This window comes from Mastigoproctus giganteus, chromosome 11, assembly GCF_048544385.1.
Source record: "Mastigoproctus giganteus isolate SK-2022 chromosome 11, ASM4854438v1, whole genome shotgun sequence".
Lineage (NCBI taxonomy): Eukaryota > Metazoa > Arthropoda > Arachnida > Uropygi > Thelyphonidae > Mastigoproctus > Mastigoproctus giganteus.
Genome location: NC_143585.1, coordinates 71934140 through 72902279, shown reverse-complemented (window position 1 = coordinate 72902279; position 968140 = coordinate 71934140). Strand labels below are relative to the sequence as shown.

The 968140-nt window shown below is 37.1% G+C and overlaps 4 protein-coding genes and 1 pseudogene across 9 annotated transcripts in view; 3 read left to right on the top strand and 2 right to left on the bottom strand.

Moving 5' to 3' along the window:
- Positions 1-78383, bottom strand: part of Nprl2 (Nitrogen permease regulator-like 2) — a 129381-nt gene extending 50998 nt beyond the window's left edge. Inside the window, exons 1-6 of one of the 2 annotated variants that reach the window (XM_090385048.1) lie at positions 78095-78383; positions 76150-76241; positions 67668-67836; positions 47229-47337; positions 29847-29983; positions 11414-11434 (exon numbers count right to left, since the gene is read on the bottom strand). In XM_090385048.1, coding sequence (XP_090241174.1) covers positions 11414-11434; positions 29847-29983; positions 47229-47337; positions 67668-67836; positions 76150-76241; positions 78095-78187 — 621 coding nt within the window. In that variant the 5' untranslated portion in view covers positions 78188-78383. The remainder of the gene's footprint in view (positions 1-11413; positions 11435-29846; positions 29984-47228; positions 47338-67667; positions 67837-76149; positions 76242-78094) is intronic. The other variant, XM_090385049.1, reaches the window with a different exon arrangement.
- Positions 78384-127281: 48898 nt separating this feature from the next.
- Positions 127282-716448, bottom strand: Kdm5 (Lysine demethylase 5). Of its 5 annotated transcripts, none has more exons than XM_090384917.1 (36): positions 716036-716448; positions 701328-701405; positions 668529-668588; positions 668374-668400; positions 668219-668281; positions 646097-646273; positions 613571-613717; positions 574686-574773; positions 563811-563887; positions 542787-542945; positions 526130-526249; positions 514796-514951; positions 510267-510359; positions 503289-503377; positions 481745-481907; positions 465355-465474; positions 457810-458004; positions 446038-446152; positions 419958-420024; positions 411377-411501; positions 390442-390592; positions 385513-385630; positions 353557-353703; positions 334147-334355; positions 322754-322886; positions 321322-321501; positions 308843-308980; positions 283120-283291; positions 255679-255920; positions 241099-241327; positions 233735-233844; positions 199700-199859; positions 183158-183387; positions 179493-179582; positions 165686-166157; positions 127282-127794 (listed from the first exon to the last, which is right to left on the bottom strand). In XM_090384917.1, exons 1-36 carry the CDS (start codon positions 716183-716185, stop codon positions 127295-127297), a joined length of 5550 nt encoding a protein of 1849 aa, XP_090241043.1. In that variant the 5' UTR covers positions 716186-716448; the 3' UTR covers positions 127282-127294. The 5 variants fall into 5 exon arrangements, with proteins under 5 accessions (XP_090241043.1, XP_090241044.1, XP_090241046.1 ...); XM_090384918.1 differs by having other exon boundaries at positions 233735-233841; XM_090384920.1 differs by lacking the exon at positions 179493-179582.
- Positions 218119-218265, top strand: LOC150078118 (5.8S ribosomal RNA; annotated as a pseudogene).
- A 29997-nt stretch (positions 716449-746445) lies between the features above and the next one.
- Positions 746446-801477, top strand: LOC150078116 (coiled-coil domain-containing protein 77-like). Its single transcript, XM_090384468.1, has 6 exons — positions 746446-746481; positions 758999-759251; positions 773388-773525; positions 800137-800307; positions 801172-801246; positions 801397-801477. Exons 1-6 carry the CDS (start codon positions 746453-746455, stop codon positions 801475-801477), a joined length of 747 nt encoding a protein of 248 aa, XP_090240594.1. The 5' UTR covers positions 746446-746452.
- Positions 801478-827196: 25719 nt separating this feature from the next.
- Positions 827197-885136, top strand: LOC150078115 (coiled-coil domain-containing protein 77-like). Its single transcript, XM_090384467.1, has 8 exons — positions 827197-827396; positions 827502-827611; positions 829131-829216; positions 835349-835497; positions 845609-845930; positions 848678-848803; positions 865070-865222; positions 884987-885136. The coding sequence occupies exons 1-8, from the start codon at positions 827197-827199 to the stop codon at positions 885134-885136; spliced, it is 1296 nt and encodes a 431-aa protein (XP_090240593.1).
- Positions 885137-968140: the final 83004 nt, after the last annotated feature.

Below are 968140 nucleotides of genomic sequence, written 5' to 3'. Positions count from 1 at the left end.
CTGTTGTTTGCAATGTAAGTGAATGAATAATGTAGGCATATGTGAGCAGAAGATCTTCAAATTCAGCTGAACTGCATTATCCAAAATTCCTAATTTCTCACAGGAAATATGAATTAACTTCAAAATCACAACTCTTTTCCTAGGCCATCTTTTTTGAAAAAGATGGCCTAGGAAAAAGATGGCCTGGGGGGGGGGGCATTGTCGAGGCCAAATTATGTCAAGGATCTGGGTATATTCTTACCATGTGTATGCCATATCCAAAAATTTCATTGCTTCATACAGCATGTCCCCCCCACCTTTTCTCACACTTGAATACACCATGAATTGTCAAACTAATAGAGTAAGCTTATCTTCTAAAAGATCTAAACCTCCCAAACACTTCCTAGTTCATTTCACAAATATATGTGGTCTCAATTCTAATCTCAATGATGTCTATTTCCACTTGCAGTCTGCCAAACCCCATATACTTTTTCTGACAGAATCTCAGTTATCAGTTGATTCAACTACTACTCATCTCAGTTACCCAAACTGTTCACTGTATGATTCCTTTCACCTCAAAGGTGGTACTTGTGCATATGTCCATTCTGATATTCCCTGTCAGAGACTTGGTAATTTAGAAGTGCCTCTTTTCGATCTTCTCAGGCTTAAAATCTCTCTACCTCATTTTGTCAAATTCATCTGCTGTCTCTACCATTCTTCCAACTCCACTAATCATTTGGAGCTCTCTGACTTCCTCTCTTTGCAAGTTGACTTTCTCCAGTCCAACTTTCCTAACAGGGAGGTAATTTTCCTTGGTGATTTTAATGTTCACAACTCCAGCTGGTTCCGTTTTCTACTCACGCCAACCCAGCTGATCGAGATGCTGAGGCTTTTGCAATTACTAATGCAAAATTCACACACAGATTGTTCATTTACCTACAAGAATACCGGACAATCCTAACCATGCAGCCAACATGCTTGATCTTTTTCTCACAAACAACCCTTCTAAGTACACATTCAAAGTGAGTGGTCCATTAGGCACCTCAGAACACAACTTGGTGATTGTCTCTTCTCCAATGGAGCCTTTATCTCATGGCTATTCCAACCTCGTGTTGTTTGGCATTACAAGAATGCAAAATGGGATGACCTGCGAGATTTCTTTTCTTCTTTGCCTTTGTCAAATTACTGTTTCAAAACTTCTGATGTCAACGTTTGCTCAGATCATATCAGTGAAATTATTCTTGTAGGAATGGAATCCTTTATTCCACACTCCACTTTAAAATCTCGTCCTTTATCTAAACCTTGGTTTTCCAATAAATGTGCTAAGGCTGTTCAAGAGAATAACGTTGCATATCGTAATTGGCTTGTTTCCAATTCTTCAGTTTCATTTTCTGCCTAAATCAACGCTCGCAACAATTGTAAAGAAGTTATTAATCAGTCCTAAGTAGATTTTGAACAGGCTAAGAGAAGAAAACTTGCTTCTTGCCCTAATGGTAGCCGAGCATTCTGGTCTCTTGCCAAAGCTATTTGCCACAACTTTTGCCCATCTCTGCTCCCACCCCTGTGAAAACCAGATGGTTATGTTGTCACTTCAGCCAAGGATAAAGCTGACCTGCTAGCATCCCATTTTTCTTCCAACTCATGTATTAATGATCTTGGTAAAACACCTCCCACCATTCCCAACATGCTCCATTCAATGCCTCCTGTGGTCTTCCGTCAAAAGGATGTCAGAAGGATTTTGACGAATCTTGATGATAAGAAAGCTCCAGGTCCTGATGGTATTTCTCATTTTTTCTCAAAACCTGTGCTCCTGTTCTTTGCCGCCTTTTTTCACTTTCTTATTCTAAAAGTGTTTTTTCTTCTGCTTGGAAATTGCTCATATCCAGCGAGTTCATAAAAAGGGTGACAAATCCCTCCTATCCAATTATCATCCCATTGCAATTACTTCTACTCTATCTAAAGTAATGGAGAAATCAATTAACCGCCAACTTTTAAACTACCTAGAAACTTTTTTGTCTGATCAACGATCGCCATTATGGGTTCCGTCAGTGTCGATACACTGGTGATATTCTGGCTTATATTACCCATTTATGGACAAATTCAATGGAAAAGTTCGGTGAAACACAACAGTTGCTCCTGACATCTCAAAGGCTTTGGATCGTGTTTGGCATAAAGGTCTTCTAAACAAGCTTCCATCTTATGTTTTGCCAACTGTTTTTTGTAATTGGTTATCCAGTTTTCTCTCTGATCGCTCACTGAGGTTGATGGTAAATAGCTCTCTGTCTTCTAACTTTTCCAGTAATGCTGGTGTCCCCCAAGGTTCAGTTCTTTCACCCACTCTTTTCCTCTTGTATATAATGACCTACTTCCATTGACTGGAAATCCTATCCATAGTTTTGCCGATGACAGCACATTGCATTCCACTTTCCATTTTGAGAAACCTTACCCGACTCAATCAGCTTCAACTTCTCGAATATCCACTACCAATTCCTTAAATGCCGATCTCCAGGTAATTCTCCAGCGGGGCAAAGGCAACTCAGTTAATTTTAATCCTCCTAAAACTCAGTCTTTTCTTATATCTCGCAAAAAGGATTCTTCTGCTCCTATGCTTAACTTTGGTGACACTCCGATTTCCAGGCAAAATGATATATCTCTTTTGGGATTAACCTGACTTCTAATCTCTCTTGGCACAAGCACATTACAAATATTGCTTCCTCTGCATCTAAAAAAACTTGGTTTTCTCTTTTACTCTCCTTAGTGTTACTTTTCTTCAAAACAGCTGTTCACTCTGTACAAATTGCAAATCTGCCCTACCATGGAATATTGTTCCCACATCTGGGGTGGTGCCCACAAAACTTCTCTCAGGCTTCTAGATTCTATTCAAAAGAGGGTAGTTAGGTTAATTAATGACCATCTCTAACAGAGTCTCTCCACTCTCAGTCTCATAGACGTACTGTTTCTGCTGCATGCCTTTTCTACAGAAACTTCCATGGGCACAGTTCTTCTGAATTGGCTTCTATAATTCCCGCTCTCTCTTTCAAAACAGTCCGAACATGTGCTGCCACCAGCCAACATCCATTTACTGTGCAACTTCAAACTCATCAACTTTTCATTTTCCTCATTTATTCAACTGTTGTTTTCTGGAACAATCTCCCTTCATACATATTTCCCGAAAATTAGTCTACAGAAGTTCAAGTCTAATTTCAACAAATATCTTCTTTTGTCTTCTCAGCCTCCAACCCAAGCATGGTACTAAGTACTATAGGTTCTAATACCTCTCTTGTTTGGGGTTTTCATTAAAAAAAAAAAAAAAAAAAACAATTACAATGATTTGTAAACTCTTCTGGCTTTGGCCATCTAGAGAATAAATGAAATTTATAAAATATCATGTCATTTATTTATATCATTCATAATTGGAATCAAGAGGCTCTTGTACCAATGAACTCCTAATACCTTGGGAATCATCAATAACCCCTACCGAATACTGGAGAAATTGAAGATTGGGACCATCTTCTTTATAACTGCCCAATTTACAACGATCTTCGAGGAACACTATACACCGAACTCCAACACATACCTTAAGGACAGGAGCACCTGTTCATTTCTGATGAACAATACTACAAATTAATAATGGAGTATGCACAGAACCTCTTTGCTAGGTGCAGGACTCTATAACTGCCTCAAGCTAGGGATACAAACCCATGAGGGACTTGCTCAAATCGGAAAGAAAAAATTTCTACTTGACCATTTTACTAACATCGACTTGCTAATCCTGGAATATCCAGGGTAGGATTACCTGCTAACTCACCCACATGGTTGGGTGAGTTAGCAGGTCTTGACCACTCCACTGCCAAATATATATAGGTCACACTCAGAACTCTCACTGTGTGGCTTTTCTACCCTTCTGGGGTTATCCCCTCTCCCTTTTTGCCTGGTGGGGCATATGATCCACTGTCAACTTAGGGGATGCCTTCACTTACATCCCTTACTATTATTTTAACCCCCCCATCTTCTTCCGTACACCATGTACTGCCACACACTACCTTATTTTTTATTTATTTATTTTATTTTATTTTTTAAATTTGTCTCCATTCAGGAGGCTCAGGCAACCCTGCCGGAGACCTGCCAGAGAATAATGGGTATTATAGAGAATATTGGTGTGTGGGGGGGGGGACATAGGGTCCCATCAGGGGCCCTGCAGCCAAATGCCAGGACACACACAAAACCCAACATAATACTACGCATTCAACACAACACTTTTCTGGAATTTACAGTGTTCTGTATTTCTTCAGTGTACATATGGCGATGTGAAAAACCTCAGGTGGTGCCCGACCATAACACTATGAACTCCTAATACAATAACAAATGGTTGCAATCTATGATGGGCACCTCCGTAGCCAGGTGGGAAGGAGCAGCAGTGCGTAGCACACGCTTCTTGATTAGGCCGGAGTTAGAGTCCGTGACCACCAAATACGGAGGATGCGGAAAGGTCAGGGAATGACCACTGCATATCCCTGGAGCAATATGGCCTTAGCTGCTAATGCTCCTAAAAACCAAATAACAAACAATCTATGATATATGTATGGGTCAATGAATAACCCATCATCATTGTCAACATTTATTGTTTAGCTTTAGAAGCCAGTGAGCTTTAAGACAATCTTGGTGTTGTCTCAGGTTTTTAAATGCAAAGTGGATTTACCTGTTTAGGTGATGTTGCACAATTAAAAAGGATATTAACAACTTGGGCGGAACTATAATAACAGTACAGTCAGTCCTCGTATAACACGTGTTTACACTACACGAATTCGATCATACACGATTTATAAATAGGGGAACGATATCGTATATAACACGAACCGAATTCGCTTATGCACGATTCGCCTTTGTGTTGTCAAGAATGGCAGTTGAACGCGGAATTACCCCAACTGAACGCAACACAATAGGAATGAAGAGAAGAGTCTGAAAATATACTTATGTTTTTTATATCAGTGAAGGGGAAACACATTTCACCATAATAATGTAAAAACCCACACAATTCCAGCTATCAATAATATCACAAATGCCATTAGATCGAGTTTACTACCAGTTTATAACCGATTCCACCAGCAGAAATGCAACTGGAAATTGTTTTTATTGTTTTATGGTAGTAACCCCCAGAAATGTGCTTTAGTAAAATGTGAGATGTTAATAGTGTATCTCTGCCTTTACGGTGTTGTTTATTCAGTTGTTACACGCATGCAGCTTTGTTTATGTGTATCAAGCGTGCCTCCTCATTTTGTAATTATGCTTTATTCCCTAAAAATGAGTGAAATACTTAAAAGGTGTGAAAAGGAAGCATCCTGGTGAAGACACTACAGATTCAGAGAGAAAAAGAAAAGCAATATCGATAAACAGAGGTGGACTGGGTCAAAAATTCTTACCCGGGAAAATTTGTAGTGGCCTCATACTATGGTTTATGGTCAAAATCGCACCGGCCTCTGGCCCACCGGGGTTTCCCAGGCAAGGCTTATGACCAGTCCGCCACTGTCGATAGAGAAAAAATATGAAATTGTGAAACGCTTTAAGTGAAATGAAAGACCATGTGATATTGCACGTGCTACAGGCCTAAATGAGGCAATGCCGAGAATTAGAAAGAATGCAGAGAAAATAAAAACTTTCATAGCAGTAACAACTCAAAGTGTAATTCAAATCCATTAGATCAAGACACAGACTTGGAAGGGATGGAACGGCTGTCATGTTTGGATAGAAAATCAAACAAAAAACAAGTTTGCTTACGATAGAAGCAAAAGCATTAGCAATATTTTATTACGTAATAGTCATAATAAAATACGTAACTCTTTTATTACGATTATTTATTGTGTTTGGTGATTTGTTTTAGTTACAAATGTGTGTTCAATCTTGGGTGGTCGGCACATAACCCTACTTTTCCCATAGGGCCTGTTGTTTATATTGCACAAGGGTTTCTAGGAACACAACCATCGTGCTATACGAGGACTGACTGTATTTGTCTTTAAGATGAATATAAGATCAAGCTTAGCTTTAGCACTAAGCTCTAGGTGTCGATCTTTTAAGGGAGTAGAAAAGTTCCCCGTGATTACCTAATACAATAATGTGCCTTAAATTTCTTAAATACTAATACAGTTTTTACTCTGTCAGATTAATATGACTTGCTTTGTGAAAAAAGCTACAGACTGCATTTTTTTGTTAGCTGCATTTAGACTGATATATCATATATTCCTTGAAAAAGATAGAGAGAATACATCACTAATCCCTAAAATTATATAAGTTATTTATTGTGCAGCTGCAGTGATGCCCATACATTCAACTTTGACCAATAGACTGCAAAGTTTGCACAACTCTATTTTAGACAGTCGTGTTGAATGTATGCCAGGCCTTTAAGTGAGAAGGAAAAAAAACCCAATAACTTATTACATCCCTGAAGCAGTTTTTATAAGCAAAGGAGTGCTAGTGTATAAACTTAGAAATAATTAAGTTAAGAGGAAAAATAAAATATGCTGACTAAAAAGAAATAAAGTCAGTAATCGAAATAATACATAAAAGATGGAAACAATATTAAAAGGAATATATAAAATATACAAATGTTGAATATAAGTAAATAAACAGCACACATTGTAAATATGCATTGCTATGATTTAATAAGGGAATGGTTAGGGCAGTGGTTCCCAACCGATGTGCCTTGGCACATTGGTGGGCAGCGACCCTTTTCATGTGTGCCGCGAGATTAGGAAAAATTCCATTGAATTCAATGGCAATCACTATTTCGGTGTTCCATTAATATTTGCCTTTTAACTTAAAGTGTGACTTAAGTGACAAAAGATTGGGAACCACTGGGTTAAGGGATGGGAGAGGATATCTGGTAAGGGTGAGAACTTGGCTTTAATATTTTCAAATCTGAAGGTCACTAGTTGTTGATTTGAGGGTAAGTAGGAATGATAGGTTATTAAACTGAAAAAGCTACAAATGCTTACTAACCCAATAGAAGTGTTTTGTTTTATAACACGAGTGACCAGGTGGGGTAAATTTTTAATAAATTTAATCATAACATTAAATAAATTTCTTATATATAGGCTGTCTGAAAAGTAAGGTAACAGATGTTTCTTTGAAAAGAAATCCAACAAGAGAACAATGGAATTGCATGTAAATGAAGTCACATCAGTGCATTACTTTTTGATACGGTCACTCATTACATTCAGACATTTCTTTTGTGATGTCACAAGTGCAGCCATATCTTTATCATAAAATTCAGGTATGCTCTCATATAACCAGGTTTCAACACATCTTTTAACTTCATCATTATCACCTGGATTAGTTCCCTGCTAAATATTTTTAAAAGGCCTAAACAAAAGTCAGAAGGAGCAACATGAGGACTGAAGTGGATGGGAAACCACCTACCATCCATAATGCTCTAACCATTGCCATGTGCAGTTTGCATGTTGTTATTTGAACTGACTGAACAAAAAACAAGCTTGTTTCTTGGATGTAACTGTTGGACAATGCACATCTCACAGAAATGTAGATTAAGCTGAGTGAATTGTGGGCTTGGTCCATTCAGCATGTAGTGTTCACTTCTTCATTTGTCTACATATCAGTTATGGCAGCCATTTTGTTGAACAATAATTTATTCTTTAAGCAGCTATTTAATTTAGTTGCCATATGTCAACATAGATGTACAGCATACTAAAAGAAAAAGAAATGTTATCTATGTACCTTTATTCTTGTGCCAATTCATTATTGAGGAATGCACAGTTTTTTCCCCTAAAATATTTTACCTTACTTTTTAAACAGTCCTCATAGCATGGCATTTATGAATATTTCATATTAAAATATCACAATTACTCAAGACAAACTATCATATACATAATGTTGGTATATATTTTTAAAACAACACTTTCACATCCTACGTGTTCTCAGACCACAACTTTTAGAAGCTCAATGTTAGATGATGACTAGAGCATTATCTAATGATAATAAAAAAAGTTGGTCAACAATAATATTAAATGCTTGCAAAAAAAAAAAAAAAATGAGAAGGAAACATCATATTCATGGCTTCATTATAAATATACCATTCAACATAAGTAGCTATAATTCTTAATCTTGAACTTCAGAAGCTTAAAAATGCAGCCATGTGTCATTACACTGATATAAATGATTTTTGCTGACTGAAAACTATGTGCACAGTTCTATGCCCTACCTGATGGATTACCAAAAACAAGTCATATTTAGGTGCATTTGCATATATACTCAAATGCCTACTTAACTCCAAACAGACAGGTTTTCTGAAATTTTATATTTGGATCTTTTAGAAAGATCTGCCAAGCATCCCATTCATTAAAATCAAACAAACAGAAATCTGGCAATTATTATTTATTTTTTTCATACATATCTCATAGACATCCATATACTGCATATTATAGCTGAAGTACCAAACAGATTTTCATGAAATTTATGTTAATCTCTTTTAGAAAGAGTTGTTGTGCCATTCCAAATTTCATTAAAATCGGAAAAATAGAAATCTAGCAATTACTTTATCATTATTATTTTTTTAATATATATCACACTGGCTATCAATATACTGCAGCTGATTCACTGGGTATCATGTTTGTTATTGGGTGCTGATTTTTTTTATTTATTTCGAATGCATTTCTAGTCAGGATTCTTGGATTTGACTTGCTAATAGCATCCAGCCTTGAGACTGAGTAACTCAAGATACTGAGGAGGAAATCCACGACTAACCGACAGCTGGTCTCGAACCCTGCGCAGCCTTGCGCTCTTGCTAACATAGCTAACGAGGCCCTGTGTACTGATTAAAGGAGCAAATGGGCAATATGGCTGGTGGGCAGAAACAAAGAAACAAAAAGGTTTTTGGTTCATGTATAAAAGTCACAGTATTTGACAAAGTTGTTTTCGTTACCAGTTTACTGAATACATAAATCATAAATTATTACTATTTGCTTATTATATTAGTCAGATATGAAGTTTTATGAGCAGCACAGAGAGGCTGCAAGAGGTCATGGGGTCTTGTCAATGATATATACGACTTTGCTAGCAGGGATAAGGAGGTGATTATCCCCTTGTATAAGCAATGGTCAGGCCACACCTTCAGTAGTGCATACAAGTCTGGAGGCCTTATTTTAGGTAAGATGTAGAGCTGCTGGAATGAGTACAGAGAAGGGCAATAAGATTATTGAGTGGAACAAAGGGTTGCTGTTAGCAGGAAAGGCAAACTGCAGCATCTGGAGACTAGGAACCTGCGAGGTGATCTGATGGAGGTGTATAAGGCCTTGGAATGGTTTTGAGCAAGCTCAGCTGACGGGATTCTTCCTCTTGCTCAGATTCTGCACCTGAGGGGGGCATAAATTCACACCGAGGAAAGACAGTTGCAGAATAGATGTGTGGAAATTGGCTTTAGCTAGTGGGTGGTTGATTGCTAGAACGAACTTCCATGTGTCGTTGTGGAAGTTGACAGCTTAAATAAATTCAAGGCTGAATGAGACAAACTTTTGGAGTTGTTGTTATTTGGTTTTTAGGAGCATTAGCAACTAAGGCCATATTGCTCCGAGAATATGCGGTGGTCATTCCCTGACCTTTCCGCATCCTCCGTATTTGGTGGTGACGGGCTCGAACCCCGGCCTAATCAAGAAGCGTGTGCTACGCACTGCTGTTCCTTCCCACCTGGCTACGGAGGCGCCCAGCTTTTGGAATGAATGGATGGGTGAAAGGGAAGGTTTTTTTTTTTTTTTTTGGCTGATGCTATATAAGCTTGCTTTCTTGCATCATATGCCTCTACTAATGCTAATGCTACTCATAGCAGACACATTAAATATTTGTCATATTTCCATTGTTACAAAAATTCAGGAAGAAATATGTAAATTGCATTATGTAAACATTGACAATATACTATGGTTATTTAACTTATTAAATCACAGAGCCTGAAATACACATTGCATTTCACATGCTTTTGATTATAAAGTATTACAAAATGTAGAGTGAATATTATGTCGGGAGGTACGTGCAGTGAAGTGAAAACAATTACTTTTATATATTATTAGTTAATCATTTAGTAATTAATTGGTGACAAGATAATTAGTTATTTACTTTTAATTTTTTTTAATCACAGAAAAAGAAAAATATTCAATTAACCTGATTCAAATTTCATAAAAATTTATTGTAACCAAATGTAATGCATTATTTACATTAACTAACTTGTTTTATTGCATATTATTTTTCAAAAAATGGCATTACAATATTTGTTGTGGCGAACCAAACTGACATATTGACTATCACAAAATTGTATTTTATAGTAATGAAAGAAGTGTTGGTATTTTAGTTGTTTATATATTATTATAACTTATTATCTTTCATCAATCCCTCACAATCAATAATATACAGGAACTTTGCCAGCAGGGACAAAGAGGCAATGCATAAGCCATATCTTGAGTAATGTATATAGGACTGAAAGCCTCATTTTAAGAAAAATGTGGATCTCTCAGAATGAGTGCTAAGAAGTGCAACCAGATTGGTCAAGAACAGAAAGGAGTACTCTTACCACTAAAGACATCAGCTTTGCAAATTGCAGTGCTTGGAAAGTACCATAAGGAGACCTGACTGAAGTGTTTAAGGCTTTAAATGGATTGAGTAAATCTGATGATGATATTCTAACTCTTTCACAGACAATGCACTTAAGGCAACATAAATTGAAAAAGGATGGTTGAAGGATAGATGTGTGAAAATTTGCTTTCCCTCAGATAGTAATTGATTGGAACAAACTACTATCTGGTGTTGTGGAAGTAGGTAGTTTGAATAAATTTAAGGAAAAATTGATATATTACTAGAGAGGATAGGCAGATGAGACAGATAATTTTTATTGTTGTTTTTTTTTTTTTGGCCGATGCTGTATAAGCTTGCTTCTTAGCACATTTGCCAGTACTACTACTACTACTACTACTAATAATAATAATATTTCCATTATTCACTTCACTAACAGTGGATTATATATATATAAAAGAAATTTCACAATGCATATTCTAAAGTAAAAAATTATATATCAGCAGCTTACATATTTAAAAATATCCATTAGTTCAGAAAGTTAATATTGTTTATTACATATTTATTTTTGTTTATTAATAAAAAAATAGGGAGAAATATTCATAAATGGCCACACTATGAGTGCTTAAATTTGGGGTAGGATCTACCACTTCCCCCCTAATGCTTACATAGGATATGCTTGCTGAGAAGTTAAAGTGATGCATACATGTAGTTTTCTCACTCAAAGGTTGTGATGTAAGGAATACTATTACTACTACATTGGTGCTACTGTTTTTCTGGTATGGCGAGTAAGGACACTGTTAAACATTAAGGAAAGAGAAGTTAATAGTCTCCACATCATATATATACACTAACAACATTTACTTACCTGCATCATAGTAAGGTCCCACTATGAAAGGCAGTATAAAGAAATTAAAAAGGAATTAGAATGTTTCAGGCAGAACAATATTTAGTTTTCAAAGATTAAAATGTTAATAAAAGGTCAATCTCTAAATTAATCCTCCATGCAAAACATATTTAAGAAATTTCAAGTAAATATTTTTATTGTATTATGTTTCATACTGCTATAAATGTATATTTTCACATATTTATAGAATCATTAGCTGAAGTTATGAGATTCCAGCTCAAGAAGGAGCATTCTTTTTAACATCCAAAATCTTCAAAAAAAAAAATGGTGTCCAATCAAAATTTCTGCAGACAGAATATAGAATATATATTTAGATTATCCTGAAGACAGAACATCTGAATATTCTGTTTTCAACCAGTTCTCTTTTCTGATTACATAGCAGCAACAATGGGTGGCTGTAACTTTGTAAAACAACATCCCTGAGATGGTCAGAAATGGCTTGCACTGATCATTAACTATGCTACTGATCTTGACATCTGCAATTTTGATATAACAATCTCTGTCCCTTCGTCAATGTCATTCAAGAAAATCAAAAACAACAGTGGTCCATAGCTGCCAACTAACTTTCAATAAACTGAACATCAAGCATTTATAAGCAGGAGAAAAACAGGTGAAAAACAACAGGTTTTTTTTTTTTTTTGAAAAAAGCGGGAGTGCTTCCCAAAAAGAAAAGAAAAGAAAATTTTTTAAAGTCCATACTGCACTACAAATTAAATTTCAAGGGCAAAATATGCTTTCATATTAAAATACAGCCATAGGACTGTTTACCAGTACAGTATACTTTTAAACAGTAGCCCAAAAATTTTTTTTTCTGTAGCTTTCTATTTGGATATTCTATTAGTTTAGAGAATATTCAGCCAGATTAGCATTAGTAGTGGTATATGATGCAAGAAAACAAACTTATACCACATCAGCAAAAAAAACAAAAAAAAAAAAACAGACTTCCCATTTCACCCATCCATTCGCTACAAAAGTTTGTCCAGTTCTTCTTTGAATTTATTTAACCTATAAACTCCAGTTCCAATAATCAACCACTCGCTGGCTAAAGGCAAATTTCCGTACATTTATTCTGCAACTGGGTTTCTTATTTTGAATTTATGTGCCCCTCGGGAACGTAATCTGAGCAAGAGGAAGAATCCCATCAGCATTGATGCTTGCTCAAACCATTCAAGCCCTTACACACATTATTCAGATCACCTTGCAGGTGCCAAGCCACCAGATGCTGCAATTTGCAGAACTGAAGCCTTTCTTGGTAAGAGCAACCCTTTGTTCCTGCTCACCAATCTCGTTGACCATCTCTGTACTCTGTCTTCCAGTAGCTCTACATCCTTTCTAAAATGCGACCTGCAGATCTGTATGCAGTATGCAAGGTGTGGCCTGATCACTGCCTTATACAAAGGGATAATCACTTCCTTATCCCTGCTAGCAAAGTTCCTATATATCATTGACAAGACCCCATGACCTGCTCTCGCAGCCAGTTTGCACTGCTCTGAAAACTTCATATCTGACTACACAATTACCCCCAGTTCTTTTTCATTCTCCACTACCCTGAGTGTAGTACCACACAATTGGTACGTTACTTTGGGGTTACCACTATCCATATGCAGTACTTTACATTTTTCATTGTTAAACTTCAGTTGCCACCTCTCAGCCCATCTGCTCAACTTTTCTAGATCCTGTTGCAGTAGTGTACTGACATTAATAACCCTGCCAACCTTTGTATCATCTGCAAACTTGGACATTAAGCCTGATATATCTTCATCAATAGCATTGATAAATATAAAAAACAACAATGGGTCCAACAGCAAACCCTGTTGTGACTCTACTAATAACATTATTCCATTGATTAGCACTCTCTGTGTTCTCCCACTCAAACATCTCTTTATCAATAGAAGCAGCTTGCCCTTAATGACAACACTGCTCCAATTTGTACAGCAGTCTTTTATATGCAATAGTATCAAAAGCTTTCCTGAAATCCAAGTATATGATGTCAAAATTATTTTTTGCATCCAGTTCCTTTGTGATCACATCATAGTATCCAATCAAACTGGTTAGACAAGATAACCCCCCTTAACAAACCCATGCTGTATTTGAACTACAACTGTAATCGTGTCTAGATGATCTGGCATTGTTAACCAGTGACATCATTATTTTCCCTGGAATAGAAGCTAAACTAACAGGTCTGTAATTACTTGTGTCACCCTGTGTGAATTGGGGGATACATTTGCATCTCCAGTCCGTGGGGACCTTCCCTGAATTCAAGGATGCTCTCATTAGCATTAGCATTAGTAGAGGCATTTGATGCAAGAAAGCAAGCTTATGCAGCATCAGCCAAAAAAAAAAAAAAAAAAAACCCACTTCCACTTCACCCCTCTGTTCGTTCAAAATACCTGTCCAGCTGAGCCTTAAACTTATTTAGGCTGTCAACCTCCACCACAAGGGATGGAAGTCTGTTCCACCAACCAACCACCAGCTGGCTAAAGGCAAATTTCCGCACGTCTATCCTACATCTGTCTTTCCTCAATTTGAATTTATGCCCTCTCAGGTGATTTTTCTGAGCTAGAGGAAGAATCCCATCAGCATTGAGCATACTTAAACCATTCAAGGCTTTATACACCTCTATCAGATCACCTCGCTGGTGCCTAGTCTCCAGACACTGTAATTTGCAAAACTTAAGCCTTTCTTCGTAAGAGCACCCCTTTGTTCCAATCACTAATCTTGTTGCCCTTCTCTGTACTCGTTCCAGCAGCTCTACATCCTTCTTGAAATGAGGCCTCCAGACCTGTATACAGTACTCTAGGTGTGGCCTGACCATCGCCTTATACAATGGAATAATCACCTCCTTATCCCTGCTGGAAAAATTCCTGTATATCATTGACAATACTCCATGAGCTACTCTTGCAGCCCGTCTGCACTGCTCAGAGAACTTCATATCTGCCTGCACAACCACCCCCAGTCCCTTTCATTCTCTACCACTGTCAGTGTAGTACCACAGAGTTGATACGTTGCTCTGGGGTTGCTGTTTCCCATGTGTAGTACTTTACATTTGTCAATGTTAAACTTCATTTCCCACCTCTCAGCCCATCTGCTCAACCTTTCCAGATCCTGTTGCAGCAGCATAGTGTCAGTAGTGTCCTTGACAACCCTGCCAACCTTTGTATCGTCTGCAAACTTGGACATTAAGCCCGATATACCATCATCAATATCATTTATAAATACAGAAAACAATAATGGACCCAACACTGAGCCCTGAGGGACTCCACTAATAACATCAGTCCACGATGAGCAGTGTCCATTGATTACCACTCTCTGTCTTCTCCCCCTCAACCACCCCTTTATCCATAGCAGCAATTTGCCTCCAATGTCACACTGCTCCAATTTGTGTAGCAGTCTTCCATGTGCAACAGTATCAAAAGCCTTTCTAAGATCCAAGTATATAATATCAAAGTTATTCCCTGCATCCAGTTCTTTTGTGACTGCATCATAGTATCCAATCAAGTTGGTCAGGCAAGACTTCCTCTTAACAAAACCATGCTGTGTCTTAGCTATAACTGAAGTCTTGTCTAAATGATCCTGCAGTGCTTCTTTAACCAGTGCCTCCATTAATTTTCCTGGAACAGAAGTTAAGCTCACAGGTCTATAATTACTTGTGTCAGCCTTTGATCCTCCTTTGTGAATTGGGGTCACATTTGCACATTTCCAGTCTATGGGTACCTCCCCCTGAGACCAAGGAAGCTCTCATAATTATGGCTAAGGGTTTGCTTACTTCCTTTGCTGCTTCCTTTAATATAACTGGATAGATCCCATCCACCCCGGGTGCCTTTCTTGTGTTTATCTTCAACAGTTTCTCCTCCACTTTACTCCCAGTTATTTCAAGATTCTGTAGCTTACTGCTAGAGTTGAATACACCTCTGGCATTCCCCTCGCTGAATAACTCCTCATGTGTGAATGTCGATGCAAAATATTCATTTAGTTTGTTAGCTACCTGAGCAGGATCATCAACACTTGACCCATCAATATCAAGTGGACCAATCTGATTCATCCCCTTCCTTCTAGAGTTTACATAAGTAAAGAACTCTTTGCTGTTTTTCTTTGCATCCCTTGCCAAGGATTTCTCGTAATCTGCCTTCGCCTGCCTAACCTCCTTTGTAACTTGGTTGCATATCAACTTGTATCTATCATAGGCTTCTGTGTCATGTGTTAATTTGTATGTATCCCATGCATTTTTCTTCTCTGCCATATGCCTCATTAGTTCATCTGACATCCATTTTGGCCTAAACCTTGAACGATATTTCTTAGTTGGTATGTAAAGCCTAGTAGCTTCCAAGATAAGTTCTTTGAATGCTTCCCATTTTGAATTTGCTGTTGGTAACATCATCAGTTGGTCCCACTGCATAGAATTTAAATACTGTCTCAGTCCATCGTAGTCGCCTTTACGGAAGCAATAACCCTTCCCTTTACCCCTAATGGTAGTTACCTCTTTGAGTAAATCCCACTTCAGCACACTGTGATCACTGCCACCTAGCGGTTCATTTATCTGCAGATTCTTAATGCATGAAGAATCACTGCTGATAATCAAATCAAGAGTATTACTCCCTCTAGTTGCCTCCCGAACATGCTGATGTAGAAAGCAATCATCCAATAAATCCACAAAAGCCCTGCTAGTATGTGAGTAACCAGCCCCCAAATTCCAGTCAATATCTGGGAAATTAAAATCTCCCATTATAAGACACTCTGATTTACTGGCCCACTCTATTTCCCTGTACAGTTCCTTATTATACTCATCAGAGTCATTAGGCCTATAGCACACTCCTACTCTCAATTTTGATCTCCCAATGTTTATGTCACACCAAACTGACTCCACACTGCACTGTCCAGCGATGTCGACTGGCTTCACTTCCTTGGTTTTTATGTGTTTCTTAACTAATAGCATAACCCCTCCTCCTTCCTATCCTGTCTATCCTTTCTGTAGACGTTGTACTCCCCAAATTGCAGTTCTGCATCCCTTATATCTGTGTGACACCACGTCTCTGATATCCCAAGAATATCTGCCTTCGATGTTTTGAGCAATACCTCATATTCATCAAATTTATTTACTAAACTCCTAGCATTGGTGTACACGCAAGTATACCTGCACCTGTTTCTATTCTTAGCTACCCTAACACAACCCATGTGTTTACTTGTACCGCAATGGCTCCCAGCAGTCTCTGAAATACCATGCATCTTGTTTTTCAGGCTTCTGCTCATTCTAATAGAAGCAGTGCAAGAATCTCTTTCACCTCTGCCAGTGGCTACTGTCAATCTATTGGTCTTTGTCTCCCCCCAAGCTTGCAGTTTTCCGACCCACCTAACACTGCCTCGATAGCATCAGCAAATATTCTTGCACCCTTTCTATTTAAGTGTATCCCATCCCTATAGAAGCAATCTCTCCTGTTAACAAGTACAGTCCAGGCTGAAAAAAATTCTACCTCTTGAGCCTTGCACAATCTTTCCAGGGCCGAATTGATCGACAAGGCTCTCATCATATACTCCCTCCTATCGTGTCTGGGCAGAATTGCAGACACTTTCAAATTCAACCCTAATTCTCGGCTTTTGTTCAACAGTGACCTGTACTTGTTAAGTAATTCTGCCGGTCTCCTACTCTTAATATTATTAGTGCCAACGTGTACAACTATATCACCTCTTGTGCCCTTAAAAGATGATATTCGCTCTACAAAGTTATCAACCTTTGCCCCTGGCAGACATACCCTGGTCCTGTTCCACCTATCTTTTTTACAAAGCATGTTCCCCGTTTCCCTGACAATAGAGTCACCAACAACTACTAGTTCCTTCGGGACCAGCGCATTCTGCTTTAGGGGTTGTCTCTGTGTCACGCGATGCCCAAGTGCAAGCTCTGGCGTTGATGTGGGCAGCTGAGAGCTTGATGGGCCCCTCAATTTAGTTTCTTCGAGAGCATCCACCCTGTCCTTCAAGCTCTCATATAGGCCCACAAGAACGCCGAGTTGTTGCCTGATATCGATACACTCCTTGCATCGCGCACACACAAAGACATCCCCCTTGGCAGTATCATGTCCCGTACCCGATTGCTCTGCAAACATCAAGCATTAAGCAAAGTATATATCATATATTTGGATCTTAGAAATGCTTTTGATACTGTTGCACACGGAAGACTGCTGAACAAATTGGAGCAGTGTGGCATTGGAGGCAAATTGCTGTTATGGATAAAAGGATGGTTGAGTGGGAGAAGATAGAGAATGGTAATCAATGGACACTGCTCACCGTGGACTAATGTTATTAGTGGAGTCCCTCAGGGTTCAGAGTTGGGTCCATTATTGTTTTCTGTATTTATAAATGAATTACAGAGTATGAATCAGAGCTGTAATACTCAATACGTTCTATGTTGATATTAATATTTGTAAAATAATAAGAGGAGTTTACCTCAATATAGTACGTAGAACACTTCCGTATGATACTCTTAAAACAAAAAAAATTTTAAAACTTACATTAGAGTAAAAAATAAATAATTAAAAACCAATTGAACACAATTAAAAATCAATTCAACGCAATTAAAAAGAATCTAATGTAAATTTTCAAAACGATTTTCTTTCCTGAAGCTGACAACGCTCTTCGACCATATGTCGTGATCACAGGAATGAAAATTACTGAATAGGGTTGAACCTGAAACTTAAATAGTGATTATTTGTCTTTGTGCATGCGCCTAAAGGTCCATGCATCGGAGATCAAATATGGCCGCCGAACATTAATAGAATTCTCGTGTAATTTAATTTCTACGGTTTCTGCAATTATCAGTCGTGTATAATTATGTTGAATTGGCCTCGTTAAATAAAAAAGTATGTTTTTCGTTAATGGCATGAAAGGCTAACTCTGATGCTGCTGAACGAGAAGCACAAACTGAGGCTTCATGTTGATTTACATGAATATTCAGAGAAAATCGTGTCGAACCTTGGTAAGATGAGTCACAATCACCGCAAGAAATGTTGTATACCAGATCATTAATTTGTATTACGAAAGCAGAAAGAACCAAGCGATTGTTCAGTGTAGTGTGTAATATCCGTATTGGCCTGGCCACAATTTTAAATTCGGTATCTTTAAAGAATCTATTAAGCTGTTTGTGCCACTGTTCGACATATGGGACAGAAATAAAGTATTTTTTGATATTACTATTGTTGGTTGGTGTAGTATTTTGTATCCTATCCTTAGCCTGTACGCTAATTCGGTTTATTGTGGCAAGGGGATAACCCCTGTTTAAGAACCTGCTAGTTAATATTTGTATTTCTGAGCCCAAAGCAGATTCCGTTGTTGAATATTTATAGGCATTTAGAAATTGATTAAAGATAATCCATCTTTTGCAGGTGAATGGGTGATAGCTATTATAATGTAGAAGCATACCGGTGTTTGTAGGTTTTCGATAGATGTTAAATTGTATTTTATTCGAGTCCCGAGTAAGCGTGAAATTTAGAAAGTTTAATGACTTTGTATCCATATCCTCCCTTTCCAATGTAAATTTGAGTCTAGAATGAATGTGTTGCGAACGCGGAAAGAACCGAGCGATTGTTCAGTATAGTGTGTAATTTCTGTATTGGCCTGGCCACAATTTTAAATTCGGTATCTTTAAAGAATCTATTAAGCTGTTTGTGCCACTGTTCAACATATGGGACAGAAATAAAGTATTTTTTGATATTTTTTGACACAAGACTGGATTTCCTATTAAACCTATTGTTTCCTACAGATACTCGGCATTTTCATCCTTAGCCAAACATGCATATGTTTGGCTAAGGATGAAAATAGCATATAGCATTATAAAACCCTTTAGACAGGTAATACAATTTGGGATTAAGAACTATGATACATTATTTAATAATCTTAAAGACTGTAGACTTGGCGACAATGACAATTTATTCTCACTAGATGTTACCTCATTATATACGAATGTAAACGTTGAATACACATTCGATATTATTTTGGATATGTTAAATAAAAACTCGATACCGATTAATTATACGAAGCTACCTATTAAGGAAATTTTTTCCTTTTTTATTTTGGTAGCTGTTGGCGCATCGGCTTCTATGGCCATAATGCACCTCCCAAAAGCTTTTGCATTTACTCTGATCCAAGCCCGAGGCGGGATTCGAACCCGCGACCTTTGAGTTACCAGGCAGGAATTTTTTACTCAATTAAACTGTTAGTTGAGGCAAACTATATCACCTTTCGAGACAAGGTGTACAAACAAATTTTTTGATTGCCAATGGGTTTGAGCCTGAGCGGCTTAATGTCAGAGATCTATCTCTCAATGATTGAGCATATGCATTTGACACCTTTTCGACCCCGTATCACATACTATGGGAGGTATTTAGACGATGTACTAGTTATTACTGATAGTAGTACTATCCAAGACATGTTACATTCGTTTAATAATATTCATTCTAGACTCAAATTTACATTGGAAAGGAAGGATACGGATGCAAAGTCATTAAACTTTCTAAATTTCACGCTTACACGGGACTCGAACAAAATCCAATTTAACATCTATCGAAAACCTACAAACACCGGTATGCTTCTACATTATAATAGCTATCACCCATTCACCTGCAAAAGATCGATTATCTTTAATCAATTTCTAAATGCCTATAAATATTCAATGACGGAATCTGCTTTGGGCTCAGAAATACAAATATTAACTAGCAGGTTCTTAAACAGGGGTTATCCCCTTGTCACAATAAACCGAATTAGGGTACAGGCTAAGGATAGGATACAAAATACTACACCAACCAACAATAGTAATATCAAAAAATACTTTATTTCTGTCCCATATGTCGAACAGTGGCACAAACAGCTTAATAGATTCTTTAAAGATACCGAATTTAAAATTGTGGCCAGGCCAATACGGAAATTACACACTACACTGAACAATCGCTTGGTTCTTTCTGCTTTCGCAACACAAATTAATGATCTGGTATACAACATTTCTTGCGGTGATTGCGACTCGTCTTACCAAGGTTTGATGCGATTTTCTCTGAATATTCGTGTAAATCAACATGAAGCCGCAGTTTGTGCTTCTGGTTCAGCAACGTCAGAGTTAGCCTTTCGTTCGTTCGTTCGTTCGTTATTTGGTTTTTAGGAGCATTAGCAACTAAGGCCATATTGCTCCGGATATGCGGTGGTCATTCCTTGACCTTTCCGCATACTCCGTATTTGGTGGTGACGGGCTCGAACCCCGGTCTAATCAAGAAGCATGTGCTACGCACTGCTGCTCCTTCCCACCTGGCTACGGAGGCGCCCAGAGTTAGCCTTTCATGCTATTAATGAAAAACATACTTTTTTATTAACGAGGCCAAAATACTTAATGTTCAACGTAATTATATGCGACGATTAATTGCAGAAACTGTAGAAATTAAATTACACGAGAATTCTGTTAATGTTCGGCGGCCATATTTGATCTCCGATGCATGGACCTTTACGTGCATGCGCGAATACAAATAATCACTATTTAAGTTTCAGGTTCAACCCTATTCAGTAATTTTCATTCCTGTGATCACAACATACGGTCGAAGAGCATTGTCAGCTTCAGGAAGGAAAATAGTTTTGAATATTTACGTTAAATTCTTTTTAATTGCGTTAAATTGATTTTTAATTATTTATTTTTTACTCTAATGTAAGTTTTTGATTTTTTCGTTTTAATTTCTGGAGAGTATCATACGGAAGTGTTCTACGTACTATATTGAGGTAAACTCCTCTTATTATTTTAAAAGTATTTATAAATGATACTGATGATGGTATATCAAGCTTGACAATGGTGAAATTATAGTAACCTTATAATATTGTGATTAATCTGACTAAAAAATGAATAGCAAATGCTTAGAAAACGGTACTCACCTTGTATAAATCTGCAATAAAATTTTTTTTGGTAGATGGTGGTTAAATTTGGGTTGGAAGAATTGGTTAAATTTGGGGGGGGGGGGGGGGGGGGGGTGAAAATATTTTAAACAGATTTTAAAATGAGCGCAAGGAAGTAGAAATGCAGATTTCCAATCCTTGGCTGTCATAAAGAGGTTAAAAAACATAAATGAAAAAAAGAGAGAAGACCGGTGGTGCCAATAGTCGCTACGAGGGACTTTCGTGAGTAAACCGTCATCCGTTGGCAAATGGAAGAGAAGTGAGCGCGTGTTGTATTTAAAGTTTATCTAAACTCCCATGATGCTCTTTTTGACACGTGGGAACTTTAGCTGCGAGAGGTTCCAAGCCGGTGAAAGGTTGAAGGGAAGTTTAGCGTTAATAATGTTGAGATCAGAATGGTGTCGGTACCATTCGATGGTGAGGGCTTCATATTGAAGAATTCTGTAGCTTGATCTACAGAATTCTTCAATTATTAAACTTAGATCGAGCTACAGAATTCTTCAATATGAAGCCCTCACCATCGAATGGTACCGACACCATTCTGATCTCAACATTATTAACGCTAAACTTCCCTTCAACCTTTCACCGGCTTGGAACCTCTTGCAGCTAAAGTTCCCACGTGTCAAAAAGAGCATCATGGGAGTTTAGATAAACTTTAAATACAACACGCACTCACTTCTCTTCCATTTGCCAACTGATGACAGTTTACTCACAAAAGTCCCTCGTAACGACTATTGGCACCACTGGTCTTCTCTCTTTTTTTCATTTACGTTTTTTAACCTCTTTATGACAACCAAGGATTGGAGATCTGCATTTCTACTTCCTTGCGCTCATTTTAAAATCTGTTTAAAATAAAATATTTTCACCCCATTCCCCCACCTTAGTTCTTTTTAATGCTTCTTCCAACCCAAATTTAACCACCATCTACCAAAAAAAATTTTATTGCAGATTTATACAAGGTGAGTACCGTTTTCTAAGCATTTGCTATTCATTTTTTTTTTTTTGGTATATCAAGCTTAATGTCCAAGTTTGCAGACGATACGAAGGTTGGCAGGGTTGTTAAGAACACTAATGACAGTACGCTGCTGCAACAGGATCTAGAAATGTTGAGCAGATGGGCTGAGAGGTAGAAAATGAAGTTTAACATTGACAAATGTAAAGTACTACATATGGGAAGCAGTAATCCCAGAGTGACATATGAACTCTGTGGTACTATACTGACAGTGGTAGAGAACGAAAAGGACCTGGGGGTAATTGTGCAGGCAGATATGAAGTCTTCTGAGCAGTGCAGACGGTCTGCAAGAGTAGCTCATAGTGTCTTGTCAATGATACACAGGAATTTTTCTAGCAGGGATAAGGAGGTGATTATTCCCTTGTATAAGGCAATGGTCAGGCCACACCTTGAGTACTGTATACAGGTCTGGAGGCCTCATTTTAAGAAGGATGTAGAACTGTTGGAACGAGTACAGAGAAGGGCAACAAGATTAGTGAATGGAACAAAGGGTTGCTCTTAGGAAGAAAGGCTTAAATTTTGCAAATTACAGTGTCTGGAGACTAGGCACCTGTGAGGTGATCTGACTGAGGTATATAAAGCCTTGAATGGTTTGAGCATGCTCAATGGTGATGGGATTCTTCCTCTTGCTCAGAGTTATCACCTTAAAGGGCATAAATTCACATTGAGGAAAGACAGATGTAGGATAGATGTGCGGAAGTTTGCCTTTAGCCAGCGGGTAGTTGGTTGGTTGGTCAAACAGACTTCCATTTTTTGTTGTGGAAGTTGATAGCCTAAATAAATTTAAGGCTGAGCTGGACAGGTATTTGTAATGAATGGAGGAGTGAAATGGGAGTGGTTTTTTTTTTTTTTTTGGCTGATGCTGCATAAGCTTGCTTTCTTGCATCATGTGCCTCTACTAATGCTAATCTCATCTCTAATATCGGATAGCCATTTGTTTTGTTTGTTGTTGGATTTATTGGTGCAAGGGCTACTAAGGCCATAATGCACCTATTACAATCTTATTTGGTACACGACGGATAGCCGTTAACATTCTCTTCTGTTGTATCTATGAACTCTTTCGGAAATCCCTTACTGCATACACCTTTCATGCACGGAGATTGTGCATTGAGTGCGCCACAGGGACCATGTAGTATGCACTCTGTAACGATTTCAAACAACCTTGGATTTGTTTTTAATCATGGTAGCTCTGCACTTAAGACTCTGTCAATGTCATCCTTTGTGCACATGTGGTAGTCCACGTTTCTGGAACTCTATCACATAGATGAAGGCTATCACAGTACCAGAGATTCCGCTTGAGAATGTCATCAAGCAGTTCTGCAAGTTTTATTTTGAACACTTACACAGTTATGTCTGGTCTGTGTTCGGGTCATTGCTTCCCTTCCATTGCATTCACAATCTCAGGCCAGGCAGAATTGCAAGTAAATGTAACAAATAGTTCAGGTCCCAAACTTTCGTACAACTGCCATTACCTCTTGATAGTTTTGTTGCATGTACCTTGGGCTGCCTTGGAATGTTGAAGGCAGAATTATCGTCTTCCCTGCTCTCAAGTTTTGGTTCTGAGCTCTTGCTTCTACTGCATCTAATAGTCCACGGTACATTTCCACTCATAGATCTTTCTGATTATGGTGTAAATAGTTTAATCTAGATCCTTCAGTCTTCACATAGGCGTCTAAAATGTATTGCTGAAATAATTTTCCACTGCTATGAATTAGGCTAAAACCAGTTCTCAACAGAAGTCTATAAGCAAAGAACTGTAACTGTGTTACTCTAATACGTTTTGCGGTTCTTCTCTATTCCGCGTGTTGTAGTTCCTTGCGCCAACGATCCTCTCCACATGGGAATAGCAATGGATATACCATAGATTCTCCATTCTTGTTTAGTGGTGATATAATTCTACAGTAGTCACCTGTGGGATATATGCATATATCGTCTTTTATCTAAGTCTGGGTTATTTAATGCATTTCTTTATATGACTCAACAAATGGATTAACTTGTTGCAACATCTAATCCGATTGTTGCATTACTTCGGCGATACATCCTTGGTGGTTTGATTGTTTTTTAAGCCGTTTTGTTGTTGTTTCAGCAGAAGTTGTCCATATCCTGGCTTATTCGGCTCGTTTGGATATAGCGATGAGACCAAATGGTAAATCTGGCCATGTATTCTAAAACAGTAAGGACCATTTCCAGATGGCGATTTAATATCTGTGCCCATTGATGCGAATGTCAATGCTGAGCTGTACTTGCATATACATACGTTCTCTGTAGTTATTTGTTTCACGTGTATTCGGTGGGTTGAGTGAAACTTTTCCATCATGACAGCATTTAGTGTATTTATTTGATGTGTTCAACTAGTGTCCCCAATATCTTGCATTGCAATACTCACAGTTGTAACACATATTTCTTATGTCGTGCTCTTCCATATTAATTACAACTTGTTGATTATCCGCATCCGGTACTTCTATTTGATTAGTCCTATGGCGTTTCACCTGTCTTCTCATCTCCAATCTTGCTTCTCTTTCTTCAATGTTTTCTGTCCGTCTTCGTAGTTGTAGTGTTTCGTTTCGGCCTCTTAGTCCATTAGATCTCTCCTCTAAAATTTCATTAGCATTTATTCTATGGTTTCTCAAAGTTCTTACACACTGTTCACAAATAAGTTCAGCTTTTTTTCTGAGTAAAGACAGATAAAATAAACAGACAAAATAGCAGTTACCTTTCAGGCATAGCTTGCCTTTCTTCAGTCGAAAAACGTTAGTACAAAAATAAAGAATTCCCAGTATGGTGGTCATGTAAGGTGAACGAGTTTTGGCAACAATTAGCAATTGTTGCCAGCTGCTAATTGTTGGGCGGCATAACTAAGCGTTTTTATATATATAGATTGTGAATAATAATTCCTCGATAAAAATGTAAAATAAGAGGTCAAAAATGTTTTGTTTTTTGGCTTGAAAAATAAAGCAACAATAAAAAGGTATAAGAATAACACTTAACAAGTTATGTTTAAGTATTCTTTTATATTAGACGTTTTCTTGGTTTATTATTATTATTATTATTATTAGAAATTTTTATCACTACTTTAGAAAATATTTACACTGAAAATGAGACCCCTCTTCAGGTGAGGCACCCGGCCATGGCTGGTTTGGCCATAGCATTAACCTGGCCCTGCTTCTAGCCATTTCCCCGATGTAGTAACCACTGCAGTCATAGCAGGCAATGCGATATACCAAGTCGCTGTGTAAGAAAGAGGGGATGGGTGTTTTTACCCTCAAGAGAAGAGATTGCAGTTTTTACTATCATCATATTCAAGCCATACCATCAGCTGTTATGGCTCGAATCACTCCATATATCCGGATGTCATAGTACTTTTAACCGCAACAGAGGCATGCGCATACATCCAATCATGGAGGTGGTTATTCTGCATTGTGATAAATGTTGGCACATGCCACAAGTGCACACCCTTCATTCACAGCCATAAGCATCTGGTTTTAACCATTGATTGTCCCTACTGTTGGGTACACTCGTGTCATGCTTTGTTTGCCTTACATGACCATGCCTGGGCATTCTTTGTTTCATATTAATGTTTATGTTCCAGCTGATGAAGAGTTCCTCAGACTCAAAAGCTACTTTTTGTTTTATTTTTAATTTATTACATTCATTTGTTTACCTTGCTTGTACCTGCAATTTTCATTATTATTTCCATTCCTCCAGTGTTCATACTTCCTATCTATGGATCCTGGAGCATGAGGCCTATTTAGTTTTATTCATTATAATGGCATGAAAGTGTAAAAATCACCCTAAAATCCTGCAATGTGTGTGCAGCTCTTTCCAAACTAAATTTCAATAGCATACGAATATTCATAAAATTTACCTGTTATACCTTGGCTATCCTCTACTTGACCAGAATGAGGCAAGGACACCACATGTTATTTGTACTGCTGTACAAATGATTTATATGACTGGTTGAACAAATAGAAAAAGCTGATGCCATTTGGCATGCCCATGATATGAAAGGAGCCAAAAGACTGCGATAGAAATTGTTATTTTTCTATTGTAGCCATAATTGGATTCTCAGTGAAGAACAAGAACAAGGTTGTTTAATCAAACCTGAATTCAGTGATGAGACTTATCCCTGCAATGACAATATGCCAATTCCAGTACCTCCACAGCATAGACTAGATTCTTTAGATGAAAATGGAATGTGGTGACGGTGCCACTGGCCTGAGAACTTCAGCTGATCATAAGTACACACTTGACAAACAGAGCTGGAGCAGTTTACTCAAGATGAGTTGAATGACTTCATTAGAGATAAAGACTGAATTCCTTACCTCAAGACTAAAGCAGAAACACTTGGTTAAGAAGAACATCAAAGTGTCTGACTATCAAAAAAAAAAAAAAAAAAAATACCAAGTTTTGGTGACATTCTTTACAGTAAACAGGTCTGTTCAGCTACTTCCACGATACCAACAGTTGTCACAAGTACACAACATTTGAATAGTGCCGCTTATTTGACTCCTTTTGGTAAAGTCTGGAAAACGTTCATCCTCACTGCCCACTCTGTATATCTAAAGAAGACATTATAATATGAAGACACTGCTCAGTGCAATTCAATACAGCACTCATCAATGGAGTATATGAGGCAACTTCAGAGTCATTGGTATGTTAATAGGCATGCAAGGAGGATTCATAAAATGTTGCTTTCTATGTCTGTGGGACAACGATTCTGCTACAGACCATTTTACATCAAATGTGACTGGCTTCAAAAAAGCACATATAAGCCAGGAACAAGCAGTGTACAGAAATCATGATACCTACCTAGTAATGAGTAGGCCCACCTTTCGCTTGGATAAGGGAAGTCACACGGCAAGGTACTGAGTCCATTAGTTCACAAGAGTGTTCCACAGATATTTCCATCCATGCTTGCTGCACTGCTGTCCATAATTCCGTTGCATTCCTGGGTGGATGATCCAAAGCTTGAACGGACCTTTCCACAGCATCCAAAAGATGCTTCACAGGGTTCATGTCTGGTGAATGGGGAGGCCATTACATGGTGGTAAAATCTGGGGAATGCTCTTTGAACCATGTTCTAGTCACTCTGTGGGGAGGCGCATTGTCCTGCTGGAAGAGTCCATTGCCCTGTGGGTGCACAATGACCATGAAGGGATGCAGATGGTCTGCAAGGATGGACAAGTAACTCAAAACATTCAGAGATGCGTCTAGACATACCAGAGGTCCCAACGTGTGCCAGTTGAACATGCCCCAGCCCATTACCGACTGCCCACCTGCCTGAACAGTTCCTTGTTGACATGACGGGTGCATAGCTTCATGTGGTTTCCGCCAGATGCACACCCTCCTGTCCACTCGAAATAACTGGAAACTGGACTCATCGGCCCAGGGGACCCATCTCCAATCATCTAAGGTCCAGTGTTGATGTTCTTTCAACCAGTTGAGGCATAGAGTTTCGTGTCGTGCCATTAGCAACGGGACTCTGGTGGGTCGGTGGCTCCCATAATGTCCTATTGCAGCTAATGATTGCCTGATGGTCTTGGTGGAGATGTTTCTAGCATCTCCTTTGTTGATTTATGCCACTGTCACTCTCTGGTTGGCCGAAACAATGCAACAGATGTCAATGTGGCCATTGACAGATGTCAACGGCCACATTCATCCACCACCTTTCTCTGCCCACAGAGCTGTCCACAATGAGATGTTATTCCAGAAATGGTGTATTCCTGATACTCTCTTGATACTATCGAACAGGGATAGTGCAATTTCTGTACCACCTCTGAGATAGTGACCCATGCGTTGGGTACCCACTATTATCCTTCTTTAAAAGTATGTTAACTCACGATGTTTATTCATACTGACATCAAATTATCATCTATGTGAATGCAGTGAACCTATATACCTGCCAAGCAGTGGGTTCATCCATTAGCAAGAGGGGTGATAGCGTCGCATTGCCCAGGAACCAGGTATCCAATGAATTCTGTCCTTTCAGTGTATGTTCCATTAGTGGATCCAGTGAAGATTTTCCTTCCTTCTTTCCATATTGTATTTGGCCCCATGAAGAGATTTGTGAAAACAATGGGTGAGGATTTCATTACTCAAAGTGAGAAATTTTGAAAGATCAGTGCTGCAAAAGTGAAAGAGGAAATCTTTGTGGAGCCTCAAATCAGAGAGCTTCTGCAGGATGAAAGCTTTGAAAAATGTCTCGATGTACAAAAAATCGAAGCATGACATTTTCAAATGGCTCTGTGGAAAATCTGGGTAATTCCAGGTCTCCCACATACAAAAACAGAATTCAGAAATTGCTGAATGCATATAAAAAAATATGGATGTCATATGTTTGCTGAAACTTTATTTCTTGCACTCACATTTAAACTTCTTTTCCAAAAAACCTGGGAAAGAAGGGGGAACGATTCTATCAAGACATTAAATCAATGGAAAGTTTCTGGAACAACATATATTTGTGTATGTCTTCCAATGTACACAAATGTATGTTGGCAGACTACCGATAGGTACTGTGCCATGACATTCTGGACAAAGTATACCAAAGGAAATCATCCGCACAACATTTTTAAAATATACACATCTTTATATTACAATAGTGTACTGTATTATTTTAATTATACACAAAGTGTATTGGGTTTAAAAGTGATAAAAATGTAACTGTAACCAGTATTGTGTTTTTTAATGAAATTGTCCTAATTAACTTATACTGATATTATCAGTAATCACATTACAAAAACTACACATGCTAGAAATAATTAAAACATATTTGAAACGTGTATACAAAACTAGTTTACACTTTTGATGGGTAAAAAAAAGTTTCAGCTGACAAGTGTTATTTTTTTTAATCGGAAAAGTATAATCATAAAAAAATTCATTATGGCTTCATGTGGGTATAAAAAGTGTCATATGTATATTCCACAGAGGTTTGGTTTCTCTTCAGTTTGACTGCCTTGTATGCCTTGAGATTGGTCAGCAATTTTTTTTTTTTTTTTTGATAACAGGCCTGATGCTGGTTACTAAAGACATTTTTGTTCTTATTTTTGATAGAGTGTTAAAATAAACAATAAAATTTTGAAGTACACTATTTTAAATTATTTCTTCCTTTCTTCTAAAGAGAGTGATGTGACCAGTACTACACCATGCTTGCAAATCTTATCTGTCCTGTTAGATGGTTAAAGAAAATACATTTTCTTTTTTTGTTTAATTTTGATTAAATTTATAAATACAGAAGTTTCAGATGTGTTGCTAATCAGGAGGTGTGTTTGTATGTAATGGTCAATACATAAAAACACAGTATATTTCTTCCAGTCAGTAATATCGTGTGTGTGTGTGTGTGTGTGTGTCATGAATAGTTACCAACCATAACTAAAAGTTTTCAATATATGTAAGCATTAGTACAACACAAATTGTGCCTTAAAGAGTTGGCCAAAAGAGTTTATATATTTAGCACATATAAAAGTTCACCTGTTGAGTGGTGAGATCCCACTGGGATGGTAATATCGATGACCAGCTCTGGTTAAAAATAGGAACATGATGATCTAGGACCTGAGGAGGATCCTTGTGAACTCTTACTATCTTCAAGTGAATGGTGGTAGACTCACCTAACAATATCACAAAAGATAGCATTTATAATATATGGAGAAATCTACAAGTTTTTGTTATTGCATATGATACATAAGATAGAATATTCTATGAAAAAGAGAACTGTAGATTAAAACTTGTTTAAAAATAACTAAATGCAACAAGGCATAATATCTATATAATATTGGTGTAGATACACCATAGATAACTCTTAAGAAACTACGATGGTAGTGTGGGAAGCATCATTTGCTCTGTATCTCATATTGTGCTCTTCCTTCACGAGTTGCCATGGTATTGCACTACCTCGAATAAGTAACACTTCACTAATAGAGAAGACTATTGTTACTTATTCTCAGTGAGTACTGCCACCCAGACGTAACCGTTTCAAAGCTATTGGCCTATCATTGGTGGGTGGGTATCACCAATATTATATAGATATTAAAATTTGTGTGCAAGAAAAATAAGTGACATTAAGTACTGAAAATGTTTGCTACTAATGTCCACACAGATATTCACTTTGTGACATAATGTTAAAAACACAATGGAAAATCTTACAAGGAATGTTCTCCATAAGTTAAAGAGAACATTCCCTGTAAGGATAATGGGGATTTAACCTCCAGTCTTCCAATTAAATGTAATTGTTTTTAAAAGAGCATTGTCCTTGATATAACCCTACAGGAAATAATAATGGCCAGGGCAATCTTAGCCACTGCAACATGGGAAGCGGGGCCTGTTAACCATCTTGTTGAACTTCCTGACTACACGGATTAAAAAAAAGCATGAAAACTACGTGGCTTTGAAAATATGTATTTTGCTTTTGCAAAAAAAAACAATACAAGTAATGAATTATTGAAAAGTGATGTTTAACAATAAAATAATGCCGCTGAAATAGTATTAATATTAGCATTGGCCACATAGTGCAAGGAAGACTAAGGCTTATGATGCCATAGCCAAAAAATAAATAAATAAATAAAATAAAAAGACGAAAATTTTATTATTATTTATTTATTTATTTATTTTTTTTTTTTGGAGCATTAGCAACTAAGGCCATATTGCTCCGGGATATGTGGTGGTCATTCCCTGACCTTTTCGCATCCTCCGTATTTGGTGGTGACGGGCTCGAACCCCGGTCTAATCAAGAAGCATGTGCTACGCTCTGCTGCTCCTTCCCACCTGGCTACGGAGGAGCCTTGAAAATTTTATAAAAATAAATAATTAATAAGAGAAAAGGAAATAGACAACCTGTGTTTACCCTCCTCCCATAGGTAATTATCCAGCTGACCTTTGAATTTCCTCAAACTGACAGCTTCTACCACTGATGTAGGTAACTTATAACTCACTGGCTAAAATAACACTTCCTGCAATCCAGTCTAAACATTTCACTCTTGTAACCAGAAATTATGGCCCCTAGTTCTAGAATCATTTAGCATTATCATTAGTAGAGGCATATGATGCAAGAAAGCAAGCTTATGCAGCATCAGCCAAAAAAAAAAAAAAAAAAAAAAAAAAAACCCTTTCACTTCACCCCTCCGTTCGTTCGAAATACCTGTCCAGCTGAGCCTTAAATTTATTTAGGCTATCAACTTCCACAACAAGGGATGGAAGTCTGTTCCACCAACCAACTACCCACTGGCTAAAGGAAATTTCCGCACATCTATCCTACATCCGTCTTTCCTCAATTTGAATTTATGCCCTCTCAGGTGATTATTCTGAGCAAGAGGCAGTATCCCATCAGCACTGAGCATGCTCAAACCATTCAAGGCTTTGTACACCTCTATCAGATCACCTCGCTGGTGCCTAGTCTCCAGACACTAATTTGCAAAACTTAAGCCTTTCTTTGTAACAGCAACCCTTCGTTCCGTTCACTAACCTTGTTGCCCTTCTCTGTACTCTAGAAATTTCTAGAAATTTATTCTAGAAATTTTTGCATCAATAGCAAAAATTTCTTTAACATACATGAAGTCTTTCTTCATATGGACGCCCTTTTGCCACTTTCACCAGTTGAGTTACCCATCTTTTGACCCTTTCAAGAAGCACAATGTCTTTCTTCAGGTGTGGTCTCCACACTTAAACACAGTATTCCAAGCGTGGTCTAACAATAGCCTTACATAATGGGATTATGACGTCCTTATCTCTACTTACAATTGTTCGATAAATCATCGATAGGACACCATGGGCCTTCACAACCTGTCTACAATGCTCAGAGAATTTCTTGTCTGACCGTATCATAACACCCAAGTCCCTTTCTTCCACTACTGGCTTTAGTTCAACTCCACCTTCAATTCCACGAGTCTTTCACCTCTTTCATCAATTCCAAAATAGCTCCCTTTTCTGCGCTGTTTTGTCTTTTTCCAACCTTATCATTGAAGTCCCCCATAGTAGTCTTGACACCCTTGGAGATGTACTTTTGAATTGCAAAATGTTATTTTTTTCATCTTTATGGACCAGAAAGCCAACTCCACCTTTGCTCCTTTCACTGTTTCCATTGGTGTACAGCAGATTTCACTTCATAAACTTATAAATGATTCATTTCTTCTTCTTATTTCAGCCAAACCAATGATATTCCAATTCACATTTTCTAATTCCTTTTCAGGCTCTAATATCCTGTCTTCACCGATGAGCAATCTTAAGTTGTAACAGGCCAAGTTCAGTTTCCGTGCATGGCAGTCTTGTCATACCCAGAGATTCTTAGCACCCTTACTTCCACTCTGATCCTCTCGCTGCTGTTAGAGGGGGGAGTGAGAGCCGCTGGGCCATTTGTTTCATCATGCTGTCATGTGCTGGAGGGTTCAGTCTTTTCCTCTTCACGCTGACCAGGCGTCTTGAAGAGAACCACTCTACACATTCGTTGCCACCTAAGTGACATAACAGGGATTACCATCGAGAAGGTGTGCATGAGTGGATTTTAGGGAGGCAGGCCAACTGGACTTCTAAATCTTCTGAAATAGAAAGATATTGGATCCATCAGTGTTTTAGACTGTCTGATAATGCAAAATGCCTGTTCCCCTTAAGCCTCTGCTGATATGCACTTTTAATTATTGGTTCCAAGATTTTTCTTACCACTGAAGTCAGGCTAACTGGTTCTCTGTAGTTACTGACTTATGTATTAGCGATATGTTGCCACTTCTCCAAATAAAAGGAATCTCTTCAGAGTCCAATTATGTCTTCATAATTAACTTCAATGGTTTTATACTTGCCTCCCTCAAAATTACTGAGTATATGCCATTAGGCTCAAAAGTTTTTCCAATAAAAGGTCATCTGCAATTTCAAAATCAGTCCATTTTGTCATTAAAAATCAATGCAAAGTATCTATTCAATTCATCAATGACATCTGCTGGGTTATCTAAGACTTTCCAACACCCAGTATACAGGGTCTGATCTGATTAATTTTCTTTTTCTTTATATTCACATACATGAAAAACTCCTTATCTCCAATGCGCTCTCTCTCGCTCGCTCTCTCTCTGTCTCTGTGGCGCCTCCGTAGTGGGAAGGAGCAGCAGTGCGTAACACATGTTTCTTGATTAGACCGGGGTTCGAGCCCGTCACCACCAAATACGGAGGATGCGGAAAGGTCAGGAAATGACCACCGCATATCCCGGAGCAATATGGCCTTAGTTGCTAATGCTCCTAAAAACCAAATAATAACAAATAACAACTCTCTCTCTGTGTGCTTTCGCATACTCAGCCCAGGCTACCTAACCTGACAGACTCCACTAAGGTTATTAGCAAAGAACCTGGACCCGTTGTTGTTTTGCTATATTCATTAATGATATTTATGAAGGTATATGAGACTTAATGTCTAAGGTTGCAGATAATGTAAATGCTGGCAGGGTGGTTAATGACTATAATTAGGGTAAGTTACTGCAACAAGATCTAGAAAAATTAGGCAGATGGGTTGAGAAATTACAGCTGAAATTCAACATTAACAAATGCAAGGAAATGCATATGGGTAACAGTAAACACAGATTAATATACTGTGTGATACCACACTCAGGGTAGTGGAAAATAAAAGAGATGTGGTAACTGTGCAGTCAGACATGAAGTTCTCTGAGCAGTGCAGACAAACTGCCAGGACAGTTATTTATAGGAACTTTGCTAGCAGGGATAAGGAGGTGATTATCCCACTCTACAAGGTAATGGTTAGGATGGATCTTGAGCACTGCACACACTTTAGAGGCCTCATTTTAGGAAGGATATAGATCTGCTGGAATTGGTGTAGAGAAGCGCAATGAGATTAGTGAAGGTAACAAAAGGTAGTAGCAGTAGTAGTGGCATGTGATGCAAGAAAGCAAGTGTATGATCTTATGCAGCATCAGCCAAAAAAAAAAAAAAAAAAATCATACCATTCCCCCCAAATGCCTGCCCAGTTCCTCCTTAAATTTATTCAACCACCTTCCACAACGACAGATGGAAGTTCGTTCCAGCAATTAACCACCCACTGGCTAAAGGCAAATTTCCGCACATCTATTCCACATCTGTCCTTTCTTAATTTGAATTTATGCCCCCTTAGGTTCGTAATCTGAACAAGTGGAGGAATTCCATCAGAATTCAGCATGCTCAACCATTCAAGGCCTTATACACCTCAATCAGATCACCGCGCAGGTGCCTAGTCTCCAGCCACTGCAAATTGCAGAACTTAAGCCTCTCTTGGTAAGAGGATCCCTTCATTCCCTTCACCAATCTTGTTGCCCTTCTCTGTACACGCTCAAGTGAATCTACATCCTTCCTAAAATAAGGCCTCCAGACCTGTACACAGTACTCAAGGCGTGGCCTGACCATTGCCTTATACAGAGGGACAATCACCTCCTTTTCCCTGCCAGCAAAATTCCTATATATCATTGACAAAACCCCATGACCTGCCCTGGCAGCCTGTCTGCATTGTTCAGAAAACTTAATATCTGACTGCACAATTACTCCCAGGTCTTTTTCATTTTCTACCACCTTAAGTGCAGTGCCACACAGTTAGTACATTTCTCGGGGGTTACTTCTACCCATATGCAGTGCTTTGCATTTGTCAAGGTTAAACTTCAGTTGCCCACTTCTTAGCCCATCTGCCCAAATTATCTAGATCCTGTTGCAGTAGCACACTGCCATTACTGTCATTAACAACCCTGCCAGCCTTTGTATCATCTGCAAACTTCGACATTAAGCCTGATATACCTTCATCAATATCTTTGATAAATATACAAAACAACAGTGGACCCAACACCGAACCCTGTGGGACTCCACTAATAACATTAGTCCACGAAGAGCAGCACCCATTGATTACCACCCTCTGTCTTCTCCCACTTAACCATCTTTTTATCCATTGTAGCAACTTACCCTTAATACCATTCTGCTCCAATTTGTACAATAGTCTTCCATGCACAACAGTGTCAAAAGCTTTCCTGAAATCCAAATACAGTGAAACTTCCCTTTAACGGACAGCCATGGGGAACGAAAATCTGTCCGTTAGAGAGAAGTGTCCGCTAACAAGAAGTCTGAGGGAGAAAAAAAAAATAAAGAAAGAAAAATCGTTAAACGTTTAATGTAAAATTAAATTAAATTATATACAGATTTTGCACAATATTTTTGTAAATAATATACATACAATTGTGCTATGCATATTATGACTTTATCTTAAGAAAAATACATACAGTAATCACTTATTTTCTTCTGCACCTTCTTCCGGCTGATAATTTTGTTTTCAACATTTGTTTGGAGTGAAGAAACCATCGAAAGTCCTTCAGTATCTTCTTCAGCGGCGAAAAACATTTTTAAATGATTGATTTGTATGAGCACTTCTATTTTCATCGGTGGTTCGTCGTTAATATGTTCTTCGACAGAATGACCTCCTTCCATTTCTTCATCCTCATGAGGAACTTCTTGAAAAATATTGATGATAATGTCGTTGATATCTAGAGCACCGTCTTCTGTAGTGAGGTTCGAGTCTATCTCTTCGTAGCCAGGGTCACTTGTAGCTGAAGTATCGTATATTATCAATAGAAGTTGAAGTTCTTGTTCTTCTTGGTGCTCCACACTGCTGTTCACAACTTCAATTTTTGCGTTTGAGAAGCCAGACTTTACAAAACAGTTCACGACAGTTTGTTTTCTAATTGCGTTTACTGAAGAAGAAATCCATTGAATCGCATCTAGGATGCTGATTTTCTTTGCAAGATCACTCGCACATGTTACATTGTTCATGTTTGCAATGAGATGTCTTAAAACACGTTTTCTGTAGCGAAGTTTAAAATTTTTTATTATCCCTTGATCCAAGGTCTGACACTCTGCAGATGTGTTTGGTGGCAGAAAAACGATTTGAATGTTGGGCAATTCAATGTGCGGGTGAGATGCAGCATTATCCATGAAAAGAATAATTTTTCTGTTTTGACGAATCATGTTTTGGTTCAAGTGACTTATCCATTCGCTCGTGATATCTCGTGTCATCCATGCTTTTTTATTAGATTTCCAGTCAACATTCAAAAGATTCAACTTTATGCCCTTGAAACAACGAGGATTTTGTGGTTTTCCTATAACAAGAGGTTATTCAAATTCTCCCAGCATATTTGTACACAATAGTACAGTCAAGCGTTCCTTAGAAATTTTTCTGCCCTGGCACTTTTCGTTTTTTAGACTCATTGTTTTTTCAGGAAGAGCTTTAAAAAACAACCCTGTTTCGTCACAGTTGTAAATATCCTTATCTTCAAAATCACAACATAAACCTTCCAATTTAACAGTCCACTCTGTTACAACGCCAGTATCAACAGATCCACCTTCACCATTTACGGTTTTCCAAGAAATTTTATGCCGAGTTTTGAACAAGTCTAGCCATCCCACAGAAGCTTTGAACTCATTTACTCCCATAGATTTCGCAACCTCCAAAGCCTTTTCCCTAATAATAGGCCCATTAATGGGAATTTTTTTAGCACGTGCGCCGACAAAACCACTCATACGTAACATTGTTAATTTTAAGTCCAACAGTCTTCGGGAATGATTTTTGAACCTGATCATTTCCGTGTTGCCAAAATTGTTTGAGCAGTTCATTTTTTTTCTTTAGGATGTCGCTTACCTGCGTCTTCTCGATTTTGAATTTTGCAGCGAGATTGCGAATATTATTTTTTTGCTGATCATACACATTAATGAGCTCGACTTTATCTTTTAAAGTTAAATGTTTACGAGAAGACATTGTGCACTTCACACAACACTGAACAAAACTGAAAACTGAAACTGAAAAGATGAATGGCCGACCAAATCCCCCCCCCCCCACACCGAATTCATCAGAAGTTTTACACGTGCCTTAAAATTCTTGAAAAAGGGTTTAGAACTGCGACGTAAACCTTGATAAAATTCAGAGAATTGGAAATAGAAAATAAACACACGATTGAGGCAATACGTGGAAGAAAAGTTCCTAGAAAAAGGGCCGTGAGCTCTCCCGCAGTCCGTTATGGGGAGATCAAATTAAGTGCTAATCTAAACGAAACAGTGCAGATTGCCTGTCTGCGTCCGTTACAGAGAATGTCTGCTAGACAGAAGCTACAAACACGTTAAAACCAATAGAGGTGAGTTGGGGAATTTGAAAATGTCCGTTAGGAGAAGTTTCACTGTATATGAGATCAAAATTATTTTTTGCATCCAGTTCCTTTCTAAACACATCATAATATACTATCAAATTTGTCAGACAAGACTTTCCCTTAACAAACCCATGCTGTGTCTGAATTATTGCTGCAGTCTTGTCTAGATGATCCTGCCATGCATCTTTAACCAGTGACTCCATTATTTTACCCGGAACAGAAGTTAAACTAACTGGTCTGTAATTACTCGTGTCACCCTTCGATCTCCCTTTGTGAATTGGGGATACATTTGCACATCTCCAGTCCGTGGAAACCTCCCCTGAGTCCAAGGATGCTCCCATAATTATGGCTAAGGGTTTGTTTAGTTACTTTGTTGCCTCCTTTAATATAACTGGATAGATCCCATCCACCCCAGGTGCTTTTCTTATGTTTGGAATGGAATCCTACGTCGAACACTTTTTAGAGGACACACAATGTAGGTTTAGAAAGAACTTATCTACAAAAGAAGTAATAGAATTTAAGATTCTTAGGTGAAAGAATGATAAACAATGGCAGGAATCTGTATGTGTACTTTATTGACTATGCAAAAACATTTGACATGGTAATTTGGAATGAGCTTTTCCCTCTACTAGAAAACATGGGATGTCCACAAAGATTAATTAGGCTAATATTTGACTTGTATGAAAATCAAAAGGCCATCAGGTTAAATGGGAGACAAACGTTGCTACACGTCCGTAGGAATAACCTTAAATTGCCCTACACATGTCTCCCGGGTGGTGCTAAGTGAGCAACTGCGTTGGCTGCTGGACCTCGAGCTCTGCTTTTGGATATCCCAGCAATTAGAGGATACATTATATTAATACTTAGAACATGGAACATTATCCTAATCTAAATGGCTCCTTTCAGAACCAAACAACAACAAAGAACATAGGACACCCTCTGAATATTCTTCAACTTAATATTGAGGGTATAAGCCGATCAAAAAGTGACTACCTTTTAAAAGTGCTTAACGACTACCATGTAGATGTTGTGCTGCTACAAGAAACACATTGTGAAGATCAAAACCAACTTTACTCTAGATGTAAATTACCAGGATACAGCCTTGTCGCGGCTACTTTCCATAAAAGCTATGGTACCACTACGCATATCCGAAATAAAATTGACCAAATAGAAATCTTAGACATAAGCACTAATGACATTTTCACTACCAGGGTTGGGGTGATGGGCCTGGAAATAATAAATATCTATAAACCACCATCTCGACCTTGGTGTAAAGAAGCTATCCAGAATGTGCATCATCCATCAATTATTATGGGAGATTTCAACAGTAGGAGTACTCTTTGGGGCTATGCTGACACTAATGCAGATGGCCTTGGTGTGATGGCCTGGTCTGAAGTCGAGGATGTTTTCTTAATGTACGATGCAAAAGAGAAAGGTTCCTTTCACTCAGGCAGATGGAACAAAGATACCAACCCAGACCTCTGTTTTGTCTCAAGAGATGAGTGCGGAAGACCTTTGCAGTGTAGCAGGAAAGTTTTGAATAATTTTCCTCGTAGTCAGCATAGACCAATTCTTGTAAAAATTTGCATCGAAGTTCCAATAGTAAGATCAAAGCCTGTACCTCGCTGGAACTTTGGAAAAGCTCACTGGGAAGCCTTCACTAATGAAGTGGATCACAATATTCAATGGATCCCATCAAAAACCGACAATTATAAGCGATTTGTTGGTTTAATATGCTCCATAGCAAAGAAACATATTCCCAGAGGATACAGGAAAGAATACATTCCTGGCTGGAACAGAAGATGTGATGAGCTATATGAAGAATACCAACTTAGCAATAGAACAGAAATTGCTGATGAACTATTGCAATGCTTAGACTCTGCTAGGAAAGAAAAATAGAACATAATGACAGCAGGTATGAATTTCCAACACTCAAGCAGAAAAGCATGGACACTTCTGAGGAAACTCGGAAGTAGTACTCCCAAATATATTAATAAGAGCTCAGAAGTATCCCCAGGAAAAGTAGCCAAGAGAATTGTCAACATTTCCAAGAGACCAACCGATACTAACAAAGTTGAAGTCAAAAAACTTAAGAAGGAATTAAGAACTAGACTATCCTTGGCTGAACCAACCTCCCAATTCTCAAGAGAATTCACAATTGCAGAGATTTCAACAGCTCTGAAGGAAATAAAACCAGGCAAAGCAGCCGGAGTGGATGGAATATATCCAGAGTTCCTGAAACATTGTGGTCCAAGAGCTCTGAATTGGCTAGTTAAATTTTTTAATGACATCTTGCAGAATGGTAGGTTCCCGTCTTTGTTTAAGAGAACTAAAATAGTTGCCATCCTAAAGCCTGGGAAAAGTGGATCTTGCCCTGAAGATTATCGCCCAATTGCACTTTTAAATATATGTTATAAATTAATTGAAAGAATGGTTTACAATAGAATTTCATCCACAACCTTCCAACACATACCAATTGAACAAGCTGGATTCCAACCAGGCCGAAGCTGCTGCGATCAGGTACTGGCACTTACCAGCCATATCGAGAACGGATTCCAAGATAAGAAGACCATTGCAGTCTTTGTGGACTTGACATCAGCTTATGACACAGTATGGCGACAAGGAATGATTCTGAAATTTTTGAAGATTATTCCTTGTAAGCCCCTCGCGATCCTACTTAACAATATGTTATGCAACAGAGTGTTTGAAGTACACTTAAACAGCAGAGTGAGCAAGCCCTATATATTAAATGATGGTTTACCACAAGGATCAGTTCTAGCCCCATTATTATTTAATATCTATACTGCAGATCTTCCAACAACTGCTTCTAGGAAATTCATGTACGCAGATGACATAGCCCCGACTGCCCAGTCTGCTGACTTCAATGCAGCCGAAATTGTACTTCATAACCTGAATAAATATTTTCACACATGGCGACTTAAACCTAATTTAAATAAAACCGAAGTTGGCTGTTTTCATCTGGATAATCATAGGGCTAACTATATGCCACAAGTGGAATATAAAGGTCAACGACTGAAACACAACCCTTTCCCAAAATATCTGGGAATTATAATGGACCGAACACTGACGTATAAACAACACCTTTGTAATATTGCAGCAAAGATAAAAACTAGGAATAACATCTTGCATAAACTCAGTGGAACAGGCTGGGGAGCAAACGCAACGGTGCTACGAACATCAGCCCTTGCCCTAGTCTACTCAGTTGCAGAATATTGTTGCCCCGTATGGCTTAATAGTGCACACTCTGTAAAAGTTGATATCCAACTGAATGACACAATGAGGACAATATCAGGCACCATTAAATCGACACCTTTAAAATGGCTACCAGTGTTATCTAACATCTATCCCCCTCATATAAGAAGAGAAATAGCTTTGCTGAAAGAATGGCAGAAATGTCAAAGAAATCCTCACTTGCCCATACATCAGGATTGCAACCCCCAGAAGCCGGAGAGATTGAAGTCTAGGAACCCCTCATGGAAGCTAGGTGAGAAACTTATCAAGTCACATTTTAATGCTGACCAGACCTGGCGCGAAGACTGGACTACTTCAAATCCCGACCACCTGGGCTTAGTCAGTGATCCATGCAGAGCTGTTCCAGGTTTCAACTTACCAAGAAAGGAATGGACATCCCTGAACAGAATCCGAACAAATCACGGAAGATGCAAGTTTTGGCTGCATAAGTGGGGAAAAACTGAAAACCCATTCTGCGACTGTGACAACGTGCCCCAGACCATCCAGCATGTCATCTCGGAGTGCCCAAAGAGGAGATTTGAAGGCTCCATCCAAGATCTACATAGTGCTACTGATGATGCTATTAAGTGGCTGAATAAACTGGACATTACATTTTAATTCATCAAATGTTACTTATAATTTTTTTTCTGTAAATATTGTTTTTAGGCTTATTGTAATTTATTTATTTTTTTTTTGACATTGTTACAAATGTATCCTCATTTTTTGCCATACGAAATAATAATAATAATAATCAGGTTAAATGGAGAATTGACAGAAACGGCAAAAACAGGGAGCGGAGTGAGGCAAGGATGCCTGCTTTCCCCAGATTTATATAATATATTTGCAGAATTAATAATGAAAGAAGCATTTGATGGTAAAAAGTTAGATATAAAGATAGGCAGAAGAACACTTAGCACAATCAAGTTTGCAGATGATCAGGTAATCTTTGCAGGTAGTCCAAGAATGTTATCCAATATGCTAAAATAGTTAACTGAGAAAGTGAAGAAATATGGAATGAAGATTAATACTAATAAAACAAAGATTATGATAAGTAAAAAGCCAAAACAATTTCACTTTGAAACTGATGGAGAAAAAATAGAACAGGTAACAAAATTCAAATATCTAGGATAGATTATAACACAAGATTCATTGAAATCGTTGAATGAATTCATTGAATTCATCCACAGTGAAATCGGTTCAAAAATTGCGATGGCAAAACAAGCATTTAGAGGTAAAATCTCTTCACTAAGCCAAAGAAATGTGTCACTAGACCTAAGAAAAAGAATTATGAAAATGTATATTTGGTCAATTGCTTTGTATTCAGCAGTGACATGGACATTAAACAAAACCAAATTGAAAAAACTAGAGGCTTTTGAGATGTAGTGCTGGCGGAGAATGGAAAAGATTAGCTGGACAGAAAAAATGAGTAATAACATGGTTTTACGTGTAGGAGAAGATAGAGAATTGCTAAGAAGAATCAGAAGACAGCAGCTACAGTGGATCGGACACACTATGAGGCATAGAGGGACGTTACTAGATGTGCTGGAAGGCAAAATACCGGGAAAAAGAAAGAGGAACACCAATAAACACCATCATAAATACAATTCTGAAGGAAACTGGGCTTTGAAGCTATGCAGAAGTGAAACACTAGCACAAGACTGGGAGAAATGGAGACAGCTCATCAAAGGGGCAAGCCAGTTGATAGACTGATACACTGAAGAAGAAGTAGCTTTATAGTTCTAGTCGAGCTCTGTAGTTTATTCTGAATTTTGACAGTGGTTTTGAAAGTTAATATTTATAGTGTCCGTAGATTTTAATGTAGATTTTATACAATATGGAATAGTGCAATGTAAATCCCGAACTTCATAGCGTAAGGTTTAACGTAAAACTAAATAGCGAAATATGTAGAACTGTATTAGAAATCTGTTAGATTAGTATAGTATCATCAATTAATCAGTAAAATTTATTAATCTTATTAAATTACATTGTTAATTAAATTATACTTAAACGGAATCATGACCCAGAATAGAGCAGCAAAGTAACAGGCACGAAGTAACAGGAGTGCTGTGGCTCGGGGGAGAACCAAAGGGGGGGGGCGATTCTCTAACGCATCACAATCTAAAATAATGTGTGAAATCTGAAATATTTACAGACCTGTCTAGAACAGGACATGATCGCCAAGGAGGGTGTCTTTGTGTGTTAGGTGCAGAAACTGTGAAGAAATTAGGTGCCAACTCAACGTTCTGATGGGCGCCTATGACAGTTTGAGCTGCATGGTAGATGCCCTCTAAGAAATTAATATGAGGGGCCCATCAAGCTCTCAGCTGCCTAACTCAATGCCAGAGCTTACTACTGTGCATCAGGCAACACAGCGGCAATCTCCAAGGAAGAATGCACTGGTCCCATAGGAAATAGTTATTGTTGGTGACTCTATTGTCAGGGAGATGGGGAATATATTATGCAAAAAGGATAGGTGGAACAGGATCAGTGTATGTCTGCCAGGGGTGAAAGGTGATGACGCTGTAGGGCAGATATCACCTTTTAAGGGCACAAAAGGTGATACTGTTGTACACGTTGGCACTAATGACCGTAAGAGTAAGAGATCTGCAGATTTCCTAACAAGTACAGGTCAATGCTGAAAAAAAGTTGCGAGTTAGGGTCAAATTTCAAAGTGTCTGCAATCCTGCCCAGACACGATAGTAGGGAGCTCACATGGTAGAATTTTTTTCAGCGTGGTCTGCGCTTGCTAATAGGAGAGACTGCTTCTACAGGGATGGGATACACTTAAATAGAATGGGTGCAAGAATATTTGCTGATGCTATTGAGGCAGTGTTAGGTGGGTCGGAAAACTGCTAGCTTGGGGGGGGGATTCACAGAATAAAAGATTAACAGTAGCCGCAGGCAGTGGCAAAAGTGATTCTTGCACTGCTTCTATTGTAATGAGCAGCAGCCTAGAGAGCAAGTTACTGGGATTTCAAGAGCTGCTGGGAGTCATCAGGGAACGAGAAAATACATTGGCTGTGTTAGAATAACTAAGAGTAAGAACAGGTGCATGTACACCAATGCTAGAAGTACAATAAATAAATTTGATGAATTTGAAGTGCTGATCAAGACATCAAAGGCAGATATTGTTGGGATATCAGAGACATGGTGTCACACAGATATAAGCAGTGTAGAATTGGAATTTGGGGAGTACGATGTGTACAGGAAGGATAGACAGGATAGGAAGGGAGGAGGGGCTATGCTGTTAGTTAAGAAACATAAAATCTAGGGAAGTGCAACCAGTTGACATGAGTGGACAGTACAATATTGAGTCTGTTGTGATATAAGCACTGGGAAAGGGAAAATTAGAATAGGAGTGTGTTATAGGCCTAATGACTCTGATGAGTACAACGAACAGTTGTGCAGAAAGAAATAAAATCAGAATGCGTTATAATGAGGGTGTTAACTTTCCAGATATTGACTGGAGCTTGTGGGTTGGTCACTTTTTGGTTTTTGGTTTTTTTTTTAGGAGCATTAGCAACTAAGGCCATATTGCTCCGGGATATGCGGTGGTCATTCCCTGAATGACCTTTCCGCATCCTCCGTATTTGGTGGTGACGGGCTCGAACCCCGGTCTAATCAAGGGGTTGGTCACTCGCACACTAGCAAGACTTTTATGGATTTATTGGATTACTGTTTTCTACAGCAACATATTCAAGAGGGAACGGAAGGGAGCAATACTCTTGATCTGATTATGAGAAGTGATTCTTCATGGGTTAATAATCTGCAGATAAAGGAACCACTAGATAGTAGTGATCACCGTGTACTGATGTGGGATTTACTTAAAGATGTAACTACCATCAGGGGTAAGGGGAAGAGTTTTTGTTTTCGTAAAGGTGACTACAGTGGTCTCAGCCAGTTTTTAAATTCTATACAGTGGGATCAACTGATGATGATGATACCAACGGTGAATTTAAATGGGAAGCCTTCAGGGACTTAATCTTGGAAGCTATTTGGCTTTTCATACCAACTAAGAAATACTGTTCAATGTTCAGGCCTAAATGGACGTCAGATGAATTAATGAGGCTCGTAGCAGAGAAGAAAAATGCATATAAATTATCAGGCGACACAAAGCCTATGGCAGATATAAGCTAGTCTGTAATCAAGTCACAAAGGAGGTTAGGCAAGCAAAGGCAGATTACGAGAAATCTTTGGCAGAGGATGCAAAGAGCTCTTTACTTATATAAACTCTAAAAGGAAGGGGGATGAATCAGATTGGTCTACTTGATATCAATGGTTCGATTATTGATGATCCTGCTCAGATAGCAAACAAACAATGAGTATTTTGCATCTACATTCACACATGAGGAGTTATTAAGGAAGGAAAATGCCAGAAGTTTATCAAACTGTAGCCAGCAGGTGGTTAATTGCTGGAACAAACTTCTGTCTATTGTTGTGGAAGTTGATAGCTTAAATAAATTCAAGGAGGAACTGGACAAACTTTTAGAGGGAATGGTTGTGTGAATTTTTTATTTTTATTTTTTGGCTGATGCTACATAAGCTCATATGCTTGCTTTCTTGCACCACATGCCTCTATTACTATTACTATTATTACATACTATTTCTGACAGAATCCCAATTATCAGTTAATTCAACAACTACTCATCTCAGTTGTCCTAATTATTCGCTGTACAATTCCATTCGCTTCAAAGGTGGTTCTTGTGCATATGTCTACTCTGATATTCCCTGTCAAATATATTTATTTATATAAACTCTAAAAGGAAGGGGATGAATCAGATTGGTCCACTTAACATAGATGGTTCGACTATTGATGATCCTGCTCAAGTAGGTGATAAACTGAATGAGTATTTTGTATCTACATTCACATATGAGGAGTTATTCAAGGAGGGGAATCCCAGAAGTTTATCAAACTCTAACAGGGAGCTAAGTGATTTTGTAATAACTGAGAGTAAAGTGGAAGAGAAATTGTTGAAGTTAAACATAAAAAAGACACCTGGGGCAGACAGAAACTACTTTCAGATTCATTTTATATAGAGAATTTGAAAAGTGTTCATAGCCTAAGTACGAAAGAGTAGTGGTAATTGTTAGAAATTTCTGTACGTAATGTATAATTCTTTAAATAGTAACCCACCAAGTTTCATGCAGTTTCAATAATGTCTTTTTTTTTAAATTACAGGTCTTGAAGTCAACAAATTTGCATGAATGAGGAAATATGGGCATAATCAGTCACTGTGCAGTCATGCAATAATACCAAAGACAATTCACAAGGATAAGATTAGAATATTGGGGGAGGATGCCCCTTCCTATTCGGTGGTTTACAAGTTGGCAGAAGAACTGAAACATCCATCACTCCAGAAATTGTTGACAGTGCACATGATCTGGTCATGGGTAAAAGTTCAGTACATTGCCAGCTTCTTGGGTATCTCATCTGAATGTGTGTACCACATAATAACAGAGGTTCTCGGTATGAAAAAGGTGTGACTATCCTAAAGTTGTTGACAGCAGATCAAAATTGCACAAGCTGTCAAGTCAAGCAAGCATTTTTATCATTTTCAAGTAGATCCAGCAAATTTTCTTGTAAAGTTTGTGACCAATGGGTGAGACATGGGTATATCACTTTCAGCCAGAGTTAAAGGCCAGTCAACTATGGAAACACAGCTCTTCACCCCTCCAAAAAAAGTCAAGTCGATTCCATCTGTTGGCAAAGTGATGACATCAGTTTTTGGAATGCTGATGGAATATTGCTAGTGGATTACCTTCAGGGAGGACAGACAGTTACAAGAGCATATTATGCAGATCTTGTGAAGCATTTGTTTGTGTGAAAATATCAAAGGCAAACACCAAGGAAAACTCAGAAAAGGAGTCTTGTTCTACCAGAACAATGGTCCTTCTCATACTGCCATGATTCCACAGCATGAGTGTGGCTTTGAAATTTTGAAACCATCCTCCAAATTCATCAGATCTAGCACCAGACTTTCACCTCTTTCCTAATTTGAAAAATTCCTGCTAGCATCATTTCTCGGGAATGACATCAATACTGCAGTGGATGCATTTCTGAAGGTCCAAGAGAAAACTTTCTTTGCAGCTGGAGTCAATGCATTGTGCCATCATCAGTGATAAAAGTATTGACTGCATATGGGAATATGTTGAAAAGTAACATGCTACCAAATCCTTCAAATAAACCCTTCATACTCAGGCCACAAACTTTTCAAATGCTCCTCTTAACTACCAAAAGATATATTTAAGAAGAAAATGTTAACTTTTGAATGCAGAAAAAATTCTGCTCTGAAAATTACTAAGATCTTCATAAACCAGGGAAATCTACAACAACAACATTATGTAGTAATGTCAGGGCATTGGCACTACTGCATAATGTAGTAGCACCAGTGCCCAATATAAGAAAATATTGTTTATTTGTTTCATATAAATTATAAATTCATAGATAAAATATACAACTTACTGATGGGTATGGAGCAGTGCTCTTTAGTATTGAGTTCATCTCGGATCTGTTCTAAAACAAAAGGAAGTTTCTCTTTTGTTTCATCATGTGATAGGAAGCCAGATTCCAACTGAAATGTAATGAAGGCATCATATAATAATAATAATATAAGAAATGCATTTATTTCAACTTACAATTATAAAAACACATTCATTCTTCAGCTGGAGAATACAGAATTGTCACATTTATTGCACCATGAGATCTGAAAATCTCAAACTTTGCATGCATACTAAGAAAATCCTAAGGGGCGTTATATTTGATTTCAACATTAATTTTTTTATGAGTTATTAAAATTTCTGACTATTAGTTACTTCCATAAGAGGATATCAATACAGACATCATGCAATAATGCTTCTCTCAACAAACAAATCATTATATCTTGTAATTATCACATTAAATATTCAGAAAACTTTAAATCAATTTTCGTGAAAAATCTGGAACATTAATTAATGATGATGTCATTAATTAATGTTCATTAAAAATGAACATTAATTAATGTTAATTGAAAATGCATTTTCAATGAAATTCAATGAAAGAGCATTTTCAATGAAATGAAATTATCAAATGACAAATGCAATGCATCAAAAAGTACACAAAAATAAAAGAAAGCTTTTAATCAAAGCTTTTTTTTTTCGTGTTGGTTCATTGCCAGATAACTTTAATGAGAGGTTATTTTTTCCTTTTTAGACTATTTCTGCTAATTCATTAAAAATCAATACTGAAAAAGCAACCTGAAAAGCAGAAAAAGCAATATGAAGGAAACAACCATGAGTTAACTACTGAGAATAAGTAATACAGTATATGCAAAGTAAGTAAGTGTATTTTAAAAGGTGTGCCAAAGTATTAAAAAAGCATTTTTGGCTATAGTTTTTTATACAGTATATCTAAATTTTTTGTACAATTTTGTGTTAAAATTGTTATGAAAATACTAAAATTCATATTTATGCAAAAACCTAATACTAAAGGCATTTAGTATTATTTCATATCATGATTTTTTAAAATATCACTTTCTGAAGAGACCTCTTCTATAAAATTTTGCAAATTAAAGAATTCAGTCTTACAGGCTATAGAAATATTGTTGAAGCATATACAAAAAAAGATTTATCAAAAAAGTAATCTAAATGGTACAAGTTAAAGATGAGAGACCTTGCACTTTAACAAATGATGAACTTGTCTTATGTCAGATTCTCCCAAGCATTATTCTGGCTAATCATTAAATAAGAATTTAAGACATAACTCTCAAGATTGAATAGTAGTAGCTAACAATCGTTATAAATCAAAATACTGTTATGTAGAAATCATTGTCCATTTGAGAGACACCTTCAGAAGGAAGATACCTGATCTGTAGGAAAGAAAAAAAAAAAAAAAAAGAAAAAAAAAAAGGAAGGAAATGTGGAAAATTCAAAATTACTCCATGTCAATGTTCCTACTTATTGCATGATAATGCCTAAATAAATTTTCAAACATTTTGTAATTTTATTACAAAATCCTGTTTTTTTATCTGCCCTTGCACCATATGATTTTTATTTCTTTTCCAAACTAAAGAGCCCATTAGAGGAAAAACAATTTTCCAATAAAGAAAAGTTACAGTAGATGTGAACTTGTCTTGGAACTTATCATATCATTGGACTGCACTATCTGAAAATAAAATAAACATTGTAATATTTATATGCAAGTTTTTAGAGAAACAGTTAAATTTTTTTTTTCAAGTTAAGAAAAAAAAAAAAAAAAAAAAAAAATACAACCAGTAAAACCAATGAGTTCACAAAGGAGAGAGCTATACACTAAAGAAATATCTTTTTTGATAAGGACAGTATGGGAAGCAAATATGATGTTCCAGAGTGGCATTATGAAAAAATTTTAAAGGGCCCCTTTTGCTATTAAGATAATGGTATCAGTATTTTCAGAACAAGAAGGGGTGATATTTATTGATTTCCTTTAAAAGGTTAAATCACTTCCATTATGGGTGAATATTATTCTTCCTTTTCACTGAAATTTCATAAGTAATTAAAGGCCAAACATTATGGAACTCCACAGAGGGGTCTTTTCCTGCACAGCAATACTCAGTCATAAAGCCATGGAGACAATGATTTTGGTTATGAATTTTCATACCTACCCTAATCTCTATATATACAGTCCTTTCAGATTATATATCTCCCATCCTAATCTCTATTCACAATCCTTTCATATTACTTGTCTCCTGTACTAGGGAAAAAAAAAAAAAAAAGTGACATTTTGGAACATTATCTGTGGAGTGGTTAGCAGATAATGGTTCTACTTATGTTGCATCAAGGGTGGATCACTTAGAGGTGACCTAGGTGAATAGAATAAAAATCTATTCATTTCCAGACTGCTTCATTCTTCCTGACAGATCAGAAAATTTTCAAATACCTCTGTATTTACTGAAATTTATGACATATTAGAGTTGTGCAAAAAAAAAAGTAAAAAGACAAGTGTATGTATAGCAATGTGAAATACCTAATTGTTCAGATCAGCTCATTCCTATTCAAAGTAGCTATTTTGGGGTGCAGTGCACTTATTCCACCTTGATCCTATGGTTGGAAAATGTCATCCAAAAAATTCTTTGCCAATATCTTTAGTTTAGTTTCACCTCCACAGTCTTTCTGCATGTCTCAGCTGATGGAAGTTACCTACCTATGATATCTTTCTGGAAAAATGTCAAAAGTTGCAGAGTGACAAATCTAAGCTGTAGGAAGGGTATCATGTGATGATTTTCATTATTTTTTCCCAGTATAAAATTGAAAACAGTACAGCACATGCAGAATGTTCACTGGCTGTTCCTTCTGGTCATTTTTAGTCTGAAATGGTGCAGCTTTGTGCAAAATATCATCATAAATGATATCCATTAACAATGAAATATTGTAGCATAGCATAATGGCGTAGAATGCTTAAGTAGTCAAAACAATTATCATTATCTTCCTACACTTTTGTTTTATTTTCAGACAAGAAAATTGGGAGCTTTCCATGATTCATTGACAGTAATGTTTCTGTGAAGAAATGCATTTAAGAGTTATTCAAAATTGATTGAAAGTTCTTGACACACAATGATTTAGCACTCCTTTTGATAAGGCACTGACAACCTGGAAATCCAGTGCCAGTCCTACTGAAACTGCAGCTCATCAGCAAGTTTGTGAAGAATCATGTTAAATTTTTGTGAATAATGCCTTTAGAAAATGCTTTAATATGTCAATGATAAACTCTCACATTAGGCTTTTCCTAAACACAGGCTCCTTGAAGCATATGAAATATTTATTTAGCAGTCTTCCCTCAAGAAAAAATAAAACCTGATCATACTGCTTGTTCCATAGTGATTTCATTTGAACTTATGAGAGCACAATTCGCTGCACAGATGTTTACTCACAATTGACAATACCACAACAGGTGAAACTCTATTACGAAGTAGCCCAATGCTATCAAGTACATGTTCTATGTTATTTTTCCATTTCTTTCCTTTAAAATAACTAGTTCCATTCACAGGCATATTACTTTTTTAACCACTCTCATACATTAGGAACTCTGGAGTCTTGGGTGAATAGAAGTCTTGAAAGAGTAGAAAGCATTTTCAATACGTGTACTATTGGTATCCAAAACATTTCATAGTCACCTTTGGAAATATTCCATTACTCCAGACAGAGATTCTTCACTGATTCTGTTTGGGATTGTACATAGATTATCCAGTAGGCTGACAGGTTACAAGTAACAACTAGTTTCATTACTAGCATTAATGTTCTATGTCATGATTTTGCAATGAAGAAATGAACAAATTTTGCTTTAAACTGGGAAAATCTGCAAGAGAAACATATGAAATGTGAAAAACTGTTTATGATTATGAAACTTTAAGTTGTACCAGTGTAAGTATGGTATTGTATAACCATGAATGGTATAAGTAGTTCAAAGATGGATGTGAGGACGTTTGCAAAGACCCAAGGAGTGAGCTTCTGCCAGCCTCTTGAAATGAAGAGAGAGTTGAAAAGGTTCAGGAAATTGTGACAAGATATTATTGACCCTCAGAACGATGGCTGATGAGTTGGATATGAATAAGGGGCTGCATCATCAAATTCTGCATTGAGATTTAGGGAAAAGGAAGGTCTGTACAAAATTTATACTGTACAGCTTCACAGAAGCAAGAAATGTGTCATCATGTGAAGACTTCATTCAGACTTGTCAAGCCAATCCTAATTTTGTCAAGTGTATTGTTGGGGCTATAGTGCGCCTATTCATAGGAAAATGATAAAAGGCAAATTTCAGATATAATCGCTACATTTTTTATTAGAGAGATCTTTTAGAATTTATGATAGATTCCAATTTTTTTCAAAAAAGAGAAAAATTCATTGATGTTTGCATTGTCACTAATAATATGTTTTAATGTCTTTGGTTCTTGAAGATTTGTTAGAGAAAGAGGATGGATGTTCTGTCCTGATGGTAGTGAGGGCAGTTAATGAGAATGTGTTTGACTGTTAAATGTGAGGAACAGTGTGGACATTGAGGAGGATTCTCTCTGTAAGTAAATGAAGGTAAGTCAGGTATGTATGTCCTATCTGTGCTTGTGCAAGCACTACTTCTTCTCTTCGTACTGTTTTGGTGCTAGAGCACCAAAACAGTACGAAGAGAAGTACGAAAAGAGCTATGGGTGTGCCATAGCTCTTTCCACTGTGCAAGACATATTGTTTGTATGATATGATTATAATCAGAGATTGGAATAGGAGCGAAGGTTATTATTGTTATTATTATTATCATTATTACTAGCCATATGGTGCAAGGAAGCCTGAGGCTTATGCTACACCAGCCAAAAAAAAAAAAAAAAAATTCTGAATTACCCTGAGAGAGAGAGAGAGAGAGAGAGAGAGAGAGAGAGAGAGAGAGAGAGAGAGAGAGAGAGAGAGAGAGAGAGAGAGAGAGAGAGAGAGAGAGAGAGAGAGAGAACAAGAGTCAGAAGTAGAAAGGAATCACCAAGAAAGAGAAGAATGATGACATCCAACTCAGGACCCTGGGTGTGCCAAGTCCATACTCACCAGATGTGAGCCCCCAGGGTTATAAGTTGACAGATTTTTGGCAGTTTTGTTAGCAAGTTCATTCCCCTTCATTCCCGAATGCGCTGGAATCCAGCAAAAGGCCACTGATTGATGACCCTCAATTTTTAATAAGAGGCTTCTGATTTGGTTTAACGTAGGATGAACCTTGTAAGAAAAGTTTTGTATTGCTGTAATTGAGCTCAGAGAGTCAGTGTATACTATGTATTTTAAAGATGATTCAGGTTTTCTAAAGCTAATTTTATTGCACGAAGTTCTGCAGAGAAGCTGCCATACTCAGGTGGAAGGGCAGCAGAAATGATTGTGGGAAATACAGCTGCTGCTCCAATGGCTGAATGTGATTTGGAGCCATCAGTATATATTGGCAATAAATTAGCATATTTATCAATATGGCTTGCATGGAGTTGTTTCACGTTGAGTGACAGTAGGCAATTCTTTCCCCACTTGTGAAGATAAGTATTGCAAGTTAATTGAGAAGGAGATGTCCAAGGTGGATGAGAGCATTTCATTACTTGTAGCCTGTTGACAGGAACATTCCAACTCTGTGTTAATTTAATTAGGCGAAAGCCTGCCGGTCTTATTTTACTGGGTTTATTTCTATAGAGGTTTTGCAGTGGTGGATTAAAGAGGTATGGCTCAATGGGATGCTGACAGCAACTTTGTATTCGGGCTGCATACTTAAGAAGTAGTGTTTTCCTGCAGAGGCAAAGAGGGGGCTCATGAGCTTCAATATATAAACTATGGGTAGGAGATGTCCTGAAAGCATCAAGGGCAATCCGCAATGCACTATGCTGTATAGGATCCGGCCAGAGCAGTGTACTCTTTCGGGCAGAATCATATATTGGAGCACCATAATCCAAACGGGATCTGATCAATGCTCTATATAAGAGCAGCAAAGATGTACGGTCTGCTCCCCAAGACAGGGCAGATAAAGCTCTGAATATGTTCAGTTTTTTGTGGCAGGAAGTACGCACAGATTTAATGTGCTCAAAGAAATTTAGTTTTCTATCAAGGATTAATCCCAAGAATCTGATATTGTTAGTCATTGGAATGGTAAAGTTTGACATCTGAAGTTCAGGATCTGTATGCATTTTTCATTGATTACAAAAGTGGATTGTAACAATTTTCTGCTGAGATAGACGATAGCCACTGAGTCCTGCCCACTTTTGGACTTTATTCAAGGATATCTACAATTGCCGTTCAATGGATCTCATATTCTGTGAGTGGCTAGAAATGGAGAGATCATCTGCATAAAGATAGGTCTCAACTGTATTTGGAAGTTCTTTTTTGATGGAATCAATTTTAAGGGTAAAAGAGGGTTGCACTCAGTACAGACCCTTGTGGCACTCCTTCCTGTAAAAATGTCACAGAAAGTGAGTTGTGGTATCGAACTTGGAACGAACGATTCAAGAGAAAGTTCCCGATGAATATAGGAAGGTTGCCTCGTAGACCAAGAGCACGGAGGTCACTGAGAATGCCATGGCGCCGGGTAGTGTCAAATGCCTTCTCTATGTCTATGGAAACCATCACAAAATGTTCATTTTTACGAAGGCATTGCGAATTGCAGACTCGGCCTAGATCATAAGATCTAAGGAGGACCAGTTCTTACGAAAGCCATGCTGATTATTACTCATTAGGTGTTGTGTTTCAATGATCCAAACAAGTCGATTATGGATAATTTTTTTCAAGTAATTTACCAAGGCAACTGGAGAGGGAAATTGGTCGGTAATTGTACAGACTGGTAGGGTCTTTTCCAGGTTTCAAAAAGGCAAGAACTGTAGCATGATGCCAAGAGCTGGGATAAATGTTTTCCATAAATATTCGGTTATAGTAGACCAGCAGTATTTGTAAATTTTTGTAATCAAGGTTTTGTAACATGATATAAGATATTCCATCTGGCCCAGCAGCACTATTGCGTGTTGTTTTAATGGCAATGTTCATGATATTGAAGAGGCTGGTTATACGGAGGGAAAACTGAGGTTCGAAAGTTGATGGCTTGCCGCTGAAATTTTGGCAAAGGTTTTGCCCAAGGCATTTGCTATGTTCTCAGGAGCAGAGAGTTCCTGCCCATTCCATGAAAGAATTAGCTGTGGTTGGGGATCTACGAAATAAATTTCATGCTTTATTTTTTAACTTCTTTGCTTTTGTGCAGTTTTCATTCCACCAATAGTTAAGTGCCATCGGGACTGGGGATTCAACAATGGAATTGAAATTTAGCTGCAGATAGTAGGTATGAAGTGATATAATCTGTGGCTTCATCTATCGACTCTGTTCGTATATATTGCTCACCCAGGGTGACAACTGATTGAAATTTGACCCAGCTGACTTGAGAACTTCCATCTCCTGCAGGGTTTGGCTAATGGTTGTTGTCAGCAGATCACAAATAATGGGAAAATGGTCACTGCCCATGGGATTGTCCATGACAGACCATTCTATGATTGGAAACAGAATCGGGGAGCATATTGATGGATAGATTGCAGAAGTTTGTCCAATTGGTAATTGTATGTGAGTGGCTGCACCAGTATTAAGAACAGTAAGGTTTTGCTTATCCAGAAAGGCTTCAATTAGGCAGCCATGTGTATCTATTTTTTTCGATCCCCATAAGGGGTGGTGGGTATTGAAATCACCCAAGAGACAGACAGGGGAAGGTAATTGCATTAGCAGGTTTTCAAGATCTTGGTAAGAGAAGGTATGACTTGGTGGGAGATAGACTGATACTAATGTTAACGCAATCTGGGTTATTAAATGTACGGCAACAACTTCAATTTCAGTTTGCAAAACAATTTGCTTGGTCGGAATCTTTGAGCTGACCAAGATGGCCATGCCCCCCATGAGCAGCATTTGAAGTACTATGATCCTGTCAATAGATAGTGGAAATTTGAAGAGTTAGATAGGTTTCCTGTAGAGAAACCAACTGGAGAGTAGCGGTTAATTAAGACTTGAATATCATTAAGGTTGCTACGAAATCCTCTACAATTCCATTGTAGAATATAAGGCATTACTGGTGTTTAGTAGAAGAAGCTGTATCTGACTGTTTTTTTTAATGTGACTGGCTTGTGACATTCAGGCTTTGGTTTGTCTTTTTTTTGAGAAGAATGGCCGACCAGTGTCCATATCTTCTTCCACATATAATTTTAGGATCGGTTCTTCCTGTCTGGATGAGTCAATTGTATCCATAGACCGAAGGAGAAGGAGATGTAGCTGGTACTGTAAGTGCAGTATTACTTGCCTGGTTCAACTGCTTAGGGATATTGGACAGTTGCTGAGAGGAACAGCCCGAGCCCATTCAGAGATTGAAGTGTTTGAAGGGACTGTAACATCAGTTTGGATGGCCACTGATTTATGTTTTTGCGCAATACTGGCATATGTACGTTTAGTCATACTGGAATCAATTACTTTCGTTGCTTCTTGAAAACTTACTTTATTTTCTATCTTATATTTCACAATTTTTTTTTCAGTTTTTCCATTTGTTGCTGTTATTTGGTTTTTAGGAACATTAGCAACTAAGGCCATATTGCTCCAGGGATATGCAGTGGTCATTCTCTGACCTTTCTGCATCCTCCGTATTTGGTGGTCATGGGCTTGAGCCCCGGTCTAATCAAGAAGCATATGCTACGCACTGCTGCTACTGCCCACCTGGCTACGGAGATGCTTCCATTTGTCACATGTCCTTGAATAAGCAGGATGGTTGTCTTTACAGTTGGGGCAGGCCATTTCTTTTGCAGAGCAATCACTTTGAGTGTGATCAGAGGACCTACAATTAGAATTAGGGCAAACTTGGTTTCCTCTGCATGTCGTTTGAGAGTGGCCATACTTTTGACAATTAAAACATCTCAATAGATTAGGAATGTGGGACCTAACGCGGCAGAGCAGACAGCCTGCTTTTATTGATGATGGTAGATTTAGAGTATTGAAAGTGAAAATAATATTTCTTGTAGGTGCGAGTGTATTGTCTTTTTCAGTCATAATCCTTTTCACTGCAATGACATTTTGATTCTGAAGCTCTTGCGTTATCTCCTCCTCAGTGACATTCAATAGATCCCGGCTGGATATAACACCTTTGGATGTATTTAAGGTTGCATGTGGAGAAACCTTTACTGGAATTCCAGCAAAGTTTGTAAGTTTTAGTAGTTTCTTCGAATGTCTGCAGTTTATTGTCTCCACTAGTAGGTCCCCTGATTGCAGTCTCTTGACTGTCTTCGGAGATCCTGCCAGACTTTCCACGTGTTTCTGGATAAGGAACAGAGAGAGATTACTGAGGGGCTGATCTGCAAGGGAGTGCATTATAAGAAATGCAGGAAAACCTGTCACCGAGGAAGTGGTTTTCAACCTCTTGGGTTGTGACGTGTCATGTTCAATATCTAACTCTGGCCGAGAGCTTGTCAGCTCTAGAGGCGGAAACACATTTTGATCCATGTTTGCTCCTTTTGGTACTTGGAAGATTAGCTTTTCTGCCAACGAGGAGGCAGGAGCAGTGCCTGGTGTGACCAAGCGTAAAGTAGTAAGTGTTAATAATAGGAGTAAGAAAAATAAAAAAAGATGGTTTCTCTTTCTTGCTCTGTACAAGTACAGGCAGGCCTCGCATAATGCGAGTTCGATTAACGCAATTTTCAGTTAACGCTATTTGAAAAATTATACCATTTTTCACTTTACACAATGCAAATTTCCAGTTAACACGATTTTTTTTTTTTTTTATGCGATAGTTGAAAAAGATTTGAATCGCGCGTTAAGCTTACCACGAGTCGTACGGTCAATACACAAACGTTTGCCTGCTGCCCGCCTCGGTGTGTTCCATTAACCATTGGAAGAAGACGTGTTACTTGTTCGTCTCCTGCTAATAAAGTCAATGCACACTAAAAATTTGAATTTAAAAATTTAAAAATTTGAATTTTTATGTAAAACCCAAACACGAGATGTATTAGAACCTATAGTACGAAGATGAAAGAAGATATTTGTTGACATTGGACTTGAACTTCTGTAGACTGTAATTTTCAGGAAATACGTATGAAGGAAGGTTGTTGCAGAAAACGGCAGTTGAATGAATAAACGAGGAAGATCAAAAGTTGGTTCTGTGAGTTTGAAGCTGGACAGTAAATGGATGTTGGCTGGTGGTGGTGGCGGCACATGTTTGGACTGTTTGAAAGAGGGAGCGGGAATTATAGAAGCCAATTCAGAAGAACAGTGCCCATGGAAGTATCTGTAGAAGAGGCATGCAGCAGAAACAGTACGTCTATGAGACAGCGCGTGGAGAGACTCTGTTAGAGATGAATCATTAATTAACCTAACTGCCCTCTTCTGAATGGAATCAAGAAGCCTGAGAGAGGTTTTGGGGGGCACTATCCCAGATGTGGAAACAATATTCCATGGCAGGGCGGATTTGCGATTTATACAGAGTGAACAGCTGTTTGGAAGAATAGTAATGCCGAGAGTGAAAGAGAAAACCAAGTTTTTAGATGCAGAGGAAGCAATATTTGTGATGTGCTTGTGCCAAGAGAGAGTAGAAGTCAGGGCAATCCCCAAAAGAGATATATCATTTTGCCTAGAAATCCGAGTGTCACTAAAGAAAAGCATAGGGGCAAAAGAATCCTTTTTGAGAGATATAAGACAAGACTGAGTTTTAGAAGAGTTGAAATCAACTCAGTTGTCTTTGCCCCATTGGAGAATTACCTGAAGATTGGCATTTAAGGAATTGGTAGCAGATTTTCGAGAAGTTGAAGATGATTGAGCAGGGCAAGGTTTCTCAAAATGGAAAGTGGAATGCAATGTGCTATCACGGCAAAACTATGGATAGGATTTCCAGTCAATGGAAGAAGGTAATTAATATACAAGAGGAAAAGAGTGGGGGAAAGAACTGAACCTTGGGGGACAACGGCATTAATGGAGAAGTTAGAAGACAGAGAGCCATCTGCCATCACCCTCAGTGAGCAATCAGAGAGAAAACTGGATAACCAATTACTAAAAACAGTTGGCAACCCATAAGATGGAAGCTTGTTTACAAGACTTTTATGCCAAACATGATCGAAAGCCTTTGAGATGTCAAGAGCAACTACTTGTGTTTCACCAAACCTTTCCATTGAATTAGTCCATAAATGGGTAACATAAGCCAGAATATCACCAGTGGATCGACACTGATGGAAACCATACTGGCGATTGTTGATCAAACGAAAGGTTTATAGGTAGTTTAAGAGTTGGTGGTTAATTGGTTTCTCCATTACTTTAGAAAGAGTAGAAGTAATTGCAATGGGATGATAATAGAATGGGAGGGATTTGTCACCCTTTTTAGGAAGAATATGAGCAAATTTCCAAGCAGAAGGAAAAACACCTTTGGAATAAGAAAGTAAAAAAAAGGCGGCAAAGAATAGGAGTAAGTTCAGGAGCGCAGGTTTTGAGAACAAGTGGAGAAATACCATCAGGACCTGGAGCTTTCTTACCATCAAGATTCGTCAAATTCCTTCTGACATCCTTTTGAAGGAAGACCACAGGAGACATTGAATGGAACGTGTTAGGAATGGTGGGGTGTTTTACCAAGATCATTAATACATGAGTTGGAAGAAAAATAGGATGCTAGCAAGTCAGCTTTATCCTTGGCTGAAGTGACAAAAGAACCATCTGGTTTGGACAGAGGTGGGAGCAGAGATAGGCAAAAGTTGCGGCCAATAGCTTTGGCAAGAGACCAGAATGCTTGGCTACCATTAGGGCAAGAGCAAGTTTTCTACTCTTAGCCTGTTCAAACTCTAGTTTGGACTGATTAATAACTGCTTTACAATTGTTGCGAGCTTTGGTGTAGGCAGAAAATGAAACTGCAGAATTAGAAACAAGCCAATTACGATATGCAACATTCTTCTCTTGAACAGCCATAGCACATTTCTTGGAAAACAAAGGTTTCGATAAAGGACGAGATTTTAAAGTGGATTGTGGGATAAAGGATTCCGTTCCTGCAAGAATAATTTCACTGACACGATCTGAGCAAACGTTGACATCAGAAGTTTTGAAACAGTAATCCGACCAAGGAAAAGAAGAAAAGAAATCTCGCAGGTCATCCCATTTTGCATTCTTGTAATGCCAAACAACGTAAGGTTGGGAACTGCCATGAAATAAAGGCTCCATTGGAGAAGAGACAATCACCAAGTTGTGATCTGAAGTGCCTAAAGGACCTCTCACTTCGACCGTGTACTTAGAAGGGTTGTTTGTGAGAAAAAGATCAAGCATGTTGCCTGTATGATTAGGATTGTCCGGTATTCTTGTAGGTAAATGAACAATCTGTGTGTGAATTTTGCATTAGTAATTGCAAAAGCCTCAGCATCTCGACAGGTGGGTCGGTTTGACTAGAAAACAGAAGCCAGCTGGAGTTGTGAACATTAAAATTACCAAGGAACATTACCTCACTCTTAGGAAAGTTGGACTGGAGAAAATCAAGTTGCAAAGAGAGGAAGTCAAAGAGCTCCAGGTGATTAGTAGTTGGGAGAACAGTAGAAACAACAGATGAATTTGATACAATGAGGTAGAGAGATTTTAAGCCAGAGAAGATCAAAGAGAGGAGATTCCAAATTGCCAAGTCTCTGACAGGAAATATCAGAACAGACATATGCACAAGTACCAACTTTGAGGTGAAAGGAATCATACAGCGAAAAATTTGGGCATCTGAGATGAGCAGTCATTAAATCAACCGATGGGTAGTTGGTTGGTGGAACCGACTTCCATCACTTGTTGTTGAAGTTGATAGCCTAAACAAATTTAAAGCTCAACTGGACAGGTATTTCGAACGAACGGAGGGGTGAAATGGGAGTGGTGTGTGTGTTTTTTTTTTTTTTTTGTTTTTTTTTTGGCTGATGCTGAATAAGCTTGCTTTCTTGCATCATATGCCTCTACTAATGCTAATGCTAACTGAAATTCTGTCAGAAAAAGTATATGGGGTTTGGCAGACTGCAAGTGGAAATGGTCATCGCTGATATCAGAATTGAGACCACGTATATTTGTGAAATGAATTAGGAAGTGCTTGGGAAGTTGAGATCTTTTCGCAGATAAGCTTGCTCTATTAGATTAACAATTCTTGGTGTATATATTTTAGCATTAGCATTAGTAGAGGCATATGAGCAAGAAAGCAAGCTTATGCAGCATCAGCCAAAAAAAAAAAAAAAAAAAAAAAACCCTTTCACTTCACCCCTCCGTTCGTTCGAAATACCTGTCCAGCTGAGCCTTAAATTTATTTAGGCTATCAACTTCCACAACAAGGAATGGAAGTCTGTTCCACCAACCAACTATCCGCTGGCTAAAGGCAAATTTTCGCACATCAATCCTACATCTGTCTTTCCTCAATTTGAATTTATGACCTCTCAGGTGATTATTATGAGCAAGAGGAAGTATCCCATCAGCACTGAGCATGCTCAAACCATTCAAGGCTTTGTACACATCTATCAGATCACCTCGCCGGTGCCTAGTCTCAAGACACTATAATTTGCAAAACTTCAGCCTTTCTTCGTAAGAGCAACCCTTCGTTCCGTTCACTAACCTTGTTGCCCTTCTCTGTACTCGTTCCAGCAGCTCTACATCCTTCTTGAAATGAGGCCGCCAGACCTGTATACAGTACTCAAGGTGTGGCCTGACCATTGCCTTATACAAGGGAATAATCACCTCCCTATCCCTGCTAGAAAAATTCCTGTATATCATTGATAAGACACCATGAGCTACTCTTGCAGCCCATCTGCACTGCTCAGAGAACTTCATATCTGCCTGCACAATTACCTCCAGGTCCTTTTCATTCTCTACCACTGTCAGTGTAGTACCACAGAGTTGGTACGTTGCTTTGGGGTTGCTGTTTCCCATATGTAGTACTTTACATTTGTCAATGTTAAACTTCATTTGCCACCTCTCAGTCCATCTGCTCAACCTTTCCACATCTTGTTGCAGCAGCATATCTTCAGTAGCGTCCTTAACAACCCTGCCAACCTTTGTATCGTCTGCAAACTTGGACATTAAGCTTGATATAAGATCATCAATATTATTTATAAATACAGAAAACAACATTGGACCCAACACTGAACCCTCAGGGACTCCACTAATAACATTAGTCCATGATGAGCAGTGTCCATTAATTACCACTCTCTGTCTTCTGCCACTCAACCATCCCTTTATCCATAGCAACAATTTGCCACCAATGCCACCCTGCTCCAATCTGTGCAGCAGTCTTCCATGTGCAACAGTATCAAAAGCCTTTCTAAGATCCAAATATATAATATCAAAGTTATTCCCTGCATCCAATTCTTTTGTGACTAATAGTATCCAATCAAATTGGTCAGGCAAGACCTTCCCTTAACAAAACCATGCTGTGTCTGAGCTATAAGTGAATTCTTGTCAAGATGATCCTGCAGTGCTTTTTTAACCAGTGCATCCATTAATTTTCCTGGAACAAAAGTTAAACTCACAGGTCTATAATTACTTGTGTCAGCCTTTGATCCTCCTTTGTGAATTGGGGTTACATTTGCACATCTCCAGTCTGTGGATACTTCCCCTGAGTCCAAGGAAGCTCTCATAATTATGGCTAATGGACTGCTTACTTCCTTTGCTGCCTCCTTTAATATAACTGGATAGATCCCATCCACCCCAGGTGCCTTTCTTGTATTTATCTTCAACAATTTCTCCTCCACTTTACTCTCAATTATTACAAGATCATCTAGCTCACTACCAGTGTTTACTTCATCTATGGCATTCCCCTTCCTGAATAACTCCTCATGTGTGAATGTAGATGCAAAATATTGATTTAGTTTAGCTACCTGAGCAGGATCATCAACAGTTGAACCATCGATATCAAGTGGACCAATCTGATTCATCCCCTTCCTTCTAGAGTTTACATAGGTAAAGAACTCTGTTGTTTTTCTTTGCATCCCTTGCCAAAGATTTCTCGTAATCTGCCTTCGCCTGCCTAACCTCCTTTGTAACTTGGTTACAGATCAACTTATATCTATCATAGGCTTCTGTGTCACATGTTAATTTATATGTATCCCATGCATTTTTCTTCTCTGCCATATGTCTCATTAGTTCATCTGACATCCATTTAGGCCTGAACCTTGAACAATATTTCTTGGTTGGTATGTAAAGCCTAGTAGCTTCCAAAATAAGTTCTTTGAATGCTTTCCATTTTGAGTTTGCTGTTGGTAACATCATCAGTTGGTCCCACTGTATAGAATTTAAATACTGTCTCAGACCATCGTAGTCGCCTTTACGAAAGCAATAACCCTTCCCTTTACCTCCTTGAGTAAATCCCACTTCAGCACACTGTGATCACTGCCACCTAGTTGTTCTGTATCTGCAGATTCTTAATGCATGAAGAATCACTACTGATAATCAAATCAAGAATATTGCTCCCTCTAGCTGCCTCCTGAACATGCTGATTTAGAAAACAATCATCCAATAAATCCACAAAAGCCTTGCTAGTGTATGTGTGAGTGACCAACCCACAAATTCCAGTCAATATCTGGAAAATTAAAATTCTCCATTATAAGACTCTCTGATGTACTGGCCCACTCTATTTCCCTGTACAGTTTCTTATTATGCTCAGAGTCATTAGGCCTATAGCACACTCCTACTCTCAATTTTGATCTTCCAATGCTTATGGCACACCAAATTGACTGCACTGTCCAGCGATGTCGACTGGCTTCACTTCCTTGGATTTTATGTGTTTCTTAACTAATAGCATAACCCCTCCTCCCTTCCTATCCTGTCTATCCTTTCTGTAGACGTTGTACTCCCAAAATTCCAGTTCTGCATTACTTATATCTGTGTGACACCACATCTCTGATATCCCAACAATATCCGCCTTTGATGCTTTGGTAAATAAATTTGATGAATTTGAGGTATTGCTCAAACTCCTAGCATTGGTTTACATGCAAGTATACATGCACCTGTTCTTTTTCTTAACTACCTTAACACAACCCATGTGTTTACTTGTACCCCAATGATTCCCAGCAGTCTCTGAAATATCCTGCATTTTATTTTCCAAGCTGCTGCTCATTCCAATAGAAACAGTGCAAGAATCACTTTCACCTCTGCCAGTGGCTACTGTTAATCTATTAGTCCTTGTATCCCCCCAATATAGCAGTTTTCCGCCCCACCTAACACTGCCTCGATAACATCTGCAAACATTCTTGCACCCTTTCTATTTAAGTGTATCCCATCCCTGTAGAAGCAGTCTCTCCTGTTAACAAGTACAGACCAGGCTGAAAAAAATTCTACCCCTTGAGCCTTGCACAATCTTTGCAGGGCCGAATTGATGGACAGGGCTCTCATCATATACTCCCTTCTATCGTGTCTGGGTAGAATTGCAGACACTTTCAAATTCACGGCTTTTTTTCAACAGTGACCTGTACTTGTTAAGTAATTCCGCTGGTCTCCTACTCTTGATATCATTAGTGCCAACGTGTACAACTATATCACCTTTTGTGCCCTTAAAAGATGATATCCGCTCTACAACATCATCAACCTTTGCCCCCCTGGCAGACATACCCTGGTCCTGTCTGTTCCACCTATCCTTTTTACAAAACATGTTTTCCGTTTCCCTGACAATAGAGTCACCAACAACTACTAGTTCCTTTGGGACCAGCGCATTCTGCCTTGGGGGTTGCTGCTGTGTTGTGTGATGCCCAAGTGGAAGCTCTGGCGTTGGTGTGGGCAGCTGAGAGCTTGATGGTCCCCTCACTTTTAATCCTTCGAGGGCATCCACCCTGTCCTTCAAGCTCTCATATAGGCCCATAAAAACGCTGAGTTGTCGCCTGATTTCCTTACACTCCTTGCATCGCGCACATACAAAGACATCCCCCATGGAAATGTATTCAATAGTAAGAAAAATTGGGTGGGACATGCTGTATGAAGTAATGAAATTTTTGGATATGGCGTACACATGGTAAGAATATACTCAGATCCTTGACATAACGTGGCCTCAACAATGCTCCTTGTATACACACTACTTGGACTCCCTCCAGTCACTATCTGGCAGAGTAGAGATAGTAAGATTATATACTAGCTGATCTGGAAGCCTCCTACAGAGTTACCAATAGTTTTGGTCCGGCGTACTAACTAGTGGCCGGCATGTGAACACAGTTTTACTGTACCCTCAAAATGTATGGAATATTGGATCTTGCCACAATGTTCATCATAACATTGTGGTGATAATCAATAGACACTGCTCATCGTGGGCTAATGTTATTAGTGGAGTCCCTCAGGGTTCAATGTTGGGTCCATTAGTGTTTTCTGTATTTATAAATGATATTGATGATGGTATATCAAGCTTAATGTCCAAGTACTGACTGGTAACATAATAAAGTACTGCCTGATAACATAGAGGGGTGGCGTTCCTCCATGTGGTGTGGGCACCACTCCTCGACCCCTTCTTACGTTGGTTCACACTTGGGTGGTCACCCACCATTGTGAAGGTGCAAGCAGAGGATTTGGCTGTCACAGACCGTCCGGACTTCACCGAAATTGGGTCCACTTGACTTGAGTGTCACCCGAATATCAGTTCCATCAGCGTTTTAGACTCCCAGATAACAAGTACAGCTTGTCTGGCATATCTGAGAGAAGGTCTGTGACAACCTCAAGGACCATATAACAGTACATTCTCCTGAGTCTGCTGATTTCAAAGACACGAGACATATTGATATAAGATATATATTTTGGTAAATACATGCAATTAGTTTGAAGTGTTTCAAGACATCAAAGGTGGATAATGTTGGGATATCAGAGACATGGTGTCACACTGATATAAAGAATCCAGAATTGGAATTTGGGGAGTAGAATGTGAACATAAAGGATAGACAGGAGGAGTTATGCTGTGCTAAGAAACATAAAATCTAAGACAGTGCATCCAGTTGGCATTGGTGGACAGTGCAATGTTGAGTCAGTTTAGTGTGACATGAGCACTGGGAAACTGAAAATAAGGGTAGGAGTGTGTTATAGGCCTAATGACTATGTTGAGTACAATGAACAACTATACAGACAAATAGAGTGGGCCAGTAAATCAGAATGCTTTATAATGGAGGATTTCAACTTTCCAGATATTGACTGGCTCTTGTGAGTTGGTCACTTGCACACTAGCAAGTCTTTTGTGTTTATTGGATGATTATTTTCTACAGCAGCATGTTCAAGAGACAACCAGAGGGAGTAATACTCCTGATCTGATTATCATCAGTGATTGTTCGTCATAAAGAATTTGCAGATAAAGGAACCACCAGGTGGTAGTGATCACAGTGTACTGATGTAGAATTTACTCAAAGATGTAACTACCATCAGCGGTAAAGAAAATGGTTTTTGCTTTTGTAAAGGCGGCACAGTGGTCTCAGAGATTTTTTAAATTCTATGCAGTGAGACCAACTCACATGCTACCAACCGTAAATTCTAAATGGGAAGCATTCAAGGAATTAATCTTGGAAGCTACTAGGCTTTACATATCAACTAAGAAATACTGTTCAAGGTTTAGGCCTAAATGGATGTCAACTGAAATAATGAGACTCATGGCAGAGAAGAAAAATGCATGGGATACATATAAATTATCAGGATACACAGAAGCCTATGGCAGATATAAGCTGGTCAGCAAGTCACAAAGGAGGTTAGGCAAGCGAAGGCAGATTGTGAGAAATCTTTGGCAAAGAATGAAAAGAAAAACAGCAAAGACTTCTTTACTTATGTAAACTCTAAGAGGAAGGGATAAATCAGATTGGTCCACTTGACAGTTCAGCCGTTGATGATCCTGCTCACATAGCTGACAAATAATGAGTATTCTGCATTGACATTCAGAGCAGTTATTTAAGGAGGAGAATGCCAGAAGTTTATCAAACACTAACAGGGAGCTAAAGGATTTTGTAATAACTGAGAGCAAAGTGAAGGAGAAATTGTTGAAGTTAAACATAAGAAAGACACCTGAAGTGGATAGGATCTATCCAGTTATATTAAAGGAGACAGCAAAGGAAGTAAGAAACCCATAACTAGGAAACCAACCAAAATCATAAGCATAACATAAGTTCATTATTTAAAAAAACCACTTTATGTCTTATAGCGTTTGTATATTATAATTACATACTCATAACATATGCATTAGAATATTATTTAAAAAATAAAAATTTTAAAGTACATATATATACAACTTATTTCTGGTGTGTAAGTGGGGGGGGACAGGTATATATGACACTAATATTAGTTGGAGGAGGAGAATAAGGTTAAAGATAGAGCTATTGCGTCATCAGTATCAGACTCGTCTTCTAGCTCTAAAATAGCTAAAGTGGAAGGCCTATAGAAGTATGGTGCTGAAGATGGAGGTGGTGCAGGTGGTACCGAAGGTGGAGTCAGAAAATTTGCAAATTGAGGAGGTAGTTCAATTTTTTTCAAGAATTTATCTATGGAGGTTTGAATGAATGCCTTCTTTTTCTCACAGAAAACTTTAAAGGCTAAGAGCTTTTTGCATATTGTTTTATTCATTCTTTATCTTTTACTATTGTATTCACAGTGGATGTTGCTAGCCTAAAATTGAATTCGTTGTTATTGTTTCCTCACCTTCGTACATTTTCACAAAAAAACCCATACACAGTTATCTGCAAGGCAGAGCAGTAGTATAGGTAATGGAGAGTAAAAATGAGAAGAAAGTTTAACGAGAAGGTCCCTTTTTAGCTATCTACAAGTCGTTGCAATGTTATTGTCTTGCATTCTTGGAGAGTTCCCACTGGAGACTGAGCTCTAGGTATCTTTGAACTCACCAATTACAATTGATTGCTGCATGGGACATTTTTTATTTTATTTATTTTTTACGTAAGTTGGATTTCCATAAATTGAGTTATCTGTAAGTCGGGGAGCACCTATATCTATATGCTTAGTTAGTCAGATGTTTAATATCAGGAGCTAGGAATTTAGGAATGGATGCATTCTAACACTTAAGTGTAGTTAATGTTAGGTAAATAAAATTTGAAATGCTGCATCCATTAGTAATCATTTGGATGAACTATTCTATTAAGCTACATAAGTAAGCAAGATAGAAATTCTTTGCTTTCCATATCTACAACTGAAAAGTTTCAGCTCGAAGATTGAAAGGCAAATATTCTCTGGTATATGCAAATGTCTAGGAGATTTGAAAACTGTTAAAATAAAGCAAGGGAAACTTATTAGTCCATGAATGGTTTTAGAAAAATACCAGCTCACAGACATAAAATTTCCACATATTCCCAAATTTGGAATTTTGAGAAGTTTAATTGCTGTTTATGGGAGAAATTGTAGCTAGACAGATGGATAAGAGAAGTATTCCAAAGATTATTTATTAACAATTCTAAACACCATTAATAAGTTAATATATTAATAAATATAAATATCCTACCTCTAAATTAACTAGATAATTTGCCAACTTTCTGACAATAGGTTCATACTGAAAAGTTCTCATCCAGGCATCACAGACAAAACAGAGATTGAAAATAAGTCTGTTTCTAACATACTTAGCATTGTCAATTCCAACAGGATAACCAATGATTTTATAATTAAAGGCATTTCTAGAAGAGAAATAAACCTTAATGTACTGACAATAAAATTATATTAAATATAACAAAATGGACAGTAGAAGAAAAATAAATTATAGAGGATTATCCATAGAAAACATCTTAGATTTGGGTGAAACATATAAGCTGGACAATCAACAAAAGAATATTTACATCAGCTGGTAGACCACTCAATCTACAAAATTAGTAGATGCCTTCCTGCTGCAAAACAATGATTACTTTTTAGTTAATATGTTAACTAAAAAGTTAAACTTTTTACTAGAAATAAATTTTTGTAATAAAATATAGGCTGCACCAGGAATTAAGTAAGTTCCTATTTTTGTAGGTATGTCAAAATCTTATCATACAGTGTGTATTTCTATAATACACATCTGTATGCTACCAGCATAGCTTATGTCATTTAATGATTGAGTTCCCATTCATTTCTTTTTGTTCAACTTTTTAAGCAGAATTCGCTTGATAAAGATTTCAAAAACGAGAGGTTGGTCATCAGGACTGGTTCAGCACATTAAATATCCTATCATTGTGTCTCTTGAAAATAAATGAATGTTATAATACAATAATATTTCACTTAGAGCTTATAAACGAATGCCAAGAAATGCTGGTTATTTTGTTATATATATTGCTACATACTACTTAATGGATCAATAAAAGGGACTTAAAGCTAAGTAATATTCATTCAAACGAAGTGAATGTATGCCATAATTAGCATTAGCATTAGTAGAGGCATTTGATGCAAGAAAGCAAGCTTATGCAGCATCAGCCAAAAAAAACCCGCTCCCATTTCACTCCTCCATTCGTTCCAAATACCTGTCCAGCTCAGCCTTAAATTTATTTAGGCTATCAACTTCCGCAACAAGGAATGGAAGTCTGTTCCACCAACCAACTACCCGCTGGCAAAAGACAAACTTCCACGTATCTTTCCTACATCTGTCTTTTCTCAATTTGAATTTATGCCCCTCAGATGATAATTCTGAGCAAGAGGAAGAATTACATTAGCATTGAGCATGCTCAATGCTGATGGGATTCTTCCATCATTCAAATCTGACTGAGGTGTATAAAACCATTCAAGGCTTTATGCACCTCAGTCAGATCACCTCGCAGGTGCCTAGTCTCCAGACACTGTAATTTGCAAAATTTAAGCCTTTCTTCGTAAGAGCAGCCTTTTGTTCCATTCACTAATATTGTTGCGGTTCTCTGTACTCGTTCCAACAGCTCTATATCCTTCTTAAAATGAGGTCTCCAGACCTGTATACAGTACTCAAGGTGTGGCCTGACCATTGCCTTATACAAGGGGATAATCACTTCCTTAATCTTGCTAGAAAAATTCCTGTGTATCATTGACAAGATACTATGAGCTACTCTTGCAGACCATCTGAACTACTCAGAAAACTTCATATCTGCCTGCACAATTACCCCCAGGTCCTTTTCGTTCTCTACCACTGTCAGTGTAGTACCACAAAGTTGATACGGGTTACTCTGGGATTACTGCTTCCCATATGTAGTACTTTACATTTGTCAATGTTAAACTTCATTTGGCACCTCTCAGCCATCTGCTTAACTTTTCTAGATCCTGTTGCAGCAGCGTATTGTCATTAGTGTCCTTAACAACCCTGCCAACCGTCATATTGTCTGCAAACTTGGACATTAAGCTTGATATCATCAATATCATTTATATATTATAAATGATATTGATGGTATATATTATACTTCCAATGCCACACTGCTCCAATTTGTTCAGCAGTCTTTCATGTGCAACAGTATCAAAAGCCTTTCTAAGATCCAAATATATGATATCAAAGTTATTCCCTGCATCCAGTTCCTTTGTGACCACATCACAGTATTCAATCAAATTGGTCAGGCAAGACTTTCCCTTAACAAAACCATGCTGTGTTCGAGCTATAACTGAAGTCTTGTCTAGATGATCCTGCAGTGCTTCTTTAACCAGTGCCTCCATTAATTTTCCTGGAACAGAAGTTAAACTAACAGGTCTATAATTACTTGTGTCGTCCTTTGATCCTCCTTTGTGAATTGGGGTCAGATTTGCACATCTCCTGTCCATGGGTACCTCCCCTGAGTCCAAAGAAGGCTCTCATAATTATGGCTAAGGTTTTGCTAACTTCCTTTACTGCCTCCTTCAATATAACTGGATAGAACCCATCCACCCCAGGTGCCTTTTTTATGTTTATTTTCAACAATTTCTCTTCCACTTTCCTCTCAGTTATTACAAAATCATATAGCTCACTGCCAGAGTTTAACTCACCTCTGGCATTCCCCTCCCTGAATAACTCCTCATGGGTGAATGTAAATGCGAAATACTTATTTAGTTTGTCAGATTCGTCCAATCTGATTCATCCCTTTCCTTCTAGAGTTTACATAGGTAAAGAACTCTGTTGTTTTTCTTTGCATCCTTTGCCAAGGATTTCTCATAATCTGCCTTTGCCTGCCTAATCTCCTTTGTGACTTGGTTACAGACCAGCTTATATCTATCATAAGCGTCCATGTCACTCATTAATTTATATGTATCCCATGCATTTTTCTTCTCTGCCATATGTCTCATTAGTTCATCTGACATCCATTTAGGCCTAAACCTTGAACAATATTTCTTAGTTGGTATGTAAAGCCTAGTAGCTTCCAAGATTAATTCTTTGAATGCTTCCCATTTTGAATTTGCTGTTGGTAACGTCATCAGTTGGTCCCACCATATAGAATTTAAATACTGTCTCAGACCACTACAGTCACCTTTACGAAAGCAAAAACCCTTCCCTTTACCCCTGATGGTAGTTACCTCTTTGAGGGGCTCACATCTAGTGAGTATGGGCTTGGCACACCCAGGGTCCTGAGCTGGATATCATCATTCTTCTTTTTCTTGGTGATTCCTCTCTCTCTCTCTCTCTCTCTCTCTCTCTCTCTCTCTCTCTCTCTCTCTCTCTCTCTCTCTCTCTCTCTCTCGGGGTAATTCAAAATTTTTTTTTTTTTTTTTTTTTTTGGCTGGTGCAGCATAAGCCTCAGGCTTCCTTGCACTCTATGGCTAATAATAATAATAATAATAATAATAATAAATCCCACTTCAGCACACTGTGATCACTGCCACCTAGTGGTTCCTTTATCTGCAGATTCTTAACGCATGAAGAATCATTACTGATAATCAGATCAAGAGTATTACTTCCTCTAGTTGCCTCCCGAACATGCTGATGTAGATGATTTACTGGCCCACTCCATTTCCCTGTACAGTTTCTTATTATACTAATCACAGTCATTAGGCCTACAACACACTCCTACTCTCAATTTTGATCTCCCAATGCTTATGTCACACCAAACTGACTCGACACTGCACTGTCCAGCGACGTTGACTGGCTTCACTTCCTTGGATTTTATGTGTTTCTTAACTAATAGCATAACCCCTCCTCCCTTCCTATCCTGTCTATCCTTTCTGTACACATTGTACTCCCCAAATTCCAGTTCTGCATTCCTTATATCTGTGTGACACCACGTCTCTGATATCCCAACAATATCTGCCTTTGATGTTTTGAGCAATACCTCAAATTCATCAAATTTATTTACCAAACTCCTAGCATTGGGGTACATGCAAATATACATGCACCTGTTCCTATTCTTAGCTACCCTGACACAACCCATGTGTTTACTTGTAATTGTTACCATTATATCAGAATACTGCTGATCTCTTATAAGAAGTGTTTAATTTCAGTCTCAATCTGCACTTCTGATTATATTTTAACTGAAAGGTGCATTGGCTAAAAAAAAATCCATTTTGGTGTACAAAGTGCAGCACGTGCATAAAATACCAGTGTTGAAGACTAAATGCACAAGGCATAATATGTTGTGGGTTGAAATTAACTATATAATATCAGTGTAAATACACCATAGTTTCCCCATAAGTTTAATTACATAGGTAGTGTATCGACATCATTTGATTTTATCTCATATTGTGGCTACATTCACAACGAGATACCAGATATTGCACTACTTCGAATAAATAATGCTTCTCTAGTAGAGGAGACTACTGTTATTTTTTCTCAGTGGTGGTACCACTGGTATCTCATTGTGAAGGTAGCCACAATATGAGATAAAATCAAACAATGTTGTTACACTACTTATGTAGTTAAACTTATGGGTAAACTATGGTGTATTTACACCGATATTATATAATAAAATACCAGTGCGCAAATTTGATTTGTTTTCTTTAATTTTGCTTGCTCTGTGATGCTGTGCTTTCAAGGTGAGGAATTTTTGAGGAATATTTGAAAAAAATTTTTTTCTAGATAATGAGACTACTGTTTCTAAATGTTTTTGTTCTTGTTATTAGGGTCAGAAAAAATAATATAATTCCTAAACACATCATTAAAACTACTTCCTGCCTTTTTTCCCAAAAATACTGAGCCATGCACTTGTGACTTTTTTTGCTATACCCTCTGCACAGCTAAATTGATGTTATTTGGTTTTTAGGAGCATTAGCAACTAAGGCCATATTGCTCCAGAGATATGCAGTGGTCATTCCCTGACCTTTCCGCATCCTCCGTATTTGGTGGTCACGGGCTCGAACCCCGGTCTAATCAAGAAGCGCACAGCACAGCTAAATTGAATTGCTAATCAACTGCCTAGTTCAGAAAGACATAATATGACATATAAGGTTATTAAAATATATCATGTTTTTATATATATACAGCAGGCCCTCGTTATAATGCGGTTCACTTTATGCTGATTCGCTATAACGCTGTTCTTATAATATAACCCGTATTTGACTATAATGCTGTCGCATATCACTATAACGCTCTTTTACAGATTGCATTTTTGGAATATTTAAAGAAATCGTTTCATTTGATGGAGTCAATAGCTTGAAAATGAATATCAAAACAGCATTAAAATGTTTCCCACGCAGACTGGAGAAATTTTTCCACACTCAGTGAAATTTTCTCGCACGCTAATTTAATTGCAGTAAAGTGACTTGTTATGTAGTTCCCATATCAACAATTTAAGAAATGATCAAGTATATTGCTTGTAATATTTGCGTTATATGCGTTTATCCTAAGTCTAGTCATCACTCATTACAGTATTAGACATCGTGCGTAACAGACAGTTTACTCGAACATTATATCATAATTAATGCAACCAACACAGTTACATTTTCGAAGAGTTAATAATGGCGGATAAGAATGAAAAAGCAACATCTGGACGCAATGCAAAGACTATAAATGTAAGAAAAAGACTGAATTTGAAAATTAAATTATACATGTTTTGAAGCGAATCAATTGCAGTCAACGACAAGCAGATGTGTGCCATATTTTAGGACTGGCAAGTTTAACTGTAAGAACAATTATAAAAAATAAAGAATTAATTTTAGCAGCAGGAAAGACACCTGTTCCACTGCAAGCAACCAGGGCTAGGCCGGCTATTAGGATTGAAATGGAGAGACTAATTTTATTGAAGATAATATCCAACGCAGAATTCAGTTAAGTTAAATATTATATAAAAAAAAGAGAGAGAGAGAGAGAGAGATTAGTTAATGTAGATGATCTGAAGAAAACTAACCTAAAAAAAAAAAAAAAAAAAATATGAAACCATTTAAAACTAGTAAGGGTTGGCTGAATAGATTTAACATCCAGGGAGAAGCCACAAGTGCAGATCAAGGAGCTGAAACTTTCAAAAAAGAACTTGTTAAAATTATTGAAGAGGGGTATTATGTGTTATACTTTTCAACAAGTTTTTAACATAGATGAAGCAGGACTTTTTTGGAAACGAATGCCTAAAAGAAGTTTCATATTGAAAGAAGAAAAAAAAAACATGCCAGGTTTCAAAGCAGCGAAGGATCGGTTGACTTTATTGTTGGGTGGTAACGCTGCGGGGGATTTAGAATTAAAACCCCTTTTAGTTTACCAGGAAGAGCGGCCAAAGTACAACCCAAAATCGACACATTTTTCATGATTAAATTCATCAATTCAACATTTAAATCAATTAAAATCATGATTTTAATTGGAATTTTAAGTTTAATTTTGATACATAAGTAGTTACCACATAATTATATACGTATGTAATGCAGAATATTTTATATGTACAAATATTTGATTATTAAATATTTTGACCAGCATTTGTGCATGTTTTCACTGCTGTTTATTATTTATTAGGAAATATCCTATGGCACCGACCGCAACTCACAAATACATATGTTACCTTATGGGAATGCGGCGCTCGCTTAGCACGGATTCACTTAGTGCTCTGTTTTTCCAGAACGAATTATCAGCGTTAAGCGGGGGTCACCTGTAATATATTATCTATATATTTAATATGGAAGCCGTTTTCTTTCAACAGTCAATGTGAATGATACACTTAACTGATCGGGCTGGAAGTGGTCTCAAATTGAAGATATTTCTTCCTAGGTGTGCAGAAAGTTGTTAAAAATTTAAAAATTCTGAATAGTTTTATTTTACGGAACAGGCCAGTTTTGTAGTACAAACAAGAATAGTTCAACATTCACGTCGTAGATGGAGCCACAGGAAGATGTTAACTGTTAAAAAAACAGTTAACATCTGTTGTATAAGTTGATAGCTTAAATAGATTCAAGGCAGAACTAGACAAACATTTGGAGCAAGTGGATGGGTGAAATGAGAAGGGTTTTTTTTTTTTTTGCACCATGTGCCTTTACTAATGCTAATGCGGATAAAACAGGTTTATATTGGAAAAAATGCCTGATCACACATATTTCCAATGCTGAAAGACTGTGCCTGGCTTTAAGGCAGCGAAAGATTGGCTAACACTTCTGTTTGGTGTTAATATGGAGGGTCATAAACTGAAACCTGTGTGTATTTACCACTATTAAAACCCTCATGCCCTTAAAAGTTATAACAGATCATACATGCCTAGATGCAAGAGTTACTCTCATAGGCCTATTATCGCATTTTCAGTGATTATTTACATTACGTGGGAATTCAAACTGCGCCAGAATTAAGAAGTCACTGTATTAGGGGTTAACTGTACACATAATAAAAGCTGTGTTTAATTGAAGTTTTTCTTCCATACACTTATTGGTTTTGATACATTATTCTTAGATTGGCACATTCTGCTAACAAAGGCTACCCATCGTCTGATAGAGTAAATCTTGAAACAGTTCTCGTGGAAGAGCTCTTAGTTGTAGATAAATGGCACATTTACCTTTTGGTCATGTCATCTGAAATGCAAACATAAGCCCAAACCTTTGATTGGCTTGGGTTTATGTTTGCATTTCTGCACTATCACTAAGGGTACAAAAGTGTCCCAAAAAACAGAAATAGCATCTAGGAGGTGCATACAATTTTTGAAATCTTATTCTTATTTTTTTATAAATACATCTTGTAATCTTGGAATATATTTATTTACTAAAAGAAAATACACAAAGTTCAAAATTAAAGCATATGTGAAAAAAATAAGTACATTCTTTGAGAAAGTAAGGTTAGTTCCTCAAGGAAAAACGACTCATCCCACCATACAGTCTACTTTTGATATTGTAATGTATCCTCACACCTGTAAGATATATGCTCAATGCACAATCACACATATGAATAGCATTAATGACAAAACTGATGACTAAATGCACAGCACAGCTAAGCAAATACGAATGTGCAGCCTGTGGACATGTTTGCATGACAAGAGAACCTAACAGTTAACATTTACATATATAGAATTTAAATTTAATTAGACTAGGCATCTGCCACGTGATCAGATTGAGAGGTATAAGGCCTTGAATGGTTTGAGCAAGCTCAATGCTGATGGAATTCTTCCTCTTGCTCATATTCTGCACCTGAGTGGGCATAAATTCAAATTGAGGGAAGACAGTTGTAGAATAGATGTACAGAAATTTGCCTTTAGCCAATGGATGGTTAATTGCTGGAACAAACTTCCATCTGTCGTGGAAGTTGACAGCTTAAATAAACGAAGGCTGAACTAGACAAACTTTTGGAGTAAATGGATGGGTGAAACGGGGAAGGATTTTTTCTTTGACTGATGCTTGCTTTCTTGCATCATATGCCTCTTCTAATGCTTATGTAAATTTGGAGATTTATGGTACCTAAAGGAAATTAAGACTAATATTATTCACACAGATTTATGTGAGAGTAAGAGAGAGCGAGAGAGAGAGAGAGAGAGAGAGAGAGAGAGAGATGTATACAATGTTACAAAATTATCGGAAAGTTAACAGTAAGGAATTTATCTTCTGTACTGTCAGTTTAGGTACTGTATTAGCAGTAATAATGTATTTTTGGCAAATACAGGTTTTATGCTACACACCAACAAGAAACTTATTATCACAATACTTACACTGTTATTAGCTTCCCTTGTAATTCTGGTTTTGGTATAATATAAACACTAAGATTATCAAAGACTTCTTTAGAAAGAGAATCTTTTGGGACCTGTGATAAAGAACAAAAAAAAGGACACAGTTCAACAAATTTCTTCGTTAATAACATAAAGTATTGAATATAAAACAGTAAAATAAATACATGGTGTGTCTGTTTTAATATTAGTTAGTTGTCTTCTGTCCTATATATTTTACAGAACAGAAAATAGCTAACTAATGTCTATAAAAGAAAAATGTCATTTCACACAGCACTGATTTCTCATGTTGCAATCATGAGTTGCCTTGTGTTAAACTACATATAAAACTGGAACCATATCTATGAGATGTATAAAGCTTTTCATATATGCAAGGACTAAAGGACTTAATTATATGCAGAAATGATAAATTGGATATACATTTTCATATAGAATGCTTTAATTTACTGAACTATTTTACACACTAAGTTTCCCAACTTGCTTATTGGCATTAATTTGCCAATACCAGTATAAACTCTTGGGCTCTCTTGTCAGTGGCTCATAATTCCAGAAATGATATCTATATAATAGTTATTAACACAGTGCCATAAAGTATGGAAAGAAAGTGGAGGAATGAAAAAGGGAATAAGCACCTATAGTCCTATTAACAAAGAGGCAATATAATGGAGATACAGATTGGATGGAGTGGGCTACTTTTGGGAACATACTGGCTAAAAACCATAGTTTTTCTCTTGGTTACTAGTCTCATTGAGCACTCAAAAGGAATATATATATACATTTTTCTGAGGTAGGGGTGTGTGTGTGTCTGTTGGGAGGACATTTCCATGGAAGTGAGCCAATGTTATCTCTGACACTGAACTGATACAGGATTAAGAAGATTGTGGCCTGGGTGGAAGACAGTTGGGAAGTAGACCATTATGTTTCTGAATTCAGGGTTCTGTTTCTGTGAAGCCTCTAGGAAGGAGATTACGGTGCTGATGTCAGGACTACATGGATGAATACAACACAAGTTCATGACTTCCTTGCTTACTCTCAAACAAAAATCATAGATAATCATTACAGATGATTTCAACCTGCCAGATCAAAAATATTAAGCAGTGAGGGTGAACCTTTTCTGGCACGCATACCAAAAAAAAAAAAAAGTAATTACATGGGAACATAATGTTCCCATGTAATTACTTTTTTTTTCCTGTTAAATATCAAGTATTTAATAGAAAAACAGTTTGCACTAAAGTTGTCTTAGTTTTCACTGACTCTTCCTTTATCTATGCCAATGGTCATTACTTAGCATGTTAGTATCAAGCACACACTATACCTCATCATCACCCATGATTCTGATAGAGTGAAGAACTGTCAGTTCTTCACTCTATAGTATAGTATAGGTACCATTAACTGGGAGTGAGAGTGGAGTGTTTGGATGGATGATTAAAAGTGAGATCTCAGTCGTTAAAGGTGAGTGTGGGGGGTTTTAATTTCAGAAAAGGAGACTATGATTCGAATATGCTATTTGACCTCCGTCAACTAGTTACTAGGAGAACAGCATGAGTAGAGATTAATTTACCCCAGGGGCTCACATCTGGTGAGTATGGGCTTGGCACACCCAGGGTATTGAGCTGGATATCATCATTCTTCTTTTTCTTGGTGATTGCCTTATACTTCTGACTCTTGTTATTTCTTTATTTCTCCCTCTCTCTCAGAAAAATTTTTTTGGCTGATGCAGCAAAAGCCTCAGGCTTCCTTGCACCATATAGCTAATAATAATACAGGAAAATTATGAATTACTTAATTACTGAAATAAAACAGTGACAGTCAAATTCCAGGTAAGCACGATGGCCGTTCAAGATACTGAAGGTTTTTTTTTACTGGTTATGCTTTGCTAAATATAGATCTTAATTCTATTATGAAACATTACAAAGTTCAAAGAGACTACCTGATAAGTGATTTTCGGCCCAGCTGTAGGGTGAAACTCACTATAGAATATGCATTGTATTTTACTCTCGGTCGTTTGATATCCACGCATCATTATTCCTAATTAGGAACACTTGAAATAACATGTAAACTACAGAATTTAAGTTCATCCAAATTTTAAAAAATGACGTTATTTTCCCGAGACAAGATCTTACTACCCTGTGCCCAAACCAACACAAAACCCCGCGTCTCCACTCATTTTGTTAAAAATCTACAACAGCTCCCCTTTCTGACAGGTAATTTTTCGTAAAATTGCGTACAAATTACTCAACCATCAAAACCACTTTGAGTTGAACTTTTGAAAGTCATTACAAGCAGGTGAAAACGATATTATACGGGAAAGCACTAACTATACATTAAAAATAATTACAATGAAAGTAAATAAAAGTTTAGGGCAGAAAGCCTCAAACTATCACATTATTTAGTACAATTGCATCATTACTACGCAATTGAGTGACTAACATATAGGTCAGTGCAAAAGCATCATTTTAACGTAGCCATCTACCAAAGTAGTTAAATTAATTAATTAAATTGGCATCGTTTTGGTTAGATCTCATATTGTGAATGCCTTCACAACAAGTTGCCATAGTATTGTACTAACTCGAATAAGTAACACTTCATCAGTGGAGAAGCCTACTGTTACTTATCCTTAGCGGATACCACCACTCAGACGGCACTGTTTCAAAGCTTGTTGGCTTCTCCTCGGTGGATGGGTAGGTGCCCTGGTGTTGCAATAGTGAAAACCCAGTTTTGAAGAATAACTTCACAATACGAAAGTTTCCTGATGGTGTGCAGTGATATAGACTATAAAATATTTAAGGGCAAAGGCCTCATGCTACGTTAAAATGATGCTTTTGCACTGACCTATATGTTAGTCATTCTACCTCATAGCACCGGGCCAGGAGTAGATAACAACGTCTGATGAGACTGGCAACGGGCAGAGCAGGGGGAAGCCCGAAATGAAGAGTAAAATGTTGACAATGAAAGAAGGGGATTCAAAGGTGAAGGTAAAAGGGGAATACCAAGAAATATGTCCCCGAGGCAAGGAGGAGCTAGGAAAACCTGAAGTAGGTGAGATGATCTCAACAAGGATGGGGAGGGATAAGAGTAAAAGTGCCTAAGCTTTAATAAATAGACTTTTAAGGAGCATTTCTGAGGTAGCAGAATGTGGAGGTCATTAGTTATGTCACTGACAGGTGGTTTCCTCGGATAAAAGAACAAGGTCGATGATTTTAATGCAGGATAGGGTTTAAGAATCTATCTCTCAGACCGCGACATGCAGATATAGAGAAAGTTTCCCTGTGATTACTTGCAGAGCATGTGTTGATATGATGCAGCATGCTCTAGACATGCAGAGAAGGAAGAGGCGTTGGATCTGTCCACCTGTTGTTGATGGTATTTTTGGCATAACGAAACCAGATTTGGCCTCCATAAGTTATGATGGATATGAAGAAAGCGCTGTACAGGTGGTGCAGAGTTCTCCCTTTTTTCGCCAGTCAGTTCTAGTTACACGGGTTAACGTGGCTGTGTAGTGCTTAGTTTTCCCTATGAGGGAGTCGAGATGTGGCTAGAAAATCCACTTACTGTCCACTTAGGCTCAAGAACTTGACTGACTTTTCGTATTGGAGAGGATGACCATGCAGTCTAATCACAGGATGTCTTCGCACATGAAGTGTCCTTTTTCAAGAGTGTTTTGCTTTTAGTTGTGCTGATTATCAACTTATTATCGGTTAAAGCCCAAGTGACAACGGCTTCAATGACATGATTTGCTCGGTTCGCAATCGAGGAACGAATGGTTTCATCTACCAGGATAACGAGGTCATCAACATAGAACATGGAGGTGTGCTCGAAGGTGTAACTTAGCAACTCATCCAACCCATGTTCCATGTAGCTGGCCGAAAATAGAGCCTCAAGGACAGTGACTTGTGGTTTTCCTTGTAATCCAATGGAACGGAGTCTTGATTGTGATTTTCCTATTTGTGAAAAGCTCTTGTTGAAGCATTTACAGAGCTCAGGAGAATATTTGGTGGCTATAACCTGTCTCATGATACTAGGCCGCTATACAGAGTCAAAGGCCACTTTGAAATCTATAAAGATAACCGTCATGTACACTGGTGTGAAAAACTTAAGGACCATCACTATTTCTAAAGGTTACAACCACAAAATCTTTACTTGAGGAACTCTTTACTGATGAGATTAGATTCAGTCTCAACAGCGATTCTGGACGTCAGCTAATCTGGCGAGAGGTTGGCACACAGTATCACCCAGCAAATATCACTGAAAGGGATCGATATGGCGGTCGAGGTGTTCTCGTCTGGGAAGGCGTTATCTTGGATGGATGTACACAACTCCAGATACTGGAAGGCGGTACTGTCACCGGTGCACGCTACTGTATTGAGGTAATCCTTACTCATGTGCGTCTGTTCCGAGATGCCATTGGTCCCGAGTTCGTGTTTATGGATGATAACGCCACACCCCGTCGCACTGCAGCTGTTGATATGCTTTTGGAAAGTGAGGACATTGTTTGTATGGATTAACCTGCCCGTTTCCATCGAACACACGTGGGACGCTCTGGGGAGACACCTAGCGCAAATCCACACCCACCAGAAAATGTTCATTTTCTGGTGGGTGTGGATTTGCTGAATATGGCTCTGACAGAGGAATGGATGATGTTACCACAAGAACTTATCAACAACATTTGTCTAAGTATGGACAGGTGGTGCAAAGCTTGCATCGAGATTAGGAGTGGCAGAACCTCCTACTGAGGACCACCTGTTCCCGTTCTTCCATCTTTGGCAGTGATGCATCTGTATCATGGAGCCAGTGCTATGTTGCCATTTTTGAATAAAGTCCCTCGGTACCATTTTGTTTCCGTTGTTGTCTCCTTCATCATTTCTGTACCTCACGAGGTTCCTTTGGTATGCTTTTCCCATATCCAGGCACTCCTATGAGAAGCTAGAGGTGAAAACTTGTCTGGTCCTTAAATTTTGCACACCAGTGTATGCTGGTGTGCAAAATATGCTGATAGAGTCCGATCAGTCTTTTGCATTGCCAATGCTTTGAATTGTGCCAATAGTGGAGCATCTTGGTTTAAACCCATATTGGTAGAGAGGGAACTGAATCCCTTGTTTTCATAGATAGGTAGGGGGAACTGAATCGCTTGTTTTCATAAATAGTCTGACTAGCAGCAAGCGCTTAAGGACCTTGCCCAGAATGGTATGAGGGCAATCAGTCAGAAAGAATTCAAGGCTCCGGGGGGGGGGAGAAGAGAATTATTTTGGTATTAAGCGAACGTTTGCGTGCTTCCAGCAGGCAGGTAAGGTACCTTTGCGAAGGCAGGTATTAAACAGATCATGAAGTAAGTTAGGAGCAAGCGACCAAAGCCGTTGAATTGTTTTATCTTCGATCCGGTCAAGCCTTTCCACACCTGGTCTTTTGGATTGTATCGGAACCGTCCTGTTAGGAAAAATCTTCCTCACCAGCGTTGTGAAAAACCCATATAAAAAATTCTGTGTCATTGATGGGATTCAAACTCATGTCTTCCACCCGCTGTGAGGAGGATGGCGATTATATTAACTGTGCTACCATCCATTAAAGTTGCTATACTTTCCTGAGACCGACAAACTCAAACATACATTGAAAAAAAAAAAAAAAAAACATGAAAGTTCCTCGCGTCATTAGCAAGAATCAAACCCAAACTTTTACCATCTGGTGTAGGAAGTCGGATGATTATGATCACTGTGCTGAACACGAAAGCTCTCCTAGCCGGCATGTATATACGAATTACTCATCGATACCACGGGAAGGTGGATCATTTCCAGTAGCAGAGACTTTCACATACAATCTCGCAAAGCGAGATATCCTGACCAGTGGTGTAACCAGAGTAGGGTTGGGTCAGCAGGCAGTGGCGGACTGGTCAGGGTGTCAACTTGCCCGATGGCAAGTGGGTCCCCTTACAATAACATTAGACAATATGTTAAAAATGTTAATGACCTTTTAGTAGCTTGAAAATATAATAGAAGTTCCAATATTATTACTGTATGCAACTAAAATTTACGTTGTATTATTATTTTAATAAAAAATTTAATGAAACCATTTTTATTAAAGTGTGAGCCCCCCTTTTACACAAAGGGTGGGCCCCCTTTGTCTCCTGGCAATCAATATTTTTAGACCCAGTCCGCACTGTCAGCAGGTACAGGTACATTGTACCCCATGACGGTGAAATCTGGTATTGTGCGCTTTTTTTTATAAAAGTAATACCGTGATATACATTGTACAACTTAAGTATTTATTCAATGTTTTTAAAAATATTAACTTTAATATCTACAACTCATCATCCTTTACAATTAATTTACATGCATCATAGGATCATTAACATGCTTGCTTGCTTGTGCACTACTTTGTAATGGTGACGCCAACAGCAACTAGCCTGTAGCAACAGACACTATTCGTCCCCAATTATTTTGTTCTTTAATGTCTTGTATAGTGTCACAATATTAAAAAGGAGATGCTACCAAGGTACGTATATAATTTCATAATTACTTTAAGTAGTAGACTCAGAACCGGATTAAGGTTTTTGAACCAGGTCTTCTCAATATTATTTGCGACTTCGGGCCAAAATTTTTTGACACAAAAAAAAAAAAAAAAAAATCATAACGAAAAATCAATTAGAAAAATATTTGAAACTTTTTTTGTGTCTATGTTCTTTTAATTAGGACAAATTCATTTATTTTGAAAACAATAACAAAAAATACATACAATGCAAATACTTTTCTTTTTTGTCGTTTAGGTAACAGTATAGTGAAAATGAATTCGGTTAAAAAGAAGAAACTGTCGGGAAATGAGAGAAAAAAAGCTCTTGGTCCAGCTAGTCACAGATCTCATGATATGAAGGACATGTTCAATTTACCTACATCAAAATCTTATATCATAAATGAGTAACAATTCAAACAACTCCCAGGTGCTAACATCTGGTGAATATGGGCTTGGCACACGCAGGGTCCTGAGCTGGATATCATCATTCTTCTCTTCCTTGATGATTCCCTTCTACTCTCTCTCTCTCTCTCTCTCTCTCTCTCTCTCTGTCTCTCTCTTAGGGTAACTTATTATTATTTTTTTTTTCTGGCTGGTGCAGCAAAAGCTTCAGACTTCCTTGCATCATATGGCTAATGATAATAAAAAAATAATAATAATAAAAACTCGAAGAACATCAAGATAACGCCAGAGCCTCATATCTCGTGAGTATGGGCTTGGCAAACCCAGGGTCCTGAGCTGGATATCATCATTCTTCTCTTTCTTGGTGATTCCTTTCAATTTCTGACTCTTGCTCGCTTTCTCTCTCAGGTTAAAGGCGCCTCCGTAGTCAGGTGGGAAGGAGCAGCAGTGCATAGCACACGCTTCTTGATTAGACCGGGGTTCGAGCCCGTCACCACCAAATACGGAGGATGTGGAAAGGTCAGAGAATGACCACCGCATATCCCGGAGCAATATGGCCTTAGTTGCTAATGCTCCTAAAAACCAAATAACTAACTAACTCTCAGGTTAACTCGGGGATTTTTTTTTTTTTTTGGATGGTGCAGCAAAAGCCTCAGGCTTCTTTGCTCCACATGGCTAATAATAATCGTGTCAACCACCGTTATGGTGTCAACGTCCCAACATAGCAGCCCAGGAGCATCCCAGCGAACACATACAAGGAACTCAAGAAAGTCGCAATCCTGAAAACCTGTGGGAAAGTCAGAGAGTTAGCATTACCATTGGTAGAGGTATACAAGGCAAGCTTATGCATCAGCCAAAAAAAAAAAAAAAAAACCCTCCGATTTCACCTCTCCGTAAGTTCCAAATACTTGTCAAGCTCAGCCTTCAATTTATTTAGGCTATCAACTTCCACAACAAAACATGGAGGTCTGTTCCACCAACCAACTACCCGCTGGCTAAAGGCAAACTTCCGCACATTTTTCCTACAACTGTCTTTCCTCAGTTTGAATTTATGCCCTCTCAGATGTTTATTCTGAGCAAGAGAAAGAATCCCATCAGCATTGAGCATGCTCAAACCATTCAAGGCTTTATACACTTCAATCAGACTAACTCGCAGATGCCTAGTCTCCAAACACTGTAATCTGCGAAACTTAAGCCTTTCTTCGTAAGAGCAACCCTTTGTTCCATTCACTAATCTTGTTGCCCTTCTCTGTACTTGTTCCAACAGCTCTACATCCTTCTTAAAATGAGGCCTCTAGACTTGTATAGAGTACTCAAAGTGTGGTCTGACCATTGCCTTATATAATCGGATAATCAACTCCTTATCCCTGCTAGAAAAATTCCTGTATATTATTGACAAGACACCATGAGCTACTCTTGCAGACCGTCTGCACTGCTCGAAAACTTCATATCTGCCTGCACAATTACGCTCAGGTCCATTTCATTCTCTACCACTATCAGTGTAGTATCACAGAGTTGATACGTTACTCTGGAGTTACTGCTTCCCATATGTAATAATTTACATTTGTCAATGTTAAACTTCAGTTGCCACTTCTCAGCCCATCTGCTCAACTTTTTTTGATCCTGCTCCATTAACAACCATGCAAACCTTCGTATCGTCTCTAAACTCGGAAATGAAGCCTGATATAACATCATCAATATCATTTATAAATACAGAAAGCAACACTGAACCCTCCACTAATAACATTAGTCCACGAAGAGCAGTGTCCATTGATTACCACTCTCTGTCTTCTCCCACTAAACCATCTCTTTATCCATAGCAGTAATTTGCCTCCAATGCCTCACTGCTCCAATTTGTGCAGCAGTCTTCCATGCGCAATAGTATCAAAAGCATTTCTAAAATCAAAATATGATATAAAAGTTATTCCCTGCATCCAGTTGTTTTGTGACCACGTCATAGTAACCAATCAAATTGGTCACACAAAACTTCCCCATAACAAACCCATGCTGTGTCCGAGCTATAACTGAAGTCTTGTCTAGATGATTCTGCAGTGCTTCTTTAACCAGTGCCTCTATTAATTTTTCTGGAACAGAAGGTAAACCAACTGGTCTATAATTACTTGTGTCGTCCTTTGATCCTCCTTTGTGAATTGGTCACATTTGTACATCTCCAGTCCATGGGTACCTCTACTGAGTCCAAGGAAGCTCTCATGATTATGGCTAAGGAAATCTGTGTACCACATCTCTGATATCCCAACAATATCTGCTTTTGATATTTTGACTAGCACTTCAAACTCATCAAATTTATTAACTATACTCCTAGGATTGTTGTACATGCAAATAGACATGCACCTATTCCTACTCTTAGTTACCCTAACACAGACCATGTATTTATTTGTTCCACTATGACTTCCAGCAGTCCTGGAAATCTCCATTACCTTGCTTTCCAGGCTGCTGCTCAATCTAACAGAAGCAGTGCAAGAATCACTTTTGCCGCCGCTTGCGGCCACTGTTAACCTTTTAGTCTGTGTATCCCTCCAAGCTAGCAGCAATATCTGTAATCATATGGCTAATTATAATAATAATAATAATTATAATAATTACAAAAATAAACGTGTGAAAAAAAAATTAACTTCAAAAATGATACATAAGTAAAATATTACAAGAAAAAAAAACTGTGATATAGAAAAGGCAGAAAATTAAAAAATATATATATTTAAAAAATTTTACATGGTTTTTTCATACTTCAGAACTTTTCCGTAATATAACGCCAATGATAAATCACGCTCAATACTTGAACTGAGAACGATAACCTCTCTTCTAATTGTGCTTCGAAGATAATTTTTAATCAGCTGAAATTTCTTTCAGCAGAAGCACTCGTAACAGAGATTGTTAGAAAAAATATATATATTAATAAATTATACACTACTTCCAAATTATTTGCCAACATAAATGCAAGTCCTGAGCTGGATATCATCATCCTTCTCTTTCTTGGTGATTCCTCTCTCTCTCTTTCTCTCTCTCTCAGGGTAACTCGGGAAATTTTTTTGGATGGTGCAGCATAAGCCTCAGGCGTCCTTGCATAATATGACTAATAATAATAATAATAATTATATCTTCTAATTTATTTCTTCCATTATGGAATATTCTAAAATAAATTACTTAAAAGATTTATATTCGGGGAGAACATCGCCGGCATGCATTATGTAATTTCTTTATAAATCAGTAAGCACTGATAGACAATTTGTTTCATTATCCGAAACATTTCTTTCAGCAGTAAAATTTTTGTGATTTAAAATCTCAAAAAACTTGCTTGTCGACCACCTGAAGTCTTGAAATGTATCGGTAAAATTTTGTATTACTGTGTCCAGAATGGCGAGTCATATTGCATAAAGCTGCAAGTTGTTTTTATTCCTCCAAATTATTTGTGAATTTTTCATCCGATATAATGTCGCGCATTGATTTTCAGCAGGAAGATATGACAGCGTCACATATATTAGATTTATTGACGGATTCTGTAAAAATTTTGATAAAGCCTTGGTTGTGTTTAAAACTGATATTCACACTGATAATAATACATAAAATTCGATACATAAAGTGTATTGATGTGTGATAGTACACCGCGCCCCAACGCCATTGCTTTTACAGGTAATCTAATTTCTCCAGGGTAACCCCAGTAGCTCACATCTGGTGAGTAGGGGCTTGGCACACCCAGGGTTCTGAGCTGGATATCATCATTCTTCTCTTTCTTGGTGATTCCTTTCTACTTCTGATTCTCTTTCTGTCTCTCAGGGTAACTCGAGAATTTTATTTTTGGCTGGTGCTGAATAAGCCTCAGGCTTCCTTGCACCATATGACTAATAATAATAATAATAATAAGTATGTTGAAAATTACCTCTAAGTTTTCTTTACTGCCAACAAGCTAGACATCCTGTTGGACCATCGCGTTTCTGAGTCTTTTCAGCATTGAATAGCGAGACATGCTATTGCAAAACTCTTGTTCCACCTTCAATATTTTCAAACGAGGAAAACTGATGTTTATAAAATTAGAAATGGCCTCGACTGTGCAAAAAAAAAAAAAAAAATTTTACCTCGAAGCAACTTTGCGCGGATTCAGTAACAACTAAATTACAATTATGTGCACAACAGTGAATATACACAGCCGTCGACTCTGTTTTTTTACGCTTTTTTGAAGCCGATTCCGTTGCCTGACATTACTTTTGGTCCATCATATCCTTGGCTTCTACAGTCTTTTAAATCTAAGCCAAAATCATTTAATGATTTTGGTACAAAACTGTAAAAATTCTCAGCACTTGAACTGGGAAGAACGTCAAATTTTATAAATCGCTCCATACCACCGAAACTGTAGGACCATTCGTTGATCGATAAAATAATGGAGAAAATTTGGGCAGATGGGCTGAAAAGTGGCAACTGAAGTTTAACCTAGACAAATGCAAAGTACTGCATATGGGTAGAAGTAACCCCAGAGAAACGTACCAACTGTGTGGTACTACACTTAAGGTGGTAGAAAATGAAAAAGACCTGGGAGTAATTGTGCAGTCAGATATGAAGTTTTCTGAGCATTGAAGACAGGCTGCCAGGGCAGGTCATGCAGGTTTGTCAATGATATATAGGAATTTTGCTAGCAGGGAAAAGGAGGTGATTGTCCCTCTGTATATGGCAATGGTCAGGCCACGCCTTGTGTACTGCGTACAAGTCTGGAGACCTCATTTTAGGAAGGATGTAAATTTGCTTGACCGTGTACAGAGAAGGGTAACACGATTGGTGATGGGAATGAAGGGATCCTCTTACCAAGAGAGGCTTAAGTTCTGCAAATTACAGTGGCTGGAGACTAGGCACCTGTGCGGTGATCTGATTGAGGTGTATAAGGCCCTGAATGGGTTGAGCTCGCTGAATTCTGATGGGATCCTTCCACTTGTTCAGATTACGAACCTAAGGGGGCATAAATTCAAACTAAGAAAAGACAGGTGCAGAATAGATGTGCGGAAATTTGCCTTTAGCAGCAGCTGGTTAATTGCTGGAACAAACTTCCATCTGTCGTTGTGGAAGTTGATAGGTTAAATAAATTTAAGGGGGAACTGGACAAATATTTAGAGGGAATGGTTGTATGAAATTTTTTTTTGGCTGATGCTGCATAAGCTCATACACTTGCTTTCTTGCATCACATGCCACTACTACTACTAACAATACAAAGAGAAAATTACTCCAATCTAGATATATTTACCTTGGAGTCCACAATTAAACTGTAATATTTTGCGTTTTTTCTTCAGCGATAATCGATGTTAGTTTCTTGTACTAACGAGTAAATGAAATCATTTTGGATTTAGGGGCTTACATATGTTTCATTGCATTTACACTGTTGCAAATGATTTGTGAGATCCTCATCGTCAATAGCGAGCAAGAAATTTTACTAGTTCTAAGATATATCCATCATTTTCCCCACCAGTAGATTTTCCTTCAGGTTCATAATGCCCCTTAAAGGAAAATCTTGACGTATCAAAAAAAAGCACACAATTTAAAAGAAAGCCTACTATATGTCTATTAGTTGAAATTTGATTTATTTTTTTCCCGTTGTAATAAATTTACTACAGTACTTTTGTTTTTCAGCCTTAATTTGACGAAACAATTTTTTTTAAACGCTTCTTTGTGAATCTCTGATTTCTCATGTTGTTTTAGTTCATCTGTCATTTATCTAAAATTTATAAATCCATTGTCATTTAGGTCTGACCACGTTTTATTGTAGTGTTTATTATATTTTATCGGCATATAATCAGCAACAAAAGCAATAACATCTTTTTTGCTCTTGGCGAATAGTAATAGAGGCATGTGATGCACGAAAGCAAGCGTATGAGCTTATGTAATATCAGCCAAAAAAATAAAATAAAATAAAAAAATTCACAAAACCATTCCCTCTAAAAGTTTATCCAGTTCCACCTTGAATATCAACTTCCACAATCGCAGATGGAAGTTTGTTCCAGCAATTAACCACCCGCTGGCTAAAGGCAAATTTCCATGCATCTATTCTCCAAGTGTCTTTCCTGAATTTGAAATTATGCCCCCTTAGGTTCGTAAACCGAGCAAGTGGAAAAATCCCATCAGAATTCAGCGTGCTCAACCCATTCAAGGCCTTATACACCTCAATCAGATCACCTCACAGGTGCCTATTCTCCAGCCACTGCAATTTGCAGAATTTAAGCCTCTCTTGGTAAGAGGGTCCCTTCGTTCCCCTCACCAATCTTGTTGGCCTTCTGTGTACACGCTCAAGCAAATCTATATCCTTCCTAAAATGAGGCCTCCAGATCTGTACGCAATGCTCAAGGCGTGGCTTGCACATTGCCTTATACATAGGCAGGGCGAATCGTCCATAGGCATCCCCGGCTAGTTTAATCTAGATATATAGTGAACGGAGTTATATGATATTTTGTGAAGAACAATGCAACGCAATGAATATGTTTATTGACAGGACCTGTATATAGTATGCGCATCCTCTATTTCCAGTAATCATTTCAATAATAAACGAATAAAACCACAAAATCGTTTCCAACTCTGAAGTTTAATTAACCGTAGGCCCCACAGTGTGGCAGGCAGTGACACATTTTGCATTCCAGTGAATATCTGATAGTTGGTTGCCATTGGCAATTTGCCAATATACATTTTTTATGGGTAAAACGAAACAAAGTCACTGTAAAGCTTGCAGTGCAGATTTCATTGTTGACCATGATGGGTGTGTAACCACAATGTCGATGTCTTTTTGTTAATCGCCGGAATTCCCATTAAGTAACTAAATAATGTCAGTGTTAAGTCAATACTCAACATTCAACAGTAATTATAGCTTAATTGCGAGTTCAGCTTGAACTTGGTAAAGTTATATTATGAGGTGATGTGCAAGTAAAACATTATTTCTATGACACACGATTTTGTGAAATTTCATTCGATCATGGCCTTCATGCTTCGCCATGAAGTAAATCGCGTGACAGTGAATAAACTTCAGCAACTTAGTTTTGTACAATTATCTCTCCAATTAAAAAAAAATATATTTAAAAAAGAAATCCGCCTCACACCAAATATTCAAATTTCTCAGCGGGAATAAGTAATAATAAGAAATATATTTGCAGTTTTAAAAGTGAATGGTACCAAAGGAAAAGTTGGCTTTGTGGTTGTGAAGTTAAAAATGCATTATTTTGTTTTCCATTTTTACTGTTCGGAGGTGACAAAAAATGGCTTTACAAACATAAACAGGATGAAAGAAAAAAACTCTAAAACATGAGAGTTCGAAGAAACATATTGATAATGTGATTTCACTATCGCTCTTAAGAAGCGTAAATATTAAAGAACAGCTTGATGAGGCCTACAGACTTTCCATCTGCAAACATAACAGAAAAGTTACCAAGAATCGTAAAGTATTATCTAAAATAATAGACTGCGTTAAATTTTGTGGCAGTTTGAATTTCCTTTACGCAGTGGTGAGCTGTGAATATTATAAGTGGGTTCGCACTTTTGCCGACATTTTAGGGATACCTACCAGTTCAATGTGATCGGTCACGGAAGTGATGTCATCCGAGGCGTCTGCCAGAGGTGCTTCCCACGCTCACACCACTAGTCGTGAGAAGCACTCACCAGTAGTATGATTAGAGCACGTGACGCATTTTTCGTGACAAATACGATATCGGAGTTCTTTTTAGAATTTTTGAATAGTATGACGTCACAATTATACTTCCTGCAGTAAGTGTGATTGCAAGTATTTGTCATATGACTGCAATAATACAAAGATTTGTCAACAAATTTCCCTCTCGTACTTCGCATACGCAGCTGTTCGTGGCGCGTAACATTCCGTTATTAGGTTCCCTGAACAGCTGCGTATGTCGTTTCAACTAAGATCGGGTACCTCAATTGACGCTGTTTTCAGAGACATTTAGATACGTTGCAGTAGCAAGTATACGTCTCTGACTTTAGCTATCATAAATCCCTTGTATATTGTCTACCAGAAATTATGGAAATTTGTGAATGATCAATAAAATATTTACAATACAGAAGCTCTTTTATTTCGTAATCAATATATACAATTCAAAATATCTAAAAGAAACGCGAAGGATGTTTCACATAAACCATCTACTGCGCGTGCTCGGCAGACGCGCAACTTTTTTTTACAACTAGGGAAATATAATGGATAGATTTTTTTAATGATAAAATTTTAATATTGCGAATAAAAAATAACACGAAATATTTCCCATATCACAAATAAAAACTATCACAAAACATTCCACAATATAAAAAATATTACATAAAAAAACAAACTATTCTAGAAAAGGTACACAAAAATCACAGATTACATGAAAAAAAATTATTACACAAATGAAGAAAAATTTATTCTAAAAATTGCCATATACAATTTACTTCTTGTTGTCGCGCTTAGCGATTATTACAGAGGGAACATTTGACATAACGATCCGGATCAAATTGAAGCAATGGTTTTCCATTTAGATGTATGGTCATCAAAATTAACAACGTGTTTAATCGTTAACATTATTCATTCATTCACTCAATATTATTCATTGCGCTGAAAGCTCGCTCAGCTTCAGCACTGCTAATCGCATGGTTTCAAAGATATTTCTAGCGTTCTTAATTTCACTCAATTTTAAAGATAAACTGTCTTCGACAAAATCATTAATTTTTATTTCATATTTTATCAGAAAACAAATTTCTTATTCGGATTTCACCGTCTTGCCACCGAGGCGAAAGTTCTTTCATATTCCACGTTTCCCGTAGCATATGTTTAAAATTTCTTTCAATGGTATGATTATTTTCTTCATTTGATTTAAAATCACTCTGTTGCATTAATAACTTTTCCTTTAAGGATAAAAAATGCATTTAATAACATGTCACAAGGTAATTTTTTCAATGTGTTCTTACTTTCAAATTCTTTCCATTTCAACATGCTCTCAATTTTAGCTTCATAATCTCCTTCAGAATTTTTCAAATTAGCAAGAGCATTGATAGTTCGAATAATTAATTTATCTGCTTTTACCATAGTGAATCTGTAAAGCTTCTGAAAGGTAAGGAGCTCCTGCAGGATGTCGATCATTAGTGCTAAATGGTTAAGAAATTCTAGATTTAAAAGTCGATTTAATAATTCCGAATATTTTACTTCTGATTCAAAATGTTTGCACAATGCAGGATAATTTCCTTAACCCGCAATTGCCATCTGCAAGGTACAAGCTGTTCATTGTAGCCCGAACACACGACCGATCTTTATAGTTTCCACATCAAGTTCTTTAGCAATCATCCTTAATTTGCGCTGGTTTTTTGGAGATTGGTGATATAATGCATAGTTTGTTTTTTTATTAATGCCTGCCTGACATATATTTTAAAACATTTTCTACACAGTGGAAGCCTCGACGAAATTTCAAAATCTGCCAACATTTCATCTTCGTAAAGTTTATATAATATCTTAGTTGCCTCAATCCCCCACCATTCCCCTCTACGTTGCTACTGTCATTAGTTCTTTGACTATTGTGCAAAATGTTGGAATCACACGAATATTCAGCTACTGTGACCATGTAAACATAAACAGGAGAAATTTACTGGAAGGCATGGATCACTCACTTCTCCGAAAAATATACGCCCGTTTGTCCGAGTAAAGGGGAACCACAACAGGGGGTTGACCAGGGGCTATTATCCCTGTCTGGAATCTTCTTAATTCTCTGACTGGCTATGGAAAGCAGACTGACGAGCGCGACTTCTCGGAATGTGGCTGCATAAGTTTTATGAACACCACTAACGTTGTGGAACGGTAATCCTTTCACCCTTAATTCGCGCTTTCTAATTACCTAAAGGCCAGAGGTGAGAACGATGCATACAAAGTTCTCTCTCCTAATCTGTTCGTTACATGGAAATTATTTTCGTTCTACGGAAACTACTGTATTTTAAATGTAATTACCAAGGGGAATTTAAAAAAAAATTAGGTATAAAGAAGTTGGTTAAACAGAGATCCGACTGTAATTAAAAATGAAAAATGAAGCAATTTTAAAATACATAACCGATCGATTGCGCCATTTTAAAATGCTGGGAATGAGCCCCGCTCGTCCCACGGTAGTATCAACTCTGGATACTCAATAATTGCATCCAGGATTTCATTTGTAAAATAAATGATCGTCTCGACAATGGGCTCGCAAATTAAAAAAAAATAATAATAAAAATAACAATAAGCTCTCGCGAGCCCAATATAGCTCACCACTAAGTAAACGGGAAGCACAACACAGGTTGACCAGAGGCTATTATCCGTATAGGGAATCTTCTTAATGCTCTGATATACTGACTAGTGCGACTCGGTATGAGACTGCATACGTTTTAAGGACACCACTAACATAATGAAATGGTAATCCCTTCCACCTAATTGCCTAAAGACCAGAAGTGGGAACAATGCTTACAAAGTTCTCTCTCATAATCCGTCGTTATATGGAAATTTTCTTCGTCCAACGGAAACTATTTTGAATGTAATTACCAGGAGGAATTTAAAAAAAAATCGCTATAAAGAAGTTGGTTAAACAGAGGTCCGACTGTAATTAAATCAAAAATGAAGAAATTTTAAAATACATAACTGATCGATTGTGGTTAAAATGCTGAGGATGGGGACCCGTTCATCCCACCGTAGTTTCGGCTCTGGATATTCAATAATTGCATTCAGGATTTCATTTGTAAAATAAATGATCGTCTCAACAATTTTCAAATAAAATAATAATAATAATAACAATGGGCTCTCGTGAGCCCACAATAGCTTACCACTGCCTTTGTGTGGACATGACGAAAACATTTTTTCAGTGATAGTCAAGACATCAAAGGCAGATATTGTTGAGATATCTTTATAGATTTTACTGGAGCTTTTGACATGGTGTGGCATGAGAGTATTCTGTCTGCATTAAGGGGTATGCAATGTCCAGACTTATTGTATAGGACGATACAGAGTTATTTGTATTGTAGGAAAATTATACTGAAAGCTAAGCATCTACAGTTTAATAGGAATCTTTCTAGAGGGTGTCCTCAGGGGGGTCTGTATTGGGCCCACATTTTTGGAACTTAGTACTTAATTTATGGCTAGAACAATCAATTGAAAATCTGCATAAGATTGCTTATGCAGATGATTTGGTTTTATGTGTTACTGGTAAATCCAGGGCTGTGCTTGAAATAAGAGTCACCCAGGTATTAGAAAGTCTAGTGTCATGGGCTGATCTGCATAAACTATTGATATCTACAACTAAAACTGTTATGATGCTTCTTAAGGGGAAACTAAATTATGCACGACTGCCAAAAGCTTTAATTAAGGGGAGGCAGATTTCCCTAGTATCTGAGGTGAAATATCTAGGTATAAGAATTGATGATAGATTATCGTTTTTCCCACATTTAAATTACTTACACGAAAAAATTAAAAAATTTAGTGCAGCAATAATTCGATTAACTAGGTCAGATTGGGGGTTGAAAAGGAAAGTTTTAAATTTATACTACAAGGCAGTCTTCTTACCTATAGTTGCGTATGGAGCATCAGCATGGTACTTCAGAGTTACTAACGTTAAATTTAAACAGAAATTGTTATCGACTCAGCACTCAATGCTTTATGTTATTTCTAATTTGTGCAGAACAGTCTCAATGAATGCTATGCAGGTTTTGGCCGGGCATTTGCCTCTAGACTTGTACATTGTGTATCGGGCCTTTTGTTATTACTTAAAAAAAAGCATAGTGGTTTCTTTCATGAATATTACATCTGATGTCACTATAGAGATAGCTAAAGCTAAGAAAAATGTTCTAACACAGTTGATTGGTATGTGGCAACAGAAATGGGATCTTAGTGTAACTGGGGAGGTGACTAGATTGTTTATTCAAACAGTTAAATTTACTTATGATAGTAACAACAAATGGTTTTTTCCTTCTATGGTAACATCGTTTATTTTAACTGGCCATGGCTCATTAAATTTTAAACTGCATTACTTTGGTCTAGTTAGCTCTCCTTTATGCACTTGCGGTCAACCTGAGACTTGGAGTCATTTATTATATGATTGTAGTTTGTATGTTCAACTTAGAGAAAGGCTAAAAGTGAAGATTGGTAATTTAGTTATAGGCTGTGAAAGTTAATCAGGATAAATTTCAAGCACTGCAGGAGTTCTGTGTAACTGTTTTTCAACAGAGAAGACATTGGAATAATCTAATGATTACTAATTAAGATTTAGTTATATACATTTTGATTATTTGTGTTTTTTTTTTTTTTTAGTTTGTTTATATTATGTGTGTATATATGTATTTTATTTTATTTATTTATTTATTTATTTTATTTTATTTTTTTGCTGGCTCTCAGGTGTGAGCAGCCTGGGAGCGGGATTGCTGGCACCCACCGGTATAGCACTACTTCCGTGGGTGAGGGATTTCTCTGCATGAGGCACTTAAAATAGAAGACCAGGCCCAGCACCAAGTGAATATGGGCAGCCATTAGGGTCTACTCGCCAATGGGGAGCGGCTGTGCAGGTGACAGCTTCTCCCTGATGGCGAAGAGACCTTCCACACAGGTCTATTTTGCAGAGTTTCTGCACAAAGTCAACTTTATCAGGTGGAGATAGACGGAAGTCTAGGTGCCACCTTAGACATAATAATAATGTTCAGATATCAGAGAGTGGTGTCACACAGACATAAGCAGTACAGAATTGGAATTTGGGCAGTACAATGTGTACAGGAAGGGAGGAGGGGATATGCTGTTAGTTAAGAAATACATAAAAAATCTAAGGAAGTGCATCCAGTTGATGTTGGTGTACAATGGAGTCGGTTTGTTGTGACATAAGCACTGGGAAAGTAAAAACAAAAGTAGGTGTGTGTTAGAGGCCTAATGAATCTGATAAATATAATAAAAAAACTGTACAGGGAAATAGAGTGGGCCAGTAAATCAGAGAGTCTTATAATGGGGGATTTTAATTTCCCAGATATTGTCTGGAATTTGTGGGTTGGTCACTCACACACTAGCAAGGCTTTTGTGAAGTTATTGGATGATTGTTTTCTTCATCAGCATGTTCAGGAGGCAACTAGAGAGAGTAATACTCTTGATCTGATTATCAGTAGTGATTCTTCATGCATTAAGAATCTGCAGATAAAGGAACCACTAGGTGGCAGTGATCATAGTGTGCTGAAGTGGAATTTACTCAAAGAGGTACATACCATACCAAGAGGGAAGAGTTTTTGCTTTTGTAAAGGTGACTACGGTGGTCTGAGACAACTGATGACGTTACCAACAGCAAATTCAAAATGGGAAGCATTCAAAGAATTAATCTTGGAAGCTACTAGGCTTTACATACCAACTAAGAAATGTTGTTCAAGGTTTAGGCCTAATGGATGTCAGATGAATTAGTAAGGCTCGTGGCAGAGAAGAAAAATGTATGGGATGCATATAATGTATAAGGTGACACAGAAGCTTATGGCAGATATAAACTAATTTGTAATCAAGTCACAAAGCAGGTTAGGCAGGCGAACGCAGATTATGAGAAATCTTTGGCAAAGGATGCAAAGAAAAACAGTAAAGAGTTTTTTACTTATGTAGTGCCGACCGGGCTAGCCGGGTGGGTAAAGTGCCTGCCTGGCAACCCAAAGTTCGCGGGTTCGATTCCTGCCTCGGGCTTGGATCAAAGTACTGCAAAAACCTTGGGAGGTGCATTATGGCCACAGAAGCCTATGCACCAACAACTACCAAAAAAAAAAAAAAAAAAAAACAAACCCTCCTATGTAGACTCTAGAAGGAAAGGGATGAATCAGATTGGACCACTTAACATAGATGGGTTGATTATTGATGATCATGCTCAGGTAGCTGATAAACTGAATAAGTATTTTGCATCTACACTCACACAAGGAGTTATTCAATGAGGAAAGTGCCAGACGTTTATCAAACTCTAACAGGGAGTTAAGTGATTTTGTAATAAGTGAGAACAAAGTGGAGGAGAAATTGTCGAAAATAAACATAAAAAAGGCAGCTGGGGTGGACAGGATCTATCCAGTTATATTAAAGGAGGCACAAAGGAGGTAAGCGAACACAGCCATAATTATGAGAGCTTCCTTGGAATCAGGGGAGGTTTCCATGGACTGGAGGTGTGCAAATGTATCACCAATTCACAAAGGGGTTTCAAAAGGTGACACAAGTAACTATAGACCTGGATGAAATTGATGCACTGGTTTTCCACTTAGATTTATGGTCATCATATCTGCAATGTATTTAATTGTCAAAGGTGTTCTTTTTATTGTTACAATTATATTCATTATGCTGAAAGCTCACTCAGCTCACTGCTAATTGCAATGGTTTCAAAGATATTTCTGACTTTTTTTTAACCGAAAAGTTGGGTTTTTTAGGAGCATTGGTGACTGAGGCTACATTGCTCCGTGTACACTGAGTGGACAGAAATCATGGGATACCTACCTAGTAACAGGTAGGCCCACCTTTCTTCCGGATAAGGGCAATCACACGGTGAGGCATCGAGTCCACTAGTTGTTCACGAAAGTGTTCCATAGGTATTTCCATCCATGCTTGCAGCATTGCTGTCCAAAATTCCATCGCATTCCTGGGTGGAGGATCCAAAGCCTGAACGGACAATTCCACAGGGTTTATGTCTGTGGAACAGTGAGGCCATTGAGAACAGTGAGGTAAAATCTGTGGAATGCTCTTCGAACAATGTTCTAGTCATCACGGCTCTGTAGTAGAGGTGCATTGTCCTGCTGGAAGAGTCCATTGCCCTGTGGGTGCATGATGACCATGAAGGGATGCAGATAGTCTGCAAGGATGGACATGTAATCTGGGCTGTTCAGAGATGCGTCTAGACGTACCATAGGTCCCATTTGTGCTAGTTGAACATGCCCCAGTTCATTACTGACTGTCCACCTGCCCAAACAGTTCCTTGTTAACATAACAGATGCATAACTTCTTGCGGTTTCCACCAGATACACACTCTCCTGTCTGCTTGAAATTACTGGAAACAGGACTCATTAGACTGGGAGACCCATCTTCAATCATTTGAGGTCCAGAGCCAATGTTCTTTCACTCAGTTGAGGCATAGAGTCCTGTGTAGGTGTGTTAGCAATGGGATGGTGGTGGTTCTGCGGCTCCCATAACCTATTCCGGCTAATGATCACCTGATGGTCTTGGTGTAGACGCTTCTGGCACTTCCATCATTGGAGAGATTCAAACTCAGATCTTTTCCACCCGGTGTTGGGAGGACGGCGATCATACCAACTGTGCTACCCATGAGGGCTTAATCAAAAAATGTAATTTCTCTCTATTTTAAAGATAAATTTTAAAATAATAAAGATAAATTCTCTATTTTAAAAAATCCCTAAAATCATTAACTTTTATTTTATATTTTTTTAGAAAACTTAAATTTCGTATTTATTTCACTGTCTTGCCATGGAGATGAAAGTTCTTCTATATTCCAAGTTTCCAGGTAGCATGTTAAAATTTTTTTTCAATTCCTCATCATCAATGATATCATTATTTTCTTTATGTAATTTAAAATTACTATGTTGCATTAATAACTGATCCTTTAAGGATCAGTTATTTTTAGGTAATTTTTAAAATGTATTCTTACTTTCGATTCTTACATTAAAATTCTTTCGACTTCAACACTTAGTTTTAGCTTCATAATTTCCTTCAGAATTTTTAAAATTAGGAATAGTATTGATAGTTCGAATAATTAATTTATGTTTTTACTATAGTGATTTTGCTACTTTGTAAAGCTTCTGAAAGGTAAGAGAGCTACTGCAGAATGTTGATTTCGAATGCTAAATCATTAAGAAATTCCAGATTTAAAAGTTGGTGTAAAATCCTGAATATATTTAACTTCTGAGTCAAAATAACCTACGCAATTGCTGTCTGCAAGCTATATAGTATCTTTATAGTTTCCACATGAAATTCTTTAGCAATCATCCTTAACTCACTCTGGTTTTTTGCAGATTGGTGATATAATGCATACAGTTTAATTATTGCCTTTATATTTTGGAACATTTTCTTCACAGTGAATGCAGTTTCAAAATCTTCCAACATTTCATCTTTGGAAACTTTAATATCTTATTTGCCCAAATTTCCCTCCACCCTGACTTTGCTACTGTCACTAGTCCTTTGAATACTGTCGGAATCACTCGGATATTCAGCTACTGTGACCATGTAAACATAGACAGGAGAAATTTACTGGAAGGCATGGATCACTCACTTCTCCGAAAACAGATGACTGCTTGCGGGAGTGAAAAACCACAACACAGGTTGATCAGAGGCTATTATCTGTGTCGGAAATATGCCTTAATCTTCTGACTGGCTATGTAAAGCATAGAATATTGACTAGTGTGACTTCTCATTATGTGAGATAGGTGGCTGCATAGGTTTTACAGACACCACTAACATTGCAAATGGTAATCCCATTAACTGCTAATTTATGCTTTCTAATTGCCTCCATGCAATTAGAAAGTGATGGAAACAATGCGTACAAAGTTAAGTCTCTTGTAATCTGTTCATTATATGCAAATTTCCTTCATTCTACGGAAACTATTTTAATTACTAAGAGGAATTCAAAATAATTTGCTATAAAGAAGTTTGTTAAACCTCTGTTTAACAAACTTCTGTTAACAAACTGTAATTAAATCAAAAATGAAGCAATTTTAAAATACATAACTGGTCGAATGCACCCTTAGAATGCTCCAAGGCCCCACCGTACTTCCGGCTCTTGATTCTCAATCATTCAGTCAATTCAGAATTTAATTTGTAAAATAAAGGATCTTTTCAACAATGGTCTCTCAGTGGTGAGCCAACTAAAGCTCACCACCAGACCTGTATGCAATACTCAGGGTGTGGCCTGATCATTGACTTATACAAAGAGATAATCATCTCCTTATCCTGGCTAGCAAACTTCCTGTATATTAAGGCATCCCCATGGGATGCCTTGGCCGCCTGTTTGCATTGCTCAGAGAACTTCATATCTGACTGCACAATTACCCCCCAGGTATTTTTCATATTCCACTACCCTGAGTGTAGTACCACACAGTTGGTACTTTTCTCTGGGGTTACTGCTGCCCATATACTTCGCATTTGTCAATGTTTCAGACCATCTGCCCAACTTTTCTAGATCCTGTTGCAGTAGCATACTGTCATTACTGTTATTAACAACCCTTCCAACCTTTGTATCATCTGCAAACTTTTACATTAAGTTTGATATACCTTCATCAATATCATTGATAAATAAACAAAACAAAACAACAATGGGCCCAACACCAAACTTTGGGGGACTCCACTGATAACATTAATCCACGAAGAGCAGTGTCCATTGATTACCACTCTGTCTTCTCCCACTCAATCATTCTTTTATTCATTGTAGCAACTTGCGCTTAAGGCATACAGTAGTCTTTCATGTGCAACAGTATTAAAAGCTTTCCTGAAATCGAAATATATATCAAAATTATTTTTTGCAAGTTCCTTTGTGGCCACATCTTGGTATCCAATCAAATTGGTCAGACAGACTTCTCCTTAACAAACCCATCCTGTATCTGAATTATTACTACAGTGACAGTGTAAAGTGTTTATTGTCAAGTGGCATCGGGGGTCTCCCCTAAAACTGCATAGTATTCTCTATGTTGCAGTACAAACTTTGTAAATGCCAGAGGTAATGTAAGTTTTGGTGTTGGTCAGTTGTTCCTCCAGTGCATAGCCACAGGCCCCTAGTTGGATACCATGTGTCTGTTCTTTGGCAGCTGGGTATAGGAGATAGATAAAGTCTATAGCAGGAGCAAACCCTAGTCTGCACCTTAGCTTGCTAGCGGGGTTCCCCAGGAAAAAAAAAGGGGGACCTCTGGAAGGTGAAAAGAGTTGGGTTGTTGGGAAGAGAGATAGAGAGAGAAGATAGGAGGGAACAGATAAGGAAGGTGGATGTTAGGAAGACTGTCCACCTCGAAATAAGAAATTAAGAGGGACAGAAAGGCACTCCGGTGGTAGGAGTCCATCCTCCACATAGCGGGGGGGGGGATTGTCAATAACAGTAGAAGTTTCACAGTGGTAGTCAACTAGGTGAAACATTTGGGTGGGGAGGTGGGGAAGGGATGTGAAAATGGTTGGAGGAAAAATCTTAGGGCTAGGGTGCCTCATGGGGGTGATAGCACTGTGGGTGCGCAGCAGCTCTTTGTATAAGATCCCACACCAGCTACAGCTAGTGTCAGCAGTTAACATGCCCAAGGGAAGAGGCATGACATCAGCATGGCAGAGCTCCTAACAGGTTGCCCCCACTGCAGTCTAATTTGGGGGCCTGTCAGCACATTCATATTTGGCCCATCTATACACCTGTAACATATACATATATACAAGTACACTTTTTTTTTTTTAAACTTATTTAGGGGCAGACTGAATAGTAGGCCATAGGACAACTTTCTCACACGTGCCATCTTGCATTCATCATTATTCAGCCAGACAGGATGCAGGTGCCACCTAAACAGCAGGCGCCTCCATAGCCAGGTGGGCAGGAGCGGCAGTGCCTAGTACACACTTCTTGATTAGACAGGGGTTCAAGCCCGTGAGCACCAAATACGGAGGATGTGGAAAGGTCAGGGAATGACCACTGCATATCCCCGAAGCAATATGGTCTTAGTCGCTAATGCTCCTAAAAACCAAACATTTGTCAGACAATCACATTTATTTTTTGTACTATTCACAAACATTCACTCACATATAGAACTTCATTTATTTTATCATTTATTATTATTTACATATTCAGCATACAACAGTCTACATATATAGGACATTCACATTCAGCCATCCTTTTCACTCACTTATTCCACTATGAAAACCATTATAGCAGTGGGTTTTCAATTTTTTTTTAATAATGGCACACCTACTCAATTTTCTGCCTGTTAGATCTGATTCTCTGTACACACACACACACACACACACACACACACACACACACACACACACACACACACACACACACACACACACACACACACACACAGAGAGAGAGAGAGAGAGAGAGAGAGAGAGAGAGATCTCGCCATTCCAGATGTATTAAAATAATATAACTATAAACAAAATTACAATTCATAATACAAATTATATATATATATATAATAATTTTATTCTTTATATAGAGGTACTAAATAAACATGCATTATATATCACCACAAAATTAAAAAGATACCATACACATTTTTATAATGAAATAATATATAAATTAAAAAAAATAAATTTAAGTAACTTAAATCCAAATTATGTGGCACCCCTGGAATGTTGTTGCGGCACCCCGGTTGAAAACCACAGCACTATAGTAACTTAAATAGGACTACTTTTATTTTTATTTATTTATTTTTTTTGCAGGTTGAGCAGACACATTTTTCGCCCAGTGCTTTAATAGAGATATGCGAGATAATAATACATTTATAATTACTTAGTGACTTACACAGATTTGCACAATCACAAGCAAAACATTCAGTCTCCCATACCTATACTTTCTCACACACGTATAATTATAAATATAGACAGTCAATCACCCATGCATACTTTAGGCTATCACAGATATTACTTTGTTAACATGATTAATTTTTACATTTGATTTGCAATATTTACTTTTAATTAAAACATACATTTGTCTCTGCGCATCACGGAGAAGGGAATATATTTTGCCAAATCCTCATCGATCAAGTGCAACAATGCAGACGCAATTGAGAGCTGCCAGCAAGCACACACTGCCATACATCTTTTCCACTCGCTGCTCACTGGCGCCTCTGTAGCCAGGAGCAGCAGTGCGTAGCACACGCTTCTTGATTAGACCGGGGTTCGAACCCGTGACCACCAAATACGGAGGATGCGGAAAGGTCAGGGAATGACCACCACGTATCTCCAGAGCAATATGGTCTTAGTTGCTAATGCTCCTAAAAACTAAATAACAACAAATAACTCACTACTCATACGTCTTCCTTTTGCTCAGAGTACACAGAAGGACGGTTGAAAAAACTTCTGAGCAGAAAGACTTGCTCAGAAGGATGGTTGCAGAATAGATGTGTGGAAGTTTGCCTTTAGCCAAACTGTGATTGCTGGAACAAACTTCCACCTGTTGTTTTGGAAGTTGATAGCTTAAATAAATTTAAGAGAGACCTAGACAAACTATTGGAGGGAATGTATATATAAAATGGGCAGCACTGTTAATTTTTTTTTTTTGGCTGACCCTGTATAAGCTTGCTTTCTTGCTTCATTTGCCACTATCAATGCTAATACTATTAAATGATTCAAGCTTGGCAATGTTCCACGTTAACCACAGTTATCCTGAGAATGTCTTCTAGTAATAAAAGTTCTTGGCTTTCATAAAGATCGTAGATTGTACGAATTTCCTATAACTATGTAATAAAACAACTATTGTAACTGCAAAATTCAAAACCAATACTTCAAAAGAAGTAGAAATATATGTTTCTACAGGAATTACATTAGTAGGCAAATCTGAAGGCATCTGGACTAAGGGACAGAAGATTAGTTGATCGTTAAATGCAATCTTGATGTTATATAATCTGATAGTCACAGGTTTAATGAAATGCCAGGAAAGGATAGAATTGAGATAATCACTCTATGTGGCACTGATGAGCCAAAACATTATGACCAGCGAGTCGTTATACAAATCGAAGCAACTGCAGGTGAACTACGGCGCGAGTCAGGACACGGTATAAAAAACACCTGATACTGAGATCCGTTAATCAGTGTTACTCTTGTTCCTCAGATGGGAAAGGCAGCAGACTTAAGTGCTGACAAAGGCCAAATTGAAATGGCCAGACGACTGGGTCAGAACATATCCGAAATGGCATGGTTGGTGGGGTGCTCACCGTCAGCTGTGGTTAGTACCTACCGAAAGTGGTCTGAGGAGGGAAAACCCACGAACCGCTGGCGAGGGTTGGACGACCGTAACTCATTGATGATTGAAGTGAGCAAAGGCTCTGCTGGATGGTACATGGCAACAGAAGGGCGACTGTGGCGCAACTTGACGGTAATTAGAATGCTGGTGAGAGGAATAATGTGTCACAACACACAGTACATCGAACCCTGCTGAAAATGGGGCTGCGTAGCTGTAGGCCGCTCCGAGTGCCCATGCTAATCACGGTTCACCAGCGACAGCACCTATAATGGGCGTGTGAGCATCGAACCTGGACCTTGAGTGATTGGAAGGAGGTCGTCTGATCTGATGAATCATGTTTCCTGTTGCACCATTTGGACACCAGTTACGTGTGTGTCGTTTACTTGGGGAAGTGATGGTGCCTGGATGCACCGTGGGACGAAAACAAGCCAGTGGCGGTGGTGTCATGCTTTGGGCGATGTTCTGCTGAGATACGCTGGATCTAGTCATCCACGTGTCAGGCACTCTGACGTTTGCCACCTACCTAAAACATCTTTGGACTGAGCAACACTACCCTGTCATTGTGGCTTAGTAGAAACATGGGAGCATTTAATGTACAACTGCAAGCTTTATGAAGACCTCCGATGCCAACTAATTACAGAATTACATTATGTACCAGAGAATCAAGAGGAACGCTTACTGGAGGAGGAGCACAGCTACAAAGCACTGGCAAACTTTGCACAAGATCTTTTTGACAGAAGGCATACTCTTCCACCCCCACAGCCACAAAGCGATTCTCAGGCCCACAATATATGACTTTGCAAACAACCATATAAGGTGCACGGACAGTCACCATCAAGACAATCCACAAAGGGACTGCATCCCAGGAAGAAACAGCATAAACTGAAGTAATCACATACTGGACCAAACACCCGCAACCACAAACCTGACTAATGGATCTGTCCTGGTGCTAAGTGACAACTACGGACAGGACCCTACACCCGGATTCGACAAACTCGGATCCAACAACTATTGACCATTACTCCAGACAGAGACATAAGTAACCACAGACTGGACTAAATACCCACAACTACAGACCTGACTAAGGCACTTGTCCTGCTGCCATGTGACAACCACAGACAGATTGGACACCCGGATTGGACAACTTGGATCCAACCAAGGACCTGACTCAAGAAGACATGCAGCTGCCAGGCCATACGGCGACCTGTGCTGGCTCCCTTGCCGGGCACACTTTCCTCCCTCCCCTGGCAGAGGGGAGGCGACAGCCTTCTTGTTGCCTCGCCCCCTGACATCCCACATCTTTCTCTCTGGTGGGGCATGGGCATGCCCCACTGGCACATGCTGGGGTTGTCTACTCTATTGACCCGTCTTTCCTAGCTGTTCCCCCCCCAGCCTTCAGTCTCCTCCCGCTCTCTATCTGTATGCCAGTGCAAGACCACACCAAAATTCTAGCTTCTTAAAATTATTTCACCCTCTCCTCGACCATTAAATTCTCAAACAGGGAAACATGTATGTGATCAACATACAACGTGCAAAAATTATTTTATTTTATTATTATTTTTTTTCCTATTTATTTATTTTATTTTATTATTATTTTTTTTCCTATTTATTTATTTTATATTATTATAACTTTTTTTCTTTTTTATTTTTAATTTTTTTTCTTTTTAGGTTCTCGCCACTGAAATCTCAGGAAAATAGGTGGCAGGACCTGCCAGAGCGAATGCAAATTACTAGGTACCTGGTCTGCCTCCACGGGACGAAAGTGGGGCAACGTCGGGGCTCAGCAGGGGCCTGGCGGCTAAATGGCCAGAAGAACAACGGTACGTGAGACCACACATTTCAAGATCCATACACTTTTAAATCTCTGGCCTTTACAGTGAACTGTATCACCACACAAAGTTGTGCCTCTGTAGCCAGGTGGGCAGGAGCAGCAGTGCGTAGCACACGCTTCTTGATTAGACCGGGGTTCGAACCCGTGACCACCAAATACGGAGGATGTGGAAAGGTCAGGGAATGACCACAGCATACCCCCGGAGCAATATGGCCTTAGTTGCTAATGCTCCTAAAAAACCAAAAGAACAACAAAAACCACACAAAGTAAACTACGCAGAGATGGGGGAAACCCTTGGTGCCGTTTGACCCTAGATACACTTTACCTAAAACATTGGAGGGGGCGCTGACAGTCGTGCTTGGCCAGACATGCAATTCCTGTGCTCCTTAGAATATTGTGTCAAATAGTGTGTTCCAATGTATTTGAATTGGTTTTATTCTGTGTTTTGAGTGTTCTACTCGTCGAGATCTATCTGCAGATATCTATATCATCAAGATCGGCAAAGGAAACCAAAAGATATGACTATTTCAAAATTTTGATTTTGCTGTATAGTAGGCAATATGGCAACACTTTATACGTTGTTCACTGGTTAACATTGCAGAATTTAAAATGCTTTTGGCTATGTTCCTTTAATATAATTAATTTTCATTTAGTTCAGATATCAAGACAAACTTCCGATTTCTGAAATTATGATTTTTATAAAGATTGATACTATATCATATATGTGTGAAATGATTATGTAACTTGGGAAGATTATCGTCTTCCTCCAGTGCTAAGAACAAAGGGCCTTCACTGCTGTTGTTTTCTGACTCTTGATGTCTTGGTAATCTGAAACTGACCACCTCATTGGCTGAGATCTATCACCAACTACAACTACAGTGAAAATTAGCTAACTTTGATATTCAGCGTAATATGCAAATGAGTACAGAATATTTAAGATAAATGGTTGTGCCTCTGGGACACATAGTAATAATATAATAGCAATATAATAGTATATACAATATATAGATAATTTTGCAGCTGTAAATAATAATCACTGGTCTAACTTAATACCATTAAAATGACCATATGGATGTCATCCCAGGGCAAATAGCATGACATATTGCAAATCCCATTGGTGGTAGCTGTTCTTGTGTAGCACTTCATAAGTTTATTCAACTACTAACTTGCAGTGGGTGTCATCTACCCTCATTTTCTGATCTTGAGACTGTCTCTCCACTCGCTCATTCGCAGTGAACTCGCCAATCCGTATCTGCTCAAAATGGAGGGTAAATCGAGGAAATCGGCTGCAAACACAACCCTGCCAGTGACTGACAAACCTGAAATGGCAAAGCAACATGAAGAACATGAGGGATCTCAAACTGAATCCTCCATTAAGAGGAACAAAAAACCAATCGGTACCAAATTTGATTGGGAAACCAGATCAAAATCTCAAAACAGAGGGACGATGGAACCCCCCCTCCCAAACCGAGTACACAGACAAGAGAACCTGACCTCCCCCTGGACTCCAACATGCCTGAGGGGACAGTTATCCAATAATCGCTACAACTCAAAGTAGCACTGGAGAACTTGCTCAAAGAGCCAACTAACAGAGTTACAACTCTTCTTAGGGCAGAGATCGTCATCCTATGGAATAAGCGCTGGAATCGCTGCTTATCCAGACTCACCTGGAAAGCGAAAAGGCAATCGCAAAATTGGAAGCGTACACTGATTGTGGAGTAAAACAAATGTGACAGCGCGACTCCACATATGCCCAAGCGCCGAGGAACCTGCCATCGGACTTTATTCCTGGATCTCAGGAGCTGGGCTACCAGACAAACAACCCAGGTGCTAACCTACGGACTACACTGAAGAAAACACTATCACCCAGACCTAATCTAGTAGTACTTAAACCCCTCGCCAATGAAGGTCGTATGTCCAGTGAGGAGGTCAAGAAGACCGTCATGGACTCCTTGACAGATGACTTAATACTAAAATCAAGTCAATTTGTAAAATGCGAAATACAGGAGTAATTATAGACAGCCACAAAAGAGGATGCTGAATTGATTAAGAAACCTAAAATACCATCTCTAGGACTCCCGACCGAACCCTCTCCCCCCCCCCCCCCCAGAAAAAAAAGGGCCTTTGTATGCTGGTACTAGACATGGACAAGGATCTCCCTCCGGAGGACCTGCAAAATGAAATTTTGCACAGAAACTTAAAACAGGAACTTCTGGATGAAGGAGTTGCTGTGGAATTATTCTCACATAATCCCTAAATTCCAAACGAAAACCAGAGCTGGACATGCCACTAAATGGGTCCTTGAGCTATCACCCAAGGCCTGGAAGATCCTTTCCCAGAAAACAAGTATTTACATCAACTGGGGCAGCCATCGCTTTAGGGAGCATGTGGCTGTCGACAAATGTTTCAGGTGCTGCTGTTTCGGCCACACCACGCACACGTGCAGGCAAAATCAGTCCACTTGTGGTCACTGTGCCAAAATGGGGCATGCGTATGCTACATGCCCAAAAAAGCCTCAACCTCCCACATATTCCAATTGCAAGGCTCTAAAAGCCAGCCAACCATTCACTCCGTAACAGCAGTTGCCCAGTTTATCTCAAAGCCAGAAGCACTCAACAATCAAGAATAGAATATGGGGAGTAACAGACCAAACCTAAATATCCACACCATGAAAATAGCACAACATAATGCTCAGAGGTCCAAGGCTGTTGCTGCACAACTGGTCAAAAAAAAGGCAGATGAAGAGAACCTAGATCTGCTGCTCCCTCTGGAGCCATACACTCATAACAAGGAGGTAAAAGGCTACCCCTTGAAGATTTAAAGTGGTCCAGGTTGATGGTGACACACCCTGGGCTGCGATCGGCGCTCGCAATCCCGAACTGACTGTCACTAAAATCACTGATCTGTGTACTAGCTGGGCTGTGTATGCCCATGTAATCTCACCACTGGGGCAATTCTACGTAGCTTCGATATACTGTCGACCGGAAGATATCTACAGACCATCCAGCTACAAATGCCAAATGAAAAACTCATTGTAGGGGCTGATGTTAACTGCAGGCCCCCAGCCTGGCACAACCAAACTCAAGGTACAGAGAAAATATAAATGGCCGTCTTGAGGACTGTCTGTCTAACAGCAACCTGGTCATTCTAAACAAACCTAACTGCCTGCCAACTTTCTCCAGTACCCTGTGGGAAGCCACCATAGATGTGACCTTAGCCTCAAGATCCATTGCCCAGTACCTTTCTGCCTGGACAGTCTGCGAGGACTGGACCACCTCTGACCACAGGGTACTAACCTTTCAACTACACCGCTAGTCACCCAACCAACCAACCAAACTCAACAAAGAAGATATGCCCTGAATAATGCTGACTAGAATCTTTTTAAGGAGGAATTGATCAGCGTAGCCAGCCGCTTTGATCCTAGCGGCCTCAGCCCAGACCAGTATCAATGCACAAGTACACAGCTCATCATTAATGCTGCAAACAAGGCTATCAAAAAGAAGACATTCACACCTGGTTCTGTCCCCTGGTGGGCTCCAGAACTCCAGGCTCTTAGACGCGAAGTCATTTACTGATAAAAATGCTATCAAAGTGCAACAACATGGCCTCCAGAAGAAACAGAGGCTTTACTGCAGCAATATCGTGTGACCAGGAACCAGTACACCACTACAATAAAACAGTGCAAAAGGCGCTCATGGGAAGCCCTGGTAAGCACTGAAGGGAACGCTGACCCTTGGGGGATTGTGTACAAAGTGACCACTAACAAGCTCCCCAGAGGCAAGGTCGTATCAACCACAAAATTACCGAATGGACTTTACACGAGATCGTGGCAAGACACTGTCAATAATATTCTAGACGATACATTCCAGCAGCCTGTTGACCCACACACAACGGAACAGCTACAGCTCTGCACGGAGAATGAAACATATCGCACAACTGCAATTGAAGAACCCTTCGCCCCAACCAAGCTCAACTTAGCTGCATCTAGAATCAGAAACAAGAAGGCTCCGGGCAGAGACATGTTCGACCCACCACATGATCTCCCAATCTTACCAGCCCATTGCACTGCTGCCAGTTTTCAGCAAACTTCTTGAATGGATGATCTCCCATAGAATAGAAGCCCACTACAATGACACTGGTCTCTCCTCGCCTAACCAGTACGGTTTCCGGAAAGGACGCTCCACGGTAGATGCACTGGAAACAATCATTGAAGCTGCTACCAAATGCAACTCCAAATACTTTCTACTAATCTCCTTCGACTTTGCTGGTGCCTTTGATTCCCTCTGGTGGCCCAGCGTCCTGGGCAGGCTCTAGAGGGTGCAGGTACCAGAAAACTTATATAGAAGCATCAAGACCTATCTCCAGGACCGGCAAGTTGTCGTGTCCGCTCCCCACTGCGGTGTCTCCAGACCAGTCTTCAGGGGATGCCCTCGGGGGTCTGTCCTGGGCCTCTCCTCTGGAATCTAGTGCTGGATGATTTCTTGAACACCAAACTCAACAATGTACAGACCCAGGCCTATGCAGATGACTTGGACATGCTCTTTTCTGCCAATAACAGAGCCTAACTGGAAATGACTGCCAACCAGGCCATCTCTACCCTTGAAGTTTGGGCAGATCATAACAACCTAAAGATCTACCCGGAGAAAACCAACTCACCAAATGGAGTCCCTTGATCTGAGAAGACCACCCCAAATCAAGGTCAATGGTATTAGTCAAACTAAAAACAGAGCTTAAATATCTAGGTTTGATCTTAGACAGAAACCTTTCCTTCACTCCTCATCTAGACCAACTCAGTATTAAGATCAGGAAGTATGCTACCCAAGTCTCAAGAGTTGCCAGGAAGGACTGGGGCTTGAAGAAGAGAATGCTCTCCTTCTTCTATAAGGCAGTTTTCATCGTGGTTATCGTTTATGCCTCTGGAGTCTGGTACAAGAAGGCCAATACAGTTGTAAACAGATCGCACCTAGGAACTATCCAGCAGTCTCTTCTCCTCCTATCCAGCAGTCTCTTCTCCTCTCCCCACCAGACGTGACGCATCTCATCAAGAAGAGACCTAACATCGGTCCCCAGACTTGACCATCCTATCTTGGACTCCCGGTTTTGACCTCCCCACTATTCGCTATCATGGAATACTGGACCAGCCTTCAGTCTTGATGCGACACAGATTCACCAAACGGAGTCCTAATGATGGCACCTAGACTAGACCTTCCCAAACACGATCCATCCCCCATAGTAGCACTCATGCTGCTGGATTTCCAAGTTGTTGGCTCCTACTGACTGGCCGTGCTAGCCGTACCTACCCTGCACTTGTGGGGTCTCTCTCTTTTTTTTAGTGGTTTTCACCCCCCCCTCGCCAACCCACTCTTCCCTCTGGTGAGGCATTGGGCATGCCAGTCAGCAGGACTGATCTTCCTTATCGGCCTCTTTCTCTTGTTTCCTACCATCCGGCCTTTTACCCCCCTTTATTTTTCTCTTACACAATCCTTTTTTTTTCATGTGGGGGAGTGGTTTTTCATCCACCCGTCACTCCACTCTTCTCTCTGGTGAGGCACTGGGCATGCCACACTGTCGGCAGCGACCATCTTCCCTGTCGGCCCCTTCCTTCTGTTTCCTACCTTCCAGTCTTCTGCCTTCCTCCTTTACTTTTCTCTTACACAACGGAATTTCTTTTTTTTCCTTTTGTGTGTATGTATGTATACATATATATATTACTTTTCTCACAGTGGGTTTTTTTTACACAGTATATATGTATACATGCCCCACAGGTGTAAACCTAAATACATCAAAATTATTGCCCGACCTATTTGTCCCTAGAACAAGTTATCAGTGAACAACCCTATGCTCTGTTAAAATTACTACCATTGCTCAAGAAACAGCGACCATCTCATTCCCAAATCTGGTCCTAGCCACTGAAATCCCAGGAAAGTAGGTGGCAGGACCTGCCAGAGTACTGTAGCATCAGTGGTACACCTGGTTAGTCTCCCTGTGGCATGGTGTGGTAACGTCGGGTCCCACTACAGGCTTTGCAGCTAATAGACCGGAGGAACAAATGGCACAACACAATATACAGCACGACCCGCACACACACCTTCAAATCTCTGGCCCGATACAATGTACACCTGCGGAGATGGGAGAAATCCCAGGAGCCATCAGACACTAACATACCTTACACCTAAAACATCATTGTTGACCAGGTACACCTTTTCGTGGTAATGATCTTCCCCTCTGGTGGTGCCATCTTCAGCAGGATAATGCGGCATGCCACACCGTGCAGATTGTTCGAGACTGGTTCACAGAACATGACGAAACTTCCAGGTATTGCCCTGGCCTTCAAATTCCCCGGACACCAATCCCTGGCACTACGATAAAATTGCAAGCCCAAATGAAATTCCTTGGAGTAGTCATTGACAAAAATCTATTTTTCCTACCGCATCTTGTCAACCTACGTAGGATCACAAACTACACTGCCCTAGTGGCCAGGGTAACTCGGCAGTAGCTGGGGCCTCAAAAAGTGTACCCTGGAGCTCTTCTATAAGGCAGTTTTCATCCCTGCCATCACTTACGCCTCCGGGGTGTGGTTCGCAAAGACCCAGACCATTGTCAATTGCCAAAAGCTAGAAACCATCCAGCGCTCTATCCTCCTAACAATAACACGGGCTTCTCGCACCGTCTCAACCCATGCCCTGCAAGTCCTAGCAGGTGTACTACCTTTAGAACGAGAAATTGTCCGCACAGGTCTACTCTATCAACTCTCAAAAGGAAAATCAGACACAATATTAGACTTCACCTCTGATCCACTCAACAACAGGACTGCAGAAGAAAAGAGACTTATCACCCATTTAACGCAGGTCTGGCAGACTAGGTAGACGGAGTCTACAAACGGTGCCATAACCTGAAAATTTCTTCCAGAAGTCCAAACAGTTTATCCCAAATGCCCAACATGGTTCTCCCCAGGCCTCCAAACCACCTTCCTTCTCACAGGGCCCGGTTCCATTCGTGCAAAACTGACTTATTTCCATATAACGGACAACCCTCTGTGCAACTGTGGATCCCAGGAAACCTGGGACTACCTTATGTACCACTGCCAGCTTTATGAAGACCTTCGACACATTCTCAATACCTTCTGCAGGATCAAGAAAATCATCTTCTGGAACACGAGCAACACTACCGTGCCTTTTCCAAGTTTGCCCAAGACCTTTTTGCCAGGTAACGAACTTTACCTCAACCGTAAATCTCTGCAGGAACGGTGCCATACAACTCCTTCCTTGATTCATTCCAGGAGTGACAACCACCAGCACAGCTCAGATGCTGCCATCAGGCCTTCCTAGCCATATTCCCAGGGGCTCACATCTGGTGAGTATGGGCTTGGCACACCCAGGGTCCTCAGCTGGATATCATCATTCTTCTCTTTCTTGGTGATTCCCTTCTACTTTTCTCTCTCTCTCTGAGGATGACTCAGAAATTTTTTTTTTGGCTGGTGTAGCGTAAGTCTTGGGCTTCCTTGCACCATATGACTCATAATAATAATGCTCCCTTGCGTGGTCCTTTGCCTCCACTCCCTGGGCGTGTGGGGGGAGCAAAGGACCACCCTGTTGGGGCATGGGCCTGCTCCACTGATTTGGGGGTCATCTCTATGGACCCCCTTATCTCTGTCTTTCCCTCTCAGCCTTCAGTCTCCACACTCCTCTCTCTAACTTACAACTACTAATCTCCGAATCATCTCTAAATTGCTTGAGCCCTACACCCAAAAACTTAATAACATCAATTCGTATAAATAGTACTCCTTTTGGCTGACCCCTGTTTAGAACTTTTTCCTCCCTTCATTTTATTCTATTTATTATTTTTATTTATTTTATTATTTATTTACTTTTTTTTTTTTAGGTCCTAGCCACTGAAATGTCAGGAAATTAGGTGGCAGGACCTGCCAGAGTAAATAACTATAATAGTGGTGTACCTGGTCTGCCTCCACGAGGCGGAGTGTCGACAATGTTGAGTTCCATTAGGGGCCCAGCGGCTAAATGACCAGAGGAACAACGGTACACGACACTACACATGTACAAAATCCATACACTTTTAAACTTCTGGCATTGACAATGTTCTGTTTCACACCCACAATGTATAGTACGCGGAGATGGGGGAAACCCGTGGTGCCACTTGACACTAAACACACTCTACATCAATCCCATTGAGCATCTGTGGTTTGTGTTGGAACAGCAACTCTGATCTGTGGCATCTCAACCATGGACCTTACAGGAGTTAAAGGATCTGCTGGTTACATGTTGGTACCAGATACCACAAGACACATTTATAAATCTTGTAGCATCCATGCCTCACTGGGTACTAGCTGTTTTGGCTGCATGTGGAGGACCAACATCATATTAGGTAGGTGGTCATAATGTTTTGGCTCACTGGTATATAAGTTGTTACCAAATCCTTACAATAAGGTCTTGATAATACAAAATATAAATGTAAGCTAGTTTTCAGATATAATCAAAATTTTGTAATTGTGTGACAATAAATAAAATCTAAGTTACCAGGAATCTATTAAAGTTTTAAAATATAGTTAATAACTTATTACTTAGTTTAAATATTCTCATAAGTTTCTTCATAACCAAGAATTCTGGACAGAGCAGTAATAACATAGTTTTCCTGGCTGATGAATAAAGGTGCATAAGTGTTGACAGTTGGAAAACTAACATGAAGACAAAATTTGACCCATTAACTAATTAAATAATCCACAGATACCCAACCATTGTTCTACAGTAAATACCTCAAATGTGGTAAATTTGTTCCTCTGTCTGGTAAACCTCCAGAAGCGCCAGTATCTGTTTATAAGTAAGATGGTAGAAAATTCAACCTTTATAACTTTTCCTTAAAAGTCAATAATCTAGGAACATCTGAGCATATTCATCAAATAGCAATACTAGAAAAAATTATTAAAGTACTGTAGTTTTAAAATGAATGGGACAAGAGGTGCCGTCATTAGGTATACTCAGATTGCTGCTGCCAGTTAAGTTTGTTAACACAATAACACTGGGAGTATCAACAATAATATTTGATGCCTCATGATTCAATGTTAAATCTTCATAAGCAAACAGTGCGAATTCTTGAAAAGTGATCAATTTTTCATTTTTTTTAATTATCAGGATTTCTTGGCAAAAAGATAAGTGATTTACAGAATTAGTCAACATTTTGCATTAGTCAATATTTTGCAACCACTATACAAAGAACATTCGTATAAAATATGGTTCTAATTTTCTTTCAATTGATCAGTAAGGGATCCTTCCCTTACTGATCAATTTGATGTACAGGTAACCCTCGTATAACACGGTTGTTTGGTTCCTACAAAATCTCGTCTAATGCAAAACCGTGTTATACAGGACTAAGAACCAGTACAAAAAGGGGGGAGGTTATGTTCCAAAAGCTAACAAAAATACACAATTTTTTTTTTATAATTTTCTGAAACTTAATTTTTTTAGTACTAATAACTTAATATTTTAACTTTATTTTTATAATTACTATTGATAATTTACTACTGCAAGAGTAGCTCATGGTGTCTTGTCAATGATATACAGGAATTTTTCTAGCAGGGATAAGGCAATGGTCAGACAACACCTTGAGTACTGTATACAGGTCTGGAGGTCTCATTTTAAGAAGGATGTAGAGCTGTTGGAATGCGTACAGAGAAGCGCAACAAGATTAGTGAATGGAACAAAGGATTGCTCTTATGAAGAAAGGCCTAAGTTTTGCAAAAGCCTTGAATGGTTTGAGCATGCTCAGTGCTGATGGGATTCTTCCTCTTACTCAGAATAATTGCCTGAGAGGGTATAAATTCAAATTGAGGAAAGACAGTTGTAGGATAGATGTGTGGAAGTTTGCTTTTAGCCAGTAGGTGGTTGATTGCTGGAACAAACTTCCATCTGTTGTTGAAGTTGATAGCTTAAATAGATTCAAGGCAGAACTAGACAAACATTTGGAACGAGTGGATGGGTGAAATGAGAAGGGTGTGTGTTTTTTTGGTTGTGCTATATAGGCTTGCTTTCTTGCATCATGTGCCTTTGCTAATGCTAATAATGGTAGTAACTTAAATAATAATAACTGAACAAACATCTTACCTTACAAACTGTGATACTTATATGTCAGATAATGTACGTTCATTTAATTTTATTCCTCTTCATCACTGCTAAGCACAATCTCTTCTGCAGCAACTAGATTTCGTGTATCTTCTTGCTCTCTTTAAAATTCACAAACTGCATGCTTTGAAATTACAATTTTTTGTGGTCTCAAACAAGCACAGAATCTAACCAGGGATCTCCCAACAAAATACAGTGGACCCCTGCTTTAAAGATATAAAGCACAAATTTAACTTTATTACCTTACCAATTAACAAAGTTAAATGATAGGTGAAAATCAGAAGACTATTTTCCAGTTAGTAAAATAAATTTACACTTATGTACATAGCTTAATTAATATGTACTGTTATATGTTCATACTAATTAATTGATATTTCTGTTCACTGACTTTTTTTGGTTGCAAAATTTAAAACAGTAAAAAAGATAAGCAATTAATAACAAAGAAAACTGTACACACAAGTTGCAACAAACATGATACGGACAAGTGAGATGTGGAGTAATGAGTTTCATTACTCCGATAAGCAATTAATAACAAAGAATACGGTACGCACATGTTGCAACAAAGACGATACGCACAAGTGGGATGCGGAGTAATAAGTTTCTAAAAATTTATTTATATGATTGAATATTTCATGGAAGGGGAAACATTTCACCATAATAACGTTGTTGTTGTTGTTTTGGTTTTTAGGAGCATTAGCAGCCAAGGCCATATTGCTCAGGGGATATGCAGTGGTGATTCCCTGACCTTTCCACATCCTCCACATTTGGTGGTTGCGGGCTCGAACCCCGGTCTAATCAAGAAGCATGTGCTACGCACTGCTGCTCCTGCCCACCTGGCTACGGAGGCACCCATAATAACGTGAAAACCAACAGAATTCCAGCTATCAGTACAATAGCAAATGCAAGAAGATCGAGTTTGCTACCCACTTATAATTGATTACACTAACAGAAAAGACCAATAAACCGGAAACTGCAAATTGTTTTATGGTAGTGACCTCCAGAAATGTGCTTAGAAAAATATCACAAAAGCAATAACGACTGGCGAGTCAACAGCAGGGATTCACAAAAATGAATGAAAATTATATTTAACATAATATCAGGGTTTTTCCAGCACAAAAGTTAAAAAATACCGTGTTATGCGAGATTTCCTGCAATTCTCAAACCATGTTACAGCGAAACTGTGTTATATAAGTACCATGTTGTGTGAGGATTGCCGAAATTTATCAATTGTGTTAGAGCAAAACTGTGTTGTAGAAGTACCGTGTATATGGGGGTTGCCTGTAATTTGTCATTAAGGATTGGTGACCTGTAAGAATAAATGCTCATTGAAAACCATTTCTGATTTTGTTTATCAATTTGAGAAGATATGAAACTTCAGGAATAAACACCTAGTAACCGTACCAGTGGAAGAGGTATCCCATCGAGATTGCCAAATTTTAATCAACTCATTCAAATTCCTTTTTTACCTTTTAACTTCAAAGTGGGTGTTAATGATTAATCAAAGGATTTCTCTCCTAATCCTAAAATTAAGCCATCTACATGTAACATACAAGTCCAGTGACGAAGTCACAACTAGCATCTGTAGTGCTACACTAGATACAGTTCTACAAGTTTTAACCATTACTAATAGCATTGTTCTTTGTATTATACTTAATTTGGATTGAAACCTCACAATGCCCACCCTATGGAACTATGCCCCTGCAGCATAGCTATACAGCAATACCCCAAATAGCACTGATAATTGGTACCGAAACTGTTCTGTGTTATATGAAACCGTGCTGATTGAGGTAGAATTATAATGGGTTTTAATTGAACTGTACCAGAGAAACAGTTTATAAACTAATTATAATAAATATATAATATTTGTAAAATAATAAGAGGAAATTTAAAGGAAGGAAAATCGTTTTGAATATTTTCGTTAGATTCTTTTTAATATTTTTAATTGTGTTAAATTGGTTTTTAATTATTTTTTACTCTAATGTAAGTTTTTCGTTTTAATTTCTAGAGAGTATCATACGGAAGTGTTCTATGTACTATATTGAGGTAAACTCCTCTTATTATTTTATAAATATTAATATCAACATAGAATGTATTGAGCATTACAGCTCTGATTCACACTATCTAAATAAATATATAAACAATTTGCACTTGATAGCTAATTAAAAGGATTTGAAATTTAAAAAATTGCAAAAATTTTATTAATGAAATGGTAAAATCATGAGAGATGAGAAAAAGAGCTTTATTGTTTATTTAGGTATTCCAATAATAAAGTCTGGTGAAGTGGTCTCTTTTTTTTTCAGCATACAAGTCTTTGTAGCATTGAATCCCATCTTGTAAAATTTTCCGTATCTTTATGCTATGTTCAGCATTTGTATCACCATTCACAATCACCTCACAACCCACGTAAAACCCCCGATAAACTTCTCCAGTTCTTCTGTTGAAAATTCTTTTGGTGCCACTTCAGAATTATTTTCCTCTTGTTCATATGTAGTTTGCTCATCAGTTTCAAGGAGTTGCATCATCTAAGTCATTTGCATGTGAGTCACTGCAGTCACGTACATTGGCAGTGTCCAAAGTTTCGAATCCCAAATCTTTTCTGATCTTCATAATGTCTTCGGTAATTGTCTGAACTTGCGATTCAAAACCAGTGAAATCATTTGCCAAATGGGGCGAAACAGAACGCATGTTGTTGGCAGTGATTTCTAGCCAAGTGCATATATGTTTTCGATTGTATTTAAAGGGGTAAAAAATAAATTTTGGAATCAAATGTTTGAAAAGCTATCACGTCAGAATGGAATTAAGAATACTGAACACTGTTGCATGTTGCCGCTGACTGCCTGAGGGGAGCTATTGGCACATGTGCAACAATAGAGTTCGCACCACAGGATATATGTAGAGTACATGTTTAGGCTGTTGAATGAGTTTTAATATATACAGTAAATTTTCGACTTAAACTTAATTCAAAACCATGTTATAGTGAAACCCGTGCTAAGCAAGGTATTGCGGTACATAGGGAGGAACACTGCATCGTAGTAAAGCTTTATTGTTCTGCATGTCAAACCATACACTGTTCTCGATATTCTAATAATAGCTTCTGTAAACTTTTTGATCTTAATATAGATATATGATTTAGGTGGGAAGTAAAACTGAGCTTAATGTCTATCATAAGACCCAAATATTCCTTGTCACTAAAGGAAGTCGATTATTTTTATTTGCAGAGGTCAATATCTAGTTTTTAACCATATATCATCATTCTTGTCTTTGTAGGACTGTTTAATTTATTGTGACCATTGAACAAGGTCAGCCAGAACCACATCAGCTGAGTTTTGAAGAGCATTTCCTTTAATCAAAATTGTTAGATCTGCATAAGATATTCAAACCTGGACGTTTACCATCCAGTGTAGGGAGCCTGATGATTACAACCATTGTGCTATCTGCAAAGGCACACCTGGCTGGCTGGTAAATAATAAATGTCACAATAGCGTCACCCAGAAAATTTAACTACCCAAGTGTACTATGTTTGTGAAAACAATAGTAATTGTGTTCTCTGGCCAAAAAACCAGAGTTCGTTGTGGGTGGGGGGAGGTGGTTGGAACCTTGCTATCTACACCTGAGGGCCTTTTGGCTGGTAGACTTGTGAAGTATGTACAATGCACATTCTTAGTGAGATACAAGGACAAAATCCTTGAATTCCTTGTCAGCCTTTTTAGAGTTCACCAGAAAAATCCTTCAATGTGAATTTCTGGTATATATATGTCCCCTGTATATTTTCCAAACTGGGTGGTTTTACAACCTCTTGACTGATATAAAGTTAAAGCGTTGCAAGGTACTTCTTAATTATCTGTTATGCAAGGATCGCCACTCCCCTGGTTTTCAGTGTTTTAGTGTTTTCAATAAGGAACAGGGCAAGAAAGAGCAATGTAGCTACATCCCGTAATGCATCCATTATCTGTTTTCTTTATAGCAGTTGCCTTGGTGATTTTTTTTGGATTATTAATACTGAAAGCATGAAGGTAGCTTGAAAACACTATATGCCAAAGCTTCAAAGAACTTTTTGTTGATACAAGATTTAATAGTATCAATCAAGCTTTAAAGCCAATTACACATTATATTGGCATCTGCATACCATTGACCAATTTTTGATAATAGTAAGGTAGTATTTTTGTTCATTCTTTCCTCAATATAGTGGACAATTCAGTTACTGATGACGGATGTATGGGCTTAGCCCCAAAGCTAATGTTCCAATTCATCTTAAATACGAGGGCTGTTGAATAAAGAATGATCATAATTTTTTTTGACCAACCATACTGCTTGCTATTCTGCATCACATAGCAACTGCACAGTTGACGTGTGATGATCATGTGACCTTGGTGGTTGCTCAATTTGATGTCTCGTCAGTTCAGTTGTCTACATAATAATGGATGTAACACATGAGGAATAGTATGGTGCTCTCAAATTTCATTTCTGTCTCAAGAAAACATCAGCATATGAAATGTTAAAAGAGGCTTATGGTGAATTCACGCATCCATATAGCACAGTTTGCAGGTAGTTTACAATGTTTAAAGACAGATGTGATTCAGTCACAAAAATCAGTGGTCCTAGAACTTCAACCACTGCTTTCATCACAGAAACCATAAACTTAAACTTCTGTAATCGTGGGAGAATCAGTAGGAAGCATGCATGGTATTCTCTGTGACAATTTGCACATAATGTGTTTGTGCATGCTGGATTTCAAGACTACTCACTCCTGAGGAACAGCCAGTTTGCAGAGGGAGGAGCTGCAACGGATGATTACTGAAGATGGCAAGATTCTGCACAAGGTGATAATAGCAAATGAGATGTGGTTTCATCATTTAAACCCAGAGGATAAGCAACAAAAAAACTCCGTTTGGAAGTCTACAACATTGGCAACACTGAAAAAAACCAAAACTTGTGGCAGAAGCCAGGAAGGGTTATGGTCATCTTCACCTTTTTTTAAAACATTCAAGGAATGATTTACCAGTGTGCTGTGCCATCATATGACTGTTATGGGACCTTACTATGGGACTGTACTGAACACTTTGCAGGATCGCAATTGTCACAAATGCCAACTGCACACAGGTGAGTGGATGCTGCATCATGACAATGCAAGACCTCACATTGCTTATACTTTGAATACTTAGCATTGTCAAATCTGTTCCTCATCCACCCTACAGCCCTGACCTTATACTGTGCAATTTTTTTCATTATTTCCAAAGTTAAAGGAGCTGTGAGGGAATTTTTTCCAATTGTCAGAAGAAATTGTAAAGATGTCAGAGGCGATTCTCAAATGCATGTCAAAAAAATGGTTTCTACCATGTTTTTGAAGAATGGCAGAAACATTGGAGTAAGTGCATTTCATCAAATTCAGCTACTTTGAAAAGGACCATCAAAATATGGATGATTAATAAATGTATGTATGTTGCAAAAAAAAAAAAAAACCCTTTATGATCATTCTTTATCGAATCCCTTGTAGATAGTTGGTGTCTCCACGCAGAGCTCATTTGCCTTGCAATGAAACAGGTTTTCATAAACTTGTTTTTTGCAGTTTGCCAGGAAAAATAGACAAAAGAATCGAACAACAAAATTAACCAGAAATTTTTAACAAAACTAAAGAAAACACCAACTGAAAGTTATGAGTTGTTGCATCAAGGTTATGGGGAAGATACTATGCCTAGAGCTTGCATGTTTGAACGACATAAAAGATTTTTAGAATGGAAAGAGAGAATGTGGAAGACTATGAACAATCAAGCTGTCTGCCATCCACGAAAACTGATGAAAATGCAGACTGGTTACAAACATTGATTATAAGTTATTGTCTAATCGCTTCAGCATTAGAATAGTTGGTTCAGAACTCAATATGGACAAAGAAACAGAAATTTTAACTGAAAATTTAGGAATGAAAGGTTTGTGCCAAGATGGTGCCATTTTTTGAACGAAGATCAAAGAATGAGAAAAGTCTACGTTTGTGAAGATGTTTTGAAAAAATTCAAGATCCAGACTTTGAGTACTGCAATTACTTGTGATGAAAATTGGCTGTTCAGTATGACCCAGAAACTAAAAGTCAATGCAATGGAAGACAAAACTACCCCCCACCCCCCCTAGCCAAAGTAATCACTGGAACTTATGAAGCATCTATTATCCTTAGCGAAATCAACTTCATTGTGCCTTATAGACAAGTCAGGAACGTTAAACTGTTTTGCCTTGACTCTGCAACCACTGACTTTATGAAGTTCAGTCCACTGAACAGAATCAGCAAATGATTCTCTCTGACTTTTTTGAAAACTCCCACTCACTGATGAACTCCATCCACAACTTTGCCTCTTCTCTTTAACTGCAAAGTGACTAGCTCTAATCTAATTATTGTAGTTTATTATTATTATTATTTGTTTTACCGGTAACTTAATGCATACCTCTTTTGTACACATGATTTTAATGTTCGAATCTATATCAATGTTTATCTTCCTGTTGGATCTCTTATTATTGTTATCAACTCCGTTCATTGTCCTGCACTCAGATACACTGTTAATAGTACGTGTATCTTATTATTAATACCCCCCCCCCCCAAGAATGTCAAAATCAAAAACCATGCTTCTTGTTTTCTTCGATATTAAAGGAATTATTGTTGAATACATCAAACCAAATCACACTGTCAATCAAACACACTACACTGAAGTTCTGACAAGGCTGCATGAAAAATCTGAAGAGATCTGGATTGTGAAAGGATGGTTGGATGATCCATCAATACAATGCTTCCACACACAATGCACTCTCTTCGCCAGTCTCTGGCCAAAAAGCAAATCCTTGTGTGTGAACATGCACCCTACTTGCCAGATCTACCCTTTGACTTTTTTCTCTTACCTAAACTGAAAAGTGTATTTAAGGGATTGAAGATATTCAGAAAAAAAATGACTGAAGTGTTAAATTACAAAAGAAATGCTTCTGTGCTTGGAAGTAATGTATGGAACAGAGTGTGGAAGCCTAAGGCAATTATTTTGAAGGGGATAACTTGTCAGGTATGAAATATTTAATTATATTTATCTCATTGCAGCAGTCTTGCTATTTAACAGCCACACCTTGAAAGCACTGGGAAAACAAAAATGAGAGCAGGAGTATGTTACAAGCCAAATATCTGATGAGTAGAACAAAACTATATAGGTAAATAGAGTGGACTGGAAAATCAGAATACCATATAACAGAGAATTTTAGTTTTCCTGATATTGATAGGAACTTGACTGTAGTTGGTCACTTGCATAGTAACAGAACTTTTCTGGATTTATTGGATAACTTCTTTCTGCACTAACACATTAGAGAAGAAACAAGCAAAAGCAATACCCTTGATCTGATCATCAGCAGTGATCACAGTGTAAGTAAATTCTACACCACAGTACTGATGTGGAATGTACTTAACGATAACTACAGTGGTCTTCGAGTTTTTAAATTCTTTTCAGTAGAACCAACCAATGATGTTATCAAATGCAAATTTTAAATGGGAAGCATTCAGAGAAGCAATTATAGAAGGTACTAAGCTTTTCATACCAACTAAGAAATAGTGTTCAAGGTTTAGACCTAAATGGGTGTCAGATGAACTGATGAGACTAGTGAAAGAAGAAAAATGTATGGGATGATTACAATTTATCAGGATCACAGAAACCTGCAGTCTACAATCATGTCACTAAGGGGGTAGGTTAGACAAGCTAAGATACATTATGAGGAGTACTTGGTTAAGGATGCAAAGAAAAGTAACAAATAACTCTTTCCTTATGTTAACACTAAATGGAAAGGGAAGCATGAACCACATTGCCCACTAAATAAGAATGGCACAACTACTCATGATCCTGTTCAGATTTCTGAACTAAAATTAATAATTGCTTTGCATCTATATTCACGCATGAAGTTTTTAAGAATAGGAATACCACAACTATAAGTTATAACTGGGAGCTATATGATTGTGTGATAACTGAGAGGAAAGTGGAAGAGAAATTGTTGAAGCTAAAAGTAAATAAAGTACTTGGGTCTTATGGAATCTATCCAATTATATTAAAAGAAGTGGGATTCAGAGTAGGTCCCTATAGACTGGAGATATGCAGTGTCTTCCTATTCACAAAGGACCAAGTGAGTAATTACAGACCTGTAAGCTTGACTTCTGTTCCTTGGAAAATAATGGAGTCAGTGATCAAAGCAGTAATGCAGGATCATCTTGACAGGGATAAGGTTATACTGAAATCACAGCATGGTTTGCTAAGGGGGATCTTTCCTAACCAGTCTGATTAGGTACTATTAGGTAAGTTTGCAACAAGACCTATAAACAGTCCAGCATAAGTTTTCTGAGAAGCACAGACACTGCTAGGACAGACCACGGGGTCTTGTCAATGATGTGCAAGAATTTTGCCAGCAGCGAGAAGATGATTATTCTTGTTATAAAAGGTAACGGTAGGCCACATCTCAAGTACTGCATACATATCTGGAAGCATCGTTTTAAAAAAAGGATGTGAATTTCTTGGAATGGATGTAGAGAAGAGCAAAAGGATACTGCTACCATAAAAGACTTCAGTTCTTCAAATTGCAGCACTTGGAAACTAGACACCTGCAAGGAGAACTGATTGATGTGCTTAAAGCTTTAAATGAACTGGGTAAACTAAATGCTGACAACATCCTTATTCTTTCCTAGATAATACAAATAAGGGGATGTAAATTTAAATTGAAAAAGAATGGTTGTAGGACAGAAGTGTGAAAATTTACTTTAAGCCTAGAGTAACTGATTGGTAGATTAAATATCGACTAGTGAATACATAAATTTTGTGAATAAATAAATAAATTTAAGTAAGAATTAGACAATTTATTAGAGGGGATGGAAAGATGAGGTAGGGGTAGGTTTTTTTTTTTTACTTATGCTGTCTTAGCTTGCTTCCTTGAATCCTGTTTATAATGCATGTCTGAAACTCTCTTACCACATGCTTTTTATATGACTCTTGTAGTTTACAGGATAAGTTAAGATTTTAATTGAAAAATGAAACTGAAAACATGTTAGCATGTTCATGTCTATTACAATATGGATATACAAAGGGTACTAGGAAAGTTTTACAATATGACGCAAGAATGAATCACAGGAAGCTGCTTGTTGCTGCATGTTGAGACATGTTCATACGTGCATAGTAGCCGCCGCACCAAGTCAATGGGCTCAGTTATTCATTAGTAGTGAGAGTGTAAAGTGCTTGCGATGGCATCGTGGTCACGAAATGAGATAAGGACAGTTTTGCGGTATAATTTCGTGCGTGGTTTAACCATAGACCAGTGCTTAGAAGAAATGACTCTTGCACTAGATGATGATTGTCCACATCGTACAACGATATTCAGGTGGTATAGAGAATTCCAAAGGGGAAATTTCACTCTGGAGGATTCTGAGAGGCCGGGAAGGCCACGAACGTCAGTTACGGAGGAAAACGTTACTGCTGTGAGGAAAATGCTTGACGAAAACAGGCGAGTGACCTACCAACAGATAGAGGATACTTTGGGCCTAAATGCACCAGCAATTCGTTCGATTCTGCAAGATCATTTGCACGTGAAGAAACTTTGTTCTCTCTGGGTGCCGCATCAACTGACTGAAGAGCAGATGACACGATGTGTGACTTGGTGCCGGGAGATGTTAAAAAAGTTTGATAAGGGACAATCTCGGTATGTGAACAACATCGTGACAGGTGACGAGACTTGGCTGTACTATTACGATCTGCCGACCAAGGCTCAAAACAAAGTTTGGGTCTTTGATGATGACGACACACCCGTAATTGTCAGAAAATCCCGATCTGTAAAGAAGAAAATGATAGCTGTATTTTTCAAATCGAGTGGAATTGTGGAACGTGTCGTTTTGGACACGCAGAAGACAGTCACAGCTAAGTGGTATACTGAACAATGCCTGCCTAAAGTCATTGGATCTATGAAGAACCTGCGGCCAAAGTCAAGAATGGACACCTGGTACCTCCATCACGATTATGCTCCAGCTCACCGCGCCAAAGCCTGCACCAAATATTTGTCCACGACAGGACTGAAACTTCTCAAGCACCCTCCCTACAATCCAGACCTTGCTCCCTGCGACTTCGCACTGTTTCCGCATGTGAAAATGAAGCTAAAAGGGAGGCGGTTTTCCAGTGATGAGGACCTTCTACGGGCTTGAGACAACGAGTGTACTTTACTCCCTAGTGAAACCTGGCAGAACTGGTTTAAAGATTGGTTTCAGAGGATGGAGAGGTGTATTGAATGTAGAGGAAATTACTTTGAAAAAATTAAATAAACAAAGCTGTATTGTAAAACTTTCCTAGTACCCTTTGTAGTTATATGTGTTAAGCAAAATTAATTATGGTAGATATAACCAATAAAGATACATTATCAGAAATAAAACATGAGTCATTGTCTGGGCTGAAGAATTTTAATGAATCCCTAAAAGTTTCCAGAAATGCGATGACCTCATACCCTCACAAATTAACATAACTTAAAATACTTACAACTAGAAACACTGGTTACACAACTCTGAGCAAATGCTCTCTACATAATGTGCGATGTAAATGGATGCAATTTTTTACAGAGGGGGGGATATAAAATGAACATGACATGAATTATTACACAGTTTATAGTTTTTTTTTTTTCCCGTGTTGTGACTTTTTTCCGGTTTTTGAATTAGCAAACAACAAAAAAGATGACGTGTTCTGAAATATATTAACAAAAAAAAAAAAAAAAAAAAAACTTTTCAATTTATTACAATGCAGAGTTTCTTAAATATATATATACATATATATATATATATATATACATATATATATAAATATATATATATATATATACATATATATATATGTGAAAAATGAATATTGTTCACTCGACAACTTAAATCAACAACTGGTGAGTGTAGCAATACAAAGCTTTCACTACTCACAACATAATTTCCATAACACAATAAATGACAGTGCATGGAAGATCAGCAAAGCAGTTGGTCAGTTCTGCAGCGGTGTACACGTGTCCATATGTGAGTGAATAATGAATGCTGTTTTTCCCCCCGAAAACAAAGTATAGGAAAATGAGATACACTACACATAAGCACACTTTCTTCGGTAAGTTCGTACATAACTGCTAAGTGCGCATGTGAAGGGAGCACAGTTCCAATGGCATATTCAAGAAACAAAGATGATCCATTCATACCATGTGGGATTTTTAAAAGCTGAGACATTGTTTCTTCAGAGGAATGTGACGCAGCTCTTGCAGAGAACTTTCACCCCAACAGCATTTCTCAGCTTAAATTAAAAGAAAGGAAAAAAAAAAAAAAAAAAAAAGACTGTAATGATAATGATCTACTACACACTTGCAATTGCAGGTAGGGATTCCATCTTAATTTCGGCAGCGGCAGAAGAAATGGAGGGTATAAAGTCTGTGTCCATGTCACATGTATTATATGGAACAGAAACGGATAATGTGTCTAGTTTTGTATGTTGCACTACATCCACCACATGAGGTTGCATTTCTTCAAGATCTTCATTTTCTGCATTAATTATGCCATTGCTCAGAATTCCCACTTTACAAGATACTGCTGCACAACTGGAAGTATTATTTTCCTGAATGTAATCATTATCTACCATAGTGTCAGAGGATATTTTTTCAGGAGAGCAAGATTCTTCATAATCATCTTCCAACTTTATTTCTATACAGTCTGATGTCGAGTCACCTCTCCTTTTTGTACAGTGAGGACAGATGTAATCCTCAGTTTCACTGACATCTGTTTCAGAAAGACCAACACAAAGCAAGTGAAACCACTCTTCACAACCTCCATCACATTGCACCCAGCTGACAGATTCACCTAAAGAGAGAATTTTTTTTTTATAAAATCAGATATACAATCATATATTCTATTTTCATTTTATTTTCATAAATGTAATTAGTGTAAAAAATGTGTTATGGGCAACCGATATGCACAGGTTGTTAAAGACAAAAGAAATACTGTCTCATATTATATATGGGATTATTCTTACCAGGAGGAAGCAACTCATTTTTGTAGTCCTTTAACCATTTCATCATTTTCCTTAGAATACTGATAACTCTTAAAACTATAAATTAGGTTAAGTTGACAAAAGCCTCAGTTGGGCACTTAGCAAAGCCAAGCTGTTTGCTAACAAATTCAATCTAACATTATGAAGCAAGTCCTGAAGAGTTACCTTGATTCCTGCATTTGAACTTCAAATAAAAAATATAGCTCTCTAATAAAGTATGCTACTATTAGATTGAGACAGCTGCCATTATTGGAATAGAAGTAGGCAGCCAAGCACAGTCATGAAAGTTCAGACACCCACGAAATATTTTCATAACATGGAGATGATGCTAAAGGCTGTCGTTAGTTTAAAACTCAAGAAATAAATTTTGAGAAAAGGCCCTAGGTATATGAGTTGAGCATGCAAGAAAATGCCCAACTGAGAGGCTTCTTTAATTTCATGTGGTAGTAATATTTTCTAGCTTTTGCACACCTGAGGCCTTTGATCTAAATTTCCTTGAGTTTTAAACATCATTCATCATCTCCCATATTGTGAAAATTTTTCATTAATAGGCTATCAAGTTTTTCAGTGATTCTGCCTGGTTACCCAATGATGAAACAGTTGTCTGGGTAATGGGATGTAATTCAAGTAAATATCAGCATACTTTTCCTTGGGCAGCAACACAGATGCAGGAGAAACAAAACTTGTAGTAACTTGCTTTGCAGTATGAGATTGATGTTTTTTGTAACAAACATAGTTTTGATCTTTACTACACACACACAATTGAGGGTTTTTCCAACTGATGTGCATCAACATTTTATAATATTCACATGCCTGAGGCTTTTGATCTAATGTCAAAAAACACAAGACAGCCTTTGAAAATTTCCAAGTCTCCATGATTGTCGTGCAAGCTCCAACAGACGTAAAAGAGATAAGTAAAGTGTAAAGTGTATTTAGTGTCCAACGGCACCAGGGATTTCCCCCATCTCCACATTGCTTTAATTGTAGGCATACCAGTTCATTGGGAAGGCCAGAGATTTAAAAATGTATGGGTATTGTATGAGTGTAGTATTGTGTATCGTTGTTCCTCTGGCTATTTAGTAGCTAGACCCCTGCTGGAGCCCAATGTTGCCTACACTTGTCCCCGTGGAGGCAGACCAGGTACACCAGTATTGAGAAATTATTTACTCTGGCAAGCCCTACCACCTAGTTTCCTGAGATTTCAGTGGCTAGGGCCTATGAAAAAAAAAAAAAAAAACGGGGGGGGGGAGAGGGAGGGGAGGTGATGGACCCTAGAATCTAGTTAAGCCAAAAGGGGTTCACGTATGTGGTGAGAATTTGGACACTTAAAAATTTTTCATTGTGGGGGGCATTTGCTGGCGATATAGGCAGAGTAGGGAGGAAGACTGAAGACTGGGGGGAAAGACAGAAGTATAGGGACGATAGAGATGGCAACCTCAAGGCAGAACAGTAGGGCATGCCCATGCCCCACCAGGAGAAGAAATAGGGGGTGGAGAGGAGGGGACAGGAGCACTGTCGCCTACCCCCACCAGGGAAGGGAATGAAAGTGCGTTGGTCTAAAGCCCAGCACAGGTCACCAATAGGGCAAGTGGCAGCAATTGCTGCTGTTCAGTTCGGTTGTGATGTTTGGATTTCCAGTCCACTTGGTTGGCTTATGTTTCGTTTTCTCAAGTGTTATTTCAGTCAGTTTCAGGATCAAGTCTGGTTATCTCAGTTTTAGAGCCTGAGTCAAACCCTGTGTCCCAGTGTGCAATCGGAGGGTTGAAGTTTGCACTCTGTCCAACATCATTTGGGGATATCCTCCGTGCACTCTTGTCCTAGTGGGTTTTCATTCTTGCTCGTTCTTGGTCCATTTAAGTGGGTATGTTTTCCTCCTCAATTTTGGTTTTCTCCTGTTCCTTTCAGTTTTGGTCAGGTAAAGTCAATGTCCTGGTTTGTTGGTCGTTGTGGAAGGCAAGTTCAATTCTTCTTCAGCTGTAGGCATTTCGAGATGTGGGATGTAAGAAGTCATTGTTACCAAATATAGAGAAAAAATGTCTAACTTAAGGACATGCTAATTGGATAAATGAGCAGTGCAAATCTTTTGTGATGAGTCCAAATCTTTTGTGATGAGTCCAAATTTAACCTACATAGATCATATACAAACCACCACTATGTTCAAAGTAGACAGACTGAAGCTTATAATTTTCACTGCATTGAATCAAAAGTGAAGTTTTCGTGAGCCAGATGGTGTGGAGGGGCAGATCATAGAAAAGGCAAATGAGTAGACAGAATAAACTTTAAAAATGGTACTGCTAATGGTGATTTCTACAAAAATTTTAAGGACATTAGTTTGCCTTTTATCAGAAACCACTTTCCAGAAAGGAAAAACTATTTTTCAGGATGATTCTGCCCCTTGCCACATCACAGGCAAAGTAAATATAATGCAAAAACTCAAACATGTCATGCAGCTTCCAGTGTACGTTAATGATTAGTTTATACAAAATAAAGTACTGTTTTATCATCTGACAGAGAATTTTATGAGACCCCTATATCCAATGCTTATTTGTGGCCAGGTTCAGATTTAAAAATTCCAAAGAAAACTGCTAACACATTAGGGAACTGAAAATTGCTGAAAAGAAGCAATTTTATGTCCCTTGTTTATGTATCAAGATATTGGACCAACAATTATTAATCTTATATAAAAGACCCATTGGCTTATGTTACAACCTTATGTTTAATGGTTCTTTTTTTTTTTTTTTTAAATTATTTTTGTTAAATGTTAACTTGGAACATTGGTCAGGATGGAAAGGTGTTCATGTTGCCAATGGTGTATTTCTGTGATTTTTCTGAAGAAACATGCCTAAATAGATGTTCCCCATGCCCACAAATCCAGTTTTGTTAGTTTGAATTGCAAGCAGTCAATGAAATGTGTAGTAGATTTCATCAGCATCAGCCAAAAAAAAAAAAAAAAAAACCCTTCCCATTTCACCTAACCATTCAAGTCCTACAGTTTGTCTAGTTCTGCTTTGAATTTGTCAGTTTCCATGAGAGATGGAAGCTTGTTTCAGCAATCAACCACCCGCTGGCTAAGGGCAAATTTCTGCACATTTATTCTTCAAGACTTTATACAACTCAATCAGATCACATCGCAGGTGCCTAGTCTCCAGACACTGCAATTTGCAAAACTTAAGCCATTCCTGGTAACAGCAACCCATTGTTCCACTAACTAATCTCATTGCCTTTCTCTGTACTAATTTCAGCAGCACTCAAGGGGAGGCCTGACCATTGCCTTATACAAAGGGATAACCACCACCTTTTCCATGCTAGCAAAGTCGTATATATTACTGACAAGACCCCATGAGCTACTCTTGCAGCCTGTCTGCACTGTAGGAAAACTTCATATCTCACTGCACAATTACCCCAGGTTATATCTACCATAGGCTTTTGTGTCATCTGATAATTTATATGCATCCTATGCATTTCTCATCTCTGCCACGAGTCTCATTACTTCATCTGACATCCATTTAGGCCTAAACTATGAACAGTATTTCTTAGTTGGTATGAAAAGCCTACTGGCTTCCAAGATTAATTCCTTGAATGCTTCCCATTTAGAATTTGCTGTTTGTAACATCATCAGTTGGTCCTACTGTAGTCACCTTTAAGCAAAAACCCTTCCCCCTACCCCTGATGGTAGTTACATCTTTGAGTAAATCCCACATCAGTACACTGTGATGACTGCCCTCCAGTGGTTCCTTTATCCGCAGATTCTTAACGCATGAATAATCACCACTGATAATCAGATCAAGAGTATAATTCTCTCTGGTTGTCTTTTGATGTTGTTATTTGGTTTTTAGGAGCATTAGCAACTAAGGCCATATTGCTCCGAGGATATGTGGTGGTCAATCGCTGACCTCCCCACATCCTCCGTATTTGGTGGTGACAGGCTCAAACCCCGGTCTAATCAAGAAGCGTGTGCTACGCTCTTTTGCTCCTTCCCACCTGGCTACGGAGGTGCCTGTTGTCTTTTGAACATGCTGCTGTAGAAAACAATCCAATAAATCCACAAAAATCTTGCTAGTATGTGGGTTGGTCACAACCCACAAGTTTGAATCAACGTCTGGGAAGTTAAAATCCCCAATTATAAGACAATTTGATTTACTGGCCCACTCTATTTCTCTGTACAGTTGTTCATTGTACTTATCACAGTCATAAGCCTATAACACAGTCCTACCCTCATTTTCATTTTCCCAGTGCTTATGTCACACCAAACTGACTGAACATTGCACTGTCCACCCATGTCAACTGGATGCACTTGCTTAGATTTTGTGTGTTTCTTAACTAACAGCATAACCTCCTCCTCCCTTTCTATCCTGTTAACCCATTCTGTACACACTGTACTCCCTAACTTCTAATTCTGCATTCCTTATATCTGTGTGACACCACATCTCTGGTATCCCAACAATAACCGCTTTTGATGTCTTGACCAGTACTTCAAATTTATTTACCATACTCCTAGCATTGGCATACATGCAAGTAGATATTTGTTGAGGAGCAAGGACTGCACTGAGAGAGCCTATGAAAATGAAAAAAGTAATAAGTGGGACCAGATTACATTCAGAGCCATTTGGATTTCCTTTAATTCAGCCGTATAGATGCTGCACATAGATGGTAGCTATTCAGTGAGGGTAACAAAAGGAAAAAAAACAATGACAATACCAATTCTGTGATCTTTTAAGGAGCCAACAGTGTAGATTAGGATGTACCACAATGTAGATTAGGATGTACTATTCATACTGGCTGGCTACAGTTCACATACAAAGGCCCATATTCTTTTGTTGAGGTAGAGTAATATTTCTCCCTGTTTTTGAGGATTAAATAATAAACAGAACAGAAACATATCAGGGGTTGGGGTTGAAATAGCTGGAGGTTATACCACCAAAAGATTCCATTCAGGTATCAAGGTTTATAAACACATTCCAGAAGGTAGATTTACAGATGAATAAACAGTATACAAGTTACACCAGTTTGGAGAAGGGGGGGATCTGCTGTGTGGGAAGTCGGCCAGCTAATTTTATCTGTACAGAAGAGAAGCAGTTCTTTTCAGTGAAGATCAAGTGGCAATTCACTAGCTTCTGTGTATAGGCAAAGTTCTATATGCATCTAAGGCAATATATAAGGCACTGTGATCTGCTTCACAGCAGCTGGTTTTGATGAGTTGCATACTGCTGAACTGTCTTATAATCATGACATAAAGGTATGCTATAAATGGAAAAGAGCATGCCAATGACGTTGCTGATGGGGCCCTTACAATGTTAAATTTTTTAAGGCAGGTGATGTAAGAAATTAATTTTCTTTTCAAGAGTCAGATGGAGGAAATATATAATAGGAACCATGGGGATGGTTTGATCACTTAGGTGTAATTCAGAATGAGGATGGAGATTTTGTTTCTCTTTTTTTTTTTGTGGAGAAAGGCAATTTGAAAAAAATTTTTCTAATTTTTTTTTTTTTTTTTTAGTACTAGTGAAATGAGAAAAGAGAATTCCTTCCATCACAGCTTGTGCCAATAACAGTTCCTTCAAATTCCACCTTCTGCAATGCTGCTTTTTTTTCTTTTTTTTTTTTTTAACATATTATTAGCCTCATCCCAAGATTTATTTCTTACTCTTTCAGTTCAATTTCAAGAACTAGAATTTTTTCCTGACAGTCTCTTTCAATTTTACATTCACTTCTTTTAATTCAATTGTTTTTCTCACTCCTACTTTCTTAGCTTCCTTTCCTTTTCAAGCTAGTTCTTATATCCATTATATGTGGAATGCAGAAACTTGGCAATTTGCTAGTGATAGAGACATGTTCTGGCTTACTATATTACTAAGAGTATCACTAACTACTAGTCTTTCAGTTAAATTTCTAATCTTCAGTGCAGTTTTATTATGTCATAACTCTGCAAGATTAGAAGAAAGGGGATGAATTGCATTTGTCCACTAGATTTGAATTGTTTAACTGTTGATGATCCCGCTCAGGTTGTTGACAACTTGAATAGGTATTTTGCATCTAAATTCACAGAGGAGGCATTCTTTAGTAATGGGGATGCCAGAAGTTTATAATTTTTTAATAGGGGCTGAATGATTTTGTGATAACTGAGAGGAAAGTGGAAGAAAAATTGTTGAAGTCTTGACCAATTATTGAGGAAGATAGCAAAGGAGATAAATAAACAGTCAGGTATAACTATGAAAGCATTCTTGTATTCAAAAGAGGTCCCTATGTACTGGAGATGTGAAAATGGAATCCACAATTCACAAAGAGGATTCAAAGGGTGACACGAGTAATTACAGATTTCCTGGAACAGAAGTTAAACTAACTTCTGTTCCAGGAAAACTAATGGAGTCACTGGTTAAAGAAGTAATGTAGGAGCAGATAGACAAGAATGAAGTTATACTGCAGCTCACAGCATGAATTTATTAAAGGGCAATCTCGTCTGACCAATCTGACTGGATATGATGCAGTAACAAAGGAACTGGAAGGAAAAAATAATTCTGTGTATATTTCCATTTTAGAGAAGCTTATTATGCTGCTACCATAAAAGACAGTACAAACTAAGCAGTGCAGCATTAAGGACAAGTTACTGATACAGATAAAGAGATGGCTGAGCCATTATTGTTTTCTGTGTTTACTAATATTGATGAAGATATATCAGGTTTGATATCTAAGTGTGCAGATGATACAAAGGTTGGTAAGGTGGTTCATGACAATAATCAGGGTGTGTTTCTACAAAAAAAAAAAAATATATAAGAATTAGGAAGATGGGCTGAGAAGTGGAAATTTTGGTAGTTGTTGGTGCATCCAGCACCTCCAGCTTAATGGAAGAAGTATAGGAGAGTCCCTGTGTGTGAGAGTTGTCCAATCTCCAGGAATAGTTTATAACCACAGGGTGTTGAAAAGCTTGCCAGCCAAAGCTTTAGGCAACCAGCTTGATTATGTAGAGTTGGATAGATATGCAAGAACTGTGATCATGTGAGAATTTCCTTTTTCAGAAACAGTGGACAGTCCTCAAAGAGCTGAATTACCAAACAAATGATACAGTTAGAGACAATCTGGTTTGGTATGTATATGGAGCAATCATGCTGTCATCTTAGAATGCTCAGGTTTTGGGCTGGAAATGACCCTGATGCATCTCATTGCCGCAAAGCCAGGTATTACGATACAAACGTCAGTTTAAAGGACTTATTTAGAAGTCAAACATGCCTTCTTCCAGTTGTTTCATCTATTAATTTCTTATAGGGGAATATGGAATCCTGCCACAACCTCCTTTGTACAGATGTTAGGGCTAGCAACATTTGATTTGAAGACTATCTCTGTCTGTGAGCTGCAAGGAACCTACACGTGTTGGAGGGTATATCAGACCATGAACTCTGTACAATGATTGATGTCCCTAATATGTTGATTCACTTGACCACATTTGTAAGACTACCATAGCCAGAATATGGAAACCTTGGAAAAATAAAAAAATACAAATGAAACATTGACAAATGCAAAGTACTGCATATGGGTGGCAGTAATCTCAGATTAACTAGCAAATTGTGTGGTTTCACATTCAGGATAGTGGAGGATGAAATAGAACTGGGGTAATTGTGCAGTCAGTTCTCTGAGCAGTGCAGACAAGCTGCTAGGACAGCTCATGGGGTTTTGTTGATGGAACACATGAAGTTTTCCATCAGGGATAAGGTGGTGATTATCCTGTTGTATAAGGCAATGGTTAGGCCATATCTTAAGTACTTACAGGAGCCTCATTTTAGGAAAGATGTGGATTTATTGGAACAGGTGCAGAGAAGAGCAAAGCAACAAAGTTAGTGGGGGGAACTATAGGGGGGGGATTCTTACAAGGAAAGCTTTCAGTTTTGCAAACTGCAGTAACTGAGACTAGGTGCCTGTGAGGAGATCTGATTAAGGCATTTAAGGCTTTACATGGATTTAATAAGATCAATACTGATGTAATCTTTCCTCTTGTTCAGACTACACATGGTGGAGCACAAATTCAAACTGAGGAATCAGTTTCGTTGTGCAGAAGCTTGCCTTCATCCATGGGATAATTTGAATATATTCAAGGAAGAACGTGACAGACTTTCAGAGGGATGGACAGGTGATATGAAGGTGTTGGTTTTTTTGACTGATGCTGTATAAGCTTGCAACGTTGCCACTACTAATACAACAAGAAAAATTGCATGAAATGTTTATGCTTTACTGCATTTTATTTCAATCATGATCTTTCTGCTCCCACTGAAGGCTGAAGCTGAGTACTCAGCATCTGAGGCCGGGGCTTATTTTAAATTAAACAGCATCATGTGAAAAGGAGAATCATATATTTAAAAATACGAGACACCACCAGAACAGCTGTTTTGTAGGTTGTGTGTGGGTAGTCTCTACTAGCAAATGTATACAGTCAGTCCTCGTATAGCATGATAGTTGTGTTCCTAGAAACCCTTGTGCAATATAAACAACAGGCCTTATGGGAAAAGTAGGGTTAGGTGCCGACCACCCAAGATCGGACACACATTTGTAACTAAAACATTACCAGACACAATAAATAATTGTAATAAAATACATAAGTATTTTATTATGTAATAAAATATTGCTAATGCTTCTGCTTCCATCATAAGCAAACTTGTTTTTTGTTTGATTTTCTATCCAAACAGATGAGAGCCGTTCCATCCCTTCCAACTCTTTGTCTTGATCTAATGGATTTTAATTACACTTTGAGTTGTTCCTGCTATGAAAGTTTTATATTTTCTCTGCATTCTTTCTAATTCTCGGCGTTGCCTCATTTAGGCCTGTAGCACGTGCAATATCACATGGTCTTTCATTTTGCTCAGAGTGTTTCACAGTTTCATATTTTTTCGCTATCGACAGTGGTGGACTGGCCATAAGCCTCATCGGGGAAACCCCGGTGGGCCGGAGGCTGGTGTGATTTTGGCCATAAACCATAGTATGAGGCCATTACAAATTTTCCCGGGTAAGAATTTGACTCAGTCCGCCTCCGTTTATCTATATTGCTTTTCTTTTTTCTCTCTGAATCTGTAGTGTCTTCACTAGGACGCTTCCTTTTCACACCTTTTAAGTATTTCACTCAAATTTAGGGAATAAAGCACAATTACAAAATGAGGAGGCACGCTTGATACACATAAAAAAAGCTGTGCGTGTGTAGCAACTGAATAAACAACACCGTAAAGGCAGAGATACACTATTAACACTTCACATTTCTGGGGGTTACTACCATAAAACAATTTCCAGTTGCGTTTCTGCTAGAGGAGTCTGTTATAAACTGGTAGTAAACTCGATCTAATGGCATTTGCGATAATACCGATAGCTGGAATTGTATGGGTTTTTACTTTATTATGGTGAAATGTGTTTCCCCTTCACTGATATAAAAAACATAAGTATATTTTCAGACTCTTCTCTTCATTCCTATTGTGTTGCGTTAAGTTGGGGTGATTCCGCGTTCGACTGCCATTTCTTGACAACACAAAGGTGAATCGTGCATAAGCGAATACGGTTTGTGTTATACACAATATCGTTCCCCTATTTATAAATCGTGTATGATTGAATTCGTGTATGTAAACACATGTTATACGAGGACTGACTGTAGTGAACTATGTTTTGATATCAGTTGTGCAGAGTTATACTTGTATGTATTTTGTTCGAGCAAACAGCCAAGTGGTATATGGAAGCAAAGCTTACCCTAACCTGGTGATGGTGGCAGGTCAGCTGACAGGTGACTTTCAAAAATAGCAATTCTGCATCTATTAGTGATTAAAAATCTGAAATATTTTATACCTTCCTAAATATAGACAAACTTTGCAGTAATCTTGAAATGATTTAGATTTTTGCAGAGTAACTGAGAGTGAGAACTTATCGGGTAGTCATAAAGCTTTGAGTAACATGTTTATAATTTCAGATCGCCTTGTTCACTCTCCCACTAGTTGTTTTAGAAACATTTTTGTTTTCACATTGTAAAAAAGAACTTGAAACCTGATATTCTCTCAAGATGGATGTAACTTTGCAATTTAAAATTCCATGCACTGTAAAGCATTCCAGATTCAAAATAAAATTCGAAAATATTTCAAAATAGAAGTGTATAATAGTATCTAATACATATAGATTTAAATTTTTGAATGTATTTGTACATGCAATAATGCACATTTAAAATGGAGAGCTTAATGGTCTTTTAAACTGGAAAGTAAATAGAAAAGTCTGTGTTTTTGTTTTCTTTTTCATCAGAATTTTTTTTTGAAAATAAAAGGTGTAAAAATACAATGAAATTTTTAAATAATTAATTTATATTTTAATAAAAAGTTACATCAAATAGGTATTTCAATCTATTAAGAAAAGATGAAACATTACAACTGCTAGAAATCTGCATTTGTCCTATGCAGTATAGGATTGTAAGGGGATATTTCAATACAGTACACTAATTCCCCATTTTGTGTTCCATGAATGTTGTTTGTTAAGTGAAAATTCATTAAGCAAAAACAAATTTCACATTAATTTAAATAATTAAATAATAAACGTAGAAATTATGGATATGGTAATCTGAAAGAGTGCATGCATACATAATACACATGTATGTATGTATTTATTTATTTATTATAATGAACAGTGACAAATTAAAATATAGTGTAAAAGAAATAAGAAACAAAATAACAATTTTTTGAAGTTGATGGCTAAAGTTTAGAGGCCAAAATGAGAGGCCACTGGATCCTTCAATTTGAAAAACATATCAAGTAAAATCTGCTTAGCTATTATTGCTTCCTTTTATAGAGTTCTCTATAGCAATGAAGGAAATCTTCAACTTTCTGCTCAGGCCATGAGCAGAAAGTTGAAGGTAGGTTGTGTAAGGGAAAGTGGGCACTTGAAACAAACTCTCTCTCTTGTCAATATAAAAGCATTCTTATACTGACAAGGCTTCAAGTCATAGTTCTGCTCAGGCCATGAGTAGAAAGTTGAAGGTAGGTTGTGTAAGGGAAAGTGGGCACTTGAAACAAACTCTCTCTCTTGTCAATATAAAAGCATTCTTATACTGACAAGGCTTCAAGTCATAGTTCTGCTCAGGCCATGAGTAGAAAGTTGAAGGTAGGTTGTGTAAGGGAAAGTGGGCACTTGAAACAAACTCTCTCTCTTGTCAATATAAAAGCATTCTTATACTGACAAGACTTCAAGTCATAGTTCAGTTCTAGGTTTTAAAGGTCATAATAATGGCTGTATTTCAATGGAAGCTTCATTTTCATACACCATTTGGCTGTTTCCTTAGACAAAATGCATTATTTTTGGAACATGTTCAGTAACAAAGACCACCTGATGAGAAGCCAGTAACATTTGAAATAGTTATCCCAGTGATGATATACAATTTAAAGGGATTTTAGCAACTTATGCAGGACTACGGACAACAGTATTTGTCTTTAAGTTGAACACAAGTTCAAGCCTTAATACTGGAACCAACCTTGGTCTTTAGTGGAACTAAAAAGATGTTCACAATTGAAACTGAATGCAGTAAAACACACAAATTTTATCTGATTTCAAATTGTGAGTTGAAGTATCACCCCCCCAAACTTCAATTCTGTAATAGATAGAGCAAACACAACCAATTTTCTGAGGTTAAAAGGTACACATAATGATTGTTATGTTCCATTTTAATGGAAGTTTAGTTCCATACACTACTTGGCTGTTCATATAGACAAAACATGCTAGTCAAAACAATTAGTGAATCACATTATGTGCAAATGATATTGTGTAAATATAACACATATATACCTTATGGTGTAGTTGAAGTTAAGTTCTGATCAGCGTAAGTTGAAAGTGTTTAAAGCAACTTCAGAGTGAATAGTAATTGTGATTTTAGTGGAATATAACATGTCAGAAGTAAAGTGCTGGAAGCTTGTAGGAACAGTTTTTTCCACCATTGTGGATAGCATGTACATGGAAAATGAATTCAGTATGGTCCCCCAGCAACTGCTAGACATGTTTTGAACCTGCAATGCATCAATGGGTTGTTGTGGAATAAGTTGTCACTTCTTAAGTGCTGTTTCCAGCTGATTAAGCATCACTGGACAGATTGGATGAGCGATAATACATCTTCCCAGGCATGCTCAGTGGGATTCAGGTCAGGAGTGGAGAGAGAGAGAGAGAGAGAGAGAGAGAGAGAGAGAGAGAGAGAGAGAGAGAGAGAGAGAGAGAGAGAGAGAGGGAGAGATCAATCCACATCTTATTGTTCAACATACTGTTGACCAGTTGTGACTAGTGGCTCAGTGTTGCTGGCCATCAGAATGAACTGTTCACCTACAATACTAACACAGAGAAGAACCATGGTTGCAAGATCTGATCTTTATACCTGTGTGCAGTCAGGGGATTCCATTTCTGATGATGTAGATGTCTGTACAGCACAGACTTAATGCCACCCCATATCAGCAATTCACCTCCACCACTTTGATTTTCTTTCAGTACATACATGCGTCTATTTTACATTCCTTATTCATGCCACGCTAGGACTCAGAAAAAATCTCCCTGCAGGCTTTGCCTGGATGTATCTGTGAAGATGCTCATGGTGCCATTCTTCCTCTGTCCAGTTATGATGTTCAACTGCTCATATTATTTTAGGCCTATGATGTGGGACATGCAATGGAACACACACACACACACACACACACACACACACACACACACACACACACACACACACACACACACACACACACACACACAGGTCTTCTCACAAAAAGTTCATATCTATCTGTACATATAATTTCAGATGGTTTGGGCCGAAACTTGTGTCCCTGTTGCTACTGCAAAGCATCCAAGTAGGTAGAGATGGAGGAGGGAAATCTCATCATCAATAGTCTTTTAAAAACTTGACTTATAGGTTGATAAATGGTCTGCATTTCTTGGAACCTGTTGATGAAACTTTGTGGTACACCAAGCATTGCAACCTGGCACTGTGTTTGTCCCACCTCTAGTCTCCCAATGACTCACCAAGCAGCAGACTGGAGAAAATCCACTGAGATAACATTTCAGATGCTTCACTATAATAACTGATAGGTGAGCTACCTTATGCAGCTGAAGTTTGTGAATGATATGCATCTGCAACATGGGTGGGTATTTAACAAAATGGTCACATGCTTGAATTTGCAAGTTCTTGGCCTATATTTGTTGGAGAACTTAATAACTTAATAATTTATACTTGCATATCAGTCTGTGAATGTATGCTGTAACTGCAGTGATTCCTAATTGTTTTGACCAATGTACATTATTTACACACACACACACACACACACACACACACACACACACACACACACACACACACACACACACACACACACACACACACAGCAATGAGCAGCCAGTAGGGTTCAAAACAGCTGTCTTTTAAACGTATAGGGGATTTGCCTTTTCAGGTGATGTTATTCAATTTAAAATTATATTAGCAACCTAAGCAAGACAACAGATAACAATATTTGTCTCTGAGTTGAATATAAGTTCCATCCTTAGTTCCAAGTACTTGACTTTAGTCTTCAGTAAGAATAAAAAGAATCCCACGATCAAAAGGTTTCGAGGTTTCTGAAGGTGAAGATCAGCTGGAGCAAGCAGACAAGTTTCAATGGACATATGGTTTTCTTTAAACACTGTAAATCGCTGAAAAGTCTTCAAATGATGAACTGCATGTTCTCTGAAAGCTGATTTTAACATTTCATGGAATATTAGATGTCATTTTCTGCTGCACTTTTTCCTAATTTGTAATAAAATTTCATGCAAATTCACTGCTCAGTAATCACTCATTTTAAAATGCAACGAAACACCTGAAATATCATCTATACAATGTGTACTAATTCAAAATGACTGTGGATAAAGGGGTGATTTGTACTATGTGTAGATGTTACCCAAAATGTTGTGACAAGCTGCAACTCACTATGACACCGCAATTTCAAGGTACAGTAAAACCTGGTTAATTCAAAGTTCGAGGTACAAATAAATATGTCTGGTTTGATTTAAATAGGTTTGAAGTATATAAACAAGTTCAGAGCATGATAGTATTAATTAATAAAGAGAAATTTTTAGTCATATACTTGCATTAACACTGTGCAGAATTTTTGTAATTCTCATCTAAAATATAAACCCAAGCATGGGTGCGGTTCTTGGCTTTCTATGATTAAGTTGCACTTGATCATAGAAAGGCAATAACCTCTCATTAAAGTTCTATTTTTAAAATTGACGAAAAAAATCCAAAGCAGTTTCATTTTTGATGTCACCTTGCATTTTCAATCTATTATGAACAACCCATTTTAATTAAAAAAAAACAAAACAAAAAAAACACGAAACATTTTTTGATGGGAAACCATCTTTAGTGGCACCTACTAAATTTTTCAGACTGAAGTAAAACCGATTGGTAACGAAAATGCGAGGCAGAAATGATGCAAATGATGTCGCTTCCTAGATCATGCTACTGAAAATAACTCGGTCACCAATGCTGATTCAGTATGGTAAGTAGCAGGCGTGAGCATAAAACATTACACTGTTCATATTAAATATTTCGGACTGAAGTAAAACCGATTGCTAATGAAAATGCGAGACGCAAATGACATCACTTCCTAAATGATGCTAGCTCAGTCACTAACATTGATACAGTAGAGTAAGTAGTGGGCTTGGGCATAAAATGTTACATCCTTCACAATTTCGGTTCTAGCTGTTCAAGTTAAAAAATTTAAATGGATTTGATTTTCTTTCATCGTTTACTATTGAACTCTGAAAAGTGTTGAAAATACAATCTCAAGTGGTGGCGGATTCAGGGTAGGGGCAAGTGGCCCCCTGTTGTTTTTTGGAGAATATTCACCAATCGTTTAAATTCCCTTTAGCCATAAAAAAAATTTTTTTTTCATTGCTAACATAGGATTTTATCTATTTTTGCATTGTGGCTCAGCTATTTTCAACTGACTACAGTTGGCAATACTGATGCTGATGTGATTGCCATTCTAATCTGAGGCGTCTTGGTCATGCATAATGTTTACTTCAAAGTAATTCAGACTTCAGCTGTGTGCCTGTGTCTGCCAGTCACATTATGTTTGAGTGTCATATTTGTTTTGTTCTTTGCATTATTTTGTGCCTTGTTTGTGCACAAACAAGGCACAAAATAATGCCATTTTTTTTGGATCCGCCACTGATCTCAAGTGTGTTTCCTAAGATGTGTTCACATAAAATAAAACATCTTTTGTGCATACAGGGTACACATACTTTTTTATTTATTTATTTTTTTTTATTGAAATTATCCACCAGTACACCTTATGGAAGCTGGGCTCACTCACTGAATAAGAGAGAGACACACACACATGTGGGCAAGGAATGCAATTTGTGCTCCCTCTCAGTATTATTATTATTAGCTATATGGTGCAAGGAAGCCTGAGGCTTATGCTGCACCAATTAAAAAAAAAAAAAAAAAAAAAATCCCAATTACCCTGAGAGAGAGAGAGAGAGAGAGAGAGAGAGAGAGAGAGAGAGAGAGAGAGAGAGAGAGAGAGAGAGAGAGGAATCACCAAGAGAAGAATGATCATATCCAGCTCAGGACCCTGGGTGTGCCGAGCCCATACTCACCAGATGTGAGCCCCTGGGGTTAAATTTGTTGGCATCATGTCAAAAATGATTGCAGTAAACACAATATTGTTAAAACTCATTAAAAGGTATCATGCTTGCTGTAGGATACAAGAATTAAACAGGTGCAGTGTATGCAAAGTGAGCCACATGCAGACTATGACTGCCATTTTTTTATGACAATATTTCTGAATTTCTAACATAATAATGCATATTGAAAATAAAGACTGATTGAGGAATAGTAAAACTGACATTTGTGCCACTTTGGTAGATAATTTTTTATTTACGCATAATGAATAAATAGCTTTTAGTTTCATTATGGTAGATATTTGTGAGTGGATTGTCAACATGCTAATTTAGTCAATATGATAAAGATAAAAATTTTGCTGTGGAGAAATTTAGTTAATTTCTCACTAGACTGCAGAGTATCATTTTCACCACCATTACTAGTCATTCAGTGAAACCTCCCTGGATTGGACACTTCCAAGGATTCTTGCCATGCTTGTTTTTTGTAGGTCACTGGGATTTTCAATGATAATGAAGTGAAGGTCAAGGTAACACTCAGACTTGCAATAACCACAGATTACCCATGGAGCAGATGGCACAATGTCAGTAACATGTTCACCTCCACTGATAAGGAATGTTTACTAACTTATTCATATTTGGATTATCCATGCAGTTTCACTGGTGTGCATCACTTAGCATGGAAATAAAATTTTCAAATTGAGAGATGTTGTTGCCAGAATTAATAATATGATAATAAAAACAATACTGTAGCAAGTCTGTATACAGGATTCAGTTTGTGGTACTGTATACAAGAAAGTGTGGGAATACAGATGTAACACATTTCTTAAAAAAAAAAAATAATAAAAACCCTCTACCAATGGACTGCATGAAGTAATTCTGAGCAGTAGCCTACAGGAATTTTCTGCATCTACAAACATACAATATTTGAACAAAAATGCTATGTAATGTTTGACATTACTTTCATAACTGCATCAGCAACAGTAGTAGCCAGCTTTTTGAATGAGGGAAGATGACAATTTTCCTATGCATTGCAGTGATTGTGTGAATTTTTTTATGAAACAAAATTTATTGCTGTTTATGGCAAGACCATATATAGAAATTTAAAAGGGAGGGATGGAGGTGTATCTTATTATATTAAAAGAATTCTATGTGAAACAAAAACATGAATATAGACAAACTAGTAAGTGATCTAACTATCCATAATGAAAATAAAATGCTCTAAACAAAGCAATGTATTTTTTTTTTACTAAATGTTAATTAAATTATTCGTAAATATATAAATAATATATCAATAAAATAATAATTTTATTGATTATTATTTATAATCAATAAATTAGATACAGCGAATTTCATTTTCCTAAATTATTGAAACTGGCTATACTGACCAATCAGGGAGGTTTTGCTGTACGTTAAAATAAATATATATTTTTTTATTATTTATTAGGGAGAGAGACTTTTTTTGCTTGTAATCCATGCAAAAAAAAAAATAAAAATAATAAAATAAATAATAAATAAATAAAAAAAACATTTCTTTTTTGTTATCGTTTTCTGTAAACTTCATAACAAAGTGTGAATTGCTCTTGCAAATTACACCAGGTCAATATCTGACACCTTGACATCATAATAGCTGACAAAGTATGTTTGATTACAGTTGGTAAAAATTTATTTTGTCTGTGGAATTAAATCTTTCTTTTTTTTTTTTTTTTTGTGCACAAATAAGTCACTACTGATGATAAAGATTAATCACTTTAATGAAAGGAAAATATTACAATTTGAACATAGAGGTATGTGATAAAATTTTTGTAATTTACACATTTATCAAATATATGTGTAAATTACAAATAATTTACACATATATTTGCAAATAATTTACACATATATTTTTTTTTTAAGTTAAAAAAAAAAAAAAAAAAATGCAAAACATTTCTTTCACCGAATTAGCAGACCAGCCTATAAATTTATGCAAAAAAAAAAAAAAAAAAAAAGATTGTTAGTCAACTATGATCTGATGCACAGATAGGCATAGCAATGCTAGCAACTTTCTCCAATGAACACATAACAAGAAACTAAGTTGCTATTTTGTTCACAACGACTGCACAATCCTACACACAACTGTTATAAACTCATTCACAGATTTTGGAACTGCAAGTGGTTCAAGAGTTGCATTAACATAGGCACGTGATGCAAGAAAGCAAGCTTATATAACATCAGCCAAAAAAAAAAAAAAAAAAAAACACACCACTTATTTCACCCATCCAACCGCTCCAAATGTTTGTCAAGTTCTGCCTTGAATCTATTTAAGCTATCAACTTCTAAAACAACAGATGGAAGTTTGTTCCAGCAATCACCCACCCACTGGCTAAAAGCAAACTTCCGCACATCTATCCTACAACCGTCTTTCCTCAATTTGAATTTATGCCCTGTCAGGTGATTATTCTGAGCAAGAGGAAGAATCTCATCAGCACTGAACGTGCTCAAACCATTCAAGGCTTTATACACCTCAATCAGATCACCTTGCAAGGTGCCTAGTCTCCAGATACTGTAATTTGCAAAACTTAAGCCTTTCTTCGTAAGAGCAATCCTTTGTTCCATTCACTAATCTTGTTGCCCTTCACTGTACTTGTTCCAACAGCTCTACATCCTTCTTAAAATGAGGCCGCCAGATCTGTATACAGTACTCAAGGTGTGGTCTGACCATTGCCTTATACAAGAGGATAATCACCTCCTTATCCCTGCTAGAAAAATTCCTGTATATCATTGACAAGACACCATGAGCTACTCTTGCAGACCGTCTGCACTGCTCAGAAAACTTCATATCTGCCTGCACAATTATCCCCACGTCCTTTTCATTCTCTACCACTGTCAGTGTGGTACCACAGAGTTGATACGTTACTCTGGGTTTACTGCTTCCATATGTACTACTTTACATTTGTCAATGTTAAACTTTATTAGCCACCTCTCAGCTCATCTGCTCAACTCTTCTAGATCCTGTTGCAGCAGTGTACTATCATTAGTACACTGCCAATCTTCGTATCGTCTGCAAACTTGGACATTAAGCCTGATTACCACCATCAATATCATTTATAAATACAGAAAACAACAATGGTTGTGAATTTGTTCCTCTGAGAGTAACACTATTAATAGAGACAGGGAAGTCTGCATTCATCCCCTCTTCAAAGCTATGGTTTTTGGATGGGATGAACGGTTCTGCCTGGCATGGCCCCAAGCCACATTTCTGGTTCCAGTGAGTATATGGAGAATGTTGCCCATGCTCCTGTAGAAACAAGTGTCAACTGTGAGCTTGCTGATTTTTAAGGATGTACTCTATGTTAAGCTTCACTGTTGAAAAAGGAGGCAGATGCCTCTGAAAGATTTGGTGTTTTATCACTTTTATTGACATTGTTTTATTTTATTTTTATTGTACAGACAGGTATCTTATTTTATCAGTTTTATCCGGTGTAATTGTACAATTCATTTTACTTATTTTATTTCATTTTATTATTATTACCTTAACAACTCTAATTTATTTTATTTTATTTAATAAAAGTTTATAACGGTTGGCGTAAAGGATCGTGCAGTCATTGTGAACATGAACATTCCCAACACCAGAGGCCTATTTGAAGAAACTAAGTTGTTGCTGTGTCTTTCATCTTTTAACTTGGTGGCATGGCAAAGTAATATTGAAAATGAGAGAGAAAAACTCTTGAAGCACTTTCATAGTTAATCTCTACCTTAAACAGTGACTTAATTTGCATATACAAAAATTATATTTAATTCCACACAAGGTAAAATTTCACAACTATAATCAAATATATATACATTTTTATACACTGAGCATTCTCTCGCCTGCTGTAATGTAATGTCAAACTAGTCACCGGTTCATGCAACTGTTCTATGAATAGCATATGTAGCTGTAATTATTAATAGTTGAGCAAAGTTGTTAAATGTAATGGGGAAGTATGCAGAAAGATTTTGCATTTGAAATTACTAGATCTATAATCAAAATAGTGCTAAGTTATGAAGTTTACTAAATGAGAAGCAGTGATAGTAGAGAGAAATTTACACAAAATGCAAACAAAAGATAAAATTTCTCAACTGTAATTGAACATTTTTACAGCTGTACTCACATGGGATCCCCTCACCTGCTCTAGATTAATGTCAAATTGGTCACTGCAAGTGCTCTAAGACTAGCTTATGTAGCTGTAATAGCAAGAGTAATTAGTGCTATGTTATGAAGTTTATAGAATGAGAAACAGTGCTAGAAGAGAGAAACATCACTCTGGATTACAAGTATTAAACAGCAAATAATATCCAAAAATATGGATACTCCCTCTTTAGAAGGCATGAACAATTATATATAAATAAACAGTGTAGTACTCGTTTTATAATATACAGCTCATATACATCAAGCTGCATGACTAAAATGGCAGAAAATGCAAAACTCAGTGATTTTAGTTATGTGAGGGAAATTGAAAAAAAGATTTCCCATTGCTTACTGAGAATTCCTTAAGAAGAATAGTTAATTTTTTTAAATCCTCTAATGCAAAAGTATTTTTGGCGAAGGTAAAGAAAGCCAACACGAGAACGACGAGAAACGTCGGACAACTTACGCTGAAAATTAGTTTCTTATACGGCACTCAAGCGCTGCTCACTCGGTAAACAGACAGTAGGTGTTATCGGTCTGGAGCAAAGTCGAGAACGATATATTGATTGACAGGTAGACATGGCAAACGATGTGCTGATTGGTGTGCAAACACAACACACAATAAAATCGGGTTAGTATCATTTTAGTAGCACTCAGAAGCACTAATGTTAACTTGCCCTAATGAACGCTTTCCATAATGTTGAAAAAAGGTCAGGTTACCTCCACTTGAATCCCATGGGAGCTTGAACCCCTCCCGAAATGGAGGGGGTAACTAACCTTTTTTCTTTTGAATCATGTGGACTAGCGCATAAATTGTTTATTAACAAAATATAATTTTTTTATTACTGTACTTTTATTTTTAAAGACACTCGTATGGACACACACGTATTATAACATCAATCAAAACCTGAACAGCTATTCACTATATATATATAATCTTTCTTTCTTTTCTAATATTATTTCCTAACCTAATGTTTAAGGTTAGGTCACTAAATATAAAGAAACCATTTCTATTATTTCTTAACCTACCATTTAAAGTCAGGTTACGAAATATAACGAAAAATAAAGAAACCTTTTCCTTTTTTTTCGTAACAAACCTAAATCAACAGTATAGTAAAAACACTCATGAACTCCAAAAATCTGCTTTTAATAATGAGAAAAAAACATAATGAAGAACATAAAAATGAACAGAACGAAACTTTTATTAATTTAATTTTCATCAAAAAATCAACCAACGTTTTATTTTCCTTACAAATTTCTTCCATCTTTAAAAGATTCATCGCTATTACCTGTTTACTGTTCATTACAAAACTATTATGCACCGTTCTTTACTCATAAACACACATTATAATGCCAACCAATGACTACACAGTAGTTTGTCCTCTGTTGTGCCCACCACCAATCATTTCATCTTTTGCCATGCCTACCTGTCAATCAATACATCCTTCTCGATTTCGGCTCCAGACCGATAACACCTACCGTCTGTTTACCGAGCGAGCAGCGCTAGAGTCTGGTGTTGGGAAACTAATTTTTTGCGTAAGTTATCCGACGTTTCTCGTCATTCTCGTGTTGGCTTTCTTTACCTTAGCCGTATTTTTTTCTCTGAGCCCATTTATTACCATTCTCTCTCTCTCTCTCTCTCTCAAACCAAGCATGTACATGCATGTAACTATTTTTCTTAATGAATTCTCAATGAGGAATGCGAAATCTTTTTTCAATTTCTCACACATAACTAAGATCAGTGAGTTTAGTTTTAGTCATAGTTGTACATTAAAACAAGTATTATGTTGTTTATTATGTATGTGATCAAAATAGCCCATAAAAAAAGTTCATACCTTCTAGACAAAGAATATTGATATTTTGGGTACCTTTAGATGCACAACATCTACTTGGGGAAATCATGCATTTAGTGTCATTAGTGTTCAATGTATTCCCACCCCCCCACCCTCCACACGGTTAAACTAAAATGGATTGCATGTGCACCCATAATGTGAATTACAGTTATGCAAATTCTTCATGATTCTGCATATAATTCTTGGGAAAGAAAAGAAATGTAAAATTTAAAGGTGCCACATGCTGTATTATGTTAGTACATGCATTAAACTAGCAAATATTATTACAACTCTTCAATTTCATTATAAAAATATTTGCTAGTAACTGGTTTTGGCAGTTTTCAAATTAGATAAGCTATTCAGTCATGGGAACCAATTCAGACTTCAAATTTCGTTGTAGATGGATTTCAAATAATCCAACAAATATGCAATTTCATATCAGTCAGGGAACAGTATCAATTTTGAAATACATCACACTTCAAACAATCCTATATTTTGAATTAATGAGGATATACTATACAAAGTCAGTCCCTTAATAGTTTGATTACACTTCTACTTGCTGTAACACACTCCAGAGTCAATCTCAAAACAGTTTAATCACACTTGTACTTGGTGCAACATTATACTCGTGGGAACAACATATAATTTGGTTGAAGTGTAAATTAGAAACTTAACGACAGATTTCCATTGTGCAGGAAAGTAAAATTTAGATTGCACATTCTTCACAGTCAAAGCATGGTTTGATTTAAGTGGATATGTCAACAGTGAAAATGCAAGCATTTAGGAAACAGAAAATCCACAAGCATGAGGTGCCACTGCATTAGTCCTATTTTCTTTACAGAAACAATCACTATCTAGCAATAACTGGACATGCCTGAGAGGTTTATAGACCGAATGGATGATGCAAATGCACATACATATCTGTGTTGACACTACAGACAGTGAAATCTCTAAGTACTCCAGCGGCCAAGATAACCAGACCTTCTTCTAGATAAATAGACCACACCTTCTGACCTTTTTTTGTGAAGATATACCACAGATTGGAGAACCAACATACCATCACTAAGTTAATTGCTGCCATTTCTCAAGACGTGCATCCTTGCATAGTTGAAAACAAATGCCGCCAGGTTCAAGTGTTTTAGAAGAGAATGGCAGGCACTTTCAACATCATCTATTATAATGCAGTGTGACCTTATACAAGATGCCTGCCAACTAAAGTGTTATTCTGACAAGTATAACCAGAGATATATGCAGTTGTATGGGGTCAGCAACTTTAAAAACACCCCATATTTTTCTTTTCAGGTAGTATTAGTAGTAGTGGTGGTATGTGATGCAAGAAAGCAAGTGTATGAGCTTATGCAGCATCAGCCAAAAAAAAAAAAAAAAAAAAAATCACACCATTGCTTCCAAATGCCTGTCCAGTTCCTCTTTAAATTTATTTAACCTATCAACTTCCACGACAGATGGAAGTTTGTTCCAGTAATTAACCACCCGCTGGCTAAAGGCAAATCTCCACAAATCTATTCTACATCTGTCTTTCTTAATTTGAATTTATGCCCCCTTAGGTTTGTAATCTGAACAAGTGGAAGGATCCCATCAGAATTCAGCGTGCTCAACCCATTCAAGGCCTTATACACCTCAATCAGATCACCGCACAGGTGCCTAGACTCCAGCCACTGCAATTTGCAGAACTTAAGCCTCTCTTGGTAAGAGGATCCCTTCATTCCCCTCACCAATTTTGTTACCCTTCTCTGTACACACTCAAGCAAATCTACATCCATCCTAAAATGAGGACTCCAGACTCGTACGGAGTACTCAAGGCGTGGCCTGACCATTGCCGTATACAGAGGGACAATCACCTCCTTTACTGTCATTAACAACCCACACTGCATGGGTTGTTAATGAGAGTAATGGCAGTATGCTACTGCAACAAGATCTAGAAAATTTGGGCAGATTAGCATTTAGCATTAGCATTAGTAGAGGCATATGATGCAAAGAAAGCAAGCTTATTCAGCATCAGCCAAAAAAAAAAAAAAAAAAAACCCTCTCCCATTTCACCCCTCCATTCGGTCGAAATACCTGTCCAGTTGAGCTTTAAATTTGTTTAAGCTATCAACTTCAACAACAAGTGATGGAAGTCGGTTCCACCAACCAACCACCCGCTGGCCAAAGGCAAATTTCCGCACATCTATCCGACATCCGTCCTTCCTCAATTTGAATTTATGCCCTCTGAGGTGATTATTCTGAGAAAGATGAAGAATCCCATTGGCATTGAGCATGCTCAAACCATTCAAAGCCTTATACACCTCTATCAGATCACCTCGCCAGTGCCTAGTCTCCAGACTCTGTAATTTGCAAAACTTAAGCCTTTCTTCGTAAGAGCAACCCTTTGTTCCATTTACTAATCTTGTTGCCCTTCTCTGTACCCGTTCCAGCAGCTCTACATCCTTCTTGAAATGAGGCCTCCAGACCTGTATACAGTACTCAAGATGTGGCCTAACCATTGCCTTATACAAGGGAATAATCACCTCCTTATCCCTGCTAGAAAAATTCCTGTATATCATTGACAAGACACCATGAGCTACTCTTGCAGCTCGTCTGCACTGCTCAGAGAACTTCATATCTGCCTGCACAATTACCCCCAGGTCCTTTTCATTCTCCACCACTGTCAGTGTAGTACCGCAGAGTTGATACATTGCTCTGGGGTTACTGTTACCCATATGTAGTACTTTACATTTGTCAATGTTAAACTTCATTTGCCACCTCTCAGCCCATCTGTTCAACCTTTCCAGATCCTGTTGCAGCAGCATAGCGTCAGTAGTGTCCTTAACGACCCTGCCAACCTTTGTATCATCTGCAAACTTAGACATTAAACTTGATATCCCATCATCAATATCATTCATAAACACCGAAAACAACAATGGACCCAACACTGAACCTTGAGGAACTCCACTAATAACATTAGTCCACGTTGAGCAGTGTCCATTGATTACCACTCTATGTCTTCTGCCACTCAACCATCCCCTTATCCATAGCAGCAATTTGCCTCCAATGCCACACTGCTCCAATTTGTGCAGCAGTCTTCCATGTGCAACAGTATCAAAAGCCTTTCTGAGATCCAAATATATAATATCAAAGTTATTCCCTGCATCCAGTTCTTTTGTGACTACATCATAGTATCCAATCAAATTGGTCAGGCAAGACCTGCCCTTAACAAAACCATGCTGCGTCTGAGCTATAACTGAATTCTTGTCTAGATGATCCTGCAGTGCTTCTTTAACCAGTGCCTCCATTAATTTACCTGGAACAGAAGTTAAACTAACAGGTCTATAATTACTTGTGTCAGCCTTTGATCCTCCTTTGTGAATTGGGGTTACATTTGCACATCTCCAGTCTATGGGTACCTCCCCTGAGTCCAAAGAAGTTCTCATAATTATGGCTAGGGGTTTGCATACTTCCTTTGCTGCCTCCTTTAATATAACTGGATAGATCCCATCCACCCCAGGTGCCTTTTTTATGTTTATCCTCAACAATCTCTCCTCCACTTTCCTCTCGGTTATTACAAAATCATCCAGCTCACTGCCAATGTTTACTTTACCTACATCATTCTCCTTCCTGAATAACTCCTCATGCGTGAATGTAGATGCAAAATACTCGTTTAGATTGTTAGCCACCTGAGCAGGATCCTCAACTGTTGAACCATCAATATCCAGTGGACCAATCTGATTCATCCCTTTCCTTCTCGAGTTCAAGTATGTAAAGAACTCCTTTCTGTTTTTCTTTGCATCCTTTGCCAAGGATTTTTCGTAGCCTGCCTTTGCCTGCCTAATCTCCTTTGTGACTTGGTTACAGACCAACTTATATCTATCATAGGCTTCCATGTCACCCATTAATTTGTATGTATCCCATGCATTTTTCTTCTCTGCCACATGTCTCATTAGTCCATCTGACAACCATTTAGGCCTAAACCTTGGACAATATTTCTTAGTTGGTATGTAAAGCCTGGTAGCCACCAAGATTAGTTCCTTGAATGCTTCCCATTTTGAGTTTGCTGTTGGTAACATCATCAGTTGGTCCCACTGTATAGAATTTAAATACTGTCTCAGACCATCATAGTCGCCTTTACGAAAACAAAAGCCCTTCCCTTTACCTCTGATGGTAGTTACCTCCTTGAGTAAATCCCACTTCAACACACTGTGATCACTGCCACCTAGTGGTTCATTTATCTGCAGGTTCTTAATGCATGAAGAATCACTACTGATAATCAGATCAAGAGTATTGCTCCCTCTTGTTGCCTCACGAACATGCTGATGTAGAAAACAATCATCCAATAAATCCACAAAAGCCTTGCTAGTGTGCGAGTGACCAACCCACAAATTCCAGTCAATATCTGGGAAATTAAAATCCCCCATTATAAGACTCTCTGATTTACTGGCCCACTCTATTTCCCTGTACAATATATTATTATACTCATCAGAGTCATTAGGCCTATAGCACACTCCTACTCTCAATTTTGATTTCCCTATGCTTATGTCACACCAAACTGACTCGACACTGCCCTGTCCATCGATGTCAACTGGCTTCACTTCCTTTGACTTTATGTGTTTCTTAATTAATATCATAACCCCTCCTCCCCTCCTGTCCTGTCTATCCTTTCTATATACATTGTATTCCCCAAATTCCAGTTCCGCATTACTTATATCTGTGTGACACCACGTCTCTGATATCCCAACAATATCTGCCTTTGATGTTTTGAGCAATACCTCAAATTCATCAAATTTATTTACCAAACTCCTAGCATTGGTGTACACGCAGGTATACATGCACCTGTTTCTATTCTTAGCTACCCTAACACAACCCATGTGTTTACTTGTACCGCAATGACTTCCAGCAGTCTCTGAAATATCCTGCATCTTGTTTTTCAGGCTTCTGCTCATTCCAGTAGAAGCAGTGCAAGAATCTCTTTCACCTCTGCCCGTGGCTACTGTTAATCCATTAGTCTTTGTCTCCCCCCAAGCTAGCAGTTTTCCGACCCACCTAACACTGCCTCGATAGCATCAGCAAATATTCTTGCACCCTTTCTATTTAAGTGTATCCCATCCCTGTAGAAGCAATCTCTCCTGTTAACAAGTACAGTCCAGGCTGAAAAAAATTCTACCCCTTCAGCCTTGCACAATCTTTCCAGGGCCGAATTGATCGACAAGGCTCTCATCATATACTCCCTCCTATCGTGTCTGGGCAGAATTGCAGACACATTCAAGTTCAACCCTAATTCACGGCTTTTTTTCAACAGTGACCTGTACTTGCTAAGTAATTCCGCCGGTCTCCTACTCTTAATATCATTAGTGCCAACGTGTACAACTATATCACCCTTTGTGCCCTTAAACGATGATATCCGCTCTACAACGTCATCAACCTTTGCCCCTGGCAGACATACCCTGGTCCTATTCCACCTATCCTTTTTACAAAGTATGTTCCCCGTTTCCCTGACAATAGAGTCACCAATAACTACTAGTTCCTGTGGGACCAGCGCATTCTGCCTAGGGGGCTGCCCCTGTGTTGCCTGATGACCAAGTGCAAGCTCTGGCGTTGATGTGGGCAGCTGAGAGCTTGATGGGCCCCTCAATTTATTTCCTTCGAGGGCATCCACCCTGTCCTTCAAGGTCTCATAAAGGCCCATAACAACGCTGAGTTGTCGCCTGATTTCCTTGCACTCCTTACATCGTGCACACACAAAGACATCCCCCTTGGCAGTATCATGTCCCGTACCCGACTGCTCCGCAAACATCAAGCAAACAGTGCATTTTAATAGACTGTGATTCAGAGGGCAACTGCCCCCCTCAGTTCTCCCCTGAACCACAGCACTCCCATTAGCTTGAGCCTTTTGCTTTGCTGCTCTGGTCAGAGTCATGATTCCAATTTAATTCAATAAAATTTAAAACAAAAATTAAATCCTTAAGTTATATCCCAAAACGGTTATGTTATATATATATATATATATATATATATATATTTTTTTTTTTTTTTTTTCGGTATCTAGTGTTCCCTTTATACAACTTCCGTATCACGTGTACCACTATAGTTATGTATTAATTATTTGTTACGATTAAGTCGTTATATATATTTATAGAGTTAAAAATACAATTTAATTGACAATAAAGTTTATCAAGATTAATAGATTTACTGATTAATTGACAATATTATATTATGCAGTATACTACACTAAGCTTATGCTATCGTGTAAAAATGGCGGGAATTCACGAACGGTATTTCTACGGACTCGTAAGTATTGATTAGCTTCGAAATCTCGCTATCTCAATTTAGACTAAACTAAGGATCCTGCCTAGGTCTATAATCTACTTATAGAAGATAATTTGATATAACAATTGGTTAATAAATCGACTAAATTTGGTTAAAAGACCTCTAGTTCAATTTGTGACACGTGGATTTGATACCGTTACCGATACTAAGTAATATCTACGAAATCTCTGTCTAAGTTAAACTTTAAACTAAGTATCGTAACTAGGAATATAAAGCTACTCTAGAAAATAAGTTAATATGACAATTTAAACTAATAAAGCAGAAAATAAATCAGGAAAAACTTCTCTGTTTGAAGAGCTTTAAGGAGCAATGTCTGCTCCTTAAAGATGGGTAGAAGTAACCCCAGAGAAACGTACCAACTGTGTGGTACTACACTTAAGGTGGTAGAAAATGAAAAAGACCTGGGAGTAATTGTGCCATCAGATAAGAAGTTTTCTGAGCAATTCCCTGCTAGCAAAATTCCTATATATCACTGACAAAACTGCATGACCTGCCCTGGCAGCCTGTCTGCATTGCTCAGAAAACTTCGTATCTGACTGCACAATTACTCCCAGGTCTTTTTCATTTTCTACCACCTTAAGTGTAGTACCACACAGTTGGTACGTTTCTCTGGGGTTACTTCTACCCATATGCAGTACTTTGCATTTGTCAAAGTTAAACTTCAGTTGCCACTTCTTAGCCCATCTGCCCAAATTTTCTAGATCTTGTTGCAGTAGCACACTGCCATTACAGTCATTAACAACCCTGCCTGATATACCTTCATCAATATCATTGATAAACATACAAAACAACAGTGGACCAACATCAAACCCTGTGGGACTCCACTAATAACATTAGTCCACGAAGAGCAGCACCCATTGATTACCACCTTCTGTCTTCTCCCACTCAACCATCTTTTTAGTTAATTAGGGTAATTAAATTTTAACTTGTATTTCACTATTAATATTAAGTTATTTCACAGAAAGCAAGTTTCTTATTTCAGAAGGATCAATATTTAAATTTCTGGAGTCCTTGAATTGCTCAGCATTGAAAATTCCACTTGTCATGGTTAAAATAAACTGCTGTACTTTATTGTGTAAAATGCTAAAGATGCTACGTGGCCTCTATTTATTGGGTAGATATCCCATAGAGAGCGAATACAAATGAATTATGGTATACCTTTAAAACATTAATCACAGAAGCCTTGAATGCATATATACCATTAAAAAATACTTCACAAGGAGGATTCCAAGTTGGATGAATAATGAAGCTGCCAGATTACTTGAGCAGAAAAAGACAGCATGGAAGAGTAACGGAGCAATAAAAAGTAGTGAAGCCTATAACAGTTACAAATTGATCTGTAATAGTGCTACAGAAACGGTTAGGCTGGCAGAGGCAAATTATGAGAAATCGCTGGCAAAGAAGGGGGATAAGGAATTCTTCACATATAAATGAGAAGAAGAAAAACCAGATCGGACTCTTATGTAATGGACGCACCCCAGCTGAAGGTGCGGATAAAATCAACAGTTACTTTACACTGATATTTATAGAAGAAAAACCCTTTCCGTCAATAAGAATTATGAGAGTGAAGCTGAAAAAAATGTAATTAATGATGTTGAAATTTCACATGTTTATTTAATGAAAAAACTTTTGAGCCTACAGGCCAGTAATGCTCCTGGGGCTGATGGTATATACCCTATAATCTTAAGGGAGGCGGCAAGTGAGGGCATTGAACCACTGAGACTAATTACAAGAGCATCAATGGACTCAGGAGTGATTCCGTTGGATTGCAAAAGTGCCAATGTATCTCCAATTCATAAGGGCGGTTCTAAGGAGTGAAGTGGGAAATTACCAGCCAGTTGGTCTAACTTCAGTAGTAGGGAAAATCATGGACACTATGATCAAGGGTGGAATTCAGGATCACTTAGAAATGGAATTCTAAGGGATACCAGCATGGTTTCGTAAAGAGAAAATCATGTTTAACTAATCTGGTTAAGCTATTTTGACAGGGTCACTCAAGAGCTGGATTTAGGGAATAATTTTGACATTGTTTATTTGGATTTCAGCAAAGCATTTGACTCAGTGCCGCACGAGCGGTTACTTTATGAACTGGAACAAGTTGGAATCACAGGGAAAATTCTTAGATGGAAAGCTGGATGGCTTCAGGGCAGGAGGCAAAGGGTTGTGATAAATGGTTATTCCTCAGATTGGGTTGATCTAAGAAGTGGGGTTCCCCAAAGATCAGTACGTATTAGGACCACTGTTTTTGATTTTCATAAATGATACTGATGAAGGATAGAGGGCATGATGTCTAAATTTGCAGATGATGTAAAGATTGGTAGAGTAGATAATGATCACTGCCAAGCAGAGCTTCTTCAGAGTGACCTAGATAGACTTCAGGGATAGTCAGAAAAATTGCAGCTATGCTTTAATCGAGCAAAGTGTAAGGTATTACACCTGGAGAACAGTAACCCCAAAATAACTTATACACTTGGTGGAGTTGTAAATTCAGTAGTGGAGGAAAGGGACTTGGGTGTTATGATATGGTCAGAAAAGAAGTTCCCTGAGCATTGTAGACAGGTTGTGAAAGTCCATGGTATCCTATTGATGATTTATCAAACAATTGCTAGTAGAGATAAGGACGTCATTATATAAGGCTAATTTAGAACACACTTGGACTACTGTGTTCAAGTATGGAGACCGCACCTAAAGAAAGATATTGTGCTTCTTGAAAGGGTCCCAAGATGGGTAACTCGACTGGTGAGATCGGCAAAAGGGCATCCATATGAGGAAAGACTTCGAATATCTGAGTTGCAGAAATGGAAACTAGAGGAGACTTGATTGAGGTGTTTAAGGCTCTGAGAGGCATAAGCAAAATGAACAAGGGCAAAATTTTCACAGTTATAAATGATTCTAGAATAACAGGCCATAATTTCAAGTTACGGGGGTAGATGTTTAGACTGGATTGCAGGAGGTTTTATTTTGGCCAGCAAATTATAAATTACTGGATTAAGTTACCTACATTAGTGGTAAAGACTGACAGTTTTGGGAAATTCAAAGATCAGCTGGATAATTACCTAAGGGAGAAGGGGAAATGCATAGGTTGTCCATTTCCTTTTCTATTATTAATTATTATTTTGTTTTATTTTATTATATTATTATTTATTTTTTTGGCTGGTGCAGCATAAGCCACAGGCTTCCTTGCACCATGTGGCCATTGCTAATACTAATGTCATCTAGTATGAAATGGAAGTAGTGGAATACCAGGAAAATCAGAGTTTAAAAGTGATACATAAGAAACAATCTAAAACTGATTTTGTGGAGCTAGTGCTACAAATTAAACACACTTAACAAAAATATGACAAATTTTACCAGTGTCAAATAAATTTAAATGACTACAATAATTCTTCTGCCATGGCCTTATTTCACTCAGAATTGTGGAGTTACATATAAGATTAGCATACAAGTTATTTTTATTTTCAGCATGACATACTGCTTTTCTATGTGCTCAGTGATGAAATTCATCACTCTCAGTACGCTACCTTGATGACACATTCCAATTTCAAGCTTACAATCAGGATGGAAACTCCATACAGTCCCTACTTCAGTAATCATCAATTACATACATAAGAACTGTATATCGGCTGAAATTTTATAAAAAAAAAGTGCTTTGAAAATAGTAATAGTAGTATCAAAAATATCGCAATTCTGAAAATTTTTGTAGGAGGCTAATAAGTTCAATAAATTTTGACTTCTATACTAAGTCACCATAGGCCAATTATCTCAATAAATCTCAAGCACCAAGTCGCCTAAAGATTTCACCATTGCATCTAGTTTTTAAAGCAATATTTTATCAACATTTCATTTTTAAATATATGTTTAAAAACATAAAGGGGGGGTGAAGAGCCTTCCAATGCATAAACATTACAGTTATATCATAGTAAACTTCGATGTTCAATTCTGTAAATATTTTACACAGAAGTCATTCTTTATCATTACCACCATATCTGCTAAAATAATAATGGCATTACTACTACTTTTACTTAATATGAGCTTTCCCTCCACCAACTGGTCCCATGAAGAATATATCGAACTTCAGGAGTTGATTTCTTGAGCGAGTTTAATATAGGTTCAATACTAGGCTAGTTGCATAGTCTAGTTCTCAGAGGCATTTTTGGAGCCTGTAAACAGTATGTGTTATTGGGGTCAATGTGTTTAACTGGTGACCTTTACTGAAAAGATGTCTGCTAAATTTTCAAATGAGGAATACACTGACATCAATTTCATTTATGGTTTTTGTAATGTTAACACAACATATGCTGTTAAGGAATATCAATGGTGATTTCCTGACCATATAATCCTTAATTGATGAGTTTTAATCATCAATATACACTAATGTCTGTGGAAAAGTGGATCATTTAGTGTTGCATCTAATGTAATGTTGATCATGAAGTTAAAATAATATGGTTTGAGCAGTATAACACATTCATGGAACAAGTACTCGCTGAATATCTGTACACTGGAGTTCTTGAAATGAGTGTTTGGAGGGTGCTAAGCAAAGACTGTTTACATCTACCATTTGCAACAAGTACAGCACCTTGAACAGGCATATTATGAGCTGCAAGTGAACTTTTTTCATTGGGTACACTATTTACCAATGACTCAGTGCTTATTCGAGATCGACTGACTAATACTCATAATGAGCACACGTGGGTTGGTGGAAATTCTCAGGAAACACTCAGAACCAATTTCCAATACGGGTTTTTGGATGTTTGGATGTATGGTGCAGGGTTGTGGGGAACCAATTAATTGGAGCAATTAAATATGTTCGGTGATTGTCACAGTGAGGAAACACCTAATATTTTATGTATTATGTATTTCCATCACGATGGAGTTCCAAAAGTTTTTCTGACAGGTTTCTGATTAGCTGAAATGACACTATCCCTGACTGTTGGATTGGTTCAGGAAGTCTTTATCCTTGGCATACCTTAACCCTTTAGATTATGCGTTTGTGGTCACAAGAAAGCATCATTATATTTTTTTTTTTTTTTTTTTTTTGATTTGGTAGTTGTTGGCGCATCGGCTTCTGTGGCCATATTGCACCTCCCAAGGTTTTTGCAGTACTTTGATCCAAGCCCGAGGCGGGAATCGAACCCGCGACCTTTGGGTTGCCGGGCAGGTACATTTACCCACTCGGCTAGCCCGGTCGGCCGCATCATTATATACGAGCAAAAGGTCAATGATAAGGATGCACTGCACCGGAGAATTCTGGAACTTGCAGACTATACAAAATGATCAACAGACAACAGAGAAAACAACAAAACATTATTATGTGCATCCAAATAGAAGGCAGATATTTTATGCAACTATTATACTAATGTTTATTCTTAAAACAATTGATTTTTTTTTTCAATATTAGAGTTCATTTTTAAGATGACTATACTTGAATTATACTTATTCTAGCATTAGAAGCTCCAAAATATTTTGGCGCTTCTATTTCTAAAATAAGTAAAATTCAATATGTCATTCCAGTTTTTTCCTTACAATTGCCATATCTTCACACAGATTTGAAATTCAACCCATGTTGACAGCAACTTTATTTTTACACACACAATGCCCCTTTATTAGGTACACCCCTGATGTGCACACAAATGGTTCGTCCCACAACGTTGCAAGTCACATGACCACAGTTGTGGATATAAATGCAGCAGAACAACCTTTCTAGTATCATTTAAGCATACAAACCATAGCAAGAATGGGGAAAAGGAGTGATCTAAGGACTTCGAATGTGGCATGGTAGTAGGTGCAAGATGTGCTGGATAAAAATCTTTGAAACGGCAGTTCTCCTGAACTTTTCATGCACCACAGTTTCAAGTGGGTATCGAGAATGGTGCAACGAACAGAAAACATCCTCTCAATGGCGCTCCTGTGGAAGAAAATCGCTTGTTGATGAGAGAAGTCAGAGGAGGATGGCTAGAATTGTGCAAGCAAACAGACGAGTCACAATGTCGCACATCACGTCAAAATACAACCTTGGTGCGCAGAACAAAATATCGCAACGGACCACTAGTCGCACTTTGTTGCAAATGGGCTACAACAGCCGATGGCCACAGTGTACCTTTGTTATCAATGAAGAACAAGACAGCACATCTGTGGGCACAGCAACACCAACACTGGACTATCGAGGATTGGAAAACAGTTGCTTGGTCTGACGAGTCGAAGTTCCTGGTGCATCATGTTGATGGAAGGCTCAGAATTTGGCAAAAACAACGTGAATCCATGGACCCGTCAAGTCTGATGACTCCTGTGCAAGGTGGTGGGAGGCAGTGTTATGATGTGGGGAATATTTTCTTGGCACACGTTGGGTCCATTGATACCCATAGATTCAAGTCTGAATGCCACATCATACCTAAACATTGTTGCTGACCAAGTGCATCCATTCATGTTGACAGTTTATCCTCGGTCAAATGGTTACTTCCAGCAGGATAATGTGTGGGTGCACAAAGCCCGAATCACTATGGAATGGTTCCAGGAACATGACAATGACTTTTCTTTGCTGTAGTGGCCTGCTCAGTCCGCAGATCTCAATCCTATTGAACATATTTGGGATGAGCTGGAAAGGGCTGTTCGCTGCAGGCCTACACCTCCGTTGAATCTCAAGTAACTGTGTGACACACTCATGTCTGCATGGTACTCCATTCCTGCACGTTTTCAGCATCTTGTGCAATCCATGCCTAGATCAATTCAGGCTGTTTTGAAGGCTAAAGGAGGCTCAACAAGCTACTAGGTAGGTTTACCTAATAAAGTGGTAGCACAGTGTATATATAAAGTGAAAAAAAAAAAAAAAAAGTGAGGGAGCTGGGAGAGGGATAGAAGGTAACAAAAAAAAAAGTATAATAAGAGATAAATAATTACAAAATTGACAAAATAAGAATGTTACCACACAACTTACAAAACCATCCTTTCAACAAGTGTCAACAGCTAGGATTGCTAGCAAAATAGCAACATGTGTCTTCATTGCTGATGTAAACCACAAATCAAAGGGTGAAAAGCATAAAAATGAGAATAAAAATTTATTGTTACCGAAATAAATGAAAATGAAAATAAAGTTTTTATGAGCAAAAATGGCTTGTGAACGTTACAGTTGACACAAGTGTTAACTGTCAAGTTCACAAGCCATTTTCAAAATACAGGTCGACCATCACTAATCTGGCCACCTATAATCCGGTTCCACCGCTAATTCACACATAATTTCAAACTTCCCCGGTTGGCACACCGGGGAAATCTGCTCAAATTTAGCCCCAGCCATGGTTCCAATGCATAAAGGAAGTGCCTCTCGTTGTGTAAAGCGCAAACACTGTACATTGCATAACAAATAAAGTTGAACTTCTGAAAAAACTCGAAAGCAGTGTGTATGTGAGAAGTTTAACTCCGCTTAGTTGTAAATTCCAGCATTTTCTCTCAGTTCCTCTTATTTTAGTAATTTTCTTTTAGCCATTCCTTTTTAGTTATCCGGCACCCCACAGGTGCTGGATTAGTGATGGTCAACCTGTACCTCTTTTCAATCCTTGTAAAAAAAAAAAAAAAGAAAAAAAAATTCGTTTATTTATGGCAACAATAAAATTTTATTCTCAATTTTATTTATGTTTATGCCTTTTACCCTTTGGCTTGTGGTTTATATCAGAAATGAAGACACATGTTGCTATTTTTCTTGCAATCCTGGCTGATGAGAGGATGGTTTTGTAAGTTGTGTGGCAACATTCTTATTTTGTAAATTTTGTAATTATTTTATCATTTTTGTAATTATTTTTCTCTTATTATATACAGGGTGTTTCAGTTAAACGTTTCAGAACTTCTAAGAGAGGTAGGGTACATCCTGACAACTCGAAATCATATAGCAATGTGGGATCGGAAATGCTTTCCTGAAGCGGTGTTGTACACAGAAGCACCATAAAGAAAAGAGACCGTAAGTGAGAAATTGTTTTAATACATGAAAAGAAGCAAAAGGTACATGGATTAAAGTAAGTGTTCGAAGTCTCTTCCATGGGCTACAATGCACGCCTCACATCTCCGACGCATGGACATCCGAACATTCTGGAATACTCCAGGCGAATTTCGAATTTCTTCGGCAGCTACTGCGATTCTTGCAACCAGCTCCTCAGCATTGTCAACAGGGGTGTCATAAACTAGCGATTTCATATGACCCCAGAAATAAAAATCAAGACATGATAGGTCGGGTGACCGAGCAGGCCAACGCACGGGACCACCACGTCCGATCCACTGTTGACCAAATGTGACATCCAGGTAGTTACGAACATCTCCGCTATAATGGGCAGGGGCTCCATCATGTTGGAACCACATTGTCTGTTGCGTCGATGCAGAAATCTGTTCATCTCTCAAAAGTTGTGGCAATACTTGCTGCAGAAAGATCAAGTAGATAGGTCCGGTAAGACGACACGGTAACAGGTAAGGTCCGATGAGGTGATCTCCCATAATACCGGCCCATACATTGACCGAAAATTGAATCTGTGCTGCACGACGTCGCACGACGACTTCTGTGTACAATACCGCTTCAGGAAAGCATTTCCGACCCCACATTGCTATATGATTTCGAGTTGTCAGGATGTACCCTACCCCTCTTAGAAGTTCTGAAACGTTTAACTGAAACACCCTGTGTATATATATATATATATATATATTTTTTTTTTTTTTTTTGTTACCTTCTATCACTCTCTAGCTCCTTTTTTCCCCACTTTATTGTCCATGTTCTGCATAGGTTTAGCATCTGCTGACTTTGACTGCACTAGACTACTTCCTCTTTTTTCTGCCTTCTTGTTATTCTATTCAATATATATATATATGTGAAAAATTGTACAAGGAATCAACTGCTGATATTTGACAGCGTTTGATTCCTTGATGTTTGTCAGATATACATGACATCTCTCTTGGGATGCCATGTATATGTGAACTAATCAGGGTGACTCTTATGAACACAGAAATTAAATTAGTACTTCACACAGTAAATGCTATTTTTTTAAACTTTTAAACAAAAGTAAATACAATTCAATTTCTAGTTTTTCATTCACCTTCCTCAAAATAGAAATAATCCTAACTCCAGATGTAGAACAACCAGTGAACAATAAATAATCAGTTTTAGAAGTTTCTACTTTACAATAATGACATAATCACTAACATAATTTCACATGCTTTTTGTTTAAGAAAAATATATTTTTCTTAAACAAAGTAAATACAATTTACTTTTAAATAAAAACTTTTAAACAAAGTAAATACAATTCAATTTCTAGTTTCTCATTCACCTTCCTCAAAATAGAAATAATCCTAACTCCAGATGTAAAACAACCAGTGAACAATAAATAATCAGTTTTAGAAGTTTCTACTTTACAATAATGACATAACCACTAACATAATTTCACATGCTTTTTGTTTAAGAAAAATATATTTCATTACAATGTTTAAATTATGAACCTGGCTACAAAGGTTCTCAAATACTGTGCCCTCCCCAACCTAGTGGAGCCTCTATGTAACCAGGTCTGTAACATGATTTGCTATACTGCACCAATAAAAAAATTCCAGAATAACTTTAACATGGAATAACTTTAAATGGCAAATAAACAAATGAAAGTTTTCACTCTGGGCATGCCTAATTATGAATCAAACACAAACTGAACACTGAATATTATGAACAAGATTTCATAAGATAAAAATTCACATGTACAAAAATAGCAGTATAATTATCATGCAAGAGTTAAAATTTAATTAAAAACTTACCTGTCGGACGAAGGCATTTACTAGCAGAACAGACATCGTCACTTTCTGAATCAGACTGTAAATCTGATTTCATATCCTTCTTATCTTTTCTTTCCAGTCTAGTACCAACAGTCAAATTTTTAGTACTTGTTTTTTTCAGTCTCTTTTGTTGTTGCTTATTCAGAATTTTTTGTTTTAGTTTATTTGGTTTACATATCTCTTTTTGCTCTTTTTTTATAGGACTTTCCCGTTTCAGTTCTTTACCTTCAATTTTATTCTTTAATGGCTTCTTAATTAGTGGTTTTGAGCTATCCAAGTCCACACTACTAGTGCTAGCAGTACTGCTACTGCTTGAACTAATACTACTATTGCTACTTCCACAAGTTCCAAGTTTATTGTCACAATCTCTGCTATTCACTTTTAACTTTTTCTTTTTTGCCTTTTCACCATCTTTAGCACAGCCATTTAATTTCAATTTTGCTTTGTTCTTTATCTGGGGAGAAAAAAAATGTAATCAGACATTTTACAATACTAATTTTAAAGGAAGTTTAATAATAAATACATTCAATTTCTAACACAATAATAAATTTGATTATGAATTGAGATCATCCAAAAACACAAATCTACAGCTAACATGGTGGGTCATGTGCAAATCCCTCCTAAGTTGAGGGTGGAAGAGTTTGTGATGAGTTCTGAGAAAGATGGCTGAAGGCAGCCCAAGTTTGCCATAATCTGTTTAATCAAATATAGCATCTGAGACCATGCAGAAAGATCTGGGTAGTTTCCACTGAGATAACGGATATTATTTTATGTAAAGATGCTTCACCAGGTGCTTAGATAAACACTTGAATTTTCAAGTGTTTATCTAAGTAGACTGACAATGATCTCATATTCTAATATCAGGTGCTGGGTTGGATTGTTTGAGTCCTGAGGAATTATTACCCTGAGGCACCAGCATATTTTCTTGTTGTTTTTTGTATTCATGCAAAGATGACACACAAACATGACAAGAGTGTAATAGTTTGCAAGGTAAATAAATTGTGTTCTATGGGTTATAAATGTGTATTCTACAGAAACAATATAGTCTATGTATGTTAAAAGTTCATGGCAAGAACCGAGAGTTTAGGTTATGCTTCCAGTGGTGAAATCACTGTGTACAAAAGCAAATGATCCATTTTAACTGAATCTTTGAGCTATATTTTGTATAATTTGTTTTATTTTTTACTTTCCAATATTATGGTGTATAACTGCAATTGGAAAAGGATGACTGCAGAATGGATGTCAGGAAATCTGCTTTCAGTCAGAGTAAATCACTGTTGCAATAAGCATCCATCTGGTGTGGATGTGGATAGTTGAAATAAATTTAAAGGTTTGGATAAATTATTAGGAAAGCATTGAAATGTAGATGACAAAATATTCTAGTTCTTTTCTGCTATTCTTTGAGTACTTCTTTTCTTGTTTATTTTTATGAGGCATGGTCTAAAAACACCAAATATGGCATGCAACACAAGGGTTAACAATGTGAAGCAACTGTAGCCATTTTTAGTTAAGTAAACAGATGAAACATAAAATAACAGAGTTATAATAATATGAAGGTGAGGTCTACGGGTTACAACCAGACTGGTGAAAACCTAGTGGAGTATAAAAGTACAAGTACTTGTTTCACTTGAGCATCAGCTCCAGTATGAAGCATCTTGTTGAGCATAGGTGGTGTGGAGATATTTTGATCACTGATAAGGCTACATTGGTCTTAAGTTGTGGGTCCCACCATTGGCATAAATCAAAGAACAGAAGGTATTGATCCATTCAGCAAACAATTTAATAGTAGTTGCCAAGCGAATATGATCAATTCTTATATGCAGCAGGACAAGTATGAGAGAGAGAGAGAGAGAGAGAGAGAGAGAGAGAGAGAGAGAGAGAGAGAGAGAGACCTAGATTGAATCAAATAAGCAATACTATTTTTTCTGTACCACTAAGGACTGTAGACCAAATTAGAGAACACAAGAAAGTAATTGAAAGTAATAATCTTTTGTCTTGAAGCTTTGCTTAACCCTTTAACCATATGCAGAGAGTTCAGCCACTGCAAGCAGGAGATTCACTGAGTTCACCACAGGATATTGAAAAGAAAGTCAACTCGCTCTGGCTTTCTTTTTAATATCCTGTGGACCGACGAGGCAACTTTTACATGAGATGGGATATTCAACATACACAGCTTCCATACATGGTCAGTGGAAAATTCTCACACCACTTGGAAATCCCATTTTTGCTTCCTGCTTTCAAGTGAGATTTAGCTTCAAATATGGGGCTGGCATTGTAGGAGATAACTTTATTCATCATGAGTTCTGTGTCCGCATAAACACTGATCATTATTCAGTTTTTGTAGTGGACATTGCCAATACTTCTGGAAGATGTTCCTTTAAGTGTATATGCCAATATGTGGTTTCGGCATGAAGGAGCACATCCACATTCTGGGCAGCAAGTAAGAATATTCTTAAATGATCATCACCACTGGATTGGTCGTGGAGGTCCTATTTCTTGACCATCATGCTTTCTTGGCCATCATGCTCTCTTGACCTTAACCCATTGGATTTTTATGTGAGAGGTCGCATGAAACAAACTGTTTACATCACAGGTTAACAACTGAGATGACTTGTTGAATTGCACCCACAAAGCTGCCACTGCTATTAAAAACAAGTGTTACTCATTTGTGTACAGGATCTCTTCTCACACTGTGTTGAAGCCTGTTTCCTGTCACACAGCACTCATTTCGAACATCTTTTCATGTTTCAGCTTGATTGCAGTACTACTAAAATTCATTTACTCCTGCTGTACAGTGTTACTGAGTACTCTTCAATTCGTAGCTAAATTTTAATCAACATACATTTATTGTTCTGGATTGATTGATAACTATACAGTACAAGAAACATTATTTAGATACGTGTAGACTTTTCTTTTTGTGTTTTAATGAACCATTCTCTTTAATATCGACATCAATTTCAATGATACCCTGTAGGAATGCAAGGGAAAGATTGGAAAGAAAATTCACTGATCCTAAATTGTCAGCAGTTGAAGTATATAATACAGAGAGCAGATTGTGTACACTAGAAGGTTGATTGCGATGGTAGGAATGAATTCAGAGCAAATATTGTGACTTGATCTAGCCACTTTGGTGTGTGTGTGTGTGCACGTGCAGGGAGGGAGGTGGATTTCATACCTCTATGGAGGGTGAACTGAAGGTAATTTTTAATTGAATTACACTGGATCTACTGAATTGGCCTCTGATTGTGAGATGAAAAAATGATCTTGGAGCATATCAGTTTTGTGCAGTAAAAGTTTATTTTGAAATGTCTGAGCCAACCAGGGTTTAGAATAATGGGATAGAGTTATAGTGCCAGCAATCTTAGCAAGGGAGTTAAGGGCATTTTGTGAATAGAAGTATAACAAGTTCTGAATCACAGTTAGGAAATGAATCCTATCAAAAAACTGAGGCTTGGAAGATAAGCTTCGATTGATTGAGGAAGGAGAGCAAATGGTCTTCTTGAGAGATATAGCTCTCAAGGTTATTAGCAGTTTGTGAATGTGGCTTAAGGTAATGGCACCAGGTTTGGGAACCTTGTGTGATTGGCTATTGCACAGTGAGGCCAGGGAGCCAAAAGTTATTCAAGAGATAAGAATCTTCCTGAAAGATAGAAGTGCAGTGCATGCTTACAGCTGTAGGATGGAAGACATTAATAATCCAGTTGTAACTACCACTGACAGTCTCTGGGAAGGGATGGAGAAATTTATATGCCAGCAAAATCAACCTGATCATTATGTTTTGAGAATGCAACACCAACAGCATATTATTTCTAAAATTAGAATTCAGCTGAGTTGAGTTGGTTATAACAAAATAAACATGAAAGCAAGACCAGAATATAATCATTAACTGCATGTAGCACTCATTAAGCTTGAACCACAGTCAACTGAAATGCATGAATGAATCAGATTGGTCCACTTGATATCGATGGTTTAACTGTTGATGATCCTGCTCGGGTAGCTAGCAAACTGGATGAGTATTTTGCATCTACATTTACATATGAGGAGTTATTCAAGGAGGGGTGTGTTAAACTCTGGCAGTGAATTAAATAATTTTGTAATAACTAAGAGCAAAGTGGAGCAGAAACTGTTGAAGATAAACATAAGAAAGGCACCTGGGGTGGATGGGATCTATTCAGTTATATTAAAGGAGACAGTAAAGGAAGTTTGCTTACTTCCTTTGCTGTCTCCATAATTATGAGAGCTTCCTTGGACTCAGGTGAGGTACCCATGGACTGGAGATGTGCAAATGTGACCCCAATTCACAAAGGAGGATCAAAGGGTGACATTAGTAATAACAGACCTGTTAGTTTAACTTCTGTTCCAGGGAAATTAATGGAGACACTGGTCAAAGAAGCACTACAGGATCATGTAGACAAGACTGCAGTTATATTTCAGACACAGCATGAGTTTGTTAAAAGGAAGTCTTGTCTAATCAATTTGATTGGTTACTATATGGTCACAAAGAAACTGGATGCAAAGAATAATTTTGATATATATTTGGATTTCAGTAAAGTTTTTAATACTGTTGCACATGAAAGATTACTGTATAAACTGGAGCAGTATGGCAAGTTGCAAGTTGCTACAATGAATAAAAGAATGATTAAGTGGGAGAAGACAGAGTGGTAATCAATGGACACTGCTCTTCATGGACTAATGTTATTAGTGGAGTCCCCCAAAGTTTGGTATTGGGCCCAATGTTGTTTTCTGTATTTATTAATGATATTCATGAAGGTATACAGGAATTTTTCTAGAAGGGAAAAGGAGGTGATTATCCTCTTGTATAAGGCAATTGTCAGACCACACCTTGAGTACTGTATACAGTACTAAGATTATTATACATAAGATGATTATAACATTCCCCCACCTCCTCATTTTAGGAAGGATGTAGAGCTGCTGGAATGAATACAGAGAAGGGCAACAAGGTTAGTGAATGGAACAAAGGATTGCTCTTAGGAAGTAAAGCTTAAGTTATGTAAATTACAGCGTCTGGAGGCTTTATACACTACTATCAGATCACCTCACAGGTGCCTAGGCTCCAGTGCCTGGAGACTAGACACCTGCGAGGTGATCTGATCTGATAGTGGTGTATAAAGCCTTGAATGGTTTGAGCAAGCTCAATGCTGATGGGATTCTTCCTCTAGCCCAGATTAATCACCTGAGGGGACATAAACAGTTTAAATAAACTCAAGGTAGAACTAGACAAACATTTGGAGGGAATGGATAGGTGAAATGGGAAGGTTTTTTTTTTTTTGGCTGATGCTGTATAATACTACTGCACTCACACACTGACCACTTGGCTGTATTAGCCCTAAAAAACATAAGGGAAGCTTGAGGAAAGATGATTATAACAGTCCCCCACCTCCACATTATCCATCCTGGAAGGTAAGGAGCCATTATAGCTTGCTACAGTGATAAATTAAATGTAGTCTTCAAGTAGGGACAAGGTAAGCTTCTGATGGAGAAATAACATTATACACAGAAGAGTCCAGAATATTTTATATCATTTGGATAATTTCCTAAAAACTCAGGATACTTCGATGGGAAAGATTAAGAAAACAGCTGTTAATTGGAATTCTATAAAGTTGGGAAGGGTGGGAATCCTGACTGAGGAGGAAGTGATCTTCATAAAATAATTAATGGAAGGCAGTGGTTCATCATTTGGCCAAATGTGTGAACTGCTATGCCCACTTGCGAGAAGTTGGTAGCTTGATATAGTTTATTCTTCAATTGATACAAGCGATATTTATGGATTCTATGTTGTGGGTAAAGCATATTGTTTCTAAAAATTAGAATCCATCCGAGAAAGCTGTAGATCTTAAAAAGGGATAAGATTAGTACTGACGTTAAGTGACACTTTACAATAGCTCTCAGAGAATGAGAGTGTTCAAGAATCCCAGTGGTATTGAAGTGCACTCTATCAGCAAGGCCTTAATAACTGAGTAAAGTTCATGAAGGTGAAAGATGACTCAAAATCGATTTCCTTAAGAGTATCCCATAATGTTCAATTATGTCATAATGTCATTCAGGTTTGGAGATCCATGTGACAACTATAAAAGGAGAGAATTATCTTCAATTAGAAAAACTAGGGGTCTAAAGAATTGCAAAACAGTCTGACATATGGTTCAATGATTTGAACTATATGCCAGACTGTCTTGTTATCCCTCCCTCTCTAGATGCATCCTCATCTAGAGAGGGGGGTAGCAAAGCAGTTATATCATTATGGAGATAAGATAAACATGCTTTGCCATTAAGAAATGGCTGATGCATCATTTGACAAAGCTCAGAGAGGGAGAGAGATTCTAAATTGAATAGCATGGTGTTGGAACAGAGAAAACTGAACACAAGGTCATGGCATGAGTTTCTTGATAGTCTAAAAAATCTCAGCATGACCTAGTCATCAGAATGGCTATAGCATTCTGAAGATGGGCATTTTTAACCATGCAAATGGTATTACACTAAATTAATTTTTGAATAACATGATGTTCAGTTGTCCTTTACTTAGTTAATCAGCTATTAGTGGACATGAATGTCCTTAAGAATAATGTATCAGATGTACATATGGATCTAACATTGCTCGTCCCATGAGAGACTAAGTCATTGAGACTACGAGAATTCATATCAATTCCTGATTGAAAATGATATTAATTAATTTTTGTACAATGTAGTGTCAAATATCCTTAAGAATTTATATTATGTTTAACCATGGAGTTTATGAAAACTATTGATATGTATAAAACCTATCAATCCTATAATATAGTATGAAGTGGAAGAGCATTTCTAGTGACAGTTTTGAATTGGAAGTATGTGGAGTACTATACTTAGATTACTAATGTACATTAATTAGCTGTAAAACAGTCAGTTTCCCATATAATAACACACTTTCTATATAGCACTATGTGACTGAATTAATTTTAATTATGAACAATAATTAAAACATGAGTTGTTAACAAGTGAATTTTTTGTGTTTAACAATAAGTTATCAATGTTAATGCATATAACAGCATTTTGGCACATTTTTTTATATATTTTACTGCATATTTGCCTGCACATTGGTGTCTGTTTTTAAGTGCATTATTCAATGGCCATTTAATTAGCATTAATTACCTTATATTAATCTATTATTATCCACAACTTCTGAACTCAGGATGCATCTAATCATATTTTATTATAACAAATATTACATTAAAACTATTAGGAATACACACCATTAACTGCAACTGTCAAGTTATTATCTAGATAATGCAAACTGTTTTTAAAGAACCAGAAGCAATATCTAAGAAAATGAAAAAAAAAAAAAAAAAGGGAGATTAAAATATCATCTGCTATTATGACACAAACTTCACACATTAAAATGTGTTACAACCAACACACAAAATAAAAACTTTTCTTTTCAAGGGAAGAAACATGAAAAATGATCGAATGGTTATTTCTCATTAAGGTATAAAAGAGATGTGAGAGGTTTGTTGAAACCAACAAAACTGTGTGCATCAGAAATAATAAATGGTTGTTAGATGTTAATAACTTTCAATAATTGAGTTGAAAGTCTAAAATTGCAAATCTGATGGAACAAAAAAATGGCTAGAGGCTACTCAGTTGTTGGAGAGCTCAGAAGTGCCTGTGCATTTACTAAAATTTTATGGCATCTTCTTCTTTCAAATAGCATGCAATGGATTGAAATAATTTATGCAAGGAATCAACCCGCACTGGGGTTTCTTGTATTCCAGTGTGGGCTTTCCTAGACAATATACTACTACTGTCTACTGACACTGAGCTCCAACTGACTGGTGTGGGATCCTGCTGATACTGTGGCATCTGGTGCAGGATTCATTGACTATCCATCTATCCTCCCTTGGAACTCAGGGTTGCTCATGCCTGGTACTATTCATTGTTATGTATTTAGAAGAGGGCCAAACCATTGTTCTCTTCACCTAGTGTCTCCCATTCTCTCCTCCCGAAACACAGAACAATCTGTTTATTCTGTATTTTCACTATTCACTCCCCACCACCCACAGGCTTCTCTCTCTGTGTGGAGAGATATCATATTCTGTTTTGAGGGTGCTGACACACACTTTTAATAAATTCTAATTTTTTGCATGTTCATAGATCTTTATTACTATACATTAGATTACCTGAAGCTTAAAAAACCAAAACAAAGTTTATTTCTACAAAACACATGTAATTAATAACAAAGATTCTATAATTATTTCTTTGTATAATTTGGTTACATATGAAAAGAAAATCTAGAAGCTTAAATACCACATAACTGTGTTTGACCACTCATCCGATATCTTTTAATTTGTTTTTATATTTGCAGTTTAATAGCAAAGTATTACAGTAGTTACAATTTTACACGATATTGTTCTACAAAATTCAAATATGCATGTTTCACAGCTGACTTCAGGATAGAATCTTAAATTACGCATTAGTTACAGTTTTAACTATTATTGTTATTGGTAAAATAAATGTCTTAATAAGAAAGGAACTATGGCCACCAGCTAAATCTCGTGGCCATTTTTGCAGCCACCAGAAAAAACCCTTGGGAACCACTGGTCTAGACAGATACACAATATCCATGCATTTCCAAATTGCACGTCAGGGTTCTATTTAATTACTGCATTATGTGCATGCAACTCCCTGGGAAGAAGTGCTGCAACTGAATATTAATGTAAAAACACCTATTCTTTATTTTTGTGAAGTGGTCTTTTCATTTAACATGCAAAATGTTTGGACTGCAAGGTAGTGTTATATAGGTGAGTTAGGCAGGAGATCAGAAGATTGTACTGAAGAGAATTTTTGGTACAAGTGGCATGATCCCCTTAATCATATCAATGCTACCAACTATCAATGATTTTTGCTAGCTTTGGCTTGAAGTTCTCTATATTTCTGTCTAGCCAAAGTACTAATCAAAATAAAGGGCCTTGCATGTATTACATTATGGCATTACCAAGCTTGCAATATGATGAGCACTGGTGTGCTTTTAGTTAATATGCATTGTCTTCTATCACCAAACTTTGACTGACTCTCCTCCTTTTGTTACTCCCTCTCTTTTCTGTTTTCCTCCTTTCCCCTCTACTATTCTTCCTTTTCTGGTGCCCTTTTCTTGAAAATGAATACATCTTAGTGCATCATCATGTGATTGTTTATGCTATTATATGTCATAAGTTGATTTGTACTATCTGAACTGGACTGATGTTACACATTTTAAAATTGATAAAACAGGTACCCTGACTTGAAAGCTTTTCCATTTAGGGAATTTTTTTTTTCCCCGCTTTTATCTGCTTATTTTATTGTTTAATAAACAACACTTGTTTTATTTATTTTCTATATTTTTCACTCTTGATTTGTATATGTTACTTTATTCAAGTTTTATTTCAATATCGTACTTGGTAACAGTAGGTTTTTAGTAGTAAAATTTGAATAGCTAGTAGGATTACATAAGTATGGAGTTTTTTCTTCAGTACAGTATTCATTTTCAATCTGCATCATTAGTTACTGTTTAATCAGAAAACTGCAAAAAAAAAAAAAAAAAACGTATGGTACAGTGTTTTTGTGTATAAAGTGCACAAATGTTTCAATTTCTTCAGGGCTTTAGATTTTCTTTGGAAAGCAAGGCTGTTTTTACTAAAGATATTGCTTGTTCTTATTATTCAATACATCAGAATAAAGTTATAACATATACCATTTTAAATTAATTCTTGGCTTTTATCTCAAAAAAGCTAAATAGTGTATAAAGTAAACCACAGGCATGCTCTGGATTCCTTCTCTCCATACTTGCCAGATGGTTAATGTTTGAAAAAGGATTTTCTCAGCTTTACCTTAAGAAACTAGAGTGCTATACTTAAAAATAATTTAGTAATTTTTATTGTAAGCTTATTCTGTATACCTATAGATGCTTTTGGGGAAACTATTATCACACTAGGGTATTTATAAAACAAGAAGCCATTTCTCACATAATTGTAGCCACCCTTAACATAAACATATGAGAGAAGTAAAAGTTCTTAATATTGGGATGGGGAGTTATACCAGGACATATAATCAAAAATGAACATTTGAAAGTCTTCTTTTGTGATCACTGTGATCTCCTCAAACCAAACATGGATGTATTTACTCATCATTATTCCATCTTCCTCAATACTTCTTTACGTCGCTTGAATATCCTGATGGAAACATCCCCATGCTGATCAGCCACATTAACCAAATCTGATTTGAAAAAGTGCAAGAGCAAATAGAGTAATTTTAGATAAATGTCATTCTGTAGCCTCAATGTCCTGTACACTATTCAATTAAATTTCAACTAGTTGCTACAGTTTATACTGTTCAATGCTCCTAGAAATCCATGCATAATAAGTTCAAACACCTACCCAGAATTATTTTCAACAGTACAAATTTTGTTTTCCAAGTCTTCAGATGACTTAACTTGTAGTCCAACAAATATGCCACCTTTCACTTTTGCTTCAAATGACTTTAGGGATATAAGCAAATATAAGAGGCAGAATATTCATTAACCTGCATGTCTAGAGGCACCACTAAGTATCTGGAGCTTTGACAAATTGCTTCAGCTTGCTTAATACGAAGTGATGGCAGAAAGACATTTGAACCAGAGTATTGTTATCTTTATTGTGTTTAACAAGTATAATCCCTACCTGACAGAGTATTGGACTGTTCTAGAGACAGGGAAAGCAAGGATATTCAGCATAACCACCTTTCAGCCCAAGAAGGAATTTTAGAATTTATAAGTAATCACAAGCTACCAACTAGTTGATTCCATAAACGATCTTCTCCAACAAATGTCTCAACACTGGTTTCTTTCATACAAAAGGACCATGTGGCTAGTGCAGTAGTTATAATTTTTGTCCTCCTAGTAGTTATAATTTTTGTACAGAAAATACCTGGATTTTAATCTTGGCTGATTGGAACTTTTATACAACCCCTCACTGCAAACACCCAGATGAGTTAACAGTGAGTATTACAGTTTTTAAATCTGGAAAATGACCGGGGTTGTTATATATACACTTATACAGGGTCAGTTAAACGTTTCAGAACTTCTAAGAGGGGTAGGGTACATCCTGACAACTCGAAATCATATAGCAATGTGGGGTCGGAAATGCTTTCGTGAAGCGGTGTTGTACACAAAAGCACCATAAAGAAAAGAGACCGTAAGTGAGAAATCGTTTTAATAATACATGAAAAGAAGCAAAAGGTACATGGATTAAAGTAAGTGTTCGAAGTTTCTTCCACGGGCTACAATGCACGCCTCACATCTCCGACGCATGGACATCCGAACATTCTAGAATACTCCAGGCGAATTTCGAATTTCTTCGGCAGCTACTGCGATTCTTGCAACCAGCTCCTCAGCATTGTCAACAGGGGTGTCATAAACTAGCGATTTCATATGACCCCAGAAATAAAAATCAAGACATGATAGGTCGGGTGACCGAGCAGGCCAACGCACGGGACCACCACATCCGATCCACTGTTGACCAAATGTGACATCCAGGTAGTTACGAACATCTCCGCTATAATGGGCAGGGGCTCCATCGTGTTGGAACCACATTGTCTGTTGCATCGATGCAGAAATCTCTCAAAAGTTGTGGCAATACTTGCTGCAGAAAGATCAAGTAGATAGGTCCGGTTAGACGACACGGTAACAGGTAAGGTACGATGAGGTGATCTCCCATAATACCGGCCCATACATTGACCGAAAATCGAATCTGTGCTGCACGACGTCGTATTGCATGCGGGTTCTCGACCGCCCAGATATGGTCGTTATGCGTGTTGAAAATTCCTTCCCTTGTGAAGGATGCCTCATCGGAAAACAACACTTCAGCAGGAAAAAGGGGATTTGTAGCACATTTTCCAAGGTACCACTGTGCGAAAGCAATACAAGGTGCATAATCCTCTGGTTGCTGTGTCTGGACACGCTGCACGTGAAACGGATGCATGTCTTGTTCTCGGAGACTCCTCCAGACGCTGCAATGGGAAACCCCGACTGCGTTTGCTAGACTTCGTGTACTCGTTCTTGGATTCCCCTGTACATGCTGCAGCACATTCTGTTCGACGGCTGGAGTCCGTGCTGTTCTTACCCTGTCCCTGTCAGCTTTTTCAAATGAACCTCTCTCAGCTAACCTCTGGTGCAGTCTTGCAAAGAAATTATGACTTGGAATACGCCTCATCGGATATCGTTCCGCGTACAAACGCTGTGCGGCTGGCCCACTACAATTTGCAGCCCCGTACGCCAAATGCATATCGGCTAACTCTGCGTTCGTGTAATCATCCATCCTACTAACTTGGCGTTCTTGTTCAAGAAATTCGAAATTCGCCTGGAGTATTCCAGAATGTTCGGATGTCCATGCGTCGGAGATGTGAGGCGTGCATTGTAGCCCGTGGAAGAAACTTCGAACACTTACTTTAATCCATGTACCTTTTGCTTCTTTTCATGTATTATTAAAACGATTTCTCACTTACGGTCTCTTTTCTTTATGGTGCTTCTGTGTACAACACCGCTTCAGGAAAGCATTTCCGACCCCACATTGCTATATGATTTCGAGTTGTCAGGATGTACCCTACCCCTCTTAGAAGTTCTGAAACGTTTAACTGAAACACCCTGTATGTATATTTCACCTGATACTCTGTTTAGTGCAAGTATTTCTATAAATGATTTTATTATGCATAAATAAATGCTATAAATATTCATGGATATATAATTCAAATATTGGATAGCTCATTAACTATTCTACAAAATTTATGCTAGCTTAACAAGCCTCAAATTTTCTAACTTTGTGACAGTTTTCAAAACTGACCAAAAATCCAATTTGCAGTTTTGAAAATGCCCTCCACAATCTGATTTTGAAGATAGAAGAGGGGGAAAAATTTAAATATCCACCAGCAGTTGGTAGATATTTAGATTATTCCCACTCCCACAGGAGAATGAGAGTGGGGATAATTTGGTTAATTTCAATCCCTTTAAATCCTGACCCTATCTTATCTCAGCATAAAAAGGATCTGCTTTGCATTTTTTTTCTTTCTTTCTTTCTTTTATATAGAGCTGTGAGGCTAACCAGTATATTCCATCCCTGCACTTTCCATCTTTCTTGTTAACTTCCTACTACATAAATGTTTCTGGGACGTGCCTTTTATATAGATATTCTCATTCCATATCTTCAATGCCCATGACATTACAGCACTTACAGGTTAACTGTATTTTGCATTTAGGATTAAAAAAAATAATAATAAAAAATAACAATAAAAAAAAAAAAAAAAAATGTAATCTCAATGCTAACCATATAAACAATATATTCACTGTGAAACTGTTATCTGATTTTCTTAAAGTACTTAATTGTTCCTTAATAAATTTCTGATATATTCTAACCAGTGGGATAAGAATTAGTTATCACAAAAAAAAAAAAAAAAAAAAACCTTTATTAAAAAGTCAACATAATTTCAACTTGTCCACTTGAATGTATATTATTAAAAAAAAAAAAAAAATAAGTTCTATTCTGAAACTAAAAGATACAGTTCACATATTTATACAAGAATAAAAGATTGAATAAAATCATAAACAAAATAGATTTTATAAGCAGTAGGTAAGTAGCATATCTTCTTCTTAGATGACCACAATCAAAAGAACTGGTTTAACAAACCATTTGTGAATGGGAGTATAGTATGCTTTCCATGTTGTACTCCCAATTTAGTTGTCTTAAAGCTGTGACAATCAGCCCTCTACACTTATGTAATATGTATAATAACGTACCTTAACTTTATCTGAAACTTTTAGGTCTTCAAGTTTACGTTTCTTTAATTTTTTTCTTTCTAATTTTGTTTTCCCATTTGTTTCACATTCCTAAAAGAGCAAAAATTGTACATTAATCTTCATTTTATAACTTAATCAATATCTAAGGAGGAATAAGATATTTACAGCATAAATAAAATGAAGGATTAAAATTAAGGAATGATATTAGAAAATGATGCAAGAAAACAAGTTAAGCCTCTCGCATGTAGTCTGAGCAAGAGGCAGGATATCATCTCCATTTAGCTTACTCAACCCATTTAAAGCCTTAAACATCTTAATAAACTCTACTAGCAGGGGCCTAAGTCTTCAGATGCTGCAATTTACAGAAGCAAAGCTTTTCTTGGTAAGAGTATTCCTTTGTTCCCCTCACCAAAAAAAATCTCGTTGCCCTTCTCTATATCTGTTCCAGCAGTTCTACATCCTTCATAAAATGAGGCCTCCAGACCTCTATGCAGTATTCAAGGTATGGCCTGACCATTGCCTTATACAATGGAACAATCATATCCATATCCCTGCAGGTAAAATTCCTATATATCATTGACCTGGTAGCCTGTCTGCACTGCTTAGAGAACTTCAGATCTGGCTGTTGACTGCAGTATAAATGCATTCCTGTCTAGATTACTGAATTACTTCCTTAACCAGTGACATCTTCATTTTCCATGGAACAGGAGGCAAGCTAGCAAGTGTGAAATTACTCATGTCGCCTAATTTGATTGAGTGTAATCACTCAAATTACTTTGATTCCCCCTGCCCAAACTCTTTGTGAATTGGGTATACATTTGCACATCTTTAGTCCATAGGGACTTTCAGTGAATCCAAAGATGCTCTCATAATTATGGCTAAAGGTTTGCATACCTCTTTTGCTGCCTATCTTAATACAATGGGTGAGATCCCATCCACTTGATGGTGTAGTTGCAAAATTCCTTTCAGTTTGTTAGAAACCTGAATAGGATCATCAACAGTTAAACCATTCATATCTAGTAGACCAATGTGATTTCTTCAATCATCACATTCTTTCCAGTTTACATATTAAGGAAGTCTTTGCATTCCTTGCCAGAATGCTTCCCAAGTAAAATTTGAGGTGGTAACATCATTAATTGGTCCTACTGAATGGAATTTAAATCTACAAAATTTCAATTTGAGTCATGTTATTAACGAATCACATTCTAGATGTGTGTGTGTGTGTGTGTGTGTGTGTGTGTGTGTGTGTGTGTGTGTGTGTGTGTGTGTGTGTGTGTGTGTGTGGTATGGGTGCTTAATAGCACACAAACTGCTGTGATTATAGTGTGCCTAATAGTAGATGCATTTTAATAGTTGGCAGCACAAAAACAGTTTCAAAAATCAGAGGACACTGCACCTGACAGGCGCTATTGTCAAATTTGTCGTACAATAAGCCAAAATTAAGAAATTCTCTAGAATTCAAATCCAGAAGTTTATGTAATGATAGGGTTATAAGCAATAAAATAGTAATGATAAGGTTATTTTTTTTAACTATATTTTTATTTATTTTTATTGTTTTCTTAAATTTTGGTTTGGGTTTGACAATAATTTTATTCTAATAGTTGGAAATCAAGTCAAAATAAGAAGAAATCAATATGTAAAACTATTGATGTACATGGTTTTTGTTTTACAAAACTTCATTCATGAAGAAACTCACTACACAGAGTCTGCCCCTAAACTGACTACATATGGAAAGATATGTTTAAATCATAATATAAATTAATAAGATATTTAATAATATAAATGCTTACATAAATGATGTAAACATTACCTGTAAAGATGCTAACTGTACGAGAGTGGTTTCAATTTGTAGCTCAGTGGTTCCCCTTTAGTTGGCTACAGACCTCCAAGCATACTGATATGGTTTAGCACTTAAATTGTGAAGATTATTACTATAATTAATACCACTCATATACCACATGAATTTAAAAATATGGTTTATTAAGCTAATTGCCTAAATCACTATACAATTTAAGGTGACATGTCGGGCATTTTACCGATACCCATCACGAGACTATGCTGCTATCAGACCTGACAGCAGCATGGTCTGATGATGAGTATCGGCAAGATGTTCATTTGTTTTTGCACTTATAAGAGATTTTATCAAATTCAACTGACAAATGCATTGCAGCTTTCTCTGTATGAGAAAGCTGCAATGCATTTCTCTGTACTGCAGCTTTCTCTCTAAATGAATTACACGATAAAGACAACATATAACAATGAGCCCTTTTTGATTTTCTTTTAATACTGCTGCAATGCCATTCTTCTGCCTAACTATAACAGCAAAATTCTCCACACAGAATACTAGTGTTCAATCAGTATCTTATTTCAATTCTGAAAGTACCAACTCACTTGTATTCTAATAACAGATCACCTTCAACGGCAGGTATGAAAAGCAGAATACTCAATTCTTTGCATTTTATCAGGACAATGTTGTAACAATGGCATAAATCTTGCATCTACATCTTAATGCCATCAGATGAAATAGAAAACAGTCAATTTTGAAAACAATGCACAACTCCAGCAGTTACATCAGACTATTTCCTTCAAAATAGCCTTTCCCACTGGAAACACTATTTCTTTTTATGATTTTAGGAGGCATTTTTTTGAAGAGACCAGCTTGATCTGTTGCAGTCATAAGAAGGTTGTGTTCTATCACAAATGAAGTAAAAAGATATCCCATTTTATAATTATATTTTTACTCAAACAAAAAGTATATTTTTGGATTCTTCTACTTGACACCATGTTTTGTTCACTTAAAGTCAGTAATTGACTTTTCTGCCATATTAATGTCAGACTGGCACAAATTATAAAATGGCAAGTACTTTTTTTTTTTTTTTTAATGAATTTGAAATACAGAGGAATATATTGGGATGGATGTCCCTAAACCACCAGAAATATTTTTCTTTTATGACCTGACATTGTTTACACATTAAGCAATGCACCTCTTCAAAGCAAAAAAAAAAAAAAAAAAAAACAAGCAATTCTTGAAAATTATGATTTAATGCACAGTTTTGAAGGAATTAAGTGGCAAAAATATTTTGATGGGAAAATAAAAAAAAAAACACTTTTGCCACTTTAAAATCCCCCTCACAGTAGTGCCCCAACACCTGCTACAATGGACAAACATTTTCAAAAATAATTAATCAGAATTAACCATGTAAATTCTTATGTTTATTCTTTATCTATATATATCTATCCTGTATAGTACAGTAAATTTGCTTAGAGAATTAACAGCTATTTGGCATTTTTAATTTTAAATTCTAATTCTTTTAACATTCAGTCAAAACAATCTAATTTAGCTATAAAATTGAGTCCATATAATATAGTATCAATCTCTGTTTACTTATTCTTGTACACAATTTTATAGAACCCATAATCCAGGTCTGAAGATGACTTTCTACACAGAAGTTTGAAATGGCCAATTTATTTAGTAACTGGAACTGTCTGGGTCAAATCGTGTCAACTTGACCATATCATGATATTAACTAATTAAATATTTCATGTGGTAATGTGTCTTTTATTAAACATTCACACTCAGTAGTACTCCATGCAATGTCCTTGAATTTAATTAAGAAACATTCCTGTTTCTTATTTTATAAAATAACATTAATCGTAATTGTTACCTCTAACTCAGATAACGTTCCAACTGATGTAAATGGATCTCTTCCCACTCTTGTGGCTTGCAGTATTCGCCAGATATGTTGTGTCTCATCCAATGATACTTCCAATAGGTCTCCCTCCATCATTAATTCTTCCAGTTGAGCTTTAGATACATCTGTGAGGTGAAGTACAGGTGTTTCTAACTGTCGAGGAATTAAAGGGGACTTACGTGTATGTTTTCGTGGAGTTGTACCTGTTATTGTAAATAAAAATTTTAGTTACTGTTAATTTTAATTAATTAATTTTTAAGTAAAATGAAATCATCTTTATTTTTAGCAAATTTTATAGATAAGGTCTCTGTGTTATTCATACATTTGGTGTCAGAGACTACCATGTTAGTGCAGCAAAGATAAGAGTGATGCACACATACACAGGAACTCCCTGACTAACGTAAGGGTTGCGTTCCACGGAACGCTACATAAGTCGGGGAATTTTCCCATGCTTGTGCAACACTCGCTGAGTTGATTGAATCAAAAAAGAAATGTTCAACGAACATGTAAATAGAATTATTTATTGTATTTATTCAATTTTTTATCGCATGCTCAGGAAAAATTACAAAAGCGTGCAATTTGAAAAAATTTCAAAATTATAAAATTACACAAGGAATTATAATGTCAGTAAGTTTTACTTCTGGAGCATTGTTGACAGAATCAACGTCTTCAGCTGATAAGTATGCCGCTGCGGAGGTTGACAGCTGTGGTGATTTAGAAGCCGCTCAATGTTATGAAAGAACATATTAATGGATGACTGGATGGTGGCTTTTTTCTTTTCATCGAAGATTTCTTTGTAGCAAGCAAGCATATCATTTGCCCCTCTAACTTTTAAGAATCGTTTGTCAGGATCCATCTTCTCAAACCTCGCCATTGACATCTCTCTGGTGATGAAGCGTTTCGGCTCCTCATTTGGTTCATCTTCAGCTTTGTCGGCATTTTCTTCTTTCACTATCACTGACTGTAAGTCAATAAGTTCTTTGTTAGATAATTCCTTCTCTTCTTCATCTATTAATTTCTCCACGTCTCTGGCATTAACCTCCAACTGAAGTAGCTCTGCAACCTTTACAATCTTATCTGTAACCGCTTTATATGATTCATCTTTTTAAAATCCTTCGAAGCCTTTTACGTGCCGTGGGCACATTTTCTCCCAAGCACCATTAAAACAACTTTTAGTAATTTCTGCCCAGGCCTTATTAATATTTAAGATGGCATGGTAAATATTGTAAGATTTCCAAAAGTCTCTTAACGTAAAATTTTTCTCACCATCTACTGCAGACAATGCCTGAGCAAATCTGTGTAAATAGTATGCTTTAAAATTGGAAATAACACCCTGATCCATACATTGGATGAGTGAAGTTGTGTTTGGTTGTAGAAATGACTCTCATGTTCGAATTGAAATCATATAGATGCGTAGGATATCCAGGAGCATTATCTAATAGTAGCAAAATCTTGAAAAGAACGTCGCTGTCTTTACAATATTTTTCAACCTCAGGAATGAAGCAGCATTTAAACCAATCTTCACTCAAATAGATATTGTTATCCATGCTCTTTGGTTCGATCAGAAATGCATGAGAATTTCCAGAATGGTACACAAGTTAGTTAGTTATTTGGTTTTTAGGAGCAATGGCAACTAAGGCCATATTGCTCCGGGATATGTGGTGGTCATTCCCTGACCTTTCCGCATCCTCTGTATTTGGTGATGACGGGCTCAAACCCTGGTCTAATCAAGAAGCGTGTGCTACACACTGCTGCTCCTTCCCACCTGGCTACGGAGGCGCCTGGTACACAACTAGTGGTTTTAATCTGTAATCTTCTGCTGCATTAGCTCCAAGCAAGAGCGTGGCCCTATATTTTGACGCCTTGAAACCTGGCATTGTATTTTTCTCTTTGGCAATGTATGTTCACTCTGGCATTTTTTTTCCAATACAGCAGTCTCATCAACGTTAAAAATCTGCTGCATTGAATAGCTGCCTTGATCAATAATTTTTTCCAGTGCATCACAAAATTTCTGCAGCAGCTGGCGATTTCACCGCATACTTTAACGCTGTGGAAACCAGCGCAATGCTTGAACCTATTAAACTACCCGTTGCTTGCCATGAACTTGGGTTGGGGTTCGCCGTACTTATCCTTATAAATACTTGTTGCTTTTGCTTGAATGTTCATTAGACTCAGGGGCACTCGCTTCTGAATCTGATTTTCCATCCATATTATTAACAGCTGTTCCATCTTCGATATAGCACCCGAACGCTGTTTTGTGGTCACTGTTGATCTTAAGTGCGTTAATCCTTTGACATGTTCTTTTATATGCGCACTGTCCTTTAAAATAGTATTCTCTGTTGAAGCAGCGAGACCTAATTCCCATGCAGTAGATGAAAAACTTTGTCCTGCTTCTTAATCATTTTCATCTTCATTTCCTAGCACTGCCAGCACTTGCACTTTCCGTTGGTCGCTTTCCCTTCACCAGTGTAATATGTAAATAGGAATGAAGAGAAGTTTCTGAAAATTTGTATTTTATATGATTGAAGATTTCAGTGAATGGGGAACATATTTCACCATAATAGCTTAAAGACCCACAGAATTGCAGTTATCGGTATAATCGCAAATGCAATCAGATCGAGTTTACTACCTGTTTATAATTAGATGCACGAACAGAAAAGTCCAATAAACCGGAAAGTGCAAATGGTTTTTGTTTTATGGTCGTGACCTCCAGAAACGTGCTTTAGAAAATTATCACAAAGGCGTTCAAAATTGATTCTTATAACGAGAACATATGATAACAACGAAAGGGTAGCGCAATTTCCATTATAAATATGACCTTTTAGAGAGATAACGAGCTTAGTAATATTGAGAAATTTTCAACTTCCAAGAACTTGGAACGAATTACAAGAGGAAAAAAAAAAAAAAAAAAACTGTGTTATTGGGTTCACATTATGATATTTTCACGATACCTTCATTTATTCCTACAGGATGCACAATATATTTCCACGAATTTTTTAAGTTTACACCGGCCGCCAAAAACTTACATAAAGTCGAGTATTACATAAGTCGGGGAATTCCTGTAATCATATTCAAATTATTTATTTAACCACATACCACAATGTTTCTTATCAACACAACTATAATTTACAGAATTGTCACTAGTATGGACAGGAAGTTATACTCCTGGAAAACTCAAGTAAAAGCTGTATATTCTTCATTCATATACTTTTATAAATAAATGTCTGGCAATTTTTCTGAATGAAGGTGAAATTAGGTAAGCATATTAGGACAGACTGTAATAATATACAGGAACTCCCCAACTTACGTAATACTCGACTAATGGAAATTCTACTTTATGTAAGCTTTTTCCGGCCGGTGCAAACTTAAAAAAAATCGTGGAAACATATTTTGCATCCCGTAGGAATAAATGGAGGTATTGTGAAAATATCAAAATATGAATCCAATTACACTTATTTATTTTTTTAATTCATTCCATGTCCTTGGAAGTTGAAAATTTCACAATATTACTAAGCTATTTATCTCTCTAAAAGGTCATATTTATAATGGAAATTGCACTACCCTTTCATCGTTATCATATGTTCCCGTTATAAGAATCAATTTTGAATGACTTTGTGATATTTTTCTAAAGGACGTTTCTGGAAGTCATGACCAAAAAAACAATATGCACTTTCTGGTTTATTGGGCTTTTCTGTTAGTGCATCTAATTATAAACAGTAGTAAACTCGATCTTATTGCATTTGCAATAATACCAATAACTGCAATTGTGTGGATTTTTATGATATTATGGTGAAGTGTGTTCCCCTTCATTGAAATTTTCAATCATATAAAAAACAAATTTTCAGAAACTTCTCTTCATTCCTATTTACGTATTACAATGATGAAGGGAAAGCGACCAACGGAAAGTGCAAGTGGTGGTAGTGCCAGGAAACGAAACAAAATTTATTTAGAAATGAAGATGAAAATGATTAAGAAGTATGAAGCAGGACAAAGTTTGTCATCTATTGCAAGGGAATTTAGGTCTCGTTGCTTCAACAGTGAATACTATTTTAAAAGACAGTGCACGTATAAAAGAACATGTCAAAGGATCAACGCACTTAAGATCAACAGTGATCACTCACAAAACAGCGTTCAGGTGCTATATCAAAGATAGAACAGCTGTTAATAACGTGGATGGAAAATCAGATTCAGAAGCAAGTCTAATAAACATTCAAGCAAAAGCAACAAGTATTTATAAAGACATGAAGGATAAGTACGGCAAACTGCAACCCAAGTTTGTGGCAAGCAACAGGCGGTTAAATAGGTTCAAGTATCGCGCTGGTTTCCACAATGTTAAAGTGTGCAGTGAAGTCGCCGCTGCCGATTCTGCAGCTGCAAAGAAATTTTGTAATGTGTTTGAAAAAATTATTCATGAAGGCGGCTATCCAACGCAGCAAATTTTTAACGTTGATGAGACTGCTCTGTATTGGAAAAAAAAAAAAAAAAAAAAAAATCAAGGCGTCAAAAGATAGGGTCGCGTTCTTGCTTGAGCTAATGGAGTGGGAGATTACAGATTAAAACTACTGCTTGTGTATCATTCTGGAAATCCTCGTGCATTTAAGGGCATGAATAAAGCCACCCTACCCGTGCATTTCCGATCGAACCAAATAGCATGGATAACAATGTCTCTCTGAGGACTGGTTTAAATAATGCTTCATTCCCAAGGTTGAAAAATATTACAAAGACAACAATGTTCCTTTCAAGGTTTTGCTTCTATTAGATAATGTTCCTGGACATCCTATGCATCTAGATGATTTCAATTCGAACGTGAGAGTCATATTTCTACTGCCAAATATGACTTCACTCATCCAACCTATGGATCAGGGTGTTATTTAGAATTTAAAAGCATACTATTCACACACAACATTGTATCAGGCATTGCCTGCAGTAGATGATGAGAAAAATTTGAAGTTAAAAGACTTTTGGGAATCTTACAATATTTACCATGCCATCTTAAACATTAATAAGGCCTGGGCAGAAATTACTAAAAGTTGTTTAAATGGTGCGTGGAAGAAAATATGCCCATGGCATGTAAAAAGCTTAGTAGAGGAATTAGTATCAGGAGATGAATCATATGAAGAGGTTACAGATAAGATTGTAAAGGTTGCAGAGCTACTTCAGTTGGAGATTGATGCTGAAGACGTGGAGGAGTTAATATAGGAAGAAAAGAAGGAATTATCCAGTGAAGAACTTATTGACTTGCAGGCAGCAACAGTGAAAAAAGAAAATGCTGAAGAAGTTCAAGATGAACCAAATGAGGAGCCGAGACGCTGCATCACCAGAGAGAGATGGAATGGTATTTCGTGAAATTGCATCAGCAATGGCAAAGTTTCAGAAAATGGATCCTGACAGCAAACGATTCTTAAAAGTTAAGAGGGGTGAATGATATACTTGCTTGCTACAAAGAAATCTACAATGAAAAGAAAAAAGCCACCATCCAGTCATCCATTAATATTTTCTTTTGTAAGGTTGAGCGGCCGACCCCTTCTAAATCTCCACAGCCCTCAACCTCTGCGGCGGCGGCGTACTTATCAGCTAAAGACGTCAATTTTAGCAATGATGCTCGAGAGGTAAAACTTACTGACGTTATGCCTGTCTCCTCTCTTTTTTTTTGTAATTTTATAATTTTGAAATTTTTTTTAAATTGCATGCTTTTGTAATTTTTCCTGCACATGAGATAAAAAATTGAATAAATACAATCAATAATTCTATTTATATGTTCGTCAAACATTTCTTTTTTGATTCAATCAATTCAGCGAGCACAGTTGCAAGTGCTGCACAAGCATGGGGGAAATTCTGACTTACGTAGTGTTCCGTGGAATGCAACCCTTACATAAGTCGGGGAGTTCTTGTGTGTGTATATATATATATATCAAATTCTTTTATTGCCCAAGGTAATAATAATAGTTATGGAAATGTCCAAAGACAGGCTAACCAGAGGGGGGGTCAAAAGAATTAAAATGGAATAAAATATATAAAGCTAGACATCAATTATGTAACCAAGATAAAATGGTATCAACTATTTAATGATTGCATTATTTTTACTGGTTAAACTGCAAAACCAAAAGCCAGAGTTTTTATGCCGCTGAGCCATATCTACTTTAATCCAAAGAAAGAGCCCATCTACTTTAATCTGGTAAGATCATATTAGAGTAGGTGCAATGTTATGTATTTGGAAGGAATAGAATTTTGCAACTGAGTATATCAAGATAAAGGAAATCATCTCCTGCTGCAAGAAAGTTTCAGCAAAATACTGTTGGATTTCCATAAAGTTCTATTCAAGGCTCTGTTATAACCTCTCTAATGACTAAAAAGTTTACCTTGAATTTTACTGATGATAGTACACTACATTCCACTTTCCAGTTCAACAAACCCTATTCTGCTCAAACAATTACAACTTCTAGAATATCCACCAAGAGTTCCTTATGTGCTCATCTGGTAATTCTCCAGTGCTAGAAGAAAAATCTCATTAACTCCAAGCCAAGGCTTGTCTTATTTCTTTCAAACAAGATTCTGCTGCTTCCATGCTCATCATCAAGATCAGTCAGATTTCTAGTGATCAGATATCTTTTTGGGAATAATGCTGGCTTCTAACCATATCTCCGTGTAATTTTTATCCTCAGTGCATGGAATGAGTACCACTTTGCATGCTTACAACATTATTTTTTGTTGTGCAGCTGGGCACCATACAAAAATAATTAAAAGCAGTTGTTTCCTTTGGGGATTTCCATACTTTGAAAAAGAGAAATTCTGCACTTTGACTTTACAACTTAATTGCTAGGTAATTGTGACACCTAACCTATGTAAAGAGAGCAAACTGGACATGGAACTGGAATAAAATGCAACCACATTTTGTTCCAGTTCTATGTCTTTATCTTTTTCCTTTCCAACCTTCAACATGACATGCAGTATTAAAATACTATAGGGTTCAATGCCTTTGTATTTAGGGTTATAAAAAAAGTGATGTTTGCCAGTTTGTATATTCAGTGGGATAAAAAACTGGAGGAGAATTACACTGAGAGATGTGGGTGAATTTTTATGGGATTCTTTAGTACAACAACTAATTTAGTCAGAGTGCACAAGTACATACAGTACTAGATCTGATCTTTATTATATATTAGGGTAGAAATTTTTTAAGAAATTTTAAATTTTTTTTGAAAAATTCTTAGAAATTTTTTTTTTTTAAATTCTAGTGTGTACTGGTTGATCCTAGGGAATGATAACAAAATATCCGTTAAATAAAAAATAATAAAATAAAATAAATAAACTTAAAATATCTATTACAATTATGCAAGTGTAAATTCTAGTATTCCTCTAGTATGATCTTCAGTTTTTATCTGCATCATTGATTATTTTGAAGAAGTAAAGCCATAAAAAAAAATCTCTGTGTTGGTGTATAAAACACAATGTATGCTTTGCTCATGTATTGATTCTCACAGTTTTCCTTTCAAGTTGAATGGAAATTCACCACCAAACTGCCTGTGTTTGCAGCCATTTAACTGGATTTTTTTATTGATTTAATTTAGCAGTTTGGGGGTGGGGGATGTGATCAAAGGAAAGAATGCAAAAAACTATACTGTAGCATAAATCCCAATTAGCATTAGTAGAGGCACATGATGCAAGAAAGCAAGCTTATACAGCATCAGCCAAAAAAAAAAAAAAAAAAACGCCTTCCCATTTCACTAATCCATTCATTCCACATATTTGAATAGTTCTGCCTTGAATTTAGTTAAGCTGTCAACTTCCACAACAACAGATGGAATTTTGTTCCAGCAATCAACTACCTGCTGGCTAAAGGCAAACTTCTACACATCTATTCTACAACTGTCTTTCCTCAGTTTGAATCTATGCCGCCCTCAGGTTTGTAATCTGAGCAAGAGGAAGAATCCCATCAGCATTGAGCCTGCTCAATCCATTCAAGGCCTTATACAAGTCAGTCAGATCGCCTCACAGGCACCTAGTTTCCAGAAGCTGCAATTTGCAAAACTTAAGCCTTTCTTCAATTCATTGTTGCCCTTCTCTGTATTCGTTCTAGCAACTCTACATTCTTCTTAAAATGAGGCTTCCAGACCTGTACACAGTACTCAAGGCGTGGCATGACCATTGCTTATACAAGGGGATAATCACCTCCTTATCTCTGCTCACAAAATTCCTGTATATCATTGACAAGACTCCATGACCTACTCTGGCAGCCTGTCTCACTCCCCAGAAAACTTCATATCTGACTGCACAATTACCCCCAGGTCTCTTTAATTCTCCATTACTCTGAGTGTAATACTGCATAGTTGATACATTTCTCTGGGATTATTGCTACCCATATGCTGTACTTTGCATTTGGCACTTTTCAGAAGTGGCAACGTTTCAGTTGCCACTTCTCAGTCCATCTACCCAACTTTTCCAGATCTTGTTGCAGCAGTATACTGTTATTAACAAACCTGCCAACCTTTGTATCATCTGCAAATTTTGATGTTAAGCTCGATATACCTTCATCAATATCATTTACAAATATACAAAACAATAATGGGCCCAACATCTTAACCTGGAGGACTCAACTAATAACATTAACATCTGAAGAGTAGTGTCTATTGATTACCACTCTCTCTCTCTCTCTTCTCTCACTCAACCATCAGTTTATCCACAGCAGCAACATTGCTCTTAATGCCACACTGCTCCAATCTGTACAGCAGCCTTGTATGTGCAACTGTATTAAAAGCTTTCCTGAACTCCAAGTATATGATATCAAAATTATTTTTTGCCTCCAGTTCCTTTGTGACCACATCATAGTATCCAATCAAACTGGTCAGACAAGACTTCCCCTTGACAAACCCATACTGTTTCTGAATTATTACTGCTGTCTTGTCTAAATGATCCTGCAATGCTTCTTTAACCAGTGACTCCATTATTTACCCTGGAACAGAAATCAAACTAACAGGTCTGTAATTACTCATGTCACTCTTTGATCCCCCTTTGTGAATTGGAGATATATTTGCACTTCTCCAGTCCATGAGGACTTCCCTCGGGTCCAAGGATGCTCTCATAATTATGGCTAAGGATTTGCTTACTTTCCTTGCTGCCTCCTTTAATATAACTGGATAGATCCCATCCACCCCAGGTGCCTTTCTTATGTTTAAATTCAACAATTTCTCCTCCACTTTGCTCTCAGTTATTACAAAATCATTTAGCTCCCTGTTAGAGTTCGATAAATATTTGGCCCTCTCTTTCTTGAATAACTCCTCATGTGTGAATGCAGATGCAAAATACTCATTTAGTTCAACAGCTGTCTGAGAATGATCATCTACAGTCAAATCATCGATATCAAGTGGATCAATCTGATGCATCCCCTTCCTTTTAGAGTTTATATAAATAAAGAAGCCTTTGCTGTTTTTCTTTGCATCCTTTGTCTGTCAAAAAATGCGATCAGCATTGTCTTGATCCTAGACTTCTGTAAATGAAACTTTCTGGGCTTTTATGATTTTTTAAGTGTGCTGTATGCTCTGAATCATACTGAAAACACCCAACACTTATCTTCAATGACAATACAGTGGAAGGAATTAGGATTGGCTTGACACATCTGGATGAAATCTTTGCATGATGGCACTTTTGCTCTGAATCATACTGAAAACACCCAACACTTATCTTCAATGACAATACAGTGGAAGGAATTAGGATTGGCTTGACACATCTGGATGAAATCTTTGCATGATGGCACTTTTTGTTACTTCTGCTCATCTGTGAGGCTGTATGGCACAAATTTTGTACAGAACTTTCTTCCCACTAAATCTTCATGGAGAATGTGAAAAATTGTCTCCTTCATCATCATCATCATCATCATCAGCCATTTTCAATCCACTGCAGGATGAAGGCCTCTCCAGCAACTTTCCAGTTCCTTCTGTTTTGAGCACTGGACATCCATTTACTACCCACAAAGTCATGAATTTCATCTATCCATCTCCGCCTTTGTCTTCCAGGATTTCTTCTAGCTCCTCTTGGATACCATTCTGTTATTTTCTTAGTCCATCTGTCATCATGTCTTCGAGCTATGTGTCCTGCCCAAGACCATTTTAGTTCTTTAGTTTTGATAAGAATGTCCTTTACTTGAGTTTGTTGCCTAATCCATGTGTTTCTCTTCTTATCTAACAGTCTTATTCCCAATATGATTCGTTCCATTCTTCGCTGTGTAGTTCTCAGCTTCTCTTCCATTCTTTTGGTGAGTGCCCAAGTTTCACTTCCATAAGTCATGATGGGGAGTATACATTGGTCCATTATTTTACATTTCAGACAAACTGGGATATTGCTCTTCAGTATGTGACTATATTTCCTGAATGCTATCCATCCAAAATTTATTCTTCTCTTGACTTCCAGCCATTTATCATTATTACAGCTAATAACTTGTCCCAGATAAGTATATGACTCCACCTTTTCAATTACTGCTCCTTCAATCATTATTTCCCTTTCTGTGGCATACTTGTTCATCATTACTTTTGTTTTAGCCATATTCATCTTTAGTCCAAAATCCTTACTAGCTGTGCATAACTGATTAAGATTTTCCTCTAATTCTTTGGGATCATGGCTTATGACCACAATGTCATCTGCAAATCGTAAATGGTTTAGGTACTCTCCATTCACATTGACTCCTTTCTGCGACCAGTCTAATCTTCTGAAAGCTTCCTCAAGGGCAGCAGTAAACAGCTTCGGAGATATTGTGTCTCCTTGTCGAACTCCTTTCTCAATTTTAAATTTCCTACTGTCTTTGTCTAGTCTAATAAAGGAGGTAGCACTCTCGTATATTTTCTTCAAAATCATAATATATGGGGTATCAATGCCTTGTCTTTCCAGTGCCCGAAACATTGCCTTATGCTGTATGGAGTCAAATGCCTTTTCATAATCCACAAATGCCAGGCATAATGGTATTTTATATTCATTTGCTTTCTCCATTAGCTGTGATATTACATGAAGGTGATCCATAGTTGAGAATCCTGTCCTAAAGCCAGCTTGCTCTTTCGGTTGATTCTCATCCAGTATTCTTTCTAATCTGTTAGTAATGACCCTTGTGAACAACTTGTAGATGTGGGATAGCAAGCTAATTGGTCTATAATTTCCAATTTCTGATTTATCTCCTTTCTTATGCAGCAAAACTATGATTGCATTATTCCACTGCTTAGGCGTCACACCTTTTCTAATGCACTTTGTGAAGAGCCTTGCCAGTTTTTGTGTTATGTCTCTTCCTCCCAATTTTAACAACTCTACAGTAACTTCATCTTCCCCCGGGGCTTTCTGATTCTTCATTTTCTTCAATGCATGCTCTACCTCATCAGGAAGAATATTGGGTATGTCGTACGTGTTGCTACTTTGCAATCCATCTTCCCCACTGCTGGCATCATTCCCCTGCTCCTTGTATAATTCTCTATAGTAGTCTTCTGCTATTTGAATTATGCCTTCTCTGCTGTTTATAAGTACACCATCGCTATTCTTCAGTTTCAGTATCATTTGTCTTTCTGTATTACTGCTCATGGCTGCTGATTTAAATCCTTTGTTTTCCCTTAATGCTTGTTCTACTTTTCTTGTGTTAAATCTTCTTATGTCCTCTCTGAGTCTCTTTCTAATGGCTTTGCATAACTCAGTATACTCGATTTTCTCCCTGTCAGTGTTTTTCTTGCTTTTCATTTGTCGTCTTCGGTTCATCATGACAAGTGTTTCTTGACTAATTTTTTCTTCTTTGGATTTCTTTTTCCCTATAGGTTTCTTGGGCTTTATCACTTTCAAAAAGTTGTAATATTCCTCGTCGATATCTTGGTCCTCAGCAGTCTGCAGAAGCTCAAACTTGTTCTTAAGTTCCAGTACATACTGCTTTTTCTCCTCCTCTGTTATTTCAAAGACCTTTGTATTATTTACTCGAGTCAGTTTTTTCCTTTCCTTTCCTACATCTATATCAAGTGTACATCTTACCATTCTGTGATCACTTCCAACATTTACCTTATTCAGGACGGTAACATCATTCACAATATATCTTCTGTTAGTGAGGATGAAGTCGATTTCATTAGTAGTTAATCCATTTGGACTCTTCCATGTCCACTTTCTGTTCACCCGTTTCTTGAAAAAAGTGTTCATTACTGACAGTCCTTGAGATTCTGCAAATTCCACAAGTCTTTCACCTCTTTCATTTCTTTCACCAATTCCAAAATTTCCTATAGTTCCCCTTTCTGTGCTGTTTTGTCTTTTTCCAACCTTAGCATTGAAGTCTCCCATAATAATAGTGTAGTGGGTTTTCTGCTCATCTAGAAGAGTCTCAATTTCAGTGTACATTTCTTCAACCTCTTCATCATCATGGCTCGATGTTGGTGCATAAATCATTATAATCTTTAGCTTGTATCTCTTAGAAATCTTGAGTATTAGTTTTGACACTCTTGGTGATGTACTTTTGAATTCCAAAATGTTGTTTTTAAAATCTTTATGGACCAGAAACCCAATTCCACCTTCACTCCTTTCACTGTTTCCATTGGTGTACAGCAGATTTCCACTTGATAAACTTATAAGTGATTCATTTCTTCTTCTTGTTTCAGCCAAACCGATGATATTCCAATTCACATTTTCTAATTCCTTTTCCAGCTCTAATATCCTGTCTTCACCGATGAGTGTTCTTACGTTATAACAGGCCAAGTTCAATTTCCGTGCATGGCAGCCTGGTCGTACCCAGAGATTCTTAGCACCCTCTGCTTCCACTCTGATCCTCTCGCTGCCGTAAGAGGGAGAGTGAAAGCTGCTGGGGACTGAGGGCCATTTGTATTGTTGTGCTCTCATTGCTGGAGGGTTTGGTCTTTTCCTCTTCACGCTGACCAGGCGTCTTGTCTCCTTATTCATATCCAATTCATCAGCCATTATTATGACAGTCAAATGATGATTTTCTGCAACAATTTCCTGAACTTTTGCAACTCTCTTCATTTTGAGAGGTTGATAGATGCCAACTTCTTGGGCCACTGCAAACAAACATCCTCATGTCTGTCTTTGATCCACATATCATTTTAACACACTAGTATCACAGCATTTCATCAACATAAACAGTTTTTAACATTTCATATGTTTATTTTGCAGATTATCCCAAATAAAGTTTAAAGCAAAATTTGATATCTGTTCATTGTTCTACTGCAAAATTGTGACACAACATTAAAGTTACTAATGAAACTGGTTGTCATACTTGCAGCCTGTCAGCCTACTGGACAATCTCTATACCACAATCTATTGGAGGAAGTTTGAACTACAACATACTACCTCCATTTCTTTTCAAACTGATTGAATATTATGGCAACAGAACCAGTCTGGGAACTTCATAGTGTGTGTGTGTGTAGCACTGTGCTATTATTCACTATTACATAATTTGTAAACTCTCAGGAGTGGCAGCCTTTGTCTTTTTTTTTTTTGGTAGTTGTTGGCGCATGGGCTTCTGTGGCCATAATGCACCTCCCAATGTTTTTGCAGTACTTTGATCCAAGCCCGAGGCGGGAATCGAACCCGCGACCTTTGGGTTACCAGGCAGGCACTTTACACACCCGGGCAGCCTTTGTCTAATAAATACAACATAAGCCCTATGGGCCATTGAATTAATTAATGAAAATAAATTCAGCACCACGCTTATCAAACTCTATATTTAAATTGAACATAAGAAAGGCACCTGGGGTGGATGGGATCTATCCAGTTATATTAAAGGAGGCAGCAAAGGAAGTAAGCAAACCCTTAGCCATAATTATGAAAGCTTCCATGGACTCCATGGTCAGCATGGAATGGAGATGTGCAAATGTGTCCTCATTCAGAAAGGGGGATCAAAGAGTGACACAAGTAATTACAGACCAGTTAGTTTAACTCCTGTTCCAGGAGAAAATAATGGAGTCGCTGGTTAAAGAAGCAATGCAGGATCATCTAGACAAGACTGCAGTTATAGTTCAGACACAGGCATTCCCCGACTTTTCCCCCGAAGTTTTTGCCGGCCAGTGCAAATATATCACAAATATATTTGCACTGGCTGGTTCGATATATTTACAATATATCAAAAATATCACAAAGGCGTTCAATTTTGAACGCCTTTGTGATATATTTCTAAACCACATTTCTGAAGGTCATGACCATAAAACAATAAAAACAATTTGCACTTTCCGGTTTATTGGGCTTTTCTGTTAGTGAAATCTAAACTCAATCTTACTGCATTTACAATAATACCGATAACTGGAATTGTATGGATTTTTATGATATTATTGTGAAATGCGTTTCCCCTTCAATGAAATCTTCAATCATATAAAAAAAACAAATAAATTTTCAGAATCTTCTTCACATTCCTATTTACTTATTACAATGATGAAGGGAAAGCGACCAACGGAAAGTGCAAGTGGTGGCAGTGCTAGGAAAGGAAACAAAATTGATTTAGAAATGAAGATGAAAATGATTAAGAAGTAAAAGCAGGACAAAGTGTGTCATCTATTGCACAGCAATTAGGTCTAGCTGCTTCAACAGTGAATACTATTTTAAAGGACAGTGCATGTATAAAAGAACATGTAAAAGCTATTAGTAATTGGGACAAATCAGATTCATAAACAAGTGCCCTGAGTCTAATGGCCATTCAAGCAAAAGCAAGAAGTATTTATGAGGATATTAAAGATAAGTATGGCAAACCCCAAGCCAAGTTCATGTCAAGTAAAGGCTAGTTTAATAGGTTGAAGTGCCGGTTTCCACAACATTAAAGTAAAATTTTTGTAATTGCTCACTTTGTACACTTTTGCAATTTTTTCTGCACGAGATAAAAAAAATTTAATAAATAATTCTATTTACATGTTTGTTGAACATTTATTTTTTGCTTTAATCAAATTCAACATGCATAGTTGCGAGTGCTGCATAAGCCTTCAAGGAAATTCCGACTTATGTAAATTTTCGACACAGAGTTCTGCTCGGAACGCAATCCTTACTAAAATAGGTGAGTGGCTGTACTTGGATTTTAGGAAAGCTTTTGATACTTTGCACATGGAAGGCTACTGTACAAATTGGAGCAGTATGGCATAAATGGCAAGTTGTTACAATGGATAAAAGGATGGTTGAGTGAGAGAAGATAGAGAATGGTAATCAACAGTCACTGCTCTTCATGGATTAATATTTTTAATGGAGACCCCCCCAGGGTTCGGTGTTGGGCCCCTTGTTGTTTTCTGTATTTATCAATGATATTGATGAAGGTATATCGGGGTTGTTAATGACAGTAATGATAGTACACTACTGGGACAGGATCTAGAAAAGTTGAACAGATGGGCTGAGAGGTGGCAACCGAAGTTTAACATTGACAACTTTAAATACTGCATATGGGTAGCAGTAACCCTAGAGTAACATACCAACTGGGTGGTACTACACTCAGGGTAGTGGAGAATGAAAAGGACCTGGGAGTAATTGTGGAGTCAGATATGAAGTTTTCTGAGCAGTGCAGACAGTCTTCAAAAATAGCTCATAGCATCTTGTCAATGATATACAGGAACTTTGCTAGCAGGGATAGTTTGAAGCTGATTGTTCCCTTGTATAAGGCAATGGTCAGGCTACACCTTGAGTACTGCATACAGTACTCAAGGTGTAGCCTGAGTACTGCATACAGGTCTGAAGGCCTCATTTTAGGAAGGATGTAGTACTGCTGGAATGAGTACAGAGAAGGGTAACAAGATTGGTGAGTGGAACAAAAGGTTGGTGTTACCAAGAAAGGCTAAGTTCTACAAATTGCAGCGTATGGAGACTAGGCATCTGCAAGGTGATCTAATTGAGGTGTATAAGGCCTTGAATGGTTTGAGCAAGCTCAATGCTGATGGGATTCTTCCTCCTGCTCAGATTACTCACCTGAGGGGACATAAATTCAAATTAAGGAAAGACAATTGTAGAATAGATGTGCAGAAATTTGCCTTTAGCCAGTGGATGGTTGATAGTTGGAACAAACTTCGATCTGTTGTAGTGGAGGTAAACAGCTTAAATAAGTTCAAGGCAGAACTAGACATACTTTTGGAGTGAATGGATGGGTGATGCTCTGCTAATGCTAATAAGCATGTGTATATGCAAATGTTGTCATTTCTTTTGGAACAAGCTTCGTATATATATCATCAAGAAATTACAATTTTTATATATTAATGTTAATAACCATCTTTTTTAATTTCTAAATTCAGATATAGTTATAAGAGCACCAGAGGAGTATCAACCTTCTGTGTTTGGAACTATAAAAAATGATGAAATGAGAAAGTATTTTTACTTAATTTTTAAGCAATACATTTTAACTTCTAAAATTAAAAATTATGAATTCCTTGTTATATTAAATTGACAGTAAGTACATCATGCTTCATAAGAGGTAGTCAGCAGGAATGAAGATGATCCCGAAATTTAACTGCTTATATTATGTTAAGTGCTTAAAATCAGCAGCTTGTAATTTTTTTAAATTAACCCCTCAATTTAAATGTAAATATTATAATTTACCTGATGTAGATTTTGAAGCTGAAGAGTATGCATGTTCCAAGTTATAGTTAACAGGAACTTCTTGGTTGTCGTTTTGTTTTTCTTCTTGATTAGAGGAAATACCAGTTTCACCATCTATATCAACTGTGGTTTCCACATCCATTACTACTGTAGTTTCACTCTAAAACAGGAAAAAAATGAGCACTTCTTTAGAAATTGTAGGGTTTTAATCACATAGGTTGGTGTTTATTTTTTTGTTTTGGCTAAGAAATTTTATTTCTAGTAAAGCTGTAACTAATTTAAAACTCTATGAACATAATGGTATAGCTTAATACATATAACACAAACTTGATAGTGAAATATGTGTTACTGCATTTAGATATCTATAATTTTAGTGTAGTATTCTCAAGTTAACTGAATTTAAACAGAAATCATACCTCAAGACTAGAGCAGCAAAGCAGTGGGAGTGCTGTGGCTCAGAGAAGAACTAAAGGGGATGGTTCCCCCTACAAATCATGGCCTTAAGAAATGTGCTACTTGTGAGAAGTTTGCAGACCTATCTGGAATGGGACATGGTACAGCCAAGGGGGATGTCTTTGTGTGTGTTCAGCGCTGAGGAAGTCATGCATGAACTCAGCATTGTGATGGGTGTTTATGAGAGCCTGAGAAACAGATTGGCTGTTCCTGAAGGAATTAAAATGGGGGGCCAATCAAGCATTCAGCTGCCCAACTCAATGGCAGAGCCCTCACTTGTGCATCAGGCAACACAGTGGCAATCCCAAAGCCAGAAAGTGCTGGGTCCCATAGGAGATAGTTACTGTTGGCGACTCTATTGTCAGGAAATTGGGAAATATATAGTGCAAAATTGATAGGCAGAATAGAACCAAGGTGTCTGTCAGTGGCAAAAGTAGATAACACTGTAGAGCATATTTCATCGATTAAGGGCACAAATGGCAATACTGTTGTACACCTTAGTGATATTAAGAATAGGAAATCTGAGGAATAACTTAACAAGTAGAGGGCAATGCTAGGAAATAGTCTGAGTTAGGTTTAAATTTGAAAATGTCTGCAATCCTGCTCAGACATGATAGGATGGAGAACATGTCATATGTCATTCGATGTTATTTTATTTAATTATTTAATGTCCTATATCACTTAATGTCAATTTATTTATGTCTGTAATGTATCTGGTTGTTATCATCTCTGTAGGTGTCAACCCCTGGCTTTTTTGGCCACAAAAGGGACATTGCAACACTATCCAATTTTGTAATTGTTACAATTGAAGGTGGTGCAATAAAAGATTCTTTCTCTACATGTTGAGAGCTTTGACAATCAGTTTGGCCCAGGAGAGACTGTGCAAGGATCACAGGGTAGAATTTTTATCAGCGTGGCCAGTGTTTAGTAACAAGGCAGAGAGTTTTCACAGGCATGGAATACACTTAAATATAATGAGTGTGAGAATACTCACAATGCTATGGAGGCAGTGATAGATGGATCACAAAACTGCTATTTTGACAGGGAAATATAGACTAATAATATAGAATAATACATAGACTAATAGATTAACTAGAGCCACAGTCGAGGTGAAAGTAATTCTTGCACTGCTTCTAATGAAATATGCTGCAGCCTGGAAAGCAAGATGTCAGGGATTTCAGGCCCTGGTGTGGGTTATTATGTAATAAAATACCTGGGCTGTGTTAGGATCAGGGCCGCCGCAAGTGGGTAGGCAAGGCAAGCGTCGTTTACAGGTGACAGTTCAGGAGGGTGCCAAAAAACTTTTTGACATACAAGTCGAACTTGTGTTTAACAAACTTCTTTATAGCAAACTTTTCTATTTAGCAATATTTTTTTGAATTCCCCCTTGGTAATTACATTTAAAATAATTTCCGTAGATCGAAGAAAATTTCCATATAAAGAATGGATTACAAAAGACAACTGGGAAAGCATTGTTCACACCTCTGGTTTTCATGCAATTGAGGCAATTAGTGCTGCAAGCACAAATTAAGAGTCAAAGGGTTTACCATCATGTAACTCGTGGTACTCATAAAATCTATCCAACCGCTTGCCCCACACACCCAGGAATCGCACTGGTCATCTGAATAGTTAACGTTTACCAGTATTCAACATGGCAATCAAATAATTCATTTGAAATAAATAGAGTACACGAAATTGAAGACTTACGTTAATTTGCTTATTATCTAGATAGATCTGTTTCATATTTATATTTTGCAGGGTTATACTCCAGAACATGTGTACAACCCCCCACTCACTGCTTTATCCCCTCTCTGCATGTTACTGGGGAATGTCACGTGACATCACAATATGTTGCAGCTAAAATAAAGAAAAAACAGCAAAACGGCAATTTTTTTTTTTTTTTTTTTTAAATAGCTAACAAAAATTAACACCACATACAGTCACTGATTCTTCTAGGCGATTTCACATGCATTAACGATGAGAATTGCTCATCACCTCAACAGAAACGCTTCTTTTTTTGTTCTCGGGGCTGTTGTCCCTACACCCCTGCTAATATAAAGAGAACCTGATACTAACAACTCATACAATTAAAGCGAAAAACATCAAATTGTCAAGAAACTTGAAAAAAAAAAAAAAAAAAAAAAAAACACCTCATCAGTCCTCACATGCCACCTGGTACACTTCATCAAACATTCGCCACTGAAAACACTTGTATTCTGGAGCTAATCAACTTCACACTCATACATCATTCAATTGCAGTCTTACATTAATTCATCCTTTTGCAAACGAAATAACAATAACCGAGGGCAGCAGAGCGGCACGATGACAATTAAACAACAGCACGATAATTTCACATTACCCACTAAAATCAGAAGCGAATTTGCATTTAATCAAGCAATCAGAAACGCAAAATGAGGTAAATTATGCATTCCCAATAATTAGCCAATCACAGAACTTGACACGCTCGCAATGGAGATATCCATATCCTGGAGTTCAGCCACAATAATATACAGTATGTGATACTATTTTTAGCAAGGCAATGTATGTATAGTGTTCAGGTGATCTTCAAAAGATTTATATGAAAATAGTAACTTTTTAAAACTTACTGAAACAATTGCTAAATTTGATCCAGCAATGGCAAAACATATTTGCCATATTCAGAAATCTGAATCGAAAAATATTGTGCACTATTTGGGTGATCAAATACAAAATGAAATTATTTCGATAATTTCACAAAATATTACAGATAAAATTCTAGAAATGACTAGAGAAGCTAAATATTTTGCTATAATCACTGAAGACAAAAATAAAATTAATCCAGTAAGGTACTAGTAAAGTGCTAAATAAAAAAAATAAAATAAAAAAAAGGATTCTGGTATATATGAAGCTCTTGAATGTCTATAATCAAGAGGGAATATCATGGAATATTTTAAGAGGCAGTCCAAAAATTTCTCAATTCCACTAATAATATGGCTGCTATCATTGGCATTGAAGAAGATTCGTTGCCAGAAGTAAGTGCTGTAAGGAAAAAGATTGCAAAAATGTAATTTCAATTGTTAAAGTAGAGATGAAGCATTTGCATTAGTAGGGGCATATGATGCAAGAAAGCAAGCTTATACAGCATCAACCAAAAAAAAAAAAAAATTCCCATTTCACACAACCTAAAATGTTTGTCCAGTTCTTCCTTGAATTTATTTAAGATATCAACTTCCAGTGAAAAATTTATAGTAAACCTTAAAGTACCATATTAATTACTGAAATCATTAATATAGCAATGGCTTAATTTATCAGTACTCCCCTCACGAGATGAGGTGAGTAATGATAATTAAGGCATTGTTATATTATTGATTTCAGCCATCAACTTCCACAACGACAGATGGAAGTTTGTTTCAACAATGCTACCCGCTGGCTAAAAGCAAATTTCCGAGCATCCATTCTACAACTGTCCTTTCTCAATATGAATTTATGCCCCCTCAGGTTTGTAATCGGGGCAAGAGGAAGAATCCCATCAGAATTGAGCCTGGCCAACCCATTCAAGGCCTCATAAACCTCAATCAGACACTTCGCAGAATTTAAGCCTTTCTTAGTAAGAGCACCCCTTTGTTCTCTCACCAACTTTGTTGTCCTTCCCTGTACTCTTTCTCCAGACCTGCACGCAGTACTCAAGGCATGGCCTGACCACTGCCTTATACAAAAAAGTAATAATGAGCTCCTTCTCCCTACTAGCAAAATTCCTGTATATCATTGACAAAACCCCCATGAGCTGCTCTGGCACCCTGTCTGCATTGCTCAGAAAACTTCATGTCTGACTGCACAATTAACCCCAGATGTTTTTCATTCTCTACCATCCTCAGTGGCAGAATACCGTACCACGCAGTTGGTACGTTTCTCTGGGGTTACTTCTACCCATATGCAGTATTCTGCATTTGTCAATGTTAAACTTCAGTTGCCACTTCTCAGCTCATCTGCCCAACTTTTCTAGATCTTGTTGCAGTAGCATACTGTCATTGCTATCATTAACAACCCTGCCAACCTTGGTGTCACCTGCAAACTTTGACATTCAGGATCCGCAACAAAATTTCAAAATGATTTTTTTCTTTCAAATTATGGACACAACAATTTTCTCGTTAACTGAAAAGTTTACAAATATGAAAGAACATGTACAAATATTTAAAATGTTATATAATATTTCTGAATTAAAAAAAAAAAAAAAAAAAATGGTCAGATGGTGATATATTAAATCATTTACATATTAAGTTAAGTGACATTTGATTGTAATGAGTTGGATATTGATGGTTTAGCATTATCTGAAGAATTTAAAGAGTACATCAAAATATACAGTAGACTCTTAATTTTCCAGGATAAATGGTAAAAAACAAATCCCGGATAATCCAAAAATACAAAAGTCCCCGACATACGTAAGGATATGTTCCAGGACTTATTAACTCATCAAGTTTTACATAACTCGGGAATGACTAATAACATATTGCTACTATGTTATTATTGACAAATCTGAATTCCGCACGATACTTGTTAATATGTTTGGCCATTCTGATACATCCTTATTATAATGATTCCTTAGAGATTTAACAGATGCACCGTTTTCAGATTTTTGAATAATTTCAAGTTTTGTTTAACAGAAAACTCTTTTGCGTTTACCCATCATTTTCGTGATTTCTAAACAAAAAAAAAAAAAAAAAAAAAAATTACTATAAAAGAAATTCCAACATCCCTGACATAACTAACGGAACATAACAATCGATGTGATGCACTAAAACAAAGTAAACAATTGGTCTCTCTTTTTGAGTGGTGGGTGTGAAGACAGCGGGGATTGCAAGATAATAGGTTAAATTACGCTAATCTCCCAATGACGACTTATAATGCCACTTGTTGATTATTTACAACTTGCAAAATATCTGTTTATACCTATTCTACTTATTACTTGAATTTTTTTGATTTCTGTTTGATTTTTTTTTTTCTTTTTCAATTTGGAGTCTTGAAGTGTCCCGGTTAATCCGATCCCAGTTAACCGAGAATCTGCTGTAGTAAAAACAATATTATTCCATTTCAATTTTTACAATTTTTTTTTAAAAATCGATTTTACAGATACTTTTCCAAATGTAGCAGTTGTATTAAGAATTTTTCTAACTTTAATAGTTTCCTTGCCTCAGGTGAGCAGTTCAAAAATTATTTACAAGCGACAATGTCACGACTCTATAATTTGGCAATAATTTCAACAGAAAATGATCTTTTGGAAAAAATAAACATAAATGAAATAATTAATAAATTCGTACATTTTAAAGCAAAGAAACAAATTTGCATAGTTTTTTAACACTCTCATTTTCCTTTTATTTTATTTTTGTAGGTATGATTACTGTGATTTAGAATTTAAAGTTTGTTTCCACAATTTCAGAATGATTTTGTTATTTTTGTTTGTTGTTTCATTATATTATATGTGAGTTATGTTGTAATTCTTTTCTTTTTTAATAAATTAATAATAATTATTTACACCTCATTTTATTTTTTTAATCCAAATATTTTGAGGTGGCAAATTTGATTTTGCTTACTGGCGGAACATAGGGTCGTGCGGTCCTGGTTAGGATAACTAAGAGTCAGAACATGTATACTTGCATGTACACTAATGCATTGTAAATAAATTTGATGAACTTGAAGTACTGATTAAGTCATTAAATGCAGACATTGTAGGAATAGTGGAGACATGGTGCCACTCAGACATAAGCGATGCTGAATTTCAATATGGGGAGTACAATACATGCAGGAAGGAAAACAAAGTAGGGTTATGTTCTTAGTTAAGAAGCATATTAAATCTCAGGCAGTGCAGCATCCAGCCAACATGGGGGGTCAGTGCAATGTCGAGTTAGTTTGGTGTGACATAAGCACTGGAAACCAAAAATGAGAGTAGGCATGTGCTATAGGCCTAATGACTGTGATGGGTATAACAAAACTATACAAAAGAAATAGAGTGGAGCTGTAAATCAGAATGTCTTATAATGAGGGATTTTAAGTTTCCAAATATTGATTGGAACTTGTGGTTGGTCACACACAAGCAGGAAATCCACTAGCAAGACTTTTGTGGATCCCTTGGATGACTGTTTTCCCCATTAGCATGTTAGAGAGGCAAGAGGGAGCAATACTCGTGATCTGGTTATCAGCAGTGATTCTTCATGCATTAAGAATCTGCAAGTAAACGAACCTCTGGGTGGCAGCAACCACAGTGTGCTGATGTGGAATAAGTACTGCCAATGCTTTTGCAAAAGTGACTACAGTGGTCTCAGTTTTGATAAATTCTATACAGTGGGACCATCTGATAATGTTACCAACAGCAAATATTAAATGGGAAGCATTCAGGGAATTAATTGTAGAAGTTACTAGGCTTTATATACCAACTAAGAAATACCATTAGAGGCTTAGATCTAAATGACTGTCAGATGAACTGATGAGACTTATGGTAGAGAAGAAAAATGCATGGTATACATATAAAAATTTATGCATATACAGTGATATAAAAGCATGGAAGATATAAACTAGTCTGTAATCAAGTCACAAAGGAGGTTATGCAAGCTAAGACAGATTATGAGAAGTCTGGCAAAGAATGCTAAGAAAAACAGCAAACACTACTTATATTAACAGTAGAAGGAAGGATCTGAATCACATTTGTCCACTTGATGTCGAAAATTTATCTGCTGACGATAAAATGAATAGGTATTTTTCTTCCACATTCACATGAGTTCTTTAGGGAGGAGTATGCCACAAGTTCATCAAAATTGTGGAATCTAAATATAAAAAAAGGGCCTGAGGTGGATGGGATCTATCCAATTATATTAAGGGAAGCAACAAAGCATTACGAGAAGGAAAGCAACAAAGCATTACGAGAAGGAAAGCAACAAAGCATTATGAGAGCATCTTTAGATGCAGGGGAGGTCCCTATGAACTGTAGAATGTGTTCCCAATTCGCAAAGTGTGAAATGAATAATTAGGGATCTGTTAATTTAACTTCTGTTCCAGGGAAAATAATGGGGAGTCTTTGGTTAAAGAAGTAATTCATGACCATCTAGACAGGAATGCAATTATACTGCAGTCACAGCATGAATTTTTTAAAGGGAGTTCTGGTGTGACCAATCTGATTGGATATTATGATGCAATAAAAAAAGGATCTGGATACAAAGAATAATTCTGATATCATATATTTGGATTTCAGGAAAGCTGTTGATACTTGCATATAAAAGACTGCTGTACAAACTGAATCAGTGTGGCATTAAGGACAAGTTACTGCTATGCATAAAAGGATAGTTGAGTGGGAAAAAAACGGAGTGGTTACTAATGGACATTACTTTTTGTGGACTAATGTTATTAGTGGAGTTCCCAGTCCGTGCCAACAAAACATTCCTCATACCAGATGCCACCTCCAGATGCTTGTGATGTTTTAACAAGGAAACCAGGGTCCATCATTCTGTGAGGTTGTCGCCACACCCTCTGCCTACCATCAGTGCAAAACAAAGCGTATTGCAATTCGTCTGACCATGTGACTTTCTTCCTTTGTTCCACTGTCCAATCATGATGTTGTCGGCACCACTGCAAACAGATTTTTCTGTTTTTCTCAGAAACAAGTGATTTCCGAATAGGCAGGAGACTTCGGTCTTGAAATATTGTTTTTCTGCCACGTTTATGCATTTGAGATGTGAAAGAACCACTTGCCTTCCAGTCATTAAAAGCCTTCTAGATGGATGCTTTTGAGAAGCCAGTTATGTCTTTATTTTGAGAAACCATTTATGTCTTTCATTTGCACAGACTGTTCGATTACAGATTACTGAAGTTGAACAGTCTGTGCAGTCTTTATACTCAAAGAGTCAACATGTCACTGTTCCACGTCACAGTTTTCTTTAAACCTATTTTCATTTCTTCTCTCTGTGACTGTCTTAATACAAAGGTTCGTATTTTTTGACAATTGTGTGTGTGTATGGATATCTCTTCATCCATAAAAAACTTCAAGGTGGACTTGATTAAACTTTACAATTAGTCTTTCTCAGCTGTGCTAAGGATTCCAGCACCTTTCTTGGGACATTCCTCAAGATTCCACTTCCTTGTTCATTTCACAAATATACGTGGTATCAATTCTAATCTCAACGATGTCCATTTCCACTTGCAATCTGCCAAACCCCACGTACTTTTTCTGACAGAATCTCAGTTATCAGTTGATTCAATGACTGCTCACATCTCGGATGCCCAAATTATTCACTGTATGATTCCTTTCACCTCAAAGGTGGTACTTGTGCATATGTCCGTTCTGATATTTCCTCTCAGAGACTTGGCAATTTGGAATCTCCTCTCTTTGATCTTCTCTGGTTTAAAATCTCTCTACCTCATTGTGTCAAATTCATCTATTGTTTCTACTGTTCTCCCAACTCCACTAATCACTTGGAGCTCTTTGACTTCTCTTTGCAACTTAACTTTCTCCAGTCCAACTTTCCTAACAGTGAGGTAATTTTCCTTGGTGATTTTAATGTTCACAACTCCAGCTGGCTTCCGTTTTCTAGTCACACCGACCCAGCTGGTCGAGATGCTGAGGCTTTTGCAATTACTAACGACCTTGAACAGATTGTTCATTTACCTACAAGAATACTGGACAATCCTAATCATACAGCCAATAAATACGCTTGACCTTTTTCTCACAAACAACCCTTCTAAGTACACTGTTGAAGTGAGAGGTCCTTTAGACACTTCAGATCACAACTTGGTGATTGTCTCTTCTCCAATGGAGCCTTTATCTCAAGGCTATTCCCAACTTCGTGTTGTTTGGCATTACAAGAATGCAAAATGGGATGACCTGCAAGATTTCGTTTCTTCTTTTCCTTGGTCAGATTACTGTTTAAAAACTTCTGATGTCAACGTTTGCTCATATCGTGTCAGTGAACTTATTCTTGCAGGAATGGAATCCTTTTATCCCACACTCTACTTTAAAATCTCGTCCCTTATCTAAACCTTGGTTTTCCAATAAATGTGCTAAGGCTGTTCAAGAGAAGAATGTTGTATATCGTAATTGGCTTGTTTCTAATTATTCAGTTTCATTTTCTGCCTACACCAAAGCTTGCAACAACTGTAAAGCAGTTATTAACCAGTCCAAACTAGAGTTTGAACAGGCTAGGAGTAGAAAACTTGCTTCTTGCCCTAATGGTAGCCGAGCATTCTGGTCTCTTGCCAAAAGTTGCAGGTATTGGCTGCAACTTTTGCCCATCTCTGCTCCCACCTCTGTCCAAACCAGATGGTTCTGTTGTCACATCAGCCAAGGATAAAGATAACCTGCTAACATCCCATTTTCCTTCCAACTCATGTATTAACGATTTTGGTAAAGCACCTCCCACCATTCCCATCACGCTCCATTCAATGCCTCCTGTGGTCTTCCGTCAAAAGGATTTTGACGGATCTTGATGCTAAGTGAGCTCCAGGTCCCGATGGTATTTCACCACTTATTCTCAAAACCTGTGCTCCTGAACTTACTCCCATTCTTTGCCGCCTTTTTTCACTTTCTTATTCCAAAGGTGTTTTTCCTTCTGCTTGGAAATTTGCTCATATCCAGCCAGTTCCTAAAAAGGGTGACAAATCCCTCAAATCCAATTATCGTCCCATTGCAATTACTTCTCAAAAAGCTTCCATCTTATGGTTTGCCAACTGTTTTTAGTAATTGGTTATCCAGTTTTCTCTCTGATCACTCACTGAGGGTGATGGTAGAATGCTCTCTGTATTCTAACCTCTCCACTAATGTCAGTGTCCCCCAAGGTTCAGTTCTTTCCCCCACTCTTTTCCTCTTGTATATTAATGACCTTCTTCCATTGACTGGAAATTCTATCCATAGTTTTTCCGTGATAGCACATTGCATTCCACTTTCCATTTTGAGAAACCTTGCCCTGCTCAATCAGCTTCAACTTCTCGAAAATCTGCTACAATTATTTAAATGCCGATCTTCAGGTAATTCTCCAGTGGGGCAAAGACAGTTTAGTTGATTTCAACCCTTCTAAAACTCAGTCTTGTCTTATATCTCGCAAAAAGGATTCTTCTGCTCCTATGCTTATCTTTAGTGACACTCTGATTTCTAGGCAAAATGATATATCTCTTTTGGGGATTATCCTGATAATCTCTCTTGGCACAAGCACATTACAAATATATCTAGGAAATAAACTCATACACCGACCATTGAACAAAATTTACTGTAATTAAAATTTTTACAAATAGTATAAAAATATAATATAAAACAAATTATTTACAATAAACTAATGACTGTATATTACGGAATACTAAAAACTGTAATAAAAGATCGTTTACAATAAAATAAGGTCCAATAATAAACTCTGCTGTGAATCCACACCATACTGTAATGTACTGACTTTGTAGTGGTCTTTAATGCAGAGCAGATGGATGAGAAGTTCCCCATATTCGGTAGTTTTGTGCATTTACAGCCTCATGAATAGTGAAATGTGCCTCAACAGCCACAAGATCATTCGAGCCCATGTATTGCCAAGTTCCATAAGAGCCAGAAATCGTAGAGCAAAGTCTATTTGTTGTTGCTGATCACAAGACTTTAGTTCTTGCACTACATGAATCTTGTACAGGAACCAGCATAAAATTATTTGAAGCACTTTACGTACAGTAGGCCAAGGAAGGTTCAAGTCTCTTGACACACCTCTGGCACTACTGACTGGTAGTGTTTTGCATTCTGACCTGGAGGCCATTGCAACCACCACTTCATCCACTACCTCCGTTCCGATAAGCGGTCGCCCCCCTGCCTCGTATTACATCCAGTGGTGAGCTATAGTGGGCTCGCGAGAGCACATTATTTTTTTGAAAATTTGTGAGCCCATTGTTGAGATGATTATTTATTTTACAAATGAAATCTTGAGTGCAATTATCGAGTATCCAGAGCCGAAACAACGGAGGGGTGAGCAGGGGCCCACCCCCAGCATTTTAATGGTGCAATCAATCGGTTATGTATTTTAAAATTGCTTCATTTGTAATTTAATTACAGTTGGTCCCCTGTTTAACGAACTTCTCTATATCGAATTTTTTTGAATTTCCCCCCTGGTAATTACATTTAAAATAGTTTCCAATGAACGAAGAAAATTTCCACATAACGGACGGACTGCGAGAGACAACTCTGTATGCATCGTTCTCACCTCTGGTCTTTAGGCAATTTATGTAATTAAAAACGCGAATTAAGGGTGAAAGGGATTGCCGTTTCACAATGTTAGAGGTGTCCGTAAAACCTAAGCAGTCACATACCGAGAAGTCGCGCTAGTCATGCTTTCCGTATCCAGACAGAGGATTAAGAAGATTCCCAACACAGATAATAGCCTCTGGTCAACCTGTGTTGTGGTTCCCATTTACTCCGACAAACAGGCATATGTTTTTCAGAGAAGTGAGTGATTCACGCCTTCCAGTAAATTTCTCCTGTGTAGTCACAGTAGCTGAATATTTGTGTGATTCTGACATTTTGCACGGTATTCAAAGAACTAGCGAGAGTAGCAACATGGGGGGGGGGGGAACTAAGATATTATATAAACTTTACGAAGATGAAATGCTGGCAGATTTTGACAAACTGCATATGTTTTTTGGAGAAGTGAGTGATTCACGCCTTCCAGTAAATTTCTCCGTCTATGTTTACATGGTCACAGTAGCTGCATATCTGTGATTCCGACTTTATGCACCGTATTCAAAGAACTAGTGACAGTAGCAATGTGGGGGGGGGGAGAATTGAGGCAACTAAGATATTACATAAACTTTACGAAGATGAAATGTTGGCAGATTTGGAAACTTTGTCGAGGCATTCACTGTGCAGAAACTGTTCTAAAATATAATAGCATACAGGCAATAATAACAATAATAAAAAAAACTGTATGCATTATATCACCAATCTCTAAAAAACCAGTATTAATTAAGGTGATTGCTAAAGAACTTGATGTGGAAACTATAAAGATCGGTTGTGTGTTTGGGACACGATGTAGCTTGCAAACATTTTGAATCAGAAGTTAAATATTTGGGATTATTAAACCGACTTTTAAAACCTAAAAGTCGGTTTAATAATCCCAATAATCGTTAAGAAATTTCAATTTCTTAACGATTTAGCACTAATCATCGATATCTTGTAGGAGCTCGCTTACCTTTTAGAAGCTTTACAGAATTACACTATGGTAAAAGCAGATAAATTATTATTCAAACTATCAATGCTATTGCTAAGTTAAAAAATTCTGAAGGAAATTATGAAGCTAAAATAGAGAGAATGTTGAAGTGGAAAGAATTTGAAGGAGTCAAAATCGAAAGTAAGAACACATTTAAAAAATTACCTCGTGACAAGTTATTAAATGCATTGTTTCATCCATAAAGTAATTAATGCAACAAAGAGTGGTTTTAAGTTATATAAAGAAAATAATGATACCATTGAAAGAAATTTTAAATATATGCTACCGGAAACTGTGAAATATGAAAGAATTTTCATCTTGGTGGCAAGGCTGTCAAAACTGAATAAGAAATTTCAGTTTTCTGATAAAATATGAAATACAAATTAATGATTTTAGAGACTTTGTCAAAGACAATCTATTAGCATTACAATTAGTAGAGGTACATGATGCAAGAAAGCAAGCTCATGCAGCATTAACAAAAAAAGTCCAATTTCACCTCTCTGTTCATTCCAGCTCAGCCTTATATTTATTTAGGCTATCAACATCCACAACAAAAGATGGAAGTCTGTTCCACCAATCAACTGGCAAAACTGCCAGTTGATTGCCAAAACTGCCTGGTAACCTGCTGGCAAAAGGGTCTGTGCATCTATCCTACAACTGTCTTTCCTCTATTTGAATTTATGCCCTCTCAGGTGATTATTCTGAGCAAGAGGAAGAATCCCATCAGCACTGAGGGTGCTCAAACCATTCAAGGCTTTATACACCTCTATCAGATCACCTCGCAGGTGCCTAGTCTCCAAACATTGTAATCTGCAAAACTTAAGCTTTCTTTGTAAGAGCAACCCTTTGTTAAATTCACTAATCTTGTTGCCCTTCTCTGTACTCGTTCCAACAGCTCTACATCCTTCTTAAAATGAGGTCTCCAGACCTGTGTACAGTACTCAAGGCGTGACCTAACAATTGCCTTATACTAGGGGATAATCACCTTATCCCTGCTAGAAGAATTCCTGTATATCATTGACAAGACATCATGAGCTATTCTTGAATACCGTCTGCACTGCTCAGAAAACTTCATATCTGCCTGCACAATTACCCCCTGGACCTTTTCATTCTCAACCACTGTCAGTGTAGTACCACAGAGTTGGTACGTTACTCTGGAGTTACTGCTTCCCATATGTAGTACAGCGCTTTACATTTGTCAACGTTAAATTTCATTTGCCACCTCTCAACCCATCTGCTCAACTTTTTATATCCTGTTCCACCAGTGTACTGTCATTAGTGTCCTTAACAACCCTGCGACCTTCGTATCGTCTGTAAACTTGGACATTAAGCCTGATATACCATCATCAATATCATTTATGCCGACCGGGCTAGTCAGATGGGTAAAGTGCCTGCTTGGCAAGCCAAAGGTCACGGGTTCGAATCCCGCCTCGGGCTTGGATCAAAGTACTGCAAAAACCTTGGGAGGTGCATTATGGCCACAGAAGCTGATGCGCCAACAACTACCAAAAAAAAAAAAAAAAAAAAAAAATCATTTATAAATACAGAAAACAACAATGGACCCAACACTGAACCTGAACCCTGACGGACTCCATTAATAACAGTAGTCTGCGAAGAGCAGTGTCCATTGATTGCCACTCTCTGTCTTCTCCCACTCAACCATCCCTTAATTCATAGCACCAATTTGTCTCCAATGCCACACTGCTCCAATTTTTTCAGCAGTCATCCATGTGCAACAGTATCAAAAGCCTTCCTAAGATCCAAATATATAATATCAAAGTTAATTCACTGCATCCAGTTCCTTTGTGACCACATCATAGTATCCAATCAAATTGGTCAGACAAGACTTCCCCTTAACAAAACCATGCTGTATCCAAGCTATAACTGAAGTCTTGTCTAGATGATCCTGCAGTGCTTCTTTAACCAGTGCCTCCATTAATTTCCCTGGAACAGAAGTTAAACTAACAGGTCTATAATTACTTGTGTCGCCCTTTGATTTTCCTTTGTGAATTGGGGTCACATTTGCACATCTCCAGTCCATGGGTACCTCCACTGAGTCCAAGGAAGCTCTCATGATTATGGCTGAGAGTTTGCTTACTTCCTTTGCTGCCTCCTTTAATATAACTGGTAGATCCCATCCAACCTAGGTGCCTTTTTTATGTTTATCTTCAATAATTTCTCCTCCACTTTTCTCTCAGTTATTACAAAATCATATCCTGAAAAAGGCCTCTGAGGTTGGGAAAATTCATATTTTAGCATTAAATGTGATCTAATTTAATGCTAAAATTACAAAATCATCTAGCTCACTGCCAGAGTTTAGTTCACCTCTGGCATTATCCTCCCAGAATAACTCCTCATGTGTGAATGTAGATGCAAAATACTCATTTAGTTTGTTAGCCACCTGAGGAGGATCATCAACAGTTGAACCATCGATATCTAGTGGACCAATCTGATTCATACCCTTCTTTCTAGAGTTTACATAGGTACAGAACTCTTTGCTGTTTTTCTTTGCATCCTTTGCCAAAGATTTCTCATAATCTGCTTTTGCCTGCCTAACCAACTTTGTGACTCGGTTACAGACCACCTTATATCTATCATAGGTTTCCATGATTAGTTCATCTGACATCCATTTAGGCCTAAACCTTGAACAATATTTCTTAGTTGGCATGTAAAGCCTAGTAGCTTTCAAGATTAATTATTTGAATGCTTCCCATTTTGAATTTGCTGTTGGTCCCACTGTATAGAATTTAAATACTATCTCAGACCACCGTAGTCACCTTTATGAAAGCAAAAACCCTAACCTTTACCCTTGATGGTAGGTACCTCTTTGAGTAAATCCCACTTCAGCACACTATGATCACTGCCACATTGTGGTTCCTTTATCTGCAGATTCTTAATGCATCTGCAGATAAAGGATAAATCACTACTGATAATCAGATCAAGAGTACTGATCCTCCCTCTAGTTGCCTCCCAAACATGCTGATGTCGAAAAAAATCATCCAATAAATCCACAAAAGCCTTGCTAGTGTGCGAGTGACTAATTCACAAATTCCAGTCAATATCTGGGAAATTAAAATCCTCCATTATAAGACTCTCTCTCGTTTACTGGCTCACTATTTCCCTGTACAGTTTTTTATTATACTCATCAGAGTCATTAGGCCTATAACACACTCCTACTCTCAATTTTGATTTCCAAGTGCTAATGTCACACCCAACTAACTCGACACTGCACTGTCCGGCGATGTCAACTGGCTGCACTTCCTTGGATTTTATGTGTTTCTTAACTAACAGCATAACCCCTCCTCCCTTCCTATCCTGTCTATCCTTCCTGTACACATTTTACACCTCAAATTCCCAGTTCTGCATTCCTTATATCTATGTGACACCACGTCTCTGATATTCCAACAATATCTGCCTTTGATGTTTTTGACCAAACACCTCAAATTCATCAAATTTATTTACCAAACTCCTAGCATTGGTGTACATGCACCTGTTCCTATTCTTAGCTACCCTAAGACAACCCATGTGTTTCCTTATACCGCAGTGACTCCCAGCAGTCTATGAAACCCCCTGCATCTTATTTTCCAGGCTGCTGCTCATTCCAATAGAAGCAGGGCAAGAGTCACTTTCATCTCTGTCGGACTAATAGATTAACAAGCTACTGTTAATCTATTAGTCCGTGTATCCCACCAAGCTAGCAGTTTTCCAACTCACCTAACACTGCCTTGATAGCATCAGCAAATATTCTGTCGCGCCTTCTATTTAAGTGTATCCCATCCCTGTAGAAGCAGTGTCTCCTGTTAACAAGCACAGACCAGGCTGAGAAAAATTCTACTCCTTGAGCCTTGCACAATCTCTCCATGGCCAAATTGATCGATAAAGCTCTCATCATATACTCCCTCCTATCGCATCTGGGCAGAATTGCAGACACTTTCAAATTCAACCCTAATTCACAGTTTTTTTTCAACGGTGACCTGTACTTGTTTAGTAATTCTGCCAGTCTCCTACTCTTAATACCATTAGTACCAACGTGTGCAATATCACGTTTTGTGCCTTTAAAAGAGGATATCTGCTCTACAATGTCATCAACCTTTGCCTCTGGCAGGTCCTGTTCCACCTATCCCTTTTACACAATATGTTCCTCGTTTCCCTGACAATAGAGTCACCGACAACTACTAGTTCCTGTGGGACCAGCACATTCTGCCTTTGGGGTTGCCGCTTGTGTTGCATGATGTCAAAGTGCAAGCTCTGGTATTGATGTGGGCAGCTGAGAACTTGATGGGCCCCCTCAATTTAGATCCTTCGACGGCATCCACCTTGTCCTTCAAGCTCTCATATAAGCCCATAACGATGCTGAGCTGTCGCCTGATCTCCTCACACCCCTTATATCGCGCACACACAAAGGCATCCCCCTTGGCAATATCATGCTCCGTACCTGATTGCTCCACAAACTTCAAGCAAGCAGTGCATTTTAAAAGGCTGTGATTCAGAGAGCAAATGTCCCCCTCAGTTCTCCCCTGACCCACAGCACTCCCATTAGCTTGAGCTTTTTGCTTTGCTGCTCTGGTGTGAGTCATGATTTCGATTCAATTTCAATAAAATTAAATTTCGGTACAAAATTAGAACCCTATACATTTAGCGGTGGATCACCCGGCTCACGGGTCGATGAAGAATGCAGTTATAACACTATATATATATATATTTTTTTCAGTATTGAGTATTATCTCTGAGTTTCGCTATATAACTTCCGTATCATAAGTTATACATAAGTTGTACATAATTAATACATAAGTTGATAACTTATGTATTAATTAATGTTACGTTTGTAAAATCTAAGTCGTTATATGTGTTTAGTTAAAAAAAGTACTATTTAACTGATAATGAAGTTTAACAAGATTAATAAATTTTACACACTGCCCATCGCTACTACCGATTGAATGATTTAGTGAAGTCTTCGGACTGGTGCTTGGAGCGGCCAACATGTTGCGCCGCCGGCGTGCTGGAGAGATAACTAAACTTAATCATTTAGAGCATGTAAAAGGATCATTAATGAAGTTGGTGCGAAGCGGTGGCATCGCCGACAGACTGACTCAATGTCTTCCCAGCTGCGGGGGCTGTCATAAGCAGAGACCCATAGACCTGAAAAAAAAAACCCAGGCCGGAAAGCAGTGCTAGAACGCCATCTTTAATGCTTGTAGATGGGAGTTCACTTTACTCCTGCGATCGGAGTGGCCCTCGAGGATGTCGTGAGAGGGCACCATGGTATTGAACTGCTGCACTCCTTTCTAGTGGGAGATGGAGGGAGGGATTGACGACATGAAAGAAGGACGGTCTTTGGCCGAAGGTCCCTCTCCTACCGGCTGAGTGGCCTCGTTGCGGACTGGTGGCGGCGGCTCCTGACTGCAGATGGGTGGCAAGTGTTTGACACTCGCTAGAATGCAAAGTATGGATGTTCGGAGTACTTGCATAACCAAGTGACATGGGCACCAAGGGAATTTTGTGCCCGCTGATGGCAAGACCGCGTTCGGAAGTTTGTCCTCAGGGGGTGGCAATGGACGATCAGTGCTACTAGGTTCAAAGAGACGCCGATTGGCGCTGCACCTCATTCACCACCAACACTGCCCTGTGCTATTCAGATTTGGGAACCCAAAGGTTTGCACGTATGGTGCAACTGGGCAAGGGGTGGAGACGCGATCACGATCCCAAAATGGCGTTGCCAAGAGGTGCACATCCATGTCCACCTGAAATATTTTAATAAAAAAAATAAAAAACCCTTGAACAGCTGAGTGGTGGATCACCTGGCTCACGGGTCGATGAAGAATGCAGCCAGCTGCGAGACTTCATGTGAATTGCAGGAAACATTGAGCACTGACTTTTTGAACGCACATTGTGGCCTCAGGTACCTCACCTTATCTTTAAGATCCAGTGAAATTCAATTTTCAATTAAGAAAGCCAGAAATATCTTTGAAACCACTGCAATTAGTATGCTGAAGCTGAAGTGAGCTTTCAGCATAATGAATAATATTGAGTGAATGAATGAATAATGTTGACAATTAAACACATTGCAAATTATGATGACCATATATCTAAATGGAAAACCATTGCTTCAATTTGAGCTGGATCATTATGTGAAATCATTCCTCTGTAAATCATTGCTCAGCTATTGAGAAAAGTAGAAGATTGACAAGAAATATTAATAAAGAAGTAAATTGCATATGGCAAATTTTAGAATAAATTTTTGTTGAATATTTGTGTAATAATTTTTTTCATGTAATCTGTGAACCTTTTCTAGATTAGTTTGTTTTTTGTGTAATATTTTTTATATTGTGGAATGTTTTGTGATATGGGAAATATTTTATGTTATTTTTTTACTCACAATATTAAAATTTTATCATGAAAAAAATGTATCCATTATATTTCCCTTGTAAAAAAAGAATAAAAAAATCACTTGTCTGCCGAGCACGCACAGTAGATGGTTTTATGTGAAACATCCTTTGCGTTTCTTTTAGATATTTTGATTTGTATTTATTAATTACGAAATAAAGGAGCTTTTGTATTGTAAATATTTTATTGATCATTCAGAAATTTCCATAATTTCAATTGGGGTACCCGATCTTTTAGCTGAAATGACATACACAGCTGTTATGTGAACAGCTGCATATGCGAAAATGTGAGACGACAAAATAAATTGTTGACAAATATGTATTGTTGCAGTCATATGACAAATACTTGCAATCATACTTACTGCAGTAGTAACTGCAGGAAGTACGATTGTCATACTATTGAAAAATTCTAAAAAGTTAGAACTCGAGATACCGTACTGGTCGCGAAAAATGTGTCACGTGCTCTAATCATACTACTAGTGAGTGCTCTGCACAGACTAGTGGTGTGAGCATGGGAAGTACCCCTGGCAGACACCACGGTGACATCACTTCCACGAATGATCAGATTTACTCAGTAGGTATCCCCCCCCCCAAAGGATGTTTCACATCAAAAAGTCGGCAAAAGTGCAAGCCCATTGTTAAAATATTCACAGCTTACCACCGATTACACCTAACTCCCTGGTTGCTTCAAATGTCTTTATTAGTTTTCTAAGCTCCACTAACGTCAAAGGTCCTTTATGCAAACTTTAAGTTTCCGATATTCACATAGTGCTGCATTAGTGTTACTATTATTCTGGCAGAACAGTTTTACTAAAAGAGCACATTCCTTTTTTGTGCGCATTGACATCATAATAACCATTATGAGGCCAATGGTTATTGACGGTGGTGATGGCCTTTCTGCTTTTATCTTGCTTGTGGCCAGCCCTGAACTTTGAAGGGGACAATGCCCACATATAACTAATATAAGTCTAAATAAATTTTATCATCTCAGTCCAAAAACCTTTGGCTTGCACCTTCTTGTATAACTGTATGTAATTAAATCAGAACAAACTGATGTTCTAGATTTCTATAATGATCACTCTTATACCACGCGAATATTAAGATAATTTATTTAGCTATTAACTAAATCGCTATACCTTAAGGTAACGTTTCAGGGGCCTTGCCGGAGCCCGTCTGTGGACCGTGCATGGGCTGTTTTATAAGGGACAGAAAGAAAAGGGAACGGACCAAATTGCTCTTATGTTGGAGTTGGTATTGCATATGCAGGACATCTGGTGGATGGTTGCCGTATACAATTTGTGCATAGTACGTTGTAAGTTATTTATTATATTATATATTATTGGTTTTTGCCTGTTCTATTCAAGTTGAGTAGTGTGATTGCCAGGATAAATAAAATAAATTCAAAATGTAGGTGGTATGTGACTTTCATCAACCGGTGAAATACCACCACTTTGCTTATTGGAGGCGTGAAGTGGTGAAACCCATGTTTAGTCTCTAGAGCAAAGTTTCCGACATCCCCCTCCCCCATACTTCTCCTTCAACCCATGCACGGTACTAAGTACTATAGGTTTTGATACCTTTCGTGTTTGGGGTTTTCATAAAAAAAAAAAAAAAAAATCTAACAGGATGTCATTTGAATAAGCGTGTCTTGAAGTTAAATGACAACTTTTACATGAGTAGTGCTGTTTTTCTCCCTGGTGATGGAAATTTGAAAAAAAATTTTTTTCTTCTACAAACCACTTCCTCATACCCTAAATGACATATCCCCCAATTTTCACAGCGCTAATTCTAACCGTTTTGACGCTAGGGTCTCCTGAATAGGGAAACTTATTTTATAACCACCCGGTATATTAACTGAGGTGACTCAGGCTTGTAGAACCATCTCTAATGATGCCTTAGAGGTAACTTCTGGCAGGTGTCTAATTAATTTAGTAATCTTATAAGGAGTTTTAGAATATGCCATTAAGATAAATAATTCATTTGAAATAATGGGAGTGAAGGCTAATCCTAGAATGGACTTACAAAATGGAAGGGAAAATGTAACAGAAGAGATTAGGAAAGAAAGTGTGAGGTGCATTTAGTTATACAGTTGATATCTCATAAAATACAGAAATGAAAGAAACAAGTCATTTTGCAACATAAACACCTCGAAGCAACAACAAACATTTTCATAACTTTCTTTGCAATCTGTAAAGGCTGCTGCAAAGGTTTTGAGATTTTAGCCTGCTGGTGAATGGTTGAAGCAACTGCTTGGTGGCTAGAAAAATGGAGGGGACAGAGGAATAGTTATTTCTATGTGTTATTTTATGATTAAAGACAGAAATTGCAAAGGTAGATTGGGGATATAAATGGCTAAAGATTTTATAGCCAATGTTGAAATTTTATGACATTTATTACATTTTCATTAAAGAGATTGCTTTTAATGAGCAACAGAAAGTAAATATGTATAGAGTGTGTACTTGACCCACCCACCCACACAATTTTAATTGTGATAATTATGAGTTAATTTTATTTTTATATATATTTTTTATCATTTACATAATGTTTTAAGAGATACAACTGTTTTATGAAAGAAGATAGTGTCTTGTCTCCCTGTGACTGGGATGGGAACTCAGACACAGTCTAATTTATTATATGGATACCTAGGGCTAAGAGGTCTTCATAGCTTTTTTTTTTTTTTTTTTTTTTTTTTTTTGGCTCTAAAAATGTAATAAATGTGGATGAGCTTAAGATTGGGTGATGCTTTTACAAGAGGTATTGCAAAAATGAAATGAATGAAAGCAGATCATTAATCTGGCATAATTTATTTGTAGCTCATCCATGGCGAGAATTTTGCCTTACAGAATTTTGTATTGCTTGCCAGTAGTATTTATAAGGGATTAGCAGGCAAAGATTATTCAGAGTCATTGCTGATTTCACTGTGATGTCCACCAAATCATTTGCAATGTGGCTAGAGATCTAAGCAGAAGGGAATATAAAATTCAGATTCATAAAACTAATGTAGCATATGCTGTACATGGAACAGAACCGGTTAAAGATTATTCTTCATTGTTGATAAAAGCTACAATGAACTTAATGAATTGGTACACATAATACACAATCTGTAGTGGTAGAGCTGACCTTAAATGATGGTTGGCAGTCTTACAAGTGTTCCTAGGAGGATTTTGAGAGAAAGTCAGCTGTGAATGTTATTCGACATTTGTTGTAAACACTGGTCCTTTTACTGGGATATGTCTTATTGTTAGGTCTACTACATCTGTGGAACTGTGGGGATCCATTTGCTCCGAACAGGTAAGAGTGGGTGATGTATGGGCATCCTATTCAGAACATGCTAACAAAACTTCTTCCCATCCATAATTGTATGCTAGAGGACCATAGTTGTAATTACCGTTTGGTCTTGAAGAATTTGTTGTTGTCTTTCATATCTCAGGATCTGTTGCCAAGATTTTTTACAGCTATTTCAGATTACTTTCCTGTAGTCTTTGCACGGTAGCCGAGAATTATCAATTTTACAGGATATGACTGCATGATCTACAAATTGTATGGAAGTTTGCCTTTAGCTAGGGGGTGGTTGATTGCTGGAACAAACTCCCACCTGTTGCTGGGGAAGTTGATAGCTTAAATAAATTCAAGGGAGTACTAAAATTATTGGAGGGAATGAATAGGTGAATTAGGAAGTGTCTTTTTTTTCTTTCTTTTTTTGGCTGATCCTGTAATAAGCTTGCTTTCTTGCATCATTTGCAACTACTAATGCTAATTCACTGCTGGCAGTCCCAATGTGTTCAGAAATACAACAATCGAATATCTTTCCTTTGCTTAACAAGTGCAATGAAAATGTGTTAACAATTGAAACTGCATGGGAAGAGTGTAAACGATTTTGTAAAGCCTATATAGTGTGTTTAACACAGTTATATAAATCAAACTATTGCTGATATCTGGATTTAATCGAAGTACAGGGACTGAACTAATATTTGGATGAATCTTCTTTGCCATAGTCTCCTCGATGCCGATTCCAATGTTTCTGCAACTTCTGGAAGCACTCTGGTTAGGGATGTGTCCAGAAGTTCTGAAAGCTGGCTTCATCTGGAATTGCTAATAGTTCTTTTGTCACATACTGAATAATTTCCTTAGCCACTGCAAATATTTGACCTTCCAAGGGGCTTTAAATCTAGTAAGTGGGACAGAGAACAAACCACATTGAAGTGCTTTGCAAGAAATTCTTGAAATTCAAGAAATTCAAGTTAAGTACTAATTCTCTGAAGCCCACTGTTTTCGCCTTTTCTTTGAACAGTATCACACAATCAGCATGGAAGTGTTTTGCAGTATTCCTGGTAACTGTTTTACCATGCTGGAAAAATTCATAATCTGCTTTGCTTTTTTTGCATTTTGGAGAAAGCAGAGTCTTTCACTGAGTGGCCTAGGCCTTTGTTTCTGGGTGCATAGCTATATACCAACAATTCATCATCACTAATGATGGAAGAAATGAATTCAGCAAACAAAATGCTTGTGAAAATCTTGACGTGAGAACTTGCTACTCTCTATGATCACCACCAAGGGTGCAAGGCATAAATCTAGTTGGAATGCTCCATATTTTCGAACAAATACAGGAACTCCCCAACTTTCGTAATACTTGACTTACGGAAATTTGACTTTATGTAAGATTTTGCTGGCCAGTGCAAACTTAAACATTGTAGAAACGTATTTTGCATCCCGTAGGAATAAATAGAGGTATCGTGAAAATAATGTGAACCCAATCATACATTGTCTTTTTTTTTTTTTTTTTTTTTTTTTTTTGTAATTCATTCTAAGTCCTTGGAAGTTGAAAATTTCGCTATACAGTAATACCCCGACTTATGCGAACTCGGAGTTACGCGGTTCTTGATTTTTTCGTTTGGTGTATATCTAAAATTAGCTTACCAGTGATTTGGAAGTCAAATCATAAAGCTTAGGTAACAGCTTCCATTTTTGAGGACTGGTTTGGTCACCACTTCATACACAGTCGAACGTTATTGCAAGTCTAAACCGATTCCAATTAAAGTGATGCTTCTTATTGACAATGCAACCGGTCACCCTCCTGCCACCCTAATTAATTTCGACCCACGTGTGAAAGTTGTGTTTTTGCCTCCAAACACAGCCAGCTTGCTTCAACCGATGGACCAGGAAGTCATCAAAACATTCAAGGCTTACTACACGAGGTGTTCGTTTGCACGTCTGAATGAAGCTATGAGACAAAATAGTGAGATATCTGTTAAAGACTTTTGGAAACAATTCAATGTTTTAGATGCCGTAAGAATCATTGAAGAATCTTGGGATGAAATTCACAAAAACACATCGAATGATGTCTGGAAGTAACTTTGTCCATTTTTTTTCAAAACCGAGACGAAAACAACGCCAGAAACTGATCATGTCGCTCATGTGATAGAAGAAGTTGTTAATCTTGTCAGACAATTAGATTTGGAAGTCAATGGTGATGATGTCAACGAGCTGTTGGATTCACATAGTCAGAAGCTCACAATGAATGATCTCATAGAGATGCGTTAGCAAAACGTAATTGAACTAGCCGACACTTCAGACCCAGTTCCACCAGAAAAACACATGACAACTGCAAGCTTGACAGAAGGTCTCAGCTCAATTGAAAAGGGCTTAAAAAATTTAGAACACATAAGACTCCAACGAAGAACGCGTTATAGCTACAAAGCAAGGAATAAAAAAATTATTAGCTTGCTACAAAGAAATTCTGCGTGAAAAAAAGAAGGCGCTGTATCGTCAGACCAATTTGTTAGATTTTATGAAGTCATCGACATCGAAATAACTTTTTTTACGTAACCCATTTATTTTTTAATACATAGTTTGTATTAATATGTATAAAGAACTGCAATTTTATTAAATATTTTTCTTCTAAACTAGTGTTTTTGTTAGTCCTTGGTCCCAATTAAACAAAATTTATATGTATTTATATGCAAAGTTGTACCCAGACTTACGCGAATTCGACTTAAGTGATTTTTGTCGGACCCACCTATTGCGTAACTTTGGGGTATTACTGTATTACTAAGCTATTTTTCTCTCCAAAAGGTCATGTTTATAATGGAAATTGCACCACCCTTCATCATTATCATATGTTCCCGTTATAAGAATAAATTTTGAACGCTTTTGTGATATTTTTCTAAAGCACGTTTCTGGAGGTCACAACAATAAAACAATAAAAACAATTTGCATTTTCCGGTTTATTGGGCTTTTCTGTTAGTGCATTTAATTATAAATGGATAGTAAACTCAATCTTATTGCATTTGCAATAATACCGATAACTGCAATTGTGTGGGTTTTTATGGTATTATGGTGAAATGTGTTCCCCTTCACTGAAATTTTCAATCACATAAAAAAACAAATTTTCAGAAACTTCTAGTCATTCCTATTTATGTATTACAATGAAGGGAAAGTGACCATCGAAAAGTGCAAGTGATGGTAGTGCCAGGAAATGAAACAAAATTGATTTAGAAATGAAGATGGAAATGATTAAGAAGTATGAAGCAGGACAAACTTTGTCATCTATTGCAAGGGAATTAGGTCTCGTTGCTTCAACAGTGAATACTATTTTAAAGGACAGTGCGCATATAAATGAGCATGTCAAAGGATCAAGGCACTTAAGATCAACAGTGTTCAGGTGCTATATCGAAGATGGAACAGCTATTAATGACACGGATGGAAAATCAGATTCAGAAGCGACTGCCCCCAAGTCTAATGACCATTCAAGCAAAAGCAACAAGTATTTATAAAGATATTAAGGATAAGTATGGTGAATCCCCAACCCAAGTTTGTGGCAAGCAACAGGTGATTTAATAGGTTCAAGCATTGCGCAAACATGCGGTGAAGTCGCCAGTGTCGATTCTGCAGCTGCAGAGAAATTTTGTGATGCGCTGGAAAAAATTATTGGTGAAGGTGGCTATTCAACATAGCAAATTTTCAACGTTGACGAGACTGCTCTGTACTGGAAAAAAATGCCAGATCGAACATACATTGCTAAAGAGGAAAATACAATGGCAGGTTTCAAGGCATCAAAAGATAAGGCCATGCTCTTGCTTGGGGATAATGCTGCGGAAGATTACAGATTAAAACCACTGCTTGTGTACCATTCTGGAAATCCTCATGCATTTAAGGGCATCAATAAAGCCACCTTACTCGTTCATTTCCACGAATCAGAAAGCATGGATAACAATACCTCTCTTTGAGGATTGGTTTAAATGCTGCTTCATTCCTGAGGTTAATAAATATTATAAAGACAACGATGTTCCATTCAAAATTTTGCTTCTATTAGAAATGCTCCTGGACATCCTATGCATCTAGATTTTTTTTTTAATGAAAACCACAAACACAACAGGTATTAGAGAACTTATAGTACTTATTACTGTGCTTGGTTTGAAGGTTGAGAAGATGAAAGAAGATATTTGTTGACATGAGACTTGAATTTCTGTAATTTTCAGGAAATTCACATGAAGGAAGGTTGTTCCAGAAAAACGGCACTTGAATGAATAAACGAGGAAGATGAAAAGTAGGTTCTGTGGGTTTGAAGTTGGACAGTAAATGGATGTTGGTTGGTGGTGTTCAAACTGTTTTGAAAGAGTGAGTGGGGATTATAGAAGCCAATTCAGAAGAACAGTTCCCATGGAAGTATCTGTAGAAAAGGCATGCAGCAGAAATATTACATCTATGAGACAGCAAGTGGAGAGACTCTGTTAGAGAGGAGTCATTAATTAACCTAACTGCCTTCTGAATAACCTAACCTAACTCTTCTGAATGGAATCTAGAAGCCTGAGAGAGGTTTTGGGGGCACCACCACAAATGTGGGAACAATATTCCATAGTAGGGCAGATTTGCGATTTATACAGAGTGAACAGCTGTTTGGAAGACAAGTAAAAGAGAAAACCACGTTTTTTAGATGCAGAGGAAGCAATAATTGTAATGTGCTTGTGCCAAGAGAGAGATTAAAAGTCAGAGTAATCCCCAAAAGAGATATATTGTATCATCTTGCCTAGAAATTGGAGTGTCACAAAGATAAGCATAGGAGCCGAAGAATATTTTTTTGCGAGATACAGGTGACCCCCTGCTTAATGCTGATAATTCGTTCTGGAAAAACAGAGTGCTAAGTGAATCCACGCTAAGCGAGTGTCACATTCTCATAAGGTAACATATGTATTTGTGAGTTGTGGTCGGTGCCATAGGATATTTCATAATCAATAATAAACGGTAGTGAAAACATGCACAAATGTTGGTCAAAATATTTAATATTCAAATATTTGTACATATAAAATATTCTGCATTACATACGTATATAATTATGTGGTAACTACTTATGTATCAAAATTAAACTTAAAATTCCAATTAAAATCATGAATTTAATTGATCTAAATTAATTTTAATTAATTTAATTTAATTGATGAATTTAATCATAAAAAAAAAAAAAGTGTCGATTTTGGGTTGCATTTTAGTCCTCTTCCTGGAAAACTAAAAGGGGTTTTAATTTTAAATCCCCCGCAGCGTTACCACCCAACAATAAAGTCAACCAATTTTGAGCCGCTTTGAAACCTGGCATGTTTTTTACTTCTTTCAATATGAAACTACTTTTAGGCATTCGTTTCCAAAAAAGTCCATCTACGTTAAAAGCTTATTTTTTGAAAGTTTTGCTCCTTGATCTGCACTTGTGGCCTCTCCCTGGATTTTAAATCTATTCAACCAGCCCTTACTAGTTTTAAATTGTTCCACATTTTTTTTTTTTTTTAGGTGAGTTTTCTTCAGATCATCATATAGGCTCTCTCGCTTTTTTTATTATTTTTTATATTTTTTATAATATTTAACTAAATTCTGCTTTGGATATTAAAAGTCTTTCCATTTCAATCCTAATAGCCGGCCTAGCCCTAGTTGCCTGCAGTGGAACAGCTGTCTTTCCCCGCTGCTAAAATTAATTCTTTATTTTTTATAATTGTTCTTACAGTTAAACTTGCCAGTCCTAAATTATGACAAACATCCACTTGTCGTTTACCAGAATCGATTTGCTTCCAAACATCTAATTTAATTTTCAAATTCAGTCTTTTTCTTACATTTATAGTCTTTGTACTGCGTCCAGACGTTGTTGCTTTTCATTCTTATCCGCCATTATTAACTCTTCAAAAATCTAATTGCATTGGTTGCATTAATTACGATACAATGTTCGAGTAAACTGTCCTTTACACACTATGTCTAATACTGTACTGAGTGATGACTAGACTTTGAATAAATGCATATAATACAAATATTACAAGCAATATACTTGATCATTTTTTAAAATGTTGATCTCAGAACCACGTAACAAGTCACTGTACTGCAATTAATTTAGCGTGCAAGAAAATTTCACTGAGCGTGGGAAAATTTCTCAAGTTGGCATGGGAAATGTTTTAATGCTGCTTTGTTATTCATTTTCAAGCTATCGACATCAAATGAAACGATTTTGTTAAATATGATAAAAATTCAATCTGTAAAAGAGTGTTATAGTCAGATACAGGTTATAATACAAGAACATCATTGTAGCGAATCAGCATAAAGCGAACCCCGTTATAACGATGGCCTGCTGTATAAGATAGGACTGAGTTTTAGAAGGATTGAAATTAACTAAGTTGTCTTTGCCCCACTGAAGAATTACCTGCAGATCTGCATTTAAGGAATTGGTAGTGGATATACTAGAAGTTGAAGCTGATTCAGCAGGGCAAAGTTTCTCAAACTGGAAAGTAGAATGCAATATGTTATCGCCGGTAAAACTATGGATAGAATTTCCAGTCAATGGAAGAAGGTCATTAATATATAAGAGGAAAAGAGTGGTGAAAAGAACTGAACCTTGGGGGACACCAGCTTTAGTGAATAAGTTAGAAGGCAAAGAGCCATCTACTATTACCCTCTGTGAGCAGTGAGAGAGAAAATTGGATAAACAATTACAAAAAACAGTTGGCAAACCATAAGATGAAAGCTTGTTTAGAAGACCTTTAAGAGAAACATGATCGAAAGCCTTTGAGATGTCAAGGGCTACTGCTTGTGATTTCAGATGATTTCAATTTGAACGTGAGAGTCATATTTCTACTGCCAAGGATGACTTCACTCACCCAACCTATGGATCATGGTGTTATTTTGAATTTAAAAAGCACACTATTTATGCACAATATTTGCTCAGGCCATTGTCTGCAGTAGACAAGAAAAATTTTACGTTAAAAGACTTGGAAATCTTACAATATTTACCATGCCATCTTAAGCATTAATAAGGCCTGGGCGGAAATTACTAAAAGTTGTTTAAATGGCAGATGAAAGAAAATATGCCCCTGGCACGTAAAAGGCTTCGAAGGATTTGAAAAAGACAAATCAGATGAAGAGCTAACAGATAATATTGTAAAGGTTGCAGAGCTACTTCAGTATGCCAAAGACGTGGAGTTGATTGAGGAAGAAGAGAAGGAATTATCTAATGACGAACTTATTGACTTGCAGGCAGCGAAAGAAGAAAATGCTGAAGAAGTTCGAGATGAACCAAATGAGGAACCGAGACATTGCATCACCAGAGAGATGGAATGGCATTTCGTGAAATTGCATCAGCAATGGCGAAGTTTCAGAAAATGGATCCTGACAGTGAACGATTCTTAAAAGTTAACAGAGGGGTGAATGATATACTTGCTTGCTACAAATAAATCTACGATGAAAAGAAAAAAGACGACACCGTCCAGTCATCGATTAATATGTTCTTTCGTGAATGGCCAACCCCGAATAAATCTCCACAGCCCTCAACCTCCGTAGCAGCATACTTATAAGCTGAAGAAGACGATACTTGAGAGGTAAAACGTACCGACATTATGCGTGTCTCCTCTTTTTTTTTTGTAATTTTGAATTTTTTTTAAATTGTAAGAGTTAAAAAATTGAATAAACACAATAAACAATTCTATGTATATGTTCATCAAACATTTCTTTTTTGATTCAATCAATTCAGCGAGCACAGTTGAGAATGCTGCGCAAGCATGGGGAAATTCTGACTTATGTAAAATCCGACTTGCGTAGAGTTCTGTCTAACGCAACCTTTACATAAGTCGGGGAGTTTCTGTACATCATCACAAATATCAAGAGAATAAATCACTGCATTTTAAAACTGAAGGACAGCCAGAGAGAAAGAGAGAATCATCTTTGACAGACAAGGGGCCATTTTTAAATTTTGTGAACCACAGAAAAATCTTTAATTGATGCAGACCATCTCTCTGAAAGCTGTTTTTAACGTTTAAGGATAACTGCAACAGAAAGAAAACCCACTAATTTTAAAATGCAACAAAACACACACACAAAAAAAAAAACTATTTAAAGTGCACTAATTCAGACTGACAGAATTACTGGGTGATTCACGGGTCAATATATACAGGTGAGTTACCAAACATATTTCAATACATCATAACTCATTATGATGCTGCAATTTCAAGATACAAAGTCAGTCTCTTGACTTTATCACACCTCATATACTGCATTCATTTGAAAAGTGGTAGCACTTACCGCCTTACTTTCAGTTTATGAGCCATATGTATTCTGCAGGATGACCTGTGTATTGGGCACCAGTAGCAGAATGCAGCTGTTAAGAGGATTTTCCTGAGCAGGAATGCATTGTTCCACAACTGAAAATTGAACTCAGAGTTAGGTGGAGCAGCATTCCACTGAAAACAGCCTAGACACCTTTCTATGTCTAAGGTTTGGAGATGCGTTCCTTAATATATGCTCAAGGTTTACTAATAGTGGTTTTGGTTTTTTTAGGAGCATTAGCAACTAAGGCGATATTTCTCCGGGATATGCGGTGGTCATTCCCTGACCTTACTGCATCCTCTGTATTTGGTGGTGACGGGCTCGAACCCCGGTCTAATCAAGAAGCGTGTGCTACGCACTGCTGCTCCTTCCCACCTGGCTATGGAGGCGTCATTTACTAATAGTGGGATGAGCCTGTTATGTGTTTTCTCATTGTGGTGTGAACAATACTGACTATTCTGGATGTTATGGCAAAGATCATACTTTGCAGGGCTTGCTGAATATGAGGCAGTTTTGTTGGAAAGAACTAGAATCCCTAGTGCATAAGGACCAACATTCCACTAACGATATCTACTGTCAACTCTTAGGAGACCATGTGCAACCACTGTCATGTTACATTTTTTTCCCAGACAGAAATTGGGTCTTCCAAGGCAATAATGCTCCATGTCATCAGGTTGCACTGTGCACCAGTGGTTCGAGCAACACAGTAAAGATATCACCCAGCCTGATTGAGCTCCACAGCCACCTGATCACAATCCAACTGAACACCTGTGGGATGTTTTGGAATGGGAAGCAAGGCATGGACATGCAGCTGTCATCAATTCTGACACTATGGAAAGCCTTGCGGGCAGCATGGCTGCAGATCCTTATGTCTTCAGAGCTGTGATGGAGTTAATGCCTAGGCAAATAGTGGCTGTTATCCATGCAATGATGGCCAAACAGTATTAGGTAGGTGGCCATAATTCAGTGATCACTCAGTGTATATTACAGTCATATATATTTCACTTTACCAGTATGCTGGAAAATGGGCATAATTATGGGCTCTCAACAGTGAGTGATTTCCACAAAGTTTAATTTCAAAATCTGGTTCTTTCCCTTCAGACGTGTATTCAACTTCTTCAGATACACAGCTACGGCAACTGAAGTTTATTACAGAGAATGGATTCACACATCCATTCTCTATAATAAACAAAATACACAAATTATAATATGAGTAAATGCACAGCATGCTGAACATGTATCTTTATCTAAATACTTGAAATAAAAGCACTTCACCTGTGTCACATTTAAGAATATATTTATTACTAATACTATCTAAAAATAAGTTCCATGAATGATTTTCTCCTCTGCTTTATCAGTGACTATAATCCTGCTGTCACTGACACACCATCACAAAAAAAAAAAAAAAAAAACCCACCACACACCAAACGCTTGGTGTTTGTCAAATTTTCTGTGATGATGTAACAGAGGGATTACAATCATTGAAGAAGTGGAGGAGAAAACATCCAAGAACTGTATGATTTTGAGACTTAGAACCATAAATTCTGTGTCTATGGCATTCAGCATTCCCTGAAACTGTGATGGAGGCTTTATATAAATTGCATGAAACTGGCTACTGTGATTGATCACAATACAATATACATGACACTTTTAATGTCGGTGTCATGACACATGACACCGACTTAACATAAACTGCCCACCAGGAAAACCTTAAAGGCTTTCCTGGTGGGCAATGCAGTGATATCCCATTAGTGAGTTATTTCAATTCATATCACATCATCTTTGATTAACTTTGCTGAACCTTGCCATGTTCCTTTCATAACAAGAGTTCTCAGTAACACACACCTGATATATTACCAAGGTACAAACCAAATGAGTTAAGGTAGTCTTCACACCTTTATGGAAATCATTGGATTTGGTTATGTCTTTCATTTGGACTAAGGTAGCCATTTCCTCTGTTGTGCTTAAATCTATATTGATGTATATATAAAACAAGCTGATTGAACTGCATCAGAGACTTTCAAATTTAGGGTGTGCTCAACATTCTAAAAGTACTGATCAGTTAGCAACCAGCTAGTTACCTGGTTGCTAACTGATCTAGCTAGCCAAAATTCAGAATTTTTTCAGCAAAAGCTAGCCAGTTTTTGCTGAGAAAAAATTGTTTTTGAAAATACTTTTCTGGCACAATTTCAGCATTATAATCAAAATCTTTGATAAATTTGCCATTAGAAAATTGTTTCAATTTTAGCAAGTGCATAGATGGCTGTGACAACAGATTCTCAGTGAGAGGTCAGAGTTTTGAATAATGGCTGGTAACCTAAAAACTTATTTTCAATGTAGTCAAGTTTACCTTTGCAAAATGTAGTGGATGTTGACTAGGAGAACACTGGCATGTGATGTGAGGGGCATCTACTGTATTATAAAAAAATATTATTTTTTATAATACAGTAGAACCTCACATAAATTTGGCATCCTTGGTGACATAGCATATTCTGGATTTTTGGAGATTTTGCATACAGCCCAAATGTTCAGGGGTTTGTTGTTATTCTTATTAGATAATACTGTAACTCTGATCCCTACAATCTTCACAGAATGAGGGTAGCCAGAAGTAGGCCAAAATTTTAACCCTAGTACTCCTGAACTAGTCCAGTGGGTAAACTTACTTTATTAAAAAAAGGTCAGGGGGTTTGAATGCTGCATTTATTATGAGTGTTGTGATTATCCAATTTTTTTTTTTAATTGGAGGTATATATAGTGCAATATGATTTCTGTAAACAAATTACCTTAAAAACTAAATACATACTATTGTACTATTAAATACTATATTGAACTAGTATCAAATGTCTCAGAAAATGAATGATCTTATACATTGCAAACACACAGTAATGTCATAGTCTAGAAAATATGTAGAATATAAAGAAATTGGTGTTTGGAAAGTATTGATGGAACACCATGCATAAATTTAGCACCTTTCAGTCCAGCCAGCCTATTTTCTCTGTCTTGTACTATCAACTACCCTTGGAGAAATATTCAGCATGTTCCAGAATTTAAGTTCTACTGTATAAACTATTTACATAAATAAACACAGTAACACACTCAGTAATTCACTAATAAATATACATGTGTGTTCTTAGATATATATGTATGTAAGATGAAAATGATACAAATATGACTCACACATTCAATGAAATTGGCTAATGAAAATGCCCCACTTCAAAATCTTGCTTACTGAGAAAGATTAACACAGTGTGCTCTGCAAGATCATACATGCCCAAGTTTTAAACACAACCTCCTGTGTTTATTACCAGAAAATGACAATAGTCTGTGAAATCCATGTCATGAAACACAATAAAGTATGTCAAATTTTATAAAAACCAAAGGAGATTAATTTTTTTGTTTAATACAGAATGGTCTCTAAAATAAGTAATTTTAAATTTTCTCTCTACCAGTGGAACTTCTTGAACAGCAGCTACTGCAGGCACAATATCATCAGGAGCTACATCAACAGGGGGAAGATTTGAGATAGGACTGCATGTATCTTGACTATCTCGTCCTGCTGAATAAAATACATTTATTTTTAGTCAAACTTATGTTGGTGTATAAATCTGCCAACTTAGAATTAACTGAATTCTTCTTACAATTACTTTTGGGTGTAATATATATCTAATTTTCAAAAGAAAATGAGCTAATGTAATCTTTTCAGGAGTATGTCCTTAGACCTATATTTTGAAGATCACTTGAAACTGTTCATTAATGTACAAATTGTCTTAAAATTTTTGTGGTGCACGTTGACATCTCTTATCTGAGAATAATTTTACTCGTGTTGATCAATAAAGTAAAAATACTTCACAGAGACCACTGGTATCATATCCACCAGGACCTGCTCACATATAACAAACTCACTCATGAAATGGCTAAGGACCCAGAACAATTTTACATAAAATTTACACTTTCTTACGATAAATATTATATGTTAGAGAAACTATAACTATTCATTTTCACCAATTAAAGATGCAAATATAAATAAAACATTTTTCCTACATATTTTTATATAAGATGTCATTAAAAGACAATAAACTTGCACGTTAAATAAAGGGAAACTCAAATTATTAAACCATATTTCATATTTTTTAGGCAAAAAAAAATTAATTTTAATTGGAAATTCAGTTAATTCCTTAAAATGTATAATAAATATTGCATTAAAGGAGGTATCATAAAATATCTGTTTTGATTGTTTTAAATATTGCTCAATACACAACACAAGAGTGTTGTGTATTGAGCAATATTTAAAATTTGTGTTGCAATATTTGTGTTGTGTATTGCTCAATACACAACACAAGTGTGCATGACTGTTGCTTCTAGGAGATTGTAAATGATACAACTACAGTGGTTCCACACTATCTGTCATCTTCTCCATCTGTTTTTTTTTCTCATATCATCCACAACTTAACACCTTTATTCTGTTATTTGTCATCACTTAATAATGCCTTGATCTAATGGCTGAATTAAAGAAGTTGTATGAGGTGGTAGGAACGTTACTTTAACACTTTGGATGACTTAAATCTTTTGGATGGCTTGGTGCATTATCCAATAGCAATAAAACTTTGAAATATAGATTTTTTCCACAGCTGGCACAAAACAATTTAGAAACCATTCTTTAAATAATTTATTCGTTAAATAAATTACCCAAATTATGCCTAAGTTCCTTAGGCATAATTTTAAGGCTGGAATTTAATTCACAACAAAAGAAATATATCAATACAGTTAAGAACAAAGTTTAGTAATACATAAAGAACTTAAGAACAAAGTTTAGTAATACATTCCCAGAGAAAATTTATAAACGATCAAATAAAAACCAAAATAACCTTTTCTCTAACCATGTTATATACGCACCATGTTGTGCAAGGATTGCCACAATTTATCAACCATATTAGAGTGAAACTGTGTTGTAGCAGTACCGTGTTATATGGGGGTTGCCTGTATATCATATAAATCTGTATATAATATATATATATGTATATAGCAGAGTTGCCAGTTTCTGGCTAAGGGCCACTTACTAATAAAAAAAAAAAAAGAAGAAAGTGGCCTGGAATTCAAAATCAAAAGCTTGGGCCTAGCAGGACGTTGTTCCAAGAGCGATTCTGCCATCAATGCTGTCCTATAGCAAAGATTCGCCTCATCAAGAATTACTTCACTGAGAAGGCAATGTGAATCACTGACAATGCTCAGGGTCATCTGGACAACCATGATGGGATGAATTAGTGAGAGGATGGCGGAAATGGAATAATGAAATCCATCTTCTTTCCTGCAATATGAAATTGATCATATATCCCATGGACCAGAATATGATTACTGATATCAAGCAATACCACCATATGATCACATCATATTCACCAAATGCTTGAAGGTCATGGGTGGAGGAAAGAGCCCACTTTGACAGAATTTTGGAAATGCTTTAATGTCAAGAAAGCAAAAGACCACAGTGGAATTGTCTCTGATGAAGCTAGTTTCTATTGTATGAATGCTACATGGAGGAAGTTATGGTGTGTACGTGTTGCCAATGTCCATGAATTTCAAGGGAAACAAAAAAAAAAAAAAAAAATGCAGGAAAGGATTGTTGAGTTGAGTAATCATTCAGAAGTTTAGAATTAGAGTCTTGCAATGTTGAAGAAACGGTGGCACAGGCTGAAAAGCTGAGTACTCAAGATCTGGTTCAATTGAGAGAACTTAAAGCCTCAGAGGAGCTACCTGGTGAAAAGATGAAGAGGAGAAGAAACTAAGAACTTTCAAACTGATGGATTTCTTCACGCACTGAAAGTTTTTAGACGATTAACTGAATACATGGAGAGAGAGAGAGAGAGAGAGAGAGAGATATCTTCCCTGTAACAAAGGTTGCTTTCTATTGATTTTTTTTTCTATGAGGAATTGGGAATGAAGGAAGAAGGCTAGGATAAAATCAGCTTTAGATTCCTTTCACAAGGATGGATGATTATATCTCCATGAATCCACAGTCTCAACTTTTAGATTTTATGTTCATGATGTAGATCAATGGCAATTCACTCTTCAAGGAGTGAATTGCCATTGATCTAAACATTAAACATGTAAGCACATTACATGTTTAAATCAATATAATTATCATTAAATTAGATTTTACTGGTGTTTATCAGAAAAATTAGGCCTAGTAACTCCAGTTTATAACTTCGCTGGAACTAATTATCATTATAACATGCAAGTCTATTGCTCTGTATTTGCCATTTCCTTATCTGTTGCACTTTTAAGAACCAATTAACAACAGATAATCAAGGATCTACTGTAAAGGTTTAGATCCTATCTAAAGGATAAAGAATTATATCCTTAGCTTCTGGATTTGTACATAGATAAAAGGTGATCTGCCCTCAAGGAATAAACTGATATGTACATTGCACACTTAAATCAAAGTATCATGTCAATAACAAAGAAATTAATTATAATAAAATAAACACCAGTCACAATTGGTTTTTGCTGATGATCAAACATGTAAACATGGTAACATGCAAATCTATTGCTCTGTTTCCATATCAGTTGCACTTTTAAGAACCAAATAACATATATCGAGGGTTCACAGTGTAAGATAATCCTATATAAATGGCTCCGCAAGTAGCAACTCAAATCATTTTAACAGCCTGTACACAGTTTTACATTTCTTTATACTGCTTCAACTGGAGAGGGAGGCATCTGTTGAAATCCATTCTGTTCAAGTATACGCCAAAGGGACAAAGAACAATTCAATATTTAAATGTAGAGGATTGTGGCATTATTCTGTGGCTTGAGAGTCAGTTCCCACCTACAGACTCATTAGCAAGGTAATCCTAGTGGTAATTAGTTTTAAATCCTTTGACTAGAGATAAATTATTAAAAATAATATTCTGTTAAAAATTTTGTAAACACATGGATTGTGTTAGGGTAACTAGGAATAGGAACAGGTGCATGTATACTTGCGTATACACCAATGCTAGGAGTTTGGTAAATAAATTTGATGAATTTGAGGTGTTTGGTCAAAAACATCAAAGGCAGATATTGTTGGGATATCAGAGACGTGGTGCCACATAGATATAAGGGATGCAGAACTGGAATTTGGGGAGTACAATGTGCAGGAAGGATAGACAGGATAGGAAGGGAGGAGGGGTTATGCTATTAGTTAAGAAACACAAAATCCAAGGAAGTGCAGCCAGTCAACATTGCTGGACAGTGCAGTGTCGAGTCAGTTTGGTGTACCATAAGCATTGGGAGATCAAAATTTAGAGTGGGAGTGTGTTATAGGCCTAATGACTCTGATGAGTATAATAAGAAACTGTACTGGGAAATAGAGTGGGGCAGTAAATCAGAGAGTCTTATAATGAGGGATTTTAATTTCCCGGATATTGACTGGAATTTGTGGATTAGTCACTCGCACACTAGCAAGGCTTTTGTGGATTTATTGGATGATTGTTTTCTACATCAGCATGTTCGGGAGGCAACTAGAGGGAGTAATACTCTTGATCTGATTATCAGTAGTGATTTATCCTTATCTGCAGATGCATCAAGAATTTGCAGATAAAGGAACCACAATGTGGCAGTGATCACAGTGTGCTGAAGTGGGATTTACTCAAAGAGGTAACTACCATCAGGGGTAAAGGGAAGGGTTTTTGCTTTCCTAAAGGCGACTACAGTGGTCTCAGACAGTATTTAAATTCTATATGGTGGGACCAACTGATGATGTTACCAACAGAAAATTCAAAATGGGAAGTGTTCAAAGAATTAATCTTGGAAGCTACATACCGACAACATAGGAAGCTACAAAGGCTTTACATACCAACAAAGAAATATTGTTCAAGGCTTAGGCCTAAATGGATGTCAGATGAACTAATGAGACGTGGCAGAGAAGAAAAATGCATGGGATACATATAAGCTGGTCTGTAACCAAGTCACAAGGGAGATTAGGAAGGCAAAGGCAGATTATGAGAAATCTTTGGCAAAGGATGCAAAGAAAAACAGCAAAGAGTTCTTTACCTATGTAAACTCTAGAAGGAAAGGGATGAATCAGATTGGTCTACTGGATATTGATGGTTCAACTGTTGATGATCCTGCTCAGGTGGCTAACAAATTAAATGAGTATTTTGCATCTACATTCACACACGAGGAGTTATTGAGGGAGGGGAATGCCAGTAAGTCCAGCTTCCTTGGACTCGGGATGTACCCATGGACTGGAGATGTGCAAAAAGTGACTCACAAAGGAGGATCAAAGGGCGACACAAGTAATTATAGACCTGTTAGTTTAACTTCTGTTCCAGGGAAATTAATGGAGGCACTGGTTAAAGAAGCACTGCAGGATCATCTAGACAAGACTTCAGTTATAGCTTGGATACAGCATGGTTTTGTTAAGGGGAAGTCTTGTCTGACCAATTTGATTGGATACTATGACGTGGTCACAAAGGAACTGGATGCAGTGAATTAACTTTGATAGCATATATTTAGATCTTAGGAAGGCTTTTGATACTGTTGCACATGGAAGACTGCTGCAAAAATTGGAGCAGTGTGGCATTGGAGACAAATTGGTGCTATGAATTAAGGGATGGTTGAGTGGGAGAAGACAGAGAGTGGCAATCAATGGACACTGCTCTTCGCAGACTACTGTTATTAATGGAGTCCGTCAGGGTTCAGGTTCAGTGTTGGGTCCATTGTTGTTTTCTGTATTTATAAATGATTTTTTTTTTTTTTTTTTTTGGTAGTTGTTGGCGCATCAGCTTCTGTGGCCATAATGCACCTCCCAAGGTTTTTGCAGTACTTTGATCCAAGCCCGAGGCGGGATTCGAACCCGTGACCTTTGGCTTGCCAAGCAGGCACTTTACCCATCTGACTAGCCCGGTCGGCATAAATGATATTGATGATGGTATATCAGGCTTAATGTCCAAGTTTACAGACGATACGAAGGTTGCAGGGTTGTTAAGGACACTAATGACAGTACACTGGTGGAACAGGATATAGAAAAGTTGAGCAGATGGGTTGAGAGGTGGCAAATGAAATTTAACGTTGACAAATGTAAAGCGCTGTACTACATATGGGAAGCAGTAACTCCAGAGTAACGTATCAACTCTGTGGTACTACACTGACAGTGGTTGAGAATGAAAAGATCCTGGGAGTAATTGTGCAGGCAGATATGAAGTTTTCTCAGCAGTGCAGATGGTCTGCAAGAGTAGCTCATGGTGTCTTGTCAATGATATACAGGAATTTTTCTAGCAGGGATAAGGAGGTGATTATCCCCTTGTATAAGGCAATGGTCAGGCCACATCTTGAGCACTGTATACAGGTCTGGAGGCCTCATTTTAAGAAGGATGTAGAGCTGTTGGAATGAGTACAAAGAAGGGCAACAAGATTAGTTTGTTATGGGGTTTGATGACACATAAGCTACTGTGACTATAATGCACCTATTCATTTATAATATAAGGATATTAAAGATAATATCCCACAAGATTAGTAAATGGAACGAAGGGTTGCACTTACGAAGAAAGGCTTAAGTTTTGTAGATTACAGTGTCTGGAGACTAGGCACCTGCGAGGTGATCTGACTGATATGTATAAAGCCTTGAATGGTTTGAGCATGCTCAATGCTGATGGGATTATTCCTCTTGCTCAGAATAATCACCTGAGAGGGCATAAATTCAAACCGAGGAAAGGCAGTTATAGGATAGATGCGCGGAAGTTTGCCTTTAACCAGTGGGTAGTTGATTGGTGGAACAGACTTCCATCTTTTGTTGTAGAAGTTGATAGCCTAAATAAATTTAAGGCTGAGTTGGACAGGTATTTGGAACGAATGGGAGCGTTTTTTTTTTTGGCTGATGCTGCAAACTTGCTTTCTTGCATCATATACCTCTACTAATGCTAATGGTAATGCTAATATTAACTCAAAATCAAAATTCATCAGTTCACTTGATATACTTCACTGAACACTACCCATTTGGCATCTGAAATTGTTAACATCAGGTGGTTTCACCGAAAAAAATCTTTTCAGAAGAAAAATCACTGGTAGTTGGTCTTTTGTCTATATGTAGTTTTCAGTCTAAGAAAGCATGCCAAAAATTTTAATTTGAGATCTTTACTTCCAAATGTGGTAATATGCAAGAACTGATATTCTGATACTCTATTAAAAGAACATGACTGCCATGAATTTGATTCCAGCTGTGCCTTAATTGTTTGGCAGTCTGCATTTACAATCAATGAATCCTTTTTAATCACCCACCCACCACTAAGTTTCAAACTCTGATTTTTGTCATTATCAAGTGTCTTTAGGACAACACAAAGTTTTTTCACCCTACCCACATTCAATAGAGAACATTTGATTTTGACCTTTACCCCTATGACTTGAATTGGAAGGTTTCTCTGGAGTTGACCAGTATGTTTTCGAATGGGAGCTTTTCTGCAATGCAGATAGCTACTATCCTGACGTAACTACTGGGAGTTTAAGTACAAATGAATATTGCACTTGGCTAATAACTGAGATTTAAAATTTCAGTTATTAAAATAAAATTGCAATAATTGAAATAAATTTCAACTGGAATTTAAAGATGACGTTAATTTTAACTGCAAAATTAAGTTAATTCATTTCAGCAATTGTTATATTTCAGTGTAAAATAGCCAATGCCAACTAGTTGGCATTCATAAAAAATGTATGTGCTCATAAAGCTATTTTATGGAAAAATTTTGCATTTATAAATTTATTAATAATATTCAGAATGTAAAAATTAGTGTAAACTCAATAAAGACAATGAACAGAATAAACAAAATGAAAGCATTACCTAATTCTGCAGAAATTTTATTTGTGTGCAAACCACTAAAGGCACTCTGTGCAACACTCTGTAAGTGAGGCTGCAATTCTGGGTTGCTGGCAGCTTTCATGAGTTCTGTACTAATGATTTTCTCCGTTTTTTCCCTAGCAGCTTGTTCAACCATCCGTTGGGATATAACAGACAATTTTGCCAATGCTGCAGCCAATTCATCTGTAGCTAATGCTTGCCTGGCACGATCCTAATTTGTGTGAGACATTTAATTAATACTTTTATAAGAAAATTAAAGAGCTATTACAGATTAAGCAATAAACTATTCCAACACCTTATGCACAAAGGTAAATATTTATCGTGGAGTATAAAGTGTTGGAAGGTTTTGATGGATATCATTCACAAAGAAAATGTCTCATTTAAAGACACAATTAAAACTATTTTTGAATTTAAAATTATCTATATCAGATAAAAATAAATTTTATCAATTCCTGAAAATAATAATTTTGCCTTCAAAATAGACAGAATGAACAAAATTAACCTTAAAATTTCACCGTTAATTAAAATAAAATAAAGTAAATAGAGAAAAATGTTTCCTTTCATTACTAAGAGAAACTTTAAAGCTTTATTTGTATAATAAATAAAGTCAAAGGTGGCAAAGCACCCTTTGAGACATAACAATGGTTAGTAAAAATGGTGTTACTATGAGAAGTGCAATAAAACGAGTGCACAAGAAAGATGATGGTGGACCACCAACAACAGGAAGCACACTGAGCAAGCATGAGATTTGTCTGTGCTTAATAATTATGGCTTTAGTGTAGCATACAGATGGTTAACAAAATGATAGGTTTAATGATACATGTAGCCAGTGCTGTACCCAGGTTTTCCCTTGAGTGGGAGCAAAGGTGACAAAATCAGTGCCATACAAAGAGGTCAAGGAATTATTTCAGAGCCTTTCACATCAACAGTGCTTTTTTAAGACCTCATGTGTTTTCAAGAGCACATCTATTTAAGTTGTAATATACACTGAGTGAACAGTGAATTATGACCACCCCTATGAAAACTGAATGGAATCCAGTGACCACATGAGATATGAGAGCACAGAGTTAGTCGCCCTACATAGCATAGCATAGATAAGGTGTCAGTGGTTCAGTAGGTAGTAAACTTCTGAGTGTAATGGGTAAAAGGAAGGATTTATCGGACTTTTGATAAAGGACAGATTGTGGGTGCTCAACGAGCTGGTGCCTCAATTTCCCAAATGGCTGAACTAGTGGGGTGTTCGAGAGCTGCCGTAGTTAAAGTCTACCAGGACTGGCATCAAAATGGTCAAACAACGACCCGACAGCAAAACTGCAAAGGTCAGTGAAAGGTTGATGTTAGAGGTGAGTGCCGGGTCCGACGACTTGTACAGGCACAACACTGTCGAAGAGCTGACTACCCAATACAACATGGGCCAACCCAGAACAATATCTGGCATGACCATGCATCGCACACTAGCACGTATGGGCTATACCAGCAGACGACCCCTATGGCATCCTCTCCTAACTGAGGTTCATCGGCGTAAAAGACTCGCCTGGTGCAAAGAGCATAAAAGCTGGACGTTAGAAGACTAGAAGAAGGTGTGCTGGTCGGATCAGATGTTATTTACCCCACACTGTGGATGGTCGTGTACAGATTTGGCGTCAACAACATGAGGCGCTTCATCCATCATACATGGTATCAAAAGTGCAGGTCGGTGGAGGCAGTTGTATGGTGTGGGGCATGTTTCACTGGCAGGAACTTGGGCCCCTGGTGCATGTAGAACAACGTATCAGTGGTCTCCGCTATCGTCAACTGCTTGCTGACTGTGTACACCCCGCTATGTTATGCTTTTTCACGAATGACGATGGTGTCTTTCGTGATGACAATGCACCGAGCCATCGGGCACTTGTACAGGAATGGTTTGAGGAACACAGTTCTGACTTCCAGCATATCGATTGGCCTCTGAACTACCCCGATATCAATTCTATAGAGCACTTGTGGGACACCATGGAAAGGCATATCAGGTGCCTGGATACACCAATCACCTCCATACCTGCATTTCTGACTGCATTACACACAGCTTGGTTGGCCATACCTCCTGAACGCTTCCGACACCAATGCCAAGCTGTTGTACTGAGGGCAAAAGAAAGAACTACGAAGTATTAGATAGGTGGTCATAATTCAGTGATCACTCAGTGTATATATAATGATGCTTTATTCAACACAAAAAATATGATTTAGTTAAGGCCAACAAAACACATACATATACAGTGGACCTCCTCTATTACGAACTTCTATTTAACGAATTTCTCTATATTATGAACTTTTTCCCAAAATATTGCACCTTGAAACGAAATTACATGTAAAATTAATCCCATGTAGCGATGTGTTAGTCACTCTATAATGAATTTTTAAAATAAATTAGTAAAAGCATTTTTGAAGATTTTCAAGCATTTACTGCTAAACAGCTGCTCAAATATACGGCCTCCTTCCCTCCGAAATTACGCATTAGCATCTGGAATTAATTATCCTTTTAGTGAATACTTGTGGCCACTGACACCTGTAGGAGGGTCTTTGTTCCATTTTTGTTACAGTTATCAAATGGGTTTTCTTAAAAGTGGTCATAAACTTTAAAATAAATAGGATAAGTTTGTAAATTGATGTTGGCTCAGGGGAAAACGAAATTCACTGCGGTAAGCCTTTAGCGTGCTGCGGCGGCAATACATAGAATTGCTACCAATAATTGGTTTTTAGTAACGCCTACTGAGTGACATTCGCTTCTCATCTCAACCGTACCATGTGACCTTCCTGTCAATCATTATATGATATGTCCGTTCTCATCTAACTGGACTCCCAGTAGATGGTTTTCATGAATTTTTTTTTTTTAATTTCGTTCTTTTAGAACAATTTGTCATCAATCAGATAGGCTATATGCTCTTGTATTTATTTATTTTTCTGAAAATTAACATACATCAACCGTGAATTTTCTATCATGTATATATGAATGAAAGTCGTATATTTCTTCAAAGTGATTGATAGGAAAAGTCACGTGATACTGTTGAACTGGCAAGCGAACGTCATTGAGTAGGCGGTACTAACAGTGAAAAGAATATTATTATTATTATTATTATTATTAATATCCATATGATGCAAGGAAGCTTAAGGCTTATGCTGCACCAGGAAAAAAAAAAAAAAAGTTCCCGAGTAACCCAGAGAGAGAGAGAGAGAGAGAGAGAGAGAGAAGATTGATGATATCCAGCTCAGGACCCTGGGTGTGCCAAGCCCATACTCACCAGATGTGAGTCCCCGGGGGTGAAATATATAAATTTTATTTTTGCTTTACCTAGGCTCGAACCCATGTCGTTGCTACTGGTGGTCTGGTGCTTATCCCCACGGCTACCTTTTCAGTATTCACTATATGGCCAGCGCAGCAAAGTTTGTGGTGTATGTATCAGCAAGAGCTGCAGTCCAGTAATTTTTTACATTTTTATGGAAACAATGTCGAAGAGAAAGTGTCTAAGTATTAATGATAAAGTAAAGATTCTTCATGATACTGACCAGGGTTTTAAGAAAAAAGATATTGCGGAGAAATATGCCATACCTGCAAGGAGCTTATCTACAATTTTAAAAAATCGAGAATCAATTTTAAATGCAATTGAAGGAGGAGCAGACAAGAAGCAAATTAAGTTGTGTATATACGAAGATGTTGATAAAGCTGTTTTAAAATGAGTGCAAATGATATGTGAAAAGAATATACCAGTATCAGGTCCAATTATTAAGCAACAAGCTCTGAAATTTGCACAGTCCCTGGGAAATTAGTTTAATGCTGTCGTGGAATGCTTGTGATGGTATAGAACTTTGTAAACAGCCAAAGAGATTAATAGAACAGGATATTACCTAGAAGATTCTGTATTATGTGTTTCTGCATATTTCTTTCTACAACAAGTGACAACACATTGTACATGCCATCACTACATAAAAAAAATTGGATTTTGATCTAATTTTGTTGAGAAGTATGCCCATTAAAAATATCAGATCTAGATATTATGCAATCCAGTATGCCTATGTGCCGCTGGTTAACGTAACAGATTTTAAATATTTGTTGAGAATGCCACAAATTTGTAATAAAAATGAATATTATGGGTCAGATATTCATTTTTATTACAAATCAGATTACAATTAACCTCGTCTAGAGGATATAGATGTTCATCTATATCCTCTAGACAAAGTGCTAGACATTTACATCTAGAGGGAAGTAAATGTCATTATTTCAGTTTGAAGTGTGGTAAGTAAGCTGGATTATAATTTTCTGGTGGGTATGCTTGTATGCAACGTAGCAGGCCTGCAAGCATTACTTGTTGCAGTTTGAAGCAATTCTTGTATGAGGTAAAATAGTAAAATAATTTTGTAGATCATTATAATTAGTTTAAAGGTTACAGCAAGGAAAAGAAATACCGTATTTCCCCATGTATAAGACGCACCTTTTTTTTGAAAAATTTGGGGTCTAAAAACTGGGTGCGTCTTTGCTGTCTTTGCGCTCATTGTTTTGCACTTGTTACTGGCATATTAGGTTACGTTTTGCCCAGAAATGGCCCAAAAAAGATTTTCTTACAGTGCTGAATTCAAGTTAAAAGTGATCCGGTTTGCAAAAGTGAATGGAAATCATGCTGCTGAACGTAAATTTGGTCCTCCTCCAACTGAGAAAACAATCCGAGACTGGCTACGGGAAGAAGAAACCCTACTGAAAATACCACGGCAGAAGAAGGCCATGACAGGCAAGTCAGCAAAATGGCCTGATTTAGAGAGGGAATTGAAGATATGAATTGAAGAGCAAAGGGCAATTGGAATTCCTGTGTCCACAAAGATGGTTCAGCATGAGGCAAGAAGAATTGCTGATGAAAAAGAAGTTACTGATTTCAAAGGAGGACACAATTGTGCTTCAGGTTCATGAAACGGAATGGATTAAGCATGCATACATGCACCAGACTTTCCCAAAAGATGCCTGAAAGCTATGAGGACGAAGTCCCCCTTCAATTTGATGTCACAAGTAACAGAACTGTTGATAAGAAGGGGGCTGAAAACTGTAACTGTGAAGACAAGTGGACATGAAAAGAGCCATCATACAGTTGTTCTAGCTTGTTGTGCCGAAGGAACCAAGCTGCCTCCTATGCTGATTTTCAAACGCAAAACAATGCCAAAAGAAGACATTCCTCGAGGAGTGATTGTCCATGTTCATGACAAGGGTTGGATGGATCAGGATGGGATGAAGATCTGGTTTGAGAAAGTTTGGAGCAGGAGACCAATTTTCAGGTGGGCTCTTACACAAACCTGCCCTATTGGTGCTTGATCAGTTCACGGCACACAACAAAAAACGCAAACAAGATTGCTGCAGAGCAAAAAACAAAACTTGCCGTCATAGCTGGAGGCTTGACATCCCGGCTCCAACCACTTGATGTCAGCATTAACAAACCCTTCAAAGCTGCCATGAGAGACGAATGGAACCAATGGATGAAGTCTTCTGGGGACAATTTGACACCAGCAGGAAGAGTGAAGAAACCAACTATAGGAGACGTTTGTACCTGGGTGAAAAGATCCTGGGATAATATCAAGCTTGAGATCATTGTCAAGTAATTTAAGAAGTTTGGCATTTCAAATGCCATAGATGGAACTGAGGACGAGGCAATATATGATTTGGTTTGGGTTTGGGTTTTATTGGCGCATTAGCGACTAAGGCTATAATGCGCCAAGACCAGGTCATTTATAAAAAAATTTTTTTTTTTTTAAATTTTCAGTGACCTAATTAGTTAGGTCACTATGTCAAAAAGGTATAACAAATATATAAAAGCACAAAGTAAAAATTTTATATAAGAGTAAAAATATTTATTGTTTTTAAAAAGCAAAAAACAGCAGACACATTGTCATTGTCAGATAAAATCTGACTGAGTGTATACGGCTCAGTCAGATGAATAAAAGCGGTAAAACGGATATTGCTAAAATCTGGACATTCAACTAAAATGTGTCTAATTGTTAAAATTGTGCCACAGGACTCACACATAGGAGGGTCATCAGCCCTCAGCAAAAATGAATGAGTCAAATGACTATGTCCTATGCGGGTCCGGGCAAGAACAACTTCCTCCTTACGATTGCTGCGCAGACTAGACTGCCACGGTTCAATTACAGGCTTTATGTGATGTAATTTATTCGCAGTCTGTCTATTCCATGAATCCTGCCATTGGGAATGTAACTTTTGATGTACTATTTGCCTGTAGTCTGTATAGGGGACTAACAGGCAGCGGTTATTATTGGGAATTGCTGATTTGGCTGCGGCGTCAGCCAAATCATTTCCCCTAATCCCAATGTGGCTCAGAATCCAGCAGAAGCGGATGTCATATTCGCATTCGTGGAGGACGTGAATCTTCTGCTGAATGCTAGACAGAACTGGATGAGGATTATATCTCAAGGATATTAAAGCCTGTAACACGCTGAGAGAGGCAATATATGAAGACAGTGATTCGTCATCAGACACAGATGGGGACAAGCTAATGGATGAGAGTTTTGATAGTGATGAGGAGTTATATGAATTTTATGATGAATAAAACTTGAGTTCAATAACTTTATGTAATACTTATTTTTTTCAAATTTCGGGCCACAAAATTAAGGTGCGTCTTATACATGGGGAAATACAGTAAGTCAACATTTACATATAACACTTCAGATTCTCTCTGGGCTCTGTTTTCAAGACATATGACTAGAGAGAAAGATGAAATTTGATTGAAATTCTAGTATTAAGAATTATAGGTTAACACAAGGAAAAACAAACACTGGTTGAAAAGGATTATAAAGAAAAACCACTGGCACAAAAATCATGAACTATGTACAAAATTGGAACTTACCAAACACACAGTCTGGGCAAATAAAGTTGTAACTAAGATGCCTGATTCTAAGCAAGTGAAGGAGACACAGAAGGAACAAGAAAAAGAGAGGAATGGGACAAGAAAATAAGATACTAGTTAATAAACAAAAGAGTAGTCTGGCAACAAGGATATGGAATTAGGATCAATGAATTCCAGAAACATAAGAACCAATTAAATTTTTTATAAAAACTGTGTTTTGGCAAGTACTTTTAGTACCCCTTAAATTCCATCCTTCTTTCATGTTCTTTCCCCACTTTTTTCTTCTGCCACCCCCTATATATATTTCATTTTTCATATTTTCAGAATATTCTATCATCTGATCAATGTTGACTGGTTCTGTTTCTGGAGTTATCTGATTCCAAATCTATACTATTCTGTTATTTTATTGCAGGGGTGGCCAACAAGTCGATCGTGGCTTTAATTTCGGTCGATCACAATGGATTTTAAATATATATAAAAAATAGATTAGTCAAAATCTAAAGGTTATTATTATTATTATGCACCCCACTGTATATGCTTATTAAAATCCATTGAACCACATGACTACTCTTGTCACTGTGCAGCTGCAAGGCCTGTCTAGTGAAAATTCACACAGGAGAGCATGTGTATGTGTCGAATTCTTATTTAGCTTACTTAATAGTAATAACTGGACAGTACTTACACATTAATTTAAAACGAATACTATGAAAAAGAGCAAAACGAATCATTTTCATCAAGAATGGGAACTAGAATACTTTTTTTGTAAATGATAAAAGAAAAATATTGTTTGCTTTACAATGCTTCCGTGGCTATACCCAAAAAAGGGAATTTAGAAAGGCACTTCAACACTCCATGGTAAATACCAATCGGATTTTCTGCATAACAGCGACCTTAGAAAAAATAAATTAAAAGAACTTAAATCCAGATTATTTGCACAACAAATTTCTTCGTGACACCTAATTTGCAATCTAAAGCAGTAACTGTAGCATAATTTAAAGTGAGTCATTTTCTTGCAAAAAAATGCAAACCCATTTTCTGATGGTCAATTCATCAAAGATGCATTTTTAGAAATAAGAGATTCACTTTTTGAAAATTTTAAGAACAAAAGTGAAATTAAAAGTGATCATCAAGATCTGCAGTTATCTTGAAATATTGTGATGCAATGCATCGAAAAAATGAGTAAAAATGTGAGCGAAAAATTGCGTGCTCATATTGCTAATCATGTATCTTTTCTGTACAACTACAGACGTCAGTGGTACTGTTCAATTGCTCGTATTTGTTCTTATAGTTTTTGATGATTCTGCCACTAGAGAAGAACTGCTCGGTATGGTTTTGTTAAAAGAAAGAACTAGAGGCCTTGATATATTTAACGCATTCAAAAATTTTATTGAAAAAATTAAATTACCACTATTTAAGCTCGTATCAGTAACAACAGATGGAGTTAAAGCAATGATGGGGCATCTTAACAGATTCATCACATTGTGCCAAAAGGATGATGAATTCCAAGATTTTTTGTTTCCACTGTATCATCCACCAACAAGTGTTAGTCAGCAAAAGATGAAATACTAAAAGTGTTATGGACACAGCTCTCAAAATTGTGAATTCCAACCAGAAGATAATCTCTTCAAAGGAGACTTTTCAAAATGCAACTCGATGAAAATGAACCAGATCTGATATTACGCACAGATGTGAGGTGGCTGAGTCGGAGTAAGTTTCTACAGAGATTTTGAAATTTGCTGAATGAAATTGAAAAATCTGTTGATCAAAAGAGAGACGATTATCAGCAGCTACAAGGTATGGAGTGGTTGTGTGATCTGGCTTTTTTGGCAGATTTTACCAGTAAATTAGGTGATCTGAATTTAGAATTAAAAAAGGGAAAAGATAAAAATGTGGGTGACGTGATTAGAAGCATTTCATACATATAAATATCAATTTCTGGCAATGGCTAAGGATCTAAAAGAAAAAAAATTCAATCATTTTGCAAATATGCAAGATCATTTGCAAAAATATCCTGTTTTTGAATTTAATAGTGAGAAATATGTTTCTGAAATTGAGAAAGTTTTGGATGATTTTGAAACCAGATTCAGTGATTTTAAAACAATTTAAGACATTGTTCAATATATTTCTTATTCATTTAATGTTGACTTAGATTGAAACAAATTGCAGAAAAAAAAAAAAAAAAAAATCGCTGAGATTTTTCATATGGAAAAAATATTACTTGAAAATGAAATTATTACATTGCGAAATGATATCTTTCTAAAGATCATCAGAAAAAGAATTGGGTTTCACATATGTGAATCAGCCTTTTCATATTTGAAACAAACAAAGAATCGCTCCACTCTTATGACTTGCATACAGAAGATTCTTTACAGTTGGCCTTATCACAGTATATTCCAGATTTTGAAAGCTTGGCAGATGATGTTTGTTTGTTATTTGGTTTTTAGGAGCATTAGCAACTAAGGCCATATTGCTCCAGGTTATGCGGTGGTCGTTCCCTGACCTTTCCGCATCGTCCGTATTTGAAGGTGACGGGCTGGAACCCCGGTCTAATCAAGAAGCGTGTGCTACGCACTGCTGCTCCTTCCCACCTGGCTACAGAGGCGCGCTTGGCAGATGACATGAAGACACAAACTTCACATAAATTAAAAATTTAAATATGTATGAATTTAAAATAAGAATTCTGAATTGTATTTAATTTTAAAATTTATAAACAACATTTTTCAATTATATGTTGATTAACTTTATTAACCACTTGCAATCAAATTCTTGAGATGATAGATCGTGGCACATTTTGGAGAAAAAAAGTAGATTGCATCACAAATTAAGTTGACCACCCTTGTTTTATTGCTTAACCCTTTTGTGAGTATATAAATTTTTCAAATTCTGATTTTATTTTTGACAATAACTTTAATTTTGGAAAATAAGTCAAAATAAGAACAAATTAATATTTAAAAAGTTATGTACAAAGTGTTATTTTTAACAATACATCAAAATTCCAATAACAATTTAACAATACATCACAAGTATACTCACTGTATAGAGCACAATGATATTGAAACTCACTACAAAAACCTACCACACATCCAGGAACTCACTCATGAAAAGGTTAACAAATATCATCCTACTTTTGATCCATCCATCCATTCAGTGTGGGAGGATGGTGATTATAACCAATGTGCTACCTGAGAAGACAGAAGATATTTGCTGATATCACAGTTGAATTTCTGTTGCTTAAAATTTTTGGGAAATGCATGTGAAAGACAGTTGTTCCAAAGGGAAAAATAAGGGGAAAATAATGAAGAGGAAAAGTTAGTTCTGTGAGTTTGGAGATGCAGAGTTAATAGACAGCTGTTGACTGAGTGAGATGTGTTCAGACTGTTTTGGAAGAGAGTGGTGGAATTATAGACGTCATTTCAGAAGAGCAGTGCGTACAGAAATATCTACAGAAAAGGCATGCAGAAAAAAATAAAATAAAATAAAAATAAAAAATAAACTGCAAGTCTATATCAGAGAGTGCAGGGAGAGTTTAAGAAACAGATCATTAATTAACTTGACAGTGATCTTTTGGATAGTCTGGGAGAGGTTTTGGGAGGAAAAACTCAGATCAGGAAGGGCAGATTTGTAGAGTATCAGTAGCTGTGTAGTGGGGGGGGAGGGGGTTAGGAGCATTATCAACTAAGGCCATATTGCTCCGGGAATATGCGGTGGTCATTCCCTGACCTTTCCGCATTCTCCGTATTTGGTAGCGGGCTCGAAGGGAGGGGGGAAGTAATATGAGAACAAAAAGGAAACCCAGTACCCAGTTTTTTTTTTGTTTTTTTTTAAGCACGGGAAACAATATCTGTGATATGATCTTGCCAAGAGAGATTAGAAGACAGCATGATTCCCAATAGAGATATGTGATCTTGGAAATGTGTGTATCATTGAAGATAAGCATGGGAGCAGTAGACCAGCCCTAGAAACAAGACAGGACTGAGTTTTAAAAGGATTCAAGTTAAGTTCTTCTCCCCATTGAAAATTACCTGAAGATCAGCATTTAAGGAATTGGTGGTGGATATTTGAGAAGTTGAAGCTATTTGTGCAGGGAAGGTTTCTCGGAAGGTGGAATATAGCATACTATCACTGTCAAACTATGAATAGGATTTCATAGTGGAAGAAGGTCATTAGTACACAATGAGTAAAAGAGTGCAAAAAAGAACTGAACTGTGGGGGAATGCCAATATTGGTTGATTAGTTAGAAGACAGACAACCATATTTCATTACCTGAAGTTAACAGTCAGGAAAAAAAAAACTGGCAAACTTGTTGCATTAAGCAGAAGGCAAACCATAAGATTCTTGTTTATAATAGCTTTATACCAAGTATAATCAAAAGCCTTTGAAATGCCAAGAGAACTGCTTGAGTTTCACTAAAAAAGATGAAAGTAGGATGCCAATAAGTCAGCTTTATCAAGAAAGAGGAAGGAGGGAAAAAAAAGCAAAAGAATCAATCAAGTTGTAGTAGGTGGAAGCATGGATGGACAAAAGCTGCAGCTTTCATCGGGACAAAGAAGAAAGCTTCCTATGCTTAGTCTAATCAAAATCAAGCTTGGATTGATTAACAGCTTTTTAAAAGCTGTTACAGCCTTTAGTGCAAGTAGAAAATTAAGCTGGAAATTTGGATTCAATCCAATTGTGATATGCTGTTCTGAACTTGAAGAGCCTTAGTACATTTATTGGAAAATTGTTTAAAGGACAATACTTTAGTGTAGAATGAGGAATTCCACTGGACCCCCAAATAAACAATTAGGAAGAGATTTAAAAGAGAAATCAAGCCAAGGAAAAGATTAATGGCCATTCTACTTTACACAGTTATAATGACATACTATACAAGTATGAGAGAGAGAGAGAGAGAGAGAGAGAGAGAGAGAGAGAGAGAGAGAGAGAGAGAGAGAGAGAGAGAGAGAGAGACTGCAGAAGAAATCAAGCTTTGTGATTTAAGTTACCTAGAGGACCACTGACATTAACTGTCTACTTTTAATTGTTGTTGCTGAAGAAATGGTTATCTGTGTTAGGTGAGTGGTTAGGATTAGCTAGTATTCTAGTAGGTGAATGAACAAGTTGGTGTAATGTTATTAATAAGCAAAAGCCTCAGCATCTCTACCAGAGATGCTAAAGTCAGTGAGGATCCATGCGACTATATACTGAAGCCAGCCAGATTCATGAACACTAAAATCAACTGTGGAAATTGACTTCACTATTAGGAAAGTCAGAAGGAAGTTGAAGACAGGCGAGTTTCAAAAAAAGGAAGTCAAAAAGTTCTAAGTGATTTGTAGAGGTGCGAGAACAATAAAAGTAACAAATGAATTTGACAAATGGACTCAGGAGAATTTAAGCCAGAGGAGATGAAAAAGGAAGAATTTAATATTAAGAAGTCTATGACAAGGAATATCAGAGAAGACATACGCAAAACCATTAACCCTAAAATGAAAGGAACCATAGAGCAAATAATTATGACAAATGAGATGAGTGGTGGTTGAGGCAACCAACAAACAAAAGGTTCCAACATGAAAATAAATAGGACTTTGCAGAACATAGATGGAAATGGACATCACTGAGATTATAAATGTACTTGTGAAACAGATTAGAAAGTTTTTGCACATAAATTATTCCATTAGTTTTGACATGATGCATTGATGTGGATGACATAAATGTTGGGGGATGGGGTGCTACAGGCTGTATTAATTGATGAAATTTTAGGTATGATGTACAGAAATGGAAAATACATCCAAATCCATAACATGTCATCAACAGCACCCAACCCTTTCCTCTGCATATACGCTACTCTGTTTCCCTTCATACACAGCTGGCAGAGTAGAGGCAGCAAGATTATACACTAGCTACCTCTAGAGCAATGCCAATAGGTTTGGTCCAGTAGGTCTAACTATGATGCCTGTTCAGAACCTCGAAAGACATGGGCCATACTGTATGATGGAAAAGATGCTAGATTCTAAACTTGGTTTTTGCCACATCAAGCATCCAATAAGTGAAGTGGTGGTATTGCACTGGGTGATGAGAATCATCTACCACTAGTATTGCCTGGTGATGGGGTGTTGGCCATTCCTCTGTCAAGGTGTGCATGTCATAACTTGACAGAGCAATGTTGGTTTATAACTGAATACATACCTCCAACTGACCTTGTATATGGAGCTTTACCCAGAGTTACTAATAGTCCTGCCATTACGAGGATGTAGATGTCACAAAATGACTAGACTTTAAGAAATTTTGGTCCATTTGATTCACAAGAGGGACTGGAATATCAGCTCCTTCCGCATTTTAGACACCAAAGTAATATCATCCACTGTTATAGCTGAAACAATGTCCGCAACGAACCTCAAGGCTGTTAAAAACACAAAAATGCCAGGTACAAATTATGCAGGTATGGTGCATGGAGCATTCTAGCATCTATCATGATCCACACAGTTACTGGATAATGAATCCTGTTAAAGATCTGTGAGATCAGAGGTCATCTGGATCATGCATCAGAGGTAGACCTTAGCAACCAATGATTCTAATGGATTAAGAGGTCATCCTTGAACAAAACTTAACATCACCAAGGATAATGTGCAGACTTCAGCAAATCCATACCATGCAGGATTGCTACTATCATTACTGCTAAATGTGCATCTACATAATATTAGGTATGTATTATTTTGGTACGGCACACACTGTATGTGTGTGTGTATGCACTCACACGTTACAAGCATTGAAAAGCACGAAAAAGCCAACAGAGGATTATTTACTAATATAATGCTTGAATGCCATATTGCACAGATTAATGTTGCCATTGAATTTGATCAAAAAAGCTGAAATTTTGATTTACGGAATGATATGAAAGCACCTTTACAGGCGAAGTGCTTTCATTTTAAATGAGAGAATTATTTAGCTACAATACATGAGCCAAGAAACTGATTTACTATACTGAACAAAATATAGTGTGCATAAATGGCTGAACATTAACTATTTTTCCATATAATAATTCATTTAGGCAAATGTCAAAACACAACCAAATTTTCTATATCATAAAGGTAAAAAGTTGTTTGCTACTGCCTAATCTTTTTCACAGCCTGTTTTTTTCAGTGCTCATTGGAATGAAACCACTGACCTTGATGATGTTTAACCTTCAGGTTCATGAAGGTACAAGGAGATACTGGGTCTGGTGTACCATATGGAGCTGTGCACTGTGACAGAGGAGTATGATACCAAATGAAAGCAGATTTAGTTGCTTGTGACAAATTTCTGCCTTCAACTTCAAAGTCAGAGATTTAAATCCATTGAAGGTTTTCAAGAGGTAGTCAAAAGATCTTAGTCAGCAGGATGCAACTGCATATATTTAACACCATAGTAATATAGAAAATCTGATTTTACATTATGACAAAAGCTAAAATAAATTTGGAGGCTAAGTGTAAAAGCTGAATTATATATCTAGCCATGCAGAGTTTTTTTCTCAAACATACAATAGGTTGAAGGTTGCTTTAGAAAAGTCCAGCTAACATCAAAAGATATATATTAAGAGCACTGATCTTTTTTGATTCATTTCTGATAGTTAAGGTCTGCTCTACAAGATGAGCAAACTTTAGCTTCTGATATCACTGCTTTTATCATATGATCTGTTGATTTAGATGAAGTTGATCAATGAATATTTACTTACTTGCCAAGACATTGCTCTTTCCGTTAGACACTGGAGAGCCTCACCATCACGAAGCCTAACTGGAAGCTTCTGCAAAGAAACTAAAAGAGAGAGTATTGTTTCTACACGAGGACGACGAGATCGTAAACACACTGGGCATAAAAATTTCAATTCTTTAGCTAGGTGAGCAACTTGTGATGGTGACATACCAGCTTGCTGCTGCTTTTTTAAATTAGCTGCTTTAGGAAGAGGAATGCAATTCACTGGAAAAAATATATATATATGTATTAATAAAATTCGGACACAGTAAAATGAACAATAGCATATTTATGGAAAGATAAGTTCAAGCCTGCAAATTTATTATGAGAAACTTGGCGAATTCAATATTTCAATAAATAATCTCAACTGTGTAAACAGAATACAAAAGATTAAGATGGCATTGTTATATTATTAAAATAATATAATTATAAGGCAAACTTCCTCACATAGTGGGCTAGTAAATCAGAATGTCTTATAATGGAGGATTTTAACTTCCTAGATATTGACTGGAACTTGTGGGTTGGTCACTCACAACACTAGTCAGACTTTTGTGGATTTACTGGATGATTGTTTTCTGCAGCAGTATGTTCAAGAGGCAACCAGAGAGAGTAATACTCTTGATCTGGTTATCAGCAGTGATCGTTCATGTATTAGGAATTTGCAGATAAAGGAACCACTAGGTTTTTTTTTTTTTTTTTTTTGATTTGGTAGTTGTTGGCGCATCGGCTTCTGTGGCCATATTGCACCTCCCAAGGTTTTTGCAGTACTTTGATCCAAGCCCGAGGCGGGAATCGAACCCGTGACCTTTTGGGTTGCCGGGAACCACTAGGTGGCAGTGATCACAGTGTACTGATGTGGGATTTACTTAAAGATTTAATTACCATCAGGGGTAAAGGAAAGGATTTTTGCTTCTGTAAAGGTGAGTACAGTGGTCTAAGAAAGTTTTTAAATTCTGTACAGTGGGATCAACTGACGATGTTACCAACAGTAAATTCTAAGTGGGAAGCATTCAAGGAATTAATCGTGGATGCTACTAAAAGTTTCATACCTGTTAAGAAATATTGTTCAAGGTTTAGGCCTAAATGGTTATCTAATGAACTAATGAGACTCGTAACAGAGAAGAAAAATGCATGGGATGCATATAAATTATCAAGCGACTCAGAACATCCTTAGACTCAGGGGAGGTTCCCACAGACTGGAGATGTGCAAATGTATCCCCAATTCACAAAGGGAGATCGAAGGGTGACACGAGTAATTACAGACCAGTTAATTTAACTTCTGTTCCGGGTAAAATAATGGAGTCACTGGGGATGAAGGGATCCTCTTATCAAGAGAGGCTTAAGATCTGATTGAGGTGTATAAGGCCTTGAATGGGTTGAGCACGCTGAATTCTAATGGGATCCTTCCACTTGTTCAGATTGCGAACCTAAGGAGGCATAAATTCAAATTAAGGAAGGACAGGTGTAGAATAGATGTGCGGAAATTTGCCTTTCGCCAGCGGGTGGTTAATTGCTGGAACAAACTTCCATCTGTCGTGGAAGTTGATAGGTTGAATAAATTTAAGGAGGAACTGGACAGGCATTTGGAAGGAATGGTGCGATTTTTTTTTTTTAGCTGATGCTGCATAAGCTCATACACTTGCTTTCTTGCATCACATGCCACTACTACTACTACTATATTTATTCTGCAATCATCCTTCCTTAATTTATGTATGTAGTCTGAATAAGAGAAAGAATCCCATCAGCACGGAGCTTGTTCATCAATTAAATCCTTACACACATCAGTCAGATCGCCTTGCAGGAGCCTCTGGATGGTGCAATTTGCAGAACTGAAGCCTTTCATGGTAAGAGGACATTACCATAAAAGAGCAGTGTACATTGATAACCACTCTCTTCTTCCACACAACCACCCCTTTATCCATAGCAGCAACTTGCCCTTAATGCCACACTGCTGTAATCTGTACAGCAATTTTTTTATGTGCAATAGTATTGAAAGATTTCCCAAAATCCAACTATATGATGTCAAAATTACATTTTGCATCCAGTTCCTTCGTAACTGCATCATGGCATCCAATCAAGTTGTCACACAAGATTTCCCCTTAACAAACCCATGCTGAGACTGAAGTACAATTGCACTCTTGTATAGATAGTGCTGCATTACTCCTTTGACCAGTGAGTCCATTACTTTGCCTGGAACAGAAGTTAAGCTAACACTATGCAATTATTCATTTCATCCTGTGATCCCCTTTATGCAAATTGGGGATACATTTTCACATTTCCAGCCCATGGGGACTTCTCCTAAATCCAAGGACGTTCTCGTAATTAAGGCTAAGGGTTTGCTTACCACCTTTACTGCCTCCCTTAATATAAATGAATAGATCCTATTTACTCCTGGTACCTTTCTTTAGTTTTAACTTCAACAATTTCTCTCAGTTAATACTAAATCATTTAGCTCCGTCAGAGTTTGATAAACTTCTGACATCCCCCATTTCTGAAGAATTCCTCATGTGTGAATGTAAATGCAAAATACTTTGTCAGTTTATCAACAATCTGAGCAGGTTTATCAACAGGTGAACCACTGATATCAAGTGGGCCAATGTGATTCATCCCCTTCCAGTGTTTACATAAATAAAGAAGTCTTTGCTGACCTTCTTTGCATCCTTTGCCAAAGAACTTAAGTACAGGTCAGTACTGGAAAAAAAAAAAAAAAAAAAAAAGTTAGGGTTCAATTTGAAATTGTCTGCAATTCTGCCCAGATACGATAGGAGGGAGTATATGATGAGAGCCTTGTCAATCAATTCGGCGATGGAGAGAGTATCTCCTGTTAACAGGAGAGACTTTTTACAGGGATGGGATACACTTAAATAGAAAGGGTGCAAGAATATTTGGCAGTTAGGTGGGTCAGAAAACTGCTAGCCTGGCAGTGGATTCACAGACTAATAAATTAACAGTAGCTGCAGGCAGATTGATTGATTTATGAGTTCTTGGTGCAAGAGCTACTGTGGCTAAAATGCACCTTGAAAGTTTTATATGGCAGTTCAGTTCTCTTCATGCTTGTGTTTTGCTGGAAATACTTTAAAAGGATCAAGAAGTGTGCATAGCTTAATACAGGGATGACATTTGATTTCATATTCAGTTATAGAAGTTTATTTCCTTGAGGAACTGAAAAACATCTGTTATATTTTTCCTGTCTTCCAATATAGTTTTCAGAGTGAGGGAGTGATGCTTGGTTATTAGATCTTTAAAGTAATTTCGGCACTCTTCTACAAATACTGAACAAGTAATTAGTACATGTTCCACTGTTTGTTGTGTATGGCAGGCAGGACACAGAGGAGGGGGGGGGATCCTCTCCTTGCAACAGAACAGTGGCTGAAATGAGTGTGTCCTATTTTTAACCTTGCAAGTATCACTTTGTCATGTCTGTTTTGTTGTATGCTGGATTTCCATGGTTGGAGAAGATTTTTAATTTGATGCAGTTTGTTATTGGTTAAGACTTGCCATTGCTGTTGCCAGTGGTGTATCCCAATGTGATGAATAACTTGTTTGTAGTTGGAGAAAGGGATATATTCTGATAGAGAAATGATGCTGTTGGCTTCTTTAGCAGCTCTGTCCGCTTGTTTGTTACCATATATTCCGACATGACTTGCAAAATCTAATATTATGACCTTATTCTAGGAGTTTAGATATTGAATCTTGGTATTGAATCTGTTGTTGTAATGGATGATTTTTTGGAATTGATATTTTGTATTGCCATCATGGAACTAAGGGAATCAGTGAAAATAATGCTATTTCTGGAACTTGTATGTTCGATTTGGTTTAGCGCTAACATAATGGCTTGCAGTTCTGCAGTATAAATGCTGCAGTCTTTTGGGAGTTTTTGGGCTGATGTAGTGTCTGAAAAGTAGACTGCTGCTCCCACGAGATTCAGTTTTTGAGCCATCTGTATATAAAAAGCAATGATCTGAAAATTGTGACGTGTAAGCAGCATGCAGCTGTTGATAGTTTATATGAGGAAGTGTTTGCTTGCTCTAAAAGTGAAGCGAAAAGTCGCATGTAGGCGGTTTGATTATCCATGGTGGTGGTTGTGCAGACTGCTTCTTCTGCGGAGTGATATTATCCAGGTTAAGATCTCTGCTGGGGAGAAGGATTTTTAATCTCATGTTCGTAGGTTTGATTCTTTGTTGTTGTTCATACTGTTGTTCCCATTCTGATGAAAAATTAATTTTTTGTTGGGGGGGGGGGGGTGTCCTGGTAGGGATTTTATTTTAGCTGCATAAAAACGTAATTGATTATGTATTTTGATTTGTAAAGGAGGTTCTTGGGCCTCAGCATAGAGGCTCTGCACAGGTGAAGTTCGGAAAGCCCCAAGGACTATCCGGAGTGCACAGTGATGTATTGGATCGAGCCATTTCAGGGCGCTAGGTCTTGCTGTCAGAATGGGGCACCATAGTCTAACTTAGACCGGATGAGTAATCGATATATAATATCGATATAATAGTAGAACTGTTCTATTTGCTCCCCATGATATAGCGGATAGCACTTTTAAGATGTTCATTTTCTTCAGACATTGAAATCTTATACAGCAGGCCCCCCGTTATAACGCGGTTCAATTTACGCTGATTCGCTATAACGCTGTTCTCATATTATAACCCGTATCTGACTATAATGCTGTCACAGATCACTATAACGCTCTTTTACAGATTGAATTTTTGGCATATTTAACGAAATCGTTTCATTTGATGGAGTCAATAGCTTGAAAATGAATAGCAAAACAGCATTAAAAAGTTTCCCACGGCGACTTGAGAAATTTTCCCACGTTCAGTGAAATTTTCTCGCACGCTAATTTAATTGCAGTACAGTCACTTGTTACGTAGTTCCCAGATCAACATTTTTAAAAAAATGATCAAGTATATTGCTTGAAATATTTGCGTTATATGCATTTATCCGAAGTCTAGCCATCACTCAGTATAGTATTAGACATCGTGCATAACGGACAGTTTACTTGAACATTGTATCATAATCAATGCAACCAACGCAATTACATTTTTGAAGAGTTAATAATGGCCAATAAGAATGAAAAAGCAACAACGTCTGAGCCCAGTATGAAGACTATAAATGTAAGAAAAATACTACTGAATTTGAAAATTAAATTAGACGTTTTGAAGCGAATCAATTCCGGTCAAAGACAAGCGGATGTGTGCCATAATTTAGGACTTGCAACTTTAACTGTAAGAACAATTATAAAAAAAATGAAGAATTAATTTTAGCAGCGGGAAAGATAGCTGTTCCACCACAAGCAACTAGGGCTAGGTCGGCTATTAGCATTGAAATGGAAAGACTAACTAATTTTTATTGAAGATAATATCCAATGCAGAATTCAGTTGAGTTAAATATTATAAAAAAAAAAAAAGAGAGAGAGAGAGAAAGAGATTAGCCAATATCTGAAGAAAAGATATTTTCTTCAGATATCTGAAGATTATCTGAAGAAAACTCACCTAAAAAAAAAAAAAAAAAAAAAAAAATGGGGAACCATTTAAAACTGGTAAGGGGTAGTTGAACAGATTTAAAATCCAGGGAGAAACCGCAAGTACAGATCAAGGAGCAGAAACTTTCAAAAAAGAACTTGTTAAAATTATTAAAGAGGGGTATTATGTGTTATACTACTCAACAAGTTTTTAACATAGATGAAGTAGGACTTTTGTGGAAATGAATGCATAAAGAAGTTTCATATTGAAAGAAGCAAAAAACATGCCAGGTTTCAAAGCGCCGAAGGATCGGTTGACTTTATTGTTGGGTGGTAACGCTGCAGAGGATTTAAAATTAATACCCCTTTTAGTTTATTTGGAAGAGGGCCAAAGTTCAACACAAAATCGACCCATTTTTCATGATTAAATTCATCAATTAAATTAAATCAATTTAGATCAATTAAATTCATGATTTTAATTGGAATTTTAAGTTTAATTTTGATACGTGAGTAGTTACCACATAATTATATACGTATGTAATGCAGAATATTTTATATGTACAAATATTTGAATATTAAATATTTTTACCGACATTTGTGCATCTTTTCACTACCGTTTATTATTGATTAGGAAATATCCTATATTACCTTATGGGAATGCGGTGCTCGCTTAGTGCGGATTCACTTAGTGCTCTGTTTTTCCGGAACAAATTATCAGCATTAAGCGGGGGTCACCGGTACATTTAATATGCTTCAAAAATGTTAATTTCTTGTCAAAGACAAGTCCCAAGAAATGGACACTATTTTTGACTGGAATGATCTGTCCTTTCAGCCTGAGTTCTGGATCAGGATGGATATTCCTTTTCCTGCAAAACTGAATACATAGTGTTTTGCACAGAAATTCTGTATGCATTTGTTTCTGACCATTTTATAACTTTGTTTATTACTGCAATTACTATTTGTAATTGCCGTTCTATTGTCCTCATATGTTGTGCTTGATAAGAAATGCTGAAATCATCAGCATAAACAGTTGTGAAGATGTTTGGTATTTGTTCTATTATTGTGCTGAAGTGGACTGAAAAAAAAGTGTGGCACTTAGTACAGATCCCTGAGGAACTCCTTCCTGGACAAATGTTTTGCAAAGGGTATTGTTAATTCACACTTGGAAAGTGTGAATTAACAATATTCTTAAGAAAATTGCATATGTATAGGGGTAGGTGCCCTCTAAGCCCAAGTTAATGTAACCCCTCTAAGAATACCATAGCGCCATGTGGTGTCGTATGCTTTCTCACTATCAAAATTAACCATGACTTGATGTTGTTATCTGAGAAAAGCATTTCTTACTTGATTTTCCAATTGTACAAGTACATTTAATGTAGAGTAATTTTTCCGAAAACCATATTGTGCTGGATTGAGAAGATTATTATTGTCTAGGTACCAAGTTAGTTTATTATTGACTGTTTTCTCAAGGACCTTGCCTAAGCAGCTCATCAAAGCCATAGAGTGATAATTCTGTGGATCTGATATATCTTTTCCCTGTTTCGGGAAAGTTAGTATTATTGCATGATGCTATTTGTCTGGAAAAGTATTTTCAAGATATATTTTGCTGAAAAAAATCTTGTTCATTTGTTTTGAGATTGATCATCTAATTGTTGTATCATTGCATAATGTATTTCATTGGGGCCAACTGCACTGTGTTTCGTCTGTAGCAGTTTGTTTTAGTTCTGCTACTGTGAGCGGCAAGTTGTATTGTTCACTATTTTTGGTGGAAAAGTTTAGATTTGTTTTTTTTGGCCTCATTCTTGTGAGTTTTGAAAGTAGTCAGGTATTTAAAATTAGCAGATGTATTGGCAAAATTTTCACCAAGCACATTGACACTGCAGGCAGAGGCAAAAGTGATTCTTACACTGCTTCTATAGGAATGAGCAGCAGCCTGAAAAGCAAGTTGCTGGAGATTTCAACAACTGCTGGGATTCATCACGGAACAAGTAAATACATGGGTGGTATTAGGGTAACTATAACTAAGAACAGGTGTATGCATACTTGCATCAATGCTAGGAGTATAGTAAATAAATTTGATGAATTTGAAGTGCTGGTGAAGACATCAAAGGCAGATATTGTTGGGATATCAAAGATGTAGTGTCACACAGATATAAGGAATTTGGGGAGTAAGATGTGCATAGAAAGATAGAAAGGGAGGAGGACTTAGGCTGTTAGTTCAGAAACACAAAATCTAAGGCAATTCATTCAGTTAAATGGGTGGAAAGTGCAATGATGAGTCACTTTTGTGACACATAAGTACTGGGAAAGAAAAAATGAGAATAGGAGTGTAATAGGCCTAATGACTCTGATGAGTACAATAAACAACTGTACAGAGAAATAGAGTGGGCCAGTAAATCATATTGTCTTATAATGGGGGATTCTAACATTCCAGATATAGACTGGAACTTTTGGATTGGTCACTTGCACACTAGCAAGACTTGTGTGGATTTATTGGATGATTGTTTTCTACAGCAGCATGTCTGAAAGGCAACCAGAGGGAGTAATACTCTTGATCTGATTATTAGCTGCAATTATTCACATTAAGAATTTGCAGAAAAAGGAACCAATAGGTAGCAGTGATCACAGTGTACCGATGTGGGATTTACTTAAAGATGTAACTATCATCAGCGGTAAAGGGCAGGGTTTTTGCTTTCGTAAAGGTGACAAGAGTGGCCTCAGACAGTTTTTAAATTCTATATAGTGGGATCAACTGATTATGTTACCAACAGCAAATTCTAAATGGAAAACGTTCAAGGAATTAACCTCGGTAGCTACTAGACTTTCCATACCAACTAAGAAATACTGTTCAAGCTTTAGTCCTAAATGATTGTCAGATGAACTATTGAGACTCGTGGCAGAGAAGAAAATGCATGGGATGCATATAAATTATCAGGAGACACAGAAGTCTATGGTATATATAAGCTTGTCTGTAATCAAATCACAAAGGAGATTAGGAAAGCTAAGGCAGAGCATGAGAAATCTTTGGCAAAGGATGTAAAGAAAAACAGTAAAGACTTCTATACTTATGTGAACTCTAGAAGGAAGGGATGAATCAGATTGGTCCACTTGATATTGATGGTTCAACTGCTGATGATCCTGCTCAGGTAGCTGACAAACTAAATGAGTGGTATTTGCATTTACATTCACACACATGAGGAATTATGAAAGCAAGTGGAGGCCAGAAGCTTATCAAATTCTAACAGGAAGCTAAATGATTTTGTAATAACTGAGAAAAGTTGTTGTTTGTTTGTTATTTGGTTTTTAGGAGCATTAGCAACTAAGGCCATATTGCTCCGGGGATATGTGGTGGTTATTCCCTGACCTTTCCGCATTCTCCGCATTTGGTAGTCACGGGCTTGAACCGCGGTCTAATCAACAAACGTGTGCTATGCACTGCTGCTCCTGCCCACCTGGCTACAGAGGCACCCCAAAGGGAAGTCATCTGACAAATCTGATTGGATACTATGATGAGGTCACAAAGGAACTGGATGCAAAAAATAATTTTGATATCATATACTTGGATTTCAGGAAAGCTTTTGATACTGTTGCACATGAAAGACTACTATACAAATTGGAGCAGTATGGCATTATAGGCAATGCTGCTGTAATGAATAAAGGGATGGTTGAGAAGGCGACGACAGAGTAATAATCAATGGACACTGCTCTTTGAGGACCAATGTAATTAGCGGAGTCCTCCAAAACTCTGTGTTGGGCCCATTGTTCTTTTTTATATTTATCAGTGATATAGAAGAAGGTAGATCAGGCTTAATATCAAAGTTTTCACACAATACGAAGGTTGTCAAGGTTGTTAATAACAGTAATGGCAGTATGCTACTGCAACAGAATCAAGAAAAGTTGGGTAGATGGGCTCATGGGTGCCAACTGAAGTTTAACATTGACAAATGCAAAGTACTGCACATGAATAGCAGTAATCCCAGAGTGACGTACCAACTGTGCAGTACAACACTCAGGGTAGTGGAGAACGAAAAAGACCTGGGGGTAATTGAGCAGTCAGGTATAAAGTTTTCTGAGCAGTACATACAGGCTGCCCAGGGTGGCTGACCATCCTGATATGGCCGGGATTGTCCCAATTTAGAACTTGAAGTTCAACTTCCCAATAATACCATCATTTGTCCCAATAAGAGATGAAAAAACTGTTAATTTATTGATTTTACATATTGTTAATTAATTCTTATTGAAATCTACAGGATGTGTTAAAAATTAATAACAAGAAAAAAAATGAGAAAGTCTACAGGCATTTTTTTCGTCACTGAGTAAGGAAGAAAAGAAAATGCGTGTCGATAAAAAATGCGTGCAATTTTTTTCAAAATTTCCAGAGGAAAATAATTTGTCTCAATTGTAAGCTCCACGTTAAGCATTCCACATTCGAATGCATCATCAGAAAGAATTTTCATCTTAATGAAAACTGCTTGGTGGGAAGAGATAGTGTCTTTTATTAGAATATTAGAAACCGATCTTATGGTGAAAGAAAACTATAATATGCCTTGTTCTGAATTTAAAAACGTTTTAAAATCTTCAGAAGGAGAAGAAATTTTAAAACTAGCGAAATCTAAAGAAAAAAAGTAAAAGTAGTCTTTCTCACTATTTTAAAATACTGAATTTCCCCATTTATAAGACGCACCTTAATTTTGGGGACCGAAATTTGAAAAAAAAAAATGTATTACATAAAGTTATTGAACTCAAGTTTTATTCATCATAAAATTCATACAACTCATTGTTAAAACTCATCTGTGTCTGATGACAAATCATATATTGCCTCGTCCTCAGTTCCATCTATGGCATTTGAAATGCCACACTTCTTAAATGACTTGACAAAGATCCCAATCTTGATATTATTCCAGGACCTTTTCACCCAGGTACAAACTTCTCCTATAGTTGATTTCTTCACTCTTCCTGCTGGTGTCAAATTGTCCCCAGAAGACTTCATCCATTGGTTCCATTTGTCTCTCATGGCAGCTTTAAAGGGTTTGTTAATACTGACATCAAGTGGTTGGAGCTGGGATGTCAAGCCTCCAGGTATGATGGCAAGTTTTGTTTTTTGCTCTGCAGCAATCTTCTTTGTATTTTTTGTTATGTGTGCCCTGAACTGATCAAGCACCAATAGGGCAGGTTTGTGTAAGAGCCCACCTGGTCTCCTGCTCCAAACTTTCTCAAACCAGATCTTCATCCCATCCTGATCCATCCAACCCTTGTCATGAACGTGGACAATCACTCCTCGAGGAATGTCTTCTTTTGGCATTGTTTTGCGTTTGAAAATCAGCATAGGAGGCAGCTTGGTTCCTTCGGCACAACAAGCTAGAACAACTGTATAATGGCTCTTTTCATGTCCACTTGTCTTCACAGTTACAATTTTCACCCCCTTCTTATCAACAGTTCTGTTACTTGTGACATCAAATTGAAGGGGGACTTTGTCTGTATTTGCAATCTGTCCCAAATCAAACTGATGTGTCTTCCGACACTGAATGACAAAACGATGAAATTCAAGACATTCTGCTCATAGCTTTAAGGCATCTTTTGGGCAAGTCTGGTGTGTGTACGCATGCTTAGTCCATTCTGTTTCATGAACCTGAAGCACCAATTGTGCCCTCCTTTGAAATCAGTAACTTCTTTTTCATCAGCAATTCTTCTTGCCTCATGCTGAACCATCTTTGTGGACACAGGAATTCCAACTGCCCTTTGCTCCTCAATCCATATCTTCAATTCCCTCTCTAAATCAGGCCATTTTGCTGACTTGCCTCTAATGGCCTTCTTCTGTCGTGGCGTTTCCAGTAGGGTTTTTTTCTTCGTGTAGCCCGCCTCGGATTGTTTTCTCAGTTGGAGGAGGACCAAACTTACATTCAGCAGCATGATTTCCATTCACTTTTGCAAACTGGATCACTTTTAACTTGAATTCAGCACTGTACGAAAATCTTTTCTGAGCCGTTTCTAGGCAGAACGTGGCAAAGAGTAACCTAATATGGCGGTAACAAGTGCGAAACAATGAGCGCAAAGACAACAAGCGCGAAATGCAAGTAAAAAAAAATCTACAGCCACTGTATAAGACGCACCGAGTTTTAGACCCCAAATTTTTCGAAAAAGGGTGCATCTTATACATGGGGAAATACGGTAATTGTTACAAATAATATTACAGTTTGTATAGGACAAATACATATTAACAACAATCATATAACAAATAAATACTATGACTGATTGATTGATAAAAAAATTTATTCTAATTGTAATTTTATATTTTTCTTTTACTTTTTTAAGGAAAATATGCTATACTACATGTTTCGTTTTAAGTTGTGCAGCTTACCAATTTTCAAAATATGGCCACCCTGAGAGGCTCATATGGGATAAAAAAAAAAAAAAAAAAAAAAGGTAAAGTGCAGCCATTACCAACCCACTGCAGGATGGAAGCCTCCTCAACAATTCATGCTGAGGAAAATGGACCATAATCTGCCACGCTGGTCCAGTGTGGGTTGGCAGATCGACCATATTCAGCAGTCAGGGGCTTGAACCCTGGTCTACTCAAAGAGCGTGTGCTACTGCACTCCCGCTCCTAACCACTCGGCTACAGGGTCAATCATATACAGGAATTTTGATAGCAGGTATAAGGAGATGATCATTCCTTTGTATAAAGCAATTGTTAGGTCAACCCTTGAGTACTGCGGACAGGTCTGGAGGCCTCATTTTAGGAAGGATGTAGAGCTGCTGGAATGAGTACAGAGAAGGTCAATGAGATTTGTGAGGGGAAGAAATTGTTGCTCTTACCAAGAAAGGCTTAAATTCTGAAAATTGCAGCATCTGGAGACTAGGCACCTCCAAAGTGTTTGAGCAAGCTCAATGCTGAAAGAATTCTTTCTCTTGTTCAGATTACGCACCAGATGGGGCATATTTTCAAATTGAGGAAAGACAGTCGTAGAACAGATTTGCAGAAATTTGCCTTTAGCCAGCGGGTGGTTGACTGCTGGAATAAACTTCCATCCTCTGTCATTGTGGGAGTTGATAGCTTATATAAATGTAAGGAAGAACTGGACTTCTTGCATCATGGTTTCTACTAATCATTTCTCATAATCTGCCTTAGGTTACCTTTGTGAATTGATTACAGACTAGTTTATATCTATCATAGACTCCTGTATCACCTGATAATTTATATGCAACTCATGCATTTTTCTTCTCTGCCAAGAGTCTCATTAGTTCATCTGACATTCATTTAGGTCTAAACCTTGGACAGTATTTCTTATTTGGTATGAAAAGTCTTAATTGCTTCTACGATTAATTCCTTTAATGCTTCCCATTTAGAATTTGCTGATGGTAACACCATCAGTTGGTCCCACTGTTTAGAATTTAAAACCTGCCTGAGACAACTGTAGTCACCTTTACAAAAGCAAAACTTTCCTGCTAGTAGTCTCAAGAATGCTCCAGCATTCCTCCCACTGTCAAAGCTCTTTATAGCAATTTCCCAACCCTGGTGGGAAATTGCCATAAAGAATGAGACAATAAGTTATATTGAAAGTGCATAAAATTAGCAATGTATGGGGATCCTGAAGTGGATCCCCATCCAAAAGATAACATTACCTCTGCTGTATTCAGGACAGCACTGGATGAGGATTATATCTCACTGTTGATGTCTGCAAAGAGCTTAGAAAATCAATACCTATAATACATTTTTGGTAGTGGTGGATTATAATGTGATATCTGTCTAGCTCTGCAGTGTGCAGATCAACAGTATATGCTGCTTTCATGGTTAATCTCTATGAATATTGTAATGTCTTTGAAAAATATTGGAAAAATCTTACAGACAGTTCCGACTTCAAGCCATCTGTATAGACAGGCAAAAAGTCAGAATGTGCAGTTCAGTGAGATGAACAGAGTTTTAGGTAGAGAGATGGACTAACAGACTTTCCTAGTTCTTAACACATTGACTGTTACATCAGCCGTATATGTCCGACCCCGTTAGGCTGTTAGGCACCACGTCAGACACATGGTGTTATGAGAAAAAATAACAAGTAACTGCTGATCATTTAAAAATTCTTTATTATACGAATTTTACAATTACAAAGTGAACGAGGTGTAACAACAATTCAAATCTGTTGAGACATTTTTGTTACTATGTTACTTTTATAGATAGATTTGGTTGACCAGTAAGATGAAATACTGTATAATCTTACTAGTTTCACACCCTCTGTTTCAGTCAGAGCTGTATAGTGCTGACAACTGATGGTGATTTACATTATTTTTGAAAAGTGTGGCCTCTGGTGATAAATCTGATGAAATTTGCATGGTGCTATGAGAAAAAATAAGCAAGTAACTGCTCATCATTAAAAAATTCTTTATTATATGAATTTTACAATTACAAAATTATGTAGATTTGTGGCATTGACCAAAACACTTCAAACATGTGAAAGGCTAATGATTATGGTCTGGGTTATAAGATGACAACTCTGCCAAAAACCTTGGGTACTTTGAATTTTCTGTTTGGCATATTTGTTTGTTTCTGTTACAATAATATTTACGACTTCTTCGTCAAAAAATAACGCCTCAAAATGAGTAATATTTACTCATTTTGCCTGTAAAATCAAAATCTTTTTTTTGGCATCCTTCATATTCAGTCCATTAAATAACTTCATTTGTTTCAGTCACTTCAATCTCAGGTTTTTCAGTCTTTTCAATTTTGCTCATCACTGTTTTCTTCTGCCACCAGTCTTGAAGCACTTCAATATTTTGTGGTATTTCAGTGTCTCCTCCTCCTTTGTTTGATGAAATATCAAAGTCGGGATTTTTTACCGAATCATCTGAGTCAAAAATCTTGTTTTTCAGAAGTGTTAAGATTTTCAGCAATTTCTCTCAGTCCCCCTTCTTTTAGTAATTTTCTTTTAGCCATTGCTTTTTAGAGTTTTTTTTAAAACACACTTGTACAAACTTGTGAAGAAACACACAACCCAATATAATGGATAATACAGTGCACTACTGCCTCCCCTTTTTTTTTTAACAAACTTGTTTTGACAAAAGCTTTAACAATACTGACAAATTTGTTACAAGTTTCTGAAAAGTTTATTGCACAGCACATGTGTAATAAACTAATCACAAACGACCTTCATATGTGTGACCTAATATGGTCACATGTTTGTGGCTGACATGGCTTCTAAAGAAATAAAGTAACTTACTGAGTCACGTCAGCCACATATATAAATGTTCTTTTGCAGTGAGAACCTGAATGGGATAGAAAGTTTTTAATAAAAAAAGATGACCTCTTAGACCAAACCTATCAAGGTCTTATAAAATCAAACCTCCAAGTTGTGTCACAAACTTATTCCACATTAAAGCAGACAGACACTAGGTGCTCTCATTTTAGAAAATGCATCTTTGACAGACGTTTCTAGCCTAATTTAATGGTCCAAAGAGGACCTGTACCTTTGGAAACTACAATGTATCCTGGAAAGGATGTCGCTTGCTTCTAAAAATATTGTTGTACATGTTGGCACTAATAATATTAAGAGTAGGAGACAGCGGAATTACATAACAGCTCACCGGGCTAGCCGGGTGGGTAAAGTGCCTGCCTGGCAACCCAAAGGTCGCGGGTTCGAATCCCGCCTCGGGCTTGGATCAAAGTACTGCAAAAACCTTGGGAGGTGCATTATGGCCACAGAAGCCGATGCGCCAACAACTACAAAAAAAAAAAAAAAAAAAAATTACTTAACAAGTACAGGTCAATGTTGAGAAAAAAAAAAAAAAAAAAAAGCCGTGAATTAGGGTTGAATTTGAAAGTGTCTGCAATTCTGCCCAGACATGATAGGAGGAAGTATATGATGACGATCAATTCGGCACTGGAGAGATTGTGCAAGGCTCAAGGGGTAGAATTTTTCTCACTCTGGTCCTTGCTTGTTAACAGGAGAGACTGCTTCTACAGGGATGGGATACACTTAAATAGAAAGAGTGAAAGAATATTTGCTGATGCTACTGAGGCAGAGTTAGGTGGGTCAGAAAACTGCTAACTTGGAGGGGGGAATACACGGACTAATATATTAACAATAGCTGCTGGCAGAAATGAAAGTGATTCTTGCACTGCTTCTATTGAAATGCAATTGAGCAGAAGGATGGAAAGGAAGGCAATGGGGATTTCCAGGACAGCTGGGAGTCATAGCGGAACAAGTAAATTCATGGGCTGTGTTAGGGTAACTAAGAGTAGAAACAGGTGCATGTACACCAATGCTAGGAGTATAGTAAATAAATTTGATGAACTTGAAGTGCTAGTCAAGACAAAGGCAGATATTGTTGGGATGTCAGAGACGGCGTATCACAGAGACATAAGCAGTGCAGAATTGGAATTTGGGGAGTATAATGTGTACACGAATGATAGACATGACAGGAAGGGAGGAGGGGTCATGCTGTTAGTTAAAAAACAAAATCTAAGGAAATGCATCCAATTGATGTTGGTGGACAATGCAATGTTGAGTCTGTTTGGTGTGACATAAGCACTGGGAAAAGAAAAATGAAAGTAGGTGTGTGTTATAGGCCTAATGAATCTGATGAGTATAATGGGCAATTGGGCAGAGAAATAGAGTGGGCCGGTAAATTAGACTGTCTTATAATGGGGGGATTTTAATTTCTCAGATATTCACTGGAATTTGTGGGTTGGTCACACACATACTAGCAAGGCTTTTGTGCATTTATTGGATGATTGTTTTCTACAGCAGCATGTGTGGGAGGCAAACAGAGAGAGTAATACTCTTGATCTGATTATCAGTAGTGATTCTTCATGCATTAAGAATCTGCAGATAAAGGAACCACTAGGTGGCGTGATCAAGTGTGCTGAATTGGGATTTACTCAGAGGTAACTACCATCAGGGGTAGTAGTAGTGGCATGTGATGCAAGAAAGAGCAAGTGTATGAGCTCATGTAGTATCAGCCAAAAAAAAAGGTAAAAGGAAGGGTTTTTGCTTTTATAAAGGTGACTAATGATTACAAACAGCAAATTCAAAATGAGACGCATTCAAAAAATTAATCTTGATGGCTACTACGCTTTTCATACCAACTAAGAAATATTGTTCAAGGTTTAGGTCTAAATGGATGTCAGATGAACTAATTAGACATGAGCCAGAGAAAAAAATGCACGGGATACATATAAATTAACAGGTGACACAGAAGCCTAAGATAGATATAAACTGGTCTATAACCAAGTCAGAAAGGAGGTTAGAGAGGCAAAGGCAGATTACGAGAAATCTTTGGCAAAGGATGCAAAGAAAAACAGCAAAGATTTCTTTACCTATATAAACTCTAGAAGGAAAGAAATGAATCAGATTGGTCCACTAGATATCGATGGTTCAACTGTTGATGATCCTGCTCAGGTAACTAACAAACTGAATGAATATTTTGCATCTACATTCACACATGAGGAGTTATTCAGGGAGGGGAATGCCAGAGATGCATTAAACTCTAACAGTAAGCTAGATAATCTTGTAATAACTGAGAGTAAAGTGGTGGAAAAATTGTTGAAGATAAACATAAGAAAGGCACCTGGGGTGGATGGAATCTATCCAGTTATATTAAAGGAGACAGCAAAGGAAGTAAGCAAACCCTTAGCCATAATTATGAGAGCTTCCTTGGACTCAGGGGAGGTACCCATGGACTGGAGATGAGCAAATGTGACCCCAATCCACAAAGGCTGATAGAGGGGAGACACATGTAATTACAGACCTATTTAGATTCACTTCTGTTCCAGGGAAATTAATAGAGGCACTGGTTAAAGAAGCATTGCAGGATCATCTAGACAACACTTCGGATACAGCATGGGTCTGTTAAGGGGAAGTCTTGTCTGACAAATTTGATTGGATACTATGATGTGGTCACAAAGGAACTGGATGCAAAGAATAATTTTGATATCATATATTTGGATCTTAGAAAGGCTTTTGATACTGTTGCACATTAAAGACTGCTGTACAAATTGGAGCAGTGTGGCAATGGAGGCAAATTGCTGCTATGGATTAAGGGATGACTGAGTGGGAGAAGACAGAGAGTGGTAATCAATGGACACTGCTCTTCATGGACTAATATTATTAGTCAAGCCCCCCAAGGGTTCAGTGTTGAGGGGTACATTGTTGTTTTCTGTATTCATCAATGATACTGATGATGGTATATCAGGCTTAATGTCCAAGTTTGCAGACGATACAAAATTCGGCAGGGATGTTAATGACACTAAGCTGCTGCAACAGGATTTAGAAAAGTTGAGCAGATGGGCTGAGAGGTGGCAACTGAAGTTTAATATTGACAAATGTAAAGTACTGCATATGGGAAGTAGTAACCCCAGAATAACGTATCAACTGTGTGGTTCTACACTGACAGTGGTAGAGTGAAAAGGACCTGGTGGTAATTGTGCAGGAAGATATGAAGTTTTCTGAACAGTGCAGACAGTCTGCAAGAGTAGTTCACGGTGTCTTGTCAATGATATACATGAAGTTTTCTAGTAGGAGGTGATTATCCCCCAGTATAAGGCAATGGTCAGGCCACACCTTGAGTACTGTATACAGGTCTGGAGGCCTCATTTTAAGAAGGATGTAAAGCTGTTGGAACGAGTACAGAGAAGGGCAACAAGATTAGTGAATGGAATAAAGGGTTGCTCTTACGAAGAAAGACTTAAGTTTTGCAAATTACAGTGTCTGGAGACTAGGCACCTGTGAGGTGATCTGATTGAGGTGTATAAAGCTTTGAATGGTTTGAGTAAACTCAATGCTGATAGGATTCTTCATCTTGCTCAGAATTATCATCTGAGAGGGCATAAATTTAAATTGAGGAAAGACAGTTGTAGGATAGATGTGCGGGTGGTTGATTGCTGGAACAATCTTCCATCTGTCAATGTAGAAGTTAATGGATTAAATAGGTTCAAGGCAGAACTAGACAAACATTTGGAGTGAGTGGATGGGTGAAATGAGAAGGGTCTGTGTTTTTTTTGGCTGATGCTATATAAGCTTTCTTTCTTGCATCATGTGCCCTGCTAATGCTAAATACCATTTAAGATAGGCATTAACCGTTCATTCCAGGACAATATATGGAACTCTGGGATCCATTTCTGGATTAATAAAGGCAAGGACAACTGTCTTACACCAGGAGTTCAGAAACATTTTGTCAAGAAACATTCTGTTATACAGAAACATGAAATGATACACAGATCTTGGTGAAAGGTGCATAACGAATATGTTGAATATGTTCTTGTTTATACTCCGACACAACCACCAAGTCAGCGGAGTTTACAATAATCAATCAATACAAATTTTAATTGTATTTAGTAGTCATGGGCTTAAATCCCAGTCCACTCAGAGCATGTGCTACTGCACTTGCACCCCTGACCACTCGGCTATGTCAGCCCTAATCATTTCATAATGAATGCCATTTGGTCCAACTGACTTTAGATCACACAACAGCATGACAGGTATGATATATGAAAACATATGAAGAGTACATGTACGACCAAAGTGTCACCTTAGCAAGAGTTAAACTGTTAAACAATGATGGTTTATTTAGAAGGGCAAAAATCATTTGACTTGAAGTACCTGCTTTTCATTTTATTGTTTATATGGGGATAAGATGACGTTGCAGCGATGATAGAAAAATTTTTCTCGAGAGGAATTCATCTGTTATGTAACAGGATTGACGAAGACTGCAATGTGTATTTTAACTTCATTTTCCAGACTTATTTTGTTCTAAATCATTTTAGGTTTGGTTGACTGGATAACAAAGGATGCAAAACCGATTTACAATCCCTTTTGGTGCTGATGTTAAACATAACATGCTTTGCACATGAACATAGAAGATGGTGATATTTCACCCAAGAAAGACTGTGGTAAAATATCATCTGAATAACACCGCACCCCCTCCAACATTTTTTTTTGGCTATTGTGCAGTAATAATGTATGTTACTGCATTTTTGGTAGGTTCTTGATAGACTGTAGCAATATCAAACATTGCCAGATGTTGCAAGGCATTCCATTCAGCCTGATCAGTCTTCCACCTAAATATAAATATGATAACCTAAATGGCAGTTTTCCACTAAATTGAATACTTATCACATAGATGTGGAAAAGGTATTAGCTCCCATATTTAGAAGGGAAAAGTTGAGCCATTCACTATGATACAAACCTTCCCTGTGCATGTAGTATTGATTAAGTCATCAAATGTACATTTCAGGATATAGGAGACCTGTCACTCAGACATAAGAGATGCAGAGTTTTAACATAGGGAGTACAATGTGTACAGAGAAGACAGGAATGTGGGAGGGTTATGCTCTTATTTAAGAAGCATATTAAATCTAAGGCAGTGCATCCAGGTGACATGGGTAGCCAGTGCAATGTTGAGTCAGTTTGGTGTGACATAAGAAGCAGAGAGAAAATGAGAGTAGGGGTGTGTTATAGGCCTAATGGCTCTGATGAGTACAACAAACAACTGTACAGAATAGTGGGCCAGTAAATTAAAATCTCTTATAATGAGAGATTTTAACTTTCCAGATATCAACTGGAACTTGTGGATCAGTCACTTGCACATTAGCAAGACTTTCGTGGATTTACTGGATGACTGTTTTATATAGCCATGTCAAATCATATATATACTTGAATTTCATATCATATGTTCATCCAGGTTGTCAAAATAACATTAGCATTAGCATTAGTAGAGGCATATGATGCAAGAAAGCAAGCTTATTCAGCATCAGCCACTAAAAAAAAAAAAAAAAAAAAAACACACACCACTCCCATTTCACCCCTCCGTTCGTTCGAAATACCTGTCCAGTTGATATTTAAATTTGTTTAGGCTATCAACTTCAACAACAAGTGATGGAAGTCGGTTCCACCAACCAACCACCCGCTGGCCAAAGGCAAATTTCCGCACATCTATCCGACATCCGTCCTTCCTCAATTTGAATTTATGCCCTCTGAGCTGATTATTCTGAGCAAGATGAAGAATCCCATTGGCATTGAGCATGCTCAAACCATTTAAAGCCTTATACACCTCTATCAGATCACCTCGCCGGTGCCTAGTCTCCAGACTCTGTAATTTGCAAAACTTAAGCCTTTCTTCGTAAGAGCAACCCTTTGTTCCATTCACTAATCTTGTTACCCTTCTCTGTACCCGTTCCAGCAGCTCTACATCCTTCTTGAAATGAGGCCTCCAGACCTGTATACAGTACTCAAGATGTGGCCTAACCATTGCCTTATACAAGGGAATAATCACCTCCTTATCCCTGCTAGAAAAATTCCTGTATATCATTGACAAGACACCATGAGCTACTCTTGCAGCTCGTCTGCACTGCTCAGAGAACTTCATATCTACCTGCACAATTACCCCCAGGTCCTTTTCATTCTCCACCACTGTCAGTGTAGTACCGCAGAGTTGATACGTTGCTCTGGGGTTACTGTTTCCCATATGTAGTACTTTACATTTGTCAATGTTAAACTTCATTTGCCACCTCTCAGCCCATCTGTTCAACCTTTCCAGATCCTGTTGCAACAGCATAGCGTCAGTAGTGTCCTTAACAACCCTGCCAACCTTTGTATCATCTGCAAACTTGGACATTAAACATGATATCCCATCATCAATATCATTCATAAACACCGAAAACAACAACGGACCCAACACTGAACCCTGAGGAACTCCACTAATAACATTAGTCCACGTTGAGCAGTGTCCATCGATTACCACTCTCTGTCTTCTGCCACTCAACCATCCCCTTATCCATAGCAGCAATTTGCCTCCAATGCCACACTGCTCCAATTTGTGCAGCAGTCTTCCATGTGCAACAGTATCAAAAGCCTTTCTAAGATCCAAATATATAATATCAAAGTTATTCCCTGCATCCAGATCTTTTGTGACTACATCATAGTATCCAATCAAATTGGTCAGGCAAGACCTGCCCTTAACAAAACCATGCTGCGTCTGACCTATAACTGAATTCTTGTCTAGATGATCCTGCAGTACTTCTTTAACCAGTGCCTCCATTAATTTACCTGGAACAGAAGTTAAACTAACAGGTCTATAATTACTTGTGTCAGCCTTTGATACTCCTTTGTGAATTGGGGTTACATCTCCAGTCTATGGGTACCTCCCCTGAGTCCAAAGAAGCTCTCATAATTATGGCTAGGGGTTTGCTTACTTCCTTTGCTGCCTCCTTTAATATAACTGGATAGATCCCATCCACCCCAGGTGCCTTTTTTATGTTTATCCTCAACAATCTCTCCTCCACTTCCCTCTCAGTTATTACAAAATCATCCAGCTCACTGCCAATGTTTACTTTACCTACATCATTCTCCTTCCTGAATAACTCCTCATGCGTGAATGTAGATGCAAAATACTCGTTTAGATTGTTAGCCACCTGAGCAGGATCCTCAACTGTTGAACCATCAATATCCAGTGGACCAATCTGATTCATCCCTTTCCTTCTTGAGTTTAAATATGTAAAGAACTCTTTTCTGTTTTTCTTTGCATCCTTTGCCAAGGATTTTTCGTAGTCTGCCTTTGCCTGCCTAATCTCCTTTGTGACTTGGTTACAGACCAACTTATATCTATCATAGGCTTCCATGTCACCCATTAATTTGTATGTATCCCATGCATTTTTCTTCTCTGCCACATGTCTCATTAGTTCATCTGACAACCATTTAGGCCTAAACCTTGAACAATATTTCTTAGTTGGTATGTAAAGCCTGGTAGCCTCCAAGATTAGTTCCTTGAATGCTTCCCATTTTGAATTTGCTGTTGGTAACATCATCAGTTGGTCCCACTGTATAGAATTTAAATACTGTCTCAGACTATCATAGTCGCCTTTACGAAAACAAAAACCCTTCCCTTTACCTCTGATGGTAGTTACCTCCTTGAGTAAATCCCACTTCAACACACTGTGATCACTGCCACCTAGTGATTCATTTATCTGCAGATTCTTAATGCATGAAGAATCACTACTGATAATCAGATCAAGAGTATTGCTCCCTCTTGTTGCCTCACGAACATGCTGATGTAGGAAACAATCATCCAATAAATCCACAAAAGCCTTGCTAGTGTGCGAGTGACCAACCCACAAATTCCAGTCAATATCTGGGAAATTAAAATCCCCCATTAGAAGACTCTCTGATTTACTGGCCCACTCTATTTCCCTGTACAATATCTTATTATACTCATCAGAGTCATTAGGCCTATAGCACACTCCTACTCTCAATTTTGATTTCCCTATGCTTATGTCACACCAAACTGACTCGACACTGCCCTGTCCATCGATGCTGACTGGCTTCACTTCCTTTGACTTTATGTGTTTCTTAATTAATAGCATAACCCCTCCTCCCCTCCTGTCCTGTCTATCCTTTCTATACACATTGTATTCCCCAAATTCCAGTTCCACATTACTTATATCTGTGTGACACCACGTCTCTGATATCCCAACAATATCTGCCTTTGATGTTTTGAGCAATACCTCAAATTCATCAAATTTATTTACCAAACTCCTAGCATTGGTGTACACGCAGGTATACATGCACCTGTTTCTATTCTTAGCTACCCTAACACAACCCATGTGTGTACTTGTACTGCAATGACTCCCAGCAGTCTCTGAAATATCCTGCATCTTGTTTTTCAGGCTTCTGCTCATTTCAATAGAAGCAGTGCAAGAATCACTTTCACCTCTGCCAGTGGCTACTGTTAATTTATTAGTCCTTGTATCCCCCCCAACTAGCAGTTTTCCGACCCACCTAACACTGCCTCGACAGCATTAGCAAAAATTCTTGCATCCTTTCTATTTAAGTGTATCCCATCCCTGTAGAAGCAATCTCTCCTGTTAACAAGTACAGTCCAGGCTGAAAAAAATTCTACCCCTTGAGCCTTGCACAATCCCTCCAGGGCCGAATTGATCGACAAGGCCCTCATCATATACTCCCTCCTATCATGTCTGGGCAGAATTGCAGACACTTTCAAATTCAACCCGAATTCAAATTCAAATTCAAATTCACGGCTTTTTTTCAACAGTGACCTGTACTTGCTAAGTAATTCCGCCGGTCTCCTACTCTTAATATCATTAGTGCCAACGTGTACAACTATATCACCTTTTGTGCCCTTAAAAGATGATATCCGCTCTACGTCATCAACCTTTGCCCCTGGCAGACATACCCTGGTCCTATTCCACCTATCCTTTTTACAAAGCATGTTCCCCGTGTCCCTGACAATAGAGTCACCAACAACTACTAGTTCCTGTGGGACCAGCGCATAACAAGTGAAATAACAACTGTACTGGTGTACAGTTATCATTAAAGAATCGTGCCCAGCTGTAGTATTAAAATGGTATAATGACACCAAGAAAAACTTATTCTGCATCTCCCCAAAAATACCCTTAAGTTATTGTTATTCTCATAATCAAAAATGTCGTTATCCAATACATCCTTGAATTTTTTCAAACTCTCTACCTCAGCTACCCTTACAGGTAACTTATTCCAACATTCCACAAAATGCCATCTGAAGGTAAACTTCACGAGACCAAGTCTAAATCTAGCTGCACTTCTTTGCAACTCCACCAGAAGATCTATTATCTCTTTCTTTAGATGAAGCTCCCAGACCTAGATACAATATTCTAAGTGTGGCCCCCTACGATCATCACTGCCTCTTTGTGTGTCCTTCTACCACATGCCAAGACTGAATGTTGAAGTTTATGTCCTTCTGTATCATAATCTTCAAGCCTTTCCCAATGTGAACATCCTTTAATTCCTCCCTACCTAATATATAAACTACTCCAGCCAGAAATTTATTTTAGTTATAAGGCAACATTTTCTTTCTTCATGAGATTCAGCATAAAACCACACTGAATCCTATTTAGGATACCATTCTTGTTGAGGTGGTCCTGTAAATTCATGTCAAGAAATTGCTTCACTATCTCAACTATTCTGGATTAATTGTTGCATATTTGAATATACTGCTCCAATAATTTTAAGTGCCAATTGTAAATTTCTGTATAAGCCCACTAACCGTGTGCATCATATTTCTTGTAGATGCCCAGGTAGACCATGGCCATCTAAGGATGTCACAACATGTCACTTCAAGATTTTGATAATAATAACAGTAACAATAATCACATTGCATTTTTAAACCACAAATTAACCAATATTTCAACATTAACCAAAAATAAAACCATACTGCACATTTAACCATAATCTTATATCAACCATACAAGTCAAACTCACTGGTCTATAACTGCCCATGACTTCTTTAGCTCATCCTCCTCCTGCATTTTGGATTGGAGAGTCCAACTATATGCTACAGGGCAGGGGTGGAAAAAATTTTTAAGGGTGCCTGGCAAAATTGGCTAGATCTTTAAAAAAAAAAAACTACCATCACATGTGCAGCTTGGAATTTTGCAAAGTATATAAGAACATCGATTATCTGAACCACCATCATCCCCCCCCCCAAAATTACAGTATCTATGCACAACCAGTGCACTAAAAGCAAATTACTGCTTTTAGTGCACTGGTTGTTAGACTGAAATATTACTCCTCCACTTAATGCATTTGAAGGCCCACTTACGTGAAGGCCTTCACTGTGCTAGAAACTGCAATGGCATGGTGTAACAGTCTGAATGCAGTTCTACAGAGATACTGCTATTAAAGAGGATGAGAGATTTCGCTGCAAAAAATGACAATCTCACATGGTTCAAAGAAAAATTCAAAATTACATATTTTAAAAAATAAACCTTCCCAAGATTCAATTATATTCTTATTTGTGTTTGTTTATTTCTGTTTATGTAAAAAAAGTGTGGTTTATAGTTGAAACCATGTAAAACAATTAAATAAGTTCAAAATAAATATAATATACATTGTTTCTTCAAAAAGTTTTGATTATTTACAAACCATTTCCTAAATCTATTTTTTATAATAGTTCATATTTCAAAACACCTTGCATACATTTTAATTGTGGGTCTAATTACACTCTGTATAAACTGAGTATCTCATGTATGTTTGATTATCTGAACTATTTAATTAACTGAACCAACTGTGGTTCCAATTAGTTCGGATCATTGACGTTCTACTGTATTATTGTTTTTCTCATATACATTTTTATTGACAAAAGTGTAACAAAAAAAAAAAAAAAAAAAAGAATGAAATAAAAGACATTATTTCAAAGATGCTTTAATAAAGGTATTAAAAAAAATCATAACAAAAATGTAACTTTTAGCTTACAGAACAAATTTAATATAAAATGATAAACCTCTCTTATATTATAAATATAAAACATCAATAAGACTTTTGTTGCTACACAATTTACGACAGATACTTTACATCAGGCTTATACTTTGTAACTTTTAGAACTGTGCACGTAGCACTAGTTTCATCTGTAAGACTACTACTCCTTAACAAAGTTCATCACTGAGAACAACGACTCACAAGAATATGTTGATGAGAAAATTGTTAGTAATGCTCTTGCCAGGTTTTTTAAACAGACAAAAGTTTCAGGAATGGAATTCAAAAACTTTTAATACCTCATTTTCTGCAGTTTTCTTTGCTAATCCTATTACTAATCGTTTCCTTTCAATATTTTCTAAATCAGCTCTGAGGTCGATAAATTTTTGCCTCCAAATTGAGCTGATCTGAAAATCAATCAATTGCAACTCAAAATCATCCAGGTCAATTCACTGAAAAATATTCAGGTTCAGTTCAGCTAGTTTTACACTGTCTGCAAACTTAACAAATTTTGCAGTTACTTCCAATTCTCTGAACTTGACAAATCTTGAAGAAAACTGTTCAATAGTTGAATTCCATGTGCCATAGGTTCTCCACCCCTACTATAGGGAATGCTAAATGTTTGTGTAAATTTGAGGCTTGTTTTTTGTTTGTTAGGAATTTGAAGGAGCTTAAATTTTCTGTGCATATAATGTTATTGAAGAGTTTAGTTGCTAGTAGTCTTGTTGCTTTTGACTTTCTGGAAGTTTCTGATTTTTGTAATAAATTAAATGTTTGTGTGATTGATTGCCTATGTATTTGTGATTTGCATTACATTCAATACACACAGCTTTAAGATCCTTCTTAGGATATGATACTGCTTACTTCCTTTCTTAAGACATTGTACTGCTTATTACTGTAATGGTATGAAATTGAAATGTATAAATTCTCTTATGGGTTTTTCCAAGTAGTGCAGATGCACAATTTCAATTAATTAAATCAATTAGTTGAATGTGTGAAAATTAACTGGTATTGCTCATGTTTATGCATGATGTTTGTACCCACAAGGAAAAAGCGTGATAGCTTGCTACTGCAATAACCAAGCAACTTTATGATTTGTTTGATGATTCTTTAAAATAGAAAAAAATTGCATATTGAACCACTTCTGAAATGAACGTCCCACCCTTTGTCCTTATTAAGTGCAACATCATCAATTTTTCTGCTGTCAGACAATAGATTTGTTAATTGATCATGATGCAAACCAATCTAAAATTTTAGTCACAAGGCAATTTTGTTTTTCTGGACAGGCTAAGAGACAATACTAAAATATGGGATGGTGAAACTCTATATACCTACACTTCTATACTGTTAGGGATGATAAAGTGTATGGGCCATTTCTCTTTTTTCAATTGGGCATTTATTAATACCAGTTATCTTGTGGTTGATTTCCCAATGTCAGTGGCTGTACCAAGCATTTCATTTCATCAATATGATGCACCACATTTTCACAAAAATTACAATATTCTTGAATGAACAACTACGATTGCTGAATTAGGCACGGAGGGCTTATTCCTTAGTCCACTTGTGAAAAAAATAATCAAAATAAATAAATAAAAAAAATATCCCCCCACCCCTCCATTATGTTTAACTGAAACACAGAAATGGAATAGATGTTAGGGTAATCTAGTATAAAAAAAAAAAATCAATTTCTTGCAATCAATACTGATATGGCTAAATAACTTACCGTGAAACCAATCTTTGCACAACTCACATTGAAGCATGTTATTAGTCAGACTTTTGCGGCATACACAGTAACGGGCATCTCCAGTATCCTCAGCTCGTTTTCGAAGGTTTCTAATGCGTAACTGATGCATTGATTCTATTTCTTGCTGTTCTGCTTGTTTAAATGCAGCCACCTAAAGTGATAAATAAGCCAGCGTAGTATTAGTACTTGAAAAATTATTTCATAACGGTAATCCTGAGATACCAAAAAAATGGAATGCAATTTAGATCCATTTCTTTTTATCTAATTTGCATTACTTAATACAGATGAAAGTAATTTGTCAAAAAATACTAATTAAACCAAATAGAGTTCACTCTATACCAATAATTTTGTTGAAACAGTGATTATAATTTAATGAAATAGTGAAATAATCTAATTATTGAACCCTGATTGATCAAAGCTCAATAATTAGAACTAACTGAAATCAGGATCAATTATGGATTCCTTTCCTACTAATTTCATATGACATATTTCTATATTTAAATACTTTAAATTACTGAACATATAACAAATTTCTGATGTTTGTGAAGTTATTGTTTCCTGCATTAAGTACTGTTGGTAACTAATGAGAACTTTGGAAAATTTTACAATATTTTTTTAGTTCAATTAAATTTATACTATTCTGCAGGTGACCTTCTATCCAAATTTGTCTACAGCTGTTTATATTATTAAATTATTAAATTAATCAAATCACCACATCATCATCACTTGTGAATTCAACTCCTTGGTCTTCCAATTCTACCAACATAATAATAAGAAGAAAAACTTATTATTAAATAAACTACCACAAAAGAGTAAGTGATGTGTGTGCATTTCTTACATTTCAGGTGCACTGATTTTTTCCATTTTCTGTGATTAATAAAAATGAAATTCATATAACTAATTGACTAATATATAAGGTAATCCTATTCACTTCACTGCACATATCTCACAAAGTAATATTCACTCAACTTTTTTTGTGATGCACTTATTTCTTCATGGATTTAAATTCACCTACAGCATACAAATAATCAATCTGATTATGTAAAAAATAAAAATAAATAATAATAATTGTCACATTAAAAGAGTTCCAAAAATTCTGTAAAAACCTTTCCACTTGGAGTTGAGTTGTTTCATGGGGACAGACAGTGAGGCCAATAGGTGCATTATGTATTTGCATGTGTCTAAAAAAAACAGTACTAGAAAATGTATTCTAATTCACATTTTATGACATTTGTTATTCACAATAAATCCCAATAAACAGCATTAACACCGCTATAGTACTGCAGGAGTATTTCAATGCAGTAGCTGAAATAAAATCAAAATTCATACGTGTTCCTGTTACATTTCGATTATAGAAAGATCTTTTTGCTCTCAGTGAAGACCCAGCACCGAGTACTTGGTGTTAAGGCTTTGGCTTATGTTCAACTTGCAGACAAACATCCTCAGCCATGGTTCTGCCTATGTTGCCAATTTCTTTTTAAAATTGTACAGCTTCTCTGAATAGGTGAATCCAATATACATTTAAAAATCTCAGACACCAACAGAACAACTGTTATGAAGATTACTTGCTTGTCATCAGCTGGTAGGTAGTGGAGAATGTATGCCAAGCTGCAAATAATGTATTTTGTTTTAAGTGAACAGCTAAGCCGTTTATGTAAGAACAATTTCATTTAAAAAACATAATGACTATTATGTTTGTCTTTAAATCTAGAATTGGGCAATGTTTGCCTTACGAAATGCAAAAGTTGAATAAAAATCAAAATAATTGCCTGTTACTTGCATATGATTTTGATCATGGAGAGACTTGCTCTCACTGAAGACCAAGTGCAGAGTACTCTGCATTAAAGCTTAGGCTTATGCTCAATCTTATAGACAAATGCCAATATCCTCAGCTCTATCACCTAAATATGTGAATCTGCTATCACATGTAAAAATTTGAGATACTGCTGGGACAGCTGTTTCAAAGTTTATTGCCTTCTCACTATTTGGCAGGTGGTCTCTAGCACCACCACCACCACCTTAAAAACAAAGACAATTTACTACGTTATAGGTGGGCTAATCCATTCTGCAAAGTGGGTGGAGGGATAAAGGTCAAGAACTAATTCCAGTAGAGCTGAAGCATTTATTCATTAGTAGTGTTTTTGCTGGCATTATTAGTGCTGTTGTATTTGTATGTATATTTGTCTTGTGATATTTCAGCTCATAAAAGTGCTTTGAAATTTTTAATAATGCCTGAAAAATGCTGTGTTCTTGGATGCCATGGAAATTATAAAAGTGGTCCAAAAGTATGTCTTTGGCTTTCCATTGAAGGATACCGTTTTAACTAACAAATGGCCAAAAGCTATACCAAAGAAAAACTTTGTGCCATCTGAACATTCAAAAGTAAGTTTGCTAAAATAAGTTTGTGGCACATTAATAATAGTTATCTTAAATAGTGGTATTTTAACAGTAATGAAACATATATTCTTTATAACATATATATTCTTTAAAACATATATTCTTCAGAATACAGAAGTAAATTTTGTCAGAATTTCAGCTTTTGTGGTTTCATTTATATATAAAATATTAATTTCATGTATTGGATACACTGAAGAAAAGTGCATGCTTGTTTAAGAAATCAAAAACTCTCGATATTTGTACAATACATAATGTTAATTTTATTTATTTAAACTTTTAGTGTAGATAAATACACAAAGTGTAATATGCAACCCTTTATAAATTATAGGCCTATGTACGCGGACTAAGGTATCCTTAGTTGCAAAAGATATTAACAATCATCTATAACTAGGGTGTTAAACTGGTGGCCCGCGACAAAATTTTTGTGGCCCACGATGCCCAAAAATAAAATGTTAAAGTAAACAATTAAAAAGGACCTATTTATAATTCTAGACTATAAGGATTAAAAAACCTCTGTAATAAATATAAAACTAATCATTTTAATTGATAATAATTAAAAAAAAGACTGGATCCATGGAGCCTTGATTAGAAAGAACTAAAAATATAAATAGTAATTTCAAATGAATAAAAATTGAAATTATTATCTTTAAATAACATTGTAACTTTTTAGTTTATTTCTTTAAAAATAAAATATTTATTTTTTTAAATATTTTTTAAATGGAGAAATCTTAATCTAAATTTCTTTTACATTTAAACTAATATTAGAATATTGCAAATGCAGCGTTTTTTTATAATTTTATCGAAAAGATACTTCATTCATACTAGTTTCTTTGTTGGGATCTGTTGTGTTGTGTGCTATCTATAATTTAACTAATACCTAAGTAATCGTTTTTTAAATTTTATAATTTTAATTTCAACTATAGAATTTATATAGAAAATGTCGCTTTCAACACCAGCCAAGAAAAGAAAAATTGATAACTGAAAAACTGAGTGGGAGCTGAACTATTTTTGTATGGAAGTGAACAGTAAAATTACATGCTTAATTTGTAAGGAAAATATTAGTGTTGCTAAAGAATACAACATTAAGCGGCATTATAACTCTAATCATAAGGAACAATATTCGGGCTTCGAAGGAAAAACAAGAGAAGAAAAATTAAAAACAATTAAGAAAACAATTCATAGTCAATGACAAGTATTTACAAAATTCATGAAAACTAATGAATCAGTAGCAAAAGCAAGTTACGAAATAAGCTATTTGTTAGCAAAACGTTCAAAATAGTTCATGGATGGTTCGTTAATTAAAGAATGTATGATAAAAGCAGCTGAAATTGTCTGTCCTGCAATCGTTTCGCGATATTTCATTATCAAGAAATACAGTGGTAGAGAGAATTAGCGAAATGGTAGCTAACATCAGTTCACAACTACAGGATATATCTACAGAAGTCGTGTTCTTTTCAATTGTGATTGATGAAAGTACAGATATACGAGATGTTGCTCAAGTTGCTGTATTTTTTCGTGGTTGCGATAATAACATGAGGATCACCAAAGAATTGTTGGAAGTTATCCCTCTTCTTGGAACTACGACTGGCGAAGATATTTTTTCTGCTGTGTGGAGCAATTTTAGAAAAGTGTAAGCTTCCATCTGACAGACTTGTGTCTGTAACAACTGACGGTGCTAAATCAATGACAAGGGACAAGGTATTCTTGTATTGATTGCGGCCTCCAGGGTTACCCCTATATACCGCTGTAGCATCTGTAGGTTATTTATAGCCGGCAAGTGTGTGTAAGTGTGTGTGTGTGTAAGTATATATGTGTGTTGTGATGGTTGTTGTTTGCCGGCCCTGGAGTCTTAGCAGCCGGGAGGCAGGGAGCAAGCTACCTGCGTCCCGACTCCCGTCCCTAGCCACGTGGAGGCGCTCCAGGAACTATCTAAATTACACTTAGTGGGATTCCAACAAGTGGAATCCCGGTTATAGTAAATAATGAATAGGGAGGATAAAGTAGGAGAAAAGAAAGTAGAAGAAGAAATGGGAGCAAAACACTCTCTCAGGAAAAAGAAGAAACAGGAAAGAGGAAAACACTAGTTGGAAAATCTAACAAGCGAGAGAGCTTGAAGAGGTAAAATTTTGAAGCCTGAAGGCTTGTACATTTGAAAGAAAGATTCCCCTAGCCGGGAAGGAAGCCCAACTTGCACCGACAAGGGGAAAAAGAAAAGTCTCAAGGAAAGAACATAGGTAATGTACAAGTGGCTATTAGATAGCCACTTAAAAGAATAAATTAAGATAAAAAATAAATACTTATGTCACCGATATGAAACATAGCAGTAAACATATTAACAAATTACACTGCATAAGCAGAGAGTAAAATATACAATATTTACAAAATAAGTAATTAAAATCTTGGCTGAAAAATTAGTCAACCAAGAAATTAACAGAAATAGTCAACCAGAAGAAATGCAGAAACTTATATACAAAACACAAAGAGACAAACAGAACTCACCCAAGGCAAAGATATGCCAAAGGCAAAACCAATAAATACTGTACAAATAAATTAGTTAACCGAATCAAAGCAATTCTAAATTTAAATCTAAGTATAACAGATCAAAATAATAAGTTAAGTATTAAACAATAATTAATTAATATGCAGAGAAAATGTCTCTGCACAAGTAATCTAATCTATAAACATATGTACATAACCAGCAAGTGCAAAGCTGCTACCACAAGCTGCGAAAAACAAAACTTGTTTCAAATAACAAGACACGTACAATTAACAATAATGCATAGGTAAGCATTAAACAAAAAAAAAAAAAAAAAAAAAAATGGATGGCAATTGCCAACAAAGCAATTGGATCTGAGAGGGCGGGGAGAGGTCCATCCCACCCCTCAGAACCAAAACCCATTTACAACTAAAAAAAAAAAAAAAAAAAAAAATGCTAGACTAAGAACTATATGGTACTAGCAAAAACCCAACTGATTGCAGCTGCAATCAGGCAGGAAAGAAAAATACAACAAATAATCAGCCCCGCAGGAAAACAAAATTAAATCAAAACACAAGCAGCAAGAGAAGCAGCCAGCAGTAAGACAGGCTAGAGAGGAAAATCATCTCACTCAACCAGAATAGCCAACTGAAGGTTGGATCTGAGGGAGCAGGGAGAGGTCCATCCCACTCCTCAGAGCCAAACAGACAACGCAAGAAGAGAAAACTGTCTCTTCAACATAATAATGAGCTAACTACACAAGTAATGTACAATAAAAACATTTAAGATTAACTGCTGATTTAAAACACAATAAAATCAGTTACTCTCAATTCTGAGAGCAAACAACAAATCAAACAAAAGCAGCATGATATTAACAAGATAATTACAGTATTTACAAAATACATACAATTTAACACAGAAAATCATTTCAGGCAACCCAGACAGAGTTCGAAGTGGGAGAGGGGAGGTCCATCTCTCCCACTCGGCCAGGCAAAAACCTGAAACAAGTCTCCAGAAAAAGACGCAAAAACTCTGCGTCCAAAACACAAGACAATTTAGGCAAGGAAGAAACTCCTCTCAAAAAAAAAAAAAAAAAAATCAGTACAGTAATATATATAAATATTAAGAACAAATAACGAAATCAAGGGTTATTCCTTGATAAAGCCGCTCTTCTCCGGAAGACACTATTAGCAAAAGAAGAGAAGGCAGAAAGAGAGTCCGCCGACCCAACCAGGCGCCAAAAATCATCTAAATTATATACATTTGTACAGATAGACAATTGTTGTCTTAAATCCACATATAAATTACAATGTAGGACAATATGTTCAACCGTCTCCTCAGAGCCACAAGAGCAGAGAGGAGAGGGGACGAGTCCAAATCTATACAAACGAGAATTAATTCCATGTCCCGTGATTAAGAAAGTGGGAAATAACCCAAGTTGAAGCCAGTTAAAATTTTTATCTTTAATAAAAACACGAGGAAAGAAAGCGTATGTGATTCTGCCGAGAGAGGAATCATCCCAAGAGTGTTGCCACTCTTCCAAAGCAAGATTGGAAAGTCTGGCCAGATCAACATTTGTAGAGTTCTCATAATTATTAGCAAAATCTCCCACAGAGGCAGGAGAGAGAGATTTCCTATGGTAAGACAAGAAATGCAATATAATTTCCAGGTAGATAGGGAGACGACCATTCGTCTCCCTATAAATGCTCCCGCTAAATCAATGACAGGTGAAAATCGAGGATTTGTGTCGAAATTGATTAGAAAATTACAAGTTGAGTACCCAGATAAACCGAAAATCATGGCTGTCCACTGCCTTATTCATCAACAAGTTCTGTATTTAAAAATATTAAAAATGGACGATGTATTGAAAACAGTAACAAAAACAATCAACTTTATTCAAGCGAGAGCACTCGACCATCGGCAATTTACTTCTCTTCTTAAAGATTTAGAATCTGAGTTCGACGATCTTCCTTATTATACAGAAGTTCGATGGTTATCATGCCACAAAGTTTTAAAGAGATTTTATATGCTTTTGGAGGAAATAACAGTTTTTCTTGAAATGAAAATGTATCAGTTATAAAAAATCCTTTGTGGATTAAGGATTTGGCATTTTTAATTGATATTACAAGCCACCTCAATAATCTTAACATTTCATTGCAAGGTAAAAATAAGTTAATAACGAACATGTACGACGCAATAGCAAATTTTGTACAAAAACTGACGTTGATTAAAAATCATTTAAAAAAAGACGTTTTGACCCATTTTCCTACTTGTGAGCAGTTAAAAACACAAATCAAAATTGCTCTTTCTCACAATATTGTGACAAAATTGAGGAAATCAAAAACGAATTCGACAAGCGTTTTAATGATTTTAAAGAGTTAGAAGATATGTTTTATTTTTGTTGGACCTTTTTCATTTGAAATCGAAAAAGCTCCCACTTTGATTCAACTGGAATTAATTGATTTCCAAAATGATTCATTTTTGAAAGACAAATGTCGAGAAGAAGGAATTCCAAAAATATATTTTTACTTAGGTGAAAAATACCTGGAAATTAAAAAGTTCGCTGCGCAAATTATGTGGTACTTTGGGAGTACATACTTATACGAGCAATTATTTTCATGTATGAAATTAAATAAAACGGCGTATAGATCAAGACTGACAGATAAACATCTTTCCGACATACTGAAAATTGTATGTTCCCAGTCTTTGACTCCTGATGTTGAAAAACTAGTAAGGGGTAAACGCTGGCAGATTTCTGGGAAAACAAGTTAATTATTTTCATAAATATATTGAATATTTAATTTTTAAATAAAAATAATAATATAACAATTATATATACTAAAACCAAAGGAATGCAAGGCAGCCAAAGTAACACACCTCTATTAGTTACAATTTATTAGGAAACGTTTCGGAAATTGTTATTGTTACACAATCCATCTTCAGTCTTTGTAGCAATTTCCGAAATGTTTCCTAATAAATTGTAACTAATAGAGGTGTGTTACTTTGGCTGCCTTGCGCCCCTTTGGTTACCAGTTCATCAACAGCCACTTTACTCCCATTTCTTCACTATACATACTAAATTCTAAATTACTTGTATTCTGTAGATCTCTGAATAAAAATTGAAATGTTAATTACATATGAGTTTTAATTATCCTGATTATGCTACTGAATCCTGAATCAATATATAATATTTAAGAAATTTTATGCAGCCCGCGAAAATCATACCATCACACAAAATGGCCCGCGACAGAAATGAGTTTGACACACTTGATCTATAAGATGTAAAATAAGTAAAGTGAAATATGGAAGAGGGCATAATATTTTATTTATATATTTCATATTGTTAAAGGCATGCGAGTTTCATTTCGAGCCATCCCAGATAGTTAGATGGATACATCTAAATTTTATGGGAAAAACACTATAGACTTAAAGCATCCAAAAACCGAACTGTCCAAGCTATTTGTCATCACAGGCATTTACAAGAGACAGTCCAGAAAAGAAGGGAAAAAACTTTGAGTAGGCCCTGGAAAATAGCCTTCTTCTTTATCTTCGCCTTCTTCCCAAGTTTATATGGGGGTTGGCATTTCCATCCTTAATTCTTTTCCTTCATTCATCCCTATCCTGGGCTTCCTCTCTCCTCCATCCTCTCTCTTAAATCCTCTGCCACTTTGTCCTTCCATCTCAGCTTAGGTCTCCCCCGCTTCCTGTTCCCTATCACCTCAAACTTTTCACACTTCTCCCCACATACTCCTCACTTCTTCGTTCCACATGTCCAAGCCACCTCAACCTAGATTCCTCAATTTTTTTACTCAGAGGCCCCACCATAACCGTACCTCTGATGTAGTTATTTCTTATCCTGTGTGGTGTGATGAGGAAGGACAGGATAAGAAATGACTACCTCTGATGTAGTCATTTCTTATCCTGTCCTTCCTCATCACACCACACATCCATCTTAGCATCCTCATCTCCACCACTTCCATCTTCTTCTCCTGGGCCCTTCAAATCGCCCATGTCTCAGCACCGTACATCAATGTGGGTCTAACCACAGTTTTATACACTCTTCCCTTAATTCTACAATTTACTTTCTTATCACACAGCACCCCACTCATCTTTCTCCAGTTCAACCATCCACATTGCACTCTATGCTGTATTTCTGCACTCAATCCTCCAATCCCTCTCAACGTTCGATCCCAGATACTTAAATTTCAAAACTGATGGTAGCTTTTCCTCTTGCAGTTTTATAGAACTCTCATCTTCTCCATTCAATACCACATATTCTGTCTTTGTTCTACTTATCCTCATGCCTCTTTCTTCCAATGCTTTCCTCCATTCCTCCAATTTCTTCTCTACCTTTCCTTGGGATGGTTCGCACAGTACAATATCATCTGTGAACAGCATACTTCATGGTGCTCTACTCTTCACGTCTCTCACCAACACATCCATCACCAGATCAAACAGATATGGGCTGAGAGCTGATCCCTGGCACAGTCCAACTTCTACATAGACCCCCTCAGTCATACCTACACTACTCTTAATCTGAGTCACCGCTCCCTCGTACATTTCCTTCACAAGCCTTATGTACTTTTCTGATGCACCCTTCTCCCTCATGCATCTCCATACCTCTTGTCTGGGCACTCTATCATATGCTTTTTCCAGGTCTAGGAACACCATGTGCAACTCTACTTGCTGCTGTTGTTTGGTTTTTAGGAGCATTAGCAACTAAGGCCATATTGCTCCAGGGATATGCGGTGGTCATTCCCTGACCTTTTCCGCATCCTCCGTATTTGGTGGCTCACGGGCTTGAACCCCAGTCTAATCAAGAAGCATGTGCTACGCACTGCTGCTCCTGCCCACCTCGCTACGGAGGCGCCAACTCTACTTGCATCTCCCTGTATCTTTCCATCACCTGCCTTAAAGCAAAGACTGCATCTGTTGTTCCTCTTCCCGGCATGAAACCAAACTGTTCCTCTCCTATTTCCGTCTCCTGCCTTATCCTTCCTTCCACAATTCTTTCCCAGATCTTCATCGAATGAGACATTAACTTTATTCCCCTGTAGTTCCCACATTCCTGCACATCACCCTTTCCTTTACAGATTGGCACAAGTATACTTTCCCTCCACTCATCAGGTATCCTCTCCTGCTGCCACAGTTTTTCCATAAAATCCCATAGGATATCGATCCCTCCTTTGCCCAGACTTCTCCATACCTCTACTGGTATCTGATCAATCCCTACTGCTTTCCCCCTCTTAATTTTTCTGAGTGCGCTTTCCACTTCTTTCCTGTTTATGCCTTCCACTACTCTTTCATTCGTCTCTCCATCCTCGCATAATGCTCTTGGGTTTTCCTCATTTAATAACTTTTTAAAATAGTCTTTCCACCTTTCCTTAACCTTCTCCTGGATAACCACTCCTTTCTCATCTTTTATCTGTTTTATTGATGAGAAGTCCTTTGATGCCTTGTCTCTCGCTTTGGCTATTCTCATCAATTGCCTATCTCCATCTTTCCTTTCCAGTTCCCCATAGGCCTCGTCTACTGCCCTCACCTTTGCTATTGCCACAGCCCCTTTTGCCTCCTTATTTGCTTCTTTAACTTCCTGGCTACCTGTTAAATTCCATCTTTTCTTCATCTCCTTTTGTTTTATCACCGATTGCACTTCCTCATTCAACCACCAAGCCTCCTTTCCCTCCGGCACCCCCTTTCCTGATGTTTCCCGAACAGCTCTTCTCCAACTTTCCTTATGATACAACTATTTAACTTCCACCACTCTTGCAAGTCTTCCGGTAACTTTATTCCTTTTAGCACCTTTTCCCTAAACTCCTTCCTCAAACCCTCCTCTTTCAATCTTCACCATTTTATCCTTTTCTTCCTTTGTCTTGAATATTTCCTACTTTTGTCCGCTGCAGCCACCCAATCGACCACAAGCAATCTATGTTGTGCAGACACACTTTCTCTGTTTATCACCTTGCTGTTCTTCATTTCCTTTAGATGCCTCCTTTGGCATGATATAGTCAATCTAGCTTGTCCTTTCCCCACTCTTGTATGTTATCAGATAGCTTTCTTTCTTTTTGAAGTAAGTGTTAACTATTGCCAGGTCGAATGCCACTGCATGTTCTACTATCCTTCCCCAATACTCCATCTTCCATACACTCTTCTTTCTTCCTAAATGTCCATTTAAATTTCCCCCAACAATCAACCTCTCTTTCTCAGGTATTGCCATGACCACTTGATTCCTTTCCATCCAAAAACTGTCCTTTTCTTCTTCCCTGCATCCTACTTGCCGGACATATGCACATACTATTATGGTCAAGTGTCCACCCACTTCCAGTTTAATGCTCATAATCCTATCACTCCTTCTGTTAACCTCCCACACTCCATCTTTTAACTCCTTATCAACTACAATAACTACTCCATTTCTTCCTCTCTCATGCACTCCCCTAAAGAACAACTTGTACCCTTCACTGAGCTCTTTTGCTTTATTTTCTTTCCACCTTGTCTTTTGTAGGAATAGAATCTTCACTCTTCTTTGCATCAAATCCACTATCTCTCTACTCTTTCCATTCATCATCCCAATGTTCAAATGTTCCTATTCTAACACTTTTCATCCTGGAAAATAGTATTAAAAGTAAATATGATTATAAGAAAGCTCGAGAATTTCTTATGTTTGCACAACTAGCAGAGTGCCTGAATAGATATACAGTACCTGAATGCTGGCAAGTTATTTAAAAAACATAACTGATATTTTCATATTTAATATTTCAGCTAGCACCTTCCATTTCTTTAGAATGCAAAATTAGTTTAATTATTGATTCATCTGAAACCTAATTATACTGATTGCAAAGGTGGAAGCGTACTGGGAAATTCTTTTGATAGTAGAATACTGACGCAGCTACAATTGCCTATGATTCATGATTCAAAGCTTATTGTTAAATTATAAAGACGTCATTTATATTTTATCCATGAAAAAAAATTACCGTGGGTTTGGAGAAATAATTTTAAATTTGCTAATTAATACCATTATCAATATTTTTCTCAACAATTATTGTAAAAAGAAAAAAGATGTAATGATTTTAATGTATTAAAAGCAACACATAAACGTAAACTCCAAACATTGAAAAAAAGGCTAAATTTAAAGTAAAATAATTTCTGTTCAACTATAGTAATCAAATTATTAGATTTAATGAATAAATGTACACATTAGTTGAATTACAAATTACATGTAAAACATTCAAAATGGAATAAAATAATTAACTATAAAATGTGGTGTCTTAATTTTTTCAGAATTTTATGGTTAAAAAAAAAAAATTATTACAATTGTTTTGTAATAACTACCGCAATTCTATGGATTACCAAAGATCCACAAACTGGGTATTCCCCTCAGACCAATAGTGTCGTGCTGCAGTGCCCCAACGTACGAACTGTCAAAGCATATCGCGCGCCTCCTCTCACCTCTTGTAGGAAATACTTCACCGTTAAAAATAGCAGTGAATTCATCCACCTCATTAAGGACCTGTCAATCCCTGACAACACTGTCATGGCATCATTTGATGTGATTTTTTTATTCACTTCAATTCCCGTCCAACAGGCTGTGCACTGCCTCAATATATGCTTATCAAGCAGCATCTTCACTTTTGAGGATTCAGTCTATCAGCAGGTACATGGCACTGCTATGGGTGCCCTGTTAGTTCCATAGCAGCCAACATCGCCATGGAAGATCTGAAGGAGTGGATACACTGGAACCCACCTACACCTATTACAACATGGTGTAGATACGTTGATGATATTTTTACCGTAATACCACGTGGCTCTGAAATGGCACTACTGGAATACCTCAACTCAACTCCTTATCTAATTTCATCAAGTTCACCACAGAGTTAGAGGTCAACGATGCGCTCCCGTTCCTGGATGTCCTAGTGCATCACGTAGGCCCACATCTAGAGACTTCAGTATACCGCAAACCTATGTGGTGCGGTCAATTCATTAACTACAGATCCAGCCATGCACCCTATTCTCCAGGGCTTGGAGCCATTCCAGGACTGATACAATTAGGCGTAACGAGATCTCCCATGTGAAGGCAGACCTAACCAAATGTGGTTACCCATCCCATGTGCTAGGCAGATGCCTATTACAGGCACAAGAACTCGCATCCCACCCAAGACCACCGAACCAAGACGGTATATCGTCTGCCTACATTCCCTATTATCCAGGTGTGTCAGGGTGGATCTCGAAGGTCCTTAGAAATTACAACATCAAATGCGTGCAGTTACCCTGCAGGAACCTACGTTCACTTTTCACCAGTGTGAAGATCCCTGTCACACCTGTCTTGCGCAGCAATGTAGTATATCGCATCACCTGTAGAGACTGTGACAGTTGCTACATAGGAGAAACATCAAGGCGTCTCCAAGATCGCTTTACGGAACATGACAGAGAGCAATCTGGCTTGCCGAAACTGACCAGTCCGCAGTCGCGGAACATTTTTGGGCCACCAACCACGATCTTGATCCCAAACGTGACTTTGAAGTAGTAGACCACTCACGACACTTTCGCCACCGCCTATGGCTAGAGTCACTTAACATATTAAACAATCCAAAGGCAATAAACCGCCACAGAGGCATACGTCTACAACCCATCCTAGAGACAACTGTTTTAATGCTAGATGATCAGTGGAGTAAAAGCAGGGCACATCCATGCAACAACAATGGCACATGATTAACGTGCCTCACCCAGCTCATTGCACTTATCCGTTGTATATTGTAATTGAATTTCAGTTGATGAAGAGACACGCCAGTCTCGAAAACTACTGCCTGTTAGTATATATTTGTATTTTTACATTAAACTGGATTTATAACTTATACGTGTGTGTTATTTCAAAATTATTACACTTAAATATCAAATCCGTAATTTTTTTTTATTTATTATTATTTTTTTTGTATTGTCTCTTGCAACATAAATTTGTTTGCCATTATGCACAGAAAACAGAGGAGATTTACATTCAACTCTTACTTTCACTTCTCTCAATTCTATGCAGCAATGTAGCTTTATGTACTTCTTATGGCCCCATTTATGATGACGTCGACACACAGTGATTAGGCTTTGTTTTTAAGGTGGTGGAGTATCTAGTGGCAGATGCTTGCTCAACTTAACTGTGAAGGATGTATTTTGTCTAAGTGAATGGTTAGGCTGTGTATGGAAGTAAAACTTCCATTTTAAAAAGATGTTACTCTTAACCCCATAGAACTGGATAATCATCAGAATCCAGTAAGCTTTGAAACAGCTGCCCTGGCAGTTGTTAGCACGAACACAAAATTACTATTCTCAAAACACTAAGCTCTAGCTTCCTCAGCTTGAAACTAACCTACTTATCCTGCTAACAGCCATCCACCACTCTAAATTTTTAATCTACACATTGCATTTTGACAGGTATACAAAACTAATCAGCCATGTTCTGCACACTTCTTTAGAGCCTTTCTGATTCTGTATTCTGACATTATATAGTATAGCTCATTATTGTGATACTGGTTTATTTAAAATGTGATTTATTTAGAAGCTGCTATCATTCCAATTAATGATGTAAGGCTTTATGTGCCTTTTAGTATGTTTTTTTACTTTATTGATAATATGAATGGTTCCAGCATTCATATTATCAGACATTTCTAGTGTCCCTCAAGCAGAGATTGCAAACATGTTACATTTTGCTTAATTCAAAACATGTTTTCAATATGGTCCTACACTTTTCAACCAAGTCTCAATTCATTTGCATTTAATATCATTAGCACCCATATCTGTAACCAAAACTTGCATGACTTTAGGAGCTGACAACTGTACAACAGGTTATTGTTATCCTCAACTATTTCACCAATCAAACATTCTAGCTTCATATCAGATATCTTAATTACAAAATGTTTCTATGAAGGTTATCCCAAAAGTAATGAACATACCCATGTGTTCTTCACTCCATACACCTGTGTGTCAAATGCATATCAGGATAATAATTTGACGTTTAACCTCAATATTAGTGTCCTGAAAACAGCATTCCTGTGTTGAATGTTTGTGTAAAGGCTTTTAAAAATGGATGATGTTGCTTCTTCGGGTCATATCACAATTTGACCAATGGTCTTTTATCATAATTGAAGTTTTACATGGTTGAACACTGATGCATATACAGTCAGTCCTCGTATAACACGTGTTTACATTACACGAATTCGATCATACACGATTTATAAATAGGGGAATGATATCTTATATAACACAAATCGAATTCACTTATGCACGATTCGCTTTGTGTTTACAAGAAATGGCAGTCGAACGCGGAATCACCCCAACTGAACGGAACACGATAGGAATGGTGACAAGATTTTGAAAATGTATTTGTTTTTTTATATCAGTGAAGGGGAAACACATTTCACCATAACAACGTAAAAACTAACACAATTCCAGCTATCGGTATAAACGCAAATGCAATTAGATCGAGTTTACTACCAGTTTATAACAGATTCCACTAGCAGAAACACAACTGGAAATTGTTTTTATTGTTTTATGGTAGTAACCCCTAGAAATGTGCTTTAGTAAACTGTGAGGTGTTAACAGTGTATCTCTGCCTTTACGGTGTTGTTTATTCAGTTGCTACACACGGGCAGCTTTGTTTATGTGAATCAAGCGTGCCTCCTCATTTTGTAATTGTGCTTTATTCCCTAAAAAAGAGTAAAATACTTAAAAGGTGTGAAAAGAAAGCGTCCTAGTGACGACACTGCAGATTCAGAGAGAAAAAGAAAAGCAATATCAATAAACAGAGGCGGACTGGATCAAAAATTCTTACCCGGGAAAATTTATAGTGGCCTCGTACTATGGTTTATGGCCAAAATCACACCAGCCTTCGGCCCACCGGGGTTTTCCCGGTAAGGTAGTAATGGGAAAACCCCGGTGCCGACCACCCAAGTGTTCATTCTTGGGTGGTCGGCACCTAACCCTATTTTTCCCACAGGGCCTGTTGTTTATATTGCACAATTTTGCATTGCACGAGGGTTTCTAGGAACACAACTATTGTGCTATACGAGGACTGACTGTATATGAATTGTTGTGAGAAGTGTGCGATGAGCCAACAGTAGATTGTAGCTTGATTTCCTGTTGGGTCTCGAAGGTTTCCCCAAGGTCAGACCAGTGTTGAAAGCAAGCATTAATGCCTCAATTTTTGCAACACTCTCTTCTGTTACAACGGTTAGCATTAGTAGTGGAAAATGATGCAAGAAAGCAGCATCAGCAGGAAAAAAACTCCCATTTCACCATTTTCTAAACTGTTGTAGAAAATGAACATTTTCTACAACAGTTTGTCTAGTTCTCCCTTGAATTATTTAAACTATCACCTTCCACAACAACAGATGAAAGTTTGTTACAGCAATCATCCACTAAAGGCAAATTTCCACACATGTATTCTGCAACCATCTTTCACCGGTTTGAATTTATGTGCCCTCAAGTGTGTAATCTGAGCAAGAGGAAGAATCCCATCAGCACTTAGCTTGCTCAAACCATTCAAAGCCTTAAACACCTCAATCATATTGCCTTGCAGATGCTAGGCATCTGCAAGGCAATCTGATTTAGGCGTTTAATTGAGATGCCAAGTTCTTTGATTAGATTGATTGAGGTGTCTGGTTGAGATGCCAAGCCACCGCAATTTGTTGTTGTTGTTTGGTTTTTAGGAGCATTAGCAACTAAGGCCATATTGCTCTGAGGATATGCGGTGGTCAATCCCTGACCTTCCCACATCCTCCGTATTTAGTGGTGACGGGCTCGAACCCTGGTCTAATCAAGAAGCGTGTGCTATGCACTTTTGCTCCTTCCCACCTGGCTACGGAGACACCTCACCGCAAATTGCAGAACTGAAGCCTTTCTTGGTAAGATCATCCTTTTTTCCCCTCACCCATTGCCCTTCTCTGTACTTGTTCCAGCAGCTCCAGATGCTTCCTAAAATGAGGCCCCCAGAACTGTATGCAGTACTTGAAGATGTGGCCTGACCATTGCCTTATACAATGGGATAATCATTTCTTTATCCCTGCTACCAAAATTCCTATATATCATTGACAAAACCCCATGAGCTGTCCTGGCAGCCTGTGTTCATTGCTCACAGAACTACTTATCTGACTGCACAATTAACCCCAAGTCTTTTTCATTTTCCACTACCCTGAGTATTGTACCATACAGTTGGTACAATATTTAATTGATGCACATGGGTAGTTACTGCTACCCATATGCAGTACTTTTCATTTATCAAAGTTAAACTTCAATTGCCATTTCTCAGCCCATTTACCTAACTTTTCTAGATCCTGTTGCAGTAGCATACTGTCATTAACCACCTTGCACCTTTGTATCACCTGCAAAGTTGGACCTTAAGCCTGATATGCCTTCATTAATATCATTGATAAATATAGAAAACAACAATGGGCCCAACACTGAACCCTGAGGCACTCCACTAATAACAATACAGTAATGTACTATACAGTAGAACCGTGCATTGAAGACCCTAGCTTCAAAGAAATTTTAAGGCCTTAAAGAACTTTAAAGCACCAGGAGCTGACAGAATAACTGCAAAATTGCGAAGAATGGTGGAGTTGCACTATGGAGAAGAATACTATTAATATGCTCTGAGGGAAAAATCACGGATGAGTGGATGCTCTGAATCATACAGCCGATTCACAAGAAGGATAAAACTGCTTTTAAAACTTATAAACTGCTTTGTTCTAACTGTAAATGTATTACATTACTGAGTATTTCTTACATGGTTTTGTTGGAGTTATAAAAGATTGGCAACATATTCAGAGTCAGTCACTGGAAAATATCAGTGTCATTTCAGACCCAATCACTCAACAGCTGACCAGAATTTCATTTTGAGGCAGATACAGGAAAAAGCATTTGAGTACAATATACTCTTATTTAACCTATATGTAGGTTTCAAGCAAGCTTTTGATTGCCTCAACAGAGAGGAAATGATAAGTGATCTCTTCTCTTGGGCATACCTGCAAAGGTTATTAGGCTCATAAGGGCAATGTTGGCTGGCCCTAAAGCAGTGGTGGGAATTGACAATGAGCTTTTTTTTTTTTTTTTTTTGATTTGGTAGTTGTTGGCGCATCGGCTTCTGTGGCCATATTGCACCTCCCAAGGTTTTTGCAGTACTTTGATCCAAGCCTGAGGCGGGAATCGAACCCGCGACCTTTGGGTTGCCGGGCAGGTACTTTACCCACTCGGCTAGCCCGGTCGGCTGACAATGAGCTGACCACTCCCTTTAACATTAATGCTGGTATTAGACAAGGCAATGCACTCTCTACTGTGTTCTTTAACTTGGTTTTGGAGACAACTGCCAGAAAATTAGAAGTAATCAGACACATAGGTACAAAGACAATGCAGGTCTGTGCATATGCTGATGATATCGTTATTATCAGCAGACTAAAGGAGCACTGGAGGAACAGTGGCCAGGCTGGATAGTGAAGTACAAAGAAGAGGACTTAGGATAAATGAAATGAAGGCAAAATATATGAAAGTCTGGAGAACAACAGATAACCTTGAAAATTTAAGAACCAGTAGCTTCTCGTTTGAGCATGTTCAGAATTTTACTTACCTATGTTTGCAGTCCAACTCTGTTACTTATGAATTACTAATAAATATTACTAAGTCCTGCTTTGCTGCCCTTATGCCATAAAGCCTACAAACAACAACTAAGTTCCTGTATCCTGAGTGGAAACAGATGTTTCTATGCACATGAGAAACTATTAAAATCCAGATTATTCAGCAGACATTTAAAATTAAGAATATACAAAAGCCTCATTAGACCAGTTGTGACATATGGTTGTGAAGCTTGGACATTAATGAGTAAAGATGAGCAGTTGTTGGGCATGTTCGAGTGTAGAATGTTGCAAAAGGTTTTTGGACATCATACAAGATGTTGATGGATCCAGGAGGAACAGAATGAATCAGGAACTTAACAATCTTATTCAGAGTGCAGATATCATCAGATTTGTGAAGAGCCAGAGACTTGCCTGGTTGGGACATGTTATGAGAATGGATAGAAGCAGAACTATGAATGTAATGAAATGGAAAACTAGAGAGACCACAGAAAAGATGGATGGATGACGTAGAAGAGAACTTAAAGACCACAAGAAAAAGTTTGACTTCTGGGGAAGGCTTATTGGTGGAAAATCGTCAAGAACATTAAGACCCACCCTGGCTTATAACACTAGAAGAAGAATCACATTGTTTGTAAAGGTGCTACAGATCTTTAAAAAAAGCTGACTGAACAATAGCTCATGGTGTGAGTTTAGATATATGAATTTCCCATGATTCCCTGTATGAATTTCTCGAGTAAATGGATAAAAATGTAAAATTTAAAGGTAGTACAAACTGTATAATGATACAGTTTCTGCTACTTTAACACTTATAGTTTAATAACATTATACAATAACAAATTTTCATTTGGATAGTTTCATCTTAAATGGTTTCAGCAGTCTTTTCAAAGTAAACAAGCTGTTCACAAGTCGTCAGGCTCTTTTCAGACTAAATGTCCTAAATGTCCAGTCACTCAACACAAAAAATGTAATACAACGTTACACTGTGGTACGTAGACACTTCACCAAGTGTTGTGACTTTGTCTTGTGTGTTTTCTACATGTTACACTGTAGGTTTGCCCTTCAGGGCTGCTAGCAGCCCAGGCACTGAGTTTTAGAAGGGTTGAAATCAACTAAGTTGTCTTTGCCCCACTGGAGAATTACCTGAAGATCGGCATTTAAGGAACTGGTAGCAGATTTTCAAAAAGTTGAAGTTGATTGAGCAGGACAAGGTTTCTCAAGATGGAAAGTGGAATGCAATGTGCTATCATTGGCAAAACTATAGATAGGATTTCCAGTCAATGGAAGAAGGTCATTATTAATATACAAGAGGAAAAGAGTGGGGGAAAGGACTGAACCTTGGGGGACACCGCATTAGTGGAGAAGTTAGAAGACAGAGAGCCATCTGCCATCACCCTCAGTGAGCGATCAGAGAGAAAACTGGATAACCAATTACTAAAAACAGTTGGCAAACCATAAGATGGAAGCTGGTTTAGAAGACCTTTATGCCAAACACGATCAAAAGCCTTTGAGATGTCAAGAGAACTACTTGTGTTTCACTGAACCTTTCCATTGAATTAGTCCATAAATGGGTAACATAAGCAGAATATCACCAGTGGATCGACACTGATGGAATCCATACTGGCGATCGTTGATCAGACGGAAGGTTTCTAGGTAGTTTAGGAGTTGGCAGTTAATCGATTTCTCCATTACGTTAGAAAGAGTAGAAGTAATTGCAATGGGACGATAATTGTATGGGAGGGATTTGTCACCCTTTTTAGGAACTGGCTGGATATGAGCAAATTTCCAAGCAGAAGGAAAAACACCTTTGGAATAAGAAAGGGAAAAAAGGCGACAAAGAATAGCAGTAAGTTCAGGAGCACAGGTTTTGAGAACAAGTGGAGAAATACCATCAGGACCTGGAGCTTTCTTAGCATCAAGATTCGTCAAAATCCTTCTGACATCCTTTTGACGGAAGACCACAGGAGGCATTGAATGGAGCATGTTAGGAATGGTGGGAAGTGTTTTACCAAGATAATTAATACATGAGCTGGAAGAAAAATGGGATGCTAGCAGGTCAGCTTTATCCTTGGCTGAAGTGACAACAGAACCATCTGGTTTGGACAGAGGGGGGGAGCAGAGATGGGCAAAAGTTGCAGCCAATAGCTTTGGCAAGAGACCAGAATTCTCGGCTACCATTAGGGCAAGAAGCAAGTTTTCTACTCTTAGCCTGTTCAAACTCTAGTTTGGACTGATTAATAACTGCTTTACAATTGTTGCAAGCTTTGGTGTAGGCAGAAAATGAAACTGAAGAATTAGAAACAAGCCAATTACGATATGCAACATTCTTCTCTTGAAGAGCCTTAGCACATTTATTGGAAAACCAAGGTTTAGATAAAGGACAAGATTTTAAAGTGGAATGTGGGATAAAGGATTCCATTCCTGCAAGAATAATTTCACTGACACGATCTGAGCAAACGTTGACATCAGAAGTTTTGAAACAGTAATCCGACCAAGGAAAAGAAGAAACGAAATCTTGCAGGTCATCCCATTTTGCATTCTTGTAATGCCAAACAACACGAGGTTGGGAATAGCCACGAGATAAAGGTTCCATTGGAGAAGAGACAATCACCAAGTTGTGATCTGAAGTTCCTAAAGGACCTCTCACTTCGACCGTGTACTTAGAAGGGTTGTTTGTGAGAAAAAGATCAAGCGTATTGGCTGTATGATTAGGATTGTCCGGTATTCTTATAGGTAAATGAACAATCTGTGCTAGGTCATTAGTAATTGCAAAAGCCTCAGCATCTCGACCTGCTGGGTCGGTGTGACTAGAAAACGGAAGCCAGCTGGAGTTGTGAACATTAAAATTACCTCACTGTTAGGAGAGTTGGACTGGAGAAAGTCAAGTTGCAAAGAGAGGAAGAAAAAGAGCCCCAAGTGATTAGTGGAGCTGGGAGAACGGTAGAGACAACAGATGAATTTGACACAATGAGGTAGAAAGATTTTAAGCCAGAGAAGATCAAAGAGAGGAGATTCTAAATTGCCAGGTCTCTGACAGGGAATATCAGAACGGACATATGCACAAGTACCACCTTTGAGGCAAAAGGAATCACACAGCAAATAATTTGGGCATCTGAGATGAGCAGTAGTTGAGTCAACCGATAACTGAGATTCTGTCAGAAAAAGTACATGGGTTTGGCAGACTGCAAGTGGAAATGGACATCGTTGAGATTAGAATTGAGACCATGTATATTTGTGAAATGAATTAGGAAGTGCTTTGGAGGTTTAGATCTTTTCGCAGATAAGCTTGCTCTATTAGTTTGACAATTCATCGTGTATTCAATAGTAAGAAAAAGTGGGTTGTACATGCTGTATGAAGTAATGAAATTTTTGGATATGGCGTACACGTGGTAAGAATATACCCAGATCCTTGACATAATGTGGCCTTGACAATGCTCCCCGCATACACACTACTCGGACTCCCTCCAGTCACTATCTGGCAGAGTAGAGGTAGCAAGATTATACACTAGCTGATCCAGAAGCCTCGTAGAGAGTTATCAATAGGTTCGGCCCGGTGTACTAACTAGCGGACGGCCTGCAAACACCGTTTTAGAGCTGTACCCTCGAAACGTAAGGAATATTGGATCTCGCCACGACGTTCATCATAACGTCAAAGTCATCAATCATACTGCATGATGGAAGAGATAGGGAAGGGTTGACTGGAACTTAGATCTAGAGACTAAACATGGGTTCCACCACTTCAAGCCTCCAATAAGCAAAGTGGTGGTATTTCACCACTTTGCTTATTGGAGGCTTTGCTTAGTAACATAGAGGGGCGGTGTTCCTCCATGTGGTGCGAGCACCACACCTCGACCCCTACTTACGTTGGTTCACACCTGGGTGGTCACCCACCATGTACTTGTGCATGGAGGTTATACCCAGGATTACTAACAGTCCCACCATCGTGAAGGTGCAAGCAAAGGATCTGGCTGACACAGACCGTCCGGACTTCACCGAAATTGGGTCCACTTGACTTGAATGTCACCCGAATATCAGTTCCATCAGTGTTTTAGACTCCCAGGTTGCAAGTACAGCTTGTCTGGTATATCTGAGAGAATGTCTGTGACAACCTCAAGGACCTCTGGCCCACTCAGGTGGGCCAGAGGACGGAGGCAGGTGTGATTTTTAATATTACACTCTGAGCTTTGATACATTCATTTGTTTTCCCCGGTAAGAATTTTTAACCCAGCCTGTCTCTGACCACTACATTACTATTGAAAAAACTCTTATGGTGTTATGTAAAGATTAGTGTTGGTTTAGCACATACTATTGTTAGTAAGGAGTGGAACTTTTGAAAAGTGAGTGCTCAATGTATTTTTCTCAGGGTTTAACACCAGAACTGAAGGAACAGTGACTTATTGTGTGTGCTCTGCACTTTTTGAATGGTATAGCAAAAAACTTCTTAGAACAAACAGTGATGAATCCTGGGTTCGGCATTACACAGCAGAAAAGGATCATACAAGTTCAGAGTGGTGTTATACAGGCTCATCTTGACTGAAGAAAGTGTTACTTTGGAATCATCAAGGAGTGATTCTGAAATACAGCAATACCTTGCTTAGCACGGGTTTCACTATAACATGGTTTTCGATTAAGTTTAAGTTGAAAATTTACTGTACATATTAAAACTCATACAATAGCCTAGACACGTATGCTACATATATGCTGCAGTGCCAACTCTCTTGTTCTCACACGCACATGTGACAAAAGCACCCCTCAGGCAGTCAGCTGCAATGTGCAACAGTGTTCAGTATTCTTAATTCCATCTTGACGAGAAGACGTGACAGCTTTTCAAACTTTTCATTGTACAATTTATTTTTTACCTCTTTAAATATGATCAATTTATCTGCATCTTGACTAGAAATCACTGCCAGCAACATGGATTCTGTTTGGCAACATGTATTGCCCCATTTAGTAATGATTTCACAAGTTTTGAATCGCAAGTTCAGACAACTGCTGAAGACATTGTGAAGATCGGAAAAGACTTGGGATTCAAAAATTTGGACACTGCCAACGTACGTGACTGCACTGTCTCACATGCAAATGACTTGATGATGCAACTCTCCTTGAAATTGATGAGCAAACTGCATATGAAGAAGAGGAAAACAATTCTGAAGTGGCACCAAAACAATTTTCAACAGAAGAATTGGAGAAAGCTTTTGGGGGGGGGGGGGTTACATGGCCTGTGAGGCGATCATGAATAGAGATCTGAATGTTGAACATGGCATCAATATACGGCAAATTTTACAAGATGGGATTCGCTGCTACAAAGACTTGTATGCCGAGAAAAAGAAGAGATGACTTCACCAGACTTCATTATTGAAATACCTAAATAAACAACCGCCTTTTTTAAAGCTTTTTTTCTCATCTCTCATGATGTTACTTTTTCATTAATATAATTTTTGCATATTTTTTTATTTCAAATTCTTTTAATTGGCTATCAAGTGCAAATTTTTTATAGGTTTATTATAATTTGTTTATAGACTTTCGCTGGTACGCATTCAATTAAAACCATTATAATTATACCTCAATCAGCACGGTTTCACATAACATGAAATAGTTTCGGTACCAATTATCAGTGTAATGCGGGGTATTTCTGTAATATCGAGAGGGGGGAAACGGTGGCAAATACTGTGATGTTCTGAATAATTAAAAGCCAGGATTTTGAAAAAAAAAAAAAAAAAAAAAAAACCATGGTTTATTGTCCTAGTGTGTGCCTGGAGTATAATGGTTATCTCCAACTGCTGTTTTACAGATGCAGGGGATGAAGTTTGAGTACTACCCCATCCTCCATATTCATGAGACAGCTTCATGCAATTATTACCAATTTTGTTCGCTAAAAGATTCACTAAAAGTACATTGCCTCTCTTCAGATGAAAGGTCAAAATGGCAGTTGTTGTTTTTGTTGTTTGGTTTTTAGAAGCATTAGCAACTAAGGCCATATTGCTCCGGGAATATGGGGTGGTCATTCCCTTGACCTTTCCACATCCTCCGTATTTGGTGGTGACGGGCTCGAACCCCTGTCTAATCAAGAAGCGTGTGCTACGCACTGCTGCTCCTTCCCACCTGGCTACGGAGGCGCCTCAAAATGGCAGTGCATGAAGAGCTTTAATACTAAACATAAGACTTCTGAGGAATCGAGGCATTAGTGCAGCATTGGAGGAAGGGTGCTGAACATAATGGTAACTAAACTGAAGACTGACAAGCATAGTTTCCTTTTTTTGTTTGTGATGTACAACTATTATTTAATTTACCTTTTGCAGTTTTCATACAAATGAACTCTGTACAAGAGTTAACTGAGAATTGGTGTCATCTTATATAGAAGATTGAATTTCAATTTGGACATTTCAGTGTATATAGGAAGAACAAGGAAGAATGGAGGAAGAATGAAGCTGCCCAAATGCAGTAAGATGATATCCTGATTCAGAACAATTTTAGGAAGGTGCAAGAGAGTGGTAGAGGAAAATTGAGAGTGGGGTGTTGATTTACCAAAAGACAGTAATGAATATGATGTCACTATATGAACTTGACTGACAATTAAGTCAGAGGGAGAAAAATTTTTTGAGTCAATGTGATGACTGCTATCTGTATCAACATGTCACACAATACAAACTGGTAGAAATATTCTTGATCTGGTCACCACTAGTGACCCAAATAAGATTGTGAATATGATGTTGCAGGAAAACATGCAAGAAACTGTTAGCAGTGAATGACCACAGCATCCTAAAAGATATCACAAATGAGATTTCATTAGTCAGGAATGGGTGAGAGCAAGTTTCTTCTAATTCTGTGTTCTATGCTGAATTACCAAGGTTGGTTCTGATGGAGAGTCTAACATCTGGCTAGCTTCTAACCGATCCTAAATGTTATTTAATACATATCTTCACAATTCATATTAAACTGAATATAATATATAAGTAAAATAAATGCTAAAATATTAATTTTGCATAGATGTATATAAATAGCATTATTTCATCATCTTGATCATATATTCAAATATTTCTGTTAAGTTCTAACATTTAGCAATTCTGTCCAGTTTGAAGTTCCACACTCTTAATGAATATGGTAGAAAACTGCATGCTGTATATCATTATTTTAAATTAATTTAATTGAACTTGAGTGATCCCAATGCAGAACAATTTGGTTGATCTGGTTGTCAAATTCCATTTATCAAAATAAAGCTTACAATGGATGCTGGATCTTTAGCTTCTTCTAACATTTCAAAGGTCTGTGACTCGTCAATTTCTTTTTCTTCATCTTTCCCCTTCTTTTTCTTAGTTTTCAATGCTGGATGTATTCCAATATCTTTTCTAGGAGAAAGTACCTTGAAAGAAAGTACCATTTTCAGAATACTTTAAATTAAAATAAATATTTTCTATAGGAGTAATCATTAAATTTTTTCTGTAATGTATTAAGAATTGCAAACACAAAATTATAACATGTAAATTAGGTCAAGGGTTGCACTGTTTTATACTTAGTAATGACACCATTTAGGATAGTTAATAATTCTTATAATAACAAGTTATCATTTTTCAATTTTTTTTAATTAAAGGGAAAAATTTTTTTTTTTTTTTTTCGGTCAAGAAAATTAAAGCCTCAATTTTCTATTATTTAATAATACCATCTCTAAACTGTTGACAAAAAAAAAAAGAAAAAAAAGTGCAGATGGGAGACTCACCTTTCCCCTGAAGAAAGGAAGGGAGAGAATATGATGCTTTCAGTTTTTATTCGGGATGTGGATCTGATATACAATAAAATAAAAGTAGCATATAACTGACTTTAAATCCATAACATATCCAAAGTGTAGTGTAGTGTAGTGCTAGTTTACTGTGTTAAAGGTCTCAATATGGGGAAACTTACTCCAAAGATTATAAGCTTACAGCGACTGCATTTATTAAAAAAATAAAATAAACAGTCAATCAAATGATGAATTACAGAATTAAAAGATTACCATCTTTTAAGATGGTAATCTTTTAATTCTGTAATTAAAACAGCTACATACAAGGATAAAAAACCAAATTTCTTTTTATTTAGTATTCATTAGGCATTTTGAAATTGGTTCCTTATCCTTGAATGCAGGTACGCAGTTAGCATCTCTACAACATTATTTGTTGCAGTTTTCAGAAATTCTCATATGCAGTAAAATAGTGTTTAATTCTGTAAATCATTATTTTGAGGACTTTACATTTTTCCATAACTTCATCTTCTCATATTATGAGTTTTCAAAAACAAAAAAAAAAAAAAAAACAACACACTCACAATGTAGCTATTAATGGCTATTTCTCCTTGACCCACTTATCTTGGTCAAATATAAATGTCAAACATGGACTGATTTTAGGTACAGCAAGTAACAGCCAGGAAAGCAGCAGCATGGTTGGAGAGCAGAAAAGCTGTCACTGAGGATCTCTCAGGTTCCCTATCCATGGATTAAGTAGCCTAACCATAGCTGGATAATCAATGTAAATTACATAATTATGCACAATGCATATCTGAATCCAGGCTATGCTACAAAATTCAAGTCTGGCTTGTAAAGTCCTCTGGCGTTATGTAACTATCCTTAACTTATAAACAGAAATGGTGGAAAGATTCCATAATGATTTTGTAAAATATTCCATAATTCAATAAATATGTTATAAGAATATGCATGTTTAATTTTAGCAATAAAATAATGAAAGATGAGAAACAACAATGAACACTTCTGAAGACTATAAGTAAATTGCCCTGTTGGAACATAAAAACAAAGCAAGAACATTTAGTATTGGTTGCATGTTTGCTAACTCTTTGCTTATAATTTATTGATTATGCCAAATTTAATTTATTTTTTTAAATGAAAACCCCAAACACGAATAGTATAAGAACCTATAGTACTTAGTATTCTGCACAGGTTGAAAGGTGCAAAGACAGAAGATACTTGTTGATTTTAGACTTGAATTTCTGCAGATTACGATTTTCAGGAAAATTTAGGAAGGTTGTTCCAGAAAGGTGAAGTTGAAGGGATAAATGAACCAGAAGAAAAGTTGGTTAATGAATTTGAAATTGCACAGTAATGGATATCTGACTGGTTGTGACACGTGTTTTGACTCATTTGGAAGAGAGAGAGAGGGGGGGGGGGGGAATTCCAGAAGGCCAATTCAGAAGAACAGTATCCATGGAAGAATCTACAGAAAAGGCATGCAGCAGAAACAGAACATCTTTGAGACAGAGGGTCGAGGAACTAAGTAAGAGGTGGGTCATTAAGTAATCTGACTGCCCTCTTTTTAATGGAGTCTAGAAGCCTGAGAGAGAGGTTTTGGGGCACCACCTCAAATGTGGAAATAATATTCCACAATAGGGCAGATTTCAGATTTGTTGGGAGGGAGAAGTTGTTCAGAAGAAAAGTAACACAGAGTGCAAGAGAAAAACCAGTTTTTAGATGCGGAGGAAGCAATATTTGTGATGTGCTTATGCACAAGATAGATTAGAAGTCAGGGTAATTTATAACATAGATATGTGATCTTGTTTAGAAATCTGAGTGTCATCAAAAATAAGCACAGGAGCTGTAGACTCCTTTTTTGCAAGATATAAGCCAGGATTGAGTTTTAGAAGAATTGACATTAACTAGTTATCTTTGCCCCATGGAGAATTACCTGGAGATCAGAACTTAAAATATCCACCACCAGTTGGTGGTGGGTATTTGAGAAGCTGAAGCAGTTTATGTATGGAAAAGTTTCTGAAACCACTGGCGGAATGCAATGTGTTATCATAAGTCACAATCAGTAAAAGATGGGCACTTGTTAGATAAAAGTCTTAAAGATACTGATAGCAACAGATTGAATTTCAAACCTTTTCAATGAATTCACCCAGAGACAGGTAACATAAGTCAGTATATCATCAGTGGATTGACAGTGATGGAATCCATAATGGTGATCATTGATCTGATGGAAGATTTCAAGATAGTTTATGAGTTGGCAGTTAATGGATTTCTCCATTAATTTGAGATGAATAGAGGTAAAGGGAATAGGGCAAAAAAAGGGGGAAAAAAGGGAAAAGGAAATAGAGAAAAAAAGAGGAAATAACTCGATGGAAGTGATTTGTCATTCTTTTAGGAATTGGATGGATATGAACAAATTTCCAAACAGAAAGAAAAACACCAGCGGAACAAAAAAAGTGTGAAAAGGCGGTAGAGAACAGGAGCACAATTTTGAGATTGATTGATTTTTTGATTTGGTAGTTGTTGGCGCATCGGCTTCTGTGGCCATATTGCACCTCCCAAGGTTTTTGCAGTACTTTGATCCAAGCCCGAGGCGGGAATCGAACCCGCGACCTTTGGGTTGCCGGGCAGGTATTTTACCCATTCGGCTAGCCCGGTCGGCCCACAATTTTGAGAATTAGTGGAAAAATACCATTGGGACCTGGGGCTTTCTTAACATTAAGATTGTTCAAACTCTTCTGACATCCTTTTGATTGAAGACCATATTATCGCAGCATAGAGTGGAGTGTCCTGAGAATGGTAGGAGGTGGTTTACCAAGGTCATCAATACAAAGGTTAAAAGAAATGTAGGATGATAGTAAGTTCACTTTATTTTAAGCTGCTGCAGCAGCAATTGAGCCATCAGGTTTTAAGAGATGGTGGGAGTATAGATGGGCAAAAGTTGCAGCCAATAATTTTGATGAGAGACTAAAATTCTCAATTACTGTTTGGCCTAATTAATAACTGCTTTATAATTGTTGTCAGCTTTAGTGTAAGCAAAAAATGAACCTGGAGATTTGGATGTGAGCCAGATGCAATATGCAACATTCTTATCTTGAGCAGCTTTAGTACGATTTGAAAAACCAATATTTAGAGAAAGGACAAGATTTTAAGTTGGAGTGTGCAATAAAGTCTTTCATCCAAACAAGAGAAAATAATTTCACTGACATAAAGCAAACATTGACATCAAAAGATTTAACATAGCAATCCAACCAAGGGAAAGAATAGAAATAGTGACAAATGGGCCTGGAGTACTGGGGTCCATAGTTTAACAGATATTTATTTAAAGTATACCCAGTAAAATAAAATAAAATAAAATATTTCCAGAAGCTTTCGGAACTCGTGTCCCTTTCTCAACTGACAGAATTTTTAAATACATTACAAGCAAACTGTGGCACGTTACTCATTCGTCATTGTTGTAGCACGGACGTGTGCTGCCTTGCGCCAGTGATCATCCATCAATAAAACGGTTGTCTCCAGGATTGGATGTATACGCATGCCTTTCTGGCGATTTAATGCCTTAGGGTTGTTCATTATGTTTAGTGACTCTAGCCATAGGCGGTGGCGAAAGTGTCGCGCGTGGTCCACTATCTCAAAGTCGCGCTTGGGGTCAAGATCGTGGTTGGTAGCCCAAAAATGTTCTGCAAGCGCGGACTGGTCAGTTTCGGCAAGCCGGATTGCTCTGTCGTGTTCCGTGAGGCGATCCTGGAGACGTCTCGATGTCTCACCTACGTAGCAACTGTTACAGGCCCTACAGGTGATACGGTACACTACATTGCTGCGTAAGACAGGTGTGACAGGGGTCTTCACACTGGAGACAAGTGAACGTAGGTTCCTACCTGGTAATTGTACACATTTTATGTTGTAACTTCTCAGGATCTTCGAGATACGTCCTGACACTCCTGGATAATACGGAATGTAGGCGGATGATATGCCGACTTGCTTCGGAGGTCTTGGGTTGGAAGTAAGTTCTTGTGCCTGTAACAAGCATCTGTTTAGTACATGGGATGGATAACCGCATCTGGTTAAGTCCGCCTTCACACGGGAGATCTCGTTACGTCTAATTGTGTCGGTGCTGGAATGGCTCCAGGCCCTGGAGAACAGGGTGCGGGCAGTGCTACTGAGATGGCTTGGAGCGTGGCCGGACCCGTAGTTGGTGAATTGACCGCACCACATGGGTTTGCGGTATACTGAGGTCTCTAGATGTGGGCCTACGCGATGCACTAGCACGTCCAGAAACGGGAGCGAACCGTAGAATCAGAGGTGGACGGTTCGCTCCCGTTTCTGGACGTGCTAGTGCATCGCGTAGGCCCACATCTAGAGACCTCAGTATACCGCAAACCCATGTGGTGCGGTCAATTCACCAACTACGGGTCCGGCCACGCTCCAAGCCATCTCAGTAGCACTGCCCGCACCCTGTTCTCCAGGGCCTGGAGCCATTCCAGCACCGACACAATTAGACGTAACGAGATCTCCCGTGTGAAGGCGGACTTAACCAGATGCGGTTATCCATCCCATGTACTAAACAGATGCTTGTTACAGGCACAAGAACTTACTTCCAACCCAAGACCTCCGAAGCAAGTCGGCATATCATCCGCCTACATTCCGTATTATCCAGGAGTGTCAGGACGTATCTCGAAGATCCTGAGAAGTTACAACATAAAATGTGTACAATTACCAGGTAGGAACCTACGTTCACTTGTCTCCAGTGTGAAGACCCCTGTCACACCTGTCTTACGCAGCAATGTAGTGTACCGTATCACCTGTAGGGCCTGTAACAGTTGCTACGTAGGTGAGACATCGAGACGTCTCCAGGATCGCCTCACGGAACACGACAGAGCAATCCGGCTTGCCGAAACTGACCAGTCCGCGCTTGCAGAACATTTTTGGGCTACCAACCACGATCTTGACCCCAAGCGCGACTTTGAGATAGTGGACCACGCGCGACACTTTCGCCACCGCCTATGGCTAGAGTCACTAAACATAATGAACAACCCTAAGGCATTAAATCGCCAGAAAGGCATGCGTATACATCCAATCCTGGAGACAACCGTTTTATTGATGGATGATCACTGGCGCAAGGCAGCACACGTCCGTGCTACAACAATGACGAATGAGTAACGTGCCACAGTTTGCTTGTAATGTATTTAAAAATTCTGTCAGTTGAGAAAGGGACACGAGTTCCGAAAGCTTCTGGAAATATTTTATTTTATTTTATTTTACTGGGTATACTTTAAATAAATATCTGAAAGAATAGAAATCTCACATATTATCCTGTTTCACGTTCTTGGGAAGCCAAACACCACGAGGCTGAGAACGGCCATGAGAGAGATAGAGGGGCTCCATGGGAGAAGAGACCATGAACCTTTACCATGTGCTTTGAAGGTTTGTTTGCAAGAAAAAAAAATCAATAGTTTGGGTGTGTATGTGTGTTTAGGATTGTCTGGTATTCTGGTGGAAAAATGAAGAACCTGTGTGAGTTCATTAGTGATTGCAAAAGGTTCAGCATCTTGATTAGCTGAGTCCACGTGACTAGAAAATGGAAGCTGCCAGCTGGAGTTGTGAACATTAAAATCCCCTAGGAAAATTATTCACTATTATGAAAATTGGACTTGAGAAAGTTGAGTTTCAAAAAAAGGAAGACAGAGTTTCAAGTGATTAGTGGAGTTGGGAGAACGATAGGGGCAGCAGATGAATTTGACAAAATGGGATATAGAGATTTTAAGCCAGAGAAGATCAAAAGAAGAGATTTCAAATTACTAAAATCTTTGACAGGAAATATCAGAGGTAAAATATGCACAAGTACCACCTTTGAAGAGAAAAGAAATGTCCAGCAAATAATTAGGATAACTGATATCAGCAGTTGTCCTAATTAAAGTAAAAACTAAATATGCAAAGAGATTTCATTAAAAAAAAGGTAAAGAAGCTATGTATATAAACTAGCAGAGAAAGAAAATTTAAAGATAAGACAATAAATAGAAGTATGGGGAGAAATATAAATGCTCTCTTTGGCAATAGAATATAAATTAATTTAAAAAAAAAAATTATTTACTTATTTTTTTACTCGAGGGTTTAAAATCAATATATAATTACAAGAAAGCTGATCTTTAGGTATCAGCAGGATAGGTTACTGAGTTTCTCTGATTGACCAATGGAGGTGGGGCTCAGTCAACTGCTCTCTTATAACATCATCCTGTGCACTGAGAAGAGTTGTTTGTGATCAAGGAACCACATAGGTTTCAGAACCAGATGCACTTTATAAAGGTAACCATCATGGAGCAACAGTGGTGTGAACTGTAGTTATTTCTTAAGAGTCTGGTAGGTTCTCACATTGAAATCAACAGAACTAATATAGCAAAAACATCAATTGCTTTAAAAAACCTTTCTTTAACTCCACTGATACTGAGAAATACTGGAAACTTGTCCACAAAAAATTTGAGAACAAGTTTCCAGTGAACAAGATAGGAATATGAACAGACTGTCTGCACAAGCTGCAGAAACATGCCGATTAAAAATCCAATTTTAGTGTTATCAGCTTGCTTCAGCAATTCTTTTTGATTTGCAGTTTTTCTTGGGGAGGCATTACTTTGAAAGCAGTATTAATTTGTCTCTTTTAAAACTGTTTTGTAGATCATAAACTGGATTTGGACATGTATCAGTGCTACTCTGTAATGACTGTTTATTACACTTTCCAAATTTGGAAATCCAGAAAGTGCTCATATGGTTTTCTTGCCATGTCCTAATCTTTTATTTAAATAGACTCATCAGAGGTTGTTGCTGTTCTACCAGTAGAGTTACACATTTACTCAAAGACAGTGACATGCAGCAATTGAAAGTATTCTATTTTTCCTTTAGTACTTCTTATTAGGCGGTGGTAGTAAACTTCACCAAATAATTCACCCACTTTCACAGGAAGGTATGCAGCCTCACCACCTTCAGCACTTAACAGGGACATTATCAACTTTAAGTGCCAAACAGATTTTTCAAGGAATCATATAGGCTCTTAGGTTGGTCAGAAGATGCCCAAAATTGTACCCTTTTAACATTGACATCGAGAGCAAGCTGCTTCTGATTTCATGATTTTTTAAAATTTTATTACGAAAAACAGAAGCTGCAGTGGGATATGCTTAGAATCATTTTGATTACTACCATCTGTAGAAATCAAAAATGGAAAATTTGAGGCTGTCACTACCTCTTCCTCTGAGTTGTGCTAATTGTGCAGGCGCATTGTTCAGAAATGTGTTTCCATTAGTGAAATGCCATAAAAAATGTGATTGTGGAAGAACAAAAACAGCAGGCATTATTAGGGAAATCCCCTCTCTGTGCATTTTCACTAACAATGCCTGCTTTTTTTTGTTCTTCCACAATCACATTTTTTATGGCATTTCACTAATGGAAACTAGCTGGATATTGGCATCTTACTGAAAGACATTGTTAATTAACTTCACACCACACAAGTATGATGAAAAAGTTGCAATTTTGTAATGTAGAATATCAAATGTGACAATTAATTCGTTAATGAAAATAACAGGAATCTGAGAATTTTTTTTTTTTTTAAAACTCCGATTTTAATGTAGTTTAATTATTGTGTAAACCCAGTGTAAACCCAGAGCTGGCAGTTTAAAAGCTCTGGCCATATCAGAATATTTAAAGACATTACAAAGGGTACTAGGAACGTTTTGCAATACAGCTTTGTTTATTTAATTTTTTCAAAGTAATTTCCTCTACATTCAATACACCTCTCCATCCTCCGAAACCAATCTTTAAACCAGTTCTGCCAAGTTTCATTAGGGAGTAAAGCACACTCGTTGTCCCAAGCCAGTAGAAGGTCCTCATCACTGGAAAACCGCCTCCCTTTTAGCTTCATTTTCACATGCGGGAACAGTGCAAAGTCGCAGGGAGCAAGGTCTGGACTGTAGGGAGGGTGCTCGAGAAGTTTCAGTCCTGTCGTGGTCAAATATTTGGTGCAGGCTTTGGCGTGGTGAGCTGGAGCATTATCGTGATGGAGGTACCAGGTGTCCATTCTTGACTTTGGCCGCAGGTTCTTCATAGATCCAATGACTTTAGGCAGGCATTGTTCAGTATACCACTTAGCTGTGACTGTCTTCTGCGTGTCCAAAACGACACGTTCCACAATTCCACTCGATTTGAAAAATACAGCTATCATTTTCTTCTTTACAGATCGGGATTTTCTGACAATTACGGGTGTGTCGTCATCATCAAAGACCCAAACTTTGTTTTGAGCCTTGGTCGGCAGATCGTAATAGTACAGCCAAGTCTCGTCACCTGTCACGATGTTGTTCACATACCGAGATTGTCCCTTATCAAACTTTTTTAACATCTCCCGGCACCAAGTCACACGTCGTGTCATCTGCTCTTCAGTCAGTTGATGCGGCACCCAGAGAGAACAAAGTTTCTTCACGTGCAAATGATCTTGCAGAATCTGGTGCATTTAGGCCCAAAGTATCCTCTATCTGTTGGTAGGTCACTCACCTGTTTTCGTCAAGCATTTTCCTCACAGCAGTAACGTTTTCCTCCATAACTGACGTTCGTGGCCTTCCCGGCGTCTCAGAATCCTCCAGAGTGAAATTTCCCCTTTGGAATTCTCTATACCACCTGAATATCGTTGTACGATGTGGACAATCATCATCTAGTGCAAGAGTCATTTCTTCTAAGCACTGGTCTATGGTTAAACCACGCACGAAATTATACCGCAAAACTGTCCTTATCTCATTTCGTGACCACGATGCCATCGCAAGCACTTTACACTCTCACTACTAATGAATAACTGAGCCCATCGACTTGGAGCGGCGGCTACTATGCACGTATGAACATGTCTCAACATGCAGCAACAAGCAGCTTCCTGTGATTCATTGTTGCGTCATATTGCAAAACTTTCCTAGTACCCTTTATACAAATAAATAGCAATATACTTTTAATGAGCAGTGTTATTTGTAGTGTACTATCTGATAAAATTTGTGGTGATTGATGCATTTACACTATAAATACATTAGATAAAGTCTTGACTATTTTTCGAAGATTTAAATTAATTTCGCTAGATTAATTATTATTATTTATTTTGTATTGACTGTATTGAACAGTGTTAGCAACTCTCTGCTCCTATTTTGTGTGTGAGGCAAAATACATCCAAAGGTATCTGCAAAGAAGTGGGGGCAGGCAGCCCATTTTTTATTTTATTTTTTGTGAAAATAATTTTTAAAATATTTGAAGCTGACTGGTTTGGGTTTCATATGATTCCTTAGGTATTTTCAAGACTCATAATTTTGGCAATTTATGACAGGAAACCCCTGCTTTGTTCATATAACTGTTCCATAAAATATGCTAATGATACCCCATCAGAACCAGCTCAAAGGGTTGTGGTGCCTTGAGCCAACTTTAGTTTTGCATCCATGCCCACATCAATCTTCATAATATGTGAAACGTTTTCAGTTCAAATATAAATTTTTTGATAATTTTACTGTTCATTTTATTAAAATCTTAAAATAAAAATTAATTTATTAATTTAAATTTAATAAACAAATAGCATTAATTATTATATATTCATTAAATTTTCTACTTCACGGATTAACTTTTCTGGTCTTAATGGTTGTAAATCTTTGGATCATTTCATCTGAGTCTAAATTGTTGGCGACAGCATGTTTAATTGATAAGGTGACAAACCTATCCAATTCAATGCTAAAAGAATTCTCTGCACCACAAAAAAATTTGCTAATGTTTCCATCAAATTGTTTTAGCATACAAATTTTAAGATTTTCAGTAAGAAAACTGCCTTAAAATCAATGGTGGAAATGTCTTTCTGATCACCAGCTATGTGAAAAATTTCAAAATCCATATTGGAGATGGTCGTTATGCTTTACGTTCAACTCAACTTGTCTTTCAGTGATTGGATTGCACTGTTTAAAACGTTGGAAAGTGTATCCTAAAATTTTTCTTCTCTATTTTACTAAACTACTTGATTTTATCTTCTAGATCTGAATTACAGAGAAATTCTTTAATTTCAGCTTAAGCACAACCTGAACAACTGAGGTCAACAGGTGCAATTACCTCCTTCTCTTCTGATTTTTAAAACACTGTTTGCATGCTTCCATCATTATTAACTGCCTACAACTTGAAAACAAAGGTGAGAGATGGTAGCATGTACCAGAAAAACTTCATGGCAATTTGAACATTAATGGGCACTGTTCAAAGTGAAGATATCTTGGCTTGGGTTACTCATCTCAGGGCAAATTCGGTGGAAAATTTTAGATACACAAATTATTGCTCTTGACATTTCTAAGGCTTTGTGGACTGGAAATTCTATTCACAGTTTTGGGCAATGAAAGCACATTAAATTCCATCTCCAGTTGAGAAACCCTGATCTGCACAAACAGCCAAAAGTTCTCAAATATCCACAATCCACACAGTTTACCTAGAATTAGTTCTGGGTAACTTTCTGGTAGGACAAAGAAAACTTAGTTAATTCTGATCCTTTTAAAACTCAGTCCTGTCTTTTTTTTTCTCACAAAAAATATATGGCTGCTCCAATGCACATCCTTGATAACACAATGAGTTCTATTACTGGGGTAACCCTGACTTCTAATCTTCCATGGCATAAGTACATCACAAATAATGAAAAGTACTGTTGTGATTTGATCACAATGGTACTTTTCTTCTAAACAGCTACTCATTCTGCACAAATCTCAAATCCGCTCTATTGTGGAATACTGTTCCAACAAATGGGGCAGTACACACACATATCCCCTCTTAAACTCCTAGGATCTATCCAAAAGAAAAGACAGTCATGTTAATTAACAGCCAAGTCTCTTACAAAATTTTTTCATTCTCTATTTCATATGCTCATTATATTTCTGATATGGTGCCTATAGAAATATCCACTATGGAGATTATTATAGGCACTACAGTCTTCCAAACTGCCATCTGTAATTCCACCTCTCTTCCAGAGAGGTGGAATTACAGATGTGTACCTGAACTAGTCATAATTAAACTCTAAAGCTTAATGAACTACCTTGTTTTCATTTATCTCTTTTATGTCCATTCTTTGGAATAACCTTCTTTTGTGTGTATTTTCTGAAAATTACAACCTACACAAATGCATGTTCTTAATCAATGTCACCTGTCTTCTTAATCTTCAACTCATACATACTATTAAAGTACTATAAGTTCTCATACCTTTTTTTCACCATATATATATATATATATATATATATATATATATATATATATATATGTGTGGTGAAAAAAAACAATAAAAAACAATAAATAAATAAAATTTCAATTAGTGCTTTGTCCTCATGTCATATGTGATGTTCAAGACTAGTAGATATGAAGTTGTATGTAGTTATATAAATAAATTGATATTTTAAGTCTGACATAACCAAATGATCAATGTGGGAGTGCAGTAGTACGGAGTTGTTGATGCTAAATGTGATAATGATATCATTCTTGATCAACTGACTCTTCTGACCTATGTTCATACCAGAGTAAATGCGTTTATATAGAACTTTTTTTTTAATTAAAAAATAATTTGAATTTATAATTTATTATAAAGTGTGAATATTTATAAAATTTATAAAATGATACTAGTTACTTTAAATTAGGGAAACTCTTCTCTGGATTCTTTCTCAGAAGCAAAAAATTAATAAAATTAGGTGGGAAATACAGATTTATACACTATTGCTTACTAAACCTAGTTAAAAAAAACACAACCACAGCCTGCTATATTACCATCTGATGGTGAAAGAATCTTTATGCTTTCAGATGAACTATAAATTACAGTTCTATATTGATAAGTCATGAATAAGATAATGACATATGAATAGCTTTAGAAAAATCAATTTGAAATCATTATAATAAGTTTTCATAAATTAATTCAATATAACTTGTGGTAATAAAATAAGTTCAGCATGTCATCTTACTTCAACTAATGAATAAGATGAATTCTTCTTAAGGAAAGTGCGTGCAGTTCTTTCTCTCCACCCTTTAGCAGCCTCTACTTGTGATTCTAATTGTGGTAACTGTTCCAAACGAACAGGAAGAGGTCGACCCAAAACAACTAAGTGCTCAAAGACTTCAAGGTAAGGATAATGTTCTCGACTCTAAGGAAAATGATAAGTACGTATTTAGATTATTTGTTGGGAGTATGGAATTCTTCAACTAAAAATTATTAAAAGTAATGAAATATAAGTAGAGTTACTCCAATATACAGAACTGATAAAATAAAATCAGAATATATTTAAGTTTCATAAAGTTTAATAAATGTTTGAGCTCTAGTGTTCTGTATAAAAGCGTGCAGTGTATTGAAACAAAACTTTGACCATATTTATAATATCATTACATAAAAACTAGGAAACACAGTCATGTTTAAAGCAAGCCACATAGTTAAATTTCTTAATGTAAAAGGCTTTTTTTTATTTCTCTCTTTTCAAAGTCTCTTCCCTGCCATTATTGCAAAGGCTTTGAAAAAAGAAAAATTCTAACCCTCAACAGTTATAGACAGCATATTTGAATAACTTTGAAAGGGTCAAGAAATTTAGAGAGGTGGCTTTAAACATAAACTAGGGAAGAAATATAGGAGAACTGTGGAATGGGCTTTTCAACAATGGAAATTAAGTAGGGACTAATGGAACATGGCAGAGGGTGCTGGGAAATGAGAGGCCATGAGAACACTATACATTGGATGGGAGATGCCCCATACAGTATGATGTCAGCAGTTAGAGAAAGGCCACTTTGTAATCCTTGCTCTGACATTTATGCTATGAACTATGAACAAGAGCAAATGATTTGAAATGTAATGCATGTTAATTAAAATTATTTATTGCAGTGTACAAAGTGTACAGGTATTATCCATCTAGAAATAGTTTATTTCTAGATGGATAATACCTGCAAAGAAAATGTCTCATTTTAAAGACATGATTAATGAGATCAATTAATAAAAAATTGAGGAATTTTTTTTTTTTTTTTCCCCCAAAGTTATTAAAAACTATTTGTAAAAATCATTTGTAACAACTTAGTTGGTGAACTAAGGTTTCTTACTTGGCAAGAAAGTGTTTTTTTACTTATCACAAATTTAAAAGAGCATAAATCAAAACTCCTAAGGTTTACACTATTACATACTGCTGAAGTTGAAAAAAATGTAGCCAGCATTTCAGTTATTCACTTCACTACTTCCACTACTTGTGAAGAACATATTACAAGAAAAAGGGGTGCTCTACATTTGAATAATTTTCAAACTGATTTTCTGTTTTCTATTTTATAACTCCCACTCATGTGCTCAGTCAACATTTAACTGTTCGGTTTTATGTAAATCTTTGTATTATGCTTCATACCAAATTAGATGATAAAACTTACCTGAAGCATTTCCACTTTAGACGACCATTCTTTGGCCTTGTGTACAGCATCTTTCAACTGCAATACATTAGGAAGAAACACAGGTATGCTACCAGCTTCAACCACTATATTTTCCACAGTAGGTAAGGGATGTCTAATAAAGTTAAAGGAGCAACATATGTTAAATATTCAATAGCTGCAGTAAAACAATGTAAAAAAAAACTTATTTGCAATGCAGAATGTTCTCTAAATAAAATCATCTGAAAAATTAGGGAAGGGGGAGATAGGAATAATTTCTTATCTTAAACCTGTGATTGTTCTATTATTCTTTTCCCTTCCTTTACCTAAATAATGAGTGTATGTACTTTGATTGTCTATGTTGTTTTTGAATTTCAATGGAGAAGCTTATTAGGCATCAGTGTATTGTGTTCACATATTACAAATGGCACTAAAAATTTTGTAGCCTTATATAGAAAATGAGGGCAGAGTTATAGAGATAAGGTTTGATTATTTAGTCTTTCTTATAAACAAAGGCAAAAACATGTTCATAGCTTTAGTATGTTTTGCTTTCTTGGTCATCTTCAGCTTCCTCCATTCAAATAGAGAAAGCTGAAGATGAACTTCACAGCAAGAAACCAAGAATGGCTAATTTCTAAGGAAACACTGATGTAAACACGATACCACGGTTACAGATCAGCAATTATCAATCTAAAAAATAGTGTAGGCTATAGGTGAGGTGAGGTGATTTTAGTTTTTAGGAGCATTAGCAACTAAGGCCATATTGCTCCGAATGTACGGTGGTCATTCCCTGACCTTTCCGCATCCTCCGTATTTGGAGGTGACGGGCTCGAACCCCGGTCTAATCAAGAAGCGTGTGCTACGCACTGCTGCTCCTTCCCACCTGGCTACGGAGGCGCCTAGGCTATAGGTATCTTTGCATTAATGAGTGTAAAACATTCTAACAAAGGAATTGGTTTATCAAAGATTTCTGAAAAATGGGTCCCACTTTTTTTGAAATCCAATCAAAAACATGGTTGGTGCAAGACTTCCTCAGAATTGTTGGTGCATTATGAAGCAGATCTGAGAAAAATAAAATTGATTTTAACTACTGTGCTAGCCACATCAGCCCTTGATTGTTAACAAAATTTTTATGCATTAACCATACAACAGGTGGATTATTCTTTGTAACAAGGCAGATTACTGCTCTGATTACCTTTTTCTTTATAAACCTGATGATAGTACCCCTGAGACTGTTCACACTTTGATATTTTGGAGCCACATAACTTATCTAGATAATCATATCAGAGTTCTTGTGGGTAGCACAGATAATTACCATTCTCTCCATACTGGGTGGAAAAGACCTGAGTTTGACTCTCATGGATGAAGCAAGGAATTTTTATGGGCCTTTTTCACAATGTGGCTGAGTTGTTTAGTCTCAGATGGCACGGTTTTTATACCAGAAACTATAATAATACAATAAATTTAAGTAACAGTGACCCTTATGAAGTGGGAGTATTCACAAAGCAAAGTTAAATAAGAACATAAAAGTAAGAAATAAACGAGGATATAGATGGTGGCATTAGTAATGTGGTTCCATCTCATCTCACTACTACCATATACATGGAAATATAAAGTGGGATATAAAATATTATAATGAAAAGAATAAAGGAAGAAAGTATTTAATACTTCAAGACAAGCAATCATTGGTGGCTACAATGCATTATCAACTGTATGTTGTGAGAATATAACAAAATAATTAAAAGTGCATATTAAGAAAGCATGGACAAAATGGCCAAGTGAAGTAAGAAGTGCATAAAGAAAACCAATACTACTTTACTACAGCAATGGGGGGGGGGGGCATGTTTTGGCATAAATGCACCAGCAAATGTTGGGCCAAATTGTGCAAAACACAAGATTTTTGCAAAGAGTAGAAAAGTAGGAGGTTTCTTTTAAGTCCTCACTGCCCTAGAAATTTAATTTCACTGAAAACATGCATTTTGTGAAAAATACAGAAATCAAGGATTGATTATCCAGTACAATATGTTTTCAAACATTAGATTAACTAGGATTTCTGTTTGGATTTAACTGTTAAACATCAACTGATCATAACTTCAAGAAATATTCTGTTGCAGACTTTCACCTCTTCAGAAATTTTGGTTCAAAGTTCTGTTTATAACAATGTCTTTGCTCTCTAGATTTGGCTGTTAAGAGCATTTTCAAAGCTTCAACAGAAAGAGTATGTTTGAACTAAATTCGTTTTTCTTAGGCTGAATATTCTCTCACACTCAACGCTACAAGAGGGAATAATTTGTTATATTTCAAGCTTCCTTGGGCACTAGTCAGTACCCCAACCAAGAACCACCATACATTAATTCTTTCATAATAGTGTCTGATAGGTTTGCACAATGAAACTGACAAACTGATGCTGATATCTACTGCTTCATCTACAGGGGATCCCGGTATCCAAGTCCCCACAGTTACAAGGATTTGAAAATTAAAGAATTAAAGCTTTTTCCCTTGAGAAAATTGACCAAGCACTTGAATATTTTTTGTGAGAATGATCTTCTTCATGATTGTGAAACAAATGTTAAGTGTGAAGTTAAAGACATAACTAAATGCTAAGAGACAATTTTATCTGAAAAAATACGACAAAAAAAAAAAAAACATAAATAAAATAAAAAACCATGAATAAACAACTCTGGATTCATTCTTTATTCGTACAACTGAAAAATAGTGTAACTTCAATAAACTTTATTTAACCTTACATTGTGTAACCTATTATAATAAAACAATGTCTAATAAAATAATTCTCATTTTTCAGTTCCTTCATCCATTTTTTACTATGTACAAGTACATAATAAACATTACTATATACAGTCAGGTATGCTACAGCAAACGTGCTACAATGAACAAATGTTACAACAAACAGTTTTTATCAATAAAACTGTCCAAACTTATAAAAGATTATCACTTGGGTATTGCCACTGTAGAAATGGGCCTTAACCATTTTAATGACACCTTGATGGCCCACTTTTGGAGGGTCCAAAAATACAGGATAAAGCAGTCAACCCTGGATTCATTCTTCAAAAAGGCGGACAAATTCCCTCCAACTGATGAACCTCCCACAAGACAGTCACCCAAGATAAGTAGGAACGATGACTCCTCTCCTTCCACCTCTATGTGATTTTTTATGATTTTTATTAGGGAAATTTGTTTATATTTTCACTGGGAGAATATTGTTTAGGCTTTTATTATGGAAAGTTCAATTATAGTTTTCACTAGGGAAAGTTTGTTCATAATTTTCACTAAAGAAACATTATTTATGGTTTTCAAATTTTATGTACGGTGTATAAAAGTTGAATAAATTAATTTTATATTATTTTTACACTTATATTTTTCATTTTGTATAATACAAAGGGTACTAGGAAAGTTTTGCAATACAGCTTTGTTTATTTAATTTTTTCAAAGTAATTTCCTCTACATTCAATACACCTCTCCATCCTCCGAAACCAATCTTTAAACCAGTTCTGCCAAATTTCACTAGGGAGTAAAGCACACTCGTTGTCCCAAGCCCGTAGAAGGTCCTCATCACTGGAAAACCACCTTCCTTTTAGCTTCATTTTCACATGCGGGAACAGTGCAAAGTCGCAGGGAGCAAGGTCTGGACTGTAGGGAGGGTGCTCGAGAAGTTTCAGTCCTGTCGTGATCAAATATTCGGTGCAGGCTTTGGCGCGGTGAGCTGGAGCATTATCGTGATGGAGGTACCAGGTGTCCATTCTTGACTTTGGCCGCAGGTTCTTCATAGATCCAATGAATTTAGGCAGGCATTGTTCAGTATACCACTTAGCTGTGACTGTCTTCTGCATGTCCAAAACGACACGTTCCACAATTCCACTCGAATTGAAAAATACAGCTATCATTTTCTTCTTTACAGATCGGGATTTTCTGACAATTACGGGTGTGTCGTCATCATCAAAGACCCAAACTTTGTTTTGAGCCTTGGTCGGCAGATCGTAATAGTACAGCCAAGTCTCGTCACCTGTCACGATGTTGTTCACATACCGAGATTGTCCCTTATCAAACTTTTTTAACATCTCCCGGCACCAAGTCACACGTCGTGTCATCTGCTCTTCAGTCAGTTGATGCGGCACCCAGAGAGAACAAAGTTTCTTCACGTGCAAATGATCTTGCAGAATCGAACGAATTGCTGGTGCATTTAGGCCCAAAGTATCCTCTATCTGTTGGTAGGTCACTCGCCTGTTTTCGTCAAGCATTTTCCTCACAGCAATAACGTTTTCCTCCGTAACTGACGTTCGTGGCCTTCCCGGCCTCTCAGAATCCTCCAGAGTGAAATTTCCCCTTTGGAATTCTCTATACCACCTGAATATCGTTGTACGATGTGGACAATCCTCATCTAGTGCAAGAGTCATTTCTTCTAAGCACTGGTCTATGATTAAACCACTCACGAAATTATACCGCAAAACTGTCCTTATCTCATTTCGTGACCACGATGCCATCGCAAGCACTTTACACTCTCACTACTAATGAATAACTGAGCCCATCGACTTGGCGCGGCGGCTACTATGCACGTATGAACATGTCTCAACATGCAGCAACAAGCAGCTTCCTGTGATTCATTGTTGCGTCATATTGCAAAACTTTCCTAGTACCCTTTGTATTTATCCTGTTTAAATCATTGTATTGGATGGTAACTTTGACTGTGAATGGATTACTCCTAAATACATATATTTCAATGTATGCTAGAACAAATGGATGCTTTAACGAACGAGGTTCTAGAACCAGTTACATTTGTTCTAGCATACCCCACTGTATATGGTGTAGATACACCATATCTACTCATCCTTCACAATGAGTTGCACTACCTCATTGTATTGCCCTACCTCGAATAAGTAATGCTTCACTTGCAATACCAGGGTACCTGCCCACCCTCTGATGAAAAGCCAACTAGCTTTGAAACAGTGGCATCTGGGTGGCGGCTCCCACAGAGAATAAGTAACAATAGTCTTCTCTATTAGTGAAGCATTACTTATTTCAGGTAGTACAATACATGGACAACTCGTGAAAGATGAGCACAATATGAGATACAGATGAAATGGTGCTTTTCACACTGCTATCATAGTTTTTCTTTATGAGTTGTCTATGGTGCATCTACACCGATATTATATAGAATCTTAAACTCTTAAGATATTGTGCCTAATTGCATTTAGTTTTATTTAAAATAAACATTATGAAAATTGTTCCTCGTTTTAAGCGAAATTTTCTGGAACCAATTATCCTCGGATAACGAGGATACCCCGTATATCTTTATCTTCAGATATGCCAAGAAGTACTAGGATCTTGTGTGCAAAAAAATTCAAATTTGAAACTGATGAAATCTGTGCTACCCTGGTATTTATAAGAACATTATTTTTGAAGGGAAACTTGTGTACCAAGTAGTCACATACAGCAATGAAGTACTTCTTAACTGAACAGAAGAACAGGATCTCTTATTCTTCTGTTTTAGACTCTCCATAACCTTGACAGAAGAAATGCCTATGACAGAATCATCCTTCTTATTTAGTCTGCTCTGGTAATAAACTTCCAAAATGGAAATGGAAGATTTAAAAACTGGTAGTAAAATAAAGTAGCATCTAACATTCTTTGACATATCTGCAAGTAATGACCCAAGTACACAGATGTGAGGTGAGTTGGATTAAAGAGCTGTGTTCGGATTTTCGAATGCTGGCACTTTTAAAAGAAACAAACAAATTACTTTATTCAGGCCAGAAGAGAGGAAGATGAAACCTTCATGCACGAGAATAACAAAATCATCAAATCAAATTAATTTTGATTTGATGACTCCCCCCACCCCCAAGCTTGCTTGTTTGGCCTGCTTGGGATTGTTTTCAGTAGGTGTGCAATACAGAAGTTTCTTTTCCTCAAATTTATCAATTTGTACTCTTTCAAAACTTTTGGATCATGACCTGGAACTAAACAGGAGTCAGTGCCACTCAGTACTGATCATTTGTACTTTTCAATTTGGTACCTCTAAAAAGTGTCAAAGGTTTTGTATTTGTCTTTTTACAATTGTCTTTCAATAAATGTTTAATAGACTGTTATACCAGTCTATTAAACATTTATTGAAAGACAACCAATGTACACCTTTTTTTTTTTTTTTTTTTTGGTAGTTATTGGCGCATCGGCTTCTGTGGCCATAATGCACCTCCCAAGGTTTTTGCAGTACTTTGATCCAAGCCCGAGGCGGGATTCGAACCCGCGACCTTTGGGTTGCCACTTTACCCACCCGGCTAGCCCGGTCGGCCACCAATGTATACACACAAGCTTTAACCCCCCCCCCCCCTTTAAACTTCAGTGGCATGCAGTAACAGAAAACGTTTCTATCTTTCCCTTTAGCACTACTTTTTAGAAAGTAGTAAATATCCACCAAGTATTCACCCACTTTCACAGGAAAATATGCAGTCTCCTTTTCAGCACACAAATTAATGGACAGCCCACTACCACCAAGTGCTCAATCTCCACTTTCAATTCTCTCACTGTTACAGCTTTTAGGCCAACCATAACAGATTCATTAACAACATTAAGTGCCAGACAGTTTTTTAAACAAATCAGATGAAGATTCTGATTCACTTAAAGAAAACTGCTTTCGATTTTTTTTTTTTTTTTTTAAATTACTAAAGGTCACAATAGGATATGGCTTGGAACAACTTTGATTACTGCCATCTGTAGCAATTGAAAAATGGCCTGTCAGCCATCATTAACCCTAGTTTTAATCTTTTATATTCTTACTTATTTAGCTTAATTATTATGCAAAAAATTGGTATTTAAACATTAAATACTAATTTTTTACTAATGCAAAAAATTAGCATTACACACCACTACATCCCCCTGGTGTGTGAGAAAAAATATTAATGAGTGGGAAAAAAAAAATATATATATATATATATATACATACATATATATATACAGTCGATTCCGGTTATTTGGGACACATCGGGACTAGTGCATTTTGGCCCAATTAAGCGGCTGCCCCAATTATCCGAAGTTTCACGTAAGTAGTTAAAAATACAATTTACCCCTCCCCTACAATTAGTTTACTGTACAATCAAATCACGTTACGACGAACTCAAAATACTAAAGTACCGTTCACTATATGATGTACAGTAAGCGCCGATCATTATGTTCACATTTGTGAATTGAATTTTAATTCTATTAAACAGCGATTCTAATTAGCGAAAATAGGAGGAATATTATCCACAGGCTATAAAAGTAAAGATATATTAAGCACAAATTTACCCTTTATTACCTTACCAATTAAAAAATTAAATGATACGTGAAAATCGGAAGAAATACGTGATGATCGGAATAATTAATACGTACTGTAATATGTACATACTAACTAAACTAGTTGACATTTCTGTTCACTGACATTTGTTGGTGGGGCTAAATTTAAAACAGTAAAAAGATAAGCAATCAATAACAAAGAACAGGGCACACACAAATTGCAAGTAACACAACACGCGCAAGTGAGAACAGAGTAACAAATTAGGAAGTTTTAAAAATAGGAATGAAGAGAAGATTCTGAAAATTATTTTTTTTATATGATTGAAGATTCCATGGAAGCGTAAACGCATTTTACCATAACAACCCACAGAATTCCAGCTGTCGGTATTACCGCAAATTCAATAAGATCGAGTTTACTGTCCGTTTATGATAGATTTCATTAACAGAAAAGCCCAATAAACAGGTGACTGCTAATTGTTTTTATTGTTTTATGGTTGTGACCTCCAGAAATCCGACCGAAATACGTGGTACGGTCGGAGACAATCGTAGGGTAATCTCCAGTGCTGAGGTCTCCTGCCCCGATTAAACGGCATTTTGTCCCAATTAAGCGAAGTCCTGGCTATTTTCTCGATTGGTTTTTGTTTTTTAAGATTTGCCCCAAATAAACGGCTGCCCCGATTAACCGGTGGCCCAAATAACCGGAATCCACTGTATATATATATATATATATATATATATATATATATACAGTCGGTCCTCGCATAGCACGATAAATAGCCATAATAAAATACATAAGTATTTTATTACGACTATTACATAATAAAATATTGCTATGCTTTTGCTTCTATCTTAAGCAAACTTGTTTTTTGTTTGATTTTCTATCCAAACAGATGACAGCCGTTCCATCTCTTCCAATTCATTGTCTTAATCTAATGGATTTTAATTACACTTTGAGTTGTTCCTGCTAATGAAAGTTGTTTTTATTTTCTCCGCATTCTTTGTAATTCTCGGCGTTGCCTCATTTAGGCCTGTGGGACGTGCAATATTACATGGTCTTTCATTTCGCTCAAAGTGTTTCATAATTTCATATTTTTTCTCTATCGACAGAGGCGGACTGGCCATAAGCCTTACCAGGAAAACCCCAGTGGGCCGGATGCTGGTGTGATTTTGGCCATAAACGCTAGCATGAGGCCGCTACAAATTTTCGACCCAGTCCGCCGCCTCTTCATCGATATTGCTTTTCTTTTTCTCTCTGAATCTGTAGTGTCTTCACCAGGACGCTTCCTTTTCACACCTTTTAAGTATTTTACTGATTTTTAGGGAATAAAGCACAATTACGAAATGAGGAGGCACGCTTGATACACATAAACAAAGCTACGTGCGTGTAGCAACTGAATAAACAACACCGTAAAGGCAGAGACACATGAACACCTCACTAGCTCACATTTTACTAAAGCACATTTCTGGGGGTTACTACCATAAAACAATAAAAACAATTTCCAGTTCTGCTAGTGGAATCTGTAGTAAACGCGATCTAATTGCACTTGCGATAATACCTATAGCTGGAATTGTATGGGTTTTTATGTTATTATGGTGAAATGTGTTTCCCCTTCACCTTATTCACGAATCGTGCATAAGTGAATTCAGTTCTTGTTATATACGATATCATTCCCCTATTTATAAATTGTGTATGATTGAATTTGTGTAGTGTAAACACGTGTTATACGAGGACTAACTGTATAACCTAACAAAAAATAAATTATAAAATATAAGAGAAAAAGTATAAAAATAGAATGCAAGTAGAGTGAGAATGTAGATTACGAAAGAAGTAAATGTGTGTCTCTTCCACCCTCACCAAAGGAGGGGAGAGATTAATACCCCTTTTGCCTGGTGGGTTCCCCACTGTCAGCTAACATATGCCACCCCTAGAACAGGATGGGCAGTTTGATCTTCCGACTGGATTTGACACTTACATGGACCTGACAACCATCACCGGCGGAGACATACCGCAGCTCCACTGCTGACACACCATTTGGTGATCTGAACTGGGTACTCAAACCCGGTTCCCTTTAAAACCCCATCCCCAGGCAGGGGGGAAGAAGATTGGTTTGCCTCCCCCATACTTTGCCTGGTTTCTACTGACCTCTTTGGAGATGCCTACTCTATCATCCCCATCCTTCTACTTGTTTCCACTCTAACTAAACCGACCGAGTATGCCCCTAACAATGCTGCCAAATTCTAATCAACGTGTAGCCACTTTCTCGTAAACCTCTTTTAGCCTTTCCAAATTCTAGTGTTCACCCCGCTATCCCATTTATATATATATAATTTGCCTTGCCACTGAAATCCCCAGAAATTAGACAGCAGGGCCTGCCAGAGTACTTAAATAATCTATTGGGGCCTGACCTGCCTCCTCATGGCAAAGTGTAGGCAATGGTGGGTCCCAATAGGGATCCAAAGGCTAAATAATTAGAGAAGCAACAGAACATAACACTACACAACACGAAACCACTCGCCAGACAATTTTTAAACCTCTGGCCTCCACAGAGTATATGGCACAGAGTTCTGTGCCATATAAACAGTACACAATACAGAAATGGGTGAAACCCTTGGTGCAGTCAGAAAAGTAACACACTTTACCTCTTCTTTCCCCATCTGTCCATTTTCACTAACAATGCCTGTTGTTTTTTGTTCTTCCACAATCAGAGTTTTTTTGCTATATTCCGAACAACATACCCCCACGATCAGCACTACTCACAGGAGGATTAATGTTCTATGGCAAAAGATGCAAATAAATATTTGGTATGTATGAACACTGTCACTATGAAATGTTACATTTATTTTTGCATTTCTTTCAATGTACTGCATGCTGTCCTTATGCTTATTTGTTTCCAAAGGTCTGATTAGACTGCATTTCTTTCCACTTAAAAATGAAAAAATTACACCTATATACAGGTAAATATTACAATCTTACATGTATGTCTTCTGTAATTTTATGTCACATATCTATGACAACATCTTATTGAAAAATGTTTAATAAGCTTTGCACCACAAAAGTACAATGAAATGATTGCACCTTATAGAGAATAAGGCAATTACCTTGCATTTATTTTCCAATATATAGACTAGCACACCCGACGGGCAATAGTCAATGAAAATAAGAAGGAAATCACAGAACTTTTAAACTGCAATTTTAAAATAGTTTTACTATATTTTTATGAAAATAAAAAAAATTTAAAAAAAATGGAGAAAAATTATTTTTGTAAAAAAAAAAAAAAAAAAGGAAACTCTTTGTATACAACTACATTACAACAGTGAGACAGAGAAGAGGTCCAATTGAGTAAAATGACTAGTTCTCCACTGTAAATCTGGAGAACTGGCACAATTGATTATCTGGACCTGGTCCCCAATTGCTACAGGGCCCCTGCAGCAACTGTGCCATCATGCCCCAGTAAATTTGGCCTTGCCAGGATTCAACAACTGTGCTATGTCATCAGTAACATTTCTCCCATTAACATTACTTAATATTTGTATCATTTTCTTGTAATATACAAGGAAAGACTTGAATTATGTGGGCTACAGAGCATGGCAACCAGGCACTTTAGAGGGGACTTGATTGAGGTCTATAAGTCTCTGAGAAGGAACAGTAAAACGAATGAAAGCAAAATCTTCACTGTTATAAAGGATTTCAGAAGTAGCAACCATAAATTTAAATAGTAGGGGAAGAATCATAGACTGGTTTGTAGGAAGTTTTCTTTTTAGCTTGTGCAATGCATTTGTTGATGTTGAATCTAAAACCACCTTCGCACACTGGAAGTTCATATGTTTAGAGCCACGACCGACACTAGCTTCTAATATATTACAGCTTCGCTTCACTTCACAGGCAGACCCAAGAAGTCCACATTGGTATGGATGAGCCATGTGCATGTGTGGAAAACTTCTGGTACTGTAGGCAATATTCATGGGGGGGAGATGTTGGAATATTTTTAGTTGTATAGTGTATAAGCAAAGATGAGTATAAAAGCTTGAATCTAGCAACATATCAAATACTAATAATGCAAAAATTAAAAACATGATAGAATTTTTTTTTTAATAGAAAGCAATCAGTTTACCTTCCCTGTAGGCAGAGCTTTGCTTTTTCTTCCCACTTTTCTCCAACAGTAAGTAATTCTTGTAATTCAGCCATTGTTTTCTCAACAGTTGGATGAGGAGGAAGGTTAACTCCTTTATCCAAAAGCTTTCTAAGAACATCTAAAGTTACTTGCTGTGGATCTACAAGAGTAGTCTGTACCTCCTCTAGCCATCGAGTTTGCTGCAATTTCTAGAAAAAATAAATAAAAATCTGCTTTATACATATTATTAAAGTAGTTATAAATATAACTTTAATAAAACCACAACTATATATCATAAATAAGTGCATTTCACAAGAACCCATTCAACTTCCTGCTGTTTGTTCCTAATTCTTTTTTAATGGGATAAGTTTTGTACAGACCTTGACAATACTCAGGGCTAACTTTCCTGAGTGGCTGACATAAGAAAGATTATAGATCATTAAATAAATTCTACCATCTTATGTTTTTTAGTACTATTCCAGCTCACTTCAGTAGTGTTAACTCTGTGTTTAGTCCATGTTACGAAGTGATCTGCTGGCTGTTGGTGTTGTTCAAGAGCATGAACTCTTATCTTGTGGAACAAATCAAAATCACAAGAACATGTCCAGATAACAGGATGGGAGGGGCAAGAATTTCTCATTACCAGTGCAGTAGTATCAACAACATGACACCTTGTATTATTGTAGAATTACAAATTCTGTTTACAGGAAGCAGTGGTTGTGGCATTTAAAGTGGCTTATGGAACAGGATTTTCCCGTTCTAGTTAGTATGCAACAATGGAGGTGTTCTGTGACTGGTGCTGTAAAGACATTACTGCAGCAGTGGCAATGGATATTCCACCCCCAAAGTTTTTTGAACAAGTCCGTGACACTGATTTGTTTCAAAAAATGAAGGAGCCACTCAGAGGCCAATGCTTTGATATACTGCAGGCAGATTTGACACATCTGACAACTGAAAACCAAAACCTTTCCCAAAATATAAGATACAGACAGGTATTAACGATTAACTTTTTCTTTTATTTATTTGTAATTGTTCTTCTGCTAAAGTGGCTGTCGCATTAATGGCTGACACATTCTATAATGTGATATTTTAGTGTATTTTTGCTGCCTCAGACTTCTGTATTATGAGGGGGGGGGTGTCAAAATGTTTATACCCTTACCTAGAAATAATAGCCCTAGAAATGTGAAACTTCACAGGAACTTTAATCCTTTTCTATGTACTCTCCATGTATAGTAACACATATCTCCCATCTATGGATCAGTTGTTCAATGCCTTGATCATATAAGTCCACATTTTTTACCCGAAACCACGATTCCACTTCAATGATGACTTCCTGAGATGAATCAAAGTAGAATCCACACAATGATTTCTTCATTGGACACCCAGCATTTGTCACCAACCGACCAAAAAAGTTCTCAACATCTGCATTACACGAATCCAACAGTTGGCGAGAACACTGTATTCGATATTGCTTCTGCAAAGGCGTCAGCAATCTTGGAACCCATCATGCAGAGACCTTAGACATGTGCAGATGGTCATGTTAAATGCTGTGGGCAGACCCATAACTAATTCCCACTGCATTTGCAATGAAATGAATTGTCACACATCTGTCACTCAGCACCAATTGCTCAACCTTTGCAACCATCTCACTGTCTGGATGTTGATGGCCTTCCTCCTTTTGGCTTGTCAAAGACACTTGTACGACCGCACTGGAACTCCCATTTCCACTTTTTTACAGTGTCACAGGATGGATAATTCTGCCCATACACAGCTTTCATTTCTTTGTCAATTTCATGAGCTTTCTTGCCCTGACCTTGATCACTGCTCGATACTCCACTTTGTCAACCATTGCATCCTTTTTCAGATTCCAGGCACCACTTCCGGTGTATGATCACCTACGAGAATGAAATTTCACATGTTAGTTATTGAATATGTAGACAACTTATATTAAAAATGGCATCTTCCTACTGATGTTTTATCTAGATCAGGGTAAGAATTTTTTGATACCCCCTCGTATATACTTTATGGTGTTATAGTGTTTAACTAATTATAAATTAGCTTTTTACATGAAGTAATTAGCTTTGTGACCAGAGCCAGTGCTAGACCAGCTTCATCATTCAAACCAAAATGTTGAAGATTTGAACAATTTCTAAAACCCAGTAGAATAATCAGCTCTCAGTTTATTTTAAAAAGAAACAATCTGCGAGAAACATAACTTCAGTGAAGAAACATTAACTTCAGCAAGTTTACTAACAAAAAGGAAACTCCTTCAGCAGATCAAGCAGAATGTACTTTGTTTCAATATAGAAAAGAACACTAAGCAAGAAAAAAAGAATCTTTTAAATTCCACCTAACACCAAATGAGACTCCCAAACATATCACAACTAATGGAATAGAAATGGAATGGAAATTCAATGGGTGGATATTCTCATTCCACAAAACAGTGACTGATACGTCTTGGGACAATGACTGAATTATACCTAGCTGTTTCATTATCAGTACCTCCAAGGTAGAATCAATCAAAATAAATCAGTTACCTGTTCCTCAGGGAAAACTGAATTTCAAGATATGTCCAAAACTTTCCTAGTTACAATCACACTGATGTCCGTGTAGCTCTGATCAACAGACTGTTTCAGAAGTTTGTGTTCCTCCTCCTTGCCAAAGTGTCAAGCCATCTCATTATCCCAAATCTCTAGTGAAAGTACAACCCATACCCATTATGGAATGAGAAAAAACAGGCTAACATAAAGTGCTGAAATAGTTAATATTTAACATTATTAACTGGATCAAGAGATAGATAAACCTTCATGTGTTCAACCTAGTTTCCATTAATATCATTTTCTACACCAATTCTTTCTGATAAAAATTCTGTTAAGCTTAATTCATCAAGCGATATTTCATTTCAAATTTTAGGGTCAATCATTAGCTAGAAATTCAAGACAGAGATTCCCTAAGGCTCCTTATTAGTCCTGCTCATTGCTGCTATTTTTATACTTTTTGCCCCCCCCCTTTTTTTTGCAACTCTCTTCTCTTGGCCTATTACCACAAACTGGAAATCTGTTAATATTAGCCATTAAAAGTTATTTATTATACATTAAAGGTTTTTTTCTGCCATTTCAAACTTTAACAATTATTTCTAACAATTACCTTCTTTAAAAATAACTTCCTTTAACATGAAACTGAATTTGACTAAGACCTGTTGTCGTTATTTGGTTTTAGGAGCATTAGTAACTAAGGCCATATTGCTCCGGGGATATGCGGTGGTCATTCCCCTACCTTTCCGCATCCTCCGTATTTGGTGGTCAATGGCTCGAACCCCGGTCTAATCAAGAAGTGTGTGCTACGCACTGCTGCTCCTGCCCACCTGGCTATGGAGACCCCATTGACTAAGACTTGATACATCAATTTCACACTGGTGATGAAATTGATGTACCTTTCCCTCTGCAAGTTCTTGTCCAGGGTAAAACTTGCAATTGCAATTCTGGTTCAGTTCCTGAGAATCATTGACTAAAACTCATCTCAAAACCAACACAGCGAGTATTAATAAAAGATTATTTAAGAGCTACTGGAATTTGAAGCTAGATCTTAATTAAGAATGTGAACAACTAATAAATTTATGGTGAAACAATTAATGGAAGAATTAAACCCTATTAACATATGGTAATTCTTTATTGACAGAGTTCCAGCAGCCCACCTCTGGAATTCACCTCAGTTAAATTCAAGCATTAATAAACTGCTGAAGGTTTATTATTACTCGCAAGCAACGGAATATAGCTAATCAATAACTTTGGTAATGATATAGCTCAATGATCATACAACCAAAAATGCAGATTTCTTTAAAAAAAATGTGTTCATGTAAACCTCAGTTGTATCTTCTATACTCTGTTATTAATCATATGTGAGATTAACAAAGACACTGCTGATCTCTGTTCTGATATCTCCCAGATGATCTAATGTATTCAACTTGGGATTATTAATGATTGTGGTATAACAACCAAAATTTGGCTGTCCAAAAACTGGATTTGCCAAACCAGACTTTTATATTTTATTGTTGCAAAAATTGATTTGTTTCAGTTTGGTCAAAAAAAAAAAAAAAAAAAAAAAAAACAACACCACATCCCTGAAGAATGAAGAGTTTTCTTTCAAAAGTTTTTTTTTTTTTTTTTTTTTAATGGCCCGAATAATTACAGCTGCATTTGTTACTTTTTCCTTTTTATGTATATATATATATAGTTGTTTAATCCCTTCCTGGAACATTTGTTTCCTGAAAATGTGCCATAACGGATCGACTTTTTTTTTTTATTTTACAGATTAAAAGTATGCATCATGCGAATACTCGCTGTATAGTTTTTTATAAATTTTTTAGTAGAAAATACATGGGAGAAATTAACCTATTTGAGCTACCCCGAGTTATTGCGTGTATGCCAAAAAGTGTGTAAATTATACAGATTTTTAATAAATTAGTACTTGAGGTAAAAGAAAGGAACAGAAAAACACAAAAAAAAAAAAAAAAAAAAATGCAAACTTACTTTATTTCATGAAAGACAACTAGCATTCCATAAAAAAAAAAAAAAAAAAATGCAAACTTACTTTATTTCATGAAAGACAACTAGCATTCCATAAAAAAAAACAAAAAAAAACCGGAATTTCATGAAAAACAAACAGCAATTTTACTTGATGTGGTAAGTCTTGAAGCAAGGAGTGATGCAAAGGCCAATTTCAATTTCACATGTTTCACACATGTAGAGTATCTCCTTTCGAATTTTCTTGCCATCTCTGTTGCGCTTTTTGGAGCATACCTGACAAGTTCTAGTTGGTGGAATATCAATGGGGAAATGGCCTGGTGAATAGCAAGTTGGGTGGGATGCTGAGGATGATCTTCCCTTTCTAACTGGTGGAATTTGCATGTGACATTTCTTGATAATTTCATTAATCAGGTCCAATCTGAAATTCAAGGGTGAAAGAGCTTTTTAGTCATCTGAAATCGTGGCTTTATACAGTAGAGATGAATTCCACACAGCTAGATCCATTAGGTGAAAGAAAACCTGTAGCATTTTTTAATCTGTTTCCTGGGCAGGGGATAGTTTGCCAAATGCTGGTCAATTTTATCTAAACCTCCCATGGAAAAATCATAGTCACAAACTACTTTGGGTCTCCACTACTCCTGTTCAAGTTACTATTTCTTCCTGAGAAGGATTATGGACCGAAGATAACAACACTACATCTTTTTTTTTTATCTTTCCAACACAAGGCCATGAGTTTCCCTCTCTGAAAAGTGGCAACCTCTTGCCTTTTCAGCCTTTCCTTCTTCAGCATTTTGGGCATTTCCTTTCTGTTTAGTCTCACTGTACCATAAACATCAGTTTTCTTTGTGATGAGAATATCAGCTAATTGGGGACTGGTATAATAATTGTCAACTGTGAGGCAACATTCTTTTCCAAACAGAGGCTTTATGAGAGTCAAAACAACTTGCATAGATATTGGAAGACCAAAAAAGTCTGGATCCATTTCTGTGCCTTTTCCTACTTATATTATGAAAGTCCAAACACAGCATATAATACTTTATGCCAAACCTTGAGTGCTTTAATGGCATGTATTGCACCCAATCTTCCTTTGTACAGCATCAAGCTTTCACCTATTGTTATGTCTCTTTTAGGAACATAGACTTCTAAATTTATTTTCTAAGAAGCAACAGACATCATAAATCTTGTTTAGTTTTGGATTTGGGTGCATATTTGCATATGACTCATTATCTGGGAAATTAAGGTATTGTTTTTTCTTTTTATAATGCCTAAGAGCCATCATAGTTCCAAACACTGGTGTCTCAAATAATGGCCTTTTTGACCAGTACATATATTCTTCGGGCTTTTTCACAATCACTTCAGTATTTTCAGAGAGCAAAAAAATACTCTCAATTCAGCATGCATCACTGGAGTCCAACTAAAATCATGAGCGGCACTTTTTTCTGCAAATTTATTAGTCTCAGAGCACACTAGATTGATTAGTTCTTCATTAAAAAATAAAGCAAAAAAGGCCAAGGGAGTCATTTCATCTGTATTTCATTCAATGCACAAACCTGGCTGTGCAGCAAATGGAAATCTTGGAGGTGGCAGGGGAAGGGGGAGGGGAGGTCTTTAGTGCAGTCAATTTTACACCACTTCTAGCATCTAAAACACTGACATCACCATCTTCTTCATCTGAATCAAAACCTGAAACAGATTCATCAGAATCAGATTCACCAGAGGTTTCCAATTCACTATATGAATTGTCACTAATCTCTTCTTCACTACTCATTATAAAAATAAATTGAAAAAAATCAAGTGGAATGCATAAGTAACCTTCCGCCACAAGCAATAATTGTGAACTAACTAAATTTTGACACACGGTCATCGCAAGTGGATAGGTGAGGTAAGCATTGCTTATGGGCGACAGTTCAAGAGGGTGCCGAAATATTTTTCGATATTGTTTTGCTTACTGGAGGCACATAGGGATGCGCACTATTGTTCTGACATTGCTGTATAATATAAGTAAAATGAAAGCCAGTCATGTGCTGCCAGGTGTAAGAAAATCCCAAGAAATCTTGGGATTTATCTGGCTAATGAAAAATTAGCCAGATAAATGCTTGAGAAAATACATTCAGTCCTAAATTTGAAGGTAGTTTTGTTTGCTTTTATCCCGAGATATTTTGTGTAGTTCAAAATAACTCTTAAAACTAAAAACAAGATATCTTGGGATAATCCATGAAGGGGTTAATGTTTTGACAAGTCAAGCTGGCAACTATAGTGTACTAAATGTATCCAAGCCACGGAGAACTTAATTTCTGATTGCTGCTTTCCAACGTTTAAGAGTACAATTCACCAATGGTACGTAGTGTCTGTATGTACTATTCATAAAACTGGAAATCTGGCTTACAGTACATCACCAAACTTTCTAGATAATTGTTTGATACCTAATAACACCAAGAGATTATGGCCCAGATTCTTCATTCTCAGTAAAATGTACTGAAATGTGTTTCTTCTTTGGAGTAATTGCTTTCTTGCTTTGGTTCTAGAGCAATTGTAATATGTTCTGAGATAGTTGGAGCAACTTTTGTGAGGCTGTCAAAGTGATGGAAAAGGGCTCTGTATTTTTATTTCTAAATACCATGGTGTTCTTTTTGGCTGTTGGAAAGTATCCCATATAGTATTTCATTTGTTTATTTTTTCCTACTCATTATTAGATTTATTTTCTTAAATGGAACATTACTGAAGCAATTTTGTAGGAAATTGATTTGCTAACTTGATCATGCCCAAGTGCCTGGTTTCCAAATACTGACAGATGACGCAAAAAATAAAATATGAGACCTGTTCTTCTTCTTATTTTCTAATCTAATGCTCAGCAAAGTGAGTTAGAGGAGTTGCAATCCAATACATTTATTTTCTTTGAAAATAAATGTGGATTCCAGTTATTTGGACCACCGGTTAATGGTGGCAGCCGTTCATTTGGGACAAATCTTAAAGAACAGAAACTAATTGAGAAAAATAACAGGGGTTTTCTTCGCTTAATTGAGACAACATGCTGTTTTAATCAAGGCAGGAGAATGCAGCACTTGACATTAACCCCCAATCGTCTGGGACCGACCACGTGATCTGGTTGGAAACAATCGTAAGCCCGTTGCAAAGTGAAATAAGTAGGTGCCAGTTAATATGATCATTGGTTAGTACAATTAGCCATTTTATAGAATAAAATTTCGAAAAATCAATTCAAATCACTAAAATGCATTACACTTTCATTGTTATCATAAGCTCAGTGATAAGAATCAATTTTGAACGCCTTTATATTTTTCTGAAGCACATTTCTGGAGGTCACTACCACCATAAAACAATAAAAACATTTTGAGCACAGCTGGAGTGTACTGGGAATAGTAGGAGGAGTTCACCAAGATCATTAAAAACAATAAAAGACAGATAGTTAATCTAACTGCCTTCTTTTGAATGGAATCTAAAAAAAATCAAGAGAGGTTTTGAGGGCACAACCCCAGATGTGGGAACAATATTCCATGGTAGGGCGGTTTTGCAATTTGTATCGAGCGCATAGCTGTTTGGAAGAAAAGTAATTCTGAGAGCTAAAAAGAAAGCCCAGTTTTTGAATGTAGAGGAAGCTTGTTTTTGGACTGGTCTGGAAGACAGCAGGAACTATAGAAGCCAATTCAAAAGAACACTGCCGATGAAAGTATCTATAGAAAAGGCATGCAGCAGAAATGATGTGTCTATGAGACAGAGAATGGAGAGACTTTGACAGAGATGAGTCATTAATTATCCTAATTGTCCTGTTTTAAATGGAATCTAGAAGCCTGAGAAAGGTTTTGGGGGCAAAATCCCAGATGTGGGAACAATATTCCATGGTACGGCAGTTTTGCGATTTGTATAGGGTGAATAGCTGTTTGGAAGAAAAGTAACGCTGAGAGCAAAAGAGAAAGCCCAGTTTTTTTGAATGCAGAGGAAGCAATATTTTTAATGTGCTTATGCCAAGAGAGATTAGAAGTCCAGGTAATCCCCAACAGAAATATATGATCTTGCCTTGAAATCAGTGTCATTGAAGATAAGCACAGGAGCAGAAGAATCCTTTATTTGAGATATAAGAAAGGACTGAGTTTTAGAAGGATTGAAATCAACTAAGTTATCTTTACCCCACAGGAGAATTACCTGGAGATCAGTATTTCAGGAATTGGTGGTGGATATTTGAGAAGATGAAACTGTTTATGCAGAACAAGTTTTCTCAAACTAGAAGACGTAATGCAATATGCTACCATCAGCAAGACTATGGATAGAATTTTTGATCAATGGAAGGTCATTAAGTGGGAAAAAAAGAGTGGGAGAAAACAACTGAACTTTGGGGAATACCAGCATTAGTGGAGAACTTAGAAGACAGAGACCCATCTACCATCATCCGCAGTGAGTGATCACAGAGAAAACTGGATACCCAATTACAAAAAACAGTTGGCAAACCATCTTAAGGTTTGCCAACTGTTATCTTATTTAGAAGACCTTTATGCCAAACATGATCAAAAGCCTTTGAAATCTAAGAGCTACTGCTTCAGTTTCACCAAACTTTTCCACTTAATTTGTCCACAGATGGGTAACATAGGCCACATTATCACCAGTAGATCGACACTAACAGAATCCATACTGGCGATCGATGATCAGATGGAAGGTTTCTAGATAGTTTAAGAGTTGGTGGTTAATTGATTTCTCCATTACTTTGGAGAGAGTAGAAGTAAGTGCAATGGGACTATAATTTGATGGGAAGGATTTGTCACACTTTTTAGAAACTGGATGGATATGAACAAATTTCCAAGCAGAAGGGAAAACACCTTTGGAATAAGAAAGTGAAAAAAGGCAACATAGAACAGCAGTAAGTTCAGGAGCACAGTTGGAGTGTACTGGGAATAGTAGGAGGTGATTCACCAAGATCATTAATATACGAGTTAGGAGAAAAGTAGGATGCTAGCAGGTCAATCTTTAGCTGAAGTGACAATGGAACAATCTGGTTTTGACAGGGGTGAATATAGATGAGTAAAAGTTGCAGACAATAGACAATAGCTTTGGCAAGAGATTGGAGTGAACTGGATTTGGATTTTACTGGCACAAAAGCGACTAAGGCTATATGGTGTGCTCTGACCACACCATAAAATACAAATGAATAAAAGATATCCAAAAAAGGTAAATACATAAAATGCAGTGAAACACTATATATATTGGTAAACATTAATAGTTTGTAAAAACATCTGACAAGTGGCCACTGTCTGATAAAATCTGACTAGGTGTATAAGGCTCAGTCAAGATGGGTAAAAGCAGTAAAATATGTATCTTTCCTGGATAAATTTAGTATAGTCAAAACATGTTTTGTACTTAACAGTATCACAAGACTCACACATATGAGGGTCATCTGCCCTCAGCAGGAAGGAATCTGTAAGATGACTGTGTCCTATACAGAGCTTAACAAGAAAGACTAGCACCCAACGATTCTTGCACAGACTACACTGCCATGGTTCGATTACAGGCTTATCTCATGTAATTTATTTGAAGTCTGTCTATTCTATGAATCCTGCCATTTGGAATGTATCTTTTGGTTTATTATTTGCCTGTAGTTTGTACAGGGTGACTGACAGGCAACAATTATTGGTGGGAATTATTGATTTGGCTGCAGTGCCAGCCAAATTATTTCCCTTAATTCCAATGGCTGGGAATTCTGCAGAAGCGAATTTTGTATTCACATTCATGGAGAGAGTGGATCTTCTTTTTTTATTTGCAACAGTTTATTATTGATTTGAGATTGCCAGAGGTGAGACCATTGTTTCCAACATGTTTTTTTAATAATGGATTTGTAGTCAGTGTAGGGAACTTTCAGTTGACTGTAAGGTCCAGAGTCGGGATATTTAGCAGCCTCATCCGCACGATCATTACCTTGGATGCCGACATGACCAGGAATCCAGCAGAAGGTAACCTTGTGTTTGGCTGTTTGATGGTAAAATAATTTAGACTAGAACTCTTTAAGAATGGGATAAGAGGGAGAAAAGGTATATTGAAAGGCAGTGGTTGCACTTAAAGAGTCTGTATATATCAGAGATTGTTTGATATGATATTTGTTTATGTTACCTAGAGCCAGATTTATTGCAAATAATTCTGCAATATAGCTACTGAATTCAGTGGGAAAAGTGGCAGCTGTTAAGAACATGGTGGAAACTGCTGCTGCACCAACAGCTGTATCTGTTTTGGAGCCGTCGGTGTAGATACGAACTTTCTCCGAGTTTTCCAAAGAATGTAATTTATGTAGCTGTTGAAAGTTGGTATTTGACAGGGAGGATTTTCCCCATCTTGAAAAGAAATTGTCACAGAGAGGTATGAATTCAGTCTAGGGAGGTTCAGGAGCAGCAAGGTCTTGGAATATATTCTTAAAGTTAATTTTCCAACTGATCATGAGTTCTTGCAGTTGAATCCCTGTGGGGCAGTTTTCATTAGGTTTATTGTGATATAGCAGAGCGTGTTGAGGATCAAACAGATATTGCCAACTGGGGTGGGCTGGAGTACTTTCAATCTTTGCTGCATAATTAAACAATAAAATTTTTCTCCTGAGATGCAGAGGGGGTTCATTTGCCTTGATATACAGGCTGTGACCCGGAGATGTTCTGAAGGCTCCAACAGCTATCCTAAGGGCACATGCTGGATGGTGTTCAAACGTAATAGACAACTTTTCCTGGTGGAGTCAAAAACAGGTGCTCCATAATCCAAGCGTGACCTTATTACAGAGATGTAGGAGAGAGCTTCTGTCAGCACCCCAGGACATAGCACAGACAGCTCTTAGGATATTCAGTTTTTTAAGACAAGTATTCTGGAAGTTTGCTATATGGGAAGAAAAATTAAGTTTATTATCTAAATGTAACCCCAAACAAACGAAAATTGTTAGTGACAGGAATCAGGCTGTTTTTTAAAAATATTTCTGGATCCGGATGTAGTTTCCATTTTTTACAAAAATGAATAAAAGAAGTAGACTTCGTTTCTGCTAGGGAATAACCATTCCGCGATACCCATGATTCTATTTTAGCTATTTGAAGTTGCCTTTCGATGGTGTTCATAATTTGAGATTGAGTAGAGATAGTGAAGTCATCGGCAAAAATGTATGATTATACTGTATTTCGTACATCTCTTGTCATGTTTGTGATTCTTATTGCAAATAATGTTGGATTGAGAATGGAACCCTGTGGTACACCTTCCTCTTGTTCAAATGTTTTGGATAAATTATTTAAGTATCTGACCTGAAATGTTCTGTGGTGTAGGAAGTTTTGTATAAATTGCGGTAGATAACCTCTCAAGCCAAAAGAATGAAGATTTTGAAGAACACCATATCGCCAGGTGGTATTGAAGACTTTCTCAAAATCGAGATTAATCATGACCAGATGCTGTCCCCTTATGAAGGCATTACGTATATTTGCCTCTGCTTTTTTCATTACATCTAACGTGGAACGGTTTTTTCGAAACCAGTACTGATTACTATTTAGCAAGTTGTTAATTTTGGAACCACATTAATTGCCTGTGAGCCATTTTTTCCAGGACTTTGCTAAACAACTAGTCAGTGAAATTGGCCTATAGTTATGTGGAAAGGTACAATCCTTTCCGGGCTTTGGGAAGGCTAGAACTATTGAGTGACACCAGGAGATTGGGTAAGAATTTTCTAAGAATATTCGGTTGTAATAGTTGAACAATGATCTTATTGCTCTGTTATTCAGTTGTTTTGACATTATATAGTAGATCCCATCTGGACCAGCAGCGCTATTTAATGTTTTATTGAGCACTCCAAAAATTTCTGTTAATGTGAATGGCTGTGAAACTATTGTGGAAAAATCAATCTTATGCTGCTCTGCAGTTTCTTTAATTCGCCGAAAGGTTGATTTGTAGGTGGCTATTGCTGATATACTGGCAAATGATTCTGCTAAGGCATTTGCTATTTCTCCCAGTGATGACAACTCTTTCCCTTCCCAGTTTAGTATTGTAGCTGGGGACTGAACATATTTGTCATTAAGCATTTGTATTTTCCTCCAGATAATTCTGCTGTCCGTATCTTTGTTTGTACTTGAGGACAAGCTAATCCAGGCATCTTTCTTTGCTTTTTGTCTTATTTGGCAGAACTTGGCTTTCAGTCTTTTGAAGTTAATTAGGTTGCTAGGTGTGGGAAATTTACGAAATAAATTCCAAGCTCTATTTTTGTACTGTTTGGCATGTGTGCAATCTTGATTCCACCAGTAATTACTATGTTTCTGTTTCCTCGGTAAAGATTTTGTATTGCAGAAGTTGCAGCTTATAATATTTGATTAGTTACATGTTCTGTGACATTGTCTATTGGTTGGAATTGGATTATTTTATTGTCTAACTGGACATGAGATGCATATTCATCCCAGTGTGCCCTACAAAATTTCCAAGTGGAGCGACGTTGTAAAGGCGAGTTTGCCTGTGTTTGCAGCTTGCAGAGAATTGGAAGGTTATCACTGTTTAGTGGATTTTCAAGAACACACCACTCCATAATACTATATATGGAGGGAGAACAGATTGACAGGTCTATTGCACTCATGGAGCCTGTCGAAAAATGAATATAGGTAGGTTTTACCAGTGTTCAAAATGGTAAGTTGATAAGAATCAAGAAGGGATTCTATTATCTTGCCTCTCTTGTTAATTGTTGGAGATCCCACATCAGATGATGAGCATTAAAGTCTCCAAGTAAGCAGAAAGGAGATGGTAGCTATTCTATTAGATTTTCTAGGTCATCTGAAGAAAATGAGAAATTAGGAGGAATATATATAGATACTATTGTAAGAGTGTTGCCAATTTCAATGTGCACTGCCACTACTTCAATAGGAATCAAGAGCAATATGTTTGGATGGTAAGTTATTTCTTATAAGAACTGCCACTCCTCCACAGGCTGGCGAGTGAATATTTCTATCTCTTCTAAAGACAGTGTAATTTTTTATAGTAGGACACACTTGTGAATTTAAATAAGTTTCCTGTAGGAATATGCCTGCTGGATCATAACGGTAGATGAGATCATGTAAATCATCTTTTATACTGTGAAACCCTCTACAATTCCATTGAAGGAGTCTTTCCATTAAGTGGTTTTGTTGGTTGTTTTTGTTTCTGACATGCAGTCGCATGAAGTTTTAATATGGCATCTTCTGAGTCATTGTGCTAGTTAATATCGATTCTGGTTGAATTTGGTGGTTTCAGTACCATGGTTTCTGTCACTTTTAGTTTTGCTGTTGGGGATACATTGGCTGGAATGGTAATTGGAGTATTACAGACTTGTTCAGTTTTTTGTTGCAAAGGACACTGTTTGGGGGGGCAGAGAGTATGGAGCATGCCCAATTAGTGATAGACATGTTTGGGGGAATGGCAACATCTGTTTGTATACCTATTGACTGAAATTGTTTAGCAGCCGTTGCATATGTACGTTTTGGATCTGTTTTTAGTATTTGCCTTCTCGCCTCTGAATATGTCACTTTATTCTCAACTTTATATTTCTGGATTTTTTTTCCTTGCTTCCATAGTTCGCAAATTTTGGAAAAAGCTGGGTGACTACCCTTACAGTTTGGGCAAAGAGAAGTGGCAGCAGTGCATTCAGTTTGATTGTGCACCTTCGATCCACAATTTGGACATATTGCCTCACCTCAACATGCAGTTTGGGAGTGTCCATATTTTTGGCACTTGTAGCACCTGATTGGGTTCGGGATGTAAGGACATACATGGCAATGAGGATAGCCTGCTTTAACAGATGATGGTAGGATGGGAGAGCTGAAAGTGAGAATTATGCTCCTAGTGGGAACAAGAACACCATCTTTCCGAGTCATAATTCTCCTTGCTTGTATGACTTTTTGTTCACGTAGCTCTTGAATTATCTCCTCCTCCTCCTCCTCTGATACAATTAACAAGTTCCATTCTTCGATTACCCCCTTCGAGGGGTTTAGGGTGGCATGGAGAGTAACTTTTATCGGTTGTCTGCCAAAAGTTGTCATGTTTAATAACTTTTCAGAATGCTAGGATTTCACAGTCTCAACCAGAAGATCTCCAGACTGGAGTCGCTTTACTGTGTTTGGTGAACCTGCAGCAGACTTGTTGCATTTTTGGACAAGGACAAAGTTTACTCAGAGGCATGAGGAATGTTGGTATTTTCTCTTGAGGGGTTATTTTCAACCCAAGGGGTTGAAAATAGTAATTTTCGGTGTCATTTTCTATCTTGAGCTCGATGGCTCTAAAGGTGGAAATGAACTGTTTTCCATCTTTGCTCCTTTCAGCCTTGGGAGAGTGGATTTCTTCTCCCAGGTTACCGGCCCCACCACGGGGAGGTAGGAGCAGTGCCGCTAGAGAGACCAAACGGTGTAAAAATTGGTAAATTAGTTTAATGGAAAAAAAGATAGGTGGTTTTCTTTTCTGTAACTTAGTTACAATTCGTAATACTAAGTTAACAATTCATTAATGGGAACGCAAGAAAACTTTTACAAATGAAGATAACTGTAGCTTTGATAAGAACGCTACAGAAACCACTCAGCGAATCGCTTGATCACTATAACGCTTGGCACCCGGGGCCTGCAGGTACAGACAGATGGTGGAGTATCAGACTTTACCCAGTTATTAAGGGAAAAGTTTGCATGATAGAATATAGGCATAGCAGGGTGGAAGGATTTCCTTTGGTTTTTGGAGAACCTTGTCTGCCCTGATATTTAACTCTCTGAGTAGCTCTTGAACCTGAATACTAAACGGATGATTGGCAGTCTGATGAGCACTATACAAATTATCCCAACATGGCCCAAAAACGGATGTCAATGTAGGATGGTCTGGCAGGAATTTCAGTTTTAAAGTGTACTTTTTTTTGGAGACTGTTTACGACGAAGCAATAGTGGTTATTCATTTGCTTCCATGTATAGGCTCTGTACAAGTGATGTTCAAAATGCTCCAGCGATATGGATAGCTTGATGATGGGCAGGATTCAGCCATCGAAGTAAACTGTTTCTAGCTGAAGCATATACCTTGGACCCATAATTTAGTTTTGATCATATAAGTGCATGGTAGATGCGAAGTAAGGAATACTGATCTGCACCCCAACACGCAGATGAGAAAGAACGAAGAATATTTAGTCCTCTCGGGCACTTTGTATGGAGTTGATGGATATGTTCCAGAAAGGTCAACTTTTTATCAAATACGATTCACAAGAACTTTATGTTTACGCTTATGACAAAAGTGCGTGCAAATGGTCTTCTGCGGTGAGAACCTGAATCTATTAGCAAGTGCCCAGGAATCAAGGCGATCAATGGCTTGTTGCAATTGTCTTTCAATAACCCTCATTAGCATTAGCATCATTAGAGGCATACGATGCAAGAAAGCAAGCTTATGCAGCATCAGCCAAGAGAAAAAAAAAAAAAAAAAAAACCCTCTCCCATTTCACCCCTCCATTCATTCCAAATGCCTGTTCAGCTCAGCCTTAAATTTATTTAGGCTATCAACTTCCACGTTGCACGACTATTTACGCTATCAACTCATGTTGCACGATTATTTAGGCTATCAACTCATGTTGCATGACTGAGAAAATCATCAACATAGAGGGCACAGTTTACAGTTGGAGGAAGTTGTTCTGTGATGGAACTTACTTTGATGGTGAAAAGCATGACACCCAACAGTGATCCTTTCAGTACTGCCTCCTCTTGGCAAAAGGGACAAGAGCGTGAGGATCCTACATGACCGATCGACCGACATGAACAAGGATCCTACATGACCGACATGAACATGGAAAGACAAATTGGTTAAAAAATGTTTTAATAAAAACAGGAGATGCCCTCTAAGACCAAGGCTATGCAAATCTTTTAAGATACTATATCTCCAAGTTGTGGTATACATTTTCTCCAGATCAAAGAATACAGACACAGATGTTCACGTTTTAGGAAAGCATTCCAGATGGATGTTTCCAGTATAATAAGATGGTCCAGAAGAAAAGTACCATGGAGAGCGAAAGAGAAAACCAAGTTTTTTAGATGCAGAGGAAGCAATATTTGTAATGTGCTTGTGCCAAGAGATTAAGGGTAATCCTCAAAACAGACATATCATCTTGCCTAGAAATCGGAGTGTCACCAAAGATAAGCATAAGAATCTTTTTTGCAAGATATAAGACAGGACTGAGTGCTAGAAGGATTGAAATCAACTAAGTTGTCTTTGCCCCACTGGAGAATTATCTGGAGATCGGCATTTAAGGAATTAGTAGTGGATATTCGAGAAGTTGAAGCTGATTTCTCAAAGGCAAGGTTTCTCAAACTGGAAAGTGGAATGCAATGTGCTCTCATCAGCAAAACTATGGATAGGATTTCTGGTCAATTGTTGTTGTTATTGTTATTTGGTTTTTAGGAGCATTAGCAACTAAGGCCATATTAGTTGCTAATGCTCCTAAAAACCAAATAACAATAACAACAACAATTGACCAGAAATCCTATCCATAGTTTTGCTGATGATTCTGGTCAATGGAAGAAGTTCATTAATATACAAGAGGAAAAGAGTGGGAGGAAAGAACGGAACCATGAGGGACACCAGCATTAGTGAAGAAATTAGAAGACAGAGAGCCATCTACCACAATCCTTGGTGAGCAATCAGAGAGAAAACTGGATAACCAATTACAAAAAACAGTTGGCAAACCATAAGATGGCAGCTTGTTTAACAGACCTTTATGCCAAACAGATCTAAAGCCTTTGGGATGTCAAGAGTAACTGTTTGTGTTTACAGAACTTTTCCATTGAATTTGTCCATAGATGGGTAACATAAGCCAGAATATCACCAGTGGATCAACACTAACGGAATCCCTACTGGCAATCTTTGGTCAGACGGAAGGTTTCTAGATAGTTTAAGAGTTGGGGGTTAATTGATTTCTCCATTATTTTAGAAAGAGTAGAAGTATTGCAATGGGACGATAATTGGGTAGAAGGGATTTGTCACCCTTTTTAGGAATGAGCAAATTTCCAAGCAGAAGGAAAAACACCTTTGGAATAAGAAAGTGAAAAAAGGCGGCAAAGAACAGGAGTAAGTTCAGGAGCACAGGTTTTGAGAACAAGTGGAGAAATACTATCAGAACATGGAACTTTCTTAGCATCATGATTTGTAAAAATTCTTCTGACATCCTTTTCATGGAAGACTACAGGAGGCATTGAATGGAGCGTGTTGGGAATGATGGGAGGTGTTTTACCGAGATCATTAATACACAAGTTGAAAGAAAAATGGGCTGCTAGCAGGTCAGCTTTATCCTTGGCCAAAGTGACAACATAACCATCTGGTTTTGACATCGGTGGGAGCAGAGATTGGCAAAAGTTGCGGCCAATAGCTTTGGCAAGAGACCAGAAAGCTCGGCTACCATTAGAGCAAGTTTTCTACTCTTAGCCTGTTCGAAATCTAGTTTGGACCGATTAATAACTGCTTTACAATTGTTGCGAGCTTTGGTGTAGGCAGAAAATGAAACAAGCCAATTACAATATGCAACGTTCTTCTCCAGAATGGCCTGAGCACATTTATTGGAAAGCCAAGGTTTAGATAAAGGACGAGATTTTAAAGTGGAGGGTGGAATAAAGGATTCCATTCCTACAAGAATAATTTTACTGACACAATCTGAGCAAACGCTGACATCAGAAGTTTTGAAACAGTAATCCGACAAAGGAAAAGAAATCTCCCAGGTCATCTCATTTTGCATTCTTGTAGTGTCATACAACACGAGGTTGGGAATAGCCATGAGATAAAGGCTCCATTGGAGAAGAAACAATCATCAAGTTGTGATCTGAGGTGCCTAAAGGACCACTCACTTCAACCGTGCACTTAGAAGGGTTGTTTGTGAGAAAAAGTTCAAGCATGTTGGCTGTATGGTTAGGATTGTCCGGTATTTTGGTAGGTAAATGAACAATCTGTGTGAGGTCATTAGTAATTGCAAAAGCCTCAGCATCTGAACCAGCTGGGTCTGTGTGACTAGAAAATGGAAACCAGCTGGTGTTTTGAACATTACAATCATCAAGGAAAATTACCTCACTGTTAGGAATGTTGGACTGGAGAAAGTCAAGTTGCAAGGAGAGGAAGTCACAGTTCCAAGTGATTAGTGGAATTGGGAGAATGGTAGAAATAACAGATGAACTTGACAGAATGAGGTAGAGAGATTTTAAGCCAGAGAAAATCAAAAAGAGGAGATTATAAATTACCAGGTCTCTGACAGGGAACACCAAAATGGATATATGCACAAGTACCACCTTTGAGGCAAAAGGAATCATACAGCAAATAATTTGGACAACTGAGATGAGCAATGGTTGAATCCACCGATAACTGAGATTCTGTCAGAAAAAGTACACGGGTTTGGCAGACTGTAAGTGGAAATGGACACTACTGAGATTAGAACTGAGACCACATATATTTTTGAAATGAATTAGCAAGTGTTTGAGAGGTTTAGATCTTTTCGCAGATAAGTTTGCTCTATTAGTTTGACGATATATATATATATATATTCCTATATTTTTTCTTAATTTATCTCAATCATAAACCCCTGGCACCACCATGCCGTGACGGGACTAATTGTATGTCTATCATTGCTGCAATTAAAGATTCTATCATTTCCTAACCACATCAAAAACAGGAAGAGTAACTGAATTTTAGAAAATAAATTACCTTTTTAATTGAGTTATTTCTGGATTATATAAGCAACTATTTTTGTTTTTTGATCCATAAATAATAAAGAGTGTCTTAATATATATATGTGTGTGTGTGTGTGTGTATTTTTTTCTTATGTATTTTACCTTAATGGATATGAACCATGTGTTGTCATTTCTTAACCATATCAACAATAGGTAGAGTAACGAAAGTTCTGAATATAAATTACCTGTTTTAACTGAGGTATTTCTGGAAGATCAACATCTAATCCAAGACTAACATCCAATAGTTTTTCTAATTTTTTTGACTCAACAACATCTTCACTGAGTATTGCTTGTGCATCACTTTGAAATTCTAAAACTCTGTCCAGAAGATCCTTAAATGTGGGGGGAAAAAGTTAATTTTTAAAATACAATATTTTGAAAAACATATTTCTATTTGAATTAGAGAACATTAAGTGGATATGCTACTAAATTTACCATATGAATACTGTTTTAATTTATTGAAAAAAAAAAAAAAAAAGGATAAAATTATTACAATTTTACTCTAATGAGTACCAATACCTAAATTAAAAAATGGAATTCATAAATGTTTACATTGATAAATGATATACCAAATGATTTGAGTTGTTTTATTTTAGCTTTCCTGATGTTAGGAAAATTTTTCATTATAATTTTATTGTAAGTGAGCAATACAAAGTATGTATTGCTCACTTACTTTGCCTGAAACATGCACTATTTATTTAAGAAAAAACAATGCAGGTTCTACACTTCTAATAACACCTCACAAAGAGCTACAAACAAGTTTAAATGACTTTAATTATTCGATTCATAGCGGCAGCTAAAAGATAGGTGAGTGGGACTTGCAATATCTTTGGAGCATTGTGCACACTGAGTTTTAACTCATTATTATATGACAGTCTAGAGGAAAGTTGCTTTAGGTGAACGCTTGTTTTTCTCATTTGTTGCATTTTCTGAAAATGAAGAAAATTGTGCAGATATAACACTTTACAATAAAATTCTAAGTTCTATCCTTGAAAGGTCAGATGCAATTTGCCATGTTAATGTCACTGCCATCCATCAATTTCTGACCAATTATAAACATTCCCAGCACCACATCTACCTTATTCACCAGATATAGTACCATGTGACTTTTTGCTATTCCTCAAATTAAAACTGGATATGAAAGGAAAAGGATTTCAGATTTAAGAAATCCCAATTAATGATGTTTTGCAACAATCATTTGGCTAGTTAAGAGCATTTCTACAGCTTCACCAGAAAAAAAATCTGAGGAGTGTGTGTGTGTTTTATAATTCTTGGCTGAATATTGTCTCATACTCTGCATTGTTATGAAGAATTATTACAATGCCAAGAATGACTTGGGATATCTCTGTGTGAAGTTGCCAGTTCCCAAAGCAAGGAACAATGTATGGAAATTTACAGAAATGAAATAGCAAAATATCTATTACTTCATCTATTTCTTTATCTTCAATGACATTGAGATGTACCAGAAACTGTCCACAAAAAAATTTCATTTTTGAAAATGCACTGCTAATTGATGAAGTTCTTGCTACTTCAGCATTTATAAGAATGTCATTTTTTAACAGGAACCTGTGCGCCATGTGAACACATGCACCAATAAAGTACTTCCTCAATGAACAACAGAACAGAATCATTTCTTGTTTTTGATTTCCCAGAACCATGGCAGTAGAAATGCCTAGACTGTCAGAGCCATCCTACTGATTCTGCCTAGTTTGGTAATCAATTTCCAAAATGCAAGTGAAAGATATAAAAACTGTTGGCACAACAAATTTACATATTACATTCTTCATCATATCTAGGAGTTATGGTCTCAGTAAATGGAAGTAAGGTATGTTGGATTGAAGAAATTTGTTCAATTTTCAGATGTTGCAGTAACATTTAAAAGAAACAAGCATATTACTTTATTCAAGCCAGAGGAGAGTTAATACGAACCAACTTTCAACACATGAATGCCCACCAAATATTCATACAACTTTCACAGGAAAGAACCAACTCTCTTTTAAGTTTGATTTGGTTTTGGGTTTATTGGCGCAAAAACAACTAAGGTTATACTGCGCCAAGAAACGATTAAAATAACAAGATTAAAATAACAATAAAGATAAATTCTGGTAACCTTTAAAAAGGTTACCCCGTCAAATTGTTATTTATATATGTGGGTATATATTAATAGCTTTTAAAAATTTAAAAACTGCCGACACGTGGTCGTTGTCTGATAAAATCCGACTGAGTGTATAAGGCTCAGTCCGATGAGTAAAAGCAGTAAAATGTATATTGCGGACAGGGATAAAATGAACGCAATCTATTAAAATATGCTTTAGAGTTAAAACGGTGTCGCAAGACTCGCACATAGGAGGTCATCCGCCCTCAGCAGAAAAGAATGTGTCAGATGACTGTGACCTATGCGGAGTCGAGCAAGAACAACTTCCTCGCTCCGATTCCTGCGCAGATTAGACTGCCAAGTTTGTATTACAGGCTTTATTTGATATAATTTATTTGTTCTCTGTCTGTGCCATAGTTCTTGCCATTGGGAATATATCTTTTTGCGTATTATTTGCCTGTAGTCTGTATAGGGGACTGACAGGCAGCGATTATGAGTGGGTGTTGCTGATTTGGCTGCAGCGTCAGCCAAATCATTTCCCTTTATCCCAATGTGGCTAGGAATCCAGCAGAAGCGGATATCAAACTTGCATTCATGAAGAGAATGTCTCTTCTGCTGAACCCGACAAAGAACTGGATGAGAATTATGTCTCGTAGATAATAAAGCCTGTAATACACTCAAAGAATCGGAATATATTATTGACCTTTGGAATTGACAAGTTCGAATGTGATCCAAGGCTAGCTCTATAAGCATACAGCTCTGCAGTGTATATGCTGGATTCGGGAGGAATCTGCTGAGATATTATAGTGTCCGGAAAGACAGCAGCAGATCCTACGCATGATTCAGACTTCGAGCCGTCTGTGTAAACGGGCAGGAAGTCTGAGTACTCAGCTTGGTGTGCAGAGTAGAGCTGCTGGTAGACAGATGATGAGGTCTCAGACTTTACCCATTTCTTAAGGGAAAAGTCGTACGGTGGGGGATGAGCATGCCAGGGTGGAGGAGTTTCTTTTGGTGTTTGTGCCACATTGTCTACCATGATGTTAAACTCTCTGATTAGCTCTTGGACACGAATGCCAAAAGGTCGGTTGGCAGTCTGACGGGTATTGTACAAGTTTTCCCAACGTGGCTCAAAAACAGATGCCCACGTAGGATGGTCTGGCAGGGATTTCAACTTTAAAGCATAGTTTAAAGACAACTGCTTACGTCGAAGGGATAACGATGGTTCATTTGCTTCGACGTATAAGCTCTGGACAAGAGATGTTCGAAAAGCTCCAGTAGCGATACGGATAGCCTGATGGTGGACAGGGTCCAGCCATCGGAGGACACTATCTCTAGCTGAAGAGTATACCTGGGACCCGTAGTCTAATTTGGGTCGTACAAGTGCACGGTAGGGTGCATCGATCTGCTCCCCAACGCGTTGAGGAGAGAGAGCGGAGGATATTGAGTCCCCTTGTGCATTTTGTACGAAGTTGACGAATATGTTCGAGAAAGGTCAACTTTTTATCAAACACAAGTCCCAAGAATTTTGTATCTGACACTACTGGAATAACATTTTGTCCGAGTCTTAATTCAGGTTCAGGATGAAGATTACGCTTGCGACAAAAGTGTATGCAAACGGTCTTCTCCGGCGAGAACCTGAAGCCATTAGCAAGTGCCCAGGAATTAAGGCGATCAATGGCTTTCTGCAGTTGTCTTTCAATAACCTTCATGTTGCACGACTGACAAGATATGCTAAAGTCATCAACATAGAGGGCACAGTTTACAGTTGGAGGAAGTTGTTCTGTGATGCAATTGACTTTGATGGCAAAAAGCGTGACACTTAATACTGATCCTTGTGGTACTCCCTCCTCTTGGCTGAAGGGACGAGAGAGTGAGGATCCCACACGAACTTGGAAAGATCGATTGGCTAAAAAGTTTTTAATAAAAATGGGGAGTTGCCCCCTAAGGCCAAGGCTATGCAGATCTTTTAAGATGCCAAATCTCCAAGTTGTGTCATACGCTTTCTCCATGTCAAAGAACACCGACATCAAGTGTTCGCATTTTAGGAAAGCATCCCGGATGGATGCTTCCAATCTAATAAGATGGTCCAAAGTGGACCGGTTCCTTCGGAAGCCGCACTGGATGTTGGAGAGAAGGTCATTTGATTCTAGATACCATATTAAACGAGAATTAACCATTCTCTCCAGGATTTTGCACAGACAGCTAGTCAGAGCAATAGGACGATAGTTGGTGGTGACTTTTGGATCCTTTCCTGGCTTAGGGAAGGCAAGAACGATTGCCTTTCGCCAGGAGTCCGGAAACTGGCCTTCAGTAAAGATTCTGTTATACAAAAGGAGCAGACAATCCATAGATTTTGGTGAAAGATTTTTAATCATTTCATAATGGATGCCATCTGGTCCAACGGCACTTGCTTTGGAAAGAGCGAGGGCTCTTTCCAGTTCTTGAATAGTGAAATCCCCGTTGTAGGGATAAATACTCTTAGATTTGAAGTTAAGTGCCTGTTTTTCGATTTTATATTTCAGGACCAGGAACTCTGGGGAGTACGAGGATGTTGCGGAGATGTTAGAGAACTCTTTTAAGTATATAAATAATTGAGATGACAAGGAGTTTATTACCATCACATGCTCCATCCTCCCTCTTTTAATAGTCTTGCTACTCCAATTTTTAGGCCTACCATAATAGGTACATTATCAATGTGAAGTGTCAGGCAGTTTTAAGGGAACTCCCATGCTTTCAAGTTGTTCAGAAGATGTTGTGCTTTGCAGTCACCTTCCAATGCTGGCTCTGAGAGTAAGCTGCTTTTGATATGATTATTTCTTTTTATTAGGAAAGTTTGCCATAATGGGATATAGCTTGGAATCACTTGATAGTGCCACCTTAATAGTGACAGTTGGAAATGTACATTATTCAGTCATCACTACCCATTCTTTCCTTATCCGTGCAATTTCACTAACACTTTGACAATTTCTTTTTTTTTTTTGCTACAAGTGTACTTTTTTTTTTTTGGTATTTAACTACTGGGAAGCATAAAGCTGAACAACACATTTATCAGCATGTATGATATCACTGTCACTATGAAATGTTATTGTCTATTTTTGCATTTCTTCCTATATATAGTGCACATTGTCCTTATGCTTATTTGTTTGCAAATATCTAATTACATTACATTCCTCTCTATTTGAAATTGAAAAATCACATCTGCATACAGTATGCAAAGCAAATGTGTTTATTTTTCCAGATTTTACAATCTATGGAAACTTCTGCTTATCTCTTCTGAATTTTCATATTGCATTTCTTTTTTGACATTCCACTGAAGGCATCTCACTTGTTAATTACCTTCATGATCACACATATACAATACAAAACAAAACAAAGAGAAAAGTGTGAAAAAATGCTGTGGTTACATGACAGAGAACAATATGAAGTGTTTCTCACATTCCAACTGCCTCATACTCATGGAACATAGAAAAACTCACTTGATAGCATATTCGTTAAGAAAAATAAGCAGAAATTCTCAGAATTTTTAAAAATCCAGGTGTCAATGGAGAAGCCATAATCTAACTCTTCTTTTTGTGAAAACAGAAAAACTATGTTACAAAAGTGAAATGGAGAAGGAGCAAAAAATGGGGGTCCTCATCTTAAATCTGGAAAACTGCAGTTATGTTTCAGTGAAACACAGCACAAGTCATTAAAAAGTTACTGATGTGTATATGGAAGACAGGTCTTTCTTATTGCATATAGTTTCACAAGGTCAATAGATTCATATACTGTATCATACATGGCACAAGGAAAGATCAAATATTATTGGCACCATGAATAAGAAGTAGACATCTTCCAGTCATCACATCAATGGCTGGCATCAATCAGAAGAGGGAGAAAGTTGGAACTGGAAGCACTTGGGGATGAAGTCTGGAGTCTGATAATGATTTGACTGTGGAAAGCAATCCTTGAAGATCTCAAACTCATGAAAAGAATGAGCATGCCATCTGCCTGCTGTAATATATATCATAAACAATGTGATTAATTTTACTTCATATAATTAGTGGTAGAGAAAATAATGGAAGTCATGATCACAAGAATGCAATACATGAGCATACAGACAGAAATAGCATTCTGAAGGAAATGCAGCACAGTTGCATAAAGGGAAAATCACGTTTAACTAATCAAGTTACCTATTTTGACAAAGATGGTCATAAGCTGGACATAAGAATAATTTTGATGTTTATTAGGATTTCAGTAAAGAAAACTGATCAGTCCTACACAAGAAGCTACTATGTGAACTGAAACATTTGGGGCCACAAGAAGCTAAACAGATGAACTGCAGTGGCTTCAGGACAGGAGGGCAGAGAGCTGTGATTCAGATTGGGTTAAAAGTTAGAAGTGGGTCAAGTAAGGATAAGCATTGAGACCACTGCTGTTTAAGATTTTCTTGAATGACATCAATGAAGGGACATAGGGTGTTATATAAAAATTTGCAGATTGTGTGATTAAGGAGAGTGCCTAACCTTTTCACAAGTACATACACAGATCTAAGTTTTTCAAGTGCATTTCTAATAATGTGTTCCTCATTTATGAATTGTCACAAAATATGTGCTGCTATCTTTTATCTGTTTCCAACTAGGAGCAGACACAGTTTTAAGAAGTGGTAGTGTGAAAACAGCTTTGGAAATCAGAAGATGTCATTACACCTGTTGGCCACTGTTATTCAATTCTGGCCTTAAAAAAAAAGCTGAAACTGAAAAAATTCTTAGCAATTCAGCTCCATCAGTTGATGAAATCAAATTATGTATCACCTAATATGATGTAAATGATATTATATAAATATTATCTACATAAACAGATGTAGATGACATTATTACTTAAAAAAAAGTAAGGAGGTTATTTTTTTAACTATTTCTGTTACAATTTTGTTTTAACTTCGGGTTTGATTTTTTTGCCAATAATTTTATTCCATAAGGCAAGGCAAGGCAATGCAGTCAAACTAAGAAAAAAGTAATATTCAAAAACATTTTTGTTACAAAGCTATATTTTTATAAAACTTCAAAATTTCACAGAAAACCATTCCACAAAAGCTGCTCCTATCAAAAACTGATTATATGGAGCCCACACATTCATAAAACTCATTTGTGAAGGGTTTATGATCAGCAGTAAACATCACTGCTTCAAGATGGCTTCATGGATAGTTAGAAAAGTGGCTGCTATATTTTAATGGAGCAAAATGCAAAGTCCTATTTGGGAAACAACAATCCACCAAATAATTTATACTTGATCGGATTGAATAAAAAAAATAAAAAAAAAAGGAAGAATGGGATTTGGAAATTGTGGGCTAGACACACGGGCATGCACAGTACTAAGTACTATAGGTTTTGATACCTTTCGTGTTTGGGGTTTTCATACAAAAAAAAAAAAAAAAGGGTAGATATTCGGCACTATCTGGCAAGATTCATGGTATTCTATTGATGATTTATTCAACATCTATAGCATACTGGGGTCATAATAACACTGTATAAGGCAAGTGTAAAGAAAGACTTATGGCATAAAGACTACATTGCAAAAATAAAAATGGCCTTCTTGAAAGAATACAAAGACAGCCACATTATGCCTGGTGAGATTGGCAAAAAGGCAACCATTAAAAGAAAGACACTGAATATGTGGATTACAGAGCATAATACTATAGAGGAGATCAAGGATAGGGTCTATAAGGCTCTGAGAGGGGTTAAGTGAGATGAAGGTGAAATTTTCAGTTATTAATGAATGATACTATAACTAGTATCATTCATTGATACTATAACTATGATTAATGATACTATAACTATAATTAATGAATGAATGATACTATAATACTTTTTTTTTTACTATAACTAGGGGGCATAAATTCTAATTATAAAAAGAGGTACAGAATGGACTTTAGAAAGGTTCTCACTTAGCTGATGAGTTGTTAACACAACAAGGAACTTATTTCAGTAATTAATGTAACAAGTTACCAGTGGGGTAGGTGAAGCTCACAGCATGGAGAAATTCACAGATCAGCTGGATTGGCATTTTTTATTTTATTTATTTAATTTTTCCTGGTGTAGCAAGTCTTGGACTTGCTTGCACCTTGTAGTTAAGGCTAATGTGTCTCTCCTGATCTTCACTCTTTGTCTGTATTGCTTGAGACCAATGGCTTATTGTGAATTATGCATGTGACGTGTGTTATTTTAGTTGAAGTAACCATTTTTAGACAATTTACAACCCTATTATTAGTGATGAGGCATGAAATGGAGTAGGCAAAAATATCAGTATTCAATTTTATTCCCATAAATTTTCTCCTGCTGGAGAAAATTTATGAAATGCCTTTTTTTTATGAAAATTTATGAAATATAGGAAATGCCTCCACAGTTGGAGGCATTTCCTATTACTTATACTTTTCTTCTGTGCTTCATGGCAGCTTAGTCAGAATGATACATTCACCCAGTAATTCAAAGACTGGAGGAATTTCTGAAGTCCTATTTAGCTGATGCTGTGAGGTGCTGGGGGTTTTTCCACGAGTTATTCCAGGATTTTCAGCTTGCACAACATGCAAATCACCCTACAAACATGTGCTTCTACAAGTATAACACAGAGAATTATGAGTTTAAGCTTGGGGGCCATCAATACCAATATTTATTATTTTATTTATATACTTGTCATCCAGTGTGTAATGGATTCATGGTCCTTAAAGTTGATGTCACTGTATGAACCAGCACTGGGTTAAATTTCCTTTTCCTATCATATTGAGGGAAATGGACCATAATCTGCCACACTGGTCCAGTGCGCATTGGCAGATCAATCGTATTTAGCAGTCAGGGGCTTGAACCCCGGTCTACTCAAGGAGCGTGTGCTACTGCACTCCTGCCCCTGACCACTCGGTTACGGAGGCCTCTCAGATCACAATACACTGGAATAAACACTGATAAACTGCAATCACTCTCTTTTTCTGTTAACAACCAAGAAGGACAAAACTTAAGCCGGGAGGGTGCGAGGGATCTTTGGCAGTCTTCGCTAAGTCCCTTCAGCTCCTCTGGCAAAGTGCAAATTTACAGATCACTCATGCCTGTTGAGGTAATTTATTTGACGAGTGACTAATAACAACTGTATTTATTTAATCATAAATTGTATTTCAGCTAATTTAGGGTTAATCTAAATTAGCAATAAATTAGTTAGATGCTAAACCAGTCAATGTTTTATACAATTTAATAAAACACAGGAAATATAACAACTGCCACATAAGACACATTAAAAAATTCTAAAATCAATTGTGTGCATGGGGGGAGGTTAATTGACCCAATATATATTGGGTGGTTACAAAATAAGTTTCCCTATTAAGGAGACCCTAGTGCCAAAACGGTTAGAGTTAGCACTGTTAAAATCGGTGGGTATGTCATTTAGGGTATGGGGAAGTGATTTGTAGAAGAAAAAAAATTTGTTCAAATTTCCACTACCATGGGAAAAACGGCCTGCACATATGTAAAAGTTGTCATTTACTCAAGACACAATGACATTCTGTTAGATAAAAGCAGAAAGGCCAATGCCACCGTCAATAACCATTATGGCTCTTACAAAAAAGGAATGTGCTCTTTTAGTAAAACTGTACTACCAAAATAATAGTAATGCTAATGCAGCACTACAGGAATTTTGGATAATTAAAGGTTTGCGTAAAGGACATTTGACGTCAGTGGGACTAGGTGTTATTCCAGGGAGGGGACGACCATGTATTGGAATGGAGGTAGTGGCGGTTGCAATGGTCAGAATTCAAAACACTACCAGTCAGTAGTGACAGAGGTGTGTCAAGAGACTTGAACCTTCTTTGGTCTACTGTGTGTAAAGTGCTTTGAATAATTTTACACTGGTTCCCATACAAGATTCACATAGTGCAAGAACTAACGACTTGTGATCAGCAAAAACGAATAGACTTTGCTCTACGATTTCTGGCTCGTATGGAACTTGACGATACATGGGCTAGAATGATCTTGTGGGCTAGCTATTTGATGATACATGGGCTAGAATGATCTGATGAGGCATACATCACTCTTCATGGGGCTGTAAATGCACAAAAGTGCTGAATATGGGGAACTTCTCGTCCATCTGCTGTGCATGAAAGGCACACTACGAAGTCCATACGTTACAGCAGCGTTTCCAATACGAATTGTTGAGGAGCCTTCCATCCTGCAGTGGGTTGATAATGGCTGCAGTTTACCTTTCTTTTCCAATACTTTTTTAGTCACAGAACACTTTCCATCTCACAATATATTTATGGAACACTTATGAAACACAAGTTTAGCTGGAATCAAAGAAGTGTTTGCTAATATTTTATTACATACGATGCACTGTGCATCAGGAGAATCTTTATTTCCAACACATGTAAAGCCAAAATTCAAATAACCATCATCATACTTTCGTTTTGGTTTTTTATTAGTTCGTTCCTGTTTTTTCACTTCGGATTTTTGGGGAACAAGAGGCTACGATTGTTCATCCTTATTTTGAAGTGTGACAATATTATGTTCGTTTTCATCAACCAAAGTTGCAATACTAGAAGTACTTGCTTCTCCTTTTAAAGTTCCTTTTTTTTCAACCACAAATCCATGGTCATTTATTTTAATAATATTTCACAATACTAATAATTATCAAAAAAAAAATTTTTTTTTTTTTTCGGTTATTAATATACAAAAAAATCCATGTGGTTGAAAAATTTTTTTTCAACCACAAATCCATGGTCATTCAATTTAATAATAATATTTCAAAATATTAATATAATTATCAAAAAAAAAATTTTTTTTTTTCGGTTATTAATATACTGGCATAGACCACATAAGTATATCAAATAGACTGCTGAACACTTTATTTTGGCGGGATTTTGCATAAAGAAGTATGCGTAGAGGGGGAAGCAAACCATTTAGTTATGATATCAGTTTGCTTCCCCCTCTATGCATACTTCTTTATGCAAAAGCCCGCCAAAATAAAGTGTTCGGCGGTCTATTTGATTATTAGTATATTAGTATACTATGCCAGTATATTAATAACCCAAAAAAAAAAAAAGATAAATAATGTTAAAAATTATAATGATGCAAAAGTGATGTACACTACAAATATGCAAAATTTATTTATTTTATTTTATTTCTTTAATTATTAATTATGATTTTTCACAGAACACAGTTTGGGAAACGTTGCATTACAGTATGGTGTGGATTCACAGCCGAGTTTATAATCGGACCATTTTTCTTTGAAGAGTCCACACATCATGGCCCTGTAAGAGGTACAGTAACTCGTGCACAGTACTGTGCTCTTCTAAGAGATCACATTATTCTCACTCTGCAAGAAATGCAATGCTTGGAGACTGTAGTGTTCAAGCAAGATGGTGCCCCTCCCCACGTTGGTTGACAAGTGAAGGAACTGCTCCGTTCAACATTCGGAAATCATTTCTAGAGATTTTCTGCAGTTCTGACCAGCCCAATCAGCAGATCTGAATCCTTGTAATTTCTAGCTATGGGGATACCTGAAAGACAGAGTTTGAAGTGGCAGCATACAGACATTTGTCGATTTGAAAGCAAGCATTAAGCAACATGTAGCCAACATCCCCATTGAGATGCTACGCGAAACTGTCTCATGCAGTCCTCCGTTTTCTGAATGTCACTTCAAATGAAGGAAAGCATATAGAACGTTGTCTGTATATTTCTATGCTCTGATATTAAAATCTAATCCTAAGTTTTATTCCATCTCATTTTTACAGTGTCAATTCCTCCTCTATGGGTGGAAATTTGAACTAATTTTTCTTCTACAAATCGCTTCCCCATACCCTAAATGACATACCCACCGATTTTCACAGTGCTATTTTGTAACCACCCAATATATATATATATATATATATATATATATTCAGTAATAAGATGACAATCAATGCAAACAATGGAAATAATTTTTTTGACTTATGTCATACTGAAAATGTAGTGTCATTTTTTCTGGAGTACAGAGATGGCCTTTCACTGCGGCATCTTGTTTTGATAGATTCCAATGCAGAGAAGCTGCTCTCAGCAATACATAGATCCAAAATGCAGATGGTGGTGAACTGTTATATAAACTCATTTCTGGATATATATTCATTATATCATTCCAGAACTATAATTTTTTTTCCCTGAAGACAATGGATCTGTGTACTGCATTAGAAGCTTTTTGTTGGACAAGTGTACATTTCTGCCCTCTCCATGCATTTTTTTGTGGTTATTGACTTGGTCATACTCACTTATAAAAAAAACATGGCTAAACACAGTAACTGTTTAGGGAACAAGCAGGATCAATTCAGGAGTAGCTTTATAATTTTTTTAATTTAAGTTTTTTAAAAAAAATAAAATTCGGAATGATGTGGGAAGGCAGCCCATTTCCATACGTTATGTCTAAATTACTCTACATATGGAATATTACTGGTCAACTGAATGCTGTTCTTGTAAATAGGGGTGAGGGTGAAGGGAGAGACAGAGAGCTGAGGAAGTTAAATAAGTGTTTTGTTGTACAAGGTGCATTCAATGAGAATATACTTTACTATAACAGAGTGAAGCAATATGAACAGTGGGAAGATCACCTACTGAAAGCATAAAAAAAGTGAGAAAACCAATGTCTAATTCTGCTTGGGCCAGATAACTGCTTTCTGCCTGTTCGTATAAAAGTTGCAGCACCATAATTGCATTCAGGTTTTAAATGCACATTTTATTTTGAGAATGTGTTTACCATTGGCTATTTTGAGAATCTGTTTACCATATAAATATCTATTGACTGTTATATATTCTTACACATTTCTCTCTCTCTCTCTCTCTGCACTAACCCCCCAATCATTAGCTAGCAAGTAGAGTCAGCGATATTAAACACTACTTCATCTAGATGCCCCCTAGAGAGTTACCAAAAGGTTTGACCTGGCAGACTATTTAGTGGCTGGCCTGCAAAAGCTGTTTTTGATAGGATTATATCCTTGAAATGCAAGGAATATTAAATCTCACTGTGATGTTCATTAACTGCAAAGAGAAGTCACAAAATAGATTAGGCTAGCGAAGAAAGATTCAAAGAAATCTTTGGTCAAGGATGCTAAGAAAAACAGCAAGGACTTCTTTAGGACCCTTGTTCTAAAGATCGGAACAAAGACCTTCACGCGCCACATAACTGACGGTGTACCTCAAGGGGGGGGGGGGTCCTGTCTGGCATTCTCTTCTCAGCAATCATGGTGCCATTTGTGACCAATAAGTGCAATTGGATCACATATGCTGACGATGTCAAGCTCCTTACTAAAATATCGCCATCCAACTCGGCAGCCGAAATCACTCAGCAAATCACTAGCAAACTGCAGGACATGGCTGACTACCTCAATACCTTCAACTTCCAAATCAACCCCCTAAAATCAGCACAAATAACTTACTCTCTAAAGGGCAGCCCAACAACGTTGGAGCCTGTGCTTAACGGCTCCTCAGTTCCAAGTGTTCAAACACACAAAGATCTGGGGGTCGTCTTCGACTCCAAACTATCTTTCAACGATCACATAAACCTCATACAGTCGAGGCTGAACTCACTACGCTGGGTCGCCAAACAACAGCTGCTCCACACAACCGACCCACAACTGGTAAAAAGATACATCGTATCAATCCTTTACCCGACAATACTGTATGCTTCAGAGATATGGGCCTCGGCCGCCGAATCCAACATCAAAAGAACATTCTCTGCCGAATTCTGGCTTCTAAAATGGGCCAACAGCAAACTCCACCTTCCCCCAGCTCTCAGATCAACGCAGTTAGCAGAAGCTCTTCAACTACGCAGGCTCCGGTCCTACATCGCAGAAAGAAGGCTGCTGTTCACCATCAAGATGGCCACCGGTAAAATTACAGAGCCGAACTTCTGGGATCACTGCTCTTGGCGCATTCCTCCCCCTTATCTCCAGTCTTCAGCACAGCTGCTAGCAAACCGTAACCGGCTAGTACTAACCGACAGATTCCTGCCAAAGCAAATGCTGCCCTCACTGCAAGCCATCGACGGGGACCTCCAAGAAGTGGTCAATAATAAAAAATACAGGAAGGGTATCCTCGTCGAACTGAAAATGTAAAACTGTGCTTTGTTAATAGTCTGATGTAACTTATGTTTTTCTCATGTGTATCTCTTTTGTAAATATGTTTTGTTAACCCCTGGCACCACCATGCCGTGACGGGACTAATTGTATGTCTATCATTGCTGCAATTGAAATTGATTACTTATATAAACTCTAAAAGGAAGGGGATGAATCAGATTGGCCCACTTGATATTGATAGTTTGACTGCTGATGATCCTGCTCAGATAGCAAACAAACTGAATAAGCATTATGCTTCCTCATTCACACATGAGCATTTATTATGGGAGGAAAATGCCAGAAGTTTATCAAATTGTAATAGGGTGCTTAATGATTTTGTAATAACTGAGAGCAAAGTGGAAGAGAAATTGTTGAAGTTAAACATAAGAAAGGCACCTGGGCTTGATGGGATCTATCCAGGTGGCAAAGGAACTAACCAAACCCTTAGCCATAAGAGCATCCTTGGAATCAGGGGAAGTCCCCACAGACTGGAGATGTGCAAATGTATCTCCAATTCACAAAGGGGGGATCTAAGGACGACACAAGTAATTACAGACCAGTTAGTTTAACTTCTGTTCCATGTAAAATAATGGAGTCACTGGTTAAAGATGCACTGCAGGATCATCTAGACAAGACTGCAGCAATAATTCAGACATATCATGGGTTTGTTATGGGAAAGTCTTGTCTGACAAATTTTATTGGATACCATGATGTGGTTAAAGAACTGGATGCAAAAAAATAATTTTGATATCATATACTTGGATTTCAAGAAAGCTTTTGACACTGTTGACATGGAAGGCTACTGTAAAATAGGAGCAGAATGGTATTAAGGGTAAGTTGCTTCAATGGATAAAAGGTTGGTTGAGTGGGAGAAGACAGAGAGATAATCAATGGATGCTGTTCTTTGTGGCCTAATGTTATTAGTGGAGTCCCACAGGGTTCGGTGTTGGGCCCACTGTTGTTTTCTATATTTATCAATGATATTGATGAAGGTATATCAGGCTTAGCGTTGAAGTTTGCAGATGATACAAATGTTGACAGGGTTGTTAATGACAGTAATGGCAGTGTGCTACTGCAACAGGACCTAGAAAATTTGGGTAGATGGACTAAGAAGTGGCAACTGAAGTTTTAACACTGACAAATGCAAAGTACTGCATATGGGTAGAAGTAACCCCAGAGGAACGTACCAACTGTGTGGTACTACACTTTGGGTTGCAAAAAAATGAAAAAGACCTGGGAGTGATTGTGCACCCAGATATGAAGTTTTCTGATCAATGCAGACAGGCTGCCAGAGCAGGTCATGGGGTATTGTCAATGACACAGCAATTTTGCTAGTAGGGAAAAGGAGGCGATTATCCCTTTTTATAAGGCAATGGTCAGGCCCCACCTTGAGTACTGCATACAGGTCTGGAGGCCTCATTTCAGGAAGGATGTAGAGTTGCTTGAGCATATGCAGAGAAGGGCAACAAGATTGATGAGGCGAACGAAGGGGTCCTCTTACCAAGGAAGGCTTAAATTCTGCAAATTACAGCAGCTGGAGACTAAGTACCTGCGAGGTGATCTGACTGAGGAGTATAAGGCCTTGAATGGGTTGAGCATGGCGAATTCTGATGGGATTCTTCCGCTTGCACAGATTACGAACCTAAGGAGGCATAAATTCAAATTGAAAAAAGAGATTTATAGAATAGATGTGTGGAAAATTTCTTTTAGCCAGCGGGTGGTTAATTGTCGGAACAAACTTCCATCTTTCGTTGTGACAGCTTAAATCAATTCAAGGAGGAACCGTACAAATTTTTAGAGGGAATGGTTGTGTGAAATTTTTTTTTTTGTTTTTTTACTTTTTTTTTTTTTTTTACTTATGCTATATAAGTTCATAATACTTGCTTTTTTGCATCACATGCTTCTATTAGTACTACTACTACTACTACATTGCTTATACTGCATGAGGGAAGTTATAAAGGTTGCTTTAATACATGATTAGGTGAGATGGTGTTTTTTTTTTTTTTTTTTTTAAGATAGCAGAGCACTATGAGTTGGTATGTTATACTTTTTTGAACTGACAGATAGAAAATATTTTTTGAGAGCAAGCTTAATATCATTATTTGGCTACACAACTGTTGGTTATTCGGAATAATTTGAAAGGCTGAACTTTCTTCTTCTTTTTTTTTTTTTTTTTTTTTAATTAATGGTAGTCCACAGTAAGCTCCAAAAATAGTGATCACGTTTGCAAATTGAATTTTGATTATAAGTGAAAGATTGAGTTTACTACCTGTTTATAACAGATTGTACAAACAAAAAACGCAATAAACCGAAAACTGCAAATGGTTTTATGGTTGTGATCTCTAGAATTCTATGTGACACTCAGAAATGTGCTTTAGAAAAATATCACAGAGACCACTGGGTTTTCCCGGAAACCATGAGTGAATTTCAGATTAGTTTAGCTCCAGGTTTGGTAAAAATAATACTTGGCTCAAAACTGCGATTTATTGTTTTTCTGTTTTTTTATGCTAAAATGTGAATGAAAAGAAAATGTGTAGTTTTAACATTGCAACAAAAATATGGAAATGATTAATAGAATTAGAAAAGTTGAAAATTTGGGAAATCTCTCCAAAGAGTTTAATGTGCGGATTTTAACAATTTATGACATCAAGAAAAATTCCAATGCTATAACAGAATATATGTCGATTATGGATAGTGAAGGAAGATCTAGCAGGAAAAAGATGATGTCGAAACCTGAAAATGCCACTTTAGAGAGTGCACTCTATTTTTTTTTTGTTTTCTTCAGAGCAAAGTTTAGGTGAACCAGTGTCCGGCCCAATGTCGTGTGAAAAAGCATTGGATTTTAATCGAACATTAATTGGTAATGAAAATTTTAAGGGAATCAGAGGTTGGCTGAAAAACTATAAACTGCAACACGGTATATGGGAACAAGATATTCAAGGCGAGAAACTTTCTACAGACGAATTGGCAGCAGTGTCCTTTAAAAGGAAGTTTGCTTTAGTTATAGTAAGTTATGAGAAAGAAAATGTTTATAATGTTAATGAGATGGGCTTATTATGGAAAGCTTTACTGAGAAAAATCCTAGTGACTAAAAGAGAAATGTCTACACCAAGTTTTAAGATGAGAAAAGAGTGAGTTACAATTGCTATGTGTATAAATGCCACTGGAATACATAGGTTGTCTGTGCTCAATATCGGTAAGTCAAAAAAAACAGAGCATTTAAAAAGGCTTTCTAATTTTCCTGTTTGGTATAAAAATCATAAAAATGCCTGGATGAATGTTTCTGTTTTCCAAGATTGGTTTATAATTTTTTTTTAATTTAATTAATCTAAGATTAAATTTATTTCATCTTTAGGAAAAATTATCCAGAAAATTTGGTTATCTGAAAGAGGTCTGATATCAATTATTCCGGAAAACTGTTGCTCTACTGTAGTAATATTTATACTTATGGTTCTAGTCTTTAAACTATCAGTATAAATTTTAGCAAATAATTTTGAGCAGTATGTAGTTGCTCAATATTGACGTTTTGTAGAGAATGCTTGCTCCATTTTTTGGGAGTAATTTTCACACAATATGCAAACAGTCTGTGGGGGCAGGGGATCTGTATTTACTCAATCTCTTAGAAAACTTTATCAAGATGAATATTCCATCATTCTGCTAATTGCCAGTAGACTGATAAGTGTAAACTGATTTGCTTTAGGTTTACTCCTATTGGGTTTTTCCAATGTATATCATGTTGTATTGACCAAATGGGATAAGTGGACAGATTTTGAATTTTATCTGTGCAGTTGATTTTTATCCTGGATTGGGCAAAGGTTCATGGGTTTCACCACAGAAACTTTAAAACTGTATACTGCAAAATACAAAGTTTGTATGGTACAATCACTCTGTAAACACCTATAACAATCCTAAGGGGAGAATGTTGGATAAAGAGTGCCAATACACTTTCCCTAGCAGACTTGCTGTAGTTTACAGAGATCTGATTTATGATTGATAGAAGTGGAACAAGATATACTGATAGGTACCCACCTGGTAGCAGAAATAAATTCACTTTCTTTAGGCAAGTAGTCTGTAGATGTTTAGCATGCTTTAACTTATACAGAAGTGAGACCTAGGAGACAAATACTGCCCATGACTGAAAGAGGATGTTTAGCTAAGTGCAGCTCAGGTTCAGGATGTACCTAGCACTTGCTACAGAAGAGTATGACTTTAGCTTACCGCTGGATAACCTATATCAATTTTATATCATACATAAGGCAAGGGATAATATTACTGGCATCAAGGAGTAAATAAAGAGAGATGGGAAAAATTTGATCACATGATTTAATCCTACTGCAATTAAGTGGCATTGAGAAAAGGTGCCTTGAGGGATTCCTCGTATTTAGGTATGAGAGAGAGAGCCAGCCAATAATGAACTTGGAAGGATCTTTTGTAAGATGCAAATATGTCACATAGTGTTGAAAGCATTCTTTACATCAAGGCAAACAAAAAAATGATGATAATTTTTGACAAAGCACTTGTGATACTGCATTCAGCTTTAATCACGAATATCAAGAGACAAAGGTGTATCATTTTTACTCAAGCAATTGGTAAGAGAAATCAGCCAACTTCAAGGAACAAATGATCTTTTCCTGGTTTTGGAATTGCCAGCACATAAGATACCAGAATAAGAAATGTATGTTTTGTGAAAGTCTGATCAAAAAGTGATTATTGAAGATAATGATTTCTGGTTTAAATATTGCAATGTAGTAGTAGTAGTGGATTGTGATGCAAGAAAGCAAGTGTATGAGCTTATGCAACATCAGCCAAAAAAAAAAAAAAAAAAATTTCACACAATCGTTCCCTCTAAATGTTTTGTCCGGGTCTTCCTTCAATTTATTTACCCTATCAACTTCCACAACGACAGATGGAAGTTTGTCCCAGCAATTAACCACCCGCTAGCTAAAGGAAAATTTCCACACATCTATTCTACATCTGTTTTTCTTTAATTTGAATTTATGGCCCCTTAGGTTCGTAATCTGAACAAGTGGAAGAATCCCATCAGAATTCAGCGTGCTCAACCCATTCAAGGCCTTATACACCTCAATCAAGATCACAGTGCAGGTGCCTAGTCTCCAGCCATTGCAATTTGCAGAACTTAAGCCTCTCTTGGTAAGAGAAGCCCTTCATTCCCCTCACCAATCTTGTTGCCCTTCTCTGTACATGCTCAAGCAAATCTACATCCTTCCTAAAATGAGGCCTCCAGACCTGTACGCAGTACACAAGGCGTGGCCTGACCATTGCCTTATACAGAGGGACAATCACCTCCTTTTCTCCTTTTCCCTGCTAGGAAAATTCCTATATATCATTGACAAAACCCCATGACCTGCCCTGGCAACCTGTCTGCATTGCTCAGAAAACGTCATATCTGACTGCACAATTACTCCCAGTTCTTTTTCATTTTCTACCACCTTAAGTGTAGTACCACAGAGTTGGTACAATTCTCTGGGGTTACTTCTACCCATATGCAGTACTTTGCATTTGTCAAGGTTAAACTTCAGTTGCCACTTCTCAGCCCATCTACACATATTTTCTAGGTCCTGTTGTAGTAGCACACTGTCATTACTGTCATTAACAACCCTGCCAACCTTTGTATCATCAGCAAACTTCGACATTAAGCCTGATATACCTTCATCAATATCATTGATAAATATACAAAACAACAGTGGACCCAATACCGAACCCTGTGAGACTCCACTAATAACATTAGTCCATTAAGAGCAGCACCCACTGATTACCACCATCTGTCTTCTCCCATTCAACCATCCTTTTATCCATTGTAGCAATTTACCCTTAATACCATTCTGCTCCAATTTGAACAGTCTTCCAAGCGCAACAGTGTCATTCCTGAAATCCAAGTATATGATATCAAAATTATTTTTTGCATCCAGTTCCTTTGTAACCACATCATAATAACTATTCAAATTTGTCAGACAAGACTTCCCTTAACAAACCCATGCTATGTCTGAATTATTGTTGTAGAATTATCAGGCAAGAATTATTCTTGCCTAAATGATCCTGCAATGCATCTTTAACCAGTGACTCCATTATTTTACGTGGAATAGAAGTTAAACTAACTGGTCTGTAATTACTCGTGTCACCCTTCCATCCCCCCTTTGTGAATTGGGGATATATTTGCACATCTCCAGTCCGTGGGGACCTCCCCCAAGTCCAAGGATGCTCTCATAATTATGGCTAAGGGTTTGCTTATTTCCTTTGCCGCCTCCTTTAATATAAGTGGATAGATCCCATCAACCCCAGGTGCCTTTCTTATGTTTAACTTCAACAATTTCTCTTCCACTTTGCTCTCAGTTATTACAAAATCATTAAGCATCCTGCTACGATTTTATAACCTTCTGGCATTTTCAAACCTTACTAACTCCTCATGTGTGAACGTAGATGCAAAATACTCATTCAGTTTGTTTGCTATCTGAGCAGGATCATCAACAGTCGAACCATCGATATCAAGTGGACCAATCAGATTCATCCCCTTCCTTTTAGAGTTTATATAAGTAAAGAAATCCTTGCTGAATGAATGAGTGGTCAAAGTTTTTCCAATTTTCACATTATAAGTGGTTGAGAGTAAGGTAAGGATAGATAGCCAAGAAGCTCAGTTTTGAATATTGATTGCGGTAGACAGCTGACAGTCTACCTCACAGTTTGCAAAGGAAATTTGCAATTTCTGCAAGGATAGAGGGTTCTTGCCAATTTCAGTTGAGAACCAGAGAGGATAATAAAACAAAATAAATTTACGATTTAGTTACTCTAGTTTTTCCCCAGAATAATCTGACAGCAGCAGTTTTATTATTTGAGGAAGCAACTCTAATCCAGGAGTCTCATTAGTTTTTTAATTGGTGTGGCATGCTTTTCCCTAATTTTCTTGTAAGTAGATTGACAGTAATAGTAGGCTGTTTCCAGAATAAGTTCCATGTTCTGTTTCACTCTATTTATGGAGCATTGCAATCTTCATTCCAGTAATGATTTGTACACGATTACCTATGATTTTTCGGCAGTTATTAGAATTTAATTTCTAACAGATTCAGTTATAATGGCGATAGCATAGTACTAAATACCATAATCATCAAAAGGAATTGGTGCAGGTATTTTGCTTAATCTATTTTGGAATTTCATTTTAATCATGTTTCAGGTGCTACGGAAAAGAATGTCTGAATTCTATACATTACTGGGTACTTTATATGTTATGTATGTAATATATTTGTTGTTATGTTGTTATTTGGAGCATTAGCAACTAATGCAACATTGCTCCAGGGATATACAGTGGTCATTCCCTGACCTTTCTGCATCCTCCTTATTTGGTGGTGACGGACTCAAACCCCAGTCTAATCAAGAAGCACATGCTACGCACTGCTGCTCCTTCCCACCTGGCTACGGAGGCGCCTACATTACTGGGTAGAGTGGTTGTAACTGAGCTGACTGTCAAGTGCTATCAACCCTATACTGGGTTGAAGATGTAAGAGCAAAAAGAGAAGTTATTGGAGAGAATGATGCTGCAGGGAGATACATATAAACTGATGATCACATATTCAATAACATTGGATTGTCTATCAATCAGCTGTTCTCATTCTTTCTGCAATGGTAGAAACCCCACAATGGATGGTGTCTAAACAAAGTGGCTCAATAAACAAAAAGGAGATGCCAGTTGCAGATCTGAGAGTTCTAGATGGTAACAGAAGTGATCAGGGAGAAAACAGATCAACACTAGTGTTAAAGCAAAGTCAATCACTAAGCATGCAGCAATGGCTTCCATAGCTTTGAGTAGAATAAGTCTGGACAGAATGCTCGAGTCTACTAGGATAATCACACTTCTATAGTGGAGAAAAGTGAATTTCTGTCTTTCCATTACAGGATGTAATTTTTGATCTTGGCAATGGCCTGAGGAATTAAGTTAGTTGGCTGCAAGCAAAAGGTTAGCAGATGCCATAGTAAGAGGTCAAAATCATAGAGATCATTCAACTTTCTTTTGGTGTGTGTGTGTGCCAAGTTTTGCTTCTCTAAGTCATGGTGGTGGTATAGCAGACAAACTGGGATATTGCTCCTCAGTATGTGACTATATTTCCCGAATGCTATCCATCCAAATTTATTCTTCTCTTGATTTCCAGTCATTCATCATTTTTACAGAGAATGACTTGCTCAAGATAAATATATGAATCCACATTTTCAATTTCTACCCCTTTAATGATTATATCAGTTATAGCTCGGACACAGCATGGTTTTGTTAAGGGGAAGTCTTGCCTGACCAACTTGATTGGATACTATGATGCAGTCACAAAAGAACTGGATGCAGGGAATAACTTTGATATTATATATTTGGATCTTAGAAAGGCTTTTGATACTGTTGCACATGGAAGACTGCTGCACAAATTGGAGCAGTGTGGCATTGGAGGCAAATTGCTGCTATGGATAAAGAGATGGTTGAGTGGGAGAAGACAGAGAGTGGTAATCAATGGACACTGTTCATCATGGACTAATGTTATTAGTGGAGTCCCTCAGGGTTCAGTGTTGGGTCCATTATTGTTTTCTGTATTTATAAATGATATTGATGATGGTATATCAAGCTTAATGTCCAAGTTTGCAGACGACAAAGGTTGGCAGGGTTGTTAAGGACACTACTGACGCTATGCTGCTGCAACAGGATCTGGAAAGGTTGAACAGATGGGCTGAGAGGTGGCAAATGAAGTTTAACATTGATAAATATAAAGTACTACATATGGGAAACAACAACCCCAGAGCAATATCAACTCGGTGGTACTAAACTGACAGTGGTAGAGAATGAAAAGGACCTGGGGGTTATTGTGCAGGCAGATATGAAGTTCTCTGAGCAGTGCAGATGGGCTGCAAGAGCAGCTCATGGTGTTGTCAATGATATACAGGAATTTTTCTAGCAGGAATAAGGAGGTGATTATTCCCTTGTACAAGGCAATGGTCAGGCCACACCTTGAGTACTGTATACAGGTCTAATTTCAAGAAGGATGTAGTGCTGCTGGAACGAGTACAGAGCAGGGCAACAAGATTGGTGAATGGAACAAAGGGTTGCTCTTATGAAGAAAGGCTTAAGTTTTGCAAATTACAGTGTCTGGAGACTAGGCACCGGCAAGGTGATCTGATAGAGGTGTATAAAGCATTGAATGGTTTGAGCATGCTCAATGCCGATGGGATTCTTCCTCTTGCTCAGAATAATCACCTGAGAGGGCACAAATTCAGATTGAGGAAAGACAGATGTGCGGAAATTTGCCTTTAGCCAGCGGGTAGTTGGTTGGTGGAACAGACTTCCATCACTTGTTGTGGAAGTTGATAGCCTAAATAAATTTAAGGCTCAGCTAGACAGGTATTTCAAACAAACGGAGGGGTAAAATGGAAGTGTTTTTTTTTTTTTTTTTTTGGCTGATGCTGCATAAGCTTGCTTTCTTGCATCATATGCCTCTACTAATGCTAATATCCCTTCCTGTGGCACACTTCTTCATCATTACTTTTATTTTAACCATATTCATCTTTAGTTTGAAATCCTTACTAATTCTGCATAATTGATTAAGATTTCCCTCAAATTCTTTAGGATCATGGATTATGATCATAATTTCATCTGCAAATTGTAAAATGTTTAGGTACTCTCCATTAACATTGACTCCTTTCTGCGACCAGTCCAATCTCCTGAAAGCTTCTTCAAGGACAGCAGTAAACAGTTTTGGAGACACTGTGTCTTCTTCTCAAACTGCTTTCTCAATTTTAAATTGGCTACTGTCTTTGTCTAGTCTAATAAAGGAGGTAGCATTCTCATATATTTTCTTCAAAATCATAATGCAAGGGGTGTCTAGGCCTTATCTTTCCAGTGCTTGACACATTGCCTTATGCTGTATAGAGTCAAATGCTTTTTTCATATTCCCCAAATGTCAGGCATAATGACATTTTATATTCATTTGCTTTCTCTGTTGGTTGTGATATTATGTGAAAGTAATCCATAGTTGAGAATTCTTTCCTAAAGCCAGCTTGCTCTTTCGGTTAATTCTCATCAAGTATTTTTCTAGTTAGTTAGTAATGTCCCTTGTGAATAATTTGTAGATGGGGGGGACAACAAGATAATTTTGTCTATAATTTCATTTCTGATTTATCTCCTTTTTTATGCAGCAAAATTATGAGTTCATTATTCCACTCCTCGGGCATCACCCCTTTCCTAATGTATTGTGTGAAGAGTCTTGCCAGTTTCTGTGTCATGTCTCTTCCTCCTAATTTTAATAACTCCATCTTCACCTGCAGCTTTTTGATTCTTCATTTTCTTCAATGCATGTTCTACCCCATCAAGAAAGATATAGGGTATGTTGTATGTGCTGCTAATTTGTGATCCATTTTCCCCACTGCTGGCATCATTCCGTTGCTCCTTATATAATACTTTATAGTAGTCTTCTGCTATTTGAATTACGCCTTCTCTGCTATTTATAAGTACACCGTTACTATTCATCAGATTCAGTGTAATTTTTCTTTTTATGTTATTGCTTATGACTGCTGTTTTAAATCCTTTGTTGTTATGTTGTCTGTTATTTTGGTTTTTAGGAGCATTAGCAACTAGGGCCATACTGCTCGGGGAACATGCAGTGGTCATTCCCTGACTTTTCCGCATCCTCCGTATTTGGTGGTGAAGTCCTTTGTTTTCCCTCAATGCTTGTTCCACTTTTCTTGTGTCAAATCGTCTTATGTCCTCTCTGAGTCTCTTTCTAATGGCTTTGAATAACTCAGTATACTCAATTTTGTTCTTGTCCGTGTTTATCTTGCTCTTCATTTGTCATCTTCGGTACATTATGACCAGTGTTTCTTAACTTCATCAATCTTCATCAGCAGTATTTGTCAGTGTCCACAGAATGTGAATGTCACCTTACTTCAACAGCACATGGCCTCTGTGCAGTTCCTCTCTTCAAGGGCATGTAAGGGTAGTATGTTAGGAGCAGTGTCAATAAAATGGCTGAATCTGAATTACTGGTGAGTACAAACTAATGCTGACATAATAAGGCTAACAGAAACATGATTTCAGAGAAACTAGAGATGATGATTCCACTATGGTATATATATATATACTCGTTTAATTGTAGATTGCCATCGATTAATGGCACTTCACATATAAGTATCATTATTCATACAACCCTGCAATCAAGCCAGCCTAGACCAGGCTATCTTCATTTCAGGTGGCCTATACATTTTAAGGCCCGTTATGCATGTACTGTGATACCTAGATGTATGATTTTTTTATGATGGTTTATTTCGTTTTTTATTATCAATATCCTAATATATCGGTTTTAATATATTTATTTAATTTCTTTCTAACTTTTCTGTTGTCCCAGTAGCCATTTTAGCAATGCATGGGTACAAACAGAGTAAATATTATGTGGTTATTATGTTTGGATTTATGTATTCTATAAGATTTGCGTGTTCTTCTGTGCAGCATTAATGCCATTGTTATTTTGCCTTTAGGCCAATTGTACATTATACGCGCCAGTATATATATTCGTTTAATTGTAGATTGCCATCGATTAATGGCACTTCACATATAAGTATCATTGTTCATACAACCATTGTTCATATATATATATATATATATATATATATTTAGGGTGGGTGGGGGGTCAGCTTCTTATCAAAAGCAGCCTGAATGTAAAAAGAGCTTTTAATGAGTCTGAAGTTACGTCTGCCAGCACGGAATCTATGCGATATGATTTAGTTGGAAGCAAAGGTATAATGAGAGTGGAAATAATCTACAGACCAGAAAATTGTGAAAAATATGTCTCAATGAAAATGGAATATAAGTAAGCACAAATGTCTTATGGGTGACTTCAATCTGCCCCAGATTTAATGGAATAAGTGGGGGTGGGAAGTCATCTTTGGAAAAAAATTTTTCTAAAAATTTTTTTCCAAAGATTATTAATTGTACTAACAAGTCAGAGATAATACTAGGGGCGAGAATATTCTTCACTTTATCATTACTAATGAATCAGATGACATGACAGGGCTTAAAGTACAGGAACTACTGTCAAGAAGCGATCATGCAATCATCAGTTGGAAGATGAAGAAAGATGCTGCAGTAGTTAGAGGTAAAGGCACAGGTTTTAATTTCAAAAGAGAAGCCTTTGACAGTTTAAGGGTGCTATATGGCATCTGTGAATTGGGCAGATTGCCAATAGATGGTGAATACATTTGAATTATGGAATACTATTAAAGCAAAAATCACAGAAATCATGATTACATACATACCTTTAAGAAAATAATGCAGGAGGAGGTGGACATCAAAATGGATGACTGCAAAGCTGACTGGTCAAGTAGAGCAGAAAAAGACAGCATGGCAATTACAGAGTGATGAAAAGACAGCATGGCAATTACAGAGCGATGAAAGCCTACAACAGCCACAAGTTGATTTGTAATAGTATCACAGATAAGGTTGGAGAGACGAAAGTTGCATATGAGAAAGCACTGGCTAAGAGAGTAAAGAATGAGGACAAGGAATTTTTCACAAATGTGAATACAAGTAAGAAAAAAGCAAATCAGATCGGACCCTTGTGTACTGAGTGTGGGAAAGTTTTAGACAACCAGCTGATGTGGATGAATTGAACAGCTACTTTGCATTTGTCTTTTCTGAAGAAAGACCCTTCATGCTGAGAAGAGGCTGCACAAGTGAGGCTGAGTTATATGAAATTAGTGATTTCAAAATTACAGATGACTGTTTATTAGAAAAACTTTTGAAAATAAAGGCAAGTAAGGCATATAACCAATGATTTTGGGGGAGGCTGCCAGGGAATGTATTGAACCATTAAAGTTAATTATGAGGGCATCTTTTGACGTGGGGAAGATTCTTTTGGACTGGAGAAGTGCTAATATATCGTTGACACATAAAGGCAGCTCTAAGAGTCAAGTTGGTAACTACAGACCGGTTAATCTGACTTCAGTAGTAGGGAAAATCTTAGTCAATGATACAGAGACATTTAAATAGATATGACATTCTGAAAGACACAATGCAAGGTCTTACACCTGGACTTAGGAGTGATGATATGGTCAGACATGAAGTTCTCCGAGCATTGTAGACAGGTTGCAAGGAAGGCCCGTGGTGTCCTATCGATGATTTATAGAACATTTGCTAGTAGAGATAAGGATGTCATAATCCAACTATATAAGGCTATTGTTACACCACAGTTGGAGTACTGTGTTCAAAGTGTGGAGACTGCACCTGAAAAAAGACATCGAGCTTCTTGAACAGGTCCAAAGATGGTTAACTTGCCTGGTGAGATTGGCAAAAGGGTGTCCATACGAAGAAAGACTTCGGATATGTGGGAGACTTAGAGCAGACTTGATTGAGGTGCTTAAGACTCCGAGAGGCAAAAGTAAAATGAATGAGGACAAAATTTTCACGGTTATAAATGATTCTAGTTCATAAATTCACGTTATGGTCGCTAGTCTGTGACATTATGGTCTCTAGTCACGTTCCGGTCCCTGATTAAGATATTCCTCACATTGGTGTAAAGTCCCATAAAGATTGGTTCTTGGGACCACTCTTGTTTCGAATTTTCATAAATGACATCAAACAACAGGATATAAGTCTTGATGTCAAAATTTGCAGATGACATAGAGATTGGTAGTGTGTTTAGAAATCAGTACCAAAAAGTGCTCCTTTGGGATGACCTGAACAGGTTGAAAAGTGGCAGCTATGTTTTAATACAGCAAAAGGCAAGGTCTTATACTCGGGGAATAGAAACTCCAAAATAAATTACACAATTTGTGGTTGAATTAAAAACAGTAGAGGAAGAAAGGTATCTGGGAGTTATAATATGGGCAGATATGAAGTTTTCCAAGCAGCGCAAACAGCCAGCCAGAAACGTCATGTGATGTCCTTTCATAAATGATTGATTGAACATTATAGTCATAGTCCCACTGAATAAGGCAATTGTAAGACCATATTTCAAGTTCAGTGTTCAAGTATGAGACCTCATCTGAAAAAAGACAATGAGCTTCTTGAAAAGGTCCAAAGATAAGCAACTCACACGGTGAGATTAGCAAAAGGGTGACCATATGAAGAAAGATCCAAATATGCGGGATACAGAGATTGGCAAACAGACACTGAGGTGACCTGATTGAGGTTTATAAGGCTCTGAGAGAGGTTAGCAAAATGAATGAAAGTGGAATTTTCACTGTTAAAGAGAATTCCAGAACTCAGTGGCATAAATTCAAATTATAGAGAAAGAGGTTTATGCTAGATTGTAGAAAGTTTTCTTTTAGCCAGCAAGTCACTGATTTCTGAAACAGGTTGCCTTCACAGGTAGTTGAGGCTGAGAGTTTAAATAAATTCAAAGGTCAACTGATAGTTACCTATGTCAGGAGGGAAGAAAATTATTTGTTTCCCTCCTCACATATATATGGCTATTATATTACTCTTACTTGATGACCTGGAATAATGTTGTGTGAATTTGTGATTGGACTGTCTACTAAATGTGGTTTAGATAGGTGCTTATTCAAAGCTATCAATGTAACTGGGAAAAACTTATTGTAGGACAGTGGAAGCACATGCATTTTGTTTTTTTTTTGGTTGGCGGATCGGCTTCTGTGGCCATAATGCACCTCCCAAGGTTTTTGCAGTACTTTGATCCAAGCCCAAGGCGGGATTCGAACCCGCGACCTTTGGGTTGCCAGGTAGGCACTTTACTCACCTGGCTAGTCCGGTCGGCGCATTTTGGTTGATTCATCAGATTGGATTAATCCAATCTGATTCATCCTCTTCCTTATAGAGTTTATATAAGTAAAGAACTCTTTGCTGTTTTTCTTTGTATCCTTTGCCAAAGATTTCTCACAATCTACCTTCGCCTGCCTAACCTCCTTTGTGAATTGATTACAGACCAGCTTATATCTACCATAGGCTTCTGTGTCACCAAGACCTTAACAAGACAATTTTAAAAGTTTTCTTAAATAAATTTTTAGGTTTTTTTGTAAACAGTCATGATCAGTTTCATGACACTCAGTATTATATTGAGAGCTGTATGATGTATATGTATTTATATCAATGTTTGCTCCTTTTACTCCTGAGAAGGCTGGCTTTCCTACCCCGGTTTCCTTCCAATTCTCTCACAGGGAAGCATGAGCAGTGCTGCTAAAGGTAGTGGCGCCTCCGTAGCCAGGAGCAGCAGTGTGTATCACACGCTTCTTGATTAGACCGGGGTTCGAGCCCATGACCATCAAATACGGAGGATGCAGAAAGGTCAGGAAATGACCACTGCATATCCCTGGAGCAATATGGCCTTAGTCACTAATGCTCCTAAAAACCAAACAACAACAGCTAAAGGTAGTTTTAATAACAGGAGAAAAAAATAAAAGGCAGTTTACTTTTCTAGAGGTTGCTTACAGTTTGTAAGACAAAATCTACTTTTTAGAGAAAACAGGAGAAAAAAAACTGCTTTTCCAATCACAGAGTTGTTTGGCACCCAGAGCCTTTTTTGTTTTACGGACCACTGAAAATCCCAGCACAGACCACACTTTGGAAATCATTGTTGGAATGCATTTTTATTACAACTGTATTAAAAATTCTGAATATAACATGAGTGAAAATATCTTTTAATTAATAAATTTCTTTCAAATAACTGAGGCACTATAATTTAAAACAACAATTAGGAGAAAAGGAGTTCACAAATATGAAGAAGGCTAACATTCTCTATCAAAACAAACATGAAGACATACAGGATGTCTCAAAAATACTGGTACAAACGTTTAGGGGAGGTAGATAGCATCTAAAGGAATGTGAATCGCATAGGAAGCCATAACTGGAAACGTCACCGTACGTCGGTAGACTGCGCTGTTCATCAGTCCACGAGAGGTAAAATTTCTGGTTTACTCATTTAAGCAGTAGTCGCCACACAAAGAGCATGCATCGTTATACGAACCGTGAGCTGGCTGACATGCACCTAGTGTATGGATTAGCAGAGGACAATGGACGAGAACCTCAACAAATTTATGGAGAATGCTTCCCAGACAGACGTGTACTGGACCACCGTTTGTTTGCGTGTGTGCATCAAAATTTGTGCGATTATGGGTCATTTAGAGGTAGCAGGAGTAGTGCGGGCAGACCACATTCGACACGAACTCCTGCCATGGAAGAAAGTCTGTTGAATGCCGTCCAGAATAATCCCTACTACCAGCACACGTGCCATTGCCTCTGCCTTAGGAATGTCTCGTTGCAGTGTACAGCGCGCCTGGCACCACGATTCCTTACACCCCTTTCATCTCCAAAGGGTTCAGTTACTGCTTCCCCAAAATCATCCTGCACATGTGGCTTTTGCACAATGGTTTCTCCAAAAAAGTGTTCAAGACTTGAATTTTCCACCTTATGTTTTGTTCACGAATGAGGCTTATTTCACTTGGGAAGGCTTATTCAATCAGCACAATACTCATGTTTGGGCTCATGACAACCCACACGGTGTGCGCCCCCATGCGACAACATCGCTTCGCAATAAATGTGTGGGCAGGTATGGTCGGTGACTGCTTAGTCAGTCCATACCTGTTACCATCCCGTATGAACTCCGCTAAATATTGGATCTTTCTTGAACAAGTTCTACCAGGGTTACTCGACGATGTTCCAGAAAATGTGACGCAACATTTGGTTTCAACATGACGGGCCGCCTGCCCATTATGGAAGGTGTGTTCGTGACCATTTGAACAGGCGTTTTGGGCGTCGATGGATTGGCTGTGGTGGACCCGTTGCCTGGCCCCACGCTCACCTGATTTATCAAGCCTTGATTTCTTTCTGTGGGGGGGGGGGGGGGCTCAAATCTATCATGTATGAATCGCCTGTGGAGATGGAAATGGATCTCGTGGCGAGACTCGTCTGCACTGCTGCTACTGTCAAAGAAACTCCAGGTGTGTTCGGCCGCGTCTGCCAATCCATGCTGCGTTGGTGTCACGCATGCATCGCGTCTCGTGGTGGAACCTTTGAGCATCTGTTGTAACATCATGAAATGCATCCATCTCATACTCCATTGTTAATATTATGTCAAATAAATGTTTGTCACTAATTACTGTCTTGTGTCATTTCTGCTTCTTGTGCCTCTGCTACTACTTTCCCGTGATGTTTCTGGTTATGGGTTCCTATGCAATTCATATTCCTTTAGATGTTACCTACCTCCCTTAAACGTTTGTACCAATATTTTTGAGACACCCTGTATAATGGATGATCAACATCTGACATGTTGAGTGACATGAGTGACATTATATCAATTTAACTCTGTTTAAAACTTTAATCTCTGCTAAATCCTCTGGCATGCAAGCAAAAACAACAACAGGGAAATAAGTTGGGAGCTCAGAATGTCTTTACTTCACTAATCAAGTTTTTTTTAGGGGGGGGGGGGGGCAGTAAGAAGCTTAAAATGGGAAATTTTAAAATTTTATTCTTAATTCTGACAGCATATTGTATACTAAAATCAAAGAACATTAGAAACATTGTTATAAAAAAACTAGCTCCACAAACACTACAAAATGCTATTGCACCAGTGTGTTTTGTGATGCACATGATGCCATAAAGATATTTTTTAAGGCTCAATTTTTCTAACTAAAAAACAAATAATGGAGACTGAGACTGAAAGTGAATTTCATTTTTCTATCTGGGAATTATTAAAATTCACACTTTTGTGATTCTAATACATATTTAAATTCATAAAATGATACTGTTTTTGGTGTATCAAGTACACCAATGTGTTAGCGAGACAGTTAAAAATTACCAAAGCCACACCTGAGACAGCATTAAGACATTAAGAGACAGCATTGAAAGCAATATGAAGTGAGAGAGAAAATGAAGATTGGTAATTTGTGAAACACTAACATTTATCAATACAACAATAATAAAATATATATATATATATATATATATATATATATACATGCCTTTACAAGAACAGCTTCCTTAATTTCACAAGCAAGGCTGGCCAGTTGTTGATAAAACAATTGCAGATCCTCAAGTGCAAGACGAGCAACATGTTTACCATCACTTGATTGACGATTTCTGAAAGAAGACAGCAATACACCAAACATTATAGCTCAAAAAATCAGAATGTAACTAACGATTAAAATTTATAAATAAGGTTCACAAAGAAAAAAGATATATATTTATTTTTTGAATGAGAAAGGATAAACCATGGGGAAACTTTGGGCTAGTTTGTGATGTAAGGAGTTGGGAATGCATCACAAACTAGCTGCCACAATCTCACAATGCATTGGGACACTTACATGCTAACAGTAGAGTTCTTTAAATGACCACTTTATACAGTAATCTCGTAATTTACAAACAAGATGTCTGAGAAGCAGTTTACAAATTGAATGTTTATAAATCAGAGACAAGTTGCCCATATATGTAATTATATAATGGGAAGATTGCAAAAATTTTTTTTCTGCAACCATTCAAATGGAAATGTTTCCTCACTGAAGGAGCGCGCGCGCTCTCTCTCTCTCTCTCTCTCTCTCTCTCTCTCTCTCTCTCTCTCTCTCTCTCTCTCTCTCTCTCTCTCTCTCTCTCTCTCTCTCTCTCTGTGTGTGTGTGTGTGTACTTCAAAATATAAAAGGAAACCCAACTCCTGTAGTTGTGTCTATGAGTTGAAAGTTCAGAAGACAAAATATACTTATTGCATGTATCTATATATTACAAAAACATTACAGAGAATGAATAGTCAAAATTAATTAAAATTAGATACTTAACTATGTATATTTATGTCATGATTTTAAATGGTTTATTAAAACCCAAAAGAAATTCTTAAATGGGTTATGAATAAAATAACAGTCACTTTCAATACACTAATATATTGCATTAATATTGATGTTTCAGAACCAACATAATGATAACACCAAGAAAAAGAAAAGAAAAGAAAGAAAAATATATATACAGTTTAAATTGGTTATAATTGTAGTGGTAGATGACTTTCATCAACCGGTGAAATACCACCACTTTGCTTATTGGAGGCTTGAAGTGGTGAAACCCATGTTTAGTCTCTAGAGCAAAGTTTCCGGCATCCCCCTCCCCCCCTTACTTCTCCTTCAACCCATGCACGGTACTAAGTACTATAGGTTTTGATACCTTTCGTGTTTGGGGTTTTCATTAAAAAAAAAAATTAAAAAAAGTAAGCATCAAGGGACTGATAAAATTTCCTTGTTATAACCATTACTCACTATATCAGTGATGAGTTAAGTCTATCTCCTATTTTTATTTAATTCTCAATAACTTGATAAAAAGATGGATTCAAAAAACAAAAGATATATTAGAGAGAAAAAAATAATATTAGTATATACCTACATATATTAACCCCGAGGGCTCAACATCTGGTGAGTATGGGCTTGGTACACCTAGGGTCCCGAGCTGGATATCATCATTCTTCTTTTTCTTGGTGATTCCCTTCTACTTTTGACACTCACTCACTCACTCTCTCTCTCTCTCTCTCTCTCTCTCTCTCTCTCTCTCTCTCTCTCTCTCTCTCTCTCAGGGTAACTCGGGAACTTTTTTTTTTTCTGGTGCAGCATAAGCCTCAGGCTTCCTTGCACCATATGGCTATTAATAATAATAATAATATTATTTGTACTAATATGCGTGCATTCGGTTTTTAAATTGATTCAGCCAACCATTTAGCAAATTTTTTTGCTTGAGTCTTCAAGATCAGGCTGTCTATTGAAAATCCAGCATTTATTTGTGTAGTGAACCATTGAAGCAATGCTTCATTGAAGTTTGAAACCTTGCACTTTCTAAAAATTTTTTTTTTCAGTTATGTTATGTTCTTTTCCAGTGCCAATATGTAAACATGTTTATTCTTCCACAATGTCGATACTGTTGAAGAGGACAAAGAAACGTTTTTACATACTTCAACATTTTTTGTACCACGGTCTAACTCACAAATAATTTTGACTTTATCGTGAATCAAGAGACACTTTCTTTTGTTAATAGACATGTTTCCAAAGGAAGGGTTCGTTTATAACTAATTTTATTTTAAAATTACAGCAAATTGATCTATATACCAAAGTTCTTAGAAGTCCTGAAATTAATTTATGGTTCAGTTTTTTTTTTTTTTTTTTTTTTTTTTTGGTAGTTGTTGGCGCATAGGCTTCTGTGGCCATAATGCACCTCCCAAGGTTTTTCCAGTACATTGATCCAAGCCAGAGGCGGGAATCGAACCCACGACCTTTGGGTTGCCAGGTTATAGTTCAGTGAATACAAGGCAATCTGTAAAGAGTGTAATGCAACAAGCAGAACACCAATGCACTATTGTATAGTCCCTGTCCCCGAAAGGACAAGGTAATAAACTGGACGCTAATCCAATGCGGGTGGTCATAAAAGCTAAGTTGCCCTTTTCATTTTTGTCTATTCCAAGAATTGGGTTTTTTAGACTACCCGAGCAATTAAGAATGTTTGCTTGGTTAACAAAATTTGTACGGTATATCCATGTAGTATGCTCATTATAACAGTGAGCAATTGTATGAGAATACACGTAAATTAAAATCATTGTGGCTTTTTTGCTCATTACAGCCATGATCTCGTTATTTCCGTGCTTGTTATAGCCAAATTAAACTGTATAAATAATACATGAATAAAGGATGATGCAGATGTTGTTGCTTTTATAAAAACTACATAATTAATTAATGCTAAAAGCAAACTTAATGTATAAATTTTAGCAATGCTGTAAGAAGATGCCTGGCTTTTAACTTTTGTTCCTCTAGGTGGACAAGAGTCTAGGAGATTATCTTTATACAAAAAATAACATTTTTTTTTTAAAAATTTTGTAAAATGTTTCACAAAAAATATCTATCTTTGTACAAAGATAATCCCTTAAACTCTTGTCAAGCTACCACCTAGTATCTAGATTAAGTAAACCGCAGTGTATATATATGTTTTACCCATAAACAAATCAACAAGTGTTATTGAAGTAATCTTTTGTGTTATTGCAAAGACAGCTGGTAAATGTTTACGTATTATTGTTATTATTACACAAAATTACCCTTAAAGTAAATTCTTCAATTAGATCAAAGATTGATTTACTAAAACTTTTAAGAATTCTATAATAATAACCCTCAGTTACTGTCTTTGCAGTCAAATTAAGAAGTGGTAAGAAAATACCATGAAACATTTGTTTCCATTGTGTATATATTTCCAATTTGGAAACAAAAAATCATACCAATGAGCGTTTTGAGTACAAAACAAAAATTATTATTTTAACATATTAATGTTAAAATAAGTGCTATATTGTATATTAACATTTTAATGTATTAAAATGTAAATACATTAAATGTATTAAATGCATTTCCAATTACAATGTACAGCTTCGATACATCAGACTGTATGACTAGTAATGGCAGCAAAAATAAAACTTAGCAATCTTGTTATTATTCTAATACTGATTAAAGTAGCTCATAAGTGTCTACTCATAAATATCTACCCCAATGAAATTAAGATTAATATTTGAAATGAAAATTTTGCATAGTGTTAATAAGAGTGTTTGACTAAAAAAAAAAAAAAAAAAAAAATTTTTTTTTTTTTTTTTTTTTTAATTAATGATGAAATGTACTTAATTTGTACATATTCTTCAATCAAACCTATTTAAATCAAAATAAATGTATTCTGGTTCTTCAAACTTCGAATCAAACAGGTTTTGCCGTATAAGCCTGATGATACAAAATGGGAGTTTTGTGTGCCTACAAAAATTCTTCATGTTGTACTATCATGTTAGAAGACATTAATTATATGAACAGTTCTCCCAAAATGTTTTTGGCAACTCTGTTTCATCCTGGCACATCGTACCTAAAATTTGGACAATAAATAGAAAACAAAATATCTGGTTACTAAATATACACGAGGAGTGGCTATTAAATAACGAGACTGCATGCTCAACCACTAAACATCACCTGTGAAACAAAGTCTTGTTCCAACATACTCATTTGCTTTGCAGTGAGGTTGGTTTTCACTACCTTGTGTTTTTGCAGCGTGAGGGGAAAAATGACCAACAAAAGAATCGAACAATGAATTACCCTCAAATTTTTAACAAAACTAAAGAAAACACCAACTGAAAGTTATGAGTAATTACATCCAGTTTATGAGGAAGATACTATGTCAAGTGCTTGCATGTTTGAATGACATAAAAGATTTTTAGAAGGAAGAGAGAATGTGGACTGGGTAAGGACACCAATTAGAAGTGATTTGTCATATAAGCATGAGAATGGTTGCATCAGAACTCAAATATGGACAAAGAAACAGTTGGACAAATTTTAACTGAAAATTAAGGCATGATAAAAGAGTGTACCAAGTTGGTGCCAAAAAGTTTGAATGAAGATCAAAGAATAAGCAGACTCCAAGTGTGTGAATATTTTTTGAAAAAAACTGAAGAGGATCCAGACTCAGTATGATCCAGAAACCAAAAGACAGTCAATGCAATGGATGACAAAACAATCCCCCGTACAAAAAAAAAAAAAAAAAAAGAATATCAAAATGCTCCGTTCACCAATTTCTGGCCAAAAAAAAAAAAAAAAAAAAAACCCACAAATCCCTGTGTGAGAACAGGAACCCTACTCTCCAGACTTCATGACTTTTTTCTCTTCCTCAAACTGAAAAGTGTACATAAGACATTCAGAAAAAAAAATTACCAAAGTGTTAAAAGTGTTAAAGATGACCTTCAAGAAAAGTTTGTGCTTGGAAGAAACATATGGAACAGTGTGTGTAAGCCCAAGGCAATTATTTTGAAGGGGATAACTTGTAAGGTATGAAATATTTAATTATATTTATTTTATTGTAACATTTTCGTTATTTATTAACCACACCTTGTATATGCAGATGCACAGTCTTACCTAGTTCTAACTTTTCTACTAAGCAACTGCTGGGCTAAGGAAGCACATTTTTCTGCTTCTTCTACAGAAGTAATTACAGCTTGAAGTAGCTCACTTTTTGGAAACTTTTTTTCCTCTGCCTCCTGGATTAGTTCTTTCAATTCCAACAGTTCTGCAGGGATAAAAATACTTAAATGCAGTAATTCAAGAATCAATGTGAATTACTGCATTCATAAGATTTTTTAATACAATAAAATGAAATCCACAATAAAATTAGTATCCAGTATGAATTTCAACCTTGTAAATCTGGTAACCTTGAGACTTACCAGATTTCTGAAATTTAACATTATAGAGAGCTGCTAGTAATAAGCTTCTAAAAGATTAGATAGTTTTGTAATGGGGAAAGAAAGCTAAGTTGCCACTATGACAATTATGGCAATATTGCTCACCTCAGTAAAGTTTCTTGATCAGATGAATAAAAATACTAAATATATATTAAGAGAGCCAATTCAATTTCACAATAATGGTTTACGATCCTAGATCCTTATGGCTACATATGGACTGTCCTGTTAGTAGCCATAACAGTCTAGGACAGTAGGATTTTGTCAAATCTGTTGCAGCATTAACTGTAAATTATATTTAAGAAAACAGGCCTTATGTTGCAGATTTATAATACAGTGTGTTTTCAAATATCAATAAACAGTTCTTGGATAAACAAATACTGTGATGTCTGTTACCAGTTGTTTCTAAGCATATTTAGCAGACACTGTTGTTTTAAAATGTGACAAAGATGACATGTTCAAGTTTTTAAATTTTATTTAATTTTTTTGGTTTATGAGCAACTATGGCTATGATGTACCAAATTAAATAGTTATATAAAAAACAGCAATAAGCTACATATAGGTTACTAATGTCAAAATGTACAAAAAATTAAAATCGAGGTAAAAATATGTAAAAAAAAACAGAAGTATATATGATGACTATTAAAAAGCATTTATATACACTGGTGTTGAAAGAAAGTGCATCACCTAGGAATTTCACCTTTCTAACCCTTTTTCGCGATGGTATGTTACATTAGTGACTAGCATCACAAATAGAAATATAAACAAAAGATATTTATTAATAGTTAGGTCAAAACTAAGTAATATTTGACAGGTGCTCTCAAAATATTCCAAAATGAGCATTTGCAACCTTTATACAACAGTTTTGGTAAACACAACAATGGCTGAAATGCTTACAGAAGCCCTCAATTTTCTTCAGTTAATCATTTTAAATGGAAAACAAAATGAAAAGTTCACCAGGCACAAACTAATATTTAGTTGAACTGCCTATGGCCCTGATAACAGCAGCACACTGTTGAGGCATTGACAAGATCAATTTCTGAAGCATAAACAAATTTGGAACTACGAACTATCAACTGATAGTTCGTAGTTCAAAACACGAATTATAGCTTCCTCAAGTTCACGCAGGGTCTTTGGTTTCTTTCTGGCAACTGCAGATTCCAAATGATGCCAACAGTTCTCTATAGGATTCAGGTCCAGGCTGTTTCCTGGCCAGTTAACAGTTGTAATGGACCCTTCTTCCAACCATTTTTTCACCTGTAACAAATGTAAATACATTACTGGCAAACCTCTAATGCAGAAATGAAGCTAAAGTAACTACAGAAGTGCCTATTTACATTTTTTTGCCTGAACACAAGGAGCAGAGTCATCCTAAAAGATAGTTACTTGGCAGGTTGAAATGGTCTCTCATGGTTGGCATCAATTTGCCTTCCAATATAGCCAGGTAGCCACTGGCATTTACGGAATCTTTTATAAACTGCAGGTGACCTATTCCGCGATACGAGATGCACCCCCATATCATTTGGCTGGTAGGGAATTTTAATATAGACACCATACAGCCTGGATGGTATTCTTCACCACGTCTATGGCGAATCATTTATCTCAAATCAGAGGCATGCAGGTTGAATTTATTCTCATCTGAGAATACACCTGACTTCCACTGCTCATTTGACATGCTCACTGCACCAAATTAGTCGGGCCTTTTTCATTTTTTTTTTGTGTGAGGAGGAGTCTTCTGATTGTTACTGCACTTGCTACCACTCCTATATGTTTTTCCCATTCTCTTTTCAGCTCAGATGAAGAGGCTTTACAGTTTTTAAAACATAAGCGCTTCAAAATGCGGTCCTTTTGGTGTAGACTCGTTTGCATCCGTTAATTTTTTCCTATCATCAGAACCAGTATTCTTGAGTTTGGAAAGAAATCTACTCACTGTCGACTGATTAAAGACACTCTATAAGCAATATGACGGGAAGAACATCCTTCCTCACGTAAAGCTGTTGTTGTTATTTGGTTTTTAGGAGCATTAGCAACTAAGGCCATATTGCTCCTGGAATATGCGATGGTCATTCCCTGACCTTTCCGCATCCTCCGTATTTGGTGGTGACGGGCTTGAACTCCGGTCTAATCAAGAAGCGTGTTCTATGCACTGCTGCTCCTTCCCACCTGGCTACGGAGGCGCCCTCTTCTCACGTAAAGCAACAATAGCACTCTTTCTTTGTGGTGTCAACTGCTCGTAACTTGCCATCCTGACGCAAGCAAGGAATGACTGCAACTCTTGTAGAGCACTTATATAGCTGAAAGTAACAGCTAATGCAATATTATGTCATTACCTACGGATGGCAATCTTATCTGATGCAATTTTTAAGAAATATTGCCATATACTTACGTTATTCGGATGACAATTACAATTTTAAGGGGGTGATGCACTTTCTTTGAACACCAGTGTATGTCTGCATACATATTTACTTTGGACATATCTTTGTCAGATAAAATTTCATTGCCGTATAGGGTTCAGTCAGATGGTTTAAAGCATTAACTCATAAAAGGTTGAATTTCAAAAATCCAGACATTCGATAATATGTATGACAGTTAAAATTGTGTCAAAGTGCTCATACCCGAGGGGCTCACATCTGGTGAGTATGGGCTTGGCACACCCAGGGTTCTGAGCTGGATATCATCATTCTTCTCTTCCTTTGTGATTCCCTTCTACTTCTGAGTCTCTCTCTCTCTCTCTCTCATGGTAACACAGAAATTTTTTTTGGCTGGTGCAGCATAAGCCTCAGGCTTCCTTACACCATATGGCTAATAATAATACGCAGGAGGATTATTGGCCCTCAGCAGAAAAGAATGTGTCAGATGACTGTGCCGTGTGCAGAGTCAAGCAAGGACGACTTCCTCTTTATGGTTCCTGTGCTGACTAAACTATCAATGTTCGATTGTAGGCTTAATTTTGTATAACTTGTTTGTAACAGGCCCATGCCATGAGCGTTTCCACTGGGAAACTAGTTTCCTTTGTATTAATTGTCTGTAGTCTGTATAGGGACTAACAGGTAAGAATTACAAAGGCTCACTGATGATTTGGCTGTGGTGTCTGCTAAATTATTTCCCAAGATCCCAAAGTGGCAGGAGATCCAGCAGAAAGTGTAGCCTCTGCTGTACCCATGACAGGATTGGATGAAGATTAAACCTCATCGATGACAAGGCCTGCAGTGAATTGAGAGAATCAGTATACATAATACATTTTTGATGGTGGTGGTGGTGGGTTTGTATGTGATCCAAGGCCAGCTAAATTGCATCCAGCTCTGCAGCGAATACGCTGCATTCGGCGGGGGGGATCTGCTTGGATATCATAGTATCCAGGAAGACAGCTATAGATCCCTAGACACTCCTGATTTCGAACGATCTGTGTAGACTGCCAAGAAGTCAGAATGTTCAGGTCAGTGTACTGAATAGAGTTTCAGGCAGGAACACAAGCAGGCCAGGGAGGAAGGGGTCACCTTGGTGATGGAGCAACATTGTCTATCATGATGTCCAAATCTCTGAGTAGCTGTTGGATATGAATACCAACTGGATGATTGGCAATCTGGCAAGTGTTGTACAGATTTTTTTTAGTGTGGCTAAACACGGGTGTCCACATAGGGTGGTCCGGCAGGTATTCAGTTTGAAAGCATACTGTAGAGACAAATGTTTCTAACAAAACGATAACGATGGTTATTTTGCTTCAATGTAGAGGCTCTGGACAGGGGATGTTCAAAATGCTACAGGCAATGTGAATCAGACTGTGGACAGGATCCAGCCATCAGAGCACATTGAGTCTAGCAGATGCATATACCTGGAACCCAAGAATTACACGAGATTGCATGTAGGATATTTAAGCCTCTTATGCACTTTACATGTAGTTGATGGAAACATTCTAGAAAGGTCAACTTTTTTTCAAATACAAGCCCCAAAAATCTAGTCTCAGGTACTACTGAAATAGCAGTTTGTCCAAGCCTCGGTTCAGATTCAGGGTTTAGATTATGATTGTGCAAAAATATATGCAAACATTCTTTTGCAGTGAGAATCTGAAGCCATTGTTTGTTGCCAATGAGTTCAGCTGATCAATGGCATGTTACAGTGTCTCTCAATTATCATAATGTTGCATGATTGAGAAAATATGCTGAAATAGTCAACACAGAAGACACAGTTTACAGTTTGAGTAAGTTCTTTTGTGATGAAATTCACTTTGATAGCAAAAAACGTAACAAACACTGATCCTTGGAGTACTCCCTCCATTTTGCAGGAGGGCTGAGAGAGAGAGAGAGAGAGAGAGAGAGAGAGAGAGAGAGAGAGAGAGAGAGAGAGAGAGAGAGAGAGAGAGAGAGAGAGAGAGAAAAAGAAATTAGATACTACACGAACTTGGAAGGAACGATAGGATAAAAAGTTTTAAATAAAAAACAAGACACACTTTAAGGATGATGCTATAAAGATCTTAAAATTTCAGATTTCCAAGTTGTGTCATATGTTTTTCCATATTAAAGAACATAGACACCATTTTTCTTGTTTTAACAAAGCAACTCTGATGGCTGTTTCTAAACTAATTAAATGGTCCAAAGTGGATTTATTTCTTTGGAGCTGCACTGCACTCTGGAAAAGAGGCCATTTACTTTCAAATACCACATAATGCAGATGTTGACCATTCTCTTCAGAATTTTGCACAGATATGTAGTTATAACGATAGGATGGGAATTAATTTGGACTTTGGGTTTGATTTGATTTGATTTTGATTTTATTGGCACAAAAACTGGACTTTGGGATCTTTTCCTGGCTTAGCAAAGGTAAACACAATTTCTTTATGCCAGGAATCAGAAAGTTCTCCTGCAGAAAGATTCTATTATATAGAAAGAGTAGATGGTCCACAGATTTTGCTAACAGATATTTAAGCATTTCATAATGGATGAGATCTGGTACAACAGGTGTTTTAAACTCTTCTATGGTAAAAGGTCTTTTTACACTTTCCTATTTCACACATCCAATTATCATCCCATTCAACTTACTTCTGCTAGATCTAAAATAATGAAGAAATCCATTAAACTACCAACTCAAACTATCTAGAAACCTACCATCTATCAATGATCATGAATATGGATTCCATCAGTGTCATAGTGATATATTGGCTTATGAAACACATCAATGGACAAATTCAATTGAAAAGTTTGGTGAAACTCAAGCAGTTGCTCTTAGATTTCAAAGCCTTTTTGTTTGTGTTTAACTTAAAGGTCTTCTGAATAAACTTCCATCTTATGGTTTGCCAACTGTCTTTAGTAACTGGATACTCAGTTTTCTCTTTGACTAATCACTGTAGTTGATGGTAGATGGCTCTCTATCTTATAACTTCTCCACTATTGCAAGTGTTCTCCAAGGTTCAGTTCTTTCTCCCACTCTTTTTCCCTTGTATATAAATGATCATTTTCTATTGACTATAAATCCTATCCATAGTTTTGCTGATGATAGCAAATTGCATTCCACCTTCCTTTTTGAGAAACCTTGCCCTGCAAGGTTTGTGCCCTGCATAAACAACTTTAACTTCTTGAATATTCACTTACCAATTTCTTAAATGCTGACCTCCAGATAATTCTTCAGTGGGGCAAAGATAACTTAGTTAATTTTAATCTTTCTAAAACTCAGTCCTATCTTATAATCTTGCAAAAATGGTTCTTCCGCTCATCTTCAACGACATTCAGCTTTCTAGACAAGATCACATATCTCTAATGGGGATTACCCTGACTTCTAAATCTCTCTTGGGAAAGCACATCAGAAATATTGCTTCCTCTGCATCTAAAAAACTGGGTTCTCTTTTTCACTCTTGGCGATACTTGTCTTCTACACAGCTACTCATTATGTACAAATCTCAAATCTGCCATATCATGGAATATTGGTTCCCATATCTGGGACAGTGTACCATAACCTCTCTTTGGCTTCTAGACTCCATTCAGAGGGCAGTTAGGTTAATTAATGACTCATCTCTTACAAAGCCTTTCCACTCTCTGTTTCTGCAGATACTTCCATGGGAACTGTTCTTCTGAATTAGATTCTATAATTTCCCATCTCTCTCTCTCCCATCCTTTCAGTGTCCAACTTCAAACTCAAAGAACCAACTTTTTTCTTCCTCATATATTCCTTCAACTTCCATTTGTTGAAACAACCTCCCTTCACACATTTCCTGAAAATTACAATCTACAGAAGTTCAAGTGTAATGTCAACAAATATCTTCTTTCATCTTTTCAATCCATGTATAGAACTAAGTGCTATAGGTTCAAATACTGGTCATGTTTTGGGTTTGCATTACAAAAAAAAAAAAGGCCAAGGATCCTTAGATTTTAAATTAATTGGCTGCTTTTCATCAGGACTGAGAACTCCAGGGAGTAATAAGATACTGATGACATAATAGAAAGTCTTCTTACTCCCTGGAGTATTGGCTATCGTACTTGGGTCTGCAATAATGCATCCATTGTTTCAGGACTGGTGAAGGGTGTGATGTGTTTTCTCTTCATTTCCAGATTTTGCCCCAGACAACATTAGTGCTGGTTAATTGTGGATATAAATTGAATCCATGAGACCATTTTGTTCTGACGGCAAATATAGTCTGCTTTGGCATATTCGTGTTTAAAGGGTAAGAGATTAAACGTAGTAAACTCTCCCACTGACCACTCCCTCTCCAATGACCTCTCATTTAGAAGGGAGAGGTCATTTCAGTGAGCATGTGGTCTATAATGCATCCTCTTCCATTAATTTTGGCACTATCTCACAGGGCGTTATGTCCATTGAAATCACCAAGGAGTAAGACAGGAGTGGGTAGCTGCACAATGAGATCATCAAGGTCTGCCTTGGAGATATCAGCCCCAGTTGGCAAATAAACTGAACAGGCTGTTAATAAAATCCCACTGTAATGCAAATTGCTACAACTTCCATGTTGATGGAAAGTGGTAGAGGTTTAAATGGAGTCTGGTTACCCATAAGGATGACAACTCCTCCATGCGCAAGCCCACATCCAGTTCTATCTCTATGTATGACAGTAGTATTATGAAAGCGAGAGTTTTCATTTGCCTTCAAATATGTCCCCTGCAAGAACCTGCTAAACTGTCTTGTGCTTTTGCAAGAAGGACTGGGGGTCACCAGTATTTTGCTAGAATCTATGACAATTCCATTGCTGTAGGAATTTAGCTGTCATTGGGCTAGGTGGATCTGTCGGTCAGCTTCTGAAGTTTTTTTTTGGTAGTTGTTGGCGCATCGGCTTCTGTGGCCATAATGCACCTCCCAAGGTTTTTGCAGTACTTTGATCCAAGCCCGAGGCGGGATTCGAACCCGCGTCCTTTGGGTTGCCAGGCAGGCACTTTACCCACCCGGCTAGCCCGGTCGGCAGCTTCTGAAGTGTTAGGGCAGGGTTTCCCTAACTTTTTTATAGTCAAGGCACCCTTAAGCAACTTTTCAGATTTCGGTGGAACTCCCCCTTCTCTTCCCCAAACAGCAATAATCGTGGCTTTTCATTATCACATGAAGTGAGAAATCAAGATATTATTCATTCTACTAGTTCAGTGGTTTTCAACCTTTTTTTTAATGGAACCCTTAAGTAATTTATTTTATTTTCTGCCGTTAGATCCGATTTTCTCTCTCTCTCTCTCTCTCTCTCTCTCTCTCTCTCTCTTTCTCTCTCTGTATATATATATAATATTAAAAAAATATGTTAGATGATACCATCAGGCTTATTTCGATACATAATTCCTCAGGCATATGTTTGTGCTATGTTAAATCCCCCTCAACAAGGGAGCATAAAAGATTAAACTTAACATAATATTGTATGTAATGAAACTATTACCTTTAATAATGTGATGTTTTTGTAATTTTTTTATTTTATTTTGGAATTATAAATAGAATGATCAGTTGACATATGCAAATACTGTCATTGTGGTTTATGGAACACAATAATAAGGATGTCCCTTTTTATAACGAAATAAATATACAAATTTTTAAAAAAAATAAGTTAAACCCAAATTCTCTATAACAGTTTCTTTTGTTACTGGTGTTTTTTTTTTTTTTTTTCTTTTTTTTTATGAAAACACCAAACAAGAGGTATTAGAACCTGCAGTACTTAGTAATGTGCTTGGGTTAGAGGTTGAGAAGATGAGAGAAGATTTTTGTTGACATTAGAACTTCTGTAGACTGTAATTTTCAGGAAAGACATATGAAGGAAGTTTGTTCTAAAAAATGGCAGCTGAATGAATAAACGATGAAGGTGAAAAGTTGGTTCTGTGAGTCTGAAGTTGGACAGTAAATGAATGTTCACTGGTGGCAGCACGTGTTCGGACTGTTTTGAAAGGGCGAGTGGGAATTATAGAAGCCAATTCAGAAGAATTGGCTTATATGGAAGCCAATGGAAGTCTGAGAGAAGTTTTGAGGGCACTGCCCCCGATGTGAGAACACTATTCCTTGGTAGGGCAGATTTACGATTTGTACAGAGTGGACAGCTGTTTGGAAGAAAAGTAACGTCAAGAGTGAAAGAGAAAACCAAGTTTTTTAGATGCAGAGGAAGCAATATTTCTAATTGCTGGTGCCAAGAGAGATTAGAAGTCAGGGTAATCCTCACAAGAGATATATCAACTTGCCAAGAAATTGGAGTGTCACCAAAGATAAGCATTGGAGTAGAAGAATACTTTTTGCAAGACGTAAGACAGGACTGAGTTTTAGAAGGATTGAAATCAACTAAGTTGTCTTTGCCCCACTGGAGAATTACTTGGAGATTAGCATTTAAGGAACTGGTAGCGGATATTCAAGAAGTTGAAGCTGATTGAGCAGGGTCAGGATTCTCAAAATGGAAAGTGGAATGCAATGTGCTATCATTGGCAAAACTATGGATGGGATTTCCAGTCAATGGAAGAAGGTCATTAATATACAACAGGAAACGAATGGAGGAAATAACTGAACCTTGGGGGGGTACACCAGCATTAGTGGAGAAGTTAGAGAACAGAGAACCATCTACCATCACCCTGTGAGAAAACTGGATAACCAATTACAAAAACAGTTGGCAAACCATAAGATGGAAGCTAGTTTAGAAGACCTTTATGCCAAACATGATCGAAAGCCTTTGAGATGGAAAGAGATTTCTATTTATGAGCAAATGCTTGTGTTCCATGGAACTTTCCAATGAATTTGTCCATAAATGGGTAACAAAAGCCAGAATATCACCAGTGGTTCGACACTGATGGAATCAAAATTGGCAATCGTTGATCAAACGGAAGGTTTCTAGGTAATTTAAGAGATGGCGGTTAATTGATTTCTCCATTGCTTTAGAAAGAGTAGAAGTAATTGCAAGGAGACGATAATTGGACGGCAGTGATTTGTCTCTCTTTTTAGGAACTGGCTGGATATGAGCAAATTTCTAAGCAGAAGTAAAAACACCTTTGAAATAAGAAAGTGAAAAAAGGGGCAAAGAACAGGAGTTAGTTCGGGAGCGCAGGTTTTGAGAAGAAGTGGAGAAATACCATCAGGACCTGAAGCTTCATGAGCATCAAGATTCATTAAAAATCATTCTGATATCCTTTTTATGGAAGAACGCAGAAGGCATTGAATGGAGTGTGTTGGAAATGATGGGAGGTGTTTTACCAAGATCATTAATACACGAGTTGGAAGAAAAATGGGACTCTAAGCAGGTCAGCTGAAGTGACAACAGAACCATCTGGTTTTGACAGAGGTGGGAGCAGAGATGGGCAAAAGGCGCGGCCAATAGCTTTGGCAAGAGACTAGAATGCTCGGCTAACATTGGGGCAAGAAGCAAGTTTTCTACTCTTAGCCTGTTCAAAATCTAGTTTGGACTGATTAATAACTCCTTTACAATTGTTGCAAGCTTTGGTGTAGACAGAAAATGAAACTGAAGAATTGGAAACAAGCCAATTACGATATGCAACGTTCTTCTCTTGAACAGCCTTAGCACATTTATTGGAAAACTAAGGTTTAGATGAAGGACAAGATTTTAAAGTGGAGTGTGGAATAAAGGATTCCATTCCTACAAGAATAATTTCACTGACACGATCTGAGCAAATGTTGACATCAGAAGTTTTGAAACAGTAATTAGACCATGGAAAAAAAAAAAAATCTTGCAGGTCATCCCATTTTGCATTCTTGTAATGCCAAACAACACAATGTTGGAAACAGACCTGAGATAAAGGCTCCATTGGAGAAGAGACAATCACCAAGTTGTGATCTGAGGTGCCTAAAGGACCACTCATTTCAACCGTGTACTTAAGATGGTTGTTTGTGAGAAAAAGATCGTGTTTGCTGTATGGTTAGGATTGTCTGGTATACTTGTAGGTAAATGAACAATCTGTGCAAGATCATTAGTAATTGCAAAAGCCTCAGCATCTCGACCAGCTGGCCGGTGGGACTAGAAAACTTGGTGATTTTAGTGTTCACAACTCCAGCCAGCTGGAGTTGTGAACACTAAAATCACCAAGGAAATTTACCTCACTGTTAGGAAACTTCGACTTGAGAAAGTCAAGTTGCAAAGACAGGAAGTCAAAGTGCTCCAATTGATTAGTGGAGTTGGGAGAACAGTAGAGACAACAGATGGATTTGACACAATGAGGCAGAGAGATTTTAAGCCAGAGAAGATCGAAAACAGGAGATTCCAAATTACCAAGTCTCTGACAGGGAATATAGGTATGGACATATGCAAAAGTACCACATTTGAGGCGAAAGAATCATACAGTGAATAATTTGGGATGATCAGTAGTTGAATCAATCGATAACTGAGATTCTGTCAGAAAGAATAAATGGGTTGGGCAGACTGGAAGTAGAAATGGACATCATTGAGATTAGAACCACATATATTTGCGAAATGAACTAGGAAGTGTTTACTCTTCCTAGTGATAAGTTTACTCTATTCATGGTGTATTCAACAGTAGGAAAGAGTGGAGGGGGACATGCTGTATGAAGTAGCGAAATTTTGGATATGGCGTACACAGTGCTTTTTTTGGGACGGTATGCAATGGTACGGAGTACCGGCACCTTTATTAACAGTGACTTGTGACATTTGGATACAGTGCACTTCGAAATTTGTAATATTCTGTAATTTTTTTCACATGTTTACCTACTATTCAAATAAGCTTAAAATCATTTAACTAAATTTGCATTTTTTACTGTCTATTTTTAAGATATTTTCTATATAAAACTGTATAACCATTTTTATAATTCTAAATTACTCATTCATTAATCCTTCTCTGTTTAACAGAAGTCCTTTTATATCGAAGTAGTCTGAATTCCCCTTGGAAGTTACATTTAAAATAGTTTCCGTTGAGCGAAGAAAATTTTCATATAGTGAATGGATTAAGAGAGAATTAACTCGGTATGCACTGTTCGCATTTCTGGCCTTCAGGCAATTAGTGCAGCTGCACGAATTAAGAGAGCTAACGCATTCTACAACTTAGTGGTACCTGGTACCACTAAGTTGTAGAATGCGACCACCTGTCCCACATAGGGAGGAGTCGTGTATATCGTGTATTTCCAATGGGCTCTGGCCCACCTTCTACTGCAGAGGTGTCCAACCTTTTCCTGTAAGGGAGCCATATTCAAAAAAATTCAGTTAGATTTCTTGAGTGTGTTATATTTTCCATATCTTGTTGCATGTAAAAGTAAAATTGAAATATCAGAAAATTTTATTAAGTACAATACACAATTGCATTTACTGAAGAAAACATTTAATTATAAAAATTTTTTTGATAATTAACAAAATTTAAAATGTTGTTTTAGTTCACCGTCCTCGCGAGCCGTAGGTTGAACAACTTTGTGAATAAAATGTAAGCGGCCCGTTCGAAAATTACAAAAGTGATTTTCTTTTACCCCGAAAAATAACCATTTGTTGTTTCGCAGAAGTGCGTTATCCACATTTTTCCGTAAAATTTCCTTATCTCTTTTTTTAGGTCACAGTACCTGAATATCCGAATGACCCTGACATTTTGGACAGTTTCAAAAAAAATAAAAGAAAAAAAATTCAAATTTAAGAACTAGCGACAATACCGATGACGAGAGAAGGAAAACGAGGACAATGAAGGTATTAATCCTTCTAAACATGAATTGTTGGCATTTGGTGAAAGTGATGTTAGAAAATTGTCAATTAGGTTACAGTTAAATGAAAGAGATGCAATTCGTGGATACCTATTGATAACATTTCAGGAGAAGCGTTCATCAAATGCTTGATGAACGCTCCGAGTACGATACCAATTTCATCGAGTGAATGTGAACGAGGATTTTCACAAATGATTCTGATTGCCAGCCCAACCAGTGCTTCGTTGAGGACAAAAGCAGTTTCTTAAAATTGTAGGCCCACTGCTGACCCGCTTTGGAAACATCATTCAGCAACCGACATACAAAGAGGAAGAAAAAAAGTCGGAATAGGACAGGGGTCGGCAAGCTGCATGCAGCTCTTTTAACATATAACTCCTGCTCTTTAACTTTACAGCTCACAATCTGAAATGGACTTAAAAATCAAGGACACGAGGAGTGTAAGACTAAAATGCCTTAAAACTGAAATTGAGGATTTGGAGAGGCAAAAGGCTGCCTTGCAATTCTACACAAACGGATGGAGATAGATGAGTTTAAAATGCAAACCAAATTTTGTCCCCCTTTTTTTTTTTATGAAAACTCCAAACACGAGAGGTATTAGAACCTATAGTACTTAGTACAGTGCTTGGGTTGGAGGTTGAGAAGAAGAAAGAAGATATTTGTTGACATTAGACTTGAATTTCTGTAGACTGTAATTTTCAGGAAATACGTATGAAGGAAGGTTGTTCCAGAAAATGGCAGTTGAATGAAAAAACGAGGAAGATAAAAAGTTGGTTCTGTGAGTTTGAAGTTGGACAGTAAATGAATGTTGGCTGGTGGCGGCATGTGTTCAGTACGTTTTGAAAGAGAGAGCGGGAATTATAGAAGCCAATTCAGAAGAACAGTACCCATAGAAGTATCTGTAGAAAACGCATGCTGCAGAAACAGTACGTCTATGAGACAGCGAGTGGAGAGACTCTGTTAGAGATGAAACATTAATTAACTAACTGCCCTCTTCTGAATGGAATCAAGAAGCATGAGAGAGGTTTTGGGGGCACCACCCCAGATGTGGGAACAATATTCCATTGCAGGGCAGATTTGTGATTTATACAGAGTGAGCAGCTGTTTGGAAGAAAAGTAACGCCGAGAATGAAAGAGAAAACCAAGTTTTTTTCAGATGCAGAGGAAGCAATATTTGTAAACTTCCCCGAACACTATTATAGCATATGGGCCAAAAAACGGTACATTCACAGCATATTGTCGAAACATGGGAGCCCAAAAGAATGTTATCTAGGAATATATCTAAATTTGCAGAAATTAAAGTACAATGAAGGAACGCTACAAGCTAGGCTCTCTTTGCCAACCACGATACCCACCCAAAAGTTTTTACAACTGGGGTAGCAACGGAAATCGTGGGAGGACGACTAGAAGGGAAGCCCGTGTGAGAAAATGAGTAGGCAGGCACTTTATTAATATATCTGACACCATGTCGCCAAGTAAAACACCCGGAGACGAGGGGACCTATGTGGGGGCACTAGTCATCCCTGGACCATCCTGGTCAGGAAACCCGTGACCTCCAGTGGCCAATGAGAGAGTTTTGCTCTTGAAGACAAAGGAGAGCCCAAAGAATAAAAGGGCCAAAAATGAGACCAAAGGGGGTGAAGTGGTTGAGATCTCGAGTGTGGTTCCTGTTGATCGCCACCCCACCATCTTCTGATCCGAGCTCCCTGAGTAACTGCCTGCATCACCCTTCTAGCAGCACAGTCAGAACTGCGAGGACCAGAGAAGACCTTAGAGAAGCAAGCCTTGCAGCTAGCCTAGGGACAAGTCCACCTAAATTGGTAAGCGAAAAACATTCCTATGTATAAATGAACTTGTGTAAAACAGCCAAAATTTTTCCTAAATTCAATGCTTCCTTTCTGAGTTTCTTTTATATATGTGGAAAGTAGAATTAAGTTAATAACATGTATAATTGTTCATGCCCTTGTATTACTTAAAAAAGGTTTAATAGGAAGGAACCGGATTTGTCTAGAAAGATAAAATATACAAACCTATGAAATCGCGAGACCATTAATTCTTATTTTTTTCTGTTTTAAAATGATTGCTCATAGATTGATGCATAGTTTATTCATTATATGTTTATGGTGTGAAAGTAGATTGTGTACATGATCTTTTTGTCTATAATAAATTGTTAAGTGTTATTTGAATCGTTGTAATCTCTCTGTCAACGCTTTCAAACCACGCCAGAGTAAAGAAACATAGAAAATGGATTTCACATAAATTTCACTGACACCATCTGAGCAAACTTTGACATCAGAAGTTTTGAAACAGTAATCCCAACAAGGAAAATAAATCTCACATGTCATCCCATTTTGCATTCTTGTAATGACAAACAATACGAGGATGGGAATAGCCATGAGATAAAGGTTCCATTGGAGAAGAGACAATCACCAAGTTGACTGAGGTGCCTAAAGGACCACTCTCTTCGACTGTGTACTTAGAAGTGTTGTTTATGAGAAAAAGATCAAGCGTGTTGGCTGTATGGCTAGGATTGTCCTGCATTCTTGTAGGTAAATGAACAATCTGTGCAAGGTCATTAGTAATTGCAAAAGCCTCAGCATCTCGACCACTATCTGGCAGAGTAGAGGTAGCAAGATTATACATTAGCTGATCCGGAAGCCTCCTAAAGAGTTACCAACAGATTCGGTCCAGTGCACTAACTAGCGGGGCAGCCTGCGAACACCGTTCTAGAGCTGTACCCTCAAAATGTAAGGAAGATTGGATCTCGCCACGATATCCATCATAACCTTAAAAGTTATCAGTCATACTGCATGATGGAAGAGATGGGGAAGGGTTGACAGGAACTTAGCTCTAGAGACTAAACATGGGTTCCACTACTTCAAGCCTCCAATAAGCACAATGGTGGCATTGCACCATTTGATAAGAGTCATCTACTACCTAGTATTGCTTGGTAATACAGAGGGACGGCATTCCTCCATGTGGTGTGGACACCACACCTCGACCCCTGCTTACGTTGGTTCACACCTGGGTGGTCACACACAGCGTGTTTGTGCATGGGGGTTATACCCAGGATTACTAACAGTCCCACCACAGTGAAGGTGCAAGCAGAGGATCTGGCTGTCACCGACTGTTCAGACTTCACTGAAATTGGGTCCACTAGACTTGGGTGTCACCTGAATGTCAGTTCCATCAGCATTTTATACTCCCAGGTAGCAAGTACAGCTTGTTTGGCATATCTGAGAGAATGTCTGTGACAACCTCAAGGTGCATCAGAAAATACATATATGGGAGTGTCAGCTGATTGATCCTTCTGTGAAGGTCTTTGCAAACTTAACAGATGGCAATGGGAGTGAATGACTCCTTAGGTGAGACAGTCATTTCTGTTTGAGTTCCGATGGAACATCTGCTACCTTCTGAGTGTAAGTTTTTGTTTGTATTTAAAGGTTTCACTGCTTTTTTGCCTCCTGATATGATATATACATCTCTGCATTAAGTCTCGTATTTCATTTTTTTCTGTTCACCCCTGGGCATGCTTGTGAACTTGCAAGGGTGTTCTCCTTGGGAGTTAATGCAGGTGAGTTTCGTAGCTGGACACGATGTAATTTTGTGGTCCTTTGCACTACTTAAGCACATATCAGGGCACCATGACAGGCTGTTTATGAGTATTCATATTTCTGGTGCTTAAAGCACCTTAAGGGATTTGGTACATATGGGTGAACTGTGCATGTTTAGATAGCCAGCTTTGATTGAATTAGGAGACGGTGATTTAAAAAGGATTAGGTTTGTAGTGGGCACAAGATTCCCATCACTGTACAAATATTCATAATGCAGGCAACTGTCACTTTTTGATTTTTTAGTGCTGAACAAATTTCCTCCTCAGACACTTCAAGTAGATCCAATTCTGGGATTATGCTCCTGAATGAGCTCTGTCTTGTGGGGTGTTACTACAATTGGTATTCCCCCAATGGATGTTGCTCAGAGGAGCTGTTCTGAGTGCCATTACTTTTAATCTCAACCAGTGTCAAATTAAGCCATTTTACTGTTTTATTTATTTTTTGGGGGGGGGGGGGACTGCTAGCCCTTCCAATTGGGGGAGCATACAATCAAGTATTGAGGCGTTGGACCTGATGTCTCCTCAGTTTTGATTCTTTTCACTGAGATAACGTTTTCTGTGCCAGTTTTATTATTTTCTGGTCGAGATCTTGTTGAGGCCCTAAAAGAAGAGTTTAAAGTAGGATTCATGGGGTTTTTTTTGGCTCAGTGCCCAGGCTCCACACTTGCCTTGGAATCCAAATGAACACCCACTACTAGCAAGCAATGAATGTGCTCAGAAGCATGACCAGCCTGAATTCTGTCGCTCAGACCATGAGAGAAGGGCCATGGCATTGATTCTGTTGACCATTCCTATGAGTTCCTATGAGTCGTAGCACACAGAAACACGCAGGATTCCTATGATGTTAGAATGGAACCTAGGCTGTGGGTACTGGATCTTAGTGATGCTAATCTGGACGACCAGCAGCATCACTGGGAGATTCACTCACCACGTACAGGTGCCCCACACCAAGAGAGGCTTTAGCAGGAGTAAGAATTTCCAAAGGTGAGCAATATGATATAAACACAAAGCTGGCAATGACAAAATATATATAATAAAGGTGAGAAAATTTCTGGCATTCGCTTTTACAAGGGGGCTTGAGTAACACAATGTGCAGCAAAAGCCTGTGGCTTCCTTGCACTATATAGCGAACACTATTACAAAGAAACATTATACTTAAGAAAGATATAATCAACTTCCTGTGGGTATATATCTTACAACAGCGAATGTAACAACACACTGGCTGTTGCAAAACTTGCACCATCTCAAACAAGGCATATTTTTAATTTAATATACAAAAAAAATTTCAAAACGTCATCTTTCTAAGGCTCATGTATATATACACTATAGTAATAATAACAGTAACAATATTAATAATTGCAGAACTACAGGTTCAAATAATACCAACTAAATGAAGTTTAACATTGACAAATGTAAAGTACTACATATGGGAAACAGCAACCCCAGTGCAACATATCAACTCTGTGGTACTACACTGACAGTGGTAGTAAAGAGAATGAAAAGGACCTGGGGGTAATTGTGCAGGCAGGATATGAAGTTCTCTGAGCAGTGCAGACGGGCTGCAAGAGTAGCTCATGGTGTATTGTCAATGATATATAGGAATTTTTCTAGCAGGGATAAGGAGGTGATTATTCCCTTGTATAGGGCAATGGTCAGGCCACACCTAGAGTACTGTATACAGGTCTGGAGGTATCATTTCAAGAAGGATGTAGTGCTGCTGGAACGAGTACAGAGAAGGGCAACAAGATTGGTGAACGGAACAAAGGGTTGTTCTTATGAAGAAAGGCTTAAGTTTTGCAAATTACAGTGTCTGGAGACTAGACACCGGCGAGGTGATCTGATAGAGGTGTATAAAGCCTTGAATAGTTTGAGCATGCTCAACTGATGGGATTCTTCCTCTTGCTCAGAATAATTACCTGAGAGGGCATAAATTCAAATTGAGGAAAGACAGATGTAGGATAGATGTGCGGAAATTTGCCTTTAGCCAGCGGGTAGAGTGGGCCAGTAAATCAGAATTTCTTATAATAGGGGATTTTAACTTTCCATATATTGATTGGAACTTGTGGATTGGTCACTCACACTAGCAAGACTGTTTTGTGGATTTCTTGGATGACTGGTTTCTACAGCAGCATGTTAGAGAAGAAACAAGACGAAGCAATACTCTTGATCTAATTATCAGCCGTGACTCTTTGCGCTTTAAGAATCTTCACGCAAAAGATCCACTGGGTGACAGCAATCAGTGTATTGATGTGGGATTTACTTAATGATGTAACTATCATCAAAAGTAAAGGGTTTTTTCTTTCCTAAAGGAGACTACTGTGATCTCAGACAGTTTTTAAATTCTGTATAGTGGAACCAACTAATGATGTTAACAACAAATTCTAAATGAGAAGCATCCAAGGAAATAATCGTAGAAGGTACTAGGCCTTTCATACCAACTAAGAAATTCTGTTCAAGGCTTAGACCTAAATGGATATCAGATGAACTACTGAGACATATGGTAGAGAAGAAAGATGCATGCAAATTATCACGTGATACAGAAGCCTAAGGTAGATATAAACTAGTCTGAAATAAAGTCTCAAAGGTGGGGGGGGGGAACAGATTATGAGATGCTTCTAGCAAAGAATGGCAAGAAATGCGGAAAAGACTTCTGTACTTATATTAACAGTAAAAGGAAGAGGTTGAATCACATTGGTCCACTTGATGTTGATAGTTTAGCTGTTGATGATCCTGCTCAGGCTTTGCTGACAAACTGAATAGATATTCTGCATCTACATTCACATATCAGGAATTCTTAAGGGAGGGGTATGGCAGTAATTCTTATGGGAGGGATATGGCAACTAAAGAATAGCGATGGTGTACTTATAAACAGCAGAGAAGGCATAATTCAAATAGCAGAAGACTACTATAGAGAATTATACAAGGAGCGAGGGAATGATACCAGCAGTGGGGAAGATGGATTGCAAAGTAGCAACACATATGACATACCCAATATTCTTCCTAATGAGGTAGAACATGCATTGAAGAAAATGAAGAATCGGAAAGCCCCGGGGGAAGATGAAGTTACTGTAGAATTGTTATAATATGGAGGAAGAGACATAACACAAAAACTGGCAAGGCTCTTCACAAAATGCATTAGAAAAGGTGTGACGCCTAAGCAGTGGAATAATGCAATCATAGTTTTGCTGCATAAGAAAGGAGATAAATCAGAAATTGGAAATTATAGACCAATTAGCTTGTTATCATACATCTACAAGTTGTTCACAAGGGTCATTACTAACAGATTAGAAAGAATACTTGATGGGAATCAACAAAAAGAGCAAGCTGGCTTTAGGACAGGATTCTCAACTATGGATCACCTTCACGTAATATCACAGCTAATGGAGAAAGCAAATGAATATAAAACACCATTATGCTGACATTTGTGGATTATGAAAAGGCATTTGACTCCATACAGCATAAGGCAATGTTTCGGGCACTGGAAAGACAAGGCATACATACCCCATATATTATGATTTTGAAGAAAATATATGAGAGTGCTACCTCCTTTATTAGACTAGACAAAGACAGTAGCACATTTAAAATCAAGAAAGGAGTTCGACAAGGAGACACAATATCTCCGAAGCTGTTTACTGCTGCCCTTGAGGAAGCTTTCAGAAGATTAGACTGGTCGCAGAAAGGAGTCAATGTGAACCGAGAGTACCTAAACCATTTACAATTTGCAGAGGACATTGTGGTTATAAGCCACGATCCCAAAGAATTAGAGGAAAATCTTAATCAGTTATGCACAGTTAGTAAAGATTTTGGACTAAAGATGAATATGGCTAAAACAAAAGTAATGATGAACAAGTATGCCACGGAAAGGGAAATAATGATTGAAGGAGCAGTAATTGAAAAGGTGGAGTCATATACTTATCTGGGTCAAGTCATTAGCTGTAATAATGATAAATGGCTAGAAGTCAAGAGAAGAATAAATTTTGGATGGATAGCATTCAGGAAATCTAGTCACATACTGAAGAGTAATATCCCAGTTTGTCTGAAACGTAAAATAATGAACCAATGTATACTCCCCACCATGACTTATGGAAGTGAAACTTGGGCACTCACCAAAAGAATGGAAGAGAAGCTGAGAACTACACAGCGAAGAATGGAACGAATTATATTGGGAATCAGACTGTTAGATAAGAAAAGAAACACATGGATTAGGCAGCAAACTCAAGTAAAGGACATTCTTATCAAAACTAAAGAACTAAAATGGTCTTGGGCAGGACACATAGCTCGAAGACATGATGACAGATGGACTAAGAAAATACAGAATGATACCCAAGAGGAGCTAGAAGAAAACCTGGAAGACAAAGGCGGAGATGGATTGATGAAATTCATGAGTTTTTGGGTAGTAAATGGATGGCCAGTGCTCAAAACAGAAGGAACTGGAAAGTTGCTGGAGAGGCCTTCATCCTGCAGTGGATTGAAAATGGCTGATGATGATGATGATGATGGCAGTAGTTTATCAAACTCTAATAAAGAGCTGAATAATTTTATGATAACTGAGAGGAAAGTGAAAGAGAAATTGTTAAAGTTGGAAAAGCAATTTTAAATTTAGCACACTGGTATGAAGTGTGCTAAATATAAAATTAAATGTGAACTGTAGATATCTCTGCTAACCTATACTTGTAATCAATTAAAATAATCAAATGATGTCAATTGAATATGCCCATCACTATTAGAACCACAACTTCACAAGTTCTTACTAAACAAAATAGTGTAAAATTAAGCTTTTACTCATTGTATAATGACAATAACACATCTACTGTGAAGCAAAATGTAAAGTTATCATAAAATTATATTATCATCAAAAATTAAATTACATTAAAAATTATTAAATTAAATATATCAAATCTTTTTATACCTAATCGATTCCTATCAGTAGCTTCTAAAGCATTCTTCACCTTTACTGCCCAATTATCAAATGATTCTGCCCTTACTTTTAGACGATGCAACATTACTGGAAGTTCATCCAAGGTATACCGATATCTATTAAGTCAAATAAAAACATATAACGAGACAAGGTTAAGGTTAACATTCTTATTGGTGCATTGGCAACAAAAACTATTAGGCACCGAGACAAACTTATAAAATGTAAAAAAAAAAAAAAAATTATTTCTGTAAGGTAGTAATAAAGATTAAAGATAAATGCAGTATTTTGTATATAAATTAATAAGTTGCAAGAATTTAAAAACAACTGACATGCCATTGTCAAATAAAATCCAACTGAGTGCATAACTCCTATAGTGTGCAGTCCTGCATTCACAGAGAATCCGCTTGGATAAAATTCAGTTTCTCCCCGACATACAGATATCATCCTTTAAGGGCACAAAAGGTGATATTTTTGTATACGTTGGCACTAATGATATTAAGAGTAAGAGACTGGCAGAATTACTTAACAAGTACAAGACAATGCTGAAAAAAAGCCATGAGTTAGGGTTGAATTTGAAAGTGTCTGCAGTTCTGCCCTGACACGATAGGAGGGAGTATATGATGAGAGCCTTGTCAATCAATTCAGCCCTGGAGAGATTGTGCAAGGCTCAAGGGGTAGAATTTTTCTCAGCCTAGTCTGTGCTTGTTAACAGGAGAGATTGCTTCTACAGGGATGGAACACACTTAAATAGAAATGGTGCAAGAATATTTGCTGATGCTATCGAGGCAGAGTTAGGTGGGTCGGAAAACTGCTAGCTTGGGGGGGGGATACACGGACTAATAGATTAACAGTAGCCGCTGGCAGAGGTAAAAGTGATTCTTGCACTACTTCTATTGAAATGCAATTGAGCAGTAGCCTGGAAAGCAAGGTAATGGGAATTTCCAGGCCTGCTGGGAGTCATAATGGAACAAGTAAATACATGGATGCGTTACGGTTACTAAGAGTAGAAACAGGTGCAGGTATACTTGCATGTACACCAATGCAAGGAGTTAGTTAATAATTTCGATGAGCTTGAAGTGCTAGTCAAGACATCAAAGGCAGATATTGTTGGGATATCAGAGACATGGTCTCACACAGACATAAGCAGTGCAGAACTGGAATTTGTACAATTTGTCTATCCTTTCTGTACAATGTGACAGAAAGGATGGATTTTCTGAACTGGATACAAAAAATAACTTTGATATCACATATTTGGATCTTAAGCACTGGGAAAGGAAAAATGAGAGTAGGTGTGTGTGTTATAGGCCTAATGAATCTGATGAGTATAATGAGCAATTGTGCAGAGAAATAGAGTGGGGCAGTAAATTAGACTGTCTTATAATGGGGGGGGGGGATTTTAATTTCCCGGATATTGACTGGAATTTGTGGGTTGGTCACACACACACACTAGCAGGGTTTTTGCGGATTTATTCGATGATTGTTTTCTACAGCAGGATGTTCAGGAGGCAACTAGAGGGAGTAATACTTTTGATCTGATTATCAGTAGTGATTCTTCATGCAACAAGACTCAGCAGATAAAGGAACCACTAGGTGGCAGTAATCACAGTGAGCTGAAGTGGGATTTACTCAAAGAGGTAACTACCATAAAGGGTAAAGGGAAGTGTTTTTGCTTTTGTAAAAGTGACTACGGTGGTCTGAGACAGTATTTAAATTCTATACAGTGGAACGAACTGATGATGTTACCAACAGCAAATTCAAAATGGGAAGCATGAAAAGAATTAATAAAATAAATAAATTTTCTGTTTATACTCCGGAACAACCAAACGGTCAGAGGAGTTCACAAGATAGGCAGAATACAAGAAACAGCAACGTATTCAAACAGTCAAGGGCTTGAACCCCGGTCATTCAAGGCACGTGTACTTATGCACCCGCACGCCTGACCACTAGGCTACCTTGGAAGCAACAAGGCTTTTCATACCAACAAATAAATATTGTTCAAGATTTAGGCCTACATGGATGTAGGCCAGATGAACTAATTAGACATGAGATAGAGAAGAAAAATGCATGGGATACATATAAATTAACATGTGACACAAAAGCCTATGATAGATATGTTTGTTTGTTTGTTATTTGGTTTTTAGGAGCATTAGCAACTAAGGCCCGGGATATGCGGTGGTGATGGGCTCGAACCCCGGTCTAATCAAGAAGCACGTTCTATGCACTGCTGCTCCTGCCCACTTGGCTATGGAGGCACCCTTATGATAGATATAAGCTGGTCTGTAACCAAGTTACAAAGGAAGTTAGGCAGGCGAAGGCAGATTACGAGAAATCTTTGGCAAAGGATGCAAAGAAAAACAGCAAAGAGTTCTTTACTTATGTAAGTTCTAGAAGGAGGGGGATGAATCAGATTGGTCCACTTGATATCGATGGGTCAACTGTTGATGACCCTGCTCAGGTAGCTAACAAACTAAATGAATATTTTGCATCGACATTCACACATGAGGAGTTATTCAGCGAGGGGAATGCCAGAGGTGTATTCAACTCTAGCAGTAAGCTAGAGAATCTTGTAATAACTGAGAGTAAAGTGGAGGAGAAATTGTTGAAGATAAACACAAGAAAGGCACCCAGGGTGGATGGAATCTATCCAGTTATATTAAAGTAGGTGGCAAAGGAAGTAAGCAAACCCTTAGCCATAATTATGAGAGCTTCCCTGGACTCAGGGGAGGTACCCATGGACTGGAGATGTGCAAATGTGATCCCAATCGACAAAGGAGGATCAGAGGGGGAGATAGGTAATTACACACCTGTTAGTTTAACTTCTGTTCCAGGGAAATTAATGGAGGCACTGGTTAAAGAAGCATTGCAGGATCATCTAGACAAAATTTCAGTTATAGCTGAAACAGCATGGGTTTGTTAAGGGGAAGTCTTATCTGACTAATTTGATTGGATACTATGATGTAGTCACAAAGGAACTGGATAAAAAGAATAACTTTGATATCATATATTTGGATCTTAAGAAAGCCTTTGATACTGTTGTACATGGTAGACGGCTGCACAAATTGGAGCAGTGTGGCACTGGAGGCAAATTGCTGCTATGGATAAAGGGATGGTTGAGTGGTAGAAGACAGAGTGGTAATCAATGGACACCGCTCTTTGTGGACTAATGTTATTAGTGGAGTCCCTCAGGGTTCAGTGTTGGGTCCATTGTTGTTTTCTGTATTTATAAATGATATTGATGATGGTATATCAGGCTTAATGTCCAAGTTCGCAGGGTTGTTAATGACAGTACACTGCTGCAACAGGATCTAGAAAAGTTGAGCAGTTGGGCTGAGAGGTGGCAAATGAAGTTTAACACTAACAAATGTAAAGTACTGCATATGGGAAGCAGTAATCCCAGAGTAATGTATCAACTACCACACTGACAATGGTAGAGAATGAAAAGGACCTGGGGGTAATTGTGCAGGCAGATATGAAGTTTTCTGAGCAGTGCAGACGGTCTGCAAGAGTAGCTCATTGTGTCTTGTCAACGATATACAGGAATTTTTCTAGCTGGGATAAGTAGGTGATTATCCCCTTGTATAAGGCAATGGTCAGGCCACACCTTGAGTACTGTATACAGTTCTGGATGCCTCATTTGAAGACGGATGTAGAGCTGTTGGAACGAGTACAGAGATGGGCAACAAGATTAGTGAATGGAACAAAGGGTTGCTCTTACGAAGGAAGTCTTAAGTTTTGCAAATTACAATGTCTAGAGACTAGGCACCTGCGAGGTGATCTGATTGAGGTGTATAAAGCCTTGAATAGCTTGCGCATGCTCAATGCGGATGAGATCTCTTGCTCAGAATAATCGCCTGAGAGGGCATAGATTCAAATTGAGGAAAGACAGTTGTAGGATAGATGTGTGGAAGTTTGCTTTTAGCCAGCGGGTGGTTGATTGCTGGAATAAACTTCTATCTGTCGTTGTAGAAGTTGACAGCTTAAATAGATTCAAGGCAGAACTTGAGAAACATTTGGAGCGAATGGATGGGTGAAATAAGGGTTTTTTTTTTTTTTTTTTTTTTTGGCTGTTGCTATATAAGCTTGCTTTCTTGCAACATGTGCCTTTGCTAATGCTAATACGTAAGAGATACATTCCAGGACTTCTTACATAATTTGATTTTTATGTAACTCAGGAATGACTAATAAAATATTTACTAATAAAATGATTAATAAAAGATAGTCAGAAGTGGTAAAACATGTATCATTAAAATCTCTACAGTTAACTAAAACATGTCACACAGATGAAACGGTGTCACAGGAGGGTCATTGGCCCTAAGTAGAAAGAAAGGAATGTGTCAACTGACTGTGTTCTATGCAGAGCTGAGCAAGAACTTCCTCTTTATGATTCCTGTGCAGACTAGATTGCAATGGTTTCATTAGAGGCTTTATCTGATGTAATTTATTTGTTGTCTATTTTGTGAATTCTGTTATTGGAAAAGTATCAGAGTATTATTGCCTATAGTCTGTACAGAGGACTGACAGGGCATGATTATTAGTAGGAATTGTTGATTTGGCTGCTTTCCCCTAATCCCAATGTGGCTAGGAATTCCATTAGAAGTGAATATCAAATTTATGTTCACAAAGAGAATGTATTTTCTGATGAATCCGACATAGGACTGAATGAGAATTGTTTCTCAAAGATAAAGCCAGTAATATGCTCAAAGAATCAGAAATATAATAAACCACTGGTATTGGAAAGTTCTGAAGTGATCCAGTGCTAACTCCTATAGTGTGAAGTTCTGCAGTACAGATGCAGAATTCACAGAGAATCCGCTTGGATACAATTCAGTTTGTCCCCGACATACGTAAGAGATACATTCCAGAACTTCTTACATAATTTGATTTTTACGTAACTCAGGAATGACTAATAAAATATTGCTACTATATCTCTGATATGCCAAAATTACAAAAACCACATAATATCCTCAGAAGAATGAAGAAAGACAGTTATACACCATAACAAAAATAAAAACTTATACTTATTATTCCTTCATTTGACTTCACTCTTAAAATTATACAGAATGTATCTTTACGATTTTACCTAACAAATTTATGCAAGTCTGAAGTTACATAACTCGGGGACTAACTCTAGTATCTGAGAGACAGCAGCAGGTCCTACATGTGATTCTGACTTAAAGCCATTTGAATAAACTGGTGAGAAGTCAGAATGTTCAGCTTGATGAACTGAATACAGCAGAAGCTGTATTCAGTTCACAAAAAACTGTGTTGTAGCACAATCAAGAGAATGAAAAATATCTGGGGAGTAATTGTGCAGTCAGATGTTCTCTAAGGAAGCAATTATCACGTTGTAATTGCTTCCTTAGGTAACGGTTAGGCCACATCTTAAGTATGGGATACAGGTCAGCATACATGTGGAAGGGTGAGGGATCTGTTGGAACAGGTGCAGAGAAGAGCAAACGATATTACTGAGGGAAACAAAAGGGTGCCTTTACTAGGAAAGAGCTTCAGTTCTGCACATTGCTGTCTGGAGACTAGGCATCTGCAAAGAGATCTGAATGGATTAACTAAGCTCACTACTGTGGCACCCTTCCACTTGCTCAAACTATATACATGAGGGGATAAATTAAAATTGAGGATGGTTAATTAATGATAGATATGAGGAAATTTTCTTTCAGCCAGCAGATGGTTGATTGTTGGAACAAACTTCCATCAGTTGTAGAAGTGGGTGGTTTGAATAAATTCAAGGAAGAACTAGACAAACTACAGAAGGATGGACAGATAACAAGGGAAGTGTTTCCCCCCCCCTTCTTTTTTGGCTGATGCTGTACAGGCCTCCTATTTTTGCTACTACTAAGGTAAGCTTACAACATTAAATTTCCTGACTAAGCATTTGTGCCATTAATTAGATTATACTTTAAGGTGAGAAATATGTAAGCAATTGTCTTAGCTAACAGTAAGGCCAACAGGTTATAGTCATAAAATGACCTTAAAATCAATAAAAATTAGCTTCAAATATAGTTTGGAATTTTTTTTCTGAAATTCCATGCATGGATATGTCATATACGTCCTACAAGTTAATAAATGCATCCTTGACAACAAAAGGTTGATTTCTAGTTAATGAAAATTTTTTACTAGTTTGTTCATATCTGTGTTAAAGAAGGGGGGAAGAAGCACTAAGATGTGTCAATGGTTATACAAACATGCTCCAAAGAAAGCTAAGTGTGGGGACTATATCTGCTAGTTCTTGGTAAAGAAATCAACAGCTAGGAAAAAGAAGTTATAGTTTTCAAATGAAAAAAGAGCACTTATTATTTCTGGTTAATAAATTTCATTTAAAAATATTTTCTTTATTTTAAATGATTGTATAAGGCATATTTAAAAAAATATAATAAATAAATAATAAACGTTAAAAGGATTCATTTTGTGGAAACACTGTTCATAAAACAGTCAAAGCTAAGAAAGTTGTAATATGTTAGAAAATGACTTGGAAATACTTCAAATAAAATCTATCTGTGGTGGAGAGAAGAAAAGAGAGGGGAAAAAAAAAAAAAAAAACAGGGCACCACTGGTATATTATATGCAAATCATCTCAGCAATCCTCTGGTCACAGATAGATTTAGGTGTAAAAGGAGATTATATGATCAGACCTTCGTGCCTTCAAACAAGGTCTAACAATTTTAGCTTGGTTTTCAGTCACACGAAACTCACCTGTGTCACATGAGTAATAGATTTTCGGGTAAATGTCAACATGAAAGCCAAGAAAACATCATCACAGAAATGTAAAACTGATCAATGCACAGTCAGCAAGACGTATATCCCATGTAAAGTGCAATGGACGAGTAATTGTGAAGTTGCTCTTTCGTTCTGGTGAGTCTGCATCTAGCAGTCAAAGGGTTTTATATATGTGGGGCATATGCACCTGGCCTGGCCCCTTCCACATCTTAATAGGATAAGCTATGTGTACGTGACTATTTCAATCAATCCCAATTTTATTATCCACACTCCATGGTACAATCTTTCTGTTCATCCAATATGAATTTCTTCCAGGATGCCAATATGCATCTGACAAAGTCCATATTAATCAAACATTGGTTAAAAAATTATGACAACAAAGTTACCTATGCCATAGCCTCCAAATATCAGGTACCTTGAATGGGTGGAGCACGCTGAATTCTGATGGGATCCTTCCACTTGTTCAGATTACAAACCTGGGGGGGGGGGGGGCATAAATTCAAATTAAGAAAAGACAGATGTAGAATGTATGTGCGGAAATTTGCCTTTAGCTAGCGGGTGGTTAATTGCTGGAACAGACTTCCATCTGTCGTTGTGGAAGTGGATAGGTTAAATAAATTTAAGGAGGAACTGGACAGGCATTTGGAGGGAATGGTGTGATTTTTTTTTTTTTTTTGGCTAATGCTGCATAAGCTCATACATTTGCTTTCTTGCATCACATGCCACTACTACTACTAACTACAACCACGGTTTTTACCCTTGTTTTAGGGTAGTAGTAGTCCAACCTGCATGATTTGGTAGTTTTCATTTCAGAACATATGGTGCTAGATTCTTTTAGGACAGTTCCAAAGTCTTGTGGATTCTATGCCATTTCATGACAATGCTGTTTTGACCACACAACCACACACAGGCTTAACACCATACCGACAAACTTTTAGAAAGAAATGCCATTATTCTGTACACTTGCTGCAGGTTAGATAGCTACCTAATTATATAAGGTATGTATTCCATCAGGAGTTATTTGCAACATGATATAAGTACCAGCACATCTGTCAAAATCCATTTTGGATGTTCAGCATTTCCAATTTCAACACACTAAGTGATTAATCAAATGACACCTTGAATCATAACAATGCTTAAATTTTTTTTTTATTTTAAGACAAAGCATTACACCTTGATGTGAACCAAACACAGCTTTTCTACTCGTTTGTGATTAAAGTCGTCCTACGAGTGTTATCTGAAAGCTGTTTTTATGTTCAAATTTAGAATGTTTTTTAAACTTAACAGGGATATCCTTAATCAATGTAGACTATTTTTTTAATTTTTTATTTTTATTATTATTTTTTAAATATCCACTATGTTATGGCAAGGCCGTTTAAATGTCCTCACATGTTCCATTAATAGTTTTTATTTATTTCCCAAAAGAGTTCTGTTTCCTAAGGACAGAAGGGATGGGTGAGGGAAGTGATGGCTACCCAAATTTTATATTTTGTGCAAGAACTGAAGGTTGAATCATAATATCCAATAGAAAGGGAAGGCCTTATAAGCTGACAAACTATTCAGTGAACAGTATAGAGTCCATGAGTCATCAGTTAGACAACCAGCTTAAACAGAAGATAAACTTCAAAATTTTTTTAAATATATTTTATTAGCTTTTTTTTTTTTGAAAGACAATTTTTTTTATCACTGCATAAATTGTTTTCCATTAATATATACTGAAAAGAAACAAACTTGGAATTTAAAAAATGGACATGCTTAAAGGAAAATTTTTATGGTTTTTTGATTGATATGAGCAAATAGTTAAAGTAAAAATATATTTAAATAAACAAAAATGTTTTACCTGAGGCAGTGTTTATCAGGCAAGCAGAAACACAGTTTGTCTTTATGATTAATGCATACTAATTTACCTAAAGAAAAGATAAATCTCATATAGTTTTAGAAAAATTGAAAGGGGGGGGGAGATGAAAATGATTTAACTAAAGCAACACATTCTAAGCATAAAAGGCCTCAAAGGTAATATGCATATATTATATCACTGGATGGTTTAGAGAAATCAGTATTCAGTTTTTCATGCAGCAAAACTCTAATAAAAACAATTATAAACTGTCACGAACCACAACCGAAATTTAACAATCGTCAATTGCTTTATGATTACAAATACAGTAAGACCCCCGTATCCACAGGGGGGGAGGGACGTTCCAAGACCTACTGTGTATGGCTGAAACCGCAGATATAAGCAAACACCTGCTGACCCCCTATATATAATGCAATTTTCTTGTACATATGTATAACAAAATTTAATTGATAAATGAAACACACAATAAGACATTACCAATATTAAATATGGTAATAATAAAGTACAGCAGACTCTAACCAGGACACAAATTCCAAATTAAAAAAAAAAAAAAAAAAAAAAAAAAATCAACCAGAAATCATAAAATTTAAGTACTAACTAGAATAGGTATAAACAGATATTTTGCAAGTTGTAAATAAGTAACGAGAACCGGCATTATAAGTCGTCATTAGGAGGTTATCGTACCCAGAGGTGAGCTGTGAATATTTTAACAATGGGCTCGCAGTTTTTCCGACTTTTTACTCAGTAAATTTGATCAGTCACAGAAGTGACGTCATCCACGGCTTCCACCAAAGTGGTTCCCACGCTCGCACTACTAGTAGTGTGATTAGAGTACATGACGCATTTTTCGAGTCAGGGGTGGACAGATGCGGCTTATTACCCCCTTAACCATGCGTATATGTGAATGGGTAAAACGTTCCTAGGTCTATCTAAAAAAAAAAAAAAAAAAAAAAAACCTGGTCGTCATGCCTCGCCTTACGATGATAACTGGATATGACAGTGTCTAGAGTTCTAAATTTTTAGAGAATTTTTGAATAGTATTACATCACAATCATGCTTCCTGAAGTTACTACTGCAGTAAGTATGATTGCAACAATAAAATATTTGTCAACTATTTCTTTTTTCGTCTGGCATTTTCATTACATTCCATTGTTAGGTGCCTCTAACAGCTGTGTATGTCACTTTAACTACAAGATCGGTACATCAATCAGTGCTATTTTACAGAGATAGTTAGATACGTTACCTCACAAGTATACGTCTCTTACTTTAGTTATCATAAATCCATTGTATCTTGTCTTCTAGAAATTATGAAAATCTGTGAATGATTAATAAAATATTTACAATAAACAAGCTCTTTTATTTTGTAATCAATATATACAAATCAAAATACCTAAAAGAAACGCAAAGGATGTTTTGCATAAACCATCTACTGCACGTGCTGAGCACACGTGCAACTTTTTTATTTGTCTTTTTTTAACTAGGATATAACGGATAAATTTTTTTCATGATAAAATTTTAATATTGGGAATAAAAAATAACATGAAATATTTCCCATATTACAAATAACATAAAAACTATCACAAAACATTCCACAATATAAAAACAAATATTACATAAAAAACAAACTTTCTAGAAAAAGTACACAAAAAAATCACAGATCCCAGAAAAAAAATTATTTCGCAAATATTCAAGAAAAATTTATTCTAAAAATTGCCAATTTACTTCTTTATTAATATTTGTTGTCGAGCTTCTGCTTTGCTCAATAGCTGAGCGATGATTAGAGAGGAATGATTTGATGTAGCGATCCGGATCAAATTCAAGAAATGGTTTTCCATTTAGATGTATGGTCAACATAATATGCAATGTGTTTAATTGTCACAATATTATTCATTATGCTGAAAGCTCACTCAGCTTCACCACAGCTAATCACAATGGTTTCAAAGATATTTCTGGCTTTCTTATAATTGAAAAGGAAATTTCACTCGATTTTCAAGATAAACTGTCTTTGACAAAATCTCTAATATCATTAATTTTTATTCCATATTTTATCAGAAAACTTAAATTTCTTATTCGGTTTTCACCATCTTGCAACCGAGAAGAAAGTTCTTTCACATTCCACGATTTCGGGTAGCATACGCTCAAAATTTCTTTCAATGGCATCATTTTCTTTATTTAATATAAAACCACTCTGTTGCATTAATGTTTGTTTGTTTGTTTGTTTGTTATTTGGTTTTTAGGAGCATTAGCAACTAAGGCCATATTGCTCCGGGAATATGCGGTGGTCATTCCCTGACCTTTCTGCATCCTCCGTATTTGGTGGTGACGGGCTCGAACCCCGGTCTAATCAAGAAGCATGTGCTACGCACTGCTGCTCCTTCCCACCTGGCTACGGAGGCGCCTGTTGCATTAATGACTTATCCTTTAAGTATAAAACAATGCATTTAATAACTTGTCACGAGGTAATTTTTTTACTTTCGATTTTGATTCCTTCAAATTATTTCCACTTCAACGTGCTCTCAATTTTAGTTTCATAATTTCTTTCAGAATTTTTCAAATTAGAAATAGCACTGATAGTTCGAATTATTAATTTATATGCTTTTACCATTGTGATTCTGTAAAGCTTCTGAAAGGTAAGAGAGCAGGATGTCGATCATTAGTGCTAAATTTTTAAGAAATTCCAAATTTAAATGTCGATTTAATAATCCTGAATATTTAACTTCTGATACAAAATGTTTCAACAAAGCAGGATAATTCCTCCAATTCACAACTGCTGTTCGCAAGCTAAAGCTGCCCATCATGGCCCGAAACACAACCGATCTTGATAGTTTCCACATCAAGTTCTTTAGCAATCATCCTTAATTCGCACTAGTTTTTTGGAGATTGGTAATAGAGTTTTTTTTTTTTTTTTTTAATTATTGCCTGTATGCCATTCTATTTTAGAACATTTTCTACACAGTGAAAGGCTTGACAAAGTTTCAAAATCTGCCAGCATTTCATCTTCGTAAAGTTTATATCTTAGTTTCCCCAAACCCCCCCCCCCACGCTGCTACTCTCACTAGTTCTTTGAATACCGTACAAAATGTCGGAATCACACAAATATTCAGCTACTGTGACTAGACAGGAGAAATTTACTGGAAGGTGTAGATCACTCATTTCTCAGAAAAACATATGCCTGTTTGTTGGAGTAAAGGGGAATCACAATACATGTTGACCAAAGGCTATCATCCGTGTTGGGAATCTTCTTAATCATCTGACTGGCTATGGAAAGCAATATGACTAGAACGACTTGTCGGTATGTGACTGCATAAGTTTTATAGACACCACTAACATTGTGAAACGGTAATCCCCTTCAGCCTTAATTTGCGCTTTCTAATTAACTAAATTGCCTAAAGGCCAGAGGTAAGAACAATGCATACAAAGTTGTCTCTCCTAACCCATTCGTTACATGGAAATGTTCTTCGTTCAACAGAAACTATTTTAAATTATAAATCAACAGGGTTTACCTTTATTTTAGATATAGGAAGCTTCTTTTCCAACTCTCCTAGTCCAACTCACTAATAATTCTTGAGGATGGCGATATCTATTTTGTAAACCAGGTGGGATATCTTCCCCCCCCTGTCAGAACCGTAGTGTTCAGACTGTTCAGACCTATGGTTCTGACAGGGGGGGAAGATATCCCACCTGGTTTACAATATAGATATCGCCATCCTCAAGAATTATTAGCGAGTTGGACTAGGAGAGTTGGAAAAGAAGCTTCCTATATCTAAAATAAAGGTAATCCCTGTTGATTTATAATTTAATAGAATATAAGAATTATCGAGCATAATTCCTCTCAATTATCAAAACTATTTTAAATGTAATTACCAAGAGGAATCAAAACAATTCGTTATGAAGAAGTTCGTTAAACAGAGGTCCAACTGTAATTAAATCAAAAATAAGGCAATTTTAAAATACATAATCAATCGATTGCGCCATTAAAATGCCGGGGATGGGGCCCGCTTGCCTCACCGTTAGTTTTGGCTCTGGATACTCAATAATTGAGTTGAGGATTTCATTTGTAAAATAAATGATCGTCTCAACAATGGGCTCGCAAATTTTCAAAAAAAAAAAAAACAATGGGCTCTCACGAGCCGACTATAGCTCACCACTGAGCATACCTATTATCATGCCAACCCCCACTGTCTTCGCACCTAATGCTCAAGCAAAAAAAAAAAAAAAAGAAGAAGAAGAGACCAAATGTTTAGTTTGTTTTAGTGTGTCGCGTCAATTGTTGTGTTCCGTTGCACTGCAAGAGGGCATTTTTTTCGTCAGTTATGCCAGGGATGTTGTAACTTTTTTTTTATACTAACTTTTTTTTTTTTTTTAAGAAATCCCAAAAATGATGAGACCTGTGCTTTCAAATAAGAAACAAGAGCTGTGCTTTCAAATAAAAAAAAAACTTGAAATTATTCAAAAGTTTGAAAACAGTGCATCCATTAAATCTCTAAAGAACCATTATAATGTTGGTGACCAAACCATACATGACATTGGAAAAAATAAAACAATTTAAAATCAACATAAAAAAAAAATAAAGGGAAGCATCATATTAGACATGCGAGTAGTACGTGTTAAGTTTTTTTTTTTTCAGTGGTTAACTGCGGGTAACTGAATCAGTGGATACGGGAGCATAACTGTATATTTAAAACAGAATGCCTAATAAAAATCAAAGCAAAAACAAATACATACAAAACAATAATAATGATAATAATCACTTATCCACAAAAGTAAATATTAAATAAAATATTAAAATAAGCCTGTTTCAAACAGGGTGATTCTATTAAGGACGATGATGATACAGCAATGCTAACAGAGGAGTTGCTGAACACCAAGCAAAATAAAGTTTTTGTTAATAGAGATGGAAGTGAAGATAACACAAACTGTGCAAATGAAAGAGAATTCTTTCTTTAAGTTAATTTAAAGAGCAAATTAGTTTTCATGTATCCTTTCATATTAATACTGTGATTCTGTTTTTATTACCGATAAAAGCAGAAGCCTTTATTGGTAATACCAATTATTACCTGTTAAGTTTCTGCTTTTATTGGTAATACAAATTATGTATTACCAATTATACATTTTAATTTTAATTATATCATTTCTTATCTCATGGCGTTGCGCCTCCGTAGCCAGGTGGGCAGGAGCAGCAGTGCATAGCACACGCTTCTTGATTAGACCGAGGTTCGAGCCCATGACCACCAAATATGGAGGATGCGGATAGGTCAGGGAATGACCACCGCATATCCCCTAAGTAATATGGTCCTAGTTGCTAATGCTCCTAAAAACCAAATAATAACATCTCATGGCTTCACTTATAAATAAAGGAAAATCAACACAAAATATTATTCTTATTATTGTTAGCCAAAGTTTAAGTTAATTATTGTTAGCCAAAGTTTAAGTTAACTAACAAACATGTACTAGGGAAAATGGTCAGCTTTTTATTTTTGGCAGACCTCATTATTACAAAAAATGAGGCAGACCTCATTTTTTGTAGTTTTCTGAAGGATAGTACATATGGGAATAATTCAGAATCAGGAATGGGTATCACATTGAATATGTCTTTGCTTTAATAATAAACTCCCAGTACACATTTAATTGCACTCAACCTGCCAATGCCAACATAATACACCAAAAATACAGATATTCATGATTGTTTTATCTTTTCTTGATGACTCTGTACACATCAGGGCTTGCATAAAACAGAGAAATTTCAAAACTGAGTTTAACCGAAGTTTACTCTTAAAACCAGTTTTAAAACCGATTTTCTCAGACTTAGGGAAAATAATTAAAAGCTTATAACACAGGTATTTATTTTATTTTGGGTAGATTGTACAAATCATAATCAAATCTTTTAAACAAAATCTATCACCTCTTATAGTAAAAAAAATTAAAAAAATTAAAATGCTCCAAAAAAGTAACCAGCTTGAGATTATACAAAATTACAAATTGTATTCAAATCCTTTGAATAAAAACTATCTTCTCGTATAGTAAACAAAAAAATCATAAGCCCTATAATAATAATAATAAATAAATAAAAATAATGTGAAAAAAAAACAGCTTGGGGAAATTACTTTACTATTTATTGCTCAGATTTTTTCTGAAAACGATCCTTTAAAAAACACAGTATATTAAGCATTTTTCCTGATAGACTTGACCTTATTTTTGTGTTAAAGAGACCAGTGATCGAAAACACTCTCTCAGATTGGACAATTGTTGGTTTAATGGTCGGCAATGCTCTATAAACTTTCTCCAGGTTTTCACTTCTACTGCTTAGTTGCCTCCAAAATTTTAAATTCTTTGCTGATTTCCAATTCACTCGGATATTTTGAAGGCTCTTCAGTTAACCTCTTTATTACACTATCATACACTCGTGTGAGAGTATCTCCAACATCAGAACTAGATGAGTCTTTGTTTTCTTCTAAAAGAACAGGTCGTTTATTTTCAGTTTCTTCATTCAATGCTAAGACTCCTTCAGAATGTTTTGCAAATAATCACTGATAAATCTCTTCAGCATGCTTTTTCAAAACTTGCTTACTTGGAAAATCAAAACGTTCTTGAACCTGAATCTTCTTTCCTAAACTTTTTGGGGTTGTGTAGATAGCTCAGCAAAGCCACAGTTTGGCAATTTCGTCTTGCATTGTAACGCTGCAAAAGGCTTTGGTGAAACTTTAGCAAATGGGTTTTCTGCTGAATCAAGCTTAGCAAGCAGAAATTCTATTGAAGACTCTGCTTTAAGTAAGTCTGTATCTTCTGAGGGTATAGCCTTCAGAATCATTTCAGCTGGTCGCAAAGTTTCACATAGCAATTCAAGTGTTTTCCAGTCATCGTCAGACACAGCTTCAGTTGACAGTACTGCACATAGAGCATTTGGAATGCAATTTTTCAATTTCAAAAATCTCTCAATCATATAGAATGTGCTATCCCATCTAGTCTTGCAATCTAATATAAGTTTACATTCTTTCTCATTAAATTTTGTTTTAACAAAATTTTGTAATATGTCATTTTTGGTAGGCGATTTTCGAAAAAGCTTGCAAATTTTTCTGACTTTGTTAATAGTTTGTGCAATATTGGCCATTGGATTGAAGAAATAAATGAGCTCATCGGTAAAGTCAGTTTGATGAAACATGCCTTGCTGTCTTTGGGAGACTCAGAGACTGTGGCACCATAATTGATTGTTTTTCATAAAGTACATCTATAACTGACAGATGTATACAATGGGCTATACATTGTTGATGATTAGGTGTAATTTGCTTAACAAACTTAATCATCATTGATGCTCCATCGGTGGTGCAGGCAACAATATCCTCATCCAAGTTCAAACCAAATTCCTTCAAGTGTCCATTCACAATTTGCTCAGTTCTTCTGCTATCAAGTGAACCGTTAATCTCAATAAGACCTAACGACCAATGATTGTCTTTTGAATGCACATTTATATTCATATAAATGTGCTTTTATTTTGTATAGACGTATATTCGTCTAGAGTCAATGAATACCGTGCACCCAAAACTAATGAATTTTTGAAATGCCGAATGAGTTCTTCTTTTCGCAGATAAGCTTGCTCTATTATTTTGACAATTCATGTTGTATTCAATATTAATAAAAAATGTGGTTGGGACATGCTGTATGAAGTAATGAAATTTTTGGAAATGGCATACACATGGTAAGAATATACCCAGATCCTTGACATAACGTGGCCTCGACAATGCTCCCTGCATACACACTACTCGGACTCCCTCCAGTCACCTCTGGCAGAGTAGAGGTAGCAAGATTATACAATAGCTGATCTGGAAGCCTCCTAGAGAGTTACAGATATGTTCGGTCCAGTGTACTAACTAGCGGCCTGCCTACAAACACCGTTTTAGAGCTGTACCCTCAAAATGTAAGGAATAATGGATCTCGCCACGTTGTTCTTCATAACCTCAAAAGTCATCAATCATACTGCATGATGGAAGAGATGGGGAAGGGTTGACCGAACTTAGCTCTAGAGACTAAACATGGGTTCCACCACTTCAAGCCTCCAATAAGCAAAGTGGTGGTATTGCACCGGTTGATGAGAGTCATCTACTACCTAGTACTGCCTGGTAACATAGAGGGCCGGCATTCCTCCATGTGGTGTGGGCACCACACCTCGACCCCTGCTTATGTTGGTTCACACCTGGGTGGTCACCCACCATGTACTTGTGCATGGAGGTTATACCCAGGAATACTAACAGTCCCACCATTGTGAAGGTGCAAGCAGAGGATTTGGCTGTCACAGACCGTCCAAACTTCACCGAAATTGGGTCCACTTGACTTGAGTGTCACCCGAATCAGTTCCATCAGCGTTTTAGACTCCCAGGTAGCAAGAATAGCTTGTCTGGCATATCTGAGAGAATGTCTGTGACAAACTCAAGGACCGAAGGTGTTTTGGGTGGCTGAAATTTGCAGGAGCACCATTGTGCATGAAGTGTGCTTGTTGACAAATGATCAGCGGCGAGTCGTCCAAGAAATTAGGCATGTTGTTTTCGAGCACGTTTTTGTATGCCTGCCCTGTGAGTTTGTTTGGAAGTACACGGGACCCAAATAAATTATCACCAAAAACACCCACCCAGATGTTGAGGCTGAACTGCTGTTGGTGGGTGATGTGAACAAAAAATTGCATGTGGGTTTTCTTCAGCCCATACATGCTGATTGTGAAAGTTTTGGATTCCGTCTCGTGTGAACTGTGTATATCACAGTTCGCACGAGTTCATCTGTGTATATCACTAAGGTGGGAAAGTGAGGAGTTGTACCACACTGCTGCAAGAACCACTGGCAGAACATTACTCACACAGGGTAATCTGTTGGTTACATGCCTGTACCCGTTGCAGATGGTAAGGATACAGTTGGTGTTCTCGCAATGCTCCAAATAGTCAAACGTTGAACAGCCAATTGCATTGCTATTTTGCGTGTGCTGATTCCAGGAGTGGCATGCACAACATCCAAAATCTCCTCTTCTACTTGAGGAATCATAGATCTTGGTTGTCCTCTGTCGGCAGCACGAGGTGTAAACGTTCCATGTTCAGAAAGGTGGTGATGGATACCTTCAAATGTTTTCCTGTCTGAACATCTTCATTCTGGGAACCTATCGTGGTACAAATGACAAGGCGCCAGAGCATTGCTGTCCCCCAAACCGTACATAAAGTGCATATCGCTTGCTCCGATTTGAGTACATGTTTGGAATGGAAAACTACCAGATTCTGTCAGTACTTTGTGATGAAGGAAATCACCTGTGGGACATAAGACATTCCAGTTAATAACTCAGGAACCAAGCATTTCCGGAACTATGTTGATATAAAATATTTTTATTGTCTACATATGAGGAACTCATTCCTGAAGTTATGCCATGTATTTTTGAGACACCCTGCATATTGAGACAAATTAAAAATATAAAATATTATTTTTATTTAGCTACTGATGATTATTCCTTTATAAAATTAATCCCATCTTGTTAAAACACACTTGTCCCACCTCATTACTCATTTCCAAATACTTCAGAGATGGTTGTTGATTGAGTGACTATTTAAGATATGAGAGACATTTATTAGCTCAATAAATGTCTCTCATAGTTCACCTTAGACTCAGGAAAGAGAAAATTGAGGAAGGTCAAGATCTGAACTATAGGGAGAGTGAAGGAGTTGTTTTGATGATTAGCGCTTGAAGTGTTTCCTCAATAATTGAGGATGTGTGCACTTGCAGTATCATGATTCCATCCAAATGTTTTCAATTTGAATTGGAACAGAGAAGTTTTTTCTGATTTATTTTCTGCTTTATTAGTTTAAATTGACATATTAACTTATTTTCTAGAGTAGCTTTATATTCCTATTTACGGTACTTAAGTTTAAAGTAACTTAGATAGAGATTTTGAAGGTATTACTTAGTATCGGAAAAGGTATCAAATCCACGTGTTTACCATTCGTAAATAGGCCGCCATTGTTACGGGAAAATTAATCAGTAAAATCTATTAATCTTGTCGAACTTCATTGGCAATTAAATTGTACTTTTAACTATACATATAACCACTTAGGTTACGTAACATAAATAATTAGTAAAAATAAATAATTAATACATAACTTGATACAGAAGTTATATAAAGGGATTTCGTAGATAACACTCGTTACTGAAACATAAATATTTCGTAGATAACACTCGATATTGAAACAAATATTTCGTAGATAACACTCGATACTGAAACAAATATTTCGTAGATAACACTCGTTACTGAAACATAAATATAGCGTTATAACAGTGTTGGGATACAAGTTTAGGATTTAATTTTGTACTGAAATTAAAATTTTATTGAAAGTAAATCGAAATCATGACTCAAACCAGAGCAGCAAAGCAAAAGGCTCAAGCTAATGGGAATGCTGTGGCTCAGGGGAGAACTGAGGGGGGCAGTTGCCCTCTGAATCATAGCCTTTTAAGATGCACTATTTGCTTGATGTCTGCGGAGCAGTCAGGTATGGGACATGATACTGCCATGGGGGATGTCTTTGTATGTGCGCGATGCAAGGAGTGTAAGGAAATCAGGCGACAACTCAGCGTTGTTATGGGCCTATATAAGAGCTTGAAGGATACGGTGGATGCTCTTGAAGGATTACAAGTGAAGGGCCCATCAAGCTCTCAGCTGCCCACACCAATGCCAGAGCTTACACTTGGTCATCGCGCAACACAGCGGCAACCCCCAAGGCAGAATGTGCTGGTCCCAAAGGAACTAGTAGTTGTTGGTGACTCTATTGTCAGGGAAACGGGAAATATGCTTTGTAAAAAGGATAGGTGGAACAGAACCAGGGTATATCTGCCAGGGGCAAAGGTTGATGACGTTGTAGAGCGGATATCATCTTTTAAGGGCACAAAAGGTGATATAGTTGTACACATTGGCACTAATGATATTAAGAGTAGGAGACCGGCGGAATTACTTAACAAGTACAGGTCACTGATGAAAAAAAGCCGTGAATTTGGGTTGAATTTGAAAGTGTCTGCAATTCTGGCCAGACACAATAGGAGGGAGTATATGATGAGAGCCCTGTCGATCAATTCGGCCCTGGATAGATTGTGCAGGGCTCAAGGGGTAGAATTTTTTTCAGCCTGGTCTGTACTTGTTAACAGGAGAGACTGCTTCTACAGGGATGGGATACACTTAAATAGAAAGGGTGCAAGAATGTTTGCTGATGCTATCGAGGCAGTGTTAGGTGGGTCGGAAAACTGCTAGATTGGGGGGATACAAGGACTAATAGATTAACAGTAGCCACTGGCAGAGGTGAAAGTGATTCTTGCACTGCTTCTATTGGAATGAGCAGAAGCCTGGAAAATAAGATGCAGAATATTTCAGAGACTGCTGAGAATCATGGGGGTACAAGTGAACACATGGGTTGTGTTAGGGTGGCTAAGAGAAAGAGCAGGTGCATGTATACTTGCGTGTACACCAATGCTAGGAGTTTAGTAAATATATTTGATGAATTTGAGGTATTGCTCAAAACATCAAAGGCAGATATTGTTGGGATTTCAGAGACGTGGTGTCACACAGATATAAGGAATGCAGAACTGGAATTTAGGAAGTACAATGTCTACAGAAAGGATAGACAGGATAGGAAGGGAGGAGGGGTTATGCTATTAGTTAAGAAACACATAAAATCCAAGGAAGTGAAGCCAGTCGACATCGCCGGACAGTGCAGTGTCGAGTCAGTTTGGTGTGACATAAGCATTGGGAGATCAAAATTGAGAGTAGGAGTGTGCTATAGGCCTAATGACTCTGATGAGTATAATAAGAAACTGTACAGAGAAATAGAGTGGGCCAGTAAATCAGAGAGTCTTATAATGGGGGATTTTAATTTCCCAGATATTGACTGGAATTTGTGGGTTGGTCACTCACACACTAGCAAGGCTTTTGTGGATTTATTGGATGATTGTTTTCTACATCAGCATGTTCGGGAGGCAACTAGAGGGAGTAATACTCTTGATTTGATTATCAGTAGTGATTCTTCATGCATTAAGAATCTGCAGATAAATGAACCACTAGGTGGCAGTGATCACAGTGTTCTGAAGTGGGAGTTACTCAAAGAGGTAACTACCATTAGGGGTAAAGGGAAGGGGTACTGCTTTCGTAATGGCGACTACGATGGACTGAGACAGTATGTAAATTCTATACAGTGGGATCAACTGATGATGTTACCAACAGCAAATTCAAAATGGGAAGCATTCAAAGAACTTATCTTGGAAGCTACTAGGCTTTACATACCAACTAAGAAATATTGTTCAAGGTTTAGGCCTAAATGGATGTCAGATGAACTAATGAGGCATATGGCAGAGAAGAAAAATGCATGGGATACATACAAATTATCACGTGACACAGAAGCCTATGATAGATACAAGTTGATCTGTAACCAAGTTACAAAGGAGGTTAGGCAGGCGAAGGCAGATTACGAGAGATCCTTGGCAAGGGATGCGAAAAAAAAACAGCAAAGAGATGTAAACTCTAGAAGGAAGGGGATGAATCAGATTGGTCCACTTGATATCGATGGGTCAACTGTTGATGACCCTGCTCAGGTAGCTAACAAACTAAATGAATATTTTGCATCGACATTCACACATGAGGAGTTATTCAGCGAGGGGAATGCCAGAGGTGTATTCAACTCTAGCAGTAAGCTAGAGAATCTTGTAATAATTGAGAGTAAAGTGGAGGAGAAATTGTTGAAGATAAACACAAGAAAGGCACCTGGGGTGGATGGGATCTATCCAGTTAAATTAAAGGAGGCAGCAAAGGAAGTAAGCAAACCCTCAGCCCTAATTATGAGAGCTTCCTTGGAATCAGGGGAGGTATCCATGGACTGGAGATGTGCAAATGTGACCCCAATTCACAAGGGAGGATCAAAGGCTGACACAAGTAATTATAGATCTGTGAGTTTAACTTCTGTTCCCGGAAAATTAATGGAGGCACTGGTTCAAGAAGCACTGCAGGATCATCTAGACAAGACTTCAGTTATAGCTAGGACACAGCATGGTTTTGTTAAGGGGAAGTCTTGCCTGACCAATTTGATTGGATACTATGATGCAGTCACAAAAGAACTGGATGCAGGGAATAACTTTGATATTATATACTTGGATCTTAGAAAGGCTTTTGATACTGTTGCACATGGAAGACTGCTGCACAAATTGGAGCAGTGTGGCATTGGAGACAAATTGTTGCTATGGATTAAGGGGTGGTTGAGGGGGAGAAGACAGAGAGTGGTAATCAATGGACACTGCTCATCGTGGACTAGTGTTATTAGTGAAGTCCCTCAGGGTTCAGTATTGGGTCCTTTATTGTTTTCTGTATTTATAAATGATATTGATGATGGTATATCAAGCTTAATGTCCAAGTTTGCAGACGATACAGGGTTGTCAAGAACACTACTGGCACCAACAGGATGCTGCTGCAACAGGATCTGGAAAGGTTGAGCAGATGGGCTGAGAGGTTGCAAATGAAGTTTAACATTGACAAATGTAAAGTACTACATATGGGAAACAGCAACCCCAGAGCAACGTGTCAAATCTGTGGTACTACACTGACAGTGGTAGAGAATGAAAGGGACCTGGGGGTGGTTGTGCAGGCAGATATGAAGTTCTCTTAGCAGTGCAGACGGGCTGCAAGAATAGTTCATGGTGTATTGTCAATGATATATAGGAATTTTTCTAGCAGGGATAAGGAGGTGATTATTCCCTTGTATAAAGCAATTGTCAGGCCACACCTAGAGTACTGTATGCAGGCCTGGAGGCCTCATTTCAAGAAGAATGTAGAGCTGCTGGAACGAGTACAGAGAAGGGTAACAAGATTAGTGAATGGAACAAAGGGGTGCTCTTACGAAGAAAGGCTTAAGCTTTGCGAATTACAGTGTCTGGAGACTAGGCACCAGCGAGGTGATCTGATAGAGGTGTACAAAGCCTTGAATGGTTTGAGCATACTCAATGGTGATGGGATTCTTCCTCTTGCTCGGAATAATCACCTGAGAGGGCATAAATTCAAATTGAGGAAAGACAGATGTAGGATAGATGTGCGGAAATTTGTTTTAGCCAGCGGGTGGTTGGTAGGTGGAACAGACTTCCATCCCTTGCCGTGGAAGTTGATAGCCTAAATAAGTTTAAGGCTCAGCTGGACAGGTATTTCGAACGAACAGAGGGGTGAAGTGGAAGTGGTTATTTTTTATTTATTTATTTTACTTTATTTTTTATTTTCTATTTTTTTTTTTTTTTTTGGCTGATGCTGCATAAGCTTGCTTTCTTGCATCAAATGACTCTACTAATGCTAATGCTAAATTACCTTTTTTCTGGCTGTGCACTTTGATTAAATTTCTTTAGAGTTTCACTGTAATATATTTTAGACACAGTACAAAGGGTACTAGGAAAGTTTTGCAATACAGCTTTGTTTATTTAATTTTTTCAAAGGAATTTCATCTACATTCAATACACCTCTCCATCCTCCGAAACCAATCTTTAAACCAGTTCTGCCAAGTTTCACTAGGGAGTAAAGCACACTCGTTGTCCCAAGCCCGTAGAAGGTCCTCATCACTGGAAAACCGCCTCCCTTTTAGCTTCATGTTTACATGCGGGAACAGTGCAAAGTCGCAGGGAGCAAGGTCTGGACGGTAGGGAGGGTGCTCGAGAAGTTTCAGTCCTGTCGTGGTCAAATATTCGGTGCAGGCTTTGGCGCGGTGAGCTGGAGCATTTTCGTGATGGAGGTACCAGGTGTCCATTCTTGACTTTGGCCGCAGGTTCTTCATAGATCCAATGACTTTAGGCAGGCATTGTTCAGTATACCACTTAGCTGTGACTGTCTTCTGCGTGTCCAAAACGACATGTTCCACAATTCCACTCGATTTGAAAAATACAGCTATCATTTTCTTCTTTACAGATCGGGATTTTCTGACAATTACGGGTGTGTCGTCATCATCAAAGACCCAAACTTTGTTTTGAGCCTTGGTCGGCAGATCGTAATAGTACAGCCAAGTCTCGTCACCTGTCACGATGTTGTTCACATACCGAGATTGTCCCTTATCAAACTTTTTTAACATCTCCCGGCACCAAGTCACACGTTGTGTCATCTGCTCTTCAGTCAGTTGATGCGGCACCCAGAGAGAGAACAAAGTTTCTTCACGTGCAAATGATCTTGCAGAATCGAACGAATTGCTGGTGCATTTAGGCCCAAAGTATCCTCTATCTGTTGGTGGGTCACTCGCCTGTTTTCGTCAAGCATTTTCCTCACAGCAGTAACGTTTTCCTCCGTAACTGACGTTCGTGGCCTTCCCGGCCTCTCAGAATCCTCCAGAGTGAAATTTCTCCTTTGGAATTCTCTATACCACCTGAATATCGTTGTACGATGTGGACAATCATCATCTAGTGCAAGAGTCATTTCTTCTAAGCACTGGTCTATGGTTAAACCACGCACGAAATTATACCGCAAAACTGTCCTTATCTCATTTCGTGACCACGATGCCATCGCAAGCACTTTACACTCTCACTACTAATGAATAACTGAGCCCATCGACTTCGCGCGGCGGCTACTATGCACGTATGAACATGTCTCAACATGCAGCAACAAGCGGCTTCCTGTGATTCATTGTTGCATCATATTGCAAAACTTTCCTAGTACCCTTTGTACAATGTTTATCCATAGTAAGAGTGTAAATAACAGATTTCATATTAAAAAAGGTGTGTGTGTGTGATTTGGTTTTTAGGAGCATTAGCAACTAAGGTCATATTGCTCTGGGAAATGCGGTGGTCATTCCCTGACCTTTCCGCATCCTCTGTATTTGGTGGTGACGGGCTCAAACCCCGGTCCAACCAAGAAGCGTGTGTTACGCACTGCTGCTCCTTCCCACCTGGCTGCGGAGGCGCTCAAAAAAGATGATGATTATACACTTTTCAGCACACTTCAAATACCATGCATTCTCGGGAGCTTGAGATATCACACACTTCCAATGTGAACTTTGTTGTTACCATTCAGGACCATAGTGGGGAATTCACGGCTCAACTCAAGAAATTATTCCACTAAAAATAAATCATGGTGGTAGGTACTTGTGAGGTAAACACAGATGTCAGACCTGCCTTTGCTTAGGATTAACGAGTTCGACCCAAATTGGAAAAATATAATTGCCATTCTTTAATGTTCTTTCAAAATGCTTTGTATACTCCCATAACTAATATCTGAGGCCTCTTAAGTTTTCTGACTGTAATTGCTCTGTCTTGAGGGATGATAACAGATGCTGTACCATTAGTCACATCAGTTACTCGAGTTGATGAAATTCCTGGGATAGGGTTACATTTTCTATTCCTGACTAGCAGATTCCCCGTAAGCTGCTTGGAAAAAAGTCTAACGTTTTTGTTGATATTTTGTTTAGCAGGACACAGAATTTCATCAAAGTATATTTCTTCAAAGTGATTGATACGAAAGGTCACGTGATACTGTTGAATTGGCAAGCGAAAGTCATTGAGTAGGCGGTACTAACAATTCACTATATGGCCAGCACAGCAAAGTTTGCGGTGTATGTATCAGCAAGAGCTGCAGTCGAGTAATTTTTACAATTGCGGAAACAATGCTGAAGCGAAAGTGTTTAAAGTATTAATGATAAAGCCAAGATTGTTATGATATTGACGAGGGTTTTAAGAAAAAAGATGTTGCGGAGAAATATGGCATACCTGCAAGCAGTTTATCTACGATTTTAAAAAAAATCGAGAATCAATTTTAAATGCAATTGAAGGAGGACAGACAAGAAGCGAATTAAGTTCTGTATATATGAGAATGTTGATAAAGCTGTTCTAAAATGGGTGCAAATGATAAGTGAAAAGAATATAGTTAATAATTGCTAATAATTAAGCAACAAGCTCTGAAATTTGCACAGTCCCTTGGACATACAGAATTTAATGCGAGCACTGGGTGGCTAGATAAATATAAGAAGTGTCACAGAATTGTGGAAAAGGTTATTTGTGGAGAAAATGTTAATGTAAGTGAAGAAGATTGCAACAGTTGGAGGAACAATACCTTAAAGAAGATTTTGGAAGAATATAAGCGTAAGGATGTTTTTAATGCTGACGAAATGGGTTTATTCTTTAAATGTTTACCAAATAGAACACTTGCTTTTAAGGATAAATGTTTTGGCGGAAAAAAAACACAGAAAGAATCACTGTGCTAGTTGGAGGAAATATGACAGGAAGTGAAAAAATTAAGACTTTTAGTCATCGGAATATCAAAAAACCCAAGGTGTTTTAGAGGCACAAAATCTTTAGAAGTTGACTACACCTTTAATAAAAAAGCATGGATGGCAAGTGATATTTTTTGAAGAATGGATATTAAAACTAGACAAGCGTATAACAAAAGAAAAAAAAATCGTGTTGGTAACTGGCAACTGTCCAGCACATCCTGCCAGTATTTCTGCCAAACTTAAATTGTCAATAGAAACTTGGAGGTTACAATTAACCTTAGAGATTGCATCTCTGACTGGCACAAGTTTGGACAAATGATGTCACCAAATACACTATTCAAAATTGTTTTTCGAAAGCGGGATTTGCATTGAATACAGAAGTTGAACAACAACTGGACGGAACAAGATGAACTGCCCCTTTCACAACTGAAAAACATTTGGACATTATTAGAATCGTCCGGAAACATTGAAAATGAAATAACACTGGATAGTTATGTTTATGTAAATCAAGATTTACATAAACAAACTACAGCAGAACATCCAAATGAAAATGAAATACTGCTGAACAGTGTTAGACATGACCATGATCACGAAGAAATTAACGATGATGCTGAAGATGCATAAGAACAACCCGTAGAAAAGCCAATTCGCGAAAAAATGATTAACGCTTTTAAAATGGTCCGTATGGATCTACAGTTTTGTGAAAATGTTCCTGATAATGTTTTTAATGCTCTGAAGAAATGTGGAGTTTTCTTTGAGAATCAGACATTTTTTAATTGTACTGTGCAAACGAAAATTACAGATTTTTTTTTAAATTTGTGATACTTACCAGCGAAAATTGTGTAAATGTAATTTAAATAAGTGTTTTTGAAATAAAATACTCTGAAAATAAATTAGATTCGTTTTCATTTTCTAATTAGATAACAATTTCTAATAAAAAAGATATTCTATGTATAATGAAATTTCTCTATAATGAATTTTTTCACTGGATTTATCGAATTCGTTATTGGGAAGTTCGACTGTATATATATATATTAATTAAAAAAAATAAATGCAAGCAAACAGTGCAAAAGCTTTGGGCAAATAAGAGTCATGAAATATCATTACACTGGGGTGGGCAAAAATCTTAGTTTGAACTTAGAAAGAGAAAAATAAGTTTGCTGCAAAATACATCGAGCTATGATTGCGAAGAGATGTCAGCACTAGTTACTTTAGTACTGGTAGTGACTTGCCTTCGAAATATGAAATCAATGAATTTTCTAGCAAACTTGGTTTCCTCTTTGCTATGCATATGCTGAGGATTTTACCAACCCTTCATACAGTAAGGCTTTTATAACACATGTACACTTGAATTTTTTTTTTATTTTACTTGATTATTTGACACCTGAACTTCTGGCACCATTGGGGATCATTCATATTGTGAAAATATTTCATCACTAGGTTGTCAAGTTTTCAATGACTGTGCCTACTTACCCAGTGATGAGTCATAAACAGGAAGTGAAGTGGTTGTATTAGCCATATCATGCAAGGAAGTGTGTGTGTTTTGCTGTGCCAACAATTTTCCCCTAAACTGTTAGCCTCAACTACCCCCATAGGCAATTTATTCCAATGATTAAGAACTAGATAGTTAAAAAATTCTTACAATATAGTCCACACTCTTAATATGAATTGAAGTTTTACATGCTAATTCAAAGATCATTCTAGTAAAATGTTAAAAACCAGCATGCATAAATCCAGACGATACAAAAATACCATGAAATTTTTACCTTGGTTCGTTTTATTAGCTTCCCTCCCCTCAAAGACTCATAAACCCCAATCAGATTCCCTCTAGAGGGCCAACTCCTAAATCTCTCATCTTTTTAAGGAGCTTTATCTTTTCTTTAAATGTGGTGTCCACACTTGGACAGTGTATTCCAAGAGCAGTCTCACAATTGTCTTTATAGTGATTTATAATTTCCTATCCCTATGAGGAATTATTTAATAACTCACGTTGTTTCTCTGCACTGTATACACAATTTCAGTATTGCATTAATTGTAACCTCCAAATCCCTTTCTTCTTCTATTGCTTTAAATTCAACCCCACTTAAAAGTATTTCCCAGCCCTACATTTTACAGCATTGAAACATTAACTACTGCTTATCACATCATCCTCCAATGTCAATCGAAGTAATCTGAAGGAACACTCACATAAACCACTCTAATGATCAGGACATATTTTGCAATTTTTGGTTGGGTTCAAATCAGTATTGGCAACCTGATGCAAGGAAGCCATGTTTATACAGCACTAGCAAAAAAAAAAAAAAAAAAAAACAACACACTTCATTTGCCCACTTCTATCAATTTCTCCAAACCTTTAAATGTATTAAAACTAATAATTACAATTTGGTTGAATGCAAATTTACATACAACTATTCTGCAACCATCATTAAAAAATATATCTCCCCGTGCTTCTCAAATAATCTTGTTGCTCTTCTCTGCATCCTTTCCAACAGATCTGTACCATTCTAAAAGGCAGTTCCCAAACCTGTATTCATTATTCAGATATGACCTAACCACTGCCTTATACGATGGGATAATGATCTTTTTATTGTGGCTTGCAAAGCTCTAATATATCATTGACAGAACCCAATGGGCTGTACTAGCAAGCTTGTTTGCAATTTTCAGAGAATTTCATGTCAGACTGTACAATTCCTCTGTAGATCTTTTTTCATACTCCATTAACTTGAATTTGATACCACCCAGATGGTGTGTTATCGTGGGATTACTGCTATCTAAATGTGGTACACTGCATTTATCAATGTTAAACCTTAACTGCCACTTTTCAAGCAACTCAACTCAGTTTATCTAGATCTTCATGAAAGAGCATACCAGATTACTCTCATTAATCATTGTGCCCACCTTTGCATCATCAGTAATCTTAGATATCAAACTTGAAATACCTACATCAATGTTATTAATAAATATTCAGAACAGTAAGAGGCTCCAACACTGATCCCTATAGCACCCCACTCATTAATCCATAAAGAGCAGTGGCCATTTCTAACAACTCTGGTTATAATCTACCACTTAGCATCCCTTTATCCATAGTAGTAACTTGCACCCAATGCTACATTGCTCCACATTACATAACAATTGCACATATAGTATAGTATCAAAGGCTTTACTGAAAGTAGTACATTTTTACTGATATATTTTTTATTTTATTTTATTTTATTTTATTAATATTGACATTTATTAATATTTAAGTAGAAGTAAATAACAATTGTTCATATAGTATGGTATTAAAGGCTTTACAAAAATTTAAGTAGTGATGTAAAAATTATTCTTTGTATCTAGTTATTGTAAGTCATCACAGCAACTAATCAGGCTGGTCAGGCCTAATCTCTTTTTAATAAATCCATACTGTGACTGCATCATGGCTTCACCCCCCTTAATCTTGCATTACTTCTTTAGACTATTTATTATTTTCACTAGCACAGAGCTCAAATTGACGAGTCTGTAGTTATCCACTTTGTCATTTGAACAACTATTGTAAATAGGAGATACATTTGCACAACTAGCTGCAGGAAAATCCCCCAAATCTAAGGATTCTCTCAGTATTTTGGCTAAAGGTTTAACTATCTCTTTTTTGTCCCCAAAAATGTCCACACATGAAGTTTTTGGAGACAATATATTTATTTTTTCAACTTCATCAATTTCTGTATATGATCAACAATGCATAAGCCATTCATATTCAATGAATGTATGGAAGATGTCTCCCTTTCTTTCTAGTGTTAGAATACTGAAAGAATTCTTTGCTAATTTTCTGTGAATTCTTACTTGTCATTCTGTCTTATAAGCCTAACCTCTCAACCTCAAGTAAACTGATTACTGACCAGATTATACTCACTATAGGAATCTGTATACCCTGGCAATATATAATCATTCTTGCATTTTTCTTCTTTCCCACTAAACTCATCAGTTCACCTGACAATCACTATGGTCTGAACCTTGAACAATATCTCTTAGTTGGTATACTTCCTGCAATGTTTCTTTAACCAGTGACTCCATTATTTTCCATGAAACAGAAGTTAAACCAACAAGGTCTGTAATTATTTGTGTCACCCTTTGTGATAAAGGGTGATATGAGTCACCTTTTGTGACTCATGTCACCCTTCAAATGTATGTACTGGAGATGTGCAAATGTATTGCCAATTCACAAATGGGACTGCCCCTATGTGAATTGGGGATGCATTTGCAAATCTCCGTCGGGACCTCCCCTGAATACAAAGATGCTCTCATAATTATAGCTAAGGGTTGGCTTAAATCCTTTGCCACCTCCCTTAATATAACTGGATAGATCCCGTGCACTCCAGGTGACTTCCTTACGTTTAACTTCAGCAATTCTCCTCCACTTTGCTCTTAGTGATTACAAAATCATTTAGTTCCCTATTAGAGCTTGATAAACTTCTGGTCTCCACTTCCCTACAGACTTCCTCATGTGAATGTAGATGCAAAATACTCATTCAGTTTGTCAGCTACTTGAGCACGATCATCAACAGTTGAACCATTGATATCAAGTGGACCAATCTGATTCATCCCTTTCTTTCTAGAGTTTACATAAGTAAAGAAGTCTGCTGTTTTTCTTTGTATCCTTTGCCAAACATTTCTTGCAATCTGCCTTCGCTTGCCTGACCTCCTTTGTGACTTGATTACTGACCAGCTTATATCTACCAGTCTCCTGTGTGTCCTGATAATTTATATGTATCCCATGTATTTTTCTTCTATGCCACGAGTCCCATTAGTTCATATGACATCTATTTTGGCCTAAACCCTGAACAATATTTCTTAGTTGGTATGAAAAGCCTAGTAGCTTCCAAAATTAATTCCTTGAATGCTTCCCATTTAGAATTCACTATTGGTAACGTCATCAATTGGTACCACTGTATACAATTTAAAAACTGTCTGGGACCACCATAATCATCTTTACGAAAGCAAAAACCCTTACCTTTACCGGTGATGGTAGTTACATTTTTAAGTAAACCCCACATCGGTACACTGTGATAACTGCCACCTAGTGCTTCTTTTATTTGCAGAGCTTAATGCATGAATAATCACCGCTAATAATCAGATCGAGGGTATTGCTCCCTCTGGTTGCCTCTCGAACATGCTGCTGCAGAAAACAATCATCCAATATATCCACAGAGGTCTTGCTAGTGTGCAAGTGACTAACCCAAAAGTTCCAGTCAATATCTAGAAAGTTAAAATCCCCCCATTATAATTTACTGGTTCACTCTATTTCTTTGTACAGTTGTTTGTTGTACTCATCAGAGTCATTAGGCCTATAACACACTATTACTCCTACTTTTACTACTGAGTGAGTATCAAGCCATGATTTTTAACTGATATCTGGAAAATTAAAATTCCCAGCGACAAGATATTGATTTATTGGCATACTCTGTCTATATGGTTGTTCATGGTGTGCTTCACAGTCATTCGGCCTATCAGACAGTTTCCTATCTCATCTTTGTTTTTACATTGTTTACATCACCAGACCGACAACATTATAATGGCCCGTGTCTACAGGATATACTGTTTTCGAATCTATGCACTTCTTAAGTAGAATAATAACTCCCTCTCTATGATGTGTACAGAAAAGACAGACATGACAATCACCATATTTAATCTGTGTATACCCAACAGAGGGACAATAATTCGTATACATTAGCATCAGTAGACTGATGCTAATGTATACGATGCAAGAAAGCAAGCTTATGCAGCATCAGCCAAAAAAAAAGAAAAACCCGCTTCGATTTCACCCTCTGTACATTCCAAATACCTGTCCAGCTCAGCCTTAAATTTATTTAGGCTATCAACTTCCACAACAAAAGATGGAAGTCTGTTCCACCAATCAACTACCCGCTGGCTAAAGGCAAACTTCCGCACATCTATCCTACAACTGCCTTTTCTCAGTTTGAATTTATGCCCTCTCAGCTGATTACTCTGAGCAAGAGGAAGAATCCCATCAGCATTGAGCATGCTCAAACCATTCAAGGCTTTATACACTTCAATCAGATCACTTTGCAGGTGCCTAATCTCCAAACACTGTAATTTGCAAAATTTAAGCCTTTCTTCGTAAGGGCAAGCCTTTGTTACATTCACTAATCTTGTTGCCCTTCTCTGTACTCATCCCAAAAGCTCTACATCCTTCTTAAAATAACGCATTCTCTACCACTGTCAGTGTAGTACAACAGAGTTGATATGTTACTCTGGGGTTACTGCTTCCCATATATAGTACTTTATATTTGTCAATGTTAAACTTCATTTGCCACCTCTCAGCCCATCTGCTCAACTTTTCTAGATCCTGTTACAGCAGCGTACTGCCATTAGTGTCATTAACAACCTTACCAACCTTCGTATCGTCTGAAAACTTGAACATTAAGCCTGATATACCAGCATCAATATCATTTATAAATACAGAAAACAACAATGGATCCAACACTGAACCCTGAGGGACTCCACTAATAACATTAGTCCACGAAGAGCAGTGTCTATTGATTACCACTCTGTCTTCTCCCACTCAACCATCCCTTTATTCATAGCAGCAATCTGCCTCCAATGCTGCACTGCTCCAATTTGTGCAGCAGTCTTCCATTTGCAGCAGTATCAAAAGCCTTTCTAAGATCCAAATATATGATATCAAAGTTAATCCCTACATGCAGTTCCTTTGTGATCACATCATAGTATCCAATTAAATTGGTCAGACAAGACTTCCCCTTAACAAATCCATGCTGTGTCCGAGCTATAACTGAAGTATTGTCTAGATGATTCTGCAGTGTTCCTTTAACCAGTGCCTCCATTAATTTCCCTGGAGCAGAAGTTAAACTAACAGGTCTATAATTATTTGCGTTGCCCTCTGATCCTCCTTTGTGAATTGGGGTCACATTTGCACATCTCCAGTCCATGGGTACCTCTCCCCCGAGTCCAAGGAAGCTCTCATGATTATGGCTAAGGGTTTGCTTACTTCCTTTGCTGCCTCCTTTAATATAATTGGATAGATCCCATCCACCCCAGGTGCCTTGCCTTTCTTATGTTTATTTTCAACAATTTCTCCTCCACTTTCCTCTCAGTTATTACAAAATCACCTAGCTCATTGCCAGAGCTTAGTTCACCTCTAGCATTTTCCTCCCTGAATAACTCCTCATGTGTGAATGTATATGCAAAATACTCGTTTAGTTTGTTAGCCACCTGAGCAGGATCATCAACAGTTGAATCATTGATATCCAATTATTATACCGAATATTTCAAACTCAAATTTATTTACTATGCTCCTAACATCAGTGTATAAGAAAGAAAATAATCTTACGGAGCCCATATAATTGTTAGTCCCATGCGAACACTAAGCAGGACTATTAATCCTCCACACCTTGCTTTCCAGGCTGTTGCATATTCCACACACAGCAAGAATCATATTCAACTCTGCTGGCAGCTAAGATTATACTATTATCTTCGTTCCAACTTTCCTAATAGTGTCTAGATAGCACCAACAAATATTCTTGAACACCTTCTATTAACAAGAACAGACCATTTTGAGAGAAATTCTATCCCATGAGCCTTGCAGAATCTCTTTCTCTCTCTCAGGCAAAATTCCTGACACTTTCAAATTTTATCTAACTTATGGCTTTTTCTAAAAATTGCCCTATACCTGTTAAGTAAATCCTTCGACTGCCTATTCTTAATATCATTAGTAACAGCATATAGAACAATATCACATTTTGTCCCCTGGTAGACTTAGCTTAATCCTATTCCACCTATCTTTATTGGATAAAAAATTCTATTTTCCCCGACAATAGCACTACCTCTTGTGCAACCACCAAGTAGCTGGGTATTTCAGTGTAGGTGATAATGTTAAAGTAGATGACTATTTGCCAAGTCTCCTGATTTAATTTTTAAAAGCAATAACTCTTTTCTTCAAGCACTGAAATTTGTCCATTAATATAATTGAATAGATCCCATCCACCCCAGGTGCCTTTCTTATGTTTATTTTCAACAATTTCTCCTCCACTTTCCTCTCAGTTATTACAAAATCACCTAGCTCACTGCCAGAGTTTAGTTCACCTCTGGCATTCCCCTCCCTGAATAGCTCATGTATGAATGAATATGCAAAATACTCATTTAGTTTGTTAGCCACCTGAGCCCATTAAACACTAATTTCATTTTAGCATACTATACTGCTATTGCAGTAACATGATGTGATATGCTAATAATACTACACTATTCCAGCTAGTTTGTCTCTGTCTCTCTCTCTCTCTCTCTCTCTCTCTCTATATATATATATATATACACACACACACACACACACACACACACACACACACACACACACACACACACACACAAATTACGTTATATAAATACAAATTGCGTTATATATATATATATATATATAGTAGTTTTATAAACGCAAAGTTTATAAAACTACTACATTATTAATTATATATGTTCACAGAATCACGCAACAGGAAATAATCAAGAATTATACTCATCCCATTTCTGCTACTTTCTAAATACCTTGTGTTAATGCAACATTAGCAGTGGCAATGGATGATTTTATATTAATGTACCATTTTATAAATATTTAGATAATTACAAAAATAAATGTGTGTAAATAAGATGCTCAAATATACCCTATACTACAGATTACAATGTTTGTTAAGCAAAATAATTAAAATAAATAAAATAAAATAAATAAAAAACTCCAAATTATCAAAAAAAAAATGTCTGGAATATACACCCTAATATCTGCTTACTTATTTTTATGCACTTATTCATTATACACACCTTATTTTTTATACACTTACTATTATTGCACATGCAAGTTACAGCACTAAGGAAGCAAGTTGTTTTGCAAAAATCACATTGCCGTTCATCATCAGGGAGCAATTCAAATGCTTCTCTTTCTGCTTCTGTAACTCCCTAAAAAAGAATACCAATAATTTAATACTGACGGAGTGATGGTTATCTTAAAGTTACCAGTCATGAAATGTAACATGCAAAATAGCTGAAACAAAGAAAGAGTGGAGTGATGCTTACAAGAGGATCACATGAATCACATTTTCTGCAATTACAATAGGTATTGGGGCAGTGGGGAGGGGTTGGGTTTGAAAACATTAGGCTCAGATAAAAATTCATTTGCATTTAAAGTTTGTATGCATGTATGTAACTAGGAATGTTGGTTGGTTCCCATCAAGCAGCCAATGGTTCTGTGGTTAAGGGAGCACTACTATGCCGAGGTAAGATTCAATCCCACTCACCAGAAATTTCTTTAACTTTTTTTTTTTTTTTTTTAGAGTATACAGGTTGTATATATATTAAGTGCAATAGCATCATTATACACAGCCATTTCTGAATAAAAAGAATATTTATAAGGCGGCATCGTTTTAAGTTATATCTTATATCATGAATACCTTCACGAGTTACCATGATATTGCACTACTTCGAATAAGTTTGTTTGTTTGTTATTTGGTTTTTAGGAGCATTATCAACTAAGGCCGTATTGCTCCGGGATATGCGGTGGTCATTCCCTGACCTTTCCGCATCCTCTGTATTTGGTGGTGACGGGCTCGAATCCCGGTCTAATCAAGAAGCGTGTGCTATGCACTGCTGCTCCTTCCCACCTGGCTACGGAGGCGCCTACTTCGAATAAGTAACACTTCACCTGAAGAGAAGACTAATGTTACTTATTCTCAGATAGGTACCACCACCACCCAGACTGCACCGTATTAGGGCTATTTGGCCCTTCTTCAGTGGGTGGGTAGGTACTCAAGTGATGCAATGATGGCAAAACAGTTATGAAGTATAACTCCACTGATGCCTGATGGTGTATGATGTATTCAGACCTAAGATGCATTTAGGGCTAAAGCCTCAAGCTGTGAGCAAATTTAGACTATGTATATATTAAGTGCAATAGCATCATTAATACACAGCCATTTCTGAATAAACAGAATATTTATAAGGCAGCACCGTTTTAAGTTATATCTCATATTGTGAATACCTTCAAAACTTATTCGAAGTAGTGCAATATCATGGCAACTCGTTGTGAAGGTATTCACAATATGAGATATAAATTAAAACGATGCCGCCTTATAAATATTCTGTTTATTCAGAAATGGCTGTGTATTAATGATGCTATTGCACTTAATACAGTAAACCCCCGCTATTCGCAGTATCTGTATTTGTGGTGTCGCGTATTCGCGGTCGCTGATTTAATATAAAATGAAACCTAAAAAAATTTTAAAGCGCCATGAACATTTTCATCATAAAAAACCATGGGCGTGGCTAAAATTATCTTTCCCGGTCAAAACAGCACTCAGTTGAGAGGGGTGACAAAATCGCGAGCGTGGATGTTTCTCGCTAATTCTTGTTCAGTATGTGTTATGCGCTTGTCATGGAAGGTTTCGTCGTTTGCTTTTAATTTATATGCTTATAAATTTATCAATTTATAAATTGATATGCTTACAAAAGTGATAAATCTACCGTTTTGCAGTGTAAAATAGACTTTTTCGAGTGTGTTAACGGAAGAAAGTGACTTTATTTGGACAAGTTCTTTCTAACCCATAAAAAATATGGCTACGAATAACAAGGGAAATGTGAAAAGATCAAAGAAGGTGATGATATTAGCGAATAAAATTGAGCTATTAGACAAAATTTCTAATGGTGAAAGTGTCTCCTCAGTGGCAAAACATTATAAAATCAATGAGTCAACGGTACGATCAATCAAAAAATGGGAAGAAAAATCCGCCGTAGTGTCCGTGAAAACGCGCTAATTGTTTCAAAAATTTGCTCTGTAACTCGTGATGTTAAATTAGAAAAAATGGAAAAGGCTTTAAATCTGTGGATAGAACTCAAAATAAAATTCCATTATGTTCACTCATCATTCGTGAAAATGCAAAACTCCTTTATCAACACTTTAGAGAAACTGGTGATAGCACTGGCGGGATAAGTTTTTTAGCTAGCAAAGACACTGGTTTGAAAGATTTATTTGAAATTTCTAATAAATATTACATTTAACATTAAATTGTTTTTTATTTTCATTTCGATGCCATATGCTTGCATTTCACTATGTACTACTGTCTATGTACATAGTCATATTATGAAGGTACATATAATACATACATAGACAATTTTAGACTAGTTTTTCTTACATACTGTATATCATACTTTCGAACGGAACCCCTTTATTACTATGGGAGCCATAACTCAGTATTTGCGACATTTCTCAGGAACGTAAGCCCCGCGAATAGCGGGAGTTTACTGTATATACATAGTCTAAATTTGCTCGCAGCTTGAGGCTTTAGCCCTAAATGAATCTCAGTATACCGGTTGTTATACATATTATACAAAAATGTGATGTTTGTTTATGTTATTTTTAAATAAATTTATATAATGTGGAACATTTATTTCTTTTATTCCTCTTTATCTATACTTTCTTATTAGTAATATGTTAAGAAAAAAAAAATAGTTCCCATCATTATATTTTGAATCATTTGTGTTATGTGATAAATAACAATGTGATACTCTATTGTCTTCGCAAATTTGAAGAGAAGTAGCACACAGGCAATAAATTATTGCACAACTACATTGAAAACACTTTTCAAAAAAAAAATACTGGAGAATTTTGAGAAATGCCTGATGGTCTCAAAATCAATGAAGGGAAAATCCCTACCTGCACCTCAAAGTGTGAGGAAGCATTCTCTGGTGAAGAGTGGGCAATGTCTGTCAATGGATAATGCAGGAGGGGACCGAGGGAGGGAAGGAATAAGCTTTCAATTCTATCCTTGCGACAGAACAGGGCACTCTTTTGTCCTCGGAGTGAGAACTGCCCCCAAAGGTGGATGAACCAGAGGTAAATGGTCAACAGAACAGAATCTGGAAGAGATTGGAACCTCACCACATTACATTTCCCATAGTAAACCATGAGTCAACATGAAAAAATGATACCTGGATCTGAAATTGGAACCCCTGCAATATTGAGGTCCAATCAAAGTTACAGGGAAGAATGTGTGAAAACGGACTTAAGTAAGATGGGGGTTGATAGTACAACATATGAAGAGTCATTCTTAAACCCTTGTGGGAGAAATTGTCCTTGATACTACCTATCTGAAAAGTAGTAATAGACACAAATTGCAACACGGAATGTCAGAAGCCTCAATCAGGGTGGGGAACTAGATAATGTACTCCAAGAAATGGATTGCCGAAAAGTTGACATAATGGGCCTTAGTGAAGTAAGGTGGCCAAATGTGGGAAAAATAAATAAGAAAAAAAAAAAAAAAAAACACTTGATAATATACTCAGGAGGAGCCACTCATAAATAGCACTGCAATCATTCTGAAGAAAGAAACTGCAAAATCACTAATGGAATATTGGACAATTAATGATAGAATCCTTATGATTAAACTAGCAGCAAAACCTTTTAATATTGTAATAATACAGGTATATAAATAGCACTGCAATCATTTCGAAGAAAGAAATTGCAAATTCACTAATGGAATATTGGACAATTAATGAGAGAATCCTTATGATTTAACTAGCAGCAAAACCCTTTAATATTGTAATAATACAGGTATATGCCCCATTAGGGAGGCCAGGGCCGAGTATGAGAAATCCCTAGCTAAGAGAGCAAAGAATGGAGAAAAGGAGTTTTTCATGTATCAGCAGGCTATAAGACAGGACCTTGCTTAGAACACCTTTAGGCCAAACACAATCAAAAAAGCCTTACAAATGTCAAGAGCAACTGCTTGAGTTTCACCAAACTCAAGCAGTTGCTCTTGAATATATATCACGAATTGATAAGACACTGATGCAATTCATATTATCAATCATTAATCAGATAAAAAGTTTTGGGATAGTGTAAGAGTTGGCAGATGATAGACTTTTCCATTACTTTGGAAAGAATAGATGTAAGTGTAATAAGGCGATAAACTGGACAGGAAAGATTTGTCACCCATTTTGGGGACTGGATGTATGTGAGAATTTCGAAGCAGAAGGAAAAACACCAGTGGAATAACAGGAACAGAGGTTTTGAAGAGTAGAGAAATTCTTTTAGGACCTGGAACTTTTTTGACATCAAGACTGTTCAGAATTTTTCTAACATGATTCTTTTAGAAGACCACAGGAGAAATTGAGTGGAATGTACTGGGCATGGTAGGAGGAGGTTTGCCAAACTTGTCAATGCAAAAGTTAGATGAAAAGTAGGATGCTAGTAATTTGGCTTGGTGAGACATGGGATGCATCCAGTTGGCATATGTCTTTAATGATTTGTGCAAAAATGCTAACTCTCTAGTGTGTGTACATGTGCAACAATCTTGTGTTATGAAGATTGCTACATACATGCATCTATCTCCGATTAAAGTAAAGTTTTTGTTCCCTAATAAAATTCGAAGTTTAGTATTTGTATGTGGTCACCATATTGGTCAGTGCTATTAAGTTCAAGCAGAGTAAAATGAACATTAATACATAAAATTGTGCATTCTTGTTATGTTTACTCAAGATTATTAAAATATTACCAGATGTATGAGGCACAGAGTAATCTGCCGTGGGCTGTTTAGCATATTGCTAAAGTTACCTGAATTTTGTTGCCTTTTTTTTTTTTTTTTTTTTAAATATATTGTGTTAAGGATTATTTTAAGAGTTAACATTTTGGTATCGAGTTCAGTACTTATATCCGTATTTCAAATTTTGTATTAAGTGACTACAGTTTGAACTTACCAATGAACATGCAGTTACCATCTCTGGCACATGTAGCCCAATGCAATTATATATTTTGCTTTGTGTTATCTGAATTTATATTTGGTGATACTCTATGTGAATGTTGTCTAACCTATTGGGAAATTAAATTTTAGGAAACTCCACCTATTACTGGATATTTGGCAATGAAATCAGTTACACTGCCACTGAATGTATCCCATACCTTACCAGATTCTGTGCATAACTCTCAGGTCCAAGAATCGATCCTTTGAGGGACCCCACTTCTGATGATACATCAACCTGAAGAATATCCATTGATCACAATCTTTCACCTTCAGTCCTGCAGACATCATGCAAACCATTTCGGAATCTATCCAGTAACCCCAACATCTTCCGGCATATACAATATGCGAGAAGATGTTGGGGTTACTGAATAGATTACTGGATTGAGTGGAATGTACTGGGCATGGTAGGAGGAGGTTTGCCAAACTTGTCAATGCAAAAGTTAGATGAAAAGTAACTTTTGATGAGAGACTGAGTCAAATGCTTGTCCAAATAAACTAAGTTGAAAATGTTCATTACATCCGACTCATGAGTAACTGCGTCAAAAGAGCCCACAGTAATTTACTTTTAAGAAAACCATGTTATGTCCTTCAGAATGCCACTTCTATCTAAATATCCCTGGATTGCACTAACCGGTCTGTAATTACTGACTTCACTTTTAGAAAAACCTTTACATATTAGCAATACATAGGCACTTCTTTAATCCAAAGGAATCTCTCCCAAGTCCAACGATGCCTGCATAATTAACCTCAATGGTTCAATACACTCTCTCTTATTTTATTATTATTTATTTTTTATTTTTGCACAATTGGGTATCCAGTTTCTCCCATAATTGTCACTATGAGCGATGGTAGATGGCTTTCTGTTTTTTAACTTCTCTGCTAATGCTGGTGTTCCTCATGTTCAGTTCTTTCTTAAACTGTTTTCCTGTTGTATATTAATGACTTTCTACTGATTGGAAATCCTATCCATAGGTTTGCTGATGACACACACACACACACACACACACTACAGTCATCATTGCAATTTGAGAAATACTGTCCCGAGCTAACAGCTTCAACTTCTTGAATATTCTTCACCAAGTCCTTAAGTGCCAATTCTTAGGTGGGGCACAAAAAAGTTGGTTAACTTTAATCCCACTGAAACTCAGTCCTGTCATATTTCTGATATGAAAAGAGTCTACTGCTTCTTTGCTCACCTTTGATGATACTGAAATTTCTAGGCAGAATCACATATCTCCACTAGGAATTATCCTAACTTCTCCACTCTATGATCTAAACTCTCTTGCACAAGCAGATCATACTTATCTACTCTTCTAATCTCTCTCTCTGAATAAAAAAAATGAGTCTTTTTTTTTTTTTTTTTTTTTCCCCCTTGGCATTACTTTTCTTCTAAACAACTACTCGCTCTGTACAAATCTCCCCTACCCTGGACCACTTTTCCCACATCTTGGGTGCCACCCCGGAAACTACTCTTAAGCTTCTAATCTCCATTAAAAGGGGGGGGGGGGCAGTCAGGTTAATCAATGACATGTCTCTTACTAAGTCTCTCCACTCTCGGTCTAATAAATATTCAATTTCTACTGTATGCCTTTTTGATAGATGCTCCCATGGGCACTGTTCTTCTGAATTGGCATCTATAATTCTCCTCTCTTCTACCTGACTGGTTACAGCACATGTTCAGTCTGAACATGTGCTGTAACCAGTCAGCATCCATTCACTGTCTAGCTCCAAACTCACAGATCCAACTTGTCCTCTTCCTCATTTATCCTATTTTCTGGAATGATCTCCCTTCTGGAATGATCTCCCTTCAGATGTATTTCCTGAAAGCTAATGTTAACAAATCTGTATTCTGAACATACAACTCATGCATAGCACTAAGTACTATAGTTCTAATAACCTTTTTCATTTGGGGTTTCAGTTAAAAAAAAAAAAAAGCAGCGCATGTACCCTGTATGCATGAAAGATGTTTTATTTTATATGAAAACATTATGGCGGCACTAGAGTAAACCATTTAATTTTTTAAAAAGCTTTGAGTGAAACTTATTTACTTATGCTATTTACAAGGTTGATGTTGATGAAAATCTTGAGAAGCAGATTTTATTGGTCTGCATTTTATTCTTGCATAATATTGCTACCTGCTGCTTATTCTACTGAATCAATGTTAATGACTGAAGTAACTGACAGAGAAATCATAGCATCTTCGATGTTGTTGCTCTGTTTACCTCCATTCCCGTTCAACATGCCATTGCCTGTACCAGGCAACTTCTAGACAGTGATCCCAGCCTATCAAATAGAACATCGCTAACTACAGAAGATATCTGTACTGCCCTCAACCTATGCTTGTCAGGTAGTGTTATTGCTTTTGGCAATTCTCTGTACAAGCAGATACACAGTACAGCTATGGGCATCTTTGTCAGCCTCTGTTGTTGCTAACATCGCAATGGAGGGATTAGAGGAACAGATATTCTTAAACCCACCTATTACCAATTACAGATATGCTGATGATATCTTCACCATCATCCCATGTAGTTCAGAGGCAACACTTAGAGTACCTCAACTCCTTATCTCCGTTCATCCAGTTCACCTCAGAGTTAGAAGTGAACAAGTCCCTTCCTTTCCTGAATGTTCTAGTGAAGTAAGTGGGCCCACCGAAACCAGGTGTAGTTTGTAGTTATCGAGTGGGCCCACCGAAACACAGAGTGAACTACACCGAGACCAGGTGTAGTTCACTCTGTGTACCACACCTCGGTTTCCTGGCGTGGTACACTCTGTGCACCACACTGGTACACCGAGACCAGGTGTGGTTCACTCTGTATACCACACCTCGGTTTCCTGGCGTGGTACACCAGGTGTGATTGAAACTCAGGTGTGGTACACTCGGTGTACCACACCTCAGTTTCCACACCTGGAAACCTCGGTGTACCACAAGCCAATGTGGTATGTTCGTGTCAGATGGCACCTGGGATTTCACCCATCTCCGCGAATGTGGTGCGGGCAATTTACTAACTTCAGATCAGCCCATGATCTGTAGTCATGTAAACAGCACTGCACACACTCTATTCTCTAGAGCTTGGTGCCATCCCAGCTCAGAGGAAGCCAGGCCCACTGAGATTTCCAGAGTAAAAGCTGACCTAGTCAACTGTGGGTACCCAAACCATGTATTAGACAGGTGCTTGCTACAAGCACAAGAACTTGTGACTCTCCGAGGCTGTCACCCCCCCCCCTCCAGTGACAGTGTATCCACTGCCTATATTCCTTACTATCCGGCACGTCAGACCGGATTTCTAAGATCCTACATAAGTACCGCATGAAATGCATACAACTCCCTGGTAGGATCTTACGTTCTCTGGTCTCGAATGTGAAAACTCCCATCGCCCCTCTCTTACGTAGTGGAATAGTATACCACGTAACATGCCACAATTGCGGCATGTTGCTATTTAGGGAAGAGCTCAAGATGCCTCCAGGATTGCCTCGCAGAACATGGTAGATTGATTCACCTAGGTGACACTGAACACTCCGCAATTGCAGAACATTTCTGGTCAACTCATCATGACCTTAACCCCAGACACAACTGTGAGGTGATTGACTAATTTCGACACTACTGTCACCACCTTTGGTTAGAATCGTTAAATATATCAAGCTGTCCAAAAGTCTTATTAAATTGCTGCAAGGATACAAGGGTACACCCTATCTTAGAATCAACAGTTTTGAAACTCAACAAATGCTGGCAGCAATTCCATACATGGGTGTGCACCAACAACGAGTTCCAATCTAGTGAATGAATGTTTGCACAATCTCGCAGTCATGTGCGCACTCTCAAAGTCATCTGAGCACACACAGCTCATTTATTTTATTCTATCTCTATCATCTATATTTTGTTAGTATTCTGTATTTCACTTTCTGAAGAAGGAGTTTGCTACCCTGTAAGCTACTTGTATTAACCTTAACTTAACTTACTTATTAAAATCTAGTTACTGTTTCCACTGGATGTGTGGTATTACTCTCTTAAATCATGGAATCCAGTACCACAGGCCCATTCTCCTTTATTTGTTAGTGACTGAGTTGGGATTGTTTCCTTATCTTAGTATGAACTGATTCTACTGAACCGACTACTTACTCTACGGAATCAACGTTAGTGACTGAGTTAGCACTGTTAGCGCCAATTAGGAAGTGACGTCATTTGCATCATTTAAAATCTAACCGGCATCATCTAATAGGAAGTCAATTGCATCATTTCTGTAAAAAAATTTTGTTACCAATCGATTTTACTCTAGTGCCGCCATAGTTGTTTTCACATCAAAAACATCATTAATTCTAGCTATAATATCCATGTCTTTTATTCACCCATGTGTGGACATGTATATATATATGTGTGTTTCCACACACACACACACACACACACACACACACACACACACACACACACACACACACACACACACACACACAGAGAGAGAGAGAGAGAGAGAGAGAGAGAGAGAGAGAGAGAGAGAGAGAGAGATCACTGAATTATGGTCACCTACCTAATACCACATTGGGCAACCATCTGCACGGATAACAGCCACTATTCACAGGCATTAGCTCCACACAGCCATGTGGCCTGCCAGGCTTTCCACAGTGTTGGAACAGATGATGGCTGTGGGGTTCACATGCCTAACCTCCTATTCCAAAACATCCCCAGGTGTTCAATTGGATTGAAGTTGGGCGAATTTGGAGGACAGTCAAGATCGGCAATATCTTTACTACATTCCTCAAACCACTCGTGCACAGTGTGGGCCCAATGACACAGTGTGTTGTAAATGCACTCATTTTTAAATTCAGTCTGGGAAAAAAATGCAACATGGTGGGGTGTATGTGGTTCCCTAGGAGCTGCTGGTAGGCCTCACCAGTGAAACACTGGTCCATATGCACAAGGAGTTCCAGTTCTTGCCACAAAAACATGCCCCATATTAAGCAACCACCACAACCACCTACCAGGATAGTTGGCATCATACATGGTAAGTCCATGGGCTTGCGTTGCTTCCATCAGAGCGTTGCTTCAGGTGTTTAGACTCATCTGACCAGCACACTCGATTCGAGTCCTCCAGTGTCTAACCTGCATGTTGTTGATGATGCTTGTTAGTGAAGAGAGAGTATATCCAGGGTTATCTGCTGTAGAACACTACACAAGTGTGCAGTGCATCATCATTTGGGATATTGTTATTGCAGTTTCCATACTGTATTGCAATGCAGTGATCTGCCACTGAGCCTGAAACAATGTGTTCCATCTTCGCTTACCACAAACATCCGCCTTGCATAATCCTTTACAGTTTTGTCAGCAAGAGGCAGTTTGATCCATTTGGCACCATTCTCATACACCCTAACCACAGTGAGCCATGAGCAACCAACACGATATGCCATTTTCAATATGGAATCACCTGATGCACAAGCTTCCACAATCATGCCCTTTTGAAACTTCGCAATATCTTTACCACGTCACGTAACTGCCACTTTATCACTTTAATTTGCACGACCAGATGCAAACTGTCACTGCTCCAGCATAGGAATCTGTTTGGATTTTTATATTGTGAGTTATTTGGCATAGTCCACTATGGATGGGGTGGTTGTAATTCAGTGATCAATTAATGTGTGTGTGTGTGTGTGTGTGTGTGTAGAAAATATCTATCATTCAAATGCTTCAGTTCAGAGAGTTCTTGTCAACCACATGAAAACAGTGCAAATGTTGCTAAAAGGAGGATATAACTGAATTGTTTACAATGACTTAATTTGTAATATGAATAACACTAATAAAACATTATCACCAGGGTATTACTTTGCAATACTTTACATTTAATTACATTGTAATACTTTACAATGATTTACAAAATTTATGGATTTTGTAAATCATTGTAATTTACAAAGATTTACAGTATCTGTTTCAAAATCACTTTTTGTATCATTAGCTGTTCATGGCATTTTTAAATGCACTCATTATGAGATTTAGAGCTAAGTAAATTCCTCATAATTATGTCTCTATACAGCATGCAATTCTTTGGAAAAGGGATAAAAATGTAAAGTTTTAAACTTAGAAACATGATATTCCAAACTTCGATGCTTATTCCTCTAGAACCTATCAAGGATAAGGAAAAGAAAAGAGTGGGCTATTTCTTACAACCAATGCATACCATGTGGCTCTACACTATGTGGTATTAAATAAACAATCAGCCTGCTCCCTACAACCTTTCTTCACCAGGACCATTTCATTCTTCAGTCTCATCACGGCGAGTCTGATCGAACTGCAGTTCTCATATCCAATGAGAAGCTGCAAATGTGAACTCCAAGGACTCTTATATCCATAAGAGTTTTCTGTAAAACAAGTCAAAATATCTGGGCCTTTGTTTATAAATTTTTTTTCTAAATTTATCTGAACTTTTAATTTATTGCTGCACTAAAATTCCAAAGTTATCCAAATATAACTGGGGCAAACTTATCTAAGCAGATATTCTTGTTATTTCATTAAATATTCTTTCATATGTTGTCACCCATCCAGTGAAGTATATCAGTGATTTATACGTATGGTACCATGCCCCTCAGTTCACATTTCAGAGTGTTAATATTGCTTTATAAGTTTCTTCTAATGACACAAAATCTAATCTCTGATCAGAATTAATACCTTTATTATTTATAATTTTCACAACACATTATATTTACTGATAAATTACCATATACACTTTATACAATTATATACCTGTAATACAAAATACTTTATGCAAATACATTATAAATGTAGATTATGATAAAATAAAGATATCTGCTTATGGTAAAATATATAATTCTGCTCACCCACTCCAACAATGACTTTCGAAGCTCTTTTTCAGTCTCTACCATTTTTAACATATCTTGATAAGTTGAAGCAGCAAGACTGATGTCAAGTCTGTCTGGATCTGCAGCCATTTTGCACACTAATTCGTCATGAGAAAACACACAAAACCGATGTAACATACTGTAGTGTGATATACAAACTCGTCCAATGGGCAGCTGAACAATAAAAAAAATAAAGATTTGGATGAAATGAGTTTGAAAATTTCTAAATACTCTGGTTCTATAAAGCAAAGACAGTAATAAACATTATAATACACCAAAATGATTTAGTGATGTGTGTGAGATCTAAGACATCTGGTCCTGTGAGGAATGTCTTTGAAAGATCTGGACTTCAGAGCATGGAAATTAGACACCTCTTGGATGACATGATAAAGGCTTTAAGGACAGATCATTGACTAATCTAATTAGCTACTATGAGGTTGCAGAACCTGGGATAGAAGGAATAATGTGCAGCATTTGCTTATATTTCTGTACAGCTTTAATTTGGTACCACACAAATTACTGTTGGAGCAATGCGACATTACGGGAGAATCACTAATATGGATAAAGGGATGGTTAAGAGATAGGAGACAGACAGACAGACAGACAGTAAATATATATAGCCACTGCTCTTCATGGACCTTTACTGGTTCCAAAAATTATTAATAATACTGATGTAGGTATTTCAATTTAACCTCCAAGTTTGCTACGGATAAAAAGCTGTGCAAGGTAGTTAGTAACAGTAATCAGAGTATGCCACTTCAATAAGACACAAAAACCCATTTTAAACCTCAGCTGAGAAATGACAATTGAGGTTTAATACTGGAAAATGGGTAGTACAGTAATTCTGGAGTAGTGTACCATTTAGGTACCAACAAACCCAAAACTCGAGAATGCAGACAATAAAACGAACTTCAATATAACTATACAATCTAATTGCGGAGTTTTCTCAATAGTGTAGGCAGGCTACAGCTACTAGGACTGCTCACGGTGTTTTGTCAATAATATATAGGAGCCTTGCTAGAAGAAATAAAGAGGTAATCAATCCACTATATAAAGCAACGTACAGGCTTGGAGACCCTATTTTAGGAAAGATGTGTAACTGTTGAAAAGGGTACAGAGAAGAGCAATGAGATTGGTTAAGGACACAATGGGGTATTCTTATCAAGGTGCTTAAGTTAAGGCCTTGAAAGGTTTAAGTAAATTAAATGCCAAGAGAATATATACATTTAGTCACAAGACATAACACAATGGGGCATAAATTTAAATTGAGAGGGAATAATTGTGAACTAAATGTCTAAACTTGTTGGAATAAATTCTCACCTACTCTTGTGAAGGTTGTAAGCTTATCTAAATTTAAGGAATAATTGGATAAATACTTGAAAGAAACAGACAATGAAGTGAGGGAAGTTGACATTGGTTGCTTTATTTTATACTATTTTTAAATCTGAATTATTTATTTACTATATTTTCCAGACAATGAGATGCACTGGACCATAAGATGTACCCAGATTTTAGAAAGAGAATTTCGGAAAAAATATTTCATTGCATATATCTGAAATACAAAATTCTCAAGTAAGAGTAAAATTTCTGGGTTGCAGGATGGAAATAACTGACCTGTTTACATGCTCTTTGGCATAATTATCACCTTCAAACAGTGTAACAAAAACCTCTTCTATTTTTTGTATCTATTTCATTAGGACAACAAATTTATAAAAAAGTAAAACTACCATACTACAAGCAACACAGAAATGCATCCAATAAAGAGATGTTTCTTCTCTCTTTCCACTAGTGACTCGATAATTTTAAATAAGGTATTAATGATTCCCAAAAGTCGTGGATAAGTTCAATCAAATGATCACTAATATTGGTAATATGGACTGATTACACTACATATGTTGGATGTAGACTTCAGTAAGAAGAGGTGTTAGTGTCTCGTATATTAAGGGTAAAGCAGATCTAATGGTAATTACAAGTAATCCTTTCTAGACCAAAGGAGTTCGAATCCCCCCCACCATGGAAATAAAGGATGAGCTCCGGTAACACGTAAAACTTCGGTTGGATATTCTAGGCAATAACTGGAGGGGGGGGGGGAAGAGATCTTTTCCCAAGAATCGCTACTCTGTCCCAGTACTGATCACTCCACCAAATGTTTTTGCTAATTATGCAAAGGAATTACTATATATGGTAAGTGCTGTAACAATAATAACAAAAATACAATTTTATGTATATAAAATTGTATTGTAATTTATTTTAAATTAAATTGGATTGTTCTTACAGAACTGATGTCATGAGGGGCTCACTGACATCTTACGTGTGAAAAATTAATGCTAAAAAAAGCAGTAAATATGAACCACGAGTTCCCGTCATGCCGTACTCCATATTATAATTTTTGGCAATAAAAATAAAATTTAAACTAAATATTAATTTTCTGATTTGTGTTTTTTCTTTTATTTTCTTATTAATGTTTTTTCACACTGGTAGATATGCTACTGATAATAGAAGTGTGTGGGAGGGGTACTGCAGGACTAACAAATAAGAACAATAAGATGCTTTGGAATTTTAGACAAAGAAAAAAGTGCATCTTATGGTCCAGGCAAATATGATATATTTTATTTTTTTTATTTGGCTGGTGGTACATAAGATTGCTTCCTTGCACCAATTTGCAAAGAAACAATCTTATGTACCACTAGCCAAAAAGTAAAATAATAATAAAGCTGGATTACACCTGTAAATCTCTGTAAATCCAATGACACTGGTTCTTGCTTTGTATTTATACAATTTAATGGATGGATTCAGTACGTCACATTTTTTCTTCACATATTTTCTATTCCAGCGGGCACTGTAATCATCGTGTTGATAACGTGTTAAGGCAACTGAGACTCAGATCCCCTAGTAATGATGGCAATCTAATTTGCATCAATTCAACTACTTATAGAATCATGTTCCAAGGGCTGCAAGTTCAGCTGAACTGCTGATGAAGTCACTGTCATAATTATTATTTATTAACTTGGTGAAAACTTGTCATCCTGGCAAGATGAGTTTTCCATCACAGAGTCAATCATCCCTGGTTCTAGAGAATAGTGAAATGCTAAGTCCTTTGGGGTTTTTTTTTTTTTTTCTTTCACCAAGGCACAGGAATTTCTAAGGAAATGATGCTCCAATGGGTAAATTCTTTATAGTGTATTACTATATTTTATATTGTGATTTTCTGGCATTATATCGTTCAGATTTTTGTATACTATTAGAAAGCACTAGCTGCAAAGGCAAAAAGAATGTTTCAATAAACTTTAATTGAAATTAACCTGGTCTAAGTCCGCCCTGTTTTTGTCTAATTTTTAACCCTAACTCGAAAGTTGCTCCTCCCGAAGAAAACTAATAATTTTCATAATTTCTACTCAATTTTCCAAATTGAAACTCTCAATATACATAAACAGAAGTATATTCTTTGATTTCCTACCTTTAGCGCTCAGCAAAAAAACTATTAATTCACTCTAAAACAGCAAAAATGTACGATCACATTTCAATTTATTAAATTTTGATGTCGGCAAAACAAGATCCAAGCTTTGAAAATAAAACGCGTTACAGCATTAGTTCAAAAATTCGCGCGTCAGCTTGGCGCCTCTGGCTAAAACGAATCAATGCACGCAGAGAGATAATTGACTGGTCAAGCTTACATCATTAACGTTACCAAGGTGATCCAAGGAGAAAATGAAACTGTAAACAACTTTTGTGGAAAACAAACAGTTGAGCATCATTACTTGCGAACACTAATTTGCATGGCTCACTCACAACAGTAGCTTTATTGCTTTTCGTAATTGTTGTACAAAAGAATTGCAACAAATTGGTTTTGAAAAACTAAAATATTGCATTTCCTTTCTTCAATATGTATTATCTACTAAAAAAAAAATCAAGGAAATTCATCTACTGGAAGCTATACTGGAAACGGAAAGAAAAAAACTGTCGTAAAACTGATCACTACAATGCGCATTTCATAAAAAAAGTTTGTTTTATTGTAATTGTTTCTGAGGACTAAATCGGAACAGCAGTTTCATGGATGTATATTTGATCTTCTTACGAAATTTCAAGAAAATATTTCTATTCATAGCTGCGTTATAAACTTCGAAAACTGATATCGAAGGAACTTCACATGCATCTCACCTGGTGTACAAACGAAAAAAAAAAAAAAAAAAAAAAATGCGCAGCTAGTAACAGATTGTGAGAACAATCCATTACTCGTAGTGAGGAATTGGGAAATTGTAAGTAATTGTTATTGAATACTTCAATATTTCCTTGATATGAATTTGATATCATCAAAAAATTTCCAGAGAAAAACTGAATTTTCATTATCACACAACGCCCGAAAAATTCACCATAAAATGTCATGTGTTTCAATGTTTGAATTCCATTCTGAGCTGCAAATGTAATTTCACTTCTCATGCGCTGACAGAGTAACCGTTCACCGAATGAAGAAAAACAGGGTTCATTTTCATGAAATTTCCAATTCCCTTCTTTCACTTGAGGGGGAAAACTCCTTAGGGGAGGGAGTCCACCCTTTCTAGTCCAACCCTGGAGGGGGGGGAGAGGGAGAGAGAGAGAGAGAGAGAAATAAAAAATACCCTTTTGGTGGGGAGAAGGCCAAGAGATTGTCAAAGGTCCAGAGCGCTAACTTTATTTTATTTATTATTATTTATTTATTTTATTTTATTATATTATTATTTTTTTCTGTGGTGTTCTAGCAATCCATCCTGGATTGGGGCTTCCCTGGGCCGGGATAGTGCTTCTCCTCTTTTCTCCTTCCCTCTCTTCATCTTATACAAGTTTTTCTTTCCTCCCTGGGAAACGTTTTTTTTTTGGCTGATGCTGCATAAGCTCATACACTTGCTTTCTTGCATCACATGCCACTACTACTACTACTAGTAGTAATAGTTCCCCAGGGAGGGCGTGCAGTTAGTAGGGGAGATCTTGCCCTCCTGCTAGGGATGAGTACCTGGAGGCAGTCGTCCAGGTGATTGCTGCTTCCAGGTAGCCAGAATGCCCAAATACAACATCACAATACAGAACACACACATAAGCTCACAAACAGTTTTTCTTTCCTGTCACTTTCTCCCGTGCGGAATGAATAAATTCTCTCTCTCTCTCTCTCTCTCTCTCTCTCTCTCTCTCTCTCTCTCTCTCTCTCTCTCTCTCTCTCTCTCTTGCCTTCCTTTTCATCTGTCTTCATCCAACATGGGATATTCCTAAGCGGGTTGATTTTTTTTTTTTTTTTCCATGACACACACTGGCCTTACCCTGACAATGCGTAAAAACTGAACAGAGCAACGAGGCCGAGATGAACTTTTGTTCTAGGAGCCGCCCATACAAAAACAAAAAATAAATAGAGAAAATAAATAGTAATAATTAAAAAAAAAAAAAAAACACAGCATTGCAGCTCTAAGTCAGCTTCATCCTAGGATGCCGAAACTGCAATTGTTTTAGAGAACAATATTTTGCATTTTTACTTTCTAACATTATTTTGCATTTTTACTTTCTAACATTATTTTGCATTATAGCTCTGTTACAATATTTTGCTTCGTTTCTTTACATTATTGCTGTAGCAAACGATATCGGTGTGCATGACGTTTCATCACAGATGCTGGAGTTCTAATTAGTCAGTTCATCCTAGGATGCGGAAGTACTAATTAGTCCGATTTTGGTCTGGTGCTCATTTGATAAAAAATCCAGAATGATTCCTCTGGAAATATTAGCTAGTGAACTGCATTATAAATTTCAACCATCGTTGTATTGCTTATCCTTTGAGTGACCACATGTTTTCGCCTTGTACAATTGTTTTATTGTGGACACTTTCTTCCAGCCAGTAAAATCATTATTATACCTATAAAGTAATTCATTATGTTGGGGGAAACCGTTTTTGCTCCTAATTGATGTAGCACTTTTGAATTTCGCAAAGCGGATTATTTGAACACAACATACATTAGAAGGTCGGTAAAAGAGTTGATAATTGATGGGCAGCATTCCGACAAACAAATTTTCTGTTTATATTACATGATGACCACACTCAGAGATCCCGAAACAGAGAGAGAGAGAGAGAGAGAATACAAGAAACCGCACTGCATTTAGCAGTCACCGACTCATCTGCCAAAAACCACAGTAAAACAATAAAAGTGATGGGGAGTAAGTCTATTTGTCAGCGGAGTTTATCTGTTTATTGCAGTTCAGAACAGCATTATGACCGTGGATAGTGAATTTATTCGGCTTCTGAGCTAAAACAGAATTTCTCCCTTTGCGATGACATCAAAGCGTAACAAGCAAATATCTTCTAACGATACTTTTTGAGCAGCTGTTAGTTGTAATCTGTTAGCTTTGTATTGTTACAAATATTGCAGTTATGTGAACAATACACATTTCAAGAAAGAAAGAAATTCATAGCGGATGATTTTTTTTTCTATCTTTTGATGCACCAGTTTCGAAGTTTATAACGCAGCTATAAATAGAAATCTTTTCTCGAAATTTGGTTAGAAGATCAAACCCAGGAAACTGCTGTTCTGATATTGTTTACTAAAAACAATTACAATAAAGCAAAATTTTTTTTTTTTTTTTTTTTTTATCAAATGCGCATTGCAGTGTTATCAGTTTTACACCAGTTTTTCCCGTTTCCAACAGATGAATTTCCTTGATCTTCTGTTCGTAGGAGCAATACACTGTTGAAGATAGGATATATGATCTGTTCACCTTCCATAAACTGTTATTGGTACTGTATGGCTTTATTGCTTCTTATGTCAAAAACAGTAGCTCCTGTTCGTCTTTTGTTTATTTACACTTCTCCCTTACCGTCTCGATGTAGCCATTTATATACTTCCCACGCTTTGCTCGTATTCGGGTGGAGTTGTTTATCAGAACTGCTCCTCTCCGTAAAAAGAAATTCGCGCACTTTACACCAAGAAATGAATCGAATCAAGTGTCGGGTTTCATAACCTCTAGGCTGGTTAGGGCGGGGGTAAAAAAATTAATTGAAAAGGCCTAAAAAATTGCATACTTGATGTCACATTTTTGTCATTTGCGTGAAATTCAATAGAAGGTTTTGAAAATTTAAGTGGAAAAATTCAAGAAAACAGTTCTGGCTCCAACTATAGCGAGTTTCAGCTCTGTAATTAGAGTAAAAATTATAGAATTAACCTGCTGAACCCAGTTGGGGCTGGTACGTACCCCAGCAGACGGGGATACGGTTAAAGGGGTAATTTTGTAAGTGCCTTCCAAATATTCTTTGGGAAGTAATGTAGTTTAAAACCTGCATACATATTTTATAGGTAATTTAAGTTTGAAAGTATAATTTTTAAAGTATGCTTTTAACCACTGAAAAAGTGATGAAGCAAACCCCAGAACATCTTGTTTGTGCAATAATTCTTTTATAAATTTACATCAATTTTTAATGGATAAGAATGCATCATAGCTACCACATCACATATGAATCACTGTTATGTTCAAAAATATATTGCATGTGATAAAAAAAATATATATCGCACTTACCCAGTCTGCAGGAGCAAAATTAACAGCTTCAGCAAAATTATATCCCTGATTAAAGCCGGCATGGTAAGATCTAGGAAATGTAATGACAAATTCTCCAGCATGTTGATTTGTTCTGTAAATCTAAATAAAGACAGGAATATTTCATTCTCTTGTATTAAGATTTGATCATTGAAAATGATGTGAAACACTTTTATTTCTAATATTTATACTGAATTAGTACAAAAATCTTAAACAGAATTTACAATGAACGTTATAAAATTATGTATCAGATTTATTATACTTGAATACTCAAATTTCCATGATACAGTGCAACATCTATATACTGTGTCTTGTTCTATTAATTAAAAAAAAAAAAAAAAAAAAAAAAAATGCAAAAACACTAAGTTCACAATAGAAAGTGGCGAAAGCAAGCATCTATACCACTCTGAGGGGAACCAGCTACTGCAGTGGTTTTCGAAATGCAACATATACCACTGGTGGGGAAAGGTTGCAAACAAACATTTCTGCTAATAAATTCAATCAATTTTTTTTTTTTTTTAATATGAGTATTTTTTTTTAAACTACCATGGTTACCATTTAATGATAAATTAAAATTATAATTAAATCAAAAGTATATTTGCAATTTAAATTTTAACACCCAAGTATTAATTTTAAAAAAAAAAAAAATTTAAATGAAATATGCTCATAAAAAATTGCTTGCTTAATACGGCAGTTAATTTATTCATAAAAATTCTCTTTAATTTCTGCATCCAGCTTTATTTCTCTTTTTACTGGCACAATACCCTGCTCCAATCTTTTTAAAAATGATATCTGGATAATGTGATGAAACTGTGACACTACTTTCTATCCAGCTTTCATATTTCAGGTCCAATTTAATTCTGGATGTGAGGCTATCTAGCTTATCTGGCTATCAGAGCACTCAAGACTAGCTTAATAGCTAGTCTTGTGAGGGGTCAGTTTTTTTGATAATTGAGATTTTTTTTTTTTTTTTTTTTTTTGTCTCATACTTAATTAACACAATTGTTTTTCAGTAGACTTGATTATCTGGGGTCATAACATAAGTTTAGCTTGAGATGCATATGACATACAATAGCTTTGAACATCAGAGGCATCTCTTGATTACAATCAACCCTTTCCCAAGTGAGTTACTATTTTAAAAAATTTGAGATATTCTATCCAACAGCAGCTTAACCATTAAGCTATTTGGTGAGCAATTATATTCAACAGCACCAACTGAACATTAACTGGAAAAAATAAAAAATCATTTTCTTCTGTTCATGTTAACGCAGCAATATAAAGAGTGTGAGTGTGTGTGTGTGTGTGTGTGTGTGTGTGTGTGTGTGTGTGTGTGTGTGTGTGTGTGTGTGTGTGTGTGTGTGTGTGTAATTCTACTTTGACAAAATATAAGTAGTATTTCTTTCTAGTGTAGAGCAGCCACAAGTTATTACCATGATTTCATTAACATGAATTAAATCTATAACTCATAAAATTTTGATCAAAGAACTCTGTGGGATATCAGAGGTATCCTATGAAGGTTGGATGACAAGAATGAATAAGCAGAATTGTTATGGGTCTTGTCTGTTTACATTTGTAATGTTCTTGATTTGTGCCTACACAATTCCAAATTGGAGTTTTATTTTTATTTTTAAAAATAATAAAATCAAAAGGAAAAAAAAGTGAAAATGAATTCTTATTTTTAATTTCTAAAAAATAAAATTGTACCTCAAGTTTCATGCCCTATACAAGTTTTCTTCAGATTAACCATATGACCAAATTATATGCATTATGTGAATGTAATCTTTCCTTTTAATAAAAAAAATGACCAGCACTTTAAAGGAATAAAGCTAAATAAACACGAATAAATATAATATACAACCTATAGATTCAACGTATTTAAATAATGCACTTAACTTATAATTAATTCTACATCGCATTTTAATTTTTTTCATAATAGAGATTAGAACTGCCACTTAAACAAGAAACAAATACGGAGCTCAGTTTTACAAACAATAATTAATGATTCTCAGTAAAAGTTCTGTTTTCCATGAATTGGCTAAAGTTAAAAAAAATCACAGGTGTAGATAAACGTTTCCTGTACATCTTGCTTCAAATTAAATTAAAGATGGTTATTTTATATCACCTTAAGTTCAGATTTGGTTGGAAATTCCAATGATGTTACAGAAAGTGTTTCTTCTCAGAAAAAAAGCATATTTCTTTTAAATTTTATTCAATGTTATTAAGACATACTTTCAGTACTAAAGCAATTAAATCTTTTGCTGACCTATCTGCTTTGCGATTCAAAATTCTGATCTCTCTCTCTCTTCATTTCTACTTTCTCACTGTCAGTTGTTTTTAAGTAGAATATCTAGTATTTTAGTTTCTTTTAAAATTATTAACCACTAGCACACTGTTTCTGTTTGATATATGAGCTGATTACAAACTATCTGTAGTCAGCCATGGCACACTGAATTATTCTACAATGTGCATAGTATTATTTAACAAAATTATATACAAAAGCTTCTATAAGCTTTTGTATATAATTTACTAGATTTGATAATTGAGAGCTATTAAGTGCTCGATAATTCCTATATTCTATTATATTATAAATCAACAGAGATTACCTTTATTTTAGATATAGGAAGCTTCTTTTCCAACTCTCCTAATCCAACTCGCTAATAATTCTTGAGGATGGAGATATCTATTTTGTAAAGCAGGTGGGACATCTTCCCCACTGTCAGAACCGTGGTGTTCAGACTGTGCAGTCTCAACAATGAGTGCCCGTGACTGCTGTCTACAAACACCATACTTCTGGCAGCATGGAAAGCATTACTTGGATTGGCATAAAATTAGATTTTTGAGGTCTAAACTGTTTAATAAATATGGACCGATTATTTCTTTCGGTCCTACAGCTGGACTTTAGAGTTAAATTTAGGGGTCTAATAAAATTGGATATGGGGGGGGGGGATTATTCTCTACATTCCTTAAGTCAGACTAGAATCAGTCCATATTTATTAAACAGATTAGACCTCAAAAATCTAATTTTATGCCAATCCAAGTAATGCTTTCCATGCTGCCAGAAGTATGGTGTTTGTAGACAGCAGTCATGAGCGCTCATTGTTGAGACCACACGGTCTGAACACTATGGTTCTGACAGTGGGAAAGATGTCCTACCTGCTTTACAAAATAGATATCGCCATCCTCAAGAATTATTAGCGAGTTGGACTAGGAGAGTTGGAAAAGAAGCTTCCTATATCTAAAATAAAGGTAATCCCTGTTGATTTATAATATAATAGAATATAGAAATTATCGAGCACTTAATAGCTCTCAATTATCAAATCTATTAAATACCACAGATTGTCAACTTTACACTTCGCTTCTCCCTCTCCGCTCAAAATTCAAAATTTGATTGCTCCATTTAGAACTATACTTCACGCATATGTGTATACTGACTTAATTGATCACTCAAGTTATACATTAATATACAACACTATGGCTGAATGGTTAAACAAGACTATACTAGAATTACATTGAAATATGCGGCCCAAAAATATCATATCCAGTTTTTAAAACAATGTCTTTCTGAAAATTTAATACCGAAATTTGCTAAATTTCGGCTAGGTTTGAAAATCCAAGGAATACAAATATTAGTTCTTACCACGTCAAGTAACATAGTAAAACTAGCTTTAAAATCTCAATTTAATCTAAAAAAGATATATTTTAAACAGATTCAACTATATCGCAATATTTTTAGAAAACACCTAAACAGTATTGATTGGAATAAAGCAAGCCATTCAATTAAAAATCGACGCCCAATCCTCCACATTAGAGAATAGACATAACCTAAAATTACAAGCCCTTAGGGGTTTTCCGCACAACAGAAATCATCATTCGTCTCACAATCGTTTTGAAAATCAGAGTGCATACCGAAACACCAAAAATGCAGATAAAAATTCCCACACCTTTCTCAACAGAAATCTACCACATATTAATGACTTCCGGGTCAATTTAAACACTGATTCACAAAACGAACCCAATCCATCAGATAATGTAAAGAACTTATCATCTGTTACGCTAACTTCTCAGCAAACAGCCCTATTAAATAATGGTTTAAATTATAATTTACCACCGAGATTCCCCCCCCCCAAGAAACAAATTATTATTGATCTTGAGTTTGCTCTTAGAGATTTACCTCAAAAAAAAAAAAAAAAAAAAACGTATTAATCCAACAGACTAATCGAATTATAACCCAAACTATCCCCTCAATATCAAAACGACATAGAGAAGAAGCAAAAGCTTTACACACACTTAGACAAAACCGAGATATCATTATTCAAAAGGCCGACAAAGGCGATACAGTAGTTATTCTCAATAAAGGAGACTATATAAATAAATTATACACCATCATTTCAGACACAACGACATAAGAAGAGGTTGCACCATCAGAGTTCAACAGCTTAGTTAACAAATATAACAAAATGCTCACCACCTATAGGAAAGATGACCACATCACTATGGCCCAACTTAAACAAATTAAAGCCCGCACATACAATATCCCAACCTTATTTGGCCAAGTAAAATTACACAAAACAGGATACCCAATTCGTCCAATCGTGTCATATAAGAATTCAGCTTTTGCTTCCTTAGCCATGTTCATCTACCCAATTCTAAAACCACTCCGAGAACTCCTAACATATAACATAAAAAACTACAATGCTTTATTCATGAACCTCAAAGATCTCCATATCAAGGAGGATATGAAGTTATGTTCACTGGATGTGACTTCACTATACATTAATGTAAATGTACCCTACGCCTTAGACATAGTCTGGGCCTACTTAAACGATGATAACATAAAAATTAATAACACCAGACTCCCCAAAGACAGAATATTCGAACTAACAAAACTATTAGTAAATGCAAATTACATTCTCTTTCAAGAAAAAAATATACAGACAGATTTTCGGCCTCCCAATGGGCCTAAACATCAGAGGACTCATTGCCGAACTATACTTAGACAAATTAGAAAAGATCCATCTTGATCCATTTATGCCCCAGATCACATATTACGGAAGATATCTGGATGACATCCTAATTATCACAGATCATTTGACCATAAACAATATTCTTCAGGCCTTTAATAACATCCATCAGAGATTAAAATTTGAATTAGAAATTGAAGCAGAAACCCACTCCATAAACCTCCTTAATTTTACCATATACAGATTAGGACAAAAACTAAATTTCAGCATATATAGAAAACCCACTAATAAGGGGATGCTTTTGCATTTCCACAGTTATCATTCCCAACCATACAAAAAATCGGTCATGCTGAACCAATTTCTTAACGCCTTAAAATATTCTTCCACCCAAATTTCTCTAACCATTGAAATAAATGAATTAACTACAAGATTCTTAAATAGGGGTTACCCGCTAACATATATAAACAAAGTCAAAACAATAGCCCGTGATAAAATAAATAACAACAACCTTGCAACAAACATTGCATAAAAATCTAACAAGACCAAAATACATTTCATCACCATTCCATACGTCGAGTACTGGTACAATGAACTTAATCAAATATGCAAGGGAACCGACATGAAAATCATAACAAAACCCATGAACAAATTATACACATTCTTCAGAAATCGACCTTCAAACACCACATTCCAATCACAGCATGACCTCGTATACGACATCCCATGCAAAAATTGCGATGCTGTTTATGTAGGATCTACCATGGCAGTGGCACAGCTTCGAGCAAAACAACACGAAGCTTCTGTGCGGGCGGGTTGTTCAAATGCATCGGAACTTTTGTTCCACACAATAAATGAACGACATTCATTCAGCTTTAATGAAACAAAAATTACAAATATTCAACACAACTATCACAAACTACTTATTGTAGAAACCTTAGAGATGAAACTACATGAAACTTCAATCAATATACATAGGCCGTTCCTATTGTCCAACGATTGGTCACTTATACACATGCGTGAAGAACAAACACTACATCATAAGACAAAAGTTTCGGATTAATTGTGAGTTGCTCCGTTCCTGTGAACATGACGCCCAAAAAGTTCTAGTCCGACTTAAGGAATGTACAGAATAATCCCCCCCCACCATATCCAATTTTATTAGACCCCTAAATTTAACTCTAAAGTCCAGCTGTAGGACCGAAAAAAATAATCGGTCCATATTTATTAAACAGTTCAGACCTCAAAAATCTAAGTAATGGTTTCCATGCAGCCAGAAGTATGGTGTTTGTAGACAGCAGTCATGAGCACTCATTGTTGAGACCGCATGGTCTGAACACTATGGTTCTGACAGTGGGGAAGATGTCCCACCTGCTTTACAAAATAGATATCGCCATCCTCAAGAATTATTAGTGAGTTGGAAAAGAAGCTTCCTATATCTAAAATAAAGGTAATCCCTGTTGATTAATAGTATATAATTTACATATAGGGAAGAAGTAATTGCCAGTGGGCATAACTTTAGTAGACATCCCCCTTTCATTAATGTACGCACTACACCACAGGGTGGTGTTATGTCCATTGAAATCACTGAGTTGTACAGAGGGAATGGTAATTGAATAATGAGATCATCAAGGTCTGTCTGGGAGATGTCAGTCTCAGATGGCAAGTCGAAAGAGCAGACTGTTAATAAAAACCTTACTGTAAAGTGAACCTGTATCACTTACCACCATGTTGGTGGTAAGTGGTACAGGTTGAAATTGGGTCTGGTTGCCCAGAAGGATAGTAATTCCTCCTTGGGCAGGTCCATCTCCACTTCTATCCTTGCAGATCGTGATGTTTTGCAAGATAATGTCTTTGTATCCTTTAAATATGTTGCCTACAATTAAAGCATTTATCCTCTATACTGATTTATACTTTTCGAGGAACACCTTGAGGTAGACTATATTTTGCAGGAATCAACAACCATTCAATTAGCATTAGTTGAGGCATATGAAGCAAGAAAGCAAGCATATTCAGAATCAGCCAAAAAAAACCCTTCCCATTTCACACATCCAGTCACCCCAAATGTTTGTCTAGTTCAGTCTTAAATTTATTTAAGCTATCAACTTCCACAACAACAGAAAGAAGTTTGTTCCAGCAATCAACTACCTGATGGCTAAAGGCAAATTTCCACACATCTATTCTACAATTGTCTTTCTTCAATTTGAATCTATGCCCCCTTAGGTTCTTAAACTGAGCAAGAAGTACCCCATCAGCATTGAGCCTGCTCAAACCATTCAAGGCCTTACACACACCTTAGTCAAATCACCTTGCAAGTGGCTACTCTCCAGGTGCTGCAATTTGCAGAACTTAAGCCTCTCTTGGTTAGAGGATCCCTTCATTCCCCCTCACCAATCTTGTTGCCCTTCTCTGCACACGCTCAAGCAAATCCACATCCTTCCTAAAATGAGACCTGTATGCAGTACTCAAGGCGTGCCGGACCATTGCCTTATACAAAGGAATAATCACCTCCTTGTCTCTGCTAGTGAAATTCCTATACAGCATTAACAAAACTACATGACCTGCTCTGGCAGCCCATCTTCAATGAAAAGAGAATTTCATATTGACTGCACAATTACCCCTAGGTCTTTTTTTTTCTCCACTTCCCTGAGTGTACCACACAGTTCGTACGTTTCTCTTGGGTTACTGCTACACATATACAGTACTTTGCATCTGTTAATGTTAAACTTCAGTTGCCACTTCTCAGCCGACCTGCCAAACTTTTCTAGATCCTGTTGCAGTAGCATACTGTCTTTACTGTCATTAACAACCCTGCCAACCTTTGTATCATCTGCAAACTTGGACATTAAGCCAGATATACCTTCATCGACATCACTGATAAATACACAAAACAACAATGGACCCAGCACCGAACCCTGTCGGACTCAACTAATAATATTAGTCCATCTAGAACAGTGTCATTTTATTATCATTCACTGTCATCTCCCACTCAACCACCCTTTTATTCAATGTAGCAAATTACTCTTAATACCATACTGCTCCAATTTGAACAATAATCTTCCATGTGCAACAGTGCCAAAAACTTTCCTGAAATCCAAGAATATGATATCAAAATCTGCAAAGTTAAAATCCCCGATTACAAGATATTCTGATTTACTGGCTCACTCTATTTTTCTGCATAACTGTTCACTGTACTCAGAGTCATTAGGCCTATAACACACTCCTACTCTCATTTTCTCTTTCCCAGTGTTTATGTCAACACCAAATAGACTCAACATTGCACTGTCCACTCATGTCAACTGGATGCACTTTCTTAGATTTTGTCTTTCTTAACCAACAGCATAACCACTCCTCCCTTCCTAACCTTTCTATACAATTGTACTTCCCAAATTCCAATTCTGCACTGCTCATATCTGTGTGACACCATGTCTCTGATATCCTAACAATATCTGCCTTTGATGTCTTGATCAGCACTTCAAATTCATCAAAGTTATTTACTATACTTCTAGCAACTTTGTGTACTTGCAAGTATATATATTCTTACTCTTAATTACAGGCCATGTATTTAATTGTTTCATGATGACTCCCAGCAGCTATTGAAATCCCCAGCAACTTGCTCTCTAGGCTTCTGCTCATTACAATAGAAGCAGTGCAAGAATCACTTTCGCCTCTGCCTGCAGCTGCTGTTTTAGTCTGTGACTCTCCCAATTGGTTGGATTCCAAAGTGCCAAAGGCTTTGGAAGTCAAGGTGCATCCAGCAAGTCCAAATAATGGCTTTTCCGTGTTGATTTCTTACACTGCACGGAGTTCCAAAGCTGAGTTGTCTGGTATCTCCTTCACCTTAATATCCACTTTCTGTTACATTTCATGGTGCTTTTCAGTTTTTCTGCGATTTACCTTTCACCCCAGGTTTTGGCAGATGATGGGTCTTTCTGGGTGGATGTTTGCAGGCTTAAAAAAAATCTATGCAATGGAAGTAAATGAATCTTTGGGTGGTATATGGGCTTGGTTTGTGTTCCAATGGAATACCCCAGGGGTTCACATCTGGTGAATATGGGCTTGGCAAACCAAGCCCATATTAACCAGTAATTTTTGATTCCCTTCTACTTCTCTCTCTCTCTCTCTCTCAGGGCAATGCGGAAATTTTTTTTTTTTTTTTGGCTGGTGCAGCAGCCAGAGGCTTCCTTGCACCACACGGCTAATAATAATAATAATAATAACATCTCTCTGAAACCTTCTGGGTGTATGAGCATTTATCGCTATTTACAGCTTTCATCACTGTTCTTGTCTACTGGTACTACATGTTTAGCTCTGCCTTTAATCTGTCTCTTTTTTCTTCTTTCCATAATTGGCATGCTTCTGAGCAAGCAGGGTGCTCTCCTTGGCAATTATTACATGTTGACTTCAGAGCTGAACATACAGTAATTTCAACATCCTTTTCTCCACAAAAGGTCCTTGGGTTCTCACAGACATTCACTCAGATATGCCAGACAAGCTGTACTTGCTACCTAGGAACCTAAAACGCTGATGGAACTGATATTCGGGTGACACTCAAGTCAAGTGGACCCAATTTCGGCGAAGTCAAGACAATCTCTGACAGACAAATCCTCTGCTTCCACCTTCACAATGCTGGGACTATTAGTAATCCTGGGTATAACCCCATGCACAAGCACACTGTGGGTGACCACCTAGGTGTGAACCAGCATAACCAGGGGTCGAAGTGTGGCACCCACACCACGCAGAGGAATGCTGTCCCTCTGTGTTACCAAGCAATATTAGATGGTAGATATCTATCGGTGCAATACCACCACTTTATGGTGGTACTGAAGTGGTAGAACCAATTTTTAGTCTCCAGAGTTAAGTTCCGGTCAACTCTTCCCACTTTTCATTCATGCAGAATGACTGAAGTTATGATGGACATCATGGCGAGATCCAGTCTTCATTACATTTCGAGGGTACAGCTCTAAAACAGTGTTTGCAGGGCGGTCGCTAGTTAGTACACTGGTCCGAAACTATTGGTAACACGTTAGGAGGCTTCCGGATCAGCTGGTGTATAATCTTGCTACCTCTATTCTGCCAGTCAGTGAATGGAGGGAGTCCGAGTAGTGTGTATGCGGCGGGCATTGTCGAAGATACATCATGTCAAGGATCTGAGTATATTCTTATTATGTGAATGCCACATCCAAAAATTTCATTACTTCATACAGCAAGTACATCCCCCCCCCCATTTTTTCTTACTACTGAATACACCATGAATTGTCAAACTAATAGAGTAAGCTTATCTGCAAAAAGACTGAAACCTCCCAAACACTTCCTAGTTCATTTCACAAATATATGTGGCTTCAATTCTAATCTCAATGATGTCCATTTCCAATTGAAGTCTGCCAAACCCCATGTACTTTTCCTGACAGAATCTCAGTTATCGGTTGATTCAACTACTGCTCATCTCAGCTGCCCAAATTATTTGGTGTGTGATTCCTTTCACCTCAAAGTGGTACTTGTGCGTATGTCCGTTCCAATATTCCCTGTCAGAGACTTCACAATTTGGAATCTCCTCTTTTCGATCTTCTCTGGCTTAAAATCTCTCTACTTCATTTTGTAAAATTCATATGTTTCCTCTACCGTTCTCCCAACTCCACTAATCACTTGAAGCTCTTCGACTTCCTCTCTTTGCAACTTGACTTTCTTCAGTCCAACTTTCCTAACAGTGAGGTAATTTTCCTTGGTGATTTTAATGTTCACTGGCTTCTGTTTTCTAGACCCACCGAACCAGCTGGTCGAGATGCTGAGGCTTTTGCAATTACTAATGACCTTGCACAGATTGTTCATTTACCTACAAGTACACCAGACAATCCTAACCATACAGCCAACACTCTGTTATCTTTTTATCCCAAACAAGCATCTTAAGTACATGGTCGAAGTGAGTGGTCCTTTAGGCACCTCAGATCACAACTTGGTGATTGTCTCTTCTCCGATTATCTTGGCTATTCCCAACCTCGTGTTTGGCATTACAAGAATGCAAAATGGGATGACCCTTGAGATTTATTTTCTTCTTTTCCATGGTGCTTTCTAGGCAGGACTACTGTTTCAAAACTTCTGATCTCTATGTTTGCTCAGATCTTGTCAGTGAAATTATTCTTGTAGGAATGGAATCCTTTATCCCACACTGCACTTTAAAATCTCATCTTTTATTCAAACTTTGGTTTTCAGATAAATGTGCTAAGGCTGTTCAAGAGAAGAATGTTGCATATCGTAATTGGCTTGTTTCCAATTCTTCAGTTTTATTTTCTGAATACACCAAAGCTTGCAACAATCGTGAAGCAGTTATTAATCAGTCCAAACTAGATTTTGAACAGGCTAAGAGTAGAAAACTTGCTCCTTGCCCTAATGGTAGCCAAGCATTCTGGTCTCTTTCCAAAGCTATTGGCCACAACTTTTACTCATCTCTGTCAAAACCAGATAGTTCTGTTGTCACTTCGCCCAAGGATAAAGCTGACCTGATAGGATCCCATTTTTCTTCCAACTCATGTATTAATGATCTTGGTAAAACACCTCCCACCATTCCCAACATGGTGCATTCAATGCCTCCTGTGGTCTTCCGCCTAAAGGATGTCCTGAAAGCTTCAGGTCCTGATGGTATTTCTCCATTTGTTCTCAAAACCTGTGCTACTGAACTTACTCCTGTTCTTTGCTGCCTTTTTCCACTTTCTTATTCCGCAGGTATTTTTCCTTCTGCTTGGAAATCTGCTCATATCCTGCCAATTCCTAAAAAGGGTAACAAACCCCTTCTATCCAATTATCGTTCCATTGCAATTACTTCTACTATTTCTAAAGTAATAGAGAAATCAATTAACGGCCAACTCTCAAACTACCTAGAAACCATCCATCTAATCAATGATCGCCAGTATGGAGTCCATCAGTGTCGATCCACTGGTGATATTCTGGCTTATGTTACCCATTTATGGACAAATTCAATGAAAAGGTTTAGTGAAACACAAGCAGACATCTCTAAGACGTTTGATTGTGTTTGGCTTAAAGGTCTTCTAAACAAGCTACCATCTTATAGTTTGCCAACTGTTTTTTGTAATTAGTTATTCAGTTTTCTCTCTGATCGCTTACTGAGGGTGATGGTGGATGGCTCTGTCTTCTAACTTCTCCACTAATGCTGGTGCCCCCCAAGGTTCAGTTCTTTCCCCGACTCTTTTCCTCTTGTATATTAATGACCTGTTTGTTGTTTGTTTTTTATTTGGATTTTTAGGAGCATTAGCAACTAAGGCCATATTGCTCCGGGATATGCGGTGGTCATTCCCTGACCTGCCCGCATCCTCCGTATTTGGTGGTGACGGGCTCGAACCCCGGTCTAATCAAGAAGCGTGTGCTACACACTGCTGCTCCTTCCCACCTGGCTACGGAGGCGCCTATTAATGACCTTTTTCCATTGACTGGCAAACCTATCCATAGTTTTGCCTATGATAGCACATTGCATTCCACTTTCCATTTTGAGAAATCTTGCCCTGCTCAATCAGCTTCAACTTTTCGAATATCTGCTACTAATTCCTTAAATGCCGACCTCCAGGTAATTTTCCAATGGGGCAAAGACAACTTACTTGATTTCAAGCATTCTAAAACTCAGTCTTGTCTTATATCTAGCAAAAAGTATTCTTTTGCTCCTATGCTTATCTTTGGTGACAATCCGATTTCTAGGCATGTTAATATTTCTCCATTGGGGATTACCCTGACTTCTAATCTCTGTGGCACATTACAAATATTGCTTTCTTTGCATCTAAAGACTTGGTTTTCTCTTTCGCTCTCGGAATTACTTTTCTTCCAAACAGCTGTTCACTCTGTACAAATCGCAAATCAGCCCTACCATGGAATATTGTTCCTACATCTGAGGCGGTGCCCCCAAAACCTCACTCAGGCTTCTAGATTCCATTCAGAAGAGGACAGTTAGGTTAATTAATGACTCCTCTCTAACAGAGTCTCTCCACTCGCTGTCTCATAGGCGTACTGTTTCTGCTGCATGCCTTTTAAATGGATACTTCCGTGGTCACTATTCTTCTCAATTGGTTTCTATAATTCCCGCTCTCTCTTCCAAAACAGTCCAAACATGTGCCACCACCAGCCAACATCCATTTACTGTCCAACTTCGAACTCACAGAACCAACTTTTCATCTTCCTTGTTTATTCATTCAACTGCCGTTTTCTGGAACAACCTTCCTTCATATGTGTTTCCTGTACATTACAGTCTACAGAAGTTCATGTCCAAAGTCAACAAATATCTTCTCAACCTGCAAACCAAGCACGGTACTAAGTACTATAGGTTCTAATACCTCTCGTGTTTGGGGGTTTCATTAAAAAAAGGTGCATGCAAGAGAACCCACAACAGTCCATTTGTAAGTGGTCATACTTCTGGTACTTGAAGCACCTTAAAGGATTTAGTATGTACGACTATACTGGGCAGTTAAGATATCCAGCTTTGATTTAATTAGGAGGCAATGGTAAATTGAAGATAAAGATGAGGGTTTTTAGTGTGGATTAGATTCCCATTCCTACACATGAACATTCATTTTGCAGCTACAACTCCTTCAGTTTTTAGTTCAGAACAGATCTCATCTTCAGACATTTCAATGAGGTAACATTGCAAGATGACGCCTTAGAATAAGTTAAGTGTCTTGTCAGGTGTTACCATAATCGGCTTTCTTCCAATAGCAGTGGCTTGGAGGACTGTTCTATGTGTATATTACACTTGGTTTCAACAAAAATATCTCCAGAATGCAGCCCTTTTAATGATTTAGGCATTCCAAAAGTTTTTTTGAATAAAGAAGGATGACATTTTCCAACATCACTGTATAGTGTAAGTTAGATAATAATAATATTCTAAGTAATTTTTATTTATTGGTTTTATTCATTCTCGTTATCCAATACAGTACCAGAATAAAGAACTTAATTTCAATTATTTCTTGCCTTTTATCACAAGATAACTGAATAGTGTATAAAGTAAACCAGATGCTTCCTGTTGTGTGTGTGTGTGGTTTTTTTTTTTTTTTTTTTTTTTTTTTTTTAACATTCATAAGGAAGCCTAATTTTCTTCATTTTAAATAATGAAAATAGAACTCAAATATAACATGGGATCTTTCATCTCTGACCACATTAGAAGTGGAAATTACAATTTGACAAAAATTGCATATAATCTGTCCTGAACACACCAAAGATAAGTGGAATTCCCATTGCAAATTGCCAATAGTACTGAAAGTTGCCTAATGTGATATTATAGCATTGTAGTAATGGTTTGGCTGGTACATACAGGATCACCCAGAAAAAATGTAACAGTATACCCTATTTTTTCATGTATTGTGCTGGTATTATTGAGTTTAGTGTCAATAAACACTTAATACCCGGGAGTTTATTATTCAAGCAAAAAGAAATTTAAACGTGATCCTTTCTACCCTAGATCATTTGCACACAATGAGCTTTACTGCATCCAGTTTCTTCAGAGATCCTCAACAACAGAAACTGCTTTCACCTATAAATTCTCCAATGGTGTGTGATTTGGCCTTCAGGAATGTACACAGAAAATCATCATGGGGATTTAAAGTCAGTGACTGACTACAGGTAGTTCTCTACTTTACGAGTAAATTTGTTCCTAACACGCACTCGTAAAGCGGGAATTCATTTCCCATAGACAATGTTAAAAATAGGGGTTACGTTATCAACAATGAAATTAGTTAACTAATTAGTTTATGTTTAAACAATGATTGATTTATCCAAAGAAATGAAAATGTAGCCTGTAAAATCAAGCAAATTATAATAATAGAGAAATTATTTATGACTTACAAATGTTAAAGAATGTTTATTCTTCATCATCAACTAAATGCACGCTTGTTGATCACTAATTATTGGCTCAGCACTTGGTTTGTTGCATAAGGAGTAGTCTTCTTCAGAAATACTTCAAGAGGTGTTTGTTTCCAAGATAATCTTCTCTTTTAATTATAAATTTCACAATTGGATATACATAAGCATTTTTGAATCGTGTAACTAACACGATTCGCGTGGAGTAAAAGGTTTAGGAAGCTTTAAAAAAAGGAATGAAGAGAAGATTTTGAAAATTTATTTGTTTTTTATACGATTGAAGATTTCAATAAAGGGAAACATATTTCACCATAATAACGTAAAAACCCACAGTATTCCAGCTATTGGTGCAATAAGATCGACTTTACTAACTGTTTATAATTAGATGCACTAACAGAAAAGCCCAATAAACTGGAAAGGGCAAATTGTTTTTATTGTTTTATGGTAGTGACCCCCAGAAATGTGCTTTAGAAAAATATCACAAAGGTCTTCAAAATTGATTCTTATAACGGAACATATGATAACGATGAAAGTGTAGTGCATTTTAATGATTTGAATTGGTAACTAATACAATTTACAAACCACGCTCATGACCAAAAATGTATAACAAAGGTCATGACCTTCGCTATACAGCCAAAATTTCAACTTCCAAGATCTTGAAACGAATTCCTGAAAAACAATGTGTTATTGTGTTCACATTACGATGTTTTCTCGATGTGATGGTGTCACTGGAACTGATTAATATCGTAAAGCGGGGTATACTGTATTGTATAGCTAAGCACGTGGTTTGGATGTGGTATTTATGATTGTTTAACTTTTTTTGTAATTAGCATTCATATTTTCGATTTTGTTGATATTTGATACTTGGGGAAAAAAACTCGTAAACCCAGGAACTCGTAAAGCGAGAACTGCCTGTATTCAATCTCATCTTGTCCAGGATACTGTTTAGAGATGAACCTATCATTAAAAATGCACTTCTTATTGTCTATCATAGAATCAGACTGTTCAGACTTCTTTATTAATCTCAAAATTGTTGATTTTTCTTTACCTTTGCTGGAACCAAATCGCACTTCAAATGCACGCTGCACTATAAGATGTTATACTGCTCAGTAGTGAACTCCATATTCCTTACGATTCTTCCTATTAGGCTGCATCACTAACTAGTAAAAATTTCAAGTCTTATGTGCTAAATGCCAAAAACTTATTGATGCCAGCCTAATATTTACATTTTCAACTTTTTTTAATGACGCATATGACAATGTATTAATTATTAATGGCTCACCACATTTTCACTAATATTTTTATTTTCTGACTTAATGGCTTTTTAATGGACAAATTGTTTGTGCTGAAAAGCACAAAAAACAGTCCAATAAAAAGTAATATCATATGATCATACATAAAAACTGATTTAAAAACATGAACTGTTCACAACAGAAGTTACTGTAAACAGTTTATTTCATTAAAACTGCAAATCAGTGTGAATAAACAATAAATAATATCATTAAATTTAAGAGTTTTAAAAAATTTATCATAGATTATGCATAAAGGGGAAAAAAACTAACCGGAACTCCAGAAGTAGTAAGAATATTTGGATTCATAATAGTGACTAACTGATGCAAAAGATCTGGCTGACACTCAAATAGCTCTGGGGCTGCAGACCTCATAGTTTGCTCAAAAACCTCTGCCTTACCGCCAGGTACACCATACCATGTTTTTGGTTCTCCCCTTGAAACAAGAAAAAAAATAATAATTTAAAAAAATTATTTATATAATATTATACTAGGGGGGGCTTTGCCCCCTTCTTTTGATAAAATAAAATAAAATACTTGCAGAAGCTTTCAACTCTGTGTATCTCTTCCTCAGCTATGAATACATAAATACGTTACTATAGCTATATAATATCGGTGTAGATACACAATAGACAACTCTTAAAGAAAAACTATGATCGTAGTGTGAAAGGCATCATTTCATCTGTATCTCATATTGTGCTCATCCTTCACAACGATTTACCATGTATTGCACTAACTCGAATAAGTAATGCTTTACTAACAGAGAAGACTATTTTCCCTTATTCTCGGCGGGCACTATCACCCAGTGAAACGGTGGATGATAGTGCTGTGCCCGCCAAGAATCAGTATGACTGTTTCAAAGCTAGTTGACTTTTTTTTTCAAAATCTTAAAAAACATTGAGTAAAAATTAATCAGTATGATAACAAAGAAACTTTTGTAATACAGGCTGGCCTCAATTAATGAAAATCATTCGACTCACAAGCGCATTGCACAAAACAGAAACGCATTAATCAAATATTAGAAATATCACTAGGAAAAATTATAACTGGTCCTCGACCTTCAGGAATGTCCATAAAGAATTTTAAAAATACCTTTTAAATAACTTTTTAACTGTATAGCAAGTAAAAGATAATTATAGAATTAAATGTTTATTGCATAAAACAATGGTTCCCAAACTGTGCACCATGGAATATTTTAAATTTTTGAGGTAAATACAGCGATACTCCACATCTGTCGAACATCGTGTGAACTACTAGCTCGAGATAGTTCACAGTTTCAACATTACTTATTAAGTTGTTTGGACCTAACTACTTAATAAATGGAATTGTTAGGTATTTCTTTTAGCCAAAGGGCAGGGTGAAAAAATTACTGAGACACTAAGGGCGCCGTGAACTGAAAAAGTTTGGCATAAAATATAGAATGAAGAAACTATTTGTTGCGGAAATATTTGGTGTTGGCTTTCTTCTTTTTTTTTTTTTTTTTTCATCAATCAATTTCCGATAGCTGACAACTATCTTCTCTAGGCCCTTGTGAAATAAATATCACAGAGAACCTAAAACCTTTTCTTTCTTTTTTTGAGGTTCTCTGCGATACGAAAGATTTCATCTAGTTCTTTTACTGTTATCTCCTTTGTGGTAATATTTTGATCTGGTTCATTTAAAAATTAGAATTTTTTTGAGGGAAACACAGTGATACTCCACATCGTGCATCCTGCATTTAAAATTAGAATTTTTAAATTCTTTTATTAGCGGGAGACAAACAAGTAACACGTCTTCTTCCGATGGAACACACTGAGGTGGGCAATGGGCAAATGCTTCTTTATTGCCCGTCCGACGTGTAGTAAACTTAGCGAGTGATTCAAATCTTTTCAACTATCACATAAAAAAAATCGTGTTAATTGGAAATTTGCATCGTGTAAAGAGAAAAGTGGTATAATTTTTTCAAATAGCGGTAACAAAAAAATGTGTTAATTGAACTCACATTATTCAAGGCCTGGCTGTATGTAAAATTAATTTTTCATTACTTTAGTTTTTATAGTTATACTTACTCTGTATCTCATTTAAAAAGATCAACATTGCATTTTATTATCACTGATTTTTTGTAAATAAATGACTTATTTTTTTCAAGTTTCTTATACTGTTTTACTTTCTAAAACAAATTGCCATTTTCATGGTGTGTTATATTTTATTATATTTTTCCACATGGCCTAAGAAGACAGTATTACTAACACTCACCAGTTTTATATTTCCTATCTCCAGTTTAAACCAGGTTTTCCCGTCTGCAGTTTGCATTAAACGAAACTTAATTATTTTAAAAATTAAGTGGCTTAACAAAGTATTTAGCTTAATAATACAAATAACACAGTCCTGAAAAAAATAAAAAATAAAAAATAAAAAAATAAATAAATGAAATACTGGTTATGATTAATAATTAAACTGTTGATGCAAAGTGATTCCTCTCCCCCTGCCCTCCCATCCCCAATCAAGTGAATTGTGCCCGAACAGAAATGCAGATTTTTCTGCTCGCCCCATCTCAACCAAAGTATTATCAGACAAAACTACACGTGTTGCATGCATTCCATTAACACCATCCCCCAATATCAATAGATATACCAGTAAAATGCAAGTGGCCCACCTTCTGGGCATCAGCACCTTAATCCGTCACATCAAAGTTAATGGGCACAGTAAAAATATATCAAAATTGGTTAGTTTGTTTGTTTGTTTGTTATTTGGTTTTTAGGAGCATTAGCAACTAAGGCCATATTGCTCCGGGATATGCGGTGGTCATTCCCTGACCTTTCCGCATTCTCCGTATTTGGTGGTGACGGGCTCGAACCCCGGTCTAATCAAGAAGCGTGTGCTATGCACTGCTGCTCCTTCCCACCTGGCTACGGAGGCGCCAAAATTGGTTAGTGATGGTTGTGTTAAATCCCTGCTTGCTGAAATGAATCTTATTTTGGTCACTGTTTCTGGCACAGACACCGAAGCTTTAATTTCGAAGGTGATAACCAATTAGATGACCAATATGGGACAAAAGACAGAAACTATATTCAAACAGGAATATCATATATATACACACATACACACAGTCAGTTGACCCTTGAACAACATGGGTTTGAACTGCACAGGTCCACTTATACGTGGATTTTATTTCAATAAATACATTGGAAAATTTTTTGGAAATTTGCAACAATTTGAAAAAAAAAACTCTCAGACGAACTGCGTAGCCTATATATATATATATACACACACAAATATAATTAGATTTAAATAATGTTAGAAAAGGAATATTACATAATAAAAAAAGGAGGGTACAGCACACATCAGGGGCAGCAAAACGCATAATCCTCTACATGATGCTTGAAATATAATCATATAAATTAGAATAAAGTTATATAATGAAATAAAATAATGCCAGCAGTACGGCAAGACAAGAGCGAAAAAACAAAATTAAACTTAAATTCAAATTAAACAGGAAGGGAAGAGAAATGTAACAAGAGTAAAAATATTGCAGCGAAAACTCTAAATTAATTTAGAAAATTTAAATATACAAATAATCATTCTTCGAAATTTAAAAGCCAATTAAATGAAATTTAGCGGTGCCCCCTCTGATGGGCACCAGGTCCAAATTTATGTGAAATATCACCAAACAGAGATTTAAACTGCTACAACAAAACCAAAATAGACTGACCATTATGCCCCATCTCAACAGAGGACCACAAGGCCAATAATGGTCAGGGAATCGCTGCATTTCGAACGCTAAACAAATCACCGCAAAGGAGAAACGATCGCAAGATCAGTCCGCCACACCGATCCCCAGATCGAATCGCCAATGCAGGGAATTGAACAGCGGTGGTCCTGATGCAGCGAAAATCAAAGATAGAACAGACGAATTGCTAACGCTGCGCCTGTACTGCCATCTATAGTTCATTATTCATTTATATAAACGGGTTAAATTTGCTTTTGTCAGTAGTGTGGCTTTGCACTGGAGTGCTAATGTCTGTTCTATCTTTGATTTTCGCCGCATCAGGACCACCGCTGTTCAATTCCCTGCATTGGCGATTCGATCTGGGGATCGGTGTGGCGGACTGATCTTGCGATCGTTTCTCCTTTGCGGTGATTTGTTTAGCGTTCGAAATGCAGCGATTCCCTGACCATTATTGGCCTTGTGGTCCTCTGTTGAGATGGGGCATAATGGTCAGTCTATTTTTGTTTTGTTTGGTTTTGTTGTAGCAGTTTAAATCTCTGTTTGGTGATATTTCACATAAATTTGGACCTGGTGCCCATCAGAGGGGGCACCGCTAAATTTCATTTAATTGGCTTTTAAATTTCGAAGAATGATTATTTGTATATTTAAATTTTCTAAATTAATTTAGAGTTTTCGCTGCAATATTTTTACTCTTGTTACATTTCTCTTCCCTTCCTGTTTAATTTGAATTTAAGTTTAATTTTGTTTTTTCGCTCTTGTCTTGCCGTACTGCTGGCATTATTTTATTTCATTATATAACTTTATTCTAATTTATATGATTATATTTCAAGCATCATGTAGAGGATTATGCGTTTTGCTGCCCCTGATGTGTGCTGTACCCTCCTTTTTTTATTATGTAATATTCCTTTTCTAACATTATTTAAATCTAATTATGTCACATGATAGTATTGGGCGAATTGCTAACGCTGCGCCTGTACTGCCATCTATAGTTCATTATTCATTTATATAAACGGGTTAAATTTGCTTTTGTCAGTAGTGTGGCTTTGCACTGGAGTGCTAATGTCTGTTCTATCTTTGATTTTCGCTGCATCAGGACCACCGCTGTTCAATTCCCTGCATTGGCGATTCGATCTGGGGATCGGTGTGGCGGACTGATCTTGCGATCGTTTCTCCTTTGCGGTGATTTGTTTAGCGTTCGAAATGCAGCGATTCCCTGACCATTATTGGCCTTGTGGTCCTCTGTTGAGATGGGGCATAATGGTCAGTCTATTTTTGTTTTGTTTGGTTTTGTTGTAGCAGTTTAAATCTCTGTTTGGTGATATTTCACATAAATTTGGACCTGGTGCCCATCAGAGGGGGCACCGCTAAATTTCATTTAATTGGCTTTTAAATTTCGAAGAATGATTATTTGTATATTTAAATTTTCTAAATTAATTTAGAGTTTTCGCTGCAATATTTTTACTCTTGTTACATTTCTCTTCCCTTCCTGTTTAATTTGAATTTAAGTTTAATTTTGTTTTTTCGCTCTTGTCTTGCCGTACTGCTGGCATTATTTTATTTCATTATATAACTTTATTCTAATTTATATGATTATATTTCAAGCATCATGTAGAGGATTATGCGTTTTGCTGCCCCTGATGTGTGCTGTACCCTCCTTTTTTTATTATGTAATATTCCTTTTCTAACATTATTTAAATCTAATTATGTCACATGATAGTATTGGGCGAATTGCTAACGCTGCGCCTGTACTGCCATCTATAGTTCATTATTCATTTATATAAACGGGTTAAATTTGCTTTTGTCAGTAGTGTGGCTTTGCACTGGAGTGCTAATGTCTGTTCTATCTTTGATTTTCGCTGCATCAGGACCACCGCTGTTCAATTCCCTGCATTGGCGATTCGATCTGGGGATCGGTGTGGCGGACTGATCTTACGATCGTTTCTCCTTTGCGGTGATTTGTTTAGCGTTCGAAATGCAGCGATTCCCTGACCATTATTGGCCTTGTGGTCCTCTGTTGAGATGGGGCATAATGGTCAGTCTATTTTTGTTTTGTTTGGTTTTGTTGTAGCAGTTTAAATCTCTGTTTGGTGATATTTCACATAAATTTGGACCTGGTGCCCATCAGAGGGGGCACCGCTAAATTTCATTTAATTGGCTTTTAAATTTCGAAGAATGATTATTTGTATATTTAAATTTTCTAAATTAATTTAGAGTTTTCGCTGCAATATTTTTACTCTTGTTACATTTCTCTTCCCTTCCTGTTTAATTTGAATTTAAGTTTAATTTTGTTTTTTCGCTCTTGTCTTGCCGTACTGCTGGCATTATTTTATTTCATTATATAACTTTATTCTAATTTATATGATTATATTTCAAGCATCATGTAGAGGATTATGCGTTTTGCTGCCCCTGATGTGTGCTGTACCCTCCTTTTTTTATTATGTAATATTCCTTTTCTAACATTATTTAAATCTAATTATGTCACATGATAGTATTGGGCGAATTGCTAACGCTGCGCCTGTACTGCCATCTATAGTTCATTATTCATTTATATAAACGGGTTAAATTTGCTTTTGTCAGTAGTGTGGCTTTGCACTGGAGTGCTAATGTCTGTTCTATCTTTGATTTTCGCTGCATCAGGACCACCGCTGTTCAATTCCCTGCATTGGCGATTCGATCTGGGGATCGGTGTGGCGGACTGATCTTGCGATCGTTTCTCCTTTGCGGTGATTTGTTTAGCGTTCGAAATGCAGCGATTCCCTGACCATTATTGGCCTTGTGGTCCTCTGTTGAGATGGGGCATAATGGTCAGTCTATTTTTGTTTTGTTTGGTTTTGTTGTAGCAGTTTAAATCTCTGTTTGGTGATATTTCACATAAATTTGGACCTGGTGCCCATCAGAGGGGGCACCGCTAAATTTCATTTAATTGGCTTTTAAATTTCGAAGAATGATTATTTGTATATTTAAATTTTCTAAATTAATTTAGAGTTTTCGCTGCAATATTTTTACTCTTGTTACATTTCTCTTCCCTTCCTGTTTAATTTGAATTTAAGTTTAATTTTGTTTTTTCGCTCTTGTCTTGCCGTACTGCTGGCATTATTTTATTTCATTATATAACTTTATTCTAATTTATATGATTACACACAAATATATATATATATATATATATTTGTTATTCTTTTGTCTTATCTTTGTGGTTTGTTATTCTTTTGTATTAATTTTGTTAATTACAGGTGTTTTTTACACATAGGTATTTTAGTAAATACATAACTGTTCTTTACGATAGCCGAATCTCGGTTATCTTAATTTACCATGGCCTATACATTTAGGATTTTTCAACTTGTTACGTATTGCTAAAGAAATTGTCATACAATTATTAATGAAAAACTATAGCAATAAGCAAATTATCAATACTACTTTATAATATTATATTAAACATTCTTATACATTTCAGTATTACATCACATGTACGTCAATCCCCTACTTCATCGGGGGCTTTGAGAGGATTGACAGTCCATTCGATGTAATGCATTTCTTACTTACCCGTTTCTGTTTGTATCTATCACAGCTTTGCTATTTTTTCAGTACTAAATTCTAATTTTTGAACCCTTGTTAATATTATTCCTAATTGTTATTAGTTAAATTCTTTTTTTATAATTAACCAAATTAATTTCCCATCATCTACGAGCAACTGTGATAGAATACACAAAGCCCAACGGGTAAGTTTTTTAATAAAAATATTGCAATAACTTTACTCACTTGATGTGTTTAAGCGGAGGTCGTAGTGTCGAAAAAGGAAAGTTTCCCATCCTACTTGATGTGTTTCTGTGGAGGTCGTAGAGTCGAAATAAGGAAAAATTTCCCACTTTTAACTGGTTTTATGGATGGCCATCCCTATGGCGCTGTTTTTATGGCCCTGTCGCGTTAACGTTTCACATATGTGCAGATGGTGCGTTGGCCGAAGTCCCCGATATTAAGGCCAAGGTCTATTATTGTGTTTTGGTGGTTGGTTCAATGAATTTACTTTACTTAACTTAGTTGTGTATTTACATTATTTTTACATTTATTTTATGCCTTACCTCGGACAGTGCCGGTACCGCTTTTCCAAGGCGTAAAAGCACTTGTTTGTCCTGAGGACAAACTATATACATATATACAGCCTCTTACTATGGGAGGGGGGGGTTAATTTTGGCAATAGGTCGTAGTGCAGTCAGGCGACGAGCCTCGCCTGGGTGCAATAAACCTAGTAAATAAGGGGTTACTCTTCTGAGTAATTACTATTATATTTTTAGTTGGCTTTTGATAAAAGTATATGGGTCTACATTGGGATGGTGTTTTCTAACATTTGCGTATATGGCAGTTCTTACGTGATATCTACTGTATTTTTTGGGAATTTTGTTTCTATCCAGCGTTATAATGAGTTTTTTAATAGCTATTTTTCCACTATTCATATTGTTGCATATTTGCAATATTCTGTTTGTCTGATTTCTTATAGTATTACCATGTATATGCTTTGCTATGTTACTTTCCCAGTGTGTGAGTTTTATTGTTTCGAAATTAAAATGATCTCTTTTATCATGGTGATGTGTATATATTTTGTCTGGGTGGATGGCTATTTCGCTGTCTAAGTAGACAGCTTTTTGGTTGTTATCCGGATTTGTACATTCAATTTTAAGGTCTGCTGGGTAATTGTTCTTTGCTACGTTTATAAAGTTGTCATGGTTGAACACGATTACGTCATCAATGTATCTGTAGAATTTTAAACTGTCCGTAATTTTACTTTCATAATAGTGCAGGTAGAGGTTAGCCATGGCACAAGAACTGCTGGATCCCATAGCTATCCCCCTGCATTGTATATACACTTTGCCTCCCATTAGAATGTAGTTTCCTTTGACGCTGATTTTTGTGAGGTCATTCCAGTATTGTTTTTTGCATTGTAGTATGCTGTGATATTTTTGGTAATATTTCTGTAGTACTTCTATTAGGTTGTCGTGCGATATGCTTGTAAAGAGGTTTTTGAAGTCGTATGTGTTTATACTTCTAATATTGTTGTTTTGTTCTTTTAAAAAGTCCAAATATTCTTTGTTGTTGTTGATAATTCTGGGGTTTTTAATTTCTTTGGTGATGTTTTTTAATTTGTCTTCCATGATTTTACTGGTATATTTGAACTAATAACAATTAGGAATAATATTAACAAGGGTTCAAAAATTAGAATTTAGTACTGAAAAAATAGCAAAGCTGTGATAGATACAAACAGAAACGGGTAAGTAAGAAATGCATTACATCGAATGGACTGTCAATCCTCTCAAAGCACCCGATGAAGTAGGGGATTGACGTACATGTGATGTAATACTGAAATGTATAAGAATGTTTAATATAATATTATAAAGTAGTATTGATAATTTGCTTATTGCTATAGTTTTTCATTAATAATTGTATGACAATTTCTTTAGCAATACGTAACAAGTTGAAAAATCCTAAATGTATAGGCCATGGTAAATTAAGATAACCGAGATTCGGCTATCGTAAAGAACAGTTATGTATTTACTAAAATACCTATGTGTAAAAAACACCTGTAATTAACAAAATTAATACAAAAGAATAACAAACCACAAAGATAAGACAAAAGAATAATAATATGTACTCTGTTTGTACCCATGCATTGCTAAAACAGCTACTGGGACAACAGAAAAAGCTAGTAAGAAATTAAATTAAATAAAACTACTATAATTATAAATAAAATACGGCATGAACTATCATATTACAAAAGAATAATATATATATATTTGTATATAATAGCTTAATTTTTGATATTTGCACAGGAGGCAATGTGTGTATAAACTCGAGAGAAGAAAAAAGTAAAAAGTACAAAAAAAAAAAATCATTAAGTAAATAGTATGAGATGAATTAACAACCTAATAATTGTATCCTGTTTTAAAAATGGATAGCCTATGGCTAGTCTATTATAAAAAGTTAAAATTTATTAAAACTTATGCACACAAACACTTACAGACCATACATGCCGCCATTCGCAGTTGAGAGAAATGTAAACAAAAGTAAAGATGCAGTATTAAATCATAACTGCATAAAATTAACTGTAGTACATACTTTACTACTGTAATGTCTGCGTGGGTAGCACAGTGATATCACCACAGTCCTCCCTACACCGGGTGAAAAAGGCCTGGGTTAAAATCCCGTCGATGATGAAAAGAATTTTAGTGGGCGTATTTCACTCTGTGGCTGAGTTAGTCGGTCTCAGGTGTAGATAACAAGGAATTTTCCCCAGAAACTGGGATTTTTTCGTCCAGCAAACAGGCAAATCGACCAGAGAACACAAGCAATTTACAGACAAATAAATATATGGATAGATGTAACCATTTTACGGGGAACCCTAATATCATAATTTTTTGTACTACTGTAATAATTTCGTAGCCACTTCCTGTTGCTACTGCAGTGAGCTCAAGTGTTGTGAGTATCTGCTTAAAACGCCATGTGATGTTAATCATCTCTGCGTGAGCAGTTTGTCTCTCCAGTAAATTGCGTATTATAGTAAAAATTGATCACTCAAAAAATATGCAGTTCTCGTGTATTTTTCATCGTGTTTAGTGCAATACCGTAAACCTTGAATAACACCAAGGGACCCATATGAAGTGCCACTAGTTATGCTGGAAGTGCTCCCAAGAAGCAGAGAAAACTTATGACATTACAAGAAAAAGTTTAATTGCTTGATATGTACCGTAAATTGAGGTCTGCAGCTGCACTTGCCTGCCATTTCAAGATAAATGGATCCAGCCTAAGGACTATTTTAAAAAAAGAAAAGGAAATTCATGAAACCGTCGCTGCAGCTACACCAGCAGGCGCAAAAACCTTGCACTTTTTGCAAAATACCTTTTTATCTCATATTGAAAATGCAACTTTTATGTGGGTTCCAGATTGCTATAAGAAAGGCATACCTATAGACTCCAATATGATTCGAGAAAAAACAAAATCATTATATGACAACTTAAAACAAAAGGAAGGTGAAGGATCTAAAGCTGGAGAATTTAATGCCAGCAAAGGATAGTTTGATAATTTTAGAAAGAGGTTTGGCTTAAAAAATGTCAAGATAACAGGAGAAGCAGCTTCTACCAACAAAGAGGCAGCAGACAAGTTCCCAGACGCCATTAAGAAAATCATTGAGGAGAAAGGATATCTGTCTGAACAGGTTTTTAATGCAGATGAAAGTTCCCTATTCTGGGAAAAAATGCCACAAAGGACATTTATTAGTAAGGAAGAGAAGCGAGCATCAGTAGAGTTAGAAGGCTAACTCTATTGTTTTGTGCAAATGCAGTCGGGTTTATGATCAGGACTGCCCTTATCTATAAAGTTGCTAACCCCCGAGCCTTGAAGGGAAAAGATAAACACCAGCTGCCAGTCTTTTGGTTGAACAACAAGAAAGCCTGGACAACAAAAACCCTTTTTCTGGATTGGTTCCATCGATGCTTTGTCCCAGAAGTCAGGAAGTACCGTGCCAGTAAGGGACTGCCTTTTAAAGTTCTTTTGATATTGGACAATGTCCCTGGCCAACAGAACTCCATGAGTTCAACACCGAAGGCATCGAGTCAAAGTGGTCTACTTGCCCCCAAACACAATGTATCTAATTCAGCCTCTAAATCAGGGGGTCATAAGGACCTTTAAGGCTCATTACATATGGTACTCCATGGAAAAGATTGTCAACGCAATGGAAGAGAACCCCCAATGGAGAGAACATCATGAAAGTCTGGAAGGATTACACCATTGAAGATGCCATCGTTGTTATAGAAAACAGCCATGAAAGCCATCAAGCCCGAAACATTAAATTCCTGTTGGAGAAAACTGTGTCCAGATGTTGTGTATGACTTCACAGGATTTACGACAGAGCCAATCAAGGAAATCATGAAAGAGATTGTGGACATGGTGAAAAGGGTGGGGGTGAAGAGTTTCAAGATATGGATCTTTGAGAAATTCAAGAGCTAATACACACCACACCAGAGGAATTAACAGAAGATGACTTGATGGAGATGAGTGCTTCTGAACTAGTGCCAGATGATGAGGAAGAAGACGTAGAAGAAGAAGTGCCAGAAAACAAATTGACATTAGACAATCTGGCAGAAGGGTTCCGATTATTCAACACTGCTTTTGACTCCTTTTACGACATGGACCCTTCTATGATACGGGCACTGAAATTAAAGCAAAGAATGGAAGAAGGATTGGTACCATATAAAAACATTTTTGGAGAAATGAAATAGCAAAAAAGTCAGACAGAAATTACGACGTATTTCCGTAAAGTTACCATGGAGTGTGCCTGCCTCTCCTTCCACCCCTTCCACTTCTGCCACCGCTGAGACAGCAAGACCAATCCTTCCTCTTCCTCCTCAGCCTACTCAATGTGAAGACAACGAGGATGAAGACCTTTATGACGATCCACTTCCACTTAATAAACTTATATTGTGTATGTGTGTGAGTGTCTTCGTGTGAAAATCTAATAACTGTACGGCAAGAATGTATGAGATGCTTTTGTGTCATAGAGTATAGGCTATGCTATCATAAAGCAATCATGCTGCTGCTTCTTCATTATTAATGCACGAATCGTTATACCTGTAAATAAATACGAATTTCTTTTTCACATTATCTTTTCATTTTTGATGTCTAGTGTTAGTAATAGATATAACATCTACAGTGTTTTGTATCATATAAGATAATATTGATGAAGGTACTGACAGAGAGACGATTCATCTTGTAAACAGATAATGTAAACTTATGGTATCGATAAATACAGTAAAGTACTGTAAATGTATTTTCTCTTCCTTATGATTTTCTTAATAACATTTTATTTTCTTGAACTTACTTTATTCCGGTCAACAGTAGGCTATTAGTAGTTAAGTTTTTGGGGAGTCAAAAGTTATATGTGGATTTTCGACTGCATGGGGGGGGGGTCAGCTCCTCTAATCCCCACGTTATTCAAGGGTTAACTGTGTGTGTGTGTGTGTGTGTGTGTGTGTGTGTGTGTGTGTGTGTGTGTGGGGCTTAAGAAGACTTTGCCACTTTTTTTTAGCTTCTCTTTGATAAATTTAAAAATCACTATATATTCGACTTATACTCTACTTTTTCTACTGTATATATACAGTAAGCCTCTGCTATTCGTGGGGGTTACGTTCCTGAGAAATGCCGCAAATACTGAAAACGCGAATACTGAGTTATGGCTCCCAAAGTAGTAATAAAGGGGTTCCGTTCCAAAGTATGAAATATATAAGAAAAACTGGTCTAAAATTTTGTCTACGTATGTATTATATGTAACTTCATAATATGACTATGCACACAGTGAAATGCAAGCATATGGCATCAAAATGAAAATAAGAAATAATATAATATTAAATGTAATATTTATTAGAAATTTCAAACAAATCTTTCAAACCAGCACCTCTGCTAGCTAAAAAGCTTATCCCGCCAGTGCTATCACCAGTTTCGCTAAAGTGTTGATAAAGGAGTTTTGCCTTTTCACGAATGATGAGTAAACTTAACGGAATTTTATTTTGAGTTAAAATCGAATTTAACATCATGAGTTACAGAGAAAATTTTTGAAACAATTAGTGAGTCAGGAGACACTTTCACCATTAGAAATTTTGTCTAATAACTCAATTTTATTCGCTAATGTCATCACCTCCTTTGATATTTTCACATTTCCCTTGTTATTTGTAGCCATATTTTTGTACGGGTTAGAAAGAACTTGTCCACAATAAAGTCATTTTCTTCCGTTAACACACTCGAAAAAGACTGTTTTACACTGCAAAATGGTAGATTTATCACTTTTGTAAGCATATCAATTTATAAATTTATTCAATTTATATACATATAAATTAAAAGCAAACAATGAAGCCTTCCATGACAAGCGCATAACACATACTGAACAAGGATTAGCGAGAAACATCCACACTCGCGATTTTGTCTCCCCCCCCCGCCCACTGAGCGCTGTTTTGACTGGGAAAGATAATTTTCGCCACACCAATGTTTTTTTATTGCGGAAAATGTTCACGGCACTTTAAAATTCAAATTTTTTAGGTTTCATTTTACATTAAATCAGCGACCGCGAAACCACGAATAGCGGAGGTTTACTGTATACTATATACTCTCTATATACAATATACTCTACAATTTCCAACTAAATCAACCGGTTTCATTGTGACTTCACCTTGAGGATAAATTTCCCCAACATCAAAGATTTAAATACATATATTTAAATACATATACATAAAAAGTAGCTTCTAAAGCCACTTTTTAACTTTTTGTCCCCCAGAAATTTAAAATTGTTTCCTTGCAATAAATATTTGTCCTTTCCACTTCTAATTATTTCAGTGCTCGTTCAAATGAACATTTTATTGATATGTCCTAGGATGGGTATTAGAAAATCACTCTCTTCCCTATGTTTCCCTAATAATTATTTATTTCTGATATGTTTTCAGCTGAAATTTAGTGGACATACGTGAATTCCAGGAAGTATTGTTTGTTTGGCAATTTAGTGGTCAGTTTTTTTAGGATACCAGTTTACCTGAGAGAGCAAAAGGGATTAACGTTCTGCAATTCAATGGTGTCCACAAAACCTACCTAACTGTGTTTTTTTTTTTTTTTTCTTTTATGAAAACCCCAAACATGAGAGGTATTAGAACCTATAGTACTTGGTACCATGCTTGCAAGGTTTCTCAAAATGGAAAGTGGAATGCAATGTGATATCATCGGCAAAACTATGGATAGGATTTCCAGTAAACGGAAGAAGGTCATTAATATACAAGAGGAAAAGTGTAGGGGGAAAGAACTGAATCTTGGGGGACACGAGCATTAGTGGAGAAGTCAGAAGACAGAGAGCCATCTACCATCGCCCACAGTGTGCGATCAGAGAAAAAACTGGATAACCAATTACAAAAAACAGTTGGCAAACCATAAGATGAAAGCATGTTTAGAAGACCTTTATGCTAAACACGATCGAAAGCCTTTGAGATGTCAAGAGCAACTGTTTGTATTTCATCAAACTTTTCCATTGAATTTGTCCATAAATGTGTAACATAAGCCAGAATATCACCAGTGGATCAACACAGACAGCATCCATACTGGCGATGATTGATCAGACAGGTTTCTAGGTAGTTTTAAGAGTTGGCGGTTAATTGATTTTTTCATTACTTTAAAAAAAGTAGAAGTAATTGCAATGGGACGATAATTGGATGGGAGGGATTTGTCACTCTTTTTGGGAACTGGCTGGATATGAGTAAATTTACAAGAAGAAGGAAAAACACCTTTGGAATAAGAAATTGAAAAGAGGCGGCAAAGAACAGGAGTAAGTTCAGGAGCACAGGTTTTGAGAACAAGTGGAGAAATACCATCAGGACCTGGAGCTTTCTTAGCATCAAGATTTGTCGACATCCTTCTGACGGAAGACCACAGGAGGCATTGAATGAAGCTTTTTTTTTTTTTTTTTTTGGTAGTTGTTGGCGCATAGGCTTCTATGGGCATAATGCACCTCCCAACAAGATTTTTGCAGTACTTTGATCCAAGCCAGAGGCGGGAATCGAACCCGCGACCTTTGGGTTGCCAGGCAGGCACTTTACCCACCCGGCTAGCCGGGTCACGAATGGAGCATGTTGGGAATGGTGGGAGGTGTTTTACCAAGATCATTAATACATGAGTTGAAAGAAAAATGGGATGCTAGCAGGTCAGCTTTATCCTTGGCTGAAGTGACAACTTAACCATCTGGTTTTGACAGAGGTGGGAGCAAAGATGGGCAAATGTTATGGCCAATAGCTTTGGCAAGAGACCAGAATGCTTGGCTACCATTAGGGCAAGAAGCAAGTTTTCTACTCTTAGCCTGCTCAAAATCTAGTTTGGACTGATTGGTAACTGCTTTACAATTGTTGCAAGCTTTGGGGTAGGCAGAAAATGAAACACTGCAAACAAGCCAATTACGATATGCAACTTTTTTCTCTTGAACAGCCTTTGCACATTTATTGGAAAACCCAGGTTTAGATAAAGGAGGAGATTTTAAAGTGGAGTGTGGAATAAAGGATTCCATTCCGACAAGAATAATTTCACTGACATGATATGAGCAAACGCTGACATCAGAAGTTTTGAAACAGTAATCCAACCAAGGAAAAGGAGAAAACAAATCTCACAGGTCATCCCACTTTGAGTTCTTGTAATGCCAAACAACATGAGGCTGGGAACAGCCATGAGATAAAGAATCCATTGCAGAAGAGACAATCACCAAGTTGTGATCTGAGGCGCCTAACGGACCACTCACTTCGACCGTGTACTTAGAAAGGTTGCTTGTGAGAAAAAGATCAAGTGTGTTGGCTGTATGGTTAGGATTGTCCGGTATTCTTGTAGGTAAATGAACAATCTGTGCAAGGTCATTAGTAACTGCAAATACCTCAGCATCTCAACCAGCTGGGTCAGTGTGACTAGAAAATGGAAGCCGGCTGGAATTGTGAACATTAAAATCACCAAGGAAAATTACCTCACTGTTAGGAAAGCTGGACTGGAGAAAGTCAAGTTGAAAAGAGAGGAAGTCAAAGAGCTCCAAGTGATTAGTGGATGGGAGAACGGTAGAGACAACAGATGAATTTGACACAATGAGGTAGAGAAATTTTAAGCCAGGGAAAATCGAAGAGAGGAGATTCCAAATTACCTAGTCTCTGACAGGGAATATTGGAACGGACATAAGCACAAGTACCACCTTTGAGGGGAAAGGAATCATATAACGAATAATTTGGGCAACTGAGATGAACAGTAGTTGAATCAACCAATAACTGAGATTATGTCAGAAAAAGTATGTGGAGCTTGGCAAGACTTCAAGTGGAAATGGACATCATTGAGATTAGAATTGAGACCATATATATTTGTGAAATGAACTAGAAGTTTTTGGGAGGTTTAGTTCTTTTTGAAGATAAGCTTACTTTAGTAGTTTGATAATTCATGGTGTATTCAATAGTAAGAAAAAGTGTGTGTGGGGGGGAGGGGACATGCTGTATGAAGTAATGAAATTTTTGGATATGGCGTACATTCTTACACATGGTAAGAATATACCCAGATCCTTGACATAACATGGCCTCAACAATGCTCCCCGCATAAACACTACTTGGACTCCCTCCAGGCACTATCTAGCAGAGTAGAGAACAAGATTATACGTTAGCTGATCCGGAAACCACCTAAAGAGTTATCAATAAGTTCGGTCCAGTGTACTAACTAGTGGCCGGCCTGCGAACACAATTTTAGAGCCGTACCCACGAAATGTAAGGAAGATTGGATCTCGCCATGATGTTCATCATAAGCCTCAAAAGTCATCAGTCATACTGCATGATGGAAGAGATGGGGAACAGTTGACCGGAACTTAGCTCTGGAAACTAAACATGGGTTCCACCACTTCAAGCCTCCAATAAGCACAGTTGTGGTATTGCACTGGTTGATGAGTCATCTACTACCTAGTATTGCCTGGTAACATAGAGGGGCAGCATACCTCCGTTTGGTGTGGACACCATACTTCGACCCCTGCTTACGTTGGCTCACACCTGTGTGGTCACCCACAGTGCTTATGCATGGAGGTTATACCCAGGGTTACTAACATTCCCACCATTGTGAAGGTGTAAGCAGAGGATTTAGCTGTCACAGACCATCCGAACTTCACTGAACTTGGATCCACTTGACTTGAATGTCACCCGAATATCAGTTCCATCAGCATTTTAGACTCCCAGGTAGTACAGATTGTCTGGCATATCAGAGAATATCTGTGACAACCTCAAGGACCAAATACTGAGAAGTTGTGCTTGTCAACTACTTTCATGTGTCCATAGCCAGTGAGAAGTTTAAGCTGCATGTCCCCTGCTGTTTCAGTTAAGTGGCCAACTGCATTCTACATGTAAGAATCCTAAGTGAAGCATATAATGCTTAAAATGATTAAGAAAACTAAATGCTGATGGCATCTTTACCTTTTCTCAGATGAGACACTCAAGGAGGCATAAATTTAAATTGGAAAGCAATTACTATAGACATATGGAAATCTGCTTTCAGCCAAATAAACTTCCACACCTAATGTAGTGGTAGTTGATAATTTGAATAGATTTAAAGAAGGTTTGAACAAATTTTTGAAAGGAATATGAAATTAAGTTAATTATTATTTTTTTTTTTTTTTCGTTAGTGCCCTTTAAACTTTACTTCCTTCTCACGTTGCCAATAGTAGTAATACTAATACGTGTTTTAATGTAAAGGGAGATTTTATGTGAATAAATAATATTATTATACACATAGCCACAGGCTTTTGCCACACCAGGCAAAAAATAAAAATAAAATAAAATTATAATAAACAAAATAATGAAAAGAACGAAATAATATGTAAATAAAAATAACAATAAAAATATCAAGAAATAGATAAAAACAAAATATATAAAAAGTACATAAGAAAATAGACTGTGTGCTTCCCTTGTCACAAGATAACTATACAGTTGACCTTTAAATTTCTCCAAGATGAGCTTCAACTAATCACAGTGGTAACTTGTTCCAGTAATCAATAACTCATTGGCTAAAAGAATACTTTCTGCAATCAAATCTAAACTTAATTTGAATTTATGGTCCTGAAATCCTTTATAACAGTAAAAATTTTGCCCTAATTCACTTGACCATCCAACTCAGAGACTGGCAGACCTCAATTAGCATTCTGAGGTGCCAAGTTGACAACCTCTTTAACTCACACAATCAGTTTTAACTCAATATTGTCACCCATTTGAATATCTGACCATCTGGGTTGCCCATCTTTGGACTCTTTGGAGAAACTGAGTTTTTTTTTTTTTTTTTTTCTTAAGGTGAGGTTTCCATGCTGTGGACACAGATTCCAAGTGCAGTCTTATTGCTTTATAGAATGGGATTATTACCACCTTAATTCTCCAGACTATTTGTTTGATAAATCATCGACCAATTCACTGCCTAGAGAACTTCATATCTGTCCATATTATAATTCCCAATCAATTTCTTTCCTCTACTATTTTTAATGCCAACAACTGCCAATAGTTGCCACATTTCTAACCATCCTTCAAGTCTGTTCAAGTCGGTGCACTGCATGGCAATGATCGGTGTAATGGAAAATGAAAAAGACCTGAGGATAAGTGTGCTGCCAAACATGAACTTCTCTGAGCAATGTAGTCAAGCTGCCAGGAGAGCTTATGAGATTTTGTTAATGATATACAAGAAGTTTTCCAGTGGCGATAAGGTGATTAACTGATTGTATAAGGCAATGGTTAGACCACACCTTGATTATTGCACACAGTTCTGGAAGCCTCATTTTTGGAAGGGTGTGGATCTGTTGGAATGGGTACAGAGAAGGCAGCAAAATTAGTGAGAGGAACAAAAGGGTGCTCCTGCCAGGAAAGAGTTTCAGTTCTGCAAATTGCAGTGCTTAGGCACCTGTGACGAGGATTTTATTGAGATGTGCAAGGCTTTGAATGGGTAGAGCAAGCTCAATACCAGCACAATTTTTTATCTTGCTCAGACTACATCAGGGACACAATTTTTGGAAGGAAGGATGATTGCAGAATAGATGTGCAGAAATTTACCTTCGGCCAGCAGGTAGCTGATTGTTGGAACAAACTTCCCTCTGTTGTTGTAGAGGTGGGTAGTTTTAATACATTCAAGGTAGAATTAAACACCGTTAAAGGGATGGATATATTACTATATGGGAATGAGGTGGGTTTTTTTTTTTTTTTTGGCTGGTGCTATATAAGCTTGCTTTCTTGCATCAATACTAATACTATTAACCACTTCCCCAATCCTTATATTATCTGTAATTTTTGACAACACTCACTCTAACCCCTTGTGAAGGTCATTTATGAAAATCTAAACAACAGTGTCCAAGAAATAATCTTTGGGGGGTTGCGCTTCTGACGTTACACCAGTTTGAAGAATATTTATTAATCACAATCATCTGCCTCCTACACTGCAGTCATCCATCATAGAATCATGCCTGTGACCCCAAACATGTTCCACCTTTTACAGTAACCTCTTGTGAAGGACTGGGTAAAATGCCTTAATAAAATCCAAAAAGACTATATTGAAATTATTCCCTACATTCAGTTCATCACTAACTGTGTCAAAATAGTTAACCAGGTTAGTTAAACATGATTTTCCCTTAACAAAACTATGTTGTGTATCTTTCAGAATGCCATTTCTATCTAAAGTATAAGAATTGCACTACTAATAACTGCCTCCAAGATTTTCACAACCACTAAAGTCAGACTGACCGTTCCGTAGGGAATACAGTAAACCCCTGCTATTCGCGGTATCTGTATTCGCGGTTTCGCATACTCGCAATCGCTGATTTAATATAAAATGAAATCTAAAAAAATGTGAGTTTTAAAGCGCCGTGAATATTATCCGCCATAAAAAAACATGCACGTGGCTAAAATTATCTTTCCTGGGCAAAACAGCACTCAGTGGGGGGGGGGGGATGTTTTTTTGCTAATCCTTGTTCAGTATGTGTTATGCGCTTGTAATGGAAGTTTTCGTCGTTTGCTTTTAATTTATATGCTTATAAATTGAATAAATTTATCAATTTATAAATTGATCTGCTTACAAAAGTGATAAATCTACCCTTTTTGCAGTGTAAAACAGACTTTTTCAAGTGTGTTAACGGCGAAAGTGACTTTATTGTGGACAAGTTCTTTCTAACCCGTACAAAAATATGGCTACAAATAACAAGAGAAATGTGAAAATATCAAAGAAGGTGATGACATTAGCGAATAAAATTGAGTTATTAGACAAAATTTCTAATGGTGAAAGTGTCTCCTCAGTGGCAAAACATTATAAAATCAATGAGTCAATGATATGATATGATCAATGAAAAAATCCGCCGTAGTGTCTGTGAAAACGCGCTAATTGCTTCAAAAATTTGCTCTGTAACTCTGATGTTAAATTAGAAAAAACGGAAAAGGCTTTAAATCTGTGGATAGAAGACCGAACTCAAAATAAAATTCCGTTAAGTTCACTCATCATTCGTGAAAAGGCAAAACTCCTTTTCAACACTTTAGCGAAACTGGTGATAGCACTGGCGGGATAAGTTTTTTAGCTAGCAAAGGCACTGGTTTGAAAGATTTGTTTAAAATTTCTAATAAATATTACATTTAATATTAAATTGTTTCTTATTTTCATTTCAATGCCATATGCTTGCATTTTGCTATGTACATAGTCATATTATGAAGGTACCTATAATGCATACACAGACAAAATTTTAGACTAGTTTTTCTTATATATTTCATACTTTGGAATGGAACCCCTTTATTACTATGGGAGCCATAACTCAGTATTCACGTTTTCGGTATTCGCGACATTTCTCAGGAACGTAACCATCACGAATAGCGGGGGTTTGCTGTAATTACCTCTTTCACTCACAGAACCATGTGATCTGTGTAATGGCAATCTCTCCTGAGTCCAATGTCTTCCTAATTCACCTTAATGGTCCAAAGCACTCTCTAGCCACCTCCCTCAATATTATTGGGTATATGTCAATCAATTCCTGAAGCCTTACTTGTCTTCAGATGCAAAAGTTTTGTTAATCAACAACCACTGTAATTCCAAAATTTCTAATTTCGTATATATCAGCCTGCCTCACACAGCATCCCCTCACCAAGAAGGGTCCTACATCAGCAAAGAGATGTGAAATACCTATTTTTAATTTATCAGCAAAATCGGCTGGTTTATCTGACTTTACTACACCTATTATAGAAGAGATCTTAATCATTTTCTTCTTTGTATTGACGCACATGCACACACATGCGTGCATCTGCAAAAAAAAATTGTTGTGCTATACTTTGTTTTTTTGGTCAGTGTTTTCACATACTTAGCCTTTGCCACCCAAACTTTTTTTGTAGTACTATTACAGTTCTACTTGTTGCTATTGTAGGCTTCATTTACAGTAGCTTTTACTGATCTGTAACTTTGTTCTAACAGATCACATGCAGGTTACTCAATGGGGTTTTTGCTGAACCTTGAATATACTTCCATACAAGGGGAAAAAACACCAAATATTTCTAAATAAATAAAATCTAATATGAAAATCATTGTTACCAGTGAAGATAGTTAATTGAATAGCTCCAGTGATCTTCGTTATGCCAGCAGAATGTTGCAAAACACATTCCTACATATGTCCAAGGAATCTAAATGGAAAGAAAAATCGCATTACGTAATTTCTTTTATATAAGAGGAAAAGAAGACAGACATTTACACTACCATCCTTCAAAACAAAATATTTCTAAATAATTTTATGGTGAACTTATTCCTATGCTCAAATTTTTCAGAATTACTAAAAACTTCAAAAAATTGAAGTTGATGTTTTAATTAATTCTATATAGGCAAATATTAATTGGTCACAAATGTATAATGTGTGACCAATTAATACATAGTATTTACATTAAAATAACAGTTCTGATCACATAAGATGCTATAATTAAATATATCTCTTGCATTTTTATTATTTAACACAAAGTATTAATGATTTTTTATATAATTGCAACAAATACACACTACAAGCATGCACACATCACCTTTTAAGAATGAATGAATTTCTGGTTTGGAGGTTATCCAGGCCATCTAAGTTTTTTAATGAAGTGCACATTCATTATAATAAATCCTTGATACATTCTTAAAAAAGATCACTGACCACTGCCAGTACTACAAATACACTATGTTGAAATTTTTATTCTTCACAGTAACTTATACAATATGAAGTTATTCAATGCATCACTGTGACTATGTCAGACATTAAATTGAATGACTTGAATTACTCACACATCGCACAACAGGACTTCAAATTACAGTAGCTTTTAATAACCAGCTGGTCAAAGCCAAAAAAATAATAAAATAAAATAAAATAAAATTGTAAGAACAAAGTATGACCTGTTGGAAGACTGCACGACTAGAGTTGAGGGATCTTGAATCAGATGATAGCACCACTCTCAGAATGTCTTTTATGACAAAGTGTGGAGCAATGAGCCATGTAACTCTCAATCAGTACTTATACTGTAAAATATTAATTAACAATAGGAATGACGATATTTTTGTCAAAGGTTTTCCAAAAGGTGTGCTAATATTAATCTCTAGTTCTCATTATTTCTGACGTCCAGATTCCACAGTTAAGAATGTGTCTGAGGTTCTATTTTAGGAACGTCAGTGACTTAGACTACACCGTGCCATGGTATATTGTCTCAGTGTGCATTCATGGGCTGATTTGTATGTCGAGCAGCAGAAAAGCTCAGAATGACTCGGAGAGGGGGTAATTGTCTGAGATTGGCCTACAGCTTTAACTGAAAAAGACTAGAAATTCTCCAATTCTGAGAATCAAACCCAGGCTCTCTCAAAAATTGACGTTGGTGAAATCACTATAAGTGTTCTTGAATTTATAATGACCAACTAAACATAGTGGAAAACTTCATTGAGGTTCAACAACAGGAATGCATTATGTGCATAATTTAGAGAGAGAGAGAGAGACAGAGAGAGAGAGAGAGAGAGAGACAGAGACAGAGAGAGAGAGAGAGAGAGAGAGAGAGAGACATTTACAAGGATTATGTGGGTGCTCAAAAAGCTCATACTGTAACCTACTTCTACTACCAAATCTCAGGTGTAATACCAAATCTCAGTTTATTAGATCAGTCCCACAATCATGAAGGTGCAAGCAGAGGATTTGGCTGTCACAGACCGTCCACACTTCGCCGAAATTGGGTCCACTTGACTTGAGTGTCACCCGAATATCAGTTCCATCAGCGTTTTAGACTTCCAGATGGCAAGTACAGCTTGTCTGGCATATCTGAGAGAATGTCTGTGACAACCTCTGTTCTGAACATCCCTCCATATCTGCCAATGAGAAAAACATCAACCATGTGCATGACCTAGTGATGCAAGACAGACGAATGACTGTGAGGTGTATAGCTGAGTCTGCAGACATTTCAATCGGCAGTGGTCAATAAGTCCCACAAATGTTAACAGATGAGCAAAACATATACCACAAACGAATGTGCAACACCAACTTGAACATGTGAGGATACATGAAATTTCTGGTCCCAGATTGTTACAATGGGATGCTCTGGAAGTGAAAAATTAATGTTTACTTGTAATTAAAAATGCAAAGAACCTGTCAAGTTGGATCAATGTTTACTGTTTTTTACCTTTCGCCTCAACGTGTCAGTTTCACTTTTGGTGTCTCAAACAAAACAACATGTTACTCACATGTGTTCTTTAAAACTGTTGCATCACTTGACATGCAGGAGGCATCTGCCACAGAAAGTAGTTCCTCTTTGTTTTATGTTTAATTGTAACAAAGTGTTCTTTGACTTGATTAATAAGATTACTGATGTTAATTTGTTTCTGGCTTTAATTATTGCAGGCACAAAATTGTAATGCACAAAAGGAGGTAATATAAAATAAAATTAATTTATAACATAATTTACATTAAACGCCATCAATGTTGTCCCCTTCGTACCTTATAACTGCCTCCCAAAGTTTGGGTAATTCTGAATGCTGTTTAACTGTCTTCTGAAGTTAAGCTGTGTAATGCATTGATCACAGCTGCACTCAATCCTTCAGAAGACAAATCTTTCTCCTCACAACAGTTCCTTGAGCTTAGGGAGTAAATCATAATCACAAGGACTCACCTAAGAACAATATAAGGAAGGTGAGGTAATGCTTCCAACTTGTAATCGGTGAAAACAAGATATGTGATATGAGGCTCTCATTGTCATGGAGTACAATGCACATCAGCTTCCATCATCGGTGGTCACTTTAATTATTGGTGAAGAAATGAAGTGAAGACAATTTCTGAAGAAGAAATGTTGCATAGCAGTCTCCAGTTATTGATCTTCCAAGTGGCACATGATCAGCGGCAATAATACAACCATAATCATAGGTCATGATGACCATTCATTTCACATTTGATTGTTATCGGCGAGATGTAGAGAGGCGTGGCGAAGATGGATGAATGCTTCCACTGAGCTGATTCCAACTTCATTTCAGGTTCAAGGTCATGTGTCTATGTCTCATCAATGGCCACAATGTGTTTTTAAAAGCCTTCACCTTCTTGCCAGTAACTCGTGAGTAACTGCACTGCAGTTTTTTCTTTATTGCTTTACTCATTATTCTCCTGTCAATTTGGACCCATCGGGTAGCAATACACCTCATTCTGTTTTTACACGATAGATACGTTCCTGAAAAATACGTGTAAAAAAAGACACTGTATTTATGGAAGAAAAGAAGATTGGTTCCGGATCTAAAAAATCAGTAAAAATAATTTAAAAAAAAAGACACATAAAAATATTCGTTTTAAGCTTATTATTTTATTTCAACAAAATAAACATGTAATAATATGTAATGAAAATGTATTAAAGTAAATTTGTATGCATATGAAATGAAAAAAATTCTTCGTGAACAAAAAAAATCTGTTTTACACATAACACGATTTTATTCATTTTCACTTTCTGATAATAAACAGCGCATACGTTTGCATACGACTGGAATATCACTGCGATCACTAGAAATGTTGTGGACATCGTCTTCTTCCTCTATTAATGAAATTCTTTCTGTGATCTCTTGAGCAAAATCAGCACGAGTCTCCTCTAGTGCTGATGTTTCACTGGTTTTACGAACGAATTCAGTTATTAATCGTTGTGTTTATGTTTTGGTTAGGCCGTTATATAATTCTCTGTAAGAGGCTGTCAACAACTTCAGTTCACGTTGAAACTTCCCAGCGCATTCCTCATTAGGGTCATGTTTGACAAAATTATTACCTAATTTTCTGGCCAGTTCCAGACCTTCTTTTTATTAAATCTGCATTTAGAACAGGATCATTTTCTTCATTATCACTACGTTCTGTGGGATAAGGAGTCCCAAGGACAACCACTAATATTTCATCTTCGCTTAGGGCTTTGTCAGTTAACAATTCATCAATATCTTCAAGCGATAGATCATCGAATCCTTCTCTACCAATTTTGTGTGCCATTGTAATGATGTTGGGAAATCTGGTCGTATTAGGGATGATGGGATCTTTGCTTTTTACATATTGTGGCCAAACTGCTTTCCAACACGCATTTAAAGTTGCTGGTTTTAATTCAGTTAACGCTAATCCAACTTGATTGATACAATCCATAATTGAGAATTTCTTCCACACATCAAATCGTAGGTGGTAGATGACTTTCATCAACCGGTGAAATACTACCACTTTGCTTATTGGAGGCTTGAAGTGGTGAAATCCATGTTTAGTCTCTAGAGCAAAGTTTCCGGCATCTCCCCTCCCCCCATACTTCTCCTTCAACCCATGCACGGTACTAAGTACTACAGGTTTTGATACCTTTCGTGTTTGGGGTTTTCATAAAAAAAAAAAAAAAAAAAATGAATGTTAGTGTTTCATCATTCAGTTTGCCAAAATGTGTTGCAATGGTCGTTTTACGTAGTATGTTTTAACTGTCGCAATTATACCTTGGTCTAGCGGTTGTATCAAAGATGTAGTATTATATGGCAGAAATAAAATTTGTATGTTTGGGTGTTCCAAGACAGGATGGCTGGGTGCACTGTCAAGAATCAGAAGAACTTTAAATTCGAGACCTTTCAAATTCATATAACGTCTGACTTCTGGGATGAAACATTTGTTGAACCATTCTGTAAAGATAGCAGTGGTCACCCAGGCCTTCTTGTTTGCCATCCAGTGAACAGGCAGTTTATTGATATCTACACCTTTCATTGTTCGCGTCTCCGTAGCCAGGTGGGAAGGAGCAACAGTGCGTAGCACACGTTTCTTGATTAGACCGGGGTTCGAGCCCGTCACCACCAAATACGGAGGATGTGGAAAGGTCAGCGAATGACCACCGCATATCCCGGAGCAATATGGCCTTAGTTGCTAATGCTCCTAAAAAAAACCAAAAAAAAAAAAAAAAAAAAACCTTTCATTGAACGTGGGTTTAGGGCTCGATTTACCAGCAGTGGTTTCAACATACGATCTCCTGAAGTGTTGGAGGAAAATAATGTCACACGATCCTTAGCTACCTTAAAACCACTAGCAGTTTTCTGCGATTTGGCTACATACGTTCTGTTTGGCATTCGTTTCCAGAAGAAACCAGTTTCCTCTGCATTCCACACTTGATCAGGAGTGTATCCTCCATCTTCAATAATTTTTGCAAGTTCCTGCAGGAATACTTTAGCAGCCGATTCATCTGGAGATACAGTTTCACCTTTAATTTTTATAAGAAATCCTGTCATCCAACCTGTACTCGCAGAAAATCCATACTTTCTGTTTAACTGAGATGAAGTGCTTGGCTCCTTTTCTTTAATCTGTCTGTAAATTCTTAGTGCTGTTTGCTTGATGGCATTTCCATCTACTGGTACTCTTTTTTGTGACTGATCTTCTATCCATATTACCAGAGCCTTTCCTTTTCCATTTTTTCCTTGACAATATATCTTGTATATGATGATGAATTAACACACTTTTGTTCCAGAACATACCGACTTCCTAATTGCGGCTTCATTTTTCTTAATAGTTCTTACAGTAGCTTCATGTATACCAAAATGCTTTCCTACAGATGTAGCCCCTTGTCCAGTTGCAAGACGATCTAAAATTTGAATTTTAAGTTCCAAAGAAATCGCTTTCCTTTTCATTTTGGTAATAGGCGAATTATTCGACATTATATCAGGGCTACCGAAAAATATCTCAGTTATAATTAATAAAAAAAAGTATGAAAAAATTTGTAAACTTACAATTTATTGACTATCGGCAAAATTAATAAATTTATATGTACACAAATTTCACTAGATTCTTTTAATTTGAAATAGAGCTTACTACTAAATGTCTTCCGAAGATACAATGCATGAATACCGTAGATGTGCATCAAATTCAATAAAAACGTTGATGATTCATAGATACCTAGACATACACATTGGTAAACAAAAGCACGCGTTTCAAAACGCACACACTAGCTATTATCCAATCTATTGGTGCGTGTAATATAGAAATGGTACTAATATGCCACAAATAAAAAAAATTTTCTTAGAATTTAGGCAAAAAAAAAAAACAAATTCGTAGAAATTGTGTTAAATCAAAATGACTCGCGTAAAAAGAGAATGAAATATTTATTTTGAATTCGTGTTAAATCAAATTCATGTAAAAAAAGTTCGTGCAAAAACAGAATTAGGTGTATCTAATTTTAATTGCACTTCGGCTAAAATTCAGTGAACAAATGATTTCAGAATTCCAGAATCATTGGCTATTTCTTCACAGGTCATACGCATGTCTTCCCCCAAAACGTGGTAATAATGACTGCTGACGTGTTGTCTGTAAATGTTCTCGGTCTACTTGAGTGTTGCTTGTCTTCAACACTGGTCTGACCTTGACAAAACCTTGAGACCAGCATGAAATCATGCTACAATCTACTGTTGACTGAGCAACAATTCATAAATTTGTGTCAGTGTTTTTTACCACATCAAGTTTCATTTTTGATAAAAGATCTTTGACCTGAAACTAATCTGAACTAAAGCATATCACCTTCCATTTTTAAAAGCCTCAATGCAGGAACTCTATTTTAAGCACATGAGTGTTGAATTAAATTTCAAATTATTATCCTGATAATTGTCAGTTGCATGGGCACACGGAGTGAGGAGCATATGCACAGTTTGCATTGCTTTTGAGATTACTCTCGTTTTAGTATATATCTCCTTATGCCTTTCTTCTCCTGACAAAACACTTTTAATATACATGCACATGCAAATTTTAATTTTTACTCTTAATGGTTCTCTGAATTGTAAAATGTGACTGCCAGATTTGTGTTTATATTTTATGACCGTAACTTTGTTTTGTGGAACACGACAGGTGCTCATTTGGTTTGTGGACAAGTTTTAAACTAAAAATGTTTTCCACAAACCAAATTGGACACCTGTCATGTTCCAAGAAACTGTGTTTGCAACAAACAGTTTCATGACTACTACCAGGTAAATAAAGAAAAAAAAGTTTAGCATATTTTATATGGAAGATTTCATGTTTCTCTCTGCTTAGGAAGACAAAATATTTCATACCTTCATTCCTGATATATCAGCATTTATATGCCTGAGAACTGAACCTTCAAGAACTGGTAAATTATTCAGATTCCACCCGGAGTTTACATATTCCTGTAAATAAAATTAAAAACAAGAAAGCTGTATGAACGGACTGCAATTTAATTAGACTGGTTATAGTTCTTAAATTTTTTCACACATAAATATAAACAAATATATATGTTGAATAGATTAACAAGAAAGTGGAAACAAGAAGGTAGAAAAATGGAAGTAGTCTAGTACAGCAGGTCCCCATTATAACACAGTTCGTTTTATGCTGATTCGCTATAACGCTGTTCTTATATTATTTATATTATAACCAGTATCTAACTATAACGCTGTCCAGATCACTATAACGCTCTTTTACAGATTGCATTTTTGGCATATTTAACGAAATCATTTCATTTGATGGAGTCGATAGCTTGAAAATGAATAGCAAAACAGCATTAAAACGTTTCCCACACCGACTTGAGAAATTTTCTTGCACGCTAATTTAATTGCAGTAGAGTGATCTGTTATGTAGTTCCGAGATCAACATTTTAAAAAATGATCAAGTATATTGCTTGTAATATTTGCATTATATGCATTTATCCGAAGTCTAGTCATCACTCAGTACAGTATTAGACATTGTGCGTAACGGACAGTTTACTTGAACCCAGTTTACTTAATTGTATCACAATTAATACAACCAACGCAGTTACATTTTCAAAGAGTTAATAATGGCCGATAAGAATGAAAAAGCAACAACGTCTGGGCACAGTATGAAGACTATAAATGTAAGAAAAAGACTGAATTTGAAAATTGAATTAGATATGTTGAAGCAAATCGATTCCGGTCAAAGACAAGCAGATGTGTGCCATAATTTAGGACTTTGCAAGTTTAACTCTAAGAACAATTATAAAAAAAATGAAGAATTAATTTAGCATTAATTTTTGCAAGCAACTAGGGCTAGGCCGGCTATTAGGATTGAAATGGAAAGACTTTAACTAATTTTATTGAAGATAATATCCAGTGCAAAATTCAGTTAAGTTAAATATTATAAAAAAAAAAAAGAAAAAAAAGAAAAAAAAAAAAAAAAAAAAGAGAGAGAGAGAGAGAGAGAGAGAGAGAGAGAGAGAGAGAGAGAGAGAGAGAGAGAGAGAGAGAGAGAGAGAGATTAGCCAATATAATGATCTGAAGAAAATTCACCTAAAAAAAAAAAAAAAAAAAAAAAAGTGGAACCATTTAAAACTAGTAACAGCTGGTTGAATAGATTTAAAATCCAGCGAGAAACCAGAAATCGATTCCGGTCAAAGACAAGCAGATGTGTGCCATAATTTAGGACTTTGCAAGTTTAACTCTAAGAACAATTATAAAAAAAATGAAGAATTAATTTAGCATTAATTTTTGCAAGCAACTAGGGCTAGGCCGGCTATTAGGATTGAAATGGAAAGACTTTAACTAATTTTATTGAAGATAATATCCAGTGCAAAATTCAGTTAAGTTAAATATTATAAAAAAAAAAAAGAAAAAAAAGAAAAAAAAAAAAAAAGAGAGAGAGAGAGAGAGAGAGAGAGAGAGAGAGAGAGAGAGAGAGAGAGAGAGAGAGAGAGAGAGAGAGAGAGAGAGAGAGAGATTAGCCAATATAATGATCTGAAGAAAATTCACCTAAAAAAAAAAAAAAAAAAAAGTGGAACCATTTAAAACTAGTAACAGCTGGTTGAATAGATTTAAAATCCAGGGAGAAGCCGCAAGTGCAGATCAAGGAGCCAAAACTTTCAAAAAAGAACTTGTTAAAATTATTGAAGAGGGTTATTGTGTGTTATACTTCTCAACAAGTTTTTAACATAGATGAAGCAGGACTTTGGTGGAAAATAATGCTTAAAATAAGTTTCATATTGAAAGAAGAAAAAAAACATGCCAGGTTTCAAAGCGGCGAAGGATTGGTTGATTTTATTGTTGGGTGGTAACGCTGCGGGGGATTTAAAATTAATATCCCTTTTAGTTTATTTGGAAGAGGGCCAAAGTTCAACCAAAATTGACACATTTCATGATTAAATTTATCAATTAAATTAAATCAATTTAGATTAAATTGATTTAATTTAATTGATAAATTTAATTAAAATCATTAAATTCATGATTTTAATTGGAATTTTAAGTTTAATTTTGATACATAAGTAGTTACCACATAATTATATACGTATGTAATGCAGAATATTTTGTATGTATAAATATTTGAATATTAAATATTTTGACCGACATTTGTGCATCTTTTTTACTAGCGTTTATTATTGATTAGGAAATATCCTACGGCACCGACCGCAACTCACAAATACATTATGTTACCTTATGGGGATGCGGTGCTTGCTTAGTGCGGATTCACTTAGCGCTCCGTTTTTCCAGGACGAATTATCATCATTAAGCGGTGGTCACCTGTACAGTCAAAGGCATCAAATGGACAATGGGGGGGGGGGGGGGAAGGAGAAGTGAGGAAGAGAGATAGTAATAGAAGGGAGACAGATGATAACTAATAAAATATGCATAATAAGAAATTTTTAAAAAATTATTAAGAAATTACAACAAAATTTTATTCTCGCTTTTATTTATGTTTATGCTTTTTATCCTTTGGCTTGTCATTTGCATCAGAAATGAAGACACGCTGCTATTTTGCTTGCAATCCTGGCTGTTGACACCTGAAGAGAAGTTGTGTTTATTTATTTTTTATCATGGCATTTTTTCAGTTTTCTTCTATCTGCCTCACTTTTTTTTTTCCACTTTATATAAGATTGATGAACAAGGGAAAAAAGAGCTAACAGATGGAAGTGTAAAGAACACAATGTGCAATAACTAGTAGAAAAAGGACAGAAAGAAAGAGAATTATTGAAGGTGGTTAAAGGGAAAGCATGTGAAGAAACCTAAATGATAAATTGAATTATTAGCAAGCATCAAATAGAAGGTGGAAAAATATTTTGATGATATAAAAACCTCAAAATAAGGGAGAGAAAAATAATTGAATATTTGATACATGTTGAAAAAGATTGATACATAATGTAGATATTTGGGCAACTACACCTGATCATGTATCAATAAGTGCATTTCTATGCATACATATAGTTAGGGAAGAATAATATTAGGAGGAAACTAATTTTTTTTTTTTTTTTTTACTAAAAAGGAGGGTAAAAGGTAGTAAAATCTATAAAAATAGGTAGGGTAGTCCCAATGCAGTGTTCACAATAAAATTAAACTAATTAAATAACAAATAAGATAAAATCAAAATAAATAAATGTGAGTGAAAATGGTCGAGTCTGGAGTAATAGTAGGTTGGTGACATATAAATAGTTTTGCAAGTGAAAAAAAAAATAATTTTATTTGTAAAATTAGATAAATATGATAAATAAGTGGGCAAATGGTATAAGGAAAGGAATTAAAGTGTGTTAAGGGAGGGGAAAGTAATGGATCAAATGAGGCAAAGATAGCATAGAGGAGAAGAAAGTAGGAATGCTGAATATTCATATTGCCAATATGAAGGCAATACGGATATTCTTACTTTCCTCTGCTCAGCCCAGTGGTGTTATATTAGGAAAGCAGGGGATAAATCCAACACTTCCAACTTGATCTAACCAATGGTATGGAAATTCAGCATCAAGATAGGCTCTGACCTCACAATAGAAATGTGATAATACTGCATCTTTTAGACAGCAAACCTCTCCATCGTTCATAGATCTCACAAGTCAATAGTGAGTGCAGTTACCAGCACTACTGACTTGCATCCAACCAGCAAGTCATGTCTAAGATCTGTTCATCCTCATTAAACTTCCTATGAAACTACTAAAAAATAAAATAATAATCCTAATTCTGATAAGAGGAGCTTTTCCAGTACATCAGATGCAACAGCTTTAAGATGTACAATTTCCACTGAATAGATCTTGATATTCTGTATACCCTTGCTTGCTTCTTTCAAGTTTTCAGCCTTGTGGACATAGCTCTTTACAATTTTTTTCTGGTGATCGCATAAATGCTTGTAACATCACACAGCAATGTCTGCATTTGTTGAGGTACTATGTTTCCCAAAATGTCCTTTTTGAATGTTTTGTATTGTACCATGATCCTCAAACTTAATTAAAATTACTGCAATTGTTAATTGTGTTGGAGACAACTGAAAATTCACTCGTGAATTCACTCCTCAAATTCACTGTCTTTGCACGTCCCACATACATTTTCAGCTTTACACTACTAATAATTAAATAAATATAATATTAATAAATTAAGTAATAAATATTTGAGCTATTTAATATATAGTTCTGGAAAAACTAACTTATATAGTCAAATATCAATTGAGTCTGTGTCACTTTGTGACGTGGTCTGCTGACTCAAGGGAATACAATCCGGTAACTACATGATACCTGAAAAAATATATATATTTGGTGTTATCTAAATATGCAAAATATGAATAATTTATTTAGACAAAATATGTTGTAACAAAATGGATGCAAATGGGATTTCCTTTAGTTTATAACAATTACTGATACTACCTCATCATTTGGCAAAAGATTCTTGGTCTTCTTAGTAGGAAAACCAGATCCATGATCCATTGTATGAAGATCAGCTCCATATTCAACAGTTACATCTTCATCTACAGCATTTACAATACGCCAAAACTCTTTTTCAACACGAGAGCAAGGTATTTTCTAAAAAAAAGTACAACACAAGTGAATAATGTATTAATACTGGGTAAAACATTATACTTTATAAAAACAGTTCACGAAAAGGTTTTGAATGTAATAAAATAACAAAAAGTGATTATCCAGACTTAACTTTTTGTAATATGCAATCGGAACCAGTTTGCTCTTAAAAAAAAAAAAAAAAAGGGTTCTCCTGAAGGTTCCTAGTTCTCCAAATATACCAAAAAAATTCAGAACACCATATTAATAACGGAAATATCTTTCATTCTGCAACCTGGAGCTGGGCTTTTAGGACAGGGCTAAATTATGGCTAAAATTTTGTTAAACTGAATAATAAGAATAATAGTGAAAATGTATCACTTAAGTAATATGGAAACATTACTTACTTTTATAGGTGATTTGACAAAGACCAACCACAGACAAAAGTAAGTAACATTTGCCTTTTTCTTAAGTGATAGGTTTCCACTTTTATTTCTGTTTGTCTTAAGAACTTCCATACATTAACTGAAATCAGATCCGTTGCTCCCAAAAAGTAATTTTGAAATTAAACATTACACTTAATATTTTATTCCTGCTTCATTTTAAGTATGTATTAAAATGTATTATGTATATATTTAAAATTTATTAAAAATCCATATAGTTGAGATTAACCATTCTTATGTTTTACTTCATTATTTGTCATTTCTATTAGCTTTGTCTTGATAATGGTTATCCAAAGTTGGATAAGAAACACTGAAACATATGTAGTGCAATATCATTTAGTACCTCAAACATGCCTATTGCATGGCTTCCAACTTTTGACAGCTGGAGAACTTCTGCCTATTGAAAAGCAGTGGGAAAAACAAAACTGGGAGGTTTTTAAAGTTCACCCTGCACTAGATCATAATTTTTCTAACAATATACATATTTTATATTAAAATACAGACATAGAATTGTTTACCAGTAGAGCACACTTTCTAATATTTGAAATTATCAAAGGATTTTTCTGTCTGGAATGCCTGCCAGACACCTATTAATTATGACTGCTCCAAAAAAAGACACTGTTGAAGACTTGGTCTTCTTAAAAAATGCTGAGTCAAAGTTTTATGGATAACAATGGTCCTGCTATGTAGAACTGGATGTCAAAAACATTTTCAAACCTTCACCAGAAAAAGAAAATCTAGATTCAGTTTCTTGTTCTGCAGATTTCTATTTTCAGTGCAATACATAAGGTTCAACTCAGGGATTCCCATGATCAATTTAGAAAGACCTGATTTGCCACTAAAATTATTAAAAACTAACATCAATAAATATTTTTTTCCAAGTAAAATAAATGTATATATAGGATGTCAACTGCTCTAACTCATGTTGCTGTAGCTAGATGTCTAGAAATACAATACCAGACCCATTATCTAGAAAGCACTGAAACAAAGTCTATTTCAGATCCTTAGCAAGAGAAATTAGAACACGTGAAATAAATAATTAAACACACATTAAGATTTGCATTATCTAAAAAGTGTTACAATATAAATTTCATGTTTTCATGTGCTCTCCAATATGCAATAAAACTTTATATTACAAAGTCTGGACCATAAGTGATTACACCTTGCTTCATGTGAGAAGGCCAAATTATCACTATTAACGGAAGAACAGTCCATAATTGTTTAAAATACACCCCTGCAGTTGACTGTTTCATTTATTTATGCTTTTGTTTTATTTTTTTGGTTTGTCCCTTTAAAAGTCCTTCAGTTTTAAAGTAATATATTTGTCAATGGAATTTTTTTTTTTTTTTTAATTTTGTTCCTTTATAAGTATCAGTGTCTTCACCTTTTTAAGGATGCATAACAATTTCTACTATTTCATTATTTAAAAATTTTAAAGTGTGACTTTCCAATTTTGATCAGAGCTGTTTTATATGCAAAAGTTGGAAGTACTTCCTCCTACAATAAGATGTGCTTCACAGCAAAAGTAAGTAACATTGAGTCACAGCACATCTCACAGCAGTGAGATGTGCTGTGAAGCACATCTCACTGCACCCATCAGCAACAGCAAAGTGATAGAGTGAACAAACTTTTAGCAACGGCACAAAAAGAAATCTAGCTTTTAACTTTTGTTTATCTATGTGAGAGACTTTAAGTTGCTACAAAAAATATTCAATTTTCTAATTTCTAACAAAACTGTTTTATATTTAAAATGTCACAGAGTTGCTAATCCTTCTGCACGTAGTGAAGCTGTGCCTCATGGCAAATCTTTTTCAGCCTACTGTGCTCATTAAAAATAGCAAAGTGACAGATACACGCTGAACAGTATCAAATTTTTACCAAAGGCATAAGAGGATAGCTAGAATTTGAATTTTGTTCCTCCACATGAAGTATCCTCTTGGGCCATTTTTTAAAAATTTTCAAGTGGCACATGACTTTATAATTTCAATCAGAACTGTTTTATGTATGAAAGTAGGGCATGCTTGCCATTGTGCAGTAAAAAGCTGTCACCATGTGACATGGCAATTTCGGCTTACCAATATAGTATAAAAGGATATCTAGCTTTTAACTTATTCCTTACTTCAAGAATTTAGCCCTAGGCTGTTGGACAAAATTTCCACATGATAAGTGATGAAAAGCAACTAACAGAAGTTGCTTTTCATCTAAAAGCCAGCTGCATTTTGCAGTGATTTTCTTGGTAGCAAAAACATTTGTGTTTGGAATAAAAAATATTGAAATGCAATTGCATAGCTGTCAGTATTCTCTCTCAGACAGAGTCAATATGAGGACAATGTCCATTGGCCCTGTCTGTAGCTCTACACACCCTACTGCCCAGTTCGCCTCCTCATAGTGCTAGACAGTAAACTAGAGGTTTTTGTTTGGGGTGGAGGGGGGAAGGAAAAAAAAAAGGCCTTTAGGCTAAGAAACTGGACGAACAACATAACCCACACTAACACTACATGAACAGGCACTAACCACATAAATCTAGCCTTTACAGAGTTTTGTATTCGTCACATTGCTTGATGCAGAGTTGGGGGAAACTCTTGGTTGTGAAAACATTTTTATATGCCCTAGAGCCATATTACAATCAATACTGTACACTATGACCATCAGCCCAAGAGCATAAATAGCTTAATAAATTCACCCAAAATTGGTTTCTTTATTTTCAATGAAAATTGTCCAACAAACCATAAATGACTTCTTTACCACTAAAACTTTGCAAACAGTGAAAACAAAAGTGGCTCTCTCCAATGAACACATGGTGGGAAAATAAGTCTGTCACAGCATTTAGTGATCTGTGATTAACAGAAGAACAGTACTCCACAGTTTTTTGTTTATATTTATAAAAGAACTTCACAATTCATATTTATAAAAGAAGTTCACAGTTTATATTTATAATTTTTATTATTTATTTTTATTATTTATAACATTTAGTACTCTACTCTGGTATACTTTAAGTCTCTTTTATATCTATATATTTATATGTATCTCTTCAAAAGTTCAGAAGTCATACATAACAATATACAAAGGTGCATGGACTATCTAAACCTAACAAATACTGCACAAAAACTTCATTTAATCTAAAAGATTTCTTTTTAACACTTTTTGTATGGAAAAAGAAATGTGCCAGATTTCTATTTGTCTGTTTTTAATAAAATTTGTGATGCATCTCTTTATAAATCTTTCTAAAAGAACTAAATATGAAATTTCATGAAAACCCATTCACAAGAGTAGAGTTTTTATATGCAGATTAGCATTAATAGAGACATACGATGCAAAAAAGCAAGCTTATGCAGCATCAGCAAAAAAAAAAAAAAAAACCTCCCATTTCACACCTCCATTTGTTTGAAATGCCTGTCCAGCTCAGCCTTAAATTTATTTAGGCTATCAACTTCCACAACAAAAGATGGAAGTCTGTCCCACCAATCAACTGTCCGCTGGCTAAAGGCAAATTTCAGCACATCTATTCTACAACTGTCTTTCCTCAATTTGAATCTGTGCCCACTCAGGTTCTTAATCTGAGCAAGAGGAAGAATCCCATCAGCATTCAGCTTGCTCAACCCATTCATGGCCTTGTACACCTCAATAGAATCACCTTGCAGGTGCCTACTCTCCAGGTGCTGCAATTTGCAGAACTTAAGCTTTTCTTCGCAAGAGCACCCCCTTTGTTCCCCTCACCAATCTTGTTGCCCTTCTTTGTACTCTTTCTAGCAACTTTACGTCCTTCCTAAAATGATGCCTACAGACGTGTACACAGCACTCTAGGTGTGGCCTGACCATTGCCTTGTACAACAGGATAATCTCATTCCTGTCCCTGCTAGCAAAATTCCTATATATCACTGACAAGACTCCAATGACTCCATTCAATGTTAAACTTCAGTTGCCACTTCTGGGGCCATTTGCCAACTTATCAAGATCCAATTGGAGTAGCATACTGTCTTTAACAACCCTGCCAACCTTTGTATCATCTGCAAACTTGGACATTAAACCTGATATACCTTCAGCAATATCACTGAAAAATATACAAAACAAAAACTGGCCCAACACCGAACCCTGGGGAACACCACTAATAACATTTGTCTACAAAGAGCAGTGTCCACTGATTACCACTCTCTGTCATCTCCCACTCAACCATCACTTTATCCATTGTAGCAACTTATGCTTAATGCCATACCTCTCCAATTTGTACAGCAGTCTTCCACGTGCAACAGTATCAAAAGCTTTCCTGAAATCCAAGTATATGATATCAAAATTATTCTTGACATTCAGTTCCTTTGTGACCACATCATAGTATCCAATCAAACTGGTCAGACAAGACCTCCCTTTAACAAACTCATACTGTGTCTTAACTATTACTGCAGTCTTGTCTAGATGATCTTGCAATGCTTCTTTAACCAGTGATTTTGTTTTTTTACCCAGAACACAATTTAAACTAACAGGTCTATAGTTACTTGTGTCACATTTTGAAGATGAATGGGCATTGTGAAAATAATAGGTACTGATGCATATATACTTTCAGTAATCATTGAATTATGACCACACCGTTCATAACGGACTATGCTGCATATAGCTTGTGGCATAAAAAGCCAAACAAATCCCTTCACCAAAGCAGTGACAATTTGTATCAAAGTGATAAAGCAGCAGTTATGTGATGTCATAAAGATATCACGTCATTTCAAAAGGGCATGATTGTGGAAACTTGTGCATTGGGTAATTCCATATTGGAAACAGCATGTCTTGTTGAACCATTGTGGTTAAGTTGTACGAAGAACGGTGGCAAACAGATCAAATCACCTCCTGTAGACAAAATTGTAAAGGATCATGCAAGGTGTATGTTTGTAGTAAGCGAAGTATGCAATGCATTGCACACGCTCAATGGCAGGTCACTTGTGACAGTTGACATCTTGATTGGTCTCCAAATTTGCCTGACCTCAATCCAATAGAAGACCTGTGAGATGTTTTGGAATGGGAAGTGAGGCATGTGGACATGCAAATGTCATTTATCTGACATTGTGGAAAGTCTTGCAGGTAGTATGGCTACAGATTTCTATGAACATCTTCAAACATCTAGTGGAGCCAATGCCTAGGTGAATAATGGCTGTTATCCTCAGTGGCCCAACATACTATTAGACAGGTGGTCATAATTCAATGATCACTAAGTGTATATGCAAATGTGCTTAAAATGACAGTTGCATTAGTTGCATAAGGTGATTATGTGCTCATCTGATTGAATGAAATAAAAGAAATATAGATAAATTTGGTTTACGTTGTTGTTGTAGTAGTAGAAGGGTTTCAGGTGTGTCAGTGATTAAGGCCATATTGCTCCAGGTATACTGAATATAAATTGCGTGTTCTGAGGTCAATTCTCTGTTTGTTGGAGGAAAAAACCATGCTATTTTTGCCTGAGACTGACTAACTCAACCACGTTGTGAAAAAGGTCCATAAAAATTTCTCATTTCATTGATGGGACTTGAACTTGGGTCTTTTTCAACTGGTGTGGAAAAGGATGGAGATTCTACCAACTGTGCTACCCACGAGAGCACTGGAAAAATGACAGCATGTTTAATCAGTCATAAGTCTGCTTCTAAGCTTTTAAGTGAGTTATATTTGAAGAACCTATTCCACATCCAACAGTTATTCAAAGAACAAATTTTGCAACAACAGAAAAAAAAAAAAAAAAAATTTATCTTTGGGATATTGCCTATTTCAAAAGTCGCCAAACATTGGCTTTTAAGTACATGTTGTCATATTTGGTCTAATTGAAAAAAAATAAAATAAAAAAATAAGAACATACTTTGATATTTGAGAAAATAACAAATGACTAAAAATATTGGAAGAAAACTAACTTATCATAAAATTAGAAGACATACCTGATTATCATAAAAATTCACACTAAACTGGAAGAGCTAGTGGATAAGTAATCATCATATCTTTGGAACAATACAATGCACTTCTCTTCTAGCAAATGTTGACTAAAATTTCTACTGCATCATATAGTCCAGAAGTATACTAGTTGCACACAGTGATTTGTTATTTTTTTATAAATATCAGATTATATATTATTGTTGCTAGCATATGTGAATGAGGACTTGCATACCTCACTAGAACTTATGGTAACTTATTTTTCCTTCATTCTCAAAAGATTAATAAAATTCTACTTTGTACTGGAAACCCCATATGTTTCAAGATATACAGAATTAGCAATATTCCTGAAGACACTACTAGAGATGATGCATTCCTTGAAGAACAAGTCATCTTGAATTTCGTATGTTTTATATATAAATATATATAGTTTTTCAGCATTAAGTATTTCTTTTTATTTTTCCTATCTTTCCATGTTTTCCGTATCTCCAATTCCTGCTTGATAGCTCACTGCCTATTCTGGTCCTCTCAATCATCTAATTTATATATCCATTATGATTGCTGGGTTCCTTCTGCCAAAGTATGCAGTGTCCCTAGTTAATGTTACTATATTTTAATATTCGTCTTCAACCTGTTATAAATACAATTTATATACAGTAATACCCCGACTTACGCGAACTCGGAGTTACGTGGTTCTTGATTTTTTCGTTCGGCAACACTGCCGCCCACTATCTTCAAGGTTCGTTTTCATATGTTATCGATATACGGTAAGACGGCGGAGAGTGAGAGCGAAAGATGAACAAAATTCAACTTTGCTGTGCATGAGCTGCACACATATACAAGAATTTGTATTCCAACTGTCATATTTATATGTGTGCATTCGAATTTCGTGCTCAACATTTGTCGGAAATTACATCGTTTTCACGAGAGAAATGGATCGGTCGAGCCGTATACAGTCAGTCCTCATATAACACGTGTTTACATTATGCAAATTCGATCATACAAGATTTATAAATAGGGGAACGATATCTTATATAACACAAATGGAATTCGCTTATGCACGATTTGCCTTTGTGTTTACAAGAAATGGCAGTCGAACGCAGAATCATCCCAACCGAACGCAAAACGATAGAAATGAAGAGAAGATTCTGAAAATGTATTTGTTTTAGGGGAAATACATTTCACCATAATAACGTAAAAACCAACACAATTCCAGCTATCGGTATGCAATCAGATCGAGTTTACTACCAGTTTATAACAGATTTCACTAGCAGAAACGCAAATGGCTTTTTATTGTTTTATGGTAGTAATCCCTAGAAATGTGAGGTGTTAATAGTGTATCTCTGCCTTTATGGTGTTGTTTATTCAGTTGCTACATGCGCGCAGCTTTGTTTATGCGATCAAACGTGCCTCGTTTTGTAATTGTGTTTTATTCCCTAAAAATGAGTAAAATGCTTAAAAGGTGTGAAAAGGAAGCGTCCTGGTGAAGACACTGCAGATTCAAAGAGAAAAAGAAAAGCAATATCGATAAACAGAAGCGGACTGGATCAAAAATTCTTACCCGGGAAAATTTATAGTGGTCTCATACTATGGTTTATGGCCAAAATCACACTGGCCCACCAGGGTTTCCCCGGTAAGGCTTATGGCCAGTCTGCCTCTGTCGATAGAGAAAAAATATGAAATTGTGAAACGCTTTGAGCAAAATGAAAGACCATGTGATATTGCACGTGCTACAGGCCTAAATGAGGCAACGGCGAAAAGTACATGACAATTGTAAACTTGACAGAAGGTCTCAGCTCAATTGAAAAGGGCTTAAAAATTTTAGAAAACATAGACTACAACGAAGAACGCGTTATAGCTACAAAGCAAGGAATAAAAAAAATTATTTGCTTGCTACGAAGAAATTCTGCGTGAAAAAAAGAAGTCTGTGTCTTCAGACGAATTTGTTAGATTTTATGAAGCCATCGACATCGAAATAACTTTTTTTACGTAAGTCATTTATTTTTTAATACATATTTTGTATTAATATGTATAAAGAACTGCAATTTTATTAATATTTTTATTCTAAACTAGTGTTTTTGTTAGTCCTTGGACCAATTAAACAAAATTTATATGTATTTATATGCAAAGTTGTACCCCAACTTACGCGAATTCGACTTAAGCGATTTTCGTCGGACCCACCTATCACGTAACTTCGGGGTATTACTGTATATAAATATACGGGGCGTCTCAAAATGATTGGTACAAACGTTTAGGAGAGGTAGGTAACATCTAAAGGAATGTGAATCGCATAGGAACCCATAACTGGAAACGTCATGGGGAAAGTAGTAGCAGAGGCACAACAAGCAGAAATGACAAGACAGTAATTAGGGGCAAACATTTGACAAAATATTAACAATGGAGTACGAGATGGATGCATTTCATGATGTTACAACAGATGCTCGAAGGTTCCAGCATGAGACGCGATGCATGCGTGACACCGACGCAGCATGGATTGGCGGACACGGTCGAACACACCTGGAGTTTCTTTGATAGAGCAGCAGTGCAGACAAGTCTCACTACAAGATCCATTTCCATCTCCACAGGCGATTCATACACGATAGATTTGAGGGCCCCCACAGAAAGAAATCAAGGCTCGATAAATCAGGTGAGCGTGGGGGCCAGGCAACGGGTCCACCACGGTGAATCCATCGATGCCCAAAACACCTGTTCAAATGGTCACGAACATAAGTTCCATAATGGGCAGGTGCACTGTCATGTTAAAACCAAATGTTGCGTCCCACATTTGCTGGAACATTGTCAAGTAACCCTGGTAGAACTTGTTCAAGAACGATCTGATATTTAGCGGAGTTCATGCGGGATGGTAACAGGTATGGGCCGACTAAGCAGTCACTGACCATACCTGCCCACACATTTATTGCAAAGCGATGTTGTGCCGCATGGGCCCTCTGCTAATCCATACACTAGGTGCATGTCTGCCAGCTCACAGTTCATATATCGATGCATGCTCTTCGTGCAGTGACTACTGCTTGAATGAGTAAACCAGAAATTTTCCCTCTCGTGAACTGATGAACAGCGCCTTGTACCGACTTACGGTGACGTTTCCAGTTATGGGTTCCTATGCGATTCACATTCTTTTAAATGTTACCTACCTTCCCTAAACGTTTGTACCAATATTTCTGAGACAGCCTGTATATATACATACACACACACACACAGGTAGTTCTCGACTTTATGAGTTAATTTGTTCCTAGCGCGCTCGTAAAGCGGGAATTTATTTCCCATAGACCATAAGGTTAAAAATAGGGGTTACATTCTCAACAATGAAATTAGTTAGCTAATTAGTTTATGTTTAAACAATGATTGATTTATCGAAAGAAATGAAAATGTAGCCTGTAAATTCAAGCAAATTATAATAATAAAGAAATTATTTACGACTTACAACTGTTAAAGAATGTTTATTCTTCATCATCATCAATTAAATGCACACTCATTATTGGCTCAGCACTCGCCGGTTTGTTGCACAAGGAGTTGTCTTCAGAAATGTTTCAAGAGGTGATTGTTTCCAAGATAATCTTCTCTTTTAATGATAAATTTCACGATTGGATATGCATAAGCATTTTTTAATGGCACACAAAAATTGCAACTAACACGATTCGCGTGGAGTAACAAGTTTACGAAGCTTAAAAAAAAAAACAAACGAAGAGAAGATTCTGAAAATTTATTTATGTTTTTTATACAATTGAAGATTTCAGTAATGGGGAAATACATTACACCATAATAACGTAAAACCACACAATTCCAGCTATCGGTATTTTCGTAAATGCAAGAAGATAGAGTTTACTACCCGTTTATAATTGCTTGCAGTAAAAGAAAAGCCAAATAAACCGGAAAGTGCAAATTGTTTTTATTGTTCTATGGTAGTGACCTCCAGAAATGTGCTTTAGAAAAATATCACAAAGGCATTTAAAATTGATTCTTATAACAGAACATATGATGATGATAGTGTAGTGCATTTTAATGATTTGAATTGGTAACTAACACGCTCACGACCTTTTATATGGCCTTAAGGTCACACTCACAACCTTAAAAATGACATTTTAGAGAGAGATAAATAGCTTAGTTATACAGCCAAAATTTCAACTTCCAAGATCTTGAAACGAATTACTAAAAAAAAAACAATGTTATTGGGTTCACATGACGATATTTTAACGATACGATGGTGTCTCTGGAACTGATTAATATCATAAAGCGGGGTAAACTGTATTGTGTAGCTACACATGTGGTTTGGAATGCAGTATTTATGAATGTTTAACATTCATTTTTTTTGCAATTAATGTTCATATTTTCGATTTTGTTGATACTTGGGGGAAAAAACTCAAACTCAGGAACACGTAAAGTGAAAACTCGTAAAGCGAGAACTGCCTGTATATATTCATGTCAGAAACAGAGGCCCTACTTCTTACTGTCATTCCTGTGATTTCAATGACTAACCCTTGACAAAGACGTTAAGATCAATTTTTAGCAAAATACTTTTTATTTTCTAATATTTTCAGTAGTTCCAATTCCCGTTTTGTAGCTCATTTTCGATTCTGATCCTCTCAATTAACTTATATATCCATTATGGTCGTTGGGTGCCTTTTGCCAAAACATGCAACGTCCCTAGTCCATAAACCATATTACAATACTTTTAATATACCTTTTCAATTTCTTATAAAACCAATATATATATATATATATATATACACACATATATATATATACATGCAACACTTTGGCCTTTATAAAATAAAAACTACTCAGAGAATAATTATACACATTAAAAATAAACTGATTTTATTATTAAATATATGAAACTTACATGTACTGGTAAGTTGAAATAATTACTCTTAAATTCGTCAGCTTTCTCACCAAACTCTTGAAGAGTATACTCTTTCTGAGCCTGCTCAAACCCAAATGCTTCTTGTGGTTTGTAAACTTCCTAGATACATAGGTACAATACAAGAAAAAAAAAAAGTTAAACTATATTTTAAAATTTTAAAAATAAAAACATTAAAAATTTCAATTAAAAAACAGCAGGAACTACAAAACTTAGCTTCAATTCTCAAGATGATTTTGAAATTAAAACAGCTAATGTTTTAGTGTTAAACTGTGTTTAAATAAAATGCGAAATTCACTTTTTTAATGTTTTTCAGATCTTATAAAATAACAGAACTTCATTCATTTGTAATACACCCAATTCTCCTGTAACATTTTATTTGGTTTTTAGGAGCATTAGCAACTAAGGCCATATTGCTCCGGTATATGCGGTGGTAATTTCCTGACCTTTCCGCATTCCCCATATTTGGTGGTGACTGGCTCGAACCCAGGTCTAATCAGGAAGTGTGTGCTACGCACTGCTGCTCCTTCTCACCTGGCTACAGAGGCGCCTCTGTAAACTAGTAACACTGGAAATGAGGCATTGGGGGGGGGGGGAGGATATCTGACTAAGGAGCCTGGAATAAAATGTCTCTGAGGTTGACAATCTGTCAAAGTTTAAAGGGCAATTGGGTAATTACCTAACTCCTGGTGTGAGAAGAGTAATAAAAGAGATAAGTATTGTTTGGCAGATGCAGCAAAAGCTAAGCTTCTGGGCAGCTTATAATAATACACTGGTGTGCAAAATTTAAGAACCAGTCAGGTTTTCACCTGTAGCTTCTCATAGGAGTGGCCTGGATATGGGAAAAGCATACCAAAGGAACCTTGTGAGGAATGATGAAGGATACAATACCAACACAACAATGGAAACAAAACGGTACAGAGGAACTTTATTCAAAAATGGAAACATAACACTGGCTGCCATGATAGATGCATGACTGCCAAAAAAGGAACAAAGCAAAGAGGTGGTCCTCAGCAGAGATATTGCCACCCCTAATGTCGATGCAGGCATTCTTGCAGTAACATCGTCCATTCCTCTGTCAGCGCCATCTTCAGCTGGTGAATATTTTCTGGTGGGTGTGGACGTGCCACTAGGTGTTTCCCCAGAGTGTCCCATATGTGTTCGATGGGATTTAGATCGGTGGAATGGGCAGGCTAATCCATACGAACAATGTCCTCACTTTCCGAAAGCATATAACAGCTGCAGTGCGATGGGGTGTGGCGTTATCATCCATAAACACGAACTCGGGGCCAATGGCACCTAAGAAGAAGGATTACCTCAGTACAACAGCGTGCACCGGTTACAGTACCGCCTTCCAGTATCTGGAGTTGTGTGTACGTCCATCAAAGATAACACCTCCCCAGACGAGAAAACCTGAAACAGCTATATCGATCCCTTTCAGTGATGTTTGCGGGGTGATACCGTGTGCCAACTTCTCGCAAGATTAGCTGACATCCAGAATCACTGCGGAGACTGAATTTACTCTCATCAGTAAAGAGTACCTGAAGTTTTGCACACCAGTGTGCTAACACTTGATGAGAAGAACTATTTCACACATAAAGACATCCCCTAGACAATATCACATGTCTTGTACCTGATAGATCTGCAAACATCAAACAAGCAGTGCATTTCATAAGGCATCTGCCTTACCCCTTCCCCAAGTTCTGCTCTGAGCCACAGCACTTCCACTACCTTGATTGCTTTGCTGCTCTATAATTAAAAAATATTACACCAAACATATCTTAGTGCAGTAATAACGTTTCATCTGCTATGCTGTGAAGTTTATGTTACTGAACACACACACACACACCCCGAGCCAAAACATTATGACCACCTACTGAATATTATGTTGATCCTCCACGTGCAGCCAAAGCAGCTTGTACCCAGCGGCGAGGAATGGACACTACAAGATTTCTAAATGTGTCTTGTGGTATCTGGTACCAACACGTAACCAGCAGATCCTTTAACTCCTTTAAGGTCCGTGGTTGAGACACTGCAGATCGAAATTGCTCTTCCAACACAAACCACAGAGGCTGAATGGGATTATGTCTAGGGAATTTGGAGGCAAGGAAGGGCAATACCTTGGAAGTCTTTCTCATGTTATGCGAACCAGTCTCGAACAATCCAGGCGGCGTGGCATGGCACATTATCCTGCTGAAAGAGGCACCGCCAGAGGGGAAGACCGTTGCCATGAAAGGGTGTACCTGGTTAGCAATGATATTTAGGAAGGTGGTAGACGTCAGAGTGCCTGGCACATGGGTGACTGAACACAGAGTATCCCAGCAGAACATTGCCCAAAACATGACACAGCCGGCACCAGCTTGTTTTCATCCCATGGTGCATCCAGGTGGCATCACTTCCCCAGTAAATGATGCATGCGTACGTGCCATCCACATGGTACAACAGGAAATGTGATTCATTGGACGAAACGACCTCCCAATCATGCAAGGTCAGTTTCAATGCTCACGTGCCCATTGTAGGCACTGTCACCAGTGAACTGTGGTTAGCATGGACACTCTGAGCAGCCTGCAGCTACGCAGCCCCATTTTCAGCAGGGTTCGATGTACTGTGTGTTGTGATGTTACTCTTGTCACCAGCATTCCAGTTACCAGCAAGTTGTGCCACAATCGCCCTTCTGTTGCCACGTACCATCTGGAAGAGCCTTTGCTTACCTCGAGCATCGATGAGCCGTGGTCATCCAACACCTCGTCAGCAGTTCGTGGGTTCCCCTCCTTGGATCACTTTCAGTAGGTACTAACCATGGCTGACTGTGAGCATCCCACCAGCCGTGTCGTTTTGGATATGCGCTGACCCAGTCGTCTGGCCATTACAATTTGGCCTTTGTCAAACTCGCTTAAGTCCGCTGCCTTTCCTCTCGGAAGAACAAGAGTAAACTGATTAACGGAGCTCAGTATCAGGTGTTTTTTGTATCGTATCCCGACCCGCTCCGCAGTTTATCTGCAGTTGCTACGATTTGCATAACAACTCGCTGGTCATAATGTTCTGGCTCATTGGTGTATATATACAAGTAGTTCCTGACTTTACGAGTTAATTCGTTCCTAGTGCGCACTTGTAGAGCAGGAATTTATTTCCCATAGACATGTTAAAAATAGGGGTTACGTTATCAACAATGAAATTAGTTAGCTAATTAGTTTATGTTTAAACAATGATTGATTTATCCAAAGAAATGAAAATGTAGTCTGTAAAATGAAGCAAATATTACAAATGTTAAAGAAAGTTTATTCTTCGTTTGTTTGTTTGTTTCGGGATTTATTAGGCGCATCGGCAACTATGGCCATAGTGCGCCAGTTTATTCTTCACTGTCATCGTTGACTAAATGCACGCTCACTGATCACTCATTATTGGCTCGGCACTCGCTGTTGGTTTGTTGAACTAGCAGTCATCTTCTTCAGAAATGCTTCAAGAGGCATTTGTTTCCAAGATAATCTTCTCTTTTCTTTATAAATTTCAATAGCATGCATAAGTATTTTTTAATGGAACGCACAATTTCGGCCGAGTAACAACTTTACGAAGCTTAAAAAAAAAAAAAGGAATGAAGAGAAGATTCTGAAAATTTATTATGTTTTTTATATGAGTGACGATTTCAGTAAAGGAGGAACACATTTCACCAACGTAAAAAAAACCACACAATTCCAATGGTATTTTCTCAAATGCAATAACATGGAGTTTACTACCCGTTTATAATTGATTGCCGTAACAGAAAAGCCCAATAAACCAGAAAGTGCAAACTGTTTTTATTGTTTTTTGGTCGTGACTTCCAACAAATGTGCTTTAGAAAAATATCACAAAGCTCGTTCAAAACTGGTTCTTATAACAGAAAATATGATAATGATGAAAGTGTAATGCATTTTAATGATTGAATTGAATTGGTAACAAATATAATTTACACTACAAAAACGACCTTTTAGAGAGTTATATAGAGAAAATTTCAACTTCCGAGGCCTTGGGACGAATAATTAAAGAACAATGTGTTATCAGGTTTATATTACGATATTTTCACAATACAATGGCATCTCTTGAATGGATTAATATCGTAAAGTGGGGTACACTGTATTGTATAGCTGCGTGCATGGTTTGAAATGCGGTATTTATGAATGTTTTAGCATTCACTTTTTGCAATTAATCTCTATATTGTCGATTTTGTTGATACGCGAAGAAGAAAAAAAAAAAAAAAAACCTCTTAAACCCGGGAACTGCCTATATATATATATATATATATATATAGGTGTATAGCAATTATTATTGAAAACAATTCAAGAAGACATTGAAAACAATACCCGAAGATAGATTTATAGAAAGCGCAAGGGATAATGTAAGGTTAGTAGAAAAAAGAACAAAATATATACAAAAAAAAAAAAAAGGAGAATATAACTTAAAATATATACACAAAACTTATCGCTATTTACCAGTAATCTAGGTGACTTTGGGGCCAATACCATTATCTTGGTATTGTCTTTTTGAATTGTCTTCAAAATTAATTGCTATATACAACATATTTTATACACATTATGGTCGTAATGTATCATTGCTGTTGCAGGTGCGTTGGCCCATAAGTATTAGTTACAGTTTGTTACAATTTATTAACTTTCTTTCCATATTACTCATCACACGCGCGCGCGCGCGCACACACACACACACACACACACACACACACACACACACACACACACACACACACACATATATATATATATATATATAGTAGTAATATAAAACTGTTAAGAATAAGCAGAAAAAAGGAAAATTACAAAAGTTATATGCCTAATACACCAAAACACACTGGGCAGCAGCAAAGGAAACAAAAGGATATAAACAATGTGTGGTTTGAAACATAAATATAGTGTCCATGGAAATGAAAAATACACAAAGTGACTGAACTAAGAGAAGTTTAAAGGATAGTAGAAACTGGAAGTAAAGTAGTGGTGAAAAAGTGAAAGAATTTGAAAAACCTAGTACAAAAATGAACTGGGACTAAGGAAGCAAACAATATGCAAAAAAAAAAAAAAAATAAAAAAATAAATAAATAACATTGTATTCAGATATGGGAGGGCAATTTTAGTAAGAGATCGAATTAAGGGAGGGCAAATATGCAAAATCTGAATACAGTAAATGAAAAAAAATTATACATGGCCAGGAATTTCAACAGGGGACTACCCCTGACCATGTATCAGGCACTGCATTTCCAAACTTGTCTACAGTATTAGAAAAATGGGGGGGGGGGGCAAAAATACGGCCTTTGTTGTAATACTAACTGACAAGGCAGTCCCAATGCAGTGTAAAAATTAAGTAAATACTGTAATTTTAAATTTAATACAAATATACAAAAGTGTAATGTTTGTACCGTGCGGAAGGAGTAAAAATGTAATTAAATAACCGTGGTTTAAAAAAAATCATGTAAAATAAAATACAAATAGACTGCAAAGAAACTTGATCGTAAAAGTGTGAACAAGCAAATGGTATAGGGAATGGTAAAATTCTTGGGGTGGGGTGGGTGGGGAAGGGAAGAATAAGATGGTCAAAAGAAGGCAAAAATAGCAATAGAATGCAGGATAGTCGGAGCATTCGATTCAGATTTTGCATATTTGCCATCCCTTGATTCAACCTCTTGCTAAAATTGCCCTCCCATATCTGAAAACAATGTTATTTATTTATTTTTTTTTTTTGCATACTGTTTGCTTCCTTAGTCCCAGTTCATTTTTGTACTAGGTTTTTCGATTCTTTCACTTTTTCACCACTATTTTACTTCCAGTTTCTACTATCCTTTAAACTTCTCTTAGTTCAGGCACTTTGTGTATTTTTCATTTCCATGGACACTATTTATGTTTCAAACCACACATTGTTTATATCCTTTTGTTTCCTTTGCTGCTGCCCAGTGTGTTTTGGTGTATTAGACATATAACTTTTGTAATTTTCCTTTTTTCTGCTTATTGTGCTTCTTAACAGTTTTATATTACTACTATATATATATATATATATATATATATATGTATGTATGTGTGCACGTGTGTGTGATGAGTAATATGGAAAGAAAGTTAATAAATTGTAACAAACTGTAACTAATACTTATGGGCCAACGCACCTGTAACAGCAATGATGCATTACGACCATAATGTGTATAAAATATGTTGTATATAACAATTAATATTGAAGACAATTCAAAAAGACAATACCAAGATAATGGTATTGGCCCCAAAGTCACCTAGATTACTGGTAAATAGCGATAAGTTTTGTGTATATATTTTAAGTTATATTCTCCTTTTTTTTTTTTTGTATATATTTTGTTCTTTTTTCTACTAACCTTACATTATCCCTTGCGCTTTCTATAAATCTATCTTGGGGTATTGTTTTCAATGTCTTCTTGAATTGTTTTCAATAATAATTGCTACACACACACACACACATATATATATATATATATATATATATATATAGGCAGTTCCCGCTTTGAGTTCCCGGGTTTAAGAGGTTTTTTTTTTTCTTCTTCTTCACGTATCAACAAAATTGACAATATAGAGATTAATGGCAAAAAGTGAATGCTAAACATTCATAAATACCACATTTCAAACCATGCACGCAGCTATACAATACAGTGTACCCCACTTTACGATATTAATCCATTCAAGAGATGCCATTGTATTGTGAAAATATCGTAATATAAACCTGATAACACGTTGTTCTTTAATTATTTGTGTATTTTTTGTGTAATTTGTGTATTTTTCGTTTCCATTTTCACAGACAGTATATTTATGTTTCAAACTACACATTATATATATATATATAAATGGGTTTTCAATGTAACTCTTTAAAAAAAGTTTAAAGAGCTACATAAAAAAAACAGGTAAACAATAGATGAAATGGTTTCGGTGAAAGCAAGATTAATAAATTAGGTATGACAGATGCACCTAAAAGCTCAAAGTAGCATTCAAGGATGCAAGAGTATATGTAATTTGTATTAATATTAAATTTAATTTAATATTAAATTAAATTAAATTAAATTAAGTAAGTATAAATGGATGTAAGAAGAGTAGTAGATTAGTGAAAGGTGAAAGAATGTTAATATCCTAGAGGCTATGATGAATTAAGTAAATTGTGGGCTGAATTGCCAAGCCAATATAAAGTTGGGGAACTGAAAAGTAAAATTAGTACAAAATATTAATAAAATGCAAATAAAAATGAAACTAAAGATAAAATGAAAATGGCATAGCTGTCATCAGATATGGGGGGGAAACAATTTTAGTAAAAGGTCTAATATAGGTAATGCAAAAAATGCTTGATCTGATGTCAGCAGAAATAAATATTGATACATGAAAAAATATATATATATATATATATATATATATATATATATATCAAGCTTACAGTATATGTATTTCATATCTACTACCAAGTTTACAATATATGTATTTCGTATCTCCTATGAAGTTTAAGTTATATGTGTTACGTTAACACAGTTACATTCATAAATTCTGATTAATTATAATAATAATAAATTTATCTATTGCTGACCTACATGATTCAAACTCTTGAGCGACCTATTTGCAATACTATAACTATTTGCAATACTATAACTATGCCAAATGACTGATACTAAAAGCTCTACAAATATTAAAATAACCCACTCCCATTTCACCCCTCCGTCAGTTCATTCGAAATACCTGTCCAGCTGAGCCTTAAATTTATTTAGGCTATCAACTTCCACAACAAGGGATGGAAGTCTGTTCCACCGACCAACTATCCGTTGGCTAAAGGCAAATTTCCGCACATCTATCCTACTTCTGTCTTTCCTCAATTTGAATTTATGCCCTCTCAGGTGATTATTCTGAGCAAGAGGAAGAATCCCATCGGCATTGACCATGCTCAAACCATTCAAGGCTTTATACACCTCTATCACATCACCTCGCCGGTGCCTAGTCTCCAGACATTGTAATTTGCAAAACTTAAGTCTTTCTCCATAAGAGCAACCCTTATTGAAGCAACTCATTGCCGGCATAAGTCGACTGGGTTTTTAAGCAATTACAAGGACCAAGTTAAGAACAAATACATCAAATTAATCGGGAAATTACAAATAAATACTATACTACTAATTTTAAATCAAAAGTTACAGGAAAAACAATAATTTCAAATCAATATAAAAAGTTCCACTTAGCGGCTCACAAAAAAACATCTAGTCAGTAGATGTCAATTGATGGGGTCACTATATCAATACTAAACAATGGCAAACAAAGGTATAACACACATCAATTGATGGTATAACGTGCCACTGTATACACAGCAAAAATGACTCCTTGATATAAAGTGTATTTAATATGCCTGAACCAATCAGAGGTTAGCAGGGTTGTTAATGATAGAAATTACAGTATGCTACTGCAACAGGATTTAGAAAACAGGCAGATGGGCTGAGAAGTGGCAACTGAAGTTTAACATTGACAAATGCAAAGTACTGCATATGGGTAGAAGTAACCCCAGAGAAACGTACCTACTGTGTGGTACTACACTCAGGGCATTAGAGAATGAAAAAGACCTGGGGGTAATTGTGCAGTAAGATATGAAGTTTTATGATCAGTGCAGACAGCTGCCAGAGCAGGTCAGAGTCATGCTACAGGAATTTTACTAGTAGGGAAAAGGTGATTATCCCTTTGTATAGGCAATGGACAGGCCATACCTTGAGTACTGCATACAGGTTTGGAGGCCTCATTTTAGCAAGGATGCAGAGTTGCTGGAACGAGTACAGAGAAGGGAATGAAGGGTGTTCTTAACAAGAAAGGCTTCAGTTCTGCAAATTACAAATGCTAATGATAATATTATTTTATTTTCAATTTAACTTTTTAGGCATTTTGCCAAATTGGGCTCCTAGTATTTTATAATATTTATTAAAATTATTTTTGCTTCAGTTTCTATGCAGTTCTTTTCTCATTAACATATACTAACTGTTTAATGCTAGCTTTCAAATCTCTAGTTATACATTTCAGTGACGCTTAACTCTGCAGATTCGTTAAAGAAAGTACCTACTTAGCAAATTATTGCTATTTTTAACCCAACTAGTTTTATTTTTATTTTATTTTATTTTTTTTATTTTCAATTTCCCAACTCTTGTAGGTATGGGTGTATACAAGGTGTGATCAAACGGTTCAGAGAGGCATTTTGCATTTTTAAATTGCAGTATTGTAGGCAAGTTGCAATTTATTGTAACACGTTCAGTGACTCATCTAGAAATAATAATGCATGAATCATTCATTTATCCTGCAACCAGTTTAAATTTGCATGTACTCACAAATCATGATCTATGTCAACAATCTGCCGACTGCAACTCTGTTTCTTCTATCATTACATGGCAGAAATTGTGGGTGGCTATGAATGCTAAAATAAAATAGAGTCCTTTGTTTTAGCATTCACAGTTTTCTTCAATGTTCAGAAAAGCAAGGCCATCAAATGTGAAGGTCACATTTATTGCACTTTTTTTTTTGACTCCCAAGCATTGTCCATAAAGAATTTGTTTCTTGGTCAAACTGTGAACCAGGAATCCTACAAAGCAGTACTATAGTGACTGTGTGATGCTGTTAATAGAAAACCTCAGACTGAATTGGCACTTATATCATAACACAAATGCCCGCTTAACACTTCCGATTCAGCAATGTCTTGTGAAGTACATCACCACTGTTATGATCCCCTACCCACCATACTTTCTGGATTTAGCTCCCTGTTCCCCCCCCCAAGCTTAAAGCCCCTTAGAAGGTCACAGATTTGCAATGACTTTAGGAAATTATTCAGGACATTACACAGGAACTAACAATTCCAAAAGATACCAACAAGGGATGCATCCTGAAGTTGCAGAAGCAATGGAATTGGTGTACATTGTCTATGAAATTCCAAGATCGATCTGAATAGCTGGTAAGCTTCATCCTTTACCATATATTAGTCAAGTCCCTGAACTTTTGTTCACACTTCGTATATAAATAGGGATGGAATTTATAATTGAATATAAACAATACCACTGGACTGCACAGGTTTTGGATTTCCAAAACTTGTGAGTGTTTCTGAAGGTAATTTTAGTGCTAATTCTAAAAATCAAAAACCATTTTTACTTATCATGTACAGATTTTATTTAAAGTAAGAACTGTTGTCTTAATACATATTCCATGTATAAGCAATATGCATCTACTTCCGTTGTGACAGACAGGCATAGATGTACCCAAACATGTTTAGATGTGCTGAGACCTACAATTCAGGTAGCTATATAAACCTACGATGTATTTATTCTACATTCAGTTGTTTTCTGAGGCAGTCCTAATGAGTATTTGCTTCAAACATGATTTTCATATTATGTGTCTTTGACAATGAAAACTCATGGTTGTGTGAACAATCCAAATATATTTTGTTATATTTGCAGTAAAAATGATGTGGCAAAACAAAGGCAGGATATATTTGTTAAAAATGCATATGCCACATTTTTTGGAATAAAATTAGGTAACTAAAATAAAAGTTGGCTCCTTAAACTCTATCAATGTGTAGAGGGCTTTCAGTTGTGGAAGTGTGGCAAAAAGAGAAACCCATAATATTTTCCATTCCTAAAGAGTGGAGAGAAAGTCAGGATCATATTAATGACCACTACATTTGTTCTGTATATTTAGCAGATTATAATACAAAGAACAAACAGAGCTTTGTGTACTCCAACAACACTATTTTGGTTGTAAGGCAAATATCCCATGGTAATTTAGTTTATTGCTCCACGATCTTTACCAGTTGTCTTTGAATGCATGCCATCAGATCGTGACATTTCTGATCAAGCAGATAAGATTCTTGGGACCGCAGCTATTTTCCCCAAAGTGAACTCAACTATCTCATGAGAGATTTAAATCTACCCAAAGGGTCTGCAGGGTCTTTAGGGTCAAGACTGAAATTAAAGAATCTGCTGGTCCCACGAATTTTTTTTTTTTTTCTTTTTTTTTTTTTTTTATTTGCTACGGTACAGATTGCAGAATATAACTGGTCTCCTATTTTTACAAAGAAGGCACGATGATATATTGCAACAACATTCCTGCAGTTGTGAATTGTTTTTAAATTTTCTAGCAACTAACTTAACAGAGTGGAGACTATTTACTGACTCACCAAAGCAAAGCTTCAGAGGAGTTTTTCATAATGGGAAGAAGTATGCATCCATTCCTGTAACCTATTCACTTAAAATAAAACTAGGAAATGCAACTTAAAAGAAAATTATGAAAACATTAGGCTTCTTTTGGAGAAAATTCAGTACAAGGATCATGGTTGGCTATTGTAAGGAAATTTAAGTTATTGGTCACTTCTCAACCAACAACTTGGTTATATAAAAATGCCCTGCTTTCTGTGCAAGTGGAATATAGTTGAGCAAGTTGCAAAAATTGGGAAGGAAAAGTGTGGCCACCAGGTTCAAAAAAACATTAAAACAAAGTACTGTTGCCTCCTCTGCACATAAAGTTAGGCTTAATGAAACTGTTCATCCAAGCCTGAATAAATAATGAAATTGTTTCAAGTTAGTTTGCACTAAATTCCCATTGCTTATAAACGGAAAAAAAAATCAAAGTGGGAATTTTTGTGATCTCAAATTCACAAGCTGGAGCTAGGCTCTGTATTTGGAAAAATCGATGCATCAAACTGGAAGAAGTTTGGACTGGCTTTAAAAACACAGTATGCATTTTTTGGCAAACAATAAATAGCCATATTATGAGACAATCATAAGTGACATGCTAGAGTAGTTCAGAAGACTAGGCTGTAAATGGGTGTTAAGGTACACTTCTTGCACTCTCGTATCAACTGAATTCCCAGAAAATTTAGGTAATTTAAGTGAAGAGCAGGAGGGAAAGATTCCATTAAGTTATGAAAGAAGTGTAAAAAGGTACCAGGGGGGGGGGGAGATAGAATGCCAATATGATGGCTGATTATTGGTAGATGACAAAGAGGAACAGCCACTAAAACTAACTGCCTATTTAAGTCAAAAAGGTGCTGCTGTTGTTATTTGATTTTTAGGAGCATTAGCAACTAAGGTCATATAGCTCCGGGGATATACAGTGGTCATTCCCTGACCTTTCTGCATCCTCCATATTTGGTGGTCACGGGCTCAAACCCCAGTCTAATCAAGAAGCGTGTGCTACGCACTGCTGCTCCTGCCCACCTGGCTACGGAGGCACCTTCAAAAAAGGTGCAAGTTTACTTCAGTCTAGTGTATAAGAAATCCATTATGTAGGCATCTAGGCTTGACAGGAGACAAAGTCTTTGAAATTTCTGTTTATAGATATTTTTATATAAAAATAACCTGTGTAAGATATTTTTTAAAAAAAATATATATAAAATAAATAAGCATTTTTTTTTTTTTTTATTTGTAAAAAATAAATTCTGACAAGAGAGAACAATTTTAAAGTATGAGGGCTGTTCAATAAACGATGATCATGATTTTGCCTCCCCCCCACTTTCCCAACATACATTTATTAATCGTGTATATTTTGATTGTCCTTTTCAAAGTAGTCCCCATTTGCACTTACTCTAATGTTTCTGCCATTCTTCAAAAACATCGCTTCTACCATGTTTTTGAAGAATGGTTTAAGTTCAGGACGTAGGGTGACGAGAAACACATTTAACATTAATGCTGGCTAAGTACTCGGATGACTATGAGAAATGTTAGGTCTTGCATTGCCGCAATGTAAAATGCACCACCCACCTATGTACAGTTGTCATTGTTTACAACAAATGTGATCCCACAAAGTGTGCAGTACAGTTCTGAAGTAAAGTCTTGTAACAGACGTATGACATGGCACAACATTCTGGTAAACCATTCCTTCCTGCAGAAGCCAAAACTTTAGCTTTTTTTGTGTTGCGATAAAGCAGACTTCCAAACAGAGCTGTGTTGCTTACTTTCTGGGTCAAAATGATTAAGCAATGTCTCATCTGTTATTATCACCTTGTGCAGAACTTCATCTTCAATAACTATCCATTACAGCTCCTGACAAACCCATAAGAATTTGCAGTTTCTCAGGTATGAGTAGTCTTGGAACCCAGCAAGTACAAACATGTGTCATATGTAAATGATCATGGAAAATACCATGCATGCTTCCTACTACTTTTTTTTTTTTTTTTTTTTATGAAAACCCCAAACACGAAAGGCATCAAAACCTATAGTACTTAGTATCATGCATGAGTTCAAGGAGAAGTATGGCAGGAGGATGCCGGAAACTTTGCTCTAGAGACGAAACATGGGTTTCACCACTTCAAGCCACCAATAAGCATAGGGGTGGTATTGCGCCAGTTGATGAGAGTCATCTACCACCTGTATTGATATTCTCTCGTGATTATAGCAGTGTTTATGGTTTCTGTGGCAAAAGCAGTGGTTGGAGCTACAGAACTGCTGACTTTTGACAGAATCATGTCCATCTTTAAACATTTTGCAAAAACCACCTGTGAGCTGTGCTATATGGAAGCATAGTTCGTCAAAAGTCTCTTAACATTTCATATGCTTCAGATGATGTTTTCTTGAGACGAAAACAAAATTTGAGAGTAGCATACTGTTTGCCACATGTCACATCCATTGTTACGTAGACAAAACTGAATGCACAGAAACTTGACTGACCACCATGCAAGCGACTCAACTGCACAGTTGCCATATGATGCAGCTTGGTTTGGTCTTAAATAACAAGCAGTATAGTCATTTGTTAAAAATTATGATCATTCTTTATTGAACAGCCCTTATAACTTTCTAAATTTTCATTAAAAATATAGTTCAGATTTACTTATCGGCAATAAAACATTACAGAACGTTTTGTAAAATGTTGTAGAATAATGAAACTCACAATGAGGTAGCATAATTATTTTATTATGCTTTTGTTGAGCTTAATTATTTTATTATGCTCAACAAAAGTTGAGTAAAATAAAATAATTTAAGTTAATAAAATTAACAATATGACAAATCATAAAAAATAATGAATTAAGAAATGCTCTGCTTATACTGTGCACTAGAACAAGTAAAGAGTAAAGGTATACTTAGCATTTTACTCTATTTTTTACTTGACCTAACTCTATCTTCTTCCATCCTTGAAGAAGAAAGAAAAAGAGCTTGAAAACTAAAGGGCCAGATGACCAAACCTGATTTACATACAGAAAAATATATTTGAACTTCCTTTCCCCCCTTTTTTCACTTACTCACTAGTGAGGAAAGTACTTTTTTTTTTTTTTTTTTTTTTTATAATTTGCTATACAGGAAACCCCCCGGAATTTTTGAGCTTTTGTGAGGGAAAACCCTGCTATTATGTCGGATGTAATTTTTCAACATTTTCACTCTTTTTGAATCCTCGCTGTTGACTCGCTAGTAAAAAAAAAAAAAAAATTGAGAAATCTCTGTATTTTATTTTGTTGGGAAATCCCCATGTTATGTTCTGTGTTATTGAACTTATGCTTGTTGAACTTGTGGAAAAAGTTTAGATTTCAAGGTTTTATCACTATTGGATAGCATGTCAGGCCATCCAAACTTTGAAGTTATGTTTCTATCACCACAGCTGTGCTAGGTTAATACAACTTGTTTCATTCAACCATTAGGTCAAGGCATTATATCCACTTTTAAAACGCATTACATTAAAAAATCGTTACAATCGATTTTGGAAAAAAACCGATTCCAAATTTATTGAAGTAATGGAGACATAGAAACATTTCTCAATTGTGGACCGTATCAAAATCATAGCTTTATTGCTCAAAGAAGTAAAACCACCAACATTAAATGTGTGTGGAAAAATGTATGGCCAGAGTCAGTTCATTAAGGAAATATGGTCGAACCAGCAGAAAACAGAATCGGTGTGATAGTAGAACTTGCTATGTCGGTAGGAGGGTAAAGTTTTGATGATAACACTACTGAAGCCCTTGTGGGTAGCACAGTTGATAGAATCGCGCTCCGCCCACACCAGTGGAAAAGACCAGAGTTCAAATCCCATCGATGATGGGAGGAATTTTTATGGGTCTTTTTCACAATGTGGCTGAGTTAGTTGGGCTCAGGTGAGAGTAACATGGTTTTTTTTCCCAGAAACTTGGATTTTTCATCCAGCAAAACAACCTCAGGACACACGCAATTTATAGACAATATATGCAGACCAACATGGCCTTAGTTGCTGATGCTCCTAAAAAAAAATAAAATAAAATAATATATGATTACTGAAGACGTTCAAAAATTACTGGTAGAAAAAGAGACTGGCTGGAGAAGCAGATTTGGAGGAAATTGCATCGTAGATAAACCAAATCAATTTAGAGGATGATAGTGCAGATGAAAATTCTAAACTTCCAAATTTTACAATAAAAAGCATATGGGAAGGCATAAATTAGAATTTTATTAATATAAAAATTCCATATTAATATTAATATATAAATTCCATAAATTAGGGAGCAATTAGAATCTTATTTTTCGAATACAGATTCTTGAATGAAAGGAGCACAAAGTTCAAAAGGGAGCTTCAAAAATGCTTAGTTCTATACAATGAAATTCACAAACAGTTATAAAACAAAAGCATACAAAACCAGATTACTGATTTTTTCGAAAGCAGAAGATACAAAGTCTAGAATGGTGTATTTTTGTTGGCTTTTGGCATGTAAACCCCTTTTCCAAGCAAACTGTCTTTTGACAGTTTGCTTGGAAATGTTTTCACCTATGGCTATAGTAACCTCAAGAGGCAGTTGATGACAGGGCATTGTAGGTTTCCTCGTTGCGGTTAGAGCCCGATAGTGGACTGTTCTGGTTCATGTAGCCCTCAGGCAACCTCTGCCACCTCTTCTTATAATGATTCCTCGCTCCTGAAACTGCTTGCATAGTGCCAGACAGTACTGTGTGACACATTATGCCAACATACGACATCTACCTGTGACTGCTCAGCTTAAGTTGTCCAAAGGTCTGCCATCTCAAAGAACCATCTAAACGATGATCAATTGCTATCCTGAGTGCTGGAGATGTGGCTATCTCATTCATCAAGCCAAAAATATAAATAAATAAACAGAATGAAGTGATGTGGTTGCAACCAATGATTTTATAGGCATGAATAATTTGCATATTGTGAGGCTCCGAAGGTGGCAGATCAATTTCTATTGGATCCTTGGAATTTGAATGCCAGGATGCCTATTATACTAAATATTCACCTTTGGTGACACTGTTCACAATAAAACATTCATGAAAAATATTCTGTTCTGTTAATTTTGTTGAGCAGCGTATAACTTTTATAAGAATACAAACAAGTGTACACAGATGTTTTAAACCTTAACATAAAATATTCTTTAAGTTTTATTCTTATGATATTAATGAAATTTGGTAGGTGGCAAAATTGATTGTTAAACCTGTAGAGCATTCATTAAACAATGGTTCATATACTATTTTTATAGCAGTATATACATTAAAACATAGGACATTTATAACTGTGGCTATGCATGTTTCTCCAGAACTACAGCCAGCCCAATGGTTTACCATGGATCCAACACATGTCTTGGTTCTTACCCCTGACAACAAGACAATATTATGTAATTATTTTTTAAATACAATTTCATGAAGGATTTCTAGAAACACTAGTAATGGTCAAACAAAGTTTACCTCAGCTACACATCGAGGACAACGCCAATCACCTTTCGGAATTTCGTTTAAAGGAGGAATAAGACAAAAAGTATGATAACTATCATCACAGCCATCACAAAGCAACATACTAGCTTCTGCATCGCCTCTTCCACAAATATTGCATACAATTTGATCAATCTAAAGGAAAATGGAAAAACATGGAATAAGCAATGAAATAATGTTCAATTAAAATTAAATTTAGAAGTATATAAGGCACACAGAAAAGTTGAACTCAATTTTATTTATTAATAATAAACAATTTTCAATTATTAAAAAAATTTTTTTTCACTGTAATAAGTTTGAAATACACTGGTTATAAATGAAATTAATATGCAATAAATGGTGCATATTAATGGTCATCATTCTCTTTTCCTAAAAATTGTGCTTGGCTGTGATTGGTTACTCCCCTCCCCACCACCACCTTCACTGAAAGGCACACAATTATTTCAAGATACAACCACCTGTAAAACTGTTTTTTAAATTATATATCTCATTAAATGTGTTCACCTTTTCTTTTGTTGTTCGCAGGTTAATACAGTTTAACTTGATTATAATAAGCATCAAAGGACCGACAAAATTTTCCTTGTTATAACCATTACTCACTATATCAGTGATAAGCTAAATCTACCTCCTATTTTTTTTTTTTTTTAATTCTCACTGACTTGATAAAAAGATATATTCAAAAAACAAAAGAAATATTACAGAGAAACAAATAATATTCATATATAACTACATATTATTTGTATTAATATGCTTGTATTTGGTTTTTAAATCGATCCAGCCAACCGTTGTTATATACAAAATTGTCACCTCCAAATTTTGTAGCAAATTTTTCCATTTGAGCCTTCAAGATCGGACCGTCTACTGAAAATCAAGCACTTCTTTGTGTAGTGAACCACTGAAGCAATGTTTCATCAATGTTTGTAACCTTCCATTTTCTAATTTTTTTTTTTTTTTTTTTTTTTTTTTTTACAGTTAAGTACTTTTCCAGTGTCAATATGTAAACATGTTTATTTTATTTATTTATTTTTTTAATGAAAACACCAAACAAGACATATTAGAACCTTAACACGAGAGATATTAGTACTTAGTACTGTGCTTGGGTTGGAGGTTGAGAAGACGAAAAAAGATAATTTTTGACGTTACACTTGAACTTCTGTAGACTGTAATTTTCAGGAATTACGCATGAAGGAAGGTTGTTCCAGAAAATGGCAGTTGAATGAATAAACAAGGAAGATGAAAAGTTGATTCTGTGAGTTTGAAGTTGGACAGTAAATGGATGTTGACTGGTGGCTGCATGTGGTCGGACTGTTTTGAAAGAGAGAGAGTGGAAATTTTAGAAGACAATTCAGAAAAGCAGTGCCCGTGGAAGTATCTGTAGAAAAGGTATGTGTAGGAGACAGCGAGTGGAGTCATTAATTAACCTAACTGTCCTTTTCTGAATGGAATATAGAAGCCTGAGAGAGTTTTGTGGGCACTGCCACAGATGTGGGAACAATATTCCATGGTAGGGCAGGCTTGCAATTTGTACAGAGTGAACAGCTGTTTGGAAGAAAAGTAATGCCAAGAGCGAAAGAGAAAGTTTTTTAGATGCAGAGGAAGCAATATTTGTAATGTGCCTGTGCCAAGAGAGATTAGAAGTCAGGGTCATCCCCAAAAGTGATATATCATCTTGCCTAGAAATTGGAGTGTCACCAAAGCATAGGAGCAGAAGAATCCTTTTTGCGAGATATAAGACAGGACTGAGTTTTAGAAGGATTGAAATCAACTAGGTTGTCTTTGCCCTACTGCAGAATTACCTGGAGATCGGCATTTAAGTAACTGGTAGCAGATATTTGAGAAGTTGAAGCTGATGGAGCAGCGCAAGGTTTCTCAAACTGGAAAGTGGAATGCAATGTGCTATCATCAGCAAAACTATAGATAGGATTTCTGGTCAATGGAAGGTCATTAATATACAAGAGGAAAAGAGTGGGGGAAAGAACTGAACTTGGGGGACACCAGCATTAGTGGAGAAGTTAGAAGACAGAGAGCCATCTACCCTTACCCTCAGTGAGCGATCAGAGAGAAAACTGGATAACCAATTACAAAAAAAAAAAAGTTGGCAAACCATAAGATGGAAGCTTATTTGGATGACCTTTATGCCAAACACAATTCAAAGCCTTTGAGATGTCAAGAGCAACTGCTTGTGTTTCACCGAACTTTTCCATTGAATTTGTCCATAAATGGGTAACATAAGCTAGAATATCACACCAAGTGAATCGACACTGACGGAATCCATACTGGGAATCGTTGATGAGACGGAAGATTTCTAGGTAGTTTAAGAGTTGGCGGTTAATTGATTTCTTCATTACTTTAGAAATGAGTAGAAGTAATTGCAATCGGATGATAATTGGATGGGAGGGATTTGTCACCCTTTGAAGGAACTAGCTGGATATGAGCAAATTTCTAAGCAGAAGCAAAACACCTCTGGAATAAGAAAGTGAAAAAAGGCAGTAAAGAAGAGGGGTAATTCCAGGAGCACAGGCTTTAGAACAATTGGAGAAATACCATCAGGACCTTGAGCATCAAGATTCGTCAAAATCCTTCTGACATCCTTTTGACAGAAGAACACAAGAGGCATTGAATGGAGCGTATTGGGAATGGTGGGAGGTGTTTTACCAAAATCATTAATACATGAGGTGGAAGAAAAATGTGATGCTAGGAGGTTAGCTTTATCCTTGGCTAGTGACAATAGAACTATTTGGTTTTTACAGAGGTGGCCAAGGTTGCAGCCAATAGCTGGGTAAGAGACCAGAATGCTTGATTACCATTAGGACAAGAAGCAAGTTTGCTTCAAAATCTACTTTGGACTGGTTAACAACTGCTGTACGATTGTTGCGAGCTTTGGTGTAGGCAAAAAATGAAACTGAAGAATTGGAAACAAGTCGATAGGCAACATTCTTCTCTCGAACAGCCTTAGCAAATTTATTGGAAAACCAAGGTTCAGATCAAGGATGAGATTTTAACGAGGAGTATGGAATAAAGGATTCCATTGATATAAGAATAATTTCACTGACACGATCTGACAAAAGTTGACATTAGAAGTTTTGAAACAGTAATCTGACCAAAGAAAAGAAATCTCGCAGGGCATCCCATTTTGCTTTCTTGTAATGCCAAAGAACATGAGGTTGGGAATAACCATGAGATAAAGGCTCCATTGGAGAAGAGACAATCAGAAAGTTGTGATCTGAGGTGGCTAAAGGACCACTCACTTCGACCGTGTACTTAGAAGGGTTGTTTGTGAGAAAAAGATCAAGCGTGTTGGCTGTATGGTATGGTTAGGATTGTTCGGTATTCTGGTAAGTAAATGAACAATCTGTGTGAGGTCATTAGTAATTGCAAAAGCTTCAGCATCTCAACCAGCTGGGTTTTTGCGACTAGAGAACAGAAACTAGATGGAGTTGTGAACATTAAAATCACCAAGGAAAATTACCTCACTGTTAGGAAAGTTGGACTGGAGAAAGTCAGTTTGCAAAGAGAGGAAATCAAAGAGCTCCAAGTGATTAGCGGAGTTGTGAGAATGGTAGAGACAAAACATGAATTTGACAGTACGAGGTAGAGAGTTTTTAAGCGAGAGAAGAGTCCAAATTTCCAAGTCTCTGACAGGGAATACTTGCTTTGCCGCCTCCTTTAATATAACTGGATAGATCCCATCCATCCCAGGTGCCTTTCTTATGTTTAACTTCAACAATTTCTCTTCCACTTTGCTCTCAGTTATTACAAAATCATTAAGCACTCTGCTACAATTTGATAACCTTCCGGCATTTTCAAACCTTAACTCCTCATGTGTGAATGTAGATGCAAAATACTCATTCAGTTTGTTTGCTATCTGAGCAGGATCATCAACAGTCAAACCATCAATATCAAGTGGACCAATCAGATTCATCCCCTTCCTTTCAGAGTTTATATAAGTAAAGAAATCCTTGCTGTTTTTCTTAGCATCTTTCGCCAAAGATTACTCGTAATCTGCCTTTGCCTGCCTAACCTCCTTTGTGACCTGATTACAGACTAGCTTATATTTGCCATAGGCTTCTGAGTCGCCTGATAATTTATATGCATCCCATGCATTTTTCTTCTCTGTCACGAGTCTCATTAGTTCATTTGATAACCATTTAGGCCTAAACCTTGAACAATATCTGTTAATAGGTATGAAACTTTTAGTAGCATCCACGATTAATTCCTTGAATGCTTCCCACTTAGAATTTACTGTTGGTAACATCATCAGTTGATCCCACTGAACAGAATTTAAAAATTGTCTGAGACCACTGTACTCACCTTTACGGAAGCAAAAACCCTTTCCTTTACCCCTGATGGTAATTATATCTTTAAGTAAATCCCACATCAGTACACTGTGATCATTGTCACCTAGTGGTTCCTTTATCTGCAAATTCTTAATAACGACTGATCACTGCTGATAACCAGATCAAGAGATTACCCTCTCTGGTTGCCTCTCGAACATTCTGCTGCAGAAAACAATCATCCAATAAATCCAAAAAACTCTTACTAGTGTGTGATTGACCAACCCAGTCAATATCTGGGAAGTTAAAATCCCCCATTATAAGACATTTACTAGCCCACTCTGTTTCTCTGTACAATTGTACTCATTCGAGTCATTAGGCCTATAACACACTCCTACTCTTATTTTTGCTTTCGCAGTGCTTAGGTCACACCAAACTGACTCAACACTGCACTGTTCATCTATATCAACTGTATGCACTTCTTTTGATTTTATGTTTTTCTTAATTAACAGCATAACACCTCCTCCCTTCCTATCCTTTCTGTACACATTGTATTCCCCGAATTCTAGTTCTGCATTCCTTATATCTGTGTGACACCACGTCTCTGCTATCCCAACAATATCCGCCTTTGATATCTTGACCAGCACTTCAAATTCATCAAATTTATTTACTATACTTCTAGTATTGGTATACATGCAAGTATACATGCACCTATTCTTATTTACCCTAACACATCCAATATACCCACCTGTTTCACTATCACTGCCATCAGTCCCTGAAATCCCCAGCACCTCTTGCTCCAGGTCACTACTTATTCTAATAGAAGTTGTGCAAGAATCACCTTAACCTCTGCCTGCAGCTACTTTTAACCTTTTAGTCTGTGAATTCCCCCCGCCAAGCTAGCAGTTTTCCAACTCACCTAACACTGTCTCAATAGCATCAGCAAATATTCTTGCATCCTTTCTATTTAAGTGTATCTCATCCCTGTAGAAGCAGTCTCTCCTGTTAACAAGCACAGATCAAAATTCTACCCCTTCAGCCTTGCACAATCTTTCCAGGGCCGAATTGATTGACAAGGCTCTCATCATGTATTCCCTCCTATCGTGTCTGAGCAGAATTGCAGACACTTTCAAATTTAACCCTGACTCACGACTTTTTTGCAACATTGACCTGTACTTGTTAAGTAAATCTGCATATCTCTTACTCTTAATGTCATTGGTGCCAACGTGTACAACAATATCACCTTTTGTGCCTTAAAAGATGATATATAAAATAAATAAATTTTCTGTTTATACTCCTGGACGACCAAACAGTCAGAGGAGTTCACAAGATAGACAGAATACAAGAAGCAGCACCGTATTCATCAAATTTTGTCCCTGGCAGACATTACCCTGGTCCTATTCCATCTATCCTTTTTACACAATATATTCCCCGTCTCCCTGACAATAGAGTCACAAACAAAACAAACTAGTCCTTTGGACAGGGCATTCTGCTGAGTGGTTAGCTTAGCTTCTAAAAGGATAATAGTGCGAGAATCTGTTGATGAATGCTATTAATTCTCGTAAGGGCTAATTCATTTCGAGATGACTATATACCATTACACCTCATAGCTTGACAGTTCTAGGTAGAGAAGATGTGCTGTAGCAGTGAGTCAGTAAAGTATAAGCTCATTATGTTAGAGAATGTGTTAGAGGTGGTGTGGAATTTGGAGTTAGCTCAGGATGTTATATTATTAAGAAGAGTTCAGGATTAATCTGGATGTTTGGTGATATTTTGCGCTATGTCGTAGGCTGTGAGTGTTGGGAAAGACTTGAGTTAAGTGATATGCTAGGAATTGAAGTGATGATATTTTACAATATTTAGATTTAATAAATTTAATGAATCAATTAATCAATTACAATCCTACGCTATCTAATAGAATCCTAAATGCAGTGATGTGTATTACGCTATATAATTATACGTTAGAGCTGCTAACGTATGCATGTAAAATGATGCCTAGTTACCATAATTAAAAATTTCAATTCCCTACTACTCTATACAAAAACAATGGCTGCAAGATTCGAAACGAAATAACGGTTTTATGTATAATAAGTAGTAATCTACAAAAACTATCTAAATTAAAAATAAAAATAACCAGCATAAAAATAACTATAAGACTACATTTAAAGTACAATATAAAATAACAATTAGGTAAATAAAAAGGCAAACACTTACTGCTTTTTTGGAGCCTGTAATTGACAGCTGTAATTTTTAAAGAGAGTCACGCGCCTCACTCCTTGAGGAAAGACAGGTTGTAGAATGGATGTGTGGAAGTTTGCCTTTAGCCAGCGGGTGGGTTGTTTGGTGGAACAGACTTCCATCTTTTTGTTGTGGATGTTGATAGCCTAAATAAATTTAAGGCTGGGCTGGCAGGCATTTGGAATGAATGGAGGGGTGAAATGGGAGGGGTTTTTTGGCTGATGCTGCATAAGCTTGCTTTCTTGCATCATATGCCTCTACTAATGTTAAAAGCACTGTTAGTGTGAACACTATAGTTCCTCAAAACACTGTGGAGAATGAATCAATTAGTACAATTTTTTCTATCAGAGCTAAGATATTTCAGCTGTAGAACATTATGCTGAAGTGTTAAACCTTTATTTAAAGAGCAAATATGGATAGAATAGAAAAATGTTTAAGTGAAGTGTTTTACATCCGAACCACTGCCAATATATGGTCAAACAATAACTGTGTGACTGCCTATTGGATACAAAGAATTTACTGAGAAAGTCTATAGCTTTGGCACTGCACTGTTTCACATGGACTCATTCCAATGAAAGGACTGAAAAGATACTTAATGAAATAGATTTGCAATTTAATCTTAGTCATAAGAAAATTGTTTTAAATGTGACAGACAACAGATCTAATATTGTAATATTAGACCTATTGTCATTTCAAGAATGTGAAAAGTTCTTTGATCATTACTTTTTAAATGTGATGAGAGTAAGAATAATTATTCTTTCAACCAATTATGCTTTGACAAAAAAGAAAGGTTTGTTCTGATACTACTTCAATGCAGACCACACACATTAAATATAATCATGAAAAATTATGTAAAAACAGAGCTGCAAACATAGTTCTTTACAAAACATACATAAATGTATTATTAAAAGCGTTCTGAAATTTGGTCTCAGTCAACACAACCGGAGGGCACAGAAATAATGGTGGATATTTTAGGATGTACACTGAGTAGGCTAGGAATCACTTGATGGAATTCTACATACAATGTTTTAACAAAAACTCAGCTGGAAAAACAGAAGATGCCCATGTTCTATGGTAATGTAAACTAAGGTCTTGTAATTTGAGGTAAGTGGAGGAACATTCACCATGTACTTGGAAGGGCTGTTTGTAAGAAAAAAGATCAAGAGTGTTGGCTGTGTGGTTTGGATTGTGTGATGTTCTGGTAGGCACATGAACCATCTGTGCAAATAATTAATAACTGCAAAAGACACAGCATCTGAACCAGCTGGGTCTGTAGGAATAGAAAACTGAAGCCAGTTGGATTGTGAATATTAAATTTGCCAAGGAAAATCACCTCACTGTTAGGAAAGTTCTACTGGTGAAACTCAAGTTTCAAAGAAAGGAAGTTAGAGGGTTCTAAGTGATTAGTGGAATTGGGAGATTTTAAGTCAGAGATGATCAAAAAGAAGAGATTCCAAATTAAGTCTCTGACGGGGAATATCAGAGCAGATATATGTACAAATACCAACTTTGAAGTGAAAGGACAAGTGAGATTAGCAGGGCTTGAATCAACCGATAATTGGGATTTTGTCAAAAAAAAAAAGTAACTGGGCTTAAACAGACAGAAAGTGGAATTGAACAAATGGACTTCAATGAGATTGGGAGTCCAACTATATTTGTGAAATGAACAAAGAAGTTTATATATTTTTACAGGTAAGTTTGTTCTATTAGTTTGACTATTTGTGATGTAGTCAGTAGTAAAGAAAAGGAGAGGGGGGGGAATGTTATATAAAGGAATGAAATTTGATATGGTGAATGCACAAGGATATACAGAGCTGTTTGACATAAAGTGGCCTTGACAATCCCCCCCCCACAAGTTTGGTCTAGTGGGCTATCTGGTGGCCAGCCTGTGAACACTGTTTCAGAGCTTTACCGTCAAAATTAAGAAAGACTGAATCTTACCATAATACTGATCATAACCTCAAAAGATATCGATCATGCAGCATGTAGTTAAAAAAAAATAAAAAATAATATAAAAAAACAAATATTATTTCTGATCCTCTGTTTCTTCTGTTGCACTGCTTTTTGGAAGAACACTGTTTTGCATTTCTGATTTATGTTTCTCAAAAATCTCAAATCATATCACCTAAAGACATAAGGTACCACTAGTTTAATTATGGAATTTATTCATCCAAACTAAAACCCAATATTGCTCATGTGCCATGACATGAACCATTCCCTTAAAGCTTCCCCTTTTTATTCCCTTCCCCTCCCCAACCACTATTATAAAATTGGTGGGGGGTCAAGCTATAACCACAAGCATAAGTATGATTCAGGAGGTAAACTGCATACAATCAGGACAGTGTACTCTGAGTCCATGTACTTTAATTTAATCTAATAATTTAATATTCTAATTAACATGTTTACTTATTCTTTTATCCTCTCATTAGCTGAAAGATTTCTACAGTGAACACAAAATATAGTCATATTTTTATTAAGTGAGAATACCGGACAGCAGGTCTCAACATGAGGACTAAAGTATCTCTGCACAGTAAAATTTAAAACTCATACTCTTAAATTTTATATAGTCACATTCATATGTTGATATCTGCACAGACTTAGATCAGAGCCATGGAAGAATAATCAGAGATCACATTTAAATATAATCTCATTACTACTCAATGGTCATCACTTCATAACTGTGCTTAACCCCAGGCATTTTGGCCATGAAGGGAAAGTTGCAACACTTAACCTTGTAACCAATTGCAAACAAATGTTGCAATAAAGATTCTCTCTCTCTCTCTCTCTCTTAATAAAAACTAATGAATTGATTTTTCTGCACATGTAATAAACAATATTTATATTCAGCCATAAACACTAGATTTTTAACTTCGAAAACTTAAAATTCAGTTATTTATGAATGTTTTTTTTTTTTTTTTGCATATTTTCCTTCCCTGGCCAAGAATATTACAAGTCTACACATAATGGAAGTAGTAATTTTGAAAGAGAAAAACAACTGCAGTTATACTGATCAAATCATCACATGCAGATATCGTGGGCCAGTGACATGATGTCACTCAGATATAAGGGATTCAGAATTTGAATATGGGGAATACAATGTGTACAGACAGAACAGGGGGGGGGGGTTATGCTCTTTGTTAAGAATCATATACAATCTAAAGCAGTGCATCAAGTGGAGATGAGCAGCCAGTGCAATGCTGGGTCACTTTGGTGAGAATAAGCAAGAAATAAAATCACAGTATAAGTGTCATAGGCCTATTGACTGTGATGAGTAAAACGCAGAACTGTACAGATAGAACGAGCCAGTAAATCAAAATGTCTTATAACCGGTGACTTAACTATCCAAACAATAATTGAACCTTGTGGGTTAGTCACTCACACAGCAGCAAGACCTTTGTGGATTTATTGGATGATTTTCTCATTCAATAAATCCACATACTCTTGATCTGATTATCAGCAGTGACCCTTCGTGCATTAGGGATCTGCAGATAAAAGACCCTCTAGGTGGCAGTAATTACAATGAACTGATGTGGAATTTACTTAAGATGTAACTACTGCCAAATGCAAGAGAAATGGTTTTGCATTTGTAAAGGTCATTCTGTAAAGGACAGCAATCTCAGACAATTTAAATTCTATGTAGTGGGATCAAATGAACTTACCAACAGCAAATTCTAAATGGGAAGAGTCCAGAGATGTTATTATAGAAGCTACTAGGCTTTTTATACCAACAAAGGGATACAGCTCAAGATATAGACCTAAATGGAAGTCAGATGAACTGCTGAAGAGACTTGAGGTAGAGAAGATGAAATATGCATGGGATGCATAAAAATTACAAGCTGATACAGATGGCTACAGTAGATATAAACTAGTCTGCAATCACATCACAAAGGAGATTAGGCAAGCTAAGGCAGATTGGCAAACAATTCAAAGAAAAGCAGAAAAGACTTCTTTAATTATGTAAACATTAGAAAGAAAGGGTTAAATCCATTAGATACAAATGGATTAACTACTGATGGTACTGCTCAGGTTGTGATAAACTGAATAGGTAATTTTGCATCTACATTCACACGTGAAGAAATTTTTTAGGGATGGGGATGCCAGAAGAGAGTCAACATCTGGTGGGGAGGGGATCAGAATGATTTTCTGATAACTAAGGGGAAGGTGGAAAAGATATTGTTGAAGTTATATGTAAAAAAATATAGATCCCACCAGAGGAGGGTGGGATCTATATTAAAGGAAGCAGCAAAAGAGGTAAACAAACCTTTAGCCATAATTATGAGGCCATCCTTGAATTCAGGGGAGGTTTCTATGGACTGGAGATGTGAAATTGTATCACCAATTGACAAAAGGAGATCAAAAGTTTTGTATAGCAGTCTTTTATGTTGCACATAAAAGACCGCTATACAAACTGGACCAGGGTGACATTAAGGACAAGTTGCTGTTATGGACAGAGAGATGGCCAAGTGGGAAAGACAGAGCGTGATAATCAATGAACACCACTCTTGCTGGACTGATGTTATTAGCAGAGACTCACAGGTTTCAGTGCTGGGCCCATTACTCTTTGCTAAATTTATTAATGATAGTGATGAAGGTATATCAGGCTTAATGTTAGAGTTTGCATATAATATGAAGTTATGCAAGACAGTTAATGACAGCAATCAGGGTATGCTACTACAACGAGATCCAGATAAATTAAGCATACATGCTGAGATGTGGAAACTGAAGTTAATATTGACAAATGCCAGGTACTTCATATGGGGAACAGTGATCTCAGATTAAGATATCAACTCTGTAGTAGTATGCTTAGGTTAGGAAAAAAGTAAAACAGACCTGGGGGTAAACTGTGCAGTCGGATGTGAAGTTTTCTGAGCAGTGCACACAGGCATCCAAAACAGCTCACAGGGTTTTATCAATTATATAGAGGGACTATGTCAGCAGGAATAAGGAGATGATTTTTCCATTGTATAAGCCAGTGGTTTTTACAATTTATTTTGTGGCACCTGTACCCAAATTTCTGCCATTTAGATCCAGGTGTGTGTGTGTGTGTGTGTGTGTGTGTGTGTGTGTGTGTGTGTGTGTGTGTGTGTGTGTGTGTGTGTGTGGTAGTTATAATAATAGTATAATTATAAACAAAATTACAATTCCTACTACAAATTATATATACTTATATAATAATAATTTTATTCTTTATATAGAGGTAAAACAGCAATTATAGACTGCCACAAAATTAAAGATATACCGTAAAATGGAAGGTATTTAAACTCTTGGTTTACATAACTTTTCAATGAGATATTTGTGCCCTTTGCGATTCGCATATCTTTTTGATATTAGGTGAAATATTAGAGAGACATACTCTCATTTCTTCCTCAATCGTTTGTAGTCTTTTCACTTGTTAGTTTTCATAGTGTAAGCACAGAAAATCCTAACTCAGAGGGGTAAAATGTAGAAAATTGCAACAGAATTACAGCAGCTTTTTTTTCAAAATGAGAATGGTCCTTGAGGTTGTCACAGACATTTTCCCAGATATGCCAGGCAAGCTGTGTTTGCTACCTGGGAGTCTAAAACACTGACAGAACTGATATTTGGGTGACACTCAAGTGTAGTGGACCCAATTTCAGCAAAGTCAGGACAGGCAGTGACAGCCAAATCCCCTGCTTGCACCTTCACGATGGTGAGACATTAGTAATCCTGGTTATAACCCCCATGCGTAAGCACACTGTGGGTGACTACCCAGGTGTGAACCAATGCAAGCAGTAGTTGAAGTGTGGCGCCCATACTTCAACTCCTGCTTACATGGATGTGCAATACCACCACTTTGCTTATTGGAGGCTTGAAGTGGTGGAACCACTTATTAAACCCATATTTAGTCTCTAGAGCTAAGTTCCAGTCAACCCTTCCCTATCTCTTCCATCATGCAGTATGACTAATGTCTTTTGAGGTTATGATGAACACCATGACGAGATCCAAACTTCCTTACATTTCAAGGGTACAGCTTTAAAACGGTGTTCGCAGGTCGGCCGCTAGTTAGTACAGTTAGGTGGTACTGGACCGAACCTATCGGTAACTCTCAAGGAGGCTTCCAGACCAGCTAGTGTATAATCATGCTGCCTCTACTTTGCCAGATAGTGACTGGAGGGAGTCCGAGTAGTGTGTATGCAGGGGATCATTGTCGATGCCACATTACGTCAAGGATCTGGATATATTCTTACCATGTGTATGCCATATCCAAAAATTTCATTACTTCATACAGCATTTCTCCCCCACACTTTTTCTTACTATTGAATATACTATGAATTGTCAAACAAATATAGCAAGCTTATCTGCAAAAAGATCTAAACCTCCCAAACACTTCCTAGTTCATTTCACATATATACATGGTTTCAGTTCTAATCTCAACGATGTCCATTAACACTTAGTCTGCCAAACCCCATGTACTTTTTAATAGAATCTCGGTTATCAGCTGATTCAACAACTACTCAATTCAATTGCCCAAATTATTCACTGTATGATTCCTTTCACCTCAAAGGTGGTACTTGTGCATATGTCTACACCTTATGTTGGTAGAAAATTAAAGTAATTGTGCAATAAATGAGAGTAATCGTGCAGTCAGATGTGAAGTTTTCTGAACAGTGAAGACAGACAGCCAGAGCAGGTCATGGGGTATTGTCAATTATATACAGGAATTTTTTTAGTAGGGAAAAGGAGGTGATTATCCTTTTGTTTAAGACCATGCCTTGAGTACTGCGTACAGGTCTGGAGGCCTATTTTAGTAAGGATGTAGAGTTGCTTGAGTGAGTACAGAGAAGGGCAACAAGATTGGTAAGGGGAACAAAGGGGTCCCCTTACTAAGAAAGGCGTAACTTCTGCAAATTGCAGCATCTGGAGACTAGGCACCTGCACGGTGATCTGATCGAGGTGTGTAATGTCTTGAATGGGTTGTGATGGGATTCTTCCTCTTGTTCAGATTAGGAATCTAAGGGGGCATAAATTCAAATTGAGGAAAGACAGTTGTAAAACAGATGTGTGTAAATTTGCCTTTAGCCAATGGGTAGTGGATTGCTGGAACAAACTTCCATCTGTCATTGCAGAAGTTGATAGCTTAAATAAATTCAAGAAGGAACTGGACAAACTTTTAGAGAGAATGGATGAGTGAAATTGTTTTTTTTTTTTTTTTTTTTTCTGGCTGATGCTACATAAGCTCATATGCTTGCTTTCAACTATTGAAGTCAGATGTTAAAGGCAAGCATAACAGAGTAGTATCCTGCCACAACAAACTTCTGAAGGGTACATATATTATTTTGTTGCACTGAAATTATGTTCTAATGACTCCTAATCAATTATTTCAAGAATCATTTGTTCAAATAATTTCTTCCGCACTATTCTAATATATATATATATATATATATATATATATATATATATATATATATACGCACACACAGGGTGTCTCAAAAATATTGGTACAAACGTTTAGGGGAGGTAGGTAACATCTAAAGGAATGTGAATCGCATAGGAACCCATAACCGGAAATGTCACCGTAAGTCGGTACATGGCGCTGTTCTTCAGTTCGTGAGAGGAAAAATTTCTGGTTTACTCATTCAAGCAGTAGTCGCCTCACGAAGAGCATGCATCGATATATGAACTGTGAGCTGGCAGACATGCCCCTAGTGTATGGATTAGCAGAGGGCAATGGACGAGCCGCTCAACGAATTTATGGAGAACACTTCCCAAATAGACATGTACTGGACCACCGTTTGTTTGTGCGTGTGCATCAAAATTTGTGCGATTATGGGTCATTTAGAGGTAACAGGAGTAGTGCGGGCAGACCACGTTCGACGCGAACTCTCGCCATGGAAGAAAGTGTGTTGAATGCCGTCCAGAATAATCCTACTACCAGCACACATGCCGTTGCCTCTGCCTTAGGAGTGTCTCGCTGCAGTGTACAGCGTGTCTGGCACAACGATTCCTTACACCCCTTACATCTCCAAAGGGTTCAGTTACTGCTCCCCAAAATCATCCTGCACGTGTGCCTTTTGCACAATGGTTTCTCCAAGAAAGTGTTCAAGACTTGAATTTTCCACCTTATGTTTTGTTCACGAATGAAGCTTATTTCACTTGGGAAGGCTTATTCAATCAGCACAATGCTCATGTTTGGGCTCACAACAACCCACACGGTGTGCGCCCCCATGCGGAACAACATCGCTTCGCAATAAATGTGTGGGCAGGTATGGTCGGTGACTGCTTAGTCAGCCCATACCTGTTACCATCCCGCATGAACTCCGCTAAATATCGGATCTTTCTTGAACAAGTTCTACCAGGGTTACTTGACGATGTTCCAGTAAATGTGAGATGCAACATTTGGTTTCAACATGATGGGGCGCCTGCCCATTATGGAAGGTGTGTTCGCGACCATTTGAACAGGCGTTTGGGCGTCGATGGATTGGCCGTGGTGGACCCGTTGCCTGGCCCCCACGCTCACCTGATTTATCAAGCCTTGATTTCTTTCTGTGGGGGGCCCTCAAATCTATCATGTATGAATCGTCTGTGGAGACGGAAATGGATCTCGGAGCGAGACTCGTCTTCGCTGCTGCTACTGTCAAAGAAACTCCAGGTGTGTTCGACCGTGTCCACCAATCCATGCTGCGTCGGTGTCACGCATGCATCGCGTCTCATGCTGGAACCTTCGAGCATCTGTTGTAAGGTCATGAAATGCATCCATCTCATATTCCATTGTTAATATTACGTCAAATAAATGTTTGTCACTAATTATTGTCTTGTGTCATTTCTGCTTCTTGTGCCTCTGCTACTACTTTCCCGTGAGGTTTCCAGTTATGGGTTCCTATGCAATTCACATTCCTTTAGATGTTACCTATCTCCCCTAAACGTTTGTACCAATATTTTTGAGACACCCTGTATATATATATAAGTAGTAATTTCCACTTTATTTTACTTAAGCATAGTTTTTAAAATTAATATGATGAAATACATACACTACAAAGTAAAAATATTTTGTTTAGAGTAACATTTTGAAAGCATATTTGATTTATAAGCAATAAATACCAAATAGTCAAACATACAGTTTAGTAGATACAACTTATTATTTCTTTTCACACGTTAATGTCTCTTTTTGATTTCATTGTTTAACATTTCTCCCCAAAAACATCAATAGGAAAATTCAAATTTAATGCAAAAAAAAGAAGAAAAAAATAATAAATACTCCGTCTTTGGATACGAATGTCCGATTAATGAACATTTGTACTTACATACATACATATAAACATACTCAAAGGAAATAAATTAGAATTTTTCATGGCAAGATAACAAACATGCTTTGCAGTTATGAACTTAACCACTAATATTGCAGGAGTAGGGGGAGGGGGCAACTTGGCATTTGGTATACAAAGAATCTCTCATTCAGTTCATCTGTGGGCTTACTTGAGTTAAAATGAAAATTTCACTGTGCATTTTTTGTCATTGTTAGTGCCAATAACTCAAAAACTGGCCAAAGGAAGGAAGCAACAAAGATGTGTTGCTCTGCAATCACGATATTTTATTAATTGAGAGTTTTCTAAGTACTGGAAATTGGTGAAATATGAGAACTTAAACCTGCACAGAGTATAATCTGCCTTTAAAATCTTAAAGTATTACAGAACCAGTAAATTACGGTGACTTGATTTACATAAAGTTGTTAATTTAATTACACATTTCTTATTTGTAAAGGTTTAGTTTTAAATTAGTTAACAAATCGCTATTATAAACATCAGGTAAAGATTAAATTTTAAGTTTTAAATAATTTTACTTTATTTACTAATTTAGTTAATAAGATTAAATTAAAATTAAATAAATTAGTTCATAGTTGTCAATTTACATAAAGTAAATGGACAACTATGAACACTTACACTCTTGTAATACTGTCCTTATGGCAGCATCAGCCTCACATACCAAGACAGTGGTTTACAATCCATTATATTTATATATTCTCTATTATACTATCAGACTAAGAATGTTTTGAATAAACTCCAGTTAAGGTCTCCTGGGGCCAATCATTGGTCAGTTTGCAGCTGAGGGGTGAGGATATTTAGAACAAGAACAGGGTTTGGATGTTGTAGGATTAGATATCTGTTTGGTGGCTAAGTATTGTAACCTTCTTTAATAGTATGGGTGGGTTCAGTATTAAATTAGAATGGCAGTGTTCTTTTTCGAGTTATATTTATCTGTTCTAATAGTTTGCTTTTGAAAATAAGTATGTGGTTATTGTCTATCTGCATGCCTTTGTTTTGGTTCATATTTTTGGTTATACTGGTAATGAAGCATTCTTTGTATAGTCTTGTGTTTTCTATACCTGTCAGTGGTTAGGACCAAGGTGAGCTTGAAATCCCACTGGTGATCTTTGCACCAAGCATGGAAAGCTGGATCCGATTTTGTTAATTGGTCATGGGTTATGTTATATTTATGTTCTTTAATTCTTCTGAATAATCTTCTACCAGTTTGTCCAATACATGACTTTTGGCAATCTTTGCCCTGTAATTGTAAACAGTATACTGGGTGTTCATTGGAAAGTCTTCGTCAGGGATGAAGAGGGGAAAGGGGATTTGTAACATATTTATATGTTACGAACGGTATAATGGTATTAGTTCTTGTAAATCTTGTGCACAACTCTTATTTTTTGGCTATGCTTTTAACCCTCTTCGCTAATTTGGGGGACATAGGGAATGGTAATGCTAATGGGATTTTTCCTCTTGCATAGACTATGCACCGAGGAGACATTCAAATTGAGGAAGGATGGTTGCAGAATAGATGTGTAGAAGATTGCCTTTAGCCAATGGCTGACTGATTCCTGGAACAAGCTACCATCCAATGTTGTGGAAGTAGATATTTTAAATAAATTCAAGGAAAAACTAGAAAAACTATTGGATGGAATGGATATGTGATTTTCTTTTGCTGATGTTATATAAGCTTGCTTTCTCGAATCATTTGCCACTACTAATAATAAAGTCAATAAACATTTGCCACCGATGATGCAATGCATGATTTCAGCTGCAAAGAAAGTTTTCTCTGGGCTTCAAGCAATGCATCCACTGCAGCAAAGATGTCAGTGGGAAAATGGATGCCACCAGGTATTTTTTCAAATTAGAAAATAGATGAAAGTCCAATGGCACTAGATCAGGTGAATATGTAGGAGGGTCCAAGATTTCAAAGCTGCATTCATGCAGGGAAGCCATGACAATAACACACTTGTTAGCAAGCTGTTGTCCTGGTGAAACAAGACTCCTTTGCTGAGTTTTTCTCAGCATTTTTCTGATGTTTTCATGCAAACTCTCAAAAGGTCTGTGTAATATGGCCATGACTGTCTGGCTTTCCTGAAGATAATCCACTAGCAACACTCCATCATCCCTAAAAAACTGAGGCCATCACCTTGCCAGCAGACGGTATCGACTTCGCTTCCTTCTTTGGAGGAGAACAGCTGAGTTCTCACTATATGTACTGCTCCTGTCTCTGGCTGAAAGTGTTGGGCTCAAGTCTCATCCATGGTCACAAACCTGCAAGTAAATTTGCTTGAAAATTATGCAAATGTTCACTTGATTTTAAAACTCTTGTGTATTTTTGATCTGCTATTAACAACTCTGGGAACCATTGTGTTGATACCTTTTCATAGCAAGAACCTCTGTTATAATGTGGTAAACATGTTCAGATGAAATGTCTAAGATGCTGGCAATGTACCAAACTGTCACTCATCAATCACACACACTATTAACATCTCTTCTGGAATGATGGATGTTGCAGGTCTTCCATAGTATGGGTCATCTTTCAAAATATTTCGTTTAAATTCTGCTGCCTACTTTTTAACCATATAATATATGTAGGGCTTACAATACCGGGATCCCAGTCATTTTTTTCCGGTAATTGAAATACCAGTATTGATACAAAAAATACTGGTTTTTCGTTACTAATTTAAAAAAATAATTGTTTATAATTTAATCACATAAAGGTTATAAAATCACCTTTATGTGATTATGACATCGTTATCTCTACTAGCAAATGTTCGATAAATCATCAATAGGACACCATGCAACATTGCAACCTGTTGACAACTTCATGTCTAGCCGTATCGTAACTCCCAAGTCCCGTTCCCCCACTAGTGACTTTAGTTCAACTCCACCAAGTGTATAAGTTATTTTGGGGTTGCTGTTCCCCAGGTGTAAGACTTTGCATTTTGCTCAATTAAAGCATAGCACTTTTCTGACCATTCCGGAGGTCTATCTAGGTCACTCTGAAGAAGCTCTGCTTGGCAGCGATCATTAACTACTGTACTGATCTTTACACAAGTTTAGACATCACACCCTCCATCCCTTCATATAGATGTCATTTAAGATAATCAAAAACAACAGTGGTAACAATACTGATCCTTGGGGAACCCCACTTCTTACATTAACCCAATCTGAGGAATAACCATTTTATCACAACCTTCTGCCTGGTGCCCTCAAACCATTGTGCTATCCATCTAAGGATTTTCCCTACGATTCCAGTCTGCTCCAACTTATAAAGTAACCACTAATGTGGGACTGAGTCAAATGCTTTGCTGAAATCCAAATAAACAATGTCGAAATTATTCCCTAAATCCAGCTCGCGAGTGACCTGTCAAAATGGCTAACCAGATTTGCTAAACATGATTTTCCCTTTACAAAACCATGCTGTATGTCCTACAGAAATCCATTCCATCTAAATGATCCTGAATTCCACTAGTGTTATTGCCTCCATGATTTTTCCTACTACTGAAGTTAGACTGGCCGATCGGTAATTTTCCGTTACACTCCTAGAACTGCCTTTATGTTCCATTTTACACCAATCCAATGGAATCTCTCCTGTCCAGTGATGCTCTCATAACTAGCCTTAATGGTTCAATGCACTCACTTGCCACCTCCTTTAACATAAGGAGGTGGCAAGTGAGTGGCCATCAACCACAGTTTTCTCAATAAATAATCATTTGAAATTTCAACATCATTAATTACATTTTTTCAATTTCACTTCCATAATATCTCATTGACATAAAGGGTTTTTTTTTTTTAATGTAAATATGGATGCAAAGTAACTGTTGAGTTCATCTGCAACTTCAGCTGTGGTATCTAATACTATCCCACGACCATTACATAAGGGTCCAATCTGATTTGTCCTTCTGTTCTTTGCATTTATATATGTGAAGAATTCCTTAACTGCACTCTTTGCTCTCTTCTTTATTCCTTATCCCCACTCTTTTGCTCTCTCCCAGACTCAGTAAAGATATTATAGTGAAAATTATACTTCAAAACATCTTTCTCCTTCAAAAAATGATGAACATAATTCAACCATGGAAGACCAATATGGAACAGAAAATAAGTGTTCCACTAATTCTTTCCAAAATAAGAAATTGCCTGACTCCAATGAGATTTTAAAAGATGAATGTTTTTGCTAAAAAAGTTCAAAGCCTAGAAAATAAGGACTGAGATCGTCTACAATTATCTCAGTACCAGAATAGAATCCAAAAAGGTGTTTTCTGCCGCCAATCAAATATCTACCAAAATCAGATCCATTTTAAACGATAATCTACTGATTGCTTATGTTTGTTAAGAGCTCACTTTATTTGGACAGGCAGTGTGGATGCTTAAACATAACTAAACTTTGCAGTAACGATATGTATTTTTTTGTTTTTAGATTTTAATGATTTTTAATGTATTCTAATGATTTTTTTCAGAATATTTATTATTGCAATAAAAATTTATTTAAAACATGAATTCAAGTAATTGCAGTACTTGTTTTTTCCTTATTTTATTAACTGTCATCAAAATTTATTGAGAAAAACGTTTGTTTTTGGAATACCAGTATCCCCGTTTCATAAATTAAAAATACCGAAATACCGGTTGTTGTTTGTTTGTTATTTGGTTTTTAGGAGCATTAGCAACTAAGGCCATATTGCTCCGGGATATGCGGTGGTCATTCCCTGACCTTTCCGCATCCTCCGTATTTGGTGGTGACGGGCTCGAACCCCGGTCTAATCAAGAAACGTGTGCTATGCACTGCTGCTCCTTCCCACCTGGCTACGGAGTCGCCCCGAAATACCGGTATTGTAAGCCCTAAATATATGTAAGGACATCCTTCCCCAATGCTGTAACCATATTCTCATCAACTACCCTTGGCATTAGTCCCTTTTTTATTTTATTTTTTTCCATATATTGGATGACTGCATGGTGACTCATTTTGTCCAACTTTCCTCATTCACATAACTTCATTGACTTCAGGACCTGTAATTAAAAAAGTTGTTGCTGAAACAGTATGAAATTTAGTGTATTATGATTTTAAGTGCTATACATGAAGTACAGAAATTTTTAACACTGCATCACAATGCTTTCATACTCAGGCCACAAGCTTTTTAAATGCCCTTCATAAGTATGCTGAAAAAAAAAAAAAAAAAAAAACAATGATAAATAAATAAATACACATATGAAAGACATACCGGAGTCTTCACTTTTGGTTTATCCTTCCTCTTCATGAAATGTCCCATTCGAATACATTTTATATCATCCACTTTTCCTAAAAATTTAAAAGATTAATGGTGATCCAAATCTATGGACTTAACTTACAACTATAGCAAATATGGACTTAACTATATTTCTTTAAAGATAACAACGGTCAAAAAAAATTCAACGTTATCCCTGCTATCGGAGGCGTAAACACACTTTTCTAAACCACTTTTGCATGCTAATCTCAAATATGGTTCTAGTTTTTTTACTAGCATATATAGTCATCATTATATGAATACAGACAATACCAATATAAGTTAATTAAGTTGATTTTATTATGACACACATGAGCCTGATTACAATTACATATTTATCACTTTTACAGTTTAAACCCAATACACTTGTACAGTAAACCCTCGATTTAACGGACTAATAGGGGAGAAAGGGTGTCCGTTAAATCTAATGTAACCTGGGGGGGTCCATTTTTTATTGTTCTTAAAGTAAAAAAAACAAACTTTAATACAATATACAGTACTGTACAATATAAAATTATTAAATTATAATAAAAAATATGTAATATTTACTCACCTTTTTAACAGTGCAGTTGAAGAGTATTTTGCCGTGACCATAGTGGTAGTAGTACAGTAGTCGTTATTCAGTATCTAAAGGTAGAGTTGAAGGGGAAACCTCAGCTTCAGATTCTTCTGAAATGTTCACAAATGGAGGCACTGGTGTCATCTGTTTGCTTGTAGACACCTCCCACCATTCCCAATACGCTCCATTCAATGCCTCCTGTGTTCTTCCGTCAAAAGGATGTCAGAATGATTTTGAAGAATGTTGATGCACAGAAAGTTTCAGGTCCTGATGGTATTTCTCCATTTATTCTAAAAACCTGTGCTCCAGAACTTATTCTAGTTCTTTGCTGCCTTTTGTCACTTTCTTATTCCAAAGGTGTTAATCCCTTCACCTTTGAAATTTGCTCATATCTAACCAGTTCCTAAAAAGGGCGACAAATCCCTCCCATCAAATAATCATCCCATTGCAATTACTTCTACTATTTCTAAAGTAATGGAGAAATCAATTAATCGTCAACTCAAACTATCTAGAAACCTTCCATCTGAGCATTGATCGCCAGTAGGGATTACGTCAGTGTCGATCCACTGGTTACATTCTGGCTTATGTTACCCATTTATGGGCAAATTCAATAGAAAAGTCTGGTGAAACACAAGCAGTTGCTATTGACGTCTCAAAGGCTTTTGATTGTGTTTGGCATAAAGGTCTTCTAAACAAGCTCCCATCTTATGGTTTGCCAACTGTTTCTTTGTATTTAGTTATCCAATTCTCTCTCCGACCGCTCCCTCAGGGTGATGGGATTTTTTTGTTAGTTGTTGGCGCATCGGCTTCTGTGGCCATAATGCACCTCCCAAAGTTTTTGCATTTACTCTGATCCAAGTCTGAGCCGGGATTCGAACCCTTGACCTTTGGGCTGCCAGGCAGGCACTTTACCCACACGGCTAGCCCGGTTGGCAATGGCGATGGCTCTCTGTTATCTAACTTCTCCACTAATGCTGGTGTCACCCAAGGTTCAGTTCTTTCCCCCACTCATTTCCTCTTGTATATTAATGACTACCTTCCATTGACTGGAAATCCTATCCATAGTTTTGCTGATGATAGCGCATTGCATTCCACTTTCCAGTTTGAGAAACCTTGCCCTGCTCAATCAGCTTCAACTTCTCAAATATCTGCTATCAATTTCTTAAACGTCGATCTCCAGGTAATTCTAAAGTGGGGCAAACACAACTTAGTTGATTTCAATCCTTCTAAAACTCAGTCTTGTCTTATATCTAGCAAAAAGGATTCTTCTGCTCCTATGCTTATCTTTGGTGACACTCCGATTTCTAGGCAAGATGATTTATTTCTTTTGGGGATTATACTGACTTATAATCTCTCTTGGCACAAGCACATTACAAATATTGCTTCCTCTGCATCTAAAAAAACTTTCTCTTTCGCTCTTGGCATTACTTTTCTTCCAAAACAGCTGTTCACTCTGTGCAAATCTGCTCTACCATGGAATATTGTTCCCACATCTGGGATGGTGCCCCGAAAACCTCTCTCAGGCTTTTTGATTCCATTCAGAAGAGGGCAGTTAGGTTAATTAATGATTCATCTCTAACAGAGCCTCTCCACTCGTTGTCTCATAGACGCACTGTTTCTGCTGATTCTTCTACAGATACTTTCATGGGCACTGCTCTTCTGAATTGGCTTCTATAATTCCTGCTCTCTCTTTCAAACAGTCCGAACACGTGCAGCCACCAGCCAACATCCATTTACTGTCCAACTTCGAACTCACAGAACCAACTTTTCATCTTCCTCGTTTATTCATTCAACTGCCATTTTCTGGAACAACCTTCCTTTGTACATAACTCCTGAAAATTACAGTCTACAGAAGTTCAAGTCCGATATCAACAAATATCTTCTTCCATCTTCTCAACCTCTAACCCAAGCACAGTACTACTATAGGTTCTAATACCTCTTGTGTTTGGGATTTTCATTAAAAAAAAAAAAAATTCGTTCTTCATCTCTATCCCGAATTCTAATATGAACCAGTCACAGTCTTCGGTATGTACATTTGGAAAATAGTACCAATTTTTTTTTTTTTTTTTTCAGTGCTACAAGATGCTTAGAAATCGATGGTATTATTTCTTTATTCTTAGTTACAGCAACATGTGGAAACATATCCATATTCCTTCCCTTCACCATGGTGACCCACAAGCTTAAATTATCTCTCGGGGCTTTGATTCTGTCAGTTGAAGATTAGATATTTTCAACTTTGCCTTGCATAACCTTGTTTAAAGTTTCAAAGATATCAACTAAATATGACTATCTGGCATACCAATTATCATCTGCAATTACTTGCAGATGATAATTCTTCCTGCTTTTCAATGGCAAAAAAAGAATGAATCTCATCCTTCAGTTCAAGTACCCATGACAATACTTTGCCTCTAGAAAGCCATCTTGCTCCTGCATGAAGGAGAAGATTGACATATTTCACCTCAACTTCTTCACAAAGCTTGGCAAAAAGACATGATTTAAGAGGCATACATTTTATATAGTTAACCATTTCCACAACTGTGTCTAGCACATTTTTCAGATCATTAGAGTGTTTTCCCAACCAGCACTTAACAATGAAGAAAGGAATGTGTTGTTATGACATCACTGTTAACCTTCTTCATTAAATATACAAACCCTTTCACTGAGCCATCCATTGATGGAGCACCATCTGTACAAATTCCCACACAAGAGTTCCAGCATAAACAGTTTCCAAATAGGTACTTAATGTATTTAAAATATCTTGGCCTGTTGTTGTTTCTTCAAGTTCTTTACAGCAAAAAAAAACCTGATCTACTATTTTATCTTCATGGGCAAAGGGAATAAATGTGAGTAGTTGAGCCTTTCCTCCAATATCAGTAGATTCATCTACTTGGTGTGCAAGAATTTCACTTTTCTTCATAGAGGCACATACACTTTCTTCTGTCTGCCGACATATCATTAATCAGTCTGCTAATGGCAATATCAGAAAGAGGAATTTTTTTTAACTTCTTTTTTTGCTTCGCATCCAAAAAGTGTCCTTACTATACAGTCATTAGCAATTAACTGAGCTTTCAAGTAGCTGGCCCCTTGAGCTTTATTAGAAATTTTGGCTATTTTGGTAAAACTCAGACTGTTTTCTTTGATTATTTAAAAATCTCTCAAAGTACATTCTAGGCTTTTTTTTAGCCAAACGACTGTTTTAGAGTTAAATGTCTCTTCAATTTACTAGGCACCACTGTTTCGTTGGACAATGTGTCACCACAAATAACACATTTCGGGCCAAGACTATCTCTTTTCACACACTAAGTAAATCCAGGTTCCAAATAACAGTCCAAATACTCAGATTTTTCTTCCTCACCTTCACAGCAAACTTGCTTGAAGACAGAACAGTTATAATTATTCCTTCTTTACTCGAACCTCCACCTGTCTTCTTTTTTGTCTTAACCATAATCATTTCTGTGTTTTTCTTCACTACAATCATCTTCATGTTTTCATTTCTTCATAACAAACTTGTCCATCTTACTATCAAGGGTATTTTACTAACTGAAATTTGTGTTGCCGACAAGTCATTACAGTACGTACGTAAACATCAGCTGATTATTCAATAATCTCTTTAGTCATATTATTGTAATGAAAATTAATACCAGTTTTTTTTTTAATTGAAAGCAAAACTCTTGCATTTGCCCATCATTTTTGCATTTTCTAAACAAAAAAAAAAAAGTTACTATAAAAAAAAAAATTCTGACATCCCTGACATAAATAACAAAACAAAATTTGTCCTTTTACGGTGCAACAGAACACAACAAAACGATGTGACGCACTAAAACAAACTAAAAATTTGGTCTCTTTTTTTTTTTTTTTTTGTTTGAGCGGCGGATGTGAAGATAGCAGAGGTTGCAAGATAATAAGCACACTAATTGCCCAATGAGGACTTATAACACTGCTTCTTGTCGCTTACTTACGACTTGCAAAATATCTGTTTATACCTATTCTAGTTATTACTTGAATTGTATGATTTTTTTTTTTTTTTAATTTGGAGTCTTGAAGTGTCCCGGTTAATCCGATCCCAGTAAATCGAGAGTCTGCTGTATGTATGAACACTAGTCCAGTAGTTCTGTTCAGTCATTATATACAGGGTGATTCACTACCAGCGCGACAAACTTGCAGGAGGTGTAGGGGGCACAAAGACGAATCGGAATCGCATAGCATTGCCGGGTCCGAAATGCCTTCGTCATGCGGTAGAGGACGTTGAACGGGAGGTCACGTGAACAGCGATCAGAAATGTTTGAATTGAATGGATGAAATGGAAAGGGTTTTTTTTTTTTTTTTTTTTTTTTGGCTGAGGCTATATAAGCTTGATTTCTTGGATCATATGCCTCTACTAATGCTAACTGCTGAAGTGACTTTAGATAGAGAAGAAAAATGCATGTGATGCGTATAAATTATTCGGTGATAAAGAAGCCTATGATAGATATAAACTAGTCTGCAATCAAATCACAAAGCAGTTCAGGCAAATTAATGCAGATTATGAAAATCTTTGCCAAAGGATGTAGAGAAAAACAACAGAGAATCCTTTTCTTATGTAAACAGTAGAAGGAAAGGTATGAATCACATTGGTCAACTTGATTTTGATAGATTAACTGTTGATGATCCTGCTCAAGTTGCTGACAAACTGAATAGGTATTCTGTATCTACATTCACACATGAGGAATTCTTTAGAGAAGTGGATGCCAGAAGTTTATTAAACTTTAATAAGGAGCTAAATGATTTTGTAATAACTAAGAGGAAAGTGAAAGAGTTATTGTTTTAGTTAAACATAAAAGGCACCTGGGGTGATTGGGATCTATCCAATTATATTAAGGGAGATAGCTAACCATTAGCCCAATTATGAGAGCACCCTTGGATTCAGGAGATGTTCCCATGGACTGGAGAAGTGCAAATATATCCCTAATTCACAAAAGAGGGATCAAAGAGTGACATTGGTAATTACAGATCTGTTAGCTTAACTTCTGTTCCATAGAAAATAATGAAGTCACTGGTTAAAGAAGTGATGCAGGGCCATCTAGACATGAGTGTACTGGGTGTCCCATAAGTCTGAAACCATAGGGATAAATAAAAAGTGAACATTGCTTTTGTCTCAGAGGACAATCTTCAAACAGACCTTTTTGGAACTTTTGCATAAATGACCAAGGATGGCAGTGGCTGTGTCATCGTTGGTGGTCTTTTTCAAAATTTTACTGCATAGTTTATCCTCTATGGATCCTGTTTTTCTAAACTTTGCAAAAAGTTTGCTAACGCAGCTCTGTGTTTTTGGCTTGTGGTCTGAATTCAGTCTATTAAATTTTGTGACAAACTCTCTGACTGAGATTTACTATGAAAAGAATTATCCTGACTTGTTTTTCCTGACTCAAAGACATCTTGGGGCTGCAAGGATGAAAATATATGAATTAGTTATTTTTCTCTATGGTTCCAGACTTATCGGACACCCTGTAGTTGTAATTAAGTCACAGCATGGGTTCGTTAAAGGAGATCTTGTGTGATCAATTTGACTGAATACTATGATGCAGCCACAAAAGGAACTGGATGCAAAAAATAATTTTGATATCATGTACTTAGATTTCAGGAAAGCTTGTTTGTTTGATTTTTAGGAGCATTAGCAACTAAGGCCATATATGCGGTGGTAATTCCCTAACCTTTCCGCATTCTCCATATTTCGTGGTCACTGACTCGAACCCCCTGTCTAATCAAGAAGCATGTGCTACGCACTGCTGCCCCTGCCCACCTGGCTACGGAGGCGCCATTTCAGGAAAGCTCTTGATACTGTTGCACATAAAAGACTACTATACAAATTGGAGCAGTGTGGCATTGAGGGAAAGTTACTGCTATGCATAAAATGATGGTGAGTGGGAGAAGACAGAGTGGTTATCAATGCACACTGGTCTTTGTGGACTAATGTTATTAGTGAAGTTCCACAGGGGTTGGTTCTGGGCCCACTGTTGTTTTCTGTATGTATTAATAATACTGATTTAGGAATATCATGATTAATATGTAAGTCTGCAGATAAAACACAGGTTGGCAAGGTGATTAATGATAGTAATAAAGGTATGCTGTTGCAACAAGATATAAAAAAAATTAGGCAGATAGGTAGCAGTAATTCCAGATTAACATACCAACTGTGTGGCATTGCACTCAGAGTAGTGAAAAATGTAAAGGATATGGGGGTGGGGGTAACTGTGCAGTCAGATATCAAGGAAGAACTAAAAAAATTGGAGGGATGGATAGGCGACATGGATTTTTTTTTTTTTTGGCTGATGCAATAAGCTGCTTTCTTGCATCATTTTCCACTATTAATACTAAAGTCAATAAACTTTTTCCATTGATGCTGCAATATACCGATTCTAGCTGCAAAGAAAAACCACCACAGCTGGAATCAAGGTATTGCAGCAATGAGGTCACTGTAAGCAAGGGAAAATGTATGCCAGCAAGGTACTTTTTCAAAGATGAAAGTCCAATGGTGCTAGATGGTCCAAGATTTCAAAACTGCACTCATGCAGTGTAGCTATGACAATGACAGACTTGTGAGCAGTACATTGTCCTAGTGGAACAAGACTCATTTGCTGACCTTTTCTTGGCAGGTCTCTGATGTTTTCACACATACTCCTCAAAAGTTCTGTTTAATATACCTAGTGTTCTCCCCAGAAAATTTTGCCAGCCGGGTGGCATTATGAAGTAGCCAGCTGGGGAAGTGTAATACTTTGCAATATTATAAAATTTTGCAAAAACTAATTGCATAATTTAACATTATACGCTCCTGTCGCATTGATCTCGATTGCATAGTATGTTCGAATTAATATTGATTGAGATCAATGAGCTGTACCATATGGTACCGAGAATCGCTTAAATTTTAAACAGGCGGTCAGTTAAACTGACTGGGTGGTGCACCCATTCATCAACAGGTACTGGGGAGAACACTGATGCCCCTGTGGCTGTCTAGCTTTTTGGAAGGCAATCCATCAGCAACACTCGATCATCCCAAACAACTGATGCCATCACCTTGCCAACAGAAGGAATCAACTTGCCTTTCACTGGAGGGAGAGACCAGCTGTGTTTCCACTGTTTGGACTGCTCCTTTGTCTCTAGCTGAAAGTGATGGACAAGTCTCATCCATGGTCAAAGACTGCAAATAAATTTGCTGGATCTGCTTGAAAATGATGCAAATGGTCACTTGATTTGACAATCCTTGTGTATTTTTGATCTGCTGTTAACAACTTTGGGTCCCATTGTTCTGACACCTTTTCCATAGCAAGAACCTCTGTTTTATTGTGGTATGAATGTTCAGATGAAATGCCCAAGACATTGGCAATGTAAACTGTCACTAGTCGATCATGCACACTTTTAACAACATAGTGATGGATGTTGCAGTTCTTCCAATGTGGTTCATCTTCCAGAATATTTTGTTTAAATTCTGCTGCCTACTTCTTAACCATGGAATAGGAAGGGGCATCCTCCTTCAATGTTGTAACATTATCCTCATGAATTGCCTTTGGCATTATTGCTTTTTTTTTTTTTTTTTTTATTTGTTTTCCAAATATTGGATGATTGCATGGTGACTGATTTTGTCCACCTTTCCTCATTCACACAACTTCACTGACTTTAAGACCTGCAATTTAAAAAAAGTTATTGAAACTACATGAAACTTGGTGGGTTACTATTTTAAGTGTTATACATTAAGTACAGAAATTTTTAACACTATCTATCATTACATGATTCTGCTCAAGTTTCTGACAAACTGAATAGGTATTTTGCAACTATATTCAAACATGAGAACTTCTTTAAGAAGGAGAACGCCAGAAGTCTATCAAACTCTAACAGGAAGCTAAATGATTTTGTGATAAATGGGAGGAAAGTGGAAGAGAATCTGTTAACAATAAACATAAAAAAGGCACCTGGTATGGATGGGATCTTTCCAATTATATTAAGGGATGCAGCAAAGCCTTGGCATGCCTCCGTAGCCAGGTGGGAAGGAGCAGCAGTGGATAGCACATGCTTCTTGATTAGACCGGAGTTTGAGCCTGTCACCACCAAATATGGAGGATGCAGAAAGGTCAGGGAATGACTACCGCATATCCCCGAAGCAATATGGCCTTAGCTGCTAATGCTCCTAAAAACCAAATAACAAACAACAAAACAAAAGCCTCGGATGTCATACGTGCCATCCCTAAATTCAGAGTATCTCTGAATTTAGGGATGGCATGTATAGACTGGAAATGTGCAAACATCCCCCCCCCCCACTAACTTCTAAACATAAAAATGCCACCTGGAATAGATGCGATCTATCCAATTATACTATGGGAGGCAGCAAAGAGAGTAAGCAAAAATTTATAAGTAGTCATGAGAGCATTTTTGGATTTAGGGACGGCACTATGGACTGAAGATGTGCAAATGTATCCCCCTTAACTTCTTACCTTCTTTTTAATTACGTACCTTCTTTTCCAGAGAAAACAATGCAGTCACTGAGTGACTGCATTATTCCTGCCTTACTTCTTTAACATGCAGTTAAAGAAGTAAGGCAGGATCATCTAGACAGGAATGCAGTTACACTGAAGTCATAGCATGGGTTTGTTAAAGGGCAATCTTGTTTCACCAATCTAATTGGATACTATGATGCAATAACAGAGGAACTGGATCCAAAAATAATTTTGATATGTATTTATGTTTCAGGAAAGCTTTTCATACTGTTTCACATAAAAGATTGCTCCATAAATTGGAGCAGTGTGTCATATCCATATCAGTAACTTACTCATTAAGAGTAAGTTACTGATATGGATAAAGGTATGGTTGAGTGGGAGAAGACAGAGTGGTTATTAATGGAGCACTCAAAGGTTTAGTGCTAGGCCCGTTGCTTTTCTATATTTATTAATGATATTGATGAAGGTAATCCAGCTTAATGTCTAAGTTTGCAGATGATACAAAGGTGGCATTGTGGTTAATGGCAGCAAACAAGGTATGCTACTGCAACAAGATCTAAAAAAATTTGGCATATTGGCTGAGAAATGGCAGCTGAAGTTTAACATTGACAGATCCAGAGTACTGGAAGCGGAAAAAGACCTTTGGGTAACTGTGCGTCAGATATTAGGTTCTCACAACAGTGCAAACATGCTACCAGACATGGTTTTTGTCAGATATAAGAAACTTTGCTAGCAGCAATAATAAGGAAGACATCCCATTGTATGAGGCAACGATTAGGCTGCACCTAGAGTAAAACACACAGGTCTACATGCCTAATTTTGGATGTAGATAAGCTGAAACTGGTGCAGAGAAGGGCAATGAAATTGGTGAAGTGAAGAAAAGGGTTGTTTTATCACAAAAGGCTTCAGTTCTGCAAACTGCAGTGTCTGGAGACTATGCACCTGCAAGGTAATCTGACTGAAGTGTTTAAGGCTTTGAATGGATTGATCAAGCACAATGCTGATGGCATTCTTCCTCTTGATCAGACTACATAAAGGACAGGGCATAACTTCAAATTTAGGAAGGGTGGTTACAGGAAAGATGTGTGGATTGGAGTAGTGATTGCCTTCAGCCAGTAGACAATTGATTGTTGGAACAAACTTCCATCTGCTGTTGTGGAGATGAATAGTTTGGATAACTTCAAGGAAGAAACGAGAGAAATTATTTCAGGGTACAGATAAGTGATTTCTTTCTTTTTTTTTTACTAATCTGATTTTTTGATAATAAATACAATGACCAAGATCTATGAAGATACCTGCATTTGTAACATGTATATATCAATCTAAGTATAGGAGATCAATGTGTTTGACCATCACATTTTAGTATTATGCCAACCATGAATAACCTAACTGATTATTCATGGTTCATTTCACTAAGTGATTATATTAGGATACAGATATTGTATCAATTTTCTACAATAAGATGGATGAAGTACAGCAGAATCACATACCTGTCTGAATCATTAGCCAACATTATTAGTTGAGTAATGAAGCATATGAGTGGGCTGTGGTTTAAGCTCACATCACCATAAATACAGTTATGCTCATTTTCAAAATGATTAACTGTAGACTCCTCTTGTGATTGTGACAGCATATAAACAAAACATTTATTATGACCTTGTCTATTTTATAAATTGCAAATGGAAAAATTCAATGAGTGTTTTTGTAGTGTGTGTGTATCATTTATTACTGGCAGCTAGTAACAAAGAATTTCATATACACTGGAAAACATTATAGTGAAAACAAGACAACTGTAAAAAATAATATTACCATGAATCTGATAGCCTGGCATTTTAGGTCCAGCCCCATAAAATTGCAGCTTCTTCAATTCATTATTAGTCGTGTAATCAATTCCATCCTGAAAGATAAAGTGAGAGGAATATTTTAAAACATCACTAACTGAGTAGCAGTACATAAAGTGAGGCAAAAAAATATGTGAAACATTACATATACACTGGTGTTCAAAGAAAGTGCATCACCCCTTAAAATTGTAACTGTCATCCAAAAAATAGGCAGATATGAAGTTCTCTGAGCAGTGCAGACGGGCTGCAAGAGTAGCTCATGGAGTATTGTCAATGATATACAGGAATTTTTCCAGCAGGTATAAGGAGGTGATTATTCCCTTGTATAAGGCAATGGTCAGGCCACACCTAGAGTACTGTATACAGGTCTGGAGGCCTCATTTCAAGAAGGATGTAGAGCTGCTGGAACGAGTACAGAGAAGGGCAACAAGATTAGTGAATGGAACAAAGGGGTGCTCTTATGAAGAAAGGCTTAAGTTTTGCAAATTACAGTGTCTGGAGACTAGGCACCAGCGAGGTGATCTGATAGAGGTGTATAAAGCCTTGAATGGTTTGAGCTTGCTCAATGCTGATGGGATTCTTCCTCTAGCTCAGAATAATCACCTGAGAGGGCATAAATTCAAACTGAGGAAAGACAGATGTAGGATAGACGTGCGGAAATTTGCCTTTAGCCAGCGGGTGGTTGGTTGGTGGAACAGACTTCCATCCCTTGTCGTGGAGGTTGATAGCCTAAATAGGTTTAAGGCTCAGCTGGACAGGTATTTTGAACGAACAGAGGGGTGAAGTGGAAGTGGGTTTTTTTTTTTTTTTTTTTTTTTGGCTGATGCTGCATAAGCTTGCTTTCTTGCATCAAATGCCTCTACTAATGCTAATGCTAAAACATAAGTATATGGCAATATTTCTTACAGATTGCATCAGATAAGGTTGACACACGTAGGTGATGATGTAATATTGCATCAGTTGCTACTTTCAGCTATATAAGCATGCTCTGCAAGAGTTGCAGTTATTCCTTGCTTGTGTCAAGATGGCAGGTTAAGTGCAGTTGACTCAAGAGGAAAGAGTGCTATTGTTGCTTTACATGAGGAAGGATGTTCTTCCCGTCATATTGCTTATAAAGTATCTTGTAATTAGTCGAAAGCAAGCAGATTTCTTTCCAAACTCAAGAATACTTGTTCTGCTGATAGGAAAAAAAGGTAATGGATGCAAATGAATCTCTACACCAAAACAGGACTGCGTTTTGAAGCGCTTATGCCTTAAAATCCGTAAATCTTCTTCATCTGCACTGAAAAGAGAATGGGAAGAACATAGAGGAGTGGTAGCAAGTGCAATAACAGTCAGAAGACACCTCTTCAAAAATGGACTTATAGCCCGTTGTGTTAAGAAGTCCCTCCTCACACAAAAAATGAAAAAGGCCTGATTAATTTGGTGTAAGGAGCATATCAAATGGAACCCCGAGCAGTGGAAGTCAGCTATTTTCTCAGATGAGAAGAAATTCAACCTGCATGGCTCTGATGGGAGACAAACAATTTGCCATAGACATGGTGAAGAATACCATCCAGACTGTATGGTGTCTACAGTGAAATTCCCTACCAGCCAAATATGGGGTGCATTTTGTATCACCTGCAGTTTATAAAAGGTTCCGTAAATGCCAATGGATACCTGGCTATATTGGAAGGCAAATTGCTGCCAACCATTAGAGACCATTTCAACCTGCCAAGTAACTGCATCTTTCAGGACAACTCTGCTCCTTGTCATTAGGCAAAAAGGACTATAGAAGTGCAAGTAGGCACTTCTATAGTCACTTTAGCTTCATTTCTGCATTAGAGGTGCAATTGTAACTTTTTTTTTTACATTTGTTACAGGTGAAAAAACAGTCCATTACAACTCTTAGCTGGACCTGAATCCCATAGAGAACTGCTTGCATTGTGTGGAATCTGCAGTTGCCAGAAAGAAACCAAAGACCCTTCATGAACTTCAGGAAGCCATAATTCGTGTTTGGAACCACAAACTACCAAGTTGATTATCTTCAGAAGTTGATCTTGTCAATGCCTCGATGGTGTGCTGCTGTCATCAGGGACAGTAGAGTTCAACTAAATATCAATTTGCACCTGGTGGACTTTTCACATTTTGTTTTCCATTTAAAATAATAAACTAAAGCAAACTGAGGGCTTTTGATAACATTTCAGCCATAATTGTTGTGTTTACCAAAACTGTTGTATGAAGGTTGCAAATGCTCATTTTGGAATATTTTGAGAGCACCTGTCAAATATTACTTAGATTTGCCTTAACTATTAATGAATGCCTTTTGTTTATATTTCTATTTGTGATGCTAGTCATTAATGTAACATACCATTAATACTGCAAAAAAAAAAGAGTTAAAAATGTGAAATTCCTAGGTGATGCACTTTCTTTGAACACCAGTGTATATGTAAAATGTCCTTTCTATACATATTGTACCCACTATACTCAAATTCTGTATCACACATGAGGTGCACGCCAAAAGTTTCTAAACTGGGGCAAAAAATTAATTTATATTTATGTTAGTAAGGTCTAAATTAATTTAATTGAACTCCTGATTTGAGAAGCTATCCAACACTTTCAGTGATTCAGCTTGAATCTATGCAATGTCTTTGAATTATTGTCCTTGCAATTGGATTTTCATTTTGGAGAATGGGAGACCATCACCATTTTGTTCTTGGCTAAAAACTGTTGAACTGACCAAGCCATGTAGATTGCAGCATTTTCATGATGCAGAAGTCAATCCTGAGTAAATCAATTAACTATGGGTTTTCTGCTGACATCCTTCCTCAAATACCTCAGGACTCCGATGTAGAACAGGTGATTTGCAGTGTGGCATCACAAAAGTAACTCCTGATGAACAATTTCCTCATTGCCTAAGAAACATTGAGATATTCTTGACATTTGATCTGACTTGCCTTGACATTTTTGGATGTGAAGATGGACTTTTCCACTGGAAGGACTGTTACTTTGTTTCTGGATAACCATAAACTGAGTTTTCATCCTGTCATAACCTTGAAAAGGAAGTTTCTGTATTTATTTCTAGCCTGTGTTTTAAAGGTTCACACAGAACCAGTTCTGTTTCTGTTTGTCACTCTGTTGTTGCTGTTTTTTGGTTTTTAGGAGCATTAGCAACTAAGGCCATATTGCTCCGGGATATGCAGTGGTCATTCCCTGACCTTTCCGCATCCTCCATATTTGGTGGTGATGGACTCGAACCCCGGTCTAATCAAGAAGCGTGCTATGCGCTGCTGCTCCTTCCCACCTGGCTACGGAGGCGCCCCATTGTCACTCTGTAAATGGGGCACAAATTTTGCAGCAATCTGCTGCATGATTAAATATTCAGTTGCAATGTATCATACAATAGGCCTATCATTAATCATATGCCGTCTGTGCTCATGGATGACTTGATGCACTTTTTCAACATTTTCATCTATCCAACTTGACAATGGACAACCTGAGCACTAAAAATCATTAACCAAAGTTTGACTGCCATGGAAATGTGAATACCATTTAAAAATCTGTGTTTTACTCGTAGCTTCATCTCCAATAACTTGTTTATGGATTTTGTAAGTCTCCAAAGCTGTTTCCCCAAATTTATGATAAATTTTATGCAAATTTGCTCTTCCTTAAGGTCTGGCATCTTACTCAGATACAAAAATAGCAAGATATACTAACTCAAATTGAATTAGGTCAGTGGTGTCTAATGGCACACTACTATATATGTGACTAGTGCTTCATACGACCAGTCTGCAACTTTTGGCTTGCTCCTTGTATGTCTGAATGGCAGTGTTTCCAGTATTCCTACAATGTTTGCATTTGATAACTTAACCAAAACTTCAAATTAATCACATTTATTTAATATACACCTAGCACTAATGTACAAGTATTAAGTACTAACTAACCCTAACCCAGAACCCATAACTTACTCGTCCCATGAGGATCCCCAGCAGGCCTACAATTCCCTGCATCATGTATTTGTAAGCTGTTGGATGTCACAGTACAAGAATCAACTTCATCTCTGCTTGCAGCTGCTGTGAAACAATGTGTATGCCCCCCCCCAACCAACTGGTAGTTTCCAAAACCACCTAACACTACTGTGATAGCAGTAATGTGTACAGAAAGGTTATACTTATTTTTTTATTTTATAGATAGTCCAGGCTCATTGGATAAATGCATCATGTAAAATGTGGAGAAACCATACATGGTAAAAGCAATTCTGTGTAGTGGTGCTAATGAATTGTAATGTCATGGTGCATTTTTAACATTATATGATTGGTCACTTAATTAAGGAACCTAGAGAAAGCTGTTAGCCTGTGGTGTCAGTCTCTGGTACAAGGAACCAGGTCAACTCATGGTTTACTGTGGTTAGAAACATTATTCCTAGCAGCAAAACATTACTTAAATGACTATCCTGGCCAAGGTATAAGAAAGGTAAGGAAGAGAAACTGAATATAGTAAAGAAAGGAAAAAGGATAGATCAGACAGCATAAGTGGTCAGGAGAGATGGGAGTTATCCTAATGGTAGAATAAGCACACAGAATCTAAAGCAGCATATTCAGTCAATATGAGAGATGCCTGATGGTGTATGATATGTTAGGACTAATGCATTAAGGGCTTATGCCTCAAGCTGCGAAAGAGTTAGACTATGTATATCTTAGTGCACTTGCATCATTTATACACAGCCAATTATAGATTATCAAATTTGCAATAGCGGCATTGTTTAGGTTATATCTATGAGGAATACTAAAAGTATACCATGTTATAACTAGGATCTAAATGATTTTGTGATAACTGAGAAGAAAATGTAAGAGAAACTGTCGACACTAAAAGTAAATGAGGCACCTGAGGGTGATAGAATCTATCCAATTATATGAGGATTATCCCAAAAGTAAGACACAATGTGCACATACTCTCGCTGACATTTAACAGGATAATAATCTGAAGCTTAACCTCAACGTCTGTGTGCTTCAAACAGAGTTCCTGCATTGAATGTCTGTGTAGATCTGTATAGAGGTTGTTAATGGATGGTGATAGTGCTTCGGGTCAGATTATGGTCTCAGATAAGATCTTTTATCAAAATTGAAACTTTAGGTAGATAGTCAAACATTGACAAAAAATTTATAAAATGTTGCAGCGTGTGTGTGTGTGTGTGTGTGTGTGCACGCGAGCACTGCAGGGTGGGTCAACAATAGATTGTAGCATGATTTCATATCAATCTCAAAGGTTTCTTCAATGAGTTTGGTTTTTCGGAGCATTAGCAACTAAGGCCATATTGCTCCGGGATATGCGGTGGTCATTCTCTGACCTTTCAGTATTTGGTGGTGATGGGCTTGAACTCCAGTCTAATCAAGAAGCGTGTGCTACGCACTGCTGCTCCTTCCCACCTGGCTACAGAGGCGCCTTCTTCAATGAGCCAGTGTTGAAGACGAGCAGTGCTCAGGTAGACCTAGAACATCTACAATATCAGCACTCGTTATTATGACTATTTTGAGGGGGAGGAGAGAGGTGACCTGTAAAGTAAGTGCCAATGAATCAAGTATACCAAAATCATATGTTTGCTGAAATTTAACTGCAGTGTTATCTGACAGCATAGGTCTCACATATGCTGTCAGATGAACAATGAGCAAAGTATAAAGAATTTGCAATGCGGTTACTCACAAGAAGGTGGAGTTTTTAAAATGCATTTTTGCCAATGGCCACATGACTATGACTCAGAAAGGAAGCATCTATATCCCTCTAAATATTGCCAACAATAATCAAAAGGTGAAACAAATGATCAGTATGGCCTATGATTGTGCGGGCATTATTGCCTCTTACCATGTGCCACTTGGAAGGTCAGTAACTAAAGAGTACTATGCAATACTTCTTCATCAGAAATAAAGTCGAAAAACTTGTCAGAAGTGGACACAGATGTTGGAAGCCTGGTGCACTCATGTTCCATGACAACACAAGGCCTCAATATCACAGTGTGCACTGATTAAAAAGTGGAAGTGCAACCTCATCTTCCTTAGTCTTGATATGGGTCCTTACAATCTATCATCATCTATTCCCCAAGCTCAAGTAATCACTACATAAGTAAAAACATTTTACTTATGTAGTGGACACAGATTTCTATCTTTAGAAGAGCTGAGTACAGTGATAACTCAATGCATCAGAACAGCTTAAATTCAGCAGCCAGTTAAACATTATTCAAAACTTACCCAAAACATTGGAAAGTGATCATAAGGTGCAAAGAAGATTACGCTGAGAGTTTTTAATGTAAATTATGTTACAATAAAATTAATTTTAAATTAAACATTTTTGTGCATTACTTTTGGGATAACCCTGGTATTATAAAACCAGTAAAAGAAGTAAACAAATTTTTGGCTATAATTATGACAGCATCCTTGGATTCAGGAGAGGTCCCTACAGATTGGAGATGTGCAGTTGCACACCTATTCACAAAACAGATCAAAGGGCAAAGTAAATAACACTGAACAACAAATTTTGGGTCATATCTTGTTATGGTCATGAAAGTAAGTTTACTTTATAGGAGTGCTAAACACAGAAACAGTGTTTAAATTGGCAGATTGGAGCTACAAATATAATTGTTATTTTTATTATTTTTTTATTATCATTTTGTATTTTTTTTATTACATGAGTATTAACTTTATTAAGGTAATGAGGAAGAAACCATCACTTCTAAAATACAATTACTGAATAAGCAATACACCTTAAAGATTAGCATTATTTCCTCTTCTAATTTGATGTCTTAACCAATGAATAACAAAGAAGCAACTACACAGTTGAAAATGAAACTTTCAAAAAGATGCTTTGTGTTATTTCTTTGCATACAGAAATCTTTTGTCATCCCTTTTATACCTTTAACAGAAATTTGTACAAGAAGGCATGCTTCACTTTGTTAATGACGATTTTAACAAACAAGGGTTGCTATTTTGTGCACTGATCTTGAAATTCTTCAAATTTGATGTAATGTGATGGAAGCAGATAAATTTGAGATCAATTATTCACAGTCAACGACATTAAGAATAAATGACAGTCATATCAGAAAATAAAGTGTCAATCAAAGACTGGTATATCTCCAGATAAAGGAGCCACTAGGTGGCAGTGATCACAGTGTGCTGATGTGGGATTTACTCAAAGAGGTAACTACCATCAAGGGGCAAAGGGAGGGGTTTTTGCTTTTGTAAAGGTGACTGCAAAGGTCTGAGACAGTTTTTACAGTCAATACAGTGGGACCAAATGACGATGCTACCAACAGTAAATTCTAAATGAGAAGCATTCAAAGAATTTATCTTGGAAGCTACTAGGGCTTTTCATACTAACCAAGAAATATTGTTCAAGGTTTAGGCCTAAATGTATGTCAGATCAACTAATGAGACATGTGGCAGAGAAGAAAAATGCATGGGATACATATAAATTAACATGTGACACAGAAGCCTATGGAAGAAATAAGCGAGTCTGTAATCAAGTCACAAAGGAGGTTAGGCAGGCAAAGGCAGATTACGAGAAATCTTTGGCAAAGGATGCAAAGAAAAACAGCAAAGAGTTCTTTACTTTGTAAACTCTAGAAAAAAGGGAATGAATCAGATTGGTCCACTTGATATCGATGGTTCAACTGTTGATGATCCTGCTCAGGGAGCTAACAAACTGAATGAGTAATTTGCATCTACATTTACACATGAGTAGTTATTCAGGGAGGAGAATACCAGAGGTGTATTAAACTATGGTAGTGAGTTAAATGATTTTTTAATAACTGAGAGCAAAGTGGAGGAAAAATCATTGAAGATAAACATAAAAAAGGCACCTGGGGTGGATGGGATCTATCCAGTTATATAAAAGGAGGTGGCAAAGGAAGTAAGCCAACCCTTAGCCATAATTACGAGAGCTTCCTTGGACTCAGGGGAGTTACCCATGGACTGGAGATGTACAAACGTGACCCCAATTCACAAAGGAGGATCAAAGGGAGACACAGGTAATTACAGACCTGATAGTTTAACTTCTGTTCAGGGAAATTAATGGAGGCACTGGTTAAAGAAGCACTGCAGGATCATCTAGACAATACTTCAGTTATAGTTCAGACACAGCATGGGTTTAAGGGGAAGCTTTCTCTGGCCAATTTGATTGGATACTATGATGTGGTCACAAAAAATAATTTGGATATTACAGGCAACTCTCGGTTTACGAATGTTCATTTTACAAACATTCGCTATAACAAACATCACAATTCATTTAAAATTTCTTAAAGTCACCAACAGATTACAGTTCCTTATAAAATAAAATGCCAAACATATAGTAATCATAACTTTAAGATTTAAATAAATAAACTTTTAAAAAAATGTATTTATTACAATAATTATCAGAAAATTTTTATATGATAATTATACTGAACTATTCTTGGTTAATAAAACTAATCTAGCCAGGTTAAAAAAAAAAAACACTTTGGTTTACATGCCATGCCAGCATAGAAGTTTAATGAAGATATTGATGAGTAAAAGTTGAATACATTTGTATGTACAGTACTTATATTACGTTAGTACTCATTTTCTTTATTTCTATTTTGTAACTCTGTTTTTAATTAAAATTAAAAAGTATGATTTCTTGTTTTTTTTATTCTTTTCTTATTTTATTTTACGTATACGATAAACCATAATGCATACATACATTATAATAAAACGTATTGTATAGACCATTCGATGTTTATTGCATGGTTTTAATGCTTTAAAATGGCTGCTAATGTATATGATAAGTATCATAAAAGCTTAGGAATGCAAGATACACATAATAAACAAATCGTATAACGAACTCTTTCATAAACGAAGAGTTGCCTGTTATATACTTGGATCTTAAGAAAGCTTTTGATACTGTTACACATGGAAGACTACTGTACAAATTGGAGCAGTATGGTATTAAGGGAAAACTGCTGCTATGGATAAAGGGATGGTTGAGTGGGAGAAGACAGAGTGGTAGTCAATGGACACTGCTCTTCATGTCTTAATGTAATTAGTTGAGTCCCCCAGGGTTCAGTGTTGTGTTCTGTATTTATAAATGATATTGATGAAGATATATCAGGCTTAATGTCTAAGTTTGCACACAATACGAAGGTTGGTAGGGTTGTTAATGATATTAATGACAGTATGCTTCTGCAAGTGGATCTAGAAACATTAAGCAGATGGGCTGAAAGGTGGAACTGAAGTTTAACATTGACAAATGTAAGATACTGCATATAGGTAGCAGTAACCCCTGGGTAACATATCAACTGTGTGGTACTACACTCAAGGTGGTAGAGCATGAAAAGGACCTGGGTAATTGTGCAGTCAGATATGAAGTTTTCCCGAGCAGTGCAGACAGTCAGCAAGAGTAGCTCATGGTCAATGATATACAGGAATTTTTCTAGCAGGGATAAGGAGGTGATTATTGCCTTGTATAAAGCAATGTTCAGGCCACACCTTGAGTACTGTATACAGGACTGGAGGCTTCATTTTAGGAAGGATGTAGAGATGCTGGAACAAGTACAGAGAAGGGCAACAAGATTATTGAATGGAACAAAGGGTTGCTCTTATTTTAAAGGCTTATGATTTGCAAATTACAGTGTCTGGTGACTAGTCACCTGTGAGGTGATCTGATTGAGGTAGATAAGGCCTTGAATCGTTTCAGCAAGATCTCATGGGATTCTGCCTCTTGCACAGATTAATCGCTTGAGGGGACATAAATTAAAATTGAGGAAAGACAGTTGTAGAATAGGTGTGCAGAATTTGCCTTTAGCCAGTGTGTGTGCTTGATTGCTAGAACAAACTTCCATCTGTTGTTGAAGTTGACAGCTTAAATAAATTCAAGGCAGAACTAGACAAACATTTGGAGTGAATGGATGGGTGAATTGGGAAGGTTTTCTTTTTTTTTTTTTTTTTCCTGATGCTGTACAAGCTTGCTTTCTTGCATCATATGCCTTTACTGATGCTAATATCCCATTTAAAAAGGACAAATCATTTTATATTGAAACTTTGTGTACTCTGGTTTTTAGCATTAATTTTACTATTGTAGTAGTTCATAGTAATTTCCTTGTGATTGACAAAACAATAGTGAGTATTCAATGAAAACAGTAGTCTGGTTGACAATGAAATTGAAATTTATCAGGTTATCCAAACCCAAAGAGATATTTCATTTCGACTTGAAAACTGAACAGCACTGTGCAATAAGATATCTCAATGAGAGAAATCAGCAGTAGCAATTGAAAGTTAATGCTTCTAACAGTAAGGTTTTGTATTTCAATAACAGAAAACCAGGAGTGACTAACAAACTAGAGGGAGAGGAGTTAAAAGTGGTTCAGGGTGAAAAATATTTATGAGTTACTATTCGGTCAGGTACAAAATTTGCAGTGTAAACAAATGGCTGGAAAAGACATGGTGTTCCATCTTTGATATATAGGACCTTCGAGTAGGAAAAAAGGATGCCACTGTCCCTTTACATAAAATGATGAGATACATTTAGCATACCATGTTTGCATACCTATGTGTAGGTCTGGAGGCTATGCTTGAAGAAAGATTTTCAGAAAGGGCTCAGAGAAGGGTAACCAAATTGGTGGGGAATGCTAATTGGTGCCTTAAGAACATCTTATAAGATGTGGACTGGAAAGCTTGGCAATTAGACATCTCATTGGGAGGGAGGAGGAGAAGGGGAGGAGTGAACCTGATTGAGGTATATAAGGACCCGAATAAAATCAATAAACTGATAGAGATATATTTTCACTGGTAGGAAAAAATGGGAACTAGTGGTCACAAATATAAAAATCTGGGGACAGAAGGCTGGAGTGAAGTTTAGTAAAGTCCACAGTGGAACTAGATAACCCACTTTTTGGCAATGGAGAGAAGGTATAAGTGACTGAGGATTTTCTTTCCCTCTTTTTTTTTTATTTTATTTTTTTTTTTTTGACAGATGCAGAAAAAGTATGCTTTCCTGCATCATTTACCATTATAATATTAATAGTAACAGATGCTACCAAAGGCAGATCTTCCACATCTACGATTAAGATCAGTGTAATGCTGCTATGATCATACATGATTGCATACTATGAGGGAAACCATACCAATACTGGATTCAAAAAACTATACCTATATACTATATATAGGAGTATATTGTTGCCCATGATATAATCATAATATTATACCCCCCCCAACTATAGTCTTTTGAATCCAGTATTGCTATGAAAACCATGCTTAATGCTAATAAAACCTGACTGAAGGAGTAATCACAGATAATGATAAATAAGCATCCAGTGTGATCTCAAATCAAAGGAAGAATGTTCTGTTTGGAAGAAACAATTTCTCCCAATTCTCAAATCAATCCTGTATTCTAAAAATACTGTGGTGCACCAAACTTGAAAGTTCAAATGCATGGAGGCTGCCGATAAAGTATGATAAAGTGTATTCATTGGAACATGGTTTTTGTACCATGAAAAAATACCATCCCCCCCCCAAAGAAATCAAATCTGGGGGAAAAAAGTTATAGTAAAAGGATTATACTAAATGAGGAAGTTACATACTAATCATTTGGTCTGATAGAAAAAGAATGGATTATCTGTTAACACTGTCCTTAAAGTTCAATGCTATGTAGAAGTTCTGGAAAAGGTTAGAGGAACTATTCATAAAAGGTACTGATGTGATAAGACAAGCTAAAGAAGCTAAGTATGAAAAATTGCTAACAGACTACTTCTGCTGTCTCATATATGAGTTCAAAAAGAGTGTGATAAGTGGAAGAATTGTAGCATGCCCAGCTGTTGGTGGCAAATGAGTTGAGCAGGTACTTTGAAATATGTATGGTTGAAAATGCATTCAAACCATACAGGAACAATGAAGAAAAACCAGAATTAAAAAAAATCAGTGATACAATGATCTTGGAAGAGTGTCACCAGAAAGTTACTGAGGGAAAGTAAGGCTCCAGGAGTGCATAATATATATCCTATTATGCTTAAAAAAAAAAAAAGCTGCATACAAGTTCATCAGACCACTGGGAATATTAATGAGATCACCATTAAACTTTCAGGCAATCCCACTGGACTGGAAAAGTGCTAATGTCTCCCCAATCCACAAAAGAAATGATATTTTTTATAACATGGTATGAGGTAAATTAAAATTTTGCACAGAAATTCAAATGCAGGCGGACTGAATATATGGAGTCACGTGATAATGCTATCAATGTTCAACACAGTCCCTTCTTTTGCCAGGCAAAGCTGAAGTTCTCGTTTATGCCACACACCTGAGAAAGAGAACTTAGGTAGTATGCTTCATTATGTACCTTACCACTCATTTGGGAAATATATGAAGTTGATTCCCATCACAGATTGAGAAATATTATGAAGTCTTTCCTCACAATGAGGGATGTAGTTAGACAGTCCAAAGCAAAGTGAAGCATTTACCCCTCCCTCATTATTTCAGGTTTCTCCATTCTATAAATACAAACTAGTCCCTTTTTGGAATAAATGCAAAAAAGTGGAGTAAATCAATACTTCAGCATTCATTGAAAATACTGAATACAACATCATGTACTCACAATCTATTTCGATCTCAATGTCCATTTCTAATTTGGAATCATTCTTTTATTTCTGCCCTACTTCTAACCCATACAGCCTAGATCTTGAGTATGTGATTTCTAGAGGTTCATCCAGCTTGAAAGGGCTGAAATTTGAATCAGATAGCAGGCAGCAAAAAATAGTAAACTGAGAAACAATACTAGCACATTACAGTAAATGAAAGATACTTTGCAAAATATTGTGTATATATACTTGTGCATGCATATACACACATAGGACTTTTCGCTTATCAATTTTTAATAAATCTTGAGGAAATAGAAAAAAGTTATATGTTATGAATATGCTAGTTGCAATCTCATTTGCTTTACAAATTATTTATTTAAGAATGTAGGTCAATGTTCAATGTTTGGCTGAGTTGTTGCAAGCTTGGCATGACTGGGAGGCTGTTTTTGAGGTCTGGGTTGTTCCCATTATGAGTTATGAAATGAGCAACCTGTATGTACAACTGGAATTGGGAAAGGGGGGGAGCAGAGATAACTGTGCAACTCTTCCTGTTGCGCTGCTTTGAATGTTTCCTTTTGGTTACGATACGTCTCTAAAATTTTCTATGATGATATGATGATATAAGATTTCTATATTGACAAACATGGCCTTCTGTGATCACGTGATGTCACACTTGCCTCAGATGCATATATATTATATATACATATGTATGCATATACATAAGTACACACATACAACTATATGGTTCATATGTTATATATATAAGTCTGACATATATCAGGTTGATATGTTATATGTCAGACTGTGTATATACAGGGTGATTCACTACCAGTGTGACAAACTTGCAGGAGGTGTAGGGGCACAAAGACGAATCGGAATCACATAGCATTGCAGGGTCTGAAATGCCTTCGTCATGCGGTAGAAGACGTTGAACAGGAGGCCATGTCAACAGCGATCCCGCTGGAAGTCAGCATTTGCGAACCGGTTCCCGGGGCAGTAGGATGGACGAGTATTCAAACGTTGAACTGGCTGACATGCACCTCGCGTATGGAGCTGCAGACTGTAACGGGCGTGCCGTTCTGCGCTTGTACCAGGAACGTTTCCCACACAGGTGTGCTCCTCATCATATGATTTTCACACATGTGCACAGAAGGTTATATGAGACTGGTTGTTTCATGAGAGGTACCATGAATCGAGAGTGAACGACGAGGATGCCAGACAATGAGGAGAATGTCCTAGTTCTTGCAGAAGGCAATCCGAGTACGAGTGAGTACTCGAGCGATAGGCCAACGATTGGGTATTTCCCAATCCACTGTATGGAGGATACTGTCAAAAAACCAAATGAGTTCATACCATCTGCAAATGCGCCCAATCATTGGAGCCTGTGGATTATCCACTCCGGAGGACTTTTGCTACTTGGTTTCTTCAACAGAAATGGTTCGCAAATGCTGACTTCCAGCGGGATCACTGTTCACACGACCTCCCGTTCAATGTCCTCTACTGCATGATGAAAGCATTTCGGACCCTGCAATGCAATGCGATTCCGATTCGTCTTTGTGCCCCCTAAACCTCCTGCAAGTTTGTCACACTGGTAGTGAATCACAAAATTCGACTGTATATATACAGTCGAATTTTGTTATAACAAGCTCTGAAATAATGAGATCACGGCTGTAATGAAAAAAAAGCCATAATGATTTTAATTTACATGTATTCCTATACAATCGCTCACTGTTATAACGAGCATACTACACTGATATACCATACAAATTTTGCAAACTATGCAAACATTCTTAATTGCTCGGGTAGTCAAAAAAACCCAATTCTTGGAATAGACAAAAACGAAAGGGGTGACTTACCTTTTATGACTACCCGAATCGGATTAGGGACAGGTTTATGACTTAATCTTGTCTTTTGTAGTGCACTGGCATTCCACTTGTAATTTTTATGATCTTATTATGTTTACTGATTGTCTTGTATTCACTGAACAATAAATTTATTTTGGGACTTCTAAGAATTTTGGAAACGAAAATTAGCATTAGCAGAGGCATATGATGCAAGAAAGCAAGCTTATGCAGCATCAGCCAAAAAAAGAAAAAACCTTCCACTTCACCCCTCTGTTCATTCGAAATACCTGTCCAGCTGAGCCTTAAATTTATTTCGGCTATCAACTTCCACAACAAAGGATGGAAGTCTGTTCCACCAACCAACTACCCGCTGGCTAAAGGCAAATTTCCGCACATTTATCCTACATTTGTCTTTCCTCAATTTGAATTTATGCCCTCTCAGGTGATTATTCTGAGCAAGAGGCAGGATCCCATCAGCATTGAGCATGCTCAAACCATTCAAGGCTTTACACACCTCTATCAGATCACCTCGCCAGCGTTTAGTCTCCAGACACTGTAATTTGCAAAACTTAAGCGTTTCTTCGTAAGAGCAACCCTTTGTTCCATTCACTAATCTTGTTGCACTTCTCTGTACTTGTTCCAGCAGCTCTACATCCTTCTTGAAATGAGGCCTCCAGACCTGTATACAGTACTCAAAGTGTGGCCTGACAATTGCCTTATACAAGGGAATAATCACCTCCTTATCCCTGCTAGAAAAATTCCTGTATATCATTGATAAGACACCATGAGCTGCTCTTGCAGCCCGTCTGCACTGCTCAGAGAACTTCATATCTGCCAGCACAATTATCCCCAGGTCCTTTTCATTCTCTACCACTGTCAGTGTAGTACCACAGAGTTGATACATTGCTCTGGGGTTGCTGTTTCCCATACGTAGTACTTTACATTTGTCAATGTTAAATCTCATTTGCCACCTCTCAGCCCATCTGCTCAACCTTTCCAAATCCTGTTGCAGCAGCATAGCGTCAGTAGTGTCCTTAACAACCCTGCCAACCTTTGTATCATCTGCAAACTTGGACATTCAGCTTGATATACTATCATCAATATTATTTATAAATACAGAAAACAATAACGGACCCAACACTGAACCCCGAGGGACTTCACTAATAACGTTAGTCCACGATGAGCAGTGTCCATTGATTACCACTCTGTCTTCTCCCCCTCAACCACCCCTTTATCCATAGCAGCAATTTGCCTCCAATGCCACACTGCTCCAATTTGTGCAACAGTATCAAAAGCCTTTCTAAGATCCAAGTATATAATATCAAAGTTATTCCCTGCATCCTGTTCTTTTGCGACTGCATCTTAGTTAGTTAGTTATTTTGGTTTTTAGGAGCATTAGCAACTAAGGCCATATTGCTCCGGGATATGCGGTGGTCATTACCTGACCTTTCTGCATCCTCCGTATTTGGTGGTGATGGGCTTGAACCCCGGTCTAATCAAGAAGCGCGTGCTACACACTGCTGCTCCTTCCCACCTGGCTATGGAGGCGCCGACTGCACCTTAGTATCCAATCAAATTGGCCAGGCAAGACTTCCGCTTAACAAAACCATGCTGTGTCCGAGCTATAACTGAAGTCTTGTCTAGATGATCCTGCAGTACTTCTTTAACCAGTGCTTCCATTAATTTTCCTGGAACAGAAGTTAAACTCACAAGTCTATAATTGCTTGTGTCAACCTTTCATCCTCCTTTGTGAATTGGGGTCACATTTGCACATGCAGATCACTTTACTGACATTTTAAAGTAAAATCGGTTAGAAATGAACCCTTCCTTCGGAAACATGTCTACTAACAAAAGAAAGTGTCTCTTGATTCATGAAAAAGCCAAAATTATTTGTGAGTGCAAAAAATGTTGAAATGTATAAAAAGTTTTCTTTGTCCTCATCAGCAGTATCGACATTGTGGAAGAATAAATTGCGAAAAAGTCAAAATTATTCACGAGTGCAAAAAATGTTGAAATGTGTAAAAAGTTTTCTTTGTCCTCTTGAACAGTATTGACAATGTGGAAGTAACATATTTACATATCAGCACTGGAAAAAACAACCAAAAAAAAAAAAAACAAAGAAAAAACAATTAGAAAGTGCAAGGATACAAACGTCGATGCTCAACAACAAAGACAATAAAGATGAAGATTGTGATGATGATATGATGACAAGTGAGAGTGAATAAAAATCAGTGCCAACAATCTCCGAAGCTCAAGGTGCAATGGACACAGTCAATTTTTTTGAAGGAACTGAGGCAAATAATGAGACTTTTTTTTAACATGTTGAGTGTTTTAAGGAGAAATATCAAAGTGAAATCTTAAAAACAAACATCAATTTTAAGGTTCATAAATAAAGACCAATTGAAATCATGTTTATTATTAATTAGTATTGTTTTACATTACGGAGAAATAAATTGTATATGGTTTTAAAATTACAGACAAACATTGTATTTAATATTAAGTGTATTGCAGTTTATACAAGCATATTAATACAAATAATACGTAGGTATATACTAATATTATTTTTTTCTCTCTAGAATATTCTTTTGTTTTTGGAACCTATCTTTTTTATCAAGTTATTGAGAATTAAAAAAAAAAATAGGAGGTCGATTAAACTCATCACTGATATAGTGAGTAATGGTTATAACGAAGAAACCTTGTCAGTCCTTGGATGTTCATTATAACCAACTTTGACTGTGTGTGTGTGTATATATATATATATATATAATATACAGTTGCAAAGAGTTTTGAAATGACATGTCAGGTTTTTCCCCTATTCAACTGAGAACTGTTTCCATTCATAATCTGGATGTGTGCATGAAAGTTCTAACTGTCCTTCTTGTGGTTCAATATGATTAGAATATCATACTGAAACTGGGGGGGGGGGTTGCATTTTTCAATCAAAAATGTATTTTTTTGAATGTAGACCAGATGGAATTCTTTATACATGGCCAACTGTAATAGGCCTAATAGAATTGGCTCACGAGTGGGAAGAATCTCATTCCCATTTCAAATAAAATGAGCAGCACACGAACAAACAATCTTCTGCATCAATTCTGAAAACTGACACACTTGCAAGTTATTTGTGAAAATAAAAAAAAATAAAAAAAAATTAGAAAATCAGAGTTGTGGGAGTGGATAAGTCTCACAAAATATTCCAAAAAAATGAAATTAATCCTGCACTAAAAGAATTTTATAGTGAAGGGTCATAAATATATCAACAGGGCAACACTTCCTCTCATAAAATGTGATGCATGATGGCCTGATTTGAAAAAAACAAGCGCTACCACTGGAATTTCCAATCAAACCCCAATCTTAACCCACTGCAAATCTGTTTCAATTAGAGATAAAAGGGTAAATATCAAATGTTAATAAACATGTAATTTTATTATTTTTTTGTTATTATTAGTGGCAAATTATGCAAGAATGCACGCTTATACATCATTCAAAAAAAATTCCCACATCTCCTGTCCATCCTTCTTCAACAATTTGTCTAGTTCTTTCTTGAATTTATTCAAACTACCCACTTCTAACAACAAATGGAGGTTTGTTTCAACAATCAACCACCCACTGGCCTAGGGAAAAGTTCCAAACATCTATCCTGCAACCATCCTTTCCCATTTGAATTTATGCTCCCTCAGGTTTGTAGTCTAAGCAAGAGGAAGAATGCCATCAGCACTGAGCTTGCTCAACCCATTCAAAATTATGTTCAAACTACTTCAATTACAACACAATTAATAATGCAGATTAAAGGTAAATTCAAATAAGTAATATTCAAATTGGTATCAATGTCACTCAGATATACACACACACACACACACACACACACACACACACACACACACACACACACACACACACACACACACACACACACACACACACTGAGTGATCACTGAATTATGACCTACGAAAACTGAATGCGACCCACTGACCACGTGAGGTACGAGAGTGCGCAGTTAGTCGACCTACGCAGCACAGATAAGGTGTCAGTGGTTCTGTAGATAGTAAACTTCCAAGTGTGATGGGTAAAAGGAAGGATAAATCCTTAAATCGGACTTTGATAAAGGACAGATTGTGGGAGCACGGTGAGCTGGTGCCTTGATTTCCCAAACTGCTGAACTGGTGGGATGTTCAAGAGCTGCAGTTGTTAAAGGGTACCAGGACTGGCATCAAAATGGTCAAACAATTACCTGACAGCAAAACTGCAAAAGGTTGATATTAGAAGTGAGCGCCGGGTTCGATGACCCATACTGGCGAACAGGCGCAGCATTGTTGAAGAGTTGACTAGCAAATACAACACAGGCCAACACAGAACAATATCTGGCATGACCATGAGTTGCATGCATGGGCTATACCAGCAGACGACCCCTACGGCATCCACTCCTAACCAAGGTTCATTGGCATAAAAAGACTTACCTGGTGCAAAGAGCATGCAAGTTGGAGGTTAGAAGACTGGAAGAAGGTGTGCTGGTCGGATGAGTCAAGTTAGGGCAAAAGGACCTACAAATTATTATAGTCATAATTCAATGATCACTCGGTGTATATATATATATATATACACACACACACACACACACACACACACACACGAGGTGCTACCCAAAAGTTCCCAAAATGTATTTATAAAATAAATTAGACTCGCCCTGGGTCTTATTTGCCACAGTCACCTTCGAAGTAGTCTCCTTGGGAGGGTAAAAACCGATCCCAGCACTTCTCCCATGATTTGAATGTGTCCTGAAAGTCCTTTGTCATAGTGTTCAGCACCACCTGTGATTTGGGTTGGATATCCTCTACATTGTCAAATCTTCAACCCTTCAAGCTTGATTTTCATTCTTGGGAAGAGGAAGAAGTTGCAGAGGACTAGGTCTGGTGAATAAGGGGGGTGGGGACAACTGTCATCTTGTTGGATGCCAAAAACTGTGCCACAATGAAAGATGTGTTGGCCGGTGTGTTGTGATTATGAAGGACCCAGTTCTTTTTGCACCACTTCTCTGGACGTTTCCTCCTGACGGCTTCCCTTAACCACCTCAGGATGTCACAGTAGGGATGAATGGCCAGGAGGGATGAATTCCTTATGGATAATCCCGTTGATGTCCAAAAAACAGATCTGCATGGACTTCACATTGCTCCTCACCTGTCGGACTTTCTTTAGTCGGGGCAAAGATGGGTTCTTCCACAGGGATGATTGTCGCTTGGTTTCTAGGTCATACCCATATATCCAACTCTTGTCACCAGTGACGACCATAGAAATGAAGTTTTGATCATTCCTAGCCTGTTCTTAAAGATTTTTGCTAAATTCCATGTGATGCTGCTTTTGGTCTTCACTCAGTAACCACGGCATGAACTTGGCCACAATCCTTTTTATGTTTAACTTGTCTGACAAAATCCGCTGACACATGCCATACAATAGCCCTACAATGCCACAAATGTAGTGTATGGTCCACCTGCAGTCTTCACAGATTGCCGCCCAAACTTTGCAACATTTCCCTGGAGTGGTGCTTGATGATAGATGGCCAGAGTGATCGTCGTCATCAACCGACGACATTCGACTGTTTTTAAAACGGTTAAACCAGTGGAAGGTCCACATCTAGCCTAAAGCTTGTTTGAACTTCTTTTCAGTTTCTGCTGCTGTATCATGAAGAAGGAAACAAAACTTGATGCAAGCATGTTGCTCTCTCACATCAGCCATTGCAAACTACTTGAAACACACCACCAAAGAACTGCATATAAATATTCAATAACTCTATCCAGCCCAATGCCATGTGGCACACTGATTCACAAAGGTTAAAATACATACACACAAGGTGCTATCCCAAATGTGACCGAAATTTGAATATTGCATGGGAACTACATCAGTCTGTACTAGATGTAGTTCCCATGCAATATTCAAATTTCGGTCACATTTGGGTAGCACCCCTTGTGTATATATACAGGGTGTTTCAAAAATGATGGTCAATAATTTAAAGGTGAAAGGTACAAACTAAAATAAGCAAAAAAAAAGTCCCAGCGAACATTGGGCTGCAAATGAACCGTTTTCAAGATAATGCACCTTTTCTGTTAAGGTCTGTCATGACTATGGGAGCCCTCTGGGAGGGTAGTCTGTATTGCTGAGACCTTGTACATGCTGGATATGGTAGAGGTACAGTAATTGGCAGTGTAAAATTCACCACGCACTGATATGACTCAGTACACACTCTTGCAGAGCAACCCTCCTTGTCAAAATTCCTGGATTTTGTTCTATTCTTTCTAACACCCTTTCCTCAACATCAGGTGTTATGCTTCTGGGCCTACCTACTCGTACTCCATGTGCAAAGCACCCATGTTCTCTAAGGCACTGATGTACCCTTATGAATGTGCGACTGTTGGGCTGCCTTTGGCGGGGAAATGCTTCTTGGTACAAATGTGCAGCCTTGAAGGCACTGCCTTTGGCTTTACCATACATGAAGTGCATCCACATACTCTTCGTTGCTGTAACCTCTTTCCATGTTGACTATCCTTTGACAAGTACTAGTATGCCTGCTGTCTCAGAGCATTGAGAAAGGGGAAGGGAGAAAACAAGCATAACCTAACCTAAACAAACAAGTCAGTGGTGGATTCCAACTCTGTATAGTTCACCTTGTCAGTGGCGGATCCCAACTAGAAATGTGCAATATCTTGATTCACTTAAGGACCCATGTTTACTAGGCTTTTTTTTGCATATTGTAGTCTGTACAGTTCACCTTTAAATTATTGACTATCACTTTTGAAACACACACACACACACACACACACACACTACCGCCTAGCCAGGTGGGTAAATACCTGCCTGGCAACCCAAAGGTCGCGGGTTCGAATCCCGCCTCGGGCTTGGATCAAAGTACTGCAAAAACCTTGGGAGGTGCATTATGGCCACAGATAAGGATGCGCCAACTACTACCCAAAAAAAAAAAAAAAAAAAACAACTACTACTACTATCCTCCATTAAGCAAACTTGTTCAGTTAGGATAGATCATCCCTTTTCCTGGCTTTCCTTTACTTCGTTTTCCAATGGGTCTCCAGTTCTTTACTATTTTTTCCTACCTGTAATTATCCATCCTATTTATATGTTTTCCCTATTATTTTCCATAGGGTTTTTATGGTTTTGCTGATTTGTTTTATTTTTGCTGTTATACCTCTTGTCTCAGCTGCATGCTATTATAGGTCTTACTATCATTTTATATATTTTGACTTTAGCATCCCAATTGACGTTTGGATTCTCTCATTATAATATTTAACCTCTTCCTCCACAACACCACCACCCCTGATATTCTACTCACTTTCAAATGCTTGCTTGTTCTTCTACTTCATGATTTATTCCTGTATTTGTATTCCTAGGTAGTTAAATTTCATTACTTGTTTTGAATTTTCCCTTCTAATTCTAATTTATATCTTGGTGGTTCTCTTGCTATTTTTAGGCTTTGTTTCCCTAGGGATATTTCCATATTATACTCTTTTGCTTTTTATTAAAATGATGTAACATTCTTTGCAAATTTTTTTCATTTTCTACCATTAGGACAGCATCATCTTTTATTTTTCATTCTAATTTTTTTATTTTCTTCATTAATTAATTCATCCATTATCAGTCTAAAGAGAGTTGGACTCAGTGAGTCTGCTTGTATTATTCCTTTAGTTTTTCTATTTTTCTGTATTTTCTTGATCTGTTTTGATTGTGCATTTATTGTCTATATACTGTATATATATTTCTGATTACTTCTATTGTTTAGAAACTTTATGCAATTTAAGATTTCTATTATACCTTTTAATTCTATCAGAAGCTTTTGTTAAATCTATGAAACACAAATTGGACTATTATACTCTAATTACTATTATTCCTTTAATTTCTTTGGCATTTAATTCTGTCTTCTTTACTGATCTTATTTTCATTGTTTTCTATTTGTTTATTTTCTTTGTTTCTATTTGTTATCCTATGCTTGTATATAATTTTTTTAAATAATTTATCCATGTAGTCGAATCTATGTTTATCATTTTAACATATTCATTTAATTCTTTTCTTTGATTTTGTAGTATTCACCAAATATTTCTTTGGTGTGGGGTTGTCTTATCCATTATTATGGCATGATCCCAGTATAGCTTGTGGTCTCTATTACAGCCTGGGTGTGCTCCTGAGAAATCATGTTCAAAACAAAAAATTAATCACTCATGGTATGTAAAACAAATAACAGATTGAACATGTATAATTCTATGTTTGTCTGCTTATAGTACTGAAAATTAGAGTATAAGGTTAAACCATTTTCTGTTTACAGGTATACCAACTGTGATTGAAGAAGCAAATGTTTCCACCATGAAATTTGAGACACATAAAAGACAGTGAAAGGCACAATGGGGCAATAATGTTTGGAAGATCTAAAGCAGTAGTCCCCAACATGGTGCACGATGGCACCCTGGGGTACCTTGCCAAGGCTTTTTTGGGTACTCATGTTTTTACAGAAAGAGGTTATAAGGAATAATTAAGATCATAATATGAGATTAATATTATAAACTCACAAAATACACCAACAATATGCACATACAAGCATGTTGTATTTTGTGTTAATTTACCTCCTGGCCAGATGCTACATCATGCAACCTGCACTGTAACAGTTAGTGAGGGAGGGCACCTGAAAATTGCAGTATAAGTATTGGGGGGGGGGTCTTGTCCCCCACTTGAAGAAATCGTAACCATCATCAACCATTTTCAATCTACTGCAGAATGAAGGCCTCTCCAACTTTCCAGTTATTTCTGATTTGTGTAAAGCCCATCCATTTACTACACAAAAACCCTTGAATTTCATCTGTCCATCTTCGTTGTCTTCCAGGTTTTCTTTTAGCTCCTCTTGTCAATCTGTTATTTTCTTAGTCCATCTGTCATCACGTCTTCAAGCTGTGTTCTGCCCAAGTCCATTTCAGTTCTTTAGTTTTTTTGATAAGAATGTCCTTTACTCGAGTTTGCTGCCTAATCCATGTGTTTGTCTTATCCAACAATCTGATCCCTAATATAATTTGTTCCTTTCTTCGCTGTGTGTAGTTTTCAGTTTCTCAGCCATTCTTTTGGTGAGTGCCCAAGTTTCACTTCCATAAGTCATGGTGGAGAGTATACACTGGTTCATTATTTTAAGTTTCAGACAAATTGGGATATTGCTCCTCAGTATGTGACTATATTTCCTGAATGCTATCCATCCAACATTTATTCTTCTCTTGACTTCCAGCCATTTATCATTATTACAGCTAATGACTTGTCCAAGATAAGTATATGAATCCATCTTTTCAATTTCTGCTCCTTCAATGATTATATCCCTTCCTGTGGCATACTTGTTCATCATTACTTTTGTTTTAACAATATTTAACTTTAGTTCAAAATCCTTACTAACTCTGCAAAACTGAATAAGGTTTCCTCTAATTCTTCAGGATCATGGCTTATGATCACAATGTCATCTGCAAATCATAAATGATTTAGGTACTCTCCATTCACACTGACTCCTTTCTGCAACCAGTCCAATGTTCTGAAAGCTTCTTCAAGAGCAGCAGTAAACAACTTTGGAGATAATGTGTTTCCTTGTCGAACTCCTTTCTCAATTTTAAATTTGCTACTGTCTTTGTCTAGTCTAATAAAGAAGGTAGCGTTCTCATATATTTTCTTAAAAATCATAATATATGGGATGCCTATGCCTTATCTTTCCAGTGCTTGAAATATCCTTATGCTGTATGGAATCAAATGCTTTTCATAATCCACAAATGCCAGGCATAATGGTGTTTTATATTCATTTGCTTTCTCCATTAGCTGTGATATTACATGAAGGTGATCCACAGTTGAGAATCCTATCCTAAAGCCAGCTTGCTCTTTCAGTTGATTCTCATCAAGCATTCTTTCCAATCTATTAGTGATGACCCTTATGAACAACTTGTAGATATGGGATAACAAGCTAATTGGTCTATAATTTCCAATTTCTGATTTATCTCCTTTCTTATGCAGCAAAATTATGAGTTCATTATTCCACTCCTCGGGCATCACGCCTTTCCTAATGTATTTTGTAAAGAGTCTTGCCAGTTTCTGTGTCATGTCTCTTCCTCCTAATTTTAACAACTCTACAGTAACTTCATCTTCACTTGGGGCTTTTTGATTCTTCATTTTCTTCAATGCTCTTCAATTCTTCATTTTCTGCATGATTTTTTTGATTCTTCATTTTCTGCATGTTCTACCTCATCAGGAAGGATATCAGATATGTCATATGTGTTGCTAATTTGTGATCCACCTTCCCCACTGTTGGTATCATTCCCTTGCTCCTTATATAATATTTTATAGTAGTCATCTGCTATTTGAAATATGCCTTCTCTTCTATTTATAAGTACAACATCACTATTTTTCAGATTCAGTATAATTTGTCTTTCTGTATTACTGCTCATGACTGCTGATTTAAGTCCTTTGTTTTCCCTTAATGCCTGTTCTACTTTTCTTATGTTAAATTTTTCTTATGTCCTCTTTGAGTCTCTTTCTAATGGCTTTGCATAACTCAGTAAAAATAATAATTATACTCAATTTTGTCCTTTTTTTTTTTTTTTTTTTTGTTAGTTGTTGACGCATCGGCTTCGGTGGTCATAATGCACCTCCCAAGGTTTTTGCACTACTCTGATCCAAGCCCGAGGCAGGATTCAAACCCATGACCTCTGGGTTGCCAATTTTTGTCCTTGTCAGTGTTTATCTTGCTCTTCATTTGTTGTCTTTGGTTCATCATGACAAATGTTTCTCGACTAATATTTTCTTCTTTGGATTTCTTTTTATCAATAGGTTTCTTGGTCTTTATCACTCTCAGAAAGTTGTATTCCTCATCGATATCTTGGTCCTAAAAGGCTTGCAGGAGCTCAAACTTGTTTCTAAGTTCCAGTACATACTGCTTTTTATTCTCTTCTGTTATCTCAAAGACCTTCGTATTATTTACTCGAGTCATTTTTTTCCTTTCTTTTATTACATCTATATCAAGCGTGCATCTTACCATTCTGCGATCACTTCCAACATTTACCTTGTTCAGGACGGTAACAGTAAATCTGGTAAGTTGTATTCCAAGTTCAAGTTACTGTCCTGAACTTGAAAGGCACACCTCAATTTACAAGACCTCCCTTTGCTTTCACAGTAATTTACATGTGCCCGCAAGGGAATACAGATACAGCTTACTAGGTGTTACTAGTAAGGTTGCACGAATAGAGTTACCTGGAATATGGGTTGTACTTCCACAGTGTGATTGTCAAGTTTTCTTACACATCATGGTTTATACTTAAAGTTCTTCTCTGCATACACTTTTGTCCCAAAATTAGTGGACAAAATAAGAGACAAAGGACCTATAATTTTAATGCTGAGTGGGACCAAACATATTGCATCATCCACATCAAAAGTAAATGTGTTTGTTCAATGTGCAGTAGTAGTTTTGCAATGCCAAAGAAGCATAATGTCAAGCATCATTTCCAGACTAATTACAGCTCCCTTAAAAGCTAACTGCCACCGAAATCTCAGTTAAGAAAGGAGAAATATGGGAACTGAAATCAAAACTCTCAGACCATCAGTCAATTTTTCCTGTACCCACATTAAAATCTAAAAGTGCCACTAATTGCTTCCCTTAAAATTTCTACTTGATCACAAAGAAGAAGATAAAACCATTTCAAGATGAGTTGCTGAAGGAAGCACTCCTGATTAGAGCTGATAGCCGTTTTGAAGGGTTTTCTAACAAGCATGAGATTATCCAGGCATTACAAGACTTGCAGTTATCTGATAACACAATTACAAGGATGATACAAGTAATTTCAAGTGGCATGCAAACTCAACTAAAAAGCAATTTGGAACTGTGTGAATGCTTCTCACTGCAGTATGAAGACTCAATAGACATATCAAACATTGCATAGTTGACAATTGTGTTAAGAATGGTTATTTAGGGACTTCACTGTACAAGAGGAGTTACTGAAAGTATTGCCTGTGAAAAAAGCAAACAAAAGGTGAGGATATTTATAGAAACTTTTAAATCTGTACAATGTAAACTGGCTTGCCTCTACGCATGCTGTCGGTGATAACTGCTGATAGGGCACCAGCAATGGATTTGTTGCCCTGTGTGATGCATCCTTTCTGGACTTTATATCTTACCACTGTATTATCCACCAGTAAACTCCATGTGTTAAAGTACTTCCCTATGTTGTTAAAAAATAATAATTAAAAACACTTTTTAGGGCCCTGCTGGAAGAGTTTGAAAACAAACTTTCTGACCTCATCATGTACACAGAAGGGTGATTGGCTGAGTAAAGGTAAAGTTCTTGCAAAGGTTTATGCTTGAGGAGATAAAAGATTTTCTGAAGTCCAAAACTGCAGACTTCAATGAACTAAGTAACTCTTGCTGGCTATTATACTTGGTTTTCCTTACCAACTGACAAAGTGAATAGTTTAAAACTGGAACTTCAGGAAAAAGGCAAATGGCTCAAATGATAGGCTCTGTAAAATCATTCAAAGCAAAATTAATCTTGTGGATGTCACATGTGAAGGTGAAGTTTCTCGTACACTTCCCAAATATGAAGAAGACAGGTCAGAATGATTTTGATTCATCACCATTTGTTGGTCACCTTCAAACACTTCTGGAAGAGTTCATAAAGAGATTTTGATAGTTCTCCACCATTGAGCCAGCAGTAGTTTTTACCATAAATCATTCTACTTGCCAAAGCAGGCAAGCAGAATGAGGTTATAGAAATTGCTGCATCTATTGGAAAATTCAGTCAAGCAAGGGCAGAAGAACTGGAGATTTTGGACCTTCAAAATGATGTTGTACTGAAATTCTAAACAACATGAGAACTTTTGAAATCTAGTTGACTGAGGAAAGTTCCCTTCCTTAAAAAGTGCAGCATAGAAGATAATCTTTTTTTTTTTTCTTTTGGTCCCACTTACCTGTATCACTGTTTTCAACCATAAACATTATAAAATCAAAGCACAGCTCTAAACTTACTGATGCCCACCTTGACGATTGTTTGTGCACAGGAACATATCCTATATTCCCAAATTTGAAAAACTGGCCATTAGAATGCAGTGCCAAAGGTCACACTAGCATTCCACGTGAGTAATAATAAGTTTACTTAAAAAACTACATATATTTTTATGTGTGGTGAATTGTATCATTAAATGCATTGCTTTGAGTATTATTTTCTGTCCATATCGTCTATTTGTCCAGAAAAAATAAAAATGGACCAAGTAAAAAAAATCTGAAATCTTTTTTGTCTTCCTAAATATAGTCAACATTTTATGTAACTGTGCATAAGAACCTATCATGTTCCAGAATAACATCAAGGTAAACACTTGTAACATGCAAAAAAAGAAATTATTCAAATATTTTTGACTCAAATTCATCTATTTTACTAAATTTACCACACCCATTTTACAATTAACAACCTCTAACCACCTGATGTTTGATTATTGTTTCATGGAGCACCTCGTTTAGTAAGCTGTGTGTGTGTGTGTGTGTGTGTGTGTGTGTTAATGTGGGCATTTGTTCCAAAATTTCCTGTCAGATGTCCCACATCTGTGTGTTTTGGTTGGTGCCCACCAGTCTCATGTAAACTTGCAAATGTACTCACAGGCATGAAAGGTTGGGGATTACTAATCTAAAGGGCATCCTGTTAAAGAAGAACTGAACTGGCTGGCATTTTAGAAAGAACAGTAATATGAACTTTTAAAGAAAGATGTAAATTGAAATCAACCAGATATCAGTGGCAGACTTGTAGTCAAACATCTGATCATAATTGATGCCAAATATCATATCTAGTAAACAAAAAATGATTTCAAACAAAACAAGAACTGCTGCAAACTGTTAACTAAGGACCTTATCAGCCAATTTCTAAGGGAACACTACAAAAGACAATTGCATAACATAGAAAGATTCAGGTTAACAAAAAAAAAAAAAAAACTAATGTTAGAAAAACCAGGCTAATAGGACATAAAAACTGGACTGCTGATGCTTGTAAAGCTGTGATGTGTCCTACCAAATCCAAATTTTGCATATACTCTAATGCCAGGCACAGTCACAGCAGAAGCATTTCATTATGCATGATGTCATACATCTGGTGGTGGATTAATGCATAAATCATCTAATCTGGTAGGTCAGTGATGCTTTTTTGGATGTTTTAACTATTGAACAAAAGCATGAATAACAAAATGAATTGGGTCCCCTTTTTGAAATATTAACACGTTGACGATGACGTGGTACACCGGTGGTACAAGACATTGTGTAATGTACCACAGGTGTACCACATAGTTGCCAACATGCTAACCAAGATGAATCTAGCTGTGTTTACAAATATTCCGGATGATCAATTTGTGCAGGTTGCTGAACATCTGAGGGATACTCGTATTCCAGGATAACAACTGTCACACAGGATCTCTAAATTTTAAACTAGCATAAACATGAGGCATTTAAATCAGCCAAATCGCTAGATTTAAATTCTTTAGAGAACATATCTTGAATGGAAAGTGAAATCACAACAATCGCATCCATGAAACCTAAATGAATTACTCAACTGTTTCAGAATGGCCCGATACTGATATAAACTATTTAAAGGGTCTAGTTAAACATTAGACAGGTGACAAATTATTTGTCTGTAGAATTCAATCTATATACTACTACCCCCTTGTGTCACTCTTTTCTAACTGGTTAACTGCTCCAATCTTTTGGATTTGGAAAGGTTATTCGCCTCACTAGCTGATTTATTTGCATTAAAACTTGTACTAAGGGGAGTGTAAAAGCTTCTCTGTCTTGGGATCTTCATTTTTTTAAATAAAGGTACCAAAAAAAACTGGATCACTTCCAGGATTGGTGATATCTGTAGAAAAGGTGAAACAAAAATTGTGGATGAGCTCCGGAGAGAAAAATGGTATTAGCAGTAGATGAACATCAGAATCTAGACAAGAGACTGGAGTTAGGTGCACTTCTATTGTGATAACTGAGAGAAGAAGGGCTTGAACTACTGATGCAGTGACTTCTGTTAATATAGGATGATAACACTAGCCAACAAAAAAATATTTTTTGTCAGATTTCCTCAATGAAAATATATGATTCTAGAGGAAATGAATGTGCCGATTCCAAAAATCACCATAAAAAGTCTCTATCATGTCTACATCAAAAGAGGTACCAACGTTTAATGTTAAAATAAAGGGATATATACATATAATATGAGGTTTGTAATACAAGTGCAAAAAAAAAAAATCAAATATCATAGTGAAATAGTTATATTTCAATAATATATAATCAGCAGACCTGTAATTGTCCTTAAAAATATTTACTACTAAGGGATTTTTTCTTGTATTCCTGCTTGTGAGGGAGAGTAACTCCCTCACAAGGAATGAGCAGTAATCCCCAATCATTACAGGATCCCAACGACCTTGGTACCACTTTTCCATCATGGAAATATCTTGATGAAACTGCTCCCCTCGTTCATCCCTCACATCTCCCAGAATTTCGGGGAAAATTTTGAAATGGGAATGAAGAAAATGAATTTTCAACAGCATTCGACAGCCCATGTTTTTGTAGCACTCGAGTAAATTAGACACCAATATTTCATAGTTTTCTTCTTTCCTATTACCCAAAAAACCATGTACTACCGCCTTAAATGATTGCCAAGCTGCCAATAACTGGGTTTCAAACACATCATTTTTTAGGAGTTTTCTAATTTGGGTCTTACAAAAATTACTTCCTTAAGTTTATCATATGTTAAATTAGGTAAAACACTTCTCAAGTATGCAAATCCGTTACCTTCTTTATCTAGTCCCATTATGAAGTTTTTCATCAATCCAAGTTTGATGTGCAGGGATGGAAGAAGAACCTTGTTTGACTGCACTATAGAAATATATTTTGCATTACATTGTCCTGGTGTGAACTTGTCCTGTTTGTCCCAATGTTGCACAATATAATGTTCTTCTGTCGCACGGCTGTTCCATAAACACAAAAAAAAAAAAATAATATTTTGCGAAACTCCTCTGCAAACCAATAACTTTAAGATCACCGCATATGTTTCAACCATAATCCTGGTATTTTATAGCATGTAGAACCTTAGACATGCTTTTATGAATTTCTTTAAGTCCAACTGAATGAAACACAGGAACTGGCAGAAATTCATTGCCATTATAAAGCAAAACTGTTTTTAAACTTAATTTTGAGACCTCTATGAATAAATGCCATTCATCTGACTTATGCACGACACCTAGTTCTTTCAGAAGTCCAACAATGTCTTTGCAAAAATCTATACTGTCCTCCATAGCAAAATATTTTGAAAACTTTTCATGTCTTTTTCGAAACACAGAATTCTTTGCGCCTGCTGTGAGTATATTCCACTGTTGTAACCGAGAACCTAACAGTTCAGCTTGTTCTTTTGGCAAATATAATTCTCAAACAAAATCATTCAACTCATCTTGTTTGATTAAATGTACCTCACTACCTGAATTCAAATTGCAAATTGTTGCATCAGAATTTGAACCTAAGAACCATAGGTAGAAGTCTGATTATGTTTATCACAAGAAAACTGAGGCCAGAATTGATTGCTAAAATTAAGAGAATTAACTTATATCTGTTAAACTAAATCAGTATGTTATATATTACTGGCTAGATTATGAGAAATTGGTATATTTTGGTAAAGTGCAACTCCCTTTATATTTAAAAACTGCAATATGATGTGAAACTATCATGGTGATTTTCTGAAATCTATGCATAAAAACTGGTTAAAAAACAGCATTTAAGTTCTTGTAGGTAAAAATCATGTTGGTTAGTGTAATTAGGGGAATAGAAGAGGAGACTACTCTTTAAACATTATCCTCTAAATCCTATGGTTTAAGATGATGAACAGAGAAGTATACATTGGAGGACTACGGATATATATATAGGCCTGAGCTTTTCAGAGCAAAATAGAATTCTCTAAAAAAGTTTCTCATTTCTGCTGGATCTACATATTTGTGATCTGTTTGATCAGATAACCATTCCCAGGATTATCACCCAAGTATCATTAATGGCACTGGCCAAGTTCCTGAGGTTTATTGAATGAAAATCCAAGGGAATAACTTCTTCCTCGACTTTGAAAGAATACAATGTGTAAATTTAACTGTGGGAAAAATTAGCATTAGCATTAGCATTAGTAGAGGCATTTGATGCAAGAAAGCAAGCTTATGCAGCATCAGCCAAAAAAAAAAAAAAAAAACCCACTTCCACTTCACCCCTCTGTTCGTTCAAAATACCTGTCCAGCTGAGCCTTAAACTTATTTAGGCTATCAACCTCCACCACAAGGGATGGCAGTCTGTTCCACCAACCAACCACCCGCTGGCTAAAGGCAAATTTCCGCACGTCTATCCTACATCTGTCTTTCCTCAATTTGAATTTATGCCCTCTCAGGTGATTTTTCTGAGCTAGAGGAAGAATCCATCAGCATTGAGCATGCTTAAACCATTCAAGGCTTTATACACCTCTATCAGATCACCTCGCTGGTGCCTAGTCTCCAGACACTGTAATTTGCAAAACTTAAGCCTTTCTTCGTAAGAGCACCCCTTTGTTCCATTCACTAATCTTGTTGCCCTTCTCTGTACTCGTTCCAGCAGCTCTACATCCTTCTTGAAATGCTGGTTAAAAAACAGCATTTAAGTTCTTGTAGGTAAAAATCATGTTGGTTAGTGTAATTAGGGGAATAGAAGAGGAGACTAATCTTTAAACATTATCCTCTAAATCCTATGGTTTAAGATGATGAACAGAGAAGTATACATTGGAGGACTACGGATATATATAGGCCTGAGCTTTTCAGAGCAAAATAGAATTCAGAAAAATGAGAGAGCATTACAATTTCCTGAGCAGCGTACAGACTAACATGGAATGTCACATGATCAGAGAAGATAGCTTCAGTCTTGCAAATCCAAAAATTCTCAATTTATCTATAATCATAGAAACTTTCTGTGGCAAATGGTTTTTAAATATTGGAGTAAATAAATAAAAAAACTGAAGAAAAGCATGAATAAAATTTTACCATATATGGAGGATATTTTATTTATGATTAAATGTAATATTAAATATTTTCCAACTACTACATCTACCTTAACTTTTACTATTTAGCCATAAAACAATCAGTCAAAATGGATAATTTCTTAAGTTTCACATTGTAATTTAAGAGTCTTAATTTTAGTCATTATAAGAAAAAAATAACTTTTCGCAGCTTACCTACTTCATGTACTAACAATATATACTCTGAAATTTCCCAAAAGGGCATAGCAAAAGTAGAACTGTAATTGCTTCAGTTAATGTGCTTTAGTACACATAACTTAGTTATAATATGCTAATCAATATTTTTTTACTTAAAAGAAATATTATCCAGAACTAAATTTCTAACTAAATATTTTTAAATTAAAACTAAAAAGTCATTATCCAGGAGTAACCTAAATTTTAAGGTTTTTTTTTTCTTTTTAATTTAAAATAATGCAATCTTTGCTTTAACCATCTATAAAATTTGAACACAATTTGAACCCTAACCTCCTTTCCTTTTTCCATACAATTCAATATCCTCAAATGAAAATATATCAGAAATAAATATTAACCAGGAAAAAAAATAATCATGCAGTAAAAAAATGAGTATTTTTGTTTTATTACATATATTTTGTTCTTTTTTCAAAGATTTGTTTTATCTATCTTTGATATCCATAGCAGCCAATATACTTGAATACCATTAAAAATACACTGTCCAACAATCTTTACATGCATTTGTTCACCTGAGTTGTTCAGTAAAAAATTCTCTTTGGGCAATTTCAATTATACTTATATAGAAAGAGAACAATGACTTTATATGAATCCAGATTATTATAATTTTCATTATGTAATAAACTTATTTTAAATAATATATCAATTAATTCACAGGTAAACTAACATTTTACATGGTATGCAGAAAAGTATTAAATCAATTTCATAAAATATAATAAGATACTGAAAACATCTTTAATATCAAGAAGGAAAAAAAATTACAAACCATAAAATTAAAAAAAAAAAAAAAAAAATCGATTTATTTAAAGCTACAAACTCTGAATTTGGGGTGAAGCTATATTTTAATTCTTATTTCCCGCTAACAACACCTAAATAATATGTCTAATGAAACAATTCTATCAAGACAACTAAACCTGGTAAAAGACTAATTACATTCATTCATGGCAATGCTTTTGTTTCCAAATTTTATTCTATTATATAGAACACAGAATTTTTTATAACAAAATAAATTAATGCAATAGAGTTTAGTGATATATAATAGTTATTAAGACTTGTATATCTAATAAAATGATATACAATAACAGGTCTTAAGTCCATAGTGGACTTCGTAAAACAGTTTGTATAAGAAAAAACATCTTTTCTGAAAAGGTTCTCTCTCTCTCTCTCTCTCTCTCTCTCTCTCTCTCTCTCTCTCTCTCTCTCTCTCTCTCTCTCTCTCTCTCTCACACACACAGGCAGAAAAACAACTAGATTCTGTCCTCCACTATACCATAAATAAAAGAATTGTCTGATGCATGCACAAGCTTCTTAAATGGTTTATAGCAGATTTAAGAAATACTCAATTCAAATTCAAACTAATGGAAACTGTTTAGATATGCCATATATAGCATTTTTCATGCCACTCCTCAAACAACAAAAGATTAAGAATTACTGCATCAAAGGAAGAACATTAATGTATATTATCTGGTCATCATATAAGTAATATATATTTTTTCTGTTTATTAAAAAAATACAACTACAAAACTACATACAGTTGTATAAAAAATACAACTGTATAAAGTTTCCTTCAAGTATATATTTTCCTTTGTTCTCTATGACTTTCTGCCACTCTCCAACAAGCATTTCAATACCATGTGTATAAAATTCCTTTGGCTTTAAAGCAAAGAAGGTGGATAAAGCACGTTTGAAAGTCTCAAAACTCAGTTTTTTTTACAACAATATAGAATTAAATTCTTCTGAACATGTGATAATCTTATGGTACAAGGTTTTGCAAATAGAGTGATATGGGCATTCAATTTATTTTGCCATATGTGGGTCGAGTAGTATCAGGATATACACTGTCTTCATAAAACATAGTACTCTTGTGGCTGATCAAAAGAGAATGTTTTTATTGGATTTGCTGGTAACAGATTATGGCTATCATAATTTTACTGGGGGCTGCAAAAGTGCAAAACATAAACTCTTCTCTGAATATTCCACTAAACAGCTGACCTGTGTCAGGAGGAAACATGCAGGTTATTTATTTATTGTTTTAATTATGAATTTCCATTATTTATCTTTTTTTTATTTATTTATTTTTATTTTTATTTATCTCATTTTATGTTTCGACCACTGTGGCAAAAGCTTGTGGTTTCTATATACAGTCAGTCCTCGTATAACACGTGTTTACACTACACGAATTCGATCATACACGATTTATAAATAGGGGAACGATATCTTATATAACACGAACCGAATTCGCTTATGCACGATTCACCTTTGTGTTTACAAGAAATGGCAGTCGAACGCAGAATCACCCCAACCGAACACAACACGATAGGAATGAAGAGAAGATTCTGAAAATGTATTAATGTTTTTTATCAGTGAAGGGGAAACACATTTCACCATAATAATGTAAAAACCAACACAATTCCAGCTATCGGTATAATTACAAATGCAATTAGATTGAGTTCACTACCAGTTTATAACAGATTCCACTAGCAGAAAGGCAACTGGAAATTGTTTTTGTTGTGTTATGGTAGTAACCCCTAGAAATGTGCTTTAGTAAAATGTGAGGTGTTAATAGCGCATCTCTGCCTTTACGGTGTTGTTTATTCAGTTGCTACACCTGCGCAGCTTTGTTTATGTGTATCAAGCGTGCCTCCTCATTTTGTAATTGTGCTTTATTCCCTAAAAATGAGCAAAATACTTAAAAGGTGTGAAAAGGAAGCATCCTGGTGAAGACACTGCAGATTCAGAGAGAAAAAGAAAAGCAATATTGATAAACAGAGGCGGACTGGATCAAAAATTCTTACCCGGGAAAATTTATAGTGGCCTCATACTATGGTTTATGGCCAAAATCACAGCGGCCTCCGGCCCACCGGGGTTTCCCCTGGTAAGGCTTATGGCCAGTCTGCCTCTGTCGATAGAGAAAATATATGAAATTGTGAAACGCTTTGAGTGAAATGAAAGACCATCTGATATTGCACGTGCTACAGACCTAAATGAGGCAACGCCGAGAATTACAACGAGAATTAATTTTCTCTGCAAAATAAATTATAAAATTTATTTTGCAGAGAAAATAAAAACAACTTTCATAGCAGGAACAACTCAAAGTGTAATTAAAATCCATTAGATTAAGACACAAAGAATTGGAAGAGATGGAATGGCTGTCATCTCTTTGGATAGAAAACCAAACAAAAAACAAGTTTGCTTACGATAGAAGCAAAAGCATTAGCAATATTTTATTATGTAATAGTCGTAATAAAATACTTACGTATTTCATTATGATTTTATTCATTGTGTTTGGTAATGTTTTGGTTACAAATGTGTGTTCAAAATTTGGTGGTCGGCACCTAACCCTATTTTTCCCATAGGCCTGTTGTTTATATTGCACGATTTTGCATTGCACGAGGGTTTCTAGGAACAAAACTATCGTGCTATACGAGGACTGACTGTACTATATATACTAAAAAACCTTTCCAGGGTGAGGCAGATAACTAGCACTAATTCACTATCAACAACACTTAATGTTGCAATAAGGCACCTATTTTTCATCCCCAGTTGGTTCAAAAATGGCACTAAAAATTTCACAAGAATACAGTTTGCTCAATTTCTAAGATTGTTTAGTGAAAACATGTGGGACCGCTTTCCAATAGATGTAAGGTGATAAATGAACTAAACTGCACCTCTAAGAAAAGTTCTTTGAGTGTAACCATCAGCAGGTCAATCATCAAACTGAACTATGGTCAATCTGAATGCAATTCATTGGCTAAGCTAAGTTAACAAATACTGAATTTCTGGCATGACCACTGGCACTTCCTCAAGATACGTTTACATCCAGATACATGTATAAGATATAGGTGAAATTAATGTAGTGATAGACGAATTCATATTGTGTGGGATGTTTTCTCGCATTGACTTTTCTAGGTGCATTTTATATATATTGTGACGTATGAAAGTCAAAAACTTACATTTGCAGTTTCTACATTTAATCAGCTTTTCTGAGAATGGAAAGGAATTTTCTCACATTTAGGTTTAGTTCATTTGCTAAAAACAGCTGAAGTACAAAATGAGATATATATTTACAATTTTTTCAGACTGCCTTCTTTTTTCTGTGTGTATTTTATTTATGCAAAGTATAGAGCTTTCCTAAATGAGAATTTAATGATAGAATTCTGAATTTCTTTCAGGACAGTTTTACAATCACTTTAAAAAACTAAAAATTATTCAGAAGAACAAATTAGATGCAAATGAAAAGTAAGGCATTAAAAAAAGTAGCAATACGATACAGGACTTTTAGTTCTGATAAGAAAATTTTTGATTTTATTAAAAAATAACATGATTCAGGAAGGACCATCTACATCAGATGGATTTTAGTTATTAAAATTTAAGACATCACTTGAAGTTTGTTTTTTAAAAAAAAAAAGCACATTATTCATGTTCTATTCAATATGAACTTTTTGTATCCTCATTTTCATAAAATTTTCTTTTTTCTCTCCATCATATTTGTGTCCTAATACTATCTAAATGAACATATGTTTCCTGGATTATGGATAAATTTGCTTGTTTTTATAAGCAATAACTTGAAAATATTTATATATGGTAACACATAATTAAATTCTACATTTTCTTTTACATGTTTTCACCAGAAGGCACGTGTGCATAAAAAACACACACACTTAAACACATGAAGTTTCTTATTTTCCAATTTAGCATGTTAATTTTTTGTTTCAACCAGAGATCTGTACTGACACTTATATGTAAACGGAAACAGGCTCACACATCATATATATGTATATAAGTATCTCATAGACGTATCTAGATGTAAACAGATTCACACTTAGTGCTTTCTTACCATCCAATCTCAAATTTTTCTTAATGGGTACAGTTTTATTAATCTTCCTTAAATTCATAAGATTGCATATGCCCAGAATATTCTTCTGATATTATATTTAGAGAAGGATCTTTGTCAAGAAGCTCCTCATCTAAAGAGACTCCACCAACCCATGGGTTGTTCTGTGTTTTTAAATCCATACAATATGCAAATCACTCTGTGAACACCCTTGTATAGACAATACATGACTTATCATAACTCTTTTAATGTCTGAAAAAAAATTGTGTATAAAAAAAATCATGTGTATTAAACTTGTTAAAACATACAGGCAAGCAGATGACTAATGTCTACACAAATTAATATAGAAATATTGCATGACATTGGTTGCCTTGGGACACCTTGCCATATAGACTACTTTGATGGCGGGCCATATAGTTTATCATGTATTTAGGACCAAATGTGAATTTACAGGCTGATCTGCTTGATGACATGCTGTTGTTGTTTGTTTGTTGTTTGGTTTTTAGGAGCATTAGCAACTAAGGCCATATTGCTCTGGGATATGCGGCGGTCATTCCCTGACCTTTCCGCATCCTCCGTATTTGGTGGTGACGAGCTCAAACCTCGGTCTAATCAAGAAGAGTGTGCTATGCACTGCTGCTCCTTCCCACCTGGCTAAGGAGGTGCCTTTGGTGACATGCGGGACCAGTTTCCAAGTTTTGAGACTTTCCGGTAGCTACAGCCCCAAATGAAGCTTTCAGGATTACTCCACTTTCTGACAATATTCACACCAGCTCTCTGAACAAATTATAGGTGGTGAATCTCCTATGCTGCACAGTTACATATTAATTTGACACAATTTTGGCAATGCAAAAGAACATTACTTATGGGATGACCTGATATTATAGCATGCATATGAACCCTTTAAAATGGATATTAAATTTACAAAATTAGAAACTTCATATTTTACAAAGATGTATTTCATTATGACTTTTCTCAAATATTCCCAAATTAAGCATTCTAACTGTGCCACAAATCAATTTATGGGAGAGTGGGGAAGATAAATCCAAACTGTTCTTCTAAAAATTGCACATTAATTCAAATTGATATTTAAGAGCAAAATAAAACTAAATGTTGCCAATATCCAGGAACAAGAAAAGTAGGTTAAAAAAAAAAAAAAAGCGAGAGAGAGAGAGAAAGACACACTATCACAATTTAAAGGGACAAAAGGATGAATTTAAAAAAATTAAAAGAGAACACTTATCATTCATCATTACTTATTTCAGTACTTAAAATGTGATTAGAATATGAGGGTCATTTAGATTTTATACTATACAGATACTCACCAGGCTATCACCATTGTCTTCTCCATGTCGTTTTGAACGTCTAGCATAACGCTCAGGTGGAGGTTTGATAGCCTGACGAGATGGGATACCATGAGGTATATAATCTCTATCTTTCTTGTCAGAATCTTCTGAATCTTCATTTATGTTCTGTAGAATAAGTTTATGATCTCTAAGTGCATGGCTAAATATTCAACGGCTTGCATCAGTTTATTAAATGAAAATTTCAGTAATGTAAAGCAACAACCTATTTTGAAGAAAATTCACATATATACCTAACCCCACTATCTTCTGAAGAGCTTTCTGGAATTTTCTTCTTAATGCATACCTGTACTATAGTATACTATGAGAACCACACAAAATGTCTGATTTGTGTATCCTCTCTATTCTCTATTATGAAAAGAATTACATTGGTTTATGCCTTCATTAAATATACCTATTCAAATCAGTAAACTGAAGACTATCTTATTCTTTTGTGGTTAATGGAGGTTCATTATTAAAAACAAAGGGAAGGACACAATAATCCCATATTTACTAATTTCTTTCAGTCCACACATAGCTCTTACTATATTAAAATAATCAAAATTTTATACCTATTCAACCACAATTTTTAGATGGCTTATAACAATTACTGCAATGACATTATTAATTATATTAAATTATCAATTTCTTTCAAACGATAAAAGAAATTTTCACTGAAAATTACTGATACAATCTTTTGCTGTTACAAAATCCAGAACAGTTTGGAGTAACAACAATTTAAACAATGATGCAAAAATCATGAAAATCTGAACATTTTTGGGATATGGCAAAAACTTTCTAATCAATCCTCCTTGAAGAAACAGAACTATGAACTTTCTGTTTATCGATAAAATTCAGAACTACTGAAACTACACCACAGCAAAAACAATAAAAGAATAATATAACATATGGAGCATAACATGCCAAAATATGCTTATATTTCACAATATCTGAATATAATACCTGAAAATACAACTTCTCAATTATTCTACTTTGTAACTATTAAACTCTATTTTCTTGAAATGCATAGAAAATAGTACTTGTGTTTCTGAATTTCTTCAAATTACTGTACACATACAATGTTACTTTTGAAACATCAAAATTTTTAATTATAATTAAATAACTGGCACTATAAAAGACAAAGTTCAGCTTAATTACATAATTATTAATATAAGTCCAATGCTAAAAGATTCTTTGAGATAAAGGTTAAGATCATTTATAGTTATACATTGAAATTTTTGGTTGTATTGTAAACACATGGTAAATGTACACTTTATTTAAAAAATTTTACATATTTCAATGTTCAGTTTTTGTGTTGGAATCATTTTAGTCCCTACAGTAAACGAGGTCAACTTTAGGCCATAAGAGAGGCTTGTACTCGCATTAAGCAGCACATGTATACATAATCATTTTATACAAATACCATTACCAAAAATGTGAATCTGTTATTTGTCTAAAACCCTAAGTACTGATGTGAAAGCTGTTTTGAGATTCACTGGTTTCTCATCAAGTGACATCTATTGGAAAACTTATGCCAATTCTATGAAGAATGTATCAAGTCTAAGCAGTGCATAGAAGAAAAATTACCATTTAAACACAGATGAGTACTTTCAATACTGATATCAGACTTTCCTTAGCAAGAAAATTACCTGGAGAACAATTTGTAATTAGTTTCTTATTCAATATTAATATAGCAAACTTTATCCTTTAATTAATCAGGGGGTGGGGGAGAAATTCAAATGTTTATTCAAGGAAACATTGTACTGTTTATCTTATGTAACTCCATTCACGTGCACAGAATGAGATTATAAGTGCCAGTTATCAGAATTTTTAAGCTCCTACAAATAGATGTTTTTTGGAAATTTTTATCGTTTTCTTAATTAATAAACACATTAAATTGTTTTTTACAAATAGATTAAAGTCTTAGTCACTTTTGTTAGCTTATTTTTTAAATTTAGCTAGTGATTTTGTAAGTTATGGCTCGCTACTCGTACTGCTATTGTATCAGTACTTCGGCACAAATATCATAGCACGTAACCAGTAGTGCAGAGGAATAGTAGGATTTTAATTGTGATAAATAAGTAGCTTAAAGGTTCTAATCACTTGAGCATATATCTTTTTTGTGTTTAGCTAAGGAAATAACTAATTTAAGATTATGAACATTATGGAAAAACATAATGTATATCTCGAACGTGATAGGGTAAGGCATAACATAAAACTAGATAGCATAATACCTATCACTGCATTTAGGAATCTATTAGCTTATTACAGTATTGTCAATTAATCAAATAAATTGTATTTAAATGGAAATCATGCCCCAGACTATAGTAGCAAAGCAATTGGCACAAAGCAGTGGGAGTGCTGTGGCTAGGGGAGAACCGAAGGTGGAGATTCTCCAACGCATCACAGCCTTAAAAAATGTGCTTATAAAAAGTTTGCAGACCTTTCTGGAAAAGGGCATTATCTAGCCAAGGATAATGGCTAGATGTGAGTCTTGTGAGTGCTAGGTGCAGAGAGTGTGAAGAAAAAAAAAAGTAAACTGCAGCCATTATCAACTGCAGGATGGAAGCCTCCTCAACAATTCATGCTGAGGGAAATGGACCATAATCTGCCATGCTGGTCCAGTGCGGGTTGGCAGATCGACCATATTTAGCAGTCAGGGGCTTGAACCCCGGTCTACTCAAAGAGTGTGTGCTACTGCACTCCTGCTCCTGACCACTCGGCTATGGAGAGTGTGAAGAAATTAGGTGCCAATTCAGTGTTCTGATGGGCATCTGCGAGAGTTTGAAGAATAGAGTAGATGCCCTCGAAGGAATTAAAATGGAGGGCCCATCAAGCTCTCAGCTCAAACTGAATGCCAGAGCTCACTATTGTGCATCATGAAACACAGCAGCAATCTTCAAGGCAATAATGCATGATCCCACACGAGCTAGTTGGCAACTACACTGTCAGGAAAACAATATATTGTACAAAAAGAATAGGACCAGAGTGTGTCTGCCATGGACAAAAGTAGACGACGTTGTAGAGGGCATATCATCTTTTAGGAGCACAAAGGGCAAATAACTGTTGTTCACGTTAGCACTAATGACAATAAGAGTAGGAGATCTGTAGACTTAACAAGTACTGGTCAAAGTTGAAAAAAAAAAAAAAAGTCACAAGTTAGGGTTAAATTTGAAAGTGTCTGCAATTCTGCCCAGACAATAGGAGGGAGTATATGATGAGAGCCTTATCAATTTGGCCCTGGCGAGATTGTGCAAAGCTCGTAGAATTTTTTTCAGAGTGGTCTGTGCTTGTCAAAAGGAGAAGACTGCTTCTACAGGGATGGGATGGGATACACTTAAATAGAAACAGTGCAAGAATATTTGCTGATGCCAACGAGGCAGTGTTAGGTGGGTCAGAAAACTGCTAGCTGGAGGGCATACACAAACTAATACATCAACAATAGCCACAGGCAGAGATGAAAGTGATTCTTCACTGCTTATAATGGAATGATCAGCAGTCAGGAAAGCAAGGTACCAGGGATATCAAGGAGTACTGAGAGTCATCTTGGAACAAGTAAATACATGGACTGTGTTAGGGTAACTAAAAGAAAAAACAGGTGCATGTATACTTGCACTTACACTAATGCCAGTAGCATAACAAATAAATTTCATGAATTTGAAGTGCTAGTCAAGACATCAAATGTGGACAATGTTCGGATATCAGAGATGCAGTGTCATACACTGCATCTCTAATATGTCGGCCCTGGAAAGATTGTGCAAGGCTGAAGGGGTAGAATTTTTTTCAGCCTGGACTGTACTTGTTAACAGGAGAGATTGCTTCTACAGGGATGGGATACACTTAAATAGAAAGGGTGCAAGAATATTTGCTGATGCTATCGAGGCAGTGTTAGGTGGGTCGGAAAACTGCTAGCTTGGGGGGAGACAAAGACTAATGGATTAACAGTAGCCACGGGCAGAGGTGAAAGAGATTCTTGCACTGCTTCTATTGGAATGAGCAGAAGCCTGAAAAACAAGATGCAGGATATTTCAGAGACTGCTGGAAGTCATTGCGGTACAAGAAAACACATGGGTTGTGTTAGGGTAGCTAAGAATAGAAACAGGTGCATGTATACTTGCGTGTACACTAATGCTAGGAGTTTAGTAAATAAATTTGATGAATTTGAGGTATTACTCAAAACATCAAAGGCAGATATTGTTGGGATATCAGAGACGTGGTGTCACACAGATATAAGGAATGCAGAACTGGAATTTGGGGAGTACAACGTCTACAGAAAGGATAGACAGTATAGGAAGGGAGGAGGGGTTATGCTATTAGTTAAAAAACACATAAAATCCAAGGAAGTGAAGCCAGTTGACATCGCTGGACAGTGCAGTGTTGAGTCAGTTTGGTGTGACATAAGCATAGGTAAATCAAAATTGAGAGTAGGAGTGTGCTATAGGCCTCATGACTCTGATGAGTATAATAAGATACTGTACAGGGAAATAGAGTGGGCCAGTAAATCAGAGAGTCTTATAATGGGGGATTTTAATTTCCCAGATATTGACTGGAATTTGTGGGTTGGTCACTCACACACTAGCAAGGCTTTTGTGGATTTATTGGATGATTGTTTTCTACACCAGCATGTTCGGGAGGCAACTAGAGGGAGTAATACTCTTGATCTGATTATCAGTAGTGATTCTTCATGCATTAGGAATCTGCAGATAAATGAACCACTGGGTGGCAGTGATCACAGTGTGCTGAAGTGGGATTTACTCAAGGAGGTAACTACCATCAGAGGTAAAGGGAAGGGTTTTTGCTTTCGTAAAGGAGACTATGCTGGTCTGAGACAGTATTTAAATTCTATACAGTGGGACCAACTGATGATGTTACCAACAGCAAATTCAAAATGGGAAGCATTCAAGGAACTAATCTTGGAAGCTACCAGGCTTTACATACCAACCAAGAAATATTGTTCAAGGTTCAGGCCTAAATGGTTGTCAGATGAACTAATGAGACATATGGCAGAGAAGAAAAATGCATGGGATACATACAAATTAATGGGTGACGTGGAAGCCTATGATAGATATAAGTTGGTCTGTAACCAAGTCACAAAGGAGATTAGGCAGGCAAAGGCAGATTATGAGAAATCCTTGGCAAAGGATGCAAAGAAAAACAGAAAAGAGTTCTTTACCTATTTAAACTCAAGAAGGAAAGGGATGAATCAGATTGGTCCACTGGATGTTGATGGTTCAACAGTTGAGGATCCAGCTCAGGTGGCTAACAATCTAAACGAGTATTTTGCATCTACATTCACACATGAGGAGTTATTCAGGAAGGGGAATGTCGTAGGTGAAGTAAACATTGGCAGTGAGCTAGATGATTTTCTAATAACTGAGAGGAAAGTGGAGGAGAAATTGTTGAGGATAAACATAAAAAAGGCACCCGGGGTGGATGGGATCTATCCAGTTATATTAAAGGAGGCAGCAAAGGAAGTAAGCAAACCCCTAGCCATAATTATGAGAGCTTCTTTGGACTCAGGGGAGGTACCCATGGACTGGAGATGTGCAAATGTAACCCCAATTCACAAAGGAGGATCAAAGGCTGACACAAGTAATTATAGACCTGTTAGTTTAACTTCGGTTCCAGGAAAATTAATGGAGGCACTGGTTAAAGAAGCACTGCAGGATCATCTGGACAAGAATTCAGTTATAGCTCAGACACAGCATGGGTTTGTTAAGGGCAGGTCTTGTCTGACCAATTTGATTGGATACTATGATGTAGTCACAAAAGAACTGGATGCAGGGAATAACTTTGATATTATATATTTGGATCTTAGAAAGGCTTTTGATACTGTTGCGCATGGAAGACTGCTGCACAAATTGGAGAAGTGTGGCATTCGAGGCAAATTGCTGCTATGGATAAAGGGATGGTTGAGTGGCAGAAGACAGAGAGTGGTAATCAATGGACACTGCTCAACGTGGACTAAATGTTATTAGTGGAGTTCCTCAGGGTTCAGTGTTGGGTCCATTGTTGTTTTCTGTATTTATAAATGATATTGATGATGGTGTATCGGGCTTAATGTCCAAGTTTGCAGACGATACAAAGGTTGGCAGGGTTGTTAAGGACACTACTGATACTATGCTGCTGCAACAGGATCTGGAAAGGTTGAGCAAATGGGCTGAGAGGTGGCAAATGAAGTTTAACATTGACAAATGTAAAGTACTACATATGGGAAACAGTAACCCCAGATCAACGTATCAACTCTGTGGTACTACGCTGACAGTGGTAGAGAATGAAAAGGACCTGGGGGTAATTGTGCAGGCAGATATGAAGTTCTCTGAGCAGTGCAGACGAGCTGCAAGAGTAGCTCATGGTGTCTTGTCAATGATATACAGGAATTTTTCTAGCAGGGACAGGGATGTGATTATTCCCTTGTATAAGGCATTGGTCAGGCCACACCTTGAGTACTGTATACAGGTCTGGAGGCCTCATTTCAAGAAGGATGTAGAGCTGCTGGAACGAGTACAGAGAAGGGCAACAAGATTAGTGAATGGAACAAAGGGTTGCTCTTACGAAGAAAGGCTTAAGTTTTGCAAATTACAGAGCCTGGAGACTAGGCATCGCCGAGGTGATCTGATAGAGGTGTACAAGGCTTTGAATGGCTTGAGCATGCTCAATGCCGATGGAATTCTTCCTCTTGCTCAGAATAATCACCTGAGAGGGCATAAATTCAAATTGAGGAAGGACGGATGTCGGATAGATGTGCGGAAATTCGCCTTTAGCCAGCGGGCAGTTGGTTTGTGGAATAGACTTCCATCGCTTGTTGTTGAAGTTGATAGCCTAAACAAATTTAAGGCTCAGCTGGACAGGTATTTCGAACGAATTGAGGGGTGAAATGGGAGTAGTGGTTGTTTTTTTTTTTTTTTTTTTTTCTTTTTTTTTCTTTTTTTTTTGGCTGATGCTGAATAAGCTTGCTTTCTTGCATCATATGCCTCTACTAATGCTAATGCTAAATACAGATATAAGGAATGCAGAATCGGAATTTCGGGAGTACATTTTTTTTTTTTTTTTTTTTTTTGATTTGGTAGTTGTTGGCGCATCGGCTTCTGTGGCCATATTGCACCTCCCAAGGTTTTTGCAGTACTTTGATCCAAGCCCGAGGCGGGAATCGAACCCGCGACCTTTGGGTTGCCGGGTAGGTACTTTACCCACTCGGCTAGCCCGGTCGGCTTCGGGAGTACAATGGGTACAGAAAGACAGTCAGGACAGGAAGGGATGTGCTATTAGTTAAGGAACACACAAAATCTAAAGAAGTGAATCCAATTATGGTGTACAATGTAATATTAAGTCAGTGTGGCATGACATAAGCACTAGGAAAGGTAAAATGAGAGTAGGTGTGTGTGTGTGTGTGTGTGTGTGTGTTATAGGCCTAATGACTCTGATGAGTACAATGAACAACTGTAAAGAGAGAAACAGAGTGGGCCATTAAATCAGATGGTCTTATAATGGGGAATTTTAACTTCCTAGATTTTGACTGGAAATTGTGGGTTGTTGTGGACTTATTGGATGATTATTTTCTACAGCAGCATGTTCAAGAGGCAACTATAGGGAGTAATACTCTTGATCTGATTATTCATGCAGCAAGAATTTGCAGATAAAGGAACCACTAGGTGGCAGTAATCACAGTGTACTGATGTGGGATTTCCTTAAAGGAAATGGTTTTTGCTTACGTAAAGGTGACTACAGTGGTAAAGGGAATGGTTTTTGCTTCTGTAAAAAGTGACTATAGTGGTCTTAGACAGTTTTTAAATTCTATATAGTGGGACCAACTGATAATGTTACCAATAGCATATTCTAATTGGGAAACATTCAAGGAATTAATCTTGGAAGCTACTAGGCTTTTCATATCAACCAAGACATACTGTTCAAGATTTAGACCTAAATGGATGTCAGATGAATTAATGAGACTCCTGGCAAAGAAGAAAAATGCATGGAATGTATATAAATTATCAGGCGACACAGAAGACTATGGTAGATATAAGCTAGTCTGTAATCAAGTCAGAACGGAGGTTAGGCAAGCGAAAGCTAATTACGAGAAATCTCTGGCAAAGGATGCAAAGAAAATGAGCAAAGAGTTCTTTCTTTACCTATGTAAACTCTAGAAGGAACGAGATGAATCAGATTGGTCAACTTGATATCAATGGTTCAACTGTTGATGATCCTGCTCAGGTAGCTGACAATCTGAATGAGTATTTTGTACCTACATTCACACATGAGGAATTCTGTAGGGAAGTGGATACCAGAAGCTTATCAAATTCTAACAGGGACCTAAATTATTTTGTAATAAGAGCAAAGTAGAGGAGAAATTGTTGAAGTTAAACAACTTCTGGGGTGGATGGGATCTATCCAGCTATATTAAAGGAGGCAGCAAAGGAATTAAACAAACCCTTAGCCATAATTATAAGAGCATTCTTGAACTCAAGGATGTCCCTCACAGACTGAAGATGTGCAAATGTATCCCCAAGTCACAAAAGGGGATCAAAGGTTGACATGAGTAATTACAGACTTGTTAGTTTAACTTCCATTCCAGAGAAAATAATCATCAATACAAGACTACAGTTATAGTTTAGATACAGCATGGGTTTGTTAAGGGGAACTGGATGCAAAACATAATTTTGATATCAAATATTTGGATTTCAGGAAAACATGGAAATTGGAGCAGTATAGGATTAAGGGCAAGTTGCTGCTGCACTGCTATGGATAAAAGGATGGTTTAGTGGCATTCAATGTACACTGTTCTTCATGGACTAATGTTATTATGGAATCCTCCAAGGTTCAGTGTTGTATCCATTATTGTTTTCTGTATTTATCAATGATATTGATGAAAGTATATCAGGCTTAATGTCCAAGTTTGCAGATGATACGAAGGTTGTTAATGACAGTACACTACCGCAGCAGGAGCTAGAAAAGTTGGGCAGATGGGCTGAGAAGTGGCTACTGAAGTTTAACATTGACAAATGCAAAGGACTGCATATGGGTGGCAGTAACTTCAGAGTAACATACCAACTGTGTGGTACTACACTCAGGGTAGTGGATAATGAAAATACCTAAGGGTAATTGTACAGTCAGTTATGGAATTATCTGAGCAGTAACAGACAGGCTGCCAGATCAGTTGATGGAGTCTTGTCAATGATATACAGGAATTCTGCTTGCAGGGATAAGGAGGTGATCATCCCTTTGTATAGGGCAATGGTCAGGCCACAAGTTGAGTACTCCATATGGGTAGCAGTAACCCAAGAGAAATGTACCAACTGTGTGGTACTACATTCAGGGAGGTGGAAAATGAAAAAGATTTGGGATAATTGTGCAGTCAGATATGAAGTTCTCTGAGCAGTGCAGACGGGCTGCCAGAGCAAGTCGTGGAGTTTTGTCAATGATATATAGGAATTTTGCTAGCAGAGACAAGGAGGTGATTATCCCTTTGTATAAAGCAATGGTCAGGCCACACCTTAAGTACCGTATACAAGTCTGGAGGCCTCATTTTGCAAGGATGTAGAGCTGCTGGAATGAGTACAGAGAAGGGCAGCGAGATTGGTGAGAGGAACAAAGGATTGATCTTACCAAGAAAGGCTTAAGTTCTGAAAATTGCAGCGTCTGGAGACTGTGCACCTACGAGGTGATCTGATTGAGGTGCCTAAAGGCCTAAGTTGATAGCTTGAATAAATTCAAGGAAAACCTGAACAAACTTTTGGAGCAAATGGGAAGGTTTTTTTTTTTTTTTTTTGTTTTGGTTGATGCTGTATAAGCTTGCTTTCTTGAATCATATGCCTCTACTAATGCTAATGTTTTAAGTTGGGTGTGTAACCTGCTGCATGACTCAGCAATTTAACGATGCTTGTGCTTTTTCGACTTGTGCTGCTGCTTTAGCATGGTGGTAATACTTAATATATCATTTATAACTAATTTAGCATACAAATAAAAGTTAACCACATTAAAAAAAACTTAAGTTTTTAATTTTCGTAGAGCTTAATTATAAATGGACTGCCCAATATCTCAGCATAGGACTGATTCATATCAGCTACTGTAGGGAGCTGGAATTATATGAATTTAATGTTAACAAGCAAGGCAAATACTAGTATTTTTCTCCTCATAACTTGAGTTTACTGTGTAATGGCAGTTCCAGATTTTTTTTTTTTTTTTTTTTAAGTATGTTCCTCTTCTCCCCTCTCTCCTTTCCCACCAATAACCAACTAGAGCTTGAACAAATATGTTAAGGGCTGGACACCAATATATCCATGAGTCACAAAACACAGCCCCAAAAAATGTGAATCTGGTATGCATGGGACTATCATGGCAGATGCTTCAAAACTTATCTCATTACACAGTTGACCTCTGACAGGTTTTAACTAGAGGGACCAAAGAGCCTGCAATACAGAAACTGAATATAGAAACGTATAAATTTCTAAATTACTTCAATGCCTGCATTGAAATATAACTCAGCAATCATTTACTACTTTGCCATGCAGAGCAAACAAGACCTACTATTAGAGATTAATTTGTTGTTATGAGTTTATAATTGAAAGTATTTTTTTCTATGCAACAATTGGCTTCTTAGACCTAATACCATATTCACAGTTAGCATGAGTTTGCTAAATGGTGATCCATCAGCAATCAAAATGATGACTCAAGGATAACTAACAGAGTTGTTTCAAATTGTGAGCATGAGCAGTTTACATGGCCAAAAGTTAGCCTTGGTCACTGAAGGAATCAAAGCATCCTCAAAACAGAAACTGAACACAGAAACACATGCACTGAAATATATGTTGCAACCGTTACTATTACACTTAACTTGGAAAATCTGCAACAGGAATGTAAGAAATGTTAAAAACTGTTTATGGTGATGAAACATTAAGTTGATCCAGATGAAACGTTAAGGAACCAGTGTGTTCCAATGATATAAGTAGTTCAATGATGGATGCAAAGAAGTTCACAGTGACCCAAGAAGGGAGCATACATTAATCTCTTGAAATGAGGTGAAATATATGTTGCAACCGTTACTATTACACTTAACTTGGAAAATCTGCAACAGGAATGTAAGAAATGTTAAAAACTGTTTATGGTGATGAAACATTAAGTTGATCCAGATGAAACGTTAAGGAACCAGTGTGTTCCAATGATATAAGTAGTTCAATGATGGATGCAAAGAAGTTCACAGTGACCCAAGAAGGGAGCATACATTAATCTCTTGAAATGAGGAAAGAGTTGCAAAAGTTCAGGAAATTGTGGCAAGAGATCATTGTTTGGCCACTCAGAAGAATGGATGATCAGTTGAATATGAATGAGGAGAAATTGTCAATTTCTGCACAATTTGGGGTAAAGGAAAGTGTGTGTAAATTTGTACCACACAGCCTCCTCATGGATAAGCAGAAGCAACAAAGAGTGTCATCATGAAATAACTTCATCTAGAATTCTGTATTGTTACTGGAGATTACCGTTGGGTATTTCAGATGACCCAAAGAAGAAGCATCAGAGAATGCAGTGGAATTCAAAATTATCACCAAGGCTCAAAAAGTTTCGTTTACAGAAGACTAGAATCAATATGATGCCAATTATGGTTTTCAACAAATGGTGCGATTCACAAAGAATTTGTACCTGAATGGGAGAGAGAGAATAAAACTGCATTCTAAGTGCTTCAAAGACTACCGAAGTACACTCCCCAGACAGTGGCATTCTTGTTACACAACAATGTCACTGTCCATTCTGCACTTGTTATGAAGACATTTCTGATGACACATGGCATTGTACAGATCAACCATCTCCTACTCTTCCAATCTAGTACCAGTGGACTTCTTTCTCAAGGTAAAGACTGTCCTCAAAGGAAAGATTTCAGGATACCAAGGACATAAAGAAAAAAGTAACCACCAAATTTAACATAATCTATTTGGATGCCTTTGATGAAATCAGAAAGATTTAAAATGGTGTAATAAGGTGGTGGTGGTTACTTTGAATAAAAATAAAATCATTTTTGAGCTCCTTCACACTTTGTGTTCTTTTTATTGCACCAGTCCAGGAACTTTACCACCACATCTTGTATAACAGAGCTGTCCAACTGGTGCCCCACATTTCCAAAAATATGAGTTAATTCTTCAAATAGGCCTCTGAGGTTGGGTATATTCATACTGTGGATTTTAGTGTTTTGCACCAACCTTACGTAAAATAAAATAAAAACACAAAGGAAACTGGACTTTTAATAACTGTGTTTATAATAAATTATAATAACCTGTATTTACAATAAATTTAACTTTACGATAAACTATACATATAAAATATTAAAATCTGCTACATTAAGAACAATAAAATGCATTAAAATATACTAAGTTAAAAGCGATAAAAAACCATAGCTTTCAAAGGCTCCAGCCTTCTTCTTCAGCGGTATTTTCTTCTTCTGCAGTACATCTTTAAATATCAGCAGGTTCATGGTACTCATCACGTGTTTCATTCTCACACGTTCCGTTCTCTTGCGTTGTGGAACCGGAAGTGGCTCGAGCGGGAGTCATACGGAACCGTTCCTCAGAAGGGATGAACGGTTCCGTATGACTCCCGCTCGAGCCACTTCCGGTTCCACAACGCAAGAGGACGGAACGCGTGAGAATGAAACACGTGATGAGTACCATGAACCTGCTGATATTTAAAGATGTACTGCAGAAGAAGAAAATACCGCTGAAGAAGAAGGCTGGAGCCTTTGAAAGCTATGGTTTTTTATCGCTTTTAACTTAGTATATTTTAATGCATTTTATTGTTCTTAATGTAGCAGATTTTAATATTTTATATGTATAGTTTATCGTAAAGTTAAATTTATTGTAAATACAGGTTATTATAATTTATTATAAACACAGTTATTAAAAGTCCAGTTTCCTTTGTGTTTTTATTTTATTTTACGTAAGGTTGGTGCAAAACACTAAAATCCACAGTATAATATGAGTTAATGTTTCCTCTTTAAAAAGGGAGCAGCCAAAAATTTTATGGAAAGTGTTTATTAAATACTGCAGATAATTTTTCAATTGATTTCACATGATATGTAGTAAATAGTGCTTCTTGTCAGAAGCAAATTCCATACATTTTTATAATACGTGCTATTACAATATATTAAGGTTAAATAAATGATTCTGAAACCTTATTGGTCTAATTCATATTCTTGTACTGCACAGATCTAATCACTACAAGGCAATATTTTTATCAGTATATTAGAAAAAATATATTTTATAATACAGCCGACGAGTAGCCCCCCCAAAGGTACATTGCAGCCTTTAGTGGTTTCAAGTTGGACAACCTTAAGTTGTCGTATTTATAAAAATGAACCAATGGAACCTCAACTAAGAATGAAGAATATATATCACCCAAGTTAAAACAACATCACTTGATAAATCAAACTGAACTATCCAATTCAAGATTTCAAATTAGTAAAGTATCATGCAGAAATTTAGGGCCCAGACTATATTATTCTTATATCCTTTGAGAGCAAGGAACAAACTTGCTGTCAAAGAATATAATAATTTGTTTATTTCAGTTATTAGGATCTATTTGTTTTTCTCTATGAAAGAGGACTTTTGCTTTTGTAATGTCACTGGTTGATTTTGATGATGGCAATCCTCTTGAATGATGAATTTGGTTCCACTTGAATACAAAAGAAGCATATGGAAATGCAGAAGTTCTCTTTGATGAACTAAATTTGGAAAGCATGGAACTGGTCACTCTATTGTATTCTTAAACCCAAGCTGGGCATGAGGTTTCAAGATCCCACACGAACTTCAGAAATGCCATGCTCTTCATCTATTTGAATCACACAGCCAAAACACTAAATACCTTTCGACAACAGTATTTTCTTTGATTTCAGCACTGAAAATTCCTTAAATCTGTTAGGTATTAAACAACAAGAAAAATTAAAGATAGAGTTAAGCCTATTGTTGATAATTATATGCATGTATGAAAAATATGAATTTAAATTAGTAGCATCTCTCATATAGAATTACTGAAGCACATGCTATTTATGCTTTATGGCAATACATCCAGTCATTAATACTTTCTTGCTTTGCATCATTGAAGAGTCTGGGCTGGCATAAATTGAAGTGCAGGTTTTTCAATTGACATTTTGCTCACTGTCAGTGAAAAACAATATTCAAAACTCTTCAATAAAAGAGTATATAAAAAACACGTTCAAAGTGCTGCTGCTGACTTGTTTTCAAAAAGTAAAAATTTGTTTTTAATATAAACAAACGTATTTGTGTTCATAATAGATTGAAAATAAAGCTGGCTCGAAAAGTGAATAATTCCGAATTATTTCTTACTGATATTTAAAGTAACAAACAGGGTAACTTTTCACTCCATTAACTAAGATCATGTGTAAAGAACAGAAAAACATTCGCATGCCCTCTCCCCAAATGGCTGCTTTTTTACTTGGTTATAACTCAGTTATACAAAATATTCTTGTTTTCTATATGAATGAAGCAGCAACAACAATAATAATACTGTCAAGCATTGAACAATCTTGTGAACCATATATTCCTGTACAAGAGAATTTAACAGTCTCTGTTGATCCTGAAAAGATTTTAAAGCCTCTTTAAATATCAGATTATGGCCTGATCAAAAAATTTTGAGAAAGTAATTGAACAAAGAAAGCTATGCTATCCGGTACTCAAAACAAAAAAATTCACGTAAATTTGATGAAAAAAATAAAATGAGAGATGGTCCTTTCAATGATTTCATCAATTAATAATGCTACGTGCAAGTGTTAATCTTTAAAGCAGTATCGCACAAGTTTGTTGAAGTCACTTAACTGATCTGGTTGATCAGCCTTTTTTTTTTTTTTTTTTTAATCAACTTATGGTTTATTGTTATTTGGTTTTTAGGAGCATTAGCAACTAAGGCCATATTGCTCCGGGAATACGCGGTGGTCATTCCCTGACCTTTCCGCATCCTCTGCATTTGGTGGTGACGGGCTCGAACCCCGGTCTAATCAAGAAGCATGTGCTATGCACTGCTGCTCCTTCTCACCTGGCTACGGAGGCGCCCACTGAATCAAGCAAGCCTCATATGCTATGCACAAGTGGAAATTAATGGATAAAACATCTTAAGTTGATCAAAACTGCCTGTAATGACTTAGCTTAAGACATTTAAGTAAAGTAATTAAAATACCCAAAAATCTGAATTGATAGTAAAATTTTGAGGTCATTTTCACATTTGGTGCTCCTAACATTTGTCATGTGGTATAATCAAAGCTGTGGTATTACAATGCATGACAAGAGCCACTACTGCTTTGCACTGAGTGTTACTACAGAGGCTTTAGCTTTCTTTTGGGGCTGTGTGTATTATACCACTATCGCTGCTAAAAAAGATAGTTCAGTTAAGATCCATACTCACTTAGAACAGCTAATGATAGAAGGCCAAAATCAGGGTCATTTATCAGTCCTTTTCTATGTGGCCACCAACCAAGCATCAATTTCTGCACTGATAGATTCACTTACAGAAGTCGCTTTCCTAACAGCATTACTTGCCCTTGAAACCACAGTTCAGGAAAATGTTTACCATACAAAAAAGGAATCTGGAAATGAAAAGAGGATGAACTCTGAACGAATAAGGCTAGAAAAATATGGCAGATGAATCGGACTTTCAAAGCTGGCTTGCCATCCATATGGCAGAAAGTAAGTGATGAGGGCAGTATAGGTAGGAAAGATTATTCACCTTTATGCAATTCAAGTGATTTTGCATTAGTGGAGGAAGAATTCCAAAGTATCCAAGAACTGCTGTCACTTAGAATATTAAGAAAGTGGAACAATTAGCAATGGAAGAGTGCCACATAACATTGTCAATTGGCTCATGAAGTTCTTTTTGAGTGCTGATTCTGTGGTAAACATTTAAAACCACTTGCTTTTATTTAGGGCTTTTAACTATTGCATCCCTTGACTACTTGTCACCTTCAGAAAGTGCAAAAGGATAATTGTAGACCAACTTTATTGCCATATGAAACAAGTATCAGAACATCTTCTACCGTGAACTGGTGACTGTGGATGAGAATAGGATTTACATTTTGACACTGAGATTAAGGGATGTTGAAAATAGAAATTTCTTGGTTCACATCCATTAGAGTAGGCAAGGATGCAGATATCTGTTGGAAAGGTGATGTTCTGAGATTTCTAGGACCAGCACGGTAATGATTTTCACTGACTATCTTTTTTAAAAAAAACACAGTTATTGGGACATATAAACTCTACCTTCTGTTCCAATTATGTGTAGTTTTCAAGGAAAAGCAAAAGGGAAAAAAAAAAAAAAAAAAAAAAAAACTAATAAAATATGTGCTGTTAGTCTACAGTGTTCCTGCTAACAATTCACTAGCAAATTGTTTTAGGTTTTTTTCCTTGGAGAAACAGGAAGCAGATGATGGAACTTCGCTTTGTAGTCACAAATTCTTTATGCTGTATGCTCTGTAACAAAACAACAAACAATTGTAGAATTACCAATATTTGCACTACTACTATACAGATTATGAACTATATGACAAAAATAAATAAAATAAAATAAATAAAGAATTCCTACAGTTATTATTTCTAGGTTAATATGGATCTTTACTGAACAACTTCTGTGTACACTGGTTCACATGTGGGCATGGGCTTCTCAAGATCACTAAATAATTATGCATTTTACTGGGAATATACTTAGGATTACTAACAGGATGACTAGTATGAAAGCAAAATGCATGACTCATATATGAGATTTGAATATCAACTACACAAGTTGTTTTAGACTTCCACCTGGAAGCCTTGATTGTCGGGAGATATGTCCCATATCTCCCTCTCTGGAGATCACTACTGGAAAAGTAGTCTGATCACCTCTCAGGTACAAAAATTACACAGAAATAATAACATTTTATCACAAAATGTAAACATAGGAATAAGTTTTCCAAACAGAAAACTGCATGTAAATATATTATAAAGTAATAAAGTAATTAATGGGCATCAAATTTAAGATTATTTTCAAATAGCAAAAAATAGAATGTAGAAAATATTGCAAAAATAATAGCTTTTAAGATGTAGTATCAATTCATAAGAACTATTAATAATTCAAACAAACATAAAAGTCTGGTAAGCTGACTTATAGAATATGAGATCTTATTTTCATGCTATAAATGCATATTACATTTGGTTAGTCTTCAATAAGAATAGTAGCTATTTTCATTAAGTTCATTAAAAACTAATGCAATGGATTTTACATAGTTCTAAATGTCAATAATGGGCCAATATTAAATAAGCTTTAGAGCAGTGATGACCTCACGCAGAGATAACCAGTCACAGCTGAAATCAAATGTATTTGCCCAAAGGAGGGTTTGACCTTAAACCTGTCAAGTCTTTCTGTGAAGATCCTATACACTTTAGTAAAGTCCTAGAACAATTTTTATGACTGGCTGTAGTCTGCAATACGAAAGAGTCTGGGCTCCCTATACTTGAGCCTCTTCTTTGTATTTTATTCCCAGTATCCTAATCCTTTTGCTACCACTGTACAACCTAATAATATCAGTATTGTTTTTTTGTTAACTACATAAGAATTTTGAAAGTTCCTAGTCAAAAGACAAAGTCATGGGATAAAATTCTACTTAAAATTGAAAACACTACACAATTAATGGTTTAAATAAAATCATGGCTCCTAGAAATGAAATGAAAAAAAAATTAAAATAATAATAATTGTTACTAGATATATTAAATTTTCTTTAGCCCTTTATTGGTCAACATGGGTTGATTAGAAATTTGGTGTGTCTGGTTAAAGGTTTAACCAGGCCCAAGATTCAAGAGAAATTCTTTGAAAAAATAGACAACCCTGTTCCCAATAAAGTTACCAGGTGTCCCCCCCCCCATACAGCAAAAGGTAAGATTTTGCAGAAAGTTTGAGTGTTGACAAGGGTACAGAGGCCCCTTTAACAAGCAGAAATAGTCTTAAATTGTGAGTACAGTAACTCTGTATAGAGTTAAATAAACCACTGGGTAACAGTGAAGAAAATTATATACTAAATAGCAAGAACTCATGGTATAAGAAAGCAGTGGTTGCTGCAAAATTCCTTTTTCATTTTTTAAACTTTCTAGTTTCAAAACTCTCAATTACCTATAATTCATAAGAAAACTATATTTATAAAGCTACTAATCATCACAATATTCTGTACTTATCTCATTCATGTGAAGGCACAACAAAATGATATCTAACAAAGCATTCACTACTGGGTCGCAAATTTTGCAACTGCATGTGTAGCATAGAGGAGAGGCATTATCGTGTTTGGATCCAGTGACTTTTGCCTTTTCACTAAATGTGAGTTTAAACAAAGAGTGTGACATAAGACAATGCCTGATACTTCTGTAGTTTAGTAGCTAAACTTATATCACAGCTGCCAAATTTTGACTTTAAAGAAGTTGGAGACAAGGCGTTTGTAGGTAGGAAGAAAGTAGTTTTCGAAAAAAGCAGCATTTTTTTTTTTTTTTAAGTCCACACTGCACTAGACATTAAATGTCATGATATATGCATTTTATATAAAAAATACACCCATACTGACTATTTACCAGTATGCTTTTAAACATTAGCTTATCTAAAATTTTTTTATCTGTGGATTTCGGTTTGGATTATCCTTTAGATATCAACTTAATATGATTGCTTCAAGGAAAAAAAACTGTAGCAGACTTTTACATTTCTTCAGACATGCTAAGTCAGAGTTTTGTTTACAGCAATGGCTTCTGCTATTCAGACATGGCTGTTGAGAGCATTTCAAAATCTAACCAGAAAGAGAAGATAAGCATTCAATCATCATTTACATTTGTTATAATTTGTGCTTCCTGTACACTTGTCAGTTTCCCAATCTCCAAAATATTTATTTCTTTACCAAAAGTACTGGAAACTTTTTTTTGTGAAATCAATTAGTTTCAATTTGGTTCAAAAAAATTTGTTTTACAAATAGCTTCATTGGATGACAAACTGGTTCTCCAAATATGATTATACTGTATTTAAGTTAAATATTTGATTTAATGCTTCCAATAACCCGGTTTGGCAACTTAATGTCTATGAACTGCTTGGAGCTAGCAGACTTTCAACTGCTGTAAATAAACACACTTTAGACTTAGAAATTCATGATAGAAGTCAGCTGGCTGCCAGAAGCTATATGACTGTGAATAAATTTACCAAATTTATTCATAGAGTCATACAGCTTTTGCAGTTGTAACACTTCATTGGATCATATCAGCATGCACATCATCTTGAAATTAAACTTTCACTAACACTTTTTTTTACCATGTGTATAAAAGAATTACTGAAGTTTTACTGTGTCAACTTGTCATTACATGCCTCTGTACATGTCTCTCATTGGTCTTTTCTTATATGTAATTGACCAGATTGCCTTTACTAATTAAATGACAGGGGAGGGCAGTGTTTTGGCTCTTATTTCTAAATTCTATTGGCAGTGTAATTTAGAGGTTGAAAATGAGTAATTTATTTTCAAAGAAAATTCTTTAATTATATTAATTTTTAATAAGCTTGATATTAGTTCTTAATAAACTTATTGCTTTTATCCCTATCCATATTATATGCACTACATTTGAAATGAAAACCTATAGAATAAAGTTTGCTATTTTTTTTTAATACTAACTGATCAATTACAAGAAACTATCCTTAGGGATAATAAAAGGGATATTCATTAATAATGAAAAAATTCACAGAATATTTTAACAATTCTAATTTTAACTCTATTTTTGCAAAAAGACTGAGAGAGAACTACTAAGACACCAACACTCTAGTACAACTGTGATGAAGGGTCAAATCGAATCAAAAAGATGGATTCTCCATCATAAATCCAGAAAGAGAGATCAGCTATGTTATATGGATCCTGACAAGTCTTCCTTTAATACGTATATTTTTTATAGAAAAACTAATAACACTTATTAGTTTCGTTGTTGTATATATTTCACATCAAATGCACAGTGAATTTAATTGGTAAAGTTTTGCATCAAATGAACAATGGAATTTAACTTAAATGTTAGAACATTTTGAACACACATGCTATTTGTGCATTATTTTGTAGCTCATACTATATCAATCAACACAGTATTACACAATAATAATAATAAAATAAGATATTCATGCTCTAAATTTAGCTCATATATTTTCCTATGTAATAACAATGTAAGCATCCGTTACTTATTTAGGTTAATCAAGTGATATTAAAAAGCAGTTCAAACAATCAAAGTTTTAGTTTTACATTTGATAAATATACTTAGAAGCGATATAAGACAGATTTAAAGAGCAAATTGTTTTATTAGTGTAAACTATGAAAAACCTTTAAAATGTACGTATAGTAAATTTTTATTTATCCAGTTCCCATGAGACTTTAGGAGTCCAGATAATCAAAAATCCAGAATATTTGACTATTACTAATGATTCAGTTACAATTATCAATTCAGTCAATAACTATTAAGGAAATCAACAAAACAAATTACAGTTAACTTAAAATCTAAATGAAATATAAAAATACTGAATACTGTTTTTTCTATTAATAGCAGTCTAGAAATCAAGGTAAATTCATTAAGTTTTAGTATAATCCACTCATCTACTATAATCTGCTACATATGTGAGTGCATACTGCAAGTGTTCTGAATGACACAACAATGACAACAAACATTAGATGTACAGCAAGAAAGGTCACTTAAAGCACTGCAGGGGGAAAAAAAAAATAATTAAATAAAAATATACATTTGAGTGACTTCAATATGATTTTGATAATCTTCCAGTATGGTTTCAGACCTTTGATCTGCATTATTCACTCTACCAGAATTGAAGTAGGGCAATATAAAACTCAGATAACAAGCATGCTCTGGCATACTCCAAACCTAAAACACCCAAAAATTATTACTATAAAAGTTTATGGTGCAGATGCTTTAAGCATTCATCCTGAACTAGCATGAAAAGTGCACAGTGCACATTTATTTTACAAAATGACTTCAAAATGTGTTTGCAATAAAAAAGGAGATTACAGAATATACAATTTAAAAATATTTCTTGCAAATTTTAAAAAATATATAAAATGGGATACAAAATGTACAAGTGCCTGCATATTTAAACTTTTTGGTCGCAACTGGTGGAGGGTTAACAAAGTCTGCCAATTTAAATTTTATGTAGAATGAAACAGGAACTGGTTATTTGAGAAATCCAGATAATAAAAAGCTAAAAAATATCAACCAAGTGTGACTCCTTATTCCAATGGGTGCATAAAAAAATCTCAGCAAACATTGGTGTATTAAATTTACCATATTTTTTTTATGGGAAAAAATGACTAGATACGGCTATCTAGCCATGGCACTGCAATGCACAATTTCAAACTATATAGTGTGAAATTGTGCACTACCATGCACAAAAATTAACATTATTTAAAAATAAGGGATACAATTCTACTATTGTAACTAACAAAGAACCAAAGTGAGACCACACCCTATGAAATAATGCATGTGCTGTACTGTGTAAATGCCATGGAGAATGCCCTAATCTATAATTTGTGAACTGCCCTTTGTACAGGGGCTTCCTATAGTGGTCACCAAATGGATACCCTTCATCACATCAAGATCCAAAAAGAGGAAGTGCATGGTCCACTTCTGTTGCCATGATAAGCTGAATAAAGAATGAGAGTGAATTCAAATACTGAAGGAGCAGCAGAAACCTCAGATCCATGGAGAATTACTGAAAACACATCATCCACATATTTCCTCCAGAGCCTCACAGGTACCTGTAAGGTAATTTATGGGGGGGGGGAGCCATTTAAACAGTATTAGTAACACAATGGTATTTTGAATTGACAACTCTCAGCATAAAGGGATCACTTAAATTTGATTTTAATGGCAATTATTTTGATTATTAGCTATATTATCATGCTTACTTATTAACAATTAGATTTCTAAATTAATTTGGTATCCCCATTATTGCCATTGCTCTTCATCCATTTTTGTCACCCCAAACCCTACTTCTTTCATAACTTTTTTTTTTTTTTTTTTTTGATATATTTCTACTTTTACCTTCACTCTCCAGTTTGTTACTAATTTTATAAACTTTTAAATTTCAATTTAAATTTTTTTTTATTTTTAATTTTCAAGCAAGAATCAAGGAAGTACTGATCTGACTAACACTTGAATCTTAGAAAGGATATCAATTCCTCTGTCACAATTAAAACAGTCACATGGCAGGTAGGAATAGAAAGAGCACTGTGCTAGTTATAACAACAATATTTGTCAGTTAGGCATCTGAGCAGAGGGAAGAGTCAAAACTAATTCCCTCTGTCAGAGTCTATGCAGTAGAGAAGTTGTAAGGGTTGACAATGGGGTGGTTAATAGTTTAGTTGGGGACCAATTCGAAATGAAAATGGACAGAAATTAAATGGTTCAGTATTATTTAGGAAATAGCTTGAAAATAATAAATCAATAAAAATCCTAAATAATGCCAATGAAATATACTAAAAAAAAAAAAAATATATATACTACTAAAATACAAAAATGCTAAGATAAACTAAAAAAAGAGGCAATAATGAAAAAATCTGTCTTGCCAGGATCATAAATTCTGTACATTAATTAACAGACTAACAGCATTTCTGATGCTATTAATTCAGTACTGAACATATTGTGCATGAAATAATGTTGTGCAGTTGAAGCTACTGAATAGCAAAATCTGAAACTGTAGCATTACTGAAAGTTGAAAAATGTAGAATGGACAAGAAGGATAACAGCTACCAAAGCATATGAAAATATAATTGGGGAGGGGGGGGGAAGAGAGCATGCTCTTAGAGAGTTGAAATATGAGCAAAAGACAGCAAATAAGTGAAAAGGGGGAAGTATTTAAATGAAGATGGCTTCATAACCCCTGCTGGGGTTATGAAGCCAGTCCCTGTCCATACCTAGTAACTTCTCACACGATTTTACCTTTGAAGTATAGCACAGGAATTGCCTATCTTTGCTCAATTCAAAATTTCCACTCTAATCAATTATTCTGGACATTTTGCTATTGCCACACATCTCACATAAATTTATACACACAGTTACACACAAGCATTACAATTTCATAAATATAAAATGAGAGGAATTCAAATTCAACTCAAAATTTCCACTATTTCTCATAACAATAATGCTGTGATTTCTTCATTCACCTTGCATTTCTTTCCAACTCATTAAGCATGTTTTTGTGAATGCACTAAATCATACTACAATATGGCATCCATAGAAGTCAGTAAGAGAGGAACAGAGGAGATGTGAATGATCAAATTTTTGGTGAAAGAATCCTCAAAACTGATTGACATTCACCAAAAAGCAGTTTGGGGATACTCTATCACATTCAAGGATAGGTGTAAAAGAGTAGTAAGTAGTAGTCAATCACATTAACAAAGTCAGAAGGCTATTGTTAGCAATCACTGCATTTCTGTGCATGAAATCCCACAAGATAATGTCAATATCAGTAGTATAGAGAAAGTCATTCACAAAAAACTTCACTTCCAAAATTTGAATGCGTAATTGGCTCCAAAAGATGTTGCCATTTGATTAGAAAGTGTATACATAAGGTATGTTCGTGTCAGACAGCACCTGGGATTTCTCCCATCTCCTCTAAGCATTTGGAACATAAAAGGTAAAGGAATATGTTTCCTGACTAGACTGTGATGTGATGAAATAAGAGCCCACCAATACACACCTGAGAGCAATTCCTGAAGCATGGAATGGAGTCACAAACTCTCCACCACCAAAAAAATTCAAAAACCAGAATGATTGGGAAAGTCATGGCTTCAGTCTTCTGGGACACTGATTAGCTAATTTGTGCAGGATCGCCTGACAATGAAGGTGAAGTAAAAGCTGAGGGAAAAAATCCTGAAATGGGAAAGAGATCATTCCTCTTCACAACAACAACACTGGCACCGTGATATCATTCTGAGAGATCCTAAACCACCTAACTCATATTCCAGACATGTGTCCGACATAAGAATGTGGGAGGACAAAAGTTTGCAGGTAGAGCATAGCATTTTTTATTTTTTCAGTAGCTATAACTCATCTTAAAGAAATCCATGATGCAGGAATACCATCAGTCCCACATTAGTGAGGCATATATGTAAGGGAAGAATACACTAAGAAGGTTACCTAATGTAAAACACATGATTTATTGGCATGTTATGATTAAAATTCTGGGTCAAATTGGGATCGTCCTCAAAAAAATGTTAATAAGATGACAGACCAGGAGCAAAGAAAGTATAATAGTGCTACATATGCTGCAATCATAAGTTGGTAACAGCATTTTAATACAAGTTGCTGGAATAGCAGATACTATGCAGCATTAAATGTCAATTAAACATCTTCCATATGATTCTGTTTTCAAATTTTATTGACTTTATCTTAAATAAATATAACATAAGTAAACCACATTAATACACTAGAAGAATTATACAGAAGAATAGATGAAGTAACTGTGTATACATTCCACTGTTGCTCTTTCAGTGCATTATAGTAATGCAGAATTTATATGATACTTTATAAAGACAATGAATTATTGTTAAAATGGCTATGGCAAAAATCATTCTTGAATTAATCAAGAACAACAATTCCACTGATAATTTTAAACTTTTAATGCTGAAAACACACAATATTTATTTCTCTATGTGTCTGGTATTAAACAACAATAGTCAAACAGTTAAGTTACATGACAATATATTAATTATTCAAATTACCATATGATGTTGTAAATCGAAACTAATCAGCAATTACACAAATGAACTTAATGTACTCTAAAACTAGAATATACTGAATAAAAGTCTATTCATTTTCAGATAGCTTCATTCTTCCTATAATAGGCCAGAAACTTTTCAAATACACTTAGTATATTCACACTGGTCTTTTTCCATCAGTGCTGTACACTTACCTTTGTTCTTGAAGTTTTAACAAAGAGCGGGTTTCTGAATTCTTTCTCGCTGCTACTATTCCAGAAATGATTTGCTGATTGAGAATGATGATAAAAAATTATGCAAGTAGATGTAAATACCACACCAATAACTGGCAAGTAAAAAGTGCAACCTATTAATGATACAAATGCATAAACTGCAAACGATTGTATAACAGAATACTACATCACATAATTGGACTGTGCTTGTCGGAATGGCCCCAATCTTCAGCAATTTGTTTAAACATTTTATGCCAATCACTTGAACATATAGAAAACATGAATAATTCTTAACTTTGAAATGGATAACAAAGACTAATTAATCTCATCAAAAAATTATTAAGTACAATTTTTATCCATTTATATGTCAAAACATTTTTCATCAACCTTATCTTTGAGCTGCAAGTTGTCAATTTACCCATGCATTATTAGTAATACATTATTTACATTTTAAGAATTTAGCAATGTTTACAAAAGGGTCCAAATCTTAGTAATTATTATTTTGAAGTACTGAACAATACAGGTGAAAAAATGCAGAGATAAAAGAAGGGCAATGTTACAATGTACCACAAAACATTTTAGGTTTAAAATTAGCTTCAAATATTGTGGAATAGATAGTGAATGAAAATGTTTAACAATTAGATACATGCCGTCATGAATTAAAACTAAAAATTCATAATAATATGGTCTGAACACAGATGCAAATGATGGGACTTTCCCATATAAGCTGGTCAACATTTCCTGCACAACTAAAAGAATGCTATTTGTGAGTGATATCTTCAATCCTAGTACTATTCCAAGTTTATGAGGTCTTTTTTCCTGCAGGGGAATAAAAGATCAAATGGAGTGAGCTGAGTGGGGTTGGAGGGTAGAGCATACAAATTTTTCTGTATTTTGTGACTATGAAATGTGATCTCTTTAATGACAAAACAGTGAAGCTTCATTCTGAAAGTGATTAGCATTTTTTGATACTAAAAATATTTGAACTGCATTCTACTGAAAAATTGTCCTGTTGTACCTATTTACATTCTGTACCTGCAAGAGGCATTTCAGGTACACACAGATACACACCTGGTCCTCCTACAACATGAAGCATATGTTCTGAATGCAGTCAGATCACAATATTCTCTGGCACTCTGCAAAAAAGAACTCCATTTTTTGTGTCCATAAGTTATGTAAGACATAAGGGAAAGTTATTTACAATGCCACAAAATAAGTACGTAACTTTATTTTCTAAACGTTTCAATTTCCTTGATCACTGTATTCACTTTCCTTGTTCACTTTATTAACTATAAAAAATGCATAATCTCATGGTGCAATTAGAATATAACCTTTAAAGAGACTAGAGAAAAACTATAAATTGTTAAGAAGTCAATTTGGTTTTAGGCTAAATGGAATATTTTTTAAAAAATTTTCTCTCACTGCCTGCAATTTATGTGGAAGGAAAGAAAGAGGAAAATTAATAGATGAAACTGCTTTTTTTTTTTTTTTTTTTTAAGTCTAAAGTTTTGTGTCTAAACAATATTATTAGCGTATTTTTATGCTCTGATTACAAAATGTTACCAAGAAATGTTCCATCACCCACACAGGGTGTTTTTTTTTTGGAAAAGCACATTGTGATTTCTTTAAAATAAACAAATAATAACAAACATGAAAATTTCACAAAGATTTGGCATGGAGAGCATCAAGCTTGCAGTGCAGATACTAATCAGCATGAATGATGCCAATGTTCAGGAAATTATAACATCATATACTGAATGATCGAAAAAAACCACCACACATTATTTCAGGTTATCTTATAAGTAAGCTGTAAGTTGCTTACAGCTTTTATATATTAGTTCTGGCCTTTGTTCATTGCTCTCTAGTGTAGTTTAGAAATTTCCTTATATATTGTCATGTATAACATCTCAAAATTATTCTAATAATCCTAGTTCAGTTTATCCTGTGTGTGTGTGTGTGTGTGTGTGTGTGTGTGTGTGTGTGTGTGTGTGTGTGTGTGTGTGTGTGTGTGTGTGTGTGCGCGCGCGCGCGAAGAAACTGTCATTAAAACTCAAAAAAAAAATTTACTTCATGGATTAAGAAAGTACATGCATTACATTTTAGATTGGACATTGGACATCAAGATAAAAAGATGGGCTTTCCCTATATATTGCAAATGTGCTAAACTGCTGAGATGGTCATAGGATTTGCATTCATCAATGCCATTTGCAATGTGAATGGTAAGAAGAGAGCCAAAGGATCATTTCTGTTTTTCACATATCTCGATTTTCCTGTCTAAACATTTCACACAAAACCAGAACTTGCAATTTGCTATTCAACCAACAGCTCATTATGAAAACCTACCAATACTTCGGTCACCTGATGGATGAACTTTGAGAGACAAATCATCAGGCAATGACTCACAAGGAACCAACTACAGATCCTCAATCTAAATTTAGATTCAGATTCTCAATCTAAATTAAAATACTTTAAAGTATACAGCATTCCAGCCATCTATGTCAATAATGCCTTACACGATTTCACAATCAGACTTTAAATGTTGAAATACCTGAATTTATCAAATATATATCAGGACAAGCTCTTGGGTCCAGATTTCAAATAAAAAAAGGTATCAAGGGGGTATTCAGCTTACAAGGTGACAGCATCAGATTTCTGAGACCAAGAAGTAATATTAATTGATTACCTTTAAGTGGTTAAGAGTGATTAATTTTTTTCTTGTTATTTAAGAATCAAACATCATGGGAAAACCCTCCAAGTGGGGGGAGGTGATCCTCTTCCTTCATGAAAATGCTCTTAATCATAAGACTCGGGTAACTATCACTTATGTTACAGTTCTTATCACACTCATTCTGTCCACCAGACATTCCCTCTTTAGATTATATGAAAAATCATTTAAAAGGGTAACAAATAATGATTTTATTTGTTAAAACAATGTTATTTGTGGGTAAGAGGGAGACTAAAAAAGAAAGAAAACGATGCGACAAGTGTGCAGCCCCCTTGTAGGTGATTTTGACAAATTAAAAGTTGATTCTTTTCCAGACTGTTTCATCCATTCCATAATAGGCCAGAAAATCTTTCAAATACACCTGGTATATTAACAGACATCATTTGTGGAGGTTTATATATAAAATTTTGCAGGGCAATTTTGTTGTGAAAAATCTCAAATGTAGGTCACACAAAATATACGAAACTGTCTTATTGACTGGGTGAGGGAAGAACATAAATACTCTGTATAGCACAACTTTGCACAAATGCTAAGTTTCTCAGCTTGTAACATATATACAACTGTTATTTTTGGCCCTAAATCCAAATCAACTAACTTTTTTTTTTTTCTTTTTGGCAATTTGGTAATGCTGATTCTGAATTTGCTATTGGTTTTTCTCTATCACATAACATTTTTGCACAAATTCAATAATAAAAAATTCTAACAATAATGGCTAAACTCAGTTAAGGCAACTTGGAAACTGAAATTTCAGCTAGAATTACACAATTTAAAATCATCTCCATATAAACTGTGCCACTTTACTTTGGTTAAAATGTCATTTCAAAATTGCACACCTCTATAATAACATCCAATTTGAGAATAAAATGCCTAGCAATACACGTTTTATGATGTGTAAGACGTCCATTCACTGTTTGTTGGTATTGTATTCCAAATAATAACTACTGTACAGCATAAGTCAGACACTTTAAAAAAGTCAAGATCACAGTAAACAATGCATTACTGCTTGTTATAACATAGGTAACTATCTGTCATAGGCAAGTGACTTGTGGGTAAGACATTCATTATGAAAAAAGGTAGGCATAGACTTTTCCACTTACTGTTGATTTTGTGAGATCATCATACAGTTCCTTGTTAGCTGATCAGTAATACCAATTCATTTCAGCAGCTTCCTCCATGGTGTGAGAAATCAGTTTTTGCCAACTCTGTATGCCGAAACTCTTAAGATGCCAGTAAAATTAACTGAAGGTTTTGGTGAGAGTTTATTAATTTTCCGTAAAAATTCATTAAATTTTTTTTTCATATGACTATGCAACTGCTTTTCTGGAATGTTTTTCTTCAGTAAGAACAGTATGCTATCATGTTGTAGCTTCAGTGATAGAAATGTAGAACACTGGGGTTAACAATTGTAATTCAACTCAGTTATAATGTAAGAATATTGCAGTCCCCTCGAGGCTATAACTAAGTTTGACTACAGTGAATAACAGATTGTAGTTCATACAAGCAAGATTGTCAGAGTGCCTGGTAATGTATCTAGATCACTGATTTATTAAAACAGCAATTATTTTGTCATATCAGTGAATTTTCGCTTCTTTCATACTAATTTTTTGTGTGGAGAAGACAAATCCTTCCCTCAACAATAGTCCGTCATCATTTCGCCATTCCATTTACTCACATCGCTTTTCCACATTCTTGTTAGCTTGATGAAACGTTTTACCTGCTCTTCACTAACTGCATCAAAGTTCCCAGTACTGGAACTCAAGGTTGCAAACCTCGTTAGTGTATTGCTGATGTCCTAGTATGTCCACTGCCTTATAATTACTCAAAAAGTATTTTACATCTTTGAATGATGCCTAAGCTACTACTTCTTTTGAAACGTGCATGAAATTATGTTTCATCAGCTGCCTGATCTATGAACACTGATCTCAGGAAACTTTGTAAGAAAGTAATTAAAACAGGCTCCATCAAGATCTTGGATTCTGACACCTACTATGATTCTCAATTTTTACATGAAGAGATTGTAGGAGCACTTTGCCAGCCATAAATGTATCTCATATTTTTGTCAGAGTGCCTGGTAATGTATTTAGATCACTGATTTATTAAAACAGCAATTATTTTGTCATATCAGTGAATTTTCGCTCCTTCATACTCCTTCCTTCCTTCCTTCTCTCCTTTCAGTGCTTTAGCACTACTATCCTCACAAATAAAGCAATGAATTTTGTGTAACATGACTCTTGTAAAAGAAGACTGGGCAGCATTTTCAGATCACTACATATGGCCCAACTTATGATTAGAATATTTCACTATTTCGCTTTGTCAAAAATAAAAAATAAAAAAATGAACCCAATGTCAGTTGGGTGAGAATTGATATAATCCCAATTCCAAAAAGACCATTTAGAATGCAAGAAATTTTTGGCTCATTTCACCGAAATCCTCAATACCTTCAAAGAGCATTTTGAATTTGCTTTGAAAACAGTGAAATCTGCTGATATTCTATCAAAGCAGGAATATCCAAAGCAAAGATTCTGGCAAGATTATATTTCAAGATTCTTATTTGTGTAGTGGTGCTGAAAGGCACCATTATTATTTATTGCTGGTAAGCTTGTGTGAACTGTGTGCATTACTTCATGGAAACTGCATGTATATTACTTTTTGCTTTTCATCACTGAAAGCAAAAGACAAATTTCTTTTCATGATATAATGATATGTAAATTTTATTTCTACACCGTTATTTCATGGCATGGGCTTTTACTGACACATCATGTCTGCAGTCCCAACATCACACAATACTCAATCACTGTTAACACAATGGGGGAAGAGGTCCACAGTAAAACAATTATAAAGGAAGCAAATTGAAAGAAAATATATGTTAAAGTGTTGATATAAGGAGCTACAACTAAGCTGTGCACAGCTCAAGCTAGAGCTCTTGAGGCTCTTACTCCCCATATGTGATGCATGGGGAGTAATTTTTTGCATAACACTAGCTGTTGGCACTGTTGTTGTTGTTCTGAGGGAAGAGCTTGTTTCAGAATCTCACTTTGTGTTTATTTGGGGGAGGGGATGATAGTGCTTCATTTCTGGCAGTTAAAACCTATACAGAAGGAGAAAGAATTTGATGCACCTGATAAAGACAAGATGCTGCTGCTAAAATCTCCTCCATTAAAGTGCTACTACAGTATTTTAGAATGAAATTTTGTGGGTACTTGGTTTATAGCTTCCATTCAAATTTAAACAAAAAAAAATTTAAGTTGGAACAAATTTAAAAGGATATATTTGTGACTGTATTATAAGATTCTAAATACCATGAGATGAAAATCAGCTGGTGAGCTAAAGCTACTGGAGTTAAGTTGGTTATTGCAGCCTTTATATTTGCAGTGGACTCTATTCACTGCTATATTATAATCTTTTTGTGTGTTTTTGTCTGTTAAAGTTGAAGATAACCAGTGTAATTACTGCTATGATATTTTTAATTATTTGTTTTTAATAACTACTGGATTTTTTTTTAATATCACATTTTGCATATTTCGGGAGCATAGACCGTTAACCAAAAGAACAAATTTCAATGAAAATTCTCTATGCATGATGCCTTATAAGCATATAAATATTAAGTGATACAGGCAGAGGATTATGCTGAAACATGCTTCCAGTTCATTCCACAGATGTTCAATGGTATTTAGATCCAGAGATTGCACTGGCAGGGCAGATGCTTGAATTTTTCCTTGTTCCTCAAACAAATCTTTCACACATTTTACACAGCGTATGGCTGCACTGTTATCTTGAAATTCTCATAGGTATTTTTAAGTTGCAATGCAACCATCCACCAATCCTAAGGAGTAAGTGTGCAACACTGTCAGATGTACCAAAATCACAATTACGCTTGGATAGGCTCTGATATTAAATGTTCCTTCCACTGGGATCAGGGTATCAAGAATATGTCATGAAAGCATGCCATTACAGCTCATCCAGTTGAATTGTCAGTACATAATGGGATGGTTCTGCTTCAAAGTGGTTTCCACCAATATATGCACTTTTCCATGCTGAAAGCATAAACTGGAATTCACTAGATCATGTGACCTACATACGCACTTTATCCTTTCTATTAATGGTACCAACAAAGTTGCATTTTCTATTTGAAGTCTGACATCAATATATGCACTTTTAAAAACATATACGGGAATTCACTAGATCATGTGACCTACATACGCATTTTATCCTTTCTGTTACTGGTACCAACAAAGTTGCATTTTCTATTTGAAGTCTGACATCAGCGGCTTCTGCAAAATGGTCTCCTGCTCATATGGTGCATTCTCTGCAGTATTCTTTGCATGTGTGGAGAACTGATGCATTAATCAGCATTAAATGCAAAGGTTAATTCTTCAGTCATTTGACAAAAATTACACCTGATAATCCACTCGCTTCATCACCACACATTTTTCAGTAGTTTTGTTTGTTTATGAATGTTTTCCCATTCATCAAAGATTTAAATGATACTACACAAGCATACCTCTCTCTAGAGGTATGCTTGTGTAGTATCATTTAAATTGTCCATAATTTAAATGATAAATGTAAATTGTAAATTGATAAATGTAAATTTAAATGTAATTGTCCATAAGATCCTGTCTGTTCCCAAACTGTTTGGTGAACTGAATTGGACCAGTCAGGTAAATATACAAGAAAGTAATGAGTTTATTTTCAGCTTGGCTACAATTTTTTACAACAAACATATAAAAATTACTTTTTGTAAATGCCAGTCTCTAAAAATAAAGTGATATAAAGAAAACTACTGAAAAATATTAGTTTTGTTTTAAGGACTACAAAAATAAACTTACTAATTCACTTAAACTAGCTCCATTCTGAAAAATATCATAAGGATAAAGGATTCGCTCATAATGCTGTCGAAGCAATGATCCAATGCTGCGGCCCCCAGGATAACCCATCCTAGCAGCAATACGTGACCATTTCCTCTCACGAGTAACTATATCCATTCCCCCTTCCTCTTGAACCACCTGAAATTATAAAATTTGTTTTGGTAATTAGAACAGCTAACAGTAGTTGGGGCCATGTTTTAAAATCAGATACCCTTCTGGATATCAAACTCTCTGAAATATGGAAGGCTGATTACGATATATGAAAATGTACTACAAAATGCAAGTAGCTCGGTGAGGATAGATATAAAACAGAGTTGCAGAAATGTAATATTTCTGCAACAAAGTGCACCAATGTGTGCACTTTGCTCCCACCACCACCATACATACAAACTGTTCCAGGATTTTTTCAGCCTACACAACAACTAAACTGGCCAGTGATCACAAAATAAAGCAGATAAAATAGACATGAGTGCAGAGGGAGGGGCAATCCTAAGAAAAAAAAAACTATAATTAGGATTACAAGTCTGAATCAAGGATGATAATAGCCTGAAGTTGAAAGATTAAGCACCTTTAGTAACATGATGCAAATGATGCTAAAAAGCCTAAACCCTTACTCCAGAAAGCATGATGACTTCAGCTGCACCATTCCATGCAAAATAAACTAAATCAAACATAAAATAATAAAACAAAAGTCTGATATGAAAGGTATGGACACTTCGTGTACCATAACTTTCATATAATATGTTCACTTTCAGTCAGTAAAAATAACAGTTTTCTCTTGTGATTAGTGTACACAGAGTACAGCCAACAGATCACAGTATGCTTCATCATTTTGTGGTTTGCACTGGATTATTGTTTGCCGTTAGTTTCCTTTTGCTACATCAAATTTACCGTACGTATGTAAGGGAGGGAGGGAGGAATTTCAGTTCACTTTCTTGAAATAAGATAACTTCTTAAATTATAAGAACCAGCTACATGAAATTTTAATATTAACAGTCCAATCTACACCAAATTTACAGTATCTGTGAGGGTGTCCTAGAATATCCAAATGAAGAACAATTTTTTCTTGTAGCTAGGTTTCAGTCTGAAACTCAGCAAAATAAGTGCCTTAATATTTGGCTATGTAGATCTCTTGTTTGAAAATGTCTGAGTTCAAGTTCCTGTCATAGACTACAGGAATCTCTAGAGGCTTTTTCACAACTGGAGCAAAGTCAGTCAATCTCAGGCAGAGTAAGTAGGTCACTCCCACCACCACCACCACCATACATACAAACTGTTCCAGGATTTTCTTCAGCCTACACAATAACTAAACTGGCCAGTGATCACAAAATAAAACAGATAAAATAGACGTGCGTGCAGAGGGACACCATTCCAGCCGAAATTCATCAGCATATATGCAAATCATTACCATGAAGGATAAAATACTCTGGAGGATGATCCACAGTTGGGAAAAGATTGTACATTTGTCACAGAAGAAAGTGTCTTAACAGACATCATCAGGGCAGATCAGTGTATGATAGTTGATGATGTGTGGGTGCCAGATATCAGTCATGGGTCTGTCCCTACAATCATCCATGATAGACTGCAATACAGGAAAGTCTCCACAATACTAGTTCCCAAGTGACTTAATGATGAAGAGAAATATTTGTAAATGGGATTGTGCACACAACACTATACAATATGAAGAGTGAGAAGTTGACTTCTTGGATTTCATACTGACTTGTGGGGGCTGCTGTAGTGCCATTTCATATGCCAAGGTGAAACAGTCAACTCACACATTAATTAGGTACAAATCCTCAAAGTAGATTTGCAAAATGCTATTACAAACAAGAGATGGACATTTGACTAACAGTCATTTTGTTAAATTACAATACACAACCACATACAGGGCTTTTGATCATGTTTGGCATAAAGGTCTTCTAAATATGATTCTATCCTATGGTTTTCCAACTGTTTTTTTGTAATTGGGTATCCAATTTTCTCTCCGACTGCTCACTGTGGGTGGTGATAGGTGGCACGCTGTTTTTAACTTCTCCACTAATGTTACCATTTCCAAGGTTCAGTTCTTTCTCTCACTCCTTTCCTCTTGATTATTAATGACCTTACACTGACTGGAAATTGTGTCCATAGTTTTGCTGATGACAGCACATTGCATTCCAACTTCCAGTTTGGGAAACTTTGCCCTACATAAATAGCTTCAACTTTACAAATATCCTCTACCAATTCTATAAATGCTGATCTTCAGATAATTCTCCAGCTGGGGAAAGATAACTTAGTTAATTTCAATCCTTCTAAAACTCAGTCCTGTCTTATATCTTAAAAAAACAAAAGGATTCTTCTGCTCCTATGCTTATCTTTGGTGACACTCAGATTTCTAGACAAGATTACATATCTCTATTAGGAATTACCCTGACTTCTAATCTCAATCTCTCTCTCTCTCGGTATAAACACATCACAAATACTGCTTCCTCTGTATCTAAAAAACTGAGTTTTCTCTTATGCTCTTACTTATCTTTTAAACAGCTACTCTGTACAAATCTTAAATCTTCCCTACCATGGAATATTGTTCCCACATTTGAGGCAATGCTACCATCTCTCTCAGGCTGCTATTCTCCATTCAAAAGAGTGCAGTTAAGTTAATTAATGACCCATCTCTTACATAGTCTCTCCACTCCCTGCCTCAATGATGTAATGTTTCTACTGCATGTCTTTTTCATAGATACTTCAATAAGTACTGTTCTTCTGAATTGCGTCTATAATTTCCCATCTCTCTTCCAAACCAGTCCAACCAGATGTCACCAGACAACATCCACTTATTGTCCTACTTCAAACTCACAGAACCAACTTTTCTTCTTCCTCTTTTATCCCTTCAACTTCCATTTTCTGGAACAACCTCCATTCCTGTGTATATCCTGAAAATCACAATCTACAGAAATTCAAGTCTAATGTCAACAAGTATCTTTTTTCATCTTGTGAACCTTTAACCACACAGTAATGTGTATATACTATAATAGGTTGTAATGTCTTTTGTGTTTGAGGTTTTCATTAAAAAAAAAAAAAAAATCCCTTCAACTTCCATTTTCTGGAACAACCTCCATTCCTGTGTATATCCTGAAAATCACAATCTACAGAAATTCAAGTCTAATGGCAACAAGTATCTTTTTTCACCTTGTGAACCTTTAACCACACAGTAACGTATATATACTATAATAGGTTGTAATGTCTTTTGTGTTTAAGGTTTTCATTAAAAAAAAAAAAAAAAAATTTATGTTCATAAGCATGGCCAAGATAGAGACAGAAAGAAATGCAGAAATTCTACATCTTTTTTTATATTACACTGCATTGAATTTTAAAAAATTTTCAAAAGCAGCCTTATGAAAGTGCACAAAGCTTGCTGAGATGTCTGGTCTCCTCTGCAGTTGATGCTTTAAGTCTGTAATAAAATAAAGCACAAAACACAATAACTTGAATATAAAGAAACGATTCATCTGTTAAGTTCCATCTTGTCGGGAACCAAAAGATCTAAGTGAAAGAAAAACCCAAGGAATATAGCATTTCAATAATCATTAAATCCTCCAATAAGGCTTAGATATAAGCTAAGAGCCTATGCTATCCCAACTGACTTCGAGGTATACCAAACTGATATCTAAGGAACTAGACAAAGTTCAGACTGATAATTTAAACATCATCCCACCACCACATAGCATCACCTTATTGGAAACATCATTCAGCATATTAGAATAGATATTTTTATCAGATAAACTGAAATTTTTAGGAAAAAAATGCTAACCTTCCTGTAATAAAAAACTGAAACCTGTATATTACAGTATATATAGGAAACTCAAATTATAACACTCCCCTTATAGTAATAAAATATAGTAATATTTTGAGTGGGGGGTCCACTTATAGTACTCTTTGAGGGGCCAGTCCCTCCAAAAGTATTATAAAAGGAGTTTACTGTGTGTGTGCACGTGCTGTGTTGCCTGATGCACAAATGTAGAGCTTACACACTTGTGCATCAGGCAACAATCCCCAAGGCAGAATGCACTGGTCCCACAGTAGGTATTATCAGTAACTCTATTGTGAGGTAAATAGGAAATATAATGTACAAAGAGGAAAGCTGGAATAGGACTAAGATATGTTTGCCAGGGGCAAAAGTAGATGTTGTTTACAGCAAAGATCTTTTAAGAGAACGAAACATGATATTACTGTACAAATGGCATTAATTAAAAGTAGAAAATCTGATGACTTCGCTAACAAGTACAGGGCAATGTTGAGAAAAAGTTGCAAGTTAGAATTAAATTTGAACGTGCCTGCAAATCTGTCCAGACAGGATACATGTTGAGAGCCTTATCAATCAGTTCAGTTCTGGAGAGACAGTGCATGTTAACAGAAGAGGCTGTTTTTACAGGGATGTGATACACTTAAATAGGAGTGCAAGAATGTTTGTTGACACTATCGAGGCAGTGTTAGGTGCGTTGGAAACCTGCTAGCATGGGGGATACACAGACTAATAGATTAGCTACAGCTGCAGGCAGAGGTGAAACTCATTCTTGCACTGCTTCTATTGGAACATGCAACAGCCCGAAAAGCATGGTATCAGAGATTAAGCCCTGCTGTGGGTCCTAATGGAACAAGTAAATGGAACATGGGATATATTGGAGCAACTAAGAGTAAGAAAACATGCCTGTATACTTGTGTAGTATGACAGAGGGTCAAAAAAAATTTTTATTCACCCAGAAGTAGCAGTGATAGAAAGACAAAAAATTTTTTGTTTGATATCTTTAAATATCTATAGGAACCACACAAATTCTGGTTAGTTCTGAGAATTTTTTTTTTTTTTTTTAATTTTTGCAGCACTGAATAAAATGAAGTGTCATAATGGATAGAGTGTAATACAGATCAGCAATTCAGTTCCTCTTTCTTTAAGGGATAACACCCAAAACAATCCAGGAAGAAATGGTCACTGCTTATGGAAAAGACTGTCTAAGGTTATAGTGTTATTGCATACTGGTATAAACAATTCAAATGTGGAAGAACCTCAATGAATTAAGAAGAAATTCCAGCATGCCCAGCAACTGCTGTAACAGAAGAGTGTTGCAAAAATTGAGGCATGAATCCTGGAAGACTGCCATATTAGCATCACAGAACTAGCTGCAGTGCCCCAAACTATTGTAATTTCTGTGGACAACATCAATCAACAGCTGCATATGACTCAAGTGTCTGCTACATGATTCCCAGACTTCTAAACCCTTCCAGAAGGAGGAAAGGGCACAATGTGCACATGAAATGTTGTCAACGTGCTAGAAAAAACTGAATTGCTGCATCCTGCTTATCCCACCCCCCCAACCTTAAAACCTTGAATTCCTTCTTATTTTCTGCCCTGAAGTATGTGGTTGTTGTTTGGTTTTTAGGAGCATTAGCAACTAAGGCCATATTGCTCAGGGTATATGCGGTGGCCATTCCCTGACCTTTCCGCATCCTCCGTATTTAGTGGTCACGGGCTCAAACCCGAAGTATGTGGTAAACACTCTGCTGCTGATCATGAGGTAATTTTTGCTACCGAGATGTGGTCTGAAGGACAGTCAGGGGACTTCTACAAAACTGGTCTGCAGATTTGTATTTGTAGAGATGGGAAAAAATGTATCATTTTGTCTGGTGTTTAAAAAGTATAATCGTGTAATCTGTTTCAACCTTCTATCATAACTACTTTTGGATGAATACAGATTTATTTTTTTTACATCCCCCCCACCACATACACTAATGCTAGAAACAAAGTAAATAAATTTGTGGATTTGAAGTACTAATTAAGCCATCATTACCACGTTTCCGGTAACACTGCAGGGATACCGGAAACGTGGCATCCCTCAAACATAAGGGATGCAGAATACGATTTGTGCAGAAAGAACAGGACAGGAGAGGAGTTAAGAAGCATATTAACCTAAGATAATGCACCCAGTCAGCATGGGTGGCCAGTATAATGTTGAATCAGTTTGGTGTGACATAAGCACTGGGTAAATGAAAATGAGAGGAGTGTGTTATAGGCCTGACAGTGACAAGAATAAAAACAACTATATTGAGAAATAGAGTGGGCCAGTAAACAAGAATACCTTATAATGGAGATGAGATTTTAACTTTCCAGATACTGATTGGAACTTGTGGATTGGCCAGCCACACACACACACAAGAAAGCAAGACTTTTGTGGATTTATTGGATGACTGTTTTCTACAACAGCAACATGTCTGCAAGGAAACAAAAGCAAGCAATACTCTTAATCTGATTATCAACAATGATTCTTCATGCATTAAAAATCTGTAGTTAATGACTCACTGGATAGTATTATCCAGTGGGACACTTACCCATTGGATAATTTACTTAAAGACATAATTACTGTCAAGAGTAAAGGGAAAGGCTTTTGCTTCCATAAGGGTGACTACAGAGGTCTAAGACAGTTTTTAAATTCTATGCAGTAAGACCAACTGATGATGTTATCGACAACAAATTCTAAGAGTGGAAAGCATTCAGAAAAGTAACCAAAGAAGCTACTAGGCTTTTCATACGAAAGAAATATCATTCAAAGCTAAGAACTAAATGGATATCAGATGAACTAATGAAACTTGTGGCAGAGAAGAAAATGCATGGGTTGCATATAAATTATCAAGTGATACAGAAACCTATGGCAGATATAAATTAGTCTGTAATCAAGTCACAAAGGAGATTGGGCAAGCTAAGAAGATCACAAGAGACATCTCTGGCAAGAATGCAAATAAAAGCAGCATAGACACTTTTACTTACATAAACAGTAGAAGAAGGGGTTGAATCGTCACTTGATGTTGATGGTTTAACTGCTGATGATCCTGCTCAAGCTGTTGACATTTGCATCCTCATTCACAGATGAGGAATTCTGTAGGGAAGAGGATGCCAGAAGTTTATCAACCTCTGACAGGGAGCTAAATGATTTTGTGATAGCTGCAAAGAAAGTGGAAGAGAAATTTTTGAAGCAAAACAAAAAAAGGCAATTGGGGTAGGTAGGATCTATCTAATAACATTAAGCAAGGCAGCAAAGGAGTTAAGCAAACCTTTAGAAACGCTCTCATAATTATGAGAGCGTTTCTGAATTCAGAGGAGGTCCATATGGACTGTAGTTGTGGGAATGTAACACCAATTCAAAAAGGGAAATTAAAACATGACATGAGTAATTACAAAATTGTTAGCTTAACTATTATTTTAACAAAATAAAATTATTTTATTTTTCACAGAACCATGGAAAATAAAGTTATTTGGAGTCACTAGTTAAAGAAGTAATGCTGGACCATCTAGACAGAAATGAAATTATACTGCAGTCACAGCATGGATTTGTTAAGGGATGAGCTTGATGGCCAATCTGATTGACTGCTATGATACAGTAACAAAAGGAACTGGATGCAAAAGATAATTTTATCATCATATACTTTGATTTCAGGAAAAAGCTTTTGATACTGTTGCACACAAAAGACTGCTATACAGATTGCGGAAGTGTCGCATTAATGGCAAGTTACTGCTATGGATAAAGGGATGGTTGAGTGGAAGAACAGTTTTTTCGATAGGCACTACTCTTCTTGGACAAATGTTATTAGTGGAGCCCTCAGAGTTCGGTGCTCGGCCCATCGTTGTTTTCACTATTATTATTATTATAAGCTATATGGTGTAAGGAAGCCTGAGGCTTATGATACACCAGCCAAAAAAAAAAAAAAAAATTCCCCAGTTACCCTAAAAGAGAGAGAGAGAAGTAAAAGGGAATCACCAAGAAAAAGAAGAATGATGATACAGCTCAGGACCCTGGGTGTGCCAAACCCATACTCACAAGATGTGAGCCCCTGGGGTTAACACTAGTTATTAATGATTAGCATTAGCATTAGTAGAGGCATATGATGCAAGAAAGCAAGCTTATTCAGCATCAGCCAAAAAAAAAAAAAAAAAAAAACCCTCTCCCATTTCACCCCTCCGTTCGTTCGAAATACCTGTCCAGTTGAGCTTTAAATTTGTTTAGGCTATCAACTTCAACAACAAGTGATGGAAGTCGGTTCCACCAACCAACCACCCGCTGGCCAAAGGCAAATTTCCGCACATCTATCCGACATCCGTCCTTCCTCAATTTGAATTTATGCCCTCTGAGGTGATTATTCTGAGAAAGATGAAGAATCCCATTGGCATTGAGCATGCTCAAACCATTCAAAGCCTTATACACCTCTATCAGATCACCTCGCCGGTGCCTAGTCTCCAGACTCTGTAATTTGCAAAACTTAAGCCTTTCTTCGTAAGAGCAACCCTTTGTTCCATTTACTAATCTTGTTGCCCTTCTCTATACCCGTTCCAGCAGCTCTACATCCTTCTTGAAATGAGGCCTCCAAACCTGTATACAGTACTCAAGATGTGGCCTAACCATTGCCTTATACAAGGGAATAATCACCTCCTTCTCCCTACTAGAAAAATTCCTGTATATCATTGACAAGACACCATGAGCTACTCTTGCAGCTCGTCTGCACTGCTCAGAGAACTTCATATCTGCCTGCACAATTACCCCCAGGTCCTTTTCATTCTCCACCACTGTCAGTGTAGTACCGCAGAGTTGATACATTGCTCTGAGGTTACTGTTACCCATATGTAGTACTTTACATTTGTCAATGTTAAACTTCATTTGCCACCTCTCAGCCCATCTGTTCAACCTTTCCAGATCCTGTTGCAGCAGCATAGCGTCAGTAGTGTCCTGAACGACCCTGCCAACCTTTGTATCATCTGCAAACTTAGACATTAAACTTGATATCCCATCATCAATATCATTCATAAACACCGAAAACAACAATGGACCCAACACTGAACCTTGAGGAACTCCACTAATAACATTAGTCCACGTTGAGCAGTGTCCATTGATTACCACTCTCTGTCTTCTGCCACTCAACCATCCCCTTATCCATAGCAGCAATTTGCCTCCAATGCCACACTGCTCCAATTTGTGCAGCAGTCTACCATGTGCAACAGTATCAAAAGCCTTTCTAAGATCCAAATATATAATATCAAAGTTATTCCCTGCATCCAGTTCTTTTGTGACTACGTCACAGTATCCAATCAAATTGGTCAGGCAAGACCTGCCCTTAACAAAACCATGCTGCGTCTGAGCTATAACTGAATTCTTGTCTAGATGATCCTGCAGTGCTTCTTTAACCAGTGCCTCCATTAATTTACCTGGAACAGAAGTTAAACTAACAGGTCTATAATTACTTCTGTCAGCCTTTGATCCTCCTTTGTGAATTGGGGTTACATTTGCACATCTCCAGTCTATGGGTACCTCCCCTGAGTCCAAAGAAGCTCTCATAATTATGGCTAGGGGTTTGCATACTTCCTTTGCTGCCTCCTTTAATATAACTGGATAGATCCCATCCACCCCAGGTGCCTTTTTTATGTTTATCCTCAACAATCTCTCCTCCACTTTCCTCTCAGTTATTACAAAATCATCCAGCTCACTGCCAATGTTTACTTTACCTACATCATTCTCCTTCCTGAATAACTCCTCATGCGTGAATGTAGATGCAAAATACTCGTTTAGATTGTTAGCCACCTGAGCAGGATCCTCAACTGTTGAACCATCAATATCCAGTGGACCAATCTGATTCATCCCTTTCCTTCTCGAGTTCAAGTATGTAAAGAACTCCTTTCCGTTTTTCTTTGCATCCTTTGCCAAGGATTTTTCGTAGTCTGCCTTTGCCTGCCTAATCTCCTTTGTGACTTGGTTACAGACCAACTTATATCTATCATAGGCTTCCATGTCACCCATTAATTAATTTGTATGTATCCCATGCATTTTTCTTCTCTGCCACATGTCTCATTAGTCCATCTGACAACCATTTAGGCCTAAACCTTGAACAATATTTCTTAGTTGGTATGTAAAGCCTGGTAGCCACCAAGATTAGTTCCTTGAATGCTTCCCATTTTGAGTTTGCTGTTGGTAACATCATCAGTTGGTCCCACTGTATAGAAGTGGGACCAACTTCTGAAAAAAAATTCCCCAGTTACCCTAAAAGAGAGAGAGAGAAGTAAAAGGGAATCACCAAGAAAAAGAAGAATGATGATACAGCTCAGGACCCTGGGTGTGCCAAACCCATACTCACAAGATGTGAGCCCCTGGGGTTAACACTAGTTATTAATGATACCGATGAAGTTGTATCCAGCCTAAAATCTAATTTTGCAGATGATACTATGGTTGGCAGGGAGGTTAATGACATTAATCAGGGTGTGCCACTGCAATAAGATCTATCAAAATCAGACAGATGAGCTGAAAAGTGGCAAATGAAGCTTAACATTGAAAAATGCAAGGAATCTTGAAACTAACTTCTGTCTGTTGTTGTGGAAGTGGATAGTTTAGCATTAGTTGAGGCATGCAATGCAAGAAAGCAAGCTATGCACATCAGCCAAAAAAAATAAAGAAAAACCTTCCATTTCACCTGTCCATTCACTCCAAATGCCTGCCTAGCTCAGCCTTAAATTTATTTAAGTTATCAGCTTCCACAACAACAAGAGATGGAAATCTGTTCAAGCAATCAACTATCCGTTGGCTAAAAGCAAATTTCCACATATCTGTTCTACAACAGTCTTTCCTCAATTTGAATCTATGCCTCCTCAGGTTCGTAATCTGAGCAAGAGGAAGAATCCCATCAGCATTGGGCTTGCTCAACCCATTCAAGGCCTTATACACCTCAATCAGATCACCAAGCAGATGCCTAGTCTCCAGGCCCTGCAATTTGCACAACTTAAGCCTTTCTTGGTAAAAGCACCCCTTTGTTCCCCTCAGCAATCTTGTTGGCCTTCTTTGTACTCATTCTAGCAACTCTACATCCTTCCTAAAATGAGGCCTCCAGACCTGTACGCAGTACTCAAGGTGTTGATTGACCATTGCCTTATACAAAGGGATAATCACCTCCTTATCCCTGCTAGAAAAATTCCTGTATATTTGCTAGAAAATTCCTGTATAAATGCTAGAAAAATTCCTGTATAACCTTATACAAAAGGATAATCACCTTGTCTCTGAAGACTAGTATTGATTAAGCAAATTGAGCAAAGAAAAATTGATTCATATTTGAAGTCCTCAAAGATTACAGTCACCATGAATGTTGATACTTTCCATGAAGGGCTTATGGAAATGGTTTGCCTGCGTTCAACACTGCTCATTATCATCAAGTTAAAGAACAAAGGATTCCAAAAAAAATTGCAGGCAAAATGGGCAGCAGCTTGGTGTTTTGACAGGGTGCAATGCTGTTCATCATTTAGTTATCAGCATAGCTGAGTTTAGTCATGCTGAGCTTAAGAAAGATTTGGAAGGAAAATTCAGGATGCCTATAGCATTGCTTCAAGCACGGCAACAACTCAAGCCAGTGTAGCGTGATTGTTTTTTGGCTTTGAAATTAATTAAATGATATGTGACAATCAATGAAGGATGACTTGCTTTCAGCAATTCTTTTTCACAGAATATATTGTAATGACAATTAATATAAATAGAGTCTGTTTTAAAATTGTGCTCACTTTTTTTTTTTTTTTTAATCTTTAAAAATTTACTTGAGCTGGAGCAGAGAAATTCAAAAACTCCAGTGCAACAAAGCTCTGCAGGTGACAGCTGTGAATAAAGTTGGGTAGACTGAATTTCAGTGAAGTAAACTTATCCTGCAATAACTAAATGATGTTTGCACCTTTACAATAGAGAGACTGTTAGTAACCCTGGGTATACTGCTGTGAATACAGTAAACACCGGTTATAGTGATCACATTTTAAAATTGAATTTTGATTCTAATAAACGCCGATTCTAATAAGCGAAAATCAACAAATATTATCCAAAGGCTATAAAAATAAAGATATAAAGCACAAATTTACACTTTATTACAGAAGGTTGATTACCAATTAAATGATATGTGAAAATCGGAAGAATATTATCCACAGATTAGCAAAATAAAAATAAACTTATACTTCTGTACATGGCAAAGTGACATATTAAACATAACATTTTGTAATATGATTATAATTTAAAACAGTCACTTATTTTAGATTGCTTTAAATTATCACTACAAAGTCTATTTATAGATTTTTCAATATTGTATAACAGTCTATATTCACGATCACTTGTGCCAGTTTCTTCCAATCCTCTCTTCAGGATAGCTATAGCTTCACAAATTTGCCATTTTGTGACCAGAATTCATTCGGATTCATCTTTAATTTCCTCCTCCTTGGCAAAATTATCAGTAACAGACTGGGCAATTTCTTCATCTGTTAAAGCTGTAGTAACTTGTAGATCTATCTATGTTCACCAAATCATTAAACTCCCGTTCAACCATGTCTTTAGGCTTTTCAAAGTGAACAATAGCGTGACTTAGTTGACCATCATGAATAATTAACCCACATTTTTTGAAACAGTTGCTAATGCAGGTTTCGAAAACTTCATTCCAGGCACTCATTGTTGTATGAAGTGCATCTATTTAGATGCACTTCATACAACAATTATGAACAATTTAGAACAGTTACGTGTACAATAATCAGTGATCACTATAACCGGCGTTTACTGTACTTCTCTTAGTGTACTGAGGGTAACCACCCACATGTGAACCAAAGTAAGCAGAGGTTGGGGTGTGGTGTCCACAGGCAATACCAGATGGTGAATGACTCATCAACAAGTGCAATACCACCATTTGGCTTATTTCAGGCTTGAAATAGTGAAACAACCCCATCACTTCCATCATGCAATATTTTTTTTTTTTTTTTATGAAAACCCCAAACACAAAAGGTATCAAAACCTATAGTACTTAGTACCGTGCATAGGTTGAAGGAGAAGTATGGGGGGAGGGGGATGCCGGAAACTTTGCTCTAGAGACTAAACATGGCTTTCACCACTTCAAGCCTCCAATAAGCAAAGTGGTGGTATTTCACTGGTTGATGAAAGTCATCTACCACCTTCTGTGATTGATATCTTTTGAAGTTAGGGTGGGCATCATGGTAAGATCCAATCTTCCTTTACACTGAAAGGACAGAATTCGTGGGATACCTGGTTCCTGGGCAATGCAACGCTGTCACCCTCTTGTTAGTGGACGAACTCAACTGCTTGGTAGATACAGCGGCAGACAAAAAAACTGCATCACTTTAAAAAAAAGAAACATTTGTAGTGAAACATAAGATATTGTTTGATTACAGTCATTTTGTTTGTCACAAAGCAGAGGTATTGAATCAGATAATGCTTCTATTGCATCAGACAGTAATTGCAAGGTATTGCATCAACCGTTTCTATAAATACGGCATTGGAAGGGTATACATGCTCATTAGTATCCTGTTTTGTGGAGATGTAAGAATGGCTCCATATGTTCAGTTGACACCAAGAAAAAAAAAGTGTAGCTGTTGCTCTGTCCCAAGAAGGGCTTTCTATGCGTGCTATCGCTGATAAAATAGGCTGCCACCAGTCAACAGTATCCCAGGTGCTGAAATTAAAACTTGAAACTGATGACGTGAAGAGAAGACCTGGATAAGGCCGTAAGAGAGTGACTACACCTTCCCAAGATCAATAGTGCTCCTGATCTAAAACTGGACTTTGAGATGGCCTCTGGTGTTAAACAAGTGCACAAACTATCCAAAGACGGCTTTCGGAATATGGTCTGCAGGCCTATTGGCACAAGAAGAAGTCTTTGTTGACCCAACAAATAAGGAAGAAGTGACCTTCTTGGGCTAAAATGCACGTTTCATGGATAAAAGAGCAATGGGACACTGTCATCTTTCCTGACGAATCAAAATTCAACCTACATGGCTCGGATGGGAAGCGATATGTCAGAAAATGAAAACTGGAGGCATACCTTCCCCACCGAATGTACCACTTCCACTCTATCGTGGAAGTGGTACATTCGGGGATGCATAACCAGCAAAGGGATGGGGGCAAATTAAGTTTATTAGTGGAAAGGTGAAAGCAGAAACGTACACTGCTATCTTGGAGGAGTGCCTGAAACCCGTTATTAGGGATCACCACACAGACGTCCAAAACTGAATTTTTCAACAGGACTCGGCACCTTGCCACACAGCAAAATTTTTATGCTATTTAGATTTAATGATGAGTTTATCTTCTTGTCTCACAAGGCTTAAAACATACTTACACCAATGTTTTCCCTCATTATTCTCCCTTAAGGTGCAGTCAGTCATACCTCATAAATGCTGGCATCACAGTGTTGGACTGGCCCAGCAACAGTTCAGATTGGAACCCTATTGAAAATTGCTGGTACATAATGTCGTCTAAAATTGCTCCAAGTAAAATTCAGCTGCAGGAGAGCATTGTAAGGGTGTGGTACCATGAAATTGGGCAATCGTATATCCAGAAGTTGATTAACTCTATGTCAGATTGTTGCAAGGCTGTAATTACATCTCGAGGAGGAACAACAAAATACTGAAGACTTATTTTGCTGATTTACAGTACATAATACTATTACATTAACTTGTCATTTCAGTTTGTACACGTAAATGCAATAAAACGTATGTTTTGTTGTCATGATTGCTCATATTTCCATTAATTACGCATTTTACCCTTTGGGAAGATATTTATGACAATTAGGTATATCAGGTGGAGTCTTTTTATTGGATTTCATTCACAGAGATATATATCCCATCTAACAAATGCATTTTGAACATTTCTGCAACCCACAATGCAGCACAAAACACATTTGCAGAATTCACAAGTGATGCAGTTTTTCTGTCCGTCACTGTATATAGGTACACTGCATTCACTTAGATGGTAATTCGATGTCAGTAAAGATAAACGTCACAAGTTAATTGACTTGTGACATTAAAGAGGGATGATAGTGACTGCCCGATGCATGGGTCACTCTATCGTGGAAGTGGTACAGAAATTGCACTATCCCCGTTCAACAGTATCAAGAGCTTATCAGGAATATGCCATTTCCGGTATAACATCTCATTATGGACAGTGCTGTGGGTGTGGAGAAAGGTGGTGGATGAATGTGGCCATCGATGTCTGTCTTGCAGCATTGTTTCAGCCAACCTTGAGAGGGGGGGGCACAAATCACTGCCAACTTCAACGAGGGAAATGCCAGAAACATTTCAGCCGATCATTAGCCGCATTAGAATAGGTATCCCATGATTTCTGTCCACTCAGTGTACATTTCAAGGGTAGAGTTCTAAAACTGCATCCACCAGCTGGCTGCTACATAGTCCGCTTTATTTAGTGGCTGAATAAATAGTTCCACCAGACCTAACCTATTGGCAACTCTCTAGGATGCACTGAAATCAACTAGTATAATCTCGGTGACTCTACTTTTCCAGATAGTGAGTGGAGGGAGACTAAGCGATGTGTATGCTGGAGACATCAAGGCCACATTATGTTAAGACACTGGATATGTTCTTGCTATGTGTACACCATATTCAAGAACTTCGTTACTTCATATATGTCTCCTCTTACTCTATCATTGCATCATGAATAGTCAAACTTATCAGTGAAAACATCTAAACTTCCCAAATACTTCTCATTCATTTCCAAAATATACATAGTATCTCTCAATGATTCCATTTACACTTACAATGCACCAAGCCCCTTACTTTTTCTGACAGTCTCGATTATAGGTTCTCTCAACCAATTGCTTATCTCAGTTGTCTTAATTGTTCAGTGTATGATTCCTTTTGCTTCAAAAGGTGGTATTTCCCTATTAGAGAGAGTAATTTCAAATATTTTTGATCATCTCCGGCTTAAAATCTCTCTTACCCCATTCAGTCAAATTCATCTGTTACTGCTATTATTCTCCCAACTCTACTAATCACTTAAAACTCTGACTATCTTCCATTGAAAATCTAATTTCTGCAGTCCAACTTTCCTAACAGTGAGGCAATTTTAATGTTCACAACTCCAGTCAGTTTCAGTTTTACTGTCATATGGATTGAGCTGGTCAAGATGCTGAGGGTTTTGCAATTCACTCAGAAAATTAGGGGAGAGAATAATTTTTTCTTCAGAGATGAAAATCATGCCAATGGTGAAATAACTATCATTTATGTTCCTAACATGTATAGAGGGGTCCACAGCTAGGAAGTTAAAATGTTTAATAATAGTACTGAATGCATGAACACTAAGGCAGAGAGAATTCATTTCTCTTACGGAGAAACTAATTACTCCAAAATGCTTTGAGTAAATTTTTCATACTTATTTTTTTTTTTTTTTTTTTTTTATGAGAACCCCAAACACGAGAGGTATTAGAACCTATAGTACTTAGTACCATGCTTGGGTTCGAGGTTGAGAAGATGAAAGAAGATATTTGTTGATACTGGACTTGAACTTCTGTAGATTGTAGTTTTCAGGAAATACGTATGAAGGAAGGTGTTCCAGAAAACGGCAGTTGAATGAATAAATGAGGAAGATGAAAAGTTGGTTCTGTGGGTTTGAAGTTGGACAGTAAATGGATGTTGGCTGGTGGCAGCACGTGTTCGGACTGTTTTGAAAGAGAGAGCGGGAATTATAGAAGCCAATTCAGAAGAACAGTGCCCATGGAAGTATCTGTAGAAGAGGCATGCAGCAGAAACAGTGCGTCTATGAGAAAGCGAGTGGAGGGACTCTGTTAGAGATGAATCATTAATTAACCTAACTGCCCTCTTCTGAATGGAATCAAGAAGCCTGAGAGAGGTTTTGGGAGCACCACCCCAGATGTGGGAACAATATTCCATGGCAGGGCGGATTTGCGATTTATACAGAGTGAGCAGCTGTTTGGAAGAAAAGTAACGGCGAGAGCGAAAGAGAAAACCAAGTTTTTTAGATGCAGAGGAAGCAATATTTGTAATGTGCTTATGCCAAGAGAGATTAGAAGTCAGGGTAATCCCCAAAAGAGATATATCATTTTGCCTAGAAATCGGAGTGTCACTAAAGATAAGCATAGGAGCAGAAGAATCCTTTTTGCGAGATATAAGACAAGATTGAGTTTTAGAAGGGTTGAAATCAACGAAGTTGTCTTTGCCCCACTGGAGAATTACCTGAAGATCGGCATTTAAGGAATTGGCAGCAGATTTTCGAGAACTTGAAGCTGATTGAGCTGGACAAGGTTTCTCAAAATGGAAAGTTGAATGCAATGTGCTATCATCGGCAAAACTATGGATAGGATTTCCAGTCAATGGAAGAAGGTCATTGATATACAAGAGGAAAAGAGTGGGGGAAAGAACTGAACCTTGGGGGACACCGGCATTAGTGGAGAAGTTAGAAGACAGAGAGCCATCTACCATCACCCTCAGTGAGCGATCAGAGAGAAAACTGGATAACCAATTACTAAAAACAGTTGGCAAACCATAAGATGGAAGCTTGTTTAGAAGACCTTTATGCCAAACACGATCAAAAGCCTTTGAGATGTCAAGAACAACTACTTGTGTTTCACCAAACCTTTCCATTGAATTAGTCCATAAATGGGTAACATAAGCCAGAATATCACCAGTGGATCGACACTGACTGAATCCATACTCGCGATCGTTGATCAGATGGAAGGTTTCTAGGTAGTTTAAAAGTTGGCAGTTAATTGATTTCTCCATTACTTTAGAAAGAGTAGAAGTAATTGCAATGGGACGGTAATTGGGTGGGAGGGATTTGTCACCCTTTTTAGGAACTGGCTGGATATGAGCAAATTTCCAAGCAGAAGGAAAAACACCTTTGGAATAAGAAAGTGAAAAAAGGCAGCAAAGAATAGGAGTAAGTTCAGCAGCACAGGTTTTGAGAACAAGTGGAGAAATACCATCAGGACTTGGAGCTTTCGCAGCATCAAGATTCATCAAAATCCTTCTGATATCCTTTTGACGGAAGACCACAGGAGGCATTGAATGGAGCGTGTTAGGAATGGTGGGAGGTGTTTTACCAAGGTCATTAATACACGAGCTGGAAGAAAAATGCGATGCTAGCAGGTCAGCTTTATCCTTGGCTGAAGTGACAACAGAACCATCTGGTTTGGACAGAGGTGGGAGCAGAGATGGGCAAAAGTTGCGGCCAATAGCTTTGGCAAGAGACCAGAATGCTCGGCTACCATTAGGGCAAGAAGCAAGTTTTCTACTCTTAGCCTGTTCAAACTCTAGTTTGGACTGATTGATAACTGCTTTACAATTGTTGCGAGCTTTGGTGTAGGCAGAAAATGAAACTGAAGGATTAGAAACAAGCCAATTACGATATGCAACGTTCTTCTCTTGGACAGCCTTAGCACATTTATTGGAAAACCAAGGTTTAGATAAAGGACAAGATTTTAAAGTGGAGTGTGGGATTAAGGATTCCATTCCTGCAAGAATAATTTCACTGACACGATCTGAGCAAACGTTGACATCAGAAGTTTTGAAACAGTAATCAGACCAAGGAAAAGAAGAAAAGAAGTCTCGCAGGTCATCCCATTTTGCATTCTTGTAATGCCAAACAATACGAGGTTGGGAATAGCCATGAGATAAAGGTTCCATTGGAGAAGAGACAATCACCAAGTTGTGATTTGAAGTGCCTAAAGGACCTCTCACTTCAACCTTGTACTTAGAAGGGTTGTTTGTGAGAAAAAGATCAAGCGTATTGGCTGTATGATTAGGATTTTCTGGTATTCTTGTAGGTAAATGAACAATCTGTGCAAGGTCATTAGTAATTGCAAAAGCCTCAGCATCTCGACCTGCTGGGTCTGTGTGACTAGAAAACGGAAGCCAGCTGGAGTTGTGAACGTTAAAATCACCAAGGAAAATTACCTCACTGTTAGGAAAGTTGGACTGGAGAAAGTCAAGTTGCAAAGAGAGGAGGTCAAAGAGCTCCAAGTGATTAGTGGAGTTGGGAGAACGGTAGAGACAACAGATGAATTTTACACAATGAGGTAGAGAGATTTTAAGCCAAAGAAGATCAAAGAGAGGAGATTCCAAATTGCCAAGTCTCTGACATGGAATATCAGAACGGACATATGCACAAGTACCACCTTTGAGGCGAAAGGAATCATACAGCAAATAATTTGGACATCTGAGATGAGCAGTAGTTGAATCAACTGATAACTGAGATTCAGTCAGAAAAAGTACATGGGGTTTGGAAGACTGCAAGTGGAAATGGACATCGTTGAGATTGGAATTGAGACCACGTATATTTGTGAAATGAATTAGGAAGTCCTTGGGAGGTTTAGATCTTTTCGCAGATAAGCTTGCTCTATTATTTTGACAATTCATGGTGTATTCAATAGTAAGAAAAAGTGGGTGGTACATGCTGTATGAAGTAATGAAATTTTTGGATATGGCATATTTTGCATTTGGATACATGTGGTAAGAATATACCCAGATCCTTGACATAACGTGGCCTCGACAATGCTCCCCGCATACACGCTACTCGGACTCTCTCCAGTCACTATCTGGCAGAGTAGAGGTAGCAAGATTATACACTAGCTGATCCGGAAGCCTCCTAGAGAGTTACCAATAGGTTTGGTCCGGTGTACTATCTAGCGGCCGGCCTGCGAACACCGTTCTAGAGCTGTACCCTCGAAATGTAAGGAATATTGGATCTCGCCACGACATTCATCATAACCTCAAAAATCATCAATCATACTGCATGATGGAAGAGATAGGGAAGGGTTGGCCGGAACTTAGCTCTAGAGACTAAACATGGGTTCCACCTGATCCGGAAGCCTCCTAGAGAGTTACCAATAGGTTTGGTCCGGTGTACTATCTAGCGGCCGGCCTGCGAACACCGTTCTAGAGCTGTACCCTCGAAATGTAAGGAATATTGGATCTCGCCACGACATTCATCATAACCTCAAAAATCATCAATCATACTGCATGATGGAAGAGATAGGGAAGGGTTGGCCGGAACTTAGCTCTAGAGACTAAACATGGGTTCCACCACTTCAAGCCTCCAATAAGGAAAGTGGTGGTATTTCACCGGTTGATGAGAGTCATCTACCACCTAGTACTGCCTGGTAACATAGAGGGGCGGCATTCCTCCATGTGGTGTGGGCGCCACACCTCGACCCCTGCTTACGTTGGTTCACACCTGGGTGGTCACCCACCATGTACTTGTGCATGAAGGTTATACCCAGGATTACTAACAGTCCCACCATCGTGAAGGTGCAAGCAGAGGATTTGGCTGTCATAGACCGTCCGGACTTCACCGAAATTGGGTCCACTTGACTTGAGTGTCACCCGAATATCAGTTCCCAAATATCAGTATGAGGAATTATTTTAGACTTAATGTCAGTGACTACATATATCAATTTGTTTTCAGTTTAGATAGCTTGTTCAATTCTTTAAGCATAATTTTCTTATGCAATTTAAGGTTTATGTCTATCATTAAAAAGTGCCATGTTTAAGTGGTGCCAAAGTTTGAAAGGGCTTTGTAACCTAATTTTGGTTGTTATATTACATAAAGTTTACTACATTTAATTACAAAAAAATTGTACCTTTCATTGATTTTATTAAATCTCACCATCAAATATAAAGATTTGAGTGTAAGGACTTCAAACTTGTATATGCTTGGGACATCTCACAGTCACAGAACAGCTGGTAACTTACGTTACCAGCTGTTCTGTGACTGTGAGATGGAAATAGTTGGAAATATACATTTAAGCATAGTACACACAGTTGCTGGTAAAGAAACTTTTATCTAAATTTAAGCTGTTTACTGCAGACAGCTCTCAACATCTACGATTTGGACATGAAAGCACTTTTTATCTATGTCATTTTTCGTTTTAGTAGGAGCCAGAGCTATAAACTATATCAGTACATGTGAAGAGAAAAAAGGAAATTGTTTGTATAGTTAAAATTATATTAGAAAGTGTTTTCATTCCCCTGACTTTGAGATGACAATTCCAGAAATTGATTAAACATTAGGAAAGCATATACAAATTGATATCAGATATCTGCAACAAATTAGGGATGCTAATGACAGTAAGGTTAGGTTTGTTAATGACACTAAGGACAGAACGCTACTGCAACAGGATCTAGAAAATTGAGATGGGCTGAGAGGTAGCAACTGAAGTTGCTATCTCTAACATCAACAAATGCAAAGTATTGCATATGAGTAGCAGTAACCCCAGAGTAACATACCAACTTTGCGGAACTACACTCAGGGTAGTGGAGAATGAAAAAGAATGGGGATGGGGGGGGTAATTGTGCAGTCAGATATGAAGTTTTCTGAGCAATGTAGACAGGCTGCAAGAGTAGCTCATGGGATCGTGTCAATGATGTATACGACTTTGCTAGCAGGAAGGAGATGATTATCCCCTTGTATAGGGCAATGGTGAGGCCACACCTTGAGTACTGCATACAGGTTTGGAAGCTTCATTTTAGGAAGGATGTAGAGCTGCTGGAATGAGTACAGAGAAGGGCAACAAGATTAGTGAGTGGAACAAAGGGTTGCTGTTATGAAGATAGGCTGAACTTGTGCAAATTGCAGCATCTGGAGACTAGGCACCTGCAAGGTGATCTGATTGAGGTGTACAAGGTCTTGAATGGTTTGAGCAAGATTAATACTGATGGAATTCTTCCTCTAGATGTGCAGAAATTTGCCTTTAGCCAGTGGGTGGCTGATTGCTGGAACACACATCCATCTGTCATTGTGGAAGTTGACAGCTTAAATAAATTCAAGCTAAACTTTTGGAGTGAATGGATGGGTGAAATGGGAAAGTTTTTTTTTTTTTTTTTTTTGGCTGATGTTAAAATAAGCTTGCTTTCTTGCATCGTATGCCTCTACTAATGCTTAATTAAACATGACTGATTCCATAATTTAAAAAAAAAAGTATGGAATAACAAGACATCTTGGCACCTCCTATATATTTAAAGAAGAGTTATACAGCTGTCTGGATAAAACAGGAGAAAACAAGTGATGGAACAGCTTTATACGTGGATGCTTACATATTTAAGTATATAAAAAAGGTTATAAATGGAGCATAAAATATGGTACCAAAAAAATGTAACAATATATTGTACACTTACTTTAGGCAGATATTAGTTATGTATTAAAAATAATATTCAATTAACATCTTTACATCTAAACATCTGTGCTTAATCTAGCACCTGAAATAATAGAACTGGAATTCAATATTCAATACAAATCTTACCCTATGTAATGTAAACAAATCCAAAGCTTTTCTTTCAACATTGGGAATTTTCAATGAGGATCCCTAAACAGACAAAAGAAAATTAAAACAGAATACTAAGTAACTATAATAAAGCAGAAATTTTTAACTTTATTAATAAATAAAAGCCAACTGACCCTCACATATGGCTTGACAGGTGATCCCTAGAAGTAAAGTAACAGATTTTGTATTTGACATTTACTACACTTAAGATAATAAAACTACTTAGGCTATTATTTCTTTTTAATAATTAAAAAAAAAAAAAAAAAAATTGTGTTATATTTATATATACCTGAAGTTCCCAAAATTTGGCAATCTGGTCTAGAAAATTCAATTTAATTCTTGTATGTGCCTGAAAAATAAATTCATAGCTATGTTACAATTAACCAAATACAGGTAACTATCAAATAAGTCAGCAATTAATGTGTACATATATGTAGCAACATGAAAAGCATAAAATACTTCCATGTAACTTTACTTTTTAATTACATAAAGTTGTAGTTTATGTAGACTTATTTAAATGTGTAGCATTTTAATGATGCACAGATAATTATGACAAAGAAAAGAGAATGGCAAAATACACAATTTATATACCAACCAAAACCAATGACTACATTATGAAAAAAACTTGTGAAGAAAAACAGTTTGCTCTAGGATTCACAGGGTCAAATAGAAAACAGCTATGCAGATCCATCTATGGGATTCACAGGGCCAAATAGGAAACAGCTATGCAAAATAATTTCAGGGTTGACAAATATATGAAGGTTGTTTTTATTTTTTTAAATAAAAAATAAATAAAAACAAACAATATTTGGCACCATTGCAGGAACTAGGATATTAGGTGTAACTACAAACTTATTTTCAACTTTTATTAGAATTAAAAAAAAAAAAAAAAAACTTCTTTTCTTCAGCCTGTACATTATCATTGTAACCAGTTGTCAACAGCACACTGATTTTGAAAAGCGAGTGTGCTGTTGGCCTGTCCACTACACCTTTGCTGACCTCACTGCCATACTCTGCTTAAGCACTGCAGTCTTCAAAAGTTTAATCATCTTATTTCAGAATGTTTATAGTCTTAATAACAAACTGGCAGAACTTAATGAAGTGCTTTCGAATAGAAACTAATTTTTTTTTAGTTTTAATAGAAACTTGCCTTAATATGATATAAACATAGTTTCACTAACATCTAAATTTGGTTATAATTTTCTGAATATCAATCAAAAGAGAAGATATTGCATTATGGAATGATAAAGAATTACATCCATCCATAAAATCCTACTCTAATATGGATAACAATTTTGAGGCACCTAGGGTATCCTTGTTTCATTGCATTATCTAAAGTGGTGGCTATCTATCTCCCCCTCCCATTTGCTTCAGATTCCTTACTTAACCTAACAGCCCAGATAACCTCTGCCACCATGAATACTAACCCCTTATTAATACAGCTTTCTCATGCTACAGAACAGTTCAGTTAACTGGAACGGTAACTGATGAAGTAATTAAGGAGCAGACAAAATTAATGGGAGAGCAGATGGGAATCAGACATTTTGTGTACAGCAATGGTTGATTGCATTGTTTTTAAGCAGAGCCATCAATTGATTCAACGAAACAGATATGGAGAAACAGTTGAGGTTGACAGGGAATCAGTAGTATGATATTGTCATGGAATTTGATATTTTTAAAAAATATGATCAAAAAATACTGTGAAAGGATGTTAAAAAAAAAACAAAAGCAACCTGGCATCAGAGAAAGCAGTCAGATACAACGTGAGTAGCATCTCAGAATCAGATTCGATTATTGCAAGAGACCCTTGCGTTCTGCACAAATGCAGATGAGAGTGACAAAGAGACTTGTAATTGGAAGGGCAGCAAAACCTCAGTGCTTTAAGAATTTCAACCCATCAATTTACGTGAATTATAGACATAATAATGTTAAAATGAAGATTGATGCAATAAAGCATCATATGCTTAAGAGTGTAAATATTCTATATAATATTGGTGTAAATACACCATAGAAAACTCTTAAAAATGAAAAAACTACATTTGTAGTTTGAAGGGGCATCATTTTATCTATATCTCATATTGTGCTCTTCCTTCACGAGTTGCCATGTGTTGCACTACCTCGAATAAGTAATGCTTCACCAAAAGAGAAGACTATTATTGTTACTTATTCTCGGTGGGCACCACCACCACCCAGACGGCACAGTTTCAAGGTTTGTTGGCCCTTCCTCGGTGGGTGGGCAGGCACCCTGGTATTGCAGACATGACAATCCAATTGTGAAGTTTTAAGGCACATTATAGATGACATCAGGTGAAGAAGATATTAGAGAGCACCAATAACTGTTCACCTGAATTGTCCTTGAAAGACACAGTATATGATCGGTGAAACTTCATTCCATGAAGTTTCACCGAACAATAAGTAACTGTTGGACTCGCATGGGGCTTATCGAAAAAGTTCATATAGAAAATAATCCGATCCAGGAGTCATGAATGGCCACGATGATCTTCCAGTTGTGAATGCATCTATGTCTCCTGAAAAATTTCTTGCAGTTGACCCAGAAGAACCTGCTTTTGTAGAAACAACAACCAAGGAAACTGTGGAATTAATACAAAGAAATGAGCTTTCATTTGACAGTGAAGAAGGTGAGATGGAAGTTTGTGAAAAAGTGACAGCTAAAGTATGTCTAAAAAAATTTGTTGATTCCTTGAAAGGAACTCAGAAGGCAGAAAGACTTACTGAAATACGTTGTAGCTCTGGACATTCTATAAGTAAAATTGTTGACAAAAAGAAAATTGAGACAAAATTGGATAAGTACTTCGAAAAAAATTTATTTCAATATATTTTTATTTACATTGTAAAATCCTGTAATGCATAACTCGTTTTTTTCAATACAATACGCAATTATTGTAAAAGCAGAAAATGTTATTTCTCGTAATTATTATTAACCTTTACTTTGCATATCGGGGTAATCCAAAATATTTCTCTATGTGCAAATATATTTCAATATTCCCTTTTTCCTGTAGAGAAAATATGTCTTAATTTTTCAATTTCTTATTGCCAAATAATTACTATATACAGGGTGTCTCAAAAATATTGGTACAAACGTTTAGGGTAGGTAGGTAGGTAACATCTAAAGGAATGTGAATCGCATAGGAACCCGTAACCGGAAATGTCACCGTAAGTCAGTACACGGCGCTGTTCATCAGTTCACGAGAGGAAAAATTTCTGGCTTACTCATTCAAGCAGTAGTCGCCGCACGAAGAACATGCATCGATATACGAACTGGGAGCTGGCAGACACGCACCTAGTGTATGGATCAGCAGAGGGCCCAGATGGTGTGCGCCCCCATGTGGCACAACATCGCTTCGCAATAAATGTGTGGGCAGGTATGGTCGGTGACTGCTTAGTCGGCCCATACCTGTTATTATCCCGCATGAACTCCGCTAAATATCGGATCTTTCTTGCAAGTTCTACCAGGGTTACTTGACAATGTTCCAGCAAATGTGAGATGCAACATTTGGTTTTAACATGACGGGGCACCTGCCCATTATTATAGGAAGGTGTGTTTGTGACCATTTGAACAGGCATTTTGGGCGTCGATGGATTGGCCGTGGTGGACCCGTTGCCTGGCCCCCACGCTCACCTGATTTATCGAGCCTTGATTTCTTTCTGTGGGGGGCTTCAAATCTATCATGTATGAATCGCCTGTGGAGACGGAAATGGATCTCGTGGCGAGACTCGTCTGCGCTACTGCTACTGTCAAAGAAACTCCAAGTGTGTTCAACCGTGTCCGTCAACCCATGCTGCGTCGGTGTCAAGCATGCATCGCGTCTCATGGTGGAACCTTCAAGCATCTGTTGTAACATCATGAAATGCATCCATCTCATACTCCATTGTTAATATTATGTCAAATAAATGTTCGCCACTAATTACTGTTTTGTGTCATTTCTGCTTCTTGTGCCTCTGCTACTACTTTCCCATGACGTTTCCGGTTATGGGTTCCTATGCGATCCACATTCCTTTAGATGTTACCTACCTCCCCTAAACGTTTGTATCAATATTTTTGAGACACCCTGTATAGTTTTTATTGTTTGAAGTACCTTGATTTAGTGCCAATGTCAGTGGCAAATAAATGGTAGTGCTAAATTGAGGTTCGACTATAGTTTGTTTTAGATGGTCTTGGTTAAGTTTGTGCTTAATTATCACATAACTATCCTCAGGGTTCAGTACTGGTTCCATTGTAGTTTTTTGTTTATTAAAGACACTAATGAAGGCATATCAGATTTTATGTCTCAGTTTGCAGATGATACAAGAGGTTTGAAGAGTGGTTATTGTAATCAGCATGTGTAACCAAAACAAGGCTTGGAAAAATTAGAGATAACTCAGAAGTGGCAATAGAAGTTTAACATTGCCAAATGCAAGGCACTGCTCCATATAAGTGGCAATAATCCCAGATTAATGTGCAAAATGTGTTACCACACCTGAAGCAGTGGAAAATGAAAAGACCTGGGGGTAATCACGTAGTCAGACAAAGTTCTCTGATTAGTGGAGACAGCCTGTCAGATCATCTCGTGGAGTTTTTTCGATAATATACAGGAATTTTGACAGCAGGGATAAGGAGGTGATTATCCCTTTACATAAAACAATGGTTCAGACACCTCTTGAGCACTACAGATCTGGAAGTCTCATTTTAGGAATGTAAATCTGTTGGAATGATACAGAGAGGAGCAACGAGAACAGTGGGAAAACAAAAGGGTGCTCTTACCAGGAAACGTTTCAGTTCTGCAAACTGCAGCACATGGAGACTAGTCACCTGTGAGGAGATCTGATTGAGGTCCTTGAAGTGTTTGAAGTGTTTAAATGGATTAAGTAAAGCTGAATTCTGATAGAATCATTCCTCTTGCTCAGACTACACATGAGATGGATAGATTCAAATTGAGAAAGGATGGGTTGTGGGATTGATTTGTAGAAATTTTCCTTTAGCCAGCAGGTGGTTGATTGTTGGGAAAAGGAAAAACTTCCATCTGGTATTGTTTAAGTAGATAGTTTAAACAAATTCAAAGAACTAGACAAATTATTACAGGAAATGTACAGGTGATATGGGAGTTTTTTTTTTTTTTTTTGCTGATGTATATACTTGCTTTCTTTCATCTAGTATTACTATTGACACATAGTGCATTGCTGTTGTTGTTGTTTGTTATTTGGTTTTTAGGAGCATTAGCAACTAAGGCCATATTGCTCCGGGATATACGGCGGTCATTCCATGACCTTTCCGCATTCTCCATATTTAGTGGTGACGGGCTCGAACCCCGGTCTAATCAAGAAGCGTGTGCTACGCACTGCTGCTCCTTCCCACCTGGCTACGGAGGCGCCATAGTGCATTGCCCTGCTGATACAGGTGTGAGACCTAGCCAGACATGCTACCACAAATGTAGGTAACACATTATCCATGACATCTAGATAGACTTCAACCTGCAATCCATGTGGACATTCTTTGCAGGTCTGTGAACACTCTCCAGTCAAGTTCTGTAACCCACGTCACTTCATGATAGTTTCAGCACCAGTCTGCTTCCATATGCATATCACATCACTAATCATTGACCTAAGGATCTTCAGTGCCATTGAAATGTCATATACAGACTGAATGCTTATTTGGTGCCTTATTATCATTTTGCACTGTAGTCTGTTAATTTTGTTGATTGTAACATCTTGCATTGATAATCACAATACTGTCCCTTCAAAGGTATACAAATATATTTATAGTTGTGCCTGACACATGGTGTTTGGACAAGGCATCAACTATCAATGGAGAGCTGTACACATTAACTGTACAGTAGTTTACTTGTTCCAAATCAGCTGTGTCTAAAAACAGGTTTTCTAATCTAGTTATTCTCAAGGCCTGCAATCTTCTTTACTGGAGACAAGTCAAGATATTATAAACTAATTATGAAAAAGAAAAGCACAAGGAGTTAAATATAAAATCTCTCCAACTACTCAAGAGCAGGGGGAGTCACCATCGAAAAATTATCTAAGGATGATTTACAAGCTATAACAAATCCTGAACATCCATCTGATGTGGGTCTTCTTTCTGGACATCAAAAAGATATGAGCCCTTGCATTTTAATCTTTGCATCAACATTTCTTGATGACCTATTTTATAATAACTTCAAGGAACACAGTTTTATATGGAATAAGGTGGACAGCAACATTCTTTCATTTCAAAACTGCTTCTAAATACAGAAATTCTTCAAATTGGGTCCTAGAACTATCTCCACACTTTTTACACAGTTTCCATGACTTTAGACAGATTATTTGTAGGTTGGACATTACATTGCCTCACTTTAAACCATTTTTGGTTTAAAAAATGGTTGTAAAAATTTTGTTTAAAGTGAGGTTGTAAAATGTTTTTGTTACTTGGCATATGTGGAAGTCTAATTACAAATTCATGTAAACAGGAGAGGCCATCATGTGGACATTTTGCTTCAAGCAGATATGTTTATTCTGATTGCCCCAACAATAAAGAACAACTCACATGTTAATTATGAGAAGAAAAAGGATGATTGTAAGAAGAACAAAAAGGGAATTCTGTGTGAGATATTAAGTGCTTCAAATATTATTATTATTATTACTAGCCATATAATGCAAGGAAGCCTGAGGCTTATGCTGCACTAGCTAAAAAAAAAAATTTCCAAGTTACCTGAGAGAGAGAGAGAGAGAGAGAGAGAGAGAGAGAGAGAGAGAGAGAGAGAGAGAGAGAGAGAGAGAGAGAGAGATTAAATATGTCAAGGCTCTAGAAACTGTATATTCTAGAACCATTCTCATCTAATGTTTGTACTTCTGCAAGATCTCTTCTACTTCATCTGGGATGTCCTAACTCCAGTTTGCCCATCTAAAACTAAACACTCAACAGTCTCATGCAGTTGCTGATGAGGTTTATATCTTTCTGATGAGAATATCTTCACATTATAGTTCTACAGGAGCCCTATCACTACAAGAACAAAATTAATGGTTTTCCTCATATGTCTAGGTTCATCCAACCTAACCACTCAGATCCCAAAGCTGGCTTTATATTTAACTGATTTTAGAGTTCTTCATCCATCACTGATGAAGAACTCTAACATCTTCAGAAGACTGGTAGAGTTCTTCATCAGTGATTGATAGTTTCTTCTTTGACAGTATGGCCTAAGTTGCTGATATGCCTAAAACCTTACCCCACTCCTGATGGTCAATAAACACCATTAGTTTGTTTTGGAAGCATCTGAGGTGATGTGTCAGATTCTGAACTGTCAGAGTGAAGATATAATCCCAAGTGGTGTTCACAGCAGCAGCAGACCAGGTGAGAGTTTTGGTACCATCAGAAGTTATAGAAGTAAAGATGTCACTAGGAACAATTTTGTTTTTAGCAAGCTTGTATATCAGGTCCCAAGGTTTTGAATTAACATTTTCAAACATTTTCACAAGACCATACCTAATATTATTTTCTTCTGTTTGGATTTCTCTACTGTATCAAAGGTAATCCTCAACCTAACCTTTTTGTGTATATATATATTTTTTTTTAATTTTGTTCCTCCACTCTTTTTTTTCCTCCCAGTCTCCAGTCATCAATTTCCTCTTTACCATAGCTGCCCTCACTCCCTCCATCCATGTGCTTCTAGGTCTTCCTCTCTTTTTTCTTCTAGGTGGTGTGCATTCAAAGGTAATCCTCAACCTAACCTTTTTGTGTATATATATTTTTTTTTTTAATTTTGTTCCTCCACTCTTTTTTTTCCTCCCAGTCTCCAGTCATCAATTTCCTCTTTACCATAGCTGCCCTCACTCCCTCCATCCATGTGCTTCTAGGTCTTCCTCTCTTTTTTCTTCTAGGTGGTGTGCATTCCATTGCTTTTTTAAGCAGTCTCTTTCCCCATTCTCAAAACATGGTTGACATCTGGTGAGTATGGGCTTGGCACACTCAGGGTCCTGAGTTGGATATCATTATTCTTCTCTTTCTTGGTGATTCCCATCTACTTTTCTCTCTCTCTCTCTCTCTCTCTCTCTCTCTCTCTCTCTCTCTCTCTCTCTCTCTCGGTAATTCAAAAATTTTTTTTTGCCTGGTGCAGCATAAGCCTCAGGCTTCCTTGCACAATATGGCTAAAAATAATAATAATCTTTTTTGTTCTATTTTGTCAATGATTTTATTTTGAGCATCCACTGCTTTTCTTATATCTTCATTCCTCTTTCCAATTTAGATCTTCGAGCTGATCTCCAAAAATCCATCTCGACAGCTAGTAATTTCTTCTTTTGCCTTTCCTTTATAAAAATTAATGATTGGTTTTTGGAAGAATATTATTGCGCCATAGTGCTGGATTCAACATTCCAAGACCTTCCTTCCCTCGTTAATTCTTCTCCTTGCAATCTCATCTTCAGATAAACCATCCATCCACACAATAGTATTAGTAATGGCCGCACGGTGCAAGAAAGCCTATGGCTTATGCTGCACCAGCCAAAAAAAAAAAAAAAAAAAACCGAATAAAACAATGATAAAACAAGAAAAAAAAATAAATAATAATAATAATTAATAAAAGAAAAGGAAATTAAACCTATCTTCCTATGTGCTTCCCTCACCTGAAGGTACTATCCAGATGACCTTTGAATTTCGCCAAACTGTCAGCCGGTACCACCTATGTAGGCAACTTATTCCAGTAATTTATAACTCACTGGCTAAAATAAAACTTCCTGCAATCCAATCTAAACATATCCCCCGTAACTTGAATTTATGTCCCCTAGTTCTAGCATCATTTATAATCTTGAAAATTTCATCCTCATTCATTTTACTGATGCCTCTCAGAGACTTAAACACCTCAATCAAATCTCCTCTAAGGTGTCTAGTTTCTAAACTCTGCAACCCACATATTCGAAGTCTTTCTTCATAAGGACGCCCTTTTGCCGATCTCACCAGGCAAGTTACCCGACTTTGCACTCTTTCAAGAAGCTCAATGTCTTTTTTTAGGTGCAGTCTCCATACTTGAACACAGTATTCCAAGTGTGGTCTAAAAAAAGCCTTATATAATGGGATTATCACGTACCTATCTCTACTTGCAAAAGTTTGATAGATCATCGATAAGACACCATGGGCCTTCTTTGCAACCTGTTTACAATGCTCAGAGAATTTCATGTCTGACCGTATCGTAACACCCAATTCCCTTTCCTCCAGTACTGGGTTTAGTTGAACTCCACCAAGTGAATAAGTTATTTTGGGATTACTGTTTCCCAGGTGTAATACCAATTTTACAAATTTTAACATCATACCTTACACTTTGTTGGATTAAAGCATAGCTGCCATTTTTCTGACCATTCCTGAAGTCTATCTAGGTCTCTCTGAAGAAGCTCAGCTTGACAGTGATCATCAACTACTCTACCAATTTTAACATCATCTGGAAATTTAGACATCACGCTCTCTATCCCTTCATCGATGTTGTTCATGAAAATTAAAAACAACAGTGGTCCTAATATTGATCCTTGGGGAACCCCACTTCTTACATCAACCCAATCTGAGGAATAACCATTTATCACAACCCTCTGCCTCCTGCCCTGAAGCCATCCTACTATCCATCTAAGGATTTTTCCCAGCGATTCCAACCTGTGCCAGCTTATAAAGCAACCGCTCGTGTGGGACTGAGTCAAAACTTTGCTGAAATCTAAATAAACAATGTTAAAATTATTCCCTAAATCCAGCTCGTGAGTGACCCTTTCAAAATAGCAAACCAGATTTGTTAAACATGATTTTCCCTTTACAAAACCATGCTGAGTATCCTTGAGAATTTCAATTGAATCCAATCGATCCTGAATTCCACCCTTGATCATTGCTTCCATGATTTTCCCTACCACTGAAGTCAGACTGACAGGTCGATAATTTCCCACTTCACTCTTAGAGCCACCCTTATGTATGGGAGATACATTGGCACTTTTCCAATCCAAGGGAATCTCCCCAGAGTCCAGTGATGCTCGCATAATTAGCCCCAGTGGTTCAATGCACTCACTTGCCGCCTCCCTTAAGATTATAGGGTATATTTCATCAACTCCAGGAGCCTTACTGGCCTGTAGGCTCAAAAGCTTTCTCATTAAATAATCTTGCGAAATTTCAATATCATTAATTACATATTTTTCAACTTCGCTCCCACAATTTCCCATTGCCACAAAAGGTTTTTCATTTGTAAATATCAATGCAAAATAACTGTTGAGTTCATCTGCAACGGCAACTGGTGAATTTACTACTATCCCCTTTCCCTTACGTAAAGGCCCGATCTGGTTACAATGGCTACTAGCTATTTAAACTGCTTCACATTCTTTATCCATTTATATTCAAAATGGATCCTGTGGAATTCATATATTCCATCTTACTGAAGTTTATTGTCAGACTCCATATTATGTTGATCGGTGGTTGTCGTATTGACATTTTTTCCCATGGCAATCCACAACATCTTTCTTGGGACACTGTCATAAGCTTTTCCCAAGTCAATAAACACTAGTCCTATATCCTGTCCAGTAGCTTGGCATTTTTTCAGGATCTGCTTGACCACAAATAAGTGGTCAATACAAGAACATCCAGCTATAAATCCACATTGTTCCTCTGTGAAATCCTTATTTCTTTCTCTAGTTCAGTTTTCAGTATCTCACTAAAAATCTTTGCATTTGGGTTTAAAATGCAAATTCCTCCATAATTTGAGCAATATCATCTTCTATTCTCCTTCTTAAACACAGACGAGATGCATCCCCATTGTCACCTCTAATGGTATTTCTTCTCCTTTTTTTGTTAAAAAGTCTTGTGAGCATTGAGATGTTGTTGTTGTTGTTTTTTGTTTGGTTTATAGGAGCATTAGCAACTAAGGCCATATTGCTCCGGGAATATGCGGTGGTCATTCCCTTGACCTTTCCGCATCCTCCGTATTTGGTGGTGACGGGCTCGAACCCCGGTCTAATCAAGAAGCGTGTGCTACGCACTGCTGCTCCTTCCCACCTGGCTACAGAGGCGCCTCATTGAGATGTACCTTCTCTACTCCGTATTTTAGTAATTCCATTTAATTCATCCATTTAATGAATTAATTCCATTTAATTCATACTTGTTTGTACATCCTTAAAGTTAATCCTTACTTCTGTCCAGGAAGTTTCAACTTTGTCCTCTCTAAATTCTTCTCTATTTTCACTCAGCAGTTCTTTGTAATATCTTTACCAGTCTTCTAATTTTATTACACTTACCACTAGGTCAATATTACAGCTTACTGCTAATGTGCATTCTGCATTATGTTGTTTTTTACAGTACAGTAATGCATTTACATTGGCCCTGCATAGCCGAGTGGTCAAGAGCTGGAGTGCAGTAGCACATGCCCTTTGGGTAGACTGGGGTTCAAGCCCCTGACTGCTAATATACGGTCGATCTGCCAACCTGCACTGGACCAAATGGTAAATTATGGTCCATTTCCCTCAACACGAATCGTTGTGGAGGCTATCATCCTGCAGTGGATTGATAATGGCCACAGTTTACTTTTTTTCTTTTTTAATGCATTTACAGGTGGAGGATGCTCTTAATTTAAAATTTCCTCAAAGTATTTACTTTATTTTATTTTTATTATTTATTTTTTCCTTTTTCCTTCTGCTGGTACTCAGGACTGGGCATCCTGAGTATGGAATTGCTGGCATCCACTGGTATTGCACTACCTCCAGTGGATGCAGGATTTAAGCGCATTACTGAGGCGCAGATAATAGAAAATGTCCAGCTCCACATGCCTTGGGATGGGCATCAGGCAGCAGTTGCTCAGGTTTTGGGTACTCACATTTCAGGCCCTGTTTACACAGATTCTGTAGTCAAGACAGAGACAATTTGCAGAGATGGACCCAGGTCCTGGAGCCACTACAAACAGGCCATATATATACTGTACTGTAAGGTGAATAATGGCAAAAAGTTGGGCTCCTAATGGGACCCATCATTGCCCACACTTAGCCACGAGAAGCCAGGTCGGGTACACCCAGTAGATAGATTATTTTGGTACTCTGGCAAGCCCTGCCACCTAGTTTCCAAAGGTTTCAATGGCAAGGGCCTAAAAAAAAAAAGGGGGGGGGGGGCCCTGAATGCTGGAAGTCAGAAAAAAAAAGGCTGAAATGGAATTTAAGCAAAGGTGAGATTAAATTTTTGGCTTTGGCTAAATTGTGCAATATTAAGTTTGGGGCGTACTCGGTCAATTTAGTTAGAGTAGTGGGGGAAGACAAAGCTGGAGGGACAGGCAGAAATATGGGGAGGATATGGAAGGCATCCCCAGAAGAGTCAATGGGGTCTGACCCCACCAGGAGAAGAGAGGAATTGAGGGGGACAGAGACCCATCTCCCCCCCCAACCAGGGGAAACAGACTAAAGGCACCACACAAGAGAGTGTGGTGCAGGTCGCCTAATAGCACGTTGGGCAGCAGGCTGCACCTTATCTTGATCGGTGGTTAATGTCAAGTCCTGGTGATCCAGTGGTAAGTCATTAATAGTGAATGAAGTCTGCGTGGTCTGTGTTTTTGTCACTTGAAGTTGGGATTCCCCCACTTGGGGTGGCCACAGTGCTGTGCGGTTGAGTCCTAGAAAGCTGCTGTTGGCAATTTTGTCATTTTGCTTGTCAGGCTATTTGCCATTTATGAGTTGTGTGGTAGCACAAGATCAGCAGAACTCCATCGCGATGAGTGTTCATCTTCTTGTGAAGAGCTCTTGGGCATAAGAGGTGAAGGCTTGCATAAACATAATGAAATTACCACATTTCATTTCATCATTTCTACAGCAAGTCCTCTCGTGAATTCATCTTTTTCTATCTAAATTTACACCAAGCGCCAGCCATGAGTATGTTCAACAGGTTCTGTCGAACAGAGCCATATGCTCAAATGGTCTAAATAATAATATCATTAGCATAATTTCTGCATTTTTGATCCTACTGCCATCATAATGTCTAGTTACCTGTATTCGTCACTCCAAGAGCTGTAAAATTTGAATACTGTAAAATTTAAAAAAATAAAAATCACTGTTACAAAAATACCCCATATTTATTTTTGCACAGGACCCCATGGCTCCACAAGTAATTCATGAACAGGGCCCTGCAAATTTTGAGGCCGGCCCTGTTTACACCCCCAGTTGTGTTAACTTTATGTGAGCAAAGGAGACTATCACTGATGCTTTGAGTTTTTTCACTTCTGTGTCATCTTTCAACTTCACAGGGTGTTTCAGGAGGAATCTGCCATACTGCAGAATGTGTTATAGGGCCAAAAATAAGAAAAAAAATTGCATATAAACATGGGTCCAGAAATGTCACAAAGACATGAGGTCCAATCAGCAGGTTGCCAATGATGTCACACCAGATATTTAATGAAAAATGATGTTGGAAGTTACTCTCAATTACTTTCAGCCCATATGTGCGTGTTCCTCATATTATTCACCCATTGCATGTTTTGCTCAAACATTTTTTTTAATCAGTGAACAATATTATACTCTTACTATAGTAATTAGATCACAGACTGATGTAATATTCAATCTACTATTGATGGCATTAATCTGATCTGACATAACTTTTACATTTATCCCAATTTTTCATAATAGATTATATATATATATATATATATATAGACACACACACATGAAAGAGTTAAGCATGGAAAATTCCAAAATTACATGTGCACCTATTTCCATGCTTATATATAGTAAAATCACAGCTATCCAACATTTTTTATATGTATTATTTGAAAAATAATACATATAAAAAATGAGGAAAATTGTACCACTTATCCACCCAGTAACAAAACACTGAAATAATAGGCACTACAAAATTGCATTAAACAAAAACAATAATATCAAATTTGTTAAAAAATTACAGGAAAACCTTGTGAATACAATATTGGTTTATACAGTTCTCATTTGTATAAAGTAGATCTCATTCCCATTGAAAGAAAAAACATGTTAAAAAATTTGTTTAATACAAAAATACAGGTAATATAAATAAATAAATTTTTATTGCCAAGGATATATATACAAATAATAAAGTACATATATAAAGGCAAAGTTCCCTCAGTGGCTGGAAATATAACCAGGGGATTTACATATCTGAAGAATTAACTGGCAAGGAGGAAGCTGACATCAAGATATCTAGTATCCTCCCCATCAGGTGTTAATAAGGTTAGTAAATAGTAAGTTATCCTTGAGATCTGTCCAGATTTTACCTCTGAGCTTATTTTGAGTATTTGGAATGTCCCCCAGATAGGTTACTAGCCTTTCATGAGATAAGTCTAGTGGTAGATTGGTTAGTTGGTTTAATGTTTAATGGCACATTGCCAACTGAGGCCATAACACACAAAGTCAAAAATAAAGCCAATGCAAAAATTTTGGTAACCTATAAAGTGGCTACCACGTCGAGAAGGTAAACATGACATACTACTGTATAAAGATAAATAAAAAATAGAAAAATATAAACTTAAACCTCTGTATATAAATTGACTGAATGTAAAAAGTTAAACATGTCTCTATCACCTAAAATCTGACAGTGTGAATGGTTCAGCCAGATTATTAAAATCCTTAAAAAATAAACATTGTGATTCTATAAAAACAGGACATTCTATAAAAATGTGATGAATAGTTAAAATAGTGTTGCACATCTCACACATAGGTCTGTCATCCACCCTCAGCAAAAAGGAATGTTAGATGACTATGACCTATGCGGTGCCAAGCAAGAACAACTTCCTTTCTTCGTACCCTGTGTAAACTGGACTGACCTTGCGTGATTACAGGCTTAATGTGATGTAGTTTATTTGTGGCCTGTCTGTACAGTCAGTCCTCGTATAGCACGATAGTTGTGTTCCTAGAAACCCTAGCAATATAAACAATAAGCCCTATGGGAAAAATAGGGTTAGGTGCCGATCACCCAAGATTGAACACATATTTGTTACCAAAACATTACCAAACACAATAAATAATCATAATAAAATACTTAAGTATTTTATGACGACTATTACGTAATAAAATATTGCTAATGCTTTTGCTTCTATCGTAAGCAAACTTGTTTTTTATTTGATTTCCTATCCAAACATATGAGAGCCGTTCCATCTCTTCCAATTCTTTGTGTCTTAATCTAATGGATTTTAATTACACTTTGAGTTGTTCCTGCTATGAAAGTTGTTTTTATTTTCTCTGCATTCTTTGTAATTCTTGGCATTGCCTCATTTAGGTCTGTAGCACGTGCAATATCACATGGTCTTTCATTTCGCTCAAAGCGTTTCACAATTTCATATTTTTTCTCTATCGACAGAGGCGGACTGGCCATAAGCCTTACCGGGGAAACCCCGGTGGGCCAGTGGCCAGTGTGATTTTGGCCATAAACCATAGTATGAGACCACTATAAATTTTCCCGTGTAAGAATTTTTGACCCAGTCCGCCTCTGTTTATCGATATTGCTTTTCTTTTTCTCTCTGAATCTGCAGTCTTCACCAGGACACTTCCTTTTCACACCTTTTAAGTATTTTACTCATTTTTAGGGAATAAAGCACAATTACAAAACAAGGAGGCACGCTTCATATACATAAACAAAGCTGCGCACGCGTGTAGTAACTGAATAAACAACACCGTAAAGGCAGAGATACACTATTAACACCTCACATTTTACTAAAGCACATTTCTAGGGGTTACTACCATAAAACAAAAACAATTTCCAGTTGCATTTCTGCTAGTGGAATCTGTTATAAACTGGTAGTGTTGGTTTTTACGTTATTATGGTGAAATGTGTTTCCCCTTCACTGATATAAAGTTATAATCCGTTGGGGTGATTCTGCGTTCGACTACCATTTCTTGTAAACACAAAGGCAAATCGTGCATAAGCGAATTCGGATCGTGTTATATAAGATATCGTTCCCCTATTTATTAATCGTGTATGATCGAATTCATGTAGTGTAAACACGTGTTATATGAGGACTGACTGTACTAGGAATCTTGCCATTGGGAATATAATTTAGAGCATATTATTTGCCTGCAGTCTGTAAAGGGAAGTGACAGGCAATGATTATCCAAGAAATTTGCTGACTTGGTAGCAAGTAACAGCTAATTCATTTCCCTGAATCCCAATGTGGCTTGGGATTCAGCAGAAGTGAATGTCAAATTCTGATTCAACAAGGGAAAAAAAGCATCTGCTGGATCCGGGACAGGACCGGGCGAGGGTTATACTCATCGATAATAGAGCTTGCAACATGCTTGATGAGTCACTATATATCATATACCTTTGGTAATCACTATTTTTAATGTGGTCAAGGGCTGTTTCTATTGCGTGCAACTCTGCAGTATAAATGATAGCTTCTTGTGGGATCTTATTGGATAATGTCTTGTGAGGAAACACAACAGCAGATCCAACATAACATTCTGACTTCAGGCCATCTGTATAGACTGGCAGAAAGTCAGAATACTGCTCTCCATGTGATGCAAAGAGTTGCTGGTAGACAGCTGGCAGCATAATAGCCTTCTCCCAGATCTTAAGGGAAGTCACAAGTTGGAAGATGGGCAAGCCAGGGTGAAAGGAATTCCCTCGGTGAATGGGCAATGTTGTCTACCATCATGTTTAGTTCATTTAAGTCCTTGGATACAAATACCAAAGGTTTGTTGGCAGTCTGACGAATGTTGTAGAGATTTTCCCAACATGGCTCAAAAAAGGGTTGCCCACGTGGGATGATCGTGTACGGATTTCAATTTAAAAGTATACTGCAAAGATAACTGCTTAGAGATGGTTCATTTGCTTCAACATAAAGGCTATGGACAGGAGATGTGCGAAATGCTCCAGTGGCTATCCGGATGGCCTGATTCTAGCAAAGCCATAAACCTGAGACCCATAATCAAGTTTGGAATGGACAAGGGCTCAGTAGAGATGAAGAAGGGTAGAACAATCTGCGCCCCATGAAGTTGACGAAAGGGCATGAAGGATGCTAAGCCCCTTAACACACCTACACGAAAAGTCCTAAACTGACGAATATGTGGTAGAAATGTCAGCTTCTTTTGAAAATAAGTCCAAGGAATTTGACTTCTGCTTCAACTGGGATGTTCTTTTGTACAAGCCTTAAGTCTGAGTCAGGATGAAGATTGCGTTTGCAACAGAAGTGTACACAAACGGTCTTCTGTGATGAAAATCTGAACCCATTAGCCAATGACCATGATGTAAAGTGATCAGTGGTTTTTTGCAGTTGCCTTTCAATGACCCTCATATAGCACGAATGACAAAATAAAGCAAAATCGTCAACATAGAGAGCATTTTAATCGTCAACATAGAGGGCTATGGGTGGAGGTTGTTCTGTAACAGAGTTTATTTTTATTGCGAAAAGTGTGACACTTAGAATGAATCCTTGTGGGACTCCCTCCACCTGAGAGTGTGGATCTAAACAGACTTGAAATTGGAGATTCGAGAAAAAGTTTTTAATAAAAAGAGGTAGGTTACCCCTAAGATCAAAGTTATAGAGGTGTTTTGATATGCCAAATCGCCAGGCTGTGTCATATGCTTTTTCAATATCAAAGAAAACTGCTACCAGATGCTCGGATTTGATAAAAGTGTCACAAATGTATGAGGGGAGCTAAAACACGATTGTCATAATTCACACTAACAGCTGTGGCCATTGGAGTAATATGAAATAAATAAAATTTTCTGTTTATACTCCAACGATGACCACTTAGGATCAGAGGAGTTTCCAAAAAATAGAATACAAGAATATTACTAAGTTTATTCAGAAGTTATGCATGTATAAACCACAGTCACTAAACAACATATATTTCATCATCAACTTAGTCTGTGAAGTGTGATTTTTGTGTTTTGAACCTTTTTTTAGTTTTTAGTGAAATAAACAATTGGTTTGTGTCAAAAGTGGAAATTAACATTGTTCAGCATGGATATAAAGCAAAAATAAAAAACTGTTTATACTTGGGTACTGAACTCCAAATCACTTAAGAAGTGGAGCACACAAAAGCAGAAATTGCAAACCAATTTAACATTTCTCTACCAAAGCAATCAACAGCACTAAAATAAATGGTAAGCAAAATAGAAGACACTTAATCCTTATTGTAGAAAACCATAATTGTTTTAATTAACAATTACGTTTAAAATTTCCACTGATGTAGGTCTTGTGAATTTCCACTGATTTTCATTCTTTCAGAATTAAGTTGTTTTTCTTTTGTTTTTATGAATATATTAATTTAAGCAAATATGTGTGTAAAATTACAAATTAAAATTTAATTGGAGTAAACTACAAAGAAAAATTAGAAAGCTGATTTTGACAAGTTCATTTCATAAACTTCATTATTACAAATGGTTTTAAGTCCCTTGAAGTTTAAATTAACAAGATTTTCCTGTAAATGGAAAAATTTTTTTTAGAAAGTTGGAAAATACTGTATGAACAGGAAGTGGTCAAAAAGTTCTGAGAACAAAGTATATAAAATGTATTAATAAATTACTGAATAGGTTATTTTGATAGCTTAATGTCTTATGAAAAAAATTGTACAACAATCAAATTTTTGATGTCAAAAAAGAACAAAAATGCTAAAAATATCCATGAAAGAATTACTTTAGAAAAGATGGTTGGCAGAGTTCAAAAGAGAATGTGAGTCAGATGAGGATGACTCAAGTATAGTTGACCATCTGAAGCAAGAAATTCTGAAACAACTGCCATCACTGAAGTAAAAATTTCAGAAAATAGAATTTAAGTGTCTGAACTTGAAAAAGTACTTAACATTTTGCATTGAAGCATTTTAATAATAATGCACGAGTATTTGGGAAGGTCCAAAGTTTGTGCCAGATGCATTCCCAGAATCCTTTCCATTCATAACTAGCATCCATAGGTGGAATCATAAAAACAGAATTTAAAATTAATCCTTACTAATGCAGATAGATTTTATCCCATTTATGACTGGTGATGAAACTTGGTTACAGGTTTATTATCCTGAATTCAAATTAGAAAGCATGCAGTGAAAGCACAAGGGATCCCCAACTTTGAAAAAGTTTTAAACCCAACCATCAGCTGGAAAGTGTTAGCCTCAATTTTCTGGGACACAAAAGGAATTTTGTTAATTGATTACCCTGCACCTAAAACTGCAACAACAGGGGAATATTATGTCAGCCTTATGCCAAAGTTAAAAGATGCAATTCAGGTTGAAAAAACTAGAAAATTGGACCACTGGGCTTTCTCGTGACAATGTACCTGCACACAAAGCTCAGGTTGCATAAGCTGAAATTCATGAACAATGATTTGAAAAATTAAACCATGCCCCATACAGTTCATATCTAGCTCAGGTGACTATTATTTGTTTAGAAACCTCAAATCTCATCTTCATTGAACTCATTTTAGAGATGATAAATGCAGCTGTGGTTTGAGGGCCAACCTGAAGATTATTATTATTATTTTTATTGAAGGATTTAACTCTTTGCAGATTAAATATAATGAGTGCCTTGAGCTTCAATGTAAATGCAGAGAAAAAATAAAATAAAAACAGAATTTTGTAATAGTCTTTTATACTCCATTCTTGGAACTTTTTGACCACCCTCATAATATTTATATTAGATCAAAAGTGATCACTAGAAGTGCTGAAGTCTGTCCTTCTCCAAGCTGTCATTAATAAAGTATTGGCTACCTGATACTTGGGCAAGTGTATTTAATACCATAACATCCATAATCCATCCAAAAAATATTTGAGAAGTTTTATAAAAATGTAGACATGTATTAACATTAAAAGAGAAGCTGGATAGTTATAAAAAATGTGAAAAGTACAATGTACTTATCAACGAGTATGAACTTAGTTCCAACAATTTAGGATATAAAAAAACAATTGGTGATAAGTTTTCAGTGATAAAAAAGAAGTATGAAAAATTAAGCCAAAGAAAATAAAGTATAGCATATAAATTCATGACTATGAATGAAATAACTATGAAGTTTAACTTCCCAGTATGGAATTTCATTGCTTTGCACAGGATCCTATAAGAGCAATACTCATGCAACTGAGTGTTGTATTGGGATATTGTCCCCAATACCTCAAACATGCTAGATAGTTCAGCTTATTCTGCATTATGTATATGCATTTAAAAACAAAATGCGCACACGCACGCACCTATATTCTGTTATATGTTATTTTATATTCTCAATCTTTATGTAACTTTGTATTTTGTTAGAAATTTGCACTGACAAGTCTCTTAGCTACTTTCATTGTAATTTGTTACCTGCAAAAAGGTTACTATTATGCAAATCTATTGCATTGGTGTGCTGATAAATTATTTCTCAGCTGCAGTGATGCACTAATTTGTTTAGCATTCGAAATTCAATGATTCCACAACCATCAGTCTTCTGGCCTTCCAATGAGATGGGGCTCAATGGTCACTCTGTTTTAATTTATTTTTGTTTTATATATTGTTCATGTTGTGGTTGGTTTTTAGTATTTAATTTGATATTTCATGATATTCAGTATCACAGTTACTTAAAGGACATCTAAATTTACTTATGATTGGCTTGAAAATTTGCCACATTGGCTTTTTATTCAATATATTCTAAATTATTAAGTAGTAGTCCTTCTTACAACACCATTATTCTTAATTTATTCCTCTCCGTTTCTTCATTGCTTCTCACAGGACTAATCCACTCTGCTAGCTTATTCTTAATTTAATTTACATCTGTAATTTACTTACATTGCTATAAAGGTTGTTTCAATTAAACAATCTTTATAGCAATGCAAAATTTGGTCACACCAGTGTGTTTTCAGTATCACACTCAGTTAAATGTGTAAAAGTTAGTTCATTTATAAATCTTAAAAATCACAAGAAATAATTTAAAATTGTTCACTTTCTGATGCCACCCTTATTTAAAACCTATTATGAATACAACTCTGAAAAATCCATTATTTAGGTTTATTAGCATATGTGTAAAGTGCCTATTGTCTTCATGTCCATCCATCTGTCTATCTATATGTAATAACTTGACTCATAATGGATGGGTTTTCATAAAATTTTATTTTTCACTCATTTAGAAAAATTTGTCCAGCCACCCGAAATTTCATTAAAACTGGACCAATAGTAATCCTGCAATTATTTCTTTGTCCATTCATCCACATGTAATAACTGAACTCCCAGTGGAGTGATTTTCATCCATTGTGAATCAAGTTTTTTTTTTTTTTTTTTGTTAGTTGTTGGCGGATTGGCTTCTGTGGCCATAATGCACCTCCCAAAGTTTTTTTTTTGTATTTTTTTTACTCTGATCCAAGCCCGAGGTGGGATTCGAACCTGCAACCTTTGGGTTGCCGGGCAGGCACTTTACCTACCTGGCTAACCCAGTCGGAGGGAGTCAAGTGTCTATATGTGAAATTTTATATTTACCTTTTCTAGAATGACTTCTTGAGCCATCCCAAATTTCATTAAAATTGAATCAATAGAAATCAGGCAATTAGCATTTCTTTACCTGGTGGCCATCCACATGTAATTACCCAACTCACAGTGGATCAATTTTCATGAAATTTTATAGCTGGTTCTTAGAGAAAAATTTGTCAATACAATCAGTCCTCATATAATGTGTTTACACTACATGAATTTGATCGTACACGATTTATAAATAGGAGAACGATGTCGATTATAACATGACCAAATTCGCTTATGCAAGATTCGCCTTTGCGTTTACAAGAAATTGCAGTGAAACTCGAAAATCATCCCAACTGAACGCAACACAACAAGACTAAAGAGAAATTCTGAAATTTTTTTTTTTAAATGAGTGAAGATTTCAGTGGAGGAGAAACACATTTCACCATAATAACGTAAAAAACTACCGAATTCTAGCAATAGGTATTATCGCAAATGCAATTAGATAGAGTTTACTACCCATTTATAACAGATTCCACCAGAAGGAATGCCCAATAAACTGGAAAGTGCAAATTGTTTTATGGTAGTAACCTCCAAAATTGGAATTTAGTAAAATGTGAGTAGTGTGAGGTGATAAGTGTGTTTCTGCCTTTACTGCATTATTTATTCAGTTGCTACATGCGTGCTGCTTTGTTTATGCATATCAAGCATGCCTCCTAATTTTTTCTTTTTAAACTGTAATTGTGCTTTATTCCCTAAAAATAAGTAAAATTTTGAAAAAAAGTGTGAAAAGGAAGCATCCTGGTGAAGATACTACAGATTCAAAGCAAAACAGAAAAGCAATATCAATGAGGAAAAATACAAAATTGTGAAATGCTTTGAATAAAATGAAAGAACATGTGATATTGTGCATGATACAGAAAAGAAATATCGATGAGGAAAAATACAAAATTGTGAAATGCTTTGAACAAAATGAAAGAACATGTGATATTGTGCATACTACAGGTTTAATGAGGCAATGCTGAGAACAATTAGTAAGAATGCGGAGAAAATAAAAGTAATTTTCATAGCAGAAACAACTCAAAGTGTAACAAATCCATTGAATCATGACACAAAGAATTGGAAGAGATGGAACCTCTGTTATCTGTTTGGATAGAAGATCAAACAAAAAACAAGTCTGCTTATGATTGAAGCAAAAGCATTAGCAATATTTTATTACGTAAAAAAATACTTATTATTACACAAACACTTACGTATTTTATTATGATTATTTATTGGGTTTGGTAATGTTTTGGTTGCAAATGTGTGTGTTCGATCTTGGGTGGTCGGCACCTAACCCTATTTTTCCCATAAGGCCTGTTATTTATATTACACGATTTTGCATTACACGAGGGTTTCCAGGAACACAACTACCATGTTATATGAGGACTGACTATACTTCCAAAATTTCATTAATATTAGACCAAAAGAAATTATTATTTCCTGGATAATAATAATAATAATATTATTATTATTATCATCCAGAAATTATTATTTCTTTTTCCATAAATATCACATACGCTATCCACATGTTTAATAGGTTATCCATGCTATTCCTATAGATGGGCCCAGAAGTGGTAACTGAAGTCATGCAATGTACTTTGTAAGAGGAGGAGTAATCTCAGATTAATATATTCAACGGAATGGAATACAAAAAAGACCTGGGGGTAATTGTGCATTCAGATATGAAATTAATCCTCTGAGCAGTGCAGACAGACTGCCAGGACATCTCATTAGGTTTTGTCAATGATATAAATTTTTCCAGCAGAGATAAGGAGGTGGTTGTTGTTATTTGGTTTTTAGGAGCATTAGCAACTAAGGCCATATTGCTCCGGGATATGCGGTGGTCATTCTCTGACCAGATAAGGTGATTATGGCATCTTTATCCCACTGCATAAAGTAATGGAATGGTAAGGCCACATCTTGAATACTGCATACAGGAAGTATGTGGATGTGTTGTAAGGGGTGCAAAAAAGAACAAGTTAGTGAGGGGGAACAAAATGGTGCTCTTACCAAGAAAAGATACATATTCTACAGTTTTACAAACTGTAGTATGTAGAGACTAGGCATTTGTGAGGTAATCTGATTGAGGTGTTTAAGGCTTTGAATGGATTGAGTAAGCTGTGCTGATGGCATCTTTTCTCTTGCTCAGACTACACGAGGGAGCATAAATTCAAATCAAGGAAGGATGGTTCCAGGATAGATGTGTTGATGCCTTCAACCAGTGGGTGGGTGGGTGTTTGACTGTGGGAACAAACTTTTACCTGTTGTTGCTGGGTAGTCTGAATAAATTCAAAAAGAACTACACAAACTACTGGAGGGATGAACAGGTGATGTGGGAAGTGTTAGCTTTTTTTTTTTTTTTTTTGACTGATGCTGCATAACCTTGCTTTATTGCAACATTTGCAACATTTGCTTGCTCACGATGGTGGGACTGTTAGTAATGCTGAGTATAACCCCCATGCGCAAACACACTGTGGGTGACCACCCAGGTGTGAACTAACGTAAGCAGGGGGGGGGGGTCGAGGTGTGGTCCACACACCACACGGAGAAATGCCGCCCCTCTGTGTTACCAGGCAATACTAGGTGGTAAATGACTCTCATCAACTGGTGCAATACCATTGCTCAATGGCTTGAAGTCGTGGAATACATGTTTAGTCTCAGAGCTAAGTTCCGGTCAACCCTTCCCTATCTCTTCCATCATGCAGTATGATTGATATCTTTTGAAGTTATGATGAACACCATGGCGAGATCAAAGATAGTTAGTACACCGGACAGAACCTATCGGTAACTCTCTAGGAGGCTTCTGGATCAGATAGTGTATAATCTTGCTACCTCTACTCTGCCATATAGTGACTGGAGGGAGTCCGAGTAGTGTGTATGTGGGTGGAGGGCATTGTCGAGGCCACGTTATGTCAAGGATCTGGGTGTATGTATACACCTTGTGTATGCCATATCCAAAAATTTCGTTACCTCCTCCACTATTTCTTCTATTATTTATACCATGAATTATCAAATTAATAGAGCAAACTTATCTGTGAAAAGATCTAAACCTTCCAAACATTTCCTAGTTCATTTCACAAACATAAGTGGTCTCAGTTCAATCTCATGGAGCTCTTTCACTTCCTCCAGTCCAACTTTCCTAACAGTGATGTAATTTTCCTTGGCGATTTTAATGTTCACAACTCCAGCTGGCTTCTGTTTTCTAGTCACACAGACCCAGCTGGTCAAGAGGCTGAGGCCTTTGCAATTACTAATGACCTACCACAGATTGCTCATTTATCTACCAGAATGCCGCAGTGATCCAATTTATGAAGCAGTATCAAAAGCCTTTATAAGATCCAAATATATGATATCAAAGTTATTCCCTGCATCCAGTTGCTTTGTGACCACATCATAGTATCCAATCATATTGGCCAGACAAGATTTCCCCTTAACAAAACCATGCTGTGTCCGAGCTAAAAATTAAGTCTTGTCTAGATGAGTCTGCAGTGCCTCCATTAATTTCCCTGGAACAGAAGATAAACTAACAGGTTTATAATTACTTGTCACCCTTTGATCCTCTTTTGTGAATTGTGGTCACATTTGCACATCTCCAGTCTATGGGTACCTCCCCTGAGTCCAAGGAAGCTCTCATGATCATGAAGTAAGGGTTTGCTTACTTCCTTTGCTGCCTCCTTTAATATAACTGGATAGATCCCATCCACTCCAGGTGCCTTTCTTAGGTTTATCTTCAACAATTTCTCCTCCACTTTCCTTTCAGATATTACAAAATCATCTAGCACACTGCCAGAGTTTAGTTCACCTCTGGCATTCCCCTCCCTGAATAACTCCTATTGTGCGAATGTAGATGCAAAATATTCATTTAGTTTGTTAGCCACCTGAGCAGGATCATCAACAGTTGAACCATCGATATCCAGTGGACCAATCTGATTCATGCCCTTCCTTCTAGGGTTTACATATGTAAAGAACTCTTTGCTGTTTTTCTTTGCACCCTTTGCCAAAGATTTCTCATAATCTGCCTTTGCCTGCCTAACATCCTTTGTGAGTTGGTTAAAGACCAGCTTATATCTATCGTAGGCTTCCACGTCACCCATTAATTTATAAGTATCCCATGCATTTTTCTTTTCTGTCCCCTGTCTCATTAGTTCATCTGACATCTGATGGGATCCTTCCACTTGTTCAGATTACGAACCTAAGGGGGCATAAATTCAAATTAAGAAAAGACAGATGTAGAATAGATGTGCGGAAATTTGCCTTTAGCCAGCGGGTAGTTAATTGCTGGAACAAACTTCCATCTGTCGTTGTGGAAGTTGATAGGTTGAATAAATTTAAGGAGGAACTGGACAGGCATTTGGAGGGAATGGTGCGATTTTTTTTTTTTTTTGGCTGATGCTGCATAAGTTCATACACTTGCTTTCTTGCATCACATGCCACTACTACTACAGTTTCAAAACTTCTGATGTCAACGTTTGCTCAGATCGTGTGAGTGAAATTATTCTTGCAGCAATGGAATCCTTTATCCCACACTCCACTTTAAAATCTCGTCCTTTATCTAAACCTTGGTTTTCCAATAAATGTGCTAAGGCTGTTCAAGAGAAGAATGTTGCATATCGCAATTGGCTTGTTTCTAATTCTTCAGTTTCATTTTCTGCTTACACCAAAGCTTGCAACAATTGTAAAGCAGTTATTAATCAGTCCAAAGTACAGTTTGAACAGGCTAAGAGTAGAAAACTTGCTACTTGCCCTAATGGTAGCCGAGCATTCTGGTCTCTTGCCAAAGTTATTGGCCGCAACTTTTGCCCATCTCTGCTCCAACCTCTGTCAAAACCAGATGGTTCTGTTGTCACTTCAGCCAAGGATAAAGCTGACCTGCTAGCATCCCATTTTTCTTCCAACTCATGTATTAATGATCTTGGTAAAACACCTCCCACCATTCCCAACACACTCCATTCAATGCCTCCTGTGGTCTTCTGTTAAAAGGATGTCAGAAGGATTTTGACAAATATTGATGCTAAGAAAGCTCAAGGTCCTGATGGTATTTCTCCACTTGTTCTCAAAACCTGTGCTCCTGAACTTACTCCTATTCTTTGCCGCCTTTTTTCACTTTCTTATTCCAAAGGTGTTTTTCCTTCTGCTTGGAAATTTGCTCATATCCAGCCAGTTCCTAAAAAGGGTGACAAATCCCTCCCATCCAATTATCGACCCATTGCAATTACTTCTACTCTTCCTAACGTAATGGAGAAATCAATTAATCACCAAGTCTTAAACTACATAGAAATCTTCAGTCTGATCAACGATCGCCAGTATGGATTCCGTCAGTGTTGATCCCCTGGTGATATTCCAGCTTATGTTATCCATTTATTTACTAATTCAATGGAAAGGTTCGGTGAAACACAAGTAGTTGCTCTTGACATCTCAAAGGCTTTCGATCGTGTTTGGCATAAAGGTCTTCTAAACAAGCTTCCATCTTATGGTTTACCAATTGTTTTTAGTAATTGGTTATCCAGTTTTCTCTCTGATCACTCACTGAGGGTGATGGTAGATGGTTCTCTGTCTTCTATCTTCTCCACTAATGCCGGTGTCCCCCAAGGTTCAATTCTTTCCCCCACTCTTTTCCTTTTGTATATTAATGACCTTCTTCCATTGACTGGAAATCCTATCCATAGTTTTGCCAATGATAGCACATTGCATTCCACTTTCCATTTTGAGAAACCTTGTCCAGCTCAATCAGCTTCAACTTCTCGAAAATCTGCTACCAATTCCTTAAATGCAGATCTTCAGGTAATTCTCCAGTGGGGCAAAGACAACTTAGTTGATTTCAACTAAGTTGTCTTTGCCCTTCTAAAACTCAGTCTTGTCTTATATCTCGCAAAAAGGACTCTTCTGCTCCTGTGCTTATCTTTAGTGACACTGCGATTTCTAGGCAAAATGATATATCTCTTTTGGGGATTACCCTGACTTCTAATCTCTCTTGGCACAAGCACATTACAAACATTGCTTCCTCTGCATCTAAAAAACTTGGTTTTCTCTTTCACTCTCGGCGTTACTTTTCTTAAAAACAGCTGCTCACTCTGTATAAATCGCAAATCTGCCATACCATGGAATATTGTTCCCACAACTGCGGTGGTGCCCCCGAAACCACTCTCAGGCTTCTTGATTCCATTCAGAAGAGGGCAGTTAGGTTAATTAATGATTCATCTTTAACAAAGTCTGTCCACTCACTGTCTCATAGACAGTACTGTTTCTGCTGCATGCCTCTTCTACAGATACTTCCATGGGCACTGTTCTTCTGAATTGGCTTCTATAATTCCCGCTGTCTCTTTCAAAACAGTCCGAACACGTGCTGCCACCAGCCAACATCCATTTACTGTCCAACTTCAAACTTACAGAACCAACTTTTCATCTTCCTTGTTTATTCATTCAACTGCTGTTTCCTGGAACAACCTTCCTTCATACATATTTCCTGAAAATTGCAGTCTACAGAAGTTCAAGTCCAATGTCAACAAATATCTTCTTTCATCTTCTCAACCTCCAACCCAAGCACGGTACTAAGTACTATAGGTTCTAATACCTCTCGTGTTTGGGGTTTACATAAAAAAAAAAAAAGTTATACAACGAAAATTTCAACTTCCGAGATCTTGAAACGAATTACCAAAAAACAATGTGTTATTGGGTTCACATTACGGTATTTTAACGATACAATGGTGTCTCTGGAGCTGATTAATATTGTACAGCGGGGTACAATGTATTGTATAGCTACGCACGTTGTTTGGAATGCCGTATTTATCAATGTTTAACATTCATTTTTTGCAATTAATGTTCATATTTTTGATGCATGGGGGGAAAAAAAAACTGGTAAACCCGGGAAATCGAAAAGCGAGAACTGCCTGTAATTGGCTTCCAAATCTTTAGTTTCATTTTCTGCCTACACCAAAGCTCGCAACAATTGTAAAGGAGTTATTAATCAGTCCAAATTACATTTCAAACAGGCTAAGAGTAGAAGACTTGCTTCTTGCCCTAATGGTAACCAAACATTCTGGTCTCTTGCCAAAACTTTGGCAGCAACATTTGCCCATCTCTGCTCCCACCTATATCAAAACTAGATGGTTCTACTGTCACTTCAGCCAAGGATAAAGCTGACCTGCTAGCATCCCATTTTTCTTCCAACTCACATATTAATGATCTTGGTAAAACACCTCCCACCATTTTCAACAAGCTCCATTCAATGCCTCCTGTGGTCTTCTGTCAAAAGGATGTCAGAAGGATTTTGACGAATCTTGATGTTAAGAAAGCTCCAAGTCCTGACGGTATTTCTCCACTTGTTCTCAAAATCTGTGCTCCTGAACTTGCTCCTGTTCTTTGCCACCTGTTTTCACTTTCTTATTCCAAAGGTGCTTTTCCTTCTGCTTGGAAATTTGCTCATATCCAGCCAGTACCTAAAAAGGGAGACAAATCCCTCCCATCCAATTATCGTCCCATTGCAATTACTTCTACTCTTTCTAAAGTAATAGAGAAATCAATTAATTGCCAACTCTCAAACTACCTAGAAACCTTCCGTCTAATCAACAATCGGCAGTATGGATTCCGTCAGTGTTGATCCACTGGTGATATTCCGGCTTATGTTACCCATTTATTTACTAATTCAATGGAAAAGTTCAGTGAAACACAAGCAGTTGCTCTTGACATCTCAAAGGCTTTCGATTGTGTTTAGCATAAAAGTCTTATAAACTAATTTCCATCTTATGGTTTGCCAACTGTTTTTTGTAATTGGTTATCCAGTTTTCTCTCTGATCGCTCACTGAGGGTGATGGTAGATGGCTCTGTCTTCTAACTACTCCACTAATGCTGGTGTCCCCCAAGGTTCAATTCTTTCCCCCACTCTTTTTCCTCTTGTATATTAATGACCTTCTTCCAAATGAATGATTTGTAGAATTTCTTAAGATACCGATTTAGATTAACTCAAGTTAATAGCGTAGCTTAATTTTCATTAAATTTAATTCAATACACGACAGATTAAAATATACTCTTGAAATATAAGAAAACGGACAAATTAATTTCCTCAACCTTACCATATACAAAATGGACACCAAAGTCGGAACTAGAATTTTCAGGAAAACACCCAAATTGGAAAATACTTTTGAGTCATATCATCCACTTAGTATAAAAAAAGCCGTCCTCTATAACCAAATTTATAACGCTATAAAATACAATTCCACACAAGATGACCTATTCAACGAACTTCAATACCTTATAGAAAAATACATATCCAGGAAATACCCTTTTCAGTTAATTCAACAAACGATTTCAACCGCCCAAAATAATATCAAAAAACCATCCAAACACACTACATGCAGTAACATACGTATTGTTCTTCCTTACCACAGCAATCTTGCCGGACAATACCGGTACTGACATCACTGTCATATTTTCAACATATATTAAACTGGGATCAATGTTTAATTCACATAAAGATACACATAAATATCAAACCTGTGACATGAATAATATTGTTTATTTAATCAAATGGCAACAAAACTGTAATGTATGCTACATTGTTAGCACCATCTTTAAATACAGCTCCACAACAACATCAAATACACGAGCATATTTTCATTACAATAGCTTTAGAACAGGACAATCAAACACAGAACTCACATTACATGTACAATCCCACCCCTTTAGTTGATTTAGCCATCCCCATTATTAAACTGAAATCTAATTTTAAAATTTTTCAGTACGAAGTCCTCATTATAGAATGGTTTCGCCATCATTCTAATTTTAACGTAATAAATACCAAATTACCCTATAACCTCTCTCCGGTTTGGAATCTCATGCACCTAAGATTCCCACGTGTATCAAAGAGCATCGTGGAAACATAGTCCTTTAAATACGTGCATTTTCACTTTCTTCTCACTATCGCCAACTGAAGACGTTAACAACGAAAGCCAATTCGTTACGGCTATTGGCATCCTCAGTTTACAGATATAGTTTCAATCATTTCCTACCTTAAATTCTATGACAACCAAGGACGAAGATGTGCACTTCTATTTCCTTGGGCATATTTTAACTCTGTTTTAGAACTAAATTTATCCATACTAATCCCAATTTAAACTCAAATTAGTATCCATCTTATCCTAAGTATCAACTGCAGATTATACAAAAGGTGAGTACCATAAAATTAAGCTACGCTATTAACTTGAGTCAATCTTCTTCCATTGACTGAAAATCCTATCCATAGTTTTGCTGATGATAGCACATTGCATTTAACTTTCCAGTTTGAGAAACCTCACCCTGCTCAATCAGCTTCAACTTCTCAAATATCCGCTACCAATTCCTTAAATGCCGATCTCCCGGTAATTCTTTCAGTGGAGTAAAGACAACTTAGCTGATTTCAATCCTCTGAAAATTCAGTCCTGTCTTATATCTCACAAAAAGGATTTGCCTGCTCCTATGTTTATGGTGACAATCCGATTTCTAGGCAAGATGATATATCTCTTTTGGGGATTACTCTCACTTTTAATCACTCTTGGCACAAGCACACTACAAATATTGCTTCCTCTGCATCTAAAAAAACTTGGTTTGCTCTTTCGCTCTCACCGTTACTTTTCTTCCAAACACTGTTCACTCTGTACAAATCCATCCTACCATGGAATATTGTTCCCACATCTGGGGCAGTGCCCCAAAAACCTCTCTCAGGCATCTAGATTCCATTCAGAAGAGGGCAATTAGGTTAATTAATGACTCATCTCTAACAGTCTCTGCCTCATACATTCTGTTTCTGCTGAATGTCTCTTCTACAGATACTTCCATGGCCGTTGTTCTTCTAAATTGGCTTCTATAATTCCTGCTCTCTCTTTTAAAACAGTCCGAACATGTGCCACCACCAGTCAACATTCATTTACTGTCCAACTTCAAACTCACAGAACCAACTTTTCATCTTCCCTGTTTATTCATTCAACTGTCGTTTTCTAGTACTACCTTCCTTCATACATTTTTCCTGAAAATTACAATCTACAGAAGTTCAAGTCTAATGTCAACAAATATCTTCTTTCATCTTCTCAATGTCCAACACATGCATGGTACTAAGTACTATAGGTTCTAATACTCTCTCGTGTTTGGGGTTTTCATTAAAAAAAAAAATTACTAATATTAATACTAACTGCAAGTCTTGTATTACCCACATAATCTCATTAACAAACCCTTCAAAAAGGCTATTAACATCAATCAGGAATGCTTTCTTCAACAACTCACCATCCTGGAATGGTGTTTTCTTCTTCTTTGCAAGAAAATGGAAAATTTTAAGGTAAGCAATAGAGGAATTTTTAGATTTTCACGGCGTCAGTGAAAACTGAATACTTTCCTGAGAGTTTTGATTTCATTTCCTTTATTTTCTTCTTTCTTATCTCAGACTTCAGTAGATAGCTTCCATTAAAGTTGCCGTGATTAGCCTGGAAATAAAGCTCAACATTATGCTTCTTTAGCAGTGCAACTGCAATAAACAAACAAATTTCCTTGTGATGTGGATGAAGCAATATGTTTCTTCCCACTTGACATTGAAATTATAAGTCCATTTACACTTATTTTATCCACTCAATTTGGTACAAAAAAGTAGCACAATAGTGCAGAGAAATTGTGCCACAATGTGCAACCCACATTCTACTTATTGTCACACTGTGTATGTGCAAGTTTACTAGAAAAGGAAAATCTTGTAAATTGCGATGCGACATTTTCCAAGTGAGGGACAGGACCTCCTGTAATTGTCAGGTGCCCTCCCTTGCTAGCTGTATAGTGCACATTGCACATCAGCATCCATCAAAGAGGTAAACTAACACAAACAAACTCACATGCTTTACATATGCATAATGTTGTTGCACTCCTTACTCTCATATTATGACCATTATTCATTATAAACGCTTTCCATAAAAATGTGGTCTCCAAAAAAAAGCATCACACCCATGAGGGACTGCATTGGGGAATGACTGGTCTAACCTAACCATGTATTGACTGATTTATGTTAAATAAATATACATAAATGTTCACTGGTTAGGTTAGACTTACTTGTAACTTACGATGTTAAATTAATTAAATTAATAAACATGTACCCTTTAAAAAACAATAAAAATTGGGAATCATCTGATGGGTGCTTTCAAGCTGTTACCCCATGAAAACTGTAAAATTTTAATTCAAAAAATACTCCACTAAAACTGTCTTTATAGTTAGGAAGGTAGAGAATGATTCTGTCATTAATTTTGACTCAACAAATTTTTGTGCAAAAAAGATTCTTCTCATGAATATTTAGAGAATACATAGATACCAAATCACAAATTAACACAACAGGATGAAAGAAGCATACAGCAAAAGCAACAAATTTCACAATTGTTTTGGGTGAAAAATTTCTGGGAATTATTCACATAACACTCACCATGCATCTCAGAAATGTGGAATCAACCCCTTTATGACAGCGAAGATGAAAATGAAAATTACCAAAACATTTGTATTGATGAGTGCAACAGTGGCAACGAGTTTCACCATTCTACTAACATTTCATTTAATAAGCACTGGTGAATTTGTGTTTCAAATATATGCAATAATTTTTTTTTCACCAAAATTTGCATTCTAAAACATGGGTGTCATGTAGAAAATCTCAATTGTTTTGATCACTATTCACATATATTTTTAAAAAAAAAGTGCAGTAAAACTTACTTCTAATTCGTTCAGTCGCTGCACTCTAGGAGTAAACTTGAAATTATCAACATCAACGGCAAAGGGTGGCTGCCAATCCTGTAATGCAAAAATAAAAGAAATATGACTAATTTTCTAATTAAACACAAACCACATAAGAACATTGTTTGGAAATATGATGTACAGAGAATTCATTTTATCGCTGGCAATGAATGAAATGTCATTCTAAATGTTTACCAGTGGTTGACATCTTGGCATTCCACCATCCAGGATTGGATTCAGAAATCAAAGTAAACAAAGTAACCACTAACATAAACATTATTATATTATTCAATTACTAGTTCTGTAAGGAAAACTTAAAGCTATCAAAGCATCAATTGAGAATTAGTAATATTTATAATATTTAAAAATGCCATTATTGACTGATAACAACATTAAGATGATCTTTATCTGCCTATTACATAAATGTTGAATCTTTCAGCACAGAAAAATCGTAAGAAATTTGTGTTGAAAATAGTATGAAGACCAGCATAAGTAGCAAATATATTTGCAAAAAGCTGCTGTAAATATTGTATCTTTCTAAAATAAAGTGGAAACATTCAATGCAGTTTCAACAGCACTCACACTAACCTAAATTTTCTTTGCCAGTCTTCATACTCCACACTGCAGGTTTTTTTTTTTTTTTTTTTTTTTTCCCACTCCAGAACAACCTAAGCCTTACAGAGGTTTGTTGTTATTTGGTTTTTAGGAGCATTAGCAACTAAAGTCATATTGCTCCAGGGATATGTGGTGATCATTCCATGACCTTTCCGCATCCTCGATATTTGGCGGTCATGGGTTCGAACCCAGTTCTAATCAAGAAGCATGTGCTACGCACTGCTCCTCCTGGCCACCATGCCGCCTTACAGAGGAAGAATATAACAATGATAATACAGATCTATTTACAGTCAATAAATAAATGGGATATAATACAGCATAATACAATGGAATATCATATATTACAGGTGATTTACATTTAGACAAAGCTGGGTGACAGAGATTTGTGTATTTCTCACAACACCTTTGTTATTATATTTTCTTGTTTGATCATAATTTACAATTTACTCTGAGTGATTAGCATACTATATTATTATTTTTTGAAATAATAATAATATAGCATACTATTTTTTGAAAATTTATTGTATTATTTATTATTATTGTATATATTTTTTATTTTATTTATTGAAATATTTATAGTTAATATATATATATATTTTTTTTATTTATTTATTTATTTATTTTTTTTTTTTTTTTTTTTATGAAAACCCCAAACACGAAAGGTATAGTACTTAGTACCGTGCATGGGTTGAAGAAGAAGTATGGGGGGTGGGGGATGCCGGAAACTTTGCTCTAGAGACTAAACATGAGTTTCACCACTTCAAGCCTCCAATAAGCAAAGTGGTGGCATTTCACCGGTTGATGAAAGTCATCTACCACCTACAAAAAAAATTGAAGTTCCCATGCCGGGAATTGAACCTGGGCCTCCTGGGCGAAAGCCAGGTATCCTAGCCACTAGACCACATATCTAATCATTTATTATTCTCATTTTCTAACTTCTTGATTATAGAACCTTTGTAATTCTTTTTTGATATTGATATCTTCAGCTAGAATATCAATGTTGGATTCATTTAGCAATCTTGCAGTTCTATTGAAATAGTTGAATTTTAGATTATCAGTTTTGAATGGCTCTAATGCCAGCAGATTGTGTCTTCTCAAAGCTCTTCGAGGGCAGCTAAAATTGATTAGGTAGAGCAGCTCGAGGGCATCCAGCTTTCCAGCCACAAGATGCATCAGGAATTTGCAGTCTACCACAGCCCTTCTTTGGGAGTGTTGTACCATCCCAAAGTGAGTGCACCATTCATAATAAGATTTTGTGTCCATTTCCAACCTAGACATTTCCACTAAAAATCTGACTATGGATTTCTGAATATGTTCCAGTTGTTTTATTTTGGTGTGAAGTTTCCATATCTGTGTGGTATATTGGGTTGATTATCATTATACATGCTATTTTTATGAGTTGTATGTTGGAAAAGTCAAAGCAAATTCTTTTAAGTAGTCCAAGCGATTTGGAGGCCTTTGCTGTGGTCTTACTGATATGGATATTGAAGTTCCCCTTGGCAGAAAACCATACTCCCAAATCTGAAATCTCTTGTACTCTCTTTATCTCATGATTATTGGTTTTGTAGGGATAACTGATTTTATGTTTTTTATGATAATCTGCAATAGAGATGGTGCAGCATTTGTCTAAGTTCAATGTTAGGCCATTATTTTTAATCCACAAGGTGATAGCGGCTAATCCTTTTTCCAGTGTTTCAGTCTTGTATTGATTTAATGGTTTTGTATATTTTGAGGTCATCTGCATACGAGAGCAATTTATGTCTACATGTTGCACACAATCTTGTATGTCATTAATGTATACTGCAAATAATAGAGGACCAAGAAGAGAACCCTGTGGGATACCCCTTTGGAAAGGAAAAGTGGAGGAGTAGCTTCCATCAAAAAGAACTCTGCTTTTCCTGTTGTAAAAGAAGTTTAGTGACAAGGCATTACTTAATATCCCTATGTGATTTAATTTGAGCCAAAGCAAATTGTGTGGTACCGAATCAAAGGCTTTTTGTAGGTCCAGATATATGATGTCTATTTGGTTGTTATTATCAAGGCCATGTTTGATATCATGTTCTAAGGAAAGTAGGTTGGTCACTGTTGACCCGACTATAAGGAAGCCATGATGAATGTGGCTGAACTTGTTCTTCACGAAGCAACATAGCTGAGAATATAAAATATTCTCAATGATCTTACTTAGTGGGTTAGCGTTGTGTATGGTTTAAAGGAGGCAGGGCTGTCTTTTGAACCCTTTTTAAATAGTGGGGCTGTTGTTGTTGTTATTTGGTTTTTAGGAGCATCAGCAACTAAGGCCATATTGCTCCGGGGATATGCGGTGGTCATTCCGACCTTTCCGCATCCTCCATATTTGGTGGCTCACGGGCTTGAACCCCAGTCTAATCAAGAAGTGTGTGCTACGCACTGCTGCTCCTGCCCACCTGGCTACGGAGGTGCCAAAAAAAATAGTGGGGTAATGGTAGTTTCCTTTAATCTTGCAAGGAGCGATCCCATTGTAAGATGGCATTTATCAGATATAACAGTTGTAGGACTATAAAGCAGTGTTTCCAGAGGGCCATGAGAAGACTATCAGTGTTTGTATCATAGTTTAAATTGAATTTGTTAAGGGCATTCAATAGAATATCTGGATCGACTTCAAATTGTGTCAGGATATCACTTATGTAATATGAGAAGGTGTTATCCAGCTTACTATTGTGATCAGATTTTTTTGTATACAGGTCACAGTAATATTTTGCAAAATCTTCTAACTTAATGGTATCAATTTTATTCACATGGTTATGGTTTTTATAACCCATTTTCCAATGCTTACAGAAAGGTCCCATATCATGCCTGTTTAGCATTGCATTTTGTAGATTGGATAAGTAATTTTGGTAGGCCAGATTGATATTGCTTTTTATCTGTCTTCTTAGGTTGGAGAACTGGATATAATTGTCATGTCCCTGTGTGTTTTTGTATTTGATGAACATTTTTTTTTTTTTTTTTTTTCCCTACGTAATTGAATTATTTCTTTAGTGAACCAACACGAAATTTTTTTGGTGTTTGGCTTGGTAAGGTTCATGGGTGTATTATTTTTGATAAGTGAGTCTAGGTTGTCATACAGCACATTTAGAATTGAGTTAGGATCTTGACTACTAAATAAGGTTTGCCAATTAGTGTTTGAAATTTCTTTTCTGATTTTGTCCCAGGGGGCTCTCATAAAGTTATAGGAGCATTGCCTGACTTCATTTTGGATATGTTTGGTTTTGAGATCAAAGTCAAGCAGTAATGCTAGATGATCCGAGTAGAAATAATTTGTAATATAATTAATATTTATGTCAAAGTTTGTAAATACTAGGTTCAAGGAGTTTCTCTTTTCTGGCAGGGAGTTTGCATTTTTGTTTTAGGTTCAGTCTAAGGAACATATCCTTCAGAAACTGCAATAAATAGGTATTTTTATTGTTGGGGTCTTCCTTACCCAATCCATACTCATAGTGAATGTTAAAATCACCTAGCACTATTGTTCTAACATCCCTCCCGGAGGAAATAAGTATGGATTCTAGTCCCTGCTGAAGTTTTTTTAAGGTGGTCTTTTTGACTGGGGGTGGTAAGTAGATTCCTACCTGTTATGTTGCCAGCTTTAGATTTGATATAAATGCCTTCAAATATCATCTAAGAAGATGATATCAGAGATGACTATTTTTTGGTGGAGAAAAATCATTACTCCTCCCCTTTTTTGTTTACCCTATCTTTTCTGATAATTTGAAATTTTGGGGGACAAATTTCTGAATCTAAGATGTCAGGGGTTAGCCAGGTCTAAGTAAGAACCCAGATATCAAAGTCAGATTGGCTTACCTCTGTTTTAAGTTTATTGAGCTTTTCAATGATGCTTCTATAGTTTTGGAGGTATATATTTAAGAAAATTCTTTTCTCTTTGTATCTGCCATAAGTCTTTTTATCAATTGATTGCTATTTAGTGTGGTTACTGTCTACATTTCCAAGGCTAGTTTTATTGTAATAAGTTTGTTATCCTTAGTGTTTTCTGAACCTAAAGACCTGAACTGTTACCCCATCAGGGAAGTTGAGTTTAGATTTCATTAGTCCTACATCCTTTTGATCAAAGCTGATTTTAAAGGTATATTTCGGGATATAATGATTTGATTTTTTTAGCTGATATATTGGTATTAATTTTTTTCTTGAAGTAGCATTCAAGGTCAGCCTCCTCCATAGAGGGTGCCAACCTGGAGACATGCCAGAAAATCTTTTTAGGAATAACCAAAAGATTTCCTCTATTCTCCCTTTCCAATGAATTCGATTTTGCTATCACTGGGCTTGTTGAAAGATCTATGATCAGTATTGACCTTGACCTGGTGAGGTTTCATTTCGACATCACCAATCCCCTTATCCTTTCCCCTTTCAGTGAATTTGACTTTGTTCTTTTTTGGATATATTCAACAATCCATCATCAGTAGTGTCACTTGTGTGTTTAGGTTTCGAATAATCGTCCTGGGTCTTATTATTGGATTTGTGTTGGTTATTAGAACCTTTTGATGTTGGGGCTGTTGATTAACCGGAGTCTTTGAGAAGAGTGTATCAGAATCTTCAGTGGATGAGAAGAGGGACCATAATTCTGAGAAATGTATCTGGGGTCAGATTTGATGGCTTTGTTCGCAGGTTCTGGGTTTTTCCTGCTCTTTGGGACCGCACATAGGGTTATATCACAGGCAGTCTGAGTTTGCCTGTCGACATTCAATGGTGCAGCCTCTATGTGAATTTGAGTTGAGGCAGATTTTTTATTAAGGTTGTGCTTGTACTCAGTGTTAGTTCCTTTATGTGAGTACACGTTACTCTTTACTTGTGAGTTAACGCTTGATTTAAACTGAGTATTGTCCAGCATTGAGTGACTGGTTTGTTCAGCCAACACTGGCCCATTGTTTTTTTTTCCCCTTTCAGTATCCTTTCCTGCTTGGAAGGAGTTAAGAGTGTGCATCCTGCAGTGGGCCAACCAAGCGTGACAGGTCTTTTAAGCTCTTGTTAAGATTTTTGAATTCATTATTAATATGGTTTAGGGTGGCAAGACTTGATTTGAGCTCCTGAATCTCCAAGATTGAGTGGCATTCTGAATTGTGCATTTTCTCCCTTTGGGAGTTGTAGATTCATAGCAGCTATTCCTCTGTTCCAAATCCTTGTGGTGGGAGAGAGACAGTGATGATCGAGGAGAGCCCTGATCAGAGGAATTCTTCAGAGTTATAAGGGTTGTCAGGTGTTGGGTTAAGAACTCATTCCCATTTTTCCAGTTGATGAAACCCCTTTTCCACTGCCAGTTTTAATTCCTGGGGTAATTAATGTTTTGGCTTGTCCTCGAATACCATGGCAATAACTTTGAGAATTTAACTTATATCACAAAGGTATCTTGAGATAAATTAAATAGACCTGAAAAGGCAATTTCCCATAATTCTGCTCTGCTGATTTTGAAAAGTCTTCATCTTTCTGTTGTGTAAAGGATGTTTACAAAGTTGGATGACGAAAAAGTATCTTAAATAAAATTCTCATAATACAATTTCATGATACAAATAATACTACATAATTATTATGCTTATTAAAGGAAATAAAAAAATTACAAAAGAAGAATATTAATGTGAAACGAATAATAATTATCATTTAACTTGAATTTCCTAATGAAATCAATCTTTTTAACTGCACACCTGTTTTGTTAACTTTCTCTTGTTTATTTCTTCTGGTCCTCCCATTGTAATACTAAACAGTAATCAGCCTTTGTTTATTGCCAACAGTTATGACAATTTCAAAACTAAGAAAACAGTCACAATGTGTATGTAAGTAATGAAGTTTGAAGCTCATATTATAACCTGAATCTGAATTTACCGAACATGCTGTCAACATGTTGGTAATTTGTCCTTGTTATTTCTCAAAATTTGTTAATAACATCCTTAAAATCAATCCACATTTCTTTCTTACCAGTCTCTACTTTCAAACTCTTCATAAAAGTCAATTTCCTTATCTGAGGACTGCCAAAAATCTTTAAATTTTGCATCTGAAACAACAGTGAATTTAAAACAGAAACAATCTGTCTTTGTGTAAGGCTTTTATGAACTACTTCATCAAGGCTAATTTTGTGTAATATGTAGGTAATCCAAACTTTCACATTCAACTGTTTTTCTTCAGAAATCTACATCCGGTGGCTTACAACATTTAAAGCACAATGAAATGTGACCAGATTTCAATGATAACTCACTTATGTAAAAGAAAACAAGTTTTGCAAAAAAAAATCTGTATGTGATGGCATCAAGTGGATACTTTTTCAAAATCAGCATGCAGGAATTGCTATACAACAGGTAAAATAAGACAGTATAATAAAATCATCACAGGCAAGTGTAATTTTCATGGGGGAGGGATATTTGATGAAATTAAAATAGGAAAATTAATAATTACTCATATTATATGGGTGACAATTTTCTGCGGGAGGGGGGTATCAAAAGATTCCAACATAACTTGATTTCTTTGTTCTGCAACAAAGCAATTTTTTATTAACATAGCAATGTATAACTTGTGGGCATCATTGCACAGGTGATAAAATGACAATCAATCTGCAATTTTAAACAAAAATTACAGTATATTAAATAATTCAATAATAACATATGCTTCAGCATGGACCATAAAAAAATAATGTTTCAAGTATGTGAGTCAGCTGTACTCAGACTTATACACTGAGTAGACAGAAATCATGGATACCTACCTAGTAATGGGTAGGCTCACCTTTCACCCAGATAAGGGCAGAGTCCACGAAAGCATTCCACAGGTATTTCCATCCATGCTTGCTGCACAGCTGTCCATAATTCCATCGCATTACTGGGTGAAGGATCCAAAGCTCAAATGGACCTTTCCACGGCATCCCAAACATGCTCCACAGGGTTCATGTCCGGTGAACAGGGAGGCCATTCCGTGGTGGTAAAATCTGCAGAATGCTGTTAGAACCACGTTCTAGTCACTACGGTTCTGTGGGGAGGTGCACTGTCCTGCTGAAAGAGGACATTGCTCTGTGGGTGCAAAATGACCATGAAGGGATGCAGATGGTCTGCAAGGATGGATGTAACCTGGACTGTTCAGAGATGCATCTAGATGTACCAGAGGTCTCAATAGGTGCCAGTTGAACATGCCCCCAGACCATTACCGACCATCCACCTGCCTGAACAGTTCCTTGTTGACATGGCAGGTGCATAGTCTCGTGTGGTTTCCACCATATACGCACCCTCCCATCAACTCAAAATAACTGGAAACGGGAGACCAGTGCCGATGTTCTTTCGCCCAATTGAGGTGTAGAGTACTGTGTCGTAGTGTTAGCAATGGGACTCTGGTGGGTTGGTGGCTCCTATAACCTATTGTGACTAATGATCTCCTGATGGTCTTGGTGGAGATATTTGTGGCATCTCCCTCATTGAAGTCAGCGATGATTTGTGCCACTATAGCTCTACAGTAGGCTGAAACAATGTGAGACAGACATCAACGGCCATGTTCATCCACCACCTTTCTCTGCCCACAGTGCTGTCCGTGATGAGATGTTATTCCGGAGATGGTGCATTCCTGATACTGTCAAATGGGGATAGTGCAATTTCTGTACCACCTCTGCGATGCAGGGACTCATACGTCAGGCATCCAACATCCCTCTTTCAAAGTCAGTTAACTCATGACATTTATCCATACTGACATCGAATTACTGTCTATGCAAATTCAGTGTACCTATGTACCTGCCAAGCAGTGGGTTCGTCCACTAGCAAGAGGTGTGTGACAGCATCAACGGCCACGTTCATCCACCACCTTTCTCTGCCCACAGTGCTGTCCGTGACGAGATGTTATTCCGGAGATGGTGCATTCCTGATACACTCTTGATACTGTCAAACGGGGATAGTGCAAATTGCATTGCCCAGGAACCAGATATCCTATGAATTCTATCCTTTCAGTGTAATTTGAAACAAAGAAATGAAAAAAATGTTGAAAAGCTACTGAACTAATAATGGTTTAACAGTCACTCATTAATATGCACAAAAGAAATATCACTAGACTTCTGAAGGATGCTTAAATCTCTGGAACCAAAGAAATTGGCTACAAATGCCAACTTTCTCATCAAATGTAGAAATCAACCCAAATAAAGAAGTGTTGCATCTTGAAGATCAGGCAATAGGAGGTATTCAGGCACATTCTCAATCACATATCCTTCTCAGGTATGTGAACAAAGAAGGGGGCTACAATATGCATCCCCTCACTTCCTCTACTTGAACTTCGTCACTGAACTAAGTACAATCCTAGAGAATATTAAAGGTTGCTGGGTTACAGTTCAACAAAGGCACTGAAATTAGTTGAAACCTGTGTGCAACTCTGCAATCAATTTTTTTTCTTTTAACATTTTGGTTCCCCCCCCCCCAAGCAATGGTAGCCTTTGGCTCCAAGTAGAGATAACACCATTATCCATGGCTCAATGTAAGTTACTGGTATCTTTTAAACAAATGGCATCACCAAAAGGCAACTCCCATTTGACAGCTGTTTCAATCCAGTTTCTCATCAGACAACTGGCAGCCTCAATAAGAAAAAACATGTGAATAATTAACTATATCATATCTAAAATAGCAGCAGAGCAATGTATAGAAGAAAAATTTCCTAAAAATTTACTGTATTTTTAACGCCTGATATTACTGTATTAACTGTTACTATATCTTTAACCCCTATTATTGGACTATATTTGCCTGAGAAAGACACAAAACCATAATGATTTCATGTTGTCTGCATGCTGATTATTTAATATAAAAGTTATTGTTTTAGGAAAGTGAATAGAAAAAGAAAGTGTAAATGAAGGAAGGAAAATGATTTTTTTTTTTTTTTTTTTAAATAACTACAATAAATTCTGTAAAATTTAGTCCTTTACAATCAGGAATTCTTCAAAATTTGACACATTTTATTAAAAATAAATAAATAAACATTTTAAAATCCAAAAATATTAATAAAAATATTAATTAAGAAAGCAATCCAGCAAACATGTGAACAATTGCATTTGTCAGAAGGGGGGGGGACATTTTACTCTAAGATTCTTGCAACATACTATTTTGTCCTTTAAATCTTGCTAGCTGCAAAATCAGTTTACACTGCATGGAAAATGTAATAGTCTTAATTCTCACAATAGAACAGACTTGATGGCCACAAGTTTCCCTGGTATTCCACTACTTTCAAACAGAATTCCTTGTCAAAAGATTAATCTGCCATTTCTTTAAAAGATGAGACTTCTATGTTCAGTCTCATCTTTCAAATCAGTTTTTTTGGTATGACAGCCTGTTTTAGGAACAAGGAATCCCTCATCAGAAAGTACATGGGCTGTAGTATCAATGGGCAGACTTAACATCTGCACAGAAATTTGTTGATGTGAGATACCATGCAGTATATAAAGAGTTTTCAAAGCTATCTGACAAAACAGATAGCTTTAGCTATATTACAGCAAAAGCTTTCTGTTTTGTCTGCTGTTGTCACTAGACAGCTGCTGCTATATGAAGAGCAACTGGTTAGCCCTGCAACAGAACAGACATAGCAGCTTATCTTTAAAACCGATTGGAAAAACCAAAACTTTTGAAAAATAGAAAGTAAACATTTTTAGCAAAGCCAAAAGTGTATTTATTTTAAAGATAAAACCAGGGCAACTCTTTACAAAAGAAAATTTATTCTACTGTGAAAATTAAGACTATTGCATTATCAGTATAGCTTAAATCCTGTTGTCTGCAAACATTTTATAACTTCAGTAGTAGGGAAAATCATGGAGACAATGATCAAAGTTGGAATTCAGGATCATTTAGATAGAAATGGAATTCTGAAGGATACTCAGGCATGGTTTTGTAAGGATCATTTAGATAGAAATGGAATTCTGAAGGATACTCAGGCATGGTTTTGTAAAGGGAAAATCATGTTTAACTAATCTGGTTAGTTATTTTGACAGGCTCACTCAAAAGCTGGACTTTGGGAATAATTTTGACACTGTTTATTTGGATTTCAGCAAAGCTTTGACTCAGTCCCACATGAGCAGTTACTTTATAAGCTGGAACAGGTTGGAATCACAGGGAAAATCCTTAGATGGATAGCTGGATGGCTTCGGGGCAGGAGGCAGAGGGTTGTGATAAATGATTATTCCTCAGATTGGGTTGATGTAAGAAGTGGAGTTCCCCAAGGATCAGTATTAGGACCACTGTTGTTTTTGATTTTCATAAATGACATCGATGAAGGGACAGAGGGCATGTCTAAATTTGCAGATGATGTAAAGATTGGTAGAGTAGTTAATGACCGCCGCCAAGCAGAGCTTCTTCAGAATGACCTAGATAGACTTCTGGGATGGTCAGAAAAATGGCAGCTATGCTTTAATCCAGCAAAGTGTAAGGTACTGCACCTGAGGAACAGTAACTCCAAAATAACTTATACACTTGGCAGAGTTGAACTAAAGCCGGTAGTGGAGGAAAGTTACTTGGATGTTACGATACGGTCAGACTAAGTTCTCCGAGCATTGTAGACAGGTTGCAAGGAAGGTCCATGGTGTTCTATCAATGATGTATCGAACAATTGCTAGTAGAGATAAGGAAGTCATAATCCCATTGTATAAGGCTATTGTTACACCACACTTGGAATACTGTTCAGGTATGGAGATCGCATGGAGTGTGCTTCTTGAAAGGGTCCAGAGACGGGTGACCCACCTGGTTGGATTGGCAAAAGGGCGTCCATATGAAGAAAGCCTTCAAATATGGGTTGCAGAGCTTGGAAACTAAGCACCTTAGAGGAGACTTGATTGAGGTGTTTAAGGCTCTGAGAGGCATAAGCAAAATGAATAAGGACAAAATTTTCACGGTTATTGACGATTCCAGAACAAGGGGGCATAATTTCAAGTTACAGGGAAAGATGTTTAGACTGGATTGCAGGAAGTTTTATTTTAGCCAGAGAGTTATAAATTACTGGAATAAGTTGCCTACATGGGTGGTAAAAGCTGACAGTTTGGGGAAATTCAAAGGTCAGCTGGATAATTATCTACAGGAGAAGGGAAACACTTAGGTTGTCCATTTTCTTTTCTCTTATTTATTAGTTATTTTATTCTTATCATTTTTTTTGTTATTTTATTATTATTGTTTTGTCAAATAAAACAGATAATGATAGCTAGATAAATAATCAGAACAAGAAACAGTATTGCATAAATATAATAATCGAGACAAGAAATCATATTGTACAAATAATAATAATTGAGAGAAAAAAACCGATTGTATATAATAATTAAACAAAATAGAGAACTTAATTTCTGTAGTTGAAGAAGCAAACAACTGGCAAGAAACATTTGTTCTCATTACGCTGAAACCAAAGGTGCAAAAGGCAAAATGAATAACAAAAATGGAAGCATTTCATTCCCCTCCAGATGTTTTGATTAATTACGCTATATATACAATAACTTACGATTTCCAAAACTACTTAAGAGCAAATGTATCATTAAGAAGATAGAGAAAGGAAGGGTGATTAATCTTGAATCAGCAACTGATACAATAGATATTTTCACAGGGGATCTGTGAGAGCAGGCACCGTTACTCTAGGGTTAGGAATTACTGTAAGAAGAAAGAATTCAATAAAGCCATTATTTGGATAATGTTAACTCAGAGGAGCACTTGATAATGTTCCATTTGTTTTCAAACAATTTCACAATTACAAATTAGAGCCTTGGACAAAGGCATGATTTCACACATTACGGCTTATTTTCACTAATTCATTATAAGCCAGATAAACATTGCACAGATGGTGGTAAAACTAAGTGTATAGTGGATCAGGGAAAATCTCAATGACAGAGCCAATCCAATATATATAATGCCTTTCTACTGTTATGCTACTGAGAACAGGTGACAAAACCTTGCATAAACATGACTGGCTGTGGTTCTGGGGATAATATAAAAAAAGGATATAACAACATACACTGTAAGATCAATCCAATAACACTACCACAAAAAATGTACAACACATTAACTGTTGCACTAGTATTATCAACTACAATAAAGTAGTGTCATGGAAACCCTTCTGGTGACTTAAGAGTGTAGTGGAGTGTAAAAAGATTTTTTTTTTCTTTTTATCCTTTGTTCATACCAACTATTTCAATGAAAATTTTTGATTTTATCTAAATTACTTTCTAAGAATGGAGTGTTGTTGTCAGTGGAGGGTTATTTTATTCAGATTTATTTTAAAAAAATAAGTCAATTTTCCACATTACAATTTAGCATGTTTTTGTCCAGCAAATACAGTGCTACAGGATTGTTACACATTGTTTTATATGAGAATCTAACAAGTCAAATCTGGATTAAACATGCCTAATTAACAAAAATCATAAAACAATTTTTACACCAGAGTGGTAGCACAGTTTCTTACAAAATGAAAATGAACATGGAAGGATAAAAAAAAAAAAAAAAACATCACAAAAGGCTCACTTATCATCCTGTTATTCACAGCATTACAAGTACCTGCTGAAACTGATGCAAAGTGCATGCCTTAAGTATATCAAAAATAATCCATGACTATATCCCCCTCTCCTTTTGACATAATAAAAAAAAAAAAAAAAAAAAAAAAATCTCATTTAAGAGCATTTAATACTCTTCTTGCTAACGTGTATTCATGCACAAAATTGTTATGAGAAAAAGTTTCAATATCTATCAAACTACAAAATATTCTGTTCTCATTATGAAATTCAAAATTCTAATATTAAAATAACCATATTTTATCATACATCCTCTACAAAGAAAATTACACTTTTTTTATTATAAATAAAGAACTGTACATAAAAATATTCTTATCGTTTACATCTAAAAATATTTAATATAAATATATTTTTTACATATTCGCAATATTTTGGATGGGGGTAAACTGAAAATTAAAAGAACCTTCTTCGTTTAAATGTGGTAACCAGTCTAAACGAAATTACGAGTTTTGAACTGCAAGTATATGTTTAGCCCTTTATTAGTATCCTTTTTTTTATTTATTTATTTATTTATATATATATATATATATATATATATATTTTTTTTTTTTTTTTTTTTTCATATTATGAGAATTCGAGTTTAAACGGCAGCCATATTGTCTTTCTTCAATCTCACGTATGCATAGCCAAGAAGGAAGCCTCTCCCTACACTCAGTCATACTAAACTGCCTTGGTAGAGAAGTGTACCATAATAAAACAGAGGTCATCAACACAAGCATGTTTTAAAATCAGCATTCAGGGAACAATATACTACGAAATTCTAAAAATGGGTTCTCAAATATCAAGAAAAATGTAATGAAAACTTAACAAAATTGCTTATGCAGTCAACTGTTTCAGTAACGTTTTATTAACATAAATATGAAAAACGCCAGCTTTCTTTATTGTAACTAATAAGCTAATCGTTCAATAGATGTTTTTTGTTTTTTTTAAGGTAGTAACTAAACACTCTAAAAGACAAAAAAAAAAAAAAAAAAAATTGTATCCACTCGAATCTACTTCATCGCTAAAAGAGAATGCACTCTCAGATACAGGCCATATTTCAAAACGATCTCGTTTTGAAAAATTGGCACAAAACATTGCTACGTTAGGTTCTCAATCGCACCCACACGGATACAAAATTCTGTTTATACATTTTAAACTTTGTATGAAAGCGTATATGTTTAATTAAGTAAAACGTCGTTATCTCCAAGGGTAGACGCCATAAATAACGAAAGGGAGTGAGAGAAAAAAAATAATGGCCTCCTTCAGCTTGTTTAAATGCCTCTTACCCAGTCAGTTAAACATTACTAATAACAATTAAATGCCTTCAGATTACTAGCGTTTCATTAAATTATCCAATGGAAACTCTCAAATGTCAATAAGTCTATTGTCAGTTTCAAAAGAATTTCATGTCTACTATTATGCTCGTGGTATGAACAAAGCAACGCTATTCATTAAACGTTTCATTTATTTATTTCAAACGTTTATATTTATTTATATTCATTCCACAATACCAACGACTGTTTTTTCCATAAACAAAAGTAAACATTAAATGTATTTAAAGTTTACTAACCGCTGGTGGCTTTATTTTACAAATTCCCGTTTGTTCCGCTATTGGCCTTATCTTTGCTATGAATCCAAGAGGATCTTTAAATTCTTCGGATGTTGGTTCAAACACAGGAGCCTCAGGTGGAGGCGTAAATTCAAACTCCGCAGAGGTCATGGTCACTTTAAATTAACACAAACTCAGCTTGGAAGCATTATACACAACATAGAATCTTTACTGGCAACTAGAAGCCACGCATTCATCTATACAAACATCACACCAAACAACAATCCCAAATCTCGTAGCCTCACGACATCACAACGTTAAACATCCAAGGCAGATCTAAAGGTTTTATACACAATATTATGTTTCGGTCAAACATCAAAACACCGATCGCATAAAAAGAAACAAAAATCACACTATTCAACTTAAAAAGGTACGAACTTCAAAGTTATTGAAGTTAAACTTAAATTATACGTTCCTACGATCGGTATATTTTTAATTGTTAGCGGAAGAATACAAAACTAAACATTTTTCTTCGCCGAACGCTTTCGCTTCAGCGCATATATCTCTGATAAAGATTTTGCCCTCTAGTGTCTGAAATTTCCGAGTCGAGAGCTTGCTTCAGATTGTAATAAAAAAAATATGAGACAAACTTGTGTGTGTTAAGCCAATGACACTAAGGCAAAGAGTTGCTATATTTGTGGTCCATTTGCCTGTTTTATTGGAATAAAAACATGGTTATTCTTTCCTGAGATCGACTAATGTAAAAGAAAACCCTCCTGAGTAGTACAGTTCACATAATCACTGTTTTCCCAACAACGGTTGGATAAGACTTGAGTTATAATTTCGTCAATCACAAGAAATTTTTATAGCCTGTTTTCAAACAAAAAACACGCAATTTACTGACAATATCAGCGCAATATGATCTCAGCCGCTGATGTGCCTAAAATCCTACAACAACCAACTAGCAAATGGAGATGATCAGCATCAGGCAGTAGTCCTTCAGTATAACAGGCCTAAAAGATTGTCAGAAAGATGATACGTTTTTCACTATATATGTTTTTTTCTATTCTGCTCGATAAAATTAACAGAATACAATGTTTTTCGTGAATATTTTATTGTGAACAGTGTCACCGAAGGCGAATATTTGATATAATAGGCATCCTGGAACGCAAATTCCGAATATCCAATAGAACTCGATCTACCACCTACAGAGCAACACATTATTTTGGCAGCCTCAGTAAGATAGCCAAATCTCCAGTACTCAGGATGGCAAGTCTTCGACGTTTAGATGATTCTTTTAGATGGCAGAACGTTGGACGACTTGAAGCCGGGAACTCGCAAGCGGAGGTGGCATGATGGCTTAATGTGTCATGCAGAGTTGTCTAGAAACTATGCAGAGACAGAAAACATTATAAGAAGAGAGCTGGTCAAGGGATAAATCAACCAGAACAGGCCGGAATCTGGCTCAAACAGCAAGGCAGCAACCCTACGATATTCTGGAATAAACGACCGACGACCGCTTGACGTTACTGCGGCCACAGGTAAAAACATTTTAAACCGGACTGTGTTATAACTGCTCAATTCAAGTGAACTCCACGCTAGGAAGCCAATGGTTTGGAACCCAGAGCCTTCCATCCATTTCTCTCCTACCGAATTTGGGAAAACTCTACGAACGACTACTCTCCCCAAGAATCTATGATTTATTCCAAGCTCAAGATATTTTTTCACCTCACCAGTATGGATTCGTTAAGGGCAAGTCCAGTAACTTCTTGCGTTAAGAAATTACATCCAGAGTTCCACATCCAAATATGAAATAGCCACCTTCATATACTTTGTGGGTGCTTTTTACTCCCTCTTGTGGGAGAGCGCCCTCGCAAGACTTCTGAACATCTCATACTCCTCTTTATTGTACCAAGCTGTCCAAGCCTAATTTCATCACAGATCTATACAGGTTACCTCAAAATCCGGCGAATTAACACGAGGTGTCCATAGTGAGTGTCTTCAGGGTTCAGAATAGCCAGACAGCAATTTCTGCTAACAGGCTGTGTAAAGCTAAACCGTCCATGTAGATGGTCACTGGAAATAATGGATGAATACCTTAGGACCTAACAATGGACATTCTTCTGTGATGAAGCCTGGTTTATATGACTAGTTATATAAACAATAAGAATATTCTTCTGTGTGGTACAGAAAATCCTCATGCAGTACAGGGAAATTTCCCAACACTTTGTTTAGATTGGAGTATTAATTAATTAATTCCGTTTAATAGCTATTGATCAGGATTCTATTCAATACGTGTATTACATACATATGTTGTATAACTCTTCAAATCAATATGGTGTATAGGATGAATTCCGGCGGAATCAAAATTTTTCGCAGGTAGCATAAACTCCCGTTCCTGGTATTAATATTGTCAATACATTTTTGTGTACTGAGGAGGAAGTTTTCAAAGTGCGATTTTTATCTACAGGTTAGTGCAATAAGTCATATAACATGTGACAATAACCAAGCTATTCCAATTGGTCCACCCGTTCAAAAGGAACATTACCACATTTATACGGCGCCTTCATAGCCAGGTGGGCAAGAGCAACAGTGCGTAGCACATGCTTCTTAATTAGAACGGAGTTCGAGCCAGTGACCACCAAATACGGAGGATGCAGAAAAGGCCAAGGAATGACCACCGCATATCCCCGGAGCAATATGGCTTTAGTTGCTAATGCTCCTAAAAACCAAACAACAACAACCACGTTTATAACCATTAGCCTACTTTGTAAATCTGAAAATGTCTACAATAAAAAGAAGAAATGAAAGCAACCTATTCAGCATCATTCATATTTAAATAAAATAAAAAATAATTGAATAAAAAAAATAAAATAATTAAATAAAATTAAAAGGGGGAAAACGTTAGAATTGGTAGCCAAAAGTCGTTGTGCGAGGTTCAAATTTGAATGATTCAATTTTTGATGTGTGGGGCGTACTCTGGTGTACAGGTAGAGTGGGGTAGGGAGATTGAAGACTGGAGGAAAAGACAGAAGAATGGGGATGATAGAGAAGGGGACCCTGGTGGTCAGTGGGGCCTGCTCAAACCCCACCAGAGTAAAGGAGGGATGGTAAGGAAGGGAGGAGGGTATAAAGTAAATCGAGACAGGGAGCTCGATTTAGAGATTTAGATCGCCAATAAGGCAGTTTGCAGCAAAGCACACGGTCAGGTCCGGTAATATCAGACTAGTCTCCACGGGCCTCCGTAGCCGACTGGGCAGGAGCGGGAGTGCAGTAGCACACGCTCTTTGCGTAGACCGGGGTTCAAGCCCCTGACTGCTGAATACGGACGGTCGATCTGCCAATCCGCATTGGACCAGCGTGGCAGATTATGGTCCATTTCCCTCAACATGAATTGTTGAGGAGGCTTCCATCCTGCAGTGGGTTGATAATGGCTGCACTTTACTTTTTACTTTTTTTAGTCTCCACAAAGGCGCAATCAGGTAGTTGTCATTCGTGAGACTCAGGTCCCGTCAATGTTGTCTTGAATGTAGCCAGGTCCAGTGTTTGTCGCGTTTTCATCACTCTTGTCCTGGAAGTGGAGTTTACTGGGCGGATCTGTTGGTCATTAGTAGTCGTGTTTCAGTTAGTCACATTTCATGATGACTTGTCGGGGGATTGGAGTTCACTCTAGGCTTCGTTCCGTTCTGTGGTCAGTCGCCTCCGATTTTATCACTTAATTAGCACTGGATATATCAGTCGGAAATTATGGCATGTGTCCTAGTAGAATATAATACGATTTTTCTCACACTAGTGTGGTTCGCCAAAATATAACAAAAGCTTGCCTGCTTTCAGAGCCGCCACATGAGGATGTGCAAGTTATGCACTACGCAGTGGCGCTTTATAAACAGGCCCTTTATGTGGAAAAGATGGCATCATCGTCGCCCACGGCACGCACCACGTAAAAAAGACCAAAGTTCGAATCCCGTTAATGCGCAAGGAATTTTATGAATCTTTTTGGCTGAGTTCATCGATCTCAGACGAGGGTAGCATGGTTTTTCTGATGGAAATCGGGTTTATGGTCCAGAAAACGGCAAATCGAAGAGAGAAAGTTCGGCACTGGAAAGTACAGAAACAACTTTGGACGTTCTGTAGTGATGCTTTGTCCCTCAATGGAAAGTAATAGTAGTAGTAATAATAGAGACATGTGATGCAAGAAAGCAAGGGCATGAGCTTATGAAGCATCAGCCAAAAAACAATTTCATACATCCATTCCCTATAAAAGTTTGCCCAGTCCCTCCTTGAATTTATTTAAGCTATCAACTTCCACAACGACAGAAGGAAGTTTGTTCCAGCAATTAACCACCCGCTGTCTAAAGACAAATTTCTGCACATCTATTCTACAACTGTCAGTGACAGAGTATGACATGTAGAGTATCTTATGCACTGCGGCCCCTTAAGGTTAATTCAACTTCCCCTTGGTACACATTATTGTGCAAAACTCTGTAAAACATAAAGAAATCTGTGAAATGTTATATTGTCCATTCTGGGTGTGTTGTTATGTTCTTTCTGTCCACTTTTCCAGCAGGAAGGAAAATACCGGAAAAGCCTGCCCAGTTCCCATCAAAAATAGAGGGAGGTGAGCCACAATTCGCTTTGATTTTTTTTTTTTTTTAAAGCGGCATCGGTGCTTTCGCGCAACTCCGCATTTGGATCTCTTGTGAAATAAGACAATACTGTCCAGGCCAGATAGCATAGTATAGTATATAGTGTTTTTTGACAAGCAGCAGCGGTGATTTCGAACAACTCCGCATTTGAATCTCTTGTGAAGTACGACAGCACTGTCAAGGCCAGATAGCATATGTTAGTGTATGTTCATGTTTGCTTAGTGCGGGTTATGTCGTTCATCTAGCCGCTTAGCCTAGGGTCTGTGGAACACCACAGACTGCTAGTTACCGTCACTGGCACTGGGAGCCGGACCAGGTAAGTGGGAAGAGAACTCTGGCTGGCCGACCCTGGGGTTAGGCTAAGCTTCCCAGGGAGGGCCAGAAAAAAAAATTTCTTTTTTGAAATAGGACAAGGGGTGAGAGATTGAGGAGAAGAAAGAAGGTAGGCACAGGAAAGAGGGTGAGGTCTTCTTCCTGAGGTAGGGTGAGCTCCCCCCCCAAAGGGGGAGCCCATCCTACCTCAGGAAGAAGAGAAAAGATTGTGAGGTCAAGTGATCCACAAAGTCAAGTTGCCTAAGCATGACCCTGCATTTGAAAGGTCAAATGCCAGTCCCACACCCAGAGGAGTATTTATGTGAGTTCCAACACAAGTAGGAAAATCAGATATTATCCTACACCTCGAAGAGAAGAGATGCCAGCAAGTGAATGGGTCCCACATTGGGCAAGGGCCCAGTGTCAGCAATTTAATCTTCTTCAGCCAATTGTGACTTGTAGGCAATGAGCAGAGTCCCACACTGTGTAGAGGACTTGGATAATCTTATCTTAGGGGGATGAGAGGTGGCCCATGGATTCATGAAGCACAAGGATTGCTTGGAGTTCTTCTATCTATTGTAGAAAAGTCCTTTTTGGGTTGGTGGGTTTGTAAGATAGCTTCCTTTGTGAACGTCGAGAGATTCCTGTAGGTCAGGATAATGATCAATATACTCTTGGTGTTTTCTTTTGTTTCCATTCAGGATATGTTCTGTGAATTGAGTTTTGAGTTCATTATAAGATAGGGGTGTGCTGAACAGTTTGCTGTAGGTGAATTTGACTCATTTCAAATACAGTCTGGGCAAAAATAGTGAAGGCTTTGTAGTTGGTTTCGTCAATTATGTAGAGATGTTCCTGCCCACTGGGTATATTTCCAGTTTTGGTAATTAGGAGCCTTCTGGGTAAATCATAAAGAGGGAAATTATACATGAGGTGAATCCAGCCTTCATGAAGCACTTCATTGTCAATCCAGTCTTAATAGCTTGCTAACCACCATTTAGTTACTAGCAGGCTTGCTAACCAAGATGTTTTACTTATATCACATTTACCCATCTTAACAAGATGGCTCAGAAAACCATAAAACTCTATGGGTTCAATTGAGCCACTTCATTTAGATGAAATGAAGATCTCGTCTAAATGAAAATGAAAATCCCATAAGAAAAATGTTAAATTTTGCTTCTGTTTTTTTTTTTATTTTTTTTCCATATATCATTGGCCATGTTAATCAGACTAAAAATGATAAATGATTACAGAGCACTTCAATTTTTAGAACAATCTACCATTTGCATAGTTTACTAACAGTAGCATTTTAACAAGGATTACTGAAAGCAGCTATATCTTGAAAGCCATCATTCGAGGAGCAAGAAAGCTTTTATTGATGTCATATTGATAGCAATGTTCCCAAAAAGTTCTGTTTCATCTATATACAGGGTGTTTCAAAAATGATGGTCAATAATTTAAAGGTGAAAGGCGCAAACTAAAATAAGCAAAAAAGTCCCAGTGAACATCGGCCCGCAAATGAACCATTTTCGAGATAATGCACATTTTCTGTTAAAATTCGCCAGTGACTATGGGAGCACGAGTTTGGTAAAAAGCCGTGAATCCTTTTCTAAGGGTGGTTTTATTAAACATAAGATAATACATTTTTAATTTTGGTTTCAACCCACAAGATTTTACAGATGTTATATGTTACAGGATGTTTTTTCTTCTAAAACCCTTTCCTCAACCTCAGGTGTTATGCTTCAGGGCTTCCCTGCTCGTACTCCATGTGCTAAGCGCTCATTTTCTCTAAGGCGTTGATGTACCCTGATGAATGTGCGCCTCTTAGGCTTCCTTCGGCGGGAAAATTCTTCTTGGTACAAACGTGCAGCCTCGAGTGCACTGCCATTGGCTTTACCATACATGAAGTGCATGTCCCCATACTCTTCGTTGATGTAACCTCTTTCCATGTTGACTAGCTTTTGACAAGTACTCGTATACCTGCTACGTCTCAGAGCATTGAGAGATGGGAAATGGAGAGAATGAGCATAACCTAACCTAAACAAAAAAGTCAGTGGTGGACCCCAACTAGAAATGTGCAATATCTCGAAAACGATTCTTAAGGACCCATGTTTACTAGGCTTTTATTTTGCATATTGTAGTCTATACAGTTCACCTTTAAATTATTGACCATCACTTTTGAAACACCCTTTATAATGAGATATCAGCTCGCCGTCGACAGTACAAGGAGGCTATGTGCAGAGAGTTGGCAGATAATGTGTGCTGGCAAACACCAAAGTGGGTACATACGGAGTCGATCTTTGTGACTGTAATTGTAGTGTTCCTAATAATGATGGCTGCCCATGGGGTATCTGTGGTTGTCTCAATGATCCTATATGCACGGGGGTACACTTGAACCCATCCCATGTGGATGTAGGACTCTTGAGCACATAGAATATCAATTTATTCTTCATCCATTTTCATTCTAATTTGGTTGAACACATTTCTGACTCTTTGGACATTCAGTTGGAGAATCTTGAGGACATTGCTGGGATGGCGATTATGGTGAACAGCCATAGTCGGTTTTGTTCTGGATGGTTCTCAATTCTTATGATTATGATTAACTTCGGTTGTCGCAGAGGAAGCGATGTAATGCCTTGATCCCCAACCCTGCTAGTTTAGATAGCAAGGTCCCTCCCCCCAGTAACTGGGGTTTTTTCGTCCAGCAAAGAGGCAAATCAACCATAGAACACACACAATTTACAGACAAAATAAATATGGGTAGATGTAATCATTTACAGGGGACCCTAATATCATAATATCATAATTTGGTTCTCAATACTCTTAAATAGATTGGACATTTGGCATTCCGGGCGGAGTGATTGGGAATCATTTTTGCGACTTTGCATTTGACCCAGTTAGGGGCTTGGTTTTTGTTTGAACAATTGTTGTAGGTGTGTCGCGTTCGGCGCAGTGGCCACAGAGCGAGTCTAGTCGGACACAGACATGGGTTGTGTGTCCGAATCGGAGGCATTTAAGGCACTTGATGGTAAGTATGCGCCCTTGAACCGGAAGGATCCCCAGCCAACAAATATTCGTTGTTGTTGGGATAATATTTTCCAAATCTTCGGGGAGAGTTCGACTATCCAGTTGCAACAGATACCCGATCTGGATTTGGTAGAGTACTTGACTTTAAATTCACTTTGAGTTTCATGTCTTGTGATACGATCAGCGAGGTTCCTATCATATACTTCTTCAAGGATATCATCTTTGGAAATTTCTTTGTTCACATCGAAGATTACAATAGATAGGCCTTTCGGTTTGGGTATCTCAGCGCTAAGACCAAGTTCATTTATCTTTGGGATTTGGATAATGTTTTCTTCATCTTTTTTAGAAGCAGTCTCAATGATGATCCCAGAATTATGATTTTTCTGAGGGTTTTAATTTCCATGGTTTTCATTTGAGGTTTCAAGTTGGTAGTAACGACCTCTTTGACAGCCTCGCTTGAAGTGAAGAACCTTCCTGGGTTGCCTGAAGGATGGCTGGGTTTTGTTCTATGTTCTGTCTGGTATTGGGAAGAGCAAATAGGTTATCTGTCATTTGCTGGATCATGAGCGCCTCTGAATAGGACTGGGGGCGCTGTGGCATTTCACTTAGTTCCCGGTTATTGGTCTGGTGGTAATCATTAAACGTGATATTCGGTTCACTCTCCATAAGGTGGCAGCAATTACTGGCTAGGGGTAAGGCAGTGTGATTAGGAGGAGGGGCATTAATTTTTTACCTCTGTACCATAGCAGCATAGGTTGATTTTGAGATAGTTGTAGGGAGCAGTGCTAGTCGAGTCTTGGGGTTTGATTGGGCTGTCAGAAAGAGTTCTGGGTGCTATAGCTGGTCCGAGCTGTACTGCTAAAGGCCTTTGACAGAGTGTAATTTGTTTCCCTCAGTTGTTCATTGATTGCTCTTAGTTGTTCATTCTGGAGTATTAAGAGATGTAAATTTTCTCCAGGGTACCCCAGCAGCTTATAACTTTTTTTGGGGCAGCTGGATTGGTTACTCTGCTTCCTTCAAAGCGAAGGCAGCATTCTATCATGGATCTGAGAATCATAATTTTCTCCAGGTGAGAGCAATCCTTATCCAGTGAGGACTGCATGAAGTTCAGTTCTGCTTCTAGGTTTTCCCAGTAAGCAGCTGAAGGAAAACGGGTCTTTAGTCGATCTCGGGCAATATAGCTTTCTTTGTTCTAAAGGGCCTCAAAATACAGCCCTCACTGGAAGTAACCCATATTAGCATAAATATCTATTATGCATAAATATGAATATTTATGAATGTTATAATAAGAGAATATGATAAAACAAAATAGGAAACAAAAGAAAATATTTATTATTTAACATCTAAATATTAATAGTCAGTTCACAAAACCATCACATTACTGACAATAATCACGGTTTAATGATATGAAAATCGCGGATTAAAATTTGCAAAAAAAAAAAAAAAATTATACAAATTATAATCAAACATGCAAGTACTATATTGTTATAATCATATTCTTCTTTGTTTTTTTCTTTGCATGTGTATCACTTCATTTATTAATTTTTTCGGTAATTCATTTTGGGCCCCTCTAAGCTATCTTCATGCAATCCTTCAATATTACAGTACAGATGCATACATAATAAAAAAGAATATAAAATGTGTTCTTTATAGGCTGAGACCAAACCGTCTTGTTTGAGGTATACAAATGAAGAATTAGCCACAAGTAGACCCTTGATGTGAAAAAAAAATAATAATAAATAAATAAAGGGAATGTGAAAACCATAAAGCGTAACTGCTACAGTAGACTCCCCTAACAGCTGCGGGACACTATAATTACAATAGTATTTGTCGGGAACCAATTCAGGTGAACCTATTCGCAGCCTACAATCTTGTTTGCGATATACAAACAAAGAATTAGTTGCAAGTAGACTGGTTTTGTGAAACACTATCAAGAGATGGCTCCTGTGAAAATAAAAGGAACCTGAAAGCCATAAAACGAAAATGTGGACACTTTAAATAGTGGCCTTTAGTTACAATTTCTGTAGCCAGAAATATTCCTCATTTAATTATTTTGAAAATTTTGTGTCTTTTGAATTTAATGCTTTATTTTCGCCGTGTACCACCTGACGAGTACCATATTAGTTGATGTGATTTCTCGTTTTGTGTTTATTTGACATAAATTTATTGAATTCATGTTTTATAAAATTACTATTTTAGTAATTTAGTAATTTTATAAATTACTAAATTACTAATTACTATTTTTCACCATGGGAAAATTTTATTCCACCGAGGGTGAAAGTCACCCCCGGTCATCCCCTTGCATTGAATACAGTATACAGAAGACATCATTAAATACTCAACATCAAATAGTCAGAATTTGAAAATGAAGAGAAGGTAGCGACTTTCGGGAATCATCAACAGGTAGTCATTAGTAGGTGACCACCATAAATAGTCTAACATCCATAGAAAATGAAGACAAATCAATTTAATGATTGATTAAATTGATTTGTTCCCTAACAGCGATTAAGCCCATGTTGCTTCGTTTATATTGTCTGCAATTGCGTCTGTTCTGAGCCCGATTTTCTGTTTCCTGGACGAAAAACGTGAGTTTCCTGAAGAAACGCTTGAAGGTAGTTATCAGTAAGTAGAGAACTAGAAGATAAAAATGAACACCAGCAGTAGATTTTAATAAATGGCCATGTTTAGGTGGGAAACATCCAGTAAAATATGATACAAATTAAGAATCACAATAGCGGGTCGTTCTGTAAACAGATGTAAACATCATAAAAATATTTTGAAATAGTTGAGATTTTAATGTCCACCAAAGGAGCAGTATTTTGAATTTGGATTGAAGAAGAACCAGAAAGCAATAATTTTCGTTTGTTGAAAACTTCTGTAGAGAATTGTTGGAAGGCTTGAAAAACTGATTCATCACCTTCAGAAAACCTTATCATTAAATCAATATAATTGTTTCAGTAATACAATTTGTGAGGCGATTTTTCTTCTTCATCACGACAGATAAATATTGATAAGGCCTAATTGGAATAATTTAGAATTTATGGATCCATGTCCTGTAAAGAGATTTCATCAATATAACTGGAATATAGGAACCATCATGTCATTCGTCCGGTTCGTGTGTCTTATGTGCAAGCGTGTGTTGTCAGGGGCTCTCTCTCTTTGTCTTTCTCTGTTTCTGTGTTTATTCCCCTCGACTTATGGCCGTATTACTTTTCCTATGATAATTGTTGTAAATGAGATGATCGTCGGGCTAGGACAAGATCCGTGCTCTCGGCTATTAAATGCTGTTCTAGCACCCAATCACTGCAGCATCGAATTCGCATTGTGTTTAAAAGAACGAGTGAGCACAAGGTGTCAACTCGATCCCCCGCAATGACCCCCTCCTGGGTTCGAACTGGTTTGTACTGGTGTCTTTGATAACCAGCAGAGAGAGAATGAGACATTGTGTAACACATAACAATCTTTATTATCACAAAAGAAAACATGCATACAGATTTACACTCCATCTAGTGAGTTTGTGTAGAAGTTACAATTATGTATATATTGCTTCTAGGTTTCTGTTCATAACAAGGATATGGTATTGGCTTACAACATACTGGATTCTGGTATCACTGGAACTATTCCTTCAATAGACTTACTATTTGTTTCTAGATTTACAAGCTTCACAACATTCACACAACAATTAAATTCACAAAACACTTCAGCATTGGTCCATACATTCACTCTCCTTTAGATAGTATGAATCAGAGCTGTAATACTCAATATGTTCCACGTTGATAATAATATTAGTAAATTAATAAGAGGAGTTTACCTCAATATAGTACGTAGAACACTTCCGTATGATACCCTCCAGAAATTAAAACGGAAAAAACCAACAACTTACCGGTACATTAAAGTAAAATATAAATAATTAAATAATCAATTTAACACAATTCAAAATCAATTTAAAACAATTAAAATTCAAATTAACGCAATTAAAAGAATCTAACGAAAATATTCAAAACGATTTTTCTTTCTGAAGCTGACAATGCTTTTCGACCATATGTCGTGATCACAAGAATGAAAATTACCGAATCGGGTTAAACCTGCAACTTAAATAGTGATTATATGTCTTCGCGCATGCGCGTAAAGGTCCACGCATCGGAGATCAAATATGGCCGCCGAACATTAACAGAATTCTCGTGTAATTTAATTTCAACGGTTTCTGCAATTAATAGTCGCGTATAATTACGTTGAACGTTAAGTATTTTGGCCTCGTTAAATAAAAAAGTATGTTTTTCGTTAATGGCATGAAAGGCTAATTCTGACGCTGCTGAACGAGAAGCACGAACTGAGACTTCGTGTTGATTTACACGAATATTAAGAGAAAACCGCGTTGAACCTTGGTAAGACGAGTCGCAATCACCGCAAGAAATGTTGTATACCAGATCATTAATTTGTGTTGCGAACGCGGAAAGAACCGAGCGATTGTTCAGTATAGTGTATAACTTCCGTATAGGCCTAGCTATAATTTTAAATTCGGTATCTTTAAAGAATCTGTTAAGCTGTTTGTGCCACTGTTCAACGTATGGGACAGAAATAAAGTATTTTTTGATATTACTATTGTTGATTGCTGTAGTATTTTGTATCCTATCCTTAGCTTGTACCCTAATTCGATTTATTGTGGTAATGGGATAACCCCTGTTTAAGAATCTGCTAGTTAATATTTGTATTTCTGAGTCCAAAGCAGAATCCGTCGTTGAATATTTATAGGCATTTAGAAATTGATTAAAGATAATCGATCTTTTGTAGGTGAACGGGTGATAGCTATTATAATGTAGAAGCATACCGGTGTTTGTGGGTTTTCGATAGATGCTAAATTGTATTTTATTCGAGTCCCGGGTAAGCGTGAAATTTAGAAAGTTTAATGACTTTGTATCCGTATCTTCCCTTTCCAATTAAATTTGAGTCTAGAATGAATATTATTAAACGAATGTAAAATGTCTTGGATAGTACTACTATCGGTAATAACTAGAACATCGTCTAAATACCTCCCATAGTATGTGAAACGGGGACGAAAAGTTGTCAAATGTATCTGCTCAATTGTTGAGAGATAGATCTCTGACATTAAGCCACTCAGGCTCAAACCCATTGGTAATCCAAAAATATGTTTGTACACCTTGTCTCGAAAGGTGATGTAGTTAGCCTCAACTAACAGTTTAATTAAGTGAAAAATTTCCTTAATAGGCAGCTTCGTATAATTAATCGGTGTCGAGTTTTTATTTAACATATCCCAAATAATATCTAATGTGTATTCAACGTTTACATTCGTATATAATGAGGTAACATCTAGTGAGAATAAATTGTCATTGTCGCCGAGTCTACAGTCTTTAAGATTATTAAATAATGTATCGTAGTTCTTAATCCCAAATTGTATAACCTGTCTAAAAGGCTTTATAATGTTATATACATGTGTGGCTAAGGCTGAAAATGCCGAGTTCCTGTAGGAAACAATAGCTCGAATAGGAAATCCAGTCTTGTGTAATTTTACCTGACCGAAAAGTGCACGAATATTGTATGTTCTGGACTTCAATTCCTTCAACTTAACCATAGTAATGTAGTCGTTTTTACGATACGTGGTTAACGTTTTATTGTATTGATTTACCAAATTGGTAAACAGTGCCGGGTCTACTTCACGATAAGTGGAGGTATCAGACACAACTGAATCAAACTTATTAATATAATCATGTTTATCTAGTATTACCACTGTATCTCCTTTATCTGCCCTCTGTATAATAATATCCTTATTTTCCCGAAGTTCTCGTAAAGCTGAACTGTCATGTGTATTCAATTTAGGAAGTCGCGTTTCTTTTATGTTATTCACTACTTGGTTAACTTGTGAAATAAATACATCTTTTTGTGGAACATTACGAAGTCCAAATTCAATATCAATTACGCATTGTTTTTTTGGCAGTTTTCGAGGTGGTAAATTATAATTTAATCCTTTGGATAAAAGTGAAATCTGGTCCTGCGATAGTGTACTCGAGGAAAGATTTGTAACCTGTTGATATGTCGGTTCGTTGGATACTGGGTGAGGGGGTGTTCGTGAACTAGCCGACATATTCTGTGGTAGTACGTTATGTGTCTGTGAGGGGGATGTCACCCAAGGGCACAAAAGGTGATATAGTTGTACACGTTGGCACTAATGATATTAAGAGTAGGAGACCGGCGGAATTACTTAGTAAGTACAGGTCACTGTTGAAAAAAAGCCGTGAATTAGGGTTGAATTTGAAAGTGTCTGCAATTATGCCAGACACGATAGGAGGGAGTATATGATGAGAGCCTTGTCGATCAATTCGGCCCTGGAGGGATTGTGCAAGGCTCAAGGGGTAGAATTTTTTTCAGCCTGGACTGTACTTGTTAACAGGAGAGATTGCTTCTACAGGAATGGGATACACTTAAATAGAAAGGGTGCAAGAATTTTTGCTGATGCTGTCGAGGCAGTGTTAGGTGGGTCGGAAAACTGCTAGTTGGGGGGGAGGATACAAGGACTAATAGATTAACAGTAGCCACTGGCAGAGGTGGAAGTGATTCTTGCACTGCTTCTACTGAAATGAGCAGAAGCCTGAAAAACAAGATGCAGGATATTTCAGAGACTGCTGGGAGTCATTGCGTTACAAGTAAACACATGGGTTGTGTTAGGGTAGCTAAGAATAGAAACAGGTGCATGTATACCTGCGTGTACACCAATGCTAGGAGTTTGGTAAATAAATTTGATGAATTTGAGGTATTGCTCAAAACATCAAAGGCAGATATTGCTGGGATATCAGAGACGTGGTGTCACACAGATATAAGTAATGCGGAATTGGAACTTGGGGAATACAATGTGTATAGAAAGGATAGACAGGATAGGAAGGGGGGAGAGGTTATGCTATTAGTTAAGAAACACATAAAGTCCAAGGAAGTGAAGCCAGTCGACATCGATGGACAGGGCAGTGTCGAGTCAGTTTGGTGTGACATAAGCATAGGGAAATCAAAATTGAGAGTAGGAGTGTGCTATAGGCCTAATGACTCTGATGAGTATAATAAGATATTGTACAGGGAAATAGAGTGGGCCAGTAAATCAGAGAGTCTTATAATGGGGGATTTTAATTTCCCAGATATTGACTGGAATTTGTGGGTTGGTCACTCGCACACTAGCAAGGCTTTTGTGGATTTATTAGATGATTGTTTTCTACATCAGCATGTTCGTGAGGCAACAAGAGGGAGCAATACTCTTGATCTGATTATCAGTAGTGATTCTTCATGCATTAAGAATTTGCAGATAAATGAACCACTAGGTGGCAGTGATCACAGTGTGTTGAAGTGGGATTTACTCAAGGAGGTAACTACCATCAGAGGTAAAGGGAAGGGTTTTTGTTTTCGTAAAGGCGACTATGATGGTCTGAGACAGTATTTAAATTCTATACAGTGGGACCAACTGATGATGTTACCAACAGCAAACTCAAAATGGGAAGCATTCAAGGAACTAATCTTGGAGGCTACCAGGCTTTACATACCAACTAAGAAATATTGTTCAAGGTTTAGGCCTAAATGGTTGTCAGATGAACTAATGAGACATGTGGCAGAGAAGAAAAATGCATGGGATACATACAAATTAATGGGTGACATGGAAGCCTATGATAGATATAAGTTGGTCTGTAACCAAGTCACAAAGGAGATTAGGCAGGCAAAGGCAGACTGCGAAAAATCCTTGGCAAAGGATGCAAAGAAAAACAGAAAAGAGTTCTTTACATATTTAAACTCAAGAAGGAAAGGGATGAATCAGATTGGTCCACTGGATATTGATGGTTCAACAGTTGAGGATCCTGCTCAGGTGGCTAACAATCTAAACGAGTATTTTGCATCTACATTCACGCATGAGGAGTTATTCAGGAAGGAGAATGATGTAGGTAAAGTAAACATTGGCAGTGAGCTGGATGATTTTGTAATAACTGAGAGGAAAGTGGAGGAGAGATTGTTGAGGATAAACATAAAAAAGGCACCTGGGGTGGATGGGATCTATCCAGTTACATTAAAGGAGGCAGGAAAGGAAGTAAGCAAACCCCTAGCCATAATTATGAGAGCTTCTTTGGACTCAGGGGAGGTACCCATAGACTGGAGATGTGCAAATGTAACCCCAATTCACAAAGGAGGATCAAAGGCTGACACAAGTAATTATAGACCTGTTAGTTTAACTTCTGTTCCAGGTAAATTAATGGAGGCACTGGTTAAAGAAGCACTGCAGGATCATCTAGACAAGAATTCCGTTATAGCTCAGACGCAGCATGGTTTTGTTAAGGGCAGGTCTTGCCTGACCAATTTGATTGGGTACTATGATGTAGTCACAAAAGGACTGGATGCATGGAATTACTTTGATATTATATATTTGGATCTTAGAAAGGCTTTTGATACTGTTGCACATGGAAGACTGCTGCACAAATTGGAGCAGTGTGGCATTGGAGGCAAATTGCTGCTATGGATAAGGGGATGGTTGAGTGGCAGAAGACAGAGAGTGGTAATCAATGGACACTGCTCAACGTGGACTAATGTTATTAGTGGAGTTCCTCAGGGTTCAGTGTTGGGTCCGTTGTTGTTTTCGGTGTTTATGAATGATATTGATGATGGGATATCAAGTTTAATGTCCAAGTTTGCAGATGATACAAAGGTTGGCAGGGTTGTTAAGGACACTACTGACGCTATGCTGCTGCAACAGGATCTGGAAAGGTTGAACAGATGGGCGGATAGGTGGCAAATGAAGTTTAACATTGACAAATGTATAAGTACTACACATGGGGAACAGTAACCCCAGAGCAACGTATCAACTCTGCGGTACTACACTGACAGTGGTGGAGAATGAAAAGGACCTGGGGGTAATTGTGCAGGCAGATATGAAGTTCTCTGAGTAGTGCAGACGAGCTGCAAGAGTAGCTCATGGTGTCTTGTCAATGATATACAGGAATTTTTCTAGCAGGGATACGGAAGTGATTATTCCCTTGTATAAGGCAATGGTTAGGCCACATCTTGAGTACTGTATACAGGTCTGGAGGCCTCATTTCAAGAAGGATGTAGAGCTGCTGGAACGGGTACAGAGAAGGGCAACAAGATTAGTGAATGGAACAAATGGTTGCTCTTACGAAGAAAGGCTTAAGTTTTGCAAATTACAGAGTCTGGAGACTAGGCACCGGCGAGGTGATCTGATAGAGGTGTATAAGACTTTGAATGGTTTGAGCATGCTCAATGCCAATGGGATTCTTCATCTTGCTCAGAATAATCACCTCAGAGGGCATAAATTCAAATTGAGGAAGGACGGATGTCGGATAGATGTGCGGAAATTTGCCTTTGGCCAGCGGGTGGTTGGTTGGTGGAACCGACTTCCATCACTTGTTGTTGAAGTTGATAGCCTAAACAAATTTAAAGCTCAACTGGACAGGTATTTTGAACGACCGGAAGGGTGAAATGGTAGTGGTGTGTGTTTTTTTTTTTTTTTTGGCTGATGCTGAATAAGCTTGCTTTCTTGCATCATATGCCTCTACTAATGCTAATCCCAACTCGTGTGAACTTGGTCGCAAGCCCGCGACAATGTGTTAGAATTCGCATGAACGTGTCTTGAACTATTCGATAATGTTTGCAACTTATTAACGTGTCTGTTTTTTATTTCTGAAGCCTGTGCTTCCCGTCGCAAATCTATGGAGGTCTTCAATACAGACCAATCGTTCGGATGTAGATAATTTTTTAATTTATCGCGAAGCTTCCTAACCTGGGAAAGGTAGTTTTGTTTATTCGAATATCGAGATTTTAAGGCAAGCTTAACAATATTACGCGATGTCGCCAGTGTTAGTTGTTTTATGCCTGAAATTTTTTTATTTAAATTCACCCTGGCAAACTTCGGAATGATGTTGTTTTGAAGGCAATATTTTAGGAAAGAAATATGGTAACTTTGGGTCGATTACCTTAGTGTAGATTTAATGTAATTTTGTACCAAGCCATTCAAAAAATCTCCCATAATTGTATACTATTGTATACAATCGACACACACAATTATTTAATATACAATTGTTTTTAATTGATTTTGAATTGTGTTAAATTGATTATTTAATTATTTATATTTTACTTTAATGTACCGGTAAGTTGTCGGTTTTTTTCCGTTTTAATTTCTGGAGGGTATCATACGGAAGTGTTCTACGTACTATATTGAGGTAAACTCCTCTTATTAATTTACTAATTCACACTCCTTTGAAAATAAGTTTCTGCTCTCTTATTGTATTAAATCATAGGTTTCGAATGAATATAGTTTTATGATCTTATCCCACAGATTCCCGAGATATAATTTGCAACAATTGAATGGTTTATTTTGGGTAGACCGAAGAATTTTAAAGAGGCGTCGTTTTCAATAAAGTTTAAAATATCTCAAGACACTGCATTAGCTATTTATCAGAGAATAGATTTCGCCTGATTATTGAGAGATCATGAATCTCTCGGTCTAACAGTGTTCTAAGAGCCAAAGTAATTAAGGCCATCAGACGTTAGTATATTGTACATAAATTGCGTGTAATTTGTTGCCAATTTTTTTTTTTTTTTTCTGATAGAAGAAAAACCAGAACTTCTAGGAGATGACACCAATGCAACTCATGCGTGAGGCTGACCTCACCTATACTCACATCTGGTGAGTATGGGCTTGGCAAACCCAGGGTCCTGAGCTCTCTCTCTCTCTCTCTCTCTCTCTCTCTCTCTCTCTCTCTCTCTCTCTCTCTCTCTCTCTCAGGGTGACCCGAGAATTTTTTTTTTTTTTCTTTTTTTTTTGGCTGGAGCAGCATAAGCCTCAGGCTTCCTTGCACCATATGGATAATAATAATAATAACTTATAATAACTTGGTAGCAATACCCGTCACGAGTTGGAACCCCCGATCAGGGAGAAATAATATAAAAGAAGCAATAATAATAATAATAATTCGGAAAAAAGCTGGTAAGTTTCCTCGATCCCAGGCTTCTTCCACCCTACCTTTTTTGGGAGAAAGACGGTGATTATGTCCAAAGCGGGAACTAGGATGGGGCGAGCGGGGCGTTAGCCACAGGTGCAGCATTTTAATGGCACAACCGACAGTTATATATTTTAAAATTTCTTCATTTTTGATTTAATTACCGTCGGAACAGTGTTTAACGAACTTCTGTACAGCGATTTTTTAAAATTTCTTTTGGTAATTACATTTAAAAGTTTCTGTAGAATGAAGAAAATTTCCACATAACGAACGGATTACGAAGAGAGACATAACTTTGTATGCTTTGTTTCCAACTGCGGCCTTTAAGCAATTAGAAAGTTCAAATTAAGGTTTAAAGAATTTACCATTCCGGAATGTAAGTGGAACGTAAGACGTATGTAGCCACTTGTCCCACATACAGAGAACTCATGGTAGTCAACTGCTTTCTATAGCCAGTCAAGAAATTAAGGCTTATTCCCGACAAGAGTAATAGCTTCTGGTCAACTTGTGTTCTTTGTTTAAAATAAAAATAAAAATTTTATTAAAAGAAATAATGCATTAAATTTTATTAAATGAAATCCTTGTACGTGCTACTTTTGATTCCAGAAATTTTTGTGATTTTGCCCGAGGAAAAAAAATTATGAATTCCAGATTTATAATCATTTACAGAAAAAAATATCAGGGAAAAACATGTTTTACAAATTTCAAAAATAACCGAGAAACTCCAATAACAAACTTCTAAAAAGTAGGGCCCATTTTGTGACGTCACACCTCTGAGCTTTTTGGTTTGTCCTCCAGTGGTTAGCACAGGAGGAAAAACAAAATTTTTCAAATATATGTTGGCATTTCAACAGATATTTGAAAAATAATTTTTTGTCAATTCTGCAGAATATATAATCTATAACCCCTTTACAAGGAGAGGTACCTATCCTTTATAAGGATAGGTACATGTATACTTGCATGTATACCAATGCTAGAAGTATAGTAAATAAATTTGAAGTGTTGGTCAAGACATCAAAGGCAGATATTGTTGGGATAACAGAGACGTGGTGTCATCCAGATATAAGGAATGCAGAACTGGAATTTGGGGAATACAATGTGTACAGAAAGGATAGGAAGGAAGGAAGGAGGTGTTATGCTGTTAATTAAGAAAAACATAAAATCAAAAGAAGTGCACCCAGTTGATCAGAGGCGGATTTAACGGCGGGCGCACCGGGCGCGCGCCCTGAGCCCCGACTTCTGAAGGGCCCCTCAAAACCCCAGCTTTACACTTTTTTCTAATGACACCAAGTTTGGTTTCATATGTGCAATTTTAATTATGTACAAGTTTACAATCGGCGGTAAAACCTGATAGTATGTTTATATTTGCTTATTTTCATTATTTCATTACTACGCTGCATACTATACACATACTACGCTGCATACTATACACATACTACGCTGCATAGGCCCCGCGCGGCTGCGCTACCGCTTATCAGAGGAATAGAATCGTATTTACTTACAAAGGTTCTCCTGCAGTGCAGACTTACGATATACGCAAATATCGTATATTGTTGAAATTATATTAAGATAAAATTAATTCCTGTTGTTACATCAGCGCCTGGATTTTCGTAGTTTATGAATAATTTTTGAATTTTAATTAATCATTAATTTGTTGCACTATAACGAAAAATCTCTTCTCTAGTATTCTAATCATCAGACTATTAAATTTTATATTTTTCTTTTCATTGATAGGCTACCAATGGTAGCTAGAAAAATGAAACATCTATCAAGGGCTGAAAAAAGACAAATTAAAAAAACGACGCGAATATAATATAATACATATATTATATTCAATTTTATTGGAAATAAAACATTAATAGTACATAATATTTTTTATTTATTTAAAAAAAATGGTTGACATGTATTTTTATTTTCCCTGTCTCTCTCTTTTTTTAAGGGGCCCAATATTTTCTTCTGCGCCCTGGGCCTCAACCTACCTTAATCCGCTTCTGCAGTTGATATAGATGAACAGTGCACTGTTGAGTCAGTTTGGTGTGACAAGCACTGCGAAAGCAAAAATAAGAGTACGAGTGTGTTTTAGGCCTAATGACTCGAATGAGTATGTACAATGAACAATTGTACAGAGAAATAGAGTGGGCTAGTAAATCAGAATGCATTATAATTGGGGATTTTAATTTTTGTGGATTTATTGGATGATTGTTTTCTGCAGCAGCATGTTCGAGGGGCAACCAGACAGAGTAATACTGTTAATCTGGTTATCAGCGGTGATCATTCGTGTATTAAGAATTTGTGCATAACGTAACCACTAGATGGCAGTGATCACAGTGTACTGATGTGGGATTTATTTAAAGATGTAATTACCATCAGGGGTAAAGGAAAAGGTTTTTGCTTCCGTAAAGGTGAGTACAGTGGTCTCAAACAATTTCTAAAATCTGTACAGTGGGATCAACTAACGATGTTATCAACAGTAAATTCTAAGTGGGAAGTATTCAAGGATAATCGTGGATGCTACTAAACGTTTCATACCTATTAAGAAATATTGGTCAAGGTTTAGGCCTAAATGGTTATCAAATGAACTAATGAGACTCGTGACAGAGAAGAAAAATGAATGGGATGGATGTATATAAATTATCAAGCGACTCATAAGCCTATGGCAGATATAAGCTAGTTTGTAATCAGGTCACAAAGGAGGTTAGGCAGGTGAAGGCAGATTACGAGAAATCTTTGGCGAAAGATGCTAAGAAAAACACAAGGATTTCTTTACTTATATAAACTCTAAAAATAACGGGATTAATCTGATTGGTCCACTTGATATCAGTGGTTGCACTGTTGATGATCCTGCTCAGAAAGCAAACAAATTGAATGAGTATTTTACATCTACATTCACACATGAAGAATTATTAAGGTTTGAAAATGGCAGAAGGTTATCAAATTGTAGCAGGGTGCTTAATGATTTTGTAATAACTGAGAGCAAAGTGGAGGAGAAATTGTTGAAGTTAAACGTAAGAAAGACACCTGGGGTGGATTGGATCAATCCAGTTATATTAAAGGAGGCGGCAAAGGAAGTAAGAAAACCCTTAGCCATAATTATGAGAACATCCTTGTACTCATAGGTGGTCCCCACGGACTGGAGATGTGCACATGTATCCCCAATTCACAAAGGGGGATTGAAGGGTGGCACAAGTAATTACAGACCAGTTAGTTTAACTTTTGTTCAGGGTAAAATCGTGAAGTCACTGGTTAAAGATGTATTGTAGGATCATCTAGACAAGACTGCAGCAATAATTCAGACACAGCATGGGTTTGTTAAAAGAAAGTCTTGTCTGACAAATTTGGTTGGTTATTATGATGTGGTCACTAAGGTACTGGTTGCAAGAAATATGTTTGATATCATATACTTGGATTTCAGTAAAGCTTTTGACAATGTTGCGAATGGAAGACTACTGTAGAAATTGTAGAAGAATGGTATTAAGGGTAAATTGCTACAATGGATAAAAGGATGGTTGAGTGGGAGAAGACAGAGTGTGGTTATTAATGGATGCTGCTCTTCGTGAACTAATGTTATTAGGGGAGTCACACAGGGTTCGGTGTTTGGTCCACCGTTGTTTTGTATATTTATCAATGATATTGATGAAGGTATATCAAGCTTAGTGTTGAAGTTTGCAGATGATACAAAGGTTGGCAGGGTTGTTAATGACAGTAATGGCAGTGTGCTATTGAAACAGGGTCTAGATAATTTGGGCAGATGGGCTAAGAAGTGGCAACCGAAATTTAACCTTGACAAATGCAAAGTACTGCATATGGGTGGAAGTAACCCCAGAGAAACATACCGACTGTGTGGTACTACACTTAAGGTGGTAGAAAATGAAAAAGACCTGGGAGTAATTGTGCAGTCAGATATGAAGTTTTCTGAGCAAAGCAGCAAGCAGGCTGCCAGGGCAGGTCATGGGGTTTTGTCAATGATATATAGGAATTTTTCTAGCAGGGAAAAGGAGGCGATTGTCCCTCTGTATAAGGCACTGGTCAGGCCATGCCTTGAGTACTGCGTACAGGTCTGGAGGCCTCATTTTAGAAAGGTTGTAGATTTGCTTGATCGTGTACAGAGAAGGGCAACAAGATTGGCGAGGGGAATAAAGGGATTCTCTTACCAAGAGAGGCTTAAGTTCTGCAAATTGCAGTGGCTGGAAACTAGCACCTGCGCGGCGATCTGGTTTAGGTGTATAAGGCCTTGAATGGGGTGAGCACCCTGAATTCTGATGGGATCCTTCCACTTGTATCAGATTACGAATCTAAGGAGGCATAAATTCAAATTAAGAAAAGACAGATGTAGAATAGATGTGCGTAAATTTGCCTTTAGCCAGCGGGTGGTTAATTGCTGGAACAAACTTCCATCTGTCGTTGTGGAAGTTGATAGGTTAAATAAATTTAAGGAGGAACTGGACAGGCATTTGGAGGGAATGGTGTGATTTTTTTTTTTTTTGGCTGATTCTGCATAAGCTCATACACTTGCTTTCTTGCATCACATGCCACTACTACTGCTACTACTGCTACTACTACAACAACTTCTCAAATTCGTTCATGAGTATTGTCTAATCGAATCATATCTAAATATAGAAATAGCAGTATGAATTTTTCTTGCTCTGCCTGTCACAGTAGCTTCTTTTGAAAGGTCCTTCAAACCGAGAAAAATTCAATTAAAATAGTACACCTTCAATGCATGTTTTGAGTCCATGTTAAAAGTACTATATTTCACAATATTTTGTTTCTTTGATTTAAAAAAAAAACTATCTGGTTTTCTAATTTCTTTGTAGTTATATGTACCTTCTTTGTAGTTTGTATAGAATTAGATTCTCTGTAAATATAAACGAATACATTTGTAAGTTTCTTTTTCTTTGATATTTTTGTTTTGTTATATTCATTGTATTATATAAATTATTTTATTAATAAATATATCCAAATCGTTGACCGTTGCAATTGTAATTTTTGTAAATTCAAGATTGTAGAGGCGTAGCAAGGGGGATCTCCCCGACGCCGCGCTTCAGGGGTGCAAACTGAAGGAATTATCTATTAGAATCAGGGGCGCCAGGAAGATGTGTTGCCCCGGGCGTCGATGACCCAATTACTCTACAAAAGTTTGACTACCTGCATATAATTGGGGCGTTCTTATAACAATTTTTCCCCAGACCCAGGATTGCCTAGTTCCGGCTCTGATTATGTCCATCTGCTATTCGCGAAATTCGCACCTGAACTACAAGAGTAATGCTTATTTTGATGGAAGAAAAAAGGAAGGGAAGGAATCTACCATGGAAAAACGAATATGATGCTTTTTCCCCCTATTTAATTTTTTTTTTTGGCTGATGCTGTTCAGCTTGCTTTCTGGCACCATTTGTCACTACTAACACTAATACTTAGAGATATAATTACCATCATGGGTAAAGGGAAGGTTTTTTGCTTTGATAATGGTACTAGACTACAGTGTTCTCAAAAAGTTTTTAAATTCTGTACAGTGGGACCAACTGATGATGTTATCAACAGCAACATCCTTCGGTTTCTTTTAGATATTTTGATTTGTATACAGGGTGTTTCAGTTAAACGTTTCAGAACTTCTAAGAGGGGTAGGGTACATCCTGACAACTCGAAATCATATAGCAATGTGGGGTCGGAAATGCTTTCCTGAAGCGGTTGTACACAGAAGCACCATAAAGAAAAGAGACCGTAAGTGAGAAATCGTTTTAATAATACATGAAAAGAAGCAAAAGGTACATGGATTAAAGTAAGTGTTCGAAGTTTCTTCCACGGGCTACAATGCACGCCTCACATCTCCGACGCATGGACATCCGAACATTCTGGAATACTTCAGGCGAATTTCGAATTTCTTCGGCAGCTACTGCGATTCTTGCAACCAGCTCCTCAGCATTATCAACAGGGGTGTCATAAACTAGCGATTTCATATGACCCCAGAAATAAAAATCAAGACATGATAGGTCGGGTGACCGAGCAGGCCAACGCACGGGACCACCACGTCCGATCCACTGTTGACCAAATGTGACATCCAGGTAGTTACGAACATCTCCGCTATAATGGGCAGGGGCTCCATCGTGTTGGAACCACATTGTCTGTTGCGTCGATGCAGAAATCTGTTCAACTCTCAAAAGTTGTGGCAATACTTGCTGCAGAAAGATCAAGTAGATAGGTCTGGTTAGACGACACGGTAACAGGTAAGGTCCGATGAGGTGATCTCCCATAATACCGGCCCATACATTGACCGAAAATCGAATCTGTGCTGCACGACGTCGTATTGCATGCGGGTTCTCGACCGCCCAGATATGGTCGTTATGCGTGTTGAAAATTCCTTCCCTTGTGAAGGATGCCTCATCGGAAAACAACACTTCAGCAGGAAAAAGGGGATTTGTAGCACATTTTCCAAGGTACCACTGTGCGAAAGCAATACGAGGTGCATAATCCTCCGGTTGCTGTGTCTGGACACGCTGCACGTGAAACGGATGCATGTCTTGTTCTCGGAGAATCCTCCAGACGCTGCAGTGGGAAACCCCGACTGCGTTTGCTAGACTTCGTGTACTCGTTCTTGGATTCCCGTGTACATGCTGCAGCACATTCTGTTCGACGGCTGGAGTCCGTGCTGTTCTTACCCTGTCCCTGTCAGCTCTTTCAAATGAACCTCTCTCAGCTAACCTCTGGTGCAGTTTTGCAAAGAAATTATGACTGGGAATACGCCTCGTCGGATATCGTTCCGCGTACAAACGCTGTGTGGCTGGCCCACTACAATTTGCAGCCCCGTACGCCAAATGCATATCGGCTAACTCTGCGTTCGTGTAATCATCCATCCTACTAACTTGGCGTTCTTGTTCAAGAAATTCGAAATTCGCCTGGAGTATTCCAAAATGTTTGGATGTCCATGCGTCGGAGATGTGAGGCGTGCATTGTAGCCCGTGGAAGAAACTTCGAACACTTACTTTAATCCATGTACCTTTTGCTTCTTTTCATGTATTATTAAAACGATTTCTCACTTACGGTCTCTTTTCTTTATGGTGCTTCTGTGTACAACACCGCTTCAGGAAAGCATTTCCGACCCCACATTGCTATATGATTTCGAGTTGTCAGGATGTACCCTACCCCTCTTAGAAGTTCTGAAACGTTTAACTGAAACACCCTGTATATTGATAACGAAATAAAAGAGCTTTCGTATTGAAAATATTTTATTGATCATTCACAAATTTCCATAATTTCTGAATGACAATATACAATGGATTTATGATAACTAAAGTATGCTTGCTACTGCAATATAACTAAATGTCTCTGAAAACAGCGTCAATTGAGGTACCCGATCTTAGTTGAAACCACATACGCAGCTGTTCGGGGTACATAACAACGGTATGTTACGTGCCCCGAACAGCTGCGTATGCGAGACGAATAAAGAAATTGTTGATAAATCTTTGTATTCTTGCAGTCATAGGACAAATGCTTGCAACCATACTTCCTACAGTAGTAACTGCAGGAAGTATGATTGTGACGTCATACTATTAAAAAATTCTAAAACGTTAGAACTCGAAATATCATACTGGTCAGGAAAAATTTGTCACGTCTCTAATCATACTACTAGTGAGTGCCTCACACAGACTAGTGGTGTGAGCGTGGGAAGCGCCTCTGGCAGACGTCACTTCAGTGACCAATCAGATTTACTTGGTATGTATCCCCCGCCCCGCAAAGGATGTTTCACATCAAAACATCAGCAAAAGTGCGAGCCCATTGTTAAAATATTCACAGCTCACGACTGGAGGAATCCCCTCCCGCTCAGACGGCACAAGAAACGAAGTTAGAAAGATAGGCAAAGAAGACACTCCATCGCAGACACTACAATGCCCTCCGTCAAGACTCATCGATAACATTGCTTCCAATGCATGGCTCCCAAGTGGGATGCTCTTCCCCGAGACTGAAGGATTCATGCTGGCCATCCAAGACCAGGTAATCAACTCCAGAAACCTATAGAAAATACATTGCAAAGGAGCCCGGAATGTAAGAAGACACATGTCCACGATTACACCTGGTCACAGAAACGATCCAACACATCACCACGCGGTACAAGGTGATCACCCAGACTGAGTACACTCATAGACACGACCAGGTAGCCAGGATAATAGTAGTAGTAGTAGTAGTATTAGTAGTATTGGCATGTGATGCAAGAAAGCAAGTGTATGAGCTTATGAAGCATCAGCCAAAAAAAAAAACAAAAAAAAAACAAACAAAAAAAACACCATTCCCTGCAAATGCCTGTCCAGTTCCTCCTTAAATTTATTTAACCTATCAACTTCCACAACGACAGATGGAAGTTTGTTCCAGCAAATAACCACCCGCTGGCTAAAGGCAAATTCACGCACATCTATTCTACTTCTGTCTTTTCTTAATTTGAATTTAAGCCCCATTAGGTTCGTAATCTCAACAAGTGGAAGGATCCCATCAGAATTCAGCGTGCTCAACCCATTCAAGGCCTTATACACCTCAATCAGATTACCGCGCAGGTGCCTAGTCTCCAGCCACTGCAATTTTCAGAACTTAAGCCTCTCTTGGTAAGAGAATCCCTTCATTCCCCTCACCAATCTTGTTGCCCTTCTCTGTACACGCTCAAGCAAATCTACATTCCTCCTAAAATGAGGCCTCCAGACTTGTACGCAGTACTCAAGGCATGGCCTGACCAGTGCCTTATACAGAGGGACAATCACCTCCTTTTCCCTGCCAGAAAAATTCCTATATATCATTGAAAAAACCCCAGGACCTGCCCTGGCAGCCTGTCTTTATTGCTCAGCAAACTTCATATCTGACTGTACAATTACTCCCAGGTCTTTTTCATTTTCTATCACCTTAAGTATAGAACCACACAGTTGGTACATTTCTCTGGGGTTACTTCTACCCATATGCAATACTTGGCATTTGTCAAAGTTAAACTTCAGTTGCCACTTCTTAGCCCATCTGCCCAAATTATCTAGACCCTGTTTCAATAGCACACTGCCATTACTGTCATTAACAACCCTGCCAACCTTTGTATCATCTGCAAACTTCGACACTAAGCCTGATATACCTTCATCAATATCATTGATAAATATACAAAACAACAGAGGACCCTACACCGTAACCTGTGGGACTCCACTAATAACATTAGTTCACGAAGAGCAACACCCATTAATGACCACCCTCTGTCTTCTCCCACTGAACCATCCTTTTATCCATTGTAACAACTTAACCTTAATATCATTCTGCTCCAGTTTGTACAATAGTCTTCCATGCGCAACAGTATCCAAAGCCTTCCCGAAATCCAAATATATGATATCAAACCTATTTTTTGCATCCAGTACCTTTGTAACCAAATCATAATATCCTATCAAATTTGTCAGACAAGACTTTCTTTTAACAAACCCATGCTGTGTCTCAATTATTGCTGCAGTCTTGTCTAGATGATCCTGCAATGCATCTTTAACCAGTGACTCCATTATTTTACCCGGGACAAAAGTTAAACTAACTGGTCTGTAATTACTTGTGCCACCCTTCAATCTCCCTTTGTGAATTGGGGATACATGTGCACATCTCCAGTCCGTGGGGACCACCTATGAATCCAAGGATGTTCTCATAATTATGGCTAAGGGTTTTCTTACTTCTTTTGCCGCCTCCTTTAATATAACTGGATTGATCCAATGAACCCCAGGTGTCTTTCTTACGTTTAACTTCAACAATTTCTCCTCCACTTTGCTCTCAGTTATTACAAAATCATTAAGCACCCGCTACAATTTGATAACCTTCTGCCATTTTCAAACCTTAATAATTCTTCATGTGTGAATGTAGATGCAAAATACTCATTCAATTTGTTTGCTTTCTGAGCAAGATCATGAACAGAAAGTTATAAATACATCAGAAGCCAGCAAGGAAATACCAGCTGACCAAAGAAAGTGTACTCTACTATAAGTATGAACCCCAGGCAGTACTAGAGAACCGAACCCACAAACTGTAATGGTACCGCGCCATAATAACCGATAAGACCATCCCGCACAACAGACCCGACATAACCTTTGTGGACAAGATGGATAATGCTACCTACCTGATTGACTTAGCAGTGCCCAATACCAGCATTGTCCAGAAAACCCATGAGGTAAAAATTAGGAAATACACAGACCAGAGACATGAGGTCAAGGAGATGTGGCAAATGGAAGAAGTATCGACGATCCCGATCATCGTATCAACCACCGGTATGGTGCGAAAGACTCTACTTAGCAGCCTAGTTCCAATAGGTCTCCCAGAGAACACCTACAAAGAACTCCGGAAAGTCGCAATCCTGAACACCTCTAGGATAGTCAGAGATTTTCTCAACCAACAGTAAACCAGACATTACTACCACCCTGTGTACTTGGTAGCAGTACCCGTCACGGAGTGGAATCTCCCCAATCAGGGGGAAATAATGTATGAGCAACAATAGTAATAATAATAATAGCCCCCGGAGTGTAAAAAGAAAAACAACACAATATATTTATTATTTTTTCAGTTTTTAAAATTAATTATGCCATAAGTAAAAATACCGAAGTTAACAAGAATATGATTAATGATTTCATAATGCTTTAACCGGTATTTAATTCAAGGTATTCATATTAGGAAGTCGTTAATTTGATGATTATTGATCCGACTAGCCTTTATAATCGCTGTTTCTGTTCACCATGTTTAATGGCATTTGTTCGAAATCGGCAGAAGTATTGCTTGTTTTTTTTAATACTATTGCCGCTGGTTGCTCAGGTGCGCAAGATTTTTAAGCGCATCAGCGACTAAGACCATATTGTGTCGTTTATATGATATATGTTAATTGCATGTTATATGTTCAATTTTCTGTTTGCCGGACGAAAACCATGCTACTCTCACGTGAGACCGACTATCTCAGCCACGTTGTGAAAAGAGGCCCACAAAAATTCCTCGCCTCATCGACAAGAATCGAACCGAGGTACGGGGAAGATGGTGGTCATAACAACTATGCTACCCAAGAGGACTCTGTTGCCATATCAGTTGGATTCGAGCGTGGTATCACGGTTTTTTATCCCTACAGAAAGTTATAAATTCCAATTATACTCTGTACAATGTACTGCCACCATATCCAGTAGTAGTTCCAACTTCATTATGACAAATGATAAATGCCGTAGATAAACCTTTGAAAGCAGCATAGAATTGGCAGTGCAGTTTTTTTGTGATGAGCCGATAATTTACTATGCTGACATTCTGTGTTCTTAGTTGCATCTACAAATCCCCTCCCCCAAAATAAATACCAAAAAAAAAAAAAAAAAGACTTCAGTGTAAATTCAAATTAACCAACCAGCTGTAGTCATTTAAACTTGTTGTTATTATTATTATTATTTATTTACTTTTTGCGATCAGTTGGTAGGTGGTCAGAAAGAAGCGGATATTTTAAAATGGCGTGTAATCGCTCTCGAAAACTTAGGTAAGTGGGTATTTTGATTTTTTTTACAGGTGTGAAATTCGTTTTTATTGGATGATATACACAATTAATTTGCTATATGTGAGTTTCGTGCGAAATGCTTCTCATTATTCTGTGTGTATTGTCTATTGAGACAATAAAATTAAGTATAACGAGTTATACTTCATATTTTTCGCAATTTCAATGAATCTTAAATAGTCAAACCACTAGAAAAGATTACGTGCAGAAAAAAAACAAACAAAAAAAAAAAAAAAAAAGTCAATTTCCAAATGCTAAGGCGATCAGATCTGGAGTTTATTGCAAGATACCTTTCTTGGTGATTCCCTTCTACTTCTGACCATCTCTCTAGGTAAATCGGGATTTTTTTTTTTTTTTTTTTTGCTGGTGCAGCAATATCTTCAGGCTTCCTTGCACCATATAGCTAATAATAATAATATAGTCAGGGATGGATTGGTAACAGGGACGGTCCGGCCACAAAATTTCTGAGACCTGTTGAAGAATTGCTTTTGGGGCCCTGTTTCGGAATTACTCGCGGACCTGTTTGTTATTTCCTTACCTCCAGAAGTTAAAAACAATACAAATATTATTGAAAATGAGTATAATATAAAAATCGCATTTTTATATAAGATCCTATGTTCGATATCAACTAGAGAAAATACACGTTGAGATAGAATACACAAGATAGATAATACACGTAGAGTATACACTCTACTTCTAGCAATTTTCAAGTCAACTCGTGCAAGTGGGCTTGCAGTGACGATAATATGAGTAACTAGACATTAAGACAGTGGTACGCTCATTGATAGAAATGTGGAAAAAGACGCAGATGATATTATTACTTAGACCATTTGAGTGCAGGTCCCTGTTCAACACAAACGGTTGAACATGCTTGTGGCCTGCCCTGATTGGTAATTAGCATTAGTAGAGGCATATGATGCAAGAAAGAAATCTTATACAGCATCAGCCAAAAAAAAAAAAATAAATAAATACCATTTCATCTATCCATTCACTCTAAAAGTTTGTCCAGTTCTGTCCCCCCAGGTTTGTAATCTCAGCAAGAGGAAGAATCCCATTAGCATTGAGCCTGCTCAAACCATTCAAAACCTTATACACCTCTGTCAGATCACCTTGCAGATGCCTAGTCTCCAGATGCTGCAACTTGCAGAACTTTAGCCTTTCTTTGTAAGTGCACCCCTTTGTTCTCCTCACCAATCTTGTTGCCCTTCTCCATATTTATTCTAACAACTCTACAACCTTCCCAAAATGAGGCCTCTAGACACAGTATTCAATTTGTGGCCTGACCATTGCCTTATACAAAGGGATAATCATCTCCTTTTCCCTCCTAGCAAAATTCCTGTATATCATTGACAAGACCCCATAACTTGCTCTGGCTGCCTGTCTGCTCAGAAAACTTCATATCAGAGTTCACAATTACCCTAGGTCTTTTTCATCTTGAGTGTAGTACCACACAGTTGGCATGTTACTCTGGGTTTACTGCTACCCATATGCAGTACTTCAAATTTTACTGCTTCAGTTACCACCTCTCAGCCCATCTGCTCAACTTTTCTAGATCCTGTTGCAGTACAGTACTGTCATTACTGTAATTCACAACCCGGCCAACCTTCACATCATCTGCAAACTTGGACGTTAACCCCGATATACCTTCATCAATATCATTGATAAATATACAAAACAACAATGGGCTCAACACCGAACTCTGGGGGACTCAACTAATAATATTAGTCCATGAAGAGCAGTGTCCATTGACAATTACAGGGATAAAACTTTCTTTTAAAGGTGATCCCTTACTGAACACATGGTTTAAGGATTGACAAAGACAATGGAATAAGGTGTATTATGATCCAAGTGAGTTGGAAAATGCAAAAATGCACTTTTTAAACAGTATAAATAGGACTCTAAGGTAAGATGGCAATTTTAGTTTTTTAAGCCATAAAAAATTGTTTTTTCGAATGCACACACACACACACACACACTTGTATTCACTTAAACCATGTGAATCAGTACAGTATAGCCATACAATATAACAATAGATGTTCCAAAAATCTCTAAAAAAGAACTATAATAAATTATCATATTTAGTCCATCATAATGCACAGTTTTCCTGGAAATTGTCTAAAATTCCCCTGTGTTTCATCGTCTAAAAATGTCAACCCTGCAGCACTCCCCTGAATCCATGGATGCTCTCATAATTAGAGCCAAAAGACCATTTACCTCTTTTTCTACTTCACTTAATATAATTAAATATATTTTGTGTGCTCCAGGTGCCATTTTTACTTTCAGAAGTTTCTCTTTCGCTTTCTTCTCAGTTATCACAAAATCATTTAGTCACTACTAGAAGTTGATACATTGGTTACCCTCATGTGTGAACATAGATACAAAATATCTATTCAGTTTGTCAGCAACCTGAGCAGGATCATCAGCAGTTAAACCACATCTAGTGGATCAATGTGATTCACCTCCTCCTAATGGTTACATAACTAAACAAAAATCTTTTCTACTTTTCTTTGCATTCTTGGCAGAAATGTCCCGTGTTCTGCCTTAGCTTGCCTAACCCATTTGTGACTTGTCTAGTTTATATCTGCTTTTTTTCAAAGATTCTTTATGGAACTTTTTTGGAGCTAGAATTGTCTGCATGGGTTGAATAATTTCTTGTTTTTTGACATAGTCCAGTGGGCAAGTGTGAGGGTGCAGAAGCATACACTTTGAATGAATAGTGGTTCAATCCTGTGTGACCGCTAAATATGATTAATGATTGTATTCATTATTAAAATAATGTAAACTCCTCTGGCCTAATGAACCTGCCCAAGTATAAACAGCCGACCGGGCTAGCCGAGTGGGTAAAGTACCTGCCCGGCAACCCAAAGGTCGCGGGTTCGATTCCCGCCTCGGGCTTGGATCAAAGTACTGCAAAAACCTTGGGAGGTGCAATATGGCCACAGAAGCCGATGCGCCAACAACTACCAAATCAAAAAAAAAAAAAAAAAAAAAAAGTATAAACAAGAACATTGTTTTTTTTTATAAGCATCACAGGAATTTTTCTTCTCTGTTATGAGGTCTCATCAGTTCATCTGCCATCCATTTAGGTCTAAGCCTTGAATAGCATCTCTTAGTTGGTATAAAAGCTTAGTAGTTTCTACAGTTACTTCCCTGAATGTTTCCCATTTAGAATTTGTTGTTGGTATCATCATTAGTTAGTCCCACTGAATAGAATTTAAAAACTGCCTGAGACCATTGTAGTAACTTTTATGAAAGCAAAAGTCTTCCTTAGCCCTTGACAGTAGTTTCATCTTTAAGCACTTTTTAAGTACTTAGTGTACACAGGTTACACTTACTTTGCAACTAACCAGCATCCATTCGCTGACAAACTCTCAATTCGCAGAAAGGGATAAACGAGGAAAGAAAAAAACAACTTTTTGCCTTCCTCATTTATCCATTCTGTTTTCTGGAACAACCTTTCTTCATATGTATTTCTTGAAAATTACAAGCTACAGAAATTCAAATCTAATGTAAACAAGTATATATATTCTGTCTTTGAAAACTATAACCGAAACACACTACTAAGAGGCGCCTCCGTAGCCAGGTGGGCAGGAGCAGCAGTGCGTAGCACACGCTTCTTGATTAGACTGGGGTTCAAGCCCGTGACCGCCAAATACGGAGGATGCAGAAAGGTCAGGGAATGACCACCACATATCCCTGGAGCAATATGGCCTTAGTTGCTAATGCTCCTAAAAACCAAAAAAATAAAAAAAAAATTACAAAACACTACTAAGAACTATCGGTTCTAATGCCTTTCGTGTGGAGGGGAAGGAAACCACATCCGTGCACTGTGATCACTGCCACTTAACAGTTCTTTTATCTGCAGATCTTTGGTGCATGCTGGCTATTATGTCAAGAGTATTTCTCTCGGTGCCTCTTGAGCATGCCATTATTAAAACAGTCACCCAATAAACCTCAAAAGCCATGCTGTTGTGTGAGTAATCAACCCTCAAGTTCCAGCCAATTTCTGAAAAGTTAAAATCCTCCATTATAAGATAATCTGATTTACTGGCCCACTTTATCTCTCTGTACAGTTTTTTGGTATACTCATTACAGTTATTAGGCCTATAACACATTCCTGCTATCTTTTTTATTTTCCTAATTACTTATGTTATTCAATGGTCATGGTACACCAGACTGACAACATTGCACCAGCCACCCAAGTCAGTAGGATGTACTGCCTTAAATTAACCAATATCATTATTTCTTCCCCCTCTCCTCCTGTCCTTTTCTGTACACGTTGTGCCTTTCGTATTGTATTCAAATTCTGCATCCCTTATGTCTCAGTGACATTGTTTCCAATATCCCTACGATGTCCATGTTTCACGACTTAACCAGTACAGTCAGTCCTCGTATAACACGAATTCGATCAAACACGATTTATAAATAGGGGAACGATATCTTATATAACACGAACCGAATTCGCTTATGCACGATTCGCCTTTGTGTTTACAAGAAATGGCAGTCGAACGCAGAATCACCCCAACCGAACGCAACACGATAGGAATGAAGAGAAGATTCTGAAAATGTATTTATGTTTTTTATATCAGTGAAGGGGAAACACATTTCGCCATAATAACGTAAAAAGTAACACAATTCCAGCAATCGATATAATCGCAAATGCAATTAGATCGACTTTACTACCAGTTTATAACAGATTCCACTATCATAAATGCAACTGGAAATTGTTTTTATTGTTTTATGGTAGTAACCCCTAGAAATGTGCTTTAGTAAAATGTGAAGTGTTAATAGTGTACTCTGCCTTTAGGGTGTTGTTTATTCAGTTGCTACACACGCGCAGCTTTGTTTATGTGTATCAATCGTGCCTCCTCGTTTTCTAATTGTGCTTTATTCCCTAAAAATAAGTAAAATACTTAAAAGGTGTGAAAAGGAAGCGTCCTTTTTCTCTCTGAATCTGCAGATTCAGAGAGAAAAAGAAAAGCAATATCGATAAACAGAGGTGGACTGGGTTAAAAATTCTTACCCAGGAAAATTTATAGTGGCCTCATACTATGGTTTATGGCGAAAATCACACCGGCTTCCGGCCCACTGGGGTTTCCCCAGTAAGGCTTATGGCCAGTCCACCTCTGTCGATAGAGAAAAAATATGAAATTGTGAAATACTTTGAGCAAAATGAAAGACTATGTGATATTGCACGTGCTACAGACCTAAATGAGGCAATGCCAAGAATTACAAAGAATGCAGAGAAAATAAAAACAACTTTCATAGCAGGAACAACTCAAAGTGTAATTAAAATCCATTAGATTAAGACACAAAGGATTGGAAGAGATGGAACGGCTGTCATCTGTTTTGATAGAAAATCAAGCAAAAAAACAAGTTTGCTTACGATAGAAGCAAAAGCATTAGCAATATTTTATTACGTAATAGTCGTAATAAAATACGTAAGTATTTTATTACGATTATTTATTGTGTTTTGTAATGTTTTGGTTACAAATGTGTGTTCAGTCTTTGGTGGTCGGCACCTAACCCTATTTTTCCTATAGGGCCTGTTGTTTATATTGCACGATTTTGCATTGCATGAGGGTTTCTAGGAACACAACTATCGTGCTATACGAGGACTGACTGTACTTCAGATTTGTGAAATTTGATTACTGTACTATACTCCTTGTATTATTGTACCTGTAAATAAACATGCACCTGTTTTTGCTTTTAGTAAACTTAACACAGTCTGTGTATTTGCTTTTCCCACGAAGATCCCCCAGCAAGCCTCAATCTCCAACATTTCACTTTTCAGCATTAGCATTAGTAGAGGCATTTGATGCAAGAAAGCAAGCTTATGCAGCATCAGCCAAAAAAAAAAAAAAAAAAAAATAAATAAATAAATAAGTAAAAAATAACCACTTCCACTTCATCCCTCTGTTCGTTCGAAATACCTGTCCAGCTGAGCCTTCAGGATGCTGTATGTTTAAATAGAAACAGTTCAAGAATTACTTTACTTGTAGCTACTGTGTATCCCCACCCCTCAAGCTAGCAGTTTTCCAACCTACCTCTCACTGCCTCAGTAACATCAGCAAATCTTGCACCATTCTATTCAATTATATCCCAACCCTTTTAAAAACAGCCTCTCCTGTTAAATTGCACAGACCATGCTGTGACAAATTCTACTCCATAAGCCTTCCCAGTCTCTTCAGGGCCAAATTTATCGACTAGGTTCCCATTGTGTAATCCCGGTTTTTTTTTTTTGTCTGAGCAGAATTACAGAATTTCAAATTTGTTGCCTGAGTTTGGGCCCTTGTGTTGTGCTGAGCAGCTGAATGATATGCATCTTTCTCTCTTTTTTTTCTTCAAGCGCATCGACCCTGTTGTTCAAGCCCTCATATAAACCCATCAGAATGCTGAATGCAAAAAGGCATCCCCTTTGGCTGTATTGTGTCTGGCTAAAGTAAGCTTTACAAAGAGGCAACAAGCAGATTTGTAAGAGAACTGCCATTAGCAGTTATCTCCAGAGCCAAAACATTCCTTCCACTGCTTTGAGTTGTTTACTTTGCTGTCATTTGAGGTATCATTCTAGTATAATATCAGAATACAGGCAGTTCTCGCTTTATGAGTTTTCGCTTTATGAGTTCCCAGGTTTACAAGTTTTTTTTTTTTCCAAGTATCAAAAGAATCGAAAATACGAACATTGATTGCAAAAAAGAAAAAAAAAAGAAAAAAGTTAAACATTCATAAATAGCACATTTCAAACCACGCTCATAGCTATACAATACAGTGTACCCCACTTCACGATATTAATCCGTTCCAGATACACCATCATATCGAGAAAATATCGTAATGTGAACCCAATAACACGTGGAACGAATTTTTTGGTAATTCGTTCTATGACCTCAGAAGTTGAAATTTTTGCTATTCTAAAAGGTAATTTTCATAGTGTAAATTGTATTAGTTACCAATTCAAATTATTAAAATGCACTGCACTTTCATCGTTATCCTATGTTCTGTTATAAGAACCAATTTTGAACGGCTTTGTGATATTTTTCTAAAGCACATTCCTGGAAGTCATTACCAGAAAACAATTTGCACTTTCCGGTTTATTGGGCTTTTCTGTTAGTGCATCTAATTATAAACAGGTAGTAAACTTGATGTTATTGTATTTGCAAAAATGTAGATAGCTGGAGTTATGTGGTTTTTTATGTTATTATGGTGAAATGCATTTCCCCTTTACTGAAATCTTCAGTCATATAAAAAACATAAATAAAATTTCAGAATCTTCTCTTCATTCCTTTTTTTAAGCTTCGTAAACTTGTTTACTCTGCCCAAATCGTGTTAGTTGCAATTTGTGCGTTCTGTTAAAAAATGCTTATGCATCTATTGAAATTTATAAAGAAAAGAGAAGATTATCTTGGAAACAAACGCCTCTTGAAGCATTTCTGAAGAAGATGACTCCAACAAGCCAATGAGTGTCGAGCCAATCAATAATGAGTGACCAATGAGTGTGCATTTAGTCGATGATCAATAAACATTCTTTAACATTTGTAAGTCATAAATAATTTCTTTATTATTATAATTTGTTTTATAGGCTACGTTTTCATTTCTTTGCATAAATCAATCATTGTTTAAACATAAATTAATTAGCTAACTAATTTCATTGTTGAGAATGTAACCCCTATTTTTAACATTGTCTATGAGAAATAAATTCCCGCTTTACGAGTTTTCGCTTTGTGAGTGCACAGTAAGAACGAATTAACTCGTAAAGTCGAGAACTACCTGTACTGTACAAAACCAAGAGATAAGAGTATATTTAATGCTTCATTTGGCTGCACTTTACTTTACTTTTTTTATATTTGGATTATTTGGCACCAGTATTGAATATGTTATTTTAAGTTATGTTATTATACTATGTGAGACAGTTACATTATAAAACCATGTTTGTGTTGCTATTAAGTTATAGTTTATGTACTTAATAAAAACATTTCTAATTTTATTTAGTATCTATCTAATTGTATTAGATACTAATTGTACAGTTAGTGTCTAGTTGTATCTGATTGGCTAATGTTAATTAGTCTCCTACAGAATCACACAGAAAGAAGACATATTCTTATATTCATACTATAATCATTGCTACTTTTATATCATTCTTATATCAATACTGTAATTGATACTACTTATATCATTTATATATCAGTACTATAATTGATAATATATTTATGTCATTCTTATATCAGTATTATAATCACTCTACGTTTGTATTGTTCTTGTATCAATACTGTAATGATAATACATTTATATCATTCTTTTATAAATACTGTAGAGCAGGGGTCAGCAACCCGTGGCTCGCGAGCCGCATGTGGCTCTTTAACTTTTCACCCACATGAAGCAGAGTTTGAAATGGAGTTAGAAGACTTAAAAATCAAGGACATGTGGAGTGCAAGACTAAAATGCCTTAAAACTGAAATTGAGGATTTGGAGAGGCAAAAGGCTGCCCTTGAAATTCTACACAAATGGATGCCAATAAATGAGTTGAAAAAGCAAGACCGAATTGTGTTTGATGCATGGTCTAGCTTACTGGACATGTATATAAATTTGAAAATATTTGCGTTTGGACTTCTCTCAGTTTTTGGTTCAAAGAATTTTTGTGGGCAAATATTTTCGAACCTGAACTATGTTAAAAATATATCAAGAAACCGTCTGAACAATGCGAGTCCCTCAGCATGCTTAAAGACAGCGGTTCTCAAACTTTCTGGGCCCACACCTCCCTTGACCTGTAAAATTTTCCCAGTGCCTCCCTTGAAGTAAAGCATCTATAATTGTGCAATTTCTTATTTTTAATATGTTAATACAATAATTATTAATACTACATGAAATAATAAGCATCTGTAGTTCTAAATTACGTTAGAACTACAGATGCTTATTATTTCTAAGTACAATTTAGAACTAAATTACGTTAGTAATTTAGAACTACAACTTCTAAATTAGTAACGATTATTATCAGTAAGTAATCACGCCAAAAACAGTAAAAAACACAATCGCACACCGCTAAAACCATATTTTCAACCATGCAGCTAATGCTGTACTATGCAATCTACCTATATATGTCATACATAGTATGCACTAAATTATATATATTACATTACATCATATCATTCATAATTCATCAATCCATTTCAGCAAAATATATTTTTTTTCCCAATGTTTATCTCATGTTTATATCGAAGTTAGAGTGAGAGGGGTGGCGGTAAATGCTTTAAAAAATAGGTTATAAAATTTAATGTTATGTTATTAAAGTTTATTTATATGTATATATTTTTAATTTATATATGTTGTGTTATGAAAATTACATTTCTGTTTAACTTTTTGTGCCTCCTTTTGCACTAGTCTGCGCCTCCCCAGGGAGGCGTGCCTCCCAGTTTGGAAATTGCTGCTTAAAGATCAAAATTGCAGTATGATTTTTAGAGTTCCCTGATTTGAGAGACTTGTTCAAGAAGTTCAGCAGCAAAAGTCACATTAATTAGAAATATTATTAATAAATAATATTTAAAAAAATATATATTTTTAATAAAACACCTTCCCACTCTATTCCATTTCTTAAAAAACTCCCTCCTCCCCTCCAGCTTGAGCTGAAGTGTGGCTCTTCAGATTCTCTCTTTTTTTTTTTAATTAGATCAAAAATGGCGGCTCTTTACTCAAAAAGGTTGCTGACCCCAAGTAGAGAGAGCATCAAAAATTCAAACGTCAATAATTCGAAACGTTAATAATCTGAATGAGCAAGCATCTATTTATTTATTTTTTATGCTGGAAGTGCCAGTTATTGTGATCACATTCAAAAATTGAATTTTGATTCTATTAAATGGCAATTCTAATAAGTCTAATAACAAAGAAAGGCTTAAGTTTTGCAAATCACAGTGTCTGGAGACTAGGCACTGGTGAGGTGATCTGATAGAGGTGTACAAAGCCTTGAATTGTTTGAGCATGCTCATTGCTGATAGGATACTGCCTCTTGCTCAGAATAATCACCTGAGAGGGCATAAATTCAAATTGAGGAAAGACAGATGTAGGATAGATGTGCGGAAATTTGCCTTTAGCCAGCTGGTAGTTGGTTGGTGGAACAGACTTCCATCCCTTGTTGTGGAAGTTGATAGCCTAAATAAATTTAAGGCTCAGCTGGACAGGTATTTCGAATGAACAGAGGGATGAAGTGGAAGGGTTTTTTTTTTTTTTTTTTGGCTGATGCTGCATAAACTTGCTTTCTTGCATCATATGCCTCTACTAATGCTAAGTGAAAATCGGAGGAATATTATTCACAGGCCATAAAAATTAAGATATTAAGCACAAATTTGTACTTTTATTACCTTACCAATTAATAAAATTAAATGATATGTGAAAATCAGAAGAATATTATCCACAGGTTAGCAAAATAAAAATAAATTTATGCTTATGTACATAGCTTAATTAATATATTTCTGTTCACTAACTTTTTTTTTTTTTTTTTTGTTATAAAATCTAAAACAGTAAAAAAAATGATGAGCATCAGTCAATAACAAAGAACACAGCATGCAGAATTGGTGCACTTGAGATATGGAGTAAAAAGATTCTAACATTACAGAGTTTTATTTTACTGTACCGTAGGTATAGGGTCTTTTAAAAGGAAGCAGCAATTTTTAACAATTGAATCAAAGATTGAGATTTTAAACAGACTTTCAAAGGGAGAAAGCTGGTCTTCGTTAGCAAAATTTTATGAGGTTGGATAGTCAACCATAACAGACATTCAAAACAACAAGGAAAGAATTTTAAAGTTTGCATCAAAACTCAATTCAGATGATGGTGCAAAAAAAAGAAAAACTATGAGAACAGCTAATGAGCCATCCTTTGAAGATGCCATTTATTTGTGGTTCACACAGAGATGAAGTTAAGGAGAACCCATATCTAGACCTTTGTTGTGTGAAAAAGTGCTGGATTTTAACAAAAAATTAGGCACTCCCTCAGATTTTAAAGCCAGTACAGGCTGGTTAAAAACTTTAAATCACAGCAGAGCATTAGAGAACTTCACATTGAAGGGAAATTTTATATTGTGGTCTTACTGCATTGTAATCACTTTAAAAAAAGTTTATCGATCTTATGAAAAGTGCAAGATATTCCAAAGATGACGTATACAATGCCGACAAGACTGGAATAAACTGGAAGTCACTGCCTCAAAAATCTCTTGCATCATGCCTTGAAATAGCTGCTCCCAGGTTTAAAGAGCGACTTACAGCTATGGTTTGTGCTAATGCCACTTATGCTTTGCCATTGATAGAAAAATTGTTTTGAAAATGTCTCCTGCCTCCCTATGAGTTTTAAAGTGCAAAAAAAAATGCATGAATGAACTCAAAAGTGTTTACCACTTAGTTTACCATCGATCTTATTCCGAATATCAAAAAGTATCATGAACGAGAAGGCAAAATGGGCAAATCCTTGCTTATCCTAGACAAAGCGGCATCACAGATTTCAGTGGAAACGTTAAACAAAATAGATGATGGATTTGAGGTCGTGTTTCTTCCACCAAACTTTACCACACTCCTCCAATCAATGGATTAGGGAGTTGTCGAAAAGTTGAGGAGAATCTACAAAAAATAAGTCTTACATCAATTACTTTTAGCAGAACACATCATAGCCCAGTTAGTCCCAATTAGTTTGGATTATTGACACTCTACTGTACTATAATCAGTACTATATTTATATCACTCATATGAACACCATAATAATAGCAGCTATATTATTATTATATCAATACTATGACAATGGTGGCTATATTGTTCTTATATTGATAGTTTAACAATGGCAACAGACTACAACTTTTGTTTAAGCAATTTCGAAAAGCAGGTAACAAACTAACTTTATCAGATAAACACAAGTAACCAAAATATAACAAAAATCAATAATTTTTAAGTAATAACTAAAGCCAACTTAGTAGCTTTCAAAAAACAATGTGTTCAACTGGCTTGCTTCAGTTTTCTGGGGTTCGAGCCCGTCACCACCAAATACGGAGGATGCGGAAAGGTCAGGGAATGACCACCGCATATCCCAGAGCAATATGGTTGCTAATGCTCCAAAAAAAAAAAAAAATCAGTTTTCTGAATTAAGATAGTTGAACGCATTTCAGTTTGTTTCTCTGAGAAATGTATACTGTATTATTCAGGTTCATTGATGTTATATTCATTCTTTATGAACTATAATGATACTTAACTGGAATAAAAACAAAAAAAAGGTGTATGTTTAACTGGAATTCTTTTCAAACTAGTTATTTGAAAAGAATATTATCATTTTACATATTTAATGGTCATATGGGCCTGAACCATGGTTAAGGCTCAAATGAATCATAATTCCTATGTTCATAAAAACTTTCCCCTTGTTTTTGAGCTCTTGAATCCACGGTCTTGTTTTCTGTTTCAAAATGATTGAGAGTTAAATTTTTAATAATTTATCTTAAATAATTATACCTTTAATAATTCAATACAATTATTTTCAGAGCACAGATCCAGGTTAAACGTGTGTCAGTACAAACTCAGACAAATCTATGTGCTAATACAGAACAACAACATGCTATTGCAATATCAAATAGTGACACACTACAAATACCTTCAGTTTCTGAACAGTTAGCTCAGCTGTTGCCATCCAAACAACTTATGGAATATTATAAAACAAAATTAGCAAAATATGATGATGAACATGAAGAAATATGTAGAAAGTTAGAAAGCTATACAAAATTGACAGATGAACAGGTGAGTACAAATGTTTAAAAATATATTAATATTTTTTATGAAAAGTTTAAATAATAAAAGAAACATTAGAATCTGCTTGTTATGTTCTTTGTACCAAATGAAACAAAGTTGGGTATCAGTTTAGATTTGTAGTAGTAGTAGTAGTAGTGGCACTTGATGCAAGAAAGCAAGTGTAGGAGCTTATGCAGCATCAGCCAAAAAAAAAAAAAATCACACCATACCCTCCAATTGCCTGTCCAGTTCCTCCTTAAATTTATTTAACCTATCAACTTCCACAACGACAGATGGAAGTTTGTTCCAGCAATTAACCACCCGCTGGCTAAAGGCAAATTTCCGCACATCTATTCTACATCTATCCTTTCTTAATTTGAACTTATGTCCCCGTAGGTTCGTATTCTGAACAAGTGGGAGGATCCCATCAGAATTCAGCGTGCTCAACCCATTCAAGGCCTTATAGACCTCAATCAGATCACCGCGCAGGTGCCTAGTCTCCAGCCACTGCAATTTGCAGAACTTAAGCCTCTCTTGGTAAGAGGATCCCTTCATTCCCCTCACCAATCGTGTTGCTCTTCTCTGTACACGCTCAAGCAAATCTACATCCTTCCTAAAATGAGGCCTCCAGACCTGTACGCAGTACTCAAGGCGTGGCCTGACCATTGCCTTATACAGAGGGACAATCACCTCCTTTTTCCCTGCTAGCAAAATTCCTATATATCATTGACAAAACCCCATGACCTGCCCTAGCAGCCTGTCTACATTGCTCAGAAAACTTCATATCTGACTGCACAATTACTCCCAGGTCTTTTTCATTTTCTACCACCTTAAGTGTAGTACCACACAGTTGGTACGTTTCTCTGGGGTTACTTCTACCCATATGCAGTACTTTGCATTTGTCAAGGTTAAACTTCAGTTGCCACTTCTTAGCCCATCTGCCCAAATTATCTAGATCCTGTTGCAGTAGCACACTGCCATTACTGTCATTAACAACCCTGCCAACCTTCGTGTCATCTGCAAACTTCGACATTAAGCCTGATATACCTTCATCAATATCATTGATAAATATACAAAACAACAGTGGACCCAACACCGAACCCTGTGGGACTCCACTAATAACATTAGTCCACGAAGAGCAGCACCCATCGATTACCACCCTCTGTCTTCTCCCACTTAACCATCCTTTTATCCATTGTAGCAACTTACCCTTAATACCATTCTGCTCCAATTTGTACAGTAGTCTTCCATGCGCAACAGTGTCAAAAGCTTTCCTGAAATCCAAGTATATGATATCAAAATTATTTTTTGCATCCAGTTCCTTTGTGACCACATCATAATAACCAATCAAATTTGTCAGACAAGACTTTCCCTTAACAAACCCATGCTGTGTCTGAATTATTGCTGCAGTCTTGTCTAGATGATCCTGCAATGCATCTTTAACCAGTGACTCCATTATTTTACCCGGAACAGAAGTTAAACTAACTGGTCTGTAATTATTCGTGTCACCCTTCGAACCTCCTTTGTGAATTGGGGATACATTTGCACATCTCCAGTCCGTGGGAACCTCCCCTGAATCCAAGGATGCTCTCATAATTATGGCTAAGGGTTTGCTTAGTTGCTTAGCCGCCTCCTTTAATATAACTGGATAGATCCCATCCGCCCCAGGTGCCTTTCTTATGTTTAACTTCAACAATTTCTCCTCCACTTTGCTCTCAGTTATTACAAAATCATTAAGCACACTGCTACAATTTGATAACCTTCTTCCATTTTCAAACTGTAATGATTCCTCACGTGTGAATGTAGATGCAAAATACTCATTCAGTTTGTTTGCTATCTGAGCAGGATGATCAACAGTCGAACCATCGATGTCAAGTGGACCAATCATATTCAGCCCCTTCCTTTTAGAGTTTATAACATAAAGAAATCCTTGCTGTTTTTCTTAGCATCTTTTGCCAAAGATTTCTCGTAATCCGCCTTTGCCTGCCGAACCTCCTTTGTGACCTGATTACAGACTAGCTTATATCTGCTACAGGCTTCTGCGTCGCCTGATAATTTATATGCATCCCATGCATTTTTCTTCTCTGTCACGAGTCTCATTAGTTCATTTGATAACCATTTAGGCCTAAACCTTGAACAATATTTCTTCATCGGTATGAAAAGTCTAGTAGCTTCCACGATTAATTCCTTGAATGCTTCCCACTTAGAATTTACTGTTTGTAACATCGTCAGTCGATCCCACTGTACAGAATTTAAAAACTGTCTGAGACCACTGTACTCCCCTTTACGGAAGCAAAAACCCTTTCCTTTACCCCTGACGGTAGTTACCTCTTTGAGTAAATCCCACTTCAGCACACTGTGATCACTGCCACCTAGTGGTTCCTTTATCTGCAAATTCTTAATACACGAATGATCACTGCTGATAACCAGATCAAGAGTATTACTTTCTCTGGTTGCCTCTCGAACATGCTGCTGCAGAAAATTTTGTAATTTTCATATTTTTTTAATCCCTTAATATGATGGTGCACAGAAATATGTCATACTTCTAAAGAGATGGTTGTACTTGAACCATCATTTGATTCAAACGATGAACAGTTTTTAACTTTCTGGAAATGGGGAACAGTATTTTCCTAACTTTCTGGAAATGAGGAACAGTATTTTCAGTTATCTTTCCTTTCTCATGTGACTATCTTAGTTAATATCATGTTTGAGGTCTATAAATATGTCTTAAAAATATTTTAATCAGGGAATCTGAGTGGCCAAGAAAGATCTCCACACAAACCGACACAACTGGGAAATTTGTCTTTAAAAAATTCAATTTGCGTGTGTTTACTGTAAGTCCCTGTATGTTTAACTGGAATTAAGTATGCTTAGAATAGTAAATAAATATATACAAAGGGTGATTAGAGAAATGTATGAAATTTAGCAACATTCTTAAAAATGTAATCCACACAGTACCATGCCCTGTACCCGAGTGGCCAAGAAAGATCTTCACACAAACTAATGACACAACTGGGAAATTTTTCGTTAGAACATTCAATTCGCATGTGTTTTCTATAAATCCCTGTATGTTTAGCTGGAATTAAGCATGCTTAGAATAGTAAATAAATATATAAAAAGGGTGATTAAAGAAATGTATGAAATTTAGCAACATTCTTAAAAATGTAATCCACACAATACCATGCCCATGCCCTGTACACTTTAAAAATGACAATTTAAAAAGTAATCCTCCATGTTTTTTTAATGTGGATCAGTGTTCTCCCCAGAAAATTTGGCCATTCAGCTGGGAAAGTGTAATATTTCTCAATATTATAAAATTTTCTATTATTTATGAATGTGACTTAAGCGATCCAGAGCAAAAATTAATTGCATAATTTAATGTTATATACTCCTGTCGCATTGACCGCGATCGCATAGTATATTCGAATTAATATTGATCGAGATCAGTGAGCAGTACCATACATTACTGCGAGAATTGCTTAAATTTAAGCCAGGATGTCAGTTAAATTCACCGGGCGGTGGGCCCACAAACACTGTGGATGTTTATCATAAGACTTGTAGTGTTCCTTGTTTTAAGCTTCACACCATGGATTCCCCTGAATCCATGGTGTGAAACAATGGTTTCAGGGGCTCAAAATAAGGAGTGGTCACTTTTATGCCTACCTAATATTTCTTCTAACCCTCCCCTAGATAGTGGAGGATTGGAAGAAATGAGAAAGTACTGTAACAGTACTTTTTTTTTTTTTTTTTTTTTTTGTGGACAGGAGCAGAATTTGGTTCAGCTGTTAACTGTAGTACTCCATCCATGACCATGAAAAAGTACAATTAGTTGTGCATTCTGAAATGCCTCTTCTTTAGTTACCAGTGCTGTACTGCATTATTATTTGACTGACTATAGCCTTTCTATTATCCTGCACATTTCCTGTTAGCCTCTGTTGGTCTCCCACATCAACAAGATGTTACCAATCACAGAATTGCCATTTTCTCAATGTTATTTGGTTGTTATATATCAATGCGGGCTGTGTAAAATACATACAAAGTTATCTAAATTAGCCAAGAAGAGCTCTCTTATGTACCCACATGTCTATAGAAACAATATTGTTAATACTCTAGTGAGATGTCTTCAATAAAACACCCTTTATAGAAACATAAATATATTGTATCCTTTCATTATTTACAAAGAAAATAAATTGGCATCTAATTCTTATATCTTTGCTTAATCAAAAGTGGCACATTAAACTGTAACTAAATTTATTATTTTAACAAATTCAGATGTTAAATTAATTTTACTTCCATTAAAATATTAAATTTCTCACTTAATTCCATAACAAAATGATTTACAAAAAACATTTACAATTTTCTTCAGCCACTGTTCTTTAATTGCAGATGCTCTTTAGATTCCAACTTTTTTGTAAAAAAAATAGTTATTCTCCCCTACCTGATATTTTCTTTCATAATTAAAAAAGCAGGTAATCTGTTCAGGAATTATAGAAAAACTCCTTCTCTCTTTTTTTTTTTTTTTTAGAACTAATGCTGTTGATGAATGGAAAGAAAAATGGTGTATTAGCATTAGTAGAGGCATTTGATGCAAGAAAGCAAGCTTATGCAGCATCAGCCAAAAAAAAAAAAAAAAAAACCCACTTCCACTTCACCCCTTTGTTCGTTCAGAATACCTGTCCAGCTGAGCCTTAAACTTATTTAGGCTATCAACTTCCACCACAAGGGATGGAAGTCTGTTCCACCAACCAACCAACCACCTGCTGGCTAAAGGCAAATTTCCGCACGTCTATCCTACATCTGTCTTTCCTCAATTTGAATTTATGCCCTCTCAGGTGATTTTTCTGAGCTAGAGGAAGAATCCCATTGGCATTGAGCATGCTCAAACCATTCAAAGCCTTATACACCTCTATCAGATCACCTCGCCAGTGCCTAGTCTCCAGACTCTGTAATTTGCAAAACTTAAGCCTTTCTTTGTAAGAGCAACCCTTTGTTCCATTCACTAATCTTGTTGCCCTTCTCTGTCCCGTTCCAGCAGCTCTACATCCTTCTTGAAATGAGGCCTCCAGACCTGTATACAGTACTCAAGATGTGGCCTAACCATTGCCTTATACAATGGAATAATCACCTCCTTATCCCTGCTGGAAAAATTCCTGTATATCATTGACAATACTCCATGAGCTACTCTTGTAGCCCATCTGCACTGCTCAGAGAACTTCATATCTGCCTGCACAACCACCCCCAAGTCCCTTTCATTCTCTACCACTGTCAGTGTAGTACCACAGAGTTGATACGTTGCTCTGGGGTTGCTGTTTCCCATGTGTAGTACTTTACATTTGTCAATGTTAAACTTCATTTGCCACCTCTCAGCCCATCTGCTCAACCTTTCCAGATCCTGTTGCAGCAGCATAGTGTCAGTAGTGTCCTTGACAACCCTGCCAACCTTTGTATCATCTGCAAACTTGGACATTAAGCTTGATATACCTTCATCAATATCATTTATAAATGCAGAAAATAATGATAGACCCAACACTGAGCACTGAGGGACTCCACTAATAACATTAGTCCACGATGAGCAGTGTCCATTGATTACCACTCTCTGTCTTCTCCCCCTCAACCACCCCTTTATCCCTAGCAGCAATTTGCCTCCAATGTCACACTGCTCCAATTTTTGTAGCAGTCTTCCATGTGCAACAGTATCAAAAGCCTTTCTAAGATCCAAGTATATAATATCAAAGTTATTCCCTGCATCCAGTTCTTTTGTGACTGCATCATAGTATCCAATCAAGTTGGTCAGGCAAGACTTCCCCTTAACAAAACCATGCTGTGTCTGAGCTATAACTGAAGTCTTGTCTAAATGATCCTGCAGTGCTTCTTTAACCAGTGCCTCCATTAATTTTCCTGGAACAGAAGTTAAGCTCACAGGTCTATAATTACTTGTGTCAGCCTTTGATCCTCCTTTGTGAATTGGGGTCACATTTGCACATTTCCAGTCTATGGGTACCTCCCCTGAGTCCAAGGAAGCTCTCATAATTATGGCTAAGGATTTGCTTACTTCCTTTGCTGCCTCCTTTAATATAACTGGATAGATCCCATCCACCCCGGGTGCCTTTGTTGTGTTTATCTTCAACAGTTTCTCCTCCACTTTACTCCCAGTTATTTCAAGATTCTGTAGCTTACTGCTAGAGTTGAATACACCTCTGGCATTCCCCTTGCTGAATAACTCCTCATGTGTGAATGTCGATGCAAAATATTCATTTAGTTTGTTAGCTACCTGAGCAGGATCATCAACAGTTGACCCATCAATATCAAGTGGACCAATCTGATTCATCCCCTTCCTTCTAGAGTTTACATAAGTAAAGAACTCTTTGCTGTTTTTCTTTGCATCCCTTGCCAAGGATTTCTCGTAATCTGCCTTCGCCTGCCTAACCTCCTTTGTAACTTGGTTGCATATCAACTTGTATCTATCATAGGCTTCTGTGTCATGTGTTAATTTGTAAGTATCCCATGCATTTTTCTTCTCTGCCATATGCCTCATTAGTTCATCTGACATCCATTTTGGCCTAAACCTTGAACAATATTTCTTAGTTGGTATGTAAAGCCTAGTAGCTTCCAAGATAAGTTTTTTGAATGCTTCCCATTTTGAATTTGCTGTTGGTAACATCATCAGTTGGTCGCACTGTATAGAATTTAAATACTGGCTCAGTCCATCGTAGTCGCCTTTACGGAAGCAATAACCCTTCCCTTTACCCCTAATGGTAGTTACCTCTTTGAGTAAATCCCACTTCAGCACACTGTGATCACTGCCACCTAGTGGTTCATTTATCTGCAGATTCTTAATGCATGAAGAATCACTGCTGATAATCAAATCAAGAGTATTACTCCCTCTAGTTGCCTCCCGAACATGCTGATGTAGAAAACAATCATCCAATAAATCCACAAAAGCCCTGCTAGTGTGTGAGTAACCAGCCCCCAAATTCCAGTCAATATCTGGGAAATTAAAATCTCCCATTATAAGACTCTCTAATTTACTGGCCCACTCTATTTCCCTGTACAGTTCCTTATTATACTCATCAGAGTCATTAGGCCTATAGCACACTCCTACTCTCAATTTTGATCTCCCAATGCTTATGTCACACCAAACTGACTCAACACTGCACTGTCCGGCGATGTCGACTGGCTTCTCTTCCTTGGTTTTTATGTGTTTCTTAACTAATAGCATAACCTCTCTCCCCTTCCTATCCTGTCTATCCTTTCTGTAGACGTTGTACTCCCCAAATTGCAGTTCTGCATCCCTTATATCTGTGTGACACTACGTCTCTGATATCCCAACAATATCTGCCTTTGATGTTTTGAGCAATACCTCAAATTCATCAAATTTATTTACTAAACTCCTAGCATTGGTGTACACGCAAGTATACCTGCACCTGTTTCTATTCTTAGCTACCCTAACACAACCCATGTGTTTACTTGTACCGCAATGGCTCCCAGCAGTCTCTGAAATACCATGCATCTTGTTTTTCAGGCTTCTGCTCATTCTAATAGAAGCAGTGCAAGAATCTCTTTCACCTATGCCAGTGGCTACTGTCAATCTATTGGTCTTTGTCTCCCCCCAAGCTAGCAGTTTTCCGACCCACCTAACACTGCCTCGATAGCATCAGCAAATATTCTTGCACCCTTTCTATTTAAGTGTATCCCATCCCTGTAGAAGCAATCTCTCCTGCTAACAAGTACAGTCCAGGCTGAAAAAAATTCTACCCCTTGAGCCTTGCACAATCTTTCCAGGGCCGAATTGATTGACAAGGCTCTCATCATATACTCCCTCCTATCGTGTCTGGGCAGAATTGCAGACTTTCAAATTCAACCCTAATTCTCGGCTTTTGTTCAACAGTGACCTGTACTTGTTAAGTAATTCTGCCGGTCTCCTACTCTTAATATTATTAGTGCTAACGTGTACAACTATATCACCTTTTGTGCCCTTAAAAGATGATATTCGCTCTACAACGTCATCAACCTCTGCCCCTGGCAGAAACACCCTGGTCCTGTTCCACCTATCTTTTTTACAAAGCATGTTCCCCGTTTCCCTGACAATAGAGTCACCAACAACTACTAGTTCCTTCGGGACCAACGCATTCTGCCTTGGGGGTTGTCTCTGTGTCACGCAATGCCCAAGTGCAAGCTCTGGCGTTGATGTGGGCAGCTGAGAGCTTGATGGGCCCCTCAATTTAGTTTCTTCGAGGGCATCCACCCTGTCCTTCAAGCTCTCATATAGGCCCACAATAACGCCGAGTTGTTGCCTGATATCGATACACTCCTTGCATCGCGCACACACAAAGACATCCCCCTTGGCAGTATCATGTCCCGTACCCGATTGCTCTGCAAACATCAAGCAAACAGTGCATTTTATAAGGCTGTGAGTCAGGACAACTGTCCCCCCTCAGTTCTGCTCTGAGCCACAGCACTTCCATTAGCTTGAGCCTTTTGCTTTGCTGCTCTTGTCTGAGTCATGATTCTATTAATTTATTAATTAATTGTAATTAATTATGTTATGTTATTAATTATGTTAAATATAATGTGTTTCATAGTTCAAGAACTATTGAACTTGAACTATTTCATAGTTCAAGAAACACAAAAACTATGTGTTTCATAGTTCAAGAAATATACATAATTAAACATTTATAGTGTTTTCAATGTTATTTAAATATTAAAGATGACTCTTTTTCAAGTTGCAACAACTGTTATAAACATGTAAAACATTATTTTGTGATTTTCTGATTAATCTGGTGTATTTATTCTTTACTCGGCCTTGTAATTGCATAAAAGTATCGGTAAGGGTATCATATCCACGTGATACAAGTTGCACCACCGCTGAACGAGAAGTTTTTTAGACATATTTGGCCGCTTTATTGACCAATTGATACATCAAATTATTTTCTATAATTAGCTTATAAACATAGTCAGGATCATTAGTTTATTCTAAAGTGAGACAGCAAGATTTGGAAGTTAATTAATACTTGTCCGTAGATTTGCCGTTCATAACTTGCGCCATTGTTATACGATACAACCTTATATCCCAAACTAGATAGCGTTAGTATATTATATAATATAATATTGTCAATTAATCAGCAAAATCTATTAAATTTGTTAAACTTCATTGTCAATTAAATTGTATTTTTTAACTAAATACATATAACGACTTAGACTACAAATGTAACATAGTTAATTAATACATAACTTCATACGGAAGTTATATAAACGGAACTCCTAGATATTTGATACTGAAAAATATATATAGCGTTATAACTGTGTTGGGATACAAGTTTAGGGTTATAATTTTGTACTGAAATTGAAATTAAATCGAAATCATGACTCAGACCAGAGCAGCAAAGCAAAGGGCTCAAGCTAATGGGAGTGCTGTGGCTCAGAGGAGGATTGAGGGGGGGGGCAGTTGCCCTCTGAATCGCAGCCTTTTAAAATGCACTGCTTGCATGATGTTTGTAGAGCAATTGGGTACGGGACATGATATTCCCATGGGGGATGTCTTTGTGTGTGCGCGATGCAAGGAGTGTAACGAAATCAGGCGACAACTCAGCGTTGTTATGGGCCTATATGAGAGCTTGAAGAACAGGGTGGATGCCCTCAAAGGATCTAAAGTGAGGGTCCCATCAAGCTCTCAGCTGCCCACAACAATGCCAGAGCTTGTACTTGGTCATCACGCAACACAGCGGCAACTCCCAAGGCAGAATGCGCTGGTCCCACAGGAACTAGTAGTTGTTGGTGACTCTATTGTCAGGGAAACGGGGAATATGCTTTGTAAAAAGGATAGATGGAACAGGACCAGGGTATGTCTGCCAGGGGCAAAGGTTGATGACGTTGTAGAGCGGATATCATCTTTTAAGGGCACAAAAGGTGATATAGTTGTACACATTGGCACTAATGATATTAAGAGTAGGAGACCGGCAGAATTACTTAACAAGTACAGGTCACTGTTGAAAAAAAGCCGTGAATTAGGTTTGAATTTGAAAGAGTCTGCAATTCTGCCCAGACACAATAGGAGGGAGTATATGATGAGAGCCTTGTCGATCAATTCGGCCCTGAAAAGATTATGCAAGGCTCAAGGGGTAGAATTTTTTCAGCCTAGTCTGTACTTGTCAGAAGGGACTGCTTCTATAGGGATGGGATACACTTAAATAGAAAGGGTGCAAGATTATTTGCTGATGCTATCAAGGCAATGTTAGGTGGGTTGGAAAACTGCTAGCTTGGAGGGGAATACAAGGACTAATAGATTAACAGTAGCCACTGGCAGAGGTGAAAGTGATTCTTTCACTGCTTCTATTGGAATGAGCAGAAGCCTGGAAAACAAGATGCAGGATATTTCAGAGACTGCTGGAGTCATTGCAGTACAAGTAAAAACATGGGTTGTGTTAGGGTAGCTAAGAAAAAGAACAGGTGAACTAATGCTAGGAGTTTGGAAAATAAATTTGATGAATTTGAGGTCTTGCTCAAAGCATCAAAGGCGGATATTGTTGGGATATCAGAGACGTGGTGTCACACAGATATAAGGAATGCAGAACTGAAATTTGGGGAGTACAACGTCTACAGAAATGTTATTAGTTAAGAAACACATAAAATCCAAGGAAGTGAAGCCAGTCGACATCGCTGGACAGTGCAGTGTCGAGTCAGTTTGGTGCGACATAAGCATTGGGAGATCAAAATTGAGAGGAGGAGTGTGCTATAGGCCTAATGACTCTGATGAGTATAATAAGAAACTGTACAGGGAAATAGTGGGCCAGTAAATCAGAGAGTCTTATAATGGGGGATTTTAATTTCCCAGATATTGACTGGAATTTGTGGGTTGGTCACTCGCACACTAGCAAGGCTTTTGTGGATTTATTGGATGATTGTTTTCTACATCAGCATGTTCGGGAGGCAACTAGAGGGAGTAATACTCTTGATTTGATTATCAGTAGTGATTCTTCATGCATTAAGAATCTGCAGATAAAGGAACCACTAGGTGGCAGTGATCACAGTGTGCTGAAGTGGGATTTACTCAAAGAGGTAACTACCATCAGGGGTAAAGGGAAGGGTTATTGCTTTCATAAAGGCGACTATGATGGTCTGAGACAATATTTAAATTCTATACAGTGGGATTTAAATTCTATACTGATGATGTTACCAACAGCAAATTCAAAATGGGAAGCATTCAAAGAACTTGAATGTATGTAAAGAACTTGAATGGTATGTAAAGCTACTAGGCTTTACATACCATTTACAACAAACTAAATGAATATTTTGCATCGACATTCACACATTCATTCTGCATGGGTAATGCCAGAGGTGTATTCAACTCTGGCAGTAAGCTAGATAATCTTGTAATAACTGAGAGTAAAGTGGAGGAGAAATTATTGAAGATGATTTCAAGAAAGGCACCTGGGGTGGGATCTATCCAGTTATATTAAAGGAGGCCGCAAAGGAAGTAAGCAAACCCTTAGCCATAATTATGAGAGCTTCCTTGGACTCAGGGGAGGTACCCATAGACTGGAGATGTGCAAATGTGACCCCAATTCACAAAGGAGGAACAAAGGCTAACACAAGTAATTATAGACCTGTGAATTTAACTTCTGTTCCAGGAAAATTAATGGAGGCACTGGTTAAAGAAGCACTGCAGGATCATCTAGACAAGACTTCAGTTATATCTCGGACACAGCATGGTTTTGTTAAGGGGAAGTCTTGCCTGACCAATTTGATTGGATACTATGATGCAGTCACAAAAGAACTGGATGCAGGGAATAACTTTGTTATTATATACTTGGATCTTAGAAAGGCTTTTGATACTGTTGCACATGGAAGACTGCTGCACGAATTGGAGCAGTGTGGCATTGGAGGCAAATTGCTGCTATATATAAAGGGGTGGTTGAGGGGAGAAGACAGAGAGTGGTAATCAATGGACACTGCTCATTGTGGACTAATGTTATTAGTGGAGTCCCTCAGGGTTCAGTGTTGGGTCCATTATTGTTTTCTGTATTTATAAATAATATTGATGTTGGTATATCAAGCTTAATGTCCAAGTTTGCAGACGATACAAAGGTTGGCAGGGTTTTTAAGGACACTACTGATGCTATGCTGCTGCAACAGGATCTGGAAAGGTTGAGCAGATGGGCTGAGAGGTGGCAAATGAAATTTAACCTTGACAAATGTAATTTGGGAAATGTAATGTAAAATGAAGTCCATGGGTACTTCAGGGGAAGTACCCATGGACTGGAGGTGTGCAAATGTGACCCCAATTCACAAAGGAGGGTCAAAGGCTGACACAAGTAATTATAGACCTGTGAGTTTAACTTCTGTTCCAGGAAAATTAATGGAGACACTGGTTAAAGAAGCACTGCAGGATCATCTAGACAACATTTAAGTTATATCTCGGACACAGCATGGTTTTGTTAAGGGGAAGTCTTGCCTGACCAATCTGATTGGATACTATGATGCAGTCACAAAAGAACTGGATGCAGGGAATAACTTTGATATTATATACTTGGATCTTAGAAAGGCTTTTGATACTGTTGCACATGGAATACTGCTGCACAAATTGGAGCAGTGTGGCAGTGGAGGCAAATTGCTGCTATGCATAAAGGGGTGGTTGAGGAGTAGAAGACAGAGAGTGGTAATCAATGGACACTGCTCATTGTGGACTAATGTTATTAGTGGAGTTCCTCAGGGTTCAGTATTGGGTTCATTATTGTCTTCTGTATTTTTAAATGATATTGATGATGGTATATCAAGCTTAATGTCCAAGTTTGCAGATGATACGAAGGTTGGCAAGGTTGTCAAGGACACTACTGACGCTATGCTACTGCAACAGGATCTGGAAAGGTTGAGCAGATGGGCTGAGAGGTGGCAAATGAAGTTTAACATTGACAAATGTAAAGTACTACATATGGGAAACATCAACCCCATAGGAATTTAGTACTTTCTCTAACATGTTGGTACAAATAATAATCCTCTAGTTTATTTAAGAGTTTTTCCCCTCGTAAGTTTCCCCTCACTTATTCCTATCATTCTGGGGTAGATTAAAGTCACCCATAATAAAACGTTCATGCTTGCTTGCCCATTCTGTCTGCCCGTAAAGACTCATCATATTCTTCACAATCTTCTGGTCTGTAGATTACTGTCCGCTCTCAATGTTCCTTTGCTTCTAACTCACGCCACACAGATTCTATTCTTGCAGATTCTAGTGTGCATGGTTTGTCCATTTTCTTTTCAGTACAGAACTTTTGATAGTAGTTTTTGCCACCAAATTCCTAATGAGGGGTGGGATTTTTTGAATTTTTTTTTTTTTTTTTTTATATATGGGTGAGTCAGAAAATAAGACATTTTTCATGCTCAATTTTGACTTTCACATTTAAATGTTTTTCCCCAATTTGGCAAAAACTTTTATGAAAATGCATAAATGTTTTCATTGACATATTTCCTCCTGTCTGTCTTCCCCTCCCCACTCATCCCTGACATTCTGTGCCTCTTAAGTGTCATTTGCAAAAAAACGGTATCTAGAGTTAAACAAAATGAAATGCTGTGAGCCTAAAAAAAATTTCTGGAATTTTGCATTTATCATGCATACACAAGATGTTGCATAAACTGGTAACATCTGTACACCTGTCCAGTTCTATGGCAAATTTATAATTTTACCCTAACACTGTCAAAAGTTGTAATTTTATACCTTCTGTATGAAAAGATATTCCAAGAATCTCTCTCTCTTTCTCATTTTTTGAAAATGAACATGTAATAATTAATTAAATATCTTATATATTTTCTGTGAATAATAGCATATTTTTCTTTATAAAATATATATGACCAGTGTATATGTATTCCTGAAAAAATCTTAATCTTTGCCAATATTCCAAGGATGTTTAGTTTCCAGACTGCTGGATAAAAATCTTTTTTTTTTTTTTTTTTTTATCTGTGCTGTTATTCAAAATGAGACTGCACTAAAACTTTTAGTAGTACTGTCTTTAAAATAAATTAAATATTTTGTGATATTGTGAGTTATCAAATTTTTCATATGATATATAATTCATTATTTATTATCGAAAATAATAAATGAGGTTTTTTGCAATTAATATTTTTAATATGTTTTTGTATATTTTTATTTTATAGCACAAGCTCGAACAAGAAATAGGACAAAGGGGTGAACAAATTGCAGCACTTCAGAAGGCTTTAAGTGACTTACAGTCTTGTCTTTTTCAAGAAAGAGAACATGTATTAAGACTTTATGCAGAAAATGACAGATTAAGGGTAAGGATGATGATTTGTTGTTGTATCTGTTTTTTGTCTTTCTGTTTCTAGTTTTCTAACATTTGATGATTGTATCGCAGAAACTTTTCTGTGTTGCATACTTGGGGGGAAGAGTTGCCTCTTTCAAAATTTTCTTTACATACTGATTTTTTATAAGGGTATGTCAATAAATAAGATAAATTTTGGTATATTTTCAAAATGGTTTATTCTAGAAATTTTAGAAAAATATCTTTATGCAATTTTTCACTGTAATCAACTGCCTGGTAGTAAACATTTATCCCATTTACTGACAAACATTTTGATTTGAGCAGAAAATTTTTGGCAAAGTCTGTATATATAAAGTACAGTTATATTAAAATATTATATTGTTATGTAGAAGGTGATTGTACATTTTTTATTGAGAAATTAACGCTTTTTAAAGGTTAGAGTAAACTTGTCAAGGTTATAAGCGCTTTTAAACATGAAATCAATAGCTCGGTTATTAATAAAATATAAGCGTGTGGATGTTATTATTAGCATTAGCATTAGTTGAGGCATTTGATGCAAGAAAGCAGGCTTATACAGCATCAGCAAAAAAAAAAAAAAAGACGCCCTTCCCATTTCACCCATCCGGTCACTCCAAATGTTTTAGTTCAGCCTTAAATTTATTTAAGCTATCAACTTCCACAACAACAGATGGAAGTCTGTTCCAGCAGTCAACTACCCACTGGCTAAAGGCAAATTTCTGCACATCTATTCTACAACTGTCTTTCCTCAATTTGAATCTATGTCCCCTCAGGTTCTTAATCTGAGCAAGCAGAAGTATCCCATTAGCATTGAGCCTACTCAAACCATTCAAGGCCTAATACACCTCGATCAGATCACCTTGCAGGTGCCTAGTCTCCAGTGCTGCAACTTGCAGAACTTAAGCCGCTCTTGGTAATAGCACCCCTTTGTTCCTCTCACCAATCTTGTTGACCCTCTCTGTACTCGTTCTAGCTTTTGGGCTGACCATTGCCTTATACAAAGGGATAATCACCTCCTTGTCTCTGCTAGCAAAATTCCTGTATATCATTGGCAAAACTCCATGACCTACCTGGCAGCCCATCTGCACTGCTCAGAAAACTTCATATCTGACTGAACGATTACCCCCAGTTCTTTTTCATTCTCCACCTCCCTGAGGGTAGCATCACACAGTTGGAATGTTTCTCTTGGGTTACTGCTACCCATATGTAGTACTTTGCATTTGTCAATGTTAAACTTCAGTTACCACTTCTCAGCCAATCTGCCTAACTTTGCTGGATCCTGTTGCAATAGCATACTGTCTTTACTGTCCTAACAACCCTGCCAACCTTTGTATCATCTGCAAACTTGGACATTAAGCCTGATATATCTTCATCAATATCATTGATAAATACACAAAACAACAATGGACCCAACACTGAACCCTGGGGGACTTTGGTAATAACATTAGTCCATGTAGAGCAGTATCCATTTATTACCACTCTCTGCCATCTCCCACTCAACCATCCCTTTATCCATTGCAATAAAAAAAAGAAGTAAAGTGCGGCCATTATCAACCCACTGCAGGATGGAAGCCTCCTCAACAATTTATGCTGAGGGAAATGGACCATAATCTGCGATGCTGGTCCAGTGCGGGTTGGCAGATCGACCGTATTCAGCAGTCAGGGGCTTGAACCCCGGTCTACTCAAAGAGCGTGTGCTACTGCACTCCCGCTCCTGACCACTTGGCTACAGAGGCCATTGCAGTAACTTGCCCTTAATGCTGTTCCGATTTGTACAGCAGTCTTCCATGTGCAACAGTATCAACAGCTTTCCTGAAATCCAAGTATATGATATCAAAATTATTTTTCGCATCCAGTTCCTTTGTGACCGCATCATGGTATCCAATCAAATTGGTCAGACAAGACTCCCATTTACAAACCCATGCTGTGTCTGAACTATTACTGCTGTCTTGTCTAGGTGATCCTGTATCACCTTCTTAACCAGTGACTCCATTATTTTTAAACATGAAATCAGTAGCTTGGGTTATTAATAAAATATAATAGTTGAGGCATTTGATGCAAGAAAGCAAGCTTATACAGCATCAGCAAAAAAAAAACAAAAACACCCTTCCCATTTCACCCATCCAGTCACTCCAAATGTTTTAGTTCAGCCTTAAATTTATTTAAGCTATCAACTTCCACAACAACAGTTGGAAGTCTGTTGTTATGGAACTTGTGTTGATCACACAAGTTAAACTAACAGGTCTATAATTATTTGTGTCACCCTTTGAACCCCCTTTGTGAATTGGGGATACATTTGCACATCTCCAGTCCATGGGGACCTCCCCTGACTCTAAGAATGCTCTCATAATTACGGCTAAGGGTTTGCTTACTTCCCTTGCTGCCTCCTTCATTATAACTGGATAGATTCCATAGATGCCTTTTTTTATGTTTAACTTCAACAATTTCTCCTCCACTTTGCTCTCAGTTATTACAAAATCACTTATCTCCCTGTTAGAGTTTGATAAACTTCTGGCATTCCCCTCCTTAAATAACTCCTCTTGTGAATATAGATACAAAATACTCATTCGGTTTATCAGCTACTTGAGCAGGATCATCAATAGCCAAACCATCTATGATAAGTGAACCAATCTGATTCACCTTGATACAGGATCCCTTCCTTCTAGAGAACTTAAAGAACTCTTTGCTGTTTTCTTTGTGTCCTTTGCCAAAGATTTCTCATAATCTGCCTTTGCTATATTATTATCATTCATCTCTAAAATGTCATAGTTAAATAAATAAGTAGCAAAAAGCAGTAAGTAAATCAATAAGATTTTTCTTACCTGTAGGATGAAATTTACTATTGGCTTATTAATTCTTGCTGTTATATTAAAAATAGTTTTTGCCTCCAGTAATAGCCAATTTTCTACATTACCTGTTAATCATACTTCCCAAGAAAAGAAACCCAAAACTGCTGCCTTAATTATAGGAAACGCTATATATGTGACATATATGATGTGATTTCCACTGGTTGCATCATAGCTACATTGTATGTTAAAGGAATAAATTAAGGTATAATTACCTGGTAATAGATTTTTTTTGTTGGTTGAGTATCATAATTAGAAGACTTGTTTCAATGATTGTAAAAAGTTAATATATATAATGAAGTGCATTTCATCATAGGTCTTCTTAAATCTTGCTGTAACTGTTTGTTCTAGACAAGGGACCTTAAAGTAATTTTAGTGGAAGATAAAACTTTAACTTCTTAAAAAGAAAGATGATATTTTTTTGCTCTTATACTACATATATTCTAGATAAGAATAAATTGTTTGGTTATTTATTTATTAATATGATTGCTGGAATCTTTTGTTTTATAAATGATCACACAAATGATGACACCTCAAACCTGGCAAAGAAGGGGAAATTTTCGTTTGATATTTGCATTAGTGGTAGTAGTGGTAGTAATGGCAAATGATGCAAGAAAGCAAGCTTATATAGCAAAAGCCAAAAAAAATAAAAATAAATAAATAAAAATTTCACCCATCTGTTCACTCCAAAAATTTTGTCTAGTTTTTCCTTAAATTTATTCAACCCATCCACTTCCACAACAACAAATGGAAGCCTGTTCCAACAATCGACACCTGTTGGCTGAAGGCAAACTTCTGCACTTCTATCCTGCAACCATCCTTCCTCAACTTGAATTTATTCCCCTTTATGTGTGTATCGTCTCAGCAAATGGTAGAAACCATTAACATTCAACTTACTCAATCCATTTAAAGCTTTAAACACCTCAGTAACGCGCCTCCGTAGCCAGGTGAGAAGGAGCAGCAGTGCGTAGCACACGCTTCTTGATTAGACTGGGGTTCAAGCCCATCACCACCAAATACGGAGGATACCGAAAGGTCAGGGAAGGACCACCGCATATCCCAGAGCAATATGGCCTTAGTTGCTAATGCTCCTAAAAACCAAACAACAACACCTCAATAAGATCTCCCTGCAGGTGCAGGGAGATCTTATTGAAGTGTTTATTAGCATTAGCATTATTAGAGGCAAGTTCAAGAAAGCAAGGTTATGCAGCATCAGCCAAAAAAAAAAAAAAAAAAAAAAAAACTATCCCATTTCACCCCTCTGTTTGATACAAATACCTGTCCAGCTCAGCCTTAAATTTATTTAGACTATCAAGGCTTTATACACCTCATTCAGATCACCTCACAGGTGCCTAGTCTCCAGACACTGTGATTTGCAAAATTTAAGCCTTTCTTCGTAAGAGCAACCCTTTGTTCCATTCACTAATGTTGTTGCCCTTCTCTGTACTCGTTCCAACAGCTCTACATCCTTTTTAAAATGAGGCCTCCAGACTTGTATACAGTACTCAAGGTGTGGCCTGACTATTGCTTTATACAAGGGGATAATCACTTCCTTATCCTTGCTAGAAAAATTCCTGTATATCATTGACATGACACCATGAGCTACTCTTGCAGATCGTCTGCACTGCTCAGAAAACGTCATATCTGCCTTCACAATTACCACCAGGTCCTTTTCGTTCTCTACCACTGTCAGTGTAGTACCACAGAGTTGATACATTACTCTGTGATTACTGCTTCCCATATGTAGTACTTTACATTTGGCAATGTTAAACTTCATTTGCCACTTGTCAGCCCATCTGCTCAACTTTTCTAGATCTTGTTGCAGCAGTGTACTGTCATTAGTGTCCTTAACAACCCTGCCAACCTTCGTATCGTCTGCAAACTTAGACATTAAGCTTGATATACCATCATCAATATCATTTATAAATACAGAAAACAACAATGAACCCAACACTGAACCCTGAGGGACTCCACTAATAACATTAGTCCACAATGAGTAGTGTCCATTGATTACCACTCTGTCTTCTCCCATTCAACCATACCTTTATCCATAACAGCAATTTGCCTCCAATACCACACTGCTCCAATTTGTTCAGTAGTCTTCCACGTACAACAGTATCAAAAACCTTTCTACGATCCAAGTATATGATATCAAAGTTATTCCCTGCATCCAGTTCCTTTTGTGACCACATCATAGTATCCAGTCAGATTGGTCAGGCAAGACTTTCCCTTAACAAAACCATGCTGTGTCCGAGCTATAACTGAAGTCTAGTCTAGATGATCCTGCAGTGCTTCTTTAATCAGTGCCTCCATTAATTCCCTGGAACAGAAGTTAAACTAACAGGTCTATAATTACTTGTGTCACCCTTTGATCCTCCTTTGTGGATTGGGGTCACATATGCACATCTCCAGTCCATGGGTACCTCCCCTGAGTTCAAGGAAGCTCTCATAATTATGGCCAAGGGTTTTCTTACTTCCTTTGCTGCCTCCTTTAATATAACTGGATAGATCCATCCACCCCAGGTGCCTTTTTTATGTTTACCTTCAACAATTTCTCCTCCACTTTTCTCTCAGTTATTACAAAATCATCTAGCTTACTGCCAGAGTTTAATTCACCTCTAGATGTGCAAAATACTCATTTAGTTTGTTAGCCACCTGAGCAGGATCATCAAAAACCAAATAAAATATTATTTGGTTTATGAGCACTCTGTACAGAATCAGCAATTATAGCATTTATTTATTTTTTATTTATTTATTTTTTTGGTAGTTGTTTGCACATCGGCTTCTGTCGCCATAATGCACCTCCCAAGGTTTTTGCAGTACTTTGATCCAAACCCAAGGCGGGATTCGAACCCGCGACCTTTGGGTTGCCAGGCAGGCACTTTACCCACCCGGCTAGCCCGGTCGGCTTATAGCATTTATAGCCAGTAGATTAATCCCTTTCCCTCTACTGTTAACATAGCCTAGGAATTTCTTGCTACTTTCTTTGCATTCTTAGCCAAATACGTTTCATAATCTATTTTAGCCTGCCTAATTCCCCCCACCAACAATTTATAATCATCCCATGCATTTTTCTTCTCTACTAATAAGCTCATCAGTTCATCTGACACCCATTTTGCTCTAATCCTTGAACAGTATCTTGCATTTTGTATAAAACGCTTACTAGCTTCAGTGATTACCTCTCTCAATGCTTCCCATTTGGCATTCAAACTTTTTAACATTAGTTTGTCCCACTGAAAAGAATCTAGAAAATGTCTGAGGATATTATAATCATCTTTGTGAAAACAAAATCTCTTTCCTTTACTCTTGACCTTAGCAAATAATAAAAGGAAGAGATTTGTTTTGGTAAAATAAAGTATTTGTTTGAACAATACATACTCAGTGATCATTGCTATCCTAAAGGCTTCTTTACTTGAAGATACTTAATATACAATGAATCACTACTGATAACCAGATGAAGAATATTGCATTTTCTTGTTGCCTCTCTAATACATTGGCGCCTATAACATTCCTACTCTCATCTTTTTTTTTTCCAGTGTTTATGTAGGCTGACCGGGCTAGCCGGGTGGGTAAAGTGCCTGCCTGGCAACCCAAAGGTCGCGGGTTCGAATCCCACCTCGGGCTTGGATCAAAGTACTGCAAAAACCTTGGGAGGTGCATTATGGCCACAGAAGCCGATGTGCCAACAACTACCAAAAAAAAAAAAAAAGAAAAAAAGTGTTTATGTAACACCAGACTGACTCAGCATTACACTGGCCTGTGTCTATTAGTTGTACTATTTTATAATCTGTATGCTTAACCCAAAGCCAACCATTCCCCTCCTTTCTGTACACATTATAATTGCCATATGCAACTTCTCTATCCACAGCATCAGAGCGATACTTTGTTTCTGTTCTTCTTGCAGTGTCATGATTTTATCACGATCAAAACTTCAGCTCATCAAATTTACTGTGCTCCTAGCATTAGTGTATAAATAAGAAAATAACATGTGCCTATCCATGTTTTTAGTAACTCTTACATATCCCCAGGGGCTCACATCTTGTGAGTATGGGCTTGGCACACCCAGGGTCTTGAGCTGGATATCATCATTCTTCTCTTTCTTGATCATTCCCTTATACTCTCCCCCACTCCTTCCCCCTCTCCCAGGGTAACTCAAATTTTTTTTTGGCTGATGCAGCATAAGCCTCAGGCCTCCATATTAGCCATACCATATGGCTAATAATAATAAAATCCCATGTAATTACTAGTCCCCCATGTGACAGGCCTTATAATGTCCTTCCCCCTCCTCCACTTTTGATTAATGCATATCACAGAAGCAGTGCAAAAATCAGTTCTATCTCTGCTAATGGCTGTCATTAAACTATTAGGCTGTGTCCCCCCACTTCCCAAACTAACAGTTTTCTGATCCATCTAACACTGCCTTGATAACATCAGCAAATATCCTGGTACTTTTTCTATTCAAGTGCATCCCACTTGTATCAAATCGGTTCTTTCTGTTAACAAGCACTGGCCATGCTGTGAAAAATTCTATCTTATGTGCCTTGCACAGTCTCTCCAGGGCCGAATTAATTTTAACAAGGCTCTCAACATGTACTCCCTCCTATCTCATCTGTGCAGAATTGCAGACACTTTCAAATTTAATCCTAACTTTTCCCAATATTGTCCATTACTTGTTAAATGAGTCCTCAGATCTCCTACTCTTAATATCATTAGTGTTAATGTGTACAACTTATGTTTTGTGCCCTCAAAAGATACCTATTCTAAACATCATCTACTTTTGCTCCTGGCAAACATACCCCAGTTCTATTCCACCTTTCCTTTTAGCACATTATATTTCCCTGACAATAGTCACTGACAATACCTCTTGTGGGACCAGTGCATTCTGCCTTGGGAATTGCTGCTGAGCTGCCTGATGCATAAGTGTAAGCTCTAGTGTTGAGTTTAGCAGCTGAAAGCTTGATGGGGGCGGTCACTCATTTTAATTCCTTCAAGGGCATCCATCCTATTCTTCAAGCTCTCATAAACATCCATAAGATACATAAAGATATTCCTCCCCCCTTTGGCTGTCCGTTCCAGATATGGCATAAACAGCACATTTTGTTAGGCCATAATTTGTAGGAGAACCCCCCCCCACACACACTTTGAGCTCGTTGCTTTGCTGCTCTAGTCTGAGGCAATTTCTGTTTAAATTCAATTTAATTTGAGACTAATACACTAAAATAATAGATACCTAAGTGCAATAAGACATTATGCTATCCAGTTTATATACATTTGTAGAGTTTTTCACAATAGGTAACGGTGTCAGGCAGGGCTGTATTTTATCACCTCACCTCTTTAATCTTTATGCCGAAGATATCATGCACAAAGCTTTGGAAGATTTAGAGACTGGCATCAAACTTTGAGGAATGAAGATAAACAACCTTAGTTTTGCAGATGATACTGTGAGGATCATCTTAAAGAAACTCTGAGGAGAGTATATGAAGCAAGTAAGAAAAAAGAATTGTTTCTGAATGTGTGTAAAACTAAAATTATGATGATTGGTGATAATCTCGATTCCTGTAAGGTGATGGTTAATGGGCAAGATATCAAAGAAGTTGATGAATTTGATTACTTAGGGTCAAGAATAAATAAAAATAGTGATTGCTCAAATGATATAAAGAGACAACAGGCAATTGCTAAAACGTTGGTCGCTGATCTGATAAAATTATGGAGAGATCATGATCTGCCCCTAAAGACGAAACTGAGAATCATTGATTTGTTAATTTTTCCAGTTGCCACTTATGGATGTGAAGGATGGAATCTGAAAAGAGTTGACAGGAAGAAAATTGAGGCATTTGAAATGTGGTGTTACAGGAGAATACTGCATATTTCTTACTTGGATTGAAGAACAAATGAGTGGGTATTGAATAAAATTGGCAGGCCTAAAATTCTTTTTCATAGCATCAACAAAAGAAAACTCAAGCTTTTTGGTAATATAGTAAGAAGGGAAAACTTTCTGTTGAAGAATATAATGGAAGGAAAAACTGAGGGAAAGAGGTGCAGAGGAAGACCTGCAACTAGGTGAAAGAATGGGACATCGGTGAACTTCTGGGCATGACATTTTATGATGCTGCTCGTGTAGCACACGATCAATGCAGTTGGAGGAATTTGTTGGTGGCCACAACAGATCCTCAGAGAGCTATGTGACTGGAAGAAGGAGAAGAAGCATTAGTCAGCACCATATAGACACTTATCTGTCTGTAATGCAATTGAACAGTTCATCTAATCTCACATAATTCCGATAATATGCATTCATCTTAATTATACTTCTATTTATCTATACAAGCAGTTTCCACTTTACAAGTTTTCACTTTACGAATTCCCAGGTTTAAGAGTCCCCCCCCCAAGTATCAAGTATCAACCAAATTGAAAATATGAACATTAACTGCAATCAATAAATGCTAAACATTCATAAATATGGCATTTAAAACCACGCACATAGCTATACAATACAGCACTACTGTGCATATGTTTTGTTTATTCAGGCAAACAAAAGCATCTCCTGCTTGAACTCGGGTAACATGAAGCAGTTACCATGCTGACTTTACATGATCATCAATGAGTGTCAATTTAGTCGATGATGATGAAGAATAAACATTCATTAATATTTGTATGACATAAATAATTTCTTTATTGTTATAATTTGCCTGATTTTAAAGGCTATGTTTTCATTTCTTTGGATAAATAAATTATTGTTTAAGCATAAACTATTGTTTTGTTGACCTTTATTTACCACTACTATGGTCAAATTTCATTGGTCAAATTGAGATCATAATCCCTGTTTTTAACACTATATCTATGGAAATAAATTCCCATTTTAGAGTTTTCACTTTACAAGCGTGCGCTAGGAACGAATTAACTCGTAAATTCTGGAACTACCTGTATATATACAGGGTGATTCACTACCAGTGCGACAAACTTGCAGGAGGTGTAGGGGGCACAAAGACGAATCGGAATCACATAGCATTGCAGGGTCCGAAATGCCTTCGTCATGCGGTAGAGGACGTTGAACGGGAGGTTGCGTGACCAGTGATCCCGCTGGAAGTCAGCATTTGTGAACCGGTTCCCAAGGCAGTAGGATGGATGAGTATTCAAACATTGAACTGGCCGACATGCACCTCGCGTATGGAGCTGCGGACTGTAACGGGCGCGCCGCTCTGCGCTTGTACCAGGAACGTTTCCCGCACAGGCATGCTCCTCATCATACAATTTTCGCACGTGTGCACAGAAGGTTACATGAGACTGGTTGTTTCACGAGAGGTACCATGAATCGAGAGCAAACGACGAGGATGCCGGACAATGAGGAGAATGTCCTACATCTTGCAGAAGGCAATCCGAGTACGAGTACTCGAGCGATAGGCCAACGATTGGGTATTTCCCAATCCACTGTATGGAGGATACTGTCAACAAACCAAATGAGTTCATACCATCTGCAACACATCCAATCATTGGAGCCTGCGGATTATCCACTCCGGAGAACTTTTACTACTTGGTTTCTTCAACAGAAACAGTTCGCAAATGCTGACTTCCAGTGGGATCACTGTTCACATGACCTCCTGTTCAACGTCTTCTACCGCATGACGAAGGCATTTCGGACCCTGCAATGCTATGTGATTCGTCTTTGTGCCCCCTACACCTGCAAGTTTGTCGCACTGGTAGTGAATCACCCTGTATATGTAATAATGATAAAGATGAGATGTAATGAAATTACTGAAAGTCTTAGAACAAGAAAGGTATTAAAATGAGAAATTAAAATATTAAACTGGATTATGGATCTGGGATACTACAGTAATCATAGAAAAAACCGGCAACCATAATGAAATATAGACAAAAATGTTATTATCAGTGTATTAGGTAGGGGAGCTGAACAATCTGATGTAGTTAAAGTCCTAGGACTCATAGCTTTGTGTACTTACATGAATTATGCTTATGTTAATTGCATTTTATTTCAGGTAATTTGTTTTTTGGCATACAGGTGATCTCAATTCTTCCATGGTAATTACACCTGACAGTTTAGTTCCCCTACCTAATACACTGATAATAACATCTTTGTTTCTCTCTCTCTATATATATATATATATAATAGACGCAACAGGAGTTGTAATAAGAGGAATATAGACTTGTGTTCTATTATATAGAGTAGAAGGCACCCAACGACTATAAATGAATAAAAGATAGGAGGTTATACTTTTAGTGGGAGAGAGAAAAGCAGGTAGTGTAATCAACCAATGGGTTAGATAACATGAAAAGGTAGTCATAAAATAACACAATTCGAACCTGCAAAACAGAAAGTCAAAAATATTATAATTACTTAGTGCTGTACTTCAGATGATTTCATCATCATTAACGAGAGCCAGCCATCAAAATGCAGCAAAAAGTAAGGCCTCTGTTTTTAACATGAAATATACATAGCATGTGGTAAAAAGATAGCAGGTTTTTAGTTTATTGTTAATGTTCGGAACCCAGGTTAATTGTAATGCTAATGTATATAACATGGCTGACCCGACAGAAGCAGAGAAATGATAGATAATAAGCAATATATAGGTAGTAAAAAATTACTAAAGATCATTGAAAGTTGATATCACAAGATGGAGTGGATGGACTTACTGATTTTACAGGTCGGAGAAGTGTGAACTGTCGTCCTGTATACTGCAGGGAGAGAAAGAAAGCTACGTGCTTATTTCAGTGACTAAATGGTATGTAGAAGCAACCTTGGCCGTTGGAATGCAGTAAGACATATGGGGTTGACGGAGGGATTTAACACAATGAGGCCATGCGTCCCAGGACAGGATAGGGGAGAAGACATAACATACAAAATAGCTTGAAAAAGATGCTGAATTTTGTATGAGGCGAAGTCAGTATGTATAGCAGTAAAATAGCACCTTGATATTGCTTTCAAAACCTAATCACATACAAGAAATAAAAGATAGGGATTCAGAACAGTAAAAAGGAGTGTGAGGATGAGAGGAATTAGTAGTGCTCGAGTAGTCTGGGGTCGCTAGCCTGTTCCTGTAGTAGGACCCTGAACGTAATTTCTGGGACTGTGTCTTGTGTGTTTAAGTCAATAATGTTAATAATGGTGGAGGTAGACCATTATGTTACCATTTAGGTTTTATTACCATTTATGATGAAAATATAATAACATTTAATGCCAATAAAAATAGTGAAAAATCGTAAAAAATAGCGAAAAAATACTCCTATGATAACCAATCAGGGGATACAAGTTTTCCAGACTGGGAGACACCAAAACGGTTAAGGAGTATTGCCTATACATTATTTACACAGCCTGGATGTAGAGGATGTCATTATGTTAATATATTTGTCATATCTAGGGGTTGATTAATTATATTCTTATATTTTAAGATTTGGAATGCTTTGTTGAAGTGGTAGTGAAGGTAGGCTGTCGGAAACTGATTGTCCAGTAGCTTGTTATATAGAGTTATTATATTATGCTTTATCAGCCAGTTACTGTTACATATGTTAGCTATTCTGAAGTGTTGTGAAAGAATAACGTTTGCATGTACTTTTTTCGAGATATTAGAGTGCCAGTGCATGTAGTTGGCAACATTGAAATTGAAGGAGTCTCTTTTATTGTAGATGTTGATGGATATTTGTGAGCCATTAATATTCAGACCTAGGTAATTTGCTATATGGTTGTTGTCATTGGTTTTTTCCAGAGTTAGTTCTGGAGGGTAAATGTTGGCAAACTGTTGTATGAAGTTGGTATGGTTTATTACCAGTAAGTTGTCAATGTATCTGAATATTGATAGTTCAGTTGGTAATGCAGTTTCAGCATAGTATAAATAAAAGTTAGCCAGGATACAGCTGGCTGGACTATCCATCGGTGTACCTTTGGTCTGTAGGTAGATGGTTCTTCCATCAGTATAGTTGTTTGCAATGCAGAGGTTGGTTAAGCTGTTCCAAATGTTGGTTTGCAGTTTATCAGGTGACTGTAGTTATTGTACAGTTTGTCAAGGACTATTTTTAAGTTTGGTAGGTCAATGCTGGTGAAGAGGCTGTAAAAATCATACATTGATATATATATATATATATATATATACCGGTGATGTTATTGGCTTTTAATGCTTCTATTATGGGCTGGTTGTTATAAATAATTCTTCTATTTGTTAAAGTATTTAGGATGGGTTTCAGAAGTAGTTCTAAATTCTTGCCTAGCTATGTTACATGAGGTGATGAATCTAAATCCTATAGGATTTAGATTCATCACCTCATTCATTCATCACCTTATAATTGTTAAAGTTAATTTTTAATTTCTTACTGAAGGCAATAAGCTTCTTGGTGATGATACTATTGTTGTTGGTTATAGGTTTGTATGTGTTACTTGAGTTCAGTTCTGTATTTAATGTATGATAATAAAAATGTTTGCAGATAAATGCAAAATTGTTCGGGGCTTTATCTACGGTAGTTATTATAAAGTGCTTATGCAGTTCAGCTAGGTGCTCTTTGATAGTGGAGAATTTGTATTTTTTACCTGTGGCAAGTGTGGCCCCATGTACAGCTAGTGTTTGTTAATTATTGAGTAGGTCAGTGAGGACTGAGGTTTATCCATATTTGGAAGGCTTCAATGGGTGTATTATATTTATATGATAACATAAAGCAAAAGTTGAGCAAATTGTGGTGGAGTTTTTTTGTTTTTTGACTTTAATTTGGTTGATTTGCAGGATCATCTAGACAAGACTTCAGTCATAGCTCAGACACAGCATGGTTTTGTTAAGGGGAAGTCTTGCCTGACCAATTTGATTGGATACTATGATGCAGTCACAAAAGAACTGGATGCAGGGAATAACTTTGATATTATATACTTGGATCTTAGAAAGGCTTTTGATACTGTTGCACATGGAAGACTGCTGCACAAATTGGAGCAGTGTGGCATTGGAGGCAAATTGCTGCTGTGGATAAAGGGGTGGTTGAGGAGGAGAAGACAGAGAGTGGTAATCAATGGACACTGCTCATCGTGGACTAATGTTATTAGTGGAGTCCCTCAGGGTTCAGTATTGGGTCCATTATTGTTTTCTGTATTTATAAATGATATTGATGATGGTATATCAAGCTTAATGTCCAAGTTTGCCGACGATACGAAGGCAGGGTTGTCAAGGACACTACTGACACTATGCTACTGCAACAGGATCTGGAAAGGTTGAGCAGATGGGCTGAGAGGTGGCAAATGAAGTTTAACATTGACAAATGTAAAGTACTGCATATGGGAAACAGCAACCCCAGAGCAACGTATCAACTCTGTGGTGCTACACTGACAGTGGTAGAGAATGAAAGGGACCTGGGGGTGGTTGTGCAGCCAGATATGAAGTTTTCTGAGCAGTGCAGACGGACTGCAAGAGTAGCTCATGGTGTATTGTCGATGATTTATAGGAATTTTTCTAGCAGGGATAAGGAGGTGATTATTCCCTTGTATAAGGCAATGGTCAGACCACAACTAGAGTACTGTATACAGGTCTGGAGGCCTCATTTCAAGAAGGATGTAGAGATGCTGGAACGAGTACAGAGAAGGGCAACAAGATTAGTGAATGGAACAAAGGGGTGCTCTTATGAAGAAAGGCTTAAGTTTTGCAAATTACAGAGTCTGGAGACTAGGCACCGGCGAGGTGATCTGATAGAGGTGCATAAAGCCTTGAATGGTTTGAGCATGCTCAATGCTGATGGGATTCTTCCTCTTGCTCAGAATAATCACCTGAGAGGGCATAAATTCAAATTGAGAAAAGACAGATGTAGGATAGATGTGAGGAAATTTGCCTTTAGCCAGCGGGTGGTTGGTTGGTGGAATAAACTTCCATCCCTTGTCGTGGAAGTTGATAGCCTAAATAAGTTTAAAGCTCAGCTGGACAGGTATTTCGAACGAACAGAGGGGTGAAGTGGAAGTGGTTATTTTTTATTTATTTATTTATTTATTATTATTTTTTTTTTTTGGCTGATGCTGCATAAGCTTGCTTTCTTGCATCAAATGCCTCTACTAATGCTAATGCTGATATGATGGTGCAGCCTGAATTTGAAGCCAAGTGCCATGATGTTTTTCAGTTCTTCATTTGGTATTATGTCTAGATTACCAGTGATGATGTGTCCAAAGTGAATATTGACATAAGGTTTAAAATGTGATTGGTTTCATATGCAACTGTTGGAATCTGATATAAATTTATCTAGATTGGTGGCCAAGGCTTTGTAATTACGTGCTATCAGTCCGAAAGGCTTAGAGTAGCTGAATCTTGATATTTTATTTGTAGGTTGTGGCAGTTGGTAGGGAGGAGATCACAGTGCTTGTTGATGCACCTATTGATGTTAATTTTGTCCAGGTAGTAGTAGTAGTAGTAGTGGCATGTGATGCAAGAAAGCAAATGTATGAGCTTATGCAGCATCAGCCAAAAAAAAAAAATCACACCATTCCCTCCAAATGCCTGTCCAGTTCCTCCTTAAATTTATTCAACCTATCAACTTCCACAACGACCGATGGAAGTTTGTTCCAGCAATTAACCACCCGCTGGCTAAAGGCAAATTTCCGCACATCTATTCTACATCTGTCCTTTCTTAATTTGAATTTATGCCCCCATAGGTTCGTAATCTGAACAAGTGGAAGGATCCCATCAGAATTCAGCATGCTGAACCCATTCATTAAGGTTGGTAATGTACCTTAATATTAAGGTGGTATGCTCTTTATTACTATCAATATTGATTTGTTTTTAGTCTAAATTTACAGATATATGTGATTAGGTGGAGTAAGTGCATAGATTTAATATCTGTATTATGGATGAATCTGTAGAGAGTTTTTAGAACACTAAGTTTAGTGCTGAAAAGAAGGTTATGGATTTTTTGTACTTCCGTGTAAACGTTATCCCATTCAGAGATCAACTGAAAAATTTCCTAGTTTAAAGGGTTGTTTGGACTTATTAATCTTGGCTTTAAATTTTTTCTGAGGTTTGGGTTAATTAAACCTTTAATCATTTGGAACTTGTTATAAATGCATATATCAGATATATTGCTGTATATGATGTAGTGGTGAAATTTGTTGTTTAGTCCGTATGTGTAAAGGGTTTTTAATTTTACCATGTATAACCCTTCTAACCGTGGCGTAGCTACCATGCAGGCAGGCAGGCAGGCAGGTGAGGCAATTGTGCCCAGACCCTTTAGGGGCCCGGCATCTTTGGCTGTTTCCTGTTTTTGCAATTTTCATTAATTAAGTAGGTGCGTGAACATGTTCCTTTCCTTCAGGCCCAAAAAAGGATAGCTACGCTACTGTCTTCTAATCTAATTCTTGAGCAGGGGTCAGATATATGTGCTAGTATAGAGATATGGATATTTGTAAAGGAATGTACTTGGAAGTGCTTATACTCAATTTCTTGTTTTAAGTTTTTATTACACTTATTATGTTTGCAGTAGTTGTTGATGTCAGACCTGTGGAGGTTGAGTCTAAGGTGTAATTTGTTAATTTGTGAATGTACTGGGCTTACATTGTGTATCAAAGGGCTATACAGAGCATAAGCTCCAGGGGTCAGGTTTAACCTACTCTGCCCATGTAGTGTGTTACTAGAATGCAGACAATTCATATAGAAATAATAAAGTCAATCCAAAATAATGCAATGAAATTAGACAAACTAAACACAATGATGATGATAATAATACAATGAAATAAGGTGAAAAAAGAATTGCAAAATAAACCCAGGAATGGCAGAATAATAGATCCCTTTAATATTGATTAAGAGCAGAATAATGAAATGAAGAGTGCACAGAAGTGTGCTAATTTACAAGACAGAAATTCCATGTAATTAATCATGGTTGAAGTGACAAAATGTCAGGTGGGAGGACATAGATATTAAAGCTAATTGAAAATTAAAACATGTTAAAAGCATTCCAAGATAGCGTAAGCAACATCTTGACAAAGCTTGTGCCACATAGAATAGAAGTAATAGGTACGGGAGTTGTAATAAGAGGAATATATGAAGGAATATAGACCTGGATTACTACTATATAGAGTAGAAGGCACCCAACAACTATAAATAAATAAAAGATAGGAGGTCATGCTTTTAGTGTGGAGAGAGAACAGCAGGTAGTGTAATCAACTAACGGGTTAGATAACATGGAAAGGTAATCATAAAATAACACAATTCGAACCTGCAACACAAAGTCAAAAATATTATATTATAGGAGTATGTTTTCACTATTTTTTACGATTTTTCACTATTTTTATTGGCATTATATGTAATTATATTTTCATCATGAATGGTAATAAAACCTAAATTGTAATATAATGGTCTACCTCCACCATTATTAACATTATTGACTTAAACACATGAGACAGTCCCAGAAATTATGTTCAGGGTCCTCCTACAGGAATGGTCTAGCGACCCCGGACTACCCGAGCACTACAAATTCCTCTCATCCTCGCACTCCTTTTTACTGTTCTGAATCCCTATCTTTTATTTCTTGTGCGTGATTAGGTTTCGAAAACAATATTAAGATGCTATTTTACTGCTATACATACTGACTTTGCCTCATACAAAATTCAGCCGACTGGGCTAGCCAGGTGAGTAAAGTGCCTGCCTGGCAACCCAAAGGTCGCGGGTTCGAATCCCGCCTCGGGCTTGGATCAAAGTACTGCAAAAACCTTGGGAGGTGCACTATGGCCACAGAAGCCGATGCGCCTACAACTACCAAAAAAAAAAAAAAAAAAACATACAAAATTCAGCATCTTTTTCACACTATTTTGTACATTATGCCTTCTCTCCTATTCTGGGACACGTGGCCTCATTGTGTTTAATCCCTCTGTCAACTCTGTACATCTTACTGCATTCCAATGGCCGAGGTCGCTTCTACATACCATTTAGTCATTGAAACAAGCACATAGCATATTTTTTCCTCTCCCTGCAGTGTACAGGACAACCGTCTGCTCCATCGATTTCAAATTTCAATGATTTTTAGTAATTTTTTACTACCTATATATTGCTTATTATCTATCATTTCTCTGCCTATGTCAGGTCAGCCATGTTATATATATGTTCATTATGATTAACCTGGCTTCCAAGCATTAACAATAAACTAAAAACCTGCTATCATTTTACCACGTGCTACATATATTTCATGTTAGAAAATTTTGACTGGATTTTGACTGATTTTTGTCGGCTAGCCCTCGTTAATGACATTGAAATCATCTGAAGTACAGCACTAAATACTTATAACATATTATTTTTGACTTTCTGTGTTGCAGGTTCAAATTGTGTTATTTTATGACTACCTTTCCATGTTATCTAACCCATTGGTTGATTACACTACCTGCTGTTCTTTCTCCACACTAAAAGCATAACCTCCTATCTTTTATATATGTATATATACAGCAGACTTTCTATTACTGGGATTGGATTAACCGGGACACTTCAAGACTCCAAATTTAAAAAAAAAAAAAAAAAAAAAAAAAAATCAACCAGAAATCATAAAATTCAAGTAATAGAATAGGTATAAACAAATATTTTGCAAGTCGTAAATAAGCGACAAAAACCAGCGTTATAAATTGTCATTGAGAAATTAATGTGCCTATTATCTTGCAACCCCCGTTGTCTTCACACCCACTGCTCAAAAAAAAAGAAAAGAAAAGAGAGAATAAATGTTTAGTTAGTGCATGAGTGCATCGCGCCGATTGTTGTGTTCCGTCGCACTGCAAAAAGACAAATTTTATTTCGTTATTTATGTCAGGGATGTCAATTTTTTTTATAGTAAATATATATATATATATATTTTTTGTTTAGAAATCTTGAAAATTATGGGTAAACGCAAAAGAGTTGCGATTTCAATTATTCAAAAGTTTGAAAATGGTGCATCCATTAAATCTCTAATGAACCATTATAATGTTGGTCACCAAACCATACATGACATTGTAAAAAATAAAGGGAAGCTATTAGATTTAAAATCGATATCACAAAAAATAAAGAGAAGCATTGCATTGGACACACGAGTAGTACGTGGTAGGTTTTTTTTATCTATCGCCATATTTTTCGTGTAGGTTGCTGAACATTTTTCAATACAGTAAGTCCCCGACTTATGCACCATCCGATTTACGTAAATTTGTTTTCACTCAATTTTTAAAAAAAATTTTTTTTAGGATTGTAAAATTTAAAACAACAAAAAAAAAATAATAAGCAATCAATAACGACGATCACGGCACACACAAATTGCAGAAGTGAGATCAGAGTAACAAGCAACAAAATAGTAAAGAAGAGAAGATCCTTACTTAAGGTGTATAAGGCCTTGAATGGGTTCAGCACGCTGAATTCTGATGGGATCCTTCCACTTGTTCAGATTACGAACCTAAGGGGGCATAAATTCAAATTAAGAAAGGACAGATGTAGAATAGATGTGCGGAAATTTGCCTTTAGCCAGTGGGTGGTTAATTGCTGGAACAAACTTCAATCTGTCGTTGTGGAAGTTGATAGGTTGAATAAATTTAAGGAGGAACTGGACAGGCATTTGGAGGGAATGGTGTGATTTTTTTTTTTTTTTTTTTGGCTGATGCTGCATAAGCTCATACATTTGCTTTCTTGCATCACATGCCACTATTACTACTACTACTACTACTACTACTACTAGTTATGGGTTTTTTATATGACTGAAGATTTCAGTGAATGAGACACACAATTAACCCCGGGGGGCTCACATCTGGTGAGTATGGGCTTGGCAAACCCAGGTTTTTTTTTTTTTTTTGGCTGGTGCAGCATAAGCCTCAGGCTTCCTTGTACCATATGGCCATTAATAATAATAATAATAATAATAATAATAATAATAATAATAATAATACCACTTCGCCATAATAGCTTAAAAACCAACAGAATTCCAGCTATCGGTATCATCGCAAATGCAATAAGATCAAGTTTACTACACGTTTATAATAGATTGCGCTAACAGAAAAGCCCAATAAAACGGAAAGTGCAATTTGTTTTATTGTTTTTTATTGACCTCCAGAAATGTGCTTTAGTAAAATGTGAGCTCGCATGGGGTGATAATAGTGAGTTTTTGCCTTAACCCTGTGAAGTTCTTTTTTGACCGTTATCATGGTGCCGACTAAGAATAAGTGACAGCAATACTAGTAAATCTACCAAGAAAAGGAAAGCGATTGATTTGGGGTATCAGAAAATTAAACTAATAAGGATGTATGAAAATGGCCAAACATTAACAAGTATCGAGCTGAATTCAGATTTGTCGATAATAATATAGTAGCAATATGTTACTAGTCATTCCCGAGTTACGTAAAACTCGACAAAGCAAGACGTCCTGGAATGTATATCTTAAGTATGTCAGGGACTTCTGTATTTTTGGATTAAGGAAATTGATCATCCAGGATTTGTTTTTTACCATCTACCCCGGAAAATCGAAAGTCTACCGTAATATGTAAAATTTATGAGACATGCTCATACCCTACAGAATTACCCAAAAGAAAATATTCAAGAATTATGCTCATCCCGTTCCTGTTTAAAAATTTCTACTACTTCTTTAAATGATGCTCTGCGATATTTCAATATTTGTAATGGCAACAGATGACTCTGGGTTAACATATAACTTTTTGAAATATTTAGATAATGTTGTACAGCAGTCCTTGAAAAGCAGCCTCTTTTCAGACTCAGAAGTACAATCTGTGTAATCCAGTGCATAGTTAGCAAATCTCAGAAGAAAGTGACTGAAGGTAGAGCTGTGTTACCTGGGTAGTATTCTTCTCAGGACCTATCAAATTGGTGCACCACCTGGCTAAAATTTAAGCGATTCTTGTGGTACCATATGGTACTACTCACTGATCTTGATCAATATTAATTCGAACATACTATGCGATCGAGGTCAATGTGACAGGATCATATAATGTTAAATTATGCAATTAATTTTTGCTCTGCCTGCATTGCTTAAGACATTTATAAATAACAGAAAATTTTATAATATTACAAAGTATTACACTTCCCCACCCGGCTACTTCATAATGCCACCTGGCTTGCAAAATTTTTTGGGGAGAACACTGCTGGACATGGTGGGATTTTAAAGGATGAATAAGCAGACAGAGTAGCAAAAATCCAATATCAAAGTCAGTATTAACACATTGGTTTTCACATTATGGTTGAATTTCTGTTATTCAAAAAAGTCTAGAGAAAAATGGACACAAGTCTGAAAATGTCAAATGAGTAATAAGTTATTGCAAATAAAGCAGATCCCTCAACCATGGAAATCAGGCTTCTGAAAGGACGATGAAGACTTACTAGACTGTGCATTGGATATACATATTGTACTCATGCATATTTACTTAGATAGGAAAAATTACTGACATGTTTGCAGTATCAAGTTCACCTCACTGATAGTATCCACTACTGTACTGCCTACTTTATCAAACAATAGGTAATGCAACTAGCTTTCAAAATACCATTCTTAACAGCATGGACTTTAGGATATTCTTGAGGATGATGCAAATTCTGAGAAACTTTTATTGCCAAATATAACACATCTAACTATTTGAGCAAAGAATTTTGAGGAACATGTGAGAACCTTGAGATGTGAGTTTTCCACTAGGGGCTGGCTCTGTGGAATTAGTTCCTTTATAGTTTTGAGATTTTGTAAAAATTAAAACTTTGTAGGTAAATACTTTGAAATATTAATCTGTTCTTATTTTGATTTGGTTTCACAAAATTAGAGTGAAATTATTATAAAAAATCAAATCAGAATTATTTAAAAATTTCACAAAACAAATACCTTGTTACTCTTTTTTTTTTTTTGCAGTAATCTATATCTGTTTATGGTTTGCTTGATTTAATTTTATCATCTAAATATAAATTCCAGAGAATTTGGGATTTTGTAAGTTCAACTTGGACAACAATGACTGACAGGCAAAATCTCTTTCTCATCTGTTTTTAAAAGCTGTTTTCATGCTACCATCAATTATAAACTGTGGCTACAATTACTTGGAAATGCACATAAGAGATGACTGCTTAACGGAAGATTTCAAACAATTTATACGTAAATAGGCATGTTATTTGAAACATATTTAAATGATTTTGAATTGTGTGTATGTGTGTGCATGCACGCTCCCATGTACTCCTCAGGAACCATATATGAAAACATATATATACATACATCAAAGAAGGTCAAAGTTTAAAATTGAAATCATCATCATCATCAGCCATTTTCAATCCACTGCAGGATGAAGGCCTCTCCAGCAACTTTCCAGTTCCTTCTGTTTTGAGCACTGGCCATCCATTTACTACTCAAAAACTCATGAATTTCATCTATCCATCTCCGCCTTTGTCTTCCAGGTTTTCTTCTAGCTCCTCTTGGGTACCATTCTGTTATTTTCTTAGTCCATCTGTCATCATGTCTTCGAGCTATGTGTCCTGCCCAAGTCCATTTTAGTTCTTTAGTTTTGATAAGAATGTCCTTTACTTGAGTTTGCTGCCTAATCCATGTGTTTCTCTTCTTATCTAACAGTCTGATTCCCAATATAATTCGTTCCATTCTTCGCTGTGTAGTTCTTAGCTTCTCTTCCATTCTTTTGGTGAGTGCCCAAGTTTCACTTCCATAAGTCATGGTGGGGAGTATACATTGATTCATTATTTTACGTTTCAGACAAACTGGGATATTGCTCTTCAGTATGTGACTATATTTCCTGAATGCTATCCATCCAAAATTTATTCTTCTCTTGACTTCCAGCCATTTATCATTATTACAGCTAATAACTTGTCCCAGATAAGTATATGACTCCACCTTTTCAATTACTGCTCCTTCAATCATTATTTCCCTTTCCGTGGCATACTTGTTCATCATTACTTTTGTTTTAGCCATATTCATCTTTAGTCCAAAATCCTTACTAACTGTGCATAACTGATTAAGATTTTCCTCTAATTCTTTGGGATCGTGGCTTATGACCACAATGTCATCTGCAAATCGTAAATGGTTTAGGTACTCTCCGTTCACATTGACTCCTTTCTGCGACCAGTCTAATCTTCTGAAAGCTTCCTCAAGGGCAGCAGTAAACAGCTTCGGAGATATTGTGTCTCCTTGTCGAACTCCTTTCTCAATTTTAAATTTGCTTCTATCTTTGTCTAGTCTAATAAAGGATGTAGCACTCTCATATATTTTCTTCAAAATCATAATATATGGAGTATCTATGCCTTGTCTTTCCAGTGCCCGAAACATTGCCTTATGCTGTATGGAGTCAAATGCCTTTTCATAATCCACAAATGCCAGGCATAATGGTGTTTTATATTCATTTGCTTTCTCCATTAGCTGTGATATTACGTGAAGGTGATCCATAGTTGAGAATCTTGTCCTAAAGCCAGCTTGCTCTTTCGGTTGATTCTCATCAAGTATTCTGTCTAATCTGTTAGTAATGACCCTTGTGAACAACTTGTAGATATGGGATAACAAGCTAATTGGTCTATAATTTCCAATTTCTGATTTATCTCCTTTCTTATGCAGCAAAACTATGATTGCATTATTCCACTGCTTAGGCATCACACCTTTTCTAATGCACTTTGTGAAGAGCCTTGCCAGTTTTTGTGTTATGTCTCTTCCTCCCAATTTTAACAACTCTACAGTAACTTCATCTTCCCCGGGGCTTTCCGATTCTTCATTTTCTTCAATGCATGTTCTACCTCATCAGGAAGAATATCGGGTATGTCGTATGTGTTGCTACTTTGCAATCCATCTTCCCCACTGCTGGTATCATTCCCTCGCTCCTTGTATAATTCTCTATAGTAGTCTTCTGCTATTTGAATTATGCCTTCTCTGCTGTTTATAAGTACACCATCCCTATTCTTCAGTTTCAGTATCAAAATTGAAATAAGTAGTATTAATGTCAGTAAGGTGCAGTATAACCAAATAAGCTCTTGTGCCAAAAGATCTGCGAAAAGATCTAAACCTCCCAAACACTTCCTAATTCATTTCACAAATATACGTGGTCTCAATTCTAATCTCAGTGATGTCCATTTCCACTTGCAGTCTGCCAAAACCCCATGTACTTTTTCTGACAGAATCTCAGTTATCGGTTAATTCAACTACTGTTCATTTCAGTTGCCCAAATTATTCGCTGTATGATTCTTTTTGCCTCAAAGGTGGTACTTGTCATATATCCGTTCCGATATTCCCTTTCAGAGACTTGTCAATTTGGAATCTACTCTCTTTGATCTTCTCTAGCTTAAAATCTTTCTACCTCAATGTGTCAAATTCATCTGTTGTCTCTACTGTTCTCCCAACTCCAATAATCACTTGGAGCTTTTTGACTTCCTCTCTTTGCAACTTGACTTTCTCCAGTCCAACTTACCTAAGAGTGAGGTAATTTTAATTTTCCTTGGTGATTTTAATGTTCACAACTCCAGCTGGCTTCCGTTTTCTAGTCACATAGACCCAGCTGGTCGAGATGCTGAGGCTTTTGCAATTACTAATGACCTTCCACAGCTTGTTCTTTTACCTACAAGAATACCGGACAATCCTAACCATACAGCCAACACGCTTCATCTTTTTCTCACAAGCAACCCTTCTAAGTACACGGTTGAAGTGAGAGGTCCTTTAGGCACCTCAGATCACAACTTGGTGATTGTCTCTTCTCCAATGGAGCCTTTATCTCATGGCTGTTCTCGACCTCATATTGTTTGGCATTACAAGAATGCAAAATGGGATGACCTGCCAGATTTCTTTTCTTCTTTTCCTTGGTCAGATTACTGTTTCAAAACTTCTGATGTCAACATTTGCTCAGATCGTGTCAGTGAAATTATTCTTGCAGGAATGGAATCCTTTATCCCACACTCCACTTTAAAATCTCATCCTTTATCTAAACCTTGGTTTTCCAATAAATGTGCTAAGGCTGTTCAAGAGAAGAACATTGCATATCGTAATTGGCTTGTTTCCAATTCTTCTGTTTCATTTTCTGCCCACACCAAAGCTCGCAACAATTGTAAAGAGTTATTAATCAGTCCAAACTAGAGTTTGAACAGGCTAAGAGTAGAAAACTTGCTTCTTGCCCTGATGGTAGCCGAGTATTCTGGTCTCTTGCCAAAGCTATTGACCGGAACTTTTGCCCATCTCTGCTTCCACCTCTGTCCAAACCAGATGGTTCTGTTGTCACTTCAGCCAAGGATAAAGCTAACCTGCTAGCATCTCATTTTTCTTCCAACTCATGTATTAATGATCTTGGTAAAACACCTCCCACCATTCCCAACACACTCCATTCAATGCCTCCTGTGGTCTTCCGTCAAAAGGATGTCAGAAGGATTTAGACAAATCCTGATGCTAAAGCTTAAAGTCCTGATGGTATTTCTCCACTTTTTCTCAAAACCTGTGCTCCTGAACTTACTCCTGTTCTTTGCTGCCTTTTTTCACTTTCTTATTCCAAAGGTGTTTTTCCTTCTGCTTGGAAATCTGTTCATATCCAGCCAGTTCCCAAAAAAGGGTGACAAATCCCTCCCATCCAATTATCGTCCCATTGCAATTACTTCTACTCTTTCTAAAGTAATGGAGAAATCAATTAATCGCCAACTCTTAAACTACATAGAAATCTTCAGTCTGATCAACGATCACCAGTATGGATTCCGTCAGAGTCGATCCACTGGTGATATTCTGTTGAAACTCTATGTTGCCCATTTATGGACTAATTCAATGGAAAAGTTCGGTGAAACACAAGCAGTTGCTCTTGGCATCTCAAAGGCTTTCGATCGTGTTTGGCATAAAGGTCTTCTAAACAAGCTTCCATCTTATGGTTTGCAAACTGTTTTTTGTAATTGGTAATCCAGTTTTCTCTCTGATCGCTTACTGAGGATTATGATAAATGGCTCTCTGTCTTCTAACTTCTCCACTAATGCTGGTGTCCCCCAAGGTTCAGTTCTTTCCCACACTCTTTTTCTCTTTTATATTAATGACCTTCTTCCATTGACTTGAAATTCTATCCATAGTTTTGTAGATGATAGCACATTGCATTCCACTTTCCATTTTTAAAAACCTTACCCTGCTCAACAGCTTCAACTTCTCGAATACCTGCTACCAATTCCTTAAATGCCAATCTCCAGGTAATTCTCTAGTGTGGCAAAGACAACTTAGTTGATTTCAACCCTTCTAAAACTCAGTCTTGTTTTATAACTCCCAAAAAGGATTCTTCTGCTCCTATGCTTATCTTTGGGGATTACCCTGACTTCTAATCTCTCTTGCCACAAGCACATTACAAATATTGCTTCCTCTGCATCTAAAATACTTGGTTTTCTCTTTCACTCTTGGTGTTACTTTTCTTCCAAACAGCAGTTCACTCTGTACAAATTATAAATCTGCCCTACCATGGAATATTGTTCCCACATCTGTGGCAGTGCCCCCCAAAACCCCTCTCAGACTTCTAGATTCCATTCAGAAGAGGGTAGTTAAGTTAATTAATGATTCATCTCTAACAGAGTCTCTTCACTCGCTGTCTCATAGATGTTCTGTATCTGCTGCATGCCTCTTCTACAGATATTTCCATGGGCACTATTCTTCTGAATTGGCTTCTATAATTCCCGCTATCTCTTTCAAAACAGTCCGAACACGTGCTGCCACCAGCCAACATTCATTTACTGTCCAACTTCAAACTCGTGTTTTGGGTTTATATATTTAAAAAAAAAAAACAAAAAAAAAAACCACTAAATAACAATCAGTTTTGATTATTTGAAAAATTTTGTCACTGTGGTTGTATGTTCGTTGTTTTTATGTCCCCCTTCTCAGATTCGTGAACTAGATGATCGCAAGAAGATTCATCAGTTGCTGGTGGCATCTGGACAAAGTACACTTGAAGATGAAGTCATATATTACCTTGAAGAGCCTCCTAACAATGCTGTGATTCCTCAGAGAATTGCTCTGTCACAAAAGAAACATGAAACTTGTACTGCAGGTGAGGTAATATTACTTAAGTAATAAAGTTTAATGCAGACTACTCTGTGTGATAATTATTACCAATTTAATTTCCACCTACAGATTAATTTTTTGTCTACTTTTATTGCATATTAACTTTGGGATTTATTTAATTATTTTTATTTGTGAGATCATTGGTTAGCACAGTCAAATTTATTCTGTATTACACATTCTGCAAGTTTAGCTGTTAATGCAACCTACCATCAAGAAATTTAAAATGGTTGAGAGATGCCACCCACTGTAAACAATCTGAAAAATGCCAAAACGTCAAGCCAAGTCATGTGTCACTTGACGTCTGGCAGTTTTTGACTGACACAAACATTCCCATCATGCTGCACCCACCTTTATATTTTTTCCTGGTTTGGCTTATTCAACTTTTGGCTATTCCCAAAATTAAAACAAGCCATGAAAAGAAATCCAATCAAACACAACAGACCACCTGAATGAATTCACAAAAGGTGACTTCCAAAAATGTTTTGGCCATTGGCAGGTACATTGGAATGTGTGTGGTTGCAGAAGGACATTATATTGAAGAATATTAATATGTAAACATTTATCATTGAATAAAATTAATTTTTTTTTGCAACGTTTACTAACTTTTTGATCAAAAATTGTATATATATTGTTGTGAGCAATTAGGGAAGATCTTGAGATGGACCAATTTTGCGACAGAATTGACGTTGGTCATCATACATTACATTAAGCTACTGTAGATTGACCACAGTCCTGGTTTTCAATGTTTTGTCCCACTATCCCAAAAGCCTTCTTTTCAGAATGCATCAGTTTTCAGTTTTCCAAAACTTCAAACATAATAGCTTCCCCTGCAGTTTTTATCATCTCCATTTGCAGGAATTTCAAACTAGGTCTACCAAATATGATGTTAAAACATTTTCATTCTATTGTATTGGAGAAACTTCTTATGATGTAAGTTCACAAAGGTGGATTCTAAAAAAATAAGGGTATTTATAGATTAAAATTGTAAGAAAATTATAGATTCAAAATTTGAGGCCAATATTATGAATAAACATATTGAAGAACAGTTTTTTAATGTAAAATCGATTTATTCCTCTTAAGTGTTTGAAAAATATAGAAAAATGGGCTGAAGACTTAAATAAAAATATGGAATGGATGCTTTTGAAACATACAGCAGTTTAGAAAGAAGTACCAGATATGTGTAAAAATATTATTGATACCTAGAATTAACAAAACGTTATTATTTAGTCAATCTTTCTCGCTTAAAAATCTCATTTTACAAGAGTAGTATTAGCAGTAGCAACTGAAACAAGGAAGCAAGCTTATACATCATCAGCAAAAAAAAAAAAAAAATCAAAACCCTTCATATACACTTCACCTCTAAATTTGTCTAATCTTTCTTAAAATTTTTTGTGACTGATTGATAAATTTTTTCTCAAAATTTATCAATCAGTCACTTGTTCTGATAATTATCGGAACAAGTGTGACTGATTATAATCAGTCACACTCTGGATGAAAGTAAATTTTCACCCATCTGTCTTGCAACCATTCTTTTTCATTTTAAATTTGTTCCTTTATGGTTTTCCAAGAAAGCATAACGATTCCAATCAGCATTTAGTTTACTCAATCTGTGTAAAGCCTTAAACTCTTCAATAAGATCTCCTCTCGGGTACCTAGTTTTTTCCAGGAGCTGTAATTTTCAGAACTGAAGGTTTTCTTGGTAAAAGTACCCTTTTGTGTCCCTGACTAATCTTGTTGCTCTTCTCTGCATCTGTTCCAACAGATTCATGTCCTTAACAGAGGCTTCCAAACCTGTATGCAGTACTTAACATGTGGCTTAACTAGTGCCATACACAACAGGATAATCACCACTTTGTTCCTGCTGACATAATTACTGTGTATCATTGACAGAACTCTATTAGCTCTCTTAGCATTCAGCTGCTCATAGAACTGTGTGGTGGACTTTGAAATTCTCTCTAGGTTTCTTTCATTCCCACTATCTCAAATGTGGTATCACATAGTTTTCCTCTGCAAAAGTCATTGTTAGATAATAAATAAAGTATCATATGTGAAATAAAAACACAATTCTGTTTTAAAGTGTACTGACTGGATTTATTAACTAGAATTTCAAGGTAGCAGGATTCCTGGCACAGATGCTCCACTCTGGTGTCTGAATGAGGTGCTCTATCAGGCACCTCATTCAGACACCAGATTTAACAGAAGAGTTAACCCCCCCCCCCTTTTTTATTTGTTCAAGTTTCAGGCTTTTAACATCATGCAATACAAAAAATAAATATCTCTCCTTGCTATTGTAGGATGAGTGTATAGTTTAGTAGTGTTTTAATATGTTAGAATTAGTTTACCATTCAATAACATAGTTACCCAAGTTTATAAAAGTGTTTAAAAACCTTTTAGCTTTCTATATATCTCATTATCTGAAAATAAGATAAACAATAATATTAAATTAGTACTAGATCAAATGATGCAAGTAAGCAAGCTTATATGGCATCAGCCAAATAAAACACTATCCACACCATCTGTCCATTCCCTCTAATAATTTTTGTAATCCTTCCTTAAATTTGTTCAAACTACCCACTTCCATACCACCAGATGGAAGTTTGTTCAGACAATCAATTACTGACTCTGACTGAAAGCAAATTTTTGCACTTCTGTCCTGTGGCCTTTTTTTTTTTTTTTTTTTTTTTTTTTTTTTTCAATTTAAATTTGTCTCTTTATGTGCATTGTCCAAGAAAGAGCAAGGGTGCAATTAGTATTTAGTTTACTCAATCCATTTAAATCCTTAAGCACTTCAATCCAGGCTTCTCACAGGCAACTAGTTTCCAGATGTTGAAACTTACAGAACTCAAATGTTTTTTTATGGAAAGATAGCCCTTTTGTGTCCCAGACTAATCTTGTTGCTCTTCATTATGTTCATTGCAACAGATTCACATTCTTAAGAAAATGAGACTCAAATCTGAAGATTATCTTCATTATGTTCATTGCAACAGATTCGCATTCTTAATAAAATGATATTCAAATCTCAAGATGTGGCCTAACCATTGCCTTACACAACGGAATAATTACCTCTTTATTCCTATTGGCAAAATTTCTGAATATCATCAATAGAACTACTTTAGCTGTTTTACCAGTTTGTTTGCACTGCTCAGAGAATTTCATGTCATGCTGTATAATTATTCTCAAGGTTTTTTGCACTCCACCACTCAATTAATATGTTATTTTGCTACGGTACAGTACCTTACATTTAACAGTGTTTGACTCATTTGCCACTTCTCAGCCCTGTCTCATTTCTCTAGATCTTATTGTAGTATCACATCCTGATTCCTGTCATTAACCACCCTACTAACCCCTTTGTATCATCAGCAAACCTACACATGATAAACTTGATATGCCTTCATTAGCATTAGAGACATATGATGCAAGAAAGCAAGCTTATGCAGCATCAGCCAAAAAAGAAAAAGCACCTCCCATTTCACCCCTCCATTCATTCCGAATACCTATTCAGCTCAGCCTTAAATTTATTTGGGCTATCAACTTAACTTCCACAACAAAAGATGGAAGTCTGTTCCACCAATCAACTACCCACTGGCTAAAGGCAAATTTCTGCACATCTGTTCTACAACTGTCTTTCCTCAATTTAAATCTGTGTCCTCTCAGGTTCTTAACCTGAGCAAGAGGAAGAATCTCATCAGCATTCAGCTTGCTCAACCCATTCAGGGCCTTATACACCTCAATCAGATCCCCTCGCAGGTGCCTACTCTCCAGGTGCTGCAGTTTGCAGAAATTAAGAATTTCTTGGTAAGAGCACCTCTTTGTTCCCCTCACCAACTTTAAAAAAAAAATAAATTTTCTGTTTATACTCCGGGACGACCAAATGGTCAGAGGAGTTCACAAAATAGCCAGAATACAAGAAACAGCACTGTATTCAGCAGTCACGGGCTTGAACCCCGGTCATTCAAAGCACGTGTACTTATGCGCCTGACCACTAGTCTATGGTGGCCTCTTGTTGTCCTTCTTTGTACTCATTCTAGCAACTCTACATCTTTCCTAAAATGAGGCCTCCAGACCTGTACACAGTGCTCTAGGTGTGGCCTGACCATTGCCTTGTATAACAGGATAATCACCTCCCTGTCCCTGCTAGCAAAATTCCTATATATCATTGACAAGACTCCATGACCTGCCCTGGCAGCCCTTCTACACTGCTCAGCAAACTTCACATTTGACTGCACAATCACCCCCCAGGTCTTTTTCACTTTCCATTTCCCTGAGTGTAGTACCTCACAGTTGGTATGTTTCTCTTGGGTTATTGCTAACCATATGCAGTACTTTGCATTTGTCAATGTTAAACTTCAATTGCCACTTTTCAGCCCATTTACCTAACTTATCTAGATCCAGTTGGAGTAGCATACTGTTTTTACTGTCATTAACAACCCTTCCAACCTTTGTATCATCTGCAAACTTTGACATTAAACCTGATATGCCTTCATAAATATCACTGATAAATATACAAAACAACAATTGGCCCAACACCGAACCCTGGGGAACTCCACTAATAACATTTGTCCACGAAGAGCAGTGTCCATGGGTGCCTCCGTAGCCAGGTGGGCAGGAGCAGCAGTGCGTAGCATACGCTTCTGGATTAGACCGGGTTTCGAGCCCGTGACCACCAAATACGGAGGATGCGGAAAGGTCAGGGAATGACCACCGCATATCCCGGAGCAAATATGGCCTTAGTTGCTAATGCTCCTAAAAAGTCCAAATAACAAACAACAAAAAAAAAAAGCAGTGTCCATTGACTACCACTCTCCGTCGTCTCTCACTCAACCATCCTGTTATCCATTGTAGCAACTTACCCTTAATGCCATACCTCTCCAATTTGTACAGCAGTGGTCCATGTGCAACAGTATCAGAAGCTTTCCTGATTATCCAAGTATATGATATCAAAATTATTTTGGCATTCAGTTCCTTGGTGACTTCATCATAGTATCCAATCAAATTTGTCAGACAAGACCTCCATTTAACAAACACTGTGTCTTAACTATTACTGCAGCCTTGTCTAGATGATCCTGCAATGCTTTGTTAACCAGCAATTCCATTATTTCCCCCAACACAAGTTAAACTAACAGTCTATAGTTACCTGTGACACAGGTAACAGTCTATAGTTACCTGTGTCACCTTTTGAACCCCCTTTGTGAATTGGTGATACATTTGCACACCTCCAGTCCAAGGGGACCTCCCTGAAGTCCACGGAAGCTCTCATAATTATGGCTAAGGGTTTGCTTACTTCCTTTGTTACCTCCTTTAATATAACTGGATAGATTAGCATTAGCAAGGGCACATGATGCAAGAAAGCAAGCTTATATAGCATCAGTAAAAAAAACAAAACAAAAAAAACCCCCTTATTTCACCCATCCCCTTGCTCCAAATGTTTGTCAAGTTCTGCCTTGAATCTATTTAAGTTATCAACTTCTACAACAACTGAAAGTTTGTTCCAGTAATCAACCACCCGCTGGCTAAAGACAAACCTCCGCACATCTATCCTACGACCATCTTTCCTCAATTTGAATTTATGCCCTCTCAGGTGATTATTCTGAGCAAGAGAAGAATCCCATCAGCATTCAACATGCTCAAACCATTCAAGGCTTTGTACACCTCAATCAGATCACCTCGCAGGTGCCTAGTCTCCATACACTGTAATTCGCAAAACTTAAGCCTTTCTTCGTAAGAGCAACACTTTGTTCTGTTCACCAATCTTGTTGCCCTTCTCTGTACTCATTCCAACAGCTCTACATCCTTCTTAAAATGAGGCCTCCAGACCTGTATACAGTACTCAAGGTGTGGCCTGACCATTGCCTTATACAAGGGGATAATCACCTCCTTATCCCTGCTAGAAAAATTCCTGTATATCATTGACAAGACACCATGAGCTACTCTTGCAGACCATCTGCACTGCTCAGAAAACTTCATATCTGCCTGTACAATTACTCCCAGGTCCTTTTCATTCTCTACCACTGTCATTGTGTTACCTGTAAAAGGTAACTCAAGGTAACCTTGAAAACGTAAAAGGTAACTAAAAGGTAACCTTGTAAAAGGTAACTCACGAGTGGTTGTAGAGCAAAGATCAAATGCCGCCCTCTTGCAGCTGCAGGAGTGGGCACAAATGCACATGCTCAAAATATCGCCTGAAAAAAACCAAACAAATACTTCTAAAAGGCAATTTGGACATAAGAAGACGTCCACAAATCAAAATTAACACAACCACTATAAAAATGGTAACAGAACTAAATATCTTGGAGTGGTCTTTGATTCAAAATTAACTTTTTACCCCCATTTGATCTACTTGGTGAAGAAAGTGAGAAATTATGCAGGTATGATTGCCAGGATCAGTCGAGCAGACTGGCGACTCAAAAGAAAGACCCTGGCAATCATATACCGTGCAATGTTCCTACCTGTTATCACCTATGGAGCCGGTGCGTGGTTCATCCGCTCGGCCATAGTAAGAAATAGGAATAAATTAGAATCGATACAAAGGACAATACTACTCACTATTACCAGAGCATGTCGCACAGTAAGCACACCTGCACTACAGTTGCTGGCCGGAACTCTCCCACTTTATCTGGAAGTAGCCAAAAGAGGCTTATATTATAGATTTAAAAAGGGCATACCCACAGAATTTCTGGGGATAGCCCTTGACACAGCCAACACCTTCAATGATGAAAGAAAAAGAATAGCCACAAAGCTCCACAAGCTATGGCAAACAAAGTGGGAGCAGGAAACCAGAGGTCTGGTTACCAAACGGTTTCTGCCACGGGTGTCAATGGTTAGCCCAAAGCCATCTAAGTGGTATGCCCCTGGACTTTTTACAACATTTATATTGACAGGTCACGGCTCCCTAAAGGCGAAACTAACCTCCTTAGGCCTGACCGATGACCCAAACAGCACCTGTGGCGAAAGTGAAGACTGGGCACACATTCTATATGAATGTATAATATATGACATCCCCAGAACAGAGCTAATAGCACAGATTGGTCCCCTTCCCAGGGGAGAAGAACATCTGTTCATCATAGAAGAGCAAAATTATAAAGCTTTTACATCTTTCACACAGAAAGTATTCGAAATGCGCAGAGCAATGCAAAGAATGCCAATTCAGCCCCCCAGCAATTAAACAATAATCAATAGTAAAATTGCCCAAGTTTCCCACCACGCCCAGACGATGACTTAAAAACTGTCAGGATAGCAGTATTCTGCACCCTGACAGAAACCTGACATGACAAACCACCCCAGGATTACCCTGCCATGTGTAGGAACCTGGGGCCCCATGTCAAATAAGTAACCACGTAGGGGAGGGAGATGTACAGGGAGCAGATTAGCTGAAAAATATCAGTAGGCTAGTAGCAAAGGGATGCAATGTAGTATGAATGAATGAGAATGAAAGACAATGAATAGGCTGGGAACTTGAGTGAACTAGGAATTATGGTAAAAGGGAATAAATGGCAGTTTTGGTGAAAGAAAGAGTGACCTAGCATGAGGGAAAGAGAGAGTAAATGGGAATGAGTGGAAGAGCAAATGTAATTGGCCGAAAGAATACAAAGTTAAAAATAACTTACATCACTTTATATATATACTGTACTAACAAACATTTACTAACCACATAAACATTATCACTGCATTCTCCCCTGGCCTACAAAAAAAAAAAAAAAAAAAAAAACTTGTGGCTAGGCCTGCACCACAACTGAAGAATAACAGTAAGTTGAGGTGCCCAGAGAGTGCAGTGCAGAAAGTAAGAGTCGAATAAATGAGATGAGAGCTAGAAGAATGAATAAAAGTGTAAGCATATGAGAAAAAAACACAAACCATAAATGCTACAGTTAAGTACACACTAACTTTAGTTTTAATTAGCATTTAAATTAACACTACACATCATTGCATCCCCTCCTAGTGTGTGTGAGAAAAAGATATATATATATATATATATATATATAAAAAAAAATGAAAAAAAACTTGGAAAAAAATTATAAAATAAAAAAAAAGTATTTAAAAAAAAAAAATAAAAAAAAGAATGCAAGTAGAGTGAGAATGCAGATTATGAATGAAGTAAATGTGTGTCTCTCCCACCCCCCCCTTGCCTGGTGGGTTCCCTACTGCCAGCTAACATATCCCACCCCCAGAGCGGGATGGGCGGATTAACCCTCATACCGGATTCGACACTCCTTGGACATGACACCGACGAAGACATTCTGCGGCTTTGCTGCCAACGGCGATCTGAACTGGGTACTCTAACCTGGTTCCCTTTAAAACCCCATCCCCAGGCAGGGGAGGGAGGAGACGGATCTCTGTCTCCTCTCCTCCCTGCTTACCCCCCCTTGCCTGGTGGGTTCCCTACTGCCAGCTAACATATCCCACCCCCAGAGCGGGATGGGCGGATTAACCCTCATACCGGATTCGACACTCCTTGGACATGACACCGACGAAGACATTCTGCGGCTTTGCTGCCAACGGCGATCTGAACTGGGTACTCTAACCTGGTTCCCTTTAAAACCCCATCCTCAGGCAGGGGAGGGAGGAGACGGATCTCTGTCTCCTCTCCTCCCTGCCTACCCCCCCATACTTTGCCTACTCTTTGGGGATGCCTACTTTATCGTCCCTATTCTTCAGTCTCCGTCCCTCTCTAACTAAATCAACCGAAGTACACCCTTAACAATGCCGCCAAATTCTAATCAATGTCTAAATTCTACCGGTTTCCTGTAAATCTCTAAGACAACTAACACTATTAGCTAGCGTATAGCCTACTGCCAGCTAACATATCCCACCCCCAGAGCGGGATGGGCGGATTAACCCTCATACCGGATTCGACACTCCTTGGACATGACACCGACGAAGACATTCTGCGGCTTTGCTGCCAACGGCGATCTGAACTGGGTACTCTAACCTGGTTCCCTTTAAAACCCCATCCCCAGGCAGGGGAGGGAGGAGACGGATCTCTGTCTCCTCTCCTCCCTGCTTACCCCCCCTTGTCTAAATTTAATAACATCAAAATTTTGCCCGACCTATTTGGCCTTTAACACATCTCTTTAGCGTTCAACCCCAGCCAGTGATTTCCTAACATTAATCCCATTAAGCATTAATGTCACACGCAATTTTTTTTTTTTTTTTTGATAGGTCCTAGCCACTGAAATCCCAGGAAACTAGGTGGCAGGACCTGCCAGAGCAATTTGTTGTGATACTGGATACACCCGGCTAGCCCCCACGTGGCAGGGTATGGGCAATGTTGGGCCCCACTAGGGGCTTGGCGGCCAATAAGCCGGATAAACAATGGGCACAACATATCACACTGCACAGACACGGCCCACACACTTTCAAGTCTCTGGCTTGACAGTGTACTGTCCTCGATACAGTGAAACACACGCGGAGATGGGAGAAATCCCAGGTGCCGTCCGACACGAACATACCTTATACCTTGTCAGTGTGTTACCACAGAGTTGATACGTTACTCTGGGATTACTGCTTCCCGTATGTAGTATTTTAAATTTGTCAGTGTTAAACTTCATTTGCCACCTCTCAGCCCATCTGCTCAACTTTTCTAGATCCTGGTGCAGCAGAGTACTGTCATTAACAACCCTGCCAACCTTCATATCGTCTGCAAACTTGGACATTTAAGTCTGATATACCGTCATCAATATCGTTTATAAATACAGAAAACAACAATGGACCTGAAACTGAACCCTGAGGGACTCCACTAATAACATTAGTCCACGAAGAGCAGTGTCCATTGATTACCACTATCTGTCTTCTCCCACACAACCATCCCTTTATCCATAGAAGCAATTTGTCTCTAATGCCACCCTGCTCCAATTTGTGCAGCAGTCTTCCATGTGCAACAGTATCAAAGGCCTTTCTAAGATCCAAATATATGATATCAAAGTTATTCTTCACATCCAGTTCCTTTGTGACTACATCATAGTATCCAATGAAATTAGTCAGACAAGACTTCTGACTTCTGGGGTGGACAGATCCTGTCCACCGCAGATGCCTTTTTTATGTTTAACTTGAACAATTTCTCCTCCACTTTGCTCTCAGTTATTACAAAATCACTTAACTCCCTGTTAGAGTTTGATAAACTTCTGGCACTCCCCTCATTGAATAACTCCTTATGTGTGAATGTAGATGCAAAATACTCATTCAGTTTATCAGCTACCTGAGCATGATCATCAATAGTCAACCTATCTATGTTAAGTGGTCCAATCTGATTCATCCCTTTCCTTCTAGAGTTTACATAAATAAAGAACTCTTTGCTGTTTTTCTTTGCATCCTTTGCCAAGGATATCTCGTAATCTGCCTTCGCCTGCCTAACCTCCTTTGTGACTTGATTACAGACTAGTTTCTATCTTCCATAGGCTTCTGTGTCACCTGATACTTTATATGCATTCTATACATTTTTCTTCTCTGCCACAAGCTTCATTAGTTCATCGGACAATCATTTAGGACTAAATCTTGAACAGTATTTCTTAGTTGGAATGAAAAGCCTAATAAATGAGTAGTTGAGGATAAGTAGCTGGAATGAGTAGCCTCCAAAATTAAGTCCCTGAAGACTTCCCATTTAGAATTCAACGTTGGTAACATCATCAGTTGATCCCACTGTACAGAATTTAAAAACTGTCAGAGAACCCTGTAGTCACCTTTACAAAAGCAAAAGCCCTTCCCTTGATGGTAGATCCTTAAGTAATTCCCACATCAGTACATTGTGATCACTGTCACCCAGTGATTACAATGTACTGATGTGAGTTCCTTTATCTGCAAATTCTTAATGTATGGATAATCACTGCTGATAATCAAATCAAGAGTATTACTCCCTCTGGTTGCCTCTCGATCATGTTGCTGTAGAAAACAGTCATCCAATAAATCCACAAAAGTCTTGCTAGTGTGTGAGTGACCAATCCACAAGTTCCAGTCAATATCTGGAAAGTTAAAATCCCCCATTATAAGACATTCTGATTTACTCTCCCACTCAATTTCTCTGCACAAATTCTCATTATTCTCATCAGGTTCATTAGGCCTATAACACACTCCTACTCTCATTTTTCCTTTCCCAATGCTTATATCACACCAAACAGACTCAACATTGCATTGTCAACCAGCATCAATTGGATGCAGTTCCTTAGATTTTGTGTTTTTTAACTAACAGCATAACCCCCTCCTCCCTTCCTGTCCTGTCTATCCTTTCTGTACATATTGTAATCCCCAAATTCCAATTCTGCACTGCTTATGTCTGTGTGACACCATGTCTCTGATATCCCAACAGTATCTGCCTTTGATGTCTTGACTAGCACTTCAAGCTCATCAAATTTATTAACTATACTCCTAGCATTGATGTACATGCAAGTATACATGCACCTGTTTCTGCTCTTAGTTACCCTAACACAGCCCATGTATTTATTTGTTCCACTATGACTCCCAGCAGTCTTTAAAATCTCCATTGCCTTGCTTTCCAGGCTGCTGTTCATTCTAATAGAAGTAGTGCAAGAATCACTTTTGCCTATGCCTGCAGCCACGGTTAACCTTTTAGTCTGTTTATACCCCCCAAGCTAGCAGTTTTCCGACCCACCTAACACTGCCTCGATAGCATCAGCAAATATTCTTGCACCTTTTCTATTTAAGTGTACCATCCCATTCCTGTAAAAGCAGTCTCTCCTGTCAACAAGCACAGACGAGGCTGAATAAAATTCTACCCCTTGAGCCTTGCACAATCTCTCCAGGGCCTTGAATGACAAGGCTGTCATCATACACTTCCTCCTATCGTGTCTGGGCAGAATTGCGGACACTTTCACATTCAACCCTAACTCACGACTTTTTTTCAACATTGACCTATACTTGTTGAGTAAATCTGCAGATCTCTTACTCTTAATGTCATTAGTTCCAACCTGTACAACAATATCACCTTTGGTGCCCTTAAAAGATGTTATATGCTCTATAACATCATCAACTTTTTCCCCTGGCAGACATACCCTGATCCTGTTCCACCCAGCCTTCTTGCTTAGTATATTCTCTGTCTCCCTAACAATAGAGTCACCAACAAGTTTCTTTGGGACCAGCACATTCTGCCTTAGAGATTGCCTCTGTGTTGCCTGATGCACAAGAGTGAGCTCTGCCATTGAGCTTGGCAGCTGAGAGCTTGATGGGACCCTCATATTAATTTCTTTGATGGCATTTACCCTACACCTCAAACTCTCATAGATGCCCATCATAATGCTGAGTTTGCTCCTAATTTCTTGACACTCTATGCATCTAGCACACACAAGGACATCCTCCTTGGCTAGATTAGATCGTGTCCCGTTTTAGAAAGTTTAGCAAGCATTTCACATTTCGCACATTTTTTGAGACTATGATGCATTGGAGAATTGCCTCCTTCGTTTCTCCCTCGAGTCACTGCACTCTCGCTAGTGTTATCTTTGCTTCACACTTCTAGTCTGGGTCTTGATTTCCATTTAAATACAATTTAATTAACAATGAAATTTAGTAATATTAATAATATTTTTGATTAATTGACAATATTATAATAAGCTAACTGATTCCTAATTGAGTGCTTCATATTACGCTATCTAGTTTTACACTATACCTTATGCTATCAGTTCGCGATATATATACGTTATGCTATTTCTTATCGACTACAATATTTGCTCTAACACCAGGTGTCGTAACTTCCAAAAATCACTAGTTAAATTCAAAATAAGAAGCTAACGAACACTACTAAACCTATTTAATATCTCTGTAAAACACGATGTAGTATGTTAATTAACAAAAAATACGGTAAAAATTAAAAAATACTTATCTCTTTACAGAAGCCAAAATTCCCTTGATATCTTTATTAAATATTGCCAAAAATTCATTGATATCATTAATACATATTGAAAAACAGTAAGGGGCTCAGTATCCCGAAGTACTTCACTAATATATGGTGTCTATAAATTTATTCACCTGATTTTTGAAGCTCAGTTAAGATTTTATTGTAATATACCCCGGGGGCTCATATCTGGTGAGTATGGGCTTGGCAAACCCAGGGTCCTGAGCTGGATATCATCATTCTTCTCTTTCTTGGTGATGCCTTTCTACTTCTCTCTCTCTCTCTCTCTCTCTCTCTCTCTCTCTCTCTCTCTCTCTCTCTCTCTCTCTCTCTCTCTCTCACACACACACACACACACACACACACACAGGGGATAACTCGGGAATTTTTTTTTTTGGCTGGTGCAGCATAAGCCTCAGGCTTCCTTGTACCATATGGCTAATAATAATAATAATATTTTAAAATGGTTTACACAATTATGAAAGCAAGCAACCCAATGAGTTTTTTTTCATGCAGTTGGCAGTTTTGTTCCCAGCAAGTTGCAACAGTACAGCATTAAAATGGTAGTAGTAGTAGTAGAGGCATGTGATTCAAGAAAACAAGTGTATGAGCTTATGTAGCATCAGCCAAAAAAAAAAACAAAAAAAAAAGCCAGATTTCACACATCGATTCTGTCTAAAACTTTGTCCAGTTCCTCCTTGAATTTATTTAAGCTATCAACTTACACAACAACAGTTAGAAGTTTGTTCCAACAATCAACTACCCGCTGGCTAAAGGCAAATTTCCGCACATCTATTCTACAGCTCTCTTTCCTCAATTTGAATTTATGCCCCCCTCAGGTTCGTAATCTGAGCAAGTAGATCACCTCGCAGGTGCCTAGTCTCCAGCAGCTGCAATTTGCAAAACCTAAGCCTTTCTTGGTAAGAGGACCCCTTTGTTCCCCTCACCAATCTTGTTGCCCTTCTCTGTACACGCTCAAGCAACTCTACATCCTTCCTAAAATGAGGCCTCCAGACCTGTATGCAGTACTCAAGGCATGGTCTAACCATTACCTTATACAAAGGGATAATTACCTCCTTTTCCCTACTAGCAAAATTCCTGTATATCATTGACCTGCACTGGCAGCCTGTCTGCATTGCCCAGAAAAATTCATATCAGACTGCACAATTACTCCCAGGTCTTTTTCATTTTCTACCACCCTAAGTGTAGCACCACACTGTTGGTATGTTTCTCTGGGGTTACTTCTACCCATATACAGTACTTTGCATTTGCCAATGTTAAACTTCAGTTGCCACTTCTCAGCCCATCTGCCCAACTTTTCTAGATCCTGTTGCAGTAGCACACTGCTATTACTGTCATTAACAACCCTGCCAACCTTTGTATCATCTGCATACTTGGACATTAAGCCTGATATACCTTCATCAATATCATTGATGAATATACAAAACAAAGCGGGCCCAACGCTGAACCCTGGGAGACTACACTAATAACATTAGTCCACGAAGAGCAATGTCCATTGATTACCACTCTCCATCGTCTTCCACTCAACCATCCTTTAATCCATTGTAGCAACTGTCCCTTAATTCCATACTGCTCCAATTTGTACAGTAGTCTTCCATGTGCAACAGTATCAAAAGCTTTCCTGAAATCCAAGTATATGATATCAAAGTTATTTTTTGCATCCAGTTCCTTTGTAACCACATCATAGTATCCAATCAAATTTGTCACACACGACTTTCCCTTAACAAACCCATTGCTGTGTCTGAATTATTATTGCAGTCTTGTCTAGGTGATCCTGCAATGCTTCTTTAACCAGTGATGCCATTATTTTCTCTAGAACAGAAGTTAAACTAATAGGTCTGTAATTACAGACCTGTTAGTTTACAGACCTTTCGGCGACACGAATAATTACAGATAGGGACGGTGCAGGAGAAAATAATATGCATGTTGTGGCTGTGGAATACAAAATCTCCAGCAATTGTAAAGAGACGTTTTCAATGGGAATTCCAGAAAGATTCACCTACAAAACAATCCATGAGGCAATGGTTGAAACAGTTTCAAAAATTCTGTAGTACACTGTGCCAAAAAGAAGCAGGTAGGCCTAGTGTATCAGTAGATAAAGTTTTGGAAATTCTGGACGTGTTTATCTGAAGTACTACAAAATCTATTTGTAGTACTTCAAACTGCGGACTTGCAGCTGCAAATACCACGGGCAACATTGCACATATTGGTGGTCAAGAGATTGAAATTTATGCTTATCAAATCATCCAGGAAAGTAAGGCTTACAACAAATGACAAGAGGAATTTGTTGTTTGCATTCTCACCCGTACAGACAAAGATGAGCACTTCCTGGAAAATTGTTTCAGTGATGAAGCGACATTCCACCTGTCTGGTAAAGTCAACAATTACAATTGTCATGTACGGGGTTATGAAAATTCCTACTCAGTTCATGAACATGAGCATGGTAGTCCAAAGTAAATATGTGGTATGCACTGACCTCTCCTCAGGTAACTGAGCCATTTTTATTCCATGAAAACAGTGAACTCTGCAAATTACCTAGATATTCTCAAATTGTATGTGCACTTCAGATGGAAGATATGCAGCCACATGTGTACTATCAGAAATGTGACACCACCACACTGGAACTTTCATGTGTGTGCAATTTCCTCAATAAAAAATTTCTTAACTGATGGATTTGCTGGGATGATCCCATCCCATGGCCTTCTTATTTCCCCTCCGATACCACACCTATGGATTTATTTGAATGGGACTACATAAAGGACAAGTTGTATGCAAAAATAGTTAATAATATCACAGAGTTAAAAGAGTGGATTGAACAGGCAATGACTTCAATTTCTCAAAAGATGCTACAAAACACTTAGAATGAAATCAGCTACCACATTGACATTCTGTGTGCTACAAAATGTGCCCACATGGAGGTTTACTGAAGTGCAGTTGTGTGATAAGAAATTGGGATAAAAAATCTTTGAGTTGCTTTATTAAGTGTAGGAAACTATTTTCAATATCTATTACAATAAAATTAATCGAGCTTCATAACCAGGTGAATAATATATAGGTATCTTATATAACAGGAATTTTTCCAGCAAGGGTAAGGAGATGATCATCCTACATTATAAGGCAATGGTTAGGCCAAATCTTCAGTACTGCATACAGATCTGGAAGCCTCATTTTAGGAAGGATGTTGATCTATTGGAACGGATGCAGAGAACGGCAGAGATTAGTGAGGGGAACAAAAGGGTACTTTTACTAAGAAACACTTCAGTTCTGCAAACATATTTGCCTATTATTAATATATCATTAGTACCAATGTGCACAACTGGAACACCCTTTGTGCCCTTGAAAGATAACTATTCTACATCATCATTAACTCTTACCCCCTGTTCCTATTCCATCTATATTGTCTTGACGATAAATAAGCTCATACACCAACCATTAATTGATATAGCTCTTTACTGTGACTAGAATTTACAAATTAAAATAAATTAAAATAACATATTTACAATAAAATTTTATGTATAACTACTATGATACACTATACAAGGATTAGAACTGTAATAAAATCATTGTGATAAAATTAAAATTACCTAAAATTAACTGGATTAAAAGCGATAAAACCTGTAGCTTTCGGAAGCATCAGCTTCCTACCTCAACAGTAATAAATCTTCTGGCAACACTTCCTTATACGTAACAGGCTCATGGTATTTCACCACGAGGTTCCATCGGCGCATGGTCAGAACTGGAAGCAGAAATAGCTCGGGAGCATGCAAAGCAAAACCGTTCATCTGTACTTAGGACAATAGTTTCAAATAGGGGATGCAAACACATACCCTATCCCTGTTCATGGTATCGTTGTCGGATGAACAGATTTGCAGGCTCTCGAGCCATTTACGGTCCCGGAATCCATGCGCTCGATCCACAATAACCGCATCCTCTGGGGAGATTTGATGCTGCCTCTCCCAATAATGCTCAGCCATAGCAGGCTTGTTATAATCACTGGTTTTTATAGCATTTAAATGCTGCTCTCCCCAGACGATCTTTTAATCGCCGTTTTGTTTCGCCCACATAACATTCCCCACAATCCGGGCATTTTATCCTATAAACAACTCCACTACTAAGGTCCTTTGCGATTGAATCTTTTACCTGGGACATAACTGTGTGCAACCTCCGCCCGGGAATCTGCACACAGCGTGTTTTGAAATCTCATAAAATTCTGGTTAACCACTCAGTAAGGAATGTATACGATAGCCACAGGAACAAACTGTTCCCTACGGTTGGACACTATTCACTATTCTTTTGCTGTATCTGTCCATGATCCTCTGGGGGTAACTGCATTTTCTAAGGTCTGCTGTGACCCGTTTGATTTCACATTCTTTATCCTCAGAAGTAGTACAATGTGATGTTGCTCTATCTACTAGAGCTTTTACCACACTATTCTTATGTTGTCCATCTTGTGCTGAACTGTAGTGGATGTATTGACCTCTACACATAGGTTTTTTTAAAACCAAAGTTTTTAGCCTATGGCCTATCCTAGAGATCAATACATCCAAAAATGCAAGGGTGCCACCTGTCTCCACCTTTGAGGTAAACAGTATAAACTGGGAGAAGCTATTAAGCCAGTGAAGTGCATCCTCCTCTCTCTCCCCTTTTGGACCACGGTGAAAGTATCATCAACATACCTCTTCCATTTCTTCGTGGGAAACTGGAACTCATCAGAAACTGTACTTTCTAACTCTTCCATGGCTAGATTGGCCACGATGGCACTAATGGGAGAACCCATGGCTGTACCGTGAACCTGTTTGTACATGACTCCTTTAAATACCATAGTGGTGCCGGCCAGACACAGTTCTACACCTGAATAAATGTCCTCTATACCTAAGGGTGATCTGTTAACCAAAGAGACATCGTCACTCAATGCCATTCTCACACAAACTCCATGCTTGATAGGAATGCATGTAAATAATGACACAACGTCAAAAGAAATCATAGTCTCGTTTTCATCTATGATCAAATCCTTCACAAATCCCACAAACTCTTTAATGACGTAGTCAGACTGACCCACTACAGACGAAATCAATTTTTCCAAATACCCTGACAAGGCATATGTGGGGCTGCCTATAAATGAGACAATACGTCTAAGAGGGACTTCCGTCTTGTGAGTTTTTGAAAATCCATAGAACCTGGGGAGTTGGCATCCAGTAGCGTGCAAAGACCAATATGTCTCCTTGGAAATCCTGTCTGCTTTTAACCAAATCTGCACCAGTTTATTAACACGTCGCTCCAGGGCAACTAACAGGTTTCTTTGAATAACTTTATAAGTATTATTATTCTGTAAAAGCTCCGATGCTTTTTTCTCATAAGCTTCTTTGTTTAGGACTACCATAGATCTCCTTTTGTCCGCGGGCAACACTACAATTCCATCATCTCTTCTTAACTTTTCTAACGCTCTCCTTTGATTAAAGTTAAGATTCGGCAGTGCTTTCCTCACTTGGCTCAAAATAGCGGCTGACTTCACAGAGATCTCATTGGCTAAGGTTTCTGGTAACTTACAAATTGCCCGTTCAATACCCATTTCTATCTCCGCAATGGGTGGTTTGGAAGGTACAAGCGTGAACTTAGGGCCTAGATTTAAAACTCCCTGCTCTTTAGTAAGTTGCCTACTACTCAAATTGTGTACAAAGTGAGTATTTCTATCATTACGCTGTAATGTAGAAATAATGCGTCTTCTCCTACTAACCTATTGAATTTCATAACCTGCCTCTGCCTATATAAATTCACTACTCTAATGACTTTATCCGAAACCAGTCTGCTAATGAGAGCCAAGTGCCCAGAAGTTACATTATTACAAATAATACCTAGGTACAATTCAATGTGTCTCCTAGTATCTCTTAACTCTTCATGCAACTTGCGGATCCAAACCTTCATTATCTTCTTTTGGTAACATGACGTAGCCCACTTTAAACTGTCATCCTGGAATGGTGTTTTAATTCTAAAACCATGTGGTACGAATCCATAGGTTTTACAACGATGCGCAAACCTTAGGTGCTGCTTCTGTCTGGCCTCTTTCACACAATACTTTTGAAATTATTGGAAGTGTTGCACTACAAATTGGCCATAACAACTATAAATATCCTGAAAAAGGCCTCTGAAGTTGGGTAAATTCATGTCTTGATGATAAATAAGCTCATACACCAACCATTAATTGAAATAGCTCTTTACTGAGTAGATAGAGCAATATCACATTGTACTACTTCTGAGAATAAAGAATGTGAAATCAAACGGGTCACAGCATACCTTAGAAAATGTGGGTACTCCCAGAGGATTGTGGACAGATACAGCAAAAGAATAGTGTCCAACCGTAGGGAATCGTTTGTTCCTGTGGCTACCGCATACATTCCTTACTATCCGGGCCTTTCTGAGCGGTTAACCAGAATTTTACGGGGTTTCAAAACACGCTGTGTGCAGCTTCCCGGGCGGAGGTTGCACACAGTTATGTCCCAGGTAAAAGATTCAATCGCAAAGGACCTTAGTAGTGGAGTTGTTTATAGGATAAAATTCCCTGATTGTGGGGAATGTTATGTGGGCAAAACAAAACGGCGGTTAAAAGATCGTCTGGGGGAGCATTTAAATGCTATAAAAACCACTGATTATAACAAGTCTGTTGTGGCCGAGCATTATTGGCAGAGGCAGCATCAAATCTCCCCAGAGGAAGCGGTTATTGTGGATTGAGCGCATGGATTCTGGGAACGTAAATGGCTCGAGAGCCTGTGAATCTGTTCATCTGACAACAATACCATGAATAGGGACAGGAGTATGCGGTTGCATCCCCTGTTTGAAACTATCGTCCTAAGTACGGATGAACGGTTTTGCTTTGCATGCTCCTGAGCTATTTCCGCTTACAGTTCTGATCATGCGACGATGGAACCACGTGGTGAAATACCGTGAGCCTGTTATATATATAAGGAAGTGTTGCCAGGAGATTTATTACTATTGAGGAAGGAAACTGATGCTTCCGAAAGCTTTTTTTTAGGTAATTTTAATTTTATCACAATGATTTTATTACAGTTCTAATCCTTGTATAGTGTATCATAGTAGTTATACATAAATTTTATTGTAAATATGTTATTTTAATTTGTAAATTCTAGTCAGAGTAAAGAGCTATTTCAATTAATGGTTGGTGTATGAGCTTATTTATCATTAAGACATGAATTTACCCAACCTCAGAGGCCTTTTTCAGGATATCCATCTATATTTCTAGTGGGACCAGCACCTACCACCTTTGGCAGTTCCATTGTATTGGTCTGATTCATGGTGTATGTTGTAGCATTAAAAATTATAAATATTTATATGCACCTAACCTATTTTTTGAGTAATATCTCAAATGTCATTTATTTATTTATTTAAGAATTTTTTTTATTTTAATTTTTAAATTGAAGTTTTTTTTTTAATAACTATCTGGGGAGTAAATCATCAAGGATATGTTGGAGATGATTGTTCATCATATAGTACTAGAGACAAGTAAACATATTGACTGTGTTGGTAACTGTACAGACACTTTTGAATTTGGCAACCTATAGATTGGGGTCACCATATTCAAGGGAGTCTGGAGTTACCAAAGGGGAACCCAAGTCTGACCTGATTTTTAAAGGTTGTTGGATTTGTTTATAGTTTAACCTTCATGCACAAGTACATGGTGGGTGACCACCCAGGTGTGAACCAACGTAAGCAGGGGTCGAGGTGTGGCGCCCACACCACATGGAGGAACGCCGCCCCTCTATGTTACCAGGCAGTACTAGGTGGTAGATGACTCTCATCAACTGGTGAAATACCACCACTTTGCTTATTGGAGGCTTGAAGTGGTGGAACCCATGTTTAGTCTCTAGAGCTAAGTTCCAGCCAACCCTTCCCTATCTCTTCCATCATGCAGTATGATTGATGATTTTTGAGGTTATGATGAATGTCGTGGCGAGATCCAATATTCCTTACATTTCGAGGGTACAGCTCTAAAACGGTGTTCGCAGGCCGGCCGCTAGTTAGTACACCGGACTGAACCTATTGGTAACTCTCTAGGAGGCTTCCGGATCAGCTAGTGTATAATCTTGCTACCTCTACTCTGCCAGATAGTGACTGGAGGGAGTCCGAGTAGTGTGTATGCGGGGAGCATTGTCGAGGCCACGTTATGTCAAGGATCTGGGTATATTCTTACCACATGTACGCCATATCCAAAAATTTCATTACTTCATACAGCATGTCCCACCCACTTTTTCTTACTATTGAATACACCATGAATTGTCAAAATAATAGAGCAAGCTTATCTGCGAAAAGATCTAAACCTCCCAAGGACTTCCTAATTCATTTCACAAATATACGTGGTCTCAATTCTAATCTCAACAATGTCCATTTCCACTTGCAGTCTGCCAAACCCCATGTACTTTTTCTGACTGAATCTCAGTTATCAGTTGATTCAACTACTGCTCATCTCAGATGTCCAAATTATTTGCTGTATGATTCCTTTCGCCTCAAAGGTGGTACTTGTGCATATGTCCGTTCTGATATTCCCTGTCAGAGACTTGGCAATTCGGAATCTCCTCTCTTTGATCTTCTCTGGCTTAAAATCTCTCTACCTCATTGTGTAAAATTCATCTGTTGTCTCTACCGTTCTCCCAACTCCACTAATCACTTGGAGCTCTTTGACTTCCTCTCTTTGCAACTTGACTTTCACCAGTCCAACTTTCCTAACAGTGAGGTAATTTTCCTTGGTGATTTTAACGTTCACAACTCCAGCTGGCTTCCGTTTTCTAGTCACACCGACCCAGCAGGTCGAGATGCTGAGGCTTTTGCAATTACTAATGACCTAGCACAGATTGTTCATTTACCTACAAGAATACCGGACAATCCTAATCATACAGCCAATACGCTTGATCTTTTTCTCACAAACAACCCTTCTAAGTAAAAGGTTGAAGTGAGAGGTCCTTTAGGCACTTCAGATCACAACTTGGTGATTGTCTCTTCTCCAATGGAACCTTTATCTCATGCCTATTCCCAACCTCGTATTGTTTGGCATTACAAGAATGCAAAATGGGATGACCTGCGAGACTTCTTTTCTTCTTTTCCTTGGTCTGATTACTGTTTCAAAACTTCTGATGTCAACGTTTGCTCAGATCGTGTCAGTGAAATTATTCTTGCAGGAATGGAATCCTTTATCCCACACTCCACTTTAAAATCTCGTCTTTATTTAAACCTTGGTTTCCCAATAAATGTGCTAAGGCTGTCCAAGAGAAGAACGTTGCATATCGTAATTGGCTTGTTTCTAATTATTCAGTTTCATTTTCTGCCTACACCAAAGCTCGCAACAATTGTAAAGCAGTTATTAATCAGTCCAAACTAGAGTTTGAACAGGCTAAGAGTAGAAAACTTGCTTCTTGCCCTAATGGTAGCCGAGCATTCTGGTCTCTTGCCAAAGCTATTGGCCGCAACTTTTGCCCATCTCTGCTCCCACCTCTGTCCAAACCAGATGGTTCTGTTGTCACTTCAGCCAAGGATAAAGCTGACCTGCTAGCATCCCATTTTTCTTCGAGCTCATGTATTAATGATCTCGGTAAAACACTTCTCACCATTCCTAACACGCTCCATTCAATGCCTCCTGTGGTCTTCCGTCAAAAGGATATCAGAAGGATTTTGATGAATCTTGATGCTAAGAAAGCTCCAGGTCCTGATGGTATTTCTTCACTTGTTCTCAAAACCTGTGCTCCTGAACTTACTCCTATTCATTGCCGCCTTTTTTCACTTTCTTATTCGAAAGGTGTTTTTCCTTCTGCTTGGAAATTTGCTCATATCCAGCCAGTTCCTAAAAAGGGTGACAAATCCCTCCCATCCAATTATCGTCCCATTTCAATTACTTCTACTCTTTCTAAAGTAATGGAGAAATCAATTAACCGCCAACTCTTAAACTACCTAGAAACCTTCCGTCTGATCAACAATCGCCAGTATGGATTCCGTCAGTGTCGATCCACTGGTGATATTCTGGCTTATGTTACCCATTTATGGACTAATTCAATGGAAAGGTTCGGTGAAACACAAGTAGTTGCAGGCACCTCCGTAGCCAGGTGGGAAGGAGCAGCAGTGCGTAGCACACGCTTCTTGATTAGACCGGGGTTCAAGCCCGTCACCACCAAATACGGAGGATGCGGAAAGGTCAGGTTATGACCACCGCATATTCCGGAGCAATATGGCCTTAGTTGCTAATGCTCCTAAAAACCAAATAACAAACAAACAAACAAGTAGTTGCTCTTGACATCTCAAAGGCTTTTGATCGTGTCTGGCATAAAGGTCTTCTAAACAAGCTTCCATCTTATGGTTTGCCAACTGTTTATAGTAATTGGTTATCCAGTTTTCTCTCTGATCGCTCACTGAGGGTGATGGTAGATGGCTCTCTGTCTTCTAACTTCTCCACTAATGCCGGTGTTCCCCAAGGTTCAGTTCTTTCCCCCACTCTTTTCCTCTTGTATATCAATGACCTTCTTCCATTGACTGGAAATCCTATCCATAGTTTTGCCGATGATAGCACATTGCATTCAACTTTCCATTTTGAGAAACCTTGTCCAGCTCAATCAGCTTCAAGTTCTCGAAAATCTGCTGCCAATTCCTTAAATGCCGATCTTCAGGTAATTCTCCAGTGGGGCAAAGACAACTTAGTTGATTTCAACCCTTCTAAAACTCAATCTTGTCTTATATCTTGCAAAAAGGATTCTTCTGCTCCTATGCTTATCTTTAGTGACACTCCGATTTCTAGGCAAAATGATATATCTCTTTTGGGGATTACCCTGACTTCTAATCTCTCTTGGCACAAGCACATTACAAATATTGCTTCCTCTGCATCTAAAAAACTTGGTTTTCTCTTTCGCTCTCGGCGTTACTTTTCTCCCAAACAGCTGCTCACTCTGTATAAATCGCAAATCCGCCCTGCCATGGAATATTGTTCCCACATCTGGGGTGGTGCCCCCAAAACCTCTCTCAGGCTTCTTGATTCCATTCAGAAGAGGGCAGTTAGGTTAATTAATGATTTATCTCTAACAGAGTCCCTCCACTCGCTTTCTCATAGATGCACTGTTTCTGCTGCATGCCTCTTCTACAGATACTTCCATGGGCACTGTTCTTCTGAATTGGCTTCTATAATTCCCACTCTCTCTTTCAAAACAGTCCGAACACGTGCCGCCACCAGCCAACATCCATTTACTGTCCAACTTCAAACCCACAGAACCAACTTTTCATCTTCCTCATTTATTCATTCAACTGCCGTTTTCTGGAACAACCTTCCTTCATACGTATTTCCTGAAAATTACAATCTACAGAAGTTCAAGTCCAATGTCAACAAATATCTTCTTTCGTCTTCTCAACCTCCAACCCAAGCACGGTACTAAGTACTATAGGTTATAATACCTCTCGTGTTTGGGGTTCTCATAAAAAAAAAAAAAAAAAATAGTACAAAACAATAAAGTTATTTACAGTGTATATTAAACATATCTTGTGAAACTTGAATTCGTTACTGTGATCCAGAGACCAAATAGTCCATGGAATGGCATCATGAAGCATCTCCTTATCACAAGAAATTTTGAAGAATGCCATCAGCTACTGGGTGAGTCTATCATTTTTTGGCACAAACGAGGGATAATGTTCATTGGTTACCTTCAGGAGGATAAAACATTGAGTGAATTTTATTCTTCCCTGACAACAAAATTTCATGATCAATTAAAAGTCACAGTTATAGAAAACTCTCCAGAGGGATCCTCTTCCTGCATAAAGAGATGATCCCCCTGTAGAGTTTTAGCCTCCCAGCCATAAGGCCTGAGTAATCATGGTGGCATTCATCTATTTAGGTTATGAATTATTATCTTATCCACCCTATGCTATAGATATGGCCCCTTGGATTATTGTTACTTATTCTTATTTATTCTCAGTGGGCGCCACCACCCAGATAGCACCGTTTCAAGGCTTATTGGCCTATCCTCAGTGGGTGGGCAGGTACCCTGGTGTTGCAATCATGCCAACCCAGTTGTGAAGTTATTTCCACAATATGAGAGATGCCAAAAGGTGTGCGAGATAAATAAAATATAAATGCTCAAGGCATAATATATTATGAGTTTAAAATACACCATAAAATATCAGTGTAAAGGCGTCGATTTAATTGTTTCTCATATTGTGACTACCTTCACAACTAGTTACCATGTATTGCACTACTTTGGATAAGTAATACTTTACTAATAGAGAGGACTATTGTTACTTATTCTCAGTGGGCACCACCAGCCAGACGGCACCGTTTCAAGGCTTATTGGCCCATCCTCGGTGGGTGGGTGGGCAGGTACCCTGGTTACACAAGATTTAAAAGGGAAATTTTTCTTTTTCTTATTTATTCTCGGTGGGCACCACCATTACTGGAGAATGAAAAAAAATCATGGGGGTAATTGTAAAGTCAGACATGAAGTTCTCTGTGCAGATGGGCTGATAGAACAGCTCATGGGGTTTTTCATTATGTGTTCACTATGGTGTATTTACACCTATATTTTATAGTGTACAGGTAGGTCCCATTTTATGATGATCTATTTTACGACTTTTCACATTAACGACGGTTTCAAAATATTACCTGAAAAAATTGAAAATAACAAAAAGAAAAACGTAACTCAGTAACACATCGCAGCAACCTCTGTTTCTTTTGTTTTTTGTGGGTGGAATGATAGCGATGCCAAGAGTTGTTTACCTTCAATGCGCCATGTTGATTTCGTGAATTTTTCCTCAATTATTTACAGTTTACACAGTGTTATTTCTCATTAATAATAATTTTTGTGTAAACATCAGCTCTAAGCGTAGGGCAGTGTCTGTGCCAGGGTGGGGCAAAAAAGAGTGTAAAACAATTAAGGAGAAAATGGATGTGATTCATCGCATGGAGTCGGGTGTGTGTAAGGTGTTGAGTTTAGCGCCTTCTACTGTATCAACGATTATGAACAGTGTTGATAAAATAAAGCGTGCATGCACAAACAGGATAACAAGTGTGTCGCCCTCCAGAACAACTTATTCGTGCAGTGAGACAATGGAAAAAATGGAGAAATTATTGGTGTTATGAGTTGACGATGTAAACCAAAATAATGTTCCTGTTACACAGGCGGTAATTCTGGACAAGGCGAAGTCATTATTTGACGAAATATGTGAGGAGTCTGGTAGCACTGAAACATTTACAGCCAGCAAAGGGTGGTTTCATCAGTTTAAAAACCGTTCTAAAATTCACAACATGGAAGTGTCTAGTGAGGCTGCTAGTGCTGACATTGCAGTGGCGGAAGAGTATCCTTCCGAATTTAAATGCTTAATAGATGAAGGCAACTACCACCCTGATTTAGTTTTTAATGTGGATGAAACGGGACTTTATTGGAAAAAATTGCCCAAGTAAGACATACATCGCCTGTGAGGAGAGGTCTTCTCCTGGTTTCGAGGTTGCAAAAGATCGGTTGACATTGCTTCTGGGTGGCAATTCATCGGGAAAATTTAAACTCATACCAATGTTGGTGTACCATTCAGAGACACCTCGTGTAATGAAGGGCATGGCGAAGACACGAGTTCCTGTGTTTGGCACCCTAACAAAAAGGCATGGGTGACTCAGACAATTTTTAGCGAATGGTACACCTCGTACTTTTGTCCAGAGGTTGCTCAGTTTTGTGCAGCAAATGGCTTGCCTCCCAAAGTCACGTTGGTGCTGGACAATGTCCCCAGGACATCCAGCCTACCACCAAAAAATCCACAATCACCATTTGGAAATTGAGGTTGTGTATTTGCCTCCCAACACAACTTCACTTTTGCAACTGATGGACCAGGGTGTAACTGTGACCTTTAAGGTGTATTATTTGCATATGACTTTTAAAGAGATTGTTTAGGCTGTGCTGCAGTCTGATATAACTGTGAGAGACTACTGGAAATTATATAACATTCTGAATGCCATCACAAACATTGATTCTGCCTGGGAGGAAATGTCACAGTCCTGCATGAATGGCATCTGGCATAAATTGTGGCCCGAAGCAGTGATTGATTTTATAAGGATTGACCCAGTTTCAGAAGTGGCTAAAGATGTTTCTAGCATGGCTAAGGATGTTGGCATTGACAACATTGATCTAGATGATGTTGACCAGTTGCTGGAGAGTCATGGTGAGCCACTTTCAAGGGAGGAATTGGAGAAACTGACTGTGTAACTTCAACATGAGGCTGACACACCAGATGGAGTGGAAGAGTTGGAGCCAATCAGAACATTAAAAACAAAACATATTCAGAGTGCTCTTGCCAAAATTCGTAGTGCATTTGATGAACTTTGTGATAATGATCCTGATTGGGAACGTAGCCATGACATCCAAAGAGGTGTCAACATGATGTTGAAGCCCTACTATAACATCTTGGAAGAAAGAAGTAGGAAGTCATGCCAGATGTCAATACAACAGTTCTTGACAAAGAAGGGAAAGGAACCCTCAACCAGGAACCTCCCATTAATGTTGCCCCATTATGCCATTGTCACATAAAATATCAGTGAAGTAAATACGTACTCAAGCGATGACTCCACAGGACCAAAGTAAATTAAAATTTTATTTTATTTTATTGTTTTATGTATAAGTATAAATAAAACATGCATTAAATGTTTAAAATATTTAATTATTTATAAAGAACAGAAATATTAGTATATACTTGGGAAAACTTTGAGAATTTTGGAACCTATCTCATTCAATTACATTATAAATTGGTCTTGTTTTACGACTTTTCATTTTACGACCCTGTTTTGCTGGAACGTAACCTTGTTGTAAAATGGGTCCTACCTGTTTTAAACTCATAATATATTATGCCTTGAGCATTTATATTTTATTTTAAGTATTATCTTGCACACCTTTCAGCATCTCTCATATTGTGGAAATAACTTCACAGCTAGGTTGGCATGATTGCAACACCAGGGTACCTGCCCACTGACCGAGAATAAGTAACAATAGTCTTCTCTATTACTGAACCATTACTTATTCAAGGTAGTGCAATATATGGTAATTTGTGTGAAGGTAGTCACAATACAAGATACAATTAAATCGATACCTTTACACTACTTACATAGTTTTTCATTGAGTTCACTATGGTGTATTTACACCGATATTTTATAATATAAGGGGTCCAGAAAAGCAGTGTATCAACTGTGAACCCCCCCCCCCCCTTTAGAGCTGAATGTGTTGAATAGACGTTTATTAATTTCCAGATTGCATCATTCTTTTGATTGAAGGCCAGGAACTTATCAAGTACACTTTGTAAATACCAATTCTTTCTATCTATAAAAATCACATCCAAAATTTGTTGCAGCAATAATTGCTTTGTAAATATCAAAATTACAAATTAATAAATGCAGTCAGTCTTTGATAATTTAAATCTATGCTTGTGTCATCCTAGAAAGAAATGTCTCCAGCATTAATTTTTTTTTTTTTTTTTTTTTGGTTTTCATGTGTTTTCATTCCACTTTGGTACCTTGAACTTCATGTCAAAATACCTTTCAAATACGTCATCCTCTCCAGCAGACAGTTTCCAATATTAAGATTCTGTCCTCTGTTGCAGTGTCCACTACCTGTCACTTGTTTAAATTAATCAGGCCAGAAAAAACCAATAAGTTATTAACCTCTTCAGAATGTGCGACATGTAGATTGGCCCACAAACAGACATAATACGTGGTAATATGAATTGGCACACCATGACCTAGGTAACTGATGTACCAGAAATCGTTGAACTGCCAAAAACCAACCAACCAATAATAATTTCATTATAATTGCTGCTTATATATGAATTACTGCTTTCCTGTTTCAGACTCATTTTGTTAGTCAAGTATACTTTAATGGTTTAACTACACTTCTATACTTCAATTATGCTTTTAAAATTGTGTCATGATAGTGTTTTTATATTTTAGATAAGAAAGTAGTAGGAGATAAAGCTTCAAGAACCAATTTAGAAAGAAAGAAACATGATAAACAGTTAGAAACTCTCAAGTTACAGGTAAGTGACCTTTTTATTGCTGTAGAATTTGTTTCCTATTTTTCAGCCCCTTACTGTAATTTTTTTTAATGTAAACTCTGGAAAAATTAAAAGACCGTCTGAACAGATTTGAATGAATATGGATGCAAAGTGCTAATCAACTGGTTTAGTATTGACATTGTTATTATTAATATACAGTGTGTTTTTCAATAATGGTATTTGCTAGACCTTCTTCACGAAGATTTGGAGATATTGTTCACTTAAATGAATACTATCCATCAAAATTTTAGGGAAACAGATCTAATTGTGTATAGTTTTACAGGTTATCTCAAGGTAAACAGTCGAAAATATACTTCTAGAAAAGCCAATCCATCAGGCCCAGTTAATCTGAAGTAGCATATTAAAATATTTTTGAGGCATTCAAGATGACTACTTCTCAAAAGAGTTTAATATTCTGTGTAGAGTATTTATGCAGATTGAGATTTCATTGGATTCATTCCACCTTGTTTATTCCTGAGCTAAAATCAATATTAATTAGAACTGAATAGACATGCTGGGAAAGTTTTGTGTCCAGTATAAAAAAAATAATAATAAATAAAAAAATCCTTTTTTTTTTTTTTTTTTTTTTTTTTTTTGGATTAGTGATTGCCATTTTTAATTATTTAATTAATTATATACCAAAATACAAAGAAAATAATTGTGTTAAGACACTGTTACTATACATGTGACTTAAGCTTGCTACAGACTACAACTCTGAGGAAACATTAGTTCTGTTCCTTTTGCTTTAATTGGTATTAAAATAGTTCAAGGAAACAAAGTTGATTTTGCATCTACCATGAAATATAATAATAAAATAAAATATCTACCAAGGTTTATGCTTTATTTCTGTCTTCTGCATGTTTATAGTAATAGTAGTTCTTTAGTTATGTCTGCCTGTCCTTTTCTAATAGTTGAAACAATTTTCTTATTTGCAGTTTTCCTTCTTTAATTTAAATCTATGCTTGTGTCATCCTAGAAAGAAATGTCTCCAGCATTAATTTTTTTTTTTTTTTTTTTTTTGGCTGATGCTGCTCAGTGTGATTCAATCCCTTCCCTCTACTGTTAATATAAACATAGAAGTCTTTGCTGCTTTTATTTGCATCCTTTGCCAGAGATTTCTCAAAATCTGCCTTATCTTGCCTTAACCTCCTTTGTGACCTATTTACAGACTAATTTATATCTACCATAGGCTTCTGAATCACCTGATAATTTATATGCATTCCATGCACTTTTCTTCTCTGCCACTTGTCTCATCAGTTCATCTGCCATCCATTTAGGTCTAAGCCTTGAATAGTTTCTCTTAGTTGGTATAAAAGCTTAGTAGTTTCTACAGTTACTTCCCTGAATATTTCCCATTTAGAATTTGCTGTTGGTAACATCATCATTTTTTCCAGCCTCATAGAATTTAAAAACTGCCTGAGACCACTGTATTCACCATTATGTAATCAAAAGCCTTTCTCTTTACAGTTGACAGTAGTTATGTCTTTAATTAAATTCTACATTAGTACACTGTGATCGCTGCCACCCAGTGGGTCTTTTACCTGCAGATTCTTTAATAAATGAAGAATCACTGCCGATAACCAGGTCAAGAGTTTACTACCTCTTCTTTCCTCTGTAACATGCTGCTGCTGTAGAAGACAGTAATCCAAGAAATCTACAAACATCTTGCTTGCGTGTAAGTGACCAATCCACAAATTCCAGTCACCATCTGTTAAATTAAAATCCCCAATTATGAGATATTCTGATATGCCGGGGCCCCTATTTCTCTGTATAGCTGTTCACTATACTCATCACAGTCATTAGGCCTGTAACACTCTTCTACTCTCAGTTTTGTTTTCGCAGTGCTTATATCACACCAAACTGGCTCAACATTACACTCATCACCCATGTCAACTGGATTCATTGCCATAGATTTAATATACATGCTTCTTAACTAAGAATCATAACTTCTCAGGTTACGAGAAATCTTTGGCAAAGGATGCAAAGAGTTCTTTACTTATGTAAACTTTAGAAGGAAGGGGATGAATCAGATTGGTCCACTGGATATCGAAGGTTCAACTGTTGATGATCCTGCTCAGGTGGCTAACAAACTAAATGAGTATTTTGCATCTACATTCACACATGAGGAGTTATTCAGGGAGGGGAATGCCAGAGGTATATTAAACTCTGGCAGTAAGCTAGATAATCTTGTAATAACTGAGAGTAAAGTGGAGGAGAAATTGTTGAAGATAAACATAAGAATGGCACCTGGGGTGGATGGAATCTATCCAGTTATATTAAAGGAGGTGGCAAAGGAAGTAAGCAAACCCTTAGCCATAATTATGAGAGCTTCCCTGGACTCAGGGGAGGTACCCATGGACTGGAGATGTGCAAATGAGACCCCAATCCACAAAGGAGGATCAAAGGGAGAAATAGGTAATTATAAACCTGTAAGTGTAACTTCTGTTCCGGGTAAAATAATGGAGTCACTGATTAAAGATGCATTGCAGGATCATCTAGACAAGATTGCAGAAATAATTCAGACACAGTATGGGTTTGTTAAGGTAAAATCTTGTCTGACAAATTTGATTGGATATTATGATGTGGTTACAAAGGAACTGGATGCAAAAAATAATTTTGATATCATATACTTGGATTTCGGGAAAGCTTTTGATACTGTTGTACATGGAAGACTACTGTACAAATTAGAGCAGAATGGTATTAAGGGTAAATTGCAAGAGTAGCTCATGGTGTCTTGTCAATGATATACAGGAATTTTTTTATCAGGTATAAGGAGATGATCGTCCCCTTGTATAAGGCAATGTTCAGACCACACCTTGAGTACTGTATACAGGTCTGGAGGCCTCATTTTAGGAAAGATGTAGAGCTTCTGGTACAAGTAAATAGAAGGGCAATGAGATTAGTGGATGAAACAAAGGGTTTGTCTTACAAAGAAAGGCTTAAGTTCTGAAAATTGCATGCAGTGTCTGGAGACTAGGACCTGCAAGATGATATGATTGAGGTGTATAATGGTTTGAGCAAGCTGAATGCTTATGAGATTCTTCCTCTTGCTTAGATTACTTACCTGAGGGGTCATAAATTCAAATTGAAGAAAGACGGTTATAGAATATATGTGCAGAAATTTACCTTTAGCCAGCAGGTGGTTGATTGCTGGAACAAGATTGGTGAGGGGGGAATGAAGGGATCTTCTTACCAAGAGAGGCTTAAGTTCTGCAAATTGCAGTGGCTGGAGACTAGGCACCTGCGCAGTGATCTGATTGTGGTGTATAAGGCCTTGAATGGGTTGAGCACGCTGAATTCTGATGGGATCCTTCCACTTGTTCAGATTACGAACCTAAGAGGGCATAAATTCAAATTGAGGAAAGACAGATGTAGAATAGATGTGCGGAAATTTTCCTTTAGCCAGCGGGTGGTTAAATGCTGGAACAAACTTCCATCTGTCGTTGTGAAAGTTTGTAGGTTAAATAAATTTAAGGAGGAACTGGACAGGCACTTGGAGGGAATGGTGTGATTTTTTTTTTTTTTTTTTTTTTTTGGGCTGATGTGCATAAGCTCATACACTTGCTTTCTTGCATCAAATGCCACTACTACTACAAGCTTCCATCTGTCATTGTAGAAGTTGACAGTTTAAATAAATTCAAAGCCGAACAAGACAAATATTTGTATTGAATGGATGGATAAAATGGGAAGAGTTTTTTTTTTTTTTTTTATTTTTGGCTGTTTCTATATAAGCTTGCTTTCTTGCATCATATCCCTCTACTAATGCTAATGTAATAAGTGGGGTTCCCCGAAGGATCACTGTTGTTTTTGATTTTCATAAATGACATCAATGAAGAGGCAGACAGCTTAATGTTTAAATTTGCAGATGTAAAGATTGGTAGAGTAGTTAATGATCACTGCCAAGCAGAGCTTCTTCAGAGTGACCTGGATAAACTTCTGAGATTGTCAGTATAGTGACAGCTATGCTTTAATCCAGCAAAGTACAAGGTCTTACACTTGGGGAATAGTAACCCTAAAATAACTTATAAACTTGGTGGAGTTAATCTACAATCAGTAGTGGAAGAAGGGGACTTAGGAGTTATAATACGGTCAGACATGAAGTTCTCTGAGCATTGTAGACAGGTTGCAAGGTAGGCCCATGGTGTCCTATCAATGATTTATCGAATATGTGCTAGTAGAGATAAGGATATCATCATAGCCATAATACACCGATGAGCCAAAACATTATGACCACCTACCTAATATGATGTTGGTCCTCCTCGTGAAGCTAGTACCCAGTGAGGCATAGACGCTACAAGATTTCTGAATGTGCCTTGTGGTATCTGGTACCAACACATAACCAGCACGATCCTTTAACTCCTGTAAGGTCCGTGGTTGAGACTCTGCAGATCGGAGTGCTTTTCCAACATAAACCACAGATACTCGATAGGATTGATCCTTGGGGAATTTGGAAGCCTTTGTATCATCTGCAAATTTTTACACTAAGCCTGATATACCTTCATCAGTATCATTGATAAATACACAAAACAACAGTGGACCCAACATCGAACCCTGTGGGACTCCACTAATAACATTAGCCCACAAAGAGCAGCACCCATTGATCTACCCTCTGTCTTCTCCCATTCAACTATCCTTTTATCCATTGTAGCAACTTACCCTTAATACCATTCTGCTCCAATTTGTACAGTAGTCTTCCATGCGCAACAGTGTCGAAAGCTTTCCTGAAATCCAAGTATATGATATCAAAATTATTTTTTGCATCCAGTACCTTTGTAACCACATCATAATAACCAATCAAATTTGTCAGACAAGATTTTCCCTTAACAAACCCATGCTGTGTCTGAATTATTGCTGCAGTCTTGTCTAAATGATCCTGCAGTGCATCTTTAACCAGTGACTCCATTATTTTACCTGGAACAGAAGTTAAACTAATGTATGGCTTTTTTTTTTTAATGGCCTCTGTAGCCGAGTGGTCAGGAGCGGCAGTGCAGTAACACACGCTCTTTGAGTAGACCGGGGTTCAAGCCCCTGACTGCTAAATACGATTGATCTGCCAACCCGCACTGGACCAGCGTGGCAGATTATGGTCCATTTCCCTCAGCATGAATTGTTGAGGAGGCTTCCATCCTGAAGTGGGTTGATAATGGCTGCAGTTTACCTTTTTTTATTCAGTTTTGCATTTTTGTAAGAGAACTTACAAAATTGCAAAACTGAAGTAATTATTTCATGTACAAATTATTTATTTAAGTTCAGATTATTTGTGGTCCATGAAAAATCATTGATGGTCCAAATGCAAATTGCAGTCCACTTGATTACCCCTGTTTTATGTTATGTAAACTTGTACATCCCTAGTAGAAATGCACAACAAACAAAGCCTGCTGTTGAGATTTTTTAAATATTATAAGTTATTTTGAGCTCAATGCATATTGACCTAGCTCCTTTTATTAATAATTTAAATAGTGTCTATATATATATATATATATAATATATTTTGAATTACAGTTTTTAATGATTTCTGTTATTTTTTAAATTGCTAGTTTTAATTTTCTTGTACAACTTAAGTTTTGCTTAAAACTTAAAAGGCATACAAGAAATGTATTGTTATGAACTGTGTGTGCTAATCTGATTTACTCCAGTTGTTTAAGATGCATATTGACTGCAAATTGATTGCTATAAATGTCTGTAATTAGGGATTTTTCTCCTTTGACTTTCTCTTAATTATCAGTTTCTCACCTTTAACTAAATTCATCACTAAACAGAGAACAGTATTTGTTTAGGATTTTAATATAAATATATTGATTTTATTTTCTAATATTTTTTTGAAAATGAAAACTTTTCATTTTCAAATCATTTTCATGCATTGATTCACAATGCATTATTACATGTTTTCTACTTAATTTATCTATATCAAATGTGGCATGCAATTTGTGCTGCTATAAAAGAGTCCTGAAACTGCATAAACAAATTAAATTAATACACTTGAACATCTTCCCAGATCTTTTTCTGCAACAGTCATCTCACTGAGAACTACCTAAAAAAATAAACTAAAGTATTAATGATGTTTTTAATAGGATATTTAAAAAAATTTCTATTTAGCTTTACTTACTTCAATAGGTAACTTCACTTCAAGCTCAGTTAGAGGAACAAACTCAGCTCTCCAGAGATCATGTGCAGGCGCTGACTGAAGATTGTCGTGTGACCAGACAAGAGGCAGAAGCACAACGAAAAAGAGATGGAGAGAGAATTAAAATGCTTTCAGATAAGTTAGTTGAAAAAATAGATGCTAGAGATCTAACAACAAAAATAATTATTCTAATGATATATATTATCTAATTATTAAATATATAAAAATTCATATTAATTACACTGACAAACAAAAAAAATTTTTTTATATTCCTCTAAAGCAAATGTTGCAGATTCTAAAGGAAATTGATCTGATTTCAAAAATACCAAAATTGTTTTTGACATGTTTCCATTAAAGATATTCTGAAATTTTATTAACTTAATGAACAACCAATTTCGAATATTGTACAGTAATATGTATGCTATCTTAAAATTATTCTTATTCATTTTAAAATACAGTAGAACCTGGATAAGAAATTCCCGCATGAGACGTTTTCCACTATACTAGGTTTGGTTTCTTAAGTCCCAATTTCACCTCTATATAATATATTATTTTCCCGGGTAAAAAGTTTGTGGTAAAGGGTGACCAGATAAATGCACGCACAAAAAAAGCCCACACGAAAATTTCGCACAGAAAAAACCCCACTGTCATAAATGCTCACACAAAAAATACTCACACAGAAAATTTCTCACATAGAAAAATGCTCACAAGGAAGAATGCTCATATTATTTTTAGTTTACAGAAAGCAAATTATTTCATATTTCAAAATGTTGAATTTATATATTTTATTTCTACTTCTATACGATGTATTTTAATATAACTTTTGATATAAAACTTGATTTTAATATAAAGTAGAATATTTGGATGTAAATGTTTGTAAGGGGAATTACAGGAACTAAAATGTTCTGGTTTTATTGCAACTAAAGCCTTTTATTTTATTTATAAAAATAAATTATTTTTTCTCTGTCTTACAAAGTGAACAGTCAACACTTTTTGGTTTTTTATCAACAAAAACTAATTCAGACATATTTCAGTGATTTATTTATTTGTCAAAGATTTAAATAGAATTTTCATTACTGTAAGTTAGCCAATCTCTGCAAGTATTTCAGTTTGTCTTCTGCCTGCTCGTATTCCTGCACAAAAGTGGCAACGAAGTCATGCAGTGCATTATGTCTTCTCTTTTTCACCTCTAGATGAACCTGCCTGTGCATTAGCCAGTGTCAATCTGTGGCAAGCCAGGTCCTTCTTCGTCCATCAAACAAAAACCAAATGTTTGGATGACTGGAGTGGAATAGGGAATTAAGTGCATTGTGAAATTCCTCAAAGCAGTTTGTAATTTTAGGCGACCGTTCAAGAGCTGCATCGTGATGATTCCATATTCTTATTGGAAACTGTGAATCTCTACCTGCTGCACCCTCAATGTATGTGGAAAAGAAGTACATGAGCACCTCATTATAGCTATCTTTGTCTGGAAATGTGGCGGCAAGCTTATCAAAGACACTCCTCACATCATGGACTGGGCTAATGCAGCAAGCGACTTCAGCATGAGTTTTATATTTATATCAGTTTCAAATTCAGTCTTCATGCCAACGTTGCTGAGTTTCCTGATGAGACTGACACAGATGGAAATAGCACCCTTTGACCTCGCAATCCTCACTGCATTTATTCAAACCTTCTCAAAATCCTAAAACCTTTTGAGGCATCAAGATTTGGAACCAACAGTTTCATGATTTCAGATATTCTATTATAAGTATCCAAGTTCTTTTTCTGTAACAAAATGTAAATACATGGTAGATATGAGTTACCCACTTTGGCATGCCACGTATACAGTTGGTAAAACATGTTTGGAACTTTATCAAAGGTGCCATCTCCATAAATTATATCTTTGTTCAATTCAGCCAAGAGTTCTTTATCACCTAAAACCAGAATTCTGCCTGGATCATCCACACCAGAATCATGAAGTATCGGTTGACTGTACTTCTCAGGAATATCAAAATTTATGATTATTAGATTAAGCAAATGACCATCTATTCTGTGATTGAGAAGGTTTCTCGCAAGGGATGATTGTTTGGGCATATGAGCCAGTATATCATTACTCAACTCTAACAACACATTCCCCATCACATTGCGAGGAGTAGAACCAACTACTCTCATGTATTGCCTCATTGTGCTTCTGACAACGTTGGCTTCTGCTTTTTGAGGACAGGACTCATGACAATGTTCGGTTGGTTGTTGTACTACGTTGCTATCGTAGTACAACAACAAACGTAGTTGGTTGTTGTACTACGTTTTGTCTTCATTACTGAATGACAATTGAGATCCCCAGTTTCCAATAAGAATATGGAATCACCATGATGCAGCTCTTGAACAGTCGGCTAAAACTACAAACTGCTGTGAGGGATTTCACAATGCACTTAATTCCCTATTCCACTGCAGTCACCCAGTGTGTGGTTTTTGTTTGATGGACTGAAGAGGGACCTGGCTTGCCACAGATTGACACTGGCTAATGCACAGGCAGGTTCATCTAGAGGTGAAAAAGAGAAGATATGATGCACTGCATGACTTCATTGCCACTTTTGTGCAGGAATACGTGGCAAGCCAAATCCCTCTTCAGTCCATCAAACAAAAACCACACACTGGGATGACTGCAGTGGAATAGGGAATTAAGTGCATTGTGAAATCCCTCACAGCAGTTTGTAGTTTTAGCCGACTGTTCAAGAGCTGCATCATGGTGATTCCATATTCTTATTGAATTACTTGCAGAGATTGGCTAACTTACAGTAACGAAAATTCTATTCAAATCCTTGACAAATAAATAAATCACTGAAATATGTCTGAATTAGTTGTTTGTTGATAAAAAAAAGCATTGACTGTTCACTTTGTAAGACAGAAAAAATAATTTATTTTTATAAATAAAATAAAAGGCTTTAGTTGCAATAAAACCAGAACATTTTATTTCCTGTAAATTCTTACAAACATTTACATCCAAATATTATACTTTATATTAAAATCAAAAGTTTTATATCAAAAGTTATATTAAAATACCTTGTATAGAAGTAGAAATAAAATATATAAATTCGACATTTTGTTGCATTTTGAAATATGAAGTAATTTGTTTTTGTAAACTAAAAATAATCTGAGCAATTTTCCGTGTTGGTATTTTTCATGTGAGCATTTATGACAATGGGAGTTTTCCTGTGTGAAATTTTCGTGTGGCCTTTTGTCAGGAAACCATGATAAACAATACACAGTGTATTATTATAATGATGTTTTCACACTTAATACGCTTTTTAAATATAGAAATTCTTTATTTCTATATTTATTTCTTCACGCGTCGACCACATGAAGCACAGTGAAACGTTTGCCCTTAAGTTCTCACAGTTCTGAATTACTTAGTGGATTGTTGCTGTTTGTCTTATTGTAATTGTGACCAAAGGTATGTTGAAAGCTGAACTTATAATACTGTACTTTATTTATTTCTGTAGATTACCATTAGTATTTTTGGTAATTCTTTGAAGAATAACTGTATTTTTGTCTATCTACCGTATTAATTCTAATTATTTGTCCCTCCTTGGCAGTTTTATTTTAACACTACAAACATTAATTATTAATTATACTGTGTTATAATTTTGAATTTGGAAGGATAAACACTGAAGGAATAAAAAGAAAGGCTTTGACATTAAAAGAAAAACTTGATGTCATAAAAACGGTGGAACCAAATCCCTCTTGCACGAGTTGAGGTGGAAAAAAAACTTAATATGGCAGTTTCTACAGTAAGTGGAATTATGTCACGAAAAGAAGTGTTGAACTCAAATGCCCTTAATGTTTCATGTAAAGTTAAAAGGAGACAAACTGGAAAATATGGAGATGTGGAGGAGGCATTAGTGGTGTGGTTTAAGCAGGTATCTACTGCAAATGATCCGGTTAATGGCAATTGGTTGAGAGAGAAGGGCATCGAAATTGCTGATAGGCTTAGAGTGGATTTCATTCCTTCCAATGGGTGGGTTGACAGATTTAAGAAGAAATATGGTTTAGTTAATGAAATAATTTGCAGAGAATCTTCTAGTGTGAATATGTTACAAGTTGATGAGTGGAGAAAAGGAAACTACATGTTTTGATCAAACAATATAGAAAGTGTGATATTTTTAATGTTGACAAATTAGGACTATTTTATAATCTACTTCCTAATAAGACTTATGCATCCAAAGGACAGAATTTCCATGGTGGTAAAATGAGTAAGGAAAGAATTACAATGCTAGCTGGGGTTAATATGAATGACTCAGAGAAACTACCATTGCTTGTGATAGGAAACCCAAGAAGCCACTCTGTTTCAAGAATGTGAAAATACTTCCATGTAAATACAAGAACAATAAAAAAGCATGGATGACCTGTGCTCTTTTTGATGAGTATTTAAGAGCTCTAGATTCAAAGATGGCAGAAGAGAACAGAAAAATTCTTTTATTTGTCGATAACTGCCCTGCTCATTCGAAAAACAATGAGCACTTAAACAACATCCATGTGGAATTCTTCCCTGGAAATTCCATGTCAGTTCTGCAACCAATGGATCAGGGAGTGATCAAAGTTTTAAAGATGCATTTTTGTAAGTACCTTGTACATAAATTGCTTATCCTTGTAAAACTGAATGGAAAAACTGAAAAGTTCAAAATTTCTTTGTTAGATGCAATGCATTATTTAGAAGCATCATGGGATACACTTAGCCCTACTGTTATAATTAATTCCTTTAAAAAGGCTGGGTTCTATAATGATATAGAAGAAAATGTTGATAGTGTTGAAAGTGATCAACAGGAAGGGATTCCTTTTGACAAATGGGATTTCCTACAGAGTAGTTTGGGATTTACAATAAATTTTTATGATTATGTTGATGTAGACAATGATGTTATTGCATGTGAATTGCAAAGTACTGAAGATATTTGCAATGAAGATCAAAACATGACTGATAGTGAGTCTGAACAAGAATATGAACCTGCTATACCAATATTCCGAAATGCAATGAATGGCTTCTCTTCACTGCAGCAATTCATTCATAGTGTGCCCGATGTTCCTGAGTCAGTGTTGAAATGTGTTAGGGAAATTGATCTATTCTGTATGAAGCTTTCCCTGAAATATTTGAAGCAGTCTTCTCTGGAGAGCTACTTGAAAAAATTTTAATCATTTTTTAGTTTTTTTTTTTTTTGTACTACTTGTAATTATTGTAATTGATTTTTATCATTCTCACTACCTTTCTTCTCATTGCATACTTGTTATAATTTTGAATTCTTATTAAATTATGACTAATAAATATTGTTTTGCATTAAATGATAATTTTTGTTCTTGATAGTTTTCCTACGATTCACATGATCATTCACATGTATATGTATCTTTTAATTTTTATTTGCGTAGTTAATATTTCATACCCTTAGGTCATTTTCCCTTCTAAGAAGTTTTCCCTCATAAGAAGTTCTAAACCTCCAGTCCCTTGGAAAACTTCTTGTCCGGGTTCTACTGTACTTTAATCAAACGTATAATGTACTGCAGTCATTCTGTTTCCCTCGAAATGTTTGCCACTCAGTTTTTCTTACAGCCCATTTTTATTTCTTTCTTTAGAAAGCAGGAGTAATCTCCCATCACCATAGTATTCCAGTGGCCTTGATACTGCTTTTCCATCATGGATATATCCTGTTGAAAGTGTTCATCGCACTTACATTCCCAAATTTTGTGTGAAAAAACGAGATGGGAATGAAAAAAATGAATTTTCAAAGATGTGTGGCAGCCCATATCTTTAGAACATTACAGTAAAGTTAACACCAGAGATTCATAAATATCTTCTTTCTTTCTTCCAAGAAATTCATATGCAACTAATTTTAAAACTAAGCTGTAGCTTTGTTTCAAATTCATTATCTTTAAGGAGTTTCTTTATATGAAGCGCAATTAAAATTTTCTTTCAGTTTTGTGTCTGTTAAATTGGAAAACACTACCCTTAGGTAGCAGAATGCACTTCTTCTTAACCACAGTCTTAACAAAATTCTTCATTGATCCAAGCTTTATTTGCAAAGGTGAAAGGAGAACCTTCCTTGGTACAGTCAGTGGAACATATTTTATATTACTTCTTCCTGGTAGAAATCCTCCCTCTTTTTTCACTGCTGCACAACATAATGTTTTTCTCTTGCATGACTCTCCCATATATATAGAAAACAATATTTAACAACAGTATATTATCAATTACTTTTAGCTCACCATAGGCTTTTCATGCAGTTGTAGTACTTCATTGCACTCAGGATCTCGGAAATGCTTTCATATGTTTCTTTCAAGCCAACAGCATGAAGTAAGCTTAACTGATGGGAATGAATTTCTGTTGTGCAGTAAAACTGCTTTATGTTAACCTGTCCCAACATTACTGCCACCTATGAGCACAAGAAAACATTATCTGCAGGTATTATAATAGATCAGTATCATATTTACTTCTCTAAATTGTAGTAAGATATACATGTTATGGGTTAACATAAAAACCTCTATATGTTGAAATTGTGATATGGTGTGAAATTTTAAGAATTATTTTCAAAATGTACTCTTAATTATATAATTTTATATTTTATTAATATATAATATAATATAATGTAGCCTCCGTAGCCGAGTAGTCAGGAGCGGGAGTGCAGTAGCATATGCTCTTTGAGTAGACTGGGGTTCAAGCCCCTGACTGCTAAATACGGTCGATCTGCCAACCCGCACTGGACCAGCGTGGCAGATTATGGTCCATTTCCCTCAGCATGAATTGTTGAGGACGCTTCCATCCTACAGTGGGTTGATAATGGCTGCAATTTACCTTTTTTTTTTTTTTTTATAATATAATGTAATTTTATATTTTATCTACATTAATATTATATATTTATTATAATATTCTAACTAAATATGTCAAGCTTCTGCACTTCCGATTGAATCCTGTTGTTAGTGGATATGATCTGTCTTTTGAAGGCAGAGACAAAGTGTGCCCGAGGGATTATATTTATAATCGTGGATGAATGAAACAGAAATTGAAGCTAAATAAATTTATGGTTATTAACCTCATCATATAACCCATATTCAAAGAAATTAGTCCAGATATGATCCCCTATAATAACAAGGCAGAAGGTTATAATTTTAGTTGATTTTAATTTTGAGAGCTGTTCTAGGCCTTAAGAATCAGTTTTTATTAATGACATGAGCTTTTTTAGGTTTTTGACAAGTATCTTCCTCCCTCCCACTCATTCCGACTCTTGGTTAGATAGAATGTTTTCGAATTATGGCATATCAGAAATTCAGATTGGAGTGGGATTTATTTTAATTCTGACCACCTTTCCCTTGTTTTCTTTGTCATGGATTTTGTCAGCAATTCTGGTTCTGACATGATTATTAAGTCTGGCTATTCACAAATCTGTGCTGAACAGGATTGTGAACATATATTAATGATGCTGCATTCTGGTTCTCTCATTGGTTACAGTCTATTGTGTGACACTCAATGTTGCGGGTGTGCAAAATTTTCCTTATTGTAAACCCTTGTGGATGAAAGATTTATCATTCCTTTTTAAACAGAATCAACAATTGTTTCAACTATTCAGGAAGTTTATATCCAACAGTACTCAGAACTTGTTTTTGTGTGCTCGAAACCGTTCACGGCAAAGAGAGGCAGTTCAGAGGCTTGTTGCTGTTCATGCTTACATGGCATGAGATTTTTACAGAAACTTCTTGTGTCCAAATATTATATGTTAAATACCAGTGAGTCGATAGAAATTTTTTAAGGTTACAGAATTCATTTGTTTCTGATCAGTTGCCCAATATTACAGATTTTCTGGTTGATATTATTATTATTATTATTATTATTATTATTGTCATCTAATGATAGATTGTTTTTGTGGAATTCTGTAATGAGGAGTTAATGAAGATTATTAGAAGTTTACCTGATTAGTTGGCTCTGATTTAATCTCTAACTTTTGTCTGAAATTTTTTTTTTTTTTTTTTTTTTTTTTTTTTCCATTTTTGAGGTATTTCATTATATTTCATTTTTGTTTAGACAGGTTTTAGGTTGGTTTAGAGTTTGTTCCCAGCATATGCAAGACTTCTAAGGTAATTCCAATTTTTAAGGTTCCTAATCCAAGGGGTATGGCCACTTATCACCTGATTTCTGTTTGTTCCATTTTTTGAAAGGCCTTAAGAAGCTGTTGTTGATACCTTTATTGAATCAAATTTTGTGCAGCTGTTTGAAAATTCACCATAGGAGAAGACTATTCTTCTATGGTGAAGCATTTCTTATTCGAGGTACTGCAATATCATGGCAACTCATTGTGAAGGTATTCACAATATGAAATATACTTAATGATGCCAATTTATAACTACCTAAGTAGTTGGCTACGTACAGAACTGATGCAATTGCACTAACTTGTACGCTAGTATGGTATTACCATATTTCAGTTTCCTATATGTAATATTGGGAGACTAATTTTATTTTGAATTCTTTTAGAAACATATCTGCTTTATTCTCTATTATTGTAATATTAAAAGAATCATTCTATTGTATCACGTATTATTACATTGAACTGTTTCTTCAAGTTTTTTATCGTAAGTGGATTTGTTTAATAAAACAATCTTGTCTTACTTGTCTGTGACCAGTGACTTGTTTTTAATAAGAGTTTTAATTTATTTGACTGGATGTGTCAGCCAGTACCATAAACAAAAAACATTTAGCACAGATCACATTGGATTTCTGATAAATGTTTTTCAGATTCTCATTTCTCAAAATCAGTAGGTAGATATGTAATGATGATGATGACATGTGTGGACCAGATAATGAAACAAAGCCAGATCACTTTCTGATCTGGTTTTTCAATTCTAAAATTTCTTTGTTAGCTAGCAACCTTGCTTGTGATCTGTTATTAGACATTGAATTGGAACAAATTGATAAATTTCAATATCTTTAAATCATCAAATTCTTCATAACTGTTTTGCTGGCTGTGGTCTTGGGGTAACATGCATGACCAGTGATAACACTGCCACAAAAATGCACAGTTGGTTGTTAATGGTAGGAATAGTATACGGGTTGCCCATAAGTAGTTATAGTAAGTTAATTGCAATTGAATATAAATTAACCAAATTTCCTCTACTGTTACACTATAATTAAATTGATGATAATAAAAAAAATTACCTTTGTTATTGCTGCAACATTGCCACATAAACTGTCAGAAGTGTAACGTCACTCTTAGTGGTAGAATAGATAATTGTGTAGTTAGAGTCATTTTGTAAAAAGAGGTAACTAAAGGCACACACTTGAGAATTACCAATAAAATAACCAGTCTAGAATACAGAAATGGAAAATAAAATATATAAAAATAAAAAGAACAAAGATCACTAGAATCCTTAGATAAAATCACAGTAAAATCAAGAGGGTTGGAAATCTCGAAAACTGGTCATGTTTTCTGAATTTCAGCAAACGCTTCCCATACGATTTCACTGTATCTACATATTTTGATAACTTTTTATTTTTATTTTTACTTTATTTTTCATTTCTGTATTCTAGTGTATTAATTTTATTTTTGGTTCTCAAGAGTTTGCCTTTAGTGTTGCTTGTTTTTATAGAATTACTTTGACAACTTGATGCATTTTAACAATATCATTGATATTAGTTATCTCTAAATCATCAAATTCTTCAAAACTAGATTGCTGACAATGGTTATTTAGCAGGCTATATTATTAAAACCATGTCATTGATTTTTAATGTTTTATTGATAACTCTTCCCACAGTTTCTGACAACCATGTAGTACAAAGATAATTATTACCCATCTAATTATATGCAGCTACAACAAAGATATAAACTACTTTGACTAACTAGAGAACTGTATTGGAGTATATAAAATGAAGTTTCTGTTTTTAATCTCAGTTCTTGCTAAAATATATATACTGTGTTATTACAAGCAGATGTTTTTTTTTTTCTACTCGTTTTTTTATACCCAAAATTTAACTTTGAATAATACAGAATCTTCATTGACCAAGATTTGAGTTAATAGTGGTTGTAACCTGCTGTGTTATAAAATTATCCTTTATACCACAATTTTTACTAACATATGGAAGATTTAAGGTAAAGAATAATAAATTCCATCCCATACTTTGCACATTGTCTGCTCTGACTTGCTTTAGTCAGCCTATAGATGAATTTATTAATTTCAGGTATTATTATTATTATTATTATTATAGAGTTGTTTTATTTATTTGTTATTTTTCTAAGGCTGAAACAGACAGAAGACTTACTTCAGATAAATACAAAAGAATTTCTAGAACTTCGAAAAATATTACGAGAAAAAGAAATGGAATGGGTTGCTGAAAAGGATGCATTACTGCAACAGATAAAACCTAGGAAAAAATCTTCAAACCATCCAATATCCTTTGTAGATACTGCAACAATGGTGTCATCATCATCATCAAAAACAAATTTTCAACAGACATTTGGAAAAGAAAGAGAATTTCAAAATTTACAAGAGACCGCTTTAGATTTACCTAAAAGAACTCCCCAGTCAATCAAAATGCAGCAACTAAAATCAGATATTACAGTAAGTACGAGGTACTCAAATATTAGTTTTCATATTTAAAAAAATTAATTTAACCGTATATATCTTACATAACAAAAGAAAGCAAGTAATAATAACAGTGCAAAGCTGAGTTCTCTCTTTTTTATATACCTATGTTATTTTTCCATTCACCTTTTAGAAGATTTATCTAATTCATTTGTTAAGTGCTTTTATCAGGTGTAAGGTAAGGTAAAACCAGTTGTTCATATAAACTTAGTGTTAATCTAACAGAAAGAAATCAGTGAAGCCTAAGTGCTTAGTCAGTTCCACTGTATTTGCTTAGAATTTTTTTATTAAACCCTTCTGTAGGCTGTACCCCAGAAGGACTGCATGGTAGAACAGTGACAAAAATGTTTTTTAGAAATTTAATTCTACTAGAATTTTAAGAATTACATAATAATAACCATTAGTTACTGTCTCTTCAGTCACTGAAAAAGTGGTAAGAACCACAAAACATTTGACTCCATTATGTACATATTTCCAAATTGTAAATAAACATGATTAAACCAACATAGCTTTGAGTGCTTTATTATCTTCAAAATATATGTGATGTTTTCATTATTTTTTTTTTTTCTAGTCACTGCCTCTCTTATTACTTATTAAAAGCAAAGCATACTACTTAAAGTGACAGTTTGAATCGAGTTTTTTTTTTTTTTTTTTTCACTCCCTCCAACTTTTAGAAACTGATAGTGTTACCACATGGATATTTCTGTGGGTTTTTGTTTGTTTGTTTAGTGCAATTGATACTAATACATCCATGTACCCCATTTTGTACTCTGTGCAGAACTGCAATAAAATTATCAAGGTGTACCACTGATTTCTCTGAGGGATATATATAAAATCAATTCAGACATATTACCAGACATTTTTCCAGGCTGCAATTTAATTGGAACAGAAATCCTCCCCATTTCCCTGTTTCAAAACTGGGAGGCACCAATTATCCTTAAAAATTATTGAAATTCTGAATATGCTTAGTTGACCCAACTTGGCTGTATGTAAAATTATAGAACACGTATTTGCAGCAGACTGCTTTTTTCTTTTTCTTTTTTTTTAGTAATGCTTATGAGGTTATATTTCAATGAAGACATTAAAATCATTCAAAATTGTACACATTTTTTTCTCTTTACTTTCTGTCTTAGGAATAGTTTTGTCCTTCCAGCAACCAAGATCGACTTTTGGCCTTCAAGGCTTGGACTTATGCTCAAATTAGAAATGACACCACTATCAGCAAGTCCATCTAAATTGCTAATATCATTTTAATATAAATAGCATTACCAAAAAGATAAATCAGCTATTTATTTACACCTGAAGGTATTGCCATGACAGCAGTTTTGAGACTTACTGTCCTCATTAGACAATAGATGGCCTCTATTAGTAAACATGCCTAACAGCAAATAATGTATCAGGTCTAAATGAACAGCCAAGCAATATATGGAGAAAAAAAAAAAAAAAAACTTCCAATTACAGACATAACAAATGTTGTGTGCTGTCACTGGAGGACCAGAATATCCCCAAGGCAGAAAGTGAAAGCATAAAGTAGAATTTCAAATTCTTTTATTTTATTCCATAATTTAAGGAAAATGTAGTACATTTTTTATTTTATAATTATTTCTTACTTCTTGCATACAGTTTCTCCAAAGATACTACTGCATCGATTGTTGAAGTTAACTAAAAAATTTAATTTTTTTTTAAAGTTATTTTTTCCTAGGTATGTTTAATTATAACATTTTTTATTTATCTTTTTTTTTTTTTTTTTTTTTTTTCGTTGATTATTTTTAACTTTGCAAAAATATAGTGATTCTAACATGGAATTCTAGAAAATAACTTAATGTATGTTGTTTTTTAGAATAACATTGGAGATCCACAAACTACTTAAATTACCTTCCTTGGTATGTATTGTAGAAATGCAAGGGATTAAAGCCATTCTGTTTAGTATATTTATGCTTTTTTTCATGCTAGTTAGCTAAATTTTCACAGGACTATAATTTTAAATAAATTTTATTACTGTATAGTTTAGGGCTAAAGCCTCAGGTTACGTAAATGGTTTAACTATGTACAAGTTAGCGAATTTGCATCGTTTCTGTACATAACCAACTACATAAGTAGTTATCAATTGGCATCATTAAGTATATCTCATATTGTAAATACCTTCACAAGGAGTTGCCATGGTATTGCACTACCTCAAATAAGTAACACTTCACCTTCACCATAGGAGAAGACTATTGTTACTTATTCTCAGCAGATACCATCACCCATACGGCACCGTTTTGGAGATTATTGGCTCCTCATCAGTGGGTGGGCAGGTACCCTGGTGTTGCAATGATGACAATTCAGTTGCAAAGTATTGTGGACTTATACTTCACAACTGGGTTGTCATCATTGCAACATCAGGGTATCTGCCCACCCACTGATGAGGAGCCAATAAGCTCTGAAATGGTGCCTTATGGGTGATGGTATCCGCTGAGAATAAGTAACAATAGTCTTCTCCTATGGTGAAGCGTTACTTATTCGAGGTAGTGCAATACCATGGCAACTCGTTGTTGAAGGTATTCACAATATGAAATATACTTAATGATGCCAATTGATAACTACTTATGTAGTTGGTTATGTACAGAAATGATGCAAATGCACTAACTTGTACATAGATAAATTTTATTATTAATTTTTTTTTTTCATTACTAAAAATTTTTTTATATGATGCGTTCCCAAATTGATGTTCTACTTTTCAGGCTTTACAAACTGAACTCGAAGAAACAAGGAAATTGTCTCAATTATATCAGAATCAGTGTGTTAAAATGGAGGACAAGATGTGCAGGTTGAGAGAAGAAAATGAAGCTACCCAAAAGCTTTATAAGGTTTGTAATTACTTCATGTTACATTACTCATTCAATTTTACAGGCAACATAATTGAATTTTGCACTGTTCTGTATGGAATGTTCTGACCAAGACTGCTTAAAATGTATTATCTCTTTACCAATTGTGTATATTTGTTCTTGTAATAGCCATTTGTATAATCACATTTTTAATACTTCTTATTAAAAACTTTTAATTATATTTAAATCCTTTTTATAAAACAGACTGAATTACATCTACTTATTGGATTTTGGAGTGAAACCTCTCTTAAATCAGAGATTTTTAGTACTACAGCTAACCTTATGGAAATTTTCTAGGGTTAATTAAACGACTATAAAGGATGTGCTAGGATAACAAATAACATTAAAAAAAAGCACAAGAGTTTCATATGTTTGTATACTAATGATAGAAGTATACACATTGATGAATTTTAATTACTGGTTAAATCAACAATTGCTGATATCATAATAAAATCAAAAACAGTGATATCATCCTGATGTACTTAATGCAGTATTTTTTTAGGTAGGTGAAATGTGTTTAAGATGTGACTGAAGTCTGGTTATGTTCTAATTGCGAAGTACATAAATTCAAGAAGAGCATGCCTGATAGATGAGCTATGTCAAGATATTGAGTCAATCTGGCATGACACATAAGTAATATGAAAGTAAAAATGAGATTAAGATGAATATAATAAATTTATGTAAACAAGTGGCTAATATGTAGGATGAAGATTTCACCTCAGGGTAATAAAAATTCTTACCATGCTTGAACTTTAAAGTAAACACAGTAATGTGCAATACAAATTATTCCAAATTAGGACATGTTTGTACTGTGTAATTAATTTATGGCATGTTTGAAGGTCATGGGATGTCTGTTGCTATCAGCAGTAGTGAACCCAAAAAGGTTTTGGATTCACACATTTCTTAAATTAAGCATTAGGTTAACATAGTGCATTTCAACTGTCATGTTTGTAAACAATATCAATGAAGCAAATTTAATCCAGTTATATTAGCAGAGAAATAACTAAATAAATATTCAAAGATCATTCATTTAAACAAAATTATAAATTATACCGTATATCTTATGGAATTTTGTGTATGCAGTATTCATAAGTCAAGTGTTTATAGCTTAATAGAACAACCCCGTAGTCTTTCATTTCATGTGTAATTTTCTTTTGTGTTGCTTTGATATACTGTCAGTAATTAATTTAGCATATAGAATAAAAGTTAATAATGCAACAAAATTAAAATTCTTTTAATTTTTATAGTGTTTAATTATTGCTGGACTGTCAGATTGTCATAACATGGGTTTGAGGAGTTTAATGTTGGCTCTTCTACTATATGACATTAAAAAACAAACAGAGCAATTGAAACAATTTCAAGGTTGTTTCATTGTTAATTTTGTCTCTGTACTAATAACCAGAGGTGGACTGTGTCAAAAATTCTTACCAGAGAAATCTTGTAGCGGCCTCATACTAGTGTTTATGGCAGTACTGTTTATAACCAAAATCACACTGACCTCCAGCCCACCGGGGTTTCCCCTGTAAGTCTAATGCCAGTCCACCCCTGCTAATAACTGGTTAAAATATAAAATAAATAATATATCGACATCAAAATTCTGGGTTACTTGGAGACTATGTATATATTTTTGGATAAACTTCAGTAATCTGAAACACATCATGATAATACAGTAGATGTTTGGATTGTCAGAATTATGTATTATCATAGAATACTTAAATTTTATGTTGACATGTGGCTAGGTTGATTGTGGGTATGTCACACACTAGTAATAATAGTATATTTTTGAGTAAATTATATGAGATTTCTTATACTAAATGAAATTTAGCAACCTTGTTGTGACATTCAAGAAACTTATTAAATTTTTCCACACCACAATTTTGTTACCTTTCTCATATTGGGCGCCTCCATAGCCAGGTGGGAAGGAGCAGCAGTGCATAGCACACGCTTCTTGATTAGACCGGGCATCGAGCCCGTCACCACCAAATATGGAAGATGCGGAAAGGTCAGGGAATGACCACCGCATATCCCGGAACAATATGGCCTTAGTTGCTAATGCTCCTAAAAACCAAATAACAAACAAGCTTTCTCATATTATCTAAAATAATGCATTAACTGTCTTTTTGCAATATCTACCCCTACAAACCCAAAAGATTATTAATATTTTTAGTGTAAATTACAAAAAATTCTGCTCAGCGTAAGAGTATCTAACTAAAAAATTCTGCTCAGCGTAAGAGTATCTAACTAAAAATTTCTCTTGATTAATACCATGTCCAGAACTAGTATTGCTACTTTGAACCCATTTAAATCAAAAAGGGATATATTTTTGTGCCTTGAACTTTCACTTAACGAGGTTTTACTGTAAATGACATAAGTTGGGTATACTAGAAAAAAAAAAACAAAAGTGAGGAATGGAATAAATTATCTAAATCGTAATGAACAATTTTATGAAAAACTATCATAGGTTATCCACAGGTTATCTGGAAACTGTTTCTGACCAGGCACATCCCTTCGTGACCATAGTGTACCCATTTCAAATGGGTCCTTCCAAAAGTATACTTGTGTCATGTCAAAAGGTCAGAATTGTACCGAACTGGTTCCAGGAACTTGAAAGTGGATTCAGCCAACTGTGCAGCGGTCTTCCCAGTCATCAGATCAGTCCAACTGAGTACCTGTGGGATGGGGAGGAACAAATTCTTCAGAGTAGAAATCCTTAGCCATCCATTTTACAACAATTATGGGAAGCAATTGAGTTAATATGGACCAACATCCATATGGCATGCTTTTGGCACCTCATTAAATCTATTCCATCAGGATCATTTAAAAAGAAACGGAATTCTGAAAGATACATGGCATGGTTTTGTAAAGGGAAAATCATGTTTAACAAATCTGGTTAGCTATTTTGACAGGGTCGCTCTTGAGCTGGATTTAGGGAATAATTTTGACATTTAGATTTCAGAAAAGCATTTCATTCAGTCCCACATGATCGGTTACTTTATAAGCTGGAACAGGTTGGAATTACAGGGAAAATGCTTAAATGGATAGCAGGATGAGTTCAGAGCAAGAGGTAGCGAGTTGTGATAAATGGTTATTTCTCAGATTAGGTTAATGCAGTGGTGGGGAACCTGCAGCCTTTTGCAGGACCAGTTATGGCCTTTTGCCTGTTTCTCCCAAATGCAAAATCTGCCATCTATTTCATGACATAACACCAAACTCAAAATATTATTAAGGTAAATTTTATCTATTCTCTTTTTTATATATCGTTATTCTCCTTATATAAATTAGTTTATGGTGTACATTACCAAAAGAAACATAAAAGGCATAAAAATATTGGATAGATCGACAGAGGACAAAACAAAGTGAAAAGGTAAAATTATATCGATAACTGTGTAGTTAGTGAGAGGCCTGTCAGTGGCAACTCAGTAATTGGTGAACTGGCAATCACCCAATGATTCGCATCACAGGCCTGAGAGCTTCTTAAGAAAGAACTGTAACATGTTAAAGGTAATGTATGTGTTAAATAAAATGTATGCATTGCCTTTTCTAGTTAAGGAAAATAATAATGAATTATATATTAAAGTAAATACAATATAAAGCATTTATTCTAATTCACTAATCTTTACAGAATATTATTGTTTCCCATATAGATGATATGGCATCACTTCAACTTGAAACTGAACTTCATTTGGCAACGTTGCCTTTCTTATCAGCGATGACTCGTCTCGCTGACTGCTATCAGCGTCATGTGACATTCCGGTCATTCTCCCTAGTGCCATTGGTTTCCAGTGCTTGTTTCCTTTAAAATGGAATCTTCAATCAATCTGTGTATTTCATGTTTAATTTTTACTGGTAACCCGATTATGCCAAGAAATAAAAAAAAGAGCATTAAAGGAAGAAAAGAGAGTATTCAATGAAGAATGGGAGTTGCAGTATTACGTTGTTGCAGTGAACAATAAAGTGATGTGTTTGCTCTGCGATACCATATTGGCAACAGTGAAAAAAATACAATGCATATCAGCATTATGCAACTCACAAGGACAGCAAATATGCTAAACTAGAAGGAGACGCTCGAAAGTCTGCACTTAAGAAAATGAAAGATGGAAAGCAGCAGCACCAACATGTATTCAAAACTACGTCAGGACAAGGTACTGACATCACTGAAGCAACATATAAAGTAGCATATATACTTGGAAGAAGAGGTAAGCCATTTAGCAATGTGGAAATCATAAAAGAATGCATTGTTGAAGTTGTGGGATGTTTAGGTTTAGCTAAGGTTAAGAAGTGCAAACAACTGCCTCTTCATGAATTAGCTCCTAATGTAACAGAACAGCTTCATGCAATATGCCAAAATGAAGATATATATTATTTGATTGTCTTGGATGAATCCACTGATATTACTGACTCAGTGCAGGTGTTATTTTTTATTCATGTTATAACTGCGGATTTTCATTGTCATGAGAAGCTACTGACTTTGGGTATCGTTACTGCCAGGACACATCGAACTGACATCTTTACCATCTTCAAAGAAAAATGCCGTGAAGCGAAACTGAATTTATGTAATTTATTAAGTGATGAACAGATGGCGCACCTTCCACGAGAAGAAAACATGAAGGATTTGTTGCATTACTACAGAAAGAATTGCCAAATCCAGATATTTTTATTTCCTTTCACTGTAGTCTTCATCAGCAGAATCAGTGTGCCAAATCTTTTGTTTTAAGTGACACATTAAATAAAGTTATAGGTATTGTAAACTACATTCGAGCAAATACATCATGACATCACCAATTTCGCAACATGCTTCAGCTTGATGATGAAACATTCAGCTTGGATCTGCAATATCATTCTGAAGTGCACTGGTTGTCCCAAGAACAAATACTTGTCAAACTTTTATCTTTGTGAAAACAAATTGCAAGCTTTTTTGAGGAACTGAGTCAACAGTGTGAATTGTTAAAAGTGGAATTCTCCAGAGATATTGCATTTTTGTGTGATATATGTCAAAAAAAAAAAAAAATGATCAGAATATTTTTTTGCAAGGTAAACACCAAATCTATATAGGATATGTGACTTAAAATACAGGCATTTCAGAAAAATGACCTTTTCAAAATCTTGTTTATCCGATTGGAACTTTCAGCTGAATACTTTCCTGAACTGGCAAAAGTAATTAATGTACAGGATACAAACAAATCATTAAAGAAATGGACATGAAAGAATAAATGGCTGTTCTAGACTCCCTGATTGAAGAATACAATGATTGGCGCCTCCGTAGCCAGGTGGGAAGGAGCAGCAGTGCGTAGCACGTGCTTCTTGATTAGACCGGAGTTCGAGCCCGTCAGCACCAAATACGGAGGATGCGGAAAAAGTCAGGGAATGACCACCGCATATTCCTAGAGCAATATGGCCTTAGTTGCTAATGCTCTTAAAAAAAAATCAAAAAAAAAAAGTGTGCTGATTTTGAGAAACATGATCTCACACTGAAACTAGCTTTTCAACCAAATCTGATTGATGTCTCCAAAGCAGTTAATGATTTACAGATGGAATTAATTGAGCTCTCAGAAGATAATATTCTGAAGTCTATTTGATGCAAAGAAGGATCCTCTTCAAATATGGAAAAATGCTGTTGACATGCTCGTCACCATGCTCGTCAAATGCTATCTTGTTTTGGCACAACCTACTGTTGTGAAACAACATTTTCATATATGCCAAACAAGCTTGAGATCTCAGATAATGGATATTCACCTGAAGGACCAATTAAAATTACACTCAACGATGTTGGAACCAAATGTCAGACTACTATCTGGCATTAAGCAGTTGCAAAAAAGTCAGTAAACAGTTTGTTGTCTAAATTTGTCCATTTTTAGTTTTGTTATCATCTTTGCTAATAAACGAATAAATTTCTTTGTTAATTTTATGTTTAAATTCCTCATACAATAACAGGCTGTAAATAAAATTTGTATATGTGCATACAAAAATTTTATTTTTTTTGTATATATTTAATTCTCATCATATGGTTTAATAGTACCTTGTTTAAATAAAATATGGCCTTCCAAAAAAAGGTTTCCCAACCCTGGGTTAATGTAAGAAGTGGGGTTCTCCAGGATTAGTATTGGGACCTCTGTTGTTTTTGATTTTCTTAAATGACATCAGTGAAGAGATAGAGGGTGAGATGTCTAAATTTGCAGATGATGTAAAGATTGGTAACGTAGTTAATGATCACCGCCAAGCAGGGCTTCTTCAAAGTAACCTAGATAAACTTCAGGGGTGGTCAGAAAAGTGGTAGCTTTGCTTTAATCCAGCAAAGTGCAAGGTCTTACACCTGGGGAACAGTAACCCCAAAATAACTTATACGAGGGGTGCTGGGAGTTTCAGGGACTGATGACAGTCATCATGAAACAGATGTGTATATGGGATGTGTTAGGGTAACTAAGAATAAGAATATGTGCATGTATACTTTCATGTATACCAATGCTACAAGTATAGTAAATAAATTTGATGAATTTGAAGTGTTGGTCAAGGCATTAAAGGCAGATATTGTTGGGATAGCAGAGACGTGGTACCATATAGATATTAGGAATGCAGAATTGGAATTTGAGGAGTACAATGTGTACAGAAAGGATAGACAGGATAGGAAGGGAGGAGGTAGGTGTTATGCTGTTAATTAAGAAAAACATAAAATCAAATATTTTTCTTAATTAACCTAATGACTCAAATGAGTCATTAGGCCTATAAGCACTATTGAGTCAGTTTGGTGTGACATAAGCACTGTGAAAGTAAAAATAATAGTAAGAGTGTGTTATAGGCCTAATGACTCAATTGAGTACAATGAACAGTTGTACAGAGAAATAGAGTGGGCTAGTAAATCAGAATGTCTTATAATGGGGGATTTTAACTTTCCAGATATTGACAGGAACTTCTGGGTTGGTCACTCGCACACTACTAAGACTTTTGTGGATTTATTCGATGATTGTTTTCTGCAGCAGCATGTTCTAGAGGCAACCAGAGAGGATAATACTCTTGATCTGGTTATCAGCAGTGATCATTCATGTATTAAGAATTTGCAGATAAAGGAACCACTAGGTGGCAGTGATCACAGTATACTGATGTGGGATTTACTTAAAGATATAATTACCATCAGGGGTAAACGAAAGGATTTTTGCTTCCATAAAGGTGACTACTGTGGTCTCAGACAGTTTTTAAATTCTGTACAATCGGATCAACTGACCAACAGCAAATTCTAAGTGGGAAGCATTCAAGGAATTAACCGTGGAAGCTACTAAAAGTTTCTTACCTATTAAGAAATATTGTTCAAGGTTTAGGCCTAAATGGTTGTCAAATGAACTAATGAGACTTGTGGCAGAGAAGAAAAATGCATGGGATGCATATAAATTATCAGATGACACAGAAGCCTATGGCAGATATAAGCTGGTCTGTAATCAAGTCACAAAGGAGGTTAGGCAGGCGAAGGCAGATTACAAGAAATCTTTGGCAAAGGATGCTAAGAAAAACAGCAAGGATTTCTTTACTTATATAAACTCTAAAAGGAAGGGGATGAATATGATTGGTCCACTTGATATTGATGGTTCGACTGTTTATGATCCTGCTCAGATAGCAAACAAACTGAATGACTATTTTGCATCTACATTCACACATGAGTTATTAAGGTTTGAAAATGCCTTAGTTATTAAGGTTTGAAAAAAAGTAAGCAAACCCTTAGCCATATGAGAGCATCCTTGGACTCTGGGGAGGTCCCTCACGGACTGGAGATTTGCAAATGTATCCCCAATTCACAAAGGAGGATCAAAGGGTGACACGAGTAATTACAGACCAGTTAGTTTAATGTCTGTTCCGGGTAAAATAATGGAGTCACTGGTTAAAGATGCATTGCAGGATCATCTAGACAAGATTGCAGCAATAATTCAGACACAGCATGGGTTTAGCATTAGCATTAGTAGAGGCATATGATGCAAGAAAGCAAGCTTATTCAGCATCAGCCAAAAAAAAAAAAAAAACACCACTCCCATTTCACCCCTCCGTTCACTCGAAATACCTGTCCAGTTGAGCCTTAAATTTGTTTAGGCTATCAACTTCAACAACAAGTGATGGAAGTCGGTTCCACCAACCAACCAACCGCTGGCCAAAGGCAAATTTCCGCACATCTATCCGACATCCGTCCTTCCTCAATTTGAATTTATGCCCTCTGAGCTGATTACTCTGAGCAAGATGAAGAGTCCCATTGGCATTGAGCATGCTCAAACCATTCAAAGCCTTATACACCTCTATCAGATCACCTCGCCGGTGCCTAGTCTCCAGACTCTGTAATTTGCAAAACTTAAGCCTTTCTTTGTAAGAGCAACCCTTTGTTCCATTCACTAATCTTGTTGCCCTTCTCTGTCCCGTTCCAGCAGCTCTACATCCTTCTTGAAATGAGGCCTCCAGACCTGTATACAGTACTCAAGATGTGGCCTAACCATTGCCTTATACAAGGGAATAATCACCTCCTTATCCCTGCTAGAAAAATTCCTGTATATCATTGACAAGACACCATGAGCTACTCTTGCAGCTCGTCTGCACTGCTCAGAGAACTTCATATCTGCCTGCACAATTACCCCCAGGTCCTTTTCATTCTCCACCACTGTCAGTGTAGTACCGCAGAGTTGATATGTTGCTCTGGGGTTACTGTTTCCCATATGTAGTACTTTACATTTGTCAATGTTAAACTTCATTTGCCACCTATCAGCCCATCTGTTCAACTTTTCCAGATCCTGTTGCAGCAGCATAGCATCAGTAGTGTCCTTAACAACCCTGCCAACCTTTGTATCATCTGCAAACTTGGACATTAAACTTGATATCCCATCATCAATATCATTCATAAACACCGAAAACAACAACGGACCCAACACTGAACCCTGAGGAACTCCACTAATAACATTAGTCCACGTTGAGCAGTGTCCATTGATTACCACTCTCTGTCTTCTGCCACTCAACCATCCCCTTATCCATAGCAGCAATTTGCCTCCAATGCCACACTGCTCCAATTTGTGCAGCAGTCTTCCATGTGCAACAGTATCAAAAGCCTTTCTAAGATCTAAATATATAATATCAAAGTTATTCCCTGCATCCAGTTCTTTTGTGACTACATCATAGTATCCAGTCAGATTGGTCAGGCAAGACCTGCCCTTAACAAAACCATGCTGCGTCTGAGCTATAACGGAATTCTTGTCTAGATGATTCTGCAGTGCTTCTTTAACCAGTGCCTCCATTAATTTACCTGGAACAGAAGTTAAACTAACAGGTCTATAATTACTTGTCTATAATTATTTGACTTGTGTCAGCCTTTGATCCTCCTTTGTGAATTGGGGTTACATTTGCACATCTCCAGTCTATGGGTACCTCCCCTGAGTCCAAAGAAGCTCTCATAATTATGGCTAGGGGTTTGCTTACTTCCTTTGCTGCCTCCTTTAATATAACTGGATAGATCCCATCCACCCCAGGTGCCTTTTTTATGTTTATCCTCAACAATCTCTCCTCCACTTTCCTCTCAGTTATTACAAAATCATCCAGCTCACTGCCAATGTTTACTTTACCTACATCATTCTCCTTCCTGAATAACTCCTCATGCGTGAATGTAGATGCAAAATACTCGTTTAGATTGTTAGCCACCTGAGCAGGATCCTCAACTGTTGAACCATCAATATCCAGTGGACCAATCTGATTCATCCCTTTCCTTCTTGAGTTTAAATATGTAAAGAACTCTTTTCTGTTTTTCTTTGCATCCTTTTCCAAGGATTTTTCGTAGTCTGCCTTTGCCTGCCTAATCTCCTTTGTGACTTGGTTACAGACCAACTTATATCTATCATAGGCTTCCATGTCACCCATTAATTTGTATGTATCCCATGCATTTTTCTTCTCTGCCACATGTCTCATTAGTTCATCTGACAACCATTTAGGACTAAACCTTGAACAGTATTTCTTAGTTGGTATGTAAAGCCTGGTAGCCTCCAAGATTAGTTCCTTGAATGCTTCCCATTTTGAGTTTGCTGTTGGTAACATCATCAGTTGGTCCCACTGTATAGAATTTAAATACTGTCTCAGACCATCATAGTCGCCTTTACGAAAACAAAAACCCTTCCCTTTACCTCTGATGGTAGTTACCTCCTTGAGTAAATCCCACTTCAACACACTGTGATCACTGCCACCTAGTGGTTCATTTATCTGCAGATTCTTAATGCATGAAGAATCACTACTGATAATCAGATCAAGAGTATTGCTCCCTCTTGTTGCCTCACGAACATGCTGATGTAGAAAACAATCATCCAATAAATCCACAAATGCCTTGCTAGTGTGCGAGTGACCAACCCACAAATTCCAGTCAATATCTGGGAAATTAAAATCCCCCATTATAAGACTCTCTGATTTATTGGCCACTCTATTTCCCTGTACAATATCTTATTATACTCATCAGAGTCATTAGGCCTATAGCACACTCCTACTCTCAATTTTGATTTCCCTATGCTTATGTCACACCAAACTGACTCGACACTGCCCTGTCCATCGATGTCGACTGGCTTCACTTCCTTGGACTTTGTGTTTCTTAACTAATAGCATAACCCCTCCTCCCCTCCTGTCCTGTCTATCCTTTCTATACACATTGTATACCCCAAATTCCAGTTCCGCATTCCTTATATCTGTGTGACACCACGTCTCTGATATCCCAACAATATCTGCGGCGCCTCCGTAGCCAGGTGGGAAGGAGCAGCAGTGCATAGCACACGCTTCTTGATTAGACCGGGGTTCGAGCCCGTCACCACCAAATACGGAGAATGCGGAAAGGTCAGGGAATGACCACCGCATATCCCGGAGCAATATGGCCTTAGTTGCTAATGCTCCTAAAAACCAAATAACAAACAAACAAACCAACAATATCTGCCTTTGATGTTTTGAGCAATACCTCAAATTCATCAAATTTATTTAAGGGAAAGTCTTGTCTGACAAATTTGATTGGATATTATGATGTGGTTACAAAGGAACTGGATGCAAAAAATCATTTTGATATCATATACTTGAATTTTTAGGAAAGCTTTTGACACTGTTGCATGTGGAAGACTACTGTACAAATTGGAGCAGAATGGTATTAAGGGTAAGTTGCTACAATGGATAAAAGGATGGTTGAGTGTGAGAAGACAGAGGGTAGTAATCAATGGGTGCTGCTCTTTGTGGGCTAATGTTATTAGTGAAGTCCTACAGGGTTCAGTGTTGGTTCCACTGTTGCTTTGTATATTTATCAATGATATTGATTAAGGTATATCAGGCTTAGTGTAAAAGTTTGCAGATGATACAAAGGTTGGAAGGATTGTTAATGACAGTAATGGCAGTGTGCTACTGTAACAGGATCTAGAAAATTTGGGCAGATGGGCTGAGAAGTGGCAACTGAAGTTTAACATTGACAAATGCAAAGCAGAGTACTGCATATGGATAGAAGTAATCCCAGAGAAACATACCAACTGTGTGGTACTACACTTAAGGTGGTAGAAAATGAAACAGATCTAGGAGTAATTGTGCGGTCAGATATGAAGTTTTCTGAGCAATGCAGACAGGCTGCCAGGGCAGGTCAATGATATACAGGAATTTTGCTAGCAGGAAAAGGAGGTGATTGTCCCTCTGTATAAGGCAATGGTCAGGCTACACCTTGAGTACTGCGTAGAGGTCTGGAGGCCTCATTTTAGGAAGGATGTAGGTTTGCTTCAGCGTGCACAGAGGAGGGCAGCAAGATTGGTGAGGAGAATGAAGGGATCCTCTTACCAAGAGTGGCTTAAGTTTTGCAAATTGCAGCAGCTGGAGACTAGGCACCTGCAAGGTGATCTGATTGAGGTGTATAAGGCCTTGAATGGGTTGAGTACACTGAATTCTGATGGGATTCTTCCACTTTTTTAGATTACAAACCTTATGGGGCATAAATTCAAATTGAGGAAAGACGTGCGGAAATTTGCCTTTAGCCAGTGAGTGGTTAATTGCTGGAACAAAGTTCCTTCTTTCGTTGTGGAAGTTGATAGGTTAAATAAATTAAAGGAGGAACTGGACAAACATTGAGGGAATTGTTTTGTAAATTTTTTTTTTTTTTTTGGCTAATGCTGCATAAACTTATACACTTGCTTTCTTGCATCACATGCCACTACTACTACTACTACTTGGTGGAATTGAATTAAAGCCGGTAGTGGAGGAAAGGGACTTCAGTGTCATGATACGAGCAGAGATGAAGTTCTCTGAGCATTGTAAACAGGTTGCAAGGAAGGCCCATAGTGTCCTGTTAATGATTTATCAAACATTAACTAGGGATAAGGATGTCATAATCCCATTATATATGCCTGTTAGACCACATTTGGAATACTGTGTTCAAGTATGGAGCCTGCACCTAAAGAAAGACATTGTGCTTCTTGAAAGGATCCAAATAATTGCAGAGCTTGGAAACTAGGCACCTTAAAGGAGACTTGATTTGAGGTGTTTAAATTTCTGAGAGGCATAAATAAAATGAATGAGGATGAAATTTTCACAGTTATAAATGATTCTAGAACTAGGGGCCACAAATTCAAATTATGGGGGGGTGTTTGGACTGGATTGCAGGAAGTTTTATTTTAGCCAGCGAGTTATATATTACTGGAATAAGTTATATTATTCATGTATAGTAGAGACTGACAGTTTGGGGAAATTCAAAGGTCCGCTGAATATCTATGGGAGGAGGGAAACACATTGGTTGTGTATATTTCCTTTTCTTTTATTATTTATTAATTATTTATTTTATTTTATTTTTTATTATTATTTTCTTTCTTTTGACTGGTGTAGCATAAGCTTCCTTGCACCATATGGCCATTACTAATACTTAATCCATGCTCAGTATATGACTGTACTACATAAATATTTTGGTTATAAAACATTACCTTCGCTTTATTTATAGTAAAATTTGTTGCCATTTTATAATGATTATCACTATACTTATGATGCGATGTCATACATATCTTTTTGTTCTGAAAAATTTATTAAACATTATCTACTTTTCATTTTCTATTTCGGAAGACATAAATAACAAACTCTGGTGAATCACCATACAGCTGTTGTTTACCCAATCCACTGCCAAACATTTAGTAGAACAGGCAACTCTCCAACACAAAATATTCTCTTTGTTGCTGATGAGTCACTGATAAACAGTGTGACATACTCAATATGTAAAAAAAAAAATTTTGTAGTGGGCTGGCTGTAGTCCTTGGATAACATATGCAGATAGTGTTATGCACATTGCAAGATCAGGCTCATATCATAAGGATGTAAATATCTGATTACAGTAATCTCTCCAACTGCAAACATGGTTTTATATTTGTGTACCAAAATTTTACAGTCCATATTTTTTTTACATGTATGTGATTCAGTCCAGTCTCTTTCAACAAAAGAACATAACATTTGTTGCTCCTGCCCTCTGTAGATCATGGTGATGGGTCTAGTGGGTTATGTAGAGAGAGATGATTTTTTTGTGCAGTGGTTCCAGTGGTTCTCAAGCTTTTGTCACTTGAGTGACACTTGGAGAAAGACATGTCTTCTGTAGCAATGTATCACAATGTGCCGCTCATTTGAAGAGGGCTGGGTTCAATTTCCATCAAAGACCAAGGAATTTCTAAAGTCTTCCTCAGTCAAGGCTGTAGTTAGCTGATCTCATAGCAAGAGAGAGTAGAATTTTTCCCATATTTTATTCTGGATTTTTTAGCCTTCACAACAAGCAAATTAGCCTGTGAACATACACAGAGAAAATACTCTATTATACAGATATGAGCTCAACTCCACAGCATTATTTTAATAATGCTGTGGAGTTGAAATGTGCTTATTTGCAGCACACCTAAAAGAGTGATCGCCGTTAAACTCATTGGAGTTTTACTATCTCACAACACACTTGGGTTACAGCATATCCCTCTTCAAGGTGGCAGGACACAGTTTGAAATGAACCACTGCAGTCTACTCTCTCAGTGATGTACTTGTTGGTACAGTGGTTTCAACCTTTTTTTAATAATGAACACCCCTAAGTAATTTATATGTTATATGATATTTATTACAATAATATAATTATAAAAATTACACTTCATAATACAAATTATGTATATACAGTATATAATAATTTTATTCTTTATATGGAGGTACTAAGTAAAGATCAATTATAGATCACCAGTCACCACAAATTTAAAAGATACTGTACGCCTTTTTATAATGAAATAAACATATAAATTAAAAAATAATAAGTTTAAGTAACTTAAACCCAAATTACGTGGCACCCCTGGAATGTTGTTGCGGCACCCCGGTTGAAAACCACTGTGTTAGTACCATGTACAATTATGCATGGACTTATTGCTGCTTCTCTTTATATTTTTATTTTTAACTAACATTTATGTTTTATTGGGTGTATTTTGGACTTGCTTTTGTTAACACTGATATCATATGATGAAACATACTTCATATGGAGAAGCATGTTTCCCCCATACAAAATGGTGTGATAGTTGATATGTATGTACGAGGTGCTACCTAAATGTTCCTGAAATTTGAAGGTTACGCAAGAACTATGTCTAGTATGGACTTGTGGTGTTAGGTAACACTGCATGCATCCTTTGTGAATCAGTGTGCCATGTGGCACTGAGCTGGACAGAGTCATTGAATATTTATGCACAGTTCTTTAGTGGTGTGTTTTGCATAGTTTGCTATTTTTGCAATGGCTGATGTGAGAGAGCAACGTGTTTGCATCGTTTTGTTTCCTTCTTCACGATACAGCAGCAGCAGAAACCCATAAGAAGTTGAAACAAGCTTTTGGTGACAATGCTTTAGGCCAGATGCCAACCCACTACTGGTTTAACTGTTTTAAAAACAGTTGCATGTCGTTGGTTGATGATGACGATCACTCTGGGCATCCATCATCGAGCACCACCCTGGAAAATGTCGCAAAAGTTTGTTGGGCGGCAATCTGTGAAGGCCACAGACAAGACCATCCACGACATTTGTGGCATTGTAGGACTATCGTATGACATGTGTCAGTGGATTTTGTTAGATTGAGTTGAACATGAGAAGGATTGTGGCCAAGTTTGTGCCAAGGTTATTGAGTGAAGACCAAAAGCAGCATCACGTGGAAGTTAGCAGAGATCTTCAAGAATGGGCCAGGAGTGATCAAAACTTCCTTTCTATGGTCCACTGGTGACTAGAGTTGGATATATGGGTATAACCCAAAAACCAAGCAACAATCATTCCAGTGGAAGAGCCCATCTTCGCCCCACCTACACTTGTCGAAGAAAGCCCGATGAGTGAAAAGCAATGTGAAGTCCATGCTGATCTGTTTTTTTGGACATTGACAGGATTATCCATAAGGAATTCGTCCCTCCTGGCCGGACTGTCAACGCAAAGTTCTACTGTGACATCCTGAGAAGGTTAAGGAAAGCCGTCAGGAGGAAACATTCAACGAAGTGGTGCACAAAGAACTGGATTCTTCATAATGACAGCATGCCAGCCAACACATCTCTTGCTGTGGCACAGTTTTTGGCATCCAACAACATGACAATTCCCCCCCCCCCCCCTTTATCACCAGACTTAGTCCCCTGCGACTTCTCCCTCTTCCCAAGAATGAAAATCAAGCTGAAGGGTTGAAGATTTGACAATGTAGAGGATATCCAAACCGAATCGCAGGTGGTGCTGAACACTATGATGAAGAAGGACGTTTAGGATGCATTCAAATCATGGGAGAAGTGCTGGGATCGGTGTTTACACTCTCAAGGGGACTACTTCGAAGATGACGGTGGCAAATAAGACCCAGGATGAGTCTAATTTATTTTATAAATACATTTCAGAAACTTTTGAGTATCACCTCGTATGTGCTGTTCTATCACCTTCTGCTATCTTTTTTCTTATTGTATTATCAGTCTTATTGTTGTAATAATAATAATAATAATACCTTATAATATTTTATTGGCATATTTATTGTTTTTTTAACTAACCCTATATTTTCTGTGGGACTTTAGTCTTGACAAGTTTTGCCAAACAGTGCTTTTCAGGAATATATTCCCTGCAGTTGGTGGGAGATTACTGTATTTGGTTTACATCAAATAAGTTTTTATGTCATCATTATTTTCAACATATTAATTTTATAAGCAATAGTTATTGTAAGTGAAAAAAGAAATAGTATAGGTGATTATAGGACTGTGGTGTAATTTTTCAATTTTTTTTGAAACATAATTTTAGGAACGGTCTGAGAAATTAACCCAACAGCTCCATACAGTCAGCTCTCGAATACAGAATACAGAAAAATATCATCGTTTAGAAATTGAAGGATTTCGAACTGATATCAAAAATCACAAACAGTTAATACAAGACCTGGAAAAGCAACTACTAAGGGTAATTAAACATGATACTTTTATTAGGCGTTATGATTTTTATTATATTTAACATGTTTTATTTTGGTAGCTGCATAAAATATAAGTGTTTTCGGTATTTGTCAGCATTTTTATTTATACTAATATTGAACAAAAAATGCTATGAAAGTTGGGATTGAGATACATAAAAATTCTGTAAGACCAAATAAATAGATAAGTCATCATCCAAATCTATTATATACAATGTACAAATAGATTTCTAATATAATATAAAATCAAATATAATTTTATTTGATTTTGTTTATCCAATTATAATGGGTCATTAAAACTACGTAGAGATAAAAACACTAAAATTACACTGCATAAAGTATGATGGCATTGGGTAATCTTTTGAAACAAATTGCCACTTTTTTCAGCTATAATTATTGAAAATTGCTATAATGGAATGATGGAAACTCCTGCACTGGGAGGTCACACACAAAAATATAACTGGATTATGTACTTAGTAGGTGGAGGGGTTATTGTATGTGTGGCCTCTGCATGCAGGAATTCGAATTGTCTTCCATTGCACTTGCTGTTATGTCTTTGTCATAATGCTTTTGAGAATTTTGCCAACATTTGCTGATGAATACTACCTCTATGATTTTGTATATATGAGTATATTATGATTTTAATTTTTTTTGCCTTTATATCTTATATTTATCCAAATTTGTTGTATGCTGTTATTTAGAACTAGCATATAACCCATCATTTATTGAGAAAAAATTGTGTAAATTTGCTCAATGCAGGCCATCTGGAAATCAGAAATTGCTAATCAGATCAACAGGTCCTGTATTATCAATCACATGCAGTTTTCAAAGTGTCTTCATCAGTTGGATGAAAATGAGAGAGGTTGATAGATCTGGTCATTAACTTTAAAACAGTATTGTCTTCTGACATCTGATATGAATAACATGGTCAGTATACAACTTTTGTCATGAGATGTTCCATCTGATGTAATTTCAAAGAATCGTAATACCGCTAAATCGATCCTCCCTGCGGATACCCTCAATAACTGTCATAACGAAGCACCCAAGTTAATCAGTTGCAAAACACCAGGGTGTATCAGGGGTGAGATAAGTTTTTTTGTCTCAAAGCTTGTTGCAATCGTCGTGTACCAAAGACAGATTAACTGTTTTTCAGGCCTGGAGCACTAATAATGCAACGATCCAAACTGATATCTCTTTGCCGGGAATAGTGTCAATGGCCGCACTGTCCATACAGGATAACCCAAAGCCAGAAATCCAGAATGAGTCAATAAGCAAGTCTGTCGCAGATGAGTTGCAAAGAAATTTCATACCTGTGTTAATAGATAAACTGGTGTCTGCTCTAATTGATCTGTATACTAATATGCAAATCAAAACCGAATGCTTCAAAATTCATAAGTTTTCCAAAAAAATGAACCAGTTAACAGAATCAACACTCGATTCACCGCCCAATCTGCCGAATTGGAATGTTGCCCAAATACTCAGGAAGCCAATCACCTTTCAGAGGAATCTCAATTCCCTAATGTAGCAAGCAGTGAAGTCCCGGTCATGAATTCATGTCAAGCAGCTGAACAGAGGTGCGGATCCACAAGTGGCAGCCCACCAAATTAGCATCCCACCTCAAAAATTGACATCAGTTTTACCGTCTGTGCTGCTGTCCGAAAGCAGCCATTGCTCACCTGTCATGAACAAACAATCTTGGGCAAAAATTGCTGCTACCTGTTCTGTTCTGTTTCATCTCAATTAACAGCTAATCAGAACCCTCATTTTTCCAGGTCACCCTTTCAAGTTAAGAGTCACCCTGCCAATATCAAGGAAAAATGTCAGATTAGGATTGGTACTTCCACATCCTCTATTCTGAGATCGATGAACAAGCCTTCCACCTCCCAGCACAGAAGCCTTTTTATTTCCCGACTGGGGCCCTGACAACTGCTGAGGAAATTGAGGCTGCAATGAGTAAAGAACTGCATACCGAAGTATCTGCAAATTTACTCAAGAAAACGCAAAATTACTCGTCCTTTAGAGTAATTTGCGAAAGTTGGGCATTCAGATCTGTTGCATCCACATCTGTATGGCCAGTTGGCACTCTAATCAGGCCTTTTTATGAATCGAAAGACCCAAAACCATCCACTTCAACTTCATCTTATGAGCAAAACCGAAAGATGACACAGCTCCCCTCTGCATGACTAACTAATTGTGAAACTACACTAGTGTCTCTCGACTGTCGAAAACCACTGCACCACATGTCCAGCTCCAATCACTTTCTTGTCCCAGCTACTGCTTATAAACATACCGATGGGACACCACGTAACCCTGCTTTTCAATTAACATTATAATTTCCACCAGGCCTAATCTGTTGAGGTGTTCAAAAGCATCTACAAATAGATCAGCACTTATAAAAATTCCCTATCAACACACCCTTAGAGTTTTCTACCAAAATGTCCGGAGCCTCCGAAATAAGCTTGAAACTCTCGAACAACTCTTGTTGTCCAACAGCATGGATGTAATTTGTCTATCAGAAACATGGCTTGAACCTGACCAGGAGTCAATAGGCTATGCTCAGGCCGCTGGATTTTCATCGTTCTTCACATCAAGATCTCAATCTAGAGGCAGCAGTGTTGCCATTTTCGCCAAAGATTCCAACCTGAAATCTGTGCACGTGACGTGCACAAATTTCAGGTTGGAATCTAGCAACTCCTTACTTTATGAAGCAATACTCGTGACTATGAAGTTTAGAGCCTGTTTAATTGATTTAGCGGCAATCTACATACCCCTAGCTCCAGATATTGCGACAATTGACGATGCTACCGGCTGGATAATGAGTAAGTTACACCCTTCTGCTACGCACATTCTCTGCGGCGATTTTAACCTTCCACCCCACCTGAGCCCTCTCCTTCAACGACTAATGAACAGTCTCTCTCCATTAAAGTTTATGATTATCAATGAGGAGCCAACGAGAGGCACCAATCGCCTTGACTTGATTCTATGTTCTGGAATTTGCAGAGTCGACATTCCACCAGAAACGTCCTTCAAATCAGATCACGACCCAGTTGCATTACTTCTTGTTCTGCCTATGCCCAGCTTCAATTGCCATAATACTGTTGAAAAGAAAATCATATTCTCTCCGAATTTTCTGGATCCAAAAAAGTGCCTCGAGGCAGCGCAGTCTATTCCATTACATATGCTTGATGGATGTGACCCAATCCTCGCAATTGATCTAATCACAAGATGGATAAATACAGTCACCCTCTATGCATCAGCCAAAACTGTACACATTTCTCCAAGAACTAGAGCTTGGTGGACCAAAGATCTAGTGCGCAGTTTCCACAACAAGCAGTACCTTCACAGGCAGTGGAAAATCTCTGGCACAACCCAAAATCGAATCCTACACTCCAGAGCAAGAGCTATGTTCAACAGACTCAAAGCATCAGCAATAAAGAGATACACCGATGCTACCTTGTCTAAAGGAAAAGTGCCATACCCATCAAGACACAGTCGCGTTAATTCAAATCTTTACCTAGATAACTGGATGGACTACATTTCACGATTCAAAACAAATTCTGCTTCTTCTGAAATTCCTCTCCAAAACTCTCAATTTGCTTCTACTGATGACCTTTCCATAATTTCCATCACAAGACAGCAACTGATATATGCTATTAACTTCCTGCGTCCATCTAGTACCGCAGGCCGTGATAAGATACTTCATTTCATAATTAAATGCCTTAGCCCCTATATCCTAGATGCATTACTCTCAATCTACAACTCTGTTCTTTCCACACGAGTTTTCCCTGCTCAATGGAATGAATACTCTGGGAGGCCACTGCCTAAGGTTAAAGCGCCAACAAGCCTAAAAGATTTCAGACCAATCTCAACTTCTTCCACCCTCCTAAAACTTCTAGAAAAGGTACTCCTTCCAGCATTAAACAAACAGCTGACGCCACAGAAGCCGAAACAGTTCCATTTTGCAGTCGAAAATAGATCCACCATAACAAACTTCATGGCCGCACAGACATCAATTCTTCAAGCCTTCGAAACTAAATCCAAATTAGCTATAGTGTATGCCGATATTGAAGCTGCTTTTGACAGCCTAGATGTCACAGCCCTTCTCAGGCTTCTGCAATTCTTCTTCAGGATTAATGGAGACCTACTAGCTTTCCTCACTGCCTTATCGAGGAATAGAAGTGTCCGCCTCACTTTGAAGAAGACCCACTTTACAAGAAAAATCAATGCAGGAGTCCCACAAGGTGGTGTCCTGTCTGGCCTTCTCTTCTCAGCCATTCTGATTCCTTTCATGAGTCCTCATGATGATGCTCTAATATATGCCGACGATATAAAGTTTCTTACCTTAATCCCACCGTCTGCAAACCCAATGGCAATTACGTCTTCCATCACAGAGAACTTGACCGCCCTTTCAACTTACTTGAAGATGTTTGGATTAAACCTTAACCCTTCAAAATCTGCAATAATGATTTACTCATTGAAACAGCAATAATTCAACCTTCAGTTTTAGGTACTCTCATCCCAGTGGTTACCTGCCATAAGGATCTCAGTGTCTATTTTGATCCGAAGCTGAAATTTAATGTTCACACAGAATACCTCCGGAAGCGATTTAGCACCCTACGCTGGAGAGCGAAACAACACCTTACTTCATTCCAACAATGCCGCAACCACTACCAGATATCTTCAAGCCACTGTTTATCCAGCTATTTTATATGCTGCTGAAATTTGGGCAGCTGCGTGCCCTCACTTCAAAAACCAGTGTTCTCGTGTGAATACTGGACCCTGAAATGGGCCACAAATAAGCATTGCCAACCCCCCCCCCCCTCAGCGGAGAACAACTGACATGGCTGAGCAGCTAAATGTACCCAGGCTCCCGAGGTTAATTGACAGCAGGTGTTTAATGACTACAGTAAAAATGTACACAGGGGTGATAAACGCCCCAAACATCTAGGATTTCTGTTAGTGGCACAGTCCTCCGCCATCCTTGAGGTCAGAGCCCACACTAATCCTCAAATACAACCGGTTGAAACTGTGTAGTCAGTTCCTACCTACCCAGGCACTCCCCAAAATTCAGGCACTGCTCCGTCTTTCTAACCTTCAGAAATTGGCTACCGACTACAAATACCATCACATGCTCCTCGAATGGATTACATCTGTGGAACTGGGATAATTTCCTCCATATGACGTTCAGTCCTCATATTTTCATTATTATAATTTCATTTTTACATGTTTAATTTTGTGTAACTCAATTTCCCATGTAACAGTAAATTTTTTTTTTTTTTTTTTTTTTGCCAATTAATCTCATTTATAATGTAAAACTCCTGGCCATGTCACCGTGATGAGTATTATTGTCTCTAGTACATGTTCTGTACTTATCAGCAATAAAGAATTTATTTATATATATATATCAACAATTTTTGCATCCATTTAAGTAAATGATATACAATAGAGCGTCAATAATCTAAACTAATTGGGACTGGGGGGGGGATTTCCGATTTGTTCTGATTTTCGAACTTGCTGTAATTATTCTATGGCGCTAGCATAAAAAAAATAAATACTGGCTTGTTTATTAGAAATCAAAGAAAAGAAATAAATGAATATATTTACTTAGCCAATATATAAATAAATAAATTATCTCTTTATACTCTGCAACAGCCACACAGGGTCAGAGGAGTTCACAAGATAGAGAGAATATAAGAACAACACTATATGTAGTAGGTACGTGATCTTGACTCAGTCACTCAAGCACGTGTACTTAGACGATTGACCGCCTGGCTAAGGCAGCCTTGGGAAACATATTTTCAAAATCTTTATGCACAGGAAAGGAATATAATAAACACATTTGGAACCAAGTACAAATGATAATAGGATTTATATATCAAAAATGGATATAGAAAAACAAATAGCAAAACCAAAAATTGGAGAACACCTGACATTGATAAAATTAATAATGAACCGATCAAATATGGGGTCCTAAATTATTAGAAGAAAGAGTTAAACTCTTTACAGTTATATATAAGACAGAAAAAATACCTACTGTGTGGAAAGAGTATCAAAATACCAGTTCTGAAGAAAGGAGATAAAAATAAGCCAGAAAATTACAGATGGATAAATTTATTACATACCACATTGAAATTATATTCTGACAAAAAATAGTATCAGAATATCTTATGAATAACTTAGAATTTCAAGATGAACAACAAAGGTTTAGAAAAGGAAGTTCATGTATTGATGTAGTATTTATATTGAAACAAATTATAGAAAAGGCAATTTAATATAATGTGCTAGTATATTTTTCTATGCTTTGTCAATCTGAAAAACACATTTCAGGGAGTAAGATTAGAAGATGTGTTAATCGTACACTAATTAAAACTGAAAAAGCATTGTCTAAAGAAGTGCCAGTTTAAAAAATATGACAAGGCGATTCATCGAGTCCCTCTTCATTCTTATTATGGACAAAATGATTAGAAATATAAAATTAGAAATTAAGAAAAGTGTTAAAATAGGAAATAAAGAATTAAAATGGATAAATTATTCAGATGAAAAAAGTACTTCTTTCACAGATAGGCAGATGATTTACAAATATTGTCACAGTTTTAAACAAATGCAACGAAATATAATATGAAAATTTCAGTAATTAAAACAAAATTGTTAACATTTTCTAAAAACCCTGTAAGAATTAAATTGGAATTAGAAGGCAAAATAAGAGAAATTTAAATATTTGGACATAGAAATTAAAAACAGCAATAGAATAATGAGTAGGGTCATAAACCAAGCAGTGTTATCAAAATAGCTGGATGCTTAAATAGTACTGTATTTGGAACAATAAGAACCTAACAAAAAAAAAAAAAAAAAAAAGTCACAGAAAACATTGAGGCAAATTAAGAGTTCTGTGATAAGAGATGAATGCAAAACACAAGAATAGAGGGGAGGGAGAGAGAGAAAGAGAGACTGGATACTGCAAGCTTAATGCAGAAACGAAATAAAATCAGTCTCATTAATTAATTAATCAATCACATTAAACTAATAAGCTATAAAAATTATCTGTAAGATGATTTTGTGTTACAAAATCATCTTACAGAGCCCATTTACCTAGAATTTCTGCAAAACTTCCACTACTATTGGAGGATGTTCCCTTGGCTACAAGGATTGGTATGTACTTTCAGCATGACAGAGCTCCTGCACATTATACCCATCTGGTGATACAATATCTAAATCGAACTTTCCCTGAACGATGGCGCAGCCGCATGGTCCCGTTCATTGGCCGCCAAGGTCTCCAGACCTCACTCCGTTAGATTTTTGTCTGTAGGGATGCATGAAAAGTGCTGTATACAAAGAAAAGGTGAATACAAGAGATGAATTTCTCGCTTGCATTTTGAATACTGCTGCCCTCATAAAGGAATGCCAAGATGACCTCAGAAGAACAACATGTCATATTACCACAAGAGTTGAAAAGTGCATTGAGGGCGGTGATGGGATTTTTGAACATTTATTGTGAACTGTAAAAAAATTGTCAATTATTGCATTTTGTATCATTCAACAAGTCAATAAATACAAACAATGAGTCATTTATTGTTCTTTAATACCTCTCATAGTGGCTTCGTGTGTGCCAGTTTCAAACTACAGTATCTCCATATCCATCGAGAATTGGACACATTTATATCAACTTTTTTACTGAGAATAATCGATACTATAACCTCCCAAAATATTTACTATTCCTCCTGAATCATCCTGTATATGTAACAATGTTAATTATACAAAAATAGAAACAGTCATGAAGCATTAGACCAAAATGTTAATAAGCAAAAAAATTATAGGCACTTAAATGTCATTTTGGCTCATATAGACCCGAGGAGAACAGCAGGGTTAAATAAACAGAAAAATTAGTAAATTGAGGACTGCCTTATCCTTCTATATATTTCGTAGCCGACAAGATCAGGGATCAATCCCAGGATTTCTTAAAGGGGGAGGGGACTAAAGCATTGTTCAGGGGCGTCATTAAGCTTTAATCATTATGTAGCAATAAAAAAAAAAAATCTGCATTATTTTGATCATTAAGGGAGAGTCATACCTCACCCTACACATATAGCCCTACCTGGGACTTTCCCTTAGCAGGATTAACTACCACAACCCTACAATCTTAATACTCAAGATAGAACAAACTTCCTTAACCATGCCTAGAGAAGCACTACTTTTAAACAAATAACCTCAAACAAAGGCTACTCTGCTTTTTGTTTAAAATACAAGCCATTACCATAACAGCCTTTTTCAAGACTTTTTTAGTCTCTCATCACATTGTGATTGTGATGAGAGACTAAAAAGTGCTCTCAGTTAGCAAATCTGAGAGAAAATATAACATTAGCACACACACTTGTGAATATTGAAACAGTTCTGTCTGAATTGATATGTGGTAATAAAGAAGTTAAAACTTTGATAAATTTGATATAAATTAGTTCGATATTTTAATTCTTTCTACCACATGTAAACTAAGAGCTGCTTAACTATTCACAAATCAGAGATTCAATTAATAAAGATGATCTGCTGGCTCATAAGAGACCATCCTGAAACAGGATGTATAGTGATGCTTGTATTTTAAACAAATAACAGGCACCTTTCATTTGAATTATGTATTTTAAATTTTATTAACTTTCCAGATATTGGCTGGAATTTGTAGTTTGGTTACTCACATAATAGTAAAACTTTTGTGAATTTATTGGATGACTCTTTTCTACAGCAGAATGTTAGAAATGCATCAAGAGAGCAATACCTTTGATCTGATTGTCAACAGTGATTCTTCCTGCAATAAGAATTTGCAGAAAAAAGAACATTAAGTGGCAGTGATCACCATGTATTGATATGGGATTTACTTAAAGATGAAACTACTATTCAGGATAAAGGAAGGAAGGGCCTTTTCTTTTGTAAAGGTGACTACAGTGGTCTCAGTCATTTTTTAAAATATGTCCTGCAGGACCAATCAGGGAAATAATCATAGAATTAGGCTTTTCATACCAACAAAGAAGTACTGTTCAAGGCTTAGATCTAAATGGTTATCAGATAAACTAATGAGACTCATGGATGCATATAAATTATCAGGTGCTGCAGAAGCCTATGGTAGATATAAATTAGTCTGCAATTAGGCAAGCCAAGGCAGATTTATAAGAAGTCTTTGGCAAAGGATGCAAAGCAAAACAGGAAAGACTTCTTAACTTTTGTAAACGCAACACTTGAAGGAAGGAGATGAATTTCATTGGCCCGCTTTACTGGTGGTTTAATTGTTCGTGATCCTGCTCAGGTTGCTGACAAAGTGAATGGGCATTTCGCATCTACATTCACACTTGAGAAATTCTTTAAGGAACGGGATGCCAGAAGTTTATCAAATTCTAACAGGGAGCTAAATGATGTTGTGATAACTGGGAGGAAAGCAGAAGAGAAATAGTTAATGCTAAACATAATAAGTACTAAGGGAGGCAAGTAAACCCTTAGCCATAATTATGAGAGCATCTTTGTATTCAGGGGAAGACCTTGTGAACTGTAGATGTGCAAACATATCACCAAATCACAAAGGGGAGATCGAAGGGTAACATGAGTAATTACAGACCTGTTAGCTTAACTTCTGTTCCAGGGATAATAATGGAGTCACTGGTTAAAAAAGTAATGCTGGACCATCTAGACAAGAGTGCAGTTATATTTCATTCACAACATGGTTTTTCGAAGGTACCAATCTTCTCTGACCAATTTGATTGGTTACTATGATGCAGTAACAAAGGAACTGGATGCAAAAAATACTTTTGATTCTATTGATATTATTGCACATAAAAGATTGCTGTAAAAATCGGAGCAGTGTAGCGTTAAGGGCAGGTTACTGCTATCAATAAAAGGATGCTTGATTGGGAAGAGAGTGGTTATCAGTCGATGCTGCTGCTCTTGGTGGACTAATGATATTAGTGAGGTCTCCAGAGGGGTCACTGCTCAGCCCATTTTTGTTTTCTGTATTTATAAATGATATATCATGCTTAATGTCTAATTTTTCAGATGATACAAAGATTAGCAGGGTGGACAGTAAATGGATGTTGGCTGCTGGTGGGCACGTGTTTGGACTGTTTTGAAAGAGAGAGAGCGCGGGAATTATAGAAAACAATTCAGAAGAACAGTGCCAATGGAAGTATCTGTAGAAAAGGCATGCAGCAGAAACAGTACATCTGTGACACAGAGAAGACTGTTAGAGGTGAGTCATTAATTAACCTAACTGCCCTCTTCCGAATGGAATCTAAAAACCTGAGAGAGAGGTTTTGGGGGCACTGCCCCAGATGTGGGAAAAATATTCCATTGGTAGGACGGATTTGCAATTTTTATAGAGTGAACAGCTGTTTGGAAGAAAAGTAACGTTGAGAGCAAAAGTGCTTGTGCCAAGAGAGATTAGAAGTCAGCGTAATCCCCAAAAGAGATATATATCAACTTACCCAGAAATCGGAGTGCCACCAAAGATAAGCATGGGAGCAGAAGAATCCTTTTTGCGAGATATAAGACAAGACTGAGTTTTAGAAGGATTGAAATCAACTAAATTGTATTTGTCCCACTGGAGAATTACCTGGAGATTGGCATTTAAGGAATTGGCAGCAGATTTTCGAGAACTTGAAGCTGATTGAGCTGGACAAGGTTTCTCAAAATGGAAAGTGGAATGCAATGTGCTATCATCGGCAAAACTATGGATAGGATTTCCAGTCAATGGAAGAAGGTCATTGATATACAAGAGGAAAAGAGTGGGGGAAAGAACTGAACCTTGGGTGCCACCAGCATTAGTGGAGAAGTTAGAAGACAGAGCGCCATCTACCATCACCCTCAGTGACTGATCAGAGAGAAAACTGGATTACCAATTACAAAAAACAGTTTGCAAACTATAAGATGGAAACTTGTTTAGAAGACCTTTATGCCAAACATGATTGAAAGCATTTGAGATGTCAAGAGCAACTGCTTGTGTTTCACCGAACTTTTCCATTGAATTTGTCCATAAATGGGTAACATAAGCCAGAATAGAACCAGTGGATCGACACTGACGGAATCCATACTGGCGATTGTTGATCAGACAGAAGGTTTCTAGGTGGTTTAAGAATTGGCAGTTAATTGATTTCTCCATTACTTTAGAAAGAGTAGAAGTAATTGCAATGGGGCGATAATTGGATGGGAGGGATTTGTCACCCTTTTTAGGAACTGGCTGGATATGAGCAAATTTCCAAGCAGAAGGAAAAACACCTTTGGAATAAGAAAGTGAAAAAAGGCGGCAAAGAACAGGAGTAAGTTCAGGAGCACAGGTTTTGAGAACAAGTGGAGAAATACCGTCAGGACCTGGAGCTTTCTTAGCATCAAGATTTTTCAAAATCCTTCTGACATCCTTTTGACGGAAGACCACAGGAGGCATTGAATGGAGTGTGTTGGGAATGGTGGGAGGTGTTTTACAAGATCATTAATACATGAGTTGGAAGAAAAACGAGATGCTAGCAGGTCAGCTTTATCCTTGGCCAAAGTGACAACAGAACCATCTGGTTTTGTGTAGAGATGGGCAAAAGTTGCGGCCAATGGCAATTGGCAAGAGACCAGAATGCTCGGCTACTATTAGGGCAAGAAGCAAGTTTTCTACTCTTAGTCTGTTCAAAATCTAGTTTGGACTGATTAATAACTGCTTCACAATTGTTGCGAGCTTTGGTGTAGGCAGAAAATGAAACTGAAGAATTGGAAACAAGCCAATTACGATATGCAACATTCTTCTCCTGAACAACCTTAGCACATTTATTGGAATACCAAGGTTTGGATACAGGACGAGATTTAAAAGTGGAGTGTGGAATAAAGGATTCCATTCCTACAAGAATAATTTCACTGACACAATCTGAGCAAACGTTGACATCAGAAGTTTTGAAACAGTAGTCCGACCACGGAAAAGAAGAAAAGAAATTTCGCAGGTCATCCCATTTTGCATTGTTGTAATACAAAACAACACAAGGTTGGGAATAGCCATGAGATAAAGGCTCCATTGGAGAAGAGACAATCACCAAGTTGTGATCTGAGATGCCTAAAGGACCTCTCACTTCGACCATGTACTTAGAAGGGTTGTTTGTGAGAAAAAGATGAAGCGTGTTGGCTGTATGGTTAGGATTGTCCGGTATTCTTGTAGGTAAATGAACAATCTGTGCAAGGTCATTAGTAATTGCAAAAGCCTCAGCATCTCAACCAGCTGGAGTTGTGAACATTAAAATCACCAAGGAAAATTACCTCACTGTTAGGAAAGTTGGACTGGAGAAAGTCAAGTTGAAAAGAGAGGAAGTCAAAGAGCTCCAAGTGATTAGTGGAGTTGGGAAAACGGTAGAGACAACAGATGAATTTGACACAATGAGATAGAGAGATTTTAAGCCAAAGAAGATCGAAAAGAGTAGATTACAAATTACCAAGTCTCTGACAGGGAATATTGGAACAGACATATGCACAAGTACCACCTTTGAGGCGAAAGGAATCATACAGCGAATAATTTGGGCAACTGAGATGAACAGTAATTGAATCAACCGATAACTGAGATTCTGTCAGAAAAAGTACATGGGGGTTTGGCAGAATGCAAGTGGAAATGGACATCGTTGAGATTAGAATTGAGACCACATATATTTGTGAAATGAATTAGGAAGTGTTTGGGAGGTTTAGATCTTTTCGCAGATAAGCTTACTCTGTTAGTTTGACAATTCGTGGTGTATTCAATAGTAAGAAAAAGTGGGTGAGACATGCTGTATGAAGTAATGAAATATTTGGATATGGCGTACACATGGTAAGAATATACCCAGATTCTTGATATAATGTGGCCTCGACAATGCCTCCCCCCCCCATATACACACTACTCGGACTCCCTCCAGTCACAGTAGAGGTAGAGTAGAGGTAGCAAGATTATACACCAGCTGATCCAGAAGCCTCCTAAAGAGTTACCAATAGGTTTGGTCCTGTGTACCAACTAGCGACCAGCCTGCGAACACTGTTTTTGAGGTTGGGGAAGGGTTGACCGGAACTTAGCTCTGGAGACTAAACATGGGTTCCACCACTTCAAGGCTCCAATAAGCACAGTAGTGGTATTGCACTGGTTGATGAGAATTATCTACCACCTAGTATTGCCTGGTAACACAGAGGGGTGGCATTCCTCCATGTGGTGTGGGCGCCACACCTCAACCCCTGCTTATGTTGGTTTACACGTGGGTGGTCACTCACAGTGTGCTTGTGCATGGGGGTTATAACCAGGATTACTAACATTCCCACCATCGTGAAGGTGCAAGCAGAGGATTTGGCTGTCACAGACCATTTGGACTTCGCCCAAATTGGGTCCAATTGACTTGAGCATCACCCGAATATCAGTTCCATCGTTTTAGACTCCAAGGTAGCAAGTACAGCTTATCTGGCATATTTGAAAGAATGTCTGTGATAACCTCAAGGACCAGTAATCCCAGATTAACTTACTGTGTGTGGTACTATGCTTGGTGTAGTGTTAAATGTAAAACACCTAGGGTAATTATGCAGTCAGATATAAAGTTCTCTGAAAAGTGCAGACAGGCTTCCAGAACAGCTCATGGGTTTTTGTCCGTGATATACAGGAATTTTCTAGCACGGATAAGGAGGTGATTATCCCATTGTATACAGCAATGATCAGGCCACATCTTGAATTCTGCATGCAGGTCTGGAGAGCTCATTTTAGGATGGGTATAGAGCTGCTGGAACAGGTGCAGAGAATAAAACAAGTAAAGAGGAACAAAGAGTTGCTTTTACCAAGAAAGGCTTCAATTCTGCGGCGTGTAGATTAGGCACCTGCAAGTTGATCTGATTGGGGTGTTGTGTTTAAGACATTGAATGTATTGAGTCAGCTCAATGCTAATGGCATCTTTTCTCTTTCTGCTCAGACTACACATGAGTGAGCATAAATTCAAATTGAGGAAGGATAGTTTGAATAAATTCAAGGGAGAAGTAGATAAACTATTGGAGGGGTGATGTTGGGGTGTTTTTTTTTTTTTTTTTTTTTTTTGATATATCAGCTTTGTTTCTTGCATCATTTTTAACTACTAATGCTAAAACTAGCCATCTGGTTAAGAAATGTTTTTTTTTTATTTTTTTGTTTGTTTTTTGTTATTTTTATTGTCTGGAATATTAAGACCATAGTATTTACTCCAGTCTTGCTGAGTATTGCAACCTCACAAAGTACAGAGAAAGACAAGAAGGCCCTTAATTTACTGATTTATTTCATAGGCCATGTAGCTTTTGCTGTATTAAAATAGGTAATATACACTGGTGTTCAAAGAAAGTGCATCACCTAGGAATTTCACATTTCTAACCCTTTTTTGTGATGGTATGTTACGTTAATGACTAGCATCACAAATAGAAATATAAACAAAAGATATTTAGTAATAGTTAAGGCAAAGCTAAGTAATATTTGACAGGTGCTCCCAAAATATTCCAAAATGAACATTTACAAACTTTATACAACAGTTTTGGTAAACACGACAATTATGTCTGAAATTAGCATTACTAAAGGCACATGATGCAAGAAAGCAAGCTTCTATAGCATCAGCCAAAAAAAAAAAAAAAAAAATCTAATTTCACCCATCCAATCGCTCCAAATGTGTGTCTAGTTGTGCCTTGTATCTATTTAAGCTATCAACTTCTACAACAACAGATGGAAGTTTGTTCCAACAATCAACCATACACTGCCTAAAGGCAAACTTCTGCACATCTATCATACAACTGTCTTTCCTCAATTTGACTTTATGCCCTCTCAGGCGATTATTCTGAGCAAAAAGAAAAATCCCATCAGTATTGAGCATTCTCGAACCATTCAAGGCTTTATACACCTCAATCAGATCACCTTGCAGGTGCCTAGTCTCCAGACACTGTAATTTGCAAAACTTAAGATATTCTTCATAAGAGCAACCCTTTGTTCCATTCACTAATCTTGTTGCCCTTCTCTGCACTCACTCCAGCAGCTCTACATCCTTCCTAACATGAGGCCTCCAGACCTGTATACAGTACTCAAGGTGTGGCCTGACCATTGCCTTATACAAGGGGATAATCACCTCCTTATCCCTGCTAGAAAACCTCCTGTATATCATTGACAAGACACCATGAGCTACTCTTGCACACCATCTACACTGCTCAGAAAATTTCATATCTGCCTGCACAATTACCCCCAAGTCCTTTTCATTCTCTACCACTGTCAGAGTAGTACCACACTGTATATACATTACTGCTTCCCATATGCAGTACTTTACATTTGTCAATGTTAAACTTCAGTTGCCACCTCTCCATCTGCTCAACTTTTCTAGATCCTGTTGCAGCAGCATACTGTCATTAGTGTCATTAACAACCCTGCCAACCGTCGTATCGTCTGCAAACTTGGACATTAAGCCTGAGAGACCATCATCAATATCATTAATAAATACATAAAACAATGGATCCAACACTGAACCCTGAGGGACTCCACTAATAACATTAGTCGACGAAGAGCAGTGTCCATTAATTACCACTCTCTGTCTTTTCCCACTCAACCATCCCTTTATCCATAGCAGCAATTTGTGCAGCAGTCTTCCATGTGCAACAGTATCAAAAGCCTTTCTAAGATCCAAATATATGATATCAATGTTATTCCCTGCATCCAGTTCCTTTGTGACCACCTCATATGTCCAATCAAATTGGTCAGACAAGACTTCTCAACAAAACCATGCTCTCTTCGATCAAGAAATGAAGTCTTGTGTAGATGATCCTGCAGTACTTCTTTAACCAGTGCCTCCATTAATTTCCCTGGAACAGAAGTTAAACTAACAGGTCTGTAATTACCTGAATTGCCCTTTGATCCTCCTTTGTGAATTGTTGTCAGATTTGCACATCTCTAGTCCATGGTACCTCCCCTGAGTCTAAGGAAGCTCTCATAATTATGGCTAAGATTTTACTTACTTACTTTGCTGCCTCCTTTAATATCGATGGATAGATCCCAACCACCCCAGGTGTCTTTCTTTTGTTTATCTTCAACAATTTCTCCTCCACTTTGCTCTCATTTATTACAAAATCATCTAGCTCACTGCCAGAGTTTTATTCACCTCTGGCATTCCCCTCCTTCTATAAATACTCATGTGTGAATGTAGATGCAGAATACTCATTTAGTTTGTTAGCCATCTGAGCAGGATCATCAACAGTTAGACCATCAATATCAAGTGGACCAATCTGATTCATTCCCTTCCTTCTAGAGTTTACATAAGCAAAGAACTCTCTGCTGTTTTTCTTTGCATCCTTTGTCAAAAATTTCTCGTAAACTGCCTTTGCGTGCCTAACCTCCTTTGTGAGTTGGTTACAGACCAGTTTATATCTATTATAGGCTTCTGTCACCCATTAATTTATATGTATCCCATACACTTTTTTTCTCTGCCACATGTCTCATTAATTCATCCGACATCCATTTAAGCCTAAACCTTGAACAATATTTCTTAGTTGGTATGATAAGCCCAGGAGCTTCCAAGATTAATTCTTTGAATACTTCCCATTTTGAATTTTCTGTTGGTAACATCATCAGTTGGTCCCACCGTATAGAATTTAAATACTGTCTTAGACCTTTGTATTCACCTTTACGAAAGCAAAAACCCTTCCCTTTACCCCTTATGGTAGTTACCTCTTTCAGCAAATCCCACTTCAGCACACTGGGAACACCACCACCTAGTGGTTCCTTTATGTGCAGATTCTTAATGCACGAAGAATCACTACTGATAATCAGATCAAGAGTATTACTCCCTCTAGTTGCCTGCCGAACATACTGCTGTAAAAAACAATCATCCAATAAATCCACTAAAGCCTTGCTAGTGTGTGAGTGACCAACCACAAATTCCAGTCAATATCTGGGAAATTTAAATCCCCCATTATAAGACTCTCTTATTTACTGGCCCACTCTGTTTCCCTGTACAGTTGTTTATTATACTCATCAGAGTCAATAGGCCTATAACACACTCCTACTCTCAATTTTGATTTCCTAGTGCTTATGTCACACCAAACTGACTCAACGTTGCACTGTCCATCTATGTCAACTGGATGCACTTCCTTAGATTTTATGTGTTTCTTAACTAACAGCATAACCCCTCCTCCCTTCCTCTCCTGTCTGCACACATTGTACTCCCCAAATTCCAATTCTGCATTTCTTATATCTGTGCGACACTGCATTTCTGATATCCCAAGAATATCTGCCTTTGATGCTTTGACCAACACCTCAAATTCATCAAATTTATTTACCAAACTCCTAGCATTGGTGTACCCGCAAGTATGCATGCACATGTTCCTATTCTTAGCTACCCTAACACAGCTCATGTGTTTCCTTGTACTGCAATGACTCCCAACAGTCTCTGAAATCCCCTGCACCTTGTTTTCCAAGCTGCTGCTCATTCCAATAGAAGCAGTGAAAGAATCACTTTCACCTCTGCCAGTGGCTACTGTTAATCTATTAGTCTGTGTATCCCCCCCCAAGCTATCAGTTTTCTGACTCAACTAACACTGGCTCAATAGCATCAGCAAATATTCTTGCACCCTTTCTATTTAAGTGTATCCCATCCCTGTAGAAGCCGTCTCTCCTGTTAACAAGCAAAATGTCTGAGAAAAAGTCTACTCTTTGAGCCTTGCACAATCTCTCCATGGCTGAATTGATCGGCAAGGCTCTCATCATATATTCCCTCCTATCTTGTCTGGGCAGAATTGGAGACACTTTCAAATTCAACCCTAATTCACGGCTTTTTTCAGCAGTGACCTGTACTTGTTAAGTAATTCCACCGGTCTTCCATTCTTAATATCCAAATATGTGCCAATATGTGCAAAAAATATCACCTTTTGTGCCTTTAAAAGATGATATCTGCTCTACAACGTCATCAACCTTTGCCCCTGGCAGATATACCCTGGTCCTCTTCCACCTGTCCTTTTTGCACAATATGTTCTCCGTTTCTCTGAAGCCCTCAATTTGCTTCTGTTTATCATTTTAAATGGAAAACAAAATGAAAAGTTCACCGGGTCAAACTAATATTTAGTTGAACCGCCTCTGGCCCTGATGACAGCAGCACCGTCAAGGTATTGACATGATCAATTTCTGAAGATAATCAACTGATGGTTCATGGTTCCAAACATGAATTATGGCTTCCTGAAGTTAATGAAGGGTCTTTGGTTTCTTTCGGGCAACTTCAGATTCCACATGATGCCAACAGTTCTCTATAAGATTCATGTCCTGGCTGTTTCCTGGCCAACTAAGAGTTGTAATGGACTATTCTTCCAACTCTTTTTTCACCTCTAACAAAAGTAAACACTGTCAAACCTGTGATGCAGAAATCAAACTAAAGTAACTACAGAAGTGCCTGCTTACACTTTTCGTCCAATGACAAGGAGTAGAGTTGTTCTGAAAGATGCACTTACTTGGCAGGTTGAAATGGTCTCTAATGGTTGACAGCAATTTGCCTTCCAATATAGCCAGGTAATCGTTGGCATTTACGGAACCTTTTATAAGCTACAGGTGACCTACACCACGATACGAAATGCACCTCCATATCATTTGGCTTGTAGGGAATTTCACTGTAGACACCATACAGTCTGGATGTTATTCTTCACCACGTCTACGGTGAATCGTTTGTCTCCCAGCAGAGCCATGCAGGTTGAATTTCTTCTCATTCGAGAAAATAACTGACTTCCACTGCTTGGCAGTCAATTTGACATGCTCCGAGGACAGATTATTTGGGCCTTTTTCGTTTTTTGTGTGAGAAGGGACTTCTTAGGACAAGGGGCTACAAGTACATTTTTGAAGAGGGGTCTTCTGACTGTTATTGCACTTGCTACCACTCCTGTATGTTCTTCCCATTCTCTTTTCAGCTCAGACAAAGAAGCTTTACGGTTTTTTAAGGCTTGAGCACTTCAAAACGGAGCCCTAGCTTGGTGTAGAGACTTGTTAGCATCTGGTTTCTTTTTTCTTGTCAGCAGAACCAGTATTCGTGAGTTTGGAAAGAAATGTACTCACTGTTGACTGATTACAAGACACTCTATAAGCAATATGACGGGAAGAACATCCTCACGTAAAGCAACAATAGCACTCTTTCTTCATTTCATCATCTGCACGTAACTCGCCATCCTGACACAAGCAAGGAATGACTGCAACTCTTACAGAGCGTGCTTATATAGCTGAAAGTAACAGCTGATGCAACGTTATGTCATCACCTACACGTGTCAATCTGTAAGAAATATTGCCATATACTTACATAATTCAGACAACAATTACAATTTTAAGGGGTGATGCACTTTCTTTGAACGCCAATGTACATGCAGATACTATGAATTCAGTTATTTTAAATATTTTGAATATTGTCAAGCCGACCGGGCTAGCCGAGTGGGTAAAGTACCTGCCCGGCAACCCAAAGGTTGCGGGTTCGATTCCCGCCTCGGGCTTGGATCAAAGTACTGCAAAAACCTTGGGAGGTGCAATATGGCCACAGAAGCCGATGTGCCAACAACTACCAAATCAAAAAAAAAAAAAAAAAAAAAGAATATTGTCAACCATTGATTTTGAACTTTATTTTATGCTGCAGTTATAAAAGAATTAAGCATTGTTAACATTTATAAAAATTTACTATTAGAAATTAATTGGAATGAAATATATAATAATTCATAAATTAGAGTATATTCTTTATGTACATTTTGAAGCAATTTTAACATTTTAAAATTTTAATATTTTAATTTTATAGGCTGTAATACAACTGGAGAAAGGAGATAAAGATATGAAGTTATTAAATGTAGTCCAAACTACTGCTGCTCGTTCTAAACACATTACAGACAGGCTAAAAGACTTGAAAGTGAAACTGTATCAGTTGGAAAATGATCTTAGGCATTTGTAAATAATGATCTTTAAATATAATTTAATTTTTATAAAAGTTGTAAATATATGTGTGTACATATGTAAATAGATAAAAATCCCAGATTGCATATATATTGTATCATGCATATATACGTATTAGTGTTAATTTCTTGTTTTTAGTGAATTTTGAGTCTTGGTATAATTATAAAAGCAGTGCTTGACGTTGAGATTCAGATTTTTAGTTCTCTGAATGTGTACCAAAATTTTGCAATTTATAATGTTCCATTGCATACACTTCATCTCTACCATCATTGTTCAAGATGTGAAGGAACATGATTGCCATGCAGTTGGGTCTGTTGACAAAAACATGCTACAGAGTGTGTTGAAAATTGATATTACATGGCTGGCCATTTTTTAGGGTAACAAGTTGGAGTCAGCATCAAACAATTATGAACTTTTGAAGTAACAAAAGAGTTTCAGTTTTTTTCTTTCACAGTATGTATAAAATGTATAAAGTTTTTTATAACAGTGTATTTCAATGATACATTTACTGAAGTTTACCAGAAGGGGGAAAATCCTGAGTGTTATTAAATTCATTTTTAAAATCAGTAAATAATGTAAAAATATAAAAAATGTCTTCCTATTAGCAAGGGCACGATGCAAGAAAGCAAGCTTATATACCATCAGCAAAAAAAAAAAAACCCACACACATACAACTCTTCTCATTTCACTCATCCACCCACTCCAAATGTTTGTCTAGTTCTGCCTTGAATCTGTTTAAGCTATCTCTACAACGACAGATGGAAGTTTGTTCCAGCAATCAACCACCCGCTGGCTAAAGTCAAACTTCCACACATCTATCCTGTAACTGTCTTTCCTCAGTTTGAATTCATGCCCTCTCAGGCGATTATTCTGAGCAAGTGGAAGAATCCCATCAGCATTGAGAATGCTCAAACCATGCAAGGCTTTACACTTCAATCCGATCACCTTGCAGGTGCTTAGTCTCCAGACACTGTAATTTGCAAAACTTAAGCCTTTCTTTGTAAGAGCAACCCTTTGTTCCATTCACTAATCTTGTTGCTCTTCTCTGCACTTGTTCCAACAGCTCTAAAGCTTCTTAAAGTGAGACCTCCAGACCTGTACACAGTACTTAAGGTGTGGCCTGACTATTGCCTTAAACAAGGGAAAAATCATCTCCTTATCCCTTCTAGAAAAATTCCTGTATATCATTGACAAGACACCATGAGCTACTCTTGCAGACTGTCTGCACTGCTCAGAAAATTTCATATCTGCCTGCACAATAACCCCCAGGTCCTTTTCATTGTCTACCACCCTAAGTGTAGTACCACACAGTTGATACATTACTGCTTCCCATATGCAGTACTTTTCATTTGTCAATGTTAAACTTCAGTTGCCACCTCTCAGCTCATCTGCTCAACTTTTATAGATCCTGTTGCAGCAGCATACTGTCATTAACAACCTTGCCGACCTTCGTATCATCTGCAAACTTGGACATGAAGCCTGCTATACCATCATCAATATCATTAATGAATACAGAAAACAACAATGGACCCAACACTGAACCCTGGGGTAGGGGACTCCACTAATAACATTAGTCCATGAAGAGCAGTGTCTATTGATTACCACTCTGTCTTCTCGCACTCAACCAGCCCTTTATCCATAGTAGAAATTTGCCTTCAATGCTACACTGCTCCAATTTGTGCAGCAGTCTTCCATGTGCAACACTATCAAAAGCCTTTCTAAGATCCAAATATATGTCATCAAAATTATTCTTTGCATCCAGTTCCTTTGTGACTACATCTTAGTATCCAATCAAATTGATCAGACAAGACTTCCCCTTAATAAACCCATGCTGTGTCTGAGCTATAACTGAAGTCTTGTCTAGATGATCCTGCAATGCTTCTTTAACCAGTGCCTCCATTAATTTCCCTGGAACAAATTAAACTAACAGGTCTGTAATTACCCATGTCTCCCATTGATCCTCCTTTGTGAATTGGGGTCACATTTGCACATTTCCAGTCCATGGGTACCTCCCCTGAGTCCAAGGAAGCTGTAATAATTATGGCTAAGGGTTTGCTTACTTTTTTTGCTGCCTCCTTTAATATAACTGGATAGATTCCATCCACCCCAGATGCTTTTGTTATGTTTATCTTCAACAATTTCTCCTGCAATTTACTCTCAGTTATTTCAAGATTATCTAGCTTACTGGCAGAGTTTAATACACCTTGGCATTTCCTTCCTGAATAACTCTTCATGTGTGAATGTAGATGCAACTTTTATAGAGTTAAGTCTTTTGTTTTTACTCTCCCCGCCCCAGGTAAAATCAGGTCACTATAATTAACAAATATTATTGTTTGTCTGTGGCTTCATCAGGCGGAATGCTAAGAACAGTTATAAAACTTACCTAGTGACCTAAATGAAATAAAACAAAAAATGCTAATTGTAATATACAAGGGGTGTTCAATAAATTATCTACCTACCTATAAAGGAAATGAGATAGAGACAAAAATCTGTTTTATTTTTCAGTGTAACTCCTCTGAAGTTCCGAGGCGTTGCACTGAAAAATAAAACAGATTTTTGTTTTATTTTCCTGTGTTTATTTATTTGATTGCTCCATTTTGTTGACAATGAGAAAATACCAGACAAATAAAATTCTTTGTCCTGTCCATCAAAGAATGAGAAACAACTGACATCAGTTCATTATCATCAGCAAATGTCCATTGTTTTTCTCAAGGTGTTGAAACAAGAAATAGTCACTGGGGCCAGATCCAGACTGAAACATGGATGGTTAAGTTCTGTAAAGTCATAGCTTCTCAAAGCAGTAGCAACAGCAACGCTAGTGCACTGTCCTGAAGAAGCAGCACACATCTGGAAAGTTTTCCATGGCATTTTTCCTTTGTCACATCACTTAGGTTATACAGTAGGGATGCATATGACTCCCCAGTGACAGTTTTCTTGTGTTCCAAGTAGTGAATGTGAAAAATTCCCTCAGCATCCCCAAAAATGGTGGCCATAGTCTTGCCAGCTGAAGGTTGTGTTCAAAATTTTTTTGGTGGGGGAGAACCCTTGTGCTTCCATTGCATTGATTTTTTCTTGGTCTCAGGATCCCAATAATGAACCCATGTTTCATTGCCCATAACAATTCTGGAGATGAAAGTTTCAGAATCCCTTCCGTAAAGCTCTAAATTCTCCTCACAACACTGTACTCTGAATTACTTCTGCACAGGGGTTGGAAATCGGGGAGCCTACCTTGAACTGACCTTAGTCGCCCCCAAATGTTCATGGAGGATAGTTATAACTGTTCCCTCAGTAATGTCACAATCCCCAGAGATTTTGGACACCTTTAAACGTCTGTCATTCAGCACAAGGGTTTCCACAGTGTGGCACATTTCTGACGTGGTTGCTGTCACATGCCCAGAGGTGGACTGGGTCAAAAATTCTTACTGGGGATAACTTGTAGTGGCCTCACACTAGCGTTTACGGCCAAAATCACACCGGCCTCTGGCCCACCAGGATTTCCCCAGTAAGTCTTATGGCCAGTCTGCCCATGCACAGGCCTTCCCGGACATGGATCATCTTTGACGGACTCTCTACCCCACTTGAATTGTTTTGACGAGAATTTCACCTGGTACTCTGAAGATGCACAGCCACCATCCTTTCATGAATGGCCTTTGGCCCATTTCCTTCTTTGGTGAGAAACTTGATGACTAAACAATGATCCAATTTCAGCAAATCCATAATTATTATATACGGTAATTATTATATTACAGCAGCACAACCTATAAACATGGTGAGATTAAAATTAGTATGATTCAAGTTGAGATATGTAGAAACATGATAAATCATGAATCATTGAAATATAACTATGGGAAGTGCCTTAAGTAGATAATTTATTGAATGCCCCTCGTATATATTTTTCATGTAAAATTAACCCCTTAAATTCATGTCTTCCATTTGTTCAATATTAAATGGGAGTTTGTTCCTCATCAGATTACTTTGATAAAAAAGCAAATTCCCTTATGTCTAGTCTTCATTTAAGTTTGAACCCTTTTGTGTGTTCCCTGAGCAAGAGAAAAGATATCCCTTCCCTGTGTTTATTTATTTGATTGTAAATTGCTGTTTTAAAACCTGCACCTCAGTATTCACCATATAGATGGACAGTTTCCAGACACTGAATGCCATTACTTTTCCTGATAACTCGGTGATTGCACTGTGTATTTCATGCCAACGAACATTAATGATGTTGGTTTGGCCTGAAACTGAAAGTTATTATTTATATAGTGCATTAGGCCATATTACACTGTGTATTATGTCTGCACATGTATATCTGTTTGTAGGCTGATTTGCATGTTGTGTAGGCTTTAAAACTGAGAATAACTTACAGGTAAAACTCTACATCCTCTATCTGGAGTGGGCTAACTATGACTGACTGAAGGTGCTTTCAGAATTCCTTCAGTCTTTTGTGGAAATCAACTCAAACCTCTCCAAATGAGTGACAAGTGGGAAATCCACTGTATCATTACATTTTTAGTGACAAGCGCTGCAAAACACAGCTTTACATACATTGGTCTACAGTCCAAGAATGGCAGGTTTTAGAAGCTAGATGGTATTTGGCATTAGTCAGAGTGATTAGTGGCTTGTGGATGGCTGCACAACTGTAGTAGCTCATATCATGCAGCATCCTGTGCACTGCACTGCACTGTACTGGTGCTGGAACATGTCCCAATTGATTCATTGAGGGATGCTGCGTGCTGCGACAATGTCAATCTGCATTTCAAGTGGATGATTCTTTCCAGGACTCCTATCGGCGCCTCCGTAGCCAGGTGGGAAGGAGCAGCAGTGCGTAGCACACACACTTCTTGATTAGACCGGGGTTCGAGCCCATCACCACCAAATACGGAGTATGCAGAAAGGTCAAGGAATGACCACCGCATATCCCGGAGCAATATGGCCTTAGTTGCTAATGCTCCTAAAAACCAAATAATAATAATAATAGGACTCCTATCGTGTTCCATCAGCTTCGGATGTTTTCTGGGTCAGTTCACGACAGTTTCAGCATCCATTTAGTTTTAGTCTGCTTCCATTTGCAGATCACATCACATCACATACATTGACCTAGAGATCTTTAGTATCATTTAAATGTTAGGTTGATTGCTTAGGTTGAGAAATTGATTGCTTATGTGGCATTGTATTATCATTCTGCACTGAAAGTTTGTTGATAGCATCAATCACAGCATCTGACATTCACAGTCATACTGTCACCTCAAAGGTCTACAAGCATATTTATAGTGGTCTGGTACATGGTACTTTGGCAGAAGTGACCAACTATCAATGGAGAAGTATTTGGATATTAATGGTAGAGCAGTGTATACCATTAAAAAAATAATAATAATATAGCACAAAGGAGGATGCAAAGATGGATGAATACAAAGCTGGCCAGTCCAATAGAATAGAAAAATATGGCATGGTTAAGTTACCAAGTTATGAAAAGTTCTGAGGCATATACAGTAATTAGTTATAAGTTGTTTGGTAATAGTACCACAGAAAGGGTTATGCTGCCAAAGACAGATTATGAAAATTACTATTAATGAATACAAAAATGAAAAGATTGGACCATTACGGAATGAATATAGGGAAGTCATAGATAACTGAGCTGAAGTTGCTGATGAATTAAACAGGTACTTCACACTGATATTTACAAATAAAAGACCCTTTGTAGAGAAGAGAATCTAAGTGAAGCTGAGTAGTATGCAGTTAGCATTATTGAAATTACAGAAGATTGTTTATTAGAAAAACTTTTAAGCCCAAAAGACAAGTTAGGCTCCATGAGTTGGTGTATATACCCAATAGTTTTTTTTTTAGTTTTTTTTTTTCATAGTTTTGCTAAAAGAAAGCTTCCTACAGTCCAGTTGAATATTCATTTTGCCTTCACCTCTCAGCGCCTTATACACATCAAGGAGGTCCTGTGTAAGTTGCCTGGTTGTCAAGCTGTCTAGCCCAAATATTGTCTTTCATCATCTTTCCATACTCGCCACATGCATTGGCTGTCTTTGGAAACTTCAAGAAGTTCAGTGTTTTTTTTTTTTTAGGTGTCTTCATATTGAAATTGTCAACTCATACTATACAATGGAATTATGACCTTATCTCTACACACAAATGTTTGATAAATCATTGATATGTCACCTTGCCATCCTTGCCATCTGTCTACACTGCTCAGAGAACTTTGTGTCTACCCATTTCATAACTCAGAAATCCTTTTTTTTTTTTTTTTCTTTGCTGTTCTTAATTGAAATGTTTAAGTTATTTTGGGGTTGCTATACTCTAGTTAAGACCTTGCATTTTCCACCATTAAAACACAACTGCCACTCTTTTGACCCTCCTAAATCATCCCAAAGAAGTGCTTTTTTGATGATGATCATTAACTACTGTACCGAGCTTTACATCATCTAAAAGTTTTGACATCACACCCTCTGTCCCTTTGTTGGTCATTTAAGAAAATAAAATGGTCCGAATACTGATCCTTGGGAAACCCCCTCTTACATTTGCCCAATCAGAAGAGTAACCATTAATCACAACCCTCAGCCTACCACCGTGCAGCAAACCTGCAATATACAAGGGCTGTTTAGTAAAGAATGAACATAATTTAACATTCTAATTTTAGCATTCATAGCAAGCGGACGTCTTTTCCCAGTGGGTCTAAAGTGCAGGGAGAGCATAATGATTAGAGAGGTCAGATAATTGCTTTTAATTAATTTCTTATTGATATATTGTAAAGTTTATTTTGATAAGTTTTTTTTTTTTTTTTCTGTAATAGTTTGTAAATTAAATTTTTATAATATAAACTAGGGGGACTTTGCTCGCTGCGCTCGCTTCTTTTGTTAAAATAAAATGAAATATTTACAGAAGCTTTTGAAATTGCCTGTGTCTCTTCTTCAGCTATGAATACATAAATACATTACTATATCTATATAATATCAGTGTAGATACACCGTTGGCAACTTTTAAAGAAAGACTACGATCAGTGACGGATTTAGCACTTGGGAGGCCCCAGGCGCAATTCAATTTTGAGGCTCCCCCCTCTAAATATTTACGGTACGTACCACTACAGTGTTCATTCTACACGCACATTTTTACTATAGCAGGCACTCTAGATTTGGTGTTGAGGTTTTAATCATTTTGGTTGTGCAATTCTTTCATACTTTTTTTAACTGATGTTTAAATGAAAAAATGACACAACTACCAACCCTCCCAAATCTAACATTAATACATAAAATTAATACATAAAATCTAGCATTAACGATAATATGTATTCTACTTCAGATTCACTTAGTTTGCATAGATATTTCATATAATATGGGATATTCGCATAAGAGTTTACTAACTTCTCATATTAAATTATAGTTTTATTCAGTAACGTAATAAAGATGAGTGTAAAAATTTAAAATGAAACAAATTTTTTTTGAGACCTGAGTTTCAGGCCCCCTCGATTTAAGAGGCCCCAGGTGCACGCCTCGTGCGCCTGTGTGGAAATCCACCACTGACTACAATCGTAGTGTAAAGGCATCATTTCATATTGTGCTCATCCTTCACGAGTTACCAAGTATTGCACTACCCCCGAATAAGTAACACTTCACTAATAGAAAAGACTATTGTTATTTATCCTCGGTGGGCGCCACCACCCAGACGGACCACTCAAAGCTAGTTGGCTTTTCATCTGTGGGTGCCTTTCACACTATGATCGTAGTTTTTCTTTAAGAGTTGTCTATGGTGTATCTACACCAATATTATATAGATATAGAATCTTAAAATATTATGCCTTGTTGCATTTAGTTTATTTAAATAAATACGTTACATATGGAAATCAAGAATGGTACCGCATGGTCGTGTTAGATAAACATAGCACGTGACCACGTTTAAAGAGAAGCTTGTTTTACCACAGTCAAATACGCTTCTGTTACATATTTGTTAGGTATTACATGTAACCTGCATCCCTCTTCTCCCATTGGCTGAATAAATATTAGGAGAAAAATTATTTTAATGTATAGAAAGATATAATTTTTTAAAAATTACTTCATCCCAAATATTTAATATTTAGTAAATTTAAACAATGGTTGTGACAAGATTCACCTTGAACTCTTCATCAGAGGGTATCATGATTCATACTGATATAGCCAACAGTGATTTCTGGGTAAATCATGATTTCATTGTTTGCAGAACCTGTGCCATATATTCCAAGGTTGACCCAGCGGATAATCATATCTCACCTGGCAAGTCTTTTCTTTGTCACCATAGTATGGAGTGTACCGATCTAAAGTTAAAATTTGGCGCATTACTTCTTTGAGTCACTGAAAAAACGGTTGCTTGCCCTTGAGAATAATGTAATGGAAGCTTGCCAGGGACTCAAGAAACTAGTAACCCACCAAGTGATGCACTCCCAATTTGGTCCCCCATAGCAGAATAACCAAGTGCAAACTACTCTGGTTCAAAAGGACAGTTCTATTAGGAGACTCCATTGTCAGGGAAACAGGAAATATTTTTTTAATAAGAATAGGTGGAGTAGTACCAGGGTATGTCGCTGGGAGCAACAATTAATGTCGCCAACAGATTTTAAGGGGGGATAAAGAGAATATTATTCATGTAGGGACTAATAATATTAAGAATACACAATCTGACGATTTGTTACACAAATATAGAACTATGCTGAAGAAATGCAGCAAGTTATGACAGAATGTCTGTGTGTCTGCAATTCTGCCCAAGCACAATAGGAGGGATTATGTGCTGAAAGCCTTGTGGATTAACTCAAGACTTGGACTTTGCAAGGCTTTTGGGGGAAATTTTTATCAGCTTGTTCCGCACTTGTAGGTAGAAGGAATCTGTTTTGTAGAGACGGGTTACATTTAAACAAAGGTGGTGTAAGAATTTTTGCCAGTATCATTGAGGATGCCTTAAAGGTTCGGGCAAACTGCTATTTTGGGGGGAACAAGAGTAATATAGATACTCATTTATCTGATATTATTGGTCAAAGTAATGCTTGCATATACCTCAAGAGTTCTTGTTTGTTACTGCAACAAGATCACATTAGCAAGATTCTCTGACGGCAGAAACATTTCAAATGAGTAGCTAATGCCAGGGAAACAAGCTTAGACTTCAAGGGGTGCATGTCAGAATAGTTAACTATACAAGAACACTAAGTCTTAATTGTAGTAATGTCAGAAGTATCAATAAAATGAGTGAATTCGAACTGCTGGTTGGGACAAGTAATAATAGGACTTACTAGGACTTACATAAAAGTAGTGCCATCTGAAAATAAGGGATGAGTTTCAATATGGTGTGTGCAATGTATTTAGGAAGAATAGGGAAGATAGAAAGGATGGTGGAGTTGTTATGCGGAGGGTTTAATAGTGCATAGGCTGCTATGGCTAATAATGCAAGGATGGTGGAGTTATGCTTCTTATCAAAAGCAGTCTGAGCGTGACAAAAACTTTACCGAATTGAGAAGTTTTGCATGCTAACATAGAATCTGTATGGTGTCAGATAGTTGGAAGCAACTATCTGATCTTTTAGATAGATTTTGATTTGATTTGATTTGATTTTTAATGGCGCATTGGCAGCTAAGCCCATAATGCGCCCTTTTAGATAGAAATGGAATTCTGAAAGATACACTGGATAGTTTAGTTTTGTAAAGGGAAAATCATGTTTAACAAATCTGGTTAGCTATTTTGACAGGGTCACTCATGAGCTGGATTTAGGGAATAATTTTGACTTTTATATTTCACCAAAGCATTTGACTCAGTCCCACATGAACAGTTACTTTATAAGCTGGAACAGATTGGGACAGTGCCATTGCGGTATGGTACACATCTAGGCAAATGCCTAGGGCACCATTTGGGTAGGGGTGCTTTGCTGTCATGTGGATTATTTAATTTTAACTTAATTAATGCAGGCGAATCACCTCACAGTAAAGTGGACAAGGGATATACCACAGATCAACATGTGACGTAGGATGATTTATACAGAAGATGTCATGTGACGATTGCTATCTCTCTGCCCTTCTATTTCTCTTTCTTATCGGTTGTCTAACCAATAATATCAAACCTCTTTGTAAATAAACACGTTGCTATGCCAACCTCATAACATACAATGCAGTGGTGATGCATCTGGTGTTGGAAGCATGGTAGTTTCTGGACATTAGTTCATTATTTTGCCTACGGCGAAAATTAAAAAAAGAAGACCGGTGATGCCAATAGTCGTTACAAGGGACTTTCGTTGAATAAACAGTCATCAGTTGGCAAATGCGAGAGAAGAGAGCGCGTGTTGTATTTAAAGTTTTTATTCAACGAAAGTCCCTCGTAATGACTATTGCCATCACCAGTCTTCTTGTTTTCATTTTTTTCCTTTTTTCATTTGTGTCCTTTAACCTCTTTATGACAACCAAGGATTGGAGATCTGCACTTCTACTTCCTTGCGCTCATTTTAAAATCCGCCATAGTTCTTTTTAATGCATCTTCCAACCTAAATTTAGCCACCATCTACCAATAACTTTATTGCAGATTTATACAAGGTGAGTCCGTTTTTTAAGCACTTGCTATTCTTTTTTTTTTTTTTTTTGATATCACAGAACAATAGGATTCTACTAATAACATTAGTCCACATTGAGCAGCGTCCATTTATTTTCACTCTCTGCTGTCTCTCACTCAACCATCTCTTTATCCATTGCAGAAACTTGCACTTAATGCCATACCACTCAAATTTGTACAGCAGTCTTCCACGTTTAACTGTATCGAAAGCTTTCCTGAAATCCGAGTATATGATATCAAAATTATTTTTTGCATCCAGTTCCTTTGTAACCACATCATAGCATCCAATCAAATTTGTCAAACAAGACTTTCCCTTAACAAACACATGTGTGAATTATTACTGCAGCCTTGTCTACATGATCCTGCAATGCTTTAACCAGTGATTCCATTTTTTTCCCATGAACAGAAGTTAAACTAACAGGTCTGTAATTACTCGTGTCACCCTTTGTGAATTGGTGATACATTTGCAAATCTCCAGTCTGTGGGATCTCCCCTGAGTCCAGCAATGCTCTCATAATTATGCCTAGTGGTTTGCTTACTTCCTTTGTCACCTCCTTTAATATAACTTGAGAGATTCCATCCATCCCAGGTGCATTTCTTACGTTTAACTTCAACACTTTCTCCTCCTCTTTGCTCTCAGTTATTACAAGATCATTTAGTTCCCTGTTAGAGTTTAATAAGCTTCTGTTCTCCACTTCCCTATAGAATTCCTCATGTGTGAATGTAGACGCAAAATACTCATTTTTGTGAGCTATCTTAGCAGAATCATCGATCAAACCCAGTAGCGTAGGAATGCCTTGGCATTGGGGCAGACGCCAAGGTCGCCACTGACAGGCCACAGCAGTTCCGTGCCAAACTATTTCGACAACCGAGGCTACCTGACAAAATGGCACCCCTAGATGATGTCACATCAGGATCAGAGCAGAGAGTGAGGTGACAATTAATTTTCGACAAATGCCGTTTTTGGATGCCAATTCAAGCTTGAATACATCCTTAAATCTGGGCACATGCTGCATAGCAGCATCACTCTATTCATCAGTACCGCATAGGACTGAATAAAAAAGAAATGAAAAAAAAAATTTGTTTATTTATTTTATTTATTTATTTTTTTTGAAACTGTCCGAAATGTCAGAGTCACTCGGATATTCAACTATGTATTGTGACCATATAAACAGAAATACGGGATACGGCAAAGTGTGGATGATTCATTTCCGCGAAACAACAGATGACCACTTGGGGAAAAGGCAAGCCATCATCAGCCACTGCAAGATGAAGACCTCTCCAGCAACTTTCCAGTTCCTTCTGTTTTGTGTAATGGCCATCCATTTACTCTCCACGAACTCTTGAATTTCATCTGTCCATCTCCATCGTTGTCTTCCAGGTTTTCTTCTAGCTCCTCTTGGATACCATTCTCTTATTTTCTTAGTCCATCTATCATCATGTCTTCGAGCTATGACCTACCCAAGTCCATTTCAGTTCTTTAGTTTTGATAAGAATGCCTGTTACTTGAGTTTGCTGCCTAATTATTATTATTATTATTATTATTAGCCATATGGTCCAAGGAAGCCTAAGGCTTATGCTGCACCAGCCAAAAAAAAAAAATTCCCTGAGAGAGAGAGAGAATCAGAAGTAGAAAGGAATCATCAAGAAAGAGAAGAATGATGATATCCAGCTCAGGACCCTGGGTCTGCCAAGCCCATACTCATCAGATGTAAGCCCCTGGGGTTATCCATGTGTTTCTCTTATACAACAGTCTGATTCCTAATATAATTCGTTCCATTCTTCGCTGTGTAGTTCTCAGCTGCTCTTCCATTATTTTGGTGAATGCCGAAGTTCCACTTCCATAAGTCATGGTGGGGAGTACACATTTCCACGGTTGTAAAAAATTACAACCGCACAGAGAAAGTTTCAAACTGCAACTGAAGTCCAAATGTTACCGGTTCATGTGCGCAGAATCTAGTCACGTGGTTACAAACGCAATCACTCGTGACGTAGCGGAAGCAACAGAATGTGCACACCGTGCAATAAAACAAAGGTTTGTTTTAACTTCAAAAGAAAGCGACCACCTTATGATCGCAAATGTGTTTGAACTCGCCGACCGTGTGTTGTATCTCTCTCCTATAGTGGAAACAACTCGTTTCCTTTCTTACTCCTTACAGTCTTTGATGCCAACCACAGTTTCAACCCCAGCGACTTTGCTTTAACTGTAGAGGAAACAACTCATTTCCGTTCTCACGACTAACCGTCGTTGATGTCATCAGTAGCGTCAAGCCTGTGACTTTGTTTTAAAAAGGGCTCATCTGCTGTTGAGAATTTGAAATTAATTTTATTTTATTTTATGTGCTTTGATAATTAAATATATATATTTTTACTGTAACTAGGTATGGTGCCTCCATCTGTTGGTCCTTTCTGCAAGTTGTTTTAACTTTCAAAGAAGGTGCCAAGATTATGATCACATGTGTGTGTTTGAATTAGCCGACCATGTGTTGCACCTTGTATCTCTCTCTCTCTCCTAGAGGGGAAACAACTCATTTCTGTTCTCACACGCAGCCTTTGCGATGTCATCAGTAGCGTCAATTCTACACCTTTGTTTTAAAAAGGGCACATTTGCCATTGAGAATCTGAAATTAATTATTTTATTTTATTTGTTTTGATGATTAAATTTCTATATTTTTACTATAACTAAGTATGGTGGTTCCATATGCCTGTCTTTTCTGCAAGTTGTTTCATCTTCAAAGGTGCCAAACTTATGATCACACACACGTGTGTGTGTGTGTGTGTGTGTGTGTGTGTGTGTGTGTGTGTGTGTGTGTGTGTGTGTGTGTGTGTGTGTGTGTGTGTGTGTGTGTGTTGAATTCGCCGATCGTGTGATGTACCAAAAAGCTTGTTTCCTGTATGCTGTTTCATTGACACTGATTCACTCTCCTAGAGAGGAAATTTCCTATTGGCTGTGACATGAACAACCTCTTGATTCTAAACGCTGATTGGTTGTTGTCAACTGTCATTTCAATCTGTGAGTTTACTTTAAAAGAGGTCAATATGGCTACAATTCTCACTTGCTTTTTTCAAAACTGCATTATCAAAACATGTCGGACCAATTTGTTGATGATTCGGAGGCCTTAGATGTTGCAACCAAACTGGAGCTGGAATATATGGAAGCACGGCGGATAGAGGCAGAGATTGAATTCTGCAGAAGTTGGGAGTATTCAAGTGTGAGTTTTTTTTTTTTTTTTTTTTTTTTTTCAATCCTGAAAAATTTTTAATATCAGTTTTAAAATTGCTTTATAGAGTTATTGTTTGGTAATTGTATTTCTAACCGTTACTCTTTCAGAATACAGAATTCTTTGACCCTGAGCAGCCTGACATTTTCAGACCTGCATGTGAAGAAAATCAGGCTGATTGTTCAAGCGAGGTTAAGATTATGGAAGGTTCAGGGTTCCACGACGACAATTTGTCTATATTTGTCTATATTATTATTTGTCTATATTATTTGTCTGTATTTTCGACAAATTGTCGACAATTTGTCTATATTATTATATATATATTTTTTTGTCCTTGAAAACAAATCCCTCGCCTCTTACGCAATATTTTTTTTATTTTTATTTTTTAAAAATTTTAGGTGGAAGAAAGAGATGGAGACACCGTACATGATGATGAAATTTTCGAGCATTTTTACAGCATTCAGAATGGGGTTGAGCGCTATTCAAAAAATGCTGCGCTTTTTTAAAACTTTCGAGGTTCACTTTAGAGACACTAGCCGACGGTGATCTGTTTTTTTTTTTTTTTTCAAACTTTTGACGGATGCTGGAAGAGATAATTTCCCTCTTAAGCAACCAGGGTATTTATTCCCATGGTAGGTTGTGTTTACACCCCCCCCCAGTATAAAAAAAAAACCTAGGGGCCTCCGTAGCCAGGTTGGCAGGAGCGGCAGTGCATAGCACATGCTTCTTGATTAGACCGGGGTTCGAGCCCGTGACCACCAAATATGGAGGATGCGGAAAGGTCAGGGAATGACTACTGCATATCCCCGGAGCAATATGGCCTTAGTTGCTAATGCTCCTAAAAAACAAAATAACAACATGTTTCTAAAAAAACCCAATAAATCTGCCATTCGTGCCACTGACAGACCTGATGTTTGACTGTGTGATGTCTGCTTTCATAGCAGTCGATCAGTCAAACAGCGAGTTTATGCTTACGGACGACTTAAGTCTGCACGTCATTCTCATTAATATCAGCAGTAGGGGAGGGGGCAACCGTCCTGAGAACATAAAAAAAAGGGCAATGTTGAATTTGAATGACTTTTTAAAAAAAAATCTGTTATTCAAATCAATAATACCGACAGTTTGTGTCTTGCCAGAGCTATATCTGTCGGCATTTTAACCCATCAGGACGAGGCTAAAACTTACAGACAGGTGCGAGAGGATGCATGTAATATGCAAACTATCAGGACTACCAATTTACATGGAATCGCAGGGGTTGCTTTAGGACGTTGTGGTGTGACTGAAGTTGAACTGTTTCAGCGTGCAATCCCTGATTTCCAAATAGTGGTCATTACTGCACAGTGCGGTTTTGAAGTAGCATATCGGGGCCCCGCTGCTGATAAACAGATATTTCTTCTCAACCACGACGGGCATTATGATCTTGTGCGATCTTTGAAAGCTCTGTTTGGCAGTAATTACTATTGTCCTCTCTGCCTTAAAGTTATACCTAATCGTGAGAGGTTGAACACTCACAATTGCTCTTTCAAGTGCAATAGATGCAGAGCGATCTCCATTCATAACAAAGGCAACCTTGTTTTATGTAATTTTTGCAATCGTTTTTTCCAAGGCGAAAAATGCATTAACTCTCACAGGGCAAACAAAACTTGCTCTGAAGTGCATTGCTGTTGCATTTGTGCACTTTTCTTACCAACACGGCACAAAAATGCATCAATCCCGAGTTCTGTAGCCACTGTAAGACTGCACAAAACACAACGTTGTTTTGTTCAAAAACCTGAGGACCCGAAGCACGATGTTTCTGTTGTTTACTTTGACACAGAAACAGTCTTGCTAAATGGTGAACACGTGGCTGTGCTCTGCGTTGCTTCTTTTGGCGATCAGGAACGTGTTTACTGGGGCTGAAATTGCATGGGTGAGTTTTTGGATGAGCTGTTAGGAGTCCGAGAGACCTTGAAACGAGGCAGGGATGTCCGAAAACTTCGACACTCTTGAGCCAAAATATAAGAATGTGCGAGTAGTCGCTCACAACCTTTGCGGTTTTGATGGCTACTTCATGCTATCTTATATTTTCGCGAAGCAAATAGTTCCTCATACGATCTATGATGGGTCAAAGATTTTGGGCATCTTTCTGTCCATGTTAAACATAGTCTTGGACTCTTATTCATTTCTAGCAGTTCCGCTCCAAAAGCTGCCATCAATGTTCGAGCTGCCTGAGGTCCGTAAGGGCTTCTTCCCTCACGAATTCCACAAGATAGATACTTTAGATTATGTGGGAGCTTTGCCCAACCAAAAATATTTTAAACCGGAATTCATGAGCGAAAAAACCTGTGCGGAATTCGTGTTATGGTACCAAGAGAAGTCACGGGAGACCTACAACCTGAAGTGTGAACTTTTGGCTTATGCCTTAGATGACGTAAAGGTATTGCGAGATTCCTGCAATAGTTTCATTCTCTCTTCATAGCAGTCTCGCAAGTTGATCCTTTCTGTCAAGACATCACTATTGCCGGTGCATGTAGCAGGATCTGCGCTGGAAACTTTTTAGAACCAAACACAATGGCTATCCTGCCACCTGGCGGATACATAGGGAGCAACACACAGAATAGGAAGGCGTTGGCTTGGCTTTCGTGGTTGGAACAACATTAAAATTCAACACGCTCGATCACAGGGTAGGGATGTTAGAAGAAGGAAGAGTAGTTCCTTTTTTATTAGATGGGGTTTGTGGTAGCACTGCCTATGAGTTTTACGGATGTTACTATCATGGGTGCAAGAAGTGTTTTCGCCAGGTTTTACAGACAGAAACAAACCGATGGGAGCCCTATACGCTAAAACCATGGACCACGAGGCCTTCATCAGGTCTCAAGGATATGATGTGGTTTCCATATGGGAATGCCAATTTGGCAGCCAACAGAAAAACGACCCAGCCATGAAAGATTTTGTTGCAGCGCTCATAATGCACTAATCAATTACTCCACGTAGTGCTCCCAGAGGCAGTAGAGTTGATTGTTTTAAACTTTACCACCAGTTAGCGGATAATGAGGAGATTCACTATGTGGATTTCTGTTCGTTGTATCCGTGGGTTTGCAAATATGGCGTATTTCCTTGCGGTCACCCTAAAATCATTCTTAGCGACTTTGACTATAGTCACAATGCATACTTTGGTATCATCCATGCAAGGGTGACAGCACCCGAAAAGCAGTTCTTACCTGTCCTCCCAATAAGCTCCAACGGCAAGCTAGTGTTCCCACTATGTGGTGCTTGTACCAAGCAGATGTCGCCCACTTGTAATCACGAGGATCGGAGCTTTTCGGGGATCTGGTGCACGCCCGAGTTTTACCTGGCAGTTGAGAGTGATTATAAAATTAATAACATCTACGAAGTTTGGCATTTCGAAGAGAGCCATAAGTCGTTATTTGGTGGCTACATAGACAGCTTCTTGAAAATCAAACAGGAGGCGTCGGGCTGGCCCGAGGGGGTTGAACCCGACTTTAAAAGTAAAGAAGGTGTTGCTATGGATAGGCACAAAATAAAGGCGAAACCCGCTGAACGCGCTCTTGGAAAGTTGTGTTTGAATTCTCTGTGGGGGCGGTTCGCAATGAGAACCAATAGGGTGAGTACAAAAGTATGTAACACTTACAAAAGCATTGTAGAGTTTTTCATGGATGATAAAAAATCATACATGAGGCCATGTTAGTGTTGGAGGAAATAATGCAAGTTACATTCGCCCCGATCAAGGGAACGGAGGAATCCTACCGTCGGGGAAATGCAGTCATTGGCTCTTTCGTCGCTTCCTATGGTCGAATGAAGCTCTACAAGGCTATGGCCCCTCTATGCCATCACGTCATTTATTGCGACATGGATAGTATAGTGTTGACCCAGAAACTGGGCGATGAACGTCCACCCGTCGGTCACTTGTTGGGAGAACTCACAGATGAATTGTCTGGAAATCGTATTGTCGAGTTCACCTTGACGGGTCCCAAATCTTATTCCTTCCTCACCCAAGGGGGTAAAACGGTGACCAAATGCAAGGGTATGACCCTTAATGCCAAGACGTGTAGGTAGTCAACCTGGACATTATGACAGCTGCAGCAAAAGACCAACATGTTGATGTTTCTGTCGAAGTACCATTTTCTGTCCGGAGAGAGAAACGTACTTCTCGTCTCCTTGAGTCCTCAGTCACAAAAAGGTTTGGCTTTACTTTCGCCAAACATGTGGTTGGAGATGACGCACACTTACCCTTATGGATATTTCCAAGACACAGTGAAAGCTAACCACCTAGACATCAAACTGTCAACATTAGAAAAAATCCCAGTGAAATCCCCAGGTTTTGACACTAAGCTGTTTTCAGTGGTTGCCCCTGGTGGCATCTCCTTTTTTTCCAGATGTTGGCGAAGGCACCTCCCCATCCTCTTCCCCTGACATCACATTTGTTACGGCGCTTGGGTGTGGGGGATCGCAGGGCGTGGGGGATTGTGGCACCCCTACCACCCGTCACGTACTGACAGGCACGCTTAGATGTTGGGGGAATGCACACAACCCTTTTCGTGTTGTCATGATAGGTTCAAGGAAAAGCAGTTTCCAAAAAGCATCTTTTTTCAGAGTGAAATTCTCACAAGTTTTTTTTTTTTTTTAAAGGGGACAGTGCATCTTTTTTCTGGAGACGTCACCTTCTATCTTTACCGTTGCTAGTCCTGCCTCTCGCATCTGTACAAGCATTCGAACACACACACATAAATACAAGGTCCAGACTCGCAATCACTTACACAATGATGAACCACCCCTTTACAGCTATAGTCTACGGAGCAACAGAGTGGGAAGACGTTTGTATTGTCTCTGCTAGAAAATAGTGAAAATTTAATTTTGCCGCCACCTCAAAGAATCGTCTATTGCTATTCAGAGACTCAAGATAAGTTTCGACGATACCCACAAATCAACATCATAGAGGGCCTAAATATCCCCGAATTCGATCCTAGAGTAAATAGTTTACTCATTTTAGACGATCTCGTTAGCCAGGCAAAAGATAGTGCTGTAGTGTCCGAAATATTTATAAAAGGATCACACCACAGAAATCTGAGTGTTATTTTATTAACACAAAACTTCTCTCCGGGTACTCAGTTCCGCACTAATAGCTTGAATTTGCACTATCTGGTTGTTTTTAAAAAAACCAGCGACTCGAGACAAATCTCACATCTAGCAAGTCAAGTGTTCCCCGGTAGGTCATGTGTTCTCGTTGACATATATAAAGATGCCACATCTGATCCGCATTCTTATCTGCTGTTTGATTTTTGTCAGGATACTGACGATAGACTGAGACCGCACACACACACGTGCTGCTAAACGAAGGGTCTACAGTCGTTTATGTAGCCAAATGGCTGGACGTCTAAAACGCAACACTAACTTTATAAAGTATCTGTCGGAAGCTTGACCAAAACAGGCCACTGCTATTTTGAAAGCTTCAAACCCCACTCGATTTAATTCACTCTGTGAGATTTGCAAAAACGTAATCAGAGGCAACATGCCTTTGACAGACAGAGTGAAAACCAGGTTACAATGCAAAAAATGCCTGCTTAGAACGCTAGCTGATAAAAAAAAAAGTCGCCTTTAAAACAAGGCAGAAATTAATTCATCTGCAAGGAGGCGCTTTGTTCCCTCTGTTAGCAAGCGTCATCGCACCACTCATCACAAGTTTGATCAGAAGATGAGTGAATCCGCAAATTCCTGCTTGTAGCTGCACCACCAGAACAAAAACAACTGGTATCTTTAGACGAGCAAATTTTGGCTATCTTAAAAAGACAAGACTTGCCGGCTGAGTCTAAAGTTAAAATGTATCTTCAGATTCTACAGTCTGATTTAGGTTTGAAAACCAATGCGGCAAAACAGGCGATTTCTACGGCAGCAACCAACAGTGAAGTCACCGTATCAACACCAAGCTCCGCGTCATTACCCAGCATTCCCTCTGAAGCGCAACAACAACAGCCCACGGGTAGAGCGGAGAAGCAGCGCAAGTTAGTGAGACAGAGTTATACGGCACTGATTTTTCCTCGACGTTTGAGGAACAAACAAATGGATATTGTTATGGTGAGTATTTTTTTAAATAAAAACACTTTATTAAAAAAAAAATAAAGATATTTTGGAAGTAAATGTTGAATTACATCTATGTGGCTATTACATCATTTGCCCACAAATCTTTACAATGATATTTGTTTACAATCTTTTGCATAGAAATGCCTCTACATCTATGAGTTATGAAAAAAATACAATGTAGGCCGCATGCTATAGATTCAGTATGTTGAATTAACACTTTGTTAAAAGTCCATTACTTGGTCTTCTTGCTAAGGAACTCTGCAATGTCCTGTGGTGGCAGTCTTGTGAAGCTGTCGAAATATTGACTTTCATTTTTTCCCAGATAAATACACACCCAGTAGCTGCCTGGCATCTGTGCAAAGTCGGTATTGACAACGAGTAGAGCTGGTTTTCTCTGTATTCTTGACGCTAATTCATCTCGTGCACAGATGCTGATCAGAAGTGTTCCCAATTCGCTGTCATCTTCTAAAACTTTCAGGATCTGTTCAGTGTTCATAGTCTATGAGAACTGCACTGTCTTTAGTCACAGAAAGAATGTTTTCGAATTCGGCATACAAGATCACTGTTATGTTATCAGGAAGAGGTTCTGCAAATTTCATTTCAAGGTGAATACGACCTCAACGTGTTGAACTGATGTGTTCTGCAACTGCATTTTGATCGGGGGTTAAATCGAAGGCATAAAGCATGTTGCCTTCTGTATAATCCAAGAGGAATATGTCGTTTCCACAGTCCGAATTCCACTTGTTTAGGGATGTAAAAAGCGACAGGTAGAATCTAGTATAATGTCCGTTCTTGTAATCAGGTGTGAGCGGTATGGAAGGATACTGGACCCCATCAGCTGTCAGAAGTAAATGGCACAGGTTGTAGTGGGCAAAATTAAATGGGTTGGTTTTGAAGGAGCTGTTGAAACTATCACTGGACACAATACCAACGATTAGACGGGCAGGGATCTGGCCCTGATATATATTGTCTCTGGTAGAATCGGACATACCTTTGGAACTGAGAAGAAATGTAAACTCTGTTAATGGGATAAACAAGTGGGTGCTTTTCAAGAACACTCATGTGGGCTAACTGTATGTTGGGATTAAGTTTAACTTTACGCAAAAAGACAGGCTTCTCGTATGTGCACCTTTGACGTAGTGTCGAGAGATAACAGACATAACTCGGGCGAGCTGCGAACCATTCTCAGATGGAGTGATATGTTGTTAATAATATATTTGGCCTGGTGGCACAAATCTAGTCTGAGACGTCCACCATTTTGGTTTTCGAAAAGTTCTTCATACGCTGATTCATACCGCTGTCGGGTTGAGAAAACTGTGGCACATCGCAAACATTGTCTTTTACGAACAGCTCTGTACTGAGATTTGAGAGCTTTTAGCTCCTCAGTCAAAGTTCAAAAGTGTCTCTAAATAAGCTCTATAGGCGTAGGTGTGACTGCTGGGATTGATGAGTTTATCTTGAACGAAAAGATCGACATGATTAAACATGGAGTGGAAAAAGTTGTTGACAACACCCACACCGATTGCATTTCTTTACCATCGCATTGGGTTAACTGTACTTTGAGTCGCAAATAAGTTTTTCCCAGATCCAGTTATTCTTCCGACATTCCCAGAACGGAAAACACTATCGACCCCGGTGTGTCCACAGATGCTAAAGGCAAGAAAGTGACGTAAGAAGACCGTTCGACGCACAGATTAGTATGCGGTTGTGCGAACAAATCTAATTCTGACATCATCCACATCATTGAAAGATGTTCTGATATTTTTTTTGGCGTTTGCCTCCGTTTTGACTGTGGACTTTTTGCTTTATGGCTTGTCCCACTTCGGAAGCTTGATTTATAAATGATCGTTTCACAGGTGCTCCCAAAATGACATCATCGATCTTATTACAACCTGCTGACAGCACTTGGCGACCAGTGAACTTAGCCGCAGGCTTCAGAAGAGGAGAGAGAAATGTAAATGCAGATCGGAATATGCTGCCTAATCCTTGACCTCTCTGGATCGCTTTTTCCGACAAAGTAGGGACTTCCCCCCGCCTGCATGGTGTAGTATTTCACGTGAGCGTTAACCAGGGTCAAAAATATACCTTAATTAGAGTTTTCCCCCCCTCTGAATGGAAATATCTGACCGTTGTCTGCGAATTTGAATAGTCATGGAATGAATGCTTGAAAGAAGCACAGGGTAATAATCCAAATGCGAGAATTCACCTCTGTTTCCAAACTGTCCTACTTGCAAAAGAGGTGCTTTGGTATTGCCCACGATCTGATCTTCGTTCACGTTACTATAAACAAAGTAAGAACCAACACCTCTATTTATATCACATGGAAATCTCGATCTCGCAGTTCCTTCGTTCCTTCGAAATCACTGTGCAGACGGTCAAAACCGAGCAGCTCGCCTAGTCCTGTCTCAGGGAAACGAAGACACACCCCGCTTTCTATTTCAAAAGAAACAAAGCCATGGGTACTTAAACTACCCTTAATTTCAGGGGCAATTTTGGTCATAGCTTGTAGGATTTTGGAGATGTTACTGTAATTACCATAAGGAATTTTATATTCGCGAACATCACGAGTCGAAGGTCCTATGAACACAAGTCTCCTATCAATACTGTTAGTCGTTTTTGGGTGTAACATAATTTTACCTTTATGTATCCACTTTCCAGTGTGTTCACCTTTGAAAGTTCTATACAGGGTGATTCACTACCAGTGCGACAAATTTACAGATGTAGGGGGCACAACGACGAATCAGAATCACATAGCATTGCAAAGTCCGAAGTGCCTTCATCATGCGGTAGAGGTTGTTGAACAGGAGGTTGCGTGAACAGCGATCCTGCTGGAATTCGGCATTTGCGAACCGGTTCCCGAGGCAGTAGGATGGACGAGTATTCAAACGTTAAACTGGCCGACATGCACCTCGCGTATGGAGCTGCGGACTGTAACAGCACGCCGCTCTGTGCTTATACCAGGAATGTTTCCCGCACAGGCGTGCTCCTCATCATACAATTTTTGCACGTGTGCACAGAAGGTTACGTGAGACTGGTTGTTTCATGAGAGGTACCATGAATCGAGAACGAACGACGAGGACGCCAGACAATGAGGAGAATGTCCTACGTCTTGCAGAAGGCAATCTGAGTACGAGTACTCAAGCGATAAGCCAATGATTGGGTATTTCCCAATCCACTGTATGGAGGATACTGTCAACAAACCAAATGAGTTCATACCATCTGCAATGCGTCCAATCATTGGAGCCTGCGGATTATCCACTCCGGAGGACTTTTGCTACTTGGTTTCTTCAACAGAAACAGTTCGCAAATGCCGACTTCCAGCAGGATCGCTGTTCGCGCAACCTCCCTTTAAAAGTCCTCTACCGCATGATGAATGCATTTCGAACCCTGCAATGCTATGATTCCGATTCGTCTTTGTGCCCCCTACACCTGCAAGTTTGTCGCACTGGTAGTGAATCACCCTGTATTTGTCAGCAACATCGCTCCTTGCTTTAGATTTAGCAATCAGTCCTAGAATTTCGGCAGTTCAGAAAGCCATACGCAATATGCAACTCACTGCCGTTCTTAACATTAATTGTGAATCTCACCGTGAATTCTGTCTCTACTACTTTAAGCTCTAAATTGACATTAAGACTATACATACGGTCAATCAGTTTAGTCGAATTTTTGTACTTGGCGTCCACCATGTAAACCTCTGTGTTCCTGGGTGTTCGTTCTTTCTGCAAAGTTGCAAACTCAGCCCAGCCTTCGGAAATATTGTTCCAGGAATTAGGAACGTGGATTTCTGCCAACGCAACGTCCCACTTGCCGTTGAGAGCTATAGCATCGGGCAAGACGATAGTAAAATTAGACTGTGTATTCTGGGGATGGAAATCCATGCACGCATTACTTGGTAGGGTTAATAAGAACATCTTTAGCCAAAACCCAGCTGTTGTAGGACGCTGGATATCCTAACCACTTAAAATGTAATTGACGTTCTCCACCCACACGTCGCTCCCTAAGTACTTTTTCAATAAGATAGACGTCAGCAGGCAGTGTGTCGTTGCAGGTTAACAACTTGTAGTTGTTGCTCATAAAAGGTGCCTTCGATCATTTCACCTGCCTTCTCTTTGACTCTGTACACAACTGGTTGCTTCGTTTCAATATTTGGGATATAGTAAAAACCTCACGACTCCAACTACCCCAGAATTCTTTGCGGAAAAGATGAGAACCTGTACTTAGAACAACACGATCCCCTAGTTTAAATTTAGGAATGTGTTTTTTGGGTTTTTTTCAAGTACAATTTCCTGTAGACTTCTTCATTATGCAATGTGACATCAGCTTGTGGCATCCCTATGGTTCAATGCAGTGTTCGATTATAAGTAGCTACAATGGTGGGAAGAATGTGCACATATTTCTTACTTTCAGAATAAGTTATCCATTTAAATATTTTTTCTTACAGAGTTCGGATGAAATGTTCAGCTATGGCAGCCTTTTTTCTGACCTAGTATAGAAATTAATGTTAAGAGACACATAATGCTCTTACATCTTTATTTGTAAATTATTTGCTTTGATTGCTGTTAAGACTGAATGGTGTTTTTTCCTTGAAAATTGATTTGAATGCCTTTTCCATTTGCTTTGATGTTTTATTTCTAAGTGTTCTCACCCAGGCGTATCTTGAAAATGCATCTATACAAACGAGCACATAACACACTCCTCCATTATCTTTAGACAGATTGGAAACTTCTGCTAAGTCACATTGAAATGTAGGGTGTAGTCCTGGAACTATTATCTGATTTCTAGGAAAATTAACTCTTTGAGGTTTGTGTCTCACATAAGCAGGCTGAGACGCCAAGTACTCTAGTTTTGTATGTTTTTGTAATGCATTAACACCACTGAAATTTACCACGACACAAGGATCATTGTAATCTTCTAACATTTTTTGTTGTTCTTTTCCAGACAGAGATGCCTTACAGGATGCTCAGGAATACTGGTGGTGTTTATAATGATTTTTCTCTGCACCTTATGTGAGTTGCTGCTGCTACTGTCAGAAGAAGAAGTGGGGTTGACAACCAACGTTGAAGGTTTTGTTGTTGGAGAAAACAACAAAGTAACCTCTACATTGTAATTTTGGGTGTATATACATTGGATTCCGGTTATTTGGGCCACCGGTTAATCGGGGCAGCCGTTTATTTGGGGCTAATCTTAAAAAACAAAAACCAATCGAGAAAATAGCCAGGGTTTACTTCGCTTAATTGGGACAAAATGCCATTTAATCGGGGCAGGAGACCTCAGCACTTGAGATTACCCTACGATTGTCTCCGACCACATAGTTCGGTTGGATTTCTGGAGGTCACAACCATAAAACAATAAAAACAATTAGCAGTCACCTGTTTATTGAGCTTTTCTGTTAGTGCAATAAACGGACAGTAAACTCGATCTTATTGAATTTGCGGTAATACCGACAGCTGGAATTCTGTGGTTTATTATGGTAAAATGTGTTTACACTTCCATGGAATCTTCAATCATATAAAAAAAATAATTTTCAGAATCTTCTCTTCATTCCTATTTTTAAAGCTTCCTAATTTGTTACTCCGTTCTCACTTGTGCGTGTTGTGTTACTTGCAATTTGTGTGTGCCCTGTTCTTTGTTATTGATTGCTGTTTTTACTGTTTTAAATTTCAGCCCCCACCAACAAATGTCAGTGAACAGAAATATCAACTAGTTTAGTTAGTATGTACATATTACAGTACGTATTAATTATTCCGATCATCACGTATATTCTTCCGATTTTCACGTATCATTTAATTTTTTAATTGGTAAGGTAATAAAGGGTAAATTTGTGCTTAATATATCTTTACTTTTATAGCCTGTGGATAATATTCCTCCTATTTTCGCTAATTAGAATCGCTGTTTAATAGAATTAAAATTCAATTCACAAACGTGATCATAATGACCGGCGCTTACTGCACATCATATAGTGAACAGTACTTTACTATTTTGAGTTCGTCGTAACGTGATTTGATTGTACAGTAACTAATTGTAAAGGGGGGGGGGGTAAATTGTATTTTTAACTACTTAAGTGAACTTCGGATAATTGGGGCAGCCGCTTAATCGGGCCAAAATGCACTAGTCCTGATGTGTCCCAAATAAGCAGAATCGAACTGTATATATATATTTTTTTTTTTTTTTTTTTTTTTTTGTCGATAAAAATATATCTATTTGTAAAATATTGTCTGTCTTTTTTCTTAGATACTAGAAAAAAGTTTTAATTTTTCCATAAATCAATAACCGTAAACTTTGGGAAGTTACTTTTAGAAATGTAAAAGGCTTTAAATTTCAAATATATAGAGTAAAAATTCAAGTTGCAGATTGGACCAATAGATGGAGTCATCGTTCACGGTGTCGGTAAATAAATAAATATACACATCAATGCAGTACAGAACATGAAAAAAAATCTTTACTTTTCAGGTTTTTCAGAGGCAAAGTGTATCTCTAAACATTGGGATACAAATATCAAACATTGGAAATAAAAACTTTACATTCTAGAATAAGAAGGAAAAAAAACATTGAAAAATAAAAAAAAAAAAAATTACACATCAAAACATTACAGATCACATAAAATTTTTACTTTTCAAAGACTGTCTGTAAACATTCGGAGACAAATTCAACTGGCAGAAAGGACCGACAGATGGAGCCACCATACATATCTATGGGTAAAAACATAGATATGTATGTAACACATCAAAACATTACAGATCACATAAAATTTTTACTTTTCAAAGACTGTCTCTAAACATTCGGAGACAAATTCAACTGGCAGAAAGGACCGACAGATGGAGCCACCATACATATCTATGGGTAAAAAAATATATATTTAATTATCAAAACACACAAAATTAAAAATAATTTCAGATTCTCACTTTTCAGCTTGCAGAAAGGATCGGTAAATGGAGCCACGATACTTAGGTATGGTAAAAATATATATACATTTAACCATTAAAACATAAAATTAAATAAAATCATTAATTTCAGATTCTCACTTTTCAAGTGAGAATCTTTACAGAAAGGACCGATAGATGGCGCCACCCTATCGGATAAAAATATGCATTTGGTCATCAAAAACAAAAATGACAGCAGTTCTCGTTCATACCCGCCCCCCAGCCAATCAGAGCAGCGCTCGTTTATATCACAGTCTTGAAGGGGAACCCACAATTCATTGCAGAATACAGAGCTCTTGACGTCACACTCACATTTTTAGCTATAAAAGGCACATTTACACCTATTCTTATAACTGAAAGGGTAGCCGTGGGGGTAAATACCAGACTTTCAGTAATGATGACATGGGTTTGAGCCTTGGAAAAATAAAATAAGAATAGAAAATTACGTGGCGCCATCTAGGGAGTGAAACAAAAATTACCTTGGCTCAAGAGCCAATCAGCACAAACCACGCCCACCAAATCAACAGCTAATCAGAATGCTTGCTCATATCCCACAGCCAATCAGTGTGTTTGTTCATATCCCAGTGATATACTGATTACCAGATGGCTAATAATTGAATTTTTCGATGTCTTCGGGCAGCCAAAGAATTTATCTACCACTCGGTTTTTGTCTGATTTAGTAGATTCCTCATTCCTTATATTCATTATCTAAGGATAGACGATCTATCCCTATCATTGTCTATCCTTAGATGTTGATTCATCAACATCTAAGGATAGACAATGTTGAAGGATAGACAATGAATAATGTCTATCCTTAGATAGAAATGACTTTAATGCAAGAATAGCATTACCAAACAAAGGTTTGGACATTGTACAGGAAAAAGCAGGTAACATTCTGGTAAGTTGAAGTCAACTTTCCTGCCAAAGTATAGACTCAAAACTTAAGTTTTCTTTGTTATGGCTGTAAAACTTCTAAATGGTCCTAGAAAAATTATCTTTTCCTTTGAATCTAAAGTAAACTGTCATAGCTAGCTAGTTATATGGAATATGCTTAACAGCTGACAGAAGAACAGCCATTTCTGACACATGATGTAATATATCTTTACGCTCAACATCGCCCAACTCACTGAAAACTTGGAGGACAGGGAACTTGATATCATAACGTGGGAGTTGCTTCCTTCTTAAAAATTATTAATAATTTAGCATCTACAGCTTGCTTTAACCACATGCTTTGCTTTTTTTTTTTTTTCTTTTTTGACACATCAGCTTCTGTGGCTATAATGCACCTCCCAAAGTTTTTTGCATTTTTTTACTCTCATCCAAGCCGGAGGCAGGTTTCGAACCCGCGACCTTTGGGTTACCAGGAAGGTACTTTACCCACCTGGCTAGCCTGGTCGGCTGCTTTCCTTCTGTCTGCAACCATTTTTCATTGTACCAACGCTTTATTGCCACTAATGTTCTGTAGAGAAAATTCGTGTTTTTTTAAATATATACAATCGAAAATATCAAGTGATTTTTCGTTAGGAACTTCGTAAAAATCTAATGTCTGCCGGCATATGCCATTTTGTTTAAAAAAGTAATGGACTTTACACGAATAAGCCTCTCTCTCTCTCTCTCTCATTTTTTTTTTTTTTTTGGCTGGTGCAGCTAAAAGCCTCAGGCTTCCTTGCATTATAGGGCCAAATATAATAATGTTAGAGGCATCAGTAAAGATGGAAAAATAGCCAGACTTCATACCATCCAGGGTGCATTAATGAACAAATGAACTTATCGGATTTAGTGTGATAATCATAGCTTTAGTATGCTAAAGAATCAAAATTTAGAATCAAGTTATTGTAGCTTGAACCATGTTTTCCATTAGGAAATACTTATAGAAGCTCCACTTTCATTACCATATTCTCTTCAATTTTTTTTTACAAAAATAAAAATAATTGATTGAGTTTGACTTACAGAATTAGCCTTTTCTTGATTCTTTTTTGCTATTCATACTTTTCTGCACAGATCCTAAGTCTTCATATTTTACAGAAAATATTGAACTACACCAACTGCATCGATCATTCTGTTGAACTTCCTTAGCAAGCTGGTCTTTAAATTTTTCATTATGTTCCCACCCGTCATGGTAAACACGGAGTATTTTCATTTTCTTTGACGGTATATTTGAAGAGCCGTAGCCGAGTGTCAGCCTGCGGGTGCATAAGTACACATGCCTTGAGTGCCCGGGGTACAAGCCCGTGACTGTTAAATACAGTGCTGTTTCTTGTATTCTGTCTATCTTGTGAACTCCTGTGACCGTTTGGTCGTCCCGGAGTATAAACAGAATATTTATTTATCTGCAATGCGTCTCATGGTCTTGATCAAAATTTAATATTTTTTCATCTTCACTAAACAATGGGGTAAAACAATTATTTTTTAACAAGCTAGAACACATTCACTACATTATAGTTATTACATTATAGTTCGTTTCCAGACACTTCCTTTGAGACTTAACTGGGGAGCAAGTTTAAAAAAAAAAAACTATTTAACCAGAAGGAGCAACTCTTTTCTCATTGAATACATTGTAGAAGATTGGCTACTGCATAATGTTTATTTTGGAGCGGAAACAGTAAGCAATCTTTTATAACACTATATGAATTTCAGAACTGAAGTGAAAGCAAAAAAAATTGGCCAGTGGCTTTATCTCGAATTCCGGCACATTTTGCGTCATGCGTAGACCATCCGGGGTCTAATTTCGGGACTGTCCAGGCCAATGTACAATTGTAGACAACTCTAACTGCGAGAGAGAGCAGCAGCAGTGTTACACACTAGGTAGGAACAGATGGAAGCATCTAAAAACTAGCTCATCCTGTTTATATTACTTTTCAATAAATGCAATTCAGCACGAGAGTTCGTTCTTTGATCTCAATGGGTAGGTAGGACTAATAAAATTAAAATATAAAGCGATGTATTGCTACAAAAGATTGAAAGCTATTTAGAAACTACCGCTTATCTGCAAGAAACTCGTATTATGCGGTTTTATTCTCTCACATCTTTCGATTATGGTAAGTTATCACTAATTAAAATTTGATTACAACAGTTAAGGTACAACAACAAAAATGAAGCCATAAAAATGGTAACATCAAAAAATAAAACTTTAAGAGGAAAGTTAAAAATGGAAAAATCAGAAAACAGGTGGACAAAAAAATTAAAAAACTGGATACTCATTGGCAAACGAAGTAGTGGAAGACCAAAAAAAAAAAGATGGAAAGCGGATCTATCATAAATCCAATTGCAATATACTGAAAAAAAAAGAAAAGTTGAATAAGTGAATGTATGTTGATCTCTGTATGTTGATCCGAAACGAATGAACATACAGAGGCTCACTTTTAACTGATAATGGGCACGAAATATAAGAAGTTCATAGCAGAATGTTGATAGCATATGGCGAAGGCTGCTACACAGAAACAGCTGTCGTAAAGCAGAGGATCATGGCATTCAGCCTCTCTCTCTCTCTCAAAGAGACTCGATTAGAACAAACAAACAAAAAAAAATTAACTAAGAAATTTTCTCCAGGTGACAAAGCGGTGGTTCTACTTTGGGAAGAGGGCTGATCAGCAGACATCCTCCCAAAGAAAAATCCTGGGTGCACAATTGTGGTAGTGTGAAAGAGGATAAGTATGTGATTTACCTCTTGCTGGAACCCCTCCCCCTCCCAATCACGCAAAATCCGGTCAAAACGTTAACCTTTTAGAAACTGGGCTATACAGTAATATACGCATAACAGTTTGAGAACTTTCGCGACTGCTGAACATTACCATAACAAGTATCCACTCCATTATTGTGGATACTAGAAAAGTTTCAACTTTTTATACTATGACTAAGAGTATTTTGAATTTTTGAATAAGAATTTTGCACGTGACGAGTCTTGGTTGCCGCCATAACCAGTCTAAGCTTAATAGTACGCGGTGGACGCATGACTTTAAAGAATCTGATTCCAGCACTAACTCGGAATGATATGCTGAAACTTTGATTTGCACGCTTCAGCATCAAACACAAGTGACCAGGATAACAGACAAAAAAAGATGCACTTTGCATCATGATAACACACACACAACCAACTTAACAGTTGTGTGTGTTTAGGCCGTTAAGATATTCCAAGAGTAGCAGTCATCCGGCCAATGGCGGGCACCCATCTCATCGATGGTCGTGGAGAACGTAGGCGATTGCCGTCTGCTGCGATATATGGAAAACTGCAGAGCGGTTGATATAAAATTGTATTCGTGGTGTGGACAAGAACCCAGAATTATCTCTCCAGGTGACTGATGCTTCTGTGTAGCCAAGTGGCGAGAACAACACACACACACACACACACACACACTATAAGACTAGTTCTCACACGTGTGGCAATCAGTTTTTGATTTCTGAGTAGCTGCAAGAAAAAGTGGTTTCAGAAGTTTGAAAATTGTAGGTGCATCTTGTCTTGCCTTATGAAGACCTATGACAGTAGTCCTGTTTTCTTTATCTCCCAATTCCATTTTCACTTGCTCCCTTTACTAGTTGGTGATACCTCTTAAAGAAAACCATACATTAGTACTACACATGAGGCAAAACCCACAGCTCTGTGATATCATTTTCTATCTATATATACATATATATATATATATACACACTGCCCTACCATTAAAATCTGGACACCCCTCCATGGATGGGGAAACAGGTCCTATGCATGCAGCACGCAGATCCTACTATAAATATGCACACTGGACTTCGAACAGACAATTTTTTTATTATTATTTGTGGACATGTGTTGTGTCTTATGTAAGGCGGCCCCTAAACATTAGTTCATCTCGAACGGACAATTGCAAAAGTAGGGATGAAAGATGACACGTTCAACAGAATTACCTCAATTCAACAGAATTGATCACCTCAACAAATGCTAGACGCCCATTAACATGGTGCATGGAACATGAATCCTGGACTGTAGAGCAGTGGAAAACAGCCCTATGGACAAACGAGTCGAGGTTCGCACTCTACCAGTCTGATGGCCGTTCCTGGGTATGGCGAATGCTAGGGGGAACAGTTCCTTCCTGATTGTATCCTCCCAATAATGAAGTTTGGTGGAGGCAGTGTTATGGTATGGGGCTCCTTTCATGGTTTGGCTTTGGCTCATTAGTTGTTATCGACAAAACCATGAACGCTGTGCAATACCGGGATATCCTGGCCAATTATGCACTTCCAACATTATGGCAATACTTCAGGGAAGGCCCATAGCTGTATCAGCAAGACAACGCACCATGCCATACTGCTCAGGTCGTAACAGAGTGGTTTGAGGACATGGGTGTGGAAAAGTTGGAATAGCCATCCGATAATTTTGATCTGAACCCTATCGAGCATCTTGGATCATCGGGTACGTGCACGTCGAGATCGCCCAAAGAACAAGGCCGAACTGGTGGCTGCGTTAAAGGCCGAGTGGAAGAACATATCACCTGACATTTATAAAAAGCTGGTTGAGAGTATGCCGCTAAGATTGAAGGCCGTCATAAAAGCAGCATCAGAAATTTCATATTCAGTTCTTTTAGAAAGATTTAATGAGCCATTCCAAATTTCATTAAAATCGGACCAATCGAAATCAGGAAATTATTATTTCTTTGTTCCTTACAGTTTGTATAAAATAAAATCATAGATTAAACTTGGTTTTAATACAGTATTGTTAGCTTTAGACAGTTCCTGAGACGTTTCACATGTTTTGTAACAGTCGTGAACGTAGTGTCGCTTGTGAAGAGATGTTACATGTCCTCCCCTACCATTAATATCCGGACACTTGCATGTCTACAAATAACCTTTATTTAAAGGAAAACTAATGATGTGTACTGAAACCTTAAGCCTTCATGACAGCCTCTAGTCTCCATGCAACATCCACCAGTTTTTTTGCAAATGTCCTCCTCTGTTTGTTTGTTGTTTGGTTTTTAGGAGCATTAGCAACTAAGGCCATATTTCTCCGGGATATGCGGTGGTCATTCCATAATTTGGTGGTGACGGGCTCGAACCCCGGTCTAATCAAGAAGCGTGTGCTAGGCACTGCTGATCCTTCCCACCTGGCTACGGAGGCGCCAAAAAAAATGTCCTCCGATATTTTGTGCCACTCAGCCTTCGAAGCGGGCACTAGTTCAACTTTGTTTTTTGGGCAATCTCCTCACACGCACTCGACTGTCTAATTCATTCCAGTTCTCAAAACAATTGAGGTTCGGGCTCTGGGCTGGCCAGTCCAACTTTTTAACCCTCATGTCCTCAGACCAGTTCACAATGCGAGCATTATGGCATGGAGTGTTGTCTTGCTGATACTGGAATATGTCTTCCCCGACGCGCTGCTACAACCTAGGTCATGGTTTTGTCCAAAACAACCAATAGTCCCAGCCCTAACCATGAAAAACAGCCCCAGACCATCATGTTGTCTACGCCAGTCTTCATCGTTTGAGACGATAGATTCCGGAAGGCAGTGGCGTATCCAGGTATCATTGTAAGGGGGAGGCGTGGCCAGGGTCCAGATATCATCGTAAGGGAAGACATGGCGACCAGGTTTTTTTTTTTTTAGAAAGCCTACTGCATTCTTTTTCATTAATTTCAAATTTTTGGTTAAGGGGGCATATTCCCCTTCTGCCTACCCCTGAACACGCCCCTGCTGACGGGCAACTTTCAACGGGCATCCGACCTACCAAGGCATGACCATCAGAATGAATTGGCATACATGCACTGGTAGGTCATATATCGTGACTCATCAGTCCAAATCACAGGCTTCCATTGGTCTGTGGTCCAAAAACGGCTGGCTTACGCCAAGTTAGACAGTATCTAGCATTAATCGAGGCAATTGGTGACTTCCGGATGGCTGCACAATCATGGTAACTCATATCATGCAAAGTCCTACATACTGTACTGGTACTGAAATATGTTCAAATCGTCTCACTGTGTGCTGCGACAATGTCAACCTTTTTTCGAGAGGATCTTTTTTTGCAGGTTTCTCCTGTCACATTCCGTCAGCTTCGGACGTTTTCCGGGTCGTTTCATGACTGTTTTAGCCCCAGTCCATTTTCATTCGCAGATTCACCAGACTTTGGCATATGGATCAGTGCCAATGAAATGTCCCGTACAGGTACAGACCTATTGCTTATATAGCAGCCTATTATCATTCTGCGCTAGATGTCTCTTAACTCCGTCGATTACTACATCTTACATTCACAAACGTACTACTCTCACCTCGAAGTCCCACAAGCATATTTATACCTGTCTGGCATGTGGTGATTGGGCAGGACGTGACCAGCTATCAACTGAGGGGTGTCCAGATATTATTGGTAAGATAGTGTGCACATATACAGGGTGTCTCAAAAATATTGGTACAAACGTTTAGGGGAGATAGGTAACATCTAAAGGAATGCGAATCGCATAGGAACCCATAACCGGAAACGTCACGGGAAAATAGTAGCAGAGGCACAAGAAGCAGAAATGACACAAGACAGTAATTAGTGGAAAACATTTATTTGACATAATATTAACAATGGAGTATGAGATGGATGCATTTCATGATGTTACAACAGATTCTCGAAGGTTGCACCATGAGACGCGATGCATGCATGACACCGACGCAGCATGGATTGGCGGACACGGTCGAACACACCTGGAGTTTCTTTGACAGTAGCAGCAGTGCAGACAAGTCTTGCCACGAGATCCATTTCCGTCTCCACAGGCGATTCATACACGATAGATTTGAGGACCCCCCACAGAAAGAAATCAAGGCTCGATAAATCAGGTGAGTGTGAGGGCCAGGCAACGGGTCCACCACGGCCGATCCATCGACGCCCAAAACGCCTGTTCAAATGGTCACAAACACACATTCCATAATGGGAAGGTGCCCCGTCATGTTGAAAACAAATGTTGCGTCTCACATTTGCTGGAACATCGTCAAGTAACCTTGGTAGAACTTGTTCAAGAAAGATCCGATATTTAGCAAAGTTCATGCGGAATGGTAACAGGTATGGGCAGGTGTGGGCAGTCACCGACCACACCTGCCCACACATTTATTGCGAAGCGATGTTGTGCCGCATGGGGGCGTACACCGTGTGGGCCCTCTGCTAATTCATACACTAGGTGCATGTCTGCCAGCTCACAGTTCGTATATCAATGCATGCTCTTCGTGCGGCGACTACTGCTTGAATGAGTAAACCAGAAATTTTCCCTCTCGGGAACTGATGAACAGCGCCGTGTACCGACTTACGTTGACGTTTCCGGTTATGGGTTCCTATGTGATTCACATTCCTTTAGATGTTACCTACCTCCCCTAAACGTTTGTACCAATATTTTTGAGACACCTTGTATATATATATATATTTATATATTATATAAATATGTATATAATATATATATATATATTTATATAATATATATATATATATATATTAATAATATATATATAAAAGAAAATATAAATAATATAAATGAAAGTAAAATAAAATAAGAATAAATATAGATGGAGAAGTTATTAATCACAAAATGCCAAGCCTAAATGAAGAGAAAAAGAGAGAAAGAATGTTAAGAACCTATATAAAAAAAAAATCATTGAGTAGAATTAAGTCTGAATTAATGCCGAATTAACAGGCTAATCATATGTACAAAAGCTGAAAGAAAAAGAGGGAAGGGTAATAGAGATAAAAATTATTTCCACTTCTTTTTTTTTCTGTTTTTCTCTTTTTTTTTTTTTTTTTCCACTTCTTTGTTTTCATATTTCACATATATATATATATATATAGGCAGACAGAGAGAATAACAAGAAGAGACTTAAAAAAATATAAGGGAGAAGAGTAATAAATAATTCTGCCGTTCAGTTTAATTACAGTTGTAATTAAACTGAACGAGTAAGTTTAGAGAACGTAAAACTGTAGAGCTTTATTGGGTGTTCTATAAAGTTAAAATCTTTGCAATTAATTGATAAGAAAATAATTATATTTTCTTTTCACCTCTACTGACCACAGAAAAAGAAAAAAATCAATTAATTTAAGTAAAGAAATCGAACGTGCTTGAAATGTAACGCACTCCGTATTATTTTTCTGTCAGTTTGCAACAAGTCTTTGTAATCATAAACATTACCCCAGTATGACCATTCTTAAACCGAATTTATAACTAAACAAACATAGCCTATATGAAAAGGTGATTTCTTTGTATGTAATACATAACAAAGATAACCTTATCAGTAAAACCACCTGGCGTGCTTATGTTATGTGCCTGCATATTATCGCTATTTCCTGGTCCAAGTTTAAATAGAAAATCAGAATATCACCTTAAACATTACTGCAACTAAGAAACAAGAGAGCTTAGAAAAGCTTTGGTCAATTAATTCAGAATTCCTGTGTACCTTGTACTTTCGTGACATTCCCTTAATGATAAAATGTTGATAAAAACTTTTATTTTTATTCTGTCCTAAACTACACTTACAAAGTTGTCAAAAAGAAATATCTAGTTCGGGGTTCTCAACCTTTCGGTGCTTGCGGCAGACTTAGGTTATTCTCACTCTCTCGCCCTCCCATTATTGCGTCATTCTAAAATTTAGGCGTCTCCGTAGCCAGGTGGGAAGAGCAGCAGTGCGTAGCACATGCGTCTTGATTAGACCTGGGTTCGAGCCCGTCACCACCAAATACGGAGGATGCGGAAAGGTCAGGGAATGATCACCGCATATCCCGGAGCAATATGGCCTAGTTGCAATTGCTCCTAAAAACCAAATAACAAACAAACAACTAAAATTTAAATTAAAAATACACTTACTAGTAACTAAAATACATTATCGTGAAAAAAAATTATGATATTCGGGTCCCCCGTAAATGATTACATCTACCCATATTTTCAAATTTTGTCTGTAAACTGCGTGTCTAGGCGTAAGACCGACTAACTCAGCCACGGAGTGAAAAAAAGCCCACTAAAGTTCCTCGCGTCATCGACGGGATTGGAACCCGGGCCTTTTCCAACGGGTGTGGGGAGGACGATAGCACTGTGCTATCCCGCAGACGACATTATCGTGAAGGGCAGATTCTGAAGTATTGTTATAAATAATTTATGGTGACAAAACAAACAAACATTTAAGGCTATAAGTGCAAGTAGCCATCACAACCCCAAGGGGCTCACGTCTGGTAAATATGGGCTTGGCACACCCAGGGCCCTTAGCTGGATAACATCATTCTTCTCTTTCCTGACGTCCTGTAAAAATCATTATGGGAATCCATAATGATTCCCATAATGATTTTCTTTCTTGGTGATTCTCTTCTACTTCTGACTATTGTTTTTCTTCTCTCTCTCTGCTTCAGGATAACTCAGTTTTTTTTTTTTTTTTTTTTTTTTTTTGATTGGTGCAGCAAAAGTCTCAGGGCTTCCTTGCACCATACGGCTAATAATAATAATATATACCCATGGTATTTTATGTCTTTAAATTCCATGAGTTTCCGAAAGGCTTGCCCGTTTTCTGGAAAGAAAAACAAGTTTCCGTGATCATAAACCATGCTACTCTCGTCCAAGTCTGATTAATTCGGTCAGGGTGTAAAAATGCCGATAAAATTTTCTCACGTTATTAACTGGATTCAAATCCAGTCCTTTTGCACGCGGTGTAGAGGGGGGTGATTATATAACAATTGTGCAACCGTCGAGTGCATGTTAATGTGACATTCGAGCTCGCCGTTTTCAGATGCTTTCGTTGATGTTAGGAAATATCCATGATAGACATTCTCATATCATCTTCAACACAGCAAAGCCTTTCTCTTATTAGGAACGTTAGCATAGAAGCATAACCCGCCTTATTGTCTTTACCATGTCCATCTGTTTGTCCGTCCGCATGTAACAACTCGACTTCCAGTGGATGAAGTTTCATGAAATTTTATATTTGACCATTTTAAAAAGATTTCCGTTCCTGATTTAATTAAAATCGGACTAGTATTTCTTTTCTTTTTCTTTTTTTTTTTTTTTGTTCTCATGTACTTTCAGTGGATGGATTTTTGTGTTATATTTAGATCTTTTAGAAAGATTTGTTTGTTGAGTCTTCCTAAATTTAATTTAAATCGAATCAGTAGAATTCCGATAATTATTATTTCTTTATCCGTCCGTCTGCATGCTCGATTCCTAGAGGATGGATTTTCATGAAATTTTATATTTTAAATTTATTTTAGAAAGACTTGTTTGTTGAGTCTTTTCAAATTTCATTAAAATCAAATCAATAGAAATCTGACAATTATTATTTCTCTGTCCTAATGTCCAGATAGATTTTCGTGAAATTTTACATTTTTCTTTGTTAGAATCATTTGTCAACCCTTCTCAAATTTCATTAAAATCAGACCAATGGGAATCTGGCAATCATTATATTTTTTAATACATACCACACAGGCTTCCCATGTAGCGAATATTGTAGGTGGAGCACCGGATATTATGTTTATTGTCATGCGCTGGTCGGATTCTGGGACCGCAAGTGGCTGGAAAGTCTGTGGATTGGATCCTCTGGTAACAATAGTATGAACAGAGACAGGGGAGTTAGGCTTCACCCCCTTTTTGAGGCGGTGGTTTTGGCCAGAGATAAACGTTTTAATTTTCCACGTCTCCAGACCACTTCCTGTTCTGGTACAAGTGAAAGGAATGCTGAGTGTGCGCCTGGTCATCCACGTGTGCCATGAACCTGGTATTTAAGGATGTGTCGCTTAAGTCTCACTATTACCGAGGAAGGAGGCAGACACCTCCGAAAGCTCTACTAGTGCTTTTATATTTATATTTTAATAATGCATTTTAACTTATTTACGTATTTTATTTTTGTTATAGTTTAGTTTTTTGTAAATAATTAAAAGTTTTTTGTAAATATTATTTTACAGTCTTTTCTATCATTTTATTTTATTTTATTTCATTATTCAATCAGTCATAAACGGTTGGTGTGTGTGTTTAAAATTGCTGGTCGGAATTATGAATTGGCAGTGCGACGGATACACAGAAACGAAAACATTTCGTTTCTGTGCGAATATAAGTCATTGCTTTTTTTTTTTTTTTCCTTATAAATCGTGAATTATTTAGTGTTTGCTAACGCGCTCGAAATGTAACTCCCTGCGTACATTAACGAACTTGTTTGGAGTTTAATTGTGAACTCCAAAGTTGTGTAATTTTCCACCACGAGAATAACATTTCTTTCAAAAATTTTCCCTGATTTTGGCAATCAGAGGAAAACTTTCCCCAGAATTATTTTCCCCTATAATTCTGGTAGCATTAGGGGCGGGCCGTCCCAAGGGTAATCGGGATGCACTGCAGCCGGGCGCCAACGTTCAAAGGGCACCTGAAAAGCTGACACTTACACATGTGAAGAAAATTTTTAAAGTTGGGGGGCACTACATACCTTAGGAACACCCCTGTACATACTAACAAAATTACGTCCACATATTCAATGGCTATTTATGTTGCTGTCACAACAGAAAATAGAATGAAAAGCCATAAAAGTAAAAGATTCGTCATAATCAAGGCCACAATAATCGCACAATTAATGGGAATCATAAATACTGCAGCTGAGGCTGCCATTGGTTTTTTGTTCGTGTTAATTAAATTCACAACTTATTCTGTAGTACATATTATTGCTACTACAGCAATGTCAAGTGGGAGTCTTAATTATTATTATTATTATTAGCCATATGGTGCAAGGAAGCCTGAGGCTTATGCTGCACCAGCCGAAAAAAATTCTGAATTACCCTGAGAGAGAGAGAGAGAGAGAGAGAGAGAGAGAGAGAGTAGAAGGGAATCACCAAGAAAGATAAAAGTGATGATATTCAGCTCAGGACCCTGGTGTGTCAAGTTCATACTCACCACATGTAAGCCCCTGGGGTTAATTATCTGTAAAAATCAGAATGTTTTCATCTTAATGAGTTGAATAATCTGTAAAAATCAGAATGTTTTCATCTTAATGAGTTGAATAAGTGTAGGATCAACAGCTATCAGAATAGGTTCAATGAGGTACTATAGTCAAATGGTTTCACCCGGCCTGTGCACAGACTTACCAGAAGTCATGGGAAACGTTCTCTGATTGCAGGAATAATTGTGTGTGACAACAAGGAATGCAAATATGCATTAAAAATAAAGATAATTAGCGGTAAACGGGAGTCATTCCAGGCGTGTACACCGAACGATGAGCAGACGGAAAGAGCTAACAGTTTCAGCTAAAAACAATAATTGGACGTCACGTGGAGAAAATGTCTGTGTGTACTCATTAATTGAACATTCCCAAGAGAACAGTTCACAATCTCTGGATTTCCACTTCTTCAGTATTGAAGAACTTCACTGAACAACCGCTGAACTTCCACTTCTTCAGTACTAAAGAAGTGGAAGTTCAGCGGTTGCTGAAACCTCTGGACTTCTGCCTGGAAAATGTTTACTAGCTGAGCGTCATCCCAACTCGCATTGTATAGAATGGGCCCACTCGTAACAGCGCATGGAAATCCGAGTGCTAGTCCTACATTGATATTCTGTACAATCCACTGTGCCTGCCTCACATTGTATAAATTTTATGACCGCCCTCGAACTTTCCAAAACTAAACTCAACGTTTATAGAATTAAGAAAAAGGAAATTTTTTTGCCACAGTCAGGATCTGATGCGTCCAGCAACCACAGAAATGTTGTTTTGTATTTCGTCCCTCGTGTGACTTCAGGCTTTATCCAAGAGCATTGATCTTGCTTTGACAGTTCTTTGCTTTGATCCAGTGCTCAGAGCACTGCGGCATGCACTTATACTTCTCAACCAGCGAAATAGCTGTCCCGTCTCCTTTTATGTATCCGACGCTACTTGATCTATTCTCATGAGGTGGTGTATAGACGAAAGTCTAACCAGTACATTTTGAACAGCCCTCGTACATACCAAAAAAACTGTGACACTTGTATCCACACACACACACACACCTAATGGCTCGTGTATTTAATGATTATTCATACTGCTAACACAGTACATCCAAAAGGCATTTAAAGTAATAGCTTCTTCATAATCAAGGCCACACTAATCCAACAATTAATGGGAGTCATAAATAAACACTGCAGCTGAGACCGCTAATTAGTTCTGTCGCTTGTATTAATTAAATTCACAATATATATTATTGCTACTAGAGCAGTCCAATGTCAAGTAGGAGTCTAATTAACTAACTAATATATTTTGTTAAAATCCGCTGTGAAAAGATAACAGCATGGAAAATCTAGACATACATCTCTCTCTCTCTCTCTCTCTCTCTCTCTCTCTCTCTCTCTCTCTCTCTCTCTCTCTCTCTCTCTCTCATAACTTCACACGTTGTAAAAGTAAAATTTTTTACAGCAAGCCTTTTATCCCTTTGTCAATGTCATTGATGAAAATGAGAAACAAGAGTAGTCCAAGAACTGATACATTACACCAATCTGAAGAACATCCATTGATCCCGACCCTCTGCCCTGCAGCCACCCTTCAATCCACCTTAGAATTTTTCCAGTAATCCCAACATGTTCCTGCTTATACATTGTATAAGCTGGAACAACTTGTCATGAAGGACTGAGTCAAATACCTTGCTAAAATCCAAATAAACTATATTGAAATTGTTCTCTATCCAATGAGTAACTGTGTCAAAATAGCTTACCGGATTAATTAAACATAATTTTCCCTTAACAAAACTATGTGTTGTGTCCTTCAGAATGCCATATCTATCTAATTGTCACTGGATTGCAATCTTAATCATTGACTCTAAAATTTTCCCTACCACTGAAGTATTGACCGGTCTGTAGTTACTGACTTCACCCTTAAAACCACCTTTATGTATTGGCGATATGTTGGCACTTCTCCAGTTCAAAAGAATCTTTCTCGAGTCGAAAGATGCCCTCGTAATTAACCTCAATGGTCCAATGCACTCTCTAGTTACTCCTTCAGAATCACTGGGTATATGCCACGAACTCCAGGGCCTTACTTGCCTTTAGACTGGAAAGTTTTTCTAATAAACAGTCACTTGTAATTTCGAAATCACTCATTTCATATGGCTTGGTCTCACTCGCTCAGCCTCTCCTCAGCATAAAGGATTTTCGTCAATGAAGAGCGATGCGAAGTACCTGTTCAATTCATCATCAGTGTCAGCTGGGTCATCTAAGACTTTCCCACACCCAATGCACAAGGTTCCAATCCGATTCGTTTTCTTCTTTTTTGTATCCACATTCGTGAAAAACTCCTTATCCCCATTCTTGGCTTCCCTGACCTTATTTGTGGTACTATTACAGATCAACTTCTAGCTGTCCTCCGTAGCTTTCCCATGCTCTCTCTTTTTATGATCTATTAGATAGGCCAGTTCTGTATTCATTCATCCTGGCATCCTTCTCGTACTGTATTTTCTTAATAGTATGTATGCGTTCATGGCTTCCGTGATTATTTCTTTGAAGGTGTTCAATGATTCTAATGTATTTGCCCTTCCTCTACAGTCCACACAATTAATAGATGTCATGTAGGGCCACAGTCCCCTTTTTTGAAATTAAAACCAGTGCATTTATCTTTAACTACTGCAGCGTCTTTCTTCATATTCCAACTAACCACTGCATGAGCATTATATATGTAGAAATTATTAAGGGAATTTATTTCTAATTGAACAAATAATTATTAAAATACACCACTGTACAAAATTTCATATTTTTAAATTATTTGTGTTTATGTATATATATATGTGTGTTTATACAGCAATTTCTCCCAGCTTTCCCAGCTTTTGGATTCACACAGAGAATTATAATGAGCATTCAAGTTGTTGCCCTTTGAGGGGAGCTGTTGTCATAAAAGTTGACAATAATTGTTCAAAAACAATACTAAGATTCTAAATAAAAATAAAATAGCTAAAAAATAAAATAAAATAAAAAAGCATCTAGCTTTCTAGATTTTGAAAAAGTGTCTGCTGTGTCGTTCGAAGCTATTGGGTATCCGAATGTCCTAGAACACTAGTGGATACGCTTAGGTACTCATAAGCTTCGCAAGACATAGCAATTACCTTTTCAAAACTTGAAAGCGAACCCTAAAATTAGAGTCGAAACGTTGCCATTGTTAGAGAAACATTGTCAGAGTGATTAAATACAGAGTCTACTTCGTTTACTCATTAGTATAATAGAAATTGCTTGTCCCACAAAATCTCACATTAAGCTGAATCTTACGTGACGTTAAGTGTTAATTATTTCAAAATTTTGGTTTACTAATCTAGAATATCCCATGCTTGACTTTAACACGACATTTAAAAAATGGTGCATATTTATTGGGGCTATGGGAAACAGACCAGTGATAAGCACCTCACTAAAGCTGTAATATTTCCGAGGTGAATAACCTTTGCAAAAAAAAAAAAAGGTTTGCTGTTGGAAAGTATATTACATTACATTAGCTTCCGGGGGAAATATTCATCATATGCGGTAAACTTCTATATTGCATGATCTAAAATGACAGCCTATTTCTTCATCATTTCTCTCTCTCTCTCTCTCTCTCTCTCTCTCTCTATATATATATATATATATATATATATATATATATATATATATATATATATATATATATATATATATATAGAGAGAGAGAGAGAGAGAGAGAAATGAAATAATAGACTATCATTTTATATCATGCAATATAGAAATTTACCTATATTGCATAATACAAGTATATATATATATATATATATATATATATATATATATATATATATACACCCTTTATATATATATATATATATATATATATACACCCTTTATATATATATATATATATATATATATAATTAAATTAAAACGACAATAACTGTAAATAAGTAAATAATATTTATGAGTCAATGCAGTTGCAAGCAATCATGCAAAGCACCCATAATGTCTATAATATTACAGATATTATAGACATTATCTGTAATATTATATATATATATATATATATATATATATAAAGGGTGTCTCAAAAATACACGGCATAACTTCAGAAATGAGTTCCTCATATTTAGACAATAAAAATATTTTATATCAACATAGTTCCGGAAATGTTTGGTTTCCGAGTTTTGAAGGTCTGTCTATGACACTTAACTGTTCACATCACGTTATAGTAATTGTTCAAAATGTCCACCTTCTGCCTGAATACCACTGGCAGAACATTACTCGCCCAGGGTAATCTGCTGGTGACAATGCCTGTACCCGTTGCAGATGGTAAGGATAGAGTTGGCGTTCTCGCAACACTCTCCAAATAGTCGAGCGTTGAACAGCCAGTTGCATTGCTGTTCTGCGTGTGCTGATTCCAGGAGTGGCATGCACAACATCCGAAATCTCCTCCTCTACTTCAGGAGTCGTAGATCTTGGTCGTCCTCTGTCGGCAGCACGAGGTGTAAAGGCCCCGATGGTGGCGATGGATACCTTCAAACGTTTTCCTGTCTGGACATCTTCGTTCTGGGAACCTTTCGTGGTACAAACGACAAGCCTCCGCCAAACCGTACATAAAGTGCATATCCGCTTGCTCCTGATTTGAGTACATGGTCGGAATGGAAAACCACCAGATTCTGTCAGTACCTTGTGATGAAGCAAATCACCTGCGGGAGATAAGACATTCCGGTTAATAACTCGGGAACCAAGCATTTCCGGAACTATGTTGATATAAAATATTTTTATTGTCTACATATAAGGAACTAATTCCTGAAGTTATGCCGTGTATTTTTGAGACATCCTGTATATATGTGTGTCCCAATTCCCGCTCAGTAGAAAGGGTTTTGATCCAGCGAGGTCGGAAAACCATTCACAAATTTGAAGGCAGCCGTAGCCTAGTGGTTAGGCGCGCGGGTGCATAAGTACACGTGCCTTGAGTGACGGGGGTTCAAGCCCGTGACTGCTGAATACGGTGCTGTTTCTTGTATTCTGTGTATTTTGTAAAAAACTCCTCTGACCGTTTGGTCGTCCCGGAGTATAAACAGAAAATTTATTTATTTTTAATTAATAACAGAAGCCAGTCCCTTCCCAAGCTGAACATTTTAGAAAATATCGTATAGGGAAAAAATCGGAAAGGAGAAATCTAAGTTTCTTCTTTGGTACGTTCGCTTGTTTACATGTGTCATGCGTAACTCCACTTTCATAAGACATCAGTGATAGACGATATTCGTTAGATGACACATATCGTTATAAAAATACAGAAATCTCGAAAATCCGAAGCTCGTTAATCCGAATTTCACTTAATTCGAGTGAGCATAACTTCAATAGAGTAAAGGTACAAGTAAATATGCATTTTTGTTCTTGTTTTCCGTGTGCTTTCCCATTAGTTATATAATTTTGCGTATGTTTTTTTCATTAATTATATAATTTTATTATCATTCCCTTCATTAGTTTAAAGGTTTTTAATTAATTTTAATAAATAAAATTACGAAATATATTTTTCTTTATTTTATTATTTCGTGTAAGATATTGGTTCTGGTCCTTTACCTCGAATTATCGAGATTCTACTATGTCATGAATTTAAATGACGATACACAGAGACAACGATTATCCGTTGATAATCTAACACACATTTAATACTGGGAGAAATCAAATTGTTGTTTTTATGGTACTGCAACTATCTCTCATATCCGAATAATTTATTTTGTTTGTCAAAGTGTGTATTACCGGGCCGATTCGCAAATTATACGAGCTAAAAAACTCGGAATAACTAACGGTTAAAATCCAACGCTCTATGCTTCAGAATAAACTAGCCACAGCCTTGATCGAAGAGAAATTTAATTTCCCCAGTCATCAACGGAAATCGAATAGAGACCTCTCCAAACAAGTGGCAGACAGTGACATATCGCGTCCAGTAAGCTACGATAGCCAGGGGCGTGCCGTCCCGAGGGTGAAGGGATGCACTGTACCCGGGCACCAACGTTCAATAGGCGTCTGAAAATGTGAAACTTGCATACACATATGAAGAAAATTTTAAAGGGGGCGCCAAATTGCGATTGGCACCCGGATGCCACATACCCTAGGTTTGGTTTGGTTTGGGTTTTATTGACGCATCAGCAACTAAGGCTATAATGCGCCAAATACAGGTCATATATAAAAAGTTAAAACATTTAGTGACTTAATTAGTTAGGCCACTATGTCGAGATATAAAAGGTATAAAAGTAAAAAATGTATTAACAAAGGAATTACAATTCAATTTTGAATACGAGTAAAAAGGTTTACTGATTTTAAAAAGCTAAAAACAGGAGACACAATCATTGTCTGATAAAATCTGACTGAGTGTATAAGGCTCAGCCCACATATTATTATTATTATTAATATCCATATGATGCAAGGAAGCCTGAGGCTTATGCTGCACCAGGGGAAAAAAAAAAGTTCCCGAGTAACCCTGTGTGTGTGTGAGAGAGAGAGTCAAAAGTAGAAGGGAATCACCAAGAAAGAGAAGAATGATGATATCCAGCTCAGGACCCTGGGTGTGCCAAGCCCATACTCACCAGATGTGAGCCCCCGGGGTTACCCTAGGTCCTAGCCACTGAAATCTCAGGAAAGTAAGTGGCAGGACCTGCCAGAGTAAAATAGTCTCACTGGGTACACCCGGCCAGCCTCCCCGTGGCAGGGTGTGGAAACGTCAGGTCCCACTAGAGGCCTGGCGGCTAATAGGCCGAATGAACAAAGGGCACAACACACCACATAGCACATGACCTATACACTTTTTTTAAAAAATCTCAGGCTTGCCCGAAACACAGAACATACACGGAGATGGGGGGAAACCCCAGGAGCCGTTAGACCTCAACACACCTTACACCCTAGGAACGCTCCTGACGATAGCATACCATGCGTGTGTAAAATACTGTAATCCGTTTCATTTATTTTACTTTTTATTGCTAAATGAATGGTGCTATCAACAACAATAAGTCGCCTTATTGTTATTGATAGCACATTGCATCAGTACGTGTGGTGAAAGGACAGTTTTTGCTTGTGATGACAAAATGTCGAATAATTTCTGATTTTCAATTTATATGAATAATAAAAGGTACTAATAGAGGATCGTAATTGAAAATCTGATATTTCTTCTCATGAGTATACAGTATCAACTGTCCCAATAAAGGCATTTGGAATTTCAGCATTTTTAATTTTGACAAAGTTTGTTCGACTTTATAAAACTGATCTCTGTCTATTTTACGTTATATTTATAACAATAAAATAATAAATCTGCAGGCATTGTCAATCCGCTACAGGATGGAGGCCTTTTCAACAAGTCACGTTGAGGAATGGACACTTGTCCAGTGGGATTTGCAAATTGAGTGTATTTAGCAGTTTTGAGTAGACAGAGGGTTTGAAGACCGGTTTACTCAAAGCGCTTCTGCTATTGCACTCCCGTTCCTGACCAGTCGTTATATTTATATGAGGATACATCAAAAGAGTCAAGATAATTTGTATATGAAATTAACACCTACGGCACAACATGCACCTGAGATCATAATACGTTGTTAGACAAGTCAATATGTGCGTTGTAGTCGATGTGTAATCATATGGGGTCCGCATTCCAATTGCATTGTTAGTGAACATCATGATATCACGTGATGAGAATTTTGTACCTTATTTGTCAGGGGTCTAGATCACGTGTTCATGGCGCCAGTTTCGACGAGCTCTGCGGTGGTTTGTGGTTAATGGGATGTGTATGTATTTCCTGTCTGTGGTGGCTCCTAGGGAAGGGATCAAACCCTCTCAGATTCACAAAAGAATGTTAGCACATATTGCGAAAGAAATTCGAGCAAATGTGGGTGAAAGATTCAAAAGTGGCAGGCTGTCTAACAGTGGCGAAACAACCGTATCGCCAATTCCGCCACATCGAGGGAACACGAAGAGTTAGGGTCACCCGGCGGCGCCTTTAGTCTGGTTGTTAAACATCTCATGAGGACTGTTCGGGAACTGGTAAGGAGATGTCGGAATTTATATCTTCTCCTCTGCGGCCCAACAACTTCAATGGTGAATGCTGCTGATCAAGTTAATACTGTTATTCAAGAAAACATACAGATTACTGTTTTTGCTATTGCCGGAAGTTATACATCAGCTATAGCCCTGCGTATTCGACCATCCACAACAACCTCAAATCGGGTGTGTGGCAAAAGTTCTCCGCGACTGCAGACTGGTCTGGTTGCTAGCTCGATTGCTACTGTTTTCTTGTGTTGTAACATTAATTCTTGATATATTTATTTATTGACGTTATAGTTTTTGGCGTAGTTAACTAATCTTCAGTTAATAATATTGTTGCGTCTCAGTTAATAATAGTCGGTTGCTTTGAACCGACTATTATAGTTAATGGAAGGCAGAATTAATAGTAAGAAGCTTGGTAAAGGAGAGGGGAAGGAAGAGAAGATTGGAGCTTTCCCCCCACTTCCTTCCAGAGTTCCCACGTTGTACAATACTGATTCTGTAAAGAAGGTTTCTGAGAAATCGTCTAGAGTTAAAAATTTTAAAGCAAGTAGTGTTTTAAGTAGTGGAGGTAGTGGTGCAATGAGTACTGTTAGTCTGAATACTAAAGCTGGGACGTCTGGTAAAGCTGATTCTCATATCCAGGTAGGTGGTGTGGAAAACGTAGTTAAAGTTGGCTGCATGGTTGAACAGGGGGTGCAGTTAGAAGAAGATGTTGCCGTAACAGATTTCACAAATGATTTGTCAAATGGTAAGATAACTGATTTTCCGGATATTCAACCTGATAATATGGTTTCTGATGTAGATAGTTTTTATTCGGAATCGGAGAGAAGAAGTACTGGCACAAATGTTCGTGAGAGTGAAATAATTGTTGCTAACATACAGGATTAAAGGCAGAGATACCCTGACGGGTCTACTATTTTTGAGCTTGTAACAAAGTTGAAGAAAAAAGTTATTGACTACATGACTAGTGAAAATAATAAAGTGACTAAAGCTGCAACTAATTTCTTACTTGACGTATGGATAGACATGGAGACTATATCAACAGCATTAGTCATTGACAATGAACGTCTTAAAACAAGGATAGAGGAGATGGAGGTGCGTGCCAGTTTATTAGATGACATTGTAAGGGGGCAGCCTTTTCTATCTAATGTTGCAGAACAAAAGGGGACTTATGCGGACAAGGTTAGGGCTGGATTCAGCCAGCCTCAATTAGGTGAACAGGTAATATTAAATGATATCTGTATGGTGGATAATGACAGGAAGCTGAGCAAAGTGGCAAGATTAAATAATAAGGTTATTTTCAGGGCTGAGGAGTCCTCAGAACAGTATAACTCAAGTCAGGAAGTCAAAGAGGTTATTGTTAACACATTAAAGGAAAAGTTTCAAGAAATAAAAATTAGAAATCTAAGAGCTATACGAAATAAAGGAGTCTTAGTTGAAACAGATAATGATAAGGAATTGGATAAACTCAGTAAGGCAGAGGTATTTTTTCAAAAGGGTATTAATCTGGATAAAGTAAAGTTACAGAACCCTACCATCTTAGTGTATGATGTACCTAAGGAATTAAGTCAGGAGGATATTATTAGGGATTTATATAAGAAAAACCTTCAAGTTTATGGATATGAGGAGCAAGAGGTCAGAGAGGGAATTGTTTTTAGATTTAGTAACAGTTCCAAGGCAAGGTTTAATAATTGGGTGATTGGGGTAGCTCCTCATATGTTGCAAAATTTGATGTGTAATGACAGGTTGTATTTTGGATATACGTCACACAAATTCAGGCGTTTTACAGTTGTGACTAAATGTTTTAAGTGTTTGGGCTATGGCCACTCTATACAACACTGCACACACAAGACTGTGGCGTGTGGTCATTGTGCTCAGGGTGGCCATCTTTTTGTTGATTGCCCAAATAAAAATAAAGATCCATGTTGTGTGAACTGCAAGCGCAGAGGTAGAGCTTATGATCACTCATTAAGGAGTAGTAGTTGTCCTGAGTATAAAAAGGCGGACAAGGTTAGGGTACGCGTACGCGTACCTCGCCAGTACGCGTACCTATGATGGATAACTGTAGTACGTTTAATGTGAATGGTAGTTTTCAACATAAAGATGAAGGTAGTGTGCTTAGGTTGGTTCAACTCAATGCCCAAAGATGTCGTGCGGTTACTGATGAAATTAGAATGGTGGCCGTGCAAGAAAGTGTTGACATTTTGTGTATGCAGGAGCCATATGTTGGTTCCTTTGCACATGGACATAAAATTGTTGGTTTTCCTGCTGATGCCAAAGGAGCAGAATCTGAGGACTGGAGCTCCACGGTACATGCTATAGTGTCAAGTCTGTTCCCTAAAGATATTCCAGAGTTGGATACATTGGAGCAAGGCAAGATACGTCTTGAAAACAGTATGTACACGGGTTCAACTGATATTGAGTGTTTCAATCTGTTGGAGTTGGGTTCTGCCATAGCTGGACTAAACAGCAAAAAATGCCCCGGAATTGACCTTGTGGAGAATCTTGTTATCGTAAAGTTTTTCAACTTTTACCCACAAGTACTGCTAAATCTCTTGAACAAATGCCTCCTGGAAGGATACTTTCCAAATCAGTGGAAATTGGCATTGCTCAAGATTCTTCACGAGACAGGGAAAAATATATCCGATCCCCGTGCTTACAGACCAATTTCCTTACTTGCTAATCTGGGAAAGTTATATGAACGTCTTCTGGCTCCCAGAATACTAAAGAAATTTGAGGAAAACCAACTATGCTCAAACTGTCAGTTTGGCTTCAAAAAAGGGAGGTCCACCGACGATTCTTACGGTGATGAACTTTATCCAGAATTCATCTTCTAATTATGTTTTGGCAATTTTTGTGGACTTTGAGGGCGCTTTCGACTCCCTCTGGTGGGAGAGTGCCCTCAGGTCTTTAAGGCTGGCTAAATGTGATAATTATGTGTACAGGGTACTGAGATCATACTTTAATGAGAGATACATCATGGTCAGGGCAAAGCATCTGTCTTACAAGGCCCAGGTTTCGAGAGGATGCCCCCAGGGGTCGGTGTTGGGGCCTCTACTCTGGAATGCCGTACTAGATCAGTGGCTCACGAAATCACACGAGGATTCTCTAAAGGTGGCCTACGCCGATGATCTCGTGATTGCCATAGAAGGAAGGTCACGTAAGGTATTAGAGGACAAAATTCAACCCATCTTAGATGATTTGGTGGCATGGGCTGACATCAACAAGCTCAAGATATCTCCGAGTAAAACGAATTTCATGACATTTAAAAACCACTTTAATTACGGAAGACCACCAAGAATTCGACTGAATGGTTTACAGATACCTTATGTTCCTCAAAACAAATATCTCGGCATAATTCTTGATGATAAATTAACCTTTCTCCCTTATGTCACCAAACTGCAGGAAAAAATTAGAAATTTTATGCTTCGGTCATAAGAATCTCCAAAAGAGACTGGGGTTTGAATAAAAAGACCTTGAAACTATATTATAAAGCAATATTTCTGCCTATAGTTTCGTACGGAGCAGGTACTTGGCACCAGAACGTCGTTAAGGTGAAAATTAAAAACAAGTTACTATCAATTCAAAGGACAATGCTTCTGGCACTAAACAATGCCCCTCGTACAGTATCAAACAATGCCCTTCAAATTCTTGGAGGAGAACTGCCTTTAGATTTATTTATCTTATACCGTGGCATGATTTATAAACATAAGAAAGGACTGCAGGTATCTATTATGGGAATTACAACCGACCCAGTTAGTAACTTAAAGACAGAACGGAAAAGATTATGGAGTGAAATGATTAGTATTTGGCAAAGTAGATGGAATGAGTCTGTGCACGGCGAAGTCACAAAGAAGTATATTGAAAATGTTGAGTTTGCTTCTACTCAACCTTCTGTTTCGTGGTTTGCACCAAGCATGTTTACGACGTATTTATTAACAGGCCATGGATCTCTGAGGGCCAAACTTTTCGACAGAGGTTTGGAGCCGGATCCTTTTTGCACCTGTGGTCAAATGGAGGACTGGATCCATGTTTTACTGTTTTGTCCGCAATATACAGACCATCGAGTATTGCTACTTAATCAGGTTCCAGGTCTAGCTGAGGACAACGTGAAAATACTAGTTGAGAACAAAACAAACTTTGAGACTTTCCAGACCTTTGCAGAATCGGTCTTTAAGAAAAGACTTCAACTAAGAACTCAAATCCAAAATCGAGTATAAATCTGACAGCTGAGCAGTTAATATAAATGTTGGAATCCCATTAAATATAAATAGGATGACTTGTCAGATATGTAAATTGAATTGTATTACCAGGATTTAGAGTCAAAATTTTATTATCTTTTGTACATATGTAAATATTTACTTCGTTTTTTTTTTTTTTTTTTTTTTTTGCTGGTTTCCAGGTTTGGGCAACCTGGGGACGGGATTGCTGGCACCCACCGGTATTGCACTATCTCCGATGGGTGTGGGATTTGTGCCCATGGCACTAAAGGTAATAGTAGACCCAGGCTTGGCTGCTTGTGCCTGGGGGCAGGCAGCGGCTGCCTGGGTGTTGGCTGCTCCCTGGTGGCAAGGTGGACATACACAAGCGATAAAAAGCTTGCTGAGTTTCTGCACCACCACAGACGTGCAAGGTGGAGATGGGCTAAGGCCTAGGAGCCACCCTTGATACAGGTAAAACACACACACACATACACATACACGTGTTCATATATAATATAGTATATATATAGGTATAATGAGAATGATAATGCTAATGTATATAAAATTGTATATATATATTCTCTAGATAGTATGAATCAGAGCTGTAATACTCAATATGTTCTACGTTGATAATAATATTAGTAAATTAATAAGAGGAGTTTACCTCAATATAGTACGTGGAACACTTCCGTATGATACCCTCCAGAAATTAAAACGGAAAAAACGAAAAAATCGACAACTTACCGGTACATTAAAGTAAAATATAAATAATTAAAGTAAAATATAAATAATTAAATAATCAATTTAACAACAAATTAAATAATCAATTTAACAACAAATTTGAATTGTGTTAAATTGATTATTTAATTATTTATATTTTACTTTAATTATTTATATTTTACTTTAATGTACGGGTAAGTTGTCGATTTTTTCGTTTTTTCCGTTTTAATTTCTGGAGGGTATCATACGGAAGTGTTCCACGTACTATATTGAGGTAAACTCCTCTTATTAATTTACTAATATATATTCTCTGTAAGTTCTTGTATATAAAATGTAAAGAATTGTGTGTACAAATAAATGGTAAAATGGAAAATGCTGATGCCAGAGTTATAAGTGTAATTGATGTGAAACCTAAAACAGCAATTGTGGTCTTTAATAAGTTATTGCAGGTAACTGTCCTCTCTGGGCTGTGTAGTCAGAACTCAACATGTGTGAACATTAGTACTCCTAGGTTGACTTTTAATTTAATATCTCTTTATTGTCCTCCAAGTCACGAAATTGTTAATTCTATCCATTATATGGAAACTGTTTTCAGTGAAATTGGTTGTAGTAATTTAATTATTGCATTGGATTCCAATGCAAAGTCTAACTTATGGTTTAGCGGCATGACTGATCAGAGAGGTCGCTTAATGGAGGACTTTATTTTAATGAATAATTTGTGTGTAGTCAATGTATCAGGTCAGCCTTATACTTTTAATAATGTTCATGGCAGGTCGAATATTGATTTGACTTTAGTTACTCAGGGGTTATTTGGGTTTTTTTTTTTTTTTTTTTTAGGAGCATTAGCAACTAAGACCATATTGCTCCGTGATATGCGGTGGCCATTCCCTGACCTTTCCGCATCCTCCGTATTTAGTGGTGACGGGCTCGAACCCCGGTCTAATCAAGAAGCCTGTGCTACGCACTGCTGCTCCTTCCCACCTGGCTACGGAGGCGCCTCTCAGGGGTTATCCAGACGAATCTCATTGGCTTGTGAAAACGGACTATACGAATAGTGATCATAGATCTTTGGTTTTTCATATTAATTTGGCTGATTTAAATACTTCTTTAGATTTTGATAATTTTGAATTAACTAGATTTACTTATAAGAAGATTAACTGGTCTAGTTTTGCACGGTCAGTGGCTTTAGATTTTTCAGGAGACAATATGTTTAATTTGAATTTTTTAAATGCTTGTGAGTATGCTGCTTTCGTTCAGTCTTCATTGCTTAGAGCCCTCAGTTGTGCCTCAAGAAGACAACGAGTTAAGAGGCGAGTTGTTAATTGGTGGAATGCGGAATTATCCAGGTTAAGGAAAGAAGTATTTTTATGTAGGAAGGCATATCAGAGGTATAGGCGGTGGGGGCTGAATGAGGCTCAAATTTATCATGCATGTTATAGGAATAAAAAGAAAATTTATTATAGGGCTATTTATGAAAGTAAATTAAGGGCTTGGAGAAATCTAGTTACTAGTGTGGGCAATACAGATCCTTGGGGATTAATTTATAAACTAAGTATGAATAAAGTAAGACCTGGAGAGATAATGAATACCGTAATCGTCAATGGAGTGGAAACAACTGATTGGATTACAACAGTGCAGGCAATAACATCGGAGTTGTTTCCTCATGAGGAAGAAGGGGGGGGGAGACAACAGAGCAAGAAGTCATCAAGGACTCTAATGTAACATACCTTGGGTCTGTTGATATTAGCTTATTACTTTAGAGGAATTGAGAGCCATTTCTAAGAAAATTAACATTTCCAAAGCCCCAGGAATCGATTTAGTAGAGAATATCGCTGTTCTTAAAGTGATTGAGCTTTATCCTAACATCTTGTTAAACTTGTATAATAAATGCTTACTTCAAGGTACCTTTCCTGGGATCTGGAAAGTTGGTTTGATCAAGCTGTTAGTTAAGCCGTGTAAAAAACCAAATGACCAAAGAGGGTATAGACCAATTTCGTTATTGGCCAATCTTGGCAAAGTTTTTGAAAGGTTGTTATTTTTAAGATTGAACCAAGTCATGGATAAAAATGGTTTGACCCTGCCTTATCAGTATGGTTTCAAGAGAGGGCATTCTACGGAGGATGCCATTAATGATCTCATGAATTTCACCAACCAGGTAGAGAATAAGTATGTGTTAGCCATCTTTATAGATTTTACTGGAGTTTTTGACATGGTGTGGCATGAGAGTATTCTGTCTGCATTACGGGATATGCAATGTCCAGACTTATTGTATAGGACGATACAGAGTTATTTGTATTGTAGGAAAATTATACTGAAAGCTAAGCATCTACAGTTTAATAGGAATCTTTCGAGAGGGTGTCCTCAGGGGTCTGTATTGGGCCCACTTTTTTGGAACTTAGTACTTAATTTATGGCTAGAACAATCAATTGAAAATCTGCATAAGATTGTTTATGCAGATGATTTGGTTTTATGTATTACTGGTAAATCCAGGGCTGTGCTTGAAATAAGAGTGGCCGAGGTATTAGAAAGTCTAGTGTCGTGGGCTGATCTGCACAAACTATTGATATCTACAACTAAAACTGTTATGATGCTTCTTAAGGGGACACTAAATTATGCGCGACCGCCAAAAGCTTTAATTAAGGGGAGGCAGATTCCCCTAGTATCTGAGGTGAAATATCTAGGTATAAGAATTGATGATAGATTATCGTTTTTCCCACATTTAAATTACTTACACGAAAAAATTAAAAAATTTAGTGCAGCAATAATTCGGTTAACACGGTCAGATTGGGGGTTGAAAAGGAAAGTTTTAAATTTGTACTACAAGGCAGTCTTCTTACCGATAGTTGCGTACGGAGCATCAGCGTGGTATTTCAGAGTTACTAACGTTAAATTTAAACAGAAATTGTTATCGATTCAGCGCTCAATGCTTTATGTTATTTCTAATTTGTGCAGAACAGTCTCAACGAATGCTATGCAGGTTTTGGCCGGACATTTGCCTCTAGACTTGTACATTGTGTATCGGGCCCTTTGTTATTACTTAAAAAAAGGCATTGTGGTTTCTTTCATGAATATCACATCTGATGTCACTATAGAGATAGCTAAAGCTAAGAAAAATGTTCTAACACAGTTGATTGGTATGTGGCAACAGAGATGGGATCTTAGTGCAACTGGGGAGGTGACTAGATTGTTTATTCCAACAGTTAAATTTACTTATGATAGTAACAACAAATGGTTTTTTCCTTCTATGGTAACATCGTTTATTTTAACTGGCCATGGCTCATTGAATTTTAAACTACATTACTTTGGTCTAGTCAGCTCTCCTTTATGCACTTGCGGTCAACCTGAGACTTGGAGTCATTTATTATATGATTGTAGTTTGTATGTTCAACTTAGAGAAAGGCTAAAAGTGAAGATTGGTAATTTAGTTAGAGGCTGTGAAAGTGATCTTATTGCTAATCAGGATAAATTTCAAGCACTGCAAGAGTTCTGTGTAACTGTTTTTCAACGGAAAAGACATTGGAATAATCTAATGATTACTAATTAAGATTTGGTTATATACATTTTGATTATTTGTGTTTTTTTTTTCTTTTAGTTTGTTTATATTATGTGTGTGTATATATGTATTTTTTTATTTATTTTTTCTTTCTTTTTTTTTTTTTTTTTTTTTTTTTTGCTGGCTCTCAGGTGTGGGCAGCCTGGGAGCGGGATTGCTGGCACCCACCGGTATAGCACTACTTCCGGTGGGTGCGGGATTTTTGTGCATGAGGCACTTAAAATAGAAGACCAGGCCCAGCACCAAGTGAATATGGGCGGCCATTAGGGTCTATTCGCCAACGGGGAGCGGCTGTGCAGGTGACAGCTTCTCCCTGATGGCGAAGAGACCTTCCATACAGGTCTATTTTGCACAGGTTCTGCACAAAGTCAACTTTATCAGGTGGAGATAGACGGAAGTCTAGGTGCCACCTTAGACATAATAATAATAATAATGCGGCCCAACAACTTCAATGGTGAATACTGCTGATCAAGTTAATACTGTTATTCAAGAAAACATACAGATTACTGTTTTTGCTATTGCCAGAAGTTAGACATTAGCTATAGCCCTGCGTATTCGACCATACACAACAACCTCAAATATCGCACTCTGTGCAATGTAGCCCTCCAAACTTTCACGGATGAGCATAAACAGAAGCGTCAGCGGATTTAAATGCAAATTTTGTAATAGTATTGCTATGAAGGAAAAGCAGTCATACAACGAATTGTTATGGGAGACGAAACGTGGGTGCATCACATCGAGCGCGAAAGCAAGCAGCAAAACATGAAGTGGAAACACACGTCATCCCCAACAACTAAAATTCAGTGTGCCTTCTTCCGGCAGTAATGTAACGTTGATTTGGGATTTGAATAGGCATATTCCGGAATATTAGGAACCTGGAGAGGCTGTCATAATGTAAGGTATTGTGACATGTTGGAAGAGAAACTTAACCTATTTGTGGAGGTTTTCTGTCAAAAAATGTTCTGCTACAGTATAACAATCTTGACTTCATTCAGCCACTGCAGCCGTTAAAATGATTCAAAAACTTTATTTTAAATTTCTCCCTCACCCAACATACAATCCGAATATCATCTCTTCAGACTGTCATCTTTTTGGCCATTTGAAAAAAACAAAAAAAACATTACAGTACGTCGAATTACAAATGATTAATAATTCGAAGAAGTAGTGCACAAGTGTCTTTAGGAAAAACCGAAAATGTTCTTCTTAGACGGCACAAAGAAGCTTGTGGACCACTGTGAGATACAACTCTTGATACTGACAAGTTATTGAGTAACCCTAGATACAAGTCTTCATAAGGACAGGTGATTAATTAACTAGTTATCACGTGACTACACTGCTCGACAAATATTAAGAGAACGCGTATAAAACGTAGCGTAACTCGTCCAGCTTGCGATGAAGCTGGACAAAATTTAGTATAGTGGTGTACCATAGAATAACGATGAAATGAGAAGACAGCGAGAAACTTCGGACAAGTAAGTATAAGGGACATTTATAGGGGTTGTATAAGAATTATCAAAAAGGTCACTTTACAGAAGTCAATACAAGATGCTCGAAAATATGGTAATACGATCAGTACGGCGTATGATCCCCTCCACCTGCTAAACAGGCTTGACAGCCGCGAACCATGCTCAATATAAGGGTGTCTATAAGATTCTGTGGCAACAAATCCCATTCTTCCACCAGCGCAGACCAAGCTCACCATGTGACCGAGGAGTTGGCTGTCGGCGTACAACGCGACACCCAAGGGCGTCCCATACATGTTAGATCGGATTTTAGTCTGTGATTGTGCTCGACACAGCAGTCGTTGGATATCTTCAGTTTCAAGATATTCCTTCACCACTTGAGCAGTGGCATTGTCGCGCATGTAAAAAGAAATCTGCCAGCAGCACCCCAAAAAAATCACACATAGGGTTCGAAGATCTGTTGTCGGTACCTCTGCGCAGTTACGGTACGGTATCTCTATCAAAAACAAGAATAGGGGTGTGGCCACTGATCAGTGCCGGCACGTAGACTTTTATAAGCCGCGTTTCGGAGTACTGCGCCTGGCGTACTCTATGACAGGGCACGCCCGCTCGTAGGTTAACGTTTAGACGACGAATCAAACAGTCATATGGTGCTCCCAAAATTCGGCACTCCGGGTGACTCGGGGTCGCCCGGTGCTCGGGCCGGTAGCATTCCTCGTTGTCTCTAGATGAAATAACATCTAGAATCTGTTTCTAGACTAAAACGGGACTCATAAGAGAACAGAACTGTACCTTATTTGTCAGGGGTCTAGATCACGTGTTCATGGCGCCAGTTTCGACGAGCTCTGCGGTGGTTTGGGATTAATGGGATGTGTATGTATGTGTTTCCTGTCTATGGTGGCTCCTAGGCGTATGCCTATCTCCACCTAATGTCTCTGTGATAGTATACAGAATCTCTGTACACGGGCCTGACATAGTATTAGTGTATGTTTGTGCATGTGTTAGTGAGTGTACTGTAGTATGTGTTGTTTTTGTCAGGCCACTTTTCTACCAGGAAGCAGCTAGCACCTGGATAGCTGATTCCTGGTGCACAACCTCGGTACGTGGAGCCGGACTTGTACCAGTAGTCTGTGCTGTTGTTGTTGTTTTTTGGTTTTTAGGAGCATTAGCAACTGAGGCCATATTGCTCCGCATCCTCCTTATTTGGTGGTCACAGGCTCAAACCCTGGTCTAATCAAGAAGCGTGTGCTACGCACTGCTGCTCCTGCCCACCTGGCTATAGAGGCGGCTAGTAGTCTGTGCTGTAACGCACCAAATCCAGCATCCACCAGTGGGTGTGCCAGCAATCCCGTACCCAGGTCGCCTACACCTGGGTACCAGCAAAAAAAAAAAAAAAAAAAAAGAAAAAACAAAACACAACTCATACGTTGCGATATCTCGTACCTAGGTGCCAGCTAAAAAAAAAACTGGATCCCGCAACCCATCAGTTGCCAGCAATATCCCGTACCTAGGTACTAGCAATAAAAAATAAATAATAATAAAAAATAAATAATAATAAAAAATAAATAAAAATAATAATAATAAAAATAAAATGAAATAATAAAAACAAATAAATAAATAAATAAAATAAAAATAATAATGATAAAAATTAAATGAAATAATAAAAACAAATAAATAAATAAAATAAAAATAATAATAATAAATAAATTTTAATTTTAACAGTCAAGTACAAGTGATACGTGTGCACAACCGGAACGGCGTTCCGGTGCACTCCGATCAATTACGAGCCTGGACTAACTGGGAAAGTTAAGTCTTTGATGTTTTATCTTCGAAAGTTACTGAGATATAAAAAAGAGTGGTGTGTGTGTGTGTGTGTGTGTGTGTGTGTGTGTGTGTGTGTGTGTGTGTGTGTGTGTGTGTGTGTGTGTGTGTGTGCGCGCGCGCGCGCGCACGCGATTACAAAAATATATGTGGTCTATCATTTATTTCTATTTTGTGGAGATTGTTGCAGAAATGTCATGACTGGTAAAATCACTGTTCCAAAGCTGATGTAAGCACATTGTTAAGGAATGTCTCCCTGAAAGATGTCACTCAAGGTGAGAAATCCGATGGAAATCTGAAGATGCTAAATGAGAGCTACTTTTTTCTTAATAGTACGGAGGAAAAAAGCTGAATAAAAAAAACTTTACAGCATGGAGGATACTGTAAAGTTTTTTTTTTTTTTATTGCATAGTGTGTATAGTGGGAGTGTGGCCCTCCTGGTGGTTCTTACTTCTGCGCGGTATATACGCTGTGGTGACAAACAGTACTACGATAAATGCCAGGAAAAGTGTTTTGTGTTGCTTATGTAAGTGTTGTGTTGGGTTCTGTTGTTGTGTCTTGGCATTTGGCCGTAGGGCCCCTAGTGGGAGCCCACTTTACCGCGCGCACACCATTGGGAGGTAGCCAGGGTTGTCCGCTATTCGCTGGTTGGCCTCCGCCAGGGTCGAATGTACGAGAGAAGGGGGATAAAGAGAGAAGTAAGGGATAAGGGGGAGGTAGATAAAGGCAATCCCCGTAGGCTGGCAGTGGAGAACAGCCCATATGCACACATGCTCCACCAGGCGAAAGGAGGAAGGGAGGATGAAAAAAGCCACGCAGCAAGGGAGCTGCATGTTGGTTGCCATAGGCGAATGGGTGGTGTGTAACCATAGTATCCTATCTAGATCTGGGTTAGCAATATCCTACCCTGTCACCAAAAAAAAAAAAAACGATTTTGTGCCCCCCCCCCACAATTTTCTGATCCGACTCCTTTATATTTAACTCTTTGCAGATTCTTGAGAAACCAAGTGTATGCTCTATCTATGAACCATTATAGAACTTAAACAACGCATTTGTGAAGCACTTGGTCGCGTTGACAGGGATATGTTGTGCCGAATATGGAATGAATTGGATTATAGGCGGGACAGCTTCAAAGTAACTAAACGTGCCCACTTCTAATTAAAACTTAAAGATATCCCTATCAGCTGGACGTGGTTTCAGGTTTGTATCATGTACTCTATTCTTACAATAACGTTTTAGTTTTGTAAAGGAGATTTGTGGACACCCTGACGAAATACAGTATATTTATTCCACATGAATCAGAAAAGTATATTTTAGTGTAGGCGACAGTAGTGTATCCAGAAATTTTCTTGGTGGGGTAGGGGTAAAGATTGGAGCTGCAGTTTTGACCCAAAGAAAATTATGTTTTTTTTTAAATTTTGATTGAGTTCTCTAGGGAGCTAAATCCCGGCAGCCATCTCCCTCCCCCTCCCAATGATTGTGCTTCTGGCACGTGGTAAAAGAATTCTCAGTTTTTCTCCAATTAAAATAGAAAATTTAGTTATCACTGATGTTAACTCATAGTACACTTTTTATATTGCATAATTTTGTTATAACCTCCATCATCCACTTTAAAACCCAAGTTAATATAAATCCTTAAAACGATTATAGTGAAAACTCCTTTTTTAATTCATGCTGATTTAATAATGTGTAATAGTTCCAATAGGTTTTGCTTTTCTATAATCGATTGAGTCTTAGCTGAGAGTAAAGACTATTTTTATTGAGGTAAGAGGTGCATGGTGAGCGCATTGTGCTTAAACACCTTTATGCATACCATTAACAGCTTTGGAACTATGACCTTCATACTACCATACGCTTTGCCTTGGAGACTCAACTGTCCTAATCGCCATTAGTGATTAATATGATGGTCTTTTGGCTATTTATCATGTCATCAGTTCATGCAGGCTGCCAGGTGGGTGTTTATACGGATCGCTCCACGTTGTTTGTTGTTCGACATATCTTTGTTTTTGACATTGCAGATTATGGTTTTCAGGAGGGAGGGAGCGCCGTTCCCCATATCTTTTCTACTTGACTCGTGAGCTTGGGAAGAAAAGATGTTTTCAAATCTTGAACGTATTTTAACTCAGTAAAATTGGAATTTGAAACTATTTTTGCGCTATCTTTGTTCCACTGTTCATTATATGGAATTTCTTCCCTACTCCTGAACTAGAGAAGGTACACAAACCTGAGATACGTGACCCCCACCTCTTCCTTATACAGCATACTAGCATCCAGAAGTTAAATACGGCCATTTTTAAGAGTAATGAAATAAATGTACATTTATTCCATGAATGAATTAATTCGTGCATTTAACTAATTAGTTTTAGTTAAATGCACAAATGTATGTTTCCTTTTTATCAATTAATAACTTTATTTCCTTTCATATACAATTTCTGAAAAAAAAAAAAAGAAAAAAAAAGGAAGTCAGCTCCTGGAAGGAAGGTCATTACTTCGAAAGTTGTTACGCTGCAACCACCAAATTGGTTCTTTTTCTAATGTCTGCAAGCAGAAATGCGCCTTAATCGAATCATAGGATGGTCCACAATGTCATATCCTTCACTTATCTTGATCGTTTTGCACTTCTCAGTATTTTTGAATGCAGAAACGTAATACAGTACTTTTTTAATAATAAAACTCTAATCAAATCACTTGGTTTAAATAAAATTAATTTAAATAAAAAAAAGTTATAAGCTCTGGTACGGCTACACAAAGTCATAGGAATTTACACAATATATATACAAGAACATCACTGTATTTAACAGTCAAGCAAGCTAGAACTACGGTACTCAAGCTCATGTACTTCTGTACTCTCGCCTTGAGCATCGGCTACAATTGAATTAATGCATCTAATTAAGATTTCTCTTTATGCAGAAGGCAAGTAGACGTTTGGAATATTTGGACCGCTGCTGTGCATAACCCCAGGGGCTCACATCTGGTGAGTATGGGCTTGGCACACCGAGGGTCCTGAGCTGAATATCATCATTCTTCTCTTTCTTGATGATTCCCTTCTACTTCTGACTCTCTCTCTTTAATACCCACTCCTCAATTGTATTTTAGCCAGGATCAAAAAAAAAAAAAAAAAAAAAAACTAATAACGCATTTTTGAGAGAGAAAGAGAGAATGAAAGTGAGTAATACGGTAGCGAGTACGCAAGTTGCCCATAAAAGTTCCTCCCTGTCACGATGTAAAGTTCCTTAATTTCGACCGACAAATCTTTAAATACTGCAACCCACTTTTTCACCTTACAATAAGAAACAGCATAGTCACCAACAGTTGACATTGGTATCAGTGTTACCTACAAGAATTTCTTTACCCTTTCATATGCAGATATTTTATAGCTTCATTTCATGTTTCAATAGTTCTGGGGGAAAAAATATACAATATATATGCAAATAAAGTTGAAAACATTACACAGTATTAATTATGACTATAAACAAGGAATCACTATGACACTTAGACCACGAACTTATAACAATCATCTCTCATCATATTTTCGTAAACATTAGAACTGCAACATTTTCACCCGAACGTTTAATTTTGTCTGGTTATTAAAGAAGGCGGAAGAGGTGGTAGGGCCGCTGCGACCCTATGTGTCGCCAGTAAGCGAAATCCAATTTGCCGCCCCAGAATATTTCGATTAAAAAATAAAATAAGGCGTAACTAATTATTATTAATTTATTGAAAAAGAAAAGAATTACAACATATCTCGCATATAATATAATGAAACAAGAAACAAAAATAACAAAATCATTCTGAAATTCTGGAAACAAACTTTAAATTCTAAATCACAATAATCGTACTCACAATAACAGTGTAAAAGAAAAATTATAATGTTAAAAAAAATATGCAAATTTATGTTTCCTTGCTTTAAGATGTACGAATTTATTAATTATTTGATTTATGTCAAAATATCATTTTCTATTGAAATTATTGCCAAATTAGAGAGTCGTTGTTGAGACATTATCGCTAGTAAATAATTTTTGATTAATTAAAAAAAAAATCGCATGGAAATACATCAAGACAGGTAAGTCTGCTGGTATGGATGAGATAAATGGAGAAATGCTGAAGGTTACAGGCGAGGCAGGGATAGCATGGACATACAGACTGTTCCGTTAAGATCTGGGATGAGAGACAGGTTCCGAAGGACTGAAAAGAAGGTTTGATCATCCCGTTGTTCAAGAAGGGGAACAGGAAAAAGTGTTCCAATTATAGAGGCATCACACTGATATCGCATGTGAGTAAGCTGTATGAAAGAGTGTTAGAGCGGAAGATAAGAGGAATGATTGAAAATAGGATGGCCGAGGAACAGTACGGCTTTAGGCCTGGCAGATCGACGGTGGGTCTAATTTTCTGCATCAGGCAACTGATGGAAAAGTGTTATGAACACAATAAAGAATTATGGATGGCATTTTTGGATATAAAGAAAGCGTTTGATGCCATAAAGAGAGAGAAAGTGTGGGAGCTTTTGAGAAACTTGGGGGTAGAGGAACATCTTGTGGAGAGAATTGAGAATATGTCCACCAATACAGTGAGCAAAGTAAGAACAGTGATGGGGTTGACGGAGAGCTTAAAAATAACATCAGGTTTGAGGCAAGGAGGCGTCCTGTCACCACTACTGCTACTAGCTGTAATGAATGATGTGCAATGTAGAGTGGTGGAACAACTTGAACAGGACCAGATGAAAGTCATGCTCTTCGCAGATAACCTCTGCATATGGAGAGAGAGTAAGGAACAAGTGCAACGGCAAGTTGATGTATGGGCTAGTATGGCCAATGAATTTGGACTGGTTTTCAGTCAGGAGAAGAGTGAAGTAATGGTTCTAAAGAGGAGTGGCGAGCTTGTCGGATACATTACAATGGAAGGGAAACAGCTAAAAATGGGGTTAACAACTTCAAGTATCTAGGAAGCACCATTACAAAGACTGGAGTTATAGACGAAGAAATAAGTAGAAGGATACAAGCAGGTGAGAATTTCTATAGGCAGACAAAAGATCTGATCTGGAGCAGGAACATACTACGGAAGTGTAAGAAGACTATATATCAGGCCTATTACGTACCAATTCTGACTTTTTGAAATTAGATTTGTGAGGAGCATAGCCAGAAAGACAAGACGCGACAAAATCAGGAATGATGCGATAGGGAGAGAATTCAGGTTGAAAAACTCCAGAATAGGATTAAAAGGTCCCGTTTGAAATGGTTTAGACATGTCAAGAGGATGAACGAGAGGAGTTTGCTAAGAAGAATGTTAGATTTACAATTAAGGGACAAAAGACCAAGGGGGAAACCAAGAATGAGATGGCAGGACACGATAAAGACCGGATGTCATTAAGAGAGGAGGAAATTGGAGTGAAATCAACAACAGAGGGAAGTACACGGACAGGGCATGGTGGCGAGGCTTCATACGTCGACCTGTGGAATAGCGGAACTGTAAGATGTAAAATCTTACAAATATAATATTTTGTGGAGAAAAGTGAGATTAATTTAAAGTAAAACTTATAATATGGAAATATGGGGGAGCGAACCTTACAAGCCAAGGGATTAAATTAGACAACATCTATACAAGGGGAGCGGTAAGTGAAAAGCTATTAGCAACCTAGGGACACTTCGACTCTCAGCTCACACAGGCAAACCAGAACAATAGAAACCAGTAGCAACGGCTATTAGTAGAAGGTGTCAACTCTGGTAAACAATAGTGCGGTGGACCATGTGCTGTCGGGACATTTCTTTAATCGGTTATACCTGGACAGTAAAAACGGAACAAATGCTGGGAATTAGATTTAAGTCTGGCTCTGGCTGTTGGTGATGGCAAGTTTTTAGATCGTGGGAAATTAGTCTGCTACAGTATAACTATAAGCGGCTGACTTCAAAGGTACTGACAGCCTGAGAAAGTTTACAAATTTCTTAAAATAAGAAGTTAGAACGAGCAACAAGGAATCAGCTTGAAAAAATAAAATGGGCAAAATAAGAAGAGAGAGAAAGTTGATAAAATGAGTAAGATTGGTTAAACAGAAAACTAGGGCGGCTATGACATATGTAGGCGGTATAGAAAAGGAGATGAACAAAAAGTGAGTGAATGGGGAGAGAGGACACAGAGTTGGAATTTGGGAGTGTTTTGCGAAGATGAGTTACAGTCATACCCCGAGTTGAGATTCATGTGGGTGTTTATGGAAATGAGTTAGGGGAGACACAGTTGAAGTTTTTTGTCAGTACTTGGGAAAGTGAGACAGATCCCTGAGTTGAGTTATGTGGGTCTAAGTTGAGTTTTTGTTGGTGCTAGGGAAAATGAAATAGTCAGCGGACACAGCAGTCGAGATAAGTAAAATGAGTTAGTAACATGGACAGTTGAGGGTTCTGTTGTGGTAGAAAATATGTGTCAGTTAACAGTTGAGTGTTTGGTCGTGGTGGGAAAAGAGAAGGGTAGCGCCCTGGGAAGTTTCTTCTTGAAAGAGTTCTTAATAGGTGGAGCGGAAAAACGAGGGTAGCACCCTATGAGTTTTTCCTTGTGATAAGTTTTAATAAAGTGGAGTGGAGAAGGAGTTAGTGTGAGATGCCCTATGAGTTTTCCTTGTGATAAGTTTTAATAAAGTGGAGTGGAGAAGGAGTTAGAGTGAGATGCCCTATGAGTTTTCCTTGTGATAGGTTTTAATAAGGTGGAGAGAAAGGGAGCGAAATCCGCAGAATCAGTAGCTCGAGAGAAAGGAACGAAAATGCGAAATTAGTAGCTCGATGAGAAGATAGGAAGCAGCGAATGGATGGTAGCCCGAATAAGGTGGAGAAAGAACGCCAGTCCCATGCAGCCAAGAGTTCCTAAAAAAATTATCTGTAGCAAATTCAGGTGAAAGCAGATGAAGGAAATCCTCAGTGAGCCAAAAATGGAAGTTTGAAACCTCCCCTGAAAGGAAAGAAAAAAGATAATAGTAAGTACTGTAAGTTAACAAGGACTGTTAGTGAAACAGTATAGTGATTAATTAATGAAAAACAGAGATAGCACTAGAAGTAAATTGATAGATAAATTATCTCTTAAGTAAATTATATATATACTAACAGAGTTTAATTAATTCAAAAAGGTTATTGTAAAATGCAAGAGAAACGAAAGATAAGTAATAGATTAAATTGTTGTGCAAAGGATTATAATATGTTAGTAGGGTAGTAAGGATTATATGTGAATGTTTTAAGGACAGATAATTGAATCCTATGAGAAGTTTTGACTATGTTTTAAGGATAGATAATTGAATATAGTGAGAATCTTTGAATGTTCTAAGGATAGATAATTGAATATAGTGAGAATCTTTGAATGTTCTAAGGATAGATAATTGAATATAGTGTTTGTATTGATGAAGAATTGTTGGTCCAACTGAAAGACTAATAACAAATAGAGACTTTAGGGAAGTTAAGATTGGTCTTCAGTGTATTGTAAACGAATGGTGAGAACACAGAGTATAATGATGAAGTAGCATATTGATTGTTAATATAAGAATAATATATGCAAGGTATCCTTGACTTAACCTTGTATGCATATTACATGTTTTTTTTATTCAATTGTATATTATGTTGTATATATATATATAAGTGTAAATAAACTATGTCATGTTATATATTAATGTGTGTGTTGTTTGTCATTCCTGAACACTCAGCCTTTCCGAAGGGAATTATACACAATTGAGAAGTTCCCACGAATCTGGAAGTCTCCTGTAAAGCTAAGTCAGATGTGTAAGTGGGGGAAATAAGAATAAAGTGGACAAACACATAATAGGGAACAAAACGAAATAAAAATAAGAACAATAAAACAATAACTAAATATATAAACAATCATCTTTCATTTCACCCCCCACAGAACGATGATAGATGATGATGATGATGATGATTTAAAAAACTTCCTTCACCTAAGGCAAGGAAACTGGTAAAGTTAGAAAAATTCTTAATACAACCGCTACATTTGGAAAACTATCTGTAAAATCGATTTTAAAATATATTGTAAAAATTCAAATGGAATAATATTGTCTTTATATTTTGATGTACTCTTTTAAGTTCTTCAGAAAATGCTAAACCAATATCAGATTCATTACGATCAATATCACTTAATTTATATGTAAATGATTTAATAAATCGTCATCTGACCATTTTTTTTTTTAAATTCAGAAATATTATAAAACACTTTAAATATTTATACATGTTCTTTCATATTTGTAAACCTTTCAGTTAACAAGAAAATTGTTGTATCCATGATTTGAAAGAAAAAAATTATTTTTAAATTTTGTTGCGGATCCTGAATGTCGAAGTTTGCAGATGATGCAAAGTTGGCAGAGTTGTTAATGATAGCAATGACAGTATGCTACTGCAACAGGATCTAGAGAAGTTGGGCAGATGGGCTGAGAAGTGGCAACTGAAGCAGGGCCGTGCCGTGTTATAATACAGAGAGGCGGCTGCATCAGGCGGCACCGTAAGGAGGCGGCATAAGCAGCGAAATCAAAATACAATTCGAACCATTAAGGGGCGGCATTTCGAAGACTTGCATCATACTGAGAAAATCTACCGCACGGCCCTGAACTGAAGTTTAACATTGGAAAATGCAAAGTACTGCATACGGGTAGAAGTAACCCCAGAGAAACGTACCAACTGCATGGTACATTTCTTGGTACGGTGTTCTGCCACTCAGGGTGGTAGAGAATGAAAAACAGCTGGGGGTAATTGTGCAGTCAGACATGAAGTTTTCTGAGCAGTGCAGACAGAGCAGCTCATGGGGTTTTGTCAATGATACACAGGAATTTTGCTAGTAGGGAGAAGGAGCTGATTATTACTTTGTATAAGGCAATGGTCAGGTTATGCCTTGAGTACTGCGTACAGGTCTGGAGAACAAGTACAGAGAAGGGCAACAAGATTGGTGAGGAGAACGAAGGGGTGCTCTTACTAAGAAAGACTTAAATGTTGCAAATTGCAGTGTCTGGAGATTAGGCACCTGTGAAGTGATCTGATTGAGGTGTATAAGGCCTTGAATGGGTTGGCCAGGCTCAATTCTGAGGAGAGTCTTCCTCTTGCTCAGATTACAAACCTGAGGGGGCATAAATTCATATTGAGGAAGGACAATTGTAGAATGGATGCTCGGAAATTTGCCTTTAGCCAGCGGGTAGTACTGCTGAAACAAACTTCCATCTATCGTTGTGGAAGTTGATGGCTCAAATCAATAATATAGCAATGGCTTAATTTATCAGTACTCATCTAATCTCATGAGGTGAGTACTGATAAATTAAGCCATCGCTATATATTATGATTTGGGTAATTAATACAGTACTTAGAGGTTAATTTTTCATTGGAAAATACTATAATTTTTTCGTTGGAAGTTGATATCTTACATAAATTCAAGGAAGAACCGGACAAACTTTTAGAGTGAATGGTTGTGTGAAATGGAAATTTTTTTTGGCTGATGCTGCATAAGCTTGCCTTCTTGCATCATATACCTCTACTAATGCAAATACTTCATCTCTACTTTCACAATTGAAATTACTTTTTTTTAAATCTTTTTCCCGGATTAGGGTTAAGCGCTTACGTCTGGAAACGAAGCTTCTTCAATACCAATGATAGAAGCCATATTATTAGCGGAATCGAGAAATTTTTGGACTGCTTTCTCTGTTCTGCTTTCTTTAAAATATTCCGTGATATTCTGTAGACATTCAAAAGCTTTGTATATCAGAATCTTTTCTTTTTTTGAGCATTTACTTACTAGATTAATTTTATTTAAAATATTAATTTTTTTTCGTCTCCAGTGATTATAGCAAAATATTTAGCTTCTCTAGTCATTTCTGGTATTTTATCTATATTTTGTGAAATTATTTCAATAATTTCATTTTGTACTTGATCACCCAAATAATACACGATATTTTCGATTCAGATTTCTAAATACCGCGAATATGTTCTGCCAGAGCTGAATCAAATTTAGCAATTGTTTCAGTAAGTTTTAAAAAGTTATCATTTTCATTTTCATATAAACCTTTTGAAGGTCCCCTGAACACTATACATTACCTTGCTAAAAATAGTATCATATACTATATATTATTGTGGTTGAACTGAAAGACATGGATATCTCCATTGTGGGCGTGGCCCGAAGAACGGAGTGCTTTTTTTTTTAATGTTTTTGGCATTAATTGTATGAGTTATTAGTATCAGGTTCTCTTTATTAGGCAGGGGAGTGTGGGGACAGCAGCCCCCAGAATAAGCGTTCTTGTTGAGGTGCATGAACAATTCTCATTGTTAATGCACGTGAAATCGCCTAGTAATGTACGGGCGAGAAGAATCAGGGTTGTATGTGGTGTTAATTTTTGTTAGCTATTTAAAAAAAATTGCCATTTGCTGTTTTTTCTTCATTTCAGCTCCGACATATTATGATGTCATGTGACATTCCCCAGTAACGTGCAGTAGAGGGGAAAAGCAGTGAGTGGGAGGTGCTTTCACGTCCCATTACTGCCTTCGTCCTCTCTTTCTGGCCGAAGTACGGGATTGTACCCATATTCTGGATATAACCCTGCGAAATATAAATAGGAAACACAGATCCAGATAATAAGCAAATTAACGTAAGTCTTCAATTTCGTGTACTGTATTTATTTCAAATGAATTATTTGATTGCCGTGTTGAATACTGGTAAACGTTAACCAATCAGATGACCAGTGCGACTCCTGGGTATGTGCGACAAGCGGATAGGTTTTACGAGTACAAGTTGCAGGATGGTAAACCCTTTGACTCTTAATTCGAGCTTGAGGCAATTAGTGCTGCAAGCACTAATTGCCTCAATTGACTGAAGGCCAGAGGTGGGAACAATGCGTTCCCAGTTGTCTCTCGTAACCTTTTCGTTACATGAAACTTTTCTTCGATCTACGGAATCTATTTTAAATATAATTACCACGGGGAATTCAAAAGTTTATTAAACAGAGGTTTGACTTGTATGTCAAAAAGTTTTTTGGCGCCCTCCTGAACTGCCGCCCGTGCTTACCTCGCCTACCCACTTGCGGCGGTCCTGGAGGTGGGGGAGCACGCAAAAAACTGTCATATTAGGGCCGCTCAACAACCAACTCATTTATCCATATTCATGTGTAATATGTCCATAAATTGTGTGTATTCTCTGGTCGATTTGTCTGTTTTGCTGGACGAAGAACCCAAGATTACAGGAGAAAACCTTGCTATTCATGCCTGAAGCCGACTAACACAGTCATGGAGTTTAAAAAAAGCTCATAAAAGTCCTTGGCATCATTGACAGGATTCGAATCCTGGCCTTTTCTACCCGGTGTGGGGAATACGGTGATTATAACCACTGTTCTACAAGCGCGGATGGTGTGTGTGTGTGGGGATACATAATTTACAGAATGTACAATATGGTAGTGGTTCTGGAGTAACACTTAGATTGGGTATATACAACTTTGTACATGGCGAGGTCGAGTTTATACGCTTCCATAAAAAATGCACGGTCCATCGTTAACCGTTGCGCTATCAACAGCAATTATGATGCATTTGGGAACAGTTCTGAGCAATGCAGACAGGCTGCCAGGGCAGCTCATGGGGTTTTGTCAATGATATACAGGGAGGATGGTTGCAGGATAGATATGCGGAAGTTTGCCTTCAGCCAACGGGCTGTTGATTGTTGGAACACACTTCCATCTGTTGTTGTTGTTGTTGTTGTTGTTATTTGGTTTTTAGGAGCATTAGCAACTAAGGCCATATTGCTCCGAGAATATGCGGTGGTCATTCCCTGACCTTTCCGCATCCTCCGTATTTGGTGGTGACGGGCTCGAACCCCGGTCTAATCAAGAAGCATGTGCTGCGCACTGCTGCTCCTTCCCACCTGGCTACGGAGGAGCCCCCATCTGTTGTTGTTGTTGTTGTTGTTGTTGTGGAAGTGGGTAGTTTGAATAAATTCAAGTCAGAAAAAGACAAAAATGTGGGAAAATGTGGGAAAGATTTGAGGGGGGTGATGATGTATAAGCTTGCTTTATTGCATTATTTTTCACTATTAATTCTAACTCCTTTGGTCCCTAGTGGGCGTAGTGGAGTATAAAAGGAAATTTTTTATATACATAAATAGATTTCCATTTATGCACTGTATGGCCACTGCTGATGGAAAAGTCAACTTCACTGGAACCTGGTTCTACCCTACAATTCAGGAGCTCCGATTACGAGACTTGAAAAAAAAAAAAAAAAAAAGAGTGGGGTTCTCCTTGCCAATGTTTTTTTTTAGGAGCATTAGCAACTAAGGCCATATTCCTTGCCAATGATAGGGTGCATTGCACCTGCTGCAGCAAATAAACAAGAACAATGGGCTTTGTCCTGCAATGGGTGCAGCAGTGCCTGCGTACAGTGCTGTAGTCGTAAAATTAGCAGAAGGTATACTCTTATGAACATTGCGAAAAGCAGAGAGTCTGTACTGTGTATACTCTGCTTTTTAATCGAATTCGCTTCGGTCGTACAGAATAAAACAAACGATTTTTCAACATAATATTCTGTATTTTGGTAATCAACTTCTAATAATTTTATTTTTTTAATTTTCAGAAAATATTTTAATAATACTGTATTTGTTTTTTCAAGTCATTTAAAAACCAAAAGGTATACGCTATTCACCTAAAAAAAAGTCTACGGCATATACTCACGTATACCCTCCACTACAGCAACGCCTGAGTACTAATGTCCCCAGAATCACAACCAGCTAGCCGACCGGGCTAGCCGGGTGGGTAAAGTGCCTGCTTGGCAACCCAAAGGTCGCGGGTTCGATTCCTGCCTCGGGCTTGGATCAAAGTACTGCAAAAACCTTGGGAGGTGCATTATGGCCACAGAAGCCTATGCGCCAACAACTACCAAAAAAAAAAAAAAAAAAAAACAACCAGCTGTTCAATAAAGTGGGCTAATGATTTTAAAAAAAAAAAAAAAAAAAAACGTGGGGAATACAGACATAAACGAAATTCGTAATTTAATTCGTAGGGAAATAAAAGAATTGGGGAAGAAATATAATTTGGATGGAATGTTAACCTTCCAGGCAGGGAGGGACAGTGATGGGAAATTGATACTTCACCAGCATGTGTAGGGAAGACTATTTTAATTAATTTTCCTGTCCAGGTACCCGCACGCATTTGGACAAAGAAACTAATAATAGAACATAAAAAAAAAAAAAAAAAAAAAGATATTTCTCATGGGTGTTAAGGACGGCTGTATTCTAGATCCACAATTAATGCAGTCAAAGAATAACAAAATAATAGTTTTAATTTACGTTTTATCGTAAATTTAAAGCATCGGTTCACTTAACGTGCTATTGTTATTATCTTGAAACCATAATACGAGTTACATGCAATACAAGTGAAGTAAAATATATACATATATATGGTCATTCCATTCTAAAAAATAATTAAAATTATGATTTTTCCAAACCTATAAACTGACGAGTGTAAATAAACTTCTGATCAAGTTTTACTTTTAAAATAACATTTGGTTTGCCTTGCATTATCCATACTACAAATTGTTTTGTGTGTATGGCTTTTAGCTCACATGGTTTTTAATGAGCACAGAGCGCCCGTTCACAAATCTCGCTTCCGTTGTCTAAACCGGGTAGCAGTATTAGCAAAGTCTTCTTTATTTTTTATTAAGTGCAAACCTGTGTTATGGTATTATTATTATTAGCCATATGGTGCAAGGAAGCCTGAGGCTTATGCTGCACTAGCCAAAAAAATTTCTGAGTTACCCCGAGAGAGAGAGAGAGTCAGAAGTAGAAGGAAATCACCAAAAAAAGAGAAGAATGATGATATCCAGCTCAGGACCCTGGGTGTGCCAAGCCCATACTCACCAGATGTGAGCCCCCTGGGATAAAATCTTGCAACCCCGATGTATAGTTGGTTTTTGCGGTTCCTCCTACTTTTTTTTTTTTTTTTCATAACTATGTTATGGTAATTTTAATTCTTTTTGAACATTTTCTCCCCAGTTCATTTAGTTTATGAATATGTGTACCACTTACTTAGAGAATACCTCTTACGAAATGTTTAACTTTGCACTAAAACTGTTTGGCCAACAGTTTTAGCAACATACTGTAAGAGCTAATGTGTGTTGTGACTGTGAAACTTTCCCATCACTTAACATGTGTGTGCCACCTGCTTTCATTGGATGTTATTTATTTATTTTTTTATTTATTGTGTGCCTTGTGATAACGGCAGCTGGCGACAATTTTCAGACCAGATATCGATAAGGTTGGTTTTGAGTGTGTTGCCTGAATATGCAATGTGTTGACTAATACAGTATGCCCGAATGCATTACGGACACCCACTACTTTTCATAATTCAGAAAGGCGGACAAGCAAAAATTGTAATATTGAAGATTTTATTTTGTTTGTTAAACCATCAAAAACTGGACAATATCTCTTTAAAATGTATGACAAATTACAACAGATAATTGTACAATAAGACTTTTTCGAAAATTAAATAAAAAAAAAAGTAAAAAGGGAAATAATATTCAAAGAACATATTAATTTTGAAGTGAGACTAATGCATCAATAATGGCAAAGGAATATTGTTAAAAGCAAAGTTAAAACTGAATTATACAGAAGATAAAAGTACAGTAAATAAATCTACACTTTATACAAACAATAAAAATTTATATCGAGAAACCCACATAGTAGTAGGTACAGTCTGACGGCAGCAGACGAGGGCCGTTTTCTGTTTCAGCCATGTCATACTTGGCATGGCTGAAACAGAAACTTTATGACATGGTCCACTGAACCATGTCATACTTTACAGCCTGTGGTGACCTGCAGAAAAGAGTTTGGAAACGCTTCATTGACCTTAATCTCATTGAATATCTTTTGGACGAACTGGAATTCTTCTCCTGGTTAGGCTAATACACCTTAATTCGGAGCAGTCCCAGATAGGAGTTAAATGACTATAGCAGTGTAACACACTTTATGTTTAAAATGTGGATTTTTTTTCTTGGCTTCATGATAACTGAAAGATTTCCCCGAAATATTTTACCTTAACGCTTCAGTTTTTGTGTCAGAGAAAAAGTTGGAGCATGCTCTTCAGCCCTCCAAACGAAAAAAAAAAAAAAAAACTGTTTTGAAAATCTTAAAATATTAAACAATGAATTTTGTAAATACTGACTTCCAATGCAAAGATTAAAACTTTTAGTTTTTGAACCCCATAACAGTATTTTAAGCATTCCTTTTGAGCGTCATTTAGATAAAACATAACAGTGGGATTTTGTAGTACGTGATAAATACATTATTGTACAGAGTGATTTTTTTTTTTTTTTATTTATAATGCCATTTTCAAATTTTTCATACCAGCAACGTCATTACTTCGTAGAGAAAGGTTTGTAGAGCTGACTTCCAACATTGAATACGCAATCTCAAAAGGCACTGTTTCAAAGGAATCCACGATCCATCCCTACTCTGAAGAAAGCGATTGAAGATGATTTTTTTTTTTTAGGAGAAAACGTCAGAACATGTTCTTCGCACTCCCACTGGGACACATTATTGATAAAAGTAGAGGACACTTTGAACGTGTTATGGCATGAATTTCTCAACACTACTAAGTCCAAGCGTGAATTTCTGTTTCCAAACAATATTTTATTTCCTTCAGTTTAAAAAAAAAATGATATGATCAATATAAAAAAAAAATCTTCCTGCATTTAAACTGCACAGAATTGGAAAGAAAATACTCCCCCCCCTCCCGAATGTATCTACTTTATTGTATTTCATACGAGTATGCATATATGTTACGACACTGTACGTAACACTATTTTCAAAAACATAAAATAATAAAAAAATACTTCTATACTAAATGCACCCATAATAATTTACATAAAATATATTATTTTTCGTATATGTGTCAATATATGTATACATATATAAATGATGTTTTTATAAATTATATTGAAATTAAAATTCCAGGATACAGTTTTGGTTTTCTTGTTAATTTATTTTATTTTATTTATTTTTTTTTTTTTGCAATTTTCTTTTTAATTTCACTTTTCTAAATGCATCAGATTTTTCAATTAAACTTAAAGAGGAAATCTCATTAAATCGTTATCAGTTTCTAGAGGCGGCTCTAGACTAGATGCCAGCAAATGGTGCTCTTGGCAAAATCTGTTTTTTGTGCCTCCCTAAAATCCCCAAGGCAAAAGTAGGCTGAATTTTTGGGGGCCCTTGGCAACTGCCTATACTGACCTGGCTAGTTCACTTAGTGCTGTTGATATTTTTATATTATTCTGTCTTCGATGACACTCAGATCTCTAGACAAAATCACATATCTCATTTAGGGATAATCCTGACTTCTAATCTCACTTGGCATAAGCCTACCATGAATATTACTTCCTCTGCATCTTAAAAACTGGGTTTTCTCTTTCGCGTTACTTTTCTTCTAAATAACTACTCGCTCTGCACAAATCTATTCTACTATGGAATATTATTTCCACGTCTGGGGTGGTGTCCCGAAAACCTCTCCCTCAGGCTCTTGTAGTTTCCATTCAAAAGAGGGCAGTCAGGTTAATTACTGACCTTCTCTTACACAGTCCCTCCACTCTGTTTCACAACCATTCTGTTTCCGTTGCATGCCTTTTTTATGGACACTTCGATGGGCACTGTTATTTTGAATTCTGTAATTTCCCCCTATCTCTTCCAACTCAGTCGGAACTCGTGATGCAGACCCCATCCATATACTGTCCAACTTCAGACTTAAGAACCAACTTTTCTTCGTCCTCGTTTATTCTTCCAGCTTCTGTTTTCTGGAACAATCTTCCTTCTCATGCATTTCCTGAAAATTACAATCTACAGAAATTCAAGTCAAACGTCAACAAATATCTTCTTTTATCTTCAAACTACACACGGTACGAAATATTATATTTTCTATTACCTTTCGTGTTTGGAAGGTTCATTAAAAAATAAATAAATTCATTTTTTATTAGTGTTTCCAGAAGAAAGGTTCTAGTCTCTAGGACCTTTTTCGCACAACCGTTGTTAGAGGTTCCATAAGAAACCTGGTCCATTGAATATAACCCACTCGCCAGCATCAACAGAAACATTGGCAAGTTCACTGTTCCTCCCTCCTAGACTGTCTTTTTCTCCAGTCCTTAGCTGCTACCCCCTAGAAAAACCTCCGACCCCGTTCTACTTAGATCTTCCCCTTTGTTTCCCTTCCCTCACCTCTCCAGCGTCCGGAGTAACTTCTGTTTGTACTAGTTCCCTCAGAATTTAAGACAAACTTGGCAGACAGCCAACCAACAGAATCAAGCCCATTCAATCCTCAGTCATCCTACGTAGATCACTGCGTATTCAAAACAGACAAGACAATACCAAATGGTATCGCAAGTCTTTCCACTCCAGGTAATAGTTCCTGTTGAGAGCATACAGATCCCACAGACGTCCGACTTGGACCAATCACAATCACTATCAGCCACCACAGTTCCATGGAGGTAAAGAAGTCCTATGCTCTTCTTTCTCAGTCTAAAAAATCCCAAAATCACTGTTGAAGATCGTATCAGTTTGGCTGAAACTGGTAAGGTATGGGGAGGAAATAAACGAAAAAAAGGGTAAGGTATGGGGAGGGAAGAATACCCTCCCCATACCTTACCCTTTTTTTTTTCTCTATTTCTTCTTCTTGTTTTTATTGGTGTTTTATTTTCGTTTATTATTATTCGGCCTGAAAAAAGAGCCCGAAAAATTATTTGACTCGAAAAAATGGCAAATGCCATTCAATGAATCATTTTTAATTCACACAGAGCAATGTTATTTCATTCTTAGTATATAATGATATCTGCATGTGAAAAATTGCTCTTTAACTCTTATTTATATTTTCCTATATATCCACACATTTATTATGACGCTTTCATATCAAAATTAAGGCCTGAATCCACCCGCCTAAAGTAGATATAATTTTAAAAACTACATTGTTCCACAAAATAAAGGGAACACGTAAAAAACGTAGTGTAACTCGTGCAGCTTGCGATGAAGCAGGACAATATTTGGTATGGTGGTGTACCATAGAATAACGATGAAATGAGGAGACAGCAAGAAACTTCGGACAGGTATAAGGGACATTTATAGGGGTTGCATAAGGATTACCAAAAAGGTCACATTACAGAAGTCGATACAAGATGCTCGAAAATATGGTCACATGACATCAGTACGGCATATGATCCCTCCAACTTCTAAACAGACCTGGCAGCGGTGAATCATATTTGATATAAGGCTGTCTATAAGATTCTGTTTCAAAAAATCCCATTCTTCTATCAGCGCAGAGCAAGCTCACCAAGTAACCGAGGAGTTGGCTTTCGGCGTGCAATGCGACGCCCAAGGGCATCCTACAGATATTCGATCGGATTCAAGTGTGCCGATTGTGCTGGCCACGGCAGTCGTTGGCTATCTAGAGTTTCAAGATAGCCAACGACTTGAGAACACTTGAGATCTATGTGCAGTGGCGTTGTCGCGCATGAAAAGAAAATCTGAGCAAACCGCATCCCTAAAAAGTCGCACATAGGGTTCAAGGATCTGTTCTCAGTACATCTGTGCAGTAACATTAACACTAACTGCGCAGATCAAAAACATGAAGAGAGGTGCGGCCGTTGATCATTATTCCGCCCCACACGAGAACATCGCTTCCACCATAAGTGTCCCTTTCTCTGATGCTGGAGGGATTGTACCGCATTCCTCGTTGTCTCCAGATGAAATAACGTCTAGAATCTCTTTGTAGGCTAAAACGGGACTCATCAGAGAACAAAACTGTACCCCATTTTTCAGGGCTCCAAGTCACATGTTCATGGCACTAAACCACAGCAGAGCTCTTGTTTGGAGTTAATGGGATTTTGTAGTTTTGGGATTAATGGGATACAAACCACTGGCTTCCTTGTGTAGAGTTCACTTAAATTGAGCCTTCTTAATGCAGGTTGGAAATGTTTTCGCCTGTGGCCGCAGCAACCTCAAGAGACAGTTGATGGCAGGACATCGTAGGATTCTATCTTGCTGTTAGAGCCAGATAATGGTCTATTCTGGCTTACGTAGCCCTCGGGCGACTTTGGCCAGCTCTTCTTGTAATGGTTCCTGTCTCCTGAAACTGATTCCACAATGCCGAGACAACGCTGCGTGACATATTAAAGCAATGTGCCACCTCTGCCTGCGACTGCCCAGCTTAAAGTCGTCCAACGGTCCGCCATCTTAAAGAATCATCTAAAAATCTAAACGACCATGACTTGTCATCCTGAGCACTAAAGATGTGGTTATCCCACTGGAACAAAAAAAAAAAAAAACAGGAATGAAATGATGTGGTCGCAACCCGTGGTTTTTATAGGCATGAATAATTTGCTTTTGCGTAATGGGCGGATCTGTAAAGTGGTAGATCGATTTCTATTAGATATTCGGCATTTGCATGCCAGGATGTCTATTATATCAAATATTCGCCTTCGGCAACACTCTTCGCAATAAAATATTCGTGAAAAACATTTTGTTATATTAATTTTGTCGAGGGGTGCATTAAAGTCGACAAATAATTATGATATTCCTAAAAAATATTATTACACAATTTTTATATTGTATTACTGATATTACAACTAATACTTTTAATACGAAAATATAAATCATTTATAAATCAAACAAATGTTTCATCTATCATAAAAATAACTATCGCAGTACTGTAGCTAGAGCTTTTGCCGTCCCTCTCAATACACACCAAAAATACTACAAAAGTCAAAACGACCTATAGGGAAATAAATTAAAACATTTATTTTGTTTATTTTTGAAGTAAAACTTTAATTCCAACATTCTAAAATGTTATTTTTCATCCTTTTCTGTTATCAAAATCGTCAATGAGATTGTCGAAGTCTATTTCATCACTCAGTTGCTGTTCTATAGACAGCATGGCAAGATTTCTTAAACGCAAGGTACTCATTGTAGATCTTAGGCAATTCTTAATCAATTTTAATTTAGAACAACTCCTCTCACAACTAGCAACACTTATATAAATAAAAGAATCGTCGAAAAATGAAATTGTCTCACGTGAAAAGTGCCGCCCGGAGCGGAGTGTCCCCAGCGGAGGAGGAGGTCCGCCCAGGGCAGCACTTTTTGGGGATGGCACACAGCTACGCCACTTTGTGTTACCCGGAACACAACGAGTATTCGGTTTGTGTTCCGGGTAACAACAAAATGACTACATGTAAGAACTCTTAACATTTTCATAAATTATTAAAATTTTTCATAAATTGTTAACTTTTTCATAAATTCATCATAAACTGTAAGGTGGAATGCATATTCCACATTGTAAGGTGGAATGCATTCCACCTTACAATTTATGATGAATTTTGAGGAATCGTGCCTTGCTCAAACAGCTTCAACTTATCGAATATCCATTACCAATTCCTTATTAAATGCTGATCTCCAGGTAATTTTCCATTAGGTCAAAGGTAACTTAGTTGATTTCAATCTTTCTAAAACTCAGTCCTGTGTTATATCTCGCAAAAAGGATTCTTCCGCTCCTATGCTTATCTTCGATGACACTGATTTCTAGGCAAGATCATATAACTCTAGTGGGGAGTACCCTCTCTCTCTCTCTGCATAAGACATTACAAATATTGCTTTCTCTGCAACTAAAAAACTGGATTTTTCTCTTTTCTCTAGGCGTTACTTTTCTTCCAAACAGCTGTTCACTATGTACAAATCACAAATCCGCCCTACCATGGAACATTGTTCCCACATCTGGGGCGTGCCCCCGAAACCTCTCAGGCTTCTAGATTCCGTTCAGAAGAGTACACTTAGATTAATTAATGAGTCATCTTTAAAAGTCTCCCCACTCTCTGTCTCATAGACGTTTTCTGCTTCATACCTTTTCTATATATACTTCCATGGGCACTGTTCATTTGAGTTGGCTTCTATATTTCCGGCTCTCTCTTTCAAAACGTCCCGGGCGGCAAACATTGCCGCCACCAGCCAACATCCATTTACTATGCAACTTCAAACTCACAGAACCAACTTTTCATCTTCCTCATTTATTCATTCAACTGCCATTTTCTGGAACAACCTTCCTTCATACGTATTTCCCGAAAATTAGTCTACAGAAGTTCAAGTCTAATGTCAACAAATATCTTCTTTCATCTTCTCAACCTCCAACTCATTCTCGGTATACTAAGTACTATAGCTTCTAATACCTTTCGCGTTTGGGGTTTTCTTTAAAAAAAAAAAAAAACTATTTTGTATATATTGTTCATCCGTGCCGTTTATGTACATATAGTGGCCTCCTCAATACAAGTGCTTCCTACTTTGACGGTATTGGTCAATTTGTAATGTCATGATAAATAAATAAATAATAATAATAATAATAAAATGGATATAATTTGTAATGCAGTTCCCAAAGATTTTTTTTTCGCTCTTAAATTGGCTATTATGGCAAAAACATTGCTCACCTCTGGTCTGCAGCATTTCTTCATGGTCACATGCTCCATTAATTGTAAATCAAGAATTAAGAAGGGGGAAAAAAAAACAAAACACTACTTTCAACTTCTAAACACTGGTATGCTGGGGTATCAATTTTTGGTGAGTACTATTATGAATTTACAGAGAGTATTATTAATTAATGCATCTTCTTGTTTCAAGATTTATTAACGCTTGTGATTAAAGGCGGGGTCACAGACCTAGAGAAGGAATAGTTTATTTCTGCACCCCCCCTAACTTATTATCTAATTGAAATGCGATACCAAAAGGTAAGTTTACGCTCTTCTATGCACTTGTCCTGACCTCATTTAAATTGTTTACATCTAATGCTTGGCCAGGTGAGGATAGTAATTCTGATCCATTTAATGAAAGTTAAATGATGGTTTCCAAAGATCCATGCTGAAGTATATAATACAAAATTGAGAGGAGAAGCTGCTAGCACGGATTCAGAATCAGCCGCGGGCTTCCCTGACTTGCTTTCTGAAACTAAGGTGAGGGAAAGGGAAAGAATGGTAATCAAGTGGCCAAAACGGGGAATATTCTGGAAGATGCACACACACACACACACACACACACACACACACACACACACACACACACACACACACACACACACACACACACACACACACACACACACACACACACAACTGAGGAGAAGAAATTATCTGGTTTCAAAGCTGTGAAAGTCTAACCTTATTAATGAAACTCTGATTCGAATGACAAAAAGTTGGGAACTACTGTGAAAGATAACTACACTGGTAGATCATCTTGAACGAGACTGACGGAATCAAATCTCTGTCACTTGAAGAAAGGAAAAATTTTGCTTTTGGGAAGTTAGGATTCGAAACGGAACAAATTCGAAATAAACAAAAAACCTCCGGTAACTGTACCGAACGGAAAATGCTTGAAGTCATTTGTGTGGCCAAGGCGAAAGTCTCTACAACTGAATTTTTGTTTATTTGTGAAAGCAGGTCATTTGGCGCCTCCGTAGCCAGGTGGGAAGGAGCAGCAGTGCGTAGCACACGCTTCTTGATTAGACCGGGGTTCGAGCCTGTCACCACCAAATACGGATGATGCGGAAAGGTCAGGGAATGACCACCGCATATCCCCGGAGCAATATGGTCTTAGTTGCTAATGCTCCTAAAAAAAAAAAACCAAACAACAAACAAGCAGGTCATTTACAGGCAAGATCGCTTTCTTCCTATTAAACCGAAGTCGTTTTGGGTCATGATTCTCCAATAAATTTTCTAAAGTGTATAAATTTTCTAATATATACACTTACATTTGTACATCTTTTAGTGGTTTAAGTAAATGGTTATAATCCCTATTACGGAATACAGTCTACAATCTGGTCGTTCTCATTCACATGCTTCGTGAATGATATATGGATATATTAATGCTACAGCAATAGTGAAACTACAAAAATAAAGTGAAAAGATAAATTACATGAATTTCAAATACATACAGTACTATCATATACGCTAGGTCCGCAACCGCGGACCTAGCGTATGATAGAGGTTAAGGTGGGTTGCAGCCCTGGCGTATGATTGTTTTGTCACTATGTTGCAGTAATTGTTTATAATATCAAACACGGCAGTAAATAGATTAAAACACTATATTTGTGGTGCACCTAAAGAGTGACTGCCATTGAACCAATGGAGTTTTCCTATTCTCGCGATACACTCGAAGAAGATCGCAGCACATCAAAGTGCTAGGATACACCGGTTGGGAACCAGTTTCCTATACTACGCTAGATGGTTTCAAAGTTCAGGAACTATTGTTGTGGTAATTAAAATGTTTTAGGGTGAGACAAAAACATTTTTGTAATTGCATAATATTTTCAGGAGTTTCATTATTTGGGTAAAGCAGCATAATGTGTATGTGTATAATTATGTGTATGTACCTCTGCTATAAGGTTATTTAATAGTCATATCTCTGAACTCGTTTCCTGTTCCACTTGCCCAGCATGTACGCAGACCACAGTTGCCTTCAAACAGATGTAAATGCTTGCTTAACGTCGCCGTCAGGTTTTCCTTTCTGAACTAGGGGTTGTAATAAAACGCCTAGTTCAGAAAGGAAATGGTTTAAAATGTTGGAAACAAGTGATCAAA

Excerpts from the sequence above, each read along its gene's own strand:
- LOC150078116 (XM_090384468.1), top strand. The coding sequence starts at position 746,453 with ATGGCGTGTAATCGCTCTCGAAAACTTAG. Across the intron at positions 759,252-773,387 it reads CAAAATTGACAGATGAACAG|CACAAGCTCGAACAAGAAAT; the intron begins GTGAGTACAAAT and ends TTTATTTTATAG. Across the intron at positions 801,247-801,396 it reads TTGGAGAAACTTCTTATGAT|TGTTTGAAAAATATAGAAAA; the intron begins GTAAGTTCACAA and ends ATTCCTCTTAAG.
- LOC150078115 (XM_090384467.1), top strand. The coding sequence starts at position 827,197 with ATGAATGGCATCTGGCATAAATTGTGGCCCGAAGCAGTGATTGATTTT. Across the intron at positions 827,397-827,501 it reads GAATTGGAGAAACTGACTGT|TGCATTTGATGAACTTTGTG; the intron begins GTAACTTCAACA and ends CAAAATTCGTAG. Across the intron at positions 865,223-884,986 it reads TGGAAAAGCAACTACTAAGG|GCTGTAATACAACTGGAGAA; the intron begins GTAATTAAACAT and ends TTAATTTTATAG.
- Kdm5 (XM_090384917.1), bottom strand. The coding sequence starts at position 716,185 with ATGACCTCTGCGGAGTTTGAATTTACGCCTCCACCTGAGGCTCCTGTG. Across the intron at positions 481,908-503,288 it reads TCAATTAACTATCTTCACTG|GGGAGAACCAAAAACATGGT; the intron begins GTAACAATGATT and ends TCTTGTTTCAAG. Across the intron at positions 334,356-353,556 it reads AAATACCTCAGTTAAAACAG|AAATTGCAGCAAACTCGATG; the intron begins GTAATTTATATT and ends TATTTTTTCTAG.